This window comes from Heterocephalus glaber, unplaced genomic scaffold (assembly GCF_053883595.1).
Source record: "Heterocephalus glaber isolate CG9 unplaced genomic scaffold, H.glaber_assembly_v1.0 deba00001689, whole genome shotgun sequence".
In the NCBI taxonomy this organism is placed as follows: Eukaryota; Metazoa; Chordata; class Mammalia; order Rodentia; family Bathyergidae; genus Heterocephalus; species Heterocephalus glaber.
The window spans coordinates 5,786,034-6,782,500 of NW_028258414.1; the positions used below are offsets into that span (position 1 = coordinate 5,786,034).

General features: G+C 42.1%; 11 protein-coding genes, 3 long non-coding RNA genes and 9 pseudogenes across 88 annotated transcripts in view; 11 read left to right on the forward strand and 12 right to left on the reverse strand.

Annotated features, from left to right (window-relative positions):
* Nucleotides 1-24,467: 24,467 nt before the first annotated feature.
* LOC110344162 (uncharacterized) lies at nucleotides 24,468-160,070 on the forward strand. Its single transcript, XR_015446513.1, has 5 exons — nucleotides 24,468-25,068; nucleotides 32,219-32,309; nucleotides 46,209-46,263; nucleotides 100,928-101,138; nucleotides 158,758-160,070. It is a non-coding gene; the product is annotated as an uncharacterized LOC110344162 (long non-coding RNA).
* Nucleotides 41,408-41,501, forward strand: LOC147821829 (U6 spliceosomal RNA; annotated as a pseudogene).
* LOC147821830 (ubiquitin carboxyl-terminal hydrolase CYLD pseudogene) lies at nucleotides 75,261-79,798 on the reverse strand (annotated as a pseudogene).
* Nucleotides 81,411-95,175, reverse strand: LOC147821831 (NAD-dependent protein deacetylase sirtuin-1-like; annotated as a pseudogene).
* On the reverse strand, nucleotides 146,452-148,191 carry LOC101715486 (ubiquitin carboxyl-terminal hydrolase 37 pseudogene; annotated as a pseudogene).
* Nucleotides 160,071-177,325: 17,255 nt separating the features above from the next.
* On the forward strand, nucleotides 177,326-205,262 carry Tpm1 (tropomyosin 1). Of its 33 annotated transcripts, none has more exons than XM_087198957.1 (10): nucleotides 177,326-177,593; nucleotides 178,248-178,702; nucleotides 189,879-190,012; nucleotides 193,226-193,343; nucleotides 194,755-194,825; nucleotides 195,080-195,155; nucleotides 196,095-196,157; nucleotides 196,576-196,645; nucleotides 198,121-198,199; nucleotides 199,605-199,890. In XM_087198957.1, exons 1-10 carry the CDS (start codon nucleotides 177,341-177,343, stop codon nucleotides 199,606-199,608), a joined length of 1,323 nt encoding a protein of 440 aa, XP_087055083.1. In that variant the 5' UTR covers nucleotides 177,326-177,340; the 3' UTR covers nucleotides 199,609-199,890. The 33 variants fall into 33 exon arrangements, with proteins under 33 accessions (XP_087055083.1, XP_087055082.1, XP_087055085.1 ...); XM_087198956.1 differs by lacking the exon at nucleotides 195,080-195,155 and adding an exon at nucleotides 195,593-195,668; XM_087198963.1 differs by lacking the exons at nucleotides 195,080-195,155; nucleotides 198,121-198,199; nucleotides 199,605-199,890 and adding exons at nucleotides 195,593-195,668; nucleotides 204,433-205,262 and having other exon boundaries at nucleotides 177,394-177,593; nucleotides 178,248-178,373; nucleotides 178,577-178,702.
* Nucleotides 205,263-238,130: 32,868 nt separating this feature from the next.
* Nucleotides 238,131-255,047, forward strand: Lactb (lactamase beta). 2 transcript variants are annotated; one of them, XR_002386466.2, is made up of 6 exons: nucleotides 238,131-238,548; nucleotides 238,970-239,036; nucleotides 240,978-241,168; nucleotides 241,458-241,809; nucleotides 243,537-243,698; nucleotides 254,287-254,474. XR_002386466.2 is itself a non-coding variant. In XM_004855688.3 (6 exons), the coding sequence occupies exons 1-6, from the start codon at nucleotides 238,189-238,191 to the stop codon at nucleotides 254,804-254,806; spliced, it is 1,656 nt and encodes a 551-aa protein (XP_004855745.1). In that variant the 5' UTR covers nucleotides 238,135-238,188; the 3' UTR covers nucleotides 254,807-255,047. The 2 variants fall into 2 exon arrangements, 1 of the variants encoding a protein (XP_004855745.1); XM_004855688.3 differs by having other exon boundaries at nucleotides 238,135-238,548; nucleotides 243,533-243,698; nucleotides 254,287-255,047.
* A 2,981-nt stretch (nucleotides 255,048-258,028) lies between these two features.
* Nucleotides 258,029-258,152, forward strand: LOC147821832 (U2 spliceosomal RNA; annotated as a pseudogene).
* Nucleotides 258,153-268,643: 10,491 nt separating this feature from the next.
* Nucleotides 268,644-271,733, reverse strand: Rps27l (ribosomal protein S27 like). The gene is made up of 4 exons (XM_004855687.4): nucleotides 271,583-271,733; nucleotides 270,698-270,806; nucleotides 269,892-270,002; nucleotides 268,644-268,857 (listed from the first exon to the last, which is right to left on the reverse strand). The coding sequence occupies exons 1-4, from the start codon at nucleotides 271,586-271,588 to the stop codon at nucleotides 268,829-268,831; spliced, it is 255 nt and encodes an 84-aa protein (XP_004855744.1). The 5' UTR covers nucleotides 271,589-271,733; the 3' UTR covers nucleotides 268,644-268,828.
* A 23,691-nt stretch (nucleotides 271,734-295,424) lies between these two features.
* Rab8b (RAB8B, member RAS oncogene family) lies at nucleotides 295,425-368,315 on the forward strand. Its single transcript, XM_004855686.4, has 8 exons — nucleotides 295,425-295,641; nucleotides 346,568-346,628; nucleotides 352,519-352,579; nucleotides 357,518-357,595; nucleotides 358,527-358,616; nucleotides 360,243-360,308; nucleotides 363,208-363,258; nucleotides 364,053-368,315. Exons 1-8 carry the CDS (start codon nucleotides 295,518-295,520, stop codon nucleotides 364,143-364,145), a joined length of 624 nt encoding a protein of 207 aa, XP_004855743.1. The 5' UTR covers nucleotides 295,425-295,517; the 3' UTR covers nucleotides 364,146-368,315.
* Nucleotides 368,316-370,723: 2,408 nt separating this feature from the next.
* Aph1b (aph-1B gamma-secretase subunit) lies at nucleotides 370,724-404,392 on the forward strand. 3 transcript variants are annotated; one of them, XM_087199049.1, is made up of 6 exons: nucleotides 370,724-370,951; nucleotides 372,301-372,471; nucleotides 377,967-378,037; nucleotides 378,822-378,944; nucleotides 392,056-392,183; nucleotides 403,973-404,392. In XM_087199049.1, the coding sequence occupies exons 1-6, from the start codon at nucleotides 370,839-370,841 to the stop codon at nucleotides 403,994-403,996; spliced, it is 630 nt and encodes a 209-aa protein (XP_087055175.1). In that variant the 5' UTR covers nucleotides 370,724-370,838; the 3' UTR covers nucleotides 403,997-404,392. The 3 variants fall into 3 exon arrangements, with proteins under 3 accessions (XP_087055175.1, XP_021092768.1, XP_004855740.1); XM_004855683.3 differs by lacking the exon at nucleotides 403,973-404,392 and adding an exon at nucleotides 399,675-403,083 and having other exon boundaries at nucleotides 370,725-370,951; XM_021237109.2 differs by lacking the exons at nucleotides 378,822-378,944; nucleotides 403,973-404,392 and adding an exon at nucleotides 399,675-403,083.
* LOC147821833 (transcription factor E2F5 pseudogene) lies at nucleotides 402,065-404,378 on the reverse strand (annotated as a pseudogene). The gene has a single exon (XR_015446490.1). The product of XR_015446490.1 is annotated as a transcription factor E2F5 pseudogene (transcript).
* A 20,613-nt stretch (nucleotides 404,393-425,005) lies between the features above and the next one.
* On the reverse strand, nucleotides 425,006-500,645 carry Ca12 (carbonic anhydrase 12). 7 transcript variants are annotated; one of them, XM_021237104.2, is made up of 11 exons: nucleotides 479,333-479,546; nucleotides 474,339-474,359; nucleotides 445,407-445,586; nucleotides 444,249-444,394; nucleotides 440,867-440,962; nucleotides 440,043-440,106; nucleotides 439,623-439,780; nucleotides 438,347-438,473; nucleotides 429,236-429,247; nucleotides 428,346-428,433; nucleotides 425,006-427,586 (listed from the first exon to the last, which is right to left on the reverse strand). In XM_021237104.2, exons 1-11 carry the CDS (start codon nucleotides 479,415-479,417, stop codon nucleotides 427,517-427,519), a joined length of 1,047 nt encoding a protein of 348 aa, XP_021092763.1. In that variant the 5' UTR covers nucleotides 479,418-479,546; the 3' UTR covers nucleotides 425,006-427,516. The 7 variants fall into 7 exon arrangements, 4 of the variants coding, with proteins under 4 accessions (XP_021092763.1, XP_004855737.1, XP_021092764.1 ...); XM_004855680.3 differs by having other exon boundaries at nucleotides 425,006-427,589; XR_015446487.1 differs by lacking the exon at nucleotides 479,333-479,546 and adding an exon at nucleotides 500,508-500,645 and having other exon boundaries at nucleotides 425,006-427,589; nucleotides 428,346-429,247.
* On the reverse strand, nucleotides 456,281-458,734 carry LOC101711450 (small ribosomal subunit protein eS1 pseudogene; annotated as a pseudogene). Its single transcript, XR_015446491.1, has one exon. The product of XR_015446491.1 is annotated as a small ribosomal subunit protein eS1 pseudogene (transcript).
* Usp3 (ubiquitin specific peptidase 3) lies at nucleotides 467,913-691,844 on the forward strand. 13 transcript variants are annotated; one of them, XM_087199044.1, is made up of 18 exons: nucleotides 467,913-468,051; nucleotides 515,975-516,217; nucleotides 517,625-518,021; nucleotides 633,570-633,630; nucleotides 636,812-636,894; nucleotides 637,850-637,981; nucleotides 649,493-649,576; nucleotides 653,871-653,952; nucleotides 656,043-656,125; nucleotides 657,500-657,613; nucleotides 660,057-660,170; nucleotides 676,628-676,774; nucleotides 680,244-680,350; nucleotides 680,488-680,568; nucleotides 686,654-686,772; nucleotides 687,044-687,157; nucleotides 687,288-687,355; nucleotides 689,157-691,844. In XM_087199044.1, exons 3-18 carry the CDS (start codon nucleotides 518,005-518,007, stop codon nucleotides 689,320-689,322), a joined length of 1,572 nt encoding a protein of 523 aa, XP_087055170.1. In that variant the 5' UTR covers nucleotides 467,913-468,051; nucleotides 515,975-516,217; nucleotides 517,625-518,004; the 3' UTR covers nucleotides 689,323-691,844. The 13 variants fall into 13 exon arrangements, with proteins under 13 accessions (XP_087055170.1, XP_087055169.1, XP_087055167.1 ...); XM_087199043.1 differs by lacking the exon at nucleotides 467,913-468,051 and adding an exon at nucleotides 495,135-495,195; XM_021237103.2 differs by lacking the exons at nucleotides 467,913-468,051; nucleotides 515,975-516,217; nucleotides 517,625-518,021 and adding exons at nucleotides 605,748-605,936; nucleotides 607,362-607,471; nucleotides 634,708-634,828.
* On the reverse strand, nucleotides 570,399-570,632 carry LOC147821834 (U2 spliceosomal RNA; annotated as a pseudogene).
* On the reverse strand, nucleotides 597,011-603,715 carry LOC110344136 (uncharacterized). The gene is made up of 2 exons (XR_002386461.2): nucleotides 603,532-603,715; nucleotides 597,011-603,217 (listed from the first exon to the last, which is right to left on the reverse strand). It is a non-coding gene; the product is annotated as an uncharacterized LOC110344136 (long non-coding RNA).
* On the reverse strand, nucleotides 670,977-676,720 carry LOC147821835 (uncharacterized). The gene is made up of 2 exons (XR_015446492.1): nucleotides 676,531-676,720; nucleotides 670,977-674,462 (listed from the first exon to the last, which is right to left on the reverse strand). It is a non-coding gene; the product is annotated as an uncharacterized LOC147821835 (long non-coding RNA).
* Nucleotides 691,845-692,224: 380 nt separating the features above from the next.
* Nucleotides 692,225-701,230, forward strand: Fbxl22 (F-box and leucine rich repeat protein 22). 2 transcript variants are annotated; one of them, XM_004855672.4, is made up of 2 exons: nucleotides 692,225-694,643; nucleotides 696,759-701,230. In XM_004855672.4, exons 1-2 carry the CDS (start codon nucleotides 694,231-694,233, stop codon nucleotides 697,090-697,092), a joined length of 747 nt encoding a protein of 248 aa, XP_004855729.2. In that variant the 5' UTR covers nucleotides 692,225-694,230; the 3' UTR covers nucleotides 697,093-701,230. The 2 variants fall into 2 exon arrangements, with proteins under 2 accessions (XP_004855729.2, XP_087055174.1); XM_087199048.1 differs by having other exon boundaries at nucleotides 692,225-694,611.
* On the reverse strand, nucleotides 700,741-907,421 carry Herc1 (HECT and RLD domain containing E3 ubiquitin protein ligase family member 1). 14 transcript variants are annotated; one of them, XM_087199031.1, is made up of 79 exons: nucleotides 907,282-907,421; nucleotides 854,892-855,847; nucleotides 847,803-847,898; nucleotides 842,543-842,737; nucleotides 841,019-841,330; nucleotides 837,900-837,996; nucleotides 837,211-837,354; nucleotides 835,526-835,653; nucleotides 831,767-831,911; nucleotides 831,497-831,668; nucleotides 829,607-829,741; nucleotides 829,030-829,195; nucleotides 823,823-823,948; nucleotides 822,686-822,907; nucleotides 819,419-819,571; nucleotides 819,070-819,202; nucleotides 817,477-817,668; nucleotides 805,462-805,683; nucleotides 803,452-803,625; nucleotides 799,726-799,840; nucleotides 799,517-799,637; nucleotides 797,869-798,040; nucleotides 793,938-794,037; nucleotides 793,409-793,529; nucleotides 791,844-791,895; nucleotides 784,549-784,817; nucleotides 782,371-782,586; nucleotides 780,486-780,606; nucleotides 780,041-780,278; nucleotides 779,732-779,925; nucleotides 776,956-777,018; nucleotides 776,425-776,580; nucleotides 774,707-774,813; nucleotides 774,023-774,133; nucleotides 770,629-770,805; nucleotides 766,212-766,451; nucleotides 765,484-765,567; nucleotides 762,418-762,938; nucleotides 759,742-760,517; nucleotides 757,670-757,868; nucleotides 755,234-755,394; nucleotides 748,168-748,284; nucleotides 747,754-747,985; nucleotides 746,455-746,579; nucleotides 745,139-745,359; nucleotides 743,974-744,242; nucleotides 743,216-743,268; nucleotides 742,318-742,518; nucleotides 741,285-741,459; nucleotides 739,296-739,566; nucleotides 738,946-739,159; nucleotides 737,593-737,798; nucleotides 733,153-733,280; nucleotides 732,242-732,369; nucleotides 731,244-731,444; nucleotides 730,002-730,132; nucleotides 728,253-728,452; nucleotides 728,018-728,123; nucleotides 726,220-726,366; nucleotides 725,782-725,883; nucleotides 724,161-724,334; nucleotides 722,588-722,881; nucleotides 721,291-721,356; nucleotides 720,992-721,117; nucleotides 720,115-720,253; nucleotides 719,093-719,274; nucleotides 718,271-718,426; nucleotides 717,426-717,548; nucleotides 716,886-716,988; nucleotides 715,200-715,369; nucleotides 713,793-713,931; nucleotides 711,171-711,340; nucleotides 709,921-710,090; nucleotides 709,207-709,372; nucleotides 708,358-708,434; nucleotides 707,325-707,577; nucleotides 706,673-706,825; nucleotides 703,925-704,230; nucleotides 700,741-701,374 (listed from the first exon to the last, which is right to left on the reverse strand). In XM_087199031.1, exons 2-79 carry the CDS (start codon nucleotides 855,819-855,821, stop codon nucleotides 701,189-701,191), a joined length of 14,436 nt encoding a protein of 4,811 aa, XP_087055157.1. In that variant the 5' UTR covers nucleotides 855,822-855,847; nucleotides 907,282-907,421; the 3' UTR covers nucleotides 700,741-701,188. The 14 variants fall into 14 exon arrangements, with proteins under 14 accessions (XP_087055157.1, XP_087055150.1, XP_087055146.1 ...); XM_087199024.1 differs by having other exon boundaries at nucleotides 793,938-794,250; XM_087199020.1 differs by having other exon boundaries at nucleotides 770,629-770,802; nucleotides 793,938-794,277.
* Nucleotides 906,861-911,485, forward strand: LOC147821836 (uncharacterized). Its single transcript, XM_087199051.1, has 2 exons — nucleotides 906,861-907,408; nucleotides 910,002-911,485. Exons 1-2 carry the CDS (start codon nucleotides 906,886-906,888, stop codon nucleotides 910,064-910,066), a joined length of 588 nt encoding a protein of 195 aa, XP_087055177.1. The 5' UTR covers nucleotides 906,861-906,885; the 3' UTR covers nucleotides 910,067-911,485.
* Nucleotides 911,486-957,750: 46,265 nt separating this feature from the next.
* LOC101714419 (adenosine 3'-phospho 5'-phosphosulfate transporter 2 pseudogene) lies at nucleotides 957,751-970,771 on the forward strand (annotated as a pseudogene).
* A 2,408-nt stretch (nucleotides 970,772-973,179) lies between these two features.
* The window catches only part of Dapk2 (death associated protein kinase 2), a 105,671-nt gene continuing 82,383 nt past the window's right edge, over nucleotides 973,180-996,467 (reverse strand). For 2 of the 6 annotated variants that reach the window (XM_087199112.1, XM_087199111.1), the window contains 7 exons: nucleotides 993,800-993,848; nucleotides 993,030-993,056; nucleotides 990,189-990,341; nucleotides 988,657-988,702; nucleotides 977,124-977,213; nucleotides 976,938-977,021; nucleotides 973,180-973,828 (listed from right to left, as the gene is read on the reverse strand). In XM_087199112.1, the coding sequence (XP_087055238.1) occupies nucleotides 973,748-973,828; nucleotides 976,938-977,021; nucleotides 977,124-977,213; nucleotides 988,657-988,702; nucleotides 990,189-990,341; nucleotides 993,030-993,056; nucleotides 993,800-993,848 (530 nt within the window). In that variant the 3' untranslated portion in view covers nucleotides 973,180-973,747. Of the gene's footprint in view, nucleotides 973,829-976,937; nucleotides 977,022-977,123; nucleotides 977,214-986,337; nucleotides 987,421-988,656; nucleotides 988,703-990,188; nucleotides 990,369-993,029; nucleotides 993,057-993,799; nucleotides 993,849-996,467 lie in introns of those variants that run through there. The other 4 variants (XM_021237100.2, XM_087199110.1, XM_087199108.1 and 1 more) reach the window with 4 other exon arrangements.

Consider the following 996,467-nt stretch of genomic DNA (forward strand, 5'->3'; position numbering starts at 1 on the left):
AAATCCCCGGCCCTGGAATTACATCTTGTCCCATGTAGCCTCCCCGGCACCCAAGATGGAGCCCTGGAATACATATGATATTTAATTAAGTATTGATAGCCCAGGTGATAAGCTTAGTTTGCAGCTGGCAGTGTTTGTAAACTATTTGAGGATCAGCTGTTTGGGACTCATTGATTTGAATTTGAACAGGAACAAAAGTCTGTCCCTGAACAGCTACCACCCACCACAGCTGTCTTCTTCCTTTCCTTGACCCACCCACCCCTGCTGCGGGGCCTTACCATGGCACAGGGCCAATGCCTTCCCAAAATAGTTTCTCTGAAGATTGCTTTCCTAGGGTTCCCTTCCTAACAGCTGCGAGGAAGCATGACTTGAGCCTAAATATCCTGAAAACCTCCTGATAACTAGCCATTGTTCAGCAAAATCCAGAAGGTGGGCCCCATCCCAGGGGCATTTGTTACTGAAATACTGAAAGGCCCTCAGGTGGTGTGAGCCATTCTCAACAAAATGGTGCCTGAGGCCTGGATCTAGAGGACTACGAAGGCCACCTGGAAGAGAATGGAAAGGTGAGGGGCTAAGGCCTCTTTAAAAACTCACTTTCCTCCTGCAGCCCCCTGGCCTCTGTTTGCACATCAGCTCCTCGACCTTTCTTCCTCCTCTTGTGAAGCAGCACTAAGAAGCAAGAAGAATGTATGAGGGCTTTGGACTTCAGAGAAACACAGCTTTCAGCGAGTCATTTAGCTTTCAAGCCTGTTAGGAATCCATGATAGACATTGAACTTGACTCCACAGCAGTGTTTCTGGGGAGTTGACCTCTAGCCAAGGATAACACCACTCCCGGTTGGTTCTAGAATGGCACACACACCGATTCTGGCCAAGGAAAGACAAGGAAAGGTCTACTGGAGATGGCAGCCTCTCTCTCCCACACCAGTGGTGAAAGGAGCCTCAGGATGGTGCCTACCCCAAAGATGGCAGAATGAAGATTGTCACACCGCTGTATCTTTCTAGCATTGTTGATCCACCCATCCAACCCTCATTCTTCCACCCTTCTCCACTCAAATACATCTCTGCCCTCCTTAAGCCGGCCTGAGTTGGGCTTGCTGCCATGGCACTCTGGCTGGCCCCAGACCACAGGCATAGGGGAAAAGCCAGCAGGCATTTATACCACATATTAGGCACTCCGCAAAATTCTCTTTTCCCTTTACTTCTTCACACCTGCATAAAAGCAATCGTGAAAATGTGACCAAAGGCAATCTCATTTCTTCAGCTTTACTCGAGTGCTCCAGAAAGCACCTGAGCTCCGAACAAGGTACCAGACTCATATAGTAGGTCTTCAATATTTAGATGATTCTTAACCTGCCATGCACCTTCAGAGCTTGCCTTTGGTAACACCTGGATGACAGTGTGTGGCTCACTTGATGGTGTGAAAAATGCTAACAAACTCACTGCAGGCAGCTGTGATCCCAGGCCTTTTCTAGATCCCGGTGCAGCAGCTGGGCTTCAGGTGCACCCTTCCCCCATCCTCTAAGATGCCTAGCAGTAGTAAGTCAGGGACAGTCTGTGGCTGATCACCTACAAAGCAAACCATCTGAGGAATGTCTGGTATTCAGGGTATGTGGTGTGGTGTGGGTTTGTTTTTTCTGTTCATCATCACTTGGGGTGGAAATCCTTAACTATTTTGTCTGGGGGGATTAGCCTGGAGCTGAGGACCAGGCAGGAAGACTGGGAGGGAATCGGGTAATCCAGACCAGTTCCTGCTCCAGGAACTATAGGGTCCCCTTCCTGACCTGGTTTATGTTGCTCAGGCTCCAACTTTTCCCTCTGGTTCCACCACAAAGTTAAATTAAAAGCAGCAGAGGACATTGCCTTGAGGAGGAATCACTGGGAGCTCCCAGGAAGAACAGGGTGGGGAAGAGGCTGGCCCCTATAAGACCTGGATGCTTGTTCTTTGCCTTTGATGTCTGGCTTCTTAAGCTTGACACGGAACAGCATCTGGGCTGGAATCAGGAGACCCAGTGGCAGTTCTGGCTGGTGATCTTGGCACGTCTCTTGATTTCTTGGAACGTTTTCATTTTCATGTGTATACAGGCTTTTTGCCTCGACTCTTACTGGGTCTGGATGGTGGACAGCTACCAATTCTTCTGAAAATCAATTATATGCTATGTGCTCTAGTAGGTGTTTTATAAGTACCACTGTTTTCTTCTCAGCTAACAATTAGTATGTCCTTAAGTTATGACAGTCATGGTTCCAAGCACTTTTTAAAATATTAATGTGTTTAACCCTACAAGGAAGATACTAACCCCATTTTACAGATGAAGAAATTGAGGCACAACAAAATTAAATAGTTTCCCCAAGTTTATTTTGCTGCTAGAAAACAGCAGCGAGTGGTGAACCCAGACAGCCTGGCTCAGATTTGTACCCTCCCTGCTGTGCTGTATTACATCTTACGTGATTTTCACAGAAGAAATGAGCATGTTTTCTCCATGCTATGGATGAGAAAATTGAGATGAAGAGAAGTATTCAATGGAGTCAAGACCATGTAGCTCTTTAATGGTAGAGCCAAGAGCTGAGCCAAGCTGAGCCAACCAAAGGTCCTCACTACATCAGGCCATCTCCTGACAGGTTAATGCAACACAAGAGAGAAGATTTCAAACTCCCAGGCAGACCACTGCAGCTGGGTGGATTTGATTTTGTATGCCTCAATATCTGTAGACATGATGAAGATGTCAAGCTATGATCTTCAAAAAGTTAAAAGCGTGACTTTCATACAAACATACAGTGAACATGTGCCAAAGATTTATTTAACTCCATGAAGAAATCAGCAGACTGTCAAATTCAATTTAAAATATGTAGAATATTAATTGTCACTAAGAATGCTGAGATCAGATTGCTAAATTGCTTACAAAAGTGATTATAAGGCACCAAAGCGTAACCTCTGAGTTGCAACCTATTTATCCTACCAGAGAAACTCACAGTTCTGTGATAAGAGTCATTAGCGTCACTGTCTGTCCCCTACAACTAGGTATCTACCCAGAGTAACGCAGTATCCTAATCAATAGAAAATAAAGATCAAGGGCCTCAGATTTAGCTCAGTGGTGCCACACCTGCCTCACAAGCGCAAGGTCCTGAGTTCGATCCCCGGTACCAAAAATAAAAAATAAAAATAGAAAATACACATCAAAGCAAAGGAACATAGCAGAGAGAAATAGTTAGGCTTCAGAAGGACCTGTTAAAACATGCAGTTCTTTTGCCTACCTCCAGGTTTGGGGTACAGTAGTTCCCACATATACATGACAAGACGACCAGGGGATGCCTAAAACTGCATAGTATCAAACCCTACATATACTAGACTTTTCGTCACACGCCTGGCTGTGATGAAGTGTAATTTACAAAGTAGGCACAAGAAGAGAGTAACAATAACTACTGATGAGCTAGAACAATGATAACAATTCACCATAATCGTCCTGTGAGGGTCACCTCCTTCTTTCTTTCTTTCTTTCTTTCTTTCTTTCTTTCTTTCTTTCTTTCTTTCTTTCTTTCTTTCTTTCTCAGAATGTCTTATTGTACTTTCTCCTTTTCACTTAAGAAAGCTCTCTGTGCTCTCTGGTGTTTCAGAGTAACTACTCTTGCAGTTCGGGGCCATTATAGAATAAAAGGTGACAGTGGGCCTAATAACTGAGTCGGCTACTAAGTGACTAACAGGCAGGAAGTGTAGACAGTGTGGGTACGGTAGACACAGGGATGAATCACATCCTGGCCAGGACTGAGTGTGACAGTGTGAAATTTAAAACTTATGAATTGTTATTTCTGGAATTTTCCATTTAGTATTTTCAGGCTGAAGTTGATCATGGGTAACTGACTGTAGAAGGCAAAACCATGGATAAGGAAGGGATAACTATTTTTTTCCCCCTAAACACAGGCCATTGAGCCAATGCCCATCAAGACTTTTGTGACCTGGAAGCAAACTCACCGCCAGGTTCAGATTGTGGCTATGTCATTTTCTGTGCTTCTGCAAATCCTTTTGCTCTCATAGTTCTGTCATCTGCAAAGATTATTTGGTTGTTTTTTTCTTTTCTTAACTGACGTAGCAACACCATCTCCTCAACCTTACAGAATCCTTGCCTGAATCAGCTGAACTGGATATAACAGGACTGGGTTGGTCATCGTTCTGGCTGCTGATGTGAGGGAAACCAGCTATTAGCCTTGGCCCCTGGCTGTTAAGGAAAGTCCTTGATGGAAAACTCTTAGTAGCAGGTAAATCACCTCTGGGATTCTCCACCCAACACTGATACATCTAAGAGCATAGGCCACCTGAGGCCACCGCAGCAAAACAGGGACTTCAGAAGTCTATGAAGAGCTAGATTACATTAGCGATTCAGAACCACTGTGCAGCGTGTTTCTGAGAGTAAAGCTTTCAAGGGACATGCTGATCGCGTATCATCACAGCAGTGGTCCCATGGTGAGCTCACAAGCAGACATATGTCACCGTCTTCATCAGAAGTCAGCAAGCGTCCTATAAAGGGCCAGACCGTAAATATTTCAGGCTTGGCAAGTCACATACAGCTTCTGTTGTTGCATTTTTAAAATTTTGCATGTTGTTATGCTTTTAATATATAAAATTTTTTAAATGTAGAAGCCATTCTTGGCTCCCCGGCTGTATAAAAATAAGCAGCTGACAGGGTTTGGCCCCTATGGGCCCTAGACTGAAGACCCAGATGTTACTGGCTTATTTGTTTTTTGTTTTTCGTTTTTTTCCCCATTAAGTTTATTGGTACATTTTAGGTATAAATACAGTTACATTCATCACTGGGATCTTGTACCATTACATGAGTATCGTGGTTCTTATTTTTTTTCCCCTTCCCCTGCCCTCCCTTCCCTATTTGCAAAGATTTTGTTTCCATCTTTTTCCTTTTCTCATATTTTTTCTTTTCCCTTCTTTCCCTTCCCCCACCCCTCTCATTTCCCCTGCTCCTTTAGACCTTCACTTCCTATTACACAATATCAATTATACATTTTTAAAATTAAAATATGAAGACCCAGGAGACATTACCACAGATTTTACAGAATTTAAGAGGATATAGAAAGCATATTTCAAAAATCTGTTTTGAAATAAATTTGACAACTTCTAAGAAGTACCTTGGAAGACAAGTTAATGAAACTAACTCTGGAGGAAAGATAAAATTTGAATAGCACCTATTAAAGAAAGTATATTCCTAGCTTGAAAACCTACCTATATGACAACAGCAGGCTCATATACATTTTAACTGATAAATTATATCAAACAATTAAAGCAGAGGAGAAAAGGAACACTTCTACCCTCATTTTAGGAAATCAACATTGTGCTAATCCTAAAACTGGATAAAGATAATAGAAGAAAAAAGTATGAACATAGATAGAAATTTGTTTAACAAAACAATTAGAAGTCAGATCTGGCAGGATGTAGAAAGTGGTTTTGTTATAGGGATGGCAGTGTTGGTTCAGCATTGGAAGATCCACCCCCAAAAGTCATCATTTTAACAGAGGAAAGGAGAAAGCCATATGATCCTGTCACTAGTTGGAGAAAAAGTATGGGACTAAATTCCACAGGTGTTCATGGTAAAAGCTATCAGGAGACTAGAAGTAGAACAGAAACTTCTCAACAGATTAAAGACATGTACTCCATACTTCCAGCAAGAACGCCTTATATAAATGGAGAAGATATAATGCTTTCTCCTTAAGGTGGGGAACAAGGGCAGATAGGCTTACTCTTCATCTGTCCATTAAACTTTGAAACCTAGGCCCAAACCAAAATAATCTGGCAATAAAATGACACAATTACGATAGGACTGGCAAGGTAGAAGCAAAATCTTTATATGTAGATGAAATGATCATCTACAGAGAAAATACTAAGAAATCTCTAGGAGCCCCTAGAACTTGTATTTGAATTTAGTAGGATTAGAAAACACAAGGTATATATAAAAATTCAGGTCTGTGTATACTTGCTATAAATGAAGAATTGGATATTGAAATTTAAAAGTTATGTAGGAGTACAAAGGACCTAGAAAAGTAAAAAGAAAAAGAAAACAGTGCTGGAAGACGTTTAGTACCTAATTTTAAGACTTCTTCTAAAGCTACAGTAATCAAGGCAGTGTTGGTGTAAGGAATGACATAGATCACTGGAATAAAACAGCGAATCTAGAAATAGAACCACACATACATGGTGCACTGAGTTATGAAAGATTATTTAACATTAACATTTTATAGACTATAAACTCAATTCAAGAGCCAAGGAAAAGATAGTGTTTTCAGCAAACGGCACTAGAACACCTGGTATCCGTGTATAAAAAATTAACCTCAACCTTTTATTTCCATACATAAAAATAACTTGAAGGGATCTATGAACCTAAATATGAAAGCCTAAAAGTATAAAACTTTAAGAAGAAATTATAAGGGAAAACGCTTATGAATTTAGGGTAGGCAAGAACTACCTAGGATACAAAAAACATGATGTATAAAAGAAAAAAATTGATAAATGAGATTCCATCAAAATTTAGAACTTTAAATGACATCGTTAACATGAAAAGTAGTCCTTAAACAGACCATATTTACATTCCATACAACCTATGAGCAGAATATATAAAGAACTCTTACAGCTCATTAATAGACAACCCAATTAAAAAGTAGACATAAGAAGATGATAAATAGCCAGTACAGCACAAGGAAAGGTGTGCAACTCTAGAATCAGAAAAATACTAATCAGTACAATAACAAGATTGAATTATACACTCATTAGGGAGATGAAGCTAAAAGTTTTAAAAGCCTTGTCATGACTTTTTCTTTTTGTTGGATTCTCCCGCTTTGTGGCTCTTGGCTGTCAGCCACAGTCAAAGCCACACTCCTGCGCGTCCCTGTTACTGTCCATCCCGAGCAAGCCCACTGCTCTCAGTGTGACTTCCCTCTCAACAAGACTGCTCAGTCTCCATCAGCAAGGCAACCTGTCTGGCTTTGACCAGGATGAAATCAGCATTGTCAGGCAATAATGCTATGAGCCTGACGGGAGGGCACTCATGGGACAGGAGAAAAGCAACCATTACGAAGGCATCAGGGTGGATAGTTAGACCCCTTCGACATGCAAAGAGATGGCAAGTGGCATGGATGAGACCCACTGAGTCAAAGAATGGGGCCACATGGTAAGGAGGACAGCTCAGAGAAAATGAAAGAACACTCACTCTGCAGTAGTGTTGTGCCAGCCCAGCAATTCTCAGACTCTTTGTTCTTGGAACCTCTTTCTAATTCTTAAAAATGATAACTGGTGCCACAGAGTTTTTGTTTCTGTGAGCTAAACCTATTGACCATGTTATAACATTTACCATGTTATGAATGGAAACTGAGAAAAAATTTAAAACAAGAGGCTGGCATACAGAGCATGCCAGACACGGTGGCGCGCACCTGGGAGCTGAGACAGGAGGATCGCTGCGAGTTAGAGGCCAGCCTGGGCTTCGTGGTGAGTTCCAGGCCAGCCTGAGCTACATAGCCAAACCTTGTCTCAAAAAACCAAATAAAGAAGGAAAGACAGAAAAAAAGAAAGAAAGGGAAATGAAAGAAAAGAAAACAGCACACATTCCAAAGTGCCAATAGCCCTTAGGAAACTCCAGTGCCCCCTGGTGAGGAGATGAGAATGAAAAACCACATACAAAACATCTTGATATTTTCACACAGACAGTCCTGACCTTGCAGCCACCCCAAAAGGGTCTTGGAGACTCTTAGAGTGAATGTTGAGGGCTGCAGCACTGGGCTGTTACACACGGCCTGGCTCACGTCTCCCTTCCTCTTAACACCCCAAAATGCGTGGGATCACTATTCTTGGTTTTTTTTTTTTGGTACCAGGGATCGAACTCAGGTCCTTGCGCTTGCGCAGCAGGTGGCGAAACCACTGAGCTAAATCCCCGGCCCACTATTCCTGTTTTGCAGAGAAAGAAACTGAGGATCAGAAAGGCCTAGTAGCTTGGCCCAGGCCACAGAGCTACTAAGCAGCAGACCAGGCCTCAGCCCTGCTCTCTCTGACTCCAGAGCCTGCGTGTGGGCAGAGGATCTGGCCTGGGAGGGCCAGGCCCCGCAGGGAGAGGCCTCCAGCTAGAAGGAGGGACCCTAAGGGTGGGGACCTTCCTATCTGGAGCTTCCTGGCCAGGAGCCAGAGGTGGAGTGTCCAGGCTTGCCCCCGCTCTGTGAGTGTCCCAAATGGGTAGATGCCACTGACATGAAGGCCTGGGAGAGGGAGGCTGCCTGGAGTGTGGGGAGAATAGTGGTATGGGAACCTGTGCTGGTCTGGGCTTCACCTTCACACTAAGGTATGTCTCCAGCCCTTTTTTTATTTTGAGCCAGTCTGGGTAAATTGTTAAAGGGCCCAGACTGAGCTCAAACTTGCAGTCCTCCTGCCTCAGCACCCCAGAGTGCTAGGATTACAGGAACGCACCACTTCCCTTGGCTCCGTCTGCTGATGTGGAACTCTGGGCAAGGCACACCCTGAGGGGCTGGGCTAGAGGATGCCTTAGGGTAAAACCTGGAATCCCAGGGGCAGCTGGCCAGCGAGAAGGAACGCAGCCCTCCCTCTCCCAGCCCATGGGGTGAAGGATGGGGCCTTTTCCAGGACCATAATAGGTGATTTTGCTCCGAAGCCTGACAGTGGGAGTATCCGCTCAAGTCCACCGAGAGCGGGTTTTATATTAGGACAGCATTCCACAGCTACTACTGCCTTGCGCTGGGGACCTCTGTCTCCAATCTCAATGCCATCAGACAATTTTAAAGGCCCAGAAGCTCAGTTTTAGCCGGGCAGGAGGAGGGCACACGGCACTGGGCCTCCCACGCAAACACCAAAGCACCTCCTGAGAGCACACCACCAACTTCAGGCTCTGCTCCTGTTTTCCCTTGTTGGCCCTGAGAATTGAACCCAGGGCCTTTCTTTGCATCGAACTACATCCCCAGCTCCTCCCCTTTTAAAAATTGTTCACTTTGAGCCAGTCTCACGAGGCTACTAAATTGCCCCAGGGAGGGCCAAAACTTGTGATCCTCCTGGCTCAGCCTCCCAGAGTACTGAGATTGCAGGCATGTGCTACCATGCCCAGCTTTGGGTCCCTTACTCTACCTCCTGCTCTGGAAATTGGGGTGTCCGTGGCTACCCGCTCAGTCCCTTTCATGGAGTCTGAGTGGCCACACTTGCAGGCACCCTGGCATTTGCTCGTGCAGACCAGGTCCCCACAACCAACATTTCCGACCAGCTGGGGATGCCCTGTGTGCCACCTCCTGGGCACAGATGGTCACACTCTGGGAGCAACAGTGACACTAGCAACGGATAACACTGCGTGGCTCTTCACACTTGACACTCCCGTCGGTGCCCTGTCAGCCTGGGGCTGACAGTCCCCTGCTCTTCTTTTTTAATCGGTCCCTGCTTGCAGTACATAATATTTACATTCCTTGTGTGGGCTTGGTACAGGCGCACAACCTCTCAATTCCTTTCTCATCCCGACACCTTCTTCCCCTCCCCCTGCCTTCATCTCTTGCTCCCTTTCCATTTGAGAAAGAGCTATTTTTTATTTTGCTCTTTATTTGTGATCTGAGAAACCCAAATTATAAATAAAGAGCAAAATATCACAATATTTAAGCTTGTGTTTCACTTAACATTATGGCCTCAAAATGCATCCGTTTTCTACAAATGACCCAAGTCAATCCTTCTTTATGGCAGTGTATACTCCATTGTGTTAAACACCACATTTTCTTTATCCATTCATCTGTTGATGGACACATAGGCTGCTCCCAAGATTTATGAATTATGCTGCTATAAACTTGAGTGGGCATGTATCACTGTAATATGATGTCTTTAACTCTTTCAGGAAGATATGTAGAAGGGGAACAGCTGGGTCAAATGGAACTTCTAGTTATAGTTTTTTGAGGAATTCTCCGTACTGATTTCCACAATGGTTGCTAATGGAGAAGCCAAGGCTTGGTGGGGTAAAAGTGGGTGTCTAAGGTCATGGCAGGGAAGTAGTGGGCCTCAGGCCCCGTCTCAGCCCTGAGTTCTCTCTGCTGCGTGTTCTTTTTCTTTTTTTAATTTTATTTGATTGGTACACTTTAGGTATACAATCTAATGACATTCATCATTGGAAATCTGCACCTTTACATAATCTCTCTTGGTTCTTATTTTTTCCCCCTTCCCCTGCCCTCCCTTCAACCCCTCCATCCCTCCCTATTTACAGACTGTTTCCTATTTTTCCATTTTCTCATATTAATCCCATTCCCTTCTTTCCTTTCCCCTACCCCTCCCACTCCCTTCCCCTTTGCCCCTTTTCTTCCTATTTCACATTATCTGTTATACCTTTTAGTCCTTATTTACACTTTCAGTTCCTCACACTAGAGAAACTATTTGGTATTTACACACGTGTGTCCTATTTATTTCACTTAAGAGTATGGCCTCAATGTGCATCCATTTAGCTATAAATGTTTCTAATTTTGCATTTTTTATGGCTGAGTAGTACTCTTTTTTAAAAAAAAAAAAAACAAACCACCACATTTTCTTTAGCCAGTCTCCAGTTGGTGGGCATTTGGGCTGCTTCCAAGTTTTAGCTATTACAAACTGTGCTGTTATGAACATGGGCACACATATATCACGGTGGTATGATTCTTTTAATTCTTTTGGAAGATCCCCAGCAGTGGAATAGCGGGGTTAAATGGGACTTCCAGTTCTAGTTCTTTGAGGTCTCTCCATACTGATTTCCACAGTGGTTGCACCAGTCTACACTCCCACCAGCAGTGGAGCAGGGTTCCTCTTTCCCCACAGCCCCGCCAGCATTTGTTATTGGTTGATTTCATGATAGCAGCCATTCTTTCTGGGGTGAGGTGGAATCTCAGTGTTGTTTTCATTTGCATCTCTCGAATGACTAGTGATGTTGAACATTTTTTCATATGCTTCTTTGCCATTTCTACTTCTTTGTCTGAGAAATGTCTGTTCATTTCAGATACCCATTTTCGGATTGGGTCTTTAAATTTGGGAGTCTGATTTTTTTAAGTTCTTTATAGATTCTAGACAGTAGACCTTTGAGGGACAGCTGGTGAAAAGTTTTCCCACATTGTCAGTGGTCTCTTCACACTGTTGGTGGTTTCTCTTGCTGTAGAGAAGCTTTTTAGTAAGAAGAGATCCCACTTGTTGATTGTTTGTGCAAGTTCATGGGAAACTGAGGTTTTGTTCATAAAATCTTTTCCTACACCAATGTCTTCAAGAGTTCTACCTAAAGTGTCTTCCAGCCGGTTTAGTGTTTCTGTTTTAATACTTAGATCTTTAATCCATTTCAATTTTAGTTTAGTGCATGGTGAGAGATATAGGCCTAGTTTTAGTCTTTGGCAAATTGAAACCCAATTTTTCCAGTTCCATTTATTAAAGAGGCTATCTTTCCTCCAGTGAGGATGTTTGGCTCCTTTATCGAAGATGAGGTGGCCGACTGTATCTTGAGTTGTTTCTACATCTCCTAATCTGTTCCACCGGTCCTCAGATCTGTTTCTTTGCCAGTACCATGCTGTTTTTATCACAGCACCTTTGTAGTATAGTTTCAAGTTGGGGGTTGTAATACCCCCTGCCATGTCTCTGTTACCTAGAATTGCTTTTAATACTCTGGATCTCTTCTTATTCCAAATGAATTTTTGAATTGTTTTCTCAAGGTCCGTGAAGTATGCTGCTGGGATTTCAATTGGGATTGCATTGAATCTATATAGCAGTTTTGGAAATATGGCCATTTTCACTGTGTTGATTCTTCCTACCCAGGAGCAGGGGATGTCTGTCCATTTTCTGATATCATCTTCAATCTCTCTTTTCAGAGTGCTATAGTTTCCAGAGAAGAGGTCTTTAATTTCTTTTGTTAGGTTGATTCCTAGGTATTTCAGTTTTTTGGATGCTATTGGGAAAGGAGTTGTTTGCCCTATTTCTCTCTCAGTGAGTCTGTTGTTCGTGTAGAGGAAAGCTGTTGATTTTTGTGTTTTGAGCTTGTATCCAGCTACTTGACTGAATTTGGTTATTAAGTCTAGAAGACTTTTGCTGGAGTTCTTCGGGTCTTCTATATAGAGTATCATGTCATCTGCAAATAATGACAGTTTGACTTCTTCATTTCCTATCTTTATTCCTTTTATTTCTTTCTCTTGTCTAATTGCTGTGGCTAATGTTTCCAAAACTATATTGAACAGGAGTGGTGATCGTGGACGTCATTGTCTTGTTCCTGATTTTAGTGTGAAGGATTTCAGTTTTTGACCATTTAGTATGATATTGGCTGTTGGATTTTCATCGATGGCTTTTATCAGATTGAGGTAGAGACCATCTATTCCAATTTTTTTGTAGGATTTTTATCATAAATGTGTGTTGGATTTTATCAAATGCTTTTTGTACATCTATTGAGATGATCATATGGTTTTTGTCCTTGGCTCTATTGATATAGTGTATTACATTGATTGATTTGCATATATTGAACCATCCCTGCATCCCTGGGATGAATCCCACTTGGTCAGGGTGTATGATCTTCTTGATGATTTTCTGCATTCTATTTGCCAGTATCTTATTAAGGATTTTTGTATCTGTGTTCATTAGTGAGATTGGCCTATAGTTCTCTTTTTCGGTTGGGTCTTTCTCTGCTTTGGAGCCGAAGGTGATGCTTGCTTCCAGGAATGAATTCAGGAGTATTGGTTCCCTTTCAATTTCACTGAAGAGTTTAAACAGTAGTGGCAGTAGTTCCTCTCTAAATGTCTTGCAGAATTCAACTGTGAAGCCATCAGCACCCGGACTTTTCTTAGTTAGTAAGGTTTTAATTATGTTTTCAATTTCATTGATTGACATTGGGTTGTTTAGAATTTCTAGGTGTTCTTTGTTCAACTTTGGTAATTCATACGTATCTAGGAATCTGTCCATTTCTTCTATTTTTTTCCATCTTATTGGCATATAGGTTCTTGAAGTAGGTATTGATGATCCTCTGAATTTCTGCTGGGTTCATTTTAATTCCATCCTTTTCATTCCTAATTGCAGGGATTTGGGCCTTTTCTTTCCTTTTTCTGATAAGGTTGGCTAAGGGTTTGTCAATTTTGTTTATCTTTTGAAGAACCAACTCTTGGCTTCATTGAGTTCTTGTATCATTCTCTTAGTCTCCATTGTGTTGATTTCTGCTCTGATCATTATAATTTCCTCCTTTGTATGAGCTTTGGGTTTGTCCTGCTCTTCTTTTTCTAGAAGCCTGAGGTTCAGCATCAGGTTGTTTAATTGGGCTCACTCTGTTTTCCTAATATGAGTATTCACTGCTATGAATTTCCTTTGTAAGACTGTTTTCATTGTGTCCCATAGATTCCAATATGTTGTACTGTCATTGTTATTTAATCGAAGGAACTGTCTGATTTCTTCTTTAATTTCCTCTGTGATTCATTGGTTATTCAGAAGTGTGTTGTTCACTTTCCACGTGTTCATGAAATTTTTTGAGTTTCTTTTGCTATTGATCTCCAATTTCATCACATTGTGGTCTGATAATATACAGGGAATAACTTCAATTCCTTTGCACTTACCTAAATACGTTCTATGAGTGAGTATGTGGTCTATATTGGAGAACAACCCGTGTGCAGCTGAAAAGAATGTGTATTCTGGTTTTGTGGGGTGGAGCACTCTGTAAACATCTGTTAAGTTCATTTGTTCAAGAGTTTGATTGAGTTCTAGTATTTCATTGCTTGTTTTTTGTCTAGTTGATCTATCTATTTGTGACAGTGGGGTGTTGGGGTCCCCCACTACTATTATATTAGTGCTCATATGATTTTCCATGTCCATTAGTATTTTTGTATATAATTGGGTGCACCAGTGTTTGGTGCATAGATATTTATGATTGTCATCTCCTCCTCTTGGATTTTTCCCTTTACAAGGATGTAGTGTCCTTCTTTGTCTCTCTTAAATCAATGTTGGTTTGAAATCCACTTGATCTGCAAAGAGGATAGCTACTCTTGCTTTTTGGGGCGGTTCTTGTCACATGGAGTATTGTTTTCCACCCTTTAACTTTCAGTCTATGGGTTTCTTTTTGAATTAACTGTGTTTCTTGTATGTAGCATATTGTTGGATCTTGCTTCTTGGCCCATTCTGCCAGTCTATTTCTTTTGATTGGTGAGTTGAGACCATTAACATTGATGGTTATAACTGATATGTATTGACTTATCATTGTCATGACTTTCTTTTTGTTCAATTCTCCCCCTTTGCGTTTAATTTCTTGTCATGCCCGATGAATTCATTCTGCTGGGCTTCCTGGGGTTGTGATCCTCATTGTCTTTTCCTAGGATATTGCCGAAAATTTTTTGGAGTGCTGGTTTGGTATTCATGAAGTTCCTAAGGTGTTCTTTATCATGAAAGTATCTTATTTCTCCATCCATTTTGAAAGATAGTTTTGCAGGGTACATCAATCTGGGTTTGAGGCTGTTTTCCTTTAGGGCTTGGAATACATCACTCCAAGCTCTTCTTGCCTTGAGGGTTTGCGTTGAGAAGTCTGCTGTGATTCTGATGGGCTTTCTTTTGTATGTGATTTGTTTCTTTTCTCTCACTGTTTGTAGAATTTTGTTCTTCTCTTGGGTTTCTGGAATCTTAACTATTATTTGCCTACGTGTAGATTTTTTTTTGATCAAGGCTAGTTAGAGTCCTATATGCCACACTTATCTGTATGTCAAGTTCTTTTCCCCTGCTTAGGAAGTTTTCTGCCATCACTTCTGTGAACAGTTTTTTTTTAATATGTCCTCTGCACTCTCTCCTGTTTCTTCATTGATTCCGATCAGTCTTATGTTATTCTTCTTTGCATCGTCTAGCAGCTGCTGAATTGATTTCCATGGTCCCTTACAATTTAAAAAATTTTTTTCTTTTCCTGGTCACTAATTGCAATCTTATCTCCTATATCTGAAATTCTGTCCTCACATTGGTTCATTCTGCTGCATAGATGGAGTTTTTAATCTCCTGGAAATCTGTTTGCATCTGTTTTATGGATTCCATTTGTTTCCTATGTTGGGATTCCATCATGTTCCTCAGCTCCTCTATTTTTTTATCTGTGTCTGCTCTAGATTTATTAATCATGTCTTGCACTATGGGCACAATCTCGGATATTATCTGAGAAATTATTTCTGATTTCATTTTTTCCAGATCCTCTTTTGTTGCCAGTTCAGGGAGTCCAGGTAGTCGAGTATCAGAGTGTTTCATCTCGTTGCTCTTTGGGGTTGCTGTAGGTGATCTGGAAGTCTGGTTTTGAGGCTTCTTTATGTGTCTTGTCATTTCAGTGGGGGTGGGGGGCTGCTGGTGCCCTCACCTCTCCTGCACTGGGAGCAGTGGCACATTGACCTGGAAGCCTCCTTCTCTGCACTGGGAGCGGTGGCACGTCAGCCTGGAAGCCTCCTCCTCTGCGCTGAGAGTGGTGGTACATTGGCCCAGAAGCCTCCTACTCTGCCTAGAATTTTTTTCAGTTTCAGTCCATGGTCAGTTAGTTGTATTGCGTTGTGGCCCTGGGTGAGACAGTGCATCCCAGTGGGAACAAAGCTGTCAGAGCAAAGCTGCTCACCTCATGGTAGTGGGCTCTGCTGCGTGTTCTTTGGGGTGACACTGGCAACTGCAGAGGTGCAGGCTACAGAAACCTGATGGAGGGCAGAGGCCTGTCCTCCCCATGTCTCCTCCTGGTCCCCGTCAGCCTTGAATCCTTGAAGATCCATGCTTTGATGTTAGAAATGTGCAAATTAGCACTTTAAATCTGATGAGTAACCTATTTACTTTTAATTCTCTGTCCTATTAAACTTGAATTTCTTTTTGCATTTAGGGAACTCTGAAACCTTCTGCTTTCTGATTTCCGGGGTAAGAAGCTGGCCTTCAGGAACACTACCTGGGCCGGGCTGGTCTTTAACATCCTTCCCACATACACCTCAGGAGGAAATCCTCTGGCTTTTCATCCATGATGCAACAGACCCTGTGTCTGGCCTTCCTCAACAAGGAAGGCCACTAACTGCACTTTGGGGACCCCAGTAGAACGCTTTTCTTGGTAAATCCACAGTCAGGAAGCAGCTATTTGTCCAGGCCACGTGAGAGATCTGGGGATCCTGCCCTGCACCCCAGCCTGGACCACCTTCTCTGTCAGACACTACTAGGTAAGTACATGTTTTTATGTGGCAGGGAGACAGCTTTAAGAGCTTGTTACACATTACATGTAATAACCTTAAACTGGAGATGCCCACCTACTTTAGAATTAATAAATTACAGTATATTAATTATTGGAACTGTGTAGCAGCACCCTCAGGGTGTGATCTCCCTGGGACCACGTGGGTCCCTGTGACCTTTTCAGGGAATCTCGAGGCCAAACTCTTTTCATAATAATTCTGAGGTATTACTTGTCTTTTCCACACTAGTGGGGCAGAAGTAGTAGTAAGAAAAATTGCAGGCAATGAGCACAAATAAAGCAGCAGCACTAAACTGCACTACTAGTCATTGTAGTCTTTTTTTTTTTTTCAGTACTGACGGTAAACCTTAGGACCTTTACATTGAGCTACAGGCTCTCACTGAGTCACTAAATTGCCCAGACTGGGTTCACACTTGCAGTCTCCCTGCCTTGGCCTCCCAGAGTGCTGAGATTACAGGGCACAGCACCATGCCCAGCTTAGTCTTTATATCCTTCATTGCCATATATTTTCTGTACATATTTGGCAGTTTCACTTAAGATTTCATCTTGACAAAGCAGAAAAGGTTATTAACTTTATTAAATCTCAAACTTTGAATACATGTCATTTTAATATTTTATGTGGCAAATACACAGAAAAGCATATGTATAATTGTTGCAAAATGAACTAGCTACTTCCTTGTACATGTTTTTGGTGCACATGTTCAAGAGATTCTTGGACTGGGATGAAATTTCTAGGGCATGGGGTGTGTGAATGTTCAACTTTCTGTCAAAATATCCAACTGTTTTCCAAAGTAAATTACATTCCTACAGGGAATATATGTGACACCTTGGGGCTCCAGGTTCTCTGCGACCCTTGGTATTATTGGACTTTCATATTATTTGCCCAAACAAATGATTATAAAATGGATCTGGAGTTTTGTTTTCCTGATCATTAGTGAGGTTCAAACTGGACATATATTTTGTCTGCCACTGCTAATTTTGCATCAGCTTAGTCAGCCAGTGTCACAGATAGCACCAACATGAGCATGTGTGGTACTAGCCAGGGATGGGAAAGGTTTAGGATTTCTGTATTTAATACATTATAAGATGACATCAGTTGCAACCAACAGTATGGATTCTCAGGAGAAAAGAAATGTCATATCAAGTTATGCAAGTTTGAAAAACTGAGAATAATGTACATTTATTTATCCACATAATCACATACCATTTTCTTTAATATCACTACTTCAAATCATTCCTAAGTTTTCTTCACGTGTAGCGTGTAAAGATTTTTGTTCTAGTTGAAGCAAATACAGTCAGAGAAATGTAGATTTATGGAGCCTGTTCTTGTGGCCATGAACTTGATCTCCTGATGAGACTTAGTAAAGACAGTTACTATCCTAGGTTTTGTGGGAGTTTCCTATTAGGTTAAATTCATGGGTTCATTATTTTTTCAGTAATTGAATTACATATCACTGGAAATCAATAGAAGAGTCAGCCAGACCCTTCTGACTGATGGACGTGTAGCATCCAGTGATAATCTTCTACAGCCACAGATCACCCACCACTGCTTCTCCAGCTCCAAAGTCTGTGGTCTACTTGAAAAGATTTAGGTAAATTTCTACAGGCCACTAATGACAACTATGCCACCATTCTCTCCTCTGTTGCCACCCAATATTGACTAACATCACTTGAAACACATACCCCAATCCAGAAACATTCCAAAGTGAGAGCATACGTATTATTTTTCTTCTAATTATCTATTAATTAAATTTTAAATATATATTGTGTGCATATATATGTATGTGGATGTGTGGCCAGTGTTTGTTATCTACCAGGTGCTAAGTTCCATGATTCCAGGGCAGGGACTCTTCACTTGTGAGCTCTAATCTCTTTTTTTGGTACCGGGAATCGAACTCAGGACCTTGTGCTCTCGAAGCAGGCGTGGTGAAGAAAATCCTCACTGAGCTAAATCCTCAGCCCTGTTAGCTCTAATCTTTACAGTAATTTGTGAGGAAGGCAATTTCTTCATTTTAAAGGAAACAGAATTCAAAAGAGGCAAGATATCTTGACCAACACTTGTAGTGGTATAATCAAAATTCAAACCCAAGTCCTTCTGACTTCCAAACCCATAAACTTCTTATCGTTTTTATTGTTCCAAAGTCCTAGGTCACTGCTGGGTAAGACCTCAGACAAATGTTTCCTACTCCTACCTGTTATGTCTTATAGTGTGGATGCTGGCAAGAACAGTGGAGAGATTTACAAGAGTTCAGCTAGGTTAAAAGTAACAAGCAATTTACTCCTAATCCTGCTAAGCTCCCTTGAGCTCCGGTAAACTGAGAAGGGGCGGGCATATTCCTTGGCCTGAGTGCAGGTGGTCTAAGGTTGGCTCTATAATCTCCGCCATCTTCCTGCATTAGCCTGGGCTTGGCTCGCTGTCGCTTTTTCTGATGTTGCTTTGTGCACAACTCTAACACTTTGTTATGATGAAAAATCATAAAACAGATGTGTTAATTGTCAACAAAGATGCCTGGTATCATCCCTGGAAATAGATCTCTCTCTCACTTTCTCTGTCTCTCTCTCTGTCTCTTTCTTTCTCTCTCTCTCTCTCTCTCTCTGTGTGTGTGTGTGTGTGTGTGTGTGTATCTCTGAATTTTTTGGATGGGGTCTCACTCTGTTGCCCAAGGCTGGGCTCAAACTTGTAATGTTCCCACCTCAGATTCCCTAGTAGTAGGGTTTACAGCTGTGTGCCACCATGCCCAGAAAGAAATGACTTTCTTTTCATTAAGAGTGTCCTATTTGACACGTGTAAATACGGAATGGTTTCTCTGGTGTGAGAAACTGAAAGTGTAAATAAGGATCAAAATGTATAATTGGTAATGTGAGATAGGAAGAAAAGGTCTAAAGGGGTAGGGGAAGTGGGAGGAGTAGGGAAAGGAAAGAAAGGAAAGGAAAAAATATGAGAAAAGGAAAAAATGGAAACAAAGTCTTTGTAAATAGGGAAGGGTGGAGGGGTTGAAGGGAGGGCAGGGGAATGGGGAAAACATAAGAACCAAGATACATCATGTAAAGGTACAAGTTCCCAATGATGAATGTAACTGTATTGTATACCTAAAATGTACCAATAAACTTAATGAAAAAAACTATTAAAAAAACAGAAAGAGTGTCCTATTTGATCCCCAATACATTTAAAAAAAATTTTTTTTCTGGTACCAGGGATCAAACTCAGGACCATGTACTTGCCAAGCAGGTGCAGTGCCACTGAGCTATATGCCCAGCCCCCAACACATTTTTTTTTAAAAAGGGCATTGATTCTCAGCATGCTAACAGGGGAAGGTGCAGATGTTGTGGTGTGTGCCTGTTCCACCAATTGATAGGCTGAGGCAGAAAGCTCATTTGAGACCTCCTATGTATCACAGTGATACTCTTATCTAAAAAAAAAAAAGTTCTATCCGAGAAGGAGAAAGTGCTGGAGACCTGGGGTAGGGGTATTGTGAGGTACTGATAGACCTTAAGGGATTGTGCACACAGGTCTGTTCTGACCTGCTTCTAATGGCCTGAAGGTCCTTGGGGTAAAGGTGGGAGAGGCCACCCCTCAAGGTTACATAGAAATCTTGGCCTGAATTATCTTGGATGAGTAAAAACTTGGTTGTTTTCAGACCTTCGCAGAGAATGGTGTTGTTCCATCTCCTTCAAAGTGTGGCTTAGTCTAGACAATCACAGACTTTTCACCACTAAAAACTAAAAACTAAAAACTCATCCCATGAATTTCCCCCCTGACTTTAGTAACTCAGAGAAGGAAAGATTTATTTTGGCTCACAGTTTCAGAGGTTTCAGTCCATGGTTAGCTGGCCCCAAGATATAGAACAGTTTCATTATCCTCAAAACTTCCCATGTGCCACTATGTGGTAATCTTTCCCAGTCACCTTTTAGCCTTTGGCAATCACTGATCTATTCTTTGTCCCCAAAGTTCACCCTTTTATATAATGTCCCATGAGTAGAATCATAAAGATAATGGCCTTCCTGGGGCAGGGGATTTAGCTCAGTGGTTCCACTGCCTGCCTCACAAGCACAAGGTCCTGAGTTCAATAGCTGGTACCAAAAAAAAAAAGATAATAGCCTTCCAAGCCTGGCTTCTTTTACTTGTAAAGCAGCATCTTTGATTTATTCGTGTTGTTACATATATTAGTTTTGGGTTTTTCCCTTTTTATTTCTAAGTAGTGTCCCATTGTCTGGATATACAACAGTGTGTTTGTTTGTTCATCAGTTGATGGACATTAGGATTATACCATATTTGGTGATTTTTGAATAAAATTAATATAAATATTGACATATAATATTTTGTTTGAAAATACGTTTTCATTTCTTCTGGATAAATACCTAGATATAAGATTATTGGCTATATGATAAGTGCATGTTTAATTTTATAAGAAACTATCAAATGATTTCTCAAAGTGACTATTATCATTTTCCTCCCATTGGAGAGTTATATTTAGTCCCCAGCCTCACTAGGACTTCATATTATTTTTTATTTTAGCTATTCTAATAGTTTTCTTTCACATTTCTCTAATAAATAATTATGCTGAGCATATTTCAAATGCTTATTTGCTATCTACATATATTCTTTGGTGAGTTTCCTGTTCAAATCTCTTGCTTATTGGGGCCGGGGATTTAGCTCAGTGACACTGCACCTGCCTTGCAAGTGCAAGGTCATGAATTTGATCCCCCTGGTACCAAAAAGAAAAATCTCTTGCCTACTATGTAAATTGAGTTGGTTGGTGCTGAGTTTTGAAAGTTCTTTGTATATTCTGAATATAAGTTCTTTATCAAATGTATGTTTTGCAAATATATTCTGGTCTGCAGCTTGTCTTTTCATTTTCTTACCAGTGTCATTTGCAGGGAAGGTGATTTTAATTTTAGTAAAATCCAGTTTACTTGTATTTTAGAGGTTGTGCTTTCGGTGCTGCATATCTAAAACTTTTTTCCTAGTTCAACATCCATAGGTTTTTTCCTGTGTTTTCTTCCAGTAGTTTTATAGGGTTTTTTTTTTTCCATTTAGGTCTATGATGCCATTTGAATGAATTTTTGTACAAGGATAGGGGATATTGAAGGCCAAAGTCTTACTGTTTTGTTATTGTTGTCTGGTGTAATGAATATACACTGGTCCCAGCACAATTTCTTGCAAAGACTTTTCTTTCCCTATTAAGTTGCTATTGCACCTTTGTCAAAAATAACTGATTGTATATGTGAGCGAGCTCATGTATATTGATCAAATATATGTATCTAGGGTTCCTTCTGTATCCCATTTACCAACACCACTCTGTCTTGATTACTCTAGTGTAGGAGTCTAGAATATGCTGCCCCCAAATATGCTACTTTTGCATAAGGTTTATTTTGAGGTGAAGACAAATGAAAAGAAGCAGATAGTGGAAAAGCAGGACATGAACTTTCACGGGGAGTCCCTCACTTCTCTGTCAGAAAAGGTAAAGGGTAAACACTGAAGATAGCTTTAGGACCTCATCAGTCTTGAGAAGCACCAGGCACAAGAGGAATCAACCTAACAAACTGCTATTGTTTGCCTTCCCACAATTTGCCCACCTAGAAATTCAAAGTCCTTCCCTCTGTCCCGTCTCTGAAAACGTACTGTTCTTCACTGGAAATACTATGTAAGGTGGAGTTCTGAGTTACCACTTTGAGATTTATTCATTTACCCCTAGGTAGAAAACTTTGTGTTAGTCTGTCTTTAGTTACAGAGGGCCATGCCAATTAACCTAGGATGGGTAGAAAAAAACATATTTTTTCTCCTCTACATTAGCATCATAGTAAATACAGTTCTGAAATAGAGTAGCATAAATCTCTAACTTCATTTTTTCTTTTTCAGTTATTGGCTATTCTAGTTCATTTTCCTTTCCATACACATTTTAGAACCAGCTTATTTGTTTCTATGAAAGAAAACTGGTGGAGCTTTATGGGCATTGTGTTCATCTGATAACCACTTTGAGCGATATTAATATTTTAATAACATTCAAATTTCCAATCTGGATATAGCTTCATTTATTTAGTTCTTTGTTTCTTTCATTAATGATGTATAGCCTTTCATATATAGATGTTGCACATAGCTTTTAAAAAAGTTACATAGGTATTTCATAGTTGTTCTATAAATGGCACTGCTTCTTATATTTGAATTTCTAATTGTTCATTGCCAGCATATAGAAATGCAATTAGCTTTTATGTATTGACCTGTGTCCTCCAACCCTTGCTAAACTTATTAAACAGCATTCTTTAAGCTTTCTTGGGATTTTCTCTGTAGACATTCATGCGATCTTCAAAGAGAGACAATCTGTGTATTTCATTTCTTCTTATTGTTCTATCGCATTGCCTAGAACTGCCAGTGCGATGGTGAACCATTATATATGATTGATTTGAAGAAAGGCTTTGTCATTTCCATTAGCTGATGGTAGAATCACTATATTCTATGGACTCTCCATTCTGAGAAGAAGGCTGTTTACCTTCCTCTCGCTAATAATGCTTGACACTTATTGAATCACCTGCTGTGTATAAAGCCCTCCCACCAAGTACTCTACAGTTCACATCTATTATTTCATTTGATCTTTACACAGCCTTGTGAGACGGATATTATTAGCTTCATTTTTCAAATTTAAAAAAACCCGATGTTCAAAGAACTTGAAAAGTTTGTCCAAGCTAACACAGCATGTGTTTTCAGATGGTAAATTTGAATCCATTACTTGCTATCTCCATAGCCCATGTTCTTCCCACCACACTGCTTATGGTCCAAATCATTTTTAGCAGATATAACCTTGTCTACATACAGAGGCCTTTGTAGAAGCTGTGATAAATTATGGTTACCTGGGCTCCCCCAAGGAGAATGTGACTCTCTGGGGAGGGGGTTGGAGCTATTTTTGATATTGAACTATAGTCAAAGTTGAGAACAATGGACCTACTACTTCTAAAAAGAGGGGTCCTCCTTCCCTTTAGTCACAGTGGTTCGGGGTGCCTGTTCCCTGGATTTGGAAGTGATGTGTAATATGTGATGGGAAGGAGACAGCTGCCCCATCTGCTTTAAGACTGAGAGGCTCAGGGCTATAAAAGCCAAAGCTTTCTCCTTCATTATTGTGGACTAGTAAATGCAAGGAGTGTGTCATGGTATTTTAACATCAACTTATCACCCATGTTTGTGCTGGCTTACAGTTGAAATCCTGATGGAAAACAGGTGGGATTTCTCAAAGCTGCTGTTGCTTAATAGGTTACAAAGGGATGCTAATGAGAAAAGTTTGATGAGAGGAATGTTGCCATTTCAGAGACAATGGTGGAACTCCCATTTCTCAGAGGGACGTGACCTGCTGGGGAATCATTCAAAGCAGAAAGTAAAGATTTTTGTCTTACTGTGGGAGGCAATAGCATCCTCAAAGGTGCTGTGTCTAGCTTCTAAGACATGGAACTTTCTCTAACAGGGCAGAAAGAGGTCTAAGTCTGAATTCCTGGCAGATAAAAACGACTGGATCTTAGGCTAGTCATTACTAAAGCTTCAGGATCCCTTTAGTTTTCCCAGCCCAGGTAGACATCCAATCTGGGTATATTACCTTGTTTGAAATGTCCTTATTATATGGGCCATACCAATAGGGTAACTATTTTAAGCTTTGTTTTTGCTATTATGAGGTAAAATACACATCATGGCAATTTTAGAGAAATGCAGAACAGTTGTCCAACATGAGGCTAAGGAAGTCTTTGCATGACTAGTACCACATTGATGCTTTCCTATGCAGCACCTCGTTTAATCCTCAGGAAAGAGAGGCATTTTCCTGTTTTCAGACCAGGACCCTGAGGCTTCAGGACATTAAATAATGTCCACAGAACTCCATAGAGGCCTAAAGCTCATTTTCATCCCATTACACTTAGCGGCCATAACACATTTTGGAATATTTCTTTATAGACTTTCTTTTCTTAAGCAAGTCTTTGGGGTTTTTTGGTACCAGGAATCGAACTCGGGTCCTTGCGCTTGCGTAGCAGGCGGCGAAACCACTGAGCTAAATCCCCGGCCCCAGCAAGTCTTTTTTTGATGAGATGTTTGGGTTCCATACTTTTGAGCACATGAAAAATCCAGCTGTGTTTCCTTTTTTTTTTTTTTTTTAATCTTTCTAATAAAACAGTTATCCAGTTAGCTTTTAACCTATGAGCATTCATTTGGCAGACAGCTTTAAGGGAGTTCCTCCCAGGTAGGGTTTGCCTTGGCACCTTTGGCTGTTGACAAAACTGGGTGCAAAGAGCAAATCTGAAAAGGGGGTGGGTAAAAGGGAGTGGAGGCTGAAGCAGCAAAGCCAAAAGGAAACAAGAAACTGGGTTTTCCCACTACGTGGAAGGGTGCAACTCCAAGTTGTTGTGTGTGTGTTTTAAAGAAACTTATATCCTGATTGCTGATAAGAAGGGAAGCTTTTAAAAAGCCAAGGCTCTTGGGGGGCGGGGGATGGGATGACATGGGAAATAGAAAAGAATGACCTTTCCGTTACATATAAACTTGTAAGAAGGGAGCAGGGGGTCTTTGCTGGATCGTAGGAGGAAGCGCCCTGGGGGCCCCACCCTGCGGGCTGCACTGCCCAGGCTGTGAAAAGCCGAGCAACCAAACCAAAGGGACAGAAACGCGACCAAGGAAGAGCTATGGAGAAGCATGGGAGGCCTGGCTTCTGGCCACAAGAGCAGATACCACGTTTCTCTTAGAACCTTCTGCAGCTGTGAAATTCATGCCATTTCCTGATCCAAGATGGTAGAAGTTGGCAAATCTCTTTAACAGCCTGTATTTCAGGTGAAAAGGACAAAACCCACCTTCACATTTCTCTGGCCAAGACCTTGGCTTGGCTGCCTGTGCTTCACAATGGATTCATTGACCCAGGACAAAGCCAGTGAGTCAGTGTGGGTGGGTGGTGGGTGGTGGGATGATTGCAGACCATGTCTACAGGGTAAACAGCTCTCTCTGCAGGCTGGGATCCCTCTGCTTTCTTTCAATTTAAGAGCTTTGCTAATTAACTACCAGGGCTGACTTAGCCCTAAGCCTCCACGGAATGGCCTTGTGCTTCTTCCCTTTCATATTTTAACCCCATGCTTTTGGCTGAAGTATAAAGGAAGGGAAATCTGAAATGTTTTCCCTAATGTTCAAAGCCCTGATTCCTACAGGGGAGAATTTAAAACAAACCCTTCTTGGCCTCTCTGCAGAAGTGGACAGTAGTATCTCTGCTTAGAAATCTGCAGGTGAAGGACAGAGCACGGGAGAGTCTGTTTCTCATTAGAATTCTTGGCAAGGCCTTTTGAGGCACATCTGGAAAAGAAGGGAGAAAGGCTGTCAGTGAGGTTTGTTTCATAAGCCCCCTCTCGCCTTGCACATCCATCGGCTCGCCTTCCTGCATGTCATCTGGGAGGAGCCTTTTCAGTCTCTCCATATCCCCTTGTGTGTCTGCACATAATCTGGATAGACTGCATATAAAGTGGGGAATCCCAATAAGGAAAAGTTATTTCACCCTCCTGCTTCTAGATATCAGGTAAAATTCTCCCTGGGACCAGCTCAGTTCCCAGATGCAGTGGATTTCCAGGGGAGTGATAAGGATCCTACAGATTCATTGCGCACACACAATTTTCACGGCCATGCCTTGGTCATTGCTTTCATATGAACATCATGACATTTGCTTGCAATACCAGATCTTCGTTGCACAGATAGGTAAAAACAAACAATAACAACAAAGAACAATACAGAAACAGAGACATAGAGAGAGTGCGTGACTCTCCCAAAGTTTTATAGCCAGTGGGAGCCAGAGCTGATTCCTGTGTACTACAGGAGGTTGTAGATCAGACCACTGCCCAGTCCCTACTGTGTTGCCGTTCTTGGATGAGTCAGGTCTTAGTCTAAATGCTGTTTCCTCCTGGAAGCCCTCCCTGACCCATCCCCACCTGTAGCTTAGTTTATGTCTCTCTAATTTAGCAGAGGGATCAAAAAACCAGGTCCCAGATGACCAGGGCAGGGGGCAACAGACGTGAGAAGGGACAAGGGGTTCATGCAGCAACCTTCACCAGGCGTCCAGCTTTTCCCTTCTTTTCAGCTACACGTTAACATGCTTCACTGAGAATCCTAATGAAAAATAGTTGATTAGCATGCTGCACACTTTCTCATCTCAATTTTTAATCGAGTTTTGTGTGATGATGTGCTTAGTATTTTTCACCTCCAGCAAAATGTTAAGTCCCCTGAGAGCAGGAACTATGTCCAGTCCTTCTCATCATTATATATATACCACCAGCACAGTGCTAGGATGGACACACACACACACACGTGAAATGAGCAAGTAAATGAATCACTGCCCAACACAGTGGTGCTGGCTGAACCCAGACTACCTTCTTTCCTTGGTTGCTGAATGAGCTAGTGAGGGGTCTCCTAAGGAAATCTCTGCAGATTCTGTTATGTTTCTCATTGATAGTATGTGAAAACATTTTGCTAAACACTGAGGAAGTTCCTAAACAGTTACAGGCTGGAAGACTATGGATCATGCAAGATTTCTGCTGGAGCTGGCTAAGGGAATGTAATGGACACATAGCCCAGAAGGGCCTGCAGAGGGGACTTCAAGCTGTGAGCCAGATGAGTGGGCTGGAGGCTTCCTGGGTAGTGGCCTGAGGGCATGATTCCATCTGAGTTATGGGTTCCTGCTCCCTGGTCTGGCTCCTGTGGCCTGGGAGAGCTCCAGCATTTCTCTGGCCAGTATCCAAAGATGGTCGTGGCATACCTCATCAAGTTTACATGGGGAAATTGAGGCCAGACAGGAGGGAAAGACTGATGGTAGCAGAACTGAACCAGCATCCAGAGCTCTTGCTTCTTTGATATTGTCACAATCTCTGCTCAGTGGATCAGAAGGTGATCAGCACTTGGTATGTGGTCAGAACTGTCCATACTAGATTCCAAAATGACAAAACACTTCAAAAATTAAGTATGCACCATCAACATACGGCATGATCCTACCTTACAAGAACTGACAGTTTTGTTGGAAAGCAAAATTAAATACTTGAAATGGTGACTAATGAAAGATTGCAAGTTCAGACCATTGCATGCCACACTGATTACAGGACTCTACAAGCCCTGCAAATTCTGAGAGGACACTTGACCAATTGTACACAATGCTGCAACTCTACACCGAGTGAGCCTACAATGCACTGAGAAATATGTGTTCATCGGGAAGCCCTTAAGGATGGGTGCCTGGTGGAGGGCACAGTCTCGGGAGTTACATCCAGGCTGTGCCTCCTCCTAACCCTGTGACCTTGAACAGGTCAGTGAGCCTCTGATTGGATCTCCTTTTCTCTAAAATGGGATGAGACAATAACAGAGACACAATACTCATCATTAATTTGTTCTAGGAGGCTTGATGAGTACCAGAAATAATAAATGCCAAACAAATTGTTTTGGTGAGAAAGGGTACTGAGCCTTGAGGCAGCCAACACTGACAAGTTCTACCTTATTAATAAATGTACTACTGGGGCAAAATTTGTGCATCAAAATGCATAGACTTTCATGCATTTTCATGCACCTTTGCTCAAGTACAAAGGTATGACTGTACTCTTACAGGGTTGTCATGAGAATGACATTCACATGGCACTTGTCAGGCGTAAGTTGACAAGCAATCAATAGTAACTATTATTAACAAAAATAAAGCTATATGGAGGTAGAATGGGTGACCTCAGAGAGGATGTGAGTCTCCGATCATCTAACTAAATTAAGACACTCCAGGAGAGGTGACTGGATCATGGGGATGCTAAACTCATCAGAGGATTGATTGGCTGATGTCCATAGCTGAATGTCCAATTAGGAGCTGGGGCCCAGGTAGAGGAGGTGGGTTACCATGGGCATAGCTTTGGAGGGTATTTCTCATTGGCGCTCTTCCCATGGGTTCTGCTTCCTGGCCTCTGTGAGTTGAGCAGCTTTGCTCCACCACACCCTTCCACCATGATGTTTCTGTTTTGGAACCATGGACTGAAAACTCAGAAACTGTGAGCCAAATAAATCTCCTCCTTTCAGTTGAGGGTGTCAGGTATTTTGGTCACAGCAACAAAACCTGACTAGTAGAAGAAATTCAATTTTAGAAATGAGAAGATCATAGAACTAGGTGACATTTAAGGCCTTTCCCAATGCTGACCTCAAGATGAACTTGCCAGACATTGGCTGCCATTTGACAAAGACCACACCTCGGCCAAGTGGGAAGAGGGGAGGGGCAGTGTCCTAGAAGCTGAGACCGAAGGAGTGGAGGCTTGAGGGAGGGCAGAGCATGAGACCATTGTGTTTACGTGTCCAGAATTCCTCCAGCTTGGGTTTCTGAGCCTCTGGAGGAAGATTTCTCCACAGCCTGCAGAGAGCAAGCCAGGGGCCTGTGAGAGTTCTGAGGGTTTCCACTCACTTGTGTGGTGAAGCGCTGAGGGAAGGGGAGTTAGCCTTGATGCAAATGGGTTGCAATCATGGTGGTTCACACCTGCTTCTCAGGGCAATTTTCCAGTGGGCCAACCTGGTGTCCTTCGGATTGGCTCATGAGCTCACCTGCAACAGCCTTGCTCACCTGCAACAGCCTTCCTCCCCTGAAAAAAGCACCCAGAAATGGTTCTACCTCCTGTACAGATCTCAGTGGGGAGCAGCATTGTCGGAAGCGGCAGAGGACAAGCATTTCACCAGGCAGAGCTTGCTTTGGGAGTCATGTGGGTCTATAAGGCAAATTTTTTAGTAGATATCATAAAAGAAAAGTTTGTTGTTACATCCAGTGCTCCAAAAACACGATGTACAACTTTCACTAGCAAAATAAGCAGGGAGGAAAATGGCTTTGAATTACTCTAAAGGGGGAGATTCCTGGAGAAGGAGTACTGGGGATGGAACCTAGGGCTTTCTCACTAACCTACATCGCCAGCCCTTTTTCTTTTGTGTTTTGAAACAGGGTCTTGCTAAGTCACTAAGTGGCCCAGGCTAAGCTAGAGCTTTGCCTGACTCAGCCTCCCAGAGTGCTGGGATTGCAGCCATGCTCCACCAGCAACCCTGTGCTCAGAAAGGATAAAGCTATGGTTACCTGATGTGAAAGTAGCACTTTAAAACTCTGTAAGACAGCTGAAAAACAACACCAACAGGAAATGAGCTGGGGTAATTTATACTCTCTTTTGGAGCAAAACTGGCTGCATTATCTACAGCCAGTGTTGGCAGCTGGGAAGGGTTGGGACTGGGGAGGCTGCTCCCGGGGGCCCTGGTGGAGTTTTGCTGGAGACCAGTGTGTGGGGCTGCATGTCTCAGAGCACCCCTGGTCTTCCGTGATTCTTGGAGACCTTCTGTGATAACCATAGAGGGTGCCCCATGGTGCACCTTTCACACCCATGGTTTTAACTGGAGTCGCTTCTCTACCTGACTTGGTCTGTTGAAGCCACAGCCAGAGAAAAGCAGTTCTGCTCTTTCCAGAGGGGCCACCAGATGGATCATTCCAATCCCAACTTTTTACTACAGTCCTTTCCTCTACAGCGCGCATGCCTTTGCAGGCCCAGCGGGCCCAGCAGGCCCAGGCTTGGCTTTCAGCCTGGGGTTAGCATCTGAACCATTCATGGTGGCAGCTCCAGCGCCCAGCAGGGATCCAAAGCCCTGGTGGACTCTCAAGAAAGCTGGATGCAATGAGCAAGAGCCCCAAGGACCAATCTCCTTTCTTGCCATTAATCTGAGTGCATGTGGTTTCCTCACTTTCCTAAGGGGCTGCACAGAACACACCCTTCCTACCTCAAGGGGAGCCAGGACGTAAGTACCAAGGACAGATGCTGCACAGAGGCCAGGTGTGGCTTTCCTCTGAGGACAGAACCACCCCCTACCAAGATCTATGCCGGGAGAGGCCCAGTACCCTTATCGACTTCCTTGGGCAGAGCCCACAATTACTGCTTACTGGTCAAGGAGGGAAATGGTTCCTACATAGCTAGCTCACTTCTTCAGTGTGCTCACACTCCTGAATGCCAAGAACACACCCATCCAAGGAACTATAAGGGACAGGCTTCCTGTAAAGGAGTCTGTGTCTTTGAGTGCCCTATGCACAGATGGGCTTGCTTGGCCAGGGTGTCAGGGAAAGGGACCCTGTCACCAGCTGTCCTTTTACAGATACCAGTAATACAAATGCCTGAGTAAAAGTCAACCTTGAGAACTAGGCTGTAAAGCTTTCTTTCTCCAACTGAGAGGATTAAACAAAAAGGCTTTGGGAGCCAACTTGAACATATACACTGTTTTTCTTTTCTTTCTTTCTTTCTTTCTTTCTTTCTTTCTTTCTTTCTTTCTTTCTTCCTTCCTTCCTTCCTTCCTTTCTTTTTTCTTTCTTTCTTTCACGCTTTCTCTCTCTCTTTCTCTTTCTCTCTTTCTTTCTTTTGTGGTAGTGATGGCACCCAGGTCCTGGTGCATGCTAAGCTCATGCTCTACCTCTGAGCTACATCCCCAGCCATAACATACAAACTTTAACAGATAGGCATAAAAGTCAAATTCCACTAATGAAATACAACTAATGATTTCTTGGCTTCCTTCTAAAGAAATTCTGCCAGTGATGGACTTACCACTCTAAAAATAGCATTGATTGTGTTCCTTGAAGGATTATGCATAGTTCTCAAATAGTATTGTGTAGCTTAAAAGCAGTTATGGAGAAAAAAAATGGAATTAAGGGTCTAATGCCACATCTCCTTTTTGGAAGAATAATTTTAAGGAAGTAGCATATCAACAGCACCTTTAGGAAAAGTGATTCTTCAGACTATTTAAATCTTTGCTTTCTTCCAAAAAGAGGCTCAGTGCTGGGACATCCTGTGTGGTGAACGTTAGCTCTCAAGGCACAGTGTTCAGTCTCCAGCCTGTGCAGTGGGTAAAGAGTGTGTCTACATTTAATGACTTCAGAGAACACCAACCTGGACAGAGACTTTATCCCTTTGCGATATTGGATCATATAAAACTGCCTAAAAATTAATTTCTGAAGCCCAGCATTATCTGCTTTGGTATGCCATTGTTGTTTATGAAGTTTGAACTTAATTTTAGAAAAGCTCTTCTACTTGGAAAAGTACGGATGAACAACAACTGCAATTTCCACTTATTAAGTATGACAGCCCCTGATTTACACTGGTTTGACTCAGATTTTCCAACTTTGCAATGATGCAAAAGTGATGCTCGTTCACTCTTCACAGTAACCGAGAGATGGAACCAATGAGATGCATATCAGTGGCTGAACAAATAAAGAAAATGTGGTGTGCCTACACAATGGAGTATTACCCAGCCATTAAAAAAGAGTGATATCATTTGCAGCAAAATAGATGGACTGGAGGAGGTTAAGTGAAATAAATTAGGCATGGAAGAATTCCTCTTATTCTGTCTTGTACGTGGCTAATAAGAAGTTGATTAGAATGCATAATAGTGATTACTAGAGGCTGGAAAGGGTGGGGAGGTAGAGGGATAGTGAGAGCCAGCGGTACCCAGACTCACTTAAATGGAAGTATTAAGTTCCAGATTCTATGGAACAGTGGAGACTACAGTTCAGGATGATCTGTTACCCGTTTTATGAATAGCTGGGAGAGCTCAAAGCTTCAAACACAAAATAGTGATAAAGAGATGGAAAACATTCATTTCCCTGACTTGATCATTGTATATTATACGCCTGTGCTGAAACATCACATTGTATCTCATAAGTGTGGACAAGGATCATATGTTAATCAGATATTTTTTAATGTTTAAAGAGATAAAAATGTTGACTGATTTCTTTCTTTTCTCCCACCTATCACCTGGAGATTGAACCCGGGCTGCTGAACCTGTGATCATCCTGACTCAGCCTCCTGAGTAGCTGGGATTACAGGCATGAGCCATCAGACCTGGCTATAACTGCCTTGATGTTATCATTATACATTGTATACATGTATTAGATTATTATACTATATTTCATAAATTTGTACAATCAAAATATACGATATTTCATAATCAAAATATTTTTTAAAAGTGATAACACTGAGTAGAAACTTCACTCTGAATTCTGGATTTTGATCTTTTCCCAGGCAGGAGATTGAGCTACAGCTACCAGTCAGTTGCACAATCACGTGGTAAACAGGCGGAACTGTACAGTGCACATTCAATTGGTGAGGAGTGGTAAGTGTGTTTTGGACTTAACAATATTTTCAATTTATGATGCATTTATCAGGGTGAAGCGCATTGTAAATCAACAAGCATCTGCACTTCCTTTTACTGACTACTTACTGGGCAAGAAGCATTCTACAAAGGACTTTAAATGCACTATCTCATTCTTTTATTTTCAAGTTTTTTGTACTGAACATTTAAATCATTTGTCTTCAGTCTTGTTTTTCTAGGACTGCAATTTAAAGCTATACTTTTGGATCTAGGTACTATTTTAGCAGCATCCCATAAGTTTTTTGTTTATTTGTTTTGTTTTTTGGTACTGAGGATTGAACTTTGGGCCTTCGTGCTGAACTACATCCCTGTCCTTTTTTATTTTTTATTATGAGACAGGGTCTTCCTAAGTTGTCCAGGTAGGACTAGAATTTGCAATTCTCCTGCTTCAGACTCCCATATATCCCGTAAGTATTATTATGCAATTATGTCATAGTTGTTTGACCCTAAACATTTTATCATTTTTGTTATGAATTTCCCTTTAAGGGCCAGGGATGTAGCTCAGTAGCACAGTGCTTGCTTAGCAAGCACAAAGCTCTGAGTTCTATTCCCAGTACCAAAAAAAAAAAAAGGGCCAGGGATTTAGCTCAGTAGTTCTGCTGCCTGCTTCACAAGTGCAAGTACCCAAGTTTGATCCCCGGTACCAAAAAAAAAAAAATAGAATTTCTCTTTAGGCAACAATATGTTTAGGGCCACATATTTTTTTTCAAATTTAGCAGAATTTTGCATAGATAATGTAATTTGTGTGCTACACATTACTTGAAAATGGTCAACATGTGTTTGAAAACAGTATGTATTCTCTCTTTGGGTGCAATCTGTCTTATGTCTATATTGGATCAGATTATGGTTTGGATCTTAAATATCCCCCAAAGCCCATATGCTAAAGCTTTGGTCACCACCAGCCTGTGGTGCTACTGGGAGGTCGTGGACCTTTTAGGAGGAGGGGCTTAGTGGGAGGAAGTTAGGTGATTGGTGCTATGACATTGAAGGGTACAATGGAGTTTAGCTCCTTCCTCTCTCTCTTTTTTCTTCCTTCCTTTTTGCCTCTTCCACCATGAGCTCCTGTCACTATAGACTGTCACCACAGGCCCAAAACAATGTGGCTGCACAACTATGGACTGAAATCTTCAAAACCATGGCCCAGAATAAATCTTTCCTCCTTAAAGTTTGCTTACCTCAAGTATCTTACCATAGTGACAGAAAGCTGACTAACAGATCAGATTTACTAAACTAGCTCTTCGTGGTTTGCTCTTTTTTGAGATTTCTTTTTCCATTAAGTTTATTGGTACATTTTAGGTATAAAATGCAGTTACATTCATCATTGGGATCTTGTACTATTACATGATGTATCTTGGTTCTTATTTTTTCCCCTTCTCCTGCCCTCCCTTCACCCCCTCCACCCTTCCCTATTTGCAAAGACTTTGTTTCCATTTTTTTCTTTTTCTCATATTTTTTCTTTTCCCTTCTTTCCTTTCCCCTACTCCTCCCACTTCCCCTCCTCCTTTTTATCTTTTCTTCCCATTACACAATATCAATTATACATTTTTATTACAATATCAAAACTTAGAGGACATTAGCACAAATTTTACAGAATTTAAAAGAATATAGAAAGCATATTACAAAAATCTTTTTTGAAATAAATTTGACAACTTCTAAGAAGTACCTTGGAAGACAAATTGATGAAACTGACTCTGAAGGAAATATAAAATTTGAATAGTGCCTATTAAAGAAAGTATATTCCTAGCTTGAAAACCTATCTATATGACAACAACAGGCTCATATACATTTTAACTGATAAATTATATCAAACAATTAAAGCAGAGGAGAAAAGGAACACTTCTACCCTCATTTTAGGAAATCAACATTGTACTAATCCTAAAACTGGATAAAGATAATAGAAGAAAAAAGTATGAACATAGATAAAAATTTGTTTAACAAAACAAACTATTAGAAGTCAGATCTGGCAGGATGTAGAAAGTGGTTTTGTTATAGGGATGGCAGTGTTGGTTCAGCATTGGAAGATCCACCCCCAAAAGTCATCATTTTAACAGAGGAAAGGAGAAAGCCATATGATCCTGTCACTAGTTGGAGAAAAAGTATCGGACTAAATTCCACAGGTGTTCATGGTAAAAGCTATCAGGAGACTAGAAGTAGAACAGAACCTTCTCAACAGATTGAAGACATGTACTCCATACTTCCAGCAAAAATGCCTTACATGAATGGAGAAGATACAATGCTTCCTCCCTAAGGTGGGGAATAAGAGCAGCTATGCTTACTCTTCATTTGTCCATTAAACTTTGAAACATAGGCCCAAACCAAAATAGCCTGGGAATAAAAAGAAATAATTAGCATAGGATTGGCAAGGTAGAAGTAAAATCTTTATATGTAGATGAAATGATCATCTACAGAGAAAATACTAAGAAATCTCTAGGAGCTCCAAGAACTTATATTTGAATTTAGCAGGATTAGAAAACACAAGGTATATATAAAAATTCAGGTCTACATATACTTGCTATAAATGAAGAACTGGATATTGAAATTTAAAAGTTATGTAGGAGTACAAAGGACCTAGAAAAGTAAAAAGAAAAGAAAACAGTGTTGGAAGACATTTATTACCTAATTTTAAGACTTCCTCTAAAGCTATAGTAATCAAGGCAGTGTTGGCATAAGGAAAGACATATAGATCATTGGAACTGATTTCGTGTGGTCCCTTACAATTTTAAAGAAGTTTTTCTTTTCCTGGTCACTAATTGCAATCTTATCTTCTATATCTGAAATTCTATCCTCACATTGGCTCATTCTGCTGCATAAGCTTTCAATGGAGTTTTCAATCTCCTGGAAATCTGTTTGCATCTGTTTTATGGATTCCATTTGTTTCCTATGTTGGGATTCCATCATGTTCCTCAGCTCTTCTATTTTTTTTTATCTGTGTCCTCTCTAGATCATGTCTTGCACTATGGGCACAATCTCTGCTGTTATGTGAGAAATTATTTCTGATTTCATTTTTCCCAGATCCTCTTTTGTTGCCAGTTTAGGGAGTCCCGGTGGTTGAGTATCAGAGTGTTCCATCTCGTTTCCCTTTGGGGTTGCTGAAGGTGATCTGGAAGTCTGGTTTTGAGGCTTATTTATGTGTCTTGTCATTTCAAGCGGGGGGGGGGGGGGAGCGGGGGTGTAGCTGGCACCTGTGCGGCTCACCTCCTCTGCGCTGGGGGCGGTGCTATGGTGGCCTGGAAGCCTCCTCTTGGGTGCTGGGAGGGGCTCACCTCCTCTGCGCCAGAAACAGTGCTTTGGTGGCCTGGAAGCCTCTTCTTGGGCACTGGCGGTTTGCTCTTTTTTAAAAAATCTGCTTTGTCTGTCAAGTCTCGAGAAAGATATACCAGGGCCGGGGATTTAGCTCAGTGGTTTTGCCGCCTGCTGTGCAAGCACAAGGACCGGAGTTCGATCTCTGGTACCAAAAAAAAAAAAAAAAAGATATACCAAAAATGTCCCACAGTCAATATGAATTAATCAGTTTTTCTTTATGATTTAGTCATGTTATTGTGTACAAAGTCATGATTGTTATATATTCTTTTTCTTTTTTCTTTTTTTTTTTTTTTGGTACTGGGGATCAAACTCAGGACCTCGCACTTGCAGTGTTGTATATTCTTGATGGGATGTTGCTTTTGTAATTTTATATTATCCTCAATCAGTTCTAATAATGCTTTAATCTTTAATTTTATTTGCTCTGATATAAATATTGCTCAACTTGTGTATTAATTTCCTGGGGCCACCATAACACACTGTCACAAATTGAGTGGTTTAGGCCAACAGAAATTTATTCTCTCAGAGTTTAAAAATCAGAATGTCAGTGGAGTTCTGCTCCCTCAAATTCTTTTCCTTGTCTTTGCCAGTTTCTGGCAGCTCCAGGGATTCCCTGGCTCCTGACAGCACGACACTGACCCCCGCCTCCCCAGATCATGGCTGCCTCCCTGTGCATCTGTGCATCTTTCCTCTTCTAACAAGGACACCAGCCATGTTGGATTAAGAGCCCACCCCACTCCAGTAGGACCTCAACTAGTTGCATTTGAAAATGACTTTTCCCAAATAAGAGCACTTGTAAGGTCCTAGAGGTTAGGACTTTGACCTATCTTTTGGGAGAACACAATTCAAAGTGTAATAATGTTTCTTTTTGGTTAGAATTGGACTGGTATATCTTTATTTTGCTTTTTATTTTCAGTCTTTGTGATTTTCTTCAGGTGTACCTCTTTCAAACTTTGTTCATTTGTTTTATCTAATCTGATAACCCATCTTTTAACAGATCATCTGTTTACATGTATTATGATGACATATATTTGGACTTATTTCTGTCATATTTTATGTTCTATTTGCCACCTCTTTTCTTTATTCCACTCCCCCCTCCTTCTAGCTGTTTGAGCTTCCACTCCTCCTAAAAAGGCAGACTCTGAGATAAGGCCTTATCTTCAGCTTGATTATTTTAGGAACTGATTCAAGAAAGTACAAGTGGGGGAGGAAATGGGATTTTAAGAGTCTAGGATGAAGGCAAAGCCGATCCCCACTGTGAGCAAATAGGTTCCATCCCGCTAGGGGCCCTAGGAGGAGATGGGTAGAATGCATCTCAGCCTTGTCTACACAAATGCTAATATTATTTTGTGAGTGTGCCTATGTCGTTTTAATTTTTCTTTCATATTATATGCCATTGTTGTGTGTTTGAAATAGAGGGTACTCTTCACAACATGAATTTACACCACCTTTTAGGCTGTCATTTCCCTTTCACAAACTCTGATGAGGGACGCTATCAACTCCACCGTAGAAGTTAAGAAATCAAGGCTCCGAGAGGGGAAGTAGTTTGCCTGAAATCACATAGCTAAAGAGTGATGTAACTAAAGCTCAAATTGTGGTTTACTTGACCACACAGCCATTGTAACCATGAGCTTGACCAATTGTGCAGTACTGGAGGTGAGCTGGAGCTAGCCCACCTTTAGCTCAGCTCAAACACTCAGTCCCCCAAATGGGACAACTCTTCCATGCACAGTGAGAAGGACGCCAAGCTACTCAGTGGCTTCTCTGTGTGGGATTTGAACTCTGTCTAAACAAGAATATTCTAGAGAGACTCTGAAACTCACAGAAGCCAAGAGATTTTATAATCTTTATTCACAGAAGAATTTTGTTTTGTGTGGAGACCATAGCTCTATCTACTCCCCCAAGAGCAAAGATTACAAAGTAAATCAGGTAATTATTGACTGAGTGACAGGCTGCAGTGATTGAGAAACTAACCATGTCTGTTTTTCGTGTGTAGACTCACTGGAAAAGAATGTGAAGTATGTTCCCTCTTCCTCTCTGAGGTCCTTTGTGTCTTGGAGGCTGGGCTTCTTTTGCCCCAAAGGAGAGTTAGAGGTTCTTCTGCTTATTTGCTAAGTATCCGGGGACCTAGCTTTACTTGTTAGCCATGGACAGAGCTGGGGAGGAGGCCAAGGGGCTGGGAGGTCCCTTGAATGTTGGGCCTTCCAGCCAGCACCCTGGAAGTGTCTGGGGCTTGGGGTGTGGCTGCCAGTGACAGGGAAGCATTTGGGCACTGGACACGTGCACCGTAGCCTGGCATTTGGAGAGGTCATTGTGAGCAGCAGCAGCCACCAGCTAATGGACACCAGGGTGTGGACAAGGAACAACCCAGCAGGGATGGGGGTCTTAGGGTTCTGCAAGGGAGGAATGGGAACAGTCGCCATGGGTGGCTGCCATGGGATGTCCTGAGATCCTGCAGGTAGACTTTGAGTATGATCTTACTCATTTAGAAAATTTACAAAATGTGTCATTTCTTATAAGTTGTGAAGCAATTTATGCCAATGGTATTAATAATAGCCAAAACCTGAAAGAAATGTCTCTAACATACAGTATTGAGTAAAACAAGGTCCCCAACGCACATGCACCCATGCACACGAACACAGAAACACACTCACATGTCCTTTGGAAACGGTTGATAGATAACTGATAGAATTTATTTCAAGTCCTTCTGGCTAAAAAAAATCCTACCCTGGTGATTTAAATTCCAAGTCACCTCCAGATGAGGCTTTAAAAACACTATGTGATTAGATCTGCACCTAAGGGAGGTCGTGTGGGAACCTCTGATGACTCCTGGGTTGGCCTTTGGTTGCTTTGCGGCCTGGGGCTCTTGACCTGTGACACAGGCGAAGGTCACCTTAGAAGTAGAAGCTGTAGACATCACTAGAATTGGGAACCCTTTTCGCCTGCCCTTACTGGACCAAAGAGGCAGTGCCTGGGGTGTCCGTGTGCCTGTGTGCACCTCTCGATGTTCAGAGCTAAGAGCAGGAGGTTCTCAGCAGCAACGGGCTGACTCCAAAATCCCCGCTGGCATTGGCAGAGCCCCCCCCCCCGCCACCATGTGGCTAAGTGAACAGGCTGTGTCGGACGAAGGTCAACAGTACCCCAAAGCTCTCAAACCTCTGGATGAGCAGTCACAAAAAGCGAGGTGAACTCCATCCTGTGACAAACAGCGATGTGACATCTATGTTGTTGTCAAGTCTGGAGGGACTGTCAGGACGAGAAAGAAAACGGTGGTGGGCAGCCACCTAGTGGCCTGAAAGAGGGAGGGGACAAACACCTGGGACCCCTCTCCTGGATGCAGGAAGTCCTGATTGATTGATGGATATCTCTGTCCCCGGAGTTTTAATGGGGCACCTCAAGTGCTGCGCATGGACATAAATAGGACAAATACAACCCAGAATGAGGGCTGGAAGCCAATGCAAGAAGTGCACAGGGACGGGCAGGCTGGCATTAGGAGCCAATGAGTGTCAGCCCTTTGTCCCCATCACCTTCCAGCTGGGAATTCCGCACATCATCTGTGCAATGGATGTGGGCGAGGCCCTGCACGGTGGGCGGGGCTGCAGGAAAGGACAAGCTGTGGGCTCCCACCCATCCTCATGGAGCACTGTGCCTCTGAGCGCTCCACAAGTTAGCGGTGTAAAAATACCCGCTCCACCCAGCTTGAGTTTCTGCAGGGGCCTGAACTCACACGGCAGGTCCTCTGGGGCTGGGCTATTTGTTCTCAAACACTGCATCTTTGGGATTAAAAATAACCCTCGGTTCAGCTTGGCTGCCCTTTCCCTGCCTGGTGAGGACAAGGATGAGGACGTTGATGTTCCCATCTTGTGGTATTTTCAGCCTAAACTGTCCCTTTGCCCACTGCATTCTGCTGCCCAGCAAGCCACTGTCTATCATGAGCCCTTGATTTTAAAAGGAGAAAATAAAAGAAAGAAAAACATTTGCAGTTCCTACCAGGTAGGAAAGTTATAAAACCTCACAGGAACAGCAAGGTGATGCCACTAAAATAGCCACAGAGCAATCATGAGAGTGACAGGCCCTTCATCAAGTGCTAAGTGCCACACAAACGAATTTCTGCTGCAGCACGAAGTGGATGTGGAGGGGACCCCAAGGCCTAGCTTGTCCCTAAATAGCTCCTGTGTTAGGGTTATTCCCTTTGGATTAGAGACCTGTGCCCCTCTAGAAGTCTGGGAGGTTTGTGTGGATGACTCGAAGTGAGAAATTCTTAGGTTGGCAGAATTTTTTGCAATTTAAGAATCACACAATTTCTTACTTACTTCCTTACTTCCCCTCATGACCTTATTCTGCATCGAAGGATCTGCAGGTAGATATAATTTGTTTCCCCTACAGGGAAGAAAATAGTCTTGAAGCCCTAAGTTGCTCTTAAGTGACCAGAATCCATTGCTCCTCCTGTCCTTGCCAGGGACACCCCATACCTCTGGGTTTCCCTGAAGCCCTCTCACTACTTCATGGAAATGGGGCCAGGGTGCTGGAGCTCCAGACCCTGCATTTGGGGTGGAAGAGGGGTCCCCTCCAGCTCCAGCAGAAACTCTTTCATGCTGCTGCCTGGAGCACTGGGTAGAGATCACTGCTAACTGTCCTTGAGGCCAGATTTGGGGAAGATGAGATGTGCACATCACTAGAGTTTGCCATCCCACCCTGGATCACCTGGAGCCCACAGTGAGGGCAACGGTAGCAATGGCCTGCAGGCTGGGGCAGGGCAGGTGCAGCCCTACCACCAGGCCCTGGAGCAGGAATGTCCTGCACAGCAGCTGCCCCACTAGAAATGAAGTCACAGAGCTCACTTTATCTGTCCCCGTTTCCCTGGAAGCACAGAACTAAGTCCTCAAACTCACTCTGGAGCAGATCATCTCTACCCTGCTGCTCCCTTTCCCAGGGGAAGCCCCATCCATGTCCTCCAGCCCATGGACCGCTGCTCCCTCCTTCCCCAGGACTCCGTCTCCTCCTGCCTCCAGGGATGCTGTCGGGTCTGGGGAGCTTGCCTGGCCACCTGCCAACCTGCCGTGCACCTGGGGCTGGTGAAGCCGCCTTCAAACGCCTCCTTCCCTTGTGGCCTGACACTGCCTGTCCCTGGCCTGGTGGGCTGGTTGGGTGGTTGACTGACTGATTGATTGCTGCAAAAACCTGCCTCTCCCTCCCTACTCCCGCCCACTTTCCTCAAGCCCCAGCACAATGGGTTTCTTATCACCAAGTCCCAGGCTCTGGCCCGAAGTTGCTCACCTGCCTTTCCTCCAGGGTTCCCACGCAGGTGTTCCCTGACTTTGAGCATGACTCATGTCCGCATGGACAATGCTCTGGAGGCCATAGACCCCTAGGTCTGTCAGTCCAAACTGAGGGACCTCCGGTCATCAAAAACCTCTGTGTTCTGTGTTTCCACAGTTATTGTAATTTCAGAATCAGGTAACAAATGTAAGGTGCTTATCAAAGTGCTCAATAGATAATATTTCTTATTAATTCTCATGAAGAACTAAACATCCTCTTATTCTTCTGGTTATGGCCATTCCAAGATCCCTAGTGGATGCCTGAGACCATGTATAATACTGAACCCCAGCTAGGCATGGTAGTGCATGCCTACAATCCCACCACTCAGGAGGCTGAGGCTGGAGTTCAACGCCAGCCTGGGCTATAAGGTGAGTTCAAACCAACCTGAACTACATAACAAGGCCCTGTCTCAAAAAAACAAAAACAAAACCAAAATACTGGTGCTCACTTCGGCAGCACATATACTAAAATTGGAATGATACAGAGAAGATTAGCATGGCCCCTGTACAAATTCATGAAGTGTTCCATATTTAAAAAATAAATAAATAAATACTGAATCCTCTATGTGCTTTTTTCCCCACTAAGTGACTAACAGGTGGGTAGCATATATAGCATGGATACACTGAAGGAGGTGATTCACATTCCAGGTGGGACAGAGCAGGAGGGTACAAGATTTCATTATACTACTCATAATAGCATACAATTTAAAAACTTATGATTTGTTTCTGAGATTTTCCGTCTCATGTTTTCAGACCTCTGTTGGCTACAGACCATGGAAAAGGAACTATTGTACCTCATAAGACAGCCAATTGATGATTGGATATATGATTTTTAGCAAGTTTCCCCTTATTTAACAAATCCTAACATAACACTTAATATATGGGGGGTTTTTTTGTACCAGGGATCAAACTCGTGTCCTTTCGCTTCCGAGGCAAGTGACAGAACCACTGAGCTAAATCCCCAGCCCTAACACATAATATATGAAAGGTTCTCTCTTGAATGCTTTACAAATTTTAATATTATTTCAATCCTCATGACAACACCATGAGGTTTTCTTACTTTACTGATGAGGATATAAGGCACAGAGGCATGATTTCCTTGCCCCAGGTTACAGAGTTGATAAGTGACAGAACCAGGCATTGGACCCAGCTGGCCCAGCTCCAGAGTTCCTGCCCCGATCTCCCTATCTTGCTCCCTGTTCACTTGAGCTTCGCTGAAAAGACGTAAATAAACTCCTGCTCACGGGAGTGCTGTGAAGTGACAGAACAGTGCCCGCATTGAGCTCATTGAGCTCCACACCCCGCAACTCAGTCTTTCCTCGTTTCTCCATTCATTCATTAGGAAAATAGGGGATGTCGAGTACACACCAGGCAACATTATGTTAAGGCCCAGTGACAACCCAGATCAACTCAGCCCTGGCTCTCACATGGCTGCCAGTTTTTGGCAGTAGCTGACAGTGGCAGGAACGCAGCAGGAGCCCAGCAGAGTTCTGCAGAAAATTCTTTCTCCCTGGTGGCCCCACAGTCCCTTCCCCAGCGGTAGTAGAGGAACACAAAGTTTCACTACGGGGCACTGGTCAGTAATGCAGCCCCAGGGACCCAATTCTGTGGAAGAGGTGTGATTCCAAGGGCTTGCTGGGCATCCAGGGAATCCTAGGGTGTGTTAAGACAGGAAGGTGTCACCTGCATTTCATCAGCAAGGACCTTGCCTGGTTTCTTGCTTGACCTTCCCTCCCCATGATGGCCCTGAAGGTGCCCCCTTCCTCAGTCCTAAAGTCCCCAGCTAGGGCCTAGACCAGTAGTGGCAAACCTATGACACATGTATTGTTTTTCTTTTAAGACAAAAGATGTTAAATGTATGAGTTGTGTTTTCTAAACTAAAACTTCAGTATTCAGGTTTAACTGCAGTGTTGGCACTTTGCGATAAATGTGTTTTGGGTTGCAGTTTGGGCACTCGCCTCTAAAAGTTTTCCCATCATTGACCTAAACCAAAGTCTGACAGTGAACAAACAATGGGCTTCAGGCTGCAGAAGTTGGGGTGCAAGGCAAGATGAAGGGATACCAGTCACTCTCCCTTGCCGTGTCACACATGGGTGGCAGTGTGACATCTTCCCAAGGGCGCTTACTTGCCTGTTATAAGGACAGAGCATACTCCTCAGTGACAGCATCAAAGTGGCCCTGCTCTCCCGGTCTCCACCCCTCGAGGGCTCTTCAGGGTCTGATCTTCCGCCTTCTAGACCTCACCCCTCCGCTCTCTTTGCCTGCTCCCCTGGTCACACTGGTCCCTCCCAGGTCCAGAAGCACACCTTGCCCTTCCTGCTCTTATCCCAGAAATCGAGGTGCTTGGCTTCTTCCCATCATCCAAGGTCCTGCTCAGATTTCACCCCCTCTAAGAGTTCCTCCCAGAACACTCAGTCTAAAATGTCACCGCTCAACCCACTCTATCCACTTGTCCCCTTTTTATGATCTTCATGACATCAAAGTATAATTTTCAAACGTTAAAAATGGGACTCACACAAAAAATAGAATAAACTCATGTCTGAGTCTAACTCATTAATGAAGGAACTAGTAGGATTCTTTAATGCTGTTGATTCCAAATTCATTTGAGGAACTTTCTATAGACATTAAAAAGAAAAAAATATTGCATTTCTAACCATGGGTACACTTATGTGGTCCAGATTATTGATACTACATGAGTTTCCAAGAAGGTTCAATCCATCTTGTCTGGAGACATGAAGAAAGGCTTCCTGGAGAAGGTGGGATGGGAGCCAGATAGGGTACTCCATGGAAGCGCCGGATCTATTTGCCCTCTGCCGTGGTTATGTTACTAGCTTTTGGGTCCCAAAGAAATTCCTTCTACATTCTTGGTGTCCTGAACAAAGAGTTGGACAAGATATATGGAAGATATTTCCAAGGTATGTGGAAAGATATTGAGGATTTATATTAAGATTGGAAAAGAAATATGCTCTGCAGAGTGAGAGCAGGTTGGTTCACACTGGACAGGAGGTTTGTCCAGATTGCTTTTCTCTCATGCAAACAAGGCACTGGGACCCTTGTATCAGTAACTCATTTGGCCTGACATCTGATCTAAACTGTCCTATCAAAGGCCCACTTAGTTTTGTACCAGACATAAATGAAGAATTGAAGATAGCACTTTCTGATTGGTCCTAGGTGTTGTGGGTCCCTGTGACTGGCAGGTCATGCCCACTTGCTCAACCAGTTTGCTCTGCCCTAATCTATCTCACTTATTATGCTTGACACATTCCTGACTCCACTGATCTAAGATCCTCCAATCCTGGAGCTTTCCAGGACTGGGGGGGAGGGGGGTGGGGGTGGGGGTCAAGATCCAGACCCTGGCCTGTGGCAAGTTCTGTATCCTTTGCTCTAGAGTCATGAGGAGGCCTCACTGGCTTGGACTCACCCTGCAGTGGAATGGCAGGAAGTCACTGCATAGGAAAAAGGGTTGGCTAGTGACACCTGTGCTCAAGATGCAGCCATTGCTTCCACTAAACAAGCACCAGCTTGTACTGCAGCAGTTTAAAGAGGGGCGCTGTGTGCTACTGGGTGGGTCAGTCAGCCAAGGGCAGCCCACCAAGTACACAGGTTTCTAGTATGAGCAAGGGGTGTAGACAGGTGCTCATGATAGTGAGTTTTTCTCCTTTTGTCATCGGGCTTTGGGGTGCTGTAGTCATCTACTAGAGGTGAACAGAGAACTGGATGAAACAAGCATAAAAAGTAGCAAAGCTTTACATTAATTAACTAAGAAAAAAACCAGACTGTGCAGAGTGAGCACTGGCTAAAAGTAGGGAAATAAGAGTAAGAGAGAGAAAAAAAAGATATACCTTATAGCATACAGTGACCCAAGGTGAAGAGAGAGAGTGGCCAGCATTTAATGGCCACTGTTCCTTATTTATACGTGGTCGCTGAGTTCTCGCGAGAAGTCCACAAGCAGGGCTCTGAGAATTGTTCTGCGCATGTGTTTGGGCATTTTATCACGCCTCCTTTCTCAGCTCAGGACAGCCATGCCGTGTGTTCCTTCCTCACGTTTACTTTCACAGCTAGGCCAGAGAGTGGAGATTTCACTACGCATGGGTCCAGGTTGGAGCTCTCGATGTGTTTATTCTGCTACCGCAGCGGCACAGCGCTTAGAGAGGCCCCAGCAGCGGTAGTGAGACTGGTCCACCAGGAACGCGGAGCATTCTGGGGCCCAAGCGTGTATTTTCGGACAAAGAGAAAGGTAGAAGCATGACTTTAAGTGAAAAATATATGGAATTGCTATCCAGGCAGAAGTGGGATTTCATGAAGTGGCCCCAGACCTAAAAAACACTGTGCCGGTGACTGGCAGCTGTAGCCTGCTCTGCAGAGCCGGGAGGGCAGAGTTCTGCTGTGGACCGGGATAGAGCCTATTTCTGTCAGGTAACAAAGGCTGTCTCCAGGTGTGCAGGAAGATTTCAGAGCTCCCACAAGGTTTTAGAGGAAAACAGTGTTGACCAAGAAGTTTCTCGGAGGCAGAGTTGGTAAGAAGAAATATTTGTGTGTCAGATCTTATTTCCTGTTCTCTAATACAATAGGACTTTCTTTCACAAAAAATTCCAAACTGGTGAAGACAAAGGTTTTTGTCTCTGTCAATCCCGTTTGCTTAAAAAGAGGCAAATCTCTTTCCAGCTGCTTTTCAAACCCATTTATAACAAGAGCAACAACGCAGTACTTGTATTTATGAGGCTTTGTCTTTGGTTCCATCTGTTTCATGGGATTTTAATCCTTCCTGGAGCCCACAGGGAATCTGTTTTACAGATGTGAGGTGGAGAGCAGTGCAGGGCTCACACAAGGCCAAGTACAGTGGGCCCTCGAGTTAAGACCGGCCTGACATGCAAACAACTTGGGTTATGAGTTCCAACTTATACTTCCAGATGGTCTCAGATACAGATTTAACCCTTAAAGAGTTCTGAAAGGAACTTGACAACATCTTTTCCTGTGTGGGGTTACTTGAGAAATCCTAGACCAGTGACTCTCTTAAGGACAGTGAGTTCTTCGTGTGTACAGGAGAGAGACTTTGAAGGTTGTGTAGAGGAGCCTGAGCCTTCAGTTAACAAATGTGAGTCACAACCAGCCCTCGTGAGTGAAATGAGTTCACAACTCAAGGGTCCCCTGTAGATGGGCTTCAGCACAGCTGTTGACACTCAAGAGCATCATGGTTATTACAAGGCAGCTTTCTGTCTGTGACTTCTTTTCCTTCCTCCAGAAATGCAGAGACATGGGATGTGAGGGTGATCCTCGAGACCCAGTGTGGATGCAAGGTAAGCTGGTTATGTCTATGATGTGGAAAATCCCAAGAAACTGCGCTTTCTGATCTGATCAGAACTTGGTACAAACATGAGAAGCAGCAGCGTGGAAGCGACCCTGCCACAGCCTGCCTTACACCAGACACTTCCATGTCTTGGCCAACTGCTTGCACCAAAAACAATGGGCCATTCCACACACAGATCTTATATGCATTGCATGATCAAAAGGAGTGTAAAAATTACTGATAATTATCTAAATTTTTAATTTTTCTGCATAGTTAGACCTTGGTATGCAGCTATTTTGGAACTCATTGAATTTGGTACTTGATGCATTTTGATGCGAAAATTTTGTCATTTGATACTCAGTTTGCAAGCTGGAATTGGCAGTGTGGATTGCCCCTGAACAGCCAAAACAGTTTGTTTGGTACTGACCTTTTTTGGTATTTGTCACACCTGCTGGAACCAATTAATGGAGAATGCCAAGGTACCTCTGTGCTTAGAATGAAATTTAGAATCAAATTTCAAACACTAAGGCAGTTGAGCAAGAAACACTGAAAGAAAGAATGAAGCTTTAACATTTCAGCTCACAGGATTTCTTCCTGCCTTTTGAACAAGGGCTCTTTATTTGTATTTCACACAAGGCCCTACAACTTAGGTGGTTGGGTATGGCAGTGGGGCTGGATCAGGATCTTATTTCCACATAGGCAGAGTTGGGCAATTCTTTTTCACCAGATCAAGCCCAGTTTTCCAGGTAAAAAATAGAAAATGTGAAGTTTTGCTTTTCATGGTTCCTGATAGGTACTTGTGATCAACTGATGTCTAAAAATATTAAGTGGCAAATTTAAGAAAAAATTCTTAAGTTTTAATCATACCACAATGATATATGCTCACCCATGTTTATAGCAGCACAGTTTGTAATAGCTGAAACTTGGAAACAGCCCAAATGCCCATCAACTGGAGACTGGATAAAGAAAATGTGTTTTTTTAATAAAATGGAATACTACTCAGCCATAAAAAAGAAGGAATTAGAGATATTTATAGCTAAATGGATGCACATTGAGGCGATACTCTTAAGTGAAATAAATAGGACACACATGTGTAAATACCGAATAGTTTCTCTAGTGTGAAAAACTAAAAGTGTAAGTAAGGATCAAAATGTATAATTGATAACTTGAAATAGGAAGAAAAGGTCTAAAGGAGTAGATGAAGTGGGAGGGGTAGGGGAAAGAAAAGAAGGGAAAAGAAAAAATACAAGAAAAGGAAAGAAATGGAAACAAATTATTTGTAAATAAGGAGGGGTGGAAGGGGTGAAGGGAGGGCAGGGAAATGGGGAAAAAATAAGAACCAAGACACATCATGTAAGGGTACAAGATCCCAATGATGAATGTAACTATTGTATACCTAAAATGTACCAATAAATAAACATAATAAAAAAATTCTTAAGTTTTAAATTGCATGCCGTTCGTTGTAGCATGATGGAATCTTGAACCTTGTCACTCCCTCCCTCTCTGGATGTGTACCTTCCTCGGGTCAGATGAGCCATCATGCAAGGGCTTTACTGTTTGATCCCATTTTTTGCTCATGGCGACCAATCGTTGTAGTGGGTATGATTGTCCTGTGAGGTGGATTTCTGCTATGTTTTTGGCCTCCACTTTGGTATTCACACTTTCTTCTGGTACTGTGCCCCAGCATTGTTCTGGAGAACAATCCCCTTCCTGCTGTTTATGGTCATGGTCGGACTGTCTCATATCTTTTCTTACCCAAGGAGTAGCTGGGTGACCCCAAAAGGCCAGTCATGCTCTCTTCCCCGGGATTTGGATTCTTGAGAGGAATGGATTCATCCTTCACATCGTCTAGGGCTCCAAGTTTCAGTTCTGTCCTCCTGGCACCTGAGGGTTGTGAGCACTCCCTTCTGCAGCAGTTACCGTCCTTCTGGGAGGTACAGAGAGCCAGCCCTGAGCTCCCCTTTGCTTAGAAACAACTTATGTCCAGTGTCTGCATCCACACCTACCCAGCTGGGCAAGGAGGAGCCCAAGCCCACAGATGTGTTTACCAACTGCTGTGCTCCCGCAGCGGCTCCATTCTGGGGCAGAGACACACTCTGGAGCTGGCAGTAGGTGCCATGTTCCATATGGAGGAAAGGTGAGAGCATAGGTGAAAAGAAACATAAAGGAGACAACAGTGTTTTCAGGTACAGGCCCTGAGCTGGAGTCCCACGATCCCAATATAGGGGGAATAAATATAATTCCCCAACCTGCTAGATGTCAGATATGCCAAGTTTACATTCCCCAAAATTGATGAAGTCTAAGGAGCAATGGAGGTTAGGAGTAGGAAGAATTTATTGAGATAGCTCCTGAGAGACAAGCAGGAACCAGAAAGTGGGTTGCCACGCAAATCACTTCTCAAAGGAAGTTTTATAGAGCAAAATCATGAGATGAGTACAAAATCACCAAGTGGGTACAACGTGGGTCAGAACTATGATCAACCAATAGGATTACAAGTATAGCCGCTTAGGTAATATTGATCCAGTGGGAAAGTAGGTCATGTAGCAAGTGTACCTGGAAAGAACAAGGGCCTTTTTAGAAAGGGATGGATCAGGAGGGTTCTAGTCACTCACCTGGGTGATGATGTCTATGTAGATTATAGGATTCAGTATACCACTTATCCTTTGGGGAGGTATGTAGGCCTGGTCATTCCATCTTTATCTTAAGGCCTGACTGTCAACAAATGCACTTCCAGCCACAGTTGTAACGTGTTCTCATCCTCTGTACTACTTCAAGGGCTTAGCCTTGTCGGACTGCCTATAATACTTTTACCTAACTTAGCTGTCTATAATAATCTGACGTTGTTATGAGTTAAGTGTTGCATTTGTGTGGAGGGGTGTGTGTATTTCCAGGAACCCTCTTGTTGGATTGTTTGGCCCTTATAAAAACTCTAGGGTCGGTGGAACCAGTGAAAGTCAAAATAAGACAGGGTGTATAAAACCAAGCTCAGTCAACTCTGTATAGCAGGAGGGCAGAGCTGAGTCAGTGTGGCCATGTGGGGTCTCAGGGTGCTGTGTGTCGGTGGAAAGAATTGAGGTCCGGAAGAACAGGGACCTCTCTGGCCTTGCTCCCTTCTGTGTTCCCACGTTTGGAACAGTGCTTACACATAGCCGGTGCTCTGGAAGCTTTTGTAGAGTGAATGCATGAGCGCTCATATCCGCGGTTCTCTGTAAGGTGGCTAAGATGTCCTGGTGGGTAGAGGAGGGGCCTACATCGAGGGAGTTCCTCCTCCATCCAGCCCTCCACACTGTGGTCATTTAGTCCTTCAAGAGCACCCAAGGCAAGAGTAAGGTGCACAGAAAACATGCAGCTCATCCTTGCTGAAGGCACTAGTCAATGAAATTAACAGCTGGCAGGGATGGGACTGGAAGCCTGTCTCTCTCCGTTCCCCACTGAGCCACACAAGTGACCTTGGCATGCCCTTGGATGCACGGTGAGGACAGTACTAACCCTCCCATCAGCAGGGCAGCACATGCAAGAACTGCTGGCTGGGCAGGTGCAGGTGGCACCCACAGCCCAGCCTAGGGCACCTCACCTGTAGGCTGAAGAACAACACCTGGGGAGTCCACTCTGGAAAGGAGAAGGGCCATGTGTGTTTGTGTCATAAGTTCCTGGATTCCAAAGGCAGGTAGAAGGACAGTGTTCATTGTTTCATTAATTTTTAAAAAATTTTTTTGGTACCAGGAATCGAACTTGGGACCTTGCGCTTGCGAGGCAGGTGGAGGCACCACTGAGCTAAATCCCTGGCCCTCATTAATTTCTAATATAAGCAATACATGTCCTACAAGTACATTCAAAACAGTTAAAATTTAGTAAATTTGCAAATAGGTATCATATAATATTTTCATTTCTCAGTGACTAATACAACTCCTGGCAGGTTCTTAACAGATACTAGGTGAATGAATATGTGGACTTTTCATGTGTATCCTCACGAACAGTATCAGTGCTCATACAGAAGAACAATCTCACATTGTCCATATGGCAAAATAACACTAGCCCCTCATAATGCTCCTGTAATGTACCTTTAGCTTTCAAAGTGCCTACAGGTAACTTATCTTACTCATCTCAACCCTGAGGGGTAGCAAACTTAGCTCCTGGGGTGACAGACAAAACGCTGAGACAGACAAGTTACCTGGTCTGTGGAAGGACCTCAGAGCTGTTACTTTGTGATAGAAAACTTTTGAATGGACCAAAAAGATATCTCAGTTCTGCATCTTTATAGCACACATCATCCTAACCTAACCCTTTGGGGGACAGGTACTGGGGATTAAACCTAGAACCTTGAGCGTGCCAGGCAAGTCCTCTACCACTGAGCTATACTGCAGCTCCCAACATGCTTTTAGAGGCACACGAAGAAGCTACTTTTATACATGGCACTGAAAAGGCAGACTTCGCCTAAAGAAGGATTAGAATCCCAAGGAAATTTCCTTTCCTTTTTTTTTTTTAATCAAGGAGAAGTTTGTTGTATTAAGGCCAGACCTCCTGGAGTGCTGAAAACCCGTACTTCTCCAAGGCATTCCTGACAGAAGGTGCCCGATCTCAGGCGTCTCAGTGGAGAGAAACTGCAGTTGTTAATCTGCTGCTGCCCCGCAAGAATGTGAATTGGCTGCTCCCGAGGTCAGGATGGCAGGCTCCCTCTCAAGTTCATTACCAGGCAGCTCCTGTTACTCAGGACAGCTTTGATTGCGCTCTTGCCTGTGATGGGTCCACCCCAGTCCTGGTCCTAGGTATGTGTGAGCCATGGAGAGGGAGTCCTTTAGCATTAGTGTTAAATGCCATTCTAAAATAAGATGGCTCAATTTTGATGTGCAGAGCAGCGGGGAATCACAGACAGCTCTGCCACCAGTCCAGCCATCTTCTAGTGTGGAGGTGAAAGACATCATCTGCAGCACAGACCTATTCACAGGAGCAAAGCGTCTCTGTCCGTCACATCTCCTGAGGGAAGAGAAGTTTCTAGCTTAGATCTTGGTGCTGCGTCATGATGTCTCAGGTGACTCTCCCCTTTGCTACACCCACCTTACCTCCCTCCATAGAAAGTGCACATTTCCATCATTGTAAGGTATTGCAGAATGACCTCATTTTCCTATGAGTCTGCCAAGTCTTTATACACGTCAAAGAGTGGTGGGGCCAGAGACCATTCTAGCAGTTGTGACGCTCAGTTTAACAGCAGGAATTTCTGCCAAAGAGAGAGAGGCAGGAGGTACAGAATGAAAGTGTTGGTGGAGTAAATGTCCATATTTATCTCCTACCACACACACGTGTGTGCACACACACAGACATAGCAAATGGCCCTCTCACCCATGTCCCCAGATTCCTTTTTGCATATTTTAGTCTTGGTACTTATCCTAGGTCCACTGCGTAGCCTAACTTCAGATATACCCTTCCCATGTCCCACAGTCTAGATGACTGGAAGGCTATGGAATGGGCAGCCAGCACAGCCATAGTTAATGGCCACACTGTGTCTCATTGTCCCATCCAGCCTGACCCCAGCTTCCATCTTGCCACTCTACTTGAGGCTATACTGGTGAGAATGGTGACTGCACTGTCTTATTCATTTGGAGGACCACAGCTTATCGTATGGTGCTTCTACACCATACAGCCTTCCTAAATGTTATGGAATGAAATGCAAATGGAATACTATGGAAGGAGAGGGTGTGGAGGGAGGAGGAGAGGAGATACGTTGTGTTTAGCAAAAATAAGCTAACTAAGCTATGGTTAAAGACAACCTCTTTTTGAAAAGATCAATAAAATTAAAATTTTAGCTATGTTAAAGGAAAAAACACTCAAATTAATAAAATCTGGAATAAAAGGAAAATCGCTAGATGTCTTAAATAAAAAGGATTAGAAAGGAATACTATGAACAGTTGTAAAGCAACAAATTCAGTAGACTAGATAAAATGGAAAAGTTGCTAGAAACATAGAAACTACCAAAACTGATTGAAGGAGAAGTTTAAAAATCTAAATAGACCTAAAAATAAGGAAATTGACTTAGTAATAAAATATTTTCCCCACAAAGAAAAGCCCAGACCCAGATGGCTTCCTTGGTGAATTCTGTCAAATATTTGAGGAAGAATTAACATTGGTCCTTTACAGGATCTTCCAAAAAACAGAAGCGAGGGCCGGGGATTTAGCTCAGTGGTTTCGCCACCTGCCTAGCAAGCTCAAGGACCCGAGTTCAATCCCCAATACCAAAAAACAAAATAAAACAAAACAGAAGCGAATCCTTCCCAACTCACTTCACTCCACAGAGTCAGTACAACCTTGATACCAAAAACATGCAAACATTGTAAGAACACTGCAGAGCCTTATTTCTTACAAGTGTAAATGGCAAATGCTCAACAAAATGCCAGCAGATCTAATCTAGTGACATATAATGATGATTATATACTATCATCAAATAGGAATTATTCCAGGAAAACAGGTTTGATTTAACATATAAAAGCAATCAAATAAAGAACAAACTATTACAGAATAAATACCACATGAGCTTCTCAAAAGACACAAAAAAGTATTTGACAAAATTCAGCAGCTTTTTATGGAAACAACTAACATCATGCTTAAAGGTGAAAATGGAGTTTTCCCCTTGAAATCAATAACAAGACAAGAATGTCTCCTCCTACCACTTGTGTTCAACATTATTCTGAAGGTTCTTGCCAGCATAATCAAGAAACAGAAGTAAAAAGTACCCAGATTGAAAAGAAAGTGGTATAACTACTCTACTTATAGATCACATGATCTTGTATATAGGAATTCTATAAATCTACAAAGAAACCATTAGAACTATTAAATGAGGTCAAAAAGTTATAGAGTATAAGATTAAAATACAGAAATCAGTTGCATTAGTTTATACTAACAATCTGAAAATGAAACTAAGAAATTTAACAACAAAAAAAGTACAAGACTTGTACACTAAAAACCATCAAACACCATTGAATGAAATTAGGTCTGAATAAGTGGGAAATGTCCGCTGTTCATGGGTTGCAAGTCTTAATATTGATGAGATAGCATTACTCTGCAAATTGATATACAGAGTCCACAGAGACAGTAGACTGGTGGTTGCCTAGGGCTGGTAGGGAGTTGGGAGTGTATAGCCAATGACTGCTGATGGGCTTGGGGTTTCTCTTCGGAGTGATGAAATGACCTAAGTTAAATGACAGTGGTAGTTGCACGTGACTATACTTAATCCATTCAAAGTCACTAAAATGTATACTTAGAAAAGTCAGTTTTATGGTATAGGAAATATATCTCAATAAACCTCTTCTTTAAAGTATGAAATTGCCAGGCATGGTGGCCCACCCCTGTAATCCCTGCACTCAGGAGACTGAGGCAGGAGGATCACCACAAGTTCAAGGCCAGCCTGGATGACATAGTAAGTACAAGGCCAGCATGAACTACATAGCAAGACCCTGTCTCAAAAAAAAAGAAATTAAATACAGTCAAAGTCATTTGTATAAATATGTGCATCCTATATGAATAATGAGCAAAGAATTTGTATTGCATATTGATATAACCATATAGATGTGGGAGGTTAAATGCTCAAGTGAAACTAACTCCTCTACTGTTAGATAAAGGGAATTCAATTCAGTTCAACACGTTTTTAGTAAGCATCTACAAAAAAAAGGCCAAGATAAATACTTTCTTTTATTTCGTTTTCATAACATGATTCAGTAGGTAGGACCTAGATGTATTTCACTCAAGAGGGAACTGAGGTTAAGGGACTTGTTCAAGGTTTTACAGCTGGTAAAAGACAGAGCTAGGATGTAGACCAAAGACTGACTCCTACATCTTTTGGCACTAACCATGGCACAGAGAAAGATCTGATGATAGAGATAGTAGGTAATATTCTAGCTCTACTGGAGACTAGAAGAATTTCCCAAAAATCATTTTGGAGTTGGTGTTTGGTATCTGATTAAAAACAAAACAAAACAACAACAAAGGTGAAAATCCTGCTTCTCTGCATATCTAATCTCCCCATATCATAGTTTAAAGACTTTGGGACACAGGCTGGAATCATGCTGAGTCTAACAGCTATTTACTGGCATCTGTTTGAGGATGCTATTTCTTTTTATCTTAAGGCTGTTCTTAGCATTTTCCTAAACCTAAACCAGATATGCACACCAAAGTACTAAAATCAAGTACAAGCCGTAGAGTGCAACCCTTCACTGAATAGAAGTGACCTGGATTGGAGGTCATGATGAACCAAGACAGGTCTCTGAACGCAAGTCACGCTGCCCTTCCGCAGTGTAGAGCTGTCGCTGAGAAGTCAGGGACAGCATCTCCCTCTTTTGAGTCTTTATGGAGGCAAATAATTAGGTCTCACATTCACTAGAAGTTTGTATGATGTGTTTGCGTTTTATCATTTTTATGTGCAGGAAATCACCCACCAGACATTCATTGTTTCCAGATGTCACTGAATCCAGGTCTCTCTTGTCTCCACTTTAAGCAAGTCTTGCTCTAATAACCTGGTTACTCTCATCACCAGACCTGACTCAGTGGCCTTAGCAAAGGCTATCACAGAAGGGGCGCTGCCCACTTGAGCCAGGGGTGTTCCCCAACCTACAGATCCTCCTTCCCTGCCCTGCTCTGTCCCCTGGTGTTGCTTTTCTTCAACCTAATGCTTAGATGCCGTGGCATGTGTAAGGTCAAATTTCATGACAAGGAGTTTAAGTTATGATCTGGGTGTGTTTCACCCAGCCTTACTCATGCCTGATCATTGGAGGGGAGTGGGTGGTGACCAAGCACACAGGAGGTCACCCCCAGTTCCAGCCCCCTGCTCTTTCTCTAGCTGGTTCTTCTTACGGGATGACCCATAAGTATAAATGACTTTAGGCAGTGTAGGGAGAGAAACCCATACACAAACTGACTTTTAAAAATGCAGTATTGACCCTAATGGTAAATACGAGAATCCATGTGTATTTCAGTTCTGCACTGTATGCTTCAAAGAACTTAGCAAGAAACTTCTTAGAGAAGGAGCGCTGGCCTCAAGAAGGAAGTTTGTCTTGCAGTTTGCGCTTGAAATACGCAGTAACATTTAAGAAATCCCCATTTTGGCCCTGGAGTAGACATTTTAAATGTATTTTCTCATGTTGTCTTCATACAATCCTAAGGGGTAGAAAATTACTATCCTAGTTTTATGGATGAGAAAAATCAAAGCTCAATAATGATTTGGAAATTTGCCAAGTGCAGTAAAACAGAAAGCAGGAAGTCTTATCTGGGACCCTCTGATCCCGCTCCCTGCATCCTGTGGTCCCCAGATGCGCCCCATCCTGGCACAGCCAAGGGGTGGAACACAGTCCTGCGGGGACTGCTGAGCACCTCAGCACTGAGTCTGTGCAGAGGTGGGTAGTATCTCAGTGGCTCGGAGGAGAGGATGGGAGGTGGTCGGGCATCTGCAGGGAGACGTGCCTTCCACTGACGGGATGGGAAGAGCCCTTGAGACCAAAGGGAGGTGAGGCAGGTTTCCACAAGACAGGGAACAACTGTAAAGGGACAGAAACACTGCTCCCAGCCCCCCGTGGGAGGATGGGTACCCGGGAGTCCCTGGTGAGCCCTTTAGGGTTTGATCCTGACCCTTGGCCCTCCCTTCTCTCAGCTGGGCTCCAGCTGGCCGGGGGCTGATGTGCACCCTTCCTGTCCAGGGTCCGCCCAGGCCACCTCCTCCCTCTCCAGGACACACAGAGACGGGCTGGCTGCCTCCCAGAGTCAGGGCCAGGCTCTGCTGGCTGCAACAGAAGTTTTCTTGTGCTGTCTCTTCTCTATCACTCAGAAACTCCAGTTTCTAACCCCCTCCCTAGTGCTTTCCCTGGTTCCTGTCCTTTAGGACACAGATTACCAAAGACACCTTTCAGGTCTTCCAGTTGTCCAGAGTGGTCCATTCATTTTATTCCCCTTTATCATCATGGTCTTTATATCATTATTGGCTATTATTTTGAAAATTTTAATCTTACAATTTGTTTTGAGGTAGGGTCTCCTGCCTCAGCCTCCCAAGCCCTGGAATTAAAGTGTGCACCAGCACATCTGGCTGAACTTTGCAATCTTAAAAGGCTTTCTGCTGAGACCCCCCCAACCCCAATACTGTTAGTCTTTATTATTCTTTAGACTCACTGTGTCTTCAGCTTGAATGGGCCTTAGAGGTCATCCAGTCTTTTCATTTCCTGTAGCACCTGTGCTCAGAGAGGGAGATAGCTCTCCTCCATTGGTCACACATGAGTTCATAGCAGCTTTAGACAGGTGATAGGTGATTATCAGGGCAATCTCCATAAAGGGATTTCCATAAAACACTTAGTGTTGTTCCATGCCTGGCTTCTTTGTGAGGTCAGGTTTCTTGGGGCAGACGAGAGTATCACCTTTGATATTGGACAGAGCTGGGTTTGGTCCCCACCAGCTCCACCTCTTACCGGCAGTCACAGGCCCTCCCCCCCACCATCAGCAAGACCATAGCCCATATTCTCAATACTGAAAAGTTACAAAAACATGTAACAAGCGGTTAAATGTACAAGTCCTACCCTACAACCTTGGCAAATACCTTCAGTTAGCACTGAGTCCTTGGAATTCTACACCATAGGAGGGAACAAGAAGACATGGCCTCCTAGGCAGGCCGACCCTCCCTCTGCTTCCCACTCCTGTCCCCCAGCTCTGACCTGTGCCATGGGGCCTCTCCTGCTTGTGTGTAGGCCACCAGCCCCACACCTATCCCAGTAGCATCCCTCACTGCCCCGAAGCCTGGGGTGTGCACAGAAACATCTCACCCATTCTTAGGAGTGTGGACCCAGGCAAGAAGCCCACACAGGCCTTGAAAGAAGATGCAGGGCCCCTTGGGCAGGAGATTGTGGGCTTCCAGGTACACAGGCTCTGGCTGAGTACATCTGTTTGTGCTTGGGACTCTTTATGTCTTAGAGAGTGGTGTGGCCAGAGAAAGGCCAGGGCAAAGCCCTTCCGGGCCTGGGGCCCACATCAGGGACCCCGCTTACCACAGGGTGAGGAGTCCTAGTCGTGTGATTTCAGGCAAACATTAATTTCCTTGTCACTAAAAATAGGAAGAACATGACCTATTTTGAGGAGTTGCTTTAAGGATCAAATGAGATAGTTTATAGAAATAAGCCTGGCACACAATAGATACTCCATTAATGTCTGTTTTCTTCTTTGCCTCTGAGCTTCCCAGCACTTCCCTAAGCTCCCCTTCCTTTCCCTACCACTCTTCCCTTCCTGTGTCCCCAGCCTGGTCCCCAATTCCCTTTCTCTGTGAAGTCCAGCAGCCAGGGTGTGCCTTGCCTGACTGCAGTGGCCAGAGAGGAGAAGGGGTCTTTGTCCTCGCCTTAGCTGTAGGAAAGCTGTGATGGTCCAGTTTGGGCCCCTTTTCCCTTTAGAAAGTTCCCGATTTTAAGGCGCGGGGTTACTGCAGTTGGCCGAGTGGGTTAGAAACCCCATATTACTCTTTTACTTGCTAATGAGAAGTTAGAGAGGACCCTTTGGGTCCTGACCAAAAACTCTGCTTTTCTTTGGAAGAAGTTTGATTTCCTGTGAGGTGTCAAAATGTGCCACTGAGCAACTTAAAGAAGGTTGTATTTCATCCTATCTGGTTTTGAAATGGACAAAAGCCACTTCCTTTGTGTCACTCTCAGCAGAAACACACTTGTCTGTGTGGCTGCTCCCAATCTACCTGGGGAAGGGAGTGGGAGTCTATTGAGAGATTGACATGCTCAGGTCTCTTTTCAGCCTTCCTTTCCTTCCAGAAGCTCTTTCCTTGTGCCCCAGCCCTGACTTTAGGCCTGTCCTTGCTACACACAGAGAAGTCCTGGCTCAGTACCGTGAAACCTGAGCCTGGGCTGGTGGCCCATGGACCAGCCTTTCATCCACTGTGTCCTGTACCCCAACAGCTGCTTTTCATTTTGAGTCTTATCTTGGATCTCAGTGGCAGTCAGCTTTCGGTCACTAAAACAAATACCTGGGATGAATTTGGCTCACAGTTTGATAGGTTTCATTCCATGGCGGATTGGACCCATGGCTCAGGACCCATTTCTACCATGTGCTAATAGCTCCAAGCTGGGCACTGCGCCTTTCACACACAGGCCTGTGGGAGACATCCCAGATCCATAGCCGTCTCTCAGAGAAAGCAGTGTGTCTTTGATGTTAATGAAATAGGATCTTGAGTCTTGTACACATGTAGTTTTTTTGTTTTTGTTTATTTGATTTGGCGGTGCTGCGGATGGAGCCCAGGGCTTGGTGCCTGCTGGGCAAGTGTTCTGCTGCCTCGCTACATCCCCACCCTGCATCTGGTTATTGCAGAATAAAACTTGGTCTTCAGCCCTTGGTTTTTATGTGTTCTTCAGTTTTATATTTCTTGTGATTAGGGTAAGAAATCCTGGATTCTCTCCTTAAGAGAAGAGGCTGAAAAATAATAAAACAGTGAGGTTGCTTTCCTTACATGAAATGTTTTTCATGAATAAGATTACATTAATGCATATTTTCCTCCAACTTTTTTTTTTACCCAATTATATATTTATCTTGTTTTCCCTTCTTAGAAAGCACCGGCTTTTGAGCTAGATGTGATACGAGCAATTCAAAATCAGTACTACTTTGACTGTATTCCCTTGGTCAACATTTATTGAGCACCTACTGTGTGCAAGGCACTGTGTTGGGCACCATGAAGCAAGCAAAGATGTGTGAGTCCTGGTCTCTTCTCTCAAGTTATTCTTTCTGTTGAGACATTCGGGCCCTTCTCACGTATAGCTGAGTCAGTTACTTTTCCTAGAAATAAGATTGTGTCTGTGCAGCACTTTGTACATTTGAATAAGAAAGTCTTCATATTACAGATCCTCTACGCTCTGCCCAGGGGCCCAGCACCATAGAGATTCATATCTTCCCATTTCTGTCCTTTCCCCTCTAAGAGACCCATCAGGGAAAACAAAAGACACAGTGCACACCCTTAACTTACCACAGTCTGCCTCCAGGGGACACAGTACCACTCCGCAGCTGGTATGCCGACTTCAAAGAAGAGCACCTCTCTCTCCACCTGGGCATTGTGCTGTTATAATACAGCTCACTTGTACATATTTTATAAACTCTGCACTACATTGTTATATGTGTTCAAAACAGCCAGACTTCTTTTAAAGAGACTCACAGGATTGGGTATGTTCAGGGTAGGATGGCATATACACATAAGAGGTTTAAATAATTAAAAAATCTAATAAATTAGCCATCCAGGTAACGTGTGTGTGTGTTTTCCCCTTGTATCTGGAGAGCTTCTCTCTGTGCAGGAGGCTGGGGTAGTAGCAGTCTCCCTCCACGTGTGTCATAGCTCTTGGGTCATAGCCTTCATTGCCTGCTGTTTCAGTGTCCTGAAAAGCATCATCTCATATACTTTATCCAGCTTTGTAGCTGTTTCAAAGATGGATAAATTTAGTTTCTTCCCTTCTGTCTTAGCCAGGATAGATAGCAACGTAAACCGAATTTGCCTACAGATGTTGGCGACATCACTGCCTTCCCATCATCTTATAGTGTTTGCAAGACCAGCATGTTTTAAACTTTTTATTTTGAAATAATTTTAAAAGAATAGCAAAGTTACAAATATAGTACATAGTTTTCCAGCAAAACTTGCCCCCAGCCCCCCTCCCCCTTTTTGGGACAAGGTCTTGCTCTGTAATTCAGGGTGGCCTGGAACTCATGGCAATCCTCCTGCCTCAGCCTCCTGAGTGCTGAGATCACAGGCCTGTGCTACCACACCCAACTCCAGGTTCCCTTAATGTTAGTTTTTTATTGTTTTTTGTTGTTTGTAGTACTGGGGATTGAACCCAGGGAACATTAAGCCCTTCTTACTTTATTTATGAGACAGGGTCTTGCTAAGTTGCCTCGGCCTCTGCTTGGCTTCCTCACTCAGCTGGGGTCACTCTGAGAAGCTGCTGCTTTTATTCTTTCCCTTCTGCAATACTTAGTACTCTAGGAAGCATTTCAAGAGTTAGAGTCAGTTCTGGAGGTCTGGTTGTCCTACTCCTAATGGTCAGGTCCCAGGGCCTCCATCCAGGGAAGTGGGAGACTGTGCTCTGGCCTCCCCTCCCAGTCCTGTCCTTCCTACATGGAGACTAAGAAGAGCCCTGGTGATGCAGCGAATGCTTATGCCCCACCCCTTCACAGGTGAGGTGATACATTAAGAGGTGTGCCTTGGGGAAGGGAGCCCTAACAAGTGAGATTACTGCCCTTATCAGAGAGACCCTCTGCCTCTCCTCCAAGTAAGGTTGGTATGAGATGATGCCATCTACATGAACACGAGTCCTCAGCAGTCATTGATGGCACCAGCACCCTTATCTGGAACTTCTCTACCTTCAGAGCCATGGGAAATGAATTTCTGTTGTTTATAAGCCACACAGTTCATGGCATTTTGTTATAGCAGTCTGATCAGACAAAGTAACCCCACATTGGGGGTTGTTGGTGCTTGTGTGGTTAGTAGTGAAGTTACTATTTTTGGTAAACTATTTGCCTAGAATTTTTCTCTTGGCCAGAATGCTAGGAAGAAAGATGGGCAAGTGGTTAAATTCTTACACCCAGTCACACAGCTAAGTCCCTAGAAATATCCTTATTATCATTATTTTTAATGTCAGTATACTTTGTGTAGATAGCACATGCCTATAATCCCAGCACTCTGGGAGGCTGAGACAGGAGGATCACAAGTTCAAGTCTAGCCTGAGAAACTTAAGAACTTAGCAAGAATTTGTCTCAAAATAAAAAACAAAAGGGGCTCGGAATGTAGCTCAGTGTGAAGGCCCTGAGATCAATTCCAAGCACTGCAGAAAAAAATTACTTTGTATCATTATACCCATACATTTAGCTTGTTTTCAGTTTCCCCATGTTAGAAAGAATACTGTATGATGATAATTATACTCGCACATGTGCTTTAATAGCTGTTTGATCATTTTCTTATTCTTGTCACTCAGATAAGTTTTTACTAGCTGAACAGTGAGTAGCCTATGAGTAGCCTTTAAATGTCATGGACATTTTTCCTTTACATATGGATCAGTAATTTAAAGAGCATACTCAGTTATGCTCTTATAGAAATACAATTTTTAAATATGAAAATAGAGAATATACAACTACAAATAAATTTTGTACTATTATGCAAAAATGTGCAATTTTTAAACAGAACTTAAGTGCACATAAACAATGTAAAAATGTTTAAAATATACACTTTATCTAGTTCCATGCGGTGCGTTTCATGTTATCCTTTGATTCTTCCCTTGTACTGGAATATAGGTTGTCCTTCAAACACAAACTGAAAGGAAGCTTCTGATTTGCTTTTTTTAGTGTAAAAAAATCTTCCTGGTTATGTTTGTATTTTTAGGGTATAAAAATTAAGGGTATTAAGGAAGGTCAGTATCCCAACTTTTTTCCAGTGGTTTTCTTTCTGCTATTTTCTTTTTGTGGGATGGATTCACCCACTGGCTGACTACTTGTACCTCTCTGGGATGGGCTAGACTTCCCTGTGCAGGCCTCAAGCCTCTGCCTTCCTCTCCTTAGAGTGTTGAGACCATTTCCCATTCTCAGGGCCAGTACAGCACCAGATAGAGAAAGGAGCCTGCAAACATTGGTCCAGATTCTCACACTGAACAGGGTGAGGGCTCAAGGGTAGGCTCTTCTAGCTAAGACTGCCATCCATTAACTAGTTCATGAGCATTGTCCCGACTTTGTCCCCATGAGGAGCTCAGTGCTAAGTTCTGAGACCATCCTGTTACAGGCCGAGTACAAAAACTCCCCACATGCATCTCTGTTTGAATAAGGCACTAATAGGGTACTTACTGCTAGGAAACACTATCCCACACTGACACCTTTTAGGCAGTGTGATTTCTTTAGAGCTGAACAGTTAAAAGAGGCTAAGTTAAGATCCGAGGGGTCATTCAGGAGGTTTTTTAACTCTGCCATCACCCTCTTGAGCCAAGACTCACCACTGCTTATGGCTCGCGTGTACATCAAGGGATGGAGAACTAGAGCCAATCTCCCCCCCGGAGCCAGGTGACCACAGTCAACACGAGGGCAGTGGAGAAAGGATGAGGAAAGGTCAATGCAAGGAGAGGGAAAAGAAAGAGGTACTGCAGGCTAAGGACCCAGGACACTGGAGGCCCCAATAATAAGGAGGTTTTCTCTTTGCTAAGTTCATAAATAACCTTATTAAGTTAACTGATCTTTCCCAGTCTCCCCTACTTTCTTCCCCTTCCTCTTCCTCTGCTGTTGCAGTCAGGGTTTCGGCAAGGGAATACATTTAATACAGGACACATAATTTATAGGATTATTTTATATTTACCCAAAAAGTCAAATATGGAGGGGTGCAAGAGATTAGCCACACACAAGGGCCTGGATCCCACAACAGTGTCCCCTTGGCTTAGAGTTCAAGGCAATGTCCTCAACGAGTCCAGCCAGTGGCCTAGAGCCCACGGCAATGTCTCGTGCTTGTCCATATTGAGGACCTGCACCCAGAAGGCTCAAAGGCCAGTGGTGGAAGCCAGAAAACCTACACCAGTCGGATAAAGGATTTGTGCCACCAGGCTGAGGGATCTACACTGGAGCCAGGAAGTGCTACTGATGGTGAAGATCAGAGCTCCCCTGACAAGAACAGGAGCCATTTCCAGCCACAGTGAGGCCCCAAGCTCCTCATCCAGTGAGAAGAGCCAAATTCTCATCAGGAAAACCATCCACAGAAAGGTTCTCCTAGAAAATCAACAGCCCTTGATCTTCTCCTTTAGTTCTCTTTTATGGCTCTTGGCAACAATCCTCAGGTGGGTCTCCTATGCCCAGACCAGTTCAGGTGGACGTTACAAGTTGACCATTAATGAGTCCACCCCTGGTCAATTTGATAACCAGACACATTTTTTTAAATCATAGTCCCTAGTAGCAGATTTGTGAAAAATTAACATATCTTGATCTCTCCAGATTTATATTAATATAACAGTTATATACAATTCTTATTGCACTCATTTGCACATTATGACTTCAAATTTTTTGTTTTGCTTTGATTGTTTGTTTTGGTACTGGGGATCAGACTTGGGTTCTTGCGCTTGCGAGGCAGGCAGTGAAACCACTGAGCTAAATCACTGGCCCTATGACTTCAAATTTTAAAATGCTTTGGGTTTCCATTTATATACATAATTTAACAATACTTAAAAACAGTCTTACATCACGGTCATATCACTACATTAAAATCATAATAGGAGAGAGCTATTACACTCACAATCCTTGCTTCCCGTTAATTTTGACTAGGGAAGAATCAATAATTGGGATCTCATCTTATTAAAAAGCTTCTGCACTGTAAGAGAAACCACCAACAGAGCTGAGACAGCCTACAATGTGGGAAAAAATTTTTACCAGCTGTTCCTCAGACAAAGGTCTACTATCTAGAATATATAAAGACCTAAAAAAAATCAGACCCCCAAAATATAAAGACCCAATTCAAAAATGGGCATCTGAAATGAACAGACATTTCCCAAAGAAGTAAAAGCAGCAAATAAACATATGAAAAAATGTTCAACATCACTGGTCATTCGAGAGATGCCGATGAAAACAGTACTGAGATTCCACCTCACCCCAGTAAGAATGGCTGCTATCATGAAATCAACCAATAACAAATGCTGGCAGAGGTGTGGGGAGAAAGGAACCCTTCTCCATTGTTGGTGGGAGTGCAGACTGGTGCAACCACTGTGGAAATCAATATGGAGATATCTCAAAAACAACTAGGATTAGAAGTCCTGTTTGACCCAGCTATTCCCTTGCTGGGTATCTTCCCCAAAGAATTAAAAGAATCATACCACAGTGATATATGTGCACCCATGTTCATAGTGGCACAGTTTGTTATAGCTAAAACTTGCAAACAGCCCAAATGCCCATCAACTGGAGAGTGGATAAAGATGTAGTTTTTCTATAAAATGTAGTACTACTCAGCTATAAAGAATGAGAAACTAGAGACACTTATAGCTAAGTGGATGCACATTGAGGAGATACTCTTAAGTGAAATAAATAGGACACACATGTGTAAATACCAAATAGTTTCTTTAGTGTGAGAAACTAAAAGTGTAAATAAGGATCAAAATGTATAATTGATATTGTGAAATAGGAAGAAAAGGTCTAAAGGAGTAGGGGAAGTGGGAGGGGTAGGGGAAAGAAAAGAAGGGAAAAGAAAAAATATGAGAAAAGGAAAAAATCGACACAGAGTCTTTGTAAATAGGAAAGGGTGGAGGGAGTAAAGGGAGGGCAGGGGAAGGGGGAAAAATAAGAACCAAGATACATCATGTAAAAGTACACGATCCCAGTGATGAATGTAACTGTATTGTATACCTAAAATGTACCAATAAACTTAATAAAGAAAAAAGAAAACAAAATTTGACAAGGGGCTGGGGATTTAGCTCAGTGGTGCCTCCACCTGCCTCACAAGTGCAAGGTCCCGAGTTCGATCCCTCATACCAAAAAATGAAAAATGAAAAATTTGACAACAGGTGTGGCAACACTAAAAAATGTCCCAAGGGATCTCCTGCATTCCAAATCCATTCTTCCCTTCTGGTAAAGGTTCTCAGGCCACTTTTCCATTGTCCTATTCCTTCTCAACAATCATGTTCTCTGTTTTATCCATGCAATCCACATCTCCACTGGAGCCTCTCCACTGGCCAAACATTTCAAAACACCCTGCTGGTAATAAAAGGGTTTAACGGCATCTTTCTGCCTCTTTTATCATATTAGGACTACCGGGATGAGGGTGTTGTCAAACCTCTCATGTGTAGTGGCTTAGTAATCACAAACCCTTAACCCCAGCATCACACATTCCAGATTCAACTACCTCTGAAAAAGAAAGTCTCACCTCATATGCGTGAGGCTTGGCGGGGAGGGAGGCATCTAAACACAAACCATAATATCTGCCTTCTCTTGAAGGCTCTAGGCATTCTTTCTGGGTGATCTCTTTGACATCTCCCCAAAGTCCCCAGTATGCCTAATACTGAATCCATCCAGGCCTGCCCCAGTCTGTCTCTCCACACTAGGATTTTCTGGTCCATGCTGGCTCTTCTTCCATCACCTGTCCAACACAAGCATCTGCTGGCTCAATCCTTAGCATCCTTCTGACACTGGCTCTTCCCTGCATCCCAGTGTCCCTGCTTTAATGAGGCTCATCGTGTCCCCCTGGAGTCTGGTGCTCTCCTGCAGCCATTGTTTTTTGAACTGGATGCCACAGTGTTGGTATGGTTACTGTAAAGTCCCAGGTGCAACAGTGCTCACCTTGGCTTTCAAATCTTCTATGACTGAAGTCCAAACTCTTCTGCAAAGTACACTATATCCACCCTAGTGGGGGTCTTCCCATAGAACACGGATACCCTGTGTTAAAGTTTTCCATGTTGCTTATGGCTTATTTCATATTTGCAGAAGACATTCTCTGCTCCTCTGCCTTTTTTTTTCCAGTTTTGTAGTATTTCAGTCTTCCCAGTTCCAAGGATTTTTCCCTTTAGTCAGTGCTCCTTGCCTGTCTTCTATGCTGTAGTTTCAGATCTGGCTTGTAATCTCTCTGCTCTCTTCTTTAATGTTTAATTAGTGTTTCTTTCATTATTCCTCAAAGCCCCTACTCACACTTGAGCTATATTTATAGTACTTCCTAAAACTTTCAAATCCATGATTAAACAAATAAGAGCTCAGAAGGCATAAAATTGTTTAAATATACAATCAGAAATGCCTGTGTGTCACACAAACACTTTATATACTGCTTAAAAACCATAGCACACTGGGAGTTCTGAGTTTAAATTCAAGAAGGTTAACCACATAAAGGATCAGAACTGTATCCTATTCTTGTAAATAGCTCCAGACTGGCCTGTTACCTCTTGGGGGTCAACATTTGTAAATCAACAGACATGTTCTTCACAGGATCACTGGATGTTTTGTGTTCCTTGGCAGGAGTGATCAAGTGAAAAAATATGCCCAGATGAACCCTGAGAAAGAGGTCACAGTGTCTCATGTGGCATGTCACACATGGGGCCCTTTGTGTTACGGCGATGTGTGGCTCAGTCCAGATCCTTCCACTCAGCACTGGGTTTCAGCATCCCAGTGCTGCACAAATGCTGGGGGCCCTTGGAGAGGACCATGCTGAGGTTTTCATAGCCACCCTGGCCATCCCTGACTGCAGTCCCAAGCACAGACCTCAGGAAAGAACAGTCACTCTTCTGCCCTCGCTGCAAAGATTGGAGCCTCCTTCAAACATCTGCATTTCCCTTTATATTGTCCAAAACTTTGTCTTAAGCATTTACATTCTTCCTCTTGTTCCAGTCCTCGCCATGAGAAATCTGGCAACATGATCAGGTGCTTCTGTCCCTGGGTCCTGAAACAGCCTCTTTCCATCTTTGCAGGGGAATCCTCTAGGATGCATATGTTGAGTCTGAAAGAGTGATGTGACATTTCCCTGCTGGACCATGTCCCTGGCAAGTGCCTGCCCCCACAGGCACCTAGCAGTGCTTGTTGAATGCCCGGATGAGCACTTAGTGCATACCTCTCAGACTCAGTGCCAAAGCTTTCATGTGTGAATCTCACCTTCCTTGGATTTTCTTCATAGCTTGAGCATGGCTGGGTTAACTTGACCCAGGCCTAGGCAGAGACCAGATTCCAGGAGTGTCGAGGCAGAAAGGCAGAGGTCCAGATTTCTGCCTGCACTGCCAGACCACAACTGTCCTGTGGCATGCAAGACTGTCCAGCCCTGTGACCCCTCTTCTTCTTATCACTCTGTCCCCTGGCGCCCATGTAGGACAAACAAGCTGCTATCATCTGTGAGCAGCTGAGGTCAGCAGCCTGACATTAGTTCATAAACAGCAAGCCATGAATTATAAACCCAGCGCTGTTGTCATTGTTTTGTTTCTATGGGACCTTTCTAGACAAGAGCTGGCTCCATGTGGGCACATTTCACTGAAAGATCTTGCCAGGCTATCCACTGAGAGTTGTATGATGAAAGTTCTAAATGGTGGAACCAGTCACGCAGCTGTTGTCCTACTGGGATGTAATTCCCCACCACACAGACGTCTAATGTACTGTGTTTGTTGAGACGCTGCCTCGAAGATTCAATCGGATGTATCCATCCTCCATCTCTGCTCAGTTCTTTGCTGTTTAGTCCCAGTCCCCACATCCAGGGGAACTGTTGGAGTTTTGGTAGGTCATTTCCAGGAAAAAGTTTAAGTAAAGTCAGGTGTCATTTCATAAGCCCAGGCTTAACTTTAAGTATTATCTATTTACACATTAAACAAAATGGATGGATCTCACAAACATAAGTTTGAACAAAGGAAGCCAGATGCTGAGGATAACTCCCTTCCTAGAACGGGCAGAATTAAACTGTGTTCTTTAGAGATGCAAATGCAGGAGGCAAAACAAAAATAAAAGGAAGGAAATGCTTACTTCAAAGGCAGGAAAGTGACTACCACTGAGGGATTGGGGTAAGATTTGCTTTTGATCAGGGAAGAAGAGCCAAAGGGCCTCTAGGATGCTGGCAGATATTCTCAGCCTAGACCTCAGGCATGGGTTTTTCAGTGCCCACTTCATAATTGCTTGTTAGTTTATATATAGGGTATATGGACTTTTCTGTATCTCAGTCTGCTAATGAAAGAGGAAAAGGAGTGAAAAAAATCATGCTATCTCCCTCTCCACACTGCATTTATGCACTAAACTAAAATTGAAATGGATCAAAGATCTAAATATTAAAACACAAACACTAAATCTGCTGGAAGATAGAATAGGTAGAACTCTTGAAGACACTGATGTAGGCAAAGACTCTGTGAACAAAATCCCAGTCACACAGGAAATATCCCAAAGAATCAACAACTGGGATCTTAGCTTACTAAAAAGCTTTTGCACAGCAAAAGAAATCACCAAGAGAGTGAAAAGACAACCCACAGTGTGGGAAAAAATGTTTGCCAGCTGTTCCTCAGACAAAGGACTAATATCTAGAATATATAAAGAACCCCCCAAAAAAAAATCAGACCTCCCCCAATTTAAAGACCCAAACCAGAAATGGGCATCTGAAATGAACAGACATTTCTCAGATGAAGAAGTAAAAATGGCAAATAAATACATTAAAAAATGTTCAACATCACTGGTCATTTGAGAGATGCAAATTAAAACAATGCTGAGATTTCATCTCACTCCAGAAAGAATGGCTGTTATCAAAAAATCAATCAGTAACAAATGCTGACCTGATTGTGGGGGAAAAGGAACCCTTCTCCACTGTTGGTGGGAGTGTAGACTGGTGCAACCACCATGGAAATAAGAGTAGAGATTCCTCAAAAGACTAAAACTAGAGGTCCCATTCAACCCAGCTATTCTCCTTGTTGGTGTCTTCCCAAAAGAATTAAAAGCATTCTACCTCAGCAAGATATGCACACCCATGTTTATAGCAGCACAGTTTGTAATAGCTAAATCTTGGAAACAGCCCACATGCCCATCAATCTATGAATGGATAAAGATGTGGGGTTTTTATACAATGAAATACTATGCTCCCATAAAGAAGGATGAACTTGAGACATTTCTAGCTAAATGGGTACACCATGAGACCATACTCTTAAGTGAAATAAATGATACACACATATGTAAATATCACAGAATTTCTCTGGTGTGAAATAAGTATAGATAAGGACCAAAATGTATAATAGATATTAGGAAATGGGAAGAAAATCTTCAAATGATAAGAGGAACAAGAGAGGGGGAGGAGGAAAGGAAAGAGGGAACCTGAAAACAAAAAGAATGGAAAGAAAGAACTGGAAACATGGCTTTTGTAAATAAAGAAGGCGGGCAGGATGAAGGGAAGGGAGGGAAATGGGGAAAAAAAAGAAGCAGCGAGATCTATCATGTACAGGTACAATTTCCCTATGATGAATGTTATCATTATGTATACCTAAAATGTACCAGTAAAATAAAAAGTTAAAAAAAAATAAAGACAAAATGATCAGGCCTACATCCTTCCCCAGGGGATAAGATATTTGATATCACCTGGCCCAATAAAGTCTAGATAGATATCAGTCACCCTAGAGGGTGACCAAGACCCCTTGATCCATCCCTTCCTAAAGAAGGCCTTTGTTCTTTCCTCATACACTTGCTATGTGACCTGCTTCCCCATTAGACCAATATTACCTTAGCAGCTATACTTTCAATCTTATCAGTTGATCATAGTTTTGACCCACATTGTACCTACCTTGTGATTTTGCTCTATAAAATTTCCTTTGAGAAGTGGGCTTGTTGGCAGCCCACTTTTGGTTTCCCTCTTGTCTCTCAGGAGCTGTCTCTCTCAATAAAAATTTCATACTCTTAACCTCCATTGCGTTCTTTGATTTTGAAAAAACACAAACTCAGTGTATCTGACGTCTAATAAGTTGGTGCTAGTTGTTTTCAGGTTAGGCATGTGTACATGTCTTCTCTTGTGTTTTCATTCTTTTTATGATGTCATTTGATGAGGAGGTTCCTAACTTTAGCGTGATCATATTTATTAACCTTTTCCTTTATGGTTCATATGTCTGTCTGTGCTAAGAAAGTCTTCTCTACTTTGAGTCAAACATATTTTCCATTGTCTTCCAAATATTTTATAGTTTTTCTTTTTAATTTGGAGTAATTATCGATTCATAGGAAGTTGTAAAAATAGTACATAGAGTTCTGTTAATTCTTTTCTCAGCTTTCCCCAATGGTGATACCTTACATAATTGTAGTACAAGAACCTAGAAATTGATGTTGTTACCTATTGTTAACTAGACTGTAGACCTTATTTGGTGTTTTATCAGTTTTTATATGCATTTATATGTGTGTTTTATGCAGTTTGATCCTGATATATAGATTTAAATTTCATTATTCAACACTTAATCCACATGAAATTGCTTTTGTGCATGGTGTGAGGTAGGGATTTAGTTTATTTTTTTCCCATTTAGATAATCACATAGTCTGGCTTTGTTTTTTGAATGGTCCATTCCTTTTTCTACTGATACAGAATGCCTGTTTTGACATAAATCAAGCTTCTCTGTCACTTACCAAATTATGTAACCATTACAGTAATCCAGTTTTACAATTTTTTTTTTTTTTTTTTTTTTTTGGTACCAGGGATTGAACTCGAGTCCTTGCACTCACGCAGCAGGCAGTGAAACCACTGAGCTAAATCCCCAGCCCCAAGTTTTACAATATTTATATTATCCCTGTAATATTCCTTCTGCCCATTTCTGTTCCCACCTGCAGGCCTAGACAACCACAAGTTGACTGAATTTCTGTCTCCAAAGTTAGCCTTGGATATTTCATGTAGATGAAACTAGAGATGAAGCTTTTCTGCGTCTTCTTTGACTTAGCCTCCCACTTAGTATTCCACTGTATGAGTGTAACTCATTTATCCATCCATTCATTAACTGATGGCCATTTGTATAGTTTGGGGCTATTATGATTAATGTTGCAAGGAGTATTAATCAAGTCCTTCTATGGAAGTATGTTTTCAATTCTCTTGCCTATAATGTATACCCGAGTGTAGAATTGCTAAGTCATATGGCAAATTTACATTTACTTTTCTAAGAAACTACCAGGAATTTTCCCAAGTAGCTTTCAATGTTACTTTTCTCATTGCTGAGACAAAATGCCTGATAGTCAAAGTTAAAGGAGAAGGGTTTATTTAGCTTACAGTTCATAGAGGTTTCAGTCCATAGTTGACTGGCCCCAAGGCAGAGTGGCACATGGCAGAGGGGCGTCTCAGAAGAGAACATAGTAGCAAAAGCAACAAGGAAATTTAAGTGTCTTTCTGCCCCTTTTATTTTATTCAGACTACTTAGGGCATATAGCGCACACACCCTTAATCCTAGTGCCCTTGAGCCTAGCATTGCATCATGAATCAATTCCAGCATCACACACTCTAGATTAAGCTACCTCTGAAGAAGCCTATGACCACTTGAGGCTTAACACAAACCATAACACTACCAGAAGTAGTATTTGAAGACTTCTATTCCTCCACATCCTTGTCAGCATTTATTGTTTGTCTTTGATGGTAGCCATTGTAGCAGGCATGAAATGGCATCTTACTATGGCTTTAATTTGTATTTTGTAATAATTTCAAACAATTTTTTAGGTGCTACTTAGCCATTTGAATATCTTTCTTGGTAAAATGACTTCACAACTTTTGTCCATTTTTAAATTGAATGTTCATCTTTTTGTTATTGAGTTGTAAGAGTTCTGTGCTTATTTTGGATTCAAATCCTTTGTAAATCTGTGATTTGCAATATTTTTTTCCAGTCAGTGTTCTGCCTTTTTCTATGAGCATATGTGCCCTGTAATTTTAACTGTGGAATTTTTATGTTATTTATTTACTTCTATTTATTTATTTCACAGTACTGGAGATTGACCTTTGCTCTGTGCTACATCCCCACCCCTTTCTTTGTTTTTTATTTAAAGAGAAGATCTCACTGAAGTAGTTAAATTGCACAGGCTAGGCTCAAATTTGCTTCCCAAAGGGCTAGAATTACAGGCATGGGCCACCACATCCGGCTAACTAGGATTCTTTGAGGCCTGGATTGAAATTGCAAAATTGCATTGCTTCAGAGATTATTGTGTCTGTTTTTGCCAGTCACCTGGGGCACTTTCCTGATCCAAGCTGATTCCCCCACCGAGTTTGCTTTCTAGACAGTGAGAACATACTAAGGAGGAAGGCAGGCCTCTCCTTCCCTGTCTGGGTAAATGAGGAAGTTGCTCACTCACTCCTACTCCAGTTCCACATTTTAGTCATATGGTCACATGCAGCTATAAGGTGAGCTGAGAAATGTAGCTTTTAGCATGTTGGCTGTGTCCCCAGCTTAAAATCTTGTGCCAAAAAATGGTATTGTAACTGGCAAGGCAAAATGGAACTTTAAGAGTGAAATTTTTTTTTCTTGAAAGACAAGCAGCTTCTTCAGACTTCCTCAGGGGTAGGGGGTAAACTACCACCCTCTCTTCTCCTCAGCCCCGGTGAAAAGACAGAATCTCCAGATGCCAACGCCAGGAGGTCTGGGTCCAGTTTCATTTCCACAAAAAAGAAAGGGAACAGAAAGGGGCTGGGAGGGAAGAGGCAAGCCTGGAGCTGCCTGTTGTCTCATTATATTCCCCCTCTTTCTTTACTATGAGTCCCTTGCATACCTGGACACAGGGAAATGGGGATTTGTGGCGCTATGAGACCCCTCCAGCTCCTCAGAGGTAGCTTTGAACAAAGCCTTTTCTTTTTCACCACACCTCCATGCTTGTTTGGAGAATTGGAGAGTGGCGAGCAAAGGAACTGAGCTGTGTGTAGTAACATCACACATCCAGGAAATAAGAAGGACCGTGAGCAAACTCAAGTCTGCGTGATCCCAAAGCCATGCCTGAGGAGGGCCGGCTGTGTCCTGCTCTGAGTCATTCCATGTTGAGTAGAACAGCAGCTTTCAGGGCATAGCTGGCCCTCACTTCCTCCATTCTATAAAGCAGTAATTTAACCAGAGTTACTCTGTTTGGAGTACAAGTGTCGAGGTAGACTCTTTTTTTTTTTTTTTTTTTTTTTTTTTGGGAGACCGACACATTATTTTTTTTTAATATAATGTTAATTGCGTTACATCAAGATTTGATACATGGCAAAATATGGATAATGATCAAAAGTTTCCAAATGTATGTACTTGCTACATGTTAAGGTCAAAATATAAGTTAAGGATTTGGTTTTTTCTCTTTTTTTTGTTTTGAAGTTACATTAAATGTTTTTTTAAAGGCTGTAACATGAAAAAAGAAGAACACAACACAGATTACATTATGATGACCAAGACAGTGTTCTACATAACAGAAATCAAAACAAAACAAATGTATACAGTAAATATACCAGTGCTGAACACAGTACTTGAAATTTAACCCAAGCTGCATATGCATAAAATGATCTGACTACAGGATTATGCAAAATAAAACTTTTTAGAACACCAGAATGTCATCCATTCGGACTATAAAGTGACTTATTCCCCTAAAGGGTATTTTGAGACAATTTCTGTATGACGTGAAAAGAACTGACATAACACTTAAATACTACAAAAATAATCGAAAACATATTTGTAATGCAGTTCTCTATAAAATGTACAGTTAATCTTATTACTTAAAAAAATGAAAAGCAAAAGACCACCCTGAATAATGGTGAAAACCTCAACAAAGAAAAATGTTCATCATTGGGATATCATTGGCAGAAAACTGATAAGATTTTGTTGAAGGGAACAAGGAAGGTATCTAATGAAGTCATTCATGTAAAATTTGTTCAAAAATGTTCATAAAGTTGTAAATTTCTGCTTATAACATCTTAAACACACTTTCTACTATTTAACTGAAGGAGAAAAGAATATCTTGAAGAAAGTGTTTCTCAAAATGAGGTTCAAAAGTCCAAAAGAGTTCTAATGTGGGCTCAATAATAAACATGGTAAACAAACACCCTGGGTGAGTATTCTATGCTCTGAAATGCCCTACGGAAAAGAGCAACACTTAAAAGCAAGATCCTAAACATATATCTGACATGTTAGAATTCTCTATAAGTTTACGTTGTGAATAAATTCTGCTTTTTGTTTTAAAACAAGTTCCAGGTGTTAAGAGAAATGTACACGCCTTGGAAATGAACAGGAGAATGTCTATGAACATTTTCCTTTGATGTTTTCATTAGTTTCAAACTAAATTATATGAAGAAAAGACAATACACGAGTACAAGCTTTGGGACATCTAAAAATGGTTAAAAGAAAATTTCTTAGGGCTGGGGATTCAGCTCAGTGGCTTCATCACCCGCTGCAGAAGCGCAAGGACCCAAGTTCGATCCCCGGTACCAAAAAAAAAAAAGATAATTTCTTAAATGTTTACAAATTTCAAATCATTCCGAATCCAAAACTAGACCATTAAGTAAAATTAGGATGCTATATATCATCCTTCTGTTTTAGTATCATTTTTATGCCAAGGATGTGAAAGGTAACCATCATCATCTAAATGTAAATAAGTTATAATGGTACAATCTTAGTTTAATTTAATTTTAATGATCTAGTTTCAAATCCAGAACAATTTAAAACTTATAAACATTTTTTTTTTTTTTTTGGTACCAGGGACCAAACCCAGGTCCCCAGGCTTGCACAGCAGGCAGCAAAACCACTGAGCCAAATCCCTGGCCCTATAAACATTTAATAAATTATCTTTTAATCCCTTTCAGATGCCCCATTTCATGAGAACTATTACCTTTCCAAAGCTTGTAGTTGTATATTGTATTTTCTTCATATAAAAAAGATACAAGTATATGTGTTTTTATTCACAATTGTTGGTATTTTTTGGATTTTCCTAAAGATTACATAAATTGACACCAAAAGGTGGTCAGTGTCAAAAGTGTAGTTGGAGAGAAACTAGCATAGGTAAGATATTTTACTGAAAAGACAAATTGTTTTCTTGTATCATAAGTAAAGAAAAAATATTAGGCATTATGTCCCACTCAACAAATGGAATGTACAAACAAGTGTGGTTAAAAGTGACTGCCTCATTGTTATTTAAATCAGTTCATAAAAATCTAATCTATGAACAAAAAGTTCCATATTCTCTACTACAGACTATAAGAATCAAGTATTACATCTAAATATAGCTTCAAAACAATAAATTAAAATTAGCTTCCTGACATCTCTGAAATGGTTAATTCTATCTAGGCTGGTAACAAGTTTTTCCAAGCATTAAATGGGAACATAAGGAAAATGCATAGTTGAAAAATGGGGATCAGACCCCTTCTTCATACTTCATAAGATGATTGATATACTCAAAACCTGCAAATTCATATCCATCAAGCTCCCTCATGACATCATTATCATCTGGGGTCAGCTGGACAGGTTCATTAGTAAATTCAGGATCGAAGTTGTCCAAACCGAATCACTCAAAGATATTTGAGGGGGTTTGGGGGGGGGTTCCAGAAAGAAGAAACATTTATTTATATTTTCAGTGGACTAAAAGAGGTTTTAAACTGTCACAATTAAAATTTTATGCTTCCAAAAATATCATATAATCAATACAGTTAACTTAAAGCTTCAGGTATTAATTAACTTCATTTAGACTTCTTAAAAAACTGACACAAACATACTTTCTAGAGTGCAAAATGCTTATTAAATACTTCAGTAACACAAAAGAAATTGGTTTTGAAGTGCAGGAATCCTTTTCTGAATTGCCACCACACAAAGATACCCATTGCCGGCAATGGGTGTGGAACAGAACTGCCAGCTCCGGGCAATTGGAACGCTGAGATTTTGTGTTCAGTCTCTTCACCTCTTGGGATGACCCACTACTTGTATAAGCTCATGGTCAGACTCTGGTACATGCACATATATGCATCGCAAAGAAGTCTGCGAGCACAGCCTTGGATTCTCCTGGAGTCCAAGGAGTGTAGGTCCTCGGGAGACATCTTCAGGTACTCGCCCACTTCCAGGCAGGGGGTCACCTGGGGAATGTTGAAGCCATTCTGACCACCATCCTGGTCAGTCATACTGTCAAAGAAGAGCCAGGCAGAATCGTCCTTCCCATACTTCACAAATGCAATGTAATGGCTTATTTCTATGCAGAGAACAGCAAACAACTCCTTCTTCTGGCAGGGGATGCAGCCGTGTCTCTAGTCCCAGTCAGGCAAATATTTGGGGAGTGACACTGGGTTATATTTATGATTCAACCTCTTGGGATGAAGGTGGACTTGAGTATTGCAGGTTTTACAAAGCTGCTTGATCTTTCCAGCTGAGATGTCCTGATCATCATACCGCTCTCTACACTCCTACATGGCGAGCCCTCTGCAGATCTGGCACTGCCTGGGAGTATCTTCAAGTAAATCTGTTATATTTAATTCCAAAGAAGGAAAAATTTTTTTTAATAATTTAAAGTCTTTTCCAAATCGAGTCATCTGAATAATCGCACATGATGGTGCCTCTGCAAATTTCAGGTTACTGTAGATAAACGACCATTCTAATAACTGTTGAATTGTAGGAACTCCAACTTTCTCATTTTTTACAATACAAATTTGATGGAAGTAACAATCTTGTACTTTTTGACCTGCTGATCTTATTTTTAACAATGGTTCTACCCTTAAAATGTGGTGAAACAGGATATTTAAGAATTCTTCAGGATCTTTTTCTTCACAGGTAAATCCTGATGCAGGTTCAACTTTTTCAAGTATTTTCCTCAGTTTCATAATTTTTGTGGCACATACATATCCATATATTCTCAGAGGATTAACTGTTTCTGTCCTCAGTAGTTCTTGTGTTTCACTGTAATACTCTACATCATTCTTTCCTTTGGGTCTAAGTAATACAGTGTCCAGAACAGAACTAAAAGCAAATAAGCAAAATAAGGTTGAATCTAAGTAACAAGAATTGTAATGACCCTGGATCTCTTTCTTCTTTCCAATCACTATCTCCAAACCTTCTTTTTCCATTTTTGGTGGAGTGTTTTCTTCTACCACTTCACTTAAATAGCCTCCAAATTCTAAGGAGTTGCCATGCTCAATCTGATTGGAGACAGGCTGCAGGAATGCAAACCTAGAGTCTGGCCTGCAGCTCTTCAGTTTCACGAACAGCACCGTCTTCAGGGCACAGGTGAAATATCGAGTGCCCCTGAAGGTTCCATCTCTGCAGCCTGCACATTCATCTTCCAGTTCCAGTCCAGCTAGAACTTCATTGAGCCCCAGTGGCTGACCAATCCAGTGGATGACCCCATAAAAAGGAGGATTCTCCTTCACTTCCTCCAGTGAGCTGACTTCCAGGCCATGTGACCCATTTAAGGTATAAAATAATTCCGATCTATTTCTATTTCCAGGGTCAGAGGTAGATTCTGCAGCCTTGGGTTTATTATGGCTGGATCAACCTTTGTCCCCAACACCTCGTGACATAAAGGCAAGTTTGGGAGGCCTCCTTTCCTGTGTCATGCTATCTGGGATGATATCATTGATGTGCAAGAGAATTGTACTTTCAACACTTGCAAAACTACAAAGCTGTACTCCATCAAACTTTCCATCCCAGTTGCCAATAGGGTTATCCATGTCCACACCAACAAAATATCCTAAGCTCTCTTTTCCTGGGAAAACATCACAGAATATAACTGTTCCAGATTCTATAGTTTTTCCAACCTTCAAAGAAACTCTGGAGTTTATTTCCAAAGGGGGGAGTTCAACCTGCATTGTGTCCACTGGGCCTGCATAATCACTTTCCGGTCCATTGTCATCATCTTCTATGATTTCTAGCTTGTCCAATGCAGTGAATACTCCACAATCTTCATCACACTGAAAAAGCTGTTTCCCTTGATATATCCCATCAGTGAAACCTTGACCACGACCTTCTTCCTCCCACGTGTGGGCCCCAGTGCAGCCGAACCTGCTACCTGAGATACTTGGTTTAAATGGAGGCACCACCTGCTTTTGTTCCATCGTGTCCCAGTCCACATTCTGAAAGAATGTGGATGCTCCTGAATATCACCAAAGCCCCTGTGAGGATGACAACCCAGTCATTCTTTTGGGTATTTGTTTAGAAAATCCTTTTTCACTGCTTTCATTGCATACATACAATTTGATTCTTTCTGTTGGACTAACAGTACTTTCCCATAACTTCCTCTGCCAGTCACTCAGAGCAAATCAAAGTCCTCAAGCCCTAAGCCAGATGAAGCTTTGCCACCTTCCCTGGTGTTCCCTGCCTCATTCTCTTCATCAACTTGTTCTAAAGCCTCATGAGTTGAAAGGTTATGTGGAATCGCTGTGTGTGCAGGGTCTGAAGCCATGGATGATGGATTGACTGGTATCGTGGACTCTGATGGTAAAGAACACTGCCCACATTCAATTGTGATAAGTTTGTGGCACTTCTTGTGAACTGGGAGTTTACAGTCAGTGCACTTACACATCTGGTGGCCAAGTCCCCCTACACAGTCTGTGCAGACAGCACAGTGAGCTCTCCTGCTGAAGCGTTTGGCCTGAAAAATGTGGCCATTCGCATAAAACAGCTTTCTCCAGCAGCCTACAGCTCTGTGGTGGATGGATTTCTCTTCTCCTGGACAAGGCACTTTAGGATGTTCTGGTATTCAAGGCAATGAATGAATTAAGAGCTCAGAATCTTTCTTTAGCTTAGAAACCCTAATGGCCTCTTCTAACTCCAACTGAGGTGACACGGTATATGAGTATCTTTCCTCCTCTACCCAGGGTGTGGTGAAAAGCTGTTTATTGTCCAAACACCACACATCTCGATCTTTACCACACAGGCCCTCAAAGGGGATGGAATTCTCAAGAGACCTTGTCATGATATCTCTTCCCAAAATCAGGGCCGATCAGGTAGAGGTGTGGGTGGTGGAGGTGCCTGGGAAGAAGGGACCATAGACGGGTTGGCTGCCCAGGGAAACTGGAAGGCAGGGCTCAGAGAATGAGAGTGGCCTGACCGCCTACAGGGACCATACTGGCCGGAATCCTGCAAGGCGCCTTGTGAAGTTGTTTCCAATAGTGCCGGCCAGGCCTGGACGGATGTACACCAGGCTTCTCAGTGTCTCTTAGGGGCCGGTGGCTGTGACTTTGGTCTCCCCCCCTGGACTTTGACTCTCTAGGTTTTCTGTGCCTGGCTCTGGGGAGGCCTTCCCTGGGTGTTTCTGGGCCTGGTGATACTTGCCCCATGCTCTTCCTAGTTTCTGTGTCATTGGTATTTGGGCTTAGGGAGACTTCACTGTGGTACCTTGATTTTGGTAGGTCACTGGTGGTCACTCCCGGGGAGACCATCCCTGGGGTGTCTATGACAGTTGTGCGGCTGCTGCACCATGGCCTGCAGCATCTGGATGGAGTCAGCCATCTTCTTAATCTTTCACAGATACTTTCTCTACCTGGGGTCTTGAGGCTGCGGCCTCTCAAAGTGGAGAAGCAGTTCAGCATATTCGCTGTTGACCGACTCTGGCCAAATGAGCTTGGGAGATGGCAGTTACAAGATTGTGACACCCGTTAGCAAGAGTTCCAAGTTCTGTTTGGAGATGTTGCCAAGGAAGTGACCTCATGTCTTGGGGTTCCATAACCTGAGTCTCTATGTAATAGAAAAGCCTATAGCCCTGTAGGGATAGAGACCCCCTAGGCAGGGAGAGATGAGCCCCTCCCCAAAGGTCTTCAGATAGCTGGCCGAACAGGCTTAACCACCCATAAAAAGCTGACAGTCTGCTGAGGATACACCTCCTCTTCATGCTGTACCCTGCAAAGCTTGGTTTGCTAAGATCAAAAGGAAAAAGAACTTTGGCCCTAAGGTATAAAAGGCCCCTGAAAAGACCCTTCCTTGTTGTCCCTAGTAATGAGCTAAGTTAATCATTAACCAATCAAGTAGGGGCGCCCTCAGCCTAGAGGCAGGATAGGCCCCCAACTACTACAAAACCAGCATCTTGAGCCCCCCTGCAACGGTGGCTCTGTTTCAGGCACCCCTGCCTGTCTCTCTGCGAGAAAGCAGCTGTACTCTTGTGTGCTTGCTCAGTAAAAGTACAGCTTTGCTTCTATGCTTTCAGTCTCTGATTCTTCCACAACCTTCTGCGTCGTCGGGAGAGCCAGGCCCGGGACTGTGGGGACTCTCCCCGTCTCCGCCTGTGACAGCCATTTTTTCTTCATACTAAATAAATCAGTGGCCACTTATTTTGTTATTTTTATCTAAGTATCTATGAATATTTTTTTCTATTTCTCATCTATCTGTTAGTTTTTCACTTTTGCATTACTGGGGCTTGTACTCTGCATCTCCTCAGTGAACTATATCCTCAGACATTTTACTCCAGATACCCACTAAGGGTCTCACTAACTCACCAAATTGGTCGGGCTGGACTCCACCATGTGACCTTCTTACCTCGCTGTCCGGAGTGCTGGGACTGCAGTCACACACCATCCTGCCTGATTCCGTGTGCAACCACAGTGGTCTGGGGTGCCTTTATTGCAGAGATTTTCTTCACTTTTCCAGTGGGCTTCCCTTTTCATCAAGGAGCCTGAGAGGGGCCCTCTTTCTGATGCTCACTTCTGCTCTGTCTTCTGGAGCTCAGAACAATGTCCTTTATGACCCCCTGCACCTCTGTGCTGTGGATCCCAATACTGTCTCAGCGCAGCCACCGGGGCGGGGGAGAGTGGTGCTGCTGGCACCCACGCAGCTCACCTCCTCGGCACTGGGCGGGGGGGGGCTCTGCTCCTCGAGTTTTTTGCTGTTTTGCACTGTGAAGTATACCTGAGGATTTTATGTGGCTATGGTGTCCCTGGGCCTACTCTAGAAAGTTGTATAACAAATTTCTTCTATGTGAGGGTCAACCTGATACCAGCAATGTTGAGCTACTGAAATCTTGATTTCAGGATCTGCAAAGAGGTGAACCTGAAGAAGATAGCTTGCACAGGACAGACCCCTTTGGAGCACCGCTTGTTTACCCTTCGTGACTGTGCACCCAGCTGGGAGCAGCAGCGTTTATCAGGAAGAGAGTGTCAGGTCACATGTTGCCAGCAAATTGTTACCTGCTTCCAGATGTGATGGAGGATGCTTGTAATCCCAGCACCTGGAAACTGAGCATATGCATTTGAAGTCAACCTCAGCTACATACTGTGTTCAAGTCCAGCCCGAACTACATAGCAAGATCCTGTGCATGGGGCTGGTGTGGCTTCCGCACCTCCATCACAGGGGCTCTCTGATGTCCAAGAGGAGGCAGCACAGCTCCTGGTCCTCCCCTCACTCCCCGATCCTGATGTCATCACAGAAATCAGCATCCTGGTTCAATTATCACTGCATAATGAAACATCTCAGAATATAAAGACTTCAAATATCTTCAATATTAGGGACCATGAGTCCGGTTGCATCGTGGCTTCTTCAGGTGACCCTGCCTGCATCATTCTTGGAGCAACATTCCATTAATGGACATTCTCAGTAGTATGTCTTGAAAGAACATGTACAAGACACTGATGGATACCATCGCTGCTGTGCATGATGAGAGGCACAAATCTTTCTCGCTGAGATCAGAAATATGGCAAAGATTTCTCTTCTCACAATTTTTCTTCAATATCACAGTAGAAGTTGTAGCTGTGCCTCAGAGCTGAGCCCAGCGGCTGCTGGACACCGAGACCTGAGCACCTGTGTGTGGTGGCAGGAGCGCCATGGACTCCCGCTGCAGCCTGTGTGTTCGTCGGTGGGCCGGTACCTTCCAGTGCATGGTTGGCATTCACTGCCCCCTCTCAGCCATGACTCCAGTCCCTGAAGGTCAAGAACAAAGAGCTGGAGGAGGGTGTAGAGTCCAGCGGCCTCAGTGGCAGTAAAGAAGTCACTGAGACAGAGGGTGCTGGACGAGCTCAAGCGCTACTACCACGGCTTCCATCTGTTGGAATTAGTGGTACTGGTCTCACTTTTAGGGAAGACCCAATAACAGGAGATCAACTTCATCTTTGTCATACTTCATGGCTCTATGAAACTGTTCTGGTAAATTTTCACCAAAAAAGACAATCTCTGACTTCATGATAGCAAGTGGTTCATCATCAGGTGGGCACCTGATTAAAAATATCTTCTCGTACAGCTTCACAGTCAACTTTATATTTACAAATCAAGCAAGATGCTGTTGCAAAGGAACCATGACATTGAATTATCCTTTGGATTCCTGCAACTTGTTCCAAGGTATCTATGTTCTGGGTATAGTTGCGAAGTAGTTTTCCTTCTTTATCTGATAAGGCTATGAACTGATGACAGACGGTTGGAACTGTCCAGGATATATTTCCAAAATTGTTTTCCTTCCACTTCACAGGCACATACTCGTATAGTATAGAGTTGCTCATGAATGCTGAGTTGCTAGATCTTGTGTGTGTGTTTTTTCCCCCAAATAATGCTTCAATGCTGTTTCTTTGCAAACTTGAAGAATGGTCTTGGATTTTTTCTGAAATATTCAATATCAAACATCGCTTGAGGATCTGGAAGATCTGGGAAGTCAACAGCAAGGCGAGCATAAATACCATCTCTTGACCTGAAGTCAGGTATTCCACATGAAACAGATACCCCAGGTCCAGTTAGAACTATTATTTTTTTTCACTCTTGCAGTAATTTCACAGCATCTTCAATTGTATTAATATCTTTTCTTTTTTTTCTTTTCGGTGGTTCTGAAAGGATATTAATGACAATCTGCCACAATGTCATGTCATCTAGTTCAGGTGGTGGAATTGTTTCTGGTAGTAAATCTTTAAGAATTGTTCGAGGATCTGTTCCAATCATGAGATGTTGTTGAACAAAAGTATATGGACCTCCTCTGCTCCCACTTGATGTGCAGCACTGGCCGAGGTAGACTCTTGTACAAACAAGATACCTTGTTTGTACGAGTAAACAGTCACCATCTGTGCAGCATAACCATAAGGCACAGATGTATTCATGCCAGTAAAAAATTAGCTTATTCAATCAGGAGCACATGGATGCATGAGCATATCAAATTATATCACAAAGCCCAGGCATATAAGCTTATCAGATACCCCAGGTGCAGCCCCCTCACCTGAGACCCACAAGAGAAGGAACACCCCAAGCTGGTGTGGCTGAAACCCTGACCTACCACCTGCTCACTTGTCACTTTGGTCATAGAGCAGAGCACTCTGGCAACTCCCCCTGCCCCCATTCCATCGCAGCAGCTTTTCTTGCTCCTGATGCATTGCACACAGAGGACACTGAAACTGTCAGCTACTCCTCTCTGATAGATAGCTCTGCAATGTACCAGCCATGTTTTTGCATTTGTATCTATCCGCTATCTGCTTTACTCATTCAGTATGGTGTTTTTAAATTTTTTTATATGGTACTGAGGATTGAACTGAGCTACATCTCCAGCCCTTTTTTATTTTGAGACAGGGTCTTGGTAAGTTGCTAAATTGCCCTGGCTGGATGCAAACTTGTGCTTCTCCTTTCTCACCCTCCCAGAGTACTGGGATTACAGGCATGTGCCACCATGACCAGCTAGTGTGCTGTACTAATCACTTTTCTGGCCACTGGGGGCAAAATACCCAACACTGACAGCTCTAAAGAGGAGAGGTGTATTTTGGCTCATAGTTTGTAGAAATTTCATTCCTCGCATGGTCAGCAGGCCCCAAGGTAGGGTAGTAGGGCACAGAGGCACAGCAGAGGAGAAGCTGGGAAGCAGAAAAGGGAGAGGCCTGGAGGGGCTAAACCTTCCCAGGCCATGCTCCCCCAGACCCACCTCTTCCAGCCATCAACTAACAGGAAGTCAGCTGTAAGCCTCATGATCTAGTCACCTTCCAAAGGCCCTGCCTATAAGCATGCCAGGCTCTTAGAGGACATCTAGATATAACCCATAACACATGGCCCCCTTAAACTTTGTGGCCATTTTGAACACTTTCTTAGCCTTCTGAAACCTACATATTGTGTGAAGTGAAACGTGTGACTTGAGTGTTACAGATATTAATAATTAAGAATGATATAGAATAAAAGAACTTGTGATTGCCTCCGTCTGACTCCAAATGAAATCAAGAATACTCAGTTAAATACTACAAAGCCACTGTGATAAAAACAGCACGGTACTGGCAAAGAAACAGACCTGAGGATCAGTGGAATAGATTAGAAGATGCAGAAACAACTCCAGACACGTTCAGCCACCTCATCTTTGACAAAGGAGCCAACCATCCTCGCTGGAGGAAAGATAGCCTCTTTAATAAATGGTGTTGGAAAAACTGGATTTCAACCTGCCAGAGATTAAAACTAGACTCATATCTTTCGCTATGCACTAAACTAAAATCGAAGTGGATCAAAGATCTAAATATTAAAATAGAAATGCTGAAGTTGCTGGAAGATAGGTAGAACTCTTGAAGACATTGGCATAGGAAAAGATTTTATGAACAAAACCTCAGTAGCATGGGAACTAGCACAAAGAATCAACAACTGGGATCTCATCTTATTAAAAGCTTCTCCACTTCAAGAGAAACCACCAACAGAGCTAAGATAACCTACAATGTCAGAAAAATTTTTTTACGTGCTGTTCCTCAGACAAAGGACTACTATCTAGAATATATAAAGAACTTAAAAAAAATCAAGCCCCCCAAATTTAAAGACCCAGTGCAAAAATGGGCATCTGAAATGAACAGACATTTCTGACGAAGGCTTAAAAGCAGCAAATAAACATATGAAAAAATGTTCAACATCACATTAACAACTCAAATGTTCATTTGAGAGATGCAGATGAAAACAGAGAGATTCCACCTCACCCCAGAAAGAATGGCTGCTATCAAGAAATCAACTGATGACAAATGCTAGCAGGATTGTGGGGAGAAAGGAACCTTTCTTCATTGTTGCTGGGAGTGCAGACTGGTGCAAACACTGTGAAAATCAATATGGTGATACCTCAAACAACTAGGATGAGAGGTCCCATTTAACCCAGCTATTCCTATGCTAGGTATCTTCCCAAAAGAATTAAAAGAATTATACTGCAGCTATACATGCACACCCATGTTTATAGCAGCACAGTTTCTAATAACTAAAACTTGGAAATGGCCCAATTGCCCATCAACTGGAGACTGGGTAAAGAAGATGTGGGTTTTGTTTTTTTTTTAATAAAATAGAGTACTACTCAGCCATAAAGAATGAGAAACGAGAGCCATTTGTAGCTAAATGGATGCACATTGAGGCCATACTCTTAAGTGAAATAAATAGGACACGTGTAAATACCAAATTGTTTCTCTGGTGTGAGAAACTGAAAGTGTAAATAAGAATCAAAATGCATAATAGATAATGTGAAACAGGAAGAAAAGATCTAAAGGGGAAGAGGAAGTGAGAGGAATAGGGGAAAGAAAAGAAGGGAAAAGAAAAAATATGAGAAAAGGAAAAATGGACACAAAGTCTTTGTAAATAGGGAGGGGTGGAGGAGTTGAAGGGAGGGCAGGGGAATGGGGAAAAAAATAAGAACCAAGATGTATCATGTAAAGGTACAAATTCCCAATGATGAATGTCATTATATTGTATACCTAAAAGGTACCAATAAACTTAATTAAAAAAAAAAGAATACTCAGGTAATTAAACCTGATGAAATTGTTGTAGCCTATGAATTTACTGTAATTCAATAAAATTTGCCATTGTGAAAAGACATAAATGTGTCCTGTCTATGTTAATGGCATAATACCCTGCATACTTTGTTATGCTACCTCCCTAGGAAGACGCCAAGAGGATATTACATTTAAATAGATTTCTATGAATCCTCAAACTCCAGACAGTAAGTGGCAGAGCCAGAACTTGGGTGAACGTGAATGTTCTTGAATGATGATCCTCTCACTGTCCTTCTCTGCCTCTCCCAATGGTTCCTAGAAGGGACATTGTCCTGATAAACTAGGTAGCAGTCTACTCATTCTATCTGACCACCAACCATCCCCTCTCCTCTTTCCAAAGAACTAGCTTTGGCCCATAACCTGGCATCCAGAATTTCTCCAGCATGCTCTGTGGCACTCATCCCAATTGTGTGGCCTCCGGAGCATCCTCTGGACCACCAGGCAGAATGGCTGGGCTTTGGCCTGGAGTCTGTCTGGCAGGGATACCATAAAGCAGCCATGGCCCTGCTGGAACCCTCTCTGCAGTAGCCGGTCAGGCAATACCCCTGGCTTCAAGGCAGCAGACAGAAGTATCTGTTGTGGCTGAGATTATGACCAAGTCTGAAAACTTGATGTTTTTCTTTCCTTTGAAGACTTTTGCAGGAGCCTAAGCACAGCCAACTAGGAGAAATGCCTGGTAGTTTGAAAAGCAGGTCCAGCTCTCTCCATTTCCCTCTTCCTGTGATGTGTGCTCTGTCAGGTGTGACTCACAGGTGGAGACTGACCCCTACCAGATGGTTAGCAGGGTTGACTTCTTGTGGAATAAATGCCATAGAGAAAACAGAACAGTCTGAACTAGAGAAGGCTATCAGGAAGTTACTTTGTATAAAAGACATTCGTTGCTTTGTTGTCCCTCTTCATTAACCTCCTTGAATAGAACTAACATAAGAGGCCATGATGAGTTGCCCTTCCCTCGGAAATTTTGAAATTGGAAGTTACTGTGTTCATCCCTCGCCAGCATTCAAAAGCCAACCTTTTACACCTGCAGACAGTCATAGAGATGCTGCTGTTGGGTGGAGGTGGAAAGAATACAAAAGAATTAGAAGACACTGTACAGCTCACCAGATAGGTATTGAGTACTTGCCTTGTGATGGGCACTATTCCAGGCACCAGGATTAGCACACCTATTCCTCTCCAGGGAAAGAGGGGAGAGAGAGAGGCATACCAACAAATGTTAGAGCACCTGTGCTAGTTTAGCATGCCAGTAATATGCTAACGTGAAGCAGGAGGAGGAAAGCCACCCTGGGAGAGCCGAGAGGTGTGAAGGCCCCACCTCCTGGAGATGTCTGGGCCAGGACTGAAGGCAGGAGCAGCCCAGACTCAGGCACTGATATGGAAAAGCCAAGGGTCGGCCGCATTCTTGGCCCATAGACGGGATTCCAAGGACCATGGTGTGGTCACTGCCCAGTGCTGGAGGAGAGCAGCAAGAACTGGGCGCTGGCCTGTCTTTGTGGGCCCCTTTCCCCTCCTCAGCCTCGCCCTGTCCCACTCTGGCCCCCGTGTCTGACCTCTGTGGTTCAAGTCACCTAGGTTCCAGAGCTGCCTTTCACCAAGGGTCAGCTCACAGGAGGTTCCAGCAGATCAGACAGGGACAAAGAGTGAGGCTGGGTGTTTAGTCTCAGTCCCCACCAGTTCCTCCCTGCACGGCCACAGTGCTGCTAGAGGCCATCTTCTCTGACACCTCTGCTCTGCCAGGTCCTGCTGCATGGCCACAGCTCTCTGCAATTCCCTCTGAGGCCTGTGTGGGAAGAGTTTCTCACTGCATCATGGGCAGCTTTAACCTCATCAACCCCCTGCAGATAGGCCCTCCATTCAACCCTCCAGAGCTGAAGTCCTCTTTAGCAGGCCTCGTGTCTCTTTCCAGGATCCTGGCTAATGCTAGTAGGGTTGAGTGAAAATGGAAAGAACAACCATGCTAAGGACTTGCTTTTGTTTTACAGTTGTAGTGATATACTACTTTTTTGAATCATTGCTTTTGTTGTTTGGTTGGTTTGGTTTGCTTCTGCAGTGCTGGGGGCTGAAGTCAGGTCCTTGTGCATGCTAAGTGAGTGCAGTACGACAGCCAGACTATCATGGGGACAGAGAACCAACAAACTCCTAGCCCTCTAACCTGTTACTCATTAAAAGCATGATTTGTGTTTTCTTCTGAGGTACTCAGAGACTTCAAAGCGGTTCTTGCTAAAAACCATGACTCTTCATGGGGCTGGGGATTTAGCTCAGTGTCACTACGCCTGCCTCACAAGCACAAGGTCCTGAGTTTGATCCCTAGAACTGGGGGAAAAAAATCCACTACTCTTCAAATGGCCCCACAGATACCCAAAAAATAACTGACAGTAGACAAAGTTTGACTTTCATTTTGTAAAACACTGGGTCAAATCCTTGTTAGCTCTGCATATAGCCTTATTAGTATTAGACATTTGGGGAATATACGTCTAAAAGTTGGCAAAACAAGGTTTATTAGCCCTAAATTTCCTAGCTCTCATCTCCCTTCAAGACTGAAACCAGATAAGAGCCAAGATGAGACCAAGATAAGAGATGTACAGGGACATTCAGCTACTCCCAGATGCCTCCACTGCCCTAAACCTAGAGTCATGTTGAATTCCAGCAGTTTCTCACGACTGAGACTGTACTGGGCAGAGACAGTCATCCCATGGGAACAAAATCGCCCCTTAAATCATGAAGATTCCTCTTCCAGAGCTACAAAACCAGGGCTGAGATAACAACCAGACCCTAGCACAACACAGCCCCCTAAAACTCTGTGGGTGGGCCAGTCTGATCCTCTGGCCATCCCTGCACCTCCCCAGTTCCTCAAACTGAAGCCCTTCTTCCTATATTTCTTTTGTTAGGGGCCAGCTTGATCTTTGTCAGAGCTGTGTGACTTCATTTTCTTTTACTTTTCAGTTAAAGCCTTTTCTTACAAATTTATGCTGAGTGCCTAAGTTTTAATTTCCATTATCACTGAGGCAAGGACCCAGGCTGGTCTGTGACCGTACTACTGAGCTTCATCTCCTCTTTTGTTTTAGTTTTGGGGTTTTTTTTGGTACCGGAGATCGAACTCAGGAGCTTGCACTTGCAAGGCAGGTGCAGTGCCACTGAGCTAAATCCCCAGCCCTCATCTCCTCTTTAAAGTTTTGAAGTGCTTGCTATGCCTTGACTTCAAAATGGAAAATAAGGGCCGGGGATTTAGCTCAGTGGTTCCGCCGCCTGCCTTGCAAGCGCAAGGTCCCGAGTTTGATCCCCGGTACCAAAAAAAGCAAAGGAAAATAAGTTGAGAAATATTCCCACTTTTTTCTAATCTCCAGAATAAGTAGAGAAATGTTTTGTGGTCCTTGGGATTGAACCTAGGGCCTCATGCATGTTAGGCAAATACTGTACCTCTGAGCTATATTCACAGCCAGACTTTTTCTAAACTCCTAAAAATCATAAACAGAAATAAGTCAGAAAGAAAAGACACATGTTCTGTAATTTCATCTGTGTGAAAATGTCCAGAAAAGGTCAATTTATAGAGACAGATAGGAGATGTCTTTTTGCCTGGGGCCAAGGTGTAAACAGGGAATAACCACACCTGTGCCCTGGTGCTTTTAGGACCAATGGACTGTGTATGCTTAACATGGGAAATCTTGGGATATGTAAAGTATTCTTCAGTCAAGCTGTTAAGATTATAAATCAAATATGTCAACAATATGGGAAGTTTAGAAAATAAAAAACATCACCCATAATTCCACCACTCTGGCACACATGTTGTCATTTTTTTCATATTCCACTCTAGATATCTATTATCTGCATTTGACAGTTATAAGATGCTAACCTTAGCTAACACGTGTTGTAAGCTTACTCTAGTCCAGTGCTGGGTTAAACACCTAACAGCATTACCTACAATTTAGTCATGAAAAATCTGAGCTTAGAGATTTGCTGACTTGCTATGTAAACTTCACTTTCTGCCTTACTGGAGTTTGATGCTTTGTCCACAACTCAGTTATGGAGGCATTAGGTACACCACACAACACATGGTCCTCCCACCCCTCATGAGCTGCAGGCAGGAGGCCCAGATCCAGCCCCATTCTGCAACGGTGGCCTCTTTGGGTTTGGGCAAATGAATGACTTGATGTCCTCACCTAGATTTTCTTCTTTACACACTGAAGAACTTGAAGGATTGGGCAGTTTTGTTTTGTTGGTACTGGTGATACCATCAGTTATATATGAGGGATCGATTTTAGGTTCTCGGGGATAGTGAGCATAGAATTGGAAGTGTATACCCAATGGTAAAACACAAAGCAGCTACATTTATGGAAGACAGTGGGAAGGTGTGTACAGGGCAGGTCTGTGCCAACAGAAGCAAAAAGATGGCTTGAACAGAAAAGTGGTGTCAGGACAGCAGGGAAATAGGAAGAACAAAGAGAAATCAGGCTTTCCGATTTCAATGAGGTGCCTCTCATTGGATCTCTGGGTAAGATTGACAGGAATGACAGGGTATTGAGTCATCTCAGGGGCATCTTAGTACAGAAACATTTAATTTAATGTCTGTTTTAATTTCACACAGGATGTGCAGTCCATATGTATGAACCTTTAATGAGGTTCTAGTGGGGAAAAGGTTACAGAGATGCACATGCTCAGGCCTGGAGCTTTGGAGATTTCCTGGGTCTTTGTTGTTTTTATTTCTGCCTCTCTTAGGACAATGGAAGGACTGGTCCTGGGGTGCTGCCCAAATCCAGGTGGATGGAGGGGAGGGGCCTCCCAGCCCCAGTCATGCTACCTGTACTACTGGGGGTTGAATCTGGGACTTTATATACACTAGTCAAGTGGTCTACCACTGAGCTACACTACCAGGCCTTTTTGTGTTTATTTTGAGACTGGGTCTTGCTAAGTTGTCCAGGCTGGCCTTGAACTTGTGATCCTCCTGCCTTGGCCTCCCAAGTGGCCGGGATTATTGGCACGTACCACATGCATAGCAGCAAAATTGTCTGGAAAGGCTCTTTGGGCCCTGAGACCTCTGAGCATCTCAGGGCTGAGTTTCTAGTGGAGAAGCACCCTGGCCCTAGCACAAGAGGAAGAGAGGAAGCCCCCTCGGTTCTTCAGAACATGTGTGCTCCCGTCCCTGTCTGTCTGAGGCTAAGTCAGGCAGAGGGAGGAGTCCTCACATTTCCCTGGCTGGCAGTTCTTTCCCTTCCCAGTATGCCCATTCCCAGCCCATGAGATACAGAGAGAGTTCCGTTTGTCCCCTGAATCGCTAGGCCAGAAAGCAAGGTAGGACCTTGCCTTGTGTCGGTTCTGGATGGCTGGAACCAGCTGGAAGCCCTGAGCCATCATCCATTGGGAGCTCAAGCTCCAGGCCCTGTCTGGAGAGGGCAGCCAGCCATGCAAGCTGGGCCAGGCCCAGCCCACCCCTACCACCTGTCCCTTCCCTGAGGATGCGCACTTCAGCAGCCCCTGGTCCCCACCATCACTGCCTCTCTGTAGCTCAGGGCTTTTTACGCGGGGGAGTTGCTCCCCGATGTCCCCTTTGACTTGTGGCAGAGTGAGTTCATGGTGCCCAGGACGTGGCTGCCTGGCCCAGTAGACACTGCAGCCCATCGGGGGAGTACCTGTCCTGTGGCTGGCACACAGTAGGGGCTCAGAAGCATTAGTTCCTTCCTGCTATTGCTCTGCCTCTCAGCTTCCTACCTTTAAACATCTCCCCTGCCTGCCCTCTCAGCTCCTCTTTGTCTCCATGTCCAACCCAGGCTCTCAGCCCCAGCCATCCCAGCCCTATGATCGAGCCCTTCTCTGGAGTCCATAGCACTTGTTCCCATCATCCCCGGTGTCTCCTGAAACCCCCAGCAGAGATGGTCCGCCATGGGCACTACCTTTCTCTGGGGAATCCCGCTGGTGTCCGTCCCCAGTGCCCAGAGGCTTGGGACTGGGAGGGAAGGGGAAAGCCTGCAGCAGGACCAGCATGGTGGGCACAGGTTCCTAGTTGGTGGGGACCCTCTGGGGAGGCCCCTGTGATAGCGCCAACATGGGACAAGCAGCAAATAGCGAGGCTCGTTCTTTCTAGAGCTTTTCATATTCTGGGCATTCTGAAGGCAGAAATCATTTCAGCTCAGCAGGAACTGAAACCGGAGAGCAAGTGAATCGCCCTGGTCTCATCTGAAATGGATAACAAGGCTGTGTTTGAGAGCCATCGCCAGCCATTTGCTGGGACACGGTCACAGCTGCAAGAAGTGATATGCCTTGTAAATAAAACACCCGCTGGCTGCTGCCCTTGGAATATTTATAAGGACCCAGACCTTGGTGGGATGATTTGTTTGCAAGGTGCACAGAAAGGGTGACTATGGGTTTTCTGTGGGAAGTGGGGGTAGGGAGGAAGGAAAGCTGCCGATTCTGTCAGGGAGGGGTGGTGCACAAAACTGCATTTCATTTCTAGCAATGGCCTGGCCTTGTGTGTGTCTGTGAGACCTCACTAAAGGACAGAGGCCAAGAGGGAAAGGCGCCTCCTTCCCGACCTCCAAGACTGGTCAAGGTACCCCAGGCGCGACACCTTGATGTCTGAGGGGCCCCCATGTCTGCTCCCAAGTTCTGTTCCAGTCTCCTTTCTACCACAGGCCCTAGGGTGCCTGGCCTGGCTCCCCTCCTGTGGTTGTCATGTCAGTGAAGCGCTTATGGTGAAAGGGGATCTGCGGTAGAGAAGAGATACAGCGGGGCCTGTGAAGTATCACTGTTCATCTCTCTTGGTGCTGAGCCAGTCGCTGCAAGTGGACCCCAAGTTCAGCGCACAGTGAAACTCTAGGCACTCTAGGCACGCAGTCTCCCGCCTCCATGGTTTCCACCACCGAGCTCGTGTCCTCTGTGATATTCAGAGAACCCAGGCCGGCCTCAGAGAACCTGAACCAGCAGTGCTGTGATATGCAGAAGGGGCACCGAGCAAGGCGCAGGGAGCAGGCCTGTGTGGCCCTGAACTTGACTGAGACCTCAGCAGCAGCAGTCGCTCAGTGCCAGCTTGTGTGTTCTGCCCCTGTCCCATGGCCACCATCACTGCAGGTGATAGAGATAAACCATGCAGAGGGGACTGTCCTGCCTCCCAGGAATCAGAGATGCCAAGAGCAGCAGGCTCAGGAGTCAGAGGGCAGCACGGGGAGAGGCAGGCACCACAGCAGCCTGGGGCAGGGCTGCAGTGGGACAGAGCATCCAAGCTGACTGCCACAGACGGGCCGGTGGAGGTGGCCTGTGAGCAAGGGGACGGCGGACCAAGCCCCAGCGTAGGGGCGTCGTGGTGTATGGAGACAGTGGGAGCCTCCTGGAGTGGCCGATGGTGGAAGATGAGTCTAAATCTGCAGGCAGGGACAAAACATAAAGGACCTGGGATCCCAGTCCAAGGAGTCTGAATCCTGTAGGTGGTCCTTTCAAAGTGTAGCCCGCAGTGTGTGACTCCTCTGCTCAGAAACTCTTCAGTGGCTCCCATTTCCCTTGCACGAAAAGCCGAAGTCCTTATAGGGGCCACGGACACAGCATGGCCTCGTCCCCTTCCAGCATCTCTCCATGCCTTGCACAGTCTTGCAAGCTTCTCTCTTCCTCAGACAGTCCAAGTGGCTCCCACCCCAGGACCTTTGCACTGTTTATTCCTCTGCCCTGCTCTTTTCTCAGATGTCTGCACTGCTCCCTTCATGATCCCTTCAAGTCTTGCTGAAATGTTACTTCCTGCCCATCCTTTTCAGAATCGCAGCCCCTCCTTCCTCACTCCTGAAGCCTCTTGCCCTGTCCTCCTTTTTTTCTTTCAGAGCACTCCATCACTTTTTAACATGCTGTATAACATTCTCATTTAACGTACACCCCCACCTAGAATATAAACTCTATCAGCACAGATGTTTTGCCTGCCTTCTTCACTGCTGCATCCCCAGCACCTAGAACAGTGCCGAGCACACCATAGGCTGCAATCAGTACTTTGTAGGAGGTGACCTGTATTTCCATCGTGACCCACAGCAAGAAGCACGCTCGAGGGCCGGGGATTTAGCTCAGTGGTTCCGCCCCCTGCCTCAAAAGCGCAAGGTGCCAAGTTTAATCCCTGGTACTAAAAAAAAAAAAAAAAAAAGAAGAAGAAGAAGAAGCACGCTTGAATAATTATGGCCTCAAACCTGAATACTCAACACGCGAGTAAACAAACATCTCACTGAAATCATTGTCCTGGGATGGTCATTGTCCCTTTCGCCTTTTGCGATGTTCTTCATCTGTTCAGTTCTGTGCTTCTATTTTTGAGTGTCCTCTGCGGCTACTTTTAAAAGTACAGAGTGGCTGCAGACAAGTAAACTGATTTTACAAACCGTCAATAGATCAAAGCTCGAGGGTCAGAGCCTATCGACAGGTATCCTGTTCCGGACTTAGTGACAGTGGTTGCAGTGTATCAAAAACTACTGTGCAGTGCACTTTATAATGATTAAACTGGTGAATCTTACTTATATGAATTTTATCTCAACAGAAAAAAGATTTTAGCTGGGGATTTAGCTCAGTGGTTCCGCTGCCTGTCTCACAAGTGCAAGGTCCCAAGTTTGATCCCTGGTACCAAAAAAAAAGAAAAAAAAAGAAAAAAGATTTTAGTGGTGTACAGAAATTAACTTAAAGCAGGGCATGGCATATGCTTGTAATTCCAGCTTCAAGAGACTGAGGCAGGAGGATCACTGTGAGTTCAAAGCCAGCTTTGGCTATAGTGAGTTCAAGGCCATCCTGGAATGCATAGCAAGATCCTGTCTCAAAAAACAGAAAGAAAGAAAGAAAAAATGAATTAATTTAAAAGAGGCCAATGTGGGAGTAGGAAGACCAAATGATAAAAATAATCCTGGCAATGGGTGATGGATGGGCAGAAGTCTGACTAGAATTGAGAAGAAAGACGCTTCCAGAACTATGTAGAAGTTTAAGTTGGAACATGAGTTATGGAGACTAAAGGGTGATTTCTCCAGACTTCTGGCTTGGGTGCCAGGGGATAGCAGTGCTTCCACTGGAAAAAAAGAACACAGCCAACATATATTAGAGGGCACCATTTTTATTTTAAAAGATAACCTGTAAGCCATATACTGTGGCTCATGCCAATAATCCCACCATTCTGGGAGGCTAAAGCAGGAGGATCTCAAGTTCAAGCCCAGCCTGAGACAGGGTCTCAAAAAATTAAGAGGGGGAGGGTTTTGCTGAGAAAAGTGCAAAGGCCCTGGGTTCAATTCCCAGTACCACAAAAATAAGTAAGGTAAGACACAGTACGATAACCAATGCGTGTGACATTGGCAAGCGTGAAGAAGAGCCATGCAGCCATACAGCCTCCTGCAAGGAGAAGGAGAGGCCACCGGCATCCCCCAGGGTGAGCAGCGAGGAGAACCCAGAAGTGGCATGGAGGGAGTCGGTGAGAGATAGGATGCTCAGGTGTTGCTGAATCCAGGAGAGCAGTGACTTGCAAGAAGCAGAGACATCCAGAAACCCTGGGCTGAAAAGGGTCTGAGGAGGCCGCAGAGGTGTCGGGGTCTACCTGGCCGCATCTCAGATGAGTGGGCTTCAGGCTCAGCCCCCTCCAGCTGCTCACAGCCTCCAGGCCAGGAAACTCCAGTGCCACCTCCCCTGTCTTCCTCCGATTCCTCCCCTCTCTCCTAAAGGGGAGGAGATTAGAGGTGGCACCGCCTTCACAGAGCTTTGCCCAGCTGCCTGGTTTCCTCCTGCAGGCACCCACCTGAGGGCCTCGTCTGCAGAGCCAGACCCTTTGTCCTTGGCGGTCTTCCCTCTGTCCAGCATTTCACAGCCGACCACCACCTCCCCAAGGAGCCCCGTCCACAGCTTCTCTTTCCTTTCTGCAGCCCAGAATGCTCTGCGAGGCTCTGCCATTCTGCGCCTCTTGGCATCTCTTACTGTGTGTAGGTGACTCCCATGCTTAAGCACCGAACAGACTGTTTGCTTTTAAAGTCTGTCTTGTTAGTTCATTTTATCAGCTGAAACTCTCAAAACTTCAGCATCTTGCTGTAGCGTAGAAAAAGCTACCTCTTCCTCTGGGCCAACACACACCCTTGCCAGGGAGCTATGCTCACACTGCCTCAGCTCATTAGCACCCCCTAATCGGTGCTCTTGTGCAGTGTCCAACTTGAACAACCATATGCCACAACCCTGGATACAAAGATGAATACAGCAGTTTGCAACACCCAGAAGCCCATAAACTGGTTGGCAAACACACACGCATAGCCAGCCAACTAGCAAAAGCACCCTGTGGGAAATGCTACAGCAGAAGTACCAGTGGTGGACCTGTGGGCAGGAGCGTCACCCTCGCAGGGAATTCTGGGGAGGCTTCCCGAGGAGGTGGAATCAGAGCTGAGCCTTGGCATGCTGGCATGTGGAAGAGCAGAAAAAGGGGCACAAGGTGTCTCCTGGGACAGGGGACTAGATTCTTGAGGCGAGAGTGGGGGAAGTCCAGGAGATGGAAAGGAGCCTGGGGAAGATGTAAGGGTAAGAAGAGGGTCCAGTTGTGGGGAGCTTGGCGTGACCTTTGGAGGACAGACTTGGAAGGAGGCAGAGATGCGGGGGAGAGCATGGTTCCCTCTCCAACCAGGCCAGGGGGAGCTTTCTCAGAAGTGGCGTTGTCTTACAAGAGGGGCTCACACTGTGGCTTCCATGGATGCCCCTGGCTCGGGTGACTGCAGGGGTTCACCATGAAGCGGGATGGCTGAGCGTGGGGTGCAGATGAATCTCATCAGCAGAGTGGCAGGGCTGGAGTAGCCCCATAACTATATTGCGCCTGTTAGCGTGGGGCTCCACAGCTCTGGACATGTACATCCTGCCTCGGGGCCACGCCTTTCAAAACCCTAGGATGGAGCCCAGAACCCACGGTGTCCCCTGCCCCAAATTATCCTGGCTGATGCCACGAACAGGGTCCTACATCTCCGCTGGCCGGGATAGCTCGGTCCTCCCATTCTCTGCTCCACAGAGCCAAGTGCTGAGGGACAGTCTCATGGCCCCTTCTTCCTGGGCGGAGAAAGAGCCTCTCCCTTGGCTTCGCCTGCACCCTGGCTGCTCAGAATGGAGCTGGACAGTGGAATCATTGATGGAGAAGCAACAAGACTTGCTGGGAGATGGAGCGTGGGGACTGAGGGGAGGAGTCAGAATGCCTTTGCAAGGTTTGGCTTAGGTACTGGAGGCCAGAAGGATAGAGGTCCATACACCTCAGGTGAGGAGGACTGGGCCGGGGACAGACCCAGGGAAGCCACGGCATTGAGGACTTTGCGATGTGCGAACTCTGACACAGCTATTGGACACGCCCAGACTTGCTAAACTGCACCTGACCTCCCACATACACTGTGTTTCCCCCACACTGGAATTCTGCACATGCTCTTTCCTGTCTCTGGAATTCCTTCTCCTCCTCTCTGTCAACCACTCCCAGCTCTGACCTCAGAGAACAGATCAGGAAGAGAAGAGCCAAGGAGAATAAGGAACATTTGTCTAGCTGCCCCCTGCCCCAGGATACAGCCCCCACTTCCACTCCCTAGGGGGTAGACAGGCCTTGGGGGCTGGAGGAAGGGCCAGTGGGGCCCCTTCTGGACCAAGGTGGATGTAGGGATGGGTATCGAAGGATGGATGGCAGGACAGATGAAAGGAAGGAGGGAGAGAGGGAGGGAGAGAGGGTGGGAGGGGGGATGTGAGGGAGGGAGGTAGATGGTCATTCAAAGGCAGTTTCTGCAGCCAGCTGTTGTTTGCACGTTACTGCTCAGTGACACCCAGTTCTCCCGATGTGGCTGCTGCCTCTCCACCCTCTCTGGGCTCTGGTCACTGACCGTGGCCTAAGACAGTGCCCCTGTCAGTTGTGTTTTTGTCCTGGCCCAGGTCCCAGTCCCTGATTGTCCTCCTGTCCGCCAGCCCTTTCCAGTGCCGTATAGGATTGAAAGTGACACTCCTGCACCAGTACTGAGAGGTAGAAGCCCAACAGCCCTGCCACCGTCCCCTTCCTCATCAGGAAGAAAGCTGCTGACTTCATCCAGCCCCTCAGAAATCCTCTCTAGCCACCATCAGATAATATCCTGGGCATCAGTCCAGCCCAGGGTCCATTCAAACTTCGGGGCTGCAGTTCAGCACGTAGTTCACTGGGCTTCTGCTCCCAGCTGCTGTACCAGAGGCATTGAATGTCGCCTCATGCATTAACCATGCACAGGAGAGGACTGCAGGAGCTTTATTCCCCACCCACCCACCTGTGGCCCCATCTCGCCACCATAACAGGCCATCTGGATTGACACCTTGATTGATTACTAGGGTTCCGTTGCTGGGGGAGCAGCCACAAGTGTTCCACCCGTCATCATCTACCAGGCCTGCAGCTTGTCACACTGGCTTGTTGTGGGGAGGGTTGACACCTTGTTTTATGGGCAGATGTCTCCTGCTGGGATGGCATCTGCCTACTCAAAGACCCAGTCCAAATCCAACAGATGGAGCTTTGGCAAAAAGAGTCAGAATTCAGCAGTTTCAAGAAAATTGCCCGAGAAGATCTCCCCTGGGCTGTTTCCAAGGGTGGAAATGCACACATCAGCCAGGGTGCCATGAAACTCAGCTGTGGAAGGAAGTGCTGGTGGTGGCAGAGGGCTGGCACCATGGTGAGGAGACCAGAACCTCAGGTGATAAAGCTTCCTCTTTCCAAGGCCAGCAGTCGGAGAAGTGACACCCCACTGCGCTCACAGCCTTCAGAGAGAGAGAATCGTTCTCAATTCGGAATTTTGGTTCAAGGGCTGAAGACGGTAGCCTTGTTTACAGAGAGGAGTAAGAGGAGGAGGCACCCATTTTTGAGTTCCTGTTTTTTCATGTCCATTACCCATCACACACTTTACCTCATGGACTCTTTGCCAGGGCATTACCAGGCAGGCATTTCTGCAGTCGCTTGTCAGCTGAGGGCATAAGCTCAGAGCAGTGATGTAGCTTTCATATGGCAAACCCAAGTTGTCAAATTGTGAAATCTGTCCCAAATTTACTGGTTTACAGGTTTTCACCAGCCCATTTCAGGAATATGAGAAACTCAAGCCTCTCTTGAAAGGATCTTAACTTATATTTAAACAAAATTAGAACAAGAAACTTGAGAACAAGTATCATTAGATAAATTAGCTTGAGTAATCTATTTAATTAAGGGCCCAATAGGGCATCTATCTAGAGATCCAGAGGGGAACAATGACTGTGCTTAAATATACACTATGTTGAATCAACTGATACCAGTGGGTGATTTCACCTTAAATCCAGAAATACCTAAGAGATCTCTGGTCAGCCCCTTCACTGCAGACGAGCAAAACCAAATCCCACAGGGACAGTCATAATGGTCAGGGAGAGAACTAGGTAAGCTTTTTACTAGACAGGTGGTTTGTGTTCTGGTGGCCTACAAGGTCCTTCTCTGGCATTTGGTCATTATTTAGCTAAATGTGTGTATTTAAGAAAGAAAGGATTGGGTGGATTCTGCCCTTGCGGGGTTTCCGGGCCCCATTCCTAGTCCATATTCATCCATCACAGAAGTGGTACACAGGTAATTGAATATGTATAATGTCACATTTGGGGAATTAAATGACCATGTGACCCATTATTTTCATTAAAATATTTTTGAGTATTTATTCTCAGTTTAAGTCATATTAATTTGACACTTGCTACCCAGCAGCACTATGAAATAAATGGTGTAATTTCCAGTGCTCTAAAAAACTGGGTTTAGCAAACACAAATAACGTGCCCCAAATCACACTCCCAGAACCACCACCTGACCCCCTATTGGCTGATGGTGCGTTAGAGAAGTACATTTTAGGACCTCATGAGCCAGGTGACTTGTCCAAGGTGGGCTGTAACCTCAGGGCCTCCCTGAATCTGTCATCAGGATGACCACACCACAACACTGAAGCCCCCTGAGGCTCCATGGGGAATGTGAGACCATGTGGAATCGGATGTGAGCACTGCAGATGCACATACCCCAGGACTCCTGAGAACGTATGTAAAGAAACATACAAAGAGGCCCCTCCCAGCACTGTTTGTAACTGCCCAAAGTTGAAAGCAACCTATATATCCATCAGCAGGAGGATGAATGAATAGATCATGATTCATTCATGCAATGGAATATTATACACCAGATAAAAATAAACGAACAAGATCTAACAAGTATCAGTGAGTACAAAAATTGTTGAATGTGCAGAATCACATAGATAAATGTCACTCACACAATGGTCTAAATTGTTTGTTTGATGGATCCACACATAGCAGTAAAGTATTAAGTGTAGAAAATTTTACACACCAACTTTTTTTTAGTACTTGGGATTTCACTCAAGCCTTCTGTACTGAGCTACATCCCAGCCATTTATTTTTTATTTTGAGACAGGGTCTTGGTAAGTCACTAAGTTGCCCAAACTGGGTTCAAACTTTCCATCTAATACTCCTGCTTCAGCCTCCCAGAGTGCTGGGAGATGCTGGGTCCCAGCACTATGGCACCACATCCAACTCACACCAAGTTTTAGAATAAAACTTGCTCTGGGGAGGAGGGAGGAGGATAAAATTGGAGACGTATTCAAAAGACACTGTAATTATGTCTATAATTTTTTATACCTAAAACTAATGTGGTAAATGTTAGCATTTGTTAAATCTACTGGTGAGTGGCTGAGTATTAATTTTATACTTTTTGTATATTTAAAGTAGTTCACAATTAAAGAAAACTATGGAACGGCAAACAAATGTGAAACATCATTACTCTATTCATTGCTGCTGCTGCTGCCATCCTGGACCCTGGCAACAGTACTTATCTTCAGGTGGGACCCTCAGCTGGACAGGAGCTGCCTGATTTGCACTCAGGGTGGTCACAAGCATTAAACAGGGAGTGTCTGCAGAGGCCTTGGACGGTGACTGCTTCCTTCCTCTCTCCCTACATTGCTGACTAATCTCAAGGGAGATTTCAGGAACTGTGCATGAAAGAAACGGTCCCAGTACCCAAATAAGTGAAATGGTACAGTTAGATAAATGAGGTGACGCGCGCATGAGCCCTGGGGGTGGTGTTCAATAGCAGCGACCCCGGGAGCTGAGCCTGGGTCTGCATAAAAAAGCAAACTGGAAATACAGGAAAAGCCGGTCTCTCTTGCTTGTTCACTCGCTCTTGCTGTCAGTCTCTTTCTCTCGCTGGTACAGTATTCGGGCTTGAACCCAGGGCCTCTGCACTGAGTGGCATGCCTCTAACCCCTGCACTCTGGGAGGCTGAGGCAGGAGGATCACAGGTTTGGGCCTCAGAAACTTAGCAATACCCTTCTCAAAATAAAAAAGAAAGGGTTAGGAATGCAGCACAAGGCCATTCTTAATGTTATCTCAGATTGACTTGCTTGCATTTTTCTGCATCTTCCAAACTTGCTACAACAAAGACGCATTAATATAAAGCAATAAAGTAAACAATTGATATCCCAGCTCAGAATCTTAGCAACACCTTTATGTATTTAAGAGCTATTTAGTGAGTGCCTGTTACTACCATTTACACTGCCATGTGATTCTAATCAATGTCAATACAGTACTTAATGACAGAGCACAAATCTGAAATTGTGTTTTGCAGCAAAGAAAAACTACAGCCTGCTCAGTATGGTATTAAGTTTAAATCTCTTTTTTTCAGGTCTTTGAAAATCATTCATATACATAGCAAATGCCCTGTAACTGGAGCAGCCCATTCATCAATCCTTGGCTAAGTGATGTGAAATCCTGTGTTCTCAGCCTGTCTCGGCAAAAGGGCAAACAGAACTCAGACCCCTGACTGGTCTTCATTTGCAAGGACCGTACACCCAGTCATACACCATACACCATGAGCAGCTCTCATTCCAATCCAGGTAATTGAGATTAATGGCTTGTTTAATAGGGATTAATAACTTGCCAGAAATCTCATGGGTTTGAGAATGAAGTTGAAGTAGCTGGCAGTGCACTAGGCCAGCCAAGCCCTGGCCTCTGTTCACTTCCGGAGCGGGGGGCTGTGAGGGGAATCTAGCCTCCAGGAAGAGGTAGGGTTTGGGGGTTGGGGAGGTAAGGTAGAGCTGCCAGATTAGTTGGCTTTCAATGCTTCTCTGTAGCCTTCAAGCCGGGGTGCAGGGCCCAAGACTGCCCCCCAGGGCCCAGACTCTGGGTAGCCCTGAGTGTCTCCCACTTCTGGAAGTCTCTAGGTTTCTTGGTTCTTGACCCAGGCTGTCGTGTGGAGGAAGCAGTGAGCTGCTGCTGGACACTTCAAGAATGGCATTGGTAATGTGGCCTGGACACAGTGACTATCCAGATGCCGGCAGTTTGGACTTTGATATGAACACAATTATAAAGAATTGTTTTTTTAAAAAAGCCTATGATTTGGGCTGAAATCCTGCCAAGATAGTCCAGTCCCAGGGCTGGGTTTTTCTAAAAAAGAAAACCTTGGGAAGTCAAAATCCTATACCAGCTGGCAAGGCCCTGTGGTCCCGACTCCTCCCAAGGACCAGGCACATCCTCTGGGCTGCTCACACTGTCCACACCCCTCCACCCGCCAGAGCCTTTCCCACGCAGTGCTAATTCTGTCTGGACGTCACCCCGCCCAGCGCCCACCCTCGCCCTGGCCAGCCCTGGCCTTTTTGTTTTCTTTCTTTTTTAAATTGTAACACTGGGAATTGAACCCAGAGCCTCAGACATGCTAGGCAGGTACTTTATCACTGAGTTATACTCCAGCCTTTTAAAAATTTTTATTCTGAGAGACGGTCTTACCAAGCTGCCCAGGCTGGTCAGCTTGCAATCTTCCTGGCTCAGCCTCCCAGGGTGCTGGGATTACAGGCGTGTGCACCACACCCAGCTAAACCTGCTGATTTATTTTAGTGGGCCATTTTGTGCTACATAAATGGTGTGGTCACACAGTCCCAGACAAGACTTGGGACTGGGAAACATCCACCACAGGAGAATGAGGTTTTTGTGAGTGCTATATAATTTGGAGGTTTCTTTAAAGAAAAAAAATAATAATAATTCTATAAATCTTACAGAAAAACATGACATAGAAGCATCTTATCTAGGCTACTCTCAAAAGTAAGGGGTCCTGCAGCATAAGCTTCATGACTCCATCCCACCAGAGTGAGGGCAGGGCTCTGGAGACTGGGTGAGGCAGAGGGGCCTTCTTCTCTAGAGAACCCTCGCCCCTGCCCTTCCCTGTCCTAAGCACAGCCCTGTTATGGGACGTTAGAGGTGCAGGGACAAACCTCATAGAGTCATGGGCCCCTGCATGGCCCTCCAAACCCCATCTCCCCACAGTCCCTGCTGCCTTGTCTGTTAGGGGGAGATAAAGATTTTGGCACAGGCCCTGGGCACAGCTCAGTGCTACGCTAAATAAATCCCCAGAGCAATCTTCCTCTCTCTGCCCAGCTCTCTCCTCCCCACCCTCTGCCCTGTGCATTCTAGCTACCTTGGTCTCAGTTAACCCTTAGCTGTGTTTTCTCAGTTCAGGGAAGCCAGTGACCCTGTTTGGGTTCCCCTCCCTGTGCTGTGGCCTGGACACTCTCCAGACTGGAAGCTGGGACACCTTGGGCCCTTTCTCTCAGGCATCTCTGTCCTGAGCTGCTTGGTGTCCAGTGTCTGAAGACCACTGGTTCCTTTGTTTGGTCTGGTTTTTGTTTCTTTGTGTGGATTTTGTGGGGAGGGGCAGTTACTAATTCAGTGCCTATTGCTCCGTTTTGGCCAGTAGGACTCCACCCGTCTTCAGGAACTTGTCAGCCAAATGTAAGACTTAAGAACCAGAGGTTGCATGTCAGTCATTTGAATAAAAATGGTGTTGCACAAAACAGCAGCTAGTTTAGCTGGTAACTTAATCACAAGAGTGTTTTTTCCTCAAGATGATTGACTGTTGTGGCCCAGTTTGCAGCAGGAGTTCTTTATGTACATGTCCTCTTTCATCACACAGAGTAGTGAAAGACTCTCATTTGGGGGCCGAGATTTCATACAGCTAATAATTTCACTGTTTGTGCAAGGATGATCTTAACTGAAATGGCCTTTTCCCCGTCTTTCCTGTGAGCACATAGCAGCACAGCAAGATCAAGTCCACTAGGACAGTTTGTGCCTCCAGCCTCGATTTCTGTGAAGCTGTTGGCAGGCTGATACCCTTCCTTGCTTTTGAACCAACAGTGCACAGTTTGCTATGAAAATAGTTTTGACCTCTCATTTCCCCCCAAAAAGAGTCTCAGGGATAGCTGGGGTCTGGGAAAGGAAGGCGGCCAGTGCTGAGGAGAACCATCCTGGGTACCCCCACCACACTGCCTTATGGGCTTCAGACCCCAGAGAAGCAGCCTGCTGGAAGTGTGTCACAGCTTTCTTGGTCCGTGTCTCCTTTTTGAAAGTGGGTTTTCGCATTACTGGCTCCCCCACCCCACATATACTGGGTGGGGTTTGTCTTGTCCTTGTTCTGCTTCCTCTTCTGGAGGCAGGACTTGAGGGTCCCGTGTCAACTGCTCCCAGAATCCCTGCAGAGGAATCTCTGGCTGCTGCTCATGACTTCAGCTCATTCCTGCTGAGCAGACTGACTGAGACAGCAGCGATGGCCAGCCCTTCTCGGTTTCTTGTTCTGTGCTAAGGACCTGCACCCATCGGCCCGTGTGCTCTGTACCAGCCTTGAGGGGAGCAGCCTGGTCCTGTCTCAACTCAATCTCTTCCCAGGCAGGACCCAGCCTTGCCAAAATGCTTTTGTGTGTGTGTGTGTGTGTGTGTGTTTACTTTAGGGTTCTTTCTTTTTTTACTTTTATGTGTTTTTTTAATTACAAAGTAATTCATCCTAGGAAGTAATAAATTATCTATTTTCTTTCCTGCATTTAAATTTCCTGAGTTTGAAAGTGATAAAAAAATTTTTTTTAATTTCCCAGAGCTGATAGTTGTTTTCCTGTTCTTTTGAAGATAAGATACGTAATCCAACATAAGGAGTTTATTTACAGATGACAGATACCCCACCACCACCACCACCAGTGTCCTCTCAGACCATCCTAAGTGTAAGAATGGAGATTAAGTCAGAGCTGGCATGCCTCTGCGAAGCCGTCCCTGAGGTCTGGCCAGCACTTCCTCCTGTGAGCTTCTCCCGCCTACACTAGTCCAAGCACCTGCTGTCCCCAAACAAGCCTTCTGCTTCTGAAAACAAGGACCTTCTCCCAGGCTCTGTGCCAATGCAGCCCTGGAGTGTATTGTCCTGTACCTGGCAGGGGCTCAGTAAATGTCTGAGGAGCTGCTGGATTGATGATGTAGCAGATGCCAGTTCACCTGTTTTCCTGAGTCTCCTGAACAGTTAAAATCTTTGTGTGTGGCCAGCAGACAGTGATTTTGTCCAAATGTTGGGTCCAGGGTCTTAAAGGCAGCATGGCACTGACAGATGTCTTGTCTCTAATGAACACATGAGCTCATTTTACAGAACAGCTGAAGCCCTGAGCTGGCTTTCTGTGAGGTGTTCCTTTGCCCTGAAAGAGGACCTGCGTACTCCTTCCCTCTCCACCTCCCTCCTTCCCTCCAGAAATACCCGAGAAGAGGCCCGAGGCAGAAGGCAGAGACACAGAGGATGCACTGTGGTGTCACGATGTGCGACCTGATTGGAGTCTAGAAATGCACCGTGGACGCAGGTCATTGGCATCTTGGTGGTCAGTGGTCTGCCACTGTCCTCCAGGGTGGGCTCGGAGATAGAATTTGCCTTAGCGAAGCCCGGGGCAGAAGGGCCACCCAGGCCAGCCCACTGCGAACTTGCAGAACAAAAAGGTTTCTTCTCATTTCCTTTTTTCAGAAATTATCCTTCCACAAAGAAAAATAGTTTCCAATTTTTCCTAATTATATAAATAATAAATACTCAACTTTTAAAAAATTCAGATAACATAAAAAGTTCAAGAAAATAAAAATCATCTCCTGAGGTCCCACCCCACTGAGTTGTCACCATTAATAATTTAGTGACCATCATCATTGCATACATCATCATAAACATCTGCAGACACACACACACACACACACACACACTAAAGGAATGTCATTTGTGTTGCTTAATCATGGACATGTGAATAGTGAATAGACTGGTTTGGTCTGGTCTGGTTTGATCTGGTCTGTAGAGGTCTAGACTGATCTAGACTGCTCTGCCGTGTTCTGGTCTGGTTGGTTGGCCTTAACCTCCATTCCACTTCCTTGATGTGTATCCTCTAACACCTTTTTTCATGCTCAGCCAAACAAAGGGTATTGCATATGTCACACAAATAGACCTTGGCCGTACACATTTCTCTGCACCCTGTCTTTCTTATTTCACTGACTCCAGGCATCCCTCTAAGTCAGCCAGTGTAGATGTGACACACTCTCTTTAATGGCTGCCCGATATTCCATGCGTCCACCCTGCTTGTTCACTTATTTGCCCACTAAGAAGCTGTGGCCTTGCTCGCCATGTTTAGCCACCACGCACATGTTTCAGCCAATGCCAGGCTGCTGCATTAGCCTCTGAGAACAGCATTCGCGTAACTGTGCTCCCTGAAGCCCAGGCTGCTATCAGCACCCTTAGATGGCCAGGCCTTATATGCTGAGATTTCATGTCTACAAGAGTGAGGTTGCTCGGTCAGGGATTAGGTGCACTCTTAACTTGTAACAGGTATTTCACATTGCATTCTTCTCCTCAAAAAAAAGAAAAAAAAATTGAGGGGCACAGATTTAGCTCAGTGGTTCTGCTGCCTGCTTTGCAAGCACAAGGTCCCAAGTTCAATCCCCGATACCAAAAAAAAAAACATTTTAAGTTGACTATTTAAATTTCCCTGCATAAGCTCTCAACCATTTCCCAGTTCCCTCCATCTACAGTATCTCATTATTTATTTTTCATTTTCTACATTAATACTGAGTCTTTTGTATGTTTATTGATTGTTTAGATTCTTTCTTCTATTTTTCTACTTGGATTTGTTCTTATTTTTCCACTGAAATGCTTATTTTCAGAATTTCATTACAGGTTTAATCTTTCATCTATCATACGTGATGCAACCTCTTCAAATTTAACATCTGTCTTTTATCTCATTTACAGTATTTTTTCATACATTTGTTTCTAATTTAATGTAGCCATGCATGTCTGTCATTTCATTTATAGCTTTGGGTTTATTGTCTTAGTTTAAAAGTTACTGCCATTCCCTAGAGTATGCATACATAAGCTTTCCTAGATTTTCATGTTTTATTTTTTACGTTTAGGTCTTTAACTGATCCAGAATTTATTTTTAAATGCAGTGAGTAAGGGGGTCAGCTTCATCTCCTCCAGACAGATAGAGAGTATGCATTTTCAACGGAAATGAAATATCCCCCTTGTCGGACATCCCAGTCACATAGACTGTGTGCTTTTCTGGGGTATTCCCTTTTGTCCCAATGTTCTGTTCCCCTAATCCTGTCCTAGTACTATGCTAACCCTGGTGCTGAGGCTCTGTGGGGCGTTTTCATGTCATGCAAAGCTCTCTAGTCTTGTCTTTCAGAAGACTTAGGAGCCATTGAGATTCTAACTTGACTTGTATTACATTTTATTGTATTAAACTTTCTAGCCAACAGTATGGGATATCTTTCCATTTGTTCAGCTCTTATTTAAGACTTTTAATGAGGTATTAAGTTTCTTTCATATAATTCTTACAGCTTTGATGTTACTAGAAGTCAGTGATTTGTCCCATTTCTGGCTGAGGCTACTCTTCTTACTAGTATAAGGGGTTATACTCTGGCAGCGGGTTCTTTGACCTGATGCCTGACCACCTGCATGGACTCTTCACTTTGCCTCTTTAAATCCTACAGCCTTTTCAGCTTTTCTATGACCTATATATAATTGTGTGAAGTGTGATTTGGGTGTTAATAGCTATTTAGCAATTAAGATTAGAATGAAACAAAGCACTTGGAATTGCCATGGTCAGGACTCCAAGTGAAATCTAGAGTGCTCAGTGAAGTAAAAGTGATGAAACTGATGGAGCTTGTGCCTACTGATAATCAACAAATCCTGACATTGTGGAAAGACACAGACATGGCAGCCTATATTAATGACATAGTTCACTCGTGACACCAACCCATTGTTGTTCCTCTTTACCATCTATTCATTTAACAAGTAGACATTAAGCACCTACTATGTGGCAGATACTTCCTCTAACAGTTACCTGCAGAGAGTTGGAGATGGGGCCAAGAGGTCTAAGTTGTGCTACCCGGGGCAGGGGCCACAGCCCTTCTTACCTGTGCTGTAGCCCAGCCTGTTAAGAGTCAGGATTTGAAGGTGGAGGGAGGAAGAAAGATTGATCTAAGGACTTCAAATGCCTAATCTCTTCTTCGTTTACTGTAACTATGGTTCCCAGGTTCTTTCTGTCACCCCTTCAGTCCCTTTGGCCCTCAGACATCAGGCCCTTGCCCTTCAGAACTGGGTTCATCTGGTCCTCTACAGCATGGCCTCTCTTACACACTTTGATTTCTTAGCACATTGGAATTAAGGTTCTCATTATACAGAATGTATCTTATCTGCTATACTGGACTGTCAGCAGTGCGGGCTCAGGATATGTGTCTGGATCATCTTTGTATCCTCAACAGTGCTTGGCATAGTCTCCTGTAGTGTATATTGCTTAATCCCTGTTGAACAGTTGAATGAATGAATGCATGAATGAATGACTATTCAGTAATGGAAGAACAAAATGTTACCTGGCAGGATGAGAAATATTGTCTGGCTGGAGAGAACAGAATTGTTTGCTCAGCTTAAAAAATAAACTGGAATTTGGGACAAGGGAAGAGAAGGAAAGAAAGGCAATAAACACAGTGGGAATCTGCGTAAGTAGAAATGGCCAGGGGACTTTACGGACAGGCAGTTTAGTGCTTACACCTGTGGTTGGTGGAGGGTGAGGGAATCGTCTCCCACTGTTGTCCCCAGTCTTCAGCCATGGCTGCTGCACCCCCAGACGCCCTGGATAGGGGATGGGAGGTCACAGGATGCAGTTGTATTGTATATTAAAGATGAAACCAGAAAGAGGTTTGGGGCATCCACAGAACTACTGTAATTCTGCAGAACCAGTGCTCAGAACCCAAGGAAAAGAAGAAAAACTGAAGCTCCCCTCACCCAAATCCATGGGAAAATTAGAAGCCAGGGGAAGAGGCTGAGATGGGGTTGAAGCTATTTCACTTGAGTCTTAAAGGCCAGGGTGCTTGATACCTGGCCCACAAATGGATGAAAGGATGATGCATTAGTGACTGCTAAGATGTGAAGGAGCTACCATAGTTTGCAGTTTTAGGGTCTTCCACAAAACAAAACAAAATATCTTCAATGACCTTTAATATCTCACAAAGTGGCCTCAGGGTCTATGAGCCAAAGAAGTCATTTGAGGGCTCTTTCAATTTATTGGCCCTGATTTCAAGGATCTTCAACCCTTTCTCACCTGATAGACCCTACAGAAGTCAAAGGTGACAGCTACAAGTGTCCAACCCTTGTCACCATATTGCAAACTGACCCAGTGAGACTGGCAGGAAGAGAAGTAAGAAAAAGACCTGGTTTCTATCCAAGTTCAGGAGTCTGCGTGAGCCTACATGAGTCAAACTGTGGGAATCCCATTTCCTCAAACTATGACACAGGGCCAGGGATTTAGTTCAGTGGTTCCACTGCCTGCTTTGCAAGCCCAAGGTCCTGAGTTCTATCCCCATACCAAAAAACCCCAAAAAAATATGACACAATGCTGTTGGACAGGACCAGCCCAGTATAAAGAGCTGTTTCAGAGCTTCTGCAGGTCATCCCTGATTTATTTAAACACAGTCTTTGGCTTCCTTGGGCAACCTTTATTGCTTTCCACCATAAATCCCAACTAGAAAGTAGGCAAATGCTAATTGAGATGGGTGGAGGTTACAGAAATAGATGTACGGGCACCTGGCTTCCGCAGGTGATGACAGAGAACAAAGGAGGTCACAAGGTGAGAATCTGGAAGAAAACAATTCTGAGGACAGAACACACTGAGCTATTCATAGGGCTATAAAACCCCATCACTCCATAAAACTTAATAATCCCTAAAAGTACCTCTGGGGAGGTAGAGGGAATAGCAGAGCAGTTCAGGCTAAGTCAGCAACAGCTCAAGCCCATGACTAGGGCCTTTTCTGGGTGCTCAAGCACACACCACAGACAATGGCTTGTGTTCACAGTGATAGCCTTGAGTTGACACAGAACAATGGAATTGGGTTGTACCACTTACTAAGGAAGGCAGAGGGGAAGCATATTTGAGAACGATATTGATCAAAATGGTAACAAGATAAAGCAGAAAGTTCATGGCAAGCTGGATTCAAATCCTGCCTCATCCTGCAGGCTGGGGATTTAGCTCAGTGGTGCTGTGCCTGCCTTGCAAGTGCAAGGTCCTGAGTTCAATCCCTGTTACTAGAAAAAAATCCAGCCTCATCTAACCAATCCATACAGTCCATAAATTACATGACACCGGTGAGCCTGAGTTTTCTCATCTGCACAAGGAGAAGAATGAACTGCCCCTGGAATTGTAGGGTAGCTTAAAAAAATAACACAGACTGCAGCCAGCACAGAGTGGCCCTCAATCACTTACGCTTCAGTTATCAAGGAGACATGCAGATCTTGTGTGTCCCTACCAGAGCCCTGAGCATTTAAGCATTACATCAAGATTGTTACCACCAGCAGGGTGTGGTGGTGCACACCTGTAGTCCCAGCACTCTGGGAGGCTGAAGCAGGAAGACTGCAAGTTCAAGCCCAGCCTGGGCACCTTAGTGATTTAGGAGGACGCTGTCTTAAAAAAAAAATTTTTTTTTAAAGTCTTGGGATGTAGGTCAGTGCAAAGGCCCTGGGCTCAACTCCCAGCACTGAAAGAGAAAGAAAAGAAAAGAAAAAAAAGAAAAGATGGACAGAAAGACAAGATTATTGTTACCATTGCTGCTGCTACAGCGGGTGTCATTGTCATTCCTCCAGTTCCATGGGAGACGCCAGGCACATTGGTCACACTGCCAGGAGAGTAATTATCTTCAGGTCTGAGATGAGCTGTCAGTTCACAGGCCACCTCCCCGGTAAAAACTTCTCCCCACCAGTATCTCACAGGCAGATAGCCCACCCTCCTCTGTACTCCCAGATATTTGTCCATACCTCTTCTGCTTGTGAGGCCTGTCAGCTTTCCATCACTACAACAGAATACGCTGAGATCGTCAACTTTTAAGTAGAAAAGGTTCATTTTGGCTCCCAGTCTTGGAGGCTTGGCTGGTACCATTGCTTTGGATCAATAACAAGGCAGCACATCAAGGACAGGATAAGTGGAAGAGCAAAACACGGCTTATATTATGATCCAGGGAGCAAAGAAAAAGAGGAAGGCAGTGGTATCTGACAGTCCACCTCAGAGGCACACTCCCAGTGACCTGAAGACCTCCCACTAGGCACCACCTCTGGAAGGTTCACAACTTCCCAATTCCATCACCCTGGCAACTAGGTCTTTAACTCTCAAGGGACACACAACATAAGCTGTAGGATCAGGCTTCCTTGTCTTTGTGGAGATAGGACCCCCTGATGTGTGACAGACTCATGGCTGTCAGGCAGACTGGCCTCAACCTTATATGTTGGCCAAGCTATTTTACCTCTGTGTGTCCCATAATCCTCCCTCTTTCCCAGGAAACAAGACCTAGCCATAAAATAATCAGCCTCAGAAACTAGAGATCAAAAATGCCAGCCCCAGTCAGCCTATCCTTGCCTTACCTGCCTTTTGCAGAAGAGTCATCCAGCAAGAGAACAGTGATGGCAAATAATGCAAGGATGGGCTGATGGGGCTGGCATTTTTTTGTTTTGTTTTGTTTTGGTACCAGGGATTGAACTTGGGACCTTGCGCTTTCGAGGCAGGTGGCAGAACCACTGAGCTAAATCCCCAGCCCCGGGGCTGGCATTTTTGATCTCAGTTTTCAAAGGTAATTATTTTCTGACTAGGTCTTACTTTTGGAGGAAACATGGTAATCTGTAAGTGGAGGATTAGAAATACCTACCTCACGGGGATAGTATAGGATGAGATTAGTTGTAACCTAAGTTGTTTTTTGTTGTTTTTTGTATTTTTTGGTACTGGGAATGGATCTTGGGACCTTGCACTCATGAGGTAGGTGGTGGAACCACTGAGCTAAATCCCCGGTCAGTAACCTAAATTTTTATTTTATTCTTTTTTTTTGGTACGGGGATCAAACTCGGGTCCTTGCGCTTGCAAGGCAGGCACCAGAACCACTGAGCTAAATCCCCGGCCCCAGTAACCTAAATTTTTAAAAAGACTATCTAGGGGCATAGAAAATGTCACCAAATATTAGCTAATTAGCTTTATTATTGTTTGTATATAATATTTGCTTATGTATATATACTACATGTATGCATATATAAATAAATATACATGTGCATGTAAGAGACTAACTCACAAATAGAATGCTTGGTAAATGTTTTATGAATGAAGTCAGTGGGCTGGCAGAAGCCCTCTGACCATTTGCATTGCAGGGGGGTGTGCTGAACAGGCTGTGACCTTTCCTCTCTGATGCACAGGCTCCTGGATGAGGGAAGAGGGGGGACGGGGACTTGGCAGTGGACACTGAAGCCCTTTCTTGATTTTACAAGATGCCCTATCTTGTGACAAGTCAGAGGAGGAATTCAGAGGACCAGGGACCCTTGCCCAAGGCATTCAAGACAGGAATTCCATCTGCCCTCTTGTATAAATAAACAACACAGCACTGACTGGTCCCCTTTCTCCTTGGGAACTCACTCGTTCCCGAATCTTGTTTTTATTCTCCTCTGCCTTTATAGAATGATAAATCACTAAACTGCAGAGTGGCTTCAAAAAGCCAAAGGTGCATTGTTTGCATTTCTCCAGCCAGCTTGCCAGATCTCATCATGGGAACTCGCAGAGCTGGGGCCTGGGAGACTTGGGAAGGTCCCCATGAGCCAAGGGCAGGACCCACCCCCCTCTGCTCGGGTGCTGAGGGATATGAGGGGGCCTGTGAAGAGCACACCTGGAGTTTCGACACCTAGATTAAAATCTCAGCCCTGCCACTTTGCGACTTGGAGGAATTGCTCCAGTTTCGTGGGAGCCCCCATGGCTGAGTCTGTCACGTGGAGGCCCCAGCCTGCCTCCTGGGACTCTCCGTGGGTCAGGTGGTGCCAGACCTGAAGCGCTTGGCACATGCTGGAAAGGAGGCAGTGGGTGCTGTCTTTGGCCTGCCAGGGGCCGTGGGCTCCTTGGAAAGACTGGCTGGGTCAGGAGCCCTTCATGCTTGTGCCAGCCCGTTAGCCCACAGTGGGGCTTCTGAACATCACGCCTGCTCTTTCTGTTCCCTCCCTGCAACCCGGGAGTAAAAATAACTGTCCAGCTTACTTCCCACAGTCAGAAAGTTAAACAAGTGTAATTAATGTAGTTTGAAAGCTCTTTGAAAAAGTAAAAACTTTAATACATTATTTTTAAAAATACACTATAATTTGTTGGAATTGAGATTTGGACTGTGGCCTTTAATTAATCACAGTAGATCACCTCAGGCAAGTCAAGGAAAGGCTTAAATGGCTTTACTTCTCACTAGGGTGTACATGACCGATATCAAATCCCTTATTAAAAGCAAACTTTTAGTGGAGTAGAGGAGGAACTAAGTGCAAGGCACCTGTGGGCTCAAAATGTGCTCCACAGAGGTACAGCTAAGAGCACTGGGAAAACTCTTTCCCCGACTCACAGCCTTTGGGCTGGCTGGGACACAGTTGTTTTAATCCCTGTGTCAGGTTGTCCTCTGCCAGGACCAGCTGCCTCGGTCATTTATAAACAGAGGCAAGAGCTGGTTGTCATAAGGTATCTGGTTTCAGAAGCAAGTGCTCTTGCTACAAGTATTTCAGCAGCAGGGAGCCCAGTGTCCTTTGTCCACCCACATCCAGGGCACATGGCCCTGCCGATCTCTAGCCATCCATCTCCCGGGCTTATCTGCAAGTCATTGGGGAAGTCGCAGGAGCCTGCCTGTCGCATAATCTCAGTCCTCTCTCTCACTTGCCAAAGCTCCCTGTCCCACAAGTTCCACAGCAACAATTCTTGTCTCTTGTCATCGGGTCCAGGTGACAAGCTCAGAAAGTGGCCAGGAATGTTGCTATCTGGCTGGGCAAGTGGCCTCCCGCCCTGCAGTGGCCAGAATGTGCATGTGAAAGAATTTGTTCTGTTTCCTCCTGGAAATGACTGGGATAATCAGGGCTGGGCACAAGTCCACTGACTGCCCAGAAAGGCAGGGAAGGAGACTTGGCCATGCTTGTTGGGGAACTGAAGTGCCTGTCAGCTGCCAGGTTCTATCCCTGAGCCCCAGAACGACACCTAGAGGACCTCGTTGGACAAGACTGGGTCTCACTTGAGTCTCTTCACTTCTGCTCACTAGACCTTCATCTGGTATTCCCGACATCCCCAAGCCTCTGGCACTAAGGCCATTTCTGCATGCACCTGCACTGCTGCTCACGGGAGGGAGAGGGGTCACTGAGAGGTACCCAATTCTTCCCCCTCCAGTTCCACTTCCCCAGGGCACATGATGGGGCAGGGTGGGGGGCAGGGGAGACTGCTAGGAGAAAATGCCTCCAGTACCCTGTGAAGCACTCCCTCAGTTCTCCTCTGCATAGGGGAAAGGGGCAGAACCTTCCAAAGGGATTCTATGAAGCTCTTTGAGTAGAATAAGGGAAGAGGGAGAGGAATGGAATTTCTGTTTATTCAACCATTGTGTACGTGCGGGGGCTGGGGACTTATATTTACTGAGTTGTATTCCCAGTCCCTCTCTTTTTAATTTTTTATTTTGAGACAGGGTCTTGTAAAGTCAGTAAGTTGCCCAAGCTGGGTTCAAACTTGCAATCCCCCTGCTTCAGCCTCCCAGGGTGTACCACCACAGCCAATTAACAGTTGCTATTCAACAAAGTCATGAACCACTATTATGTGCCAGGTACTGTGCTGGCAATGGAAAATAAAATAAGGGCTGACCCCTGGCTTTAGCAGGTTTGATAAACCCAAGTGCTGGATTCATGGTCCAATGGTTCTTGGAGTCAGCACCCAGCCATCCCTCCTCTAACTCCAGTTGTTTTACAATTTAAAAAAGAAAAAACCTAGTATAATTTGCTCTCCCATGTGAGCTAGGAAAACCTAACCTCCCACAGGCTAAAAGTTCATGTGAACAGGCATGATTAAATAGTAGTTGTCATGGCATTGGAATGTCATTAATTACCCGATTTGAAACTGTTCTAGTTCACTTCCACCAAAATTACATTCTGAAACTATAGCTTCTGAGAAACTGCACAGTACTTGACTCCTATTTGAGTCATGCATGGCATTCACACACTAAGAATTGTCTACACAGGGGCCGGGGATTTAGCTCAGTGGTTTTGGCGCCTGCTGCGCAAGCACAAGCGCAAGGACCCAAGTTCGATCCCTGACCCAAAAAAAAAAAAAAAAAAAAGAATTGTCTACACAATAGGGGTCATCAGTTGTGCATGAGAGAGACAGAGGAGGGGTGCCCCACCCACAGAGGGTTGTCTGAGCATTAAATCTAACACCTAGTTGGCACACACATTTAAAAAAAAATTTTTTTTTCCCGGTACCTGGGATTGAACTCAGGACCTTGCGCTTTCGAGGCAGATGTGGTGCCATGGAGCTAAATCCCCAGTCCCAGTACACACATTTTTAACACTGCTATAGGCAGGCTGTGTGAAGTGCTGATAGTTCATCATTGCATAATAAATCACCCCAAAGCATAGCAGCTTAAACCAATAATAATCATTTAATCTTTCTCCTGATTTCTATGGGTTGTTGAACCAAGAGCAGCCCCCCTGGAGTTCCTGGCTCTGGTCCCCAGAACTTGCTGTGCAGTGGTTCAGCATCTGCTGGGGTCGCAACCCGTGAGGGGCGGGTTGGTGCTAAGTCTCGGCCAGCGCGTCGGTTTCTCCCACGTTGGCCTTTCTACAGCGGCCCTTGACTGTCTTGAAAACATCGATCTGGCTTCCTCTGGAGTTTGAAATACAAAGGACTAAGGCTGAGGTGGCAATGCTTTTTAGGACCACTCCTTTGTCCTGTCACTTCTACCTGTTCTTTGGTCACACAGACACCCTGGATTTTGGGCAGGAGAGGCTGTTGTACTCAGGCTGAGCTCCTGGGAGTGTGGCTCACCTGGCCGTCCAGGATGCTGATTATCACCTGTTTTCATCAGTGTGACACCTCTGGCTAAGCTCTCTGCTACCCAGAATAGGCCAGAGGGTGTGCCCACGAAGCAAATCTCTGCGTATGTATAAATGGACACGCTTGAGAGAATTTTATGGCAGTAAAGCAGACAGTACTAAAATCCCATCAAATATCATTTAGCCTGTTTTTGAACTTTCAGAGGCCTCCCGATTGCACCACCCAGAGGGTGCCACTGTTAACAGTTGCCATTAAGCCCTTCAAGTGTTTTATATTCTTTCTACTGGTTCTCTCTTGCTAGCAGCATTTGAAGAAGTTTCTGTCCGTCCATCTCAATGGACATCTTTCTCAATGTCCACCTTTCTCCTGTTCTCCTTCAGCTGCTACCTTAGCTCTCTTACTCCTTCACAGCCTAACTTTTAAACCATGTGGCTACGCTCCTCACCTCCCAGTTGCTCCTGAAACCACTTGTGCTAGCTTCAGCCATCAGTATTCCGTGGGAATGGTCCCCTCCAAGGTCCTCAGTTAAGTTCTTTTCTGACCTGACCTCTAGCACCAACTGCTACTCTTGACCACAGTCCCCCTTTCTCCTTCTTGACTGCTTCTTCTCAGTCTCCACTGTGGGGTATTTCTTTTTTTTTTTTGTATCGGGGATCAAAGTCGGGACCTTGTGCTTGTGAGGCAGGTGATGGAACCACTAAGCTAAATCCCCAGCCCCTGGGCTATATTCTTCTACCCACCCGTTCCATGTTGATGGCCCTTAGCCTCTGTCCTACCTTCATCCCTCACCCTACACAGTCCTCCATGGCAATGCCATCCATTCCCATTCCCATCCCATTGCTTGTCAGCTAGAAACTAACTGATTTTTAAAAGTATGTTGCTAGCTCAGATCTCCCTCCTGAGCTTCAGACCCACATAGCCAACTGTTCAATGAATAGCCTTGGTCAGTTGCCAAACTCAACCTGTTGAAAGCTGGATTTATCATCCCCACCCCCACAAACACACACACAAGGCTCTTCCTCTGTATTCCCCCATCTCAGTAAATAGCACCTTTATCTATTCAGCTGCCTAAGACAGAAACCCAGGCATTAATTGTTCTTGACACCTGCTTCTCCCTCACCCCTCAGATCCATGGGCTACCATGTGCTGGGGAGTCTACTGTACTGCAAGTATCTCTGGAATCTACCCACCCATCTCCCTTCCTACAGTCCTCTAACCATTCACAGCCATCACTGCAGACTCCTAACTGACCTCCCTGTCTAGTCTTGGCCTACCATTCACTTAACCACTCTTATATCATGGGATGTTTAGGTTTTATGTACACGCTTTTTCTTTTTAAAAAGTTGATTGTTGCATTATTTGTTAACTTGAATTTTGATTTCCTGATGTTAATAGACTTGACCTCAAATTATACTTTACAAATTGTGGGGAATAATCACCTAATTCCCTTCTGTACAGGCCAAATGGCCAGAATTATGTGTGACCCAGATCCCAGAGGTCTGGGTTCCAGTATCTTGCCATGATGGACAATCAGAGCCCTCCACAGCCCAAACTGACCATATGTAGCGACTCTATTGTCACCACCCACCAGTGTCTGTTCACTGGCTCTTTCATTCCCCAGTGCATCTGGTTGCTCCTTCACATAAGACATCATGCTAGGATACCCTCACTCCTGGAAGGCATTACCCTCATGTGTGCTTATGTTTAATTTCTGATTCTAGGCCTCCATTCGCCACCACCCACTGCTAGGAATGTCTTCTTTCATCCCCTTTCCAATAGCCAAGACTTTATCCTTGAGGTCTGCCCATCTTCCCTGACCATCCAGGCCACAATGATCCCTATATTTCTTGTCTCTCCCTTCATTTTAAAAATGATCGTCCTGTCTTGCATTGCTAATTATTTCTTATATCTCTAGTTCCAGCTGTAATTCTGCCTAGCTATATCAATGCTGTGTACATTCCCCTTTTCTAGGGAATTACTTGACAAGCTAAGTACTTATGAATAACTTGCTACAGTAGACCCTCAAGTTACAACTGGCCTGACAAACGAACAACTTGGGTTAATTAGGTTAATGGAAGATTCATCTGCCTCTTGTTATCTATAGCATGTACCCATGTAAACATCCAGTCCTCAGCTGTATTGACCTATAACCAACTTGGGTTACAACCAGCCCTTGGGAACCGATCCAGTTCATAAGTCAAGGGTCCACTGTTACTCTGCCCCTCTAAGCTTTATACTGTTTATAGCTGAGACTGAGATAGCATTTCTAACATCAAAGGGTAGCCGTAAACATTAAATGAGATAAAGGATGAGAAAGTACATCGTACTGGCAGATAGAAGCTGCTCAGTAAATGTCAGCTCCCATTCCTTAACATGTACTCCTGAGCAGCAAGCACAAAAACTTCTGAGTAATCATTTGCAGAATGAATGAACTAATGAATGACAACAGACTCAAAGAATGAAATGACATTCTGACTTCACAAGGGTGGCCCGGTCAGGTCAGAGAAGTCAAGCGCCTTTCCCTGGCTGGCAGGGGAGAGCATTTCGCTGGAGGAGAGACGGGGGTATGTGTGGGGAGGGTGCTGCTTGACTCTAAGATCATGAAATGTTGACTAATTGGAAATCAAGTTTGATTTGGGTGTTGCTGCTATGGCCAGCTGAGTTTTGTTATGTCTGACTGAGCTTGGGATCTGTCAAGATGCCCAGAAGAAAGTGGGAGGCACATGTTTCTTTTTAACAGGGGAAAAAAAAATTCTAGTATAAATCAATTTTCACAGACATGGGCCTGGCCGCAGGCTCTGAAAGAGAGAAGACTATATCGGTCTCAGGGCCCAGGCCATAAATATTGACTCCTGCACTGTCACTCATACTTGTAGAAAGTCTCTTTTCGCTAATGGGCATTCTATTTGTTTGGAAAAAGACATAAAAGTGCCCAAAAGGCACTGAAGATCACAATATAAAAGGTTGATTTTGGAGAGAGGAGGGTTTGAAAGGAAGGCTGTCCTTTCCAAATGGTGACCATTGCATTCTCTAGCTTCACCTATCGAGTTCATGGCATTAACTCTGAGTTCTTTATGGAGGGAATGAGTCTGCGGTCAGGCTTGCTAAGCAGTGACAGCCTCTACCCCTCTCTCCCTCTCTTCACTACAGGAAATGACAGAGATTTTCCCAGTGTCCTGACCGCTTCTTCCCTCTCTGCTTCCCGCCCCCCGCCCCACCCTCAGCAGTCACATCATGTCACCTCAGCAACATCGGATGTTCCTGAAGAAGCGGACTGTGGTTAAGGACCTCATTCTTTTTTTTTTCTTTTTTTTTTGGTACCGGGGATCAAACTCGGGTCCTTGTGCTTGCACAGCAGGCGACAAAACCACTGAGCTAAATCCCCAGCCCTTCATTCTTGATACACTGATATTCCATACATACATGAACAACTAGGAGAAATTTATTTTATATGGCTGTAAAACTTCAGATTTGGAAAGGACTTCCACTTAGTTCACATAGTCAACCAGATCCCCTAGTCCAGGGAATCCTCCCCAGGGTCCATAGAACTCTCCAGGATCAGGTGATAGAATTCAGTGATCCCACAAAGATGGATGGAAAAAAATTATATCTTTCCTTTTGCTAACTAGTAACTGAAATTTAGCATTTCCTCCAATTATACATGGAAGGGGCACATCCTACCAGTGACTTTTTTTTTAAACCAAAGACAGCATAGTTGTTTTTTTATCTCATTAGAGCTGTTGCAAAATTCTCAAAATATCATTTATTCTCAACACTACTTGAAAATCACAGTAAAGTCACACATACATTCTTTTTAATGTAATGCTGTTCAATTTCAAAAACATTTTAGCATTCTAAAACAAAAAAATAAAACATTACAAAACGTGTTTAAGTGCAGAAGGTTCTTGAACTTTCATTGATGGAGTGGCTCTTTGCTTTGCAAGAGTGAAGTCCTACAGTTTGTTTAAAAAAAAAGCAATGTAAATCTAGTGCACTTAAGTAAAAGAAAACAAAATCCAAACACTTCTTATACCAGCTGACCCCCTTGGTCCACAGCTAAGCGCAGTGGCAAAATGCTATGTCATTACGTACAAAAACAAGACAACTGAAGCTAAATGGATACTCATGGCTTTGGCAATAATAGGTCCAGCCCCACAGTGCAGCTCTGAGCTGCAACCCCTCCAAAAGGCATCCATCCCTAAAGCCTCAGCACCAAGCAAGGAGCATTAGGAGTTTGGCTTGGTTGCTTTATTCTTTTTACAAACTATAGCTGTATGCAGTTGATAACTAGCCAGTGATTGTATAGTTAACATCGTCTTACACATTTTTTAAAATGGCAGAAACATCTTCAAATGCCTTATCACACCAATAGCAAAATTCACAGAGTGACGAGAACACAGAAGTGCCTTTGCATTTTAAAACTATTTAGAAATATGTACAACTTTGATACAGTTTCAGGGTGCTCCGGATACCCATGGCCACTTCATGTTAATCACTGACAATTTCTAGAGTATTTCAAGAGACTACAATATGATCATGATCACATTTTGTAATTAAACCTGATGAGGGAAATAGACATGTCTGAAACAAGAGATATGGCAATCACAGCACTAAGGTATTTACAAGGAGACAGATAAACAATTTTTTATTCCTTCTCCTCCTCCTCTTTTCCCCTCTCCTTGTCCTTCTGCTCCTCTTTTTGTTCCTCATCGTCTTTCTCTTCCCCATCCAAGTTTTCCTGAGCTACTTTGGTGGTACCCTTTGTGCCATCAAACTTCCCTTTAGATTTGTGGTCAGTGATGTCCTTCTCCTACTTTACCTTTACCTTCACCACCTTGGTGATGTGTGACTGCTCTTCACTGTCACTTAAGTTACCTCACATCTCACAAAGCTTTTTGGCCACATCTCCCATCAAGATACCAAGGTTTGTGGATTTGATCCTGGGGATAAATTCTCAACTGAACAGAAAGAATCCAGATGGGAGTTGGGGGATTAGCGTCCTGTCTACTTGCCTCCCTTGAGTGGTCCATACTCTTTCATTTTTCAATCATAGCCATCTCATCAAATTTAGAATTCTCTTTCCCAGACATTGTCTTCTGTCTCTCCGAGCACTTCTTGGAAAATGCTGCACAGTTGACAGGGATGTCTAGAATTTTCTGCTTGTGTTTTTCTCTGCACATCTGCATTAACAAGGGATAAGGAGACGTCTTACCCTGTCTTGCTTGGGGTCACCTTTAGCCATCCTGACCATACTATTTTCGGATCTGGGCAACTCAGGGTGACACACAGCTCAGCGCTCCCCAGCCTCATGCCAGCTGCCTCCACAAGAGCTGTCACAAGTTTTACATTCTTTTTTTTTTTAATTTGGTCAGTGTATAGTTTTTATTCTTTAAGTTTATTGGTACATTTTAAGTATGCAGTCTGATGACATTCATCATTGGGAATTTGTATCTCTCTTCCTTTTTTCCCCCAGTCCCCTGCCCTCCCTTCATCCCCTCCACCCCTCCCTATTTACAAAGACTTTGTTTCTGTTTTTTCCTTTTCTCATATTCCTTTCCCTTCTTTCAAGTTATACATTCTTAAGTAAAAAAGAATCTGCCACTAGATCATATTATGTGATATTCTAAGTTTTAAGAGCCTGCCTACTATTATGTCAAGCATTTATTCTTTTACTCGTTTGAAAGCTGTGTCTCAATATAATTGATTTCTTTTATAATCTTTTGTTTTTTGTATGTAAGAATATTTTTCTGGGGGCCGGAGATTTATCTCAGTGGTTCCTTCGGCTGCCTCTCAAGTGCAAGATCCCAAGTTCGATCCCCGGTACCAAAAAAAAAAAAGAATATTTTTTCTGAAGTGAATCTATAGGTTTCACCAGATTGCCAAAGGGGTCACAGTACAGAAAGGTTAGAATTCAACCCTGATGCCCCGAAGCACATGGTTTGTCTTATAGGTATAGTCCAAGATCAGTTGAGGACGGTTGAATCTCTAGAAAAGATGGTTCGATCAGGAAAAGAATTCTGCACATTTGGTGCAGGAGGCAAGAATGCTGTGCTTGAATAGCACTGTCTGGCCTGGGCACTTACTGGAGAGGAATGGTGGGATGGAATCATCTGCAGTACTCCCCATTCTAGGCCAGTACTCCAAACAGAACCTTCTGCCATGATGGAAATGCCTCATTCTCACTGTCCAATATGGTAGCCATTTGCCACGTGTGGCTTTTGAGGGCCTGAAATGTAGCTGGTGCAATAGAAAGTATGACTTTTAAATTTTCTTTAATTTTAATTTCAATAGCTACAAATGGCTAGTGGCTGCCACTTTGGACAATACAACACTGTAACTCAACCCCACCCACCCTCACTTCCAGTCACCTTGCACCCTACCCCAGTCACCTTACCACCCATCACAGGGGAGAAACCTGGAATTGGAGAGAAAGGTCCTTTTCCAGAGGCGATCAGACCCATTGGTGATAAAGCCAAGTCAACATCCCAGATTGCTCTACTCCCTATGTAGATTTGGGTCATTTGCGTGACATTCCTTAGTCTTATTTTAGCAGAATGCTCATTTCCTATACAACGTACAGGTACAGCAGAAGGGAAGCAAACTTACACATGTCCTCCTGGGAAAACACAGGCAGATGCTGTCTCTTTCTTGTGGTGCAGGCTAATTTAATGCCTTCATTTTGTTTTTGTTTAGAGATGTCAGCTTGAAAGGAGGCAGGAGTGAAAGCAAAAGTTATTTTGCTTTTTTGCTCTTAAAGAACTTTTTTTTTCTTAAGCTAGCGGTCACAGGTTCACAGGTATTGTGGGAAAAATGTATTGATTGCTATTCTGCAACGTCTGAAGAGCTGAGAAACCTGTTCTGGGACAGGTAGCTTCCACAAATGACTCAGTGCCCGAATGGGGTCTGCATTTTGACTCAGAGGGAGGGATAAGCCGGGAACAGGAAGCCCACTCGCAGTTTGCCTGAGGGGCCTCCAGTGAATTTCTGGTGAGAAGTCTTGGCCTGGGGAAGGGACTGTTTCTGATGAGGTCGTCAGGAGGACATGGATGCTTGCCTCAGCAGAGGTGGAAGGCTGGGCCCGCTGCCAGGAGTGCTGGGGAAAGCGCAGGCCCTGGCGCAGACACACAGAGGAGGAGACAGAGTTGTGACCTTGAGGATTAGGAATCTTTTGGGGTCTCAGCAAGTTGCTCTGAAGTTTCACCCTCCTGCAATCTCAAGCCTGAGGGAAAAGCCAAACAATGGGCTTGTTTCTGCTCCTGTCTAGGAGGGTCGCAACCTTGTATTGACTGCAACAATCTGACCACAGCAAAAGCCCGCCACAGCTCAAAGTGTTCATACATGCCAAACTGCCCAACATGCTGATTAGAATGTTTCCTAAAGTTTCAGTGGTATCTAAACTGTTTTCTCATAAATGTCTTGTTGGAGACCAGCAGGCCCTACTTCAGACTTACTGAATCAGAATTTTAGAGGACGCATCCTAAATACCTAGGGACTTTGAGTTTTGTTTGTTTTAGTTTGGTTTTTGCAGTGCCAGGGGGAATGAACCTGGGCCTCATGCATCTTAGGCAAGTGCTCTATCTCTGTGCTTTATCTCAGCCCGATCTAGGTTTCAAACAAAGCTCCCAACTGATTTCAGTGTGCAGTCAGCTTTTGAAACTACTGTGTAAAAATGACCCTTAATCTTGGCATTTGAGGCCTCAGGAAGTAGGGCCTACTCTATACAGGTGGAAAATTATAGTGAGAAATACACAAATCGTATAGTAATGACGTTAATAACAACAGCTGACATTTATTGAGTGCATGGTACTAAGAGCTTTAAATGAATCACCCTTAAATCTGCATCTTGGTTCAACCCAATTTATTTTCTTTTTTAAAATAAATTTTATTTTGTTTTATCCCTTTCCCCCCGACCCCCCCATGTACAAAAGCTTTGTTTCCATTTTTTCCTTCTTTTTCACTTTTTTCTTGTCCCTTCCTTCCTTTCTCCCTCCTTCCTTCCTCCTCTTCCCATTTCCCAACATCCATTATACATTTCAGACCTTATTTCCACTTTTAGTTTCTCACACCAGAAAAACAATGCGGTATTTAAACGTATGTGTCTGATCTATTTCACTTAAGAGTATGCTCTCAAGGTGCATCCATTTAGCTATAAATGTCTGAAGCTCATCCTTCTTTATGGCAGAGTAGTACTCCATTGTATTAAAAAAAAACCACTTCTTTATCCACTTGTCATTTGATGGGTATTTGGGCTGTTTCCAAGATTTGGCTATTACAAACTGTTCTGCTATAAACATGAGTGTACATATATCTCTGTGGTATGATGCTTTTAATTCCTTCAGGAAGATACCAAGAAGGGGAATAGAAGGATCAAATGGAATCTCCAGTTTTATTTCTTTGAGAAATCTCCACACTGATTTCCACAGTGGTTGCACCAGTCTACACTCCCACCAACAGTGGAGACAGATTCCTTTTTCCCCATAGCCCCTCCAGCATTTGTTATTGATTCAACCCACTTTAGAAAGAAGAAAATTAAGGCATTCACAGTCTAGTGTAGAAATTGATTTCAAGCTGAGATCTGCCAAATTCCAACGCGTATGTGCTTGACCTAGGGCAGAGGTGACTAACATATAGCACTTGTGCCTCAGTGGGCTGTTTAGTATTATTGAAAACTCTAAAAAGTTTGCCATCAATGACCTAGGGTGACCCTGGAGGGGCTGACTCTTGTGTTGCCCACTGAAAACTGATATTTTGCTGGAGGGTTCCCCTGTCTTTTTGGTTTTTTCTCTTATTTGTAGGTTTTTTTTATTATTCAACATTTAGAGGATCCTGAAGGGAATCATCTTATAAGCCATCTCAATTTAGATATTTCCCTGAAATTTTGTTTTAAAAGAAAATCGAAACCAAGGAGAATTCAGAGCTCTTGTAATTGTTTCTGTAAGCACTTAAAATAATAACCCTGAGCCACCACAAGAAGGCAATAGGAAGCCACGCCATGCTAACACTGCTGACCGCCCTAGGTCAGTACCAAGTCACAAGCAAAGGAACAGCGAACAAGCCCTCTGCCACCTGGGCCCTCCGGTGGGGATCCATCATTTCCAGTATGAACCTAGGTACCAGTTCTTTATCTCTCCCTGTAAAAGGGACCCTGCTGGTTCTGGAAGTCTGCAGTTCTGTAACAAGGGTCAGTGTGGCCGCCATTCCCCGAGTCCCAAGCAGGATCCTAAATGTTTCCTTCTTTCCTGTCCCCTATCCTCAAATGACAGCCCAGCCACCACCTCCAGCGGCACTATAACAGTAATTACAGCCTGTTTGGGGTTTGACGGAGGAAATGATTGCTCAAGTGCTACTTCTGTTTTTCATTTTCCTTCTTCCCTTTCCCCTAACCCAAACTTGAATTCCTTGATAGTGTTTTAGAACATCTTGAGGACAGGGGAGTGCCTAGAGGAAAGTAGGTGTTTCCATGCCACAGAGGCAACCACTGCAGTTAGCAAAGGGTAAGGAACTTGCTCCAGGTTACTAGGAAGAGGAAGTCAGACCTAGAGTGCAGGTCCCGTGGCTCTCGCAGCCCCTACCCCTGAGCGCAGCGCCCCACTCCCCAGAGATGGAGGGGGTCTCTGGGAGGCTGGTGCTGCAGTAGGTGACAGGAGCTCTCCGTGCCACTCTGCCTGCTAGAGATCTCAGAAAACACTGGGAGCAGTTCCTCAGAGAGGAAGGCAGCAGCCTGCAGGGTGATCACCCTCACCTCAGCTCATGCTCCAGGCTTGGGACCAACTTCTACAAATCTCCTCCCGCATTTGCCAATGTGGAGCTTTTCTGATATCAAACTTTGCAGATGAAGTCCACTGACCTCCCTGTCCCCCCCACTCAACATCACAACCTTCAGGACAGCATTATAACCTGGGGAGGGGGGAGTTTCCTTGCCAAGAAAATTGCTGTCCACTTCCTTCTGATTGCTTGGGCTCTGATTTCCAGCTCAGGGCAGCATTGCAAAGCTGGTGACCTTCCTCTTTACTCCCCACTCTGCCACTCTGGCCTGCATCCCTTTCTGTCTTCAGTGCCCTGTCACATGCCCCAATTAACAGCACCCCTTCCTCACCCCCAGGAGCTCACTCTGAGGAACGCAGGAGGACAGTGTCTTCCTCCTTAAAAGGGCAGCTTCTTTAAGTGTCTTGCATGCATGCACGCACGCACGCACACACACACACACAAATCTGTAGTCTAGGATCTGTTTCACTGCAGTGATTCATCCTTGTGCTGCCAATTCCTAGCCTCGTACCACAGTGCTCACTTTATTATTGTTTTATAATCGACTGAGGGGTTGAGTCCTCCATCATCAATTTTTTTCAACATTTTAAAAAATCAACTATTTTTTCTGCCACCCGCCTCGCAAGTGCAAGATCCCAAGTTTGATCCCTGGTACAAAAAAAAAATCAACTATTTTTTTTCCTGATGAATTTTAGATTTTTCTCTGATAAACAACTAAAGAAGCCCATTTTGGATTGCAAGATCATTAAGCTTATAAATTTGTTGGGTAAGATGGGCATCTTTACAGTGTTCACATTTTCCATCTGAAAATAATGCATAGTGTTATAGCTTGTGTCTAGAAGTACACCCCCCCCACCCCGCCCCGCAAAGCCTCATGTGGTCATAGGTGGGGCCTTTCAGAGGTGGCTGGATCTAGAGTATGTGACATTGAGATTGATTCATGGTGCAGTGCTCAGCTCAAGGGCACTAGGATTAAAGGTGTGAGTGCTCCCCACCCTAAGTAGTCTGGATGGGATAAAAGGGGCAGAAAGACAGTACTAAGGCCCCTTGTTGCTTTTACTGTCTTCTGCCACCATGAACTGTTGCCCCTCTGCCATGTGTCACCCTGCCTTGGAGCCAGCCGATTATGGATTGAAACTTCTACCTAGTGTGAGCTAAATAAACCTTTCCTCCTTTAACTTTGGGTGTTGGGTATTTTGTCTCAACAATGAGAGAAAAGTAACTAAGACGCATGGCTATGTATTTAGTCACACTTTCGTTAGCATCTTTCAATAAAGTTCTAAGGGTTCCTTCAAATGTGTCCCATAGGGCCAGGAATTTAGCTCAATGGAGCCACTCCTGCCTCGAAAGCATAAGGTCCAGAGATTGATCCCTGGTACCAGAAAAAAACCAAAACAAAACAAATGGGTCATATAGGACCCATTGAGGTTTCTTTATATAATTTAATTTTTGTTGGACTATTAGGAATTAGGATCTTTTTTCTCTAAATGTTTCTACTTTGAAGTATGATTAAATATATCCTGCATCTAGATATTGTCTTACTCTCAGAATACTTCTTATACTTTTTCAATTGATGCCTTCCTTTCCTGAGGAAGTAGTACTCCATCTGCAAATGATTTTTTTTCTCCTTTACACATATAATTTCATTTCATGAGTAAATATACAACTTCAAGAACCATGTTAAGTAATAGCAAAAGTATCAATGTCTTTGTCTTACTTTACTATGGGTTATCTTTATGCTGTCAAGGGACTGTTTTACTAATCTCCATCTTTAGACTTTTAAACCAGGAATTAGACTTTTTAAATCAGGGTGTTGAAACATATATTTTTTTGTTATTTGTTGAGATTATCTTTTTTTTTTCTTATTTTATTTGTTGATATTAAGAATTTCCCTCCTAATTTCCTGATACTGCACTATCTTTACATTTCTGGAATTAAATCCCTTTTTGGCTGGTGAAATTTTTACAGGTATTACTGATTTTGATTTGTTCCTATTATCTTTATGATTTCACAACTACTATATACACAGTGAGATGTTTATGGTTGGATGTCTCAAAGTATGTTCTACAGAACAATATGACTGAGTTGTGCCATTAGAAAAAGGAGGAAGAGAAAATAAGAGAGATGGGCCTGGGGATTAGCTCAGTGGTGCCCACACCTGCCTCGAAAGCGTAAGGTCCTGAGTTTTATCTCCAGTACCAAAAGAAAAAAAGAAAAGAAGAGAGAAAAGAAGGGGAAAGCTCTGTGTTGACAGATTGGGGAAATATATCCCTCTCTTAGCAATTCACAAGATGCATTCTTATTAAGATTCTGAGATGGCGGGCTGGGGGAATGGAGACAGAGAGAGGGACTGAACTTAAATTTGTATAATCCAGTCCTTCCCTCCATAATTGACCACAGAACCCATTACACATAATTCTGTTGTTCTACTGTCTGGTTGAGATGAAAATACCTGTCACCCACAAGCTAAAGGAGGAAAGCTTTATTTTAGCTCGCAATTTGTAGAGGTTCCAGTTCATAGTTGGCTGGTTCCAAGGCAGGGCAGCAGGGCAAAGGAGAAACAGTTCATGGCATGGCAGCCAGGAGGCAGCAAGCCTTTCTTCTTTCCCTTTTTATTCTGTCCAGGCTGCAAGTCTGTTGGTTGACCCAGGGTGGGTCTTTCCTTTTCAAAATATCCACCACCCACACCCAGAACTATGCTAAACCAATCAGTGGACTAATCCAGTATCACAGCTATGATCCAGTGTCACACCCATGATCCAGTCACTCCACACATGAGGCTCTGGGGGAACATCTAGATATAAGCCACAACATCTGTTAACATCTTGTGGCCACCATGTCTAAGGCATGTCCCCAGAGACACTTTGTAGGTTTTGTCATCAGAATAATACCGTTTTCCCAGGCTTTCCCTCTCAGAGATTCTAATGAAAGGCTTATGAATCCATCCAACTGTGCTACCCTGTAGGATAAATCACTTAGTGTTCCTGCAGCTGTGTTCCAGTTAAAGCTCATACTTTCAATTTGGGGATTCTGAGCTACTGTCTCAGCCTATCCCCCTGGGTCCCTCTGGGCTCTTGGGTAGGCAGAGGCACTGTGAGCCTTCAGATGGATCACGTTTGAGGTGGCTTTGATTTAATCCTCCTACCATACTTGAGTGGATCTTGCTCAACCTCCCCCGCTTCTCAGGCTACATGGCCTTGCCCTCTGCCTTCAAAGGCTTCATTCCCCAGCAGTCTCGCTCTTCCACAGAGTACCTGGAGGGACCCAGGTGACTTTGACACCATTCCTTGACCTCATTCTGAAGGCCCTTGCTCCTGCTTCCCTCTCCATTACCCACTGTCCTCATTCAACCCCAAGGTCCCTTTTCCCCTATAAATACCTAGTAGTTACTTAAGACTCAGCAACACAACGCTGACATGCTGTTAGCTGCTGAAAAAGCCCCCAGAAGAAAGGCCCTCTTAGGTACAGTGACAGATTTACCTGACAGCTTCTGTCCTCAAGGAAGACAATGTATAAAATCACTGTTTTAAACCTTTTGGTCCAGTACCTGGTGGAGAAAAAGCCCTAACATACAAATATAAACTGATAAGTGCCACACTAGAGTTATATGTAAAGTGTGTGATTAATCTGAAGAACTGAGAGAACAGTGACATCTGAACTGGGTTTTAAGGAATGAATAGGAGCTCATGCTGCAGAGCAAGGAATCAGTGCAGTCATTCACAGGTGAGATATGCTCACCAGAGCTCTTTTTTTAAAAAATTTTTTTGGTACCAGGAATCGAACTTGGGTCCTTGCCCTTGTGAGGCAGGCAGTGGAATCACTAAGCTAAATCCCTGGCCCCAGAGCTCATTTTTAGCCCAACCCCACTTGATCTTGACAGCGCTGTGATGTAGACTTCATATTTGTTAAAGCCCATTGCAGTGTTGAAGCCCAGGATCTCTCCCAAAAGTGAGCTTTTCCGGCTCAGATGCTTTCAGGAAAACATGAGTGGCTGTCTTCGCACTCATACCAAACATTCATTCTTATGGGGTGCTGAGGTCCCAGGGAAACAAGGCAGGTATGGCCCCTGCCCTCATGTAGCTGGCAGGTTAGATCTGTAGGGCTACAAATTCTCCCTTTGTAGATGTCTTTAGCTCAGAAATTAATGAGACATCTAAAGAAATTACCTATTCTATGTACTGAAGCTGGTCCCACATTCAGCATAGGAGTAAATGATCCACCCCAGACAGACAGGCAACCTGCAGCCTCTCTCCTAGCGATGGCAACCAGCCCCGGCTTATACCGGAACTGCCAGGAAGTCTTAGAAACAAGATGCCAAGCCCATACCAGGGCAGTGCAATCAAGACTGGTTTTGATGGGAGAGGAGAGTTATGGTTACTTATTTTAAAAGTACTTCATTTGATTGAAATGTGCAGCCAAAGCAGTAAAGCGGTATTCTAAGGGAGAGACTAGGACAGCGGGAGACCTTTGAGAAGTGCAAGCTCTGATTCTTTAGCTCTTCTTCCCTTGCCTCTTCACCTGTGTCCCAGCATCTCTTCTGTCCTGGGCTCTCTCTGAAGGCCACATCTACCTGCCATGTGGACCAACAGACATGTGCCCCTGGGTGTATCACTGGCAACCACTTGACTTCTTACTCTCAGATGCCTAAGTTGCATTTAAAACCGCATCCCTCTAAGGGAGGACTCAGTGCTGATAGTGGTGGACATATAAGGCATAAGAGAGCCAAAGTGCAGTGGGCCATTATGGATTTCTGCTCAGTCACATGATCCAGTGTGTAGGGTTGAATTTTAGGACTGGGCTTGGTGTACAAGGTAGTCCACTTCTCACTGGTGGGATGACCCTCCCTCTTCCCTCTCACTGTCTCAGGGGCCTCAGGAAGTGAAAAGAGACTCACATCCTGCTTTTCAACCATGGCCAAGTGCACAGCCCCCCCAAAAGGCCAGGGCTTAGAGCAGAGTAGGTGCCAGCCCAACTGGGGAGCTCCCCAACCCCCGTCCTTCTGATTCAGGTATCTTCTCAGCGACCCAGAGAAGGAACAGCCCCTGCAGTCCCTCAAACCTTGCCCCCTTTATGGGGTTCAGCCTGCTCTGCCCCAACTCCTTGATACTTGTCTATGGAGGAAGCAACTCCCTCCAGCCAATAGCAATGGAGCATTGCATTACTCAGCTTTCCCATTGCTGTGACACAATACCCGACACCCACAACTTAAAGGAGAACACCACAACTTAATTTGGTTCATAATTTCAGGGGATTCAGTCCATGGTCAGCTGACTCCAAAGCAGGAACATCATGGCAGAAGGGCATCATGGAGCAGAGCTGTTTAGCTCATTATAGCTGAGAAGCAGAGTAGAACAGTGCCAGAAAGGAAGGGCCAAGGGTCCATATATAGGCTCCAAGGTCATGCCTCCATGACCCACCCCTACATATTTAGAAGTATGCTTTATTCTACTAGACAGCTCCCAAGCCAATTAAATTGACACAGTTAAGATTAACCATCATAGGGCCGGGGATTTAGCTGAGTGGTTCTGCTGCCTGCCTTACAAGCACAAATCCCAAGTTCGATCCCCGGTACCAAAAAAAAAGAGTATAAGATTAACCATCATAAGCATGTTCTGGAATTCATCTGGATTCACCAACAAGCAAGCTGTCTCAGAGCTGTTTGATAAACGCCCAGGTGATGCTGGTAAAGGGTTTAGAGAGCTGCTGCTCTGGAAGGACTAAGAGTCAACAGGACTGACACCTCTCCTGGTTGGCTTTTCCCATCCTGGCTCTCTCAGTCTGAAATGCCAGTCAGGGAAGATGTTTTGGAGCTTCAAAAAAGTCATGCTGCCTCATTTGAAGAGAAGCTTCTTGGCAGAGCCAAGAAGGGGGACAGGAACAAAGGGAGATCCTAGACTCACAGGCAAGAAGGCGGTGAGTTGTCACTGGATCCAGGACAGCGGGGGAAGCAGGCGGGATGGGCCAAGGGTTGTGCGTGGCCAGGCCTGATTCACTGGGACTCACATATACACAGAGTCCTAGGCTGCACGGCATCCGGCCAGTCACTCCAGACACCTGTCCTTCCCTGTGTCACAGGTTTGTTTTGCAGAAAATCCTGAGCTCCCCAGAAACTAGCTCCCCCAAAACCCATTCTTCCAGAAATTCAGACCCATTTATCAAATCATGGGTCTCTGTAGTCAGACACATCTGGGAACACTTTCTAGGCACTGGGAACACAAATCAAGCATGAGAGTGTATGTACTAGAATTTCTCTCCAGGAAGAAACTCGCAACCTCATGTTTGCAATGCCAAGTGAAGGGTGTGTACCAATGGCATGGGAAAGAGCCATGGGACCCCGAGGAGAGAAGTCCCCTGGGGAGGGGAGGGTTCCACTCTTACAAGGCTGCTCAAAGGGATTGTGCCAGGTCTTAGAGGATGAGAAAGGATTCAGACTGAAGAGGCATTAAGGCATTCCAATAGGAAACATGGTGGCAAGAAAGATACCAGAGTGTCAAAGGGCACAGGTGTGCTGGAATGCAGAGGGCTGGGCATGGAGCTGGGAACGTGGGTGGTGCTGACCCCCAAAGATCCCAGAATTCCAGTCAAGGACTCCAGGATGATGGAAAACATTGAAGGACTTGGTGAACCCTGGCTCCATTAACCAAGAGAAAAGCAAAGGAGGCCAGGGACAAGGGTAGAAGACAGCTCCATTTGGGACCAGTTGAACAGTGAGTCACCAGTAGGGCCTCCACACAGAGATTTCCAGGAGGCTGCCGGCTGTAAACAACAGCCTGAGGCTCCAGAGAGAGGCCAGAGCTAAAAGTGAAGACTAGGAACTCCTTATCATGAAGGTAAGAGTTGATGCTGGACAGAAAGAGACCCCTACCCCTCTTCTAGGGGCATACAGAAAGGACCAGCCCATAGAAAGGCATCTGTCACCAACAAGGTCCTGAGGCCTGATTAGTCCCTGGTGCCTGCAAGTCTCCATGGTAAGGGATATGTGGCTTTGTAGTTGCTTTGTAACTTTCCAAGTCTGTCTCAGAAGCTGTGGAACAAGAAGTGGGGACCAATTTCTGCATCCAGATTGTAAGTGGTACAGTTAGAGCCAATGTCCCAGAGCATGCTGGAGGGGGACAGGGTGCTCTGAAGTGTACTCACCCATTCACATAAGATTTTGCCACCCGCCTAGGGTAAATCCTTAATTCTTTCTTTCTTTTTTTTTTTTTAATGTATTAAATTCTTTTATTGGTACATTGTAGGTATACAACACAATTACATTTCTCATTGGGAATTGTACCTTTACATAATGCATCTTGGTTCTTATTTTTTCCCCATTCCTAGCCCTCCCTTCACGCCCTCCACCCTTCCCTATTTACAAAGACTTTATTTCCATTTTTTCCATTTCTCATCATTTTTTCTTTCCCTTCTTTCCTTTCCCCTGCCCCTCCCACTACCCCTACCCCTTTGTGCCCATGTTCATAGCAGCACAGTTTGTGATAGCTAAAACTTGGAAACAGCCCAAATGCCCATCAACTGGAGACTGGATAAAGAAAATGTGGGTTTTTTAATAAAATGGAGTACTACTCAGCCATAAAAAATGAGAAATTAGAGACATTTATAGCTAAGTGGATGCACATTGAGGCGATACTCTTAAGTGAAATAAATAGGACACACATGTAAATACCGAATAGTTTCTCTGGTGTGAGAAACTGAAAGTGTAAATAAGGACGAAATGTATAATAGGTCATGTGAAATAGGAAGAAAAGGGGCAAAGGGGAAGGAAGTGGGAGGGCTAGGGGGAAAGGACAGAAGGGAATGGGATTAATATGAGAAAATGGAAAAATAGGAACAAAATCTTTGTAAATAGGGAGGACTGGAGGGGTTGAAGGGAGGGCTGGGCAAGGGTGAAAAATAAGAACCAAGAGAGATTATGTAAAGGTGCAAATTTCCAATGATGAATGTCATTATATTGTATACCTAAAATGTACCAATGATTAGAATGAATAATAGAAAATGTAAAATAGGAAGAAAAGGTTAATTCTTTCTTTCTGAGTCACATTTTTACAGTCGTGTGGGCGTGGACAGGACTGTGTTCCCTAGGGTTGGTAAGCCAAGAGGTATTTATCATTGTTCCAACTCCTGCTCCTTATCCTTATACATGTTTCTGGCTTTCCACCTGTCACCTCTGTTTAGATGACTGCCACGTTTGCCTGGTGGCCAGGCTTCTGAGCTGGGTCTGGCATTTCCAGTTTCCAGAAGGACTTTTATGGCCAAGAGATGCCTTATCTTTGCTGTATGGATAAGGGCCTAGAGTCAGACTGACTGTGTTTACAACCCTATCTCACCTCTACTAGCCATGACCTTTGCCTTTCTTTGCCTCCGGTTCTTTATCTAGAAACTTAGAATGTGGAAGTGCTACAGTGAAAAGCGACACAGAGAAAAGAAAATGAATATATATATATATATATATAATATATACATGTATACACACACACACAGTATCTGGTACCCAGTAAGTATGCAATAAAAATTACTCATAATTATCTTCATGTAGAAATCCCATTTTCACCCAAATTCCTGTGTCCAAAGTAGAGCCCTAAGTCACTTCCAGCCCTCCCCCTCCATTTAAAGGCTCTGCGTGGCTCTTATTCAAAGAGAAATGAGAAAATGAGGCCCAGGATGGCAAAGTGACTTGCTCAAAGTCACACAGCAAGCCAAGCAGGGACTTGGACTTCTTGTCACTAATGCACAAGGCTCTTCTAGCACTTGCACAGAGAGAGAGCCCTTGGACAATAATCGAGACTCAGCCCCCAAACTTTTCCACTTACTGAAAGCATAAACCCCTGGGTTCTTCCTGTTAGAATTTGATTCAGGAAGCCTAGGATGGGGCCCTGAATCAGCATTTCAACAAGCACAACCAGCCTGTACCCCAAATCAAGTGGCTGTGATGCAGGTGGCCCTCACTATGGGAAATGTGTCTCCAGGGCCTCCAGTCTCCCTCAGGGGCCTCTTCCTCAGATGAAATCCTGAGAAGGCCCGAGGCGGGAGATTAGGGCTTGGCGAACTGGCTAGGGAAGTGGGTGAGACCTGTCAATCACAGAGCATTTCCCAAAGCCCTGCTCCTGGATCCAACCAGAGAGTGTTGGCTTCAGTTCTTCTGGCAAGAACTCAAGTAGGTTTTTGATAGGACAGCCTAGACCTGACATCAGCCTGAGGGATGAGAGGTACAAAAAGATGGTGGCCGTCAAGCCAGGGGCCACTATTAACTCTTTTTGTGACACCCCCCCCCCACCGCCCCGCGCTTTGCAGGGTGCACCTCTTTTCTTACCTTTAGTTGCCCCAAACTCACTCTGCACTTCTCCTTTTATTTTCATACCTTTAATAAATGTAAAACCTCACTACCTTTTGCATTTGTCTTCAACAATTTTTTGTTAAGGACAGAAAGAACCTAGACACCACCTCTAGAAGGAGACTCCAGCACCCCAGACACCGGTCACGGGGCTCACTAAGGCCCGCCTGGCTTGTGCTCTCCACAAACCTCCCAGGTTGTGCAGTTGCTGGGCACAGCCGAAGCCCCTGAGCAGCTTTCAGGAGTGTGATCACAGTCTTACACACCCCGTTCTGAGCAGGAGTGACATCCTTCAGACAAAGACAACCCTGGAGCCCTGCAAAATCAGCAGGGCATCCAACACTGATTACCCTTCCACTGGGCATGGCTTACTGTCATAGAAGTCGTGGGAGCTGGCAGGGGTGTGAGTCATCCTGCACACCTGCCTCCTCCTGGGACGTCATCCAGGTCTCTGCAGCCTGCCCCTCCCGCTGCCTTCCTGTGCCTGCCTCTGCGCTTGCTTTCCTATAACCAGTGATTGCGTGGCACCTTGTAACTGCTGCCTCTTGCCAGTTTGGGTCCTTGAAACCCTTCCAGAAGGAGCTATCACAGCAGAGTTGGACCTGTTTGAAGAAAGAACAAATATTGCAGGAGCAGGATATAGAGATAGTGGCAAGAAGTATACTCTTTTATGTCCACTTATGAACAGGCTCTGGCTGGGGACAAGGATCCCCTGGGAAAAAAGACCACTTTCCCAAATGGAATAAGTGGTCGAGCTGGAGATGTTCTTAAGAGTTGACAGGACTCATCCAGCTCATGCTGAGGTTTATTCTGGAGGATTTCAAGAGTTGTTTACTTTCACCTTTTGGTTTACACCCAGGCCTGCGTTCATTCATTTCCACTTCTGAATTAGCACTGGACACAGAGATAAGGTCTGCTGACCAGACCAGCCTGTAATGACTGAGCAGTTCTGTGATAACTGTCCTTCAGCAATCCAGGCTGCCCTTTGTGTCAGCAATGCGGCACGTGGTAGAAAGGCATAACCTTCAGAATCAGATAACACGTACTGACCCCAGATCTGGTGGTCACTGGCTGGGGGACTTTGGATAGGTTACTTAAACTCTCTGTGTCTCAGTCCTCTTGTCTATAAAATGGAGACACTAATATTGAATTTACAGAGCCATTGTGCTGGTCAGAAAACAGAATGTCTAGTCCATTACTGGAAGTTCATTAGTAGTGGGTTTTTCTTTCCTCTGTTTTCTTCTTGGTAACAGAGACTGCAAGTGATTGTGCTGAGAAGAGGTATAGAATCACTTTCGACCTAGTAGAAAGGGAAATGAAATAAAATATATTTGACAGATCCAGTAGAAAGCAATAAAGCAGGGAAAAAGAAGAGGAAATATGAAACATGTATTTAGAAAACAAAAAGTGATAGAAACATGCTGTCGAATATACTGTATCAATTCAGTCAGATAACTATATCAATCGTCTTAACAAATATAATAGATCAAATTTATCTGCTAAAGCGAAAATTTTCATATTGGATCTTCTTTTGTCATTCATTCAGTAATAATTATTGAACAACTTCTGTGTGCTGGGCACTAGACTAAACATTGAAATCTAGCTAAAAGCCTTTCAGAAAAGAAGCACATCTGAAACCAAAGACAGGAAAAGACTGAAGTCAAAATATGAAGAAAATATATAGACAAAATATATAGGCAAAAATTTGACAATAAAGAAAAATTCACACAGGAAATATAATTATCCTGACCAAGACCAGTAGCACATGCCTGTAATCCCAGCTATTCAGGAGGTTGAGAGGAGGTTTGCAAGTTCAAGGCCAACCTGGGCAACTTAGACAGGTTACTTAAACTTGGACAGCCAGTGAGACTCTGTGTCAAAATAAAAAGACCGGGGGCATTGTTCAGTGGTAGCATGCTTGCCTAGCATGTGCAAGTGCCTGGGTTTAATGTGCATTGCCATCACAAATACAGTAATAGTGTAATTGTCCTGAACCTGTATGTGCCTTACAACTTAGCTTCAAAATATATAAAGCCTAAATTGAGAAAATTATAAAAATATATTGACAATCCACTGTCATAATGGTAGATTTTAATCTCTTCCCTCAGAAATTATTTGAACAGACAAAAACTTTTTTCAAAGGATATACAAATTTGAATCAAATTTATAGATGTTTTCATCTCAAATATAACAGTAAACAGACTTTCAGGTACATACTTAGAAGAATTAACCATGTACGTGTACCCTATGCCACAAAGGACATATCAAAAGACACCAAAGAACTGATAATATACGGAACACATTCTCTGATATCAGTGCAATAAAACTCTGTCAATAAGCAAAACATTTTCACACAAAACCCATGTGTAAAGAAAACTTCTAAACACACTCATAAATACATAGTAAAAAAATAACCATCAAATTATAAACTCTAACTCAGTGACATCAAAATGCTATGTAGCAAAAGAACAAAGACATAAATATGATTACTGTCCCATACAAAACTCCATAGCACAAGGGCTTCTCAAGAGAGTGGGCTACGGCAACAGAGGGGGATCCTCAAAGCCAAACCAGTGACCAGAAGTGCTGGACAGGACTTTCTCTCTAGAACCTTTTGCTCCTGCGTGCATTTGCTCCTGCAGATGTCTCTGTCTGAAATGCTCTTCCTCCCACTCAGTCCTCATTTACCTCACACCTGGACCCACTCAGATGCCATTGACTGGGCTTCTTCCTTCACCCATGGGATCCCAAAAGGCTGTAAGAGTCTTTCTTAGAGCCCTTTTTGTTCAAAGGAATTCCTAGCTTATGTTTTTCTCCTTGACTTCAGGAGTCAAGGCTGTCCCCTGGTCCTCTTCACTGTAGAGGTGGCACAGCAGGCATTCTGTCAGTCTTTGTAAAGAAGACACTAGGGCCTGTGTCCCTTTCATTGGCTGGAGCATTGTAGACAGTGGCATGCCTGCCGTGGCTGGAGGGGTGACTCCACTCTGCTTTCCTGGTTCCACAAAAGCTCCAGCTAGTCCCATGCCAGAGAGGCAAAAGGACACAGTCCCAGCATGCACTGTCCCCCGGCCCTAGAAACCTCAGCTTAAACCCAATGGCACCCCGCAAGAGACCATTTTAAACCAGAGCCCAGGACTTGTAACTGATTTCATTTCCCAATCTGCCCCCTGGAAGTCCGGAAATTTGGAAGTTTGGCTCAAATCATGCTTGGAAATTGGTGTTCACCTGTTTTTACAGAAAGGAATGAGATTTTACTCCAGGCAAGAAAAAAAGCTCATTAAAGGCCATCATTTATCTTGCCAGAGAGCCATTTGTCTAATGTGAACTGAATCTTAAAACCCAAATTCTTTCTTAGGGAATGAGGATGGCATGAGTTGATGTTGCAGTATCTCTCAGAATAATTTGAGAGCAATTCTTTTATTATTACCATCACCATCATCATTTCAACCTAGCAATTAAGTTAATACTATTAAATCAGCATTTTCTGCAAATTGTTGTGGCATAAAGGAGTGTATGTGAGTGTGTGTGTGTAGGGATTTCAGTTGTCGTCATTTCTACCCTATTGTAGGGGTTCATAATTTAACCACAAATATGTGCCCCAGGCCGAAAGCTGATGCATGAGAGGAACCAAGGACAAAGAGGGCCGCCTAACTGTTCTCGCCCCCCAAAAGAAACAAATCATAGCAAAAGATGCTCAAAAAGGCAGTAGACTGGTGACGCGCCAAGTCATCGCTTCCCAAAATATGGCTCCCATGCTATGTAACAGAGGAAATAAAGTTGGGACACCAATGAAAAAATTTTAATATGTATTAGAAACGCAAAATCTATGCTTCTCTACATATGTGCTTATGTTGCTGCTGTTTTCTAAAGTGTGCCGAGTGAAAGGAAAAATGCTATGTAAATAGGAGTTTGAGCTGCACACTATGAAGGTAGAAGCTGTTAACATGGGGCAGGAAGCTGCCTCGGTCCACGAGCCGCAGCCCTGTCACAGCCTAGCAAAGATCAGGGACAAGAGAGGGAAAACTGAGCCGAGAAAACTGGTTTCTGTATGCGTGGGACCACATGCTAATAAAAATGCAGAGACTCTCGAGGGGTTGGAGAGAGGCGAGGGCCGCATTTTACACTTATTAAACTGCTGCCTTAGTGGGAATGCGGTGTGAAGGGAGCAAGGCCTCTGTGTGGAGCAGACGCTGAGGTGTTAGACTCCACCATGGAAGTCTGGGGCACAGGGAGAAGGGAAGAGACCAGAAAGGCCAGTTCTGAGGGAGATTCAGAGACACAGGGAAGAAGGCCACTTGAGGGTGGAAGCAGAGACTGGAATTAGACTGCCGCAAGTCGAGAAATGCCAGGAGCCACCAGATGCCAACTGAGAGGCAAGAGAAGACTGCCCAAAAGTTAGCCTTGCTGGCACCTTGATTTCACCACTCTGGCCACAACTGTGAGAGAATAAACTCTTCTTTTTTTTTTTATTTTGGTGCTGGGAATGAACCCAGGGCCTTCACACTGAGCTCCATCCCCAGCCCTTTCTTATTTCTTATTTGGAGACAAGGTCTCACTAAGTCACTACGTTGCCCAAACTAGGTTTGAACTTTCGATCCTCCTGCCTCATTCTCCCAGAGGGCTAAGATTACAGGCGTGTACCACTCCATCAGCTGAGAATAGATTCTTGTGTTAAGCCCTCCCAGTGTGTGGTGATTCGTTACGGCATCAGGGAAACAAACACAGCAGCCATCTCAATTTACAAAGCAGAACCAAGTCCTAAAGAGGGCAGTCACTAGCAACCTATGGCAGGTCAGCCGCTAACTGGACCTAGAAGCCAGCCTCCTGGTCCTGTCCACACGCTTCCCTGCCTCTGGGGAATCCTCTGCCTCTGTGATATAAGACTTCACATCAAGGTTAGGGCCATGTTGACAGGGCCACTGGTCCCCCCTGTGTGTCCTCCCCAGAGAGTCCAGCTCACCTTTCCCGATAGTGACTCGTTGCTCATTGCAAGGTGACCAGTTTGTCAGCTGGTGGCTGATGAGTCTGCTTGCTGGCATGACAGAGGAAAGGCCAGTGAAGGCCGGAGAGCTCCCTCCACTGCTGAAAGCAGAAGGCAAGAAGGGTACCCCCAGAGAGCTTGCTGACTGCCACCTGGAAGGTGCCACATAATAAATGAAAAACCTAAGGAATGACACAATTTTGATATTGTGAACTCACTATCTGTGAGTCAATGAATATCACTGAATAAATGTACTCAGATATTCCTTCAATAGAGGAATTTTCTTCTGTGTAATAAGTTTCCATTTATAGAGTACCTAGTATGGGCCAGGTACCATGCTAACTATCTCAGTCAGGCCTAAGGGGAGCAATTCAACTACTCAAATCATGTAATTGGAGGAGAGATGAATGAAGAGGCTATTTTCAAAGTAGGGGAAGTCACGGAGGTAAATGCGAGCATTACCTCCCTGGGATAAAGGACTGAGAGGTGGGAGACAGAGCTGAGGGGAGGGCAGTGCCACGGGAGCTGAGGCAGGGCAGGGTCACAGGCCAGCGAGAGGGAGCGCCTCCCTTCCCTACAGGACCCCAAGGGGCAGGAGGAAGTTATCTTGTCCTCTCCCAATTTGTGTCCTTTAATTTTCACAGTAACACCATGGGGCAGGTGTGATGATCACCAGCCCCACTGGGAGAGGAGGAGCCTAGAATTAAAAGAAAAAACAAGTGCCCCACCCCTGTCAATCGCTGGGCCAGAATTTGAACACAAATCTCTCTGAATCCACAGACCACAGAGCTCCTCTGTTCTCATGTTGTGCTATAAATTTGCCACGGAATGGCAAAAATTATTTTTTAAAAAAACAACTTTATAAGACTGGATTACCAGCTCATCTTTGCCTAAAGTATTGAGGCCCCATCTACCCTCTTTTTCACAATCAGATGTGTACTTGTCCATGTCGTTTGGGTTAACTGATGAGCAGTATGAAGATGTATGTCGTCACTGACTGTGGATGTCCTGTGTGCCGAGAGTAGAGGTGAGGGAAAGATGAAATCCAGGCTGTGGGGACAGGAAGGCACCCTGGGCGTCAGCAAGTCTACGACGATGCTAGCTGCTCCAGAAAGACCCTCGGAGGGGAGGGGAGAGTGGCCGGGCAGATGCGTGTGGTGCTCTCTAGGTCCCTTACCAGCGAGCCCAGCAAGCTCCCATCCTCTTCTACCTCTCCCCACATGCATGCCAGGCCCCGACCCTCTGGAACACCGTACTAGTCCCTAAATGTGCCTGCTCAGGCCCTCCTTACAATAACTGGAACAAAATCAAGCCTCCTAGTGGCCCACACACATCTGATTTCATCTTTGAAGCAACCTATTGCATAGGCATTATTACTACCTCAGTTTACAGCCGTGGAAAACAGCCCAGAGCAGTTAGGGAATCTTTCTAAGACTGCACAGCTAATATCACAGCAGGAATTCGAACTTCAGTAGCCTACTCCGAGCAAGTGCTTGCTCTTTCCTCCTGAATTCTGACTTTTGGAATGCCCTAACCACTTCCTCCTCACCCTCTGTCCACCTAATTTCTATTGATATCTCAGGAACTTCAGGTATGCTCAAAATCTTCTCCCCAAAGGACTTTTAATGTTGGAGGACAGTGTGCAGGTACCCATGCAACCTAGGACTGTAGTCAGGAAACGAAAGTCACACAGAGAAAAGTCTTTGCAGGCTCTTATTTTAACTAAAAAATTCATCCAAATTTTTATTTCTCTACATAATATTTTCATGTTTGCTCCGTGTGGGGGGGAGAGGGAAACTGTGGATTGAATCCAGGGTCTCCACACTGAGCTACATTCCCACATTCTTTTTTTTTCTTTTGAGATCATCTCACTCAGTGGCTAAAGTGGCCAGACCAGGACTGACTTGGAATCCTCCTGCCTCAGACTCCCAGAGTGCTGTGATTACAAATACACACTACTGCATCCAGCTAATATTTGCTTTATTTTTAAAACACTATTTTTAATTACCAAACCAATGCTCTAGGGAGAGGCACCAGCCCCACATCTGCGGTGTGTGAAGCGTCTGAGGGTTCGAGCCCTTCCCGGGAGAGCCTTCCACAGAAGCCAAGAGACCTCTGGTTTGCAATGTGCTTGTTGTCTCCCATGCCCTAAGTAGTAACTCAGTCCTCCCTCCAGTAAGGGAGGCAGCTGCCATTAGGGCTGTTAGTTCTGATGGCCCAAGGCAGAGCAGGCAAGAAACCAAATGTTACCCTGCAGAATGATGGGCAGAGTGAGGAGGCAGCAGGTGGCAGAGCTGGTGAAAGCTTGTCTACCTGGGTGGAGGAAGCTGTCTGATGTGTTGTATTTGACGGTTTCCACTGTGCCTGCCTTCAAGCTCCCAGCATGAAGTTACTGATCGTGGAGTTGGTCACACTGTGCAGTCCCACACACAGTATTCCACCATGAAGATAGAAGAGGTAATGATGAAGTGTGATAAATAATTAGAAAACAATGCCTTTTTAGCATTTACTAAAATTTTCCATTTAATGTATTTAGTTACAAGTTTACATAATTTATGATGGAATGGTGCCAATGTTTAACAACTAGCTTGCAGAATTCCTGAACTTTTTGATTAATCACCTCTGGTAAACCAGTATGGGCCCCCTCTAAAGCACCACTGAACAGTTGGATTTCTCTTGTGTGATTTAAGCAGCGCTCCCTTCCAATATTAATCACTCTTTTGGGAGAAGAGCATATTCCTGTCTTCATAATTTAATTGCACTTATATGTCACAGAACCTGCATACAAGCAGAGAAATCCAACAAGAAAGTTCCACATCCAGTGCTGACTATGGACAGCAGGACTTGGAATTTCTCTCTCCATGGTCCCTGCTGGTCCCCAGGATTTCAGTGGCCATGAGAGCGATTGGAGAGGAGAGGATGACTGAGAAAACTCCCGTGCAATGAATACTCCACAGTGAATATCCCAGGTCAGGGATACTGGAAAGAGGGGGTAGAAAGGATGGAGTCAGAGAGTTAGAAACTTTTGGCGGGGAGAGGGAGAGTTTCCCAACAGAGATGGGTGAAGACATGAAGACCTGGACCCTTGATACACTGTGGAAAGTGTTCAGGGCTTGGGAACAGAATGTCTTCAGGGTCCCTTGCTTGCAGTAGACTGAGTTTTTAGCACCTTTCTATTACAACTTGGGGAAAAGTCCACATTTACAGGGAATTTGATTTTCTTCCTTCATGTTGTAATTCTGAAATGGCAACAGCACTTTAGTAGGGAACCCAGCCTGGCCACTGATGGGGCTTTCTAGGAAACCTAGCAAGGTGGGCTAGCAAAGGAAGCAACACCTACTCACCAGCCTCAGAAAAAAGGCACCATTAGCTAGCTCCCCAATAGTACAATGACTCAGGGGTCTGTGAGGTCCAGAGAGGACAGGCTGATGACCCAGGCTTCTGCTCCCTCCTGTGAGTGGACACTGCCTCTGCAGAGGAGGGGAAGGACCTGCTATGCAGTGAGTCCTTAATCAAAGTATAGAGGTGGGCATGAAATCCCAGGAGTGTTCTCAGTCTTCAGGAGAAGAAAGCCCAGAGCAGCTGGACTGGAACTAACCCCGAGGCAATGGGGAACAAGTAAGTGAGAGTCACAGGCTGGGAGCACACAAAAAGACTGCCTATCAATGCGCAAATGTCATTTGGGCTCCTCATGAGCTCAAGGCTCTGGACTTGGTACTGGGAGAAGGCAGAGAAGAAGAAGCCCAAACCTGGCTCTCCAAGAACTTCCGAAGCAAAACTGTGTACACCTAGGGAGATCAAGGTGTTCCAAGGGTGAGATCAGACTGGGTGGTTCCTCCAGGGTCTCAGAAGCAGGCAGAGAATTCTGCCCAGGTTCCTTGCTCCTTAGCTGATGTCAGCCATTGCCCTCCTCTCTGGACCGGGCAGGAGTACCAAGGGCGCTGAGGACAGCTGGCAGGATCACCTCCAAGTGCAGGGACTTCAAGACCCTGGAGTTGTCAGTGTACTTTTCAGTGGTGGGTAGGGATAGTTGACTGGGGCAAAAGAGAAAGGGGCATAAGGCAGCCCAGGGGAAACTGAGGCAGGGAAAGGTAGGTCATTCTTGGGGAAATGCATGGTTCAAGGATCCAGATGGTGCTAGGGTTCAGAGGGGAGGGTGATGGGGGACAAAACAGGGAAGGAAGCTTGGGACTTCATAGTGAGGGTCTTGAGTATCCACTAGGAGCTTGGCATGTTCACAATTGTGTGTGTGTGTGTGTGTGTGTGTGTATTGGGATGTGTATGGCCACTTTCCCATCTCTGGGACAAACTCCCTGGTGCCCACTACTTAAAGGAGGAGAGGTTTATTTTGGCTCCCAGTTTCAGTTCATGATGGGCTGGCACCAAGAAAAGAACATCATGGCAAGTGTCACGGGAAGGAAAGGTGCTCGTCCGATGGCAGCAAGGAAGCAGAGTGAGAGGGGAGGAGCTGGGGAGAAGAATATTGTACACCCTTACAGGCCACACTCCCAGTGACCTCTAAGCAGGTCCCACCACCTGATAGCACAGTTAGCTACCCAACTCACTGATGCAGGAATCCACTGGGGAGTATCATGCCCCCATGATCCAGTCACTTTCCAAATACATGAGACATTTGGGAGACATTCTAGATCTAAAGCACAACAGGGTGAGAGGAGTTTAGATGTAGTTCTGTCATCATTTACTTGATGTCTGTCTCCTTCGTCAGACTGTAAGGCCAGGAGGGCAGGAAAGTATGTTGGGACATAGGGCAGGGATTGATTCACTCCTTCTCTTTCTTCTCCCAGAACTAAGAAATGTACTCCAAGCTCATTAGGAGCCAAAAATGACATTTGTGCATTGACAGGAGCATTTTTCTAGGTGCTCCAGGCCCGAGGTCTCTTACTTGCTCATGGAGAGGTGCCAAGGCTGGAGCAGACACTTAGTAAGTGCCCAGTGAATGAAGAAATGAGTGCTCAGAGAAACTCAATTTGTATTTGTGATATTAGATTCCAGGACAGCCACAGGAGCTGGGCAGGCCCAGCTGGGAGGTCCCAGGTCCCAGGTCTTGTGGCTTCTGTTCCTCCAATCTTGAGTAGGCAATGTGTGTTTAGGATCTCACTTGAGTCTGAAGTCCCTAAGATCAAAAGTTTGGGAAACCTGGGAGGGATGTCCTCTAGTGCGTCCACTCTTTCATTGTAGGCTTTCCCGGATGGCCATTACCCAGTGGCCTGGTGTGAATGGGGGAGCCAGGTTCTGTAGACTCCTTTGTCTCTGCTGGCCATGCCAGGATGCTTGCCCACTTTGGAGGGCACCTCTCCGCAAGTTTGGAGCTTGATCACTGAGTGGGGCCTTGCCTCTGCTGTTGCCTGAAGCCCCCAGAGGATTCCGTAAAAGCTCATCTCCTCCCAGCTCTGCCCTGCAGGCCCAGTGTCCTCATCCCCTCAGGTTGGTGGATGTCCTGACCTTGCTGGAGGGCCAACCCCAGCCTGTGTGTTCCTTCCAGCTCCTTGGACTTTCCTGGCCTAGATTTAGAGCAGCCAAATCAGTTGAAAAGAAAATATGTCCTCCTTCCCCACCCTGAATCCTCATTCTTGAGCTGGAGAAATGCCAACAAAAATAGCATGATGTCATCCCCTGGCTGATCCTGTTAATCCTTTTCCTGCCGAATATTGAGTCTTGGTTTTTGTTTAAAAGTGATTTTAATGTCAAAAGCGGGTTAAAAGCCTCTGAGAGCTGTGCTGGGAAAACTGGTGACGCCTTTGATGTGCAGAGTGACTCCGGCCTCAGACCCCAGAGCCCCAGTGGGGAGAGAAAATGGGATTTGCAGGAGGCTGGGAAGCTGGAGGAATTTGGTTTCAGACAGTGCACATGTTATCCATGGCATCTGGTTTTGCGCATTCTGGCCAAGATGCTTTGCAGACTGGCCCCTTAGAAAGGATTTCTCACCTCTGCAGGGCCTGGGGGAGCTCCCTGGTCCCTCTCCTGAACACTGCCTCTCCTGCCCACATCACGGCTTGGGAACACTCTGCTTGGCTAGCGTCCTTTTTAAAAAAATTTTTATTCATTAAGTTTATTGTTACATTTTAGCTATACATTATGATCACATTCATCACTGGGACTTTGTACCTGTACCTGATATATCTTGGTTCTTATTTTTTCCCATTCCCCTTCTCTCCCTTCAACCTCTCCACCCCTCCCTATTTACAAAATCTTGGTTTCCATTTTTCCTTCTTTTTTCATTTATTTTCTTTCCCTTCTTTCCTTTGGCTAGCTTTTTCGTTGTTGTTTAATTTGTTAGTTCTTGAGATTACCTAAACCAGTCACATTTTAATTCTCACCCTATTTTAAGGGTAAAGCCAGGCATTATTTAAATAATTAAATGCTCAAGTTTTTCCCTACAGCTCATGTACTTCATTTCACATGTGCAGCAGGATTTTCCCTTTAGCGGTCCCGGGTTGGAGCTCTCTCTGCCAGGGAGGCAGAGATACAGCATTCTTCCTTCTCCCTAAGCCTCCCTCCTGGGGAGTCCCAGTTGGAGCAATATTATCTTTTTACCTGTTTAAATTTCAGTTATGACACATTAGGGTCATGCCTGCTCCATGATATGAATAATACAGAAGAAAATAAAAGATTCTAACTTCACCATCACAATAATATAGATGAATAGGATGAACAAAGTGTGTGAAGGAATCTCTATAAAGAAAAATGTGAGGTGTACAATGAATACCAAAGATAGGACCGCGACACATTCTAAAGCACCAACAATCCATTTCTTGGAAACTGCATGTAAACAGCAAAGGCATGACAGATTCATGAAAGTTAAAAGACGATTAAGAAACAAAAAGCTCAAGTTAGGCAACAAAAATGCCTCTTTCAAGGATGACAAACTGTCATTAGTGTAACACAGAGAGCTGGCTTTCCAGTGAATTTTACTCGTAAAAAACATGTACGAAAGGTCACAGATTTAAATAAAGCTACTTAAGGAACATAAAAACAAAAAGCCAACTGATTTCTGTCTTCACACACTTTTCAGGTGAGTGGACTCCTGTTCTCTTTTGGGGAAAGTCTCTCCACATGCTTTACAAATAATAGAGTGCTGAACCTCAAACTCCAAATTAGTAATAACAGGGCAAGTGTATACTCTGGTAGCTGAAACATCTGGTGAATTTTCTTCTCCAGGAATAAATTCAGTCTTCCAAGTTTTATTTAATTTTTCCATATCCTCTTTCAGTTGGTCTAAACACTGACTTAAAAATTCATGAGCATCATTCTGCATATAACCAGAGAATCTCTCTGCTGTAGCTGAAATGGCATTTTTCACCTTCTTGAGTAAATCTGTCTTGGTCTCGGAATTACAGATATCTTTTTTAACATGTAAGTGTGCAAAACACCTGATAAGTGCATTAAGTCGAATTTTCTTCCATGGGATACCTTGTTTAAGGAAGTCATTTGCAAATGACTGGAGTGAAAACAGAGATTGTAAAATAGCATTCGTACAGCATGTATTTCAAAACTTGGAGAATCCTTGTAGCTGCTGGTGTTGGTGAGGTGAAAGGGCCACTCTTGGTTTGTTCCAGCCACTGTAATCCTGGTGACACCTCGGTTTTTTAACAGAAAGAGGAATTGGCTGAGGAAGAAATCCCGAACTTCTTTTGGCAGAAGGAGTTTGGCTTGAAACATTAGTCCTATCTAGGTTAGTGACACTAGAAAAGTAGTCCTTGGATCCAGCTCTGTTTCCATAAAATGACGATGACTGCAAAGGTAAAAGGCCTGATGTCCGATTTTCTTCAGATTGTTTCAAACTCAACTGCTTTTCTCTACTGCTGGTTAAATACTTTCTTGAGGGATCTGTCATAGCCTTGTTGTTCGATGAAGAATCATTTTCCTTAGGGTAATCTTCATTCAGCTCTGAGCCAGATAGCATGCTTTTCCTCTTTTCAGTGCGGTTTTCTAATAACCCTGATCCAAAAGGTGTTGATGTAGCTGTCAAAGAAGGAATCGTCCAGGTGACAGTTATTCCACTTCCTGATACAGTCGTAATGGATCCTCTACCTGGATTACCAAGAACTTTACGAAATGGAATATCATCTTTAGTTTCCAAACTTCCTCTTTTTGAAGAGGCCTGATTATCTGAGTAAGAAAGTTGCCTGTTGGTTTCCTTCTGTGAGGCCCTGCTACCCAGAATGGCTCCAAAACTACCAGAACCCTGAGAAGGTTTCATGGCTGTACGAGGTCTGTTTTGATGGACTGCATCTAGAAACAACTTCATTTCTCCTGCATCCTTACTTGGTACTTTGTCAATAGACAAGCAACTATTATCTTGTAGAGTTAACATTAGGCGGCTCTGCTTTGCTCCACCACATTTTTAATGTTATGATTTAGCTGAAATGTCCTTGAAATTCCTCCAGTATTGTAGTGAACTACTAAGCTGACTTTATTCTCTTTTTCCACAATTTCAAAGGATCCTTCTTTCCACTTTGTAATCCCAGTCTGCATACTTCGAATTCTGATAGGTCCACGTATCTTCAAGGGAGACATATTTTCTTTAAAACTAAATTGCTTCTAACCAAATTTAAAAAGCAAAAATACACCTTCACCTGACAGGTTCTTTATTCCTTTTTTTTTTTTTTTTTTTTTGGTACCGGGGATCGAACTCGGGTCCTTGAGCTTGCACAGGAGGCCGCGAAACCACTGAGCTAAATCCCCGGCCCCAGGTTCTTTATTCTGATCCTTGTGCCAAAGGCAATGCACTCTCTTGGGAAACTACTCACATTCTGCAACTATGCCAGTTCTCCAGGAGCCGTCAACTCAGCCATGCCTGAGGGTCCCAAGCCCTGAGACAAGCCTGCCTGAAGCCACAGATTTCCGCAGGGAGGAGGAGGAGTCGGAGGTAAAAAAAAGGAAGGGACACGGAGCAAGGAGCAAACCTGCTCACTCGCCCCCTCCCCAAATCTCCTTTAGCTAGCTTTCTAACACAACCAATATCCAAATTCCAACCTGTGCCAGAAGGGCTGTTCCCAAGAGAGAAAATGGACTTGAGGCCAGTAGACATGAGTCTGAGGCTCGGCTCTGGACAGACCTAGAAAAGCCACTTCACCTGTTTTAACCTGAATACTGCAGTACTGCTTCTCATCGAAAACATGTACACCTGCCTTGCCACCTGCCTTCCACTGTCGTGATCACCAGGCATTTTAAAATCACTACCATGAAATCAGGCATTTTAAAAAGCTCGACAAAGAGCCCAGTGCTGCTACAAAATTCAAAGCAGGGGAAGAGAGCAGAGTATCAGAGGTGTGGTTTGGAACTAGAGGAGGAGATGGAAGTGATGGATAGTAAGAAAGAACCAGGCTCAGTGGATCTGGGTCTATGATAAGGTGGAAAAATTGTTGGAGGCCTTGAGGGAATGAGATGGAAGGACAAGAGATAATGTTCAGAAAGTAAGATTTAGTGGTTTGGTAGGTTACACCGCTTTGGGGCTGAGGAGGAAGTGGGCAGCTGATGTGTGAAGCTGTTCTCTGTGAGGAGGTCAAGGTGCAGTCCTGGAAAAGTCATCCACATAGATAAAGAGCCCAGGAGTGATGAGGGAGTTAAGAGTGGAAAGGATGTCTAGGAGCTGAGGCGCCATAGTGGTCAGTGAGATGAGAGAGGGGGTTGACCAGAAAGCGCAGGAGAGCATCAGGGATAGAAAGGGGCTAAATGTTGTGCATCCCTAGGAGCAGGAGCTGTCACAAGATGAAGGGGCATTAAGGAGTAGTCTGAGGAGCCAGAGATTGCCAGTGGACCCCCTGGCCCTGTGAGGGGTATGTGAGAATAAGCACCTCCTACCTGAGGGGCCAGAGGGCAGCGAGGGGAATGTCCCAGGGAAAGACTTGGGTAGGGAGAAGCACACTGCAGGGTGCAGTGCAGGGCTCAGGGAAATAGGGCTGGGGGCAGGGCAGGTGTGAGGGAGAACACAGCGTAGGGGTGGAGTCTGCAAGCCAAGGGGTTCAGGAAGAGGACTGAGATCTGGGAGACTGAGAAGAATGAGGATGACCCCATTGATTTCCTCCCTGGGTCTCTAGCAGTAGGGTAGGGCCTTAGGCCTACAGACTTCACACAATGGCTTGGCCACATGATGGGCTTGGGCAGGTAGGAAGGATGGCTCTTGCAGGCCTCAGGTCAGCAGGCCCCTAAGGGCTGCCTCCTCAAGCAATGCATGGTGGGTGGAGACCTGCACTTAGCTGCTTAAATGGGACCACGAAGTGGGATGGTGGCCCCATGGGCTGGAAGAGAGGTCAGATCAGAGGCCAGATGAGGTCTGATATCCATTCTGCCTTTATCACCCAGTGGTCACACTCTTCACAGTTGTGCCAACGTTTGACTCCAACTCTAAGATGGGCAGCTTGAGGCTGTTCTGGTTGTTCAGTTTCTAATTTTAGCCAGCTATCAGCTGGTGGGCAAGTGCCCAGACCTCTGGATGCTGAGAGAGGAAAGATACCCCCAGCCTACACCCAAGGCCTGAGCAGAGTGATAGGCAGACAGCCTTGGGGGGAATAGGGAGGCTCCGAACTTGTGGAGGAAGAAGAAGGTGCTGGAGCCCTTGTTCTGGGGGTTCAGAGCTTTAAATATTGTTATTTCTGCTGCCAATAGTGACAGGTATCATCTATTGAACACTTATGTACTCGGTGCCCTGTCAAACCTAGTTCATTATTATTTCATTAGAGGGAGGTGGTGTTTTCATCCTAATTTTTGTAGACAAGGAAAACAGTCCACAGAAATGAAAGAACTTGCTTAGGGATGGAGAAGAAACACCTCTGTCACTCTGACCTAAGTTCAAAAGATAAGAAAACTGCAGCTGTAAGAGAGACACGGCTCATTCAGAGACACTCAGAAGGTCAGGGGCAAAGCAAGCTCTGATGCCCAGATCCCCGGCCCATTGCCCTTCCCATCATCTGTTTTTCTTTTCTGTCCAAAGGACACAGCCTCCCTCTTGTGAGCACCTTTGTTTAGGACAGGATGTGTAGTGTCCAGCCTCCATGAGGACCCACATAATTCCCACCTCTAGGTACTCACCGTATGTGTAGCAGCCCCCATCCCTGGGGTGGCCAACAGAACACTGCAGAAGTGATGGTGGGCTTTCTATCAGGGAAACCAGCTGCCAAGTTGTAATGGTATGCAGGCAAACTGTGGAGATGTCCACATGGGGAGGAACTGAAGCCACCTGCCAACAACCAGCACTGATTTGCCAGGCATGTGAGCCCCCTTGAGATCAGGTCCCCCAGCCCCAGTTAACCCTTCAGGGGATGATACCCCAGCCAGTCTCATGAAAGACTCTAAGCCAGAACCAATAGCTGAGGCCACTTCTAGATTCCTGGCTCACAGAAACCTAAGAAATAGTGACTGTTGGCTGTTTTAAGTCACTAAAGTTTTGAGGGAGTATTTATTACACAGCAGTAGATAACTAAGACAGGAGGGCAGACACGTATTGGCTCAGATGCAAGATCTGATGTGAGTCCCCTGACTCTCTGTCCTGTTGGAGATTCATTCATCATGAGAGAAGGAAAAAGAGAAACCAAAGTGCCTCTCTGTCCTCTATGAGCTGGGGACAGAGAGTCGACAACCAATCTGCTCTCTGGCTCTCCGCTGTGCTAGCCAAAAATGCTGTGAACTTTTCTACCAAGTCAACAGGGTTTTTTTCTTTGATATCCAGGTACAAGTTGAGTATCCCTAATCTGAAAATCCAAACTCCAAGATGCTGTAAAATCCATGAATTTTTGAGTACCAGCTGATGCCACAAGTGGAAAATTCCACACCTGACCTCATGTGATGGATCACAGTCAAAACACATTTGTGCTGAAAGTATTGTACACAGTTATCCTCAGCCCATGTGCATAAGGTGTACAGGAAACAAAAGTGAATTTCATGTTTAGACTTGGGTCCCAGCCTCAAGATATCTTGTGATATATATGCAAATATTCCAAAATCTAGTGGCAAGCATTTTCAATATGGATACTCAACCTGTAGAAATATTTTAGGCTTTGCAAATTGCTCTAAGAATTACACTCTCATGTCAGTCTAGGCACGTATCTGACCCTCCCGTGTCCTAAACCTTGGTGATTGGGTGGTGGCACCTATGCTAGTTACGATGAGCAACTACAGGGTCAGGGAATCATCCTAGCATGGAAGGAAACCTCACTGATTCTGAGACTCCCTCCTTGAACAACCCCATCAATGGTCCGGATCCCCCCCTCCCCCTGCAAAGCACTATTAGCCACCTAGCGCACACATTTCTGGCATTGGTGGTTGAGAAGCAGTCCGTCTTCCCTAGCTAGAGTATGAGCTTCCCGCAGCACAGGGCCTTCTTACACTTTTCCTGTCCCTGCCACCTGGCATAGTGCCCAGAAATTAATCGATTAGGAAATGTTTGTTGAATGACTGCTCTACTGATGACACAGAACGCTGCAGCAGACTCTGCCTCCCAGTACCCAAAATGGCAAAGATGATGGAGGGAGGGCCGATGGAAACCAGGACAGATGACTAAAGTCAGTTGACGGATAGGAATACGCCCGCCTGCCACAGCCTGTGTGTCTTTTCCTGGCCGGGAAGGCAGGACACAGCCACACAGAGCAGAGCCCAGATTGTGTGCAGCTCCGAGTGCTGCTGCTGTCTCGGCTGAGACTTCAGGGTCACTGGAGCAGGTCTCAGATTACCCCTGCTGGGCTCCTCAGCTTTGGATGGGAGCTGCTTCAGGACCTGGCCATTGCCACTGCCCCATTAGTGCAGGAAATACAGGCCAGAGAACATCACCCTGCAGGAGGAGAATGACAACTGAAGATCCACATTTCATGTGTCCCAGGACTTTTAGCTTAACTGCCTTCCTAATCTTTCTCCCAGTCAGCTCGTAGACCTGCAACCCTTCCACACACTTGGTGTCATTTTAAGTTTAGAACTGGACCTAACAATAGTGCCTCCTTGCAATGTCCTTGCAGGCGCCCCGGTACACACTGCCCAGTTTATCTGCATGTCAACACTGTGACTCAGGACAAGGAGACAGGTCATTTTAGCTCTCTGCTGTGCGATTAATAAAGGACCGCCTCCAACAGCTTAACATCAAGATGAACAATTTACACACAAGTAAATCATAGGAGAGGAAATGTCCCTACACTTCGAAACTTCCCAGGTCACCCGGCTGGGAAGTGGTGACTCCAGGAGTGTGTGCCTTTGAAGCGTAGGCTCCTAGCCCTCACCACCTGGCTTTGTCATCTACCTGCAGTGTATCACTTACTGTGCTACTTGCGGGAATCATAGGGTGATTAAGAGATCACCTTCTCTCTCCTGATTTCAAGCCAGCCAGAGAAACAAATATTAACATATTTTAAAACCATATATTACAGGGTGATTTTTGTCACAATAAAAAATGTATGTAGGAGCGGACCAAAGAATGATGATTAATTCTGTCAATAAGGGAGGAATAAAGATTAGGAACTCTCATAAAATGGAACTTCACCTGTGACTCAACTTCTTTTCTAGTTTGAGTGTGTAACGTTTAGCCATCATATGTCCACACTGGCATCTACTGAATGAGCCATCCTTTACCTGAGCAAGACACAGCGGAAGGGGCCCTTTCTCTCACCCATACTTTAACAGGTCTCCATAGCACGAACACAGAATCAATTATTGTATTGAGAGACGAGACAACGCTTCGGGCACACAGGGTCCAGAGCTCAGCGCTGGCACTGCACAGCTGACAGCCCTAAGCATCCACTCCCATGAGCAGCTCCAGTCAGACCACATCTCCACATCTCTTGTCCGGTGTCTATGAATCAAAAGAAAATCGTATCCAAGTGCCATGCAGGATTGTGGATTGTGCTGCTGCCAACACTGGACCTGGACTCCTCCCTTCAGAAGGAGAGCAGTATTTGATTATTTGTTTGTTTTTGCTACCAGGGATCAAACTCAGGACCTTGCGCTTGCGTGACAGGTGCTAGAACCACTGAGCTAAATCCCTGGCCCTGGAGAGCAGTATTTGAGCAGAGAGTGGACATGCTTAGATAAGAACAAAAGCAAACTAATCAGCATACCACAGTATTCATGGCAGAAAGCTTGAGGGTGGCAGATTTCCACAAAGTGGAATGTCCTTTCCTAATATGCTGACAGGCTGTTTCTTGCTTCTCTGTTCCAATTTTTGGTTCTGGAGGCACACAAAATTAATGCAGTATTCACAACATGAACATACATGTGATGGCAAGGGAACATTTTGCGATATCAAGTAAGTCATAATTTATTTGTGTATTTCCGGGCCAATGCATAACACATAGAAAGTGTGACACTAATTCTTTGCATTGATCATAGCAGACCTTGAAAGCTAGAATTGTAGCTTTCATTTTATAAAAATATTTTAAGATTTACTTATTCTTTCACAAGATTAAATAAGAATTTGATCCAAGTACTGTTGGTTTTCAAAGTTGATTTGAATTTATTGTGGTTTATATTTCATCTTTCAATTTCAACAGATTGTCCTGCATATTTTAGTCATATAAATATTATCATATAAAAACATCAGATTACACAATGAACTGATTATTTGTGTCCTGCCAAAATTTATATGTTGAAACTCTAATGCCAATATGAGGGTATCTATCTGAGGCTTTAAAGTCTGCAACCTGGAAAAAAACCTACCGAGCCAGCTCTCTAATCTAGGACCTCCAGCCACCACAATGAAAGAAATAAATTTCTGTTATTTATAAACCACTCGGTCTATGATACCTTGTTGCAGTAGCCCAAAGTAAGACAGATGTATTCCTTCCCATGCTTGGTCACACGGTCTCTCTGGGGCCCCTTCCTGGGCTGCAGACAGTACGTCTGCCTAGTGTGGAGCCTCATTCTCCTCATGGGCTCAGCAGGAAGTATGTTTGAGGCTCCCTGGCTGGGTCAGGAGGAGCCTCGGTTGCAAATTATTTTAGTCGCTGCTGTCAGTCATACTGCTCAGGTCTTCACACAGTCCTGCTTTGACCTTGGCCTCTGTACTGTCTGCTAGTATCTGACTACTCCCCGGGCTTCCTGATTTCTCTTGACTGATAGCTTCAGTCTAATCACTGTCTTCTTGACCCAGGCCAGTGTCAACCTTGCTTTAATAACCACAGTTTCTTCCTTCTCCCCAAGTATCCTCTCTTATCCTTTGGCCTGGCCTAATATAATTTACTAATATTAATATATTCTTGGAAAATCAAGCCCTGGCTAGGGGTGTAACTCAGCAGTAAAGTGTGTGGTTAGTATATTCAAGGCCCTAGGTTTAATCCTGAGCACCTAAAAAACAAAAATCAAGGCTCTTCCATGTTCCCCCCATGAATGAATAGAGGTTGCCCTTTTTCCTCACACATTTCATGAAAACCATTGTGTAAACTACCCTGATCCTAGCTTTACCCTCTGCTCTTGTGGGCACTTCATATAAATTATTAAAAGGAAACTAGAAAGGAAACTTCATCCAGTTCAACACATTGTTTTTTAAATTGCGGAAACAAAGACACAAGAAATGGAAATGACTTCCCATAGAACACCCAGCAAGAGAACTGAGACCAGAGCCAGTCTTTGGGCTCCAAGCCCAGAAGCCATGGTTTGGTCCCAGAACACCCTTTGGGATACTTGTGTGACATTCCAGCAGCATCCCACCCCGATAAATCTCCCCCTGCCATCCCAAACGATGACTTGTGAGGGCCAGAAATTGGAAGCTGAGTATGCAAAGGGAAAGTAAGAGAAGCTATTTCACAGATGATACAATGACTCTCTCCAAGGTTGAGCTGCAAGGCCACTGCCACCCTGCGAGTCTGCATGCCTTTCTAGAGACTAAACATTTTCACAGTTCCTTTGGCCCCAGGGTTACTTTCTTGTTGGAAAAATGGGAAAAATTCCCCATACAGATGGTAAGAAAAATAACTTCAGCTGGTCCAATCCAGAGACAAAAGTTCTTCTGAAACTGAGGAAGGATGGAGGAGTTGGGGGAGCAAACATTTCTTTTAAACAAACACAGAATGTTTCTTCTAGGTTTCCTTTTATTTGCTCATGCTGGAGAGCAAATAGGCATGAGGCTCACCAGGGAGAGTCTGGGTCACACCAGCATGGCCAGCTGGGACGCATGCGCCTTCAGGAGAAGGTCCAGTTCATTGGGTCCCCTGGCTGGCCAAGGCTGTGGGAGTCCTGCGGCCCCCGCCGGCCCGGGGCTGGGAGGGAGACATGTCTTCTGACCAAAGCTTCCCTCACAGAGGAGTCCCTTACTAGGAGGTCTGCTGCCATGTAGACCATAAGAGGGGGTCGGGCCAGTCTCCCAAGGGACATGTCACCTACATTTCAAGATACCCACCACATAGCCAATGAGCATGGACAAACCCAGTGAAGTGAGGTCACAGATCACTGTGTGACAGCAGGAGAGCATGAAAGAAAAAGTGCCAGATTCGGGACTGCATGATTTGAACACTGCCTTACCTACCTGGGAACGTGTTGATTCTTCTACAAGACAACATTAGTAATACTGACCCCATTACCATGTTTCAGAGGTAAACATAAAAGCCTGCCATTTACTTTATAAACTGTAAAGCACCACTTGAAAGTAATATATATTGTTCATGCAATCATGTATCCACTAAATATTTATCAAGCTGCTATATGCTAGGGACTGTTGTCAAGAAGGATTTATCAACACAGGAGCTCTGAACATAATCAGAAGGAAATAAAATACAGAATAAACAAGATGAGGGCTTCAGATCCCATAAATATCCTTGCTGTCTCCAAACCCATATACTGTCTCAAGAAGTATGATCCAATGTGAACTGATAGGCTCAAATTCAAACCCTCCTCACAATGCAGAGATGCCTGTGGCTGCCTATCATTTCTTAGTTTTTAAAAAAGATATCAAAGACCTGGGTCTGGGGATTTAGCTCAGTGGTTTCGCTGCCTGCTGCGCAAGCGCAAGGACCCGAGTTTGATCTCCGGTACCAAAAAAAAAAAGATTGCAAAGACCTCAGTTTTCCTGCCATTCATGCCAAAAGTAAATTCTCAAAAAAAGAAAAGTTTAGCCAGGCATGGTGGCACAGCCCTGTAATCCCAGGACTTGGGAGGCTGAGGCAGGAGGATCACTGGAGTTCAAGGCCAGCCCAGGCTACATAGTGAGACCCTGTCTCAAATAAGTAAATAAATAAATAAATAAACCCAATGATTATGAGATTGGCCCTGAGCTCTTCCATGCCACTCTCTGCCCTTTCCCTTATACCCTTGCCGCCCAAATATTCAGGTCCTAGGACAGTGTTTCTATAGCAACTTTTCTACCCCACACCCATCATTGGGAACTGAGCTAGCAAGCATCTTTGCACCTTGCCTGAGCTGCACGAATTGTTACTATTGGAAACATTTCTGAATTAAACCCAAAGAGTATGCAAACATGGGATGTCACAAATTAAGCTCAATGTGACATCCCACGTTCATGGGGAGGGGTCTATCTATCCCTGGCCCTTTCCCCAGAGAGTTCATGACCCATGAGGAAATGGGAATAAGATTTGTAGTCATGGTCCATCATAGTCTCTGTTGAGGTCCCTGGTCCAAACTTATGGGGTCCATTCAAATGTCAGATGCTCACAGGCATGTCCAGCCACAAGCCCAGCCGCAGAACAGAAGCCCACTTCATAGGTGTGGTGTTTGCCATGGTCCTTCAGCGCCCAGGCAGCCATCCTGCCCTCAGGAATGAAGTCTCCGATCCTCTTCCCAAGCCCAAGCCCCATGCCACTGACCCCCTTTCCCTTACGGGATAAGTAGGCCTTCCTCCTACAAGGCCCTGGACCTTCGAAAAAGTCCAGATGCTTTTGTTCTTGCTTCTGGAAACACACACACACAGACACACGCACAGTCCATAACCAGCCCCTCCACCCCATCTACCAGGGCAAAGCATGTAAAGCCCAACAACAGAAGGCTGGCTGCCCCTGCTGAGAGGAGAAACCTTCCATTGTTTCACTGATGAGCCTACAGGACAACCAGGGAAGACAAGAACATTATTTTTCTTTCTTATTTTTTATTGGTGCATATAAATTACACAGAGTGGTGGGTTTCATTTGGGCTTAATCACAGGTGAATATAACATAATTGGATAATTCCCATTTCCTTCTTCCCCTGTTCTCCTGTTCCCTGTTGCTTCCCCATCTTGATCTCCTTCCTCTTCTCTAGTAGTAGTCTCTCTTCTACTTCCATGTCACCTCTCTCTCTCTTTTTTTTTTTTTTGGTACCAGAGATCGAACTCAGGTCCTTGCATTTGTGCAGCAGGTGGCGAATCCACTGAGCTGAATCCCTGCCCTATCACCTTTCTTTTTAAAAAAGTTTTTCTCAATTCCTAACATAACTGAAAGCATATCATATTTACTTTCTGAGTCTGGCTTATTTCACTTAACATCCTCCTGGTGTCCAGCTAAATCCCTTTTCCTGTGACATGATGTTGTTCTCTTCGTGGCTGAGTAATATTCCACTGTGTATATATACCACATTCTCCTAATCACTCATCTGCTGATAGGCACCTAGGCTTTTTCTGTAGCTTAGCTGTTGTGAATTGTGCCACAATAAACGGGTATGTAGATGTCTGTGTTGACTCTAATTCTTTCAGGAATGTACTGAACAGTGGGGTAGTTGGACCAGACAGTTTTTATGTTTTTGAGGAACCGCCATACCAATATCGATAGTGCCTGTGCTAAGACCCTTGATTTTCAATAACATGGCCCCTTCAGTTATCATCACCTAAATGCATATCATGCTCTGGGTTCTAAAATTTCTACTTCTCTCCAGCAGATGGTGGAACAGAGCTCATTCGTGTCCAGCACTTGTATAGCTAGGCACATGAGGGGCAGCTTGGTGCAGCCTTCCCATACAATCACCAAAGGATTGCGTGAACCCACTGCTATGGTTTAGATCTAGAATGTTGCCCAGAAAGCACGTGTTCAGAGGTGAGGTTCCTGGAAGGTGACTGAGTGAGGGGGTGCTGTACTCATCATGGATTCACCACTGAAGAGTTCAGAGCTGATGTGCCGTGAGGAGGAGGAGCCTGGCCGGAAGAGGCCAGTCCCTGGGGGCGGGACCTGGAAGGTGCATCTCCCTCCCCAGCTCCTGCCTTGCTCTGTGCTCCCTGGCCACCATGGTGTGAGCATCTTTCCTCTGCCTCATCTTCCCACCGTGCCCTTCCTGCCTTGGAGCCAGCTGACTATAGACCAAATCCTCTAAAAGCCATGAACTAAAACAGACCTCTCTTCCTTTAGGTTGTGGGTGAGGCGTTGTGTCCAGTGACAGGAAAGTGACAAGACATCCACCTTGCTCCTTTCCCCTCTCTGAGATCCAGCTCGATGTGATTTGAAAGGAAGCTCCACAAAACTGTACCGGGGGCTGGCTCGTGCTGAGAGCAAACGGACCTTACCCAGAATGTTGTTTTTGAAGCAATTTATTGTGTGTTGGTTAGGCACTGCCAAAGAGTAACAGAAGTAGATGGCATGGTCCCTACTCCTAAAGACTTCTGTTTTCTAGGGGGGAAGGTACACACCTATGAGAAGACTTGAGTTTAATCATGGTGCAAAATAACAACGGAAGTGATGTCACAGGATACATTGGCACATCTCATTAGACTCTTGCAGCCACCCTGAGTGACAGGTGTTGCAGCTCTCATTTTGGAGATGAGGCTCAAACACTGGAGGGATTCTCCCATAAGCTTTGCCTCTGGGATTGGGAAGCTAACTGGGAAGGGGGAGAAGACCATGTCCAGCTGCCGTGCTGCCCTGGCTTGGTCCCTACCCTCCCTGATCTGCAAACACCGCACACGCGCGTGCACACACACACACACACACACACGAGGCACACACCATGCGCACATGTACAATATGACCCCACTGCAGTGGGGCATCTGACTCTGTCTATAAAAGTTTTATTGTTCCTTCTTTTAGAAGGTTGCTGGGTCTCCCTAGACTTGTAAATAATGTGGCTCTTGAGCTCCCTCCCTCCACCCTATCCTCACCACCTGCCCCCAGTAAGTTGAGGAAAGCCAGGGGATCCTTTGGAGGCCACAGACTTCTGTCCATGGGTTGCCAACCTATCATCCCATCGAGAAAATAGTACCGTAGCCCATGGAGACGCATGTGGCGCTCCAGTCTCCTCTCCCACTCGACCCAGCAGTCTCCCCGTGTATTAAATGACTTCCCACTACAAACACCTCCTCCCCAGGCTTTAGGTCATGTCCATTCCTCCTCTGGGAATGCTTTTCCCTCAAAGTGTGCTTATCTAATTACTGCCCATCCTACAACTAAGTCAGTCACCTCCTCTTTTAAACCTTTTCCAATCTTCGCCATACATGTATGACCTTGACTTTTTTTGAAACAACACAATTTCATCTGGATCATCTGGAGGTATTTATCACCATCTGACCCTATTTGGGTTATTTACAGATGTGCTTTAGGGTAGGAGTCAGGGGTCTGAGTCTGTGTCCACCTCTGGCACTCATGACCTGTGCAAAACTGAGAAACTGCATCACAAGGAACTCATCTGTAAAATGGAGTTTCGAAAGAATGAAATAAAGAGCTCACTTAACAGATGGTGCCGTGCTGTGCTTATGGTATACTCAACCTCTCTGCGTCTTAGTCACACATCCATAGAAACAGGAGCAGTAATCGTGTTTCTCTCTTGGAGTTGCAGTGAGGGTTAAATGAGACCATGTGGATTAAGCAAATGAACACCGTTTCCTGCTTCTGTCTCTGCCCCCAATATATCATAGAGATCCCGGACAGCAGACCAGCACTATGTTCTTCACTCTGACCACTATGCTGCACAGGGCTCAGGAGGCCACGGCAAACGCTCCTCCAGGGGAGGGCTTGTGGAACCTGGGCAGGAATTCCAATGCTGTGGAGTCATCACCATCATCATAAACAGCTGGTGGTCCTTGCATCCAGGAAATTAGTTTTCAAGGGGCCAAGTGTGTGTTGTGATGGGATGTGCCCATCTCCCTGAGTGACAGACTGCAGAGCATGTGCGCCTATAAAAGCACAGCTGATCCTCAGAGGCAGATGAAAGGGCTGCCTTCCCAAGTGGCCCCTGCTGCCTTGGAGCTGGAAGTGGCTCTGCAAAGGCAGTTTGGGGAGCAGTGGCCCTAGTTCTCCAGGAGCCGTATTACCTAATTGCTTTAGTTCACATTTGATGCAGAGGCTGAATAAGGTTGGTGATGGCGAACCTTTTATGATACAAACAGCCCACTGCAGCACACATGCCTTACGTTTGCCACCGCTGCTTTAGGTAATGAACCTAAAGCAAATTAGCAGTGTCTTGCATACAGGTGAGCTGAGTGAGTTTGTTGACACTTGAATTAATCATCAAAAACAGGTGGCAGACAGGCAGGTCTGTGCACGCCCTACCGTGGTCTCGAGTCACGTGGAAGACTCCGAATCACCCCGCTGCAGGCAGGCAGCCACCTGGTTCCACACTACAAAGACACAGAGGACACCAGACCACCAGACCAAGGTACTGAGTTCCACCGCTCCCGGCCCAGATGTAGGGGCTTCTGAGCCGCCGTCCTACTGCTCCTGGTCCAGAGGAAGGGGCTTCCCAGTCACCATCACTCCCGCTGCTCCCAGCCCAGAGGAAAGGGCTTTTGGGCCACCTTCTGTCCCGCTGCTCCTGGCCCAGAGGAAGGGGCTTCCAGGCCACCATCCCTTCCACCACTCCCAGCCCAGAGGTAGGGGCTTCTGAGCCGCCACCCCACTGCTCCTGGTCCAGAGGAAGGGGCTTCCTGGCCACCATCCCTCCCGCTGCTCCCAGCCCACAGGAAAGGGCTTTTGGGTCACCATCCCTACCGCTGCTCCTGGCCCCTGTCCCACCTCTCCCAGCTCAGAGGAGGTAATCCTTGTAGGCGCTAACAGCCCCCCACCCCAGTCTAAATGAGAAAACACATAAATAAGTCTCAAAACCAGACTTCCAGATCACCTACAGCAGCCCCAAAGGGAAATGAGATGGAACACTCTGATACTCAACCACCTGGACCCACTGAACTGGCAACAAAAGGGGATCTGGAAAAAATGAAATCAGAAATAATTTCTCAGATAACAGGAGAAATTGTGCCCCTAGTGCAAGACATGATTAATAAATCTAGAGAGGAGCTCAGGAACATGTTGGAATCCCAACATAGGAAAGAAATGGAATCCATAAAACAGATGCAAATAGATTTCCAGGACATAAAAATCTCTATTGAAAATCTACACAGCAGAATGAGCCAATGTGAGGACAGAATTTCAGATATAGAAGATAAGATTGCAATTAGTGAACAGGAAAAGAAAAATTGCTTCAAAATTATAAGGGAACATGAGAAATCAATCCAGCAGCTGCTAGATGATGCAAAGAAGAATAACATAAGACTGATTGGGCTCAATGAAGAAACAGGAGAGAGTGGAGATGACATAAAAAATCTCTTCACAGAAATAATAGCAGAAAACTTCCCAAGCAGGGGAAAAGAGCTTGACATACAGGTAAGTGAGGCATATAGGACTCCAAATAGCCTTGATCAAAAAAAATCTACACATAGGCATATAATTGTTAAGATTCCAGAAACAAACAAAAGAACAAAGTTCTCCAAGCAGTCAGAGAAAAGAAACAAATCACATACAAAGGAAAGCCCATCAGAATCACAGCAGACTTCTCAACACAAACCATCAAGGCAAGAAGAGCTTGGAGTGACATATTCCAAGCCCTAAAAGAAAACAGCCTCCAACCCAGATTGATGTACTCTGCAAAACTATCTTTCAAAATGGATGGAGAAATAAGATACTTTCATGACAAAGAGCACCTTAGGAACTTTGTGAATACCAAACCAGCACTCCAAAGAATTTTACACCATATCCTAGGAACAGACATTGAGGATCCCAACCCCAGGAAGCAAAGCAGAATGAACCCATCGGGCATGACAAGAAATTAAATGGAAAGGGGGAGAACCCAACAAAAAGAAAAAGTCATGGCAATGACAAGTCAATACGTTTCAGTTATAACCATTAACATTAATGGGTTCAATTCACCAATCAAAAGAAATAGACTGGCAGAATGGGTCAAGAAGCAAAATCCAACAATATGCTGCATACAAGAAACACACTTCATTCAAAAAGAAACTCATAGACTGAAAGTTAAAGGGTGGAAAACAATACTCCATGTGACAGGAACCTGAAAAAAAGCAGGAGTAGCTATCCTCTTGGCAGATCAAGTAGATTTCAAACCAACACTGATTAAAAGAGATGAAGAAGGACACTACATCCTTGTAAAGGGAACAATCCAAGAGGAAGAGATGACAATCATAAATATCTATGCACCAAACACTAGTGCACCCAACTATATAAAACAAATACTAATGGACATGAAAAGTCATATATGCACTAATACAATTGTAGTGAGGGACCTCAACACCCCACTGTCACAAATAGATAGATCAACTAGACAAAAAATAAATAATGAAATACTAGAACTCAATCGAACTCTTGAACAAATGAACTTAACAGATGTTTACAGAGTCTTCTACCCCACAAAATCAGAATACACATTCTTCTCAGCTGCACATGGGTCATTCTTCAAAATAGACCACATACTCACACATAGAACATGTTTAAGTAAGTGCAAAGGAATTGAAGTTATCCCCTGTATATTATCAGACCATAGTGCGATGAAATTGGAGATCCATAGCAAAAGAAACTCAAAAAATTTCATAAATATGTGGAAATTGAACAACACACTTCTGAATAACCAATGGGTCACAGAGGAAATTAAAGAAGAAATCAGACAGTTCCTTCAATTAAATGACAATGACAATACAACATATCGGAATCTATGGGACACAATGAAAGCAGTCTTAGGAGGGAAATTCATAGCAGTGAATATGCATATTAGGAAAACAGAATGAGCCCAATTAAACAACCTGATGCTGAACCTCAAGCTTCTAGAAAAAGAACAGGACAACCCCAAAGCTCATACAAGGGAGGAAATTATAAAGATCAGAGGAGAAATCAATGCAATGGAGACTAAGAGAACGATACAAAAAAATCAATGAAGCCAAGAGTTGGTTCTTCGAACCAATCAACAAAATTGACAAACCTTTAGCCAACCTTGTCAGAAAAAGGAAAGAAAAGGCCCAAATCCATGCAATGAGGAATGAAAAGGGTGAAACTACAACAGACCCAGCAGAAATCCAGAGGATCATCAATACCTACTTCCAGAACCTATATGCTAATAAGATGGACAACACAGAAGAAATGGACAGATTCCTAGATACATATGAATTACCAAAGTTGAAAGAAGCAGATCTAAAAATTCTGAACATCCCAATATTAACCAATGAAATTGAAAATGTAATTAAAAACTTGTCAACTAAGAAAATCCCGGGCCCTGATGGCTTCACTGCTGAATTCTACAAGACATTTAGAGAGGAACTGCTGCCACTACTGTTTAAACTCTTCAATGAAATTGAAAGGGAAGCAATACTCCCAAATTCATTCCTGGAAGCAAGCATCACCTTGATCCCTAAAGCAGAGAAAAACCCAACTGAAAAAGAGAACTATAGGCCAATCTCACTAATGAACATAGATGCAAAAATCCTTAATAAGATAATGGCAAACAGAATGCAAAAGACCATCAAGATCATACACCCTGATCAAGTGGGATTCATCCCAGGGATGCAGGGATCGTTCAATATACGCAAATCAATCAATGTAATACATTCTATGAATAGAGCCAAGGACAAAAACCATATGATTATCTCCATAGATGCAGAAAAAGCATTTGACAAAATCCAACATGCATTTATGATAAAAAAAACCCTACAAAAAATTGGAATAGATGGTCTCTACCTCAAACTGATAGAAGCCATCTATGAAAAACCAACAGCCAATATCATACTAAATGGTCAAAAACTGAAATCCTTCCCACTAAAATCAGGAACAAGACAAGGATGTCCACTATCACCACTCTTGTTCAATATAGTTCTGGAAACATTAGCCACGGCAATTAGACAAGAGAAAGAAATAAAAGGAATAAAGATAGGTAATGAAGAAGTCAAATTGTCATTATTTGCAGATGACATGATACTCTATATAGAGACCCCAAGAACTCCACCAAAAGTCTTCTAGACTTAATAACCAAATTCAGTCAAGTAGCTGGTTACAAGGTCAACACACAAAAATCAATAGCTTTCCTCTACACCAATGACAGACTCACTGAGAGAGAAATAGGGCAAATAATTCCTTTCACAATAGCATCCAAAACCTGAAATACCTAGGAATCATCCTAATGAAAGAAATCAAAGACCTCTTCTCTGAAAACTATGGCACTCTGAAAAGAGAGATTGAAGATGATATCAGAAAATGGACAGACATCCCCTGCTCCTGGGTAGGAAGGATTAATAGAGTGAAAATGGCCATACTTCCAAAACTGCTATATAGATTTAATGCAATTCCAATGGAGATCCCAGCAGCATAGACCTTGAGAAAACAATCCAAAAATTCATTTGGAACAAGAAGAGAGCCAGAATAGCAAAAGCAATTCTAGGTAACAGAGACATGGCAGGGGGTATCACAATCCCCAACCTGCAACTCTACTACAAAGCTACTGTGATAGAAACAACATGGTACTGGCAAAGAAACAGACTTGAGGACCAGTGGAACAGATTAGAAGATGCAGAAACAACACCAGACACACTCAGCCATCTCATCTTCGATAAAGGAGCCAAACACCCTCACTGGAGGAAAGATAGCCTCTTTAATAAACAGAGCTGGAAAAATTGGGTTTCAACTTGCCAAAGATTAAAACTAGACCTGTATCTCTCACCATGCACTAAACTAAAATCAAAATGGATTAAAGATCTAAATATTAAAATAGAAACTCTGAACCAGTTGGAACAGAGGTTAGGTAGAACCCTCGAAGACATCGGTGTAGGAAGATTTTATGAACAAAACCTCAGTTGCCCGTGAACTAGCACAAACAATCAACAAGTGGGATCTCTTCTTATTAAAAGGCTTCTGCACAGCAAGAGAAACCACCAGCAGTGTGAAGAGATAACCCACAATGTGGGAAAAAATCCTCACCTGCTCTTCCTCAGGCAAAGGTCTACTATCTCGAATCTATAAAGAACTTAAAAAGATCAGACCTCCCAAATTTAAAGACCCAGTCCAAAAATGGGCATCTGAAATGAACAGACATTTCTCCCACAAAGAAGTAGAAATAGCAAATAAATACATGAAAAAATGTTCAACATCACTGGTCATTCGAGAGATGCAAATGAAAACAACGCTGAGATTCCACCTCACTCCAGAAAGAATGGCTGCTATCATGAAATCAACCAATAACAAATGCTGGCGGGGCTGTGGGGAAAGAGGAACCCTGCTCCACTGCTGGTGGGAGTGTAGACTGGTGCAACCACTGTGGAAATCAGTATGGAGATACCTCAAAGAACTAGGACTGGAAGTCCCATTTGACCCCGCTATTCCCCTGCTGGGGATCTTCCCCAAAGAATTAAAAGAATCATACCACGGTGATATATGTGCGCCCATGTTCATAGCAGCACAGTTTGTAATAGCTAAAACTTGGAAACAGCCCAAATGCCCATCAACTGGAGGCTGGATAAAGAAAATGTGGGTTTTTTTATAAAATGGAGTACTACTCAGCCATAAAAAATGAGAAATTAGAGACATTTATAGCTAAGTGGATGCACATTGAGGTGATACTCTAAAGTGAAATAAATAGGACACACATGTATAAATACCGAATAGTTTCTCTGGTGTGAGAAACTGAAAGTGTAAATAAGGACGAAATGTATAATAGGTAATGTGAAATAGGAAGAAAAGGGGCAAAGGAGAAGGAAGTGGGAGGGCTAGGGGAAAGGATAGAAGGGAATGGGATTAATATGAGAAAATGGAAAAATAGGAACATAATCTATGTAAATAGGGAAGAATGGAGGGGTTGAAGGGAGGGCTGGGCAAGGGTGAAAAATAAGAACCAAGAGAGATTATGTAAAGGTGCAAATTTCCAATGATGAATGTCATTAGATTGTATACCTAAAATGTACCAATGATTAGAATGAATAATAGAAAATGTAAAATAGGAAGAAAAGGTCCAAAGGGGTAGGGGTAGTGGGAGGGGCAGGGGAAAGGAAAGAAGGGAAAGGAAAAATGATGAGAAATGGAAAAAATGGAAATAAAGTCTTTGTAAATAGGGTAGGGTGGAGGGGGTGAAGGGAGGGCTAGGAATGGGGAAAAAATAAGAACCAAGATGCATTATGTAAAGGTACAATTCCCAATGAGAAATGTAATTGTGTTGTATACCTACAATGTACCAATAAAAGAATTTAATAAAAACAAAAACAAAAACAAAACAGGTGGAGCCCTGCAGGAGTGGTGATGGGCAAATAGCCACCGAGCTGATCAAAATCAGGATTCCAAAACTGGAAAAAACAGTCAGGAGAGTGTCTCTGCGGGAGACAGTGGAGGGGGACACAGGGGGCCTGGAATGTCCTGACTCCTGGTTGCTTGGGTCTGTGGAAATGCAGTGAGCTGTGTGTGTGCTACACCCACAAACTCGTGTGTGTGCACATGTATGTTGGATCTTTTAATAAATTTATAATTATAAATGTAATATTCATTAAATCTTTCTAAATGGCAGGCACCATGGTTTACATTCATGAAACTGCTCCATTGTGGTAATAACCTGATGAAGTTGGTACTATTAACATCCCTATTTTTCAGCTAAGGAAACTGAGGCTCAAAGAGGTTTAATGACTTGGCTAATGTCACACAGCTAATAAATGGCAAAATCTAACTGCACAAAAAGCTACCAAGGTTTGGTACTGGTTTGTACCCATGACTCCTCTGTGTGAAATACGACGGGAAATGTTCTGTGATGTTCTTCAGTAGTTTAAACTGCAGACACAGCTGGTATCAAGACCTGTGAATGTTTTTTGTTTCAAAGAGTAAATAGGATACAAGTAATTTGCAAATCATTTCCCTATTTGTAACTGTTGAAGGGGAAGCAGCAGACACATAGTTCTGTTCCCACACGTCATCCTCCTCACAATTTTATGAGGCAGGTGTTTTTATCTCTAGTTTACAGCTTATGTGTGTTCATCAGGCTCTTGCTTGAGTGACTCCAAAGCCCAAGAATGGAATCAATGCCCTGCGTTAACCTGTGGGCTGTTGAGTTAGACAAGAGGTCCCTGTGAGACCTGGCCTGGCACTGAGTCTAGTGTGCCCAGTGACAGGGCTGTCACTGCCCAGGGCTTCAGTGTGTTTATGGCCATTTCAGGGCACTCACGACCCCCAGCTCAGCAACCAAGAAGAAATGACCACACAGAAGAGAAAACCCACTTGGGGTTCCTAATGGAAGAACCCAGGAACCTGAGCCCACTTGTGCCCTGCAGGAAGTTGGCAGGGGTTACAGGCAAAGCAGTTTCCCTGGAGGAGAGGACAGGATCAGTGGCTACCCCACCAACCACGCACTGGAGGAAGCTCGTCATTCCTAGCCAAGGCTACTGGAAAGGGAGCAGAGTGGAAACAGCCTGGGTGGACATTTGCTTTCTCTCTCTTCTAGTCAAGAAGATCCTGGGCCCTGGCTTCCCTACTGCTGTTTGTGATGTGTAGTTACACTGTGCCACAGAGGCACTTACTGCACAGAGCATTTGCTCACTTGGTAAACGTGTGTTGTGGTCAAGCCTGACAGACATTTGGAGAGGCGATGTGCTGTGATGGTTGAGAATGTGAAGTCTGGGGCCTGTATGAATAGCATTCAAATTTTGACCTTATTCAAGCCTAGTCCAGTGAGTCTGCCGCCATCTTAACTCATAGTATACTCAGTGGATGTCCTAAGGTGTGTGGTGGGAGCAGGTACAATACCCAAGAGTGCTCCTTCTAGCAGAGCGATTGGAAGTATACAGATAACCTGTGATTGTGAAGTAGAAAATGTGTGGAATATAACGCAGAATCCAACAGGCAATACAGTTATAACACCATTCCTTTCAAAACTCCCTGGAAGGCCCCAAATTTACATTGAAAGCATTGCTGCTGATGGCTAAAGGACTCATTAAGCAACATTTACTGGTTGATTATTGTTGTCGTTGTTGTTTTTGGTACCAGGAATTGAACTCAGGACCTTGCTCTTGCCAGGCAGGTGAGGCACCGCTGAGCTACATTCCTGGCCCTACTGGTTGATTATTAATATGAAAGTAAAACACACCAATTTCTGGAACTCTGGAAAATATAGGAAGTATTTCTGAAATTACTCAGAATTCTATCATCAGAAAACAATAGTATTTTTTGCTCCATATTCTTTTATTCATATTATTCCCAAAGGTGCTTTAATCTCCTTATTTGAAACCTCTATGCCTACAGATTCCATAGCACATTGTTTGGACTTTGGTGAGCCACATCTTTATCCTTTGAAGGTAGGCAAGAGTTTTGGAAACACCCGTAAGCCATCAGGAACCAGGTGTGGCAAATCTGAAACATGATCAGGCTGGGGGCATGTTGCCTTTGGTCCAAACATAAGATGGCAAAGAAACTACTTTTGTTGGAGGGGGTTATAAAAAAGCACTAACAACAGTTCCATTATGTTGTTTAAAACTTGACTTTGTCGTAAGTGGTGACTTAGAAATAAAGGATCTTTTTTTTCCATTAAGTTTATTGGTACATTTTAGATATACAATACAGCTACATTCATTGTTGGGATCTTGTACCTTTACATGATGTATCTTGGTTCTTATCTTGGAAATAAAGGATCTTGTAGAAGGCCAGAGTGCTGTTCCTTGCTCACATTTCAATGTCTGGTGCCCAGTTTTACTCCCGACAAATACCAGGCACTCAAAAACAGTGGGATATGCTGGAGGAAATTGACCACTTCATTGTTAAATTAATTTTTCATTACTGTGAGACTTTGGCTAGTACAGATGCCAAAGAGGAGTTTTCTTCCTTCAAGAGATTCAGGAAATTATAAATCATCTAAAATTTCCTGTCATAAACTCAAGAATATATTTTAAATAACAAAAGAGAAATAAAATATTGTTGATATTTTAATTACATAATTCATACATATATTCTACTTAGACCTTAATGATATGGCTCCACTCCCTTTTGCCTACTATATCTGATACCAGTACCCTCCCACTTCCCAGGAGGAAGTGAATTCAGTTATCAGATTGATGTGCAATTTTCCAAATCTCTTTTTAGTATGTGTGGGTGTATAATCATACATATATATGAAATACATATGTATCCTACTTATTATTTTTAACTAAATTTTATCACCATATATGTGTATATCATTTGCTGGTTACATTTTTCATGCAACTAAATGAAAACTGACCATTTTAAAGGGAACAAAACCCACTTGAATACTTACATCCTGGCTCAATTCCTTTTAAAATAAATTGCTGTCACTAGTAGCATTTTGTATCATAGCATTTGGGACAATTGAAAGCAGCCAGAGAAATCCAGAGGCACACTGGGTCAGCCCTAGAATTTATCAGCCCAGTATTGTATGGGCAGTGATGCCCAGGAACACTGTGGTGGGTTTGGGTGATATCACACTCCAGGATTAGAGACATCCTAAGACATTCTCATTATCCTTCATGACCCAGGGTGCATCTGTCCACCACAGATATATCGGGCATCTTGAGAACACATTTCTATTTCCAGCTTGGACCATCTTGAGTGGATAATGAACTCAGTGAGTTCTACCTGTTTGAGAATGAAGTTTGCATCCCTTTGCCATTACCTGATCTAAGACACAACCTAGACTTTGTCTCTCATCTTCACATAATTCCAGGGATGTCAAGAAAGGATTTGCTTTAGGGAACCATGTTTAGACACGTTGTTGCTTCCATATGGCAAGAGCAGCTGAAGGGGAGACTGAAGTTGGGAGTCAAGGTCAGCATCACAACTCTAGCTGGCATCAAGTAGACAGACCCGGGGTTTTTCTCTGGCCTCTTCCCGGGGCAGATATCACACATCTCGTCCAGGCTTGTACAGCCCCCCAGTTTAGGAAGAGCTAGATGTGAAATGGCTCCAGCAAGAAAACCCTCCAGTGGGTGGTATTTTAGGACATTAGCTCAGGCTGCCTTGTCCTCGGTCATCTCACTGGCATTTAAGTAGCCCCTTGGGTTACAGATCATGGCAGGTGCTGGGAAGTGAAGAAGGCCATGCTAAAAATACTGGCCCCTTCTGGACCTCCGCCAGCAGCCTGTTCTGGAAGGAAGTTTCCTCTGCCTCAAGCTGTAAGAAAGGCCTGACTCCCTCCTCTGTTGAAGTTACTGGGGTGGAAAGTGTCCTCAGGAGAGTCCGGTGGAAGAGGCATTTCTTTTGAGGAAGCACAACTTCTATTACAGTGAGAACAGAGGCTCTCTTAAGGAGTACCCAGGGTCCCAGTACACAGTGCTTGGAGAAAAGGTTTTACTGGCCAGGAAAGAAAAGATCTTTGCAAAAACAAAAGCAAGTGCACTGCTTTCTTTCAGTAACTAATTCCATCCGAAGGCCTCTGAACCAGATCATCTCCACCAAAAATTAAGCTGATGGCAGTGAGCATGTCATAGGCACAGAAACAAAATGTCAGAAATCAGATTTTGAATCTACCTCATGTGGCAGCCCTCACAGAGCCCGAATGAGTTACACCTGGACACTGAGTACATCTCCACCTCCATGGGCATCTTTGTGGTGATTTCACAGTCCGAAGACTAAGAGTAGAGCTCTGCTTGTCATTCGGGAGACTGCACAGGTCACTTCCACATGTGTTCCTGTTAAGGACATCCATGGAAACTTGAGAAGCAAGTATAAAAATATAAAAATGAACAGGTGGCATTCAACATGAAAAGAATGCGGGTTTTGCTGGGAAGTGATGATTAAAACCATCCCACCCCACCACTCGGATGTGGCCCTGAGGTCTGCTCACGTCTGCAGGGCAAGGCCTGGAGGTGCTCTCATTTCTGCCAGGTGGGCTCGATGAGGCACTAGATGCCATCCTGACCAGCAGTTGGTCTTCATTTGCCCCTAAACATGCTGCCTGAATTAACTGGAGGCTCTTTCCTTTGCCAACCTAAGGATTTTGAGGGAAGCAGGTATAGATTTCTAATGATTACCTCAAATTCTCCCTTGTAGGTACCGGTAATGACATACCGGTCTTTCTGTCCTCACAAAGAGGTCTGTATTGTTCCGTATCAGGCCACGGACTTGAAAGTGGGGGGCAAGTTTCATTTTCTCAGCAGGTTCTCCTATCGGCTGAGAGTGGGCAAGCAGGTACAGGAGGCCAGGGTGTAGTACCAACTAGCCCATGCAGGGTAAGAGGCCCCTTCCACTTCAGCCTCATTAGTGTCATGTTTCAACTATGTTCTATACGTAGAAAAGACCTATGGTGGCCCTTCTTCTTCTATTCTGACCTTATAATATGTTGCTATTAAACATGAAATCAAATATGAACTTAAAAACAGGTTTAGGAATGAATGAATGGTCGTTGCTGGGAGCTGGGACATCTGCATTTTTTCCTTGCCTTGCCACCTTACAGCTGAGTGGTCTTGAACCAGTCACTTCCCTTGGTTTTCTAATCTACTTTATGGCAATCACAGCACTCATCCTGAAGGTATCATGAGAGGCGGTAAGGAGGTCATGAACTAGAAAGTGTTTTTTAAATTTTATGTAGTAAGGGAATATTGCTATTCTCCAGACAGCTAAATTCCATCACAAATTGGGCTGATTTAAACCTACACAGAGAGGCTTCTGTTGAGAGAGAGAAGACATGTCAAGCACAGTGGCACATGCCTAGAACCTAGCATTCTGGAGGCTGAGGCAGGAGGATCACAAGTTCTATCCCAGCCTAGGCAACTTAGCAAGACCCTGTTTCCAAATAAAAAGATTTTTAAAAAGGACTAGGGAGGGGCTGGGGATTTAGCTCAGTGGTTTCACCACCTGCTACGCAAGTGCAAGGACCCGAGTTCAATCCCCAGTACCAAACAAAAAGGACTAGGGAGAACTTAGGAGAACATTTTGCCCATGAAACTCTCCAGGTAGCAAACACACTCCTGGGCTTCTCAGCAGAATCAGGAGCAGTGGTGTGTCACTAACAATGCAGGCTGCTATCCACAATGGCCTAAAGACATTTCTCAGACTCCACTCCCAGCAGATGCTATTTTTCATGGGTTCTTGATGGTAGCAACACAACCCTTGGGAAACAAAACTCCCAGTGCCTGAGAAGAGCATGCTGTATCTTGTTCCATAGGACAATGAGCCTAGAGCATAACTCACTGCATTCCAAGACCTAATGGAGGAAGCAATTGTCTCTCCATTTAATTACAGATTCTTCACTTTCCCTTAATTGCTTGAGTCAGCACAGTGGACTTCAGGGCAGTCACAGTGCACAGGTAAGAGCTGTTGCTGCTAAGCAAGGTGTGGCTGTCAGGTAATAAGGGTTTTGTTTGGTTGTTTTTAAACAAACAATCCCCGATGTACATATTCAAGTAAGCATTCCTGTGGAAGGTGTCACATTAGAAAGCACTGCTCATGTTGACTCTTCCATAACTAAATATTGGGAAATGTGGTATGGCAAGTACTGGTGCTTTATGGAGGGAATGGAACTGTATTTTTAATTATAAAGGTCTCCTAGAAAAACTGAGCTATGAGATCCTCATCAATGTAGGGAACCCCAGGCAGCCAGTTGGGATACTGGTAAAATAGCTGGAAATATATGTGAAATGGCACCCCCTTACCCAGCATCACAAATAGACTCTTTCCTCGAGGAAGGTCTCCTGCTGTACTTTGGATCTTGACAGTTCACCAAGACTGGCTAGGTTGCCGGTCTGTGCCACCACGAGGAAATGTTGGAACCTTCAGAAAGTGGGACTTAGAGACGAAGTTAGGTCAATATCCCCTTGAAGGGGATGTTGGGACCCTGGCTGCTTCCTATTTCTCTCTTTGCTTTCTGACCGCCGTGAGGTGAAGAGCTTTTTCTGCCTCCTGTTCCCATCATGATTTACTGTCTTCCCACAGACTCAAAAGCAACAGGCCAACCCACCATAGACTAGAATTCCAAAACTGTGAGCCAAAACAAGCCTTTCTTCCCCCAAAGTTGATTACCTCAGGTATTTTGTCACAGTGATGGAAAGCTAACGTCTCCTGTCCACTTCCATCTTATGATCTCATAAACTCTAAATGCCTTATACACAAAAGGGATTGAGTTTTTGTGAAACATTTGTCCTAACTTATCTAATCACTTCTACTCATTCTTCAGAAAGTAAAACCATATCTTTAGAGTCCTTACTTTGAATGCAGACAAGGTCTTTTGAATCCAGTTTTGTTCCCTTTCCAGATACTACTTCTCTACTTGTTCGTATGGCTAATATTCAATTTAAAAGTCATTCATTTATTGAGAAATGGCTCAATTTATTGACATTTATTGAGCCATTTATTGACATTTATTGACAATTTATTGACATTTATTGAGAAATGACTCAATACCGCAAGCACTGGAGAAATCTGGAAATTCCAAGCATGATTTTGGTTTTCACACAGAACTGCTGGGCAAGGGACATTGTGCAGATGATTTGGCCAGCTTTTTCACTCTCCAACAACACAGACTTGCTCATTTCACCTTAGGAAATGAAGGATGCATCATAAGGACCCATGAGATTGGAATTCAGTCATACTCCCCAGTCCTTCTCTGGATGGTACTTCTGTTTACCTTGATGGGTCTGCTCCATCTTCCTAGCTCCATGCCCACACTTCTCCCTTTGCTCATAGCTGAGATGACCTATTGTAGTGTATTAGTCTGTATCAGTAGCAGATTACCCCTATATCTCAATGGCCTAAAATAACAGAATTTTATATCTTTCTCTTGCTACATGTCCACCACAGTTAGTTGTGGGGAAAGGAGGCACAACTTGGGAACCCAGAATGACAGAGAAGCCGTAGTCGTCACAAGTGAATATGGAGAAGCATATGCTAACTCCAGGTGCCCACTATAATTCACTGCTGTTCACATCTCCCTGATCCAAGCAGGTAAAGTGGCCAGACCTAACTTAATTGGATAGGGATGTACAATCCTACCAAGACACTGGGTGTGAGTCCAAGTATTTGTAAATAACTTTAATCACCTTCTCACAAGGCCTCTGCAGTCCTACACTGAAAACTTTTCTTTTCAGCAGCCTTGACTAATAATTTGTATGTTCTTTAATTTACACTGCACCGAGAGAGAAGCCAAGTGGCCCAGTTCATTGTTGCCTAACATGCTACATACAATGCTAGCAACATCCCTAGTTAGTCTTTAGATCTGTCCCTCAGTCATGGCCAGACAGCTGGGAAAGAGGGAGAGACACTACAGCACATGGCTATTCAGCCCACCCTTCTGGTCCTCAGACTAGAAAGCCTGTCCAATACAGAAGAATTTGTTGTTTAAGTCATGGTACTTGCCTGGCCCTCGATGACAAAAAGATCACATGTGGTGAGCCCATGAAACTGTGTTGGGCCTAGCTGGCTGTCAGGTTACTCATGAGACAGAATCTCAACAGGGGTGAAATGGAAATGACTAAAGTCAGGGACCTGCCATGTTAATCTCCAGTGTAGGGATCAATGATAGGGCACCAAGGGATTTAAAAAGTTAGCTCTCTGTAGCTCCATTTCCACATTTGAACACCACAGGCTTCATCCTTGGAATATAGCCCAATGTGACAGAGGCTATATGACTAATAAGAGGAAAGATGAAAAGAAAAATTGATGTCTTCAAACCATACGTTAAAGTCTGAACCCCTCAACCTGGAATTCCAGGCCCTTCGCCATATGACCTCAGCCTACTTTTCTAGCCTCTAGTCCTGCTGTCCAGCCATCACCAAACATTGCTTTCTTCACTTAGCTCATAGAACAGCCCTCCTTCCCATCTACTGCTACCCTTCCTCTAAGATCAGCCTAAAAGCCACCATCTTGTCAGAGAAGCTTTTTATGCCTGCTCTGACCTGCTCATTTCTTTTTCTTCCTTCTCCGAATTCTTACACCCCTGCTCATGCTAAACACCCAGGGAAAGTGGATGTGTTACTTGTTTCTGGACACCAAGGACTAGTACCTGCCTGGTATACAGCAGGTGCTCAATAATGGTATTTAGCGAATTATCTATAGCCCTGGCTCATTTAAGGAAGCTTGAATGAGTTTTTCAGCTAATTTAGGCACAATGAAAGGAGAAAAGTCAGTAAGACACGGTCCCTCAATAATTTCTCTTTTAAAAAGAACCCTAAAAGTGAATTCTAAAATAAACTCAACTACCTAGTTTTATCGAAGAGAAAACTGAGGCTTAGGTTGTAACATGGCCAAGGCCATGTTCCAAGAAAGTGGCCAGGCAAGGTTTGGGGCTCAGGATCTCCTGAGACCCCATTCTTGCCCCTCCACCAAGCTCCAAGCTGGGGATGAGCTCCCTGGAGTCTGCACATCTGTATCTGGCCCACAGCCTGGACAAATGTCTGTGCAGCAGTGGCTGGGCTGACAGACGCTGATTAACGTGCATAGGGCCACACAGCCCCTAGGCGTATAGATCTGATGTTCGTTCCTTTCGCCATTAGGCCAGAGTATTGTTTTCCTCCTGGGCAGTTGGGTTAGTGGAAAAAACTGGATGAAATCCTGGAGGGGAACTTGATCATTCTCTGAAGAACTTACAAGTTGTTTGTTCGGCCTAATCTGCTCAGGTACCGCCCGGGGAATGCTCAGGGTCCTTGTAGTACAGGCTGCGAATTACCCTGCGGCGACTGTTACCAAGACCCTCACCAGCCCTGCCTCAGCGGGTCTTGGGCCAGGCCTGGGCCCCACACTCTTCTCCCTCTCCTACTAAAGCTTGGGAGAGAGAAAGAGCAGGCTCCCCACCCTCACCCCCAGGATAGAAGGGAGTTCGAGAGGTGGAGGGCAAATCTTGCCTTCACACAGCACGAAGTGCCGCAAATGGCCCTGTTCCTTCCTCAGAGCTACAGCTGTGGATACCACGACTTAACTAGGAAAACCTTTGCCCCGTGTTTTTGGCCACCTGGCACCCGAGTGCTAACACGGGAAGCGGCTGGCTCCCTAAAGTCAGTGCAAAGAAAATAATGACGAGGTAGTGTGTGGAGGGGTGGGGGTGTAATTTAAATATAGGAGAAGACCGCCGCATTGATGCTGTCACAACTGCTGGTGACAGCATAGAGACCTCCTTAAACTTCAGCCCAACGCCTACACACCCGGCCCATACTTAGAAATAAACCAAGTGCGTCCTGTGTCCTGGAAGTATTTGCCCGCCCCCCCCCCGCGGGGGAAGCTGGGTGCCGTCACTGTGCTGACGCCCCCACAAGTGTAGACACACACCCGGAGCGACCCCGACCTTGTCCCAGCTGGCCTTTTCTCGGCTACAGTTGTTCCCTGGGTGACACCTGGACGGCTGCGCGCTGCTAGGGAGGCACAGCTGGGGCGGAGAGCGCGCCGGCCTGCAGCTGCGGGGCAGAGGGCCTGAGGTGAGCGCGCCCACCACTGCCCAGCTCCGGGGGCTGCGGGCCGGGACCTGGGGGCCCTACGGGCTCAGAGGGAATAGGTTAGCGCCCTGCGCCCGGCGCGAGTCCAGGGAGGCCCCGGCGCCCAGCCCCTGGCGGCAGGTCTGGAAAGAGGGCGGCCTCGCCGGGCCGCCGCCTGGGCGCTCGGGTCCCCATATATAGTCATTTCCACCGTCCACTGAGAGGCCGGCGGCGGCGGCGAATGGGCGGGCGGCCCCGCGGGAGGAGGGGAGCGGGCCCGGGGCGGAGGCAGGAGCGAGGGAAGGGGGCAGGAGGAAGCAGCTTTTCCAAAAAAGTATTGGCTGTCTTGAGGAATGCGGTCGCCCCCTCGGGAAAGTACATATCTGGGAGCGGCGGGCGGCTCCGCGCTCGCACTCCGGCTCGGCCGCCCCTGCGCGCTCGCCCGCTCCCGCCGCTCGCGCCGCAGCCTCCGGGCCCCTCGCCGCCGCCGCCATGGACGCCATCAAGAAGAAGATGCAGATGCTGAAGCTCGACAAGGAGAACGCCTTGGACCGAGCCGAGCAGGCGGAGGCCGACAAGAAGGCGGCGGAAGACCGCAGCAAGCAGGTCCGCGCCTCCCGGCTGCGCGCGCGCCCTGCTGGCTCGGGAGCCCCTGGAGCCGAGCACGGCCCCCCTGCCGCCCACCCTGCTGACTCGGGGAGAAACGGGGAGGGAGGGCGCGAGGCTGGCTCGCTCTGACTTTCCAGTCTGCGGACTTCATCTCCCTTCTCTGCTTCCCGAGGTCCGCGAAGCCCGTTCAGCTCCTAGCAGTACTTGAGTCTCAAGACGGGGATCGGTTTTGGAAGGGGAGGGAGGGGGACACTGGTCCCTGGGGACCTTTGAAAGAAAGGCAGGGAAGGGGCAAGGACTCAAGTCTTGAAGGTGTTAGAAAGCCTTTGGACTTTGGGCTGGTTCGGAAAAAGAACCTGGACCTGGGACCGAAACTTTGGGAGAGGAGAGGGGAGCCCTGGAGTTGGGACGGGAGGCCGGGCCGACGAGCGGCGCTTTTGTGCGCCCCGAAGTTGTGTCGCCCGGGAGGGGGAGTGGCGGGTGGGCAGAGAAGCGGTGGCCGCTCTGGGGGACCGGAGGTTACCCGGGGTCCCGCGAACCCCAACTCGGCGGCATCCCAAGCCTGAGGGATCCCAGCCAACCTGGCGCCCGTGTGTTGTGTGTGTGTCTAACACCCGGTCCGTGCCGCCGCCCGCCGCCCGCCACCCTCAGCTGGAGGAGGACATCGCAGCCAAGGAGAAGCTGCTGCGGGCGTCGGAGGACGAGCGGGACCGGGTGCTGGAGGAGCTGCACAAGGCGGAGGACAGCCTCCTGGCTGCCGACGAGGCAGCCGCCAAGGTACCCGGGGCGCGCGGCACGGCGCGGCGCACGAGCAGCTAACTCTTTCTCTTTCTCTCTCCTTCCCTGCCTCTCCCTGTCTCTCTCTCCTGCTGTCCCTGTCCTGTGGTCTGCGCACCCCCACACCCCCGCCCTGCGGGATCACGCTGCCTGCTGCACCCCACCCCCACCCCTCTGCCCCATACCCCACGGCCAACTCCCAGCTGGAAGATGAGCTGGTGTCGCTGCAAAAGAAACTCAAGGGCACCGAAGATGAACTGGACAAATACTCTGAGGCTCTCAAAGATGCCCAGGAGAAACTGGAGCTGGCGGAGAAAAAGGCCACTGATGTAAGTGCATGCTCACCAGGCCTCGCTCACCTGCTGCCCGCGTGGCCCCTCGGGCGCCACAGGGGACAGCACTGGAGGAGGGCACCAGCACGCAGAGCCCGGCCCAGAGCACTGGATGCACCTCTGCTGCGGCTGCAGCTGCACACATTCGTCTATAGTTCATCCGTTCCTCTTTCTGCTTTTCTCCTCCTCTTTACCCGGTGGGGTGGAGGTGGGTGGGTGAGAGAGAAGCTGGGAGAAGAGAGCAGCAGAAATTCAACTGGGGAGGTGAACCTTGCCTCCTGGTGGCAGAAAAGCTCAGAGGTGTGTGTCATCATCACCAAGGTTTGTGCAAACATAGAATACATAGTTTTCTTAACTTGCTCTCTTTTTGCATCCCCGTGGGTGGGAAGATCTGGTTTTCGGTGGTAGACCTAGTCATAGCGATACTTCTTTAAAAGCTCAGCTTGAGAGTGTGGCACAGGGACGTTGTGAGGCCTCCTTTCTCACTAGGGAAGCTTTAATCCAGCCCTTAAGATCTCCCTGGGAAGATGATACTCGCTTGGGTCTCCAGTCTGAGGGCACTAGCTCCAGAAAGTAAACTGGGAGTTATATATAGCTCAGAGCTTTATATGGTATAGTGAGTGTGCGGCCCCCTGCCCCTCCTGTTTGCCCCACCCCCACCTGTCAACCCTCTGACAATCACACATACTTTTAGGGGTGATGCAGACAGGTCTAAAGCTCTAGGAGCGCTTTGTGCACTGCCCCCTTGGAATCCAAATTGTAGAGCCCACCTCTTCGGCCTCAGAAAGTCAGGCCAAGGGTTAGATTTCTAAAGGACCGACTTCTTTTCACAGCATTGAATTCCATTCTAGAAGCTAATTAAGCCTAGAGGCCCAATTAGAAAAGAATGCCTTGAGAAGTTGGTAGCAATTCCAAGAATGTACGAACACTGGGGGAAGCTGTGCCCAGAAGTTGAACCCCTAGGGCTACAGCAGAAAAAACTTGTGTGTGTGTAAAATGCAAAATCCTGAAGGCTCTCCGGTCTTGAAATCAGTATAGGCTTTTTGTAGTATGAAAAGCTTGAAATGGGTTTCCACGTGTGCTTTGCAAATGAAAGATTCAGATATTGATAGCTTAGATCTGGCAAAAAGAGATTCTCAGTAAAAAGCAAGGCTCCTGGAAAAGGGGGTTTAGATGAGCACGGATTTAGCTGAACCATTTACATTATAAGCTACCTGGCTTTAGAAAAAAGAGCAACCTCCCCCCCACCCCCATATATAATGCTGAGCCTGCTTTGAATAATGCAGATAAGATGTCTGCTCTGTGAGGATGTCTGTCTCCCCCAAATTCTCCAGCGGGACGTTTATTTAGCTTTTTCACAAGAGCTGCTGATAGATCAAGGGGAGATATTCCTTATAAGGAAAAGAATGCAGAGAATTTGAAAATAGCCCACTAAGACTGAAGGCAAGGAGAAAAATGCTACTAGAATCCTTAAGGGAAAAAGAGATGATAATTGTTGTAACTATGTAGTGCTATCATGTCTTTATTGAGAACTCTTGTCTAAGGGGGCCTCAGGGGTGGGGCAGAGATGAAAAAGAGGCTAAAGTCAGCTGTGGGGCGGGGCCAGCAGAGGAGGGAGGTTCTTGAATCTCACTTTCGTTCTTTTTATCCACTGGAAAACTGACCCGAAATAATGGGGACATATACGTGTGTATGTGTGTATATATATACACACATACACACACATATATATAAATTCTTTTACTTACTGTATTGCTCATCTTCCCCTTTAAGACATAGTAAGTGGTTTGGAGACTGTAGGGATGTTGAAGGAGTTTGTAAAGAAATGCTGTATTGGGCCAGGGATTTAGCTCAGTGGTTCTGCCACCCACCTCACAAGTGCAAGGTCCCAAGTTCCATCCTCGGTACCAAAAAAAAAAAAAAAGAAAAGAAAAGAAAAAAAGAAAGAAATGCTGCACTTAGAGTGATCTCTAAATTAGTAAAAGCAGTCAAGATTGGAGGAGGAAGAAACAGATGTCACTAAGGGACAGGTAGGAGAGAAGTCGGCTTCCTTTCATTACTCCCAAGTGTAAAACTTTTTATATTTTTTATTACTACTACTAGAAACATTTTTTAAATTTACCAATGTACTTCACAAATCCTATTCCAGCAGTGGGTTTTTCCTAGTTTAAAAGGCTGTCACTCAGGAGATAGCATCTCTGGTGATTTTGTTTTGAAATTTTATTGGCTTTCCACCTAAGAGAGGCTGGGGGGGCGGGGGGCTGTGTTGCCTCTGGCCCCAGACCCTTCCCAATAATTGTGATGAACCTGATATTTGCAGTATGTGAGTCGTTATCCTCTGTGGGTCTTCCTAAATTAGCGATTCTCAACTTTCTATCAACATAATCACCCAGAGGGGTTTTAAAATTTAGATTAGGTTTTAAAACTTAGATCCCAGCCCAATCTTTGGGACTGAAACCCAGGAGGTAGCTTTTTGTGTTGTTGTTGTTGTTTTTTCAATAACCAGGTGATTCCAACCTGCAGCCAAGCTTGCAAACCACTGTCCTAAACTCTTGTGTAATGACATCAGCTGGAAAATGAACTCACCTAAAACCGAGTTCTCAGGTGTTTGAAAAGCAGGACGTTAGGTCACTCATCGGCCGCTTACCACACTTCGAAGTGTCTGGTAGCTTCCGGCTGCCCCTGGAGGTTTCTCCACGCTGGGTGTGAGGCTCAGGTCTGCGCACTTAGGGGAGGAGCTGCTGGAAACAGGGCGAGCAGCTCCCTCTGCAGGCGGCCGGGGCCCACACTGGCTCTGCGGGCGGGATGGCCTAAGCTTTAAGCTTCCCTTTCCCCTGGGAAAGTGAGTCAGGGAGGCTCGCTGTTAGGGCTCAGGAGGAGTGTCTTGGCGGGCGTGTTTGTGTTTTTTGTTTTTCCCCACATTTAACTCATCAAGGACAGTCTTGAGGGCTCTGTGGCAAAGACGAGAGGTAAAAAGCCTTGCACCTTGGATGCATTAACAACGCAGCGCAAGGAAGGAATAACCAAGGATAGTCCCCAGAGATCGCGTCACCTGGGGTCTTCCAGCTGGTGGCCGGCCTAGGGTGCGGGGCCTGACTTGGGGCGTCTTTTAAAAGCATCCTAGACCTTCGAAAGCCAGGGAAAGTTGTAACCAGAAGGGACCTGAGATTGCGCAGGTGGTGACCGGCCCAGCCTGACTCTTAGAGCCATGCCTAGGTGTTCATTAACTATAGCTGTCTTCGTTTCTTAACTATATAAAGGCACTGTGAAAAGTACTTTGTAGTCATTATTTCATAATTCTCATAACAGCCTTGTGAACTATTATCTTCATTTTTATAACGAAGGGCAGAAAAGTTGATATTTGCCCGAAGTCCCACAGCCAAGTAGGGAGCTGGGAGCCAGATTCCAGCCTCAGAAGACTGAATGTAGGGCAGGAGGTCTCACCTCTATGCTGTGTATGTTAGTGGTTTTCACTTCGTGAGATTGCAGGGGAGTGTTGTGGGTAGGATCTTGTGTACCAGGGTTCTTCACATGGAGGAACCAGCGTTTAAGTCCCTGAATTCAGGCTCCAGTCCCTTCCCTCGGCCTGGCGCGTGGGAATCGGGATTTCGAAGGCGGTGCTCCCGCGGCCAGCAGGCGTCGCCGTCGCCCTTGCAGCCGGGCCCAGTTACCCAGGACGCCGGGGTGAAGTCCCCCCGCACGGTGGCTCTCTGCCTACGGTCCCCAGCCGCATCCCGGGTGCAGCCGCCGAGCGCTCCCTCGCCTCGCGGCCACGAGCATGCGCAGAGCCTAGGGCAAGCGGCGAGCACCCGGTCCGCACCTCCTCGCCCCGCCCTGCCCGCCGCGCCCGCCCCCGGCTGCTCGGCGCCGCCCCGCAGGCTGTGACTTCCGGGCCGCAGCAGTCGAGGAGGGACCTGGGCGAGCTGAGCAGCCGGCGTCCCCCGCGCCGCTGCCCCCCGAGCCGCCGCCCGCCTCGCCATGGCGGGGAGCAGCTCGCTGGAGGCCGTGCGCAGGAAGATCCGCAGCCTGCAGGAGCAGGCGGACGCCGCGGAGGAGCGCGCGGGAAGCCTGCAGCGCGAGCTGGACCAGGAGAGGAAGCTGCGGGAGACCGTAAGGGACCCACCCGGCCCCGACGCCCCCGCTTGGAGGGGTCTCCTCCGGGTCCGCAGCCCCCGGCCCCGCGCCACCACACCTGGCGCACCTGGGCCAGCTGGCGCCGGCTCTGGGGAGGAGCCTTTCGCTTCCTCCTAGGCCCTTTCTCCTTTCTGGCTGGCCCGTGTAAAGTCAGAGCTGCGAGGGGGAGCCAGGGAGGTGCTGGAGAGGTTCTGGAAGCAGTGTTTTCCCGGGAAGGACTCCATCTCCCGGGTGATCGCGGTGGGTCGCCCACCTGACTCTGCGCCGCAGGCTGCATGCTGCGGTCCTTCTTGCCTCTGAGGGTGGGGAGGGAGGAGGTTGCTCCTTTTGGAACTCCGTTCCTTTGGGGAGGGGCGCAAAAAGGTCAAAGGTGTGAGGCACTGCCCAGGGAAACTTTGGGACCTGGGGATGCTAAACTGGCATCGTGGACCCTGTGGTTTCCTGAAGGCTATTTCTCCTTGATTAAGGCTGACAGCCCTGGGTGTTGCGGAGGAGCTAACTTGCTCAGAACGCAGCCCTGTTACCCCACCCTTTCTTAACCAACCCTCTTCCCAAGTTCTCATACAAGGAGATACTCCTGTTACTCAGGCACGAAAAAAGTTGGCTAAATGTCAGCGGTCATTGGCTGTATGCTCTCGCTGGCTTCCCCACCCCCTTGCTCATTGTGATACCTGACTTCCTTTCTTCTGCCAAGGTAAATATGTCCGGCAAACAGGAACAAGAATTCAAAAGGGAGTTTAGGTATTGGGCATTTGTCACTTTTGAGTATGTTTTAAATCAAGATTCTCAAACACCTAGGGAATTTTATGGCAGGCGATAATGTGGTATCCAGCTGTGCTTAGCACACCGAACTGAGTAAATTTTTCTGCTTAAGTATCTGTAATGGTTACATAGCTGCCCATAGAAACTTCCAGCCATGTTTTATATAAGACACAGAGAAGCAAATGAGTCTTTTCAGGGAAAGGCCTAACTAGGAGAAAGTTTCAGGTAAAGTACAGACAGGAATAAGGAGATCCGTGAGCAAAAGATCATTTTCAGGATTTGCCTTTGAAGAGAAGTCAGCACAAGTCCCCTCCATAGATGTCTGAACTTGGCTAGGTGATAGATGAATTACAACTCCCTCTCTGGCTGGCTAGCAGCTGTCCTTGAACAGTTGAAGTCAGTAGAACATAAGAACAAGAACTCTGAGCCGGGGATTTAGCTCGGTGGTTCCGCCGCCTGCCTCGCAAGCGCAAGGACCCGAGTTGGATCCCCGGTACCAAAAAAAAAAACAACAAAAAAAAACAAGAACTCTGGACCCAGACTCCCAAGATTTGAATCCTAGCTCTACCCATCACTAGCTGGAGATAGAGACTTAATGTCCTAATGCCTCTGTTCCCTAAGTGTAAAAAGGATAATAATAATAGCACCTACTGCTGGTTACAGGGTTAGTATGTAAGGAGGTTATGGGGCGAGGCGGGGTGGGGTGGGGGGACCCTCAACACAGCAGAGTCAGGGCTGTGTGTGTTCCCTGCTAGGTGACCCTGCCTCCTCCAGCTCCTCCAACTCCCCACCTAGCAAGGGCTTTTCCAACTGCCCTGCTTGGTTTACAACATCCTAAAACTCCATATAATCAACAGTTTCTCTTGCTTTTCTTTTGGAACTTAAATGGAGAGAGAGGAAGTGGGCAAACTGAAAGGACTGGGAGCGGCAGGAGCATTAGTGATGGAAGTAGCTGAGAAAATGATTCTAGTCCTGTACCCAGTTGCCTTGGGCAACTCTTAGCCTAACAATTGATGCACAAAAGACAAATGATATGAAGGCCACATCATTACTGTGATAATTACCTTTTTTTCTGTGCCTCATTTTTCCAAACAGTGTTCCTCAGATAAGGACAAAACTGTCATTCTTTTGCAGACTTTGTCAAAAGTAGTTTAAGTCATATTTCAATTTTTTTTAATAGTAATTTTTTGAAAACAATCTGAGTGATGGAGCACAGAACCTTGTAACACAGCAACTTGAAGAGAGGGTAAGACCACTGAAGAGAGAGAGACTTTCAAATTCAAAGTTGCTCCTCCCTTCTAGAACTGAGACTTCAGTGTAGCTCATTTAGGTCATTTTTAAAACTAGTTTGGGCTGTGAGTTAAATAACAGTAACAGTTTCTCTTGGCAGCAAAGATAAAGGTTTAATGACAAAGCTATGAACCACTGCAAAAAATATTTGATGGGAAATTTGGATGAAATTCAGATACTCAGAGGTTCAGAAAGGCTGTCATTAATTGGCCCCAGTAAGCCAGCACTTACCTTGGAAAAAAGTAGCTGCCCCTTATTTCCTCCGGATTTGTTTTTCCAAGGTGTGTGGGCCCTCCAGTGTTGGAATGAGGCTACCTTGCTTGATGTAATGGTTGACTGGAGGTCTTGTGACCTACCAGTGTTTTGTTTGTTTTTGTTATTGAAAATAGAAAAAAAGAACCAATCCTCTTTCTTCTTTTGGGGTAGAACCCAGCGAACAAGGGACTTAACAGTTGCAGCCAGTAACTGCTCCTTAATAGGTCACTTTATTAAATCATGGGAAATAACTGGTTTTTAAGAATTTGTTGCCCTCTCCCTCTTTATTTTGGAGGCCTGGAAACTGGGGGTGCCTTTGTTGCTTCACTGGCACTCCCAGAGTGGCTATAAGTGGGACATCTTACTTGGGATTTCCACTTTCATATGTTGGCATGGCAAAGGCTCCACAATGCCTTGTTCGTGCCTGCTCTCCCTTGTTACACAGATGTGCCTCATGAATGATAGGCCTTGGCACAGAGGAGGCCGTGTTTATCTGCCCTCCCAGGAGTACCCCCTAATGTCATCAGTGTTTTTTCACCCTCCCTTTCCTTGCCGTATAAGGGCAGAAGTTTAGTTTGGCTGTAGTTGCCTGGTCTTACACAGCAAGTTGAGTGACATCCTGTCCATAGCTGCAGTTTACATGAAGTAAAAAGACGACCTTTGATCCTCCCATGCTGCAGTCTGTTTCAGGCAGGACTTTGCAAACATATTCCCCAGGATTGGTTTTTAAGGCAATATTATTTCCCTGCCTGTATATCTTCTGAATTGCCTTAACTTTTAAGTAAAAGCTGTTGCTGTTTTTAAGGGTTTTTTTGGTTGTATTGGTTAATACATCTGGATGTCATGAAAATCTTAGGTCTCATAAATTCTTTTTCTTTTCCAGATCTGATACAGAGTAATATTTCACTAAATTGGGATGGGCATGCCCTGAGTTCTATGTAGTACCTTGTTGGGGTGAGGGGCTGGTATGTATGGCCGAGTTTTCTGTGTAGGCTACCAGGCCCTTGTTAGGGATGGGGTGAAGGGTGGTAGTGCTAAGGATGCCCGTGACTTCAGTGTAAGTAACTAGTAGCTGGAGGCAGGGACGGCATGCATCTCTGAGAGTCCTCAGGTTTGGAGCACTGGGTGGTAGTTTACCCATGGATCTGTAGGAAGGCCTCAGTAAGTAGCTTTACTAATGTAGCAGTCTCTGAGTAGATCATTCCACTTTGGACAGCATAGCACTTTTGAAATGTAAGAAACAAAGCATCCCAAACTGAAAGACTTCCTGGGCAGTATTGACACAACAACCCTTGGTAGAAGAATGCTAGCTCAGTATGCAAAGAATGATTTACATTCCTGGAAATAATTTTTTTCTGAGGTCTTGACCCTCCGCAAATGCCTTGTTACCGACGTCTGCTTTTAAATAACAGGTGGCCATTTGGTCGTGGGCTTGGAATGGCAGGGCAACAGCGGGTCTTCCAACTGCCTAGGTGGTATGATGAAGAGTCTTAGAAAACACCTTAGAGAAGCCTCCAAAGTGAGAAACAACATCCAGAAATAAAGCTAGTAGAGGTACCTTGGGAAGAGAGTGCATAATAAGTCAGGGGGAAGAAGTTAAAATGAAAAGAACATGCCTTGATTAAATTATGAAGTTAAACTTTTTGATTTGAAGGAACTGAACAGAATGTCTGTTAGACCAGTCTAACAGGGCCCAGGAAGCCAGCAGAGTTGGGGCTGCCCCAGGGGAGCTTGGGTGAAGATAGAGGAGCCTCGGGCCCTGCTCTGAATCCTGGGCCGGTCAGCATTGAGTTCTGGACTAGAGAGCAAACACCCCACATCCTTATGTGAGCGAGCTGCTCCTCCTTAGTGTTCATTTTCCATTTTATACCCTGCCTTATTTCAAAAAGGTTTGAAATGAAAGACATTTAGTGGCTGATCTTCTCGCGCGAACTGTCTTCCTGCTCAGGGCCTCTGCTCAGGCTCTTGGGGTGCAGTGGGAGCCGGTGGTAGAGAACTCCTACTCTGATGTGAGACGGGAGAGAGACCTCAGGGTGACACCACCAACTCCAAAGCTTCCCTGATGTTCCGGGACATCAAGAGGAGGGTGGCAAGAGCCAGCACCCCGGGAGCCAGGGTGCACATGGCATGCTGAGGCAGAGACCCCTCCCTCCACTGAGTTTTTGCAGAGAGCAGAATGGGCTGCCCCTCAAGACTGAGAGTCTCCAGAGTGGTGGTGGAAGGGTGGAGGGTTGCTTATTTATAGCAGATTCCTGCTCTCCCCCTCTGACCTCCTGAATCAGACTCTCCAGGGACAGGGCCTGGAAGCTTGTATTTTTAATAGGTACTGCCTAATTGATTCTGACACTCAGCCAGAGACTCTTTCAGCTTAAAACACAAACCCAAAAGAGACCCTATTTTGCAGACTTACAGTGGCTCCTTGGGAAGGGCAGCACCTCTCTGTGCACCAGTTCTGACTTTGTCCCCCAGTCCGCATTCCCAGTCTTTCCATGGGTGCTCTGTAGGAGGCCCTGTTGGCCAGTACTTTTCAGGGAAATAACCTATAATGTCAGGGAGTCCAGGGTTTTACAGAATGCTCCTGAAGGAAGACAAGTGCCATATGCAAAACAGCATTTGACAGAGCAGTGCCAAAAATTAAGGGGAGAAGGGTTAGGGGCAGCCAGGGCAGTGAGAGGTTCAGGTGGATTGATTGGGGTGAACAGAGGTGGGAATGAACAGAGCGCCGTCTGTTCTGTGTGGGGGCCAGGTACGTGGGGACCTAGCGACATAGACTCAACTGTTGCCCAGAAGTTTCTCCAGAGTGTAAACAACTGTCCTTCTGTACAAAGTCCTTGAGGTTTGGGTCTATATATAAAATGGAGCCAGGAACTAGTTTGTCACCATTTGTCTGATAGCCCGTAGCATTTACAATGTTATAAAAAAAAAAAAAAGGAGGGAAAGTACTTCTGAATACGTGACTGAGATACTCTGCAGAGGTTTATTTGTTCTTCATTTTTGTTTCAGTTTTCAGGATTGCTTGCTTATCCCCTACCCTAGTGATGGTGAACCTTTTAGAGGTTTCAAAGATACAAACCGCCCTCTGCAGCATGTGTGCCATAGGTTCGCCACCCCTACCCTTCCCTTGTTCATAAAAGGAATAGAATTTAACTAGAAATGGAAAATCAGGAAAAGTGAAGATATCTCACCTGAACCAGAGTATTCCTTTAATATAGTCACCTTTATAGTTTTTCTTTTTAATAGGGCTGAAGATTTTTAAAAGGCAGTTACCTGCACGTAAGAAATTTGTTATCCCTGTGACCTTCACCCTTCAGAAAAACAATTCCAAATCCATAGTCACCTGCCAGGCACTCCTAGCTAGGCCCAGTTACTAGCTATCTGGTGAGAACGGTTGACTTTTGGGGCTGCTTGGGCAGTGGTTTACTAGCAGATGGTCCTTGGATTCTTTTCACATTTACAGGGCTCCTTGCCTCCATCAGCCAGTTGCTCTGCAGTAGTTTTGTAGAGATAAAAGTGTATGTGTTTTCTGTATCTTTCAGCATGGCTGAAGATGCCCCATTCACCTCTCTTCCCAGGATAAAATTTGGCACTTAAAATCTTACCAGTCCAGATAAGCACAAAACTGAATGTTCTCCTTTTCCTTTATTTCGAGGCTGTGACTACAACCTCTCTCTAATTGTGTGTGCATTGTAGTCTGTGTCATGGGTCCATGAAGTACGAAAATTATTTCTGTTTAAATTAGATTGCTTTCACTTACTTGGTTGAGTAGACATTTATTGGGCCCGTAGTCTGCAGAAGACTGATTTTCTGAATGTCAACAGCTTAGAGTTAGGTAAGGAGGACAGAGATGTATGTAGAGAACTATCATGGGTGTCCAAGTATGTCTTGGGATGTTTTGAAAGCTCCCAAGTGTCCTGAAAACCCACCACCACTTGATAAGCACACATCCAAGTGGATGAGGACAAATAAATGGTTCCTAATTAGTAAATTCCATCCCTTAGAGCAGCATGCAGGCCAGTGTCGCAGTATTCTCAGATATATAGTAATCGATGCTTATAGCAGGAAGTAGTCATTGTATTTCCAAGAAAAACATTTTATTGCAAGTAAATCAGTGTCAGTGTAGCTTTTCTCCTTAGGAGTTTGATACATTTCTGGTAGCAACCTTGACTTGTAAGAAATTCCAGTAGACTTAAGTCAAACACACTTGGGAAATTTGTCCTGGCCTTGTTCCAGGGTGACCAGTTAGTTATTCAACAGAGGTTACCAAAAAGGCAGGACAGGGGTGGGGGTTGTCCTGGGTTGTATTGAGTCTCCATATGGTACATATTTTAAAACCACTGAATTTTAAACTATTCAGTTCCTTTATAATTGAGACAGTGGCTCAGAGAAGGAGTTGAATGACAACTCCAGATTCTGAGTTGGGACTGTAGTGCTATTGTTGCACGTGGCTGAGCCTGGGTAAGTCCCGCTGTCTGTGCACATCTCAGGCTCCCAGGGAGCAGGTGGCTATGAGGTGGGTCTCCCAGGTCTGCTCCTGGTCCATCTGTCCAATGAGAGCTGCGTGCTTAAGTTTCCAAGTGCAGTGTTCTCTGTGTAAATCCCTCCCTCACTCTGTCATTGACTAGCGCCTATAATGCGCTTGAAGGTAGCTCACCGCCAGGCCCAGACCTGCTGTCTGAAGGTGCCCCCTCGCTGTCTCCCCAGCTCTGAGGTGCCTCTCATTCTCTCTGCCTAGGCTGAAGCCGACGTAGCCTCTCTGAACAGACGCATCCAGCTGGTTGAGGAGGAGCTGGATCGTGCTCAGGAGCGCCTGGCCACAGCTTTGCAGAAGCTGGAGGAGGCTGAGAAGGCAGCAGATGAGAGTGAGAGGTGAGGCCACCTCGACCAGCCCTCGAAGCACAAGCCTCCCCTCCTGGTTCGGTGCATGGAGGTTTGAGAATTTCACAGCCCTCAGCGAGATCTTCTCCTCCGCTGACCCCATGTATGGTTTGGTTAGTGTTGAGTGTTTAACAGCAGAGCACCTACTGCGGCAAAGCACACAGTACTAAGCCCCAGAGTTATACAGAAGAGAAGGTTCCTGCCCTAACCGAGCTCACTGCCAACAAGAGAGATAGGCACTACTCAGTGGTTCTTTCATTCTTATTGACCAAAGAGCAATTGTGCTTTTAAATAATAACAACTACTTTATTTAAAAATAAGCCTAGAAACTGTAGGCTGTCATTTGTCAGGTGAGGGGGCCTTAGATAGAACAGAAATAAGTTCTGCAGAAGTAAATTGTTTTGGACTGGGACTTAGTACAGATACGACACATGCACACATAGTAATACAGTCAAGTGCTGTTTGTCTCTACTGAGACTTAGCTCTACCAGACTTACTACCCTGAGACCCAGCTTCATGGTAGTAAGGGGAAACCATGGTCCCTATAGTCTGGCAGCACTCATATAATGTGCTCAGCTCTTGAAGCTTCTGTGTTTCTGAAGTGTATTCGAAGCATCCAGAAAGACTCCCTGAGATGAGAGGGTTCTGCTGTAGGGTCGGCATAGCAGGCCAGGGCTCAGAACACTGCATGTGGATCTACCTGTGCTGGGACCTGGGCAGGTGAATGCAGTCGGTCATCTTGTCCACTTTTCCATCTTCAGAGTGAGCCTCTGCTCCCTGCCACCACGTATAGAGTGGCTTCAGGCCTTAGGATTAAAGAAGCTTTTTAATTAAAGTTTTCAGCCCATGCCTAACTGCTGCTTAGCCTTTCTTCACTAACCAAGTGCTTTGGGCTCCTTTAAGATGACTGGTCCTCTCTTACAGTATATTCATAGCATTATTGTTGTGGCCAACTTCTTCCAGGAGTATTTCTGTTAAGTGAACCTTAAAAGCAGTCTTGTAATGTTAGATTGTGAGATAAATATTTCTTCCTGAAAGATTTCTGTTCCATGAACCTTAAAAGCAGTCTCCCAGTGGTATATCATAAGGTAGAAATCATTTGCTCCAGTCCCCTGGTTTCACAAGTGAGAAAACTAGAGCTTAGAGACTGACATCTCCTGCCCAAAGGCTGACAGTATGTTTGTGGTAGGGCCAGGACTAGGACTCAGGTCTCCTAAAATAAATTCTAGTGCTTTATCAAAAACTACTGGTTTATTAATCTTATCGCCTAGTTAAATTTGGTTGAATCAAGGGCCGGGATTTAGCTCAGTGGCCCCGCACCTGCCTCACAAGTGTAAGGTCCTAAGTTCAATCCCCAGTACCAAAAAATTGGTTGAATCTAAATTTCATTTTCTTTTTTTTATAGCAAAACATTTATTGGTACATTTTAGGCATACATAACAATGACACTCATCATAGGGAATTTGCATTCCACCCGCCCCTCAAGCCCCCTCTCCTCCCTATGTACAAAAGCTTTGTTTCCATTTTTTCCTTCTGTTTTCACTTTTTCTCTTGTCCCTTCCTTCCTTTCTCCCTCCCCCCTCCCTTGTTCCCCTTCCCATTTGAACATTTTCTTCCCATTTCCCAACATCTATTATATATTTTAGTCCTTATTTCCACTATTGGTTTCTCACACCAGAGAAACAATGCAGTATATAAACATGTGCATCAGATTTATTTCACTTAAGAGTATGGTCTCAAGGTGCATCCATTTAGCTATAAATGTCTGAAGGTCATCCTTCCTTATGGCACTAGTACTCCATTGTAAAAAAAAAAAACATCATCTTTATCCACATGTCAGTTGATGGGCATTTGGGCTATTTCCAAGATTTAGCTATTACAAACTGTACCACTATAAACATGGATGTGCATATATCAATGTGGCATGATGCTTTTAATTCTTTCAGGAAGATCTCAAGAAGAGGAATCGCTGGGTCAAATGAAACCTCTAGTTTTAGTTTTTTGAGGAATCTCTACACTGATTTCTATGGTGGTTGCACCAGTTTACACTCCCACCAACAGTGAAGAAGGGTTCCTTTCTCCCCAGAGCTCTGCCAGCATTTGTTTTTGGTTGATTTCTTTTTCGTTTGGTTTTGTTTTTGGTTTTTGTGGGGTTTTTTGTTTGTTTTATTTTTTGGCAGTACTGGGGATCAAACTCAGGACCTTGTGCTTGAGAGGCAGGTGCAGAGCCACTGAGCTAAATCCCCAGCCCTATTGGTGGATTTTTTGATAGCAGCCATTCTTTCTGGAATGAGATCAATAAATATAAAACATTATAGTAACAGAGCCAAGGACAAAAACCGTATGATCCTCTCAATAGATGCAGAAAAAGCTTTTGACAAGGTCTAACACCTGTTCATGATAAAAACCCTACAGAAAACTGGTATGGTCTTTATCTGAATCTGCTAAAAGCCATCTATGACAAACCAAGATTTCATTTTAACATGACTTGTTAGTCCATAAATCTATAAAACATCACAGATGAATTAATATTTTATGAAATGTAACATTGTGCTATAGGATCCATTGTGCACCTGAGTGTAAAAGACAGCATTGCTCCTGTCTCCCAACACCTCTATTCGGAGAGGATTTGATTACAGGCAAAAACTTGGTTTCTTAGCGAAAGAGCTCAATTGAATCTGTGCACCCATTTTTACAGGTCTGAAATGGTCAGTACCAGCAGTTTCCTGTGGGTTGGTGCAGTGTTTTTGCTAGTAGTTAATGGGGAAAGAACCTTCTTTGTAGAAAGAGGTACATGAAGATAAATTTGCTTTTGTTATAGCTTTGCTGCATTTTGAAGCTGAGACTTCTTCCCTCAGGAAATTACCAAGTCCATTGTGTGTTTAACAAATGGAGTGTGTCGGCTTCCGTGTCTCCATGCCTCCCAGATTAAACAGGACCCTGACATTGTACCTTTCGTTTAACATTAGGCGCCTGGACAGTTTCACCAGTACCCGAAGTGTGAGGTTTCATTCATAATGAACAGAGAGAAAAGTGGGTCTTATGTGTGCCTTAGCTCTGGAAAGTCTTGCTTCATCGTTCGGAAAATAAAAGTAGCTCTGTGCTCTTCTGGTCTGCCACATGCCACGAGCCTCACAGACCGCGTATGAGTTTGGGGCGGTCACCTCTACATCTTGGGTTTTCCTGCTTGTGTTTCTTTTCCAGAGGAATGAAAGTCATTGAAAGCCGAGCCCAGAAGGATGAAGAAAAGATGGAAATTCAAGAGATCCAACTGAAAGAGGCCAAACACATTGCTGAAGATGCCGACCGCAAGTATGAAGAGGTCAGATTCTGGGGCCCAGAATCTTGGGGATTCCCAGCAGTGGCCTTTGGGGAGCAGCATACAGCCTTGATTCTTGAGTGAAGCAGTCTGCTTCCTTGGTAGAAATGAGTGGTTTTGAGAAGCAAAATCCCTTTGTCTCCAGAACATGGTTCTCCATTTGATCCTGCTGGAGAACCCCAGGCTTTGTCACGAAGCTAATCAACAGCACTGGGGAGAAGGATCAAAACTCCCCACCCCACCCCAAAAGACCAGCAGGAAAGAGCCTTGGGCCCTTGGGAAAGGAGGTTCATGCTGTCGTAGTGCAAGTTATTCTTCCCAGTGTCCTTCCCTGGGAGGGCCACACAGCTGCTCAGTAGATTCACGGAGGCCTTTCCTCCAGGGTGTCGGAAACCCACGGCCAACACAGCTGCTCGGGTGGATCAGTTCCTGCTCATGTCCACATGAAAACCACCAGGGAGCTAAATGTGGTGGTCCAAGGCTGTAATTCTAGCTACTCAGGAGGCTGAGGCAGGAGGAGTCCAAGTTCAAGGCCAGCCTGGGCAAGTCAGCAAGACCTTGTTCCCAAATTTAAAAAGGGGGCTGGAAATGGAGCTCAGAGGTTGAGTGCCACTGCACTGCAAGACCACAAAAAAGAAAACCACCAGTGTCAGCAGGCCTGACATGACTACTGAAGTTTTAGTTTTTTTCTTTTTTGTATTTTGTCAGGGCTTCCCGCCCTTCCCCTTTGACTATCTCCAGATTATGTCCCCACTGGCTTTGAACTGCTTCCGAGGATCCTGTAGTCTCCTAGGTTCTTTCTCCACTGAACCCAGATTTGACATTGTTAGTCCTTTTACCACCTGATCACACATCAACTTCTCCCACCTTTTATTGGCCTCCACAAGAAGGATGCTGGCATGCAGGAGATCTTAGTTTTCTTTTCAGTGAGGATTTTTGGGGTCTTTTGGTACCAGGGATCGAGCTCGGGACCTTGCACTTGCAAGGAAGGCGACAGAACCACTTAGCTAAATCCCCGGCCCTCAGTGGGGTTGTTTTGTTCTGTTTTGTGTTTTTTTGGTGGTCTCCACCTTTTCAATATAAAATGTGTCTTGTCAAATCCTGCTGTTTTTGAGAATGCAGTTGTCATGTCTCTCCCTCATTCCATTCTTTGGCTGCTATGTAACTATACAAACGCAGCTGGGTCAGACTGTTGGGACCCTGCACCGTAGCTGTCCATTCTGGGTCTTGTAGGTGAAGCCTGTGGCCTGCTCCCACCTGCACCCCTAAGGGGGAGTCTGCCGGGATGAAGAGTGTCCGTTTGTAGGTGGAAACCTTGGGGGGACTGATGCACCTAATCCCCCCAACCCCCGCAGCCTCCTGTGCAAAACACACAAGCCCCACCGAGTCCGTGTCCTTGCTTTTCCTGCTGCAGGTGGCCCGTAAGCTGGTCATCATTGAGAGTGACCTGGAACGCGCAGAGGAGAGAGCCGAGCTCTCAGAAGGGTAAGCGGGCCGGTGACAGGAGGCCACGTGTGGGGTCCTGCGGAGCAGTGACTAAACAGCATGACCATCTGGCAGCTGCACATTTACCTGTCTCAGCTCCGGGCTCCTCTTATGCTCATTTGTTGCGGATGAGCCGCGAGTATGGAACACAGAGACTCATGTGGGGTGTCTGTGTGTGAATGTGTGTCACTGCATGCCTTACCTGCACACTGATTTTGTGAATGGCCTTGTGCATTTCCTGTGTCCACTAACAGCCAAGTTCGACAGCTGGAAGAACAATTAAGAATAATGGATCAGACCTTGAAAGCATTAATGGCTGCAGAGGATAAGGTACTGATGGCTCACGTGTGGTTTTAGGTTTAACCGCAACCCAGGCATCTCTCAGCTTCCAATGCCTACTGGTTGGTTTGGTGTAACGACTGCACCTTCACTACACCCTTGGCTATCTATATCTTGCTTTAAGTGCTTTCTCTTGGTCCTTTATGCTCCTTTGTTTTCCCTTCGTAAGTGCTCTCTGGGGTGGCCGAATAAGAAGCCAAATTATCACTCTTCAGCGATGTTGGATTTTGTCACCCTGCCTTTCCGTGTCTCGAGGCTGGAGGGCAGTGTCCACAGTGAAACCGACATTTCCAGAACTGATGGTTTGGCTCCTTTAAGGCAGCCCTTCATCTGCAGGACTTGGTTCTCACTTTTTCCCATCCTCCTTTTTCTCTCCTCCTTCCTTTGGCTTGTCTCCCACCCTTTCTGCCTCTGATCGAAAACATTAGCAAATGTGCCGAGCTTGAAGAAGAATTGAAAACTGTGACGAACAACTTGAAGTCACTGGAGGCTCAGGCTGAGAAGGTAGGCCCAGAGCACAGCATGGGGAAGTCACTTTGTAAGGCCTGCTCGGAAGAGGCCGTGCCAACGAAACTAGCAGCACAGTCGGCAATTTGAGTAAAGGGCAGCGTTTGGAGAGGCCTTCCTGATGATGGCTGGATAACAGTTTCTGAATTTTCAAACTAGACAATGTATTTTATGGTGGGTATGTGAGTTGCCAATTTAATCTCAACCAAGTGCCGAGGGGATAAGTTGTCTCGTTCTTATCCCATGTAAAACAATAGGCAAGAAAGCAGAGAATGCATAGTCATTGCCATTTGATACTAGAGGCTCTGTTACTTGTAGGAGAGCCTTAACATCTGTTAGTGGAGCTGGCACGTTCTTTTGTGTTAGAAGTTGTGTGGACAGTGAGCCACAGCCTGACATCTGGAACGCTCTTTCTAATTACAGTACTCGCAGAAGGAAGACAAATATGAGGAAGAGATCAAGGTCCTTTCTGACAAACTGAAGGAGGTAATCTAATGAGCATTTTAGATGAAGCAAACTCGATTTTAATTAAATTTCTGTCCTGGAGCTGGCCAGGGCTCTTATTATTTTAAAGTCACTAAACCGAAGTCAAGGATATTCTGAGATAGTCTGGGAGAAAATACGCTGTTAGCTGCCATTGCTGATGGTAGTGACTAACTGAAAGGTCGTTTCAGTCCCATTTCATGGGTAACCTGCTTGAGTTTCGTTCTCTAGCTTTCCCTATTTTTTGTTTTTCAATTTTTTTGGGGGGGGGGGATGGTACTAGAAATTGAACCCAAGGCCTTCACGCTTGCCAGGCAGGTGCTAGGCCCCTGATTTACATTCCTGGCCCCTTTCCCTCTATTATAGCTACTGGAACTGTGAAACTTCCCAACTTTGACTCAAATAAATTAAATCATTGCAGGCTGAGACTCGGGCTGAGTTTGCGGAGAGGTCAGTAACTAAATTGGAGAAAAGCATTGATGACTTAGAAGGTAAGATCTTAAATTTAGTTCAGTCCTAATAGTTGCATACTGACCTGGAAAAACGATCATCAATTCCATTGCATCCACCTCAGCGAACATCTGCTCTCTCACACTCTCTTCCCGACTGTCCTCTGGGGTTTTCACCTGTGGCTCTTAAACTCTTGGATCTGAAACCTCAGCCACCAGACAGCACCCGTCTCTGTAATGACAGTTGCCATGCAGCCTTCATTCATGCTCCTCAGCATTGTGGCAGGGTTGTTTTTCATTCTGAGCAAGGTGCTTTCTTCCCGGCAAGAATGGCTATGGTATATTTTGTGTCTTTAGCAGAACCTTCTTATTGTTAGAATGATGTGGATTTGATTTAGACACAGCCTGTCTTCTTCCAGGGGTGAATTCAGTGGAAGTGCTTGGGGTTTTTTAAGTCCTCCATTAATAAAACCTTTTATATCCTAAAAGGATGGGGAATAAGAATCAGTAGGCATTGTAGTTTGAGATTATGTTCACACATTTCTCCCCTAAGGCATCTGGGTTTTATTTGCCCACTCTTTCTCACAGTAATCCTAAATTATGAGCTCTGAGGCCTGTGAAGGGTTAGCTGGGGCAAAGAAAAACAAACTATGTGTCCCAGGCAGAAGGGACTGGAGGTTGTATGGATTATAACTAAGATAGCAGGGAAGAGAGAATGACAGATGGTTTCAAAACAATCTCCCCGTGCGCAGGAAAGTATGAAACCTACATCATTACAAAATACATTGCAGACTTCACCGCTACCACCATAAAAAGTGCGACTTTTTTCTTTTGGTACCGGGGATCAAACTCGGGACCTTGCGCTTGCAAGGCAGGCAGCAGCACCACTGAGCTAAATCTCTGGCCCGCAACTGTTTGTTTTTCAAGCTCCTTGGACCAGGAACATGCAGCCTGCGTAGGAAGACCAGGGGTGTCATTAAAATGACACTAAAAACAATCAGTATCTCGGTGTAGTTTGGTCACGAAGTCAGGGGTTTGAAAGTGGGGCTGGATAAGGGTTACAGGCTATAACCGCAAACTGCCCTTCCAGAACACTGCCGTTAGGTAGTTTTTCCATTGTTTATAGCTGCAGGTAGCTGACTGCTGTGGCATAATTAAAATCCAGTTCTGTAAAAGGAAAGATGTTCCATTACGTACCAGGAAAGACAGCCTCCTGTGGTTTTGTTTAGGACTTAACGTGGTTTACTGATATACCTACCGTATTTGCTATGATTTTCATGTTGAGTCTTTCACATTTTACTTTCTAATGGGTTTTGTTCTCTTTGTTTTTGTTTCAATTTATTTAAAATCAAAACGCACGCCTCCTGCTCGGGCCACCTGCTGCGGCACCAACCCCTCCATGCATTGCCCTTTCTTTGCTGCTGGGTCGGGGTGGCACCTGGGCCGCCCCACTCACCCTCCATCCCTTGGTCACTCTCCATGCCCTTGCACCTCTGCCTTCCACTTCCTGGTCATAGACGAGCTGTATGCTCAGAAACTGAAGTACAAGGCCATCAGCGAAGAGCTGGACCACGCTCTCAACGATATGACTTCCATGTAAATGTCCATGCACCCTGCCTGCTTGCATCCGCGCCCTCGTGCTTGTGTGATAAACGCCACCACCCCCTTCCTCTCGCGATCTCCATCCTGGTGCCTTTCTGTTTGCTTTCTCACATAACCTAGGATAGTGATTTTTTTTCACATTGTACTAATATAAAGGCCAAGCTAGACTAAGTCTGTACAAACCATTTGCCTTTCAGAACCCTTTAGTATTTCCTAAGTGCTGAACTAGATCGTTCCCCCTTAGCAATGACCTAGAATGTGAATGACCTTGAGCACTATTCTTTTAAGACATTAAACTAAGACTCCAGTAAAACCAGAAGGCTGTGCAGTAGTGCAGGAACTTCTAAGACATCAAAGTTGATTTCCTGAGGCTCTGAAGTACAACATGATCATTTTCATAAAAGAAAGGTAAATTAAAAGAAACCTAAAGTATCAGCTGATTGAGGAGCTGAGGAAAAGGAAGTCATCATGACCAAGCATAACCTAGAGAACACTTCCATAAACGGTCATCTTTTTCTCACTTGCAAGAATTCTGCAGGCAAGGGAGCCCTCTGCCGAGAAAGCCAGCCTTTAGTTGTCTGTGTCTACATCGCAAGGAATTACAATACTCACAGTAAACATTTTGGCCAGTAAAACACAATGCATACCATGTGAATTTGGGTGTTAATGGCCCGGACTCTCATGAGGCAGTCACAGCAGCAATAGCAGGTCACCTTGTTCTCATGAGAAAACTGTTACTCACACACAACTAATGTCCGTATTACTAACCAAGTGTGGGTGTTATCTTGTTAGCTCCTTTAATTCTAACCTGATACCACACTGGATTCTGGATTCTACACTAAACTGGATTCACACTAAAGCCAGAAGTGCCCCTTTCTGCTTTTTACCCATGAAGAAAAATAGTGGCTTCAAGGTGTGGCATTGTGCCTGCTGCCTTGGAGGTTATGGAATCCCCCCAAGGAAGGACAAAACCCTTAGAGACAGGACTGTCACCGTGGGAACTAGAGAGCAAGTGTCTCCTCCCTCATTTGTAAATGAGGGGTGGCTCCCAACATCTGTCTCTAAGGTATTCCCGGTGCTAAAATGGGATGATTTGATGTGGAAAATGAAATTTCAACATCCTAAAAGTGGGGCTCAGCTCCACATTTGTTTTTCAATTTTGCTTACGGCGTCTTCCTTGCGTTTGGCCACTGACAGCCTCGTGGGCCCGGCCCAGATGCCGGTGGTTGTGCGCTTGTGCCCCAGGATGGGCCTTCCCCGAGGGCGCGGCTGGCTGTGGGTTTTGCATGTCTGTTGCTTGCCTGGCTGTCAGTGCTGCCTTCATCTGTTAGTTTGGTTTTCCTTTTTTCCATTGTGCCACTTTTTTTTTCTTTATCTCCAACCTTTTGTCTTCGCGCAGATAAGTTTCTTTGCTTCACTTCTCCCAAGACTCCTTCATCAGGCTGGATGTCCCAACTCTCTGAGCTCTGCATTTGTCTCTTCTCCAGCTGATCCTGGTTCTTTCCTCTAGCACACGCCTTAGGGCCAGGCACATACTGTGCTTTCTATTGTATAGTCAGTTCCAGTGTAAAATAAACACTGTGTAAGCTGTTTCTGTTTGCTATTCTTTATATCTCTTATTTATTGATGTTTTCATTTCACCACTGAATAAAACCACAGTTCTGCTTCATGCATATCAAGGTTAATTTTTGACTTCCTCTTTGTTTTTTTCCCTTTTTCATTCTGAGCATCATACATTAATGTCAAGGTTTTGAATGCAGTAGTTCCTTCTGGAACTTTTAAAAATAATGCCCAGAGCCGGGGATTTAGCTCAGTGGTTCCGCCGACTACCTCGCAAGCACAAGGTCCCCAGTTTGATCCCCGGTACCAAAACAAAACGAAACAAAATAATGCCCATGTCTGCATCCCTCTGAGAGTTTTGGTTTCCAGAAGCTGTAGTGAGGCCCAGGCAGGCATCTGTGGTTTTTAGGAATTGTGAAGGCTCCAGCGGGCACAGGGGGCAGGGCTCGCTGGGAACCAGGAGATGTGGCTGAGCAGTATCTTCCTTTGCCTAGGTTTATATTGGGCTGTGTTGCTAGGTAGAGGACTCGGCTCATAAGGGATGACCACACAGCTCTCCAGCTATATTAGAAAAGGTAAAAAGAAGTTGGATTCAAATAGTGCAGTTTGTGGTTATTGTTAGTCATCCTTGTATAGCACAAAGATGAGTTCAAGCTTTTTTTTTTTTTAAGTATATTCATTACTTAGGCACCTACATGTTGATCATGAAAATGACCCCTTAGGTTTTCTAAATATAATTGCTGTGTTGGGTCATGGTTTATTTTTGTGCTTTTAAAGGATACCATGTATTCTTTAGGGAGGATTGTACCTATATAACCATTATGTTTAATAGGTGGTCTTTCCTCTTATTTGTGGGCATTTAAAAAATACAGCCATTACTGTTGATTCTTCCCCGCCGCCGCCACCAATAATCTTGGTGGAAACTATTCAGAATACAGTTGTTTTATTTGTACTTCATAACAGCAAGTGAGTGATTTTTCTTTTGTAACCGCAGAATTAGATAGAACATCAAAATCACCACATTTCTCCTTCCTAAACAGTCTGGCTCTATTTCTTCTGTATTTTAAATGTGGGAATCCCCATCTGCCTTGGGTATGGTGTGTGCTCACCCCAAACGGCTGATATACCACCATACTCCATTTGGATGGACTCTGAATGTAGTGTCAGTCTACAAAGTCTTAAGAGCAGAGACAAAATAGTTTTTTAAAAGAAGGCTATGAATTAAAGAATTTTAGTAATGCTGTGGTAGGCTTTTTAAAATTTAGAACCTGGATAATGTCTCTCCCTTGATTACAAAGCCTTCTGAAAATTAATGGTTGTGTTTTCCTCAGGGCCCTCAGGCCTGTTTTTGACCATGATTCCTTCCTTGTTCCTTTTTAAATTGAGAGCAATGGAGGTGACCCCTTCTCTGAGTAATCCTGTCCCAGACAGAATGATAACTCTGAAAGCTCTGCCGAGCAGAAGTCTGGTTAAGTGTGGAGGTGCAGCTGTTTCTGGGACTCCTTCCAGAGACTACACATGTTCTCTCTACGTATCCTGTCCAAAGGAAATGGGAAAGTAATAGATCAGCACGGCAAGTGTTGAATAACCTCAGGAGGATGAACAGCAAGTTGAGTTTATCGAGAAATTGTTGGGAGTTCAGGCTTCTTCTAGTCCAGAGAACCAAGCCATAGCTTCAGCTGCTGCCAGAGGCTCAGTTGGATCAAACCAGAAACATTGCTGACCCTGGACCCCAGAGACATCTGGGATTCTGTGTAGAACCAGAGGAAAGCACTTCCAAATATACAGAGGAACACATAGGCACACTAGCTGACGGAGAGCAGGCCCAGAGAAGGCTGAGGTAGGGACCATTGTCCCTTGTAAGCTGAATTAACACTAGCCCTCTGGGCTCCCTAGGGTTTCCCCAGAGTGCTCTGGTTCCTATTGGGGCAGACATTGGGCTCAGCAAACAGACATCCACCTACCCATGGTGGCTTTTTCCTGGGACAGTAATGTAAATGGAGTACCAGGGTTCAGGCTTTGCAACCCCCAAACATATGCACCATGACAGATACTAGGAGGCTGGGGCGGGGGGGTGATAGATGCACCGGAAGCCTCTGCCCCTCACAAGCTGGAAAGAGATGAGTGAAGTGATTTTGAACTGGTAGATATTGTGCAGTTTGAGCCAACAAGGAACAGGAAATAATTGGGACTGGGAGCCACCTGTAGGAGCTGTCAGTGACAAATACATGGAACAAATTCTGTGACTAGAATCATGGAAAGAATTAAGTTCATGAATCGAGGTACCACTGTATTCAGAAAATGTGGATGATCAAAGAGGAAAGGCAGCAGATGTTGAGCATAGCATGTCATAGTGAGTTAATAAACATAATGACTACAAAGTACTTTCCCCATCTACCATTTAAGAGAGAAGGTTCACAGGAGAACAGCTCAGTTTTCCAGTAGGCCTGGGGCTGTAATCGGCATGTTTTCCCCAGGTGGTAGGATGTTTAGCCTTCCCAGAACTTAAAGATTTCGAGGGTCTGGCCGTCAGTGCCGTTCAAAGCAGTCATGCACCCCAGCTGGTCTTGGTAGGTACCAGCCTCTTGTTTGTCATTAGATGTCCTCTGGATCTTCCTGTATAGACTGAGACTTGGGGTTGGCTTCCGTGCAACTTGAGCAGACTGCATGTCAGTATGGTAAATTTCTGTCATGCTGGTCTTAGTGTACATTCTTGAGGTTTTGTTCATGTAGGCACCTCCATGAGTAGCAAACGTGAATGCCATCCTCTTGAAGTAAACAGATAAATTGTAAATCAGTGTGGGTGAAGATAAGAAGATAAGCGCTTGTTCTTTTCCTGTTTGGATCAGGTAACACTCCGTCAAAGTTGGACAAGAATCCAGAATCTACCCTGACTCCTGGTGATCGGGGGAAGGACAGGGAGCTTAATTGTGTATTCTGAAAAATTTGTGCTGCAGAAGCAGTAGACCCAGTTGGTTCATGAGTGGGAAGCCTGCACCATGAGCAGAGAGGAAGGGGTTCTGGGCGAGTGGGCAGAAATGGGCTGGTCAAGGTCTCCCCTAGGATGCTGTAAGCCCTAGTGAGGGTGGCTGACAGGTGGGCTCGCCACCAGCCTGGCCTCTGTTCCCAGATCTGTGACCCAGAACTGCATGTGCACGTGACTTGGCTCGCAAGGTGGTTTTTAGTGAGGTACAAGAGGAACATTCACTCTTTCTCCTCTCCTGTGCCTCCCTTTCCCTTCCCATCAAGAGCAGAATTCTGCGCTTCCTTATTCAGCCAGGCCCTTTACCGTCCACCCTTGCAGGGCACAGGACAGATGGCCACGGGGTAAAGGTAGAATGCTTAGCACGGGGCCAGTTGCTGTCCTGCCCGAGGTACATCTCTGTGTGCTCTGTCAACTGCCTCTCACCATGTCTGGCTAACCTCTCTTCTTTCTGCCTCCTCTCCTCTGCTAACGTGCTTGCTGACCGGTATAGATCAACTCTACCAGCAACTTGAGCAAAACCGACGCCTAACTAATGAACTAAAGCTGGCCCTGAATGAGGATTAAAGCTTAAATGTGAAAACTAGGGCTGAATTCTAGGAATAAGAGCCCATGGCAGGACATCTAAGACTGTCCAACCTTCGACTACTAGGGTTGAAAGCCATTTGCTTTCTCCAAAAATTCAAATGAAAGGAATTGGCTGCAGGCTGTTCTGGCCTGTATTTCCCTCTCTGTAGCTGGAACAATTAAGTTCTCTTTAATATCAAACATCTTTTATGGTAAAATACACATGTGTATGGATAAATATTTAGAACAACCAGTTCAACACTCTTCTTTGAACTGATACATAATGAGAAGCAACAGATTTTTTTTTTCTATTCCCCACAGAGAACTGAGTACTGCTTTACATCTATATATAAGATATATGATATATTACATGTACTCCTAACTCCTTCCTATCTGGTATAGTGTTTGAAGTATGATTAAATGTGCTTACACTTGGGCAAAATAGCTTTTGAAAGCAGGAGCTCATGTTAGAAGTCCCTGGTTGTCTGAAAGGTAGGCTTTATTCGGTTTAACAGTGTTGTTTCAATCTGGTGAGAATGTCATGCTAATAATAGAATACTTTAAAAACATTAAGAGAATGTCCTAATGAAGTGTGCATGAAACATGTTGATGACTGCTCACGAGCAACAGAAATAAATCATTTCAAAAGTTGTCAGAAACCTATCCATGTCATCGTTGTTTTCTGCGAGGTTGTGTTACAGTGCAACTCCCAGACCTTTAACTGCCCGTAACTGCAAAGTGTCTGCTGGTACCATCTTAACTTCTCCAGTTTGTATAATGGTGTTGCAAGCTATTTGGGTTTTACCTCTGCCTGTTCCCACGGCACACAGCTGGTGAACCTTCACCAAAGCCACCCTGCGTTTGATTCTCAGGGTGGGTTGCTGGTGACGGTGCCCCAACTGTGCCGAGAGCCTGTAGTGCCTGTGGCTCTATGGGGTCAAAGACCTCTTTCCCCTTCTTAGATCTTTGTCTGGAAATGAGTAATGCCTTAAAAGCATGCGTAGTTCTAATCATCTCATCCTGTGTTTGTGATTGATGTTTGCCTGCCTAAATGTACAAACCGCCACTGTGTCCAAAGCGCAGCTATTCATGACTTAATTTTCTAATCCCACCACAGAGAAAGTGGCTCATGCCAAGGAAGAAAACCTTAGCATGCATCAGATGCTGGATCAGACATTACTGGAGCTAAACAACATGTGAAAACCTCCTTAGCTGCGGCCACATTCTTTCATTTTGTTTTGTTGTTTTGTTTTGTTTTTAAACACCTGCTTACCGTGAAACTCCTTAAATGCATTTTTGTTTACTTTTACCACTGTCACAGAACAAAGTACCGGCTAGAGCAGGGGGCGGGGAAAACACAAAGGCAAGCCTATGTCAGGGCGAGAATGGTTTAAATGTGCCATTTCCCAGGGCGATGTTGCCACACTTCGTAGCGTTTAGCCACACAGTTTGCTTAACCCGTATAGGAATCCTCACTGAATCAGAAAGATTTCCACTCACAGTGCCAACGATAGGGGCAACGGGAGGATGGATGTTGGAGACACAATCAGGTGTGGATTGGTGCTACTTGAAACAAAAGGTCCCCCTGTGGTCTTTTGTTCAATATTGTACAATTCAGAATTCTGTCCAACACTAATTTATTTTGTCTTACTACGAGATGAGACTTTGGATCCCAGATACCTGTGTTCACTAAGGCCAAGGGTTCGAAAGCCATGCTGCTCTTTTAAGGCAACGTCCTTTCTGACTGCCACACTTGCAGCTCGTTACAACTCTGTAGAGTAGAACTCCATGTGGATTTCCACTCTTTCCAGATCTCCATGTTAAAGTGAAAGATTTAGGCACTACATAAAATTGGTGAAGAAGAAACATTTTCTTAAAAATTATAACTATATGTAAACATTGTATAATGATGTGGAATAAAATGCACAGTTTAGGACATTTTCTAAATCTGGTGGTCCTGTCGTTTGTATGTTTTTACTTCATAAACTTTAGACCTCGTCAAATTGACCTCCCCACCTTCACACAAGGTTTCTTTAAATGATACTCAGGAAACTGGGTCTCACGTGTTACCCTCACAGAAGGGCTGAAGATAGCATGATATTGGTCTTGTAAAGTTAATTCTTTAGCAATGACATATGTACACATCAACCAGGTGGGTTAATGTATCAGATTTGCTCTTGTCCCTGGGCACTTTGTTTCTACTTAAATGGATCTTTGTGATTTTTTTGTTTTCTAATTCTTACAAGTTCGAACTTTCAGTGCCTCTTCATTTTCATACTTCAGTTTCATACCATAGCCATCGGTTCCCTGGCTCTTGAAGACAACGAGCACACGCAAATAAAATCTAAACACTAGTAGTAGACTTAAGTTGTGCTGAAGGGAGGAAAAAAAAAGATATCAAGAGTAAAGAGTAGAATGGAAATAAACTCACTGGCATCCAAGTGTGATCTTTTTAGGCAAAAGTACTAAATATCTGTAGCTGTTCTTTGTGTGCTTTTAATCATCTGTCTCCTCTGCAGGAAGACAGAAGCTTGAGGCAGAGAACCCAGCAGGAGTCTGGGAGCCTGGCTTCTAGACCCCATTTCCAGTAAGATGTCCCCTTGCCCAAGGCAAATAATTGCTGCAGGTCTCAACCTCACCACTATGTCACCAGCCCTGGTTTCCCCTTCTGGACATCATGTAGGGAAAGAAGGGCCTTGGCTTACCTTCGGTCAAAGAAGCCTTTACTGAACCCTGGACTTTTACTTTGGGAACTAGATCATTTCCACCCAGGACTGTACCCATCAAGGCCCTCAATCTAGGTTGCTATGGTGGGGACCAAATTGTAGCCCATGCAATGTGCACAGCACAGTGCCAGGCACCTGGGTGTGTTTGTAAATATCAGCCATGGTGTCCTCCATGTACAGTGCTCCAAAGACCACCTAGGGGGTACTTGATTCCCATTTGCCCCAAGTGAAGATGATAGTTAATACTCAGCATTTATATGTGAGCTGAGTCTGTATTCACAAGTGACATTTTTTTCTTTTCTGTACTAGAGATTGAACTCAGTACCTTCCCACTGAGCTACAACCTTACCCTTTTTTATTTTTTTATTTTGAGACACGGTCTCACTAAATTGCCCAGGACTGACTCAAACTTGGCATCCTCCTGCTTCAGCCTCCCAGAGTGCTGGGATTAAAGCACTGCATCACTGCTCCTGGCTGTGTTGTTTAAGCTTCACATCAGTCCTCATTTACTAACAGGCTCAGGGAGACCCAGTCAGCCTACTCAGAGTCCTCATCACTTGCAAGTAGTGTGTCAGGCTTCACCCTCTGGTCCATATGACTCATAAAGCCCTGTTTGGATTCTGCCACTTTTTGCCAAGATTTTACAGCAGAAGAAAAACAACTCGGTACAGATGGAAACAGCTGAAGCAGCAGGTACAATTAGGAGAGGAGGCTGAATAAATGTGTGTGGCATGTACTGTTCAGCGCAAGTGGCTTAACATTCAGCTTCTCTGGGTTCCAGAGATCCGATGGGGTCAATGAATTCTGCAGCATCATGCCAATTCGAAGAATGAGTGCTTGGCATTTCCGATCATGCAGAACAGCCCTGTCCCTGCCTGGCCCACACCTTGGGTCTGACCCAGTGTGATAACCTCCAAGTGGGCCGCCCTGTGAGGGCGGGGTGAGATTAGGTCTCCAGAATGGAAGGGCCACAGCTGGAAGCTGTTGGGGGTCCCCATTTAGAGACTCGTGAAGTATAAGAGGGGGAATTCAAGGTGCATATTCTGAACTCCATTGGTGAAACTCAGCAGGCCTGATTTCAGCACAGGAAGCTGGATCAGTTGCCCTGCTCGAAGTAAAATGGGTGGAATTCCAGAGAAAGGGTACAGGCAAGAGAATATAGCACCTTCAAAAAATAAAAAATCACGGTGAGCTTTTTGAAATCTTTTTTTTTTTTCTTTTTTTTTTTGGTACTGGGGATCGAACTCGGGTCCTTGGGCATGCGCAGCAGGCAGCAAAACCACTGAGCTAAATCCCCGGTCCACTTTTTGAAATCTTACAAAACAATTTGTGGGTACATTCTGAACTCTGTATGTGTGTGTGTTAGTAGGCATTAAACACAGGATCTCACCCATCCCAAGCAAGTGCTGTACCACTGAGCTACATCCCCAACCCTTTTAAAAAATTTTTTTTTTAATTTTGAGACAGTTTCACTAAGTTACCCAGGCCAGCCTTAGACTTTTTTATCCTCATTACCCAGGCCAGCCTTGGATTTGTGATCCCCCCCGCCTCAGCCTCCTGAGTACCTAGAATTATATATATATATACATTGTGAACTTTTTGAGGCTGACACTGAAGAGAGCAGTGCCCCTCCCTACTCACTGCTCCTAGAGACATTGTTAGCAGAAACAAAATCCACTTTTTGTGTATGCTGGTATGTATCCTCCGGAGTTTAGTACATTAGACCTGATTTTATTTTCTCGAGAAAAATACATCTTTTTTACTTAAACAAATATTTGAATGTGTGTTAACCATTTTTTCAACTCGTCAGTGCTATTTATAGATGTAATGTTTTAAAAATCTGCACCAGATAAACGTACAAGGAAAAAAATATGATTTCTCCAATGAAAACAAAAAACATTAGTGTGTCCAGGGAGCCATCATTTCCAGAATTGGAGACAGAGGTTTGGAACAAAATTAGAAATGTCAGGCAGTGCAAGACATATTCCCTTCATTATGTATACTTTTTGACATTGAGGCTTTTCAGAGCTACATTCCTTCACCAGCTGTCGTTAATTTTGTGTGTTACACAGTGAATGAAGCTATGTTGAGAGTTCGCTAATATGAATGTAACTTTGCCAAATTTTTGACAAATGGGTATCAACCCAGAGGATAAGGCTGGTGCTGGCTGCCTGTGAGAGTTTTATTTCCATTTGTTGCCAAGGCAGGAGAGAACAGAGTGGAGTCAGGGCCTTATCAGAGCCTGCGGAGGCCGAAGTGTGTCCCCTCTCCCACACTTAAGTGCTGATCCAGCGAAACACTGCCCGCATCACCAAGGCCAATGGGAAACGGGACCCAGAGGGATGAAGTGGCTTGCTTGTCTGAGGTGATGTATCCTCCTCCAGTCCTTTGTTCTTCAGTCCTGGGCTTCTTTCCCTCCCAATTTTGGCCCTTAGGGAAATTGAAAGTGACTGTTTTGAAATAAAAATCACCAGCACTGTAGCCCTGGAAGGCATTCATTCACGGCCAGGATACTCCATACAGAAAAGCATTGCTGGTTGGACAAGTGGCCTAGAAACAGGCATTAGTGACAGTTCCAAACTCATGAATCAGTGAAGCAGTGTATCAGTGAATCCCACAGGAGGTGAACAATGTTTCAAAAGTTACAGCTTGAAATTGTGCTTGTAAATAAAACACAGGCCCTTGAAAATGAGTTTCTCTTACCCCACTCCCAAGCTGCATTTGGATTTGCTGTTCAGCACAAGTGCCCAGAACACAGAGTGCTGCGTGTAGGCCTGCCTTGCGTGCCAAGGAAGGCACTTCAGCCTGAATTCCTTCTAGAGGAGCCGTAAGGCAGGGCCCTGTGGAATCACCAGTCTCCAGAGCAGCTGTCCCCCCAGGGGTTGTCTGGGCACAGGTGGGCCAGAGGAATAAAGACTGCATCTCCTGCTGGATGCTACATGGAGCTAGGGGCAGGAGCATCAGCACGGCATGTAATGGTGAGTCCCGATCTGTTTCCCACTTTGGACTACTGCCTTTCCAGTGGAACATTTTTTGGACACATAAATCAACCATTAGACTCCCAAGTGCCTGCACTGGAATCGTGTAGCCCTCTGGTGACCCAGTGAGCTAGGTTATGATGGGCTGACCACATACTACTCATGTCCCATCCCAAGTTCACTTCCTCTGTGAAGACCACAGTGCCCAATAACACAATTGCCAAGGAATTATTTGAATCATGCTGTGGCCCAGGACATCGCTATCTGAAGTGAGCCCATCACTGGGCCTAAAAGGATGAAGCTTTGTTGCTAAAAGCCCAGTTCCTCATAGAAATGGGAACCTGTCTCCACACTACAGGAAGGAGTTGTTTTTAAAGAGTTACAGGCTTCACAGGGAATGCTAGCTGCTAGCAGATCAGTGTGTCAGGAGCCCTGGGCAGCATGAAAGTGATTTAATTGCTGGCTTATTCAACTTGAAGACCACCACTGCCAGGATTTGTTTTCCTACTACAGTTGCTCTGATATTCCTTTCCAGAACACCCCAGGACTGACTGCTGAGCCCCTCTCTAAGAAATTAAAAAGGAATGAAGCCAGAATAATTTGTCTAGGAATAGGGTCACAGTGAATGTAAAAGAAATGTGCCTCCACCAATTGTTGCTGCTCTCTAATCCTGGGGAACTGCTCACCTGTTCAGTCACAGACCTTCAACTTGAAAACTGTGGAATGGCTCCCTTCTCCTCTGGCTTTCATTCTTCCCCAGCTACGACGTTTCCATTACTCCGATCATCTCTTCTGCTCATTCTCAGATGTGGAAAGGGCTTCCATATTATTTTCTGTTGACTAGAGAATATGTGGAAATCAGGCCTTAAGGGCTAAGAATTAAATTCCATTTCCATTTAAAAATAATTTACATTACTGTAGAGACTATAGATTGGGGTCTGGGGGATAATACAGAAAGAGTACAAAACAGACTTCTTGCACTCAAGGAATTTGTATAATCTAGACAAAGCAACTGAATATATGTGCACACACTAAGAATAGCATATGATCTCATGGCAAATTGGGAGTGAATGACACAGGTGTACACAGAGGACAGATGTGCCCACTTCCAGGAGGACTTTATCCACCCAAAGCCATGGGAGAGACTCCCTGAGGCGTGCAATGCATTTTCTCACAGGTGCTGCAGCCACGCAGGCAGGTCATGACTCACCTTTGCCTCTGAAATCATAGAAAAGAGCTTTGCCAATTTTTTTTTTTTTTGGTTTGCTATTGTAGCTTTCTTCTGCCAGACTCATTTTAAAACTCCTCACCAACCATTCCTTGCCTTATAACATTTGATTTTTTAAAAAATTGTTGGTCTCTACATAACATTCACTTTTGTGCTAGAGCATCTTTTAATCTCTAGAGGACAAAGGTGAATATAAATCGATAGTTACATAGACCAGTAATGGCAAACCTTTTAGAGCTTTCAATGATAACAAATACCCCCTTGAGGCACTCATGCCATAAGTTCACCACCACTGATGCAGACTCTTAGAGACTACAAAATCAGCTGCTTATTCTACCAGGGAAGTTGGAAAGTAGCTTTGGGTTTCTGAAAATGGAAATTGATGAGAAGGTCATCTAACTTCCATTCCTTCCTTGAGAAGACTGAGGGCTGTTTCTTGGAGTAAAGAAGACAGTGAAAGCTGGGTACAGTGGTCCTCACCCATAATTCTAGCTACTTAGGAGGCTGAGGCAAGAGAACCTTAAGTTTGAGGCTAGCCTGAGACACTTAGCAAGATCCTGTCTCAGTGAATGAATGAGTGAATGAGTGAATGAGTGACATTGAGCTGATTCTTTGAGTTGCTTGACTCCAGAAGCCTCAGCCAAGTTCAGAGCCTCTCTAACAGGTTAGGAGCCCTGCGTATCTCCTGATAATCCATTTCCAGCCTTTCAAGGGAGAGGAAAAGTAGGGCAATGTGCAAGAGGGAATAGGGATTCACTGCTGTGTTTGCATGAACTGCTGGGGTGGGATGGAAACTCTCCCTTTGTTTTTCTAGCTTTGTGCCTACTGAAGAAAGGAAAACTATTGCTGATAAATGTGGGTGATTAAATTTGGATGGAAAAGACCCCATCCTGAAGAATTAATTCCAATTTGTATAACAGGAATGGATATGTGTTGTATATTTAAAGGAATATTTAAATGTCATGCAGCAATTTGCAAGTTCAAATGAAAAGCTATTTGCCTCATTTGGATCCAAGGTTACAAGGTATATAAGCCAAAACGTACACCTAAGGTAAAAGCTACTGTATAATTGCATATATTTTGGTTTTTGTTATAAAAACAAACAAAAAATCTATAAATGATGACAAGTCACCCATAACCTCTATCATTTTTTAAAAATGAAACAGAAACTCGTTTTTCCATGTACTTTGCCTGTGTGTATATAAGCCTTTTTATTCAAAGCTTCATTTTTTACTCAAAAGCTTTTGCATAAGCATCTTCTTATATGGCTCCCCGGTCTTCATGATGTTACCATATTATAGTCCTTCTAGTTAATGTGCCATAATTGTTCTCTTATTTTCTTTTTTATTTAGGTTGTTTCTAAATTTTTGCTCTTATACTTTGGTCTGATTTGACAGTCTTTGTAATGTGGACATTTTCTGACTGTGGGCAATGAAAACATACTTTTTAAAAGTATTTCTCTTAAGTGCAGACATAACCTAAATATAGAAATAAACTTTCTCCAGCCTGGACTGGACAGCTTTTTTTTTTTTTTTTTTAATTTTTCCAGGCTTTAAATTCTTAAAAAACAAACAAAACAAAACAAATATTTTTCCCAGAATGGTTGGGATAGAAGCTGTAAAGAAGTCTAGCCTCCATGTTATCTCTTTCTTTCTCTCTTCTCCATTATCCACCCACCCCCAACAAAAACTCAGAAACTCAAACTTTAAGGGCCAGGGATTTAGCTCAGTGGCACCTCGCTTGCCTCACAAGCACAAGGTCCTGAGTTCGATCCCTGGTACTCGAAAAAAAAACCCCAAAAAACAACTTTAAGCTCTATGTTTACCATAGCTACCCACTTTTTCTTATGGCTCTTTCTTAGACCCAGCATTGATACAAAACTGAGGGGCAGGTGTGTGGGCTCAAGAACATTGGCCCTGGGCCCCAGTTTTGGGAGGACTCTTAGTTACAAGGTAAGGAATTACGATAGGGAGGAAGCAGCTCTCAAGGAAACTTAAACTACAATGCTAAGGAGGCATCCGAGAGAGTAGGCAAAATCCAGGCTTTGAAATAAGACCAAACCAGGAAAGCCACCTCTGCCACTTACTGGTTGTATGACTAGGTAAGCTACTTAACTTCTGTGATTGTTTCTCCATCTTCAGAATGAGTCTTGTAATAATGTCTACATTATAAAATTCAGGACATGTTCAATAAAAACATTGTATGGTAAGTTTTGAGAACAGTGACTGACACAACAATCAAGGATGGACAACTTCCGTAGCTGTGTCGATACTGAAACACACCAAGTCTTGTGTCCCTCAGTCTACCCTTAGGTCACCCTCCCCGTGCTGTCCCTCGCCCCTTCCCTACTCACCGGTGAGGCTGCCATACTGTGCTGTCTTTTCTCTTTCAAGGCTGTCACGGAGGGTTCTTTCATCAGGATGGGTCACAGAGTAGGACTCACTTAGCCTGATAGCCCAGCTGGATCTTCCCCAAATCACAAGGAAGCAAGATTTATCACCCTTCAGGACTAAAATCTGACATTGGGGCCCAGTGAGAACAGCCCCGTCTGGGAGGGAGAAGAAGGCCCTGACTAGACCCCCAGCTGAGAGATCATGGTGGCTCTGTAGGGAGCTGCCAACCCCAGGGGCATCCACAGGAGAGTGCCCAGGTCCTGTGTCTCCCCCAGGGCCTGATGGGAGTTCAGCTACAGGGTTAGGTTTCCTGCCTACTTCTCAGTGACAGCGTGGAAACCCAGCTCATTGCTCTTTGATCTCCCAGTCAAAGGAAAGTTACCTAGGCTGCCTGAAAGTTGACTTCAGACAACAGCATCCTAGTCACCCTCCAGGGACATCCTCAGCATCTCAGGCTCCATGGTTCCAGGCTTCATGGCTCCCTGGTTTGGACTAGTGGCTCCCCCTCTGTATCTTTAACCTTTAGGCAAGGGAGTTGAGAGGAAGTAGCAGGCAATTGTGTCAGTAGGAACAGGTCGCAGACATGCCAGGGGAGGCAGGAGCTTATGGCTCTTATTTAGCTGTAGCTTTTGCCTAGAGAGCATTTCTAGTATGAGACAGGCTGCAGGGACCCAGCCAGAACCAGGAATCCAGCCAAGCATCTGCTCTGTGCTCTTAGGCTGGCTGGCTAGGGCATCCGATACCAGGGAACATCTTTGCTTTCACACATTATTGTCCTGGGGCTTCAGTTACATTCTTGACTGACAGCCCAGAAACAGGGATAGTGAGCACTCCAGAAATCCTCATGCAGTGGCGACGTGAGCTTGCGGGTAATGATGGTGCAGGCCCCTGGTCTTCAGGTAGAGAGGTCGCTGCCACCTCCGGACAGCGGAAGGAGCATCTTGGCCTCAGATCTAGCATTAAGGGAGGGGGCGGGGGGCCAGTTCCCCGCTCATCAGAGCTGGATCATCCTAAGGACTTTGTACTGAGTGTATCAGCAAAAGCCGGGCACCCAAAAGAGCGAGGAATACTACAGAACTTAATATAAATTAATATTTAATTTATATTTTATGTTTCAGAAAGTAGCATTGACAAAGTCATCATTAGAAAAATAAGGATTTTGGGCTGGGGATTTAGCTCAGTGGTTCCACCGCCTGCCTCGCAAGCAGAAGGACCCGAGTTCGATCCCCGGTACCAAAAAAAAAAAAAAAAGCATTTCTATGTTCTTTATAATTTAGTGATTTTTGGAGTGTGTGTGTATGTACACATGGTGTGTGTGTTGATTAGGATTTTTATTTTTATTAGCACATGTTTGTAGCCCATAATGTCTACATTCCTTGTATGGAATTGGTATGTGTACGTCAACATCTGTTTTTTTGGAGACAGGGTGTAGCTGTGCAGTGCAGGCTCTGTGGGCCGGGCTGGCCTCAGAGTCATGGCAGTTCTCCTGCTCCAGCCTTTCAAGTGCTGGATGACAGGCTTGCACCGCCACACCCTGCCCATACCACATTTTAATTCCCTGTTTCGTGCCCTTTCCCTCCCCTCCCCATCTCTTGGTCCGCTTCCCTTTTTAGACAGCTCTGTCTTCCTACTTCCTATCACCTATCTTTTATTTTGCTCTTTATTTATAATTTGAGTTTCTCATATAAGAGAAACCATGCAATATTTAAGCTTAGGCGTCTGACTTCTCTTAACATTATGATCTCAAGATGCATCTATTTTCTCACAAATGACTCAAGTTTGTCCTTCCTTATGGCAGAGTAGTCCTCCATTGTTTTGTAAGTACCACATTTCCTTTATCCATTCATCTGTTGATGGACATACAGGTTACTTCCAATATTTAGCTATTATGAATTGTGTTTTTGGAACAAGGTTTTTACCATGTAGCTCAGGACAACCTTGAACCTGCTATGTAGCTCTGAGGCCTCAAACTCATGATCCTCCTGCCTCAGCTGGGACTGCCGATATATGCTACCGTGCCTGGCTAGTTAGTGATATTATTATCCCCAGTCTCAAATGTCTTTAGTGCTAAAGGTGTCTTAAGCTGACCATCACATGCCGTTGGTGCCATGACACCACCACAAAGAACTGGGTCCCTCCATGGCTTCTCTTGACTCTTCTGAGAACGAAGCTCACCTCTCCTCAACACACATCCATAGGAGCTGTGGCCCTCACCACTGCCACTAACCACCAGAGGGACCTGCCAGTCAGCTTTTTACCTATGTGTTGTGTGCTGAGGGATCCTGGGTGGACAGGGCCAGCCCCGAGCCTCCTGAGCTTCACCAAGTCATGAGTGTCAGGACGGCCCCCCGCCCAGGACGCGTGCCAAACATTTATTACAGTAACAGAAAGCTGACTACCATAAAACCTTTTGTTATTTAATAGCACTAGCTCCCAGAAGAGGACAGAGGCTGTTTTTGTCATCTTTGCACTTAGTGTATTCCTGAAATAGACAGGTCAGAAGAAAGCTTTTGAATTTGATATAGGTGCAACTCATCTGCCTGACAGTAAAGTCAGTACAGTGCACCCTTGACTTATGAACTTGACTGGTTCCCAAACGCTGGTTGTAACTCAAGTTGGCTGTAAATCAGTACAGCTGAGATCTGGATGTTTAACTGGATACAAGCTTAGATAACAAGAGGCAGGGCAGGGGATTTAGCTCAGTGGTGCCGCTGCCTGCCTTGCAAGTGCAAGGTCCTGAGTTTGATCCCTGGTACCAAAAACAAAACCGAAAAAAAAAACAAAGAGGCAGATGAATCTTCCACTAACCTAATTAACCCAAGTTGCTCATATGTCAGGCCAGTTATAAGCCGAGGGTCCACTGTAGTTGATTACAAGGTGTTAAATGAGGGACCTTCTTCAAAATATTTTTGTTACTCTTCTTGAAATCCCTCTATTAATAATTTTTTCCTTTGACGTCTATCCCCCTTGCCCACGTGTCTTATTTTAAAACTCCCATGCCATTGGCCAAAGATTATACTAACAAAAACCAAAGTTTTACCTCCTTTGCATTTTTTTCCCTGCAAACCCCCTAAACCAGGGCTTGATGAACTATGTCCTAGGGACCAAATTCAGCAAGCCACTTGCTTTTATACAACCTGAGAACAAAGAATGGTTTTTATATTTTTAAACAGTAAAAAAATCTCAAAATAAGAATAATTGTTCATAATATATGAAAATTATATCAACTTGAAATTTTAATGTTTATAAATAAGGTTTTGTTGGAGCCCAGCTATATCTGTCCATTCACTCATGTTGTGTCTGTGACTGCTTTAGTGCTATGAGGACAGGAATGAGCAGTTGTGACAGCAACATCAGGGCTTACACAATCTAACATATTTGCTATCTGGCCCTTCACTGAAGTTTGTTGCCTTTACAGGGAAGCCATTTGTGTGCCTAGATTTATCCCATCAGCTTGAGTACTTTTTACAAAAATCACTAGATATGGTCTTTTCAGTGGAAAAGTGATCCTCACTTTAAGAGGTATATGGATTCCCAGAAAGTTCTATGTAAAAAGAAGCCTTATCAAGAAAATAAATACTTTTTAGGCTTTAGAGAAATGAGCCTATTGCCTTTCTGAGGTTTGGGGAACAGGTAGGTTGGGATGAAAGCCAGTGTCACCCCAGAGACCACTCCTCTTCATTTTGTTTTCACTGCTCGTAATTCTTGGAGCTGAGGCCCCTCGGCGCTGCTGCACCCCATGCTTAATCTCTGGGTCTCAGCTCCGTGGAAGCAGACTGTTTGAATTATGATCCAAGCAAGAGAGAGATTTTTCCCAGGGGTAGGGGAGGAAGCAATTTACTTGGGTAGTCCCAACAACGTGCCTGGGAAATCATCTGTCTGCCGCTGAATGGTTTCCATCCCGCGAGGAGCGGGGGGGAGACAAGGGTGGGATTCCCCAAGTGGTTTTTCTCCCCTTCTCCCCACTTCTACCTCGAATTTATTGGTAAACGCATGGTTGTCATTTTAGGCCCCCAGGTCCCCCGAACTGCTGAGTTGCCAGCACAGGCTTTTCACGTAAGACGTCACATCGAAGTTGGGAAAGCTGATGAAGTCCAATCCAGTGTGATTTCCCCTGGCTCTTCGGAGCTTTAGGTTTGCCTGGATTTGCCAGAGGGATTTCGCTGGTCTCACCCGAATGAGGCTTGAAACTGTTTTCTCTTCTTACCTTAGATTGTCACAGCGAGGGGATGTGTGAGAATTCTCGGGAGCAGCCTGTGAGCCTTCTAGCTGTGCTCTGAACGTGAGGAGCAATTTAAAAGTCATTTACCTTCCGCCTGTGAGATGAGGAGAATTGGCGTAAAGCCACAGATGGTTACTCTGCCTGCCCCTCCTCCTCGGTAGTGAAGGTTTGTTTCTTTGTTTCCATAATGTGATGGAGTGTATGTCATGAAATACCTTAGACCCAGAATCCCCAATCTTTTCCTCATGTGAAGAAACTTCAAATTTGCCCAGAGGCATAAATTCAAAGATGTTAGAATTGGAAAGGAGACTTTATTTTACAGATGTGATACAGCAGACGAGATTGTTGAAGCCAAATTGTTCAAGATCCCCAGCTAAGGGGCAGCAGCACTCACATTATGCTCTAGGGATCCTGATGTCATGTCCAAAGCATTTCCCATGGGACCACACTGCCTTCTTTCCCACGGTTGGTGGAGGCGGTGAGGTTATGGGTACAATTAAGAAAGATAACTGATGGGTGGGATCACACCACTAAGAAGAGAGAGGAGCTGCTGCTATATGCCAGGCAGAGCATCTTTGATACAAGCTATGAAGATTTCTTTATATTAGGTAAGGCATGAAAACCCAGCTTCGAGACACACGCTGTAGACCCTGCTTTCAGACTGTTAATTCTAAGTTCCCACTGCTGCTATGGGCTTTGTAGCACTCATCTTATTTAATACAACTATGTGGTTAAGCAATATTGTCCCCATTTTAACTGATAACAACATTGAAGCTCAAAGAGGACACAGAGCTGGAAAGGGCAGAACTGGGATTGGGACACAGGGCTCTCTGGGTGCAAAGCTCAATGCTTCTCACCATCCCATGCCGTCTTCTGCTGCAAATGCTCATGAGCATAGGGCTGAGCCATCAGTTTGAAGATGAGCAATGCAAGGCTCCTGGGCTTGCTGATAGACTGGCCATGGGTCTTTTAGGGAGCCCTGGGTTGAGCAGTCACTGGGATGCAACCCAAAGGAGAAAACCAAGCACCTCTAGCAGAAAGATCCAGTCTTCTCCACAGAGCCTGGCCCTCCTGACCTCACGTCTACTGTCACCTGTGATGTTTAGGGCATGGCAGTCAGTGTCCCCAAGCCTGCTGATTTGATGTGAGATGAAGAGCCAATCTGATCCTAAACCATGACAGAGCTTTATGCTATTTTTTCCCCTTAAGGACAATCCCCTAAGAAGACTGGAAATTTAGAACCAAAACCTTCTGGCTGGCCTGGCAGAACCAGCTTTTTAATTTATATGTCAGAACTAATGTCACTTGTAGGCTAAGAGGTACAGCTGAGTCCCCCACTCCAGTAGCGCAACTAACCATTAAGTAGACCTTCACATGTAAAATTCAGTGAGGGGCCAGGGATTTAGCTCAGTGGCACCGCGCCTGTCTCGAAAATACAAGGTCCTGAGTTCAATCCCTGGTACCAAAAAAATTCAGTGAGAAGACTCTTCTCCACCAGGACTTATGACTACTATAGACCCTGGGTATTTCTGCCTTTATGCATTCTTTCCTCCATTAAAAAAAATTAAATTTAAAATTGTATTTTACCTCTGCATTGGTAAGACAAATATATTGATATAGTAGGACATTTTCTTTGAACCAACAGGATGTTTTTTTCTGATTATGAAAGAAGTTAGTCTTTCCATGGACCCCAAAGAGTACTGGGCATTGTTTTGCCTCCTGAGGCTAAGGGAAGAGCTCCCCTTCTATCCACACCCCTCCCTCCCACCCTCTGTGGCCTCCTTACCTCAGCTGGCACAGAACCTCTATGTGCTGAAGGGAATTCAGAGGGCAGTGCATTTCTTCCCTGAGGAAAGCTAGAAATGAAAGACAGTTGTCGGAGCGAGCCCAGGACTAGGAGTGGAGAGGCCTAGTTTGACTCCCCAGCTGTCCCATGGAGATACATCTCAGTCCCACGGAGGTAGTTTGAAAGTCAAAGGGTCAAAGGACACAGAAGCAGGAGCAGAAGCAGGGGAAATGGAGCCAGAATTCTGATTCATCTCCATGCTCTCTATCCGTGAGAAGATGTCCAAAGGCAAGCAAAAGCCTTGTCCTGACAGATGGCGAGGTCCTGTCTTGGGCCATCCCCAAAGGCAGCTTCTGCCCAGGGGGCTGTGTGGGGATAAGATGCATAGGTTCAAGCTTGTGGAAAGGGGCAGGGAAAATGTTGTTCTGCAGATGTGAGGGGGCTGGGAGTTGCAGGCCTGCCCCGAAACCCTGCTGTTGAAGAAAGAACCAGCCAGCAAAGAGAGGTGGCCACTGTGGTATGGGCTCCCTGGAGTGCTGCCCCGGGCTGGGGAGGCTGCGCTGCAGGCACAGACCCTTGGGAGGGTGCAGAATGAGAGGAGGGTGGGCACCGGGTGGAAAAGGCTGGAGCCAAACGGAAGGCAAAAGGTTGCCAGGTACCTAAGTGACTTCGCTCCATGGCCCTCAGAATGATCAAGTTTCTGGTAGAAGAAGGAAGAAGCAGAGCTTTGTAACCAGTTTTAATACCAGCCATAGCCTCAGGACAGGCAGACACACAGGAGCATGGAATCAGAAAGGGGCTGGAAGGGAGGTGAGGGACAGGCCAGGGCTTTCAACAACCACAAGCAGAGCCAGCAGGTCAGTCCCCACCACCACCACCATCCCGATCAAGCACCCAGCCAAAGAGCTCTTTTCAAAGGCCTCTCAAAAGCACGCACAAAATTTATGGGATCTAAAACACAAAGAGAAAAGAATAAAACTGAAAGTAATACATTTTAATTAAATGTCCATAAAACATGGAATTATGTCAACTTTGTTCCTTTTTTAAATTAGCGGTTCTAAATTCTGTGTTTGGGCATAATGGTAAGGTTTGATTTTCTCACTGTGTAAAATTTCTTGCGCATGTGTGGTGACAGGCCGGGGAGCCCAGCCAGCCCTGCAGTAAATGAATACTTGTAGCTAAATAATTTCAAAAGCAAGAGTAATAACCCTTTTGATCTTTCCCATGGTAAAAATTATGTGTTTATGTGAAATATGACTATATTCTAGTGTGTTAGATATGATGTGGAATGTGGACTTCATAATTAGAGAAGACCCTGGGGCCTGGAATAGTCTTAAACCAGCCCTGGTCCTAAGTCGTGGAATTGGGGTTCAGGCTACATGGAACCAGATCTCTGAGGGGTGAGATGGGGGAGCTATATTAACATAATAACAAGATTGGGTAACCCTCAGAATGTTCCACTTCAGAGTTTGTACACCAGTGCTTTGAGCCCTGAAGGACTGTCCAGAGGAATGTGCATTTAGTCATTCATTCATCCATCCATTCAGTACTAGGGATTGAACCCAGGGCCTTCTCACTGAGCTACATCCCCATCCCTTTTGTCCTGTCTCATTTTGTTTGAGGCAGTCTTGCTAAATTGCCCAGGGGCTGACCTCAAACTTGCAGCCCTCCAGTTGCAACCTCCCAGAGTGCTGGGATTATAAGCATGCACCACCACGCACCCCGCTGGGAAAAGCTTTTAGAAGAAGCGCCTCCCTAAGGCTGAGCCACCCATAAAAGAGAGGGTGAACCGGAATGAGTGGGCTGTAAATTCACTGCTTGGCTGGGGGCAAGTGGCCTGGGTGTGAGGCCAGGCCCTGGACCACTGCCTGGCAGCACTCAGCAGCGGAAGGGCTCCTGACTGCAGCTGGAATGTCTGCCACCCATTCAAACTCTCCAAGTCAAGGCTGACGGCTAGCTTCCCTTTAAAGACATCTTTATTTATACTTCTTCCTGTGATGATTTCATTCTTACACTTGAAAAAAGGGAAGAGGAAGGCTGGGGATTTGGCTCAGTGGTGCTGCCGCCTGCCTAGCAAGTGCAAGGTCCTGAGTTCGATCCCCGGTACCACCCCAAAAAAGAAAGGGGGGTGGGGGGGAAGGGTTCTCCAGACACGACTCTCTCTCCCCACCTCCCTTTGTGTCTTTGATGTTGCTCTGGGCTTATAGCTCACATACCTCACAGCCACAGGTTCCACCCAGCTGCTTCTCTCTCTTGCCCTCCTCCAGCCAGCTTTCTTTCTGTGAGGCACCGAAGGTGGCCAGCAGACACCCTTCTGCCCTCTCTTGGGCTGCATGGGGAACTGTGAGGGATGTCAGGAGTCTGGATAGAGGAGGAGAGACTGAGCCTGACAGAGGCAGGATTCACACTCCCTCTCCTCATCCCCCTCACTGGCTCTGGCACTGACTTCACCCCTGAAGTGGCCCAGTGACCAGTGGGGAGGGGGGTTTGTAGCCCCGCTAGTGCTGCCTGCTCCTCACCAGCTGGTGAGCTGGGGGAGGCAGTTTGATAGGTGACAAGTGACCCTTTTTAGAGAGCAGGCCTGACCTACCTTCCCCAAGAAGCTCTGTCCCCCTCCTGCCTCCTCCACTGCACAGAGCACACAGGATCAGTTTGTTTTCTTAGTAATGAACTGACATCCATGCAGCAATTTTCTGCTCTCAGAGAACATGTACACATTGTCTTTGGTGTTCATTGATGGTAGAACAAGGCAGGGCAAACATCAGAATTATCTTCACATAGCAAAGGGGAATCGGCCTAAGGCTGACCTGACATAGCTAGTGTTCTGTGGCCCACGAGTAGATGAGCTAAGCTTGGGTCTTCAGTCCCCAGGACCTGTGGGAAGTGGACTTCGACCCTGAGATGCCACAGAGAAGCACCAGCTCTCTCTAACCAGGCAAGAAATCAGTAGCTTTGGAGTAGGGCTATACCTGTAGTGTATAACTATAACTAGAGCCAGATTATCTGTCTCGGGAAGTTTTCAGGGCTCTTAAGTGCTGACATCAGGTAATGTCATCCATTTTTAAACATTGTATTGCTCAGCTTTCCGTTGCTGGGACAAAATACCCATACCCACAGCTTAAGGAGGAGAGGTTTACTCTGGATCACAGTTTCAGAGATTTCAGTCCATGGCCAGCTGGCTCCAAGGCAGAAGCATCATGGCGGAAGGGCATGGCAAAAGAAAGCTGCTCACCCCATGGAGGCCAGGAAGCAAGATGGGAAGAGCGCCGAAGAGGAAGGCTCCAGGAACTAGATATAGTTCCCATAGTCATGCCCTATGGCCATTCCTCCAGCTACACCCCCACAGCCCATTCAGGTATGAACTCCATTCCCATTAATGAGGTTAGTGCTCTCACAGCTCAGTCCTCTCCAGGAGTCTCTTAATCCAGTCCAACTGATAACCAAGATTAACTGACACATAGCGAAAGATCATTTCACTTATGGCAACATTCAATAAATTCATTTATTTGTGTATTAACCAATCCAATATGTATATAAGTTTAGCAAGCAATACTCCATGTCCAATTGCCATAAGCCAAAAAATCAGTGTAACTGAACACTCAGTCCACGGAATTGTCAATGTAATTAATTTATCAAATGATCAGTTCATTGATTTTTACCAAATTTACCCATGTTTTAACATTTGTTAAACAAATATGAACTGAACAAAATGTTCAGAAATTTAAAAATTTCCCACATAAAACACTACTTTTCGGGGGAAAATTCCAGCCTTTAACTATGTAAGATTATTTAGTCTATTTCTGTGTTCTTTCTTTGCATCTTTTGAATGTAAGTGTATATTTTCAAATTGAAAAACTAAGTTTTTTCCCACCAATTTAAAAAGGCATTTAAGTTTTAACTTTACTGAGCCAGTGCAGCAGAAGGATCAGGTCCTGGAGGCAGCCTGGCAGGGGTTTGGCCCAGCTCTGCCACTTTCTGAGCTGCAGCCCCTTGGTGAAAGTGCTTACACATATGTGATGCCATCTGGGCACAGGTGCTGGTGGGCAGGGAATGCATCGCAGTGATAACAAGGCTATTTCTGGGTGGTAGGATTATAACTTGTCTGCCTTGTAACTTTTCTGTATGTTTTAAGACATCCTTTGTATAATTTAATTGTTCATTATATAAGAGGAACTACATCACATGGCTTCAGTATGTACTGTAGTTTACTTCACCCACAAGTTAATAAACCCGCAAGACAGTTCATAATATCACCTTTTTGCAAAGAAATTGAAACACTGAATCATTAAGTAATTTGTACAAATACCTCAGAAGAGTCTGGCTTCCAGTCTGTCTGACTTTAAGACTCATGCTAAGCTTACTTCTGGTAGCTCAGCCTGTGTCCTTCTGTATTGAATGGGTGTGATATTTATATCTCAAAATGTGGCAGGAGGACAGAATGATATGATAGGTATGAAAGTCCACTGCAAATGATAAATCCTTCTACAAAGAATAATGATACTAAGTAACAGGTGTTGTGCATGTAGGGTGTACTGGGCGCTGTACTCTTCCGTGGGCTTTGGATATGTCACGTTCCTGTCACCATTTCCGTGACCGTGTGAGGCAGGTGGCCATTATAATCCACACTTAAGGCTATGGAGGGTCAGAGAAGGCAAATACCATGCCAGGGTCACACATTACATTAAGAATCTAGGTGGGAAGGCCAGGAATTTAGCTCAGTGGCACCGTGCCTGCCTTGCAAACACAAGGTCCTGAGTGGGACCCTTTCCATTGTCAATGATGCCTGAATCATCTTGCTCAGTCTTCTCCCCCACTTGCTCCTCAAGGATGCATCGAAGAGAATGAGAAACATCTATGAGAAGGCAGACAATCCGCCTGGCTCCATAGGAGAGAAAAAGAGAGGGAGACAGATCCGAGATGAGAGATCAGGTGTTACTCAGCCTTCTGTAGTACATGCATACTGACCTTGCTCTCCAAGGACTGTAGGGGACAACCTGGACCTCTGAGGACACTACTGCCACCTGCTGTTCACACATTCTCCATCCCGTGGCTTCTCTCCAACACCTTCACTCATAATCCTCTCAAGCTCTCCATACTGTGTATCCTAGACTCATTTTGTGGCCTGTGTAATAGAGTTTCAACCTTTGGTCAAGTTCAAATTCAGGAAGGGCCAATGCTTGGCCAAGCTAGAAAGGGTTGAATGAATCAAGATATACTTCTAAACCGTATGACCTCAGTGCAAGGCCTTTACGTCTTAGAGTCTTTTTCCCCATGTGTAAAACGAAAGCCACAGTAACAATATCTGCTTCATACTGTTGTATTTAAGATGAAATAAGGTTTTCCCCCATCTATACCCTACCTTTCTATCAAAAAAAGTTGAATATGTAAAGGACAAGCCAGGATGGGGTACAGTTTAACATCTCTAAATACCATAAATTACTTCTGCTTACATCATCATTTTAGCAACTTTCAACAGTCTTCTTTTATTTATTAAAGTGTTTTCTTTTATACTTTGCCACTGACTTGGAATTTATCAAAATGAAGTCTCTGTCATTTTCTTTTGTATTTTATTAAAAATGTCTGAACCAAATATGAAAGTGAAAAGGTTTTCTGATTTTTTATGCCAAAACTTTCCTAATTGTCCCTTATACCTGCGACTATCAGACTATTTCCAGGATTGTGATTGGCAAGTTTCACTTTGGTTCTTTGAGGCAAATGGCAACCAAAAACTGGAGTGGACTTTTTCCACTCAAGTTCCCTTGGGAACTGACACAAATGGGAAAGCTAAGAGGCCTGGCTCCCTCTGAGCATCTATAAACATTGCACCAGCTTCTGTTTGCCTGAAAATTCCTTCTGACTGAGCTGAGATGCCAGTCGTTGGATAGTAATCAGCATGCATGCTGTCAACCTATATGCCTGCCTGGATCCTTAACTTGTGTTGGTGGTTTAGAAGCTCAACAACACTGAAACTGTCTGTTGCTGAGTTCCAGGAAGGACACGTGAACTATTTCAGATAGTATCCACTGTACTCCATATTTCAGGTCTGGGTGTGCTGGGGGTGAGAGAGCTGATCTTGCTGCTTTCGCCCTCCAAAAAGAAGTTGGTACCAACCCACTCTCCCACATCTTTGGTGTAGAAAAAAGATTCAACAAAGACTATCTGCAACCTAGATTTCCCTTTTTGGTGCCCAAATTTTCTAAGAATTAGTCTTTGGGGGCCGGGGATTTAGCTCAGTGGTTCTCCCGCCTGCCCCGCAAGCGCAAGGACCCGAGTTCAATCCCCAGTGCCAAAAAAAAAAAAAAAAAAAAAAGAATTAGTCTTTGAAAATTGTCATTCCTTTGTGGAAATGAAAACAGCATTTTTAAAAGAGCATTTGTACCTATTAGTAAAATTTTGTTATAAATTGCTCATTGCTGGTATCTGCAGTGAAATCAAACCTGCCTAATATCATTGTAATTTGTGAGATCTTGTTGCAAAGGAACAGCAATAAATTTTCCAGAATGCTAAAGAATTTTCATATTCTTTGAGTTAACAAATTCACTATTGACACTTTATCTTTCAAGATGGGCAAAAAGCTGTATTTAAGAAGCTGTCCATTGTAGCATTAATACCTGTAGCAGCCAAAGAAAAACCCAGGGACAGTCTAAGTCCTGACCCAAAGGGAATCATAGTTAATTAGGTTCATGGGATATTATTTTGTCATTAAATAATGATGAGTATGGAGGCTATGTAGAAATGTGGAGAAATGCTTGCTGTAATATGAAGTGAAAAGGGCAAAATATCGAGTGATATGTCCATTGTCATTGTAGCCATCTTAAGCTGTCTTGTGCCTATGGATGACATCTAAACTGAATTGGGAAAATATACAGTTATGTTCAGATCATAGAATTCTGGGTGACATTTATTTTTTGGTTTCCAAACTCTGTTTAATGTGGTTATATTGTAACAAGAAAACTGAGAGATTCTATTTCTAGGTTAACCTTGTTACACTACAGGGTATCTCTGTTTTGGAACGGGAAGGCAATTATAATCTATCTGAGAAACTAATGATTTCTCATTTTCATCAGTAATAGATTAAAAAAACCACCGAGAACTACAATGTTCAAATATGACATATTGCAATTAAAAGAACCAAGGCAGGAAAAATCCTCTAATATAAGAATCTTGTGCTCCTAAATGTCCAATGTACTGACCTGTCCTGGATGATACTTTTATCTATCTTTGATAGAAAGAATCATAAAGCGACTATTAAATATGTCAAGGTCTCTTTTACTGCCAACTTACATTTGACTAGCACTTTAATTCTTAAAATACTTTCATATGCTTTATGAAATTTGAGTTTCCAAACAGCTCCACACAGCAAGCAGTTCATGTAGTATTATGACCATTTTATAGATGGGGAGATTAAGGCTGAGCAAACTGAGCGATGAGCCCGAGTTCACACAGCTAGTAAGTAGCAGAGCTAGAACTAAATATGCAAGAGCCTGATAGCAGTGTGGGAAAACACAGTGTGGGACAATTGCAGGAAGTTGACAACTACAGGAAGATGGTACCCAGAGCCAAGAGTCATCTATAAGAAGAAGATGAGACATGTGCAGCACTTGATGGATAGTTTTAGGGGGGCACTCAGACTCAATCTAAGGCTAGACTTAGATTCCTAGTCCTTTAGTGGACTAAAAAGCTGAGAAGAAACTTTTCAAACTTAGGCCCAGGACAGTAATAAAAGGAATAACTCTTAAGATGATTTCTAATTACTGAACCAATGTCCAAATGTTGACATATGTCATTATATAGTATAAAAACTACATTCAGTCCTGGGACTGTAGTTCAGTTTTAGAGTGCTTGCCTAGCATTCAAGAGGCCCTGGGTTCAGTCCCCAGCCCTACCCACCCTGAATTAGATTAATACTATATCTCACCATGTGCGTTAGCTTTTTGTTGATATGACAAAATACCTGAGGATAGCAACTTAAAGGAAAAGAAGGTTTCTTTTGGCTCACAGTTTCAGGGCATAGTTGGCTGATTCCATTGCTTTTAGACCTGTTGCAAGGCAGAAACATCATGGCAGTTTTGCCTGAAGTTTTGCCATCAGCATCATCACATTCATGTTGCTAGCAGCAACTCAGTTTCAGCAAAACATCTTTTTTTTTTTTTTTTTTGTACCAGGGATCGAATTCTGGTCCTTGCGCTTGCATAGCAGGTGGCAAAACCACTGAGCTAAATCCCCGGCCCTCAGCAAAACATCTTTAAAAATTCTCCTTTGACCTATTTTGCATTTGTATTTATGTATGTTTAAATGAATATATCTCCTGGACTTGTAGGCTTACTAAATTTGAATGCACTTAAATATATCTTAACATGGCATCATGTATAAACTTGTAACTGTTATACAGCTAGAAAGGCAAAGCATATTAAATACAGAGAGAACAATAAAACCAAAATAATATGTACCTGAGTCTGGGGCACTGTGAAGAATTCCTGACCCAAGAAGGTAAATGGGAGCAGGCAGTCAGTGCTTGGCCACAGCTGGAAGGAGAGTGACACACCTGAGACCCTGACCCTACTGATGCCTTCATAATCAGTAGAGAACTCACATGGACACGTGTGGCCATCTGCTGAGAAATTCTCAGTGCCCCTAAGCAAGATATTTCACTCCTGAGCCCCTCTGACAAATAAGAATACATGTACATATTTCACAAGATGCATTTGGAAAATGAAGGTAAATGCGCACAACTGTTTTTGGCAAAGAAGGTAGAAAAGCAGTTTAGGTTTTGCTTCTTCTCTTGCCTCTTTCAGGTCCTCTCTTATTTCCTAATTTTATTCTTGTGGCTGACTCTGGAGCCAAACTCCTAGTTCTATGCATTTTCATTGGCTATGTGATCTTAAATAAATTATTTACTCTTACCTTCAATCCTTCGTCTTAAATTGGAGTAATAATAATTCCTATGCCATACAATTGTTTTTTATTTATTCTTTTTTATTAGTACATTCACCATTTTTCCTTTCACTCTTTTTCTTTCTATTCCCCCCCTTTTTTGGTACCGGGGATCGAACTTGGGACCTTGCACTTGCGAGGCAGGCAGCGGAACCACTGAGCTAAACCCCCGGCCACTTTCTATCCCTTTTCCCTCTCCTTCCTACCCCTTGCCTCCATCTCTTGTTCACCTTCCCATTTGAAAAAGATCTCCCTACTTCCTATGTCTCTCCTCTTCTTCCCCCTCCCTTGGATTTTCTCCCCTTTTATGCATGGCGTGTTTGGAGGCGTTTTTGTTGCCTTGTCTTCTAATGTTTCTATTTTTTGTCTGTTTGTTTTCTGAACTAGGGTTTTCTGGTTGAACAAAGTGGGTTGCGGTGATATCCTCTGAGTGTGACTAACTATTGGCCTTTGCTTCTGTCCCAGGATCCAGCTACCTCCATTTATTTGGAAGGGGAGCTTGCAGATTATTTGGCCCAGTACCCATTTCTTTGGGAATGGGCCACAGTATCAGGCAATCCAGATATTGGCATACAGGGAACCAATTGACAGTACCAACTATGTCACCTTGGCTATTGTAGTAAACTCAGCAACAACAATAGCATCATATATAGAATGGATACTGACAGACTGTAAGAACAATTCATGTACCACCCTTAACCAGAGCAGAGAAGTCTCTCATTTTAGTATAGACACTTAGGTACCCCAGATATTGACTGATGGTGAATCAGACCACTGGTCTGTGACGGATGTGGGCAGTGGTATGAGAGCTCGAGCAGACCACTGGACTCAGTGCCACCACCTTCAGATCCAGCCCCCTCTGAAGGTTACACCCACAAAACCTAGCATCTCACCACAGAATGCAGGCCCCGTGATCTTCCTGGTCTGACCTTGAGATTCTCAGAGGGCCTCGGGGACTGTACTGTATAACTAGCTCTCACCTTTTCTGAGTCTGTCTCCCCTGACTCTCTCTCACCCAGTCTCTGCGGTAGGATAGCACTTCCGTCCTGGAGTGAAACTGTCCTCCAGGGTGTTGGTCTCATTCTCAATCAGGTCGATCTTCTGGTTGTCAGCTCTGCTGCCCTGTGCTGAGGAGAACCAAGGTGCAGACTGGCTAGGAGTTGCTAGTTTGACTCTGGTAGTAGTGGGATGGGCTCCTCCTCCTCCTTTTTTTTGGTACCAGGGATTGAACTCGGGACCTTGTGCTTTCGAGGCAGACACTGGAACCACTGAGCTAAATCCCTGACCCCTCCTCCTCCTTCTTGTGCGGCATGATGCAGCCTTTACCTCATAAAACTGTTGAGTGCATTATTAATAATGTATAAAAAGTACGATGCCTACAAAGAGCTCAGTAAATAATTGCTATTAACTAAACACTCAGCAACTAAGAGCTAAATGAATGTTAGCTATCATTATTTGGATTTTAAATGATAGTTAAGAGTTTAGTCCCTCCTAAACTTTCTTTATTCATTTTTGTTTTGTTTTGTTTGTTGAAATGGAGCCTTGCTATGTAGTTCAGGCTGGCCTTGAACTCACTGTGATACTCCTGCCTCAGCTGCCCAAGTGGTGGGATTATAGGTGTACTTTACCACACTCAATTTAAAAGTTTGTTTTTAGATGGTGCTATCGTTTGGATCTTGAATATCCTCCAAAAACCCATGTGTTCAAGGGTTGGTCCCCAACCCTTAGCACTATTAGGAGGTGGTGGAAACTTTAGGAGAGGAGAGGGGAGCCTAGTGAAAGGAAGTTAGGTCACTGGAGATGTGCCCTTTAAGGGGATATTGGGACCATGGCCTTTCATTTTCCCTCTCCTTTTGCCTCCTGGCCACAATGAGAGGAGATGAGGTGAGCAGCTTTGTTCCACCACACATTTCCTGTCATGATGTGCTGCCTTGCTACAGGCCCAAAGGCAACAGACCAAGCAATTATGAACTGAAACCATGAGCCAAAGTAAACCTTTCCTCTTTTTAATTTGATTATCTTAGGTTTTTACTCCAGTAACAGAAATCTGACTAACACAGAGGAAAAGAAAACATTTACATTTATTGAATGCATATTGTGTGCCAGGCACTTTTCATACATTCCATACATTATATAATTTAATCTTCACATGTCCCTGGGAAGGAAATGCAGGGCAGAACTAGGGTGAAGGGAATGAGGAGCCTAGGGTACAAAATAAAGGAGACACACACACACATACACACACTGAGAGGCACTCACTAACTCTTGTTCTAACTTTCACAGAAGTATCTGCTGGTGTAGCTGCACTTTCAGCTTCTTGAATGTATTATGATAAGAGTGTCTTAAGATTTTCTCAGAGAGTTCACTTCTAACAACTTAATAAGAAAAAGTCTCACAGGAGAAAAATGAGGAGTATGGAAAGTTATGCTCTTTCAAAGAGAAGCTCGGTCTTTGACCTCATACCATGGAGGATGCTTTTCGAGGTCATTGCTATCAATGGGGAGAATCCTACAGGCCTGCACTTGGAATTGTTTCCCAACACCCTCTTCACCTAGATGGTCAATGGCTCTAGGATAAGAAAAGCTGCCTCACGATTTAGTGGTTTCCTTATCTTTATGTGGAAAGAACAGCTGGGCAGACAGTTTTGAATCCCAAGAGGAAGCCAGCATCTTAGGTAGGGAGGACCCCAAGGAATCCCTGAGGCATTTGTGGGAATAAGCAATCCACAGGCGGGAAAGACCTCTGAAAGCAACAATGGAAATCTTTTTGGATAACCTTTCTTGGAGCCCAAAGACAGAATGTAGACCGAAAGATGCCCATACCCACCCACCCTATCCCTCTTCAGAAGAAGAGGCTGAACAGAACAATGAGTAATTAGGAAGGAATGTGCTAATAAAAAGATGATCTTTGTATTCTCTTCCAATTCTGAGATTCATCTAGAAACATACTGTAGATTCAGTTGCATCTAGCAAAATTCATGTGTCAAAGTCCTGTTCCCCTGTATGACCATATTTAGAGATAGAGCCTCTAAGAAGGTAATTGAAGTTAAACGAGATCATAAGGATGGGCCTGATGTGACAGGGTTAGAGTTCTTACAAGAAGAGACATATAGGCTGGGCATGGTGCTGCACCCTTTTAATTTCAGCATTTGGGAGGCTGAGGCAGGAGGATCACTGGGAGTTCTAGACCAGCCTGGGTTACCTAGTGAGTTCAAGGCCAGCCTGAACTGCATAGCAAGACCCTGACTCTCAAAAACGAGGAGGGGAAAAGAAGAGGAAGAATGAGAAAGAGAGGGAGGAAGAGGGGAAAAGAAAGGGGGTAAATAAGGAGAAGGAGGAGGAGGAGAAAGAAGGAGTAAGGGAATGGGGAGAAGGAGGGGGAGGGAGAGGGATGGAAAAGGAGAAGGAGAAAGAGAGGGAGAAGATGAAGAAAGACAGACAGAGCTGGTACTTGCTCTGTCCCCTCCCTTCCTTTCCTCTTTCCCTTGAGAATACAGGGAGATGGTGGTGGCTGTCAGCAAGCCAGGAAGATAACCCGATTACGCTGTACCCTAATATCACTTTTAGCATCCACAACTGTGAGGAAATAAATTCTTATTGTTTAAGTCACCCAGTCTGTGGTGTTCTACTGTGGCAGCCCAAGATGGTACATTTAAAACACTTGGGGCTGGGCAGGGGATTTAGCTCAGTGGTTCCGGCACCTGCTTCGCAAGGACCAGAGTTCGATTCCTGGTACCAAAAAAATAAAACACTTAGGGCAATGTTTAGTGCCCATAATTTATTCTGTTGGCTTCCAATGAGTCTAGGTTTATTTATGCTAGTGTCGCTAATTCTGATGCTGTGGGTGATGGGGTCCCAAACAGGTTTCTAGGCTCTTGTGTACAACAAAGAACTGGATGTGGCATGCAACAGCAAGGAAAAAGCAGCAAAGTTTAGTGAAGTTTAAATGGGCGATGGTGCACTTAGAGTGAGTGGGCTCGTGTGGCAGGAATGGAAATAGGATGAGTGATGAATGGGTTAGGTTTAAGAATTTAAAATGTTGGGCTAGGTCTAGGGCACTTCCCACTGGGTCTTCCAGAGTGATTGACAGGGTGCTGAGTCATGTCACCTGTATCTACTGTGACTGTCCTTTCCCATAATTCACTCTTAGAATTGTATAAACGAGATGCAGTCCATATGCATGAGCCTTTAATGTGCTCCAAGTGAAGAAAGGTTATTTTAGGTCATTCCAGCAGGTCTGGCACACATGTGTCTTGGTTTGTGATTTTGGAATCTTCCAAGGCGGGCCCAGGGACTCTGTCTTTTTTATCTCTGCCTGTGGTTGGCAGGCCTTAGCACAAGGATTGGAGGGTTGAGGAGGATTGGCCCAGGGGCGTTGCCCAGGTTCAGGTGAGTGGAGGGGAGTGGTCTTGTACCCCCAGTTTACTATCCATATTAATTCTGTACCTATGTCTCTTTATCCTTACCACCCAAGTAAGTGGGTGATAATTTTTGCTGTTTTCAGCTAAAATTCGAATAATGGATTCATTGAATTACAGAGTCACAAGCAGTAAATTCCAAACCTGGATAGTCTTCTGTGAATCACTGAACCTTTCTGGGTGTTAATGTTCTCAGCCATGTGATGGGATAGCATTTGTTCCTACTTCACTGATTGTATGGATCTACACAACTGCCCACAACCCCCAGTGGGAGGTAGAGATACTGACAAAGCAAGGCAGAGCCAAGATCCTTCCTGGAGGCTGGAATTAAGGAAGGCCAGTAGGGGGAGAGCCAGAGGAGAAGGGTCACAGCCTTATCTGTCCGTAAGTAATTCCTTTTTTTTTTTTTTTTTTGGTACCAGGGATCGAACTCAGGACCTTGCGCTTATGAGGCAGGCGGCAGAACCACTGAGCTAAATCCCCGGCCCTGGGTCACAGCCTTAAACAGCATAAGCTTCTAAAGCAGTGGTAGGCACTAAGCACACAGGTAACACCTGTGCATGTTGCCAGGGGACATGAGGAAGGTGTATTTTGGGTGAGCCGAACAGATAACAGAAGGGATCTGACAGGGCACAGCTTGCCTGAGAGGCCATTGGATGAAATGGGAATGGGGTTGAGTTAGGGTGACTCATACATCATATGATAATGAACAAAGTCATTACCACAGACATCCATTACTGTTTCATACATACTTTCCCCCTCTACACACTTAGCGAATCAGAGTGCAGCAAAGGCTGAGCAAGGTCGATGCATGTGATGAAGTCATGGGTGTGGTGTGGGTCTGGGCTCAGTCATGAGGTCTGGGAACTTCCCTGGATGAGCATTAACTAGAATAGTTACCAAGCGCCAATTTGCTTCCTTCTTTCTTTCCCCTTCCCATAATGCAAAATTGAGTGAGAAAAACAGCCAGAGAGGGAGCATAATAGCCATGCTCCTTGTCTGCGAGCCTTGAACCTCATGCCAAGTTGCACAAGTCACATGCTCTACACACACACACACACACACACACAAACACACCCCGCCCCTCTGTGGAGCTGGGAGGCCAGGTCTCCGACCCTTGTTAGCAGAATCTGACTGGATGTTCCAATTCCCACTTATTTTAACAAGTGACTTTAGTAAGGACATCCAAGTGGTGTCACCAGGATGCTTGGTACCAGAGACTCAAATCGGGAATCTTAGAAATTCCCTCCCAATAAATGCCTCATTATAGAAAAGCATGTTTTTAAAAATGTCTATGTAGATTCCTTTTTTTTTTTTTTTGGTACCAGGGATCGAACTCAGGACCTTGCACTTGCGAGGCAAGTGCTGGAACCACTGAGCTAAATCCCCGGCCCTATGTAGATTCTTATTGTACCACAGAATCTGTTCTAACTGAAAAGGCCAAGGATTCCAAGATGTGCCTGGGAGAGACATCTAGTCTGAAGCAGTGAGCCAGAGAGTGTTCTGAACTCTGTTGACTCTTGCACCCAGAGTTATTTGTTTTGACTGACTGCCAAACCCTTAAGTTCAAAAGAGAGCCACAAGTGGAGAAAGGGCCCAGCATTCCTGAGGCTGGATTCCCAGAATTCTCCAACTTATTGTCAGCCTCTCACTCTAAGGTCAGCCTCCTCTCCGTGGTGGTTTGGTTTTAGAGATAGTTCTATTTGCCACAAAGAATGCTAGGGAGGTTCTGATGGTAGGAGCATCAGTGATGTTGGCCACCCACGGACTTGAAGCTGGGATATGTAAACTTCTCCCAGAAGCCACCATCAGAGTCAAGTCTGAGGTTCATGGTATGAAGCAACTGCGTCTCACTGGAGGCAGCTGCGCTCTTAGGCTTGTCATAATATACAAGAGCTGGCGTTTCCTTTTTAAAATGTTCCATTGCAATTAAATGTAAACATCAGCCTGGTTAATAGAACTTACACGCCATCAAGCTTGATTTCATCTTTGAAACTTTCCACTCTCTGCCCCATATTCAAACTTTCACTGTGTCTTGGGTTTTGAACCTCCAAATTACCCCACCTCTTCTCAGGAAAATCCTCTCCTCCACTGCCACCACCCTCACCAAAGTCACCTTTGTGTCTCCCTGAGAGAGCTCCTAACTGCTCTCTCCACATCAGTTCTACCCTCTCCTCCCACAAACCTGTTCTCTACTCTATCCCCAGAAAGGTGGTCACAGCACCGAACTCTGCGTGTGTCACTACCCTGGCTAAAAGGCTTTGCCCTAAAGCTAGAGCTCAGGACCCTGCCCTTGGCCCCTGACTGCCCCTGTACTCTCAGGCCTCCTCCTCATCTGCCCCTCTCCTGCAGTCTCACTTACCTACTGGCTCCCCATCTAATGATCATGGTGCACAGGGCACTTCTTTAGGGATATTTTCCTTGAGGATCTCCAATGTAGGGCAGGTCTTTTTGTTTTAAGCTTTCATTAACCATGTTTCCTCCCTCCTCTTAGGATTGTGATTTATAATTACACATTCATGAGTGTGATGATTGGATAAAGATCCACCTTCTCTACAGCTCCCTAGGCTCCCTGACAGCAGGGACAAGTGTGCTCACCATTGAATCCCCAAGAGGTACAACAGAAGAAATAAAAGATAGAATGGAGGCAAGGAAATCAGAACTAAAAATTGCACTGTTAAGAAGACTGCAGGGCCAGGGATTTAGCTCAGGGGCACTGTGCCTGCCTTGTAAGCACAAGGTCCTGAGTTTGATCCCTGGTACCAAAAAAAAAAAAAAAAGACTAACTTTCAGGACTCAGTCAAAGTTATATGAGGTCATAAATTGGCTCAATTAAGAAAGTAAGGAGCAGTCTAGGAGAATCCAGAGAATGTTTAAATCCCTTATCCAAAAAAGATGGAGAAAGAGAAGGAGGAGAAGTGGGGGGGAGGGAGAAGGAAAAAGAGAAGAAGGAGAAGAAGGAGAAGAAGGAGGAGAAAGGGGAGGAGAAGGAAAAGAAAGAAAGAGAAAAAGGGAAAAAGGCTTCTATGCTTCTTCCCAAGCTTTCCACCCCATCAAGAAAAGTATAAATGTTCTCCGTTCAATACCATAATGCAACTCGTTTCTCTAAGGGCCTGCACTCCACTCCTGAGTGCATTCTAAATCTCTAATAGACCCTTCCCATGCCTCTTACTGATGCATCCTGAAAATTCTTTTTCCATGATGGGAGTCAGCAAACCTTCTATAAAAGAGTGTGTTAAATTCCTTGTCTTAGCTTTGAGAATCTTTCAGACTCAGCCCGGTGACACCCAGGGCTTACCCGGTGCCTGCCACATAAGTAGTTTCTCACAGAATACAGTAGTTTAAAAATAATTTTCAGAGGTAGAAATTGAATTAGAAAATGGAGAATCCAATTTTTTTAATGGGTCTGTGTAAATGAGCGGCTAAGATGAAGCGGTCCCAAAACTTCAAGACAAAGTTACTCATAAAAATTTAACACACTATCATGTTATCCGTGCGAGAATCCAGAGGGAAAAGTCCTAACCAGTTACCACAAGCACCGATGAAGAGGCAAGCAGGTGTCGGAGCCTAGAGTACAAGGCTGAAAGTCAGAGCAGTGGGAGAGAAGGACAGGGAGCAGTGCGGTCCTGGGCAAACACCAGGAAACACACTGTCAACAGGAGCTGCTCTGTAACATGGACCATCAGACAGTTTGATGGACCTGATTCAAGGGAGCCCAGGGTCGGACATTCCATCAAGCAGCCATAACTGATGATTTATACATGTGTCCAGAATGGAGAGTTGGGAGTGATCGGTGCAGAAACCTGACAGGTGGACTGGACTCTGTCTGACAAGTGCATAGCGCCTACAGGGAAAGAAGGAAGCCCGAGAGCTGGAAGTTTCCAGTCCCTGTTGTTGGAGGCAGATTGGTTGGGGTTTGATTGACAGTTAGCTGATGATCCTAGGCACAGAGACCATCCACATGCCTATCCTCTGGGATACAGTATCCTTTGCTTCCAGGTTTCCCAGAGATCCTCTGGTGGTAGACTGACTTCCATGTCAGGGGAGAGAAGCAGCCGACCAGCTGTGAAAGGGTGAACAAGGCTCCTCAAAATGTCCATGTCCTAATCCACCTGGGACCTATAAATATGTTACTTTATTGACGCAGAAAAAGGGACTTTGGAGATGTGATTAAGCGTGGGATCTTGAAATAAAGATATTGTCCTGGATTATCCAGATGAGCAAATGTAACAAGGAGGAAGGGGCATCAGAGTCAGACTGGAGAATGCTGTGCTGCTGGCTTTGGAGACAGACAAAGCGCCAAGGAGCAAGAGTATTTCTAGAAGAAAGAAAAGGGAAGGAGACAAATTGTTCCCTAGAGCTTTCAGAAGGAATGCATTCCTGCCCACACCTCGACTTGAGACTGACTTCAGCCTTTTGACTTCCAAGAACTGTAAGAAAATATATGTGTGTTGTTTTGGAAGCCACTACGTATGTGGTGATATATTACAGGGGCACTAGGAAATGAATAGACCAACAAACACAAATACAGTGTCTGGTCAACAGACTAGTGACTGGGTCATACATGAGTCTAGACAGTTTTGTCATTGTCATCAACCGCCCTCCCCCAACCAGATCACCACTAGGGGGCTTGAGAAATCAAATTTCGGGATCTGCTAAGCTGAGAGCCAGTGTGCTGGCCTCAACCTTCTCAAGATCCCCAGGCCATGGAGCCCAGAGTGTCAGAGGGGAGGGAGAGAAAGGCAGGGAGCGGTGGGTTCCTGGACAAACACCAGAGTCACACACTGTCACTAAGGACTGCTCTGTGACAGAGTGGCTGAGGATCAGCTGGCTCTTCCTCGCCAAGACCACACCGACCGCGTGCTGATAGCTGTTCATGAGATGCAGGCTGTGTGGCAAGTTCTTAGAATACAGCATAGACTTTGTTTCTAGGGAGGCCAGAGTTTGAATCCCCTCTCCACTCCATACCCACATGATCATAAAGGAATCACTTAATTCCATTCAATCATACTTTCCTAAGCCTAATGGTGATGTGGTGCCTCTGGTTTGCAGTGTTGTTATAAGGATTGGTAAGGACAAGGTACACACGGTGATGATCAAAATGTACAGTGAATGTCCACAATGAATAACCTTAAGATGTCACTGTGCTCTGTGGGATCATTTTACATTTGAGACCTAATAAATGATTATAAATGTATTATACAAATGTGTCGTACATCGACATCTTTCTTTAATTAACTGGCAGTGCATGCTATTTTGGAATACCCTTTTCATCCCTCAGGACTACTAATGTCTATCTGCCTAACAAGAATGACACAGTCCACTTTTAGAGTTGTTAAAATACTTAAATAAGATGTTATTTGTAAAGTGCTCAGAACTGTACCTAGCACATAATAGCACTATGCAACTATTGGCTATTACTATTGTCATTTGTTAGGAAGGTAGGATTCATAAGATAGGAAATTCTTCCCAGTAGAGTGGAAATGAGGAGGAACAAAGAAATGACAGCCACCACACCTTGATTCAGTGCTGAGAAGTATAACACATTTGAATCCTCACTCATAAAAATGTCAGTGTCCGTAGGGCTTAGGATGCAAATAATGCCTTTTAAAAATTTATATAAATCAAATTGAATACTGCTATACCCACCCCAAAGTTGGTAAAAAGTACTCACCAATCTTTTTGGGGGGGAGAGGAGATCCCTCCATAGTATAAACAAGAACCCCAGAAAAATGTAGGTCCTCAGTCTGCGGTCACTGCAGCTACAGAGCACTCAAAGAGCCCTGTGTACAGTACCTGAAGATGGGAATCTTCTCTGCATGTTTAACACCACCACCACCATCACCACTACCATCACCACCACCTCACCCACCCACCCCCAGCTGAGTCTAGGCAGGTGGTGTGGGCAGAACTCCCTTGGGACAAGCAACTAGGACTTCTCAGAGGTGACATTTTACCTGAAAGCAGACAAAAGGAAAATGAAGAGAGGGGAGGGAGGAAAGAAGAAAAAGGAAGAGAAGGGGGAAAGAAAAGGAAACTAGAAGACGGGGGCGGTGACAGGCAGGGTGAAGGAGCCAGCGCTCCACGCGATCGGCGCTCGGGCATCGATTGCGCATGTCTGCACCCCCGCCCCCGCCCCCTCTGGCCCAACCTGCCGGAGAGCTCGGCCGCGGTCCGCGGGGAGACACCATGCAGCGGGTCCTGTCAGCGGCGACGGCGCGGGCCGCGACCCCCGGGACCCGGGCCTGGGTCTGCAGGCGGCACAGAGCTCACCAGCGGGCTGGTCCGCCTTCGCTCGGCGGAGGCTGGGTGGGAGGAGGCCTGGGGCTGGGGCTAGGGCTGGGGCTGGGGCTGGCGCTCGGGGCGAAGCTGGCGGGCGGGCTGAGGGGCGCCACGCCCGCCGCCCCCGACCCGGAGACTACGCCTCCGGCCGAGCCGCTGCAGGACCCGTCCCCCGCCGCCGGGTCTCTGCAGACCCCCGCGCCGTCCCCCGCCGGGCGCTTCGCCAGAGCCATCGAGAGCAGCCGCGACCTGCTGCACAGGATCAAGGTGGGCGGCGGGGGCCCTGTGCCCTGTCCCCGGGTCACCCCGGAATGCGGCTCTCGGGGGTCGCTTGGGGAGGAGCGGAGCCGACCTCACCCCGAGCGGTGGGTACCGGCTTCCGAGAAGGACTTGCAGTTTCCCGACGCCGGGCCACAGTCTCACCCTGTCGAGATTGCCCAAGTCGGGGTTGCCTAAGTCGGGGGTTAGATCACCTCCGCCCTGGGGACCGCCCTGCCCCGCCAGTGTGTAGACCCAACGCACGCCTCGAGTTTAGCGGCTGGGGAAGTGAGCCGAGTGGGCGTGGCCTTTCCTGGTGGGCGTGGCCTGTCGGGAGGGGCGGTTCGGGGATGCCCAGCTTGAAGGCTGTTTGGAGGTGCCGAGGTGATTTAGCGTCTTTGAACTCTTCCTTCTTTTTCTTTGCTTTTAGGATGAGGTGGGCGCACCCGGCATAGTGGTTGGAGTTTCTGTAGATGGAAAAGAAGTCTGGTCAGAAGGTGAGCTCAGAAAAGTGTTAACTTAGCGACTTGTTTAGTGCCAATTGGTTAAAAAAAAAAAAATTGACATTTTGCTGGTTGCAACGACTCCCATGAACTTGCTACTCAGTTTACATAAAGCGAAACGTATTGTAGAGACAACATGTCTATAGAATAAAGGATGCAAGTTTTTTTCTTTTAATCAGCAAAATTTAAAATGTAACTAATAGGGCTGGTGATGTAGGTCAGAGTAGAGTGTGTGCTTAGCATGTGTGAGGACCTGGGTTCTATCTCCAGCACCAAAAATGAATGATAAAAATCTAACTAATAAAATAATTGGAGTCTTAAAAGTGGCTTCTTTCCTTACTTTTCTCATAGGATTGGATTTATTAGTCTGAAAGTTGTATATAGAGCAACCCATTAAGTCATCGAGTAGCCAGTATTGTATATTGTAACCCTTAAAATGAATACATAAAACCTCAGGATTTCTGTTTTTTGTTTTTTTTTTCTCTTCAAATTCAGTCCACGATTGAGTCTTGTATTTTGGAAAAGGCACTGTACTGAATAATAGGGATACACAATAGTCCTTGTTCTTAATGAGTTTATGCTTTATTACCCCTTTACCAGGCACAGGTGTTAAGTGGCATATCCATTTTATAATTCTTCTTTTTTGTTGTTTTTAAATTTTATAATACTTTTATCAAAGCACAAATTTGTAACATAACTTCTTCACTGCACAAAAATGGATCCAGTGGGGCCGGGGTTTTAGCTCAGTGGTTCCACCACCTGCCTTGCAAGCATAAGGTCCCGAGTTTGAACCCCAGTACACCCCCCAAAAAATGGATCCAGTTAGTCACCCCAGGTTTTTAGGAATCTTACTTTTAGTAAATGACATTCTAGATCTCATTTAAAGAAAGGAGTGATTTTAGAAGAATTTGATGGGAGAAGTAGGTACCTAATTTATAAAAAATCTTATAATCAAAAATTTAATGAACATAAGCTCTATGAGTGAGGGTTTTATTTTTCTATAAATATTTTCAGCATAGTACATATCTCCAGTTTAAAAACAGCCATTGTAGGGCCGAGGATGTAGCTTGGACAGCGCCTCCCTGGCAAGTGCAAGGCCCTGAGTTCGATTCCTGGTACCAAAAAAATAAAAAATGAAAACTGTCATTGTACTCCTTATCTGTCTTTTTATGTTCTTACATCTCTTAGATTTCCCCACCTGCACCCTGTGCAGAATATGAAAAACAATTTTTTTCCAAAAGCTTTATAGTATGGAGTTTTTCTTCTGATTTGCAGCCAAATTAAGTTGGTGGTCAGCTGGATTTGCAAAAGATCTCTTCATGTTTGTTTTTCTTGGGTGGCTATTTTAAGGAGTTCAGTGGAAACTCACTCAAAAATTAGGAATGAATACAATCCAAAGAACGATGATGTTTTATTTAAAAGATGTTATTTATTTAAAATGTAGACTAAAGAAATTGTTAAGATAATCTAAGAAAAATGAGTACAGTGGACCCTTAACTTACAAACTCGATCAGTGTCCAAGGGCTGGTTGTAACTCAAGTTGGTTGTAAGTCAATACAGCTGAGATCTGGTTGTTTACCTAGGTACACACTATAGATAACAAGAAGCAGATGCATCTTCCATTAACCTAATTAACCCATGTTGTTTGTATGTCAGGCTGATGGTCACTTGAGGGTCCACTGTGTCTGAATCAGGTGGAAAAGTGCACATGGTCCAATTTCAATTTAGTTGTAGGATTACATTGTTAGACTTACTGTTGTCAGTATTGCTGAGACTCTCATCTTTACATGTCCAGTTTTAAATAACTGTGGAAATAGGATATCTTTTTTCCTTTAGATAAATACAGAGAACCTTTTAAGACAGGATGATTTCAGTTTTTGAAGGATTATTTGACCATGAGGCTATTAACAAAGAATTTGCTTTTTACCCCCTCAGGCCTAGGTTATGCAGATGTTGAGAACCGCGTGCCATGTAAGCCAGAGACAGTCATGAGAATTGCCAGCATCAGCAAAAGCCTCACAATGGTTGCTCTTGCCAAATTATGGGAAGCAGGGAAACTGGATCTTGATATTCCAGTACAACATTATGTTCCCGAATTCCCAGAAAAAGAGTATGAAGGTGAAAAGGTAGGACACTCACAGTTTATTTTACTAATGGCATGTTAAATTGTTTATATTAGAACTTTACTTAAAATGTTTCATAGGGTTCTTTACTTTCAGTTTTTGTTAATGGATTTTTAAAAATACAGAGGATAATCTGGTAGGTGTTTTTCTGAAATGTTAAGATAAGGATCTGAGCATGACATTTTCCCAGCCCAGTGCAAAACAAAATATTAGTAGCCATCCATTCCAAGGCCATTAACTTGTAACTGTACAGTTTAATATTGTAATATAATTTTCATATTTTTACAATTAGGTTTCTGTCACAACAAGATTACTAATTTCCCATTTAAGTGGAATTCGTCATTATGAGAAGGACATGAAAAAGGTGAAAGAAGAGAAGGCTTATAAAGCCTTGATTATGATGAGAGGGACACTGGCATCTGACCAAGAAAAAGAATTCAAAGAAAAAGGAGGCAAAAGACATGAAAAGGATGACCTTGCTAAAGCTAAGACAGAGTCAGACAATGAAGCCAAATGCCGGAATTCAAAACCGGGCAAGAAAAAAAATGATTTTGAACAAGGCGAATTATACTTGAAAGAAAAGTTTGAAAATTCAGTTGAATCCTTAAGATTGTTTAAAAATGATCCGTTGTTCTTTAAGCCTGGTGAGTGTTAATACCTTCAGCAAAGTCCTTATTGAAGTGTTGATTTTCAGGGAATCCAAAATTCAGTATGGTCGTTAATTGTGGTAGGGGCCAGTCCAGTGCCTGCCTTTTTTTGTCTGTGGTTTCGAACGAAGCCTCACTCCCAAGCACTGGGTTGTTTAGATTTAGAAGAGGATTCTCAGTATCAAGATATTTGTGGAAGCCAGGCGTGGTACTGCACACCTTTAACCCCATTTTTCTAAGAAGCTGAGGCAGGAAGATGGCACAAGTTTGAGGCCAACTTGGGTAACTTAGTGAGACTCTCAAAATAAATAGGTAGGTTGGGCCAGGGATTTAGCTCAGTGGTTCTGGCGCCTGCCTTGCAAGCGCAAGGTCCCGAGTTCAATCTCTGGTACCAAAAAAAAGAAAAAACAAAAATAAATAGGTAGGTAGGTAGATAACCTCAGTGTCCCTGGAGTTCAATCCCTAATAGCAAATTAATTAATTAATTAATTAATTAAAGTAAAAAAAATATATTCATGGAAAATTATTTGGAAATGTTGGAAAAATAGCTTCTTCAAATAAAACCTGGTCCAAAATGGAAAGGATAAAGTGTTGCTAATATTTTTTGTGCTTTCATGGTTTCAAGAAATTAGTGTTGATTGTAGATGGTGGCACACACCAGTAACCCCAGAATTTGGGAGACTGAGGCAGGAGGATTATGAGTTTAAGATCAGCCTGGGCTACATAGCAAGTTTGAGGCCAGCCTTGAGGGTCAGCCATGTAGGCAAGACCCTTAAGTAGGTTTTATATAGGGGTAATTACTAAGGGCAAAGAAAATATAATTATGGATTTTATCTTTAAAAATAAGGCTTAGAACCATGGATTTAGCTCAGTGGTTCCACCGCCTGCCTTGCAAGTGCAAGGTCCAGAGTTCGATCCCTGGTACCCCTAAAAAATAAAATAAGGTTTATACCCATATTTAGTATAGATCATAAAATCTTTAGTTTCCAGAAGCCAAAGTGATAAGGTTATATATTTGATATAATATACATATATAAATATATATTTGTATTTCAGTATGTATCTGAAACAAAGTTGTCATTTTTTTGGTATGGGGGATCGAACTCAGGACTTGCGCTTTCGAGACAGATGGCAGCACCACCGAGCTAAAATCCCCAGCCCCTAGAAACAAAGTTTTTATGTTTGTCACATATTTTATTAAAGTAAGAACTCTTATTTATACCTTAAATCATGGATAATAGATAGTTGAGAACAAGACAGTTTACTCAAGAATTTACTTTCCTGTGGGCTGGGGATTTAGCTCAGTGATTTCACCGCCTGCTAAGCAAGGACAAGGACCCGAGTTTGATCACCAGTACCAAAAAAATAAAAGAATTTATTTTCCTTCCCCTTCCTAGTTGGTTGTCAGTTGGAATGATTTTTGTTTTGAGGTAGAATTTGTTTATATCATTATCAAAGAATGGAACATATTCATGTGAATTTTTAATTAAATATCCTGATCATTATTTTTTTCTTGTGTTAGGGAGCTAGAGTAAGCAAGGCCATTACAAAGTCAACTACATTTCTTGATGTCTTATTTGTGATCTTTTTCTAAATGCTGAAGTAATATTTGAGCTCTAAAAGTATGCCTATTTTCAGCAGGAAAACAGTTCACTTTTTAAATAATAATCAAACATTTTCTTTTTCTTTTTTTTTTTCCTTCTTGCAATGATGTCTCAAGGTAGTCAGTTTTTGTATTCAACTTTTGGCTATACCCTCCTGGCAGCCATAGTAGAAAGAGCTTCAGGATATAAGTATTTGGACTATATGCAGAAAATATTCCATGACTTGGATATGCTGACAACTGTGCAGGAAGAAAATGAGCCGGTGATTTACAATAGAGCAAGGTAAATGAATACCTCCTGGTGTGTTTAGCTATATTGTATCTTAATTCTGCTATCAGTTAGACAAAATCTTTTTCTTGTCTCCCTTCCAAAACAAATTTGCCACGTTTTGGGAGCTTTATTACATGTCTTATTTTTCCATCTATAAAATGAGGGAGCCGGCGTGGTGGTGCACACTTATAATCCCAGCACTCAGGAGGCAGAGGCAGAAGGATTGCTACAAGTTCAGGGCCAGCTTGGGCTACATAATGAGTTCAAGGCCAACCTGAACTACATAGCAAGACTCTGAAAAAACCTAAAGAAATAAATAAAATGAGGGAAATAAAACATGTTTGTAAAGTACCCCAAGATGCTTAAGCAAAAGCAATAGTAGCTCAAGGAAATGAACAGGCCAGCCCGGGGATTTAGCTCAGTGGCACTGCACCTGCTTCGCATGTAAGGTCCAGAGTTTGATCCCTGGTACTGAAAAAAAAGCCAAAATTGTACCCGTTAGGTGTACCTATAATTTACTCTCTAATCATGCCTTTTCTTACATTTTAGCTGATGTTTTGCCTATTTGCCTTTTATTGTTTTTAATTGATTTAATGTTTATTTTGAAATAATTTCATAATTACAAAAAAGTTGCAAGAATAGTGCAAAGTATTCACATATACCCTCCACCAGGTTCCCCAGATGTTACTGTTTTCGCACATTTGCATTATCTATGTTATTTTTTTCTGAACCATATGAAAATAAGTTCCAGATATGATACCCTATTTTCTAAAAACAAAGACATTCAAAGAACTGACAGTGAGACAATGTTTTAATCAAATGTACAGCATATATTCTAATTTTGCCAGTTGTTCCAATAGTGTTCTTTATAGGAAAAAAAATTCTAGTTTAGTTACCATGTCTCTCAGAACTCACATGATATCACTTTGTCTCATTATTAATGACTTTGTTGAGGTGGTACTTGTTAGCTTTCTCCACTGTAAAGTTACTATAACTGTTTTGTTTGGTTTGGTTTGGTTTGGTTTGGTTTGGTTTGGTACCGGGGATCAGATTCAGGACCTTGCGCTTGAGAGGCAGGCACACTGCCTCTGAGCTAAATCCCCGGCCCAAGGTTACTATTTTTACCTTTGTTATTAACAAGTACATTTTGGGGAGATACTATTTAAAAAGAGCCTGTTTCTCATTAAACTTTCTACTTGTTTTCACATCCATTGGTGACTCATGATTGAATCAGTTATTACAGTAATGCTTGCCAGATGGTAACTTTCTAATTCCGTCATTGATTCAACATTTGTTAGTTGGCATTCCATCATGAGAAGTACTTTCCCTTCTCCTTTATTTATTGATTTATACCACTATGTACTTTAGGATTCATATTTTAGTCAGTGAGTTATAATCTGTCACTGGCATTATTTAATATCTTGATTTGGAAATATTAAGCATATAAAATACTAGAACTTTGTGCAAGGGTGAATGCTATTAGATTGCTTACTTATATTTCCTATATTTTTAATCAAAATGTTTTATATATTAAATGCACTTATTTGGATTATGTAGAACCCTACCACCAATTTAGGAGTAAGTTTTGTGGTATATTATGGAAATACAGTACTAAGTGCTATCTGACTAAAATAATTAAACATTTAATATATATCTGGGTTTAAAAAACTGTTTTATAATGAGACATCCTTAGGTACATTTTAATTATAAGAATTAAGATTGAAAGCATTTAAGCTCCTGGGTGTGGAGGCACACACCTGTAGTCTCAGCCCTTGGGAGACAGTGGCCAGAGGATCTCAAATTCAAGGCCAGCCCAGGCTACATAGTCACAGTTTTCTTTTACAACTTTTAAATATTAAATACCACATTGGAGTTAATTTATGTAAATTTGACTTGGATTTTCAAACAAAATCCTAGGCAAACTGTTTATGCAGATTTTAATATAATTTATGGAGAGGATTTAGAACACTTTATGAATTTTGAACTAAAACTAGAATTTTTGTCCTAAGAGGGAAAATGGTATGATTTTGAATAATTTCATATTTGATACCTTTAGTACTATAATAGAAAAGGATTTAATCAGAATTTTAGCCTTTTAATATTTTAAAATTTAGCTTACAGTTTATGTTATGGAGTTTTGTATGAACTTACAGTTTTAAGTACTAATTTATGTCATCAAAATAATTCTAGCACAACTCTGAAAATGCTAAAAAAATTTAAATGTTCAGTTGAAATAAGATAGGATTAAAATAATGTGAACCAGATACATAAAGATTTCTTGTTTGAACTGGTAAACTTTAAATCCACTCACAGAAATATTTGAATTTTAAAATTATTTCATTAAATTATGAAAAATTGAGTGTATTTTATTTTTGGGTTTTTTCTTGTTGTTGTTTTTTTTTGGTACCAGGGATTGAACTCGGGTCCTTCCACTTGCTAGGCAGGCTGCGGAACCACTGAGCTAAATCCCCAGCCCTATTTTATAAGAGGAAGATTCAGCATACCAGAAAATGGAAAAAAAAAGTTGAGCAGTGTTAGCAAATGAAACAAAAATTTGTTTTACTTTTTGAACTTATTTTAAATTTTTAATTCAGAAAGAATACTAATGATAAGGAATTTATATCAATTTATATCAAGTGTTAAACTGGCCAGTTTGATTATCTCTTGATTGTTTATGGTTAGAATTATTAAGTTTGCTTAACATTTGTGAGGGAAGCAGTTCAGATTGGCAGAGGCCACTGTTGCACACAAACCCTTGGGAACCCAGATGTGTCCATCTTAACGCTTCTCTGTCCCATCTGTGTATTAGAAAGTCAGTCACATCCCCACCAGTGTCCCAGCTCCTGAAAAGAGAAAGAGCTGCAGGAGGCAGGAGGAGACACTCAGTGCCTTAAGAGTTCGATCCCTGGTACCCCAAAAAAAGAAGAAAGGAATTGATTTTATGGCAGTCTTAACCAACGTATTATTCTATAGCATTTGTGTTGGGGGGGGCAGTGCACGTTCATGTTTGTGTGTTCATTTGGTCAGAAGGAGAGTGTATTCTGTACTGTGGGTTGAGGTAGAAAAGAAAAATGAAAACTATGAGGGAAATACATGAAACTGAAATTTTGTCATAATTTTTACTTTGTTAAAGGAGCATTGGCAGAGAATTTTGAGGATAATTACTAGTAGAAGTTGTACAGTTGGGGTGTTTCTGTTTTATTATTTGACTTGTTAAAAAGGTAGCATATATCATTTTACATTACCAGCTTATTTTGTTTGTTTGTTTGTTTGTGGTACCTGGGATCGAACTTGGGTCCTTGCGCTTTCAAGGCAGGCAGTGGAACCACTGAGCTAAATCCCTGGCCCTACCAGCTTATTATTTAAAAATTAAACATGTATTAAAAGTCAGTCTGTGACTTGAGAGAGATTTTTTGGGGGCCCAAAAGAAATTAGGTTAGCAATAAGCAGTGAATTTTAATTTTTTTCAAAGGCCTGTGGTTCTTCACTATTTCACACTGAATGCCTGTGTGTATGTGTGCACGCATGTGTGTAAAATAGTGCCACTTGGGTTTTATTTTTAGGTCTATCTTTGTATTCTACTGGAAAACATGAGAAAAAGGGGCAAATGTCAGTGTTGAGTCTAAGAAAGATTATGTGGTAAAGATGAATAGATGCATGGGCATATTTTGATTTGAAAAAAAGTATCTAGTCTATACATAAAAGGGGGAGGCCATTTGTACTCCTTGAGCTTTGTTTCTAACCTGAAAACTTAGGCTCTATCATATGCTGTTTTCTGATTAGGAATATGCAAAAAAGTCAGTAGGTGGCACATGATGGTGAGTTAATTTCATTTTCATTTCTGTTCTTTGAAAAAAAAAAACAATGGATTGTTATTTGTAGTGCTGAAGCTTCCTGTCAACTCTGAGATTGATTAGTTTTTTTTATTTTTGGCAGGACACAATGATTTTAATGTGGTTGGTAGTTGATTTATTTTAGGCAGGAAGATGAAAAATTTGAGGCAACCGTGAGCAACTTAGCAAAACATTGCCTCAATTAAAAGAAAACAAAAAAAAACCAAGAAGGAAATGTCACACCTAAGAAAATGTCCTATCCATTTGCTTTGTTTTTATTTTATTTTATACAATATCTATTCCAAACTCTAATATTTGATTCAAATTCTTTTTTTGTAATAATTATTTTAAAGGAATTTAAAGGCACTAGCTTTTGGGGAAAGTTCAGGGAGTAAAAAGCTATCTTTCCAAAGATACCCCAAAAACTTTGAAATAAGATTTAGTAACCATATGTTTCTATCCACTTGTTTTGTGGTTGCATTTTGTACAAAACGAAATGTTTCCAACTGACTTCTTGGGCATAATCATAAATCTGTTTATAATACACTAACCAAGGCTTTATAGAGTTGTTATATCCCAAGAGAAAATATTTATCTTCTTAATCACTTCTTTATGTGTATGTATGTATGTATAAAACAGTACCACCCGATATCTGTCATCCATTTAGAATATTTTCCCCAGAATCTCACCTCAAAATATATCTTAAATTTTTTTTGGTCAGCATTTTAGCCACAAGATCATTCTTAGATGTAAGGGAGGCAAGGGAATTTGTATTTAACTGAGTACATTGTCCTGAGTTTTTCTTAAATGGAAAAGTGGGAACATGGATTCCCTATAGGCAAAAAAAAAAAAAAAAAGGATTGCTTTTATATAGCAAATATTCTCTATAGGCAAGTAAATGAAATAAATCTTTAAGAAAACATCCACGAGGGAATACAATGAATGTTCTTGCCACTGAAAGGGTTTGTTGATAGTGAAATCCTGTTAGACTTTGTTAATATTTTGTATGTATTTGGCATAACGCTTGCCACAGAAATCCCTACTTTGGGGCTGAGGATGTAGCTTAGTGGTAGAGTACCACAAAAGAAAGAAAAAACTGCAGTTTTATAATTTGATTCACTACAATGAAATACATGAATATTTTCTGCCATGTTTTCTGTATTTTGATAATATACATATGGCCTTTACCTTCTGTTTATTTTTTAGTGTCTTCCAGAATTAAGCATTATTCCCTATCAGACTTTTTTATGCTTATAGCTCACACTCTACTAGTGGTTCAGCTTAAATATTAATGCTAAATGTTAAAGTAGGATTCATTTTTATAGTATGCATTTTATGGCCAGGTATTGTGGTACCCACCTATAATCCTAGCACTAGGGAGGCTGAGGTAGGAGGATCGCTGTGAGTTGAGGCCAGCCTAGGCTACGTAGTGAGTTCAAGACCAGCTTGAGCTATGTAGTAAGACCCTGTCTCAAAAAGAAAAAGAAAAATTTATGTTGGCCTACTGTTTGGGATTTTGGTTTTTGTGGTACTAGGGATTGAACCTAGAGCCTTGCAACATGATAGGCAAGAACTCTAGCACTGAGCTATATCCCCAGTCTCTTATACTACCCACTTTAAATTCTGTTAGTTTTTCAACTTTTTGTAACAGTAAGGTATAAAATGGTACATGCTTGTTTGTAAAGGCATTCAAGAAGAATTTTTTTAAAACAGTATTTTGAATTTCCACGTCTGTAGCTATAGAACTCTACGGTTGTATAACGTTCTTTGCAAAACCCTGCGTTGCAGAGTTAAGTAGGAAGAGGCTGTCACCTGGTGCCACTCCAGCATCACTCAGTTACACAGATGTCCCCGTAACTTAAAAAGTATGTCTATATTCCATTGGGTGAGGCAGAAATTGCCTAGGAATTTGAAATAATAAAGTTTATTATTCAGCTGAACAAGATTATTTTTATGAAAAGCTACTGATTAGTTTTCTATCTAAAGGAACGAAAGAGATTAAAGTCTAGAATTTTTCTAAAGTTTAGATTTCTAGATTAAAGTCTAGAATTCTTCATATATTTATATTTAAAGAAAGAATGGCTGAAGAACCCTAATTCCCAATCTTAATATAAATGGTTTGAAAGGCCTTACTATTTAAGGAAAGTCACATAAAACTGATTATTAGCCAAAAATATTGGCTATTCTGGTTTACACAAGCTTGGAGTTCACTCTAAGAAATATATATCTCAGTCAGAACACTATCTTTCTAGTGTGTAGCTTCTTTTAGATTTAATTTTTGCTTAATTGGCTGGCATTACAAGTGTAATCAGAGTACAGGCAGAAAGTACTGAGGACATAAGATACATATGGGAGTGGCCATAGGAATGAAAGGAGGGAGAAGGGTAAGACACAAAGTGGAGACTGAGTAAAGAGGATTTAACATGTTACTGAATGCAAAAGTTGAGGGCAAAGGAGGCCACCATGGCTCTTATAATGAGGTTGTTAAAGAACAGAAAAAATACGATAAGGGTTGGAAGAGAGTTAGTTTTAGACATGAGAAGACCATATATCAATCAAATGTTCTCAAAAGAGTATATTAAGGTCATCCCCTGTAACCTTTTTTAAAAATCTTCAGGCACGCAGCTATGGGCTCTTTTTTTCTAACTGCCAGTTATTATGCTTCACCCAATATTCTGACTTGAACTTTTAGGAGACATAAGAATTTTGGAAGAAGGAGTCATTTTTCAAAATGTATATGCCACAGTCCCTCAAAAATTGTGAATTTTCCCCCAGACACCTGTCACTGATGTTTTACACCAGGCACAAATCCTTGGCAACAGCTGCAACTACCAGTGCACTCAACCCTTGCAACCTGGAGCCACTTGGTAGCAATGAGAAGGAAATTGTTGTCTGTCCTTTGTATTATACTATGTCAGAGGATCCCACAGCAACATTTCTTAAACTCTAAGGTATTCTTAAACCAAAAGTCAAACAACAGAACTACTTACTCTCAAACCCCTTAGTGTTTATGGCTGAATCCAATTCACACCAGGCCTTGTCCCTATGGGCCAAAAATGCCTTTGAGATCAGCTTTTTATTATCATTTGCTCCCATGGGTTTCTTAATAAACTGTAGCTGCCTACATATGCCTGAGATCCCAAAATTGACATGATTCCAACTGTTTTTCCAGAAAGTTTATCAGTATATGCATAAATCAAGCTAAATGAAGAAGATATAAATAAACTGAGGTGGAAAGGAAGTGACCTATATGTGTCCATGGCTACATCAGAATCTCAGCTTTGGTCATGTTAGGATGCTTTATTACATTCTCGTGGCAATTGTAAAAGATTTTTACTGGGAAATTTTTGAAAAATATGTATATTTAGAAGGGGAAAAAAACTAAAACTTATACTTTGGACATCTAGATTCTAGTCGTTCATATCCCACTAATTTTCTGTGTAATCTCAGGTTGTGAACATTTATTTCTTGGTGAAGAATATTAAGTAGTTTTGCAAGGTGGCTTTGAAATGAAATACAGTGATAGATATGAAAATGCTTTGACAGTATTAAAGGTTCTATTCACTTGTGAGGGATTCTTTTATTTTTTAACTAAAATGAGTTATTAACTCTAATTGTTCACCTATTTAGTCATGACATTCACTGTGTATTTCTGTCATATTTCCATAAGGGTTGTATGAGATAAATCATTTGAGAGGAGTCTTGTCATAAAGGACTTACAGATTATGTAAAAAAAAAAAATTGTGAATTTTCAAGTTAGAGTATAATTTGGGGAGGAAAGAGATGCACACATGATTCAGATAAATATAAATTCATTCCTCCTCTCAAACCAAATTAGAAAATTATTAATATTAGTAGAAAATCTAATCATCAACTAGAAGTAGAGATTGTGCTGCAGCGGCAGATTTGTAGTTATTGCTGCAGAAGAGAAGACCTAGTACAACTGGACCACTGTTTACTGGACAAGTAAAGAATGGTAGGGTTGAGGGCCAGAAGAGAGAGCTGAAAGAACCCCATGGCCTGGGAGGAAGTGTTAGTCAGCGATGCTACAGGATAGAAATCACATGAGGCTTGCAAAGAGGAAATTGAAAGATCCCTAAAGCTGAGCGTCGTGGCACACACCTGTAATCCCAGCATTTGGGAGGCTGAGGTAGGAGGATCGGTGTGACTTCGAGGTCAGCCTGGCTACATAGTGAGTTCAAGGCCAGGCTGGACTGCATACTGAGAGTCTCTGTCTCAAAAAAACAATTATGAACAGAAAGGATGAGCTCCTGGAAAGAACAGGTATGGACTATTGCATGCAGTTCAGCAGTGGTGGAAAGAGTGAAGAAATTGGTAGCTGGGAGCTATGGCAAGGACATTTTACCCCCTTGGAGGAAACTTGAGCATTTTGCAAACTGAGTGAAGGAGTCCCAAGTTCTTAGCATGGCACTGAAGATCCTTTGTGATCAGCCCACCATCTCACATCTGTTCCTCTCACATTGCCTCTTGCCACTTGTCCTCTCAAGTTCTGTGCTCCAGCCACCCCAGGTCCTCACTCCTTAGCCTGCCTGCCTGCTGTGGCTCCCTTTCAGAGATTCCTGTGCTCACAGTGCCCAGGCTCCTCACATCCCTCCAAGGAGTTGCCCCACAGCCTGTTGCCAAAAAGGCGATCCCCACCTTATTAGAAATGTTGAATTTGGGCTCTACGAAAGCAGCAATCCCTAGATGATTAATGTGATGCTTTGAAATTCAGTTAAAGTTTGTCATCGGGGCCAGTAGCCCAGCAGCAGTGTGTGTTTTTCTCCTCTCTTCTGTTGCCTCCTTGCAAGATGTCTTGTTAAGTGCTGGCCAGCAATGATGTTTCTGTTTATTCCACGTGTTTAATGAGCACTGACTGAACAGCAAGTACTGTTCTAGGTAGAGGACTCATTGATGGTACATGCTATGGGAAGGGACAGCCAAACATGTAAACAAATAAGAATGTCGGAGATTGGTAGGAAGAAAATAGAACGGTGTGATGGGCTACAAAGTTACAGGGAGAGCCCATAGGGGATTTATGTAAAATAGATTAGTTTTAGGCCATGGAATTGAGCTGAGACATGAATACCAAGAAGAGCTAGCTTGTCTTTGCAAATAGAAATTAATATTCATACAGAAATTAGTCTGGTTTAAAAAAAAAAGGCAAGATGTGAGATCAAAGAGGCAAGCAGGGGCTAAATCATTTTACTGTAGACCCACTGGCCTTTAACAAATATTTTAAAACATTTTTAATATCCTGCATTGAAAGTCATAGCTAATAAAGCTACACACAGTGCTTTAACTACAGTATAAAGAAATAAGAGTATTGTGGGCTGGGGATTTAGATCAGTGGTTCTGCCGCCTGCCTTGCAAGCGCAAGTTCCCAAGTTCGATCCCTGGTACCAAAAAAAAAAAAAAAAAAGAAAGAAGAGTAATGTAATTTGTAATAAATAAAATTATTATTTCAGTATGCAAAGTGCTTTATACACATATTCCAAACTCTGAAAAGTATTTAAATTCCCATTTTACAAGTTAGGATGATGAAGCAGAGAGGCAATAAAAATATCAGACTACCTCGGCTTAAATCCAACTCTGCCACTTAAAGCTGTTTGATCTCATCACCCTGTAAAAATAGGAATTTTTGTTGTTGTTAAATTCTTTTATTGGTACATTTTAGGTATACAACACAATTACATTTCTCATTGGGAATTGTACCTTTACATAATGCATCTTGGTTCTTATTTTTTCCCCATTCCTAGCCCTCCCTTCACCCCCTCCACCCTTCCCTATTTACAAAGACTTTTCCATTTTTTTCCATTTCTCATCATTTTTCCTTTCCCTTCTTTCCTTTCCCCTGCCCCTCCCACTACCCCTACCAAAAATAGGAATTTATAATAGTACCTAACTTCTAACATTGTGACAAGAATAAGTTAGTTTATATTTATGTACTTCTTAGAACAATGTGTGGCATACAGGAAGAACTATATAAATACTTATTAACCAAATAAAACAAGCATAGGTAATAGGGGTGAAAGTTGAGATTTAAACTGAGGCTTGCTAGGGCCAGGGATTTAGCTCAGTGGTTCCATTGCCTGCCTTGCAAGCGCAAGGTCCTGAGTTCAATCCCTGGTACCCCGCCCCCCCAAAAAAAGATAAGCGTTAAACTGAGGCTTGCTAACTCCAGCCTCTCTCACTGTGCAGATGAAGTACCATGTCACATCATTGTACATGATATTTGTATGGTATTTTTATCCTCTTTCTGATTCTTCTGCCTCAGCCTCCCGAGTGCTGGGGTATCAGCACATTTTTTGTAGGTATTCAAATTTGATATGCCGGGTGTGATGGCACACACCTGTGATCCCAGCACTTGGGAGGCTAAGGCAGGAGGATTGCTATGAGTTCAAGGCCAGCCTGGGCTACATAGTGAGTTCAAGGCCAGTCCGCACTGCATAATAAGACCCTGTCTCAATCAATCAGTCAATCAATCAATCAGTAAAATTAATTTGATAACACTCAGTACAGGCAAGCAATTCCAATAGAAAACAAACACTTTCTATGTTTTAATTCACTAGATAATTAAATTACTCAGTTACCTCTGTGTCACTCATTGCTGAATCATACTGAAAATTAGTGGTTATTTTTAGTTAATGTATGATCACTGTGTTGAAATACCATCTGTCTCATGTATACATTTTCCTATTCATTATCATATGTAAAGTCAATAATAGATTATTAAGTTTTTAATGACCATTCTTATTTCATTTTAGATTTTATGTTTACAATAAAAAGCAACGCCTTGTCAACACACCTTATGTGGATAACTCCTATAAATGGGCTGGTGGTGGATTTCTGTCTACAGTGGGTGACCTTCTGAAATTTGGGAATGCAATGCTGTACAGTTACCAAGTTGGGCTGTTTAAGAACTCACATGAAAATTTTTTACCTGGATATCTCAAACCAGAAACAATGGTTATGATGTGGACACCTGTCCCTAACACAGAGATGTCTTGGGATAAAGATGGTAAATACGCAATGGCATGGGGTGTGGTAGAAAAGAAACAGACATACGGTTCTTGTAGGAAGCAGCGGCATTATGCCTCCCATACTGGAGGTGCAGTGGGTGCCAGTAGTGTCCTGCTGGTTCTTCCTGAAGAAGTGGATACCATGAATAACAAGGTTCCCCCAAGAGGAATAATTGTTTCTGTCATCTGTAACATGCAATCTGTCGGCCTCAATAGCACTGCTTTAAAGATTGCCCTGGAATTTGATAAAGACAGATCAGACTGATCTCTTAACATCACAGGTGCAAAATAAACATTTTGAAATATTAAAGTACCAAAATACATGAGCTTTTTAAGAAGAAATTTGTAATAGAGTACAATGAATGCAGAAAAGTATGTACCTCTACTTGCTTAATTTTGTAACTGTCTTATTGTAGAATTAGTTCTTTATACTCAGGGAAGTAGCTATTGTTTCTACTTTTTGGAAAAAGTGTTAACTCTTGAAATAAAATATTCTGATAAAAACATGTATTTTTTGGATGTGTAATAGAGAAAAATCTCATTCAACAGGAGCCTTCAAATATTGACCTTTTAACGTAACAGTGGACACAAGATTATGAAAAATGGCTGGGCCTGGTGGTGCATGCCTGGAATCCTAGCACTGAGGAAGGCTGAGGCAGGAGGATTGCAAGTTCAAGTCCTTTCTTGTAATCTTAGCAAGACCCTATCTCAAAAAATACAAAGGTTTGGGGAAGTAGCTCAGTGGTAGAAGTGCCCCTGAGCTCAGTCCCCAGTACCACATACACACACACACACACTATGAGAAATGATATTTTAGTTATCTCTTGCAGCTTAAATGAACAAACACCACCTCCCATTTTCTAAGGTTCAGGAAGCGAGGAGTAATATAGTTGGGTGCATGTGGTGCAGAGTCTCAGAAGCTTGCAGAGAAGGTGCTGCAATGGTATGAAGGATTCTCTGGGATTGGAAGAAGTGCTTTGGAGATGGCTCACTCGTGTTCCTAGAGTCTGTCTGTCCCATGGCTGGTGAGTGGCAAGAGGCCTCCGTTTGTCACTGCATGGGCCTCTCTGTAGGGCTGCTTGAGTATCTTAATTAATGTTGGGGCAGTTATTTTTCCCCAGAGCGAGTGACAGATAGTGCATGAGCAAGTGCAAGTGCACCAGGCAGAAATAAATCTATAAGCTAGCCTCAGAAGTCACATCCTTTCACATTTGCCATATTCAGTAGGTCACATGGGACCTGATAGAACGTTGGAGGGCTCACCCTCTTGGGGTAGTTCTGGTGGTATTCCTTACACTCAGTAGTTCAAGACCTATGAATTAAAGGCAAGTTATTTGCTCCCCACAAGTACAATGGAACAACAGATGTAGGATAATTTCTGTAGATCCTCCTGTCAAAAAGTGCAGAAATGGAAGACATGAGAGTTCATAGCAATTCTAAAATCCAATGAGATATAAGTTGGCAGCTCCTTGATAAGTACTCAAGGCTTGGGAAAAATTCTTGGCTCTTGGCTATGTTTTCTGGGCTCTTGGCTCTGCCCTCTGAGTTATTCTTTGTTTGTGAAAGGTAGCATGTGTTGCCAGCTGAGTGGTTTTTCTCAGCCTGTTTCCTGTTTGTAGAAATCTGGGGGTGCAAAGGCCTCTTTGTACTTTGTCCTTTTGGTGTAATTACACTGTTGGCCGTGTTTCTGCCAACATAGTTTTTTAAAAATGTGAATATCCAGGGGCCAGGGATTTAGCTCAGTAGTTCCACTGCCTGCCCAGCAAGCACAAAGACCTGAGTTTGATCCCCAGTACCAAAAAAAAAGTGAATATCCTGAAAAGCTCATTGATGTTCATGCCAGTAGACAAAAACTATATTCCCAAACCCCTTCAAAATGAGCCTCTGTCTTATTTGAGATTAACTTGAGACCATGTTTTTCTGGAAGTGCCCTAGATTTTATATTTGCCTTGAAGCTATTTTTAAATTTTAACATCATTTGTCATCTGAGATCTGAGAATTTTCAAAAGCAATTATTGATTCCTTCTTTCATAGTTCTTTATCTTATTCTCTCTTGCGTGTTAGTGTAAGGAGCAGGAAGAATCCAGGAGGCACATTTAGCACGAGGCCTGGAAATCCCCTCTGGGTCACCCCAGTTCTTGAGGCACTTTTTCTACTTTCTGTAGTGTAAGCAATACTGTTGATAAATTTTCTGCTACTACTAACATGAATCCCCTTTCCTCCAATTTCCCAAGATTTTCCTTAGTTTCCTTAAATCCACATATATAGCATCCTCAAAGACCATCCAACTTCATAAACGGTTTTCTTCTGGGCTTCTCAGGCTTTCACCAGTACTCTTCCAACTTTCATCCAGGGCTCTGTTCCAGATCCATGTATATCTCATATAATTCACAATTCACTTACAATAAGTAACCCTTTAAACTTTAAAGCATACACGAGTTTTGTATATTCAGAAGATTTTACACTCAATACCACTATCTAATTTCAGAACATTTTCACCCCCCCAAAAAAGCTTTATACCCATTAACATTTGCTCCCTATTTTCTACTTTCAGCCCCTGGCAACCAAACAATTGACTTTCTATCGCTTTAGATTTCCCTATTTTGGGTATTTTGTGCAAATGGAATCATGCAATATGTGGCCTTTTGTGTCTGAGCATTTCCCTTTTATAGTGTATATTAGTTGCATTATCCATTGCTGCATAAAAAACTTACCCCAAAAGTTATCTCTGTTTCTGTGTTCCAGACATTTAAGAGCAAGTTAATTGGGTGGTTCTAGCTCATAGTTTCTTGTAAGGTTGCAGACAAGATGTCAGAAGGGGCTTCAGTTATCTGAAGGTTTAGTAGGCTGGAGCATCTGATTGCATGATGGCTCACTCATGCCAGAGGCCTCTGTTGTTGATAGATTTTTGGCAAGAGATATCGGTTTCCTACCACATGGGCCTCTCCATAGGTCAGCTTAATTGAGCTATGGCTTCCCTCAGAGTGAATGATTTGAAGAGAGAACTAAGCAAAAGCCACATACTTTCTGTAATCTATCCTTTGGAAGTCCTATGCCATCACATATGTCAAATTCTGTTGGTCATAGAGACCAATGCTGATCCAGTGTGAGAAAGGACTGTACAAAAGTTTAGATATCAAAAGCTTGGCCCTCATTGGGCACTACCTTGAAGACTGGCTCTGCAGATGGTTTATTGTAGTGTCGACATTAGATATTTTGTTGTAGCAGCCATAGATGGTGTATACTGGAGATTATTAGTGCACCACTGAAGTTAGGAAAACTCAAGAAATCAAAGCTTTTACATACTCAAATAAGAGGGTTTTTTTTTTCTGTAATTCTGTGCTCTAAATCTGTTTCTTCACTTTCCAGTTTATAAAAGTAAAGGATGTCTCTGGGTTGATTGAATTGTAAAGAAAGCAGCCCTTAAAGCAGATCCATTTCATCCCTGTTTCTTTCTGGCTTCTCCTAATCATTAGGTCATGTATTCATCGCTTCTCGGCCTCTTGGCTAAGATCAAGTGTAGGTTATGTATTCATGTTTTTCATATTTTCAGTCCATGCTCTCTTTGATGAATATAAAAATGCCATATCTTTTAATATTATTTTAAAATTTAAACATGCATTGGATATTGTGATGAAAAGCAAATCAAATTAGTATAATTTTTTCTCATACAACATGATCCAGCTTTTTAATTTGATCATGTGATAGCAATGTAAGTAAGTGGTTGCGCCTTTGCACACAGACCACAGACCAGATGCCTGCGGCCACCAAACAGCTGCTATTTAAATGGGGAGAGAAAGATGAAGGAAAAGAATTGTCATCAGGGAGAAGTGCAGTGTGGCTCAGCCAAAGGTTCAGGAGGATCCATAGACTGTAAAGAGCCCTGTGAATTTAGACTAATTTTTGTTAAGATTTTTTAGGATTCTTGTCAAAGCTCTGGGAACTATGAACCTTCTCAGAAAACGAGCTAACACAAGCAACTGGGGTTCACAGACCCAACCCTCCCCCATTAAGAATTTGTCTTCGGTGGCCAGGAATTTAGCTCAGCGCAAGGACCCGAGTTCGATCCCTGGTACCCCCCCCCCAAAAAAAAGAATTTGTCTTCGATATTTTTATCATAGCTTCTTTTCTTACCTAATTCTGTCAGGCACAGTATTGATAAAGAATGTTGCATATACCCCAGAGTGGTTATCTCTTAAGGATGACTGACCCTTTATATTAGGGGAAAGAACAACTAAAGTTTCTCTTATTTGGGGGGTATTATTTTTTGTTCTGTTGTTCTTGTTTTTTTGTTTTGTTTTTGGTACTGGGGATCGAACTTGGGTCCTTGCACTTGTGCAGCAGGCAGTGAAACCACTGAGCTAAATCCCCGACCCTGTTCTTGTTTTTTTGTCATCAAAACCCACAGCCTGTGCAAATGTTCCTTAGCTACAAATGATTTGCTTTACTTTTCTTGTGTCAAACTGATCTTTTGTAGAACTTTATGTGCACAAAAGATTCACATGACAAATACCCATATTCCCAATATCTGTCCCCCTGCTCCAGTACTAGAGATTGAACCCAAAGCTTCTTAAAACTTTTTTTTGAAACAGGATCTCAGTAAATTGCCCAGGCTGAGCTCAAACTTGGAATCCTCCTGCCTCTGTTTCCCAGCTTGTTGGGATTACAGTCATGCACCACCAGTCCTGGCTTTAATACCCACAATTAAAATGTTAACCTTTAGTCAAATTTTCTTCAATTTAAAATAATAAAAAATAGAAGACAAGAAATAAGGCTGAAGACTCTTAACTACTACTCGAAGCTCCACTTCCTTTGCCTAGCAGGCAAGTGCCACCAGGAGCTGGTGTGTATCTTCCCACTTCATTGTTAGATTCTTTCACAGCTACATATCCATGTCTAATACATAATATTGTTGCTTATTTTTGCACAAAGTCATAGCGTACATGTTTTCTATATTACTTCAACATTGTTTTTTGTGACCTTGTGAATTCTTAGAAATCCAGTTTATTGTAACTGCTGTAAAACATTATGTATCACAGCCACACTGCATTATCCATTCTTTTTACTCTAATAGTGCTGTAGGGAATCATTTTCTTGGTTAACTCATGAAGTTCCTGCTCTTGTATGTCAAAAACACTGGAATGTGGATAATTTCATATGGTTGAGCCTAACTGTTGTTTGTATGGCAACATTTTAACATCTTTTTGATGTCTTTAGTATATAGTGAATGGAAAATGGTATGATTTTTATTTGCATTTATCTACTGTTAATGAAGTTAGAGATATTTTTATATATTGATTTGTCAGTTGAATTTCCTTTAAATTTCCCTTTCCTGTGCTAATTCAGATCATGAAAAACAGAGACTTGATTGTGAATGTGATCATGGATTAGAGAATGAATAAGCCTGGTAACTTTTGTAGTTCTCCCAAGAGTAGCAAATTATTTAATGGTCACAATTTCTTCTCATTCTGTTGTCCATGGAATTTTGCAAAGTGATTTTGCTACTCTTTCCATCCAAAGGTGGAGCTATTTCTCCACTCCCTTAAAGCTGGGCTGGCTTTGACTTGGTTTAACCCATAGAATGTAGTGGTTCCTGCTTTTTGGTTTTAAGAGACCTTCAAGCTTCTATCTTCCTTCTCTGAGAACACTCTTCCAAATGTGCCACATCAGGGAGCCAGACTAGCTTACTCAGGGATTGAGATGCCCCAGCTGCCAGACATGTGACTAAAGCTATCCTGGACTTTCCAGTCTATCTGCCCCTGCAGCTGAAGGCAGCCAGCCACATGAGTAAACCTAGGTGAGATCAGAATAACCAGTCAACCTACATGACCATAAAAAGTAATAAATCATTATTTTAAACCATTAAATTTGGGGGTGGCTTGTTTTGCAGTAATAGTTAATACAACTGTCTCTGGTGTGCTAATGAGATGGGTAAATTTGGGGGGGAAATAGAACTTGAACGTACTTAAATAGGGAAGACCCATTTTTGACTTAAAAAAAAAAAAGCTCTAAGCATTTGGATATGTAATCTCATTTTATCTTCAAAACAACCCTGCCTAGGGATAGTGGCTCACAACTGTAATCCTAGCTACTTGGGAGGTTGAGACAGGAGAATTGCAAATTCAAACCCAGCCTGGAAAACTTTAAACCCTGTCTCAAAGCAAGGGGCAAAAAAGCAATAAAAAAAACCCCAAATCCTATTATATAGAAGTTATTATATTTTTTCCCAAGGTCACAAACCATTAACTGATAGAACTTACTTCAAACTGAGCTGTATTTGTAGATAGATACTATATTACTATATTAGTAGATAGATACTCCATTATGTATCTATCTCTTTATCAATGACAAAAAACGGTTAGTGGCAAGCAGTTTTATCAATGCAGTTTGGTAAATAAAATATCACATAAAAATATATACCAGTTTAGTAAATTTGGCTGCAAATAAATATACAACTTTCAAATTAATACAAAGCTAAGCCAAAGATGTCACAGTAGAGTCATGCTCTTATGTACCACTCTCCCATTCTAAATGTACAGCATGAAATATAAAAGATGGAATGAGAAAATAAAACGTTCACGAACACAAAACACTAGGCAAGGCTGAGGCTGAGGATCTTCTGGGCTCTGGGTCCAGAAGGGAGGGGCAGCTCCAGTTTCTGTTTCTAGAAAATAATCAACACTAAAACTGCTTTCCCTAAGGAAAATTTAAAGTGTAGGCTTTTAACTAAACTTGACAGACTACCATGGGTCCCCAAAATTCACAGGGGTTATGTTCCTAGAGCACCCAGGAATTGTGAAAACCACAAATTTCAGATATTGTCAGAAAAATGACTATTTTAGTTCAAGCCCTAAAAATGGGTTTGATTACTCACACAATCATGTAATTTAATAAAATAGTGTATTAATAAAGCCTTAGAAGGTGCAGGGTGTTTTGGCAGCATCTTAGGGCTTTAAGAACAAAACAGAGAACACTCAAGATAGCTTCACATAGTACAGCAACCTGTTATGATGCGGGAATGCTGGTGCATCTGCCTGAGATGCCCTTATAGGGCAGCAGCCAGTCAGCAGCAAGGAGAACTGAATAACGCTCTCAGGTAGGCTACTTGCAAACCTCCAGCCAAAAAAAAGATTGTGGAGGATATTTGTAGTTTTCATGAAATTGCAGGGGGTTTGTGAACAATTATTAAATATACAGCCTTAGGGTCTAACGAAAAAAATCTTCAAATGACTGAGGCCTTGAACTCTGAACCATGATTTTGTATTCTAATTTCTAAGGTGAGGTGTTACTACGTGTATCAGTCAGTGTTTACTAGAGAAACAGATATAATACAAAATATACAAATATATAAAAGAATTTACAAGATTGACTTACAATGGCCAATCAAATGTGGAAGAATGCAGAGGGTCTGACTGCGCACTGGAGATCTGAAGGATCCAGACGAAGGTCTGGAGCTCATGGCAGTGTCCCATATGAGTCCATATCAGGAGGCCAATGGGTCTGTGATAGAAGGCTGAAGGATCTGACCTGGAAGCTGAAGGGTTTGTGCTGAAGGCCAGAAGATGATGTCCAAGGTGAGGGCGAAGACTGGAGCTCTTCTGAAGAAATAGAAGCAGATTCATCCGTCTTCATTTCCCCTTTATACCATCCAGGTGACAAGCCACCCTAGGGTGGGTTTTCCGAGCCAATTTAGTTAAGTTTCTCTTACTCAAGTTGACACAATCCACCTCTTGTCAACTTGACAACCAGACACATTTCTTTCAACCAGTCTCCAGATACAAAGACAGGTTTATAATTACGCCTAACATGTTATAACTACCCAGAGTACAAACAGAAACGCACTAATTTCCTCCCAGAAATAGCAAGTTTTCTTTGGGTGACTCTTACTCTTAATATTTCATAACTTGAACATTGTAACATAGGTTTAACAATCCTTAAGAACCAGTATTAAATCTATCAACATTATATTACATTAGAATCATATTAAGCAAGAACTAGTACAAATACAATTATCGTTTCTGCAGATGATCATGGGGTCATAAGTGGTATTTAGAACTACCTTCTAAAAAAAATTATTATAGTAAGAACTACCTTCTTCTACTACCCCTTCTGTATTCCCTTGGCCTTCAGGAAGCACCTCAGCAGGTCTTGGTTCTTTCCCTAGTAGAGTGAGCCATACCTTCATTCCTGAAGGTTCTGGGCCATTTGTCATTCTGCCTAGATTAGGTTATTGTAGTTTCCCATTTACCTTAATAACAGAGCAACATAATACTAGGAGATCTCCTACACTCCAAGTGTATTCTTCCTTCCCTCCGTTGTAAAGTAATAGTGCAATTTTCCCCTTGATAATCTGGGTCAGTCACCCCTGACAACATCGTGACTCCCTTTTTAGCTTGTTTCCAAAGAGGCATGAAGAAACCAAAATGACCAGGGGGAAGTCTTAGCTTCCAATTCAATGGTATAATTGTGCCTCCTGGTACAAGCCTTCCCCGCTCTGGAACTAGGATTTCTAAACCAGCAGAACATAAGGTCGTGGGAACAGGAAGCAAGAATTTGGATAGTGGATCCCTGGGGGTAATGGTGAGTGGTACCATGCTCACTTCCACCCATTGATTCCTGGACCCCGTGAATCCTGGCTACGGGAGACACAGTAGTATATAGTGGATGCTGATGCAGAGCATATACAACCTTTTAAAGAACCCTACCCCAGCTCTGCATGCTATTGCCACCTATCTGACACTATAACTGTGTCTTTAAAAGACCATTCCACCTTTCTATCAATCCAGCTGCTTCTGGATGGTGAGGACCATGGTAAGACCAGTGAATTCCATGCGCATGAGCCCATTGCCTCACTTTTTTGGCCATAAAATGTTTTCCGTGGTGGGAGGTAATGCTATATGGAATTCCATGACAGTGGATAAGGCATTCTGTGAGTCCATGGATGATAGTTTTGGCGGAAGCATTACATGCAGGGAAGGCAAATCCATACCCAGAATAAGTGTCTATGCCAGTAAAGACAAAGTGCTGTTCCTTCCATGGTGAAAGGGGTCCAGTATAATCAACTTGCCACCCGTTCACACCAGTTCACCCTGGGGCCATATCGGGAGCTCAGTGTTGGTCCCTGCTGCTGGCATATTGGGCACTCCACAGTGGCTGTCACCAGATCAGCATGGTGAGTGGGAGTCTGTGTTGCCAAGCTCATGCATAACCTCCATCCCTGTCACCATGGCTGCTCTATTCATGAGCCCATTGGGCAATGACAGGGGTGGCTGAAGGAGGCTGACCACTACCTGCAGAACAGGTCAGCTTATCCACTTGTTAAAAGTCCTCTTCTACTGAGGTCATTTTTTGGTGAGTGTATACACGGGATACAAATATTTTTATATCCCTTGCCCATATGGAAAGGTCTATCCACATACCTCTTCCCTAAATATCTTTGTCACCAGTTTTCCAGTTATATTCCTTCCAAGTTCCTGACTATCCAGCGAGACCATTGGCTACAGCCCATGAATCAATATACAGTTGCACATCTGGCCTTTTCTCTTTCAGGCAAAATGTACTACCAGGTGCACTGCTGGAAGTTCTACCCACTGGGAAATTCCCCTTCACCACTGTCCTTCAGGGATGTCCTAGAAAACAGCTGTAGTGCTGAATCTGTCCTCTTCCAGGTGGTGCCTGCATATTGTGCCAAATCATTAATAAACTAGGCCCTAGCCTTCTCTTCCTCTGATAGCTGATCATATCATACACCTCATGCTGGGAAGCAGAAGGCAATATGGCAGGAGGAGGAGCCGTGGGCATGTGGGCAACTTCTTCATGTAATTTACTTGTACCTTCTGGACTTGCTCTGGCTCAGTCACATATATACCATTTCCATGTAATGATAGACTGTCGCTGTGCACATCCAACCTTACAACTCAGTGGATCAGGTAATACCTAGCTCATGATAGGCAACTCAGGTCACATGGTATCCTGGTGTCTCATGGTCAAGCGTTGAGTTTCCACTAAGGCCCAGAAGCAGGCCAGGAGCTGTTTTTCAAAGGGAGAGTAGTTGTCTGCAGATGATGGCAGAGCCTTGCTCCAGAATCCTAAAGGCCTCCACTGTGATTCACCTCTGGGAGCCTGTGAGAGACTCCAAACAGCATCTCTACCTGCCACTGACACGTCAAGTACCATTGGATCTGCTGGGTCACATGGCCCCAGTAGCAGAGCAACCTGGACCTGTTTGCAGAGTCTTTTCTTGTTCTGGGCCCCACTCAAAATTAGTAGCTTTCTGAGTCACTCGGTAAATGGGCTGGAGTAAGTCACCTAAGTGAGGAATGTGTTGTCTCCAAAATCCAAATAGGCCCAGAGGCATTGTGGCTATTTTTTGGTTGTAGGGGGAGCTGGATGCAACAACTCATCTTTTACCTTAGAAGGGATATTTCTACACACACAGGACTCCTAGAAATTTCACTGAGGTAGAAGGACCTTGAATTTTACTTGGATTTATTTCCCATCTTATGTCCTCAAATGCTTTACTAACAAATCCAGAGTGGTTGCTACTTCCTGCTTACTTGGCCTAATCAGCACAACATCATCAATGTAATGGAACAGTGTGATACTTTGTGGAAGAGAAAGGTAATCAAGATCCCTATGAACTAAGTTGTGACATAGGACTGGAGAGTTAATATAACCCTGAGGTAGAACAGAGAACCTGTATTGCTGGCTTTGCCAGCTGAAAGCAAATTATTTCTGATGGTCTTTATGGATAGGTACGGAGAAGGCATTTGCCAAATCAATAGCTGCATACCAAGTACCAGGAGATATGTTAATCTGCTCAAGCAAGGGAACCACATCTCATAGAGCAGCTGCGATCGGAGTCACCACTTGATTCAGTTTACAGTAATCTACCATCATTCTCCAAGATCCATCTTGTTCTGCACAGGCCAAATGGGAGAATGAAATGGAGAGGGGTGGGGACCACCACCCTTGCATCCTTCAAGTTCTTGATGGTGGCAGTAATCTCTGCAATCCCTCCAGGAATCCAATACTGCTTTTGGTTTATTATTTTATCAGGCAAAGGAACTCTGAGGGCTTCCATTTGGCCTTTCCAATGATAGCCCTCACACTACAGGTTAGGGAACCAATTCAAGGATTCTGGCAACTACTAAGTATATCTACCCCAATTATGCATTCTGGAGCAGGGGAAATGACTACAGGATGGGTTTGGGGACCTACTGGACCCACTGTGAGTCAGATCTTTGCTAAAACTCCATTGATCACCTGACTTGCATAGGCCCCTATTCTTACCGGAAGGCCACAGTGATGTTTTGGATTCCCTGGAATCAGTGTTAGTTCAGAACCAGTGTCCAGTAGTCCCCAAATGTCTGATCATTTCCCTTCCCCCAGTGTGTAGTTACTCAGGCAAAAGGCCTTAAGTCTCTCTAGGGAAGGATGGGAGAAAGATTGACTGTGTAAATATTTGGTGCATCAGGATTCTTCCTCAAGGGGACCCAGGCTCCCCTTCTTTCAAGGGGTTCTGGGTCTGTAAACTGGCTCAAATCTGGGAACTGGCTGAGGAGCCATAATTCCCTGTTACCACGATTTGAAGTAGGTTTCTGTTCATTTGCCCTTAAATTTTTTCAATTATATAAATCTAGTAAAAATTTTATAGGCCTGTCTCTTTCACTTTTGGGAACACCGTGGCTCAGCCAAAGCCATAGGTCTACACGTATTAGACCATGCTGGTCACTGTTCTGCTTCTGGTGTCCATTATGGTTAAGTGCGCACACCCTGCCTTTGGCAACTAAGGGCTGTCGCTTGATCTCTGCCATTCCGGAATCCAATCAAGCCCAATGGATGCCCTTAAGTTTCCCAATTGAGTAACTATGGTCCCCACTATAAGGTCTGACATACAGAGAAGAGCAATGACAGGGCTCTTCAGGGATGCTGGTGCTCCCCTCACAAATCTGTTTCTCAAGGTATTAGTGAAGGGAACATGTTCTGGATCACCCCAATGTGGAGCATTAGTTTTAACATGACAGACCCACACCAGCATTCCCATTTCCCCAAGCCTCTGAATCTCTTCATCAACAGTAAACCATGGAATAACAGGCATCTCTAACTCATTCACAGTGGGCCATCTTTTGATCCATACTTTTGCCAACCAGCCCAATAAACTATTAATACCTTTCTTTGCTCCACGAACTCCATTAAGTTCAGAATCCCTGCGTAACAGGCCCATACCTCAGACTGATCCAGGTGTGTATTCTTGCCGTCATTATCCTACACCTGTAAAATCCATTCTCACACTTGCTCATCAGGCTTCTGGTTGTGAGAGTTAGAAAACTCAAGGTCTTTGGGAGAACAGCAGACTTCCTCAAGGGTCACACTGTGCACCTCACCCTATGAGCCTTCTGCATTTGAGCCTGGTTATAGGCTTAGAGGCAAAAGCAGGTGGTGAGGGTGGGTCCTGAAGTAGGTCAGCATTATCATGCTTGGTCAACACAGGATTCATTTCCTCAAGCATACTAGGAGAGCCCAACACCACAGGGGTTAGGGGTGGGGATTCCTAGGCCACTGCTGGTGAAGAAATCCCTTCCTCTGGCAAAATAATCTCATTAGCATCTAGAAGCTCAACATTCTCAACTTAGGATCCTCTCAAACGTCTCCATCCCAGTTTAAGGGATCCCATTCTCTTCCAATCAGTGCCCTTACCTTTGCTTCAGATACCCTTTGAGGCTGAGCATTCCTTGTAGTTCAGCCCATCGAATTATGAGGGCCTGTGTTTGGGTTTCTGCAATCTCACCCCTGTGGCTAAGAGATTTTCTTCCAGGACACTTAGAAACTTTTACGTTTCCTTTGTGTGTATGGAGCTGGGAATTTCGATCTGAGCTCATTTTTCTTTATTAATATGTCCTCAGAAGACTTTAGATTTCCTACGGATGTTTTGAGCTTGTTTTCCTTCACTAGTTTGTCCAGAGACGACAAGACCAACCAGCCAGCAGCATCATATTCCCCACTCTGCCAACAATATTCAACTTTCATGTATAGTCACTAAATTCCTTACATCTCACAACTGGTGAATTAGGATAATCAAATGGATCTACATTGCATATTACCTTAAACAGTTCACGTCAAAGACTCTCAGTGTCCCCCACAGAATTTGGAGACCACGACGTCTTTAGGTCTCATCAAATAAGAGAGCCAACTCCAGGAACCACCAAAGCCATTAAAAAATTTCATCTTGCCAGGGATTTAGCTCAGTGGTTCCGCCACCTGCCTCGCAATTGCAAGGACCAGAGTTTGATCCCTGGTACCAAAAAAAAAATATTTCATCTTTACAATTCTGTTTCTCTAGGGCCACTCCTGGTACCAAAATCTGTACCAGTCAGTGTTTACTAGAGAAAGAGATATAATACAAGATATACAATGGGTATCCAGAGTCGGATGTGGAAGAGTACAGAGGGTCTGGAGCTCACTTCAGTATCCCATGCAAGTCTGTATCAGGAGGCCAATGAATCTGTGATGGAAGACTGAGGGATCTGCACCAGAAGCTGAAGTATGTGCTGGAAGCCAGATGACGTCCAAAGTGAATGTGAAGACTGGAGCTCCTCTGAAGAAAGAGGAGCAGATCCTTCCTTAATTCACCTTTATGCCATCCAGGTGACAAGTCGCCCTACAGTGCGTCTTCTACACCCTAGGGTGTGGAATTGCTGAGCCAATTTAGTTGAGCTTCTCTTACTCAAGTTTACACAATAAATCAACCATCACACTAGGCAAGAAAACAGTAGACTAGGCATAGTAGGGAGGAACTGAGCCAAAACAGGCAGAACAGAAATAAAGTAAGAAAGTTTGCTATTTTGGCCTAAGTGAGCATGGATCAAGAGCAGACACTCGGACCTGACAGAGTTGTATTGCCAATAGCTGGGAAAATGTAGCTGTCACAATCCTAAAAGGATATATTTAGGCCCACTCGTAACAATTTGGAAAAGGTCTGAAAATTACTTATTTAGGGCTTATACTCTTGAAATGAGACACAAACTAATCAGAATACACTTTCAAAAATGTTTAGACCAAATTCACATACAGTGTAAATAAATGTACAACATACTCTCACACACTTTAATAAAGATTTGTCCATAATCAAAACTTTATTGAAAAACTGACATCAAAATAGGAGATCATTGCTGTGCACCTTACAAAATCAAACATAATTACATTATCTTGGTAGATTAACTATAATTACTGAACTTATGATAAGGCTTTCTGTGAAAAAAACAAATTCAGGAAGTTGTATAGATCACTAGTGTTGCTTTCTTCTAAATGAGCAACCTGCAAAGAAATCATGACAGTATAGTAAACAAAAGTTTATTCCATCTTTGGTGTAATTTTGTGGCAAAAAGTACTTTATGTAAAAAAAAAAAAAAAAAAAAAAACACCTTAAATTTAGGAGTATTCAATTAATATTTATACACAAATTATTTATCCTTTTATAGCACAGAATTGCTATAATAAAATGTTATATCTGAGTATATTCTCTATGACCATAACTACCCTTCTGGCTTCTCAGACAACATAAGGGGGTCTATTTAAGACCAAGAGCCTGAATTCAACAGTTAGAACTGCTTCAAAGATACACTCTTATTAGGAAAGCTACAGATGCACCTTTGAACCATCTGTCAGCATACGCACACAAAATTCCAAGATCATGACGTGAAATAAGCTTCCTCTTATACATCATATGCAGACTTTGTACTCAGATCTTACCAGGCCACACCACATAGCTCCTAGACTTACTGCCAACCCACTTATAACTCTTCGAGTAAGAACATGGAATTCACAACTTCCCAAAATATCATAAGCAAATTTCAAGTACAGTAATTTTAAACCTGCAAGTATTACTATGAAAAACTATATAAATAATTATTTTTTCTTACTGCCCTAAAGTGAAAGCAGATTTAAAATTAGATTTTTATATTAATAAGTAGTTGTTCATATAAATAAAACTTGTGGCATTTTAATTTACACACTAATTCCTTAGCTGATAATTATTTAAAATAACTTGTCTTAAGTTATATGTACCAAATACATATGAAACAAAATACGAGAGAATTTTAAATCCTATGGTGTTAAAAATCCCTATGTTCTACTATTTATAGTTACTCTTGCTTTGATTTATTTTTATTCCAAGCAAAGTAGGTGAACAACTACAGAAGAACCAGGCTTTCCAAACTTAAAAAAATGATGAGATCTTTGCATAAACTTATCCAGTTGAACCGGACATACATCCTTTACATAAAGAGCCCACAAGGAAAGATTTTAAAAATTTCATCTCCAGCTTAGAAAATACCAAGTAACTGATATACCTTCTGTGAGTCTGGCCTTTCCTCCTGTAGGCTGGCACAGAACTGTTGAACAGCCTACACAAAGAACCACTGTCTGCGCATGGCTGAAAACCGTTGTAATTTTGTAGCAACCTTTAAAAAAAAAAGGAGAGGCAGTATTAAAAGTGAAAAGCAGATGAAATCACAGCACCTGTTCAATATATTTCTAGTAATAAGTAATGTTTTACTTATGTCCTGTAAAGAATTAGGAACTTCAGTGCGGTGCAACAGCAAGCCACATCTGTAACATAAACTGGTCTAGCTTTTTAAAAGGTAAAACAAATGGCTTATTGAACTTAATAGTTCCAAAATATTAGTATCTGAGCATGTCATTTAAGTTTTTTGGGCATTTTTTTCTGGGCTACATCTCCAAAGTCCAGTACGTATTTATTTTACTGTGAAACACTCTCTCCACTTTGGCCACATTTCAAATGCTTAGTAACCACATATGGCTAATGGCCACCATGTTAGGCAGCAGAGCTTTAGGCTGAAGAATCAACGTATCTTTCATTGCATCATGAAAAAGAAAAATCATCTAAACAGCTTAGTAAGTCAAATATATCCCCTTCGGATGCCCATCTCTCCTCCAACCCCTATGTTGTACTACTGAGTATATACCATAAAACTACTATGGTTGAGTTCATTATTAAAATGTCCCTTACGACATTTCCAATTCTGTAGTCTCACTTCCATTCAGGAGAGGGTCCTAAGGTATCTAAATGCACACACCAAAATAGCCATTCTATGGAAATTCCCCTTAGAAAAAGAATTAAGATTTGAAATTTTACCTGGACATTTTACATCCATAAAGTAAGAATTTGGACTTTGAACTAGACGTTTCTTTTTATGTTTTTTCTTTTCCTCTTCCAAGGAAGGGTGTAGTAAATCTCTGGCCAACTGAATTTTTTAAAAAAGCATATTATTATTGCTGGAGTTAAAGCACAATACTGGCAGAATTAACCATATGAGAAATACACAGGCAAAATAGGACTAACAGTCATACTCGGCAGAGGCAGCACTTCAGATGTTAAAACTGTTATTTTTTTTTTTTAATCTGATGATAACTTCAATACTTTGTGATCTTCAAGTCCCTGCAATAGGGCTTCATGACGATCTGGACGCATATGGTAAATCTAATCCCGTTCTTTACGAAATTGAGTAACAGTCCTCAAAAAAACCCTGATCTGCCAAGCTAAGTAAAAACGAGACTCTGACCCTGGACTCGCAACCGCAGGTGGAGCTCCGAGACCACCCACGCCAGGGTGATTTCTGCCCCCGGGGCTACACATACGATCTGACAAGAGGCCAGAGCGGGACCGCCCAGGTTGGAATTAATATGTAAAGCAACTGCAAAGACAGTTTTAAAAGGAAACGAGCAGGACATCGTTTCCAAGACAAGAGAGAAGGGAAAGAATCGAAGGGTGAGAAAACCAGAAAGACCCTATTCTCAGGGCTTGGCCGGCGCCCACCCAGCAGAGCGCCGCGCGGATCCGGCCGGGCCCAAGAGGAGCCGCTTGCCCGGGCAAGTCCGCACTCGCCCGCCTCGCTCGGGCGCCCAGCCAGGCAGGGCAGCCGGAGATACCGGCCAGGGGCCGTTGGGCTCAGCCGCCCCCCGTGACCCTCGACAGGCAGAAGACTGGAAACAAGTCCGGAGCCCGAAGTAAAAAACTCACAGGCATGGTGATCTTTTCGCAAGGTGATCACGACCACCCAAACGACAACAGCACAGGCGAGTCGCACGCGAACTGGCACTCGGCACAACTTCCGGGATAGAGGCGGGGGGGGGGGGGAGCGGTTTGCGCGGCGGGGCGGGGCCGGCCGCTCTAGGCGCTCCTCTCGGTGGTGGATCGGTGGGTTCCAGGGAAGGGCTGTTTCGCGGTTGCCTGGGTGCGTGGGTCCCGGCGACAGGCCGCCGGCTTCGTCTCCAACAACGGTGCCTTGCTGGCTCTGGCGGCTGTGTGCGGGACTGCAGGGCCGCGGGTGTGGGCCGCCCGTCACCCCTGGGTTCGCTCTGCGGTGAACACTCAGGGCAGCGCGACTGTCTCTTGTTCTCTTGTGTGTTCAAATGCGATGTTCGTGCGGGTCGTGGTGGTACGCCCTGTAATCATGGCACTCTGGGAGGCTGAAGCAGGAAGATCACAGGTTCGAACCTAGCCTGGAAAGCTCAGCGACTTAGAGCGAAAGCCCTGGGTTCAATCCGTAATACTGCTAAATGAATGAATGATTAACTATTAATGGACAGAATGATTATGAAGTAGGTTAGGGTTAGGTTTGGGTTTGTTTTCCTGAGTCTCCTACTTGACTTCCAAGGGACAGACAGTTCGGAAAAGCGACAGGTGCCATCGACAGCCAACCACAGCCAGCTCTGAGGTGGCTTTGGCGTAGGGAACAAGCTTGAAGGAGGGGGTCATGTGTGATTGAAAGCTAAGAAACCAGGGAGACACTTGACCGGAAATTGTCTTAACTAGACGTTCCTAATCACCTCTTACCTCTTACCACCCAAATCTGTCAAAACATTCATCTCTGTCCTTCCACCGTGAACCTTAGCTGCTTTCACCCAAATCAGCATTCATTATTCTTCCCCTAATTTTTCACCTAATTAACACCATAGCAAACATTCCTTTGGATAAGGTGGATAAGGTTTTGTGTAGATCTTTGATTGTTTACTTAGGATAAATTCTTAGAGGAGGAATCGCTGACTCAGAAGTTTTGCATATTTTAAGGTTTACAAAATCAATGGCCAAATTATCCTCTGAAAATGTCAAACCAATTCATATTGCACCTTTGACCGTAACGAGTATTCTGTTTTTGTCCTGTCCCAGTCAGCCCAAAAGAATTATGGCGTATTTTGTCTTATTTCACTGTTGTTTTAATTAATGTTCCTCATATGCCTATGCTGTTAGGATTTTTCAGTGGAGATGGTCATCTGTTTCTTTTTATCCTTCTATACTAGGGATGTTAACCACAGGTTATATGTGGTGCAAATATTTCCCCCAACTTGTTTCCTATTAAGTTTAGTTGATGATTTTTAAAATCATAGTGACATTTTCACATTATCTTTTTGCACATATTTCAGATCTGTTCGTTTCTTCTTTCCGCAGGCATCAGCAGGAGTGAGAGGGCCAGAGAAAAGCAGCGTTGAGGGTATTTATTCCCCTGGATGGGTCCTTGATGCGCCATTTACTCCAGAGTGGGTGTTTCTCTGATGGGAACAGTTGCTTCAGGGACCCCTTTCCTACAGCTCTCCTAGGGTTCCCATCACTGCTTCCTCCCTTCTTTCTTCCTCCCCACTGAGGTCTGGTGTCTTTTTATCCTTTGCTGTTTCCGTTAACCCTGACCCAGCTGTGTAAATACCTCTTTCATGAAACTCTTCCATCATCCCTTTGACCAGGCCATCTGTGATCTGCCAGGACCCTGATGTAGGAACCCCTGCCAGGATGTGCCCCCTTAACCCCAGAAGGCTTTGCAGATAGAGTCCATCTGCTTCTCAGTCATCAATCTAACCAGCTCGCCACAAGAATGGCCATTGTCCCTGCCTAGGGGACCCTTCAAGTTCAACAGGCTGTGGTTCCTCCTGTCCTGTCCTTGAAATGTACACAAGAATACTACAGAGATGACAGTTGGCCTTGCCAGGCAGATCCATGCCACTTTGTAGACCAGAAGTAACTTTATAAAAATACAGGTTCTTAGGCACCATCCCAGTCAGCTAAGTCTGAAGCTGTATTTTAACAAGATACATATTAACATCCCATTGTGAAGAGTTCTGACCTAGATGCACCACCTTCCTTTTTGTGTGTGTAGTGAGAAGTAGTAGGATCCAAACCCAGAGCCTCACACATGCTAACCACATGCTCTACCACCGAGCTGCATGCCCAGCCCCACATGGAGTCTTCCTCCCTCCCCAGTGTGTCTGTCTGGAAACCAGAACCACATTCCTGCTACTCAGAAGGAAAAAATCAAGGATATTTCTCTAGATTGGAGAAGGGAAACACCCCTCGTTCCCTGCTCCTCCAAGACAGCTTGCTTATTCCAGCAAATCGCATTGTCCTTTACCAAATCCAGGACCCCTTTGGGTCAATGATGCTCAAACTTGGTTGCCTGTTAGAATCACCAAAGAAGAAACCCAGACCAATTAGAGTAGCTGGGGGAGTGATACAGGTGACAGTATTTTTAAAAACTCCCCTGGTGCTTTTCATGAATAGCCAAGGTTGAGAACCACTGCTGTAGGTTCTCCCAGAAGGCTTAGAATTTTCAGAAGTGAAGCCTAGAAAGAACTCGAGGCTCCTACTGCCTAAAGGGAGAAAGAGCTCTCCCCCTTTTTACCCTCTCGCCTTCCGCCATGGAAGACCCAGCAAGAAGGCCCACACCAAATGTCAGCATCTTGATATTGGACTTCCAGGCTCCAGAAATGTGAGAAGTCAAAGTTTGGTCACCAGGTGAGGTCGCCCAGCACATGACCTGCCTACCTTGGCGATCAGGTCTCTGGCCTTCTCCTCGTGTCCCCTGCTACTGCTTCCTACAAACCCCTTCTCTATCTCCCTGAGTCCCTTGGGGAGAAAGGGTGCTGCTGATACAAGGTGTTCTCTCAAACTTCATGGTAACTGAGCTGCTCACAGCGCAGATGTTTTATGAAGATATTGAGGTCAGCATACACTTATGCAAATGTAATCTCTCCCTTTCTGAACTCTCATTGCCTGCATTAGTCACTAAATAACCACTGCTGTCTTATGTGAGCTTTTTTTTTTTTATGCTTTTGACTGATATTTCACTTTCCCTGTGTCTATTTCATCTCTTCACTGAAAGTCCACAGGCATTTTAGGGTTTTTTTTTTTTTCTTGTTGTTTTGGTACTGGGACTTGAGCCCAGGACCTTGCATATGCTAGGCAATGGCTCTACCACTGAGCTACATCCCCACCCCTTTTATTTTGAGACAAGTTCTCTCTAAGTTGCCCAGGCTGGCCTCAGATTTGCAGTCCTCCTGCCTCAGCCGTCCAAGTAGCTGAGATTGCAGGTATGCACCATCATGCCAGGCCCACAGGCTTCTGGAAAATCAGAATTTGGTCTCATCTTGCCAATGCCTAGTACTAATCATCCCAGGAATATGATGATCAAGCACCACGCTCAGTCCAACTGACTTCGTGGTCGTTCTCTGAGGTCTAACTATTCTGTCTGGCTTATCTAGAATCCTTCTCCTCTAGTCACAACTTTACTGGAAAGTTTACAACTTTCTAGACACATGCCTTTGTTTTTTTTGTGGTATCAGGGATCAAACTCGGGACCTTGCATTTATGAGGCAGGTAGCGGAACCACTGAGCTAAATCCCCGGCCCCTAGACACATGCCTTTGATCAGTCCCCTGTCTCAGTTTGGTGTGATGAAAAACCCAAAGACCCCTGAATTCTGGCTAAGCCCCAGTTAACTTGTTTCTAAAACGGGGAAGATAATTTGAGGTCATTTTAGGGTTAATGAAACATTGTAGTGAGCTGTGTTTCTTCTTCCCTGGGAAAGTATATACAGGCAAAATAAATGAAATGCTCTCTGTTTTTCCATGAGATAAAAGCTGATTAAAAGGCTAGTGGTTAAAAGGTTCAGAGTATGAAGGAGAATGGTGCTCTATTTATTCACATTGAAAAAATTATTCAACTATTTATGGAATGTCTGCTATATACAAAGCAGTAGGCCAAGTAAACCGTCTTTCTTAGGAACACAGAAACTTTAACAGCCACTTAATCTAAGTTGTTTCCCTAGCTATAAAAATGAAAACGTTTCTATTTCTTAAGGTTATGTAAAGATAAAATAGTGCACAGTATACTGCAAGTAATAAATGCTAACTGTAATTCCTTGGGCTTGTTGACAATGAAGAAAGCAGTTGGCTCTGGGAATCCTAGGCTGTTGGAGATTTCCCTCATAAGAACTTATAAAATGCAATGTAAGGCCAGGGATTTAACTCAGTGGCAGTGTGCCTGCCTCACCAGCTCAAGGTCCTGAAGTCAATCCCCGGTACCGGGGAGGAAAATGCAATGTGCGTACAGTAGTCCTGCCTTGAGGAATACTGTGAACACGTTCCCGCTGCAGAAAGTACTTGCTAGAGTGTGCTACCTTTAAGTCAAAACCTGAGAGGTTGTTCTTTCGAAATCCAACAGGTGCCATAAGGAGCTACTTTTGCAGGACAAGTGCAGGCTAGCGGGAGCCTTATCTTCCTGTTTCAGGGTTTTTTTGTCTTGAAGGTGGATTCCTGTCTGTGACATGGGGACAGCAGAAGTACCTGTGCATAAGGGGCAGCTTGATATGCAGACCATGATTATGCTGAGCTTTCCTAAAGAAAAATATGTAGCCCTGAAGGGAGCTGAGTGCGTCTAGTGGTCGCCACATAGTTTCCCCTAAGCATTTCACTCATCTGAAACTAGCTAATTAAACTATTTAAATTCCAAATTGCTATTATATGACAGTTAGCATTGGCTCTACATATTCTTTTCTATACAAGATTTATGAATCATTATTATGAATTTATGGCCTGTTATTATGCATAGGGCCAATTCTGCAGTCTTTGGGAAGCAGACACGTGAGCCATGGGAGATGGTAAGTGGGACAGACTAAGGATGCATGTGCTGATCAGTAGTGTTCACTAATTTCTGTAGTGTAAATATTCCCACTATAGCCATTTCAAACTTCTAAGATGAAGTTACTTTATAGAGAATTGGAAAGAGATGAATGAAGTCTCTTGGTCAGGTAATGCCAGGTCTTAAGGAATATTCCACCATCACTAGAACTTATCATAATATCCATATTGACACTTCGGGGCTTCTTTTTCTCTATCCTGTGATCCAAAAGCAGAGAAGAAGGTAGCTACCGCAGGGGGAGCTCAGTGGTAAAATGCTTGCCTCACATGCACGTGGTCCTCTCTTTGATCCCCACCACCACAAAAAAGTGAGGGCAGGGAAAATAAATAAAAAATGAGAGAAAGATTGAACTACTAAACTTCATAGTATGGCACATCCCTGTAATCCCAGCACTTGGGAGGCTGAGGCAGGAGGATTGTGAGTTTGAGGCCAACCTGAGCTACACAGTAAGACCCTACATCAAAAAAACAAATGAAAGAAAAAAGAAAAGAATAAACTATCTTAATCTACAAACTAGATGATTGATCAGGAAGAAAGAAGAGTTGACCTATTTGATGGCTTTACCTTCCTCAGCAAGATAGAACAGGAGCTCTGCAGAGCATTGCCTTTGGACTTGTTAATCACATGGTAAATATAGAATTTCAGGAGGATTATTTCAGGAATATGGGTATTATGTTAGCAGTTGTGAAGGGGCAATCCACTCCAATTTTAGACAGCCAGACAGCTTCAATTGTTCCTTCTATTATGTCAAGATCTCCTGCGTTAAATTAAATTCACCTATTGTGATTCTGGCCCAGGGGAGGAACACAGAAATACATGTCATTTGTTTTCTAAACAAGAGCCCCAGAGCTAACTGAAGAGGGCATTTCATCTCCTTTTAGGCTTGATTTCTCCAGGGTGAGAATCACTGGCTCCTACAAGCAACATTTGCAGTTTCTTATTGCTCTGGACATGGTTGCTTTTGCCCACATAGCTCTAAAAATAAGTACAGTGCCAGCTCAGAATAATGAAACCATGACTTCTCCTGTTCCAGTCATCATATCTGTATCAGCACAGCCCAACATCACCTCAGACTTTTTGCCAATACAATGCATCACACCATCAATTTACATTACCTTATAGCTGACTAAAATCCTAAGTCTTTTTAACTGTTATTAAACCTCAGATCCTTCAACTGTAATTGCATTTTTAAGAAATCTAACTGCAGTGAATATACTAAATAATATTGAACTGTACCCTTTCAGTTGGTGAGTTGTATAGTGTGTGAATTATTTCTCAGTAAAGCTGTTTGAAAAACTCTAAGTGCAGGAAAGAAAGGTGTATTTAATTAAATACCTACTAAGCTTTGCCAGGCACTTAATCTTGTGTAATCTTTCCAATAATCCTTTTGAGTTATAAAGAAATTAAGAAACTTGTCCAAGTGGAAGAATAAGGATTTGAACCCAGGGTCCCTCAAATGTGCTCATTCTACCATATCCGTTGACCGCTAGGCATTGATAAGTGCCCAGTGAGGTCAGTGAGAGGGACTCTGCCTCACAGGAAAAACTGTGGGGCCACCTGGACCCTAGGAACAGCAGCAGATGATCTGGTAGCTTAGAGAAAGCAGAGTTAGAAAGATCTAACAAGTGGTAAAAATAGGCATCCCATCAGTAACCCTAAGTAAGCCAATATCATTATTGGCAGTGAGGAAAGTGGAGGTGACGGAGTACAGGGGTAGGTAGCAAGGTCTCAGCAAGGTCTCAGCTTGGTCTGTGTTTCACGCATTTCACCCCAGGGAGGAACAGATGTAAGCAAACTCGACTACTGGCTTTGGAGGGTGCTGGATTATGGAACAGGAGATCAAGGACTCAGGTCATCCAACAGGGAATCAGAACTGAGACTCAGTCTCAGAATGAAGGTAGAAGCCCAGAAATCCAAACCTGCACATTTGAACAGAGCAGGACAAGTCACAGGGTAACCATTGTCCTCTTAACTGTGAAGCAGCCCTTGTCAAAGCCTTCAGTGATACCCAGCATTTGCCCCTGAATCTGGGGCAGGGCCACACCTACAGATGTGTGTCAAATGCCCAGGCAATGGGACTAACCAATTGTTAGAGGGATCGGCAAGATCAGTGTCTCTTTTGTTTTGCTGTTGCCACCTACATGACCAATGACAGCAGCAGACACACATAACCTTGTAGAAATATTCCAGATTAGACAAAATTTGAGGCATGCCATCGGATAATGCCTCCCACTTCTCTACTCCACAAGAACATGTATCAGGAAGTAACTAAGAGAACACTGCTTTAGGGCAACCATGAATCTGTTGCACCTAATCTAATCATCAGCAAAAATTACACAGTGTGCCTGTCTGATTTGGACAGGCCAGTGTGGTAAGACCACCAGGGGAGACCCTTTCTGTGCCACCAGGAACCCTGGTATAGCCTCTCCCTCTGCCAGCTGGCTCACTTAGCCCAGGCCCTTTGGGTTTCAAGTGACAGACATCTCACACTCGCCTGAACTAAAATGGCCAGGATACTGAACGTGGGCCAGGGCAGGAAGGCCAGCCAGGCCCCACAGGGAGGAAACAAAACCCTGAGAGGCCACGGGGGATCGAGACAACTATGTTCTTGGCACCTTTGTTTTTCTCTGGGGGCGACCTAATTTCTCCTTCCTTTTTCCTGATGCTGCTTCAGTCTCCTCTCTCCACAGCCCAGTTTTCTCTGCTTTCCAGGGTACATAATGAATATGGCCATGCTGGCCCCTCTTATTTGCTGTCCTAGTTCCAGGGGCCATTTGTGGCTGACCAGAGGCCCGTGTCCCCAATTCCAGACCCCCTGGGAGAGAATCCGTGTGTCTCAGCTTGGGTCAGAAGTGTCTACCCCAGTCATCTGTGGCCAGGGAAGCAGGGGCATTTGGGGTGATGGTGCTCCCCATTGAGGGGTTTAGGAAGGAAGGCATTGACTAACCGGAAACCCCACATTGCTGCCTGCTCCCTCCTAACTATTGTCACTGCCGTCTGTGGTGCTGCAGTTGGTGGCTCTAAGTCCTCCCTCTCAGGCAACCTCACTGTTGCTCTACCTTCTCCCTGTAACACAGAACATAAATTGGACGTAGTTTGTTAAGTGAAAACATTCTCTCGTAAATTTCAGCAAACTGATGATGAATGTCTTCAACAAAAACATTTTTTTCATGTAGAATAATCAAATCTGGAGACCATGCACAGAGGGGAGGAACCTTTAAACTAAAAACATACCAAGTTCATGGGAACCGAGTGAGTTTTTACAAGAATCTTCATGTGCCTGACAATATATTTTACATCAACAAAATTGCTATGCATAAAGCACAAGTAATTTGCAAAGTGTTTTTTTTTTTTTTAAGACAAGGTCTCACAAGTCCAGGCTGGCCTTGAACTCACTATGTAGCCCAGGGTGGCCTCGAACTTGCAGCAATCCTTCTGCCTCAGCCTCCTGAGTACTGGGATTACAGGCATGTGACACTACACTGGGTTTGCAAAATGTCTTTTAAACAGCTCTCACATTACACTTGAATAAGAAATGTCCCATACATACTTCTTCAAGTGGCCAAAGAATAAAATTTGAAATCCTCTTGTTGGATCAGGGGAAGGAGAAAATCTAGAGTTTCTGTGGAACTGTTAAACGGGTTGTTAAATCTTGCATGTTAAATCTTCCCAGGCTCTGAAAGCAACTAAGACTCCTTGCCCTACAATCTCTAACTGGAGAAGACACTGAGGATAATATCACCTGAGCACTTATTTTGTGCCAGACACTATGCTAAGCACCTCGCGTGGATTACCTCATTTCATCTTTGTGACACCCCTATGAGGTAGACAGCACTAGTGTCCCATTTTACAGATGAGGAAATCAAGGCACAGAGATCATTAAAAACCATTCCCAGGGCCAGGAATTTAGCTCAGTGTTGCCGCCTGTCTCACAAGCACAAGGACCCGAGTTTGATCCCCGGTACCAAAACCAAAACCAAAACAAAAAACCATTCCCAAAGTCTCATGAATGGGGACTTGGAAAACCAACCAACTTCAGTCTGGCTGCAACTAAAGACTTTTGATTTCCTTTTTCTTGGTACCGGGGATCGAACTCCGGTCCTTGGGCTTGAGCAGCAGGCGGCAAAACCACTGAGCTAAATCCCCAGCCCCAAGACTTTAGATTTTAACTAATACATTGTCCGTATTTAGGTTGGCGTCCAACAAAAGCTTTTTTTAAATTGAAAATGTAGCTCTCTAGTAGATATTAGGCCTTCCTATCATTTTCATTAGGCCTTTTCATTTTCAATGTACAATATTTGAACAATTTGTGTGTATATGTGCATGTCTTCTACGAGGAAGTATGGGTGCTGGAGGTAATATAAAAATGGTTAAGCCAGGACTCTGGGAGGCTGAGACAGAAAGATCTGGGCAACTTAGCAAGACCCTATCTTAAAATTAAAAACAGACTCCAGTGGTAGAAGGGCCCTGGGTTAAACCCCGTGTAACCGCTGGGGGAAAAGATTAAGATCCCTTTGGGGTTTTCAAGGAGCTTAAAGTCATCTCATCCTAAGGAAGCGACTGTATGAGCAGATTTACAACACAACACTGAATATAATTTGCTATCTGGAAACTCTGGATAGATGAAGGGAGGGAGCAGCACATCCATTAGGTAAATAAAGTTATGATTTGCTGCAAATGAATGCTAATAGATGAATCTCATGCAAGAGGCAGAAATCCCATGTTAATGAAAGCAGTGATCTGTTTCCGGGTGTGGTTCTCAAGGACTAGTATGACTTCTACGAAGTCATGGAGCCTCGTCCTTAAGTGAATCATGGACAGGGACCCCTAAGAGTAAGAAAAAGACTTCAAAGGAGAGGACAGCTCCTAGGCAGCCTGATCCTTGCTTGCTGTGTGTTCTCAGTAGACACCATCCCAGAAGAAATGCTGTGAATATGAACTCTGAGCCAGCAAAACACGGGAAGGATGGTAGGAGAAGCTGCGAGGGGATCTTCAGCCAGACCGCTGCCCTTGATGTGATGCTTGAGATCTCAAGGATCTCTCCAGACAGTCTCAGGAATATATAAATGGATGCACTTTTATCTTTTTGTACTCTGATTGCAAAAACTAGTCCATTGCCTGCCAGCAGCTGGTGCCCATGGCTCTTCGTGCAGCCCGCCTGCCAGACATCTGAACCGTGCACTGATTGCAAGCCTCGCCTCCACTCCATTACCAAGGCCTCCTTTCTGTTCAGGTAATGCAACCCCAGCTGTGCTCTCCTGCACCGCTGAAGTCTGCGGCAGTCTACAATCAGGACTTAGAGGCTTAGCTGTGACAGCAGAAAGCGGGATGCACTCCAAACTTGGCCAGCTTTGGATAAAATAGCTCCAATGCTCCTTTTCATTTATATACGACTTTACATGACAAAGCCTTTCACGATCATCATTAATTAAACCTGCCACTCGTTGCCCTCTGAAGTAGGCCTGAATTAGCCTGCTCATTTCACAGCTGATGAAACAGATAGAAAGGCTGAGGGGTTTGCTGAATTGAAGTGGTGTTCATCCCAGGAAGCCTGGCCCTGTTCACTTTCTAGTTCATTCTTCTTTGCCTGGAAGAGGCTTTCAAAGTGCCCAGCTCTTAATTCTGTGCAGTTTAAGGAAGTCAACTAGGAAACAGAGTTTGGCAGGGCAATAGCAGCAGTGTAGACCAGAGCACCAATGTGGGGCTTGAGTTGTTTGAACTCAGCCATGCCCTATTTTTCTGGTTCTTAGTGGCTACTAAACGCATACCCTACAGTCTCTCCTGTTCACTCAGGGAGCAGAAGGAGAATGCTGGGACATAGTTGGAACGTTGCTTTGGAGCAATGCTACGTTTGACCTGGTGGCAAAGCGGCACACCCACTATCCACACTTTATCCTCTCTGCCAGATCCCTTACCGTGGACCCACCGTGCCGGTGAGTTTTCCATCTCCAGATTCAATCATCAATCAGACTGTTTTTTCATTATTCCTTAATACAGTATAACAACTGTTTAATAGCATTTATATTGTATGAGCTATGGTAAGTAATCTATAGAGATGACTGGAAGTATATAGGAGGGTTATATCCAAATACCCTGCCATCTTATATAAGGGACTTGAACATACACATATTTTGGTGTCATGGGGGCATCCTGGACCCAGTTCCTTTGTGGATACTAAGGGATGAATATATATTAAAATTCTCAAAATCAAACCTGTTCCAGGAGCAGACCCATTTCATACTGGAAGAGCCTGGGGCAAAAGTGAAATGAAGGCTCACATATGTTTAAATATTTAAAAATTAGAGTTGAAGCTAACAAACTCATTTTCTACCTACATACATACATTTGTAACAGCCCGGGAAATCCTCCCAGAACCACATTAGGCTGAGGTGGGCCCGGGAGGGTGGTCCTCACCAACACAGATGCCCTTCTGTCCCACCCCAGACCCAGCAGCTTCATGAAGGCCTCACATGCACATGAACTGGATCCCAGCCTCTTCTGGTCACTTTTTGGTCACCACTCAGGCTAATTGTACAGTCCCCTCTCAGAAGGCTGGATTGGGGAAGAGGCCCATCCAGTCTTGGAAGCAGGCCCTTTGGCAGGGAATTTGGGATCTAGGCACCTGCAGCATGGCTTAAAAGTAGGCACAGCTCTGGGTGATTAAATCTGCTTGGCCTGTGGAGTCCTTGCCCTGGTGGGGAAGAGTGGCCAAAGAGGGCAGGAGTAGGGCTCTCTTAACAGCTGCCCCGGGGGAGGGAGCTCTCTTGCCAAAAGCAAATTATACCTGGCTAAGTAAAAAAATAAGCCCAAAGTGTGAGTTAATATGAGAGTTCTACACAAATGTGGATGCCATCAGTGATTTCTATCTCAACTATAAAACACAGAGGCATGAGCTGTTTCAAGTGTTTTATCTGCTGCTTCCAAACAAAGTTACTTATTCTGGGAAGTACATGTGACATCAGCCTGTGAAAGGGCCAGAAACCAAATGAATAAGCTTCATAATTAAATATTTTACTGGAGAAGTTGAGCTCCCATAAAAATCAGATATCACAACTCTAGATGGTGATCCTGGGGTGTGTGGGAGGGAAGAGGTGCCACTGCTGCTACCCGCCCCCCAGAACAGACCAAGAAGGAAAGCATGTCACTGTGGGCTGCTGAGCACGTGTCACACTGCAAGACCATGCTGGAATGCTCCTCACCTGCCATCCAATGAGAAGCTTGACTCTTGGGGGATGCTGATGACTGCTAGGAAACTCAGTGTGCTGCAACCTCCCATTTATCCAGGATGTTTGGGGAATGGGATGTTCTAATATACTAGATAATCTGCCTAATTGTGGGCTACCAGTTTTTTTGTGTATATCCTTTTATTGGTACATTTTAGGTGTACAATGTAATGACATTCATCATTGGAGATATGCACCTTTACATACTCTCTTGGTTCTTATTTTTTTCTCCCTTCCCCTGCTCTCCCTTCAACCCCTCCAACCCTCCCTATTTACAAAGACTTTGTTTCCTTTTTTCATTTCCTCATATTGATTCCATTCCCTTCTTTCCTTTCCCCTACCCCTCCCACCTCCCCCTCCCCTTTGCCCCTTTTCTTCTTATTTCACATTATCTATGGACTACCAGTTTTGAAAGACATTAATTTTGAAGCAATGCATCAGCGAATTAACAGCATATCATAATTCTACCTATATTGTAATTCTTTGTGTATATCATATGTATATTCCCTATAAGATCATAGACTTCTTTCAGTTGAGACTGGGTCTTATGTAGCTCAAGCTGCCCTTGAACTCTTGATCTTTCTGCCCCACCCTCCCAAGAACTGGGATTACAAGTTTGTGCCACCATACCCAGCTTATAAGACCATAGACTACTTAAGGAGTGGTCTGTTTCAGTTCTATTTTCTTCCCCTATAGTAGCTAACAAACTGCTTTATATAGTGTAGGTGCTTTTCAAATGTTTTTCTAAAATTAATGGAAATACAGAACACAAATTATAATTTACCCACATGACTTAATCCTTCTTTGATGACTCAGAATGGCTTCCAAGATGACACATTTCTTTGGGGTTATTATATGTTTTTATCTCCGGGGATGGTTAAGTAAAGGCCAAATGGTTGAAAGGGGAATTCTGCAATGACTGGAAGATAGGACTTGATGTCTACTAGCTCATTCCAATTCAAAGTCTGTGTGTGTGTGTGTACTAAAATGTCAATTATAGAAACAATCCCCTTTTTTATTATCTAAAGGAAATACCAGGCCAGGGATTTAGCTCAGTGGCACTGCACCTGCCTTGCAAGGGCAAGGTCCTGAGTTCAATCTCCAGTACCAAAATAAAATAAAATTAAAATAAAAAATAAAATAAATATTACATAACAATGCAATTGTTTATGGAACCAGAAGATTACTGCCATGATGAAGAATGTTAAGTAGCCTATGTTTATACTCCTTAATCAGAACTCATGGTACTTGATCATGAAAGGTCAAGGAATCCATCTTTGAGATATTTTTGAAAAGGTAGGATATTATTAAACCACTAGTATATTATTACCATTATTTAATTTTATCAAACCCAATCATTAAATTATAATTTACTAATTAACGCAAGCATATTTATCACTAAGTGGCTAATACATGCCAAGCTCTATGTTATTCATTAGGGATACAATGTGCATATAATTCATACCCTCAGACACTTAGAAGATTCATCCCTGAAAACAGTTCATTGTGCAGATTATTTTACAGCCTTTTAAATGTCAGTATAGGAAATTAGCCTGGGTGTGATACGACCCTCTGACATATCCTATAATTCATTCCAAATACAGAACAATACAGAAGGGAAAAAATGAATATTAGCTTACTGAACATTAGTCTTTTTCTGAAAAATGTAGCAAACAGGGTGTTCATTGGAGAATTAAGTTTTATGCACCATCAGAATTGTAGGCAGGGCCGGGGATTTAGCTCAGTGGTGCCACCGCCTGCCTCACAAGCGCAAGGTCCCAAGTTCAATCCCTGGTACCAAAAAAAAAAGAATTGTAGGTAAATATGTATCTGAACGTAGGTGATTTTCATTTCAGTTTTGTACCTCCAGGACTTGAGGGTAAAGCAGCAGCCTCAGGTTGTGGTTGACCTTTGGGTGGGTGTGATGATGAAAGAAGTAGCATCAGAGTGCTCAGGGACTCCAGAGAACCTGGAGGCAGGGACAGTATTCTGAGTCCAATTTGTCAAACACTCTGGTAATAGATGTTGCATCTCTTCCTGACACTTCCTGTAAACATGCTGATGTGCATTTTGACAGTAGGACTTTATGATTTAGTACGGTATCTCTGTATCCAAGTTGAGATTAAATCAATTCCCCAACATATATTCTACAGAACACAGGTCCCAAGAGATCAAAAATGAGGATGGGGAAAGTTGGGTATTTCATCCTGTCATGGAGTCACTATGCACCTCAGCATATTAAAAGGTCCTGAGCTGTTCTAACAACAGCATTTTTGTGCTTGCTTCAGCAGTACATATTCTAACAACAGCATTTCTTTTTTTTTTTTTTTTTTTGGTACCGGGGATTGAACTCAGGACCCTGTGCTTACAAGGCAGGCACAGTGCCACTGAGCTAAATCCCCAGCCCAGAACAGCATTTCTTAACAGGCTTTGACCATGAAACCCTTTCTCCTTCCATCACTCACTAGCACCTGCTTATTCACTTGGTGTTCTGAGGTACATACTTTGAAAAACACTGGAATAAACAATCTCTACAATATTTATCCTAGCCCATCAGTGTTGCAGCATCCTGAAACAAAGGATCATTTTAGAAATCAGAAGTCCACTGAGTGTAGATGTCCTGTCAGAGATCTAAGTCAGTGGCCTGACCTAGTCACTTTCCTTTGTCAGTTTCTTACATTCTGTATTCTAATAATGCCAGTGAGAAATTTATGGCAAGGGAAGTTTTAAAAGCATCCATAGTTGAAATCTACGGATAATCCCTAAGCTCTAGAGTTTCCAGTCTTGGTTGACCACAGTTGGTTGAAGTTACTACTTGAGTAACCAAAACTGGTTTGAAATGTATTTTTGAGTTTGTTGTTGTTGTCCGTGGTGGTGGTAGTGTTGATTTTGTTTTTGTTTTTTGGTTTGTTTTGTTATTGTTTGCAGTGTTGGACTGGAACCCAGAGCCTCACGTATGGCTCTATCACTGAGCTATACCTCTAGCCCTTGAAGTATTTTTTCTAATGGTGTCTCTTCTATGGCTACTGGAGGTGTTACTGAATAGACAATTATTCACAATTCAGGAAGCTAATGAAAAAAAGGATCAGAGAAACAAAAGATACTAAATCCAAGGTCCAGGTAGTTAACTCCTAGTGACAGGTGAGTTATTTATTTATTTTAATACTGAGCTCAAGGAGATCCTTTGATGTTTTTTAAATGGAGGTATGAAGTATGAGTCATAGATTCTTTGGCACAGGCTCAGGAAAAGAGATCTGATACTTGGTAGTACTGACCTTAAAGTCTGGTGTCCCAGATAGTGTCTTCTTTTTGCCAGCCTCAAAAAGTCTCACACATCACTTCACATAGTCATTGCCTCAAGTTCAAAAGACCTAAATAAATTTAGGCTTCAATTTCTTTTCTTATTGTCTCTTTGCAAAGAATTCTTGAGTTAGTGGGAAAGTAAAGAGCATTATTTGCCCAGCAGTGAATTTGCTGCCCCATAGTCCCAACTATAGTATAGCTAGCTCCAAAGTAATTAAAGAACCAGGCAATTTACATTTTTTTTTCTACAAAACTGCTCTTGAGTACCAGATGGCAAACACAAATGTTTTGCACTAGAGACATATGGAAACCTCTCTGTTTCATAAAAGCCTCAATGAATATTAAGCCCCAAATGATGCCATTCACTGCAGAAATAAGATGTTGTGATAATGCCCCAAACTGGCCTAATTAGGCCCTATAGCTTCTTGAGTTTCAGAAAGTAATAGGTAGAAAATTACAATGTGACTGGGGTTTCATTAGCAATTTTTCTAAATTTGAATATTTATCCTAGCCCAAAGCAATCACCTATTCAGCTTTATTTCCTTAGCATTCTATTAGGTTGTAAGCATTATTTATAGTTGTAGATCTTAAAAGAATGAATAATCAGAGAGTTCTGCTTGATTTCATATTAACTCTTCAGTTCTGTCCAAACAGAGAAAGCAAGGAATTTCACAAAGCGATGAGTGTTTTATCATAGGTTCTAGAGCAATTCAACATGTTCCCTCATGAACTCTGTTTATAAGTCCTTATTTCTGTTTAATGGGGAAAAGTCTATATTTTAAAGTTTTTCAGAAAATGATTGTCCATATTAAGTAGGAGTTGAAGGCAGGTATCTGACTGGATTTGGCTCAAAATACAAAGCAGAATTTAATTTCTCTCTTAAGCCAATAGTTTAGCAACTCAATAAATCCGCAACCTATTGTTGCCGTCTCAGAAAGGACTGAAACTTTGTACACCTTTGAAAAAGAGTAGTACTAATAACTGAGTCATAAGGGTGAATTGAATGCTATTTAAAACAAGGAACGAGGTGCCTCCAGCTCCTTTTCCAGTGCCACGCCCTGCATGGGACCGAAAGGCTGCTGATAAACCCCCTTGATTCACAAGGGTGTTTAGGTGATATAGGAGGCCAAAGCCTGTAAGACCAGAACCTCAGACTTCAGGTCATCTCTCATGGGAGCCTGGGTTCCAGAGCCTAAAGGATTTTGCCAATGGGAAGTGATTATCCAGTCCAGCCAACCCCCCCCCCCATTTTTACGGATGTGGAAACTGAGGTGCAGAAAAGTCACTGTGCTTGTTTAAAGTCACAGAGCTAGTTAGTGACAGAACTGGGAACAGAAGTTGGTCGTCTGATGCTTAGTCCTATCATTTTTCCATTACAAAGTCCCGAAACAGGTTTGTCAGAGCCTAATAGAGAAATTGGAGGCCACCAAAGTATTTAACTGGAGCTTTTGCCTTAGCTGGTTGCTACAGTAGGATAGACAAGGCACTGGGTGTTCCAGTGCTTGTGTTAATTCTGGCTTTGGTCCATCTACCTTTTCCTTAAGGAGACCATATTTCCTTCTTCCCATTTAAATGTCAATCCATCTGTTTAGGGGAATGACAAGTCAGAATTTTCCTGGATTTAGCTCTACAATTTCTCCAGAAATTCCACTACCAACTACTTAGTAATACTTCACACAAACATTCCTAAAATTTGACTTAAACACAAGTGATTATGATCATTTGTTGTTTCCCCAACCTTATCTCCTCCTGTCTCCTCTATTTCTTTCTTTCTTTCTTTCTTTTTTTTTGGTATCAGGGATCAAACTCAGAACCCTACGCTTGCCAGGCAGGCAGTGGCACCACTGAGATAAATCCCTGGCCCTAACTGTCTTCTCTATTTCTAACCCAATCCTGTGTTCAGGGTGAGACTGATTCTACATCCAGTTCTAGTGGCTTATGCCAATTGATCTAGTCCACTCCATGGGGCTCTTGCTTAGTTTAGGGAAGGGCAGTTGGGGCTCAAGGTACACACTTTCAGATATTTATTTAAACTCTTAGAGAAGAGGGCTCTCTGCATCCTTCTTTGCTTGAATCTAGAAGCAAGGAGCCCAGGAGCTTGAGGAACATATTTTGCAACCACACGGGGCTGGCCTGTTGAAGTATGGGCAACTTTGAAGAAGCATTAAGAAACCAAGAGAGAAACCAGGTCCCAGGCATGTTATCTGACTGCTGGATTAAGCCTGATCTGTCATTAGGCCCATATCTGATTCTTTTACTATGTAATCAAATAGGTATTTTTATTATTTACTGAAGTCATAAAGTGTTCTTTTACTTATTAACATAAACATCCAATACCTGTTATGATACTGATTGTGAGTATTAGCACGTCTGCACTTTGCTATTGGGTCAACGTTTACTTCACAGTTGGCCCCAAAAGGCTTTCTTGAGGTGGAGATGTAGCTCGGTGGTAGAGCACTTGCCTAGCATGCAGGAAGCTCTGAGTTTGATCCTCGGCAACACACACACACACACACACACACACAAACACACACAAAGATTCTTTAATAGCTCGAGTTTCCATATATGCTTACTGCACAAATGCCTTATTTGACACAGAATCCTATGAAAAGCAATGCCTAAGTTTATGACAGGAATGCATTCCTGACATTTTATTGTCAGAAATGTTATCGTCAGACAAGTGACTTATGAGGTGTTACAACAGATTCCTTACAAGCCACTCTTTAGTAGTTTAGGCTATTGAGCCCCATGCTGTAGGCTTGCTAAGCTGTACCTTTCCTTTCTATGGGCTGCACCTTATCCAGAAATGGAGCCAGCCAGAATAGTGTACCCCAAGTGGCTTATTCTTAATTCTAGGGGATTAAGTTTCTACCCATAGCACACAAGCAAAGAGTTTTGCCTTTAGCCATTGGCCTTGGTCCTTGCCCATATTCTAGGGGCCTATGACAAAGAAAGCCTCCTATTCAGTCATATTCATTAACCCAGGACTCAGGAATGAATGCACACTGTCTTCCTATCCTCTCTATACCATGTTGACTTTGTCATAAGAAACTAGACTTTGTAGAAATTTGTTAATCATATACTGTACTTTCATGCAGCAATTTAAAAAACAGTATCATCTCATTTTTATTTAACTTTTGCATCCTGTGGTGATATATAAAATATATAACAATTGTGTGCTGGTATACCCCTTCAATCCCAACACTCTGGAGGCTAAGGCAGGAGGATGAAGAGTTTGAGACCAGCCTGAGTGACACAGTGAGACCCTGTCTCAACAAACCACCATCAACAATAAAAGTAGCAATCAATTTTTCATGAGTGCTTGACAAATCAGATTGGAAGTCTGTCTAATTAGCATGGATGCTCAAATAATCAAAATGGACACCCAGCCAATCAGAATGAGTACTTCCATGATCTAAATTAAAAACTGACCAATCAGCTGGGCAACCCTATCATCCCAGCCCTTGGGAGGCTGAGGCAGGAGGATCACTGTGAGTTCAAGGCCAGCAGCCTGAACTACCTATCGAGACCTTGTCTCAAGAAAACCCAAAACCCAAAACCAAACCAAAATAAAAAACCCAGAAACAAAAGAAAAAGCTGACCAATCAGAATTCAGAATGGACACTTGACCCATCACAATAAACGCAGTATGTAACCGTATTTGCCAGTGAACTTTTTACTTGTGTGTTCTCCCCTCAATTAGGTGGGAGCAAACTAAGAGTAGAAACCACATGATAGATCTCTTTGTAACCTCCAGGTGGCCTTGCCAAGCTGGCCTCATAATGTGAGCTTAATGAATATTTGTTAGAGTGGACATTACTCATCCTGTGATTGCTCAGGAAATATCAGTGGGTGGAAGAGTACAGTTTGTCCCTTTCTGATGAGGATAATTATAGAATTATACCATTAGACTATCACTAAATAAATAGCATGTTTTTAGATGGCACACAGGTGATAAAAAATTGGTATTTTTCAGGCCTTATCATTAAATGTGATCTTGACAAACTAGAAAAATAATATATGGTCACAGTGATTTCTTAAACAAAACAATGAATAGGGTACTTACAAAATGAATAACATACAAATACAAGGGGTAGTATACGTAGGTATTGCTGAGGCCCAGAGTACCTGAGTTTTATAGCAAATAATAAATCAAAGTGTCCCAAATGTTTTTAAATTAGCTAGACCACTGGTGTGATGGACAGATGTTAGTGCATTCATTCATTCAACAACTTGAGTGCCTACTATGTGTAAAGCATCCTGCTTGCATGTTGGGAATGGCAGTGAGAAATCAGCAAGATCTTGTCCCTTAAAGAGCTCAAGTTTTGAGGAAGAAGACAAAGACGTGTACACACTGCTCAGTAACAGAGAGAGAACTTATTCGATGGCTGAGTCATCAGTCAGTGAAGATAATCACCATGAAAGACATCTTTGTAGCCCACCGGGACAGCTGTGCCCAACAGATGGCAGAGGGCCAGTGCCCAAGAGTTGGGCAGAAGCTTTAACTCTGATGGTACAAACCGATGGCCAGAGGCTGCTTTGCCCTTCGTTTTTCAGGGCAATATAAGTGAGTGGATTCTTGGAGAACACAGTTAAGGGGAGGAAAAGTCTCAGTGATGACTGATTCCAGTTTTGCCAGCCCTTCCCAAGTAGGGGCCTCACTCATATTTAATTTCACTTATGCACGTAAGAAAAGCAACATTTCCTGCAAGTATCTGGAGCAACTGAAACTAGTTTAAGAATTCTTAAATTGTTCTGAAAATTTGCACAGCAAACACACAGACCCTCAAGAATGTATTAGTAGATTCTTGGGGACTTTTGTACCTCCCAAGTGAATAACTACTGTCAGGGGAAGAGTGATACATACCCTTGGAATTGCGCAGCATGTCAGTCTCGCTTGCTGCCATGAGGAAAGCCAGTCTGAGGACCAAGGAAGCATAGAGGAGAGCAGGAATAAGAGAATACAGGAACATTAACTAAAACTCCGGTCAAAACCAGCTTGAAGCTCACACAGACTTCACACCAAACAGACCTGCTTTGCACAGCATTACTCCTGCTCATTAGAAAGGAAGAACTCTGATTGACCCAGCCTAGAACCAATGCCCACCTCTGTGGCCAGAAGACTGGAGTACCATGCTTCACATTCGCCAGTAAGGGACGAGCAGCTTCCTAAAATCCAGAAGAAAGAATGTTGGCCTGAAAAAAATCCCACAAGGGGAAACCTCTTGGACATTAGAGTCTTGTCATCAAGCTGTCATGGACAATGTAAGCCTACAGAAGGCTGCACTTGTGGTTTGAATTCAGGGACTCATGCATGCTTGGCAAATGCTCTACCACTGAGCTATATCCTGAGCCCTTTTTGATTTTTATTTTAAGACAGGGTCTCACTAAGTTACCAGGCTGGCCTTGAACGTGTAATCCTCGTGTCTCAGCCTGCTGAGGAGCTGGGATCATAGACATGCACCACTAGGTCAGGCAACAAATCAAACTGAATGTGCTGAGTGCCTTAGTGCTCTGCAGCGATGTAGCATTTCTAGGTTGGCTTTGGGCGACTGGCAGAAAGTATAAATATGGTTTCCTCAGAGCACTGTAATACAGATTTTTGGAAAGAGTCTGCTAATAGCACTTGCAGAACAGGAGCAACCAGGAACCTGGTACCTACGGTACCCTCCTCTCTATAAATGCACTTCTGTCTAGTTTGTTTGGCAAAGGGCCTGAGTCAATAGACTGAGCTACTACTACCAAGAATCTGATTTCTAATATATTGTTGCACAAAATAAGAAGATTGATCATTCATAAAAAAATCCGATTCTTTTTGAAATAGTGTCAATATATCAAAATGCCTGAATGGTTCAGCTGTGGTACACAAACTTACCAAGTAGAAAAGTCCCAATATTATATATAAACTTGATAGTAGAGAAAAGCTGAGGACGTGAAAACAAAACAGATTTTTTTTTTTTAAAATTCCCATCAATTAATGAAATTCCCCTATGGAGATTTAGGGACTTTAAGATTCCTACCTCTAGCTTCTCTTTTGAATTTAAGTTCTTTACTATCTCAGCTTGTTCTTACTCATACAGAAAGAGAATGACAGTAGTTGAATGCAAATGGTGGAACTGAAGAAACTTATTTTAATAAGAACACATTTTTAAAGAGAAAAATTGCACTGGTCTTTGAGGATTCCTCCCTCTTCTTTTCTTTTTTTTTGGTACTAGAGTTTGAACTCAGGTCCTTGAGCTTGTGTAGCAGGCAGCAAAACCACTGAGCTAAATCCCCGGCCCCTCCCTCTTCATTTCTACAAATGAGGACAAAGGACTAGAACTGAGATGCCCACACTTGCTGACTGTCTGAAGCCAAGTTCAGAACCTTGCCTAAGCTGAGTATGGTGCAGCATGTCTGTGATCCCAGCACTCTGGGAGGCTGAGGCAGGAGGATCACAAGTTTGAGTCCAACATGGGCAATGTAGTGACTTTGTCTCATAATAAAAAAGGGCAGGGGCTGGGGATTTAGCTCAGTGCTTCCGCCACTTGCCTCGCAAGCGAAAGGTCCCAAGTTTGATCCCTGGAACCAAAAAAAAAAACAAAAAACGGGAGGGAGATGTAGGGCAAAGGCCCTGAGTTAAATTTTCAGACACACACACACACACACACACGAAGCTTGCCTAAAGCCTGGCTTGGGTAAAGCGTCTCAGCCTGTGCTACAGGGCAGAATCCCTCGTTAGCCTGACTTTGACATCATTAGAGCTTTAGAAATTAGATATTCAGTTAATAGCAATAGTGACAGCCTCAAAAAGAAAAAGGGCTGGGAGGCAAAGGACCTGGGTTTAATCTCCAGGACTGGGGATGGGGTTGGGGCTGCTAATTTGTTCAACTCTTCGTTTTTTTTTGTATTGCGTGAATGGTTCAGTCCACTGGTTCCCTTAAACAACTTCTAATATTCCAGCAGGTGTTTCCTTATATGTAAGGTAAATGTCTGAGTGATTCTCAAATGTTTTGATCTCACGACCCCTTTATCCTCTTAAACTTCATTGAGGTATTTGCTTTGTTTTATTTTTTGAGATAAGGTATTGTTAGATAGTTCAGGCTGGCCTTGAACTCACTATGCAGCCCAGGCTGACCTCAAACTTGTAGTCCTGCTTCAGCCTCTTGAGTGCTGGCTTTACAGGCATGCGCCACCACACCTGGCTCAAAGAGCTTTTTATTCGTGGGTTTTTTTGGTGTGTGTGTGCGTGTGGTTTTTAGCTGCTGATATTTGACATATTAGGAATTAAAACCGAGAAGGAGAAGTGATTCTTGGGAGACAGGGGGCTCTGATGGAGAGAGGTGCCTAGTCCTCTTGGCTATTCCTTCCACATTACCTGAATGTAAACCCCTTAAATCGCGTATAAGAGTATAAGACAAGGCTGCTTCCTCCCTCCATTTGTCACTTGTTAAATGAGTGCCTACTGAGAGGTGATGAATATAAACAGCACTCACTGCTTGGGTACCACTCACAGGGCTGTACCGGTTCGAAATGCTTTCACTTTTGGTATTTACTTTTCACTACAATCCTATGAAGTAACTTGTTTTATATTCACTTTACAGATGAGAAAACTGAGTTCCACAGAGCCTGCGTGATCGGTCACAGTGGTTAAGCGCCTCGCCAAGATTACATCCAAATCTTACTCTCTACATTCCCATGGCCAAATTTCCCACCTCAGATGATGCTTGCTTTTTTACAGAACACAGAGCTGTAGCACAAGCCTTCCTAGATTTAAAAAATCCTTCCTCCTGCGGGGAGAGGGACGAGGTCTGCGCAGCAGATTCTCTAAATAGTCATCGCGCGTGGCCGTGGTCCGTGTGGCAGGAAGGAGGCACGAGTCATCATGGTAATCATTCTTTGTCAGCTCCGTAACTGAGAGGCTGCGGGAGGGGGCTGATGGGATGTTGCTGGGCAGAAACTGGAAGAGAAGCCAGTGAATGCCCTGCAGACGGTCTCCAGGCTCCCGAGAAAGCGTCCCGGCTCCGGTCCCGGCTCCGGTCCCGGCGGAAGAGATGCAGAAGCTGAGCGACTCAGACTCCGAGGTCCTGGATTTGAAGGCTCCTGCAAACAAAGAAACAACGAAGTTTTAAGTTCCGGCGGCGCGACGGGCAGAGCTCGAAAGGAGGTCCCCCTTCCCTGTTCGTTTGGAAAGGTATAGTCGACCGGGTCACAAGACCCTGAGCAGATCTTTCACCCGCTGGGCACTCCACGGACAGTCCGCACCCGGCACGCCCGACGTTCCCGGAAGGAACTACAAGTCCCATGAAGCCCGGGGCGCGGGCGGAGATGATGAAGTCTCCGGGGATTGGTCGCGAGGGCCGGGGCGGGGAGAGGGGCGGGGCTCGCGCGCGGCTCAGCGGGCACGCCCCCCAGCTCGCAGCCCCCTCCGCGCTCTCTCCGTCGCCTCCTCTCGCTCCCCGGTCAGAGGGCCGGAGCGAGAAGATGGCGAAGACGTACGACTATCTGTTCAAGCTGCTGCTGATCGGCGACTCGGGCGTGGGCAAAACCTGCCTCCTGTTCCGCTTCTCCGAGGACGCCTTCAACACCACCTTCATCTCCACCATCGGTGAGGGAGAGGCGGCGGCCCAGGACGGGGGTGCGAGGTCGGGGGCGGGTTCCAGGGGGCCTGAGCGAGGGCGAGCGAGGGCTCCGCGCTGGGGAGAGGGGACCTCGGGGCCGCAGGAAGGCGAGCGCAGTGGAAGAGGCGAAGGCGTGAGGGAGGGGCGGGCGGGGACACGAGGCTGCGGGTGGAGGGGGAACTTGGGGGCAAAGAAGAGGAAGCAGAGGAACAGGGACTAGGGGTACTGGAGAGACAGCGGCTCCGGGCTGACAAGGAGGGGTCCCAGAGGGACAAAGTGGGGGGGACACAGGAAATCTCTTGGGGAGAGAGATGGGGGTAGTGGATGCGAAAATGGTTAAAAGATAGCAAAGAGAAAGGAAATGTGAGGGGGGAAATGGGTTGGAGTAGGAGAGGGACGTGAAGTAAAGGGACAGAGGACACAAGGGACAAGAGAGGAGACCAAGCAATCGGATGGGAACTGAGGGGATGAATGACCGGAGGTGAGGAGTGAGGGGGCACTGGCCACAAGGAGGTCCGGACGGAGACGACATGAGAGAGGGCAGAATAAAATTGCGGGTGGGAAAGGGTTCAGGGGAACAGAGGGAGGCATGAGGATACTTGGTGGAGAAAGTAAAGGAGAGCTGGATGTGAGGTAGAAAGGAAAAGGGGAAGCTGCATTTGTAGTAAAGAGGGTAAGTAGGGAAGACCGAAGATGGAAAGGGGAGAGGAAGTGGAAAGCAGTGGGGTGCAGACTTTCCCCAGTAACTAGGACCACTGGTGACCAAATTTCCTCTTTACTTCTCTTGGATCAAGTGCAGGAGAAAGCAAAAAGTGACTAATGATGGAATAATGTCTATGGAGTGTTAAGTTGTTCCATGCGTTGTTAACGGGTGTTAAGGGGGTTGGTGACTTTTGGGAGTGATGTCAAGAAAATATGGTTCACTCCTTTATTACCATCTCCTGAGGAACAAGACTTTTTCATCTTTTAAAATTATTGAGCTTGAATGTTTTATAACTTCTAAGCCAAGAAATTGATCTTGAATTCTGCCTGCCTCCCAGTGTATTTTGCTTTGATTCTAATTATTGCTTAAATATATCACAACATGTGATATCTCTTCCCTCATTTCTTCCAGTTGATTCAATAGTTTTTCTGATCTTGCCTGGGAGCTGTCCTTCCTACATTTGTAGTGAAAGACACCGTGTCAGGTAACAAGATGTGTAATTACCATGAACGGAAAAGCAAATCAGAACTGCCTTTAAACTGCCTGTAGAAGTGACTTTAACTTTTTTAATAGTTGGAGTTGATTAAATATCTTAAGAATCTTAGTTTTGGGTTGTTTGATGTTTCTGGCTTTTAATAGTAGCTTATTTAGGTATCTTTCAAATGATTCGTACAGTGTATTTATTTCACCATGAATTTCTGGGTTGAGAAATAATAGAGGGCTAGTTCTTTAGTAATAAGAGTGTTTAAATATTTGTGTTTTAAGGATATTATCTTTTTAAAAACAGAATATTTGGATATAAAGCACTTTTTGATTCAAGTATTGGGAAAAGGATTTCATTTGACTGTTCTAATCTCTTTCATACAGATTGAATGGCCTAAAACCCCAGTATGATATCTAGCTTAGGGAAGTTTGAGTTCCAAGTTCTTGGCAGTCAGTCTTGAGTGGGACTTTTTCTTTTCTGAGGAAGCGGATTTTAAATGTCATCTCTCAAGTGTATTTCTAAAAGATTTGGTGGGAGCTGGTATAGCAACTAAAGGGCGTTAATTTTTGACACTGGTACTAATTTAAAAACCCCAGCTATCTCTTTTTCACTGTTGAATGCAAACTGCCATGGAGATGGGAAAGGATAATTTCTAACGAGTGGGTGGACTGTATCCTCTTTGTGTGACCCCTCCCCCAAGTGTCCTCCTGCCTTGAAAGTGAGTAGATTGCACTGATTCTGTTCCTGTTAAGTTCCTCAGATGAGTTTTTGCTTGTTTGTAATACTTTTATTAGTTCTCTTTTTTCATTTAATTTTTGTCCCATATATTCTGTAAGGGTATCTGCTATCTTTTAAAATTATTTTTCGGGCAGGAGGTGTAGCTCAGTGGTATAGTACATGATTAGCGTTGTGTGAGGCTCTGGGTTCAATACCAGACCCAATAAATAAATAATTAAAAAATGGTTTTCATTCTGAAGGCTTAGAATAATAATAATAATTATTATTATTATTATTATTATTATTTCATACTGGGGAGCTTAGAATTATTCTTGAGCGAATCCCAACCCTCCCACCTCCTTAATGGAGATTGAATCCGGGGCCTCAAGCAAGCTAGCAAGTGCTTACCACTTAGCAGTGTCCCAAACTCTAAGTAGATTTCATTTTTTAAATCACGAAATGAGTTTGAAGGCTTACAGCTCTTAAGATATGCAAAGCAGTATCTTGTAACAGTTTAGGAGGTAGACATTAAATGGAGTGAATCTCATGGGACATCTTGGTTTTCATATTTTTTTGTGTGGTGGGATGTGGTTAAAAAGAAGCTGTGAACAGTTGACATGGAGGAGGGGAAATGCCATGCCTCTTATTTAGCCCCTGAGCTTCTACAGGAAGTGGTAGCACACTGCTTTCAGACAGCAGAAGAATTTATATATCTGAAACCTAATGCTTTGCAGTTGAAATTAAGCTGAGGAAATTAGCTGAATGTTAATGCCATTCTGGTGAAATTTTCCAGACTCTTCACTGACTGTAAACATAGACTGGCAATGTTCACATCTCTAGCAGCAGGGTCACCTCCCCCAAGCCCTGCACCCATCCCCAGGTGATCTGAAGCTGTTGAGGTGACCCTTGTGGCCTGTCTCTTCCACAGTCATAATTGTATCTTGAAGTACCTATGTGTGTAAATTCCTAGGCTTTTCTGTGACTGGGTTTCTACAAGGTCTGCCCTAGCGTTGCTGACAAAACTTGATAAGCTCTGTCGCAGGGAAGATCCATTTCTTAATGCCTGGGGTTTGTGTGTGTGTTTTGGTAGTTATGTATGTACGCCTGTCTTGTTTCTTCCCATAAAGATACCTTCTAAGTCTTGATTTGCCTTTTTAAAAATTTAGGTTGTTTTAAAAATGGGAGCCTGCCATCTATAGACACTGTTTGAGTAGGAGTTCTGTCATCATGAAAGGAAGAGACAATTACTTGTTTTTTTTTCTGGATACATTTGTCTCACAGATACTTTCTTCTCACCTCTCTAAGGTCTTGCCATTCTGATCCCTCTCATTTCCTTTCTGCTCTTTGTGGTGGTAAAGGTAGATTTGTTTGTTTGTTTTTTTGAGACAAGGTCTCGCTATGTAGTTCAGGCTGACCTCAAACTCATGGCAATCCTCCTGCCTCAGCCTCCTGAGTGCTGGGATTACAGGCATGTGCCACCAGGCCCGGCTAGATAATATTTGTTAATCATGGAATAAGGATATTTTTATCTACTTGAAATTATAGACCTAGTGCCTCGGGCCAGCCAGACTCAGTTCAGATATTGAGAAATTATCTATTGGCTCCAAGAGCCCCCTTATATAATCATAATTAGCATTTAATTAAATGCCTATAAAATATAATATTAAGATAACGGGAATGATAATACAGTTAACTATATATTTATCTCCTATCTGATGTGGACTTATTTTAATATTGATGAGAGGGGATACTGACATGTTAAAATGGAACAAGGTGCTGGTAGGACAAAAAGATAAGCCAGCTCTGTCCTCCAGAAGGACAACCTAAATGTGTTCCCTTTGTCGTCTCTCCCCTGCCCTGCCCCCTTCTTCCTGTTAGGTATTTCCTGAGTGGTTTCATTATTTAGTGTAGTCATAGTTTGACAGCAGAAAGTCTTAGGAATTACCTATTTTATGCCCTGTTCCAGCTTCACATGTGAAAAAAATGAAGGCTTAGTTGATGTCTCAGAATCACACAGTTGGTTGTGGCAGAGCCTCTGGTAAAATCCCCAATCCAAGTCTGTGTCACTTTTCACAATGAGATGCTGCTAATTCCAGTCAGTCTGATCATCTCCATAATTCAAGTCACCACATTTTCTAGGGAGAAATTAGATTGTGCACATATGTTTCTGTGTGAGGAAAGTTGAGATGCTTCCACTTTGATTAGCCATGTCTGTGTGGAGAAGTAGTGTTCATACAATGGCTTAGAGCATTATAAGGGTTTATACTGGGAGAACTCAGCACATGGCTGTCCTTTGCCCTCTTTTGTGTGTGTTTGTAGTTTCAGGTTAGGAGATCAAAGTACGTTCTGCCATTAAAATTCCTTCCACGTGCAAAATAACTAATGAAACCGTTTTAATAGCCGCATGTTGGTAATTATTTCAGCTTAGTCTCACCAGAACAATTATAGACATTTTGTTCTGCATCATGCCATATTTTTCTTGGGTTCTCTTTCCTTAAAAATTAGAGTTAGCACACCATAGCCCGTGGGCCAGTTGTGGCCTGCAGCCTGTTTTTTGTACAATCTACAGGCTAAGAATGCTTCTTATATTTTCAAAGGATATTTTTAAAATAAAACAAAACAATGAAGAATGTGCAACAGAGACCATATGTGCCCCACAAAGCTAAAAAAATATTTACTAACTGGTTCTTTGTAGAAAAAGTTTGTTCACCCTTGTTTAAAATTAAAAACTGTTTTTGGTTGGTAACATTTCAAAGCTTTTTATCAAGCCTTATTGACTGAAAAACAAGCTCTGTCATATTTACATTTTTATCCAAGATGATATCAACATTTGGCTGAGCATAATCCAGATATGTAGAGTAGGATGATTTTAATTTTCATAGTTGTTTTCCTGGTTTCAACTTTTCAAACAAAAATATTCAAGGAACATGCACGTTCAAATTGAACATTTTGTGCATAAAGCCCTATTTTAATGCCATTGTGTTTGTTGTAAGCTGTCAGTAGATCTCCCATGTAAGTGATAGCTTTGATAGCAACACTAGTTCAGAAAAAGTGGAATTTATTACTGAATGATTAAGGGTTAAACCCACCCCCGCAACCAGTGTTCTCGTGAATGGAAGAAGGCTTTCTACAAATTCAAGCTGGGCAAAGGAAACTGAGTCTTGGATTCAAGACAGATCCCTGCCTTGAGAATAAGTGAACTTTAAAGAGCTCCACGAGCTGTTCCACGGGCCTCAAATCAGGGAGGGGGTTCTCTTGGCAACAACAGCAACATTGTTTGGATCCACTGAGAAAAGCTGGAGGGGGAATAGGTTTGGTTATTGTGTAAAAGAGAAATAAGTCTAGCCTTTGAAGACAAGGAGAAATGTAGCAGTTGATTTTTGCGGTGACTCCCAGAACTGAATCTGAAAAGAACTGTAGAGCCCAAATGGGGAGCTGCTGGCATGGCCTGAGGAGGCTGCCTCTGGCTGAGCGCTGCCTGCCTGCTTACAGCTCCGCTCTAGAGATCAGCTCTCCCGTGGGGGTTACAGTTGTTATTTGGGAAAATTTTGCAGGAAAGTTTTCATAGGATGAGTGAGGGTGGGAAGTGGATTTGAGATAGTCAGTGATACTACAGAGTGTCAGATCACTGAGCTTCTGAAATGTAAGTAGCCGTGGAAAGCTGAAAAAGGAAGTGTAGGGTAAGATTATTGATTGTTCTGGCCTAGGTCAGAAGTGCAAACTCAAAACAGACCAAGTAGGAGCCATGAATGAGGGACATGAATAAGGGACATGGCCCCCAAATACGAGGCAGTAGAAGGTGGTGTAGACTTGGACAAACCAGGCAGTATGTTCCCTCTCTAAGGGAACATTTCAGTATCACTTTACCATGGTGTCAACATGCTGGGAAATCTCATTTCAAGGTATAGTGAAAATTTCGCATGAAATCCCAAATTTATGGGGAGTTAAAACGAAGAAGAAGAAAACAATGTGAGGGCCAGACACAGATATTTGTGGCTCGATGAGGCTTGTAAACTGCCGGCTTGCAGACCAGGCATGATCAAAGGTATATTGGGCCGGGGATTTAGCTCAGTGGTTCCAACCTCTGCCTTGCAAGCGGAAGGACCTGAGTTCAATCTCCAGTACCAAAAAAGAAAAAAAAAAAAAAAAAGAGGGTGTATGGTAGTTATATTTTAAAAGTGATCCTTTATCAGAGTTGGTGTTTGGATGAAAAAGTCCTAAATTGTTTTCATTTTCCAGGTATGGGAAGCAAACTGGTTCATGTTCGGTGTTAGTCTGTTAGCATGTTGAGTTAAGAGCAGTGAGTTTGGATCAGATCTGGGTTCACATCCTGGCAATTGGTATATGGCCTTTGAGAGTTGTCCTTCTAGGCTTTAGTTCCATCACCTGTGATGAGTGTAATAATACTGTACCTGCATTTCAGAGTTGCAGTGTGTTCCCAAAAGGCAGGAATCAGGTCTTACTCACCTTTTAAATCTCTGAGGCATGTGTTAAGTGACTACACAACTGGATGAATTAATGGATGGATAGATGAATTGCGAAAGGAATATATGAGCTGTAAAGCACTACATGAATTTATTGCTCTTTCATAGAGTTAGAGATGATTAGATGATGTCCGAGTTAAGGTTACAAGTGTTCAGTTTGAATTCTTAACATAGGAATGTTATCCCCCACTGTATAAAATGCACTATGTCTTTTTATAATCAGTTCTAAAAGGTTGTTTTAAAATATGAAAGATATTTCACCTACTTTCAGTCTACATAATAAGCTGTTTTAACTCTCTGCTTCCAAACCCCCACTAACATAAATACCAAATAGAAAATGAGTGAAATCTCAGGGTTTCGTAAAAGAGCCATTTCAGCTTTGTCTCTGCCTATTAGCTTCAAACAATGCAACAGATGCCTGTTAACAGTTTCATGCCCATTTTTAATTAGCAGATGGAGCTCTGTTTGTGTCTGTGTTCTGCCCAGCATTTGTATGAGTGACAGTATAGTGAGTGGGTTAGAATTGGACTGGCTGTAAGAGCTGAATACAGCCAAATTCTTTACTGTCAGTTTTTTTGTTGTTTTTTTGAGACAGGGTCTAGCTATGTAGTTCAGGCTGGCCTTGAACTCATGGTGATCCTCCTGTCTCTGCCTCCTGAGTGCTGGGATTACTGGCGTATGCCACCATGCCCAGCCCAAATTTTTAAGAAGATGTCTATAAACATTTATTCTATAAAACCGCTTGTATATCTCAATGGAACAGCATATGTCTAGGTGTACAATTATGTTTTCTGTCCTTATAAGACATAAATTGCCATTTTATAGTTTAAATGAAGATTTCATTTTAGTCTAGAGTAATCATGAAGTGGCTTTCTTTAAAGACTCGATTCTGGATTTTGGCATAGTATGTTGAGGAATATGCAAGGCTGGGATGAAAAATGCCATACTGATTCCTGGAATGCTGTATTGTGCAGAATTCTGAGGTTCTGTCTGAGCCAAGAGAGACTCTGGGCTGTGGTGGATTCCTGACATCTGCCTGGGGCAGTGTAGGTGGCAGCATCCTACACCTGGCTATTTTCTAAAGTGAACAGGTAGCTGTTTGCTGTTCAACATGTTTTGGCTAAATGTAAGTATTAACATTATTCTTAGTGACTAATTATTGGATATGTTGTGTCTAGAGATATGTCCTTTTCCTTTGTTCAGTTTTGTGTTTGGGGATTTTTCTTATTTTGAATTGAATTGAGAACCTGAAAGGAATTATGTGCTTGATTGCTTTAGAGGAAGAACTAAATGTGCCTTATCTGCTTTTTTCTAGTTACTTGGTTATTCAGGATTTTCTTTGGGAAGCCAGGTACGGTTTAGAAGCCAATAAATAGCTTAGAAACAGTTTTCTTCAGCAGCCCTTTTAGGTGTGATGAAGTGTTTTTTTGCTGTCTTACCTGTAGCATCGAGCATGCTTAATTAGGTGCCTTGGTATTTACCTGTTGTGAACCTTTGGACATTTTCCAAGGAGCTCTCATCTTCCTCAACCAAGAAGTCTTGGCTTCCAAGGCAAATGCTAAGGCTCTGCACACCATCATGTTCATCAAATATAGGCTTGGTGTCATTAAGATACACAGACCACAGTGCTGCTTGTCATTCTGTGACAGTACTGGAGGATTTCAAAGTGCTTTGCAAAAGCTGGGTTAAGTGTGGAATCCCACCTCATCATGATAAAAACCAACCACAGAGGATTAGCCAATGTGTAGCGTTGCACAGATTTCTGCTAGTACAGTTAGGACTGGCAGGACTTCCCAGTTTACATTATAATTTTGCATATTTTGGTGAAGAACTTGGTGATAATTATTTTAATAAACCATGGATATTTTCTTAATGTATAAAGTGGAAGGGCAGCCTCTGAAGATGTATGATCAAGTTTTGATGTGAAATATAGGGTGAGCTACTTAAAAGTTGAATTGTAAGTTCATTTCTTATGACCCTATGAAATATTTATCTGTAGTATGTATTACAAAATAATATTCTCATCCACATATACAAATATAAAATCGATTGCAAAAAAATCGAAAAGCTTCCATTGTAAGATGTCAGTGACTACTGTAAATTGTTAATTGCTTATGAATTTGGATGGGGTATCTTTACAGTTTTCAAGAAGGAACTTTTAAACTTTTTTTCCTCTTTTAAATGTATCTGAATAAAATCTTGGTACTGCATGGAAAATAGTTCTTTGAGAGTTAGCTATTGCATTTTGAAATGATACAGGCCACTTTCTCATTTCTCTGTCCATTATCACCTCACTCCTGCCAGGATTTGGTAAGAAGGGATTGGGTTGAGAAGAGAAGAATGAAAACAATATCCTGTCTCCCTCCCCTATGAGTTTCTTTGGCTTCTTGTTCAATCTCTTTTTCTTTTGTTAGCAGCTAGTGTAGAGCTTTGGCTAAGGAATTAGAAACTTCTGCCCAAAACTGTCAGATTTAATCGTGACCCATGATTGCTAATACTTTCTTATAGTTTAGAATTAGATGGTAAAAAAATTAGTGCATAAGCCACAGCTAGTCATGAGCAGTGACACACAGACCAGGGTATTGCTGACAAACAGAATCATTTGAGTTAGTGCATTTTCTGTTTGTCTACTTACATTGTTTTGAAATTTCCAATCTTACAGAAGCATAAAAATTTTGTGGAAAAAGTGAAATAATATCTTTCATATATGTTTATTATTTCATTACAATTAAACTTTAAAACATGCATGTATATTACCATCAGAAGTATGCTTATATCTTGACCCTTCAGCCTTCAAGTTTGATAAACTACTATATTTTATATTTATGTTATGATCTCATCGTATGACTTACCACGTTTTTTGTTAAAATCATCTCTTAAGTTATTGTCAGATAAAGCATGTGGCACTGTGAAAAGCAATCTGTGCATGTTCCCAATCCATCATGGTGCAAGTTCCTCCCAAAGACTTTAGACTGGCCTGTTCCTCACTGTGAAAGATGAGTTCAGGCTTCTGTCTCATCAGTCCCTTCCGGTGGCAGCATTCCGTGAGTCTAATGAGATCAGTGTCTGTAAAGAAAAAGGGTCCATCCTTGTCATAGACTGGGTGAGGGTTCTTGTCACTGGTGGGCATTACAAGAAGATGGAAGAAGCAGCAACATAAGTTAATTGAGACAAGCCTGTGTTTCTCCTGTCAGTTGGTGGCGTTTTTTGCAGTACTGTAGACTGCTTAATGTTTTTGAACCCTGTCCTTAAAACATACCATGATTTTGTGTTAAAGCTAAATGTAACCAGAGCAATAACTACTTGAAAGTTGTAAAAAGATTGGTATGTGAAGAGATGTATAAAATACTCCCGTTTTCTACACACAAAGCATGTAGGGTAGGTGAAAAATAATCTAAGACTAGAAGAAACCTTTTGCTGCCTCCCGAGTGTTGGGATTACAGGCATGTATCACCACGTCTGGCCAAATCTTTTTTTTCTTATACCTAATCTGCATTCACTTCTCTTGCTGTGAAAAACACTGATAATTTAGCATACAATCTGAATATAGTCAACAGTTTGTAGGGGGAAAAGAAGGGTTTAACTAGGAGATCTAGGATCCGAGTACATCTCTGCTCTTGATTGGCCCTTTGCTTTTGGGCTAAAAAGGAGCAGCTGGGCATGGGTTAAGGCTGCTAGATCTCCAGGAACCCTCATTGCTTATGAAGTTGTGTGGGGGAGACTGTAGTGGTTTGTGCTACTCCTGTCAAACCTTAACTTCCTGACATTTTCACTAAGCTCACCCATTCCGTCAACCACATTTTTTGGTCTGCAAAATTTTGAGAGAAGAAATAGTTAACAAGTATGTGGGTCATTTTAACACAGTGAAGAAAAAGGCTACAAAAGGATAAATATGTTGTGAAAGTGCAGGAACGAATTTAGGGAGAGCTAGAGGGAAGTACGATCAGAATCTGCAGGAGTGGTTGGTGGAACAGAGGTGAGAGAGGCCAGAGGCCCCTGCCCTGCAGTTACCACATAGCCCTCTTGGTTGGAGGAACTCGTGTCCCCTGGGCTGAAGGCCCAAGTGAGGAAAGGATATGACAAGAGGTAAAGTTGATTGGAATTAGAAGGTAGATTTTGAGGGGCAGCAGGGAGACTCCCTCTTCCCCCAGGTTAGGAGACAGGATCAATTGCTTCTTCTTTCACCTGCACCTCTGTTGTTTACACACTACTTTCACTTACATTCTTTTGCATAAACTGCTTGATAATGGAGAGACACAGTTATTTCCAGCTCTAAACAAGGAATTTGCACTTTAGAGGGTAAAGGGCTTGATCAACTGCATGAGTAAGTAGACTCCGGCAAGAGTTGAGCGACACACTTCCTTCAGTTCTGGGTGGCACCCTGCCTATGACAGCCTGCTCCTCTCAGAATGGGTGCTGGAGTTTACTGCGGGACTTGGTGTGTTGGGCACAGAGCACTAGGCACAGTCCCTGTTAGCGGTCTGCAAGAGTCATGCAAACTGACCGAAGAACCCTGGAGAAGGTGTGGAGTGGGAAGATGAGCAAGTACCCTGGACAGGCCCCAGTGATGGCTGACTGTAACATGCATCACTTCACCTGTGGCCCCGAAAGGTCAGTGGACTTGTGGTTTCGGGTTGATTCTTAGCCTCTAACTCAGTCCCTTAGGAAGCAATCAGATATGTGCACAACAGAATGGGTGGGTGTGGGAAGGGATGAAATTTAATTAGGAACCTGATTCTTTTGTGAGAAGGAAACTAATTATATCAGAAATCTCTGCATCGTCTCTCCACATGGAGCCGCTGCTTTGTTCTGCAGTGTTTTGTTGAGGTTTGCGTTTTGCTACTAACAGCTGCCTTAGTTGAGCTTCCTTTCTCAGGCAAGGCAAGTTTTAGACTTCATGTTAGCTTGTCCTACCCTTTTTTTTGGTTATTTGAGACAAGGTCTCATGTAGTTCAGGATATCCTTGAACTCACTGTGTAGCCCAGGTGGGCCTTGAACTCACAATGATCCTCCTGCCTCAGCCTCTTTAGTGCTAGCATTACAGGCATGCACCACCATCCAGGGCTGCTTGTCCTACTTTCAAAGGTGAAATTTTATCTACTCTGGCTTTTATTTGTAAAACCCTGTTTGGCAAAGCTTTCCTCCAATCGCAGTGGCATTATAGACTAACACTTGATTTTGTTTGTTAACCCTAAGTCTCCAGAGTGCCCCTGTGAGCCAGAAAGAGGAAAAGCCTGAGCAGCTGCACTCAATTTGACAAAGTCCACTTGTAAAACTCATGCACTTCCCATAGGGCAGCCTTTGGGCTCTGACTTAGCCATTGCATTGTTGATTGGTCATTGGTTTTTCAGTGCCCCTAAAAGATTAGAAGCCAGGCTGAGGGCCTTCTAGAGCATGCTCCTCGAATCTGAGAGGAAGAAGCGATGGTACGTTACTATAAAAAAGACATTTGTTATATGCTTTCCGGCAAGTCAGCAGTGAACTTCTGGGTTTCTATTTCTTCATGTGCAAAAAGGGGATCTTGTGCTAGATACACTCTAAAGCCACTTTTAGATCTCCTAAGTTACAATTAATAACTCACTGACAAAATGCAAAAAGTTGATGTAAAAATTCAACAGTGTAGATAAAAGAACATGAGCTTTTGGGATAGAAATACCCACGTTCAAATACTGATTCTACTACCATTTGTTTGAGAGCCTAAGGCAAAAACTAACCATTTTCTTTAATGATGAAAAGTGGGTAATGGGAGTGTTTTTATTTTTTTTTGAGAATTAAATGCATTACTGTGCATATAATATCTTCAGCACCATAGGGAAAAAGGCATGTGTGTGAGTGCACTCTTGTGTGCCTGCACCCACCCGTGTGTGTGTGTGTGTGTGTGAGAGAGAGAGAGAGAGAGAGAGAGAGAGACAGAGAGAGAGACAGAGACAGACAGAGAGAGAGAGAGAGAGAGAGAGAGAGAGAGAGAGAGAGAGAGAGAGAGAGAATGTGTATGAGTGAATCAGTCCTAGTTAAATGAGGCTAAGTCCAGAAAGCTGTGAGAACCCTGGCAATCCTTCAGGGCTCCACTGTTACAGCTCTTGGTTTAATAAGCGGTAACAGTGGGCTGGGGATTTAGCTCAGTGGTTTTGCCGCCTGCTACGCAAGCTTAAGGACCTGAGTTGGATGTAAGGACCCAAGTTTGATCCCCGGTACCAAAAAAAAAAAAGTAACATTTATAGGGTGCCTACTGTATACCAAGTGCCTGTAGGCCTTAACATTTTTCATGGATTGAACTACTTAATCCTTAGTTGTGTTCTGTTATTGCCTCCATTTTCCAAAATGAGGTGAGACACAGAATACAGTAGGTGAGTACCTTCTGAAGGTCATGTAGCTGGTAAGTTGGTAGAACCAACTCAGATTTGAATTCAGTGAGTATGAGTTTGTGCTCTTAACCACTGTGTCTTTTTGGCCCAAAAGGGACTCAGAAATACTTGGCGGGGTGGGGCTTGGTTATCTTTAGGGAGGCAGTATGGAGCAGAATGAACCACAGTACTACTTATCCCCTGGGTGACTGTCTCAAGTTCTTTAACCTGCTCGATCTCACTTCACTTTTCTCTGTGGAGGGTTGGTATGAGGGGTTGTAATGAAGTAATATAGAAGTGTATTTAACACAGGGCCTAGCATGCAGTCAGGCTCAGGAAATGATAAGCATTTTTTGTTAAGAAGCACCCATTAGGATGAGTTCCATGAAAATGAACAAGAATATTGTGGTTGCTTTGTGAGTGTGGTGGCACACACCTGTGATGCCAGCACTTGGGAGGCTAAGACAGGAGGATTGCCAGGAGTTCAAGGCTAACCTGGCTACCTAGTCAGTTCAAGGCCAGCATGAACTACATAGGGAGACCCTGTCACAAAAACAACAGAAACATTTTGATTGCTCAATGGGGTGTATGTTTCAGCATTCTAGGGAAAAAAAATTTATTTATTTATTTTTGAGTCAGGGTCTTGCATGTGTATTTTACGAAGCAAGGATTAGAAATATTCTTCTTTAAACTCTTACTGGGAATGAAGGTATTTGCCCCTGTCCTTAGCTGCATGCAGAGGCAATCAAAAGCTGCCCTTGACCTTGAGAGCAGTGGCAGTGTCATGTAAGGAACAGGTTCTTGGCCTTGGAACTGCTGCATCTCACTCATGGGCTGACTTCAGTTCTTGCTTAGGGAGAAAACACAAATGCAAAAAGACAGTGGAGACTGCCCTGGCTAGAAGGGACAAATGTTTCAATTTAAATATTCCAGTTTAAGGCCCTCTGTTAGGGCTCTGAATTTTAAGTGCAGTGGGTTTTCTGAGGGAAGTCTCCTGAATTTTAATGAGTCTGTTTGCATACATGAATTTGAACAATACATTAAATCTTGAGCACTGTGGCTGATTTAAATGGAGTCAGTTACCCAACTTGAAAGTTAGTTAATAGGTTTTTCTTTACCTAATAATCAAGATGATGATACTTTAATCTCAAAAGGTCATTTATCATACTTTTTACAATATTAATACCTACTATTAATTTCTTTTTAATCATTAAGCTGTCTTATCAGGATAATTAGGGAAATAAATATGCCAGCATGATTTTCTCTACTTCAACACTTTTCCCCTTGTCATATTTAGTACAAAATGATTACATGTACGTGGTAGGCATAAAGCCCAGTTTGGGTTTGGTTTTCTGTGGTACTTATCTTGGAGCAAGAAGCTTAGGTGAGAGCATAAAAGTGCTTTTAGACATTAAAAGGGTGGATAATAGTAGCATAAGAGGTGGCAGGGACCAGGCTAGGAAGGACCTTAAGGGACATATGAGAGGATAGCTTTAGGGGTGAGGATGTGGCTCAGTGGTGGAGAACTTGCCTAGTATATATGAGGACCTGGGTTCAGTCCCCAACACTGAAAAAAGGTCCATTATACTCTTACTATAGTTGAAATAGTTACTATAGTTACTATATTTACATGCAGGGAAGTAACACATTTGACTCATAATTTTAAAAGCTGCATTGGTTTTAAGAGTTCATTTTGAGGTTTAATGGGACTGCAAAATTATTCTATGGCACTTTTTGGTTTAGTCCATTCCTAAAATTATGATGTGTTCAGAAAAATATTGTGTTAAAAATGTTCAGATGCTGAGAGTTGTACTTTCTAATGAGGCATAAAAATTTGTGTTGGTGGGTTCAGTTAACGCTCAGTACTGAGCAATGAAATATGCTGCAGTGGTGGAAAGAGCAGTTTCTAGGACCTATCACACCCTGTGGAACTCTCTTGGAAGACAATGAACCATGATTTGCCTCTTCAGAGCTCATTTATCTGATGCTCAGGCACGCGCTATTTGTGGAGTAAATGCACTAACACTATATATAATTTTCTCCTGAGGAATGGATCTTGGGCTCCTGAAGTAGTGATATCTCATCCATTAGCACATACATAAGCTTCAAAGGATGTGTAATTATCACCTGTTATTGCTTGTGGTCTTTTTCTAGATGTGACAGCAATAAAATCAACCTTTTTTTTTTGTAACCTATTGTACTTATCTATAGTAATAAATTCATGCTTCCTTCATTTATGCCTGTGCATAAGTACACAGTTCTTACTTCTGAGAGAGCTTCAGTGAATGTTTGTTGAGTGATTATTTAGTTGGCAGCAGTGACTGTCCAGGTGACAATACTCATAGAGTTGTGTAAAGGCAGTCAGTCAGTCTCCTGAAGTCCCAGCTATTCATGTCTCACATCATAGCAGATGACGTCTCTATTTTCCTGGAAATATGCCCCAAACCCTGCCCTGTTCTAATAAATGTTCCCCCAACATCCTTTCTTTTTTTTGAGTTAATTTTTTTCCTTAAATTCTTTTATTGGTACATTTTAGGTATAAACACATTTATCATTGGGATCTTGTACCTTTACATGATGTATCTTGGTTCTTATCTTTTCCCCATTACCTGTGCGCCCTTCACCCCCTCCACCCTTCCCTATTTACAAAGACTTTGTTTCCATTTTTACCTTTTCTCATAATTTTTCCTTTCCCTTCTTTCCTTTCCCCTTCCCCTCCCACTTCCCCTACCCCTTTGCACCTTTTCTTCCTATTTCACATTATCAGTTATTCATTTTAATCATTTAAATCCTTATTTGCACTTTGAGTTTCTCATACCAGAGAAACTGGTTTGGTATTTACACGTGTGTCCTGTTTTATTTCACATAAGAGTATGGCCTCAACGTGCATCCATTTAGCTGTAAATGTCTTTAGTTTCTCGTTCTTTATGGCTGAGTAGTACTCCATTTTATAAGAAAACCACATCTTCTTTATCCAGTTTCCAGTTGATGGGCACTTGGGCTGTTTCCAAGCTTTAGTTATTACAAACTGTGCCGCTATAAACATAGGTGCACATATATCGCTGTGGTATGATTCTTTTAATTCTTTCGGGAAGATAGCCAACAGAGGAATAACTAGGTCAAATAGTTCTAGTTCTTTGAAGGATCTCCATACTGATTTCCACAGTGGTTGCACCAGTCTGCACTCCCACCAACAATGGAGAAGGGTTCCTTTCTCCCCACAACTCCGCCAACATTTGTTATTGATTAATTTCTTGATAGCAGCCATTCTTTCTGGGGTGAGGTGGAATTTCAGTTGTTGTTTTCATCTGCATCTCTCAAATGACCAGTGTTGTTGAGCATTTATTCATATGTTTATTTACTGCTTTTACTTGTTTGAGAAATGTCTGTTCATTTCAGATGCCCTTTTTTGAATTGGGTCTTTACATTTGGGGGGTCTGATTTTTTTCAGTTCTTTATATATTCTAGATAGTAGTCCTTTGTCTGAGGAACAGCTGCTAAAAACTTTTTCCCACATTGTAGGTTGTCTCTTAGCTCTGTTGGTGATTTCTCTTGCAGCGCAGAAGCTTTTTAGTAAGATGAGATCCCAGTTGTTGATTCTTTGTGCTAGTTCACGTGCTACTGAGGTTTTGTTCATAAAGTCTTTTCCTATGCCAGTGTCCTCAAGAGTTCTACCAAACTTATCTTCCAGCAAGTTTAGTGTTTCTGTTTTAATATTTAGATCTTTAATCCACTTTGATCTTAGTTTAGTGCATGGTGATAGATATGGGTCTAGTTTTAATTTTTGGCAGGTTGAAATCCAGCTTTTCCAACACCATTTATTAAAGAGGCTATCTTTCCTCTAGTGAGGATGGTTGGCTCTTTTGTCAAAGATGAGGTAGCTGAGTATGCCTGGAGTTTTTTTCTGTATCTTCTAGTCTATTCCACTGATCCTTGGGTCTGTTTCTTTGCCAGTACCATGCTGTTTTTATCACAGTGGCTTTGTAGTATAGTTTCAAGTTGGGGATTGTGATACCCCCAGCCACCTCTCTGTTGCCTAGAATTGCTTTTGCTATTCTAGGTCTCCTCTGGTTCCAAATGATTTTTTGGATTGTTTTCTCTACCTCTATGAAATATGTTGTTGGGATTTCAATCAGCATTGCATTAAATCTATATAGCAGTTTTGGAAGTATGGCGATTTTCACTATATTCGTTCTTCCTACCCAGGAACAAGGGAACGTCTTTCCATTTTCTGATATCCTCTTCGATCTCCTTTTTCAGAGTGCTGTAGTTTTCAGTGTAGAGGTCTTTTGCTTCCTTCATTAGGTTGATTCCTAGATATTTCATTTTTTTTGGATGTTATTGTAAAAGGAATTGTTTCCCTAATTTCTCTCTCAGTGAGTCTGTTATTTGTGTAGAAGAAGTCTATTGATTTTTGAGTGTCGACCTTGTATCCAGCTACTCTACTGAATCTGTCCATTAAGTCTAGAAGTCTTTTGGTAGAGTTTTTTGGGTCTTCTATGTAAAGTATCATATTGTCAGCAAATAACTACAGTTTAGCTTCTTCCTTTCCTATCTTTATTCCTTCTATTTCTTTCTCTTTTCTAATTGCTGTGGCTAATGTTTCCAGAACTATATTATACAGGAGTGGTGATAGAGGATGTCCTTGTGTTGTTCCTGATTTTAGCGTGAGACTTCTCAGTTTTTGACCATTTAGTATGATGAACATCCTTTCTTACTATCTCTATTTCTGGATATTTTCACCTTCTCTCTTTCACCTTTCTCTCTGAGGATCCAGTGCTAACTTGCTGGTTAATATTCTTGAAGAAATACCTCCCCGCTCTTCTCTCCTATCTCTTTCTAAGGTGGTCCTTTCTGCTCTACTTTCAACCCAGTTGAAATTGGCCTCATTCTAATAAGAAGATCTTGAAAAAAACTCACTACTCCCCCAAGTCACCCATCTCCATTTCTTTAACTTTTTGAAAGGGTTCTTGTCACCTGCACTTTCCTGCCATCTCATTTGCCCCCTCAAGCCCCCTCTCAACCCCCTCAGAACAACCTCAGGTCCTCCTTCCTCCTCTTGAACACCAGCCAGTGGGCCTTCCTCAGTTCTCGTCCTTCCTGGCCTCAGCAGTAGTTGGCACTGTTTGTCACCTGCCCTATCAGCTTCCTGGAATTGTCTGCTCCAGTGTTGTTTTCATCTGCATCTCTCGAATGACCAGTGATGTTGAGCATTTTTTCATATGTTTATTTGCTGCTTTTACTTCTTTGTCTGAGAAATGTCTGTTCATTTCAGATGCCCATTTTTGAATTTACTCCCTACTCTCCCGACTGTGAGTTCTGTTTCCATGGGTAGGCTCATTTGCCTTTTAATTAAAGCCATTTTTCAAGTATCTGTTCTCTGTGTTGTCCTTTTCTCTTTCTCCCTCTCTTTTGGAAATTAGACACTTTAGTATAATTTCTAATCATACCCATCTGGGTTATCATTGCATTAATGTCTTTCTCTCTTGCCAGATTGCCAGCCTTTTGAGTGCAGGTACCAGCTCTGATGCTGTGTTTCATTGTCTCCCTGATGGCTTGACCGGTGCTTGGCAGGTAGGGTTCAGATACCGCCTAGTGATGAAGGAGGCAAACTTGCCCCATTCCATGCCTTCCACATCTTACTCCCCAACTTTGTCTCTCATATTTCTGCCCTCTGTCAAATTCCTCTGCGTGCAGCCCACCTCAAGTAACTTCATTTTCTTCTCTTATCCACTACCCACTCATGAATTTTCATTAACAGTACTATATATATATTCGTTTGCATTATCTAGAATCAAAACCTGGAAGTCATCTTGGAATATTCCCCTTTCCTCAATGTCTATATGCAGTTCTTACTTTGCCACTTGAATGTAGACCCTGAACACCTCTCACCTAAAATTGCAGTATCCTCTTAAGTGGCCTGAGCACTTCTAGCCTTACACTCCCTTTCCCCTAATTCCATGGAACACTCTTTGAGCAAGTTAGAGCAGAGTTCTGATGATTAATTCCTTACCCTCCCCTTAAAATTCTTATTTTTCTTTCTGCTTAATTGAACACATCGTCCTCTGTCATTCCAAAGTCTTGCCAGTGTGGGTTTGGCTGTATCTCCTTCTGTCCCTGTGGTGTCCCTAACCTAGGGACCCTAATTGCTTGTGTTAGGTGGGCTGAAGGCCTGGCTCACCTGAGCAGTGTGAAAAGGAAAACCAGTCTTAAGTCTCTGAGACAAAATGCTGTTTAGAACTAAAATGGTTCCTTACTTACAAAATTACAATGATGATAGATGGTCATTATTTATCTCTATCATTTGTAAAATTAAAAAAGTGAAATGAAATTCTTGCTATTTTATTTTTCTGAGGGAGATAAGACTATTTATAGCTCAGTTTTTTCTCTCAAATATTTTGGAGTACACCGTTCCTGATGTTCAACTTCTTTTTTTTTTTTAAATAAATTTATTTTATCTCATCTCCCCCAACCCCCCTCCCCTCACTATTTAACTTCTTTCATTCTCTCCACACCCATTTTTTTTTTTCTTGGAAATTTTACAGTTTAGAAATCACTGTTCTACCCAGAATGGGTGGTTCCATGAACATGCCTCATTTCTTTTTCTTTTTTTTTTAACTTATTTTTATTTTGACAGCTGAAACTGTACTTAACCATATACAACATGGCATTTTAAAGTATAGGCATTGTGAATTGACTATACTAGCTAATTAACATTTGTATTACCTCACACAGTTCTCATTTTTGTTGTAAGAATACTTTATATCCACTCTAACAGCATTTTTCAAGAATGCGATGTATATTAACTATAGTCACTATGTTGGACAATAGATCTCTTGAACTTGTTCCTATCTAACTGAAATTTTGTATCCTTAGACCAACATCTCCCTGGTAGCCCTTCCTCCATCCTCATCCTCCTTATCCTCAACGGCATTTGGCACTGTTTGTCACCGGCTCTGTCAGCTTCTAGGAATTGTCTGCTGCAATTTACTTCCTGCTCTCCTGACTGTGACTTCTGTTTCCATCAGTAGGCCCATTTGGTGACCTCCAGTCTCGGTACCCACTCTTCTCTCTACTTCTATGAATTCTTTTTGTTTTTTATTATTTTTGGTTCCACATGAGTAAGAACATGTCGTCTTTGTCTTTCTGTTTCTGGTTTTACTTAACACAGTATCCTCCCAGTTCATCCATGTAGTTGCAAATAACAGATTTTTCTTCCTTTTTAAAGGCTGAATAGTATTTCATGATTGGTATGATAGTTTCTTTGTCCATTCACTTGTTGTTGGACACTTAGGTTGATTCCATCTCTTAGCTATTGTGAATAATGCTTCAGTAAACAGGGGAGTGCAGACATAGTGAAATTGCTGGATCATATGGTATTTTTGTTTATTTATTTTTTATTTTTATTATAATACAGGGTCTTGCTATGTAGGTCAGGCTGGCCTTGAATTTGTGGTGATCTCCTGCTTCAGCCTCCTGAATGTTGAGATTACAGGCATAAGTTACCACACCCAGCTTATTTTTATTTTCATGGTGCTATGGATTGAACCCAGGGCCTTGTACATGCTAGGCAAGTACTCTACTGAGCTATACACCCAGCCCCTATTTTTAATTGTTTTGAGGACTCTTGTACTGTTTTTCATGACGACTGTACTGAATACCCCCCATTTCTGCCTGTTGACATCCTACCTGTCTTTCCTTATGTGTTCCTTATTTGTCACTTTCTTGATGATGCTGTGTGAGCCTTCACCTTGCCCACTGCTCCCTGCCTCTTACCACCCCAAGATGCTTTTTTTTCTTCAGTAGTACTTTGCACCTTGTAGTCCTTAGCACACTTTTGTCTGGGACTTACCATGTTCTTCCTGTGTTATAAGTAGAATTGTCTTCTTTTTTTCTTTACACTCCCTATTCCCATGGTAAATTTCTGTAGGATGGAAATTTGTTTTATCTTTGTGTTCTTTGCATTGCCAGATACTGTACTTGGTAAATATTTGGAACTTGAAAAATTTGTCTTTGAAATTTGATAAATAAAAACTATCATCTGTTGGAGAAGGAGACCTTTAAAGGCATTGGCTTTGTGTGTGTGTGTGTGTGTGTGTTGCTGGGGATTGAACCCAGGACCTCAAGCATGCTAGGCTGTACCACTGAGCCACAGCTCCAAGTAGCTTAGAATTTTTTTTCCTCCGATGATTCTAAAACTAGAATTACAGTTGCTTACTGAAACATATTAGGAATGATTGCCTGTTTGTCTGTCTGTTTATTTATTGGCATTCCTGGGGATTGAACCCAGGGCCTCACACACACTAATCAAGTGCTTCACTACTGGGTCCCCCCCACCCCGTTATCTTTTAAAGATAAAATAATCTTGGATTATAACTCTGGACATCTCAAGAGTGGGATTCAGGCCTACTGTGGTCGTGGTGGTTTAGTTGAGAAATTACGTGTTTCATTGGGCATTCTTCTGTGGAACCTGTGTTGAAAAGTTGATTTTGATTTCAGATTGACAGAAGCCCTGAAAATTTTCTTTTCCCCCAGGTAGTAGGCTGCAGTTCTTTCTCCTCTGGCCCTGCCTTGGGCTGTCAGTGCCCTGTGAACATTGTCCTGATCTAGCTAATGAGGACTCGTTTAGCCTAGGAGAATCCTTTCTGTGTGCTGTATGCAGGCCTGTTGCTTGTGCCCTTGAATTCAGTTTTTATCCCTGCTTTGTCTCCCTCTGCCTTCTCCCCTACATCTTCTGTTACCGAGTTTGACTTGTGTTCAAGACCTTGATGTGGTAAACAGAGCTAGACCTCCTGATATCTGCTCGAGGCCACCTTCAGCACTGCCTTCTACTTCTGAGCGCCTGAGCTTCTGTAGAACCATGTTTCAACTTTTTTCCACCAAAACACTGAGATCATTTTGGTGTGTGTTTTAAATTTAATTTTTGCTTCTTGGGTGCATGCTAAGCTTGTGCTCTAGCACTGAGCAATATCCCCTGTCCCTGTGAAAATTTTGAACATGTAGAGGAAGGTAGCAAGATTTCTGACCTGGAAGACCCTGAAAAAAATAGGAAGCAGTTTCCACTGCCTCTCTCACCTAATCCTTCCTACTAAAAAGGGGTGGAGTGGTAGATGGAAGCAGCAGAGGAAGAGGTGGTGGCTATGGCCATGGGCTGTGACCAGTGGGCCAGTTCTTGGCCTTCTTTTTTTTTTTGGTACCAGGGATCGAACTCAGGAACTTGCGCTTGCGCAGCAATCGCTGGAACCACTGAGCTAAATCCCCAGCCCCACTTAGCCGTCTTTCTGTTAGGCTGTAAGGCTGGTTTTATGTGGACTGATTGGTAGGCGAGTAAAAGATGAGAAATTGAATTGTCTCTTGAAGAGAAGAGGCTTCACCTCACACCCCAGGCGTTTCCTAGCAGCCTACTCTCACACCTGTGTCTGGGCCCTGTTAGCTTTGAAGAGCCAGGCCCAGCTCCAACCTGTGGTAACCTCTTGTGCCACAAGGAACCACAGCAGCTCAGCAGAGCCCTCGCAATATCAAAAGGTAAAAGGAGGGAAAGAGTTTAGAGGATTCTATGGTTGGTTTGAGATTTGTGTCTTCTCTGCAAAAGCTCAAAAGTGAAAGATCAACTCTGCTTTTATTAGCTTAAGTGTTTTGTGTTAAAATTTCTTTTTGGCTTCTATGGCCTAACTTTTCCTTTTTGACATGGGAACAAATACTAGAATATCCTTTGTAGATCAGAAATATAGAAATTACTGAGATCCTGGGGAAATGCTTCACAGATGTTCCTAAAACTGCAGCCAGATTGAGTGAATTCTTGTCCCTTTACGTATTGGGATGTTGAGAGATACTGTCTCACTTACTGGGATGTTATAACTGTCCCACCCTCTCCATATCTCGCAGGGACAGGCTTCTTTAACCCTATCATATCCTTAACTTTGGCGGCTGTTTGAACAAGAAAGAATGTTTATGCAAGACTTTAGAAGGAGCCTTACTTTGTAAATATTTTCTTTAAATATATGTTGTTAAAGGTAAAAGTGAGTGATACAGAGTTCAGAATTAATCTCCAGTATGGTGGATTTTTTTTTTTTTGAGTCAGGGTCTCACTATGTAGTTCAGGCTAGCCTTGAACTCACAGTGACCCTCCTGATGTAGCCTCCCAAGTGCTGAGGTTACAGGTGTGCGCCACTGTGCCTGGCTTCCAGTGCCCCTTTAGTTAATTGTTCAGCACCAGCCAAAGCCTTGTCTTCCAGCACAACATCGATGTCCTTCCAAGTTGGCATTGAAGGGTCTTGGTGCATAATAAGGAGAGAATGTTGAACTAGTTCACAGTACACAGCAACAAAACCTTGCTACCCAGGTTGTTCTTGGTTAAGTCACAATGTTCATCATTTTTGAAAATCTAGGAGTGTGAGATGAAGTTGTTAAGGGCAGGATTTCACTAGCACATTTTCTGTTTCAGTTCATATTTAGCTGTGACTCATATTTAGTCTAGCCCAACCCCATTTTGCTTGGAAATTTTTTGTATTAGAATATGTCACTTTCACCTAGGGGGAGGCAAATTCTGATTGGGTATTGAAAGAGCCAAGATACAGTAGTGATGATTTAGTATTGCATTTGATTCCAGGAGAAGATATAGAATCTTAACAAAGTGTTGTGCCATACAAAGTGATTGTATAACTAGATAGAGGAAAGGAAACATCACCTCTGAGATTTACTGTGGGAAGAGGATGAGAGGGCAAAGAAATTATTATAAAATTTTCATACACGATGGGGAGATAGCTTCTGGACTTCCCCAAATATTTCCACATACTACAACACCGCTAGTGAATTTGCTTCATGACTGGTGTATGAAAAGAAAGACACTAGAACTTTTAAACCTGATCTTGAAATGCCCATCTTCGTATATAATCATCCACAGATGTCGGTATGTGATTAAATATCCCCCTAGTGAGGGAATGATAAATGTAAATGAGAACCATGATGTAATTTTTCCTTGCTTGCTTTCACATTTTCAGAATATAATTAAAAGCACACGACACTGTCAGTCGGTAACTGAAGTTCATGTAGGTTTTTATAAGACCTTGGCAGAAACCTAAAGCATGTCTTAATGTTTAAATTCCTCTACCTCCTTTCTTGCCCTCTTTCCTTTCTTTTCTTCCCTTCCTCCTTTTTGGAATAAAAATGAACTCTCTAGGTTCTGACTCTTCTTGTTTCAAAACTATGGGTGATTCCAACCCATGTCTAAATTAATTTTCATTTATCTGCATCCCAGCTGGTACCTGAAGACGTAGCTGAGTTGTATTATGTAATTCCTTTCTTTCCCTTTCAAATACAATCTGGTAAGGGTCAGTGTCTTCTAGTTACTAATTCTCTACCCCAAACAGGCAGTTAAGTGTAGAGTGTATGTGGTGGGGGCAATGTTTGGAGAGAGAGGCTAAGTTGGGGAGGAATCATAAGGTGACTTTAGGTCAGTTGATTGGTGCTTAGTAAATCATGGTCCCCCTTATAATGCCAGAACGCCCAAGAAGTCCACTGTACTGCCTAAACAATTTATTTTTTAGTCTGTTTGGTCACTCTGCTTATGCCTAAAACTAGAATGTATATCTCTTTTAAATTCAAGCCAGATGTGGTAGTGAACAATTGTAATCCCAGCACTGGGGCGGCTGAGGCAGGAGGATCGCACTGAGTTTGAGGCTAGCCTGAATTACAGCGTGAGACCCTGTCTAAAGAGCACCCCCCAAAAAACCAATAAGCTGTGTATTTATGACTATAAATGACACAACTTTCACTTTAGAAATAATGATAAGGGGCCGGGCTTTTATCTCAGTGGTTCCAGTGCCTGCCTCGCAAGCGCAATGTTCCAAGTTTCATCCCCAGTACCCCCCCAAAAAAAACTATAAAAATGAGCTGGAGATTTAGCTCAGTGGTTCTGCTGCCTGCCGTGCAAGCGCAAGGTCCCGAGTTCAATCCCCGGTACCAAAAAAAAAAACCCCAAAAAACCAAAAACTATAACCATAATGATAAAAGCTTAATTTGTAAATTTAGGTTGTAATGCAGACACATATAAAAAACAAACCAACTTCTGGTTATGGGGAAGTCTTACATGATTCTTTCCCACTGCTTTTATTTATATGAGTATCGAAATATAAAATGAGTAAATTTTATCTTTCAAATAATATTGAACATTTTCATTTATTCCCATTTTTTAGATCTGCTCTCAAAAACAAAGCAGAAATGGCTGCCTTTTCTCAACCAAATTTGTAAACTGTAGAAGTTTCCAGTGCTTAAAACTTTAGATTGATCATTCCTTTCAACATAGTAGAGAGTGGAAGGTAAAAGGTCTAATGAATTGCCTAAGAGCTCAATTTCAGTTTGGAAAAGAATTTGGCAGTGGTGTTAGATTCCTTGGAAATGGGTGTGATCAGTTTCTGACCCTTTACAAAGCTTTTGTTTCACACAATGGATGTGCCCAGGCCGAGTTCTGCCTCCAGTCTCAGTAGAAGTTCTTCACTCTGCTCTGATGTAATCCTTGATTGTTTCTCCTTTTGAGAGTTCATGTTTCTGATTTTTACTCCAAACCTTAAAACTTCATGTTGTGGTGCCCCTCTCCTCAAAGAAACAAAAAATATTTTCTGTAGAATATGGATATATATTTGTATTTAATCTTCCTTCCTTTCCTCTTTCTTTCTTTCTTTCTTTCTTTCTTTCTTTCTTTCTTTCTTTCTTTCTTTCTTTCTTTCTTTCTTTCTTTCTTTCTTTCTTTCTTTCTTGACAGGGTCTTGCTATGCAGTTCATGCAGGCCTTGAATTCACCATGTAGCCTAAGGTGGCCTAAAACTTGGAGTGATCCTCCTGCCTCAGCCTCCTGAATGTATAGGCATGCACCGCAACACCCAGTTTGTATTTAATTTTCTTGTTTAGGAAGGTCTTTAATACTGAATAAGTTTTTTTTTTGGGGGGGGGGTACCGGGGATTGAACTCAGGACCTTGCACTTGCTAGGCAGGCGGCAGCACCACTGAGCTAAATCCCTGGCCCAATACTGAATCAGTTTTTGAACCCTTCTGTCCTCATGACTGTCTACCTCTTTATTATAGGGCCAGTGGTCCACACTCTTCATAGGATTCTGGACTCAAGATACCTGCTATTGCTATTTGTCTCAACTCACCAATGAGGGCCCTGGGAACCTGGAAGTTGAAGATGTTTCTGCCTTTCTCTTTTATACTAGGGATTGAACCCAGGGCTTCATACTGAACTATGTCCCACACCGCCCCCCCCCTTTTGAAAGAAGGTCTCATTAAGTTACTAAATTGTTTAGGCGCATCTTGAACTTGCAATCCTCCTGCCTCAGCCTCTTAAAGTGTTGGGATTACAGGCATGTGTCCTACACCTAATGAAGGCATCACTCTTTTTTTTTTTTTTTTGGTACTGGGGATCGAACTCGGGACCTTGCACTTGCAAGGCAGGTGCCAGAACCACTGAGCTAAATCCCCAACCCCAACATCACTCTTGATAATTCATTCCTAGGGCCCTGGCCTAACCTTTGACCCACCCTGCCTCCACTCTCTGATTTAGCCTTGGCCTTCCTCCATCTGATCATAGTCTCATTGTGAGATGTGAATACTTTCATGGTAGATCTAACTCATGGATGCATTGATTTTATTTTAAAATTCATTTATATACTTCCATTCTGTTGATTGAAGTGTTCCAGAAATTGTCTTGGGATTTTTTTTTTTTTTTTTCACCTAACTCCTGGTTTTCAAAGACATGGAGTGAAGAACTCCCTTCTGATGAAGTGTATTGAGTAGGAAGTAGTTTTATGTTTATGTAAAAATCAACTGCTATACCTTTGCCATGTTATATTTCTTTATGGTCTTCTAAGGAATTAAGAGTTCCTATGTGATATACTGTCCTACTTATGAACTGGACTACCAAAAGGAAAATTCTTTCTAGTTTATTTTGAAAAATACCCTAGGTCCTCATAATTTTCTTCTTTATTAATTTTAGCCAGTTTCAGAATTGTCAGCTGAAGCTTATTTTCACATCCCTTTCCATTTTACTGAGACTTGAAGTGGGGTTTGGCAGAAGATGCAGAGGAAAGCAGAAATATGTTATATTTGCACTTAGAAATTTACCCTACCCAGGACTCTGTACAAAGGTTAGCATCTTAAACAGAGCCACAAGATGTTTTTCTTCTCTATAATTTTTCATATGTGTCATCTGCTGTCACTTCTCCCTTCTTAAAGATCCATATAAATGTTTCAGTCCAGTTTTTAGGTATTGAGTATCACTGACTTAAAGTTGCAACTTATTGTCATCATTCTTTAGTCATAACATGGTGTTCATGAGGTTGTCTCTGCTGCTACTGCAGTAGGTTATTTTCCCCAGGGAAAAGTTGGGCTCTGACTAATTGCACATGGGTTGATCACATTTGTTTCTCTAAGTTCCACTGAATCTGATTTTCTTTCATTTCTTGATATTATCTGCGCTCACAGTTGTTCCTATTATCTGTTTAATCAGCCATCTCATCGAAGTTGCATGTAATCAGGTGAAGGAAACACAGATGTACTTCCAAGAGGTGGTAGACATGGGCCCATTAGTTTGAGGACTAAGTGTAAAAGGAATGAAGTTAATCTAAATAATTATTTTCTTGTTGTATAAAAGTTGTAAAAATAAGATCCTTTATGTTAAAAAAAAGTTGAATAGAGTGTACAGTTTTTCCGTTGGAATTTTCTAATCTTTCCTGATATTTATTTCAATAGCAGTTTAACATTTCAGAAAAACATTTATTTCACTATGGGCTGTGTTTTTGGATTAAGGAAAATGCCTTAACGAAGATTGTTATTTGATGGTATTGTGTATAACAATTTCAAATCCTTTGCCAAGTGGCCAAGGATTATGGCCATTCAAAACCAAGTGTAGGGGCCGGGGATTTAGCTCAGTGGTTCTGGCGCCTGCCTCACAAGCGCAAGCTTCTGAGTTCGATCCCCGGTACCAAAACCAAAACAAAACAAAACCAAGTGTAGCCAGGTGTGATGGTGCGCGCTTGTAATACCAGCACTGTGGAAAGCTGAGCCAGGTGGTTTGCAGGTTCCGGCCCAGCCTGGGCAATTTAGTGAGTGAGACCCAGTTTTGCAATAAAAAATTTTTTAAAAGGGCTGGGGATATAGTTTAGTTTGAAGGGGTTTAATCCCCAGTATTGCAAAATAACTAACTAAATAAATACACAAAAAACTACAAATGAAAAACCAAGTGAAAGATCAAAGACTAAGGATTTTTAATATAGATGAGTGATTTCCTCTGCTTGAGAAGGATTTTATTTTATGAGGATGCTGGGTATACAAATCAAGGTTTTCCCCAGTGGATAATTAAAGTATTGCCTGTAGTAATATTTGATTCTCTTTACTTTAGCCTTTCTTTTATTTATTTATTTATTTTATTTGTATTTGTATTTGTATTTTGGTACCTGGGATTGAACTTGGGACCTTGAGCTTTCGAGGCAGGCGCTGGAACCACTGAGCAAAATCCCCAGCCCCAGCCTTTCTTTTAAATTTGAAAAAACTTTAAAATCTCAACAATTTAAAATAAAGTGTGATAGAGACAGTTTTTCAGAGGAAGGAGGGCAGATTACTGTATTTGTGTAACTAAATATCTGTATCAGAAGCAAATGTGCACTTTGAAGTTCCTCTTCCTAGTGGCAGGATCTTTTTTCTTAGATTGACAGTACAGAGCACACATAGTAATCACTGCTTCTGAACTAGGACTGCAGAGCTACGACTGTTTCCAAAGTAAGATGCTGGTTTCTGAAATAATTTGTCTTATTTAAAAGAACCAATTCTTTATTTCTTTTTCTTTCCTCCTTCCCTCTTTCCCTCCTGTGTACGTCTGTGTATCTGAGGCATTAGTTACCCATACTTCATTTTTATGCTCATACCCCTTATGCTGTCAAAGAAATGTGCCCCAGGAGATGACAGTTTAAATACCATAGTTGAGTTCATTATCCAAGCCCTGTCACTTTCTAGGCATGTGATTATAAGCAAGGTACTTATCTGGACCTCCTTGCCTCTTGTGTAAAATGGAGATACTAGCCCCCATCAGGCTTGTTTGTTTTGAGAACAGTGATAAGGTATATTAAATACCTAACAAGGTGCCTGGCACAAAGCAGGCTCTTGAGGAGTGATATCTTTTTTTTTTTGGTACTGGGGATCGAACTCCGGTCCTTGGGCTTGCACAGCAGGCAGCGAAACCACTGAGCTAAATCCCCAGCCCAAGTGATATCTTTATTAATGGTAGCCTATCCCATTATAGCTGTCAGCAACATTATCTATTGAGCTGGGGAGATCTCAGGAGAATATCTTGAGGGATATTATTTGATTCCATTATATAGGTCATCTAGTCTGATGCTCATTTTGTTTGGCTATGTTTTGTTCATTACAGTGAGTGTTCTAGCCATTCTGAACTGACTTACGTTGGCGTTCTTGGTTTTTGTAAATAATTATTCTCTCATTTAAAGAGTGTGGTCCTATCTCATTCATTTGGAATGAGGCCAGTTACCAGACAGACTATTGGAGACTCTGCTCTTCTGTGATGAGCCTTTCTTGCTTTTGCTTCTTGGCCTTAGGCTGATGGATCAAAGCTTCTTAGGTGATGGTGAAAGCAGAGCCCTTGGCAATGTCATGCTCAAAGTATTGGGCATGTAGCGCAGGCAGTATTTTCATTATTGGAATTCTGCTTTTCTCCTCTAAGTCTTTATCTTTTCTTCTCCTTTCCGATTAGTTTACCCACAAAATGGTGGTGGTGGTGGGGGAAATGGCTTCTTAAGTTTAACAGATATTTTCATGCATATTATATTCAAAGCCCTGAATCCTCCCCCCCCCCCATTGAAAAGTAATGCTAGTGTGAGCTTTCTTTACCAGCAGTGCAATTTTAAAAACAGAAGAGGGCCGGGGATTTAGCTCAGTGGTTCCGCCGCCTGCCTTGCAAGCGCAAAGTCTCGAGTTCGATCCCTAGTACCAAAAAATAAATAAATAAATAAATAAAATAAATAAATAACAGAAGAAAGAGGGCTGGGAATTTAGCTCAGTGGCACTGCACCTGCCTCAAAAGTGCAAAGTCCTGAGTTTGATCCACAGTACCAAAAAACCCAAACCAAACCAAAACAAACAAACAGAAGAAAGAAACAGGACATGGTCTTTGGTTGATAAATGTCCTTTTAGGCCCGTTTTTTTTCAATGTAGGTTGCAGCCCCTACAATTAGTCAATGTAGTGTGTCCTGCCCTTTTTTTTTTTTTTTTTTGGTACCAGGGATCGAATTGCCTTTTTTTTTTTTTAATGGAGGAGAAGAAACTAGACTAGAACATAAGACTAAAAAGTAGAGTCCATTCTGCATACCAGAGTAATGATCAAGTATTATAAAACTTTTAAGTTATGTAAATGTGCATATATATACACACATATATGTTGTTTTAAAAAAGGATTTGTGGGGAAAAAAACCAGCTAGAAAGTCATTTTTGTTGTGTTGGTTTGCCACTGAAAATTCATCTTATTTTTTAAAAAATGGTTGGGTGTAGGCTGCAATTGACAGGACACCCCCCACCCCCGCCAAGAAAACTGGGCCTTTTGACTGTCAAGCCTTTATTGATGGAGGCTTCAGCTCCGTTTTTTGTTAAGGTCTCTTGGGTAATGAGCCTATTGTCTCCTTTTTTGGTTTCCTGCTTTTTGCTCTTCCTCTATGGATCCTGGAAGCCAGTCTAGTTGAAATGGAAGAAATAGAAGTTCCCACACAACACAAAGATCTCTGCAACCTATGGTTTTGTGATCGTTGTCCAAGTGTTGAAAAAATACGATTTCTGAAGAAAATGAAACTTCTAAACAACATGAAATAGCCAACTCTTTCTCTGCATGGTGGTAGCACTTTTATCAGTCCTCTTAATATAATTGTAGAATTGGTATTTATTTCATTGTGTGTGGAATTTAAAAAATCACCCAAACTCCTAAACCTGTTTAAATTAACCTGTGATTTTAAAGATTGGTATTGCAACAGTGTAACAGAACATTTCATGGGATTCTGCTTTTCTAGAAGAGACTGCACTGTTGCCTTTTCTCCATTGTTAAATGAAGACATCTACTTTATGCATGCTTAGTACTGTGCTTTGGTTTGTACTTTTTTTCTTTTTTTGGTATCTGGTATCGAACTTGGGACCTTGCACTTGCGAGGCAGGCACTGGAACCACTGAGCTAAATCCCTGGCCCAGGTTTGTACTTTTTTTAAAAAAAAATTATTAGTAGTATATGTTGGCAATAAAGAATGGTGAGGTTCATTTTGGTCAAGTGGCACATGTGGTTTGTACTTTTTCTAACAATTTAAATATTTTAATGGGTTCTTTTGTGTGTGTTTCACTTTTTTGTGTTTATCATCTGAAGTTATCCAAATAATGTAACTTCATTTGCTAGTCTGAAAGATGCATTCCAGCAGTATCAATTGAGAGATAATGTGAATTAATCGGTGTCAAGAAGTATTTATTGAGTCCCTTTCACTTGCTTGGCAAATAGGACAGAGGCTCCAAAAGATGAGGCTTCTGTTTTTAAAGGACTTGTCTTTCATTCAAGCCTTTAAACATTTATCAGGCACCTACTTAGTCCACTACTTAGAATGCTGAGTCTCTGCTCAAATCTATCTGGGAAGGAGAAAATGATATGAAGCAATAAAAATACATTGTAAGTTCTTGGAATTTTGGGTTAGAGAGTGGCACCGTGGGCATTGTGGAGGACAGAAGGTAAAATTACGAGTATCAAACCACTGTCAAGATTCAGACAAGATAAGTGAAGGAGGGCGCGGGGGGATTTAGCTCAGAGGTTCCTCCGCCTGCCCTGTAAGCGCAAGGACCTGAGTTCGATCCCTGGTACCAAAAAAAAAGATGGGTGAAGGCTATTCCACACAATGGGACAATCCTGTGTCCCTTAGAGACAGCGAATACCACAGAGTAGAGCACGAAGAAGGAATTTCTAAAGTTGTGTGTTAAGGAATGGTGATAAAAAGTTGTGATGTGTTGGTTGGAGCTATGTATTTTAAGGTGGGTAATTGTAGTTACATAAACTAAAAAGGTCCCCAACATCATGTGGTCCTTCCAGTATACTTTGGGAGAAGAGAGGGTTTATAAATAACTAACGAGGCTGTACTGTGAGGATGGTGGGGGAAGTAGGATAAGCAGAAATCTTGGAGTTACCCATCGCGCCAGTGGCCACCCTTGAGCTATATTAGTACTACTTGGCAATGCTGCTGACTCAGTGACAGACTTCCTTTTTGGAAAAACTGGCTCTTGACTTGCCAGCATATGACACTCCCAGTTCAACAGGTCATCCTGTCCCAAACTTCCCAGTTGATTGTGAAGTTCAAGACATCTTGCACTCCCCACCTCCAGCTGGGGATCCCACCACATTGCTAGGCAGGTCTTTTTACAAGACCTGTTGTAGAGGTCTGTACAGGTTGAGGGGCCTGTACGTGTGCTGCTCTCTACTCTGGGCTCACAGATGGTGGAAATGTTTTCCTCAGAGCAATTATTGAAAGTAATTGTACCACCATTTCACTTTTGATTCTCCCAGTATTTCATATTCTTGCCTGTGTATTTATTTCCCTCCTTGCTGCTGTTTATGAAGGTACATAGCAGTCACCTTTCGCTGTGATACAACCTCAAATCTAGTGACTTAAAACAGTAACACATTTGATTCCTGCAGCTGAAGGTTAACAACAGTCCTCAGCCAGTTTTCCCTCAAGTCTGTGCCTCCCTTTTCCCTTGTGCAGGCCCCCGGGTGAGTGGCTACAGACTGAGCTCAGCTGATCAGAGACATTGGCAGGATATTGTGCAAGAGGACAAAGAGCAAACCCAGGATACTTCCCTTCTCCCTTTCTTCCCAGTGTCTTCAGTAGACGGTGTTTCTGTGTGATTCCGGCTCCCACTGGGCAGACTCTCCATGGTTTGATGCTCTTTTCAGGTGACTTCAGGTTTCAGCTCCAGGGACACCATCTCTTATTTTTGGCTCCGGGGCTTAGCGGTAGCAGTGGTTTTCTTCTATTGCCAAACCTTTTTAGCTCTTGGCAACTTCATAGTTTGTGTAACCAGCACTTTCTATTAAATTCCTTCTGTTGCGGGCTGTAGTGTGGCTCAGTGGTGGAGTGCTTGCCTAGCATGCAGGAGGCCTTGGGTTTGATTTTCAGCATCACAAACTATATAAGCTTATTTCAAAATAGATGAATAAAGTATACAAGCCAATGTCTGGTTCTCTCACGCTCCCCTCCCCTTGTAAGTACTTACAGTAGTTTCTTCTTCTTAATTAGACCCTAACTGAGGCAGTGTTCTAAAAAAGAAATTTTTCTTCTATGACTTTTTCCTCTAAGGTACAAGCTCAGGAATAGGTGTAAAAACAGCCCATTTAATTGTGACACAAAAAGCCTTATTGAAGAATATGATATAAAGAGTATTGGCTTTAGAATCAATGAGCACCAGTCAATATCTTGCCCCATCACTATGGAGCTGTGGCTTTGGTGCTGGTCTCTCTGAGTAGCAGTACTAATAATTCTTATTATACCTATCTCTTTGGATTGTCGGTGATGACCAAAAGAAAGAAATGCATTATAAATGATCGGGCTTTAATTGAGTAGTACAGGGAGCCTCAGTGATGTTATCGAGCAGTTTACTAGCTGGTCATCTTTAAATTTTTTATGAGCATTTATAGTTGTTTTCAATAAAGTTTCTTATTTTGAACTAAGAGTTGTAAGAGTGAACAGTTGGAGAAAAGTTATATAAAGCATTCGTCTCATCTTTGAAGATACTTATTTATGTGCATTTAAGAGTTGCCCTTCAAATGGCTAAGCAGAATTTGACCACTAATAATTCCCCAGGTGCCCCAAGCGTTTTTGGTTCTTCTTAGCTTTCCTGTAAAACTAAAAGTGTGTTCCTTTTTGCAGCACCAGTGTCCCAATCCTTTATGCAGGCTAACATGGGCTGCATTTCAGTCTTATCAGCAGAAAATTGTCTGTTTGCCCTCAGTCCCTGAACATCCCTCAGTTTAAGTCTTGCCCTGGGGGAGAGATTCACTCTGATTCAAAAAAGGCCTCCGTGGATAGAGTCATTTCTAGTTCAAAAGATGCCAGAGGCTGGGGATTTAGCTCAGTGGTTCCAGTGCCTGCCTCGCAAGCTCAAGGTCCTGAGTTCGATCCCTGTTACCAAAAAAAAAAAAAAAAGATCCCAGGATGAGACTGGGGGTTTAAGTCAGTGGTAGAGGTCCTGAGGTCAAGCCAAGCCTCGGGACACACAAAAATACAAAAGTCCAAGATGATCAGGTCTACTAGTTTGGAACCAGTGGGCCCCGGTCAATATCTTAGTGTAGAAATAATAATTTTTAAAAAATGACTATGTTAAGCTTACTTGGGGACTCAAAGAACTAATACCTAAATGCAGGCCCATGAAGAGTAGATATATTTTCCTGTTGTTACCTTGTAATGACCTAGAGCTGGGTTCAACCGATTCTTTCTAAATCCTTGATAATTTGGCCTGGTACCTCCAGGATGGACTCTAAAAGCTAGTTCTCCTGTTCGTGTTTCTTGAGATAGAATCTCATCCTTAGCCCAATGATGGGAGCTCAGCTATTGAAGCCAAGGAGACCTGGGTTAAAAATCACAGCTCTGCCACTTACAGTAGTCTCCCTTGATCCCCTCAACCCTGCCCCATCTGTGGTTTTACTTTCCATGGTTTCATTTACCTGCAGTTGTAGTTACTCATAGTTAACCCGTGGTCCAAAACTACTAAATGGAAAATTCTAGAAATTAAAAATTCATAAATTTTTAAATAACTATTGTTATAGTATATTGTTATAATTACCCTATTTTATTAGTTATTGTTATGAGTATCTTACTGTGCTCACATACCACACAGCATAGCTTAGCCTAGCCTACGACCTTAAATGTGCTCAGAACACTTATGTTAGCCTACCTTTGGGGCAGAATCATCTAACACAATGCCTACTTTATATTTAACTTTTGAATATTTCATGTAATTTATTGAATCTCTATATCCAAGAAATGGTAGCAGCACACTACACTGTAGAGTGCCTGTCATTTACCCTCATGACAGAGTGGCTGCCTGCGGGTGCTGCCACTAGGTGTTGTGCCCTGCTGCCACCCAGCATCTCGAGGTGGCATCCTAAAGCATATCCTTAGTCAATAAAAAGACCGGAATTCACAGTACAGTTTCAACTAAATATGCATTGCTTTTGGACCTTGTAAAGCTGAACAATTACAAGTCAGGGATCTTCTCTACATAGGGTTGGGTGCTATCTGTGGTTTCAGGAAGCCACTGGGGCCTTGTAATGTGTCCTCTGGATAAGAGGGGACCACTATAATAGTGTGTCACCTTGGACACGTTACTTAACCTCTCAGAGCCTTGGGTTCTTTTTTGGTAAAACAGAGGATAAGGATGGCTATTGTGAACACATTCTAAATATAATCTCATGTTTAATATAATGTCATCATGCAGCCAGGCATGGTGTTTCACACCTGCTGTAACCCAGCACTCTGGGAAGCTGAGGCAGGAAGATTGTAAGTTTGAGCCCAGCCTGGGAAGCTCAGCTGCTTAGTGAGTCCCTGTCTCAAAATAAAAATATTTTTAAAAGATCTTGGGGTGTAGCTCAGTGGGTTCAATCTATAGTATCACACAAGTAAACAAACAAACAAATAAATTTAAAAATAACAACATCATGCTTCTCAGGTGAGTGCTTTGGAGTCAGGGATTCAAGACTGTACAGCTGAGTCCCCTAGACTTTACTACTGTAACTTCAACCTAATGGAGTTTTTAATATGACCATTCTTTATAAATATTTGTAATAGTTTTGATTTTCAGCTGGTCATCAAAACCCTTAGAATTCAGAGAGAATTTCAAACTTGACTAAGACTATAGTTTATTTCCTGCAGTGCTAGGAGGAAATGTGAAGGTGATGGTATAGCAAGTACTTTTTTCTTTTACTGTCATAAATTTAAAGCCTAATTTGTTTTTAAAGAACAGGTACAGGGCCAGGGATTTAGCTTAGTGGTGCTGCCGCCTGCCTCGCAAGTGCAAGGTCCTGAGTTCAATCCCCGGTACCAAAAAAAAAAAGGAACGGGGACAATTGCAATAGACAAATGCCACTCGTTAACTCTCATCCTTTGGGTAGATAAGTAGGTACTTGTTTGTGAAAATGACAGAATTAAAGCAGGCATTTTCGTATCTTAGCAAATCATATTTTCCAGTGGTTCATCATCTGCTGTTAGCTTCTGCTCATAGCAAGGGAAGCTTAATCCTTAATAAAAGATCCCAAGTATGGAGTAGGCTTTTCATGTTATGAAATTTTAGTGACTGCTTGCCCAGGAGTTCTTTTTAAAGCATGTTTCTCTTCATCTTTGTATTCAATGCCTTGAATAGCATCAGACTCATGGAGGTGCCCACTGAGTCTCTATCACATTAAATATTGACATTTGCTCTTTTATTGGCCACCTTGTTAAGTGTAATTTACATTTGCATCAGCTAAACTTTCTTCTATTTATCATATGTGGTTGGGCACTCTAGCTGTATCTGTTATGTAGCTAACACGAAGCAGCCTCAGTCAGTTTTCTGCTCTGTAATTTCAGAAATGGATTATACTCACACATAGGCTGAGGAATTGGTTATAAAGTCTGCGGAAGGGTCAAGTATGCCACTTCCCAGACTTAAGTATCATTATCTCCCAGCATGGACTTCTGCTTTCAACGTTGAGCCTGCAAAGATATATTGCTTCTCCAAAGTAGATTAAGTATCAGTTTTTCTGAATGTACACATTTTTTCTGCTTTCTTCTGTTACTCTAGAAAATGATGCAAAGAATCCAATGATTGTGATGTCTTCTGTTCCTCAAATGGCCCGGGATACTTTCCTTCATGTTTGTCCTTCTAACAGACCATTTGGGATTAAAAAACCACAGTCATTGTATTTCGTGTTTCTTAATTTCTTTGCATCACTGTCGTGTGCATTTCCTGACATAATGACTGCAGTGACCAAACTAGGAGCCCTAAAATTGTGACCACCAGATGTGGAAATCCTGCCCCAGGCTTGCCTGCGGACATCCTTGAAATTACAGTGTGCCTGTAAACTGATCACGTGAGTGCATAGTTCTGTTTTTGTTTTTCAAATTACTAATTTAGGGTTACAGATAGAGTGCTGCCAAAGCACTTTTGGACCAGTAGTCATGAACTGGATAGATGAATTTCACATTGTAAAATCATCCATTTTTCAATTGCAGAGGTAAAATTTTCAACTTGATGTTCAGTTTACTTTAATGTTTTTCTCAAATATTTGTATATGGCAGCATTCTAGCCCTGTCTACTGTCTGTACACCTAAGAATTTAGAATTTGCCACCCTCTGTACCTCTAGTTTGCTATTAAAATAATTTGTGTATGCATGCTTTTTAAAAAAAATTCCATTGTTATATGAAGCCTTATAAGTAAAAAATGATTTTAATATACACAAAAGAAATTATTCACCAAAGACACTTTTGTCCTTTGTGTTCACCATGACCCTCAGGCTGTGCAGCTTTAAAATCCAGTGAGGTCACTTTATTAAATCTTGCACTGTTGCCCTCTCTTGTTTTACAGCTGATTAGATTAAGTGAATATGATTAATAGATTATAGTATGGCAAACTCAGAATTACCTGCATTAATTAGAGACTAGGGTAGCATGGACAGTTGAAATCTGCAGATGATGCCGATCCTCCTGAGTTTGTTTTTGCAGATGCTACCAAATGCACTGCGTGAAAGCAAGTTCGGAACCCAGTGTGGTGGTGCATACCTGTAGTCCCAACACTTGAGAGGTTGAGGCAGGAAGATTGTTCAACCAGCCTGGGCTACATAGTGCGTTCAAGGCTAGTGTGAACTATGTAGCAACACCCTGTCTCAAAAAACAAATGGAAGGAAAGTTCACATGTTTTTATCTCGTTCTTTATTTCTATACATTCTTTTGCAGGTGACAGCAAATAAACTGGAATTGATGGATTAGGGAATGAGGAACAGATTAGTTTGGGCTGTTTCATAGATAATGATTGCAGCCCCAGTTAATAAATTTCCTTGAAAATAGCTTCCCGAAGCCGCTTACTTCGCAGTGCGGGAGTAGCTGCTGAAGGCCAAAAAGACCCACCTAGTTAGATTTCTTCTTCCTTATTTCACGTTTGTTAGCTACACTTGTCATCTAATTTCTATAAGTAATCTCAATAACAATACCAAGTATTAACTTCCCAAATAACAATCTCTTTCAGATGGAGTGTGTGCCTTCTTATGCTTTTTTCCCATGGAAATAACCTTATATTTGATTTAGACATTTTGCAAGTACAGTTTAATTCAGAATTTGAAGTATTCTTACAGTGAGTGCTGTTTCAGTTATAACATGTGTAATAATTTTTTCAAAATTGCTAATGTGAAGATAACATAAAAGTGAAAATTTTAAGTTCCTAATTTTGAAAATCAACCCTCATGGACACATTTCCCCTGACATAAACTACCTTACTGTCTTAAATGTTACTTCCCATACACATATTTTCTACATAGTTGCTGACAAAATACATCTTATTTTTGCAACTTTTATAACATTGTAACAAAATTTTTTTCAAGTTTGCATATAATCTTGACAGTGATCAAGAGTCAGTTTTAATAGCTTTAAAACATTTTTTAACAGTGGATAAAACACCAAGTCTTTAATGGTTCCTCTAGCATTGAGAAGTATGGTGAGGGGGTGAATCCATTTGCAAGGAATACTGCGTGCCTATAAGGCACTTGATCTTTTCCTTCCTCATTCTCAGGCTCCCTGTTGTAGGAAACAAGGGCCATTATTATTCTCTGGGGCCCAAGGGCATTCTAGAGACCTCCAAATGAAGCTTTTGTGTCTATCTTGGTCGCTGATGACCTATATCAGACGCGTATTTTATAATTTTGAAGACCCTGCTTGTGATAAACAGATGCTCATAGATGTTTAGTGGCCTTTAATGTACTTACCCAGGATTTGGTAAGTACTGTCCCAGTGGAGAAAGGGAAAGAGAAATTTAAGGTGAATAATTCTGAGATTGAGGTCCAGTCTGTGGAAATGGGAGCTTCTTGCGCTAACCCTTGAGACCTCCTACTTAGTTATTTGGGTGGGAGGAGGGTCTTCAATGAGATGTTCTGCTGTGACTTGGGTTTTATAAAAATAAACCAATAAAATATAATTTGAAATATATTTTAGGGCGGTTTTAGAAAAAAATATGTGGTACTAGATGATCTTCGAAAACATTAAAATATCAGGATGGTTTTGTAAAAAGTGTCTGTGGACATCCTTTAGGTTTTGTTTTCTTCTCTTTCCTAAACGCTGGGATCTGGATGTTGAGAGAATAAGGGTTGAATATGAAACCTTCTGTAACCTATATTGGAAACCCCTTTATGTTACGCTTTGAATATAGATATCACTCATCGTCTGTGTATTTTTAAAACTTTTTGGTACTGGGGATCGAACTTGGGTCCTTGTGCTTTCGAGGCAAGCAGCAGAACCACTGAGCTAAATCCCTGGCCCTTATTGTCTGTGTATTTAAAGTTTAAAGAGGCAGTTGGCTAAAGAGCAAAGGAGACAAGAGAGAGTAAATGATACGTTCTAGCTTGCCTGTTGGTCCAGAGTGTATCTCTAGGCCTGAAATTTACGTTAAAAATTGTGTGCTAAGCCAAAGAAGTGGTAGTACTCAGACTCCTTTAGCACTTGTGAGTAGTGCTCACAAAACTGTCTTAATTATTTTAAGGTAAATGGCTACATATATAGTTAGGCATAATAGGCTTGTGGAAGTGTTTACTGTGTGCATGGAGGTTAGTGTTGTCAGCCTTAAAGTTTTGTATTATGAGGAGGTTGTACTTAATAGTCTTGGTGATGCAATCATTTTAATTTTTCATTGGGAAAAACCGTATGCTATGGGCTGGGGGTTTAGCTCAGTGGTTCCACTCCCTGCCTCGAAAGCACAAGGTCCCTAGTTCTATCCCCGGTACCAAAAAAGAAAAAAAAAATCTGTATGCTATTTTGCCAGTTTTGTTGATGTCTGTCTCATCTTTTAGTTGTATATATACTCCACTCACTTATTTTAACTTTACTTATTAGCAATGACTCATTATACAAGTAATTATCCTAATTATTCACCCCTTGAATGGGGCTGCAGTGAGCTTTAAGTGCTATTTAATTTTACTATACTTTTGTGATATTGATGTTGGTTTTGATCAAATGACTTTTGCTAACTACATTCAGAGCACTGTAAGTTTGCGACTGTGTTTGTTTTATAATCTCTGATCACTTTCCTTAGAGATAAGTTGGTTGGAGAAGAGGGTAGCAAAAGGTAGAAGTGCACATGCACTTTTTTGTTGTTATTGATTTAAATTGACTAGGTAAGAAAAATTACTAAATTTTACATTTTATACTAATATAACCTGAAGCCCTTCTAAACTAAGTGACTTGGGAATATTCCTAGAAAATAATGAAATTATAGCTACAGCTTATTTCAGCCCTGCTTGCTATCTGATATATTACACAAATAACAATCTATTTACTTTTCCTCTTTTAAGAACTTATTCAAGGGGTTAGGGGTATGGCTCAGCAGTAGAGCATTTGCCTAGAACACATAAGGCCCAGGGTTTGATCCCTAGCACTGGGGAAAAAAACTTATTCTAAAAGGGATCAAAGATACCTTTTTTCAGTTAATTGCACTATACAATGTTATGATTTAGTTCTATTCACAATTTTTTTTCTTTTTAGCTTTCACTTTTAAGTGAATGGAAAATATGATATGTAGTCAATACTTGGAAAGATCCAAAGGATCCGTTTCACTGCATTTTTGGTGCAGCGTGATTGGAATGTTGTAACTTTTTCTAGTGATAATTTCAGTGATTTGGCTAAATGATTTTCCCATAGCAGTGGTGTATAAAATCAGGGATTTGTTTTTTATTTTTATTTTTTGAATGACAGCAGTTTTCCTTTTAATCTTAAATGAATGACCCTGAGTTGTTGAAGTACCAGCAAGGAAATTCTGGGTTTCGGAAAATGATGATGACTCATACTACTAGAGGGTTTTTTCCTGCTGAAAAGAAAGGTCCACTTTCTTGACAATAATGGATGGAGCAGAGAAGCTGCAACTGGCTTCATTTTGGACCAGTTTGGTTCTTGAAATTATAATAAATAATGTGAGAGGAAATAGAAATCAAAGAGGTCTTCTGGACTTTCATTCTGCAAGAAATGTTAGTGCATAAATAAGTCCTCCTCTGTTAGTGGAAGACAAAATGTTTGTTCATTGAGAATCTCTAAAATCCACATTGAAAACTTCATGTTCATCACCACTTCCACATTGAGTAACACTTAAGACGCATTTCCTTTTGAAAGTGCAAGATTTGCAAAAGAGACTTGACATGCATTCAGTTGGCTGCTCTCAAATGGTGAGCTGAATGCTGCATACTTTCTCCTGTCTCCTTAATCCGATTTTAAATGTTCAGTGCTTCCTAGGTGTTTCTGCATATATTATATTACTTGTTATAGCTGTATTATTGCATGGTATTGCTATTTCTGTCTTGACACATAGTAGTTACCATCTGGTATATAATGATTTATATTGCTCTTTATTTCCCAAAGACATTTTAAGGGTTAAGTTATATCATTATATTTTCATCTTATAGGTTAAAGCCCTTTGAAATGTAGACATTTAAAACTGTACTTAACTGTACTATTTTTGTATGTTATGCATATTTATGGTCCAAAAAAAATTAGTGATTCCTTCCTAATTTCTAGGCTTAGGTTAGGAGTTTGTCATCTCATATTGGTATGGATTAGCTCTTACAGATAGTTACCGCTATAATATGAGGAATGTCAAGAGATTTACTTAATTCCGTAACAAGTAGAAAATGCAAAAATAGTATAAAGCTTTACGGCTTTTTCAGCAGGGATTGGTAATATGTATCACTATTGATTTTATCATAAATGGAGTTTAATTTACTGCTTCCTATTCATAGATGTCTTGGAACAACAGAAGAAATCTGAAAAGTTCTAGTGCATGTTCTTAGTATCGCAGGTATCTTTTTTTTGTTTTTGTTCTTGTTTTTGTTTGGTACCGGGAATGGAATTCGGGATCTTGCCCTTGCAAGGCAGACGATCGAACCACTGAGCTAAATCCCTGGCCCTCAAGTATCTTTGTTAAGGGCAAGTTATACAGTATTTGGGGACCATTTGTTAGTCCAGCTAAAAAATATCCTTACTTTTCCCCTGCTGGATTTAACTAAACTAATAAAAGCATTTGGCTGCTAGCGGACATTTCACTGTTGTTAAAATACTATCTCAAGTTATATTTAATGTGTTTTTCCTTCTAAACGGTAGACTTAATTTTCAAACTAGAAAACATTGCATAAATTTTAATATAAATAAAATAAATAGTTCTAAATATATGCAGCAAAATTGGTATTTGGTGAAATAACTTAAAACTCACCGAAAGTATATTTACAAAAGAAGAATCCCTTTAAACTCTCCTTTCAATATACATAACTTTTTTTCAAGATGTATTAGAGAGTAAACATAGGGCCTTCCAAATGAGCTACATCGCCAGCCCTTTTTAAAATTTCCATTCTGAAACTAAATCTCATCAAGTCACTAAGTTGCCCTGGCTGGACTTGAACTTGTGATCCTCCTTCCTTAGCCCACAGAACATTCTTAATTTTACTCTACTTTTACACATTTTTCTCCAGGGTTTTTTTGGAGGGGATAATTTTTAAAGCTTTAGTCTCTGATTCATTTATTCCGATTTTGATAATCCAGTTTTCTTCTAATTAGAGATTTCAACTAACTGTCCTAAAGATAGCCACTCTGAAATTTCATTATTCTCCATGTTTAGAAATATACACACAAAAGCAGAAGCAAAATGTTGTCAGTTTCAGAACTGGTGAGACTCATCTGTTCTGTGTCTTCTTTGTTAATAATAAAAATCTTGAGTAGGGAAGTGAATGAAGCATTTCTTTAAAATAGATTTCAATATTTGGGAAAGGTTTTTTTCCCTGTTTTTGGAATATCTCTGAAATGTAAATAGACAAAACACATAACTCATATTCAGATAGCTTGGGATCACAGATGTTTCCAAATAGACTTTTGAGACAAAGTACTATTCCCCCTTTTAATTGTAAAAGCACAGCATTAAATTTCTTCTTCTTAAAGTGGGTCAAAGAAGATAAGTAACCTGTGTAAAAAAAATGTAAAAAATGTGCATCATTGTGAGTAAACTTAGTCTTGAAATCTTACATTGCTGTCCTTCACTGGAAGGCTGAATGACCCGGAAATCTGAATTTTTTTCTTGGTTCTCACAACTGCAGCCAAATTGGATTTTTTTTTTTTTTTTTTTTTTTTTTTTTTTGTGGTATGGGGGATCGAACTGGGACCTTGGGCTTGTGAGGCAGGCAACGGCACCACTGAGCTAAATCTCCGGCTCCCAAATAGGATTTTTAAAAGAATTTAAGTGGGAACCAGGTGAAGGAAACGTCAGTTGAAGATACCCTGATTGCCTGGGCCGGGCAGCAGACTTTCCTCAATTACCCAAGCGAGTCCCCAAGATAGAAGAGAGAGCTCTGTGCTGTCCTGAGCTGCAGCACCCAAGGCAAACAGGAGACGTCACAGCTCAGGCAAGAGGTCTAGAGAGCTGGCCGAGAGGAAGTTCCCAAGGCCGGGAAAAGTACTCTTTCCCACAGTCTGGCAGTGGTATCCTTTCACCCTCTCACAAACCCCAGGGCAACCTCCCTATTCTCTTGGTGGGGAAGAAAGGCTATGTTATTCACATATTTGACGTTAGTGTAAGTTTCGTCAATCTGTTCCTTCTCTGTGATTCAATTTGTGGATTGGAAGGTGGCCCAGTAATGCACTTCAGGCTCTTTTCCCTGTGAGGTCTGTTAACTGTAGCCCGAATCAGGTTCAAACTTCCCTTCTCTCTGTTCTGCTGGCCCATCCCTTCCTTCCAGCTGCCTCCAGATGTACCACTGGTTTCTGAGAATTTCCTCAAGGAAGTACTCTTGGCTAAGCGCTCACCCTATATTCATCACTGGTGCCTCATGGCTGGGTATCATGTCAGTTCTTGTGCCTCTTTGTTCCCCTTGACAACACAGAGACCTCAAGGGCCACTTTGCCTTCAGAGGTGCAGGGCAGAGTCCCCTTCCTAGGTTCCCAAGGGCAAGAGGTGCCATCTTCTTCCTTATCTATTTGAATGGAAAATCAGAACTCCTTTGTTCCACCAACCCCCACAAGTGCTACTCCCAGCACAGTGATGCACTGAGTCACCCAGTCCACCACACAGGCCCCTTTTATACTGAACAAGATTGGTGGTTCCTGCTTTTCCCTGACTAAATCTTCTAAAGTGTCTTCCATTGCTAAGATTTGGTTTGATTTTTCTACTGCCATTAATGAATTTGTGCCTCCATATGCCAACTTTCCTGATAACTAATACTTAAAAAAAAAAAAAACTTTGAAGTATAACTCATATAAAATACTCCCACTTCCAAGTACCCACCACTGGATTGTAGAAGTAATAAATTATAGACAGAATCAAAGTCCTCTGTGAATCCCTCTTTTTCCTTTTCTCTTCAGAGGTAATAGTTGGCTTTAATTTGTTGGTAATCATTCTCATGAATATTTTATGTTTTAGCTACACATAGATGTATATACAAATGATACAGGCTTTGGCTTTGGCATTTTTTATAGTTTTCATAGTGGTTTGGGTCTGTGTATTTCTGCAACTTGTTCTTTTCATTTAACATTATGCTTATTTTAGATTCAGCCATGTTGGTGTGTATGGGTCTTATTCACTTTCTGCAAGTATTTGTTTCCCTGTATACCAAGGTACTGTCCTACTGATGGACATTTCAGTTGTTGTCTGTGTTTTCCCATTATCTTTAAAGAGCAGGCTTCCCCAGCGAGATGTGGACATCCTTGTACGTGTCTCTTTGGAAAGGTGTGATCTTTTTTTTTGTTTTTGGTACCAGGGAGCGAACTCGGTCCTTGCGCTGGCGAAACCACTGAGCTAAATCCCTGGCCCTGAAAGGTGTGATCTTTAAATGCCAAAACTTGTTCTTAACTTGTTTTGTTTTGGTCTTTGTGAACATTGGTAAATTGCTGCCTCTCTCTAGGTCTCAGTTTTCTTCACTACAAAGGCAAGACTGTACTAAATCATCTCTAAGGTACTTCCCAGGTCTGTAATCCTCTTTCATAGTTGCTTTCCTACTTCTTTATAATTAATAACATGTATCAATTGTGAGCAACCATTTAACATAAGAATCAATTCAGAAAAAAATAAAAATCTATTAGAATGAATGTGTTTGTGTATTTAAATCCAAATGAAAATGGCTTTAAGTCCTTTAGGAATGTTTTCTTACAATTTAGATTTTTTTTATTGAGTAGATAAATATTAATGAGGGAACTGGGATTACTTTAAAGTGATCAGAAGAAAGATAATGTTGAGCAACACAGAAGCAGCTCTGGAGTGTTGTCTTCTGACTTAGATGTTGGGTTGTGCTGCCTGCTGGGTTGGCCGCTGCTGGGGTCATGGATTGCTTATGAGTCAGGATGACTCAAGGCTGCCATTCTGAACATGAATTACTGTGCTGTGTGCTGCCAGAAAATGATGCTCTTTAAAAGGCGAGTGAAATATGAAGGAGTTTTTGACCCTAAATGTAATGCCCTTGAGGAGCTGTGTTTTTGAGATTCTGTAGTACTTTTTAAAAAAAAGTCTCTCCTGTGACTGCCTGGACAAGCGGTGGCTCTTGCTGTGTCCTTCTTTCCAGCCTCGGCTCATTGGAGGCTGGGAGATGAGCCAGGTGGGCCTGAGGCAGCAGCCCAGAGATGGCATGGCAGCTACTTGGGCTGCTTATCATCCTTTTTCTTCCTTCTTACTTTCTGGTTCTTTTTTGTTTGTTTGTTTGTTTTGTTTGGTACCGGGGATCAAACTCGGGTCCTTGCGCTTGCGCAGCAGGCGGCGAAACTGCTGAGCTAAATCCCCGGGCCTATTTTCTGGTTCTTGATTGAGCAACAGATGCAGTTACCTCTGGAGAAGTTACTACAGGTTATCAGTGAGTGTAATAATATTCATGACAGAGTAGAAGTAACAGCTGTTAGGATTTGTCCACTTCATATAGCCGTGGATGTAAAATTTTGTCAATTAGATTTGAGTACTGTTGTAAAGGATATTATGATTGGTGCCAGCATCCTTTCCACTCTCACTGCTCTTTTTTAGCTGCCCTGTGGATTGGGGGCCCTGGCTCCAAGGATAGGCCTTGATTAATCTGAATTTAGAAGCGGTAACTCCTCGTAGCAGTGATTGGTTCAGGAATTTGGTCTTAGCCCACCAGAACACAACATTACCATGTTTATAATCTGGAAATAAGACACAAAGGAAAAGTCCTTGGAGGCTTTGGGGAAACACATTCTCACTTTTAAGAGAGAAGCACAGGAAGATGACCCCTTTTCTTCTTGGTATTGCTGTTGTGGTCAGGAACTTCTCTCAGAAGATAAAATTGATACTCCCAGGAGATAGAGCCAAGGAGGCACAGAGAAATGAGCCAGAACTGCTAGATTGAGCCCTGAACCCCTAGCTCTCCACTGGGCGTGTTACAGGAGTCAACAAGTTACCTTAAGCTAGTTTGATTTAGGGTTTCTGTTTTTTGCAGCTGAAAGCATCCTAGTTAATATAATTTTGTGGTGAATTATTCTTTTAACCCCTGAGTAGCCTCCAAGCATTACCTTTTCTTTGAATTTTACAGTCAATATTAATCTACTCCATAGTTTTATTGATAGCATCATTGACTGATTATAGTGTAAACATCTTCATTTCCTCATTGGAATAAGATTTCTCCACATCTTAACTATTGTTGTTTTAAAACTGAACTTCTAAGGTTGTTTTAGCATCTTCACACTTAGTAGTATTTAACTTTTACTTAAATATGTGACGACTTTACCTTTAATTTCATGTCTACTGTAAATACGTTTCTGTGAACAACTTACCTGGCAGAGAGGATGGGGCTTTGCTTGATTTGAGAGCAGTTAGAGAGCAATATGTGAACAAAACCCAGTAACACAGGATCACGTCACTGTGCAAAAGCCAGGCCTGTAGGCAGGGATGGACATGGCAGAGTGGAAAGCCAAGGGGAGAAAGCACAGGACTGTCGTGGCATGGCATCCTTTGAGAAGTCTGCGGAGTGACGAGGGAACAAGGAAAAAGAAGTCTGGAAGAAGGCCTAAGGCCTGCGCTGAAGGAGCTCTGAGGAGGCAGTGTCTGAACAGCACATCCGAGGAAAAGGGGCTGCCAGGCTGCTGGAGGCCTTCTTCACTGTCCTGTCCACATGGACTGTTGGGAGTTACTCTGGCAGAGGCACACGGAGAGTTAGATGAGGAGAGAGGTTGGCACAAGTTCCCAATAATCACGCATGAAATGGCAAGAGCTGTATCGTGACAGAATCTTAGCTTTATATGGAATTTCAGAGTTCCCAAAACTGCTCGAACCCATATTCTAACTAATTGGATCCTCCCAACCCTTTCTAGGGTTGAGGATACAGACGGATAGAACAGTTACAAGACCTGTCCAGAAGTTGGTAAACCTGCAGTTTGGGTCTTTTGACTTCCCAATTCAGTGCTTTCCAATAATCTTAATATTTTCCATTTTTAGTGAAATTCTTCTTTTTTTTCTAAAAATGTTACCTGTTTTAAGCCCCTTGTTGCTTATTTCTATATTTGCTAATTTCACAGTGTTCTACAGCACTTGTCTACCAACTGGCTCTTAGCTACAGCATAAACAAAACTAAATGCCTCAATTAACAACTTATAAACATTGAAAACCGCTGAATAATGAAAAGATGGATAAGTGTCTCCATCATTTATAACTTCCTCAAATAAGAGAAAGATAATACTTCTAGCAAATAGAAAACAAAAAAGACTAATACAAAGTTCTGAAATGTTCAAATGAATGGAGAGTAAGTGAGGCTTGAAGGGAACCTCAGAGTGGCTTTGTTGAGGGAAGATGCTAAAGTTGCCCTTTTTCCTGTACAGCAAAAGCAACTTGGCAAAAACTGGAATTACCATCTTATTAAGCCAGTCAGGAACATGTTAATTTAAACAGGCATTTTGTTTAAAATGTGAATAATTTTTTTTTGGTACCGGGGATCGAACTCTGGAGCTTGTGCTTTCGAGGCAGGGGGTGGAACCACTGAACTAAATCCCCAGCCATAGAATGTGAATAATTATTAATGATGAAATGTTGGAGATTTGCCCTCTAAGTTAGCCATGTATTCAGTAGACATTCTGGAAGTCATGAATTTGTTTTCTCTTTTATTGTGATTTTGTTAAAAAGAAAACTTTTAGACAAATTTAATGAAATTTAATTGAACAAAGACAATTCATGAATTCAGTGAGACTCAGACTGCACACAGCTGAGTAACATTTAACAGAAAAAGGGAAGTGACGTACAGAAAGTGAAATGAAGTACAGAGGCAGTGCACCTGGTTAAAAGTTGGCAGTTAGGGCCGGGGATTTAGCTCAGTGGTTTCATCGCCTGCCTCTCAAGCACAAGGTCCTGAGTTCTATCCCTGGTACAAAAAAAACAAACAAAAACTTGGCATTTACTTTATTTGAACCTGGTTTGACTAAAGCTTGGCTGCTGTGCTTGAGACCCAGTCATTTTTGTAAAGGCGAATTCCTAAGTTCAGTTCTCTGTTTAGTACTGTTAGGTTGCAGTTCCTTGTGCCAGAACTGGGGTGCATGAGTAAGAAGGCTTTCTCAGGCCAAATTTTATTTGCTTTAACATGATAAAAAAAACACATCATAAAATTTGCCATCTTAACCATTTTTAAGTGTACCCTTCAGTGGTGAGTACATTTACATTTTTGTGCAACTGATCTGCAGAACTTGCAAATCGGAAACTCTGGACCCATTAAACAGCTGCTCCCTTTCCCCTCCTTCCATCCCCTGGTTACTACCATTCTCCTTTCTATTTCTGTGGATTTGGAAAGCCATGAAATTTTATTTATTTATTTATTTATTTTGTACCAGGGATTGAACTCGGGACCTTGTGCTTGTGAGGCAGGCAGCACAACCATTGAGCTAAATCCCTGGCCCTATGAGTTTTTTTTAAGTTAATCTCAAGAAACACGAGTGCCTACCAGATATTAAGCATTGTCCGATGCTGGACCTGGACCAAAAGGAGAGAAAGTCTAGAGGAGGGTCTCTAGATGGTCTTTGTTCCATTGAATTTGTAGGTATATGAAAAGACAAATCACAATAAAATCCAGCATCTATTAAGTCTTAAGTGAGCAATGGCAACGATAAATTCTGTGGGATGCTAGCAATATATTTATGCTGTGGTGCTAAGTTTTGCTTCCACCACTCAGACCCTGCCATACTGAGGAAGGTACCGTAGAGAGATGTAGGAGCCATATGTCCTGGGAATATTGGGCACCAGATTGTATTTGTTAACAACCCATGATGATTACTGAGAGGAAAGAATGATTAAGAGGCTATTTTGCTAGATTAGCTTGGGTGTGATTTTTGTCTATTTTGAGATTCACAAGAGTTACCTTAAAAAGGCTTCCTTAGGCTAAAGAACCAGAGAAGAAGGGGAAAATCCAACTGGTTTAACCCTGTGCGTTATTCAATAAAGCTGAAGCCGGAAAGCGGCCTGTTTTGGGTGCCTTCAGTATCTGAAGAAACAGAGCTGTTGAAGGCCCCTTCCACCCCAAATAACTGCAGTTAATGACAATTTAGAGGATGCATAATTCACATGCTTTCTCAAAATACCTTGGAAACTCCTTTAAGGAGTTCTGTATAGAAGCAAAAGAGTAGACAAAGCTAAAAGCTGTGTAGCCAAATGATGAAGATTTAGCAGACTGCAACCCAGTTGCCTTTACCAACTAATCTCCCAGAAAGCTTCTTCCCAATGTATATAGAATGTGCTGATAGTTGTCAAGGGCTTTGTGGTTCTTTGTAATACAGTGGACCCTCAAGTTACAACTGGCCTGACATATGAACAACTTGGTTTAATTAGGTTAATGGGAGATTCATCTGCTTCTTGTTATCTATAGTGTATACTCTGGTAAACATCCAGATTCCAGCTGTATTGATTTACAACCAACTTGAGTTACAACCAGCCCTCAGGAACCAATTGAGTTTGTGTCACGGTCCACAATATGTTGAAATCCCTAATTTGGTGGGTTTGTGTTTGTTTGTTTTGTACTGGGGATCAAACTCAGGACCTTATACTTGCAAGGCAGGCGCTGGAACCACTGAGCTAAATCCTGGCCCCTTAATTTTGTTTTGAGTTGCCTCAGAGAGGTGAAATAGGTGAGGGAGGGTTGAACTTTTGAAGCATCAGAGCCCCATATAACTTTCACATGGCACCTGGCACACTCTGGTGAGCATTTCTTAACTTTGGGGAGCTTTTAACCCTTGACCAGTTAGGTCAGCATCTCAGAATTTGGGGAAGGAAGCAGCCCTAGTCATGAAGTGTTTTGTTTTGTTTTGCTTTGTTTTTTAAACTCTCCAAGTAATTCTGAAATACAGCCAGGACTAAAAACCATTATAGCTATTTCAGTTCTAGGTAGTAATCTATGGAAACATTTATTTAAATGTACATAAAACACCCCCTAAGTGTATAAAATAAAATGCAAGGTTTTCCCTCCTTAGCCTTCAAATAAGTAGCCCCCCACGTTAGTTGCAGGTTCCAAGAAACAAATGAACAAATATGGAGAAAGACATTTGAAATCAGTCCCGTGGCTTTCTTTAGAGAAGGATGGAGAGAGAGGGTAGGAAGCATTGTTTATATGTATTTCAGGAAGTAGAAAATATGGCATGTTCTCAATCTATCTAAATTATGTAACTTTGCAGGATGTGGTCCATTTGTGTCAAAATAATGAGGCAAAGAATACGTTGCATTTAACATGAGTGGGAATTCTTTGCAGAGCAATTAGCATTCCTTTCTCCAGCCTGTATTCAGAGGAAACATACCATTCACACCCCTCTCTGTTCACATTTTCCAGTGCGTTGGAGAGCTTTTTCTCAATAGAAATCTTTGTCCTCTTCCTAATAAGACTTGGATTAGATTTGAAGAAACTTAGCATATCCTTCTTTGTTTTTCTGGCAGGAATTGATTTTAAAATCAGAACGATAGAACTAGATGGAAAGAAAATTAAGCTTCAGATATGGTAAGTAAAAAAAAAACACACACACTGTTTTTGCTTTAATCAGAAATTGAAAGTGGGAGTTAAAATGTGAATTATGATAAGTCAGAGGCTAAAACATCTTTTCTTTACCAGAACCAAGGGGAAATGAGTAAGTACTGAGCTTCCTTCAAAGGTATCTCCAGCAAGACTGGGGAGGTGAAATGGTTCCACTAACTCTTGGGGCCACAGGGTTCTGGGAACTTGTTCTTCCCAAGCTCTAATTTTTTACAGGAGGACACTAAATTTTAAAATGTGTAAATTAATTCTTCACTGCAGTTTTTGTAGCTGTAAAATCAGATAAGACAAAATGGTCAAGTTGTGGGCCAGGGATTTAGCTCAGTGGTGCCACCACTTGCCTTACAAGCTGAAGGTCCCGAGTTTGATCCCTGGTACCAAAAGAACAAACAATCAAGCAAAAAAAAAAAAAAAAAATGGTCAAGTGGTATAAACCCCAAGCAGAAAGTGTAGATCTGGGTTATAGCCCCAGTGCCCTAAATTGAGGACTTTGGGCCAATAGTTTCTCTTCTATATTAGTCAGCTTTCCATCTCTGTAATTAAAGCCCTAAGATAAGTGACTTATAAAGAGGAAAGGCTTAATTTGGCTCACAGTTTTGGAGGTTCCAGTTCAAGCTCTGGTGGCTCCATTGGTTTGGGTCTCTGATGGTTGCCAGATGGCAATGGTTGGGTGCACATGGTAGAGCAAATGCCTCACCTTATGGACTCAAGAGCAGGAGAGAGACAGAAAGGGGTGGTGTCCCACAGTCCCCTTGAAGGGCTTGTTCCAAGTGCTATAAGGACTTCCCACTAGCTCTGCCCTCAAAGGTTTCATCACCTCCCAGTATTGCTACCCTAGGGGCCAAGCTTTTAACAGATGGACCTTCAGGAACACATATCCAAATGATAGCACTTTCTCAGGATCAGCTTTCTTCACTTGTAATAAATTGGTTGGACTGGTGACGCTGGAGTTCCCCTCTAGCTCTGATAGTTTATAATTTATTTGCATGTTTCTTCTCATTAAATAGAAAAACTAGGACTATTTGAGTACTTAGGGATAAAATAAGTCTTGCCTTCTCTTAATTTAAGCTACTCTGTATTTAAAAAAAGAAAAAATGAAGAAGAAGCCAGACCCCATGGTGCACATCTCCAATCCTAGTACTCAGGAAGCCGAGGAGAAGGATGTTGGATTTGGGGCGAGATTGGGCTACATAGTGAGATCCTGTCTCAAAAAACAAAACAAAATAAATGTTGTCTCTTATACAACACAGCACTTCTGACCTCAGCCATGTGGGGTTTTTTTCTCGAATACCAAGCAGTTTTCCAAATGGGTGTTCTGTACTGACTTCCTCCCTAGAAATAGTATAGTTCCCACAGGTTAAGCACTTAATCACTCAGTCTTCCCTCTACTACTGATGCCAGTTGCAAGCAGTAAGTGTTTACCTCTACTCCTGACTGACTATCCCACAACCCTCTCCCGGGGTGTGATCACAGAACTCAGAGAAACACATTTGCCCATTTATTATAGGCTAGGAGAACAGCCAGATGGAAGAGATGTGCAAGGCAAGCTCTGTGGGAAGGGTTTTGGAGCATCTGTGCCCTCTCTGGGCATGCAGCATGCTCCTAGCACCTCCACTGTTCTGATATCTCAAACCCTGAACTCTGTCTTCTGGGTTTTTATGGAGACTTTACTACGTAGGCACGATTGACTGTATCACTGGCGGTTGGTAGTCAGCTCAACTCTTGAGTCCTGCATCACTCTCTTAGGATTGGTTGGTGGCACTTAAGATGCCTGCACTCTAATCACAGGGTTGTGTTCTTGACAAACAGCCCCCATTCTGAAGTCATCTAGGAGTCCCAGCACCAGCATCTCATTAGCATACAAAAAGATACATCACTTCAGAGAGTCCAGGAGCTTTAGGAGCTGTGTGCCAGGCAGCTGTGTCAGAGGCCAAATACATATTTCTTCTTGTATCACACTATCATAGCTCCTGTAAGTAAAGTAGCATAGACTGGGTGTCTTAAACAATTGAAATAGGATTAAAAAATATAGTTAATGTTTAAATTAAAAATTAGTACATAAAAGAAACATTGCCATTCATCCCCTTCAAAATATTCCCCCATGTTTCAAGCACACTTCGCCATCATTCTTGCCACTTTCTAAAGCAGTTCTGAAAGTCTTCTTTCATGGATGTCTTTTCATGGCTGCTGTGACATCTTGAATTGATTCAAAACATTTATAGCAGTTTATGTCAAATAAAAACATTACAGTGTGTCCTCATCTACCTTATTCACCAGATCTGGCATTGTGCAACTGCTCCCAAATCAACATGACAATGCAAGGTAAACATTTTGAATCAGTCCAGGACATGGCAGCTAGGACAGCACAACCAAAGACACTTACAAAAGAAGACTCCAGACTGCTTCAGAAAGTGGCAAGAACGATGGGATAAGTGTGTTTGAAGCAAGGGAAGTACTTTGAGGGGGAGTAATGGCAATATGTCTTTTACTATAATAAATTTTTTGAAAAAATTAAACATTCATTGTATATTTTGATCACTCCTCATATTTCTCACGTTCTAGAGTCTGAGAGGTCCAAGATCAAGGTACCAGCTGATCCAGAGTCTAACAGAGAGGGCCTCCTTCCTGGCTTGCAGATGCCTCTTCACATGGCCCAGACAGAGATCATCTCTCTGGTGTCTCTGCTCTTAAGAACACCAGTTCAGTTCATGAGGGCTCCACTCTCCTGAAACCATGACCAAAATTCCCCCTCAAATACCATCCCATTGAGGATTAGGCTTCCAGATAGGAACTTTGGAGGAACACGAACATTAGATCTATGGCATATCTCCCATCTCTCATGTTGGAATGTGCAAGGCAATGATTACCTTATACAACTCTGGCTGGCAGATAGGTAAATAATTTGTCAAAATACAATGAATAAATGTGATACTTTCAGACTGACAAGTTGAGTATTTTTTACTTGAACCCAGAAGCTCTTTTTAGTATTTTTTTAAACCTCCTAGAAATAAGTTTAATTTCTTTCAGTGTGATGCCTAGCGTGGAGCATTAGAGAGCTGGAGCCTTGAGAAAGGTTTTTGATGATGTTGCTGATCTAATATGTAATGACAGTAGTAAACAAAACTTAGAAATTTAGAGTGCCACAAACTAAGAAGGGGGCAGGGCTACATAGTAAAGTACAGGTTGAATATCCCTTACCCAAAATGCTTGGGATCAGAAGTCTTTTAGAGCTCAGATTTTGGAATATTTACATATATAATGAAATATCTTGGGGATGGGACCCATGTCTGAACACAAAATTAATTTATTTCCTACACCTTACACACTGTGAGGTAATTTCATACAGTATTTCAAATATAAAGCAAAGCTTTATGGTGTGGAATTTTCCACTTGTGGGATCATGTTGGTACACAAAAAGTACCAAGATTTTGGAGCATTCCAGATTTCTGATCCTCAGCCTATATGTTTATCAGCTTTTTCTGTAGGTTCTTTTTCTTCTTTGAATCTCAAAACTGGGAAAGAATTAGAATGTTATATTAAGGTCTTCCACCCTTCTGTCATTAAGTAGGAAACAAAGAGTAGTTACATTCATCAAAGGCAGATGTCTGGGTTAATGGTAGTGCTGGGACAGTCACTCAAATCTCCTGGGACATAATATCAATGCTGTATATTAGCCTGACCTAGTGGTTCCAAGTATACTTCATTGGAAGCGTCACACAGGCTGCCCTTTTCTTGTGGTATTTAGTGTGAAGCCTAATATTTTAAAGGCATAAAACAATTTTTATAAGAGGGAAGCAAGGAGAATTTCTGATTCTGTGCTACATAGTTCTGATCATAGCAATAGGAATTCTTCTGGGAGCCTGTGAGTAATCAGCTAATTAGAACTTGGTCCAGCATAGCTGCAGTGGTTGGGGTGTGGTTTGTCCCCCAAGGGTCCATGTGTTGGAAGCTTGGTCCTCTGTGAGGCAGTGGGAGATGGTGTGGAATCTGTAAGAGGTGCATCTGAGTGGGAGGACCTTAGGTCACTGAGGATGCTACCCTTTGAAGGGAATACTGATCTCCCAGAGTGAGTTCTCATAAGAGCCAGTTGTTATGAAAGCATGAGCCTGAGTTGCTCCCTCTGGCTTCCTGTCTTGAGATGGGCCCTTTCTTCCATTCATGTTCCTACTACTGTCATCTGCCACAGTGTGATGTAGCCAACGGGTTCCTCACTCAAAGTGAACTGATGCCATTGCCATGCTCTTGAGCTTCCAAAACTGTGAGCTAAGTAAACCTCTTTTTCTTTATAAAGTGATGTGCCTTGGATATTTCACTATGGTAACACACAATGTGCTAATCCAGTAGCCAGAACATCATGGCCATGTCTGTCCTCTCAGCAGACCACTGAGTCCTCACAGCCCACATTTAGTGTGGTACAGTTTCTTCTTCATCCTCACCACAAAGCTGGTTCTGAATCAGTCAAGAAAATACGGTTACCCTGCTCAAGAGGTGCTTGGCTTCTCTTTTCCCCATGAAAACATAATTGCTTTATGCTGTGCATAAATCAAGGGCCCCAAACATTTGATCCCGATCCGTGAGAGAATAGGGAACTAAGGCTAGACATGACCTTTGGTTAAACAGCTGAGCCCCAGGATGCGAATCTCACTCGGGGTCAGACCTGTTCAGTGGCAGAGACGGGAGCCTGTTTCCTCTTTTGCAGGATGAGGATAATGGTAATACCACCCCACGCCCGCCCCCCCCCCCACATGCACACATGCACACATGCACACATATGCGCCGGGCTGGGATTGCATTGTGTGAGCACATTGTGAAAATATTTTGTAAGTAAACATAAATGTTAAAGAATTTATTGTTTTTAATTTACTATGTTTCCCTTGGACTCTAATCCCTTGTTAGGATTTAGTGTGTATTAGATTTCTAACATATTTCCACAGGTGCCTCTTTCTCCCTTGTGGTTAAATTGTAGGTAGTGAATTAGTTCTGGCTCTAAGTAGCAAAATTGAGAGTATTGATTCCCCCAAATCTCCAGGAAATTTGACTTTTTTTTATAGGATTGCTGCTACAAGTATAATTAAAAACTTTCGATTTATGCATATGTACTTGTTTATTTTTGCAGTGCTGGGGATTGAACCCAGGGCCCTTGTGCATACTGGGCAATTGCTCTATCACTGAGCTACACCCACAGCGTGTCAGAATATATTTTAACAATATGTTATTATCTAAAAACCAAGAATATATGGAAGCTTATGTAATGTCAAGGTGCTCATTCATGGTTAAAAGTCTTTGGAAACATTGTCAAGAATGATGCCTTGAGTTGCAGGCTTCTGTGTATTCTTGGCCTCTACTACTGAAAATGTTCTGGAGATCTATTTTATTTTGCTCTGCTGAGCAGAATGTACATAGTACTAAGTCCAGTTCAAGTATTTGCTTTGTGAAGAAATGATACATTCAATCAAGAAAGCAAAATGCCTTAATCATTAAGCATTTATATAAAGGATTATTGCCACCTCTGGGAGTCTAAAGAACTTGGAGCTATTCTCTCTTCCCTCCCACATGTGTTTGACTAATACGACATGCTAGTCCCTAACAGGACCTGTATGTTTTCCTGTTGCTGCTTTTATCATCAAGGTCCAAATTTTTCATCCAAGTCATGGTGAGCTCTGACAGGCTCCTGTGGCCACTGCCGCCTCCAGCTTGCAGATGCGCAGTGGGCTCCCTTTATTTTTGTGCTCCCTTCTCCCCTGCAACCACCGTGCTGTGAGCAAACCCAGATTCCCTCACCTCTAGCTTGGGACCTCTGCTCAGTGATGCTGATGATAACCCTTCAAACCATTCTCTCCTTTGTTTCAAATTTTAGGGACACAGCAGGTCAGGAAAGATTCCGAACAATCACAACCGCTTACTATAGAGGAGCCATGGTGAGTGTGTTTTAGGGTTTTATAACTCTTCAGGTGAAAGTAAAATATGAATATGCATTTGCCCAGATTAGAGCATTCAAGCTGAACTCTAGTACAGGGCGGGGGGGATACATTTTTTAAATGGGAAAACAAAACATTTTAAAGGTTTTTTGATGTTTTGTGTTTAGTAACTACATTTTGTCGTTGATCTTATAACCAGGCAGTTAGCTTGTAGGTTTTCTAGAACTTCACATCCTGAGGTGTTTGTGTACTTTTGTGAGTTTTTGCCTTCTATGAATTACTTGTGACAATCTTAGCAGACCACAAGCCTTGTGTCTAAGGGTTCATTTCTTATACTCAGCCCCACTGCCATCATCCCTTATCTCACCACCCCCACAGCATTCCCTGTTCGTGGTTCACCTTTCTGGAGTCTCCTCTATGAACATTTTGCCAGCAGTTGAATGATCTTGACTCTCTGAGGCTTAGAATCTGGCAAATCTGAACTGCTGGTCATTCTTTGCTACATCTTGGCCTTATTCTCTTTATCATACCTTCATCACTTGGTCATTGGTCATTTTACATCTTGATGCTTCATCTATTCGATACATTTTTATTGCTTGTTGGCTCTGGCAAGTCCTATGTGGTGTTGGGAGCACAGTGGAAAACAAGGCAGGTTGCAAGCAGAGATGTGCTGAACCACGCTTTTGATGGCAGGCCCAGACTAGGGCTTTATCTCTGGCATTTAGGCCTAAGCTAGAGGTATAGCTCAGTGGTAGAGCATGTGCTTAGCATGCATGAGGCCCTGGGCTTCATCTTCAGCACTAAAAAATCTAAATTAATTAGGCCCAAGCCAAGCCCAAGTTGGAGCCTTCAATTATGATGAAACCCAATATGCTCAGAGATCCTTTGAAGGTTGAACAGTTGGACTCAGAGTCCAACCTGATCTGTTTCAGCAATCCACCTGCCATCATACTCAGCTTATTGCTTAAAAGGCTGTAGTACCCCCAGAAGTGTTTTGGGGATGACAAAGTGATGGCTGTCCCTTGCCTCTAGGAAGATATGAGCTGAATCCACAGATTTCGCCATGATCCTGTTGCCCTCCCTTCCTTCTCCACTGCTGCTTGCCCACTATTTTTTGAATATCATTAACTCATTTCTGCAGAAAAACTCTAGCATACCACTAACCATGTTATATGTATGTGTTCTCCACACTCTACCCTATGATACTTTCAAGATTATGAAGTTAGCATTTTTATAAAGATAGTTGTAGCTACTCTCTATTTTGCTTAGATTGGAACCAGAGGGAAGAGACTTACTGTGTGTGCCATGAAGAAACGTATTAGTTGTTTCCTCCATGAAGGATTTTAGGAAAAAGAGAACATCTTAATGGGATGGTTTGGAGTAGTTTACAGGGAATTCTGATTAGAAGCACCTTAGACACAAGGTTTTCTAGGAACCAGTCTTTTACATTTTGGGAAAGGTGTGTCCATGTTATTTGCATACTTGTTTTCACTAGAGAGCTGATAGGAACACTCAGAATGTGGGAGCAAATGTTGCGCTTGGATATCCAGCTCTAGTTCATTGTCTGAGGAAAGAGGCCATTAAAATGTGTTAATTTAGGTCTGGGGATTTAGCCCAGTGGTTCTGCTGCCTGCCTCGCAAGCACAAGGTCCTGATCCCCGAGTTTGATTCCTGGTACCAAAAAAAAAAAGTGTTAATTTAGACTTGAAGGTTATGTCTTTTCATTAATCTTCTGCCTAATCTTTCCTCACATGACTTCAAATAATTAAAAAAGTATTGCTATTCTAGGTAGTATTATCTTTTGCATTTTGAAGGTAGAGATTTTTGTCTCTTGTTTTGCCTGAAAGGGTAGATGCTCAATAAATAGTTGCTGACAGAGTGAATCAATGGAAAATTTCAGACATAGAAACAATCTTAGAAAAATCTCCAGGAAATCCTGCTGTGTAGAAATCCTGGATCTCCCAGATCATGTGCTCCAGGGAGGTGAGGGGCCATCATGTTTTCATTGGGGTGTACCATTTTCAGCCAGAGTTGCTTGTGGCAGGTTTAGTTTTGCTCATTCAGGTGTGCAGGATGTTCACAAGCATTGTGCTGGACCCACCACCATGGCAGAATTCTCTGCTGTTTCAGACACTTCAACAACTTCACAGGACTAGCAATAATTCTGGTGGACAATCAGGCTTCGGGGTAAAAAGGACAATATCATTACATCATCAAGATTTCTCACTGACCGACACCATCTTCTTAATTCTTAGGAAGTTGTTCTTGTAGGTCTATACTAATAGATATGTAAAATTTTAATTGATATGCTTAATTTGTATTTTCAGCTGATTCATATTAATGTCATTTAGCTTACAAAACACTATTGAAACCAAAGATATAAATTAATATAGCTACCATTTATTGACTTGAAGCTAAATCTTGGGTTCTAGGTTAAGTCACTTATAAATAATAGCTTAGTAGATTCTCAAAACAATCCCATGTGGAAGATGTATTGTCCTCATTGTTCTCTAAGAGCAAGGAGAATAAAATATCTCCAGGATCACCGTGTTGATACAAGGTAGAACCTAAGCCAGAAGCTTCTCACTTCAGAGCCTGTGGTCTTCACACCACACTCTGTTCACACTTTCTGTCCTAACCAAGCAAAGGGAAACTTTGTAACCATAGCATATAAATGATCAGGGTTATTCATAAAGTCCAAAGGGTGGTAGAGCTATTAGAATTTGGTTAATTTTAATATTATAGCCAGGCATCTTATATCAGGAATTATTTAGAATCTACTTGGATTTTTTTATTGTGGTAAAATATATATGCAGAAAATTTACCTGTCATTTTAAGCGTACAATTTTCCACTTTGATTTTTTTAAACAAAATTATTTTCATTGAGATAATTATAAAATCTCTTATACAGTGTGTAGCCAAAGTGAAGCATTTGAGGCAAGAAGGAAGGATAAGCATATTGCTTGTCATTTAAACAATAATATATATATATGTTTTATTTTTATTTATTTATTTATTTATTTTTGAGACAGGGTCTCACTTTGTAGTTCAGGCTGGCCTTGAACTCATTGGTAGCCCAGGCTGGCCTCAAACTCGCAGTGATCCTCCTGCCTCAAACAATAATATTTTTTTCTGGTTGCAAATAAAAATGGATATACATAGTATAGAAAACTTTGAATATCCTAAGAAATCATCCACAATCCTACTACTCTGACAGATACTTTTTGTTAATGTTTTATTTCCTGGATTCTTTTGTCTATGTGTACATGATTTGTATTTATTTACATTGATATTTACTTCCAAAGTTGGAAGCCACACCTTGAAGGACTTTGCCTACCAGGCTAAGGAATTTTAACTTAATTCTGAATGCACAGGAGAGATACTATACTAAGGAATTTGGAGCTATGGAAGGGTCGAAGGTGCCCTTGTGGAAGGAGGAGTAGAGGGGTGAAGAATGAAGGCAGGGAGACAGTTGGAGACTCTGACAGTAATCCAGGTAAAGGCTAATTGATGAGAATCTGAATAAGCCTTTGTATGGGAGGTGAGGGGGCAGAGTCTGGAAACACTGAGTGATTGGGTCTGGAGAACTTGACGGGCTGTGAATGAGATAACCTCCAGGTGTTTGTGTAGGCTGGCCGGCTGAGTTTTACCTTTCACTGAATGGTAATCAGGAAGAGCAGATGACTCAGGAAGGACCTAAGACAATGTCATATTTTACTTAGCAGTGTTTATGGTGACTACAAGAGCCACGCAGCAGCTGAGATCCAGACAGTGGTTCCTAGAGACACCTGGTCCCTGTCTACCTTCCTCCCTCAATTTGTGCCTGTCCCCTGTCAGATCTCTGCAGTCTCGCCAAGCTTCTTTCACAGGGTCCCATGGGCTCTGGGCTTCCATGTCAGTGAGATGTTTATAACGTTTCCTCTCTTTGTCAGGCGCTGTGGCAAACCTAACAACTCCTCTGCCCAGCTTAAGTCTGCTCAATCCTCAGGCCCTGGCTGTAATATTATCTCAGGGAAACCTTCTCTGATCACTCCAGTCTCTCAGCCAGATTAAATTACATCCCTAACATCAGAGCTCAGAACTCCCCATGCTTTTTCATAGCAGTTGTCAAAGTTATAATTAATTGTATTAATTAATTGGTTCATTGTCTTTTTCTTTGCTAGCATCCACAAGAGGAAGGGATTTCGACTATCTTGTTCACTGCTAGTAGCATCTAGTATTGTATTAGGCATATAGTAAGTACTCATTAAATAGTTGTTGAATGGATGGACAGATGAATAGATCTAGCATGTAGTACCAAAGTGTGGCCTAAGGATATAGATTCTGGACTGGCTATACCCAAGTGTTAATTTAACATTTGGAAGTTGAACCTTTTAGAAATACCAGACATGGGAGCTTCAAAAATATGACTACAATATTTTTTAATTAAACTCATATAACAAATATTTTAAGTGCCTGTGATTCACCTAGATAAATGGTGACATTTTGATCAACCTATAAAAAAAATAATTTTAAAGCAGTACGGTCTCAATCTTAGTAGAGCAGTAAAAGGCACAATTTCTACTTAGAATAAACAAAGGGACAATAGAAGTGATTACCTCTCCTCTCACTCTTACCTCTGTTTTAATTTTAACTTGCCTTCAGCTACAGTTGGTGCTGATTGTTATCCTGTGAGGTCAGGTATCGGCTTTACCACAATCTCTGATTCACTGAAGGTTAACTGTGAAGATGTTAACAGATTTTTTATTTATTTATGTAGTGAGACAATGGAAGAATTTATTTTTGTTTTTCTCTACTTTCCAAATTTATTATGAGTCCCTTTTTAAGGGACCAAAAAGGACAAAGAAAAGGTTTCTGGAAGGAAGGAACACATTGACGTTATTTACTATAATTATAAATGTGTAAAGGACTATATAAGACTTTTGTTTCTTCTTATAGGGGATTATGCTGGTGTATGACATCACAAATGAAAAATCCTTCGACAATATTAAGAACTGGATAAGAAACATTGAAGAGGTATGGATGGAAGAAAGCAGTGATTCTGGAAGAGACCCTGCCATGCATTTGTAGAAGGCTCTTTCTGTCTGTCAGAGGCCTCCATCTCTGGGAAGAGAAGGAGGGCCAGGCTGAGCCCCCTCTCCCTCCCTGAAGGGCCAGGTCTCTGTTCCTGCCACCCTGACCACTGTGCGGTATGGACAGAGGAGCTGTTTTACAGAATTGTAAATTTAGGCTAGATCTTGACAATAATTTAATCCAAGTCCCCTTTTTACACACGAGGAAACTCAGATCAGAAAGAAGTGACATGCCAGTGTTTGTACAGCCTTTAAAAAGGAGATCTAGAATTAAAACACTGGACTCCCAGGCTCTATCTATTCCACAAAAATATATCTTTGGCAACTTTTTTTCCTTCTAACATTTTCTCCATGTTAAATATTTAAAATTTGGCTTAATTCCAGAAAAATTGATGTTAAGGTTTTGTAAATATCTGATAGTTCAGAAAGAAATTTGACTACGAAATAACTTTTTACATATTATAATGGCCCACATACATTTAATTTTTAAACTGTTTAGAATCCAGAATACTTTTTCCACTGGGTCACTCAGTGCTAAGTTTTTCTCTGTGTTTGACCCAAATATTTGGAGGTTTTGCTATTAGATAACTATAAGCTTTATTTGTCTTATTTCACGTTCAAAAGCAAAACAAAAGAATGACTGTGAGCTCTTGGGATAGAAGTGTGTATAGGCTCTGTGAAATGTCTAAGGTGTTACATTTTCCCACTTCCCATCTTTAAACTTTTCTCTGAATCAGACCTTGTGTTGAATGAAAGATTATTTGTTTTATATTAAGGTATTTACTTGATGTGTTTCTGACAGGTTAGGATTTTCCTGCTGAATAACCGTGGTCTTTTTCAGGCTGTTTTTATAGCATACTATTTTCTCCTTGCAGCATGCTTCTTCAGATGTTGAAAGAATGATCCTGGGTAACAAATGTGATATGAATGACAAAAGACAAGTGTCAAAAGAAAGAGGGGAGAAGGTAAATTTAAACTGAATGGATAAAGGTTGCAGTCAACTAACATTAAACATTCGTTTTCTTAGTATTATTTGTTGATTTACATTTTAAAAATCTATGTTTTAATCCTTTAAAATTTGATACTAACAGCAAAGAGATGAAATTCATACTTGAATAATGTGCATTAGTATTCTGAATCCAACTCTATATACTGTGTGGTCATGACTCACTCCTAAAGAATTTGCTAATGTTTTCTGGGAGTTACAAATTAGTCCTTTAAGATTCCTGCAGGTTAGAGGTCAAGTTCTTTCTTCCAGATCTATGTGAAAAGCCCAGTTTGGGATTTAAAATAATTCCTTCTCTTTGAAAAAAACAAATAATGGGATAGGTGAAGTTCAACAGTAATCATTTTCTCATTCATATTTTTTCTAAGGATACTTTACTATGCATCAGATTTAAGTCATTATGGATAAGCTCTTAATTGATCAGACTATGGATGTATCATTTATAGGTTTTTCTCTGTTTTGTGTCCTATAAACAAAAAGTTTACATTTTTGTACATATTTACTTCTATGGCATTTTTTAAGTGGACTTAGAGGTTTCACTTTTTAAGTTTTGGAATTTTCTTTGGTCTTTTTTTCAGTGATACTTGCAAAATGCGTTTTTTTTTGATGGTGGGGGTGGTACTGGGGATCAAACTCTGGGACCTTGTGCTTGCGAGGCAGGTGCTGGAAACACTGAGCTAAATCCCCGGCCCACAAAGTGCATTTTTCAATATCTAACCACAAACTTTTTCCCTTAAAGACATTCACTTAATTTTAGTGTTGTAAATGAACTGGGGAGGTTAGATAGTAATATGGAAGAGTTTACAATATGAAATTAATAGTTAATAGAAATCTAAGCATTGAGTACTTCAGTGTTCTTGTTCTGTAAGGGACTCATTCAAATTAAAAGTCAGCATGGTAATTGTAGGAGAATTGTATTTTTTTTTTTGGAGACAGGGTCTCGATGTGTAGTTAAAGCTGGCCTTGAACTCACTGTGTAGCCCAGGCTGGCCTTCAATTTAGGGCAATCCTCCTGCCTCAGCCTCCCAGGTGTTGGGATTATGGGTGTGTGCCAAGAATTGCACTTTTTTTTTTTGGTACCGGGGATTGAATTTCGGACGGTGAAACCACTGAGCTAAATTCCCGGCCCCAAGAATTGTACTTTTGAAGCAGATAAAAGGGGCAAATGAATCTCAAGTTAATGGTAAGGGTAGGAATCCATCTCATAGATGTTCTTATATACATAGAGAGAGAACTAAAAAAATAATAGAGCAAAGAAAAATATTGAAATTTTGTTTACAATGAAATTTGTGCTACTTTTACAGTTTTTTTGTTTTGTTTTGTTTTTTGGGGCGGTACCAGGGGTTGAACTCAGGACCTTGTGCTTGCAAGGCAGGCACTGGAACCACTGAGCTAAATCCCTGGCCCCTCTTTTACACTTAAATTATGTAACTCCAGTTGCAATAGAAGAAAGCAAAGAAATTTGAGAACCATAGTAGTTGTAATATAGATAGCCTACTTTGGGGACTTTGAAAAAACTAAAAAACAAAAAGCTTTACATGTTAAGCTACTTTCACTGAATTTACTGCCTGTGTTTGCCTTTCAGTTAGCAATTGACTATGGGATTAAATTCTTGGAGACAAGTGCAAAATCCAGTACAAATGTAGAAGAGGTAAGGAAGTATTTGGTGACCTGTTAGATAGTGGGACCAGTGGTTCTCAAAGCCTTGGTATTTTCTGACATAGAGAAAGCCTTTTTTGGTTATTGGTTGGTTGGTGATGATTGATTGATTGATTGATGCTGAGGACAGGGCCTCGAGCTTGATAGGCAAGTGATCTACCACTGAGCTAAATCCCCAGCCCCGGGAAAGCGTTTTGCTGACCTACTTCCATTCTGTGTACTTTTGTACCTCTGACTTGTATGTGGACTCTGGTTGCTGAACTTCAAGCATCCAGCCTCCATATGGTCAATATTAGATTGCTTAATTAAGAGTCACTGAACAGAGCCTAGAAGTTCAGTTTAAATTCAGTGTAGTCCTTTCTTTGGGAAGCTGGAAATCCTAGACTAGAAAGCCAAGCAGTGTCCTCTACTCATTTGTCATCATTCATGTCACCCTATAGTAGCCAGTAGCAGACAAGTTAAATTACTTCCATGTCTGTACTCTCTCAAAAGAGAATCAGACTGTTAACTTATTGAACAGATTCCCTTTGTGTATACATTTGAAGTAAATTAAGCACAATACATTGTAACACTGTGGCATTTAGTAGAAATAAGAAAGTGTTTTATCAAGGAGTAACTTTCATAAATTTTCATTAAGCTAGATGTTAAAGAATACCAGATCATTTGTAAAGTCTTTTAAGGTTTTTTCACCAAGGGCAGAATTGTTGAAGATAATTTCTTTGTTTAAGAACCATTTTTAAACTGATCATAAAATAATACATTTAATGTATATAATATATGTAATTTGCTTACTAATGCTGATGGTCTCCTAAACATTGATTTTTTTTTTTTTAGGCTGCTATTATAACATAATGGCTAAAACTGAAGACTGAAGTGACTTTACTAGTCAGAGACACTAATCAGAACTTTTTCTTTGTTTTAAATAACTAACACTCATCTTTTCAGGTTGGGTGCTGGGAAACAGGAAATCTCTGTTGATTTATTTACATAAGCGTAGTTAAGCAGAAAAATACTTCCTTCTGCTTGCAGAAAAAGATTTCCCTCCATTATAAAGGGCAGCTTGAATAGTGGAGATGAGAAAAGTATCACTCCACAAGGAGAATTCATTACCAAGGCTTTGTGAAGCAGGCTTGGTCTCTGAGAGTACCTGCATCCTAATGGTGGCTACCGCTTAGAGGGAGCGCTGAGTTTGGAAGTATGAAGCTGGAAGTTGCCTGAGCTGCTTATTCCAAAGAGGTGTTGTAGAGAAGTTAGCAATTTTCCCAGAGCTTTGGTGTCATTAACCTCATAAAAGCTGAAATAGGCTTACTTAGAAATATACAGGTGACCAGTGTGATGGTGAGACACGACAGTGAGTAATACTAGTAGTTACATTGTTTCTGTGTAATTGGGTTGGAAATGATCCTTTGCCTGTACAGTTTTTGGGGATCAGGAGTGCTTGGGAACAATAAGGCTGACGTAAAGGTGGGTTTAACATGGAGCCAGTGGAAAAAACTTTTAAGAGTTCTTGGCTCTGTAGAAAAAAGTAAAGTGATGATAGGTTTTAAAAATATTTGGTTTGAGTCAAGAAAGACTATAGATAAAGTGTCACTCAGATTTCTCACATTTGCCCTGCTTACATTTGAACTAAATGGAAACCTGCTAGGGAAGGAATTTAGCTGTGTTTCAGGAATTGTCAAGAGTTTGGATTGTGAAGACACAGATAATACCTGCTCAGTTATGACCTCAGTAGAGGTCAGACGTAAAAGGTAGAGATTTTTGTTGATTTTTTTTTTTTGGTACCTGGCATTGAACTCGGGTCCTTGCACTTGCAAGGCAGGCAGTGGAACCACTGAGCTAAATCCCCGGCCCTAATTTTTGTGAAGATAGATTTTAGAGTTGCACTTATTCATTCATTAAACAGCTAGTAACATCTCCTAGAGCAGGCACTAGGCCCTCCTCTGGGGAGTGAGAATGGCTTAGACAGAGTCTTTACCCTGTTCTCAGTGTCCCAAGGAAGGAGTTGTGAAGGGGACCAAGAGTTGGAGGGCTGAGAGTTAGGGGACAAAAAAAAGAATTAAGATGTGTTATGGACATGTACCAACTCAGCATGATAAATATAATCATTACGTACTGCAAACATGTACTAATAAAAATAAGAGAAAAGGGCCGGGGCTTTAGCTCAGTGGTTCCACTGCCTGCCTCAAAACCGCAAGGTCCTGAGTTCGATCTCTGGTACCAAAAGAGAAAAACTTAGGGAAGATTGATATTTTTCAAAATGATAGCAGGGCCAGGGATTTAGCTCAGTGATTTCGCCGCCTGCTGTGCAAGCACGAGGACCCAAGTTTGATCCCTGGTACCAAAAAAAAAAAAGAGAGACAGAGTCTTTCTGTCCCACTTATCTTATTCAGACTACTTAGGCTGGGTAGCGCTCTGGGCCCTTAATCCTAGTGCCCTGAGGCCTATCCCTACCACTAATCAATCACACTCTCTAGATGTAGCCACCTCCAAACTAGCCCCACCTCATTCCCATGAGGCTTTGGGGGGACATCTAAACACAAAATGATAGCAAACATTATAACCAACGTATACCAGTATATTGTTATAGAATGTAATATGCATATTAAAATGTTTAAAGAAAAAAAATAATATGAATCAGATTAGGAACTTGTGCCAGGTCTTACATGCAGAGAATATTTGATGAATAAATGAAGGGCAGCTTGATAATATTGGAAAATGTTTGTTATATAATTGAAAAAGAAGCTACACTGTTCGTGAACATACTTTGATTTCGTTTATGTTCTTTTCTCGTTAAAAACTCTAAAGTAATATATTTATGATGAAATAACGAAAATTGCTGTTTCTATTTTGAAATATAAATATACAATAATAATTTTTTGTTTTACCTTTAGGCATTTTTTACACTTGCACGAGATATAATGACAAAACTCAACAGAAAGATGGTTTGTGTCTCTTAAATTTTTATATTATTTGACCTTTGATACAAAGGATAAGCATGAATATAACATATTTATACTGTACTCTTTCTTGTGACTCAGATACTGATCGGGTTGATCTTTGATTCTTATTTCTGTTTCTTTAGGATTCCACTTGAGAACTGTAGCTGTTTAGCTCTTTCATCTGACCTTCAAGTGGTCTTTAATTGAATTTTTATCAGAATAATGAAAACAGTGATGGCACAAATTACATTTTTGTCATAAACTTGTATAGTTTATTTCATGTAGCAGATATTTATATCTGTATGGTTATAATCTTCAGGTTACTAAGGTTCTCTTAAATTGGAAAACTATCTCAATGATGAATCTTAAGGAGAACTTTGAAACTTTGTTTTAACCTGAGTACTGTCTGAAATTGTATACATCATATTACTAACTCTTCTTATCTCAAACAGGATTGTCTCTAGTAGTACCTTAGCATCATTTCCGTCGATACCCTTGAAACTTTACACTCCATTGGTTATTATTTCTTTGAACTGGAAATAGGAGCTTCCTACCTAATATATTATTAAAATAAAAGTGCTACCCTAAGAACACTTTTCTCCTTTTAATCTGCTATTTCCAAAGACAAAGACAACACTAGAGCGTAATTGGTTCCTCTTTTAATAAAATGCTCTACCAAGTACACATTTCACTAGAATATACATTTCACATGGTATGGTTTATTTTTATGTTTTAGGTAATTGGGGTCAAAGCATGAAGCTTTCATTCCCTCAGTAACTTTATCCTCTGTGTTTTAGAATGACAGCAATTCATCAGGGGCAGGTGGGCCCGTGAAAATAACAGAGAACCGATCCAAGAAGACCAGCTTCTTCCGCTGCTCACTGCTTTGATGAACTCTTTCTTTCTGAGAGACTGCGGCACACCTAGAGGGTCCTTTCCTGCTTCTCTGAAAGCACAGGTCCCCCAGCCTCAGAGTCACCCCGCCCAGCTGCTGCGGAGAGCACCACTGAACTTAGACTTCTCGACACAGAACACCAAGTGGATTTCAGCCTTGTGGCCTCAAAACAGAACAGGCTTCTTTCTTCAAACACAGAAGCGATGACATGGAGACACACGCAGGACCTAACTGATTTTTCCTTTCTTTACTGCCTGCTGCAGAAGCTGCTATCTTTCTTTTCCACTTTGCACATCGTTAGCCTTTCCCTCTGACAGTGCGATCTTAGACTCCTATCTGGCACTTTTCTGTCAGGAAGCTGTAGACAAATATGTACACTTGGGATGTTTAAAAAACAATAAAACATTAAGCAGAGGTTGATATATTAAAGTTAAAAGACAGTTTTAAGAATTCATTGAAAGGCCCATTTAGTCATCAGAGGCCACAGTATCTATTTCTTCAGATTGTTGAGTTTTATTTCATTTCTGATTTTTTTTTTTGTCATCACCTGGGTAGCTGAATGAATTGCTTTTTAAATGTATTACCTCTGCCTAATCAATAGAAACTGTATTTGGAAATACTATTATATAATAATGTCACTTTTCCTGGGGTTTGTATTTGCTATGCTTTCTCATGTGTGGCATGTTTTACTTAGTTATGTAAAACTAATAACACATTGGAACATTGCTGTTTCTCTTTCTGAACTTCTTCAACTGAAATTTTGCATAGGTAGAATTGTATCATTTAGTTTTATTTCAGCATCACATCAGAATATATATTTTTTCTTAGGTTCACCCCTTAGCTTGTTGGTTTTGTTGTAATATCTGATTTCTACCATAATCCCCATCTGTAAGAGTGAAGAAAAGTTAGATTTAGATTTTAGTTAGCAGAAACCATATCTATAGGGAGAAGGATTAACTTGTCGATGTAAATTTAAGAGATAGTCATAATGATGGTGAAAATAATGATCTTTGGGTCTGTTTTTTTTAAAAATAAAAGTACGTGGACTTAGAACACCCCCTAGGAAAAGTCTTGCCTTTTTATTAGAGAAAATATGACCAGCATTTCAGTTTTAAAACAGCCCTTATTGAATATATAGTGCCCAGCTTCATCTATTTAGGTGCATTGTGACAGAACTTTGTCCAGTCATTTGGGCTGAAGCCTTTCTCCCCAAACACTGATACTGGTATTCCTATTGTATATGAAACCATCACATTTTTTTAAAAAAGTATTTAGTGTCAATTTATGTGCCAAATTCAGATTGTAATGTCATTGTTGTTATTGTAGCTTTCAGTGTCATAACACAGAAGGGAATAGGAAAGAGGTGACTAAGAATATGAATTCTGTTATAATTAATCTTTCTGTCATGCTTGCCAAGACTGCTCTCATGCTAGGTAGTTAAGAACAGAAGGTGGAAGTGGAAATGATGGAATGCTTGTTACCACAAGGATTTCTGCTTCAAATTAGGATCTGTTGTTTAAATGCTTGGATCAGTCAGCCTTTAGTACTTCTTTTAAAACTTAGAAACAATTTAGGGGCCACATGTATGCCAGAGCTTTTTTTTTTTTTTTGGTACCGGGGATTGAACTCAGGACCTTGTGCTTGTGAGGCAGGCGGCAGAACCACTGAGCTAAATCCCCAGCCCTGCCAGAGTTATTTTTGATGGTTACACTAAACTTGCTGTTGACAAGTTTCAGGCTCCTTGATTTTGTTTGTTTGTTTTATTAATTACAGGTAAGCTTAAAGTCACTCATTGCTGTCCCAGTATAATCAGTAGTTCCAGGGTTGCGAGTTGAGTATAAGTCTGCCATCTTCAGATTAGGTACACATATGAAAAGAAAAAGTAATTTCTTGGAAACATCTTGTGTAATTATCCCGGGGAAAAATACAAGCAATTAAGCTTTCTGGGTGGTAATAAAGTACTTTCTAAAGGGCAAGTGCTATGACACCATGTATGAATGTAATTCTCTTAGTATTTTACCTCTGACTATTTGGTGTCTTAACACTTTGGTTTCTATCTCAGGGGTTGTCTGCAAACCAAAACTGACACATTCTGTGGTTAGTCTTTTTTTTTTTTTTTAACAATGCTTTGCTTTTATTATATTTCTTCACTCTCCTTTTGTCTTCTGTAGGTATAACTAGTCTCCATGAACTTCTCTTTGAAAGAGCCTGTAAAAGTTAGATGTCTAAAAGTGCTCTTTGAAGTAGCAGCACACTGGGAGTATACACTCTGTTATATAGAAATAAAATTGTCCTTGCTATTTTCTTACATTTAGCTTTGCTAAATTGTATATAATTTGAGCTAAGACCATAGGAAATTTACTTTCTGCATGGTAAAATGACCCAATAAATATTCCATTTTGCTTAATAATGTACATATAGTGCATTATTTTTTCTATTTGTAGATGGATTTAGTGACATAACTGTTCCCTGCTGAAACTGAAGAAATCTAGTTTTTTTGTGAACATTTTTGTGGTTTTATGGATAAAGGTACATAAAGATTTTTGCAGCAGTGTTATGGTGGCTCAGTGGCTGCACTTTATGTGCTAAGTTTTGATGATTGGACTAGACCTTTTCAAATATAGAGTTTGAGGGTATCAGACAATGAAAATGTGCTGTAACTAAGTAGCATGAAAATCGGTTGATTGTAAAATGTTTCTCTGGGAACTTATTTTAGCTACATTTTACTTCAGACAGATTGTGACTAAATAATCCACTTGTGCATCAGTTAGTAGACGCTGCAGGGTTTCTTACTATTTACATGAACACTTTGTGCAGTCTTTGTTATAAATTTTCAGAAGACTATACTCTTTACTTTGAAGGACTTTTTAAATTATACCTCATTTAGCTAACTAGTATTCTAATATCTGGTATAAAAACAGTGAGCCAGCCTTTAAGCATCAACACAATTTAGATTATATGTTTTGTTTTGAATTGAAGGCATCCTTGGAAAAAGGTAGGTGATATTTTCATTTATAGTAAAACATATATGTTATTCCAACAGTGTAAAAAAAAGTATTATCTCCCTGCCCCATTAATAAATTTAGCCGTGCAATATAGATACATTTTTGCAGACGTTTCTAAGTAAGAGATTATAACACCATTTTACCGAAAGTCTGTATTAAGGCTTATAAAGTTTTTCCTGTGATCAGTAAATGATACATTTAAGCAGACCTGTTTTTCTGGTACTGGAGCTCAAACTTGGGTCCTTGCGCTTGCACAGCAGGTGGCGAAACCACTGAGCTAAACCCCCAGCCCAGCAGACCTTTTTTTTTAAGTTTATGACTTAGACTCCTTTGTAAGTTTAGTTCTTAATCTTTGAAGGTGAGCTTCTAAGCTTAAAAATTTTAAACTGTATTTCATTATGTTCTTATCTGAAATTTTAAGCAATTTTTTAGATTTTTTTTAACATTCCTTTATTCTTTGTTACATTGAGAGCACAGAGGAATATCTAAAAATGAAATCCCTTAATGTAAAAGGACCTAGAAAGATAGGATATGGTAATAAAGTTTCAAATCCTAGCAAAATTTTACAGTGGGATTAGCCTTTCTTTAGATTAATAAAAATAATGGGTGCCATGTTCATTATGAAAAAATCTTAATGAGCTAAATGTATGGAAATGTAAATGAGCAATTATTTTAGGGATATTTTCAGATTTTACTTCATTTTTTGAAATGTGTGCCATATGCAATTGCATTTCTTGTTGCCAAGATCTAATAAAACATTTTTTTTTTTAAAAAACCTTTAAAAAAACATGAATTATGATAGTTCATTCCTATGGCCTTACAGATAGGTTTTATTTTGTCTGCAGCTGACACTTCAGTTCCTTTAATACAAAACAACATAAACTATTTGACAAAAATCATGCCCCAATGGGAACTATATAGTTTTCCCCAAGAATTATCCTACTGTATATGTTTAGACATATTTTATTTTTTTCTCCATAGGCTTAATGTGAAAAGCTCCTGGAGATAAAATGGACCTGTCATGTGGTTAATCTTAAGCCAATTCATTCACTATGTACTGATACTGATGCTGTAGTTTTTTTTTTAAAATGGATTTTATTCCAGGTGAACTTTTTTTTTTACAATAATGTTCATCTAAAATAAAAACTACAAAATGAAAATGTTCTTGACTCTGAAGTATGTTGCACATTTTTTATATGGTTCTGTAAATTTGCTAAATATATGATTCAAACCATGGGAGACTTGTTATATGTTAAGAAACTATTTCTCACCTGGAGTTATTTAAAGACATACAAATGGCCAGACTTCCTACTCATACTTAGTTCAGAATACACTGAAGTTATTCTGTTATAGAATCTGCAGCCTTAAATTGTTTGTCCTGCCCTTCTTATTCCTTGCAAATTTAGTTTTTGGTAAGAGTTATTTTGAAATAAGAGTTTGATGGCACCAGCCCTGTTTCTAGTCTCAGCCTTTTTCATTCATCCCATAACCATTTCAAACTTCCAGTTTTTTTTTTTCAAGCTTCCTGCCTCTTTTCTCTCATTTTTGGAGGAAGGTACGTAGTAGTTTCTCTGATTTCTTACGGCTGATTTATGCTCTCCTTGCCTTTCTCTTAACGTGTTCATCATGGGGCCATAATTCATGTCTTGCTGCCAGGCAGCTCAGATTTGAATTCTTGTCTGATGTTAAATAGCTGACCACCGGTGGTTCAAGCCACCCAATTGGACAGTCATGCATGGACCATCAGTGTTCAAACCAGCGGGAATGTGTTTTCTCACATTTCTTTTTTTTTAAATCAGTAGTGAGTAATGTTTGCAGGCTGAAGCTGAATTTACTGTAAGAGTATGTGGTTGTTACTTTGGTCTCCAGCTTCTAAGTGTTACTTCCTGAAAATTCTCACCCTACACCACAAATGAAATCAGTGCTTAATAAGACCTAGGATAGGATCCTCAGGTTGGCTTATGTAGGGCCAGTGGCTTCACTCTGTCCTCTCATGGGGCCTCCTTTCTAAGCTGAGCAGGATGAAAACGACATCACTTCTTACCAAGGAAGCTAAGTCCTCTTCTAGAGGACATCCTGTCTCCTCTCTGCCAAAGCCAAATTTCCCCCTCTCTTTTTCCTACCACACAAATGCTTGAGAATGCTCTGCCAATTGGCTTTTACTCCTACATCTGTTACAGTCACAGCTAGATCTAGTGGACACATTTCACCAGTACCTTATGTGACCTCTCAACAGCCCTTTCTGAAACAGTTTGTCCCCTTGGCTTTCAGCATACCAAATGCCATTTTCCTCATTACCCTTCTGGCTGCTCTTTTAGTTCTTTTAGGGTTCCTCTTGTCATCCCCTAAGGTTAGCTTCTGGCATGGTCTCTGTTCTTGCTTCACTAAATGATTTTACTTACTCTCAAGGCTTCCACTAGTCTGGAGCCTCGATTCTAGATTTTTAGTCCAGGACGCCCCTGATCTTAGTTGCCTACTGAATACCTCCACACAGTCCTACAAACCTCTAAATTTCAGGGTATCCAAAATGATACTCATTATTGTGTCTACTTCCCCTCTTCTCTTTCCATCTCCAGCAGTCATTTAAGGCAGCAATCTCTACAGGCCATCATCTTTGACACTTCCTCTTTCTATGTTCATTAATCACTGGATTCTGTTTGCAGTTTCCAAGTCTCTCTTAAATGTGTCTGTTTCTCTCCATACTCCTGCTACTTTCCTGATTTAAGACTCAGAAATTTAATGGTGTATGAGTTCTACTTTTCAAAGTATTCATTGACAAGATATTTAGTGAAATCCCTGCTCTCCAGGAGTTGCATTCTAAGGGGAAGACAAAAAAAGCAAATGAGTAAAATGGTCTCTGTCAGAGAACAGAGATGGGAGATACTACTGTTGCTCTAGGGTAGAGAATGCCTTCAAAAACAATTTTGAAGATGTGGGAGTGAAATTAAAATGATCTCGCCAAAACAACCCTCAAAAGGACAGCTTCTTCTATCACTATTTCATCTTTTCCATCTGTGAGTTATTGCCTGGTTCACTGTTAACCCAGCCTGGGTTTTATATATGATGAAGCAGGACGTTCCAGAGACTGCAAAAAAAAAAAAAAAAGTGCTTTAAAAAAGATTCCATTATTGTATTTCTTTTTTTTTGGTTCCAGGGATCGAGAGATTCCATTATTTTAAAAGGAATCCTGTCTTGGCCCTGCGCTGTTTTTTAGCCGACGTAGAATCTTTCCTCCTCGGTGCAGGAGGCTCTCGAGTGGGCTGGTGTCTCAAGAGCTGCGGCGCAGCCTGGACGCTCCCAGACGTCTGGTGGCTCAAGGTGGACCTGCTTGAGAGTTGTGCGCTCCAGGGGTCGCTGCTCCCACCTCGCAGCACGCCCCCAGCTCGCCCTCGCCCCCGCCCCGCCCCCGCCCCCGCCCCCGCCCCCGCCCCCGCCCTCGCGACCCCTATGGGCCCGCCCCGGCCCCGCCCCCGCTCGCGAGCCGCCCGTGACACGGCCCCGGGTTTGACCGCACCAGAGGCCCCGCCCTCGGCCCGCCTGGGCTGCGCCCGCCTCCGACCCAGAAGGCCCCGCCCCCGTCCGCTCTGCCTGTGCCGCGAGACCGCGAGGCTCCGCCCCGGCCCTCCGCGCGCCCAGGCCCCTTGCGTCCCCTCAGGGCCCCCGAGTTGGCTTCTGCGGTCGCCATGACGGCGGCCGTGTTCTTCGGCTGCGCCTTCATTGCCTTCGGGCCGGCACTCGCACTCTACGTCTTCACCATCGCCACCGAGCCGCTGCGTATCATCTTCCTCATCGCCGGGTGAGGCGGCTGCGCAGGGAAACCTGGACTCTGGGGCTCCCCTCCCCCGCTGGGGTGCTCACGACCCCGGGGTCCCCCAAATGGCTCGACCTGTTGGATTGAGGGAGGGGCGGGGGAGAGCGGAGACCCCGCGTCCCCTCTCGTTGTGGGTCTTGAGACCCCGCGGCTGGGCAGGGCCAGGGTGGATTTTAGTGCGAGGTGAACCCCCTGAAGTGCCGAGGACCTCTTGCGGCTCGAATGAGCCATAATGAAAATTAAGGATAAATTCACATAGGCATCTTTCATTTTTCTGGAGAAGGATACCTAATTTCCCCGATTCTCAGTGGCGCCTGCAGTCTCCAAGGGGAAAGGCCATCAGCGTCTAGACAGCAGGTCTCACCTCTAGTCACCTGGGACCAGGTGCTCCCTGCTGCTCGCTCGGTACCCCAGATCCACCGAACCAGGAGGTCTGCGGGGTGGAATTCGGGCGCAGGTTAGGAGCCCGTTAGGAGTTTTAGGTGTGCGGCCCAAGGTGGAAACCTCTGAAAACAGACGCACCTGATCCTGCATCGCCTCCTGGGAGTTTGGCGAATACCGAACTCTGGCGGTGGATGTGGTCATAACCTCAGTTTTCTCCTTGACGGCTCTTCCTGAAATGTGCACTGAGTCTCACTGGCCAAGCCAGTGATTCCCATTTTTCTGAACTACTTCACCTCCCACAACTGTATTGAAAGTGCTAAATTGCCTATTAACTTAAAAACAATAGGGATTTGGGATAACGGTCTCTAAAGCTTGCTAAAATCATTAAAATCCATAGGAGTGTTGTAAGAACCAGGCCTCGAAAACTGATCTAGATCAGAGCGCAGGGTTTTAACGTATGGATTTTTTTTTACCAGTTACTCTTATTTTTTTTCCTAGAAAAGTGCTTATCTTTTCAGATACCTGATGGTTAAATCCGTAATTTCTGGTAGGTCTTAAGAATACAAAAATTGGAATAGTTGCAGGTTATGTTTTATTGTTTTGGCACATTGGTGGCAAAGCATTGGTTAGGAAGAGTAGTGAATAACCAGGATTCCAGCGAGGAAAGAATAGATTCTGCAGATGTGCATAATAGGGTTACTGAAAACAAGTAATTGCTGGGCAAATCCCAACTTTCCCTGTGGGCTACACATGTGTCTCACCAGGGAGGATGCATCTTATTTAAGAACAAATGATCCAGGGCACCGCTTTATGCACAATATTTTTTTCCTTATTAAAAAGTCAAGAAATCTATTCTTTCCCAAGCAGGTTTTTTTTTTTTTTCCAATTTGAAGCGATTATTAATCCTGTGTTAATGTTCACTTGAAATTTTTGTGTATCTTAATTTTCAGAGCTTTCTTCTGGTTGGTGTCTCTGCTGATTTCATCACTTTTTTGGTTCCTAGCAAGACTCATTACTGACAACAGAGATGGACCAACACAAAAATATCTGCTGATCTTTGGGGTGTTGCTCTCCATCTTTATCCAAGAAATGTTCCGGTTTGGATATTATAGACTTCTAAAGTAAGTTGTTTGTTATTTTTTTCCCGTTATATTTGAATCATGTTTGGTAGTTTGAAACATTACTAACCTGTGTTACTTGAGGGCCCATTCTTTTCTACATAGTTCTCATAAAAGGGATTGGCACAGTGCTTGCTTCGGGAGCACATATACTAAAAAAAGGATTTGTCACATTTCCAGCCCACAAGTATTGTGTGTTCTTTTAACTTGTGGACATTTTTTTCCTTTATTCATTCAAAAACTATTTCTTGAGAATTTACTCAATGCAGTACCAGATACTGTCCTAGGCATTGAGGATACATCAATGATTAAAAGACTGTCTGGCCTTAGGACCTTGTATTTGTCGAGAAATGAATGGACAAGAAAATAACTTTGTATATTAGAAGAAATGCCATGCAGAAAAATCATCTAGGGAAGTCATTGAAACGAGAAAAACTCTTCCCACTCAGAATTTGTGTTTTTTCATACCACCTAAAATACATAATTCTTATGGAGATTATGCCTTCCGTTACAGTATTTTGAAAATGGGTTCATTTTGTGGTATTTCCTATGGTTTCAAATCTGTAAACTAAAAATACATTTTTAAAAAGTCCTTGTGCACAAGCTTTGTTTTGGGGCCACTAAGTACATCATCTCTGTGATCCTGTGAAGACCGCTGATTTGAAACACAACTTGAACTTGGAACCATATTTTCTTTCAGACAGTCATGAAATTGGCTTTATGTAGTAAGAGTTAGTAGAGGGATGAATATGCCATCTTTTTTCATTTCTGCAAATGAGGTAATTACAGCTCTCCATGATCTTAGTAGATATAATCCAGATTGAACATCAACAATATCTCTTAATAGATTTCTGATAAATTGTTGCTGCCAATATGCTAGACCTTCTGTATTTTTTACTTTTTGCTTTTCCTAATAGATTTTGAATTCTCTTTTCATAATGGAACAATTATACATTACATATCGAAAACCAGTACACCCTTGCCTAGGAACAAAAGCAATTTCTTAGCCAAGGTTTAAAAATGAAATTCCCATTAGTCCCTGGAAATATTAAAGAAACATTTAAAGTCAGCCATCATGGTATATGCCTGTTGTCCCAGGTACTCAAGAGGCAAAGGCAGGAATATCCCACTGAGACTAGTCTAGGCCACATAGTGAGATTGTGTCAAAGAAAAAGTAACATTTTAGTTTTCACAGGAATATAGTATCCCTAAGAGATGGGCATCTAGCTGTGTTTGAAATGTGTCTAGTATACAGCAGTAACTATCATCCTACAATTTTTAACTATAACTGTAGAATATTACTAAGGTAATCAAAATCATTTTCTGACCTCTACCCCTTCACCACATAAATGAAATCTTTGTCATTTGATTTTCATCATGTCCCTTTCAAGGCTAAACATTCTTCATTTCTTCATGGTCTCAGAAGATAAGACCATGGCCATGCCCCTTTGGCCACTGCCTGTTTTCACCTGTGCTCAGGACCCAGGGTTCTATTCTGTGGTGTGATCTAAGTAGTACCCTTGCCTGGACACTGTATTTTTAATAACTCAGCTTCACATTTCACTGGGTTTTCCTGTCAGCAACATCATTGGTTCCTGTTGGTTTTGTAATGAGTCAATTACTTTTTTTTTTTTTGGTACTGGTGATCGAACTCAGGACCTTGCACTTGTGAGGCAGGTGGCGGAACCACTGAGCTAAATCCCTGGCCCCTCAATTACTTTTTTATGTAATGGTTCTAATTATGAAAAAAGTTAATTTCTACTGCACAGTTTCACAGTTGGACATTGGTTTAGTAACCCTTTAGAACCTGTATATTCTAAAACCTGACTTGGCTGGAATGCCTTCCACTGTTCTTCCCTACCTTATTTCTTCATGGTTTCCACCTGAGATGGCAGCCTTTTTTTTGGCATTGATCTACGATTCCAAAGGAGTATAAGCTGAACACAGGTCCACAATATTAATGAAGGCAGTAAGGGAATAGGACTGTACGAGGAAGAAATTACAGCTGTCAGTTTGCAAACTCACACTAGAAAGTCCAGAGGAGCCTCTTTAACCTCCTGGGGAATCCACATTTGCTTCTCTAAAAGGACTTTTGGAAATTTGCAAAGAGATGGTAAGACAAACTTGTACTAACAGATGCCTTTGTACTATTTTTACAGTGCTTTTTTTTTTTTTTTTTTTGGTACTGGGAATCGAACTCGGGACCTTGTGCTTGCAAGGCAGGTGGCAGAACCACTGAGCTAAATCCCTGGCCCTTACAGTGCTTTTTTTTTTTTGGTACCAGGGATTGACCTCGGGTCCTTGCGCTTGCACAGCAGGCAGCGAAACAACTGAGCTAAATCCCCTGGCTACAGTGCGTTTTTAATAAGCCTTTGGAATATTCTACAGAATTTTCCTAGCAAATTTTAGAAATGTTGGATGTTATGTAATTGTGTTATTATATAATAAGTTTGACAGTTTTTTAGATACTTTGTTGATGACTAGAATTTAGATGGTTAATTTAAATTGCTCTCTTATGCTATTCTACATTCAAATATAGGAACATGAGTGAATAGTAACTTTCAGCCTGGTAGAACTTTGCACAGTGACAAATTGGCCTGTGGCCACAAGTGATAGCTTTTTCTTTACTAATTTAAAAAACAAATTATATTGCCTAAACTATATGTGTTCCCTAAAACAGACAGTTTAGACAATGCTTATGTTGCCTAAAACGTCTAGACATTAGAAATTTTTCTGTTTAGATTGAAACTTTTGTAACTTAATTTTTTTAATGCTGATACCATAAATATTTTATAATTCTAGAAAATCATGTATACAAAAAAATGTTAAGATAACTGTTGCTACAGGATTTTTTTTGTTGTTTTTGCCAATGTCGGTATTGAACCTAGTCCTTGAGTTGTTTCATTGAACTATGCCCACAGTTCTGCTACAAATTTTTTTTTTTTCTGAGACAGAGTCTTGCTGTGTAGTTCAGGCTGGCCTCGAACTCCTATGTAGTCCAGGCTGGCCTCAAACTAAGAGTGATCCTCCTGCCTCAGCTCCCGAGTGCTAGGATAATGTGTGCCACCAACCCTGCTACTTAAAGGGGCATCAGACAGTTTTTAAAAATTTCTAAAATGATATAATCTGTGTACATGTTCCTTGATACTGTCCTTTTTTAAAAAAATACTCTTCCTCTCTTACACATACATTCAAAAAAGAGAACAAATGAGAAAGACTTGGATTTATCAGTTTTTCAAAGTTTATGTTTTAAAAATTGGAATTTTTTTTGTTTTTCCTTTTTCCTTTTTGTTCTTGGAAATCAGCACAAACAAATTTACCAGTTCAATGAAATGGACAGATTAAAAACACTGATTTTTGTGTGGTCAGTCATGTGCTCTGCTAGTCAGGAACAAGGAATCTGATGACTTGTGCTTTCTCACTTCCGGGTATTAACACCGAGAACTTCAAGTACCTTAACATTTCCTCCAACAACATAGAATGAGGAAGTTCACTAAACTTTTGAATTTTTTATATATTTAATATATTTATGAGAGCAGTACTTTGCTCTATCAAATAGTGAATGTCTTTTATTGACTCTTTTTTTTTTTTGTTACTGGGAATCAAACCCAGAACCTCACGCTTGCTAGGCAGGTGCTGTGCCACTGAGCTACATCCCTGGCCCCTTTTATTTACTCTTGAACAGTTTATTTAAAACAGAAGTCTTCCAAAATTTATTGATTCTACAATATGTATGCATTTGTTAATGGGGATTAATACTATTACGTATACAATGTGTAAGCTTTAATTAGTCCTTAACAGTGACCCTGTGACAGATAACTTATTTAGGAAAAGTGGACAGTTTCATTTATTACTACTCCAGAGAAATAGGAAGACAGTCACTTGAATTTCTGGCGCATGTCCTGGCAACCCAACAGTGCTTCCAGTTGGAGACCACCAAAATAGCACATTTGTTCCTTTGGAGTCTAGAAAAGCAAACGACCCTTTTCATTAAGTGTGCTACTATTCTGGTTGAATTCTGCATTGCCTTAGTGTAATTTATATTTGTGTACAGAATAGTTATACTGGTGCCGCCTGCCTTGAAAGCACAAGGTCCTGAGTTTGATCCCCAGTACCAAAAAAAAAAAGAAAAAAGAAAAAAAAACAGTTAAATTATAATGAATACGTGTATCTTGAAATTTAAATTATAAACACAATGCCCAGAAAAACAATTATGTTCTGGTTAATTTGTCTCTCTCTTTTTTTTTTTTTTTTTTTTTTCTTGGTACCAGGAATCGAACTTGGGCGGCGGAACCACTGAGCTAAATCCCCAGCCCTAATTTGTCTCTTTTTAAACTTAGGCTAACTCCCTTATGTTTCAGTGCTTGGTGATATATCATTCTGAAGTGTTTTGATTCCTTTATTATTTTAAGAGATATACTTTATAGTAAGTACAATTTAAATATTCATCAGGACAGGATTTTATACTGTTACAGAGTGTCTAGCCAGCCACTTAGTCACTTAGTAATAGTGACAGTAGTGGAACTGACCGGCCACACCTAGCGTTGCTAACCTGACTGCGTAAGTGATGAGGACTCAGGGTGAGGTTGTGACTTGGCTGTAACAGAAGCATGGATATGGTCATGCTGAAGATCGTTCCTTATTAAGCAGTATTTTATCCTTTTATTCAGGTATTCATTTATCTCCTATTCTGAGGGTAGCATTTTATTCTGTAGACTTGAATAAGAGAATTAGCGTATACTTCAGTATTAAAGTATAAGAGTATATATCAGAGTATATTCTCCTCAAGCCTAATAGGTGATATGAAATAAATACGTAAAATATTTTAGAATCAGAAGACCATATGATTAAGTACCTTGCAAAACCCTTTATAGGATTTAAGAATAAGAGGATTAATGATTACCAACCATTGGTAGAGGCAGCTTTAAGAAATTGCTGCCTGGAGACTGGGTGTGGCTAGCATGTGTGAGACCCTGGGTTCAGTCCCCCAGTACCAAAAAAAAAAAAATTCCTGTCTGAACTCAACTTTGAAGGATGAAAACGTCCTTTCGTTCTACAGAGTTGAAGGCAGAAGGGAGGATGGCGGCCTAAGTGCAGCCCTAGTGGGGATACAGTACAGTGCTAGAAAAGTGGAGATGAAAACGTAGTGTTTTGGGAAGAGAAAAAAATTTGGAGTGATAAATCCCACAGCATATTGAGGTAAATATTGACCTCAGATAATAGAGTGTTGCTGTTTTTCTTGTTAAGCTAAATCACTGATGGCTTATTTATTTGTATATACTGTGTATTTCTTTTATATGAACATCATCAAATAAAAGGCAGAAGTTAGTTGGAAATTTCAATTGACTTTACTTGAAACTATGCTGGGTTTTGTTTCAATGAAGTCTAGAAGAGTATGACCCGATCAGAAACCTCAGTAAATATCTGGATTTGAAGTGTCTTGGATATTTTTCTAATATACATCTTTTTCTTTTTCTTAATGTGTGGTTTAATTTTAGGAAAGCCAGTGAGGGTTTGAAGACCATAAATCCAGATGAGACAGCACCCTCTATGCGTTTGCTGGCCTATGGTGAGTTAGAACTGTGTGGTGTCATTACGAAAAAGAAAATCAGATGTGGCATAAAAGCCATTTTCATCTTTTATATCTTTATAGATGTCAAGCACCATTTTATTACTGCCTTGGCCTATCATTATTTTTCTTGGTTCCTTATATAAAGGGAAGTGATTGCCAGTGACCATTATCTGTATGCCCATTACATATTAACTGTGTTTGAAAGTTAGGATTTTGACACTCTAGTTAACAAATATTTTTTCCTAGTTAATAATTTTGAAGTGATGTAACTATTACTACCATGACATTGGCTGTACTAGGAAGGCTCTTATATTAATGCAGTTATTATCTCTGCATATTGTACTTTCAAAATAATACTTAAATCTTGATTCAAGGCCCCTCAGTTGAGTCAATTCATTCTGGCCCAGGGATCATGCCTTAAAATGTGCGATTATTCCCCCAAGCTCAGTTCCAGTTCTAAGCCAACAAACTTAGCCCTGTAGACTCTGTTCAATCATAATGCAAGCCAGAGCTTCACTGTTGTATCCTCTTCCGACTCATCTATTTCTCCTGCTTTTTAAATTTCTCTGCTGCGTTCCATTGTTCATTTTCTTTTCTCTTCTTCCTCCTGTTTGCTCATCATTTAGCTATCCATACACCTTTCCAGAATCAGTTGTCTTCTGCTCAGCAACAGCATGTGTCCATTCCCTTTCAACAAAATAGTATTCCTAGTCCTTAGAAATTTGATTCGAAGAGAAATCATAGCAGGAAAGAGGTTTAACAATGTTTTCTTCCTCTTTAGTTTCTGGCTTGGGCTTTGGAATCATGAGTGGAGTATTTTCCTTTGTGAATACCTTGTCTAACTCCTTGGGGCCAGGCACAGTGGGAATTCATGGAGATTCCCCTCAGTTCTTCCTCAATTCAGGTATGTTTCTGGTAGCTGGGAATGTTCAGGCTTCTACTCTAAATGATTCGTCCTTAATGAAGTTCACTGTCTTAGGAATTTGTGTCAATAGGACTTTATATTATGCCTTTAAAGGCAAGTTGCTCTTAGGCATTCTAACGTGAAGGACCTAGGAAAATAAAAATTTTGCTGAGAGTGTTTTAGAATTTGGGAGTACAATTTAGCTTGCATAATATTTACTTTTTATTGTGCTGTATTAGCAATGTTACTGTATTGTTGAATTATTAGAAGTTCATTTTTATAAGCTATATGTTCTTTTCAGTTTTTATGATACTATGTCTTCAATACAAGTCCTGATCTTTAATTTGTAACTTATAATTTAATCTTGAAATTGAGAGGAAAAGACTAATTAATGAATTGATCTTTTTATCCAAAGATAGCATATGAAAGGGCAAGGCGTTTCAAATTACTGTTTCGTGCGGCCAGGGATTTAGCTCAGTGGTTTCGCTGCCTGCTGCGCAAGCGCAAGAACCCGAGTTCGATCCCTAATACCAAAAAAAAAAAATGACTGTTTCATTTATCAGCTAAAAATTGTCATCAGATTGCAGTGAGCACACATTTGACTTAGTAATATGTATAAATCATATAAGATTTCTCCTAAGTTCCACACGAAGAGACTTCTAAAAATAGAAGGAAAAAAATCCACTGCATTTTTAGTTATCTCTGCAGCAGTTACACCACTGAAATAAGTGACTCACACCTGTTCTTCTTGTTGTTTTGTTTTGTTTGTTTTTTGAGACAGGGTCTCACTGTGTAGTTCAGGGTGGCCTCGAACTCACACTGATACTCCTGCCTCAGCCTCCCCAGAGCTGGGATTACAGGTGTGTGCCACCATACCCAGCTGTTCTTTCAATTACATCATTATTAACATCTGTGCTAAAGCCACTGAAGGAGCTTGCCCTGTAGTGGAGGGAGACAAAAGAAGTGAATACTTACAAGCATTTCAGGAGTTTAAATAATAAAAAAAGTGTGAAGAGGAATGACCAATTTAAAAAAGAAAATTGCTGCAGCTGGGAGACATCCTACATGTTGTAGTGATGTCTAAACCCAGTGGATATTCCTGCTCCATTCTCAGGTGACCTTTGTTTCTCTTCAGCTCAGCCTTGGCATCTCCTGTCTGGATTACTGCCATTATTCCACAGCTGGTTACACTTTCCTTGATGCACTTTGCATGTGGATCCATCCTGTATGTAGCCACCAAATTAGTCTTCCATTGCAAAAGTTCTCAGAAGCTCTTTCTGTTGTCGATACAAATTAAAAATCAAGGCCCTTTAACTCTGGCTACAAGTTAGAGGACAGAGAACTGTGTTAATGGGCCATTCTTATTTAGTGATGCCTAATTTAACATAGTAAATTATCTTCCTTGTAGGTATTCTATAATGGCAATGGAAGCCTTGCTGGAAATGTCCCATAACTGGAATATTCCTGGCAAATCTGTTTATGATTATATGGAAAGTTAGGTTTTTAAAACAAATATAGTAGTAATAAATTCTGTTAGAGTCCAGTATAAATTAATAAATCAGCCATGTGAGGCATGCTGCTGCAATTTTGTGAACTTTCATACAGTCTCTTACCTTGCTAAAAAATTACTTTTTTCCATCTTCCAATTTCTCCAGCTTCTTCCAGTAGATGGTGCTAAGTCCCTTTGGTGAACTAAGTTGTTTTCAAAAGACCAGTTTAAAATTACTCCCTCAATTACTTGCCTTGCCTGTCGGATTCATTCTGTTGGGGTTCATGGAGTTGTCCTCGTTATCTCTTTCTAGAATGCCCTTTGGGACGTTTTGGAGTGGTAGTTTGGTGGTCATGAATTTCTTCAGGGTTCTTGGTCATGGAAGTATCTTGTTTATCAGCTTTGAAAGTTAGTTTTGCAGGGTACATCAATCGGGGTCCTACTCTTTTTCTTGTCCCTTCCTTTTCCCCTCCCCTTCCCTTGTTTCCCTGCGCATTTGAACCTTTTCTTCCCATTTCCCAATATCTGTTAAACATTTTGGCCCTTTTTGCACTTTCAGTTTCTCACACCAGAGAAACAATGTGGTATTTAAACATGTGTGTCTGATTTATTTCACTTAGGAATAATGGTCTCAAGGTGTATCTGTTTAGCTAAAAATATCTCAAGCTTATCCTTCTTTATGGCAGAGTAGTACTCCATTGTATTTTTAAAAACCACACATACTTGATCTGTTCATCAGTTGATGGGCATTTGGGCTGTTTCCAAGATTTAGATATTATAAACTATCGCTATAAACATGAGTGTGCATATATCACTGTGGTATGATGCTTTTAATTCTTTCAGGAAGATACCAAGAAGGAGAATAGCTGGGTCAAATGACCTCTAGTTTTAGTTTTTTTGGGAATCCCCACACTGATTTCCACAGTGGCTGCACCAGTCTACACTCTCACAAATAGTGGAGAAGGGTTTCTTCTTCCTCACAATCCTGGCAGCATTTATTAATGGTTTATTTCTTGATAAAAGCCATTCTTTTTGGAGTGAGATGGAATCTCAGTATTGTTTTACTTTGGATCTCTCAGTGTAAAATTACTCTTTTAGAAGAGAGTAAAAGAGTTGTAGCATTTTGGGGGTTGTATTGTAACTTCTATGAATTCAAGGAAAAATTCATTATTCAGTCAGATTTTTTTTTTTTTCAGTCAGATTTCTTAATGTTTTTGTTTTGTTTTTGGTACCAGGGATCGAACTCAGGTCCTTGCGCTTGCACAGCAGGTGGCGAAACCACTGAGCTAAATACCCGGCCCTCTTAATGTCTTTAAGTCAAGATAGCAGACTGAGCATGATGTGAATATGTACTTGTAGAATGAAATAACAGTTATTTTATCATATGTAAGTTTCTTCTTATTACACCATCATTCTTTTTTGTTTTGTTTTGAGACAGAGTCTCGCTGTGTAGTTCAGGCCAGCCTTGAACTCACCATGTAGCCCAGGCTGGCCTCAAACTTGCAGTGATCTTCCTGCCTCAGTGTACCCAGTGCTGGGATTATAGGTGTGTGCTGCCATGCCTGGTCCAACATCATTCTTTGAAGCATAAGCTTTGAATTATACATTTAACAAATTTTTATTTAAAGAATAACCCAAAATTTATATATATGTGTATTTATGTTAGATATTATTCGTAACAGCTGTTATTACCATTTATTTAGACACAAGCCCATTTTTAATTTTGCAGTTAAATTTATATAATTAACATATTCCATCATAAATGCCTGAATAAGAATCAGAATAAGGAGTATAGGGTCACCAAATAAGTGTATCATCTATGTTAGTGTGATTTAATAAACATAAGTTTTTATGTTACAGACAGGCATGGTTTATAAATAATGTATATGGCTGAATTAATTCTTTTTTATTTGTAGTTGAGAAACAGACTAGTGTTAAGTTACTAGAATCATTGCCATTTCTTAGATATACAGTACGTAGATGAAAGTATGGAAATTAAAATCTGAAAATGTTCTCCTGGCTGGCTAATTTAGTGTTTAGAGCAAGTCTGTTTGGTTATTTAACTACTCATTCCACAAATAATTATTAAGATTTTTATTCAGTAGGAATTATACCAAGGTATGAAAATACAAGTCAGTTAATGTCCATATCTTCTACCCATAGTGAGGAATAAAGACAAACAGCATAATAAGTGTGACAGTGAGGAGTAGATGCACTAACTTTGCCTTTGTTACATTTACCACAGTTGTGATTAACTGGCTAATGATGTAATTAGTTGTTTGATGTCTCTCCAGTTATGTACTAACCCATGTAAGTACCAGTACCTCTGTTCACTGTAGTGTTCCCAGCACCTTGTGGAGTCCTTCTTTCTAGATGACACTCAAATGTTTACTGAAAAATGAGAGCAAAGCACAGGTTATGGAGGAAGTGTCATTGAGTAGAGATTTACTTAAAGATAAACATTAGCTAGGCAGACAAAGAAAGGAGATAGGCCCCTTCCCTAAAGGCTGGAAGGAAAGAGAGACAATGTTCACTGGGCAAAGAAAGTATAGTACTTCTATCTGATTCTCAAATTCCTTATCTTTTGGGAAGGGTAAAAATAATGCCTAGCTCAGAATTGTTAAGAATTAAATGAAATTAGATATTTATATTTAAGTGCTTTATAAACTCTAACGTGGCCTAAAAATATAATTTAGGTAGAGAATTTGGTTCTTGGTGATTACAGAACAGAATTTAGAGAGGGGAATCTGGGTTTTTCACTCTGAGTGACCTCTCTTACACTTAGAAAAATAACTTTATTATGCAGGGAAAAAGAATTGCTGATATTTTTTAAACTTCCCCAAGCATTTCATTTCTGTTTTCTGGGCAGTGCTCTTATTTAGGTAATGTTTAAAACTTTAGCCACTATTGCTAAACCCACTAAAGCCACTAGGCAAAATCAGTGCAAAATCAACCCTCATGTGGAGGGTTGTGTTCATTTGTGAGCATTGTGATTTAACAGATGTGCTGGAGAAGTACAATTCACATAGATGAAAGTTGTTGGTACTGTGAAAGACCTAGGAGCTGTGTCCTATTGGATATTATGGAAGAAAAAGGAGTATTGAGTTTGAAGAAAGATAAAAAAGGAATGTTGGAGATTCACTCTTTATTTCAGTTTGTCATTTCTTGTCATAAAATTATATACCCACACCCTTGCAAAGCCTTGTGGTGGTCAAAATGTACTTTCCTGCCCCTTGACTTTGAGCTCAGTCCTGAGACTTGAATTTCTCAGTTAATGGACTTGATAAAACTCAGAGGCTTAAACAGCACTGAAATGATTGGAGCTCCATTATTGCACCTGGGTCACATGCCATGAGAAGAACTTGCGCTGCATAGCTAATGCCCATTTAGCCTGGACCTTGAATGAACACACAGCGCACTCAGCCCAGCCTGCTGGGAGGAGCCAAATCTGGCAGCTGCAGCAGGGCTGGCAGCTGAGCATAGCCTTCATAGCCAAAGTGCAGTCAGTATAAGAATAAACCCATGTGAATTCCTTTTTTCATTCATCTTTTATTTTATTTTATTTTTTTTGAGACACAGTCACCCTCTATAATCTAGTCTGGCCTTGAATTTGCAATCCTCCTGTCTCGGCCTCTCCAAGTGCTGCAATTACAGGCATACACTATCATACCTGGCTTTCAGTTTTTTATTCATACTGTGGCCATTTATTAAAGGTTTTAAACAGCTTTTTCTTAAGTTTAAATGATAGGCATCCCTTTATTTCCTGACTGCCATTATATAAAACTGATAACATTAGCAACAAAATGAGTATCTTCTTGAGTTGATGTCAGAGGCAGTTACTCTCCTGGTGTTAAGTAAAACAATGTACAGCAACAGTATTAAAATGTTAAATATTACATTGAATTTGCCAGTTTGATCTTCTGAACAATTTAATTGAGCAAAATAAGGTAAAAGATTACATATTTATTTTATCTTTGGGAATTTAAAGTTCTGATTACTCAAACAGTAAAACAACTTTGGCTTCAAGACATGATGGCTCTGCTAGATGTATTACAGGCCACCTTCTAAGTCACTCATGTCTCCTTTCAAGGATGACTGGCTAAGCTGGGGATGGTGGTGCAAGACTTTTATCCCAGCAGTGGGAAGGCTGAGGCAGGAGGATTGTCTGGAGTTCAAGGCCAGCCTGGGCTACATAGAAAGACCTTGTCTCAAAAAAAAAAAGGATGAGTGGCTATCTAGCCTCTGCTGTGTACTTTTCAGCTAAAGCAGTCAAATGCCATCTACTTCTCCATTCATTGTAGGCTCTATTTCTGTTTGTTTTTGAGACAGGGTCTCCCTGTGTACTGTTAAGTTGGCCTTCAACTCTCTGTGTAGCCCAGGCTGACCTCCAACTCTTAGTAATCCTCCTGCCTCAGTCTCCTGAGTGCTAGGATTATAAGTGTGCACTACCACTCCTGGCTTTGTGGCTTTATTTCTTGTATATGTGTGAAATGGTCCTTATTTTCTTCATCTATTGCTGCCCTTAATTTTTGGTGTTTCTTTTATTATTTATTTGAGACAGGGCCTTGTTATGTAGTTCAGGCTGTCCTGGGGTGTGTAGCCCAGGCTGGCCTTGAACTCATAGTGATCCATCTGCCTCAGCCTCCCAAGTGTGGGGATAACAGGCGCTCACCACCACACCAGGCTTCTTTTTTTATTGTTTCTTTTTTCTTCATTAAATTTGAGATTTTTTTTCCAGAGATTTTTTTTTTCTTAGACATGATAAGCAGGAAACTACCGTCTAAAGATGATTTGCATTGGACAAAAGTCTCACTTCTTGAAAATCATCCGTATGGTGTCTTCATTCTGCCCTATAGGAATATACTTTTTGCCCACTAAATCCATTATTACTATTTTGAAAGGAAAAAACAACCTGTTTTCAACTTACTTGCTTCTCTAGCTCCTTCAGGTTGATCCTGTGCAGCTCTGTGACTGTGCTGTATGTGCTGGGAATCCTAGCATTAGTGCTGACCCACCCCATGCCTGCTTTCCACCCACAGACCCCTCATTGCTGAGACCACTGACCAGGTTACTCTGCTGTCTCTCCATGTCCATGCTAGCCAGTCAGACCGTCACATCAAGGACTCTGCATTGCACAACTTCTGAGGAAATTGTTCACGTTGTAACATGTTTCATTGGTGTCCTGAGCTTTTCCATTACTAGTGCTAGAATGTGTTTTAGCCAAATTTCCCAGAACCATACTTTTCTTCCATTCCTGTTTGGAAATCTTGGCAGTTACGAGGAATTAGTCACCCTTGAGGTTTACTTTGTGGCAGGAGTTTGTTCTATTGGATTTCTTCACTTTTCTCATTATTCTAAAGTTCTCACTAAAGACTTACACTTGAATATTTTTCTTGAAGTTGAACTGTTATTTCAGATGGTGAGCTACATCTCTCGTGGGAATTTCTCCTTACACTCGGTGGGATAATTTGGAATATTGCTGATCTCACAAATTCTGGAGCACCCTTGAAATCTTCCCCCTCTCATTGATGTAGTTCCCTCCTTCTAGTTGATCAGACCAACTTATTTCATTGAAATAATTCCTGATTATTCCTTTTTCTCCTAACTCGCCTCCAGCCTAACTACAAATCTTGTCTTCAGTTTTGTTTTAAATCAACTTTTGATAGACTTGGTTTCGTTTTATAAATGGCATCAGGAATACATGGTTTGAGCATTGATTTGGAACAAGCTTTAGGTCAGTTTGATGGTGCTGAAACTTTTATTGGCCAGAGACAAGCCTGGGATGGTCCTGGTTGATTTCCTGAAGTCAGTGAAGCATTGTTAGAAAGTATTCAAATCCTGAGTGCCTGCATCTACTCCCTGCTGCCTGAATGCGAGGTCTCCTGTTAGGAATTTGTGCACCAAGCTGCTGTGAACACTGCCTTGGACCCCATGTGCCAGTGGCACTGCCAGTTCGGAATTCGGTGTGGTTTGTTAGTATAGCATTTTGGTGTCAGTAGCTGACTAATACAGGGTGTGTGAATTTTTTTTTAAAATGTGCACATATGGAAAAAGTTACTTGTGTATTTAAAGAGTCTTCTTAGGATCAACAAGCAGGAAGTTAGAGCAGGGTTTCTCAGCCACAGCACAACTGTCATTATCGACCAGACAGTTCTTTGTCGGGGAAATGTCTGGCATATTATAGGGTGTTTAACAACATCTGTGGCTCTTCTCCACTAGATGCCAGAAGTGCCCCATCCCCAGGTGTGACAGAACACCCCTAGATGTCTGCAGAACACCCCAGTCAAGATCATTGCATTAGAGCAAGACATATTTGGGTTCACTTTGGGGAGAAAGTGTCCCACGGTGGCTGTTTGATGAAGTGAGCTCCTAAACTGGACATATTCAAAGTGGGTGCTGTGGGATGAGTTTGTTTTCAATATCTAGGACCCTGGATCATACAGCTTCTAATGGACCTCCAGTGCTGACTTCTCTCCACACTGATGAGCTGATTTGAGGAGAATGCTTCATCCTTCTTTAGCATTTTCTGGGAGGACTTTAAACATAGAATCATATTCTTGGCAGTCCATTCAGCTCATAAATGTGCTTTGGGAACACTCATAAATAGAAACAGTAAATTCTGTTGAAACACTTGCATTCATTTTGGAATATCTCCCTTCTGACATTGTTGGTATTAAGAGTTAGTGCCATACTTTCCCTACTACCCATATTCCATATAACATGGTTTCTCTTTCTTTTTTTGTTCTTTTCAGTGCTGGGGATTGAACCCACAGCCTTGTACATGTTGGGCAAGTATCTGCCAGCAAGCTACATACCTAGCCCTCAAAACATATATTTTGTTACTGGGAGTGTTATTTAATTAGTTATTTTATAGTAGGTACACACACACATACACATCTAACAGTAAATGAGATGATAGAATTCTTTTTTGGGGGTTGGGGGTGCCGGGGATCAAACTCGGGACCTTGTGCTTGTGAGGCAGGAGGCGGAACCACTGAGCTAAATCCCTGGCCCAAGATGATAGAATTCTTATTGTTTGAGGGAATAATTTTAAGTTAAATCCTTGTGAGAGAACTATCCTGCCACATACTCAAAACATTTTCAAAAACATTAATTTATATTTTCAAAAATTTTCAAAAACATGAATTTAGTTCTAGGCCCTGATTTCTCCTGGTGTTTAATGATTGGATATGTCTCAGGAATCCAGAAAGTTTCTATGACCTGGAAGAATGGGGTTCTCTCTCTTCATGGAACCTATTGTTTAGAAAAAGAAGCTAAAAGCTCATTGGTGTCTGCAGCCTGTCTCTAGGAAGCTAAGGCCGAGTGTTGGCTCTGTTGCTGCTGGGTGGTGGCAGCCCCATTACTTAGAGGCACCCTGACTTGATAGTGGTGATTAGGCAGGTGACAGTGGCTTTCTGCTGTCTGAGGAATCCAGTATTAGAACTGATTGCTGTCTTCCAACCTTGTTTTCACAAGGACAGAAAACTAGGTGCCAGAAATGAGGGAGAAAAGGACACATGGGAAGATGAAGGTACTTAGGGTCTGTGTGTAGAGCATTTGGGGTATATTCAGGAAGTTGGTTAAAGAGCCAAATGATAAATGTTACCTCTTAAAGATAACACGGAACATTTTGCTTAAATGTACATTAGAGTGAAACATTGTCTGCCAAGAGAATTTGACTTAGCAGATTATCAAAAGAGGAAATCTGTTGTCAAACCAGACTGCTATTGTTGTCATAGACAGATGTATAGTACTTGTTAGGATTGTTTGGCTTTTTGAATGTTCTAAAACATTAAAAATTATGGAAGCTCCTTTTATTAATCTTGGTTATGAACTAATTTTGATATTTTTATGGTTAACTTACAGAAGTTATTTTTCCTACTTCTTTTTTTTTTTTTCCTGGTACCGGAGATCCAACTCGGGACCTTGCACTTGTGAGGCAGACAGCAGCACCACTGAGCTAAATCCCTGGCCCTCCTACTTTGAAGAAAATTATTAGTCATTGAACAACTTTTAGGATTTTATATGTAGGAACATGAATTGAGAAAGGTTTCATAATTAAAAGGTGCTCTATGGATGCTGTTAGCAAATCTTCATTTCTAGTTGGAATTCCATTTGCTAGTAAGTATCAAAATGGCTGCATGTAGCTATAGCTACTCATATGTGGCAGAATAGTTGAGATGCCCAGGCCTCAGTCTTTGAGGATTTCTGATCCTTTGCAGAGGGGATAAACGATAAATTTCAGTTTTCTGCCATAGCACCTTGTAGGGGCTCATCTTGATCATCCAAGTCAGCCAGAAACTAGCTCTAGCTGTATAAATAAGAGTAAAATAGGAATGTACAATATTTTAGTAAGTGTTTGAGAGACTTCTTTTAGATATTGTATTAGTAAAGCAGTGCTCCGCAAGGTGAGGAAATGTTCTGTGAGACTGTGTTTTGTGCACTGCCATAGCCCCAGTGCCTAGAACTACCTGGCCCATATTGTGTCCTGAATAAATACACTTGTTTTATGAATAATGAAGGAGGGGAGGAGGACAATAAATGTAATAGTAGTACAAAGTCAGAGGAAGAAATCACTTACAACCATGAAAAATAGTGTATTTTTAATTAATACACAAGTACCCAGGAAACTTGGATGAAAGTGGAAATTGCTTCCTGCTTTGCTTTCCTGATAGTACTGCTTGCTAAGGGCTCTTCCCTTTCATCTTTGGATCTGTAGAACAAAGCATGTGGTAGCCCTTTGTGGAAAAGCTATAGTGTGCCAAGCACTGTTCTTCCTTGCAACAACCCAATGAGGTATTACCCCTGTTTTAGAAATAAAGGAAATAGAAGCTCAGAAAGGGCAACTACCTTATCAGAGCTACCCAGTAGAGGTGGGAATTCTAACTCAGGATGGTCTGACTCCAAAGATACATATGTATAATACTGAGACCAGATTGTCTAGGTCAGTGATTGTGAACCTTTTAGAGCTTTCAAACATCCAGCTGCAGCACATGTGCCATAGGTTTGCCACCACTGGCTAGGTGGTCAGTAAATGTATGTTGAATGTACACAAAAATAGAGAAGGGTACCTGTGAGGACAACCCTCTGAGGAGGTGACATTTAAGCTAGATCTTAAATTGTAAGATTTGGGTATATTGAGGCCAGCATGGACAACTTAGCAAGAACCTGTCTGAAAATAAAGAAATTTTAAAATAGCTGGGCTTAGCTCAGCTGTAGAGAATTTACCTAGCATACTTGAGGCCCTGGGTTTTATTCCAGTACAAAAAAAAAAAAATTTGGATAGGTGAAATGAGGAAGGGTAGATATGAGGGGTAAAATGTTCTTGTAAAAGAAATAACATGTTAAACAGAAGGACAGAGAGAGACAGAGGCTTGAAGGTTAGTAGAGGAAATGTTGTCAAGGTGATTTGGTCTAGATTGTAGAGGGCCTTAAATGCTAGTCTGAGATGTCTGGACTTAATTTTGGAGCAAAGTCATTCTGTCAAAGCCTTCTTAACAGGAAGGACTAGGAAATACTGACCTAGCATTTAGAAGTAAGTCAGGGCCAGTGATGTCTTGAGGATGCTTGTCTGAAGTTTACAGAATAGTGCTTTTCTCGACAAGGATAGACTGAACATCCCACCAGTAAGAGTATTTCCCAAGTAGCTAAACTCTAGGACTTGACCGTAGTGGCATACTTGGCTCCTTTCGATAGTCATGATAATGCCTAGAGAGAAAGGCAGTTGCAGGCTGCCAAGCAGATGACATGTTAATACGGCCTTGATGTCCCTTCACATTCAGTTGGCATCTAGGACTTAAGAAGCCCAGGTTCATAAGTTCTAAGGTATGAACACTCAATGATTAAATAAGTTTTTGGTTTTGTACCAGTTTCTGCCTTGGTCTTTTCTGATGTAGAAAAGATTTAAAACCCTCAATTCCTGGGTATCTTCATTGATCTCAACTCCACACCATTACCAGGCATGTATCGTCAGGGGAGCTTCCCTTTCCAGAATCATCAGTGGGATTAAAATACACTCTTTTGTTTAGTATGCCTCGGCCTGAAAGTTTAAAAAGCTGTTCATTTGCTTCTTTGTTAAAATATTTACCAATATTTACTAACATGATGACAGCTGTCACACAGGATTTATCAATTTGCTTTAACCACAATAGTTATTTTTTAAATATTATTTTGCTTTTCTTTACCTAATATAAATGAAATGCTATCCATTTTCCCAGAGTACGTTTTTTAATTCAACATTAGATTCTAGAGATCATTTATATTGTGGGTCATCTATAGTAGTCCATAGCATGAAGATACCATGATTTATTTTTCCATTCTGGTAACAGTGGACATTTTTTGGTTCTACAAAGAGTGCTGATATAAATATTCTGGTATACATGTTCTTGTACACATTTCTAAGACTTTCTCTAGAGGCAGTGCTTCTGAAACTACACCATGCACCAGTCTCCTGGAAGGCTGCTTAAACTGGGATTTCTGGGCCCCACCAACAGTTTTCTGATTCAGGTGTCGAATGAGTCGCAGTGATTTGTATTTTTTTTCCATTAAATTTATCGGTACATTTTAGGTATACAATACAGTTACATTCATTGGGAACTTGTACCCTTTACATGATGTATCTTGGTTCTTATTTTTTCCCCATTCCCCTGCTCTCCCTTCAACCCCTCTACCCTTCCCTATTTACAGAGACTTTGTTTCCATTTTTTCCTTTTCTCTTATTTTTTCCTTTCTCTTCTCAGTGATTTGTATTTCTTTCAAATTCCTGGATTCTGATGATCTGTTGATTTGAGAACCAACTATTTCAGAGTATAGATCTAGCTTGGAATTGTTAGAGTGGAATAGAGAGTACAAAATTTTTACTTTATTGGTAATGCTAGATTGTTTTCCTGCCAAAGAACTGCCAGACCTAGATTTTTCCTATTTCATAGGTGTTAATGATCTCTTTATTATATGGTTGGAAAGGGAAATCTATACTTTTTTTTCTCATGTTAAAACTTGTGAAGTATGGAACTTGCCTGCTTAAAGAATGTTATCTGGGACACAGATACACACACACACACACACACACACACGCACACGCACACACGATATTCCACATTAAAACCTATAGGCACTGATCAAATTCAGTGCCAGTTGCTTAAGAAGAATCTTACATAATTATAGTGATTTTTTAATATTATTTTATTCTTCCTTTGGTCTTTAAAAAAAGGTTCCAAAGAAAAATGCCACTTTCAAAGAGAGACTTGTTTTGATGGAAGATATTCCAATTAAGTCTTTCTCAAATAGAGCCAAAGGCTAATTAGGGAAAAGCTGGTTAGATTTCACAATAATCTTATTGTATTCATCAGGGAAACCACTTGAAAGCCAGGTCCAAGTTGATTTTTTTTTGTTGATCAGGTTCACATTCTAGAGGAAAAGCTGCTGCAGAGGCTGACCCATCCCTCAGAAGCGCTGCTTTGCAGGTTACTATTGGTCCATGTGTCAAGGCCCTGTTTCTGTCACATGTGGTCAGACTCTCGATGCAACATGGAGGACCCCAAGGCCCCTCATATAGTGACAGGGTGTTCAGTGGGCTTTGGTGACTGTTACAGGACCAGGTACTAATGGTTGTCTGTCTTTCAGCTTTCATGACGCTGGTTATCATACTGCTGCACGTGTTCTGGGGCATTGTGTTTTTTGATGCCTGTGAGAAGAAGAAGTGGTACATCCTCCTCATTGTTCTCCTAACCCATCTGCTGGTGTCTGCCCAGGTGAGTGTTGCTGCTGTACTTACACTGAGATTTAGAACTCAAGTCTGTGTCTAAAATGGTATCTTCTACTCCAAATCGATCGCATGGAAAATCAGGAAAATGGGCTGGGGATTTATCTCAGCGGCGCCACATCTGTCTTGTAAGCACAAAGTCCTGAGTTCGATCCCCAGTACTGGAAAAAAATAATTTTAAAAAATCAGGAAAGTGAAAAAATTTGACTTAATTAGTTGTTAAAGTTTTATCATAAGAAGACAACCACCGGGCTGGGGATTTAGCTCAGTGGTGCTGCCACCTGCCTTGCAAGCGTAAGGTCCCAAGTTCGATTCCCGGTACTAAAAAAAAAAGAAGACAACCACCAATTTTTGTGGGTCTCATTAAAGATTTTTTTTCCATGTGTATTTCCTTTAAGAGATATAGGTAAACTTGAAAAAATTGTGCTTATGTTAAGAAGCACATCTGGAGCAATTTCTATCTCATTATAAATCCCTTAAGATAAAAAATTTTTATATCTTTATGTCATCACATAGAAATTATTATAATGTTTTAATAACTGGTTATCACTTCTGGTTTTTGGGTTATTATGAAGCTGTCTTTAATAATTTAGCTCATTAGGGCCGGGGATTTAGCTCAGTGGTTCTGCTGCCTGCCTTGCAAGAGGAAGGTCTTGAGTTCGATCCCTGGTACCAAAAAAAAACCCCAACAACAAATAATGTAACTGGTTAATCACTTCTGTTTTTTTGGTTATTATGAAGCTGTCTTTAATAATTTATCACTTCTGTTTGTTTGGTTTTTTTTGGTTATTATGAAACTGTCTTGACCATCTGAATGCATGAAACTTTTCCCATACATTGTTTAGGTTCAAGGTTATGGAGTTATGAAGTCAAATGCCATGAATATTTTTTAAGTACTTGATCCAGATTGCTAAAGTACTTCTCATAAGGGTTGTACCAGTTTTACACATTTTGACCAACAACAAAAGTCCCAACATCACTTTCTTCTCATATAATAATGCCAGTTTTCAAAATAAAGTTTTAAAATACTTGATTTATTTTAAAAGTACTATGGGTTTGACTTTTATTGTAAATTATCATATATTTATACCTGCCACTGCCTTCTCTAGACCTTTTTCACTTGTTGGCTTATGTGTTATAAAGGTTCCTCCTGATGACCCTTGCCTCCTGCTTCTCTTTTCTCCACCTGTTTACCTATATCAGATTTTCTTAAATTGGGCTCCTTACCCCTCTGATCCATCTAAAATACCATTTTACTTCCCCTCATACACCTGAAACCTTTCAGCAGGATACTAAAGTCACCTTTAATATGACAGCAACTATGTAAAGCCAAATCTTTGTGACAGGAAAGAATGTACCTTAAAATATTAACAGTATTTATCTCTGGGAATTGGGATTGTGAATTCTTTTATTCTCTATAGTTTTTATCATTTTCCAAATTTTCTACAACATAGCACTTTTATAATTTGAAAGGAAGTTGCAAGATAAAACAGATCTTCTTATGGATCCAAGTGGCTTATTTGTTCACTTAATAAATATTATATTAAGTGTCTTCCACATTGCCAGCACTGTTCTAGGTAAACAAAACAAAGATACCTGCCTTTATAATGTAGTGGGGAGAGACAAGCAAGAAACAATTGACGTAATGAATTATATAGTATGTTAAAAGGTGATCAGCGCTATGGAAAAAAGGAAAAGTAGAATTTTTAAAGCTAAGGGATTGTGTGCATGTTCATGTGTGTTCACATTTCTTTTTTTTTGGTACTGGGGATCAAACTGAGGACCTTATGCTTGTGAGGCAGGTGTGGTGCCACTGAGCTAAATCCCCAGCCCCACATTTCTTAATTAGGTGGTAAGGGTACACTTTATTGTGAAGGTGACATGTGAGCAAAAAAAATAAAGTTAAGGGAAGGAGTTGGGGAGGTGGTACCTGGAGAGAGAACATCCTGGGCTGAACAGCCATGTGATTGGCATGTTTGTGGAAGCCAGGTGGCCAGAGCAGAGTGAGCAAGGAGGAGAGTAGCAGGAGACACTGTTAGAGAGTTGATGGTAGGAGGGAAATAGAAGGTTGGAGGTGAGATTTAGATAATGTAAGACTTGAGCCTTAACTCTCAGCGAAACGAGGAGTCTTTGGGTATTGAAGAGAGACATGATCTGACTCACAGAGGATCATTTTGCCATGTTGAGAGTAGACTAGAGCGGGGAGAGATCACCATGATCAAAGGAAGGGCAGTGATGACTTGGATGAGAGAGCAGTGCAAAAAGGAGAAATGATCAGATTCAGGATGTATTTTTGAAAGTGGAGCCAACAGAATTTCTTAATAAAGTAGATGAAGCATGTGAGAGGACGAAAAGGAGCCAAGATATCGCCAGGATTTGAGCCCCGACAGCTGAAAGGAGGGAGTTGCCATCAGCTGAGAGGGGAAGCTGTTTGGGGCCCATTGCTTTGCAGGTACCTGTTGGACATCCAAGTGCAGATGTCAGGAAAGCAGTTGGTTGAAAAGTATGGAGTTTGGGAGAGACGTTTAGGATAGAAAAGATGATTACAAGGAATTGGTAAAAACAGATAAGATGCTGGAGGTGCATGACACTCCAGCATTGAGACTGAGGAAAAGAGGAGCCAGCAAAGAAGACTGAGAAGGAGCAGCAGAGAGGTAGGAAGGCATCCTGGAGACCCCAGAGAGCTAGGTGTCCCAAAGCCAGCTGTACTGAGGAGAGCCATCCGGTGAAGCAGAAGCCCATGATTACATCCAGGCTTCTCTGCCAAGCCTCCTGTCAGTCTTGCTGGTACAAAACTTAGCTCCAGCTGTTCTCCAGAACTCAGATATATTCTGTCTAAACTGATGCAGTGTGCTCCACAACAGGCATGTCTTTGTCCCTGCTGATTATGGGCTGATTATGATGTGTCTTTCTCCTAACCCAGAGCAGTTTCAGAAACCATTCTTTGTGAAGATTTCTGGAAAAGTTGCATGTTCCAGGCTCAGCACTATCATGGGACCATATTCATTGTTCTATCATAACACTGTTCTTGGCTGGCATTATTTTATTTAGAGTTTTTCCATCTCTTTCATCAACTAGAATCTGATCGTCAAGGATGAAATCTTATTTTGTCAATCTTTGTATCCTTAATCCTTGGCACATAGTAGGAGACTAATAAACATTGACTGAATATCAAATGGTTGCTTTTATTCTGTTTATTGACTTAAACCAGGAAGTTTGAAAGATTATCTCTCAAATGTTTTTTTTTCCTAGTACCAGGAATTGATCTCAGAACCTTGTGCTTGCCAGGCAGGTGCAGCACCACTGAGCTACATCCCCAGCCCTGTTTTTCAGAATGTTAACAACAGTTATGTCAATGACAGATCTCAGAGAATGACTATTTGAGCCATTGTTTTATTTAAATTTATATACAAACCATATACAAATCAGAAGCATACATCTTGGTGAATTTTCACAGCAAACACACCTGTGTAACCGGCACCTAGGTGAAAACTGAAATGTCATGAACCTCCAGAAGCTTCTTTATGCCTTCCACTAAAGGTTCATATGATAATGACTTATAGCACTAGAACTAGGCTCTGCCTTTTGGTATTTTGTGTAAAAGGAACCATACAATCTTTGTTCTTCTATTTGGCTTCTTTGGCTCAGCATTATGTTTGGGAGAGTCATCATTATCTAACTATAGATTATTCATTCATTGCAGTACAGCATTCTGTGTTTATAGCATAACATTTATTCTATAACACAGAAGTATTTGTGATGTTTCCACTTTTCACCTATTGTGAAAAATATTGCTGTGGACATTTGAGTGTATATTTCTTGGTGAACATGTCTACATATTTCTGTTTGATATATGCCTAAGAGTAGACTCATTGGGCCCTGGGCTGTACAGGTGTTGGCTGCTTATAACTGTTACTTTTTTCAAAGTAGTTGTATCAACTTGAATTCTCACTCCTTATAAGCTGCCATTGTCCATCTCCTCGCCAACACTCGGTGTGACTTTCTTTTTCATCTTGCTGGAAATGTAGTCGTATTATGTTAAACTTTTCATTTGTATTTCCCTGCTGATTAACAAGGTTCAGCGTATCTTCATATATTTACTGGCCATTTGTAAAGTGCCTGTTCAGATCTTTTGATTATCTTTTGGGTTGTCTGTCTTTTTCTTTTTTAGTTTTAGGAGTTCTTTGTATTTTCTACAACAGAATCCTTTGTCAAGTGTATGTATGACAAAAACTTTTGTTTTTACTTTCTTTAAATGTTGCAGTATTTTGATGAACAAAAATTCTTCATCTTAATATAGTCTAGGGGCCGGGGATTTAGCTCAGTGGTTTTGCCGCCTGCCGCGCAAGTGCAAGGACCCAAATTCAATCCCCGGTCCCCCCCCCCAAAAAATATATATAGTCTAATTGATCTTTTTTGGGGGGTTACCGGCATTGAATTTAGGTCCTTGGGCTTGCGCGGCAGGTGGCGAAACCACTGACCTAAATCCCCGGCCCTCATTTTTTTCTTTATGGTTTTACTTTTTGTGTCGTTTAATAAATGTTAGCCTAGCTGAATTTCAGCTTTTAATTTTTTTTTTTTTGTACCAGGGATCAAACTCAGGACCTTGTGTTTACAAGGCAGGTGTGGTGCCACTGAGCTAAATCCCTGGCCCTAAAATTTTTTTAATTGGTGTATTCTGATGTTCTACAACAATCATGTATTATTTTTATAATCATTTAAAAGAGAAAAACATTTTAAGAAAATAAACTAAACAATGCAAGACAGTTTAGCATTCTGCAGTGTAAATTAAAATGTAGTAGACTTCAATATAAAATTATTCTGAAAAAGAATCCAGGAGGCTGGGCATGGTGGCACATGCCTATAATCCCAGTCTTGGAAGACTGAGGCAGAAGGATCACCCTGAGTTCAAGGTCAGCCTGAACTATATAGTGAGACCCTGTCTCAAAAAACCAGAAAAAAAAAAATCTAGCAACTGCTCGGTGCCTGCCATGCCCACAGATGCCTCTTGAAAAAAGCATTCTTTCTGCATAAAGTGCTACCTGCAGAATCAGCTTGTTTCCATGGCCAGAGCTGATAGGTCAGGATCAGTGCCTTAGCCAAGGGCGTATATATGTGGAGTGAAGTTGAGAACAGGGAGATGCCTTGGAGAAACTTTAAAACACTTGTTTTAAAGGAATAACAAACTGACCCAATCAGACCTTCCCCTTTGTTACGTGTAAATGGTAGGGCTAGATGGGAAGCCATGTACCCCTGCCCCCTGCTTCAGCAGAGGAAGTATTCCCCTTCTGTCAAGGGCCAGTCCCTCCTCACAGACTCTAGTGCTAGTCCTTCTCCCCTACTTGAAGACCTCCCTTGTGTGGTTGTGCCCCATGGCCTGCATCTCCAGCCTTCCATCCTCTTTGGGAGCACACAGGTGTATCTTAAATAAAACACTTTTGTACTGCCTTTCCCCCTTTCCTGCCGCTCTTTGTTTCTCATCCCAGCAAAACTTCCCAGACTAATCTCCGCAAAGTCTTTACTAACTGATCCCCTAGACTTCCAGCCCAGGATGGCTCCTGCTCAACCAACTTAAAACCTGACTTTTCAAGGTCCAAAGGACCTCCATTTTTCCCAACCTAATGGGCATCTTAGCAGCCTTTGAGAAGAGATGACTAAAAAAAAGAAGAGATGGGGCCGGGGCTCAGTGGTTTTGCTGCCTGCTGCGCAAGCACAAGGACCCGAGTTTGATCCCCGGTATCAAAAAAAAAAAAGATGACTACCTCTTCATTTCCCTTTTTTTGGTGCTGCCTAGGTTTTCTCCTACTTCACTGCTCCTTCTCAGACACTTTTGCTGGTTCTTATTCTTCCAAGTAATTTATAAATGTTGGAATGTCTCAGGGTTTGGTTTTGAATTCATCTTTCTATAATAGCTCCCTGGGTAATCACATTCCTGGGCATGGCTGTGGGCTCTGCCTGTAGGCTGTGCTGCTACACTCCTTTTTCTGGCCCAGGCCTCTCCTGTGAGTCCCATGCTGATATATCCACCTATTTATGTGACATCTGCCTTTTGAAATTCCACAGAATGGTACTTTCTTTTTTTTTTTTTTTTTTTTCAGAATGGTACTTTCAATATGTCCTGTCTCGACTGGATTTTCCACCTATTGTTCCAAGCTTTCTTTTCCCAGCTCTGTTAAGCTCAGTCTTCCTTAAGTCTTGATCATCTCATTAAATGTTACCACCATTTACCAAAAGCCAGAAATATTTGCATCAGTCTTGGATGTTTCCTGTCCTTCACATGCAATTCATGAGCAAGTCCTGTCAGTTCAGGTTACCAGTTGAGTTCAAGTTACCACCACCACCATCCTGGTCTAAGTCACCATCCTGTACACTCCTCATCCAATGCAGTTTCTTCCTAACTAGTCTCCCTCTTTCACTATACCCTCCTTTAATCCATTCTCTGCAGTTCTAAAAATCTAAAGTCATTCAAGTCTCCAACCTAGAACCCTTTTGTGACTCTCCACTGCACTAAGGATAAAATCCATGCTCCTTAGTAACACCCACCATAGTTGGTCCTGCCTTCTTCTCTGGCCTCATCTCCTCTACTGCTCCCTCCATTCCTAAACATCGTGAATACTGGCTCTTTATCCAGCTCTTTGCCCCTACATCTGCTTCCTTCTGTTGGCCTACCCATAATTAACTCCTTCCTCCTCCTGTATATGTCAGTTTAAATGCCACTTTCATAGGGCTTTCCTTGGCCATCCTAAATAAATCACCTTATTTTTATGTATACTAGCATTGTCACAGTTATTATTCTGTCCTAGCATCCATTACAGTTTATAATCAATTTATTTTTTCATTCATTATCTATCTTCCCTTATAAGCATATAAGCTCTATTAGGGTAGAGACTTTAGTCTTCTCTAATGCATGACATGGTACCATTTGGCACCCTATTAATATTTTTGTTTTGGTGCTGGGAACCAAACCTAGAGCCTTGCACATGCTATGCATGGACTCTATCACTGAGCTACACCACTTAGCAGTGTATTTTTGAAATGAATATGCTTTTGGAATCCCTAAGAATTGCACAGATAAAGAAGAAACTATTCCTTCACATTCCCTTGAACACTAGGGATTCTTAACACTAAATTAATCTGCACTTGTCTTACAGATTACAAAAGCCAGTTTAGTTAGCACAGACATGAATATAAACCAGAGCCAGTTTATACATAGGAAGACCTATTGAGCATTCCATTAGGTTCTAGTTAATGATTATCTTCTAGGTTTGTCATTTGAATCCAGCAAAGCATAGGACCTACAGACCAGTGTCTATTGACTAGGTTCTACGTGCCTTTGTGGGTCCTTACTACATGGCATGCATCATATGTATGGTTACAGCCCAGCTATGGAAAGTACTTCATATTTTTCTCTATCTTTGCTTATTCCACATGTTTACTAAGCTTGTGTTATTACCCAAGCTGATTTATTTTTCCTTTGCAGACCTTCCTAAATCCTCATTATGGAATAAATCTGGTGTCAGCGTATATAACCATGGTGGTCATGGGTATCTGGGCATTTTTTGTTGCTGGAGGGAGCTGCCGAAGCCTGAAACTATGTCTGCTCTGCCAAGACAAGGACTTTCTTCTTTACAACCAGCGCTCCAGATAACCTCCGACAATCAGCACCTCCTAAACAACAGGCTGCATCTGTAGAGGAAGCACAACTGTGCCTTTTTCTTAAAAAAAAAATCCCTTTTTTTCTGGTGGAATTTAGATAAAGCGAAACTAGATAGGAATTTCATTCACATGGATTTCAAGCAACAGGTCTCTGAAAGGAATGCATCATAGTGGTCGGCATCTTGGATGCACATGAGAGTCACCTGGGGTTCCATAGAGAATTCTGGTTCTGGGCTCCTCCAGATTTAGTTAGCCTGGACATTGAGTAATTTTTGAAAGCTTCGAGGTGATTCCGATATGGAGCCACTGAAATGCAAATGGGAACTCCCTGAGAAAACCCTAAGTGGATGAGAGTCTGATGTTTGGCTCCTAACTTAACTTGTGCTAAGCAGGTAAATGTCTGAATGTCACATCCTAGTTAGCCCTTGCCTTTATAGTCTGAGGTCACAGAAGCCTAAAGGGCTCTCACCTCTGTGGACTGTTTCCATGGACTTCACTAGGATCATCTCAGAGAAAAATGGTGGGCTGTGCTTGTCAATGCAATAATAAATTATGCTGACTTATTGTGATAATTTACCCAAAGTAAGATTTGATTTATAAGTTACATTTTCCTAAGTTCTTCCATCCTAGGTTTTGCTTTTTGAGGCATTACATTTTTTTTTAGTATAAATTCAGTTTAAGATTATTTTTTGATTTTCATGAGATAGTATAAAATCAACAATTGTGTGCAAAGTCTTGAGTCTTTCCTCAGCTTAAAGCTGCATCGCTTTCCATCTGAGCACTAGGTGCTGGGCTGGGTGAAGTGAAGCCCATTGTTTTATCTGTGAGCAGCTTGGTAGGGAGCTGAGTCATGTGCCCTGGGACAAGCTTCACTGAAAGCATGAGGAAAACATGCCAAAGGGTGATGTTCAGACACTTTTCATTTGCTCTTATGATGTTGAGTAGCACTTTCACCCAAATGGTATTGCATCATGCTATCACCTAACCCTTAAAATCTTTAGATCTACTGGTAGTAGGTATCTCTGGGTTTTGGTAGCAATCATACAACATTCCCTTTATAACAATACTCAAGGTGTTTGTTCACCTTCTAAACAATTATTTTTGTTCCTTTTATAAAGAAGAACTGCTAATGAATTGTGAGTTTATTAACTGGAAATTGTTCCCAAGTAATGTCTTTGGGGAGTTAGTAGTGTGAAATTGAAATTATGTGTACATTAAAGTGATACCCATATGTGTAGTAGAACAACCAAAAGAAATAGGGCCAGCAGTGAGTGCTCAGAAATGGCATGACAGATGGATGAGTTTGATAGGACTGTGATAGGGAGGAACGATGGGAATATTTGAAACAAAAGTGCAGCCAGTTTTGAGCTAACCATGTGTCGTTCCAGAGACCAGAACCTTGCACATGAACTAGATTTTTATTAATAAAACCTCCTTATGTTTAAAATAGGGTATCTCAATCCCTATTCAAGAGGAATAGGTCTTTTAACAAGGCTGTACATAGTCTGATAAGTAGTTGTAGTAATTCCCCTAAAGGTTACTTCAGCACTAATACCAGTGCTTCTACTGGAGCTGGTAGCTTTCCAGCTTTATGCAGGATTTTCCTTGGACTGGAAGAGTGAAGGACATAAAGACCGAATAGAGAAACTTCCTGTGCAGAGTTAAAAGAGATGAGATGCCCATAGAACTGGGATTCAGTCTTAGCAGAACATGGTATTCTTTGGTGAATAGAGTAAGAAAAATACATACTTGGTTATTATATTGACTTACAAATCTCAAGTAGATACTCTGACAAAATACTTGCCAATCTGCATAGAAAATCTGAAAATTTTATTAATTATACTTGAACTCAGAGCAAGTTCCCTGTATACTAATAGCTTAATATTAAATAGCTGGCATATTGGAAGGCAGCTATGCTAACCACTATACCACCAATGCCTCTCCTAGCTGGCATATTGTATAATCTCATTTAATAAAACTCCAGGTAAGAAGAAAATTTTCCTTGGTGAGACTGTTATCTTAGTTCAGGAAATTATTTAATAATCCTTGTTATCTATAAAAAGGGAATGCTGTAACCCTGATTTCTCTTGGAATGTATTGCCATAGTTGACACAGCCGACTTTGCAAATAGCTTGCTTTGCCCTCCTACCAAGGAAGCCTAGAAGGAAGGTATGATTTTCTTCTGTTGCTATATGTATATTGAAGTGCTGTGTGTTTTGTTTTGTTTTATTGGGGGGTTTTTGCATTTGTTATCTATAGTGAGCTTTTTTTGAGCCTTAATAATTGGACAGGTTAAATAGGAGGATAAGTATGTTCTCCTCCTCACAGGACTTTCTCAGTTTGGAAGGAAATGTGGACATAGTTAAAAGTTGACCTTAGAGTTGTGACTGTTGTTGCAGTGCTTGGATATGATGTCATGTGAATAATATTGATTGTGTTGCTCTCATATTAATATAAGCTGTGTTTATTTTTAATTCATTTGAATTAGTCATCATAACTGGAAATGTCTTGTTACCTCAGTCCTGGCCTGACAGTATAGTAGCAGCAGCCACTTTTAGAGCATATTGATAAAAACATGGCTGAAAGGAAATAATGATGATATCTGTAGACTATGTAGAAAATGGCATTTGTTCCCAGTGTTTTTTTCTTTTCAAGTACATTTCAGTGTTTGCTGAGCATGGCAGATTCTACACCAGAAATGCTAGGTGATCTTATCCATACAGTGGATGCAACATAAGTAGTTATGGCAGAAGATTCTGCACCTGATACTGTTCCCAGTCACTTCAGCAGTCAGTATGGGCCCCAGAATGACACTGGAGCCTTGTTGACCAGCCACCCAGGGTGGCAGGGAGCCTGTGGGGGCATCAGCAGCCAGCTTCCTGTGAAGAGCTCTTTGAGGGCTGGCTTTTTGTTAGCTAAGTTTCTTCTAGGCCCCACCATTCTGAACTGCAGGTGGACAAGGTAGATGTCACACCAGACTTTTTAAAAATGCTTTGGTTACAGCATTTTATTTATAGCTCTGATATTTATATTTCTCATTTAATAAGGGGCTTTATCCTAGTAAAGTATAGTGTTTAAAAGAGATGTCTCTATGTAAAAATGCAAAATTTTACATGTTATGCTATTATGTCCTATATACTTACCGTATCAGATATCACATTCAACACAAAACTCACTGGACTCCTTCCAGACCTGTATTTTTCAGTGAACAATAAAAAGATCGTTTGAAACTATTCATTTCCCATGTGTATCCTTGAGTACCTGTTGCTGCAATTTTTCTCTTTTAAAACTTGCTTGTACATTCTGTTGTTTCTGACTCATCAGTTCAGAAGCATTTTTTTATGCAACTTTATTTTTTAAAATCTTGTTAATGTACAAGCATTGGCACATTTTAAAAACAAACTACATAAACAGATCTTTCCTGTACTCTAGGAAAGTGGAATGTCAGAAGTCAACAAAATGATAAACTAAAAGTGCTAAAACAGAAGGCACTTCACAAAATCTGTTCACTGAAACAGTTACATATCTTCATTTACATCCTTCACTTTTTAAGTGGCAGTGAATGTCTCCTTGGACTGACACATGCAGAAATAATTTCATGATGGTGAAAATACAAGGCAAATAAGTGATTAGCCCTTGGCCAACTTTTTTGTTTTTGATGACCTGAGGTCTCCTTTAACCTTCCTTTCATAAAAGGAAACGGAAGGATTCAGAATTGGAAGTTGAAATCCCAGAATGTAATCACTTGGGGATTGAGAAGGCTGCTAGATATTAAACCCCCTTTCCCCAGAAACAGAGCCCTTTGTTTTTGCGGTTGAAATTTTGTGAAATAAAAAAAGAAAATTAGAGAAGAACACTTCAGAATCAGTGAACTAAAAAGGTGTTACATTCATTATTTTTAAATACTTAGGTTATTAAGAAATCTAAAATGTTACACAGAGGTAGATAACGGTCCCAATTTCCATGGAATCTAATAATTTAGTATCTGGACATCAAACAGATCACAAACTCCTTCATTATCATCTAAATTAAAGTTGTAGTCATCTGCAGGGGTAGGAGAAAGCCGTAAGAGCGGAAACACATCAGAAGACATTAACTCACTGATAATATCTCCACTAATAGATCCTGCAGAAGCTATTTCTGTAGCTGGTATCTGCTGAAGACTCTGGCTTCTTTCGGACACATGTTGCTCAGGCGAGTTCTCAGCCAGCATGCTGGATTTCTGTGGAGTCACTGGAGTGGAGGACTGAGAAGAAGGCTGTGTGAGGTCATCAGGTGGGGGGACGGGAAAAACCACAGGCTTGGACGAACCTGACTCTTTATTGATAAGCAGCACGTGGATAGGTCCTGAATGACTTTTTAAATTGATCTGGTATTTCTTTTGTCCATTCTGACCCATTTCTGGAATAGGTACCTCCAGCTGTGTACCAGAAGGTGCCTGAATAGCCAAAAGTGTATCACCATTAAAGCAATTCCAGACATCTTCATGAGTTACATAGGAAAATCTATTATTAATGGAGTCACCCATCACATTTTTGATGCTTTGCTTTAGCCACAATTTCTGCTGATCAAGTTCTCTTTCTTTCAGTTTTAGATCTTCAATTTCAGTTTTAAGAAATCTTAATCTATCTATAACTTCTTTAGTATTACAGCCAGCGCCTACACCTTTCCATTGGATACTATTTTTTGACTTTTTTTCAATCAAATCAATTCCTTCCAAAACGTTGGTGATAATCATAAATTATTCTTTTTTGCCTCACAGCCAGCGTAACTCCAGCCGCTTTGAGATCCAGGACGCCTTCTTTGGCCTCCTGCAGCAGCGACACGAACTTGGTGGTGAGCAGCCCCAGGCTCTTCTCCTGCCTGCTGCTGCCGCCCCCGAAGCCCCCCGAGCTGCGGCGGCGGGGGGCGGCGGGGGCGGGGTCTGTCCCTGCGGGCACTGCGCCTGCGGCCGCTGGGCCCTGGCCATGCGGCGACGACTGGCCTGAGCGTCCCAGCGCGCGTTGGTCCGGCCCGCGTTTCCCCGCTCACCGCCCCCCATTTCCCGCGTTTCCCGCGTTACCCGCTCACCGCCGCTCTCGCCATCGGCCGCTCTCGCCATCGGCCACCTGCCGAGTCGCAGCGCCCGCGGGGAGCCACACGGAGCTGCCGGGTCCTGCACACAACAGGTGCGCCACGCCCAGGACTCCCAGAAGCATTTTTCAAAGAGAAATTATTTCCTCATTTAAAATTCATAAAGCCTATTTCAAGTCTATGTGTTCAGAAACAGTTTGGTGCGAAAAAGTTCTTTGAGATTTCTAAACCAAGCCCAGAAAATTCCCCAAGAGATTCTAAAACCTCACTTTGAAAAACCTCCTGACTAATGGTAATTTATAAAACATCACAATAGTGGCTGGAGATACTCAGTTTAACTTCCCACCTGTAGAGTCCTTGTTTTTTTCCTCCTCTTGATGAGGAGACCATGCAGCTAAGGTCAAGTTTGGCCTTGGCCATGAGACAGGATATGTGCGTACTTGTGATGACCTGTCACTCAAGCTCATGTGATGGCAGTTTACTTCGGTTTGAAATGAGGCCATGCTAGGTTTCTGTTGCTATGTTACTGGTTGATAGTCCAAGGACCAAAGGTTCTGTCTAATTTGGAAGCCCAAGAAGAGGCACACATTCCTCAGGTGTTGGCCAAGATTTATGTAGTTTCATTGTTCCTTCCACACTGAAACTGTAGCTGTCGTTTAATTGCTATTCACTTGACTTTTAGTTGGACTGGAGATTTCCCTGTGATCAGTCTCAGCATGTAAGAAACCTCCACTGGAACAGATTAGAAGATGCAGAAACAACTCCAGACACACTCAGCCACCTCATCTTTGACAAAGGAGCCAGACACCCTCGCTGGAGGAAAAATAGCCTCTTTAATAAAATGTGCTGGAGAAAATTGGGTTTCAGCTTGCCAAAGACTAAAACTAGGCCTATATCTCTCACCATGCATTCAACTAAAATTGAAATGGATTAAAGATCTAAACATTAAAATAGAGACACTAAACCAGCTGGAAGAGAGTTTAGGAAGAACTCTTGAAGACATTGGGGTAGGAAAAGACTTTACGAACAAAACCTCAGTTGCCCGTGAACTACCACAATCAACAAGTGGGATCTCTTCTTATTAAAAGGCCTCTGCACAGCAAGAGAAACCACCAGCAGTGTGAAGAGGCAACCCACAATGTGGGAAAAAATTTTCACCAGCTCTTCCTCAGACAAAGGTCTACTATCTCAAATCTATAAAGAACTTGAAAAGATCAGACCTCCCAAATTTAAAGACCCAATCTGAAAATGGGCATCTGAAATGAACAGACATTTCTCACACAAAGAAGTAGAAATAGAAAATAAATACATGAAAAAATGTTCAACATCACTGGTCATTCAAGAGATGCAAATGAAAACAATGCTGAGATTCCACCTCACTCCACAAAGAATGGCTGCTATCAAGAAATTAACCAATAACAAGTGCTGGAAGGGGTACGGGGAGGAAAGAACTCTTCTCCACTGCTGGTGGGAGTGTAGACTGGTGCAACCACTGTGGAAGTCAGTATGGAGATACCTCAAAGAACTAGGACTGGAAGTCCCATTTGACCCAGCTATTCCCCTGCTGGGTATCTTCCCCAAAGAATTAAAAGAATCATACCACAGTGATATATGTGCGCCCATGTTCATAGCAGCACAGTTTGTAATAGCTAAAACTTGGAAACAGCCCAAATGCCCATCAACTGGAGGCTGGATCAAGAAAATGTGGGTTTTTTTATAAAATGGAGTACTACTCAGCCATCAAAAATGAGAAATTAGAGACATTTATTGTGAAATGGATGCACATTGAGGCGATACTCTTAAGTGAAATAAATAGGACACACATGTGTAAATACCAAATAGTTTCTCTAATGTGAGAAACTGAAAGTGTAAATAAGGACTAAAAGATATAATAGATAACGTGAAATAGGAAGAAAAGTGGCAAAGGGGAAGGGGAAGTGGGAGAGGGAGAGGAAAGGAAAGAAGGGAATGGAATATGAGAAAATGAAAAAAGGAAACAAAATCTTTGTAAATAGGGAGGACTGGAGGGGTTGAAGGGAAGGCAGGGGAAGGGGGGAAAAAGAACCAAGAGAGATTATGTAAAGGTGCAAATTTCCCATGATGAATGTCGTTATATTGTATACCTAAAATGTACCAATGAAAGGATATACAAAAAAAAAGAAACCTCCACTGGGAAGAAGTACATATTTCACTTCACCGAAAATGAAGAACTGAAAAAAAAAAAAGGAAAAAAGAAAATGAAGAACTAAGAGCCACTCAGTTGGTTATGGTCCCAGGCTAAGTAGAAGAATTGGGGATTTGACATGTTCTAAAGATGACCATAATAAGTATGATCCCCAAGCCGGTTCTGGGGCTATAAGGCTCAATAATTTGTAGGTGGTACCTGTTGCTTAAGGGTGCACCAATATAAATCCTGCTTTTACCTGGTAGTAAAACTACACATTTTCTAGTGCTTGTGCAAAACCAAAGATGAAGTTTATAGTGCTTACATTGGTCTTACCCTGCACAGAACATTGAGTAGACACTTTAAAAGATGGAAAAGAACAAGGTGGTGGGGATCTTTGTCCTTGGGGAACATAAATAATTAACATAATTAACTGCACAGATTAAAATAAATAAGTATTATAAAGAACTTTGAAAAATCAACCACCCAAGTTTAAAGACCCAATTCAAAAATGGGCATCTTAAATGAACAGACATTTATTTCTCAGACAAGTACAAATGATAAACATATGAAGAAATGTTCAACATCACTGGTCATTTGAGAGATGCAGATGAAAACAACACTGAGATTCCACCTCACCCTTGGCTGCTATCAAGAAATCAACCAATAACAAATGTTGGCGGGGGTGTGGAGAGAATGGAACCCTTCTCCATTGCTGGTGGGAGTGCAGACTGGTGCAGCCACTGTGGAAATCAACATGGAGATACCTCAAAAAACTAGGATTAGAGGTCCATTTGACCCTGCTATTCCCCTGCCGGCTATCTTCCCAAAAGAATTAAAAGAATCATACCACAGCGATATATGTGCATCCATGTTCATAGAGGTACAGTTTGTAATAGCTAAGGCTTGGAAACAGCCCAATTGCCCATCAACTGGAGACTGGATAAAGAAGATGTGGGGTTTTTCTTAATATAAAATGGAGTACTACTCAGCCATAAAGAATGAGAAATTAGAGACCATTGAGGCCATACTCTTAAGTGAAATAAATAGGACACACGCATAAATACCGAATAGTTTCTCTGATGTGAGAAACCGAATAAGGATCAAAATGTATAATAATGTGAAATAGGAAGAAAAGTTCCAAAAGGGAAGGGAAAGTGGGAGGAGTAGGGGAAAGGAAAGAAGAGAGAGGAATAAATATGAGAAAAAGGAAAAAATGGAAACAAAGTCTTTGTAAATAGGGAGGGGTGGAGAGGTTGAAGGGAGGGCAGGGGAATGGGGAAAAAATTATGAACTAAGATACATCATGTAAAGGTACAAATTCCCAATGATCAATGTCATCGTATTATATACCTAAAATGCACCAATAAACTCAATAAAAAAGCCACGTAAGTATTATAATATCTTTCCTGGGGCCGAGGATTTAGCTCAGAGGTTTCGCCGCCTGCTGCGCAAGCACAAGGACCCAAATTCGATCCTCCGTACCAAAAAAACCCAAAAAAAATAGCTTTCCTGTTTGCTGAGATACAATATTTGACACCAACAGCTTAAAGGATGGTTTCAGAGGGTTCAGTTCATGGTAAGCTAGCTCCAAGGTAGACAGCATGGTGGAAGGGCATGGCAAAGGAAAGCTGCTCATCCTGTGGCAGCCAGAAGAAGGAAGGGAGGACAAGAATATACCTTTCCAGGTCACAGTCAGTTACTCCCTCTGACCAGGCTCCAAGTCTGAGCACGTGAGACTTTTGAGGAATATTTTAGATCTAAACCATAACAAGGATTACTTAAAGGCAACTATAAAATTCTCTATAAATTATAAATAACACTACCTTAGTGTATGAGATGATGCTTCCAATTTTAGGAGTGGATGAAGGCATCTGGGAGGTAGATACAGATAAAAAAGAAAAGATGATGGCTGAGAACTGAGCCCTGGGGCACTCCATATAAGGGCTTGGAAAGAGAGGGAGTGGCCAGTGAAGAAGAAAATCAAGGAGTGTAGTGAGCCAGGAGTAAAGGATGCGAAATGCTGTGAATGAAATGCTGTGAATAACAAGTAAGAAGAAAGAGAATTGATTATTGTGTTGAGACGATCTTTTTTTTTTTTGTATTAAATTCTTTTATTGGTACATTGTAGGTATACAACACCATTACATTTCTCATTGGGAATTGTACCTTTACATAATGCATCTTGGTTCTTATTTTTTTCCCCATTCCTAGCCCTCCCTTCACCCCCTCCAGCCTTCCCTAGTTACAAAGACTTTATTTCCATTTTTCCCATTTCTCAGCATTTTTCCTTTCCCTTCTTTCCTTTCCCCTGCCCCTCCCACTACCCCTACCCCTTTGGACCTTTTCTTCCTATTTTACATTATCGATTATTCATTCTAATCATTGGTACATTTTAGGTATACAATCTAATGACATTCATCATTGGAAATTTGCACCTTTACGTAGTCTCTCTTGGTTCTTATTTTTCACCCTTGCCCAGCCCTCCCTTCAACCCCTCCAGTCCTCCCTATTTACAAAGATTTTGTTCCTATTTTTCCATTTTCTCATATTAATCCCATTCCCTTCTGTCCTTTCCCCTAGCCCTCACACTTCCTTCCCCTTTGCCCCTTTTCTTCCTATTTCACATTACCTGTTACACTTTTAGTCCTTATTTACACTTTCAGTTTCTCACACCAGAAAAACTATTCGGTATTTACACATGTGTGTCCTATTTATTTCACTTAAGAGTATCGCCTCAATGTGCATCCAGTTAGCTATAAATGTCTCTAATTTCTCATTTTTTATGGCTGAGTAGTACTCCATTTTATTAAAAAACCACATTTTCTTTATCCAGTCTCCAGTTGATGGGCATTTGGGCTGTTTCCAAGTTTTAGCTATCACAAACTGTGCTGCTATGAACATGGGTGCACATGTATCACTGTGGTATGATTCTTTTAATTCTTTGGGGATGATCCCCAGCAGTGGAATAGCGGGGTCAAATGGGACTTCCAGTCCTAGTTCTTTGAGGTCTCTCCATACGGATTTCCACAGTGGTTGCACCAGTCTACACTCCCACCAGCAGTGGAGAAGGGTTCCTCTTTCCCCACAGCTCTGCCAGCGTTTGTTATTGGTTGATTTCATGATAGCAGCCATTCTTTCTGGAGTGAAGTGGAATCTCAGCGTTGTTTTCATTTGCATCTCTCAAATGACCAGTGATGTTGAACATTTTTTCATGTATTTATTTTCTATTTCTACTTCTTTGTGTGAGAAATGTCTGTTCATTTCAGATGCCCATTTTCAGATTGGGTCTTTAAATTTGGGAGGTCTGATCTTTTTAAGTTCTTTATAGATGCGAGATAGTAGACCTTTGTCTGAGGAAGAGCAGGTGAAGATTTTTTCCCACATTGTGGATTGTCTCTTCACACTGCTGGTGGTTTCTCTTGCTGTGCAGAAGCCTTTTAATAAGAAGAGATCCCATTTGTTGATTGTTTATGCTAGTTCACGGGCAACTGAGGTTTTGTTCATAAAATCTTTCCCTACACCGATGTCTTCAAGGGTTCTACCTAACCTCTGTTCCAACTGGTTCAGAGTTTCTATTTTAATATTTAGATCTTTAATCCATTTTGATTTTAGTTTAGTGCATGGTGAGAGATACAGGTCTAGTTTTAATCTTTGGCAAGTTGAAGCCCAATTTTTCCAGCACCATTTATTAAAGAGGCTATCTTTCCTCCAGTGAGGGTGTTTGGCTCCTTTGTCAAAGATGAGATGGCTGAGTGTGTCTGGTGTTGTTTCTGCATCTTCTAATCTGTTCCACTGGTCCTGAAGTCTGTTTCTTTGCCAGTACCATGTTGTTTCTATCACAGTAGCTTTGTAGTACAGTTGCAGGTTGGGGATTGTGATACCCCCTGCCATGTCTCTGTTACCTAGAATTGCTTTTGCTATTCTGGCTCTCTTCTTGTTCGAAATGAATTTTTGGATTGTTTTCTCAAGATCCATGAAGTATGCTGCTGGGATCTCCATTGGAATTGCATTAAATCTATATAGCAGTTTTGGAAGTATGGCCACTTTCACTCTATTAATCCTTCCTACCCAGGAGCAGGGGATGTCTGTTCATTTTCTGATATCATCTTCAATCTCTCTTTTCAGAGTGCCATAGTTTTCAGAGAAGGGGTCTTTGATTTCTTTTGTTAGGATGATTCCTAGGTATTTCAGTTTTTTGGATGCTATTGTGAAAGGAATTATTTGCCCTATTTCTCTCTCGGTGAGTCTGTCATTGGTGTAGAGGAAAGCTATTGATTTTTGTGTGTTGACCTTGTAACCACCTACTTGACTGAATTTGGTTATTAAGTCTAGAAGACTTTTGGTGGAGTTCTTGGGGTCTCTATATAGAGTATCATGTCATCTGCAAATAATGACAATTTGACTTCTTCATTACCTATCTTTATTCCTTTTATTTCTTTCTCTTGTCTAATTGCCGTGGCTAATGTTTCCAGAACTATATTGAACAAGAGTGGTGATAGTGGACATCCTTGTCTTGTTCCTGATTTTAGTGGGAAGGATTTCAGTTTTTGACCATTTAGTATGATATTGGCTGTTGGTTTTTCATAGATGGCTTCTATCAGTTTGAGGTAGAGACCATCTATTCCAATTTTTTGTAGGGTTTTTATCATAAATGCATGTTGGATTTTGTCAAATGCTTTTTCTGCATCTATGGAGATAATCATATGGTTTTTGTCCTTGGCTCTATTCATATAGTGTATTACATTGATTGATTTGCATATATTGAACCATCCCTGCATCCCTGGGATGAATCCCACTTGATCAGGGTGTATGATCTTCTTGATGATCTTCTGCATTCTGTTTGCCAGTATCTTATTAAGGATTTTTGCATCTATGTTCATTAGTGAGATTGGCCTATAGTTCTCTTTTTTGGTTGGGTCTTTCTCTGCTTTGGGGATCAAGGTGATGCTTGCTTCCAGGAATGAATTTGGGAGTATTGCTTCCCTTTCAATTTCATTGAAGAGTTTAAACAGTAGTAGCAGCATTTCCTCTCTAAATGTCTTGTGGAATTCAGCAGTGAAGCCATCAGGGCCCGGGCTTTTCTTAGGTGATAAGTTTTTAATTACATTTTCAATTTCATTGGTTCATATTAGGTTGTTCAGAACTTTTAGGCGTTCTTCGTTCAACTTTGGTAATTCATATGTATCTAGGAATCTGTCCATTTCTTCTGTGTTGTCCATCTTATTGGCGTATAGGTTCTGGAAGTAGGTATTGATGATCCTCTGGATTTCTGCTGGGTCTGTTGTAGTTTCACCCTTTTCATTCCTAATTGCATGGATTTGGGCCTTTTCTTTCCTTTTTCTGACAAGGTTGGCTAAAGGTTTGTCAATTTTGTTGATTCTTTCAAAGAACCAACTCTTGGCTTCATTGGTTTTTTGTATCATTCTCTTAGTCTCCATTGCATTGATTTCTCCTCTGATCTTTATAATTTCCTCCCTTGTATGAGATTTGGGGTTGTCCTGCTCTTCTTTTTCTAGAAGCTTGAAGTTCAGCATCAGGTTGTTTAATTGGGCTCATTCTGTTTTCCTAATATGCATATTCACTGCTATGAATTTCCCTTGTAAGACAGCTTTCATTGTGTCCCATAGATTCCGATATGTTATATTGTCATTGTCATTTAATTGAAGGAACTATCTGATTTCTTCTTTAATTTCCTCTGTAACCCATTGGTTATTCAGAAGTGTGTTGTTCAATTTCCACATGTTTATGAAATTTTTTGAGTTTCTTTTGCTATGGATCTCCAATTTCATCGTACTATGGTCTGATAATATACAGGGGATAACTTCAATTCCTTTGCACTTACTTAAACATGTTCTATGTGTGAGTATGTGGTCTATTTTGGAGAATGACCCATGTGCAGCTGAGAAGAATGTGTATTCTGATTTTGTGGGGTGGAAGACTCTGTAAACATCTGTTAAGTTCATTTGTTCAAGAGTTCGATTGAGTTCTAGTATTTCATTAGTTATTTTTAGTCTAGTTGATCTATCTATTTGTGACAGTGGGATGTTGAGGTCCCCCACTACAATTGTATTAGTTCATATATGACTTTTCATGTCCATTAATATTTGTTTTATATAGTTGGGTACACTAGTGTTTGGTGCATAGATATTTATGATTGTCATCTCTTCCTCTTGGATTGTTCCCTTTACAAGGATGTAGTGTCCTTCTTCATCTCTCTTAGTCAGTGTTGGTTTGAAATGTACTTGATCTGCCAAGAGGATAGCTACTCCTTCTTTTTTTCGGGTTCTTGTCACATGGAGTATTGTTTTCCACCCTTTAACTTTCAGTCTATGAGTTTCCTTTTGAATGAAGTGTGTTTCTTGTATGCAGCATATTGTTGGATTTTGCTTCTTGACCCATTCTGCCAGTCTATTTCTTTTGATTGGTGAATTGAGCCCATTAATGTTGATGGTTATAACTGAAACGTATTGACTTGTCATTGCCGTGACTTTTTCTTTTTGTTGGGTTCTCCCCCTTTCCATTTAATTTCTTGTCATGCCCGATGGGTTCATTCTGCTTTGCTTCCTGGGGTTGTGATCCTCAATGTCTGTTCCTAGGATATTGTGTAAAATTCTTTGGGGTGCTGGTTTGGTATTCATGAAGTTCCTAAGGTGATCTTTGTCATTAAAGTATCTTATTTCTCCATCCATTTTGAAAGATAGTTTTGCAGAGTACATCAATCTGGGTTGGAGGCTGTTTTCCTTTAGGGCTTGGAATATGTCACTCCAAGCTCTTCTTGCCTTGATGGTTTGTGTTGAGAAGTCTGCTGTGATTCTGATGGGCTTTCCTTTGTATGTGATTTGTTTCTTTTCTCTGACTGCTTGGAGAACTTTGTTCTTCTGTTTAGTTTCTGGAATCTTAACAATTATATGCCTATGTGTAGATTTTTTTTGATCAAGGCTATTTGCAGTCCTATATGCCTCACTTATCTGTATGTCAAGCTCTTTTCCCCTGCTTGGGAAGTTTTCTGCCATTATTTCTGTGAAGAGATTTTTTATGTCATCTCCACTCTCTCCTGTTTCTTCATTGAGCCCAGTCAGTCTTATGTTATTCTTCTTTGCATCATCTAGCAGCTGCTGGATTGATTTCTCATGTTCTCTTATAATTTTGAAGCAATTTTTCTTTTCCTGGTCACTAATTGCAATCTTATCTTCTATATCTGAAATTCTGTCCTCACACTGGCTCATTCTGCTGTGTAGACTTTCAGTGGAGTTTTTCATGTCCTGGAAATCTATTTGCATGTGTTTTATGGATTCCATTTGTTTCTGATGTTGGGATTCCATCATGTTCCTCGGCTCCTCTCTAGATTTATTAATCATGTCTTGCACTAGGGGCACAATTTCTCCTGTTATCTGAGAAATTATTTCTGATTTCATTTTTTCCAGATCCCCTTTTGTTGCCAGTTCAGTGGGTCCAGGTGGTTGAATATCAGAGTGTTCTATCTCATTTCCCTTTGGGGTTGCTCTAGGTGATCTGGAAGTCTGGTTTTGAGACTGAAATTTATGTGTTTTCTCATTTCGACTGGGGCAGGGGGCTCTTAGCGCCTGCACAGATTACCTCCTCTGAGCTGGGTGAGGTGGGCCAGGGGCTGTGAGCAGTGGTAGGGATGGTGACCCAAAAGCCCTTTCCTGTGGGCTGGGAGCAGCGGGAGGGATGGTGGCCAGGAAGCCCCTTCCTCTGGACCGGGAGCAGTAGGATGGCAGCTCAGAAGCCCCTCCCTCTGGGCCAGGAGCGGTGGAAGGGATGGTGGCCTGGAAGCCCCTTCCTCTGGTCCAGGAGCAGTGGGCTGGCGGCTCAGAAGCCCCTACCTCTGGGCCGGGAACAGTGGGACTCAGTACCTTAGTCTGGCGGTCTGGTGTCCTCTGCGTCTTTGTAGTGTGGAACCGGGTGGCTGCCTGTCTGCAGCGGGCTGATTCGGCATGTTCTGTGCGACTCAGGACCTCGGTAGGGCATGAGCAGACCTGCCTATCTGGAGCGGGGTGATTTGGTGTCTTCCTCGCTCGACTCAGGACCTCGGTAGGGCGTGCCCCAAGATTCACTTTTGATAGTGAATTTTCTTATGGCCTAGTTCTGTAGAGGTCTCAGTCCATAGACAGCTGGCTCCAAAGCAGGGTGGCAGGACAGAGGGGCATCACAGAGGAGAAAAGTCCATAGCAAAGCGAGCAAGAGACAGTGAAGCAGCAAGCATGTTGAGACGATCTTGCTGGTGACCTTGATAAAAGCAATTTGAATGTAGATATAAGATGAACACCTAAATGGAGTGGATCACAGGGAATGGGAGATAAGCAAATAGACACAGTGCCTTAACTTTGAAGGATAGATATTGTAGAGAAATGGAAAAATAGCCTGAGGAGGATGTGGGGCAAGGGAGGGTGTTTTTCTTTTTTCTTCTTTTTTTCATGAAGTATGGACTGTAGCTGCATGTTTGGGAACATGTTATAATATGATGGGAACAATTCAGTAGAAAGGGAAGAATTGGTGCAGGAGAGAGAACAGCTGCTAAAGCACAGTCCTTAAGGAGGTAATAAGGAGGGAAATTTTAGCACTGAATGCTTAGATAAGTGAAAAAATGTTCAAAATCAATGAACTGAGCTTACACTTAAGAAATTAGAAAACTAAAGCTAAAGTTGGCAGAAAAAGGAAATGATGAAGAAAACATAAATCAGAGAAATAGCAGTAAAACAGTAGAGAAAATGAAAATAGCTGAGGGCCGGGGATTTAGCTCAGTGACACCGCACCTGTCTCATAAATGCAAGGTACTGAGTTCTATCCCCAGTACCACACACACACACACACACACACACACACACACACAAAGCTGATTCTTTGAGAAAATCAGTAACTGATAAAAACTGGTTAGATTGATAAGGAAGGACTAATCAGGAATGAGAAGAAAAAAGAAGGCACTAATATTAGAAATGAGAAGGAAATGTCACTTAGATCCCGTATTAATAAAAAGGGACTATTATGTACAACTTAATGCTTAAAACTTATATGAAACAAATTCCTTTAAAAAAATTTACGCAGTGTATGGTGGTGCATACCAACTATTTGGGAGGCTGAGGATCTCGAGTTGAAAGCCAGCCTGGACAACCTAGCAAGACTCAAAAAAATTGAAAAGGGCTTGGGATATAGTTTACGGTTACAGTACTGGTCTAGCATGTTTCAGGCCTTGGATTAAATCCCCAGAACCACAAACAAAAACCCTGCAATGTTCACTCAAGAATTAGAGCATCTGGGCGGGGGATTTAGCTTGGGAGGTCCATCGCCTGCCTTGCAAGTGCAAGGTCCCGAGTTCGATCCCCGGTACCAAAAAAAAAAAAAAAGGAATTAGAGCATCTGAATACTCCTGTCTTTTGACTTTTTTTCTTGCCTCTTCACAAGCCTTGTAATTATTTATTGAAAGCTAGATACTGCCTATCACTAAGCCTTTAGCAGAGGCTTTCTGTTAAACTGGATAGGAGTTGGACTGCATTGAATGTTACCTCAGCTATATATTTAGAGGACTCATGTTCCTGTAGTGGTCTTGTATTGTCTCTCCTATTGACTCAGGGCCTCCCTAAGTACACCTTTTCAGAGAAAGTCTGCATCTTGCAGCATATTCTACTGCAATCCTCTGTTATGTTCTGGAGCCCTGTTGGTGTGGCAGTGAGATGTGGGGGAGAGAGCATGTCCCATAATCTTAAACCTCAGTTTTTCAGAGGGCTTTTCCCCTCTTCAGATGAGATAGAAAGACTAGAAGAGGCTGGGGTGGGAGAAGTGCTGTTGCCCCACATGGGATGAGGCTCTAGCAAAGTCTTTTTCCTTGGCATGTAGCCTTTGTTATGTAGAGCGCTCTGGTGTATTTCAAAATGATGACATTTTCTCACTCTGAGGCTAGTGCACGCTCAGACTCCAGGAATTTGTCAAAATTAGTATATAGGTGTCCCAACTAGTTTATGGCTCTAGCACTTCATTTCCAGATAACCAGTGTCAGCTGTGGCTTGCTTTCTCTGCCTCTCCCCAACTTCTTCCCTCCCTGCCCTCTTCTTTCCCTCCCCTTCACCTCCCTCTTTCCCTCCTTCTCCTACCCCCCCCCCCATTTTTATGTCTTATTTTTGAGACAGGGTCTTGCTCAGTCACTAAGTTGCCCAGGCTGATTTTGAACTTGCAGTCATCCTGTCTCAGCCTCCCAGAATGCTGTGATTATGGGCATGTGCCACCTCTTCTGGCTCCTTTCTTTCTCTGAAGATTTCAGGGTAGCGCCTTGCTGTGAAACCATAGTGCTCTGATAGGTTCCAAAAAATTATTGATTTTGTTGTGGTTAGTTTTTTCTTGTTCTAAGGATGGAAATGATGACTTCCAAGCTCTTTATGTGTTGGAGCTAACCAGAAATGCCCTGTGTCTAATAAAGACATTGAGTTGGTAGTTTTTTATAAAGAAAACTCCCAGAAGGCCTCACTCGAGAATTCTACCAAACATTTAAAAAAAAGAATAATACAAATTCTGTACAAGCTCTTCTAGAAAATGGAAATGACACACTTTCCAGTTCATTCTGTGAGCCAGCATTACCTCAATAACAAAACCAAACAAAAACACTATAAGAAAAAATATATAGAAACTGCAGACATAGATGCAAAAATCCTCTACAACATTTTAGCAAATCTAGTAAATATAAAAAGCATAACATACATGACCATGTGGATATATCCCAGTAATACAGAAATAGTTTAATACACAAATATCAATCATCTTACCATATTAACAGACTACAATAAACATGATCATATTTTTTTTCCTTAAATTCTTTTATTGGTACATTTTAGGTATACAGTACATTTACATTTATCATTGGATGCTTGTACCTGTACATGATGTATCTTGGTTCTTATTTTTTCCCCATTCCTTGCCCTCCCTTCACTCCTTCCATCTTTCCCTATTTACAAAGACTTTTTTTCCATTTTTTCCTTTTCTCATAATTTTTCCTTTCCCTTCTTTCCTTTCTCCTTCCCCTCCCACTTCCCCTACCCCTTTGTACCTTTTCTTCCTATTTCAAATGATCAGTTATTCATTTTAATCATTTTAAAAACATGATCATATTAATAAATTCAGAAAAAGCTTCTGACAAAGCTAGCATCCATTCTTTTTTTTTTTTTCTTTTGGTACCAGGGATCGAACTCGGGTCTTTGCACTTGCAAGGCAAGCGGCAGAACCACTAAGCTAAATCCCTGGCCCCTTCATCATCCATTCATAATAACTCAGCAAAATGACTATAATACAATGAGTTTTTCCTAAAAGGACCTCATCTGCTGTGTGAAACCTCCTGCTATTTCACCATCCAGTATTTGATGGTGAAAGACAGAATGCATTCCCTGCCAAGATTGCAAACAAGGCAGGTCTCACCACTTTTATTCAACATTGTGCTGGAGGTCCTAGCCAGCATAAAAAGGCAGACAAAAGCAATAAAAGTCATACAGATGGAAAAGAAGAAATAAGACTGATGACAGAGTCTGTGTAGAAAACCCTAAGCAACTACAAAAGGACTACTAGAACTAACTAATTAGTGAGTTTTGTGAGGCCCTAAGAAAGATGGTATACAGAAGTGAATACACTGGCACAAACAATTGGAAATTGAAGTTATAATAGTTGGTTCTCCAGAACTATTTTGCTTCTCAAACTGTCGTAAAGGGTCATATTGAAAATTTTTAATTTATCACAGATCAATACTTTTGAAAACATAATAATTATAAAAATGTGGATAAGGCAGACATTACAAACTTAAACTTGTTAGATTCAGTAGAGTAGTAAGTTTCAGTAAATGCAATCAGGATAAACATAGGGATAAGAAAAGAATTTAGAAATTTACATGTTTATAGGCGGTTCATGTAGAATCACTACTATAGGATTCTGTTGTTCTGTAGCTGATCAAATGCAAATGAAATGATGATTCTGTACATCAAATGCCCATGCTGCACTATAAAAGAATAGTATATCAGTATTTAAAATTTTTGATAACTTATCGAAATGAGCTTTCTCTTATTTACCCACTGTAGACCAGACTGATAACAACGCCACCCTTAGAATAAAGCATATATAAATTATGTCCATGTTTACCCAAAATATATCATAAAGATCTGATAGTAGATATGAATAGAGGGCTCTGGAACAGGTCCACTTATATAGAAATTTAGTACTTAATAAAAGTGACCTTTTTTTTTTTTTTGCACTACTGGGGATTGAACTCAGGGCCTCACACTGAGCCACCTCCCTACCCTTTTTTATTTTTTTTTCAGCTGTGAGACAGGGTCTTGCTAAGTTGCCCACACTACTAGGCTTGAACTTGCCATCCTCCTGCTTCAGTCTCTGAGAACTAGGATTACAGTTATATGCCATTGCATCTGGTTTAAAATTGACATTTTAAGCTAGGCCTGGTGGTGCATGCCTGTAATCCCAGGAGGATCGCTGCAAGTTTGAGACTAGCGAGACCCTGTCTCAAAAAAAAAAAAAGGGCTGGGGATTTAGCTCAGTGGCGCTTCACCTGCCTCACAAGAGCAAGGTCTTGAGTTTGATCCCCAGTACCAAAAAAAAGGACTTTAAATCAATAGGGAGAATATTAGCTCTTTAATAAATGGGCCTGTTTGATTATATTTGGGTGGAGGGGGGAGTTATGTCCTTACTCTTGCTAAAATCTAACATAATAATTCAAATGCAGAGAACATAAAAGAATTCCTGTAGGTGACAATCCTCTGTAGTATGTGTCAGCCACACTCAGGCAAGCAAATAGATTTACCCACTGTGATCCCATCTACTATTTTTCAAAAGCAAGGAACAATTTACAAACAGTAAAATGATCTGTGATCATATGAGGAATTTCGGCCAGTGTGTGTGTGCCCCTGTGTCACTGTTATCCCAACCATTTCCTTTCCCCTTTATGGTTCCCTCCTGCTCATTTCTGGTCAGTGCACACTGCCTTCCACAGAGGCAGTGGGTCCCACTTGCATCTCATAGATTAAAACTTCAATTAAAACTTCATTTAAATAGAATAACACAAAAGGTACTCTGTTGTGTCTGGCTCCTTTTACTCAACATAATTTTCTGAGCTTTGTCCATGATTTAGTGTATATCAATAATTTTCAACATTTTATTGCTGAATAGTATTCTATTTATGGCTTTACCACAATTTGTTTAGCCAATCTTTTGTTGATGGATGCATATTATTCTGTTCATCTTCCGTTTGTTCCCCTGCATGAGACTGAGTTCACTGAATATAAGGACCTTGCCTAAATCCTGCTTGAGTTCCCTTGACTTCATCTGCGCTTAGCAGACAGTAGTTGTTGGTTAAAAGTTTGCTTTTGAATGAGGAGATATGAGAAAGAAAGTCAATTGGAAATTACTTTGAATGGGGGGGGAGAGGCGGAGTTTAATCCAGATTTCTCCCAGTGGTTAAAAGGAAGTGATAAGCTCTTGAGCTGTGCTTGTTAGTGGGTATATGGTCCTTCACGGAAAAGGATGTGCCAGTCAGGAAAACGTTTTTATGGTTGTGTTTTGGGTGCTTGGAAAAGAGAGGGACTAAGATACACGAGACCTGTTAATGGATATCTGCTTTCAGCCCATGAACTAACTGGTCTGTGTTACCTACCTACCTCACCAAAAAGACAGGGTGACTGTGTCATCTCCTATCCAGTTATAGAGCTCTCGGTCTGCCCTTGTTGTCTTTGTTGCAGGTAATTCAAAGTTAATATTTGAAACAAGTGAACTCAAGCAGAAATGATGACTTTGACTTACAATATTGAGAAGTCATAGCTAGTCATATGATTGGAGGGCCAAGGATTTAGCTTAGTGGTGCCACACCTGCCTTGCAAGTGCAAGGTCCTGAGTTTGATCCCCAGTACTGAAAAAAAAAAAATGATTGGAGATCACGCTCTTTCCCATCTCCCACCTGCGGGGCAAGTGCACGGGAAGGGTTATGCCCACCCTGGCTACAGGAGGCCAGGAGGAGGCAGGCTGTCAGGACAGGTGAGGATGGCACTGGGTGTCCTTTGGCTATATGTAGGCTTTTGTTTTTGTTTTTTATTTTTCCTTTTTTACACATTTATTGAGGTATAATTGATAGGAGATAAATGGCACATATTTCAAGTATAAAATGTGAACAGTTTTGACATGTGGGAAAACCATCACCAAAACCCAAATAATGAACGTATCCATCACCACAGTCATTTCTCATGTACTTTTGTAGCCTCTCCACCCCTACTCTATCTCTTCCCCAGGAAGCCACCAATCTGATTTGTCACTATAGTTTAGTTTGCATTTAAAAATTTTTTCTATGTGAAATGAAATATATACATTCACCATATATACATATACTGTATGTGTGTATGTTTATTTATTCCTTTTCTCCAGTTCAGCTGAGGAAAAGAGAAAGCCCAATGAATTTATCCCCTGGGAATTTGTTTTAAGAGTTAAAGGTAACACCCCAGAAGCTAGCCAACTCCTCTATGCAATTGTGGTTGGCGATCTTGATAGATTTCCCTCACCTTAAAATGGCCACTATGTATAATAGCTGCCTTCTCCTTCCCATAATACCCTGCTTCCCTCCCAAACCCAGTTCCAAAATGGCTTCTTTCCTGCCCAAATTGGCCTTCTCCTTCCCATAATATTCTGTTTCCCACCTAAAACCCAAGATGGCTTCTCCAGCCAAAAGACAACCTTCTTCCAAACATGCTCCTCTTCCTGCCAAAAGAGTAACCTGATACTTGCTCTCTTCCTAGCAACTTGTTTGTTTGTTTGTTTGTTTGGTACCGGGGATCGAACTTGTGACCTTGCACTTGCAGGCAGGTGGTGGAACCACTGAGCTAAATCCCCAGCGCTCTAGCAACTAGTGATGTCACAGGCTCCTCCAATCCTGGTCACACACCTTTCAAACCCTCCAGTCCCTAACCACCAACCACATCCCCCAAACCCCACCCTAGCTCCCATAAAAGCTCTCCCTACCCCAGCCACACTGCTGCACTTCTTTGTTCAGAGGCAGTCCGGCAGATTGTTTCTTCTCCTTAATAAAGGCTTGTTGTGGTACTGGTCTGGTCTTGGTTTTTGGCTCTTTTACCTGACAGATCTTGAGTCAGATATCCTGCACACAGGCCAGGGTTTAATGTTACCAAGCAGATTGGAGGCAGGAGGTGGTGGTTAACTTTCTGGAACTCACTGGCACAATGTATTTAGTGTCCTTCACCTGTGAGTTTTATGAGGTTACTGCATGCAGTGAAGCATGGTGAATTCTGTTACATGAAGATGTTTCCATGTCACTGGAGCTGTGAAGGGTGGCCCTAGAACCGTCACCAACAATCCTGTTGCTACAGGAACTGTGCCAGCTTAGGTTAGCTAGCAGGGCCCTTGTTTCCCACTTAGAATTTAAGGTCCACACTCTGCCAGTCTCTGGGTTGTTGCATAATGGAACAAGAGTACACAAGTGCGTGGTATTACCAAGTTGCTGGTTAACCTACAGTCATAGTGACATGCTCACTTGGTTGCAATAATTTTTTATGGTGAATTATTCAGGATGCCAAAGTACTTTGACCCTTATTTCTGTCCCATCATTCTGTATAATGAAGGGGCCCAGGTGGAATCAGGAGACCCTCTCCACCACATTTCCAACCCCTACTCCTGATGTGTGACAGCTAAATGGAGTTAGAGGAGCGTGTGCCCCTCTGGGGCCATCTCCAGTGTGCAAGCCAAGTCCCAGAGGCCCCACCCACCCAGCCCTCCGGTGCTCAGCTTATGTGCAAGCAGCCCCAGAGGTCACATTTCCTCCTGTGGATGAGCCATCGGATTTCTCTGGACATCTTCAAGGAAAGCTACTCGTAATGTCTGAGCGCAGACCGAGCTAACAGTGCAAGCAACAGGGAGTTTAGAGTGCTCAATTTTGCCAGAACCTAGCCAGCTGGCCTGGCGGGCCACAGAAGCATAGACACATCTTGTAGGTGCAGGAACCCCAGGGCTCAGAGGAGATAGTGTGGGGGGGGGGGCGGGGGGGTTGTCACCCAGCCAGGGTCCTGCACAAGGTCCTTTGCAGTTAACCAGGCTGGGTGGGGAAGAAGTGGGAGAAGAGTCCAAGGTCTGCTGCTGGGCTGTTCATCTTGGCTTCATTTTCCTTCTGCCCTCTTGTAATCCCCCTCTGGTGTCCCCTCCACTCAGAGTCCCCTAACTACCATCCCCGTCCATCAACCTCCCAGGTGTCCTTTTTTTTTTTTTTGGCACCGGGGATCAAACTCAGGACCTTGCACTTGCGAGGCAAGCCATAGCACCACTGAGCTAAATCCCCAGCCCTGGTGTCCTTTATTTTTGCGTGAAAGTCCTCTAGGCTTACCTCTCCCAAAACAAGTCTCCAAAGAGGTTAGCATCCCACATCTGCCAGTCTGCTAAGGTGACCACTGGCCACAAAAGGCTACTGAGCGCTTGGGATGTGGTTAGTAAAACTGAGACACTTTTATTTTAATAAATTTAAATTTAAAAGCTGATGACTCATTCAGTAATTTGGAAAACTTAAATATGTTTGGAACAACTGCTTTCTCAACTGTTAATTTTATGAAATCTAAATACAAATCAAATATTTATAAGGAAAATTTAGCATCTGAACTGAGACACGTTGTATGTGTGAATGTTAAAAACTTTCTATGGAAAAATTAAATATCTCATTAAAATACTGATTATACATACTGAAATTACAGAATTACATAAAATATATTATGAAAATTAGAGTTACTGGTTTCTTTTACCCTTTTTTAGGGTGGCTACTAGAAAGTCTGTTTGGCACTATATTTTATTTCTCTTGGGCTGTATACTTTAGATTGTTTTAGCAGCATTTAGATGAGAGAAGGGCTAAGTGAAGGAAGACTTGAATTCCTCTGCCAGCCCGTGGTGCTTTCCTACTTCCCTGCCATAAGCCCAGATGAATCTTGAGTTCAGGGAGTGGGGAGGCAGGCTGTGGAGAGAGGGGAGATACCTTTGCCTCACTCCAGGAAGCGCCTTCCCTGGCCCCCACACCAGTGGGTGGAGCAAGTCGAAGGTTTGAGCACCTCAGGGGAACTGTCTCACACCCCACTTGTCTTCATCTCTGTAAGTAGCCATAGCGCCTGGTAAGATGCCAGCCAGAACTGAAGCATCCTCAGGTGCCAGCTGAAGGGACCATCAGAACCTGGAGGGTTTGTAAAGCTTCTACTCCAAAGCTCAGCCAATTGCTGTGTCACCTCCTAGAGCACATTACTCTTAAACAGTTCACCTATCTCTGTCCTTGGTTGTTAAAGTAAAAATTAGAAACTTCCCTAAATAACTCACATACACAGTGATGGTACTGGCTGTAACCTTCACAGCTCTGCCTCTTTTAGTGAACCAGGATGTTAAATCTGATCTTAGACAAAAGTTTATATGGGGAGTGATAGCTTGTTTCACAAAAGAATCTAAAGTAACAGCAACCAAAAGAGCCCATCACATACTAGGCACAGCACTCTGGGGAGTGAGGAGATAATAGGACCTGTTCCTTAGAGTCACATCCCTTTGGTTTGGAACATGAGCTTTCCTTTTCCCACCTATCCTTTTAAACCTGATCTACCCTTCAAAACCCAAATTTGTTAGACCCTACCTCCTCTCTGGTCTTTCCCTGATTACTCTGGATTTTCCACCCCCACCAAGAAGCAGCTGTGTGACTTGGGGCTGCACATGTCATAGGTTTGCGGGCCTCCATCCTCAGCTAAGTGGATTTAAATTAGTTTGGAGCCAGGTCCTAAGACCTAAATGTAAAGGATGGGATTATTTGTTCTCATTAGTTGTCCCTCACCATAACAGGGAGCTACAAAGTGCTTTGAAAATAGTAACACTTTAACCCTACCTCCAAAAAATCAGACTGACTTGAAAAACATTTTATTTATAATTTCTTCTATTTACAGTGTATGCCTTCATTACAATCATTGTTACAATAAATATGGACGTGCTAAACAGACCATCACCACAGTGGCTCCTGGTCCGAGGCACAGGCTCAGAGGGGTGCTGCAGGTCCCTGACCTTCCCAAGAGATGGTCAGGAAAGCCCACAGTTCCCTGAGGGTGCAGGAATTTAGGCTCTGAACTTTTTCCAGGACTAAGAAGTCAGCACAGCAAATCCTAGAATGTCTGTTAAAGCAACAGGTACAGGTTTTTACCAGATGATACAGAACAAAAAGGTTCACAATCCTGTTAGTGAGAGGCAAAGGAAACACTAGAGAAGGCAGGGCCTTGCCCCACGGTCCTCCCCAGGCTGTGCCTTGTTGTTGTCATTTCCACCTGCCATGTGTCCCCGAGGGGAATCCAGTTCAGGGTGACTGCACTTCCCACACCACAGCACCGGCTGCCTGCAGTGGTGGCTCTTGTCAGCGGAATGAGAGAGAATTGGAAGCAAACTGGAGCTCGGACTCTGGCAGGATTCTTGAAGCCTTCTTTCTGCTACCCTGGCTTTTTTTCCTCCTGGCCACGCAGGCTGAATGCCTGGGCCGTGCTGAGGAGGAGAGTGAAGGAGAAATGCCGCTGTTCATCTCCCTGTGTGGCTTCTTTTTTACGACCATCCCTTAGGCCAGTGTAATGATCTCTGTGTTCTCTCATCCATGTATGCAGCATTTTTTGAAAGACAGTCTCACTCCTCTGAAGCGGCTTGCACTAGTTTCTGATTGGCAGTGCTGGGCCAAGGCCAAGGAACCACCTAATTTGTGTTGATGGCCAGCCATGATGATGGTTGTCCTTGGGGGATGCCACCCAGGCTCACACAATATGTCTGTGCCCCCATTAAGTCCCCTGTAACCTTCCCTAATGAGACAAGCTACAAAGACATTGGACTTGCCATCATCCAAAGTGTGGCAGTGGACAAGAGAATTTTTCAAGTTGGACGGAGTAGAAGAAAACAGACATTATAAAGAAATCTATGCTTCAAGAGGACATTCCGTGCTGTCAAAATGAGACTGAATCAGAGTTCCCTGTGAACTCCAAGGAATCAGTGATTAGGGGCTGCTGGTTGAAGCTCCTTTCAGTCATGGAACTGACTAATCTCAGGGTTCTCACCTCTATTAGAGGAAAATGAACAAAATTAAGTCTTCTCAGAAACTGTTTTTGCAACTCGGGAGTGAGTGGAGACTCTTAGTTAACATTCCATAATTATTGGTCCTTAAATACTGCAGCCATGCTAGCAGATAGCTTCCTGCTCTTAATAATGTAAAAATGTGTTTTGGCTAAACCATGATCAGACATCCTCAAAGTCAGAGGATTAGACAAATCTAGATTTCAGGCTGGCAGTAAGAATACCACAGAAGTGACAAATGACATTTGGACAAAAGAGACAAAGTCTTTCTTGCAGTCATTTTGCTCCTACCAATTTCCTGTAGTTTCAAAGGAAGGTCTATTACAAACATATACTAATTTAAAAATGAAATAAAACAAAGGTAAAAAGAGAAAAGCAGATTGGACCATCCCAGCTCAGGTCTACTTTAAGAGGGAGAAACCATCTCATTTTTGAAGAAATAGCCTAATTAGTTGTAAAATCTTTGAAGTATGAAACATAACCATGGACAGGCTGGTTATTGGGCTTAATGATCAGATCTCATGTTGTGGCCTAATAGACAACTTGTGATTCCAGTTCTGACTCCAGAGAGAGACTTTGCTGGACCATGTATGTCTTCTTATTCTTGATCTCTCCCTCCCTCTTATCCCTTCTCCCCTCTGTCTCTCTTTTCATCTCCACCAAGAAATGGAACTTGAAACTGCCCTTCTTGAAGGTCCAGTCAGGTCTCTGACCCAATGGACAGGACTGTGAAAATGGCCCAATATATTACAAAGTGTATCTCGTATCATTTTCTGACAACCTGACCCTTCCTGTGTCAATTCTTCCCCAACATTTTGGGGTCAGATTTGAAGGGTTTGTCAGAGCAAAAGTAAACCCCAGGAATCTAACTCCTCCCATGAAGAAAGAAACTAAATTTCAAAAGCAACACTTAAACAGAGAGTGTACATTCTGGTCGGAAAGCTTGGAGAATAAACAGAATTTCCAGGATACTTGAAAACATTTCAGGTGAAATCCTGGTTGGAAATGTGTTCCAACCATGAACAGCCCACCTGTAGGTGACTCGGTCTGTGACCCAGACTCCAGACCCCTCAGCCATCTCACACAGGTACAGCAATTAGCTCAGAGTTCCTGCCTTCTGACCCAGGAGCTCCTCCCATCCATGGATCACACTGTGGGTGGCTGTGGCACAAGGGTAGGGGGAGGCCAGTGGCCCAAGAGTCTGGAGTGTTTGCAGGTTAAGCTCCAGAGAACATCTTGAGGAGTTTCAAGTGTCCAGAGAGCCAAGGTGTATAGCGAGGTGCTTCCTTGGATGTCTGGGAGTGCCCGGGGCCTCAGGGGAGAGTCTCAGTCTCCTTCTTGATGGCTGGTTTGTAAATGACTCCCTTGTTTTCACCTTTTGTGCTACTGGAACAATAAGATGTAAGTCTTGTTAGTCAAGAGGAGAGAGTGAGCCAGAGAGCAGTATGACTCAGAATCAGAATTGAAGGGGTTTTAGAAATCAGATTCCTCTCTTTGGGACCTTGCCTAGTTCTGCTGGTGTTGGGAAGGAGTTCCTCTAAGCAGAGCATTAATTAACTAAAACAGAACCTGTTCATTTTGCAGCTGTTCTTTAACACCTAACAATACTAGACCTGCATTTCAAAGGTCTCGTTATTACCTCTACTTCTAATTTTTGGTTCCATAATTCCCCCAAATTTTTACTTTTCATACCTGGAAAAATAATTATGTTTATGAAAATCCAAAAATTACAATAAAACTATAGGCCAAAGGAATTAATAGCTAATGTTAGAGATCAGGTTTTCCCTCATTTGTCTCTCTGGATCCATAGAAGAAAATCCAGATATAAAGATCTTAGCAAGAAGACTGCCTTGCTGATTGTATTCAGGTACAAACCCCAAAGCAAGAGACTTGTCCAGGGTCACATGGATAATTAGCAGTGGCAGCAGGGTTGATACACCTCCAAGTCTGAGCACAGTGAGCTTTCCATGACAGTGTCTTGTGAAGGAGGCAGGGGCATTGATGTTTTGGGCACAGCACTCCAAGGATAAGTGCTGGTTGAGATGCCAGGGACTCTGCCTTCTACAAGTTTGCCGACCCAGACAGACTGATCATCAAGGACACATAAGCCACCCATTTCCACTTGTTTCCAAACCAACTCACCCCTTCTTCCTTCTGAAAAGCCAGATGGACACTGCTAGGACAATGCAGATGCCAAGAATACCAGCCAGGGCCACGGACAGGATGATGCCTGGTGAAGAGGCAGCGGCACACGTTACATCCCCCTGCCCCATCGCATCCCATCCCACACAGGTGTGCACTGAAGTCCTAGCTGCATGATTGTCCCCAGAAAGGTGCAGTTTCCCCATCTCTGCTCTCAAATTCTGGGCTTTGGCTTAGTGGGGCTGGTTGTAATACTTAACAGGCTACTTATAAAGTTAAAGTGGTTTTCCAGCAGAGGTTCTCAAACTTGTACAAGATTCATCTGAAAAGCTTGTTCAAAATGTAGGGTTGTTTGTTTGTTTTGCCCAAGCCTCAAAGACTCAGCTTTGATCCATTTGACGGGTGGCCTAGGAATCTGCATTTTGCCAAATGCCTCCAGCTGATGCTGGTGCACATGATCCTTGAACCGCAGTTTGAGAAGCCCTGAGCTATAGAATAAGAACTTATTTCATCTTTGCTTCCTGGAGTTAAGACCCACTGGAACATCTGCCATTTTTGTCCCCAAGTTCCATTGCACTGTTGGACAGTCACCTGACCTCCACCCTGGGTTTAGATGCGTTTTCAGACAGTGCCATCCCACCATGACCAACAGAAGGTCTCAGGCAGGCTGTTTGTACACATGCTGTAGAGTGATTAGGCCTTTGATTAAAGTGACATTTGATTGGCAGTTCATCTTTGAATTAGAGGGTAACACAGAGTAAGGAGACCAGGAGCCAGAGTGACAGCAGAGAGAAGCGGAGAGGATGGGTTAGAAGAATCACAGGCCCAGGTCACACTGAGAATCACAGAGATCACCCAGTTGCAGCATGCATGGCTGGCTGGCCACATACCCATACTCAGTTCTGCGTCGGTAAGGAGTTCCATTATAATGGGGGTAGAAAAGATGGGAAATTAGAGTCAAACCATGCTGAATCTGGCCGTGTTGAGAGAAACTCTGCCTTGTGCCGGGCTTATGCAGCCCTTCTGGGCATGGTCACCTTTGGCTTAGATGACTGCCTTATGGAGTGGAGGGAGCGCCCACCTAGGGATTCTTACTGTGATCCCTCCTTCCTATCTCCTTTACCACAGAAGTCTCTTTGCCAGGGCAAGACTTCAGTTACTAACACAGTATGGCCAGAGAGGGATGGCGAGGAAGGTAAGAGTCAATCAGCCTACTTGGGAGGCTGCTCTCTGCTTCTCTGGTACCTGCCATCTTCCTCAGAAAGGACTCTGCCACCAGCCTCCTCCCCAACCCCCGCCACTCTGTCATTATGCTGCCTCTTTTGTTGCTTGGCCCTACTGAATGGACGCCTCCACTACACTTGCTTCTCATCTCTGCTCCATGGAACTAGGAGATCGTGCTTCTCCAAGTGAGTCACCGTTGGGAGTGAGTTGGGAATCCTCCGTGAGACTGAACCAGTACCTAGCTATCTAAGGGTCTCCCAGGGCAGATCACAAGTGAACCCATTTTCTTGCATGAGCAGAGCAGCCAAATCGTGCCATCTCCCTGGCTTTGCCCTGCCTGCTTCTTTCAGGTTCTTTTTACTCTTTCCCTTTCTTCCAGTCAAGTCCTCCGTCTAAAGAAAGTTTCCTCTGGAGGTTTTCTGATTTCAACAGAAAATGTGTGTGTGTGTGTGTATTTGCTGAGGCAGTTGTTCTAACTCACACTGGAAACCAGAGTTGTACAGGTGGTGGCCACCAAGCCTGACACACAGAAGTGCCTGTGCCTGTAGAGCCCACTAGGGCCTCCAAGACCCTGGGAGGCCCTGGCCAAATATGAGATGCCAGCAGAGGGCCAGCCTCCCTTTCTGGGGCACTGGACACTCTGAGGCACCACGTTTCAGGCTGCAGGATGAGGATTTGCTCGCTCCCCTTCTCCTTTCCTGTGGCCAGGATGTAGCTGATTCCCCAGCATCCATTAACTGTATCCCTTCCCTGGTATCGTTTTGCAATGTCCCATCGAGCCTGCATAGCCTCCCTGATGCAAGGCTGGTCCCTGTATGTCCCAGGTCTTGCTTCCCTAGGTGGCCCTAGGCTCCTGTGAGGGTAAACAGAACAGGCATGGAGAGAGCTGTCCTCAAGGACAGGGTGAGCTGTTCTTCCTGCTCTTGGCACTGCCTGCAGCTCATGGCCTCCCAAGTGTCAGAGAAAGAGATTCCCCGGCCAGATTCCCCACCTAGGCCTGTTCTTGTATCTGGAGCTCGAGGACCAATCTTCAGCTTGGGGAGGTGCTGGGGCCTTGAGTCCCATCTGAGAAGCTTCACATGTGTGTACAGCTTGTGGTGCACTGTTCCCCACCTGTTCCCCACTGTTCCCCACTGTAGCCTCTGCACAGTGCAACTTGGTATTTGGGTTTGTGGTTTTTGTTTAAAGGTACCCAGACACTTTGCCCCTCGGGATCTCAGGCAAACAAAACCTAGCCATGATTCTTTTCTAAGTCCTTTGATGAAATACACTTCTGTTCATTGTTCCTAAAGCTCCAGAAGCTTAAAGTACTAAAACCAGTTCTCACCACATAAAGACTATTACTAGCAAGCTTGGCCACTTTGCTAAGCTGTCTAAACTGGATGATATTCCTGCAGTTGACTCTTTCACAATCACCTCACATATGCTGAGAGCCACACAGGACTCAGGTACCTGAGCAGGCTCAGTCCATGGCTGGGGAGGTGCCTTCGTGCCATGGTCTTAGTTTGCTGAGCAGTCAGTGGAGAGCAAGGGTCCCAAGATGGGCCTTTTCTCCAGAGCACAGACCCAGCTTGGTGGCTTCTGCATAGGGAGAGTGGCTTTCCCCTGTTCACTGTGTAGTGCTTTTGACTGAAATAGGCCCACAAGACTACTGTATCATTCAATCCAGTGCTGTAACCCAAGCACTTTGCTCCTGGGTGACCACTTGTCAGGTGTGAAATTGGCTCTCCTTGAAAACAATGATATGAGACCAAACAGTCATGAGGATAAGGAACCCAGAGACTGGAACAGGTGCCTTCAGTATCTGTGATTTAGCAAAAACAAGGCAGCTTGACTGAGCATGCAAAGAGCCTACGTCACTAAGGAAAAGGAATGCCAGCTAGGGGGTCAGCTAATAGTTCTACCCTGCTATGAAGCCTGGGACAGGAAGATGTAGTTGGAACACTGCCCCTGCCAATCTGGGCAGCACCAACCATCAAGCAGATGGGCTTCTCTACAGAGATGGGGCAATCCCACGGGGCCAGGGTCCCATTGGAGGCAGAGCCAGAGACTCTGCTAACCAAAAGGAGAGGGAAAGTCAGCAGGATGTTCAGAGCACAGGGCAATTCAGAGAACTACAGCTGGGAGAGAGAAGCCAAAGCCTGTTTCATAGCAGACCCTCACTGGGGCCCAGTCTCTAGGCCGCTTTAGAAAATAGGCCTTAAAGATGGCCAGAGAAAGTTACATTCAGATTAAACAAAGACTGTTTCTAAATAAGGACTAAGACAGGCAGTTTCCACTGAAGAACAATGAGACAAGGGCCGGGGATTTAGCTCAGTGGCACGACACCTGCCTCGCAAGCGCAAGGTCCTGAGTTCAATCCCTGGTACAGGAAAAAAAAGAAGAAACAAAGAACAAGATAGAAACTGAGACAGACTGCTTCAGAGGTGGCCCATGACAGCCACTGCAGTGCTAAGAACTCAGCAGAAGGGGTGCCTGAGCTGGCTGGTGACAAAGACAACATGCTGAGCTGTCTGCTGTCCACAGAGTGCTCAGGTTTAAGTCAGGGTGAGCAGAGACAAGGCAGTATAACACACAAAAGGAAATGACACAGACACAGAACTGGATTGTGCATGCCTTATCCAGGAAGGTACAGATACCTGGAGGAGGTTGGGAGCTGCTTGCCACAAGGGCCTTGCTACCTGTTCTGGCTGGCTCAGGAGCTGCATCTTCCACTGGCATCTGGCTGGCCCGAGGATGCTGGTTAACTGCTTTGAGGTCTCCTGAAGCCTCAATTGTGAACACAGACAAGTCCAGCCTGAGGAGCAAGCACCTCATGCATACATCTTGGGGTTCCTGGAACAACAGTCTAGTATTTTCTAACTCTGTTTGCAATTCTACTTGATTATATAACATAATCCTTTTTTTTTCAAAGTCTTATTTTAAAGTATCAAATTTTTTGTAGGCAGCAGGTTATACAGTGATAACATATATTCATCTATGGGTCTTCAGCAATCTCTAGTCTTATAAAAGAGACCAAGAGAGTTTAGCTTACCAAGGGTTCAGACATTTAAATACATAAAATCCAGTACGGGATGGTAAAATTCCTGTTACTGTGCTCTGTTATAAAAGACAGTGTCAAGTAACTACAACACTGGTACTCTCTTTGGATAATGCTTTGGTTAAGAAAAGCAAAGTAGCTGGGGGTGGAGGCGAACACCTGTCATCCCAGCACTTGGGAGGCTGAGTCAGGAGGATCGCCGTGAGTTTGAGGCCAGCCTGGGCTACATAGTGAGTTCAAGGCCAGGCTGAACTACATAGTGAGACCCTGTCTCACAGAAAAACAAGGAAAAGAAAAGTAAGGTAGATGCCCTCAGTAACCAGAGCATGACTATCTTTGGAGGATACATTTAACTGGGGAGCTTTCCTTATTAACACTATACAACCCAGTCAGGAAATAATTTCTACAAAAAAATCTGCCAAAAAGACCCCACCAGATTACACATAGGAACTGTTTATACAACTGTGATAGGATTGAAGGCTCTGTCTTCCAAACCGCAGGAGAGCAGGCCTAGAGCAGAGAGACACTGCTCCAAGGGACCTAAGAGCTGGAGCAGCAGGGGCAATTCCAGTGGCAGCCCTTGGTGCCGTGAGCCACCTTTGGTGGCCTAGGCCAATGTCCTGAAGGAGTGATGGGTGTAGAACTGGGCCCTCTGGTGAGTCAGAGCCACAAAAGGTGTGTAACACAGCTCAGCAACTTCCTCCCAGACCTCCAGAACCAGACGGGAAGCTCTGATCTTTAGTTTTTCTTAAACATGTGGGTTGATTTAAACAGAACAACATATGGGTTGAATGAGAACAAAGCAAAGTGAAACTTAAAACTAAAATTTGACAACTGGCCAGACTCATATATAAGTCATTTTTCAGAGAAGGCACTGGTGAGTTGGTGCAGGAAGTGGGAGACAAGTCAGTTACATTTTTTTCACCAGGCTTATAATGAGCGCCAGGCACTGTGCCAGACACGAAAAAGGAGTGAGACATCAATTATCCCTTCCTTAAGGAGCTGTATAGTGTGTATAATATTTATTTCCTTTCTTCCTTCCTGTTTTTAAATTATGGTAAGAAATATGGTATACAAAGTACTATAATAGGGATGAATAAGTTGGGTCTGGCTGTAGCAAAGAGACCATAAGTCACTTCCAGGGGACCAGGGAGGACTTATGAGGATGCAATTAGAGTTGGGTCTTGAAGGAATTTCCCAGGTGGAGGAGAGTGAGAGCCACCCCAGACAAAAGGAATAGTGTGTGCACTTGAAGGCAGCTGCCCTGTAAGGGAGGCCCTACAGTTGGTGGGACTGAGGCCGAGAGGGCAGGATGGGTGCCATGAGAACCCATGAGGGAGCTCAGCCCTGCCCCAGCCCTTTTCCCAGTCATTCCTGAGCACAGTGTGCTCTGAGCCAGGTGCAAAGTGAGGCATGGTGGGGTTTTCCATCCCCACAGTGCACAACTGAGCTGTACTCAGGAAACATGTCAGGTGTTGAAGGAGACTGGGACTTCACTTCTTAGCCCATCTGGCAACTGCTCCAGACTATTCAGCCCCGAGGCAGATTTAGGAATCTGAAGGTAGGACTCCTCTGGTTACTTGGTTGGATGCTTTGGAAGAATCGTTGGTACTCTTCTAGCTAATGCCTTTTATTTATAAGTAAAAACTTAAACACAATGTCAATATCCATAGCACATATATTCTAATCTCAAATATTAATTAGCCATCTTAGCTGTAAGATTTCTCTCTCTCTTTTAAGGTTTTCTAAAACTACGCAGGTCCCTGAGGGTCAAGCAGATGCTAACAGTGCTACTCTAAGCAGATCCTAACCATGCTACTCTACAGTCAGGGCTCTGGCCCTGCAGCAGGTGACATGCATTTGCTCAGAGCAGGCCCACTGAAGATGTGATTATAGAAACTTGGCGGCCTCCTTTTGTCCCACCTGTTTCCCTTTCCTTGACAAGTCAGAAAAAATGCTAGATAACATTGGTACAGTGTTTATGTTTGATGGGCTCTTGCTATTAGCCATCACCAGAGTTGGTGTCATTGGAGTGGGAGGGGTCAGCCTGAAGCAGCCAAGAATCAGGCCAAAGCCCGAAGCCTGGACCCCTGGGACAGGCTTCTGCTTCTGCTATCTTTCTCATTACTTAGTGCATCTGACTCCTGTGCCATCTGAGGTGGTTCTGCAATGATTCCCCTCTCTGGGCGCCCACTTCAATGACAAGGTCTTCTTTGGAAGCAGAATCTTCTTTGGAAGAAGAACCTTTCAAGAGCTAAAACAGTACCTAGCATGACTGTCACTTTTCCGTAAGAGTAGACATTTTAACCAAAGGCAACAGGAAACAACCTACAAGAGAGAAAAACTCCTACAGAAGGGAGAGGGAAAGGAATGATGACGGAATTCTGAAGAAAGTAGCTACTTTAGAAGCCTCTGGACCCCAAATGAAGAGGTTTGGGTACTCCCATAAGGGGGACGGGTTCTTTTTCATGCCATTTCTCTTAGCCTCACCCATTTCTAGAAAAAGGAAGATGGGGAATGAGGCATCTCTTGGATTTGTTTGTTCTACCTCAATAACTTCAACTTTGTTGCTTCAGGCACAGTCTTCACCAGACTGAAATTTCATGCCATGACAGAATAAAGAAGACAGAATAAAGAAAAGACCAAGCCATGTGACATAGGACTTTAGAGTCCTATGACACAAGTGAAAAAAATCAGTCCTGGGCCTAGGAGAGTCATTGAACAACCCTTGGGGCAGTGGATCTCAATTGGGGCGCTTTTTTGAGACAGGATCTCGCTATGCACAGTTCAGGAAGGTCTGGAACCATGTAACCCAGGCTGGGCTCAAACTCACAGCGAACTTCCTGTCTGATCCTTCTGCCTCAGCCTCCTGAGTGCTAGGATTATGGGTGTGTGCCACCATGCCCAGCAATCAAGGGCTACTTTGCTACTTCTCCTCCAGAGAATTTGCCAAGGTCTAGAGATGTTGTTGGTTGCCACACGGGGAGACGGTATTGGCATCTAATGGGGACAGACCAGGGATGCTGCTAATGCTGCAGCACACAGGACACAACCAGAATTATCCTGCCTGAAATGTCAGTAGTACCAATGTTGTGAAACCCTTCCCCAGGGCAGAAGTACAGCTAGATTGTAAACCTCTTGGGACAGAAAGCAGGTTCTGTAATACTTTTCTGAGCACAGTCTAGGAAGACAGCAGGGTCAAGTGAAATGACTGAGTCTCAGTTGTCTCTATTTATTAAACCTCACATCTCCACCCCTTCCACCCAATCTCTCCTAGAGGATTTCCTTTACATTACTTTCCTCCCAGCAGAATTTCCAGACTCCATAGCTCTTGTTAACATCCAGAGAAAATCCTGAGTCAACCAGACCATAATTACAAACATGCCTCAGTGGAAGAGTCTACAAATAATTGAGTCCAAATTGCTCAAGGCTCATGCTAACAAACAGGCTCAACCGTAAGCCTGAGACAGCGTGTTACGGTCTGAGACCTGCTCCAAGCTGAGTTTGGGGCACACTCCCGGGCACATGAGGTTTGGCTCTTCACATCTCAGGGGCTGCCTCTTCATTGCTCCTGGGGAAGCACCCATGTTAGCTGCCTGTGTATTTGGGAAGTAAGAGGGACCAAATTCTGGCCAGGTTTCTATAATCAGCCTCCAGATGAACAGGTTTGCCTTGGGCTGCCATGAATTTTCACTGCAAGGAGAAAGCTGAGCCCAGCCTGGGCTCATGGAAGCGGCATGTGTGGTCAAGCCATGCAGGGAAGCTCAGCGGCAAAGCTGCACTTGGGCTTTGATCTTGACTACTAAGCTTCCTCAGTTGCTCTACAAGCTTCTGCTTCAAGCCCTCTCAATCTACCCGGCCACACTTGAAGAATTTACTGAAGCACTCTACTACAAAACCTGCCTTCACTACCCAATCTACAAGCAACTACTTGGATGGGAGCCAGTGTAAGAAGATGGCTAATTACTCCCAAAGCCACAGTCCATCATTACAAGTAGGGGTTACTGTTGGATGTCATAATCAAGTTCCTGCCCGGTTTCTTCTGATCCTCTGTAACTGCCCTCAATCTCTGTCCCTGCAATGTAAAGTTAGGATTGGTAGTTGTTAGTGTCCATTGAAAGTTATAACATATTACATTGAAAGGCTGTTCGATCCCTTCTTCCAACCTGGCATGTTTTAGCCAAGAAACCAAGGCTAAAGAAGGAATACAGTATGTCTGTATCACACAGCAAAAGACAGCAAAATGAGGGCTTGAAATAAGGTCTCCTGGCTGTAGGGAGAAAATTTATTACCTCTTTCCCAGGGTTGTGCATAGACTAGCTCAGGAAGCAGAGGTCAAAAAACAGATCACTTAAATCTCAAGCAGAATTCTACCTGACCTGTGTGGGCAGAATCCCTTATCTCCAGGCAGAGTTTTGTATTTTTTAATTTTGTTTAAAGTATGGCAGTAGTTTCATTTACCCTGTAAATACTGCTTATTTTACTTGGAAGAATTGGGACAAGAAAATGCTCTATCCAAAATAGATCACTAAGGAAAGCATCCTGGGCGCTTCCTAGAAAAGAAGGTGTTAATTATCTTCCAGATTCTCAATTTTATGAAGGGCCATTGTTCATGGATTCAGTTTTCAAACTGAGAAACTGAGGAAAAGAGGGACGTGACCTTAACTAGTGCTATCGGGAGAGAACATCAAAGATGAATTCTTGGGCAGTTCTTAATTCAGTACCAACAGAGCAGGACATAATTCTGACCATGCAAATGGGTCAACTCAGAAGGGCAGCTTTCTAAATGTTTCTTGCAAAGGCCTTGAAACGGTCTTCATTTACACAACTAGACTGAGTGGTGATAGTTATAATCTCATATAGTAAGAAAGGAACAACAACAAAAAAGCACATCTGGTAAGATGAGCACCACAGGTTCTCTGACCAGTGGGTTAGACTTCAGCTTTGAATATGGACAGCTGGCCCAGCTGATCCATGAGAGATAATAAGAGGATGAAATGAGGCTCAGATGGACCTGCTGCTGAACACCCAAGATCCCCACGGTGGAAGAGGCTCAAGAATCTAGTGAGAAAGTGAACTCCAAGTTTTGAAGAAAGATGTGGGTCCCTTATCCCTTTCCAGAAGTACTGATGGAGGCACTGAGCAAATAAAATGTTAATGTTCTTCTGGGAGCTATGGATTTAAAGGGAAGAGAGCCCTCACAGCAGTAGGAATAAACCAAACTATTATGCTTCATTCAAATTGGAACAGGTACGCATGTGCTTATGCAAGCACCAAGGAGATTAGACAAAAAGACTGTGAATGAGGGTGCTCTCTTGCCGAATGGGCCCTGCTACATTAGACCTTGAGCTGCTGTAGCCATGACCTTACAAAGGAGCACTGTGGGATGTTGGTGGGGGGTGAATCACCAAGAAAACCTAGGCGGGGTGGCCGCCGCCCTTGATGCCAAGAAAGCCTAGTACAAGAAGTCAGAAGTCAAACCTCATGACAAAGGTCGAACCTCATGACTATCCTGTGTCTTGGGAGACAAATCATTCCTCACAGTGGAAGTGCCCTAGATCAGCTCTTCCTGGAGACCTGTGAAAGGAGACCCCAATAACAAGCCCCATACCACAGCTCCTGGTTGTGCCTCGGTTCCTAAGCCAGCCTCCCAAGGGTGCCAGTGCCGGAGACAGACTTTACGACACAGACATCCTGGGACCCCCACATGCCCCACCCCCACTACTGCCTCCCTCACCTTGTTGGAAGGAGATGTACACCAGCCTCTCATCAAACTTTTGGACTCGCCGGAAGTTGTTGACCATTTCTATGGGGGAAGGGTCGCCCACATCTGTGCAGTACAGAGCTGTCTCTAAAGCCAGCAGCTGAAGGGAAAAGCAGAAACAAACCCCATGGGTGGACTGATACTCCCAGGGGAAGATCACATAGGAGAAGCCCCTGGGGCATCTGGTATGAGGAATAAAAAGCAGTGAGAGTGCAGAGAACTGTCTCCACACTGCCCCCACCAGTCCTCACTAACTGGGTGCTGGGCAGTGTTGGAGGCCAGCTCCCAATTATGCCACAGCATCTCCCCACAGAGGGAGACAGAGGGCCTCTTAGCTTCTCCCTTGAACCTGAACTGGAACCCAGCTCTTACAGTAGAGAGCTTAGGGTTTGTTCTGATGGTCACAGAAGGAATAAAAGGAGAGAGTAAAAGGTTCCAGGTCATCTGACTGTCGCTTCCTGGCATTTTCACATGCCCACAAAGATTATATAATTGGTTTCCAAGGGAGTTTCTGGGTTAGGATGTTGCTGCTTCCCCGCGAATGTCACCTCTGATTCTCATCCTCACTGCTGTCCACCCACCAGCTGACACTCTAGGTAGAAGCTCATAGTAACGAGCAGGAGCAGCCGTGCCTTCTGTCCCAAGGTGGGTGTGAGGTCGGCAGCTCAGCCCAGCTGCCTCTCCTGGGGCCCGAGTTTCTTCTTCATGCTTGTAGTTGTGGAGTACAAGAATGAGCCATGACCTGGAGACTCTGAAAACCTGACTTTGGGTCTCAAGTTCGTCACTAACCAGTGGGGATCCCACAAGCTCCTGACCCCCACCTCCTTCGTCTGTATCCTGAAGGCTTAGAGGTGCTGGCTCGAGGCTTTGCTTCCCACTTACTGCTGTGATCCCAGCACCCTCTTTGGTAAAGGACTTAACTGGATGCAGGCTTTATTCTGCCCCCTTCAGGAGCCAGGGTCCCTCCCTGCTGGGGAAGCAAAGAGCATCCCGCCACCTCTGGCTATCTTAGCAAATTTAGTCATATAGCTCTTTTAAAGAACCGCAGAGACACACAGTCACTTTCCTAGCATGTCTCTTCTCTAAGGCTCAGCGGGTCATTCCTGCAGTGTCTTCAGGCACCACTGATATCTGGAGAGGTTTTGAACAGCTGCCGGTGGAACTCTAAGCAAGGAAATGTAGCTACTCACTGTGACCCAGTGTAGGGCGGGGACTGAGGCATGGTGTGTACTCTGGCTTTGACTGTTACCTGCTCCTGGGAAACTTGCACAGTGTTGCGGAAAACCGTCCAGAGCACGGTGGGGTTGCAAGGTGGGGTGGTCAGGGACCCCTTGTAGCGGTAGTACTCAGCAGGCTTCTCAGGAAGCAGCTCTTCGATGTTGAAGCCTGGGATGAGCACTTGTTGACCTGGAGGGACATTGAGGGAGGGGGAAGGTCAGCCTCACTCCCTGTGGCAGCCATGCATGTAGCTGAGCACAGAAATGGAGTTTGTCATCGTGAACCCGCCTCTTTCTGGATCATCCATCCGAAACACTGTTACAACACAGTTCAGCAACCTGACGCCCTTAACCTGGTGAACACTAATAGCACCCACCCCTTGCGTTTGTCTTAAGGTGACACAAGTGTGACTACTCCAACAGGGAGGGAATACGCATCCGGGGCCACTCACCTTTGTACTTCACGTGTTGAAGGTGACTGAAGATCTTGTCATATGATGGACTGAAGGAGCCCCTCTACAACAGAGATCAGGAGGGTGAGCTGTGACAGAACGCTGTAGGCTGAGCCTGGATGAGCAGTTGATGTCAAAAGGGCTGGGATGGAGGTACATAGCCACCGCCTTAAGGTCCTCTCTGAGGGCCCACCTTACTAGGATGACTTTGTGGGTCATGAGGTTGTTGGGAATTAGTGTAATGGCCCTGCCCTCTTGCATCAAAGGACACCCTCTTTTCATCATAAGGCGTTGAGCTTGTGTCCCAGGGCACAGGATACAGGGACTAGCATGTCCATCTAACCTAGAACTGTAGGGAGTTCTGAGGTCCCAAAAACCAACCCAGAGAAGGAAGTATATTGGGAAATGAGGTACGTACGTGTAGCTTCAATATGGGGGAAATGAAAGCTAATTAGAAGACATCCCAGTTTTGGGGATTAAAGAATTCATCCCAGGGTCTATATACAAGATGGAGCTTTGATACCAGAATTATAATTGGTTTAGGCATCCAATGGGACAACATAATGATCCCTTCTCTTCCAGGGCCTCCCCAGCTGGGCAGTTCTGTACTCATGCAACAATGCTGGAGATTGGGGCTCATTTTCCATGTCACAAAAGACATCCATTTCTGCTGCCAAGCCCACATGAGAGGGAACCATAAGCAGTGTACCCCTGCTCTGGAGAGGGGACATGGCCCACTCAGGAGCAGCTTCTCACCAGCTAGCATGCATAAAACAAAGTGCCAAGCTACTCATTTTATGTACATCCCCTTAAACATCTCTCACCTCGAGGAGAACAGCTAGGACGGCGATGCCTCCTGACTGGTCACTGGCAGCACTGATGTTAGGGTACTGGTCTGAGTTATAATGGACAATGTGCAGCTGCAACGGGAGAGTGGGAGAAAAGCCACCCGTCGTGGGGCAAGCAACTCACAGGAACTTTTTGCTTCTGAGGAGGCTTGAGTCTAACTGGGAAGAAAGACTTCATCCCTCCCTTCCCCCAACTGACCCTCCCCTCCTGGCATCCCCAGTGTTCCCTTTTCCCTTGGTCCTTTCCAAAGTGCAGACTTCACCAGGGCAGATAGGGCTACATTAATCACTGGGTCCCAGAGTCTGATAGGGTACCTTCGAATACCACATATGCCACAGACACGCATGCATGGATGGATGGGTAGGTGGATAGGTAGATGGGTAGGTTTTTATATTAGCTACAAAAAAAGCCTGGGAACTTTGGAGCTCTTCTCCCTTCTGATTTTCCTACTTATTCTGGACCCTGGGGCAAAGTGGTGTCCAGTAGTTGTCACAGCCTCAAGCTTGGCCTCTGCACTTGATCTAGAAGCACTGGGGTTTGGGGATGGATGGGTAGGAAACCTCCAGCTGTAACCTAATCATTGTGGATACAGCAAGGGACGAACATGTTTATCCTTCATGGGAAGCAAATCACAACATGGCTTTTGTAAAGGTTTTATCAGCTGCTTTTGTAGAGATGACAAAACCAGAATGTTACTCCATGTCTATACACTCCTATCTTCACAAAATAAAATTCTAAAATCATTTCTTTTCAGAGCACAAATTATTTGTCATTATTAAAATGAGGAAAAATGTTTTTGAGAAATTATGGGTTTAAGAAGTCTTAGAAGTTGGGTGTGGTGGGCACCCCTGTAATCCCAGCACTCAAGAGCCTGAGGCAAGAGGATCACCACAAGTTCAAGGCCAGCCTGAGCTACATAACAAGACCTTGTCTGAAAAATAACAACAAAAATGATCTTGGCAAATACTAAGACCATTGTTGTGACAAATTCTGATAATTTTTAGCCTGACCTATGTGTTTTGTTTTGTTTTGAGATGGGGTCTCACTATATATTCCACTCTAGCCTTAAACTCACTATGTAGCTCAGTCTGGGCTTGAACTCATGGTGATTCTCCTCCTGCCTCAGCCTCCCAAGTGCTGGGATTACAAACACGTGCCACTAGCCTGACTTAGCACTAAAGGTGCTAAAAAATGTCCTTCAAAAAATACTTTATTTGCCAGGGATTTAGCTCAGTGGTCCCGCTGCCTGCCTTGTAAGCACAAGGACCCGAGTTCAATCCCCAGTACCAAAAAACAAACAAACAAACAAAAAAAACCAACAAAAAATACTTCATTAGTAGATAGCTCTACATATATCACACATGTGTTTTTATTGAGGTACCCCTGAGACTATGAAACATTGAGGTGTTTATATCTTGCTTTTCATTCCTTTTTTCTATTTCTGTATCTGTAAATAGAATTCAAGCATGTTTTATTGACTACAGTTTAATGTCCCCATTTGAACTTTTAAGTGGCCCTCTCTAATTTTTAAAACTGTATCAAATTGGACCGGGGATTTAGCTCAGTGTTTCCAGCACCTGCCTTGCAAGTGCAAGGTCCTGAGTTCGATCCCTAGTACAAAAAAAAAAAAAAAAAAGAAAGAAAAACTGTATCAAATTATTTTTTTTAAAGTGGTCCTCTATTAGGAATTTCTTAGGAGTCCGTACTTCACCACCTATTGCCCTACAGGATAGATCCGGTCACATTGCCCACTGATGTGGCCTAGCATGAATTTGAGACATAGCAGGATTCTGTATGGCTAAAATTCCACAGTCCTGGGTTCTTATTTCTTTTTACCAATGACCTTTGAGCTTGTGATCTGTCCGAGCACTCTTCTTAATGTATTAAGATTAAATCAGGGGCCGGGGATTTAGCTCAGTGGTTTCACTGCCTGCTGCACAAGCGTAAGGACCTGAGTTTGATCCCCGGTACCAAAAAAAAAAGATTAAATCAAAAGAAATTTCCTGGGGCCAGAGATTTAGCTCAGTGGCACTGCACCTGCCTCACAAGCGCAAGGTCCTGCGTTCAATCCTTGGTATGGGGGGGGGGGGAGTTTCCTACAGAGGGATTTAAGAGTCTTCTTTTAAGTCTCTATCCAGAAGAACCACTGCTTTCAAAGACTTTCCCTAGAGAATCTACCACTTAGGATTACCTTGATGTCTTGTATCAGCATTTATGGTCTGTCTGCATCAAACTCTTGGTCTGATGATGTGGCTTAATAGCAGAAAATACAATGAGTAGAATTATTTTAAATGCCTAAGCCCTACCAACCTACATCCTAACTCCTTTAGTCCTCACAAGGGAAAGCGAAGTCTCAACATTGCAATTAGCCAGGAAGAAATTGCAGTTCTTGAGCTTCAGGGAAGAGCCTGCTCTGAAAATGTGAACCTCCAGTAGCTCCATCCTATTGGGCCAGGATCCTATGCCCTCCACACTTGTAACCAGACCTATAATTAACCTGAGACATTAAGCAGTTCAGCAGTTAAGGAAGGAGGAGAATGGTCATCCCAGTATTTACCATGCACTCTGCTGGCTGATCGCTAGCATTTATCTCCTTGTATTTATTTCCTTGTAAACATTCAGAACTACATGCTCAGCTCATTGCTACAGGAGCACCAAAATGGAGCAACTCAGTGCCCTTCCCATCTTACTCTATCACATGCTGTGGTACAGGAAAAAATGCTCTGTATCTCCTCTCCTTTTCTTTAGTTTTTTGAGTCAGCATCTCAGGGTGACATGGCACAATTCTGTGCTGACATCCCAAAAGATCTGAGTCTCTGCTTGCTGTGATGTCCCACACATTATATGCCAGTCATTCCTTGATTTGTGGCCAGAGAAGCGTGGCCGTGCATCTGTCCCCAGTTCCCAAGCATGACTCATGTCCGGGGGGAGAAAAAAATGGGATAGAAAGACATTTGTAACCAGCATGACATGCGAAGAAAGACTGTGAAATTGGGGGACCAGCGAGCCCAGGGTGAATCAGCATGAGATACATCAGCCAGGCAAACAGACAAGATCTCTATTTGTGCAGAGAAGATGATGTCTAGAAAAGGGGGGTGCGTACATCCCACTATGCCATCCAGGGAACTTGGCCTTCCCAGCACCATCACTCACCAAAGGAGAGAGAGACCAGCTCAGCATGTTCAGAGAAAGGGAAGGACCAGGAGCCCTACAGATGGGCTACAGGGTGGCCAGAGCAGCTGGTGCAGGCCGGACTGTGAAGGCACCAGCTCCCTCAACTCATCCACACGCCAGCTAGGCAGAGGGGCTGCCAGGCCACTCACTAGGGAGCCTCCACCAGACCAGCTGTCCACTCACCTCAGCAGCGAAGTGCTTCCCACTGATGGTGTGCTCAGAACCAAAGGGCTCCTTGCTGTCCCCCCAGTGCAGGTGCAGTTGTGTGGCACGGAATCGGTGGGAGCCGAGGCCCTGGATGTGCATGTCTGGGTGCAGGTACAGCCTCACTGTGGGGAGTGCAGGAGATGCATTCAGAGCCCTGGCCAGCAGGGTGGCGTGAGAGAGCAGTCAGGTGGGCAAACCCTGCCTAGGGTCCAGACAGGGGCACGGTGGGTGCAGCGAGGTGTGGAGCTGCAGGTCAGAAAGCTGGCCTCTCACTGAGCTCATCCCTGTCACCCCAGAGCAACTCCAGTGGCACCAGTACCTTCATGGTTCCCCTTGGAAAATGATGCTGGATGTACAAACACTAACTATGCCACTGATGGATGTTTCTTTATGTATCCATGTATCAGACCCCTGAACGTAAAGATAGAACCTTCCAAGCTTTAGAATTATATAACAACAGCAGTCATAAAAAATTACCATTTATTGGGACAGGGATTTAGCTCAGTGGTTCTGCCGCCTGCCCCGAAAGTACAAGGACCCAAGTTCAATCCCCGGTACCAAAAAAAAAAAAAATTACTGTTTATGAAACATTTACAATACCCCAGATCCAGACATACTTGATCTCCAGTCTTCCCAGTGCTCATAACTATGTCCATTTTCCAGATGAAAGCTCAAGGAGGTTAAAATTCCTACCCAGAGTCTGATGGCTCATAATCAAGCCAAGATTCAAATCTAGGTTTTCCTGATGCTAAAGCCAGGATGTCCACCCTCCACTCCCTGCAGCTGAACTTCATGGTCCCGCAAGTAGTTCAAGACAGCCCAGAACCCCCTCTTGCAATGCAGCCAATGGACGAGGAGCTCCTCCCCAACCCTGAGAGTTGTGCTTCTTCTGAGATATGCTGCTTTGGCAGAATCACCTCAGCATGTCTTGGAGTCCCCCTACTTGGCCCCTTCTGGGTGCCTCACCCCCGCCACACACACACACACACACACACACACACACACACACACACACACACAGAGAGAGAGAGAGAGAGAGAGAGAGAGAGAGAGAGAGAGAGAGAGAGAGAGAGAGAGAAGGGCAGGCCAGGGAGCCAAGGGAAGCCCAGAATACCCCTCAGGTCTCTCCCTCACCTGAATGGCCATTATTGGTCAGGTTTAGCCGATCACCGGGAGACACATTGTAACCTTGGAACTCCAGGGGCCCAAGGCTGGCATCATACTGGAGGATGTCACTGTGCAGGTCTATCGGAGACTGCAGCTGGCCCCCACATGATGGGTACTTCTTGGACCAGCTCTTCTCCCCATCAGGACCTGGAAGGAGGGATTCAAGCTCAAGATTTAGCCCATTTTCTACACAGGTATTTCCTCACCTTCTAATTCTGTATTCATTACAACTACTCCTTTTCTCCTCTTCTCTTATCTCTAGAGGCAAACTGTTCAAGACTCAAAAATCCCAGGGTACAGAATCAGGTCCAGCAAATACCTCGGGACCACCTGCCATGAAACCACTGTGAGGAATGGAGTCTATTAGCCCTAGAGACCTCTAGCAGCTCATGCTGGAGACTAGAGCCCCCCAAATTCTACCTTGTACATGATACGCATCCTCCCTGCATGAAGACTATTGAGTTTAGCAATTTATCATCTGCTTATTGAGAATCTAGAATGATCCAGGAAATGCACTGGACTTGGAGCCATCAAGTTAACACCACAGGGGCTCTGCTCACCCAAGCAGGCCTTCTAAGGAATCTGCTAGGCTGTGCCCAGCTGGAAAACTGGTGTCTGACTGAATGTAGCTCCAGGTAGGTCATTAAGGTTGGTAGCTTTACAGATATGATCTTCCTGACAGGAAACCCTGGAGGACACTGACTCCAAACCCACATCTAGAGTGCAAAACCCAACCTGATAGTGATGCTTGAAAAATGTCAATTATAGGCCTGGAATCACAGAGCTAAATGCAGGCTTTTTGCTGGGGGAAAGTATGACAATACTACAAACTAATTATTACAGCATAATTGACAAACTATCTGTGAGGAGGAACAGACTTAAAAACAAAAATCCTCCAGGGCCCAAGCTTCTTGCTAACTACTAGATAGTAGTCATTCCTCTGGAAATGAAAATAAACATTCCATGTTCAGATAAACTGCCCTACTCCCATGGGGAAAAATCTTTAAAGAATGTAAATCTATCTTTAAAAGATTATCTCCCATGGTAATTAAACCATGGCTAAGTTTCTCCTGAAAAGCAAATAACTGTTGTGGTGTCGCTCATTTGGGTTGAACAGTGGTACCCAGTGGCCTATACCAGAGTTGGAATCAGGCTTTGCCACCTGAGGTCCATTCAGCAGAATAGGGCACAAGGTAGTTGTTAACTAGAATAAGGGGGAAAGGGATACTCTTCTAGGGACCCTCCCACAGACAACAGCACTGCTTCACGGGCGGGGGCGGGGGGGGGAATCTTGACCCCTATATCTTGTTCTCTAAGTAGGGGAATTCATTCAGAATGGGTAGAATCAGAAATAATACTTGGTACTCTGGTTCATTTAAAATACCATGAGAGCCAAGCATGGTGGTGCACACCTGTAATCTCAGCACATGGGAGGCTGAGGCAGGAGGACCATTGTGAGGTTGAGGCCAGCCTGGGCTACATAGTGAGTCCAAGGCCAGCCTGAACTACACAGTGAGACCCTGTCAATAAATAAATAAACAAACAAACAAATAGAAAAATAAAATGCTATGAGGAGTTGATCCCAGGCTTTGTTTTTCCAGGACCAGGCACACAGCAGAACTCCACTAAATTTTGAGGCTGTCCAACTGTGCATGTACCTTTTTGGAAATGTTTTGAGTCTGAAGGGATTTCAGAGACTCCCGTCTGACCTTTCCCTGGATGCCAGTATTCTTTCTTGTCTGTGCAGCAGTCACCACTGAGCTATACTCTCTATTGTCAAGGTCTCAAAGCTCCAGACTCAGAGCAACTCAGCTACACCCAGATGGTGACCTGGGGAGAGGGGAGGCTGGGGGAGACCAAAGCAGTCAGTCACTGCAGGGCCAAAGTGGAGGAAGACAGGCCCTCAGCCGGAAGCAAAACCTAACTCTAGGGACAGCAGGGAGCAGAAAGAAGCCACCATGAGGCATCATACTAGCCTCAGGGGTCAGGAAGGGACACTGTAGGTGGCAAGACTTTCCAAGTGAGGCTGCCAGCCTTTCTATGCTCACAACACTGCTTGGGCCCACAGCCAGGGTGGCGGAAGCTGCAGTCAAGCATGAATAGAAAACCCGGGAAGTCAAGAGATGTAGCAATGAGGAGACTTCTTACACACACGACTGAAAGGAACTGGGTTAGAAGGTTTTCTTTTCCCAGTGTGGAAGTGCAAAGGGTTCTATTAAAAGGGTGTTTCAATGATGTTTGTGCAAGAGCCATTTCCAGCTCTCTAAGCCCAGGTGGTGAATAGGGTCACATGCCTAATAGGATTTAGTAAACATTTTCCCAAAAGAACAGAGAGCTTGAGAAAAGATTTCTAGGAGGAATATTTCTTTTTAATTGTGCCCCAAATACTATTTGTTGGAAGATAGGACCGATAAACTGTTTATTGGAAGGTAGGGCCAAATTAGGTATTTGAAGGCAGGAAAGACTAAGGATATTGGGTTTTTTTGTTTGTTTGTTTGTTTTGGTACTGGGGATCGAACTTGGGACCTTGTGCTTGGGAGACAGGCACCGGAACCACTGAGCTAAATCCCCGGCCCAAGACTAAGGATATTAAAGGCAGCAAAGTCAGTGTTGGCAGAATCTTCCTTGGAAAGAGAAACAGCTATGCTGGACCAGGAGAATTCAGAAAATAAGATTCTAGTGCCAGCTGTCCCACCACCTCCATCAAAGACCTTGAACAGGTCAGGTTCCCTGCAGGCTCCATTGCCTGTGGCATATATTGGATGGTGGAATACTGTGTTGTGCTCCAGAAGCTTCCTCTGGCTCTCCACCTCTGAGATATATTAGGATGTCACCCTCTGCACCATGCAAGTTTCAACGAGTTGAGAGGGTTGCTCATCCAAGGCAGCTCCTATCCTGTGATGTGGGGCCAAGTGGGAATCAGCTTCAGGAATGAGGGCACAGGGGGCTGGTGCCTTTGGGCTAGTTGGGGAGTAGACAGACATCTGCAATCGGGAACCTGCTCCAGTCCTGGCCACTGTCCACAGCGAGCTCCTTGGGCACTAGTCACAGGCCCTTATGGCAGCAGGATCTAAAACAGCCTTTTCTATTCTTCCTCCTGCTTCTTCTTCACCACGATTTATCATCATTGCCATTACTGTTATTAATTTATTTTAGTAGTTTTGATCCTTAGAACTCCACTGCTCTGTGAGGTAAGCAAGAAGGGAGTTGCCCCATTTTATAGATGAGAAATTGATATTAAGTGATTTGTCCAAAGTTATACCTTGGCTTACTAACAGTTACCTTGCTTGGATCAGAAGTCCTGTGTCTTTCTGTTTCAGTATTCATCTGGAAGATTTTGTGCATCTGTTTTCTCCCTCTCCCATGAAGTGAGGACTCTGTCTTATTTGTCCTGGTATTTCCTACAATGCCTGGCACAGAGCAGGCACTCCCATGTGGACTGAGCTAGGTTCTTACATCTGCTTCCTGCTTGCTCTTTTTTTTTTTTTTTTTTTTTTTTTTGGTACCAGGGATCAAACTCAGGGCCTTGTGCTTGCAAGGCAGGCATGGTGCCACTGAGCTAAATCCCCAGCCCCCTGCTTGCTCTTTTTTAAGGGAAGCAAGAACTCACCTCAAATCCCTCATATATTGTTTCCCTTCCAAAAAAGAGGAGGAAAATGGAATTGTTTTCTCAGATTCAGAATGTGCCCATCCAGGTTCCTAGCTTACCTGTAGGAGGCTTGGTTCTGTTTGGGACCACTTGTTGAAAAGAAATCTGATTTCTGCCCTGGTGTCTGGGAGGTGGCCTGCGAAATGTAGCTTTGTAGAGTTTAGTTGTCTGTCCACCGGCATGTGATGGCTCCTGTCCCCTTCTTGCACAGCTGGGGATACTGTCAGAGCAACCTCCTATCTTTGTGGCTTGCACATGAGAGACAGAGGTGCCATGGGATAGGCACAAGGATAACCAAAATCAAAGGTGACAGCAGCAGCCTGTGTCTGGCCCATGTGTGGCCTGTGGCCACAGTAGGTCCAGCCTTGCTGGCAGCTACACCACTGTAGTATTTCAACCAAGTTTCAGCTTTCACACTTGTGCCAACAGCTATGCTACCAGAGAATCTGGGTGGCAGTGACTCTTCTCAAAGCAGCCTTGACTTCCAGCTAAACACCTGGCTTTGCTTTGGGTTTTAACTTTACCTCTTCAGTTGGTTGGCTTTTCCCAAGATCGTGACAAAGGAGATCATGTGTATCTCACAGTTTGTTTTCCCAAATAAAATCAAGGCATTATTTCTTTTTCTTTCTTTTTTTTTTTTTTTTTTGGTACCAGGGATTGAACCTCAGACCTTGTGCTTGCGAGGCAGGCGCCGGAACCACTGAGATAAATCCCCGGCCCTAGGTATTATTTCTTTCCAGTTCATGAATTTTTCCTGCTCTAGCCAAAAAGCAGCAAATAGATTTCCTGTTTTGAAATGTAATGAGGGATTGACATGGCATGGTTCAAACTGCCTCTTGTGATTTCTAACTAGGCATTACAAGGCTCTGGGGTACAGGACTTGCATTATCCAAAGATTAGCATTTGTTTTTTAAATTTCAAACATGCAGAGGAGTAAAGTGAACCCCACATCACCCAGCTTGGACAGTTTACAATTTACAGGCAGTCCTGCTTCCTTCCATCTTCACCATCTACCTGGATAACTCTGAAACAAATCCAGGTAGATTTCATGTATACATATTTCAGTATATATGTCTAAAACATGACTCAAAACAAAACCACAGTACTGATACCTTAATATTATTGAACCCAGTCAGCATTTGCATTTTTCCAAATACATCATAACTTTTTAATGCTTTATTTGTAGAATTCAGGAGTCATTAAGGTTCTCATATTGCAAGCAGTCAGTCAGTGTGTTAGGGCCCCAGATTACAGTTGGTTGGTGTGATTCCTCATCAAATTGTAACTGGGCCCCATGCCTACCACACTCAGAGTTTCAGAGCCAGGCCAACTCTTTGCCCTCAGTTGGCCAAGGGAGTCCCAGGTTTATATCACCACTGCCACCTCCAACCTGGGTGAGGCCTTCACAATATTCCTGCAGGTGACACAGCCTCAGCCTTTCTCAGATGCCAGGCTCACTCTCCTGTTGTAACCAGATAGATCTGGTGGTAGCCCTGTTTCTAGCACTGCTCATCAAAACACTCCCTTCCTCAGCACATCCTGCCCCTCCTCAACTAGACAAAGCAGAACACAGCTGTTTTACCTGGCCTCAAAATGCCCCAAACAGTCAAGGTGTTTAAAGGCCTGTATACTCCTCCCCAGCCCATGCCCTGGCCAGATCTGCTTCTCTATCCTCAGAACAGGTTACCCCTGTCAACCTTCACAAATGTTCTTATGTTAAAAATCTCCTTAAAATGCTTTCCTTCCTCCATGTCTTTCCAAATCGCATTCATTTTTCAAAGTCTATCCCAGGTCCTTCCAAAGGTATTCCAGTGCCTTTTCTAGGCTGAACTTCTTGGCCAGCCTACTCAGGGTTCTCCTAATAGCACAGTGATTTGATTCATCATTTGCCTGACTCATCTCTGACTACTATCCCCCAAAGAGCACATAAGCCCGTTCCAGATTAGAGGTCTGTCGACAAGGACACAGGAGACAGAATCATGTAACCCTGAGAAGGCAGTGAGGGTGGGGGCAGATCCAGCAAGCAGAGGTCAAAATTGATCCTGGGCAGACAAAGGAGGCGCCAGTGAATGTTTGCTGAATGCTGCAGATCAAGCACTGCAGCTTTTCTGGAAATGAAATCCCATATGGTTAAAAAAAAAAACACACTCCAAAACCCTGGAACTCAGCAGGCTGCAAAGGAGATCAGAGAGAAGGATTAACTATGGAAAGACAGGCAGTCTAAATGCCTCCCATTCTGAGATGTAGGCAGTATTTCAATGAGCCTAGAACAGTTGATGTGTATTGTAAAAATACTCGGCTATTTTCTCAGTATACTTTGTCTTGGGCCAGAGGTTTAGCTCAGTGGCACCAGCACCTACTTTGTCTTGTTTTACAGTTTAATCAAAAAATTTCAAAACAGGTATAAAAGTGAAGCATGTAATGTAATAGTGCTGAGTATTCATCTTTTCATGTCTAGTCTAGTTTCAGCCCTAACCCCTCTCCATCTATTTCCTCTCCTCTGGATTATTTAGAAGAAAATCTACTGATGCTTATGTATAACTAAAGAGCAAGACTCTTTAAAAATCTTAAGTTCACCTCTAAAACTGTTCATTCCTTAATGTCACCAGATATTTTGTCAAATTTCCCTCACCATCTCATAAATCTATTTCAACAGTTTGTTTGAGTCAGTGTCCAAATCAGGTCCCTGTACGTGGCTAGTTGATACGCCTTTTAAATTTCTTTTTATTGGAAGTTTCCTCTTCCACATTTCTCTAACATTGATACCTTGAGTTTGTACATATGGGTATACAGACTCATTCTTGCCTCCGGAAAATAACTATACAAGTAAATGAAAGATAATTTGATTTATGTTATAACTTGTTTGGAGACAAGGTATAGGGGTAAGTGAAAATTTTATGAGTTAAGTAATTGGTTATATTTATACAATTAATGCATATACTTCAGAGTATATATTTTAATAAAAGCAGGTAGAGTTCCTTTGAAAATAAGCACATAATTACTGACAGTTTGATTACTATTTCTCACTGTGTTCTGTGTAGTCAAGATTAATAAAAAATTTAATTAAAGTAAATACTGTTTGTGACTTGGACAGGATCTAACAGTTTGGACCAGTAATAACAACAACAAAAAATGTGTGTTATTGTCATTCAGTATTGAGGTTGGCCTCTGGGGCCCTTTTAGATTGCTGCCTCAGACCTGCCTGCGGCTCCCTGGCATTTCTTGGTGGTCACACTGTCTTAGGTAGAAGCCCTTGGCATGTGTGTGAATGCTTTAAGGCAGGCAGCTGTTTGGGGAACAGGCACCAGGGCAAGCCCTTTCAGGCTGGCTACCAAGAGTCAGATCAGAACTTGCCCCAGCAGGTAAAATGTAGTGGTAAGGTCGACACATTTTGGATGTCTGCACCTCTTTCCCAACTAGCAGTCAAAACTTCAGTACAATAAAAGCTTTCTTAGTCCCTCAAAAGCAGTGAGTTAGTTTGTTTTGTACAGAGATCTGACCATAGTAAAATTGTACCTTGTCCTGGCAGGTATACGGGTAAAAAAAGTGATCCAAGATTGTGTACCAACTTTGAATGCAGTTAATAAAATATATTTGCAATAAAATCCTGAGTATTCACATACTTAATGATGGAAAAAAATCTCCATATATACTCTCTCTGGAGTGCTATTTAATTTTGAAGTTCATTAATTTCTTCAACAAATGTGCCTAGCATGTGTCAGCCACTTTGTGCTATGGTGAATACAGTGAAGCACAAAACTGACCTAGTCTCTGTTTTGTGGAGCTTATAGCACAGAGGCAGAGACCGATAATCACAAATGAGCCAAAAAGTAAACCAATAAAATGATTGTAGTCTGCAAGGACTGAGAAAAACAGGAGATCACTATTAGGTGGGTGGTATTGGGCGGGCTTCCAGGAGGAGGCCCAGCCAAACAGCCTGAGAAACAGCATTCCGGATGCTGGAGCCAGGGAGCTTGGAGGCCTAGCTATAGAGATAGCTTGTGTGTTTTAGGCATATGTGAGGCAGCAGAAAAATCCTGGGACCCAGCTAGCTTCCCTTGCCATTGCTGGGCCCTCCTGCACGACAAGGCTAAAGAGGAATCCTATGGCACCTGCCCGTATATATTCCCCCACCTGTTGCAAAGTATTCCTTTCAGAGAGCTGGTACCCACCTCTCTCCAGAGCTCTTCCATCAATCCTGGTCCTGTGGCTGGAACCACAGAGAGCCCAGCTAAGCCAAGGACCCCATTCAGAGGGGAAGGCAGCCTTCATGTGCCCTCTACATCCATCTTAGAGCCACACATCCTCAGGATGTGGTTTGGATATAGAAGCCACATTTTAAAAGTACATTTAACATATGTTTATAGCTCCTACAGTTTATTTCTGAAACTGATTAAAAAATACATGGCTTCTCATAAAAATCCAGTGGGTTTAGCATGTCAAGGGGATGGAGTTCCCACAGTGTTCACCTTTGTTAGATTTGGATCCCCCAAGTCACAGTATGTGGACTCTGGCTGTCTTCCTCCCCAGGAAGTACAGAGGCAGAGCTGTAAGTAAGCCCAAGAAGCCTGCCCAGAAAGCAAGGAGGCCCCAGGAGTGTAGGTTAATAATTGATGGATGAGGTCTTAGAGTCATATTATTTACAAACAGGGGTCAGAGGATCACACTGGCACCAGAGCTTTTCTTCTGATAATGTTACAAGTGAATCAGCCTGGGCACCCCTGCAAGAAGCCAGGACAGGGCCAGGGATTTAGCTCAGTGGTTCCACCACCTCCCTCGAAAGCACAAGGTCCTGAGTTCGGTCCCCGGTTCCAAAAAAGAAAAAAGCCAGGACACAGAGTTAGGATTACTCATTACTTAGAAAGCTTGAAGCTGGGCTGCCATAGCAGGCCTCTTTCACTTTCTTGTATTTTACATTATAGATCAATTAAAATGAATGAGTTTCCTAAACATGCTTTATATCAAAGTTTTCTCTTTTTGGTACCGGGGATTGAACTCAGCACCTTGCGCTTATGAGGCAGGCGTCAGAACCATTGAGCTAAATCCCTGGCCCCTCAAAGTTTTCTCTTTATTATTTCAGTTGGGTTTTTTTGTGCTATCATTTCTGGCTCAGCCACAGCAATGGGGACCAGCAATACAGGCAGAGGAGAGAAGGGGTGCGCAGTGCTGAGGCCTCCTCTGCCTCCAGGAAGCCCTTCCCCTGCATCCTCCTGTCTTCCTCCCAGGAAGCCTCTCCAGCATTGCTGGGGCAGGGGCAGGTCTGCACAGTCAGAGGCACTCTGGCCTCAAGGCCTTTCTGGATGGAAGTTTTCCTAGGGAAAGGATGGGTTTCCAGGCTGCCAGCGGTAAATGGGTGACAATCAGTTTGCTTTTGCTGCTCCATCTCGGCCACCTTATTAGGTACTCATGACCTGTCGCCTTTGTAGTCTGTTCATCATGGAGAAGCTTGCCCCACTTCCCTGGACTGTTCTGTGCCTGCTCCCATCTTTTATTCCAGTGAGCAGAACTGCATGCATTCTGCAGACCACCGAGCCACTCCTCCAAGTGCTTCCTCGCCCCTCCTCTGTGCTCCTAGAGCGCTCGGTATTCTCTCCCTGCAGCACCTACATTTACTTAATACTTAGTCTTTCTACTAATCATAATAGTCACAACACTAGTCACAATACTTAGTCTTTCTACCCCAGCGGTGCAGGGGTTCTCAAAGTGTGGTCCCCAGAGAAGCGCCATAGTTACCATCCTGGAACTCATTAGAAATGCAGATTCTCAGGGCCCACCCCAGACCTGTTGAACCAGATTCTGGGAACGGTGCCCAGCATCTGTCTTTGCACACAGCTGCCAGGGGATTCTGGTCCTCTGTGCCTGCTCCAGCTAAGGGCTGAGAAGTACTCTACCTGAAGGGCAACTTGCTTCATTCGCTTGTGTATGTCTGACTCCTGCTTCAGAGGCTGGCACTCTGAAGTGCTCGGCAAATGGCTCTTGAACTAAGCAACAACAGCAACAAACTACTAACAAATTAAACAAGTTGCTAATGTGGTAATAGCCTTACCCCAATAATGAAGGTTATTCTTGTCCATCTGTTTTGTCTCATCCACAAAGGAATTATTCTGCATGGGAAAATGCTGAGTCTATAGCAGAGCTCTGTGGCAAGCAGCCTGGCCAGACATCCTGTTCTGTCTTACAAACAGTGTTAAAAATAGGGGGCTCCTAGTTCAGGTAAGGACCAGTAACCTCTCTGAACAGAAAGGACCAAAGAGACCATCTATTTAATGCATTGTTACATGTGTGACATAGCTTAAATATTGCATGGTTTCTCTTATATGAGAAACCCAAAGTGTGAATACAGAGCAAAATAAAAGAGAGTTGATAGGAAAGAGGGAGATAGATCACTGGAACCAAGAGACGGAGCGGGTAGGGAGAGGAGGGGAAGGGAATTAAAAAATAATTAAGATGTGTTATGTACATGTACCAACTCTCCATGGTGTATGTAATCATTATGTACTGCAAACATGTACTAATAAAATAAAATTCCCTCCAAAATATGGTATTTGGGGTAATTTTATTGACCACTAGGGACATGACTTCCTTGTCTAACCCTGTTTTCATGGCTCAAATCACTTCCTTAATCTTCTTATAAAAAACTGTGGCAAAATAAGTATAAGATAACTTTTTAATAACTTCACCATACATTGCTGGTAGAAACATAAAATGGTTTGGTAGTTCCTCAAAAAGTTAAACATAGGGGCTGGGGATTTAGCTCAGTGGCACCATGCTTGCCTCACAAGTGCAAGATCCTGAGTTTGATCCCCAGTACCAAAAGAAAAAAAAAAGTTAAACATAGAATTGCCATGTGACCCAGGAAGTCTACTCTTTGGTAGATATTTAAAAGAATGGACAGCAGGGACTCAGATAGCTTGTATATTAATGTTCCTAACAGCATTATTCATATTAACCAGAAGGTGGAAATAACCCATGTCCATTAACAGATGAATAGACAAGCAAAATGGAGTGTCAATATACAATGGACAATTTGCCATAAAAAGGATTTTTTATGATGCCATTCATCATTGGGAATCTGTACCTTTTCATGATATATCTTGATTCTTATTTTTTTCCCCATTCCCCTGCCCTCCCTTCAACCCCTCCACCCCTCACTATTTACAAAGACTTTGTTTCCATTTTTTCCTTTTCTCATATTTATTCCATTCCCTTCTTTCCTTTCCCCTACCCCTCACACCTCCCCTTCCCCTTTGCAACTTTTCTTCCTATTTCACATTATCTATTATACATTTTGATCCTTATTCACACTTTCAGTTTCCCACACCAGAGAAACTATTTGATATTTACATGTGTGTCCTATTTATTTCACTTGAGTATGGCCTCAATGTGCATCCATTTAGCTGTAAATGTCTCTAGCTTCTCATTCTTTATGGCTGAGTAGTACTCCATTTTATATTTTTTTTAAAAACCCACATTTTCTTTATCCAGTCTCCAGTTGATGGGCAATTCAGCTGTTTCTGAGTTTTAGCTATTACAAACTGTGCCACTATAAACATGGATACACATATATTGCTGTGGTATGATTCTTTTAATTCTTTTGGGAAGATACCCAGCAGGAGAATAGCTGGGTCAAATGGGACCTCTAATCCTAGTGTTTTGAGGTATCTCCATACTGATTTCCACAGCAGTTGTACCAGTCTGCACTCCCACCAACAGTGGAGAAGGGTTCCTTTTTCCCCACATCCCTGCTAGCATTTGTTATTGGTTGATTTCTTTTGTTTTCTTTTTTTTTTTTTTTTGGTACCAGGGATCGAACTTGGGACCTTGCACTTTTGAGGCAGGTGGCAAAACTACTGAGCTAAATCCCCAGCCCCTATTAATTGATTTCTTGATAGCAGCCATTCTTTCTGGAGTGAGGTGGAATCTCAGCGTTATTTTCATTTGCATCTCTTGAATGACCAATGACGTTGAACATTTTTGCATGTTTGTTTGGTGTTTGTAGTTCTTTGTCTGAGAAATGTCTGTTCATTTCAGATGCCCAGTTTTGGACTGGGTCTTTAAATTTGGGGGTCTGATTTTTTTTAAGTTCGTTATACATTCTAGATAGTAAACCTTTGTCTGAGGAACAGCTGGTAAAAATTTTTTCCCACATTGTGGATTGTCTCTTCACGCTGTTGGTGGTTTCTCTTTCTATGCAGAAGCTTTTTAATAAGAAGAGATCCCACTTGTTGATTCTGGGGTTTTTTTGGTACTGAGGATCAAACTCGGGTCCTTGCGCTTGAGAGGCAGGCGGCAAAACCACTGAGCTAAATCCCCGGCACTTGCTGATTCTTTGTGCTAGTTCATGTGCAACTGAGGTTTTGTTCATGAAATCTTTTCCTACACCAATGTCTTCAAGAGTTCTACCTAACCTCTTTTCCAGCTGGTTTAGCATTTCTGTTTTAATATTTAGATCTTTGATCCGTTTCGATTATAGTTTAGGGCATGGTGAGAGACATAGGTCTAGTTTTGTTTTGGTTTTTTTTGGTACCGGGGATCGAACTCTGGTCCTTGCGCTTGCGAGGCAAGTGGCGGAACCGCTGAGCTAAATCCCCAGCCCTCTAGTTTTAATCTTTGGTAAGTTGAAACCCAATTTTTCCAGCACCATCTATTTTTTTTTCCATCACAAATAGGATTTTATTTATCACTATTAGAAATCTGGATTTTAAACAGACTCTTGGACTGGTGGTTCATATCCATCAGCTCGTTCAACTTTAGCTCCAGTCTCATCTCCAGTAGCTTTTCCAGAGCTACTTCCTTCACCATGAAGCTCCATGAGTTTTCCCAATTCAAATTTGGGCTTGTTCAGCATTTTTACTTTTCTGAGAAAGACATCATGAAGAGGATCAATAGACTGGCAAGCCTTTTCTATGTCTTTTCCAATGCTGTCTGGAATCAACTTATTTACCACTTCCTTCAAGTCATTTGTCTGCACCTCTCGGTCATGATTTCCATCATCTTCTTCTGGATTTGGCGGACCTGTTGGTGCTGAGCATAAGAGGTCTTCCGTATCTGATTGTTCCATTTTTTAGTGAAACCAACACAAAACAAACGAAGCAAATAACCATCGGTAGTCTTGACGTCAACATGAGCTTCAATCATGGTCTGCCATTTCTTGTCCATGGAACACATTTTGTCACGGGTGAGATCCATACCATGGAATTTAGTTAGGCAGTTTTTGCCCTGAACATCTTCCGTAATTAGCTTGAATTTTCTAAAGGCAACTTCATCATTCTGCAGATCAGCAAGGCTCACTTCAAACACAAGACCTTTGAGCCCATCAGATGCAATTTTGGTTCCTTGAGTTCTGGTGACTAGTGTTTTTCCAATATTTCTTATGTTGAACATAGCCAGTGCCTTCACGTCATACCAGTCTTTTCTAGAAAATGGGTCAACCACTTTCTTCTTGGCTCCCTTTTTGCCGCCTTTCATAAGGCGCTTGTTCTTCCCCACTGCCATGGTGCTGCTCAGAGAGCCAAAATAAAGGGTATTTTTTCCTTTTTTGGTACCAGGGATTGAACTCCAGTCCTTGCGCTTGGGCAGCAGGCAGTGAAACCACTGAGCTAAATCCCCAGCCATTCCAGCACTGTCTTTTAAAGAGGCTATCTTTCCTCCAGTGAAGGTGTTTGGGTCCTTTGTCAAAAATGTACCAATAAAATTAATGAAATAATTTTTAAAAAAAGAAACCTAAAAAATAAGCCTCCTCCAGAAAAGTAATAAACATAAACAGAAAATTTATGAGAAATAGAATAAGAAAACGTTTTACTTAAATCTTTGATCAGAAAAACACAACTTTTAACAATAAAATGTCATTTCCCTCCAAAAAAAAAAAAAAGGATTTTATTTTTTTTTAAATGCACAGCGTCTTTTCTAAGAATCTAACCCACTGTGCTTGAGAAGAGTTGGGCTTGGTCTCTATATTTTTGCCACAGTCAAATGTATGGCAGATGGGTAAACACTCAGAGGTGGAGGAAAGCTCACTGCCTGGCCTGGACCAGAACAGTGGTTGCCACACTGGAGTGTGTGCCAGAGTCTTCTAGGGGGCTCGCTGAGATCCCGATGCTGGGCTCTGCCCTCAGCGTTGCTGACTAAGTCTTGGGACAGAGTCTGGAGTGTGTGAGGCTGAGATTTCTGGGCTGGTCACTGCTCTAGAGCAGGGCTTCTCCCCCGAGGCCGCACTCTGCATTCTCTGGGACTCCCAGCTTCGCCCTGGCCCCCACCCCTGAGTGGGGAAGCTTTAAAAAGCTGCCCAGGAGATCCTAATGTGTAGCTGAAGCTGAGAAAAGTTGGAAAGCCCTCATCCTATTGAAGGTCTTAGGTTAGAGCCAGGGCCAGGTTGCTACTTCACTTTTTAGCTAAAGCATAGAATATACCAGCAATGTAGTCACAGGGTTGTGCAGACATTACCACTGTCTGGTTCCAGAACATTTCAGCACCTCCAGAGGAAGTTCCAAACCCAGTAAGTAGTCACTCCTCAGTCTCTCTCCTGGTGGCCCCCAGTCTACTTTCTGTCTCTACAGAGTTTCCTATTCTAGATATTTCATGTAAACAGAGTCACAATATGTGCTCGTTTGTGTTGGCTTCTTTTACCTGGCACCATGTTTTCAAGGTTCAGACTTGCATTTTACTTTTAAATATCTGAATCTTGGCCAGGCATGGTGGTGCACACCTGTAATCCCATCCCTCAGGAGACTGAGGCAGGAGGATCACTATGAGTTTGAGCCCAGCTTGGGTTACGTAGTAAGTTCAAGGCCAGTCTGAACTACATAGTGCGACCCTGTCTCAAAAAACAAAACAAAACATAAAAATAAGTATCTGACTCTAGTTAAATTGGTATCAGTTTTCATGTATAAAATAATCATTGGGTGAAATAAAACACTGGTGTTTCTCCTGATTGGGTGTTAGAAAATAAGCTGTGGATGGAGCTGGGAAGCAGTTGGCAGGAAAGGAAGATGAGAATACACAGCCTGGTTTTTCAGGAGCCAAGAGCCTGGGGTCATCCCCGCTATTACTTGTAACAGGTTTCTCAGTAGGCAGGGAAAACGTCAAATAATCCTGGTAATAAAGGCGTGTTCTGTACAAGGTGACGCACTGAAGTCTCTGGCACGGAAAGGAAACAGGTGGGAGTGAGTGTCGTGGGTAGAGCCCCCTGTGACAAGCTACTTCCCTGCAGGGAGACTGCAGAATGTCCCAGGTGCTTCTCATCGTGGGTGCAGCTGTGCGTCCCGCTCGCTGACAGTGCTGCTCTTCCCACTCCTGCCTCCCTCTTCCCATCCTCCTCCTCAGCACTCATCTGGGCTAAACGGGGAGGCTATGGGGGAGAAGCCGTGGCTTGCCTGGTGTTCAGACAGCAGGGCAGGGAAAACCTGAATATCTAAACTGAATGTGGACTTTCAGTGTCTACTCAGGCAAGTACCCCCTTTTGCTCCTGGTCTGGTTTCTCCCCTCCCTATTCCCAGCATCGTACAGGAATCGTCCTGTGTGCTCACTTTTGCATTTCCCTCCCATTCAGACTTCGGTGCTCTGCCGTGCTGACTTCCATGCCCACATCCCACTGAATACAAGTAGACTCCATGGCCTTGTTCCCTCACAGCCCTGGGGTGGTAGGTGCTCTGCTCGCCCCAGCCCCATCACTTAAAGCCTGACCTCTCTGTTACTGGGGACACTTCTTGCCTGAGTTGCCCTCCCATTTCTCCTGCCCCTTATTGTCAGGTGTTCTGTGGTTTTGTTCTTGGCTCTTTCTTCCTTCTGTAGACTCACCCACCATCCCAGGATGATGGTGTCCCCTCCCTTGGTCCCTGAATTCACCACCACTGCCTGTTGGACACTCACATGGCATAACTCATGGGTTCCTGAGATCAGACATGGCTGGAAAGGGAGGTAGATGGGCAAACAAATAATAAAAAAATAATAATAACCAGCCAGGCATGATGGTACACACCTGTAATCCCAGCCCTTGGGAGGCTGAGGCAGGAGGATCACTGTGAATTCAAGGCCAGCCTGAACTACATAGTGAGATTGTCTCAAAAAGCCAATAAAACAAAAACAAAAACACAAACTCGGTATCTTTTCCTCCCCACCTTTGCTCCAAAACCTCACCCTGCTCTATGTCCGCTCGTGGTGCCTCACACCACCGCAAAGGCCTGAGAGTCACAGTCCCCTCCTGTACCCTCCTCTCCTCCAGCCCCCGCTTCCACACACTGATGCACTGAGACTCAACAACTGTAACCTTTTAAAAAGGTGTCATTGAAAACAATTTTATTTTGAAAAAACACAAATGTATAGAAAATTTATCAGAATAACACAGTGAATTCTCATGTACCTAATGCTTTACCTAATCACCAGTAACAGTATTTGCTACACTTGGGCTCCACAGGTTGCCTGTTATTTATAAAGGGGGAAATGGCAATGTCAGAGTGGAGAAAGCTACCAGCAGCCGCCTTAACCATGTGATCAAAATTATGAGCGGAGGTGGGAGAAGTGACAGTGTGTGCGTCCTGCTGCAGTGCGCGCTGTGAATGCCACCTTGCTTCTGTGGTATTCATGCTGATTCTCATCATGAGAAACCTCAGAGCAGCCCGATCTGAGGGACCCTCCTCAGGATCTGTATGCTATGTGCTTATCAGGTCTGCATGCTTCAGAAATGTCACAGGCACGAAAGGTCTAAAGAGCCACCATAAATAAATACAGCCAGCTACCTGAATTGAGTCCTGGGTCATAAAACATTCTCTCAAGGATAGTGTGAAGTTTGTTTTAAACGTGGCTTCCCTCTCTCCACTCTGGCAGTTCCTGTTTGAGACCCATAGGTCCATATCTGTTCCCCTCCTGGGCCCTGTGCTGCCAGGTCACTCTCCAGCCCTCTGCTCTCCACACGAGCACACACCAGATCCTGACATTTCTTTGCCTAAACTTCTTGAGTGGCTTCTCAAACCTTCAGGATAAATCTCAAGCTCCGCAGTGCAGTACACAGAACTCTTAACAAGCCCACTCCCTTCTCCAGGCTTTGCTTTCCCCATTACCATCGGTCAAAAATTGGAGGGTTGAAGGTTTTATTCTCCCTGGAAGCTGAGTAAGTGCCCCCATTTCATGGGCACTGGCAGAAGACATGAGACTTCTGGTTGAGAGACAAAGGAGAGCTCAACACTAACAGCAGTAGCTAGGGTAACATGAGCCTCATTTTCCAGGCTCAGTTGCCTGGTGATGTCTGCACCTGAAAACTGTTCAGCATGATGGCTGGGACAAGAAGCTTGGGAAACCTATTTTTTAAAGTGGCACCTAGAAAACCTGCCCAACATAAGCCCCAGGGGAATACACCATCTTTATTATACTGGCAATAACCTGTCTTGAGGGAGATAAAATGTCTATCTTATAAGAATATAGCAAGAAATTCCTCTGCCACATAAATTCCTCTGCTCACAGGCTTGCTGAAACATGACTGTGGAGAATGTTTCCCAGCACCAGCCCTCAAACACAAGCACTGCCCTCCTGATCCTGTTACTGTGCCATGTGCTGTTGCCCAGTTTGGGGACTCTGTTCCCTGCAATGGAAAGTCATCTTCATCCCTAAAACACATGTTACTCATCTACAATATGTGCACACACTCTCCTTGTCTGGCTAACTCCTGTCTTTCAAGAATTAGATCCTCAGGCAGGCCTTTGCTGATAGCCACCTTTGCCCCCACACTGAGGTTATTTGTCCCTTCTCTGTTCCACACCACCAGGGTACCTTATCATAGCACTTGCTTTGTACCATCTTAATACCTGTTTACCTATCTGCCTCCCCCTCAGCCATATCCCATTAAAGGCAAGACTCTGTCTCTGATCCCCTGTGACCAACCCACAAAGGGGATCATTAAGAACCTGTGGACAGAATAAGTCTATCAGTGAATGGATTATTAACATAAAGCTGCCAATAGTTTCTTCCTTGGCTTGAGGTGGAGTCGGGTGTGAAAATGATGAGGCTGGAAGGCTTGCATGGGGCTTGCAGGTGGGGCTTTGTAGGCACAGCCCCTTCCCCGGGAGGCTGCGCTGTATGTGGTGGGAGCCCTTTGAAAAACCCTTCTTAGTTACACAGACTCGAGGTGGGCAGTCCCCAGCATTTCAGGGGAAGTATTGTCCCAGATGTAGAGCCCAGTGCTGGTGCTTCCAACCAAGATGTCTGGTGCACTAATGATCCAGAGATACAAATCAGACCTACCCTTAGCAGGTCTGTGCCCTTCGAAGAACACTGGCTTTCTAAGTATGAATTTAAACTGTCTGAGACTGGGTTATTGTTGCCTCACCTGTGACGTTATTTTGGACTAAGCCAAGTGGTTTTCATCTGGGGCAATTTTGCCCTTCAGGGGACATTTGGCAATGGCTGGAGACATTCTGGGCACACAACTAGGGGAGTGTTGTTAGCATCTAGCAGTGGAGGCCAGGGATGCTCTGAAACATGCCTCAATGAACAGGACGCACACAACAAGGAAATATCCTCTTCCAAACGTCAGGAGCATGGAGACCCAGAAGCCCTGGGGGCCCCACCGGCCATGTGGAAGAAGGACCAGATAACATGTACAGAGGAGGTTTTCTTCAAAAAACTGGATGCTCTCACTGTCAGTCATCTTGAGCTGAAAAGAAGAAAGGGGCCTGGCTTCGGAGAAGAGAGCATAGTGGGAAAGGGAACGCCAGCCCACGAGCAATGATCCTACACCAGGACGGCACCATCCCACGCTCCCTGAGGAGGCAGGATGTGATGTCACCCTCAGGGAACACTGACAACAGACACACCAGATTTCCCTTCCAGGTTGTAATTGCCTTATGTTATCCCAGGCTCTCAATCAAATTTTGTTAAGCTCCAAAGCCTAGTGAGTGTGGGGTCCTCTTTCTTTGATAAAGCTACCATTTCATGAGCACTTACTATGTGCTTGGTGGGCATATTTCTTTTATAGAGGTTGGCTAACTTATCCTGCAAAAGATCTTGCCTTCCAGAATTGAAAGTTGTGCAGTCTCTGTCACTACCCAACTCTGCTGTTGTGGCGCAAAAGCAGCCACAGAGAATATGCAAACCAGTAAGCGTAGCTGTGTGCCCATGCAATTTTATTCTCAAGAACAGTGGTGGGCTGGATTTGGCCATGGACCGCAGTTACTTCATTCTGCATAATAATGCTACAATATAAGTTACGCTGCTGTCATTTAACAGATAACTGGGCACAGGAAGATTGAATAACATGCCTGAAGTCATAATCACTCAACCACCAGGCTGACCTGTGTAAGCCATGAGAGCTCTCGTGTCCACCCCAGCAGCCTCTCAACACACTTCGGAGTGTCCACAGCCAGACAGTGGGTAGGAAGTGGTGAGGTGACCAACAGATAAGGCCTGAGAAATGGCCCAGAGTTGGAAAGAAGACAATGGAAGGACTGTGGCTTTGTAAACATTCCCTTCCACAAGCCCTGGGCAGTCTAGAAATGAGGAACAGGGGCTTCTGATAAAGACCGGATCTTTCTGCATTTCTCCAGGATGGAGTGCAAACTGAAGGCTGACTGACCTCAAATGTGGGCCTAACGTTGACCCAAGGCTGATCTAACAGCTTTGCTTTGTGCTAGCTAACCTAAAGCACTCTTGCTGTTATTTAAAGCTACTCCCTTAGTTTTCCCTTATGATGAGAAAACGGGCCTTTTGATGGTTCTTCTCACACTTGAAGACCTTCATCCGAGCTACTTCTAACAATCTGTTTTCCAGAGAGGTGTGAAAGCCAGTGGGAAGTTCACACTCAGCTCTGCTGCCGACCAACTGTGAGACCCGGGCACATTTCTGATTCTGGAGCTTCACTCACAAAGGGAGGTAGCATAGCTATGTCAGAGGGCACCTTCGAGGAATCAGGGCCACAGCAAAGAGCGGTGTTGGCCAAGGTGGATGCTCATCCTCCCACCTCCAGACTTCTCTGAGCTGAACAGTCTCCATTCTTGTTTTTCTTCCCCTTGGGGCTGGTTCCCAACTTGTAGAGCAAGTCCGGTTCTCCTTTTACTTCACTAGAAACAAATCTAGGCTTCCCTGGCTGTCTCCTGTTACCCCTACAGACACACGTGGTGATACGGCATTCCATTTCAGACTGGTTTCTGCTCTGAAATCCTACCAGCCCAGATCAAGTGCCACCTTCTCTCTGGAGCCTTCTCTGAATCTCAGAGCCCAAAATAAATAGAGAAATAAACTACTCTTTTCTCACTTGCCAACAACTGCCTAAGCATGTCCCTTGTGCCAGGCCCCATGCACCTACCTGTGCAGCCCTGGGGACGGGCCACCCACACCCTGCCTTGGTTCCCCTCAGAGGCCCTGGAATATTCTAAGCACTGGCTTAAAACTGCCATTGAGGGGAAATGTTTTCTAGCAGCCATCTGACAAGTTCATTAAGCAAGTACTTGGTATTCTCCCCAAAGCGCCCTCCTTTCTGGGGCAGTTATGTAGAAGGATGGTATTCAGTTCCTGCTGTTCTCAGTCTTTTTCCCAGAGCATAATAAATTCTCCAACCAGACATCCTTGCACACACACAGATGAGGCCTTCCCTGTTTCACCCTTGGTGACAGACAAGTTACACCCAAAGCTTTGTCACAGTGGAGACGCACTGGGTGTGGAGGTGCACACCTATGATCCCAGCACACTAGGAGGCTGAGGCAGGAGGATTACAAGTATGAGCCCAGCCTGAGCAACTTAGCACCTTAGCAAGACCCTTTCTCAAAAAATAATGAAAGGAGCCGGGGAATTAGCTCAGTGGTTTCGCTGCCTGCTGCACAAGCGTGAGGACCCGAGTTCAATCCCTGGTACCAAAAAAAAAAATAATGAAAGGGCTCAGGATATAGCCTGGTGTGAAGGCCCTGTGTTCAACCCCCAGTGCCACAAAACAAAAAATAATGAAGACTCTTAGGAACTGCCACGAGAAAGCTTTAGAACTTCACCTAAGCAAAGCTCCAAGCATGACATGTGAACACACTGCGTGTAACTTGGAAACCAGACGAGAGTCTCTGAGCTAACTGTGCAGGATGGAGGTATGAATGAATGGGGAGAGATGTGGCTAAGAACATAGCTCACACCTGAACACAGGTGTTGCCCTCCCATCAGTCTCTGCAGCCCAGCTCTGCTCCCACACTCTTGGGCCTGGCTCCCTCTGGACCTGCTTCCTGCCGAGCAGGCCGGTCCACTCATCTGACCCACATTCTTGCACATGGCCTCCACTCTGGGTTCTCCTTCCAGTGAGCCCTTTCCCCTCCAGTCACCTCGTGCCTGCTGCTGTCCATCTGGTCCGAAGGGCTCCACTAAGAGCACTGGTTCAGGATGTTCCTGGAGAAGCCCAAGCTGTGTGCTGCCGATAGTAATAACCACGACTGGATTCCACTGATATTTTTTTCCCTAGCAACCACATGGTCTTTGATCCATGTTTCCCACAAGTGTGTTTCAATGAACTGTATCAAATGTTTATTTATGTCAACAGGTATTAAGTCTATTGTGCTTCTCAACCACCAAGGAAAAGCAATAATTGAGCATAATCAGTCTCTGACAAATCTCCATGTTCACTTTAAAAAAAAAAATCCCTTTAATTTCCTCAGTGGCATGATGTGTCATGTAGGGGGCAAACGCCCAGCATAAAATAAGCATTGCTCAATGACGGAGGAAGCACATCAGGTGGGAATCAGGAGACTCAGTTCTAGGTCTGCTCCTGATTTGTGATCAGGGCCACTTAATGGTGGCTGTCTCTAAATGGGGGCAGGGCTTGGCTCCAGGTCCCCTCCCAGGGCCTCCTGGGCCATAATGGCAGCTGGTCACCCACTGAATAGCCAGCCAGGGCTCTTACTCCCAGGCAGCCCACACAACAGCCAATCACAGTGTTGAGAGTCTACATCTCTGGCTGATTTATACCAAGTCAGGACCCCCCACCCATCTCCTGTCCCCACCTTGCTGCAGAGCCTCTTCTTCCTGAAACATTCCTCTGGTCTCCCCTTCTCCAGAGTTTCCCACTCAGTCCGTTCTCCACCCTGAAGCCAGGAGGATACTTCCATGGGGCGCCCTTTCATCCTATGTTTTCTACCAACAACCCGCAGGCTATGGCCCTGGTCTGTCTCCAGGCCCCTTCCTTCCTCGTCGAGGTCCTTGGTGATCCTCAGAACATACCAGCCTCCTGGCTGACCACTGCACAGGTTCTCTTTGTCCCCAATGCCCTTTCTCCCCTGCCCTTTGCCTGGCTAGCTCACACATGTCCTCCAGAACCCAGCTTGGACACCACCTCCTCCAGAACTATCTCTGCTCCTTTTCCAAACTCACAGTGAGGTTTCCCTCATCAGTACTGTTAGGCCCTGCTCACCTGTTGTCTCCCCCAGAATCTCAGTCCCGTAATGGCAAGGACCAGGCCTTTTCATCAGTTCCCTGGCACCAATGCTTGTCCATTTCCTTGGTCCCGTGTTTTTTAATTAATATTTGTGGGATGAATATGAACCAGTTATCTCAGGTGAATGTAAAGCTGGTTTTTACATCTGTCTTTGATTAAAATACCAAATGGGAAAATTTTAACTATTTCATTAATATATTCATTTATTAAAAACAAGTAGCCTGATAAAGCAAAGAATTTGCTAGCGTATTAATTTATTAAAAACAAACAAATATAGACAATTATTCAAGATAGAGCTACTAATTTCCATCTAGGTCTTCTGGTGGCCAAAGCCACAAAGGGAAACCGCCTCAGACCTGCTACAGAACATCTTTGTTCTGCAGCCTTGAGTGTTGCCATGAAGGTCCCAGGAGATGGAAAGCCAAGGAGGAGCCGTCCTGTGAAAGCCCCAGGGCTCATCCGCCAGCATCACTCTCTCCCTGACCACAAAGCCTCTGCTGTGCCAGGTGTCCAGGAAGGAGGGGACGGTGCACCTTCGGCCCTGAGTCTGCGCGCGTCCTTATGGTAGCTGGGTGAGTCTCCTCCCGACACCCAGAGCTCACACAGCTCATCTGGTCACATATTCACAATTGCAAAATCATTCAAAAAGGTGAGGTGAGACAAATGAACCATTTTATTTACAGTTTTACCAGTTCTGAGTCAACCTTTAGAGGCACAAGGAGGTGGCAGCTAGTTTTCTTCCTTCCTGGTTGGCATAAATCAGATGCTTGGTGCATAATTGGAAAGTTTGCTTCTTCAAGGAATAAAGTGGTGCCTCAGTTCACAAACACTTTTGTTTACAAACAGTTTAGCTCGCAAACAGAAGCGTTTGGCAAAATTTTGTTTTTGTTTGCAAACTCTGCATCGGGTGAAAAACCAACCATAGCCATCTTTTCCAAAATCGTAAAACAAATTAAGTTCATGAAGTGAGGTACCACTGTACTTTTGTCAACTAAAACAATAACACCTATAGCACCTTGTTATAAATACTTGTATTGCTGACCTAATTCTACCAACAAGCACATGTGACCTGTGATGTGAATTGACTGAAAATTGGGGAAAGCTGTAGTGCAAGATCATTCCTATGTGATGTCAGACAGGGTGCGTGGCAACCACTATTTTTACATCTTTTTGCCTTTACTGTTTTCACTATTTAATTGTCAAAATTAATCACTCTATTGCCTTTCTGTGTGTTCCAACTCAGTCCTTCTTAGTATCTGTAGTATAACTACCAGATTTTATAGCTTCTAGATGCCATTGATTATAAGATCTATCCCAGTTTTAGAGATGCTAAAATGTGGGGAAAGTGTGCATTTTAGAACCAATAAAATCAGGTCTTTGACAGAGACAGCACTGTTTCTCCCAGCTGGGTGACTCAGCTCCTGGAAGCCTGGTTGGGGCTCCCTCTGGCTCCACAGTGGTTCCTGCACCTGCACCCTGAGGGTGACCAACCGATAGAGAAAACCCATCTCTGGTCCATTCTCTTCCTCACATAAAAGGAGACTTTCTGGCCTCTGACTGGACCCGCTTTCACACACCTATTTTTCCTTCAGCCCTTTGGCCTTAAAGCTTTTTCTGTTTGAGTTCACAGGAAAACCATGGGCTCCTGCCTCCCCGAGAGGACCCTGCATGGGGGTAGGCACATGCATGCATGCAGCTGAAAGCCCCAGTAGCCCAGCCCTGAGTTTCTTCCCAGGCGTGGGCCTCCATTCCTGAACCCTAATCCCAGGCTCACTCCCTCAGCCTGGACAGGGAAACAGGATATCTCTGCCCTCTTGGGAGCTTGGCCACTTGGCCAAGGTAGCTGTGGTTATGGAGCTGACTACCTTGCCCCTCAATGCCTGGAAGGCACCAGGAGATTACATCAGGCTTCACCCTGCTCTAGGACACAGCTAGAAAGAATATTCTGGCCCTCTGGGCTCTTGGGATAGGAGTTTAGACCCTTTCTGTTTTGTTCAATCCTTTTCTTTCCAAGCAAGGAAATGAGCTTTGTTTATTCAGTATATAAAAGGAGTATCTTCAGACTGTAAAAACTCCCAGTTCAGAAAAGTGTGAAGAAGCCAAGTCTTTCTTAACAATAATAGAATGCTCCATCCTTGGTACTCCAGGCTTTACGAGGCATTTTTCTCTCACATTAGCTAATTTACACAACACTAGAGTTCTGTGTGGCAAAGGCAAGGAAAATGGGAATTAGGGTTATGTTCACCTCTGCCTATGGATTACCGTGTTTGATCCCCACCACAGCCCTATGAAGGCCAGGTGATTTTCAAACCTGAGCACACACCAGACTCATTGGGAAGGTCTACTCACAGAACTGCTAGTCAGTTAAGTAGGCCTGGGATGGGGCTGGGAATTGGCATTTCTAATATCACACAAGGAGTCACCAGGGATGCTGATAGTGCTGACCCAGGACCCCACTTTGAGATCCACTGAGGCAGATGCTATTACTTACATTTCAGCTAAGGAACTGAGGCTCAGAGAGGTCAAGTTACTTTCCTTAGACTGTCCAACCAGAACACCTTCTAGTGTGCCTGGTTCTAAGGTCTCTATACTTCCCATTTCTTCCTTCAGGTTTTCTCCCTCACTCCCCCTCCCCACTTCCCACACCTCCTCAGCCCACTACACCTGTCTTTAGGAATCAGTACTCACATCCTTAGCCTTTTACAGTATTTAGCTGGTAAGGCCAACTATAAACAGTAACATGCAGGCGTTTTGCCAGCTACAGGCCAAGATCCTCTGGGATACAAACCTCAATTCTGCAACTCTGGAAAGATGAGAAATAATTACTAGTGGGCAGACCACACCAAACAGACCCTGGATGTCACAACTTCAGTTAAAAGTAAGGGAACTGTAGCCTAGATTTAATAAATGATAGAGTGTTGGACTGCAGCCTTAGGGAAATCCCTGAGGCAGGGATAAGGATTCAGTTCCCCGGAATGAAGAATATGCCTGGCTTTGCCTGCTCTCCAGAGAGTGGTTGGAGCTTCTTATTCATCCTCAGGGAGTGCAGAAGATGCCACAACCTTTGAGAAAGACAAGAGCCCCTCTTAATTAAATCAACCTTTTGATTGCATTTGCTCCCTTTGGCTCTAAGGCGCACTCTGTATCCTGCAGTCTGGCATGAGGTCACTTGGTGCCTTATCCCCGCTGAAGGGTAGGAACTAGAGTTTACCTCCCAGTCTCTTCTGAGGGGTTCCAGTCTAGTTCTCAGTGCCTGGGAAGGGGTTCAAGAGGGTACTCAGAGCCCCAGGGCAAGGGCATTGGCAGTGACTTCATGTTCCAGCAGTCACAGAACAGGAGGCAGGTAGAGGCCAGGAGAGGCCAGAGGACCTGCAAGACCTGAGGACATGAACATGAGGTTTGCCCCAGTGGAGGATTTCATCCTGATTTCCAAAGGAAATTATTTAAGGCTGAGAATCCATTGTCTGGGAGAAGAGTGGAGTGGGCACAGCAGCATGAGGAGTTCATGGCAGTGCCTGAGTCACTGAGTCATGGCTGAGATGCTGGGCAGGACGGCTATGAGAGGCCGCAGACAAGCCCTGACACCTCCAGCCCAAGCCCCCATCTTCCCAGAGTTCCCTGTGCCAGAAAGGAGGGGGTAGCTTTGGGGAGAGGTGGGATTCACCATCCCTGCAGGAGGGGCCCCGGCATTCATGTTCCATTGCTGTCCCATTGCCTATGTGGTTTGTCTTACTTGTCCCAGATCTCCAGTGCCAAGGGGCATTTGTCTATTTCTCAACCAGCATGCCTGAGAGGAGCATGATGCCAACGTGAGCCCATCAGAGATGCCGCACCATCCCTGTGCTCTTTGGTTGCCTTGTTGTTTCAGACACTGAGTTTTCCTGCTCTTTTCTTGGGGAAAGGCTAGAAAAAAACTATCAGGGTAAACATGACTGTCCCAGCCAGCTGGAACTTTCTAACTTTTATTGAATCTAAAATACGTATAAACAAGTACAGGTATCATAAGCCAACAGCTTGCTGAATGTTCATGAAGGGAACACAGTACCTGTGGCAAGGAACTGATCACGTGACCCATACCTTCAAGCCACCTTCTAGTCATCCCACTACCACTGCCCAAAGGGCACAGATCCGCCTTAGCAGGCTGGAGTTGGCTCAGCTCACATCACATCCTGACTGCAGCCTCACTTCCAGTTCTGAGTAGGTGAGGCTGCCGGGGCTCAGCAGGAGCAACTTGGCCCTGGCTTTGGTGGGAAGGCCCAGGTTTCATTACCCTTTCCTCTCTTGAGATCAAGAGGGAGCCTCAGCCCCCTAATCCCAGCAGGCATCAGCCTCCCCCAGAGGAGCACAGGGGTGCTGCTGGTCTTGCTGCCAGATGGTCCTCCCCTGCCCAGGCTGCCTCGTGACTCAGTGCTGCGGTAAGGGCAGAATTCCCTTTCCAAATACTCCAAGGTCCCATCACGGGGAAGCCCCGGGGCAGGATGACTCAGCAGTGGTGTGGATGTGTGTGTGTGTGTGTGTGTGTGTGTGTGTGTGTGTGTGTGTGTGTGTGTGAGAGAAGCTGTACTCTGCACCCTGGGAAAACCAGCATGTGGCATTTCCTGGCACCTCCCCCATTGAGCACAGCCCTTACTGCCTGGAAACCGCTTCTCCCCAGCACCTAAGCTGGGCCCTCTTTGTACCTGTGTGACCCTAAGCAATGGTGCCAGCTGCCAGCCTGGGCCTGTCTGCCTCCTGAGCTGGCCTCCCTCTTTACTCCTCCACTCGTTCCCACTGAGGCTGCCTCCCCACCACATGTGCCCATTTCACCAGATTTGCTTTGGCGCTTACACAGTGCATGTCCCTGCCTTATTAAATTCTGCCCTCTGCTTCCTCAGCAAAAAGTTGCTCTTATTATACAAAAAGTAGGAGTTCTAGGCCCAAAACCCTGCATTTTTGGAAAGCATTCCAGGTTATTCTGATGTCAGTGACCCCAGGCCGAACTTTGAGGATCCATCCCCCAGGTCACTGAGAATCACATAGAGTACAGCCCAGAATCAAGCCCACCTTCTTTCCACTCATGCCACCCACCCCAACACACGCCTGCCCAGAGGCCCTGTGCCCAGCTCAGGTGCTTCTTCCTTTGTCAGATCTCTCGGCCTTCCCTCTTCCTGCCACCCCTGTACACTAGAGGTGGAGACTCAGAACCCAGTTCCTGCAAAGGGCAAACAGCTCCCACCTCCCTCTCACCTGTCCCCTCCCATCACTTTCAGTTACTCTTCCTAAAACACAGATTTACTCCCTGCCCTGCCCCTCCTGGCCCCCTCTCCTGGCTTCCCCTGGACTGTTGGTTTGGAGCCCATTACTCTCCTATAAATGCTCTCCATGTCCTTCCCTCAAATTTGTCCTTGCTCTGCCTTGCCCCTGGCTCATATGATGCCATCAGAACACCCCCACACCATCCCCGCTGCTGCAGACCAGGTGAAAGCCCTTTCCTGTAGGAAGCATTCCAGCCCCAGCCCTCTCCTCTGAACAACTGGAGTACAGAATCACTTATTTGTATCTGTTATTATTACCTGCTATATTCCGTTTTGAATCATGAACTTTAGTAATTCCCAGCCACGGATGACAGTGTGCCTTTCTAATTACCGACCCACTTAGAAAGGTGCCTTGCACATAAAAGGTGCATAAGAGACATTAATGATAATGGAGCTATGCAGTGCTAGAGCTGAGCAATAGGATTTTGGCCTGGAGGTAGGTGGCTGGTTGGTTCAGTGAGTTTCCTATGCCTTCTAGGGTGGCAGACACTCCAAGGGTAACCTTTGCAAGGAAAGGCCAGATCATTCCCTGGGCCATACTTCTATGCCCCTGCCTGTCACCACCCCACAGCCATTTGTCATTGCTTCAAATGCTAAATGGGCCAAGTGAGGTCAGTGCCACCCTCTTGCTCACCAAAACAATCTGTCTTTTGCATCTCTATAACTGCCCCTATCCGAACATTATCCACCTACCTGCTCTTGCCAGAAGTCCAGGTGCCTGGCTTCCCATTCCCACTCTAGCCAGTGACAACACTGACAATCTACTGCAACAATACAGCTAGGTCAACTTCCGCTGCCTGGCTTAAGGGCCTGCCAGGGCAGCTGACATATTCATGATTACTCGCACAGAAACCCTGGGGCATACTTGACATGCCTTTCTCTCACATGAGACAAGCATCTCTTTCCCTGAGGACCGACCACCACCTCTCACCCATGGCTTACTTACAGTTGTGGTAACCAGAAGTTAATTGTAGATACACTAACAGCTTAAGATCTAGAGCCTGGGCCAGGGATTTAGCTCAGTGGTTCTGCTGCTTGCCTCAACAAGTGCAAGGTCCAGAGTTTGATCCCCCATACCAAAAAAAAAAAGATCTAGAGCCGGAGCCAAACTTTCATAAAGGAGTCCTTTATTCTTTGTTTACTGTTGGGTAAATGTCCCCCACAGTGGAAAAGTTCTCTCCTGCACAGGGCCCCTGCAGCCTGGAGGTACCTGGAGGGCCAGCAGAAATCTGGGCAGAGGGCTGGGCATTTAGCTCAGTGGTCCCACTGCCTGCTTCGCAAGCACAAGTTCCCCGAGTTCGATCCCCAGTACCAAAAAAGAAAGAAAGAAAAATCCAGGCAGGAATCTGGAACCTTACCCTTGTGGCCCAGTTCAAGTGCTCAGAGCAGGCTGATCCGCTTGGGGATTGCAGTATGCAGCCCTTCGAGATGCCTTTATCCTCTCTCTCAACAATACCAGCACAGCTTTTCTGACCCCCAAAGACGTCCTCCTGAGAGAATGAGCTCTTTGGGTTTCTCATTAAATACTGCCATCTCCAAAAAATAGATTTAAAATCTCTACTTACCAATATAGGTCCACTTGGATCCTGCAAAGAACAAAACAAAGCAAGTTAGTACAACTGAACCGAAGGTGTCAGGGGAGACACTATAGATTTGATTTCAAAATGGATGAGATTAAAAAAGAGGTGGATGCCCAGAAGTTAAAACTTCTGAGTCTGAGCCAGACCCTGGCTTCTCAGACAACTGCATGGCTCAGGATGAGGAGTTCACATGGGGCTCATGGATATAGGAGGGGGCTTCTAGAGTAGACACCTCCTGGGCACCTTAGCGAAGATGGATTTTATTGTCTGAGTAAGTAATAATTTCACATGGCTCAAAAACAAAAAGTGGTCAAAGGGTCTACTCAGCTCTCCCACCCACCCTCGCCCCGTGCTTCCAAGAGACACCTCGGTTCTCAGTTTTCTATGAGTCCTTCCCAGTATGGCCACACACAGGTGCGTTACACCTTCCCCCTCTTCCTCACACACTGGCAGTCTGGGAGCCCTGTTCTGCCTCATATCCCGGACAGCAGTCCACACCAGTACACAGAGCACTGTGTACTGAAAGCTGCCGCCCTCCTCAGAGTCAGGATCCCCGGGGTGGGTGGCAGGCATGTGGAGGAACAGTTCTGCCAGGGAGACAGCAAAAGTCACCTACACTCCTACTCCACACCCTTTGTACCACATGGGCCCTTTGCCCCTTCATCAGAAATGTGTTTTTCAAGAAGTGCTCTTGTCTCCCTGCCTGCCCTCGCTCTGAGCTGAGACACATCTCCCGATGGGTCTTAGGGGGACACACCCAAAAGGTGATGTGACTCCTAAGCCCCTCTTCCCCTGGCATCTCCCAGGGCCTCTGTGGTTGAGAGGCACAGGTAGAAGGGGAAGAAACTCAGAATCTTTTGTAGTGAAACATCACTGGCAAGCAATCTGGTCACTTGTCACAAGGGGACATTTCCTATTCAAGCCAGTGGTGGTTTTTAAAAGCTAAGAAAGGACTTCACATTTTTTTAAACTGGTTTAATCTCATTTTGTTATGATTGTTATCCTGTTTTATTTTTTGGTTCTCTGTTTTAATTTATTTTCAGTTTTCAAATTTAATTGGTAATTTTTATCAAAGGATGGCTCTACAGGACTTTTAAACAAATATCAATCCCCTAATAGGCCCTAGCCTTTTCTCTACTCCCTGGAGCAACTACTGTGAATTCTTTTAAAATGATTCCATGTTTTCTCCATCTTCTGGGAAACATTCTTACATTGTTCTATGTGGTTGTCTTAGGGTTCAGCATTCTTTTTTTTTTTTCTGGGGATCAAACTCAGGACCTTGTGCTTACGAGGCAGGCATGGTGCCACTGAGCTAAATCCCTGGCCCATGTTCAGCATTCTTTACTGGCATCCCACTCTGGGAGAGAATTTAGCTCTCTTTCATATATCTGTAGCCCATCCCCTCTTTTTATAGGTGAAGAAATTAAAGTCTGCTAATGTGAAGTGACTTGCCCAAGATCACACATGTGCAAAGAGCCTCTGCACATTAACCATTAGTTCCCATGAGCCTTTGAGTCTACGTCTCAATCTTTGGAGCAGCAGACAGTGGAGTGCAAACCCTTTAGAGTGTCTGATGATGATATGCCTCCTTTTCCCCATAAAAATGGCCACGAGCTTAGATACACAAAACTTCACGTATCACAAATCTCAGAAGGTCCAGACACCCTACCCCCAAACCTGCTGTAGATCCCACGGCAGTTACCTCCCCTGAAGCAGCAATTGAATAAAAACATTCAGAACCAGGGGGAAACAAAACTTGTATGTGACCATCAAGTTTACTACGAGCCCTTTTACTGAAATGATAGTGAAAAGAAAACACTGCTACAGAAGACAGCAAACATCTTTTCTGGACATTCTGCTTCACTGTTTTGGTTGAAGGTTCACTACTGAAATACAGTCATGGATTTCAGAGACCTTGGAAGCCCAATTCTTGTTGCTCTGCCAGGGAGAGCACTTGGAGGCCCAGGATATAAAATTCCCCCAGTGAGAGGGGAATTCATCTTCACTTGTCCCCTGGGGAGACCCTGAGGCCACTAGAAGACACACCTGCTGCCCCTCAGCCATCCCAGCTTGGCCTGGAGGTGACAATGCCCCTGCCCCAGATAATAGCTAGCCTAAATATGTACATATGCAGTGTTCCCCAGAGCTTCCCAAAGCTCGAAAAGCTGAGGTTTCCCCCAATCTTGTCCTCAGATGAGGCATCAGCATAACACTTTGGAAAGCCCACGGGTGAAGGTTATAGAGGGCACCTGTGGGACATGAGGGCACCTCAGGGGGTGACATGAGACCAAGGACTCAAAAAGTAGCAGCATTCCCTGTTTTCCTTTCTGAGCAAGGCTTCGTGGTCCTCAGGACGTGGTACTTTGGGTATAAATGGCAGTGTCAGGCAGGGCTTAGGGGCTATAAGGCTGGGAGAAGGAGAACCGTAAATAAGTGAGAATGGTGATTCTTGAGGTTTCATCTGTGAGGATCAGGGTCCACTCTGATTCCTCGTGGGCTTCAGTCTAACCTCAGGAAGACAGGCTAGAAGTGTGCACATGCTCATTCAGCAACCCACTGGGAAGTGGATTTGCCTAACTAGGGAATGGCACCTCCTGGTTCCCCACTTCTAGCTTTAGGGATAGGAGTATTAACAAGATGAAACTAATTCCACCATCCATGCAGGCCTTGCCGAAGCTTCAGTGGTTTCCCAAAGGAGAATCTTCTCCTCCAAAAAAGGTCATCTGTTCCTTCTGGAAGAGGTGTCTCCGTGCCTGTTTGAACCTGCAGACCCAACTAGCATGGAGAACAGAGGTGCCCTGGAGGGATCCCATCAGGAAATGGTATTTATCAAGATACAAGCCTGTTCAGGGCCCTGCCTGCTTCCTGGCTTGGGTGCTAGAACCTTCTAGAGTAACAGTCACCTGGGCAGCCTGACCCTGAAGAGCCAGAAGTCACTGAAATGCCCATTAGCCACAGCAACCAGGTGTCCCAGGGTTTTCTTCAGAATATCATGCTCCACCATATCGTGCTTTCTTTACCACATCATGCTCCTCCCTCCCTTGACCCCGGGTGTTTTGCTTGGACAGTCACCAGTGCCAACTGCAGCAAGTCTCAATGCCTAGGCAGAGGGCAGAGCACACTTGGACTCCACTACTCAGCCCCTCCACCCCAACCTTGGGTTAATACTGACATTCTATACACCTCAGTGATTTTTGCTTTGACCTTGTCCCCTGTAGCATTCAAAAAGCCAAGAATAAATAATAAATAACACGCACAGTAAATAACAGAATAAAAACTGCTGGGCATGGTGGAGTCCCAACAGTTAGGAGGCTGAGGCAGGATTGTGAGTTAGAGGCCTTGTCTCAAAGAAGCAAAATAAATACATAAAATTAAATGGGCTGAGAGAGTAACTGAGTGGTAGAGTGCTGCCTAGCACATGCAAAGCCCTGGGTTCAATCCCTAGTGTAGGGGGGAAAAATGTTCGTAGAACCTAGGCATAAGTAGACTGGTGGCTCAGTGTGAGGTGAAAGGGTTTTTGCTGCAACCTTCCCTTACCTCAACTTGGAGAATGGGGAAGAAGAAAGCTGGGAGGAAAAGGGAGAGAGGAGGACAATGGGGTCGGCTGTCCCAGAGTGAGGGGAGCCATAAGCTTTCAGGAAAGAAAACCAATGAATGGCCTTTCTCTCTTGTCTTGGAGCAGCTCTGGACTAAATACATTTCCAGAGTACTTTCGTCTCAACCCCACTCTCTCCAGAGAGGAAAAGATGCCAAAGCTTGCAATATTAAAAATTAATTTCCACCTTTGTGTAAGTCCTTTCTCCCTGACCACATGAGGGAGATGATAATAAGCAGATCATGGCCACCAGTAGATCAGAATTAAGAGCGGCCCACAGCTACTCAGGTGCAGCTCGGCTCCTCTACCCCAGCGCATAGTGACCTCCTGGAGAGAAGGAGGCTTTGATGCTGCGGAGCTGGACCAACTCCTCATCACCACTACCCTTCCAGGAGGAATTGATTTTCGGCCATTACAGCCCCTCTGCAGCTCCATAAATATTGCACCTCAGCCTGGGCCCAGGATCTGCAGCACCCAGAAGTGTCTCCACGACTTGAGGCAAGCTGTCCAGGGGAGAACCGTCCACCAGTACCCAGGACACTGTCACACAGGTCACCTTCTCCTCCCCGGGGAAGTGCCCACCCAGCCGATGGAGATGCAGGTGAAAGCTTGGCCTCCTTGTTCCTGAAGATTGATCGGGCCTTGGATGTGAGCCCACAGTTCAGGTTCCCCTCCCCACCTCGGCCTGCCCCCCACTCTGGCACCTTCAGCCCCAGCCCTGCAGGTAAAGCGCCCTAATTACTGTCAGAAAGGTGTACGTGCGCGTGTGCATGCACACACATGCACCTTCAGGACAGCCGAGTCCTCCTGCAGAAAAACAATGATTAAAGATGGGATACATTATCCCCTTGACATGGAGGTAAAACTTGACGGCGAAGAGTTTCTCCCCCAGGAAACACTTCCACTGAGCATTCTGCAGTGGGCGACTGCAAACCCTTCCTGGAAAGACTTTAAATCCTCCCTGGTTTACAAGTTCCCAGGCCACGTCTCCAGAGGGAGCTGAGGGCGTTCAGCAAGCAGGCAAACAACTTTAACACCAACAACTGTGAGCCAAGCACCACTAGAAGGACAACGTACTTCCCACTCCATCCAGCGGCAGCAGGTCGTGCATTGCAAAGGAAAACCAACATCCTTTCTTTAAAATGTGCTCTCTCAGGGGCCGGGGATTTAGCTCAGTGGTTCCGCCTCCTGCCTCGCAAGCGGAAGGTCCCGAGTTCGATCCCTGGTACTCCAAAAATAAAAAATAAAATGTGCTCTCTGATAAACCGCCTTCCCCAAGCCCCCAGCAGTGACTTTACTTAATCCTGCAGACTTTCGCAGGAAATCCCCCTGCCCAGGTGTGACTGACCACTCAGACTGCTAAAACAACTGGCAGGAACTTTACCGTTCAGAGGGGCCGAGCTGGAAGGCGGCGCCTGCAGGGTCAGCAGCAGGAGGACGGCGGCGGCGCGCGGGCTGCAACGGGGCATCTTCCACGCGTCCCGGCTCCCGGCCGCCCGGCGCTCGCGGCGGGCGGGGCGTGCACCAGCGCCAGCACCCCGCTAGCACCCAGGGGCCGCTGTGGCGAGCTCCTCAGCTCCTGGGCTCCAGGCTCGCCGGGGCTGCTTTTATGCAGCAACTCAACCCCAAACACATGATGTCACCATGCGGGGGGAGGGGGCCCAGCCTCCCGGAGGGCTGGCGCCCCTGGTCCGAGGTGAGTTGTAGCCCAGACTTCAGCTACCCTCCAGGGCCCTGGCGCTCCTGGGGCAGCAGGCTGCCCTGGGGAGCCAGTTCTCCGGGGGAGCTGCCCGTAGGTGTGGGTGAGATCGCCCGCGTCCGGCCCCATCAGGAGGGGTTTGTCTAGGGATCCCTTCAGCTCGTGGCCTTGGTCCCTCACTGGCCCTGCTTAAAAGTCCAATTCTATTTGGGCCAAAGCCTCTTCGAGGGCCCCAGTCGTGCGCCTGCTTGGACTAGGAGCAGGTTAGCGACCAACAGCCAAGGGGCTGCCCTCAGGTGAGAATTTCTGGAGTAGCTGGTGTACATTTTGGTCTAGGATGGGTCTGCTCTGCTTCCATTGTGTATTAGCACCCCACGCACCCAGCCCCACCCCGTGGCTCACTGCTGCCCACTTTCCTCGCCTCCTCCTGTGCTTGCAATCTGTGCTTTCATATGTCTAGTGCATGCAAGTACTGCTGACCACCTTTGTGTTTAGCTCAAGTCAAGGTCTTATTAACCTGCTGCCCCCACCACCCCCTTAATCTTCTTCCTGCTGCTACTGACACTTGCTGTCCCCACCACTGAGGTCATTTATGCTTCTGGCTTTTCTGGGCACACCCAGAGTCTGCACAGCTCCAGGTGCAGGACATGGTTTCTTTCCCCCCTTGTACCTCTACCTGCTGCTGTCCACACACCTGGCTCAGACCACATTGGCTGCAGAAGGGTGCCCATTTCCAGCCCTGGTACAGGACCCTGGGTTTGTCATGACCCCTTCTCTTGACCACAGCAACCAGACCAGCCCTTACCAATCTTAAATTTGTTCTGACTCTCAAGATAGCCTTAGTGACCAGTGAAGCCACTCGTTCACCTTGATTTTGGAAAAATGGAGCAGTTTCCCTGCTGAGAACCACCAGGAAGCAGATGCGATCCACATTTCAAGGAGTGTCACTGTCCTTTGGACTTTATCAGCTCAGCTATCCTGTGGGTAATAAAAGGCTTTGAAAACTCTTTAAGGAAGTTATTACAATGACAATCTTGTCAGAGCCACTTCCAGACCACAGTAGGCTTAAGGATGACCTTTTCCTCCCAATAAAAAGCCTTGAGCAAGCTCTAGAGTGGGGAAGGAGTGTTTGTTTGTGGATCTTGTTCCTGGGTCTTTTGTCTTTAAGGTCATTCTGTTTACAAGATGAAATCGACTAGGGTAACACAAGAGCCTGTAGGAACCACTGCAGGGCCAGAGATTCAGACACTGAACCTGTGGAGGAGAAATCACTTGCCGTCTTGAGCTGGTTGTTCAGGGCAAACTGGGCCATGCATACTGCCAGAGAGTTTCCCCCATTGTGTCTGCCTAAATGTGAAGTTCAGTTTCTCCTCCATCATGAATCTTTAAGGGATCCCAAAGATAGAGAGGTAAAAAGGGGGAAAGAGGCTGGACTCAGTAAACCAGTAAAGTTAGAATCAGAAACTTGGTTAATTAGTAAAGAATGGAGAGCAATTAAAAGAGAATCAAGAATATAAATTGAAATTCAATAGTCTTAAGTGCTTTGAGTGAATTTTTAAAAAATTATTCTTAGGTGATCAGAGGAGGGGAAAAAAGAAATGCATATAATAATAAAACTTCTAAAGTATTCAAGCTGAATGTCAAGCCCCCCCCCACCCCCAACACACACCTACCTGGCTTAAATTCCCACCTCTGGAACCCTTTCCCAGCTTCCTGGAGCTTGTGTTAATGACCAGGTAAGGGCTTGTTTTGCCATAACCAAGGAGGGCTGTTGTCAGCCAATAACTAACCCATTACTCAATGGATTAAGGTGGAAAATGGGCCTTCTGCATGCAAAATGTGGCAACTGTCCACCAAATGACACACCCAGGCTCCTGGGAATAGTGCCCCTCTGGAATAGCACCATTAAAATAGAGATGAGGGTGAGGCTGGTGAGTCACAGGGCAGATGAGTGTGGAGGAAAGGAGGCAAGAGTTGTCAGGAGGTCTGGGAAACCATTTACACACTGGTGACCCTGACCACAGTTCCAGCTGTCCTCCTCCTCCATATACAGCAGGCAGGAATCCCTGCCCCCGAACACCAGCAGAATTCACATTTGGTTGGAAGGAGATAGAGGTGGTAGCATTTTGTTTGTTCATTCATTTGTCATTCATTCATTGATCTTCTATGTGCCAGGTACTGTAAAAGGCACAGTCTTTGTTCTTGGAGAGTGCACAAACAAAACAAATAATCTCATGATTAATGATAGGATTACAATTGTACTAAGTGCAATGGAAGGTTGATTTATAACCCACAATGCCCATTCTGACCTGGGCAGTGATGGAAGATATCATCAATGGGAAGTTAGATTTTATAGCTCCATAAAACCTTTCACATGCACAGCTATTACCAGGCTCATATTAGTTGATGGTGTTTGCTCCTTCCATGAGTTAATTGTTAGCCTTTTGAGTGGAAAGTTTAGGTATAGAGAATTTCATTTCTTCAGGTAAGAATGAGCTTTACAAATAATATTACTCAGTTGGGAATGCATGTGAAGCTAAAGAAAGGACTGCTGGGAGGAAAACTAACATTTATCAAGCATCTACTGTTTGCCTGGTGGTACATGGCACTTTATTCTTACAATAATCTGTTGTAGGGGATAGTGTTAGGTTTGCCACTGTACCTAAGAGGAATCTGAATCTTGCCAAAGTTAATCCTTTCCTAACCCAAGTTCTGGAGGCTTGCAATGATACTCAATTCTTAACCCACATTCTCTGTCTTCAAGGTCAGGCCTGCCCTATAAATGCCTAAAATGGGAATGTTTTGTCACTGAATCCCTCTAAATTGTAGATTCTCCAATTTTCTAGATGCTGTGGTCATATACTGTACTTATGGATGGGAGGCACAATATGACAATTTTGACAAATAATGTTCAGCAGGGACATGACTGTGTCTTCCTCTCCACATCCATGGAGTTACAGGGGGTCCCCTCTGATCAACTCATTGAGCATCTGCCAGGATGCATTACAAGGAACCTGTAAACTCAAAGCTTCAGCAAAGGAGCAGAGGACTGTGAGTCCTATCCCGTAGATCTTTGTTATATTAATGAGCTCTGCTTTGACCAAGGAGAGGGAAAGAGGAGGGAATCAGACAGAGGGACAGAGGCAGGGGCAGGGAAAGGAGGAAAAGGCCATCCACGTCCTTTGACTGGGCAGTGGGCAGGACAACCTCCAAGCCAAGACTCATGTGGCCCCACTGATCTTCGTGCCAGTGTCCATCTCTGAAAATACAGTTTTGTAGCTTTCTTCACATTTGCTCTTCGCCTTAGCGATGGCAGGGAGTCATAACCTCTGTGGGAACCCTAGCCACCCTGCTCAGTTTCAGGCAGGATCAGTTGCAGGACCGTGTGTCCTGGAGGAAAGACTGCCTGGCTGACTTGTGGCTATGCCAGGAAACAGCTCTAGGACCCGATCAAGCCTCTTGCCCTCCGTTTTCTGATCAATAGACCAGCATGAAAAAGTCTAACCCCAAACCAGGTGGAGGCCATATACGTGAAAGTGCTTTGGGAAAAAAATAGCAGCTCTTGACCTACAGAAGATGTCACTCCTAAGATTGGGCTTAAAATGAAATGGGTTTGATCTCAGCCATGGTTTACTAATCAAAGAAAATGAAAACTGGATTCCAAGAAGGGACATGAATTCTCACCTCACTCCTACCACTGGTTACCATGATTTCTCTGGTCCTGTTAGCCACTGAATTCTTCAGCTGCTGCTTTTTATTGAATAAGGAATAATGGCTCTTCTCCAGGATTTTGTTTTATTTTTTTAGAATGGGTCTTGCTACATAGTTCAGGCTGGCCTTGAGCTCAGTATGTAGCCCAAACTGGCCTCACATTCACAGCGATCCTTCTTCCTCAGCCTCCTACCTGCTGGGGTTACAGGTGTGTACCACCATGCTTAGCCCACCCCAGAACTTTTAATTAATAATTTTTTAAATGATGAAAATTCAAAACTCTGTGCACCGGGAAAGTTAGCATTTTAAGGATGCAATACAACCTTGATGCAATACATTTTACCTCTTTTCTGTGGTTTGGAAAACCACGGTAAGCTGACACCAAGCCCATGTAAGGAGGTATAGTTGACCTACAGTACCTTAGGGTTTCTGGCAGCCATCACTTGCTGGCTGCATCCACTGTCCCCAAACCTCAAGGATTTGGTCCAGATCCTGCTCTCAGTCTTAGACTGAATCACTGTCCTGTTTTACCCATCTTCTAAACTGCAATGTGATCACAGACCACATTCCAACAAGCTCCCAAGTACAACAGAAAGTGAATAGTCCTCAGGCAGGCAGAAAGGTTTAAGGAAAAGAGCTTTCGCATTACATAAACTTGGGTTTTGAAACTCAGCTCTGTTACTCACCCCCCTGTGTGATCCTGGCCAAGTCACCTCCTGTCTGAGTCTCAGTTTTCTCCTGGTCAGAAATGAAACCCATCGAGTAGTAACATAATAAGCTGGGCTCCTGAAGGACTTAGTACAGTGGCCCATAATGAGCACTGTGCTAGCTGTCACAATAGAAGGGTCCTGACTGGCTATAGGGACTGTTTCATCATCCCATTTTTCCAATTCTAATTTGGACAACCCCACCAACTTTCATGAACTCTTAAGGAGGAATGGCCAAGGAGTTCAGATGTTGCTTTCCCATGATTCCACACCTTGGCCTCTCAAAGAATGTAGCTGTGGTCATCACAACCCAGTCTTCCTATTTAAGAATGTCACTTAGTCATCATAAACCTGATCTTCCTACTGAAGTAAGATGCCTCCCGAACAAGTAGAGTCAGAACTACTTTACCATGGGAAATGCCTGGTCAGTGGGATTTTGGAGCTGGGAAACATTTCTGAGTTCAGAGATGCCACTCACTCTTGGAAAAGAGGTAATTTCCCCTTACTTGGACACTCTAGAGCTCTGCCATTGCAAGAATTTACTGAGTTGACCCATCATTTCAGATACTTGCAAAGAAAACTGGCACACAAGCCCCAGTTGCTTGCACATTAGTTTTCGTTTGTCTCCACTGGGTAGAGGGTACCAGGAATGCACAGTGTGATTCTTCTCTTCCAGCTGGAGTTGGTACCAGGAATGCACAGTGTGATTCTTCTCTCCCAGCTGGAGTTTTCTGGCTTAGGCTTTGGTGCCTGACAAAGGGCTCCGTGGGCCGGGAGATGGGTGCAGTTGCCATTGCTGGTTTCCTGGCCTGGATAGGTGAGGACCACTCAGTGAGCTTCCTCCCCGATCCATCAAGTTAAGTTGCCTCTCTGGCAAAGAGCCCAGCCTTGACTGGGACCTAGCTTCCTCTCCAGCCCTGGGAAGAGCAAAGGTACAGCTGGTGGCTGCTGAGCAAATGGGCAGCCAGGGTTTCATAGTTCTCTCACCAAAGGCAACCCAGCCAGTGGAGCAGAGTCATGTCCCACAGAGATACGGCACGAACTTACCGCGGGAGCTGCTCTTTGTGCTCACTCCACTTGAAATAAGACTTCGGGGCTCACTTTGCAGCGATTAGAACTGGATCACTTATGCCTGCATCTGTTTTTTAACATTGGTATGCAAAACTTGGTTTTGACATTAGATATCTCTGTTTACTACCCAGGATTTTGTGGGTTGTAGAAATGATGGCAAGATAGAACTCTTAAAGAATGTTTAATCATGGCCAGGGATTTAGCTCAATGGTTCTGCCACCTGCCTCGCAAATGCAAGGTCCTGAGTTTGATCCCCGGTACCAAAAAAAAAAAAAGAAAGTTTAATCAAAAAATTAGGACTCCAGGAACTTGGGCTCTCTCTGCTAATTATATTTTCCCTGGGGGATAGGTAGAGGAAATATCATTTTAATGATAGGGAATGTGCTACTTAATCCCAATGAAAATGTGTCAAATTCTTTTGCAATATTTAGAATGTATATCATAACCCCTAATTAGAAAGTGTATTGATACTTGTAACTAGAGAACTGTTTGTTGCTGGTGGAAGCATCAGAAGTGAGTATGGTAAGAAATCTCTCTGGGTTCATTTTACCTCTGAGAAAAAACAACAACAACAAGTTAACACAGGCCCAGTTCATAGAAAAGAAATCAGTTCAGAGACAATGAATGGGAAGAGTCCAACCAGAACAGGTCTTCTACTGGTAGTTAGCAGAAGAGGAAGAATCAGAACTGGAGAAGGGGACAAAGGAGAGTTATGGAAGGAAAGACCAGTGTTTATTTGTAGCCTTTCTCAAAAAAAAAAAAAAAAGGAAAGGAAAGGAAAGGACAGGTAGCTCTAGGGCTCCAGGCTCCAGGTTCGCCATGGGGGTGGAAATAGCGGTGGGACACAAGGATAGGACAACATGGTGACTTACAACCATTCAGCAGAGTTTGATACTGGACAAAGTATCTCTGGCTAAGACTAGAAATTGACCTTTAAATATTGAAGTGGTACAAGGGAGCATCTTAGCCAAGTGATTTTTAGAAGGAAAGTTATTTAGAGGAGAGTTTTAAATCCATCCTGCCTCACAATAACTCTTCAAACTCATATGTTCTATTGTTTTTATTGTCTATGTCAACAAAAAATGTACCTGGTTACTATGGAGCGAATATACCATCACCTATGTACTACTATTTATAAAACCAATATTGGGTTATAAACTCTTTCCACATGTCAGCATAATCGTAACGATTTTAATATCAACAAAATCTTAAAACAAGTTTCAAGAAGTCATGAAGTCTGGGAAGACTCAAGTGACTGCCTCAAGATCAGAGAACTCCTTGGAAGGCAACAGTGATACAGTTTGAAAGATCCAGATGAGCAGGGCAGTGGCTAGAGGGTCAGCAAGTCGGGGCTCAATGGGGATAGCAGCAGGAAGTGAGCACATACATACTGCTGGCTATGTGGGGTTGGGGTGGATGGGAGAGGGCCCTCTAGGGTGGGTGTCCACAGCCAAGGGCAGAGGTGCCATGGTGCCTGTTGATGAGTCTTCACTCTGAGCTCCCATGCCAAACAGTGTTCATCCAAAGCTCTCCAAAGAAGCTTCTGGATTGAGTACTTCTAGAACTCAAGAGCCACGATAGAGAATAGAGGACACTCCACTGGGAACAAAAGGTGGGAGTCACTGGAGGTGGATTTCCACAAGGGACCTTTAACTCCTTTTCCCATTTCCAGCAACTATCAAACATCCTTCCCAACTTAATCCTGGCTCCCTGTTTTGCTCTCTTTATGTCTATTTCATTTATTCATCCCCTTGCAGCCTAGGGGATCAATGGTCTGTGGTCTTCCCATTCCCCACAAGTAAGTGCTGCCCTGAGGGCTGAGGCAGAAGTCCGAGGAGGAAAAACCCAGACCTCTTGGAGGGATGAGTTAGAGCAGCAAGTAACCATAGTAAACTAGAAAATGAGCTGGTTTTATTTATTCCAGTTCTGTATTGTTTGGACTTTTTAGAACAGTAAATATGTTACAAATTAAAACAATCTTGTAAATTATTTTTTTAATTAAGAGAGGTGAAAATATTCTTTTTTAAGAGAAAGAAAAGAAGCCAGCGATAGTGTCAGCCTAAGCAGCAGAAAGACCACACAGTGCATGTGCAAAGCCAAAGTCTTCAACGACAGCTTCTGTGAACAAAAGGAGCAGGAAGTAGAGGAAGCCTGGACAAAGGATGGTGAGAAATGAGATGAGAGGACTGAATGGTAAGAGAAAAGCAACTTAAAAACATCAGTGGAGAGAACACACAGAGAAGGCAAGAGCGGAAGAAGTTCCTGAAGTTTGTAAAACTTGAGGCTAACTGGGAGAACAAGGAGAACAGAAGCAAATGTTCCAGATGGAGGGAAGCTGGAAAATAAGAGGAAAGAGCAGTCAGGGGCGCTGCACTGCAGAGAAACACGTTTGGATATGGTGCGGTACCCGGGATTGGACCCAGAGCTTTCGCACTGAGCCACATTCCCAGCCTCCCTTTTTTATAATTTTGAGACAGTAAGTAGCTCACTAAGTTGCCCAGGCTGGGCTCCAATCTACAATCCTCTTGCCTCAGGCTCTCAGCATGCTAGGATAACTGTTGTGCACACCCAGTTAACTGGTCTGGATTTTTGAAAGCTTTTTATGAGAGAATTTGTCCAAACACATAAAAGTAGAGAGTATCACTATAATGAACCCCCAGCTACCCATCACCCAGCTTCAGCAACCATCAACTCATGACTAATCTTGTTTCATCTACAGCCATGTTGCCCCAACACCCCTTCCCCAAATTATCCTGAAACAGGTGTAAGACAGCACACGATTTTGGTGGTTCTCAAACTTTTGCATGCATCAGAATCTCCCAGAAGTCTTGTTCAAACACCAGCCCCTGGGTCCATTCTAGATGCTCTGACTTGGGGGTTGAGAATCTGTATTTCTAGCAAGTTTTCTGATGACATCAATGCTGGTGATCCAGGGCCACACCTTGAGAACCACTATACTTCCCTTATCCAAACACAGTCACAGTGTCACCAGCACACCCCAAATCAATAATTATTTAATATCATCTTCCCAGTTGTTCGCTAGGTGGTTTTATTCACCATTTGTTTGAATTGTGATCTAAAGTCCACATACTGCAATTAGCTAATGGGCCCCCTTAGATTCTTTTCAACTACAGGTAAGATTTGAATTAGTAGCATGAGAAATAGTTCAAGCAGTAGTTCAGAGAAGTATGCAGATGTGTATCATGAAAAGAGCACACACAGACTTGGAGTTAGGACCCAGCTCTACCACTTTCCATCCGGGAGACATTGGCAACTTATTTTAGTACTTTAAGCCTGAATTTCCTCATTTGGAAAATGAAGAAAATGAAGTGGCTGAGAGCAGTGATGCACACCAGTAATCCTAGCGCTAGGGAGACTGAGGCAGGAGGATCGCTGCAAGTTGAGACCAGCCTGGACTACATAGTGAGTTCAAGACCAGCCTGAACTATATAGGGAGACAGAAGAAGAAGAAGGAGAAGGAGAAGGACGGGGGGGGGGGGGGAGAAGAAGGAGGGGAGGAAGAGGAAGAAGTGGAAGAGGAAGAGGAGGAGGAGGAGGAGGATGAAGAAGACAATAAGCCTATGTCATAGTTTATTTGTGAGAATTAGGTAAAAAATTAAGCCTGTGGTATGGGATCAGATATAGAATAGGGTAAGGAATGGGACAACATGGGTTCATAAATCCAGCTGTGCCATTTAGAAATCTGTGGCCCCAGGCAAGTACTTAACATCTCCAGACTTCAGTTTCCTAATCAATAAAATTGAAATAGTACCTCCTGGATAGGGTTGGGAAATGAACAAATGGATGTAGACATCTTCTATGAATTAACATGTAAATGAGATAAGCAGTCAAATTTTTTGTTATTATGAAAACACCTGTTCCAGTTATTGTTAGAAACACAATGGATGTCACTTTTCTCTCTCGTTAGGAATGTCTTCTTAGCATATCGATTTGCAAGGGGATAGATGGCTTGGGAGATGCCAAGCCACGAATGTGAATTTTTGTGTTTTTCTTCTCACGTATTTCTTAGATAAGCTAATGTCACCGTCATCTCCCAGTTGCCCAAGTTAGAAACTTCAGGCTCACTTGTACTTTGCCTCATACTCAGTCAGTCATGTGTTGTCACAGTTTCCACCTCCAGGGAGCTGCCAGAAAATTTCCCAAACACAGTGAGAGAACCAAATAGTACCCCAGAACCTAGTAGCCCCTTAATCAATGTGGACTGTCTATTCCATGGCCTCAGCCCGGCTGTGGTCTCTGTCCTCTCCCCCTGCTCTGCCCATCACCTCTGTGCCGGTCTTTCCCACCCTAGCCTCTCATTTCTTGTCCACCTGCCGGTGATACCTTCTGTTTCTCCCTCTTTCTCATCTCTCTCTGACTGCAAGGGCAGTGAGTGGGGTTTATGCATCAGTCATCGTCCATCTGTACACAGAGTTCTATTTTGTTTTCCCTTTTTCATTCATGAAACTCATTCCCCTCCCTCCCAGAACTTATAATTTTTATTTATTCATTCATTCACTTGGTCTTTGAGACAGGTTTTCCCTATGCAGCCCAGGTTGGCCTCAAACTTTCAATCCTCCTACCACATCCTCTGAACTATGTTGTTATTTTGTGGTTTGTGTTTGTAAATCTACGTATCATATTGACTTGTTCATTCCTCTAGCAAATGCCCCAGCTGCCTGTTACCAGTACTACAGTGAGGCAAATATCTTTGTTCACAGTCCTTGAGGATCTGTGTTAGTTTCTCTGGAGCGGATGCCCAGGAGTGGAACTGCTGAGTCATGGAAGCTATGCATAATTACTTTCACAAAGTACTGCTAGAATGTGCCTGAGAACTACTGAAGTCTCAGCCTCTCAGCACTCCCTCCAAATCCCTGCACTGAAAGATTTGGCCACACCGGAGCATGGCTTCCAGCACCTGAAGGTCCTGTGCCTAGCTTGGCCCCAGGTCTCCTTAAAATGCCTGCCAAGAGAAGATACCATTTCTTCCAGCCAACATCTGATGGGCAGATAGGCCCTGATAGAGTGAGCAGTTACTTTAGAAAGCTTCAAAGATAAATCTTTTCATTGCCCTTTGAGATGTAGATCTACCATGTATACCCTTCCCTAAATGGAAGCCCGTTGGGGAGATGGCTTTCCCTCCCTTCTCCTTTGGGGTGCCCGGCTTTAAATCCCTGGGGCACCTCCCCTCTCCCTGCTGTGGACACCTTCCTTTAATTTACAACACTGCCTTCTGTCACAAAGATTACCAGAAGTTTGTTCTCCTTCAGATACGTGCCATTTAACAAATCCTGGTGGTCCAGCCACAGGGACAAGCCCCATAGCACCCGCAGGACCTTTCCCTTAGCACACATCAGGCTTTAAACAGTCTCCAGCCTTCTATTTCCAGGACTGGGTTCAGGTCACTCAGATTCTTTCCTACTACCATAGTTATTGAATAAAACCTGTCCTCGCCTCTATAACTAGTGCAGGGCTGTGCTTATCTTTGCCATGCCCCAGAACAGCTCTGCCAGTCACTTTCCCACCAGACAAGCATGAGTTTCCATTTCCCTGTAGTCTTGCCACAGTTTGGTATTATCCAACCTCCCATTCTGCCAACAAAATGAATAGAGACAGCTCATTGTTTTCACTTTCATTTAATAACTAATGAAGTTGAAGGAAACTAGTGAATTTTCTTGGGTAAGTCATATATTCATATCTTTTGCCTATTTTCCTATTAGATTCTCCTTTGCTGACTGATTTGTAGAACTTTCTTATTTATTCCAGGGTATGATCCCTTGCTGGTTTTGGAAGTTTCAAATACTTTTTCAGTCAGTTCATTTTGACAATAATAGCCATCATTATCAATTTAGACAGAACCTAATACATCCATTTGTGGGGAATATTGTTTCATATTTTGAACCTATTTTTAAAAACTTACTCTCCACTTTGCTTATTAAGACTACAAATATATCCTGATAAATACATAAATATATTCTGATACATATACATTTTAAATAAATGTCTTTATATCTATATTTGTTTTGTAGAGTTGCTTTTGGCATTTATATCTTTAATTTCTCTGAAGTTCACCTTTGTTTATGGTGTCAGATATTAGGGTTCCTACATAATTTTTTTCATGCAGTGAGCCAGTTTTCCCTATAGTATCTGCTAAGCAACCCATCTTTTCTCATTGGTTAGTTTTCCATATATCAGTCACACACACACACACCCACAGTCACACACACATAAATGCACACGTGTATACTTCTGAGTACTTTCTTACCCTTGTTCTACTTCCATGCTTCTGTCCCAGTGCCCTAATGTTTTATTACATACCATTGACGTATACTCGGGCAAGTCCTACCTTTGTTCTTTTTTCAAAAATGACTCAACTAATTGTGGACCTTGGCTTTTTTCTTCCATATAAATTTTGGATATTCTTCTATTCCCTTAAAAATTTCTGTTGTGAATATGTCGAAACCACCTTGTATTTTTAGATTAATTTGGGGAGAGTTGGTATCTTTACATGTTCAATGGAATATCTCTTTGCTTATTTAAGTCTTATGTCCCTTAGTGGTATTACATTTTTCTCCAAAAATTTTTAGATTTTTATTAAGTTGATTCTTAGGTACTTTTTTTGGTTGCTCTTGTGAAAGTTATCTTATTTCCTATTACCTTCTCTGGTTGAATATTGCTGAGGAAGAAGAATGGTACTGATTTTTTGAAGTAGATCTGGTTCCAGACATCCTGTTTACTTCCAAAAGTTTTCCTATTCATTCTGTGGTTTATGTAGATAATCAGGTCATCTATAAATAACTCTTTTGACACTTCTGTTGAAATCCTTGTACCATTGCTTTTTTCTTGTCTTATCACATCATCCAGGACCTCCAGCACTAAGCTGAGTAGTAGCAGTTCTTGGAAGGAATGTGGCTCTGTCTGCACCTCAGATCTTGGCCTGATACCCAGGAAGTAAACCAGTCCTGAGGCCCATACAAGCTCCATCTTCTGCTGGTGCAGGACTGGTTCTTTGGTTCCATCTTGCAGTGGAGCAGAGGTTGACCATAATCTGCCCATGGAAATGTGGGACAGAAAGGAGCCCAATATAGAAGCTTCCACACACATGGCCCTTGGCCTCTTCCTCTGTTGTCTGCAGTGACACACACACAGACCTGGAACCCAACCACATGTTGTCCTTCTAGACTTGAGGCTCCCATGGTTATTCACTCATTGGCAGATCCATCACCTGCCCTGTTGCTGAGGCACTCCAGGCCTGGAGGAGTTGACTAGCAGCCCTTGATGATTTTGCCATTTGGCAGGGAGTCGGAGTCAAAGTGATATTTCTAAAATAGTTATAACTGTGAGAATGCTGTAGTCAGAGGCCTTTGAAGGCCCTCATATAAACTCTTTAGTATTCAAAAGCCCTTGTCAAGCCAGCCTCACCTTCTTTTCCACTTTCTATAACATTCTCCTGCGTGGTCTCCTCTTTCTGAAGCTGCTATGTTCTTTAAAGCTCTCTTTGCCATTTGGTTCCCTCTGCATGGAATTCTCTCACCCTCACTCACATGGAGAAACCTACTTATTCTTCAAAGCTCAGAGCAAACATTCTCCAGAAAAGCAGGGGTGAAGAACTGTGACAGTTCTGAGCACACAGGTGCTTGATAAATGTTTGCTCATCAAGTTTAATGATAGAGACCACAAATTGTAGGGAAAAAATGTTGTCCATGAAGATGAGGGTTGGGGATGTGGCTCAGCAGTGCTGCGCCTGCCTCAAAAGCTTCAGGTCCAGAGTTCGATCCTTGGTACCAAAAAAAAAAAAAAAAAAAAAAAGGATGAATTCATGCTCTTGGCTAATCATGGCTCCAGTAGGATTGAGTGTGGATTTACGTAAGTGCTGCTGTCTTCAGCAATACTCAGCAACGTGCAAACAGGACTGAGGACTTACTCTGTAACCTCCTACTCCCTCTCTTTATCTGATTAAGTCCTTCAAGGCCTGTGCTAACAAGTATTGAACCTGTATATCGCTGAGCAGTTATTCACAGCAAAATGCACCTGTAGAGTCTGGCACATAGGTGTAACTGTAGAAGTTGACATGTGGCCAAACACTCTCCAGTAGTTCTCCTGGTTACACCTTTAGGCCAATGTCCCTACTTACAAGGGAAAATACTGAAAGAAAAAAAAAAAAGAAATTTATTTTGAAGTTCTTACCTTTATATTTGGTAGATATTTCTATTAAATTTTCCCATAAATAAGTTAGCCACGTTATGGGGACATAAAAAAGGTAAATGAGTACACTGGAATAAAATTAGTGTTTATGTGGCTCCTTCACTTTGAGTGATATACAGCAGTTTCTTCTGTGGGTTTGTTCTTTTTGCATCCCTGGGCAGTAGGTCGAGAAGACGTTATTTTGATAAACTTGACTGTTGACCTCTCTGTGTCCTCACACAGAGAACACCTTTCATACTGATGCCATCCTGGCCATGTAACTTGCCTTGGCCAATGGGACAAGAGCCAAGGTGACATAAGAAAAAATTTAAAAGCATTTGCGTATCAGAGCTTGCCTCTCCTGCCGCTCCTTAGTACCCTGAGGCCACCATGTGCAGCCCCGGGTGGGGGTGGCTTGCTGGAGAACAGAAGACCGCGTGGACCACAGACAGTCTGTCCCAGTTCAATCCTCTTCAACCAAGCACCCTAGTAGATGAGTAAGACCAGACAATTCCACTTGACAGGTGGGCCACTCCAACCTACATCGGAAGGACTGGCAAAATACCCACAGAATCATGAAAAATAACACAGTTTGTTTTCAGCCACTGAGTTTCGGGATTATTTGTTACACAGAACAACCTAACTGGTACACTCCCCAAGAAAGCCCAATCAGGCTAGACTCGGGGTCCTGGTCTCTGCGTATATGTTCAACTGCTGCTCCTCCTCTGGTATTCAGAGGTCAGATTTAGATACGCAAAACTTAAGGCTGCTCCTTTAGATTTTAGGTGTGATTGCTCAAGGGAAAGCTCATGACTCATTTCCCAGCTGGCTCCATACAGTGCTTCATTCATTAAATGTTCCCAGTGAGGGAGATTTCTTTTCTGAAGAGAAACTAAACCTTAGCTTTTCTCACAAAGATAGAAGGGAAAGCTACCTTTGGTGTACAGAACCACAATTTATACAGGGCACAGGTATTTCTAGTTACAAAGATTTTAGGCCAACAGACTTTTCTAGGAGATAGAACTGAACAGACTGGAAAAGCGGGAACCACGTCTTACTCGACTGTGCTGGCTGCCTGATCCCCCAACTTCCTCTTCCACTTCGGTCCCAATGGTCCAGACCAGAGTCTTGCAGAGCTTCAGGGCTGCTGCACAACTTCTGGGAGCATCATTCACATTGATGTCTACGTAAACGGTGCCCTCCTGGAGTTGTGCAGTGCATAACTTACACATCTGTACATGGGCATGGGACCTCTGCCTAGCACATGGTTGGTTGGTTGTTTCGTTTTGTTTTGTTTTTTGTACTGGGGATTGAACCCTGGGCCTTCACGCTGAGCTACAGCCCCAGCCTAGCCCCCTTCCCTACATTTTATTTTGAGACAGGGTCTCACTAAGTTGCTAAGTCTCCCAGGCTGAGCTCGAACTTGCAGTCAGTCCTCCCACCTCAGCCTCTGGGAGTGCTGAGATAACAGATTTGCGCCACCACACTGGTGGCAAATATTTAATAATGAATCAGTACATGCGTGCACACACACACACACACACACACACACACATTACATACACATTTGTGGTACTTAGCAAAGTTTTAACTGGAAAGAAAAACCAAATTAGAACAAGTATCCCTGTTGAGCGGGTTATCCAACCACTTTGCTTTTGGTGTGAAGGAAAAGGCCTAAATAAATCACGTCGATCAGCTGCAGGCTCAAGGAAGAAACTTTCACCAGGTTGTTCAGGTTAAAGACGATAAAACATGAAAACTCATTTTGGCTAACGGTGACACCTAGTGGTGTAGGGAACCGGGTTTTCCACGTTAGGACGGAGGACAGACAGGCCCTTGGGATGGAGGCCACAGCTCCCGTCAGAGCTAAGGCAGGTAGGACCCCTGGCCCTGCTGCCCTGCTGTCACAGGGACCTCAGTAACCAGAAGTGGGGGGACGCCCTCCCCGCCGTTGAGGCGACTGTGCTGGCTGCCTGATCCTGCAACTTCCTCTCCCGCTTTCCTTTCTTTCCTTCTTTCCCCTTCTGCTGTTCCTCGGCCTTGTTCATCCTCTTCCCTTTTTCGCTGACCTTTCTGTGCTCACCGATCCTCCCGAACCCCAGAACTACACTATCCAGCAACCACTAGCCCCGGTGGCTATTAAAATTCAAATCAATTTAAATGCAATTTACAAGGCAACCCGTCCCTCGCACTGGCGCTACACCAGCGGATCCCGGAAGCAGCAGCCTGGAGCTTTGCTCCCGGCCCCCTCTCCTTCCACCCCTCTGCCCGGCTGCGCAGGTCTGAGGCCAGCTGCTTTCTGTCCTTCCCCGCTCACTCCCGTTTATTGGGCACTTTCTGTTTTCTGTATAATATTATGTAAACTCGTTGAGGTGACCTTCCATGGCGAACACAAAACTATATAATCATATCAGACAGTTTATTCAAGACAATGATTCACAGCATCTTGTTTTCCACGTATTGGAACGCATCAAAATATTTTTAAACTCAACACATCATTTAAAACAATTACACCCCAGGCCTTTTTCTTTCTTTTTTAATCCACAGGTTTCTACCTTTTTACCTTGTTGAGTTAAAGTAGCCTTACAATTAAACAGTACATCCTTTTAAAAACTCTGAAAATATATTTTTATGGATAGAATAATTATAAAATGATATATAGGAAACCAGTAACAGATTGGTGTGTGGCCAGACTGGAATAGACATCTACATTTTACTGAATACCCTTTTATAGTATTTGAATATGTACTAGATATATGCATATGAAACTTTAAATTGAATTAGAATTTTTCTTTTGAAATTAAAAATAATACCTGGAAAATAAATCTCTAAATCCTAAAAAGTTAGTAAATTGAGCTCTCAGGGAGAACTTTTGCTTTTGTTGTTTAAGAGGTGGGCTCTTACTATGTTGTCCAGTTTGGCTTTGAATTTCTGGGCTCAAGCAATCCTAGTGCTTCAGCCCCTGAGTAGCTGGGACTACAAGTATGTATTACAGGTATGGCAAGAAAGAAGATAATTTTTGAATGAGCTTGCATGATTTTGGTGGTGATTTATGTATTTAATGAGGCAATGTAATACCCTGGGGATAGGGGTGCATGCCTATAATCCCAGCACTCTGGGAAGCTGAAGCAGGAGGACCCCAAGTTCCAGCTGACCCTGGACAACTTACCAACTTAGTGAGAACCTGTCTCAAAATAAAAAATAAAAAAGGTCCAAGGATATGAGGCCCTGGGTTCAATTCTCAGTACTAAAATAAAAAAATAAAATAGGAGATGCAAGGAGATGCAGTGCCATATTAACTTTTGATTTATGTCCAATGACAATTTGCCAAAGGACACAAGGATCTAAATGCCCTGACAAGTGGCCCCTCCCGACCATGGACAGAGATTTGATTGAGAAGAGGGTCTCTCTTCAAGCCTGTCCCTTTGGTGCCCACCTAAAACAGGGACCTGGGAAAATGCTAAAAGCCTCATGGGTCCTCCCTGAGGTGCAACAAGTTGCCTCTCTTTCAAAAAGGCCTTGAGGAACAAAATGAAGGTGACTGTTTCTCTTCCTCAGAGCTTCCAGGCTGGTCCTAGCTGCGTCTTCCTTAGTACCCTTTGAGCTTCAAAGAAGAAAAGGGACTAGATCCTGGGTTCTTGCCTGACTTCAGCCCTCATTCAGCCCCAAAGCACTTCAAATCTTGGGTTTATGCAGCTTTTAGAGAAAGCCTTCTGTTTCTTGAAGGATTTGAGGGCCAGGATAGAATCATCATACCTATAGGATAAGTACTAGTTATACTGCCAAGTGGAGAAGCAAGGAAACCGAGTCGGAGCACAGTAAGCTTGATGTGAGCCAGGATTTGCAGTCAGTGCTCTTGACTTCCCGTAAGGCTACATGGCATCAAAACCATGTAATCATGTGCCCAGAATGAACTGTAGAATCTCTGTGTGGATTCATCTAAATAAAACGCTGCCTGCCCCATGCCACCCAAGGCAGTTGGTTTGTGGTTCTTTCCAACTGTAGACTTCCAGGGTGCCAGTCTGGCCTGAGGTAGAATCATGGTCCTCCTCAAAGAACAAAGGCTTACACTCAGGCTCCCGGGGACCACGCAGGAGTCCGAGTCTAAGGAAGGCTCTCTGGTGTGGAGTTGGGAAGACAGACAGCACCCTATCCCTCAGCACTGGCCACTATCTTTGACCCCAAGGTAGAGTGGCCATGGCAGATGGAGCAGCCAGGATCATCAGGGCTGCAAGGGCTCTTAAAACATTTCTAGGCCCCATTTGCACTTCACAGAGAGAGAAACTGAGACCCCAAGAGCTTGGAATATTAAGTAACCTTCCCGAGAGTATGTAAGAGCAAATGGCACTGGAGCCTCACGCCAGGCTTGCCAACCCAGTGGGTACTGCTTCTGCTGAACCTCCTCACCCCACAGCCTCCAGACCCCTGTGCACAGAGCCTGCCGGTCTGCTGGGAAGACATGGACAACTCCCAGTGTTCATTCACCATGGAGAAGGCTCAGGATGGCTCAGTGTGTTTTCAGGTCAGATGTCAAAGGGCCATCTGTGCTAAAATTGTAGCTGCCCGCCACATGTGGCTGCTGGATCAGGAAAGGTGTTGATCCAAATGAACATGTGCTAGAACTTAAAAATACATGTCAGATTTTGAATATTTCGTATGAAAAATGTCAACTGTCGCATTAATAATTTTATACCTACTATATATTAAATATGTACTATGCAAAGGTAACAGTGGGTTAAATGAAATATATTATTAAAATTAATGCTATGGCTTATATCTAGATGTCTTCCAAGAGCCTTGGGTACTCCTAGGCGAGCCTAGGATTGGACATGGGTACTGCAGCTAAATGACTGATAGGAGGTGGGGTCTGGTCAGTAGAGGCAGGTCTCTGCAGGCCTGACCTGAAAGCCTGTAAGTCCCTCCCTGGCTCCTCCCTACTCTCCTTCTTCCTGGTTGCTGTGACATGAGCAGCTGTCCTCCACGCCAGGCCCTTCCACCATGCCCTGCCTGCCTTGGAGCCAGCCAACTGTGGACTAAAAACATGAGCCAAAATAAACTTTTTCTCCTTTAAGTTTTCTCCTTTAAGTTTAAGTTGGGTATTTAGTCCCCATGATGAGGAAAGCGACTAAGACAGATAATATACTTACTTCTCCTCACTTTTTAAAATGTGACTAGTAGAATATTTAAAAGTACACATGTGGCTCGTATTTCATTTCAACTGGACAAAATGGAACTATGTAATTTAGAGCTTGCCTTCTGCTTTGTAATCTTTCATTACAGAATAATCAATTCGTGTGGACACACTGAAGGAAGGGAGGGAGTGAGGGGGAGGGAGAGAGAGATCTAGGATTGAGATCAGCAGGCCAGGTGACTGTGTCCACCCGGGAGTGTTACAAAGTGGGACATAATGACTCACTGTCCCCTTGGCTGGTCCTGATTCTTGCTGACTCTCAAGGAGGGCATCTCTCTTTCCCAAGAGTAGAGTCCGGTGTTTTCCTCACTTGCAGCAACATGGATAAACCTCAAAAATTTAGTATTGAGTAAAGCAGGCAAATTGCAGGCATATACAGATGATTCATTTTACTTAAAATTGTAAAACTGCAAAGCTGAATATTAAACATAGACACTCATGAGAATGATGAACAGGGACAATGGTTTCCTCTGGGAAGGGAAGGAGGAGAATGTGATTGGAAAGGGCTTTCACTGTGTCTGTAATATTCTTTCTTTAGCTAGGCATGGTGTGCAATAGTTTGATATTTATTTTCTAGCCTTTGTGTACACTGGAACTGTTTCATAATAAAAGTGATTTAAGATGTGTACTTGTCACACACTGGTTAAGTACTGAAAGAGGCAGTGTATATTTTTGATGTGTGAGCATTTTACTTGCCTGATATTGCTGTTGCAAATTCCTATATGGTGTTCCATTTATCTCTTTAAAAAGCCCATTTCCATTCTGCACCCTGCTCCTGAGGAACATCCAAATTGCCTTTAAGCTCTAAGAAACTATTTTATCTTTAAATCGCACATACTGTAGCTGGATTTACACACTCACAGAAAGACAAAGAGACTTGGGGATGCTATTGTTTCACTTAGGCTTCCTGCAGAAATGACCACCCCTACACTGAGGGACCTAAAACAAACTGACTTGTTATTTCTCACAGTTGGGGGGCTGGCTGGCTGGTTGTTCTGCTGGTCTCCCCAGGGCTCATGTGCCTCTGCTCTCTCTTGGGAAGTCGATGCTCGCTTCTCGAAGATTTCCTATTATGCAGTCTCAGGACACCTCTCCAAGTGAACAAAGGCAGAAGCTACAAGTTCTCTTAAGGTTCAGGACCCTGAACACACAGGAGGTCACTTCAGCATATATTGGCCATAGCAAGTCACAAGGCCAACACAAGTTCAAAGGGCAGGAAAATAGACTCCACCTCTTTGGTGGGAGGAGCTGTTAAAAAAAACAACAACAACAACAAAAAATGGCCATATCTAACTACCACACACATACATTCAAATATTCACTTACTGTTTTGAAATACACATAATATATGGCAAACTCAGAAAAGAGACTTCAGTTTCTACAACTGCTCTCAATTGACTTAAAAAAAAAAGAGACGTTTATTACTAAGCGATCCCTTCCTTTTCATTGTAGCTGCTTAAATTCTATTTAAACCTAGACAAAATTGTTTTTTTTTTTAATGAAAGAATAAAAGAGGAGGAACCCTATCTGTTAGAGACCATGATGAAACCCAGGCCTGGAAAGTGTCCCCAGCAGGGAGCATCCGGTACTGCTTAATGTTTAACTGTGTAAACAGACATTGAGGACAGCAGGATATTGTAGTTTAAAACTAACTAAGCACCATCTATTTTTTAAACTAATTTTTGGTTGACATGGAATATTGTGTTTTGGGAAGGCAATTTGAAGAGCACAAAATAAAGCTGAGTGTAACATAAATGAGAAAAGGGGAGGCAGCTATCACAGGCCAGCAGATGGAGGGGGTCTGCCCATGCCTGCGTGTAGCTAGGTGTTGATTAGATGTTATTACCACTTGCATTAAGGGAAGATGTCAATTTTGCACCACAGACAAAATATATAAAAGAAAAAGAAGGAAAGGGCCACATGTAGATTAGGAGAAAATTACATTTAAAAAGTGAAATTAATGAAAAGGCTCACTCTTGAGAAAAAAGACAATTACCATAATTTTGGAAGAGACTATTCTGGAACATCTGATGTTGACTAAACACCGCAGCATGGGGAGAAATCTGTTTCCTCACAGTTCTGGAGGCTGAAGGTCAGCATCGAGGCTCTGGCAGCTTGGAGGTCTAGAGAGGGCTTGGTCTCTGCTTCCAAGACGGACAGTTACACTAGGTTGTCTGGAGGGAAGGAATGCTGTGTCCTCACAAAGTGGAAGCTAGAAAGGCAAAGGACAAACCCTCTTACAAGTGCACCTGATCACATTCATCAGGGTAGAGGCCTTATGATCTAATCACTTCCTAAAAGCCCTGTTTATTTACACTATCGTATTGACAAAACTTGAATTTTGGAAAGGACACATTCAAACCACAGCTATCCCCAAACCTTACCCAAAGCATGTGAGACTGTATTCCATTAAAGAGCATACTTCCTGGAATTGACTTAGACTCTGGATTTCAGGAGCAGTCACTGGTGAGGGAGCGTGTGATCTTTTGAGGAGGAAACAGCTGATGACTGCCATGGATTTCAAGAGCAATGAATTCACGGCCCACATGACCCAGGCTGAAAGCCAGGGAAAGAACAGGAGCCAGGGGAAAATACTCAGGGTGGAAAGTGGCAGAAAAGGGTGATGTCTGTATGTGGAAGAATAAAGGAAAAAGAAAAAGGAAGGATCTGAGACTTCATCCTCCTGGACAAACAGTCCAAATATGAGCCATGCTAGGTGGAGGGACTTAAGGCCCTGTGGCTACTCTGGAGTCCTGACCCACCCCTTACCAACTCTTTGACCTAGAGTAAGTCACATGCTTTCTCTGAACTACAAGTTTCTATCTACAAAATGGGGGCTGCATTGATGTGCAGAGTGCCTGGTGTACAATATGGGCTCAGTACTTAAACTCATTCAGCACTGAGCTCTCACCGTTCTCTTTGGGAGGCCATGTAATCTCAGTTCCCAGCTCCTCACCAGACCTGACATTTACACCCATTAAAGCTCAGGCCCTGACTTTGAGGCTGCCAGTAGGAGTGTGGAATAGTTTTCCTGGTGGCCCACATCCAGTTGGCCCCAAGTAGAAAACATCAGCATGGCTCCCATTGTTAAGTATCTTGTCTTAAGAAGTAAAGGTAAAGAAGGCCCAAGACCCTCAGTCAGTTTCCAGCTGTTGTGTGCAGTCCTGCATCCCATGTTTCACACTAGATGCAAAATGCTATTTTTTTTTTTTTTAGGAGTAGGAAAAATTGATTGGGAGAAAGAAATCTTCTGCCTATGAAAGACAGAAGGGGGACCAGAAAGTGGGTTGCCCACGCACCCCACGTTTCAAACATGTTTTACACAGCAAAGACATGTGCTGAGGTGGGTACAAAGTTGGACAAAACTATAAGACCCAATGGAAATTTACAAGGTGGGCATGAGGTGGGGCAAAACCATGACCAACCAATAAGATTACAAATACAGTCACCCAGGTAATATTGATTAAACAGGGGTCAAATGGGGGAGCAAGTCACGTAGCAAGCTACAAGGATTTTTCAGTAAGGGTGGGTCAGGGATATTTCCTGGAGAGGCTGGGTGAAGACCTTGGCCCTCCACCCAGGTGATTGATACCTATTTAGAATATCAATCACTGCTATCCGTCCTACATGGGTGTGGTAGTTTCTCTCCTTTTACAATGGTGGCCTTCAGTGAATGTGTCTTCACTGTCCTCCATGTTGGCTCCTTATGACCATCCTCCATGTTGGCTCCTCATGGGCTGGCCCTGTGCAACTGCCTACAAGATATCTAATTAACTTACCTATCTGCAATATTCCCCCCTCTGAAGAAGGACCCCTAACTGCTGTGAGGGGGCAAAGGGCGAAGACCATTCTTGCTACTTCCAGCTGAAGAGGGTCGTAGTTATGATCAGCAGTTAGAGTTACTCTACAGAGAGTCTATCTAAAGGCCTTTGATAGACACCAGACATTGTCTTCTTGGTAGCCATATAGCTTTGAGTCTGGAAAAGCCAAAGAAACAGTTAAGAATACAGGGGCCAAATTATAAGGTCAGCAGGATTGCTATGAATATGGCCAACAAGGTTTTCCACTGGGAGGAACTAGTAATAGCCTCCCACAAAGAGGATAAGGAGAAAGTCCAGGGGACTTCAGGATCCCAACATAGAAATTGTATTGTAGTTTAGCAGTTATGAGCTGTTTACAAGGTCGATCTGGTGGATCCTGGTAAAAGAAGTCTAACACGTTTGTCATTGGTTCCATTTGTATGACTGTTTGGAGTTTGGCAGCCTCTAGGCAAGAATAAACAAAATTTTTAAGAAATTAAAGCATGCATAATCTAAGCATGGGCACACTAGAATGAAAGGGCAGGTTGGGGAGAAAGTCACACTTAGAAATTGAAATAGAGATTGTAACCTGCTGGGTCGTAGATTCTTTTCATTGATAAAGGTTATGTATAAGTCTGATACTTTAAGAAGAGACAATTTGAAGAACAAATCTTGCCTAAGAAATTTAAAACTCTAGCTGAGCTCTAATAGATTTTACCATAGTTTTTTTTTTTTTTTTTTCTAATGATCCATAGCTGTGGTCAGCTACTGGTGTAGCTAGAAACTGCCAGAAGGAGTCAGCAATTGGAGCCCTTTTTATATCTAGCTTTATTACTATGGCATTATTTTATACTTCTTTTGGTTATTCTTTTCTGCTGGGTGTTTAAGACCAAGTTAAAGTGAGACCTGTGTCAATCAGTATGAACCTCTTGCTATCTATCAAGGTCAGTTAAGTCTCCTCATGCATTACTTTGGAATCATACATAGAGCTTCTCAGCTCCTCTGTCAGTGTCAGCTGTCAGGATGGGTCACGGCCTTGCTTGACCATGTTGCTTTCAGTGAAAGTGTGTGGGATTTTTTTCCTTTTGGTGACTCTCCTTTGGCACACAGTAGGTACATTTGTCCTCTGGTGTCCAGCAATCTCCCTGCTCAGGAGGTTGAGTGACTTACCAAAGATGTAGGATCCTATAGGAAAGGTTCCTTTGTGGCCTGATTTTTGTTGACCTTGAGGGGCCAGGGCCCAAATATTGGCTGTCCTCTTAGGCCAGTTACCTTTTTAGTTTTGGTCTCCAAACTTCAGTTGTTGAACACCCGGAAGAGAAGATCAGTGACATAAGTATTACAGTAGGAGCAGTGAGTTTAACTATTATAATAGTTAAGACATCAAGCGCTTTTGAAGTATAAAGAACACAAGCCTGTTATTTCTTACCAACCGTGATTTCAGTAGTTGAATCCCAGCAAAATCTTAACAGACAACAGTTATATATTATAGAGAAACTGAAGATCAAGAGCTACACATAGTTGGGCTGGGGATTTAGCTCAGTGGTTTCGCCACCTGCTGCATAAGCGCAAGGACCCAAGTTCGATCCCCAGTACCAAAAAAAAAAAAAAAAAAAAAGAGCTACACATAGTATTTTAGCATGACAATCATGATGACATTTTCTTTGTAACACTTACATGTCCATCTTAGTACAGAATACTCTTTCAGTCAAACACCTCTGTCTGATCACAAGACATTAAATGACACAAAGAAAACTCTTATTTGTTATCCTTTAGTAGGATGCCATCTAAAGAGAACATACATATTGGTCTATAAATGTACCTTAGGAGTTCATAATGTCTAGCCTCTAATTTTAGTGTGACATTGTTTCAATTGTTTGGCAACTGAACATCCCTAAGTGTGATGACACATATAACATACATCACATAAGTTTTTAAGAAAACTATTATTTGACTGGTTTTCTCATGCTGGCTTGACATGTACCTCTTGTCACAAGTAGCTGGAATACAAGAGAAAGTCAGATACCTGAGACCTAGGAGATTTGTACACTCAGAAGGCATGAATGTATACACCATGAAATAACAGTATCAGTTACATGAAACCCTTTGTCCCTTAATTTTATTTTGTACCAAGAACATTTTAAATAAAATCTTGTTTTCCCACAGAAAATTTAAACCATGACCAATGTATACATATCACAATAATATGTTTAGCAATGTATTTCCCACGAGGCTATGGAAATTACTGGGGTCCCTTTTGTGAACAAAGGCTGGAATAAATTTTTCCAGGCAGCCTCTCCTTTATTTACCAAGGGTAGTCCTGTCCCATAATTTTCCTAAGTCCAAGAGTCTTTATTTAATTATCTTAACAAACTTAGATGACCTATGACAGCCAGAGCGTAACAATTAACACATTATTTTTGACCAGTGAAAGATTCCCGATATTATATATAGACAACAATATGTACTATATTTATAAAACCAGTTGACATTATTTGAATCATCTGGCAACCTGGGGGAAGCATGTCTTTAATTATATTTATCTATAAGCCAACTTGAGTTACAGGTAAACATCTTAAAAAATCCAAAATACCAAAAGAAAAAAGCTCAAACATAACAGCTGTATGTGATGTAACAAATTGAACAGACACACACACACACACACACACACACACACACACAAGACAACTTGTTTATAAACCAGAATGCACTCAGATGTATTTGGCCAAGTTGAATTAAAATAAGTTTTATAATTTTTAGGTTTATAGCTGTAAAAAGACTAGTCAGAACTTTGTAGATCAATTAACAGAGATCTCTTATAATAAGAATCAAAAGGAATAAAAATCTTCTACAATTGTGAAAGCATTTTAAGAGCTGATAGTTTATCTGGCTGGAATACCCAGCTACACAGACATCTCATGGTTGCTTTTACAGTTGTTTAATATCACATGTAATTGTTCCCTCTAAAGGTAATTTTAACTATCTTCAGTGGGGGTCTGCTCAGGCCAGGTTTGCCTGTAGAAGAGACTAAGTGACACTCTTTGGAGCTAAGTATGAATTCCAAGCAGTGAGGGAAGAAGGTCTGCCAAGGCTCCAACCTGCTGTGCTGCAGATGTCTACCTATGATAGTTTTTTTCATTTTGAAAAGAAACAAAGGAAAAGAAGGCATCCCCATCTATCCCTCTTGTTCTGTGCCCAATCTAAGGTGTCCCTTAGACTTTATCTCATCCAGTGCCTGTGGCAGCTGACTAGAGGTGCAAGGAAGTGTCCAGAGCCAGGTTAGCACTTCTTAACATTCTCTAGTTTTGCCTGAGGGCTGAAAGACAAATAAATCTGAACTAAAAGTTTTACATTTATTTCTTGAGAGTTTCAGGATTAAACCTAGACCAGTTTTCTACATGTCCCAGAGATAAGTGAAGGTCAGCTTTACTCTGGAAGGATTTCAGGGAAGGGAAACTCACCATTCTGGAAGCTTTGTCTTGAAATCCAGCAGCCACAGAGGAGGAAAGTGCCTTGAATCAAACTGCATTGCTCCTCAGGAGCAGGGCAATGGAGAAGGGATAGAAGAGTGCCTTTAAGTGTGGCACAAGAACTAAATATTAACCATCTCAGGTGTAGAAGGACAATTAAGATCAGGAGCTTTTCCAGAGTGGATCTGTGATCCTTAGCAAAACATATCTCCAGAGACAAAAGCTATGGTTGACTCCAAGTGCCTTGCCAAGCAGAAAAATCAAACCAATAAGCAAAGAACCCAAATGGCTGCTTTTTCCTCTTGAAAGAGAATGAAAGTGTTTTGACTGTACTGTTTTGGGCTTTTTAAAAAATAAATTATTTTGAATCTATAGTATTGAATTTATGACTTAAATACCCTACAGGCTGTTGAGCAGCTCCCTGATGTTGTAGAAACACTCCCAAAGCCATGTCTCACCTTTTATTAACATACAAACTGAGATGGTGTCCTGTAGCAGGCACTTAGAAGTGCTTGTTTGAACTTCTGGAATGTGGTCTGGGAATAAGGTTACCAGGTGTCTGTCTCTTAGGTTTTTCTATAAGCTAATAGAGGGGTTACACAATCTTACTATACTCTGCTATCTGAAGGCCACGAAATCCTGTAGTTTCTAGGAATGTCCTTAGCTGTTTTAGAGTCTTGGGCTGTGGAAAGGAAAGAATTGGTTTAATTCTTTCTTCCCCGAGTCTTTGGGTTCCCTTAGATATAACAAGGCCTAAATATTTTACCTCAAGGCTGTGAAGTTGTGCCTTGGATCTAGAAACATTATAACCCCTGTCTGTTAGAAAATTCACCGGAGCAAATGTCTTGGCTAGAAAGCTCTTCTGAGGGGGCACATAACGTTATACCATCTACATATTGCAAGACTGTGACTTGGGAAAAACTATAGTATGTCCTTCTATCAAATCAGGATCCAAGGATGTTCTCAGCTTTTTCCTGGTAAATAGTTGACAATTTAAAATAATTGAAGGGCTTAGTTCTCATCTTTCATAGACCTTCAAGAATACATGCCTGAAAATGTCTTCTATTTAACCTCCTATTTAATATCCTATCTGATTGGCAGGCCAGTGGGGTTCTTGTATAGGAACTGCTTGTGTTCTAGTAGAAAGCAGTTGTTCCCCTGGCTGCCTGTCTTTTGAGCTTCCAAAATTAAAATATCTGTCTCTATATGTAGTAGCAGCTTGTAATACTACTTATCTCTCATTAGAAATCAATGTTTGATTTAAGAGCAACATTACATCTTTCTAATCTAGTCCAAAGGTCTGAGTAAGTTCTTCAAAGACCTCAATGTACCTATCAGGGTCATCTGAAAACTTTCTCAGGTCTCATTTAATCTGTCTCAGATCACTGAGAGAAAAAGGACACATGAACACAGGTAGTCCCATATTTTCCATTTACTTCCTGCAAGGGATGTTGTCTTTGAGGGACCTGAACAACTTAGCTAAGGATGGATATAGCCTCATAGAGAGCCTCTTAGCTGGCCTAGAAACTCCACCCTCAGTAACTGGTGGTTAGGGTGAGGAGTAGCCTCAGGCTTAGAGGAACTGAATATCTAAAGGGTGAGGTGTCTCTCATTTTTCTATGTCCCACATTTACATTTGAACATAACCAAGAATTACTTCTTAATAGAAAGATGATTTGACTATTTTTTCTCTCTTCCAGTATAATTCTAATTGTGAGATAGCATCATAGTACTTTCCTCTGTGCACTTGGCTTTAGGAGGTAGGCACACCATGCATGGGTGTAGAGAAATACTAAATTGTTCCTTAATACATTCCAAAGGAGTAAGAGGTTCAGATATGGAGCTCCAAAACTGAAAAGAGAAACAAATATGGCATCCTATAAGTTTCTGCTTGATTCCTGTGCCCCCTAGGGCATCCCCAGGGCATCCCCCAAAGTTTATACCACACTAGGGTAGGTAGCTACCATCTGGCGAGAGAACCAGAAAATAAAACCAGACTGGACTATCTACCCTTTACCAGCTCATGATCCTATCTTCCTCAGGTAACTCATATCCTTACTCCAGTAGGTACTCTTAAAGCACAAGTTACAATTGACTTCAGCCATAACAATCATGTTTAGAGAAGGAAGTATTGCTAGCAAACCAAAATATTTAAACCACTGCTATCTAGTTCCTTGAAAGAGAGAGGGAGAAAATAAGACAACAATCAAATTAGGGCACTTTTCCTGCAAAAGGGATCACCTCCAAAGATGGTAAGTCAGAGATTCTGCCCTGGGCCCTCGGGCAGAGAAAGCTCTGAGACATTTCTGTTGTGTATTTAGGCAACTTTTATTAGCAGCAATACAAGGCTACTCCTTTAAGGTCCATTTTAAATTCACTAAGTATTTGAAATTCATAAGTCCTCCTAGAAGCCACGATCTACATAGTAAAGGCACACTTATGGACTTCCTATGCACGCATGAATGAAGAGAAAGGCTGGCTAAGATAGTTCCATATTCTAGCTAATGAGTAAAAACACAAATGCAAGTTACCAATTGCTATTTTTCCTAGTGTAAGACAAAACAATTGTTTCGAGTTTGTCTTAGCCTGACTTTCTGGAAGGAGGAGCAGTCTGACTACTAGGGTTTCTGAAATGAACTCCCAACAAGTTGGAGAAAAGTTTAAGGGGAGTTTTTAACTCACTAGCAGAGAGAAAAAGTCCAAATAAAGTTCAAGCTGGTTAAATATAAAAAAAAATCACCATATAGCATTTTATAAGTCCACAGTCAGTGTTCCTAAGTCCATAACCTATCAGAAAAGGCATTTTTCTCCCATACACACGTAAATGATGAAGATCATGCCTAGGGGGGAGAAAAGGTTCAGGTAGCTTTTAATCTATCAAAGATTCATTGTCTACATTTGTCTAGAGGTCTTACTGGTAGCAGAGAAAGCAGTCCAAACCTGTAGCTCAACTCTTAACAGAGGCTTAAGAAAGGGCTCTGATGGCATCATTTCAGATCACTCTAAGACAGAGGATATCTGATGATCACTGACAAGAGTTCCCCTTTCACCTCACTGAGTCCAGATAGGGACAAGATGTGGAGATTTCTGCTGATTACTTGGACGGGCTGTGAGGAGCTAGTTTCTTCTGAGGGACCTTTGGGTATCTGGCAGAGAGTAGCCCTGGCCACGACCCCTCAGTTGTCACTTCAGCTTCTGCTAGTTCCACGCAATCAGAGATCTGTCTCCAAAAGGAACCTGATTTCCTATTTGGTCAACGTTCCACCTGCCATTGGTGTCAATGGGAGTGGCGATTCACCAGAGGACAGCTGGAGAAACCTGTCCTCTGCTTTGAGGGTAGCAGCTGCCCTAAAGGCAATTACTAGCTGGCAGAGTAACCTCCATTTGGCATTCTATAAGGGACAGATAAAAGCCTGAACCGTCTTTGTCTGAGGCGATTTTATACCAGACCCATTTTATAACATTTTTAAGCAACTAAGTCCAAATGCAATACACACAAAACAAAAATATAACATAATTTTAACAAAAGACAATACATAAGAAAGACAAGAAATTTGCAAACATTTAAAACACATAACTTAAAATTAAGAAACTTTTGAAATGAAAGCAAAAACAGGCCACAGTTTGTGAAAACAAAAACCAGAATCTATGAAACAAATGTCCAGAGCCTGTGAAAAGAAAAGTAACAATCTATGAAGCAAAAAGACCAAAGTTAGAACCTGTGGAACAAAAGCAAACCCTTACCTCTAACTAGTAATCTCGGTGGAAAACCTCCAAAATGATATAGAGGGAAGAGATGTAACTCCCAAACTTCCTAGACACTGAAACATGAGTTTGTGTTCTCTAAAATCGAAGAATGAATTCTAGGAACAACAGAGGTTAAGAGTAGGAAATGTTTATTGGGAGAAAGAAAGCTTCTGCCTAAGAAAGACAGAAGGGGGACCAGAAAGTGGGCTGCCCCTAGCATTCTTAAGGTAGATTTTGCTTCCCAGGAAACCTTTAGATGTTATTTATTTATTTATTTATTTATTTATTTATTTATTTATTTATTTTTGGTACCAGGGATTGAACTCAGGACCTTGTGCTTTCGAGGCAGGGGGCGGCAACCCTGAGTCAAATCCCTGGTCCTAGATGTAATTTAGATATCTGTATATCTGAGTGCTCTTTTCAGAGACAGGAGGATCGATCTGTTGATTTTTATTTTTAAGCATAATGTAAGTAAATGCTGAATATTTACTATGTTCCTGCCAATTAGAAGTGCTCAGGTGAAATGAAGGAAAATAAAACAAAGTCTTTGCTCTTGATGAGTTTGTGATGTAAAAGGGGCTAAAACTCACACACAAATAATTACTTTCAAGGCATAATGTCATAAAGTCTGAAGACCAGGTAGGAACAAGGTGAATCAGAGGTTTCAAAGTACAGTAATGGCGCGGTTCACAAACACTTCAGTTTGCAGACAATTTGGTTCACAAACAGAAGCATTCAGCAAAAATTTGCTTCATTCCTGAACTCCACATTGGATGATGAACAGGACCACGGCCATCTTCCCCAGAATCGTTGAAGGAATTAAGTTTGTGAACTGAGGTACCACTGTACTGGGTTTTGAGGTACTGGAGTCTCTTTCTGGAGGTGGTTTCTAGGTTCTTCCTGTCCTGAGAAAAGAATTGGTCAAGACACACAGAAACAGTAGCAAAGTTTTATTAAAGGTAGGAAAAGAAATAGCTCTACAGAGCAAGTTTGTGCCAAGTAAAAATAGGAAAAGAAGTACACCCTATAGTGAGTGCCAGGGTGGGCCACCTCATGAGAGAACACAGGGGCACAGACTCAATGTGTGCTATCTTTTTGTATCATCTGCTCTTTGGGGTGATATCAGGTCCAGGCCATCCTATTGTAAACCTGCTGGAGTTCTCATGAGACATCCACTTGTTCAGGGTGTTGGGAACTGTTTGCACACGTGTCCTGGGATTTTGTAGTTAACAGGTCACACTTACTTCTCCAGCCAGCTTTGCCATGCCCTAATCTCCTGCCTTAGTTCTCTTTCTAGGAGATTTTTTATTACATTGGCAACATTTTAATAAAAATAACATCCTAGTAAGTAGTAATTTTCCTTTCTTTGTGTTTTCTTACACATCCTTATCTATACAATTATGTGCTGTTATAGTATAGTCACAATAAATTTTGTATTTTCCTAAGCACTATGTTACAAGCACATCCTTGCACTAAGCAGTTTTCATTATCGTAATTTCCATCTGTTGGTGAGGTAATTTCCCTTAGAGTTCCCTGTTGTGAGGTGGGTAAGTTATTTTTAGTCTTTTCTCAGTTAAAAAATGTGATATAAAGATTATCTTTATGCATGTAGCTTTTTTTCCTCTTTAGTATCATTTTGTTTAGCTCAGCTCTGCAAACTAAGATTGATGGGTGATCAAATGGCATGAACATTTCTGTCTCTTTTGAAATATATTACTCTATTGTTTCGCCAAAATGTTGGGCCCAAGGAGTAGGCAGCGTTCTCCACATAGAACCAACAGGATACATAGCGATATATAGGAGAGGCTTATGATGAGAGATTGGCTGTCCTGGAGCCTGAGAAGCACCACAATCTTCCATTTGCAAGCTGGAGGCCCAGGAAGGCTGGTGCTGTAGTTCCAGTCCATGTCCAGCGTCCAGGGAACCAAGAGTGCTGATGTCTGAGGGTGAGAGATGATGTCCCAACTAAGCAGAGATCCAATTCGCCCTTCCACTGCCTTTTCTATTTGGACTGTCATAGACTGGATAGGACCCACCTACAATGGTGAGGTGGATCTTTGAATTCACATGCTAATCTCTTCCAGGAACACCCTCACAGACACCCAGAAATAATATCTTACCAGCTATCTGGGTATCCCCTGGCCCAGTCAAGCTGACACATGAAATTAACTCCCCAGCCCGTTTACACTGTCACCAGCAGTAGATAGATGTGCCTGTTTTACCGAAACAGTATGTGTCTCAAGTGGCTTGCTTTTGGTTTCCTTTTAACTTGCTGTAACTTCATAGCTTTGCCATGATACCTTGTTGTTATTTTCATTCACATTTTTCTTTGATGACTATTTTTCCATGACTTCTGGGTTGCACCTCTTCCATGACTTGCACCTCTTCCATGACTTGCACCTCTTCCATGACTTGCTGTTCACAACAGATGAGCAGGATTTCCACTGGGCGTGAGCCAGTGAATTGTCCTTTTTGGGGTAGCAAGTGGCCTAGTCAGTTATAAAAATAGCCTATGTGGAGCATATTAATGAAAATACAGACTATTTTGGACTGAGACATAGGTTAGACAGAGAAGTTAGTGGAGGTTGTGTGACTAGAAAGGAAAATAGATGCCAATGTGTGAAAAGGTTTGCTTTTAGTTCTTTAGAGGTTTTTAGTTTAATTTGTGTAATATTCCTCAGAGGAATGCACAATATAGTAGCTTGTCTGTCCCTTTTAATGCTGATGAATCTATGAGATCAGTAATCAAAAAGAGCCAGCTCCCAATGTCCCATCACCTCTAGCCAGTGCTGCTTTACTTCTTTCCCACCTAGAGCCTGTCGATTCCCAAGGCTGCTGGCCCACTCAGCTCCTGCCCCACCTGGCTCCTGCCCCACCTGGCTCCTGCCCACTTGCTATACCTCCTGTCTTTAGTTCCACCTTCCTGAACCCCCGGCCCATTCTCAAATGCCATCCAACACTTGCTGTCATACATGGCTCTGTCAACTAATTCCGTCATCCTGACCCAGCCCATGGCCCAATATTGATTCAGGGCCTTGGACCCAGGTCCTACACTGTTCTTGGGTCCATCCCGGCACTGCAGGGATGTGTTTGCTGTGTCTTCTAGGAGGGTTAAGAAATGTAAGGGTTGGAAAGGAGGCATCCAGTGTCTTTCCTCCTCTACCAGGCAAAAGGAGGACAGCCTGATACAGAACCCTAGAGCAGAGGGGTATGTTGACCTTTGAGAAAACACCTTACTTTGGCTGCTGGGGTGGCTCCTGCCCCACAGCACCAATAGACCTTCTGGAGAATGTTTTTCTTCCAGTATCTTCTGACCAGAGCCCCATGTGCTGGTGAAAGAGGCAAAAGCAAACAAACAGCACTTCTACTTTCCCTTGATGAGGATGTTGAGCATCTAGCTTCAAGCTCTCAGAGGCACCCAAGTAAGGCTGCTCAGTTCAACCACTCTGGCAGACCAGAGATCCCTTTCAGACACCTGCGGCTCAAGCCACAAGTCTCCTGTTGCCCAGCCATGTGCTGAGCACTGGTTCCTCCAGGGCAGGCAGGTCCCAGTGGTGGTGCACACCCACAGCAGCCTCCCCATTAGCAGGGCTGGTGGGAAGGGCCACACCCAGGGGCTTAGGGGTGGAACATGGGGTTGGCCACTTGGCTTCCCTGGAGGCACCTGCTGTGGCTTCTGCCCTTGTTAGAGGTCTTGCAGAGTGTGGTATGGTTGCATCCCAGCAGCCACTGATGAGCTACTTCCCAAGAACACAGTGCCCTGCCCAACCCACAAAGCCAATGTCATTCTTTCCAAGTGGCAGTTGGGGAAACACAGAGGGCTCTGTCTCTGGGTGCTCTCTGTCTCCACAGCAGGATGGTGTGAAATCATGTCTGTGGCAGCCCTGTGAGTGTAAGGAGTGATGACTGACTTCTATCAGAGCCACATCCCTCACAACTCCTTTGGCGTAGAAGGGCTGTCCGAAGATAGTGTTTGATATGTAGGAGACGGCTGGACTCATCAGCATGGTGTTTCAGCCCTTCCTTGCTTTTCAGACAAGACAGGATTAAAGCACCTCCTCATCAGACTGGAGAGATGCCCCAGCTGGGGTCTGGCAAGGGCTACAACAATGATGTCATTCAGATCCTCAGCTCGTTCTCCCATTTACCTGGTGCATATCCTTAAAAGGGAATTTTGGCAGCTCCAAAAAGTAAAAAACAATTGCTTTTGATCCTGCACTAGTTTGCTCTCGTATTATGAGAGAGAAATTATCTTGTCTAAACTTGACATTAAAAACATCTTAGTTTCTATTTTTTATTTTATCACACTAGACAGTGCAGGACAAATGAAAGAAGAAGCAAGCATTGAATATTATCTTAGAGGCCAGCTGAAGGAAAAGGAAAAGAACAATTTTATTAACATGTATTAAGTGTTAATACACTATATATTGTGCACATTTTCATGCCAGCCTCACAATATCATAGAGGAAAACCAATGTTTGATTATTACAGTAATCAAGATTTTTATCTGAATTTTAAAATGAAAAGGTTTACACACAGGTTTATTAATGCAATTTTTCTTTTTTTTAGTACTAGAGATTGAACTCAGGGCCATCCCAGCCCTTTTTTAGTTTTTATTTTGAAACAGAGTCTTGCTAAGTCGCTAAGTTGCTCAGGTTGGGCTTGAACTTGTGATTTTTCTGCCTTAGCCTCCCAGAGTGCTGGGATTACAGGCATGTGCCACTGTGCCTGGCTCAGCGCAATAATTTTGAGGACACTTCTTTTCCCCACCAAAATAGGAATTCTGGCAGATCTGTTGATTTTGTGAGTCCTGTATTTTCTCTGGCTATTTCTCACTGGCTTTTCCTTCTGCAGCCCCACCCCCAATCCTCAGAATGAGCCGAGGGTTCAAATGGGAACCCCTGGGCCACAGCCCATGCTGTTTCTCTGGGCAGCCCTGGTTCTGTTCCTTCCTGCAGAGGGCCCTGCAATCGTGTGTGCAAACAACTCCCCCCACCACCAAGCTTCATCCTGTGCTCCCACCACCTCTTGGGAACCCCAGTGTATAATTTTGAGAGGATGAATTTGGGGAAGAGTTCATCAAGCCCACTGCGAGAGGGCTTGGGGTCATGTTAGCCAAGAATTCCAGGTACCCAGGGCCTGATCTGTCCTTGGGTCCCCTTGGCTCCTTGTTCTCATTCCATGGGGAGGAGCTGGGTCAGAGGAGGCCTGGCCAGGGGGGTCCTGTAAAGCAGAGGGTACAGGATGACTGCCCTGACCTACAGGTGATGCCACCTTTTACTTAGTGCCACCTTCCCACGTCTGTCCATATCAGTTGGGAAGCCACGGGCAGGTGATTTGGCTATCCTGGGCCCCAACAATTTGTGCTACCAGTAAGCACGTCCTGGACTCATTGAAGAACCTCAAGATGGAATTCAAGAGGGTCTCCATGCCTTCTCCACTTAGAAATTCTTCCTCTGATACCAAAACCTTGTCTGGTCTATGTTTTAAGAAAAAAATTTCCCTAAGACTAAAATGCCTCGCTTTTTACCAAGGCAACATTCCTTTAGAATATCTCCAAGCAATTTTACAATCAGACAAATCAGGAACAAGAGAGGCTGTCTGAGTTCAGGGGTTGGGGTGAGGCACAAATGACATTGAGGTCAGATGTCTCTGTTGTCAGTCCCTCCTCTGACAAGGAAGCCTCCCTCTTTGGGAAAGGCAGAGCCTGCCACGTTCTGGCGAAGTACTGGGTCTGGAATGTCCAAGACCAGGATGAGCAAATCAGATCTTGGATTTATAAGGACCAGAATTTCCGAGAAAAAGGAAGCCTTTACATTTTCAGGAGAACCAATGTACAGACATGGCAGGGAGCTAGAGTTTTTTAAACCAAGCACCCTCAACCTGAACAGCCTCAAAGTAGTGAGCCAAACCTGTCGGTGGGAAAATGAGGATGGAGTTTCAAAACAAGAGTGGGAACTCATTCAAACTGGCCGTAGGCAATTATGTTTGATGCTAGATACGTGCTCTCTGAGAAGTCTGTGCATCCATGCTAAACATGAGGGAAGTCATTAATTCACCGCTTCTCAGCATTTGCTACTGAAGTGCCCCTAATGACACAGCCCAGGGACCCCATACCAGGAGCCCCGGGCCACTGGCCCAAAGCTTCCCTGAGAATGTGCAAAATTTCTTCCAAGTTTTGTGTCATTTCCAAAATGTATGCAACTGTGCATTCACTTCCGATACAATTCTTGCTTGTTTAGGAAGATTCTAAGGCTGGGAAGTCATTCAGGTCATTAGATATGAGGCATATTAGATAAAGGAAAGTCTGAAGCAGGGAAGTGATCCGAATTTAGGTGCTTCTGACCAGATATTGTGACTCATCCACTCTCTGAAAGGCTGGGTTTGGTCAGGACACATGGGGACAGAGGTGGCTGAAGTCTGATATAAAGGTTTCTGTTTTTCAGCTGGAGCTCTCTTGTGTTTACCTGAAGCCTCGGCTGGGTCTAATACCCCTGCTGGTCCTAAGAAGTGCCTGGAATCAGAAGACCCAGTCTACCTTTGTGGGAAAGGGGACTGGGAGGAGCAACCTGGAGAAGGAGTTCCACGGTGGGACTAGTGGAGAGGAGCTGGCCATCACCTGGAAAACAAGCTACACATCTCCTGAAAAACAGAAGTCCTGGAGAGGGAGACAGAATTACTGGAGCCAGGTAGGATGGGAGCGTGGAGTATATTGCTATACTTTGGATCTGGAATGTCCCCCAGAGTCCCATGGGTTGTAGGCTTGGTCATCAGCCCATGCTGCTATTGGAAGGTGGTAGGCCTTTAGGAAGTAGGGCCTAGTGATCAGAAGTGAGGTCATTGGGAGCAGGGCCTTGGGGCAATATTGAGACCCCAGCCATTTCTTCTCTCACCCCAGGCTCCAAAGCAACAGTGCCAAGGAATCACACTGAACCCTCTAAAATCATGAGCCAAAATAAACCTTTCCTCCTTATAAGCTGAGTATCCCAGGTACTGTATATTGTTATAGTAATGGAAAGTTGACTAACGTGTGTCAAGACATCAGTATGTATGGTACCTTTATGCAAACTACCAAAAAAGGGATCCCTCTGAGCAATGAATCACAAAAGGCACCCCACCTTTGTCCAGGACTACACCTGCTACGAGGCTGATGTCAGCCTCCACTTGTCCCCTTGCTTTTTGTCCATTGCAAACCTGTACTTATAGAACAGTACTGTTTGGATGTTAAGGAAAAGTGGTCCTTAAAAGTGGAGACCTTGTAAACACCTGGGTTATAAAAATAACGCTTTCCACAAATCTTCTAGTAAAGTTGGTGCTGTAATAGGGGAGTCAGCAAGCTACAGCCAGCAGACTAAATCCAGTTTGGAACCTGATTTGGTAAATAAAGTTTTATTGGAATGCATCCATGCTTGTTTACTTTGATATTGTCATGCCTGCTGTCACAGCAATGACAAACCTGAATCTGTGCAAAAGAAGCCATCTAGTCTGAAAAACCTAAGGTGTTTGCTGTCTGGCCCTTGACAGAAAGTTTGCTGAACCCTGCTGTAGAGAGAGGCATGCCATTTTCTTGTGGCTTTGCACACCTGCTGGCAGACTGCTGTGTACCTCTAGAAAATCCCTGTACCCCAGTTTTAAAAGCTCAGACTCTGCCTGTCTTTGAAACTTAGTGTTAACAAAGGAAACATGGAATCCCTGCTCTAGGTTTTACCTCACCAATGAAGAACTGAAGACTAGGGAAAGAGTAAAGTATTTGATTCAGTGGGCTTAGCTGGAAACCATTAACTTCTGCTCTTTTCTCCAAATGCTGCCAGACCCTTTGAGCTGTCTCTACCTCCACCCTCTCATTCTGTCCCCAGCACCAGCCAGATTCAGGCCTTAGTACAGCTTATCTGTGGGCCATGTCCACATATTTGATTTCTTTCCTCTTCCCTCTCCCACCCATAATTGCGCAGTTATTCTTCCTAAAACAGTGCTGTTGCTCCTTGCATTTAACGGCTTCTCATTCACTGCCTACAGAAGGAATTTTAACCCTAGAAGTCATCAGAATGACCTCTCAAAATGCGGAGCCTCACACCTCATGCTCTATTTGTCCACAGAATTCAGTGCCATGGAACTGGCTTTGGACCCCAGCTTGTGTGCTTTGAAGTCCTGGACACACATGGTTTGGAAGCCCAGGCAGGAATGGAAAGAACTGGCCTGCAGGAAGTGGTTCCGAGTCCTTCACCTGGCCTCAACCGACTCCTCCAAACTTACTCCAGGCATTTTTCCAATTACGAATGAACTCTCTCCCTCAAGTAAGAGGGTCCAGGGCCAAAGCAGCTGCAGCAGGAAGCCTCCTCACCCATCATACCCAGCCCCCAGCCAGCACAACGGGGAGGTCAGCTCGAAGACAAGACAAAAGAGCACAGGGAAAAACAGGTGCTGCCTGAGTACACTGAAGCTGGAGAAAGGCTTTCACAGACCTCAGGCTTAGTAGATGAAGAAATCATGCAGGTAAGGACTGCAAACCTTCCATTTAAGTTACTTAACTCTGAGCCTCAGTTTTGTCCACTATAAAATGAGAATGATTACCATCACCTCTTGGTACCTATGGGTGTAGTATTTAAATATAGCTTACACTTACAATACTTATTACAATATAAATGTTACATAGTTGTTATAGTGCATTCTTTAGGAAATAATGGCAAGACAAAACAATCTGAACACATGCATTTTTTTCAAGTATCTTCAGTCTGCAGTTTGTTGAACCCACAAATATGGAAACCATGAGTATGAAGGGCAAAGAATACATTATCTTCTCATGACGACATTCCAAAGCTTACTTACATAGGGTAATGAGGATGAAAATGTCTTATGCTATAAAATGCTTCATGGGGCCAGGGATTTAACTCAGTGGTTCCAGTGCCTGCTGCACAAGTGCAAGGTCCCGAGTTCGATCTCCGGTACCAAAAAAAATAAAAAATAAAAATAAAATGCTTCACAAGCTGGGCATGGTGGCCCACACCTGTAATTCCAGCACTCTGGGAGGCTGAGACAGGAGGATCATATGTCTGAAGCCAACTTGGGCAACTTAGTGAGACCCTATCTCAAAATAAAAACGGGCTGGGGATGTGGTTCAGTATGAAGGCCCTGGGTTCGACCCCCAGTAAAGAAAAAAAGTGTGCTTCTCAAATGTAAGGAATTATTACTGAGTAATCTTGAGATTTGTTCTAGTCACTTTTAAAAATGGTTTTAGGGCCGGGGATTTAGCTCAGTGGTTCTGCTGCCTGCCTCACAAGCACAAGGACCCAAGTTCAATCCCTGGTACCAAAAAAAAGTGCTAACTGTCACTGTTCCAGCTGGGGATTTAGCTCAGTGGTTCCGCTGCCTGCCTTGCAAGTACAAGGTCCCAGGTTCACTCCCCGGTACAAAAAAAAAAAAGAAAGAAAGAAAATGGTTTTAAAGGGCTGGGGATTTAGCTCAGTGGTTCCAGTGCTTGCCTTGCAAGCTCAAGGTCCTGAGTTCAATCCCTAGCACTGAAAATAAATTTTTTAAAAAATAGTTTTAATGAAGTGTGGTTCTTATATCATAAAATCCATTTTAGGTGTAAGAGTCACTTAGTTTTGTAATTAATACAGTTGTACAACAATCGCCTCAATCCAGTTTTAGAACATTTCCACCACCTCAAATCCCTCCTGCCTGTCTGGAGCTCATCCCTCTTCCCACACCCAACCTGAGGCCACCACTGATCAGCTTTCCATTTTTAGATTTGCCCTTTCTGGATATTTCGTACTATGGAGTCACTTAATATAGAGTCTTGTACTTTTTACGTTTTGTCTATTGCCTTTCTCTTTTCTACTCTACAGTTCCCAATTCACCAAAGGATTTTATTTGAAAAATTCATTTCCTGAATTGGTCGTTGAACCTCAATTACAGTTTACCAATAGAAATAATGTTATAAATCATGTTTAAGCTCCCAGAGTACCTTCCCAAGCCCATTTAACCCAGAGCTGAACTAGAATATAAACACTTTCAGGACAAATGGTGGTCCTGGGAGGAGGAGGCCCCAGGATACATGGGACAAGAGGGATGGAAAGTTCCCTTCTCCCTTCCCATGTACAGGATGCTCCTGGAAACACAGGAAGATGTCCTTTCACCCCACATGTGATCTGTAGGTCTAAGTGTGATCCTTCGATTGCCTGTGCTAGAATTCATTCAACAGAAGACATTATTGAGAGCTGCAGTGGCCACACTTGTATTTTTGGAACTGGAATCTAAAGGATTGGAATCTGGAATCCCAGATTCCATTTTCAACAAATTCTCCAAGGGATTTAATTGGACAGTAAAGTCTGCTTTCCATGGTGGGATGTCTCCCTGATTTAGGATGCCCTAAGCAGTCCAGACCAGGGCTAGCCAAGCATCCATCACCTCACCTGCCTCCCCTCCAACCCTTCAGAATAGCTTCTCTCTACAAGATTAAAAAACAAGCCTACAGCATCCTGCTTGCCCCTGCACCTCTCTGTACTCTCCAAAATGTCTTGCTTAATGTTTTAAATTAAAAAGAGGGAGAATAAAAACAGCAAAGCTGGATCCGCTCTGCTTCCTATACTTCCTGATCAAAGTCTACTGGTGCGAGCCTTTGCTGGGTGTGAAGGAATATGTGTCTGTCAAAGCCAGTGTATCAAAGCTAGTGAATCAAGAGGAGACAGACCAAGAGACCAGGTCCCCACAACCTCCGTTAAAGGCAGATCGTTAAGGACCTAAGACCTCCCACCATCCTCCACCTCTTAAAGGGTCACAGTGCCTCCCTGGGAGCCAGGCCTTTATATACGGACTTTTGGGGACATTTATCCAAACCATAGCAGTGGCCTGTGAGGGTCTGAGGCTCCAAGAAAGACAAGGAGAGTGCAGAGGGACTTGTGTAGACCTGATCTGATGGCCAGATAACAGAGATAAAAATTTTTTAAAAAATAGAAAACACATAGTTAGATGTAGACTTAAAATCAATCACATTAGTAATCACAATAAATGTAAAGGGCTAAATATTCAAATTAAACAGAGAATGCCATATTTATTTATTTATTTTAAATTAATTGTTTATTGGTACAGTTTGGGTATACATAATGATCACATTCATCAGAGGAATTTTGTACCTGTACATGCTACAATCATATTTCTTAAAAATTTTATTTATTTATTTATTTATTTATTTATTTATTTTGGTACCAGTGATCGAACTCTGGACCTTGCACTTTCGAGGCAAGCACCAGAACCACCAAGCTAAACGCCTGGCCCTATATTTATTTTTTAAAAAGCAAGACTCAACTATATGTTGTCTATAAGAAATCTATTTTTAAAACACAGGTAAAAATGAGAGGATGGAAAATATGTGCAAAGCTAACCCTGGTCAAGACAATACTGAAGAAGTTATACTAGACAAAGTTATATCAGACAAAGTAGATTTTAGAACAAAGAATATTACTAGGGATAATTTTATAATGACAAAGGGATCAACTCATCAAGATGATGTAATAATCCTAATCATCTGTCTACCTCGTAACAGAGCTTCAGAATATATGAAGCAAAACTGATAGAAGGTCAAGGAGTTATAGACAAATGCACAATTACTGTCTGAGATTTTGAAATCTTTCTCTCAGGAACTGACAGAACAATAAGACAATCAGACAAGTGGTTTGGTTCATTCAGAATGGAAGGTACAGGAATCGGGTAAGTAGGAATGAGTTAACTGTCTTGGAGAACCAGAAACTTGAAAGCAGAGATGAAGACAGCAATTCTAGGGGCCAAGGGAAAGGAAGTGTTTAGTAAACACGGAACTCTCCTATTACTAGTCATAATTAGGTCAAAGGATTTCCAGTTTCCACAGCCTCAGTCACCCTTTTTATTTTTGTACAAACAAGCTGCACATTTTTCCCACAGTAGTATTGTTGCTCTGTAGCACACAGAACTAATCTAGGGAAAAACCCTTTGGATTTTATAACCAAGCTGACAGAATAGTTTATGACCAGGAGGACCATTGCTTTGTTGAATTATTGTAGTGCTCACTTTGGAATTTATAATATACGTCTTTAACTTACCATTGTTTACCTTCAAGTGGTAAACTACTTCATACATAATAATTTTACAACATTAGACTTATTTCTCCCCTCTTGCCCATTGTATTACTGTTGTCATACTTCCACATAATGCCCTTGTTAATATTTTCACTTTAAACAGTTATCTTTTAAAGATATTTAGCTAAGAAGAAAAAAACCTTTAAATTATCTAATAATGGCCTTCTGGTACCCTCTATCCTTTTGTGGGCCCAGGTTTCTATCATGTATCATTCTCCTTCTGCCTCTAAGACTTCCAATAACATTTCTTGCCAAGTAAGTCTGCTAGTGAGGACTTCTTTTATTTTGTATATCTGATATACAAAATATTTCAGCTTCATTTTGGGTGTAGAATTCTAGGTTGACAAGATTCTGGTCTTTTTTTTTTTTAAAGGTAGTGAGGTTTTACATTTATTTATTTATTTATTTAGGTACCGGGGATCGAACTCAGGACCTTGTGCTTGGGAGACAGGTGCAGCGCCACTGAGCTAAATCCCCGGCCCTGGTTTTGTTTTAAGTACATCAAAAATGTCATTCCATTGTCTTCTAGCTTCCTTTGTTTCCAGTGGGAAATTTCCTGTCATTCTTATCTTTCTCGGTATATGGGGTTTTTTTCTTTTTGATTTTCTCTTTATTATTGTCTTTCAGAAATTTGATTGTAATGTGCCTTGGTGTTGCTTTTATGCTTCTGTGCTTGGGGTTTATAGTTGTTACTAGATTCAGAATATTTTTTCTATAATTTCCCTTAATATTATTTTTATGCCCCTGTTCTGGGGATTTCAATCTCTAATTTCACCTATTTTAGGCTCCTTGAAGTTATCCTACACTTCACTAATACTCTGTTCATTTTTTTTTTCAGTCTTTTTACCTAAGTTTCACTTTGGATAGTTTGCTATGTTTTCTAATTTGTTATCTTTTTCTTCTGCAATATATAATATGTTATTAATAGTTTGTAGTATATTTTTTCACTTCAGATATTGCATCTTCATCTCAGTTCAATTTGGGTCTATTTTATATCTCCCATGCCTTTGTCATGTTTAGTCTTCTCCCTAGCTTCTTGAAATATGGAATATGTCACATTTTTTAAAAAAATCTGTTGTAAACCAGGTGTGGTGGCACACGACACTAATCCCAGCCCTTGGAAAGCTTAGGCCGGAGGGTTGCCACGAGTTCAAGGCCAGCCTGGATTACATAGTGAGTTCAAGGCCAGCCTGAACTACATAGCAAAACTCTGCCTCAAAAAGACCCAAACTGGGGTTGGGGATTTAGCTCAGCAGCACCATGCCTGCCTTGCAACTGCAACGTCTTGAGTTTGATCCCTGGTACCAAAAACCCCCCAAACTAATTAATTAATTATTAATTAATAAATAATGAATATGGTGTTGTACACAAATTCTATCATCTCTAGAATTTTTAAGCCAATTTGGACTAACATATTCTTCTCCTCATTCTTGACTATATTTTGCTTCTTTGAATGTCTTGTTCCTTTTTTTGAACTCATGGAGATCCTCCTGCCTCACCCCCAAGTGCTGGGATTACAGGCAGGTGCCACTATGTCCAGATAGGTTCTTTTTTTTTTTTTTTTGGTACCAGGCATCAAGCTCAGGACCTTGCGCTTGTGAGGCAGGAGACAGAATGACTGAGCTAAATCCCTGGCCCCAGAGATAGGTTCTTTTTGTTGGATGCCAAACATTGTCAATTTTACTTTGTTGGATGTTGAATATTTTTGTACAAACACTCCTCATTTAGCAACTGAATTCTGTTCTTGTGACTAGGTCATTAAATGAATTGGTTGCTAAATGAGGAATTGTTGTAATATGTACATTACAATATTCAGAACAAAGAAACAGTCAAAGGAAACTCCAACTTAATGACTGTTTTTATTTGCTTACCTTTTACATGCAGTACTGTAATGTATAACAGAACATAAAACTACAGTACTGTATAATACAATCAATAAAATTACAGTACTATATAAACAAGGTCCACTGTACCAAAAAAAAGTAAGATGTATGGAACATTTTCCCAAAAAAAAGAGGGGTTGGAGATTTAACTCAGTGGTGCCTCCACTTGCCTTATAAGCACAAGGTCCTGAGTTTAATCTCTGGTACTCAAAAAAAAAAAAAAAAAAAAAGAGATGGGTCATAAATCCGAGGGGTGGGTCCTAAATCCAAATAGTGTGCCTCAGTTGTAAGTCCAGTCATTAAACAGGTAGGTCGTTGAGTAAGGAACATGAGTATTAGACATCATATTACCAAAATAGTTCAGTGACAAATGATTTGTTTTTGTTAAGAACACATGCTTTCCAATAATGAAAATTTGAAATAAAATACAGCAGCCACCAACAAATCATCACATCAGCTGGGTTCAGGCAGTATTGATCCCTCACATGTCAGAAAAGGCAGGGATGAAAATCATTCAGAAAATCCAGAATAGCTTATGATACAGCAATGATTACAAAACAGGTACAATTTAGATATAATCTTTAGCCAATCCTTAAAGCCTCTGTTCCTATATTTCCTCAGGTACCCTTTCCTGACATCTTAGCAGCTTGCATGAATTCCTCAAGGTTACGTGATCACATAGTTGATATTGCCGGAAGCTATGTTTTTAATGTGCAATTTTTTTTTTTTTTTTGAGTCAGGATCTCACTATAGTTCAGATTGGCCTTGAACTCACTATGTAGCCCAAGCTGGTTTTGAATTTGCAGTGATCCTCCTGCCTCAGTGCTGGGATTACAGGCGAGTGCCACCATTCCCAGTTAATTTTGGCTCATTAATGAAAGAGCTTCTGCAGGTCATTGCAAGGGACCAATGGAACTAAAATACTACTAATATGATATCACGGCGCCATGAACCTGCTTGACTCTGTAAAAATCACTGGAAATGTCAGCCGTCCTTGACAGTGAGACTGGCTGTCTGCCTCTGCAGTAAACACCTTGGAGGATAGAATGACATGTAAAGTGTGTGATAAAGGAGCTTACTAGCCAGGAGTGTAAGACAAAAATTAAACACATAAAACAATCACAGAGCCAGGAATAACAGTGATAATTAATTGCTCACTTGTTTTTTCCTGTGTTTTGGAAGTCTGTATATAACCCTTAAGAAAATAGGTGCACCCCTGTGATAGGAGACATTTCTGCATATCAAAAAGTTTCAAAGGTAACATCATTTCTAAAGAGTTTGTTTGTATCTGAGAATTTATTTAACTCCAAATGAATCACTTTTGTTGTCACCCGAGGAACTGTTGAAAGCCAATACAAGAATCCTTAGAAGTAAGCCCGATAAAAAGAGGGCACTGATAAATTTTTCTGGCCCTTTGATGTAGTTGTTCTCCCTGTATTATATATGATCAACAGGTCTCATTAGACCATGCTCCAAATCACTCCCTTCTGCATCAAAACAGGCAAGCCATATATATTTTGGATATTGAGGCAAAGAAAGCAACCTCATATAAAAAATAATGTCAAGTAGCTTCTTTCCCCCCAGTATTAGACATTATAGAAATAATACATATTTTGAAGACATTTGTCTTTTCATCAGTGCTGTGTTTATCTGCATGACATGCCTAGTGAATGTCCCTAAAACACAACAGGCTACAGACATTCCTTGTTTGATGACTGAGTCATGGTCCTGCAACTAGGTCATTACCTGAATCAGATGCTAAATGAGGAATTGTATATGGTGTGTATGTTACAATATTCAGAACAAAGAAATGGTTGAAAGAAACTCCAACTTGATGACTTTGCTTTTATTTGCATCACTCTTCCATGCAATACTGTAATGTATAACTGAACATAAAACTATAGCACTGTAATGTATGGTACAATCAGCAAAAATTGCAGTACTGTATAAACAAGGTATACTTTACAAAAAAAGACATGGAGACTCTGTAAATAAGATGTACAGAACTGTACAATAAAATGGTCATAAGTCCAAACAGCATGCCTTGGTTGTAAGTCCAACAGTTATTAAACAGGTAAGTCGTTAAATGAAGAATATATGTATTCATATAAATAGTCTTATTGAAGGATGCAGTTAAGTTACTTGAAAAGAGTGTGATTATTTCAGATCCTGTTTTAAAATTTTATTAGGCCTGGGGTCAAGGATGTAGTTCAGTGGTGCAGTGGTGCTCTGCCTCCCTGGCAAGCACAAGATCCTGAGTTCAATTCCCTGTACCAAAAAAAAAAATTGAAACATTAAGAAAAAAAATTTATTAGGGCAGATGAGAGATATATTTAATTTAGGATTAATTTTTCTGTTGCTACCAACAAACACAAGAGCCTCTTGTCGATGTCTTCTTAATTATGATATTTTCCATTTTTGCTGTTAGGAACAGGCATTATGCTGGACTGTTGTAAACTCTGACTAGTACACCCTCAAATTCCTTTCAATGATTCTTTCTCTGGTCTTTGACCAGCATATAGATGAATACCTGAAGGCAACCCTTGCAGACCTTCAGAGTTCTCTCTTTCTTTTTTTTTCCCTCCGAGGATCGAAGGCGCGGTGCCACTGAGCTAAATCCCCAGTCCCAGAGTTCTTTCTGTATGCAGCTCTCTCCTCTCCATTACTCTACTCTGCGAACTCAAGCTGCCTTGGCTTCCCAGGACCCTTACTCTGTTTACTCAGCTCAATCTCCTGGGCTCTGCCTGGTTTTCTCTACCATATATTCCAGCCTGAAAACAAACTTTCTTCGGGCCATGAGCGGGGAAATTTTGTAGGGCCTCTTCATTTGGTTCTCTTCTCCTTTATTGTCATTGTTTCAAATACGTTGTCCAGTTTGTTAGTTGCCATATGTGAGAAGGTAAATTCAATCCTTATTACTCCTTCCTGCCTAGAAGTAGAAGTCCTTTAACCTAGCAAATGTCCTTTTGCACTCATGAGAATGAACAGAGGACTTTTCCATTTGTCTGGTCCATCACTGCATATCCTCAAAGCAACCAAGTAGGGCTGCTCCCTTGGGGATCAAGTACAGGCCCACCTGAGCTGGACACTTTTTAGAAGCAAATGTTACAGCACCTTCCAATTGACAACCAAATGTTGTATCTGAAACAATAGCCAAAAACAAGAGGTGAAAAACTAGTTGACATTTAAGAAGACAGAATTTTGCTCCTGTAAGACAACTCTGGTCTATAGTTTTCCCCATGATACTAACCCAAAAGTTTACCAGTCACCATTGATGAACTCCTAGACTCCTAGTACCACAATATCCCATTCCCTGTAGTATGTTAATGGTTTATCCCTTAGGCCATTTCCTTCTGTTGGGCCATTTCTTTTCACCCTGTCCTGTAAGCAATGGTCAAAGAAAATCACAGATTCTTTACCTTAATATTCTAATAGCCCTTAATCACATTCTAGAGCCTGCTACTCAGTGTATAGTCCATGGACCACCAGCAGCAGCATCTGAAAGCTTAGAAAATGCAGAATTTCTCACCCTAGATGTACCAGGTTAGAATCTGCAAATTAACCAGATCCCCGGGAATTTGTACATATATTAAAGTTTGAGAACTCTGCTCTAGAGGAAGAATTCTGAGGGTTAGACTATGATGAGGGTTCAACCTGAGGCTGTCCCCCCAGTATATTTATACTCTCAGTCTTGAGCACAGCACTACAAGGCTTTGGTCCAACCACTGGCTTTGAAAATCAACTTTGTTGTACTAATGTGCAAAGAGCAGAGAAGACCCAGAAAACATTGTAGGGCACGTTGAAATTTCTGCAACATAGCTGGCTATTGATAGTCAGTGCAAACCTTGGAACCACTTCATTAGTAATTTAGTAGGACTGACAATCTTGGCAAATGTGGAAGGATATGTTGAGCAAAAAGAAACCTGGGGCCAGGATGTAGCTCAGTGCTGCCATGCCTGGCTGGCAAGTCCAAGGTCCCAAGTTCGATTCCCGGTACCACAAAACAAAAACAGAAACCTGGCAAATCTTGGTGAGTCTTCTCCAGAAATTCTCTGGCTGATGAGGCAAGGAAGTGATGGTGAGGGAAGAAGCAATGTTTAACACGAAGCACCTGATACTACACTCAGGGGTTCTGCATGCTTTGCATCATTTCATCTCCCCATACACCTAGAAGGCAAGGGAAGAAAGACAAAGAGTACAAAAGGAAACATGGAGAACCCAGAATAAACTCACTATGGATGATTGCCTGCCACTTGATAGTTCCCTTGGTGTTGTGGCCACTGTTGAGTGAAGCTGCCCAATAATGAAATCTTCCACCCAAGATAACATCTTGCTGCATGACTAGTAGGTGACCCAGGAGTTTCTGGAGCACACAATTCTCCAGCAAGAGAGAAAGGACTTGCTGATATCAGTTACCAGTATAAATACTTGTACACAACCTGTATGTTCATTAGCAAATAAAGTGCCTTCTGCACATCTGGCAGTGTGCAGTCACTTCTCCAGGAGTTCTGCGTGGAGATGGTGAAGACAACTACAGTACACTCCAAACTGTTAGCAGAAATTATTCCTGGGGAGAAGAGTAACACTGGAGAGGAAGAGGGGCCCTTACTTGTAAAAAGGGCCTATTTCTACATTACTTATATTTTCGAAAAGTACACTGTGCTATGTGTAATTAGTACAAAAAATATTACTAGATCCCGCTGGGGGAATTTTAGGGGATGGTTGAGTATTGAGACAAGCAAGAATGTGGTTAGTCATTTAAATGAGAAATGATAGAAGTCAAAGGTAAGGGAGGGGGAATTGTCATTTTGGAGGTATAGAGTATGGGGAAGAGGCAGAAATGAAGTTGGAAGTAAGGCTAGATAGGAGACAAACACAAAGTTAAAGGACTAGGATTTCATGTAAACAGCTGTGGAGACTGGTTTGAAAATGAGGGATTAACATGTTCAGTTTTGTGTTTTAGAACTGTAATTTAGATGTCATCTGGGGCCACTCTGCCCCTTATCATCTGGATAAAATGTCTCTCATTCCATACTTGTTCCCAACAGCAAAGCCCATGCCACATCTCTGGGAATCTCTGAGTTTCTGGGATGCTCAGTTCCTATTTTTTAACATTTATTTGTTTGGGGATTTTTTTGTTTGTTTGGTACTGGGAATCGAACTCAGGGCCTTGCACTTGCCAGGCAGGCGTGGCACCACTGAGCCACATCCCTGGCCCTGGGATGCTCCATTCCTATGGTTACTCACATCTCTGTGTTCCTGCTATTGCCCCAAGATGTGATTCAGCCCCTCTCACTGGTTTCCACCAAAGAAAAAGGCCACCCACAGAGGCCGCTGCCTGGAGGTGACTTTGTAGGTCTAGGGAACAGACGAGTTGGAATCATAGTAACCCAAACCTCTTTCATCTAATTTTAAACTTCCCAGTTCTTAAAATTCCCACCTTTTCTAATATCAGCTTCCGAAAGTTAGCCAGCCTTCCTTTCCTCTCCTCCACTTTTGTCTCTGTGATTCCTTCTGGCCGGAATTCTTATAACAGTTTAGCTGTTTGCTTGGCTGCATTGCTCTCTGCCACCCATCCCCAATGAGCTTATCAAAACATCTCCTTAAGCAATGATATAAAAATTAGTATTCAAAAGATAAATTCTGTTGTCACATAGATTATGCCAGTAGCCACAATAGCAGTGGTAGAGACCTGCCCTAGGAAATACCCTGTGAATAGTGTCACTTGGGGCAGAACATTACACTCCCTATGAGGGCGACACCAAGCTCTGGGATGATGTGTTACATCACTGCAGAACTAGGGGTCAGCCCTGAGATAAGAAGCTGGGATATCCCTGGTCTGAAGATAACAGTGGAGATTTTTCTCATCTGTTTATGCTTGAGGCATTAGTTTTCTATTGCTGCTGTAACAAATTTCTACAAACTTAGTGGCTTAAAACAACAGCACATATTTAGTACTGTATAATCAAGGTGTGATCAGGGCTGATTCCTCTACAGGTTTTAGAGGAGAATCTGTTTCCTTAACTGTCCCAGGTTTTAGAGGCTGCCTGCATCTTTGGTTTATGGCTTCTTCCGTCTTCAGGGCCAACTATGTAGCGCTCTCTTGATCTCTTGCTCTCTCTCTCTCTCTTTCTCCCCCCCCCCCCACTTTTGTCACATCATAACACTGGGCCCACTAGGATAATCGAGAATAACTTCCCATCTCACCATCCTTAACTTCATCACATGTGCAATGACTGTTTTTGCTCTGTAAGAAAGCATATTTATTTACCAGTTCCAGAACGTAGGACATAGACATCTACCGGATGGGGACATTTTTCTGCCTGTAGAAGGGTCCATCCCATATGTTTTTAAGTGATGATTAATTACAACCCTGAGGCCACTTACTCTTATGTAGCCAGCATCATGACACAACCTGTTAGGTTTTTTTTGTTGCTTTTTTTTGGTGCCAGGGATTGAACTCCAGACTTTGCGCTTTCGAGGCAGGCAGCAGCACCACTGTGCTAAATCCCCGGCCCCCTGTTAGTTTTTTAAAAGTGGTTTTGTTCATTGTCCCAAAGTAATCCTGTCTCAGACATCTATCACAGCTTAACATTCCAGAAAGTATGCTCCTAGGGGCAGATCCAGTACCATGTAATGCCTTTGTCCCAGCAAAGAATGCCTACACCCAAAGATGTGCATGTTTTGTGGTAGAAACAGTCAGGGAGAAATAGTAAGTCTTTTAGGTTATGAAACTTCTGTATATTCACCCACTTCAAATTATTTAAGACAACAACTTTGGGGAGCATTTGATCCTTTTGCAGGCAGAAAAATGCCCCCTGCCTCCCCCAGATGTCTGTGTCCTAATGTCAACACAAAGTTGAACTCAGGTATACGCTGTGACCCAAGAGCTCTGCTCTGAGTATTTACCTTAAACCCCCATGGATATAAGGAGACCTGTACAAGAAGGGCCACTACAGCAGAGTTTTCTGTAGCAAAATATTGGAAACGGTCTGGATGCCCACTGACAGAATTGATGAGTAAATTGAGAATAGCTTATTGTCTTAGTTTGACTTCCCCCTAGAGCAGAGTCTAAGACAAAGATACAAGTGCAGTTGGTTTACATAGGAAATGATCTCAAATGATGACAGGAAAGCATGACAGATAAAGAACAAAGCCAATAAAACTGTGGCAGGCCAGCGTGTGCTGCTCAGATTCACAGAGGCTTTGTAGGGGTTGAGATCAGCTCCAGCCCCAGATGTCAGCTCCCTCGGGGTCACCTCAGCTGTCCGGGGTCATTCAAGGTCAGGGCCTCTCTGAGGCAGACACAGCTAGGGACAAGCAGGCCCCGGTATAGAAACCAAGCCATTGTGGGTCCCTAAGTGACACTCCGATGGGCACTCCAGCACTTCAGGCCTGCCTTGTATCTCCTGCAGTTTCCTTCTGCCTGGCCCCACGTTCTCCCTCCTTTCTTTTGCAAGTGTCAATTCCTAGTAAATTTCTTGTTCTCCAAACTCCAGCTCAGCATCCGAGATGATTATCAAACAACTAACCGCAGCTCAGTCCCTCTGCCATTGGTGAGGGCCGCTCTGGGACCTGTTGAAGCCCAGCCTTCTGTCCCTGCCCCCGTGGCCAGAGAAAATCCTGTCCTCTCTGGACCTGTGGGCTGGGAAACAGCGAGTGCTGAGAGGATACTCTGGTGGGCGAGACTCCAACAGGGAGCGCCATGCTCACAGGCCGGACAGTGAGCAGCAGGCGAGCAGCTGCACTGCTGGTGCCCACGCTGCAGATCTCAGCCATGCAACACCAAGGGAAGTAAGCGGGCTGCGGAAGGGTATATGCCCTCTCGTACAAATTATACAAAAGGTTAAAACAGGCAAAACAGGAGTAAGTATTTTGGAGAGAGACCCAAAGATAGTGAAATAGAAAAAAATCTGATGAACATCAAATTCAGGAAAGTCACCCCCAGCCAAGAAGCCAGGGTGGGATGGAATTAAGGGAGTATAGAGGAGGACTTAATTATATTTAAAATCTTATATACTGGGTGGAAGACACACAAATGACCATTATATTATTGTTTGTATGCCTGACATTTTTCAAAATAAAAAATACTTTGTCTTATTAAAAGAATCTAAATGGTCTGAAAGAAATGGGCATTGACCATTATGAAGAAAATGACTTGTTTTACTTTATTTTTAACTAAAAATGGCATTCATTAAGGATCTGATTAGATTTTAAAACATTTATGAAAAGAGCACAAGGAAATGTAATTAAAACAAAAAATAATAGGCACTACTGCTGAAGAGCTGAAAGAGTTGCAACTGTATATCTTCTTTTTTAAAAAATTTTTTAACTTGAGCAAATACTGCTTTCCCCTTAGATACTGCTTTGAAAAAACAAAACAAAACATAGTTCCATCAATCTAACACTCTTTTTTTTTTTTTTTGGTACTGGGGATCGAACTTGGGTCCTTGCGCTTGCGAGGCAGGCGGTGGAACCACTGAGCTAAATCCCCGGCTAATCTAACATTCTTATGTCCATGGTCACTAGTTCTTTTCTGGACCTTGTCCACATGCATACATTCTTTGCTTCGTTGCAAACATGTCACACATATATTTTATACTCTGCTTCTTACATTTACTCATATATGATTGTGCCCTTAAATGTTCCTCATTTCTTTATACTCTAAATAATCATCATTTTCATGACTACATAATGCTCTGTCGTGTTGATGCATAGTTCACCAACCATTTCCTTATTTTAGACATTTGTGTTGCTTCTCAACATTAGATATTAAAATAACTTTATGATAAATATACTCATGGAGGGTTTTGTTTATGTTAAATATAGCCTTAGCAGCAACCCCAGGGGTACAATTACTAAGTCAGAGAATGTGACACTTTCCATGGCCTTTGCTGGGTAACACATAGAGCTCTCTCTTTGACCATGGCTGTTTACTTAAAAAGCTGGGGCCTCCCAAATGCCTAGGAATCTTCGTTTTAAAATCATCTATTTTAGGCCTGTATTTGTTTTACTGAGATGTTAGGAGGATGAAAAGAACAGTCGCCAAGAGCAGACAGGAAAATTCCAGTTTGCTCAAAGAAATTTCTATTTTCTGAGGGACCTGAAGAATTTAGGAGGAAGACCTGCCTGATTTCTAATCCTGGCTTTGCCACTACTCAGCTGTGTGGCCTCAGGAAAGTGACTGGCCTTCTCCGGCCTCAGTTTCCTCACCCCTACTGCGTCTCTCTCCTGAGCTTGTGCTGAGAATGAGGTGAGAAAACTCGCATAGAGTGCCGGTGGCCGTGGCTGACACATCGTAGGTGCTTAGCAGACGGGAACGGCTCCTTGGTCAGTAGGACTGGAGTGCACGTCCAGGGTGAGGCTCAGCTCATGGAGGGGAGGATGAGAAAATCCAACTCACACAGCTTCCTGGGCCCAAAGTGGCATCCAGCTCAAAGGGTTCAGGGTGTTGCCTTCCAGCTGAGGTTTCTCAGTGGCTCTACTGCTGGTAGATCAGTAAAGGAAGGCAAGGCAGGGAAAGAATAGGAAGAACCTTCTTTGGAACTGCCAGCCTGTATTAGCTGCTTCAGCTCCAAAGTGAGAGGAACTTGACATTTATTGAGCAACTATTATGTCTCAAACACATCACATCCATTTTCTCCCCGGAAAAAAAATGGTAGGGGTAAGATTAGGGGTCACCACTCCTGGCAGTATTGAGAGGAGCCCACAACCTATAGGAAAGGGGTCTTTAAAGCTGTCAAGTTAACCTGAGTTTGAATTTTAGGCCTGCCATATACTAGTCGGGAACTTGGCTCAGTGTCCTCATCTGTAAAATGAGGAACTATTTTTGTACTAGGAAGAAATGAGTTGTGTAAAGCACATGTAGCACAGGGTAGACACCTGGTGACAGCTGTAATTGGTAATAGACCTGGGTCACATAGCTAGAAACTGGCAGAGCTGAAATTAGGGCCAGGCTTCCTGACTCCAGAGCGTGTGTCCTTTCCACAAATTACATTTCATGTCTCTGCAAAGGTCTGGGGCCTATTCAGGTAAAGGATTCTTCTGGGCTTTTTGTATTATATCCCAAGTGTTCCATAATCAGGAAACTCATCTCTCCAGTCAACTCTGAAAGTTTCCTCTCTTATTCAGGAGGCTGTTTTTGTTTTTGTTTTGTTTTATTTCAGGCGTGGGGATTGAACCCAGAGCCTTCTTACTGAGCTACAGTTCCAGCCCCTTTTTATTATTTACCTTGATACAAGCTCTTGCTTTTTTGCCTAGGTTGGGCTCAAATTTTCAATCTCCTGCCTCTCATCCTTCCAGAGTGCTGGGATTACAGCTGGGTACCGCCATGCTCAGCTTGTTTAGGAGTTTTTTGTTTCTGTTTTTTTGAGACAGGGTCTCACTATGTAGCCCAGACTGGCCTTGAACTCACAGAAATCCTCCTGCCTCAGCCTCTCAAGTGCTGGGATCACATGCACCATCATGTCCGTCCTTATTTAGGAGTTTTTAAGGATGAGAAAGATGTGTTGTGGAGCAGAACAGCAAGCTAGGAACAGAGACCCCGGGTCCGGCCTGGACCTCTCCACTCCTTGGCTGACGAATTTCCCTGAGATTGCTGGGCACCCGCACAAGATGAAGCAAGTTGAGGGCCGGGCATTTAGCTCAGTGGTTTCGCCGCCTGCTGCGCAAGCACAAAGACCTGAGTTCGATCCCCAGTACCAAGAAAAAAAAAAAGATGAAGCAAGTTGAGGGAAAAGTAAAACCTCAAGTTAGAGCCTCGGGATGTTCACTACACCTCAGTGAGCCTGTCTGGTTAACAGATGAGGAAACTGAGGCCCAGTCAGTCACATTGGTCACGACTGCTCCTGGCGTCTGTGTCTGAGATGAAATTACTAACCTCGCTTGTGTTCCTGGTAAACAGTGTTTGAGGTTTCACATCAATATGAGCGATCGAATCTGAGAACATCACTGGCTGCACAGGTAAATTACCACCTTGCTAAGTAGTCTCTGCCTGGAGTGTGTTGTGGCTGGAGCAGCTCAGCTTCCACCTTGAAAGTGAGATGGCCCCGGGCTCTGCAGGCACACAATGGGCTGAACCGGGGAAAGTTGTTCCACTTGTCAACATGGAAGGAAGCACCACACAGTTCCGTCTTCTTTCTGGACCAGACTGAATGCAAGGGCTGCTTCTCACTTACTTCTCTTTGCAAATGACCCTTGTGTAGGGGACTTAACCCATCATACCAGGAGGTTTTCTGCCTGCTCAAACAGACTAGCAGCACTAGCAGCTGAAGACCAGTCTTAAAGAACTGGCTTTGCCCGTAACCAGGTAACGTGCTTCACTGTTCCAAGCCTCAGTCTCCTTATCTAGACGGTGGCTACAGTGGCACCAATCACTCCTAGTCTCATGGCTTTAAATACAGCCTACAGGTGGATACCTCCCAAATGCCAGCTCTCTCCTGAGCTGCAGACCCGTGTAGATAACTGTCTCCTAGAACTCTGTTCTTGGGACCTGGCCTCAGTTCTCATTCTTGCCACTTTCTGTGTGACCTAGGACATGTTACTAATTGGAGTTACCAAGTACCTGCTACGTGCTGGACAGTTTATAGGAAGGATTTCTTCCCAGCAACATAATCATTCCCGTTTCACAGTAAGCAACATGCCCCAAATGGGACTTTCCATCTCTTGGCCCCAAACCTGTTCCTCCCCTCCTCCACCTCTTTCTGTAACACCACTACTTTCCCACCTGCTCAGGCAAAACCCTAACTCCTCTTCTCTTCTGCGCCTCTATTTTTTTTTTTTTCTTTTTGGTACCGGGGATTGAACTCAGGACCTTGCGCTTGTGAGGCAGGTGGCAGAACCATTGAGCTAAATCCCCGGCCCTCTGCTCCTCTATTAACCCACCAGCCTTACCTGCAAAATGCAGCCAGAACCTGACCATATTTCACCACTATTTCATATGTATGCTATTTCCATGTGATTGCCAGGAACCTATAGACTCCTTTATCAGAATAATATTTTTAAGTGCAAGGAAACCAACCATATTGAAATAATGCCCACAGTATTTTAAAGAACATATTGTCATATATTAATGGATATGCTTCATGATTACATATTAAATGAAAAGTGATAAGATTAATAACAACTATAACTTCAAAGTAGTGATGCATGTAAACAATATTTCTAGAGAGCTGCAGAAACTGCAAATGTGATATAAAAACATTTGTGATTTCTAATGGTGACAAAGTCAAGGGCCTTAGCATATTAATGTGGTTGGTTGCCTACATTTATCACTGAAGGAGATCTAAAGTTGGGTTAGAGGTTAATGAAAATAAAGGTGTACACACTTAGAAGTGTGTGTCAGAAGTGCAAGAATTCCCTCAGTTCGAGCCAAGCACTCCTGACGGGGTCTCCACTCCTGGCATTTCCAGCCTGGATTCTGTGGCAGCCTCCTGACTTCAGGCTTCCTACCTGGCCTCTCACAGCCCCTTCTCTGGGCACAGGCCCAGCAATTCCTTGTCTGTGTGCGTCATATCAGTGCCCTGCTTCACAGCCCCCTTCTTTGACCCTCGCCAACCATTTAACAGCCCCTCCCCTCTATCACTCTGTCCTCAGGCCTGGCTCTGTGTCCTTCCCGTCTCTCCCCACTGGAATGCGAGGCCTTCCTTACCATTATTGGGGGACAATATAAAGGGGCTGCCACATACGCAGTCTGGGAATAGGGGTGGATTCACCTGAAGTGCCTGATCCTGAGAGAGAGAAGGGAATGAAGAGGGCGGGGGAGCAAGAAGGTCAGGCTCTCCCTGCTGCCATATTCAGGCTTGGAGCTTTGAGGAGTGAGAAGCTCTAATGTGTTGGTAAAAAAATAGGCCTTGTTACTTTCACCATTTATAAAACATTTTACTTGTCCAATTTAAACATGAGAACAGGCATTTATGACTTTGTTTTGTTTTTTGTATTACTTATCTTTTTTTTGGTTTTGGTACCGGGGATCGAACTCGGGTCTTTGCACTTTTGGGGGCAGGCAGCTGAACCACTGAGCTAAATCCCAGGCCCTTGTTTTTTGTTTTTTGAAACAGAGTTTCACTTTGTAATGCAAGCTGGCATTGAACTCACTATGTAGCCCAGGCTGGCCTCCAACTCCCAGTGATCCTCCTGCCTCAGCCTCCTGAGTGCTGGGATCACAGGTGTGTGCCACCACACCTGGCCATGACTTTCAATAAGCACAGATAAGAGTAATAAAGCTTGAATTGTTGTTTTATCCTTGTTTTTATTTTTATTTATTTATTTATTTATTTATTTATTTATTTTTGGTACTGGGCATCGAACTCAGGACCTTGTGCTTGTGAGGCAGAATGAGGAACCACTGAGCTAAATCCCCAGCCCTTATCCTTGTTTTTAACTTATGACCAGATTAAGGAAGAAATGTCAGGGAAAATGAAAATAAAAAGATGAAATGACTTAAAACAATGCAGAGGCTGGATATAGACAGAAACAGCAATGTGTGCACAGAGAGAGATAAGGAAATGTAAGGGAGGCTGCTGTGCAGCTGGATACTCTCACTTTGGTGCCTTTTCAAGAACTGTTGCTAAAGATGTTGAGATCTTTTGCATTTTTATTAGCACAGGCACCAACAGAGATGTCATCTCTTAAATACTTGTCCTGTGAGTTGTGTGAACTTGTTATGTAACAGGCTCCTGGTTTCCCACCATTTCCTAGAACTATCTGGGCTTGAACCTCCAGCTTCAGGTCATGGAAGTGGCTCATCTTATTTGATTAGCATCTTAATGCCAATAAACACATTAAGCAAGTGAGAGAAGTCAGCCATCTCAATTACCAGGACTCTTTTTGTGTCCCTGTATCAATTTGTCAGCCAAAGTAACTAATTTTTAGATAGGACTGGAACCTTTTAAAGTACAATTATCATCTCTAGTGGTCCTCTCTATAGCTCTAGAGCCAAAGGTAGGTGCCATCCCCATGTACAGATGGGAAAATGGAAGAAGAGAACCCGGAGCTGCTTGCCTAGGGCCTGAGAGCAAGTTCAGTACAAGAGGAGCCAGGACAAGAACCTGGGAGAACCCAGGCCTCCTGCCCTGAGTGCCCTGCCAGCTCTGCTGGCCTCCCTCTTGCCCTGCCTCCTCTACCCATTGTCGATAAAGAAGAGCTGACTCTTACCAGGCTCCTGAGGCCACATGACTCAAGCAGCTGAGATACAAGGTGAGCACTGGGAGGTGGCTTCCTGGGTTCTTCTGATGAGGGGGCCTGGGCAGATCCAGCTGTGAGTAGCAGGGAAGGACCCAAGAGGTGGCCCTAGGGGGACCTGTTTCTGTGAAGCAGAGAACAAAAACAGGTTATTAGGGCCTCAAAATTAAATGCATGCCATTCAAGTAGGCTGATATGGAAATAAGATAATAGCTATGCAGTGAGAATGTCTTAGGACACTAGCCCAGGTTAAAGGGGAGGAAAAAGGAAAACCAAGGAGGCCGGGCTTCTGCTGCCAGCCAGGCCTGCCCTGAGGGGCAGCACCAGGGCCCCCACTCCTAGCTGTGGCTGTGACTGCAGGATGAGCCATGAGCAGCTCTCCTGAGGGTGGCCGGAGAGTCAGGGCTTGAGGAATACGTGCTGAGTAAGAGAATGACTGTGTGATGGGCGGTGGCTGGGTGGAAGCAACGGAAGGAATAGAATGAAGGATTCCATGCTCCACCATCACTGTTCCCACAGAATTATGGTTGCATCTGCTCTTGTGTTTTTGGAACTGTTTTTCAACTTGCGATACTGGATTCTGCTTCTACTCAATTTTTAATATTTTTTTTGGGTACTGGGAATTGAATTCTGGTCCTTGTGCTTCCAAGGCAGGCAGCAGAACCACTGAGCTAAATCCCTGCCCTTTAAATATGTTTTTAGTCAAAGCAGGTGTTTAGTGAGAGCGGACGAACTCTAGTAAAGAAACTCCTTCCATATAGCTGGCTAAGAAGTGGTTACACAAATCTCTTCTCGTCCCACCCTCCTCTCTACCACCAGCTCAGAAAGAGCACTGGCTGCTTCCCTTGGGGACCTCTGAGGCCATCTGTGCAGAAACTGTAGACATGAGGGGAGACCCACCCCTAAAACCACCCCAAAACCTTTGCCTGGCTTTCTCAGTCCTTGGCAAGAGTTTACGACAGCCTTGACCTGTGGGTTGACTGTGATGGGCCTTTGCTGCTTGGTTTTAAGAGCATGTTTGTCCGTGTGGCAGAGAAAGAAAGCAATGGGTGCTAAGGGTCTTGGAGTCAGAAATGCTGGGCTGTCTTCTCAAGTGAAACATTGAATCCCTGTAGATCGGAGTTTCCCTATTTATAAAACAATGTGGTTCCCTGCCTCACAGTGTGCTGTGGGAGTCAAGTGCAGACCAGATGGTGCACCTGACCATTCTTCATGAAGACAGAGCACTAGTGATGTTATTTATTGAGTGCTTTCCTGATGCTAGGAACTGTTCTAAAAGCTTCGCATGAGTCAACTAATTTCATTTGCACACAGCACTATGACGTGGGCACTGGAATTGTCCCATTTCTACATGAGGAAAGCAAGATGTCACCCAAGAGTGCTCAGCCAGGAAGGGGAAGCCCTCCTTACAGGCCCTGAAGCCTGGCTGTAGTGGCGGCACTGTAAGCACCCCACACACTCTTGTGAGGATCAGTGCTGCCACGTGTGACCAGCCCTTGGCCATGCAGCCCAGTGTTGGAGTGGACACTGGGTGGTATTGGTGTTGACATCCCAACCATAGGCTGACTTCAGAACTTGTGTAGGGTCCACTAGTATTGCCTGTGTATGTCGGAAGCCCCTGATAGAACTTTCTCTATGGAATGGTGACCCATGAGTTTGTCGCTCTGGCTAAAAGAGGTTAAGATCCTGATACCAAGGTCACCCAGCCAGGAAGCAGTGTGAGTGGGATTTGAACCCAAGGCCTGAATTCCACATCACTTCTTAGATGCTGAGCCCAAGCAGCCTGAACAATGGAATAAAGCAAGGAACACATTTTTCTTCAGCCCCTGGGGGTTCTACGAAAATAAAAAGCAATCATGTGGAGAGATGGCTATGGCATGGCAAGGAGGTCATTTTGGAGCATGCAGCAATGTCTGGGAAGGAAGACATGAACAGGACTCAACAGTGGGTCCAGGCTGGGGGTCTTGTGACCCAAGGGCAGCACAGGACACCAGAAACAAACTCGCCCAGCTGTACGATCGCCTCTTAGGTCAACCTGGTGGTGAGGACTTGGAAACAGATGCTTTCTCTTCCCGGGGCCCTGCCATGTGGCTCCTCTGCCTGAAGGTGGTTTCTCCAGGTGGAACCTGGTCTCCGGGCTCGCCTTGGTGTGGCTACAAGCTCTATAGTTCTGCTTTGGATGGTTGGAAACACACTTCTCTTCACAGGGAGGAGCCCAACCCTTACTTGTGCTATTTAAAAACAAGAGCAGGTAAAAACAGCCATCTGGACTCCCAAACACCAGTGCTTTTCATCCTGGCCCCCCAGAACCCAGGAGGATGATTTCCAAAAGCTCTCTCGGTTGCCCCAAAATGATGTCCACCTCCCTCTCTAAAGATGCCATTCAGAACAGTCCCAGACAGGAGCCCAGAACATTTTGAGCAGCTTGGGAGCTCAACTGAGTCACAATTTTGACTCTTTTTAGGTCAAGACTCTTTTATCTAAATAAGGCACAAGAGAAGCTGGTGTTTTAAGCCGTTGTGACAAGATGAAAATAGCTCCCCAGTCTCCCTCCTCCCCACTTTCCCCCCTCCAACGCCTGAGGGAGAAGTCGCCAGGCCTGAGGCCACGGACCGTAATTCAGACTGTGGTTAAGGGAATACCAGCCAGCAAGGCTCCTTTGTTCACCTTGGGCCAGCAAATGAGGACGAGCTCCTGGCCACAGAGCTCTGGCTTGGCCCAGTACATCCCAGATGTCTGAGACATGAGAAACGGCATGTGTGGGGCTCTGGGCACCAGCTGACCAAACTGTGCCATGGCTGTGGCTTGGAAAAAGCTCTGCATCTGGCTAAAGTAGCTCCCTTTCTTGTAGCATGTGGCCAATAGAGCTTCCATTAGAAACTCCCTGTCTGGGCCAGGCACAGGGGCAGAGGTCTGTAATCCCAGCTCCTTGGGAGGCCTAGGCAGGAGGCCAGCTTGGGCAGCTTAGTGAGACTCTGTCTCAAAATAAAATTTTTAAAAGGGCTGGGATGTAGCTCAGTGATAGGCTAGCTACCCATAGTTTTCTAGCATAAATGGGGCTCTGGATTCAGGAAGGGAGGGAGGGAGGGAGGGAGGGAGGGAGGGAGGGAGGAAGGAAGGAAGGAGAGAGACAAGGAGGGATGGAAGGAGGGAGGGGTGAGGTCAGGTTGAAAGAGGGACTATCCTGAGCAGACAGACAAACTGCAGAGGGAAAGCAACTGCCCTAGTCAATTTCCACTGAACTGTGGACCTCCTGAGGACAGCACCCCACATGCCTAGTTTTCTGTGTTTCCTGACATCTAAAGCAGGACCTGCTGGCTCCAGGAAGCATTCTGTGAAGGCCACTGTGTGAATCAGTCTCTCTTTTGTGTGCTGTCCTGGAAATAGCAGATGCACCAGAGCCAGTTCTGTGGGGAAATTTTGGCCCACATTTTCTCATCTGTGAAGTGGGTATGAGGCCCCTTCTCTTCTCCAAAGATTACTGCAGCAAAGCCAGGAAATGTTCTGAAAACTGAAAGCATCTAAACTTAAGGGCTATGACTGTTGCTGATGGAGACCTCTTCAATTCTTTTGTGACCAAGTTTGAAAGCAGAGTCTGGAAGTTTATAGATGTGAATTGTTTCTTTGGACCATGAAAAATGGTATCATTACTCCTCATATCCACAGGAAATTGGTTCCAGGACCTCTGTAGATATCCAAGATACAGATTGTCCTATATCACTGTCCTGATGTAGAATAGTGTAGTATTTGCCTATAACCTATACACATCCTCCCATACACTTGAAATCATCTCTAGGTTACTCATAATGCCTAATGTGAAGTAAATGCTATGTAAATAGTTGTTTTACTCTATTGTTTATGGCCTAGTGACAAGGAAAATAGTCTATACATGTTTAGTACAGGTGTAATTTTTGTGTGTGAATATTTTCAGTCCCCAGCTGATTGAACCTGAGGATGCAGACCCCACAGATAGAGAGGTCAGAAGTGAAGCCAAAAGGGCCCTCACACCTTCTCCTTCCATTGTCATTGGGATGTAGCCACCCACTGAGGGAATGCTGGGACAGCCCCTGCTGGAGGAACATTACTGTCCTATGTGATTTCTCCATCAGCAAAGACCAAGAGGCCAAGAAAGTTATGCCTGGGACCAGCCCATAGGATGGTAGAGAGACTGTGTCTTGTCAGATTATTGCTTTCTTCCCTTCACCTCAAGGGTATCATGGGCTGCAGCCATCTAGGATTACCAGCCAGAGACATCCTGCCATGGGGAAGGGGCTGGCTACACCCGAATCAAGTCAGAGCCAGGACATGGACCCCACTGTGCCCCACTGTGGGGTAAATTTGAAAGACAAGGTGGTTAAATGGACAATTTTGAGCAATCATGTGGAAAGGTAGCTCTCTGGACCATCCTGTCCTTCCTGAAGCAGTCATCCTGGGAGACTCTCTGCCGACTCCACAGTGCAAACCTTGGTACATTGGAATCACCTGATGACGTCCTAGCCTACTCACCAGAGCTGCAGACTGAATAAGGCAGGTGGAGAATGCACAGGTGTTTTCCAATGTACCAGGTGATTCTAATGTGCAGCCTGCTCCACACCTTTTTGGGAAGTCTTCTGGTAGAAACATCTGTGACCTTGCTCTCTGAATCGTCTCCATGCTAAGAAATCTTCCCTTAAAAATAGACTGGATGTTTGGAAAGCAGCTAAATGTCATTCAGAACTGCATCTGCTGATTAGGAGTGAGAATCATTTTTTTGTCCAATAACAAGGCAAGATGCCTCACAACCCGTACATGGTTTCCCATGTGGTTCTGAGGTAGTTTCGATGGCAGTAATTCAACAAGCACTTCCTGCATACCAGGGCTGTTCCCTGGCTCTCAGAAGCTCATAGTTGGTTCTCAGGGCAAAAGACAATCAGCACACAGGCCTCCTGGAATTCCCTTCCCTGTGGAGCTTCCTAGGCTGGGATCTGTTGGAGGGGCTTTGTCAAATGCCCTGTCCTTCTACATCTACATGGAGTCTTGGCCTCAGGATGTTTCTATTTCTGAAGCAAAAATTCCCTTTGGCCACATCACCAGGGTGTTCTTTGTCCCAAGCTGCAGTCTACAGTTGAGGGTGACTACCTGTCTCCTCCTCCATGCCCACCCATGGGTGCCACTGGTCCTGCCAACCTTGCTTCATCTCTTATTTATTTATTTATTTATTTATTTATTTATTTATTTATTTACTGGTACCAGGGATCGAACTCGGGACCTTGCACTTGCGAGACAGGCGCCAGAACCACTGAGCTAAATATCCCCGGCATTGCTTCATCTCTTGAAGGAAGGTCTTCAGAGGAAGGTTAGAGAAAGAACCAAAGAGTGAGAGAAGAATGTAATTCTGTGACAGCAAAGAAAAAGGAAGCCCTTGGCAGTCCTTGTAGGAATGCTGCTCTCTGATTTTCAGGTCACAGCGTAACCTTAGCAAGTATCCAAGGACAGCTCTAGACTCCAGTTTCCAAAGGATAAAATCAGGTGCACATTGAAGTCTTGCCAGCTTTTAAATGCTGTGATTGTAAGATACTGTAGACCTCATTGTTACAAGTTGAGCCTGGATTTTAAGATAAATTCATTACCACTTTGAATTCTGTTGCCCGGGTACAAGGACAGCCATAATGTCCACGCTGCATATAACAGGCAGTCTTGATGGCCTGTGGTGTGTCCTAGAGGTCGCCACATGATAACTTTTTCAGAAAAGCCTGGGCACCTTCCCACCACCGTGCCAGAGGGAGGGAACTGCTTTTCCTGCCTGCACCATGATTATTGTCACATCTGAGCGGTAGTGGTAATGAGGGTAAGAGGAAGTCATTTCGGGGTGACAGCAGGACCTTAGTTTGTACCACCTCTTGGCTGGATTGTTTGGGGCAAAGCCAAGACTTGCTCATGAACCCTCAGTTTTCTGTAAGCAAGAGGTGGTGGATAAGCTCTCATGGGGCGCAGGATGGTAGTGCTAATATTGAGAGTAGACTCTGTGGCCCTTCATCTGAATCTCGGTCTTGCCTCTTACTAGGGTTGTAACTTGGGGCAACTCATTTCACCTCTCTGAGTCTTTGTTTCACCATTGGAAATAACTGGGAAAAATACCTACCCGCCCTGCAGAGCCTAGGGCAGATCACATAAACCAGTGCAGGGAGAGCACCAGCCTAATAGTAGGTGAGCAGCACATAGTGGCCAGAAGAGCACTACAGCTCCCCTTGCCCTGTGTTCTGACACTTAGACTGAGAATCCTGTGTGCTGATGCTTATTCTTTCCCTGGAAAAGGACAGCTCTCCAGAAAGCAAAGGCAACTGCTCAGGAGTTAGGGATTCTGGCAGCCAAGACTCCTGACTGTGGCTCCTGATTCTCCTGCTACCCCTTTGACAAAGCAGAGGACACTGCTCCCCATCTTTGGGGGCAAAGGCACTAAATTACAGCCACTCCAAAAATGAGCTACCAGAACATAATGTAGACGCAGCTCAATCTAATTCCCAAACCCGGATTATTCAAATGCGGGCCGGGTACCAAGGCCTTGCCACAGGAGGTCGCCATTGTGGTCTCCTGGAAGCCTCTGCTGACATCGCAGCACATCTGCAGGATGACCAGGCCCTGTCTAACCCCAGGTTAAATGCATAATGTGCTTATTACACATTTAAGTATATTGTTGATGTTTTGAACAGGCAGCTTCAACAACGTCTCAGTGTATAACTATCATTAAGAGAGTTTTAAAAAATGAGATCCTTTGTACTTGGTAAAGGGGGGTTGGTAAAGGAGGTGGATATCAACGTGATGCTATAATCTGACCATTTTAGCTTTGAAATGATGTCACTTAGCGACCTGGACCTAAATACACTCAGGAATCAGGCACCCCCGACACCCAGCTGCTTAGGTTGGGAGGAATCTGAAAGCCTATCCTAAAGTCTGTCTCACAACCTACTCCCAGACTCAGGGTTTCCATATCATTCATTACTTTCTTGGGGTCATGATCCCAAAGGAAGGGAAGAGAAAGGACACCACAAGTTGCGTTTGTTAGCTCCCTTGACATTGGACTCACCTAGGAACTTTAAAAAAACCTGATCCCTGGTTTCTCCTTCTCTCCTTCCCTCAAGGATTCTGATATAATCAACCTAGGGTACAGCTTGACCTTAGGATTTCTTTAAAGTTCCCCAATAATTCTCATGAGTAGCCAGGGCTGAGATCCCTGTTCCCTCGCCCTCTCACCCCAGCACTCACCCTCTCCTCCTTCCCTCTTTTCCCTACCCCAGCCCTGGTCAATCCCAGCAAGCCCTGTGCTCCATAGCCAAGAATTGTACGATGCAAGGTAGCTGTTGCGAGTCCCATTATACAGATGAAGAAACAGAGCAGAAGGGTTAAAGTCACACACTAATTAAGTAATTCAGTAATTAAGGTTTCTCAAGGCCACACAGTAATTAACAGCAGACTGGATCTCTCTGACTTCACAGTGGCTCCCGGTTGGTCAGGCTGCCTTATAACTTGGGAGCATTAACTCTTACACCATTAATGCGTCAGAGGACGAGTGGGCTCTTGGTTGTTTCTGCATTCTAGCCTCTTGGAGGGAGCACAGTACAGAGAAGAAGACTCGGGGAGCCAGAGGCCTCCAACCTCGAGTGCCCCACCTGTACTGGCAGAGAAGGAATGGGGAACGGCTTCTGCCTTGCTCCCTACCCACCTGCCCTCAGGTAACCTGCCGAGTTGTGTTTTGTTTTTCTAAAATACGTTCTCTGGCACATCCATCACTCGGATCTTGGATTCTAAGAACTGTTCTTCGCTACAAGGAATCAGGAATGGCTGATTCTAGGACTGGTGCAGAAATATAAGGTTAGCCTGGAATATCTCGTGGGGCCAAAAGATGAGAAAAGAGCCCCAAAATTCATGGAAAATACTTCCACTAGTTTTTTTGTTTTTTGTTTTTTTGGTACCGGGGATCGAACTCTGGTCCTTGCACTTGAGAGGCAGGTGACGGAACCACTGAGCTAAATCCCCTGCCCCCTCCACTAGTTTTTTAAAAGTACATTTTTAAAAATACCATTATGAAGGCGTTACTACTAGACAAATCAGAAGCAATCTAGATGGCAAAATAAATAACAGTAAAGATTATATAACATATCTGGCAAAAGACTATTAGCCCATACTGATAACATAAATATAAATGTATATACATATAGAGACATGGTGAGAGAAAGGAAAGCTTTTCTTCTGGTTATATAGTAAATGCATAAGTGATAGGCAAAAAAGTCTTTTTTTTTCCTTCCTTTTATGGTGCCAAGGATTAAACCCAGCACCTCTCGCATGCTAGGCAAATGCTCTACCCCTGAGCTACACCCCCAGCCCAGAAAAATCATTTTGTGACTATTTTACAAATAAATGATTGGAATTTAGATCTGCTGCACGTAGCTAACCAGTTTTCCTGACACCATTTGTTAAAAAGGTTATCTTTTCTCAATGTGTGTTTTTGGCCCCTTTGTCAAAAATCAGATGGCTATCAGTGCATGGAGTCGTTGCAGTGTCCAAGATGACATATTTAATTTACTTTTCATGTCTTTTTAGTTGTGCTGGGCATTGATCTCAGCACCTTGCACATGCCAAACATGTGCTCTCCATGGAGCTGAACCTCAGGGTCCTCGTGTCTGGAGGCGCGAATCTGAAAGGGTTCCTTTGCCCTTGTCCTTCATGACAATGACAATTTTGAAGTTTACAAGCCAACTGTTCTGAAGCACACCATTCAATTTGGAGTTGTCTGTTTTTTCATCCAGCTTAAGAAATTCTGTTGGAAATTCTTCAGAAATAATTCGCCTTCTGGGCATCATGTCCATAGGCACAGGATGTTGGTTGTATCATTACTGATGTAGTTAACCTTGATCACCTGTTAAAAGCTGTACCCCCCCCCACCTCTCAATTATAAAGGAATCTTTTCCCCTTTAAAATTAATAAAAACTTGTGGAGACACTTAAGACTAAATATCCTGCCCCCCAGTAAATTTTCTCCCAGTAGTTTTAGCATTTATTTATGACTATGAACTGGTTATCTACGTGCAGGAGATCTAAACTAGATCTATGTCTTTCATGTGTACCAAGATTAAATCAAAATGGGTCAGAGGCCTAAATATAAAAACAAACTTTGAGCTGGGAGTGGTGGCACTCACCTGTATCCCAGAACTAGGAGAGGGTGAGGCAGATGGATGACAAATTCAAACCCAGGCTGGGCAACTTAGCAAGACCCTGTCTCAAAAAAAAAAAAAATTAAAGCCTGGTGTAAAGCTTAGTGAGATGTTCCTGGGTTTCCTCCCTAGTACCACAAAAATAAATACATAAAAATAAATATGCCTTGCAAGTGCAAGGACCCAAGTTCGATCCCCGGTACAAAAATAAATAAATAAATAAATAAATAAATCCTTTTAAAAACCAGAAACTTTAAAACTGCTGGAAGATAACGTAAGGGAAACACTTGAAGCCACAGGCAAAGACTTCCTGAACAGAACTCTCGTAGCACAGGAAATAATATCAAGAATCAACAAATGCGATTATATCAAATTAAAAAGCTGCATAACAAAGAAAACAATTAGCAGGGTGAGGAGACAGCCTACAGAATGGGAGAAAAACTGCCAACCACTCTTCTGATAGGGGGCTAGAACCTAAAGTATATAAAGAGCTGAAAAACAAAACCAAACCTAAGAAACTAATACCCCAATCTAAAAAGGCAAATGAAGAAGGCCTGGGAGGGCAGGCAGTGTTCCCCTGAGAAGGTAGTGTGTGAAAATGTGAGTGTGAGGCTGAAGGTGCAGTGAAGACCCCAGAAGTTTGGAGGAGCCAGGAACTTGAATTGTCTGAGGAAAACTGCAAGGAGCAAAGCAGGCCCAGGAGAGAAGCCATGGGAGCTACAACAAGTGCTGTAGGGGTGGAGCCACCCGAGCCCTTTGGAGTTCACAAAAGAAGAAGAACAAACAGCCAATAAGTATGTGAAAAAAATGTTCAGCATCTTTGGCTATTGGGAAATATACATCAAAACAACTCAGATTCTATCTCACCTGTCTTAGTTACTTTTCTCATTGCTGAGACAAAATACCTGACACTCAAAGCTAAAGCGAGAAAGGTTTATTTAGCTCACAGTTTGTAGAGGCTTCAGTCTATAATCAGCTGGCTCCAAGGCAAGGTGGCACATGGCAGAGGGGCAACAGTTCATGGCAGACCAAAGGTAGCAAAGCAACAAGGAAACTTTATAGTGTCTTTCTGCCCCTTTTATCTTATCCAGACTGCTGGGATTAGGGCAATGCCAAACCAATCAGTGTACCAGTTTAGTAATCACACACCCCTAATCTCAGCATCACACACTCTAGATTCAGCCACCTCTGAAAAAGCCACCTATGACCTTATGAGGTGGTTACATACAGGGTGATAGCAAGGAATGGAAATAAAGCAATCCAGTAAGGCAAACATTAAATCCCACAGTTCCACTCCCAGCATCCCCCAAATCTGTGCCAAATTGTGACCTCCAAAGGGCTCAGGTGGCTCCACCCCTACAGCACTTGTTGTAGCTCCCATGGCTTCTCTCCTGGGCCTGCTTTGCTCCTTGCAGTTTTCCTCAGACAGTTCAAGTTCCTGGCTCCTCCAAACTTCTGGGGTCTTCACTGCACCTTCGGCCTCACACTCACAGCTTCACACCCTGCCCTCTCAGGGACACACTGCCTGCCCTCCCAGGCCTTCTTCTGAAACCTGGGTGGACGCCTTCCTGACCCCACAACTCTTTCATTCTGCATGAGCCTAAACCCAGCACCACATGGATGATGCCAAAGGCTTCCTTCTCTCTTGCCTATAGGAGTCGACTGCCTATGAACCAAATCCTAAAGGACAACTTCCCTAGGCCACCACCATTCTGGAACATAGTGCTCTGGAACTATCTTCTCAAAGCAAGGTCTTTCACTTTCCCAATTTTGAGGCTGCAAAGGGTGGAGTCCTGCTGCTTCTTGTGATGCACTCAGGCCATCTTTTCTATTCTCCTGTTTCTTCTCAGCAATCAAGATCTCTTCTGCTCTATCTTTCCAGGCTGCAGCTTTACTGGAGCTTCCTTTCTGGCCAAACTCAAAATGTTTTAAATCATTCTGCCTGGCTATTTGCTCTTGATTCTCAACATAAATCTGGATAAAAGCCCCCAACAGTAGCCATCCCACTGCCTCAACATTAGATTGCCTTGAAATTTCTTCTGCTGGATTAATTAGTCTGGTTCCTTTAATCTCAGTCTCAGGAAAAGTCTCTGGACACAAGCAAAATGCAGACAAATTTTCTGCCAAGCCATAACACACATCATCTGGAGTCCAACAGCCAGTGTAGTCCTTCTTCCCAACAGAGACCTCCTGAGCCTGGTCTTTACCAGCCTTCTGGTTTTCTGAGCTCTGACCAGAATCTCCCATACAGTTCCAGCTCCACTTTTTCAGCTGGCATTTCTGAATCTTTCTTAACTGTTCTCCTTCCCACAAGCCAGTTCCAAAGGCTCTTGAGCCACATGGCCAGGTAATGTCATAGCAACAACCCCACCCTCAGCACCACATTTTTTCTTAGCTACTTTTCTCATCGCTGAGACAAAATACTTGACACCCAAAGCAAAAAGGAGAAAGGTTTATTTAGCTCACAGTTTGCAGAGGCTTCAATCTATAATCAGCTGGCTCCAAGGCAAGGTGGCACATGCCAGAGGGGCAACAGTTCATGGCAGACCAAAGATAGCAAAGCAACAAGGGAACCTTAACAGCATCTTTCTGCCCCTTTTATCTTATCCAGACTACCGGGATTAGGGTGTTGCCAAACCAAGCAATGCACTGGTTTAGTAATCACACGCCCTTAATCTCAGCATTACACACTCTACATTCAGCCACCTCTGAAAAAGCCACCTATGCCCAAACGAGGATTTGGGAGCACATCTAGACCCAAACCGAAGCATCACCCTAGTCAGAATGGCTGTCATGAAGAACACATAAAACAACAAATGCTGGTGAGGATGTGGGGGGAAAGCAACATTTCTACATTATTGGTGGGGATGTAAACTAGTACAACCACTGTGAAAATCAGGATGGAAATTCCTCAACAAATTAATAATAGAAATTCTACTTGACCCAGCTATTCTTCTCCTGGGTATCTTCCTGAAAGAATTAAAGACATCATACTATAGTGATACATGCATACCCATGTTTACAGCAGGACAATTTACAATGCCTAAGCTGTTAAAACGGACTAGATATCCATCAACACAGGAATGGATGAAGAGAATGTGGTATATATACACAATGGAATATTATTTGGCCATAGAGGAGGATGGAGTAATATCATTTGCAGGAAAATGGATGTAGATCTTGAGACCGTAATGCTAAGTGAAGTCAGACCCAAAGTTAAATGTTGCATGACTCTCTTATATTAAAAACCTAAAATACAGGGCTGGGGATTTAGCTCTTTGGTTCCGCCACCTGCCTCGCAAGTGCTAGGACCCAAGTTTGATCCCCAGTACCAAAAAAAAAAAAAGCAGATTTCCAAAAACTTAAAATACAAATAAATGAATAAAGTAAAGGAGAGACAGTAGGAAATAAGAAGGCAGACATTTTGGAGATGGGGAAAAGGGGTCGGGGGTAAGAGGTAAGAGAGAGGGGAGTAAAGGGATCAAAAATGATCAAAATATGTTATATGCATGTAGCCAATTCTCCAACACGAACTGCAATGTATTACAAACATATACTAATAAAACAACTTTTTAAAAAAGTTACTGAATTATTTGCCTGGGTTGCTGCATACATGGGAAAATACTCTCTGCCCATGAGCACGTACATATACCTTCTACAGACTTAGCTGACTTACTCAGACTTCATAATGATTTAGCAAGGCTTATAATTTCATGTACCATATTGGTATATTAAAACAGCTGCACATAGAATAGATCTACTTTTAATTACTGGTTATATAAAATCCCATGGGAATCTTTGTTCTAGGATGCTTTTGTACACCCTATAATTTAAAAACAAGAGTCAGAAGTGGAAACTTTTGAAATATACAGTTCCTGGTAATAGTCTTTCTTATAAGGAGACAATATACAAAAAAAGTTAGAGGAGTATGCTTCCTATTATGTTACTGTCCTATGTCCTACTTAAAGACTCTCAAGTTCCCCCTTAAGTCAACAGCAGCCCACATTGGGCCTCTTACCTGGGCATTCAGAGCCTCTCAGCTGGCTGGAACCCCCTCTCCAGAGTCACCCCCTCCCTGCCCCAAGCATTCTATAGGTAGCTCCCTGCTCTGCCCCCAGCAGGCCCTGTTCTTTCTGGCCAGGGTCCTGCAAGCTTTCTTCTCTGGCTGGAGGCTCCTCCTCTATCTAGCAGAAATCTTCTTCAAGTCCTGGCCCTACCTCAGTCCCACCCCAGCCCACCCTGCCAAGCAGAGAGGCCCTTCCTCTTCCTGTCCGTGGAGGTCCCTGTTGTGCCACCTGCTTCCTTGTATCTAACAATACGACATGCTCTGCTCATGGGCTCTTCCTCTTTTCCAGAGTTGTCTAAGAGAACTCACAGCTGGAAACTTGGAACATTTTAGAGCTCCTCCAGTTTTGGGTCCATCTATTTTGGTAGAAATTTATTTTTCAGTGCTGGGGAAGAATTCAAGGACTCACACATGGCAGGCAAGTAATCTACCACTCAGCTACACCCCCCAGCCCTTTTTATTTTATTCTGAGTCAGGGTCTTGCTAATTGCTTAGCCTGGAACTCAAGATATTTCTACCTCAGCCTCCTGAAAAGCTGGAATTACAAGTGTGTGTCACTGCACCCAGCCTACATGGAATCTTAAAAACAGTGTAAAGGCCATGTATTCTAAGTGTATTCTAGTAGTAAAGTATGCGCACAGCTATTCTGAATGGCTTTCTTATGTAAAGATGCCAAACACATGACTGTAATGCACAGATTCTTTACCTGTATGGTGCTTGCATTTCCTGGGAGCCGCTCTTGTACCCTTAGCTGATGAAACGGCTCTGCATTACACCACCATTGTGTCAAAGTGGATGCATTTCTGTAGTTATTTCAGTCTAGTGTATTTTACATACTAGGTTTTTCTCCTGGTGCCAGAAGCCATTAGACTGAGTTTCCCCTACTTGTGTGTCTGTGTGTTGTCATGTACGATTTTAAAACAAAAAATGCTTGTCACCGGTCTCTTAAGTTTGAAATGGTACGAAAATAAGACATTGCTCCGAAGAAGTGATCATAAGGGCTGTGTTAACTAACATTCATGTTTGTAAATGGGTGTTCACACATGGGTCCCTTGTATTAATACCTTTGAAATTATTTAGCAATCAGATTCCTTTTCAGAAACTTAAGAGACATTTTCCTAAGGGAAACTAGTCACTGGTTATTTTTTAAATCATCTTCCTTGATATATAAATCATATGCCCTATGTTGCACCCAGTTAAAGTGTGTAACTCAAAGTTCTTGGTACATTATTTTTAAAATTTTGGTGAAATATATATATAACAAAATTGCCATTTGAACCATTTTTCAGTGTATAGTTCAGTGATATTCATCACAATTCCCTGATGTCGCTATTTTTTATTAGAAAAATTTGATTCTCTAGGTAAGAATCCTCAGCAGAGAGGATGAAATCTCCGTATTTTGACAGAGATATAGTTTCTGTGAACAATGAACAAGTTAGGAAGAAGGGCCTGGAATCAACTTTAAAGCATCAGACCTCTTGCTAACCAGCCCTCAGTCTTGTGACTTTAAAAAATACATATCAATGGTTTATACTTCCTGCTTAATAGGAACATATTTCACCTTCTAGAGACAAACATATTTTTTAAATTCATTGAGCTTATTGGTACATTTTAAGTATACATTATGATCACATTCATCATTGGAAATTTGTACCTGTACATGATATATCTTCATTCTTATTTTTCCCATTTCCCTTTCCTCCCTTCAACCTCTCCATCCCTCCCTTTTTACAAAAGCTTTGTTTCCATTTTTCCCTTCTTTTCTCATTTTTTTCTTTTTTTTTGGTACCGAGGATCCAACTCAGGTCCTTGCTCTTGCGAGGCAGGTGGCGAAACCACTGAGCTAAATCCCCGGCTTTCTTTGCATCTCATAAATGACCAGTGATGTTGAACATTTTTTCATATGTTTATTTGCTATTTCTACTTCTTCATCTGAGAAATGTCTATCCATTTTGGATGGCCATTTTTGGATTGGGACTTTAAATTTGGGGGTCTGATTTTTTTTTGTTCTTTTTTATTTGTTTGTTATTGGGGATCAAACTCAGGACATTGTGCTTGGGAGGCAGGCATGACTTAGCCACTGAGGTAAATCCCCAGCCCTTGAGTTCTTTATACATGCTAGATAGTAGTCCTTTGCCTGAGGAACAGCCGATAAAAATTTTTCATGTGGGAAAAAATTTTTACCAGCTGTTCCTCAGACAAAGGACTACTATCTAGCATCTATGAAGAACTTTAAAAAATAAGACCCCCCCAAATATAAAGACCTAGTTCAAAAATGGACATCTGAATTCAGGAGATGCAGATGAAAACAACACTGAGATTCCACCTCACCCCAGAAAGAATGGCTGCTATCAAGAAATCGTCCAATAACAAATGCTGGCAGGGGTGTGGGGAGAAAGGAACCCTTCTCCATTGTTGGTGGGAGTGCAGACTGGTGCAGCCACTGTGGAAATCAGTATGGAGACACCTCAAACAACTCGGATTAGAAGTCCCATTTGACCCAGCTATTCCCCTGCTGGCTATCTTCCCAAAAGAATTAAAAGAATCATACCACAGCGATATATGCACACCCATATTTATAGTGGCACAGTTTGTAATAGCTAAAGCTTGGAAACAGCCCAAGTGCCCATCAACTGGAGACTGGATAAAGAAGACGTGGGGTTTTTTTTTTCTTCATAAAATAGAGTACCACTCAGCCATAAAGAATGAGAAACTAGAGACATTTATAGCTAAATGGATGCACATTGAGGCCATACTCTTAAGTGAAATAAGTAGGACACACATGTGTAAATACCAAATAATTTCTCTGGTGTGAGAAACTGAAAGTGTAAATAAGGATCAAAATGTATAATAGATAATGTGAAATAGGAAGAAAAGGTCTAAAGAGGTAGGAGAAATGGGAGGGGTAGGGAAAAGGAAAGAAGGGAAAGGAAAAAATATGAGAAAAAGAAAAAAGTGAAAACAAAGTCTTTGTGAATAGGAGGGGTGGAAGGGTTGAAAGGAAGTCAGGGGAATGGGGAAAAAATAAGAACCAAGATACATCATGTAAAGGTACAAATTCCCACGATGAATGTAACTGTATTGTATACCTAAAATGTACCAATAAACTTAATGACAAAAAAATTTTTCCCCCACATTGTAGGTTGTCTCTTCACCCTGTGGTGGTTTCTCTTGCTGTACAAAGCTTTTTAATAAGATGAGATCCCAGCTGTTGATTCTTTGTGCTAGTTCCTGTGCAACTGAGGAATTGTTCATAAAGTGTTTTCCTACAATGTCTTCAAGAGTTCTACCTATTTTATCTTCCAGCAGATTTAGTGTTTCTGTTTTAATATTTAGATCTTTGATCCATTTTGATTTGAGCTTAGTACATAGTGAAAGATATGAGTCTAGTTTTAATCTTTGACAAGTTGAAACCCAGTTTTTCCAGAACCATTTATTAAAGAGGCTATCTTTCCTCCAGTGAGGGTGTTTGGCTCCTTTATCGAAGATGAGGTGGCTTAGTATGTCTGGAGTTGTTTCTGCATCTTCTAATCTGTTCCATTGATCCTCAGGTCAGTTTCTTTGCCAGTACCATGTTGTTTTTATCACAGTAGCTTTGTAGTATAGTTTCAAGTTGGGGATTGTGATACCCCCTGCCTTGCCTTTGTTGCCTAGAATTGCCTTTGCTATTCTAGGTCTCTTCTGGTTCCAAATTAATTTTTGGATCATTTTCTCTACTTCTGTGAGATATGCTGTCAGAATTTCTATTGGGCTTGCATTAAATCTATATAACAGTTTTGGAAGTATGGCCACTTTCACTATATTGGTTATTCCTATCCAAGAATAAGGGAGGTCTTTCCATTTTCTGATATCCTCTTCGATCTCTTTTTTCAGAATGCTGTAGTTTTGAAAGTAGAGGTCTTTTACTTCCTATGTTAGATTGATTCCTAGGTATTTCATTTTTTTGGATGCTATTGCAAAAGGAGTTGTTTCCCCAGTTCCTCTCCCAGTGAGTCTGTTATTCATATACAGGAATGTTATTGATTTTTGAGTGTTGATCTTGTATCCAGCTACTGCACTGAATTTGGTTATTAAGTCTATAAGTTTTTTGGTGGAATTTTTTGGTTCTTCAATATAGAGTGTCATGTCATCTACAAATAATGACAATTTAACTTCTTCCTTTCCTATCCTTATTCCTTTTATTTCTTCTTGTCTAACTGCTATAGCTAATGTTTCCAGAACTATATTGAATAACTGTGATGAGAGTGGACATCCTTATCTTGTTCCTGATTTTAGCGTGAAAGATTTCAGTTTTTGCCAGTTTAGTATCATGTTGACTATTGGTTTTTCATAGATGGCTTTCCTCAGGTTGAGATAAAGACTATTTATTCCAATTTTCTCCAGGGTTTGTTTTTCATCATGAGTGTTGGGCTTTGTCAAACACTTTTTCTGCATCTATTGAGATGATCATATGGGGTTTTTTTGTTTTTGTTTTTGTTTTTGTTTTTGGTACTGGGATCAGACTCAGGACCTTGAGCTTGCAAGGCAGGTGGCAACACCACTGAGCTAAAACCCCAGCCCTGAGCCAAACATATTTTTTTTGGTACCAGAGATCAAAATTGGGACCTTGCACTTGCGGGGCAGGCGCCAGAACCACTGAGCTAAATCCTCGGCCTGCCAAACATATTTTTAAAGGTGAAAAATCCCTCTCCTGGCTGTATGTAAAAGTCATTCATGTTAGCAAAAGTATAACATGTTGATACACTAGAAAGGGATTGATTTTAACAGGCACAGAAAAAAAGATCAGTCCATACATAGTATACACGTAGACAACATACACACACAGAAGTAAAATATAAATGTAGTTGAATTTTTATGCAGGACCTAGATATCTTAGCCTGAAGAGATAGTTTAGCAGTGGGAATTTGGATTCTGGCAGCAGGCCCAGAGGAAGGCTGTGGTTCGAAAGGGCCCATGAGGTCATGTGAGGATAACGTTGAACCTGAGCCTGTCAGACTGGCACTGGGCCCCTTTTCTGTAGATTACCAGCTGTGCTACCCAAGCAAGCTAGTTTGTTCTTACCTATGAGTGTGTCAGCCGGAAGGTATTCAGCTGCAGTGAACAGAAAACCCAACTCTAAACCATTTAAATGAGCCAGGTAGCATATTCCCAGCTACTCAAGAGGCTGAGGCAGGAGGATCATAAGTTCAAGGCCAGCTTGGGTGCTTAGCAAGATTGTGTCTCAAAAAAGAAAAATCCTTTTAAACATTAAACCATTGGACACATGTTAAATATTAGTAATAAAAAGTGTCAAATAAGCACAAAGGAAAGAGTAATGTTTGCACAAAACTAACTCTTCCTGAGCTGGTGAAGTTAGGTGAGGGTTGGCAGATAAAGTGCATTTTGTTTAAATTTGAATTTTGATTTAAAAATAGTTGTATTTGAAAAAAAAAGTTATATTTGGATATATCATAGAGCATATTTGTACTAAAATGATTGCTAAATCCTATCTAAAATGTATTTAAATTCAAACATAACAGAGTGTCCTGTATTTTGTTGTCAAATCTGTAGCATAGAGGGATGTAGAAGAATTGGACTGAATGCAGTTCAATTGCTTTGACAGGAAAGGTGCCAGACTGGGTGGCGTTGGGAGTGGAGTAAAGGGACAGAACTGCACTGTTGACCTGAGTAGGAATGAGTGGAATTTAATTAGATCAGGTGGAATAAAATACAGAGGAGGTGGCAGAGCTAAGAGATGAGTACTGGTCCCACATCCTACTCCTAATGAGCATTTACTGAGATTTGACACATGCCAGGCACTGAACTAAGCACTGAACACTCATCACCTCCAGCATCCCCTCAGAGCAGGGACCAGGGCAAAGCCAGCAAGATGCCTGCGATGCAAAACTGAAGGAGATACTCACACTCAGGGTCTCCTGCCCAGCCCTGCATCCCTTCAGCAACTCACAGCCCATTTCATAGATCAGGAAACTGAGGCTTAGGAAGGTTGCGTGTCCAGGGTCTCTAAATGAGTTCACAGCAGAGCCCTGTGCAAGCCCAGCAGGCTTGTGGCCATGCCCTCCCTGTATGGCCTCTCTGGTAGCAAGTGGTGGAGCCAGGAGTTGGAGCAGCCTCCATTCCATCCCAAGTTTCACACGTGGCTTCACCTGGGAGGAAGGGAAGTCCTGTGACGTTTAAACTCAGGGAAAGCGTGACCTCTACAGAAGGAACCTACCTGTGGGAGGGGGTAAAAAAAGAATCTCTTTACATTCTTGACCTCAGTCCAGCAGTCTGCAGCCCTGGGTGTGTATTAGAAGGTCTGGTAAGCTTTTCAAAGCCCCACAAACCCCCAAAGCCTCCCACAGGTATATGGTGGGCCCCAGGCATCAATGTTTGAAAACCTACTTGGGTTGAGACCTCCATGGCTGAAAAATCACACTCTTAGGTTCATAAATGGCTGACTGACTGAACCAGCAGACAGACTCCAGCTCTGATGAGGGTTTGTTTCTCCTCTCACCGCAAAGGCCTGAGAGTATTGGGGTCCCCAGTCCGATAGGCCACAGTGTACCTGTTTCTTTTTTGGTACCAGGGATCAAACTCAAAACCTCACACTTGCAAGCCAGGCTTGGTGCCACTGAGCTAAATACCCGGCTCACACAGTGTACCTGTGAAAGAGGCTGGCTGTGGGCGCTGGCGACCTTCAACCTTCTTGCTTTCCTGTAAACAACAGGGCAAGAAGACAGCAAGATGGCTGTTTGCATCCCAAACACGCCTTTTGTGATGTAGGCAAGACGTGACAGTTTTAACCCTGGGCTGTGGGGTGGAGCCAAGGAGAGGGAGGGTGGAATATGATTAGCTCTGTATCTTTTTATTTTTTTTAATTTTTTTTTTTTGTACGGGGGATCAAACTCCTTGCACTTGCCCAGCAGGTGGCGAAACCACTGAGCTAAATCCCCGGCCCATTAGCTCTGTATCTTGCACATCCTGCTTCCCCAGAACGAGAGGGAAAGTGGGGAGTAACGAACAATCCCCTCTGGGTCATAAGAAGGGGGGTGGGCATGGGATCTGGGTACACAAGAGTCTTCACCTGCCTGAGCCTCGACTTTGTCATCTATAGCATGAGGGTAATCATCCCCTGCTTCCTAGCCTTGACCGCGCAGATGACAGGACATACTAGAGGTGGTAGCCATGCTTGGAAAGTTTGGATGCCCCACACAAGTAAACATGTTGCTAAGAACTTTTATAGTTGGAATTATAATTTTATATGTCAACTCAGGACCTCTAAGGCAGGCTGTAGGTATTTCTGTGAATATCCAAAAGAACTTTAATAGAAATATTTTTTTTTTTAGAAATCTTTGATAATATTTCAGATTTTATCTTTGCAAAGCATGTCAGTTATGAACCCATATTAATTTATCATCGTCTACCTTAAGTCATAGCAAAAGTTTGCTGTTGAGGCAGGGGTCTAAACCATTCTACCTCAACATTTCCAGTGCTTTAAGTCCACACTATTTGGGAACTTTCAGGTCTAGAAACACTTCATGGCTTGGGTCATTTCTGGAAATGCAGAATCTCAAGATCCACCCTGGATGTGTGGATCAGAACCTGCATTTCAACAAGATCTGCCAGGTATTCTGTGTATTTAGTTTCAGAAGCCTTGTCCTAGTCACCAAACCTATGGAGCTTGAGGCAAGAGAAAAGAAATGATTTCTATGCATGCTATGGTTTTATATTTGTTTGTTTAGCTCAGGCTTCCAGTATTTATAGGGTCAGAAACCACTGATCCAAGGTGCCTCCTCCCACTGTCACTCTCTCTGATGTCAGCATGACCTCCTAAATTTAAACCTGGACCATCATCAGGATGGTCCTAAATTTAAGCCTGGGTAATCATTAGGGTGGTGTTTGGTTTATGATTGAATGGAGAGAAAGGAGGTGGCTCACAGGATTATGGAAGCTGGATAATCATTAGGATGGTGTGGTGTTTACAGTTGAACAAAGGGACGGGAGAGACTCAGCTCCTTTGTTTCTAACTGTACTAGCCCTGTTGGTAGAGGTGATGGGATTGTAGTCACTAACTTAGTAGCAGCTTTTAAGGCAGACCCCATGGCCCTTCCACACTACCTTTCAGAGAGGAGGTCCTGCTTACACTTGTTCTCCTAGGCTCTAGTTTACATCTTCACCTTACAATGCTTTTCTCATTACAGATTTTCTTCTATTTCATTTTTTTCCTAGGGTTTTAACCAGAGACCATCTTTTTAAAAGATATTGTAACAGCTGGGAAGGGTGTACACCACGTTATGCCATCAGACTGCTCTGCTGGAACACACAGCCTCTGGTCATCCTAAAGCCAGCAGCAGTAAAAGAACTAAAAAAGCAGAGTTTAAAAAAGAAATTGATTTATTTGAAGGTGGGGGGAAGGAGGAAGAGAGAGATGGCAGACAGCCACTCTGGATGAGTCAGGAGGAAACTCGAGGACTCTTATCTGTGCTCCTTTTTACTGGGCCCCTTCTCCCCATGTAGGCTTCAGGAATCTGACTGGGTCCCTGGCTGTCTTTTATCCTAACCTTGGATTTCTTCTGGCCCTGATTTCTCCCTGTCCTTCATAGAGGGTAAGATTATGGATGTGGGCCTTAGTTTAGGTTTAAGGATTAAGTAGAGAGGAAGTGTGTGATTCTCATGTTAATCTCACTGTCTGGGACCTTTTTGGTCCTGAGTTTCTTCCTCATTCTTTCTCTTTGTCTAATTGCTAGTCTGTAGGGGCAGAAGTTCCCCTGGAAGGATTTTCTATTAATTTAATGAAGCTCAATGAGGCCTTCATCCTATCTTTTCCCTATCTGCAGGGGCCCCCTGTCCCTACAATATAATTTATATACCATAAAATGCATCCTTTTAAAGTGTGCAATTTGGTGTTTTCTTGTATATTCACAGAGCAGTGCAATGATCACCACCAGTGTGTTCTGGCACATTTTCATCACACAGTAAAGAAACCCTACACCCATTACCTCCCATACACCTGAGTCTCTAGAAACTCTACTTTTGCCTCTATGAATTTTCCTACTCTGAAAATTTCATATAAATGGAATCATATGACAGGTGGGCTTTGGTGAGGGCTTGTCAGGGCTGGTGGGCTGAAGGGAGGCCTGCTCAGGCAAGGTTCCCAAAGAAAAGAACACAGGTGGAGCAGACATTACAAAGCAGGAACCAGCTTTATTTTCCAAGAAAGCACTTATAGTAGTTTTTATCAGCTTACTAAAACATAGTAAGTAAAACAAAACATTCTGTGCAAACTTGCAAGCCATGTGGCACATGTGTGGTTGTCTATGCTGATTCATTATAAGGAAGCCCCATCGTGCACTTGCACTAAATGACAGGAGTGTGTCCTGAGATGCTCTCTGACACTCGGGCTTTGAAATATCTCACAGCAGCTCCCTACAGGGCCCTCTTCTGCTTAGCATGTTTTCAAAGTTCACCCATGTTCCAGTAGCTATCAGTACAACTTTCCTTTTTATTGCCAAGTAATGTTCCATCATACAAATAAAGCACATGTTGAGTAGCCATTGTTCAGTTGATGGACATTTGGATTGTATCTGCTTTTTAATTATTATGGATAATTCTGCTCAACATTTGAGTACAAGTTTGTGTGGGACATGTACTTTGAGTTCTCTTTAGCATACGCCCAGTAGAATTGCTGGGTCATATGGAAACTGTGCATGGGACTTGTTGAGCAACTTCCAGATTGTTTTCAGAGACTATTTTAATACCATATTGGATTTAAACAAGAACAGAATTTAGTCAGAAAGACCCAGAGAGAGAGAGAGCCACAAAACTGCAGAGACGGGAAGTGGAGGTGATTCAATCAACTTTAACCCAAACCACAGCTGGGTGTGCAGATGCAGATGAATAGGCAAGAGAGACATTTTACCCAAATCCAGGAAATCCCATTGTATAAGGGCCTGTGACTGGGCCTGGAGACCCAAGTTCAAGTCCCAACCTGGGCTAGTACACTGTGTGGCCTCAAGCAAATGCCTTCCTCTTTCTGGGTTTGGACTTCCTGTCTGAAATGAGAAATCACATCTGCATGTGCTCCCGCTGTGTTACACCCAGTTCCTGGCCCTCCCACAGTTCTGTGGCTCAAGCCAGCGGGCAGCTGTGTGCTTTTCTGGTGTCAGTATTCACTCCGGGAGTTGCTAGGACTGCCTTCTGGAAATTACTGGAATTACATGTGCACCCAGAGACCACAAGGGATCTATCATTTGCTCAGTGGCCAACAGAGCCTGATATACCTGGGACTGGTGGGCTCAGCTCCTGTGGACAGACTCGTGGGTACCCAGCTCTTAGGCACTGGTGATGTGAGAATGAGATTCACCTGCAGAGAAAGATATAACTAGCAACAGCGCCTGCTGTACCATAGCATGCTTGTTTAAAATATTATTTGGCCCTTTAAAGAAAAAAATTTTTTCTCCTGACCCCTGGACTCTCCTGACTAGCATAACTTTCACAGCACCCAGCACAGCACAAGACCCAGTAACACCTACCCTCCTGAAATACAGTATTTGCTTAGTGTGTAGAATCAGGCTTCATGAATTCCCCTGCAGGGCTCAGGTAACAGCCGGCCGGGTGGACAGCAAGGGAGGAATTGTGTTCCCCTCTGCCGCAGGCTTGGCCCACCAATCTAGAAAATTTCCTGTGTGGTGGGGACCACTGTGGCCAGCTCAGTGGCACCCTCCAGGGCTCCAGGACCTGCCCTCCCAGCCTCGGTCTTCTGTCACTTCACTCGGGCTTCATAACATATGTATAATATATATATATTATATATTATATGTATGTATATGAAATCTTGCTCTGTAGTTCAGGCTGCCCCCACAGCTGGCCCCACACTCACAGCCATTGTCCCGCCTCAGCCTCTGGAGTGCTAGGATTACAGGCATGTCTACCACTCCCAGCTTTGTGTGTCTGTATCCTGATCGTGTTTTGTCCCCCTCCCTATCACCAGAACGTCTACCTCTGTGTTTCTTACACACAGGAAAAAGGAGGTAAAAGGAAACGAGGCGATGGAAATTCAAACACTCCATCCAATCTTTCCTTTAGATATGTCTGGCCCTTCTTGGTTCCTGGCCCTTTGATCTCTTTTTTTGGTACGGGGACTAGGGACCTTGCGCTTTCGAGGCAGGCGGCGGCACCACTGAGCTAAATCCCTGGCCCTAGCGCTTTGATGTTTTCAGGAGCCTGCATTCGCTGCCCCAGTGGCATGGGGGAGGTTTAAACCAAAAGACAAGGAGTCAGGAGGATTCCCAAAAGGAGACAACAAGAGGAGGGAGGGCGTGTTTGAAAGGGCTAGAAGAACGCGACAGTGGCAGGTGGCAAGATGCGGCTACTGAGACTGAGAGCCGGTAGGACCGGCCTGGACGCACTTGTGGTTGCAGCGAGTCGAGGGCAGGAGCGGTGCCCAGGAACTTGGTGCGGTGCGAGGGCGCCGCCTAGCGGCCCGCGGGCGTCGCGGAGCCGGGGACATGCGGCCCCGGACTGCCGCCCTCTGAACAGACTCTTTGGTGGGGGGCGCAGCCCAAAGCCGTCTGTGTGAAAAGCAGCCCAGCTACAACAGAAATCATCTCGGGCTCCAGGAGCATTTTGTGGAAAGATTCAAGAGCCCAGCCGACAGAAGAGTCCTAAGAAAGGCATTTGGAATTTTTAAACTTTGGAAGAAAATCCAGGGAACAATCTTTAGGACCTCAGGTTAAAAAAAAAAATTCATTTCTTAAACCACCAAAGGTGAAAGCAAAAATTGAATCAACAGCACTAAAATTAAGAACTTCTGTTCATTAAAAAAAAAAAAGAAAGGAAAAGAAAAGAAAGATAGCAGATGATGAGGAGACAAGCCAGACTGGAAGATCATTGTAATGCATACAATTGGCAAAGAATTGGTATCTAGAACCTATGAAGAGCTAAAAATCGGTAAGACAAGAATGAACACCTTGATTTTTTTCTGTGGAGAAAGGACATAAACAGGCATTTCAGAAATGAAGCGACACAAAAGGCCAAACAAACATGTGCAAAGATGCTCAACTTTCTTAGTAATAAAGGAAATGCAAACTAAAACCAAAATACAAATCCACAGCCACTGGGTAGGCAGAAAATATAAAAAGATGATACCAAGTCAGGGCAGGGATAGACCAATAGAAATTCTTACTGCTGGTGGGAACATTAATTGGTACAACCACTTCAAACAGTCTGCTCTTATCTGATAAAATTAAAGATATGCCTACCTTATGACCCAGAAATTCCACTTCTTGATAAATATTAACTCATGTATAGGCAGTCAGACACATAAACAAGCATTGTTTATAACGATCCCAAACTGGAAATAACCCGGGATGTCCATTCACTGTAGGGTGGGTGAATGAATTATAGTTCATTCCCACAGCTGTGAAATGAATGAACTACAGCTGCACCCACCCTCACAGGGAAATTGCAGATGCAAAACAGCAAGCTGTAGAAGAACACTGACAATATGATTCTCTTTATAACAGTTCAGGGACAGAAAAGACTAAATAACATATTGCTTAAGGGTAATATATGTGCTGAAGCTCCTTTGAAAAAGCAAGAGAAATGAGTACAAAATTGAGGATAGCCCAGTAAAGGAAATGCATCAGGGAAAGATAAATAGGCATTTTCAGGCAGTAGTAATATTTTTTCTGAAGTTTAGTAGGTGGTGTGTTTTATTGTATTGTTTATACTTACATGTTACATATATTCTTTAATGAATGAACTTTTTAAAGCAAAAACATTTTTTTAAGAGTATGAGCTGGATTTTTCAGAGGGTGGGCTGACCACTATCGGAGGGTTTTTTTCTGTGCCGCTGAAATCCGGGCCAGTTGGTGTGAGGGTCAGAGAGCTGGACACCACCCCAGCAGGCTTGCTCTGCACAGGCTTTAACTGGAACCTTAATGGGCTCCCGCCTTGTCCATGAAACACAGCCAAGAACAAGCTGAGTAGCAGAAATTCTGGATGATAATGAATTAGAATTTACTGCTGAATCTGTTAATCCTTCTGTGACATTTGCATAGGGGATGCTGGTGAACCTCTTAGAGACCGAGTGCCCAAACTGCACCCCAAAACACACTTACTTATTACAAAGTGCCAACACTGCAGTTAAACCTGAATACTGCGGTTTTAGTTTAGAAAAAACAACTCATACATCATACACACACACACACACACACCCTGAGCTTTCAATGAACAAACAGCCCATTGTGGCTCACACTCCATGGATTCGCCACCACTGGCATAGGTTTGCGCAGTTTGTAAAAACATTGTCATATCAGTTCCCTTAAGCCCTCTGAGAAGTAGCCAGAGGTAGTATGCCTATTGTGGAGAGAAAGAAACCAAGTCACAGGGAGTTCAGCATCCTCTGCATCCTTCCTGGGGTGGGGTCAGCCTGTGCCCTTGTATCCCAACCGCCAAGCTTCTCTTGCTTCTCTGATCTTGAGTTATACTCTCTTTGTCCCAATCTTTAGACTTCTATTTCCTCCTTAAGGAATTTTTCCAGATGCTGTTTTCCCTATTTTCTTTAGCTTTGCCACTGCTATGGTCTTGTGTGGGTTGGGTATTGCTATGTTGCCCAGGTTGACCCTTGAACTTCTGGGCCCAAGCAATCCTCCTGCCTCAGGCCCACAAGTAGCTGGGTCTACAGGCACATACCACCATGCTGGGCTTTATATGGATTTCTACCTCCTACTGCACCTATAAGGGTGTCGGCACTTGTCCAGACTAAAACATCTGTGGGGTGGCACACTGGCCCACAAGTCCTGCAGAGAGCCCAGTAGAGAGCAGCTATTCTCAATGGGCACATAGAAGAGTTTGAAAGCTTGTAGCCGAGCCACTCAAGTCTCTGCTCAGGTGCCAACTGTAGCTGACCCACGAGGCCCACCTTCGCTGTCTCAGGTCCCTCCTGCCCAGGAAACCCCCTTTGGGTAGCCAGCCCACTCCTCCGATCTTTCCCCACCCAGGTGCCACTTCTGGAGGACCTAGACCCACTACTTTGTTCTTCTCGACCTGGTGATGAATGAGGACAAATGACAAAGAGACATGGAATCAGTTTAACATTCAGGCAGCTGGGGGCGCTTGCCTCTGGTAGGCAGAGGAGCCCCCAGTCTAGCGCATCTCACCTTTATTTACCCAAACACGAATGTAAGCAATCAAAGGTACACAAGGTTCCTCTCCTTTCCAATATCCACTAGTACCTGCTCATGTAAACAACTTAATCTCAGCTGTCTTAACTTTTCCCTAGAACCTGCGCTATGCAATCATCCCTGAGTGCAGCCTTTCTCCTTTGTGCTCACAGAGCCATTCCAGAACAATGGGGATAATGACATCAGAGCCATGGGAGCTGATTAATTAACTGGAATTTCTATTTCCAAATCTGTCACTCCATGAGTTAAGAAATTAAGCTAGGTAGTGCCTACTGCCTAACCAAGTGTGTTAACCGAATGTTAGTTCCCTTCTCATCTGATCATTCCAGAAAACCGTAATGAGACATTAAGCCAAACAGCCTTGCTGACAATCAACATCTTCCACCCTTCCTAGGCTTGGTTTCTAAAGTGCAATCTTCTTTCAAGAGACACTTGTGCACTAGCAAAAAGATTCTAGCTAGTGGACAGACCTAGTGTGGTACTACTATTGCCTGAGGAAAGGCCCAGAGGTCTTATTGGAGGAAATCTAGGAAAAGAAAACTGACTACCAAGCCAGAAACGCTTCCAGAGCTGTGCTCTGTGATCATGCAGGCTGGGAGGAGGCTAAGCTTGGAGTCGGGGTAGGAGGGATGGGGAGGAGAGGAAGCCAGGAAAGGGAGAATTGCAGACTGATGCACATTTGGATAGATCAAAGATACAGGGGAATCTAGAGCCAGGGGTTCTAACCCTCCTCTAGCTCACCCGTGAGCTTCTGGAGTCACTTCCTTTCTTGGGGCAGGACCCTTCCAGTGGAAATGCACAAGGACACTCCGCATTCTTCAGAGTCAGCAGGAAACAAATGAACTCTTTAATCACATCATCTTCATTTGCATTTTTATAACCTAAGCTGATGTCCAAATTTCTCATACGCACTGGGAAATACATGTCATTTCCACTGCTGAGTTTAGCATACCACAGGCGTAATGGAACCGCTTTTCTCTCTTAGCAGCTCTGGGCAGCAGAATAGACTTGTACTCCAGATCCTGGGATGGCAGAGATTCCTTGAGACGATTCCAGAAGGAGTAGTTAACCCAATGGATAATACAGTAAATACCATTCTGAACTTCTGAGCTATAATAGTGCCATTTTCTATTGCTTTTCTGTCTTTTAAGGAAAGACATCCAACAAGGGACTCATTCATATTTTTCACCAGAATATAAACAGACATTTTATGCCAGAGCAATTATAAACATTGTATGTTAAAGAAAGAACCCAGCTACTGTTATCCAAAGAAATACAGATGAAAGCAAATTTTGGAACCTGATCAGAGAATATTAATTTTCAAAAATGTTTTAAAGCAACCATATTCAGGACCCCCAATGCTGCAACAAAAGTATCTCACTGATACAATATTGGTAGCATTGTAAATTCTTAATAGTTCTTCCGAGAAGCAATATGACAACACCTAGGAAGAACTGTATTCATGATTTTTGAGAAGTAGTGCAATAAAAATCTGCATAACACATCAGCAATATCTATTATAACAAAAAAACCTACTAGGCTTAAGAAAATTGCTACACAGATTTTAACACAGCCACACATTTGCCTCTTACACAGCTGTAAAGGATACTTATGAAGATTAAGTAGCAACATTGAAGTGTTTATGATGAATAAAATATAACAAATTTCAGGATAACATATGTATTATAATTATAGCTCTGCAATAATGTTATACACATGTACAAGAGCTAGAAGGTACTGAAATAAAAATGGCTATGGTGTTTCAGAGGCAACCTGTTATGTTTTACATTATTTTTATTTTTGTTTTTGTTTTTGGTACCAGGGATCAAACTCGGGACCTTGAGCTTGCGAGGCAGGGGGCAGAACCACTAAGCTAAATCCTTGGACCAATTATTTTTATTTTTATGTTTATATGCCATTTTGTTATCAATTAAATAAATGAATAAATGGATTAAGAATAGTTACTCTCATCACCAAATTTCCCACTAGACAATGAGGGACCCTGCCTATCTCATTCAGTGATGTTTGCCAAAGCATGTATCTGGCACGTGCTAAGTGCTCTGTAAATATTTGTGGATTAGTTGCTGTCAGTCTCTCAGAAGGGTTTAATAAATCACTGATAAAGACCTCTTGCTTTTGCAAAGGTGTCTTTTGCCAGCACCTTCACAGTCTCCAAAAAACACCTTCTTATACAAGCAGCTTTTGGAAACCCAGCATCTTCCCATCTCCAGAGTTTCGCTGGCAAGCAGGACAAGGATGTTGTGTAGAGGCTGCCAGAGTGTAGGGCCCATCAAGGTGGGCACAGCCTCCCTTTATCTCAAAGTTTCACCTTAGGGCAGATGATCACAGGGACACAGCAGGGAGTCCCTGGACCCTGGCTGGTCTGGACATTGACTCTTCACACGAGAAGGTGGCAGCCGGTGCGGTTCCTCATGGTGGTGTGGAACCCACACCTCCCGCAACACTCGGGGAGTGACTTGTTCCAGCTCTGCGACCCAGTCCACCCTCAGCCACAGTAGGCCAGGCTGAGGGTGTGACAGGCGTGGCCAGGCATGTGCCATGTGGCTTGGGCGCATGGCTTCGGCTGTGTTATGGCATTCACAGTAGCACCCAGGAAGTACTTCCGTGTCCTGCCACAGAGTGACACCATTGGAAAGCCTAGGAGCTAGTGCTGCCATCTAGAAAACATCTAGAAAAGTCGCAGAAGTCAGGTATCTTTGCATTTCTGCAAAAGTGGTATCAAGGTCTATAAAGGAATTCTTGTGTGTTGCCTTCCTTTTGACTTTCGGCAGTTCATTCAGTTGAGCCCCTAGAAGGAAGACAAGAAATTAAGAATTCCTTTGTACTCCGTGTTACCAAATAAACGAAAACATAAGTAGCTGAGCATGTGACACAAAACTGTAATACTAGCATTCTGGGAGGCCAAGGCAAGAAGATGGCATACTTGAGCCCAGCCTGAGTAGCTTTAGCAACCTACTGAGACCCTCTTTCCAAATAAAAAATAAAAAAGGGCCGGGGATGTAGCTCTGTGCAAAGGCCTGGGTTCAATCCCTAGTACTGAAAAAAAAAAAAAAAAAAGTAAAAGAAATGCTTCCGTGCCTGGTGGTGCATGGCAGGGCTAAGCCTCCCCTCCCCAGGCTCCCCGGCCATGGATCCTCCAGGACACTTCCGGACCCACCAAGGAAAAGCCTGACCAGCACCTCTGGGGCCTGGCCTGCTGCTAGAGGCATTGTCCATCTTAGTGCCAGCTGCAAAATGTGTTTAAGTCTCCCCAGCTAAGACTCTGCTCCTGGAATGAGACAAGAGAGAGGAAGAGAAAAGGAGAGAGGAAGGGAGGGAAGGCAAAAGTTTATATGACCTAACAGTAAGAAAAAGCAGAACTTTATATAATGAATACAAGGAATAGCACCAAGGGAAATTTATATTTGTATAAGCCGGAGTCTCTAAGAAGCCACAGACCCTAAATATTTGGTAAATTAGTAGATGGGAAGTTTGACAGATATTGTCAGTTGCCTACTCTACAGGCCTTTCCTCTTTCCTTCTTAAAATAATGTAGTTTTGTTCACGCTCTTCCTCTTCTGATGACTCTAGGTTGCCCAAGACAATGTGGCCGTCCCTTCCCTTGCCAAGTGATGACATAGATCTGGCCACCGAGGAGGAAGGGAGGTCAACTGGGATGATTCCAAGAAGACTTTCTTTGCTCCTACAAAGGGACAATCACAGAAATGTCCCCCTGGTTTCCATTGAGGCTGTCTTGCTTAAAACGAAAGCAAATATCTTGCAGCCCCAAAGGGAAAACAGAATCTCAGAGAACCCGAATGACCCTGGAGCTGCTGTCCCACCAGCCTACTTGTCATTGTCTAACCCACCTTCGTTAGATTTCCTGGTATTTGTGAAGTTCCACTAGCGTGTAAGCTGTTTGTTCAGTATTATGTCTGTATTATCCTTAGCACGGTCTGGAACATAGTACAAAAACATTTGTTGAAGGGTAAATGAATGAAGAGTATCCTCATTCATGTAAGAAGGTGTTAAGTTTTCTGGTGGTCTTAGTGTTAGCTTTTTCTAGTTTGTTTTGTTTTGTTTTAACATCCATTCATAGCAACCGAACTGTTGGCTAGGACTGCTGGCTCCAGGGCCTAGAGCTATGGGAAGTGGCAGGCAGACTGGATTTAAAACTAGTTCTGCCACTTGCCAGTCAAGTACCGTCAGGCAAATCACAAACCTCCCCTGTACATGCTTGTAACGTAACGTGGGCATCGTGTGCACTCAGTGTTTTATAGGGTTGCTGTGCCTGTTAAAGGAGAAGCAACCATGGATCAGACACTCGGGAGGTGCCTGCACCTCCTCCTTGGATCTGCAGGTACTCAGGTGCCGGTACCTGGATGAGTTGGGCTGAGTCCCTCCTTGACCTTGAGGAGGGCCTTGTGGGCCAGGGGAGGAGCCAGACACGTCAACTAGCCAACCAAGTAACCTATGTTAGTATCATTAAAAGCAGAACAAATTGACATCATACCCTCCCTCGTGACACATGGAGACAGACACATTATCATCCTGGGATGCCCCTGTCAAATTGGTCCAACATGAACTAGCCACAAGGAAGCACCAAAAAAAGCCAATGTGAGGTACCTCTTATAAAATTACTGTCCTGACATTTCAGAAATGATAAATTGTCAGGATGGCTTAGTGGCAGAGCACTTGCCTAGCTTGCCCAAAGCCCTAGTTTGATGAGACAGAGAGAGAGAGAGAGAGAGAGAGAGAGAGAGAGAGAAAGAAATATCAACCATCATGAAAAACAAAAAAAGAAAGACCAAGGAACTGCTCTAGGTTAAAGAACATGAAAGAGACATGACAACTAAATGTGATGCATGACCCAAATCTTTCTTTTGTTATAGAAGACTTTATTGAGACAATTTCTAAAGTCTATAGATCAGATAATGCTAGATATTAAAGTTATTTTCCTAATTTTGATAATTATCTGTAATTACATGTGAAAATGTTCTTGGTTTTAGAGAACAAACACTCTGAGGATAGATGGGAATAATGTCTGTACATAACACACAGCAGTTTAGGAAAATGAAATAAAATTATAACTCTACGTATACGCAGATACACAGAAGGTTAAAGCAAACATGGCAAAACATTAATACCTAGGGCCGGGGATTTAGGTCAGTGGTTTTGACGCCTGCTGGGCAAGTGCAAGGACCCAAGTTCGCTCCCCGCTATGAAAAAAACAAAAACAAACAAACAAACAAAAACATTACTACCTAGGTAATCAGTGTGAAAGACAGACCAGAATTCTTTGTATTATTCTTACAGCTTCTAATTCTTGAAATTATGTCAAAAATTACTTTAAAAAAGTTTAAATGAGACAGGTGCACCTGTAATCTCAGCTACTCAAGAGACTGAGGCAGGACAATTACCAGTTCAAGGCCAGCCTGGCCAACACCACAAAATCCTGTCTCGAAGTAAAATTTTACACTTGATCTTAGCCAAAAGGCTGAGAAGCGATTCAAAGTAAAATTTTAAAAGGGATGGGGGTATAACTCAGTGGTACAGCACGTGCCTAGCCTGTGCTGAGTCCTGAAGGTGGGGAAAAAAAAAAATGTTCAAAAACAGTTCCACAGGAGGAAAAAAATTTACTGAAGTTAGTAGAGCCAAGTCCTAAAGCAGACTAGGACGTTATGGATGGAAAGGAGGTTAAAGGGAATTAATTCCAGACTGAGGAGGCATCCAGGAAGCCAGAGTGGGGGTGAGAGGTGTCACAGCCCTCCAGGCAGACAGCAGAGGGAAGGGCCTTTCAGGCAGTGGCCTGGAGTAGAGTGGAGGTACGAATGGGCCACGACTAGCAGGCAGGAGGCAAGGTGGCCATGGGACTGTAGTAGGTGGTAAATATGGACACCTAGGTTGGGGCCAGTTGCAAAAGACCTTGAATACTCTGCCAAGGCACTGGGGCTGTATCCTGTATACAGGGTGTGGACAGTGGGGAAGAGCAAGATCCATGTCAGGGAGGTCTCAGGTGACTGCTGGGACATCTGGAGGTGAGAGAAGACGCTAAGAGTTGTAATTAATGCCTTTCAGCCAGAGCTAAAAGGCGCATTTCCACCCCTGGGAGGCAACAACACGCTGGTTCCAATGCCAGGATTCCAGTCTGCTGTGCCTGAAAGAGGCCAGGGAACAACTGGCTGATCACCAAGTACAACCTCTGGGTGGAGTTGAGAGGTGGGGCAGAGGTGGACATGTGTACAGCCAGGATTGAGGGGCTGGCCATCTCTGCAAATGCAGAAACCAGCTACATGTTACTGTCTTGGCCAGTTTGGATTCATCCAGTCCCCCAATGCCTGACTGTCCAAGATTTCAATATGTCACCCACATATAAGGAGCTATAGCCAGGCCTGCCACGATTTCACCTCAGGAGGCCTAAAGCCTGGTTATAAATTTGGTTCTTTTTTATTGTACAACCCTCGGGCATTGTAAAACAAATCGAGGCAATCCATTCATCTGACATTCAACAAATATTTGCCCAGTGCTACTGTGTGCTTAAGAGGCTGAGGTGAGAGGAAAAGGGGAAGTGGGTAGGGTGGGAAAGCATGGAGTTTATATTATCCTGAGAGTGCTTTATCTCCCTGGGGTTGCACTTGGTACAACCACATTAGACAGAGATTCGTTTCTCATCAAATATGAAAAGGAAATGTTACTGTGAAGCCTTCCTAGCTTCATGAGGATGTAGCCATGGCGGGAAGGAGCATCGTGAGGAGCATGTGAAAGGCTCACAAAGCAAAACGAGTCCCATGCACCCTGGGGATTTCCCCTAAGGCCCCTGCAGTTTCTCCTCAGCAGCTCACAGTGGTAGTGGTGGTGATGATGATGAAATGCACACCTGCTATGTCGGCCTCTTGTCAAAGCGCTTGCTTTACCTTCTCTCCAATCCCAAATGCAGCCCCATGAGGTGGATTTCTTACATGAAGGGAATCAAGGTTTGGAGAAGTTGATGGGTTTGTCCAGAGCCCCACGGCTACTTAGAAGCAGAGTGAGGATCTGAATTCAGATCTTCTTGCTATAAAGGTTGTTCCCTTTCCGGTGTCAAACCCTCTCCCACCACTCCAAAAAGGGAAAGACATTTCAGGTAAATGAACAAAACCAGGCCGGGACTCAGTGGATCTCAAACCTCAGCATGCATCAGAATCACCTGGAGGGCAGATCAGAACGCAGACTGCAGCTGCCCCAGAGAGGCTCATTCGTTAGAGCTGAGGTGAGGCCTGCTAATCTGCGTGATTTGCTACAGATGCTGCTGGTCCCAAGACCTCACTCTGAGATCCTCTGCTTTGTGTTAGCAGCTAGGGACTCTTCTTCCTTCCCCTGCTCTTTCTGGCCAGTTCAGCATCTTCAACTCTACTTTCCACCTGCTTCTGTTTTCACCGAGTCTGTCCAGGACCACAGGCTCCGAACACATGGACGCATTTGTTTCCAGGCCTGTCTCTTGTAAGGTAAGGCCGCTGCTCTCCCTCCAGCCCCAGGGTCATCACCAGGTAGGTCCCCTCGGGTTTCTGCTTACTGGGGCCTCTCTGTGGGCTGTGCTTTCCCTTTGTCACATGTGGCTGTGAACTCTCTTGGCCCTTGACACCTTCTCTTATCTGCAGGACTTTGGACTGGGAATGAGAAATCTTTTCCAGGGTAATGAGAGTTAAAGAATCAAGAGTGTGAGTTGGAAAGATAAGCTTTGCAGCAACTTGGTGACCCTAGCAGACATTTAGACTTGGAAGAGGTCTTTGTGGAAAAGAGGAAGGGAAGGAAACTAACACTCACTGAGATTTTGTCATGTGTCAGACACGTGGCCTGAGGGTTACTGTGTGTTGAGGTATTCACCTGGGATGGGAACCCATGGTCATTGTAGCAGATGAGAAAGCAGATTCCAAGTTCAGTGATGAGTCACGATTGGACCACTGGTTAGTGTAGAGCCAGGATTTTAACCGCTTTGCCTGTGTTCTTTCCTCAATCACATACTGAACCATTTATTAGGCTTTGGGCCAGATGTTAGGCTCACAGTGTGGCTTAATAAAACAGCCTGAGTTGTCATTCGGGGGTCAGCGCTGTCGAAGCCACAGTGGGTCCAGTTGGAGCAGCTGGTGGGGAGTGGTGGGAGGAAGTGGTCAAGTACTGGGTGAGAAGGCCTAAGTACCAAGGATGTGTGGCGTTGGTGACAAGCATTGCTAAGAGTAGGCCCAGGTGAGCAGGACTCCAGGATCTCAAGAGGAAGACAGCAGCAGAAGAGGCCTCCCTCAGAAAAAGCCGGCCAGGGCTGCTCTCAAGAGCCATGGCCCATTTTCCTTCTCAGGCTTGTCCCCTGCTTTCCCTGTTGGTCAGGGGCCAGCTTGCTACCCAGCATCGCCCTAGGTGTTGACACTACTTTTATGATTACTTTTAAAATAAAGCGTCCTTGTATCCAAAGAGCTCCCAGCTCAGATACAGGTGCAAGCAGCCAACTGAACACAGCCAGGTTAGTATGGTTTTTAACATGTCACTTTGTAACTCAGAGCCCCACTTGGCATACACGTAGGACATCCAGGGACCCTCACCGGGACATAGCAGCAGGAGGGAGAGGAAGGGCGTGATGCTGAGTTACATTCTGCCCCAGCACACCTGACCTCTTGTGCACCCTTGGCACAGCCCCAGGGACCCCAGCAGAGGAATAAGCAAAACTTCCTGGGTGTGCAATAGGATCTCTTTGTGCAGGGAAGAGGCAGGGAGGCCAGGAGGTCTCTTCAGGTGGAAGGAACCTGGTCGTTCCTTACACCGTGTCCAGGCAAGGGCTCTGCCACTGAGCCACATCCCCTGTCCTGCAACTTTAGCTTTAGCTGGGAGGAGGCCAGGGGGTTGAGACTTGAACTTTTCCACTCCAATCTGCAAAGCTCCAACTTTTTAACATCTGTCCTCTTATGACAGCTCCTTCCAGAAAAGCCAGTGTGTCTAAATCGTCAGCATCTCAGGGGCTGAGGATGGCTTGCTTGGGGACAAAGATCTCTTTTTCCTGTCTGTCTCTATCTTCCCCTCCCCTTGCCATCTTTCTTCCTTGATGACTATCTTCCAAGAGCCGATCATGTAATGACTATGAGAGACCAGGGACAATGGAGAAAGGGCTACAATCTGCAAACGTCATCTGTCCTCCCTGAGTCAGGGAAAGAAAATATCAGCCTGGAATCAATGAGAAATTGAGCAGGAAGCCAGAGGAGGAGGAGATTTCAATGTGTCTTAGCTAGTGAGGAGTGGGAGAGCACATTCCAGGCTGAGATCTAGCGACTCAGGAGCTAGAAGCAGGGAGCACATGGAAGGACCTGGAGAGGAAGCATGGACATTAGCTGGGTGGGAGGGGACCCGGGGAGAACCTTCGGGCTGCTGAGTCAGTACTGGAAGGGGATCTGGAAGGAGGGGCAACCAGCACCCCCAGCCCAACACCAATGTGGATGTGGCTGCCCTCTGGGGTCCTCCAAGGTGGGCCCTTGGGCAGCACCACATGGAGATGCCTCTTTAGTGGACCTCCCCAGCAGAAGCAGGTGGGCCCCTGGCCATCCCTCTCCCCTCTCCCCTCTCCCCACAGCACCAGATGATGATGACACAGGCAGGAGAAGCCCCAAGAAAGCTATGGGAACCAGAGTGCAACCTCCCTGTCCATCACCACCACCTGTCTCCCCTCCACCCCGTGTGGCCAGGCACAGGGCCCCCCAGGCGGAGGAGCAAAGAGCCTTGGAGGAGGAAGGACATTGATGTTATAAACTGTACAGCGATGCAGATTTTAATAATGAAGGAACTAGAAACCTGGAAAACCTTAGAGAGAGAGAGAGAGAGAGAGAGAGATTCAAATTGTTGGCTCTAAGCCAAGTGTGGAGGAGCGCACCTGTAATCCCAGATCTTTGAAAGTCTGAGGCAGGAGGATTGCAAGCTTGAGTCCCATCTGGCCAACTTAGCAAGACTCTGTCTGAAAAGAAAAATAAAGAGATGTAGCTCAGTGGGAGAGCACCTCTGGGTTTGAAATCCATAGTGCCTCCCACCCCCTCAAAAATGTTGGCCCTAAGCCTGTGGAGGGAAGGGTCCATGCCCAGAGACTTGGCAACTGGTGGGAATAAGGCCAGTGCCCATTTGCCCTCAGGAGTGACAAGTCAGACAAACCCACCACCGAGTCATCAAGACAACATTCAGAGTGGTTTTGTTTTTTAAATGAGGTGAAGTTCATATTACATAGGATTAACCATTGAAAGTATAAAATACGGTGACATTTAGAGCATTCCCAGTGTCATACAGCCACCACCTAAAGCTTTTCCATTCTCCTCTGGTAGTTTTGATGTCTATGTTACCAGTGAGCTTTTAGGGCTCGTTCAAGATCACAGTGTTAGGGTCAGAGCTGAACCCCGCTCCTCTAACCACTGTGGGAGGAAGGAACAGATGTTTCAGACTTTGATAAGAGGCTCTGAGCTGGTTTCCTGGCCTCTTTCCTCCCCTCCCTCCAATGTCTCACACACAGACTCACCTCCTACAGCCAGGCTCCCAGGTGGACCCTCCTCAGCCTCCCAGTGGGTCCTCATTAGCATCCAAGTGCAGTCTGCACTCCCTTCTGTAACAGAATTGGAACCATCCTGTTGATATAATTGCAGGCAACTTGTTCCTGAGAGCGCAGGTACCATGGGGAATGCTCTGGCATCCTGGCTCTGACACCCTTCCAGTGTAGGCTGATCCTGGCTCCGCCTCTCCTTATCCTGCCATCAGCAGCCACCCTGCCATGATTGCCCTTCAGAGTCCTCAAGTGGGATCCAACACAGCTCTGCAAACTGCAGGTGTTACTGGGGAAGCCCCTCCTTGACTTGAGGGGAAGGACAGCAGTCTCCCCTCTCTCCACATGGATTGGCTAAATTATTTTAGGGTCAAATAACGGCTGCAATGCAGACGTTAAATCTCTTGGTGCTAATATACCTTCATCGAAAAGATGTTCATGATATATTGTTAGATGCCAAAGGTAAAATCCTATATATAGCATAATCCTGTTTCAGAAAAATATGTATCTATGCAGAAAAAGGGCATGCATATCCTCTGAATGCATGGATACGTTTTCATAAGAAAAAACCTGAAAAGATATATTGTTAACATGATAATATTGGCCTTCTCTATTTAGTGTAATTTAGAATGTATTTCTCCTGCTTATTTTCATATTTACTGTTTCTTTCTATAAAATGTGGCACTGGACCAGGGATGTAGCTCAGTGGCACTGCACCTGCCTGCAAGTGCAAGGTCCTGAGTTTGAATCCTGGTACCGCAAAGGGAAAAAATGTGGCACATATAAGAAAAAGAATAATGAAGAGGGAAGAATTTGTGCAGTGTTTTGTTTCCCTCCTCAATTCAGCTTCATAGCATAATTAATTGGATGTATGTTTGAGGTATGATTAAAAAAAGGTGAATGTTTAAAAAAAATTTTAATGTTATTAAAGTAAAACAATTGCCACTGATCCCCTCAAAATAGCCCCCTGGCACACAGTTCCAGTGCATTATCCTATCATTCTTGCCACCCTCTGAAGTGATTGTGGAAGTCCTCTTTTGTGAGTCTTCAGTTGTACTGCCATGGCTGCTTCAATGTCCTGAATTAATTCAAAATGTTTACCTTTTGTGGTCATTTTTTACTTTGGGGAAGAACCAGAAGTTGCACAGTACCAGATCCCAGGGATAAGGTAGATGAGGACACACTATAATGCTTTTACAAGCCTAACTTTCCATTAAGTGACACTTGGCAGCAGCATTCACCATATTTTTGTGAGTGTGTGTATGTGCGTGCGTGTGTGTGTGTGTGTGTGTATGTGTGGTTTTTTTGAGACAGGGTCTCATTCTATATTTCAGGCTATCCTTGAAGTCACTATGTAGCCTAGGCTGGCTTTGAACTCACAGTGATCCTCCTGCCTCAGCCTTCTGAGTGCTGGGATTACAGGCATGTGCCACTACACCGGCTTCACCATATATTTTTTTTATCACAACTCCTAATGACATTCACCAAAGAGGACTTCCAGACCTGCTTCAGAAAGTGGCAAGAATGATGAGATGTGTGTTGAAAGTGAGAGGGATCAATGACAATGTGCCTTTTACTGTAATAAACTGTTTCAATATAAATACTGTATATTTTAATTGTCCCTTGTATCTCTGTATTGTCCTCCCCTTCAGAATGTGGATCTCTTCTTGTTTTGCCTTTTCCATGGGCTCTCCGTGATGCCCTCAGGAATTAATTAGCTCCAATAGTAAACTCCAGGTCTACTCTGGCACCACGCCTGAGACCAAGACCCTGAGGCTGAGCAACTCGCCTGCCTTCTGGGACCTCCCAGTCCTGGGTCCCCAACTTCCTGCCAAGGCCACGGAGTCTGTGAGTGACACAGAGGTGGCCACAGCACCCACAGCTACCTGATTTCTTTCCTGTACTCCCAAGGCCGGTGCCGGAGGGAGAATGAGTGAGGCCACAGGGGACTGTCTTGTGCTCGGGTTTCTTCTCGATGTGATTTCCTTATACAAGGCAGATGTTTCATCACCAGGGCGACCAGGATGGGATGCACAGATGTATACACAGCAGCACCACTTTGAACTTGACTCTCTCTTGTTAAACTCCCACCAGAGTCAAATTTGTGGTTGCAAGAATATAAAATTCTTCCATTCTGCTGGGGTTTTCCTCTTCGTCTTCTTTTGTCTCTCTTTACACGGTCCGGTTGACATGTAGCATTAGTTCTTCCTGCAGTTTACTAGCATAACTAGTTTTATTTTTTCCAGCTCACCTTCATACCTTTTTTTCTGTTCCCTGTGTCTTATGATCAAAATTGCTCACTGAAAACAGGTGAGAATATACCAAAAACCAACTGGAATGTCAAAATCGGAACTTTCCATTAGAGAAAACGCTGAAGGGGACATCTGTAACGACTGTTTGTTGCCGCCCCCTCCACCTCATTTTGGTCTGCTTTTTCCCCTTGGTTTTCCTGTCCCACCTCCACCTTGCACATTCTCAACCACTGTAGGGCAGCAGCTGCCTTTGGCCTAGTCTGCGGGGTGTGAGATGTGAACTGTCCCTCTCCTGGTGACACTCAGAGGTCTCATCAATTCCTCAATTCTTGCACAGCCTGTACTTCCGTCTCATCCCATCTCTTGCTCCAGTTAAAACACTCACTAATTAGGATCTATTTCTGGAAGTATGTCACTAACAAAGTTGTTTCCTGGGAGTTGAGCCAGAACAGTTTACACACACTTGTCTTGCCCAGCACTGAGACTTAGTTGTTGAAAGAAATGAATTGAAAAGTGTGAAGCTGAGGCAGGAGGATTACCACAGCTGGATGGTGTAGTGACTTAGGGAGATCCTGTCTCAAAATAAAAAATAAAAAGAGCTCTGGGTGTAGCTCAGTGTGAAGGCCCTGGGTTCAACCCCCAGTACCACAAAAAAGAGATCTAATTGAACAGAATCCAACTTCATTAGATGAACAGGGCATATAGCAGCTACAAACCCCTCAGCTGCCACCCACCTGGACTGAGGAGTCAGGGGAGGAAGCCATGGCCCAGGGCTCTTCTGTTGAGCCAAGTGTTCCCCTTCTTAGTTCCTTGTTCTGTGGATCAACATTGGTTTCTCATGGTCACTACCTTGTTTATATGAGTTAAATATTATGTAATTTTTCTATTTACTGAAAATTAAAAAAAAAAAAGTTTCTCTTCCGAAGAGACTCCCAGACTGTGGGATGTGGGTAGAAATCACACTCCTCTCCCCTCTGAGGTTCACCCCATTGAGAAACTGACTCAGGAGTCCGATTGGCTCAAAGTATCAGCTTGTTACTGGCAAAGCTGGATGAGAGATTGTGGAGACCAAATAGTATGCTTCTCCTTTCCCTTTGGCCTGGCTGGTGTGTACAAACCAGGGAGTCCCCTGCTGGACTGGCCTCTCCTGCCTAGTAGAGAAGAGGAAGGACAGAAAGCCCTAAAGGGCAGGGAGACCTGGAACCTTCCTTCCAGGGACATGGAGAGAAGATCGTCCCCTGGTTGAAGACCCTGAGACCCAAGTTGTGGGGTAGGAGGTCCAGAGCCAGTGAGCTGCTTGCAGAGACCTCCTGTGATGGAAGTGTCGTGCGGCTCTGCATGACAGATAGGGGATCTGGATCAGAAGCCTGGAGGGGAGCATTGACACCATTAGGCTGGGAACCCTAACCGCCCAGGGTCTAGAACCGCATGGGACAGAACTGGCCTTGCTGTGGATGCCAAGGCTGTGTTACCCAAGAGCAAGGGCGTGGCCAGGAAAGTGAGGCAGGGCTGGAAGGGGTAGCTGTGTGGGGCAGGCTGGCTAGGTGCATGGGGACTCACATTCAGGGAGCACCTGGATCCTGTGTACCGGGATCCTGCTTTGATTGTATTTGATCTCAGACCACTGTGAGGTAGGCGTCAATATGGCCAGTTCACAGATGAGGAGCTTGAGGGTCAGGGAGGGCAAGTGCGTACCCAAAGTTATGCAAGTGTTAGGAGTTTACATCTGTGACATTAAAACTTAGATCTCTTCACCCTCAAAGTCATGCCTTTGCATTATACTGCCTAACCTCTCTGGGCCTCAGTTTACCCTTCTGTATAATGGGAACCTCTGCTACAGATTTGTCATGAGAACTGACTGTACAGCCTAGGGGAGTGGTTGACTTTCCCCTCCCCTTTCCAGTGCCAGGCTGTCCCCCTAGGGTGCCCATGTGCACCTCTCCGGGCTCGGCTGTCCTCGGTTAATCACACTGAGGGCGAGACCTTGACTTTTATGTACCTTGAGCAACATGGCTTGTTTGACATCATTAATTGGCTCACATTTCTGATCATGCATTTCTCTCTTCACCCAGAAGCTGTAGGGGGTCCCCACCCCCCTCCTCACCTGTCAGTTGCTCTCTGGCTCTCCTGAGACTCACACCTTTGAGGGATTCAAAGCCAGTTGTTTACCACTTGCAGTGACTAAGAAACCAGTCTGGACCCACAGAGCAATGAGCTACAGGGAAAGAAGCATCCCAGCCTCCCAGAAGGGGCCCTGGTGCTATGCTGTCCTCTCTCAGATGGGAGACCTGGGGTTTGGCTGGGGTGCATTTAAGGGATCAACAGCTCCTCTACCTGCAAGGCTGCTTTATATGATGCTTTTTTTTTTTTTTTTTAGTACCAGGGATTGAATTTGGGACCATGTGCTTGTGAGGCAGATGGCGGCACCACTGAGCTAAATCCCCGGCCTGCAAGGCTGCTTTATAGCCTGCCCTTTCAATAGGGTTTGGGTTCTATTGAACTCAACTTAATTCCTTTCAACATTGTGTCAGGCGCTTAGTTTAGTTGTGCCAGGGCAGGGGACTGAATCATCAGAGGTTTTCCTACTTGTAGATGGACAGGCACCAATGCCCCAACACCCAGCAGTCCCACTCCTGGGTAAACACCCTCAGGCAGTGGTTCTCAGAATTCTTGCTTTCCAAACTTGTTTATGCTCCTAAAAATTATCAAAAACCCCAAAGAGCTTTTGTTTACATGGGTTATAGCCATCAGAAAACAAAGTTATGGGCCGGGGATTTAGCTCAGTGGTTCTGCTGCCTGCCTAACAAGTACAAGGTCCTGAGTTCAATCCCCGGTACCAAAAAAAAAAAAAGAAAAGTTACTAGGAATGTAAGACCTTAATCGATACTTGTGATTCATTAAATGGGCAGCACCTCATTCTATAAAACAAAACATATGTTCTCATGAGCTTCACCCTACAGACAAAAAAGGAGAACAAACAAGCAGATAGGTCCTTTCAAATTTACTGTTCTTGTGAAGGTCAAGTGAAGGTCACAGCAGAGAGAGCTTCCCTAGTATGCCAGGTAAAACTGGTCTTTTTTGAGATTTGGCCTTTCTTTCTTTCTTTCTTTCTTTCTTTCTTTCTTTCTTTCTTTCTTTCTTTCTTTCCTGATTTCTTAGAAAGTAAGATAAACCTTCCTTTTCCTATGTTAGTTTTGGCTTGGTGATAGACAACTTTGCCTCCATTTTGGTTTTGTCTATTGGGCAAATAATGCAAGGAGCTCAGTCCAAACCAATGGCCTCCTAAAATTTTATTTAGCATATCTATCAAAATTTGATACATTAGAAATTAAAACTGAAAAATAAATATAATATTTATTAATCAATTTAAAAATAAAAGTAAACTTATTACATGTTAACACAATATATTTTATGAAAAATAATTCTATTTTTCAATTTAGGGAGATGAGTGGCATTATTTTACATTTTGCAAATCTCTTCATTGTCTCGCTTGCTAAAAGACAACTGGAATCTCTACTTGTATTTAAATATTGCAATATGTTGTTTTGGGTGAAGTGAGAAAAATCCAGCCTCACATAAATACATAATTGGAAGAGAGAGGAATATTTTAATAGTCTTTTCTGATAATTATGGATGTGTCTGTCATACAGCCTCTAGAAAACTCCACAGCATACACCTGACAGAATGAGAGTGAATATTATTATCAAAATAATTTTAACCTCATGGACTCCCTGAAAGAGCCTGGGGAACCCCTGTGGGTCCCCAGATCACACTTTTCAAACTGCTGTCTCAGTGACATTCTTGTACATGTAATACAAAATTGTTCATTGCAGACTTACTTAAAACAGGGAAAAATAGGAACAACCCAAATATTGTCAACCATCAGCAGAATGAATAAATGAATCATGGTTCATTCATACAATTTAATTGCAGTGAAAATAAAGACTGTTCTCCCCCATCTTTGCACATGAGAAGTTTATGTATTAATAATGTTCTTGAGCTTTGAGTAGTCCATTGACTGTTGTACACTAGAGTATTAACTAAAGCTTGGTCCGGAGTAGGTCCAGAGAAGGATGAATGACTGAACATGCCAAAAATCTATGAATGGAGGGGCAAAGCCAGAGCCACTTAACTTCCTGTTGTGACTTGTGTCTTGTCAACCTCTTCCTCAGCTGGAGCCTTTTCATATTCTGAAGCACTCAACATCAGGCTAATGATTAAAATCTAACTTCCTGTTTTAAATGATGTTTATGTTGCAGCAAAATACTTTGCAAACAGTAGGATATGATAAATACAAGTCCACGCAGAATCCAGCAAATTTATAAAAGAGCCATGGAAACTTGAGAGCACAAATCTAAAACAAGTATATTTTGTACTTAAAACTGGGTTTTCTTTCCTGGAGTAAAAACATTTCAAGGCAAAATATTTGTATACTTGTGATCCCTGGTTAGAAAGGAAACAGGAACAATGAAGAGATTCATAGAAGCCAAGTAGGTCACTGAAATTATTCATATGTGCACATAGTCCTGAAGGCTGTAGGTTCTGTGGATGGAATTGTTTCCCAAAGAGCTCCACCCTCCACCACCACCACCCCACCCACACGCACACCTGCACACATGCACACATGAGTGGTTCCATACCAATGTGCAAGTCATATCATCACAGTGGCCAAAGATGACTGAGTTGAGAAGGACCTCCCATAGGACATATGTGCATCTGTACTTCAAACACATACCTATATTAGTAATTAGTACAGTCTTACCTCAAGTATCCAGAGGTTCTTACCCAGCAAACTTACCAATTTTGTATATATACTACTATTGTAGTATATTATTGCAGTTTCGAGATATAAAATATTAACAATTTCCCCCCAAATGTTCCCATTTTCTAGTGTTCCTGTATTGCCAGCACCACCCCCAGAGCTCTCACTGTCTTCCTGTGCTGAACTGGTGCAGATACCCAGATGCCAACCCACTAGGAGGAGGCTATAGGGTTCTTCTCAGGAGAAACTTGCCTAAGGAAAGACTTGAGAGAGTAACACTTGAAGTCACCAGAGTAAACAGTGAGATTTCTGCCTAGTCACCTTGTGGTGAAGCCTTTCAATTAATAATCCTACATTCATTCATTGATATTCTCTCTCTCACATGGATTTTTCAGGTGTTTTTTTTTTTGAGGTGTGACTCATAATTAAAAACAACCCAAACTGCCATGACTGAAGAAAGTCTCTAATTTATTATTTTTTATATCTTTTTATTGGTACATTTCAGGTGTACAATATAATGACATTCATCATTGGAGATATGCACCTTTACATACTCTCTTGGTTCTTATTTTTTTCCCCCTTCCCCTGCCCTCCCTTCAACCCCTTCATCCCTCCCTATTGAAAGTCTCTAATTTAAAAGATAACAATTAGAACAAATGAGCCAAGCATAGTGGCGCACACCTGTAATCTCAACTACTTAGGAGGATGAGGCAGGAAGATCAAAAGTTCAAGGCCAGCCTGGGCAACTTGGCAAGACCCTATCTCCAAACAAAAAATAAAGAGGGCCTGGACATGGACACATGCCTGTAACCACAGCACTCTGGGACACTGAGGCAGGAGGATTAAAAGTTCAGGCCCAGCCTGGGCAACTTAGTGACCCTGTGAAACCCTGTCTCAAAATAAAAATTTTAAAGAACAATCTGGGCATGTAGCTCAGTGCAAGAGTCCTGGGTTCAATCCATAGTACTGCAAAAAAAAAAAAAAAAAAAAAAAAAATCAAGTGAAAATGAACTCAGAGACAGTAAAAATACACAGAGAAGAGGGGAAGAAAGAGATACCCTATAGTTAATCCTGGGGAAGAAAAGAAAAAAGTAATTCATCCATGAAACAAGAACAAGATGCTGTTAAAAAGGAGCATTCAGAAAACCATAAAGACCTCTCAAAATTAAAAAAAAAATGAGCCAAGTGACAGCTCAATAGAAGAGTTGGAAGATATAATTAGGAAATCTTCCAGAAAGGAGGAAGAAGAGGTAGGAGGAGGAGAAGAATTAGAAGAGGAGGAAGGGGAAGAGGAAGAAGTAGAAAAGGGGGGGAGGAGGAGAGACTCTGGGAGGAGAACTGTACATGAAGAAAAGGTAATAGCATTCCACATGGGACAGCTGCGACTTGCATGTACATAGGCAAAATAATATAAACACCAAGCATTGGTGACTCTTTTAGCCAGACTGCAAAGACAGGAGGAAAGAAAGATAGATTGGCAAGGACTGGGTGAGGAACATAAAGAGCTAAATCCTCAGTCTGGAAATAATGCCTAAAACTGAGAAGTCATGAGAAAGAAATAAAAACATACTATTTGTTAGTACATGCGTCCATATCAAAAGAATAAGAAACGTAGAAATGTGCCTCTGGAGAGTGGAAAATGGAGGAATTGTTTTTCATGCTAGATTTACAGAATTACTTGATTCTTTAATGCCATGAGTGCCTTTGATTAATAAAAACAAAATTTAAAAAAATTATAAAACTGAATATTTTCAGCATGTAAAAATGATCCTCAAAGCCTTTAAAAACAATTGCATTGGAAAGTTATATTCATAAATTCATAATAGAATATAAACACTGAAAATCGGTTTCACTGAAAATGTTGTGAACTGGCTGCATTCAGAACACAGGAAGATGGCAACTGTGAATATACAACAGTACACAAAACTGAGTGCTGGCCTTTGGGCGTGCCCGTCATTTCACTATCCTGAGAATTCCCTTTATAAAAAAAGAAAGAAGAGAAAAAACATAGATATATATTCAAGTTCCAAAGTTTCTGTTAGGATAATCACCTTTAGATAAGACTAAAATTCCAGAATATTATATCTACATAACTTCTGACCTATGTGAGGGATATATGTACTGCGTACCCAAGAGGGTTACTTAGTGTTGCAAGCTGTTGGTTTTGATATTCTTTTGAAAAATGATCTGTTGGGCCCGGGATTTAGCTCAGTGGTGCCGCTGCCTGCCTTGCAAGTGCAAGGTCCTGAGTTCAATCCCCGGTACCAAAAAAAAAGGATCTGTAAGAAAGGAGAAAATAGGTTGAACATAAAGCCATAATTCAAACTGATATTTCCACTCAGGCAAAAAAATCAGCAGAACATGACTTAATATTGAAATCAGACATTTAGCATTCATTTGCTTTATCCATGAAAAATTATTCAGGAAGCATAAGTTGAGAAAAATCAATATTTTGGTAGTTCCTCCTGAATCAATATTTGATTTCTCACACATCAAGGAATTTCACTATTCCTTTACCATATTCTGACTTCCAAAAGATACTTTGAATTTGGAAGTATTTACATAGATGATTTCATAAAATCAAGTGAAGACTTATGCTAACATAAAATACTACTAAGAAACGTCAGATACACCAACGAGGAAAAATGCAGGAATAGGAGTATATATGTGAAAGTAATATTTAATAAAGTTGGCCTTTCAAATCAAAGGAAAAAGGAAGGGCTGTTCAGTAAATGGTATTGACATGATTGGCTAAACATTTTTCATCTGAGAAAAACATTTTAAATTATATTTCTACTTCATTCCTTATGTTAAATTAAATTCCAGATGAGTAAAAGTCTAAATTTCAAACATGAAACCATGAAAATATAGGAAGAAAATATCACTGAATATTTTTACAATCTCAGAATGAAGAAATTCTGTGTAAGCATACCAAGAAATACATAAGCCATAAGACAAAAATAGATAAATTTGAATATATAAAACTTTAAAAGTTTCTGAATAATAATAAGCACATAAAGGCAAAGCCAAGCTAATAAAAATCATTGCAACATATATGATAGGCAATTGACTATGACAGGTAACATACATGACAGGTAATTTCCTTAATATACAAAGAGTTCTTACAAGTCAATAAGAAAAAGCCAGACTAAAGCACATCATTCAAGATCCATTTAGGAAAAGAGAAATCATACCAGGGAACATAGGGGAGATTAATGCATAGACTTGCTTATGTAGATGTTGAAGGGCAGAGAGCAAAGAACACTGAGATACCAGATATTAATGGCAGCGGGGAGTAACTATCGCCCCTGTTCTAGAGCAAAGTGTTATAGGTAGAGTTAGGAGAACCTAGGAGGGAAGAGATGGTCACCAGGAATCTAATGCTCAGCTCCCAGCCACTGGGGAGCTACATTGAGGGCCCAGTGTTGGGTGCCTTAAAAAAATCGGGGGGTTGGGCCGGGGATTTAGCTCAGTGGTTTTGCCACCTTCTGTGCAAGCGCAAGGACCCAAGTTCGATCCCCGACACCAAAAAAAAAAAAAAAAAAAAAAAAAATCGGGGGCTGGGGGGCTGGTGATTTAGCTCAGTGGTTCCGCTGCCTGCCTCGCAAGCGCAAGGTCCAGAGTCCGATTCCCGGTACCAAAAAAAAAAAAAATCTGGGGGTCTGAAAGGCATAGGGAAATCCCTCTCCCTCTCTACTTTCCACCCCCTACCAGTAGCTCCCATCACCAAACCTAACGGGAGACCTGCCCTGAAGGAGTCCTAGCATCAAAAAGCAAAATGTAAAAAGGTGAGCTTGGAGCTGAAAGAAAATAAGAGAATAAGCAACATACCAATAAAAGGGGTCAGAGACCATTACCGTGAGTATCTATATGGAGCTGGTGCTTCTTTGGATAACAAACTGAGTTCCAGGGCTAGGGATTTAGTTCAGTGGTTCTGTTGCCTGCCTTGAAAGCACAAGGACCGGAGTTCGATCCCCAGTACCAAAAACAAACAAAAAAACAAAAACAAACTGAGTTCCAGCAAGGATGTCACTTATGCACAGGTCACGTTGAGCTCTGATCAGAGCTCAGCAGAGAAGCTGGTTCCCCTCTTCATAATTCGCCAAATCCCATGACCTCCCACAATATGCCTTCATGCTCATGGCTGATGCACCCCAAAGTAGCCATGGCAACCCCAGGACTGTGGCTGTAGAAGAGTCAAGCACCATTAAGCAAATTGGAAATGTGCACTTCCTCTGGCATGAAAATGAAAGCATTTCTAAAGACACCATGAGGGCACTGGGTAAGCTGGCAGTGGCTCCCACATCTGCATAGACCCCATCCACAGGCCCCTTATTATCTCTCCTTGAAGAGAGGGCCAAATGGCCTCAAAATGTCCCTCTGTTCACATAGCTTGATATTGGCAAGTAGGAGAGTGGGGAAAGTAGCAGGAAACACTAAGCTTTCCGTTAAAGCATGAGACTCCAGAGCTCTGCAAAGATAGGCTTTGGCATATTCTGTGCATGTACTGTACTGGTTTTCTATTGGGACTGTAACTAATTACCATGAACAAGCAACACACATTTATTATTTTGCAGTTCTGTAGGTCAAAAGTTTGACACTGGACTCACCAGACTAAAATCAAGGTGTGGGCAGGGTTGTGTTCCTTTCAGGAAGCTCTAGGAGAGAATCTGGCTCAATGCCTTTTCCAGCTTGCTCTGTGGCCATTCATCTTCAAATCCAGCAGTGGTGCCTCTCTGTGACCATCCTTCCATAATCCCACACCCTCTGGCTCTATTCTGCCTCCTTCTTTCACTTTTAAGGACCTTTGTGATTACTTTGGTTTCACCAGAATAATTCAAGATTGTCTCCCTGTTTTAAACTCATATGATGAGCAAACTCACTTCCAATGCAACCCCAACTGACCTTTGCCATGTAACCTAATGTGAGCACTTTCTAGAATTAGGTAATGAGCATGTGTGGGGCCATTGGTCACTGTACCGCAGCAGGGACAGTCACACACTCTTTCACAAATTCTTCAGTGTCCAGAAGGACTCAGTGTCCTGGTCTTCTGCAGGTGGAAAGGCAGCTTTCTGTAATCTAGCACTAGAATTTTCTTTTACCTCCACCCTGGCTGATGTCCACCACCGAACTGAAAAGTCAAAGTCTGGTTCAAAAAAAAGCACAAGAGAAAATAAAAAGCACAACAGCAAATACTTCACAGGAAAAGGGGCATAAATGGTCAATAAATACAAGGAGCAAATTGTTTTTTCTTTTTTGGCACCCAGGATTGAACTCGGGACCTTGAGCTTGCAAGGCAGGCGGTAGAACCACTGAGTTAAATCTTCAGCCCTTAAGGAGCAAATTTTAATGCTTCTCTAGAGATCATAAAAATTTAAAACAATGAGACATGATTTTTCATTTATTAAATTGGCAAACATTTAAAATGAGATAACCTACTCAATGCTGGCAAGGAGACATGGAGATGTACAGTCTCAGGCCCTGCTGTGAGAGGCATCCTGATGTGCTGCATTTCTGGAAAATGATTTTAGTGTGGGGTGTTTGTTTTGTTTTGGTGGTTCTGGGGATCAAACCCTGGGTTGGGGCATATACATGCTAAGTAAGTGCTCTACTACATCCCCAGCCCTTTAAAAAAATTCTATTTTGAGACAGGGTTTCCCTATATTTCCCAGGCTGGTCTTGAACTTGTGATCTTCCAGGCTCAGCCTCCCAGAGTAGCTGGAATTACAGCCACGCACCATTGTGCCTGGATACAAGGTATATTAAGAATCTTAGAAGAGTTACATTCTTCAACCAAAAAAGTCTGATTCTAGGAAATTAACCAAAGAAAATAATTAGAAATCCCTAATTATTTTACAAAGACATTCAGAACATCATTTAAAAACTTGGAAATAAGCCAGGAATGATAGCACACACCTGAAGTCCCACCAATCTGGGAGACTGAGGCAGAAGAATCACAAATTTGAGCCAAGGCAGGGCAACTTAGCAACCTAGCAAGACCATGTCTCAAAAAGAAAAAGAGCTGGACTGGGGATTTAGCTCAGTGGTTTCGCCACCTGCTGCGCAAGTGCAAGGACCCGAGTTCAATCCCTGGTACCAAAAAAAAAAAAAGGAAAATGAAAAGAGCTGAGGATGTAGCTCAGTGGGGATTCACACTTAAAAATAAAAGGAAATAACTTAAAATGTGTAACTGTGAATAATCAAATCGATTACAGTGCATCAATACAGTGAAATCTTAAACAGTTATTTTATAAAACCTCTTTTCCAGGCTGGGGATGTAGCTCAGTGGTACAGCACTTGCCTCACATAAATGAGGCCCTGGGTTCAATCTCTAGCACCACAGGGGAAGTATATATCTGTATCTATACTATGTCTGACACACAGACATACATAGCATACAAACATAACAATATAAATACTGTTTATATTCATACATATGGTAATCTCTGGAGGTACAGGAAAGAGTGCTGATATTTGCTTTTGTATTCAGGGAAGGAGCCTGGAGAAAGAACTGGCTTTTTTTTTTTTTGGTACCGGGGATCGAACTCGGGTCCTTGTGCTTGCACAGCAGGCAGTGAAACCACTGAGCTAAATCCCCGGCCCCAAGAACTGGCTTTTTACTGAATATCTTTTATTTATTCTTTTAGTTCATTGTGGGCAAATACACATGGCATCAAATTTACCACTGTGACTCTTTCAAGTGACCCCTCACTCACAGTGCCATGTAACCATCCCCACTATCTGATCAGGACATTTTCATCGCCCAAAAGCAGACCCCGTACTCATGGGCAGTTACTTCCTGTTCCCTCCTACCCTGTCCCCCTGGCCACCACTAACCTGCTATCTGTCTCTATGGATTTTCCTCTTCTGGATATTTCTTTCTTTTTAAAATTTATTGTATGAAAAAAATAAAATTCCATAACAAAATAATGAGAATAACAGTCCACTGTGTATTGTTATCTTCAAAGTAGTTACTCGGAGTAGAAGACATAGACCAAAAAGATTCTTACAAAAAAGAAACAGCCTGCTGCACAAGCGCAAGGACCCGAGTTCGATCCCCGGTACCAAAAAAAAGAAAAAGAAAAAGAAAGAAACAGATAATAAGGGGTTTTTTTGGTACCAGGATCGAACTCAGGACCTTACACTTTCGAGGCAGGCGGCAGCACCTCTGAGCTAAATCCTCAGCCCCTGACAATAACTTTCTTTTCAAGGATCTAAAATAAACCAGTAGTATAAATGAAACAAAAATTAAAACAGTATATTCTAGTATAGATACATATAGAAACAAAAATTAGCACATATGTTAAAATATTTTGGAAACAAAATCTGTACGTAATTTGGGGAAGTATTGAACTTCTCTCCACTTCCCATTTATTTCTCTTCTATTTTGCTCTTTATTTGTATGTATATGAACACAATGATATAATATTTGGCCTTTTGTGTTTGGCTTCTTCCTGTTAGTATGTTCTCAAGGTGCTCTGTAGAATGTTTCAGCGCTCTGTCCTTTCTGGCTGGATAATATTCCCCTGCTTGGAGAAACCCCATTTTGAATATATCAGTTTTTGACGTTTGGTTGTTTCCCCTGTTGGCAATCGATCAGGAATAGTGTTGCTAATAAGCATCGTTTACAAGAAAGCAGTCTTTGTTTGTACACCTGTTTTCAATTCTGTTAAGTATCTACCTAACAATGGAATTTTCAGGACCATCTGATAATTACTGAGAGCCCTTAGTGACTTTTGAATATTGTACCATATGCATATATTACTAAAAATAACCAAAAAATTGGGTACTTTAATAAAAATAAAAGATAACTATATTGTTTTAAAATCACAGTTTAGCAACCCTGCAAAATCATCACTGGGTCAATAAATGGTCACAAGGCCTAAAAGAAACCAAGGTGTAGGAAGTGAAAAACAGAATCCAATTTTAAAATATGACTCAGAACGAGGAGGGCTTCAGACTACAAATGCTCCCTGTCATTACGCGTTCCAGCAGCAGCATTCCCCTGGCGAGCGTGGGAAGGGCTGTGAGAAGGTTTTCTAGACCCGTGTTGTTTAAAAAGCGAAAGTGGTAATTAAAGCCGGCTTTAATGTGTGGTTACGTTGACTTGGCCCGATGGTTGCAGCGCCCCACTTCTTGCCCTGTCTCCTGAAGTACCACGGATGTCCTCCAGGGGGCGAGCGCTGGAGCGACCCAAGTCCCCGGCAGAGCTCTGCGCGGGTGGCCCGTGAGCCTTGGGCCAGTGGAGGAAACACTACCATAACCAATCCAGGGCTGGAAAGTCACTTGGGAAATGCATCTCTCTTGCACTTTATTTTTATAACCAGGAGAATGACTTGCCCAGTAGCTGATGATGATCACAAAGGCTATGGGCAGGAAGTGGAACTCGGCTTTGTGGCAATGCGCAGGGAGGGAAGAGAGGCTTTCCACGCCCAGAGCTCCTTCCCCTTGCGCCTCCCCCGCGCGTAACTTCACCTTCTGAGCCTGCTTCATCGTCTGCCTGATGGGTCTAAGGTCACCCACGTAAGGCTGAGGCTAGAGACATCGTATATATAAGACCTCCTCAATGCCCGGCACATAATAGGTCCTTAACACGTATTTGTCACTTGGATGAATATTCCTTCCTGTCCCATGAGCATTCTCACACCTAGAAGGCAGACCCTAGGGAATGAAGGATGAGAGTTTAGGGTGTTGGCACTACTCCTATGGGATGACGAGATCCTTTGTGAATGGCGACAGATGTCCTCAGAACCCAGGGTTATTATGGACCCAAAGATCTGCTGAGGCCACCACAGCTGCATCCCCCTTGATCCTGTTCCTACCTCCCCTCCCCTGCCCCTGGGACAGAGGCCAATTTGGCTGTTTCAAGTCCAGTTGCTCTGTTAGAGTTCCGCATCCCTGGAATGAGTCAACCATGTATGGGGGCTTTTTTAAACATTGTATCTGAGACAACCTTGGAGAAGGCACAATTCTAGGGACAAAGTGGACATCTGCGGTCACCAAAGGTGCGAGTGGGGAGTGACTACCAAAGGAACTTGAGGGTGGTCTTACTGTTTTGTCTTGTTTTTGTTTGTTTGTTTGTTTTGTTTTGACCTATCTAGGGATTGAATCCAGGGCCTCCCATATGCTAGACAAGTACTCTATCACTGAACTACAGCCCAAGCCTTTTAAATTTTATTTTAAATTTTGAGTCAGGGTCTCACTGATTGCCCAAGTTGACCTCAAACTTGCCAACTTTCTGCTTCATCCTCCCAAGAAGCTAGGATTACAGGCATGCACCACCATGCCTGGCCCGAGGGGATTCTTTAGAGTGACGGAAATGTTGTATGTTGACTGTGTAACTCCATGACTGTGAAGTGGGGAGGGTGAAGGGCTTTTAAAATAGTCAACATCTTAAATGCAGACAGACAAGACACGGACAGTTGGACAAGCACATGATGTCACCAACCCATTAGGCTCCAGTTTTGGAGTTGAGAGACAGGAGCAGAAAAAAAATTGTATCTGTACCAAACAGGTACAGACTTTTCTTGTCATAATTCCCTAAACAATACAGTGTAACAACTGTTTACATAGTATATACATTGTATGAGGTATTAAATAATCTAGAGATGACTTACAGAATTCAGGAGGGTGTTGTAGGTTATATGCAAGTGTTATATCATTTTGTATTTAAACAGGAGGCTTGAAAACCTATGGATTTTGGCATTTTGGGGGTCCTAGACCAATTTCCCTCAGTGGCTGAGGGATGGCACTAATACTAAGTAATGAGAACTATTGTTTATACCAAACTACACAATGATCATGCATATCACCAAACACTTCAGAGTTATGTGCTAGTAAATTTTCTTTCACTGTGTTAAGTAACTCAGCTCATGTTTTCCGAGTTTCATAATTTACACCTTATATGGAATAAGACTTTTATCATTTTTATTTTTTTTTATTTATTTATTTATTTATTTATTTATTTATTTATTTATTGGTACCGGGGATCAAATTCCAGTCCTTACGCTTTCAAGGCAGGCAGCAGAACCACTGAGCTAAATCCCTGGCCTGGTATACGACTTTTAAATATTTGATAATAAATTGTAATTCTTATAGTTATTTTATTAGGACATAGCAAAGAGAAGATACTAAATATACTCTTAAATATTAAAATATACTCTTAAATATTAAAAATATACTCTTATATATTAAAAACGTTGCTATACAGGGCTGGGGATTTAGCTCAGTGGTGCTGCCGCCTGCCTCCCAGGCGCAAGGTCCTGGGTTTGATCCCTGGTACCAAAAAAAAAATACGTTGCTATACAGACTGAGTATATAGCTCAGTGATAGAGCACATGCTTAGTGTGTTTAAGGTCCTAGGTTCAATCCCCAACACCACACACACACATACACACACACACAAAAGTTGCTATAGTATACAAAATAGGAAAATAGAGAAAGAAAAATCTCTCATAATTCCATCATTCAACCACTGTTAGTGTTTTTTCAGTGATTTTAAAAAAAAATTTGAGAGGTGTTCTCACTAAATCACTAAGTTACCCAAGCTGGGGATCAAACTTGTGATCTTGAGCCTCCTGCCTCAGCTTCCCTTGGGGCTGGGATTACAGTTGTATGTATCACCACACCCAGCAACATTTCTTATTTTTAAAATCAGGTCTCAGTGCCTAACAATGGCATTCATTCACTCACCAAACATTTCCCAAATGCTTATTATGTGTCTAACACTGGTGTACAAAGATAAATCAGACAGGGCGTTGGGCTCCTTCCTATCACATTTTCAGTTTGGTTATGCATCCTCCAAATGGTGCTACTCTTTGCAGGGCAGCCTTCAAAAGGCGCTCTGACAGATTAAGGGCAGCGTGGGAGGCATGCCTGGTGAGGGGAGGACCAGCAAGGAGCCTGCTGGTTTGGCTGGAGGAGCAAGAAGTGCTGGGCCTTGTGAATTGCCCCAGCAGGCAGTGTAAATGCTGGAGTTTGGGCCTTAGAGTAGCTCTCAAATTGCATCACCCTCTGCCTCCTTTCTTCTACACTTTAAAAAAAAAAATGTTATCTGTGTAGATGTCATTCTTTTGAAATCTCTGACCAAGTTTTCGAGATCTTATTCCTCCACTCTCCTCTTCTTTGAACCCTGCTTTCCACTTAATTGAGAAACTGCACGACTGAGTTTTCTCTTCCCCGGTGACTTTCATGGGTCTCTGCCCCTCCTTGGTCTGATTTCCCCAGTGCTTAGAAGAGAATCTGGTACAGACTGTGTGCAGTGGGCCGGGGATTTAGCTCAGTGGTTTCGCAACCTGCTGCGCAAGTGCAAGGTCCCGAGTTTGATTCCCCAGTACCAAAAAAAAAAAAAAACCCCACACAGACTGTGTGCAGTGAGAGATTTTGCATGGATGAATTTCCCCTTTGGAGTTTCACCAGTCCTTCAGCCTTCCCATCAGTGCTACTGGGCCAGCCTCATTTCCTTCTGCTTCTTTTGAATCCCTGTGAGTTTCCGTCAGGTGCCAGGTGCTACTCCTGGGGTGTCTCACTGCTCCCCAGCCTACTGTGATGTGGAAGAGGCTGGAGATCTCTTAGGGAGGAGGAAGAGAGTGCCTGCCTGCCTGGCCAGGCCTCAAAAGAGCAGGCTGATCAAGTCGCAACCCTCATATCTTGCACGTTCTCCCACTCCCAGCGGTTCTACCAGTGTGTAAATCTGGATAGCATGCACACAGTGCTCCCCCTACCCTGGCAATGAGCAGCTCCAGTCAGGCAAGGTGTGAAGGGGGGCTCCTGTTTGACATGAGAACAAGTAGGAACCACATTTTCTAATCAAATCCACATTTATCTGTATGTTGATGCCTGCCTCATACCATGGAAAACTTCTCATGGGACTATCATCGAAAACTAAGATAAAAACCCAGCCTAAGCTGACTATAGTGGAGCATACCTGTAATCCCAGTACTCTGGGAGGCTGAGGCAGGAGCATGGCAAATTTAAACCCAGCTTGGGCAATTTAATGACTTAGTGAGAACTTATCTCAAAATAAAAAATACAAAATGGGGATGTATCTTAGTGCAAAGGCCTTGGGTTCAATGCACAGTACTACAAAACAACAACAATAACTACAGCAACAAAATAAGACCCTGCCTGGAGATGAGCATCCTGTTTTAGTTTTTGGTTTTTGTTGTTTTTGTGGTGCTGGGGATGGACCCAGGGTCTTGTGCATGCTAGGCAAATGTTCTACCACTCAGCCAAATCCTCAGTCCCATCTTTGCTTTGAATATGAATATTCTGGTAGACTTCTCCCCAGTAACCCATTTCAGGGGGTCCAGCGCAAAAGTAAAAGCTCCAAAGTGTGTAGGACTAGGATGATAAGTACTCTTACCCCTATAAAGCCAGACTCACTCCTGACTTTGAAACTCTTCTTCAAGGAAATTCAGGTGAATTTTTTTCTCAAGTGCAGTAAAAACGCAATACAATTGAGAACCAACTGCCTGAGACAGTCAATTCACTGGAATGTTTCTGATTCAGTTAGAAGAAGAAGAAGAAGAAGAAGAGATAATTGATGACAGACAAGCTCACATCAGGATGTCAGCCCCAGACAGATCTATTATGGATACCTGCAGGGTCAGTGACGGAAGCAGGGTAGACTCACCTTAGGACCCATGGGAAGGGTGTGTGGAAAACAATCCTGCCCATAAGTCTCCTCTACCCTGTTCATGTTTTGCAAGGCCCTACATCCTACCCAACTCAGCACAGTGGAGGTGGAAAGACCTGGGCTTGGGAGACAGGTAACCTGCCTGGCTGTGAGATCCTAAGCATTTTCCTTAGTCCCTCTGAGACTCAGTTTCCTCCTATGTAAAATGTGGAAGAGGGAAAGGAATAGTGTCCCCCTTGCAGGGTTTGTCTCGAGCATACACAGAAAGCCTTCTGAAGAGCGTCTGGTTGTGTGGTCACAATGAAAGGGATGATCCATATCCTCACTGTGAGTATGTCGTTGGGGTTCTGGGTCCTGTGGACGCCTTCTAGAGATTCTTTCCAGGCTCTTGTCCTGAACAAAGAATTGGTCGAGAAACGTGCAAAGGTATCGAGGTTTTACATTTATTAAAGGTAGGAAAAGAACTATGCTCTCTAGGGTGCGAGTGGGCCACTGAAAGAGCTTATGGTAGCCAGAAGCTTAGCACCCCGCACTCCTCAGGCTGATGTCAGATCTAGGCCGGCCTATCAAAAACCTGCTTGGTCTTGTGACGGAAGAATTGGAGATAGCATGGGCTAATTGGTCCCTGCTGCAGGGATGGGCCGCATATGTCCTGGATGTCTGTGATTGACAGGTCTACTGCCTCGGTTAGGTGCAGAGGCTCACAGTGGGTGGGTAACTTGCTTTAGGACACAAAGCTGGGAAGCAGCAGGATTAGCTGGGAGTCAAACTTAAGTGGGTTTATCTGTAAAGACCTGCCCTCCCCCTCTCTGGTGGCTGTGCCCATTTCCCTAAGGGGAAATCACTTTAGGCTTTATTTATTTATTTATCTGGTACCCGGGATCAAACTCAGGACCTTGCACTTTTGAGGCAGGCGGCAGCACCACTGAGCTAAATCCCTGGCCTTTAGGCTTTGCATTTTTAATAGTACTTCTTTGATAACCCATGGTACAAAACTTCAATGGAATAAAAAACATGTACAGCACAGAGTAACTCCCCTCCCTCCTTCTCTTCCCCTTCTGCAGAACCAGCAGCTGTTTAGTTTCTTGTTGTAAGCTTCCTGGGCCAGCTTTCTAGTAAGCTTTTTGATTGACAATATGAATTTCTTTACCAGGGTAATATAATCCCCTGAGTTGCTCCAGTGTGCCAGGCTCTCTGCCCTGGGGTGCTGCTGGCTTTGGAGGGCTCACTGGCTCGAGCTGGAGGTTATTTATAGAGGGACCTGCTAGACTGTCTGCTGCATCCTGTGCTTTACCCCCGTGGGCAGCCCCAGCCCCAGGAGAAGCAGCTTGCAAACTCTGCATGCAGGAAAAGGCCAAACAAGGTGCATTAAAAAAAAAAATCCTGTTCTCCAGCTTGGCTGTGCAGGGACCCTGGCAAGCAAGGAGCATGGTGGTGACAGGAGCTGGCACCTGACCCTCTCAGCTTTCTGGTGGCTCTGCCCAAAGGTCCCTCAGGAAGTGTCATTGTCCATGAATCCTTGCTCTTCCTGGTCTCCATCTCCATCTTGGAAACACCGCTTGCTCCACAGGGAACAGAAAGGCCCAAGGATTCTGAGCTCCTTTCCTCGCTTTCCCACTATCTTTCTTTGGATAAGATGTAATGTTAGATACTTTTTTTCCCCTGCTGCTGCTGCCAGAAAATATTTATAACCAGGTCAACCATAGCAGAGCTTTTTTAATGACTTAATTATAAAATATACCTTATAACCTCTAGTGTGATTACACAAATGCATACATTATGGGAATTGACAACTTCAGGAAGTGGTTCTGATCATAGCACATGAATCCCCATTTTTTCCCCCAAACACTAAGCCCTTGGGTAAAGGAAATAGATCAAGAAGCAGCTGTTGTTCTTCCCATTTCAGACGGAAGCTCAGGAGAGGCCAGGCTGCTGGCCTGAAGTCACACAGCAGGTCAACTCTCCTTTCTTCTGCACCAGGCACCTCACCAAAGGGTGTGGGACTGTGAAAATCTATGTTCTAGATGCTTGAGAAATTCATTTTCTAGTCAGCTGAATTGTCAATTCAGATTCAGTTTAAGAAAGAAGAGGGGGAGGCAGACCTGGGGGTTCTCTAAGCCTAGGATTCTTTTCCCCATCAAAATTCTTCTTAAAGCATCTGATCCCCTTGCTCTCAGTGAGTTGTAAGCTCCTCAGGAACATAGTCTTTGGGGACCCAATCAAAATAGGGTGTGCATGTGTGTGCTTTGTGTGTGTGTGTGTATGTGTGGAGGGGTCATATCTACTCTCTGCATCTCACTCTTGCTTTTTTGTGTACTTCAAGGTCTACCCTGTGGTTTTAATTTTGCATTTTCCAGATGACTTGCAGACGTAGCTCAGTGGTAGAGCACTTGCCCAGTATGCACAGGGCCCTGGGTTCAAATCCCAGCATTGAAAAAAACATCGCAAAACAATAAAAAGAAAACCCCAGGTGACTAATGCAGTTGAACATCTTGTAGATGTTTAGTAATTGTTAGTTTCTCTCTTCTTCCTGTTCTTTTGCCTTCCCCCACCCCTGGTGGAGTGTGACCCTGAAAGATGTCAGTCCCTGAGACCCAGATTCCTCTGTGTTGGCAGTTCTGTTGTAGACCCGCGCTGCTGGGTCTCAGCCTTCCATTCCCTTGCATCTGACTCTCCAGCCAGACTGACACTCTTAGCTCTTCTCCAAGCCTCCGAGCATTTGCAAATACTATTCCCTCTGTGTGGGACACTGTGTCCCTTTCCTCAGCCCGACTTCACACACTACCTGAGTCCCAGGCCATGCGCCACTTCCTCCAGGAAGCCTTACTTGATACTTGCCCTGTTCCCACCCACTGCCTGACTCAGCTGTCCTTTGTTTGTGGCTAAGCAATACCCTGTACTTCCCCTCTTAGCACTTATCACACTGTGTTGCAATTGCCTCTTTGCTGGCTGGTTTCTCTTGAACCTTCCCCCATCCCTTTGAGGATAAGACACATGGCTGCTCAGTTTTATAACACAAAGCTCAGTGTATCAGTGATGCTGGTTGAATGACTGACCTGGTCCAGATCCCCTTTAGAAGACAAAACTCTAACCTTCTATTCCAGCGACACTAGAATCAGTTCTTTCAGGCCATCACCCCTCACCTCCTGTATCAGTTGTCCTAATTGCCAAGGTCTCATGGAAGCAGACATTTGAGGGTCTAGTGTAGTGGTGGCGAAGTGCCAAAGCGGGCTGTTTGTATTATTGAAAACTCTAAGAGGTTCGCCATTGTTGTTCTAGTATATGCCATGCACTAAGCCAGTCTATTTACATGGATGTCATCTTCACAACCAAAAGGCTTCAAGCTTCTAGTCTAGGCAGTGCTTTGAAACTCAGAGGCTTGGCTGTCCAATCAGGTGATTAAGAGCAGGGGGAAGTGAGTGATGTCACAATGCTCTCCATCTTGATAGTGGCAAAGGAGGTCAGCAGAGCAAGATCCCAGGCAGCACTGAGCTGCAAGCCTGTGTCTTTTCCATGCTTGGCATGTAGGAGTACACACAGATTTGTTGAAGAAATGAATGGAAGTTGAAGGAGGGATACTGAAAGTGCAGCTTAGAGTGAAGCTGAGAGGGAAATGAGTGAACCTTAGACAACCCATGTTTCTTTCTCAGCCTCACTGTAATTCTTTCTTTTCCTCCATGTGCTATAAAATCAAACTGGACAATAAGGTATTTGTGGCGTGGGCAGCTATATACAGCGCCAGCCAAGGCTGATCCTTGTGATTTCTGCTGAGATTCCATAGATCAAAAATAGCCACACCTTGCTGCAAGGGAAGCTGAGGAAGTTCTGTTTGTGAACTCTTGAGGAAAGGAAGATGGATCTGGATGAAACGTTAGTAATCTTAGTCACAGCACACAAGGATGGTCTTTCCTCTGCCAGTGTCACTGGGTGGCCATGAGCTATCACAGATTGCATGGTGCTCACTGTGGGAAGGACCACTTCCTTCAAGCCCCTGGTTTTACAAATGAAAAGACTGCAGCCAGGGGAAGCAGTGTCTCTAGCCTGAAGGTTGTTTGGTGCTAGAGTCCTCTGTTTCGCTTAATCTGTCCATACTTTATCTGCAAAGTGGTCTTTAAACAAGCAAACCTCATCTCCTTCACAAAAGGAGTTTTCAGTGATGAAGGGGAAGTGAAAGCAACACAAATTAAGATGTTGACGGTATAATTATTACAGTGCTACTGAACAGAAACGATTCTCTTCTCAGAAGGCTCTTTTGTGTCCTGTGGTTCCTAAGAGTCTGCATCATTAGGAACTTCAACTTCCCCATGAAATAGTGCAAAATCATTTAGAGGACCATGTGTGGGAGTGAAACTTTGGCTTCTTTGATAAAAGAACAGTTACTAATTGTGAAGATTTGTGCAAGCGTTTAACTTCCTTTAAACTTTCATTCTCTCACTGGTAAAATGAAGGTGGTAATATTTACCTCCCAAAGCCCAAAGAAGAAATGAAAACCACCAGGCATAGTATCTGTACCTCATTGGGACACAGTAAATGAAACTTTCTGTCTTAAATAGTGGAGGGCCTTTCTCTGAATATCTAGGAGATTATTACACATATCTGTTGCTATAATCTCCCCCCAGAGGGACACTTCCAACAACAATCAACAAATATAATCAGTTTTATCATCTGCCATTGCTACCTGGGTGCTGAAAACCTACAGCTGAAAATAAAAACACTTGCTTCTGAGGGAGACTGAAATGTGAACAGAAAATAACAGCACCATGTTGACAAGCTGCAGAGACAGAACAGGGGAACTCGACAAGGGGGAAGATTTCAAGTTTGCTTGGGTGGGTGATGGGGAAAGAGAAGGAACTGGCCCAATAAAACAGGACAAGATGGGGAGGACGGAGAAGAATGAGGAAGAGCATTTTGTATAACGAAGGAACTATTTTAGGCAGAGCTGGAGCAGTTGTTTTTTTTTTAAAGCAAAAGGGAGGGGGACCGGTGACAGGGGCCCCAGTAGGTTTGGGATTTGATCCTACCAGAGATGGCCAGGCAAGGATTTTGAGCAGGGCAGTGTTGGGAATGCAGTAATGGAAAGCAGTAGGGAGACTGGTGTTCGGAGTGGGAAAGCAAGGTGGGTGGTTGCTGAAACCCAAGCTGCCCTTCTCTGATTTGTATTGTTTTGGGGGGCTGGAAATTGAACCCAGGCTTTTGCGCATGCGTATACTACCTCGGAGCTACACGCCACTCACTAGCCTTAGTCATTCAACAAATGGTTACCAAGGGCCTGCCTTGTACCTACCTGTATTCCAGGAACTGGAAATAAGGCAACTAACAGGACTGGCAAGGTCTCTTATTTCGGAAGAGATGGATAATAGATAAAGGAGTAAACAAGCAAGGAAATATCAGTTAAGTTCTGCAAGGGAAATGAAACCAGGTGACAGAAGAGTCCCTAAGCGCCTGCTCCCTCCACGCCCAACACTTCTGAATACTTACAAGCCTCCTCTTGGTCTGACTTAGGTTTTCTAAGCAGGCTTGCTCCTAGCAAAAATCTCTACCGTAAATAATTAAACCAACTCTCCGGGTGCTTCCAAGGTGCTGTACCTGAGTGGGAACACTCCCAAGCTGCTGTGCCCCAGGGCCTGATCAGCCAGGTAATTCTGGCTTGGGGACCACAGATTCTGCCTGAAGTCCCAAGTGTTAGAGTTTGAAGAAGGTTGCAGCAACCTTGAGAGCTTTTCTGACCATGATCTGATCTTCCTTTCCTCACTTCCTCCCACCCACTGTATACTTAACGTTCTTTAGAGGAAAAACATGTGATGGCGCGGTTGAAAGTGTGCATTTCTCCTCAGTGAAAAATGCACGTTTTAAACCCAGGCCCGCCGCTTTGGGCAGTCCCCCAGCAGCTCCCGCCCCCGCGCTTGCGGACCTCCAGGGGCCTCGGAGCGGAGCGCGGGGGCCACCGTGGTCTGGAGAGAGGGGATTAAGTCCGAGCCCTTCACGGCCAGGGACGCCGGCCAAGCACAAAAAAGCCAACATCGTGTTCAACACAGCTGCAGAAACCTGGGGCTGATCAGGTAGGTTCCCCACTGTGCCCCGTGGTCTTCTCTCCTTTGACACGTTTTACTCATTTTTTTCCTTCATGTTTTTTTCTTCTTACAATAAAAACTTAAAGACAGGAAAGTTTTTGGTTTTAAGGCACTCTAGGGAAAGCCCTAGGGAGGCCTCTGATTTTGTGCAGCTTCTTCGGGGTTCCTGATACAGGCTGTCCTCCAGGGGACTATGGCAATCGGGGATGACTAAATTAGGGCTCCTGCTCCAACGTGTCTTCATTCTGGTTCAGCACAAAGGGTACTAATTTAAAAAAAAAAATTGGGGGCCAGGGATTTAGCTCAGTGGTTTAGCCGCCTGCTGCCCAAGTGCAAGGACCTGAGTTTGATCCCCAGTACCAAAAAAAGAAAAAATTTAAAGCAGTTCACACCTTACAAGATACCTTCACATTTCTGTCCCTTTCAAAATCACAAACTCAGACCTGAAAGCAAATGCAGAGATCTTGAGGGGGTAGATGAATACCTGGCCTATACTGGGCCATTCCTAAACTCCTGTCTTCCTAGACGTTGCTAATCCGTCACTCACCCATTCATTCACCATTGAAGAGTTACATGTTGGACACCCTCCATATTCTGCACATTATGTTAGAAAGCAAGAAACCAGACAGACTTGTTTGCTACCCTTAAGGACCTCCGAGGGGAAGGCAGACATTAAATAATTACATGCATGAAGAGTGTTTCATAAAAGCAGAGTGGGGGCAGTGGAAGGCATCATCCTCTGGAGCTAACCTGGGTTGGAGCAGGGTCAGGAAAGGCCTCCAGGAGGAAGTGATGTCTAAACTGACGTTTAGGGGACTAGGAAACAGTTTCTACAGGGTGAAAAAAAATAACATTACATACCAGTAGTAAAGACAGCATGAGTCAGAGCATGCTCATGGCTAAAAGAGGGGCTGTGGATACTAAAGGTGGAATAGGTGTCCAGGGGTAAACAGAGATTGGTTGACCCAGGCCTTAAAGATAAACAGGTTGACAGAAGGAGATGGGTGGAAGAGCTTGAGGGGACAGCTGTTATTGTCCCGATCCCTCTTCCATCCCAGGGAAGAGGGGTATTTTTTAAAATGTATATTTATCTGGAACCTACTACTATATATGGAGGTAATTCTCCTGAGTTCTTACATCTTCTTTTCCAGATAAATATTATTATTCCAGTTTTACAGATGAAGAAAAAGTCTTGTGAGGACTCCATTGAGCAGGTGACAGAGCCAAGACTTGAAGGTGCGCTTGACTGGTCACTCCCCACAGCTGCTCACTGCCTTAATAGGTCTGAGGTTTGCTGTAACAGCAAATCAAATACAACTGGGAAAGCAGCAGAGGAACTTTAAGGAATCCGAAATACTATGGGGTAAAAGTTGGTAGAGATGCCCCAGGTAGGTGGCCACCATTAGGCAGAGGACTGTGAGAGTGGCGGTAGAGAAGAGTGAGAAGTGACCATGGGGTGACACCGGGCTACCCCAGGACTTCACTTCTGGGAGCTGCCCTGCTCAACTACTACCCGTCCAGATTAATCATTTCCTGACCTTGCTTCCTCTTCAAGCCCTGCCCACAGGATTGCCACATCAGTCTTTCTCCTCCCCTTGCTGGCCCTCTGGGCCCAGTCTCCTTCCAGGGTTTTCCTAGGAGCCCCAACTTTGAAGGAGGGTTTGTAAGAACCCTGACGTCTTCCAGGACTACCCCAGTGAGGTCGCAGGCTCGCTCCGGTGTTACTGGGACCTGAGCAGCCCTTTGAGGCCTGCCTGCCGACGCTTTCTGAGACGAGGTCAGGGGCTGGGGATCCATTCTCAGCACTGATTAGCGAATCAGTCTTGGTTTCCCTGCAATAAACGGGGAGGAGGACAGTTAGCAGCGGGTAGGGTGCCGAGAGGCTTGAAGGAGGCATTGAGGCGCTAGGAGACAGTGGTGTGTGCCAACACGTTAGACTCCTGCCCCTTTTATCATCTGGTAAAGGGGACCTCGGCTCAGCAAACCAGGTTATGTTTATTTCTCTTAAATTTCCAGCGGCGAGGCATGAAAAGCCCGACATGCTTGACATGAAGCAGAAGTGAGTCACAGGGTTTGACTCCAGGTGTCCGGGCGCCCTCGAGGGCTAAGGCCACGTGGTCAGCACCGGAAGAGGCTTGGGTCGCACCTGCAGCAGCGAGGACATTAAGTCAGGCGCCTGGGCCAGGCCCTGAATCCCTTTGAGCTTGCTCCTCCCTGTTTTTCCTTCTTCACACTTTGCCATGTAGTCAGATTTTCTACCACCAAGCCGCTGTATAGTGAAACCTTCACATACGTTTTACTGTGTGAAACGCAGGATCGCAGTAAACGCAGCGGACCGGACCGGCTCGTCCGGACTGGGCACTCACCCATCCCGGGATGAGGAGGAGCCGCAGCCGCCCGAGGCCGCGGAGTTGGGAAAGTCACTTCCGAGCGCTGCGGGACCCTGAGCCAACAGCCTGTTCGCGCCGGGACCCCACCCCGAGCGAGGGCAGGGGGCGGGGCCTGAGTGGCAAGGGGGCGGGGCAAGCCTGGGAAGGCGGAAGCCTGCAATCTAGGCGGCTGCAGAACCCGGATCCCGGAGTTTCACGTTCTCCGGAGCGGGGCACCGGGAGACGGCAGGCGAGAAAACACGGCGTCCGGAAGCCCTCGCTTTCTTTGACTCAAGGGCTCGGGACGCAGCCACCGTCTGCCGAGCGCCCGGAGAGGAGGGACCCCAGACGGAGCCCTCAGAGTCTGTTCGACCGCCACAGCTGTGGTCCTCACTGCCGCCGTTCTCCTGGCCATGGAGTGTCCGCACCTCACTTCCAGCGTCTGCATCGCCCCGGACTCAGCCAAGTTCCCCAACGGCTCCCCGTCGTCCTGGTGCTGCAGCGGTGAGTGCGGCCCCGGCTGGCCCGGCTGCCACCCGAGGCCGCGGCTCTTTCGGGCCTGCCGTCGAAGGGCCCGGGAGGCCGGCGCGCGAGGACGGGGTGCAGAGGGCGAGCGGGCCGGGCGCGCCGGGGAGGGGACACGTTGAGGCGGGAGCGGCGGCGGCTCCTTTGTCTCCCGCGGCCCGACGGCCAGCTGAGGGGAGGCCCGCGAGGGGCGGGAGTCCGGGGCCGCGGCGGGCGGGGACCTGGGGGCCGGGGGGAGGGTGTCGCCCCCCAGGGCGGCCGCACGTGCGGCTGGGCCCGGGGGCCGCCTTCTTAGCGGACCGGACGGGAAAAGCTCCTCTTTCCCGGCTCAGCTTTGTCTGGGCCGCCGCCTGCCTCAGCAGCGCTTGTGTCCCTTCCCCCGCGGGCTCCGGCAGCCTCGGAAGCTCGGGCGGCCGAGGCCGGAGTCTTTCGTCAGTCGGGGAGGGTGAAGTTTGAAAACAAACTGAGGGCTCCACAGCTCCGGAGCTCCAGCCAACAGATGCTTTGGAGGGGCGGCTCGAGTTTGCATTTCAAAGATTGTTTCTGGACCGTCTTTTGGGTTGCCTGGAATTGCGTTGCGGTTCCAGAGTTCGTGCGCTGTGAAATAGTTACTAGGTTTAGGGGATGCTTTGGAATAGTCTTAAGCATTTTAACTCTTCCCACTGGCCCCCTAGGAATCCCTTAGTGCCCTGTCATTGTCTTGTCTAAGCGACTTAGGATCGCACCGGCCACCCTGCTTTGATTACTTCCTGGTAGGGCCCTGGTGCCGCTAGAGTCTTTGTTTATTAGCTCCAAGATGATCACCGGTAGCTTGGGTTATAGAGTAAAAATTGGATTGTGCGCTTAAGAATTTCCTTAAGTTCGTTTGAAGAAATGTAGAAAAATAGCGAACGTACGATTTAGCTGTGTGACATTTCTCAATGTGGGTCGGAGCTGGGGAATTAGAGAATGTTAACACTTTTGACAGGTTACTTCTTAAAGGGTGATTATGTTCTTAGAGAAAAAAAATGGTAGTGCTACAAAGAGAAATGTATTCTAGGATAAGGAATAGAAACAACCGCAGGTTTATCCCCCCCCCCCCAAGCATTTGACGCTTTGCTGCCTTTGTAAAGTCAGATGTATTTTTCCGCATGAAGCCTTTAAAAATGAACTAGTTAATTGGTTTCACAGGGCATTATTGCAGTTCTTTTGTGAGGATCCAGGCATTTGTGTAAATTAGCTCTTACCTATGAATGTATCTTCAACGTTGAATGTTGAATATGGAACTACAAAAGGTGTATCACATCGTTTTACAAGTTGGTGGTACGTTAGCTGTAGCTGCGGTGCGATGACTGTTGTTTAAATTTTTTCAAAAGAGATTTGAAAAAAATGACCAAAGTAAACAACTCGGAAAAGCCTACCTCACAAGGATTGGGGCAATTAGGCTCATCTGTAGTAAACTACAAGAATACAAACTGGTCAATTAGCACACTTGTGGATTTTTTGTAGGTCACACCGAACTTAAAGATGGCTTCACTGGGCACATGCATCTGAAAAACCCGAGAATTATCCGAGTGACAGATAACCTGCTGTGAGTCAGTCTTCCCTCTGTCAGCCAGGGAGTCCTCTTGATTGTGGAACAGGGAGGCAGAACATCAAGCATTTCTTGAGGAACTCAGTAAGTTAAAAATGAAGCTTGTGTGGCTAACAAGAACAAACTAGTATGGGAGGGGTGATTTCTGTCCAAGGGTTAGTGTGGCTTCTTTGCATCTTGCAACCAAGTTTGCCGCAGACTGCTTTGCAATGGTGGTTCTAGTCACTTGCTTGGCTGTGTAGAACCAATAAAGGTAGTTTCGCAACTTCATGTGGGTGTTTTTGTTTTTTGGGTTTTTTTTCTGTCCAATCTGTGAATTTAACCCATTTCATCTGGGCCTCCCATTTTAACCCACTGGCATCCATTTGTGGATGCAATCTTGTGTTACTGTATTAAGCACGATCTTGTTCTTGCCTGCCTGTTGTTTCAGTGATTAAATGATTAGTAAATCTGTGCGTCCTTAACTCATCATCTTGGAGCATTATGCATTCTGGTACTTCTTCCCGCAACACTTCATTTCATTGTATTTTATTTTATTTTTTAGTAGGGGACTAAAAGAATAGTATGTGGAATAATGCTGAGACTGGTGTCAAATCTGATTACATTCTTATTAAGCAGGGGAAATCTCTGTTTTGGCACCCAGACAATGAAAGTAGTGCCCTTGCCTTATTTTTGTTGGGAGCTAGGAGTGAGACAGCCAAGCAGATTGCAAAAAATCAACATGCTAGGCCCTACTAGCTAGCAATGCATCCTTGGACAAGTAGTTCTGTGTCCTTTGTTTGGTACCGGGGATCGAACTGGGGTCCTTGCGCTTGCGCAGCAGGCGGCGAAACCACTGAGCTAAATCCCTGGGCCCAGTTCTGTGTCCTTTGAGTATTACTTTTCATTGTGTCAGCTGCCAAAAAAGGAAAATGCTTTGCATTTACTTCCCAGGTTGCTGTTCGGGTGAACAAGGGAATTTTATTTTTGTGTGAAAACTTTGGGAATCTGCTATATTCTCTCCAAATAATACGTGGTATAGTAACAGATGATCAAAAGGACATCTTTATAAAGAGGACTCTGAATAATTAAATATCTAAAGCCCATTAAACGGAGCCCATAACAGACTGGCTTTATGCTGAATTATGCTTTGCAAGGAGATGTAGTATTCAATCAGATTAGGGGGGTAAGAAGTAATTATACTTAGAATTAGCTTGAGCTTCTTATCTGGGAAGGCACTATATGTTAGGTATATAATTGTATTTTTCAGTGTGCTTCTCACACTTTTTGTTCTTAAACGTTTTTGAGGACTGAGAGAGCCTTTGCTTGCATGGCTTATGTTTATTGATACTGCCGTATTAGAAATTAAAATTGAGAAAAATTTTAAATATGTATTAATTTACTTACAAGCAACAATAATGGATCCAGTACCTGTTAACATAAATGAAAAATTATGTAAAATGTATTTTTCAAAGCAAAAATTCAGTAAGAGTGGCATTATTTTACATGTTTGCAACTCTTTTTGTTTAGCTTAATGGAAGACAGCTGGATTCGTTATCTGCCTCTCTATATCATCTCTCAGCCGTCACACTTCATGTAGCCTCTGGAAAACTCCACTGCATGCTCTTGAGAGAATGAGAGTAAGCAATAAAAGTAATATCTTAATATTACTTATGAAAATAGTTTTGACTTTCTGAATCCTCTGAAAGGGTCATGTAATCTCTCAGGAGTTCAGGATCACAATTTGAAAACCTACTGGTATACAACTGTTGTACCAGTTAAAGACACCTACAAACTTTGATCAGAGTAGCTTTTAAAAATTAGAGAAATATGAGCCAGATTAATGCCACATGCCTGAAATCCCAGTACTCTGGAGGGCCAAGGTTGGGAAATGACAATATAGAGATTTAGCAAGTCCCTGTCTCAACAACAAAAATGGAGGAGATAGTGGGGTCGTAGCTCAGTGGAAAGGCCCTGGGTTCAATCCCCAGCACAGAAAAAGAATTACAGGAATGCTTGTCTTTAAGGTTGCCAACATATACTTTTGTTGAGACTTGGAGTTTTGGAAATACATCAACTGGGGAAAGACCATGGATAAGGTCTAGTAGTCCCTTGCTGTCAAAAAAAAGTTACAGTCTAATCTAGTTGGGGGAGAGACAGGAAGCTAAGTTAGAAGATAAATCCATGTTGTGGTTTAAGGTAAATGTTGAAAATAGTAATCTCCTAATAAGGTAAAAGCTGATTTATGTCTAATCACTGTGCTAAAGGCATTCTAGTTTTAAATGAAAAAGTTTTAAACAAAACTAGGACATTCTCAAGCTTTTTGTTGTATGTACATACCAATGTTATTTTCAGAAGCTGGAGCCTGGGACATTTCTTATTTTTGTGAGTGAAAGAGTTTAACTAGTGGCAAAAGACAGGGAGAAAACATGAAATGCTTTTAGAAGATGCCCTGAACACAACTGTTTTAATAACTAAGGAAAGCCAAAGACTAAGCTTTGCACTTGAGGAGTTTAGGTTAAATAGCCCAGTTAAATTTGAGACATTTTAATAGTGAAGGCGTGAGAATTTTCCCTGGTTAATTCTTCAAAGGATTGATGGTGCTTCTTTAAGTTTTCAGTACACACTCTCTTATTGCTCTACTCTTGAGTAAGTGTAAATTAAGTTTTTTGGGGGGAGGGTACTGGAGATGAACCCCCCAAAAGATCCATTCAGTAGAATGAGGTGCTGATTATTGGTTCTTTGTCAATGGTAATACATTTTTTTTTTTTGGTACCGGGAATCGAACTCGGGACCTTGCGCTTTCGAGGTAGGTGGCAGAACCACTGAGCTAAATCCTGGGCCCCAGGTAATACATTTTTAATGAACTGATCAGCTTGTGATAAAGGTAAGAAATTATCTTGATGGAATGCTGGGTCATTTCATATCATATTTCTCTCACAGCCTACATTTAAGAAGGCAGTTTTTTTGTCCAGTGTACTGTTTTCTAGACAGGATCAGTTAGATTTTGTTCATTATGCCAATTGGGTTTAGTGCTTTTATGTAAGATTCTATGATGTTAAGTGCCTAGCACTTAATAGAACACTGAGTAAATATTTGCTTAATGAATGAACTTTCTTTCACTTCTTGGAACATGGCTGGAATGGTCTTTAACCACGTTGAAAATAAATGTAGATTAGGTGAGCTTCTCCCTAGAATGTTTTCCACCAGGCTTCAGTCCCAGTATTTTAGCCAGTAGTCTCTGGATGTATTGTGAGCAGATGACCAGTTGCAGTGTTGTTGCCTGGATGCATTTGTGTTCTTTGACATTCTGTGCTTATAAGTGTGCAGGTGGACATGTTAGCTGTAAATGAGGATAGTGCAGTTAAAATTGGTGGGCAGGTGATAAATGTTTCACATTCATACTAAAGATTGCTATCTGAAATTTATATTTTTCTGAATTTAAACTTTTTTGGTAATATTTGCAAAACTAAGTCTGAGTAGTGTTTTTAGTCTTTTTGTTGTTAGTATTCATCTCTCACTCCATCCCCCAGAATCTTTAAGCAGCCTGGCCTGTTCCCACAGTCTCTAAATAATTGGTAGAGGATACAAAAGACCTGAAACTTGAAATATGCTCCCTGTGTTTGAAGAGGCTGCAGTTACAGGAATTGAGCCTAACATTTTACTATTACGAAGTTTTGACACATTTATCAGAAATTATTTTCCAAGTAGTATACTTACGGTATAAAGGACATCCCTCTTGGCCTAAGCAAAAGAAAGGATGGAGGGCCGGGGATGTAGCTCAGTGGCGCTGGGCCTGCCTGGCAAGCACAAAGTCCTGAGTTCAATGCCCGGTACCCCTCACCCCCCCAAAAAAAAGAAAGAAAAAAGAAAGGATGGAGCTGCAGGGTAATTAAAACTCTTTGTTTTGTTTTCCTGTTACTTGGTTATCCCCACAATAATTCCTTCTCATCATTCTTTGATATTAAAACATTAGTCTTAGGCTCTACTTTTTCCTTCCTGAAATTCACTAAATTTCTTTCCTTACTGGAATAGAACAGATTAGTTTTAGATCCTTCAAACTAGATTTATAAGTACTTATGGTTTTATAGTGTTAGTAGATTAGTAGCAGAACAAGCAGTTTATAGCTGAGCAACTAAATTGCTGTTTTAAAATTTAATTGAGTTCTTGCATCAGGGAATAATTTATACATCTCATCTTAATCTACTTTGTCCTTTCATTTTGAGCATTTTTGCTCATCTTGAGCCTTTTTAAATGTGTTATTTTTTCCTTAAAAAAATAAGTTGTCTTTGATTAAGTTGTAGTTTCCAACCTACTTACATACAGGTTTTGTGTTCACCCTAGTTTCTCATTGTTTGAAGTGGAAAATGTATACTGTGTAAGAGTAAGCTATTTTAATTTTTTATGTTTATTCATATCTTCTTCAGACAGGCTAGCAGCTACATACTAGGTGTTTTAATAGAGCTTTCCTGGACAGATGGCTTAGAAGGAAGTACTTTGATAGATTCTCAGTGGGGCTCGTACTTTTTGGAGGGTGTACTTGTGAGGAAGCTTACCTTGACTGACAGTTGAGAATGCTGAGAATATCATTAACAACAGTAACAGCTTGTTCATTTTACCTAGAATTGTCTTATGCCAAGACCTCTCAAGGTGCTCTGAGATTTTTGTGTAATAATAGTCTGTTTTGAGAATGTACATAAGTGTAGATATTGTTGAGACTGGAAGGAAATTCACTTAAAATTACTCATTGCATGGCCGGGGATTCAGCTCAGTGGTTTCGCTGCCTGCTGCGCAAGTGCAAGGACCGGAGTTCGATCCCTGGTACCAAAAAAAAAAAAAAAATTACTCATTGCAATCATATCTTGAAATCTTTTGGAGTTGTTAAGTGAACTTTGGCTTAAAAACTTGTAAATAGAGATCATCTTTTTAACTGCTATGAGTCTGCAGATGTTGTTATCTATAGTAATTCCAGATGTTTTCTCATCTATTAGCTTTATTGAGTAGAACTGAAAACAACAATGTAACTTCAAAACAGTTTGCTAGCATTTAATCCTGACTAATTTAATTAACTATCTATCCATCCTCCATATTTTTCCTGTTTAATAGATTATGAAACTGAGACAAAGTTTAAGAGTTGCTTAAGATGCTCAGGGGTATTAAAGATAGCCCAAAGATTAAAATCAAATTTAAGAAAACCATTCAAACTTTTAAGTTACCTTTTAAAAAGCAAAGTCTCTATTTTGTCATTCAGTAACTTAGTGTTTGATAATTTAAAGTATTTAAGATGTTTGGGAACACTTGAAATAATTCCTTTGAAGATTTTTAACATGGAAGTACATTTTAAATTTTAAATCTTAAAAATTATCCCTTTTAAAATTTGGTGTTTGACTCCCCTGACTCAATTTATTGATTAAAATGCTGGCAAGTTGAAACAAAGGATTAGCAGTATAAATGGAAAGAAAACAACTGTTTTGAATGTCAGTTTCATTATGCTCAGATCTAATTTTGTTGTAGGCTGAAATTCACATTAGTTTAGACATAATACAGCGGTCTTTTAATATAGCTGAGGATAAAATGCAATTGCTTTTGGTTATTTAAAAAATGTGTTTCAGTTGAGGGCCTTCTTCCCCCTTTTTTTTCATTTTATTTCTGGTAGAGTAGATTCTTCTCCGAGGTGCTTTATTGTTGGCTAGAGGTGGGAGAAAGTTCTTAAGATATAGAATTTTGCTTTTGCCTATGGTAGCTCAGAGATTATTTGAAATCTGCTTTTAGGCAACATATTTTGATTCCATTTGGTTATATTCTAAGATTTTCCAGTTGTATTTCCTGCAAAAGTTAATTATAGTCTTAGATTGCCGAGAGTAAAACAGATTTCCTGCTCTTCTTAAGATATGCTGAAAACTAAATGTGTATGCTATTTACAGATGTATAACATTCAGACGAGTTTCAGAAGGCAATTTCAGATTTTGAAAATTATTAAAATTAAATTTGGACATTAAAAAAAAGAAGTTTGCTCTTTTTAGTGTCTATTTTAGCTTTATGCTTCACAATTAATAAATGCTAGCTGATTTAATTTTACCTGACCTTTTGAGGAGGGGATTGAGTGTTATTTTTTAAGATAAACCAGAACATATCTTTTAAAAGATACTATAACCAACTGGATTTTATTGGGAGACTATGTGCTCTGCTGTAGGATCAAGCAGCTCTGTCAGGGAGCTGTTTTCCATTCTGGAGTGGGTGTTCTGTCTTATTTTTTGTTTCTTCTAGCTGGGTTTAAGGTAGCCTGCTTGTAGAGTTCTGCTTGTCTGTTCAGCCTCAACTGGCCTGGAGACTTCATTTGAGGGGCTGTTCATGAGCTGTCACCACTCGGAGGAGCAGGCTGGCAGTTAACTGTCTGTCATAGGCTGCAGGTTGAATTTAACTGATTATAAGATAGCATACTTATTGTTTTAGTTTTCTTAACTCTTTGTCCAGCTGACTAAGCTCAGGTTTTCTTTTTGAAATAATAGGTTATTGTCCATTCCCTTGTTTAAACATTGGTCACACACTATTGGGATGTTAATATTTTTATCAAAGATTTGGAAGATCAAGTTGAAATTTCTAGAAAATAAATTTCTGTGCTAGAACATTTCTCTGCAATAATTGATGGATAGCATGTTAGAAAAATGTTCTAATATGAAATTAGACATTTTAAAAAAGGACTGTAACATAGAGACCATGGGCCCGAGTCATATGGTAGAGGAATTTTTAATTTTAGTTTCACACAGTAAAATTGTTCTTTGACTTAATTGAGATTAACTCTCATTTCCACAAGAATTATTTTGAGTGTTAATATGATAATTTAGCATTTTGGAACAATTGCTCTGCAACAGCTAAAGGATCAAGCTACACCTTATATGTGTTTAGTAGTTTCTCAGGCTCAACATTCATGCTATGAGAATTTAATTCTGACACCTTAAATACATTGGTTTAATTTTATTCATTTTGAATACTTTTGTTTGTGTGTAGTTGTTTTAGAACCCCGTTTAAAAATATATTTTGGGGTTTTATTTATTTGAATACTTAAAGAGATTTGTTTTTGGAAAATATGTGTCAGATTTGACAATTATGTCTATAAGTTGTAAAAGAAATCCAACTCTTGGTTTTTGCTAAGAAGTTAGGGTAGCTATTAAAGAAAACTAGAGTAGTTAAGTTTTGTTGTTGTTGTTGCTGTTGAGATAGGGTCTCACTGTGTAGCCCAGGCTGGCCTTGATCTTGAGGTCATCCTCCTGTCTCAGCCTCCTGAATTCTGGGATAATAGGCATGTGCCACCATGCCCAGCCTAGAGTAGTTACTTTTTGGAGTTGGCAAGTACTTATTTTCTAGAATATTGGGTATTTAACTTTTTAGGTATGCTGTAAGTATATGCCCAGTTCATTTTTTTTTTTAGTTCTTTAGAGATAATCTCATTATTTTTAAAAGTAGTTTTCCAGTCCACCAATAAATACAAAAATGGGAAAATTTTTTTCCACTTTATGCTTTAGTGCTACCCTTTACTATGTAAGGATTAGGAAGAGAATTGTACAATACAGGTACTAAACCTATTGTTCTCTGAGGAAAGTCTGATAGGAAGAGTTCCCTAAAGTCAGTGTGGTGGTGCATGCCTGTGATCTCTGCACTCTGGGTGGCTGAGGCAGGAAGATCACAAATTTTAGCCTATCTTGGGCAGGGAATATATAGTTCAGTGCAAAGGCCCTGGTTCAATTCCAGTACCACAAAAACGAAACAACAAAAAAGAGGCCCTTAAATCTCATATTTTATTTTCTTACGGGGAGTAGTGCTTCCTTAAAATATATATAACAATCTTTTCTTATATTGCATACACCCACTATTGTTTTGAAGTAATAATTGCCTAGTGTTTATATTTACAATTTGATTCATTTCTTTTGAAGTGCCACTTGTGTTTAACTGTGGATTTGCTTACTCAGGTTGTTGACAAAAGCATGGAATTTCATCAGATCTTGCTATATTAAATAGATGGAAATAGTAGATGTCAGAATTTTTCTTAGGTGATTCATGGCTTTTGTTTTCATTCTTTATATAGTCAGCTTCATAGCGGAAGTTATTTTTGAAACAATATAAACTCCTGGTAATTTTTCTAAAGTAGCTATTTGTGCCTGTTTTTCTGAAGGCAGAAGTGGCCAATTTTCGCATACTGATACAGTAATCTGCTTTGGCCTTGGTTTTGAGCCTTCCTCCACTATCCTTTCTCCTCACTTGGAGGTAGGATTACAGTTGGAGTAGTTCAACTGATGGCTGATAGACTAGATCAAGCATAATAGATGTTTTCCAACAACGTAGGTCTGAACAAGCCTACGAATTTGTATGGTGTATTACAGTTTTAAAGAACATGTTGTATCTCATACATTATTTCTATATGTTGTTTCCATTTGATGTTGAAAACTGATTTCAGAAACCCACTTAAAAATAGAATAAAATGCTTGGGGGGCCATCCTTATGGGTGAGAATTTGCCTCTGTGTGGGAAGTCAGCAGGACCAGATGCCCTCTCTTTTCTGGCTCTGTAGGTATCTGGCTCTGTTAACATACAGATGACAGATTTTGGCCAGCTTTGAAATTATATTTGCTAGTAGGGGACACATACCATTAGCTCTGAAAATTAGCTTTGAAGTATTGGGAATTCAGTAGGTGCCTGGCCCCAAATGATGAACTACTATTCTAATTTTTATGCCATGTAATAGTAATAGATTTAGACTTTTTTAAACAGTGCTGGGAATTGAACCTCATGCCTTGTGCACACTAGGCAAGCCCTGTACCCCTGAGCTGTGTCCCCAGCCCTAGACATTTTATTTTAACTAAAAAATGTTTTGGGCAATTTCATAAATTGATATGACTGTTACATCAATTTACTTTTTAAAGATTAATTCTTGTTTTCAGAAAAGAATACATACATACAGTAAATAAATAAAACTAAAGGGCTTAAAATAGAAAAGTAGTTTCTTTCCTCCATCATGAATCCTGCTGGCCATAGACAATCTCTTAAACTGTATTTAGCTTGCTTTCTCATGTTGATCTGCATACTTCTAAATAATAAGGTAGTAATTTATTAATTTTAGACATTATCCCTTGACATCTTTGTTTGGTAAACAAGACTTTAATGTTTACCCTGCTGCCCCTTTTCTCCATTTCCTAATATGTATAATTAAATTTGAAATTTTGTTTAATATAGTGATTAATTTTTCTCTCTGGTCCTCTATTTTATTTTACTCTGAGTTAGTAATTGCCTCTTTTAAAATTGCTTAACTTACCTTCAACACATTTTCTTCTATATGTTCTTATAATCTGTTAAATGTCTGATACTGTTTTCCAGCCCCTTCAATAAATTAATTTCATAATGTTTTTTTTTTCCTGTAGACCTCCTTCCCTAAGCCCTTTGACCTCTGATTCCATTTGAAATAATTGTTTTGTAGGGTTTTAGGGCAGTTTGTGTTCTGTGATTCCCTTTGCTGTTGTCTTGTTTTAGATCTCCCATTTCCTGGGTCGTATGCCTTTCTCTTTCTTAGATTCCATTGTTTTGCTTCAGTATATCATCTAGGTCCCTTTCTTTTAGGAAGTAAATTTTTGACCCCATTTAACTCTGACTTTTTTTTTGGTACAGGGGATCGAACTCTGGACCTTGCGCTTGTGAGGCCGGCGGCAGAACCACCAAGCTAAATCCCTGGCCCCAAGTCTGACATTTTTATTCTACTTTTGTACTCAGTTGCTTGGCTGAGTATAGCGTATTAGAAAAGGCTTTCTCCTTAGAGTTACAAAGGTGCTGTTCTTTTGTTTTTAGGTGTCCAGTGTTGCTGTAAGAAACCCTTTTTAGCCACCTTCTTCGTGTATGACCTTTCTTTTTTTTTTTTTTTCCTGAAAGCTTTTAAGGTATTCATTTTATCCTTAGTGCTCTAAAACTTCAAAATGATATGTCTTGGGATGGCTAATTTTTTTTTTTTTATTGTAATGGGTACTCCAGGAACTCTTCAGTCTAGAAATTCACATCTTTAAAAAGAAAGAAAAAAATTAAGCTTTTCTCTTTACTTTTTGGAGTGCCCATTAATTCAGTGTTGGGTATCCTGGGTTGACCCTCTAATTTTATCTTTTTATTTCTCTGAATTTTGATCCTGGTTTCTGAGGGTATTTCAGTTATTTTTCCCACCCTTCTATGGAATTTTGATCATCATATTTTTAATTTCTAAAAGCTTGTTCACATTTTCTGACCATTTCTTTAACATCCATCCATCCTATAACTATTATTTTGCAGTATCTTCTCTTATTGTTCCAGGGTTTAAAGTTTGTTTTGAAGTTTTTCTGTGGACTAAGTTTAATTTTGTTTTCTCTGGTTCCTCTTTCTCTTAAAATAATTCTCTCAGACTGGAGATTTTCCTGAAAGATCTGTTTTGTCATGTGAGAGTGGAGCCCTGCATAGCTCTGAAAATGAGTAGGGCTTGTGGGCAGTGGGCGTCCTTGTGATGGGGGCAAGCCACCTCCTTCATTGCAGGAGGACACTCAGATGTGCTCGCGGATAGTTTTTCTAGTGTCATTAAATTGTGCAGTCTCTTGGGGCTATGTGGTTGGCTGCTGCTGTCCTGACCTTGGGCGGCAGGATGTTCCATGACTCCGTTGACCTTCTGGAACTCGTACCCCTTGTTTTCGATGCCGTTCTTGGCCTTGTGGTCTGCTGCGTTCCTGTGCTCAGTGCCACCTTCCATTACATTCTCTGCCGGGGCTTGGGCTGCAGCTTCCTTTGCACTATTGAGATTGTTGTTGGGCCAGATGTGGTGGCGCAGCCTGTAATGCCAACCACCCCAGAGGCTGAGGCAGGAAGGTCACAAGTTTGAGGCCAGCCAGGGCAACTTAGCGGGACGCTGCTTCAAAAAAAGGCCTCGAGGGGCCGAGGATTTAGCTCAGTGGTTCCGCTGCCTGCCTCGCAAGAGCAGGGTCCTGAGTTTGATCCCTGGTACCCAAACAAAACAAAACAAAACAAACAAACAAAATATATATATGAATGACCTGGAAAGCTAAATTACAAACTAGAGTTCAGATATGTGTGCCTGTGAAAGAAACACAGTTGTAATTAGGCCAGTGATTTAAAATGTTGTAATATTTTTACTGGACTAGTTCATTAATGAAAGGAATTTAGTGCCAGGTTTATAGGATTCATTGATTCTGTATGTTGGTAATTAAACCTTTCTCTGTGGTGTTTTTTTAAAAATGTATGTTCTTAACTGGAAGTAAAGAATAATGTTTTTAGCTGGATGTGGTGGTACATGCCTATAATCCCAGCACTCAGGATGCTGAGGCAGGAAGATCTCTGCAAGTTTAAGGCCAGCTTGGCTACCTGTTGAGTTCAAGGCCAGCCTGAACTACATAGTGAGGTTCTGTCTTTAAAAAAAATAGTGATAAACTACCCAAATGCCCATCAACTGAAGAATGGATAAAGAAGATGTGTTTTTTTTATTCAATGGAGTACTACTTAGCCGTAAAGAAAGATAAACTTGAGACATTTATAGCTAAATAGATGTACCTCGAAGGTATACTCCCCCCCCCCCTTTTCTTGGTACTGGGAATCGAACTCAGGACCTTGTGCTCGTAAGGCAGGCACTCTGCCACTGAGCTAAATCCCCAGCCCAAAGGTATACTCTTAAGTGAAATAAATTGGACACATATGTGTAAATATTGCATTGTCTCTCTGGTGTAAGAAATTGAAAATGTAAATAGGGACCAGAAGGCATAATGGACAATGTGAAATAAGAAAAAATTGTTCAATAGGAAGGGAGAACTAGAGAGAAAGGAGGGGGAAAGGAAGGAAGGAAAAATAAAAATATGAGAAAAGAAGGAAATAATAGAGCAGGGCTTTTGTAAATAAGGAATGGGAAGTGGGGTTGAAGGGAGGTGAGGGGAATGGGTAAAAAAAAGGAATCATGATACACCATGTAGCTGGGGATTTAGCTCAGTGGCGCCCTGCCTGCCTCGAAAGTGCAAGGTCCTGAATTCAATCCCTGGTACTGAGACCAAAAAAAAAAAAAAAAGATATACCATGTAAAGGTAAAAAATCCCCACGATGAATGTGACCATTATGTGAGTCTAAATTGTACCAATAAAATGAAAAATTAGAAAATAGTGTTTTTCATCTCAAAGTTTAAAACAATCTTTGGATTTTTTTTTTTTTTTTTTTTGATACTGGGGATTGAACTCAAGACCTTGCGCTTCCAAGGCAGGCGCCGGAACCACTGAGCTAAATCCGCAGCCCAGTCTTTGGATTTTGATATTATTTCACACTTAAACATTGCTAAGAATAGGGCAAACATGAGTTTGCAGACATAACACTCTTTTATTGATTGTTTTTCTCCCAGGAACAAGGACTTTCTTCTCAATAAGCATAGGATACTGGTCAAAATCAAAACAAAGAGTACTATTACAATACTGTTACCTATTGCACATTCCATATTTGGATTTCTTCCATTGTCCCAATAATGACCTTTCTATATTGTCCTTATAGCTTTGTCCCTTTTCTACCATCCCGGTAATCTAGGATCTAATATAGGATCATGTGTTACATTTAGTTGTCATATTTCACCTGGAAGAGTTCTTTATCCTTTGTCTTTCATGTCTTGGCACTTTTGAAGACTCTACGTCAGTTATTTTATAGAATGTCAGTTTTGAGTTTTTCTGAATTTTCTTCATGTTTAGATTCAGGTTATACTTTTTTTTTTTTGTACCAGGGATCAAACTGAGGTCCTTGCGCTTTCGAGGCAGGTGGCAGAACCACTAAGCTAAATCCCTGGCCAGGTTATACATTTTAATAGGGATACCTTCAAAGTTATGTGTATCTTCTCAGGGTATCTATCAAGAGATGTATGATGATTTGTCTGTTTTTGGTGATACTACATTTGATTACACCCAATAAGGTAATAATTGCTGGGTTAATCCAGTGTAAAGTTAGTATTTCCCTTTCAGTTTTTTGAAGTAATTTTTGGGAGATAGTTTAGATACTTTGAGATTATGTAGGGATATCTTGTTCTTTACTAAACTTTTGCCCAATAGTTTAGCCTCTGTTTATGACTACATGAGTTTATTGCTAGGATTGTTGCAAGATGGTGATCTTCTAATGCCTGTTTGTTCATCATGTTGTTTGGTATTCTGAAAGTAAAAGCTTTCTTTTCCTCCCTCATTTGTTTATTCATTTGTCTACTCACCTTAGTATGGACTCAGGTTTTTATTTATCCTGTAATATTCTGTTGTTACTTATTTTGAGACCCAAATTATCTTAGATTTGGCTAACAAAGGTCCTCTTAGTCTGTGATTTCAACACATCCCCATTATTCTTTGAGCCTTTTCTTTATGGCATAACAAATGTTCCAGTCTCTGTACTGAGTGTGCCTTATCTTTGGAATCAGCCATTTTTGCAAGTAGCCCTCCTTTTTTATTGGGAATGAAGTTTTATAAACTAAGTCTCTCTTATTTATTTTTATTAATGAATATAAATAGATATGTCTATATCTGTTTATGTGTTTTTGTGTATATTCGTGGGTTTGTATTGATATCTACAATTCCACTGAGCACCACTGTTCTATTCCTGCCTATTCCATATTTGTAACACTGTTCTCTCCACAGTGAGAATCTAGTTCCCACTACCTGCAACATATGTACCGGTTTGCTTAAGTTTATTTTCAGAGAAAGTAGTGCCAGAATTACTAGCCCATATCATTGCAAAGAAAAGCCCTTGGAACTAGAGTTCCATATTTGTTTATATTTTTCATCTGTATACTTATATAAAGTATTATGTTCAAAAGTTATGTGAGGTGGCTTTCTTCTCCCCTTTTAATACAGTTAACAAACTATATACTCTCTTGGGGTTCACTTTTTTTTTGTTTTTCCAGTACGGGGAATAGAACTAAGGACCTTGTGCTTGCCAGGCAGGCAAGCCACTGAGCTATATCCCCAGCTTCCCTGTTTTCATTTAACTATATATCTGGGATATCACTCCATGTTTGTATTAATTTTTTTTTTTTTGGTACTGGGGATCGAACTCGGGTCCTTACACTTGCACAGCAGGTGGCGAAACCACTGAGCTAAATCCCTGGCCCTGTATCGATTTTCTTTATTATTTTAGTATAGAACTTCATGTATAGATATGTCACAGTGAATGCATCCAGTTTCCTGTGTGGGAGCTTTTCAGTTGTTTCCAATATTTTGCAGTTACAAATAATGCTTGGTTAATAGCCTTGTACAAATATCTTCTGCATTACTTAATAGCTTCAGCATAGAATAAAAATTTAACTTCTTAATTGTGTAAGCAGTAATGTGTAAGTAATTTTGTAATACTTGAAGCTCTTTGTTTGCTTGCTCCTATCTTTCCATCTACTATGGTCTCAACCAATGTTTTCAAGGCTGTTGGAGTGAGATACTTTATTGTAATTATTTTTCTTGTCTGAGAAACCTTGAAATCAGGGAGCTGAAAGTGGCCTTGGGAACATTTTTAGTCAAGTAATACATAATCATATCCTTTGGGTCAAGGTTCATTTTAAGCAGATGATTGTTACTTATACATACTCAGTGCTGTTTTACCACCTGAGCCTTCGCATCCAACTATCTGGGACTTTTTTTTTTTTGGTTTACTTACAATTTATTTGTGTGTATATTTTGCCAAATCTTTTTAAAACTCCTCTCAATACTTGGTAGAGGGACTTTTAACTCTAATGTAAACTAGGTTCCTTCATGTTGACTGTTGACTGGTTATGGAATGGCAGTAGGACAAGATAGTTCTACATAGGATAAGACAATCCTATAATAAGATTTGGGCATCTGCTTTCTCTGAAAAGGTCTTGGAGGTTTGACGATTAAGAACTGCAGATCCTCAGAAGCATGACATCTTGGATTCCCAGTTAATACCTCTGGTCCTCTCCATTGATGGATGGCTGCTAATCTTTTGTTCCAACAAGGAACATTGGAATTAGAGGTGGACCACCTCCTGTTGTATTGCTAGATAACTATGTAGAAGATTGGATAGTGGGGGAACCCACTTTTTGGTCCCCCTTCTGCCTCTTTTAGACAGAAGCTATCTTTCTCTCAATTCTTCCTACTTAAAAAAAAAAGAAGATTGGTCAGTATAGCTTCCCACCAGAGGGGCCACAAAAAGTACTGTATGTTGAAGTAAATCAACACTCCTCAGAATAGGGGTAACTAGGCCACAGGGATAATTAGATCACTTCTGGCCTGAGAGGCCTCTTCACTTTATGAGCATGTGCCATACAGATGTTACCATTTCCTGTGTGTGCCCTGATTTGGAAAAGGTTAGGAAGGTGAGCTAGAGCACAGTCTCAGAATTAACTTCTAATGTCCTCTAAGGACAGTGCACCTCATGGAGAGAACTAGAGATAAGGTGGATAAAGAAGAGTTGAATTATATTTGGTAGAAGTTAAAACTTACCGGTCTATTATAAAAATATGCTGATCACCCTATCTTAAATCTGCTACAATTTGAAATCATTCCTATTCGTTTCTTTGCTAAAACAAAAGTTACAAGTTATCTATGTATCTATATATACTATACACACATACATACATACACAGTGTGTGTATATATAATATTTGTATTTGCGCAACAGGGTCTCACTGTGTATCCCAGGCTGGCCTTGAACTCCCTATGTAGCCCAGGCTGCCTTCAGACTCACAGTGATCCTCCATCCTTAGCCTCCCAAGTAGTGGGATTACAGGTACCACCTTGACTGGCTGAGAAGTCAAATATATTTTTAAATGGCTTGGCTTGTTTGGGGTATTGGAATATCAAACAGTTCACATAAAGAACTTAGCATCATCTTAGTTTGCATTTTGACATTTGGATTTGTTACATGCTGATGATGCCTTAAATGGAAGAGATACAGAAGATTTATTTGCTTGGATTGATGAACCAGGATTTAGTATCTGTTCTAAATGCCTCCTAGTTTGATGTGATTCAGTATGGTTGTGATACTTGAGTTGCTTCTCTATTTAAATGTCTTATCTGAGTAGCATCTTATTAAGTTGTCTAAACCTTACATTCTCTTTCAAAATGTGCTTCTGAAATGCATTTTTCCAGAAGTATTTATTTTACATTAGATATAAAATTTAATGATCCCGACACTAAGGTGGGTATAATTTCAATTTTGAAATAAGCTTATTTACCTTGAATATTTTATTTCATTTATTTGATGTTTGAACATGATTTAATTTTAGGCCAGTTATAGGAGGGTTTTCTAAGAGATTTAATGTGACTTAGATATTTGAAATTTGCCTGTGAAAAGATACTGTCAGCTATGATTCTTTTAAAGAGTATAAGCTAAAGAAAAAATTTCTGAAAATTAATCATGGTATAAGTGGACATATGTTAAGTGCAGTGTATATAATAATAGCAACCGGCATTAACCCTTGACAGTCATTTCATAATTTTTAATGTTTTTAGGGGCAAGTAACTGATAGTTACTGGGTGCCTCTTTCTTGGGCTCTGTGCTGTATCTTTATAAGTTTGTTTCTTGTAATCTTTACCTAGCCGTGAGAGAAGTGGTATTGTCCCACTTCACAGGCTCTAGACCAGCTACTCGCTTAACCTCATAGGATGAAAGGATGGCAGGCTGGTGGTTCTGAAATTTGTGACTGGTTTGTTATGCCACATGACCTCTAGCATTTTTTTTTTTGGTACCGAGGATCAAACTTGGGCCCTTGCGCTTGTGTAGCAGGTGGCGAAACCACTGAGCTAAATCCCTGGCCCGACCTCTAGCATATTTATTTTGAGTTGATAGAGTAACAGTTAAATTTCTACAAAGACAGCTCATTCTGGTGGTACATTTTTGTGTAAAAAAGGAAGAGGTTCTTTTGGTGTAAAGGGTAGGTAATAAGACCTTTGCCTACAAAACAGTGTAAGCAGAGTTTTGGTCAGTGTGCCTCTTTCCCCCTTCCCCTCTGGGCCCACTGTGGAATAATTTGCTAGGAATGGTAAGAAAAATTTGTGATTACTCCCTCAGAAATCTTGGGATTCTCATTAGAGTGTGGGCTCTTGATCTCAGCTTCAGAGGCCTGGAGTCAGGGATTGCTGAGTTGGATAGTAATCAGCTCAGGCTGGCAGAGGAGTACCATATATCAGAACTCTTAGGGTAAAGATAGAATTGAAATCACAGATGGAGTAGAATGTTCTCAACTCAATTATTCAGACATGATTTTTCAAGTTCAGCTTTCAGTAAAACCTGAGGTTTCCCAGGATGCTTATTAAATAATATAATCCAGAGAAGCAAAAGAAATGAAGGAAAAGGCTTCATAGCTTTTAATGATATGAAAAGGAATTCCTTTAACTCAAAATGTAGAATTTCTGGGAAAATAGTGGTTTTGAATTTTTGAAGGGTTGAAACTATTATTTGTAACTGAGTTACTATTTTTATAACATAGGGCAACATTAAGACTAATGTTGATGCTCAAGAAAGAATTAGGACACCAGACAAGGTGGTGTATGCCTGTAATCCCAGCACTTGGGAGGTTGAGGCAAGGTAGATTGCTGTGAGTTCAAGGCCAGCTGGAGCTACATAGTGAAACCGTGTCTCAAAAAACAAACAACAACAGCAACAATCAGAATTAGGTTGTCTGGGGCCGGGGATTTAGCTCAGTGGTTCTGCCGCCAGCCTCCCAAACGCAAGGCCCCGAGTAACCGCCCCCCCCCCCCCCCCCCGCCGCCAACAAAAAGGTCCCCCCCCCCCCCAAAAAAGAATTAGGTTGTCTTATAGTAGTGGAAGCAGTCTGGATTTGAGTTATAAAATATCAATGTGATACAGAAATACTGTGTTGAAAGGATGATGACATCATAGTTGAGGATAGACTGCCGTGTCTTTATCCCCACTGCCTCAGCGGAGGAGATAGTCTGGTCTTCCTATGGTTTTGATTCCTGTTGAGTAGAACCTGTCGAAGTTTCCATTCTCACTTCTGCTGAACTACGGTGTTAGTCATTCCATTGAGTTTGGTGGGTATGGACGATAGCCCTCCCTCTACTGAAGTTTATGTATTGATCCATAACAAACAGTCCTACATCATAGTAATTAAAAATAAGCATTTTTTTCTTGCTTATAATTTTGTAAGTAAGGAATTTAAGAAGAATTTGGCTGGCTTGGGCCAATGATTTACCTCAGTGGTTCCACCGCCTGCTCCGAAGGCACAGGGACCTGAGTTTGATCCCCAGTACCAAAAAAAAAGAAGAAGAAGAAGAATTTGGCTGGGATATTTTAAAGGGAGAGTATCTGGGGCTAGAATATCATCTTCAGAGGTGGCTTCTTAAGTCCTGTGTCTTTTTTTTGGTACCGGGGATCGAACTCAGGTCCTTGCGCTTGTGACGCAGGCGGTGGAACCACTGAGCTAAATCCCCGGCCCTACTGTGTCTCACTGTGAGTTATGTGTTCCTCTGTCCCATGTGATGTCATATTCTCCAGAGCCTCTCCACACAAGGTTGGAGCTTTTCATAGCATATTGATCTCAGGATAATGAGACTTTTTACATGGTGGCTAGCTTCCCCTTGAGCAAGCATTTCAAGTAGTAGCAAGAGGAAGCTGTGACTTTCAAAAAAGACATGGACTTCCAAATTGGCATAGAATCATTTCTGCCACATTTAGTTGCCCAGGGCAGTCACAGAACCTGTCCACATTCAGGGAATGAGGACACAGACCTCACCTCTGGGAAAAGTGTCAAAGAATTTGTGGCCATCTTTAAACTGCCACGGGATGATTAAGCAGAAAGGGGAAATGGTTATGAGAAATGCTGTGACTTTACCAGCAGTTTTCTTTTTCTTTCTTTCTTTGTCTTTTTTTTTTTTTTTTTTTTTTTTGGTACCTGTAATTGAACTCAGGACCTTGTACTTGCCAGGCAGGTGTGGCACCACTGAGCTAAATCCTGAGCCCCACAATTTTCTTATCTAATGGGAGACATTGATTGTCAGCTTAGAATAACAAAGGAGTAGAGAGGTAAGAGAGCTGCCAGGGAGAGGAAAATGGAAAAGGTTTTCATAGGGGAAAATGGAAATGCAACTGAGATGAACTTTGCTTCACAATTGTCTTCCCTTCCTTGGGCCTGAACTTTTGGTTCTGTGATTTTATTTTGGCCCTGAATCTCACTTGATCTTAGCCAAAAGGCCGAGAAGTGATTGGCCCTGAATCTCATGTTGCCATTTCCAAATACTTTGGATTTGATGGTCATGCTTCCCCTGCCACCACCTCTTTTTGGAGCTCTGCTTGTCTTTCAAGCTCTTCCTTGGACCACTCCTTTGGTTCCGGGTACCTCCTGGTAGTTTTTAAGAGAACTCTCCTTGTTCCCTGGGAGCCCAGTACCCACTCTCATAGTTAACAGCATTATTGTGAGGTGGATGGACATCAGACAGTGACTTGGCTGTACCCAAAAGCAGTCAGGCTGCTTTGGCACCTTTGGCAGTTGCTTAGTATTGTATAGTTCAATGTCTTTTGGATTACATGAGGGCTCAGATCTTGCTTTCTGTAATTTTAACCATTTCCTTTCCCTAGTCATTTTAGGGGACTCGAGTTAAAGAAAGCGACTTTAGAACTTCCAGCAGAGAACAGGCTTGTGAACATATGGCTGAAAGAATATTTATGATATATAGAAGATCATATGCCTTGCTCGTAAACATAAAAATATGAGCCGGGGATTTAGCTCAGTGGTTTCGCTGCCTGCCTCGCAAGCGCAAGGTCCCGAGTTCAATCCCTGATACCAAAAAATAAAAAAAAATAAAAAAATATGAGCTGAGCACAGTGGCTCAGGCCTGTAATCCCACCTCTCTGGAGGCTGAGGCAGAAAGATTGTGAGTTTGAGGCCAACCTAGACTACAAAGTGAGACCCTGTCTCAAAAAAAAAAAATTTGTTGGACAGTAAATTTGATCTATCTGAAATAAAGTTCTACTTATATGTACTGGAATATTTATAGGATTTTTATGATAATGTTCCCTATCCTCCAATATCAAGAGAAGTAACACTTTTATTATTGAAATTTACATTGAGAAAGTATATATATATATGCATGTGTTAATATCAGTTACAAAATTTTGAATTGTTATTATATTTTTACAAGTCCATAGTTGTAATATTTGATTAGTGATTTCATTTTTTTTTTTTTTTTTTAGAGTTAGATTTCTTTTTCTTTTTCTTTTTTTTTTTGTTTTGGTACCGGAGATCGAACTCAGGTCCTTGCGCTTGTGCAGCAGGCGGCGAAACCACTGAGCTAAATCCCCGGCCCTAGTGATTTCATTTATCAGTCATGCTTAAAAATTTAGAGTAAGTCCCTTTCATTAAAATAAATTTATAGTATTAGTATTTTTAGATTTAGTTTTCATTTTGAAAAAAGAAATGCCTTTAGTGAGACAGGTGACAGAACCACTGAGCTAAATCCCCAGGCCAAGAAATGCTTTTTGAAAAACCTCAAATAGTATAGTTGAAAGTGAAAACAGGTCCATGTGACTCCAGTCCCCGTACTATTGTTTTTTTTTTCTTGAATTTGAGGTGATCTTCCTGCTTCAGCCTCGGGAGTGCTGGGATTACAGTTGTTTGCCACCACACCTGGCCCAAGACTTTTAAATGTTTATTATATACAGATGCATAATATATACACACAGAAACACATAGTACGGTATCTTTTTAAAATAAAAGTGAGGCCAGGTGTGTGCACCTGTAGTCCCAGCTACTGGGGAGGCTGAGCCAGGAGGATCAACTGCATTTAGGAGTTTGAGGCCAGCCTGGGCAATATAGGGAGACCCTAATTCCAAAAGAAAACAAAAACCCCTCAACAAAAGTGGCACTTCTCTGGACTCTACTACTTTGTGACAGTCCATGCTTTTAAGCACTGTATGAACTTGAGTTCCAGATGTGTCTCTTACTCAGCAACCTGTATAACTTGTCTGCTTCAGTTTCTTGATCTATCAAACAGGCCACGTAAGAGTTCATACCTCCTTGGATTGCAGGGGTTCCAATGAAGTAACACTCAAAATGGCTGTGATAATGCTCACCACATAGTTACTGTATAACTATTAACTAAACATAAATGAAGTTGTTTTTTTTTTAATCATTAAGTTTATTGGTACATTTTAGGTATACAACATGATGACATTCATCATTGGGAATTCGTACCTTTACATGATATATCTTGGTTTATTTATTTATTTATTTATTTATTTATTGTGGTACCAGGAATCAAACTTGGGACCTTGTGCTTGCAAGGCAGGCGCTGGAACCACTGAGCTAAATCCCCAGCAAATGAAGTTGTTTTTAAAGAAACATATTATGAGTGTTTTCTTCTGGGTTGTTCAAGAGTTGCAGTAGAAATTGCATGTGGGGGCAGGGTTCTACATTCTCCTGTCTAGTTGTGTGTTTGTGAGGTTTTGCGCAGTGACCCACACACTTCCCAGCCTCCTGCTGCTGTGAGTTGCTGTTGCTGATGGGCAGTGTGGTAGGAATGTGTTTGCTTCTCAGGGCTCATGGGAGGCAGGAAAAAAGTCTGAAAACCATTGGTTTAGATAATTATATTACATTAGCACTTAATCTTTTTATTAATCCATTTAGGAAAATGAGGTGGAAAGTAAAGTTGAAAGAATTTTGTAAGGGAGAATGACATGACTGTTTTGTCTGATTTTTGTCAGTTCTTAAGTTGTTTGTATAATTTTATAATCAGAGGGGAAATGGCCCTTATCTGCTGTTCATTTTACACCTAAGACATAGACCCAGAATTGTGCTGGCATTCTTACTTTTGTAGTGAGGATTGGTAAAGTCAGAACTAGAATCCTGGTCATCTGATCCTCACCTTTTTGAATTCTTGAGAAGATAAAAGGCTTTCTCTCCTAGTTGAAGCAACTAATGAATAATGGATCACTATACATGGCTGTGTCTGCTATTTTATGTGTAAAAACAGTGATGAAGTTGTGTCATAAGGAGTAATGCATGATGTTTTGCCAAAAAGTTTAGAATTCCAGAATTGTTGATAGGCTTTGAATATCAAAGATACTCTTTTAGGTGAAGATTTGTGCTTATATAGAAAAAAAAAATCATACGATATTCAGTGAGGCTGCTATTTTGTCTTGTGAACACAACCTGAAAACATTCATGTGTAAATAGATCTCTTTAAGCACAGAACTTCCTAATTTTCTGCCTTCCTTTATCAGACTTCTGTTTTCTTTTATGAATAGTAGTGGGCAAAACCACTTTTGATCTGTAGATCTCTTTGATGCCTCCTCTCTGTCCCTGAGCCCTGGTTTCCAGGAAAGAACCTTTTGGCTTTTGAAAGAAGATAGAGCCTGAAGCATATTTTAGAGGCTAGTTCTCTCATCTACTTCCCCTGCCCAACTGTGGTACGGCTCCTGCTTCCGAAGAATGGCTCTAGCTCAGGAGGCTCAGAATCCCCTTTCCCTCCAGACGCAGGGCCCCTCCTGCCACCTGAAAGAGGAGGAGGCTAAGGGGCAGGGGAAGGTTCTGAGGCCATCACTGAGGAGGAGGGCAGTGGAAGGAGCTACACTGTGCCAACCTGTGGTCTGTGATGCCCAGGGGCCAAGTGAGGGAGCTCGAGGTTGGCAGAGTCCAAGGAAGGGGGAGCAATTTGTTGTTGGAGAAGGGACCTTGTTTGAGGACATTTTATAATCAGGATGAAAGGTGAGATTCTACTTAGAAGATGCTGGATGACCCTGCTGTCGCCAGGTATAACTGTGTGAGAAATGCATTGTTTGGTTCCTTTTCCTTGCTATCACCTTGAAGTATGGTTAGGTGTATTAAAGAGGCCTTATAAGTTTCCAGACTTAACTTTTTGAATTTTCACAAGTTTGCATTCTTTTCACCTTCTTTCTCTCAAGTATTAGCATTTAAGATGAAAAATATTAAAAAGCCCCTTTGGTTTGATATTTCCGGTTTGTTCAATGGAGACTATATTTCGAGTTTAAAATATTTTTATTGGTCATGTGTGACTTTATTTTTTTTTTTGCGTGTGTATGTGTTTGAGTATTTCATCTGTATTATGTGCCACATACTATTTTATAGAAGAGGCTGGAAACTTTTAATTTGGTTTCCATGGAGAATGTGTTCCTTTTAGGGATAAACTTTTGAAATATATTTTAATAAATTGGAAGTTTCCTTTTATAATAGATATTTCCCCTATAGGAAATTAATGTAAATGACTTAAAGATGATTTGTAGTATTCTTTCATTTATGCTATGACCTATTTTATTCTTTATTTTTTCTTTTCTCAATACTAAGGATTGAATGCAGGGCTTTTTCACTGAGTTGTCCCCAGCTCATTTTTTATTTTTTTTATTTTGGGACAGGATCTTACTAAGTTGTCTTGGTGAGACTCAAACTTGTGATTTTTCCTGCCTCAGTCTCCTGAAGTGTTAGAGATTATAGGCAAGTACTACATTATGCCCAGCTTTGACTTGTTCTGTTCTTGACACTTTAATGTAAAGCCTCTTGGTGGGTATTTTTTGTTTGTTTGTTTTGGTTTGGTTTAGAGACAGGGTCTGGGTTTGTAGTTCAGGATGTCCTTGAACTCACTAGGTTGGCCTGTTGGCCTCAGATTTAATGGCAGTCCTCCTGCCTCAGCCTCCCAAGTTCTGGGCTTACAGGTATGTGCCACCATGCCTGATGTATTTTTCTTTCTTTCTTTTTTTTTTAAAGATAATGATTTTGGGTACCTTAAAGATTCTTAAACTGGGTAAGGTGTGTATGAGCAGAGTGAATATTCCCCAAAGCAATGCCATTTACTGGCTCCCTAGTTCCTCATCATACCCTATTCTGTATAGTTTTCTGATCTGCCTGCATTATGCCCTCAGGGGGATACTGTCATTTAAATAGCCAAGATCAACTGTCCTATCAGATATTAACTTTCTTATCATAAATGTTCATGGCAGAAGAAATCAGATTTCTTGACTCAGAAAGTTTTCTTTTTTGAGCTTTGTTTCATGTTTTTAAATTTATTACAAAGGCATAGTCATTTTGTCTTGTTACTTTTCTTATTGCTGAAACAAAATACCTGACACCCAAAGTTAAAGGGGGCAAAGTTTATTTGTTTTTTTTTGTTTTGTTTTGTTTTTTTTGGTACCAGGGATCGAACTCCGGTCCTTGTGCTTGCTAGGCAAGTGACGGAACCACTGAGTTAAATCCCCGGCCTGGGGGGAAAAGTTTATTAGCTCACAGTTTGTAGAGAGGTTTCTGTCCATATCAGCTGGCTCCAAGGCAGGGTGGCAGGGCAGAGAAGCAGTTCATGGTGGCAGAAGACAGCAGAATCAGGCAAGCAAGCAAGGGAACCGATAAGTGACCTTAACAGCATCTTTTGCCCCTTTTATACTTTATTTAGGCTACCGGGATTAGGGCAGTGTCAAACTAATCAGCAGACTGATTTAGTAATCGCATGCCCCCTAATCCCAGCATCACAAACTCTAGATTTAGCCACCTCTGAAAAAGAAAAAAAGCACCACCTCATTCTCATGAGGCTTTGGGGGTGGGGGGTAGATATCTAAACACAAGCCATATCACATTTGTTCTCAATGTTTTTGGAGGTCACTACTTCATTTCCTTTTATTTTTTTCTCTCTATTCCTATGAGTATATTTATATTATGTATGTATGTGTCTACCTTTTTGAGGTGCAATTTACGTATCATAAAATGAACCATTTTAAAGGGAACAAATTCATTGTTATTTAGTACATTTACCATTGTTGAACAACCACTCTGTCTAGTTCCAAAATGTTTTTATCATCCCCAAATAAACTCCATACCCATTAAGCAGTTACTTCCTATCCTCTCCTCAGCCTTAGGAGGGTGTATGTTTTAAAATATTTTAAATTTAGAAATTAAAACTTTGTGAGATAATTGATATTTTAAGAGTAAGAGTATATATATGTAATACTCTGTTCTAAACACGTTGTCATAAGGAAATCTATTAATTTAGTAAAAGTGGAAAAATAAGATCACAAAATTGCATGTACTGTATTTTTGTTTATAATGATAAAAGGAAGGAAAAGGAATATTTGGTAGGAAACACACTAAAGCAAAGTGACAATGATTTTGCTCTAGTTTTCCTTTCGTCCTATAAAAGAGAATACAAACGGGGCCAGGGATTTAGCTCAGTGGTTCTGCCGCCTGCCTCACAAATGCAAGGTCCTGAGTTTGCTCCCTGGTACCAATAGAAAAAAAAAAAAGGTTACAAAGTCCTGCATAATTATAAAAAAATCTGAATAGTTGAAAACTTGGGTCTAAACGTAATTATTTCAGGATACTATAAAACTTCAGTTTTTAAGACTGAGTTTTACAGTGTTTAATATTTACTAAGGGAAAAAGATTTGTTGGAAACTAGTATAATCGGTTTTTAGGCTTCCAACTTATTCTTAAAACCATGAATAACTGTTTAAGTTGTATTCTAATGTATTTTTTATTTTAAAAAATGGTTCATTGGAGTGTTTTTAAAAAAACACTGTCATATTCACATTGTATGTATGTATGTATGTATTTATTTGAAACAGAGTAGTTCAGGCTGGCTTTGAGCTCACTCTAGCCCAGGCTGTCTTTGAACTCATGGCAACCTATCCTCCTGCCTCAGCCTCCTGAGTGCTGGCATTACAGGTGTGGGCCACTACCCGTGGCTTCACATTGTATTCTTGAAACACTAGAAAATGCTACAGAGATGTGAAGAGAAAAAAAAGCCAATAGTCTCCCCTCACAGTACTTCCCCCACACCTCCCTAAAGTAATCACTTCTAGCAGTTTGGTAGGTCTTTCTGTCATGCAGCTTGTATGCATGTATAATAGAATTGAACCCAGTTGAGCCAGAAACTCAAATGTCTTCAAGGATGGCCTCCTTAGTTAATGTAAATGTGTGAATGCACCGAGGAAAGGGAGGGAGGGACTGGCTAACTGGGAAGGATTTTACCTCTCAGAGTGTTCCTGTTCAAAAGCAGAGCCCTGTGCTGGCCAGACAGGAGAGTCCCTTGGGCAGAATATTACTGTGCTCTCCTATTTCCTTTCCTCCCTTCTTGCCTCTCATACAAATGCAGAATGAGAATAATCAAAGATTTATTTGGCTCATTAATGAGGGAACCATTATGATGGTAGAGCTGGTTCCAAGAGCATCTGGGAACTGAGTGGATGCAGACATTGAGAAAGAGCACTGGAATAATATTGCTAGACTAGATACAAAATGAGTTAATGTCCCACAGAACAATAAAATCATAATCTTGGGAATTGGCTGTATAGATATCTCTGCAAAATAAAACTCTACAAGTTAACCTGTAATTTCACAAAATTTGAGTCCTAATTACAGTTAACTGCAGGTCAAACAATGATACTTTAATATCTTTGGGAGACTTTATTAAATAGTGTTTCAGTGTGCATTGAAAGGACTCACAGTTCTTGATTTGCCTTATGTACAGCTTTGGCTATTTTTTTCTGAAATGTGAGAAAGACCTTTTATGTGTAATAATGCAAGAGCAATGAAAGTAGGAAGCAGATACTGGAATAGCGTGGTGTCCAAAAGTAAGGAATTTAAACTTCCTTAACAAGTGTTTATTGAGCACCTACTGTATGCCACGAAGTGGATTTGTTTTGATTCTGAGGGTGTGGTGCCTTCGTCTTCCTCTAAGAGGCTGGCTGTCTTCCCCAGTGATTGTATTAGGGTGTCACTTGTGAGGCTGCTCTCCTACAAGTATCACATGTGCATTGTACTTCTTCAGCCCCAGTGTAGCTATCCTCCCTGAGTAGAACAGAAGTATTTTGAGGAAGATTTATGAGTGATTTTTGTATTGCTCTCTTTTTGAAAACCATTGTTATAGTTATATAGTTATAGACTCCCCCCCCCTTCTCATATTGGGAATTGAACCCAGGGCCTCAAGCACTTTATCACTGAATTATATCCTCAGCTTTTAAAAACTTTTACTTTGAGACAAGGTCTCACTAAGTTGCTCAGGCTAGCCACCAATTTGTGATCCTCCTGCCTTAGCCTCCTGAGTAGTAGGGATTATAGAAAGGTGTGTGCCACCACAAGTGAAGGAACATCTTTTTTTTTAACTGAGTGAATAAACAGTAAGAAGATTTTAACTAGCATTTAAAAAATTTCCACACATACCCCTTTTTGCCTACCCCACCCCTGTAATGCTTAAACTAAAACAATGCTGGGATTACAGCATTAATAGCAAGAATTATGTACAGTTATTTATTTTATGCAACTGAGAATTTCTTTTAGAAAACTAGGCTTACTCTTCCTAATTGCTACCTTAGGTTATGCCTCTTGCTACATAAGCTGCAAGAGTTATTTATAGTGGTATATGATCCACATGGTAAAAATACGTGATTAAAAGACTAGACTTTGAAAAAAATGTTTTGAATGTGAAAATAGGCTTTCACTGTCTTGTCGGAGATCATGGTGAGACTAATAAAGGAGAAAAGTGTCTATGTGCTTAACTTGTGCTTAAGCTATTTGAATTGAGTCAACAATTAAAATGAGCAGCCACATGGATGTGCATTTAATTTCTTTTCAGTGTAACTTTAATTAGGCAGCCATTTTGTGTAAATGCATTCACAAAGCAGGGATTTATGATTTTAGTGCACCTGTGCAGCCTTAGAGTTGATAACGTGATCACAGGATATGCATTATAGAACGGGAGAAACGGAGAAATAACATGATACAATTGCTACATTGTATTTTTCTTTTTATTAGTGTGCCGCTCCAACAAAAGCCCCTGGGTCTGTTTGACTTGCTCAAGTGTCCACTGTGGAAGGTAGGTGACATACTTACTACCTCACTCTTCTGTTTACTTTTCAAAATCTGCCTTTAAGCTCTATGTCAAAGTTTATTGACTTACTTTGTACTTTGTTTAGTCGTAGTGTATAATTCTCTGTAGGGTTTTGATGTCCAGTTGAATTACTTTGTTCTTTGATGCAGCTGGGGAAAATCTAGGGAAATAAACATATCCTATTGATACTCAGAAGAATTAGTTTGATGATCAAGACTATCTACTAGTAATATTGGGTTAGAAAAATAAAATAAGGAAACTTTTAAATCTTGAAATGAAAGTTTACCTAATGGTTATTTTCTAAGACTTTTAGTAGGGAAAAATGGGTGCTGTTGTCATAGTAGAGTATAGTTGAAGGTCATGTTCTCATCACCCAACTTCAGTAGTTAATAACACACAGCCAGGCTTGTCTCTCTCACCTCTTACCTATTCCAGCCCCACACTTTCACTGACTTGCGAATCAGATGTGAGATTGTTCTGGAGGGTAAAAAAAACCCCAAAATAAATATTTACACATACAGGAATTCATTATTTATTCTTGTCTAAAACTTACCAAATATTTCACTGTTCCATTAAAACATTTTGCTTTCCATGGACTTAACATCTCCTATCCCACCCTAACCCATTTCATTCCCAAGCATTACTTTCCAGTTCTTGGCTTCAAAATAATATTACTTAAATACTTCAGGAACTCTCCTTCTAACATGAACTCAAATAGCAGCCTCAATTTCTTTCAGCCATAGTAGCACGTTTATTTCTGCTGTTCTTTTAACATAGAAGATCTATTTTGATTTACTTTAAAAGTTAATAGTTTAACAGCAAGGAGATGTGAAATCATATTAAATCACAGGCTGAAATCCATGTTGTACTTGTCTGAAAAATTTCCCCATTGTCATTTTTAAATCTTCATTGTGCAAAGAGAGCATTTTGTTCAGTTAACTTTGATTTTTTTGCATTTTGAGTCCTGGAATCCAGTATTCCTTCCATGTACACCTAAGAGTACCTTTGGAAAATGTTAACTGTTTATCTTAATTGTGGCTGTTGTGGTTTTAAAATCTCTAGGATTTGGGGAACCTGAAAATACTTTGTACAGTACAGATAACTTAATAAAAAAAAAGAAGAAAAATAGAAGCATTTAAATTCTGCACTTGAAGAGACAGATTCCTCTCCTAGATTTTGAGAGGTGAGAATTATAATGCAATAAAATTGATGTAGTTCTATCCTCCAGTTGTCTCATAGTGCTCTACACCCTAAATCCTGAAGATCATAAGCTAATGAGAAGATCTCAAAAATTTCTAAGAAAAATTTGAAGGGATTAGCGTGCTTTTTTTTTTTTTTTTTTTTTTTTTGGTACTGTGGATGGAATTTGGGACCTTGCACTTTCAAGGCAGGCAGCGGAACCACTGAGCTAAATCCCTGGCCCAGAATTTCCCTCCTTTTTTTTTTGGTACTGGAGATTGAACTCAGGACCTTGCGCTTGCAAGGCAGGCACATTGCCACTGAGCTAAATCCCCAGCCTGGGATTAGTGTTCTTAAGAGCAACGAACGAGCTGGGCGTGGTGGCATATGCCTGTAATCCCAGCCCTTAGGAGGCTGAGGCAGGAGATTGCCACAAGTTTGAGGCCAACCTCAGCTACTTATAAGCTCAAGGCCAGCCTGAACTACGTAGCAAGACCCTGTCTCTAAAAGCCAGAAAAAACAAACAAACAAAAAGGCAACCAACAAACAATTCTCTAGTTAGGTTTTAGAAAAATAAATTCAAAAATTTCTAAACTGTAGGTAAACTGTTTTCATTTTGCTGGCAAGGTTAAATTTAGAAATCTGACTTAGTTTCAGAGAAATATGATTAAGCAGATGTAACATACAATTGAGATAGCTTGAATTTGGGTATTCATTTTACATAATCATTGGGGTTTTTTGATCATGTAATTCCAGGTGTTGATTGCCAAATTTATTGATTTTTCAGTAATTTTAGACTACTTGCTTACCAAGAAGTCTTGAATATTTTTTTCAACTAGGGAACATAGATTATCAATAGCATATTTGAATTATATATTCTGATGGTCTTCATGACACCCATGTATTTAAGTTACTTCTCAGATATTTGAGATTGTTAGAATCTGTGGCTTATATGATGAAACTTTTCTTCTTGTACTATAGACCAAAGTATCTGCAGTAATTAAAATCAAAAACTAGGTGGAGAAACCATTTATTTTTATGTAATATAGTTTATACGTAAATGTTCATGTCTAACTGATGCATTGGGTATTAGCCAAAGCCCTGTTAACTTTAATGTCATTGATAAGCATACTTCTTACTGTATCACTGACAGTTACGGGAACCATCTAAACTTACAGTGCATTGTGAGACTACAGTACTGTAACTAAATGAATTGTATATGTCTATGTGAAAATGACCAGTTTTCAAAGACTTGGAAGTGGTAATGCCATTTATTATTATTAATTAGTATTACATTTTCTTTGATTCTGAAGGCACTCTTTTTTTGGTACCGGGGATCAAACTCGGGTCCTTGCACTTGCAAGGCAGGTGGTGTAACCACTGAGCTAAATCCCTGGCCCATGAAGGCACTCTTCTTTATAAACATTACAATTATTTTTCATAGTATGTAATATAAATAAGTTATAAAAATAGAAAATAATTAGATATTGAACCTATGTGATGTCATAGTTTATCTTTTTAATTAAATAGCAAGTATCTTTTGACCTATCATGTGTTATCTCCAAGTATATGCTTGATGTACCCACTTATGTTTGGATTCTGAATTAAAAAGTATAAAAAGGAAAATGCTAATAAAATAGTTACGTTTATTTGTTTTGAGCCATGGGATAATCACCTGACAACCCATGAGACACAAGTACTGTACTATACTAATATCTCCACTTGTAGATGAGAAAGGTTGAGTAACTAACCCAAGCTTGAATGACCAGGATGTAGCAAAACCTACTTTTGTGAATCAAGGCAGTCTTATTTTTTAGCTTATACTCTTAATCATTGTTTTACTTTAAAATTCATAATCTTCTACATTTGGGGACAGAGGACTCATGTGTACCCAATTCTTAGTTGTGTTTAAAGTACACTGACAAAATAGGAAAGGAATATGATTAAATTCTGAGTTGAGGTTAATAGTGCTTTGAATGTGTCCTAGGGATGTAGAACTGGCCTTGAAATTGATCCTCCATACTTACTGCACCAGTTTTACTTTCCTGTATCTATCTTACTTTTCCAAAGGTAAGTGCTGTTCCATGAGGTATAATTAGTGTGCCTCATGATGAAAATATCATCACAACCTTCTCAGCCTGTTATTTTGGTGCCTTTTAACAAACATTTGTTTTGGCTGTTTGAGTTTTCAAATAGGCCCATTCTTTTACCATTGGTTGTATTCAAGGGGCTGGGAGTTTATGTTATGAGGGTCGTCACAGTAGTGGTCAGTGATAGCACCGTGAGTCTTTATGTAATGGTGTAGATGTATTTGGGGGCATATGAATCCTTAATTTGGTTTCTTTTTGCTTGCAAATCTGAGTTGGAAAGTGTTACAAAATTTTTGTGAACATAATTAACCTTTGATTATATTTGTCTGTGTAGAGAAATAAGTTTTTTATAATCTTAAGATAATTTGTGCTTTCTCTGAATTGTTTCTAAACAAATGTTTTTCCATGAGTGAGACTGATTATTTAGGCATCCAAATAAAAGATAAGAAAGATCGAAAATTGTTATTTCCAAATCATTCATGTTTTAGATTAAGCAGTAACTGAAGCAAAGCCTATAGTCCTGTGGAAAGTGGTTGAGTAATTTCATTTACAGATCTTCTATTTGATGATACATCAAGTTGGTAGTTAGCATTCTGAGAAAACCTTAAAAAAAGTAAAAGAAACCTATAGCAAAAATATTAGCATAGATATTTATAAGTGATAATATCATCTTGATTGAAACTGGTTTGCATAGGTAATGCCTTGCCTTTCCTGGCCCTAGTCTAGAGTATAATTAAAAGTTGGCTGTCTTTTTTTTAATGACTGTCTTATTTAATTACAAAATTGAGTATATTTTAAGTAGGTGCCTTAATACATCACTAAATACATGCCCTTGTAGTTTTTTCTCATTTAACACTTAATTTTATTACCTCTTACTACTTTAATTTGTAAAGCAATAGTTAGATTAAAGTAAATTTTCATTTGGTTTTTGTAAGGTATGTGAATGGCCATGCAAAAAAACATTATGAAGATGCACAAATACCCTTAACCAACCATAAGAAGTCAGAAAAGCAAGATAAACCTCAGCATACTGTGTGTATGGATTGCAGTAGCTACAGTACATACTGGTAAGTTAATTATTTTCTGAAATTATTTCTGTGTGTGAGAAAGTGTACGCTCATCTTCCTTGCCTTTTCCGCTCTTTCAATCAGCTGCTACTGCCGTCACTTCCTTTTAAGGCAGTTAGGATTCACAGGGTCCTGGGGCCATGGGGGACATCCACTCCTACTCACTTTCTTTGTTCCTTTCAACTTCTAGGCCTCTTGTCCTTTGGCCCTTGCTCCTTATCCATCCCAATAAGCTTCAGGGAAATGAAAAATGGCTATTGATTGCTGTTCACCATAAATTTTCTTTTTCTTGTGGTATTTTTAAAATTGAAGAATAATAACAACCCATGTTCAAAAGCCAACCAATCATGTCCTTACTGTCCAGTTAACATTTTGTCATATACTAAAAATTTTAATTTCTTTGTTGGAAAGATTGTTTTGACATTCTTCCTTGTCTCATGTCAGTTCTGTTCTCTTCTACTACCTGAAAAGTAAATGTCAAAAATTTGGTATATTTCAGTCTATCTAAGTATCTCATCCTTAAAAAAGAGGTTAGAGGCCCTATTTTTTTTTTTTTTGTAATATAATCTACATGTCCATTCCATATGAATGACAGTAAAGTAGGGTCTATTTCTGTGACTACTTAGAATGGGTTATTTATATTACAAGTGATGTTTAATGATTTATGTCCATTCGATATGTCTAAAAAGTATAATTTGTAATTTTAACTTTGGTGTGAGACAAATTTATTACCCTAAGTAGCAAATTATGATGAACAATCCAATTTTTGTTTTCTAAAGATTGTTGACACTGAAGGGAAAAAGTAAGCTACTCAAAAGATGTGTTTAGAGCTATTTTTCTTGAATGTCACAGGAAGGCAGTATTGGACAGAGATGGGGAGTTTGAGTCATGCTTTCTATTCAAATGGTATGTTAATCTTTTCTACATAGCCCTTTGTTGATAATTGAGAAAGGTGCCCATCAAAAGGAAAAAATAGAGATCAGTGGTTTTCCAGGTCTTTAAAATTTATATATATATATATATATATGTTTACCATTGTTAGATTTTGGCTATGGAACAAATATCTTAAAAGTTTAATCATTCAGACAGCTCTTTCTGATCTTTGTGTGGAAGGTGTCTAGACCAAGAAGAGAGAACAGCTACCGTAGAGGTAGATGAAGATTTCAATTAAAATGAAAGTCTTCCCAAGATTTTCACACAAGGACCCACACCCAGTTTATTGTGATTTGCTGCTGTAGAACACCTTTCTACCACAGCTAAACAGGCTGTTAAGGTGTCTTCATTAGATTTTTTCCTCTTTCCTTTAGGAAACTTACATACTAGAATGACATAGCTACCTGATTTACAGAACTATGTGTTTTTTTATGTTCGTAAGTATGTTTGCTTCCATGACAGCAGAAATTTAGATCATTCTTGAAGTATGTCATTATCATTGTTATAGGTCATGTCAGCTTATTCATACAAGACATTGAAAACATTCACTCTTGATTTTCAGTTAGCAGTGTGCATGAAATGCGTAATGGAGAATGTTGCAAACACGATTAAATCTCCGTGTGCTATAACAGGTTTGCAGTGAGTTTTCTTCCTGTTGGTAAGATTCTGACAAAACCAACTCTTTGAGGAAATTTTAAAGATTACCTTAATGGAGTAGAATTATATTCATAGGACTCCTTTAAAATATAAATTATAGGGCCAGCGATTTAGCTCAGTGGTGCCTTGCCTGCCTCACAAGCTCAAGGTCCTGAGTTTGATCCCATGTTAGAAAAAAAAATAGTATATGAATTATATACTTTGCATTTTAGGGAAATTCTTTTATTCTAAATTAGAACGTGCCAGGGATTTAGCTCAGTGGCACAGCGCCTGCCTGGCAAGCGCGAGGTCCTGAGTTTGATGCTCAGTACCAAAAAAGCAAAAACAAAAAAAAACGAAAATCAGAATGTAATTTGTTCTACATTAATATAATCTGTTAAGTAGATGTTATTTCATGGCTGAATTGCAATTAAATGGAAAATCCTGAACCTAGGGAGAGTACGGAATGGTGTAGGCCTCTTGGCCAACTGCCAGTCTTTTGTGTGAAGTTACACAGAGCTCCAAGTGTGTGTCTACTCAGTTTCTGAACTGCAGGAAGGGAGCTGCAGCTGGTCAGTCACATTATTGCCTCACTTGAGGGTTTTAGAACAAAATGCCATGGAGTCACCTATAGAATTACCCTATCAGGCCTAAAAGGAATTTGTGATTGTTGTGAACTGATGAAGCTAAGTATAAATTAAAATTTTTTTCCAGATCTTAACTTTTATTAAGAAATAAAAAAATTCCTGTGTTCATGAGTTTGTGCATGTGGTTGTATATTTCCCGATGTGTGTTAGCAGTCTTAACTTTAGTGATTTTACTCCAGTTTATAAATTTTTTGTACCTAAATTTCTTGTGATTAGACTGAATGATTGACTCTAGAGGTAAAAATATTGATATGACATTTTATTGCTATTGTGATATTGATGTGAGGTTTAACATATTTAATTAGTAAGTATTTTGACTTTAGCTCCTTCTTATGCAGTGTGCTTAGTGCTCCAGAAAAGTTGTAAGATTCTCTGAAACTTAGCTTTCCTACCTGTGTGTGTGGGTGTATGTGTATTTGGTTGTTTTAACCAAGAGTCCCTGCCCTGTCTTTTCTGTGCAAATCCTTCATGAAGTTACCACTGAACTCTGCCCTCTATTTCTAGCTCCAGTTGCAGCTGGATGTAATCTCTCCTGAGCTTACCACTCTTGGGATTCTTGTAATTTCCTGCTGCGTGCAGTCATTGGGAACTGCAGAAACCATATCTCAGACACTTATTGTCTGGTGCAGTGTAGGCAATATATATTTGAAAGATTGAATTTTGTAAGCTGCCTTCCAAAAATGAGGAAGGTTACACCGAATCTGTAATACTGTGTCCTCTGATCATTTTGAAAGACTAAAGAGCCACAGGACATTTTTCTTGCAGAAGACTTACAAATGATGCCTAGGTGAACTACTTCATTTTCCTTCTGAGTTGGACATCCTTAAAGACCAGCTCCCCTCGCATCTGTTACAAGCTGGGCACTCAGAGAGGAAGCATGTTCTATATTATCTAAGCAGAACTACTGAAATAGGTCATTACTTCAAAAGAAGCAAAGCAACACCAAAAGGAATAATTCTGATTTGACCCAGCCCACTCATTTAGAAATCAGTGTTTCTAATACTAATCTTTGCTTCTTTTTAATCACAATGTATATACCACATGCAGTTCCATTTGCATTGCTTAGAGAAGGAAAATGGGTGAGGAATGAGGAAATACTGCGTAACAGACAAGAAACAGAACACTATTCTTTGTGTGAAAATCTTGGAAAGAGTTTTATTTTTACTGAAATTTTAATTTACCTCTTAGTTTCATGTTAATCTGTTTATCTCCTCATGGAGATATTAAAATAACATTTTAAAGTTTAAAAAGAAACTTTTTAACAGAGGTGTTCTAAAAATATAGAAGACATCCTTACAAAGTTTTAAACAAAGCATAAAGATTTTCTCGGCAGGTGTTCTTCTAATTTTTCATAATTGGCTTATTTCATGGCAAGACAATTTAGTAGAAGAGAAATGAAACATACTTGCGTTCTAAAGGAATTATTTTAGATTTTAACGTTTGAAAATTTGAAATCTATAAAGTCACTGTAATGTCAGCTTCTTTTTCTTTTTCTTCCAGTACCTGTCATTTACACTAAAATTAGGGGTTGAGGGTGTAGTTCAGTGGTAGAGCACTTGCTTCCCTGAGTTCTATCACTGGCACCATCAAAAAAAAAAGTATGTTACACTTGAAATCAAATTTGCCTCTAAATATCAAAATGTTAGGCATGCCTGGGTAGCTCAGTGGCACTGCACCTGCCTTGAAAGTCCAAGGTCCTGAGTTCAATCCCCAGTACAAAAATGTTAGGCAGGTAAATAAAAAGGAATTTAAAACTTCCTGGATGATCTACTCCTGTTCCCTTTTTGACTAAAAAGTTTATAATTATTTTTTAGTATTAGTATTATACATGACTTACTGTATAATGATAGCTTTTTAAGCAGTAAAGTTCTTTTTTCTTTACCATTGCTTAAAAACTTAGGTTCATTTATCTGATTCCTTTTGTTTCAGCTGAATGGAGAATGGTTTGGTTTGGTATATTTTCATAGTTCAAGAATATGATGTGGAATCAGGCTTGGGTAACTTCAGTAACACTAATAACAAGAATTTTAAAGCTGAGCAAGAGGTAGAGATTTTTCTCTGTGTTTGGTATGATATTTATGTTATTCAGAACAGAAGCATTTGAACAATTAAATATATGTCTTAAGATTCTTTTCTTGTTGCTGAAAAAAATACCCAGCACCTAAAGTTAAAGGAAAAAAGGTTTATTTCACTTCAGGGCTGGGAATTTAGCTCAGTGGTTCCGCTGCCAGCCTCGCAAGCACAAGGACCCAAGTTCGATCCCCAGTACCGAAAAAAGAAAAAGAAAAAATGAGTTATTTTATTTCACTTCACAGTTTCTAGAGGTTTCAGTCCACAGTCAGCTGGCTCCAAGGGAGTGCGGCATGGCAGATGGGCATTGCAGAGGAAAAACAAGTTCATGGCAAAGCAGGCAGCAAAGCAACAGCAGCAGCAGCGTGCCTGCTTTTTTTCTATCCCTTTACATTCCATCCAGGCTACGAGGCTGTTGATTGGTGCCACACATACCTAGTGTGAAGCTTCCATTATCCACACCCTTATTCTCAGTATCACACCCTTAATCCACATTCACCCACCCTAAATTCAGCCATCTCCAAAATACCCCACCTATGACTGCGTTAAGCTTTTGGGGGACATCTGGATATAAACCATAACAATATGGCTGGTGTGACTGAGAACTTAAATATTTTGTTTTATTTTAAATTAGTATAAATTTAAATAGCCACAGGTGACATGTAGCTAATAGGGTATATTAATACTGCAAAACTTTGGAAACCTTAAGACAGAGATCTGATAGAAACTCTAAGAAGGAAATAATCACTTTTGCTAATTAAAATAGTTGTAATTAACCATAACTTATCGCAAGCTCAAGGACCCGAGTTCGATCCCCGGTACCAAAAACTCCCCCAAAAACCCCTATAACTTAAATGCAAATCTGAATGTATTATATGTCAGTTCTCAAATTAATAACATTGAAATGAAACTTTATTACAGTTCATTAAAAAACAAAAGAAACATCACAGCATAAATGATGAAATGCTAAAGCTATTAACATTAAATCAGGAACAAGACAAATACTTTCTGTCATATATATTATCATCACTTATTAAACATTGTTTTGGCAGTTCTAGCCATTGTGGTAAAATAGTGAAATAATTCATATAAATAGCCAGGGGTGGTGGCACATGGCTGTAATCCCACACACAGGAGGCGGAGGCAGGAAGATTACTGTGAGTTCAAGGCCACCCTTGGCTGCATAGTGAGACCCTGTCTCAAAAGAAAAAAATTCATATAAATATTGGAAACAAAAAAATTTTATGTTAAAATTATGTGATTAAATGCCCAGAAAACCCCAGGGAACTCTGGTAGAAAACAGCAACTAGAATTAATTAGAATTTTGGGGAAGACAAATGCAAAATAAACACAAAAAAATCTTATTTTTTTGAGACAAGGTCTCGCTATGTAGTTCAGGCTGGCCTTGAATTCGTTATGTAGCCTAGGCTGATCTTGAACTCATAGGGATTCTCCTGCCTCAGCCTTCCAAGTCCTGGGATTACAGGCATGTGCCAGCCTGCCTGGCTATGTATACAAAATCTCATAACTTTCTCTTTGTTAGCAGTCATCAGTCAAAGTCAAAATGACCAAAAGAAAAAAATTCAACAGAATGTCAACAACTGTAACTATATGTTAGGAATAAATGTATTAAAGGTACAAAACAAAGATATATAGTCTTTTTATGAAGAAAACTTGGTATTTTAAGCAGTTCTTTCCCTCTAGTTTTTACCATCAAAACTGTACTTGAAACAGAGTTGAGTTACATGATGGTCCCAGAAGATAACATGAACAACATCCAGAAAAATCTGAGTAGCCAACATGGTGCTTTTTTTTTTTTTTTTTTTTTTGGTACTGGGGAACAAACTCGGGAACTTGTGCTTGTGAGGCAGACACCAGAACCACTGAGCTAAATCCCCAGCCCTAACATGGCGCTTTTACTCTTTAGTATTTGTTGAGAACCTGCTAGGTGCTAGAGACATAATTTTTAGTGCATGGGCCTCCAAAGGGATGCATTGGCAGTATGGGAAGAAAACAGAACTTTCATTAAAACTTTTTATTTGAAAAAAACAAAAAGCTTTGGCACATGTTTCGTATAGCTGCTCCCAGTAGTGTAGATTTGATGGTTTGAACCATAAACTGCAAAGTCTCCTGCATGTTGGACTCACTATGCTCACCTTGAGCATATTTGCAGTATGTGTCTGCCTAATTACCTAGGTTCACTTAAGTTTGTCCAAATAGACATGTTTGAAATATTTTTATTAAAACCCTGCAAGATAATAATACAAACACTGAACAAAAAGGCAAACTGATACCTATTCTGAGCTCATTAAAAACATTAAACCAAATCCATGAAGCATAAGGAATAAATTTACTGAAGTTACATTTTTCTAGTTTATCAGCGCAAGTAGAATTGGAAATTAGGTAAGCTGTGATTTTATCCATTTTCTACCTCTCTAGTTAAACAGTATAAATAACTTGTTTTTAATATGAAAATGTACCTACTACTTGATGTTTGTTGTTTAAGGATATCATTCGTATAAATTTGATTCTAAACAGCAGTGTGCATATATTATCATACTGAACATTTAATTAGGAGTTTATTAACTGTTGACTTAAAGAAATTTAAAACTACTTTAAGACTATCTTTGGCTAAGGAATTTGGGTTTGGGACTAATCTTTTGGTACTGGGGATCAAACTTGGGTCCTTCTGCTTGCGAGGCAGGCAGCAGAACCACTGAACTAAATCCCCAGCCAGGTTTGGGGCTAATCTTTACATGGCCAATAGGACAGTATTGGTTAGCACAGGTGCTAGAGGCAGAGACGGATGCCAATCCTCTTTTTACTTTCCCTTTTTATATCCTATTTCCTTATTTAATGTCTCCAGTATGTTGCCTATATGATTTCTAAATATGTTTTTTTCTAAATATTTTAATGTTCATGATATATATATATATTTTAGCTTTTCTCTACTAAATAGAAAGGAACCTTTCTCCTTATCTGACAAGTAGGCTATTAGAAGTACAGCTTCTTTACCTGAAGAGTCACCTAAAATCACTAAATAAAAACCTGCTTAATTTTTTTAAAAAAGGCTGCATTGGGTGTTGAATCCAGGGTTCTCTGCCCTGAGCTAAATCTCTTCTTATTTTTCATTTTGAGACAGGGTCTCACTGAGGTACCCAGGTGGAATTTGAACTTGGGATTTGTTCCTCGGCCTCTCAATTGCTAGGATTATAGGTTTGTACCACCATGCCCAGCTTCATTATTAAATTTAATAGCCTAAAAGTTGATCAGATGATGTGAGTAATGTCTGACTTGAATTTGTTTTGTACATGCAGTCTTAAGTGTGTGAAGAAGTGTTGAGTCCCGGAGTTCCTCTCCTAGGAAAGACTAATTAAGTTATCTGAATCCTGAATCCTCCTGTCACAGTTTCTCAATGGCAGCTATAAAGAAGCAAGGCGGAGTAGAACTTTTTAGAATACTATTTTAACTGTGTTTTGTGAAACATGTATTTCCACCTAAGGCATTTAATATATTTTGTAACACTGAGAGTCAAGAGGAATGGTCTACAAACTTTTGAAATACAAACTATAAGTTAGGAACTTTTTTGTACTTTTGGTATAATCCTCTTAAAGAGAAAGTTAAGACTGCTCAAATTTTGTTTTCAAAACAAAATTTTGTTTAGAAGTAAGCATAATTCTGACCAAATAGCTTCAAAACAATTATAGTAATTTAGAAAGAAATTTTTTAGAACTTATTTATTCTAAGTGCTTCTGTTTGCTGGGGAGTTTTTAATGCCAGTTTTAGTGGAATAGTTTCTAATTTGAAAGCAATGTCTCATGGAAAGATTAAAGCAACCCAGCAACATTTCATCGGTTTTCCACCTTTACCACTGTGTGTGTATGTGTGCATGTACATGTGCGTGTCTTGGGTCAGGAAGAAGAAATTAAAATGGGAACACAGGCAGCCAGCGAGAAGTGTCGTGTGAGGTTTGTGGTTACACTAATGCAACATTTATTGATCATTTGCTATATCCCAGCACCCTTAGTTTTGACCTGTGGAAGCAAGTGTTTTCCTCAAATAATAAATAAAATGCCTGTATTGTATAAATAATCTTGTTTTCCCTTGGGTCTTCAAATTTATTGCATTTATATGCATTGTGAAATAGGTCCCTCTTATGGGAATGTTTAGAATTGGTTCATGAGAAACAAAGACAGTTGTAAAAACTTTTAGAAAATGTTTTTAAACTACACAAATCATGTAAAAATAAAATTTAATTCTTTTATATAGTTCAGTAAAAGTATTAGTTGCCCCTTTTAGATATTGGGTAGTACTTTAGAGCAGAATTTTAGAGGCAGAATTTTAGAGCAGGAAGTGTCTCAGATGCCCTACATCATCAGTGCTGTATGACAGAAATAATACACATCACATGTAATTTAAAATTTTCTTTTTTTGTTTAGTAGTACCTGTACTGGAGATTGAGCCCAGGGGCTCACACATGATAGGCAAGTGCCCTACCATGGAGTTATGTCCCTAACTCTTTTATTGATTTTTTATTCTGAGACTAAGGCTTGTCCATTGTCCAAGCTGGTCTCAAATTTGTGATCATCCTGCCTCAGCCACCACAGTAGCAGGGATTATAGGTATGCAGCAGCATACTGAACTAAGATCTTTCCTTTTTTCTGTGCAGTATCCCTTTTATTTTTAGTTTTTCCTCATAATTTTAAAATAATTTTCCTTAGCTGAGATAATAGACTAAATTTCATCTCTCCATCTAGAAATGGTTTTCTTTCTTGAGCAAGAATCTCAGCCATTTTATAGCTGGCCAAAATTGCAAATTTGAATCTTTTAAAAATCAATAATATATATTTTTGTTATCTGTTTCATTGATTGTGACTAATTTCCTCAATTATTTTTTGACTAGGACAACTTTTTATTAAAAATGCGTTTGCGGGCCAGGGATTTAGCTCAGTGGTTCCACTCCCTGCCTCGTAAGCGCAAGGACCCAAGTTTGATCCCTGGTACCAAAAAAAAAACCATGCATTTGCTGGACATTTCTCAATATTATGTACTTTATTATCGTAATACTTTTTTTTAACAGAGTGTTTTCATTTTACACTGCTGCAGCAAATTACAATTGCCATTCTTTGTTAAATTTGTGAGGCTTTGTCTGATTTACTTGATTCTATCTCAGTAGTATGCCTTCATTTGAAAAAATTTTTCCATTCTTAATTTTTGAACTAGAAAAAATTTAATTATGTTATAATTAAAATAAATTTCAACTTAATTACCAATTATGATTTAGATAAGTATCACTGTAACTCATGCTGTCTGCATAAAATACCAAAGTAAACATTATAATGCCACATCCTTACCTACTAGAACAGTCATTTGAACAGGGTCATTCTGTTGACACAAACTGGATTGGCAATAAACTCCCATGCAATGCTGGTAATGACAGGTGCACTGTGTACACTATCATACACCTTACACAGTGTCATAATGAAAGCACAATCTTCTATTGAACTGTTAAGTTGTATTTTGAAGAAAAAGGTTTTATACTGCTTCAACTACTTGCTTTCTTAAAGCAACTACTTTTTTGTGTGTGTGTATGGAGGTTAGAGGTTCACTTTTCATTTATATGAATTTCTCTCAGACTTCATTTCTCAGGTGAACACTATCATTTGGAGTAGTTTTTATTTTATTTTTTAATTTTTTGGTACCAGGGATCAAACTCGGGACATTGCACTTGTGAGGCAGGCGGCGGTACCACTGAGCTAAATCCCCAGCTGGAGTAGTTTTTATTTTGAACACTGAGTATTGTTTTATCCAAACTATATGTGTAAGTTTATGGAGAGAAAGTGAAAGCAGGAATTAAAGTAGTTAACAATGCAGTTTTGTTCTTCAGTGAATTCTTAGGTTTTATCAAGGTATAGTGCCCCAAGCCTGGGTTTACAGACTCTACCCTCTTAACATTTATTCTGAGAGGAGCAAAAAATTATAGCTTTTCACTAATTTAGTACTTTTATGCATTTATCATAAAACCAGTGAGGAATTTATTATCCTTCCTTTGGTAGTTTGATCACAGAAAGATGGTCTAGGATATAAAAGGTTGCTTTTGCTGTTTGTGGAAAAGTTGGGGATTGACCCTGGGAACTTGGAGAATGCAGTAGACAAATCCTGATTGATGGCATTGGTGGTCCTTTATGAGGTGTGCATTAAATAATTACACAAGCCGCATTGCAGTTAAAAGTTTTCAAAAGCATTCACTCAAAATGTTCACTCCTGGGTAAAAGTCACAAGCTATGCTTTTGTGTAGGATTGTTCTTTAAAAATCATTTTTTCCCATTCCTCATTTTTTATAGACCGCTTTTATCTGTCTTTTAAATTTTGTTAGAGATGACCTAATTTTTACTAACTGCTATGCTTTCAGAGTTTCTTTTGCTCACAATAGTAGTGTTATTTACATTTTTCTTTGGTAGTTATAATAAGTGGTTTTAAACAAAGTTATATATTTTTAAAAAATCAGTGCCAACCCATTTTTTTTTTTGCTAAAATTGCCCTTATTTCAAGAAAAAAACTGAATCTAATGCACAGGTTAAAGTTTATTATGTGTCACACTTTGTATTATTTGGTTATTGGCGTGCAATTGAAACATAGTGTCAATTTTTTTCAAAAACCTTAAACATTTTTCTTCAAAACACTTAGCAAACATATGTAGCCACTGATTCATACTTTTGTTTTCTGGTGCCTGAGAATAAAGATGCATTCTTTCTAATTCATCTGAATTCTATTTTAATTAAGTAAAATTTAAGTGTACAGCTTTTAGTTTTTGTCTTCAGATATCCCAACAGTTCTCCCCTAAATTCCACATTAATTTGGGTTGAAATTCATGACCTTAAAATGTTAGGCTTAATGCTATATGAGAAGATGGATGATTTTTCTTTCTTTTTCCATCTATGATGTACCACTAAAATGTACACACAGCAGCTTACCTCATTTTCAAAGGAAGAACAGAAGAGGTTTTAAGTAAAAATGTGAAAAGAAGCTAGTGCCTATGTGGTTTTTTAAAAAGGCTCTTAAAAAACATTCCATTGTGGATTCCAGATCCTCTTTAATCTTACCACCAACAGTAACTGCCTGCAGGGCCATGTGATCATCTTGGCAGCAGTCAGGCCTTTTAGTGATTTCATTTCTGCGGTTTCCTCAAGCTCTTTACGCACATTGATTAATATTTTCCTTGCAGTTATCGCTGTGATGATTTTGTGGTTAATGACACCAAGCTGGGGCTGGTGCAGAAAGTCAGAGAACACTTACAGAACTTGGAAAAGTAAGTACTGGGTTTTGGGAAAGGGAAGGGGATGCAATGAGGTTGAAGTCATTTAGAATTTTTGAATGAGATCTTGATCTGTGGTGTCTGTAACTTCATCATGTTTTAATGTCATCATAATGTTCATAACTAAGCCTTGAGTGTACATGTCTGAAACTTTGCCCATATTTCATTTACTGTCTTTTATCTATAATAAACATATCCAAAGGCCCACTTTAAAAAGTTATTACCAATTTATAACCTATGTGCAAGGGGAGTTTTGGAAGTACAAAGAAAGTACAGGAAATGATAATAAAAGCATTACAGTTACTTTTATTTGGTATTAGAAAATCTCTGGCAAATGTATTATGAGATCTACTTAGAAAGACTAACATGCGTTATTTTCAAAAAATGAGGTTTATGTATTCTGCACTTTGCATCTACATAAACAGTATAGGATCCTCCTAGTTTCTTCTTTTCCTTTTTTGTTAGAGGCAGTACACATAATTTGAAATTATAAAGAGCTATGAATGCTTTGAGATCATAAAGACATTGAAGAATTTATGTGAATATATTTTCCTTGGTATAGTCAAATAGCTTATTCAGATAAAACTCGCTGGATCCAAAATTGAAGCAATAAATAGAAACCCAAATAGCAGTGCCTTTGAAGCACCAGTGGATAAAATCACAGGCCTGGAATGACTGCTGACTCAAATGCGATCTCTGTAAATCACCCCAGATCATCAGGTGCCATCTAATTTGTTTTGACAGTTGATGTATAGAAGGTACCGTGTAAAAATGCCCAAAGCAGGGATGCCTTGACAAACTTAAAGGCAGAGGCAGTAGATATTCCAGAATATATACTGAGAGAAAATTTAGCCCACCTTTCTTAAGTCAACACTGTATAGTGTTTGTTAACCAAAGTCTTGATGCATGCTCATTGCTTTCAATAGACTATAAAGCTAATAAAGGAAGAATCTAGATGAAAACACTTTGTGTGTAAGTATTTCGGGCTTGTCAGCTTTTGGCTTTTTTTTTTCTTCCAGTACCAGGGATCAAAATCAGGACTTTGCACTTGCCAGCAGGTGCAGTGCCACTGAGCTACATCCCCCCCCCCCTTTTTTTTATCCTTTTTATTTTTTATTTTTTTTTCCAGTACTGGGAATCAAACTCAGGACCTTGTGCTTGGTAGCAGACACAGCGCCACTGAGCTGCATCCCTGGCCCTTTGGCTCTTTTTCAAAGTGCTTTTTCCCCTCCTTTTTTTGGGGTACAGGGGTTCAAATTCAGTCCTTGTGCTTGCAGGGCAGGTGGCAGACCCACTGAGCTAAATCCCCAGCCCCTCCCCTCCTTTTAATTTGAACTGAGCACCATGAGCCTGTGTAGGTTTAGAGACATATGTATGGATATACAGATCCAAACTATTTAATTTTATGTGGAATTGCTCACAACAAACTGCAGTAGGAAATTCCTACAATAAACTGTATAGCATCAGTTGTGGTGTGGTGATGTCATTGTAAAGCTCTTACATGCTTGGTTTGTTCATTGTAGACGTGGGTAGCTACTATTATATTTCCTCTACCATTTACAGTTTTCTTAGAAGAACCATCTCAGTTTGAAGTAAATTAATCAGAACTAAGTCAAAAGGAAAAGAGGGTTTTCCAGAATGTACCCTGTTTTGTTTTATTTATTTATTTATTTTTTCAGTACCAGGGATTGAACTCATGACCTTGAGCTTGCCAGGCAGGCACTGGGACCACTGAGCTAAATCCCCAGCCTGAATGTACCTGTTTTTAAATAGTTATGAAATACTTCATTTCCACTGACTACTCCATCAGGTACAAGGCATCACATACAACCCTGTCCACATTTCTGCTTGGCCCCACTTGAGTTCCATTTCCTATGTTGAGAATATTGCCTAAGTTTATTTTTATGTTTTGCAAACTTAGGCTGGAATCTAAAATCGTGCTCATCTGGGCAGCACTCACTCACTGTCTGGCAGAACTAACTGTCTGGAGTGAGGGGCGCATGCTGTGCTCTGCCCTCTCTCGTATGGTTACACTACCATATGGCTTCATATGGCTGTTGAGCACTTGAAAAGCTGTTAATGCCACTAAGAAACTGAATTTTTGACTTTTTGTTGTTTAAATTTAAATAGCCACAGGTACTGAGTAGCTACCATTATTGCTGTCCATTTAGAGGACTGCCATTTTGAGACTCAGGATAAATATAATAACTTCTATAGGTTAAAAATAAAAATAATTGGGCTGGGGATTTAGCTCAGTGGTTCCGGTGCCTGCCTCACAAGCACAAGGACCCGAGTTCGATCCCCAGTACCAAAATAAATAAATAAATAAATAAATAAATAAATAAAATTAGGTGTTGTTACTAAATAATACTGTATGAGGCATGATCATAAAATACTTAATGCTTAAAAGTTTTTTGGTAAATATTAAACATTTATTATACCAAAGACACATCGCCATTAACCCTTCTCAAAATACTCCTCCTCATCTTGAACACACTTATCCCTTCATTGTCACCACTTCCTGAAGCAGTTCTGGAAGTCCTCTTTTATGAGTGTCTTTAGTTGTGTTGATGTGGCTGCTTCAGTGTCCTGAATCAATTCAAAACATTTATGTTTCATGGTCATTTTGACTTTGGGGAAGAGCCACAATCATATGGTATCAAATCTGGTAAAGAAACTGGATGAAGACACACTGTAATGCTTTTGTGAGCCTGGCTTTTGGTAGGGTGGCACTGGGCAGCAACATTCACTGTATTTTTGGTCAAATCTCATAAAGACACAAAAGCAGACTTATAGAACTGCTTCAGAAACTAGCAAGAAGGATGGGATAAGTGTGTTCAGGGTGAGGGGAATTGAGCTGGGCGAGGTGGCACATTCCTGTAATCCAGCATTGGGGAGCCTGAGGGAGGAGGATCGCCACAAGTTTGAGGCCAGCCTGGGCTACATACATAGCAAGACTGTCTCAAATAACCACATATGTACTTACATACATAAAGTGAGGGGGATTAATGGCAATGTGTCTTTCACTAATTTTAAAAAAATTTTATTTTTAATTTTTAATTTTTTTTTTTGAGGCAGGGTCTCACTCTGTAGTTCAGGCTGGTTTTAAACTCATTATGTAGCCGGGGCTGGCCTCAAACTCAGGGCAATCCTCCTGCCTCAGCCTTCAGAGTGTTGGGATTATAGGTGGGTGCCACCACACCCGGCCAATTAAAAAATTTTAAACACACTATTTTAAAAATCATACTTGTGTTTGTGACTCAATTTCTGCACTTATGTAAGTTGTTTAAGAATAATTTAGCACTGTAATATAGAAAATGTTATTTTCAGTTTATAGCTACTGACACTGAGAGAGGCATACAAGGTTGACATTTGAAGGAACTGATCGTCATTAGATCTGATGTTCCGAAGACATTATGGTTCTTGTGGACATTCTGGAAAGAAAAACAGTGGTGTATTTATTTTGGATTAGCTTGGTACTTTTAGAAGGTGGAAAAGAATTGGCAGACTTACAAGTTTATGTGTTTAGTCATACCATAGTTTTTGCTTCCTTCAGTTTAGTTATCTGGTACATAATACTTTTAAAGTGACCTTTTGAAGAATAATTTTGTGATAAATTTTAAGCAAGACAGCTCTTTAATCAAGAAAAATTTTGAATGATTTTAATTCAGAATTTGTAATCTCATTTGGATTTTAGAATATCCTTTACAGCATAACTGAATCAAATGAATTTATATATGCCTATATTGCCGTAATTTATAATTCCTCACACTCAGATTAGAGCATACTTCTAAAGTGTATGAGTAAAATATGAAGCCCTTATCCAAAGAAAGAAAGAAACAGCACATTATTTAAATCTCTAGATTGCAGAATAGTGGTGCAGACTGGACTTTTCCTTTTGTTGCTGGGAATGGGTCTTCCCATTTTTGAAGCTTCCTTCAAATACTTGAGTAGGCAGATAGAATGGTAGTAGGGAAGGCGTGTCTCCCATGCTGTGTCTACCTGGGTCCCTGCTGGGGGTGTGCTAGGGATTTCTAGGGAAATGGAAAGCCACACTTAACTTCAAATACCCTAGAGCATGGAGTCCTAGATCAGTGATGGCGAACCCTTTAGAGTTTTCAATGATACAAACAGCCCACTGTAGCATGTGTGCCATAGGTTCACGGTCACTGCCCTAGATATTGTAGGTGACTCGAATTTATTCTTTTTGTTTTTCAAATTTATTCTTTTAGCCTGCTGTCTAGCAGGAATATATTAATGTCTTTTTTGACTCTGTTTGCTTTAATAGCTCAGCGTTCACAGCTGACAGGTATAGGAAGAGAAAACTTTTGGAAAACTCGTCACTAAACAGCAAATTATTAAAAGTAAATGTAAGTAAAATGTATTTAAATATAAGAGTTAGTTGGGATCTAATCGCTATTTTGTTAAAATTGTTACTTTCAATGTTGTCTGTTATAAACTTTTGTTAACCCGTGCCTTGAATTTGGAATATTTTACAAAATGTTTGCCTCTTGTACTAATGATTCTTGAGGCAATCCCAGTGAGTGTGTCTGTCATTTACTTTCTTCCATCAGAGTTTCTGCTGTGCTCCTCTGCCTTAGAAACAGGCCCCTCTTCATGCCCACTCAATTACCTTGCTACTCTAGTCTGTGGGATCTCAAAGATCCTTGGCTCCTTCTGTTAAAAGTCCCTAATGAGAGTTCTATGGGTCTGACCCTTTGGTAAGTTTTATTTCTTAGGACTTAGTTAATATAATTCCCCCATATAAGAATATGCACCCTCACTCAGGTAGCCATCTGTTATAATGGTATATGGCCATTAATAGATTAACAGAATTTAACAATCATTAAATATTTTTAAATGAACCAGTATTTTTGCCCTGCACTCAGCCCTTTGCTGTTGTGCTAGCTGTGTTTGGACGCAAAGTCTTAGAATTTTTTTGGAAGAAAAAAGCTAATGTGCGCTCGTGACCACCAGAATTATAGGCAGAGATGCTTTGAGTTAGGTTAGTAGATTTACCTTGTTGGTGTAGTATTCAAACATTGTGGTGCATTTGTAGACCTAATCAGAAAACCAAGCCTCAGGCTGAATATGATGGTGTATGCCTGTGATCTCAGCACTCAGCCTGGGCAATTTAGCAATTTAGTGAGACTATCACAAAAATTTTTTAAAAGGGCTGGGGATGTAACTCAGTGTGAAGGGTCAGGGTTAAGTTCCCAATACAAAACAAAACAAAAATCAAGCCTTGGTCTTTAAGAGGAGTTTAGATAGTGTCTTAGTTACTTTTCTTCTTGCTGAGACAAAATACCGGACACCTACAAGTTAGAGGAGGAAAAGTTTACTTACCCCACAGTTTGTAGAGGTTTCAGTATATAAGCTGTCTCCAAGGCAAGATGGCATGGCAGAGAGGCATCACAGAGGAGAAACAGCCCATTGAAGGGCAGGCAGGCAGAAGCAAGCAGCAGCAAGTGACAGCAGCAGCTCTTTTTCCCTTATATTCCTCCCACGCTACCTGCCCTTAGGGTAGCACTCACAGCCAGGGTAGGGTGTCCTTAATCCCAGCATCACACACTTAATCCCAATACGACACACCCTAGATCCAGCCACCTCTGAAAATCCTACCTATGACTGTAAGGCTTTGTTGAGGGCATCTAGAAGCCATATCAGATAGAGAGGTTTTCTGTTTTGTTTTTGTTTTTATTGAGGTAAGGTCTCACTGTGTAGTTCAGGCTGGCCTCAAACACAGTGATCCTCTTGCCTCAACCTCCTGAATGCTAGGATTACAGGTGTGCACCACCACACTTGGCACTACAGGTAGTTTTTTTATGGTTCAGATCCCATTACTAGGAAAATACATATTGGTCATTTATTCAAATCTTAAGAGTTAAGGGGCAAAAATACTGGAGTCTTATGTATAGTTTTTCAGTTTCTGTTAGTTTTGATAGAATCTTGTAAAGATCATTTTAAACTTCATTTTTTTTTCTTTTTTGCATTTTGTACCCCATGATACTTGTTAGCACTTATTTCCTCATGATCTTTCAACCAAGATATTCTCACTTAGAACAATTCCAGGATGAGAAACTGCCTTCTAAAAATATACATACACTTACAAAAAGGCTACTGTAGAAAGAGAATTTGTTTGACATATTCATTGAACATAAAAAGATGATGCACATCTATAATCTCAGCAGTTTAGGGGGCTGAGGCAGGATTACAAATTCCTGTTCAGCCCGGGCAAGATAGCAACTTAGTGAGACCCTGTCTCAAAATAAAAAATAAAGGGCTGAGGGTGTAGCTCAGAGCAAAGGCCCTGGCTCCTGTCCCTACTATTAAAAACAAAAAACAAATAAAACAAAAACCATTTCCAGGTTATCTTGGTCCCACAGATAGCCTTTGTTTAATTTTGATGTTTGAAACGGGCAGCCTTCTATTCCTGATGGTTACTCATTCCATTTTACAGGGAAGCACCACTGCCATTTGTGCTACAGGTCTTCGGAATTTGGGCAACACGTGTTTCATGAATGCTATCCTTCAGTCACTCAGGTAACACTAGAGTCGGAGCTTGAGTATCTGACAGTAAAGGTTCAGAGCCAAGGCTCTGGCCCCTGGCTTCAGATCTTATATCTGCCACTAAGTGTAGTCATATAGCTTGGGGCAAGTTACCTCAATTTGCTGTGCCCTTAGTTTTCTCATCAGTAAAATTGGGGATAATCATTCCTACCTTATAGGACAGTAGGCAAAATTAAATAATACAATTGGTTTAACGTGCTTAGAGCAATTCTGGGTGGTAACTGTTAGCTCTTATTTTTTCTTTCTTGTTGCTTATTGAATGGGGCTAGAGTGGGGAGCAACAGCCTTTTACTATAAAAGCAGAATAGTAAATATTCCAGTTTTTTAGGCCATATGTATGTCTCCCGTGTTTTCTCCCCTCTGCCTTTTCATTTTTAAAGACAAACCTTCAAAAATGTAAAATTCACTGTAAAAATGTAAAAGCTCCTTGGTCAGGGGCTAGATAGGATCTGTGGACCACAGTTTGCAGACCCCTGGGCTGCAGCAGTCCTGTTTCAGAGAGCTTATTTCAGTCAGCTAAGTCATAAGATCACGGTCACCAGATCTTCAAAATGTAAGACAGTACAAATTACCCAACAAGGCTGACCTCAGGAGAAGACATTATTTTGAAAGTTGTTTACTTTTAGATTTCAGTGAGGCATTAAAGGCTGGGTTAAACTGTTTTCCCCAAATCATATTGCTTGTAAGGAGCAGAGCCATATTTGATGTCTCCTTAAAGGTACTGCCTCTTGTCTACCTACTCTTGCTCAAAGAAAAAACGTAGTTCCCATTAAAATTTCCTTATAATTCTGTGTGTATACTCAAATAAGATGGATGGCTTCATTATTCATTCTTATTTGAGAAAATTATTGATTATACAGTGGTGCCTTGGTTCACAAACTTAATTTGTTCAATAATTCTAGAAAAGATGGCCATGGTTGTGTTTGTGTCCCAGTGCAGAGTGCATAAAGAAAAACAAAACATTGCCAAATGCTTCTGTTTGAGAACCAAATTGTTCACAAAACAAAAGCATTGGTGACTGAGGCTCCACTGTGTAGAATCAAGCACCCTGGAAAGAAAAATGCCGACAACTCACAGATACAGGGGAAATTGGAGATTTTTTTTTTTTGAGGAGAGATTTTAAGTTCTTTGTTCATTTCTACAAAGTTGTCTGTTTCTCAGAGTGAACTAAGAGCCACAGTATGGAAAAATTCCATGCAGGAGATTAAATTGAGTACAATTTAAATGAGACAGTTAAAAGAGCATACTTTAAAAACCCATCTGTTAATTTTCATAGACCTTGGTTTATAGTCTTAGTAAATTCTTTTCTTTCTTTTTTTAAAAATAATTTTCTTCCCTCTAAAATAGTAACATTGAGCAGTTTTGCTGTTATTTCAAAGAACTGCCTGCAGTGGAGTTAAGGAATGGAAAAACAGCAGGAAGGAGAACATACCACACCAGGAGCCAAGGGGACAGCAATGTGTGAGTGATCAGTGTGTCCTTTCCAGCTTCAAGCTGCAGAACAAGGGACTCTCACTGGTGATTTTTATTGTGCTATTTGACTTTAAGAATCCAGTTGGCATCGTTCATAATTGTTGAAGTCCTTTTATTTCTTTTTAGTAGAACAGGAAGGATAGTTATCACTCTGAATATTGAGTCTGCAGATTCAGGCATTCTAGCATCAACATGTATGCATGCAGCAGAGTTCTAGGTGCAGACGGATGTGAATATCATTCGTTCATGTGAAGTGTTATGTCTCATAGTGTTAGGTAGACCTGTCTTGGCTAATAAATTAATTTGTAGTCAGCAAATTAATTGCAGGGCAATTCAGTCAATTTTTAGTTGATGTGGAAAAGAGAAAAAATCAGACAAGTGATCATTAATTTTTTTTTTTTTTGGTACTGGGGATTGAACTCGGGTGCTTTGCACTTGCATAGCAGGCATTGAAACCACTGAGCTAAATCCCCGCCCCACAAGTGATCATTAAGAACCAGCTGTATATTCAAATTCATTGCAGCAGCCTTGCCCTGTGTGGGCTTCAGAAGATCTGCCATATTATCATGATTATAAGGCACACATTTTTGTTATCTTTATTGAAGTAGGGCTGTGATTTATAATCTGTATATATTTAATGTTAGCTCAGCCTACCCATCCCCACTCCCCATTCCCACTCATCCTGAACACCATTTTCTAAGCCAACAGTGCCTTGCCTCAGTGGCTGAGGGAGAGTAGAACAGCATGTGGCAGAATAGGGTCCAGGATGTGTGGCCTGTAAAGCCAGGCATTGACACAGGCGTGGAATGACATCACGGGAGTGGTGCTGGAAAGGTCTGCGTTGTGGTAGCAGCGTGTAAGATGAGCAGGATAGTGCCTGCATTCAGCTGGCTTGGAGGGAATAGCAGTGAAATGAAGAGGGAAAAGTGCATGCATGTGAAGGTTAAGGCTGGAATTAGTGCATGATGAATTGGTGTCAGTCAGGGCTAAGTCTGCAGACTGGCTGATTCAGACAGAACAGGACTTTACTGAAGGGCTGTTGGTGAGCTGACCACTACCTCAGGTAGAAAGTCAAGCTTGCGGTCTAGGAAGCTGGCCTCACAGCTACAGCCACCCATAGAACCATCCTGTCTGTACACTGCTGCCTCCACTGTACAGCACTTCTGAACTTGGGGTGGTGACTGCTGCTGCTGGACTTCAGGGAGGCAGAGTAAGCGGCTGTTTCAGCTTCTGTGGTGGGAGGCAGCTCTGACTCTCCCACCAAGACCCATCAGGTGGGGAGTTCCCCAAACGTGGGAGAAGGGCTGGTCCCAGGAAGTCAAATAGATGACTAGATTACAGATGTTAGAAAGAACAGGGATTCTCTGAGATATCTGTCAGTCAGGTATCCATGCATAGATGATTATATCAAGAGATACAGAAATTGAAGTTGAGTATGTCAGTTTAGCTACTTGCATGGAAAACCAAAATTAATGGTGACTTAAATATCCATGATTTATTTCCTCATATGAAGATTAGAGATTGTCCAGGACTGTTTCACAAAGTCCTAGGGCTCCTGGCTTTTGTTCTACGAGCCCTAAAGTGGGACTCTTAACGTCATGGTCTCAGATAGCAGCCGTGTGCCATTATATCCTCATTCCAGCTTGGGGATAAAGGAAAGGGTTACTAAGAACTCTTCTCTCTCTTTAAGCAAATTTCCCCGAAGTTGGGCACACTGTTTTTTATCTTGGGATTCCAAGTGCTCAACCGAAAAAGGGAGTTCTGTTGTTATGAGAGAAGTAAAGAATAGATATTGGGAGACAGCCAGGAGAGTTCAGAGAATAGTAGCCCTTGAACAGGTCAAAGTGACGAGACCCTCCACTAGAAAATTCCCTTTGGAAATGGGGAAACCTGAATTGAAAGGTCATGAGAAAATGATGTTTAGATCTGGAGTTGAGAATTAGTGATACAGAGTTGAGCCTTAAAGCCTCTGGGGCCACACGGACTCAGAGGCAGAAGCAGCAGATGGTGCCGGACTGGAGTCTGGAAAGTGCTCCTGGCGAGGGGCCAGAAGGAAAACCTCAGGAGGCAGAGGAGAAGATCCCATCACTGAAGTGTTTAAAATTGACACTCTGAAGTAATTTGGCTTGGAAATTATCCACTGCTTTATTGTTTCTGTGTTTTTTAAATTTGGAATGTACAAATATGGCAGTAGTTTGGCACACTAAAGCTAACCTTGTGGATAAAAAACGAATTTTGTCTGTAATTACTGCTATTTACACAGGCTTTTGATATATACTTACTTAGCTGTTAGAATTAGCTTAGGAAAGACTAACTCCTCTTGAAGTTTTCATTTTTTATTTATTATGTGCTTTAGGTAACTGCATTATGCACTGAAATAATGCCCTCTACCCAACTAATAGTAAAGGTATTGTCCCTTCCTCTTTTTCAGGTCCTTGGTAGAAGAATTTAGAAAGACACTTTGTGCTTTATGGCAAGGCAGCCAGACTGCCTTTAGTCCAGAGTCCTTGTTTTATGTTGTTTGGAAGATTATGCCAAATTTTAGGTAAGTATTAAAAGTTATCTAAAATATCGAAAACATTAATATTAGTCTTTACATTGCCTCTAAAAAATTCTGATGAAGTGATGGTATTCTAAATACTCTGAATAATGGATGTTTTAAAAGAAGAACAGAGGAATACATAGAAATAATGGACATTAGAAAGGTCTTTAACAGGGCTGGGGATTTAGCTCAGTGACACTGTGCCTGTCTTGCAAATGCAAGGTCCTGAGTTCAATCCCCAATACCAAAAAAAAAAAAAGCTTTAACAAAGAGTATTTTTTTCCAAAAATAAGGCCCTCATATGTGCTAGTAAACCACAGTGGACAAAATTTCCTTGATTCTTTCAAAATCTTGTAAAGAATAATGGCCATCATACACTATTTTTATTCCAGCTACAAAAATCCTAATGAAATCAGGATTTATTTATTTTAATTATCATTTATTTGTAATTATTTACTTATAATACCCATGGTATTATATTCACTGTTCTGGTCCTAGGTTTGAAGCTCCAAGGAGACCAGTCACATCCATTAGGATGCTTCACATGGTAGCTGCACCTGAATGTGGTGGCACATGCCTGGAATCCCTAAGGCTAAGGGAGGATTGCAAGGTTGAGCCCAGTCTGGGCAACCCAGCAACTTGGCAAGACCTTATCTCAAAAATTAAAAGGCAAGCTAGGGATTACAGCTAAGTGTGAACTGCACAGTTTGATTACCCAGTACAAAAAAAGGGTAACAGCAGCATACCCTAGTGTGGCCATAGAGTCCCTGTGTTACCTGTGCCTCCTCCCTGCCCCTTGTACTGTCAGAGGAGCCCCGCCTCTAGGTTAGCCATCCCTGTGGGGACTCAGGTAATAGCAGATGTGGGGCACTGCAGGTGCTGGACAACAGCCTCTGCCACCTTTGGTTGGTTTTATCTTGAAGTAAATCATGGTTCTTACTCATCACGATTTGGGTACCTAATAATACACATCCTTTTCCTTTCTTTGAAAACAGCACACTGTAGTAAAACTTACCAACATGTTTTGCCCCATTGCCTAATAAGTTATTGTCAGTATAGAAACATGTTTAAAATCATCTTGGGGAGTAGTTACATGTACATGGCACAGCTTGTTTATTATTTAATCCCCTTCCTGTTCCCTCTTCCTCCCTTCTCCAATTCCACTATCCCACTTTTACAGGACTGTAATTTATTGCCTTGCTGAGAAGTCTAGCCTTGAGTATCTGATCTGAATAATGATTGTTAACCCTGGTCTTTGTTTTAAAGGAAACTTACGCACAGTATCATGTTATTTGAATCTCCTCTCAGGAGAGACTAATTTTATAAGAATTTTAGAATTTCCTGACTCTTAAGTAGAAAAGGCAGAAATCACTGTTATGATACCGCTAGTCAGGGTTGGACTTAATATATAAAATTTCTAACGTAGTCACCTAGTTAGGTTCTTGGTAGGGATTTAATCTTTGCATTTTCTTTAAAAAATTTTTTTATCAATACATGTTTACAGTTCATGAAGTTTACAGTCATCTTGGGGAATGGTTACACGTACACAGCACAGTGTATTATTTAATCCCCTCCCTTCTCCAGTCTACTATCCCACTTTTCATTCTTGTTGATATTATTAATCTTAGCTCATGTTATGGGGTATAATGTTTACCTTCATTGGGGCTATTAGGTTCCTGTACATGGCATATATCTATTCTGCTTATTTCCCTTTCCCCACGTCCTCATCCCTCACTCTTGTTTCCTTGGACCAATTGCATATTGCAAGAAATCCATCTCCCTTTTCCTCTTCTGTCCATCCTTATTTTTCTCTTTGTACTTTACTTCTCTCAAATGAGAGATTACCATACAGTATTTAAGTTTGTGTGTCTGGTATATTTCACTCAACCTTATATTTTCTAGGTGCATCCATTTTCCTACAAATGTCTCAAATCTGTCATTCTTTGTAGCAGAGTAGTATTCCTTTATACATAGATATCACATTTTTTTTAATCCAATCATCTGTTGATGGATATACAGGCTGTTTCCAGGATTTAGCTATTACAAGTTGTCCTGCTATAAACACAGGTATGCATGTATCGCTGTAGTATGATGACGTAAACTCTTTGGGAAAGACATGTAGCAGGGGGATTGCAGGGTCATACGGAATTTCTAATTTCAGTTCTTTCAGAAATCTCCGTACTGATTTCCGTAATGGTTGTACTAGTTTACATTCCCACCAACAATGCAGGAGGGTTCCTTTTTCACCACAACCACTCCAGCATTTGTTATTGTTTGACTTCTTAATGATTGTTACTATTCGTAATGATTGCCATTCTTTCTGGAGTAAAAATGAAATCTTAGTGTTGTTTTAATTTGCATTTCTCTAAATGGACAGAGATGTTGAACATTTTTGTTATATATTTGTTGACCATTTGTATTTCTCTGTTAAGTGTCTGTTCATTTCTCTTGCCCAGTTCTTGACTAGATCTTTAATTTTAGGTGGTCTAATTTTTTTAGTTCTTTGTCTATTTTAGACATTAGTCTTCTGTATGAGGAGTAGGTGGCAAAAATTTTTTCTCCTTCTATAGGTTGTCTCTTCACTAATGATCTTTTTTTTTTTTGGCTGTACAGAGCTTTTTAGTCTGATATAATCCCATTTGTTGATTCTCGCTGTTACTTCTTGTGCAATTGAGGTTCTGTTTAGAAAATCTTTTTTGTACGCCTATGTCTTCAAGTGTTTTTCTTATTTTATCTTCCAGTAGGTTTAATGTTTAAATCTTTGATCAATTTGATTTTAATTAAGTATATGATGAGAAATAAGGGTGCAGTTTCAGTTTTCTGCACACAGATAATCAGTTTCCCCAGCCCCACTTGTTGAATAGGCTATCTTTTCTCCAATATACAATTTTGTCCCCTTTGTTGAAGATCAAGTAACTAAATTTGTCTGGGGGAAGTTTCTGTATCCTCTTTCTGTCCCATTGATCCATGTATCTGTTTTTGTTTTAGTACCATGCCTTTTTTTTTGGTACTGGGGATCAAACTCAGGTCCTTGTGCTTGCGAGGCAGGCAGCAGAACCACTGAGCTAAATCCCCAGACCCGCTATGCCATTTTTAATCACTACTGATTTGTCATACAGCTTGAAGTCAGGTATTGCTTTGCTCTTATTGCCCCAAATTGCTTTTGCTATCCTGGTCCTCTCCTGGTTCCATATGAATTTTAGGATTATTTTTCCTGGATCTGTAAAGTATGCTGTTGATATTTTGACTAGGACTGCATTGAATGTGTATAACAATTTTTGGAGTATGGGCATTTTGATAATATTGATTCTACCTATCCAAGAGCAGGAGCTATCTTTCCATTTTTTTGATGTCCTCTTCAATCTTTTTCAGAATACTGTAGTTTTTCTTTGTAGAGGTGTTTCACTTCTTGGTTAGGTTAATTCCTAGGTATTTTGTTTTTCTTGAAGCTACTGTGAATGGTATTTTCATAATTTCCTTCTCATCCCATTCATAAATCCTAATGGATTTTTTGTTTTGTTTTGTTTTGTTTTGTGTTTTGGTACCAGGAATCAAACTCGGGACTTTGCACGTGCAAGGCAGGCAGTGGCACCACTGAGCTAAACTCCCAGCCCCAAATGCTAATGGTTTTTATTGTTGATCTTTCATCCTGGTATATTGCTGAAGTTTGTGATTAATTCTAAGAGTTTTTGGTGGAGCTCCTTGAGTCTTTTATGTAGAGTATTATGTCACCTGCAAATAATGATAATTTGAGTTCTTCCTTTCCTATATATATCTCTTTTATTTCTTTCTCTTTCCTAATTGCTGTGGCTAATGTTTCCAGTACTATGTTCAGTAGAAGAGGTGATAGTAGACATCCTTGTCCTGATTTTAGGAGGAATTCTTTGATTTTCCCCATCTAGTATGATGCTGGCTATTGGCTTGTCATATATATTTTTTATCATATTCAAGTATGGTCCTTCTCTGCTTGTTTTCTTCAGGCTTTTTATCATGAAGGGGTATTGGATTTTGTCAGAAGCCTTTTCTGCATCTGTTAATATGATCATATGGTTTTTGACCTTGCTTCTATTTATGTGATGCATTGAATTTATTGACTTATATATGTTGAACCATCTATCTCTAGGATGATCATGTATGATCTTTTTTTTTTTAATTTAAAAAAAAATTTTTTAGTACCAGGGATCAAACTCAGGACCTTGTGCTTGCGAGGCAGGTGATGTATGATCTTGACTTATGATATTTTTGATAATCTGCTACATTCTATTTGCTAATACCTTGTTGAGGATTTTTGCATGTATGTTCATTAAAGAGATTGGCCTATAGTTTTCTTAGGTGTCTATCCAGTTTTGGAATCAAGGTGATGCTCCATGAATGAGTATGGGACCACTCTATCCTTTTGAATTTCTTTGAAGAGCTTGCGGAGTACTGGTGATATAAAATCATTAAAGGTTTTATAGAATTCAGCAGTGAATCCATCAGATCCTGGGGTTTTTTTTAGTTGGTAGATTTATCACTGTGTCGATTTATTACTGTGTCGATTGGTTGTTATTGGGTTGTCAAGCATAATTATGTCTTCTTGGGTTAGTTTTGGTAGTTTTTATGTGTCTAGGAATCTGTCCATGTCTTCAAAATTTGCTAATTTGTTGGGATATAGTTTGTATCTTCTGGATTTTCACAGTGTCTGCTATGATTTCACCTTTTTCATTTCTAATTGCATTGATGTGAGTTTTCTTGATTTCTCCTGGTAAGTCGGGTTAGGGGATTATCAATTTTATTTATTCTTTCAAAGAACCAGCTCTTCAATTCATTGATTTTTTTTTTTTTTTTTTAGTCTCAATTTCATTGATTTCCACTTGCTTTATAATTTCCTTCCTTAATTTCATTTGGGGCTGGTTTGTTGTTGTTTCTCAAGCATCTTAAGATTTCTTATAAGCTTGTCTATCCGAACTTGCTCTATTTTCCAAATGTGAGCGTGGATTGTGATGAATTTTCCTCTTAGATCTGCATTCATAGTGTCCCAGAGTTCTTGACAAGTTGTGCTATCATTTCATTAACTTCCAGACATTTTAAATTTTCTTCTTTGATTTCTTCTGTGACCTATTGGTTGTCTAGGGGTATACTGATAATTTTCCAGGAGCTTTTGCCTTTTCTGAAATTTCTTCTGTTGTTGATTTCTATTTTCATTGCCTAGTGGTCAGATAGTATGCATGGGGTAATTTCTACTCTTTTATATTTATTTAAGCAGGCTTTGTGAACTCTAGTATGTGATCTGTTCTGGAAAAAGTACCAGGTGCTGCTGAAAAGAATGTATACTCTGTGGTAGAGGTGTGGAATCCTCTGTATGCACCCATAAAGTCCGTATGTGTGGTGTGGTTCAGCTCTAAAGTTTATTTATTGGTTTTTGTTTAGTTGATCTATCTCTTTGGCAAAGTGGGATATTAAAATCCTCTACTATGATTGTGTTAGTGTTTATTTGATCTTTTAATTCCAGCAGTTTTTGTTTTATGAAGATGCTCCGGTATGAGTGCATATGTTTATCAATATTATCTCTTCTTGTTGGATTGTTCCTTAATGAGTATGTATGACCTTCTTTATCTCTTCTATTCAGTTGCAGCTGGCAGTTTACCATGTCTGATATTAGCATTGCTACCCCTGCTTGTTTTGGGGTCCTGGTACACAAATGTTTTCCATCCTTTAATTTTTAGTCTTTGAATATCTTTTTGGATTAGATGAATTTTTTGAATGCAATAGATTGTTGGATTCTGTTTTCTGGTCCAGTCTACCAGTCTGTGTCTTTTCATTGGAGAGTTTAGGCCACTAACATTGAGAGAGATTACTGAGATGTGTTGGCTATTTATTATCATTGCCTTCTTTATCTGTTGGTATATCCTTTGTTTTTCTTTTCCTGATGTTTTTTGTTGCTTTCTGTCCATTGGCTTCACTGGTTTATTCTGTTTTTAGCTGTGTCTGATTCATTGTTTGTTTGAGGATGTTCTTGAGTATTTTCTCTAGAGTTGGTTTAGCACTCATGTATCTTCTGAGCTGGTCTTTTTCATGGAAATACCTTGCTTCTCCATCTGTTTTGAAGGATAGCTTTGCTAGGTAAATTAATCTGGGTTGGAAGTTATTTGCTCTTAGGGCTTGAAATACTTGAAGTTCTTCTGGCTTTCAGGGTTTGTGTTAAGAAGTCTGCTGTGATTCTAATTGGTTTACCTTTATATGTGATTTTTTTTGTTTGTTTTTCTCTGGCTGCTTTTAAAATTCTGTTTTCTTGCTGGATATCTGATAATTTAATAAAGATATGCCTTGGTGAGCTTCTTTTTTCATCATAATTGTTTGGTGTTTTATAAGCATTGCTTAGTTGGATTTTAAACTCTTTTCTTACATTTGGGCAATTTTCTTCCATGACTTCTGTAAGCATATTAGTGGACCCATCATGCTGTCTTCTAGTTTTTCTCTAAATCTGATTAGCCTTCGATTGGCCTTCTTCTTGTCATCTAGTAGCTGCTGGATAGTCTTCTCTTATTTTGGCTTCTTTTAGCTTTTTACTGTAATTCACTATTTTGTCCTCAGTATCAGACACTCTGTCTTCACATTGGTCATTTCTGCAATGTATGAATCTGTATAGTTTTTTATTTCAAGTATTTCTGTCTGACATCTTTTTGAGGATTTTATATTCTTGTTGAAACTGTCATTGAAATTTTGAACTGTTTTGGTTAGCTCATTCAGTTTTTTACCTATTTCTGTGAAATTCACTGTGGGCATTTTGAGTGCAATTGCTGTGAACTTTTGGTTACTTTCCTCTTTGAATGCATCTATTTTCTTCATCCTTTCTATGAGCTTTTCATAGATTTCTTCTGCCTTTGTGACTTCTTGCTCTGCCTTGGGAGAGTTGGGGGATTTGGAGAACTTTTCTTTCCTTGCATCCCCATTCTTCCTTGTGTATCTCTATTTTCATATCTCATTTTAATTATGTATGGCTCCCTCTTTTTTCCTCTCCTTTTTTGGGGAAGGGTTACTGCAGGTTGGGGACTAGAGAAGTGAGGAGTTTATGGCTTATATGGAGATTTTTAGTAGGATGCTGCCTCCCCATGAGTAATTTTCAGCTTTGTATGTCCAATGCTAGTGTTTATTCCTTCTGTTATTCCAAGTGATTTCAACTTTGTCCCTATGTTTTGCCAAAGGAATTATTTCTGATTATAACAGCAAACACAGATTCTCAAGCATACACTTTACTACATAGTGGTCTTTGCAGTTACACTTTCCCCCTTTGTCTCCTCTCTGTGCACACTGTGACAGATTATTATTTGTGGTTGTTGTGTAGTGAGGCAGGTGAAGTGGGTGGGGAGAATGGGAGGTGGCTGGATGAGGAGTGTTAGACCCTAAGGGAAGGTTTGAAGGGGGGATAGTGGTAGATTAGAAGAAAAGGTTGATGTGGGGTCTGATTTTAGTGGAGTACTTTTACTTGAGTTGAAGGGTTAATATTTAGAATTTTCAGAGGATATTTTGTGGGGGTCAGGGTGCTATATGGGAGAAAGATTGTTTACTTTATGATTGAGGAAAGCTATGTGCTTGTCAGAACATGCTGATTGGGAGGACAGTAAGCTAGGTAAGATATGGAAGTGCCAAAGGGTTAGGATGGGGACGATTGAAAAATAATATTAGAGAAGATAGGAGGAACTGTAGGGGAGGTAAGTAAGAGGAATTAAAAAACTTGGGAAGAGGAGTTCATGTGTTTGGAAAAAAGAATAAAGAAGTCTGTTAATATTGTGGGGGTCTGAGGTGAAGAAACTAGATAGGAGCTGAAATAAGGGAGAAAACCTAAATACCTATTAAATCGGGGGCAATGAAAGAACCAGAACACCTCACCCCAGAAAGAATGGCTGCTATCAAGAAACCAGCCAATAACAAATGCTGGCGGGGCTGTGGGGAAAAAGGAACCCTGCTCCACTGCTGGTGGGAGTGTAGACTGGTGCAACCACTGTGGACATCAGAGTGGAGATTCCTCAAAAAACTAGGATTAGAGGTCCCATTTGACCCAGCTATTCCCCTGCTGGGTATCTTTCCAAAAGAATCATACCACAGCAGTATATGTGCACCCATGTTCATAGTGGCACAGTTTGTAATAACTAAAACTTGGAAACAGCCCAATTGCCCATCAACTGGAGACTGGATAAAGAAAATGTGTTTTTTAAAAAATAAAATGGAGTACTACTCAGCTGTAAAGAATGAGAAACTAGGGCTGGGGATTTAGCTCAGTGGTTCTGGCGCCTGCCTCATAAGCACAAGGTCCCAAGTTCGATCCCTGGTACCAAAAAAAAAAACTAGAGAAATTTATAGCTAAATGGATGCACATTGAAGCGATACTCTTAAGTGAAATAAATAGGACACACATGTGTAAATACCGAATAGTTTCTCTATTGTGAGAAACTGAAAGTGTAAATAAGGACTAAAAGGTCTAATAGATAATGTGAAATAGGAAGAAAAGGGGCAAAGGGGAAGGGGAAGTGGGAGGGGGATGGGGAAGTGGGAGGGGGATGGGGAAGGGGAAGTGGGAGGGGGATGGGAAAGGAATAAATATGAGAAAAGGAAAAGATGGAAACAAAGTCTTTGTAAATAGGGAGGGGTGGAGGGGGTGAAGGGAGGGCAGGGGAAGGAAAAAATAACCAAGAGATACTATGTAAAGGTACAAATTTCCAATAATGAATGTCAGCATATTGTATACCTAAAATGTACCAATAAGTTTAATGAATAAAAAAAAATTATTACAGTAAAAATAAAAACACAAAAGTAACAACCTCATAAACACAGGGAACCATACAAGAACATAAAATAACCCATTACTAAATAAGTCAAGAAACATACTGATGTCCAAGAAACCTGTAAGATGTCCAGTGGGAACACGGGTGAAATATTCTAATGAGACTGCATATGTGATTCCCACGTAGCTTCTTTGGCACAGTCTGACTGCTCACACCCCAATAACTCCTCTGATCTCTCCACCACAGCACCAAAGCTAACTCCAACTCAGGTTGTAGGCACTCTTGCACAGTCTCATCCAGTCTGAGGCTTGGGTTAGGAACTCTTGCTGTTCCTCTCCCTGGGTGTGATGGTGGATTCAGCAGATAGGCTCACTGGCACTAAACTGTCCACTGAGTCAGAATTATTCCTAGGCAATCAAATCATCTATAGCAGTAACAGGCCAGTCTGTTACAGTGGTATCTATCAGGGCTAGCTGAGAAATACCATATCACGAGACCCTGTTTTGGGTCTCCCTTTAGCCTAGAGGAGAAATCCAGTTACAGTGTAAGCATCGTAACAGCCCAAGTCTTGATCGGCAGTGTGCACTAAATGTGATGGCTGTGTCTCCTCTAATAGTGAAAAAAGCATTCAATGGTAATTTTATAGAATTAGTTATCTAAAGCCCAGGAGTTGGGGATGGGGTGATGCCAAAGTGGGGAAGAGAAGAGAAAAAAAGAAAATTGTATTTATTTATTTATTTATGTTTAAAGTTCTCTGCGTTGTGGTAGGAGGAGGAAAGAGGAGGGAGACAAAGGACCCTAATGTTGGTAAGCTGTGTTATATATTTAGAGAGATAACGGGGCAAAGCTGGGTACAAAATTGGGAGTGGGAAATGGCGATGGGAAAAGATTCTATGGCTGATATAAATATTAGAAAGTTAAAGGGAGACAAATGAAGAGGCTGGAGAGGAAAGAAAAAGAAAATTGAGAATGAATAAGACACAGGAGAACGAAGTCAGGCAAAGAGATGTGGATAAAAGTAGGGAGGATATAAAGGGACAAGGGAGAACTCCCTTACCCTCTCTAAACTCTTGCGGGAGAAAAAAGGCAAGAGGAAGCTGAGCACCCAGGGATACACTCATAAGAGAAAAGCAAAAGAATAGGGCCGAGGATTTAGCTCAGTGGTTTCGCCGCCTGCTGCGCAAGCGCGAGTTCGATCCCTGGTACCAAAACAAAACAAACTTAATAATGAAAAAATACAATCAAAGAATAATATTGAAAGTTTTCTGTTGGTTTGGACACGTGGCTCCTGTCCTCAGGCTTGGGATAAGGGGCAGAGCTCAGGCCCAGACGCGTCTCTGTTCACACTGCTCCGCCTCCAGAGCGCCCTGCCTGGAGAGATCGGCGTGCAGTGGGATCCCCGAGCCAGTGTGAGCTTCCAGCCCTGTGTAGCTCGGGCTGACCCGGGCCTCTGACTGCAGGAGCCGGGCCTGTTCATCAGCCCCTGTCTGCTCTCCATCTGCGGCAGTCTCCCGGACTGCCCTTCCCTCACCCACTCTGGGATCTTGATGTGTGGAGCAGCCAAGGCGCTGCTCTGGGACGCAGGTTCGAACACTGGGCTCTTGCTCCGCGGTTGGCGCTGGGAGTGCTTGCACTGGGGTCACTCCCCAGCTGTGGACTCTGGAAGGCTGCTCTGGAAGTGGTGTCCCACGTTTTCCTTGCTGATTCCAACTGCAGGTGATTCTCTTGGTCCCATGCTGTTCTTTTTCTCGGTGAGCACAACAGTTGTTACTTTCACTTTGTCTCCCAGTGGGTGTCGAAAGTGCTGCCTGGTCTGACCTCCGACGTGTGATCTGTTTCTTCTGTCTCACTTAATCCTATTTTCTTCTCTTCTCTCAGGTCCCTCATGGGTCCCGGGGAACCTCCGCTCACTTTCTCTAAGCTTTTGTTTTCCAGACTCCAGACACTGGAGAAGCTGAGTTGGTGGCACTCAATGCTCTTCTATTTTGGGGCTTCAAGTTTTATTCTTATATAATAAGTTTCCATTTATTGAATGCCTACGATGTGGTGAGCATTGAAGCATTTTATATCTGGCCCTCATTAAAAAACAAGCAACAGCAAAATTCCACACAAAGTAGGAAGTGTTACCCCCAATTTAGAAAAGTCAGAACTGAGAAAGTGAGAAGCAACTTGTGTTCAATCTTACATATATAGGGAGTGTTATAACCAAAATTAGAACCCAAGTTCTTCTGGGGTTGGTTAGTATTGGTTATTGTCAGCAGTAATTTGTTCACATGCCTTGAATAAGACCCACTAATTCTATACCCTTCTTGGCCCCTACAGTGACCATAGGCTTTCATTCTTGAAAACTTAGAAACATTATTCTATTTTTATACAGTATAACTCTACTTTTCCTCTTAATCTTCCCACATGTTAATCTTCCCATTTTAGTTTCTATAAACCACTTGTGGGCATGGTTTAGTTTTTTATCTGCTTAATTTACACATTCTAATATTCCTACTGATGAAGGGGAAAAACATTTAGGAAAGACAACCAGGCTGAGGAATTAGCATGATGTTTTCGGGGGCGGTTTCTGATACATATGAACTCTTAAATTTCCTTAATCACTGATGATATGAGAATAAGGTGCTTTTATATTCTTAGCTGGGCTTTCTCCTAGTTCTGTGGAAATTGAGATTGTTCCCCATTTTAGTTTTTCTCTTTGTTAATGTAGATTTTGACATATCATGGATAAAGCTCTCCCGCCTGGTCACTGCACAATGCCAGAATGTGAGGTGGGGAGGTGGGGCTTTCCTCTTCCAGCTTATTCCCTTTAGGTGTGCAGGTAAGATTCTTACAGCATGCCTGTTGGGAAGCATAGTGAATCTTGAATTAGGTTTCTATATTTACTTATAATCCCCAAGCCAAAACTTTTTTAAGAAGCCCATTTTCCTTGATTAATACACAACCATCTTTAAGGAACCTGATCCCCTTGAATGAATGTGAGGACTCTGAAATACAAACATCCGTCTGTTAGCAGGGACAACTTTATTAAATGGATGTAGGATAAAAATATTCTAAATGTAATCAAGAGCTGTGGATACAGAAATCAAGGCTATTCTTTTTTCCCAGTCAAACCAAAATTCAGTTACCTAGCAGAGACAATATCCCTGAAGCTCTGACCTTTTCCAGCACAGATATCTTCTTACTACACTTCTGCCTTCCTAGTCAGCTTTTCTTGTCATTTTCTTTTTTATAAAAATCTCTTAATGTGGCCAGGGATTTAGCTCAGTGGTTCCGGTGCCTGCCTCGCAAGTGCAAGGTCCAAAGTTCGATCCCTGGTACCCCTCCCAGCAAATCTCTTAATGTTTAACAGGCAAAATGCAGAAACTTCAAAAGGTTAAAAAATATGTAGTGTCGCAAGGTCCCGAGTTCGATCTCCAGTACCAAAAAAAATAATAATAATATGTAGTGAATATTTTCTCTTCCTCTGTTCTCTAGCCATTTAATTTTCTAGAAGCAACCATGGTTACCAGTTTTTTTTGTATCTTTTGTGACCATGATTTATAGTAGTATATAGCTTCCTTGGTCCATGTTATATTTGTATCATAAGTTGTGTAACAGTCCCAGGTTGGTCAGCTTTTTGTTGCTGTGGCCAACTTAAAGGATGAAATGGTTTATTTGACTCATGGTTTTAGAGGTTTCAGACCATAGTCTGTTGGTTCTAAGGAAGAGACGTCATGGTAAAAGGCATGGTGGAGCAGAGCTGCTTGCTTCATGGCAGCCAGGGAGCAGATGGTAGGGCAAGAGTGCCAGTGAGAGATGTCCCTCCGAAGGGACCCTCCTTCTGACCACCTTCCCACTGGGCCCCACCTTCCTACAGCACATTCCGCTGTGGACATAAGTGGATCAGCCCACTGATGATTATTTGGTGTTTTTTTTTTGGTACCAGGGATCGAACTCAGGACCTTGCACTTGCCAGGCAGGTGCAGCGCCACTGAGCTACATCCCCAGCAGCCCACGGATGATTATAGAGGACCTGTGGTCTAGCCACCTCCCCAGGAGCCTCTTAATCTAGTCACCCTGACTGTTAAGATTAACCTGCACAATCCCCTGCCAGTGGCTGTATAAGCTATTTTTAATCTTTTCTATTCCAAGCAGGGCTGTAATGAATAATCATCTCCAGTATCTCAGAGGAATTGCTAGGTCAAAGAGTATGTGCTTCTGTGATTTTGATAGTCTTGTGGTAGCCTCTGTTACTCCTTGCTTTCCTTTAACATGATTTTGTCTTGAATTGGTTATCTTTGTTTGTCATCTGCTTCTGCTTATGGTCCTTGCCTTGAGATCCCTATGTCTGTCTTTATGATCCAGCTTAATGCCAGCACTCCAGGAAAGTCTCTTGATAATTCAAATCAGGTCATGGCAGTATTTGCTTGCTTTCATATCCTCTGCATGTTGTCTCATTGCATAGACAACCTGATTTATTTGCTTTGGCTTCTCAAAATGACTTTAGGGACTTTTTTTAAAGAATTAGTTATGTTTAAAAGTAATGGGAGATTAAATTCTGAAACATTCTTCTTTAGCTGTTCTTGACTGCAGACAATATAAAAGATCTTTGTAGACAATAGATAGATCTTTGCATTTAATACTTTAATAATCTTTTGGGATATTTGCAAATAGAGAAGAGTTCTAAGAATATGTTGTTGATATTTTACATTTAAATATTAGCTTTTCTAAAGAAGTGTTTGATTGCATGTTCTCTGTTGTCATTTTCATTTTCTGGTGTTTTTGTCTTAAGAAAACTCAGCTATGATTGGTTTTAGATATTGGACAAGAACAATTCAGTGTATTTTGCAGATATTTTGCTCTAAACAGTAATTTAGGTTTATCAATGTTAAAGATATTTTAAATATGAATATTACCTAACATTTTAACATGTGCTAGGTCCCTCCCTCTTTGGTACCAGGAATTGAACTCAGGACCTTGTGCTTATCAGGCAGGCACAGCACTGCTGAGCTACATCCCTGGTCCTGTGCTAGGTATTTTTTAGGAAGTTTTTTTCTGGAATGTTAAAGTTGGATGCTTTCAGAGGCATGTGCTACACCTTATTGATCTTTGCCATTTTACAGATTATGTATTGGGACTGCTAGTCCATAATGCACAGGTATATGTCACTTGTGCATGTGTGGCATTACACAAATATTTGTGCTTGTGTTTCCTTTGATGTCTGTTTCATTATTTGGAATGCTTGCTTTTCACATCTGAGCAGGTGCATGCAAAGTAACCTTTTCTTTGATGATTCTTTATTTGAACATTTCTTTGTCTTTAGGATTTGGGTACATTTGTCTTCAGTGTGCCATAATTTTTGTGAAGAGACAGTTGCTCCTCTTTTCATATACACTGTGCTTCAACCGTGTCCCCCTTCCTTGGCCCTTCATCCACAAAGGATGCTTCAGGACCCTTTAGCATAGCTTCTGCATTTGCAGTGTGCTCTCCAGTGATGACTTCTCACATCATCTTCAGGACAGTCCTTCTGCTGCTCTTTCTATAGATACTAAGGAAAAGAGGGAATCTTATCTGAGGTCAAACCAAGTGAAGATAAGGAACTGTTTTACAAGTGGCACCCTTGTTATTTTTCTCTCAATTCTGGTATGTCACAGATACGAGTTCTTCATAAATCCATTTCTCATTAGTTAACTTGGTGTGAAATGTAAACCATGCACCTGAATGTGAGGAGGGTTTCCTTTAACATGATTATAAAATAAGAAAGGTAAATGGACTACAGAGAAAATTTTGAAGCCTGGATTGAATAACTGGGAAAGAAGATAACTGGAGTCTGTTCAATTTAACATGTTAAATACTATTTATTAGGGCCTTCAGATAAGTCAATGAAATACTTTCATTTTAAAAAATTGAATTATAGGGAGTACATTATATTTTATGAGGTTTACCCAATTCTAGAGTAAAAATAAAGCCAATTAGGATTTTTATTTAAAAGAAGGGTGTGAAAATTGTCTTTAGTCAGAATCAGAAAAATTCCAGGTGTCATTAGAAGAACCAGAGACTGTTTTCTGCTAAATTTCACAATTTAAAACAGAAACTCAAAATGTACATTGTTATAGAACAGCTGCTGTTCTATAATCTCATGGAGGTTAAAGAAAATATGTCTCTAATGGTTTTAGAAACTTGATGTAAGAAAAGAGAATCGTGGTGTGGTTGAAAAATTCATTAATGTACATCAGGCAGATTGGTTTTTTATAAGGATATGGGTATGTGTTCACTCAATTAAAATGCAAATTGTATAACTACAAAGCTTTGGCTTTTGTGGTACATTTTAGGAAGATGACAACTTAGATACTAGGTTATTTTGAGGAGAGAATAAAATTGTATGTGAGAGAATTTTAGGTACTACTGATCATGAAAACAAGTAGAAACTGTGTTGAAAATATTTAAGCACCATCTCCAGTATATAACTTTGAACACTTTTGACTATGAATATTGACATTTTTATTCAAATTAGCTTTGCAACAAATACACAAGCATACCTGTATACGAACTTGTTAAATACAGTAGTTTGACTTCCATTGATTATAGATACTGTTTTCATAAATTTCAGGAAAGGGAAATAAATATACATATTAAAGGAAATTGGTGGAATTTTTTTCAAGGATCCATTGCCTGGAATGGAAGAGTGATGGTAGTTCTGACTCTTAAAAACACCCCTGATAAACTTAGATTTAGAAACTGCCACAATGACCAAAAAGTAGCCAAGAGTTTTTCCTGTTTCAATTTTATAGAAGTATTATATATTTTTTATCATAATCTTGATTTATTTTATTTGAATCTCCCAGACCCTTCAGCCAGCTATGTCAGTTTTCTGTGTGTTTTAATCTGTATTAGTGTAAGAATACACTGTTATACACACACAATTTGAGGATATAGTGAAAGTGTATATGAGTCAATGTGGTTTTTTTGAGACAGGGTCTCTCCTATGTCTCCCCTAGGCTGGCCTTGAACTCACTGTGTAGCCCAGGTTGGTCTCAAACTCACAGTAATCCTCCTACCTCAGCCTCCCAAGTGCTGGGATTACAGGCGTGTGCCACCATGCCCATCAAGTCAATAGAGATTTAAAAGTATTCATTTAAAAGCTGTCTTTTGGATCAGAGGTACAAATATAGAATGTTCAACTTTTGTAGGGGGGGGTACTGGAGATTGAACTCAGGACCTTGCACTTTCGAGGCACGCGGCGGAACCACTGAGCTAAATCCTCAGCAATATTTTAACTCTGTAAAGCTTTTCTTCCTGTCAGCATTTAATCAAAAGTATCTTTCAATCTATGGAGTTCTACGTTTCTTATTTCATATTTTTGGAGTTTATCACTAGTGTTCTGCTGAGGATAAGATGTGAGCCTCTTCTAAAGAGGCCCAGTGGGATGGTGGGGAGCTTTGGGATCTGTCCAGGAGATGCAGGGTTCAGCCCTGGTACTCTGTCACTGTAGCACATATTAAGTTTGTCACGTGCCCCTTTTCTGCTTCTCCAGCTCCTTCTCTCTAGTCTGCTGAGGTCAGTGGAGACTGTCATTACAAATTCAGTTAGCTTTATTCCATGCTTTTCAGACTTACTTTTAAGTAGAATTCTTTCCCGAAGAGAAACTGTGTGGGGCGAAGGCTGAGGCACGGCGGGCAGAACCTCCCCATGACTGAATCTGTTCACTTCCAGGGGCTATCAGCAGCAGGACGCCCACGAGTTCATGCGCTACCTTCTGGACCACCTACACTTGGAACTTCAGGGCGGTTTCAATGGTGTTTCCCGATCGGCAATGCTGCAGGAGAATTCTTCTCTGTCTGCAAGTAACAAATGCTGCATGTAAGATTTAGTTTTCCTTTGTTAAGAGGATCCCAGTATGTCTCTTGGTGTTACATTTATCGTGGAAAGTGGAGGAGTTCCCTGGACATTTGCTGAAATTCCTGTGCACTTGAGCTTTGTAACCAAGTGGATGAGCATGTGCCTCTTGCTTCTAGACCAGAGGCATCTTGTATTTGCATGCTAGTGACATTCTGATTGTTAGTTTTTGGTATAGATTTTTTAAAAACCTGTAGAAGTGAAAAAATACTTGAACAATTTAGCATTTAAAAGATTATCCTGCAAGTGTATTGAATAATGTATAGGAGACTTAATTTATTTGAAGTGCAGTACTGAGGATTGAACCCAGGCCCTCATGTGCTTCACCATTGAGCTACATCCCTAGCATAACTTAATTTTTATATGCCAAAGTAATTGTACATGTTCACTAGAACCAAAAGCTTAAGATAAAGCAAATTTTCCTCAAGTTTCTCTTTTTTATTTATTTTTTTGGTACTGGGGATTGAACTTGGGTCCTTGCGTTTGCGCAGCAGGCGGCGAAACCACTGAGCTAAATCCCCAGCCCCTAGTTTCTCTTTTTTAATGAAATTGAGGAATTTGTAAATTTTCAGAATTTTTTTCTTGCCTCTTACTACCAACAAAACAAACCTTTTGCATGGCTTCCCTATTTACAAACACCTGAAAATATGATTTGAGATTAGAGCATTTATTTTGCTTGGTTTACTGATAGTTTAGGCTGGATATTGGCCAAGTTACAGTTTCCTTTTGCTCAAACTTGTGAAAAATGTTGTCAGTGTTAATCTGTACAGGAAGGGGATCTATAAGAAAACAAACTTCTCAGAGAAAAAGAGAAGAGTAATATATACAAGTCACTGTGGTATCACTTGGCAGTCAATAAATCTGGCTTAGAAAGGAGTGATAAAGCAGCCTCATCACTACCATGGCAGCATCAGAGAAGGGCACCCATGTGGACTGCTGTTCTCCTCAGAGTGCTTGTCCCTCTAGGTCCCAGAACCTGTGATTCCAGTAGAGAATGGGAACAACTTTCAACCTGGTAAAATTGTTTTTTCCATCAGCACCAAACTAAAAATAGTAATGAAGTGAAAAATTCTATTTGTATTTTATCATGGTGTATTCTCTCATAAAGGATATTGAACTGGGCCCTAATCAAGGATATGCTGTTGCTGTATGATGCCCATGGCACCCTTTTGGAATCCCATTGTCTAATACAGGATTTTCAGTATTAGTCTATAAATCTTTTCGTGATATTTTAAAGAACAGTAATTATAAGCTCTGTTTTTCAGTTAGGAATAGACAGAAAAATATATCATTAAAATTTCAAGATTACTTTTTATTTTCTTCAGTGCACTGTAGGAGGCATTTTAGTATCTAAGGATATTTTCTAAAATTAGCAAATTATCTATGAAATATCTGTCTTTACTCATACAAATACTGCCACCCCTACTAAAGGTGGCAGGCATGAGAAAGTACACAGCAAATGTGCTTTTAATCTATAGAAAATCATTAGCATCAATATCAAAGATCTTTGCACTATTCAAACCAAAGTAGTCAAAATTCAAACACTTCTGATGTGCAGTTATAATGGAACAGCAGTTTTGAAATTTCTGAATGTTGTTTTAAGAATATAGTGTACCTAAATTTAATGCCATACATGTCAGATAGCCAAAACTTGATTTCTCAGAGAAAGTGATTATAAAGGAAGACTCACGTAGAGTTTACTTATTTATTTTACTTATTTATTTATTTGGTACCGGAGATCGAACTCTGGTCCTTGGGCTTGTGAGGCAGGCAGGCGGTGGAACCACTGAGCTAAATCCCCGGCGTAACGTAGAGTTTAAATGTACTGCTTTTTAGTGAAGCAATTTCCATTTTCATTAAAGGCAACTTTGAATGTGAACATCAGCTTGGAAGGGTTAGTCATAGCCCCTCTGTTTTCAGTATTTTCTGGGACATTCTTCATGATACAGGTATAAACTTAAAACCTGAAATGGTCGCTTTGTCCTACTTTTCCAAGGGTAGCATCTGTTCTTTTAATTTACTAAACCCAGTATATCTTACAAACAACACTTCTAAAGATGATAATAAAAGCATCTTCTTTTTGCTAGAGAAGGAATCATATTTTCCAAATAGAATTGCGTAGGTTTGTTTTCTCTACTTCATCATTGCAGTAGGTTTAATTTGCAGTCTCTCAAAGTATAGTTTAATGTATGAGTAATTGATTGCAAGGGAAAGAAACCACCTGAAACTCCTATTAAGCAGTAGGCATTTTCTGTCTGACATAACTGCCTAAGTGCACAAGGCTGATAATGTACAAGCACTTGTTACGTACTGTTAGGGATAGCGGACATCTGAAGCCACCTCAATATCCACTGATATTATCTTGGTTAATTAAGACAAGAAGTGTTAAGAGCAGATGCTTGTGACTGTGAGCCGTGCATGTTATTTAATTAACCTTTGGGCCTCAGCCTCCTGGTCTACAAATGGGGATAACCTTGTAGAGTTGTTGTAAGGATGAACTGATTTAATAAATGGGGAACATTCAGAATGGAGGCTGCATATGGTAAGTGCTGTTCAGGTGCCCTCTACTTGCGTTAGTGCCCGGGCTTGTTCTTGAGTCCACGGTGTGTCCATACTGCAACATGTGTGCAGCTGTCAGAGAATGAGGTACAGGATTAAGATCTACACTTAGAGGAAAAATATAAAAGCAAGCAGCAGGTATAATCCGACTTCATGCTAATGAAGTAGTGGCATACACTTCAAGTGTTTTTGTTTTGGGGTAAGCACTCCTTCTGAAAGCATGGTACATCTATAATGCACTTTATCTTCACACCAGGCCTCTGGTGCTCTTCCTGTTCTTGTTTATTTTGCTGGGACAGAGGTGCCTGAGGTAATGTAACACGAAGCTGTTGGTTTCTCACTGTTCTTAAGGAGGTATATTTTTTTATCCACAAGAAAATTATTTATGTTTTAGGTGAGCTTTTTGAAAAGGCTTGTCAACAATAACATCCACCACTTCTCCAGCAGTAATTACTAAATCTGTGTTCAATGTCATTATCGCCTCAGATTCAAAGTCAAGTAGTTGCCAGAATTCCATGACTGGCCTTAGAAATAAAACAGAAATTTTCCTTTCTGAGAGGTGTATCAGGGAAGGGTCATCTTGCCCTAAGCCTAGTCCTACTCATGATTGTTTGTCGTAATACAAATGGCCAGTATAAGTTAATTCTGCATAAACTAGTGGGACTGAAAACAGGTTGGGGGAGGCCAGGGCTTAAGCCTTTTATTTAGCATTTGTCTATATAGCTCTGATGTTTTTATTTTAGGACTTAAAAATACAAATGATATACCTATTCTCCCAATAGGAGCACTGATAAGGGTTTTTACAGATATTTTAGGCTCAAATGTCAAAAAAGCGATTTTTATTGAGATGTTTCCCATGTGGTGGTTTCTTTAGAAATGGGGCATCAACTGTTGTCACAGCTATATTCGGAGGCATTCTCCAGAATGAGGTCAACTGCCTCATATGTGGGACAGAGTCCAGGAAGTTTGATCCATTCCTAGGTAAGATAAATTTGGTATGTGGGTTTTACTGTCTTATTAAAGTAATAGCTTTAATGTTTCCTTTGAAAATTCAACCAGTAAAGAGAAAAATCACTCAGTTTTTAAATAATTTAACAGCTGTTTTATCTCCTCCTCAGATCTTTCATTAGATATTCCAAGTCAGTTCAGAAGTAAGCGCTCTAAGAATCAAGAAAACGGACCAGTTTGTTCATTACGAGGTAAAGATATTTTAATGCTTTAGAATTGTAAGTTCCACTGGTATGAGCTTTGTGGTTCGTATCTTTGATTAATGTGTTGCAGTTTTAACAAGTCAGACTGGAATGCCTTTTCCCTAACCCCGAGTATTCCATTTAATAAGAATGTGTGCCACAAGATAAGAGGTGACGCATAAGGCATTTCTCACCTTCTTTAACACTGGCTTCAAAATTGAAAGTCTGTAACAAAAATTTTCCCGAAAAAATGAAACAGTATTTATTCTATGGATAAATTACAGAAAGAAAGCATACTAAGAGTGTTATAAATTATGAGGTCATGTATGTTCTTATGTATAATAGTTTGAGAAATCAATTGATGAGTAAGCCCAAGACCTGCTTTTAATTGTAAGGCCATTAAAATTCACACATACTTTGGAGGATTTGTACTCCTTTTTTTCCTTGATGAGTATTAGCTACTTTAATCAAGGAAAAAGACCTAATTAAAAACCTATGGAGAGAGGACTTAGGATGGCTGATCAGAGGTGCCCAGTATGCAGCTCCACCACAGAGAACCAGGACAACAAAGAAAAGGCTGTGTTGTGAGTGATTCTGAGACAACACAAGTGATGGGAACCTAACCGGCATGTAGAGTCAGAAAGGCCACCTAGAAAAAGGACAAAGCATGTTCAGCCCGTCTCCCAGGCAGAAAAGGTGGAGAGGAACCTCATACAGCCTGGGGAAAAGGAAAGCTGGCTGGCCGAGGACACCTGCTTGGTTGCACCTGCATCACCTGTGCAGAAGGAAGGCTGGTCCCTTCCCCCAGCCCTGGAACTGCTAGTGCAACAAGCCCAGCATCACCCAAGCTTGTCGCCACTTGTGTACTACAGGACACAAACTCCAGGACATGGCTACCAGTGCCTTGGCTCCTCCTGTGCTTGCCTCGTGTGACCCAGGGACATTTTGCAGCTCCAGGGCTGCAGAATACCAAAGACACAAGTGCTTCACCCACAGGACCAAAGGCAGGGGTCGTATATCTCCAAGAGTGTGGATACCAGTGCCACAAATCCAAATGCCCCAGGGGACCTGGCAGGGAGTCTTCTCCACAACCCATGGACTTGAGGCTACAGCATCATTTGCCTCTTGGGCCTTGGGGAAGGTACCATCTCGGTCCCACACCTCCGTGAAAGCAGCCAACAGCACAAAAAGCCATAGCATCAATCACCCCGTAGGACCAGGGTCCTGTGTCATTGGTTACTGGTGTGACAGACCCCAGCACCAGCTGTGCTCTTTCCCTGGGACCTAGGGATGGCCACATACCATCCTGTGGCTCCAGAACTATTTGCTGCTGGTGCCAAAAGCCCAGGCATCTTCCACATTTATCCTCAGGGTCCCAGGGAAGGTCTCCTTCACATCCCATGGCTTGGAGACTGTGGAAGCTGGCATCTCTGCTTTCCCTGACAGACTCTGGGGCAGTCCTCTCTCAGTCCACACCATCGAGACGTGGCATTTGTGGTTACAAGCCCCAGTGCCACTGGGGCTTGACCCTTGGGGACCTGAGCACATGCACCCTTGGAATCCCAAGTCCACTGCAAAGTCATACAGCTACTTTCACGAACTGCTGCAGTCTAGACGATTGAAGTGTTCACGGACACTGCTGACATTAGTCAGAGCTCAAGAAGTCACACAGAGGCTACACTTTTGAGCCCTCCTATTACCAAAGAACCTACCCAACTCACACTCTGTATCCCATCTACATTAAAAATCCTTTCCTACAAAAGCTACTCCATAAAATTGGAAAAGGCAACTATTAGGCCAGATGTGCATATATCAACTGAATCTCCAGAAATATATCCTGATTTGAAGGAAATTATGAAATGCTTGAAAAAATTCAAAATAATGATCCTTAACTAAGGAAACTCACACAATAACAAAGAAATAAGAACCACCTCACCAAACTGAACCAATGAGGAACCTTAGAACTGAAAAAAAAAAAAAAATTGATGACAAAATACAGTGGAGAGCTTCTACAACAAAGAATAAGCATTTCTGAATTTTTTTTTTTTTTTTTTTTTTTTTTGTACTAGGGATCAAACTGCAGACCTTGCACTTGCGAGGTAGGCGGTAGAAGCACTGAGCTAAATCCCTGGCCCCAGCATTTCTGAATTTTAGGATAGGTCTTTTGAATTAAGTCAGTCAGGTAAAAGAAATGAGGAAACCCATTTTAAGCAAACAAATACTTACATTATGGGAATTCCAGAAGGTGAGAAAGGCATTGAAAATCTATTTCATGAAATAATAGCTAACAAATTCCTAAATCTTCAAAGACATATAGACATACAGATATTAGGAGTTCAAAGGACCCTAAATAGATTCAACTAAAAAAGATCTTCCAGTGTATTATTATAGTCAAAAATATCAGAAGTACAAAACAAATCAAACACAGCAAGAGAAAAGTGTCAAGTCACTAAATCTAAAGAGAATGCCCTGCAGATTTAAGCAGTCTTCTCAGCAGAAACTTTACACACCAGAAGAGAATGGGATGATATATTTAGAGCCTTGGGGGTGGGGTGGGGGGAGACTGCCAACCAAGAGTACTGTACTTTGCCCAGGTTAGCTATTCTTCATAAGGGAGAAATAAAGCCTTTCCTAGATAAGCAAAAACCGAGGGAATTCATCACTCCAGCTCTATAAGAAAGTATGCTTAAGGAAATCCTACACCACAAACAAAAAAGATAATCACCATCATGAATATACAAGTGTACAACACTCATTCCAAGAACAGAGACATGGCTGGAGTTTTAGCTCAGTGGCACCATGCCTGCCTCACAAGCACAAGGTCCTGAGTTCAATCCTCAGTACTTCAAAAAGAAAAAAAAAGAAGTATAGATACATGAAAGAGAAGAACATCTAATCTTAGCATGACAGACTACCAGATTACAAAAATAAATGATAAAAGAGCTAGAAAGAAACGCAAAATATATAAACAAGCAGAAAATAATTAACAAAAATGACAGGAGGAGAGTCATACCTGTTAGTAATAACCCTGAATGTAAACAGATTTAATTCACCAATTAAGAGAAAAACTGGCGAAAGGATTGAAAAAGAAAAGAAAACACATATAAGAAACTCACTTTGCTGGTAAAAATGAAGACAGACTGAAAGCAAAAGGTTGGGCAGAGACATACCACAAGCAAGAAGGACTAGGTATAGTCATATCAGACAAAGACTTTAAATCAAAAACTTAAAAAGACAAAGGCAGCCATTATAGAATGATAAAGGGATCAATTTAGCATTAAGATATGTTTGCACTTAACACAGAACCACCTAGGTGTACGAAGTACAAGTATTACTAGATCTGAAGAAAGAGGTAAACTCCAACATGGTGAGTTGGGGATTTCAACACCCCACTTTCCTTAGTGGAAAGATCTGGACCGAAAATTGACAAACTGCCAAGTGGAGCCAAACTGTAGAGCAGATGGACCTGCCAGACATTTATCCAGAACATTTTATACAGCCACAACACAGTACACATTCTTTTCATCACCACATAGTACATTCTTCAGGACGGATCATATATTAGGCTACAAATCAAGTCTCCATAAATTAAAAAACTGAAATCATATAATTTATCTTCTCAGAACACAGTGGAATAAAACTAAAATTCAAGATGAATAAAATGGAAAGTATACCAATACAGTATATAGAAATCGAACAACATGCTCCTAAATGACCAATGGGTAACTGAAAAAATTAAAAGGGAAATCAATGAAAAACAACAGTACAATAAATCTGTCTGTGGGAAACAGAAGCAGTACTGAGAGGAAAGTTTATAGCAATAAATACATAAAAAGTAAAAAGATCTCAAATGCACAAGCTAACATACCTCAAGAATTTACAAAAGCAAGAACAGACCATACCCAAAATTAGAAGGAAAGAAAAAAGTAAATATCAGAACACAAATAAAATTCAAAGTAAAAAAAGTACAAAAGATCAGTGAAACGGTTGATTTTTTTTGAGAGGACAAGCAAAATCTGCAAAGCTTTCGATGGACCTGATTAGAATCAGAGATGATTCAGTGCAATTGATACCACAGAAAAGGTCATCAAACTGTTACGAACCATTACATGCTAAAACCTGGAAGTTTCTGAATGCGTACCAACTACCAAAGAATAAAAAAATTAGAGACTAATAAGTCTCCCCTCTAAAAAAAAGTCTAAGACCTACTGGCTTTCCTGAATTCTATAAAACACAACTAATTAGGTGGATGTGGTGGCACCTGTCATCCTAGAACTGGGGGACACTGAGGCAGGAGGATCACAAGTTTTTGAGCCCAGCCTAGGCGACCTAACCAGATCCTGTCTCAAAATAAAAAATAAAATAGGGCTAAGTGCAGAGGCCCTGGAATCAGTCCCCAGTACCTAAAATTATTCTGAAGATGTCTGAATAGAGGTATCCAGCACCCACCAGCTCCTCCACAAACAAAAAGCAAATCTTGCATAGCTGTGTACTGAGGTGAGGCAACTTGGTAAAAGTCCAGAGACCAGTACAGCAGCACAGCAGCAAATATCCTGTCATCTGCTGGCCTGGCTCCATGGCTAGGAAAGGGGTGGAGTCTCCTCTGCAGGTAAGAAGCCAGAAATCTGCACCTTAGCCAGGTTTTTGAAAAGGAGCTCCCTTCTTCCCTCTACAAATGCCCAAGGTGCTGTAGATCAGAATCTCCTTCAGAAGTGACCTGTTGTCTAAATTTGGACAGCCTTGGGGGTCAGAAACTCCCTAGTGCCCCATCTCTTGAGATCCTACAGATACTGCACTGCTCAGTAGAGCAACTGACACAGACCTGCCAAGAGGGCTACACAGTGGAGAACAGATGTGGGGACACGGAGGGGAGTGGAGGAGGGTGCCGAGCACAAGCCCCAGAGATTGAGAAGCTGCCCTCAGACCAGGGGCAGGGCAGTGGCAGTTGTGTGTGACTTCCCAGGGTTGTAAGGACGAATCCATCTCCTTGCACCTTTGTCTCCGCTTCTGGGGCTATAGCCACGCCTGAGGCACACTGCCTGAGGAGGTCAGAGAGAAACTGCTCACTGACAGCTCCTCAGCAGTAAGGAATTTTACCTGCATCCAGCTGGGAGCTGCTCCTGCTTCACCCCTGGGTGGTTGCTACAAATGAAATTGGGAGAGAAAAGCCCATTGCATGCCTTACTTGGGGTGCACAGTCTAAGAAGGCCCACAGAGAAACTACCCAGTGCCGATTCCGTTCACCCTCATGTTCTCATTTGAGCACATGGCTATGTTCCAGCAGAATTTTATTTTTAATACCAGGTGCCTGGAGTAGGCTTAGTATACTTTACCAAACCCAAGGTTACACAATTAAATCTTCAAATGACAATAAAACAATGTGGTTGTGGTTTAAGGGACTGAGAATAGAGTCTGGACAAAGGATTCTTTGGAGGTTAGTATATTAGCCTTTTGTAATCTATGTTTATTTTTAAACACGTTATGACTGTGGAAATGTTTGATCTAAATTTTTTTTTTTGGTACTGGGGAATCAAACTCGGGACCTTGTGCTTGCGAGGCTGGCAGCAGAACCACTGAGCTAAATCCCCTGCCCTGTTTGATCTAAATTTGACCATCATTTTTTATGAGCTTGGGGCTTTGTCTTCTATAATATTACATATTGAGAGAAAAATAAGGGCTGGGGATGTAGGTTGGTGGTAGAGCCCCCACCTAGCACGTCCAAGGGCCTCGGTTCCATCCTTAGAGCTGCAGAAGGAGAAAAATGCTACTGAAACTTAGATTTCCTCAGGAAGCTGCTTTTAATAAAATTCCCAGACTGATTCTTTCAGTAACTATGGTAAAACCAACTTTCACTGACTGTCTCCAGGTGTCAGCTGCCATGCCAGATGCATGCTTTATACGTCATTTCTCTTTCTCAAGACAGCTCTTTAAAGTAGGCTGGTTTCTGTCTCCAGTTTGCATCGGAGGCAGGGCGACTCCAGAGGTCACAGAGTGATCAAGCTGAGAGTTACACCGGGGCCACTCGGCATCACAGCCCTGTCTTCCTGCCGTGCTCGGTCTCCTTCTAATGCAGCCCAAATCACTTTGGTTTCAGATTGTCTTCGCAGTTTCACTGACTTAGAAGAACTCGACGAGACAGAATTATATATGTGCCACAAATGTAAAAAGAAACAAAAGTCCACAAAAAAGTTCTGGATTCAAAAACTTCCCAAGGTAAGTGTTGAATTTTAAATTATGATGCAGTCTCAAGAAAAAGTGCCTGATTAATGAGAAAAGATATTTAACTTTAGACTGTGTCACCTGTTCTGGGGGGATCTCAAGGATTTTCAGGGCGAGCTGCAGCCCCTGGGGATCGGGGAGGCGTGTGATGAAGAAAGCAATGTCAAGGTCAGAAGAAAACCGATCAGGTCCCTAAAATATGACTTGAGTGGTTATTGAAAGGTAAATTAGGTGCTCAGTCTTTGTCCTTATCTTTGTCATCCAGGTGCTATGCTTACATTTGAAAAGATTTCATTGGACAGCATATTTAAGAAACAAAGTTGATACCTACGTAGAGTTTCCACTGAGAGGCCTGGACATGAAATGCTACTTACTCGAGGTGAGGTGGTTACCTTCTAGGCAGAGTGATTAAGTCTTAGCACAGAGGGCAGAGGCCACTGCAGAAGATGCTGCTGTCCTCAGCCACTGCTCCTAACTCAGTTCCCAATGCCTTCTCTTTTGTTCCATAGCCCGAGAACAGTGGCCCCGAGAGCTGCCTGTATGACCTCGCTGCGGTGGTGGTGCACCACGGCTCTGGGTGAGTAGCAGCAGCAGAACTGAAGCTTGGTACTACTGTCCGGATTCTCATGAACTCCCCCAAAATGGGTTTGGATTCATTCAAGTGGGTGAAGTAGAACTGCCTGGCAATGTTGGTATTTCTAAGAGGTTTCTTAAGAGGATGTTGGAAGCAGTAAGAGAAGGCACTTAGAACCAAAACAGAAAACAGCCCATGTGAGCCCAGCATCGAGAATCCAGCTTACTGGTCCACAATATCCTGAGCCTTCTTACTCCAGTTATCTTCTTTGCCAACTGAAATTTAAATGGGCAGGAAATGGGATGATATTTAAAATAACCTACCCCAGGTCATCAACTTTAAAGATTCATTTCTATTTTGTTAAATACTTTTCCCCTGAAAGTTTGTATTAGGTATAGGAGGCCTCTAGTCTCTGCCCTGAGAACAGTTGCCTTAAATTTGGACTGCTATACTTGGACAAGCCACCACCCATGATGGAAATCTTTTTCCCTCAAGAATGACAGGTCTGACAAGGCCAATGTAATCACTTGACAGGCATCCTTGGTTTCCGCTACCTTTGGACATAGGCCTATCTGATGTATTCCTGCTTGGCAGTTGATAGGGACACTTTCAGTGTGATGTCTTCAGCTGATGGAAATAGGTTTATTCTTTATTCTCCCTCCAGGATGCTAGTAAATATAGTGAATTTCCTGGATCAATTCCACTATATCCAAATTGAGAATGAATTAGCTCCTCGGCTCCCTCAGCTCTTTTGTTGTGCTCAGGATTGAACCCAGGGACTCCTACAAGCACTGTGCTACTGAGCCACACCCCAGCTTTTTCCTAACAGCTACTCATTTTATGATTCCCGTATCTCCTTGAAACCATTGCTACTAAATGGAATTTTTAAAGTTCTCTGCATTAAATTCTGTGACTAACTGCTTTACTTGTCCTTCCTAGCACTTTTCATTTCTGGTATTGCTTTCCCCTTAAGAACTTGCTTTTTAGTTGTTTATTCAAAATTAGAATACAGTGATACCTTGGTTCCTGAACTTAATTTGTTCCACAGTTTTGGAAAAGATGGCCACCTTTGTGTTTGTGTGGGAAAGATGGCTGCGGCCGTGTTAGTCACCCAAAGTAGAGCTTACAAACAAAAACAAAATTGTGAACTGGCGTGCCCCTATAAATAGAAGGGTGAGGCAGATCATTACTGGTAAATGAGGATTTTTCTAGCAACTGTGAAGGTCTCTGTTCTACTCACAGGCCTTGCTCTTGACAAAGAGGGCAGACTCAGGACCATGTGAGCCCTTTTGGCCAAAGCATCTGGGATGTGCTCTCATTGAGGCCAACTAGTTTCTTAAGCTCAGTTTCGTCCCCCCTCCCCTGCCCACAACAGACTGACAGGAAGTATGGCACTGAGTTTCCATAGGCCCTGACCTATGCTAACATGCTATGCTTATTCAGCTTTTCCATTAACCCAGTACCATCTGCTTCATGTGTTCTAGAAACCTCTCCATTTCTGGTCAGTTGATGGTCCTTTCCTATTTGCCCTTGTCACTATGTCCCTTTTCTCTCTGATGGGGGTTGGAAGAGGTCACACAAGCACTTAATCACCCATCTTAAACCAAAAGCCCCTAGGACAGTGGCAGTGAACCTACAGCAGGCTGTTTGTGTCATTGAAAGCTCTGAAAGGCTTGCCATCACTGTTCTAGAAGTTGTTCTCTAATTAGTGCTTACTAAAATCTGTCTCGTAGATAATTCCATGGTTGCACAGACTGTTCCATGACTTCTGCAGTTTCCTTTGATCGGTGCCTTTTCTTCACAGGGTCGGCTCTGGACATTACACAGCCTACGCAGTTCACGAAGGCCGCTGGTTCCACTTCAATGACAGCACTGTGACACTGACTGATGAAGAGACCGTGGGGAAAGCAAAGGCCTACATCCTTTTTTATGTGGAACACCAGGCCAAAGCTGGATCAGACAAACTTTAATACCTCTCCAAATCATTATGCATCAACTCTGCCGGACAAACATTTCCAATTTTCCATAAATACTTGATCCAAGATTTAATTTCATTATGCACTTTTCAATTTCCTGTTCTGGATTTAGTTTTGTCAGTGGTAGTGACTTACTGAACGTGGGCACCAACTAATTTTTTGTTGTTGTTGTTCTTACCAGAAAACCTCAGCAGACATTTTGATTTGCTGCTTTAGTTGTAATAATTCAATTTTTATATGTAGTTTCAAGAACTTAGTTCTATTTGACTTTTTTATATTAATGTTTTCAATTCTCACTCTGAGGCACATTTACATCCATGCTTTTGTTACTCACATGCTGAAAGAGAGGGGCGCTCCTGGGTGTGGCGAGGGACGTAAGGCCTGCTGCTGCTCCTCCACGCTGAGGTGACTTCCACTTCAGGATCACAGCGCACAGGGTGGTGGCCCAGGAGGCTTCATGGTGACCGCTTGGTGATCACTGACTGACTGTAAAGATAGCAGGGCATCTGGAGGTAGCTCAGGTAACTGCTGCTGTTGGTGGATCAGCACTAACTAAATAAACTTGTTGGTTCAGTGGTTACCTGTACTGCCAGTTCTAGAATTACTCGTACTGTTGGGTTTGCCAGTTTGGGGAGTGGTTTTGTTTTCTATTTCATGGGGGAGGTGGGAAGAGAAGTCCAATTAAGACACAGTGTGGACAGCTCAGGTGTCACCCGAGGAGATCCCAGCTTGCTCTGCCTTGTTGCATCAGCACCTGTTCCCCCTTTCGCCACAAGCGACTGTGTGTGCATCTGAGCCCTGCTTCCTCGTGGCCGTCTGAATGGGGCTGTGAACCCCAGCGCTGCCTGTCACCTACACTTCCATGTCACTGTGCGCTCTGTCCACAGAAAGAAGTTCTGAGTTAACAAGTCTCCTTGGTCTGTCCTGAGAGCAGAGCAAGTTAAAAATATTCTCACCTTCAGGGCCAGGGATTTAGCTCAGTGGCACCGTGCCTGCCTCGCAAGCATAAGGTCTTGAGTTTGAGCCCTGGTACAAAAAAAAATTCTCACTTTCAATAGGTGGTAGTTTATATTCTGGAATTCAGCAACTTCTTTTTTTTTTTTTTTGTCAAGAACAGTAGGTGGGCTGGGGATTTAGCTCAGTGGTTTCTCCGCCTGCTGCACGAGCGCAAGGACCCGAGTTCGATCCCCAGTGCCAAAAAAAAAAAAAGAACAGGTACAAGCACTACTCAGATTTAAGTAAAATTGAGAATTGGACCCAGAGCCCCATTTGAAGAAGGCAGCTGTGATTCCTGCCAGCCCTTCATCTCGGTGTGTGGCGGTGACGTTACCTGCGGTGACCCAGACAGCGGGTGCAGAGCCGTGCACTGTCTTCAGTCCTTCTCACCTCTCATGGACAAGTGCGTTTTATGGTGAGTTAGGCGAGCAGACTCTGGCACTCTTGTTTTATCTGTTTTTTTAAATGGGCAAGACTTTGAAGCGAATGAATGTGAAAGTCTGATGGCTCACTCTTAGCTCACTTGCTTAGCATCGCAGGAACAGGCACAGCTCCAGTTCCCTTTTAATATGGTAAATCCCGCATTCTCTCAGGGCAGGGTACACCTGCTGGGTAAACACTTTAACACGGCAAGGACCACATGGCAGCTACTTCTAAATTGGCCTCATGTGACAAAGTGGCCACATGCGGTCATTTAGATTTAAAACTCAGTTCTGCAGTTAGCAGAACACATTAGCCACACGTCAAGTGCTCAGCACCCCCCCCCCCACAGGACGGAGCAGGTCTAGGATTTTTCACGGCATAGTGTGTTCCCAGGCAATGCCGGTCTAAACCCTCACTCCCGAGAATGAGGCTCTGCCATCATGTTTGAGTCTTACAGCTTAGAATCAGTCTCAGAAGAAAATGAAGAGGAAATGTGTTGTTTCATACATCAGTACATTAGCAAATCTAACTGACCCCAAACATGTCTCCTCTGCCCCTGTCAGTATCTCCTGGAGTCCAGGCGCCCTGCGCAGAAGGTAGCAGTTGTAACTGCCAACATTCACACTCAGGTCTTTGGCCTTGGCATGGGCGACTGCAGCAGAGCTGATGCTGTCTTTTTATAAGTGGACCTCACTGCAGACTGGGCTGCTTTGTCAGGAAAGTGGTCTGCAGACATGCATGAGGAACACATTTCTATAGCGTTTTTACTGCTTGATTTTACTCAAGGACCAGTGTTTGGTATCAGGAAGACAGACTGGGTCTGTGTGACGTGCACCCGGACACCGTGATGTAAATGTGCCTACTTGTATTTGAAGTCTGTAACTGCATAACCGTCTCTCACCTCTGTTACAAGCTCCTCTCTCTGCAGGGCTCTCCTGGGAACAGGAGGTGGGGACAGAAACAGTTTGTGGCAACACAAATCTCTCTCCATGGTGGAGAAACCTCTTGCTTATCCACTGTATTCTACTCAGTGTATGGTGATGACAAATGTCATGGCATTAAACCAGTCAGTGTGCTGGCCCTGGTTAAGTGTTGAATGTGTGTCTCGCCTGTGGAACTTACTCAGCTGCCTGGTTTCTGAGGCGGGGACATATTTATGGCTTAAAGCAAAACCCCTCTTCCCTTGGTTCGTGTACAAAGCCTGTTTAGATGGACGCACCCATTGCCACCTCTGCCGTGCCCTGGACAGGCTTGTGGCAGCCGGGGTGTGGCCATGGGGGTCCGTGGCTCATCTCTGCCGGGGAACCTCCCCGAGACCTGTCCCGGCCGCGATGCTGTCCTTTTCCTGAAAGCCTGGTTCTTGTGACACCTAGAGGACTGTCTGACTGGGCAAATACTGTGTGTATCCAGCTTGTCAAAGCCCTTCCTGCTTCACCAGCCTGACCTGCTCCATGGAAGGAATCATTAAAGGTCTGTTCTCTTTCCTTTGCGTATTTCTGAACTCCTTCCAGGGAGTCAAGTACACAGGGGCTGCTCCAGCCCCAGCTCTGGGCCTATGTAGCTGGCGGCGTCTACTCTGCTTCTGCCGCCACCTTCGGGCCGGCCCAGGCGGGGTGGCCCAGGGGGCGGCAGCTGCAGTGGAGGCCCACAAATTCCTCCCTGGTCCCATGTGACCAATAACCTCGCAGAAGAGGCCCTTTCCCCTCAGGAGCCAGGTTTTGGGCTCTGAGCAGACTGTTGGTCTTTGAAAGTAAAACAGGCAGATAGGCGGCACTGTGAAGTATTCTGACAGCAAGGCCCACCCCACCTCTGTCCACCTCTCTTCCTGCTCACAAAACACAGAAGCGCCTTTTCCAACCCAGGGGTCCACCAGCCTCAAACCAAAGGTGTTGCCTGCCCCCACGTCCTGTGACACTGCCCACAGCTGAGACGAGGCTGAGGGACAGCGCTCCAGGGGTGGCTCTGGGCCCATGTCCTGTGTCCTGTGTGGGTCCCTCCTGCCACTCACTGGGGCAAGCAGTGAAGGACAGTGAGGGACCGAAGGACAAGCAGCAGGGCTGTGGGTGTGCAAGGGATAGCTCAGACCACCGCCCCAGACCTGGCTGGGCTGGGATGACTCCAGGGCTGCCCCAAACACAGTGCGGCCGAGCACCTCTGCAGTGGTGACAGCTCAGAGCTCTTGGGCTGTCATTCTGACAACTCCGATGATAATGATGCGCTATAAATGCTAGCAGAGCTGGAAATGCAAGCCCCTCCTTTGGAAATGCTTCCTTTTCCCTGCTCTTTGGTTTAAGAAAGAGCGCCCCCTTTTGTCCCCGTGGTGAGCTGGGGTAGGGAGTCTCAGGACCAGCTCAGACTGGCTTGACGGGTGGCTCCTCCTTCCCTCAGCTGCCTGTGCTAGGAATCGCCAGGCTGACCTGGCCCGGCCCACCTTGGGTCCAGCACCCGGGGAACAAGTCTTCCAGTCCAGTCCTCAGAGCCGCTGCGCCCATCCCCGAGATACAGAGGAAAACTGCTTGTCCTGACTCGCAAAGGCAGAACACGGCCTTTCCCACTGCCCCGCGTCAGTGTCCCCCCAAAGCACCCACTGCCAGAGCTCAGGGTTCTCAGCAGGCACGGAGGCAGGGCCCCTGAGAGGAAGCCGTCCACCATGCTGGAGGCCTCAGGGGCTTTAGACTGGAGAACCCGCGATGCCACCCCCAGGCCAACCACGGAGTGGGGACCCAGGGCTTCTCCAGGAGGAAATGCAGGGCGCTCACAGAGGGGACCCGGGCTGCCTTACACAGCCAATGGGACAAGTACTGTGCCTTAACTGTTTGACGTGGTATTGTAAAGGCTCCCTCATCCACCCTGCCCCTTGGGGAAGTCCAAGCCAGCAGTCAAAGACACGTAATATATAACATAGGTGCACACACATAAAAGCCTCAAAGATAAGCTGCTTCGGTGAAATCTTTTACAAAGCTACTGCGGGTAAAAATAGAGCTATTCTAGAGGTCAAGGAAATCCCTTTGCCCGCGGAGGGCAGCAGGGTTGGAAGGTTGCTCAGCCTCGCCTGGAAACCATCAGTCTACCAGAAGCAGAAGTTAACACAGAGGAGTCAGGACGGGATTCCAACGGTAGCTCTGAAGGCCGGGTCACGCTCAGCTCAGCTCAGCGCCGTGCACACAGGTCCCCTTCTCCTGAGGGCTCAGCCATGACCCTGCGAACGCACCACAGTCATAGCCAGCACACCAAGGCCCAGACAGCAGAGCTATCCTGGGGAAAGCCAGGAGTGCTGCTGAACACCACGGTCAGCTGCGAAGAAAGCAAGCCCTTTTAAGGAAACCCTGTCACTTCAATGGGCTGCTTTCCTGCCAGGCTTTCAATCCCTCTGCACACAAGCTGGACCACAGACTGCTGCACGTAGGTCTAGAGCCTGGCTTTTCATTCCCCTCCTTCAGCACCAGTTGTTGGCCAAAAATAAACACCATTCCTCAACCATATATGTCCACCGGCCCTGAGCCAGAGAGGAGAGAGGAGGTCAGCCCGGGCGGGGCGCACTCAGGGTGGCCGCCACTCGCTATGCACATCACCCAGCTCAACCACGAGTGCCTGCTGCACCTCTTCTCCTTTCTAGACAAGGACAGCAGAAAGAGCCTCGCCAGGACCTGCTCCCAGCTCCACGATGTGTTTGAAGACCCTGCGCTCTGGCCCCTACTGCATTTCCGCTCCCTCACCGAGCTCAAGAAGGACAACTTCCGGCTAGGCCCGGCACTGCGCAGCCTGTCCATCTGCTGGCACTCCAGCCGCGTGCAGGTGTGCAGCGTCGAGGACTGGCTCAAGAGCGCCCTCCAGAGGAGCCTATGCAGCCAGCATGAGAGCCTGGTCAGTGATTTCCTCCTCCAGGTGTGCGACAGGTAGGACACCTTGCCTTGCAGGCCGGGGGTCCAGGGGGAACACAGAAGCACAATCTATAGGTCCAAGATGGCTCAGGGAGCCTGAGATGAGGCCCAAGGCAGAGTCCCTTCTCCCAGCCTCAGACCTGGAGCTGCTTCTGCTGCGGAGGAGCTGGGGCACCAGCTGTCGCTGCCCTTGTGGACAGCTGTACTCCCTGGCAGCAATTAAGTACTGGGTGGGTCCAGTTGGGCCTAGTTTCAAGGCCAGGCTGCAGGAACAGGCTCCCCAATAAAGCAATGTGTGAAGCTCACCCTATGTGAGAATTTCCAACCTCACCCTGGCACAGGATGAGCCACCAGGCCGGCTTCCTCTGTGGTCACACCAGGCGCTAGCCCCGCTGCTTGTGAGGAACAGCACCATGGCTGACACACCGGGCTGGCTCACTGCCACCCAAGTGTAACAGCTGCTGTTTGCTGGCCCTGTGACAGGAATGACAGGAACAGGAGGGAACAATGGAGTTTTGCTGGCTGGCTCTTCCTCCTCAGGGCTGGGCCATCACTAGGCCAGGCCCTTTCAGTGGGTTTCATACGCTTAGAAGTCAGACCTGAGGAGTGCGAAGACCTTACTGTAAGAGAACAGGGTTGATTCCCCAAGCCAGCAAGGTGTGGAGACCATGCATAAGGCTCACTACCGGAGCAGAGGGCTTCGAGTCCCCAGCTCTGTGACCAAGTGTGACCACAGCCCAAACATTTAAACTTTCAGCCTCCATTCTTCCCTGTAAAATGGAGTAAGTTCTCATCTCACCGAGCAGGATCTGGGGGTCAGCAGCAGCTGACAATGGCAGTGGGGTGGGGGCGGCTTTTTCTCTGGTTCGTTTTGGCCCCGGAATTATTCTAAAGGTTCTTAGGGGAAGGGCTCACACAAAACCTCATCCTCATAACTACTCTGAAGGTAACCATTTCCCCCGCTGGACAGATGAGGAAATGGCCCAGAAAGATTCAGATATTTGACAGAGAGCAAACAAGTCCCAGGCAAAGCCAGGTGCAGGAGCATTGCAAGTTTGAGCCCAATCCAGGCGATTTAGTGATTTAGCAAGACCTTGTCTAAAAATTAAAAAGGGCTCAGGCTGGGCTGGGGATGTAGCAAAGACCTTGGCTTCAGTCCCCAGTGCCATCCCCACCAAAGTCCCAGGGAAGCCTTCTGAGCTCTGGGCCATTTTTTCCTTCACAGAACTAGGGGAGCAGAGGGTTGATGTGCTGATGAAAGGCGGCACGTGAGCTTGAGGAAGGCATGGGCTGTGTGTGAGCCCTGGCCATGCCCAGTGCATTTTAATGCTTATGCCCTTCCCCGGGCACAAGGGAGCCGATCTGCCCTGCCCAGCCTGGCGCAGTCAAGGAGCTAAGGGAGGCTGAGCGGCCAGGGACCCCATTCCAGTCCAGACTGCCCGTGGTCACGGCACCAAGGCCAATAGATTCCTCTACACTATTTCTAGGAAAGCGGCTACAGCTGCCTCCAGGAGGCCCTGCTGCAGGCTCCACACCACAGACCTGATCCCCACAATGCCACCCACCCACCACACACTCGGGGAGTGACAAGGCCAAGGTCACTCTGCAAATCAAATGAACTGCTCAAGATCTTTATTCTCCACCAAGCGCTGACTGCCGAGGCTGGAGTAGGGAGGCCTCCCGCTGTGCTGCCAGCTACCTGGGTGTCCCTCACTGTCCCCTCCTCAGTGCCTGGTTCCAGTGGCCTTGGGTTCTGATCTTTCCAGGCTGGTGTCCCAGGGAGTTTCTAACTAACCCAGCCAGCCGGGCTGAATCCTGGGCGCTGGAACCCAGAACCAACACTGGGTCGCGCCTCCGCGTCACTAAGCCATTGCCCAATGAAACCTCTCCGGCCAGGAGTGGTCACCCCACACCGCGCCCACCCGAGCTGCACGTCCAGAGGGGACCAGAGCCACAGCTGTGCCTCCGGGAACCGCATCCCCACGACCCCTGTGGGGGCCAGGCGGGGTCCCTGGACTAGTCCAAGCCTGGACTAGGAAGCCCCGCAGACGAAGGTGTACTGGGGTGCAGGGGCGCAGAGGGCAGGAAACTGCTCCCCGAGACGACAAGGTCACCGTACTCTCCCTTCAGGTGCCCCAACCTGACGTCCGTCACGCTGTCGGGCTGCGGCCACGTCACCGACGACTGCCTGGCGCGCCTACTGCTCTGCTGCCCGCGCTTGCGCGCGCTGCGCCTGGAGAACTGCGCGCGCGTCACCAACGGCACTCTGGTCGCCGTGGCCGCGCACGGGCGCGCGCTGCAGACGCTTCACGTCGACTTTTGTCGCAACGTGAGCGCCGCGGGCCTGCGCCGTTTGCGCGCAGCCTGCCCTCGCCTCACCCTGCGCGCCGAGCACAGCGCGGCCATGATCCCCGACCATCTGCCGCGCGCGCTCGCCGTCCCGTGCACGCCGTGGCCGCTCTAGGCCCGGACCCTGGGGCGCGCGCCTCCGACGCTCACGTCTGGCGGGCCTCGGTCTTCCGTCTGCGCCGCGGGTACAATGCCTGCTTCCCGCGGGGTGTGGTTTGATGCAGAGGACGAGTGCGAGTAAAGGACCGGATGCTTAGACGACACTCGCGTGGTTCCCGCTGTCGCCACCACCACCCCTTCCTTCCGCACCGAGGTTCCACCGCGCGCGCCACCAGCCTCGGCGCTTAGGCCGCCGTGGGTCACGCGACCGGGGACGGGGCGGGCACACGAGCTCGAGGCCACCCGGTCCTCGCGCAGTAACCTCGGGTGCAGACGGGACCAGTGCCTGCACCGCCTTCCCCGGGGCAGGTGTGGCCCTAGGAGCGACGGCAGAGGGCCGGTCCAGAAAACCCGCTCCCATTCTTACGTAAACTGCAGTCACCGATTATTTCCTACCCGTTTTAGAGAAGGAGAACATACTACGGGAAGTGAGGGGAGTAATAAAGATTTAAAAATAAAAAGTGACCCCGGTTAAGTCCTTTGATAATGGAACCACTACCTCCGGACACACAAGTTTACCTGCTGGATTTGCTGGCCTTGGGCACTTGCGTGGACTGAAGGGCCTTAGCCTCGATGTCCCTCGCCTTTAGGAAAATCTCCCAGCTACCCAGCAGCCTCCTGGCTGCAGGTACACAGGATAAACCAGAACCAAGATCCTCATGCTTCCGGCCAGGTGTTCCTTTTCTGTGGAAGGCGAGGTTTTTAATTTGCCCAAATGAGAAACAGCAAGGAAAATGAGGCCTTGTGGTCTCGTGGCCAGGTTGTGTGAGGTACTGAGATGCGGGCTGGGGCAGCCTGGAAAGGGGGTGAGGTGTTGGCAAGAGACAGGTGACCGGCAGCCAGCCTAAATCAGCCACTTATACCACGGGGCTTTGCTTTCATGGTCTCCCGTGTGCCCTGACTCCCAGCTGCCCTAAGTTGGTTTAACGTGGGAACAACAGGATCCTGGCTTCAGCTTCTATTGAATCTTTCCCTCCTGTTGCCCTCACTTTCTAGCCAGATGGCCAAGAGCAGGTTAACCTATCTCAGGCCCCCACATCCTCATCTGTATACTAGAGGAAGCCGGAGAATGCGGTTTGTGAGGTTCTTATAAGATCAGGCCTGTGTCTGGAAAATAGAGGTCACTGTACTTCAAGCCCCCATGGGGAGCCTGCATCCCCCACAGCCCTTTCCCACGGAAGCTTTTCTCTAAACGAGAGTCAGGTTCCCAGGCCGGGCCCCACATACCCAGATGACAGTGACTACAGAACCAAAGCTGTGCTGCTGCCTGCGCCCACCATTGCTTCCTGGGCTCCACGCTGGCTTCCGCCGTGGCCAGGGGAAGGGGGGCTCCTCACAGGTGGGTGCTGTCAAGGACCCTCAGCCCTGCACTCTGCTTTCCGGTGGGAACAGCTCACCATTACTAGGTGTGCCCTGCCTAGTCTGGACAGCTTGCAAGGCCTCTCAGGTCTGCACGGAACAGGAGGCACACCACGCGTAACCCTCGGGTCCATCTGTGTTGCCTGAGCCGGGCTGACCAAGGGACTCAGCCCTGGTTGGGAGAAAACACAAAGCTGGGGGCCAAGGGTGTTCTTGGGTCATCTCCCAGCTCCGCTGTCCATGGCTTCTGACAGGGCCTCTGAGTCTCAGTTCTTAACTATAAAATGGGGCCAAGACCTTCCCTGTGAGAGTTAAGAGATGATGTATAAATGTACCGTTGCCTGGAAGGCAGAGCAGGTGAGGCCTCCTCACATCCACGGAGGGCTAGAAGGGACCCAAGGAACCAGGTTCTGGGAAGGAGCAAGGTGGGGGGGTGATGTTGTCTCCAGGTGCAGCTCACAAAGGCACAGGTCCCTCCAGAGAAGGGTAGGCTTAGGCCAATGGGGGCCTGGGTCACCAGAATGTCTTGGGCTGTCTGTACCCTCCCATTCTCCATTAGGCCACAGATCGGGCCTAGCTCCTGGAGTGCCAAGACTTTTCAATCTGTTTTGGCCAAGGCAGCCAAGGGCCCAAAGTAGGAAAGCACAAAGAGGCCCACCCCTCAGCATCAAGGTAGGACGCTGTCACCACAGGCCCGTAGGCCCGGGAAGCAGGCACGGTGCTGAGGCTTGTCTTGCGGGACACCAGATTCTGCACAGGCTGGCTGTCAGGACTAACTGGCCTGGGCTCCTTGTGCTCCGGTGCTTTCCCTGTCCTGGCCTGGAGTGACGCCTGCAAGCTCACCTGACCTCCTAGAGGCGGGGCCCTTGCTCTAGGAGTCAGTGCCATGATGTGATTGTGGCTTCTTCTGGCAAAGACCATAGACCCACAGGCCAGAACCAAGCCACACATTGGCAGATGCCTGGGGAAACCTTAGAGCCCGTGCTGGAGGAAAATACCCACACTGGCCCTACTTCAGTCCTCAGCTCTGGGACTTGCACCTGTCCCTTCCTCACAGTCCTCAGAAGTCCAGAGAGTGCAGAAGTAGCAATACACTTCCAGCCAAGAAGCGGCACGTGAAAACACCACACAGGGCCTGAGGGACGTGGGCTGTGAGCCCCGCCCTGCTGGGTGGTCCTGCTTCTCAGACTGGGTGACCATGGTGGGAAAGGCCAGAGCCACAGAGGCTGAGGCGTTATTTCTGCAATAACGGAAATCATCCCAGAGGCCTCAGATGTGTTGCGTCCTTCAACTCTCTCTGCACACCCTTAGTCCAGCAGGAGGAAGGAGCCCAGAGGACCTGAGGGACCTCTCTCCTGCCCCTGTCTGTGGCCCCAGTTGCACAGAGACCTCTCTCCTCTAAGAGACATTCTGTCCTGGTGCAGGGGCCACCTTCCCACTCCACAGCAAATGCTCTCAGCCCGGGGCCCCTCGACCCTGCTGCTGGTGGAGCCCAGATAAAGCTAAGCATGTGCCTTTACCTAGAAGGGCCTGGTCCTCCTCTGAGACCCAATCCCATTGAAGCCTTTTCAAGCAAAGACATCATCGTTCTCAAGGTTACTAGGTCTTCTCACCAGGAAGATCAATTCACATCATATTAGCTTGCAAAGCTACAGTTTTCTTCTATTTTCTCTTTTCTTGTGGGAAAGATTGGCTGTCAGCAAGGACCCTGCCTGTGAGGTTCACCAGGAGCAGTGTGTGGCCTGGACTTGGTGTGGTGGAGGGGACCAGACACAGCTCACACTGGTAGCTAAAGCCTCACAGGGGCTCCCTGCAGTGTCCCCCTCCCAGGCCCGACACAGCCCCGCACCATCATCACTGCAGGACACCAGCCGCAAACTGACCCTCATTCATTCTCACGGTACACGCTGCGTGCCTGCTCATGACAGCTGTCCTTCCTGCCCCTCCCATTGCTGCCTTGGCAGAGATGATGGTCGTTTGTGGCCCGTTCTTCAGCTGTCTTCCTGGGTCTTCTCAGGCAGGGTGCCTGTGTGGTGCTGGCTGTGCTCCTTCCTGGCTGTGCTCCTTCCTGGCTGGGGCGCTGAACCTGCACTGGGCGCAATGCAGGCCTGAGAGGCGGGGCCTCACCAAGAGGGATCGTTTCTAAGGGGGTTGAAAGCCGCAGAGTGAGATGGGCCCAGGGCAAAGCTGTTCCACGTGGGACTGCGTCTGCCTCGCCGTGGGACCCAACAGAGCAGCCGCCCACTGACTCCTGAATCTGCTTTATTTCTCTGCATAAGGAACCCTGCACAGGCAATTCAAATTAAAACAAAATAAATATATGAATATTCATGTAAAACTGTCCTTTCTAATGAACAATTATACACAATGTACAATTCTGTGTTCACTGGGTGGGTTTACAAAAATGTATCATTCCCAACTAAAAATGCACCAAAATGGTTCCATGCAAACTTATCAAAAGTGACCAAAAATATGAAGGGAAAAACCTGACTGAAAACACTTTGCTTTTGTTGTTTTTGTACAATCACAGAAAAATAAAAACATCTAATTTCTTTGTTACCTTTAGAGTAACTAAAGTACTGTTTATCATGTCGGTTTATGTTCCTAAAACATCTATGTAGTTACCATAAAAGTATATCAACATCACATCGAAGTGAACGTTACTAAGAAAGAGGAGGGCGGCAGCACTGAGGTCAGTAGTCGGTGTCGGAGCCCTCGGCGTTGTCCACGTTCCTCGAGAGCATGTAGTTGTCCATGTCGATCGAGCGGCAGTTGTTGATGGCGTAGCGCAGGCGCTCGGCCATGACCAGCTGACTGGAGTAGGGGGGCAGCCGCAGCTGGAAGAAGCAGGTCTGTGAGGTAGGCAGACTGTCGTAAGGCTGTGGAGAAAGACCCAGAGTGGTGACTTCGGGAGCAGGGCTGCCCGTCCACCACCACAGGACAGGACAGCCCTTCTCCCAACTGGAATCCACGGACGTGACCACATCCTCAACTCGAGTGGATGCAGAGCCAGGCTGTGGCAGGAAGAGCACAGGCTCTGCTGTCCCATGGCCCTCAGGGCTTCTGCTGGCCACTTCCTTCCTCTCACCTCATCCAAAGCCCACAGGTGTGAAGCAACTCGAGGCTCTGCCTGGCAGCATGGTGCCCAGCACAGAGCGCTGCCCACCAAGAGGGCACAGCCCCAAAGCCAGCCACGAGGATGCCCACAGAGCAGGCGCAGAGGGGCAGGTGTGCGGTGCAGCCGACGGGGAGCCACTGTCGCCCCTCGCGACCACGCTCCCGCACGCGCTGCACCCTCACACCCATGGCCACCTGCATACAGCACAGATGAGAGAGAAGTACTCTGCTGAATCTTTCAGCACCTACAATGACAGTTACGATGACTACGGGCAGGTGCTGAGAGGAGACTGAGGTTGAAAAAAAGGACAGAATTCTGACACAGGATACAGACTATGTGTCCAACTGAGGCACAGGAGGAAACAGCCACTGCTAGACAAGATGACATGGGCTTCCTGTTATTCCCTGTAAGCCACCATTTCAAAACTATCTGCAATTCTAGTAATGACACAATACTGTTATAAATAAAATTTTTAAAAATGAGTTTTAACAAAGGACCTGCCCTCTCTTGCTCAGCTTCCTCTTAAAATCGCCCTCTCTTCCTGGTCAGCCCAGCAGAATGCAGGTTCCAGGGCTGTGAGGACAGAGCCCCAGCGCAGACACAAAGGAAACAGCATAGAGTGGAGCTCACAGCGTGAGAAACAATTGAGAAACAGTCTAAGAGGCACAGGGAAACACCCAGCGGCCACTTTTCTGAGGCTGACAAGCCCAAGGTGGGGCTTTGTGTCGGGTTAACACCCGAGTGGCAGGATCTCTTCCAGAGCGGGACAGAAGGGAGGCAATCCTCCTTCCCGCCTTGCTGTCCACCTGAGAAACATGTAGGGAGGCTCTTACCAGCCCGGCCTGGTACAGGGCGCCGCCTGCGGTTCAGGAGGCAGCTCAGCTTGGCTCGGCTCAGGCTTCAGCCACTGCCAGAACAGTGACTGGAAAGCATGAGAAAGCAGACACCTAGCAGTGGCCATTTCCGCTGAGGCCTTGGGTGGACACATTTTCGTATCTATGTCAGAATTCTGTATTATTCTGTTTTAACCTCACAATCTGTTCTGAGCTCTCTGCTGTTCTGCCTGGAGTCATCGTAACTATCATTTTGGACACTGAAGGATTTCGCTGAGTGTTCCTGCCTCATCCAGCAGATGCCGAGAGTGGTAGGAAAGGCCCTGTATGAAGAGACCCGCTTTCCTTACTGCTTCCGGACCTACACCAGGGCCCTTCTCAAAGGACTGCACACTCTCCCTGGAGAAGGGGCTTGGGAAGGATGTGGTGGGGGCCACAGGGGCCAATGCTGAGGCCAAGAGGGAAGTCTGCCTAGGTCTGCCTTCAGACACAGGGTGGGGGACACAGGAAGGCATCCAGGAGGGCTTCCCGGAGAGCACCTTGGCACTGGGTTTAATGCACAATAACTGTGTATCAGGCATGGATGGACAGGGGTGTGAGGAACTTACTATGCAGAGCAACACAAAGGCCTGGAAGTGTAAAAATGGCACAGCGTGCTATCATGGCCAGAACACGGCAAGTGTCAAGAGGTGAGCAGCAGAGTCTAGACTGTGGTGGGCCAGCCAGTGCCACTGGCATTTACTCTGAATCAGGGCAGGGGCCGCTGACATCTGACAGAGGAGAGCGACTTGGTGGGCTGCGCATTTGAGAAAGACAGCTCTGGTGGCAGCGTGCACTGCAGAACCTGGGCCCTTCTATCCTGAGCCACCTGCGCAATCCACAGTGGAGCCAGGCTCTGGCGCAGGGCACACACCGCAGCTCCCAGCTTCCTCAGGCCCTTTTGGAGCACATGCACCGTGCCCAGCTCCCATGTGAGACAGGAAAAGGAGCAGGAAAGGGGACGGGCGGCATGATGATCCCTCTGCAAGGTCCCATTCAGCTCAGGACAGTGCTGAAGATTCAGTGGGAGGTCACTGGCTGCTAAAGCTCAGTGATGTTTCTCATTCCCAGTTTTTTGTTTTTTTACTTTTTTTTGGTACCAGGGATCGAACTCGGGTCCTTGTGCTTGCAGGGAAGGCAGCGGAACCACTGAGCTAAATCCCTGGCAAAATCATCTCTTATTTATTTATTTTTTTGGTACCGGGGATCGAACTCGGGTCCTTGCGCTTGCGCAGCAGGTGGCGAAACCAATGAGCTAAATCCCTGGCTCAGTGATGTTTCTGAATAAGTTTTACAGCTTGATTTTTTAAACATCTGGATACTCAAGGTTAAAGCCTGAATCCGCAGGCCTGACTGGACGTTATCTTGGTTTTCCCAGCACAGTAACAACAAGGAAGAAGTCAGAGAAGACCGTACTAAGGAAGGAAAAACCCACTTACCCTATCAACTTTCATGATTTGAAACCTCTGAGAAATATCGGCAGTGTTGGCCGGCAGTCGGGAGCGTCCGGACACGAAGCGCATGAAGAGCACCCGCTCCTCATTGGAGAACTCCTCCAGCGTGCGCCAGAACCACTGCACCAGTTGGTGCTGCTCATCCACCTCGCGGTACCGCACCACCTTCTTCAGGACCTCCACGGAGATCTCGGGCATCCCGCACACCATTTGCTCCAGCTGCCTTGCGGTGAGCAGGGACAGCAGTGGCACGGGGACAATCCAGGACATCCCTTCTCGGACTGCAGCCACCTGCGTCAGAAGAGGTTGTTCACCTTACTATGTGCAAGTAGATGGGCACTCACTGTGACCCAGTTGGGCTGGGCATCCTGCCTGTTGTCTGCTGCACTGAGGCCTGAGCACAGGACCACACTCTCTCCTGCAGGCAGATTCTCATGCTCCCCTGGCCCCAGTTCTAGTCCAATGTAGGTGCTCGCCTTCTTGTCCCACAAAAGCTCAGCCCCCTGCTAGTGCAGGGATGCATACCTGTAATCCTAGTTACTAGAAAGGCTGAGGCAAGAGGATCACAAGTTCTAGGCCAGCCTGGGCAACCCAGCAGGACCCTGACTCAAAATAAAAAATTTTATAAGGACTGAGAATGTAGCTCAGTAGAGCATCTCTAGGTTTAATTTCTGGTACCACCAAAAAAAATCCAAAGCAAAAGCCCCAGCCCCCAAGGCCCCGCCTACTCTTCCTGGTCACATGTGGCCCTTTGCTGTTAAGTGGGTCATGTGGATGCTGCATTTCCTCATCATCTCTAGACACTCTTGGAGAACTCATTTAGCTGTCTACTGTTTTTGTAACATATTTTTCTTTGGAAAGTAGTTATATCCTTCTTATAAAAATTATTTGTGCTCAGTGAAAAAAAATTGAAAAGCACAAAGAAGAAAATAAAAATGGGGAGCCAGTAAAGGCAAACAATTTAGAGATCTGGGTTCTAAATACCAGACCCAATACTCAGTAAGTCCACAACCTTAATTTTCTCATCTGAAACATCTGAAACAAGACTCTAAGGTGCGCTTAACATGAGGAAGTAGCAATCCTACTGCTGATGTAATTACAGTGCTCTGTTCTCCTGTACAGTGCTGAACTCGGGCTGGTGGGGGCTGGCGGGGACTGCTGAGGAGATGCCAGGGGCTCTGGACAGTCTGCTTCAGGGTCACACCCCAGTGCACACGCTGCACGAAGACTCGTCACTCTTCAAGGTTGTTTCATGAATAATTCACTCATGGCCAACTCAAAAACCACCTCTGAGCTGGGGATGCAGCTCAGTGGCGCTATGCCTGCCTGGCAAGGGCAAGGTCCTGAGTTTAATCCCCAGTACCAAAGCAAACAAACAAACCCATATGAGGTATGGGCTGGCTGCAGGAGGTGGCAGGGGGACAGCTAGAGACACATATGGGAAGAACACTTAGTCCTAAGAGATGAAGAAGAAATGAAAGGAAAAGCCCTTGTTAGAGAAAGGAACAAAGCCAGGGCAGGGCAAGCACAGCTTCAGGGAGGAGCTACTCACCCTTGGGAGGACCTACATGGAGTGAAGCTAGCATGGGGCCATGCGCTGCTCTCTACACTCAGTGCTTGTTCCTGTAGAATGGTGGCAGTGATCCTCACCCCAGACAGTAACCATAGGAGAAACCACACACAAGGTCATCTGGCCTCATGTCTAGCATGCAAAAAATGATTGATACATTTCCCTGGTTCCCCGAAAATAAGACCTAATGGAAAACAAGTTGTTTCAGGGAACCGTGGTTTTAGTCAGTTATTTCCTCTCTGAGGACTACAATTTCATAAACTAGAGAGAGACTCTGAGGCCTGGCTGTGTAATAAATAGCACTGCTAACAGAACCCACCTTCTTAAGCTAAAGGAAATAGTTTTCTGACTTGACTTGACCCAAAGCCAAAGTGAAAGAAAGGATCAGAAGTGATGAGCATAGACATACACACTTCAAATTACGAATCCACTGTGGCCTCAGTCTGGGTCCAGCTCTCAAGAAGACCTCACCATATTCTGAAAAGAAGGTATTACTGAAGTGGCTAGCAATGACTGCATTGCCAGAAGAACCATTTTGGATACAGTATTCATTTCTGTGATCACTCATCTATACTTCCCTCCTTTTTAGATGCTTATTTGTCAGCACAGAACCAGGATAACTCAAGGGAGAAAGAAACACATAGCTACATTCAGAGTCTTACAAGCTAACAGAAGAACAAGACCCAGACTCTAGGGCTTAATTCTCAGACCACCAGAGAAGTCTGTGGGATGTCTTCAAGAACTGAAAAGGAAGGCAAAAGACCTCTCTAGGTGAGGGTGTGGAGGGAAGCTAGTCTGTGGAGGAGATGCATTGGTAGCCAGGCCCTGAAGGACTGCAGCAGGAGAGGGAAGAGGGACTCATGTGGGACTGCAAGACAGCACCTGGGCTTGAGTGACCCAACTGCAGCAGGCTCACTAATATGTGCAGACAAGCAGGACAGGGTGAGGAGCGAGAAGACAGTCAGAATGCCAGGCTGAGAGCCCCGACTCTATCCAACCAGTGACCAATGCAGAGCTGATCTAAGTCTCTGGATAGGGTGTGAAACACAGACGTGAATGAACCAACACAGTAAATACATACGCCAACGTGGGAGTGACAGCCAGCTCTTACCTGGAGACAAACCTAAGCACTTGTGAGCGCCTCCCACAGCCTTTCATCTCACCTGCCGATCCATCTCGTGGAGCCGATACTCAATGGCCCTCTCCACATACTCCTTCCTATTGGAAAATGTAAGCGGGATACTATTTCCACCAGGGATTATGGGAACCATTTTGCCATCAGCACTCTGGCCAACAAAAGAATCAAGAGGAATCATCTAAAAACAGAAAAATAAAAATAATTTTTATTACATGGAAGAAATGGCAACAAAAAGTATGTCACATACAGATACCACAACAGGAACAAAGTTGAGATTTCAATGTGAAAAACAAGGCAAACTGGACAGGTCTGACTGATGAGGCTGCTGGAGCATGGAACTGCTGACTCATCTGCTGTGGTCAAAATGAAGCCAAATCCCCTGCCCCCAACCAAGTCTCCTGAACTCTGGTCACCCAGGCCTTCCTCTCCACTTTGTGTCCCTTGGTTCCCCGATCTAATGGGCAGAAAACAGATTGAAGTAGAAGGAGCAGGAGCCGGGACTAGAGCCAATGCTGCCCATTAGTAGCTACTCAGGCCGCTGGGGCTGAGGAGCTGCTAAGGACAGCAGGAGTCAGCCTGTCAGTCAGGAGGACCATATCTGGCCACACACATGAAAAACTCTAGCTTGTGCACACAGGAAGTCAACAGCAGTAGGACTCCAGCCAGCCCAGACCTACCTCATGGAAACTCTCCTCTGTAATGCCACTGTCTTCAATATGAAGAATGCTGTTGAGGGTCTGCACGTAGAGCAGATCCACCTCCTCCAGGTCCTCCAGGGTGAGTGGGACGCAGCACAGCTGCTTCCATACCAGAGGGGCCAAGTGGAGGTCCAGAGGCTTCTTCGTGCGAATGGCAACCCCCATCAAAATCCCCAGAAACTTGAACTGCATCAAGTGTTCATCAAGGCAGGCTGAGGGGTTAAAAAGGAATCTACAAAAGAAAATATTTCAAACACGGTTTTCCTCATTTCTATTAGAAATGAGTTATCCAGCAGCTACAGCATTAGATTAGACCTGCACTGTTGCTCACAGCAGCCATTAACTACATATGGCTATTTAAATCAATTAAATAGAATTTAAAATCCAGTGCGTTAGCTACCCTAATCATATTCTGAGTGCTAAACAGCTACACACAGCCTGTGGATACTGTTTTGGACAGCAGAGACCATATTTTGAATTAATTTTAGAAAAACTATGAAAGTGCAAGTAAATGGTCTATTAATCCTCAGGCTACCTGCTCCAGAACACCCTATTTCCCAGAATAACTTAATTATCGTTTGTAAGCCTATGAAGCAGGATCCAAAATTTTAAAATCTGCAAATATAATAACTGGAAATCCAATACTAAGCTCTGTGACTTGATAGTATAATAAAACTTTTTAATGAATTATAGTGCAGAAAATTTACTATGGGGAAGCCATCTGGGCCTTCAGAAAAACAAAGTCAGTCAGGTTTCATCAGTTCTGAGCTTCCTCTCCTCTCTGGATCACAGCTGAGTTGACCTTGTAATTAATCTGAGTCGAGATGGAAGCGCCTGCTGTCCCGTCCCATGGGGTGGGGGAAATGTGAGCACCCACTCTTAGGGTTACAACAAGGGCTCGGGGGATAATACACAGGAAGCACTCAGCATAGTGCCTGGTACACAGGAAGCACTCAGTAAACGTGGGCTAGCACTGTTCAGACATTTGACAAACATCTGCTATCTGTCTTACCGGTCCCTATTGTAACCCACTTCTGCGGTGGCATTAGGAGAGGGTATGAGAAGGTCAACTACACCAGTTTCAAGCTCCTGTAGAAGAAAGAAAAATGTTCTGTCGAGAGATGACAATCAAATGCTTCAAGAACAAATCAATCACACTGAATATTACACTGAAAGGAGAATATTTTGAGGAATTTATAGTGCTATGTGACAGCCAGCCATCTCTGTAGTAACTTTTGTGGAAAATCTCCTGCAGTGAGAAGCAGCAGGGTGAGAAAGTCCCTCCAACAAGAGTTGGGGAAGCTGGGAACAGGAGGTGGGGAAGTTTCAAACAGATGCAACACATGACAGCCAAGCATCATTCTAGTCACAGGGTTACAGAACAATCCTGATATTAGGCAAAGCTGGAAGGGACACAGCTGATCTGAAAGCACAGCTGCCAGTGTGCCTCTTAAAATCAGACATGATCTAAACTCTCAACTGATATTTTTCTAATTCCTCTGGGCCTGGCAGTTTGTTCTAAAAGCACAGAATAAATCAGAGCACATGGGTGGTCCTGGATTTGTTTGCTACGTGAATGTATTTATGTGTCACTGTGCTTCCTCTGCCAGTATGACCGACAGCATGACAGATGGTGAGTCACTGGTAGAGGGCAGAGTGCTGATACTATGTGATAAGTTGTCTTCACAAAACACTCCCTGAGACCTCGTTATCATCCACCTAGGCGGCACTAACATTAAGACTGTATATGAGGCTCACAAATGCACCTCACTGCATTGATGAAGGCACACCTGAAGGAGCAGTACCAGGAAACAGTACCAGGATCTCTGCGCAGGCGACTGTGCAGGGTGCATGAACATACCTGGCACATCTCTGTGATGGTGTCATCAAACACTCCTCCAGCGTCATCAGCCCCCTCCCCGACCAGCTTAACCTTCCACGCTCGGGAGGGCAGACGGAGGTCTGATGCGTTCAGCTTAACCACTTGTCTTGCTATCTGAACAAAGATGGGCTTACACTTCCGTCCTCTTAGGAAAAAAAAAATCAGAGAAGGGAATGAAAACCAACTCATCAACTTCCCCAAATCACCACAAAGGTCCCTGATTGTATCTTCCCATCAGTGACTTCATGAACAAAATGCCACTTTGAAAAGTGCCCAACTCTGTGTTGTATCCACTGTGACATCTCGCTTCTGCCCCCCATCCCCGGCCCCTGCCAGGTACTAAGGTAAGTACAGTGGCACCTCAGTTCACAAATGCTTCTGTTTGTGAACAATTTGGTTTCCAAACAGAAGTGTTTGGCAAAATTTTGTTTTTGTTTGGGAACTCTGCATCAGGTGACTAACATGATTGCGGCCATTTTTCCTGCGCCAACATGAACATGGCCATCTTTTCCAGAACTGTGGAACGAATTCAGTTCATGAACCAAGGTACCACTGTACTGCTAAGCAAGGAATCTAAGGCTCACAGAGATGAACTAGTAGTAACATTAATCTCAAAAATTCCAGCTGGGCAGTGAAATACACACACACACACACACACACACACACACACACACACACACACACAAAGCCAACCTGGTTGATATTCTTTTTACAGTAATTTGAGGTCCATAGTTTTTGCCTTGAACCATGGTTTTTCCTATGGAGCGCACCATTGGCAGAGTGTAGACTCTTGGAGCTAACAAAGGCCGCAGCTGTCCCTGCACAATGCCCCATGTCCCAGCATTATAATGAGATGTGCTGTTCTGTAACACAAGGTAAGGTCATCAAAAGTAGTATAATGTAAGGCTTAAAAAAACACTTGTCATTTTTACAACACAAATTCTTTTTCAAGTACAGTTTAAAAACATAAATCTGGGTGTTGGTGACTATTACTCATTACTATTACTAATAACTTTTTCAAAATATCTTTCGATAAAATAAATGACTACCAATTTTTAAAAACTTATAAAATACAGCAAAGCACAGAAACATACACAGAAATGAAATCATCATTAGCCTCCCATCTAGAGACAGCCCAATGACTCTTTCCTTCCACTTTCTCTGTATGTGCATACATGCATACTTTTCACATAGTTGAGATCATACTGTTTATATAATTTCAGCTGCTTTTCTCACTTTGTGTCATAAAATATCTCCACCTAATTACAGTTTGCCAATCCTTGGTTTAGTGCTACACAGTATTCTGCTGCCTGGCTGATTATCTCCTTCTAATAGCAACTTGTCAAATCTGTCCATTCATCACTGGCTATGCAAAGGTTGCAGACCAACAGTTTTACAAAGTGATACACATTTTGGTAGATGTGCCTACATATTAAACCAATTTAAGAAAACTTATTTACTTTCCAAATTACTGGAACGCTGTATAAATTCAGGCAAACCACCCAAATAAATAGTAAGCAAATACTTTATTTCTCCCATCTCCCCTCCATACCACCCAGAATGCTCATTTGTAAGGAGAAAGTAGTCTGCCAAATTTCTCAAGACTGATTTATTAACAACCTTGACCCTATTAGCTGTATGTACTTAAGCTTTAATACTGTACTAGACGCTGTAGCTAATACACGGTATGCTTAGCCATTCATATTTCCTCAAGTTTTGGACAAATCAAAACACAAAAGGAAAGCTACGTTGCAGCAACACGATTATTAATATCTGGACTGTCCCTACACTAAAATGGGACTAGAATCGCTGTCCTTTCTGTTTCTCTCAGGTCAAAGACTAAAGGAACTATTAGCCACAATAGAATTTTCCAAAGGCTGAGAGAAAGGCCCTGGGAGCTGACAAGCACACCACGGGCGTGGCTTACCAATCCAGCGTGTTACCTGGTTGTTGGGGCTGAGGTTCAGTAACCTCCAGGACGAGTACATGAGGTCGGAGAAGTGGTAGAGCAGGCGGAGTCGGGCCCGCACGGTGTGGATGCTCACCTCTCTCAGTGCCCCATACTGGGGGGGTACCGCATCAGGCAGGCCCAGCTGCAGGGGCACTGACACACCTGCCCAAAAACAAATGCACAGGTGTGAAGGAAATGCATTGCTTTCACTTTCATTATTTTGGAAAATTTCAAACATCTGTAGAACTTGAGATAATTATGCAATGGACACCCATTCCCACCACCTAAATTCTATAACTAATATTTTGCTATATTTGCTTTTTCATATATGTAACCTATTCCTTTAGTCATCAAATCATCTCAGTTTTTTGACGCATTTATGTTGGATGTTTTAAACTTTAAAAAAAAATTTTATCATCATGGAAATCTGGTTTTTTCTCCTTCAAGACTTTTAGTTGGAAGGGAGGAAAAGGAAAGGAGGAACCCAAATTCTTTCTTTCATAATCAATAATTGTTACTTCATAATAATGCAAGGTGCAGGGCTGGGGATTTAGCTCGGTGGTGCCACTTGCCTCATAAGTCCAAGGTCCTGAGTTCAATCCCCGGTACAAAAAAAAAAAAAAAAGGGGAAGGTGCAAGTGAAGACCAGGAAGGGAGTTCTGAAAAACAGAAATGGGCACCTTGACAGAGATGCCTCTCATACTCACTGGGGATCTGACAGAAAGTGGCCATGACAGAATGAAACACAGGCTACAGGATTCAAGAAGGCTTCTTACTGCAAAGACTACAAGGACTGCATTCATAACCACACACTTAGAAAATGCACAAAGGACTAGAAAGATCCAACTTCTGTAATTTGCTGTATACAATATTAAGTTTCATACAGCTCAATCCCTAGGGGTATTAGTACTCCTTTTAATAAAGTCAACATTTGTTGAGTATGTCTATGTGCCTGGCACTATTCCAAGAATTTTTATGAATTGTTTCATTTATTCTTATAGCTCTTCACAATAGGTGCCATTACTATTACTCTCAGTTTACACATGAGAAAACAGTCTCAAGGCCATGCATATCCCATATGCAGGAACCAGGATTTAGTCCCTGCAGTGCTGTCCCAGAGTCTGAGCCTTTCACTGGCATATTCCTCAAGTGGAAGTGAAATCCCCCTGGAAGCTGAAGGCCTTGAGTACCTGAAACTGTCAGAGCAGAGGTAGCACTGCTCATGCTGGGTTCTGCTAACTAGGATTCACCTGCTGTTTGGAATCTACGTGGCGGTCAGTCCTACCTGTCTTTCTTACAGCAGTTAAAACAAAACCACCTCCATGGGAAGTGTTCCCTAAGACTCTATGGCTAAGAAGTAGGGATGTGATGGTTAAATCTTGATTGCCAACTTGACTGGATTGAGAGACGCCTAGGAAATGAGGAAAACACACTTCTAGGGGTGTCTGGGTGGGTCATGGGGCATGGCCTTGGGGACTACATCTGCACCCTGGCTCCTTCCTCTCAGGCGCTCCCCTTGCTCTGTGCTTCCCAGATGCCAGGAGCTGAGGAGCTCCCTTCTGCCAGGTTTCGGCCTGGGAGCCAGATGACCAAGGACTGAAACTGTGAGCCTAAGTAAACTTCTCTTCCTCTACATTAAGGTGTCAGGTATTTTGTCCCAGCAATTGAAAGCTGACCAATACAAGAGAGGTTAGAAAACGGAAAGAGAATGCTGAGCTCTGAGGCTCAGAGCTGCTTCAGGAGGTCCGTGTCTAAGACCCCTGGAGACAGCACAAGGGATGGAGGGCCAGGATAAGAAACAGTGGGAACATGAAGAACTGCCTCAGAATGATAAATGCCACCACCAAGGTGATGGCTACATTTGTGGACATGGAAGATGGGTTCAATCAGAGTGTCCACTGCTGGCTGTTTAGTGTACAAGAATGCATTATATTTTTCTTTAAGTCTTTTAGTATTCTGCAAGGATTTAATAATAAATTAAAAGTAAAACAAGTAACAAAAAGCTAGGGACAATAGTCCTACCATACACTGGAGTAAAATGATACCAAGTGAACTTGCTGAACCAATGCTTCAAATATTTCTCTGGGTTGAGGAAGGTGGCAAATGGTCTCAGGGCTTTTAATCTTTTTTTCTGTCTTCTTTTGCTATTGGGAGGAGGGGACTGGGGATTGAACTCAAGAGTGCTGAGATACACCTCCAACTCTTTCTGAGACAGGATCCTCAGCTAAGAAGCCCAGGCTGGCCTGGAATGTGATCCTCCTGCCTCAGGCTTCTGAGTAGCTGGGTTTGTAAGTGTGCACCAGCATATACTACTTAAGGGCTTTTAATCTTTGTAAGCCTTAGGAAGCTATTTGTCATGTATATATGACATACATACTTGCTGCTCTAAAATCATCAAGTTTTGCTTGCCTAAGTGATATGTTTTCTTCTCTTGGGACTGCAGAGCAGGACTGCTTCATCCCAAGTCAGCAGGAGAATTGCCTAGCGTGGAGTAATTACAGTGTAGGGGTAGGAAAGCATGGTGTTTCCAACAGAGGCTGGTCTAGAAAGCAGACAGTGCAGTGGCATTTTGCTGAAAGAGCAGCTGCAGGAGAATGGACACTTGGGCCCTCACCAGGTGCTCTGGGTGGGACAGGTGGCGCTGTCCATGCGGCGCTGTGGCAACGGCCGGCTGAGATCTGCCGAATGTTCTTCCCTTGCAGAACTGTTACCAGGGTTGGTTCTCGAACATGATTGGTGTGGCCTAGGCCAAGCTGAGAATAAATGACGAACATGCAGATACATAATTAGAGGAAGAGAAGAGGTGATGACAATTCAATCTGCACCAAGCAACAGCATCAATAACAAAATAAATTCTGATTTTTCTCAATCATAATGGTTCTCACAGCTCAGACTGTCTCTTAAAAACTAAGCTGCAACACGGCCATTCCAGATCCTGCAGATTAGTCTCAACAACCAAATGCATCCTTGGGTTCTAGTTTGGAAAGAGAATGAGTTCTTGGAAAGTTAAAAAGTAACAGAATGATCTGCAGAGCTTTTACTTAAAACACATTGGCTTCTGTGTAAGAATAAACACATAAAAACATCCATGGATCTCCAGATCTCTGTTCTTAGAGTCTGACTGAGACACCAGCATTTCAGTGGCTAAGCAGCTCAGCATCAGTAGGGAGGCTCATGCTGAGGTCTAGCCAGGGAATTTCCAAAGGTGTCTTCAACATGAACTCTCCTCTCATTAAGGCAATCTGCAACCACAAACATGAGCAGCGACCTTGTCTGTTAATGTAGTGATGAGAAGACCACAAGAGCCAACTACGAATAATCCTGAGGCTACTACAAATAATTCTAGACCTGGAACTTTCGGGTCCCTGGCTTGAAGGGCAACCAGATCCAGAGAGGACTTATGGGGGCGGGGGGATCTCTGCATGTGGAGTAAAAGCTACTGTTGCCACAGGCAGCTTGGCATCTCCCACCAAAGCCTATTCCTGAACATATTAACCTTGAGTCTTATTTTCTCAGAGGCTTAATTTACTCCTTTGAGTAATGAGGGTGACAAGATTTCCTGCACAAGCACAAATATACTTTATACATGGTTATATTGTAAGATACAAAGGTATTACTGTTTGATTCTTTGCTTTATCCTGATCAGCTGATATTCAGGCTCTAATCTCATATATTACTATAGCGATGATAATGATGACAACAGGTAGCGAATACTTAGTGTGGTATACTATGTGCCAGACACTTGTCCCATGTGTGTGTAGACACACACACACATACCCAGTTGATCCCCTTATCACTCTGCTACACTGCCAGATCTTTTTTTTAAACCATGGTATAATACTTCCTTGACTAATTGAGAGGCAGATGCATGACTGGACTCACAAAAAAATCAGTCATATGGCAAAGTGAAATGCCTGGAACACTGTAGTAGATATTAGGGATGTCCTGGCTTATCCTTGTCCCACAGGGGGAACACTGTCAGATTTCTAAAATATGAGAGAGCACCAGGAGAGATACTTACTTGCCCTTCTGAATTGCTCCCCCAGGCATACACATCTCCAGTTGATGCTAAAGCAAGTGTGTGCTCAGCTCCAACTGCCACATCTTCAATGACCACTCCAGCTAGGACAGGGACTTGCTGCGGCCGATTGTGATTGCGGGCACGCCCCTCAGGAAGGCCAATCAAGCGATCTGAAAAAATGGCAAATGTATTATGGATGGCACACCACAGTCCTTTTATGTTTCTGACTCATTTAACTTTTTATAGTGGAACCACAATGACACAGTATATAACTCACTGGGGCAAACGTGGCTATCTAACAAGGTACACCAGGTTGTAAAAAAAAAGAGCTGGAAGCTGTTTCTTTATAAAATGTCAGACTCCTTCATAAAAGTAAAGAATTAAATCTAAAGCCAGCAGCTTATTTCAAACTAAAAGACTCCTTAGTATCATATTTAAAAGAACTAGCATATAGTTCAAAAAGGCTCTGAAGTTGCTTGTATTCTAAATAAAGATGCCACTCAATTTGTCTTTTTCTGAAATTTCTATCCAACTTTTCTCTTTATCTTGCCAGATTTTTAGAAAGTGGTCAGGCCTGCTGCTTAACGTCCTCTAAACTTATTTGTCATGGCCACCTTCTGCAGTCAGACTTGCTTGTGGCCACTGCACTGAAAATGTACCCTCAAAGCCACGAGCTGGCTCCTGAATGCCTACTGTGTGGCTGCTTCTCAGGCTCCAGCCCATGGAGGTCCGTGTAAACTTCTGATAATGCGGCCTGAGCTCCCGCTGCTCCTCAGAGGCTCCATGCTACCCTGACTCACTAGCTCCTTTCAAAGCCAGCTTTCCCAAGGCCTCATCCTGTACTCACCTGCCCTTCACTCACATCCCCCAGAGTGTTACTTTCTTTTTGTTCTACACTCTCTTCAGGTTTCTTAGATCTTATTAGCAAGGGCTTTAACTACTACCATTATGAAACTAACGTTCCAAGCCTAAAGCTCTATAGCCAATCTCTCTGGAGTTCCAGATCTAAATTCTCAATGGCCCTCTGGACATTTTCCTACATTTATCAAGGGCAGAAGGCCCTATCTTACAAGACTAAAACTAAGCTCTTTAATCCTCTTCCCTATAAACTAGCTCCTCAATCAGTGGAACCAAGGTTCTTCCAAGGCTAGAAATTTCAGTCACAATTTCTTTCTCTTCCTCATACCTGCCTCACACACCCCTCAATCACTAAAACTTAAAAAGTTCCACTTAGGAAAGTGAATTTATTATTAAAGAGACCTCCTAAAACTGGTTGGCTGTGAGCCTATTCAGGATCTGACATTTGAATGCCTGGGAATCCCTCCAGGGGTGAACATCTGCACCCCCAGCCCCTGGAACGGATGGGGAATGAGGCAGGCACAGAGGAGCACTGGTAGCCAAGGCAGTATTTGGGGCCACATAACAGAGTGCAGAAAGGAGGAGAGCAAGACTCTGGCAAGGACTTGTTCAAGCACAAGGGAAGACACTAGCATGAGGAGCTTTAATGTCCTTAAAGTTCATGAAACAAGAGTGGAAAGCAGAGAGCAAATGAGGGACATGGTAGCTGTTCACTACACAGAATAAAAATTACTTGATTCAGGGCACTTTTTTAGACAACTTGTAGGCAAATATTTCCATAATGCATGTATACATGAAAAAAGCAATGTGAGCTAAAAAACACCTTACCTTGACCAAAAGTATACACGTGACCATCCTTGGTCAAAGCAACCGAAAACTGAGTTCCACAAGCAACCTTTTTTATTCCAATTCCACAAAGGACATCAACTTTCTGCAAATAAAAGTGTAAGGTAGACGCTTTGAAAACGAGAAGAAAAAAAACTTTTTTTTTTTTTTTTTTTTTTTAATTTTTTGGTACCGGGGATCAAACTTGGGACCTTGTGCTTTCGAGGCAGGCACAGGAACCACTGAGCTAAATCCCTGGCCTCTATTTCTTCTTTAATGGTATGTAGACCTGCAGTGCTTGGCCCACCTACAGAGGCAGAGCCTTTCCTTGCAGAATTTTCACATCCAGTTTAACTATTAATATTGTATTTAAAATCAAGATCTAGAATGCTGCACATTCAAGAATAAGCAACAGAAGCTTGAAACTTCATTATGAATCACCAAAATATTAAAGGTAAATTATTTCCAACTAGAAAGAGGCAATGACATAGATGAAAACTACTTGTTATTGTCTGAAAACCTAGATTAAAGGCAATAACTGACCTGAGGAGAGGATTTCGCAGTGGAATTTCCTAAGCCTAGTTTTCCATAGTCTCCATCTCCAAAAGCCCATACCATGGAGCCATCTGTTGATACCGCCAAAGTGTGGTTTAAGCCACAGGCCACCTGGAGTAACCACAGGGTGTTCAGTAAGGCAAAGCACAAGGCCCAAAACATCACCCTGTTCCTGAGACCCTTTTTCTCCACTTCATTGAAAAACTTGAATATGTATCCAAAGACTTTCATTTTCAGAGCCCACTTCAAATATTAAACAAAATGGTCATCTTCTGTCTACAAATAATTTTTCAAAGTGAAATTCTTTAAATATTTGTGGCTAATTAAGAATCAAAGAGTATAAAAGATAGGGGAAAAAGTACATTTACTCAAAAATACTCAATCACAGCAGAGAGTGTCTAAGGAATGATACAGGGAAAGATGAACATATCTGACCCCATTGTTAAGACACTCTCAAAACCATTGCTTCAGAGCAGTAGCTATTAATGAGTCTGCAGTTCAGCAATTCAACTCGAGGCTGGCAGACAGGAACCACAAAAATCTGTACTGCTTAAAGGTTTTACAGCAAGTTGTATTAGTACTTTACGGAAGATATTTTTAAAATATTCACATCCTGAAATTAGGGCATCAACTGTCATATAAACCAAACAAACTGACACAAAATGTATATTTTCACATTGTGAAAAAGCCACATAAACTTATCAGTTAGACCAAACAAAATGTACACGTTATATGACTGGTGATCCTGGTCTATCTAAAGAACAGTATCTAAGTACACACAGAAGAGAAAAAAAAGTATGATCAGCTAGAACACTGTATGACTTATTCCATGCCTGTCCAATCTGATATCCTTCCAGGGCAGTCACTCTCTCTGGAAGTTTTTTGTTAGAAGTGTTTCCAAGACCCAGGCGTCCATAGTCACCATTCCCAAAGGTAAAAAGTTTGCCATCTGAAGTTACTACTGCTGAGTGCTTAAAGCCACAAGACATCTAGGATAGAACCAGAGAGAAAAGGTTTTTAAGGGGAGAGGATACTAAGAAATAAACCAGTGACTTTTGGTTATTAATACAGCAATAAACTTAACTGAGAAGTCAGGATTTTCAAGACCAGTATATTCTATCTGCCTGAGTGGTTTTCTGGACCCCCAAGTCTGATCTATCTCACTAGCTTCAGGAAAACCAAGCAAATAAACAACAGAAACTGGAACAACTGCTGCTTCTCTTCAGATGGGTACAGTTGATCTTAACTATAGGAGATAATGAATGGGGAAATTCTTTGTAAACTCAAAGAATTATTTTAGATTAGATCACTGGTTTTTAGAACATGTATTTGGACTCAGTTTTTGTAACAAAAACAATAGGCTGAAAGTAAAGCCTTCTCTTTGTCTGTATCAGCTCAATTCCATGGTGTTTCTTCCCAGGGCAACAGCACCTCACCCTTGGGCAACCAGCTGGCTCAGGAAAAAGCAGTTCATTCTAACACCACAACCCATTCAAACATCTGACAAGCTCAATGCACAACCAAAAACAGTGGATCTTGTATAATGCCTGTGTAATGTATTGTTACTATTATTTCCTGCTGCCTACATTTAAAAATGTTCTTCAACAAGTAGTACATTTACATCCAAAGGCAAACTTATCCAGGTCCTGCCTGACCTGTACCACTTCTTCTCCTTGTAAGGCCTCGATCTGCCGTGGCCGCCGCTGCCTGTCACTGTTCCCATGGCCAAGTTTACCATAGTCACCATCTCCCCAGCTAAAGACTTCTCCACTTTCCGTCAGGGCCATCGAGTGCCCATCAGAACCACAGGAAGTCACCAGCTGGGTCACCACAAAGCCTGGAACAGAGCAGAAACCCAGTGGGTTACAAATGCTTTACACAGGCTGTCTCACTTACTATTTTCACAAAAAATACCAGAGGCAGATCCCATCACCCCCATTTTTACAACTGTGGAAAGTGAAGCACAAAAAGGTCTAGTAGCTTGTGCACAGTCCCAGAATCAGGGACCAGAAGGAACACATAGGAACCCAGGTCTTGTTCCCATCACTACTGTTATGGTCTTCTATCCAGATCACCAGGAAAATAACCTAGAGCTTCTCACAAAACTGTTCTGAACTCGCTGTCACTGGTAAACACGTACTTAAAAATCCTTCCGTGCTCTCCAAATAGGCTTAGCTGTCAGTGAAAGTCCATTTAGGGATCAAGCTAGGGGCTCCTGCAGTGATTTCTCCAGAGCTATTCTTTCTCCAAGTCTCTCAGAACTCTGTCAGAGATGCTCTTTAAAGTCTTTAGCATGTCTGCATAGTTCCATATAAAATAATTTTTATTTTTAAAGAAATATATGCATGATTGCTACTGCTACTAATAGTAGCCTAATTACACTTTCATGACTTTAAAGAATTTGTTTACAATCTTAAGTGGGTCTCAAAGATACTTATTTACATATCATATTCTAGCATTTACATATATTCTAGCATTGCTGTTATAAATAACTTACAAAATAATATAACTTAAAATATGGAAATTAAGGCTGCACACTGCCTAAATGAGAATTCAGATGTAAGTGAAAAGCCTATGATTTCACCTGACAAAGGTGTGGGAAGAGTTCTAATAGGAGCAAACATCCCTACAGCTAAGTCATAGTTTCTGACCATTTTAAAATTAAGGACAAGTTTACCTTGTAAGGCTGAAATAACTGTCAGCACATGAAGATCATCTGAATTTCCTTGTCCTAATCTGCCATAACTTCCTTCCCCACAAGCCAACACTGTGCCATTGGCCTGGATGACAAAGGTACAATTCTGACCACAAATGACCTAGTACAAAAACACATAATTAAAATATGATCATTTATTATCTAGCTTTAGCAAGTGAACATTTGAATTGATTCAATATATACCAAGGATATCTAATTTTAATTAAAAGGAAAAGGTTGATTGAAGTATGGTTCTCCTATAATCCTTGACTACTATAACACTGTTCACTCAACCAAGACATGTATGAGGGCCATGTAATTGAGATAGTTAAGAATCACAGTATCTTTCAGCCGGTTGTGGGGAGCTATTAAAGACTGGTAGAAAGAGGCAGAAACTGAAGGGGACACATGCAAGAGCAGTGCACACTCTGGGACAGGTGAGGCAGGAAGAACAAGAGAGGAAGCTGCAGCCTCTACAGAGGTTTGGAAATACAGTGCCATGACTCCTGAAGGATGCTGTCAAAGCAGTCTGGCTAAAGGCTCCAGGAAGCTTATGGCCCCAAAAGAGAATCACACATTAGGAATATCTCAATTTCTATAAAGGCATACCGCACAGGCCTAAGGCATCATGATGTGAATTCATTACCCTGGAAAGCAAGAAAAACTTAGAAACTTGCTAACAAAATGTAAGTCTGATAAAAAACGTAGCAAGCTTTTATTTGAAAGCTACACACTATGACTTTCTTTAATGATTCCTGAAAATGGACTGTGAAATGGACAAGCTTCTTCTCACAATAAATTACCAACAGCAAAGGAATCAGAACTGTATGTTTCCAAGTTTCCCCATGCTTTGCTTTACCTGTTGGGCCTGTGAGAATGAGGGAGCTGCAGCGGGCACCATTACATTTCTTCCAGCTTCTGCCAGCTGTCCATGCCTACCAGCACCCCACAGGAAGACATCACATTTACCTCCTAGGTGCCAGTCCTAGGAAACCAGAATCAACTAAAAATTAGACTCTTTTTTTTGTTCAAACAAGCATCTACAGAGTACTAAGTGTGTGCCAACCTCTGAGTTGGACACAGGGATGCAAAAGCACATGTACTCAGAATTAAAAGACTGACTGAGAACTACCACAGCACTATCTACATCTGACTGACCTCAGGTCTGGAAGTTGCCCAAGACATGATTTGTTCATCCATGCCATTGATCCATTTGCTGTTATCCTGCAAGACACAGCATACATCAGAGCCAATACTGGTAAGGAACAATCTACATATCTGTTCTTTCTGTTTGTTTGTTTGAGGCAGAGTCTCACTATGTAGTTCAGGCTGGCCTTGAACTCATGGTGATCCTCCTGCCTCAGCCTTCCCAGTGCTGGGATTACAACATGCACCACCACACCCGGCTACATATGTGTTCTTAATTAACATCAAAGTCTTCTAACAACAAATTCTTATTTCCAAAGTAGAACATAGTAATATTCAGACAAGGGAAGTTTATTCTATTTCTTATTCTATTTTTGAGCCAGGGTTGCACTGTGTCGCCCAGGCTGGCCTCAGTCTCCTAGGATCAAGAGATTATTCTGCCTCAGTCTCCCAAATAGCTACAACTATAGGCACACACCACCACTGCTGACAAGAGCAGTTTTATAATCATTTCCAACTTGATTTTATGCATTGCTAATACTTGCCTTTACTATAAGCTCTTTCATTATCATTATCACTACAGGCATGGTGATTTAAAGCTAACCATTTATGTTTCCTGAGCTACTGTCCCATCAATTCCCTGTGTAGCTGTGGGTAGGTCTCTTAATCATTTTAGGTATCAATTTCTACAACTACAAAATGACATATTTGAGTCAAATGAGTTTAGGAAATTTCTTTAAAATACTCTATACTACCTATACAGTATCTAGAATATTTTCATCAATTCATATTTGTCTGTTTCATATTATATTTATACACCTACATTCAAATGTCTATACCTTTACTAATTAAAGGAGCCGTTAGATCAAGTGCTGGCCTGCACTCATCTACACAAGCATTTTACTGCATCACCATTTCTGTGGCTAGATACTCTCAAATACAATTAAAAAGAGATGACGACTTGAATGCTCTTTCATGTTCTTATTTGACCCTAACGAGAGGCACAATTAAAGTTCCAAATAAGTTAAAATCTTTATGTGGCATAAATCTCACAATACGACCAGGAAAAAAATGCTAAAATATATACAAATAAGGACGTGTCACTGAGAGCCAGCAGGTTTACAAGAGTTCCACAGCTGACACAATAAATCTCTGTCACCACAGAGGCCTGCTACCAAGTAACTTCAGTTTATCCACATCCATGTGGCCAGCTATGCAAGCTAGCAAAACGTTATTAAGGGTCTGCAGCATGCCAAACCTCCATGATACAATCTCAGTTACAAGTAACAGTGGTCCACGTTACATTTACCATTAGGAATACAAGTTCATCCTCTGGAACAGGCTCCAGATCTGGAACTGTGAAAGACTCTGGAAACTGGGCCCCATTGGTCAGGGCTTCAGCAGCCTTGATGGTCGTGGAGAAACACTCTAACCAGGCCCACTCATTTGGATTCCAGAACGCAGGATCGGGGAGGCAGTTCTGGTGGTGTGGCGGCACTGGAGGGCTACACAACAGCTGATCCAGATGAAGTCCCACAGCAAGGGAAGCCAGACACTGCATATAGGGGCTGTGAACGAGCTGGTCACCACAAACCACATGTGGCTAAAAGGAAAGAATGTTATGTTAGGATCCTGGGTCAAACATTCTAAATTAACTTGCTCTGCTCTGAAAGCCTGTAATCATATTTTGTTTACTATTTTAAAACTTTTTCTTTACAAATAATTTTAAAGTTACAGAATTACAGACATGGTACAAAGAATTCTCATATACTGTATTCTTTTCTCAACTTCCTCTAATGTTAATATCTTACACAACCATGGCACATTTATCAAAACTAAGAAACTAATGCTGGCACAATACTAACTAAATCATAGAACTTTATCTGATTTTCCCACTAAGACTCCTTTTCTGCTCTAGGATCCAATCCAGGGTATCACATTTCATGTAATAGATTTTCTTTTCCCAATTAAAAAAAAAAGGCAGACACATAACAACTTAACCAGAGACCTGCCTCCTCTCACATTTCTTCTTTTACCAAGAGAATACTGGTAGACATCAAAGGAAAATGGCACTCCCGCATCAGGGCAGAGCAACTCTGGGAGAGACTGAAAGGTTCAAAAAAGACCAACTGGACAAATACCTTGGTGAAATTCACTGTGTGTGGTAATAGCTGATTATATTAAGGTAGCTTGGCAAAGAAAAAAGGAAATAAAACACAAAGAGTTCTGCCCATAACTACTGAGGGCTAGGAGACAGGCTATCTAGGATCACTGCTTGGACAACAGGTCTAAATTCAACAGTTCTTCATTCTGTATGTAATGAACCTACTCAGTTCGGCCCTAGCTGTTCTACGAAACTTTCCACAAAGAATCACCTGGTAAAGGAGAGGATGTACACTCTGATATCCACATCCATTCCTAAGTAGCCCCCCACCCACAACTTTGGAACGCACAGCCACACAAACTTGGATACATGAGTCAGAAAAGGGAAATCATACACTAAGGCACAATATATTAAGAAATTCTGGAGTAAAAAATATCTGAAAAAAATGATATAAATACTATAAATTTAAGGATTATGGGTTTTTTTGCACTGGTAAATATAAAAATTGGCTTGGAATTATTGATCAACTCTTTTTTTTTTTTTTTTTGGTACCAGGGATCGAACTCGGGTCCTTGCACTTACGCAGCAGGCACCGGAACCACTGAGCTAAATCCCCGGCCCAATCAACTCTTTTAGGCACAACTGACTTCAGTTAATTTTGCCCAAATAACTGCACTTATTTTCCTCAGACTTCATGCTCTTGGGGAGTAAATTCAAAGCTCTAATTCACATTCTACAGCATCAAGCATCTGTGGATTTCTAGAAGTGCGTGAGTTACCTTTTCATAGGAGTACTGCTCCTGAAGCATCATGGGTAGCCGCTCCAGAAATGCTCTCATGCAGGGGGCCATGTTCAATCCCAGCACACCCTGTTGTTTCAGGGCTGTTCTACAGGTTGCTAAAACATGATTGCCAGCAGCCCATTCTGCTGTACAATTTACAACCAAAACATCCTAGTTGAAAACAAATCATGCCACATGATAAACGTTTAAAGAAAAGAAGAGAATGCTATCATTATTCAATCTGAGAAATTCCTTTCAGAAACTACATTAAACATCTTTGTTTTTTTAACATTTCATATTCCAAAAGGCTATATTTTTAGTACGTATGGAACTTCAAACCCCTTTAAATTTTGTATAAGTAAAATGAGTGAAAAAGAAATAATAGTAAAATTTGTGAACGACCTTGGCTTGGCTGATTCTTTTTTTTTTTTGGTACCAGGGATTGAACTCAGGACCTTGCACTTGCCAGGCAGGCGGCAGAACCACTGAGCTACATCCCTGGCCTTTAGCTGATTCTCTTTAAGGAAGCAATGTCAATTACTTGCTGTTTCACAGGACTTAAAGGACAAAGTATGTAGTATATTTCAAAAGTCTGACATGAACGTGGGATACAAGAAGATGAAATTCTCTATCAAGAAACACATTTGCAAAAGCAGCAGAACTGTTCTACTTTGGCTCTGTGGTTTATTTACACAGGCCTCTATTGCCTCAGGTATTACACAAAATACTCCTAATATTACAAGACATTATTCAAAATATTCCTAGAAATGGATAATTTTTATATTTTACTTCTGGTCGGACTACATGTTCAAAATGATAGTTTATTTTAACATCATTTAGCATATAAAATGTAAACCAAAGTAATATATTTGCTCTAATATTTAAGAGAATGGTAAATATTCCTGTGGGGGACAATATACCATAGAATTACTTCACAGTAGGCTGCTGGTACTTTACTAAAAATCTTAAATTTGAAAGCCAAGATGTACTTTGCAAAAATGAGTTAAGTCTTCAAGATATTTCCTTTTTTTCAGAGAAAGTTCTCAAGATAAGTTTAGTGCAGTAGTGGCGAACCTATGGCATGCATCCGCAGCAGGCTGTTTGTATCATTGAAAGTTCTAAAAGGTTTGTCATTACTGGTTTAGTGCTATGTCAAAAATGACGGCAGGGAAAAAAAGACAAAAAGAAAAAAACGGCAGCAAAAAGTAAAAATCTCTATCTTCTGAAGGAAATGAAATCACTCAATAATTAGGCACTTTTGGCCAGGCATGGTGGCACACAGCTGTAAGCCCAGCACCTGTAAGCTGAGGCAGGAGGATTGCCATAAGCTCAAGGCCAGCCTAGACTACATAGTGAGATCCTATCTCAAAAAAACAAAAAAAGGAAAAAAAAATTGAGCACTTTGATCACAGCCCAAGGGGCAGTAGAAAGAGTACTGGATAACAAATCAGGAGACCTAGGTTCTAATTCTTTCTACCACAAAGTAGCTGCTTTATCTTGGATAAGTAACAATCCCTTGGTATCACATTTCTCCTCTGTGAACTAAGAGGCTCAGAATACAATTTCTAAAATTCCTTACAGGTTTATATCCTATGACTTGATATAACCCTAATATTACCTTTGATCTATTTGAGCAAGCAGCTACTCCAACTTCTGGAATCCATACTGTGGTCTGAATAGCTCCAGAGCCTATCACAACAGTTTGCAAGACTGAGCCATCCTAAAATGAAATATATTTATCAATACTCATCACTTAACCTTAGGCATCACTGAGATTTTAAAATCTATACATTTATAAAAACATTCTAAAATCTATATTTTAGCTAAATTCAACAATGTCCAATTGCTTACTCACTACCCCAATTCTCTAGGGCCTAGATGACTTTAAAAATACTTATTATCATTAAAAAATTAAATGGTAGAGGATTCTTAGAAGTTTCTTCAGTATTCAAGATATTACTACACAACATATTCCTAGCATTGGTTAATTTTTATCATATATATTTAAGTTATTATAAAAATTTTCCTTAACATAAAATAAAATCTATGTTCTTACCCTTAAAGACCAAATGTTCATGAGCCCACCAAGTCCACCAGATACCAAGGCCAGGCCGTCAGAACTAAATGCAACAGTCCGAACTGGAGTGATGTGGCCCCGCAGCTGGTAAACACACTTGGCTCCTGCCAATTTCCTATATCCATCCTGCAATTCATTATTTTTATCATATATTAAAATTAAAACAATTAATACGTTTCAGACAATTCATTTTGGGGAAATTTTACATTTCAATATAAAACTGAGGGTTAGAAGAGAGACACTTCTCACAAGGGCTAGTAAGCCTTACTGATGAATAATGAACTATGAGTCTAGTTCTCCTTTGCTGAAGCTTAGTTTCACCCTTTTGGATTCATTTCTAAACTAGTTTTCTTCCCTTCAAATGGCAGAAATTACTATACTTCAAAGTTCCAAGTATCCTTCAGAGACAGAAAAATTCTGCTGTTGGGGGGGACAATGTTTGGGATTGAACCTAGGGCCTTGTACATGTCAGGCAAGCACTCTGCCACTTAGCTACACCCCTAGCCTTTTATGAATGTTATTTTGAGACAGGGTCTCACTAAGTCCAGGGTGTCCAGGGTGGCCTCGAGCTTGTGATTCTCCTGTCTTAGCCACGTGAGTAGCTGGGATTACAGGTGTGTACCACTGTGCAGCTCTGACTTCTGCTTTTAAACCACTTAATTTTAGTGTTCTGTAATTTTCACTTATATCCCCCAACACTTGTGAATTCACATGATAATTGTATATGGATAGGCTTCTCTTTTTGTTGGCCAATGGTTCTGTCTGTCACATAGGGTGTGTCTAACCAAAATGTTTGCTCTATGGGTTTTAGAAGTATTAAATAACACCATTCCATAGGCCACTTCTATGGACAAAGAGCAAATCAGGTTTACCTTTAGTGCTCGCATTTTCATTTCTGTGATATTTTCCTCCTATTGGAGCCCTGGCTACTCCTTCCTTCCCTCTTCACCTTCCTTGCTGCCCTAAGTTCCCTCTTCTCTCCAGCTAAGATAGAATATAATACCGATGTACTCACACACCCAAAGACCGTAAGAGGATGCTTCATCCAAGGCTATCTGTGTCACAGTCAAAACGGAAAGTAACTGGTAGTTGAGGAAGATAGTTTCACTAGCCACTCAGTGTCTTAAAGAAATTTAAACCAGGTGCCAGTGGGAGGTTTGACTTAAAACACTGGGTTTGAGGCTTCTATTAAAAAGTTAGCCACTCTGGTACTAACAGGCTGTCTATTCTGGAGAATGACAATCAGCTCTATGGCAGCTGTGGTTTTTAAATAAAGCCAAGCATGCTTCTTGGTTCTTGGGTTGTTCTGTTTTTGACCTTTTCCATCTTCACATTCCAACTCTCAGTGTCATGAACTTTATATTACTTATCTAGACGGCTCTGTAAGGAACTGTAACTTCTGTTTAAGATAAAGGAACCATTCTTCATAGGTGGACTCCTGGCATCAGAAGGAGATACTGTGGGGCTCCCACGGTGTTCCTACTTAACTATACCAAAGACAGGATTGGTCTATTTAGCATCTATTCTATTCACCACCATCATAATGATCACTACTCAATATGCACTAAATAGCTCACCTTAACAAGCAATTTATAGTGTTCCTGACTTACAAAAAAAATCAAGCTAACTTGATCACACAAAGTATGACAATGATTTACATTTTCCTAGTAGATCTTACCCTGCAGGGTACGGCAGTATTTTACTGAAGGAAAATTACTTTTGATAACATGGACTATTTATGGTTTCAGATAACGTCTTAAGAACACCAGAACATTACCCGGCAATGTGACTCCTGGTCCCACCATCCTTCGGAGCTAGTCACACTGGTCTGTGTGGTATCTTGTGGGATACGCCAAACACACACTAAGCCATTCTGACAGCCACTTAAAAAAAAAGATCACATAAGGAGATTACATACCAAGTTTCACACTAAGATCTCTGAGAAGCCACATTTAATGGAAATAATAGTCTATACTGATATAAAAATTAAGACACACAAATTCATAACATACGTAGCCATTAGTAACTGCAACTTGGATCCTTTCCCTGGAAGGCTGCACCAAGCGATGCCATTTACAATAGACGGATGACAGAGTGAGTGCAGACAGCGCCAGCATCCCGAAATAGGCCCCCAGAGTTTCACATTTTCTTCTTTGGCACATGTCATAAGAATATGACCTGTTGGGTCCCATTTCATACCAACAAGAGTATCCTTAAAATGGTAGAGGGAGGGAGAAAATCAGAGTAATGCTTCCTTTACAAATAAATAATTTCAATAATTTATGACCTGTATTTCTATCACTCAATTATTTTGAAATCAACATTCTATGTGAATCAGACACTGCCATATCATTCCCAACCACTATGTCAATTCACCCTTTAATGTAGTCCACATTAAGTACATTTGTGGCAGGCAAGGCTGAAGAAATGTGAAGTGGGATAAATTATGAAATTATCACTCTGAAGGGATATGTTATCTTTCATTTGTACATAATTTATTAAGTCATTTTATTGATTGGTAATTATTACAGTATGGAAAAAACTTTAAGAAAAAAAAAAAGCAGCTTCCCTTATCCTACATGAGCAAACACCTATGAGAATCTGGGACATGTTCTGTGTTTATATGGCTATGATCACTGTATTCTTCTGAGTTTTCTATTTTTAGTTTAAAAAATTTTTTTTATAAGTACATGTTTGCAGTACATGCAGTTTACAATCATCTTGGGGAATGGGTACGTGTACATAACACAACTTGTTTCTTTCTTTTAATCTCCTTCCCTCCTACCTTCCTCCCTCCTCCTCTAAATCTCCTTTTCTCATTTACATTCTTATTGATATTATTAATCTTAGCTCGTGTTTATGGCATATTTTACATTCACTGAGGCTATTAGGTTCCTGTACATGGCATCTCTTTATTTTACTTATTTCCCTTTCCCCTCCCCCTCACCCCTCATCCTTGATCTCTTGGGCCTCTTCCTATTTGCAAGAGAGCCCACCCTTGTCTCCTTCTATCCAACCTTTATTATTCTCTTTGTTTGTATTTTCCCTTACTCAAATGAGAGACACTAAACGGTATTTAAGCTTGTGTGCCTGGTTTATTTCACTGAACTTTATATTTTCAGGTGTATCCATTTTCCCGGGTTTTTTTTTTTTTTTTTTTTTTTTGGTACCGGGGACTGAATTCAGGACCTTACGCTTGCGCGGCAGGCGCTGGAACCACTGAGCTAAAAATCCCTGGCCCCCTTCCTGGTTTTATGTATTTGTGTTACCTGCCCAGGCAGTCCTGTAAATATCTGAATTGGCAGCTTCTGCCTAAGGTAAAGAAGTCATCCTCCATAAGTAGAATTTCTGGGGAGGCATTGTAAAGAGGGGATATTCCCACAATATTACTATTTTACTGTTTTGACTTTACTAATTTTTCCTGGCTTGATTGGCATTTTCAATAAATGTTCCCATGTATATACACACTCCAAAGACTGTGTAAGATATTAAATCACAAGTGACTGATATAAAATTTTGGGAGGCACTGTGAACACAGTGTATTCTCACAATATTCCTATTTCACTGTTTTGGTTTTACTAATTTTTCCTGCCTGGATGGTTTTTTCAATACAAGTTTTCATGTATATACATGATCCAAAGACTGTATAAAATATTAAATCATAAGCAGCTGATCTAAAATAAAATTTAAAGAAACTAGTATCAAGAAATACTGCAGCAAAAAAGGAAGAAAAAGTGACAGTCTGGTGAAGCCACATTTACCTTATGAGCATCAATTAGAACAATGCCTCCTTTCTCAAGGGGTTCCTTTGTTCCCAGCAGCAACTTTCCATCAAAATACCCCACTGCAAATTGTCTGTCTTCACTGAACCAAGCAATGCAAGTAACAGACACTAACATGATAAAAAAAAGAACAGAAGGAGATTTGTCATTATATGACTTGAAAGACAAGAGACTTTGAAACAAATACATGCTATTTCAACCACTGAAATAAGTTTACAAATAGCTTTTTAATGCATTAGACAAAATGTAGGTTTACAGCAGGGATTTCCACTTTAAAAGTGTCATTTATAAGTGACAAAGATTACCTCATTTATAATGTCTCATTTTTTTAAAGTGATTGTTGGAAAAGAGACAACAAATGGATTTCTCGATTCATTTTAAGTCACTATACCAGGTTCTCTTTGGAAAGACTACCATAAAACTGAGATGTGAAATAACCCAAGTCATAGGAATTACCTGCCCCTTCTGATTCTCTAATATTCTCTACTCAGTGTTTCCATATTCTGTCAGAATGATCTAAAAATCTACATTCATCTGTGCTTCTTTAAATATATATAATAATGAAAGAGTAGAAAAGAAGTAAAAAACAATATCTATAAAGGTTGGTCAGAGGAGTGTAAGAATTGAGCGGATGAAAAGAAGACTTTAAACCTTTTAAAACTTAAATTTGAAATTTAAATTTTTAAGAAAATTTTAAAACTAGGAAAAAAACCCTACTGTGTTAATAGAGTGCCAACACTATGACCTCTGAATTATTCCATTCCCCCAAAATAACTAATAAAAGCTACTAGGAAGATGCCTCTGCTCAAAGTACATAGTAAGAAATAAATGTAAGCAGAATTCCTACTATCTCTTGTCAGACAGGAATTTTATTCCTCCACCTTCTCCCATTTCCTCAATTCATCTCTACCAATGATTACCTCTTTTGCTCTTGGAGAGTTGTAATTTCAAAGGGAGACTTGGAGCCTTTTATAAACGTTAAGACACACAAACAGGAACGACTAACTCTCATTTTGGTATAGAGGTGTGATAGAGATCAGGACAGAAATAGTTCTCAAATCAGCAACTACAGTAATTAAAGTGAAGAACCAAGTGAAAATTGAGAAAATACTGCCAAAAGTAATACTCACCTAGCAATTTTCAAAACAAAACAAAACAAAACAATTTGATTATGTGATTTGGGGGGAACTTTCTTAACCAGGTACAAGTGCAGACATTTACCATCCTTTCGATAGCAATGCTCCAGTTCTTGACGGTGCATGGTGGACACATCAACAACTTCAATCAGTCCTAGAGATCCATCCATCCGTCCCACCAGCAATAATTCTGCAGACTCTCCTGACCAAGCTGCAGCTGGACCCTCTTCTGGCCAAGCCAGGGCAGATACCCAATGAGGCTGAATATCTACTAATCCTTTTCCTCCTAAAGAGGGAGAAAATGTTAACTAGTCTTTATTTAATTCTTTAAAAAACACCAAGAAAAAATAAAAAAACACGAACCAAAAAAAACCTATTTATTGATATGCTCAATGCAATACCCAGTTTTCATAATAGCCTAGTAAACAACAGGTCTGTGAAGACAGGATTCTTCATTTATGAACTATGTATCATTATCAAATCAATAGGCTTTTGTTTGGCAACTATTAATAGGACAAAAAAGATAGCTTAATATAAGAGAAAATAAAGCAAAATATTTAGTGGCAATGTCAAACACACTCTCTCCAATCATTACTAAAGTCCAAGTTAACATGACTAGTTTACCTGTAGTTAAGGTTAACTATTCCTCAAATATGTGCAACCGCTATTTCTCAAACAGGCAAAAATGAACAAAAACACTAATAAGCCCAACATTATAATAATTTCTATTTTCTAGAGAGGTATAATAAGTTGATAAGATGTATATCTGTGAAAGAAAGATAACCAAAATATTTCAAGTGGTTCAAAAGAAAACATAGCTTAAAATCCAATGATAATTACTTCTCTTCAGGACTACTTAATTGTACCTTCAAAGAATTTTTAGTTTACAACTACAAGATTATAACTTTTAGAAAGACAAATCAGAAAACAGGTGTTTGCTCTCTTCATTTAAACGACACTGTGCACAGATTTTCAGAGTTGTGGAATAGTTTGTGAATGCCAAAGTAAAGAGAAGCCACTGGCTGGACTCAGAAGGCTAAGAGAAAGGCTTCAGCAGTTTACCTGTATTTGCAAGATTCTTACCATTAACTTGCCAGATATTCACCATCTTTTCCAAAGCCCCCGCTAGATACTTTCCACTGATACTCCAAGAAACAGGTGAAAAGCTTGGATCGCTGGGTGACCCAAGGCTGTCCTCAGCATCCCCTTCCCTAGAATGCAAAACACATGTATGGATTCTAATCCCCATTACCCAAAAGTAAACAAAACCTCAAGCTTTAAAATAAGGAATTCACATAGATTAGAATGCTTAATAGCAGATTCTTTAAAAAACATTGGTTGGTAATATTGGCAGTATTTGCTAGTATTTATCATCATGTGAAAAATGTCAAATTATAAAAGAATGATGCCTTGACTATTCCTCACTTAATTAGTACACAATTTGTAAGCAAAGACATTCAGATTTTGTATGGGCTGTACACATGTTTATTCAGAGTTCACTGATTTCTGCTTGTCTAATCATTAGGGAAGTCCTCAGGAAAAAAATACCTATAGCTGGTTACAGTATTATTAAAAATGCTACACGGCAATATGAAAGCAATATAATTGCTCTAATTTCCAAACAACCCTTGAGATTGACGCAAATTAACCTATTTTATTTAGCTAACATTTATTTGCCAGTCGATCCTTATTTAACTCTAAGTCCAAATACAGATAGTTTTCATTTGTCTTTTCTGAATAACTACCCTGAAAGTTAAAAATATACATTGGCGGGCCGGGGATTTAGCTCAGTGGTTTCACCACCTGTCTCTCAAGCACAAGGTACTGAGTTCGATCCCCAGTACCAAAAAAAACCCACCACAATGGAAATCTAGTAATATTATTCTAAAAGCAAAGCTTCTAAAAATGTAGTGACAATCTGATTACATTTACACAACCAAGTGAGGCGTGATGAGGACTGCCTTAAATGTTATGCAACTGAGGTTGGCACTCACAATCTGTTGAACACACAGGTCTGCTGCAGTGAATACTGCTTCTTGGTAACATTCCATACCCGAATGGTGCCATCATTGCCACTTGTAGCCAAGAGACCTTTCTTATTACACCAAACACATGTCATCACCTAGAAAAGTTGGAAAGGGTAAGTCCAGCAATATTCAAGCAAGGCTTGATTCAAATGGCTTTCTCATTTGAAAAAGTCCTATTAAGAATCTACCATGGAACTGTAAAAGGCAAGTGTCTGTGCTATAACTCAGCATGTCTGAGCTCAGTTTTTTCTAAATAGCTTGAATATATGTGTTTGTTTTGAGACAGGGTCTCAGTATGTAATCCAGGTTGGCCTTGAACTTGCTAAGTAGCCTACATTGGCCTTTAACTTAAGATCCTCCTGACTCAACCTCCATAGTACTGGGTTACAGGTGTGCATCCCCACACCTGGCTTCAGTATACCTAGTATACCTTGAAGTATAGCTTTAAAGTACTATGCCCAAATTCAGTTCAATTATCTGAGACCTATTAAAATTTTGACTAAATGTTTATTTCAATAAACTATAAAGATTTTAATATTTGTATGTTCTATAAAATAACACAGACTAAGTAGTATTTTTGAAATTGTTCAAGTAATACAGTTCAGCTTTTATTTCTTTTTTTAAAATTCTTAAGTAGCTCATTGTTTATAGAGAAGCCACAGGCAAGCAACAAATAACTAAAACAAAGTACTAAGTCCTATGCATAGTAGGAATAAGCATTTGGGCCCTATGGAAATACTTAGAGAGGACAACTAACCCCAAGTTGAGGCATCAAGAAGGGTTTTAGAGATGAAGTAACATTTTTTTCACGATCTAAAGAGCTGAGTAGAATTTGGCTAAGGAAGTGGGGATATAGCATGTCAAGAATAATACAGGCATTTGCAAAGACCATTATGTGTTTATGTGACTGGCTGCAAACCACAGATCTTGAGGCCTAAGACTATGCTTTATTCATTAGTGTAGCCCACTCAGTACAGTACATGACACACAGTGGATATCCAAGGAAATGTTTGTTGAATAAATTAATGAGTGAGTGAGCGAGTGAATGAATACGTTAGCTTCCACTGAGCTGGTCGGCAAGGATACTAATGAATGATCCCAGGTGATGATTTTTAGAAAGTGAATGTTTACTGACTCCTTGGCTGTCTATCCTAGCTTTAGTGTGCTTTTTAAACTTTGTACTTCTGAGTTGGTTAGCAGACATTAAATTTGCATAGGTTTTTTTTTCTCATTTTTTTTTTCTTTTCCCTTTTTTCCTTTACCCTACCCCTCCCACTTCCCCTACCCCTTTAGACCTTTTCTTCCTATTTCAATTATCAATTATACATTTTGATCCTTATTTACACTTTTAGTTTTTCACACCAGAGAAACTATTCGGTATTTACACATTTGTCCTATTTATTTCACTTAAGAGTATGGCCTCAATGTGCATCCACATAAATGTCTCTAGTTTCTCATTCTTTATGGGTGAGTAGTACTCTATTTTATTTTTTAAAAAACCACATCTTCTTTATCCAGTCTCCAGTTGATGGGCAATTGGGCTGTTTCCAACTTTTAGCTACTACAAACTGTGCTGCTATAAACATGGGTGCACGTATATCTCTGTGGTTTGAGGCTTTTAATTCTTTTGGGAAGACACCCAGCAGAGGAATTGCTGGGTCAAATGGGACCTCTAATCCCAGTTTTTTGAGCTATCTCCATGTTGATTTCCACAGTGGTTGCACCAGTCTGCACTCCAACCAACAGTGGAGAAGGGTTCCTTTCTCCCCACAACCCTGCCAACATTTGTTATTGGCTGATTTCTTGAAAGCAGCCATTCTTTCTGAGGTGAGATAGAATCTGTGTTGTTTTCATCTGCATCTCTTGAATGACCAGTGACATTGAACATTTTTTCATATGTTTATTTGCTGCTTTTACTTCTTTGTCTGAGAAATGTCTGTTCATTTCAGATGCCCATTTTTGGACTGGGTCTTTATATTGGGGGGGGGGTCTGATTTTTTTTGAGTTATTTATATATTTTAGATAGTAGACCTTTGTCTAAGGAACCAGTGGTAAAATTTTTTTCTCCTCATTGTAGGTTGTCTCTTAGCTCTGTTGGTGGTTTCTCTTGCAGTGCAGAAGCTTTTTATTGTTTTAAATTTTCCGGGGATCGAACTCGGGTCCTTGCGCTTGTGCAGCAGATGACGAGACCACTGAGCTAAATCCCCGGCCTGCAGAAGCTTTTTAATAAGATGAGATCCCAGTTGTTGATTCTTTGTGCTAGTTCCCGTGCTTCTGAGGATTTGTTCATAAAGTCTTAAAGTCATAAAGCCAAGGTCTTTGAGAGTTCTACCTATCTTCCAGCAAGCTTAGTGTTTGTTTTAAAATTTAGATCTTTAATCCACTTTGATTTTAGTTTAGTGCATGGTGATAGATATGGTTTTAGTTTTAATCTTTGGCAGGTTGAAATCAAGTTTTTCCAAGATCATTTATTAAATAGGCTATCTTTCCTCCAATGAGGGTGGTTGGCTCCTTTGTCAAAGATGAGGTGGCTGAGTATGTCTGGAGTTGTTTCTGCATCTTCTAATCTATTCCGCTGATCCTCAGGTCTGTTTCTTTGCCAGCACCATGCTGCTTCTATCACAGTGCCTTTGTAGTATAGTTTCAAGTTGGGAATTGTGATACCCCATGTCATGTCTCTGTTGCCTACAATTGCTTTTGCTATTCTAGGTCTCTTCTTGTTCCAAATGAATTCTTGGATTGTTTTCTCTAGTTCTGTGAAATACACTGTTGGGATTTCAATTGGGATTGCATTGAATCTGTACAGCAGTTTTGGAAGTATGGGCATTTTCACTATATTGGTTCTTCCTACCCAAGAACAGGGGATGTCTTTGCATTTTCTTATATCCTCTTCAATCTCTTTTGTTTTAAGAGTGCTGTAGTTTTCAATGTTGAGGTCTGTTGCTTCCTTCGTTAGACTGATTCCTAGATATTTCATTTTTGGGGGATGCTATTGTGAACGGAACTGTTTCCCTAATTTCTCTCTCAGTGAGTCTGTTATTTGTGTAGAAGTAGGCTATTGATTTTGAGTGTTGACTTTGTAACCAGCTACTCTACTGAATCTGTCAATTAAGTCCAGAAGTCTTTTGGCCAAGTTTTTTGGGTTTTCTATGTAGAGTATCATATTGTCAGCAAATAATGACAGTTTAACTTCTTCCTTTCCTATCTTTATTCCTTTTCTTTCTCTTTTCTAATTGCTGTGACTAATGTTTCCAGAACTATATTGAACAGGAGTGGTGATAGTGGACATCCTTGTCTTGTTCCTGATTTTAGTGTGAGGGTTTTCAGTTTTTGACCATTTAGTATGATGTTGGCTGTTGATTTTTCATAGATAGCCTTTATCAGGTTGAGATAAAGACCATCTATTCCAATTTTCTGTAGGGTTTTTATCATGAATGGGTGTTGAATTTTGTTGAATGCTTTTTCTGCATCTACTGAGATAATCATGTGGTTTTTGTCCTTGGCTCTGTTAATATAATGTATTACATTTATTGATTTACGTATGTCGAACCATCCTTGCATCCCTGGGATAAATCCGACTTGGTCAGGGTGTATGATCTTCTTGCTGATTCTCTGTATTCTGTTTGCCAGTATCTTACTGAGGATTTTTGCATCTATGTTCACTAGTGAGATTGGCCTATAGTTCTCTTTTTTTGGTTGGGTCTTTCTCTACTTTTGGAATCAAAGCAACACTTGCTTCCAGGAATGAATTTGGAAGTATTGCTTCCCTTTCAATTTCATTGAAGAGTTTAAAGAGTAGTGGCAATAGGTCTTCTCTAAATGTCTTGTAGAATTCAGCAGTGAAGCCATCAGGACCTGGGCTTTTCTTTGCTAGTAAATTTTTAAATATGTTTTCAATTTCACTGATTATAATTGGGGTGCTTAGAATTTTTGTATGTTCTTCGTTTAACTTTGGTAATTCATATGTTTCTAGGAATCTGTCTGTTGCTTCTGTGTTTTCCATTTTATTAGAGTACAGGTTTTTGAAGTAGGTATTAATCCTCTGGATTTCTGCTGGATCTGTTATGACTTTATCTTTTTTGTTCCTAATTGTCAGCCTTCATTTCTTTACTCTTGTCACTCTTTAGAGACCTAAGGGATTAGATTAAAAGAGGTCCATTTCTTTTCCTCCTGCATAGAAAGGCCATCAGTTTTTCTGCAGTTAACTTTTTGGGTACTTTTCTCATCCCCTATCTGTATACTATTAAATCAACTCAACACACAGAGAAAATAAGAGTTGGAAACTACCAGAGAGAGAGAGAGAGAGAGAGAGAGAAAACAAACCAGAATTCTACAGAGGCAAGAAACACCAAGACTCAAACTTTTAGCTAGTCAGAAACTATTTTATCTTATACCTAAAATACATACTCTGTTCTGATGAGCCTCCAACTTAATAAAGGAGCATTTTCTGAGATCGCCTCCCATGTCAGCAAGTGTCTGTGGAGCAGTCTGGTTGTCTCGGTCATGTGCGGCAAGAGTGCGCACAAGCTGTTGAGCAGCCCATTGTCTATGCTGTGAGGACAGCCTGGAGGAGAGGCAGCAGGCTGCCAGGGCATTAGCCAGCTCCAGAGGGCCTACAGCAGAAGGATCATAGGAAGGATGGGCATACAATTGGGCAAATAAACCTGCTTAAACAAAACAATGAAATGATGCTCAGATGAGAGTCAGTGGTGATGAACAAAAATGGCTTAACCCATTTAAGAATTAGTACTTTTGCAAGCAATCATTTAACTAAAATTAAAGCACTTAACTAACATATAAAGCATACAGAATATAAAGCACTTATTTCACATCAAATTCTAAATTAGGGCTGGGGATTTAGCTCAGTGGTTCCGGTGCCTGCCTCGCAAGCAAAAGGTCCCGAGTTCAATCCTCAGTACCAAAAAAAAAAAAAAAAATTCTAAACTAAATCTGATTCAATGAAATAAACATTTTATTACACATCAACAAATACTCTCTGTTCTGCAAACTCAGTAGGTGGAGAATGCAGCAGAAAAAAATTTTAAAGCCTGGGCAGAGACTACATTCCCTTAAAAATAAATTTGTCTTATGTTGCTCAAAGAGGATCTTGGTGATGTGGGTGTAGGCACATGCTTAGCCCTGGGTTTGATCCCTAATACACACAGACACACACAGACACACACACACACACACACACGAAGGGACTGGGGTTTAATGGCCAGCCAAGGAAATGGAATGATGAATCCAGAAGCTCCCCTCTTAACCAAATAATCTTGAAGAGAAGGGTGGAGCAGTGATTTTTTTTTTCTTATGGGAAGGGCTGTGGTTTTGGTGTTTTGAGCAGTCTCACTATGTAGCCCAGCCTGGCATCAAACTCATGATCCTCTGGCCTTAGCCTCCCAAGTTCTGGGATTACAGGCATGCGCCACCACACTAGGCTGAGAATAGTGATTAAGTAGTCCTTTCAAAGTGTTATCACATAATATAGTACTATATTTATCTAAATTTTATTACAGAAACCTACCAAGGTTATTATTTATGGTGATTCAAACCATAATCTAGAACTATACTAATTTGGTACATTTTCTAATACTTGTTTCTATATACAGACAAGAAGTATCCATGTACTTCTTTTATGTTCTAAACTTAATAATTTTACATGTTATGTCATGTATTACATACAACAATGCAAAAACACATCTTTTAAAACATGACTCAAGTTGATTAGAAGACTGTGTATTTCAATAGTATGATACTTACCTTTCTTTTCAACTTCTGATTTATCATAGTTAGGTCTTAGTTTGGCTCCTTTGTCTGCTAGTAATGCCACAAGGGCCTGAGTTACAACAAAGTTTGGGGAGGTTACGAGCTTATTTTCTTCAGCAATTCCTCGGAGAAAGCTGGGTAGAAACTTACGCTGAATTGGATCATCAACCGTGGTTAGATTTACACCTGTTGCAGCAGAAATCAAGTTCTGAAGAGGCAATTGGAATAAACACGTTTAATTTTTACAGATACTTTTGGAACAAAAAAGATTTTGTTTCAAAAGGTTCTTCAAGAACCACTGCGGAATAAAGAATACAATGGGAAAAGCATTGTGGCCAGCATACCTGCGTACACAACTGCACCAGCAGTTTTGCAGCACTAGGAGTGTTTGATGCCAGGCATCCCACTGCTGTGCTCAGATAGGCCAGGCAAGAGATGGGCTTGTTGGCCTTGCTGTGACCACCACGTGAACGTTCTGAGAAGCTTGTTGTAGCAGAAGGGCTTGTGGAGAGGCCAGCTCTCCCTGCTGCAGCCAAGCACATTAATCGAACCAGGGTTCGAATATCTGTTAGCCCCAGAGACTCGAGACCTGCAGCCAGGCTACAACTGGAACCACTGTCAAAAAGGAAAGCATTTCAGATGGATAAAGAAAATAACAGTAGATTTTTTATGGGACTTCTTAGCTCCATATACCATCTACAGCATCAACAACCGAGGAAAATGAAAGCTGTGATACTAGTTAGAAGTATCCCAATAGACCTCAAAAATACTATGTAAGTTGGAAACTTACTACTTAAACCCTTCTCATTTTATCATTGGCTGACACAGACTTGAGGTATAACTGAATTATCAGAGAATGACATATAAGAATATTCAAAGCATGAATTTTCACAATCTGAACAATCCATGTAACCACCCTCCAGATCAACAAACAAAATTAACAGCACCTCAGAAGCCTGCTTTGGGCTCTTTCAGTCATTATGCCCTGAAATTAGAAACTAAAGCCATAAATTAGTTTTCTCTGGCTTGCTGTTGATGTTGTTGAGACAAAATCTCTCTATATAATACAGGATAGCCTTGAGCTCACAATCCTCCTGCTTAGCCTCCAGAGTAGCTGGAATTATAGACCACTGGACCTAGCCCTGAAGTACTTATCTTTTTTTTCTTTGTTTTGTTTTGGTTTTTGAGACAGGTTCTCCCTATGTAGGTCAGGCTGGCCTCAAACTCCCAGCAATCCTCCGGCTTCAGCTTCCCAACTGCTAGGATTACAGGCGTGCACCACCATGCCCTGCTTGTGAAGCACTTCTTAAAATGTATTTTGCCCATTATTCTTTTGAGTTGTCTGGTTTCTTCTTATTGATTTAGAGGAATTCTGTACATATTACTGATTACATGCATATCTTCTCCCATCTGTGGCTTGCTTTTTTACTTTCTTAATGACTTTTACTAACAAAAATGTTCTATATTAATGCAATCCAATTTATCAATCTTTATGTTAGACACATAACTTTTGTGACTTGCTTAAGAAATCTCTGCCTGTCCCAAAATCAAGAATAAATTCTTGTACTGATTTATCTTTCATATTTAGATTTAAGAACAAGTTTGGAGTTACTTATTTTACACATTATAAGGTTGGGGTCTTTTTCTTTTTTTCTTTTTCCTATGTGGATAAACTACCTGACCCTGTCCTAGCTACTAAAAAGATAATTCTTTAACCATTGCTCTGCAGTGTAAACCACTGTCACAAATCAAGTATAAATCAAGTATCTATATAAGTGAGGGTCAGTTTCTGAAACTCTGTTCTCTGCAATCCTATTTGTTTATCTTTGAGTCAATACCACATAGTCCCATCTAATTTTATTTTGAGTTTTTCTTTCCTTCTACATTCACTGATTTGCTATTAAATACTTCTGAATTATTTTTTAAATGGGTATCTTTTAGGTATTCTTGTTTCTCTTTCTCTTTCATACTGGACTTCACAGCATGAAGATAGCAAGAGTTACCATGACAGAATTTAAAAGGAGACTTATCTATACAATTGGTTAATTCTGCAGAAAAACTCAATCTTTAACTTTTATTTGACACCAAATGGAGCAATAGCATTTTAGTTTCTAATTTCAGGTAACAAACTAAAATGTATCAATGGCATTATTTTCTATGTAAAAAGAGCCAAATGTTAACTGAATGACTGAATGAATAACAATTATGACTATGTCTAACATTTTTTATTCATCAGTAGATATTCAAATTTCAAAAACTGTATCCTCCCAAACAACATCAAACTGCTGTCTAACCTATGCCAGAAGCTAAGTTGGCATCAAAACAGCACTTGCCTGACTGAGAGAAGAGACAGTGCTCTCATGACCATGGTTCTAGCCAGAAGGACCTGCGCAGCAGCGGTCACTCTCCTGAGAGCTACCACCCGGTCATGTGGGTTTACGAGGGCTGCTGCCTGCTCTCCTAACGTTATTCTCCCTGAGGAACTCTTTTCTACAGAGCCGTGGCAACCTGAAAAACAGAATTGTGTTTAGTTATCAACATGGTAAGAAAAAAAGTAACAGAACTACTGAAAATTTTTACTAGTTTACATAAGATCCAGGATGCGTGGAAACAAAGCAAAGAAATATGTTTTCTCATGTGGAACTTTACTATATAGGAAATTGTTTGACAGAAACTTACACATTTCTAAGTTTTAATTCAGGTATTTCCAAGTTAGTAACTTTTTTTTTTTTTTTTTGGTGCCGGGGATCAAACTTGAGACCTTGCGCTTGCGAGGCAGGCAACAGAACCACTGAGCTAAATCCCCAGCCCAGTTAGTAACTTATTACAAGAGAAATTTTCTATTAAGCAGTATCACTTCTGATATTAACAGATACAGGAAAGATATAGTTTTAAAAATATGCTTTGAGTATACATAAAGGGCAAGGCTACCAGTACTGTTCCAATTCTTTATTTTGTGTTTCTTGTAACAAAAATGTAACAATACTCTCTCTCAAAAACAGCTGAAGAAAACTGCACAACTTTTATTTACAGAATTTCCTGAATCAATTTTCAAGATTATTGCTCATGTTTTGTATTTTTATCACTTTGATATTTCTTTTTTTTTTGGACCGGGGATTGAACTCGGGAACTTGCGCTTGCAAGGCAGACACCAGAACCACTGAACTAAATCCCTGGCCCTGTATTTTTATCACTTTGATATTTCACAAAAATAAAAAAATCAACTCTTAATATCACATTATACCTTTAAAATGTTGAAACAAAAATGATGGAATGAGGCGATGTAAAACCACTACTCTTACTATTTAATTAAGAAACAAATTAAAATAGAAGGTCAAATCAATATGAATCAGCATTTCAGTTTACCTATTTGCATCAGAGTCTCTTCCATGCTGTTGGTGGCTGTGACCATTGCTACTGATGCTCCCAGTGGGTCACTGTCAGGGAACTGAACTGGTTCTGGTACAATGCGCCGGTCATTTAAACCAAGCGGTCCAGCAAGCAATTCAAATTCTTCTTCACCTGTTAACTTTTCATCCTCATCAACATCTAACATGTCCCAGTCTTCTGGAATTTAAATAAATAAATGTATGGTATGTGAATATAAACACAACACAACTCTGATGCCAATGGTTATTGTGAGACACAGTGTATTTAAAATCCAGATAGACTGAAAATCCAGGGCCCACAGAATTAACTATGGCACCATCTGCTGGTGATCTGACCAAACTGCACCCATGAGGCATAGACTAGGGTAAGGGAAAGAAAGACTGCAGTCAGATCCATTGAAGTAACAGTAAGTGATACAGTTGGTCATGGGCGATTCAAGTAGTAAAAAACATTATCATGGGACCAACAAAAAATTCTCCACCCTGTCCATGATCATCAGGGAAGACGTTATTCCAAGTAAATGAGTGCTCCAGAAAAACTGATACTCATTTCAACTTTTTACTTTTCACTTTCTACAATTAGGATGGAAATTCAAAATATATATCTTTTCCTACTTTAAAAAAATATATGTGCCAAACAGAAACTGATACTCTTATGGCAAAGGTTGGATGTGAACTTAGATCCTTTTTCCTCTGAGTTTGAAACTGGGGCTATTGCTCTCAGACTACCTTGAATTTTCTTTTTTGGTAAAATTCAAGTTAATATATACATAAATATAAACACACTCAATGGTAAATTTTAGTAACAGATGTTAAGAACAGAGTATATATAAAAATACATGTAAAATAAAGAAGCTCTCAAAACAAACAACTACCTTCATACACACTGTCCTGCTTGCCAATTAGATCTGGAGCTTGTCCCTTGTACCTGCACCAAACATGAAGAACATTGTGTTTTTATATAAAACAGTTAGTACCCAAAATGCAAATTAAGTCATTAGACTATTTTAATAGGTCATTAATAAAGCAGCACAAAATTAAAAAATGTTTCATGTTATGGGCTAATGTGTGTCTACACATGCTTATAAATCATTAACTGTTGTACCAGACAACTTAGGGACATTTCTGATCACCTACAGTAACTCTTGTAATCAAACTTTATTCCAGAAAGCCTTAAAGATTTCATAGTTGACAATAGGGCAAAAATTCTACTCACTAGAAATAAGGATATACAGAGATAGTATTTTCATGGAAGCTCCTTTAAACAGAATAGTCTATTTTTCATCAAGAAATTAAGCTTGCTAGAAATATGGGGGAAATAATCAATGAAAAAAAAATTGATTATATGCCTCCTGAAGGTTAAGGCAAAGGTTCTGCCTGACCACTTGTCAACAAATCAAAGATTAACTCAGACTCCAGGGAAGCATCCGCTACCATACCATTACTCCTGGCCTCTCAAATATCCTGAAAGACTAGTTCCTCAACCCTGTCCATGCTTTCTGCCTACAATTCAGCAATCAGAGGGCATTAGGGAAGGTCATTAACAATTCTTCACATGAAAAGGCTACAGTTCCCATGTCTTAAATATGAAATATTTTTCAAAGGGTTTGGATATAGACAAATGTCAAGATACCTTTCAGAACTTGTTGTCTTAGATTTAGTCTTCAGAGCTAAGTACTTCTCCCTGCAGCTGCCACATAGTAGATAGTATGGATTTCCACTCCCACATTCACCACCGAACCAGCCGTCCACATAGGAGCCATTGCTTCGATAGCCTTGGCGGTTTGCACTGCGCCCGCAGCCTGGGTGATTTCTTTTCATGTGCTGATTGAAGCTGATGACACTGCATTCACATAATTCACACACCACCACTTCTTCCCTGTCTTCAGACTCACAAACACGCTGCACAAAATGATTTCATACCAAATTATTGCAGTCAACTTAACTAAAATTAAGAGGTAAGTAGGTTTATGACATTAAATTAACTACTTTGTTTACATATCTTAGATATTTACAACGTGCTCATTAATGCTACAGTCTCAAGGTGTCGTGTCCCATACTCTTGTATGTCACAATTTGGCAACTGAACATCAAGAAAACGATAATGTTTTATCCCAAAATGATTTTTTAGATAACTCTTCAGTGAAAATAACTACCTTTTATCTGGATGTAAAATGTAAGCCTATTTTCTGAATTTCTGAGGAAAGACATTAGAATTCTTTTATTAACATCGTAGAACACCTTTCCTATGACTTGTATCTGTGAGGTTTTTAGTGTCTCTGTTATAAAAATGTAATGCTGAACAACATATACCTATAAGCCCCCATGTGCTCTGTCCCTGGAGGGAGGGATTTACAAGATCTAGGTAGGCACTGGCTCCCAGAATGAGGCATTACAGTGATTACATGGAACCTCTGGAGAAGAGCATGCATTCAGGTAGCAGCGTGAGCACAGCAGCCATGGTACCTAACTCAGCACCATCTACTGGGCCTGATGTCTATTTTGTAAGCTATCTTTGACAGCAAAATTAAAATGATCACAATGTAGTTAGGGAGAGAAGCAATAACATCACATGGATACAGCAACAAGAGACTTTTTCTTAATAGTATGTAGGTACCAAAGCAACCTCTACAATAAATCCCTATATCTCAGGTACCAAAGCAATCTCTACATTAAATCCCCAAAACCTCTAAGGTTTTTTAGAGATTTCAACTCTGTGCAAGGCTGCTGTTAGTAAGCTGTATGAACAGGAGGGCAGGAAAATAATTCAGAGCAGCCCCCGCTGCAGTCACACACACCCAGGTAGGCCAATCCAGTACCTCTGGGATCCACATTCCCAGAATATCATTGTCACTGGTCAGGTCTTGTCCAAACATAGCTTCCATTGCTTCATCATCAAGATCAATTTCCAATTCCTCATCTAAATTAAAGTCATACAACGCCCCTGGGTCTTGCTGCAAAGATATTCCTTCTCTCCGACTTTGATTCCTGTGAGCCTGCACAGAGCGGTATAACCCCGCTCAGAACAAAACAAAAAAGGCATTTTATTTACATGAATAACTCCGAATATTTCTCCAGTTCTTAACTACCACACATGTAGGTGAGAAACTATCTCAGCTGGCTTATTGCATCTCAGACCACAACCTTCAAAATATACCTATCATCTGTGTTTCCTGTCCTGTAAAATAGGGATAATAATGGCATTCATACCTCACTGGGCTACTGATAAGTTTAAGATACTCCATGCCAACTCTTTTATGTTCTTTTTATAGAAAAACATATTAAGTGTTAGATGCTATTATTCTTTCAGGTTTATTTTTTGAAAATCAGTCCCCTTTCACGTTGTGGTAAATATGCACTCTATATTTTCTAGGGTGGTCTCAATTTCTCTCTCACAGTTCCATGAATAGTTCAATGATTACTTATGTTCTCATGTTTCAATGATCAAATTTGGTTTTGACAAATCACAAATCCCAGGTTGGTGTTTGGAAAATATATTCCCTATAAGTTACACATTACATACCCAAAACATAATTCCAGAAGAATTTACTAACGTACTGAGGGAATTCAGTTTTGCTTATCAAGGGCCTTGCCTAGTGGTAAGGCTTTAAGGTCAATAGCATACATTAGAAAAGCCAATGTCTAGTTTTTTTGGCACAGTATCCTTTCCAGTTCCTTCTCACCACCACCACTTCTTAAATTGTAACAGATTGAGGGCAGAGAGAACATTTAAAAATTTCTCAAAATCTACAAATGGCCAATGTAGCCTTCTGCATCCATAGGAAACTTAAAAATAAATCTATGAATATATGGAATATATGCTGCAACTTCAATTAAGTATTATGTATATGTGTAGAAAATTATATACAAATACTTTTTTCTATTAATGTGGAGAGACTACTTACTATCATTAGTTTATATCTTTAATGCTCCTTTTATATTGATTTTATTTTATTATTATTATTATTTTTTTTTTTTTCCGGTACTAGGGATTGAACTCAGGACCTTGGGCATGCGAGGGAGGCAGCAGAACCATTGAGCTAAATCCTTGGCCCCTATATTGATTTTAAAATAAAGTTTTTAAACAAGAGAAGGACACAAAACATATAATTACCTGCTCTTGCCAGCAATGTGCGAGCTGCTAAATCAAATTTGTGTCTTCTTGTTACTGCTGAACGACCTCTAGTTGGTGGTCCACTTCCAGAAGCTGCATTCTCTGTATGATCCAGATTATCAGGGCTACAAGTTTGAAAGCAATACAAAGCTTTAAAAGGTATAATTAAAAAGAAAGCAATGGTACAAGTTTGTTTGTGGTACTACTTTCTTTCTGTAAATATCACTGTATCACTGAGAAAAAAAATACATTTTTGATAAGCCTTTTTCTTTCTTAAAGAACTGCTCTATCACTGAGCTATATTACTAATTATTATAAAACTCTGAAACATATTTTTTTTCCCCTATAAACCTCCTGAGTTCTAGATGTGTCATATACTGTGCCCTGAGCAATAATTTTACCTGATTTTGGATTCTAACAAACAATGATATGATCCTCAGTTTATATTCAAATTCAAATGGCATCAAGGCTGGGCATACAGCTCAGAGGTACAATACTTGCCTACCACATGCAAGGCCCCAGGTTTGATTCCCAACACTGGGGAGGAGGTGGATAAAGATAGACAGGCAGATAGACAGTTATCAAATACATAAAAATTAAAATGATTGGGATTCCTTGCCTAGCAAAAACAGACATTTCACAATGATGAAAACATTCACTGAGCTTAGAAAAAAGCCTGCATGTTACATGAGATACAATCCTTGGTAACCATATGACTCCATGGCTAAAAAGAAAAATGAAGAAAATCAAAAGTCATAGGAAGTGCTGAAGGAGAAAAGATTTTAAGGAGAATTTAAGGATATTTTCTTATATCTCATTTTAGAGGGGGCATTATCAAGGAATCTTATAAAAAAGATATATCAGATATTAAAAACTATAGAAATAAAAATATAAATTATATTAAAAGACAGAAAAGTCCATTTCTATCAAGTGTATTAATTAAATCAATATCTAATATTAATATGAACATTCTGCTATATATCACTTATGAGATAAATTTGTTTTATATTTATTTTACTTCAAAAGAAACTTGTTTCAGTTTTAAGTTTCCTTTTTTCCACTAAATTTTACATAAAACTTACGAATTTTCTTCTTTCCATGGAAACATCCATTCAAATCAAAACTTATCATGTTGTTTTTACCCTTCACAGAAATGTAAGCTTGTCACTAAAATGCACATCTTTTCACATACCTGTAGTTGTCAATTTCATACACCACAAGAAGCATTTTCTGAAGGAAAATAAATGGGGCTTTAGAGGCACTTTTAACACACGGAACAGAAATAAACTGGAATCTCACCTTTCGGTGAAGCCTTCCTCCATCTCGGCAGCATCAGCTGACGGTATGTCCCCTGGGGACTGCAAGTAACAGGGATCATTTGACTTCCCACCACTGCCCAGAACTGCTGCGCCGTGCCTGGCGTCTGCTGTGCTGCCCGGCTGGGGGTCTTCCTCGTCCTCATGCCCGGGGTGCTCTATCATCCACATGGCAAGGACAGTGATATTCTGGGCATCCGCCTCTCCTCGAGCACCTGTACAGGGAAAAAAGTCTGATACTGAATTTGGACAAAAAAATTACGCTATCACTTAAAAGCACTTGCTCTGATGGTGTCTAAAATCTTACCAAGATTTATGATCTCTTTAAAAATATGCTGCCTTTCCTAAGACAGGTCTTCTTATACTAGAGATATTGACATATAAAAACGTATCCTACCTGTGGCTTCCATGGCTTTGGCAATCTGCCGGAGAGAGAACCCCATTTCCAGCAAGGGGACTGCTATTGCTGGAGGAGGAGGAGAAGTTGAAAGTCTGCTGCTTGGGTCTGACAGGGCTGAGGCAAAAGAAAGACAAGAAAGGGTCTAAATGTCACTGCAGACCATGAGTAAAACTGTTCTCATAGTAAGCTTTTAAGTCTCCAATTTTAATAAAAATTTCATAAAATCTTACTGTACTAAAATATGCTAAATGTTTAATGAAAGGTGATTAAACTTACATCAATACAGTATAAGGGTTTTCACAAAGAAAAAGCTGCTGGTAACACAAAATAAACCTGATGAAAAATTCTTTAAAATTTTTTATTTTGAATAATTTTCCACTTTAAAAAGTTCCAAACTTACAGAAATTTAAAATAATACTACAAAGAACCCTTATTCTCCTGAACACTACAGAGTAAGTAGCAGACCTGATGCCCCATCTCCCCTGAATATATTCAAATATAATTCCTACAAATAAGGACATTCCGTGGATAACCGTAACACTCCCAACAGACGTAAGAAATCAAGTGTCATCATCTCATCTAAATCCTATTGCAGTTTCACCAAACGTCCAATAATGTTCTTTATAGCAAAGGATCCAATCCAGGATCATCCTTTCGTTTTAGTTGGCAAATCTCTTCAATCCCCTTCAATCATTTTGATAATTAGAAGATGATGGGCCAGTTTTTGTATATTATCCCTCAGTAGGGGTTTGTCTGATGTTACCTCATGATTACATTCAGGGTGCCCTTTTTGGAAGGACTACCATGAAAGTAATGCTGCATTCTCTTAGATGATACACAATGTCTCAATAATGGTGATGCTAACTTTGCTTACTCCAGTTAGGTGATATCTGCCAGTTTCTCCACAGTAAGGTTACTCTTTTTTTTCCCTTTGTAACCAAGAGGGTTTTGTTTTGTTTTGGTTTCCTTTGGTTAGGTTTTCTGAGACAGGGTCTTGGTATGTAGTTTAGGCTGGCCTAGAACTCACTATGTGGCCCAGGCTAGCATCAAACTCGAAGCGATCCTCCTGCCTCACCCCCCCCGAGTGTTGGGATTACAAGCATGGCCACCACACCTGGCTCACTAAGAGGTGTCTGTGTGGAGGTACTAAAAGAACACATGAATATTCCATTCCTCATCAAAGTTTTACTCATTAGCACTCACTGATATTTAATTACTGAATGAATTACTATCATGATGTCTAACAAATAATGATTTTTCATTCAATTATTCCTTTTAGATTCATCTGTTGGTACTGCACTCTAAGGCAAGGCTTCTTTCTCCACAGGAGAAGAGAAGTATAGACTTCTATATTGTAATCATGGATTATTATCTGTTACTATTACAATTATTTATTTTGATGTCTCAAGTCTCCTAGAGTTGGACAGTCAAGCCTGCTCAATCTAGTTTCTAAACTGTTTAAGCACATGCCTGAGCAGTTTTATTAGTTTTGGGCACAAGTTATTCCAGCTCATCTCATGCTCAGCTCTGAAATCAGACATTTCACCCAAGTGATGTGAGTTCCTTTTAGTACAGAACAGTCTTTAGGCTGTAGATATGCTTTTTGCAAATGTACTATCATTGCAGTCAGGCTTTTTCATTGGACAGTGCTAGTGGAAACCCTCCTCACCCACCTTGGCTCTGTCACATGGACATTTTCTCATTTCCATTCAGAATCTAATACCCCAAGCCAGGCTCCTCCCACCTACAAGGGATCCTCCTCATAACTATTCTGGCACAAATACTTACCTAGCTTGGGCCCACCTAATAGTGAAGGAGGAAAGGGAAAGAGAGACAAGGAAGGAAGGAGGAAGAGAGGGCTCTCATTTTTGCTTTAAAAACACCACTACTGCTATAGTGGTAATGGTTTTAATATAACTGATAGACTTACGCTTCTGGTCATGATGGAAAACTAGAGACTAGGTTTACCCTCCCACCTTAAATACTATATTAGACAAAAATTTATCAAACAATAAACTTTAGATATTGAAAAATAGGAAGTGTAGGACAGTGATCTCTGAGAGCAGGGAAACAGATGAAGTGAGTAGTACACCTCTCTCAGGTTAACACCTAGAGAGAATCTCCTGCTGCAGTGCAGGTAGGGTGAACTCAAACTAAAATCGGCGATCTCTATGAATTGAGAAGACAGAGCTGAAAGTTCAGGGATGTCAAAGAAGTCCCAGGGTAGAATGCCAGGAAAGACAGCGACATGGAAAGCAGAAGGCAGAGAGCTCCAAAAATGCGCAGAGTCTATTCTTCCCCTCCATTATCAGCCGATCTAGAAATTGTCTAGGGTGAAAGAAAATCATAAGGAGGGAGCAGGTAGAACAAGCCATGGAGCTCGCTGTTATTCCACATACTATGTAAAGCAGAAGAAAGAATAAGTATGTTTAAAAGACATAAAAGATTTGAAAAAAAACTCATAACAAAAGATTAATGAATCTGAAGATACAGCAATAATGACTCTCCTGAATGAATAACAATTTATCACAGGGCTTAGAACACATATAGAATTTAAATGTAGAACAATAAAAATATGAGTATGATCAAAATATATGGTGAATGTCTAAATTTTTTTTAAATCACAGTAAAAGACACACTGCCATTAATCCTCAGAATACACCCCCTCACTGTGAACACACTTATCCCATTGTTCTAGCCACTGAGTGTCTTATGAGATGTGATTTAAAAATATGGATATCAGCGTACATTTATTTGTCCGTGGTTAGACAAAAGAGAAAAAGAACTCAGTGGTTACTAGCGTCAAGCATTAGATACTCTACTCTTGGAGGCAGCTCTATCCTGCTTTGATTTTTATGCACACTGCCCCATATCCTGGCCAGGTATCTACTCATCTGATTGCACTTCAGTTCCAGTGCCCAGGTAATTGGAAAGTACAATATTTAGTTTGATAGGTTCTGCATAATGAATTTTTCATTATAAAAATTTATTTCCCTTTAACATGGTGATACTTTTTCTTTCTGGTACATTTTCTTTTCTTTTCTTTTTTTTTTTTTTGGTACCAGGGATCGAACTCAGGTCCTTGTGCTTGCGCAGTAGGCGGCGACACCAGAGCTAAATCCCCAGCCCTCTGGTACATTTTCTACTCTCTTGGTTTCTTTTTTTTCCTCCCCTCTCTCGATATAGATTTACCTCCACAAACATAGAAACTAAGGCAATTACTTTTTTCTTCTGGTGTCAAATGTGTTTGGGAAAAGGACACTAAAAGTTCAGGCATAAGGAGAAAGTACCCTGGTGAAAGTTATTTTTATGTATGTATGTATGTATGTATGTATCAGGGATTGAATGCAGGACCTTGCATTTACTAGGCAGGCGTGATGCCACTGAGCTACATCCCCAGCCCTATAATTCTTGGTGTTTTAGAATTTAAGAGCCTCCAAAAATTATGATTAAAAACACTGAATTCCATTTAGAGCAGGCAGATTTGCTAAAGTCACTGATATTCTAATAGGCTTTTATTATAATCAGGTCTTTTTCCTGAGTATATACCTAACTTAAAAGAAGAAACAATTAGTTGTGCAGTCTGTCAGTACCAGTGAGTGAGTGAATGAATGAAGGGAGGAAGGAACGAATAGCAGTTTGAGACTCAAACATACGTATTTGAAGAACTTACTACTAAATTTGATGCTCCTAGTTGGCTCTGAAATGTTTAGAATTATGACTATGGTTTATGTAAACACAGAAAACACCAAGGATATATAAATGTTTGGAATCTGAGTATTTTGTTTCTGAGAAAAATAAGCTATGAGGCACAAGTAGATTGTTTTTTTTGGTCTCTTTTTCAAAGTTTTTCTCATTTATGACTGCTAATGGCACTTAAAACTATGTAAAATAATTCTTTTTCTAAGTATCTGTAAGAAAGAATTGGCAAATAGAGTTTGCTTGTGTATGTACTACTGCATGCAGGATATTATATTACTCTTTAGGCTGCTTCATAAGTTTGCCAATGTGAAAAGCAGATCTGGACTATAAGTGTATGCCTCATTTGAGCTTTTAAAATGCTGCAGTAGAGGTATGGTAATGTTTTCTTAATTCTATGTAGAAACAGGAAATAAAGAACTTTTGTTATGGTTTAAAGATTTAAGATGAATCTGGCAGAAAATAGCTGGAGCCAAGTGTACCATTCTTGTATACAGGAAAAAAATGTGTAGAAATGAAAAAGAAAGTTGTTGGTTTACAATTAACTTTATTTCATGGACTTTTACAAACTGATGTTGCACTAATCACTTTGTCTAGTTCCAAGGAATTTCAATTCTAGGGTACAAACAATTGATTCAAAAAAGGTGCATTTCAATTCTTCACTTGATCTTAGCCAAAAGACCCAGAAGCAATGCATTTCTATTCTTTAATACCAATTGAAACTATTAGCTAGTTGCTACATTGTGAAAACAGCAACTTGAAGTATACTGATGAATAGCCTTTTTCCAAACAAAGTGTGACTTTTCTTTAGGGTCTACAAATGATGTCACACATTATATTTGCAATATAAATCAAAAATCTTGTGGCATGGGGTAAGGGAGTGTTGCTATCTCCTTTATCCTGCTTTGTTACTGGTTTATTGGACTGACGTAATCTCATAAACCTGCATCATCACCTAAAAATGTAAGTTGTGAATGTGTCACCTTTTGCTTGGTTATTTCAACCATGTTGCTATATATAATCAGGTGTGACATAGTTTACTGGTTTGGTTCTGAGCGTGAGTGGACAGAAGTCAGTGCACTGTGCTGTGAACGATCCTTATCTGCTTGCTGCAACCTACTTTTTACAGGCATCATAATAAAAGCTAGACTATTCCTTTGGGGGGAAAGAGACTTATTTAATCTTATTTAAAGAATTGTCCAATAGAAAATGAAATACTATGGAAAATAATAATCTATTTTTTAGCTTTCAGCTATTGATGGTGCTTTGTTGTGGTGTCTGCTGGAAGTCAACTGCCATTATAGGGATTCTCATTAACCTCACTGAGAAAGAACCTTGCTTGTTAGCTTCTTAGATCTCTACTCTAAACAGTCTGTTAGTGATGATAAATGTAGGAGGGTCTGTTCTGAGCCATTAACTTCCTGTAAGGGGAAAATGGGAGGGTTATCAGAAATACTATTGAAGCAGGGTGGGCTACGGGGGAGGGTTGGGTGTTTGTCTTGAGAATTAAAAACTACAAAACACTTTTGTACACGACTGATTTTTTAAAAAAATAAACACATTTTTAAGATGAAAAACAAATATGGTGAATATGGTAAAGTGCCATCCAACAGAAAGGCAGGTTTGTAAACAAATTACAGTCTGTTCTCATCCACCTTATTCACCATCCAACTTCTGGCTCTTCCCTAAAGTCTAAATGACCATGAAAAGTAAATGTTCTCAATCAATTCAGGATGTCAAGGCAGCCACAAGAATGCAAAGACATTCATGAGAGACTTCCAGAACTGCTTCAGAAAGTGGCAAAAATGAGATAAATGTATGCAAAGCAAGGGGGAATATTTTGAGGGGGATTAATGGCAATGCGCCCTTTACTGTAATAAATTTTTTGAAATTTAAACATTTATCATATATTATAATCACACCTTTATGAATGTTGAAATGGGGGAAATAAAAGCATTCTGTTTTAAGATTCTTTTTACCATGTATGAAGTGGTAAAATATCACTTGGACATGTGATAATTAAGGATATATACTATAAACCTGAAAGTAATCTCTAAAAATACAACATAAACTATAGCTACTAATAAGTCAATGAAGGAGATAAAGTAAAATAAAAAATTTCACTTAACCAAAGGAAGGTAGAAAAAGACAAAGAAAAAGAGAACAAAGAACAGGACAAAATAGAAAGATGGCAGATTTAAATCCAACCATATCAATAATAACACCAAACACAAATGGTCTAAACAACTCAAAAGGAGAGAACATCAAACTAAAAAAGCAAGACTGACATTAGCTGTCTACAAGATACTCACTATTAAAATAAAGATACAAATGAGATAAAGTAAAACCATGACAGAAATACCATTCTATTTCTAACATTAATTTAAAAAGTCAGGAGTGGATATATTAATAGCAGAGAAAGCAGATTTTTCGGGCAAAGAATAGTACCAAGGAAAAAGCGTTACTTCATAATAATAAAGTCAATTCTTGAAAAGATATACAAATCCTATTTATGAACCTAAAGACAGCTTGAAAATATATGAAACAAAAACTGACAAACAAAAGGGGAAATAAACAAATTCACAATTATAGTCAGATTATTTCAATAATTGATAGAATGTACAAAAAATGAGTAAGGATAGAGTTGGTCAACACTACCAACCAACCTGACTGGAGAAACAATTCACGGAACACACACTCGACAATAAAACAATACACAGTTTTTCCAAATCTACATTTTTAACTGAAACAGACGATACAGTAGGCTATAAAACAAGTCTCAATAAGTTTAAAAGAACTCAAATTGTACAAGGGCCAGAGATGTAGCTCAGTGACAGTGTTTGCCTAGCATGAATGAGGCTCTCGGTTTGATCTCCAGTATGGCAAAAAGAGAAAAAAAGGAACATTCACTGATGACAATAAAAGTAGAATCAGTAACAAAAAGATGACCAGAACATCCCTAAATAACTGAAAAGTAAGTAATACTTCTAAATAACCCAGAGGTCAAAGTATCAAAGGTAAATTACCTTTAAACTAAATGAAAATGAAAATATGGCATTTAAAAAATGTGTGAATTGCAGCTAAAGCAGTGCTTAGAGGAAAACTTTAGCATAATTAATTGCCTGTATTAGGAAAGAAAGGTCTGATATGACTGATACACAGGACATGATTTCTCTTCAAAACAGTGATACTTCAATGTGCAGTTTGAGAATGGAAAAGATGCTCAGTTTGATGGTGCAGTTCTCCTTCATTAAAATCACTGCTTTACCTCCAGTGAGGACATAATATAATGTTCATGTGAGAAAATCCACGTACTGGGAATGCTGAGAGGTTTGGGTATCATAGTGCATGACAGCCCACGCACCTGTGCGGTTAGCTGGCCTTGCTGACTGGGAATCAGGAGAAGTTAGACTTTGCCTTCGTCCTACTTCATCAGAAGGAGAGGTTGGTAATGATGATATTGGAGGAGTCTGTGCCCGACGTGTGGGAAGTACAGTGGTGGTTGGGTAACTAGAGAACATTTGCCTTTAAGAAAATAACAATAGTTAGCATACAAATCCAATTAAGAAATAATTCATACATCACAATCTTCTTATAGAAAAATATGCAACCTGGAAGATTATATAGATTAGCTATCTATAATTTAAGGGTGGTAAGAAATACAACTCAGTTTTAAAAATCATTATCTTATAGGGTACTTTTACTGTAAAATAATAAAATCTTTTGCTTGTTATCATTTGCTCATCAAAAGAGTAGAGGGTAATATGGCAGCTAACAAAATACATGAAAAATCCTTGACTTTATGTAGCTTTTGTTCTAGTATCATATCAAAATAACATGGGTATTTTAGTATGTGTACAGTAGTAAGAAACTAAACGAGAATTTTAAAGACATATATACCTTGCAGTTACTTTAAATATAAATTCACTAGATGGCTATGAAGTTATTCACATAAATTCAAAGCTACACATTATAGGCAAGTTATGGAAAGAAAAGATAACTGTCTAGTCACCCAGCAGAACCAAAAAAACAGTATGTGAATGATATGCCAGCTCTACAGAGGTGGAAAGGTACAGGAGAGACAACCCCTCACAAGCTGAGAAGCTGGATACTAGCTAGAGAATCGAGTCCAAGAAGATCCACTCTGATGGCTCTTAACTAAAAGAACTAGGAGCTTTCTCACCACCACAAAAGCCCTGCTTATCCATCAAAGACAACAGTATTTCCTTTATTTTTCTCCTGTCAAATGATGTTCAGCCAGGTAGAGACAACTGCAGCTCTAATTAAAACCCAGCCAACAGAAGAGAAACGAAGGTTAGAGGAAAGGAGGAGGTATAGCTCTGGCAGAGCTTGCCTAGCATGCATTAGGCCCTGGGTTCTATCTCTAGCCCTGTAATGGTAGGAAGAGAGGGGAGGGAAGGAGAGGGACAAGGAGAAGGAAGAAGAAAAGAGGAGTTCACAGGCTTTGTGAACGCCTGTGGAAGCAAGGGTGCATGATTCTACCACTGAATCCCATGCCTACTATAGTCAGAGTTTGAAAGATGACAAGGAGTCAAAGCTCTTCCATGGATGCCCTAAATTCTGTAATGGCCAGATAAATTAAAAAACAATGAAATGTTATATCATTTTCTCTTCCCCTTTCTTTTTCTTTTTTCTTTTTAATTCTTTTCTTCCCCTTTCTTGAACAGAAGCACTTCTTAGAACTATTACTCGAGTAATCACGCTAAGGAAGAGAAGATTTAGCAACGGTAGCTATAAAAATTAGTGCTTCCTGGCATGAAACTATAGTAGTAATTCTTGGTGTGTTAGATGAAGACACTGCATGAAAATCACTATGGAAACATAATTAAAATGCAAGCTATGGGAACCACCAGACCTACTGAATCCAACATGCTGGGGTATACAGCCCCAGAGCTGTAGAAGGCCTCACAGGTGGCTCCTATGCCAAAATTGAGAATGCAAAAATTGAGAATCACAACTAAACCACTCTCCTCTTCCACTCACTAAGATTTCTGGACCATACCAGAGATGGCAAATGTTTTAGAGCTTTCAGTGACAACAAACAGCCCACTGTGGCACATGTCATTGGTTCATTACCACTGCTATACGATGGGAATAATAATGACATACCAACTAATAAAAGGGGAAAAAGAAATAAGAAAAAGACTAACTACTCTGCTTTATTTCGTGTGAGCCACAGTTAAGAGAATATATAACATTCTCTCCCTAAAGGTTTCCTCATGTAAGTTTTCATTTGTGTATATATAGTAAACTGAAACAAAAAGAAATTTAAATGAACATTACTTGGAATTTACAAACACATAGGGTAGCTGAAGAAGCATCATAAGACATATCTTTTCATTTGAAAAGTAGACTTGTTTGATTTTATAGTCAGAATAAAAGTATAATTATGCTTAAAAGGAAAAATGCTCATAGAGGTGAGTTTATTCTTGAGACCCTGATGTCTAAAATACAAGTATTTATTTTTTTGAAAAAAATTCAAAAATTTAGCCAAAAAAACCACACCAAAAAACATCATAAGGAGAGAGTTGTGGGGCACTTGCTCATCAGTGACCTTGCTGACTGGTCCTGGGGCCACCAACAACCAGCTGTGAGGCTGTGGCAAGTTATTAAACTTCCTGAGAGACTTCCAACTTCAGTCAATGGGCTTCACGACCTAATCTCAGATTTAGTCCAGTTCTAGAGCACTAGGGGTCACTCTGGCACACTACCACAGGGGAATAATCATGCTTCAGAACTGTGGGCACCAGCATGGCAGATGTTTACGGTCAACGTCTACCTGAGAAGACTGAGTGGCATCACTCCTGGGGACTCAGATGCAGGCACTGTTTCTGTGTCAGTGACTGGAGTGGTGGCAGTTGTGGTGTCCTCCAGGGAGCTGCTCATAAAGGAAGTTGTGCTTGAGGCTGATGGGCTAGTGGTAACTGGAGTCTGAGCCTGCTGGGCTTGATCACTTTCTTCAGCTTGTTGATCAACCTCTAATAAACCAAGATAAAGGATAAGAAAGTAGCAAAAGGAACAGCGGCAATTTTTACTTTTAGAAGTTTCTAAACATATTTTCTGATTTACCAAAAAAAGTTCTTACATATATCTTTGTATTCACTACTGTACTCACTACTGTACTCACCATTCCAGATTCTATACACAGTACTGTAACAAGCCCTTCAAACTACTCATTTGTATGTTTAATGAAGGCTTTTTTTTAAAATGTAAAAGGTCTCACTTTTGGTTGTACGATATGACAAAAGGTTTTCTAAAAATATCTAATCATTAAATCTGTGTTTTCTTAGCACTTTGATGCTTATCTTCAATCTATAAATGGGAAAACATAAAGGCATGTAAATGCAAGACAAATAAAAACCTGGGCAGAAGCTCCATGCTTTTAAAAGGAACATACAGGGCTGGGGATTTAGCTCAGTGGCACTGTGCCTGCCTCGCAAGCACAAGGACCTGAGTTCGATCCCCGGTACCAAAAGAAAAAGGAACATACATCTATCTGTCTGTCTATCTATCTTTCTATCTAATAAGCAAACCTACAAATAAATACAAAACAGGAGCTGCTATAAAGACAGCTACTTCTATTAGGTTTGCTAAATGGCCACATACCTTCATAACCCAACCGTAACGCTCCTACTTGTATGCACCATGTACCTCTCTCTGCCTATTTGCTATCTAAGCTAAGACAGAGGGTAGAGCAGTAAGAGGAAAGACTGTGCTATTTTCATAGACTACACAGTATATCATGTGTAAAAATAATCAACTCTTTTGTTTTATCTTTTATCTTCACCTTTTGGAACAGTATAAGTTAGGAGTAAGGAGTAAGGGCAAAGGAAAGGAAGAGGAGAGGGAATGGAATCAGAAGAGGAGGAGGAGGAGAGGAAGAATAAAGTACTATATAAGCTTAGCAATGGCAAGGAACTTTGCTTAAGTCACTGCTACCGCTCTAGAACCTAGAAAAGCACCTGGCACAGAGTAGGCATTCTATAAACATTTCCTGAATGTCATTTTTTATTTCACAATTTATACTACTGCCAAAGGTGAAGATAAAATACAAAGTGGGTTATTTTTAGATACAATGTATAGTCTATGAAAGTAGTGGCCTCTAAAATATCTTTTAAAATGTCTTTTAGAAGTTATTAGAATATATTTTGAATCAGATACTTGAGTGCCTTTTGTGTGGTGTTATGGCTTGTGTCTAGATGTCCTCCAAAGCCTCATGCGGTCATATGTGGGCTTTTTGGAGGTGGCTGGATCTAGGAATTGTGCTGCTGGAGTCAAGGACATGATGATGGGACTGATTCATGGTGCAATGCTAGGAGTAAGGGTGTGAGTGCTATCCTAAGGGCAGGTAGCCTGGGTAAGATGTAAGGGACAGAAAGAGCTGGGGCTGGGGCTTGTCACTTGCTGCTTTTGCTACCTTCTGCCACCCATGAACTGTTTCTCCTCTGTGATGCCCCTCCCCCTGCCTTGGAGCCAGCCGACTATGGACTGAAGCCTCTACAAACAGTGAGCCAAATAAACCTTTCCTCCTTTAACTTTGTGTGCTATATATTTTTGCTTCAGCGATGAGAAAAGTAAGTAAGACAGGTAGAATGACTTAAACTTTACTTTTATAAAATTTAGTAATAATTATCAAGTTTTAATGCTTATATAGAAAATTATAGATAGATGATTATCAATATGAAAGTAACAAAAGAATTCTATCTTACAAAGGAAGGAAAAATAATGTGAAAATTGCTTTGGTTAAAAATACTTTATAAAAATATTTGTATAAATCACAGTTTTGACAGTTTTGAGTATAAATAATTTCAATAGCACAAAAGCAAAAAAAAAAAAAATTAGATAACATACCTTGCTTAATTTTGCCCCCAAACTGGTCTTCCAAAAGGCCATGGACCACTAATTTATAAATCATGGCTTGAGCCCGTTCCAGATCAGCCAATCCTAAAGCTCTCTTTATAGGCGACCGCATGACTGCTCGCTTCACCATGTGTCGCATCAGAAACTGCAGGGCTGCACGCATCTCCACATCTTCGTGAACAACTGGAGAGCTTGCACAGTCTGAGTTGTGGCCATTTTCAGTCAGAACTTTTGGTATCAGCAATAGTTCAGCATATTTACTACAGCCAAGAAGAGCACTAAGTGATTTCATAGCACCAAGGTAGAGATAGGACAGCTGGACTGCTCGGATTTCTGACTGGGCTACGTCATGATTTTTGGACATGTGTTCATGATTTTTTCTTTTTCCTTCTGTGATCGGATGCTGGGATTCCACACCTGGCAGTGTTGGCTCTAACGAAAATGAAGCTATTTCATTTTCTGATTTGGAGCTTGTGGCACCCTGACCTTTGACATCGTCAGATGCTAAGCCCGTTCGTACATCTAAGGCAGATTCACTCTCGGGCTTCTGCTCACTGTCTCCCTTTTCCTCAGACTCATGTCGGTGTTTCTTTTCATGTCGCTTGGCACTCTGTTTCCCCATGTCTTCGTGAATGCCTGTCAGATACGTCAGGTCCAGCAGCACAGAAGCTGTCAGGCCTCGGAATCGTGCCACATCAAACGGCAGTGGTTCACAGGGTTCCAGATTATACAATGGAGTATCACTAGGCGACCAAAAAGTTGGGAAGCTTTAATAAAGATCAGAATGACACAGGAAAAAGCAAGTGAGGGAAGGACAGGAGGAAGGTCCAGGAAATAATGTAGACAAACAACATGCATCATGTATACAATACCGAGAATAATTTACACAAACTCAAAAATGTCATTACAGAGAGAAAAATAAGATTACTATGAGAAAATGGGGACATGTGATGCCATATCCAAAAGCAATGAGATGTGAATGTGCTTTTGAGTGAGAATAGTCACCATCATGTAAGGTAAGCAACAGTCAGCAAATTTTCCACAAAGGGCCAAAGAGTCAGTATTTCAGATTTTGCAGGGAAAAGGTCATTTGCCACCACTCAAACCTGATATCATAGTACAAAAGCAGCTACTGATACACTTAACAAATGAATGTGGATGTATAACTTTACTTACAAAAATAGGAGGTAGACCAGATATAGTTTGATGTAAGTGATCGGGAAAATTTGTATAACTAAATCTATTTTTTTGTGTGGGTAATGGCTCTTTATAATTTCATTAAAAATTTTTACGTTAGTCTTCAATTTATGTTTCTTACACTTTAAGCAAAATATGATTATATATTTCAAAATTCTTATAGTTTAAGAATGTTCTAATTATACAAAATATAATAAAAAGCATCAGGAAATACATAAGTTTTGTTCTACTAAACTAAATCTTGGTTCCACTTATCTTTCTAATCTTATTTTATCTTTGTATCACTTTCCTTGTTCTCATTTTAGTTATTTTACTAGATTGTACGCAAATTAACAAAGTATCATAAATCCTTCCTGAAACAGGGAAAGAATAAAAAGTAGACGCTCTCAAATGACTGTAAAACTGACACTGGTTTCTTAGCCTACTGAAATGAGTGAAAGGAGAGTGCATTAACCCCTGAAACTGTGTAAAAACTTTATGTGTATTTTTCAACTAAGAAAGTTCCTGAATTCTAGCATTCACTGGATTCTAAAATAGTACTGTAGCCATAAAACACTAAGAGTCACTGTTGCAGACAATGTTCTTAGGTCATATTAACACAAGATTTTATAGGAATCACATTAGGTAACATAATAATTATATAATATCATAGATAAAACCATAATCTCAAAGGATATGATTAAACAGTCACTAGATAAGCAAGTTTCCTCATGAATGGAGATAACTGACATTATTCTTTATAAGTGAAGTTTCTATTTCAAATCCTATTTGAATGCAAACACATCAGAATGCTAAAGTACCCAGCTTGTGTCACATAAATATAATTTTCATATCTAGTCAAAATGCTATGTATGAAGAGAATAGAAATATGTACTGTATAAAAATAAGTAGAGGGGGAAAAAGACAGAACAAAATAAACCAGAGATCATCCAAAAGCTAATTTTAGTTGCTCAAATGATCCCATCCTATATTTAGAGTCCCTCTAATACAAACTGTAATCAACAGATTGGCTGGGTGGCTTTTTACTATCACATTGTATAATGGAAATAATTTTTTAAAAAGCAGGAAACAAGCCTGGGGGTGTGGCTCAGTGGCTGAGTGCTGCTTCGCATGCATAAGGCTGTTGGCTCAATCCCCAGCAACATTGCAAATAAAACAAAAAGCAGAAAGCCAAATGAAAAACAGAATGAAGGATTCTAGTGAAATCTAAACCAGTGAGCTTACCATTTCTTCATCAAACAAAATAAAACAGAAAACTACACGTTTTACAAACAACTAGTATTTCAAAGAACACAGGTTTGGACAAAGTTCTTTTTTGAAATGGCCAATATCCAAATATAGAAAAAAAATTACTTGAGAAGTTAACTGGCAGCTCACCTAAGATAATATTAATTACTCACTGTCCAAGGCCAAGGGCCAATTTCACCATTAAACACTGATTTGCTAAAAACATAACTCAACAGATCATACCTGATGGTAATTTCTGCTTCATCCCATTGGACTTTGGCAGATGTGCTGCCCTCTTTGACCACTCCCAGCAGCGTGGCATGGCGCCCAGTTTGCTTGTGAACACACCGACCTCCAACTCTAAGACCAGCATCCACTCCTCCTATCACTGCCAGCACGGGCCACACCTCTGTACAAAGAGTCCTCAGCTGTGGCTCGGACAGGTCAGCAAGGCCATGCCTATTATGTTTACCTTTCTCTTCCTCTTTGTTCTCCTTCTCCTCTTTCATTTCATTTTCCTCTCGGCTCTGAACCGAGCGGCTTTTCTTTAGCTTCTGACCTGACTCTTTAATACATATCTTAATTTTATGTAGCCTTTCCATCATTTTTTTGTTAATGCTGTAAGTCCAACGGTCTGTTCGGTGAAGAATACGGATAAGCTGAGTAGTGGCCTCAGCTAGCACTGCTGCTACTGGACTACAAATGGGATCTCCTGGAAGCAAGTCCCGGGGTGTGCCACGCATCTGCATTTCACAAATTTTCACCTATACAAAAGAAAAGACAGTGAGATATGTGTGATATTAATAGGTCTCCTTAATTATTAGTCATAAATCCTAACATATGGAATCCCATTTGGCCTGTTAAGACATGTGAATTATAACTGGCAGCCCCCAAAAAGGACTGAGGAAATGTTACAGACCTAAGTGAAGTTACACATGCTCCCCTGGAATAAGAGCCCTGTTATTAAAACCTCTTCTAGCGTTACAATTCTAGAGCTGTCAGGGCCATTCTAAAGATGGCTGTAGATCATGGTATATGCGACTGACTTGGTTTAATCTGAAACAGCCTGGAAAACACACTAGATCTCATCTTTGAGACACTATAGAGTGATAATTGTAGGACCATCCTTTATTATTCAAAGGGGACAGAGGCATAATTATAAATTTAAATATTAGGGTAGTCCTACCTGGACATATACTGCAAATAAGACATAGAAGACAAGAGGAAGATTTAAATTCAAATCTTAACTCTGAATTACTTTGGAAAATTATTTAATCCTCTAATCAGTGTTTCATTTGGGAAAATGGCAATAATAGTATTTGTGTTCTACTGTTATTTTAAAAATTAAATAAAATTATTCACATAGAGTGCTTATTAGTACAGTGGCAAGCAAACTGTAAATGTTTAAAAAATGTTAACTATCATTAGTATTGATTTTGATTATAGTCTAAGCCTGGGTGAATTTCAAGGTTCATATATGTTGAAAACACCAGGCCATTATTCTAAGCAAAACACCCAAAAACCCATTTCTGGGCAACAAGAATACCAATAAGCCAGGTGCAATGATGTACACCTGCAATACCAGCTACTTGGGAGGCTGAGGCAGGAGGATGGCAAATTTGAGCCCAGCCTGAGCAAGTCAGCAACTGAGGCCTGTACCAAAATAAAAAAAATAAATAGAGCCAGGGGTGCAACTCACTAGTAGAGTACTTGCCTAGCATGCCCAAGGCTCTGGGTTTAATCCTCAGTACCACAAAAAAGAAAAAAAGAAAAGAAATAAAATATCATCAGGGGAAGAGAAGAAATGATATCAGATACTAGGCAGCCTCTTCATCTCTAGTTCACTTTTTTTTTTCTGGTACTGGGGATCGAACTCGGGTCCTTGTACTTGCAAGGCAGGCGTCGAAACCACTGAGCTAATTCCCTGGCCCTCTAGTTCACTTTTTATTGCTTATCTGTTGAAGAAGTAGTTTTGTCTTATGAATGGCTAACCTTAAATAACTGCCTGAAATAAAAAAGAAAAAAATATATATTTAAAAGCACTGAATAAAAGGTAACTTTCATGATTAGGACTTGCCAAGTCTAATATTTCTATCATGGGGAAATCATATAAGGCCTAACTTGAAATTTTTCTACTATAAAATAACTAGAAATTCTTTTTTAATTTTAGCTTTTGGTGTACATGTTTGTAGCACCTAATGATCATATTCCTCGTGGGGAGTTGGTACATGTACATAAAACATCTTAGTTCTTCCTTTCCTTTCCCCTCCCTTCCCTCACAGTCCCCTTCCCTTTTTTTCTTTTTTTTTTTTGGTTTTGTTGTTGGTACCAGGGATCAAACTCAGACCTTGCACTTTCAAGGCAGGCATCGGAACCACTGAGCTAAATCCCCAGCCTGGTCCCCTTCCCTTGTGTAAAAGATTTATCTCCCTAATTCCTATTCTCTTCTAATTTGCTTTTTATTTATATTTTTGGTTTCTCATGTAAGAGAAACCATGAGATACTTAAGCTTGTGTGTCTGAAATATTTCATACAATATTATGTCTCCAGGTGCATCCAATGACTCAAATTTATCCTTCTTTATGGCAAATTGGTACTCCACCATGTATAAATGCCACATTGTCTTTATGAATTTATCTGCTGTTCCACATATAGGCTGCTTCCAAGATTCAGGTATTATGAGTGTGCTACTCTAAACATGGGTGTGCATGTATCACTGTAATATGATGTCTTTAAGCTACACTACATCCTCTAGTGAAACAATGGGATAGGGAAAAAAATCCACTGCCCAATGCAGGGAGACTAGGGAAGGTTATCTCTCTGGTTGGGTTTTAGAAGAGGAAAACAAAAAGGTTTCAGTGAGAAGGTATCCTTTTAATATTATTCTCATGAGTTCAAATTTATACCATCTACAAGATCTGAGAACTCTCCCAGTTGAATGAGTGAAAAGTGATTTTTGAACATAACTAGAACTACATTATTTGACTAATGGCATCTCATTACATTTAAGATTATTTCTAGATTTCTCTCTCAAATCCATAATTGCCATCAAGCCAGGTTATCCCTAATCTAATTCATATAATTCCAGCTGCTGCACACACATATGAAAGTTGACTCACTACATTCAAATTGCCTGAGGATCAACTAGTGCATTAAAAACAATTTCTAAAAGTATCTAATCTTCTTCTAAATGTAGGAATTACTTGGGTCAGGTTCTTTTAATAGTGTGTCAGCTTATTATCCTTATAAGCTCTACCTGATATTAACAAATATTTTTAAAATTTAAATATAAGTGTGAGGGTTCAGTACCTTTTCCCCTGGGTTGCTGCTGTAGAACATTACACATGGGTACAATTCTGCTGCATCCACATCTTCAAAAGCTAACTTGGGTTCCTAGGATGTGGTAGAGGTGAGAAAAAGAAAAAGAAAAAAAAAAAAACAACTTTAATTGATAACATCTAACCATATTAAAATTAAAGCCCTTATGAGACAGAACAATTGTTACTAGAGCCAAAACTCAACTAAAATTGTTAACTAAGTTAATTCCACATAAAAATAAATGATCTTAGGGCTGGGATTTAGCTCAGTGGTTCCGGTGCCTGCCTCACAAGCGCAAGGTCCCGAGTTCGATCCCTGGTACCAAAAAATAAATAAATAAATGATCTTAATTTGTTCACCTGTTTCAAAAATCTTACTGGGGACTTTACCACCTTGTTAGTTTGGTGCTGAAACAGTGTTTGTTTAGTTTTGGTTTTCTGAGACAGGATCTTGCTATATAGTTCAGGCTGACCTTGAACTCACTATTGTACCCCAGGCTGGCCTTGAACTCACAGTGATGCTCCTGCCTCAGCCACCCAAATGCTACAATTACAGACATGAGCCACCACCCAGCTGGTGCTAAAAAGTATTATGAGAGCCAGAAAGTATTAAAGAAAAGAAGGAAGAAAGTAGATAATCTATAAAGCAGGTAACTACCACTGAGTTGAATATAATTTTAGAGAAAAAAAAAAGCAATATTTATGAATGGGTTTCAATACCTCTCCATTTTTCCCAAAGGAAATGGTCCTGGCTTCCATGTCTAACACACAAGTAATGAAATCTCCTTGAGTAAAGCTGGATAGTGTCAGAGTCTGTTCTCCATTGTGATAGAGGTTGCCACTGTAGGCCCTGTAGAGCCACATATCCGAGGTAGTGCGGTGGTTAAAGTCATGGACTGGCCAGCGAGAAACTCCAACACACGTGCCTTCATTACCTCTGTTTTCCTTCACGATATAAAACTAAAATAAAAGCAACAATATTCATGAATACTAAAAAGAGTATATATGCTAATAATTGCATAAACCAACATTTGGGAATATATTTAAATAAATAATACTTATGCATTTATGGAAACATGTTGAGTATTTTTTAGCTTAAGTGGAAATATAAAAATAACTTCATCAATTTATAAAGATTTTAAAACATTTTTATTCTTTGCCTTACAGAATGTTTAAAATAATCTTTTTATATCTCTAACATTTTAAGTAAGCAATTTCAGTTTCAAACTTAATTATGAAGCTAAGGAAGTATGTCTAGTTCAGGGAACTATTAATTCTTCGCATACAGATTTTTAAACTTCTCTCTTTGTGTGTACTTCTGTTCAGATAGAAGTTAATATAGCAGGCCTGCTTACAAATCTGACCCATGGCTACTAACTGGGAACTCAAAAGGTAACTAGTTTCCTACACTTCCCCTAAGTGAAAAAGGTGGCTCACTGGCCAAGAACAATTGAACAATGCGGTTCATGTTGACCACCTGCTTTCTTTCTGAGAGCCTGGAATTTTGGTACATGCTGAGTAGAAGGTTGCTACATGACCAACCCCCAGCAGAAAGCTTGGCCTCTGAGTCTAATGGGCATCCCCAGAGATATCATATACTGTCTGCTCCATTTTTGTTGCTGGGGAAAGACTGTGCTCATGAGAAGGAACGAACATATGGAAACCTGCACATGGATTCTTCCACACTCCACCTGTGTCTGTATTTTATCATGGAGCTACATATCCTTACTGCATAATAAATCTCACTCATGAGTACAACTAGGCTGAGTCCTCCTATTGAATCTCTGAAGGTGAAGGTAGTCTTCAGGATCCACGACACAGCAGTGGTAGCAAAGAAATTCACTAGAATTACCCTGACTCATCAAAATAGAATTACATTATTTGGGAAGAGAAAGGAAGTAGGAAAAGACAAAATTCCAGGGTCCAGGTGGCTTTGGAGTTACATACGGTATGAAATAGTAAGTGAGATATTATCTGTTGTTAGAGGCAAAAGTTACCTCTAACAAGTTACTTACAGAATTTCAAAAATATAGACCCATCCACAGCATACCAAGCTTGATGGATCCTGCTGCTTTTGGCTTTGCTAGCTGACATTAGGAAAAAAGAGCAGCTGAGGAGATTTTTTACTGTTCTGTTTTCCAGGTGGGAAGAAAAAGGGAGTAGACATTCATTCCTATTGGCTTTGGATGGGCCAAAGAACAAAAATGAACTTGTAGTTGCTCTCTCCTCTACTGAGAGGAAAAAAGATTCAAAAATCTCTGAAAGTGAGCTTTGGGCAGACCAATAATGTAAGAAGGGTGCATACTCTTTCCTCCAAGTAGGAGAAGAAAAGGTTAAGTCAGTTCTACAAAGCAAAAAAGGACAAAAAGAAACACCATTTTCTTCAGCCTCCTGCTACCACCACTACAATAGCTTCTCCCCCACCAATTAACCCTATGAATGCTAACTTTTCTTTGAGGGGTTTGAATAAACTTAAGATCTGAGGGGAGAGAAAGGAAAAAACAAATTTAAAACAACTTTGTTTTGTGATTTTTATATCTGGATGTATAATTAAAAATCAGATATAAAAGGTTACATAGCTTTTTAACTTCATAAAGCCAAGAGCAACCCTGACCATAGAAAGCTGAAGAAGAAAAACGGGCCTGCAATCGTAGTGAACCTATGGTACACGTGTTGCAGTGGATACACAGAGCCCTCTCTGTCGGTATGTGAGCCAAGTCGCCCCAGCAGCTGAGCTAACAATTGTTAACAGTAACGGATAACAATTGTTTTTTCTAAGCTAAAACCTCAGTATTCAAGTTTAATAGCAGTGTTGGCACTTTGAGATAAATAAGTGGGTTTTGGGTTGCAGTGTGGGCACTGTGTCTCTAAAAGGTTCATCCATCACTGGGTTAGTGGTACACAACTTCCTTGCTTTTTGCCACTAGTGGGCGGATTACTGAAAACAAAACATATGTCCATAATTGGTGATACTTTTGCTATGACTCTTCTTATTGGAGCCTCAGAAAAAGAAAGATAAAATTTAAAAAGAGACAAGCTCCAGACAATGATATACAGATATACTTTTAGAGGTTTTCTGTTTTTGTTTTTTTTTTCCAGTACTGGGGATCGAACTCAGGGCCTTGGGCTTGCTAGACAGCCGTGCCGCCACTGAGCTAAATCCCCAGGCCAACACTTTTAGAGTTTTATAAAGCAGTTTTCAGTTGGAGTAATTTTTTTATAAAATCAGATATCCGACACAGAGGCCAGTGATCATCCTGCCTTAAGTGCACATTTTTGAGTGGGTCAGTTTGAACTTTGAGAATGACAAACAAAAAAAAGCTTCCTTGGGGAAGTCTTGCTGGTCATCTGGACTTAACCACACAGGCATCTAGGCCTTACTGTTGCCCCCCCCAAAAAAAACCTGCTGGCTTTTTGGAATCCTGAACTCATAATTCTAATTGCTTAGATTCTAAATTAAAATCTGAGGGCCAGGGATTTAGCTCAAATTTTGATCACCGGTACCAAAAAAAAAATCTGATACCATCTGCCATGGGCTGTTTCAGCCCACTAGTGACTGTGCTAATTAAAAGTAGGCAGAGATTCAATGAACACAAATTTGGGGGCCGCTGATTTAGGATACTCTTCTGTGGGGCCATAAACTATGAAAACATGATGGATACTGGCTAGACTGGTTTCTTGCAGATGCTCATGGGAAAGGGCTTCTTTTCGGATGGAATCATCTAAATTTAAACTGTTGACTGGCTATATACTTCAGATACTGAGATTGATTACATATCTAACTTATGACTCCTACTGAAAACTAAAGGTTAAACAATAGGAAACTACATGAAGCAGTATCTCACTATCCACTCTTGCGAAACTCTCATCTACCTTTTGGTAATGTCTCACTGCTATTGTATTTCACGTTCTGGATTAGTTACAATTTGCAACAATATAGTGATGATTTTTGATTATAGGCCTCTCACCTGCTCCTGAATTTTCCACAAAACACTGCCAGATGTCATCCATACTCTAGATATCAAACTGACATCAAAGACAACAAAATCCTTTCAAACTGCATTCAGACAGTCCCTATGAATCCAGTGACTCAAGTAAATTATTCAGAGGATAGTGGCAGGCCAACTGGGGCCACGTTAACTTGTATTACCTGATTATTATATGTCCTGATAAGTGGTGCCCTAACAATTATATACTCCTAGTTTCCAGGGAGGCTACATATGTCCTGTGGGAGTATAGTTCTTGTGTGTGCACAGTATAATGATATTACTTCTGCATGAGACTGGCCAGGGCTGTGCTGTGTTAAATCAATGCCTAAGTTAGGCTTTAAAAGTTAATTTTAAAAAACTTAAAAATAAAGCCACGTGGCTTTTAAAGATAGATCTTAATGGTTTATGACGTGTTGTAACTGACTAAGTCTGAGACTCCTAAAAGGCATAACTAGGGTGAATACTACAGTTGCTCTCACCTGCTGCCTGCGGGGAGAGGGTCCTATTAACAGTTTTACTATGAGGATCTGGTGGCCAAGAATCAATGAGGTACACTGCACAGAAAAGGCACAGGCACTGTTATCCTTAGAAACAACTGTTTGCAATCTTGGCCCCTGGCTGGCATTGGGAAACTCAACTGGTAAAAAATGGTTCCCTACATTGATAAATATCTCCCCAGCTAAGAAGGCTGGCTCATTATGCCTAGATGGTACAAACAATATGGATTATCTACACGCTTTCCTTCTGGCCATCTATATTTTTAGTTGATGGCAGAGAGAGAGTAACTACACGATAAAGCACCTTTGGATGCTTGGGAGATAAAATGCTAACAGCCTTTCTCAGGCAAAAAGATCACAGAGATGTGAATGCATTTTCACTACTAGGGGAGAGATGTGCTGTGCGGCTCTTTGTGAGGACAAACCACAGTTTTTTAAATCACTTTTTTAAAATTGTAAGATAATTACAGAGTTAGAAAAGAGTTACAAAAGCAGTACAGAGTTAGTAATATCCTTCACTCAGTTTCTGCTTACAATACTTTACATAATAATACCACATCGCTTACATATGATTTAAGTCTTTCCAGATTTTTTTTTCTTATAAGAACCTCAAAAGACAAAACGCTAACCACTATTTAGAATTCCACATACCTTCCACTGATAGCACCCAGAAGTTACTCCAGTTGATGCTAATCCATATCCTTTTCCTCCACTGCCATGAGTTAAAACCTGTCCATTCTCCACTAAGCAACACTGAGCTTTCTCTGGGTCAAAAGATACTTCTTGTATAGGAAGGTTCTCATCTTCTTCCTCCAACTCTCCTTGCTTCTACCAGAAAGGAAGCTGGGTCAGTATTTTGGAGGAAACCAGGTGTCTAATATATCTCAAGGCTCCTTGGTTTAATGCCACAAACATTTATTAATTAGCTACCAAGTAACAGTTATTGTATAAGGCAGTGGGGGCACAACACCAAACAGAGCTTGGATCCTGCCCATAAATGATCTTATATTCTAATTAGAGGACAAAGACAAACAATATCAGCATTGCAGCACAAGAACAACAGAAGTTACGTGATAAGTATAGAAGAAACATAAAAAGTATGTGTCTTAAGTGTGCTTGAGAAGGACCAGGTAAACATTCAGAAGAGAGTAACTTCCAAATTGACTCTTGAATGATGAGAAGACATTAAGTACATGGTCACAGAAGAGAAAGGCACCTAAGGTGCACAGCATGTGCCAAGGCATGAAAGTACAACAGAATTCGGTGACTTAAAATCATTGCAAACAGTATAGAGGAGAATGGCAAAAAAACAAGCTGAGAAAAAAAGAGACAACACAAAATCATGGAAGGCCTTGTATACCATATTAAGTTTAAACTTTATAGACTAAGGAATGCCTATACAGATGACTGATACACAGGTAGTCAGATCTGTTCTTTATAAACATTTTAAGAGGGGCCTGAAGAATGAAGCCAGACAGACTAATCTGGAGATTGCTACAAGAAGGGTGGTAATAAGTAGTGAGGGTTTAAATTCATTAATTCAATGAACATTTATTACACCTCTACTCTGTGCCAGGAACCCTATCATGACTTCTATATTCAGCAGGGTATAAAGATAAATAAGATCTCTATTCTCACATAACTTATACTTTGGAAGAGGGAGACAAAAAATAAGAAAACATAGGTAGTAAGTACCATGTCAAAGTTAAAACAGGTGATATGACAAAGGTTATGTGACATCTACTCTAGACTGACTGGGGAAGGACTCTCTGAAGAAGTGATAATGAAGCTGTGACTACATGATATTACGTTTTTGAAACTTATCCAGAGGGAATATGCAGCTTAAACCCCTAAGGAGGAAGAAACTTAGTGTGTTCATGAAAAAGGAACAAGGTGCCAGGTGTGCTGTGCATGCCTGTGATCAGAGTTACTCGGGAGGCTGAGGCAAGAGGATTCCAAGTTTGAGTCGATCCTGGGCAATTTAGCAAGACCATGTCTCAAAATAAAAAACAAAAAGGGCTAAGGGATGTATCTCAGTGTGAAGCGGGGAGAGGAAGGAGGGAGGGAGGAAAGCAAGGAAGAAGAAAAGTGTTCAGGATACAGTGAGCAAAAGCAGAAAACAAGGAGTTCTAGATTTTATCCCAAGAATAACAAAACAAAACAAAACCACTGGAGGGTTTTAAGCAGGAAATCAATTTTCTGTGATTAACAATTTTAAAAGATTACTTTGGATCCTGTGCAGAGAATGGACTATAGAGGGAAGCAATGGAAGTTGAGATATAAACTAACTCTGTACTGTTGTTGTAATCTCAACGGTGGTCTGAAATAGGGTAACTACAGAAGAGATAAGGAGGTGGGCAAATTTAAGTTTTATTATAAAGAGGGGCCAACAAAAGAGCTAGAGGTTGTACAGATGGAGACAAGAAGACAGGGATAACAAGGAGAGGATCAAAAATGACTCCTAGGTTTTTGTGCCTGAGTAGCTAGGAGGCTGGGAAAACCAGAAGGAATAGGATGTGATGGAACTAAAGATGCTATTTTTTTACATACCGAGTAGTCTAGAATTCAGGAAAAATGCCAAAATTTTAAGTAAAATTTGAGGATTAATGGCATATGGGCCTGAATAAAGTTTCTTTGGGTACAGAAAAAGGAATGAGAGTGATGGCTGAAGAAAAAGAAACGGTAATGGGATTAGGTCTTGTGATTTTCCTACAATACAATTATATTGAAAAAGAAAAATCAATAAAGGAGAATAGGAAGCCTTTCTAGTGAGGTAGAAGGAAAACCAGGAAAAAATACAGAATAACAAAATCTAAAAGAAGAATTTAGATGTGTGTATTCAAGAGCAATTTGGGAGATAAAATCAATGGAGCCTAGTGGCTAGATGTATGGAGAAATTAAGAGAATCTAGAAGTCCCAGGAATTGAGGTTTAGAAAACAAGAGGAATAGGGGTATCATTACCCAGAAGTAGGACAGGAAGAAAAGGGGAACGTTTTGAGGGGGAGACAATTAGGGTAACATTTAAGTTTGGAAGGCACTGCATGTAGGTGAATATGGTCATGGATAGGAACAAAGCTGCTAGGAAAGCTAAGAAAAAATTTTTAAGGAATATCAATATTTTGAAATGTTGAGAAGGTGAAAGTGGCACCAAATAACAGTTACTTCCAAAGAGAATCAAGGATTGGCAGAATATGCAGAGATCCAGGAAAAGTGTTGCACTGAAAACAGAAAGCTCACATTTCCAGAGTCAAGTAAAATGTGGACCATAAAGCAGGCAGTAGGCCTTCTATATCCTGGGTTCTGCATCTGCAGATTCAATCAGCCACAGATTGAAAATAAAAATTGTTTCCGAGACAAAGGTCTCATGCTCTCAAGTAGCTCACACTACAGGTGTTATATCACCATACCCAGCTGGAAAAGAGTTTTTTTTTTAAATCTCCAACTATATTGAACATATACAGACTTTTTTCTTGTCATTATTCTCTGAAAAATGCTCTATAATAACTATTTATACTATATTCAGTATTAGAAATAATCTAGAGATGACTTAAATACATGAGAGGATATGCTTAGTTAACATGCAAACACTATACCATCTTTTATAAGGAATTTGAGCATCCACTGATTTTTGCACTCTTGGGAGATCCTGAAACCAATTCCCTTTACACTGTATTCAGCAATTAGCACTTATCTTTGAAATTTAATTCCGGTATCTCTACAGAAGGTAAGACAGTTGGGTTGAAGATACAATGAGAAGAAAGTGGCTGAGGTATAGATTATTCCTCTGAACAGTTTAGTAGTGACAAGTAAGAGAGAGGACATACAGGGATTCGTTGATAAAAATGTGATTTGTGAGGCTAGAAATGAGAGATAAGCATGGGTCTAACCTGAGAGGGAAGAAACCAGTGGAGAAGAAGTCAGAATGTAGAAGAAGAAATGGAGTGACTGATACAGCAAAGTCCTCTAGAGGACATAGCACCCAGAGACAGTGACAGGACATTCCCTTGTGCTGTCTAAAAACACTGTTTCGGAAGAATCATTTACCTGTAATTTTATTTCTTGTTCTTTTTCCTTTATCTGAATAGCATGTTTGGCCTGAGCAATGGGAGTCTCCCACATACAATCTGATAGAAGGGAAAATAAGCGTTCCACAACCTGATTTATTGGAGGAAAAAAGACAATGAAATTTATAAAGTAGAATTTTAAGTATTTTAAGAAAAGACATAACATGTAACTAAAAGAAAAATTTTAAGTATTGTAAAAAAAGATGTATCATGTACTATTAAATCACACATGAAGTGTGATCACACAGAAATATACCAATATCCAACAGCTACTTTGGTTCTGTTACTTTTTTTTTTTTTTAGAAAGACAACTAGAAAGTGGGTTCCATTGCTCATATGTTGCCTTACTACTTACGGGCCTCTGATTAGGCTGTATAACCTCACATATTTCTCTTCTGAGAGCCCCAAATCTCATAAGAAATTCTACAGACTGTCCTTTCCTTCTGACTTTGCAAGTATTCTCTACCTCTCTTCTTCTCAAACCTCCTAACTTATTCCTCCTTCCTTGAGAAAAAAAATAAAGAAATTAGACTTAAAAGTGGAAGTTTGCTATTGAATAAATGACACATTTATAACTGAATAAATTATATACAAGTTTAGATTCTGGGTGAATCAGAATGCAGAAATGGAAAAAAAGTCTTCTAGTAACTTTAAAAATAGAAACCTGGGCCATTTGGTCATCTTCCACACCAGATTCACAAGCCGGAAGCACAGCTTCAAGGACATGAAGTGCAAGGAGCCTTGTTCTTAAATTACCAACTAGAGGAATACCTAGTGGGGTAAAAAGACATTTTCTTATCATTGTGATATAAATTCAAAGTTAAAATGAACTTCTTGAAAAACAAATCCTGAGGCTGTTGAGTATTTATGAGTGGAAAGACTTTTCAACCCATTATCACATGAGTGCTGGATCCAACCTACACCCATTAAATGCACGTATAAATAACCAGTTTATGCCTCAATTTTCATTTCCCACTAAAATAACTACCCGTGCCAGGTACTGTACTATCCATTTTACCTGCATTAACTCCATTAATCCTCCCAGACTCTGATTTTATGGCCCCATTTTACTAAGAAGGGTGTGGCTCAGAGTAGTTCATCATCTGACCACAGCCACACAGCTCAGGAGAGGTAGAATTTTAAACAGGCCTGTGAATCCCTAAAGCTCATGCTTATTTACACCTTCTCACTAGTCACTTCTCTCTAGTCCACGACCTGACTGCCCTACAAAGACTGTTGGGGTTCCTGAGGAATAAGCAGTTTATACTTTCCTAGAGTTAGCAAAGGTAGACATAGAATACTGATGCATAAATACATGTTCCTTTTCTCTACATATAATTACAACAAAACCAGTTGAAAATAAATATCTGGGTTTTCTTTGTGCTTAAGAATTTAATATAAGCCTCACTTTATTAAATGAAATAAAAAGCTATTGTAAATTATACTACAGAAAAAATGCTGAAGTATATTGAAAATGTAAATATAAAAAAACACACAATATGAAACATATTTCATACTAGCAATTTTAAAACATACTAGGGATGATGAAAAAGTTCTGGAAATGGATAGTTGTACAATATTGTGAATATGCTTGATGGCATTGAATTGTACACTTACATGATCAAAATTATAAGTTTTATATTGCTCATATTTTATCAAAAATTTAAAAAGCAGACTAGGAAAGGACTGTATAATCTATGTAAACAGACCAGACTTTAAAGCTAAGAGCCAGAAATTAGGCTTACTACAGAGAACTGTCACAGATAGCACACAATCAGCACTCACAAGGCAACTTAAATCACATCATGATAAAAAAGGAATGGGCCAATTCAAATCTGTATCATCACAATCCAAGAAGGGAGGCCAGAAAACCTGTGCCAAATTATCATATTAAACAGAATGTTCTCCATTTATTTTTAGTATGTGTCATAATCTAAACAAATAGGGTCAAATTCTCTAATCCCACAATCTCTTCCAGTGCTTTTCTTTTTTTTGGCAGCAGCACTATGGAATGACCTCAGGGCCTTCAACCGACCTACTTCTTTGTCCCCACCCCTCTTTTTAAGAGAGGGTCTTGCTAAGTCACTAAGTTAGTTGCCCAGGCTGGGTTCAAACTTGCAATCCTCCTGCCTCAGCCTCCTAGATGGATTATTGGTATGTGCCACCAAGCCCAGCAGTACCACTTTCTATTATTAATCCTCTATTAGTTGTTACATCTGAAATTGGAATTTTCTTTTGATCAAATATGTATTCTGAAAACAAGAAAAAAAAACTTGAAATCAAGGTCAAATGTCCAATTTGTTAAAGTCTAGCAGTACTGTATCTTAATAAAATGAATACGATATATGAAAAAACTCTACAACAAAGGCAAAGGACATATACCTGAGGAACACTTCTGAGATGCTATATTTAGAAGCACCTCTGTCCACTTTGGGGAAGCCATTTTTGATTGAATTGCTTTTGAAGACACAACTCTGCGAAGAAAAACTAAAAAATCCCCGAGATGGAGTTCGGCTGCATGTTGTTTCCTAAGAGCAGCTGAAAAGCGAAGAGACAAGTTTACATTAAACCAAAAGGAAACAGTCTTACCTCACAGAGCTTATGTTTGTATTGCAATGAGCACAAATCTTGTTCACAAGCTAGGTTTTCAGTAAGCTACTAACTTTTGAAAGCTTAAAGCCAAATGAAACGTCTTTTACGTTGTGCACAATTAGAGTGAACAAGGTAGAATGTGTATGTGTACTTGATTTTTTTTTTTTAAGCTACTGCTCTAAAAAGCAATGGTTCCTTACCCAAGTCTAGAGTTCTAATGGACAGAATTTTTAGGATGGTCTATGGATCCTCTAAAAGTGTATGAAAAGTGTTTATGTGTATGTATTTGAATAGGAAGAAAGTTCACACCCTTTTACATACTTTCAAAAACTTCCATGACCCCCAACTCCAACATCTCTGAAAGATATTCTGTCTTCTCAGATTCTACAAAACACAAATAGTCCCCAGATTTCTAGGCATGAGTGTGGTTTGCCAGAGGGTAATCTCTCTATATACGATCTGTTGTGTTAACACCATTCTTTTTCTCCACCAGCATCTACACCACCGTCTTCCTTTTCCCACTCTCACAGATTCAGAAAACTACCTGCTCTTCCTGTAGTACACCCCCTTCCCTGTCATATAACCCCTTTAACACGTCCTCAACCAGAACTGTGCCACTGGGCCAGCTGCTCAGAATTCAGTCCCTAGAGGACAATTAAAAAATGGAAAACTGTAACAATATGGAGCAAGTACATTCAGTACTCTTTCAGAAAGATTCTGGCATGCTGAATTAATAAACACATAGACAAATCACTTGTGATAGAGGAGAGACTCCCATTAGGGGTATGCTACAGTGACAGCACAAGGCCAACAACCTACCTTGACATGAAGGTGCATCCAGCTAACACCACCCAGATATGGGTGTGTAAGTCTACGACATGACTAAACTGCTGAGGTCAACTACAGGAAAAACAACTGAGATCTCCTCCTCCTCCACATTTCTTCCACACAGAACTCTCCCTCTTCTTTACTTACACGCTAAGCAAAGAGTTGTGTGTTTGGGGGGGTTTTTTTGGTACCAGGGATCAAACTCGGGTCTTTGCGTTTGCGCAGCAGCCGGTGAAACCACTGAGCTAAATCCCCGGCCCAAGCAAACTGTTTTTATGTTAAAAGTTGGAAGAATATAAAAGCATTTAGCCTGCCATGTAAATGCATGTATTTCACTCCAAGCTTGCCCCCACATACTCCTTTAAGATCCAGTTTAAAACCTATTTCTTCCATGAAGCCTTCTCTCTTGGTAGAGCCTCCCTGGGAAAATCATTTTTATGAGGTCTTCATTCTACTTCCCACCCCCAGCAAGTAATTTCTGGAAAAAAACCCCACTAAATTAATTAAATTATTTAAAGCCTAGAGGCCCTAAATATAAAGCTGGTTGATAAAATTTGATTATGCCGTTTGTGTTTCAGCATCATTGCTACATTTCAAATGGAAGACAAACCTTCTTTTTAATTAAGTATTTCAGAAGGATTAGGGGTTACTAATACCTGGCAGCCTGCCTCTGAATGCCTGATCACTGCTGACTAGAGTGAATCTCATTCCTAGCTATCTCCATGCAATGGAGAGGACCCAATGGCTGTCTCCACAGGACAACTAGAGGGGGATGCCGTGGACACAGAGACTGCTATTACAAAGCCAAGACTCAGTCACAGAACTGGCTTTCATTTACTGGACAAGGAAAGAGCCAGCTTTCTTGAGGCTCTCAAGACTAAAAAGTGACTCTACAACCTCTCCTCTGTGGTCCGTCCACTGGTGAGAACGTAGTCTCTTAACAACACTTTGTCCCCACTGGACCTCAGGGAAGCAGGAGGTGGCAGAAAACATTGTTTTTACTTTATCAGACCTTGGGTGTCTTTGTGGAAGGACCCTCCTCTAAACATATAGAGGGAAAAGGAACTTGCCACTGGTTTAGCCTCTCAAATGGAAAGCTAGTTAGTCCTTAGTTAGATTCCTATGACCTTCTACATTTAGACTTAAGAGACTTAGATATTTCTTCTGAGCTTCTTCTGTTATACTGCAATTATCTTTTTGCATGTCTGCCTCCCTCACTGCTCTACAAGTTCATGAGGGCAAAACAATCCTTTTATTATTTTGTATCCCCAGGATATTTCCACTATCTACCCATAAGTTAACAATAATACTAATATGATTTAAGCAGTATCTTCATTTAACTTTTAATATTATTCATTGTAATATTCAATATGACCGTTCACTGAGCTTTTACTATGTGCCAGACACTACTCTACAGGCTTTAATGTATTGAGGTATTTAATCCTCACAATCATCTTTGGAGGTTGGTTCTATCATTATCCTTATATTTACACATGATGGAATTGGAGCACAGAATGACTAAGTAACTTGCTTTTTTGCTTTATCAATCCATCTAATCCAGAAAGGACTTTAAGGGTTCCCAAAGTTATTATGGCAATGAGATATGTCAGGATCACAATCTTTTTTAAGTAAGTGACCAACTTTAGACTTCTCTTCCCTTAATTATATAAAAGATGTATGTAGTAGTTCTGCCATCAGGGTATAAATTCTACGGAGAACAGTGTTCACCATAAAGCCATGAGAAAATGCTGTCTCAGCAAACCAAAAAGCATGAGGCTAAATATAATGCAGAGTTCTATCCTTAGCACGGAACAGAACAGCCTAGGGGGAAGTCAAGCTCCTCTATCATCCACTTCCTAAACATCAAAACTCCTAGGCTCCAGGGACCCTTTAGGCCAGGACTGTGGTTAGAAATGGTTCATCAGGACCAAATACTAAGAAACAATCTGAGCCTTCCCCTAGGCAAGACATAACCTAGAGGAAGTCAGTCACCTAAAATCTGTGTCCTAGAGCTGGACAGCCAAAGAGAGGCTAGGCTGAACCTTGAGAATGTGCAGCTCAGTTGCAGTCTCAGGATAAACAGACTTTAATCAGAGGAGGTTCAGTCACCTTGTCTAAATCATACACAGCTCAAAGAAAAGTGGCTTGTAAATGAACAGACAAAAACCCTTTCATGTCTCACAATGGAAAGAAGTCTACATTTTTACCACACTCAATGAGGATGCAGTAAATATCTCTAGGTAATGACAGAGAAAAAGGCCTATGGTACCTCTGAAGTCTTTCTTCTCAGTTTCTTCACTAGAGTCAACTTTTTTTTCTTCTTCTTCGCCCTCTTCTCCTTCCCCTTCTCCAAAAGAGGCCATAAGTAGTACACCAGTTTGAGATAACAAGTTCTTCAGCTGACTACAGAGTAGATCCAACAAGGATTGAACTACCTTGGGGCTCAGTTTATCAGCATAAGTCCTATGTGAGATAAAAGGAATTTTTTAAGTGGTAGGAACACAGAAGGGCAAACATTGTGGAAAGTGTGGCAAGACCAGGCCCAGGATAGTTCTACCAAGACATTTATGACACTTACCCTGTAGTGATAGCTAAAATCTGCAGCAACCTGGTACTGGCCACTTTCAATGCTGTGCTCAGCTGGGAAACGCCAGTCTTTGGCAGCAATTGCAAGGGCTGTCCTAACATAGTGTCTGTGCCACATAACTGTGACAGGACATTTAGAAGACCAGTGGAAATTGCCAAAGAAACATCCACTGGTTGATAATGAACACTCAGGGCAAAAACCGTAACCAAAAGGAGACGTTGCTGGGCTTCTATTAAAAAAGAGAGAGAGAGATGAGTGAGAATATTCTTTAAACAGCATTTACTAAATTTTTCCCAAAACATAAAGAGTAATATGGAATATTTATTCTTTAATTTCAGTCTCCAGCTATTAAGCATGAAACACAGAACATAATTACCTACCATACCTTCAGGCAAAATGCATCCTGCATCTTGCATTTCCAAGGACAATGACTCACCAATGTGATGTTTATTTGCTTGCAGGGCTCTCTCCAGAGTAGCAGACAACTGTTGGTAAATCTTGTGCACAGCCACTTGGATTTCAATCTGAATGCTTCTCTTAGCTGCTCTGATCCCATCCTGAATTACATATAGATTACAACTTCTATTATCAATAATAATACCTCTTTGCAAAAGAAGTAATAACATTTTATCCCTAGTCTATTCTAGGGTACAAGGGTAGTTTTTATTTATTATCTCTCAGTATATGAAAGGTTAATAATAAACCTACTTTTTTTTTTTGCTTAAATTCTTTTATTGATACGTTTTAGGTATAGAATACGTTTACATTTATCACTGGGTGCTTGTACCTGTACATGATGTACTTGGTTCTTATTTTTTCCCCATTACCTGTGCTCCCTTCCCCCCCTTCCCTATTTACAAAGTCTTTCTTTCCATTTTTTCCTTTTCTCATAATTTTTCCTTTCCCTTCTTTTCTTTCCCCTTCCCCTCCCACTTCCCTATCCCTTTGGACCTTTTCTTCCTATTTCAAATTATCAATTATTCATTTTCATCATTTTAGTCCTTATTTGCACTTTCAGTTTCTCACACTAGAGAAACTATTTGGTATTTACACATGTGTATCCTATTTACTTCACTTAAGAGTATGGCCTCAATATGCATCCATTTAGCTATAAATGTCTCTAGTTTCTCATTCTTTATGGCTGAGTAGTACTCCCATTTTATTTTAAAAAAAACACATTTTCTTTATCCAGTTTCCAGTTGATGGGCACTTGGGCTATTTCCAAGCTTATATTGTTATAAACTGTGCCGCTATAAACATGGGTGCACATATATTGCTGTGGTATGATTCTTTGAATTCTTTGGGGAAGATACCCAGCAGGGGAATAGCTGGGTCAAATGGGACCTCTAGTCCTAGTTCTTTGAGGTGTCTCCATACTGATTTCCACAGTGGTTGCACCAGTCTGCACTCCCACCAACAACAGAAAAGGGTTCCTTTCTCCCCACAACCCCGCCAGCATTTGTTATTGGTTGATTTCTTGATAGCAGCCATTCTTTCTGGGGTGAGGTGGAATCTCACTCTTGTTTTCATCTGCATCTCTTGAATGACCAGTGATGTTGAGCATTTTTTCATATGTTTATTTGCTGCTTTTACTTCTTTGTCTGAGAAATGTCTGTTCATTTCAGATGTCCATTTTTGAATTGGGTCTTTAAATTTGGGGGGGGGGGGTCTGATTTTTTTTCAGTTCTTTATATATTCTAGATAGTAGTCCTTTGTCTGAGGTACAGTTGCTAAAAATTTTTTTTTCCCACATTGTAGGTTGTCTCTTAGCTCTGTTGGTGAATAAACCTATTTTAAATGGTTGATAATTCCTAACTGTAAAATCCTTCTTCTTCATAAAGCAGTATTTCCTAGGACTATGATATACAAGTAGCATTTAAAAAAAATTATAAAAAGAATCAGAAGAACTAGGTAACATAATCAAATCTAAAAATGTAAACACTTTCCAAACTCTAATCTCTATCTCAATTTAGATCTAGGTCTGTCTAATCTGACTAAGGGTTAATAAAACTGAACCAAAAAAGTACAACAGTATTGTGGCTCATCTAATACTAGCTACACTAGTTAAGAAGCTTAATCAATGAGATACCTTTAAAAGGTTATTTTGAAATCTTTACATTTTTAAACCTTAATCACAAACACTACAGTTTCATATTATGACAATGTCTTTATCATACAAAGACAGTTAAGGGCTGGGGATTTGGCTCAGTGGTTCCGGTATCTGCCTTGCAAGCAAGCGCAAGGTCCCAAGTTCGATCCCCAGTACCAAAAAAAAAAAAAAAGACAGTTAAAATGTGCGTATACTGCAAGGTGTTACCTACCTGATAGTGATGCAACCGGCCACTCTCTCCTTTGGTTCCTAAGTGTCCAACAGTGCCTAAACCAAAACATCCCGCTAGGAACTGCAGTCTCACAGATGTGAGCAAGGTGGACGAATGAAAGCCGGAACTAGATCTGCTTCCTGCCAAGGAGAGGCTACCTTTTTCCTCCATCCCAGACAACAGAACCAGGATCTGGTGAAGTGCCTCCAAACGAAGCTTGAGGAGAAAAACATATTTTAGAGTTCTTCATTGAACTCAGGTATAAAAGAATCCCATACACCACAATCTATTATTTAGCACAAAAAAATTCCGACATTTCCTAGTAACCTATTCTGCTATTATTTTTTATTATTACTATTTTTTTATATCAAGATAGCTCGAAACACTCTATAAGCACACTTCAGTATTTTAAAAAGCTACACAGTACAATGGGAAAAGCAGCAGATTTAGATTTGTTTTGGGTGCTGGGGACTGAACCCAGGGCTTTGCCCATGTTAATTTAAGCATGTGCTCTACTACTGAGCTATAACTCTGGCCCTTAAAGAAGATTTGGATGAAGATGTGGTGTGAAGGCTGTATCTTTGGTCTTTGAAGTCAGTTAACTTCTTGAGAACCAGTTTCGTCAAGTACAAATGAGACTGACAGTAACTTATTTAACCTACTCACAGAGCTCTTGTGAAGCTCATGGGAGATATAGATGCACATTTCAAAGCTATAAGGTAGTATAAGAAGCAATAATGAGATCATACAGAATGAATATTCTCTCGGTGGGGGCAGTAGTGGTGACTGAACCCAAGCCCTTTGCCCTGAGCTACATCCCCAGCCTTTTTTTTTTTTTAATTTTGAGACAGGGTCTCACTAAATTGCTAAGTTGCCTAGGCTGGACTTGAACTTGCAGTCCTCCTGTCTCAGCCCCCTGAGTGCTGAAATTTCTGTCTTGCACTAGGCTCCCCTAGAATGAGTCTTTTAAAGCTCAAAATTAGAAGTAATTCTGAATTGTTTCTCTGTGGCTCTCTTGAACTTCTGCCTCTATCTACCCAATCCACTACAGACAATCTACCATCATAGTAGATCAGTCTATTCTTCTTAAAAAAATTTTTTTTAAATAATGTTACATTTACAAACAGTTATAAAGATGGTACAGAGAGTTCCTGTATATCCTTCATTTAGACTTCCCTTCTACAACCACAGTAAATTTACCAAAACTAAGAAATTAACATTGGTACAACAATACTAACTAAACCATAGATATTATTTAGATCTCACAGCTTTTCCATAATGTCCCTTTTTGATTCCAGGATCCATTAGTCTGTGATGGTGTACCAATCTTTCCTTTTTCTCATGATTTCCACATGTTGAAACTACTGCTCTTGAGTCTTATAGAAGAACCCTAATTTTAGGTTTGCCTAATTTTTTTTTCTCATAGAGTGGAATTACAAATGTAGGGGAAGAATGCCACTGAGTTAAAATGTTGCCATTATATCAACAGTGCATGATATCAACTTGACATATTACTGAAGATGTGAATCTTGATTATTTAGTTAAGGTGGTATCTGCCAGGTTTCTACAATGAGAAGTTACTATTTTTTCCCTTCCTATACTCTGTTCAAAGCTGGTCACTAAGTCCAGCCCATCAAAGGGAGGGAAATTAATCTCTATCTATTGGAAGGAAGAATATTAAGTCATTTTTGGACATGGTAAAACCACTGTAATCAATAAATATTTGAGGGAGGGTACTTGATGGCTATGCAAATATCCTATGGCTCCTTCAGGTTTTGCTCACCAATTTTACCACTCATCAGTGAGTCCTACCTGCAGCAACTATTAATGTGGGATTCTAATCTGATCTAAAGGTCTAATTTAAAATGGGACAAATGGGTCAAAGGTGGAGGCTCTGAGAGGCAGATCCCAATCACCACCAGCCAATTGATCCTAGTTTCCAGGAGACAAAGAAAGGTTTATGATTAGAGTTTCTTATTCAAATAAGTGACAATTTTTAAAAATACTATTGTCCAGTTCAAACAAAACACCACACTACGTTAGTCAAGAAAGAATGTCAAAATGCTCGGGTGGGTGAAAGGAAGAGACAAAGAATGAAAGAAAAAGAAAAGCTTTTCCAAGCATTGTACATTTGGTGATTCCAGAGTCTCTCATGGGGAATAAACATCAAACACTTACTTCTGCTCTTAACTGCTGCTGTTCCATTGCAATGATGGAAGCCTGGGGACTTGTAGACATACTTTCCTCGGGCTCTTTAAAGCCTGGAGTATTCCCCACATCTCCACTCACAAAGCTTACAACATTTTCAATCAAAGTGTGAACTCCCAAAGACTGGGTGAGGTCAAAATCAGACTCAAAGGAGTAAGAAGAGTTGTATAACCAGTCTCTGCTATGTTTCAGGTGGACCCAAGAGTCACTCAGGGATTCCAATTGACTATGCATAGGACCTATACACAAACAGAACAAACATGTCAATAGCAGTTGAGTAGAGCATATATTCTGAAACTAGATGAGGGCTGAGCACTATCATACCAACTGGTGAGAAATGGATACTCATGTTTAAATGCATGCATACATTAAGTGAATCTGAGCAAAATGCTTTGGTTTAAAAAAAAAAAAGAAAATAAACAAAAACTAGAGCAATGTATGAAAATAAAAGGAAAGCCCTGTTCATGTACTAATGCCTCTGTAAGCGCTTTAGCAACACGCTGCCACAAGAAAAGAAAAAAAAAAGGCAGAAGCTGCTCTCAAAATGCTGAACTTAAAAGGCTCTGCAGTATTAAACCAGATCATCATGAACAAAAAGGAACTAGCCACTTAGGACCTTACTAACAAGACCTACTTGAAACAGAATTTCATCTAATTTAACATAATCATTGTAAAAGGTAAGTTACAACTGCACATCTGCACATAATGTCTATAGATCTACAATGAAACATTACCAAAAAGTGAATATAGAAGGGCAAGTAAACTTACACAGAAAAGAAGACATAAATATTACCCTTTGGGTTTCATTAATATAAAAAATACTTACTGACTGTCATGTGTATATATACTGCAGGTTGTGAAACTCCTATATAAAGGAAGCAGTTTCACCAAGCAAGAACATATGAGATTAACTGTTTATAAAATTACCAAATGGTACCATAAATATACTAACAATAGCTTTACCAGTGGGTATTTTTAAAGCTAAAATCTTTGTATTAAACATCAAAATGTTATCATGTTTGAGTATAAGAACAACTGTCCAAGTTACATGCCAAGATAAGTTTTAAATAAACATATAAATATACATGTCCAATTTTTGTACAACTTTGCTTTTAATTTAATTGACCTCAGGTATATGAATTTGATTAAATATAATCCTTAGTTCTCATCAGTGGTCCATGCATGGCCCACTTTTGTATTTATGTATTTATTTATGATACTTGTGAATGTAATAGGTAGAAAACTGACAGTAACTTATAGCTATTTGTTTCTCCTCCAACCCATCTCTTCCTATCTCCTCTAACTAAGGTTTTATTATCCTGAAGCCTAGGTTTATTATTCTCCTGCTTTTATTGCTGATGGATTTTGTTTTATATATATATATATATATACACACCTAAGATGAATAATGTTTTAGTTGTTTTTAGCTTTCAAAATGAGTTCCAATTTGTATAATCTCTTTGGACATTCTCTTTTCATTCAATATAAATTGCTAACACTCATCCAAATGACTATATGTAACCATGGTTCATTTGTTTGACTGCTGTATAATATGGTATCACATGAATATACTAAACTTATTAGAAATGCATTTTAAGGTATCCAACCAAGTATGTATGAGAAAAATTGTTATTTGTAACATTGCTAGATAGAAAAGTTTGGAAAAATAACTAAACACTAATGTCCACAGAAAAAACATCTGAACACAATATTGAATGTATAATCTTATTTATTAATTACCACATAGGTGTCAGTTAAATCTTTGGATTTCAAAATGAGCCACAAAAATTCATATCACGAAGATAATATTATGAACATTATATACTATTTGGTATTACATACTAACAAATAATTTAGACTGGCAAAAAAACATAAAGTTTAACTGCCTTCCATGTTTTAGCAAGAATTATTAAGATTAAAAATGTTTTTAGTTTTACTGAAATGAAAAATAACAACCAATCTGAAAAATCTTCCCAAATTGTACAAATAGCTGAACAGTCTTTCATAACATAGAAAATAATAAAGATCCAAACAACAGTGTCACAGATGCACATTGTATTAAATTAAAAATATTTTTAAAATAAAGCAGGGACTAATGATAAAGAGAAATATTTATTTTTCATTCCCTTAAGCACCTCGAATTCAGAAGCTATATTTAGCCTTAACTTACAATGATAGTGTTTGTGTTGAGCTTATTTTATTCAATATCAAAATTTCAGAATAAGAGGTGCCTTGTTTTCCAATGCTTATAAGCTACATTTCAAAACCAAAAAATGTGCAGTGAGCTAATATTAGAATCATGGAGGAGAACTTAGGGATCACCTCGTCCAATTTCCTCAAGTGAAGAAACAATGGCTCAAATAAATTGACCTGCCAAATTCACACTAATTTCTTAATTCTACTGGAGGTAGTCACATATATCCTATTCTTAATCAACTCACAATTCATTATTCCATGGAAATTCCAACTACTTGGCCACATAAAGAGTTAATCAACCAATAGTGAACTACCTTCATATACAGCAAAACATTCTATGAAATAGCTAGACACTGTCCTAAGTCAGTCCTCTCTACAATTTAAAGCAGAAGCAGCAAACTTTTCCTGTGAAGGGTTAGACAGTAACTTTTTAGGCTTTTTTGCTCACAAGATCTCTGTCACAGCTAATCAATTCCATTGTAGTGTAAAAGTCACAAAAATATATAAACAAATGAATATGGCTGTATTCCTGATTTATAAAAACAGGTGGGAGGGCCGGGGATTTAGTTCAGTGGTTCCGCCGCCTGCCTTGCAAGCGCAAGGTCCTGAGTTTGATCCCTGGTGCCAACCCCCCCCCCCAAAAAAACAGGTGGGAGGCTAGGGTGGCCTTCCAGCCATAGTTTGCTAGCCCTTAATTTAAAGGATGAAATTTATGAGGTGCATGACTCAAGCAAAACTTTGCATGAGTAAACTGTAAGAAAGAACAGGAAAGACACCATATGAAAGCATTAAGATAAAGAAAGTAATTTTCACCAAAATATTTAGTCTGACATCAAAAATACTCTGAAGTACAAGACTTGAAAGTACGAGAATGGGAGAAGAGTTTTAATCTTTAAAAGAAATTATAACAATCTACTGTCTTTGTTTTGTTATTTTATCTGAGTAAATATATCTGAAAAGCATATCAAAAGCTTCTACATAATAATTGAGATTAAGCCCAATTTTTATTTAATATTAATTCAGAGTCACTTACTACATGAAGAAAATATAAAGTCCAACAAGAAATTTTTGAGATTGTTTACTTGTCCTTACAACTTTGGTTCTTAAATGGAATTTTCAAAATGAACATGGCAGAGCTGCAATACATACTTTACAAATCATAAAATATGTAGGCAAGCTAAAAGGGGAAAAAAATTAAACATGCCATCATGTACTTGCTTGAAGCTCTTCTTTTTTCTGGGGCTCAACTGGCCAAAAAGAAGTAAATACACTACCACACAAAAATCAGAAGACAAAAGAAGAAATTTGATACAGGAGACAACATTTACATTTGCCCTTCTTTATATAATTTAATTTGAAATGAACAGATAAAACAGCATTTTACCCATACACGTTATACCATGAAACTCATGTTTATAAATATTTCCACTACTATTTTAGCAATAAAACCTTAGTACCATGTTTAACCACTGAGAGGGTCAAATCATATTTTAACTAGTAAGATTCCTGATACTGCTTCGTACATTGTTACTTTGATATCCCATCACTTTTCACTATAACAGCTTCCATTTAAATATGAAAACTAGGCCCGGGGAGTTAGCTCAGTGGTGCAGCGTCTGCCTTGGAAGAACAAGGTCTTAAGTTCAATTCCTGGTACCACAAAAAAAAAAAAAAAATGAAAACTAAAATCAAGCATCTGCAAAAAGGTGTAATCTTTCTCTGAAAAAGCAAGTTGATCCTGTATAACTATAACAAATCTTTTAAGTATTTGTAAAAGTACTAAAATACCAACATATTGTGCCAAGTTTTGTCAAAGATTCTGATAGGCTCTTATGATAATTAAATAAATTCATATTTATAAAGTGCTTAGAATTACGTCTGATATATAGAAAGTAGCTTTTAAGTCTTTAATAAATATAAATTTCATATTGTCTCTGAGATGGTAAGCAGAAGAAATATGTGCCCCTACCCCCACAACACAAGCTCTTGCTGCTGCCCATGCTGGCCTCAAACTCATGGCCTCAAGTGATTCTCCTACTTCGGCTTCCCCAGTAGCTGGCACTATAGGAGCCTGATACCTCTGAGCAAGATAGTCAAGCTATATGTATGTGCTGACACTGCTCTTCCCCTTCCTACAATATTGGCTTTCTTAGACCAAGAGGTTAGACCAACTATGAAACGTTAGCTCAATGAGAGGAGAAAAATGAGTCATCACTGTTCAATAGCACGAATCTTAGTATCCCTGGTGCCAAATACTGAAATTATAGGCAGTAAGTTCTTTCAGGAAGAGGTCTTTGGAGCGTGACAAGAGCAGGTGAAAACATGTATTTAATCATTAATTGTCATTTATACCCCCATTTAATTTCAGCAGACAGGATATAGTTAAACCTGGTTATTTTTCTCTTATCCTTTCTTATCAGGCTTTTTGTATATCAGGACCTCTGAGACTAATAATTACAACGCTACATACATAAAAAATTCTTACATTTCCTCCTCAAAATATTGAAAGGGAGTAACAAGCACACAGGAGCATTCTCACTTGGCCAGACATCTGTTTGTCCTTCATGGCTTAAGTGAGAATCAGAATACCCACCAGGCTGGCACTAAACACTTCTCATACTTGCCAGGTTCATCTACCCAATTGAAGACATTTGATCCATACTAACAGTAAGTAAGGGGAAAATGGAATGGTTTATCTTACCATTATTTTATTTTTATCTTAACCATTTTACGTGCTGCCAAACCGAGCACGATCTTACCACTATTTTAAAAGTAAAACAAAATAAATAAAAATAACTGTGTGGTCAAAATATTTAAGACTGTAAAGAATTCCTTTCAAAATATAACCTTCTAAATATATTTTCAGTGTTAGCTTTCTTAAAGACATCCATTATAAGATAAAAGCTATAATGTGCATATTCATTATTTAATCTATACACTAGGATTCTATGAGATTGAAAAGTATCTACTTTTGCTAATCTTCCTAAAATAATAACCCTTCTACTTTCTAGTCATCTGTCCCTAGGAACAAAATCATCATCAATAATTTTCCCAGGGAGTGTTATAATGGGATGATTATTACAATACCACTGTAAGTGACAGACAAAAATTTTTATAACTAGTTTGCCTCCCCTATTGTAATTTCTAAATGAGTAGTCAAAAGACAAAAACATTTTTTTCCATGAGGTCCTCTATTTCATTTTTTGCTTTTAACAAAGTAAATTTCAATAAGTTACTATCTTGAAGTTTTTGAAAATGGTTTGTCTACAAACAAAATTCAGATTAATGGCTTAATATATTTCTATCTATTCAGAACTAAAATTGAGGAAATTAAATTATAGTTTTTAAGATAATTATTTAAAAGCATAAATAGGAAGCAACTCTAGGATATTAACATTTTCTTTTGTTTTTTTATTTTGTTAAGATGAGGTCTTAGTATGTTGCTCAGGCTGGTCTCAAATTCATGGGCTCAAAGCGATTCTCTCACCTCAGTCTCCCAAGTAACTGGAACTACAGAACCATAAAACTACACCCAATTTATGACAGTAACTTTAAAACATTATACCTATTCCTCTTAAGTAATTCACATTTAAACTGTAGGTAACTATTAATTCAAAAGACAATGATGGCACTTTGCTTTATTGCCACATGCCAATACTGTTAACAGGGATAAAGTCTCAAATTTATATTTCCATAAGCACTATTTAGAAGATTTAGAAGGAAAGAATAAATTTAGCCAAAGCACTATCATTTACATGTATAGATACCAGTATTATGGTGGGAAGCTCTTAAAACTATAGGTTGGATCTCATGCTATTCAGTAAGTCTGCAGCCACTTGCTCTCTAAAACTAAGTGATATGCATTTATTAATATAACATGGAACTTTTCACACAATATTCACCTGAGCTAAACAAAATTAGGAAAGTAAATCTGTTTCAAAATTTAATATAATTCCTAAATCAAGTGAATTGTCAATTGTCAAAGAATTATAAAATAATATCATATTGTACATTATATTGACATTATTTAATTTCTTTGATCACAAATACTTTTGTAAGCTTTTTAAGAAATCAAGCAGCTTGGATACATTATAATCTCTAACATTTTCCCAAGGAGGTTATCAAGGAAGGGTTTTATTATGAAATATAAAAGATTTAATATCATGGAACTTTTTCCTTCATAACCCTTTAGTAAATGGCTACTACTGGCGATTTTTAACATTTCGCATCTTTGCTTTTTTCAGTACCAGGGATCAAACTCAGGACCTTGCACTTGCCAGGCAGACACAGACATTTCACATTTTTACAACCACAGTATAAATGGTTTTAAATAAAAGTACTAGTTAATAAAGAATACTTATGAGAGTTTTTAGTTTTCTATGGATTTCTATTAGTTATTATTCTTTTCTATTGGTAGGTGTAAATTAACTATATCATTTATTACAACAGAGCTTCTAACAAAAGACTCTTGATAGGGCCAGGGATTTAGCTCAATGGTTCCGCCGCCTGCCTCGCAAGCACAAGGTCCCAAGTTCAATCCCTGGTACCAAAAATAAAAAAATCTCTTGATAATACAATAAAGTTGTTCCTCATGGAAAATTTTTTTTTAAATCATCAGTTCATCTATTACATGCTTCATACTAAGAGACCAAAAGGGGAAAAAAATCCTAGAAACTTTGAAGATACATGTATTGTAGGTGAATTATCAAAGAGATGTCCTCCCTGTGATACTCTCTAAACTATAGCAACTTCATTAGTGAATGAAAACATGGAAAATCACTGGAATGCACTATTTCTGGAATTCCACAGAGGTTTTAAAAAGTGCATTTTTACAAGAAAACTTTAAAAATGAGAAATAATGATTACTAACTCCTAAATATTCCCAGATTATACACACACACCCCCACACACATACATTTTTTTTAAAAAAGAAAATGGTCTTGCTTTGTATACTTCTGATAAAACAATTGTAAACTATTTTGGTAACTGCATTTCAATAACAATCAGATATATCAGGTAAAAACAGCTACCTAATTTAACCAGATATTTAATATTTTCTTAATACTTACCTCTCTTTTTATGAGATGATGCCAAATCCAAATCAACATTTCGTCTGCCACTCTATTAAAAATAAAAAGTAAATAAAATTTAGTCATGAAAAGTACTTTAAAACTTAATAAAGTATTAGAATAATTTAATAATACATAATGAAAGCAATCCATACTTAGTCACCAATCAAGTCAAACTAAGAATAAAATGTCTCTAAATACACACTGAAAACAGCTATAAGAAGAGTAAGCACGTAATTTCTGAGATACTAACTCAAGCAAAAATGTCAAGGTGAGCATTAGTTATCACAGTAAAGTTGCAAAAGCTTTTCTTTTGCTGTTACCTTTTCTTCTTTAGAAACTTTGTCTTTCCTCTTCATAGTATAATCTATTGCTTAATACGCTCTAGATCCCTAAGGCCCTTGCAGCAAAGTTCCATTTGCCAAAACTACTACTCTTTCCTCTATCTTTACTTTCTCTTCTTTTCAAAACTTGTACTATCCTTTGCTAGGTGTTTAGAGAAGATAATACGATGAATCCACACTAACATAAAAATAACATAATCCTGACCATACTGTAATATTTTAAAAGTTTTTTTAAACTTGTTAAAATAAGAGAAATTTCAAATTGGTGAAATGCACACATGCCAATTAATAAAACAGTCAAGGCTTTCAGGAACACAAGTATATTTCTCTATGTATCTGGTAGTAGAAGGTGTCAAACACTGTTCATTCTCCCCATATGTATAGCCAACCACATATAAACAATGTATGACTTGTTTATAAATTTGACAGTATGTTCTTAGCAATTTTAATTGTACTCGTGCACACAATCAGAAAAGCTGGTATCAAAGTGGTATGACTGCAGAAATGACAAAATAAATGCATTTGGGAAATACCACTGTAGAAAATCTGCACACATATAGATAGATGTACCCACATGTAGACATTCTGTCTTATTACCCTCCTATTCACACATACATAAACAGAAATAAGCATATTCTCATTTTATGAATAAGCCAAATAACTCAGTTAATAGCTCCTGAAGAAATCACTGTGTCACTAAAAAAATTTTTTTTTTGTTTTGGCTGGGGATATAGCTCAGTAGTAGAGTGCTTGCCTAGCATAGGCAAGGCCCTGGGTTCAATCCTTAGCACTAAAAAAGAAAGAAAAAGAAAACAAACTTTTTTTTAATCACATAGTACTTTTGTACATATAAGAAATTAATCTCAGGGCTCAAAATCAGAAATATTTGTTTCTCATTAACAACTGGGTGGTTTTTTATCTTTTAGATGTTGTGGGGCATACAAGACGACACCTTTCCTGTCCGCTAGGCCCCACCTCTAGCAGAACACCACAGCATCTATGAGGGATGTGCAAATCTTACCCACGGCTTTGTTTTCCTTTCTCAGCTTTTGTTTAGACCCTAATTCATTCACCTAATTTACTTTTTTATAAAGTATTTATTTTTATACACTAAAGCAAATCCTTCCAGACAAGAGAGACAAAAGTTATTGTAACCAGAGCCTTATACATCCAACACCCTGAAAACAAAAACCCTTCTTTACTAAATCTGGGTATACCTACCAGTGTGTAACCCTCTTCATCTGATTCAGGCTGAGACAAGTCAGATTCACTCCTCGATTTGATCAGTCTATAATTTGGACTTGCGTGGACTAGCCGGCTCTCTGCAGTAAGGCTTTCACTCCTGTCTCACATGCACAGAGAAAAGGATGTTTTTGATTTTGGACTGTTAGTGAACATAAAATTGAATGGAAAGAGTAGCATAAAGATAATACACACGTACAATGAGAAATAACTACATGTATTGAAAGAAAATCCTTATTCTTATCTAAGCACAAAGCCTTTTTCAATTAAATCAAAATAATTTGCATGCTACTGAATGACAGAGATGCACATAACTTCATATGTTTTTAAATGACGTTGTTCACATGAAGTACCACTGTCACTGCAAATTCATCCTAGTCCGTGTGTATTTCCTCTTCCCTGCCTTTGTTAATTTAAGAGGAGCAAGGTAACTTTGAGAATAAACCACTTCAAAGTATAGAGGAACAAAGGGAAGTGAGTAAGGTTTTAAGCTTCTAGTCAGTCCCACCTGGTCATAAGTCCACCCCCTTCAGAGGCACTTGTAGAAGGCTGCTGCAACTGTCCTTCTTCCCTCCGCTTCTGGAGTTCATCGATCACAGGACTCACTCCTAATATTAACAGGGCACAACGGTGGATCACAGAGTTGCAGGCAGCTGTGTACACATCCTGACCCTCAGGTAGGTCTGTGCTGACCCTTCGCTCTTGCTGAGACTGAGGAGGTGGATCATCAACTCGAGCCCCAGACCCTGCCTCACTGTTCATTCTATCTCGGTCGCGGCTACGAGCTACTTCACGGGCTGAGAGGAAACACTGAAAGATTTCTGTAACATGCAACACAAAAACAAGGTCTTAACACATGGGGAGAGAAGGGCAAAGAAATAACAATAAAAATAGTCAAAATGTTACCGAAAGAGGGAAAATTATTTTTTTGACATTAAATACAGATTAGTAACTTAAAGTCATATCAAAACATATTAAAATATTACACTTCATAAAAATTACAATAGGTAATATTCACATGTCTTTATAGAATTAAGATCTGCCTAATTCTATTATGAAAGAGTTAAGGATATACCATCTTAAAATAAGCAAAATTGGTATATTGATTATTTCAAGCTGAAATCATTTGAGGAACTGTAACTTCAGAAGAAGCCATTTGGCCTGTCTTTTCTTACCCACAGAAAATCACACAGGTTCTTTTGGGAGGGATATCCTTTATACACTAAGGCCAAAAAATAGCTTTGATCACCAGGGACTGGTAATTGGGGCTGCTATGAATCTGAATAAGTAAATTCTTTGAAGCAAAACTTATCTTCCATTAGTTTCCACTAGAAGGGATTCAACAATCCTTCCCCAATCCCTAACATACTTTTAGTACTTTCCCTAGAATTTATTCCCCTAGTCAAGATATCCATTTGTCCTTTCATACTTCACAAATTTGTTCTTTGTCTAAAAAATATACAAGCATCATGTTTTCGTCATTTCTTTGGACTTTACTCTCTGATGAAGATTCCCATGTGTATATAAAATTAATAAAACTTACATGCTTTTCTCTAATTAGCTCTTATACTCAGTTGATTCCTAGATCTAACCAGAAAGCCTGCATAAGAACTAAGGAGTGGCAGAGGGGCTCTCCCTCTTTTCTGTACAATTTCTAAATCTTACTAATGAGTTAGATCAATGGTCTTCAAAGTATGCTCCCAGATCAGCAGCAGCAGCAATAGCATCTAGGCCCTTGCAGGAATGCAAATTATCAGGCCCACCCCATACCTTCTGAATCAGAAGATCTGGGAGAAGAGCCTAGAAATCTGTGTTTTAATAAGCCTTTTGGATGATTTTAAAGTCCACTAAAGCCTATGAAGCACTAGGTTAGACAGAAATAACTTTCTGAAATGTTCATGGTCTTGGTATGAAAAATGTAAGGTTATAAAGGAAACAGACAAAATTTAAGTATCATTTCACATAATGAAAAACTCCCTTTTTCCTTCCAAAGTCCATATAATTGCTAACATATACACCCTGATATATCTTAAAGATACCAAATAAGTGCAAAGGCACTAAATCCGAATCTGGTTATGATACATGAGCAAGATTGCCTCCAGAATTCTATGGCATCACCGGGAATGTCTATCTGATGCTAGCCCTTCCCTAATTTACAAGTATAAAATACTAGAGGAGTTAACAAGGTCCTGACGCAGTAGTATATATTTCACAAAAGCTAAAGAAATTTTTGGCTCAAATTTGGTGCGAAGATAGTATTCTTTTTTTTTTTTTGGTACTGGTGATCGAACTTGGGTCCTTGCACTTGTGCAGCAGGCAGCCATACCACTGAGCTAAATCCCTGGCCCTGAAGATAGTATTCTTAAAGGGAAAGTCAGCAGAAAAGTACTAGATTCATCTGCTAATATGGAAGCTAAAAGTTTAAAAGTTGATGTACTTATAAAATTATTGTAACTATTGTTTTTGGTATCAGGGATCAAACTCGGGACCTTGTCCTTGTGAGGCAGGTGCTGGAACCACTAAGCTAAATCCCTGGCCTTATAACTATTTTAATTATGCTGTTAAAAGTCCCTTATTTCTTTTCTTTTTTTTTTTTTTTTTTTTTTTGGTACCAGGGATCAAACTCAGGACCTTGCGCTTGCAAGGCAGGCGCTAAATCCCCTGAGCTAAATCCCCGGCCCATAAAAGTCCCTTATTTCTATAAAAATCAAAGCAACAGGTCCTCTCAAAGCCCAGAGGCAAAAATCAGTGAAAGTTAAGGAACTAGTCAATGGAGTTTTTAGCAGACTTGGTTCTAATTCTGCTACTGTGGTACTAGGAAATAATTTTGACTCCTTAGGTCTTAGTTTGCCTACCTTTAGAATGGAGTAATACTAGAAATTTGTTAAGACTGTTGGAAGAATTATGAATTAATCTGTGTGAAGTATTTGGCCCAGTGCCTACAGTGGGTGCTTACAAATCATAGTTTAAAATGTATTACTCCTTGGGTGACTTTTATTTTATTGGGAGGTTTCTTTTATTATAATTAAGGGTTTTACTCAGTTACTGTGTTTTCCTCTTTGGCCTTTGCATCTAGGAATAATTTAAGTTCAGTTGCAAAAATTTCTTCAGCCTAGTTTTTTTTTAAGTTCTTTTATTGGTACATTTTAGGTATACAATTCGTTTACATTTATCATTGGGTGTTTGTACCTGTACATGATATATCTTGGTTCTTATTTTTTCCCCATTACCTGTGCACCCTTTACCCCCTCCACCCTTTGCTATTTACATAGACATCATTTCCATTTTTTTTCTTTTCTCATAGTTTTTCCCTTCCCTCCTTTCCTTTCCCCTTCCCCTCCTAGCACCCCTTTGTCTTTGGACCTTTTTTCCTATTTCAGATTATCAATTATCCATTTTAATCATTTTAACCCTTGTTTACCCTATCAGTTTCTCACACTAGAGAAACTATTAGGTATTTATACATGTGTGTCCTATTTACTTCACTTAAGAGTTGGCCTTGATATGCATCCATTTAGCTATAAATGACTCTAGTTTTTCATTCTTTATGGCTGAGTAGTACCCCATTTTATAAAAAAAAAACCACATCTTCTTTATCCAGTTTCCCGTTGATGGGCACTTGGGCTGCTTTCAGCCTAGTTTTTAAAACAACAGTCATTCTTCCTCATCTCTAAACTAGTTTTCTCCTTTTGAACCTCATCTTTTTCTTTTTGTTTAGTGTTTAGTCTTGTATGGACAGCTCAGAATTATTTGTACAAGTACGTAGAACACAAATAAATTGATAATAGAGTAAGTGTCAAGGTGACTGACATACAGATGATGTCAACACCAAATGCATGGCTGGCCCTAATGTTTTAGGCTACAGATTGAATACATACTCTAACTTGAAACAGTGAAATCACTCAAAAGATATTAATAAATATTTGAAAAGCTCTGACCTTTCTCTTTTTTTTTTTTTACCTTTCTCTTTTAACATATAAATAATTACCTTTAAAAACTATCTGTAGCCTTGGAATATAAAAGTATGAAGTTTATTCATCCACACAATGGTATTCTCCTATACATTCCTTCTCCCTACTGAAACAGTAGTAAGTTCTACACATGGAAAACAACGTGGCACTCTTAATAAGCATACATGTATTTTGCATGACCTTGTTCAATGACTCATGTCTGTCATTTCATTAGGAGGCTCAGATACTTCCATGCCTGCTTCCAGAGCTTTTCAGGCCTGGACATGCAACCCAATAGCACTGGAGTGACGCTAGCACAGTTGTGAGTACCCTTGTGAAATGTTAGCTAATGTAAATTCAGATCATCAGTAGAGTATAGGATTGTCTCAGAAAAACTATGGAGCAACTTTGCCTTTCTCTCTCAAGTCAGCTTTCCTATGAAAAAGAATGTCATGATGTTTATCTCTAAAATACAAAGAATGTACTCACTGCCAGCTGTCATCACTTCATGTTCCCGTTCTTCCTCCTCATCCTCTGGCTCTGGATGCCCCTCTTCCCGGTCTCTCTCAGCCTGTTCTTCCATTTCAGCTTCTTCATCAATGGTCCGGGTAAATGAATGCTCCTGAGAATCAACATCTGCAGAATCTTGGTTGTCTGAGATCTTAAAGAAATTATCAGAAACTACACTGAATATATTTTTCAAAAGCTTTTAAAAATTTCTTAAAGCTCTAACTTCCTTACCATAAAAATACTGCTAGTATCAATAATAATACATGGATTTTAAAACAAAAACACAAAAAGATACAATGAATTAATCTTAGAAAATTAGAAACTATTCATACAAAATATATACATGGTATTTTGTATTAAAATGTCATACTATAAACTGATTCACATTTATACTGCTATTCACCTGGAAATTAAGAGAGCAGCAACTTAAAATAAGTTATTGTGAATATACAACACCAAGCAGAAAAGGTAATTAAAGACCATAATATTGATTCTGTTATTTCTGTCAAGGTATAGTTTTTACCCTGTGGATGGTTATTAATTCTAAATTTAAAACAGTTTTTCTTTAACTTTGTTAGCTTTATTTCCCATCGTCATGCTACCCAGCAGTTATACAGAGTCCTCACAACAAGAGGGTACTCAGAGAATCACAAATACCATAAAGGAATATAATTTCTCTCGCAAATTTCAGTACAAAGCACAAATGAAAATTTTATATCTTCAGATCCCATGACCAGTAAATAACTTAGGAATTTCACAAAGATGGGGATTCTAAGCAGTCAGACTCACATAGTAGTATGTAAGTCATTTATCCCCATAATATGTGAATTTCAAATATGAGCCTCAACAAAATGACACACAAAGTCATTGTCAAACAGTCAGAGTCACAAAAATATTAAGTCAATATAAGCCAAAAGTCTGTTCTAACACAAATGTAGAGACACCTTGGTTTGTTTAATCTAAGAACTAAATAATGAAGTACACAGCATCTGATATATCCAGTTTCAAAGGAAGCACTTGTGAAGATCATGTACCCAGGCTTGTATTTACAATTACAGTATCATGGTACCGAGAATACAAGGCATTTTAGAAATCATCTTACTTTTGTTTTAAGAATTACTTCTAGACTACCTCAATAAATGGTTTCAATCTTTTCTTTCAGGGGTGGACACTCTAATAATAAGGACTATTTTCATGTGCAACCCCCTTCCTTCATTTTCACTTTTCTTTTCTAGGCTGAACATTTCTGATACGTTCCAATTCTTATATAAGATTATTTTTGGAACATTCCCCAATTTTAGGTATTTGTTAATGTCCCTCATAATTTCTGGCACCCCAAGATAACCAGGATAATTCAAATGTAACCTGACCAGCATAAAAAAGAATATTTCCTATTATTATTTATGCCACAAACTTTCTTAGCAGCTCTATCATACTTGGTAAAAGTGGAGTTAAATAAACTCCAAACTCCTTGTACTTTTTCATCCTTTTCATTAGAAAACAAACTCTCAACATTTACTGAACATCTGCCATACTGGCACTTTTTTTTCTCACATAAACCAATATGAGGCTATCTCTCTCACCACTGGCAGAAAAACATAGAAACTAAATTTATTTCCAACTTTACCCATCTGTCTCGTGATGATGACCTGGTCTGAATAAGTTCAAGGTTCTTGCAAGCAAGTAAACGGCTTCGAACTTTGTATACACAACGGTACACTTCTGATAAGCTTTTACCAGGTTGGTATCTAAATAAAGAACCAAAATAGGAAAGTTACCTAATTTCTAACATCATAAGAGCAAATATTTGTCTGAGCATAGTTTTAAGTTACTTGCCGGCTTTCTCCACATGCTTGACTAAGTAAATTTGTGTGTTTCAGAAGTGCTGCAAGAACAAATCTAGACACAGTGTCCAAGAGTGACTCATTACTTAAAGTTGCACTGTCCCAATCTGAAAATAAAAATGATGCACTGATATTAAAAAATGGCTCAAAAAACAGCTCAGAGGTATTTTAATAGCTTTGGTTATCTAACACCTGAATTTCATCATCTTTCTAAACAGTATTTAACAAATTCACATACTATTCCAGGTGCTGTGGACACAGCAGTAAACAAAACCAAGCTTCTGATCTCATGGAATTTAGATTCTTAGTGAGGATTGAGAAGGTGTATCATGAGTGATAAAATAAATAAAAATACTGATATGATAGGTAAGTGCTATGGAGGAAAATAAAGTAGCATAAAAAGAACAGGGAATATTTTACCATATGTGACTATATGTGATTACTATCTTATATAGAGTGATCAGAGAAAGATCATGATAAGACATGTGAACAGAAATTTAAGTCACATGAAAGAAGCCACATGAAAGAAAATAGGACCTCAGGACACATAGTGCAGAGAACCTAGCTAGAGGGTTCTAGAAGGTCAGTGTGGCTGGGCTGGAGCAAAGTGTGCCTCACAAGAACAGCAGGAGAAGATACCAGGGAGCTGGTTAGAAACTAGATGACACTAGACTTGTAGGCCAGTGCAAATCCTCCAGGCTTTACGTAAAAAAGGAAAAGGAGAAACAGTATTACAAGGCTTTGAACAGAGACATGACATGATATGACTGGAGTTTTGAAAAGCTCTCTGACTAGCTGAGCATAGTGATACATTCCTGTAATCTCGGCACTCAGGAGACTGAGGCAGTAAGATCCCAGGTTTGAGGCCAGCATGGGCTACACAGTGAGTTCAAGGCCAATCTGTACTACATAGTAAGACTGTGTCTCAAAAAATAAGATAAAATAAAATTAGCCAGGTGTAGTGGTGCATGCCTGTGATCCCAATACTGGGAAGTTTAAGGAGAAGGATCACAAATCAACTTCAGCCTGGGCAACTTAGCGACTTAGTGCGATCCTGTCTCAAAGTAAATAAATAAAAAAAGGATGGGAATGTAGTTCAGATGAAGAAAAAAATAAAAATAAAAGCTCTGACTGCAGAGTAGAGAACCATCTACAGGGACAACAGCAGCAGTCATTATTGTAGTAATTCAAAAGACTGACAGTGGCTCAGATTAGGGTGACAGCAGTGGACGTACGGAAAGTGTTCAGAGTCCATATGAATTCTGAAGGTGATGACACAATTTTTTGATGGATCAGATATGAAACGTGAGAATATGAGAGAAGTCAAAGTTGAATCTAAATGTATTTAAAATGTAGTTCCTATTCTTTATTCTGTGTTTGCACACTAGTATGGTACTGCTGAAATAGAGTATATTTAATAGATTTCAAATGGTGGTAAAAGATTGTCCACTCTGCCCCAAATTGACTGTTAGACTCTGTTCATATGACAGATTAACTAAATGCTTGTCCTCCTTAAAGACAAACCAAGGTAGGCATGATGGCTCACACTTGTAGTCTCAGCACTCTGGGAGGCTGAGGCAGGAGGATCACAAGTTCCAGCTCAGCCTCGGAAACTTAGCAAGACCCTGTCTCAAAATAAAAAACAAAAAGGGCTGGGAATGCACCTCCGTGTGAAGGAACTGTGTTCAATCCCCAACACTGGAAAAAAAAATTCTTGGGAAATGTTAGCTCCAACTTAATTTTATTTGTTCCTAAAGACATCTATCTCAAGAGATAAAAACTTATATCCTGATTTTCCATATACACAGGTCAAAAATTTAACTTCAGACTTACCTCCTTTAAGGGTAAAAATTGAACAATACAAATATGCCTGACTAAAAAAAAAAAAAAATTATAGCCACAAAGAATCTTAAGATGACAGTCTATATTAACCTATCCATACCAGGTTCTTAAGAAATCATCTGTTCCATGGGCCTATTTACTATGAGAACTACCATGACTGACAATCAAACAGGACTTCCTTTCAAGGAGGCTAATACTTAAAGAGCAAACTACAGTAACACTCTTTTCTTTGTTTCAAATTTTGGAGGGATTATCCTTTCACGTGATTTTTTTTTTTTTTTTTTTTTGTACCGGGAAATGAACTCAGGACCTTGTTTGTGCTTGCCGGGCAGGCCCGGCACCACTGAGTTAAATACTCAGCGTTTCATGTGATTTTTAAAGTAGTGTGTTGTCTTAAAACATCACCATTAAAGTTATACTCATTTTACATCAAACAGTATAGAATGGGGCCGTGGATTTAGCTCAGTGGTTTCGACGTCTGGCATGCAAGCACAAGGTCCCGAGTTCAATGCCCGGTACCAAAAAAAAAAAAAAAATTACAGAATGTATAAAGTTCATGCTATAGTATACAAGCAACACATAAATTGATAAGTTTTTATTCACTTTTTATTTATTTCTAGGTTTTAAAAGTTCTCACTTTAATGTAACAAATGATAATGTGACATTAAAAAAAATCTAACTGCATATTCCAAATAAATAATACAAATATTAGAATATGTAAAAATATCTTAGAAAGTAAATTTTCCTTCTCAATTACCTTACTTTTCATAGGAATCAACATAATAAAATGAATAAATGGTTAAGAAACAAGATAGATGACATTAAACTTTCTGTTTGTTTGTTTGTTTGCTTGGTTCTGAGATGGTGTCTGACTATGCTGCCCAAGCTGGGCTTGAATTTGAGAGTTCACATGAACCTCTTTCCTCTGCCAGTAGCTGGGACTGGAGGTGTGTGCCACCAAGCCTGGCTAAGATTAAATCCTCAAAGGTATCCTCTCATTGGTAATTTAAAGATTTGAATAATATGCATATCAGTTCATTTTATTTAGAAAAGATAAAAGCCCATAAAGTGAAAATGTATTTACTTTTTACCATTTTAATCATGGAAGAAAGAAAATTCAAAAGAGAAAAATGGGAGAAAACTAAAAATTAGATGACAGAGAGTAACATGGAGAAAGACAACTAGAAATACGTGATTCTAAACAAAATAGAACGTTGTAAAAGGAACATGCAAGCTAAAAAGTCAGGTACATGCTTTGAAAATTTATATATATAATTAATTTTACTAACCAAATAATACTAGAAACTAAAATACCATTATATTTCCATAGCATTTTATTATTGCATTTAATATACCTTACAGCAAACTGCCATCTTTACCAGCACTCTGAAGTGGTTAAGAGTTTTACAGATGAAGAAAATGCTCATCAGGCCTGGAATTTAGATTTCTAAGTACATATCAGGGGATGCAAAAGGGAAGAGACTCATTAAACAGACTCTTAGGCTATATCCGTTACACAGTACATAATATAGTGAAATGATTTAGTGTATAAATTTCAGTTTTTACATAGTGGGTTTAAGTGGGATACATGTGTATTAAAAAAAAAAAACACCAAAGGGCCGGGGATTTAGCTCAGTGGTTTTGCGACCTGCTGTGCAAGCCCAAGGACTCGAGTTTGATCTCCGGTACCAAAAAATACCCCAAAACCCTAGAGTATTTTCCACAAAGGGAAAGTTGTTTTAAAGTGTTATTTGTAAAATGCATTTTCTTATAAAAAAGTAATATGATTTCTGTAATTTTCTGTTTATACATGACATGTACGTATTTGCATTATGAGTTAGAGACGTATTTACTACTTTTATCCTATTTATCTTACCTTTACTAACCGCATAATCCTGCATGTTGATCCAAAGACTGCGGGCAGGCTCTTTAGAACAACCCAATGCCAAGTCTACATAGACAGCAATTTCAGGCCGCAATTTGTAATCAAAAGGCTTCTGTTCTTCATTTCCTGAAAGAGCTACTTCTAACAGGCAACTCATACATTTATCTAAAAAAAAAAAAAAATCACGTTAATGATTTCAAACCTCATAAATTGTAGTGCTTCAAATAAAATCTTGCCATGTTTATTTAATGCATATGAAATTATATATTTCAAACACTTTGCAGTATCAAGGTAAAGTTCTTTAATGCTTTTCATTTAGAGGTAGATTCACCCTTCTTAGTCCCAATAGAAGGATGTGACACTCGGGGAAGTTCTGGCATTTGGCAGGTACAGGCCAGAGATGCAAAATGTCCTACATGTGCAGCACAGTCTTGCATAACAAAAAACGGGCAGGTTCAAAATGAAATGATATCTTCTTTGAGAAACATGAAGCCATGAGAAAGAGGTTAGGCAGAATTTTTCCTTTATTTTTTTTCTAGACTTAAAGGAAAATAATCAGTTAACAATGGTCCAAGAATGATGGAAGATGACATGAATAATTTCTCACACTTGTACGGGTGGCACTTAACTTTTCAAAGAGATACCTGGCATTCAAAATTCACTTTCATATTTTAAAAAACAAAATGCTCTAAATGAAGCTTTGGCAATTGTCAAAATTCATATTAACCCAGAATATAATTAAATTATTATATACTTACAATTTCACATGACAGTATCATATTTCTTTATACAAGTTTTTAAGCCAAAGATACATTTTTTTAATGGGTTCATGGTTTTATAATTTAAAAATTGAAAAATAACATTAAAAACAGAGTTCATACTTAAGTCTAGTTAACTGAATAAAGTAAATAGAGCAGGAATATAGGGAAGGTAGACACAGATACATTTTTCCTTGGGAGATCATTTGGGGCTGGCAGAGGGGTAAAAACAGGGAACATTGGAATCCTTTTTAGCATATGAAATATCTCTTTAAAACCCCATGATATTACTTTCTTTCATGTAACAGAAACACCAGTCTAGCATTCCATCAGCCATGACCAAAATCACTTTCTGGTTCATAAATGAAATGATGAATGTATACTTTTATTTGCAAAAAGAAGAAAATCTTCAACTTCTTTTCTCCCTCCTATTCTCCAAACTACAAAACCCCAAAGCACATTCCTTCTCTCACTTTGTCTTGGTTCGTTTCTTTTTCCTCCTCCTCTCTCCCTCTCTCACTTCTACTCTTTCTCCCCCTTTTCCCTTCTCTCCCCACCCCCTCTTGTTCTTGCTCTTACTTTCTTTTGTGGACACTGAGTCTCCTTCTTCTCTTATCAGAGAAATAATAAAATTTTAGACCTAATAAGACCATATACGCTCTCTATTCTGACTCATTATTTCAAAGAATCAAAATTAGAGGACCAGAGAGATTAAAGGACCCTTCCTAAATGAATCAAGTAAGGTCATCCGTTGGGAAACTGGGTAAGTTCTTGTGTTTGGTCTGAGAGGTAGCTGGCCAGCTAAGTAAGGAAATCAAAGGTGAGGCAGGAAACACAAACTTCAAAGACACTACAAACAGGGAGGAAAAAAAACCAGATTACCACTCATGGGGACTGGCAAATCATGAGATAAACAGTGCTTTACTTTGTGTGAAGCAGTTTTATAATCCCCAAGTTTCAGAACACAACTAATCAAATATTTCTCTATTTTTATGAGTTAGATGAATTGCTCAAATTGAGTAATAAAACACAAAAGAGAACAGATCTACATTTTCTTAATTCAGGGGGCTCTTTTGACTATACCATTATGCAGAACTTAACTGTTTTATTCTGTGCTCTTCCCTATAACTGCTAATGCTGCAATCGTCTATCAGTTCCTTCTTCAGCAAACTCAGAACATGAAAAATTGCCAATGGAGGTACAAATAAGCGTGTATTTTAAATGTTGCAGAAAAGCATATTACCTAACTGAGGAGTGTCCATTTCGACTCCGTCACTGAAAAGTGGTGTTTTCATCCAATATGCTGTATCCTGTTCCTCTGGAGACACCGGGGAACCCTGAAGCATGCCTCCAAGACAACGTCCGATGAGGAGAGCAATTGTCCTTTCCAGGTCCACAAGCCATACCCAAGATTGAGCTGGCTGAGGTAATGGAACACCAGCAGGATCGATTACTTCTGGCCCTCCTAAAGAAAATCATCAGTATCCTGGTCCAGAGGAAGGGCTTCATGGCTACCATCCCTCCTGCCGCTCCTGGCCCAGAGGAAGGGGCTTCCAGGCTGCCATCCATCCCGCCACTCCCGGATCAGAGACAGGGGCTTCTGAGCCGCATTCCCACTGCTCCTGGTCCAGAGGAAGGGGCTTCCAGGCCACCATCCTTAACGCCACTCCCAGCCCCTGTCCCACCTCTCCCAGCTCAGAGGAGATGAGCCGCGCCATTGCCAATAGCACCCCCCGCCCCCCGAGTCAAAATGAGAAAACATGTAAATAAGTCTCAAAACCAGACTTCCAGATCACCTACAGCAACCCCAAAGGGAAATGAGATGGAACACTCTGATACTCAACCACCTGGACCCACTGAACTGGCAACAAAAGGGGATCTGGAAAAAAATGAAACCAGAAATAATTTCTCAGATAACAGGAGAAATTGTGCTCCTAGTGCAAGACATGATTAACAAATCTAGAGAGGAGCTGAGGAACATGATGGAATCCCAACATCAGAAACAAATGGAATCCATAAAACAGATGCAAATAGATTTCCAGGACATGAAAAACTCCACTGAAAGTCTACACAGCAGAATGAGCCAATGTGAGGACAGAATTTCAGATATAGAAGATAAGATTGCAATTAATGACCAGGAAAAGAAAAATTGCTTCAAAATTATAAGGGAACATGAGAGATCAATCCAGCAGCTGCTAGATGATGCAAAGAAGAATAACATAAGACTGACTGGAGTCAATGAAGAAACAGGAGAGAGTGCAGATGACATAAAAGAACTCGTCACAGAAGTAATGGCAGAAAACTTCCCAAGCAGGGGAAAAGAACTTGACATACAAATAAGTGAGGCATATAGGACTCCAAATAGCCTTGATCAAAAAAAATCTACACATAGGCATATAATAGTTAAGATTCCAGAAACACAACAGAAGAACAAAGTTCTACCAACAGTTAGAGAAAAGAAACAAATCACATACAAACGAAAGCCCATCAGAATCACAGCAGACTTCTCAACACAAACCATTAAGGCAAGAAGAGCTTGGAGTGACATATTCCAAGCCCTAAAAGAAAACAGCCTCCAACCCAGATTGATGTACCCTGAAAAACTATCTTTCAAAATGGATGGAGAAATAAGATACTTTAATGACAAAGAGCACCTTAGGAACTTCATGAATACCAAACCAGCACCCCAAAGAATTTTACACAATATCCTAGGAACAGACATTGAGGATCACAACCCCAGGAAGCAAAGCAGAATAAACCCATCTGGCATGACAAGAAATTAAATGTAAAGGGGGAGGGCCAGGGATTTAGTTAAGTGGTTTCGGCACCTGCCTAGCAAGCTCAAGGACCCGAGATCGATCCCTAGTACCCCCCCAAAAAAAAGTAAAGGAGGAGAACCCAACAAAAAGAAAAAGTCATGGCAATGACAAGTCAATACGTTTCAGTTATAACCATCAATGTTAATGGTCTCAATTCACCAATCAAAAGAAATAGACTGGCAGAATGGGTCAAGAAGCAAAATCCAACAATATGCTGCATACAAGAAACACACTTCATTCAAAAGGAAACTCATAGACTGAAAGTTAAAGGGTGGAAAACAATATTCCATGCTACGGGAACCCGAAAAAAAGTAGGAGTAGCTATCCTCTTGGCAGATCAAGTGAATTTCAAACCAACACTGATTAAGAGAGACGAAGAAGGACACTACATCCTTGTAAAGGGAACAATCCAACAGGAAGAGATGACAATCATAAATATCTATGCACCAAACACTAGTGCACCCAACTATATAAAACAAATACTAACGGACATGAAAAGTCATACATGCACTAATACAATTGTTGTGGGGGACCTCAACACCCCACTGTCACAAATAGATAGATCAACTAGACAAAAAATAAGTAATGAAATACAAGAACTCAATCGAACTCTTGAACAAATGAACTTAACAGATGTTTACAGAGTCTTCCACCCCACAAAATCAGAATACACATTCTTCTCAGCTGCACATGGGTCATTCTCCAAAACAGACCACATACTCACACATAGTACATGTTTAAGTAAGTGCAAAGGAATTGAAGTTATGTCTTGTATATTATCAGACCATAGTGCAATGAAATTGGAGATCCATTGCAAAAGAAACTCGAAAAATTTCATAAACATGTGGAAATTGAACAACACACTTCTGAATAACCAATGGGTCACAGAGGAAATTAAAGAAGAGATCAGACAGTTCCTTCAATCAAATGACAATGACAATACAACATATTGGAATCTATGGGACACAATGAAAGCAGTCTTACGAGGGAAATTCATAGCAGTCAATACACATATTAAGAAAACAGAATGAGCCCAATTAAACAACCTGATGCTGAACCTCAAGCTTCTAGAAAAAGAGCAGGGCAACCCCAAAGCTCATACAAGGGAGGAAATTATAAAGATCAGAGGAGAAATCAATCCAATGGAGACTAAGAGAATGATAGAAAAAAATCAAAGCCAAGAGTTGGTTCTAAGAATCAACAAAATTGACAAACCCTTAGCCAACCTTATCAGAAAAAGGAAAGAAGAGGCCCAAATCCATGCAATTAGGAATGAAAAGGGTGAAATTACAACACACCCAGCAGAAATCCAGAGGATCATTAATACCTACTTCCAGAACCTATACGCCAATAAGATGGACAACACAGAAGAAATGGACACATTCCTAGATACATATGAATTACCAAAGTTGAACGAAGAAGACCTAAAAATTCTAAACAACCCAAAATCAACCAATGAAATTGAAAACATAATTAAAAACTTAGCAACTAAGAAAAGCCCAGGCCCTGATGGCTTCACTGCTGAATTCTACAAGACATTTAGAGAGGAACTACTGCCACCACTGTTTAAACTCTTCAATGAAATTGAAAGGGAAGGAATACTCCCAAATTCATTCCTGGAAGCAAGCATCACCTTGATCCCCAAAGCAGAGAAAGACCCAACTGAAAAAGAGAACTATAGGCCAATCTCTAATGAACACAGATGCAAAAATCCTTAATAAGATACTGGCAAATAGAATGCAGAAGATCATCAAGAAGATCATACACCCTGATTAAGTGGGATTCATCCCAGGGATGCAGGGATGGTTCAACATATGCAAATCAATCAATGTAATACACTATATCAATAGAGCCAAGGACAAAAACCTTACGATTATCTCCATAGACGCAGAAAAAGCATTTGACAAAATCCAACATGCATTCATAATAAAAACCATACAAAAAACTGGACTAGATGGTCTCTACCTCAAACTGATAAAAGCCATCTATGAAAAACCAACAGCCCTGGAAGGAAGCTCCCCATCTCCACCCCAGGCTCCTAGGGCAGAGAAGCTGAGCCGGTCCCAGCACCCAGAAGGAAGCTCCCCCACTGCCATCCCAAGCTCCTAGGGCAGAGAAGGTGAGCCGTGTGGGCGGCAGAAGCACCCCCTCCCGAGGAAATGAGAAGACACGTAAACAAGTCTCAAAAACAGACTTCTGGATCACCTACAGCAATCCCAAAGGGAAATGAGATGGAACAATCTGATACTCAACCACCTGGACTCTCTGAACTGGCAACAAAAGAGGATCTGGAAAAAATGAAATCAGAAATAATTACTCAGATAACAGCAAAGATTTTGCTCATGGTGCAAGACATGATTAATAAATCTAGAGAGGACACAGATTTAAAAAATACAGGATCTGAGGAACATGATGGAATCCCAACATAGGAAACAAATGGAATCCATAAGACAGATACAAACAGATTTGCAAGAGATTAAAAACTCCATCGAAAGTCTGCACAGCAGAATGAACCAATGTGAGGATAGAATTTCACATATAGAAGATAAGAATGCAATTACTGAAGAAGATAAGAAAAATTGCTTTAAAATTGTAAGGGAACATGAGAAATCAATCCAGCAGCTGCTAGACAATGCAAAGAAGAATAACATAAGACTGACTGGAGTCAATGAAGAAACAGGAGAGAGTGCAGATGACATAAAAAAATGGTTCACAAAAGTGATGGCAGAAAACTGCCCAAGCAGGGGGAAAGAACTTGACATACAGATAAGTGAGCCATATAGGACTCCAGCTAGCCTTAATCAAAAAAAATCTACACATAGGCATATAATAGTTAGGATTCCAGAAATCCAACAGAAGAACAAAACTCTGCAAGCAGTGAGAGAAAAGAAACAAATCACATACAAAGGAAAGCCCATCAGAATCACAGCAGACTTCTCAATGCAAACCCTCAAGGCAAGAAGAGCTTGGAGTGACATATTCCAAGCCCTAAAGGAAAACAGCCTCCAACTCAGATTGATGTACCCTGCAAAACTATCTTTCAAAATTGATGGAGAAGTAAGATACTTTCATGACAAAGAGCACCTCAGGAACTTCATGAATACCAAACCAGCACTCCAAAAAATTTTAGATAATACCCTAGGAAAAGACAATGAGGATCACAAACCCAGGAAACCCAGCAGAATGAATCCATTGGGCGTGACAAATTAAATCCAAAGGGGGAGAATCCAACAAAAAGAAAAAGTCATGACAAGGCTTTTAAAACTTTTAACTTCATCTCCCTAACGAGTGTATAGTTCAATCTTATTATTGTACTGATTAGTATTTTTCTCATTCTAAGAGTTGCACACCATTCCTTGTGCTATACTGGCTATTTATCATCTTTTTATGTCTACATTTTAATTGGGTTGTCTATTAATGAGCTCTAAGAATTCTTTATATATTCTGCTCATAGGTTATATGTATTGTAAATACGGTCTGTTTAAGGACTACTTTTCATTTTAATGATGTCATTTAAAGTTCTAAGTTTTGATGGAATCTCATTTGTCAATTTTTTTCTTTTATACATCATGTTTTTTGTATCTTAGGTAGTTCTTGCCTACCCTGAATTCATAAATATTTTCCCTTATAATTTCTTCTTAAAGTTTTATACTTTTAGGCTTTCTTATTTAGGTTCATAGATCCCTTCAGCTTATTTTCATGTATGGAAAAAAAGGGTTGAGGTTAATTTTTTATATATGGACACCAGGTGTTCTAGTGCCTTTTGGTGAAAACACTATCTCTTCCTCAGCTCCTGAATTGAATTTATATTCTATAAAATGCTAATGTTAAATAATCTTTCAAAACTCAGTGGACTACATATATGTGGTTCTATTTCTAGATTCTCTGTTTTATTCAAATGATCTATATGTCTTTCCTTACACCAACACTGCCTTGATTACTGTAGCTTTAGAAGAAGTCTTAAAATTAGGTACTAAACGTCTTCCAACATTGTTTTTGTTTTTGTTTTTAACTTTTCTAGGTCCTTTGTACTCCTACATAACTTTTAAATTTCAATATCCAATTCTTCATTTATACCAAGTATACACAGATCTGAATTTTTATATATACCTTGTTTTCTAATCCTGCTAAATTCAAATACAAGTTCTAGGGGCTCCTAGAGATTTCTTAGTATTTTCTCTGTAGATGATCATTTCATTTACATATAAAGATTTTTGCTTCTGCCATGCCAATCCTATCCTAGCTGTGTCATTTTATTGCCAGACTATTTTGGTTTGGGCCTAGGTTTCAAAGTTTAATGGACAGATAAAGAGTAAGCATATCTGCCCTTGTTCCCCACCTTAAGGAGAAAGCATTGTATCTTCTCCATTTATATAAGGCATTCTCGCTGGAAGTATGGAGTACATGTTTTTAATCTGTTGAGAAGTTTCTGTTGTACTTCTAGGCTCCTGATAGCTTTGACCATGAACAGTTGTAGAATTTAGTCCGATACTTTTTCTCCAACTAGTGACAGGATCATATGGCTTTTGCCTTTCCTCTGTTAAAATGATGACTTTTGGGGGTGGATGTTCCAATGCTGAACCAACACTGCCATCCCTATAACAAAACCACTTTCTACATCCTGCCAGATCTGACTTCTAATAGTTTGTTTCGTTAAACAAATGTCTATCTATGTTCATACTTTTTTCTTCTATTATCTTTATCCAGTTTTAGGATTAGCACAATTTTCAGTTCCTAAAATGAGGGGAGAAGTGTTCCTTCTTTTTTCTGCTTTAACTGTTTGATATAATTTATCAGTTAAAATGTTTATGAGCCTGCTGTTGTCATATAGGTAGGTTTTCAAGCTAGGAATATACTTTCTTTAATAGGTGGTATTCAAATTTTATATTTCCACCAGAGTTAGTTTCATTAATTTGTCTTCTAAGGTACTTCTTAGAAGTTGTCAAATTTATTTTTAAAAATATTTTTGTACTATGCTTTCTATATCCTTTTAAATTCTGTAAAATCTGTGTAATGTCTCCTAGATCTTAATATTGTAATTTGAAAAATGTATAACTGATATTGTGTAACAGGAAGAAAAGGTCTAAAAGAGCAGGGGAATTGGGAGGGGTAGGGGAAGGGAAAAAAGGGAAAGGAAAAAATATGAGAAGAGGAAAAAAAATGGAAACAAGGTCTTTGCAAATAGGGAAGGGTGGAGGGGGTGAAGGGAGGGCAAGGGAAGGGGAAAAAAAATAAGAACCAAGAGACTCATGTAATGGGTACAAGATCCCAATGATGAATCTAACTGTACTTTATACCGAAAATGTACCAATAAACTTAATGGGGAAAAAAAAAAAAAGAAAAACCAACAGCCAATATCATACTAAATGGTCAAAAACTGAAATCCTTCACACTAAAATCAGGAACAAGACAAGGATGTCCACTATCACCACTCTTGTTCAATATAGTTCTGGAAACATTAGCCACAGCAATTAGACAAGAGAAAGAAATAAAAGGATTGATAGGAAATGAAGAAGTCAAATTGTCATTATTTGCAGATGACATGATACTGTATATAGAAGACCCCAAGAACTCCACCAAAAGTCTTCTAGACTTAATAACCAAATTCAGTCAAGTAGCTGGTTATAAGGTCAACACACAAAAATCAATAGCTTTCCTCTACACAAATGACAGACTCACTGAGAGAGAAATAGGGCAAATAACTCCTTTCACAATAGCATCCAAAATACTAAAACACCTAGGAATCAACCTAATGAAAGAAATCAAAGACCTCTTCTCTGAAAACTATGGCACTCTGAAAAGAGAGATTGAAGATGATATCAGAAAATGGACAGACATCTCCTGCTCCTGGGTAGGAAGGATTAACATAGTGAAAATGGTCCTACTTCCAAAACTGCTATATAGATTCAATGCAATCCCAATTGAGATCCCAGCAGCATACTTCATGAATCTTGAGAAAACAATCCAAAAATTCATTTGGAACAAGAAGAGACCCAGAATAGCAAAAGTAATTCTAGATAACAGAGACATGGCAGGGGCTATCACAATCCCCAACCTGCAACTATACTACAAAGCTACCATGATAAAAACAGCATGGTACTGGCAAAAAAAAAACTGACCTGAGGACCAGTGGAACAGATTAGAAGATGCAAAAACAATGCCAGACACACTCAGCCATCTCATCTTTGATAAAGGAGCCAAACACCCTCACTGGAGGAAAGATAGCCTCTTTAATAAATGGTGCTGGAAAAATTGGACTTCAACTTCCCAAAGATTAAAGGTAGACCTATATCTCTCACCATGCACTAAACTAAAATAGAAATGGATTAAAGATCTAAATATTAAAATAGAAACTCTGAACCAGTTGGAACAGAAGTTAGGTAGAACTCTTGAAGACATCAATGTAGGAAAAGATTTTATGAACAAAACCGCAGTTGCCCATGAACGAGCACAAACAATCAACAAGTGGGATCTCTTATTAAAAAGCTCTGCACAGCAAGAGAAACCACCAGCAGTGTGAAGAGACAACCCACAATGTGGGAAAAAATCTTCACCAGCTGTCCCGCAGACAAAGGTCTACTATCTCAAATCTATAAAGAACTTAAAAAGATCAAACCTCCCAAATTTAAAGACCCAATCCGAAAATGGGCATCTGAAATGAACAGACGTTTCTCAGACAAAGAAGTAGAAATAGCAAATAAATACATGAAAAAATGTTCAACAGCACTGGTCATTCGAGAGATGCAAATGAAAACAATGCTGAGATTCCACCTCACTCCAGAAAGAATGGCTGCTATCATGAAATCAACCTATAACAAATGCTGGTGGGGCTGTGGGGAAAGAGGAACCCTGATCCACTGCTGGTGGGAGTGTAGACTGGTGCAACCACTGTGGAAATCAGTATGGAGATACCTCCAAGAACTAGGACTGGAAGTCCCATTTAAGCCTGCTATTCCACTGCTGGGGATCTTCCCCAAAGAATTAAAAGAATCATACCACGGTGATATATGTGTGTCCATGTTCATAGCAGCACAGTTTGTGATAGCTAAAACTTGGAAACAGCCCAAATGCCCATCAACTGGAGACTGGATAAAGAAAATGTGGTTTTTAAAAAAAATAAAATGGAGTACTACTCAGCCATAAAAAATGAGAAATTAGAGACATTTATAGCTAAGTGGATGCACATTGAGGTGATACTCTTAAGTGAAATAAATAGGACACACATGTATAAATACTGAATAGTTTCTCTGGTGTGAGAAACTGAAAGTGTAAATAAGGACTAAATGTATAATAGGTAATGTGAAACAGGAAGAAAAGGGGCAAAGGGGAAGGAAGTGGGAGGGCTAGGGGAAAGGATAGAAGGGAATGGGATTAATATGAGAAATGGAAAATGAGGAACAAAATCTTTGTAAATAGGGAGGAATGGAGGGGTTGAAGGGAAGGCTGGGCAATGGTGAAAAGTAAGAATCAAGAGAGATTATGTAAAGGTACAAATTTCCAATGATGAATGTCATTAGATTGTATACCTAAAATGTACCAATGATTAGAATGAATAATCGATAATGCAAAATAGGAAGAAAAGGTCCAAAGGGGTAGGGGTAGTGGGAGGGGCAGGGGAAAGGAAAGAAGGGAAAGGAAAAATGCTGAGAAATGGAAAAAATGGAAATCAAGTCTTTGTAAATAGGGAAGGGTGGAGGGGGTGAAGGAAGGGCTAGGAATGGGGAAAAAATAAGAACCAAGATGCATCATGTAAAGGTACAGTTCCCAATGAGAAATGTAATTGTGTTGTATACCTAAAATGTACCAATAAAAGAATTTAACCAAAAAAAAAAAAAAAAAAGACAAAATCATTAGTGATCATGTCTTTATCTGGTGCTTTTAAGAGCCAAAGTTTTCTCATCGCTCTAATCTATTGCATTGCAATAAAATATTGAAATAAACTAATTTTACAATGAAAACATACAATACTTTATATATTCTCTGGTATATCAAGCTAATTGAAAACAGAGAAGTACTATTAAATAAAAATTTCCTTCATAAAATTACTAATTTTAAGATAAACATTGAAATACTCTTCAGGAAGAATATGGAGGCTGATTCAGGATAAATTAGATAAGTGCATATTGCCTAAATATATTCTCACAGCCACACTATGTCTGTTAAAATCAAAGACTATTCGGTTTTTTCCTAACCCTTATACCATTTCCCAATGGGGGAACTAATGTTTTCCTTGACTGGGCTCAGCAGCATGTCAAAAGCATTAAGAAAGATGCACGTTGGATTTGTGGACAATTGCCCACTTCTAGTGCACCTGAGCTACCATGGTAGGTATCACCTTTACAGGGAGATGACTGGGTAAAGCCTCAAAATTTTATAGGACAACTACAAAGCACAGCAACAATTTTAACACTTGCAACCAGGTTTAATGTCTCTCAATTATCAGTAAATGAGACTCTGCATCAAATGGGACATGGGAAAAATTTTTCACTAGCCACAGTTAATGTATGACAAAATTTTCCCAAATGACTATTTTCCTATTCTCCAGATCAAATTTTATGCTCTTTAGTGAATCTCCGAGCTCATTCCTCCAAAATCAACACAAGAGTTTATCCATTAAGAGACAGTATTGCTTAATTCTTTTAGGTCTTGAAATCAGAATTGTCTTGTACAGTACTAAGGTCTAGACACATGCTCTCTTACTATCCATTTATTTTTAAAGGTTCTCTACTTTTAAAAATGATAGTCACAGTGGGGCCTGGGATTTAGCTCAGTGGTTCCGGCACCTGCCTCGCAAGCACAAGGTCCCGAGTTCGATCTCCAGTACCAAAAATAAATAAATTAATTAAATAAAAGTAAAAATGGATCTAAAAATAAACAAAAAATTAACCATTAAAGTAAAATAACTGCCACAATATAAAAATATCTACCAGACTGGAAAGTTTCACAGATAAATTTCCCTAGAATGTCAAGAAATGACAACCCCTAACTTGCACAAATTATTTCAGACAACAAGAACAAAAAAACATAGATGATTCCAAATTCATGCTTCAAGGTGAGTATATTTTTGGTAGCAAAAATCAGTCAAGGATAGATAGCAATAAACAGTAATACAGTATAAAAATATCAGTTATAAACACAAGTAACAGAAATCCAAAGTAAAATGACACCTATCACTTGACACAATAAGAGTGACTCTTAGAGGTTTAAGATGTTTTAGAAAAGTTACAATTAACTCAGAGCACCTCCATATAAATCCTAATCACTATGCTGGTAAACGTGACACTTTGAATCTATCTATATCCAGTGGTCACAGAACCACCCTCAAGTTACAGACAGGCCCTCAAGGTCATTCTGTCCAACTTCAAGGTTTTCCAGAAGAAAGCAATGCTATAAGCAGTGATATGTGACTTTCTCAAGATTATACCACAAGTAACTAGCAAAGCCAAGACTGAAAACTAGATCTTTTTACACTTCACCCTAGGGTTCTTTCTAATGAAAGAAGAGGTCTAACTTAAAAGATTTTTAAGATTTCAGTGATGAAGTAAGTTCCTTTGATAGTCATGAGATAAATAGGCTCCAATGGACAAACACAGTATCTTCTGTGGCACAATATTTTAAACTAGATTCACCAACATTTTATAAATCAATGGTGAATTAGACTGCCATATCTATTTCGTATAAAGCACCTAAAAACTGAAAGGTTCTCAATATCCATCTTTTACATTTGACCAGTTACCTACATATCTAACCAAAACACCAAATATTTTACTGTCAGATTTAAAATTAAAAATCTTTTAGAATTATAATTATTAGCATGTAATTATTAGCATTATTATATAAAATAATGGGTTTATTGTGACATTTCCATGCGTATAACATGCTTTCTTCTACCCTCCCTACTGCCCTTTCTTCCTCCTCTACTCCTCTCCCCTTTCCCTTCCCTAATATGGTAGTCCTTTCTGTCATACTGTCTTTTTGTAAATAAAACTCTTTAAGAAATAAAACTTTTATTCGATCCCCGGTACCAAAAAAAAAAATAATAAAACTTTTAAATTGAATCTAATAATACATTTATGATTAAATGCATCATTATTTTAAGTACCTCTAAGGAAAAATGATGCTGACTAAATTATGACACAATGCTTTCCTATCATCTACTGTAAGATGCAACTCAATCTTACCCAAGTCAAAATTTAAAGAAAAAAACAGTGAAATACAGAATCCTAACCTGATAACTATAAAGATACTTTTTATGAGTCCCCTATACAAGCATCTTTCTTCACAGTCCCATGTCACTTGCCTACTTTAGACCATAAACTCTCAAAAGATAATCTTATCTTTTGATTACACAAAACACCCAGTGTCAGATATGATTTGGGCTTATGCAAGAGGGACAACTTCTCAAAAGCATTATTTACCCTTTTTTGACCTTTACTTACCATGAAGAGGCCACTGTAACTCTTGGTCTTCTAAAAGAGCTGCAGCTGGCAGGAGTCTATTAAGGCAATCAAGAGGTGGCAAGAGATCGAGGAGGTAACTCAACAGGGGACGAGCCACTGACACTGGGAGTAACAGTAGTGAGTTAACAATCTGGCAGAGCATACTGCCTGCTGCTGAGACATATATCACATCTAGAAAGGGCAAGAAATGCAATGTGAACAACTATTTCAAACAAACTGTTTAAAAAAGAACTGAAGAAAAACTACTTTAGTTTGGAACAGAGTAGACTAAGCTAACAACTCTTTTTGAACACTCCCCTGCTACCTGGTGCCATACAAATATTTACTCACTTTCAGAAAGTACCACCAAGAGACATTTTGCAGGAAAGCACACCTATATTTCACGCCAATCAGTTCAATGGGTTATAACTTTTAAAATACATTTTGAGGGCCGGGGATTTAGCTCAGTGGTTTCACCGCCTGCTGCACAAGCGCAAGGACCCGAGTTCGATCCCGGGTACCAAAAAAATTTTAAAAATAAAATAAAATACATTATGAATTTCTCATTAATTATCTTCATTTGAAAATTGAGGACCTTCAAGACCAAGCACTGTTCTAGGTGAAGGTGATACAGCTATGACCAAAGCAGCCAAAAATTTCTGCCCTCGTGGTTACATTGTAGTGAGGGAAGCTTTTTAAAAATTTTTTGAACCCAATTTAATTTTTAAAATTTAAATTACATTAAAGTGTTTTTACCATAGGCACAGATTTTAAATAAAATTTGTTTACACATTTCATTATATTTAGAGCTAGAAAGAACATTCGAAGATGAGTTTAGTGTAAAGATGCTAAATTTTAGTTGCTTGTGGAACAACCACATAGAGATGTCTAATCAGAAATGGTTTCAGTTCCTCAGCTTGTTTCTTTCTTTCCTCAGCTGGGACACTGCAGAGTTGAGACTGTTTGAGTCAGATATGGTGAATTTTAATTGTTAATGGGACAACCAAGAATAGATATCCAGTACGCAACTAGACAAAGGCTCTAGTGCTTAAGAAAGGAATTCTCACATTGAAATCAGTAACACACGGGGTGCTTAAAGACTGAGATTAAATAAAAACATTCAGGAAGGAAAAAAGGGTGAAAACAATTCAGAGGATCCCCACATTAAAGGCAATGTTGAAGGAAGGAAGAGAGGCCTGTCAGAGCTCATGGAAAAACAGTGGTCAGAGAGATGAGAAAAAACAGAACTGTGACCACACAGAAGACCATGGAAGAAAGCTTTCAAGAAGGAAAAAGGGACACTGGAAAATGCTAAAGAAAGATAAACAGTAAAAGATATATCACTTTGTACCATTTGAAATTAATCTTTTGGATTTTACACCACCCAATGTCTTTAAATTAGGCCTTTTTGTGTCAGTTAGAATCTTCTAGTGTTAGCATTACCCCAAACCAATATTAAAGGGATATTCAATAAAAAAGAGATTCAAGACAATTCCTCTTCTACTCAGAGGCTGCAGCCCTCAAGGCTTTGGAAAGGTTAACAATTCTTACTTTTAAACTACTTATTATATGGTAATTCAATACCAAACTAACCTCTTAATTTTTCTCCAACACTGCCATTCCAAGGACTTTCCTTGAGCAAATTTGCAGAACGAGAATAAATATCTGTGGCATGAGGCAACAAGAGCTGAAGATGTTTATGAAGCAATGCCACACTGCTTGAGTTCTGAGGAGAAAGAAGTTCCTTAATTACTAAAGTTCCTTAGTTACTTAATTAGCTCAATGGTTCCACCGCCTACCTTGCAGGCACAAGGTTCCAAGTTCGACCCCCGGTATCAAAAAAAAAAAAAAAAGATTAAAGGTACAAAATATTATGGTACACCCAAATATCCGAGTTTCAAGGTCCCTGATGGATGACCATAAAAAGCAACGAATCACATACCTCACTAATGTTATTAATATGGCAAAATGCCAACAGCTGTTTCTGTAGTGAACACAGCAGTTCATGGAGATGAGCAGGCTGACTGTTCTCTGATGATGATGTTCCAAGTAGAAATTTATCACTATTCTTTTCTAGCTCTCCAAATGCTTGATCCTAAAATGACATGTTAAAGATTATATTTGAAATGTTTCAAAATGAAAGTAATGCCCTATCATAAGTGATTCTAATTTAGAAGGGATTATGTTCTTTCTCCTATCACCAATTTTTTTCCCCCAGTACTGGGGAATGAACCCAGGGCCCCTGTATTGAGCTACTACTTCCCTAGCCCTTTTTTAATATTTTACTTTGTGACAAGGTCGCCCCCTAAATTGACCAGGCTGGGCTTGAACTGGCAATCTTCCTGCCCCAGCCTCCTAAAGTGCTGAGATTACACCAACATACCTGGCTCAATTACCAATGTTTACATCTTTGTTTATAATCCTTGTAATAAACTATTTGAAGGTAAAATTTCTATTTGTTTTTCTATTTAAGAAATAACACACGCATCACTTTTCGGCCTTTTGGCTAAGATCAAGTGAAGAAATAACACACGCCTCACTCCAAAAACTTTGAAAATACAAAAGACAAGAAAAAAGAAAACTGAAACTACTCAGACTACATATAAACATTTTTATGCTACTCTTTTTAAGATCTTTTGTGTAAATGTTTTGTTTTCAGATGCTTATAGATTTCTAAAAACGGTAATTCTTAGAAATTAAATTTTTTCCAATTATTAAAGAAATAAATGGACTAAAGAAACATGACAACTAAATACAATATGTGATTCTGGATCAAATACTGAACTGGGAGGGAAATTATTATGGAAGACATTGCTGGGACAGCTATTAACCACTTAACTGTCTACCCCTGCTGACACTGAGGCAGTGCATTTATGTACTGACTATCCTGAGCACTGCTCGGGCAGGTGTCATTTGAACCAATCAATTCTTGTTTTGAATAAATTTGATAAAATTGTCCTTTATATATTTGCTGTTATATTATCTTATAAAAATTAATGAAAAAATATGCAATGTTTGGTCATCCTGTGTTTAAATAGTTGGACTAGTAAGTGGTTAAAATTTAAACATTAGATAACAGCTCAGCATGAAAGTTAAATTTCTTGAATTTAATCATTTTTCTGTTGTTCTGTAAAAGAATGTCCTTGGTATTAAGAAATGCATACTGATCTATCCTACATAATTAAGGGTATGATATCAACAACTTACTCTCAAAGGATTTGAAATAAAAAAGGATGGATACAGCAAATTTAGTTGAGTACAGGAGAGTTCTCTGAATAATTCTTATAATTCTTCTGTAAAGTTTTAAATTATTTCAAGTTAAAAATATTCTTAGAAAAAAATGCACACTATGAAACATTCAGAAAATATCAAAAACTAAGAAGTTAAAAGTTAAAATTACCATTTGTCCCTAAGAAAATGACTATTAGGATCTTTTGATTTACTTATTTTTTGGTCTGTTTCATGTTTACATAAAACTGTATATTCTATTTTTTAGTCTGTTTCTTTCCAACAGACTTAGAAATGTTTCCTACATTTTTGTAACTCACACGTACATAAACTTTAAGTCATAAGATATTCTATTGAGCATATACACCATAATTTACTGAACCACTCCTCTATTTTTAGGTATTTCCATTATTTCTAATTTTTATTATAATAATGTGGATATTTTTATGCATAAAATTCAGTCTAGGTTTATACAATATGAGTATGAGAACATTTTAAGGCCCTTGTTTATAAGCTGTGAAGTAGCATCATTATTTTAAAGTCTTAAAATATGACAAATTTGATTTAAATTATATTTTAAACAATAATTTTAATGCAAAGGTGATTAGTATTTTATTTCTTTTTCCATAAAATACTCATATCTGACTCAGCCTTAATCACATAAGAAAACCACTGCTTTATTATAGCAAACAGGCTGCTTAGAACTTTGGAAAAATTTTTTAGTTATTAACAAACACACAGAGCATAACATTTTTCCTGACCATTTGTAGCCATTACCTCCTACAAATACCAAACATCATATCCAACTTACATTCCTAAACCAGAATGAAAAAAGTTCTATAGGAACAATTTTCAGACTTAGTCAACAGCCTTTTACTGTGGGCAGAACACAGCATGAGACTTATACAGGAAAAAAAGAATATACAAATCCAGCCCTCCAGAGGTATAGCAGACAACATGAAATGATATATAAACAATTCAAGGTTAACCCACAGTATACTCTGGTCCTAAAAGTGCTTACCAATATAGGACTGTGCAGCTATAATCAATCACACAGTTAGACAAGGTTATCTCATCAAGGGTTCCTAGAACACCCAAGACTTAAAGAAGTCAGATTGGTAAAAAACAACAATCAGGAGATAAGTGTACCATGTACAAATGGAAAAGATGCACACTGAAAAGAGTGGTACTGATAAGGATGGTGCATGAGCCAATGATGAAACTCCAAATAACTCCAATAAGATGCTGAAAAGAAATCAGCAATAGTAACAACAGCTGTAACACTGTTTTAGTATTAGATCAATCATGACCAGGCCTGATCTAAAATAGGTTCTGGTAGTGGGGGAAAAGGATGAGTTTCAGAAACAACAGAGAGAAGGAATTAATGGCACACTCATACAAACAAAGCCATAGGGCTCACTGTCTTCTCTCCTACTAACTACCCTATTCTTAGTACCAACTGAATTATTATAGATTGCATCTGGATAAGGTGAACACCTTGTTCATTATTCTCTTTAAATTTTTTGACTACTTTTATCTGCTTATTCTTATCAATGAGAAAGTCTGGTAAAATTCTAACATAAATCTCTTTGTAATTCTCAATTACATGTTATTGGGCTCCATAACATTTCAGAAGACCTGACACATTTCTCTTTCTGGGGAAACAGGAGGATCTACAGTTTAATTTATATCTAAAGTGGTTTTTTTTGGTACCGGGGATTGAACTCGGGTCCTTGCACTTGCGGGGCAGGTGGTGGAACCACTGAGCTAAATCCCCGGCCCTTATTTTAAGTTCTTCTTTCATTTTATTTTATTTTTTGGTACCAGGGATCGAACTCAAGATCTTGCACTTTCGAGGCAGGCGGCAGAATCACTGAGCTAAATCCCCGGCCCATCTTAAGTTTTTAAATGTCAAATACTTGATGTAAGGAGATACTTACTCCTTTATTTTTTCTTTTACTGTAATGAAAAAGCAACTTACTGTATAAAATCCTAAATTTCTTAAGAGGGTCTTCATCAAAATCTCAGCCAGATGGGTGTCTGGATGACAGCTCTGAGTGCCATAAGGCTGATCTGACACGTTTCCATAGCCAGTACACACAGAAGAGAGGTCAGCAGCATCAGAGGGCGAGCTATAGCCAAGTAGGGAGGCTACATGGGTATGATCTTGCAAACTTGTCAGAATGATGTCCAGCTGCATTCTCTAAAGAACAATGAAACAGGAATACACAATTAGCTTACAACGTATGAGATTAAAAAAAGGATCCTAGAAAAATATACTACTAAAGATGCTAACTAATCTATGTAATAGCCTGATAAATAATAATCTTCAGAAACTGTATAATTATAAGAAAAACTATCCAATTAATACTATTTAGAGAAATATAACTAAATGGTTTTTATTGTATGTTCTTATAATAACTAAAACTCTAAGCTAAAATAGCATATTGTGCATAATTTAAGCACTATAAATAGGAGTAGGAAATGCCAACAGACAAATTATACTATGTGTTAAAGAATTTCTAATGACAACTACTTACTTAATGTTTAAAATAAATCATTTGAAATTTAAACTAATGCAAAATACTCATTGGAAAATATCTATGGATAATATACTTTACCACTTTTCCCTTCAAATCTGTATCTCTAAAAATGATTCTTCTATTTTGTTCAACAAAATTTACTTATTTTAATATACTTAAAATAAGAGAAATGAAAAAATAATAATATTCATATCCTCATATACTTTTCCTTAATGGTCATCTTTTGCTTTTTAGATAAATAATTGCAGACAAAGTTCTGTAAGTGGAACCAACAGTAGCAGCACATACCTTTGATTTTTACTCAACAAACTACAAATAAACCAAAGGGTCTCTGGTTTAACACAGTAATCAACACTGGGGAAATTAGTTGTTATTTTAGTAATTATCCCCAAGTAATTTAATTTATTATTATTTGCTTTACCTGCAGTCACTAGACATCTGCAATTCTTCTATCACATAACATTAAATAATCAGATCTGTCAAGCACTACCCCTGAACATGTGGCAGCTGATCGGCTTTATTTCCCTCTCACTCCAATGTTTTATGATATAACTAGATGTCACACAAAGGGTTACCTGTCCTTTAGATAAGCTTTCCCATCTATCAGGTCCTTGGGGTAAAAGAGAATGAAGTAACTCCATCCGTTCTCGTAATGGAGGTAATAGCATGGTTGCTCCAACTGACAGAGTTTCAATTACCACCTAATATCAAAAAAGAAAAGAGCATTGATTGGCTGGTTATCTTTTGAATAAAAACGATGAAAAGTGTATCTACTATTAGGATCACAGAATTCTAAAGAAGGTGACATATGAAAAAAGAAACCATGCAAGTCCTTCTTTAGATATCTTTAAGAAGCCAAGAATACAAATTCTAGATTTGTTACTACATAGTTAATTATCACCCAACAAATATTTAAGGTTGATTTTACAGTTTTGGGTCTAGAAAGAACTGTGAAAAGTGATACAGAAATGACTAAGACAAAGGTTCTACTTTCATGAAAATATAGTCTAATGGGGGGGAGGGGACCTGAGCAAGTAATTATAATTGTGTAAAGAGTCACATGAGAAAAGTTATATAGAAGTGAGAATTTGCGTGAAAGACAAGTAGCATGGCCCACAGTTCTGGGAAGGTCTCTCTGAAGATGAGGTATTTAAGAATTAAAGAATCACCAGCCTTAGCTACATAAAGGTTCAGGTAGAGGGAACAGCATAAGGAATAGCTACCTGCATATCATAACTTTTCTGGGTCATGATTTCTTTATTAGTAAAGTCACAGTGTTGGTCTAGATAAACATCATGTTTTAATTCTAGTTTCTCTATTAGTCAATGCTTCTAGCTACTTGGATTATATAGTATAATGACTGAAAAATTCAATTGCGCAAGAAGAATTTATAATTCTTTCAATGAAAAATATTGTTCTCCAACAGCAAAGAATTGGAAGAACCTTTAAAGACTTCCTCCAGTTACTATAATGAAACTAAATTTTAGCTATGGAAATTCAATAAAAGTGACTAAGGATTAAGAAGTGAATGTACTCCAAAAGCCCTTATAAAAAGATAGGTGGTAGAAGGGAGCTTAATACAGAAAGGAAAAAAAGTGGTAAGGGGAAAATAGCACCAAAATTTTGGAAGCAGAAACCAACAAGTAAGTATTTAACTGACTTAAAGAGCTGAAAAGGCTGTATCCTAAGTAAAAAATGATAAAAATCAAAAAGTACTTTCATTCATTCTGTAGAATTCCTAGAGGCTCAGATATTTTGCAACACAATCCAAGGAAGGAGCTTAAAAAAGAAAACTTGCTTGAAAACTGGATAAGAGACTAGTACACTTGAGGGTAGTAATACTGAACTAAACGGTAGAGGAATTTTTAAGATAAAGTGCTCATTCTGAGTGTTGAGACTCCTGAGCTACTCTTGCCCCCATAAAACTGTAATTCAAGTCTATACCTTCTGGCAGTAGGTAAGAAGAGCCTTCCTACGGGGACTGACTCTGAGTCGCCCGAGAGAAAGCAGACATCAAGATCACCCCCACTGCCCCCAACAGCCCAGCTGATAAAAATGCATTCAGGCGCAGAGGACTCTGAACTATCTTTTAGAATCACTCTCTGAAGCACAACTAGACAGCCAAAATTCATTAGAAACACAAGAAAAACCTTTGTTATGGGAACAACAAGAGACTAAAATTAACAGTCTAATTTGTTTTTGTTTAAAGCAACTACAAGGAAAAAACTCAAGAATAAAAAGTACTATAAAAAATACAAAATCAGAACAGGAGGCTGCTAAAATACTCAAAGAGTAAGAAAAGCCTTTTATAAATTAAAAATAAAAGAAATTTTAATTTCAATAGGAGAGTTAGAATAAAAAACTAAATTTCTCATGAAGTAGAAGGGGGAAAATGGTAAACAAACCAACAAACAAATAAAACAGAATGAAGAGGACTGGTCCATGAGGTCCAGTACTACAATAATGAGTTCCACAGAGAGAACACAGAAAATAGCAAAGGGGAAATCAACAGTACTTCAATACTGTTTCTTAAAACTGAAAACTATGAATTTCTCATTTAAAGGTTCACCTGAATACCCACCAGGATTGGATAAAATCAGACTCATATCAGTTCACACCATTTGGAAATATAAGAACATGATGGACAAATGAAACTTGCTATAACATGCAGAGAGAAAAGCTGATTCACATATTAGGAAACAAAAATTTGAACAGCATTCATTTTTTAAAAATTTAATTTTATTGGTACATTTTAGGTATACAATATAATGACATTCATCATTGGAAATTTGCACCTTTACATAATCCCTCTTGGTTCTTATTTTTTTCCCCTTTCCCCTGCCCTCCCTTCAACCCCTCCATCCCTCCCTATTTACAAAGACTTTGTTTCCATTTTTTCATTTTCTCATATTAATTCTATTCCCTTCTTTCCTTTCCCCTACCCCTCCCACTTTCCCTTCTGCTTTGCCCCTTTTCTCCCTATTTCACATTATCTATTAGACCTTTCAGTCCTTATTTACACTTTCAGTTTCTCACACCAGAGAAACTATTCGGTATTTACACGTGTCCTACTTACTCACTTAAGAGTATCACTTCAATGTGCATCCATTTAGCTATAAATGTCTCTAATTTCTCATTTTTTATGTCTGCGTAGTACTCCATTTTATTAAAAAACCACATTTTCTTTATCCAGTCTCCAGCTGATGGGCATTTGGGCTGTTTCCAAGTTTTAGCTATCACAAACTGTGCTGCTATGAACATGGGTGCACATATATCGCTGTGGCATGATTCTTTTAATTCTTTGGGGAAGATACCCAGCAGGGGAATAGCTGGATCAAATGGGACTTCCAGTCCTAGTTCTTGGAGGTATCTCCATACTGATTTCCATAGTGGTTACACCAGTCTGCCCTCCCACCAACAATGGAGAAAGGTTCCTTTCTCCCCACATCCCCGCCAGCATTTGTTATTGGTTGATTTCTTGATAGAAGCCATTCTTTCTGGGGTGAGGTGGAATCTCAGTGTTGTTTTCATTTGCATCTCTCAAATGACCAGTGATGTTGAACATTTTTTCATATGTTTATTTGCTATTTCTACTTCTTTGTCTGAGAAATGTCTGTTCATTTCAGATGCCCATTTTTGGATTGGGTCTTTTCTGAATAACAACACTGAAAGCTAGAAGAAAATGAAGTAATGACTTCACAATTTTTATGGGAATATAAATTTCTAATTTAGAATTCTATGCCTATGAGATATTAAATTCTCAAACTACACAAGTTTAAGAATATTCTCAAAGAATATATTTTCTACTGACTCTCAGAAGTTAACGATGTAGAAATGTAGCAGAAACTATCTTACCCACATAATCAAGGACAACATTGCTAGTAACAAGACCTAGCAATATGAACCCCAGGTGATGATGGGCCAGGACACATTAACTTGGTGATATTCTTGCCAAAAATAAATAGAATCGAATCATGAGAAAAATAAGTAACTTCATTCAAATCAGAAGAAAATAACCAATAAAACAATTGACCAGTAGTCACAAAGTGTAGAGGTCACAAGGAAAGACTGAAGAATTATTACAAGAGTAATATGGAGAAGTAACAATTAAATGCAATGTGGGCTCCTGAATAGAATCCTACAACTGAACAAGGATATTAGCTAATTCTACAAATTTCATGCTTTAAGGAATCATATAACATGAAGCTTTCTACATCAATTTCCTTCACTTACATAATGTTTAAAAGGTTCAGTCATATTGTAATGTGTAACAGTACTTCACTTCTTTTTTTTTTTTTTGGTACCGGGGATCGAACTCAGGACCTTCTGCTTTCGAGGCAGACGGCGGAACCACTGAGCTAAATCCCCAGCCCTTCACTTCTTTTTGTAGCTGAATAATATCACATTGTATAAATATACTATACATGACCTATTCCTTCCTACTTTTTTTCCCCTCTGTGCTAGGGGTTGGCCATTGAACCCAGGGTCTCATACACACTAGGCAAGTACTCCCACCACTGAGCTACATCCCCAGCTCTTTATTTTATTTTGAGATAGGGTCTCATTAAGTTGCTCAAGCCAGCTTTAACTTGTGATATTCCTAGCTCAGCCTTCCAAGTAGCTGGGATTACAGGCAGGGAACACCATGCCCAGCTGTTCCCACTTTTTGGCTACCATGAATAATGCCTCCATGAATATTCCCATACAAGTTTTTGCATAGACATACGTTTTCAATTCTCTTGGGTACAGATCAACTAGAGCTGCAGGGTCATATGGTAACTCTGTGTTTAAGGAACTGGTTAGCAGTGGCATCCTTTTAAACTTCCATCTGCAACACGTGAGGGTTCTAGTTTCTCTACCACCTTAAACACATGCTATTGTCAGTCTTTTCCGACTCTAGCTATTTAATGGGTGTGAAGAAGTATCACACTGTGGTTTTCATTCACATTTCACTGGTAACTAGTGATGAGAATTTTATCAGGTGCTTACTATTTGTATATCTTCACTCCAAACCTGTCTGCTAAAATTCTTTCCTTATTTTTTAAATTTAGATTTTTGGCTTTAGGGTTGCACTGTAAGGGTTCTTCACATACTCCAAAATCTAGAATTTTATCACAGTACCACATCAACTTTTTCAAACATTCCTACTCATAGACTCTCTGTTCTATTTTAGTCAATTATTCCTCCCTGAGCCAACCTGTATCACCTGATTGCATAAACTGAAATGCCAAAAATAACTCAAGAAAAAATAGAAAATCTGAATGGACGTATAATGAGTAAGACATTGAATTCATCACGATGATGATGATGATGATGATGATGATGATGATGTTAAGTGCCAGATAGAAAAATTCAATCCAAATGGCTTCGCTGATGAATTCTACTCCCAGTTCGGGCTAGGGTCCTGGTAGATGAAAAAATCTACTTATTCAGATACAAAAATAAATAAAACTGGGTCCCTACCCTCAGAAATTCATCTTGTGGTGAAAAAGATCCACATGTTTGTAAATAAAATGTTTGAAACTATAATACAATGTGACACAATGAGAACATACATGAGAGACGCCCAACCCAGTGAGAGTCGAGGACTGAAAGATTTCTCAGAGATGGCATCTGACCTTTGTCTTAAAGGATGAGTTATCCAAAATACTGACCCCCGTCAAGATAATAAAAGAAAGAACATGGAATGAAGTTGTCCAGTGTATAGCTGAATATATTTCATTGCACAAATTTCAGGGAAAGATGTGGCTTGAGTTACAGACTCACAGCCCTATTCTTATACCTCTTGGATTTCGTCAGGAACAGTTGAGTCCATCAGCCGGAAGAGCAGATTTCGAAGTGGACCTGCCTGCCTCCCAAGAATACTGGTAGCTACCCCTCCCGCCAGTGCGAGAGCAAGGTGATTTGAAAGCAGCTTCAGGCACAGCTTGAGGAAATTGTGATGTTCCCTGAAACCAAACATACTACTGTGAATTTCCAGAACATATAAGTACATGTGCTATCCCATTTTGGGTAACATTCTTCTTCATTAAAAAGGTTGTCAAGTCATGATTATAATTTCTAAAATGTGACTTGTGAAATTACAGATAACATTTTAAAACCTAGATGTTATTAAGAATAAAAATTTCAGGGGTCAGGGATTTAGCTCAGTGGTTCCGCCACCTGCCTCGCAAGCACAAGGTCCCAAGTTCAATCCCCAGTACCCCCCTCCCCCAAAGATGTTACTCTAACATCTAAAGAAGTTTAAATAATTTGAGGAGAAAAGCAAGAAAGAATAGTAAGTTAAATGTCAAAAAGAATAATTCATACACATGCCCATGCAAACAAACAAAATGCACATACTTATCTGTATAACATACCTTGATGATGGGAAGGGCAGTGGGGGAATCTCACTGTTTATTTTATCACAGTATCTCTCAAGAAAAGAACGCAGGTGTGAAAAGGTACTCTCTTCAAGATCTACACAGTAAGGTCGGTGCCATGCAACAACTTGCCTAGAGAAAACATAAGAAAATCATGAAAGTGCCTTAAAATGAAATTTTCATACATGATCAAAAACTAAAACCACAACATAATAAAGCTGAGAGATTTCAACAAGATACACAGAAAACCTTCTAATTAGGAAGGTGATAAAACCATTTTAGTGATTAAGGAAAACCAAGAATTTGCCATCTTTAAGAAGAAAACCACAGCGCCTGCCTGGCAAGTGTGAGGTCCTGAGTTCAACCCCTGGTATCAAAAAAAAAAAAAAAATTGGGGGGCCGGGTATTTAGCTTAGTGGGACCCCACCTGCCTTGCAACCTCAAGGTACTGAGTTCTATCCCCAATACAAAAAAAAAAGGAAGAAGAAGAAGAAGAAGAAAACAAGCTGTGCATGGTGGCACAAGCCTGTAATCTCAATACTCTGGGAGGCTGAGGCAGGAGGGTCACAAATTCAAGTCCTGCCAGGGCAACTTAGCAATACAGCAAAACCTTGTCTCAAAATTAAAAGTAAAAAGGTATTGGAATATAGCTCAGTGGTATAGTGCCCATGGGTTCAAAGACCAGTACCAGAGGGAAAATGAGAGAGAAGGAGAAGAAGAAAATATAACCATTTTCTGTGCTGGAAGGCTTGGCTACCTTCAGACCTAAAAGCAGAGGGCTGAGCCACATGATCTACTAAATTCTGCTTCTAAGAATCTAAAAAATTGAACTTCATATTAAGAAAATTAGCATGAGTCTATGTAATGACACACTGAAACATATTAAAAAGAAAAATTCCTGAAGCCTCTGTGCAAAGACGTTCAAGATCCTGAGAAACAGCAATGTACATACGAAGTAGGAAGCTGCAAATTTAATACCAATACAAATTACTACTATTCAACTTTTTTGTTTTAGGCTATTTCAGGGTGATTATGAATTTTTTAATTGATTAAAAAAATAAAACCAGAGGGGGCCGGGGATTTAGCTCAATGGGTCCGCTGCCTGCCTCCCAAACACAAAGTCCTGAGTTCCCTCCCCGGTACCAAATAAATAAATAAACAAACAAACAAACAAACAAACTAGAGGTCTAAAATTCAAATATAAAACATTCTAAACTTCAAATCACCCTAACACATCTACAAATCTCTGAAGTAACTCAAACATTTCTTAAAGTTCAAACTCCTAATATTGACTAAAAAAACTCACCTACCTACTTAGTGGGTTTTTTTCTCTTATTTTGGTACTGGGGATCGAACTCGGGTTTTTGCACTTGTGCAGCAGGCAGCGAAACCACTGAGCTAAATCCCCGGCCCCCTACCTACTTCGTTTAAAAGATACGGTTATCACTTGAGAAAAAAGCTTAATTTCTGCAAAAAAAAAAAAAAAAAAAAACTTCCTTAATTTAAAACTATGATCACAATTTTTTTTCAAAAAAACAAACCAGATAAAGAGTAGTGAGATTGATAATTGTTTCAAATCAATAAAACCTCATTCTGATTTTAATTGTTTATTTTCCTCTTGATACAGACATTTAATTTTTAAAACCCTTATCCAAACATAAAGAACAAATTAAAAATGTTTAGCAGACAAGGAAATCTCTTAAATACTGGGTGAAACTTCTTAAGAAACACATAAAGCCTCAATATTCAAATAAAAAGGAATCTAGATATCATTTCTATGACAGTGAAAACTAATAGAAATGTTCAGAAAGGCATTTTATGAACAAAGTACAGCTATTTCTGTTTTTACTGGGGTTTCTATGGCTATCAAAACAGAGGTGCTCTTACCTGTCCCGAGGGAGAGCAGTCCATGCCAGACTATGTGATGTTCCTGCTGAGATCTGCTGAATAGCTATGCCATCTAAGCCACTCACTTTCTTTGGTTTAGTAATAGGACCAGTGGAATTTCCTTGGCCACACTGTCCCATTGAGTTATTGCCCCAGGCATAAACTTCATTATCTGAAAACAAAAAATACAAAAGAAAAGACAAATTTAAATGTAATACATGTAAGAAAGATAATAGCTAACACCATACTTTTAAAGACAAATGACTTTACCATGAGAAAGAGCCAAACAATGACTGTCTCCAATAGAAATATCGACTATTCGTGTGGCAGCCAGTTCTTCAATAAGCTTAGGTCTCAAAGCAGTGGCTTCTGAAGAACCACAACCCAAACAAGCCCCACAGCCCCAAGCGTAGACCTAAAATAACAAAAATATAATACACATAAGTTCCTGAGATAATCAGGCAGTCAACTTAAATTGTTTAGGAACATCACCTATTAAACAAGATTGCAATTTGGTTCTAAATAACAACTTTCTGATGTTAAAATAATTTACAGTTTTGATATTTTAAAGATGGTGATTTGGGCCAGGGATTTAGCTCAGTGGTTTCGCCACCTGCTGCGCAAGCACAAGGACCCCAGGTCGATCCCTGGTACCAAAAAAAAAAAAGACGGTGATTTATTGTGCTATGCTTTCTTTCTCACTGATATTCTGGTTTGTGCTGTTTTTAAACATTCACTGTATAGGTGGACAAGGAGCTGGGCTGAAAGAAAAACTGAAAAATCTTCAGAGAGATTCTACTAAAGCCACTACTACCTGGCTTGTATTTTGCTACATTTGCCCTATCTTAGCAGCTTTGGAAATACTTTTTTTTTTTTTTTTTTCTGTGTAATCTTTATTTAAAAGGGGTTAGATTTTCTTACTTTCCATTATTTTTTATGAGTACATGTTTGGAGTCCACAATGACTACATTCCTTGTGTGGAGTTGGTACATGTACATAATACAAAAGCTTCTCCTTTACAAGTTTCTTACTCTGCACATGAGATCAAGACTAGACCAAGCTGTGTTCATATAAAATAGATTATATAAATCTTAAAACTGATTTTTAGGATGTTTAAAAACAACCTGGTCAAGATAGTTCACCTTGCGTATCTTTAATCTTTACTAATAACAAAATAACCTACTGTCTTGATTCAAGATTGTTGGGGAGAGTGTTACATGAGCCAAAAGGATGATGCTTGCCAATTTGGCAACACAAAAGGTACAAAATCAAAACAAACAACAAACTGAGTATTTTTTTTCCTTCAGTGGGATTTGTTAAAATCATAAAGACTCTTATCTATATGCCATCAAGGTTGGGTTATTTGTTTGGAGGCCTTTTGGAGGGATTTCCAATTACTTTCAGAAAGACTGCCGCTGAGAGTTAAAGCGACTTCAACAAAACAGAAAAGACATATACATACTAGTTTGCAGAGAATTCACTTGAGACAAGTACAGAATACAACAACAAAAAAATTCCAGTACAGTAAAGGCCTATTTTAGGACAGGTTAAGAACTAAAGACAGGGAGCTGGGCATGGTGGTGCATCCCTGTCATCTCAGGACTCAGGAGGCTGAGGCAAGAGGATCAACCTCGTTCAAGGCTAGCCTGGACTATAAAGTGAGTTCAGCCTGAACTGCATAGCAACACCCTGTCTCAAAACACCCCTTCCCCCAAAAGAACTAAAGACATAGAAGGTGGAATAATATATAATGAAAATCTCACTGAAACTCTAAATCATTCACAAAGTATTGTTTTGGCTTCTATCTAGATGTCTCCCCAAAGCCTCATGTGCTCATATGTGGAATTTTTCGGAGGTGGCTAGATCTAGGGTGGATTATGGGTGTGTGCTAAATGGATTAGCCCACTGAGTGGAATTAGCATAGTTCTGGTTGTGGCAGAATGGATTTACTGAAAACAGAAAAACCACCCTGGGTGTGGGTGGCACCAACCAATAGGGTTCTAGCCTGGATGGAATACAAAGGAAAAAGAAAGCTCACTGCTTCCCTCCCTCCTGCCTGCCTTGCCGTGGCCTGTTCTCCTCTGCCAGCCAACTATGAACTGAAACCTCTACTGCGAGCTAAAATGAACTTTTCCTCCTTTAACTTGTGAGTGTCAAGTATTTTGTCACAGCAATGAAAAAGTAAGACAAATATAATAGTACTGTCACTCAGAAAGGTCTTCAACCTCAAATTCTCTCATGTAGTGTTCCTTCAGTTTAGCATTAGTGAAGAATACTTGTCTTAGCCAAGCATGATAATGCATACCTGAAAACCCAATTTAAAAAGGGCTGCGGTATAGTTCAGTGTAGAAGCTTTGGATTCAAGTCCCAGTACCAAAAAAAGTCTTGCATTTTGGAATCAGAAAAAATATAAGCAAAAAAATGGGAAGGGTAGTACTAGGAATTGAAGCCAGGGCTTCATGTATATTAGGCAAGTAGCTCTACATTACAATCCATCCCTTTTAAATCCATCCCTTTTAAATCCATCCCTTTTTGAGACTCTATCTCAAAAAGTTGCCAGGCTGGCCTTGTGATCCTCCTGCCTCAATCTCTTGTGTAGCTAGAACTACAGGCCTGAGCCTACAATGCCATGCTCATAACCCATCTTTTAACATGGCAATGATAATTAGCATGGTGGGAAGCTGGCATTGAAGAGGGCTGAGGGAACTGAGGGAACTGAGGGAAATGCAAATGATGATCTTCACCTCATGCTCAACAAGTTTAATTGTAAACAGAATGATTCATCATTCAAAAGTGTTTCTTGCTCTCATTTTTTAAAATATACAATTGATTTAATATAACAATGTACTCAGGATACAACTATTTCATGTAATAATAATAATAAATTATGAGTTACCCTGGAATTCAGGGTAATGGGTTTATTGTTTATTATTTACCACCAACTAATGGTTAAATAGTACTTGACAATTTCTGGAAATTTCAATTCAAATAATCATCTTATGTCATCATTTGCAGCAAAGTAGAAATTATTTCCCCTCTCATAAAAAATAAACCCTTCATAATCAAGTGAGGTCTGTGATTTGCCTGTGGCTATACATCAAATAAGTAAACATCTTTGACTTTAATTCATGGATTCTTACTATAAAAGCCATAGTAAGAAGTATGTAGAAGAAAAACTTACTAAAGTAATTAAACGCAAGGCAATGAACAGTTTGAAGTAGATTTTTTAGGATACAAGGCATTCCAGGCTCTCAAAAATTGTATGCCAATTTCAACTCTGCTGGTCATCTGCTAACATCTGCCATGATTATTAAGAAAACATTTTTATTCCTCTGCCTGATACATAACAGGCTCCTACTTGGGGGAGAGTAAGTGATGGGCTCACATTTTCACTGCCATCACTGATGGAGGATACTGTCAGTCTGTTACCATTCCTGGTCCCTCCTTATCACAAAGGGAGGAAGAGTCAATATACACATGTAAAAGTTCAAAAATTTTAAAGACAATATTTTATTCTGACTATCCTAGCTCTAACCCAGTTCCTCAGAAATACCTAATCTGCCCAGATTATTTCCACATGGAAATGTTCTTTTTTTTTAAAATCTCCTTCCTGAAGTTTTAGTTCACATCCCTGATTTCATCAAGGTCTAGTGCTGCTTTCCTCCCCGATCAATGATTTTTGGGAAAGATTTAAGGAATGCTGAGTGTTAAATGATTTTATAAAATCAGCTTAATAGAAAGAACACGGGGCTGAGGGTGTAGCCTAGCAAGTAGGAGGCCCTGGGCTTGATCTTCAAGGGTGGAAGTATAGGAAGTCAGTGGTGGGGGTGGGGGGTTCGATCTAGATCACAGGCCAGGTCAGAAAACCTGATTCCTTCTCAATACTCCAAATAGGAAAAAATACTTCATTTCAGTATGCTGCCTAAAAACACATTTCTTTTCACTTCAAAATTTAAATACAATTACTACTTTGATTCATCAAGACCTCTGAAATACTATAGCTCTTTTACAGTCATTGCTTAGTCCTACCTGCCCTGTTGATGTCAAAGCAAGTGAAGACTGGCTCCCAGCACAAACTTTGCGAATGAACATTCCTTGTAAAGCTTCAATAACTTTAGGTTTATACACTCTGTTGGTGTCACCATGGCCAAGTTTGCCTATAAAAACAAACAGATTCAAGTTAAACATTTCACTTGTTCCAAAGAGCTCACATTCTTTTTTGGGGGGGGTACCGGGGATCGAACTCCGGTCCTTGCACTTTCGAGGCAGGCGGCGGAACCACTGAGATAAATCCCCAGCCCCCTCATATTCTTTTTGTAAGTACTAAAGTTGAAGAAGTGTCTAATCTCATCACTTATCTGACAGATGTGGAAAGTTGTAAGTTTCTGACAAAAAAGGATATTAACAAATGAGTATTTTTGTTATAAAAGTTACCAACCAACCAATAGCTTTTTGTATCTTAACCTCAAGCAATTAAAATCATTTTAAAGAGATGTGAAAAAGTATTTTTCTTTCTTTCTCCCCCTTTTATGATCCTATTTCTGACTTCAACAATACACAGGTTCTAGCTGGGTGTAGTGGTACACGCCTGTAATTCCAGCTTGAAAGGCAGAGGCAGGAGGATCTCCACAAATCCAAGGCCAGCCAGGGCGACATAATGAGTTCAAAGTCAGCCTGAACTACACAGCGATACCCTGTCTCAAAACAACCACAGCAAAAACACAATATATAGGTTCTAGACAAGAATGTATATTCATGCAATTTTTTAAAACAACAAATTATTTTTTAATATAAACTTTTAAAAATTATTTTTTGTGGGCCGGGGATTTAGCTCAGTGGCACCACGCCTGCTTCACAAGCCTAAGGTCCTGAGTTTGATCCCTGGTACCACAGAAAATAAAAAAATAAATAAATAAATAAAATTAAATTTTGTGTGTGTGTGTGTGTTTGCAAGTGTGGTACTGGGGATTAAACCCTAGGCTTCTGCACTGAGCTATACTCCCAGGTCTTTTATCTTAATTTTATTTGTTATTTTGAAACAAGGTCTCATGAAATCACAAAATTGTCCAAGCTAGGCTCAAATCTGTAATTCTCCTGCCTCAGCCTCCCAGAGTACTGTGATTACAGGAAGGAGCCACCACACCCAGTTAAATTATCTTACTTTTAATATCTACACTGTTAAGGGATACAAACAAGTGAGCATTCACCTTGCAGGTGGGAGTGACTAATTAAAGGCAAAAACTTACTCATTGCAATGCTGTTTTTAATAATGAAAAAACTAGTAACTATCTATGTACTCAACAACTGGAAACTCGTTTTATAAATCATACTGAAGACACATGAGAACACTGAGCCTTTTAAAAACCTATTATATAGTCATGTTGGTTGATATAGAAAAGATACTCATAAAATACTGCTATATTAAATCTAGCAGATTATAAAATATCCATGGAAATACATAGGTCTACTTCAGTTTTTAAAGACATCATGTAGAGATACATGTAAATATGTGTTTGTGTCTATATACATATACCAAATGTTAACAAGAGTTAGGACAATATTGGTAGAAACAGAGTTTAATTTTTATTTCTGTTCATCTGCATTTTGAGTTTTTCTACACAAGAAATATATAATTAAAAAATAAATTTTTTTAAAAGTCAAGAAAAAAGGCCAAAAAAAAAGCTGAAGCTACCAATAAATAATTTTTTACATACCATTATCTCCTCCTCCAAAAGACCATACAGTTCTTCCATCTTTAGATAAAGCAATAGTATGTGAACTGCCACAAGAAACCTCTCCAACGTTGCTAATGTCTTTTACTAATGTTGGAATGTTACGGCTATTACTGTCACCATGACCTTGGAAAAAGAACACAACAAAGAAGAAGTGTTAACACCTTTTCTCCAGGCAATCACTGCATAAGTGGAATAAACACTATGTTATTTTGAAGTGCAATTAAATATGAAAAATGGAATCATTCCTAATATCTTCTCAATCAGTCTTCCAGGTTGCTCCCAAACTGGGGCATCCAGATACTTTAGTGAATCATCTGAAATTCTATTTATGGTCCTGGAATCATCCTTACCTTATTCTGTCTTGTCTCATGCTTGTGTCAACTTTTTCCATGACCCAGTAGATTATAAACATCAAGATCATGATGGTATATTTCTTATTCCTGAAGCCCTACAGTGCCTGGCCATAATAGGCTCTAGGTAAAAACTTACTAGGTTTTATTACATTTTACATAACAGCATCAGAATCTAGGTATTATCTATGTAAAACTGTCATCCACTAAGCTGAAGACCAACAAAATAAATGACCTTTATATGTAATCTCCCTGCTTCTCAATAACTCTAATCATTTTTATTTTCTGTGAGAATTATTTCAATTAAAAAAAACTTACCTAATCTTCCAAAGTCTCCTTCACCCCATGTATATAATTCACCATCCTCTGTGACAGCAGCACTGTGCCTGTATCCAGCTGATACACAAACAACTACCTGCATTGCACACAAGGGAAGCTGATAAGCACACAGATGCTAAAACACACATCTGTATACAGACATCAGAGATATTAACATTCACAACTCATTCAGGAAGTGCCATGGTACGGAAGCTATGCTCAGAACAAGGCATAGGTGACTGGCTAGGTAGTGAAGGAAGTGCCTATACATTGCTTGCCAAGCTATGAACCCTGGCTTCAACTCAAAGGACAGGACTTTTCTCAGCTCACTTAAAAGCACTCCAAAGACTAGCAGGGGCTCTGAAGACATTAGTCTAACTACCTGCAGAAATACCAATCAAATCTTGACTCAAGAGTAGGAACAAGCTCAATACCCACAGAACAACAACAACCCCACTCGATACTAAGGACTGAACCCAAGGGTGTTCTACCACTGAGCTACATCCTCAGCCCTTTTATTCTTTGAGACAGGTTCTCACTAAGTTGCCCAGGCTAGCCTGGAACTTGTGACCCTACTGCCTCAGTTTCCCAAAAAGCTGGGATTACAGGCACACCCCACAGCACCTGGTTAACAATTTTTTACATATAAGGTTAGTGCAAAACCTCTAGCTCTAGCTGATCAAGAAAAACTCATTATAAGCTAGGTGTGGTGGCACAAGCCTGTAATCCCAGCACTTGCGGAGGCTGAGAGAAGAGGATCACAGTGAGTTCAAGGCCAGCCTGGGCTACACAGTGAGAAACTGTATCAAAACAAAACACAAAAAGAAAAGGAAAAAATTCATTATATAATAAGTATATAATAAGGATAACTCTCAAAAAAAGATTGACTATTACCAATTTAGAAAACTCAAAGGTAGTATGTAGGCTTTTATTAATTAAATTCTTTTTTTTTTTTGGTACCGGAGATCGAACTCGGGACTTCCCGCTTGCAAGGCAGGCGGCGGAACCACTGAGCTAAATCCCCAGCCCTATTAATTAAATTCTTGATAGCATCATCTTACCCTCAAGTAGCTATACATAATGAGTAGAATCAGGGGAAAACAGACATATAGTATATCAATGTGAGGCAGATAACACTCACACCTTCTAACACTGATCAAAATTACAGGCAACTATGGGCCGGGATTTAGCTCAGTGGTGGCGTGCCTGCTTCGCAAGCGCAAAATCCTTTGTCTGATTCCCCGTACCAAACAAACAAACAAATTTCAAGCAACTAGAAAAATATATGAAAAAAATGTCTGCACTAACAGCTCCACATCTATTTAATCTCCAAAAATTAGAGTATACTATAGGAAACTGAAATATGAGATTCGATTAAAAATATTCAGCACCTAATACATTTAAATACTATGCTAAAAACTTTTGAAATCTTTATCTGTGAATTATATTTTTCTTTTATCATACTTGTATGATGTCATTTGTTTTGTGGTACTGCCCATTGAATGCAGAGCTTCACACAGGATAGGCAAGCCCTAAACATCTGAGCTATTACCCTCAGCCCTTTATTTTCTTTTTTTTTAAAAACAGAAGCTGAGTTGCTCAGGCTAGCCTAAGACTTAGAATCCTCCTGCTTCTGCCTCCCACTAGCTGGGATTATAGGCATACACCGCCACACTCCACATTATGTTGTTTTTAATCGGTAATATTTCCTTTATAAAAATGGGGCATTCAAAGGACTATATAACTAATACAATTAAGGAGGGAAGAAAGTACTAGACCAAGAAAATACAACTTCAAATAATTTATCTGAAATTCCTTAGAGCCTAATTTCAACATGTTATCAAGTATCCTCTGATACTTTCAAAGTGGACTGTTCCTAGGCCCACTGCCTTGGGGTTGATAAACTATGAGCCTAAAATTCATTTGATAGCCAACCAGGTCAGAAAGCCTCTCATGAAGGAAAAGGGTGCCACTTGTAATACTGGTATAAAATTAAAATTTAGGCTTTACAAAATTATGGAGTTTTCCCCCCTCTGTAATGAGCTCTAAATCCAGGGATTTTCCACCTAGCTAGATTTCACAAAGATTTTTATGTAAAGAAATACTTATTGAAAGACTGGACTCTTACAATGAAGAAACCTATAAACTGCATATAAGTTCACCTGTTTTCTTTAAAAAGTTACAAGTTAACAATAAAATACATATATTTATTTTTATATATACATATATATGATTTAGGTTCGGTTTCTAATGGTAACAATTATTTATGTGAGACACTAGGCAATTATTTAATCATTCTAAATACTAGTTGATTCAGGTCTATTGACCTCCTCCAAAAGAATCCTGATACATAATATTATGTTCAGCCTAAGTTAGTCTCTATTACATTACTCAATTTTTCTTTATAATTATCTGAAATTATTTTGTGTATTTGTATTGAGCCCTAAGAGTAAAGCTCTATGAGAATGAGTGTCTAATGCCTAAAAACACTGCCTTACACTTGTAAAGTACTAAATAAATATTGGATGAATGAATGATTCCCAGTTTCCTTATCAGTGAAATGGGGAAAAATACCTCACAAGAATAAAAATTATTCTTATGAGAATATAAAAATTAAAACTGACCCAGGAGCAGTAATGTGCATCTAGAGTCCAAATACTCAGGAGGCTGAGGCAGGAGGACTACTTGAACACAGGAGCTAATGGCCAGCCTGGGCAACAGAGCAAGACCTCATCTCAAAAAGAAAAGAAAAATTTAAAAAGCATCTCTAAAGAATTAAAATTGAATAATGTATGTGAAAGTGTTCTGTAAACTATAAAGCAGATATACAAAAATATAAGTCAGGTCCAGGGATTTAGCTCAGTAGTTCTGCTGCCTGCCTCACAAATGCAAGGTTCTGAGTTCTATCCCCAGTACTCAAAAAAAAAAAAAAAAAAAAAAAAAAAAAAATATATATATATATATATATATGCACGCACGCACACACACACACATATATGTATATGTGTGTGTCAAAGGGTGAGGGGTAGCTTTAGAAATACATCAAAATCTGAAAGATACTATCAATTATAATACCACTGTTATCTAATTACTCTTAAATCTAAAAAGAAAGCACATACCTTTCCCTGAAGAGGCCCCTGAATAAGCTTGGGATATTTCTGTGTTGAACTATTTCCATGTCCCAGTTTCCCATAGTCACCATCTCCCCAGCTGAAGACTTCTCCTTCTGTGGTAAAAGCTAAAGTGTGACCATCAGAGCCTTTAGAAGATGAAACCTTTTTAATGGACCTGTGAGGCTCAAAGGTTAACTTTTTTAAAGTAGATTGATTATTAGAATCTCCAAGGCCCAGTCTCCCATAGCTGCCTTTACCACAAGCTCTGACAGAACCATCCGTAGAAATAACAAAAGTGCAGTATTGTCCAGCTTCAATCTACAAATGAAGAAAACGGTAATATAAAATGCTTCTGCAGATATCAAAGTGTAATACTTACAATCAGCTTTATCAAAGAAGCTCAAGGGTTAGGATTGGGGTTAGCAGAATATGGCATGAATATCCATATAAAAGAATAAAGACAAAAAACATTAACAGTATTTTCATGGTGACTCCATTTTTGAACTCAAATCCACATCCATATTATCCTCCCAACTTATCTACTGTTACAGCTTGTATCTACATGTCCCTGAAAAGCCTCATGTATTTATAGATAGAAAGTTTCGAAGGTGGCTGAATTAGGATATGTGATGCTAGAATTAACAACGTGATGCTGGGATTAAGAGTGTGATGCTGGGATTAAGGGTGCTCCACCCTGGGTGTGGGTGGCACCACCCAAAAGGCGGGTATCCTGGATGGAATAAAAAGAGACAAAAAGAAGTTGTTTCTACTGCTGCTGGCGCTTCTTCGTTACTCAGGTGCTTCTCTGCCTTCTGCCCACCACAAACTATCTCTCCTCTGCCATGTCCCTCTGCCATGCCACCCTGCCTTGGAATCAGCCAACTATATACTGAAATAAACCTTTCTTCCTTTAACTTTGGGTCTCAGGTATTTTGTCTCAGCAACAAGAAAAGTAACCAAGACATTTACCAAGTCATGACTGAACGAAACAACAAAGTAAAATGTTTTAGACTCATTTTATAGTTAAAGAAGGAAAAGAAGTAAAAATTTCTTATAAATTCCTTAGGATCACTATGGCAAGAACCATACAAAACATACTCTAAATTCATTTGGGAAACAAAATACATTTTAACTAAAATAATAAAATAGAAGTTTTTGCTTGAGTTACGAATGTAAAAAAACAAGTAATCATAATAAGAAAATGAAATGTCAATCTGGAAAAAGGAAAATAAAGCTTTTATTTATCCTTTAGTCTTACTTTCCATGCGTGTTTAATATAATGGTAAACTCTGTTGCTATTCATAAGGCTTTCTAAGAATCTAGATCCCAATTTAATTTTTTGAACCTTGGAAATGGTTCCAGGTATTTCCAAGACCAAAAATGCATTTTTCTATTAAAATAAAATATTGATGCAGTATGATATAAATACAACATAAACAAGTAACAATCAAGAATTTTAATTCATTTAAAAATTACTCAGCATAAAGCAAGTAAGTGTAAAGCTATCTGTAAGGTATGCAGGGAACTTACGGTCTGGGCATCAGAAAAGCTAGGAGCTAGTTTGGGTTGCAGTATTTTCTCCTGTGTGCCTTCTACCAACTGATGGCTGCTGTTGCTTCCCCAAACATAAACCTCACAGGTTTCAGAGACAATGGGAGCATCTCCAGTCTGAATGCTATCTGGGCTAGCACATGTTCTTGAGTAATCAGAAGCCATTCTACAAACCTATAAAAATTTTAAAATATGAAAAAGCAAGACATTTTTAGTTTAGATATTTTACACATATTCTCTGAAATTACTGTTGCCTTTCCTTCCACTACTTTCAACTGCTCAAATCTAGGAATAACACATCTATTCTTAAATACAGATAAATAGAATATTTACTTGCACAGAATAAATCACTGAAAGATATTAATAAAAGGAGGCAAAATGGGAGAGACAGGCCTTTTCAAATACAGATTTTATTACTAAATACAAGAGCATTATAGAAAAATAAAGTTTAAAAAACAAAGAAAAAGTCACCACTGGATAATCTCATCACCTTAATATAATAAATGTTATCTTTTTTATATGTCATTCTAGAATTTTTCATATTTTTCATAAAGACTATGTTCTTTAATGTAGTCATTACTGTGGTTATATGAATGCAACAAATGCTACAAAAAACTCATGCAAAATTTACAGGTCTACCTAATGTTTATGACTGAAACATATCTAATACAAAAATAATTTATTTAACCACTTACCTTTAATAAGATATTTAAGTTCTTTTTATTTCATTATTTTATCAGCCATTTCTAAGAATATAGTTGTTGCTATATTTTTTTACTTCTTTAGTAGAGAATCTAAGAAATGGTATATCAAAAAAAGGACAACAATCCTACAGTCTTCTACTTCTTGAAACATACTATAACAAACTGATTTCCAAAATGATGCTTACCATACTGTCACCAGCAATGTTCAAAAGGAGGGCTGTCCTCAAAACAGTAAAAGTCCAGAGCATTTCAACAAACACACACTCATACAAAATAAAAGTCATGAGTGATTTACCATTTATGTTTAATGGTAAAATTTGTTGCTAGTCACAATGGCTTTATAAAATCTAAGTTCCTCACCAAAGACACAGGATCTGAGGTGGCCATCTCGCTTGCCCCAACCAAGGAATGGGTGTATGTGAGAGCACTGGTGTCACCACAGCACCCACACCATTGATGGGCCCTGTGTTTTTAAAGGTGTTTTGGTGTTTGCTTTGTTTGTTTGTTTGCAAATTTGAGTGGGAAAAGAGGATGCCATTAATTTCACATGTCATTATTATCAGTAAAGTCATGTTTGTTTGTTTACCACATTTTGTGTAATAAACTTACTTTTGCCCTCTTATTTATTAGGCATTAATGAATTTTTTACCGACATATGCACTCAATACAATAAAGATTTTCAGTTTAACTACAGTTATTTTAAAAGTCTTATCTGGTTTTTGGGGGGGGGTTTGCATAATTGAGCAAAACAATAAAAGAAAAATCTTTAAAAGTCACTGTATTAGTTTGTGTGCACATTAAATGGGCAGAGATAGAATAATTTTAGTTAGAATCTTTAAATACAATGCAAAACAGCAGAATTTGTTTTAGACAAATATTTTCCAGTGAACATGAGGACAGCTCTAAGAACACACAAAACTGAGTAAGTGAAAACTGCTCATCCCCAATAAAAGATACGAAATTTTGCTGGAGACAAAAGGATGAGGCCAAGGTGGTTAAAACTGTTCATTTAAAGATATATTACTATAATGCAGCTCATAAGAAAAATCATAGCCCTCCTGTCCTTTTACTCTTCAAAAAGCTGGGAAGGAACAACAGAGCTTAAAACGTATTTTAAAAAATAATATTTAGCTCTTGTGAACTCTTAAAATATTAACCAGCCTGAGAACTCCTTTCTAGAACAGCCCCCACCCACACACACACACACACACTGATGAGAAACTACAAGGAATGGAATCAAAAGTGCACAGGACAGGCACAACAGCCAGGAATGATGGAGAAAGTGAAGGTAAAAGTTGAGAAGGAAAACAAGCTGGGGAAATATCTTTTTTTTTAACATCACACAAAAATAACACAAGGGTGGGGGTCTACGGAGTTAGAAAAGATATACTGAATCTTAACGTATTCTAAGAGTTCAGGAAAAGTAATTTCACATAATAACCAACAGTAAAGTACTGAGGTCAAATCCTGTAACAGGTTGTTGTAAAAAAAGAAAGAGAAAAGGAGCATAGTAACATCCAGACAATAAAAGCATGCCATAAGGAAAATGCCTGCAAAACAGAGAAAACTGTAACTTATCTCAAAACAGTTTAAAGGCATTAAGTAAATGAAACAAGACAAGAAAACACAAATTTGAATTAGCAATGCTAAAAATGAAGTGACACACTCAATAAAGAATTAGGAACAAAGAAAAAACATTTCCAAAATGATTAGAAAAAATCCAGGAGTAAATAATACAATAGACAATGACCTATGAATAACAAAAGATGAAAAGGAAGATATTTTTAGAAATTAAAAAAAACTAAAGATATTTAAAAATTCAAGAATAAATGACAATGTTAGGCAAAAATCTAACATACCGATAATTGGAGTTCCTAAAGAAGACAACCAAAGAAAATACTACTAGAAACAATAATTTAAGGACATTTTCCTGAAATTAAAAATATCTGAAACTACATATGACTTCTCACAGCTCTAAGAATATAAATCCAGAATAAATAATATTAAGATGTATTCTAGTAAAATTACTGATCTTTACAAGAAAAAAAATGTTCTTAGAGGGACTTCTCAGCAAAATAAGCATGTGACTCATATAGAAAAGAAAGACTACCTTTGGACTTAGACAGCAAGTCTTTATGCCAGAAGAAAATGGGGTAACATATTTAAGATACAGAAAAAGAAAAACAAAGCCAGGAGTAGTGCGATAAGCCTGTATTCCTAGCACTCTGGAAGGCTGAGGCAAGAGTATCACAAGTTTGATCACAGCCTGGGCAACTTAGCAAGATTCTGCTTGGGGGCAAAACAAAAAACAAACAAACAAAAAAAGGCTGGCAACAATGTAGCTCAGTCTAAAGGTCCTGGATTCAATCTCCAGTACATGAAAAAAACAGAAAAACAAAGGGGAGAAGGGAAGAAAGTGTGGGAGGGAGGAAAGGTGAGCCAGACATTTTATTTCCCAAAACTAACTTTCTGTAATAAAAAGCGTAACAATTATCAACATACTAAAACTATGAGAATTTTGTTCCTCTGCATTTGTTTTGAAAAATCTACTAGAGAATGGGCTTCAACCAACCAAAAAGATTATAGAGACTAGAGTAAGCATTAAGTATGTAGTTACTTATAGAACTAATACTAAATGAGGATTAAAAAAGCATAGAGTATGTAATGACTACATGTTCTAAGTACAACTACAATAAAGGGGACCATTAAAAACTTAATATTTTCAGTAACCACACAGCAGTAATATTTGTCTTGTTATTTTAGGACAGCTGTGTATATATGAATGTGTCTATTTGTGTGCATAATGCAATTAAAACAAATGAGTAATTATAGGATACTCTTAATTCCATCATCCCTATAGCCTTGAAAATCAGCAGTTTTAGTTTGAAGGAAAGAAGATATAAATGTAATATACAAAAAGGTTAAGTAAAAATTCTATGGCCCTAGAACTCATGAGGTATTCTGGCTTTAAACATACCACACATGCGCACACCCCACAACTCCTCACAATTTCCTAGCTCTGTCTAATTATAAAAGCCTCAAAACAGTTAAGACCAACTCACTAGCAGTAAGCATCTCTAGCACCCTCATCATGGTGTTGAAATCAACATTTCTCAATAAAAGAAACCAGGGCCTTTCTGAAGAAATATCAAGCTGATTCCCAGGGTAGAAAATGTACACGATGAGCCAGGAACAACATCTTATATCAGAAAGCAAGGAAGCTCTCAAAGAGTAGCAGCCTTTTATGTCAGAGGAACTTAGGAAGAACTTGAAGATATTACCACCCTGACAAGACGATAGGCCTAAATGAAGCAACACAGACCATCACCACAAATAACAATCCAACACTCAAACAGGTTTAAGTCTACAAGTTCAAAATGATATTTTTTAATAGTTAATTGGTCAAGCCTAAAGTATGATAAAGGATCAGTTCATTAACTGAAAATAAACAAAAGCAGGTGGGAAGATTCAAGCATTTATTTTGGCTCTCCTATATGAACTGTAGCAGAGTAATCAAAGAGTTGATACGGGAAGCATCTCTTTATAAACATTCTAACTAATAAATGAAAAAGAAATAATAGAATTAGAATACCACCACAACTAGCCACAAATCAATTACATCTAGCTATTAAGCACCACAAAGAGAGGCAACCAGATGGAACCGGGTGGAAGAACACAACACCACATATACAGCTTGCTAAAACGATCCACTGTGAGACTGATCAAGCCTCTGGATCCAGCTGCCAATTTGTAGGCAATACAAAGGCAAAGAAAACATGCTGAATGGTATCAACAGTAATCAATCAGCAAAATACAGACTGGGAATATCTACAATCTAATAAATAGGCTACTGAACACATACATTGAAGGAAAAGAAGGAAGAATGTACCAATTCAGAGATTTAAAACTTTTCTACTTAATGGACAAGAATGAACTAGCGCCCAGGGATGCAAACCTGAGTCACACAACTACAAAGAACCACAAGGGAGTTATTAGTCTAAAAGTCACAAAAGTGGTTATGTTCAGGGAAGGAGGAAAGAAGTTATGACAAGGACATGAAAGGGCTTCTCCTGTGGCTGGCAAAATTCTATTTCTTTACCAGAGTACAGATTAAAAATGTGCTTATTTAATAACACTTCATTAATCATACATGTGTTTATATATCCTTCTGTATTTCTTTTACTTAATAAAAATTTTTTTTATTTTTTTTTGGTACCAGGGATCGAACTCAGGACCTTGCGCGTGCAAGGCTGGCGGCAGAACCACTGAGCTACATCCCTGGCAAAATTGTTTTCAAATAAACTTATCAGTACATGATCCGATATTCAAAATAAAATACACTGAAAATATGTTCCTTTCCCACACTGGGCCAAAACACCCCAGGCTCCACTCTCTAGAGGCAGCCACTCACGTCACTTGCTTTTGAACTGTATTTTTGGTCCCCTCTCCAAATAGATGCTTTCAATGGATAAATACATGCTATAGCATTTTAAGAGGAAGTAATGTTTGATGCAAAAGCCATGATGATTACTTACCTCTTCAAAGAGACATAATGCTGCCTCATAGAGCGAGCACAGGCCGTCAGATGTTCTAGTTGGTTCTCTCCACTGACTCCGATCAGCAGATGAACCCTATAATTAAACATTGTAAGATACAGTATGGGAAGGAGAGAGACAGTTGTATTTAAAAGCACTTAAATACTCTATGAAAACAACATCTATTTGAAGAACTATTTACCTGCTTTTATTTTTGTTTTTGTTTGTTCGTTTTTGTGGTACTGGGGATCAAGCTTAGGGTCTTGTGCACACAAGGCAAGTGCTCTACTACTGAGCCCTGAGAACTGTTCATTTGATTTGTGCAGTGAAACCAAATCCTAACATTTGGTCTCAAACTAACTTTTACACATAAGTGTTATAAAAGGCCTGGTTATTGAGTCAAATGGCAAATTAAGGCCCAATCTCTCTACCATTACCTTATTAAACAGTGATTCATTCCAAAGGGTTACAAGGCTCTAGAAATAGTAAAAAGAATGAATTTGGTAGTTACACATTCTTTTGGTGACTTCCCCTGAATCACTTCCCCAGGGTTGCCTTGCCTTCCTGCCCCAAGAAACACAGGCAAGCAGAATACAGCCAGCTTAAGTAATGATCCAGAGTGGCAACAGTCTGTCTGTCCTTCCCTCCTCAGTTTCAGCATAACCAACATTCCAGGAGTCAGTTCATGGCTACACTAGCAATGAAGCATCTTTTTCTTAGCATAGCTGAGGATTCGCAGAATTTCTCTGGGACCCAATAAAATAAATGAGAGAAATCATTATCTTGATGAAAAATGATAAATCAGAAAGTGAACTATATACATGGTGCCTCAAATTTCCATATCTTTAGACCACAAATGTCAGTTCTATGATTTATCAGTGCTATAATTGTGAAAATTTCACTTGTGGCTTTATTTCAAAAGATACTATACTGTAAAGATATTTAACCAAATGACCACTTACTTGACAGACATATAATACAGAAGTACTATAGAGGAAAAGGTGACTTCTATGCCCTGCAAAATCCCATCCAACTGTAAGGTTCTATGGTTTTATTAATTCAAACTATTTTATACTTATAACTTTATAATTCCATAATAAAAGAAATTCGTATTTTGAACCAGATATAAAATTCCAATCAATGCTTTCAAACAAAATATCCACAGTATTTAATTTAGTATTTAGTTAGAATTTTTTTTCTTTTTTTGCAACTAAGGATTGAACTCAGAGACACTGCCCTACGTTCCCATCCCTTTTAAATTTTGATACAAGGTCTTGCTAATTGACTAAGTTGTCCAGGCTGGGCTCCAACTGGCAATCCTCTTGCCTCAGCCTCCCAGAGTGCTAGGATTACAGGCATGTGCTACCACACCCAGCTTAGAATTTTTAAAGTTTCACAATACATTAAAGTTTTGCAGGATTTTGGTTGTTGTTCTACATATTCATCTGGCCTCTGTCTATTCCACCAAGAAAATTAACTTACAGTTTGTTTGTTTTTAAGACGTGATCTAGCTATGTTGCCCAGACTCAAATTCCTAGGCTCAAGCACCCCTCCTGATTCAGTCACATGAACAGCTTGGACTGTGGGCACATACCACTGTACCCAGATTACAATGGTGAAATTTTTATCAACCTATATCTTCTGGGAAGATACATGTGTAAGTACCTTCAAATCACTCAAATAGGAATCATCGTAGAGAGTTCTCCAATAGCTGTTACTGTACAGAACTTTTCTTCTAGCAATTCACCTCTGCCTTCAAAATCTCCTGTAATGGAGCCAGGTATGGTGGTGCACGCCTCTGATCCCAGTAGTCTGGGAGGCTGAGGAAGGAGGATCAAAAATTTGCCCCCAGCCTGGGAAACTTCCAACTCAGCAAGACCCTGACTCAAAATAAAAAATAGGCTGGAGATGCAGCTCAATGCAAATGCCCTAGGTTAAATCTCTAGTACTACAGAAAGAAAAGTAAAAACAATCAAAAAACTCTTGGAATGAAGCTCTGGTAAATGGCCTTTTGTACCACTTCCCTTACCCCAGGCAAAGCGAAATAGAAGTTCAATATTTTCTCCCTTTACAGATGGCTCCCTTTCTCATTTCTCAAAAGTCTATAAATTTAAAATGTAAACCCTGGGCCGAGAGTGAAGGTCAGTGATAGAACGCTTGGCCTGCATGAGGCCCTGGGTTCTACTACCAGCACCTCCAAAAAAAAAAAGGTAAAAGCTTCCTGTCATTGTGGTCTCTGTTATCCCTACCCCATCATTAATTACCATTCTTAACTATTTTCTTCTGCTTGCTGTCAACAGCTAATCAAAGTCTTCCTATCACAGCACATGCTCATCTCTTTACATTTTTGGTTCTACTTGGCTATTTTTTCTTCTCTCTCTCTCTCTCCTTTCCTTCCTTCCTTTTTTCTTTCTTTTTTTTTTCTAAGCAGGGTAAACAGGATCCCTAAATTGCCCAGGCTACCTTGAACTTGTGATCCTATCTCAGCCTCTCAAATAATTGGGATTACGGGTGTGCACCACTGTGTCCAGTTTAACTATTTCTGTTATTGTTGGGTCACCTGCTGTTGCCAAGTCAGTTCTTCTCCTTAATTACTTAAGGCAGTGCTTCCCAAGTTTTAATGCAGACATTAATTACCTGGCAAACTTGTTAAAATACATATTTGATTCAGTAAGTACAGATGGAGCCTGAGATTCTGCTTTTTTTCTTCTTTTTTCAGTACTGGGGATCAAATCCAAGGGCTTTCTAGCACTGAATTATATCCCCAGCCTTTTTATTTATTTTGAGACTAGGGATGAGAGAAGTCTCACTGAGAGGAAGGATTTTTTTTTTTTTTTTGGTACCGGGATCAAACTCCGGTCCTTGTGCTTAGGCAGCAGGGGGAGAAACCACTGAGCTAAATCCCCAGCCCGAGAGAAGTCTCACTGAACTGCCCAGGCTGGGCTTAAACTTGTGATCCTCCTGCCCCAGCCTCCCAAGTAGCTGAGATTACAGGTGTGCACCACCACAACTGTCAAGATTCTGCATTTCTAACAAATCCCAGGTGATGCCCATGCTACTCTGAGGCTCATACTTTGACTTAGAGGGCTAGAATCACACAAAAAGCTGAGGGTTCAAAAAAAACAACTAGTCCCTAGATACCATGTGTTGCTATAGCAGCAAATACATTCCCATAACCTCTCTAAATTCTTTACTTAGCTGTGCAGCATTTCTGGGGAAAACGTAATTGTGATCTGTGGCTCCATTATTTAAAGGCCCCCATAGTGATCACTAAACCAAGGGATGAGGAAACCTTTTCCCCCTACATTTGTCTAAGGTATTCAGACAAGGACATATGCCTAGAGGGAGTGTATTTCCTTAAGGTTCTGTTTTTACTCAAAATTGCTTCAGTGTCTCCCCAATACCCAGGAATTAAGTCCCCAAATCCTATAGCATGGGATACAGGGCCTGCCTAGCTCACAGCCTCATCTCATCCCATTCTACACCACACACCCAGGAGCTTGCTCTCCCTCACCCTGGCCACTTTGTGAATTTTGGTCTTCCTTTCCCCAGCTATTCCCAGCCGTGTACTTCATGTCAGCAGGCAAACTCCCTCTAGCTTTCAACTAATGTCAAGATCCTTCCCTCATAAGGCATGTTCTGCCTCTTTCCCTCCAGCCAACTTACCTCCTCCCAATGCAGATCTTTACCAGTCAGCCCATTATCTTTTATTTTTTGGTACCGGGGATCGAACTCAGGACCTTGTGCTTTTGAGGCAGGCAGTGGAATCAGCTGAGCTAAATTCCCGGCCCAGCCCATTATCTTTAATTTGAAATTAAATTGCATCCCTCTTCCATTAAATCATGAACTACCTAAAAGCACCAATGCTTTTTAGCCCAGCACCTAACAGTATTTGGAACACAGTGGCTAGTAAACATCCAATGGCATCAAAGGCCAGAGGAATTTATATTATGATTTGTTTTTTAGAATATGAAGATGTACACTTACAGTATGAATAACTTTATTTTTCCCCTATTTTTATTTAAGCATAAAGAGTATTTTATATGTTCCTACTCAAAGACATACTTGGGTAGCTGAGTTTAACAATACCACAAATACATATAATTGACAGATTAAACTTATTTTGTTAGGCATTGGCCAGGTACTTAACTGATGGTTATGTGCTTCTCCCTCTATCTTACAGCTTAAATCCTGTCCCATTCATTCAGGGGCCAAGAAACTCATGGCAGGGACATTCATGCCACACTGGGTCTCATGTACCAGGTGTGGCTCACATATTCTCTGAGTTCTCAGACTACACAGTAAAGGGTCAGAAATTTGAGTTCTGGAGACCAAGAGCATCAGACTCAATCACTCACCATGCAAGGAGCAATAACAAAATTCATTTAAATAACCATTCCTTTCCCCTAAAACCAATCTTTTTTTTTTTTCCCCTCTAAAAACAATCTTGAATTTTAATTTAAACTATATCTAATGCAGGCCTGAAGCAACTGTGAGAGAGCCAAACTAAATCAAACACACAAAATTCTTCCCCAGAGTAGACCCAGAATTTCAAGGAAAACAATGATTTTCTGGAGCACCACTGGCCCAACAAGGAGCTACATTCAGTATTGGGTTCTCTGTGGCCTTGGGACCCTATAGTCTTCAGTTGGTTAGGTGACTCCCAACTAGGTGTACATGGTATTTTGTCAAAGAATGAGTGTCCAAGTGGAGATAAAACTGAAAATCCAGCAATAAAATAAACATTATATTTTACATCTATTTTACAGTAGTCATTAGTGGGAAAAAATGATTTTATTTATGGTACTGAGGATTGAACTCAGGACCTTGCGCTTGCGAGGCAGGCAGCAGCACCACTGAGCTAAATCTCGAGCCCAAAAAATGAATAAATTTAACATAAATGGGATAAAAACTACATAGAACAGTCAGAAAAATCATAAGCTTTGCAGAGAGACTCGGCCTTGTAAGAATTACTTAACATCATACCTGACCTATTACGTGCTTAAATCAGAAGTGCATGTTATTTTACACTGCTGTTGCTCAAGATTTGTAAATCCAAGCTAACACAGTTGTTTCACCTTCAAGATTAGGGCAATTAACATCTACCTCACAGTTAACATGATAATTGAATGAGAAAGCAATGTAAAGCACCTGCTGGATGGTTGGCACTCAACAAAAGTGGGTTTTCTTTCTCCCTTACTACAGATAGTATGGAGCGGTAAAGGAAAAAAAGGCCAGAAAAAGAATGAGATGGAATATTACAGGCTAATTAAATGAAGAATAAAATGCATTAAAAGGTAGGTATACATTTATTTATTGTAAAGATTTCTTAAATTTGTAGAGCAATTTAAACTATCAATCAGTAGTCTAGGTTCCTGCAGTAACCCTTCCTTGTAGGAGGGATACTGCAGGATAAGGCCTTAGAGGTTAAGGTCGGGTGGGAGCCTCTCACTGAAGGTACATAGCATTTTGTGCAAGAAGGGACTATACCATGGACAAGTACATAATCATATAGTTATATTGTGTTAATATCTTTTGGGCTGGTTGTTTGGTTTTGGTTTGGCTTTGATTTTTTGAGACAGGGTTTAACTATGTAGCCCGGGCTGGCCTTAAACTCATGGTCCTACTGCCTCAGCTCCCCTAGTACTAGGATTACAAGCGTGCACCACCACACCTACTTCAGTACTTTTTTTGTAACAAAGGCAATGCAAAATAAACAGCCTGTAAAGTGAGGAATTAAATGACTTTCACAAAATATTAACATACGACCATGAATACATGTATTATTTAGGTTGTTAAACAACACTACAGATTTGGAAGCAGTATAAAGTAAGACAATGTTATCAGAAAGTAGTAAGAATCAGGAAACAAAATTAGAAAAACAGATGTGCAAGTGAGAATAAGAAAACACAAAGGGGGCTAACTGCCTACCCCAGGTGTTATCTGAAGATTTTCTTAGATCACAGCATCCCATTTCCTAGATCATCTCAAGTGAAGATAAGAGGACCAGTGTCAACACTCCATATCCCACAGTCACTGCAAGCTTTTGCCTTATATTTATTTAACACTAAGAAATCCACATTTCCACAGATTTTTTTTTTTTTTTGGTACCGGGGATGGAACTCAGATCCTTCCACTTGCAAGGCAGGCAGCGGAACCACTGAGTTAAATCCCCGGCCAAGTATTTGAGTCTTACTCTTCCAAGTTAGTATTTTAATATGCAAATTTTTATCCTTGGGTTTTTTTTTGTTTTTTGGGGGGGTTTTTTGGCACCAGGGATCGAACTAGGATATACTTGGTTTTCACAAAGTTACATTTCAGTCTTAAAAATTCTTGAAATTGATTATACTACAGTATATTTCGTTATTCTTTAATATAGTATCAAGGTTATGATAGTCAAGGAATTTCCTCTTACAACATACCCTTTTCAGGCTCCTGCTTAGCTCATCACTTCCCATCTTTCAGGTCTCTACTCAAATGTCACAACTCAATCCTTCCTTAACCACACTGACTAAAATAGCACACCTTTCACCTCACAACCTCTTCCCTGAGATTTATTACTTTCTATTCCCTCTTTTACTCCCTTATTTTTCTTCTTAGAACTTCTCACGATTTGAAATTATACATGTGTTGCCTGACTTACCCCACTAAACTGTTAGCTCTATGAAGGCAAAAACTGTATCCACAGGAGTATATCCCTACGGCCTAGAATAATACTTGGTATACAGTAAATGATTAACAAAAATTGGGAAGAATGAACTTACAAATGTTTTAGAAGGACTTTCACACTAACTCAGCAAAGTCCCTCATTTTACACGAGTTTATAAACATACAGAAGTTAAATGAACTTCCCAAACTCACATAAATCTTGAAACTAAAACCATAAACTAAAACCATAATCCAGTGGTCTTCACTCTGTATATCAACATGTATGGGTTTCTTCATGCAAAGTACATAAAATAGTTAATTAACCTACCAAACACCAGAAGAACTTTCAAATCATTTACTATTACCACTAATTCACTAAAAGCTGGATTGACTTTTCCAAAAATTATTACAAACTTTAAAGTTGACATTTATAGTACGTACCAAAGAACGCCTCATCTGCATTAATATAGTCATGAAGCAGTCAAAGCTGATCATTCCTTCCTGGCTTGACAGTAGTTTGTTTTGCTCCATGGTATTTACAACTGCTGAAGCCCCCAAAGCCATTTCTATCCATTCAAGAAGATACCGCAATGAGCCTCGCTGAGCTGCTAAACCCAGCAGCAACTCAGAAGCTAATCTACGACCTAAAGTGTCTGCCCCAGAATTGGGAATAGTTACTCCTTTAAGAAATGTTGTTACTTGTGATAAGCAGTCCAAGCCCATAGGAGGAATCTTGCTTTCATTTGCTAAAGATAATGGTGGCAGAGAGCTCACAACTTCAATTGCAGTATGAATAACATCATTGCAAAGACTAAGGCCAGGTCCCGACACAGGCATCATCCAACTTTGTCTCAGAAGTGCAAATAATAAACTTAGACCAGTTCGAACACCCATTTCTATAAGTGCATCAGTGCTTGACCGAGGACGTTCACTAACAGAATGGACATCTGCTGAACCAGAGCTGCTCTCCGGAGAATGCTGCTGCTGTTTCACCTTGCCTTTGTCATGGTATTTATTGGAAAGTGCATAGAAGACACGCTGGAGTACAAGCAGTCGTTTTCGAAGTGCCCCAGCAAACGGAGAATCTGAACAGACCATCTTTGCTAGCGCGAGCTGGCTGCTAAGAAGGGCATCCAAATAATGGTCCTGTTCATCACTCGAAAGAGACTCACGCTCAAAGTCTGGCAACTGTGGTCCTTTGAGACACAGAACTTGTTGGGGCAAAGGGACTACTTCCTTATTGCTGACTAGTTTAGAATACAGGATAGCAACTCCTTCCCTTGTAGCAATAGATTCACTGTCCTCTGTAATCCAGGAGCTGTTCAGGTGTTCGAGCCATTTCAGTTTCACTGGTGGAACCATAGTTGCCATACTGATTTATTCTTCAGCCATCAGTTCTATAAAGGGAGAAGAAAACACAATCAAAAACTTATATGGATGATTTATAAAATGTTTCTAAACTTCCATCTTACACTACAGTGTGTGATTTCAAACTGGTGAAATGAAAATGAAGTCTAGAGTTGAATTCATGGTACTGTACCAATGTTGATATTTTAGCTTCCATGGTTTTATTAACATTAGGGAGAAACAGATGAAGGGATATAGGAACTTTTCTTAACAATCTTTGCAACTTTTCTATACATCTAAATTTCGGGGAAAAAAATTTATTTTAAAAAACAGTGATTTCTTCACATGTCCCTTTTCCCTTCAGATTCTGATCTCACAGTGACTCCCAAATTTTCATCTCCAACCAAGACCTTCCCTGAACTCATATATACCATTACAGTACTCTGCCTCGCCACATGGATACCTAACAGGCATTTCAGAGTCTACATATCCAAACCTGAACTCCTAATCTACCATAACCACCATTAGAACTCAAACCTGTTCCTCCTGGAGACTTCCTCATCTCAATAAATAGCAATCCATCATCATCCTAGATCAGTGATGCTGACTCTTTTAGAGACAAGTGCCCAACCTGCAACCCAAAACCCACTTATTATCCCAAAGTGCCCACACTGTAATTAAACCTTAATACTGAGGTTTTAGTTTAGAAAAAACAATTCATACACTAACATCTTTTGTTTTAAAAGAAAACAACACACATGCCATTGGTTTGCCACCACTGTCTTAGATCGTTGAGGACCTTCACTGAGTCCTTCCTCTCTGACACTCCAAATTCCATTAATGAGCCCTATTTTCACAAAATATATCCAGAACCCAACTAGCTTTCCCACTCCATTACTACAACCCTGGTCTAAGCCATCAACTCATGGGTCACTGAAAAAGCCTCCCTAGGGGTTTTCCTGCCTTCAACCTTTACCGCACTACTATCTATTTCAATAAAGTAGATAAATGAAGCTTCTGAAATTTAAGTCAGGCATCTCTCTCTCTTCTGAGTCAGAAGAGACAGACCAATTGTTATGGTTTAGATCTAAAATAATCCCTAAAGCATCACGTGTTTGGAAGGTGATTGGATTATGAGGACAACAAAGCTCACTTGCTGTAAGGAAGAGGGATCTGGTTAGAAGTTGTAGGTCACTATGGGCATGACCTGCAAGGGCGTATCTTACTTCTTGGTTCTCCTTAATTTTCTGCTTCCTGTCTGTCATGAGGTGAGCAGCTTTCTTCCACCAGTACCTTCCACCATGCTGCTTCTGCCTGTAGCTGGCAGCCCATGCAAGGACTGAGAGGACTGAAATGTGAGCCAAAATTAACCTCTCCTCCTTTAAGTTGCAGGTGTCAGATATTTTGTCCCAGAGACAAGAAAAGTGCTTAGGACACCAATGCTCTGACCAAGAATAACTAGAAAGTACAGATAGTTTTTGTAATCTGCTTAAAGGCACTGGAGAGTTCTGAAGGAAACTGGGCAACTGAATAATAACAGTAGGGGGGAAGGAACTACAGAGAGGTAAACTGACATTGTGAAGTCACTTTTCCCTTGGGTATATCTGCCAGTTCTAAGCATAGAGTAGGAGGCTGAGAATCAAAATCTGCCTATGGAGACAGTGATTGCTTAAAGATAGAGAAACTACCAAAGTTTTTAGCTGTATTGAGCTCACAAAACAAAACTGGGGGCTTGAGAATCTAGGAGTAGAATTTGAAGAGAGAGATGGGGAACTATCCCTCTTAGGATGTATGCTAGATTCTGAAGCCACATATGACAGAAGGCTAAGGAATCTAAGCAGAAAACTCCTAAAAAGCAGAGCAGAGTTTTCAACACTGCCATGTTAAGGAGATAGAGATTCAAGCTCAGGACCAGCCAGGCAAAGAACCCCAGTGAACATGCCAGGTTCTTAAATGAAAGCTCTGAAGGGTTAGCACCTAGAGGCTAAGCAAATTAAAGGGAATCTGAGCCTGACTGAAACTACAAAGGAACTTGTACTCAACCCTCCCTCTAACTGCCTACTGGGGAAAGAGTCTGTAACTTTTATATACAATGCTGGCCATTTAATAAAGAATTACTAAGCATACCTAGAAGTTGATATCATACCATAAGCTAAGAAAACAGATCTAAAAGTAATCCAACTTTAATATCATTATAAATGGAGAAAGCAGATGAAAAGATGGAAAAATTCACCAGAGAGTTATAAAATAAATTTTTTAAAAAGTAAAATGGATAGTCTAGAACTGACAAAACAGTAACTGAAATACATATGTGCAAGAGATCATTTCATTCTGCTTAAAAACCCTGAATGGCTTCCCCTCTCAAATTAGCAAACTTAACCCTTAAAATAGCTGAGTTCGATCCCCAGTACCAAAAAAAAAAAATAGCCAACAAGGCTATACACAACACAGCCTATCCACTACCCCTCTGACCTCATCTCCTGCTTACCTGTTTACCTGGCTCCAGACACACTGGTCTCCTTGCTGTTTCCTGGACATATAGAACAGTCGCTATTTTCTCAGACTAGAAATCTCTTTTCCCAGGATATCAGTACTGCCTTACCTGCCATCACTATTCTCTTGATCAGTGGTTACTCTGTAAGGCAGGTAAGGCAAGGATAGGCTGATTAAGGCTGGCATTTTTATCTCTAGTTTTCAAGGCTGATTATTTTCCAGCTAAGTCTTATTTTGGGGGGAAACACGGTTAAGTCTTTACCAAATACCACTACTGTGCAAAGTACACAAAAGTACTTTCATCTATCCCTTGCTGCAAGCCATAGGTAATTTTGATCTTTTAAATTCTGCCTATCTGACAACTGTAAAGGAATATGTTGTCATTCTAATTTATATTTCCCTGATTAGTAGTCACTCTGAACATCTTATGTTTATTGGTTTTTTCGGATAAACTTTTGGGAAATGTTTACTCATGCATTCTCCTCTCTGGTCAATTTGTAAAGTGTTATATTTTATCATAGTCTGTCAACACTGCAAATATTTCTTCTGTCTTTTGCATATACATGTATCTTTTCTGTTATACTTTCTGTTTTTCAGGCTTGATCAAATAGTGCTTCCAACCCACTCCCATGACCAGATTAAATAGGTATTTGCTTTAATTTTCTTAAGAGATATTTGGTTGGTTTTTTTTACATGAGTCTTTAGTCTGTCTAGAATTAAAACAAATTCTGTGTTCATCTGAAACTTTAATAAACTCTTTACAGTGTGAAACTATTTCCAGATGAATGGCTAATTATACTACCAACATTTACTAAGTAATCTAAGACTTCAAGGCAGCCAAGGACAATGGCAGTTGCACAATGTCTCACCAAAATTCTTTCCCCAAACATAAGGAAAAAAATTAAATTCTACACCAAAGCACACTGGTTGTACAACTTGAAGATTACAGAATGCCACAATTGCAAATAAAAAATAAATTCCAAAATAAAAGAGAAAAAATCACTCAATTCCAGTGTTATGGCTTGTGTCTAGATATCCCCCAAAGCCTCATGCAAAGTCTTTTTCAGAGGTTGGATCTAGACTGTGTGATTGATTCATGGTGCAATGCTGGGATTAAGGGTGTGTGATTACTAAATCAGTCCACTGACTGGTTTGGCACTGCCATCATCCCAGCAGCCTAGATAGAGTACAAAAGGGGCAGAAAAAAGCTGCTAAGGCCCCTTGTTGCTTTTGCTACCATGTAGGCATCATGAACTGTTTCTCCTCTCCGATACCCCTCTGCCATGTGCCACTCTGACTTGGAGCCAGCTGATTATGGACTGAAACCTCTACAAATTATGAGCCAAATAAACCTTTCACCTTTTAACTTGTGAGTGTCAGGTACTTTGTCTCACCAACAAGAGAAAAGTAACTAAGATATCCAGTGTACACACTCTCACTTCCATCTAGCCACAGAGCTTTGTGGCAAGGCAGGCAGACTAAGAAAACGGTAAATAAGGAAGAAGTCTGGTGAAGGGCCCTGAAGGTGATTTGGGGTAACAGCCACAAATATCAAATCCATGTCAGATCTGAAAATACTGGAAAAGTGGGCCCACAGGTCAGAACACAGACAACAGGGAAAAAGTTTCAGAGAGCATTTAATTTAAAAGGGCAGGGATGATTTAAATAAGCACTTGTTGAAATGCAGAGTGGAGAGAAAAAAGAGGAAAAGGTAAAGAGAAGGATCATTGGGGACCTAAGTGGTTGTGAAGGGTAAAGAAAGAAAAAAGAGGATCACTTAGAGTCCTGTGAAGCAAAGGAGATCCATACAACTGGAGACACAACAACCTTTTCCTCAAGCAAAACAAACAGAACCCTTGCAAACTACTTGGACTTTGCTATATTGACAGAGGAAGATACCATTAGATTAGAAATACTATAAAATACCCAGTATCATAAAAATGAGCAAGAGAAAACTCAAGTCTATAAGAGGTAATGGAGAAAATCAGGATATAAAATTTTACATAAATCAACTGAAAGGAATTCACTAATAATAATAAAGCAAAATAAACTGTAATAATCCAAACAAAAATTAAATGGACTGAAACACAAAAAAAACTTTGAATCACCAATGCAAAAATTAAAAGCAGAAACAGACAAAGAAAATAAGGGAGAAAAAGAAATGAGGAAGGGGGGGAGGGAGGAGATTGAAGTCAGGAAAGAAAAGTAACAAGCAAAATTATCTCAGAAACAAAAATCACTATAAAGTGTAAAACAACTCAATGACATAAAGAAAAATAAAAAGAGTCAGAGAGAAAAAAGTAGAAACAAGAACAGGTGTGGTGACACATGCCTGTAATTCCTGCACTCTACGAGGCTGAGGCAAGAAGACTGCCAAATTCAAGCCCAACCTGGCCATTTAGCATCTTAGCGAGATCCTATCTCAAAGGAATATACAATTCAGTGTGAAGGCCCTGGGTTCAGTCTCCTGCACCACAAAAGCGAAAAAAAAAAGTAGAAACAGGTGAAACACAAAGGAGAAATGATATTTGTATTACAGGCTGAGTATCCCATATTCAAAAATTGCTTGAGAACACACCGAATCAGCCTGCGCCCCGGCAACAATCCACTGGACCCCCGCCCCGCTCCTCTGTACAGCCACCTAGTTCCACACTACAAAGACCCAGAGGACACCAGACCACCAGACCACTGTACTGAGTCCTGCCGCTCCTGGCCCAGAAGTAGGGGCTTCTGAGCCACCAACCCACTGCTCCTGGTCCAGAGGAAGGAGTTTCCCAGCCACCATCCCTCCCACTGCTCCCAGCCCAGAGGAAAGGGCTTTTGGGCCACCATCTCTACCACTGCTCCCGGCCCCTGTCCTACCTCTCCCAGCTCAGAGGAGGTAATTCATGTAGGCGCCAACAGCACCCCCGCCCCAGCCAGTTGAAATGAGAAAACACAAAAATAAGTCTCAAAACCAGACTTCCAGATCACCTACAGCATCCCCAAAGGGGAATGAGATGGAACCCTCTGACATTCAACCACCTGGACCCACTGAACTGGCAACAAAAGGGGATCTGGAAAAAATGAAATCAGGAATAATTTCTCAGATAACAGGAGAAATTGTGCCCCTAGTGCAAGGCATGATTAATAAATCTAGAGAGGAGCTGAGGAACATGATGGAATCCCAACATAGGAAACAAATGGAATCCATAAAACAGATGCAAGTAGATTTCCAGGAGATGAAAAACTCCATTGAAAATCTACACAGCAGAATGAGCCAATGTGAGGACAGAATTTCAGATATAGAAGATAAGACAGCAATTAATGACCAGGAAAAGAAAAATTGCTTCAAAATTATAAAGGAGCATGAGAAATCAATCCAGCAGCTGCTAGATGATGCAAAGAAGAATAACATAAGACTAATTGGAGTCAAAAAAGAAACAGGAGAGAGTGCAGATGACATAAAAAATCTCTTCACAGAAATAATGGCCGATATATTATATATTATATATTATATATTATATATTATAAATAACTTCCCAAGCAGGGGAAAAGAGCTTGACATACAGATAAGTGAGGCATATAGGACTCCAAATAGCCTTGATCAAAAAAAATCTACACATAGGCATATAATTGTTAAGATTCCAGAAACTAAACAGAAGAACAAAGTTCTACAAACAGAGAAAAGAAACAAATCACATACAAAGGAAAGCCCATCAGAATCACAGCAGACTTCTCAACACAAACCATCAAGGCAAGAAGAGCTTGGAGTGACATATTCCAAGCCCTAAAGGAAAACAGCCTCCAACCCAGATTGATGTACCCTGCAAAACTATCTTTCAAAATGGATGGAGAAATAAGATACTTTCATGACAAAGAGCACCTTAGGAACTTCGTGAATACCAAACCAGCACTCCACAGAATTTTACACAATATCCTAGGAACAGACATTGAGGATCACAACCCCAGGAAGCAAAGCAGAATGAACCCATCGGGCATGACAAGAAATTAAATGTAAAGGGGGAGAACCCAACAAAAAGAAAAAGTCATGGCAATGACAAGTCAATACGTTTCAGTTATAACCATCAACGTTAATGGGCTCAACTCACCAATCAAAAGAAATAGACTGGCAGAATGGGTCAAGAAGCAAAATCCAACAATATGCTGCATACAAGAAACACACTTCATTCAAAAGGAAACTCATAGACTGAACGTTAAAGGGTGGAAAACAATACTCCATGTGACAGGAACCTGAAAAAAAGCAGGAGTAGCTATCCTCTTTGCAGACCAAGTAGATTTCAAACCAACACTGATGAAGAGAGACGAAGAAGGACACTACATCCTTGTAAAGGGAACAATCCAACAGGAAGAGATGACAATCATAAATATCTATGCACCAAACACTAGTGCACCCAACTATATAAAACAAATACTAATGGACATGAAAACTCATACATGCACTAATACAATTGTACTGGGGGACCTCAACACCCCACTGTCACAAATAGATAGATCAAATAGACAAAAAATAAGTAATGAAATACTAGAACTCAATCAAACTCTTGAACAAATGAACTTAACAGATGTTTACAGAGTCTTCCACCCCACAAAATCAGAATACACATTCTTCTCAGCTGCACGTGGGTCATTCTCCAAAATAGACCACATACTCACACATAGAACATGTTTAAGTAAGTGCAAAGGAACTGAAGTTATCCCCTGTATATTATCAGACCATAGTGCAATGAAATTGGAGATCAATAGCAAAAGAAACTCGAAAAATTTCATAAATATGTGGAAATTGAACAACACACTTCTGAATAACCAATGGGTCACAGAGGAAATTAAAGAAGAAATCAGACAGTACCTTCAATTAAATAACAATGACAATACAACATATCGGAATCTAAGGGACACAATGAAAGCAGTCTTACAAGGGAAATTCATAGCAGTGAATATGCATATTAGGAAAACAGAACAAGCCCAATTAAACAACCTGATGCTGAACGCTGAACCTCAAGCTTCTAGAAAAAGAAGAGCAGGACAACCCCAGAGCTCATACAAGGGAGGAAATTATAAAGATCAGAGAAGAAATCAATGCAATGGAGACTAAGAGAATGATACAAAAAATCAATGAAGCCAAGAGTTGGTTCTTTGAAAGAATAAACAAAATTGACAAACCCTTAGCCAACCTTATCAGAAAAAGGAAAGAAAAGGCCCAAATCCATGCAATCAGTAATGAAAAGGGTGAAATGACAACAGACCCAGCAGAAATACAGAGGATCATCAATACCTACTTCCAGAACCTATACACCAATAAGATGGACAACACAGAAGAAATGGACAGATTCCTAGATACATATGAATTACCAAAGTTGAACGAAGAAGACCTAAAAATGCTGAACAACCCAATATCAACCAATGAAATTGAAAACAATTAAAAACGTACCAACTAAAAAAGGCCCAGGCCCTGATGGCTTCACTGCTGAATTCTACAAGACATTTAGAGAGGAACTACTGCCCCTACTGTTTAAACTCTTCAGTGAAATTGAAAGGGAAGCAATACTTCCAAATTCATTCCTGGAAGCAAGCATCACCTTGATCCCCAAAGCAGAGAAAGACCCAACCGAAAAGGAGAACTATAGGCCAATCTCACTAATGAACATAGATGCAAAAATCCTTAATAAGATAATGGCAAACAGAATGCAGAAGATCATCAAGAAGATCATACACCCTGATCAAGTGGGATTCATCCCAGGGATGCAGGGATGGTTCAGTATATGAAAATCAATCAATGTAATACATTATATCAATAGAGCCAAGGACAAAAACCATATGATTATCTCCATAGATGCAGAAAAAGCATTTGACAAAATCCAACACACATTTATGATAAAAACCCTACAAAAAATTGGAATAGATGGTCTCTACCTCAAACTGATAAAAGCTATCTACGAAAAACCAGCAGCCAATATCACACTAAATGGTCAAAAACTGAAATGCTCCACACTAAAATCAGGAACAAGACAAGGATGTCCACTATCACCACTCTTTTTCAATATAGTTCTGGAAACATTAGCCATGGCAATTAGACAAGAGAAAGAAATAAAAGGAATAAAGATAGGTAATGAAGAAGTCAAATTGTCATTATTTGCAGGTGACATGATATTCTATATAGAAGACCCCAAGAACTCCACCAAAAGTCTTCTAGACTTAATAACCAAATTCAGTCAAGTAGCTGGTTACAAGGTATCACACAAAAATCAATAGCTTTCTTCTACACCAATGACAGACTCACTGAGAGAGAAATAGGGCAAATAATTCCTTTCACAATAGCATCCAAAATACTGAAATACCTAGGAATCAACCTAACGAAAGAAATCAAAGACCTCTTCTTTGAAAACTATGGCACTCTGTAAAGAGAGATTGAAGATGATATCAGAAAATGGACAGACATCCCCTGCTCCTGGGTAGGAAGGATTAATAGAGTGAAAATGGCCATACTTCCAAAACTGCTATATAGATTTAATGCAATTCCAATGGAGATCCCAGCAGCATACTTCATGGACCTTGAGAAAACAATCCAAAAATTCATTTGGAACAAGAAGAGACCCAAAATAGCAAAAGCAATTCTAGGTAACAGAGACATGGCAGGGGGTATCACAATCCCCAACCTGCAACTATACTACAAAGCTACTGTGATAGAAACAGCATGGTACTGGCAAAGAAACAGACCTGAGGACCAGTGGAACAGATTAGAAAATGCAGAAACAATGCCAGACATACTCAGCCATCTCATCTTCGATAAAGGAGACAAACACCCTCACTGGAGGAAAGATACCCTCTTTAATAAATGGTGCTGGAAAAATTGGGCTTCAACTTGCCAAAGATTAAAACTAGACCTATCTCTCTCACCATGCACTAAACTAAAATCAAAATGGATTAAAGATCTAAATATTAAAATAGAAACTCTGAACCAGTTGGAACAGAGGTTACGTAGAACCCTTGAAGACATCGGTGTAGCAAAAGATTTTATGAACAAAACCTCAGTTGCCCGTGAACTAACACAAACAATCAACAAGTGGGATCTCTTCTTATTAAAAGGCTGCTGCACAGCAAGAGAAACCACCAGCAGTGTGAAGAGACAACTCACATGTGGGAAAAAATCTTCACCTGTTCTTCCTCAGACAAAGGTCTACTATCTCAAATCTATAAAGAATTTAAAAAGATCAGACCTCCCAAATTTAAAGACCCAATCCGAAAATGGGCATCTGAAATGAACAGACATTTCTCAGACAAAGAAGTAGAAATAGCAAATAAATACATGAAAAAATGTTCAACATCACTGGTCATTCGAGAGATGCAAATGAAAACAATGCTGAGATTCCACCTCACTCCAGAGAGAATGGCTGCTATCATGAAATCAACCAATAACAAATGCTGGCGGGGCTGTGGGGAAGTAGGAACCCTGCTCCACTGCTGGTGGGAGTGTAGACTGGTGCAAGCCCTGTGAAAATCAGTATGGAGATACCTCAAAGAACTAGGACTGGAAGTCCCATTTGACCCCGCTATTCCACTGCTGGGGATCGTCCCCAAAGAATTAAAAGAATCATACCACAGTGATATATGTGTACCCATGTTCACAGCAGCACAGTTTGTGATAGCTAAAACTTAGAAACAGCCCAAATGCCCATCAACTGGAGACTGGATAAAGAAAATGTGGTTTTTTTTATAAAGTGGAGTACTACTCAGCCATAAAAAATGAGAAATTAGACACATTTATAGCTAAGTGGATACACATTGAGGTGATACTCTTAAGTGAAATAAATAGGACACGCATGTATAAATACCGAATAGTTTCTCTGGTGTGAGAAACTGAAAGTGTAAATAAGGACTAAATGTATAATAGGTCATGTGAAATAGGAAGAAAAGGGGCAAAGGGGAAGGAAGTGGGAGGGCTAGGGGAAAGGATAGAAGGGAATGGGATTAATATGAGAAAATGGAAAACTAGGAACAAAATCTTTGTAAATAGGGAGGAATGGAGGGGTTGAAGGGAGGGCTGGACAACGGTGAAAAATAAGAACCAAGAGAGACTATGTAAAGGTACAAATTTCCAATGATGAATGTCATTAGATTGTATACCTAAAATGTACCAATGATTAGAATGAATAATCGATAATGCAAAATAGGAAGAAAAGGTCCAAAGGGGTAGGGGTAGTGGGAGGGGCAGGGGAAAGGAAAGAAGGGAAAGGGAAAATGCTGAGAAATGGAAAAAGTGGAAATAATGTCTTTGTAAATAGGGAAAGGTGGAGGGGGTGAAGGGAGGGCTAGGAATGGGGAAAAAATAAGAACCAAGATGCATTATGTGAAGGTACAATTCCCAATGAGAAATGTAATTGTGTTGTGTACCTGAAATGTACCAATAAAAGAATTTAATTTAAAAAAAATTGCTTGAGTATCCCATATTCAAAAATTCAAAATATGAGTCTTCAATTAGCAGAAGCTATTGTTATCATAACCTCCAACCTCAGATACAGTTACCATTCATATACCTGTACCCTGTGCTCAATCTCAGCTGCAGAAATACAGAACTTCTCTTAAGTGCAAAACTCAAGTATACATAAATCTTAAGCATATTTTTCCTTGCTCCAATTATATCCAATTGAAGCAATGATCAAAAAAAAAAAAATCCCTGGTAGAGAACTGAGATTGGGCCGGGGATTTAGCTCAGTAGCACCGCACCTGCCTCGAAAGCACAAGGTCCTGACTTTGACCAAAAGTATTTCTGATTTTTTTTCAGAGTTTGGAATACTTGTTTGTACAAAATGAGATATCTTAGGGATGAAACCAAAGTCTAAGCAAAATTAATTTACGTTTTATATATACCTTATACACACAGCCTGAAGGTCATTTTTAGTGCATCTGCATTTTGGCAGTGACCTTGTATCACATGAGGTTAAGTGTAGAATTATCCACTTGTAATTTCATGTTTGCACTCAAAGTTTCAGATTTTGGAGCATTTTGGATTTTCAGATTAGAGATATTCAACCTGTCCTGGATTATGTGAAAAAGAAAGGAAGAGGGGAGAAGCAGAGAGAAAGAGGAGGAGGGGAGGGGAGAAGAGGGGCACAGAGAGCGAGGAAGGAGATGGAAGGAAGGGGAGAAAACAGAAAAAGCTGGTTTTAGCTACAATCCACAGGGTTCACCTGTAATCCCAGCACTGTGTGAGGCTGAGGCAGGAAGATCAGAAGTTTGAGCCTAGCCTGAACAGCTTAGCGACTTAGCAAGACCCTACCTCAAAATAAAAAAGGGCTGCAGATGTACCTCAGAACAATCCCCAATACCACCAACACTACCCAAAAAAAGGGTACAAAGACTTTCAAAACAAGAACAAAGTATCTGAATCAGTACCTTAGAGATCACAAAGTACCTGAGAAAATTAACCCCAGAACAATCAACTCTAAGACATAGCCTGCTAAAAATATTAATTTCAAAGATAAAGATAAAACCCAAAAAGCTTCTGTAAGCAAAAAGACAAAATAACTCAAAAAGGCAAAAGCATTAGCCTGCATCAAGGAGGGAGGGTAAGATGCCAGCAGAGTAAGATCCTCCAGCAATCATCTCCCCACAGACACACCAATTTGAATAGCTAGTCACACAGTAACATACATTCAGGAAAGCTAAGAAAGCCAGCTGAGATATTACAAGGCTGGTTTTAGTGTAATAAGAAAGACTGAAAAAGGCAGAGAGGGAAAAACTCCTTGTGTGGCTCTTCCCCCAACTCCACCTCAGCTTCAGGGAGGGAGAAGGAATGAAGTCGAGACTTATAAATCTACTGAAATCCCATGACCTCGGCCCCAGGCCTTTACCTGCAGACTGAGCCCTGACACTGCGTTAGCCAGGAACAGCGAAGGGACTGCTCTACCATCCTTGCCAGGCTGAGACCTGCACATCAGTGGGACAGACTGGAGTTTTGGCGTGCATCACTACCAGCCTTGGAGTGGTCCTGGGACTCAAAAAGTACAAAGGGAAAAGGGCAAAAACTGACAATTTTTGATAGGAATGCATCAAACTAAAAAGCTTCTGGGCCGGGGATTTAGCTCAGTGACACCTCGCTTGCCTTGCAAGTACAAGGTCCTGAGTTCGATCCCCAGTACCACATTAAAAAAAAAACAAAACTAAAAGGCTTCTTTTCAGCACAAGACACAATTGACAGAGTAAAGAGACAATCTACAGACTGAGAGAAAATATTTGCAAACTATACTTCTGTCAAGGGGTTAATATCCAGAATACATAAAGGAACTCAAAAAACTCAGTACCAAAACCCCCCAAATAACTCAATGAAAGTGGGCAACAGACCTAAACAGACATTTCTTTGAAAAATACATTCAAATTGCCAACAGGTATAAATGCTCACCATTACTAATCATCATGGAAATATGCAAATCAAAACCACAATGAGATAACACCTCAATCCAGATAGAACAGGTACTGTCAAAAAGATAAGGGCTGGCAAAGACAGACAAAAGGGAAGAAACCTTTGCACACTGTTGGTGGGAATGTAAATTAGTACAGCTATTATGGAAAATAAATTTCAAGAAAGGAATAATAAAGATAAAAGAAACTGGTAATTTAGAACATTTCAAAAACAATAAGATTGACACCTCAATTTCAGGGGGATGACTCTTCAGTGGGAAAAAAAAGAAAGTAATCAGCTAACCTAATTGGTAAGAAGAAAAAAAGTTAAAACAGAAGGTGCTTAATATTATGAAAAAGAATGGAAAGACAGCTGTGGGAAATGGTTTGGTGGTTCCCTAAAAAGCTAAAAATAGAGTTATCATATTGGCCCAGCCATTCCACTCCTAGGTCTATATATACCCGAGAGCTGAAAATATGTTCACACAAGAACATATATATATACATAAACATCATAGGAGCATTATAATTCCTAATAGCTAAAAAGTGGAAGCAACTGAAATTCAATCACAATATAATCAAGTTATCTCTATAAATGATATAGTTATACAGTATAATAAAAAATTATCGCCAGGGATTTAGCTCAGTGGTTTCGCTGCCTGCTGCACAAGCGCAAAGACCTGAGTTCGATCCCTGGTACACCCCCCCCAAAAAAGAGATCATCTCAACAAATAAATGAATAAACAAACTTATTACAGTTGTTTGTTTCAAACTGTGGTAACAAACTTAGGTAGCTAAGTTAGATAGAAATTAACATACAATCAGAAAGGGATCAGCTTGTCAAGGAAGTCAGCAGGAAAAATAAACATGTCGAATTGTCGCTGGAAGCACATCTAAAGAAGACCAGACCTCAAGATAAAGATGCAATAACCAGGCCTACATGCCTCCTCTAAGAGAAGCAGTAACTTGGAATTGTACTATAATAGGTATCACTGGATCCAGTAAAGCCCAGACAGACACTAGTCACCCAAGTGGGCGACCAGAGCATCCAGATACATCCCTTCCCCAAAATGCCTTAGTTCTTTCCACGTACTCTTGCTACGAGACCTGCTTCTCTACTGGATCAATATAAGCTAAATGTACACTTATAATCTTACTGGCTGATTACAGCTTGACCCATGCTGTGCTCACCATGTGATTTTGCACCCACCTCGAGATTATCTCTACAAAGCATTCTTAGTGAAGTGGCCTCGGGGGCAATCCACTTTCAGGTTCCTTCCTGTCTCTCAGGAGGTATCTCTCAATAAATTTTTCCTACTCTTAACCTCCGTTGTTTCTTAGAATTCATTCTTTGACTTCAAGAGACACAAACTTGGCATATCTGACATCCACCAGGTTGAGAGTTATACTTTCCCTTATATGACTATTATCTATATGGTAAAATATTATTCAATCATAAAAAAGAAACCAAGGGAGGGCCGGGGATTTAGCTCAGGGGTTCCACCACCTGCCTCACAAGCGCAAGGTCCCCAGTTTGATCCCCAGTACCAAAAAAATAAAAAGGTACCAAGGGTTGGGGGTGTAGCTCAGTAGTAGAGCGCCCATCTAGCATGCGGGAGGCCCTGAGTTCAATCCCCAACACCAGATGGTGAAAAAAGAAAACAGAATGACTTTGATGGGTGAAACAAAAAATTATAGGGTACCATGGCAGGTTCATCAAATTGTGAATTCAAAGGAAAGAAAGTGCAAACATGTTTAAAGGACAAAAAGTAGATCAGAATAGCTAGAAAACATAAAGCTGTTTCTATAAAACTATAAGAAAATAAAGACTGAGTTCAGAGTTTTTTTAAATGAACCAATAAGGGCTGGGGATTTAGCTCAGTGGTGCCACTGCCTGCCTCCCAAGCACAAGGTCCTGAGTTCGATCCCCATTACCAAAAATAAAAAATAAAATAAAATGAAACAATGAGTTTGAATTTTAGTTCTATAATCAATGAGGAGTTAAAACAAGAATTGGACAAGCCATGCCTGGTGGCACATACCTGTAATCCCAGCACTCGGAAAGCTGAGGCAGGAGGATTGCTACAAGTTTGAGGCCAGCCTGAACTACATAGTGAGACCCTGTCTCAAAATACAAAAAAACAACAGCACTGATGAACTGGAGGCCAAAAATGGTATATCCACCAGGCACAGTATCTAGTGCCTCATATGCCCTTGATGAAAGACATATTTCATGAAAACTAATGTGACAGCAATTTATTGTGAATTGGAGAACTGGGGTAATATAGTTAAAGATAGTACTGGAATAATTCAGTAATGAGATTCAAAGAAACTAACAAGAACAAAATTGAGCTATGGTTGTTTTAAAGGAGAAGTCTATAATGCCTTTAAGAGACAATTCCTGCCACTTCTCCCTTCACTCTTAGCATCAGGGTTTTAATATGAAATTTAATTGAAAAGTCCCTCTTTCCTGCCCATTACAATAGATTCCTCACTCAACTCCTTAGTATCAGGTTGTCCTCAACTCCAATTCATCTTCCTTCTTTCTACAAAACAAATTCTGATGTTACTCCCTTTATTGAAAGCCTTAAATGCCCAAAGCTTAACAGGTAAAGGCCAATCACTTCAGACCAGGAACTACCTCATATAATGAGAAAATAAGATACTTTCTCGGTTTATTTTCTTGCACCATCTCCCACTTACTTTTTCACAATAACCACCCAACAAATTCTTACAAGTTCTTAAAAAACAACAGGTCCTTTAAGGCCTCAGATACTGCCTCTAATCTCTTTTCCTTCACTTGGTGAAATCCATCTTTTTGTTCTTTATTCAAGTTTTACTTCAAAAACACTAACAGAACCTTTCAGAACTTAAAAACTAGTACTAATTTTCTAACACTACCTCTCACTTTGAATTATAAGTATTTAGGACTTTTTAATACCCTAATAAATAACACACTCCTCAATGATTGCAATTCCATCTTACTCGATTTTAATTCCCTAGCATGCAGACTACAACATCATAGTATTTGTTACTCATTAATTGCAACTACTTCCTACACTTAAATTTTGGCTATCAAATGAGTAACTCATAGGCATATTAATATCTGTTTTTGTAAGCCCTAAGCATTTAGTGGTTATATACTATTTCTTACTTCAGTAGAAATAAAAATAAAACATTTTACCATCAGTCTTGAGGGTTTCACAACTCCAAACACAAAGGAAAAAGGTCACAAATAATTGCTTTTTAAAAATTTGAGATAGTTTGCCAGGTGTGCTAGCATATACCTGGAATCTCAGCATTCCAGAAAAGGACAAGAGTCACAAGTTAAAGTCCAGCATGGGCAACCTAACAAGATCTTGTCTGAAAAAATTAGAAAGGGGCTGGGAATATAGCTCAGTACAAAGGCTATGGTATCCCTAGTACTAAAAAAAATTTTTTTGACATTTTATAAGTATCACTTCTGAGTTAACTTCTCAAGGCAAGTTTCAGAACCATATCTTAACTGCATATTTAATTTTCAGATAATGTCAAGTCTGTCAGTCAATGACATAGTTATTCAACAAATTTATATACTATAATTTAGCAGAGACCGTCTCTTCTACCTCTCTTTCCTCAGTTCAATTGATATATGAGTCTTCAATTAGCAGAAGCTATTGTTATCATAACCTCCAACCTCAGATACAGTTACCATTCATATACCTGTACCCTGCGCTCAATCTCAGCTGCAAAAATACAGAACTTCTCTTAAGTGCAGAACTCAAGTATACATAAATCTTAAGCATATTTTTCCTTGCTCCAATTATATCCAATTGAAGCAATGATAAAAAAAAAAAAAACCCTGGTAGAAAACTGAGATTGGGCCGGGGATTTAGCTCAGTGGCACTGTACCTGCCTCGCAAGCACGAGGTCCTGAGTTCAATCCCCAGTACCAAAACAAAACAAAACAAAAATTAATAAGGACAGCTACAAGCAAGACTAAAAGTATAGAGGAGCCAGAAGAATTTCTGAGGGCAGGTTTCAAGAGCCATTCTTCAATCAGGATCAAGATGCTGTGTGGTGGCACATGCCTGTAATACCAGCACTCGAGAGTGGAGGCAAGAGGACTGTGGTGAGTTTGAGTCCAGCCTGGGCTGCACAGTGAGCATAAGGTCAGCCTGAACTACACAGTGACACCTTGTCTCAAAAAAAAAGAAAAAAAAAAGATGCTGTGAAAGGCACAATTTTTTTTTTACCAGAAAGGTAAAAGATTTGCTTTATACTAATTAAGAGACAAAAGCTATTGTTCAGCATTGGCCTGGGTGCAGACCTCGAGAGTAAAGAAGCCATGTTAGTAATACAAAGAGGTATGAGATTCCAGGAAGACTTGGCCATCCCAAGCTTAGGATACCACAAGATATAAAAAAAAAACTACTAAACTGTACTGCAGTCAATACTATTTGTTAATTGAGACTCAGCAAAGGAAAATATTACCAATTCTCTGTCTTTTCCCTCTATATCTCCTAATCCACACTACTTTGTAGTTGGTCTATTTCTCCTATTGTAGGAAAACTTTTTCATCTCAGAATTTTCATATAGGCCACCATATACACGCACGCACATGTGGGCTGAGATAGAGAGGGTCCAACTCTCCCCAAAGGGTACTTTTATTTTTCCTTCCACGGCTGCCCCATATGCCTCACAGCAGCTACAACTACAGGAGGCACTCCACAGGCATTCCGGTACACATTTGCTTTGGCTATAGGAAGCTTCCGTCACAAACTTAACACAAACGTATCTACCCTACACACCCTTCAGGTAACTCAAGCCTCACCACCACTCCAGATTACTGTGCCTCTTTGCACCTTCCCTTAATCAGGTCCTCAAGGAGCTTCTCCCACCCATGACCAAACAGAAAGTCTGACACTCTGGCATGTGTAAGTAACCCTGCCTTCTTTTCTAGATAAGAAACTTTCCCATACACTTAGGTCAGTCTGTGCACTGCTCCCTTGTGCTGCAGCATAAACCCTAATACGGCCTCTTCTGGATGGCCTATTTCTGCCTACTCATGATTTCTATCTCAAGTAGAGTACGGTGAGCTGGTACAGTAACAGCTGCTAACACCAAAGGTTACTGGCACTGAAAATGGCCAGTAGTTGGTGCTGGTAACACTAAAGGCTACTGGCACCGAATGTGGCCAGCAGCCAGGGTTGGTAACATTAAAGAATGTTGGCACCAAATGCACCCAGCAGCTGGAGCTGGTAACACTGAACGTGGCTAGCAGCAGAGAGCAACAGAGAATTGCAGAGAGACACCATCTCAAGTGGCCCGAAGAACTCGGAGTCCTGCTGATTGCTGCTTGCTCTGAACAACAAAAAAGACCACTAATACTAAGAGCTGATAGCTGCTGGTACTCAAAGCTCAGGACTGTTATCACTAAAAGAGATATACTGTGCCAATTTGTGATTACTTTAGGAAATGAGCAAACAAACACACCTCAGCTACCAGGGATGGTGGCTCACTCCTGTAATCCTACCTACCAGGGAGGCAGAGGCAGGAGGATTGCAAGTTCAAATCCAACCTAAGCAATTTAGCAAAACCGTGTCTCAAAAATAAAATTTAAGGGCTGGGGATTTAGCTCAGTGGTTCCACTGCCTGCCTCGCAAGTGCAGGGTCCTGAGTTCGATCCCCGGTACCCAAAAAAAAGAAAAAGAAAAAAATAAATAAAATTTAAAAGAGAAGTGACTGGAGATGCAGTTCAGTGATAGAATGCCCCTGGACTTCATCTTAGTACTATTAAAAAAGTCCTCAGCAACTGGCAACATCTTGGAAGTCCATACAAGGACCTGAAGAATTGGACAGACAATGATGATGGTCAACAATGCAGGAGCCACTGAAGCACTAGCCCATCTCTGATTTCCACCTTACAAGTAGCTAGCAACCCACGCCAGATGGTTATGGTACCACCCCTCAAACGATGCTCGGAACTACACATATGACATCATTTTCACTAGCAGGATCCTCATCCAAGCTACAATCATCTCTCATCTGGTCCACCACAATAATCTCCTAAATGGGTGCCTGCCTACACACTCTTTGCCTCCCTAGCCACAGTAGTGTTTTCAAAAACCAAATTTGACTGTGTCTCTCCCCTACTTTAAAATCCTGAGATATCATATCTGAGATTTACTTCAAAATAATACAAGAAGCAAGAAAACTGGATGAGGGCACAAATGAAATACAAGTGGCTATAAATTAATAACTGTTGAAACTGAACATATATATGTACGTATGGTATTTTACTGTAATACAAAGTTAAAAGTATTTGAAAGAAGAAATGAAATTTTTTCCAGAATTGTTTTTAGTAGTTTACTGGAAAGAAAAAACCTTCTCTGGCTAAGGCCAAAAATTAACCTCTCACTTGTGCCCTTTCTTCTATGGCTATACCTGAGATCCTTGATTCCTGAAAGGCATCACACTCCTTTGTATTTTTGGCCCTTTGCACGTGCAGCTCCCTCTGCCTAGAGCACGCCTTCGACAAGTTAATATTTATCACAAGGTCTCAGTTTAAGTATCCCAATACCAGAGATGTACTATGTGATTCAACCTAATTATAAGCTTAATTAAATGTCACTTTCTCAGGGAAGCTACCCAACTGCACCCACATGAGATCATGTCCCTCTTTTAAAATGCTCACACAGCAGCCACTACTTGACCTTCACTGCACTCTGCACAGTTTGCAGCTATGTATTATTTTTTAGTTATTTAACATCCATTTGTGGCATAATAAGAAGCATAATTTGATTTTGTCCCTGGTTCCTAATAACGCTTCTAAAACCCTAGGAATTTCCTAAGTGATAGGAATAAAAGGAGCATCTTTTGTTAGTAGAACAAGCCCCTCTCAAACATACCTGAGTTTATACTAACGAAGTGACTTTTGATGACCCCCACATTCAGACCTTCAGAGAAGTAGAGGGGCCAGAGATTAAGGTAATAACTAATGCCCAATGATTTACTCAACTGAGCCTACATAATGGAACCTCCACAAAAATCCCTCAACAGAGTTGTTGTTTTTCCTTTTTCTTTGATCTTTTGTGGTGCTGGGGATTGAACCCAGTGCGTGCTAGACAAGTGCTCTCTCACTAAGATAGGCCCCCAGTCTCCCAGACAGTTTTGACAGCTTGCAGGCTGGTGAACATACCAAGGTGCTGGATGGGTGACACACCAGAGGGCAGAGAAATTCCACAGCCCTCCCCTATAACTTGCCCTATGCATCTCTTCCATCTGGCTGTTCTGAGTTTTATCCTTTAAACTGGCAATAACAAGCAATCTGTTTTCCCAAGTTCTGTGAGTCATTTTAGCAGACACTTGAACCAGCAGGAAGGTAGTCCTGGGAACCCCCAATTTGTACCCACATCAGACACAAGCGTGAGGAATCTTCTGAAGTGAGGGCTGTCTTGTGGGACTAAGCCCTTAACCTCTGGATATGATACGATGGGTAATTATTATTAAAATTGAATTTGCAGACACTCTGATGGTTCCAGAGAGTTGGGAGAATTTGTTGGTATGAGGAAAAAAACCCTACACATTTGGTGTCAGTAACTGTTGTAAGTAAGAACAGCATAGTCATTCTCACACTATTCTACAAAGGTCTAATCTATAAGGACTATGAGGGCAAAGACAGTCTTGATTTTCCTTATGTCCCCACTGTTTACTAGCATAGGTAAAGCACACAGAAAGACCTCAAAAAATATTTGCTAAGCTAAATAAGCTGAGCAATCTAATCTGAATCTAAGTAGTTCACTATTCGTATTGAATATAGTTTAAACTTAGATACTGTCTTACCTGAACTGCACAGTAGAACCATGGTGGTACCACAGTGGACATAGCCCCTGGATTCTGTCATTCCTTCTTTCAGTGTACACACATTTTTGGACCTTGTTCACCCTCAAGGCTTTTACTTGCCTCTCATATGCTAATTGACTCCAGTGCAAATTTCTCTCCTGAGTTTAGACATGAATATCCACTTAACATGATACGTCCACTTCAATGTCCCAAAGGAATTTCAAATTCATGTTTAAAACTAAACCCATCATTTACTACCCCAAACTTCCTCACACACATATACATCCCTAGAATTCATAAAAGAAAGATATAAGGACATTCATCTAGGGCATTTCTCCAATGCAGGAGGGACAGCCCATTTGCAAACTTCTGCAGCGGAAACTTAAGTGCACACTTTGGTCCAGCTCTCCCACCCTTGCCACCAGTACAGTACTTTCTCACTAGAGAGCTTCACTAAGCTGCCCAAGTTTGGCACTCTTACTAAACCATACAAACTGTTACACAAAAATGTAAAGGAAGCCACTTGTTTGGACTAAGTTTCTGCATTAAGTTGAACAGATCCAACTAAAATAAAATCATTCTTGCCAAGTTTTACATCTCTAAGTCAAAACTAAGGTATCTGTCCTTGCAAGAAATTAGGAAAGAACCAAATCCCTAAACAGGCCAGTTTTAGCTGACATGATAGAAAGTCTCTTCTGCTTTAACTTTTGCAAAGAAAGTAAATTTGAAAAGACTAATACATTTTTATTCTTCGTTTCTGTTTTCTTCAGCCCTTTTCTCTCTATAAGGTCAATATACTCTACTCAGCTTATTGGAACATTCATTCTATTTTACAGAGAAAGGTGTTACCTGATTCATAAATCTCAGATAAATGTCAATTAAATCTATAACTAAATTTGCTGTAATTTTGTCTTTTATCTCGTTTAGAAAGAAAATACACTTAAAGAAAAGACTTGCTGAGTTTGCTGACAAAATTCTTTAGCTACGTCAATAATGAGAACTAGTCAAATAAAGCAGAAAGCAGATGTGCTTATTTAGCAAAAGAACTACAGACAAAATCAAACTAATGGGTTTTCCCATGTCTTCTAGAACCACCAATTCACAATCCTGATGAACCAGCTAAATACTGACAAAGAAAATAAAACTGCTGTTGTTTTGTTTTTAGATTTCTAATAATGAACCAGTTATGGTGGCACACATCCATAATCCCAGCTTCTCGGGAGGCTGAGGCAGGAGGATCACAACCTCGAGGCCAGCCTGAGCAAGGCAGCAAGACACCTGTCTCAACATAAAAATTTTCAAAAAGTGGTCAAGTGTTGGGCCGGGGATTTAGCTCAGTGGTTCTGCTGCCTCCCCTGGAAGCGCAAGGACCAGAGTTTGATTCTCAGTACAAAAAAAAAAAAAAAAAAGTGGTAGAGTGTTTGCCTAGCGTGTCTAAGCCCCCAAGATCAATCCTCAGTACCACCTCCAATAGAATTTTTTACAGTAATAATTTATGCCAACAAAAGCTAACAGTGCTTTTTCCCCTCCTGGTCCAATGTACAAATTCAAATTTAATTATATACATAAATTACCAAGTTCACCAAGAATATATAGAGTTTGAAAAATTAACAAGAGACTGGAAAGAAAAAATTGGCACTACTACTATATTTCTAAAACTTTAATGAGAAAGGCTGAAAGATCTGGATACAAGGCTTCCATGCGTGAGTCCTTAAAATAATTCCTATAAGTGATCTTACCAAACTCTGAAGCTTTCTCACATTCTCTATTGAACAAAGCAATAAAGGTTGGTAGCATTTAGGTGGCAAGAATAATTATTTAATCGTCAGAACAACTCCACTAAATAGTACTCTGTTATCTCCATTCACCAGGGAAGAGAGGCACGAAGAGGCCAAAATTTGCCCAAGGTCACACTGCCTGTAATTGGCTGAACAAGTATTCAAACCATAGCTGGGCCTGGTGGTGGTGGATGCATGTAATCCCAGCATTCTGGGAGGCTGAGGCAGAGGATCACAAGTTCAAGCTCACCCTGGGCTATTTAACAAGATCCTGTCTCAAAATAAAAAATGTAAAATGGGCTTGGGATGTAGCTTTGGTCCTGGTCACCAGTACTAAAAAAAAAAAAGAATTCAAACCAGAACATCTGACATCTGACGTTTCAGCCAGTAAAATGCTGCTTATCACCATCATGGTGGTTTTACATGTTCTTTATCATACTTTTTAAAAACTGAAAACCTCCAAAGGCTTCAATGAGTCAACTGCCAATTCAGTTCATTCTTAGGGGCCTGCTACTATGGCAAAGTATGATCCTTCTAACTACTCACTCAAGATAAAATAATCTCAATCAGATAACAAAAGAAAGAATACAAACCACTTTTCACAGTCTTCATCAGAAACTTGTAAGTCAAAAATGCAAAGGACTGAGAATAGCAAAACAATTCTGATAAGGAGAACAAAACAGAAGAATATACATTATCTGACTTTGAGGCTTACTATAAAGCTATAACAATCAAGACATGTGGTATTAGCATCAAGACAGCACTCGGAGGGCCAGGGATGTAGCTCAATGGTGCTGTGCCTGCCTGGCAAGTGCAAGGGCCTGAGTTCGATCCCCGCTACCGAAAAATAAAGCAGTCTTCTTTGATTAGGGCCTTTCCTCTATATGGTGGCCTCTTTTGCTCGCTGCTTCAGACCTCATAACCTGCTGTGGGAAACTACAGTACAAAGGGCTCCTAAGGAGTTTCCCCATTCCAATGCACTCTACCTATTTCTACCAAATTAATCTTAACGCTCAACTCTAATTACATCACTGCTCTGATATTTTTAAAAGCTGATGGCTGGCTCTCTATTTCTTATCAAACTGAATACAAGCCATTACTGTATTTTTAAAAGTTGATGGCTCTCCATTTCCTATCAAACAGAATAAAAGCCTAATGGATTCTTGTAACCTTACATAAATTTCAATAGCTAGTCCATTCATTTCCTGCCCTAAACTTGAAATCCTTCAACCTGCTAGCGCTCACAATCAACTGTCCTCTCCACCCTATCAAATATTATCATCCCATGCTCCTAAGCCATCTCGGCTCTAGTCAGGTAGGTATTCCTGCCAATCTCTATTATCACTCAGTTAAAATGTGGTCACTCCTACCTCCACACTCTTACTTATACTGCTGCCCCAGTAAAACCCATCACTTCCTCTCCACCTAACAAATCCTATGCTTCCCTCAGGTGATTCCCCATTTGCTCCCACCTCCACTAAACCTGTTCTAATAACTTAGTGTGTGGTGCTAGGAACTGAACCCAGGGTTGCTCACATGCCAGGCAAGGGCTCTAGTCCCGTTTTAATAACTTTAGCTCTCAATTATTTTTCTCATCTTAGAATTTCTAAGTCTCTCACATGGAACTACTTTGGAACTGTAAAACTAAATATTAAGTGTTGTCTTGTGTGGCTTCTACTGGTTTACCAAATATCCCCTAAAGAGATCCTTCTTTTGTATTCCTCCATAGAAATTAGCATAACATTTGAAATGCAATAACTCTTACTGACAAAAATAAGCAAAAATATATTACTATAATATTATAATAATACAATATATAATAATATAATATTGCTTGTAAATAAAAGCTTTACAAGCAGCTATAAGCAAGTTTCCTGCCTTTTTAATGATTCTTTTTTCAACATGATTCCAAACAATGGTTTGAAATAATGATTCCAAATAACTGCTACTGCCGAGATATTGCTCAGTGGCGCCATATCTGTCCAGCAAGTGCAAGGTCCTGAGTTCAACCCCCAGAACTGGGGGAAAAAAAGCCAAACAATGGCTGCTATCAAACAGGGCTTTTTAGAACATCACTGGACTTTTTAATGAAAGAATCTTTGACAACAAAGGAGAATAATATCCATTTGTCAAGTGTAACACCATGTTATGTTAACAAATACAATTAATCCAGAAATGCAAACAGAAATGTCAGTACCTACAGTTTACTTTCGTTTGCAACTGAACTGCAGCCAAGAACCAGACACTAGACTTCAACAAAAGTCCACATCATACTGTTTGTAGAAAAAATATCTCCCCTTCTTTAGAATCATGAATCTGCTAACATCTATAGAGGACATCATGACAACAATGACATTTTAGTAAATTTATCCTAGCTGAATTCCCAATAATATATCTTTAAGAACATTTGTTTATAGGGTTAACCTAGGACCTTCACAATGAGCTGAGCTATACCCTCAACCTTTTTCACTTTTTATTTTTGAGAAACAGGGACTCACTAAGTTGCTAAGGTGCCCAGGCTGGGCTCAAACTTGTACTCCCTCTGCCTCGCCCTCCCAAAATGCTGAGATTACAGATGTGCACCACCACTAGAACTCATTTTTTTTTGCACTTTATTAAATTCTTTTATTGGTACATTGTAGGTATACAACACAATTACATTTCTCATTGGGAATTGTACCTTTACATGATGCATCTCGGTTCTTATTTTTTCCCCATTCCTAGCCCTCCCTTCACCCCCTCCACCCTACCCTATTTACAAAGACTTTATTTCCATTTTTTCCATTTCTCAGCATTTTTCCTTTCCCTTCTTTCCTTTCCCCTGCCCCTCCCACTACCCCTACCCCTTTGGGCCTTTTCTTCCTATTTTGCATTATCGATTATTCATTCTAATCATTGGTACATTTTAGGTATACAATCTAATGACATTCATCGTTGGAAATTTGTACCTTAACATAGTCTCTCTTGGTTCTTATTTTTCACCGTTGTCCAGCCCTCCCTTCAACCCCTCCATTCCTCCCTATTTACAAAGATTTTGTTCCTAGTTTTCCATTTTCTCATATTAATCCCACTCCCTTCTATCCTTTCCCCTAGCCCTCCCACTTCCTTCCCCTTTGCCCCTTTTCTTCCTATTTCACATGACCTATTATACATTTAGTCCTTATTTACACTTTCAGTTTCTCACACCAGAGAAACTATTTGGTATTTATACATGTGTGTCATATTTATTTCACTTAAGAGCATCGCCTCAATGTGCATCCACTTAGCTATAAATGTCTCTAATTTTTCATTTTTTAAGTCTGAGTAGTACTCCATTTTATTAAAAAACCACATTTTCTTTATCCAGTCTCCAGTTGATGGGCATTTGGGCTGTTTCTAAGTTTTAGCTATCACAAACTGTGCTGCTATGAACATGGGCGCACAGCCATCTCATCTTCGATAAAGGAGACAAACACCCTCACTGGAGGAAAGATAGCCTCTTTAATAAATGATGATGGAAAAACTGGACTTCACCTTCCCAAAGATTAAAACTAGACCTATATCTCTCGCCATGCACTAAACTAAAATCAAAATGGATTAAAGATCTAAATATTAAAATAGAAACTCTGAACCAGTTGGAACAGAGGTTAGGTAGAACCCTTGAAGACATCGGTGTAGGAAAAGATTTTATGAACAAAACCTCAGTTGCCCGTAAACTAGCACAATCAACAAGTGGGATCTCTTCTTATTAAAAGGCTTCTGCACAGGAAGAGAAACCACCAGCAGTGTGAAGAGACAACTCACAATGTGGGAAAAAATCTTCACCTGCTTTTCCTCAGACAAAGGTCTACTATCTGGAATCTATAAAGAATTTAAAAAGATCAGACCTCCCAAATTTAAAGACCCAATCCGAAAATGGGCATCTGAAATGAACAGACATTTCTCAGACAAAGAAGTAGAAATAGCAAATAAATACATGAAAAAATGTTCAACATCACTGGTCATTCGAGAGATACAAATGAAAACAATGCTGAGATTCCACCTCACTCCAGAAAGAATGGCTGCTATCATGAAATCAACCAATAACAAATGCTGGCGGGGCTGTGGGGGAAGAGGAACCCTGCTCCACTGCTGGTGGGAGTGTAGACTGGTGCAAGCACTGTGGAAATCAGTATGGAGATACCTCAAAGAACTAGGACTGGAAGTCCCATTTGACCCCGCTATTCCACTGCTGGGGATCTTCCCCAAAGAATTAAAAGAATCATACCATAGAACTCATTTTTATAAGATTCCTTAGACTAAAGAATGGAGAAATGGCAAAAATGTACATAGTAGGTCCTATGGATAGTTCACAACTACAGAATATCAATATATGGATATTATCTGGGACAGAAAACAATAAATTTAAAAGATTAACTGAACTGAAAATGGTATATGTATATGCCAATGTTAGGAGCTATAGATAACATTAAGGTAATGAGGAGGACAGAATGGCCAGGACACAAGAGAACAAATGAACAATCTTAAGCCACTGAAACAGTTGAGCTAAAAAATGAACACCTAAAATAAAAGAGCAACAATATATTGGGCTTCTCAGAGAAAATTTTTTTTCTAACAGAACTAGGGATTGAACCACGGCCTCTGCACTGAGCTACACCCCAGCCCTTTTTTATTTTTGATTCAGAGACAGAGTCTAGCTAAGCTGCCCAGCTGGGCTAGAACTGGGAATCTTCCCATCTCAGGTTCCCACGAATTACAAGCATGTGCCACCACATTAGGCGTGAGGAGACGGTTTTTGGTTTTTGGTTTTTGGTGGTGGTACTGGGTATAGCATTGAACTCAGGGCCTCCTCACTCAGTTATATCCCCAGCTCCCTTTTATAAAATTTTGAGACAGTGTCATAAGTCACTAAACTGCTTGGGCAGGGCTTGAACTTGTAGATCCTCCTGCCTCAGTCTTCCAGAATGCTGGAATTACAGGTGTGCAGGACCAACACTCCTGAGATGAATTTTAATTAAGATTCAGCCAAGAGATAGAGGGAGGAGAGGGTGAGAGGAAGGATAAGTAAAAAGAATTGAGATGTGTTAGGTACGTGAAACAATTCCCCGTGACATATATAATCATTATTTACTGAAAACATGTACTAACAAAATTTTTTTAAATTTTAAGTAACATTTAAACTAAGAGCCTGTCCATTACAGCCTTGTTTAGAATAGCAAAACTAAAGTAAAAAATAAAAGGGGAAATAAGCTAAAGTCTACCAATAAGAAACTGGTAAATTATATACATACACTGGAAATCAAGTCAATCATTAAAAATGAATAAAGAAGATCTACAATTATCTAGAATGTATTAAACTGGAATGATAACTTTGATATATTAAATTAAAGAGATTAAGATGTAACAAACTGGGCGTGATGGTGCATTCCTATAATCCCAGCTATTTGGAAGATTGAAGCAGAAGTATTTCAAGTTTGAGGCCAGCCTGAGCAAACTGGCAAGACTCTATCTCAAAACAAAAAAATAAATAAAAAGGGGAATTTAGCTCAGTGGTGTTGCCACCTGCCTCGCAAGCGCAAGGTCCCAAGTTTGATTCCCGGTACCAAAACAAATAAATAAATAAACAGGGCTGGTGATGTAGCTCAGCCCTCACTCCCTGGGATCAATCCTCAGTACAAAAAAAAAAAAGCTGTAGATCAAGGAACCAATCTGAATATATATCCAAAAGAATTAAAAGCAGGACTTGCACACAAATTTGTATATCAATGTTCATAGGTTCATAGAAGCATTATTACAATAGCTAAGACAGAAACAATTCAAGTGTCCATCAATAAATGAATGGATAAACAAAGTATGGTACATACATACATACAGTGGAATATTAGCTATAAACAGCAATAAATTTTTGATATGTGCTACAACATAGAAGGACCTTGAACACATTATGCTTCGTGAAAGGTCATTTTAGGGAAGAAAAAAAAAAGAGAGTAAATGTGTGCGTGTGTAAGAATAGGATCTCTGGGAAGACACATAAACTGAATAATAGAGCTGGGGATTGTAGCTCAGTGGTAGAATAAGCAGAAGACACTGGGTTCAATCCCATCACCACAAAAAGGAAAAGAGAAGAAAAGGAAAAGAAGGAAAAAATTTAACAGTTAACTACAGGAAAGACTAGGAAAAAGATTATCAGGAATGAATGGCAAACTATCTGTTGCTGTAACACCCTTCACACTGTGTAGAGTTCTTTATATTGTTCAAGGATTTTTATAACCAAAAAAGGAAAATAATTGTTCAGGCAAGGATAATCTTCTACAGATATTAAAACCATTGGGAAAGGGCTGTGGGAGAGACAATTTTCATATAATCTCAAAATACTACCCCACAGATTACTGATTAGTTACAAATGGGGGAAAAGTGTACATTTACAGTGAAGTAAACTGAAAGTAGTATCACCTTCAATAAGTAATCAAACTTAGCATCACCTATAAAGAAAACAATATTAAGTGCTGACTAAGGTGATACAAGGAGTGCACATCACCTTTACAGTGTTAATATAATAAATGTTTAATCTGATTATATAATCTTAAAGAAACAAGGAACAAATTCAGACTGAGACATTATATAAGACAGCTGACCTAGATTCATCAATAGTTAATTTTAAAAAAGCAGATTATCATTCTACAGTTAAAGGACATAAAAATCAAAATATGTAAACATGCTTAGATTCAGGATCAGGAAAAAAAACTATAGGAGATATGTGGGAAACAAAAATATTTAAATACAAACATTGCATATTAGATGATAATGAATTAGAGGTACTTTCTTTAGGTACGGTAAAGGTATTGTGCTTATGCCAGAGAGGCTGTTTTTAGGAAATACAGGTCAAAGTTTTAGGGAAGGAAAGAAGTATCATGACTTCAACTTAACTTTCACTTGAAGTACAATGTGTGTGTGTGTGTGTGTGTGTGTGTGTGTGTTTAAAGAGCAAGTGCAGCAAAATGCTACAAATTGTGAATTTGTGTGAAGAACATAGGTGTTCACTATATAATTTGTAAACTTTATATAAATTGGAGAAATTTTTAAAATCAAAGTTTGGGGAAGATGGTAAAAACACCTGGATCAGGCACAGCTGAGCTCCTGTGATATAAAGAAGAGAAAAACAGATTATCTTTTACCATAAAAGTATGCATAATTATTCAATGATAAGCATGATTTTTTCATGATTAATCATGTGCTTTCTAATGGAGCATAAATAAACCTATTTATTCCCAGAAGTAACTGTATTAGGCAAATCTCACTTTTAATTTCCTTGCAACATAATCATTTTCCTTTAAGTAATTACCCTGATACCATCTGTATAATTTCAGAGGTAGACGGGTGTATAACTCTTGCTCAAAAATGAGCTGACAGAAAAATACTGTTCCTATAAACATAACCACTAAGTTATCTACCCTTCCCACATGTAAAAGCTAGACAGCAAAATGAGTCAACTTAAGCGTGTCCTTTGTACAAACTATAAAAAAAAAGCCGAAGGGCAAATAGCTTGGTTCACCCAAAAAAAATTTTTTTAAAGAACTGGAAGACATAATTTTCCATCTCTTCAATATTCAACCCACATCATCATATTTTAAAAACATATGAATTTCAGGGCCAGCGGTTTATTTAGCTCAGTGGTTCTGCCGCCTGCCTTGCAAGTGCAAGGACCAGAGTTCCATCCCTGGTACCAAAAAAAAAAACCAAACAAACAAAACATATGAATATCTATATTAGAAAACATCAAGGCAAATCTCTATTGTAACATGCCTGGAGATAAGTTATACCAGGGAAAATCTAGTCTGCAAAACTAATTTGGAAATGTTTATGTACTTGTCTTTGAATGTCTATTGTTTTGAGAATTCACTTTTAAACAAAACAATGAAGTCACACTATGAAGACCTAACTCAGAAGGAAGTGTAAAGTTTTTCCTGTTTCCTATCTTGAACCCTGCCCTAACTCCTTCCCTAAAAATCTCTCACGTTGACAGAAAATAGCCAAGTTTGAAAATAAGCCCATTCTTTTGAAATTCACCAAGCTGTATATGTACTTCATGTATACTTCTATGAATGTATGTTATACTTTGATAAAGCTCTTTAAATATTTTTAATGAAATAAATACCTAGGTACAAATTTAGCAAAACATGCAAGATCTATGTGCTGAAAATTACAAAACACCGATAGAAATCAAAGATTATCTACATTAAGGGGAGTAGTATAAAAATGTCAGTTCTCCCCCAAACTGATCTATCAACAATATTTATCAAAATCCCTGAAAAACTTATCTGTATCTATAAACAAGCTTACTTTAAAATATATTTGGAGGGGCTGGAACTGTAGTTCAGTGATGGGGCACTTGCTCAGCATTAAAGAAGCCCTAGAATTCAACCAAGACCAAAAAAAAAAAAAATGACCATGTGTACTTATTGACATGAAAAATAAACATGACATTGCTGATTTTACAAATCAAAAGGCAAAATCCCTGTCTGTTATGTATTTGTTTAAAACTTTAGTGGGAAAAAAAATATAAAATTTATATATAAAAGCAAAGGAACAAGAATAGCTAAAAAAAAAAGCTTTACCATCAACCTGGAACTAAGGAAATCTTGACAATTATAAATAAAATGTAACACAATCCTCAAAAGGAGAAATAATTTAACAATGAGACCATCCCAAGGGCCGGGCATTTAGCTCAGTGGTTTCGCTGCCTGCTGTGCAAGCGCAAGTACCCAAGTTTGATCCCTGGTACCAAAAAAAAAAAAAAAACAAAAAGACCATCCCAAAACTCTTCTTGCGCAGAGAGCACAATTAATAAAGCAAGGGCCGGGATTTAGCTCAGTGGCACCACGCCTGCCTTGCAAGCACAAGGTCCTGAAGTTTGATCCCTGGTACAAAAAAAAAAAAGCAAATTAAGAATCAATTTCAAGTACAAAAATCCACTTCCCAAAAACATAGGCTCTTTTTCCCTCCTCTTATTCCAACAGTACTAATAGCCAGAGATGGTTATACACACACATACACAAAAGGAGCCCACATATATAGTGTCCCAAAAGAGTGATACTTTATTCTTAACTTTTTTCCAGTACTAGAAATTGAACTGAGGTCCTTTGCACTGAGATACATCCCCATCTCAAGCCACTTCCCCCCTTTTTTTTCTTGAGACAGGATCTTGCTAAGCCACTAAACTGTCCGGGCTGGGCTTGAACTTGTGATCCTCTAGCCTCAACCTCCTTAAAATGCTGGGATTACAGGTGTGCACTACCATGTCCTGCTTTAAAGTTTTCTTTAAAAGGTATGGGCCACTTATCTTTTAATCTAAGACAGTGTGAAAATGTTTTTTTCTTATCAAACTATAAAACAATAATCACGAAGTCTACAGAAAACAGTAAAAGAAAGCTTTATACTGATTGTGAGGCAAAAGGGAAGACCTCATTACTCCCCAAGAGGTACTTTTTATTTTTCCACAACTGCCTGAAAGGCCTTGCAGCCAGCCTAGCTACATCAGAAGGGCTGCTCTATATGTTGGGTAAAGCAACTCGCCACAGACTTTTCCCACGATTCTACTCTGTAGCCTCCCTAGATGATGCTACCCCTCTGCAGCCCTTCTCAGTTAGGTCCACCAGAAGCTACTCCCCTACCCAAGACCAAAAAGAAAGTCTGATACTGTGCCCACCTGTTTTCCTATGTAAAGCAACATTCCTATACTCTTAGTCTATGCACTGTTTCCCCTTATGCTGTAGCGTAATTCCAAACAAGGCTTCTCCTAGATGGCATATTTTTGCCAGTTCTTAATTTGTATCTTGAGTAGAACATACTGAGCTGATAGACTAAGAGCTGGTAACACCAAAGGCCACTGGTTCCCAAAGCAGCCAGCAGCCAGAACTGGTAACACTGAAGGCAGCAAGCAGCAGAAAACAGCAGACAACAACAAAGAATTGCCAGGTGCCACCATCTCTAGTGGCCAGAAGAATTCCCTAGGTCTGCCAGTCACTGGTGGCTTAAGCAGTGAGGTGGGTCATTAACCCTAACAGCTGATAGTCCCTGGGATCCAAAGCTCAGGAACAGTAATACCAAAAGAGCTTCACTTTGCCAATTCACGATTTCTATATGAATTGAGAAAGAACCTTCAGCCAACTGACAACATTTTAGAAGCCCATATGGGAGCCTCTCCTTTTGAAAATGAGGGTGGACAATGGCAAGAACAATTTAAAAAAGTGGCTTAAGAACGGGCCTATTTCTGATTTCCACCTTACATGTACCCAAAAGTCCACACTAGCCAGTGACAACTGCCTCCTTAAAGTAACTTATCCTCAAATACGTTTTTTACCTATTCACTTAGTCATTACTAACATGTCAGCTTGCTATGGGAGAAAGAGGGGAAAGAACTGTATGTTCCAATTTGACCAGGATATTACCATTTTATGCATCTTGTTCTTGAATGCACTGTTTATGGATTTGTTGGTTTTACAGGCCTGGGAATTAAAACTAATACCTCCACACTGAGCTACATCTCCATCTTTTTTTTATGAGATAGGGTCTCACTGAGTTGCCCAGGCAGGTCTTGAACTTTGATCCTCTGCTTCAGCCTCCTGTGTGTACTTTTTTACTGCAACAGAGGCAAAAGATCAAATGCCTATCAGTGGCCTCTTTTAAGAATACAATATTTCAGCCAGTCATAGTAGCACATGCCTGTAATCCTAGCATTTGGAAGACTGAGGCAGGAGGACTGTGACTCTGAGGCCAGCCTGGGCTTCACAGTGAATTCAATCCTTGTCTGGGCTTTATGGTGAGTTCAAGGCTAGCCTGGGCTATATAGTAGTACCCCATATCAAGAAAAACAACAGAGGGGGAAAAAAACCTTTAAGAACTAGAAATATAGCTCAGTGGTAGTATGCTTGCCTAACACATGTGAAGTCCTGGTGCCAATCCCCAGGATGAGGGAAAAAAATTTCAATATTTCAGGCTACAAAAGGGTATTACAGGGGATTTAGCTCAGTGGCACCATGCCTGCCTCACAAGCGCAAGGTCCTGAGTTTGATCACTGGTACTGCAAAAAAAAAAAAAAAAAAGGTACTACAGAATTAACTGAGACAATGTGACATAATGTACAGATTTGACGTGGAGAACATTTTCTTTTCTTTTTGCCAAGACTAGAATCAAACCCAAAGCTTTACGCATGCTAGGCAAGCACGGTACTACTGAACTATACCCCCAGCCCAACATTACCTTTTAAGAAGCAGAAAACTTAGATTTAACAACAACCAATACAGTGGAAAATAAGGAACCTATCTTTCTACCCCTCAAAGTTAAGAGGATCAAATGAGAATCCATGTGAAAGTACTTCAATGCAATGTACTAATGTGAGCTCTGATTATTATAAGCCCATGAACAAACTATGGAAATCTCAGGTCTCACATATAAAAGGAGAGGATTGCCAGGGATTTAGCTCAGTGGTTCCGGCGCCTGCCTGGCAAGCGCAAGGTCCTGAGTTCGATCCCTGGTACCAAAAAAAAGAAAAAGAAAGAGAAAAAGGAGAGGATCTAGTTAAATGAGCTTTAATTCATTTGTAAATCTGAAGTTCTGGTATAAATAGTCTCCTCTTAGCCTTCTACCTGCATCTAATCTACCTCTTGTGTAGCTGTAACTTTTTCTATGGATACTAGTTCCCAGGTCTTAAATGTTTTCTGTCTTCACTAGGACCCAGCCAACTCTTCACATTCTTCTCTTACGGCCCTGATTGTCTGAAAGTTAAAGAAAATATGTCTGTTCCTTCTAAATAGACTTTAAATCCCCTCTTAATTTGTATTTCATGCTCTCTCCTTTCCATATCTTGCAGTATAGAGAGGTGGTTTATGGAGGTGGACTCTGGAGCCAGGCTATCTAGGTTCAGATCTTGACTTTGTCTCCTATAACCCTGAATGATTTACTTTATCTCTTTGTGCCTTGGTTTCCTCATCTATGAAAAGAATAACAACAATGTAGCATATGAACTCTGTAGCCAGGTTCCCATCTTGGCTCTGCTGAATCACCTATAACCTTATTTACTTAATCCCTTTGTGTTTTGGCTTCCTCATCTATAAAAGGAGTAACAATGTACCCACTACACAAAACTGTATAAAATATTAATAACACTACTTGGATACAGGAAATGTTATATGGTGACTTTCCTTTTCTAACTGTTTCTGGAGAAGTATAGTAATGCTCACAGGCTGAGATAAAACAAAACAATATTTACCACTTGCTTTTTTCCCCAGCAAAAAAAATGTCTTATTTAACTACTACCTAAAGCTCCTCCATATCACTGTGGAAATACACACTCTTCATCACTGACTATCTGTTCAAATCCTCTAACCCCACATTTCTCAAAATGTATTCCTTAGATCACTAGTTCCGAAAGATATTGTGGGTGGGAAGGGTCAGTAATCAAATAAACTCAGAAATGCTTAATTAAACAGGTTTCTTTAAGTCTTTTACATGTTAATATGTACCATGACATTCCAGAGAGGGTAAAGTATACATTGTTTCCCAAATTTATTTGACTCTAAAACACTTTTGTCAAGGAGCCACATTGGGAAATGTTGCTATTCCAGTCCTTTGACAATCTTTAATACAAAATATGTTATGTAAATTCAGTATTTTGTTAATCTCACTCAAACATAGGCCTGTTCTCAAGTTCATGGTGAGAAATTTCACTTAAACTAGTAACTGAGACAGCAGCAGTGGTACACACCTGCAATTTTAGTACGGGGGGGGGGGGGCCTGCCGATACAGGAGACTGAAAATTGAAGGCCAGTCTGAGCAACTTTGGTGAGACCCTGTCTCGAAATAAAAAATTAAAAAGAGGGGCTGGAGATGTAGCTCAGTGTGAATGAAGGCTCTAGGTTCAATTCCCAGTACAGAAAAAGGAAAGAAAGAAGAAACTAATAACTGCTACCCTATATAAATTATTTCAGAAATTTCTTTACAAAAACACTGACCTATTAAAAAGAAAAAGCCCTGGTGACCAACTCCATATTCTTCATCACAGGCTATTTCATGATCGGATTCTAACCTTTTTATTGGTGGCACATCCTTTGAACAAAGTCTGTCTATTCATTAGTCCCAATTTTTCTTTCAATTTTCAGTAATGAACTGCACTCTCTTCTGAAAAGCATTCCACACAGAATCTTGTCAAATTATCCCAGTACCAGTGCTGACATAAATACAACTTACAGTGTTGAAGAGCTTTCCAAAAGAATACCATCTAACACATGCAGGCAGAATACAAGAGTTCTGTTACTTTACAATCCCTAATAAATCAGTAAATTTAAACAATGAGCATTAACATCTGGTAACATCACAAGGAGATCTTATGTATGTACCTCCTAAAAAACATAAACCAGGGCCAGGCCCCAAGTTCAATCCCCAGTACCAAAAAAAAAAAGAAAGAAAGAAAGAAAGAAACATAAACCACTCCCATTAAGTATTCATTCCAAAAACAAAAATAAAAACAATCTATCAACTTACAGGAAATTCAGGAAACAGAAAAATGTGTTAAATGACATTACAGAGATGCAATCAGCAGAATGAAACTATGAGAAACATCTCAGAGCAAACAACTAGTTTCTTCTAACAAAACTATAAGAAAGAAATAGTGTAAAGATTAAAAGTGAACAAACAGCCAGAAATGGTGGCTGGCATAGTAATCCCAGCATTCTGAGAGGCTGAGCCAAGAAGATTACAAGATCAAGTCAAGCCTGGCAACTTAGTGAGAACCCTACATAACATAAAAATCAAAAAGGTTACGAATGTAGCTCAGTGTAAAGGCCCTGGGTTCAATTCTCAATACCTTAAAAAAATAAAAAATAAATAAAAGTAGAAAAGCATCCCAGTAATTGTAAAGTATGGACCTTATTTGGATTCCATTTTAAGCAAATAAATTATTTATCTATAAACCAGAGAAACACAAAACCTAGTTACACATGTGATGATATTAAGAATTTGCAATAGGTCTGAGGTGTAACTTAGCAGTAAAGCACTTGCCTAGCATGTATAAGGCCCTGTGTTTGATCCCCAGGATTACAAAAAGAAAATACGCTGTTGGGCCAGGGATTTAGCTCAGTGGTTCCGGCGCCTGCCTCACATGCACAAGGTCCCAATCCCAAGTTCGATCCCCAGTATAAAAAAAAGAAAATATCTTGTTATAAATTTTTTGGTATGATTATGGATATGTTATAAAAGATTCTTTTAGAGCTCAATATTGAAATATCTCAAATGTACAAATTGGATATGTCTAGAATTTGATTTAAAACAATCTAGGGTTTGGAGGTGAGGTGGTACATAGAAATATGGATGAAATAAGACATCCTTTAAGTTGATAATTCTATATATTTAAATATTCTATAATTAAAAGAAAAAATGCTGCTTGGGAATTGAATTACCTCCCTAGACTATATATAATTTCCACATATTCCTGTAACAGATGAATCCAGTCAGGCAAAGTGACTGTAAATTTATTAATATCAAATTATATAATACTGTAAGAAATCATTTGGAAGCCAGACTCAGTGTCACATGAATGTAATCCCAAACTACTCAGAAGGCTAGGGCAGGAGGAAAAAAAGTTCCAGGCTTGTCTGGGTACCTTAGCTAGAGCCTGTTCCAAAATAAAGAAGGGAGGGGATGTAGCTGAGTGGTAGAGTACTTGCCTAGCATGTGAAAGGCCCTGGGTTCAGTGCCTAGAACTAGTAAAGGAAAGGAAAGGAAAGGAAAGGAAAGGAAAAGAAAAGAAAAGAAAAGTTAAGTTATTTCAGAGGCTGAATGTAGCTCAGCCATAAGGCACTTGTCTAGCATATGTGAGTCCCTAGGCCTTGGGTTCCATCCCCAGAACCATAAAAAAAAAAGTCATTTAACACAAATTTTACTAGCAATACACATGCTAAATTCCCCTATGTAATTGTTCATTTACAAGGCTGTTAACAGTATCTAATCAATTTGTAGTTTCCCGTCAAAAAATTACAACATTCAGATGGGCATGCCTGTAATCCCAGGACTCAGTAGGCTGAAGCAGGAGGACCACTGTGTTTGAGGCCAGCCTGGGCTACATAATGAGTTCAAGGCCAGCCTGAACTATATAGTGAGACACTGTCTCAAAAAAAGCAAAAAAAAAAAAAAAAAAAAGTTCAACCATAGTACAGTTTTTTTTTTATTAAATATAGCAAAAGTCACAGAAAAAAACTTGCAGACAATGTTGCACAGTCATTGCTATCTTTCTACTCCTTGAGCCTTGGTACTCTGGAATTTATCGGCAGCAGACTTTCTGCACTCTGACTCACTGAGGTACCAAATAGTTTTATCTTGCATACAAAACCCCCTTCCTGCCTGCCTACTCTGAAACAAGGAGCCAAACTAACAGATGGCAGAGGAAGAGGGAGGGAGTGGTGATAAGGAGGCAGTCAGTATAAGAGAGAATCATGAAAAAAGAAGATAAGAGAGACCTCAAAGACACCTTAAATAATAATTAAAGAACACAAAATATTTAGTAATTCCTCTGATTTTTGCAAAACAAAGCCACACTGTCAATATTCAATTACTTTAAATAAAGGTAAGTAAACTGGCATCTGATTGTATTCCCTTACATAGCATATACAGTTTTTTAAAAGTCCTTAATATCTTGGAGTAACTTAAATTAACCAAACTAACTCAAACCACTCTCAAAATGAACAAGAGAAATGAGACATACCAACTTTTTATAGTACTTCAATACTGCTGTACATTACATCTACCTTTTATAAGCAGCCAGACTTTTTCACTTCAAAAAAGTACATGTCGCCGGGGATTTAGCTCAGTGGTTCTGGCGCCTGCCTTGGAAGCGCAAGGTCCCGAGTTAGATTCCCCATACCAAAAAAAAAAAGTACATGTCTTAAAAACACCTAGATTTAATGGTGGGGCTGTAGCTCAGTGGTAGAGCACTTAATTAGCATGTGTGAGGTCCTGGGTTCAATCCCACCACACTGTATCTCAAAATATACATAATAATTCTAGCTATGAAGAAGATAATAGCCTATAGGACGTCAAGTGAAAAGCTGCAGGAAAACTAGTTAAGAGACTATCTGCTGCAATTAGCTAAGAGATAATGATGGTTTATACCATGTTAATAAGGCAGAGATGATGCAATGTGATTGGATTAGATATACAGAATCTGGGGGTGTAGCTCAGTGGGTAAGGCTCTGGGTTCGATCATCAGAATTGCAAAACATACATGTATATACGTGTGTTTATACATACATATGTATACATATTGAAAAGACAGTCAAGAAAATTTGCTGATGGTCTGGTTATAAGATACAAAAAAAAAAATCACAGATGATACTTAGGACTGACTAGTTGAATGGTGCTGCCATTTACTATAAGCAGATTCAGAGAAAATGATAAGAACAAGAATCACACCTCAGTTGTACAAATTTAGTCTGAGATGCCTATTAGCCAAATGAGACACAGAATGAGCAGATGAATTACGATGCTGGATTCAGGGCAAGGGTCTGGGCTGAAAATGTAGATGTGGGAGTAAGTCAGCACACAGTACTGAGAGCCATAAAACTAGATAAAGGTAATTCAAAAAGGTTTTATTTAATCCTTGCCTCAGTTCTATGAAATAGCAACTATTATTATTCTTATTTAAAAGATTAAGAAACTGAGGCTTACAGATTAAGGCTTGCCTAACATCACTCAACCAAAAAGTGGTAGTTAAAAAGAATGGAAAACAAAGACAGGTATCTTGTCTACAATTCCCATGGACCTTTCTCAAATAAGACTCATCATCTGAAACACACAACACAGACAACAGTTGGAGAGAATATTTTCTCAATTCTCCCAAAGACAGTACACAACTACAGTCATTCTAGATGCACTGGAGAAAAGTTAATTCTTTATATACACGGTTGTCCAAATGTCTTGAAAAATTAGAGTTTAATGTTTAAACCGGTGGAACCCCAATTTAAAAAAATCTGTACTATGTAACTGTTAGATTATTAGTCCATTACTACTGCTACTATTAGGAGCCATTTAAAATCAGATATTCTGTACAGCAAAGAAAACAACAAAATGAAAAGACAGCCTATGGGCTGCAAGAAAAGATTTGCAAGATATCTAATAAGAGGTTAATATCCAGGGCCGGGGATTTAGCTCAGTGGTTCCACCGCCTGCCTTGCAAGCGGAAGGACCCAAGTTCGATCCCCGGTACCAAAAAAGAAAATAAAAAGAGGTTAATATCCAAAATATATAAGGGAGTCACACAACTCAGTAGCAAACACACACACACACACACACACACACACACACACACACAAAAACACCTAGTTAAAAATGGGCAAAGGAGCTAAGCAGACATTTCTACAAAAACAATGTAAAAATGACCAACAAGTTTATTAAAAGATATTCAGCATGCCTACTTCATCAGAGAAATGTAAATCAAAACCACAATGAGGTACCACCTCAACCTGTTAGGACAACTATTACTAAAAAACATGAGACTGGGCCAGGGATTTAGCTCAGTGGTTCAGCCGCCTGCCTAGCAAGCACATGGTCCTGAGTTTGATTCCCAGTACCCAAAAAAAACCAAGAGATTACGTATACCTCAGTGACAACACACACCACTTGAGGAGACAGAAAATACTGAAAAAGATATACAGAAAAAGGAATACTTGTATACTGTTGGTGAAAATGTAGACTGGAACAGCCATTATGTAATTAAAACAGCAGGAAAGTTCCTCAGAAACTAAAAATAATATTTCCATATGAGCCAGCAATTTTTCTTGTGGGTATACACACTATGGAAATGATACCAGTATCTCCTCTACACACCTGTATTTACTGAAGCATTATTCACAATAGCCAAAATATTAAAACAACCTAAATGTCTGTCAACAGATAAAGGGATAAAGAAACTGGAATGTTGTTTAGCTTTAAGAAAAGAGATCCTAGCTTGGCGTGGTGGCACCCAAGTGTGAACCCAGGACTTGAGGGGCTGAGGCAGTAGAATCATAAGTTTGAAGCCACCTAGGCTACATATCATAAGACCTTGTATCAAAACCAAAAAGGAAACAAAGAAAAAAACAAGATCCTGCCATTTACTACACCATGGAAGATATTATGTTAAGTGAAATAAACAAGGCACAGAAAAGAAAAACACCATTCAGTGTGGTGGAGCACACGTCTAAACCCAGCACCCTGGGAGGCTGAGGGAAGAGGATCACAAGTTCGATCCAAACCTGAGCAAATTAGCAAGACCTTGTTTCATAACAAAAAAAATTTTTTTAAAGTTAGGAATGTAGCTCATGTAGCACTGGATTCAATTCCAAGTACTGAAAGAGAGGGACAGGGACAGGACTGGGGGGGTGGGGTTACTGCTTAATCTCTTTTTTAGATAAAAACAGGAGAAACAAAAGAAAAGGGGGGAAATGTAAGTTTAAAAGAAAACTACATGAGCCAGGGATTTAGCTCAGTGGTTTCACTGCCTGCTGCAAAAGCACAAGGACCTGAGTTCAATCCCCGGTACCGGGAAAAAAAAAAAAAAAAAAAAAAAGTACATGGGCCTGGGATGTAGCTCAGCAGTGAGTCACCTGCCTGGCGAGCAAAAGGTCCTAAGTTCAATTCCTAGTACCAGAAAAAAAAAAAGTATAAGTTGCAGTTACATTAGACGAATAAATCTAGAGACCTAACATACAGCATGAAGACTTTAGTTAATATTACTGCACTGTATTCTAGATATTTTCAGAGAGATTTTTAGGTACTCTTACCACAAAAAGGGGGGCAGGGTGATAGGTACATTAAATTATTTACCTATAGTAATCATTCATTATGTACATTTATTTCAAAACAGCATGTTGTACACCTTAAATTTATAGAACAAATAAATATGAAATTTAAGAAAGGGGGGCTGGCAATGTGTTGGGCCCTGGGGTCAATTCCCAATACCACAAAAATAATAATAATCATAACAGTAACTAATAAAATGAGAAAGTCACTATCCTATGACTTTTTTATGGGGTTCTCTCTGTCACCAGTAAAATCAAATGTTATGAGTTAGATGGGTAATAGCATCAGGGTGACCTTTCTTTAAGACTACACCACTGATTCCATTACTGATTCCATTCACAATCACTGTTCAGCATCTGTTTGCCTGGAAATATCAGTTCATTAGAAAACCACTACAGCCAGGTGTGGTGACACATGCTTATAATCCTAGCACTCTGGGAGGGTGAGGCAGAAGGATCACAAGTTCCAGCCCAGGCCAGGCAACTTAGCAAGACCCAGACTTAAAATAAAAAGGGCTGGAGCCACTGGGTATGGTGGCACAAGCCTGTAATCCCAGCACTCAGAAGGCTGAAGCAGAAGGATCACCAAGAGTTCAAGGCCAGCCTGGGATACACAGTGAGTTCAGGGCCAGCCTGAACTACAAAGGGAGACTCTGCTTCTAAAAACCAAAAAAAAAAAAAGGCTGGAAATGAAGGTCAGTGTGAAAACTCTGGGTTCTAGCCCTAGTACAGACTCACACACACACACACACACACACACACACACACACACACACACAGAGTAGGGGGTAACACTACTAAAACATAAGCTCCTGAATTTCAAGGGACTTTTTTTCCTCAACTAAGAATCAAACACAGGGCTTCACACATGCATTCTACTGCTGAGCTACATCCTCAGCCCTGCTTTTTTATTAATGTTCTAAGCATGTAGAGCAATATCCTTTCTGGGAAAGAATCTAAATTTCTAGCCTCACTGGGCAGAACATGTTATCCTATAGGATGGAGAATTTTTTATGTTACCTTAGTTTCTTGGCACTACTAAAATCTGGTAAGATAATACTAATCTAGAACTTTAAACTTTGTTTCATTTTAAATTTGCTTTCTTATGAATGATGACATTACTAGTCACAATAAGTACCATAACATGGGTGTCAATACGTACAGCTGTGTACTGTTCAAAATAGCACACAATGTGAACTAATAGCTACTATATCACAAACAAATTCTCTAAGAAAATAATGACCTTCTTACAATTTCAGATATCCTTTGTGAAACTACATAATTATTTCAGAGCACAGGTATTATGAGTCAATGCAATACTTTCATTAAATACAAAAGATTTCATCAATGAGAAATCGCGACCAGGATAGAAAGTGCATTCAAATCAATTTCACCAGCACATAATTACTTGTATCACTGCAATACTAGCAGGTAATGTATTTCACTTTCTAGCTATAAGAACCCACCAACGACAGGCATTAAGTGCCCTTCCACAAGGGGCTACTGGGATGACTACAGAGCATTTTTTCAAAACTGAAAGAATGAAATCAAGAAATTGAAAAGCAAACTCTGAAACTTCATTCTTTCTATCTTTTATTAAAATCTAAATTTTTAATCCTTTTCTTAGCATGAATCAGTACTCAGGAACATATCCAATATTTGAGTAGAAGCAGGGAGAAAAATGCAAAATCCTATGTATTTGGGTCTGTTCTCTACCTGTTCATTTAATTTCACCCTTGTTGATAAGGGATTTTACCACATGGAGTCATCCAGTAACCCTAGATAGCTCTTATTGTGAAACTAAAAGTTAAGGGAGTATACTTAAAAGATACTGTTTATTAAAACTCATTTAAAGTAAAACATCAAAAATAGTTCTAGGAATAAATAGAAATCAGACATACAATTTTTAAAGATGTCTTTTTTTCCATGTACTTAGTTAAAACCATTACATAAAATGTAAAACTATAACAATCAAATAGAATTCCCAAGATTTCTGTTTCAAAAGTCTTGTTTTGGTGAGGTAAGATATGTAAGCAATAAGCTTACATAAAACTTAAATCATTTTTAAATTATTGAATTAGCTTTCAGTTGCAGTACTACTGTCAATATTACCCAAGTTAAGACTTTTTTAAAAGGTTATTTTTACTTGTCTAAAAATTAGAAAATATGCAGTCAAAAAATGGCAAAGTATTTAGAGTTAGCTTGAAATTGGACATTATCAGATTTCAGACATACAAACTAGCAAACATATAGCCTAATTCCTCTTTAAAGTGGTTCTTGGCAGCCATTCCTTTTTACTGGTAATAAACAGAATTCAGGGGTAAGTCAAAAGAAAATTTTCTAAAGCTCAATGTACTTTTCAATTAATCTTTTTCCATCACATATGCTACTAGTGTATGCATATAATATTCTAGTATACAATTGCATTAAAGATAAAAAGATGGCAGCTCAGAATGAGCTCTTTTATTCCTCCTTCCTCTATTTCTGAGGACTTTTTTCAGTCAGTAACTCCTTCAAACAGGTTAGTTTAATTCATTACCCAGTCATTCATATAGTTGATGGATGATGATGAAAATACACTTAAAGCCAGTGGTGATAAATGTTCCAGACCTTTTTAGCCCTTGAGCATAAGCTTTGTCTGGTAACTACACATTTCAAATGCTATTACATTAATACCAAAGTGTGATATGTCGGAAAAGGTGTTATAAAGGTGAGTTTTTGAAAACTGTCTTAATGTGTAGGTATACTGAATAATATACTCTGCAGTTTGCTAGCATGACATGCAGCAATTAGCATTAGATACGTCTCCTTTATATCCTAGCTGTGCCTCACTCACTTGTAAGTGCAATCCTTTCCTGTTCACTTGCTGTTTTACTCTACCACATCTAACTTCATTTGGAAGACTGTATTGTATGTATTTTTGCCTTTGTAGTGATTTGCATGTGCTAACTGTAACCAGAGCTATCATTTCTATGTTGACATAACTCTAATGTTATCATAAATGTTTCACTGTATATCAGCTCTAATCCTTTACGTGACTAAGAAATAAATTCTTGTTCAAGTTTAAAAAAAAAAAGAAATTGAAAAGCATGACAATACATTCCATTAGGCAGACTGTAGTTAAAAAAAAAAAAAAAAAAAGAACTTTCATACATTACTAGTGGGAATGCAAATTGGTACCGCTTATGTGAAGGAAAACTGGGACTGCCTAGCAAAACTAGATGTACATTTAACTTTCTACTCATCAATCCTACTCATAGGAATCTACCTGCAAGACATCCCTCTAACAATACAAGAAAGTCATCTATAGTCACATTGTTCACAATTGCAAAATAGAAGAAGAAACCTAAATGCCCATCCACAGAATGGCTAAGTTAAAATACATGTACACAGTAGAATTACAACAGCAGTTAAAAAAAAATAGAATGAAGAGTATGAAAAGAATAGATCTTCAAAAGAATGAACTGATGTGGCCGGGGATTTAGCTCAGTGGTTCCACCGCCTGCCTCGCAAGCTAAAGACCCGAGTTCGATCCCCGGTACCAAAAAAAAAAAAAGAATGAACTGATGTGGAGTCATTTCCAGGATATACTGTTAAGTGAAAAAACTAAAGTGCAAAACAGTATACTATAGGGGCCAGGATTTAGTTCAGTGGTTCTGTCGCCTGCCTCAAAAGCACAAGGTCCCATGTTCAATTCCCAGTACCAAAAAAACACTAGAATACTGTACACTTCACCTAAGAAGAGATCAGGTAACAGTGTGGCAGCTCCTCAGAAAGTTAAGCATAGGGCAGGGGATGTAGCACAGGGGTAGAATGCTTGAGTAGCATGTGTCAGGCCCCGGGTTCAATCCCCAGCACCCAAAAACAAAGAGAAAAAAAAAGAAACAGTTTAAACATAGGATAATTATATAATCTAGGAATTCTAATCCTAAGTATATTACCAGGAGAACTAAAAGCATGTACCCAGCCAAAAAATTGTACATGAATGTTCACAGCATTATTCATAGTAGCCAAAAGGTGGAAAGCCAAATTCCACCAGTTGACACCTGTGTGAACAAAATGTGATATATTATACAATGGATACCATTCAGCCACTTAAAAAAATTAAAGTACTAATATATGCTACAACATAGATGAATCTTGAAAAACTTATGCTAGCCAAAAGAAGCTAACACAAAAGACCACATATATTATTCCATTTACACAAAATACCCATAACAGGAAAACCCATACAGACAGAAAGTAGATTACAAGGGGGACATGGGACGTGACTACTAATGATCAGAGTTTATTTTTGGGGTGATGAAAATGTCCTGAATTAGATAGTGGTGACAGTTACACAATACTGTGAGTATACTAAAAACCAGAATTGTATGCTGCAAAATGAGTGAGTTTTATCCAGGCAGTGTCATGGGGCTATAATCCAAATTCCTCAGGAGGCTGAGGCAGGAGGGTCACAGGGGCCCAGTAGTTCAAGGCCTACCTGGAGAATATAATGAGTCTCCATCTGGAAAAAGAAAGGGGGGGGGAGGGGGGGTGGAGAGAGAGAGAGAGAGAGAGAGAGAGAGAATAGGGAGGGAGGGAGGGAAAGGGGGGGAGGGGTGAGTTTTATGGTATGTGACTTGTATGTCAATTTAAAATTTTTCTGTAAGGGAAAAAAAGAAAGGAATATAAGAATATAAGAACGGGACACGGTGGTACACACTTGTAATCCCAGCTACCTGGGAGACTGAGGCAGGAGGCTCACAAGTTGGAGGCCAACCTGGCAACTTGGTGAGAACTTGTCTCAAAAATTAAAAAGGACTGAGGATGTAGTTCAGTGGTAGAATATCCCTGGGTCCAATCCCAGTAACACACACAGAAAAGAGAAAGGAATATAAGAAAGCACATGTATATGCTCATTTGTATAAAAGAAGTAAAGGGAAGAATACACCAGAAGGTAAAAAGACTGGTTACCAGGCATTGGAAAGAGATAATAATAAAGATAAGGGGATAGGAATGAGTTACCAGGAATAAGGAGAGCGCAACACTGCTAAATACATTTTTACATACTAGGGTTTAGTAGTAGTATTTAGTAACTGTATTACTTCACATACCAAAAGAAATAATAGTTAAAATCAACCAGGATTGGGGTTTACCCAAAATGGAAGATAAACATTAACAAAGGAACCTATCTGCATTACATGGATAATATAACCATACCAAAGGGTTAAATGAAGAAGAAAGTAACTAACCTAAGGAACTTTGAAAAACAGTATTTTGACGAAATACTGTAAGTTTAAAGATAAATACTATATACAAATAGTCTAATTATTAAATCTGGCTTTCATAAGGGTATAAGTTAGCAATTTCTTATTAGTGGACGTGTATTTCAAAAGTGAAAAAAAATAAGTGAGTACAGTACACTACAGCTGGGCATGGTGGCACATGCCTATAATCTCAGCTACTTTGGAGGATGAGGCAGGAGGATCAAAATTTACAGGCCAACTTGGGCAACACAGCAAGACCCTGTCTCAAAATAAAATTTCTAAAAAGACTGAGGATGCAGCTCAGTGGTAGAGAGCTGGCCTAGTATATGAAAGACCCTGGGTTCAATCCCTGATACCGGGGAAAAATTCATGACCTTTTATATAGAGAGACATAAGCATCCAGTTGTCCTGTGGTTCTAGGGTTGCTCCCTTCTGGTGGAAGATAACAGAACAACAGTTTTCAAATACCTTTTTTAAAATGGCATATTATTTGCATACCATTTACCCATATCATATCATACTCAGTATGTGTCATCTCCAGATTATTTGCAATGCCTAATGTAATGTAAATTCTATGTTAATAGTTGTTCAACTACATTGTTCAGGGACTAATGACAAGGAAAAAAGTTTGTACATGTTCAGTACAGATGCAATTTTTTCCAATATTTTTGATCCATGGTTTGAATCAACTCAGGTGGAACTCATGTGTAAGGAAGGCCAATCATACACATAATTCCTAGTCTTTATCATCTGAAGTCCTAAGACCAATGACACAACAACATATAGTACTGGATGATAACCTATAGGATAAAATATATTCCCACACAGACATACTGATATAAATAAATGAGGAAGAAAAGATATCTCTCTCTTCCACAAGAATTTCAGTTAACAAATGCCAGGAAAAAGGGAAATTCAAAATCATTAAACAAAAACCACAATTACAATAGTTGCAGACAAGTTTCTCCAGTGAACATTAAAATCAGTGGGAGAGATATGGCTCAGTAATAGAATGCTTGCCTAGCACTCTATTTAAAAATAAATAAATAAAATCAGTGGGAGAAAGGCTCAGGAAAAACAGTACACTTACAGTCTCAAATCATCTTCTCCAAAATATATATAGATTACAAAAGGAGGTTCACCTAGAAGAACCTAGTAGAAGCTACCTTAACAAAGTGATAAAGGTTAAAATCTTACTAGCAGTCGGGCATCAGGGTACAATCCCAGAACTCGGGAGGCTGAGGCAGGAGGACTGCCACGAGTTCATGCCCACCCTGGACTACCTAGTGAGACTCTGTTTCAACAAACAAACAAACAAACAATAAATAAATAAATAAATAAATTCAAATCACTAGCAATAAGACATAGTAATACCATGTTCCCCCTTCATGATGCCCTGAGGAGGACACACTATCTCTTCTGTAGTTTTCTTGTAAAATACGCATAACAACCTACTCATGAGAAAACATCAAGCAAATCCAAAATGAGAGAAATTCTACAAAATAACTCATTAGTACTCATAAAAAGTACCAGTGTCATGAAAAAGTACAACTAAGCACTATCAGAGGCTGGAGGAGACTAAGAATTCACAACTAAATGTAATACGAGATCCTTGATTAGATCCTGAAACACAATAAAAGCATTAGGGAGGAAATCGGTGAAATTCAAATAAAACCTATAGTTTACAGTATTATACCAATCCTAATTGCCTACATTTGATAATTGTACTATAGTTATATAAACTGTTGACATTAGGGAAGGCTGAGTGAACTGAAGGGTATATAAAAACTCTATACTATCCTTGCTTTTTATTTTTGGTACTGGGGATCAAACTCAGGTCCCTGTGCTCGCGAGGCAGACGGCAGAACCACTGAGCTAAATCCCCGACCCTTTTTGGGGGCAGTACTGGGGACTGAACCCAAGGCCTTTACACTGTGCTACATTCCCCGCCCCCGCCTTTTTTTTTTTGAGACAGAGTCCAGCTAAGTTGATAAATTGCCTAGGCTGGATGCCATAACTGGTGATCCTCCAGCCTCAGCCTTCCAGAGTACTGGAATTACAGGAATGTGCCACCACACCCAGCTTTTTGCAACTTTTCAATAAATCTAACATTATTTAGGAAAAAAAAATTAAAATAGATAAAAATCAATCAATCATCTGATTCACCTGTCATATTTTCTTGCTCAAGGATCTCATTTGGAATTTTATATTCCCATTTATTTTTCATTTTTATTAGTCCTACATGTTTGCAGTATATAATGTTGGGACATATATATGTGCATTAACATAGCTGAATTATTTTTACTTTCCCTTCCCCTCCTTCCCTTCTCCAACATTCCTATTAATTTAGAGGGCCCAGAAAGCAGAGCAGAACAAACTATAATCACAACAATCATATCTGGCATCTAATAAGTAAATTATCTATTTTATGCTCCCTTACTAAACTTTTTCAGTTAAAAAAAATTCTGATTTGCTGGCTTTGTAAATTCCTTTTTAAATGACTTGGACAATATTTTGTTTTAAGCTTCATGATACCTTGATACAGTGATGGTGAGCCTTTTAGAGCTTTCAATGTAACAAACAGCCCACTGCAGCTCTCATGCTATAGGTTCACCATCACTGGCCTAGAACAAAACTTTCCATGTGTGTTAAGACAAAGTTGTAATAATAATTTAAAAATCTTAGGGCGGTGGGGGTAGTAAGTGGTGGAGCAGTGGTAACAAGCCCGGCCCTGGTTCAATCTCCAGCCCTGAAAAAAAAATATTATCTTCAACAAAGTTTATTACTTATAAAGCTGTCCAACTAAAGAATTCAACTTTTGTTTCACAAGTCTGCTTTTATCCTAACATAAGCTTGTCCCCAAAATCGAAACCACAATGTTATCATTATTGTCAACTTAATTTTTGGAAATCTGATTGAAGGGGCAGGCCTGGATACTGAACAAACAACCATGCACATGCAAGGGAAAGTGTATACCCAGGCCCAAAATCTTAACTTTAAAAGATCAGCTGTTCAATGTATTATCCTTTTTTTTGTCCTATTTAAAATATTAACGAATGATTCAGTCTTACTCTTTTGGGGGAAAATGCTTGGGACATTAGAATTGTATTACTATTTATTATGTGCATCCTCTACTAACCAATACACAGCAACGTGTTCTCTGAAATTCCTTCAAATCAAATGGGATTTTCAGGAGATGTTCACATGAACAGTTTAAGTGACGCATTTATATTTGCTTCCCCCCATGAACCACCAGGATATCTGCACTGGGAGTGGAATACATGACCAGCAAATGAATGGGTAAGTGTCACATGTAAACAGCATGACTGGAAATTTAAGAAGCAAAATGATAAAAACCTTAGGGAAAGCAAAATTCATAAAAGTTTGGAATTACAAACAGCCTTAATAGGCCACTTAATCCATTCCAATGACAACCCCAGACAGATGACAATCTATCCTATTTTTAAAAGCGTCCAGATTTCCAACCTCCCTAGATATCTCATTCTGCCATACAATCCTGTCATGTGATTTGGGGGTAGTATTATGACTTACTTTTCTTTGCCCTATCTAAAGCTGTCTTTTCTGAAATAATATAACTGTATTTTTAATGCATTTCCAAGATACACAAATGTTACAGGTAAAGAATACATATGTGTATATATGTGTACATATATGCATAATACAGGACCCACTCTAATTACAAAAAGCACTATGAATGTCACATAATTATGGTCTAAAAATAAACAATGGAAATCAACTGTATAAAACCTGGAGGCAAGTTTTGTCCCACTATGAGTATAGTCTTTTTATTTTCCACAAACTCTGCCCTTTTTCGACCACTACCACAAGGAGAATTATAAAAATACATATACACTAGATCCAACTAGAACATTTTAACGCTTAATTTTTAAAACCATTTGGCTAACAATCATTTTGGAAGAAGGCTCAATGAAGGAGAAAGTGATGACAGTACAGGCAGTGATAATGAATAAATAACCAGTTTTAATCAAGTACGCCAAAGAAATGATTCAAATAAATCAAAACATTTTGGGAACACACTGTATGTAGAATGGGGAAGTCCTACGAAAGGATGACCCAAGAACTACTGGGGCGGGGGGGGGGTGCCTGTTAGGAAATTCATCAATTTATGATTCCTACTATTTGATCACCCATACCTTCAAAGTATTACAGACTTAAAAAAAAAAAAAAACTAAGACATATTCTGTCCCTGTGTTTCACAGCTCTTTTGGATAGATAGCATGTCTTTTACATAACCTCCTGGGAGAGGTAGCACCAGCTCCTGTTCTCGTCGCTCCCGGGAGCCTGCCACCCATGTTCTCTGGGACAGCTTCTGTCATCATCAACATCCTCATCTCACCCTGGAGACTATACAATGAGAGTCTCCGATCCTGGCAGCCAAGGCGTTATAAATGGTTATTTTATCGGGGGGGAGATTTGGAGAAAGCTTGACCACAGGATGAGCTCCCCTCACCCAAAGGCAGAGGAGTCCCAACCTCCACCCCTCCAAAGTCAGCCGGCGATGCCTGCAGCAGGGTCGCAGCCGTCCCCAGGTCCAAGAGTCGGACCGCTGCTCTCCACCTCGGCCCGAGCCCTGGGCGGGGGAGGGGAGCTCGCTAAGGATAAAGGGGCAGGAGAGGTGAAAGGCGCGACACCAGGGGCCGCGGGGCAGGTACAGCACGCCGCTGGAGGGGCGGGTCCCTCGGCCCCATCCGGAGGTCGGCTTGCCGCGGAGCTTGGGGAAGCAGGAGGCCTCCGGGGTCCCCCGAGCCAAGAGAGTTCCTCCGGCTCCGCCCGCCACCTACCCGGGACCCCGGCAGCCCCGCTCCGAGGCGACCCCAGAACGGCCCCAGGCGGCCTCTCCCAGCCAGCGGAGCAAATTCACAGGCGACCCAGAAGGCAAACGAGGAGGCGTTACCGTTCGCGGCAGTGGAGTGGCGGGGGTGGGGCACGGCTCCGGCGACCCGAGCCCTGCTCGGCAGCGACGGTGGTGGCCGCGTCCTTTATTTTTGCTGCAGCATCGGCGACTTGTCAAAGGGAAAGACGTAAGAGGCGGCAGGCGCGGCCACAGGCGAATCTCGCGGCATTTGGGTGGAACTCTCGCGCGGTCCCAAGCCCTCGCTCCGCCCCCAGGCGGTGCCCGGGAAGGGAGACGGGCGGGGGAAGAGTCGGGGCGAGGGGGACGGGGAGGGGACAGGAGAAGGGGCGGGAAGGGACCCGGGGGCGGGGAAAGCCGCCCTAGTTTAAGGGGTTCCGGGCCGTCGCTCAGGCCTGGCAGAGCCCAGGCAGCCCGTCAGCACGCGCACAGCGGACTCTGCCGACGAAGCACAATTGGGAGTGTTTCACAAAGGGCGGGAGAAATGGGGGACAGCTAGTGCTCCCAGGTTTCCTCGTGGTCCGCGGGGAAAAGCCCGGCGTCCGGGTGCTGCGGGGGGACGAAGGGACGCTGGAAGAGCCAGAGGTGAACCCGAGTGGCCACATCCCTTTATCTAGGCAGCGCACTGGCCTCCGCGCCCTTTATCGCGCCTGGCCGCTGGGCTCGCCCCTGGGCGGTCACGTTCAGTCCCAGCAGCGCGGTGCGCTTGTCCCGCTTGCGCCCTGATCGTGCGTCTTCGTGCGCTGCGGGAGCCCAGAGCTGAGACTCTGCTGGTTTTCTTTTCTGCTGAGGAGCGCTGAAGTAAAATGTCCTGTGGGTGATTTATATCCTTGGTCGTGACCTCGATCTGTACAGCGAAGCCTCGTGAGGGGACGGACATTGTCGCGTGGGCATCATATCCACAGCGACTAACCAGGGTACAGGTGGTGCTTCAACTGTTGAATGAATATCCCTAACCTGTTTTTACTCCTAGCCGTCCACCTTGCTAGCCACCTTCGTGGTGTCTTTTGTCAGAATATTCTAAGCATCAATTTATGTGATGTGAGGATATGTGGACAAAATATGGAACAGGTCTTTACCCTCCAGGAACATAAGAGTACTGGAGGCTGATCAGACTTCCAATCACCTGAGTAAGGGTAGGGAAGCTGGTTAACAAAAGACAAGACAGGGCTGGGGATTTAGCTCAGTGGTTCTGCCGCCTGCCTCACAAGCAGAAGGACCCGAGTTCAATCCCCAGTACCAAAAAAAAAACCAAACAAAGACAAGACAAGATCTTTACTGCATAAATGTGGGGCTCAGGTTAGAGCCCTTATCAGGCTAAGACACTGTCTCCTGGAGTTTGCCAGTATTTATTGAACACACAGCTTCTTGAAAGGGAAAGGGGCAGTTCGGGGAACAGTGAACGGAGAGCCCTGACTTGGGCAAGGTCCTAGCAACAAGAGAAAGAGACATTCTAGCAGGAGCAGCTCATAGATTTATGGGAAATTTGCTTTTTTCCCATAGATTAATTTCTGCCTCTATAGAAGTTTTGTGTACAAGTCATGCTGCCCTTAGCTGCACTATTATCTTGCCATCCAAGACGTCACAGCGTCACGGATCATTGAGACCTCCGCTGTAACCAGTGATGTGGGGAGTTGTTCCTTTCCCACACACCACCTGCTGGCTCTTCAGGCAAGCTATTGTGGACTAATAGGCAGAATCAGACTTTGAATATGAAAAGCCAGTTTATGAATTTGCAACTTGCTCAAGGTGGGCTCCATCATAAGAGGGAGGCACAAATAATACATAAACCATGTGTCCTTAATGTAAAAAGCCGTGGTGAGGCAGAAGAGGGAGCCCTTGCCCATGGTTAAATTGGATATATATGTTATCATATGAGGCAATTTAGTCCAAGAGTTAAGAGATAATGTGCTTCACTGTCAGACACTAGTGAAAATTTTAGTCTCACCAAGTACATGATCCTGGGCAAGTTACTTAACCTCTTTGAACCTTAGTTCCTTATTTACCAATTTATGATATTCTCATTATACTGTTCCTTTGAGGAGTGAAGTATATGCGAAGGTCCTGGCACCCTTAAACTACTCACTAAGGCTAAGCATGATGGTGCATGCCTGTAATCTTAGCACTCTGGGAGGCTGAGGCAGGAGGATTGCCATGAGTTCTAGGCCAGCCTGGGCTACCTAGTGAGTTCAAGCCCAGCTTGGGCAACTTAATGACTTAGGGATACTGTGTCTCAAAAAATAAATTTTAGGGCTGGGAATTTAGCTCAGTGGTTCCGCTGCCTGCCTTGCAATCGCAAGGTCCTGAGTTCAATCCCTGGTACCAAAAAACAAATTTTAAAAGGCTAGACATACAGCTTTAGTACAAAGGCCCTGGGTTCAATACCCAGTACTGCAAAAGAAAAAAAAGTCCTTAAATGGTAGGTTTTGGCATGGTGATACACACCTATAATCCCAACTTTGCAGATGCCTGAGGCAGGATTACTTGAGCTGGTGAGTCCAAGACCAGCCTGGATAACACAGGGAGACTCTTCTCATTAGAAAAAACAAAAGATAAGTCTTAGGTGTTAAGTTTCTATTTATAACGTGTATCTATTTCTAAAAAACCAGATGTGAGAGAGCAGGTATAGGTGGAGATATGATGTCATTGTTGATGGTGCTTTATGATCTGGGTATTGTGTGTGTGTGTGTAAAGCTAACTCAAGATTACCAAGCCCTCTTGTTTTATTTTGTTTACTGACCTTGTTTTATTTTTGTTTTCAGGTATACCTGGAGAGATGATGTCATTGTTGATGGTGCTTTATGATCTGGGTATTGTGTATGTGTGAAGCTGACTCAAGACTACCAAGCCCTCTTGTTTTGTTTCATTTGCTGTCCTGGGGATTGAGCCCAGGGCCTTGCACATGTTAAACATTGCTTCTAACACTAAACTACACCCCCAACCCCTTGTCATCCTCATTTTAACTTCTTGATGATGTAGTCATCTATGCCACTCGCAAATATCCATGACATTCGGTTTTTCCTGATTGTCTAAAATTGTATTGTACTCCTTTTGTCCATTCTCTTTCAAGAAAAGGTGCAGGGCCGGGAATTTAGCTCAGTGGTTCTGGCACCTGCCTGATAAGTGCAAGGTCCCAAGTTCAATCCCTGGTACCAAAAAAAAAAATAAAAATTGAACCTGCTTATCAAGAAAAAGTGCAGAGCTTTTAAGGCCAATTGAAAGAGTCCTTCCTTTGTCCTCTCCCTAGCTTCAACCATCAGGGGTTTGTGCAGAAGAGAACCAAATACAGTAAGAGTCCAACTGCATGTAATTATTTAATACAGTTAATGTCAGAAAGTAAGCCCTGACTGCTCCCCACCCTCACCTTGGCCATACCACTCTTTCATACTTCAATCAACATCTCCTGGAGCCCCATAGTCAGCATCTTTCTCCCAATTCTGCCACTCCATTTTATCTGGATCACCCTTAGAGAACGTGTTGGAGATAGAAGTGGAAGGAGGAATCTCAAGCCCAAGGCCTCAGCACCACAGGCCTTTGCCCTGATAGTCCTCTGAGCAACATAAATCTGGCCACACGAAAGCCACAGCTTCCTCCCCTCACACATAGCAACCACCTCCATCTCACACTGTCACCAGATTGGGCCCAAGGAGATCCCCCCAAAAAAGGAGCTAGGGATCTCAACTCATCCTCCTGACACACCCACAGAACACATTCTTGACTGTGGAATTGCAGGACTCATCGGTGAAAGGCATAAGCAGATTTATTAAGCAGAATCAAAGAGGTACACACTTGGAAGGAGGGGAGTGTCGGCATTCGAGGGTAAGGTTTACTACCGTCTGGGTTGGAGGTGCTTTTGTGGTCTTGGGGTGTCCTCAAGACAGATGATTGACGATGTGTATACCTGGTACCAGGCCACCCTTTCCTGGCCTGCGTTAAAATGCAGACCATTTGCATGTATTGGAAGTTGAGGATATAGCAGTACTCCAATCAGTGGTGCTATTTCCTTGGGTGTAAAAATCGGTAGGATCTGTGAATTTATACTATGGAAGAAAAGCACAGGCCCAATATACACACTTATTTGATTTTAAAGACTCTTAGAAATTAGGAGTGAAAGATTTAGAAGGGGAAAAAAACAGGCCTGGGGTGAAAACACCATTGTAATCTTGGGTGACTTTGATTGTATCTTGAAACTTCAATTTTCTTAAAAGTACAGTTGCAAAATTACAATTTACTTCTTGTCTGTCTTCTTCCTACCTTTATTCTATCATAGCTCAATGCCACATTCTGTAGTCCCATATCTAGGCAGAGAAACTAGAGATTCAACAGAAGAATATTTTTCATCTTTCACCTACATATGGGAAATATATAGCTCCTAAGTAAAAATTGTTGCTATTTTAGAAACGAAAGAATCCAACAGAAAAGTCTGGAGGCCTAGCCTGGAGCAGCCAAAAGGACTGAGGGAATAAGTTTGTTCTGCCCTCGTCACTTGGCTCAGGGACAAATAGCTGTGAAAACAGAAAAGAACTGCAGAGCAGGAATTCACAAACAGGGATCCTGTGTCTCCTGAAATTGCAGCCTGTAGGCCCTCAAGTTACACAACATTTCTTAGCCCAGTCTCACACCTCTAACTAGGAGTGATAAATGGATTTTCTGCTTCCCATAAGAGTATTAAGAGAGTCAAACAACAAAGTAAAGTCTTTTATAAGTGTAAAGCACTTATATAAATGTGAGGCATGATCATCCATTCCCCTGGCAGATCTTTGTTGAATGCCTGTCATCAGACACACAAAATATACTATTGAACAACTTTAGTGTCAAGCCCTCAAGGTGCTTGTGCTCTAATGGGAGGAAATAGGAAGAAAACAGGTAATTATAATACTATGTCAGGAGAGTACAAATGATAAGGGTACAGGAGGAAGAAGCTTACCAGAAGAAGGGCAAAGAGAGCTGAAAGACTTTTTAGAGGAGGTTTGGAAAAATAACACATATAATGAGACTCCAGCCCATTTCATGATTTTCTATGATTCCTAAATCAACTCCAAAATAACTTCAACAAATTGCGCTGTTATGGGCTGTGAATTCTGGCATTGTTCTAATAAAACTCACATCTCCTAAAACACTAGAAAAGAGTTTTTGATATGGAGTCATCATATATACCCATTAGCTTTCAAGAAAATCAGGATTAATGGAGGGGGAAATCAGTGGTATCTTAATTAGAAACATTTTGTTCTTAACAGCTTGTGTTTAAACACCAGAAGAGTTGCAAGAATTCCACCTCATGCCTCACAAGTGCAAGGTCCTGAGTTCGATCCCCAGTACCAAAAAAAAGAAAAAAATAATAATTCTACCTCACAAGCTTGGTCCCCAATAATTCCATTCACCCAGTCTTTCTCATCTAGGTAATATTATAGATCAGAGCCCAAAAAATACTTCCAAAGCATGACAATAATACCCTTTTTAAATTCATGGTTTATTTATACTCTGCTTATTTACAAAACAAAGTCTTCCTAGCCTCCTCCCTGTGGTGGGGATCATGCATGCTAGGCACACTCGATCACTGAGTTACATCCCCAGCCCAAGGTAGCTATTATCACTCTATTTGTCATCATGTTGCTTACAAGGTAACTCCAAGAGAGCTTATCACTCATTTCTCACATTTACTGAATGACTACTATGTATAATATGTAGTGCTATAATTACAGACTGTACAGAGTATGTCCTGCCCGTTGGGGGGGGCATCTTAAAACTAAAGATGGAGATAAATATCCATGAAAAGAGAGCTAAATAATCAATAGTTGTGTCCTCTTACCTCTAGAGTAGATTCTATCCCTCTATATTTGTTATTGGTTATACGAACAAAATTCTAAAATTAGGTGCCATACTTCTGAAACTTGCTTCTGCTACAGCTCCTCCGGAGAAGCAGACTATCAAGGAAGGGCAGGATGTTTTATGTAACTTGATATTAGATAATTTTATAAATTCTCTTGAATGCATCATCCTTTAAACAGAATGCAACCATTGCAATTTTCCCTCTGTACAGGTAAAATTTGAAATTGCCCAAGCCCATGGGCCAATTAAAATTAATTTTAGAAAATAGATTTACACATAAATAGCCATCAGTACAAAGTAACATAATACAGACTAGAAGAAAGTGCAGGAAAAAATAAATATTCTCAGAACTTAGAAAACAGCAGAGATATCTGGAAAGAAAGAACTTCCTCCAGGTGGCAGAATTAGGGAAGCTCATGGTTAAATATACAAAGTTACATATTCTGATAATAATGTATTCTCAAAACACCCACCTTCAAACCAAAAGTTGCCTAAAATTTTTGATAAATTTATCTACATATAAGAGAACACATTTACTACCTCCTTTTTCGCTAACAAATAATTGATCTGCCAAAGAGATTTGAAGGGAAGCAGGGATACCGAAAATAGAACTGCAAGATTGGCATGTAGTTCTTTTGGAAGAAGAGTTCCTATTTGCTAAATGCAAACCTTACTGGTATTCCTAGTTAGAATCTGTATCCTAAATGAAATATCACCAAGACAAGTTACCATATAAACAATTAAAAACTTCCTCTAATAGCTGTTCCTTAAGCCTACAGTGCAATAACCATTTTTAAATACATTTTTACAGCAGTTTGTTTCATCAAAACACAGCTCTAGGGTGGACACAGATGAACATTTTGTCACTTGGCAGCAGGGAATAGAATGTTGATCCTGGGGAAGAAAAAAAATGGACCTACCAGGGGTGGAAATGGCCACATGAAGAGAAAAGAAAAAAGGAGGGAACTAACATTTATAGAGCACTGTCCATGCCAGGCACTATGATAGCAGTGAGAAGATAAACAACAAACATTTTCCTTTATCCTCCTTTTAAAGAACTGCACGGCTTACAAGAGGGATACTTGAATTCCAACAGGTTAGATAGATCAGAGATGGTTAATTAGTGGGATCTTGAAGACTGAATGGTTGATTGTGGGCGTGTGGGTACAGGGAACATTCTAAGCAGACAGAACTGCATATGTGAAAGTGTGTCAGGATTAGCAGATATTCCAGTTGAGTTGTGGCTTTGTGGTGGTCATGTTATCCAAGGCTCCTGGTTGCAAGTGACAGAAACCCAATCTGAACTTAATAAGATAAAAGGGAAAGGGAAAATTTAGTTCAGGAAATCCCAAAAAAGGGGGCTGAACAATCAAAACAGGAGTGGGGCAGTGAACTGCAGCTTTGGGAACTTTATATCTTACCACTTCCACCTCTAGAAAGAGACTAGCACTCTCTGTTTTTTGTTTGGGGTTTTTGTTTGGTTTGGTTTTGTTTTTGAGATAGAGTCATACTATGTGGTCCAAGCTAACTTTGAAATCACTACATAACCCACGCTGGCCTCAAACTTGTGATCCTCTTGCCTCAGCTTCTAAAATGCTTGGATTAAAGGTGTGCCCCACCACAACTGGCACGAACATTCTTTTTTGTTTTTGTGGACAAAATACCCAACACCCAAATTTAAAGGATAAAAGGTTTATTTAGCTCATGGTTTGTAGAGATTTCAGTCCATAATTGGCTGGCTGCAAGGCAAGGTGGCATGGCAAACCAGAATCACAGAGAAGAAACAGTTCATGGTAGGCAGAAGGTACCAAGCTACAAATGACAATAGTAGCTTCTTTCTGCCCCTTTTATATTCTATCTAGGCTACCAGGCTTAGGGCTGGCACAGAGTCAATCAGTGAACTAATTTAGTAATCATACACCCTTAATCCCAGCATCACACATTCTAGATCCAGCCACCTCTGACAAAGCCCCAGCTATGACCGCATGAGGCTTTGCAGGGACATCTAGACACAAGCCATGACAGTGGTACTGGAGATCCAATCAATGGGTGCTTGACCACTGAACTACATCCTTTCCCTTTCTTATTTTGAAACAAGTTCTCACTAAATTGCAGAGGCTGGCCTCAAACTTTCAATCCTCCTGCCTCAGTTACCTGAGTAGCTGGGATTACAGGAGTGCATTGCCACACCCAACAAAAAGGACTAACTCTCTTCAAGTTTGAAAAATTCTGGGGGGAAAATGCAGATTGGTCAGGCATGGCTCAGTGCTTGTCCATCAATCCCAGGGAGCCCAAAGGAGGCCAGGGCACACCGCAGACCACAGCATATGAGAACAAGTGGAAGATACATCTATGCTGCGGGAATGGATAAGGACTGAAATTAGCATCAGTACAAGCAGCTCATCATCCAAGTCAGGGACAAGTTGGCCCCAATTTGTAGTAGCATTTGCTAGACCATCAGGTTAAAATGGGGTTGAAATTTTTATGGCATTGTTTGAATTGGTTACTGTTTTGCCATTTTAATGAAAATGTTGTAAAACATTGTAGATTTCTCACATTGGTTTAAGGGCTGTGGAATCTAGGATCCTTCTTCAACTTTCTAGCTAGGTGACTTTAGAAGAATATCTTAACCATCCCAAGGCTCTGTTTCCTCACTGAAAAATAATAGCAGCCATGGCAGCTGACATCTATTGAATCTTAGTGCTAGGGATTGAACCTAGGACCTCATTTCTGCTACACAAGCACTCTGCCCCTGAACTGCACTCCTTGTCTCCTTAAGCATTTTCCAAACATTTCAGTTAATCATCAAAACAAAGCTATAAGATTCTATAAACCTGAGATGATCCCACTCACAGGTTATTTTAAGGATTAAAGGACCTGCTGGGTGTGGTGCATGCCTGTAATCCCAGCATTCAAGAGGCTGAGGCAGAAGGATCACCAAGAGTTCCAGGCCAGCCTGGGCTACATAATGAATTCAAGGCAAGACCTTGTCTTTAAAAAAAAAAAAGATTAAAGAATCCATGTAAGATGTATAGTCCCATTCCCTGGCCCACAGCCAACACTCAACACATTATTAGTTTTACTTATCTGTTGCCCAGAAAAGGAAACTCCCTGTATTTCATGATTACCTTGGACAGTAGAAGCTTTGGGAAAGCAACAGCAACAACAACTCCTTTCTCTGCCATTAAGGGTGCAGTTAGGATATGATTTAATAAGGATTAAAATAGGCCAATAAGAGAAATACTATAAATAAAAAGTAGGAAATTGAGAAATGTGACTGTGGAATATCAAATGAATGAGAGTTGGCTAGATTTCTTGTTGTTTTTCCATACAGAATAGAATCTCCACCACCACCCAAAAAACCTTCTCTGTAAAACTGATCCAAAAGATCATTTGAAGTTTCTTTTCTCTTTGACCTGAATATTGTCAAACAGCTTGGATTATTCAATCAAAGAAAGGAACTAACACAAAAACCAGTGTGCCTTGGGCTCTGTGCTGAGCCATTTATATACAATACATTAATATCTTTTGCTCCCTGAACTACCAATAAAGTGGATGTTTTCTCTGCATTATGTGTATATATATATACATATATATGTGTATGTATATGTATATATGTTTATATATATATGTGTATATATACACGTGTGTGTGTGTGTGTGTGTGTATATATATATATATATGAAAAGAGGCTGAGAATTCAGGAATGACTTTATACAGATTACCAGCTAATAAGCACCAAGGGTGGGATTCAAACAGATCTGACTCACTTCAAAGTCTAGAATATAAGATTGGGCTTGGCACAGGCTTATAATCAGGAGGCTGAAGCAGGATGATTGCCATGAGTTTGAGGCCAGCCTGGGTTACATAGTGAGTTCAAGGCCAGACTGAATTACAGATCCAGATCCTGGCTCCAAAAAAAAGTCTAGATTACAAAACAAGGCCCACTTTCTTATCTAGGAGAGATAAATAAAGAAAAAGCATTACCAAAATCTGAGAAAACTGGTGAAATTAGAGGCACTCTCAACTTCTCCTTTCCTCACCTTTCACTTTCCTTTACCTTAGATACAGCCTTCTGTCTGCCCAGGGTAGAGGAAGCCATTTTTCCCACTTGTGTACACACAATCCCTGAGCTCCTGAGAGCTGAGACTGAAGCTGTCTTGTTCAGTGCCTAGAATCAATCAATAAATATGTGATGAATGAATAAAGGATTCTAAAATGCATGGATGCCCCTCACTTCCCCTGGGCCTCAGATGTACCCAACGAATGTACCCTTGTTCCACATGACAAGATTTTATTTATCTTTAGCGAAACATTCTTTCCTGTCTCCTCCCTTACTGAGGCTGACCCTCCAACAAGGTCAGAAAGACCTTAATGAGAGCCTTAATGAATAACAATGAACCCCATCATCAGAAATAAACCTTTCAGGGGCACCAAGGGAATGAAGATGAGCAGGTTTACTGGTATGTGGCAGCAAGCGTGAGTTACTGCACTCAGACAGTTCCTTGAGGAATATCCACCAGCCTTTTGCGGATCTACAGATTTATGGATAGCTATGCTTTTGTTTCCAACAAAAGCTGTGAAATAAAAAGGGACACTAATGGTTCATATAGCTGAAAATTCCATGGATATATCAAGCTTCAGAAAACGCTGAGTGTGGGTAATCAAGCAACATCATTGTGGTGGTGCACGCCTGTGATCTCAATGCTGGGGAGGCTGAGGCAAGAGGATCGCGGCAAATTCAAGGCCAGCCTGGGATATACAGTGAGAACCTGTCTAAAAAACAAAACAAAACCAAAAAAGGTTGCTAATATAATAATCATGCAAATGGGTATCTCTAAGCTAGGGTTCAGGCCTTCACATTCTCCAAACTAATATATCCCTAAATTTCTTTCAAACCATATTTCCCTCTCTACCCCTTTATCCAATCTGCTGAAGAATCCTTTTAACCTTCACACCTTTCCACAGACTAGATTTTGCTTGTTGTGTATTCTTGGTGCGGTTCAACATGTTTCTCCGGCCTGTGTATTTCCTACAAATCTGTAGCTTTGTTCAGGCTGGATTAGATCTTTGACAAGAGAACATGTTAGCAAGACCTTAGGACAGTGATGGTGAATCTATTGGACTTTCAGTGATAACAGCCTGCTTTGCCACGTGTGCCATGGGTTTGCCACCCCTGCCTTAGGAGATACACAATGCCTAATTTTCTCCCTTTTCATGAAGTTAACAGCCACTGATACCTAATGTCCATATCTGTTAGTTTATTGAGGATTGTTACTTGGTTATAGTCTAATTGAAGTGTTGGCAAACTATGGCCAAATTTATCAAACTTCCTCTGTTTCCACAAGTAACTTCTTTGAGGGATACTGGTGATTGAATCCAGGGGCTCTACCACTGAGCTATCTCCCCAGCCCTTTTCTTATTTTTTGTTTTGAGACAAAGCCTCACTAAGTTGCCCTAACTGGCCTCAAACTTTCAATCCTCCTGCCTTAGCCTCTCAAGTAGCTGGGAGGCATGTGCCATCTCACGTACAATTTTATTGTCAAGAAGTGACATACACACAATAAAATCCCCAAGATTTAAGGTCTAGTATCTCTAGTAGATCCTAGATACCAAAGAGCTGCTGTCCCCTCTGAGGTCCTTCTGTTCCCCTGGGCTAAATGAGATTAGGGTACAGATCCCCAAGGGTCACAAATTCTACAGTCATCTCTTTCCTCTGGCCCAAAGACTCTCCTTTCACTCTCACTGCTTCTACTCTCCCTACCCTAGGACCCTTAACCTCTCCTTCCTCCAGAAAGATCCCTGCAAGGAACTCAAACTTTTTGGAAATCAAACCCAAGATGGCAAACTGCCATAGGTAACCCCTTCTCTCAACCCTACAGTTTAAACTTCCTGCAGCACAATCCTGTCCACCTTCTCATATAAGTGAGAGAAAAATCCTAATAAGTAAACAAATGATTGTTATTCTTTTTTTTTAGCAAGCAAAAGCAACACAATACACATCTCAAATTTTCTGCCATACCTTCTTGACTCTCACATCTAAAACAAAACAAAAATATCACATTATCTGAAAGAAAATGGATGATCTATTTTTTATGCATTTAAAAAAATTTTTTTTTATTTTTTTTGGTACTGGGGATCGAACTTGTGTCCTTGGGCTTGCGCAGCAGGCGGCAAAACCACTGAGCTACATACCCGGCCAGGATGATCTATTTTTTAAAAAGGAAAAACAAAACAAAAAGTAAGGACAGAAGTAGTGTAGCCCCCCTTCTGAGTAGTAAGAGCCAGGACTGTGACAGCTCTCTGAATACCCTGCGACCTCTTAGGGTCCCCAAAAATCCTGCCTCATCTTTTTTTTTTTTTTTTTCCAGTATTGAAGATTGAACCCAGGGCCTGGTATATGCTAGCTAAGAAAGTGTGCTGCTATTGAGCTACATCCTCAGCCTTTTTTTTTTTTTTTTTTAATTTTGAGACAGTGTCTAAATTGCCCAAGATGGCCTTGTATTTGCAAATCCTCCCGCCCCAGCTTGATAGCAGCTGGGATTACAAGTGTGTACCACCATGCCCAGGGGCCTTGTAAGTACCTCTGCAAAACAGAATTTTAGAAGTTAGATGTTTTTTCTCTTCAAGATAAGCAACTTCTTCACACTTCCTCCTGCCCAGCCTTCTCCCACCATCACTCCCTCCTCTTCTCAGGCAAGATAAAAGGAACAAAATATGCAGATGCTGGCCCCAGGAGATTAGGGCCCAGTAAAGGGAGGGAGCTGAAGATGACTGGGAGAGATAAAGCAGTCCTGGGTAGGTGAGCAATCTCTTTGTATTCCCCCTCCTCTCTGTTTCTGCTATGCAAGATCCTTACACACGTGTACACCCGAGCTGGTGACCTGAGGCAGATGAGCAAGCAGACCTGAGTGAGGGGACAGTAACAGCCTCCTCATCTGTTTTCTTTTTTTCTTTTCTTTTGCATTGGCTCCATTCTCCTTCCTGCAAACTACCACCTCTTTGTTTCTCTGTTCCCATAGCAGAAAGCAGCTGTCCTACCGTTAGCAGCCACACAGGTCCATTCTGCTAGGTCCATTCAGCTCTCCACTGATCAAATCAAAGGAGGCCATTTATTTTGGTAAAAAAGGAAAAAAAGATTTATTCAAAGCTAGCTCTGAGGAGATGGAGGGGCCTCATCACCCAAATCAACATCACACTGGTGTTGTAAGGTGTGTTAGGGTTGTTTGTAACAAGGAGGAGTGGGATGGGGAGGAATATGAGTCAATACAGGACACATCAACTTCAACTCTCCTGGACCCTGACCATGGGGGCAGCATCTGCATATTATCAAGGCCGAGGGGAGAGGGTGGTGGTTATGCTCTAGGTCCCAGAAGTTTAGAGAAGCCACTTATGTCTACAGGAAAAAAAAAAAAAAACCTAACTTTTAAAGTTCCACACTGAGCTCCCAATTCTATTATCTTTCCAGTTGAAGAGGCCAACAGATATCCACTAGTGTCTCTCAGGGCCAAAATTTCCAGATTGACCAATCTCCACCTCTGGCAATTGCAGACATTCCTTCCACTCATATCCTATTGACCAGAACTTATTCATATGGCCACACCAGCTGTAAGGGAGACTGCACAATGTGGTCTCTGTAGGATCTATTACTAAAAGGAAGAAAGGTAAACCAGCTACTGGAGCCAGCAGCCCCTGCCACAGTCCATATCAAATGCTTAGTTAAGATGGAGATGAGCTTGGCACCTCCTGAAAAGAAGGCCAAGTTCACATGAGAGGCCTAATGCAAGCAGGCAGCTGTAACCTGTAAAGAAAAGCAACTGGCACCAACAAGAAACAGACCTGATAGCTTCTTTTCATAGGATAGACTCACAAAAACAGGATTCCAGATCAAAGGCTATGTACATTTAAATTTTAATTCACACGACTAGATTACTTTCCCACAAGGTTGGAATGATTCCCCCATTTCTATTAACTGAGTATAGGGGTGTCTGTGCCTCTCATTTTAAAGTACTGCGTGTTATCAGTCTTTTCAAGTTTGACCAATCTGAAGGATCAGAAAGGGTATCTCACTGTTCCCATGTGCACTTCCCTACGGGTAAGAGAGTTCCCATTTTATCTCCATTTCAAGCAGGTAAGTATATTTCTCGTTTGTTGCTTTATCACGGCCTTGAGATACACTGATTTGTGGCATCTTTTGAACCTGCTTCAGTTTGGAAGGCACGGGAACACAAATTCTCCCTCTCCACCTCAGCAGCTGTACCATTCCCTGTGCATCTAGAGCCCTTCTGGAAAACAACTTGCTAGGACGAATCACTGTTCTCACCTCTAACCCTGCAACCCCTCTTTTGGGACTCCACCTTACAGAAATAGTCTAAATTATATGTGCTGTAGGGGCAAAGGGAAATTTCCTTTCTGCTCTTTGAAAGGTCATTGGAATGAATGGATAATAGACATTTTAAATAGGAGAAAAGGCATACAGATTTACTAAGGTGCAAAAGGGGAAAAAAAATCACAGCACGGGGGAAAGTCCTAGTGAGATAGTCAGAGACTGCCATCGGGACAAAGGGCAGTGCATTCCTGCCCCTTTTACTTGTTATTCATGAAAGGCATGATTTGTGTTTTTTTCTAAGCCAACCAGGAACTTAAAAGCTGCTTTTGCTATTAAAAAAACAAAACAAAACAAGACGACAACAACAACAACAAAAAACTCTTCACTTGAGCCTACAGATGTCCAATGATTAGTCCTAAATTTATATAACCTATCTCATCCTCCTTCAAGGCTGAGTTAAGTGAATTATAGGGATATTCAACTATGAATGTGTGCCCAGACGTCTCCAGTCACTGGCATACACGTATGGTCGATCACCTTAGATTTCAGCAGTCTCCATGAATGGAGACCTTTCCAAACAGGAACAATCATTTCATGGAGATTAGATTGTCCCTTCAGGTGGAAAGGACATCGCCACAGCCTTGCTGCAAAACCAGAGCTGAGATAATGATCAGCCAGACCCTGCTCCACCCCAAGAATTCCTTAAAAGCTGTTCCCTTCCTTTTGTTGACAGGCCAGTCTGGTCCTCTCCATCAGAGTTGTGCCCCCTCAGCTCCTCAAGCTTAAGTGCCTTCCCGTTTTCTCAGACTCTAATTCTGCCTAATAAATCTGCCTGTGCCTCTCACTGGTGTGACCTGAAATGATTTTCTGTGATGAGACATCAAGAACCTGCCCAGGCCACATTGAGGTCTCATCTCCTCTTTAGGAAGGCCTCCTCTGATCCCATCTGGTGACAAAAGGAGTGTGACTACCCCCAGCCCAACATGATTCACCAGCTTATATACCCCCCTTTCTGTAGAACACAGGCAAAATAATAGGAACACAGACTTTTTTTTAGGGAGTTAGCAAATGGTTTTTAGGGAAACTCATAGTCTTGGGGAACATACAATGGTCTCGGACAAAGTCCCCTGGAACCACAGAACAGATAATAGTTGAGAACTGATTCTCCGTGGGGTCTAAACAGGACAATGGTGTGTGTCAGAAGTCCGTTCACACATGTTGAGAGGCCTCAGTACTTCTGCTTACAAGGAGTTTAGTCTTTTCTGGTTAATGAAATTTGAGTAAGAAGATTAAGGACAGTATTGTTCCTGTTTTGTGGAGCGGGTTGGGTAGACAAGGGAGCTTTGCAGAAAGCCTCATCCTGTGCAAGGAGGGAGAGGATCAAGGGAAGGACAGAGGCACCTGGATTCTGAAGTCGCTTCTGAAGCCTCCAATCATGCCAAGCTCCAGTCTATGGGGTATCATTTTCTGCACCCCAATAGCACAAAGATATTCATCATACCATTATTAATAATAGAAGAACTTTAAAAACAATTGAAGTAGCCAACAATATTTGTTGTTTGTTTTGTTTGGAGACAGGGTCTCACTATGTTGTTAAGGTTGGCCTTGAACTCACCGTGTAGCCCAGGCTAGCCTCGAACTCATAGTGCTATGATAGTATTCATTTCAATTTTATTACATATGCACTACCTATTGCTGTAACAACTAACCACAAACTTAGTAGTAAGCATTCTGGGAAGCTGAGGCAGGAGGCCTGCAAATTCAAGCCCAGCCTGGGCACCTTAATGAGACTTTCTCAAAAGTAAAGGGGAGGGGGCCGGGGATTTAGTTCAGTGGTGCCATGGCCTACCTCACAAGCACAAGGTCCCGAGTTCGATCCCCGGTACCGGAAAAAAAAAAAAAGTAAAGGGGAGGGCCAGGGATTTAGCTCAGTGGTGCCACCACCTGCCTTGAAATCGCAAGGTCCTGAGTTCGATCCTCAGTACCAAAAAAGAAAAGTAAACGAAATGTAGCTCAGTGTGAAGGCGTATGGCTCAACCACTAGTACAAGAAAAACAAAACAAAACCCAAACCAAAAAATCTCCCACAAATTTAGGTCTGAGAAGATAGCTTATTGACAGTGCTTGCCTATCATGCACAAGGACCTGGATTCAATCTCTCAACAACCCACTTCCAACCTCAAATACCTACAAATTTATTATCCTACATTTCTGGAGGCCAGACATTTGAGATGGATCTCACTGGGCTAAAATCAAAGTGTTGCAGGACTGTGTTCCCACTGGTAGCTCTGGGGAAAATCTGTTTCATGTTCAGTTTTTCTACTCATTGCCTGCATTTCTTAGTTCATGATCTCTTTCTCCAACTTCAAAGCCAGAACAGTGCATTTCCCTTTCTCTCTCGGACCCTCAGCTCCCTAACTGCCTTTCATAACGATGTGATTCCTTAGGGCCCAACAGTAAAATCTCCTTATTTCATAGTCTTTAACTTAATCACATCAGCAATGTCCCTTTTGCCAGGCAAAACAACATATTCCTAGGCTTCAAGGCTCAGGGTGTGGAAATCTTTGAGGAGTCATATTCTACCTGCCATACTAGTTATATAATCACAAAATTTAAAACTCAGAATGTGGAAAGAAACAACTCAGAACATGTACTCAAAACTTACCCATCACTGTAATGAAATCACAAATATATGTAATTTTTTTTGTGGTACTAGGGTTCAAACCCAGGGTGCTCTACCACTGAGCTACATTCCCATCCATATATATAATTTTTTTTTTGAACTCAGGACCTTACCCTTGCAAGGCAGGCATGGTGCCACTGAGCCGAATCCCTGGCCTTTTCTATTTATTTTTTGAGATAAAGTCTTGCTAAGTTGCCCAGGCTGTCCTCTAACTTGCGGTCCTCCAGCTTTATCCTCTGAGTAGCTGGGATTACAGACATGTGCCACCATGGCCAGCTAATATCTTTCTTAACTTTGGGGGGGGGCGGTATCAGAGATCGAACTCGGGACCTTGCACTTTCGAGACAGGCAGTGGAACCACTGAGCTAAATCCCCGGCCCCATATCTTTCTTAACTTTAATTATTATTAATATTACTGTTAGATATTAATATCATTCCTCTTTTCAATCTTTTTTCCTACTTAGTTTTTCACATACTTAAAATTATAGCGTTTGTGTCTGATTTTTTTCCTGCTTATTATTTACTAGAAGCCTTTTCTTGTGCTGCTACATGGTATCTATGAAACTCATTAGCAATGACTGTGTAATACTCCCCCAGCACAGCAAAAAAAAAAATTCCACAGAAGGTACATGCTGTTATTTACTTAACCAACTCCCTACTGTTAAACCTTTAGGTTGCCATTTAGGAAGTTTCCATTTTTTCACTTTGTAAAGTTTTTTTTAACTGCTAGTGATTGAACACAGGGCCTTTGTACTAAGCTACATCCCCAGCTCTTTTATATTTTGAGACAGGTTCTCCCTAAGTCCTTAAGTTCCCCGAGCTGGGCTTGAACTCATGATGGTGTCCTCTACCACACCTAGTTTTTACTGTTAGACCTTTACGTTGACTTCTTTTTTTTTTTTTTTTTTTGGCAGTAGTTGGGATTGAACTGTGCCATTTGCATGATAGGCAAACACTCTACAACTGAGCTACACTCCCAACCCTTTTTGATATTTACTGTAATTAGGGTCTCACTAATTTTCCCAGCCTGACTTCTACCTTGTTATCCTCCTGTCTCAGCCTCCTGACTAGCTGGAATTACTGTACAGGCATGTGCCACTGTTCCTGGTTCATAAAGCTCTTTCTAAATTTGTGGATTATTTGTTTAGGATAGAGATTCTCAGAAGTGGAATTATCAAGTCTAAAGAAATGAAATGCTTGGACATGAATAGACAAATTACATCCCCAAAGGTTACAGTGATTTCACTGCCTCCTGGGAGGAAGGAGATTGTTTATGTCACTGCACTCCATCAATTGCTGCCACTCCAGGGGAGTAAATTCAAAGCCCTTACCAAATGTCATTTGACTCATTCTCTATACCCTGTTTGTACCCTGGGAAATATTTTTCTTTTAATGTAATGCCAGGGGATCAAACCCAAGAGCTTGTGCATGCTAGGCAAGAGCTCTATCACTGTGTTGTACCCCAACCCCTTACTCTGGGGAATCTTGCCTCTGGTTACCATATCTGAGATCATTAAAATGTCATAACAATTCCTCAGATATATTTACACCTGTTGTAAATAAATTAGCCAGTCATCTAATTAAACTTTTTTCCAAAAACACATGAAGTTAGAGACCACCTTCCCAGTGACAAGCTTTATTTTAATTTTTATTCATTCATTCATTCATTTTGTCATACTGAAGATTGAACCCACGACCTTCTTACTGAGCTACATCCCAGCCCTTGTGTTTTGTTGTTGTTATTGTTTATTTATTTATTTATTTATTTGGTACCAGGGATTGAATACAGGACCTTGTGCTTTCGAGGCAGGCCACAGCACCACTGAGCTAAATCCCTGGCCCTTATGTTTATTTTTATTTTTATTTTTGAGACCTTTCTCACTAAGTCACTAATTGCCTGAACTGGCCTGCAACTCATGATCTTCCTGTCTCATCCTCCTAGAGTGCTAGGATTACAGGTGTGTACCACAATGCCAGGCTATTATTTTACTTTCATTATTTTTACAAAGCTGTGGAACACATCTGGAACATGTCAACCTGTCTTCCTTGTTTCCTCAGCCATGCCCAGTTGATCCCGTCTGTGAGGACATCAGGCTGCCCACCTTCCAGAACTCTGGAGAGAAAAGGGGCCTGACCCCCCAGCCTTTGCCATGCATGGCATCTCAGGCCATTGTGACAACAGAGAGAAGCAAAGCCACATTGGCACTGAGACTCACGGCAGCCTCTAGTCCTCAGTAGAAGCTCTGAAAATAACATCACAGTGATACAATAATAATCAACATCTGCCAAGCAATTGCTAAAGTTCAGGCAGTGTGCTGAGTACCACTGATAGATTAGGTCATCTCATTTTTCCTTACAAGAACCCTGGAGGGTATCTACTATTCAAACCATTTTAAAGATAAGGAAATTGGGGCTCAGAGAAGTTAAAGTACTTCCAAGTCCACACAGCTAACAAGAGGCAAAGCTAGGATGTAAGGTTAGATTTTGCCTGAGGCCAGAAGAGTCTTTGCCACTATATTAGGTGGTATTTTGTGTTAAAAACTATCTATAATACATTGTATTAGGTGTTACTTACCAAAACACGGTGTCTAAGGTAAAAAGCAATCTAGGGCTGGGGATTTAGCTTAGCTGCACTGCGCCTGCCACCTGCCTCGAAAGTGCAAGGTCCTTAGTTAGATCCCGGGTACCCCCACCCAAAGCAAAAGCAATCTACTGCCTTTCTGAATATTTAAAGAAAAGAAGGCTCCTAAACAACAGCGGGGACGGGAGGGGCCTGGGGGTGTAGGTCAAGGGTTCAGAGCTAGCCTAACATGGGCGAGGCCCTGGGTTCCACCCTCAGCACAGCAAAACAAACAAACAAACAAACAAAACACTACTGGGGCCTTTGTTGGCACATTCTTTTGCTATCTGATTTGTTTTTTCAACTGGAAAAGGTCATGTGTGTTGAGCTGGGGATGTAGCTTAGTGGGCCGTGCTTGCCTGGCAAGTGCAAGGTCCTGAGTTTGATCTCCGGTACCAAAAAAGAAAGAAAGAAAGAAAGAAAGAAAGAAAGAAAGAAAGAAAGAAAGAAAGAAAGAAAGAAAGAAAGAAAGAAAGAAAGAAAGAAAGAAAGAAAGAAAGAAAGAAAGAAAGAAAGAAAGAAAGAAAGAGATGTGTCATGGGACTGGGGTCCTGGTTTGGTTCCCAGAGCAGAGGGCCAGCACCTTGTATTTTGGGCTCTGTCACCCCTGCATTTCCCCAGCAACCTGCTGGCCCCAAGCCTGGCCCCAAGCCTGGCCCCAGGGCACCATGCCAGGCACAAGCACGCAAGGAAGGTTTGGCCAGGGATTCTGACAGAGTCTGACGGCCAGAAGCATGCACCCCTAGACAGTTACTGGGGCAGAGATGTGAGAAAGGTAGATACAAACATTAACCTTCTTAGCCTCAGGAGTCTCCGGAGCAGGCTGCAGATTCAGAAGACACCTGGAAAGACAAGTTTAAAGTTGCAACTTCCACCTCTGACTCTCTCTGGTGCTATGCTTCCTTGCTGCTGCTGCTGCTGCCCCTGTCAATCCTTCCTGTGGCACCTACTCTGTTCTTCAGCCACAGACGCTGTGGGTTAATAGCAGTGATTGCAGTACCAGCATTAGGAGGAGTAACAGTAGTTGTGGTGCTAGTGGTAGCAGTGGTGGTGGAGACAGGGAGAAAAGAAAGAATAACCACTACAACTATCTACTGAGCCTTCCAGGAGCCTTCTAGGAGCTATGTCTGGGGCTTTATCTGCCTTTCTTTTTTTCTTTTTTGGGTGCTGGGGATTAAACCTAGGTCATTGCACATGCTAAGTACATGTTCTATCACTGAGCTATGACCCTAGGCCAGTGCTAGGGAACCAATGGCACACATGTTGTTTTTCTTTTAAGACAAAAGATGTTAATGTATGAGTTGTTTTTTCTGAACCAAAACCTCAGGATTCAGGTTTAATTGCAGTTTTCATGCTTTGTGATAAATAAGTGGGTTCTGGGTTGTAGTTTGGGCACTCATCTCTAAAAGGTTTGCCATCACTGCCCTAGACCTTACTGCTTTGTCTGTCTACCAGCTATCATCTATCTATCCACCTGTCTGTCTATCTATCTATGCGGTAATAGGGATTGAATCCAAGGCCTCAACCATGCAAGGAAATTGCTTTACCGCTGAGCTACATCCACAGCCCTTCTTTTATTTTTTGTTTTGAGACAAGGTCTTGATAAATTACCCAGGTTTGCCTCAAACATAATCCTCTTGCCTCAGCTGCCCAAGTAGCTAGTAGCTGGGATTACAGACTCGGGCCACTGTGTCCAACTCCCCCCACTCCTCCAAGTATTGGGAATTAAATCTACTGCATTATTTTATCTTCACAATCTCCAAGGCCAAAGTAGGTGCAATACTCCCATTTTAAAGATAGGAAAATGAAGCCCTGAGATTCCGTGTAAGCTAGCACAGCTGAGACTTAAATTGGGTCTGTCTGCCTCTGAGGTCTTAACTTCCATATTAACTCCTTCCTTATGAGAAATGAGGGGTTTTTTTCCAACCCCCAGGCTAATGACTGTCATAGGAATTGATCATAAGTCCTCTATATTCATTTCCTATTTTGATAACAAATCACTGCTATGGAGATGGCATGCAGTCCAGTTTACCACTGTGGGCTTCCCCTCCATAACTGTTCTTTTTTTCAAGATGGTGTCTCATTATGTTGCCCAGGCGAATAATCTCAGACTCCTGAGTCGGAGTGATGCTCCTGCCTCGGGCTCCCAAATAGCTGGGATTACAGTGCGTGCCACTGTACCAAGCTGCCATAACATTTTTTGTGTATGTGGTAAAAGGGATTGAATCCAGGGGTTCTCTTAACACTGAGCTATGTCCCCAGATGCCCCCCACTGTGTTTTTGAGGGTTTTTTGTTTTTTGGTTTTTTGGTACTGGGGGGATCGAACTCAGGACCTTGCACTTACAAGACAGACAGCAGAACCACTGAGCTAAATCCCCGGCCCTCCCCACTGTGTTTTTGAGACAGGTCTTGCTATATCTCTTCAGTCTCCCTCAGCACTGTGATTACAGGCCACACCACTATGCCAGGCTCCTTAGAACTTCTGCAAAGGAAGATATGGGTCTGTGAGATCTAGAAAGGTCAAAAGTGCTGGGAGCACCACACTGTAGAAGTGCTGTCCCCTCGTCCATTCCCCGTAAAACCATGAAAGCATGATGTTCTGCAGATCTTAGCTACTCTCCCGGTTCCGGTTACAGACCAGCCCCTTTTACCTTCCCCTGCACTTCCCTTATCTCTACCTCTATAAATAAACTCGCTGTAGTTGCCAGCCAGTCCTTTTCTCCCATCAGAAGAAAGGGTCCACCTGGCTTCAGCTTTTTGTAACTCTTTGTCTGTCTTTTTTTCATCCCCCACAGTTCTCCCTCTGTGGACCCTTTAGTCACGCCGGACACAACACACAAGTGGAGTCCAGTTCTATTCAAATCAACAAATATTTACTGGGTTCCCAGCAGTCATTCATTCATTCAACAAATACTGATTGAGCTGTTTTCCAGGCACTTTGCAGGATTGGGAATACAGCCTTGAACAAGACTAAGTCGCTGCCTATATGGAGTTTATGTTCTAGTGGGTACAGACAGGCAATGAACAAATAAATCTATATTATTTCAAATTGTGATAAAAGCTACAGAGAAAATATAAAGCTGGAAAAAGGGATAGAGTGCGCAGAAAGCCATTGCTCTTTTATATGAAATGACAAGGAAGATCTCTATGGTAAGGTGACATTAGACCAGAGAGGTCTGAGGGCAATGAGGGAGTGCACCATGATAGTTGGGAATACCCAAAAAAGAGGGGAGAGCAGATACAGGAAGTATACCCCAAGATGAAAGACCTTGAGATGTTCACAAAACAGCAAAGAAACCTGGGTGTGGTGGCACACCTCTAGAATCCCAGCATTTTGGGATGCTGAAGCAGGAGGATCACTAGCTCAAGCTCAGCCTGGACATCTTAGTGAGACTCTATCTACAAATAAAAATATTTTTTAAACGGCTGGGTATGTAGCCCAGTGCAAAGGCCTTGAGTTCAGCAAGGAAACAAGGATGATTGGAGTGGAGTGGACACGGGAGAGTGTCAGGAAAATGGAAAGAGAGGACTTGGAGAGAATCACATGGGGCACTGGAGGTCAAGGGAGGACTTTGACTTTGACTCTGAGATGGAGGGCCCTGTTGGGTTTTGAACTAATGAGCCTGTTTTGGCTTATATTTTTGGGAGCTCATTTTGGCTGCTGCATTCAGAATGGAGTGAAGGGGAGCAGAAATGGAGGAAGCCAACCTACATTAATAACTGGACAGACCAGAAGAATGACCCCAGGAGAACCAATGATGATCAGGACCAGAGTGGAAGTGGTGGCATTGGTCACTTGAGATTGGGTTCTGAATGTATTTTACAGGCAGGATAGACAGGACCTGCTGATACGGAGGTGAGAGAAGGGATCCCAGATGACCCTGTTATTAGACACGGAAAGCTGCAGGATGTAATTGCCTTTTAGTAAGACGAGGAAGATTGTAGGAGAAAAGGGTTTGGGAGGGAAGATCAGAAGTCTGGCTTGCTGGTCTGCAGTGTGTTGAGTTTGAGATGCCAGTTGGCCAAGCATGAGGATGTGTCAAGCAGGGGAGAGAGCTGGGGTGGAGATGTAACGCTGAGAGCTGTCAGAGAACAGGCAGTACTGAAAGTCATGGGACAGATGAACTCGCTTAGAGAGTGGCTAAAAACAAAAGGAGGAGAGGTCTAAGGATCAAGCCCTGAGTGCCCCTGTGTTTAGAGATCCAGAAAAACACAGAAACACTGGGAGACAGGGCCAAAAAGACACTGTGTACATGTGTGGGTGGGTGTGTCCATGTCTGGGAGTTCTTTAATTAAGGGTTTGTGTAGCCAAGCAAAGCCACATGGACTCCAGATCTGCAAGCAAAGTTCCAGGCATACAGAGCGAGTTCAGTAATCTCTCCAGCAAGTGTCCATTACTGGAGTTCATGGATCTATGCAAAAAGCTCCTATAATTGGAGCTCAATACTGCCCCTAAGAACACCCACTAGACCTGAGCAGTGTGACTTCCCCAGACATCTTCACAGTCAGAGTCAGTACATCTCCCAAGAAGCCTTTGCCTGAATTCAATGAGTCCCTGGGAGCCCTTACAACCCAAAGTCAGTTCATCTGCTCAGAGGGCCTCAGAATTTCAGCCAGTCCCTTTGCTAGGTTGTCCTTGGAGTCTGGGTCCTGCAGCCTGAGTTCACAGCAGGCCAGAAGTAACTTCTTGCAATTTGAATCCCCAGGAAATCTTGTGCTCCATTCCCATCCCTCAGACTCACCCCCAAGCTCTAAATTACCAAGAGCCAAGCCCGTGAAGGCAGCAAAGCCGGGAGCCTTTGCCTTCTGTGGAGCAATAGCTGGGTCTCTCTCCCTGATGTTCACCCTGACAAAAGCCTCCTCCCCTGCTGGCAGCCTAGGCCCCCACCTGCCAATCCCCTAGGAGACCCACAGTGGCAGCCACAGGTAGATCAGGATGCAGACTCAAGATGATGGGAAAGAGGGACCCTAGGCAAGAAGGGGACCTGAAAGTCTTCCTTGTGGCTCTATATCTTCTGCTCTTTTCTTTCTCCCAGCTCTGCAGAACAGCTGGGCACAACACCCAGGTCCTGCTCCCAAGGAGATCCTAACCTGGGGCCAGCATCTCTGCACGTCCCAGGCAGTCTGTGGTATCAGATAACTCTCCAATATCACTCTCCTGGGAAGAAAGTCTGGCCTTGATGGGCCAAGTGCTTGGGCCCTCAGTCTGCCACATGGAACAGGGAGATGTTTATCTGAAACTAAACAGTGTCTCCAGGAAATGTGTACCATATCAACAGGGCTCTTTGAAGGGTTTTAAGTGGGTAAGGACAAAGTCATATTGGGACTACAGAAAGAATCACTAGCTGGTATCTTGGGCAATGGAGATCAGAAGTAGAGAACAGCGGGCCAGACCACCACTCCCAGAGCAGAGGAGGTGAGCCGCATAGGCACCAACAGTGCAAAACCCCCCACCCCACCCCCGTCATCATGAGAAGACACAAAAACAAGTCTCAGAAACAGACTTCCAGATCACCTACAGCAACCCCAAAGGGAAACAAGATAGAACACTCTGATACTCAACCACCTGGACTCCCTGAACTGGCAACAAAAGAGGATCTGGAAAAGATGAAATCAGAAATAATTTCTCAGATAACAGCAGAGATTGTGCCCATAGTGCAAGACATGATTAATAAATCTAGAGAGGACACAGATAAAAAAAATAGAGGCGCTGAGGAACTTGATGGAATCCCAACATAGGAAACAAATAGAATCCATAAAACAGATGCAAACAGATTTCCAGGAGATTAAAAACTTCATTGAAAGTCTACATAGCAGAATGAGCCAATGTGAGGACAGAATTTCAGATATAGAAGATAAGATTGCAATTAGTGACCAGGAAAAGAAAAATTGCTTCAAACTTGTAAGGGACCACTAGAAATCAATCCAGCAGCTGCTAGATGATGCAAAGAAGAATAACATAAGACTGATTGGAGTCAATGAAGAAACAGGAGAGAGTGCAGATGACATAAAAAAAACTGTTCACAGAAGTGATGGCAGAAAACTTCCCAAGCAGGGGAAAAGAACTTGACATACAGATAAGTGAGGCATATAGGACTCCAGCTAGCCTTAATCAAAATAAATCTACACATAGGCATGTAATTGTTAAGATTCCAGAAACACAACAGAAGAACAAAGTTCTCCAAGCAGTCAGAGAAAAGAAACAAATCACATACAAAGGAAAGCCCATCAGAATCACAGCAGACTTCTCAACACAAACCATCAAGGCAAGAAGAGCTTGGAGTGACATATTCCAAGCCCTAAAGGAAAACAGCCTCCAACCCAGATTGATGTACCCTGCAAAACTATCTTTCAAAATGGATGTAGAAATAAGATACTTTCATGACAAAGAGCACCTTAGGAACTTCATGAATACCAAACCAGCACTCCAAAAAATTTTAGACAATATCCTAGGAAAAGACAACAAGGATCACAACCCCAGGGAGCCCAGCAGAATGAATCTGTCGGGTGCGACAAGAAATTAAATGCAAATCCAACACCCATTCATGATAAAAAAAACACTGCAGAAAATTGGAATAGAAGGTCTTTATCTCAACCTGATTAAGGCTATCTATGAAAAACCAACAGCCAACATCATACTAAATGGTAAAAAACTCAAAACTTTCACCCTAAAATCAGGAACAAGACAAGGATGTCCACTATCACCACTCCTGTTGGTGTTCAATATAGTTCTGGAAACATTAGCCATAGCAATTAGAAAACAGAAAGAAATAAAAGGAATAAAGATATAAAAGGAAGAAGTTAAACTGTTATTATTTGCTGATGATATGATAATTTACATAGAAGACCCAAAAAACTCTGCCGAAAGACTTCTAGACTTAATTGACAGATTCAGTAGAGTAGCTGGATATAAGGTCAACACTCAAAAAACAATACCTTCTTATACACAAATAGCAGACTCACTGAGAGAGAAATTAGGGAAACAATTCCTTTTACAATAGCATCCAAAAAAATGAAATATCTAGGAATCAATCTAACAAAGGAAGCAAAAGACCTCTACACTGAAAACTACAGCACTCTGAAAAAGGAGATCGAAGAGGATATAAGAAAATGGAGGAGCCAGGGATTTAGCTCAGTGGTTCCACCACCTGCCTTGCAAGTGCAAGGTCCTGAGTTCAATCCCCAGTACCGAAAAAAAAAAAAAAAAGAAAATGGAAAGACATACCTTGTTCCTGGGTGGGAAGAACCAATATAGTGAAAATGCCCATACTTCCAAAACTACTATATAGATTCAATGCAATGCCGATTGAAATTCCAACAATATACCTCACAGAACTAGAGAAAACAATCCAAAAATTCATTTGGAACCAGAAGAGACCTAGAATAGCAAAAGTAATTCTGGGCAACAGAGACATGGCTGGGGGTATCACAATACGCAACTTGAAGTTATACTACAAAGCTACTGTGATAAAAACAGCATAGTACTGGCAAAGAAACACACCTGAGGACCAGTGGAATACATTAGAAGATGCAGAAACAACTCCAGACATAATCAGCCATCTCATCTTTGACAAAGGAGCCAACCACTCTCATTGGAGGAAAGATAGTCTATTTAATAAATGGTGTTGGAAAAACTGGATTTCAACCTGTCAGAGATTAAAACTAGACCCACATCTATCACCACGCACTAAGCTAAGATCGAAGTGGATTAAAGATCTAAATATTAAGACAGAAACACCAAACTTGCTGGGAGATAAGTTAGGTAGAACTCTTGAAGATATTGGCATAGGAAAAGACTTTATGAACAAAACCTCAATAGCACGGGAAGTAGCAGAAAGAATCAACAACTGGGATTTCATCTTATTAAAAAGCTTCTGCACTGCAAGAGAAACCACCAACAGAGCTAACAGACAACCTACAGTGTGGGAAAAAGTTTTTAGCAGCTGTAACTCAGACAAAGGGCTACTATCTAGAATATATAAAGAACTGAAAAAAATCAGACCCCCCAAATTCAAAGACCCAATTCAAAAATGGGCATCAGAAATGAAGAGACATTTCTCAGACAAAGAGGTAGAAATAGCACATAAACACATGAAAAAATGTTCAACATCACTGGTCATTCAAGAGATGCAAATGAAAACAACGCTGAGATTCCACCTCACCCCATAAAGAATGGCTGCTATCAAGAAATCAACCAATAACAAATGCTGGCAGGGCTGTGGGGAAAGAGGAACCCTGCTCCACTGCTGGTGGGAGTGTAGACTGGTGCAAGCACTGTGGAAATCAGTATGGAGATGCCTCAAAGAACTAGGACTGGAAGTCCCATTTGATCTAACTATTCCCCTGCTAGGTATCTTCCCCAAAGAATTAGAAGAGTCATACCACAGTGATATATGTGCACCCATGTTCATAGCAGCACAGTTTGTAATAGCTAAAACTTGGAAACAGCTCAGTTGCCCATCAACTGGAGACTGGATGAAGAAAATGTGGCTTTTTAATAAAATGGAGTACTATTCAGCCATAAAAAATGAGAAATTAGAGATATTTATAGCTAAATGGATGCACATTGAGGTGATACTCTTAAGTGAAATAAATAGGACACACATGTGTAAATACCAAATAGTTTCTCTAGTGTGAGAAATTAAAAGTGTAAATAAGGACTAAAAGGTCTAATAGATAATGTGAAATAGGAAGAAAAGGGGCAAAGGGGAAGGGGATGTGGGAAGGGTAGGGGAAAGGAAACAAGGGAATGGAATTAATATGAGAAAATGAAAAAATGGAAACAAAGTCTTTGGAAATAGGGAGGGATTGAGGGGTTGAAGGGAGGGCAGGGGAAGGGGGAAAAATAAGAACCAAGAGAGATTACGTAGAGGTGCAAATTTCCAATGATGAATGTCATTATATTGTATACCTAAAATGTACCAATAAAATAAAATTTAAAAATAAAGAAGTAGAGAATAGTGAAGGAGCTGTTGTACTTCTCCAGGCAAGAGAGGAGGGCGGATCAGACAGGGCCAGCAGCAAGTTGTTGGAGGAAGCAGATCTATGAGAGAATGAATAGGTCTTGGAGATGGATTGGGTGGATAGGGAGAAAATGAGACTTCATCAAACAGATTCTTGTTGGGCACCTTCTATAGCTAGATGCAGTTCCAGGTGCTTGGAATACTGTATAGGTTAAATAAATAAACAAGCCCTGTCCCGGTGGAGGTCACATTCCAGGGAGTGACAACAGGTTCCTGCCTCCAGGAGATGATGGGATGCGTCAGTGAGACAGGCACATGAAAAGAGAAGCTGGTTTGGAGGAGGGAGAGATGCTGCAGAGGCGGCCAGCAGGCATCTGGGTGGAGCTGAGTCTGGCCTGGGAGAGACAGAGGGCTGGCATCGTCACACCTGCATGGCTCTCTTAGGGTCGACTGGTTTAGATTTCAACACTACCTGGCTGCTTCCTGATTAATAATAGGTAAACTCATTCACCTCTCATAGTCTCACTTTTCTCATCTCTAAAATGGGGCCTTCATGAGGATTAAATAAAACAAGTGTGAAGATAATTAATGCCACTGATTTATCCAATTTTAGTGGTTAAAATGGCAAATTCTATGTGATCAAAGATGCAGTGAACGTTCAAATTTTTTAAAAATTTGTTACAGTAAAGTGAGGCAGGAGGATGACAAGTTTGAGCTCAGGCCTGAGCAACTGAGCAAGACCTTGGCTCAAAATAAAATTTTAGAAGGGATTGAGATGCAGCTCAATACTCCCTAAGTTGAATCCCCAGTACTGGAAAAAAATGTTAATGGAGGCCTGTGGGTGTATCTCAGTGGCAGAGCACATTGAACCTCCTTGGACACTGGGTTCAACCTGCAGCAGCAACACACACATACACACACACACACACACACACACACACACACACTCATGACTATGTTGAGTTGCTAAAAGTGCTTATTGCTTTTGAAATGTTGTTTGGACTTGTGCCAATTTACTGCCAAAGTTAATTTTTATTTGTTGGTACACTTTAACCTTTATGCGCACAGCTTATAATTTAATTTTCAGTGTAAGCCCTATAATGGAAGGAGCCAGGACCTCCAGGCTGCTTCCAGCTGAGCTTCACAGAACACCTCCTTGGAGCTAGGAGTGTAGGCATGCATGAGGCCCTGGGTTCGATTCCCAGCATTGCAAAACAAAGAGCACCATGGATCCTGGGTTTGCTCCTCCACTTAGAGGTTGCCAAACTCATCCTGCAAAGCTCATGTGGCAGCCGAGCTCTGGGGACTCTAGGCACCTGATCCACACTCCCAAGAGACAGGTACAAGAGGACCCACTGAGCAGCCCAGGGTGCCTGGTGAGCAGAGAGGAGGAACACGGGGTGCTCTGTGCCCTTCCCCTGCCTTTTCCTCAAAGTAATAGTAACCATAGGTTTTCATTGGTTCAATTTTTATTATGAAATAAAATTCAGTGGCTCAGAATAGAATAGATTAGGAGCATTAAAAAATCATGAACCAGGAAATTTGCTACTTTTTTTCCCCAGAGTATCTAATAGTTCGATAAATTTTGTTAGGAAAAAAAAATCAGTCCTGACCACTTCTGTTTCTTACTTCCCAGAAGAACCACTTTCAACTTTGGTGGATGCGATGCTTATTGTTTTTTATCTCTCTCTCCCTGATATTTTTCAGATTAGAAAACAAACTGTAGAGGTGAGGGTTCCATTTTTTTTTTTTCTTTTTGGTGGTACTGGGATTGAACCCAGGGTCTTGTACATGCTAGGCAGGCCTACAACCACTGGACCTTTTAAAGTTTTTTTTTGTATTGTTTTGTTTCTTGAGACAGGGTCTCATTACGTAGCCCAGGCTGGCCTTGAACTCACAGTGATCCTCCTGCCTTAACCTTCCAAATGCTGAGATTATAGGTGTGTGCCACCATGCTTGGGTAAAGCTTTATTTTTGAGCTAAAGTTGCCTAATTGGCCTGGAACTTATAATTCTCTTGCCTCAGCCCCCTGAGTAGCTGGAACCACAGACATGCATCACTATACCTGTTGAGGACCCCAACTTTGATGGTTGCACATGGGTACCCAACCTTTTGGCTCATCTGGGCCTCTCTGAGTAAAAATGAATTGTCTTGGGCCATGGATAAAGTATATAATACAGTTAATGTAGATAAGTAACAAAACTTCCTTTCCTTTTTATAATTTAACTTATTTATTTATTTATTTTTGGTTCCAGGGATCGAACTCGGGTCCTTGCGTTTGCCCAGCAGGCAGCGAAACCACTGAGCTAAATCTCAGCTAAATTTAACTTATTAAATTACCTTACAAAATAACACAAGCCCAAGTTTGATAATCAAATAAGAAAACTTACAGTGTGCTTACTAACAGTAAACAACTGTCTCCACAGACACACACACATGTAGCCTATGGCACCCAACCAGTGGTCGCAGACAGATGATCTTGTTCCTCTGGATCATGTAGAAGTCCCTTCATTTATGCAAACCACCATCCTGCTTGCAATTATCACTAGCATTTGTCATTGACACACTGATTGCTCTATTATACTTCTCAAATTAGAGCTTACCTCACTCCCATTTCAACTGGCCCTATGATGGGATGTACAGTCTCATCGGCACATTGGAAAAAGGATCCATCTTTGCAGAGATTCATGTTTACTGTACACAAATCTTTACACCTCCAGAGGTGGGGTGGGGTCTTCCTTTGATGCTCATTTTGAGCCTCTTCTACTCTGGACCAAACTACTCCAAATGTATCCATGGCATTAAGGTAACTTTCCAGGAGCTGCCACTTGTTAGTAACTGAAGGCTTTGCCCATGTTACCTCCTTTAATCTACTCACCATGGCCTGAGGAATGAGAAGTATCTTTCTGCTCTCCAGGTAAAGAAACAAAGGTCTACCGGCATGGCAGGTAGACTGCCAAACTGGCACCTCTATTTCCCCTTCTCATGGTGCCCCTTTCCAGGGTATGGTTTTAAACCCTCTGTTGGCACCATGCAAAACATCATAAAGTTTGTGAGGTTATTGGAGAGCAGAGGCCTTTTGAGTTGATGACCTTTTGTTCTTTTCCCACCTCAAGTTCAGACTTGACCTCCAATTGGTAGAATTTTCTCCTTATCACTTCTTTGGACCTTCCACTACAAGACCAGGGTCCTAATTATTGTGCCCTTTTTATCCCTCATTCTTCTTCAAGGTGGGAGTTCTGTGGTACTGGGCCCCCATGGGTGCCAACATATAGTGATCATGACCATGAGCTAAGACCAAGGGCCCCTGTTTAACCAGATCTCATTGATCTATTTTAAAAGAATGAATGAAAAAAATGCACCTGGACCACATCCTTCTGTGGTCTCATCTACCAACTCATAAGTCTCCCAATGTTCTCTGCTTCAAAGGGGTGGGGAAAGCATGAGACTATGGATGGCCTGGGGAGGGCAGATGAGAAGGTAAGAGGAAGCCAATCTGATACAATGAGAAGTTTAAGGCCCTAAATAGAAATCCTCACTCAGTCACCTAATGAGTGGCCTTGGGCAAGTCACTTAACCTCTCTTTACCATGTTTGCTTCATTTTCCACAAGGAGATAATAATCCCTGCCTTGCTGAGGTGGTTGTGAGGTTTAAATGAAAGGAGGGTAGGAAAATGAGAGCAGTTCCCGGCCCAGAGGACACACCAGATGAGCACTTGGTGGATGAAAGGAGGGATGAAGGACCCAGCAAAAAGTGCAATTTAGAATCCGTTTAGAGAAGTACAATTTTTAAAATTTTCATGCAGTGATGTTTTCTTTTGCAGCTATAAATGGTATTAGGTAATAAAATGGGGTATGTCGATGAACAATTATGACTCACAGTGGAGATCCCAAGCCTTTAAAACCCAGAACCCAGTGATTAGATCCAGTATCAAAGACACACTGAAGGACTTAGAAAAATAATCCTATAGTCTAGGAGGTGACAAAATTGCTATGTGTGAGACAGAGTTCTTGATTACTAATAAGATTCTGAACATTCACTGTGGAAATTTTTTCTTTTCCATAGGATTAAGTGACAATCCTGTATCCTATATCTGGATTAGGGTCAGTTAAGCCATCAGGGTCTAAATGACTTTGGTGATCTTGGTTGTAAGGAAGCAGGCAGACCCCAAAGCTGCAGTGTCTAAGCTCTTTCACTGAGGGTCCAGAGTCAATGCAGACCCTTCCTCCTCCCCTCCGAGGCCTTGGAGCTCCTCCATGCTGGTGCCCTACCTCCCACTTCCGCTTCCGGAGGAGCTCCCCCTCCCGACCCTTGGGCCTGAGGTTCCCCTGTAGGGGCTTCGACTCTCCCAGCCTGAGGGGCTGTCCAGATGCTGAGAACCAGGAGCCTCCACTGCCCCTAGAAATAGCTTGGGAGCTGTCCAGCCTGCAAAGCCAGCAGCGAGGAGAACTGGGCAGGGCCTTGGAGCTCAGGCACCACCTGCAGAGCCCAGGACCCAGAGCCTCTGAGTAAGCTTGCAAAGTTAGGAGGGCTCTTGGAGGCCATAGCTGACTGAATAAAGGAGGAAACTGGGGCCCAGAGAGGATGAGGTTTGGCTCAGCAACCTATAGCCACACAGCAGCAGAAATTCTGAGCCCAGCTCTTCTCCCAGGTCACCACACTCTGGGGTCCTTTCCCCACCACACAGTATGATGTGCTCACCGACTGGTGTCTGTTGGCCACTTGCCTACCACTGACTGCAACACTTGCTTACACAGCCCTTTAAAGGTGCTTTTCTCATCACCTCATTTAACTCACAGCACTAACCTGGGATTAGCTATGTGGCACTGCTCTCATCGCCCTCACTTTCCAGATACAGAGGCTGAGGCCCAGATTGCTGGGCTGACATGCTTGGGGGGCTGGAGCCAGTGGCAAGGACAGTGGGTCAGGGAAGGCTGCCCAGAGCTGGGCCGGGCAGAGGCATTCACTCGGAGGGTGAAGGAAGAGGAAGGCATTGCAGGGAGAGGAGCCAGGGGAAAAAAGCCTGAGTTTATAAGATGGGAGAGAGGGACAGAGCAGCATGGCAGGAGTGCAGAGCCATGGGGAATGGCAGAGGGTGATGCCAAAATGGTAGGCAAAGTAGGGGTGGCCTGGATCTCAGACTAATGTGGCTCTCACTGACAGCTGGGCTGCTCCACCATCTCCATGACAGCGCTTCTGAGCCCTCCTCCCTGCTGCAGCTCCCTTGCTTCCTTCCTGAAGGAGGCTGCTGATCTGTCACCTCGGAGAATTCCATGTGCCTTCCTGCTGTTTCTCACTTTTCCCTGGACTCCACTAGGGAGACTGGCTGTGTGCATGGACTCCCCCCAGAAACAAGTCCTCAAGCCTGTTTTTCACTGCCTCTCAGTTTCTGTTTTTTATTTTGCCCCAGGTTGGAACAATTCCCTTTGCAGTGACAATGTTCAGTCTCCAGACCTCTGTAGAGTCCCTAACCTGAAAACAAGTGAAATAGGAAGTAATGCCACAGATGGTCTAGACACCCCCACATGAGAGAGAGAACAGGTTTCCTGAAAAGCTGTGTAAATGGATTCTTTCCACAAACTGGAGTCATGCTTCATAAAAGCGATGCTGAATCCATGGCTTATTCTCCATTTTGTCCCCAGACCCAGACTATACAGAGTGGGTATGGATACATATTTTTAGTGTGAAAAAAATGATTGTCTTTAATGGGGTCGTTTTATAAGTTCAGAGTTCCTCGTGACTGGTTTCCGGAAAGCAGATTACCAGCCATCAAATCAACAAAAGTATGAGATGTCATTCTTCCTTTCGTCAGAGATCGACAAAGAAACCATTAAGTTCACACCTGAATCTAATGAATACTAAACAGCCATGGCTGCTGTCTCCAAGCCTCGGGCAGAGGAAATTAATATGATCTCTTTGAAAGACTCCTGAGTTGCAGATGTGAGGATAACTGGACCAAAAACTGTGCTGCCCTTAGACATCCTTACGCCTACGTTCATGGATTTTATGGCTATATCCAGCTAGACTATCACAAACACCTTTCACCAGGGCCACTGCTGCTGACCTCAGCCAGAAGATATCAAGCCCCAAGCACCCTGGCAGTTATGGACTGCCATGGAATCCAGCTGTGGCCCAGAAGAAACAAGGGTTGTGAAGTAGCCAGATCTTAGAAGAACGCCGACCCTCAGCCCGAACAATGAATGCCCTGAATTATACTGCAGGGTTCCAAAACACACACCCAGGCCCTGGCCACTTGACCCCAGTCCCTATTTTCTTCTCTGTCTAAATTGTATGTAGCCCTGGAAGTCAATCAAGTCTTGCCTCCTACATGAGGCCTTCTAGGCCACCCTCCTCCACAGTGGCCTGTAGGCCCATCTCTAGCTTCCCACGGGGCTGTTCTGTATAACGCAGCATGCAAGGCAGTGATGGCAAACCTTTTTTAGAGCTTCAGTGACAACAAACAGCCCCACTGTGGCACACATGCCATAGGTTCACACCACTGACTTAGTGTATTCACTCCTGCCTTGCAGAGTTAATAGTCTATATTCATGCAAACTGCTTCCACAACCCGATCGCAAGTTCCTACAAAGCAAAGGCTATTACCTTTGTGTTCTTGTCAGTTCCAGGAAGACAGTAAACAAACATGTGTTGGTTTGGATACACACTAAACACTCAACAAATGCCTGCTGACTTGGCCTCCCATAAATGCTCAATAAATGCCTAGTAGTTTAGTCCACAGAAGATACCCAATAAATAGTGCACCTGCTAGCTTTGTTTACAATAGGAGCTCAAGAAATGATGGGCTTGATCAAAAAGGGTTTTCTGGGCCTTCTCTTTGTTGGGCACCAGGCAGCCATGGGAACTGGGCCTGGGTCCTGAAGAACAGTGAGGACAGAAGAGCTCCTCAAGGCAGGCCAAGGTGGGGAACAAGCAGGTGGAGAAAATCTAACCCAAATTATTTGTGAGACTCAGAGTCAAGGTCTGGAGACCCCAGATATAAAAATCAGTTCCCTAAGAACTTCCAACAGCACCTTTTCTCTGCAGGGACACCTTCCTGACCTCTCCATCCACAGTAGCTCTGTCACTCTCTAGAGCACTGCCCTACCCCATTTACTTCTTAGCATCCTCACTAATTGATATTATCTGGCTAACTAGCATTTCCTCCAATACCCAACACCCACCCTATCTCCCCACTAGAGCATGTACTCCGGGAGAGAAGGCTTCCTAGCTCACCTGTATAACCCCATGGCTAGAAGAACACCAGCACTTAGTAGGTACTCAATAAATAAATCCATTTTGAATGACTGGATGGACTGAGAGAAGCCAAGAAAAGGAAGGGAGCAGGAAGGAACTGGAACTAGTTCTCTATGGCCACTAGTGAAATCTGGCCTTTGGAGATGATTGTCCATGATGAGCTTGTTGGTATTTTTTACCTTCCTTTGTGAAACTGTAGGTGTCACAAATGGGGTGTCTGGTTATCTTAAAGGGCCAGAGAAGATGAAGGAAGAGGGGTCAGCATAACCCCCAAACATTAGTTCTATCCTACAATAAGGCATATCATGCTAGTTTTATTATACTAGCCATAAATTTAGTTATTAACCAGCATAGTGTCACTCTCCTGCCACTCCCATCATGCGTAGCATACACAGCCTTGGCCTACTGGTGTTGAGCTTGGCGATGTGACCTGCTTTAGCCAATGAAATGTTATCAAAATGAGGTAAGCAGGGGCTTTCTATGTTCTTGTACTCCAGATTGGCTTATCCCTTGGACTCTAGTGATCTGGAAGGAGAAACAAGCCCTAGATAGCTACCCAACATGCCAGAACCCCAAAATGAAGACCCTTGGACCCTGTCCTACTCCGAGGAGCTGCTGCCTGAGACAAGCAGGACCTAAAGCCCTACCTTGCCCAACCTAGATCAGCCAGACAACAGTTGACCTGCAGACCTGTGAGTTTGAGAGTAAACCTTTGCATTGTAATCTATTGAGTTTTTGAGCTGGTCTATTATATGCCATAATGCAGCAATCACAGATAAATGGGGAAAAAATAGAAAATACAGACAAGCAAAGGGGAAAATAGGACACACATGAGCCAATCACCCAGAGTAAGTGCTGTTAGCGTAGTGATATCTGGCTCTCAGCTACTTTCCTACATTTCACTGCAATGCAGCCTACTATAACACCTTTTTGTAACCTGGTTTTCCTATCAGTATGTCATCAGCATCGAAACCCACAAGTAAGGCAGTGTCACCTCATCAGTCCTCCCACCAACCCCACGAGGCAGGCAGGGAGAAGCAACCTGATCCACCGGAGGTCACACACTGAGGAACTGGCAGATCCTTGTGTGACTACAAATTCAATGGTCTTTCCACTGGGCAGGTCCTCTCTTGGGGCCTCATTAGCATTTGTGTCACCTGGCAAAGCCTGCTTCTTCCCCAACAAGAACTAAATGACACCTTTATCTTATCTGGAAGGAGAACACAGTGTTTGGTTTCCCTGATTCAGCTGATCCCAAGTGGGTGCAACAAAGGCCTGGCTCCTGGGCCCTGCTCCAACCTCCTGCTGCAGCTGCAAGTGTCCTGGAGGGCTGTCTCATCCCTCCGGGTGGACAGAGGCAGGAGCAAGTGGTTGGGAAGGATTTTCTTTTTCTTTTCTTTTTTCAGTGCTGGGGATGAAACCTAGGGCCACATGGGTGCCTGGCAAATGCTCTATCACTGAGCAATAGCTCTAGCCTACAAAGTATCTTCTGATGCCTACATGTTTCCGTTTTACCTGGGACATTCTTGTCAGCAGGAATGGAACAGAGGGTAGTTTCAATTTCTGCAGAAAAGCCAGGCTGGGAGCGTCTGGCAGGAACCTGGGAGAACTCTGGCGCCTGGCTGTACTCCTAGCTGCAGACAGCTGCAGGAAGAGAACTCCATGGAGGTTGGACAAAGCAGCAGAGCACAAGCTGCTTTATGGCCACAGTCACTTACCTAAGCAAAGGCTACGACTCAGAGACTGACAACCTAGTAGTTGCGCAGCTTCGGTTTTCTCATCTGTCTAATGGTCTGGGGACTGTGTGTCCACAAACCCTCCTTTCTGCCACAGCAACGCAGGGCTGTTGTGAGTCCGGTGGCAAAATGAATGGGAAAGAACTCCGGCACTGAAGGCAGAGTTCACCCTTGGTGTCCTGGCAGGCCATGTATTCCTGGCCGCAGAGGAGCAGGACATGTTGGGCCTCACTCTTATAGCTGACGAGCAGCAGTGCAGGGAGGAGTGTGGCTCTGGGGAGAGTCCAACCCCTGAGAGTCTGAATGTTTGCAGAGACCAGCTCCAGCAACAGCTGCTCCCATGATCCTGGTTTTTCCTGGAGAAAGCCCTAAAGGGCATGGCTGATGACAATGCCATTAAGCCCCTGTGTGGGCAGATGGGGGCATGGATAGGCAGAAGGACATCTGCCTCCTCCCTGCATTAAGTCCAGCCTGGTTACCAGAGAGGAAGAGACAGGAGGTCCAGAGACAGAGGCCAGGGAGGGGACGGAGCACTGCTTGGAAGCCAGAGATCTGGGCTGAAATTCTGTGTGACACTGGGCAACTTATGAAGCCTCTATAGGCCTTAGTTTCCTTACCTAGAAGAGTAAGAGTACTTTTTAAAAATGTATGTGTGAACTTTTGCACAATATCTGGCACACACTAGAGAAATTATTACCAAGTTTGCCCTAGGAATTAGTGGCACAGCCAAGACTAGAGCCCGGGTCTCTGGACCTCAGTCCCAGTCTTGCATGTTTGATCTTCCTGTTGGTACCAGAGTAGCTAGTACTAATAAGCCTTTGGCATCGAGGACACCTACAGGTGAATCTACAGGGAGTTGCCCTGGGATGCCGGTTGCCAAGGCTGCCTGTCACTGACGCCTGATGACAGGGTTCCCTCTTCCCCAGGGCCAGGAGCAAAGCTGCCCAGGCCAGGGCTGGGCTCCCCAGGGCCAGCACTCCCGCCAGGCCCCGTAAAGCTGGGAAATAAGCCAATAGAAGCCTTGGGACCCAAATCTCCACAGCTCTGTCCCCAGAGCCAGCAGGGCAGAGGGGTCCTCTGCAGAGAGCTGCCCTTGTAGGGCCTGAGCCCCCACAGCAGGCCTAGGGACCCCACACATCAGCTAACCTTGAGAGGACATGGGTGTGGTGGTTAATAGATGGTCAACATGAATTGAGTCAGCATGGTTCTGGGTGTGGAAGACCCACTTTAGGGAGAACTGTTGTTAGAATGGTATAAAAATAGAGCAGGAGGGACGGATTTCAGCTGATCTTCCTTGGAGGAGCTTCCTTGGGACTGCTTTTCTTCAGAGGAGTTTTGGCTGCTTTTCTTTGAAAGAGCTTTGGTTGTTTTCTTTCTTAGTGGGAGCTTCAACCCTCATCTTCATCTTAGAAGTCGTCTCCAGTGCAGATCCCTCAGCCAACAGGTCAGCGTCTAGCACTGGCCCTCGGGCCTCCCCAGCACAGATCCTTCGGCCTCCTGATAGGACTTGCACGGGATGTCGCTGTGGCCTCCAGGCCTTCAAATGGATCCTTTGTGTCTCTAGCACGCAGACAGACAGACATTTTGCACTTTTCTACATCTGACTCTAGTAAGCACTGACTAACACAATGGGGAACCCAGGTTACAGCCTGGGAGGGGCTGCTGCCCAGCTGGGAGCCCTCACCCCACATTGCCCCTCCTGTACACAGCTCCTTCATCTCCAGATACCATGCAATGAAACGTATTTGCATTCTCATAGCATCTGCCCGGCCCTGGAGGTGGCCACTGGGATTCTCCAGCACCACGGCCAACACGTGGAACAGAGCGAGCCTGAGGGCATTTAGCAAATGGGTGTTGAGGGGAAGAGGAAAGAAAATGAGTTGGATGTTTTAGGAGTTCTCACAGGTACACAGGAGTTCACAGCACCAAGCTGGGGCAACTGTGGAGGTAGCTATGATGCACGCCTGTAACTCCAGCACTTTGAGAGGCTGAGGCAGGAGAACTCCAAATTCAAGCCCAGCCTGGACAATTTAGTGAGACTCTGTCTCAAAATAAAAAATAAGAACAGAGGACTGGGGATGTGGCTTCATGCAAGGCCCGGGGTTCAATCCCCAGTACCACTCTTTACCTCTGACTTTCTCAACACACTGCTCAGGGTAGGCCCTGCCAGCTACACGTTGCCACCTGAATTGCTGGACTGTTTGTTTATTGCTTACATCAGTCCTCACAACTGCCCATCATGAAGTGTTCTGTAGAACCCACAGCCTGGATTCCCTGAAACTTTGAGAGGAACGGTTCCATTGCAGCGGCCCCTGGGAGCCCTGCAGTGCTTTTGAAAGAGTATCTTGCTTCCAATCCTGTACCACACCATCAACACTGGAGCCTGGCACCAGAGAATTGGGCACCTTTCAGTCACCATCACCAGGATGAGGCTGGCAAAGGGACTTCCCATTCTCCACACCCACACCTACCATCTCCCTTCTGCATTCTGAAGGATCACAGAACCGGCGCAGGGACCACAGACGGGCTGGGCGTGGGGGGCAGACTCCTAGCCCTAGTACTCCCACATCCTCACCTTAACGTCAGGTCACCAGGTCACGTGGAGCCAGCGGGGCAGAGGCACAGCGAAGCAGGCTCTCAGGAACTTTCCAGTAAGGACTTAAAGGGAAATGCCTCAGCTTTGGGGAAATTCCCAGGAGAAATACTTCAATTAAACTACTTTCTATGTCCCAGGCCATCCCAGGCAGTGTGTGAAACACAGGTCAGACTTAGACCCATATCTTGGAGCCCCCTGGGAAAGAGGATATTTTAAATCTATAGCAGCACCTGAACTCTAGTGTGAATGGATTTCCCTGGGTATTTCCCCAGAAACTAAGGAGAGAGCTTAAAGCCAGAAGACCTTATGGTGAGTAGGTACCAATTGGGGAAGCTGAAACAGAATGTACGTTCAAACTCAGATTTTCCCCCTTGTTAGCCAAGTGACTTGGGCGTAATAACCTATCTCTCTAAGTTTCACTTTCTTCATCCCTAAAGGATGGTAAGTTCAGCGGTGTTGAGACATTGAATGGAGACACCGGTGTGAAGACATTTGGCACACAACAAGGGTTCAATCATCATACTTGTGGCTTGTGTGTGCAGAGGTGAAAAAGTGTAACACCTTTTTCTTACCATCTTTATGCACAGCTGATAGCCCTACAACAAAAGACAGAAAAGGCATAACACATTTATTTAAAGTTGTATGCAACATGGGAGCCACTAGAAATGAAGACCCAGGCTCAGCATGGTGCCACATGCTTATAATCCTAGCTACTCAGGAAGCTGAGGCAGGAGGATCATAAGTTTGAGGCCAGCCTGGGCAACTTATCCTGAGCCTGTCTAAAAGTTTAAAAAAAAAATTTTTTTTTAAGGGCTGGGGTTGTAGCTCAGTAGCAGAAGTCCCTGATTCAATCCCCATTACTGCTAAAAAGGAAGGAAGGAAGAATAAATGAAGACCTAAATATCCAGGGATAATTATTTTTATTTTTAGGCTCAGTGAATGACAGCTGTATAGAAATGTGATTGAACAAAAAGGTGTGATCTAGTGGTAATAAACAGAGGAAGAAACCCAGCAAGAACTGTCTTTTCAGAGTCCTCTTGGGCTCTCTGTAGCATTCCTTCCTCTTGACACGGGGCAGGGACACCCCGTGGACACGAGGACTTTCAGGGAGAAAGAAGGTTAGAGAATAGCATTTCTAGGTTTCATGGATTGTTAGGGTGAAGAGAAATTCTAATTTCTCTGACCTCTCTTGGGAAGAAATCAGGGGGAAGGTCAGAGAACTTATCTCTGAGGCCCTTCCGAGCTCCCTCAAAGTACTCAGCATGCCAGAGAACCATGCTTTGGGGTACTGTGCTCTGAGACACAACGCTTGCTTGCTTCATTGCCTCCCTGCCTGCCTGCCTGCCTGCCTCCCTTCCTTTCTCCTAGCGCCTCTGGCCGTGCTAGCAGAGGGAAGCCGCCCATATCAGAGCCACTCCAGGGCAAGGCCTGGAAAGCAGCCTAAGTACCCCAAGAGGCTCAGACAGAGTTCTGCATGCCTATCCAAGAAGCAAGATGGAGCTGGAAGCAGGGTCCCCACTGGATTTTCTGGGACTCTCCTCAACCATATGTTGACATCATTATCAGAATCATCTTTGCCAAGTGAAGCTTGCTCTTAAGGTCAGTGACTTGAACAGTACTGGGAGAGAGTTGTTCAGCTGGCTTTGCTTGAGGAGTAAACAGGCAGGGCTATACTCTGGTCCTTACCTGGTAGCTCCAGCAGCATCCCTTGGCCAGGGAGGCAGAGAGACTCCAGTTGGTACTGGGGAAAATATGAGAAGTTCAGACCATACAAATACAAGCTTCTCAGGCACCAAGGGACCTGAAGTGCCCAGGACTGTGCATTCACCTCACTGATCAATAGTTCCAACTACACAAAACCTCCTACTGTTTCTATCAAGGGTGAAAAGAGCTATGCTTCTGAATCTTGATTGTCAGCTTGACTAGATTGAGAGACTCCTGGAGAGGTGATTGGATTGTGAGGACACTAACCTCACCAATGGCTTAACCTATGGATGAGTTCATAGCTGAATGAGATATTGGGAGGTACAGGTGGAGGAAGAGGGTCATAGGGTTGTGACCTGGGGATTATATGCTTTCCCTGGCTTCTTCCTCTCTGGTGCTCTTCCCTATTCTCTGCTTCCTGGATGCCATGAGTTGAGCAGCTTCCTCTGCCACACCCTTCTGCCATGATGCTTCTTCCTTGAAACAAGCTATACATGGACTGGACCCTTTGAAACTGTAAGCCAAATAAACATCTCCTTTAAATTGTGGGTGTCTGGTACTTTGTCCCAGCAATGAGAAAGTCAGCCAATACATGCACAGACAAGACTAATAGCAAATGAGAAATCAAGGAAAGATATTTAATACATAACAGATATGGGTATATATCCTTTTTAGTCAGAATGTTTTTCAAATCAATTAGAAGGTACATATCCAAATGGATAATGATCAAACTATGATTAGGCAATTCACAAATGGAGCTTCAAATTACCAATAAACATCCGAATGTATATTCAACCTTACCAGTAATTACAACTGTGAAGATGCTATATTTTAAACTCTCAATTTGGCTACAATGAAAAGGTCTTTAAATAGCCAGAGTAGGCAGAGATATGCAGAAAGGACACATGAACTCTCCAAGATGGGATATAAATTGGAATAAATTTAATGGAAGCTATTGAGTACACTATTATAAAATTCATTTTTTGGTTTGACACAGAAATTCTACTGGGGAATTTATTCTAGGAAGCAATTCAAAAATCCAAGATGTATAAGGAAATTCACTGTTGGCACTTATAAAGGCTGGAAACACACTAAACGTTGACTAGAACGCAATAAATACCATTATGGCACTTCCAAGCAATGAAGTGTTTTGCATTCATTAAAATTATGCCAGGTCTAACAGCAAATTGTGCCAGGTCTGGGGATGTACCTCAGTGGTAGAGCAATTGCATAACATGCTTGAGACCCTGGACTTGATTTCCAGCACTGAAGAAAAAGAAAAAAGAAAAAGTGAAGAGCGTTGTTGACATGGGAAAACATATTACTGAATGAAGAAAGATAAAACATTGTGATTATGACACTAACTCATTTTTGTAGAAATCATGTATGTGTATTTAAATCGAGAACATATTCTAAAACATTGCTCTTTAGATCTCAGTAGTGTTATTATGGGAACTTGGAAGATTCTGCACATTTGTTTCTCTTTTACAAATTCTCTTGATTAGAGAGATTTTTGGATCTTGGAGATTTTAGAGATATTTATGGATCCAACCAACCTATCACTTATTAAGGAAAATGAGACAAATGGCTAGGCATGGGCACATGCCTGAAATCTCAGCACTCTGGAAGACTGAGAAAGGAGGATCACAGGTTCAAACCCAGCCTGGCCAATTTAGCAAGAAGTACCCTGTCTCAAAATAAAAATTTAAAAAGGGCTGGGAGGCCGGGGATTTAGCTCAGTGGCACCACCTCTGCCTTACAAGCTCAAGGTCCTGAGTTCGATCCCTAGTACCGCAAAAAGGAGAGGGGGATGTAGCTCAGTATGAAGGCTCTGGCTTCAATCCTCAGTACAAAAAGGAAGAAGATTTGGCCCAAATTGCTAGACAGTAGAGCTAGTCACAAAGAAAAATATAGTACAGTAGGAAGACAGCTTTTAGAGGGGCAGGGAACAAGGGCCAAGGTGGTAATGAAAATGATGCATTCACTTTAGAGTTTCTTTTGAGTTGATGATGTATAGTATAGCTAGGTAAATCCCCGATGGTGGGAAATAGAGGCTAGAGTTCAGCATAACAATCTAGGACAGGATTATGAATGCTTCAGTAATTGTGAAAGATGTTGATGAGGTTGCCCAGGGAGTATTTATAGACAGGAGAACATAAGAGTAGTGTCTTAGGCATCACCAGCACTGGTGACAAGTACAAGTCACCTCTTCGGACTAGAATGAACTAAGAGGTGAATTAGGCAAGAGTAGGTCAAAGAAGCCAAGAGTCAAAGGACACAAAAGCAATATAAGCACTTTTAAAAGTCCCTATGTGCACTAATAAAAGTATTAGGATGTTTGCTAGAAACGTTGCTTTTACCTGTCCTCTTCAGAAGGGGCAAATGACTGACTGAATGACTTCCTACAACTGTAGTCCCAGAAGGAACTGCAAAGACCTGCAGCCTTATAAGATCCAGCTTTTCTAGAGACATCATATCTGGTCATAGGATAAACATTTCTATTGCTTGCTACTGAACTGAAGAACTTTTGTAGTAACATTAAAGCAGTTTTTTTAAAAAAGGAAGAAGAATTAGAACAAATGAAGAAATTTGGCTTTGAATAAACAACTCTTAATATGCCAGCTGTAAGCCAGATTTCTGGAGTCTGAAACCAGGGAGAGAGGAACCAAGATTCTAGGTTTGAAACCTTGAGGCTATCATCGTGGAGATGGCCAAACTGAGCCCACAGGTCATAGTACTCTGATTTGCTGAAGCAGGACTTACACAGCTGTCCCCACCCCTGCCCAGCTTCCGCTCTGGGAATGGAGGGGCTGTTCCCTACGGTGTCCAATGGTGGCCAAGAAGGGCCCGCATAGCTCTGTGGTCCCCTCATGACCACACTCCCCACTAGAAATGTCACCTCAGCACCGGCAAGACATGGATCTATTGTCTCTGGACTTTCAACTTTCTCTCTTTTCAAAAAGACATTTTATCTTTAGAATAGAAATTTAAGTCACTTAAAAGAAGACAGAGTTGCCTCTGCTGTGAGGCACCCACCGAAGCCTGATTGTGGTTCAGTTTCCTATGGCCTAAATCACTGTTTCTGTCCTGGGTTCTGCAATTTTCCCAGAGCTTGCTCACAGCAGGTGCCCAATACATGTCAGTTGAGATGAAAAGGAAAATGGAAATGAAGTTCTTCTAGGCTGCTATTTGGTTCCATAAAATGTTAGAAAAGGAAAGTACTTCACCGTCCAATGAAATTGTGAATGCACTGATTCACATTAGGGTGTTAATAACATGTTCAATACCGTTTGGTGAGGGTTTCAACTGATATAACTGGTGGGAGAGCAATTTAGCAAAATCTAAAAAGTTGAAGATATTCATACCCAAAACTCTGCGAATTCTACTTCTGAATATACTGTACTCCCTAGAGAACACACGGTCACACATGGACCCAGAGAGTGAGAGAAACCAAAATTTACAGTGTGAACATGTTATAATACTACTAATAATAATTACAATAAAAATGTCTGGACAGGAGAAAAATTGAACCGTGGTCCAGAAAATAGAATACTACATAGCAATGAAAATCAATGAATTAGAGTCCCATGTATCAATTAGCTCAAAACCATAATGTAGGATAAAAAATTGCAAAAGGAAATATGACATCAAAATGCACAGAAGCAGTTTAGAAGCCTGCAAAACAGTACTTTGTATTCTTTATGAACATACAAATATGTTAGCAAAGTATAAAACTATATACAGGGATGGTGTACACTAAATTCAAGAGGGGCAAGGGAGAGGAATAGACTTCTTAGGAGGCCTGGGCTGTATTTGTATTTTTAATCTGTGCACTTCTAATGGATAAGACAGCAAAGCAAAATGATACTAAGTTGGAGAGTGACTGTACAAGTAATCATTTTATTCCTTTTTTTTGGTGAATGCTTAGAATATTTTGCAATAAAAATACATTTAATTTATAAAAAGAAAGAATCTGGGCCCTTATTGAGAAATACAGAATAGATCCACCTTGAACTGCTTCAATTTGATTTAAAACCACTGATTTCTAAATATTTATTTATTTTATTTATCTTGGTTTTTGTTTGTTTTTTGAGACAAGGTCTTACTACATGGTCCAGGCTGGCCTCGAACTCACTAGTAGGCCAGGCTGGCCTCAAACTGGTGGCAATCCTCCTGACTCAGCTTCCAAGTGCTGGGATTACAGGCATGCACAACCCCCCCCCCCCGGCATTTTAACTATTTGTAAAGTGGGGACAATAACTAAGCCTACTTCCTAGGCCTGTTGGGGATTAAAAGAGATGGTGTAATACCAAATGCTTAGTATATGGTATGAATTTAATAAATATTTGTTACCTTCTGATCCCAGGCAGGCCAGAAGCTGGATTATATCGTGCTAACTTTGAAGTCTTAGTTCATTACTTTTTTATTGTGGGAAAACATACAGAAAATTTATCATTTGAACCTCTTCTGTCTTTCTTTCTTAACTTCTTTTGAGACAGGGTCTCACTATGTAGTTCAGCATGGCCTTGAACTTGAGGGAATTCTCCCGCCTCAGCCTCCCGAATATTGGGACAACAGGTGTGCGCCACCACATTCAGCCATTTTAACCTTTTTGAGGGTACAATTCAGAAGCACTAAGTACATTCACACTGTTGTACAATCATCACCACCACCTACCTTCAAATCTTTCCTTACCCCAAAGTAAAACTCTGTATTCATTAAACATGACTCCTATTCCTTCTCCCCAGCCCATAATAACTATTCAAATTAGAATCTACTTTCAGTCTCTCTGAATTTGACTAATTCAGGTAGCTCATTTAAGTAGAATTGTACAAGCATTCATCCTTTTGTGACTGGCTTCTTAGCATATGTTTTCAAGTTTCATCTATATTGTGGCATGTAATAGAATGTAATTCCTTTTTATGGCTGAATAATATTCATATATAAATAGAGCACATTTTGATTATTCATTAATCCACTACATTCACATCATTTCTACCATTAACTGTTGTGAAATAATGCTGCAGAGTTAATTAATTTTATAACCAAATGTTATGGTTTGGGTCTTGATGTCCCCTCAAAGCCTCACGTGGTCCTAGGCTTGATGTAGAGCGTGTGAAGCTGGAACTGATTCATGATACAATGCTAGGCTCCAGGGCACTAGGATTAAGGATGTGAGTGCTGCCCGCCCTATGTAGTCTGAAAAAGATAAAAGGGGCAGGGAGGCGCTGTTAAGTCTCTCTTGTTGCCTTTGCTGCCTTGTGTGTGCCATGTTGTTTCTCCTCTGTGATCCTTGTTTGTCATCGCTGATTTGGAGTTGGCTGATTATGCACTGAAACCTCTTCAAACTGTAAACCAAATAAATCCCTTCCCCTTTAACTTTTGGTGCTTTAACTTTGGGTATTTTGTCTCAGCAACAAGAGAAAAGTAACTAACACACCAATTCATGTACTTCTTCTTCTTCTTCTTTTTTTTTTTTTTTTGCAATACTAGGCATTGAACTTTGCATATACTAGGCAAGTTCCCCACCACTGAGATATATGCCCAGGCTGGCTTCCAGCTTGCAATCCTCCTGCTTCAGTCTCCCAAGTAGTTGGGATTACAACCTGTAATCCCAGTACCCAGGAGGCTGAGGCAGGAGGGTCGCTATGAGTTTGAGGCCAGCCTGGGGTACACAGTGAGAACCTATCTCACAAAAACAGAAAAACAACAACAAAAAAGACGTGCCCAAGATTGCTGAGCCGCAGCGGGAGCTCGGGATGCCACAGGGTTTCAGGCCTCATGCTGCGGTGGGGACGTTCCTGTCTCCCCCGACCCCTGTGACCTTGGGGAGGTCTCTTGACCTCTCTGACTCTAGAGTCTGCATGTGTGAAATCCCAACGGGCCCTGCAGAGAGCTTCTGAACACAGAGAGGGCCAGGGGCTGCAGCACCTCCCTCCAAGCTAGCAAGATGGCGAGGGATGGCAGCCCAGCAGAAGGAACCCTGGCCTCTTCCTTCCTCTGAAAGTTCTCCTGTAAGTTATACTGGCATGCGTGTCACAAATACTTTTTCCTATGCCTGCTCACCTTTTCACAGTACTGTTTATGACGTGGAAGTTTGTGATTTGAAAGTAATTAAATACACCCATCTGTCCTGCAAGGGTTTGTGTTTGTATCTTGCCCAAGGTTATACACAAAGAGCATTTTTCAAATGACACAGATTTCCCAAATACATCCAAAAAAATAAGATTTAAAGACGTGGAAACCCCACAAATTCTTTCATAATTAAAAAATGTTGAGAGACCACTTTTCACATTATCGAAGTAGTAAAAGTCTTTAAATTGGGCAGCACATGGTGTTGGTGCAACCAAAGAGGAGTGCGGACTCCCATATTTTGCTGGTAGACGAGTGTATTGCAAAGCCACACCAAGGGCAGCTTGGCTATCATAACACAAATTAAAAACATACCATTCTACTCCTAGGAATTTATTCTCAGATATCAGACATGTATAAATTATTATTATGTTATTCATTACAGCACGGTTTAACAGCAAACCATGTAAATATCTTTCATTATAGAACTGGTAAAAATATATTACATCCAAATAATGGACTAATACATAGTTGTAACAAAGAATGAGGGGTGTACATGGTGATGCATGCCTATAATCCCAGCACTCTGGGAGGCTGAGGCAGGAGGATGTAAATTTGAGGTCCACCTGCGTAATTTAATGACTTAATAAGACCCTATCTCAAAATTTTAAAAAAATTCAAAGGGCTATGAATGTAGCTCAGTGCAAAAGGGCTGAGTTCATGCTGAGTGTGGTGGAGCACACCTATGATCCTAGCATTTGGAAGGCGGAGGCAGGAGGATTGCTGTTGAGTTTGAGATCAGCCTGAGCTACATAGTGAGAACATGTCTCAAAAAACCAAAAGAAAAGAAAAACAACCCTGGATTCAATCCCAAGTACTGAGAAGGGAAAAAAGAACAAAGGTTTTTATGAATTGATGAAAAATCCCTATATTGTTCAGTGAAAAAAGCAATGAGCAGAATAGTACCTGTGATATGTGATGCTCTCACCCAGTCAGATGCATAGTGACACCCAGGCCTCTGAGTAGTGGAATCAGGTCCCGCGGGTCACTGTGGTCAGGGATAACGCTAGCTGCCAGGGCCCCATCCTAAGGGACTCAAAAAGGCATCGCATCCAGCAAGGGTAAGAGCTCCACTCCCACAGTGCTGATTGTGACAGCCACGTCTCCCAGAGGCCAAGGGACTGAAGAGCACCTGGAAAGACTCTGCCACAGCCAACACCAACACTGCGCTGTTGGGGATTCTGTTAACAGCATCACTGGAGAGTTGAGTGGGATCAGCACAGTGAGTGAAGGTTTGGGGACAGCCTTGGGCAGGCAAGAAGCAAGCGTGCCAGGCAAGGATTTATCACCGACCCTGAGCAAGGACAAAAAAGCAAAGCTCACAAACCCGATGACCCAGACTACGCAACATTCTTAAAGCTACAATTTGAGATTAACTAATTTAAAAATTAAATGAATTTTTAAAGTAAGGATCATGGCTGAGATATTCATATTCTTACCAAATCAATGGCTACTACTTATTAACATTTTTACATATTTTACCTATGTGTTGATGAAAAGCCAAAGAACATATTGTTCAGGCTGGATGTAGTGGTACACACCTGTAATCCCAACTACTGGGAAGCTGAGGCAGGAGGGTCCCAGGCCGGGCAACTTAGTAAGGACCATCTCAAAATAAATAAAAAGGCTTCAGGATGTAGCTCAGTGGTAGAGTACTCACCTAGCATATGCAAAGCACTGGGTTACATCCCTAGTATGGAAAAAAAAAAAAGAATATATTGTATATATTTTATTAAATTATGTTTGTTATATTTCTTTCATTAAATGTATATGCATCATGTTTTGTTTTCATATGATCAAATGAAATATGGCTTGGATTAGTCACCTTATTGCTTTAAATAGGAACTACTCTTATTTTACAAAAGACTACAATGCACCTTTTTCTTCTTGACTAGATATACAATTCAGACATTGAATATGGCCAGACATGGTGGGGCACGCCTGTAATCCCAGAACTCAGGAGGCTGAGCCAAGAGGATTGCTGTGAGTTCGAGGGCAGCCTGGGCTACACAGTGACTTCAAGGACACCCTGAACTACATAGCAAGACCTTGTCTCAAAAAAAAGAGGGAAAAAAAAGAAAAAGAAAAAGAAAGAAAGAAAGAAAGAAAGAAAAGGAAAAGAAGTTGAATACAACAAAACAAAGTCAGTAAAAATTTGTTTGTTTAGGGCTGGGGATTTAGCTCAGTGGTGCCACTGCCTGCCTCGCAAGTGCAAGGTCCAGAATTTGATCCCTGGTACCAAAAAAAAAAAAAATTACTTGTTTAAAACAGAGGAAGGAATATACCCTTGCATATTATATATTTGGCATAATGTATACTTATACATAGATGATCATATGTCATTTATATGACTATGTATAATCTCTAAATGATTCACAAGTGGCAAATAACACCAAGTACCTGGGGGAGTGGAGAAAGGTTTCTTTCTGTATACGTTGTTTTGGGGGAAAGGATGGAGTCCTGCTGTGTAGTCCAGCCTGGCCTCAAACTCATTATCCTCCTGCTGCAGCCTCTCAGGTGCTAAGGTTAGATATGTGCCACCTTTCCTGGCCTTATACACCTTTTAATACTTTCTTGGTGCTGGGGATGGAATCCAGGGCCTTGCGCGTGTTCTACCTACACTTCACTACTGAAGAACCCCCCAGTAGGCCCCCTTTTTTATACTTTAAAATTTTTGAACCATGGGAATATTTCATGAATTCAGAAAATTAGCACAATTTCAAAATAATGACAGATGCTTACATATCCCTATGAAAAATATGAAACCAGGGGCCGGAGATTTAGCTCAGTGGTTCTGGTGCCTGCCTCGCAAGCGCAAGGTCCTGAGTTCGATCCCTGGTACCAAAAAAAAAAAAAAAAAAAATGAAACCAGGTGTGGAAAGCTCAGGAATAAGAGAAGAGGAAGCGGCAAAGGAAGAGGAGGTGATGGTGATGGACTTGGGGAGGGGGAGATGCTCGCTCTGCCTGTGCCACCCGGGCTGGGGTCACTCTTCCAGAACTTGGCTCAGCTAGCAAAAGACAGACTGAAGGAAAAAGAAGAAACCAACAAAGATAACTTTGGAAGCCCTGAATGCAGCAAGATAAGAACAATGACTCTCAAGTTCAACAACTCCAGGAAATATATCTCCATCTGTGTGCCATCCAAACCCAAACAATGTCACCACATATCAAGTCAGTCGATGACAATGTAGTGCTTGGCATAAATCTCAGCAAATTTAGCAAACTTACTCAATTTTTAATGTGTGTTGCTGGAGTGTTTGTATTTTACCTAATTTATGGATATTTATGGGAATTAATATTTTCAATGGAAGGTTTTAAGCTCTATGGCTGGTACCTCACTTTAGTGCAATTTGCATTTTATTCCATATTTGGCCTAATACAGCCTATTCAGGACAAAGGGAGGAGGAAAACGGCACAATATTGTAGACATGACGGCTGCAATACGCATGAGCCTTGGCCTCATCTGGCTCACCCTTGCTGACAGCATGGTTGCACCAAACCTCAACCTGACAGGTGTGATGCTTAGTTCCCTGGCATGGTGTGCAGATGCCGTCGTTGGAAAAGGACAAGAGAAAGCTATGAAACTGCATAACAGTTCTAATTCCAAAATGGTTTTGTACTCGTATTCAATCGGTTTCGTGTACATTTTATTGGGATTGACATGCACTAGTGGATTAGGCCCTGCAAAGAATCCAATACGGAGCTACGGTTATGCGTTCCTTCTCTCCCTTTGGAATCTCTGTTGTCCTGGCATTGATTAAAAGCTTTGATGTACTTCTTGCTGTAATGGTGACGACAGGAAGAAAAGCAATAAACATTGTACTTTCATTTATATTCTTTGTTAAACCTTTCACATTTCAGCATGTGTGGGCTGGCTTGTTAGTTGTCCTTGGCATATTTCTCAATGTGTGTAGCAAGAATACGGATAAAATAAGACTGCCGTCACTGTATTATCTGATAAACAAGGGAGCAGAGGGCCGGGGATTTAGCTCAGTGGTTTCAACGCCTGCTGTGCAAGCACAAGGACCCGGGTTCAATCCCCAGCACCAAAAAAAAAACAACAAAAAAAAACCAAGGGAGCAGAATCAAGAAAAGCAAGGATGTTGGCACAAACTGTATAAGCACTGATTTGTCCTGTTTAAAAAAATAATAACCTTTAAGGGAAAAATCATTAATTGATTAACTTTTCAAAAGAGTGTGATCCAGGGCCAGGGGTTTAGCTCAGTGGTTCTGGCGCCTGCCTCACAAGTGCAAGGTCCTGAGTTCGATCCCCAGTATCAAAAAAAAAAAAAGAAAAGAATGTGATCCAAACCAAAGGATCCAAAGGTGTGCTATCCATTTGTGGATGGATGACATGTTTGGTGGCATCAGCCTTTCTTCAGGGCACTTGTTTTACTCTTTGACTTTGAAAGCACCCAGCTGCATCTAGCACAGCTAATGATAAATGTCAACATGAAGGGTCGTCCTGACAGCTTCCTGAGAATATCACTGACAATAGACCATGTTGCAAGACCAGTTGGATGTCAGTATGACATATCAAAGATGTTGATGTGTAACAACACATTGTTTTACCTTCATTTCGTTTTGGTGGTGTTATTTAAATTGATTGTTATAAGAGTAAGTTGATTATTTAAGTCTGGAGAGAATAATACTCATTACAAATAAAACTATCCAGTGATTTTTTAAAAAAAATATGAAACTAGACTCTTAGGGGTTGAGCCTGTAGTTTTTAAGAGTTCCCAATAGGGGACTCCTGGTCTGTCATCCATATCCCCAAGAAACTCTGAGCTTTAGATCCAGGAGACAACGTCCCAGCCCCTGCAGCGCCACCTGCTGGTCATAGTCAGATAAGGCTCTGGGAATCCCTCAGAGACTGGGTACTGTGTCCGCAGGCTGGATGGGGCTGAGTCCAGCCGGCCTCCAGGGATACCCTGTGGGTCCGGATGGGAGGAGGAACAGCTCCTAGAGTTCCACAGTCCCTGTCCCAAGGATCTCCCAGAAGCACCCCACAGGAGCACAGCACAAAGGCTTTAAAGTCAGACCTGGGCTCAAACCCTTATCTCACGCAGTTTAACTTATCAAGTCTTCAGTTTTCTCATCTGCAAAGTGGAGACACCAATCTAGGACACTGTTTGATACATACTAATTCTCTTCTTTTGCTATTTCTTGATAACTTTATGCCCTTGGCCCAAAAGAGTGTAGCCTGGCTTCTGGGAGGGCTCAAGCACTGGAAAGACAGAGAAGAGGAAATCTATGCGCTTCTGGTGCATCTGTCTACCCCTCTTCTCCCTGCCTCCTTATTTCTTCCTTAGCTACCAAGAAGTCAATTCCAGGCCTGGCCAAGGTGGGGAGGGAGCTCAGGAAGTGGCTGCAGTTCCCACAGCATGGTCAGCTAGGTCTGCCTCAGGCCTGGATGCAAAGCCCAGTCCTTGCCCCAGGGAACACATAGTCCAAGCAGAAGCCAAATAGAGCAAAACTCACAGGCATTGTGAAAGGGTTGAGGGGACTCAAAGAAGCAACTGATGATGTTACTAAGTTGGCCATCTGCTTTCATGGTGAAATGCAACCAGGAGCCCATTAGTTCTGGCTTCTTTCCTGTGTCTTAAAGATTGCAGAACCCAAGAGGGTTGTGTAAGTCAGCTTTCCATCACTGTGACAGAATATGAGATAATCAGCTTATAAGGAGGAAGAGTTCACTCTGGCTCACAGCTCTGGAGGAGTCAGTCCATGGTCACCTGGCTCTGTCACTTTGAGGAGGCACATGATGGTGGGAGTATGTGACAGAGGAAACTTCTCACTTCATGGAAGGTGAGGAGCAAAAAGAGAGGGAAGAAGAGGTGCCAGCACCCCAATGCCCCCTCAAGGACATAGTCCCAGGGACCTAACTTCCTTTCACTAGGCTTCACTCCCCAGCAGTGCCCCAGGATGGGGTTCAAGTGTTCAGCAATGGGCTTTGAGGCACATTCCAGATCCAGACCCTAGCAGGGGATAAGACACCAGTCTAAAAAGGTTTTGTTTGAGGCTGGGAGACAAGGTGGTAAGAGAACTAGGCAAAACACCCTGGGAGGTGATTACTCAGTTCCAGGCTCCCTGGCCTTGGGGAGACACCAGCTGCAGAGGATGAGCATTTCTAGAGGAAACTGGGAAGTGCCCAGATCACCCAGGTCACAGTTCTCACCTGCCTTTTGTACCCAAGGTCACAGAGGCCCTGTAAGGAGCTCATGCCAGGAGGGAAGAGACTTCGCCTGCTTCTTTCTGTTTGTTGTTTCTTTTTGCAGTACTGGGGATTGAACTCAAGGTCTTTACACTGAGCTACGTCCTCAGACCTTTTTTGTCGTTTTCATTTTGAGACAGATCCTGCTAAGTCACTAAGTTGCCCAGGCTGGCCCCAAACTTGCAGTCTTCCTGCCTGAGCCTCCTAGAGTGCTGGGATTACGGGAATGCACCACCCCTCCCAGCTCTTCACCTGATTCTTTAGCATCAACTGACATATAGGCAAGGGAACAGGCTAAGCAAGGGGAGGTGTTTGCCCTAGTCCCACTGAGTTAATGGATGTCCCTGATCTGGACCTTGAATTCTCTAGGCCCTTTGTGTGGTAGAAAGAACTTAAGACTTTGGAATTGGATAGAACCAGATTTGAATCCACACTTGTGCATTCCTTTGCTAGCTGTGCAGTTTTGGAAAAGTCATTCACCTCTCTGAGTCTAGGTTTCCTTCTTGATAAAACAGAGGCAGTACTTTGATCTTGGATTTGCTGTGAGAACTAAAGACAATATGTCTGAGCCACCTGGGGCATGGCAGATGCATAGTAGGGACTGCTGTTATTATTGCTTCTACACAGACCACAGTGGCCACAGGCAGGCAGGAAGAGGTGCAGCTACTGCAGCTCTCAAGCATGATGGCTTTGCACTTGGTGGGAGTCACAGTGGGGACAGGGCGTCCTGGTTGAAGGGGACAGATATATGGGAAGCAGAATGTGCCTTCTGGTTGGTTGGTGTAGCTTCCTAACTAACCACAGCTCAGATTGAGCAGGGCCTAGGGCCACAGCCCAGCCCACAGTGTGGAGCAGAGGAGGAAATTCAAGAGGCAAGGCCCTAGCTCACATCAAGCCCTGCTGGCCACAGGCTTTGCAGTCCCCAGAGCAGTGGTGAGGGCAGAAACACTACACTGCTCTCTCTCCTCTCTCTTTCGCTCCAGCTCCCTCACATTTTTATTTTTATCCTTTCCTGTATGCTGTCAGTAAGAAACATGATTGTTATTAAGCAGCCACCACTTTCTGAGTGCGATGCACCAAGCACTTGGCATGCATTAGCTCCTTCAGTTTCATCTACACAGAAACCCTGCAAGGAACGTAGTGTTGTACCCATTTTATAAGAGGGAGAACTGAGGCTCAGGGCCTTGCTAAAATTCATCCAGCCATGAAGGTGCCAGAACGAGGATTCAAACCCTGAGGCCCAGCCTGACTCCCCAGCCAGGGTTTCCATGCTGGCATCTCCCACCAGGGTTGGAAGCTTCTTTCTAGGGCACAGGGGTCCCTACAGGCAGGGCCTGCAGGTTTTGCAGGCAGCAACAGGACCAGTTCATGGGCAAGTGTGGGGTGTGTTTTGGGAGAGAGGAGCTTCATTTGAAGCTGAGCTGGCCCTAAATGAGGAGGTGGGAGTAAAGGGGACCCACGCCCTGGCAGAGACGCAGAGACGTGGGAGAGAACTGAGGGAGACTTAGGTCCGCCTCTCAACAGTCATTCACTGCCCTTGCCTTGGCAATGACTTCAGCTTCCCCCTTCAGTGTTCCAGGAAGCTAACTCTGCCCTAGGCCCTAAGGTACAGGGTCTCAGGCCTAAACAAACCGCCTCATCCATCCATCCCCCGGCTTCCACACTGGCCTGTGGATTGAACCCAGGCCTTTGTGCTTGCTAAGCAAGTGGTCTCCCGCTGAGCTACTGTGCCTCTCAGGGGTCTTCAGAAAGAAGCTGCCTGCTTCTCTGAGAAAGCGTCCATCGGTAACCTTTCTGTCAGGCACTCACAGCTCTGCCCCTCCCTGGGTATGTGTCAGGGATAAAGAAAAGCCAGGTCCCTGTTTAAAAATATTCTACTTAGGGCAAAGTTGGAAGACTGATGGGCCCTGAAATCCCCCCCCAGAGGCCTCTGGCTAAGGTGGTGTGAGCCCCATGGAGACACCACAGGCAGCCCCTGTCTCTGGCCCAGAGGAGCCACCCTGGCGCCTGAGCCAGGGCCTGGGGTATTTTCAGCCTCCAGCAGCATCAGCAGGTCTGCCGCTCAGCCATATTGTATTTCATGTGACCGTGGCTCCAGGCCAGCAGCTCGGGGGAGGGGGAACCGATTTCTGTTACCTCCAGAGCCAGGCCAGGCAAGGCAGGTAAAGGGGCTCCTGCCAGGGCCTATGGGCACCAGACACAGGTGGCAAGAGGGTTGGGCAGGCTTGGCTGCCACCAAGGTGCTGGAGAATGGGCGCTGAGCGCCAGGGCAACTCCATCCTCCGCCACTCCCTGCGCAGCCATCCTGAGCAGTGCTTCTTCCCTGGGGACGCCGTTGGGGGTAGGGTGGCGGAACTTTGTGTCCCAGGCAAGCTAGGACAGTTGGTTGCTCTAATTGGGAGTGTTGTTGGCACCGTCTTACTGTAATTCCTTTTAGAAGATGTAACAACCAAGATCCAAGACAGGCAAGTACCCTGCCCACGTCCAGGAAGCTAAAGGCGAAGGGGCTGGCAGGGAACCCAAACCTCTCTGGCCCTTCTGCTCCCTCCCCAGGTCAGGCCTTGCCAGCTGCATTCTGGTGACCCTACAGCCTTGAGCTCCCCTCCCTGCTCTGGACTACCTGCCCCCATCTAGCTCGCCCTCAGCTCTCAGGGTTGTTTTTCTGAGGCCACACATGAGATTCACCCACAGCACTTGTTAAACACAGCACTTGGCCACAGAGCTTCCTTCCTATGCTGTGTCCTGGAGAACTCGCATTTCTACCAGGTTCCCAGGTGATAGTCACCATTGCAAACCGAAGGTCTGATACAGTTTTGAAGGACCTCTGAATGGCCCTGTGCCTCATTAAGTAGAAGCCAAGCCTGAGTTCAAGCCCCTCCTCCATCCAGTCCCCGTCAGCTCCACTGCACCCTCATCCTACCAGGATACCCCACGTCCTCAGGGGATGCCATGCCCTTCTCACCTCTGTCTGCTCAGGCTGGTCCTGCCTAGGACCCACAGCCCCTACCCATGCTCAATTCCTATCTTCCTGTGAGGCCACCTGCCTAGATGCTCACCTGGGGCCAAAAGAATGAAGATTTCTTCCTCACTCTCAGCTTAGCTCCTAGTCCTGTCTCTGCACTGTGGCTTCCTGGAGGATGGTCATTTCCCCATTTTTGTTTCTATTTCTTAAGTGGACATGACCTTGGGAGACAGAACTAGGATGGATCTCGTTACAGGGCGGGGTTGGGGGGCAGATTTGGGTTCCAGCTGAGAAAGAACTTGCAAGGGCAGGAATGATTGGATACCAGCTCCTGCAGGTCTGGCCAGGAGGTTGTGAGCTGCCTGCCATCACCCTGGGGCTTCAAAAGCCTCTGGTTAGGCCAAGTATTGCCCACCCCAGCCTCCCTCTCCGTCCCAGTCTCCCTCACCAGGCCCACGACCTGCACTGCAGGCCTTCAAGGTCCCCTTTCCCTCCAGCTGGCTGGCTGGCTGGCCTTACTAGGAGCAAGTGATCACAGGCAACCATGACACCGTGTCAGTGCCCTTCACTGCCTCCACACAGGAGTGAGCAGAGGTGACACTCACCCGCTGTAGGCTCTCTGACCTTGACACACTCACACTGCTGTCCCTCATCTCAAGGTGGCCCACAAAGCTGGAGGAAGAGGCTTTCTGTGGTTAGGCTGAGTGCGTACAGTTGTGGCCCCAGTAGGCACCCGTAAGTGCTCAGGTGTGTGTGTTTAGCTCCCATGCCCTGCTCAACCCCCTCCCTGTCCATGGTGCCTTGCTAGGTGGTGCACAGCAGCCACAAGTATGCCTCTCATCTTTCCCATCAGCACTTGGGAAGCAACCTGTGAAATTCTTCCCAGCCGAGGAGCCAGTCTGTGGCTTCCTGCCCCTGACATCCCTGGGGAAGTTTCCTGTTTTGATCAGACAAGCTTGAAAGACTTCGCTTGATAGTGCTGTGGCTAAACATACCATGTGCGGTGTTTTTCACATGGTTGATTGGTTTGGAGAGGAAAGGGAAGGATTTTCCAGAGTCTGGACTTTTATGGCTCGGATGGCTTTCCAGGGTCAGCAGCAATTGTAAGACATTGGTGAGGTCTGCAGTTTGTACCAATCAAGAAAATGTGCCTGTTTCCACCCCTACCAGGAAACATCCCATGGTCTTTGAGGCCTGCAGCTTGGTTATTGGAAAGGCTGAGAGAGCCGTGACCCAGGGGACCAGCTGGGGGACACTGGGTCCCAGTTTGACTTCTGCTCTAGGTCTCATGAGTGTTCCTGTTTCTGCTCCTTTCCTTCCTGGGCTGCCCCAGGTCATGACCTTCTGAAGGGATGCAGGGTCAGCCAGCCCGACTGACATTTCCTCTCTGCGTGTGTGAAAGGAGATGGGGCCCGCTGTGAATGCACACAGCCCACATCCTTCTGACTCAGCAGATGTCGCTCCTCCTAACCTCACCTCCTGGAAGGCAAATCAACAGCACCGTGACAGAAGCTGCTGAGCCGGCCAGGGCCCATCGGCATTTTCTCTCTGAGTCCTTTTGGACAACACACAGGCACACACATTCCAATGCACATGTACAGAAATAGACAGACTTGCACACCCAGAAACACTCAGACACATCCAATGATACCTCTCCCACATTCAAATGCACCACAGAGAGACAGAGTCACACCTCAGATACCTAGGGGCACCAGAGACAGACATACAGACACCCGGAAACAACCAGACTCACATAGGTGGCCACAGACAGACAGATATACACAAACTTTTCTTTTTCCTTTTTCTTTCTCTCCCTTTCTTCTCTGCCTCACCTCGCCCTCGTGTCTCTCCCCCTCTCACACAGGGTCTTGCTATGTACCCCAGGTTGGTCTTGAACTCCTAGGCTCAAGTGATCCTCTTGTCTCAACTCCCTAAGTACTGGAATTATAGGAGTATGCCACCAAGAATTTACAGAATTACAGGAATTACAGGAGTGTGTTGACAAGAATTTTCATTCTTTCACATATTTGATAGCTTGCCAAAGTCCAGCCATGGGAAGGCATAAGGACAAGCAGTCAGAAAACTTACCCACAGGTTCTCTCCCATTTTCTTGCCAGAAGCTGACCATCCTTTAAGGCCAAATGAAAGGCTACCTCGTCCATGCAGTCCTAGACTCCCCCAATCAGAAACAGCAGTTGCTCCTCGAATCCTCAGACCATGCCCCTTGGCCTCTCCATAGCTCTAACAGCTTCCTAGGTTCTCTTCCTTGCTGTCCATAATGCTCTGTCCTCCAGGAGTCCAGCCAGCAGTGTGACCATAGCAGGCCCTCCATACCACTGGGAGCCCATGAAGGGAGCATGCTGGGAGAGGGAGGCTGCCCAGAGCCTGCTTCCAAATCTCTGTCTCCATGGCAGGCCAGTCAGGCAGCTCTCCCGGGCACTTTGGAACAACCAAAGAAAGACAGTTCATTCATGAGTTCATCCCTAAATGCAAACAGAGCACCCTCAGACTCCATGTAGGAGACAGCAAACAGAGTGACACAGTCCTGCTCTCATAGAGCTTATAGTCCACCATCAGAGATAAAAATAAAAATCTCAAGAATACTGTACATTGTAGGGCTGAATTGTGTCCACCTGCTCATTAATTCATATGATGAAGTCCTCTGGTGCCTCTGAATGTGACTGTATTTAGAGACAGAAACTTTAAAGGGACTAAAGTAAAATAAGGTCATATTTTGGGCCCTAATCTAATGACTGGTGACCTTATTAGATGACATGGTTAGGACACAGTCCCACACAGAGGGAGGACCAGGTAGAGGCACAAGGAAAACCCACCCTTTGCAAGGCAAGAGAGGCCTCAGGAGAAACCAACTCTAAAGGAATTTGGTCTTGGACTTACTTCCGGCCTCCAGAACTGAAAATGAAGTTTCTGTTGTTTAAGTCACCCCATCTGAGGTATTTGGTGATGGCATTCCTTGCAAACGAATACAGCCAAAACCAAGAAACAGGGTGGGGAACAGCAGTGAACTACACAGGTCTGAATGCAGTAAGCCATCTTCTTGCTCCCTGACTCCTCCCAGGCCTCTTCCTGCCTGGCCTCCCGGAAGGTCCCTCTGGAGGGCTGGGAAGAAGATGGCCTCTGAGGAGTCCCTAGCTGAGAACTTCCAGCGTCAATGGATGTGATGAGGAAGACCCCCCCACCCCCGCCCAGGTGGCCTTTCCTCTGTTTCAACTATTGCTACAGTAAGTAAGCTGAACCAAGCATCCTACAGGTGTGTCCCAGAGGAAGAGGTAACAGGAACACCTGGTGCCCAGGAGCCCTTTACCCAGAGTCTAGGTGACCAGTGTCCCACAGTCGGCCATGGCTGGGTGACTTCTACATTTCTCAGAGTTGCTCTTTACATGTATGGTCTGTAACTGAATCATGTAAATAACAAATCCTCTATGTTGGCCAAGTCCTCCCAAGCTGACAGAACTCATCACTATTTCACAGATGAGAAAAGCAAGGTCTAGAAAGGTTGGCTGACAAGGCCAAGGTCGACAGCTAAAAACTGGCAGGACTTAGTCTAGGGTTTTTGGTCCCAAGTGATGAGCTTAAGTGAGAGTGGGTGGCTAAGAAGCAGAACTGAGGGTCAGTGCAGGATCTCCTTGGCTCAATTCCAAAATGAGACAACCCAGAAGCAGTGGTATGGTCTGGGTGACTTTTCACACCCTGTTGTAGCCTCTGTGTTTCAAGCCAAAGTGATATGAAAGCACCTAGAACATGAGTTGGCAACTCAGCCTGGTTGCCCTGGAAGTTGTCCTGAGACCTGAATCCTCATCCTCTCCAAGGGGAGATGATGTCTGAGGAGGTGAGGCTGGGAGGGCTGGGATCATTTCTATCCCTTCTCTTTAAAGGTGGAATAATGAGGTAGGAGGATCATGAGTTTGAGGCCAGCCTGGACTACACAGCAAGACCATGTCCCCCAAAACATAAAAAGGGTGATGAGGGACACCACCCCAGGTATTCTCACAGGGGGTGGGGGACATGAGGATCTCTGATTAGGTGTCAGTAAAGCGCACTTGAAATTGTCACCATGCAGCTGCCATGTCCTGTCCTCAACAGAGGCCACTATGACTACTGATGACCATCAGGGCTGAATTTTTTACCTCAATTTTATTAGTAGTAGTAGTAGTAGTAGTAGCAGCAGTAGTATTGGTGGTGGTACTAGGGATTGAACCTATGGCCTTTACAGTGAACTATACCACCAGCCTCTTTTATTTTTAATTTTGAGACAGGGTCTTGCTAAGCCTCTGAGTTGTCCAGGCTGGGCTTGAACTTGTAGTCCTGCAGCCTCAGCCTTCCAGAGAGTGTGTATATCACCACGCCTGCCTTCCCTTCATTATTTTTAATGTAATATTTGATACATGAAGAAAGTACAGGCATCTAACAGGTAAGGTAGTAAGCATAATAATACATAGAACTCCTGTGAGCCCACTGTGAACTTGGGCAGAATGCTGCCAAGAGTCTCCTGCCACCCTGTCATCTTCCCCATCTCAGGTACCCTGATGAAGGCGTCCCCCTGAATTCTGTGCAGTCATTTCCTTGCTTCTAAAATGCAATGTCACCACATTTGCAAGCAGCTCTAGGCATATGTTAAAGCATCCTCCTGTTCATGGTTCTCCAGGTTCACTTTTTTTAATCCATCACTGTTTTGGGAAATGTGGAGACGTGTGCGTGTGTGTGTGTGTGTGTGTGCGTGTGTGCGTGTGCGCGTGTGCGTGTGTGTGTGTGTGTGTGTGTGTGTGGCAAAACTGGGCTGAAAGTCAGATGCCAAGAATTCCAGCTAGCTGGCTTCCTGCAAATTTCCTAACACCACTGAGTCTCAGCTTAATCATCTACATATATGGGGCACCTATTTTCCTTACAAGGTTATAAAGGGGATAATGTGAAATATATGCAGAATGTTTCTATCGCAGAGCATTTTTTATTGCTAGCTTCTTTTCTTTTCTTTTTTCTTTCACTTTTCCTTTAACTTGAGGGTAGAGGATCACTGATCCACAGAGGAAGAATACAAAATTATTTCTCCCTAGATAATACAACCAACTGTTATCTAGATTAAGAGCTGCAAACATGAATTTTATTCAATATATAAAGAAAGTACAGGGCTGGGGATTTAGCTCAGTGGTTCCAGCGCCTGCCTCGAAAGCGCAAGGTCCGGAGTTCGATCACTGGTACCAAAAAAGAAGCACAGATATTCCTCATTTAATGACTTACCTGTTTAACAACTGTTTGGACTTATGACCCATCTTTTTTGGGTACAGTTCCGTAATTTTGTTGATAGAGCTTCTATGTCTTTTTTTACCTTGTTTATACAGCACTGTAATTTTTGCTGATTGTACTGTACAGTACAGTGCTATAGTTTTATGTTCTGTTATACATTACAGCACTGCATGGAAGAGTTATACAAATAAAAGCAAAGTCATCAAGCTGGAGTTTCCTTTTTTTGTTTGTTTGTTTTTGGGTTTATTTTTTATTTTTTTGGAGTTTCCTTTGACCATTTCTTTGTTTTAAATATTGTAATGTCCATACTACAGTATATACAATTCCTCATTTAGTGACCAACTCATTTAATGACCTAGTGGCAGGAACGTAACTCGGTTGTTAAATGAGGAGTGTCCGTGCTGAAATATATGCTTACCTATATACAGTATTAAGAATTACTAATGGGCTTAGAGGAAGAGAAGAAGAGAATTCGCGCAAGAGAAACTATTAACAGGAGATCACTAACTGTGTTTCTGCCTTTTGAAATATCAAGTAACCATTGTGCTCAGCTTTTCATGTTCCAATCCCTAAGCCTTTAAGATTTCCTTAGAATAGGATCCTCTCTACTGACCACCTAGGAAGATATTCTTTGGGGTGCAGCAACAGTGAACAGAACCGTATCAGGGTGACATCAAGCTGGGGACCAGATGGAAAGATAGTTCTACAAGCCTATCCCAGATACAATTCCTTTCAACATCCCAGTCCTCAGTTTAGCTCTTTCCATATGGACTTGGATGTCCATGGAACACAGGGCTTTGCTTTTCTTAGAAAGTTCATGGTTTACCTCTGATGGTACAGCCTTCATTTGCTTCCAAAACAAGGTGTATGGCAAATAAATATGCCAGTGGAAAAGCAAATACCACCTAAGGCCTGGAGTCAAGAAAGCTGGAGGAACTGACATTAAAACAGGACACATGCTAAAATATTTATATGCATGTTTGTGAAATATTAATGCGGCATCCTACAAACACACAGGCAACTGCTCCAGGGCAGGACCCCCTCAGACCTCTTCACAGAATTTTAACAGGGTGCAGTTTTCATCCCTGGAAACTTTCCATTTGCCTCTGAACACACTGTGGCCTCTTTCAGCCCGGAAGTGTCAGCTGGTCAATACACACTTCTTCAGAGCTGACAGAATACACCGGGTTCCTCTGGACCAGCTGTTACACAATCTGTACACCTGGACAGAAGCAGCCAGCTGCTAGCAGAGAGGCTCCAGGGACAGGGGCTGAACCTGGGAGTAGCCTGAATGCCTCGTTTCTGGCCCTCAAAAGCACCCTCAAAGGATATGCCTGTTTCAAGACTCCTCTCTGCCCACTGCCTGGCCCTGTGCTTCCCAAGGGATTCTGGGAAACCCAGAAGCTGCCACCAAACATCAGAGAATTGGGCTAAGGGAATTCAGACAACAGGGCTTTATACAACCTGGTAAGAAGGCCAGGAGGAGCAGTCTGTGGCCAGTCAAGAACCCCTCTGGGACAGAGATTGTGTCTTTCCTGTTCCATTCTAATCCTAGCATCCGGAACGGTAGAATTAGCAGGAGCCCAGTAAATCCTAGTTCCCTGACTGCCTTGAAGGTGAGAGGGTTGGCTGCTGAGCTGTCCCCACCCAGGTGCAGGGTCCTCTCACTGTGAAAAGAGGGACAGCAAGAAATACAACAATTACTTCCATTTCCAGAATGACAGACAAGCTAGGTAACAGTAAAGGGCAGGTGACACCTTGTTAAAAATGAGGCAAAGCTAACGGTAGGTCCATTTCCTGAAACGGCCACCACAGTTTACTGAGATAAAGAAGTGAGCACTGTACTAAGACTCAGGAAGTTTGCTGTATGAAGCAGAAGCGGTCACTTCCTCTCTCTGGGCTTCAGTTTCCTCTTCCGTAAGATGCAGTGGTTGGGTCAGACAAGTTGCAAAAGGCCAAGCCTTGATCATGATCAGAAACAGAAGCCTGGATTTGTTCAAGCCCTTCCTGGCTCTCCTACCACTTGACATCCTAGGAGCTCCCAGTAAGTCTCGGTTCCGTAACACTCCCTGCCAATTTATGTCACTAAGCATAGCCAAAAGGCAGTTCTTAGCCAGCTGTGGCTGTCCTCCCAAGTTGACTGAGGCATGGAGCTAGTTCTGCCCGGGACCTGGGGAAACCCAAGATCTGCAGGGCAACAGCAGAGCGCTTTGCAACAAGCTTGTAGGTCTCGCCATGGCCCTCCGTGTCCCAGGGAGTTCTCTGCACAAGCTGGGGACTGAACCCAGGGCCTGGGGCACTCCAGGTGGTTCTCTACCACTGAGCTGCACCTCCAGCTCTTTTTATTTTTTGAGATAAGAGTCTTGCTAAGTTGACGAGGCTGCCCTCGAACTTCTGATCCATACCTGGCTACTGTGAGCTTTTCTGAAACTGAGTGAACTCTGTTCTTAAAGGGCTGTTTTCCTTCAGGTCCAGCCAGGGGACAAAGGCAGCCTGGCCCACCCTCCTCACTCAATGGGCTTAAAATTCACTTCAGAAGAAGGGAATGAGTGCTCCCACCCCTTTCCTTTCCACCTTTAAATTTTTTCTCTCTTTACTTCCTAATTCATTTCCTCAGCTCACCTTCCTAAACGGCTCTTCCTTACCTTGCCATGTCCTGGCCCGATCTCAGAGCCTCACCTTGAGCTTTTCACTTTGATTTCCCTGTGTCTTCTCAAGTTCTGGTCCACAACATCATTATTTAGGCCTGGGAATCAGAGCCTGGATTTCCATGTCACTGAGACATTGCCATGTTCGCTCAAGGCCCAGGCAACCTATCCTTTTCCTCTCTATTCTCCCTGAAGGTCCTTCTTCGGTCTCCTCTGTCCACATAGTAAAAATACCTTGACCCGTCTTGTCCTTAGTTGGCAAGTATATACTTTTCTAGGGCTGTCATAACAAAGTCCCACCAACGAGGTGGCATGGATGACACAAATTTATTTTCTCACAATCCTGGAGCTGAAAGTCAGAGATCAAAGTGTCCTCAGTGTGGTGTGTCCTTTGTACCCCAATCTTTTGTTTTCTTTATCTCTTCTATTATGTTTGCTTCTCTTTCTTTCTTTCTTTCTTTTTCTTTCTTTCTTTCTTTCTTCCTTCCTTCCTTCCTTCCTTCCTTCTTCTTCTTCTTTTTCTTCTAATATGAGGCCTTGCCATTTTGCCCAGGCTGGCCTTGAATTCCTTGGCTTAAGCAATCCTCCTGCCTCAACTTCCTGAGTAGCTGGGAATACAGATTTGTGCCACCACGTCCAGCAAATGGCCCCTTCTTATAACTCAGATCAGGGCTAATAAGCGACCTCATTTTAATCAAATAACCCGCTTAAAGACCCCGTCTCCAAAGACAGTGATGTGAGCTTAGGGAAGACATGACAGAGCCCATAGCAGCAGGAGTGACAGCATGGTGGCAGAGGGAACACCAGCTTTCTGGGTTAGCATCTGGGCTGTCACCTTTAGAGAAAGACACAGAAGGCAGGCATCCTGCCGGCAAGGGTGGGAGGAGTGGTTCAAGATCAGCTGCTGAGGTTCTGTCCCCTCACACACAACCCTACATGCTCCCCGGAGTCACAAGCACTTGGACTACAGGGAACCTGGTAAGGGCACCCCTAAAAGGAGCCAAGCGTTAGGTAAATCAGAATTTTAATAAAAATGAAAAAATGACAACACAGTGGCCTGGCAATGGGTTGCTTTAGAAGGTCTCACGTGTTAGTCAATCTGACGTCCTGACCCGTGTCAGTTCTGGGAGGTCACATGATTGGGCCCTTTCCCTCTGGGTCTCTCCACTCACATGCCATGTCCCCATGGCGGGAGGCCTCTGTCTTGCTGGCATGGTGGTTGACCTCTGTGAGGAGAGCTGCCCCAGTCTGACCTGCACCCCGAGATGAAGAGAATATTCCTTTACATCGTTTTCCTAAGTCCACGCCCTGTGCTAGGTTCTGAGGTTGGCAGACAGACAAAAGCCAGTTTTATGGAAAATTAAGAGCTCTGGGAATGTAGGTGCTGCCTCCACAGCTCCCTGGGTCTCCTGGTTCCCTGCGAACTCTGCAGAATCCTGCAGGCCCCTTTCTCTTGCCAAATGCTCAGGGACGCAGGATGCCTGGGTGCTGGTGATGAGCTGAGTCCCAGAGTCTGAACAGAAGCGAGCCCCTTGGGGCCTGGACATCCCTGGTGGCCACGGCAAGCCAGGCCAGTTAGGAGGTGCTGCTCCTCCTCCGGGGGTGGAGGGCTTTCCTCTTGGCGATGTCCTCCTCAGTGTCACTCTCACAATTCCTCTAGGAAAAAGAAAAGAGCCTAGGGTGAGGGGTCACAGGATGCCAGACATGGAGTTGTATTGGGCAGCTGGGTGGATGTACCTGGACCAGGGGCCAATCAGTGAGATGATGAAGAAGGAAGCCTGCAGTGCCTGCCTGAGACCAGAGGCAGGGAGGGAAGGAGGAGGACTAGGGCCTGCTTCCAGGAGGCAAGAAAGCAGGCAGGGTATTGAAGGGAAACCAGGAACCAAAACGGGCTAAATTATTAAAATGAAAATGATATCGGGTGCCCTTTGTGGCTGCCACATCATTAAGACCATGTGGACAAGTGGTTTGTGGGCTAAGGGGTCTCCTGCTCGGCCTAGACAGAAGAAAGGGGTGGGGACGGCCACCACTCCACCTCTCCTTCTTCCTCAACTGGCTCACACTGCACCTTTAGCAAGTCTTGCTGTGCAGCTTTTCCCAGGAAATGACTTCTGAGCTCCATGTTTGCGCAAGAAGAAAAGCATGGTGCACAGCCTGCCAGGTTCTACCTGGCCAAACCAGGGCTAAGGCGCTGTCTGGAGGTTGTAATGGCTTTCCATTAGGGTCATGCGGAGACAACTCAATTTTTTTTTTTGTATGGGGGATCGAACTCGGGTCCTTCCGCTTGCAAGGCAGGCAGTGGAACCACTGAGCTAAATCCCCCGCCTGACAACTCAATTATTACAAGTAGTGAAAGAACTAATGCAGACTTAAGTGAGTCATTACAAAATCTGTAGTTAGGTGTTTGGTTTCAATGCTTCCTAAACAGGAGGTCCTAGAATTATCTTTTTTTTTTTTAAGGAAAGTCCCTTTGGGTAAAGTATATAACATATGTCTGCGACCCAATGCTTTTCCAAGACTTGTAGGATGAGCCATTGAGTTGACAGTGCTGAGTGTTTGAGTAAAAAGAGGACTGACTATCTCTATATGTTCAAACAAAGACAAAGTTAGAGAAGAAACTGACATTCTTTTCTCGGGATTGAACTCTGGGCCTTCACTCTGAGCTATATTCCCAGCACATTCCTCCTCCCTCCTCCTCCTCCCTCCTCCTCCCTCCTCCTCCTCCTCCCTCTTCCCTCCCCCTCCCCTTCCTCTCCCCCTTCCTCTCCCCCTTCCTCTCCCCCTTCTCCTCCTCCTCCTCCTCCTCCTTCTTTTTGTAATTTTTGTTTTTTGGTACCAGGGATCAAACTCTGATCCTTGCACTTGCAGGGCAGGCGGCGGAACCACTGAGCTAAATCCCCGGGCCTCTTTTTGTAATTTTGAGACAAAGTCTCACTAAGTTACCCAGGCTAGGCTTGAACTTGTGATCTCATGGCCTCATCCTCCCAGAGTGCTGGGATTGCTACATTCTTTTCAATTCCTCTCTGGTCCTCTCTCCCCATGAACTACTTCATACCAGGGAGAGGGAGCTGGGGGTTCAGCCAGGAAGGCCCCATGCTGCCTGTCATGTGCCCTCCCTGGTGGTCCTAAACCAGCTGGAAATCCAAGGTCAAGATCAACATTAGCCAACTACATCCTGAACCAAGCCCCGCTATAACAAAAATAACTCAAGCTCTGCTAAATAGGAACTTTTTAGCCTGAGTCAGAGCCAAACAATAAAAAAGTAAGCTGGGTAAAGTCAGCCTGTGATCAACAGGGCTTCTCAGAGGGAGAGCGGTACAGACCCCTTTTTAGCAGATGAGGAAAGCAGCAAGAAAAGGCACACAGCTTGGCCAAAGCCACATAGACTTCTGGGCCATAAATCAATCCTCAAATCCTGGCAAGAGCAGAAATAAACAAGAGCTCAGGCTGAAGAGACAGGATCCCAGGACATGGGCGGGTGGCAGGTGAGCAGCACAGGACTGTGCTTGGTCCTGGGATCTGTCATCACCTTCCACCCTGACCTGTGCAATCCAGATACACTCAGCGAGCAACAGGAAGGGAGTGTCCAGCGAACTCCTACAAACTGAAACACTCACCCTGGCACTGCATTTTAATGTTTTCAGGAGGATTTTAAACAATAATAATTGCTAACACACACTGAGCACTGTTATGGCTTGTGTTTAGATATCTCCCAAAAGCCTCATGCTTTTTAGAGATGGCTGAATCTAGAGTGTGTGATTGATTCATGGTGGGGCTAGGCCCACGGGCACTGGGATTAAGGGTGTGAGTGCTACCTGCCCTAAGTAATCTGAACAATATAAAGGGGGCAGAAAGACACTGTTAAGGTCTCTTGTTGCTTTTGCTGTCTTCTGCAGCCATGAATTGTTGTCCCTAGACACCCTGCCTCGGAGCCAGCCAATTATGGACTGAAACTTCCACAAACTGTAAGCCAAATAAACCTTTCTCCCTTTAACTCTGGGTGTCAGGTCTTTTGTCTCAGCAATGAGAGAAAAGTAACTAACACAAGCACTCACATGTTAGGTTCTGAGGACAGGGACTCACTTAAACCTCATGCCTACTCTCTGAGGTGGGACCTGTCATCAACCCCACTGTACAGATGACCACAGTTTGACACAGAGAGGTTAAGAAATGCCCTTGAGGTCACACATCCTGGCAGTGTGGCTGTAAAGGCTGCACTCTTGATGGGTATCTTCCATGTCAGTGTCTCATTTGAAATGTACATATATACTAACGAGTTCAGGTAAGATGCCTTCTAAATATTACTGTTGGTGATCATAATCTAAAGCAAAATAGAAATGGGAAAATCAAAGAGGATGTGAGGCTCTTATCCTAAAGCAGATGTTTAGATGATGAGAAATAAATTTTGGAGTGTTTGTGGTCATTTCCCTAGTCCCCAAAGTCCCCTCTGGAAGGGTTAAGGGGTGGGGGTACAGGAGCAGTCCCTTTAAAGGCCCCCAGGGAAGGAATCGAGAGCCTCCAAAAGCTCACGGTGCCCCAGTGGAGTGCCCTCCTGGCACCCCACAAGCCCCTCAACTCTCACCTTTCCTAATCACACGCCTACCTCTGGCACATAGGAGAAGGGGTCAGCAGAACAGGCAGGAAACAACACCCACTGTGGGGTGCAACAAGGAAGCTTCTCCAACCTCCTTTCCCCCACCCCTGCTCCCAAGCTCCAGGCCTCCCAGGAATTCTGCCCAAGGAAGGGCCCTGTCACGGTACCCACCAGGTCTTCATCCGGCCTCAGGTGCACCTTCTTCATCAAGGAGCGGGTGAGGTGGTTACATAAGGAGATGATGCTGAAGGAGAGCTGAAGGGCGAGAGCAAAGCCACCGCCAGGTGAGAATGTGCAGAGACCCAAGAGGAGCAAGGACCCGCCTAGGCCCTGGCCACCACCCCAACCTGCACGCACCTTCCACCTCCTGCGCACATACTGCTTCTTGAAGTTCTCCAGGTTGATCAAGGACTCCCTGCGCACCATGGCTTGCTGGCTGTCCACGGGCTGAGGGACAAAGCAGAGTGTGGCAGTGGCATGGGGCTTCAGCTGGCAAGTACCCACCTCCCTGTGGAACCCCGGCCCATGTGCCTTTCTTAGCCTGCCCTGGAACCTCCCTACCCGGTGGGCCAGGAATGTAGCAGGAATGCCCAGGGAGGGCCATAGCCGCAGCTGCCTCTGCTGCTCAGGAGATGGCCTAGTGCCCCTGAGCTGTTATCACCATGGCCAGACACATAGGCTCGGACTCTCTCAGCAGGGAGAGGACAAGCAGAGGCTTCAACCACACACTGCTTCGGGATGGGGTCATTTTATAGCAGTCTAGGATGCCCCCTATGTGCTGGGCTGCCTAAGGGCTTAGCAAAATGAATGTCTTGTTGGCAGATGGGCATTAGGATGCTTAGAAAACAGGTGAAGGACTTAGGGGCTTTGATGGGGCTCCACTGCGGGGAGATGCTCGTTGCCTTTCACTGCCTGGCAATCGAGGTTTAGCTTAAATCCTGACTTCTCCAATTGGCCTGGAATGGCTGCTCTAAGCCTGCTTCCTATCTGTAATAAGGGGATCATAACATCGGGTCACAGGGTTCTTGAGAATTAAATAAATGTGGATACATGAAGAGCTTAACCTAGCACTACTCAATACTCATAAGTTAGTGTCAGCCTTCCTGCTTCTCCATTTCCTGTTAAGTTCCTCCTTTTTCAAAAAACAAGACTTTCCTAGGGGAAGATAGGTTTCAGGGGTTCTGTAAGCCCCTGATATGGTTTGCAAATTTTAGCATGTGAACTTGGACATGAATATTCATAGCATTATTATTCATAAGAACCAAAGACTGGAAGCCACCCAGCTGCACACCAATGATGAATGGATAAACAAAATGTGGTCCATCCACGAAGTGGGATTGCTATTCATCGAAACAAAGGGAGCATGGATACCTACCCCACCATGAGTGGTCTAGAAAACGCACGAAGAGGAAGAAGTCAGACACAAAAGGCCACATACCATGTGAATCCATTTCTCTAAAATGTCCAGAGCAAACAAATCCATGGAGAGGGAGTTGATTAAATTGCTAGGCGCTGGGGATAGGAGAGGGTGAGGAATGACTGCAAAAAGGTTTCTTTATGGGATAAGGAATGTTCTGGAGTTAGATTGTGGTTGTACAACCTTTTAAATATACTAAAAACCAATGAACTGTACATTTTCAAAAGGTGAAGTTTATGGTGTATGAACTATATTTTAAAAGCCCGACATAGTGTGTTTATACAGACATGCGTTTCTTCTGAGCAGTCAATGGCTTTATGGATTCTCAAAGGACGCAATGTCCTAAGGAAGTGAAAGGCCCAGGATGAGCCTCTAGCCCCTGTGCAGCTCTCGCAGCTTCTCCAAGCTGTGCCTCCTCGGTGCTGTGATGTTGAGAGAGGTCACTTGCTGCATCCCAGGGCTGGTTTCATCCCCTAGCCACACTCCCATTCTTGGTCCTCTTGGGCGCCAGGCACCAGCAGGAAGCCATATAGGCTGCAGGCCCAAGTGGACTGGCATCGGGCAGGAGGCCCCTCCCCAGGCCACCAGCCCTTCCCCTGGAAGGGTTCCCCGTGTTCCAAAGCCCATTCAAGTGTGACCTCCTTCAAAGCCCCTGTGTGCTCCTTTATCGTGAGTGGCATATGTCTCTGCAGCTTGTGGTGGAGGCGTCCCACCACTGGCCAGCAATGTGAGGGTGCAGAAACTTTCTTCGCGTTTCTGACAACGCCCCAGCCCCACTCTCCTCTCCACCCAGAACCAACAATTCAAGGGGCTTAATAGGCGCATGGCTGGATTGTTTCCCTGAGCTGCCGAAGAGGCAAACTGGGATGAAGTCCCACGAGCCAGGACCTGCTTGCCCTCACTGATGAGAGATCCTGGTCACCTTGATAAGCCCAGTGACAGCACCATGAAAGGGTGTCTGATACCATGACTCCCACGGGCTTGCCTGCAAGTGGGTGAGCTGCAGAGTCCCTTGGGGCTCAGGGAGCAGTGGGTGGGAGATGAGAAAGCTGGGCTGATCCCTGCCCCCGAGGGACACAGTGGTTGGGGCAAAGTGTTTATGGGGGGGGGGGACAGGAAAGGAGGAAGGCATTGAGAGGTCACCGCACCACACCCAGATCTCCCAATCCTTTCCTTAAACACCTGTCACACCTGTAAGCCCCACCCAGGGTCTAGGTCCCACCTGGGAGGCACAAAAGTGGGTGGAGGGCAACCCATCCATGCTGAGGACTGGCATTCCCTCCCCTTCAGCCACCCGAGGCTTCCCAGTGCTTTCCATGCTACCCAAGGGGAACCATCTGCTGCCTCCTCTCCTTTGTCCATTGGCCCTTCTGCTCTAACCCCAGGTCTTGGGATCTCTGTCCTTGTTTCCTCTCCATTGCTCCTTTATTTTTCCCCCCAGTACTGGGAATTGAACTAAGGGAGGGCCTTTCTCACCAAGGAACATCTCCAGCCCTAAATTACTAAGTTGCCCAGGCTGGGCTCGAACTTCCAATCCTCCTGGCTCAGTCTCCCAGAGTGCTTTGCTTCCTTATATTTACTTTGTCACTTGGTTCAGATCTTTGTGCAAATACCACCTCCTCAGGGAAGCCTTCTTTGACCGCCCTAAATAAAAGAGCACCCCAATCACCCCCACCCGATGCCCATGCCCAGCTTTTTTACTGCACGAGTCACAACCTGACATCTTGTTCTATATTTTTTGTGAGCCCCTCCCCCACTATCCCACATCCTAATATCTCTTTCCCAAGGTGATTAGCACACAGCCTCCCCAACCCATAAACCAACTCTACCTCTAACTTCACTAATGCCTGCCTCTTACTCAGCCAGGGCTGGCCTTTGAACCTAACGCTGGCAGGGGCCAGTGCCCCTCACAGGGACAGTTTGAAAAAGTGTGAGGAAAGGGACTCTTTGTCCTCTTACTGGTGGGTACCCTCATCCAAGAGAGAAATGGCTGTGCCCCCAGCTGACGGCCAACAGGCAGACAAGGGGAAATGTCAGGCGGGATGGCTCCCGGGGCCACTGATGGGAAGTGACGTGATTACTTCTAAGGCCCCGAGTGTGGCACACACAACAGCGTGAGCCAAGGGAGGAGGCCCTGGCCTGTGAATCTGTCCCCTGGCCTTTCCTAATCAATAGCCTCCCTGGTTGCTAAGAGGCTCAACAATATCCTAGCCTGGAAAGTCAAAGACATAAATTCTGCTGCAATCGGTTACCAGAAGGAAAAGGAGGAGGGCAGCAACTTGAGGACACTTTGAATTAAACTGGGCATGTGAGGTGATACCCACCTTCCAGAATAGGGTCCAGTGATGCTAGGGAGCAGGACATTTCTGACCCGGCTCCGAGGAACGGTTTGGCCTCTTAGAAAAATTTTGGAAAGGGAGACAAGAAGACAGAAAGTTGTGGCTGGAGTTAGGTCTTGTTTATGTAGAGGCAAATGCCTTTGAAAAAGTCTAGCTGGTCGTGGTGACGCACCCCTGTAATCCCAGCACCCTGAGAGGCTGAGCCAGGAGGATCTCAAGTTTGAACTGAGCCTGGTCAACTTAGCGACTTAGCAAGACCCTGGGTTTAATCCTCAGTACTAAAAAGAAAAGGAAAAAGAAAAAAAGCAGCAGCCACCAACAAGGGATGAAAAAGGAGCCCTGGCTTTGCAGAAAGAGACAGTCCTGGGCAGTGTTCTCTATCCCAGGCTTTTGTAGAAACTGCCAACAGACTACAACTTTTCAGCCCTGTGGCTGTGCCACCCCTGCGGACTCACGCTCTGTGAAATCCAGGGGCACTCACTTCCCTTCCCTGCATGGGACTGTCACTCTGGCACAGGTCTCCGCGGGGGGCACCTCTGCTGCTGCCTGTGCTGGTGGCCCTACTGGCCTCCTTGTTCCCAGCAAGGTGCAGGTGAGGCTCGTGGTGCCTGTCTCCGCCTCCTCTTGACCAGGTGGGAGAAGTGCAGGGGGCCAGGGCCTGCGGGTTGTCACCTCCAGGACATAAGCCAGTAGGAGGAGGTGGAAATGCCCCTGCCTTCTCTTGGCCTGGACTCACCTATTGGAGTTAGGCTTCAGCATGAGCGCATGTGAACTCTTTCATCCTCTTCTCCATGACCTCTGGTTTTCTAATTTTTATTTTATTTATTTAGTTAGAGACAGGGTCTCACTATGTAGCCCAGGCTGGCCTCAAACTTGCAGCAATCCTTGGTGTCTCAGGCTCCTGAGTGCTGGGATTACAGGCATCTGCCACCACGCCTCGCTTTTTTAAAATTTAATTTTTTGTTTTTCAGGACCTCTGGTTTTCTGAGCAATTTTTCACCCCCAGGAAAAGCTTCCAAAGCTCTCTCTCCTGTGCTATATCAAGAGACTTGAAAGACGTCACCCAAATGCCACTTGTCACCTGTGTTTGGGTCCTGCTGTGGACAAACTAGCGTTAACTGTTCACCTGCGAAAAACAGGGGCCATATGAGGAGGGAATGGGTGTCCAGATGAGACAGAAAAATTATCACTGATTTTGTGAGGGGTGATCCCGGCATGGAGGTTACACTAAAAACAAAACCCTTATTGGAGATTCATGCTGAGCAATTTATGAGTTAAGTAAGTCCGAAGTTTGTTTTAAAATGCTCCAAATACTCCATCAAAAAGGAGTGGGGGGAAATGAGTGAAAGAGGACTGCCCAGGACTTGGTTCCCACTGAAGGGGGCAAAAGGGACATGGAATTCACTACACCATTTGCTGCACTTTTACAAAAGTTTTGAAATTTTTCCATAACAAAGCTAAAAACAAAATCCGTCCTCTTTTTAATCTCGGTAATCTCCTGCTCTTTAACCTCCTCCCAAAAGTTCCGAGCTCCTGACCCAATCTGGCTCATTGCCATCCCTCCAAATTCTACTCAGCACAAGCCAGGCATGGTGGAGAATGCCTGTAATCTCACCACGCTGGGAGGCTGGGGCAGGAGGATCCCAGGTTTGAGTCCAGCTTGGGCAATTCAGCAAGACCCTGTTTCAAATAAAAAAACTTTAAAAAGGGCTGGGAATGTGTCTCAGTAGAAAGGCCCTGGGTTTGAACCCTAGTACCACAAAAATAAAACAACAAAATTTCAATTGGCATCTTCTTTCTAAGGTTACGGCTTGGGGGACAGGGTCGCCATCCTTGGGAAGGCCTCGGCTCTCTGCTGTCCCCCTGACCTATCTCAATCAGAAATCATCTCTCCCCTGTGTCTGAGGACATTCGGAACCTCTATTCATCACTCCTCACAGCCTTTCTCACCTCCCAGTTGGCTGGGTCCCCATCTGCCCCAGATACTGAGTCTTTTATTCAGGGGCTGTCTTCTCCTTATCTGTCACCCCCCTCCCCCCAGAGCCAGAGCACAATCAAGTGTTTGTTCAAATGAACTGGCCCCTCTGCAACCTGAACATGCCCACTGCTGGGGCTCCTCCCTGGGGCCAAGAATCTTCTCCACAGGCCAAGAATTTCACACAGGAGGAAGGACATTCAGCACCAGACATTTACAGAAGGTCGACAGTGGGGAGGGGCGCAGGGCTGGGCACACAGCCAACAGGGGCAGACTGGGCTGTGGCAGCTAGTGAGGAGGGAAACCGCCATCTTTTCCAGTCACCTGCAGGGCCGGGACTCCCAGAGCAGACTCTGATTTCCCCTGTCAGGGCTACTGTGCCAGCCTGTGGCATCTGCAAAACCATCCACAACTAATCATCACCCTTCCTGACACAACTCGGGCAATCAAATGCTGTGGACATCTGCCTGAGGGCGTGGCTGGGGCGCTGCCTCCCCAGGCCCGAATCACAACTCAGGGAGAAGCCACCACCTCACTCTCCCCTCCCACGCGGCTGCGATGCTGTCTCATCGGCACAGAAGCCAACCTTTCATTCATAGTCCATGGATTAAAAACTGCCATGATGGCAGAGCGGCTGCCCACAGAGCAGCTCCCCCAGCCCAAGGCTTCCTCCCTCCAGGTCCCAGTGAAGCACCCCTGCCACACACCCCACCCCAACATCATCGGTCCTGCACTGTGTGCCCATGGGGAGCAGAGCAAGCAGGCTGCTGGCTGCACCCCACAAGCCCCTGGCGCTCCCTCAGCTTCAGTGTGCTGCCAAAGGAGAACAGAGTTCCGTTGGCAGGTGACAGGGGCCATTTCTCGAGTCCCTTTGTCTTTTGATGTTCTGTGTACAGAAAAGGGTCCACTGATGAGACATCAAATGGAGAAGCAGTGACCACGACCATTTGTGAACACAGAGAGGACAATTTGCTAGGAGGAAAACGACCCGCAGCTCTGTCATTGGGGGGTGGGGGTGACCACATGGGCAACTTTCCTGTGAAAGGCTACGCGATGAGGGAATGGGGTGGGTCACCGCCCGGAACTTCCCAGCATGCAGCGTGTAGCTGACTCCATAGATCTAATCACTTCTCTCTCCCTCCCCGATCTCCCTAATTCAAATCATTACCACCACCTTACACTTTCATTGCATTTTTTTGACCTTCACTGCTTTGTCCCATGATGCTCAGACAGTGGCCTCCCTCACCTTGGAAAACCTGGCTATATAAGTCAATCTCTGTCGGCACAGCCCAAGGACCTTTAATACTTGCAGTGCTTTATATCAAACCAGCACACGACATCCTGTGAGAGGGCAGATAAGTCTTCGAAAAGACTGTAAAGGCCATTTGAGGAAACAAGACCTTTGGCATCTTCCTTGATGCCAAGATGCACATTTTGGGTCTCAGAGGTCAGGAGGCATCTGCCACTCTGTCATCTTATCATTACTGTCCACCTGGAGGGAAGTCAGGGGGAGGGGGAGGATTGTGCTGCTTCTGCCAGCCCTGTGGGGCCACCTGCCTCAGATGGCGGGGGGATGTGGCATTAAAGCTTAAGGTTCTTCAGCGTCACACTGACTGTGCATTCAAAGAGCAAGACTGCAGGAGGGCTAGCAGTCCAGGCCGCCCATGCTCAGGGGGATTTGCCACCCCACCTAAGGTCACAGCTGAGTCCCACCTGATTCTGAGCTCTCTTTCTGCACAGTGGTTCTATTTCTCATTCACCCACTCACCGATGGTGCCACAGCTCTGTGTGTGTGTGCGGGGGACGGGGGGGGGGGTGTCTCTTAGACTCCTCATATTGACCTTTGTTTTTCTTAATGATATATAAGGTAATGATGCTTCTCATAATCATGGTTTCTTATATTTAATGTAAAAGTTTCTGGGACAATATTTTATATATATATATTTTTTATATATATATTTATATATATATTTATTTATATATTTATTATATATTTATATATATATAAATATATATATATATAGTTGGGGTTTTTTTGGTACAGGGGATCAAACTTGGGTCCTTGTGCTTGCACAGCAGGCGGCGAAACCAGTGAGCTAAATCCCCAGCCATATATATTTGAAATGACCCATCATACTAATAGAAAAGGAGATCAGGTTGTAAAGGAAATGTTTCATGAGGTCCATATTTCATATGTTGTCTGAAACAACTCCCTGGCTGTGCCCCTCACTGGGCCTTTCCCCTCCAGAACCAGCCCAGGTCCCTTCAGTGGCTTCCCATGACTCTGGGACAAAAGCAGAGCTTTTTTTTCTTTTTTTGGTACTGAGGTTCGAACTCAGGTTCTTGGGCTTGAGGGGCAGGCGGTGGAACCACTGAGTTAATCCCCGGCCTGAAAGCAGAGCTCTTTAACATGGCCAAAGCCCTGCTGGTCCTGTCTCCACTCCACTCACAATTACACCATAGTCCTACTCTTTCCCCTCCAGCTTTCCCCCGGTCCTTGCATGTCCAGCCTTCCATGTTCCTCTCTGGTCACAGCGCCTTGAGATGATGGCCCTGTTGCTTAGCAGATTTCAGGGCCAGTGTCCCCTGCTTCAAGGACACCTGCCCTTCCAGATCAAACCCCAGGGCAGGCTGCTGTTTCTCTCTCATAGCATCTGTCCAGCTGCATTCTACATGTGTGTGATTCTTCATCAATGCTGGGCTCCTGCACTGGACCAAGAAGGCAGGAATCAGGATGGTTTTACTCGGCATATCCTCAAACTCAATCTCAGTGTCTACGAGTTGGTAGTGCCTGATAATTATCTGTGAATAGATGGGTGACTTAGAGTATCATCTGCCTCCACAACAGAGGGTAAACTTCTGGAGCAGGGGGTTACTTGGGAGAAGCAGAAAGAGCCACAGACTTGTCATCAGAAGGCCCCCACTTTTGTGCCTTATATGATTTGGGTCAAATCACATAGCCTCTCTGTTCTAAACTGGGAATAACATTTTATTCAAATTTCTGACTGGTATGTTTTGTGAGGCTGTGAATAGCTCCAAATTATATAGTCTTTTACCCCAACCCCAAGCTTCTAGCTCAGTGCTGGGTCTGTATTCCATGCCCTGTCTAATATTAATACTGACTTGTCCCTCCTAGAGGGAAAGAGAGATGAGATCATAGAGTTCTGGAGGTGGGATGCGCAAAGCTTTGGGTTGTGATGGGATCACAGAGCCTGGTGCTTCCCAATCTTCATGTCCACCCACTTCAAAAACTCTCATGGTATTTCTTAGACCTTCAGGGCCCACTGGCCTAGCATTTAGGAAAAGGAATCTCTTTATTGAGCCCCTTTCGGTCTTCATTCTCAACACAAAGTTGGGATCCTTAGACAGGAGCTGCGGGGGGAAGGATGGAGCACAGGGAGCTGCCACCCCTTCCCTCCTGTCGTGAAGGTGGTCTTCAGACTGAGACAGGGCTGGTAGGAACACAGCGCTATCTGGGACACAGCTCCCGGAACAATCTCTGCAGGTGTCTGCTTTCTGCCCACACCTGGCCAAACATATGCAGCTGCTTACCTGGTGTCCGGGATCTGAACTTTAATATTAAAGTTTAATATTTACAGCTAAGCCTCCTACTTCCTCCCACAGAACTCCGCTGGGAGACGGGCACCCAGGGTTTCTGTTCCAGCTGTATCAACTGGCTATGAATGATCCTGAGTCATTCTCCCTCTCAGAGTCAATTTCCTTCTCACTTAGGTGGAAATCATCATGTCACCCTCATCCTATCATCACCCACCTTCCAAGTTCAGACCGCTTTGGGGATCAAGTGAGGTCACAGACACAAAGACTTGCTAAGTAAGAAGTCAGTTCAAACGAAAGGCAATATTATTTTCTCTGTGCATTTTAAATCCCTGCTTCTGCAGCAGGAAAGCACCATGCTGACTTCGTTATCCTTACTTAATTCAACTACTACCCAAGATCTGCAGTCAAACAGCCTGTGGGTGGGAGTGAGAGGTGAGCACATCCATCATCACAAATCAGTTATCAAGCCTCTCCCCAGGGCAGCCGTCTGTCCTCCCTCTGGGAAAGTGGGCTGCTGAGGGGTATTCATCTCTAATTGTTTTCACAGCTTGGCTGCTCTGCCAGCACTTCTCAGAAAAGCAGGTTGGCAAGAGGAGGTACAGAATAGACACAGTGGCAGCTCTGTGACAGTGGCTTCTGGGGAGGGGGTGGAAGGCTGCGATGCAGACCCACGCCCTGCAGGATGATTCTAGCTGGTGCAGACAAGAGCGCGCTTGGCAAACCATCCTGCACACATTACTGACTAGGGTGAGGTGCTCAGAGCTTCAAGCCGGCCAGAACTTCCTCGGTGTGTGACCTGCTCAGCAGCTCTGACAGGGACTCGCTGGCGTCCCAGCGGAGCACAGAGCCTAGGCCAGCTGTCTCTCCACTCTCCAGCCGGAAGCTGCCCATCAGTTCCTGCACCCACTGCAGGTCTGCCGAGAGCTCCTTCCTCAGAGCCTCAAACTGCACCTGCAGATGGTCCATTTTTCTGGCCACACTTCCCAGGCTGGACCCGGTGGCCCGGATGTCTTCCCGCAGGAGCTTCTTCAAGGACTCCACCTTGCGGAACTCGTACTTGAGCTGGGACAGGTCGTGCCGGGCGCTCTCATTCTCCTCCCGGTACCAAGCCTCCTTCTCATTGTAGATGGAGACCAGGGCCTCCACATCATCCTGGAGAGTGTCATGGGCCCCTGCTAGGGTGCGACATCCCTGGTCCAACTGAGCTATGTCCTCTACCACGTGGGCAAAGCGCTCGAAGTTGACATAGGTGTTTTTGGGGGGCATGCTGGAATGGCATTTGAGGGTGTATTCTCTGAGGCGCTTGGTCTTCAGCTGGGGGGTCTGCGTCTTCCACTGCCCAGGGGCTCTGGCTTCTCCTTTCGACTGGCAGGTGTTCGGACAGGAGAACCAGAATATTAACACAATGAATGCAGGCTCCAAAGTGCAGCCCAAGCTGCAGGTCGGCACACACATGGCTTCCTTGGCATTCACTGCATGAGGCAGGTTGCAGGGAGACTAGGGTGCAGTGAGCACCCACACGCACCAGAAGAAAGGTAAAGGAGTACGGGGTGCTGCCAGAGGGTCCATGGCCATTAGAGGAGGCCTCCATGCGCATAACATTTAAGACAAGCAGGCTGCAGCCAGGACTCTGCAGACATTCCCTCAAGGGCTGGAGCACATGAGGCCACAGCTCGCAGAGGGAGGCTGAGGGGCGTCTCTCTTTCACAGCTCCTCAGGCCTCAGCAACCTTCAGCATGCTCAGCAGAAAGCAGCCCAAGAGACTCCCCAGCTCTCTGCTCTTGACTGTCCCTCTCCTGCAGGGCCCTTGGCCCTTCCCACCCTTCCACAAGCACGTGCACCTGACCTTCTCCCAGATACTCCTGCTCCCCCTGCTCCCATCTGCACACTCAGATCATCCTGCCCATCTTCTCCTTAACACTGTATCGGGGCGTACAGCTAGTTGGCCAGCAGAACTAGGGCCAGAATCCTGGTCTCTGACCCCCACCCTCCCAAAGCGCTTTTCACTACACAAACAGCAAGGTCCTCTGAAAACCAGCAGCCAGAGGCTCGAGCACAAGGTAAGGTAGGCAGGGACTCACCTTTTGGCCCGACCCTCCCCAGAGGGAACCAAACTGCCCTAATGGGGCGGTGGCCCCTCTCCCCCACCAGGCCTGTTTCTGAGCCCAATTCCTCAAGCCAGGGTCCGATCATTGCATTACCTTTTCCTCAAAGCCCCACTCCAAAAGTCAAAAAGAAGGGGCCCTGCTTACTCAGCTAGGGTTTTTAATTGCCACTGATCTCTCTTCAACAGAGGGATCCTGATTTCTGTTTTGAGAAGTGACAGTGACATGTCCTCTAACAAAGAACATTTGTAAGACGGTCCCAAAGAGGAAGTTTCAACTGAGGTTTGTGAGAATTTTATTTCTTAAGCTGGCTGGGCCCATGAAATGCAAACTTAATAGGTACCCTATTTGAGCAAGCTCAGGCCTTTGGGGTCCCTGACTATTGTCATCTGCACCCACGGGTTAGTGTTTCACACCAAGGCCTCTCCACAAGCCTCTGTGGTGGCTGCCACAGCCAGCCTGGTGACAGAACAGGAACTCATCACCATGCCCTTACCGTGATCCAGGGGTGTCTGAGAGCCTCTTGGATTGTGAGCCGTTTTCTGCAAGGAGGATTAGAAGACAGTGATGATCCAGGTGGACAGACCGAGGGTGACAGTCTCCACTCTTACTCTGAGCCTGCTTTGACTGTGCCATCAAAGCAGCAGAGTGGAAGATGCAGAGGTGGATGGGAACTGGCTGCTCTCCCTGCACGCCAGGGAAGGGGCTCAGGCAGACCCGCCATGGCGAGACCTTACTGCCTCAGCATGCTCACCTTCAGTTCCACAGTTGGAAGGCCAAATGCCACCCTCTAGTACTCATCAGTGCTCTCCTGGGCTTCCACACCCCTCCAAACACCAGCCTGCCATTGCTAAACTTCTAGTCTCTATTTGTCTCTTGCCTCCCAGGTCCCTCCTTTGTCCTCCACTGCCCTGTCCCCAGGTAGGGAGGCCTTCCCTAGCCTGCCCTTACCGGGGGAAGTCAGGAGCCCCACACTTCAGAAGACTCCATGCTGGCCCTCTCTGAAGTCTGGGGGGCCAAGAGGACACAACCTTCTAGAGCTGGTGGCCTTTTCCTCCTGCCTGATCCAGGCCCTGCTCTGGGCACCCAGCACCCTACAATTCTCTGCCCATCTCCTTCTAGGACCCAGGCTGACCCTGGGCCCAGAATTAGGGTTTATTTCCTAAGCTGTCTGAGCCCACGAAAGGCAAACTTAAGGTAGCAGTCTACTGACCTCTCTGGGGCTCCTCCCTCCACTCCCAGTCTGAAAGGGCTGGAAAACCCTCAGCTTTTGTTTCTCTTGTGTGAGAAACACAAATGTCAAATAAGGAGCAAAACAAGGATAAATATCAAGAAGTAGGAAGAACATGTTCAAAAGGGAACGGGAACAAGGGAAGGGGGAAGGGAAGGAAGGGAAAAGGGATTTTAAAAAGAGAATGCAAGGGAAAAAATGGAAACAAAGCTTTTGTAAATGGAGAGGGAAAGAAGGGTTTAAGGGAGGGGAGGGAAATGGGGAAAAAAGAAGAATTAAGTCATATTATGTACAGGTACAATGGTGAATGTGATCATTATGTACAGCAAATATACACAAATACAATTTTTTTTTTTTTGGTACCAGGGATCGGACTCGGGACCTTGTGCTTGTGAGGCAGGCGGCAGAACCACTGAGCTAAATCCCCAGCCCTACTAATAAATTTAAAAAAAATTAAATACAGTATACAAAAAAATCCTGCAGTTTAACTTTCCAGTCTGAGTTCCTAGTGCCTTTGGGACAGACTGCACAAGGTAATGAGCTCTAAAAATTTACACACACACACACACACACACACACACACACACACATTCACAGAATTATTTGCATTTCAGCAAGTGATCTGGGCAAACAAGGTGAATGCCAAGTCTTGGCCAGTCTCACTTCTCAGCACCTCCCTGGATTAGACCACAATGGTGCAGGTGACAGGTGTGACAAAGGAGGACAAGACCAAAACATCTTTGAGAGCAGGAGAGGATCAGTACTTGAGAACCCAGTGCCCTTCTCTGTCCTCTTACCGGGTCTCTTTAACCAGAAGCTTCTGAATGAAGTCCTTGGCCAGCTCGCTAGTCTGGCTGAAGAATTCCTCATCAAAGTTGTAACTCACTGCTGTGATGTTTGCCAGGGTTTCCTGCTTCGTGTCTCCCAGGAAAGGGGATGCTCCGCTTAGGCTGAGCACAAGAGACAGAAGCCCATGACTGTGGGAAAGTAGATGGAAATGGGGGTGGTGGAGCCGAGGAGCCCTGACCCTGTGCTGTGAGGCTGGGGGCTCCAGGCAGCACAGCCACCCCATCGGGGCAGCCAAAAGCAGCCTTTTCAATGGGGTCCAATCACCCACTTTACGGAGCTCCTATAAGTACCCGACAGAGGAGAAACAGTGCCTTCATCAGTCTCTCAGGAGAGAGGAGAGAAACCCAGAGACATGGCTCTTTTTACTACTCTGAAGAACAAAGAAAATATACCAGGAGACCTGATAAAGGACTTTTGGAACACAGGAAGGGGGTGCGGCAGCTTTGCTGGAGAGCTGACATTTGCATTGGTTGCATCTTGAAAAAGGAAGAGGCTGTCAGTGGTCAGAGGAGATGGAAAGATTCCCCATGCCATGGAAGAAATTAAGCAAAGGCTGAGACTCAGAGAAATTGAGCAAAGACTGAGATGCACAGAAATAGAGGTGCCACTCGGGTCTGAGGGTCTATGGGGACCGCACAAGGGTCACCAAGGATGTGCCCCACATTGTGACTCCTGGAGCCACTATCTCCTGACTTGTATTCCAGGGGCTCACGGGCTACCTCTACCCAGATGTGCCATGGTCCTCAAACTCACTCAGCCCAAATCCCCACTCCAGGCCTTAATAACATCACTTCACAAATGCACCCACGTTAGGGACACAGCAATCACCTTGAACTCCTCTACTCCTTTGCCCAAAGTCACACTATTTCCATTTACTCGGCACCTCTCAAAGATCTTTCCCATGCCCGCTGCTGCTCTCTTAGCATGGTGGCAGCAATGGGACACTTCAGCTATTTCAATCTAACTTTGCCATTCATTTGCTGTGTGAACCTAGGTGAGCTCCTCAACCCCCCTGAGCTGCTGTTTCCTCATCTGTAAAATGAAGAAAATAACCACCTCCACCTCAAATGGTTGTTGTGAAGAATCAATGTATATATGAAATGCTTTGTGTAACCCGAGCCGTACTAAGGGCTCTCAATTAATGGTCATTGTATTGTCACTGTTAGAACACAAAGAGCTTTCTATGACTCTCCAGTTTGTACAGGATCACATCATTCCTTTCCTCTCCCTTCCACCAGAGAACTGACTTCATCCCCACACCCCACACCCCATTCTAACACCTTGCTTCCTCATTCTCTCTCCCCTGCTAAGCCTTCCACAGCCCCAGGAAGCCACTGCCTCCCTATCTGTTCCCAACTGCAGAGGTGTGTTCAAGCACCCAGCACAACCATGGCCCCTGCATGGGAATCAGCTGTGAGGTGTCCCCCACAGGCAAGGAGCCCAGGAGAGCAGGGGAGACCCCTTCATGTCAGTATCCTGAGTACCTGGCACCACGCCTCCAGAAGAGCAGATCACGGGGCTGGGGATTTAGCTCAGTGGTTCCGCTGCCTGCCTTATAAGCAGAAGGACCTGAGTTCAATCCCCGATACCAAAAAAAAAAAAAGAGCAGATCACCCAGAAAGCTGTCAGATGTGGGTGAGCCATAAGAAGGCTGTGTGCACTGTACACCCTGGAATCCCTTAACAGCTCAGTATGAGGAGAATCCTGAAGAAACCCAGGTTGCAAGCCTATATTTGAACAGTTTGACTCTGATCGGGAATTATAGCTTCTTGGAATCAAATTTAGCTTCTTTTTTTTTTTCTTTCAGTACTGGGGACTGAACACAGGGCCTTCACACTGAGCTATGTATCCAGCCCTATTTTTATTTATTTTAAAACAAGATAGCTAAATTGCCCAGGCTGGTCTTTTTTTTTTTTTTTTTTTTTTTGGTACCAGGGATCGAACTTGGGACCTTGCGTTTTCGAGGCAGGTGGTGGAACCACTGAGGTAAGCACCTGGCCCAGGCTGGTTTTGGACTTGCTATCCTCCTGCCCCAGCCTCCCAGAGTGCTGGGATCACAGATGTGTACTATCACATCCAGCCTCCACTGGGGTTCTTAAAGATAGTAACCTGAGGCTCTACCCCTAGCTGTTCTAACTTCAGAGTCTTAAGGTGGGGTCTGGGCCAGCAGTGAGACCCTGGAGATGCCCACGGCACCTACATGCTATGGACAGAGCTCCCAGTCAAGCACCACAGTGAGTCACAGAGCTGGTTGATGGGGCCCCTGAGAGAATGAGCCTCATCTGTGGAGCACCAGCGTGATCCTCCTGCCCCACAGCTGCAAGCTGATTTTGCCACGTAGGCACTACAGCAGGGCCTAGGAAATGTGTCTGAGTCAGCCTAGTGGGCCCCTCTCCCTGGGGCAGCGAGTCTGTCATTCTCATTTTTCTGATGAGAAAAGCAGACCCAAAGCATAAGCACCTGCCTAGGGCCATCAAGGGACAGCAAAGGAGACCCACTGCACGAAGGAATTAAGCAGGAGCTTTCTGCATAAGCGACAGGAAACTCAGGACACAGAAGGGGGAAAAGAAAGGAGGAGAGAGTGAGAGGAAAGAACAGGGATCTGGAGAAAGGAAGAGGAAAGGGAAGCGAGAAGAGGTGAGATTGGGAGGGTGCAGCCTCAGGGCTGGGTGGACCTAAGGCATGCAGCCTGCTCAGCAATGTCAGCCCATGCGTCCCCCTACCCTTCTGTCTTCCCTTCCGCTTCTCCCATCTGAGCTGGGTCAGGGCCCCAGGATCAGGATACTCACAGGATGTAGGTGATGACGCCGATGCTCCTGCAAACAAAGGACAGTCGAGTCAGGGCCGCCTGGCTCCAATCCCAACCAGGAAGGGACTCCCTGCATGTTCTCGGGGCAAGAGGCCACTCTCCCCCTCCTTCTCCGGGTAGCCCCTGGGTGGCATCTCAAGCTCATACCTCTTGCATCCCACTCCTAAGCAGCATGGAGTTCTGCCCCTAGAGTCCAAAGGCCTGAGGGCAGATCTGACTTTTGCCTTTCCTTTTGGGTTCTGCAATTTGGGCACATCGCTTACCACCCCTGAGCCCGCTTTGCCTTATACAATGAAAATAATGAGAACTACCCGCAGGACAGCTGGAAGAGTTTTAGAAAAGTCATAAAGACCTTGACCAATGTAAAGCAGCATTCAAAAAAGAAATGGATCCCAGTAAATGATCAAGATCTGCCCAGGCTAATGCTGTCCTAGGACACAGGAGGCTCCCAGCGAACACTTGGTGGGCCAACTCCAAGAGCCACTGTCTATACTGTCTTGGCCCTGAGGGAGCCTGCATCGGCCCTGCCCTCCCCTCACCCTTGCACAGATCTCTGGCTCTCACTCCACCCTTAGCTGGCCTTGGACCCAGGCCTTGCCACCTCCCACTGCCCTGGCCACAGCCAGAGACTCTGAAATGTGAGTGTGGAGAAATGGGGTTCACGGTCAACCGGAAGTCAAAAAAATAGGGTCTGAAGCCTTCCGCTCCGGGCAGGGTCCCTAGGCCCCCAGGGCAGGCTGTACCACTTACCACATGTCAGCCTCCAGCCCCAGGGGCTCGTAGTTCACAATTTCTGGAGCTGAAAGAAGTCATGTTCAGCAGTCAAGAAGAGGCGGAAATAAGAGGAGAGGATGTGGGGGATTCTAGGGAATGTCTCCATCCTGAATCCCAGTGAGGAAAAGCCAAGCAGCAGATGAGGGTAATCTGGGTCTCTAAGGATTTTGAGGAAGAATGCTGCTGTGGCCCAAATGTTTCCCCAGAGTTCACAAGTTGAAATCTCACCCCCAGCATGACAGGTGATTAGGTCACGGAGAAGGTACCCAATAAAAGAGACCCCAGGGCTGGGCATGTGTCACCTGCCTGTAACCTCACAACTCTGGGAGGCTGAGGCAGGAGATCAGAAGTGCGAGTCCAGCTTGGACAATTTACCAAGACTTGCCTCAAAATAAAGAAGGGGATAGGGATGTAGCTTATGTAAAGGGAGAGAGGGAGAGAGAGAGAGAGAGATAGACAGAGAGAGAGAGAGAGAGACAGGGGAAGCTGTTCACGCCTGCCATGTGAGCACAGAGGCTCCACCGTCTGGTTCCGCTCCAGACACTGACTCTACTGATGCCTTGATCTGGGACTTCCAAGCCTCCAGAACTGTGAGCAGTAACTTTTTATTGTTCATAAATTACCCAGGTGAAGGTGTTTTATTATAGCAGTCCCAAAGAGACTGAAACACAAGTTGCCCGTTAGTCTGGTAGAGACCTTCTACAAACAGGCCTTGATAGTGAGGGAGAGGGAAAGGACATAGGAACTCCCCAACAGGAAGAGGAGTGTGAGGAGGGGAAGCCATCAGGAAGGAGAAACAGCGACCTCATGACGAGACCTGCTTTAGATCTCTCTGGTGGACACAGACAGGTCAGAGCTGAAAGGTGAAGGCAAAGAAAAGAAGCCAGAGAGAGACTCCACCTTCCCATGTCTAGTTGGAAGAGGGGACCACCCACCTGAAGGGCAGAGGATATCTTTGGGGGACACCAAGGTGAGATGATGAGCCCAAGGGGCCCCAGGAGCAGCCAGGGAAGATGGAGGGCAGCTAGGCCTGAAGCATCAAATATGGAGTCACTGATGTCCAGGTACAAGGTGGAGCTGAGCCAACAACCCAGTGAGTGAGAAAGAGTGTGGCGGTGGAGAGAAGGCTTCTGAGGACAGAACAGGTCCACACACTGCCCAGAGAGACCAAGCAGATGAGCAAGAGAGAGAGTGTTGAAATCCACACTCATCAGTGCCCAAGGTCCAAAGTGTGGGAAGTGAAATAAGGGTCTCTTTTAAAGGTTGGCAATGAAACAGAGGCAAAAGAGAGGGCAGTATCTCCAGAAGGAGGAAGAATTGAGACTACTTAACTCCAATGGAAAAGACAGAGAATGGGAAAGGCTAAGTTTGTTTATCTAATACAATGTCTAAAGCAGCTTTGGGGCAGGGCTACCATTTCCCTCTCCTATCTCCCCTGATTCTACCTTTCCTACAGAGAACCACTCTCTTAGCCTTGCTTATTTTTTTAGCTTTATAAAAATGGCATCAAATTGCAGGTGATCTATTGTCACTTGATTGTTCTTCATTCGCTTCTGTTGTTCAGTGAATATTCGTCTGTATATTAAAATGATGAATATTCATCATTTTCCATGCTGTATACTAGTTCACTGTAACTACCCATAGTAACTATCATTTTTCATACATTCTCCTCTCAGAGATCATGTGGATGGATCCTATTTCTCTTATTATTGGAACAATATTGCTATGAACATTTTTTTGTATATGTGTTCTGATGGGCACACGAAAGGCTTTCTTTAGGACAGTAAAATGCAAAGTGTGGGTCATAGACAATGTACAGATTGGTCTAACAAATAGCACAGAATAGGAATATGTATTGAGAGACTCTAGCAATCTGACATTGCTGTGACATCCAAAGTGTGATGATTTTTCCAAGAAGTTGTTTTTACTGCATCTTACTGAAGTAGCTGGTGGGACAGGCTAGGACGCATGACTGCATATTGAATTTCTTCACGTTCTACTTGGTTCTTTCAAAAATGTGCCTGATCATTTTTTTTACATCTCGTTTTTTCTTGCTCATTATTATGGTCCTATCTTAATTTTCTTTATGTTTTGGTTATTTTATAATCAGCATCTGATAATTTCAACTTCTTAAGTCCATGAACCTCTACCTCTTCCAAGTCTCTGGCCACTATGATCAGGAGAGGTTCCTCTTGTGCAATTTTCTTGCTGCTCACAGCTCCAGCTCTAAGTTCAGCTCACTGGATTTTAGGGCAGGGGGACAAGGGGTGAGAATAAGTTACCACCTTTAAAGATTTTTCATATTTCCTATGAACCCAGAACTTCATTAAGAAGAAATTTTCTTAAGGATCCAGTTGTGTAGGGGGAGGACCTTTGGGACTGGCAGTGCCTCTGTCACCCTAGGGTTCCAGTTGACCTTTCAAGGGAATGGTGGAAAGAGGAGAAAATGGCTGTAGCTTGTTCCTCAGGGGTCTTGGAGGGGAAAATTCAGCACAATTTAGGCAGGGGCTTAGAGAAGTCACCTTATATAGCTGTGAAATAGGGCAAAAAACTCCAAACAGGCTCACAAGAGTCAACTCTGTATTCAGTGACATGTTTGGTAGCTGGAAATTGGCCAATGGTATAACTTAAGGATTTGTTTACC

Excerpts from the sequence above, each read along its gene's own strand:
- Rps27l (XM_004855687.4), bottom strand. Across the intron at positions 270,003-270,697 it reads TATGGATGTAAAATGTCCAG|GTTGCTACAAAATTACAACG; the intron begins GTAAAATTTCAA and ends TTTTTTTTAAAG. Across the intron at positions 268,858-269,891 it reads AAAGGCCAGACTCACAGAAG|GTTGCTCATTTAGAAGAAAG; the intron begins GTATATCAGTTA and ends ATTTCTTTGCAG.
- Aph1b (XM_004855683.3), top strand. The coding sequence starts at position 370,839 with ATGACGGCGGCCGTGTTCTTCGGCTGCGCCTTCATTGCCTTCGGGCCG. Across the intron at positions 370,952-372,300 it reads ATCATCTTCCTCATCGCCGG|AGCTTTCTTCTGGTTGGTGT; the intron begins GTGAGGCGGCTG and ends CTTAATTTTCAG. Across the intron at positions 378,945-392,055 it reads TCAGTTCTTCCTCAATTCAG|CTTTCATGACGCTGGTTATC; the intron begins GTATGTTTCTGG and ends TCTGTCTTTCAG.
- Usp3 (XM_087199041.1), top strand. The coding sequence starts at position 603,762 with ATGAGGAGGAGCCGCAGCCGCCCGAGGCCGCGGAGTTGGGAAAGTCAC. Across the intron at positions 676,775-680,243 it reads GCAAGTAACAAATGCTGCAT|AAATGGGGCATCAACTGTTG; the intron begins GTAAGATTTAGT and ends TGGTTTCTTTAG. Across the intron at positions 680,569-686,653 it reads ACCAGTTTGTTCATTACGAG|ATTGTCTTCGCAGTTTCACT; the intron begins GTAAAGATATTT and ends CTTTGGTTTCAG.
- Fbxl22 (XM_087199048.1), top strand. The coding sequence starts at position 694,231 with ATGTCCACCGGCCCTGAGCCAGAGAGGAGAGAGGAGGTCAGCCCGGGC. Across the intron at positions 694,612-696,758 it reads GCAGCCAGCATGAGAGCCTG|GTGCCCCAACCTGACGTCCG; the intron begins GTCAGTGATTTC and ends CTCTCCCTTCAG.
- Lactb (XM_004855688.3), top strand. The coding sequence starts at position 238,189 with ATGCAGCGGGTCCTGTCAGCGGCGACGGCGCGGGCCGCGACCCCCGGG. Across the intron at positions 238,549-238,969 it reads ACCTGCTGCACAGGATCAAG|GATGAGGTGGGCGCACCCGG; the intron begins GTGGGCGGCGGG and ends CTTTGCTTTTAG. Across the intron at positions 241,810-243,532 it reads TCCGTTGTTCTTTAAGCCTG|GTAGTCAGTTTTTGTATTCA; the intron begins GTGAGTGTTAAT and ends TGATGTCTCAAG.
- Ca12 (XM_004855680.3), bottom strand. The coding sequence starts at position 479,417 with ATGCCCCGTTGCAGCCCGCGCGCCGCCGCCGTCCTCCTGCTGCTGACC. Across the intron at positions 440,107-440,866 it reads TCCTAGCTGTTCTCCTCGAG|AGGGGCTCCTTCAGTCCATC; the intron begins GTGAGAGATGTT and ends TCTCTGTTGTAG. Across the intron at positions 439,781-440,042 it reads TCAACACGTGAAGTACAAAG|GTCAACAAGTGCTCATCCCA; the intron begins GTGAGTGGCCCC and ends ATGTCCCTCCAG.
- Herc1 (XM_087199019.1), bottom strand. The coding sequence starts at position 855,821 with ATGGCAACTATGGTTCCACCAGTGAAACTGAAATGGCTCGAACACCTG. Across the intron at positions 766,452-770,628 it reads CTGGGTGCTATCAGTGGAAG|TTTTATATCGTGAAGGAAAA; the intron begins GTATGTGGAATT and ends CTTTTATTTTAG. Across the intron at positions 709,373-709,920 it reads GTAAAAAGAATATCAACCAG|AGGACGGAAGTGTAAGCCCA; the intron begins GTTGGCTTTGTG and ends TTTTTTCCTAAG.
- Tpm1 (XM_087198958.1), top strand. The coding sequence starts at position 177,341 with ATGCGGTCGCCCCCTCGGGAAAGTACATATCTGGGAGCGGCGGGCGGC. Across the intron at positions 190,013-193,225 it reads GCAGCAGATGAGAGTGAGAG|AGGAATGAAAGTCATTGAAA; the intron begins GTGAGGCCACCT and ends TTTCTTTTCCAG. Across the intron at positions 193,344-194,754 it reads CCGACCGCAAGTATGAAGAG|GTGGCCCGTAAGCTGGTCAT; the intron begins GTCAGATTCTGG and ends TTCCTGCTGCAG.
- Rab8b (XM_004855686.4), top strand. The coding sequence starts at position 295,518 with ATGGCGAAGACGTACGACTATCTGTTCAAGCTGCTGCTGATCGGCGAC. Across the intron at positions 357,596-358,526 it reads GGATAAGAAACATTGAAGAG|CATGCTTCTTCAGATGTTGA; the intron begins GTATGGATGGAA and ends TTCTCCTTGCAG. Across the intron at positions 358,617-360,242 it reads CAAAAGAAAGAGGGGAGAAG|TTAGCAATTGACTATGGGAT; the intron begins GTAAATTTAAAC and ends TTTGCCTTTCAG.
- LOC147821836 (XM_087199051.1), top strand. The coding sequence starts at position 906,886 with ATGCCTGCAGCAGGGTCGCAGCCGTCCCCAGGTCCAAGAGTCGGACCG. Across the intron at positions 907,409-910,001 it reads GACTTGTCAAAGGGAAAGAC|GTATACCTGGAGAGATGATG; the intron begins GTAAGAGGCGGC and ends TTTTGTTTTCAG.